Genomic DNA, 1,153,433 nt, shown 5'->3' with positions numbered 1-1,153,433 from the left:
GCCGATCTGATGTTTAGAAGATCAATCAGAACGAGGCTAACAGAGGATCCCAACCCAGGAGTCGCAACACTGCAAGAACAGGAAGCCAAGGAAAACGACGACAATGCGAAGGCCAAAATGAAAGCCACGGCTGATCAGAAGAGGTGAGTTAGGGAATCAACGGTAGAACTGGGAGACCAAGTGTGGATGCGCCAACCTAAACAAAAGAAAGAGGATAACACATTCGCAAAGGAACCACTGACCGTGACACTAAAGAAAGGAACAATGATCACGGCTCAGAGAGATGACCAATCCTCGGTAACTCGCAACGTCTCACACTTCAAGCGCATGATGACTCGACCCGAAGATACCGGGGACGACCCCTTGGTGGAAGAAAGACAAGGAGACGAACCTTACTTAGGGGACAGTGTGGCCTCGGAAGGTGAAGACAGCTAAGCAAACCACTTCGAAACCTGGGCGACTCCTCGCAGCACAAGGAGACCACAGAGGAGTCGAATAAAACCTCACAGACTTATTGAAGAGATGGAGTGAGGAGAAGTGAGGTCCTTGTACTTTAAAAAGAGGGGAGATGTCAGGTTGTCTCCCTAGCCTGGCAGTAGCCAACCCACATCGGACCGCCGTTGCGGTCCTTCCCTAGAAAGAGGGAAATGACGTTGGGGTTAGGGAGGGGGGCGAGGGAGGTTCTGTCAGTTATTGCTGTGTACGAATAAAGGCAGGTTTGTGTTACGCCTGGCTCCCTTGTGATAATTGGGGAAGGCGGTTTCAGGGGCCGTGTAAAACCTGACAACGTTATGCGTAGGGGTTCTGTTGAACTGAAGTGATCCTGTGTTTTTTTGGGGTGTATGGTTTTTGACTTGCATTGTTTTTTGGGTAGTGTGGTTTTTGGCCCTACCTGCTTTTTATTCAGGTGGAGTGAGGTGAATACCTCGTTGGTGTTAAGGTTACTTTTAGGTTGCAGTGTCATTGGGTACATTCCGTGCTGGCCACAGGTTTTGTAATGGGGTTTTGGTGCGTTACAAGGGATGTGTTCCTTGTGATAGTGAACGAGGGAGGATGTGTCGTAATGTGTAACACGGGCTTGTGGAGTTTTGCATGAGCTCGTGGATGTGAAGCATGGGCTTGTGGACGTCAGAGCTTTCAGTGCGGGACTGCGTGTGCGCATTCCAAGTTTGGAGTTGAAGATGACTGTTACTGCCGGGTGGGGTGTTGCTGGTGTCGCTCACTATATATCTTGATGAAGACCGCACTGTAACCAGGAATAAAGTTATTGCCAATTAACTTACCTGCTCAACGGACTTTCTTTACCCACTTGCCTGTTTGCCAGGCGTTTTAGCCGACCTGGACAAGTAAAGGGTTAATTCCCAATAAAGACATACCATCCGAGCGAGAAGTATTCCAAACAGGATAGCATCTAATAGCAGCGGTAGCGGGTGTGGCGTGGACCGGTGAAGACCGCCTAAATGTGATCCAGGGAAAGCTGGGAGTTGTGGTTTAGAGCGGAGCGTTTGATCCGAAGCCGTAGTTCAATACAATGAGAATGCTTTGTCTCTCTGCCCCTCACAAGTACCAAGTAATTATAAAGGCAAAAAGTAGGCACACACAATTCTCTACAATAGCGCACTAGGAAGGTTACTGCAAACACGCTAACAAAAGAAATCCCCAATTCAATATGGACGCATAAATCAGTGTTGTATATGCCTGTCTAATGTTGTCTTATTTAAAACTCTGTGTTTGGTTTTTAAGTATGTTCACAAGATTGCCCTCTGCTATCTCTTATCAACCATTTTGATTTACCAACCTACTCATGCTCATCGGGCAATAAATGGCAACTTGTTGGCGGTGCCCCCGTCCAAATGTGTACGTCTGGGTGACCGATGCGCCTCTATTGCAGGACCCGATCGTGGAATCAGCCCCCTGCTGACCTTCGTGAAATTGAATCATTCTCGCAATTTAGAAAGTGATTGAAAACTTCAATAACAGTCTTTTAATTATTTGTATTGTTAGTAAGCTTGCCTTTGATGTAACATCTGTGCCCAGATGCAGTCTCTGCCCGGTTTCCTGTGAATATGCACTATAAAAGTCCAAAAATCAAATCAAATCAAGGCAGGCCACACTAAAAATGCTCTCCAACTGCACACTTGTGGGTGATGTTGTGTCGGGACCCTCCCATGTGTATTGTGCCTTTAAGGGGTTGTGTCCCTCCCACGTGTATTGCCAGATGGGCCAGGAGTGTGTCATGGCCGGAGCTAATAAAAGGGAGCCCTGCAGGCACGTGCAGCAGAACGGCTGCAAACACCAAGATGGAATGACCTGCGTCCGTGTCTCATTCAGGCCTGCATGCCCACACCGTGTAAACACGGGTCTGCAGGCCATGTTGCCATGGGGCCCTCCTGCCAAAGAAGTGGTCAGGGTCCACACATGCGGGTAAGGCTTGCCCTACCCTTCCAAGACCGGTGGTCTTCTCCCCGGCAATCCCTTGAGGCACTGGGCCTCCGTGGTGGTGGACAGCTTAGCAATTCAATAGGAACTTGCAAAGGGCTGCTGGCCAGACAGACCACTTGACCACCTGCTTTCTCTATACTTTTCAGGGTCAAAGCGTCCAGTATATATGCTGCTGATGGATCTGTATTCAAGATGCCCGATTCACTGAGGGGGTTCCATACCATCTCAAAGCTTTCATCGGGTGTCAGTGATGCACTGCCCAGCGATCAAATCAATCTTGACCTTGATATTCCCAATGCAGTTTGCAAAATGTGGGCCGGTTGATGTTCTCCCCACTGCCTGCGTTCTTTCTCCAATTGATGCTGCAAGCACCGCAGCAATGCATCCTTGCTCAATCGCTCTTATGAGGTTTGCTGTGAGTCCTCCTCCCCGACACATGTGGATTAAAGGAATCCACTTTAATCTCGAAATGTGGGTCCATAAAGGCATCCAGTGGTTACGCAATTCAACCAAACTACCCACGTATTGCTACGCTATGTCTCGCACCCGCTAGGCCTCCACTGCATAACCTGACAAGGCCTGGCATCTGACCAGGTTGCAGAGGTTCAGCTCAAGCAGGTACATCAGAGGGGGAACCTCACAGAGGGAGCCCTGATGTATACCTGGTTTGGGGGCCTCCTCTAAAGGTCATAGTGCAGGGCAGATAGAAAGCAGCCGCCACTGGCTCAGTGTAAACAATGGCCAGCCTAGTGCCCAACTGTGAGTGTTAACACCATCTGTGTGAGAATTTCTGCTGAGAAAATAGTCAAGATGTGCAAAGTAGAGTTGTAGCAACCCTCCACTCTGGTCGCCAAGTTGTGCAGTGTGAACTTGATGCACACCTGCAATTAGAGTGTTTTTAAGGAATGGTAAGCTAAGCTGAAACATGAGACAATCTTTTGGACCACGGTGGCATTTTTTTTATAAACTGACAAATGCTGATGAAGGGTGTGACAACGAGGTGAAGGACACGTGCGCAGTAGGGAATGCACATCGCCTTGCCAATTCATCAAGCAGCAAAGACAATCCAGTGTGTGCGGCAAGAAAGTGTATATTCAACTTTTGAGATGTTAACTACATTGCCCCCACTTCCTACACCTCCAGGGTTGGCCAACTCCAGGCCTCGGGGGACGGGATCCTGACAGGTTTTTATGTTACCCCTTATTAATCTTCATAAGCAAATATTTGCATATATTTAGAATAATTGTATGCAGATTTATTTCATGAATATAAATCAGGGGTATCCTGAAAACCCGACATGGATCTGGCCCTCGAGGCCTCGAATTGGACAACCCTGCGTGGCTCCTTCCCCAAAATCCTTGCACGCACAACATTCCAGGGTGCTGAACCCCAAATGCTTGCTGCCACCTTGCATTACTCCAGGACCCCTCTTAGCCGGGAGTGGAAGGAAAGAACACCAAGTGTGCTGTGATGGACATATAGTCAATGCTCAGACCACTTGTCCACATATCAATGGTGAAATGGATTCTGTGCCACTGACTTCTCTAGTACCTGTCCCACAGTGGTCATACAGTTCCACTGCTGCCTTGCAGGAGAAAGAACTGCAACTGGGAATTTCCCAACAGTGATTGGCTTTTCACAAAAGCTGTCAGAAACCAGGTTTCTCAACGCGAGAATAGAGAATTAGGTAAGTTGCCAGCATGTCATGTTAGCATCAAGTATCGGCACTGTCCGCAAAATGCCTGTGATATTTTTGTCCATGCTAACACGTTTCTTCAACACTGACCTGAAGCAATAGGTGGGGGGATGAATCTCTGCTGTGCATCGCTGGGGGCCGGGCTTGCTGTCCCCAGAAATTAGAAAGATGCTGTAATTTCAGGGGGAATCGTGCAAACTGTTGTTGGTGGTATGCTGCTCCTCTGATTGGATAGTTAGGGATGCACGGCCGACCTTTGGATTTATGGAGTTATGTTCATGTCGGGACGCAGTGCCGCTCATATGCCACTGCATGGATGTGGTATCCGTGTTGGTCCCTACCTTTCCGCAGTAGACCATTTCTTGGCAGATTCAGTCATCCTGCTTGAGATATAGACACATTTTTGCTTTCCTTTCAGGGCGTTGGCTAATAACATGGAGAGTGGGCTCGGCTGGGAGCCGTGGTGGTAGTGTTCCAGTAGAGGGCTGTTTCTTGACCAGATTTTCTATATATGGGTGGCAAGCTTGTACCGCTACTAATACCTCTGCAGGTTTGGTGAAATTCTCCTCCTCCTCATTCTCCTCCTCAGCATCGCGGATCTGTGGCAGCAGAGCACCTCCCTGCCTGGTATTTGTTAGATCACAATCTTTATCTTCTGCACGTGCATCCACTGATGAGCCAGACAATACGAATGATGAAGCCATGGATGATGACCAAGATAGACACCTGGAATTGTCAATCTCATGCTGATGTTGTGGACTACAATTCCCATGAGACCTTGCTATTGACTATTCTGGCTAGTGAGGAAGAGAGTTGTAGTCCTAAACAACCGGAGAGCCAAAGGTTGCAGACCCCTGACCTACACCAGATGGTCTTCCTTGATACCCAACAGATGAGATCCGCACTTCTCCCCTTCCAACCCTGAAATAGTAGAAAGGGCGGAAATAAAAATTCAACCGCATCTGTGGGTCTTGGTGGATGTTGATTGTGGTGCAATGCACCCGCATGTACTTGTCTTGAAGCACGTACTTCAGATAAACGTGTGATGGGGTTTGCAGAATCTGTGTTTGATGAGAACTGACCAAAAATTGACCATATGCAATTCTGGAATCCCCAGTGAACACAGCAAGTGCTGCTGCTGATGAGTAAATGCCACAAACTACACGACTACCTCTGCCTTCGGCTTATTTGAGTGCGTTATATATGTTGTCCAAATGTATCATTTACTCACTCAATTGTGTCTCCGACCTCCCCAGAATCCCAGCTACTTTTCCCCCACAAATATTGCATGAGCCTGTTTCTCGCACAAGCTGCACCCAGATAATCTCAGCTCCTCTTCCATCCAAGAGCTGCTGTGAGAGTTTGACTTCTGGTAAGAGTGTAGAAGCTCTAGCTTTTTTGGTTCTCATTAAATAATAAAATGATGAGTGTAATCGCATCTCAGAAAGAGCGGTCTGCTAAACAGGTCCCCCCTCTCCGGAGGCTCCATGCTAAAACATAGGGACACGTGCTGAAGCTGAAGTGAGGCGGGGAGGAAGGGGCAGAATTTGCAGAAGGGGACCAACCGTATGTTATACCGATCGGGGTTTATGCACTGAATGGCCACCATATGCAAGTACATCTTCGTCTTTCCATCAATGGGGTAGTCACACCTTGACTTCTAAGCCAGGTCTCCCCTACATGGGAACACAAGCAACCCCAGACATGTTTCAGCCTTGTTGGCTATCGTCAGGGAGGACAGCTTGATTTCCTGGCACAGCAAGCTGGGGGTCCATTATTGAGCTGATGCGCACCTATTGGGGATGTGTAACTATGAACATAATGGTTCCATCCTATTGATAACAAAAGATCAAATTTAACAACACACTATTAAGGCAACATGAAGTGCGACACAGACGACAGACATCAAGTTTAAATAAACGTTATTTATTTAACTGAAATGTCAGGATGGTTGAAGGCCAAATGTGCCCTATGCTAATATGGGATTTCCCGACCGGAATAAAACTAAGGAAACTCTGTGTCAAAGAGTCTGTTTGTGTCCAAAACCTATCCTTGCCCTCAAAATAACATTGAACCAATATATAGGGGTGTCAAAGTCAAAAGAAACAGTGTTTAACTCACATTTCTGAGCTTCTTCCAGCTCTCAGCTTCCATTCAGCTCCCCTTTCTCGAGCATAAGAAAGTCCCATGAAAAAGTCTCAAAGGTTTACCTTTCTCCAGTTCAAGGTGATATAGTTCAGAACCAATCCTTGGGGTTCCCTTCCCCAAGTTTTAAGTAACACAATCCAAAACAAAAAGGGTCTCAGGATTCTGGTCCCAAGACAAGTACAGTTCAAAAGTGTTGCAATGGTTTTGATGAGCTAATTTCGTAATGTCTTTACTTCTCACCAATTAGGTTTGTCTGGTCTAGGAGCAGTTGTTAGGCCACACAGTCCACCCATCACAGGTCACGCAACCAGGATTCCTGGACTTTCATTGGACTGGTTTCAGGATGTCCTTCACTTTCACCATTCAGGGTCCTCTGGTCTAGGCGCAGTTGTCAGAGCACACTGTCCACCAATCACAGGTCACGCAACCAGGGTCCCTGGACTTCTCAGCCCAACATATGAATTGCTTGGCATGTGCTCCTGTGCACCAAGTCATCCTTACTTGACTCTGCTGTGTTTGTCTCCTGGCTTTTAGGGTGAAATCTTATATCCTTTGGCTTTCCCTGGAATGCCTCGTGGCCCTGTGGCCATGTATCACACACCCTTCGCCAAGTAGCGGTCTTGTCACACTGCATTCATTCATTAAAGTTCATTGTTCATGCTTTCTTTAGTCTTTTTTGTACAAGGTAAGCTGTAATTCACTGTGCAACACAGCCTTAACATGGTTTGAGTTTCAATCCAGTGTTGAAACGTATTCTTATGTTTCTTAATCAAATTCAAGTTTGAAGGCTCACTTGCATTGTTTCAAGGTAATGGTGTGTTAGAGTTTGTAATTCATTATGTTTGTTTATCTCAATGGAAAGTTTCCCTAGATTGTGGTGTTCAAAAGTGTCTCATATAAGTCAGTATTTAGTATATTTATATTTCCATGTAATGTTAAGGTTTCATGTAGTTCGGTGCTCAGAATACCTTGGTTTCTTACAATGTTAAGGTTTCATGTAGTTCAGTGCTCAGCATACCTTGGTTTCTTACAATTCATTAATTCATTTATTTATTACATTTAGATCGCGCACCTAGCCCACAGGCATCTGGGTGCTTGACTTAAGAATACAGTTACATATACCATGCATGCTTGATCGTATAAAGGGGGGTGGTGGAATCAAGTGAGTTACAGAGTTGTACATTGCAGTATTGTATAGAGACATCAGATGCTTAGTAATGAATTACGTGATTAAACATAAGCACAAGTCTAAGTAACAAACCTCAATTTGTTAAAGTTAGACAGAATGGTTACACCGGCTTGCGGGTGACAGATAAGGCATAAACATAGTTAGTGTTAGGTCTGATGAGTTGCAGTGAGTCTGAAAGGGTGGTTAAGGTTTATACAATGTTAAGGTTTCTTATAGTTCGGCATTCAGCATAGTTTTGTTTTTTGCAATGTTAAAGTTTCACTTAATTTGGTATCCATTATACCTTGGTTTCTTGCAAAATTACGTTTCCATAAATTTGAACATTCAATAAGTGTACAGGCACTTGCCTGCGGTCCTGTTCGGAGCTCCCCGGTGCCTGTGTGTCCCTCTGACACTCACCAGCAGTTTGCTCCTGGCGCCTGTGGGTAGTACTGGGGCTCACTGGCACTTGCGTGTCCTCCTGACATTCACCGGTGACCTACTCCTGCTCCCGACGGCTTGTGCAGCGGTTTCCGCTCCGCTGTCTGGGCGGGGACACCACCAACGCGAGCCCTGCTCGCCTTGCTGCTTCTTATGAACACGGACACCGTTCTGTGAGGCCTGGGTCTGCAGATGTCCTCGTTTGGTGTCCAGTCCCTCCACGGGTGTCCCTCGAAGAGTGGATCACCTGCTGGTCTCTCTGCTTCTCCTTCACGGCTCCCTTCGCTGGTTATCCTTGCAAGCGCTCTCTCTCCTTGATGGTCGCCCATTTTATACACCTGCAGCCCTCTAACAGGCTGCAGGTGGGTAAGGTTAATTAAGACTGCATGACCATGGTTAGGCAGATATGCCTGACCTTTCCAGTGTTTGGGATGCAGCTTCCTCATCTCAGTACCCAACTGGTGAAGAGGGGTAATCTTCATTACTCTCAGTTGCCTCTTCTTCATCTCAGTACTGTCAGGTGTTGTGTGTGGAATCATGAGGGGAATTGGCTTGTAAATGCCTATAAAGGTTGGGGGAGGGTTAGGTTGACTGTTACTAGGAAAAGGGGGATACCATGTCTCACCTAGGGGAATCCCACACCAAATCATCAATGACCCTCCACCCAAGTGATCTTCCCTCACTTTGCCACACCCACGTTCAGGATCCAAAAGCAATGACCTTTCCCTGGCCACCTGTTTAGAGGATCCAAGGGGAGTAATAGTGAGAATGCCCTCGGGTTTCTCACAACACCCAGACCAATATTATGGTCTACGAACAGGCTTACCCTGCTCAGCCTTCGTTCATGACAAAAAGGCAGAGACAATAGAAGATTAATAGTCAATACAATTACACTCTGAAACAGACTTCCTCTGGCCATCTGATTTCAAGACTGGCGAAGACAACAGATTTGGCTTTTGTGTAGGCCTACCACCGGTGGTGAAATGCCAGCACAAGAGCCCAGACTGTTCTATCTCCCAATGCTTGATTTACGGAATTCAGTGCAAGGAACAGATATGTCTCAGAGAATCCTGTGGCTAAAGCTAAGACATTTCCAGCACACCAAAAGCTCTTTTACAGTTGCAATTAGGCGATTACCAGAAGACTGCTTAGAAATAGCATTGGGGGCACTTTAAAACAAGCATTGGCAATGCCAACAGTTTGGGTCTTTGTGTCGGCAAGGGAAAGATATTTTCCAGGCATTGCCGTAGGGGTACTAACTGTGTCCATTAATGATAGCACCTGGACAATGGTGCGCATACCTGGGCATACGATAGCAGTGCCTGGCAAATGCCTAATACCTATACACAACTGAAACTGCTGTCTTTGCCAATGCTTGTTTTTAACAGGACTTCCATGAAGGGCATGTATAATGCAGATAAATTAAGTGGCTAAAGGCAGACCTAGTTAAGACATTTTTATAACATGAGCATCTCATTAATAGTAACAATTAAACCATTCGCTCTCAGAAGACTGCTTTGAAAAAACCCTGACAGGCACTTCGAGGGCAAAGTTTGATTTGAAGGCTTGAGAAAGGTAACTCAAAGAGTTCCCAGGAGGGTGTATTTTGGGCAGTAAGCGAGTGGGAATGGCCACAGAGATTAGCATGGCCATGGACAGTCAATGGGTGGGTCAATCACCAAACCACACCTACAATCATTGTGCCCCTCCTCGTGTGCCATCTCTCCCTAGCTGTTCTCGAATACATTTGTTTCGCCTTACTGCAGCCAAAACTAAAAACGGAGCTAGCTCAAAGAGATCCTGGAAGTAAAAAATGCCATAGAACACCTTCAGGCTGTGTGTCCCTCCAAACATCCCATCGCTCCGCCACCTTCACTTCCCATGCTAATAGTTTATGCAGAGCACTTACAGTGTTACCTAACAGCCAAAACTGAGAAGGACGACTCTTACCCAGCAAACACCATCATATTGACTCTGCCCCCACCTCATAAACAGGTCACAAAGTCTGAGCATAGGCCACGTCCTTAGTACATTTAAGGCAATCAGAGCTCGTCTTTGCAGCATCTGCAGTCCTTCACCATTCCATGGCTAATTCGATCTTATTGTTTCAGGCATCTAACCCCTAAACATGCCTGTTCCATAATAACACCCTCTGCTAGTTTTTGGCTTGTTTCTGGGGTGGTCTTTTCTTCTTTCTTTCTTTCTTTCTCTCTTGTCGGCTGATTTTACTGTCTTTGCGTGTGTCTCTCTTGTGAGCGCCCTGAGGCCTACGGGACAGTGGCGCAATAGAAAAACATAGATAGACCAATAGATAGATAGATAGATCCTCTTTGAAACGTTTTGTGGCGTTGGGTGTGTGTATCACTCAGCGCCTTAAAACAATTCATTTTTTGTTGTGGGAGCTATACAAATTGTATAAATAAATACAATACGTTGACAAATGTGCTTCTTACAGAGCCATGGGCAGGGAGGACTGCTATCTAATTCAATAGCACTAAAAGTTGGTGCAGCCTTGTGACATCAGTTGTATACGAATTGTCTGAATGACAATTGACCTTCTGCACAATTGACCGAATTTAAACGGTCAATTAGGATATATATGCGGGGGGAAACCCCCCCAACCCAACCCTCCCCACCCCCTACCCAATCCCCTTATATTATTATTACCCCAACCAACCCATTATATATATAAAAATAACCATACAGTAAATTGTGCAGAAGGTCAATTAGGACCACTCTAATACGAACAATTGTGGCATTCGGCCAATTGTACTCAAACAATTCGGGTAATACCGTTATATCACCAGGCTTTTTTTTTCACTGAGGTTTTTGCTGAACCTTTTCAGCTGAAAACACTCCTAATAAAATATGGGGGGTGGGTAAAGGGAAATAAGGGGTAAGGGGTGGGGAATAGAGACTGGATCAAATAGACTGGGTGGGGGGGGTTTGAGTGGTGAACTCCCCGAATAAAAAATAAAAAAAAGAAATCTATGTTTTGTCAGCCGAAAATATTTGGCAAAAAATTCCCTGAAATAAAACTGGTGATCTAAGAACATATAACCCTAAATTGTATCTACCCGAGATCCAGGCAACGTTGAAATGAACCCACTGAGCTATTTTACAGCTAGAGGACACACCCTCCCATAACCCCTGCCCAACCGCACCCCACACAGCTACGTCGCTATCCTTGGATGCTAAACTGATGGATTTTTTTTGGTGCTGGAAAGTCCATGTGAATTCTGGGACTTCGGCATGTCCTCAATACTTGGCATCGAGGCTATGCTTGACAAAAAGATTTAGGATCGGTTGATGCTTTATGGGGTCCTATGTAAATAAAACACTTACTCTGGCAGTCCCGTACACATTCAGCCACACAGAAAGACCCTTTGAAGAGACCTGGCGGCCATACAATTGTAATATGTACTTACACCGTAATGTAAACTGTGACCTGCCGCCTGGCGTCCAAGGATGGAGCCACACTTAACTTGCATTCCTGCAGGCATTCCTTCTGTATGTCGCTGAAAAATGGCCCGTCATCCACTCACTCACACCCTCCCTCCCTCACCTCTGCATTTTGGGCTTCTTTACAGGGTCGGGCTGGGGCATAAAAATGTCTCGGCACCAATGAAAAAGTGGCCCACACTCCTTTTGTGACAGACTGTTTGAATAGGGCGGACAGGTTAACAATTTTGCGTGTGCTGTTTAGTATACAAAGGTTTACTCCTTTGCTTTCAGTTTTCGGTGCATGAAGAATGCAGGTCCACAAAACTCATGGTTTCCATTTTTTTTTGTTTAATCTCATGAATCCATCAATTGATGGTATAACAAGTGGTGCCGACACGTGTTTCGACATAACAGGTCTTTTTCAAGCTTGATCCGAAGTCGGAGACGAACTATGTACGACAGGCACTGACCTCTGATTACTAAAGAACAGGGCGGATTGCAGCCCTCCCAACCCAAACCACCCAGGACCAACTGGGCAAACCTGACGCACTTGCACTAAGCATAGATGAAGATAGACCCTCATTATCATCCACCAGCCTAGAAAAAGACCCGTTAGGTCGAAACACGTGTCGGCACCACTTGTTATACCATTAATTGATGGATTCATGAGAATAAACTCAAAAAAATGGAAACCATGAGTTTTGTGGACCTGCATTCTTCATGCATCTAAAACTGAAAGCAACGGAGTAAACCTTTGTATGCTAAACAGCACATGCGCAGAATGAGTGGAAACTAAACCAAATCCCTGTTTTGAAATAGTTATCCCTGTGGGAATCTTTTCACTGGGTTATCCCCTTGTGTATCTTTTCACTGGCATACGAGATTTCATAGTTATCCTCTTGGGAATCTGTTCACTGGCATACGAGACTTCATAGTTATCCCCTTGGGAATCTGTTCACTGGCATATGAGACTTCATAGTTATCTCGTTGGGAATCTGTTCACTGGCATATGAGACTTCATAGTTATCCCCTTGGGAATCTGTTCACTGGCATACGAGACTTCATAGTTATCCCCTTGGGAATCTGTTCACTGGCATACGAGACTTCATAGTTATCCCCTTGGGAATCTGTTCACTGGCATACGAGACTTCACAGTCATCCTCTTGGGAATCTGTTCACTGGCATACGAGACTTCATAGTTATCTCGTTGGGAATCTGTTCACTGGCATATGAGACTTCATAGTTATCCCCTTGGGAATCTGTTCACTGGCATACGAGACTTCATAGTTATCCCCTTGGGAATCTGTTCACTGGCATACGAGACTTCATAGTTATCCCCTTGGGAATCTGTTCACTGGCATACGAGACTTCACAGTCATCCTCTTGGGAATCTGTTCACTGGCATACAAGACTTCACAGTCATCCTCTTGGGAATCTGTTCACTGGCATACGAGACTTCATAGTTATCTCCTTGGGAATCTGTTCATTGGCATAAGAGACTCAAGTACACAACAATCCTTGCATGGCCTCCTCACTGACATTACGGTAAGGCAATGAACAAGGAGAGCCAGGCCATCTTTCTGTCCAAAGTAGAAAGGTTATTGGCAGCTGCGACAAATCTGGAGACTTTTTCCCCTCTTTGCTAGGGGGAGCCGCACCCTTTGAGGCTAGGGTGGGGAGCAAGCTAAGCAAAACAAAACCCTCCCTCAGGGTTTGGGAAAGTGGGACTTCACTGGGAGTGACTCCCCTCCTGGGCACAAGGACTCTCATTCCGATGGGGACCTCCCTATGCACCAGATATTGTCTGCCTACATGGGAGTCGGTAATACTGACAATACATCTAGGTGTGTGGCTCAAGACAAAACTGACAATACCTCCCTATGTTTGCCTCAAGGTAATGATAAACGTTACACCTGTTTGACAACCTGTGGTGAACGATGTGCATGCTTTCGCATTACAGGAGCGAGAATAAAGGACCAACGACACTTGAGTTGAAGAGGAATAACCACATGCAGAGGCCAGGCTCTGACTTGAGGACAGCTGTAAGGGGTGGAGTTGCGCTGCACACAGAATGCACCTGTGGCACACAGAGACGCAAATGTCGGAAGGAGAATCTACCGTCCCCATACGTAGGCACACTTGGGATGAGCATGGGATAAATTAAATTGTAATGGATGTAAAACTAAAAAAACATTTTAAAATAAAGAATGAGCAGGCGTTCAGACGCGTTGATGGATCCGGAAGGCAGACCCCGAAATAGACGACGTTTCGCATTTGGGACGACTATGTTGACATTTGGCTACACACCAACAGAGTAGACTTTGCTTTATAATTGGTCCTACCGGGATAGAGTTAACTCGTCACCTCTTAATTAAAACGTGAGCGATGCATTCTGCCCGAGACGCTGCATTTCGCCATTTGGGTTTGGAGACCGGACAATTGAAAAGCTAAAGATAATCAGTATCATCTGGATTGAAGGTGTAATATACGCCCGACGTCTGGCTGATGCGAGATGACCATATGCAGTGTGGCCCCAGAATAAACAGTGCCACTCTCTGAGAGTTCAACGCACCATCAGTGTCATGAGGGCTGGAGGCTGGAAGCTTTGGTCCCGATGGAAGCACCATTAACATACACATCACGGCGCCTCCTGCGCCGTTCTAGTAGTTACGTTTTGTGGCATTCATAACGAGGTTAGCCAGGCCCCCTCAGTGCGTTGCAACAATCTTCGTTTCCTCGCTCCACTGAAGCCGTTTACTTCAGTGCTCCTAGCTTTTCCAGCCTCGGATTCTCCTTCCCTCCTGTGTCTCCTTTCCCATCTGATTCTTTCCCACTTTGCCTACCAGACTTTCAGCTCCATTCGTTCATCTGTATTTTTCCGTGTTACCTTCCGTTTTTTCTTTTTCCAGGCTTGCGTTTGGTCTATCCCTATAGCTTTTCTTTTCTACCGGCATCTTTCTGCCATGTTTACCACCTCCTATTCTTTCCCCCTGCTCTCTCTCCTGTGCTTAAGTATTTCACGACATTCGGTTTTCACTCTTATCTCTAAAGGCTCCGGTTTCATCACGGCTCAGTGAGTTTTTTCCGTGGAGATTGGGGGTATCCTTTCTCTTAGTCCGTTTTCTTTCCTTATTCCTTTCTTTTCTCTTCTGCTTACGCAATTTCTTCTGTTATACTCGTTTCGCCTGTTTGCTTACCTGAAGCCCCTCCTCCTAAGCTTCCTGTGTCACCGGCTAGCCTTCCATCTGGATACCGAGTGATTTTTGAATGCTTCAGCCACTGGTAACACAGTCTGCAGACTTGGGAGACTCCTGCCCAGCCTCTGCTTAAGGACATTCTTGGAAATCTCCGGCCCAACCTTTGTTTAAGTACTGTTTGCGGAATCTCAAGTCCAAGACTTCGGACATTCCTCTTCCTTTGGTCTCGGAGTTGAATACTACTGGTGTTTTTTATGCCACTGGCTTTTTCCCCCATATTGGGCTGTAGAGGGAAGTGCCATAAATTATTGCAGTCTGTTTCCTAATAGCAACCATTGTGGCGCATTCCCGAAACAGACCCTATCTCTTCTCTAAAAAAGGAATTTCCGAAGAGACAACAGAACTATCTGGATCGGAATTATCCTCCAGTGAATCAGACCCCGAGATACAGGTGAGATCCACTCCTGACAGATTGCAACGCCCAAAGATGGCCACGGCAGAACAAGTCCAGGAGCTAATAAACGCTGTACAGAACTTTTCACTCGAACTGCAGGGAGTTAAGGCAGAAAATGCAGTTCTCTGTCAAATGGCAGTCGCTAGAGAAGCCCACCAGACGGATTTACCACCATTGTCCTTGGCAGCGGGAAAGTTTGATGGCTCACCCAAAATGGTTAGGGAGTTCCTGGATGCCTGCATGATATACTTTACCTTCAGACCTACTACTTACGCTCTAGATCGCACTCGTGTAGGATTTCTCATATCCAACATGATCAGAAATGCCCTCGCGTGGGCAACTCCGTTGGTCACGTCCAACAATCCTGTTTTACAAGACTATAACGCCTTCATAACCCTGCTACGCCAAACCTTTGAAAGACAAGAGATCGGATTTTCTGCAGGAGAAGCCTTGTTTGATATTTAACAAGGTTCGATGGACCTAATGTCCTATATTTCTACCTTTAAGAAGCTGGCGGCGGAAGTGGGCTGGCCAGACACAGTGCAATACACGGCTTTCAGAAGAGGTCTCCATGACGACCTGAAAGACGAATTGGCACGAGTTCCTAGACCGGCGACGTTAACCGACTTGTATACTCTAGTCCTGCAGATAGATTACCGACTCATGGAAAGACGATCTGATCAAAGGAAAACCCGAACTCAGACATCTTTGATCCCTGGACCGTCACCTACTTCCACCCAGGGGTCACATCGCTCCGGCAAAGAACCCATGCAGATTGGTACGACCAGGGGTCCTCTTTCAACCACAGAAAGAAACCGACGGAAGGAAAAGGGCTTATGTATGTACTGCGTGTCGGAAGCACACCTCCTCAGGGATTGCCCGGAGGTTCCTCCGAGACGTCGGGGAAACGACGGACCCCGGTCTTAGAAGGAGCCACTTACCGGGGTTCAGTGGAAGGCTCACATTGTGCTCGGACGTCAGGAGAAGACGCCCGACTTATGGTCCTCCAAGTGTCACTCCAGTGGAAGAATCGTCCCAAAAAGAATGCCTTAGCCCTCATTGACAGCGGGGTGGCTGGTAATTTCTTAGACATCAACTGGGCTAAACAAGAAGGTATTCCCCTTGTAGCTTAGACAGAGGAACAAAAGGTGGAAGGGGTGGATGGCCGTCCCTTATGTTCGGGACCTATTGTACAAGCTGCAGTCGACATCAAGGTATGCATCTCTCTTCATCAGGAAACCCTCACCTTTGATGTGATAAGAGCAGCACATTTCCCCATTATATTGGGAATCCCTTGGCTCCGCCAACACAATCCTGTTATTAACTGGTCCCTCAACACCTTAAAATTCGACTCTGAGTTCTGTTTCCAACACTGCTGCTCTTCTAAACAGACGGAAGCAACTGTTATCTCTAGCCCATCAGGAACTTCTGGTTCCCTTCGGGTTCTTAACATTCACCCCGTTTTTTATGAGTTTGCTGATGTGTTTGAAGATAGGATACCCAAAGACTTGCCCCCTCATCGGTCCGAAGATTGTGCTATCGATCTCGTTCCAGGTACTACTGTACCCTTTGGACGTATGTTTTCTTTAACCTTACCAGAAAAACAAGCATTGAGGACATACCTAGACCAAAACCTCCAAAACGGATTGATTCGTCCGTCTAAGTCTCCAGCAGGGGCTTCCTTATTCTTCATAGCCAAGAAGGACACAAGTGAACTACGCCCATGTATTGACTATCAGGGCTTAAACAAGATCACAGTGAGAGATCGCTACCCGATGCCTTTGATAAAAGATATCTTGGAGGCAGTTGAAGGGTCATGTATATTCAGCAAGCTAGACCTTAGGGGTGCTTATCATCTCTTAAGGGTTAAGGCTGGGGACGAATGGAAGACGGCATTTCATACACCCTTTGGGTTGTATGAATATCGAGTAATGCCATTTGGCTTAGTTAATGCCCCTGCAGCCTTTCAGAGGTTTATGCACCGTCTTTTTGCTGATCTCTTATTTGTCTCAGTTATAGTGTACTTAGATGACATCCTGGTCTTTTCTTGTAATCCTGTTCAACATCAGGTTCATCTCACTGAGGTCATGGAACGCTTGAGACGCCATCAACTCTTGGCTAAACCGGAAAAATGTGTGATTGCAGTGCCTTCGGTACCCTATTTAGGTTTTATCCTATCGGAACATGGTATCGAGATGGATCCCAAAAAGGTCTCGGCTATTCTCTCCTGGCCAGCCCCCTCTTCTGTAAGGGAGGTACAGGCCTTTTTGGGTCTTTCAAATTTCTACAGACGATTTATTGTCAACTTTTCTGAACAAGTTCTTCCGATAACGGCTCTACTCAAGAAGGATATTCCCTTCGTTTGGAATCACAACGCAGAACAAGCGTTCCTAGGATTAAAAAAGGCGTTTTGTTCGGCTCCTATTTCAAACAGCCAGACCAACGAAGGCCCTTCGTTGTTGAAACTGATGCATCTTCAGGGGCACTGGGGGCTGTTCTCAAACAAGAACATGATGGTATGGAACACCCAATAGCCTATCTCTCTCGCACGCTTACGCCTAGCGAGAACAACTACTCTGTTATAGAGAAAGAGCTCCTGGCCATTAAGCAAGCATGTTCAGAATGGAGACATCTCCTCCAAGGGTCAAGACATCCATTTGAGATTCGCACAGATCATAGCAACCTCAAGGTGCTACAACAAATGGAGTGTCAAAATACTCGACAAGCCCGATGGGCTTACTTCTTCGCCCAATATGATTTCTTTATTACTTACCTCCCGGGCAGCAAGAATGTTCTAGCGGATAGTCTGTCTCATAGCCCCTCCAGTTGGGTCAATCACTTTTAAGGGGGAACTTTTGTTACCTGAGGTCCGAATCGTCCATACCATCTCAAGATTTTTACAGGACGTTAAGGAAGCGACTCCGGTTGCTATGCTACCTCTTTCCAAGCCGGTTCAGGAGCAATTAATCAAGAAAGAAGGACTGTGGTTCTACAAAGGAAAGCTTTTCATTCCCAACACCAAGTTACAGTCACGAGTCCTTCATTGGGGTCATGAATCACGGATCGCTGGTCACAAGGGCTTAACAGCTACTTCCGACCTAGTCAGACGAATGTTCTGGTGGCCTAACATGCTGTCTGACATTAAACTGTATGTATGTTCTTGTCCTATCTGCGCCAGGAGCAAGGGTCTGACTTCAAAACCTGCTGGTTTATTGCACCAACCAAAACTTCCAACAACCCCGTGGTCACATGTCTCTACCGACTTTGTGGTAGATCTCCCAAAGTCTCAAGGATACTCAGCAATCATGGTAACCATAGACAGCTTCAGTAAGATGGGCCATTTCTCACCGCTGAAAGGAGTGCCTTCTGCACCTGAGATGGCGCAGGTGTTTCTAAAGGACATCGTCCGACTCCATGGTCACATGGTATCCCAGAAACTATTCTTTTGGACAGAGGTTCTCAGTTCACCTCAACCTTTTGGAAAACCTTATGTGATCTACTGGGAATAGAACGGGCTCTCACCTCAGGTTACCATCCCCAGTCTAATGGACAGACGGAACGTCTCAACGCCACTATGGAGCAGTATCTTCGCTGTTTTGTTAACGAACAACAAGATAACTGGGTCTCTCTTCTTCCTATGGCCGAATTTTCTTATAACAATACCCTTCACTCGGCTATTAAAATGATACCTTTTTTTTGTGTATTTGGTCATCATCCCCGTTCTTTTCCCCTGAATAATGTCCAGGCTTCATGTCTACCCACGATAGACTCTCTCTTGGAAAACATTACCAGAACACAGAAGAACTCTCTTATCAACCTGCAGGAGAGTAGAGCTCGATATAAACATCAAGCAGATACTCATCGGATCCAGAATCCTGATTGGCAAGTAGGCGATAGAGTCTGGCTCTCAACCAGATACTTACCTCGTTGGACACATCCTTCCAAATTCTCTCCCAAATATCTGGGTCCTTATACCATCACTGCTCGCATTAATCCTGTGGCTTTCCGATTGAAACTCTCTTCTCAGCTCAGCAGAATACATCCGGTCTTCCACTCTTCCCTGTTGAAAAGGTTCATCCCAGACCCACACCACAGGAAAAGAAGAACCTTTCTTTTAAAAGATACTAATCCCCCCGCAGATGAATATGAAGTGGAGAGAATAATGGATTCGAGATACTACAGAGGTCGACTCCAGTACCTAGTGAGGTGGAAAGGATACTCTCAAGCCGAGGACTCTTGGGAACCTGTGACTAATCTCTCAGCTCCCAGATGTGTATGACAGTTTCATACCCTCTATCCGGGTAAGCCTGGAGTCGGTACCCCAAGAAGGAGGTATACTGTCATGAGGGCTGGAGGCTGGAAGCTTTGGTCCCGATGGAAGCACCATTAACATACACATTACGGCGCCTCCTGCGCCGTTCTAGTAGTTACGTTTTGTGGCATTCATAATGAGGTCACCACGCCCCCTCAGTGCGTTGCAACAATCTTCGTTTCCTCGCTCCACTGAAGCCGTTTACTTCAGTGCTCCTAGCGTTTCCAGCCTCGGATTCTCCTTCCCTCCTGTGTCTCCTTTCCCATCTGATTCTTTCCCACTTTGCCTACCAGACTTTCAGCTCCATTCGTTCATCTGTATTTTTCCGTGTTACCTTCCGTTTTTTCTTTTTCCAGGCTTGCGTTTGGTCTATCCCTATAGCTTTTCTTTTCTACCGGCATCTTTCTGCCATCTTTACCACCTCCTATTCTTTCCCCCTGCTCTCTCTCCTGTACTTAAGTATTTCACGACATTCGGTTTTCACTCTTATCTCTAAAGGCTCCGGTTTCATCACGGCTCGGTGAGTTTTTTCCGTGGAGATTGGGGGTATCCTTTCTCTTAGTCCGTTTTCTTTCCTTATTCCTTTCTTTTCTCTTCTGCTTACGCAATTTCTTCTGTTATACTCGTTTCGTCTGTTTGCTTACCTGAAGCCCCTCCTCCTAAGCTTCCTGTGTCACCGGCTTGCCTTCCATCTGGATACCGAGTGATTTTTGAATGCTTCAGCCCCTGGTAATACAGTCTGCAGACTTGGGAGACTCCTGCCCAGCCTCTGCTTAAGGACATTCTTGGAAATCTCCGGCCCAACCTTTGTTTAAGTACTGTTTGCGGAATCTCAAGACCAAGACTTCGGACATTCCTCTTCCTTCGGTCTCGGAGTTGAATACTACTGGGGTTTTTTATGCCACTGGCTTTTTCCCCCATATTGGGCTGTAGAGGGAAGTGCCATAAATTATTGCAGTCTGTTTCCTAATAGCAACCATTGTGGCGCATTCCCGAAACAGACCCTATCTCTTCTCTAAAAAAGGAATTTCCGAAGAGACAACAGAACTATCTGGATCGGAATCATCCTCCAGTGAATCAGACCCCGAGATACAGGTGAGATCCACTCCTGACAATCAGTCAGATGCTGTCCGTGTATCGCTATTGCGATGAACAAATTGGCGTAACAAGACCGATGATGCCGAATGTTTTGGACAGCCAGTAAGGGGAAGCTATCTCCTGAAGTCCTCTCTCCATAATTCTACAAAACTAAAGATTGGAATCTCCCTGAAATCAACCAATTCACTTGGGCTTTGATCAGACCTAACAAACGCAACCGTATCAAGCCACTGCTGTTGTGCAACAACTCCAACTATACATGTGCCCCTGATAAATTTCCCAGGATCAACCCCCTTAATAGGATGAGGAAAGAAACATGTTGGGCTTTTTTTAACCATTGTTTAAATTTTTCATGTGTGAATGAGTAAATGTTTGGTACGAATAACGATGAGTGGAAGAGCGATTAACTGAAGTATGATTATGTCATATTGCACTACACAAGCCACTTGACCATCGAGACCCCCATTTTGGGATTTACCATTGGAATTGTTTTGCACCAATTTTTTGCAGTGATGCTCTCTCTAATATTAATTAGCGTTCTTTTGATTATTTCTGTTAGAAGGTATTTGTATTGTTTATGTGTTGTATTTGTGAAATGCACTTTTGTATAATACTAATTAAAATATGGAATTGTTTTAGATTTATTAATAATGTCTCCCCTCATTATTGAATGATCAGACATGATCTGAGGACTTGAGGTAGTCCTTCCCGTTACTCTAAGAAAGCGGTAATTTCGGAGTCACAAGCTTTATTGTTTATGTTTTAAGGGTTAAGCCCTTTATTTGAGGGTCTGCTTGGGACTCCACAGTCTCTCAACCTCTCTGTGTTTTGTTGTTGTTTAGACATGCAAAACATTTTAAATCAGTGAGAGATGACAAAAAATATAGGCCATTTGAAGAACTAACCCCACCCAGCTATGTGGCAAGCCAGACAAAAGGCTCAGACAGAGCACATAACTTGCAGGTAACTTTATTCAACTTAAATAAAAAAAATAAACGCTTCACTAAATCTATTGCTAAAAAGGTGTTCCCTTCCTATCAAACTAAACTAAGGCGCTCATCAAAAGTCAAAAGAAAAATAGTTCTCCGTCTGACTTAGACACAAATACAAGACAATTAGGTGGAGTGCCCTGCACTCAGTGTTGGATGCTGAAAAAATGGGAGACTTGATGCAAATAACATAAAACTATGACAGGCTATTTTTTATTCCCTTTTAGTCCAACTATTTCTAATGTTTACTCGTGGATATTGATCAACTTCACTATTTTTTAATGATTTAATAATTTCTAAAAAAAAGCTTAAACATTTTTTTCAATTTTTTCTTCCCTATATTTTCATGAATGGTTTAAAAATGTAATGACCATTCAACAAAATCAGGCTGCAATCACTAGTTGATTGGGTAAAAACATATTGACGTGCATTGTCTTTATTATTTCGGATATACTCGGCATATACTCTACAGGTACAAGTGAAGTTTCCCTTCCAGGAAGGGGCACTCTCCCTCTTCTGGTCCTCCTCCCCACTCTCCCAGGCCCAACCACCCCCACAAACCTTACCACTCGCTTGCTACTTTATTAATGCCAGATCAGCCTCCAAAAACAGACACAACATATTCGACTTTACATATAACAGACACATTTTGCCTCTAGTAAGGCGACTAGAGGCAAAATGTGTTTAACATGGAGCACAAATCGATTACATGGATTGCTTTACTTCAATTGGCAACCATGATCCTGTTGTGGCGCTTTTCAATCACGCAGAAAATTTGAGATTTGTTTGTCATTAAAAGGCACATGTGCAAGAGCCACGGCGGCATTGCCCGGGGTACGCACCGGTGACTTTAACTGCACTTTCCACACGTTTTTCCTCGATTTGAAATGGATTTTGGTTCAGTCATGCGTATTGTTTGCCTGCGCACATTCCCAGAGTTTTTTTCGTGACGCAGTTGCGATTGCGACTGCAGGCTGCCGTTCAACGCGACTTCCTATCCTTACTCCTAATTTGATGTACTTTTGTACTAGGACTTTGAACATTAACGACACTTTCGCTTTTAGCAATTGTCTGAGTGAGACAATGCTCCAGCAAAACCAACCCAACACCCACTATCACTCAATGTCAAAAATCGAGCGACTGTGGTCCCCAACACGGGGTGGGGGGGACTTTCCTCCTGAGAGTGCAGATTGCAGTGTCCAAACTCAACTGCTGGGCTAGGGGCTCAGGTGGAAAGGCAGTAAACACAAAAAGCCAACAGACGATGTAGAAAAAGAAGACAGTAAATGGTAAGGAGCATACCCAACAAAGTATCAGACCACCCGTTTACACTCTCGTTGCCCTTCCTACATTGGTTCTGGGGTTAAGGTGCAGTTTTATCTAGCAGTGTTCCTACAAATTGGTATAAATCCATATTCCAGATTTGCACGGCCAACGTGGTAGCCAACGGACGCAGAGACCATGGGAGAATGCAGGGGCCTGACCCTAATGGCATGAGGATGGACAACTAAGGAATAACTAAAGTAACCCAGAAAAGAGTTCCTTGGGAAGATGGGACCGACAAAAGGAATCCATAAGCCGCACAACAGTTCAGGGGAAATCCAGTAAGAGATCCATGAAGACAAGCCGGGTCAAGTTCCAGTGAAAGTCACTATTTCCAAGACAAATCAGAAGACAAGTACACATCCAAAGGCCGATCCATGGGAGAAAAACGTGGAGGTCGGAGAAAGTCACAAAAGGAGGGTACCTGTACACCAGTGCCATAGGGAAATCCACAGGCAGTCCAGGAAGGCAAAGCAGAGATCAACATCACAATGGAAAACTAGAACAAACCAGGAACACAGCTCTCGGACTGAAGACAATTGAGTACCGATGGACTTCTACTTGCAGCACTTTTTTGATAATTGTGTTCCGGGTTGCATCCCGGACTGCGAGTTGCCGCCGTGTTGCAGAGCCTGCTGGGGATTGCAGTTCAATAACTGTGCATGGCGGCGCAATGGGCGGGACAGTTGAACACCACCGCCGGACCTGGGCCATCTGCTGTGCACGGTGCCATGGGACACGTCATCCCCCTGCGAGACTGGTAAGCATGGTACTCCGACCAGACCTCCGGGAAGCAGAGGCAACAGGTGATAACTAACGTTTTACCTACTCTGGAAGCCCATACTACCTCTTTCTCTTTATCACCGAAACCTGGTTCTCTGATAACTTTCAACCCATCACGCACAAGGCATCCCCACACCTCACAGTCTCACACTCCGAGAAACAACCTTGCAACACAGACTGCAAATCTTTGCTAGTGAAATTACAAATCACTTCCTCCCGCACCCACAGCTTCCGACTCTTTTACAGATCTACAAGCTAAAATAGAAACTTCGCAGACACCCTTAGTGACTCCTTAGCTACCACCCTGATACCTCACCCTTCCCTCACCATGCTGTGGGACCTCAACATTTGGTGTGATGCCCCTACCAAGCCCATGCCCCATCTGCCAATCAACAACATAGAAGCCCTCAACATGGCCCAAGGGATCTCAAGCCCTACTCACATAGCAGAACACACCCTTGATGCAATATTCAGTTCCAACAATGTGATCTACACACTCCATTCCCTACCACTAAAGTGGACTAATCATGCAGCCATCTTTTTCTCACTTATGACTGCTACCCCCCACCTCAACCGCTCCATACTGCCTCCCTGTGTACCTCTTTGAAACAAGGTCAGTGTAGCCCTTGACCTAGCTGACTTCCTGCTTTCCTCCCTTCCCAACCTCCCCCTCCAAGAAGGACCACTCTCCTTTGAACACTTTGACCTATGGCTCTCCAATGCTGTCTTCCCACTCACTCCGACCAGATTTGCTTCTCACTGACAAAGAACCTACCCCCAACTGGTGCACTACCTCGCTCAAATCCCTCAAAACACTTACCCACAGCCTGGAGCGCAAATGGCGGGCCAACGCCTCCCCAAAGAACAGAGCCACCTATACTAGGCAGATAAAGGCCTACAGGGCAGAAATTAGGAAAGCCAAAAGATACTTCTATGGAAACTGAATCGCCCATGCCTGTGATACTAGCAGAGAACTCCTCAGGATCATAGCAGAATTCAAGGCCCCTCTCTGTTCTACCCGCCCCCTCTCTCCCAAGCACTGTGCGATGCCCTGCCAGACACTTTTACAACCTTGCTATCGAAGGAAACCACACAATCAGCACCAAGGTAGCTGCGATCTTCCCCTTCCGTTCTCCTCCTTCTCCTGACCCATCTCTCCTTCCCCTGCTCGTCCCCTCCTCTCCTCCGTCTTCGCCATCGCCCATCCTGAATTCCTGAAGCTACTTGCCAGTAGTCGCCCTTCTGGAATCCCAGGAGACCAATGCTCCCTCCTTCCTCTTAAAGAACACAATCTCACCAACTGGTGCATGCAGCATCGCAAGATCCATAATTAACCATTCACTGACATCAGGCATCTTCCCAGCCGTATTCAAGACCTCACATGTCAAACCTTTACTCAAAAAACCCTCTCTTGACTCCCTCCTTCAATCCAACTGCCGCCCAATTTCAAACAACTGCTTTATTGCCAAACTCATCGCCACATGGCATTCTACAAGCTCTGCCTCTTCACAAAATCCAATTCCCTGCTCGGCCCTGCCTAATCCAGATTTAGAGCCCTCTAAGAAACGGAAACTTCCCTCGTCTCCATCTGGGATGACCTGAAAAGAACTGCAGACTCAGAAGGCTGTACTGCACCTACCCTCCTGGACCTAATCGGCAGCCTTCACCACTATGAATCACAGTATCCTCACAGACCCTCCAGGCATCAGAGACTCTGCACTAAGATGGATCTCCTCTTTTCTCGCTAATCGTTTGCAGATCACCCTCCTGCCCCATACTCCTCTCACCCGCCCGGTCTCCAATGAGGTCCCTCAGGGGCCTCCCAATCCCCCTTCTCTTGAACCTCTTCCTGAGCCCCCTCCCGACCGTTATCTGCTCACATGACCTAACCTGCTACAAATACGCTGGTGACACCCAGATCATCTTCAAGATCCCCAATACCCCAGCTAACCACATCCACCTTCACCCTAATAAATCTAAAATCCTGATCTGTGGTAAAATGGCACCCTTCCCCAAACCACTCCCTGGATGTCCTCCCTAGGCCCCGCACCCGCAGCATCCAGCTCAGTAAATGACTTGGGATGCAACATGGACACGGATCTAACACTCTTTCACCACATCAACGCTGCATTGTATCTAGATCATGCCATCTACACCTCTGCATTCTCATATAAACCTTCCCCTATCTCTCCTACCCCCACAAGGTCACAGCAATCTTGGCTATCATCTTCTCCCACCTAAACTACACCAATTCCCTCTATCTGGGTGCCCCTGCCTACTAGCTCAAAAGCTCCAACAGATCCAGAACTCTGCAGCTAGGAACACATTGATCCTGCCCTCTGGACCCTCTACTGGCTTCCTACTGGCCGATGGGCCACCTTCAAGGCCATGTGCGTCACCCACCATGCTTTCTACAAGACAGGCCATGAATTCTTTCAACACAAACGTACCGCTACAACCGACCCAAATCCTTCGATCAGGCTCTGCACCCCTCCTTGTGATCCCTCTCTTCAATTCCACTAGAATAGGGGGATCCTCGTTCTCGTCCAAGCCCCCACAATCTGGAACTTCCACCCACTTAGCATACACACATAGAGGACTACCTTTCCTTCCTGAAGGCCCTCAAGACCTGGCTCTTCCCTTCTGCAACCTGACAAACCATCCATCCCTCCCTCCATGCTTAGCCTCATGTCACCGAGGCTGTAGCACCATTTGTTTCACTAGGATCTCTCCAGAGCAAGGTAAGTATATTTCCCAGCAGACCAGACAACATCATTCTTGGCCACATCAAAAGCAAAGAACCAACTGGGGCTCAAGGGGACGTATTAAACACCACTTCGATGGACTCCAGCCGCAGGCACGGCCACGGACCCGCCCGCACCCACTTCCATACACCAATCTAAAACACAACGCACATCTCTGCCATCAGTATGCAGCTAAACCACATGACAAAAATGTGGTCTAGCTGGACACATAACGACACTCGGGCACTCTCCTGACTGCCTCACAGTACCCATCCACATGGGTAGCTAAACGGGGCTCGGCCATCCCACCCAACTCTGTTCCTTGTTGGCCAAATGCACACATGCATTCTAACCTTCTGACAATGTTCCCATACCTTGGACTTCTGTCCCCCGAGGGCATTGATCCACAGCGCGTCGAGGCTATACCAATTGCATCAAGGCACTATACCAGTGACAAACTACTACTAGCACATAGTAGCCCCTTCCTTGACTGAGGCATGGTGCAAAGTATGACAGTGCTGTCAGTGTCCTGGGGAACAGTCCTGTACTGATGCGCAAAGCTTCTAGTGGAACATAACAACATTTCAATTTCTTAACATTTTGAACATTATTCAAGGAGGTTTTCATTACACTCTTAGCAGGGGCTTTCTGATGGTAGGTTAAGATAGGCTCTTGGTGCCCAACATGTTTCTCTGACTAAGTTGAACTGTTCTAGAGGAGTCATCGGGTTCAGGTATTTTAAAATGACTTCTTGGGAGGATAGCACAGCGGCAACGTGCTCTCCTTGGAAACAAGACGACACAGAGCAACACAGGTTCGATCCCCTTGTCCGCGCTTAGAAACCTCTGGATATTAAGCGCGTTATAAATAACATATATCATATCTCTTGTGACTGTCCTCCAAAGAAAGAGTGTGTGGGGCTTGGCACTCTCACATGGAACGATATTCTGCAAATGAATAGGGGTCCTTAAATATGAATGCCGAATGTGGTTAGTTTTCATGCAACCGTGTTTCCCTTCATTTAACTAAATGCAACCTCCTGGCGTCCAATAATCTCAAGGACGAGTATGCTTGTCCTTTTTGCATAGACTTGCATAATTGCCTGGCAGTTAAGGGGTTAAACATATTTGCACTGGAGCAAATTAGGAGACACCCGCAGCTCCTCAGGTTTGCGCCCGCTATCCCATACCGGATCCGCAAAGCCTAAAACTGAGACAGAGACAAAACTGTCTGCTCCATCTCTGTGATGCCTGTTTGCACATGGACATCTCCAAGCTGCAGAAGACATCTGCAGATCTGTCCCAGTGTCAGGTTTTGTGAATAGTCTATAGGGCAGCAGGTGCGGATCTGAGATGCTCAGGAAAGCTCTTTACATGCCCCGGGTCAGAAGTCTGGCAATCTGGCCCACCGTCTTCATGCACTCTGTCCTGGTGGGAGCCTGCAAAATGTCTCCTTTGTCAACTAAGAACCTGCGGTTAAAGTCCAATTAAAAAAAACACAATTGATTGGTCATTGATTTTGGTATATCGGTCTGTTCTGTGTCAAATCTCAAACTCTTCAAGATCCTACATTCTTTTAAATGCTTTTTATGACTGATTAGAACTTGTTTTCTCCATTTTAGACAGTTCGAAGCTGCAGACTTCCGGCTCTTTCCACCACTGAAAGCCTGCATTCTATACGTCTCCTTTGGTTTGGTTACTATTTCCAGCTCTTTGGCCAGTCGGACATTCTCCACAACTGCCTTCCTTTCTGACGTATAACATGGACGCCATGTGCGGGTAGCTCCTGGTACAAGCTGATACCCTTCCCAATCTCCTTGGTACCCCAGCACTGCCTCTGCGACCGCTGGCCTACTGCCCTCACACTTAGATGTCAAAGAGTGATTTGTGCATCGCATTGTGAAAAAAACAATGTTGCCCTGAAAAATATCACTTTGGTTTCAGCACTCTGAGGGCCTCATTACACGGTAGGAGGTAAACCATGGTGCTATTAGCACCATGGTTGCCGCCGGTACCATACCGGTACCACCATGGAGGAAAGGGGAATTACCACCCCATTCCAAGGTTGGCGGGGCGGTAATTCCCCCTTGCTCCATGGTCCTTCCCCATTACCATTTTTGCACCATACGGCATAATGGGAATGGGGAAGGAGCTAATTACGGTACCGCAAATTGCGGTACCGTAATTAGCACCAAGGTCCCTTTGCGTGTCCCAACTGTAACGGCTGGTCTACACCAGCCGTTACGGTCGGGTCCCGCAAAGGGACCTCGTAGTAAGGCGGTAAGGGTTAACGGTCACCGGTACCCTTACCGGTGACCGTTAACCCTTACCGCCTTCTGTGTAATGAGGCCCTGAGTGTTTTTAGTCATATTCACCATTTCAAAATGATGAGTGCGTGCACAGTGGGAGTCGGCTCCGCAAGTGATTCCCGGAGGAGTGCACTCTTTGTCCATTTGCATAGGGAAAATAAACATTTTCCACAACAGCACTATCATCTTGAGTATTATTGCATGAGTAGCTATATTCGTGAGTGTGTGAGAGAGAGAGAGAGAGAGAGAGAGAGAGAGAGAGAGAGAGAGAGAGAGAGAGAGAGAGAGAGAGAGAGAGAGAGAGAGAGAGAGAGAGAGAGAGAGAGAGAGAGAGAGAGAGAGAGAGAATGACGCAGTGATTTACAGGATTCGAAATTGAGGGGAGTTGGGAGCTATTTAGCTCCTGCTTCTAACCTAGGAGAGCCTGGTTAGCTTGACACCAACAGCGAACAGGAGCTACTTTGGGCTCCCCAGGCCAACAGATGCTGAACAAACACACCTATGAACATTTAAATCTGTGCATTTGGGACGATCTATAAATAAACATAAGGACATATGTATACAACATTGAAAGCATAAGGGGTCATAAATAATGGACACAATCATATCCTTCTATCTTATGTGGAAGTTAGATTTGCGGATCGCTATGTGCAAGCGCCTTGCTCCCCAGTGGAAGCTCCTGGTCACATGTTGATGCTGGATACTGTGATGAATCGTACAATGTCATCACTGCATCCGTGAGGAACGTCTCTCCTCATGTGGCCAGGGAAAGGTAGAAGCTACCTGATACTGAGCCTGGGGATGGCTATCTGAGGCAGGACCATATGAGGGGCGACGACCTTCATGGGAGTGAAGTGGACTCGCTTGGCGGAATACGCTATCCCCCTTTCCCCTTAGAACCTGACAAAAACTCCCATAACTCACCAATCCTCCGTGGCACATTATAATGTTAGACAAGAATGTCCAGTCATGACTAATCGCAAAGTTCCGTCATATATCCTTATTTGAAAATGTCCAACAATACTGAGACGAGGAGGAGGAACAGAGCAATGAAGATTGCTGAGGCTGAGAAGCAGGAGACGCACTCTAGTTGTTGGGAGAATTTGATAGGTGCAGGGACATTGAAAAGCACCAAACGTAGGAAAAGATGGAGTCTCACTACTCCCAACGTGAATCGGGAAATCCGATGGAAGCAAGCTGCGGCGTGGAATGAGGAAACTCCTGTGGCGCCATCAGAAGACGCTCTGAAGTGGGAGGCTTGCTGTGTGAATGCCGTAAGCGGATGAAGTTTCTTAGTGAAGTCCAAGCCATCGTGACAACGTAGAGCTGATGAGGTGTCTGTCAGACCAGGGAGCAAGCTGGTGTGAGAACCGAAGACTGCGAAGGACGACGAAGTTGCGGACTGAAGCCGTTCAGCCCATACAGGGAAGTTCGGACATTGGGACCATTCGTGGCGTATATCGCCGTTAGAACAGAATTGTATGAACTTGGTGAGCCCGACTAGGGGTTGGGACGTTGAGACATTTGTTGAGAGAAACAAAGGCAGATGAGAACGGGTTGAGGATGCAATGCATAAAAGAAGCAAATATCAAATCTTGGAACTGTAAAATAGAGAAAGAAAGAAAGTTTGTTCATGGAAAGAAAGCCCTGCAGGAGTGTATACCAGACAAAAGGATTGCGAGTTTGGGACTCGCACCCAAACACATATAAGCAAGTCAAGAAAGCCCTGGCAGGAGAATATACCAGGCATAGGGATTGCGATCCTGGGATCTGTGTCCTATTGTGTTGATCCAAATCATTGAAAGCATAAAAGGTGAATGTACCAGACTGACAGAGGAGGGTCTGGGATTCACTCTCACACTTGCCAAATTTTCTGGAGTGTGTGGAATCCAGGGGAAGGGAGCGAATCCACCTGGAACTGAAATTGAGACATCCAGGGAAACAGTCCCTTCTTGTGCTGTCAAGGGGTTAAGAGAAGTGGTGCCGTTTCCCGACCTTGGGGAAATCTGGGAAAGCTCAAGGGAAGATCCATATCCCTTGAGTGTGTGAAACTAAGGGGAAGTGAAGCTCCCCACCCCTGCCCCTCCCCCACCCAAGATGTATGGAACTTTGTTTTGTTTGCATCACCTTTTTTTGGAACTTTGTGTTGGAACTTTGGTAAAGTGGTGCAAGTGGCCAGCTGAGAGACATTACACGTTTCTTTTTATATTGAGTTTAGCATGTAAGAGTCAGGTTAGGGTTTGGACACAAGACGGAGAACTTTACTTCGGACAGTCTGACATGGACACCATTTAGTTTTGTTGAGGCAGGGAAACCCTCTTAGAGATAGGGTGACAAAGGATTTCCTCCAGCTCCCTTTTTACTTTGGTTAATAAAGTATTTGCAAACCATCATGACACCCCGGCGTCCGCATCTTACTCCTGGTTCCTTACAATACCCAGTAGCTGCTTTTAGCTCCTGTTTATCCAATGTTTATTTTGAGTGACTGCATTTAGTTATGGTCTTCCTCCTGCACCCCATACATTTTGAGATTCATTTGGGATGTGGTTTGGGGCTTTCCATCCGCTTCATTGAAAGTAAACCATTGTGCCAGCTCATGAAAGAACACAGTGCAACCATCTTCATATGTTGGTGTATGGAATGTAAAATGAAAGACGGATGGTCGGAGATGTGGTCTACTGCATAAATTGGAGGTGTGAAAAAAGCAAAAATCTCGGCTTCTCCACATGACCGACCTGGGTGATCTTGGACAAATCACATTGCCTTAAAGTGCCTAATTGTCCTGAATATCTCAAATTGAGATCTGTAAATGTGATTCTGTTAATGTTTGCACCATAAAAAACAAACAAGCAGAATGACCTGTCTTGCATTTCAATGGGACTGCAGTTGGCAATGATCGCAGCACTTGGGCTTGTGAGGCTGTAGCTGCCATATGAGGACTATGCTGAGGCTTAACCTGGCATAAAATGGCACAAGAGGCTATATGAGTTTGCATTGGAATTGTCTAGCAGTTCCTGGCATGTGAGACAGTATTTAGCATAGTATCGCTGTACCTGGCATGTGAGGCTTTAATAGCTATAGCATGCCAGTGACTGGCCATATCAGCCAGCAGTGGCATAAGAGAGCTGGCAGCTGGTCTGCAGTGATTCTACTGGGTGCACACATTACATATTAGGATAGTACCCAAGTTAACATATGCTTGAAAATTTAAACAGCCTTGTGTCTGCTTTAGTGCTATTTGTTATTTTATCAATGTTAGGCTTATTGTAGGGTTTTTTCCTTTTTCAAAGTCACTTCCTTTGACAGCAAAAGTGCAAAATGTAATATGGCATCACTTCTTGTTATCATGTCAGGTTGTAAGGTCATGTGTTGTCACTTCCTGTGATGTCATTGTGCATGTGCTGTCACTTAACAACCCCTGACGTTTTGGTGAAATGGCAAAGCCCCAAATGTGCCCGCCCCCTGCTGCACAAGCTCTAACAGCAATAGAGCCCTGCCATCGGGCTCTGTTGTATACTGGATGACCCTTGCCCTGGTAAGAGGCCCTCCCCTTTGGCTCTGGACCACTGTCTCCGGCAGCAGTCACCTACCATGCAATAGAGCCCTTCAGTGCAGGCGCTAACGCTTCGTAATCGGTGCTCAAACCATGGCGTGCAATGCCATCAAGAGGAGACCTGATTCAAAGGACTTCGCAAGGGGCTATATTTTTCTAGGCCAAGAGCCTGCAGCCTTTGGTTCTCCAGATGTTGTGGACTACAATTCCCATCAGGTCTGCACAGCGTCGTCAATGTTGAGGGATCTTGGGAGTTTTAGTCCAAAACATCTAGAGCCGGAGGTTGTAGACACCTGTTGTAGGCCTTTCGAAAGTCTCCTGGCCAACGATGGCACTCAGATCATGAAATGGCACGCTGATCACCACAACGAATTTTAGAGGCAACAACAGAACTGGTCTTAGCGGCAGCAGCGCCCTGGGCAGAATTGAGCACCTTATTCTAATGAAAACCGCCTCGCTCCTGCTTCCGAGTGGGGACGTAGTCATCTGCATCAGCACCCTATTGTTATCAAATGCGTACCACCACCGCGGCGGGGCGCCTGTCCCACCTTCTCTCACTAAGCCAGCTTGGGGAGCCCTTGAAAGACTTCCATGAGCTGGCATGGCAGGGGGCTAATGGCGCCCTGGGGGGGGCATTGCGCCTCAGGCAGTCGCCTGTCCCGCCCTGCCCTAAGGCCGACCCTGTCCTCGACCCACAATGGAACTCACTCACTGGCCTAAGAACTGTGACCAATGACGTCATCAAATAGTATTGCAGAAAGGGTCTTGAGGCGGGCAGTCGGTGCTATGTTTAACAGTAACCTATAGGGCAACAGGTGAAGGAACACGCTTAGACCGACTCTTCCCCACCTCAACCAACCTATTGGTGAAACCGCCTAACAGTAAAGTTTCCAGGTCCTGTGCAGAACTGTCTAATACTGTGTTAACCTTTTTTATTCTACTTACTCAAAACACAGTGCTGCCTGTGCTCCTGTTTTGGCTGCCAGGCTGTTCTAAGTTGCCTCTTAATCCTTTGACTGCTGGGCTATTATGCATTTCTATGCAAACAGGAGGAGCATACCTGTCCTCGGCATATAACGCGCACAATGCGGCACAAGCTTAGATTGGGTAGAGAGCAGACCTTCGCACAGGTGCATTTATACAGGGCCCGGGTCTGCAGCAGCCCAGTTTCCCTCGGAAAGAATTCCAAACACTGCAACTGTTCCAGAGAAGGCCCGGGTCCCTGTATCGCCGATCAAAGGGAAGATTGCCGCTGCTTTTCTAAAATCTATCAACCGTCTCAAATTCCTTTGTTTTGCCTATCAATTAAGATAAGAATGGCAGACTTAGCCGTAGCTGCAGGCGCTGCGCGGGCGAGGCCGCAGCGACCACAGCAAACCCTTTGAAGGACGAGAGTGGCCTGCCTCCCAGCGGTGTCGCTTCCAGATCCTGCTGAAAGCACTCATGTGTGCTGTCACAGGGGATTAGTGAGGCGCGCTGCACATCTGCCTAGCCTCACCTCTGCCTCTGTGTGCCCCCGGTCCTCACTGAGGGCGGTGGGGGGTGAAGCTGGGGGGGCTAGCCCTGCCTGCAACCTCCGTCTAAAAACCTTACGCGTTTGCTAGTTTTTCGTTCGTTTTTAGCTAGTGTTTATTACCATGCTGTTTAACCCCACGTTTTCAACAAAGGTTATTTAACAAGGAGGCCGTCCTGTGACTTGTCACTGGGTTCAAAGGGCATGCTATTAGGGCCTCATCTGGAGTCTGGCGGTATCCCGGCGGATACCGCCAGCGTAAATAGCGTTACCGCTACTCGGTCCGATGCTATTAGCGCCAGATCACGAGTAGCGGTTGGGTGGTTATCGCCCATTCCTTATTGTGTCCATCAGACCCAAAGGGGTTGGGGTGCTCTATTACCGCCGGCGGTAATTGTGCCAGTGGTAAAAGCGCCAAAAACGGCCAATAAGTGGACCTTTTTTCCTCCAGCTTTTTGCCAGAGGTAAAACTCCAACTTCCATCCCAACCTATAATAGGGCCAGCACTTAAATGCGGCATTAATAGCATTACCGCCGCATTTGAGGACTACTGCCCAACTCGTGATGAGGCCCATCACTTGCAGTGGCGTTTTCTTCGGCCAGAAAGCATGCTATGTTATGTGAAATTCGTATAGCGCCTAGCTGCCGCCGTCATGGCCCCTAGGCATTTTGAAGTTGTCTGGGAGTTTGCAAGAGAGTTGTCAGAATATGCATGATAAACAGTACATTACATTGTAGGAGGTGGACATTACATGGTACTATGAAGCAAATAACAATTTTGGCAGCGGTGAGCAATCTTATAACAATATATTTCGCAGTTTTGTGTTCGATGCTTGATGCTGTGTGATTTAGGTCAGTGAATATGTGCTGTCAGGAAGACAGAATTTGGCACAGAACTCAGTCAACGGATAGATATATGGATGTTGGGCAACTATGGTGAAGATAACAGCGTGTATAAATTGACTATCTATCCCGAGAGAGACCGATTACAGTAGAGGGCCCTGCGTTTACATGTTAGATAGTATTTAAAATTACATGCATCTTTGGTGAAAGTTCATCACAAAACAGGCATGTTTGGTCGCCTGAACTTTGGAGAAGCCAGTGCCAGAGATTACTGGTTAAGCTTAGATGATTTTTTAATTAGGATGCTCTGAAGCATTTATGCCCAGAAGGCAATATATTAGTCTTTGCAGGACTTCGTGACAATTATATATTTATTTTATTTATTTATTGTATTTGTTGGTAGCGCCCAGACCCGGAGGTATCACAGCGCTAAATATATAAGCAACAATTCCATTTTGGCATTAGGTACCGAAAGGATTCACAATCTAATTATGCAGAAAGCATATACCTTAGGTGTCATACATACAGCCCCCCCCAACCTGAGCCGGGAGGCCCAGGCCCCATGTGGGTCATCAGGACCCCCAGTCCACTGCTCTGACCATATATGTGTTGCTTTTCATCACTACTCCGAATTTCCTGAAATGTCACCAGGTCAGCAGCAGCAAGCAAATGAGCTGGGAGCATTAGTAGGCATATAAGCAGAGGTATCGTGTAGTGCTTACGCTGCATTCAGGCCGCCACATAATTGTGCAAGGAAAGACCCCAACTCCTCCGAAACAACATGCAGCCTATCACTAAGGACACAGGTCACACACAGCATCAACGCTACTGTTACGAGTCATTTGTAATGCGCTTAACTGTCATTGGTATGGCCTCCTAGCACCAAGGCTGTCTCGGACTGCAGACTTGCACTGAGCTTGGAGTTTTGCAATATCGTCGCCCACCATGCCACAGCAAATGGCAATTCACACACACTGCAGGTTGATATGTATTTCAACAATAGAAAGCTCAAGTTACACAGCCCACCATGGCCCATTTCAAATTTACAGCCAATCCGTGTCATGAGTGTTTGTGCCTGGACGGTGCTCTGCTGGTGCAGTAGTGCCGGGGTTGCATGGTGGTGTGTGGGTTGATTGTAGCATGCGCACGTGCGCGCATGCCCTGAAGGCACCGTGGAGATGCTGCTACATGGAGCACTTGAGTTGGGGATGACAGCAGGGAACTCCAACCAGTTGAATACATGCCGGTCAACCGGTCATGTGCACCTTGGCCATATGCACCCGCAGTGTTGCTGAATACATGCTGATGACGCTCGCATCTCAGTCGATCTACCCCGTGTTTCTGGGGCTGTTCTGGGTTATTTATTTTATTGCTTATAGCGCAAACATAGCGCATGGGCAGCAGAGCGATTTTCAACAGGATTGGGCCAGAATTGGGCTTGGTATTTTATACAGTAATGCAGTACTGTTGGTGGAGGGAGAGAGAGAGATTTATATCCATGCGGCAGGTATTGTTGAAAGAGCCATGTTTTTAGTGTTGTGTGGAACTGGGGGATGGCAGGGGCATTTTAAGGCCTCTGCTGGGATTGCGGCGTGTCAGGAGAAGGACTGCTAGCGAGTCTTCTCTTTGTGGGCTAGCTTTGACTTTTGACTCCACCCCTTTCAGGGGTTTGCTATGTGAGATGTGAGAGCCTCCAAAGATGTGGAGTTTAGCGGCCGAGAATGTTGGTGTTCCGAATGAGACTGCTTTGTGGGCGATACATGCAGTTTTGAACACGCTCTGTGAGCGGGAGCCGGTGAAGCATGTGCAGTGTTGGAGAGATACGGTCGAATTTGCAGGCACGTGTAATGACGTGGGCTGCAGCATGGTCTGCTGTTTTGAGGGGAGCTATACATGCGACTGGAAGCCCCGTAAGGTCGGCCTTTCCCCCACTGATGTGTGATGTAACCAGGGCTTGGACCACAGTACGGAATTTGTTTGGTGTAATGAAGGGTTTCATTTTGCGGAGTGTGTAACCATGCAGTTTGTGCCTTTTTGCCTATGAGCTTTTTGGAGGAAAGGCTACTCTCAATAATTAAGCTGTAGGATGAATCCTTGCAGGCACATGTCATCCAGCCATTGTTGCACGTGTTGTTTGGCGGGGGGACCGATGAGGACAAATTCGGTCTTGGTCGGATTCAGTTTAAGGTAAGTGTTTGACATCCATGTTTGTATATAAGCCAGGCAACACAGAGGCGAGAAATGTCCTTGGGCCACTATCTGAGGGTACAGCTGAGTGTCATCAGCGTACTGACTGATGGCTATGTCAGGGTCATTTAGGAAAGTTCCCAAGGGTTCCATGTATAGGCCGAAGAAGATTGGGGAGAGAATAGAACCTTGGGGGACCCCACACGTGACTGGGAGTCGGTTGGATTGGAATGAGCCCATCTCTACGATCCAGTGCCTACCGGATAAGCAGGATGCAAACCATTTTAGGACAGTTCCAGAGAAGCATCCTGTTGGCGTGGAGGGAGAGGAGTATTTGGTGATCCACCGTGTTGAAGGCAGCTGAGAGGCCTAACAGGGCTAGCAGATGCAAATCCCCAGTGTCAGTGATTCTGAGAGCATCATCCACCACTTGGATGGTTTCAGTCTCAGTGCTGCATTTGGGGTGGAAGCCAGACTGGTAACTGTGGAGCAGGTCAAGCTGGTCAATTTCGGCAAGTAGTTGGGTCGCAACTACTTGCTCGATAAGCTTCCCGATGAACAGGAGGCCTGTGATGGGTCATTAGTTGGCTCGGTCCTCTAGTTAGATGTCTTGGGGCGCTGCAAATCGTTTGCTGGTCAACAGGTAAGACCTTAATGCCGAAAAGGAGAGGTGTTCCTCCTGGGCTGTGCCCTCATTGATGTATTGTCTTTCCAATGGCCTGACAATTTGGGCGAATCCCCATTCCCAATGGGTTCCTTCAGGTGTCAATGCAGCTGTAGCAGAAGGGTGGTGCCCAGATTAGAGTATTGGATGTCTGTCTATATCGCCATCTTCAAAAAACCTTTGCTCAAACTACAAGTAGCCCAAAATCAAGTAATTCCTTGTAATAACCTATCATATCATATCATAACCAGACAGTTGCCCCTGATGTGCAAAATGACTAGATTTGGGTCAGGCTTCCCCAACCTGGCACTCTATTTCACTACAACCTCCCGAACCGCTGTAGCCACAGCCCCACCAATTACATATCCACCCCAGAGAGCCATTGGGGACCTTTAAAGAGACCTGGCCTTGCTCGGACACTCTGCTCCATCATCCTGATGAGTGACCAGTGATCCTTACCTCTCGCCTCGGCAGCATCCTCTAGTGATGAGAAAAACAACATTTGAGATACACAAAGACATGCATCACAACCAGCCATCTCCTCAAGGCAGAGACACAATTCCTCCCCACCCCCACGCCTGTGTGATCACATGCTCTGTACTCCACTAGCACAAAAGTTGAGACCAAGGGAATCCCTTGAATGCGTTTGATTTCCACCGCCCCATTTTCCTGAATTGCCTGTGACCTAAATCGAAATCTGCTGCCGTGGTGGCTGTGCCTATTCTGAAGGCATGGGGGGCAAACCCCAATCCTCATATCCCACCCCTGCTTGAGCCCTTTCGAACACCTTCCTGCGTTGGAAGCGAGATAAACCGGAGCCATCCTGGAGTAAAAATAATGGATCTCTCCCTTTGCCAATAGCAAGTTAGATATGGCCGGTAAGGAACAAATCAGGGCTTCGTTGTAAGTACCCAATGATATCTTTCCCCCTTTCCCTTCCTGATTGGTCTTAGACCACCGACCCACGGGTGTGCGGGCATCCCGGTACAAACTACACCGTCGCTCCGGGAGAGGCCACCATTCCTATTTGAGTTGATACCCACACTAGCTCTCCAATGCAGAAGGCCACAAAAAGGATGGCAACACACGTCACCCTGAACGGCGGGCATTTGTATTAGTCCCTACAAATCCCTACCAAGGCCTGAACGATGTCCCTTAATTTTTATGGGTCCGGAGGACTCCTGCCATCCCCTGTAGCCTTCTCCAAGCCAACAGTGCCTTGTGCATGGTCAAATCTGCTGCCTGGTTGTTTACCCCCTGCAGACCCACAAAATAAATACACTGCAGCTACATGTCTACGCACAAGAGCTCTGGACAACCCTCGGCCATGAACACCCTTTGGTGTAAAGCGTTCTATAAATTTAATAAATACAAATACAAACCCAGGTGGTGCAAGGGAGATGCCCAGTTAAACAGTGACTCAAAACTCCACTCACTGCAAAAGGCCCTGAATTCCTCAAATGCGCCCTCATAAGCTATCTTAATTTTAGAAGCAAAAGAGGCTGAGGTCAGTGGGGAGAGGGATGGGCACCAAGCTTCCCGAGTATCTCCGGAAATGGGGTCACCTTCTCCTGTGCCTCAGGATGCCAACGCCAAAACTCCTGTATCTTACATCGGAAGCATTATTTTTAAAACCAGTGACATGACAAATGTTCTACATGAGACAAAACAATTCTAGGTCATTTCAAGATTCTCAAGAAACCTGCTGACTGTTGATGGCCTGAACCTGCTATCTGACCGCAAGGCCACAATCTTGTCTCGTTGCGCCCCCTCCCAAATCGTTAATGGTAAAACAATTGGGAACAGTTACAAAAATCTTACGATTCTGGAAGCCATTTTCTCCCGCTCCATTGGAGGCAGCGCCCAATTCGGAGGAGCAATGGTCAGTGACAAAGCAGCCATGTGGGCTGACGGCGAGGAGCGGGAGCGGCGACCGGATCACTGAGGATGAGGCAGGCGATTCTCGCCCCCCTTCTCTGTCCACCCTTAAATGGCAGTTTTCCCACCGCCGGGTCCTTCTCCCACCCCATCAAAAGCCAGTGAATAGAGCCGTCTGCCCCCAACCCTGGCACCCCACTCCCGACTCACCCGGCTGCTTCAGGCCTGTCTCACTGTGCGCTGAGAACAGGGGGCACGAGGGAGGAGGCGGGGCCTAATGCCACACTTTCTGCCCATGCTGCCTCCGCCCACCCAACTCTACATTCAGAGGGGCCCTACCTCCTTTCTTGGTCCCCATCAATCTCCCTATGAAAGCTTTGTAAACCATTGGTTACTGTCTGGGAAATGTAGGCTACATAGATAGAAGATCACATTCGGATCCACCTGGTCTCCAATAGTGGCCTTGTCTGCCCTCCCCTGGCACTTTTCCTCTCTCCCTCTCCCATGCACTTGCACGTTGTCAATGTCACTGGGCCTAGTAAGATTGCTGTTTTTGTTTCTCCCTTGTTCCCCTTCCTTGCCTTGTCGCGCTCTGAAACACTTGTTTACGAGCGCGATATAAATACAATATCAATATCAACAGGAACGATCCCTAAGACTTGGTAGGCTCTTACCCATCAGATTGTTCTCAGGCCTTGACAGTGCCTTAAGTGGGATGCACAATCAACGGGAGGGGCTCTAACCAGGGGGTGTGGCCAAAGTGAAGGATATAGTTTAATGAATGCTGGGTGTTGCCTAAAGGAGGGGCAGGTGGCATAGGCAAAGTCTGCCTGCACCAAGCAATATATTGTGAGAGCCTGCTAACGCATATTTTAGATCAATCAGCATTGTCTCAGGTGGTCTCGTTTGCACCCACTCTCCATATTGTAATTAAATCTTTCTCTGGCAGAGCTTGTACATAGTTGCCTGTCTGAAAATAAATCACTCTCTCATCTCATGCAGTATATGAAGAAATCAATCAGTGAGTAAATCACCCTCCTTCTGTAAAACCAAATACCCAGGCCTAGCATGAGGGCCAGCTTAATGGTGCTTTGTGAGTGGTCATTTAGGGTTTCAGCTACCCTCTGGAGGTCTTCCATTGTTATGCTGCGCAGAGGCCAATTCACCTGTCCCATGATAAGCTGCAGCCAATCACCACCTCCCTCCTTTGCCTTATTTATAATTTCCCCACAGAATGAAGCCAACGGGTGGGGCTAATCATTTGCACATATTCAGTAAAGTGGCAGCAGTCTTCCCAAACCAAAGGTGGTGTCACTTCTATCATGACCTCTGACGCTGCCTCTCTCCTGGGGTATCCTTATGGGCTGGTTCTAACTTGCTTGAGGATGAAAAGGAGCTAGATGATCTTGAAGCAGCTGAGGAAGATGAAGAAGGCAAAGCTTGTATTAGTGTTTCCCTTTTCCCTGTTTCCTTTCACATTTAATTCAATCCTAAACTGCAGGCATAGTGAAAGATTCCATTCCAACATGGCCGCCCACCTGTACCAATGACTTCACCTGGGGAGGAACTTTAACATACCTGACCACATGAATCAGATGCCAAAAACCCAGATACAGGCGAAGATTCCGTCCAGGGCTTACCCACGGGCTCGGTCACGTATCTGCTAGCGTAGCCCTGATCCTCCCATCATTATCATAACTTGTGTCACTAAGATTTGTAAAACGTCAGGAATGAGACACAAAAACTGAGAACTCATGGTTTTTGCCATAAACATTTATTAAATAATAAAGGGGTTGGAAAACGCCTCACTGTCCCTAATCTAGAAGGTATTTCCTACCTCAACCAAAACAAAGGGTATGTCGTGCATTAGGATGTCGAAAGTGAAAATGTCCTGTATCTGAAATCTTATCCTAGCCCTCACACTCAAAAAGTAACTCTAAGGTGCTAAAGGTAATGTCTCTGAATTGCAAAGTCAAAGTGCATAAATGTTCAAGTTCAACAAAAAGGCATACTTTCAACAGAAATTCTAAATGAATAATGTTCACAGTTCTAGGGAATTACTCCCTTCCCCGGGTTTCTTTCCAGCAAAAACAAAAGTTCAAAATGATAACCAAGTTCTTTTTAGCCCAAGAGGATAACTCCCTCCTCTTGTTGTTGCAATGTATTCCAGGGGAAATGTCTCCCTTCCCGAAGTTCTTCTCACATTCAATGTAATTCACAAATCCTAAGGGCATGATTCTTCCTTAGGATTCTCTGACTCACACAACACCTGGTGTACTCCCCTGCCAGGTTCTTTCACATAGTTTCTAGATAAAATGTGGGTTCAGGTCCCAGACTTGCTTAAACACCTGCTATTCTCTGCTGCCAAGTTCCTTCTCCCATTCACTGTAATTCACTTCACCCACTTAGTTTCGCCTGGTATACTCTCCTGCCAAGACATTTGTTATATCGTTTACTTTACATGCATACGAATAAATGAAGTCTTTTTACTCGCGTAGAAAAGAAATACTGCTTACATCCATTGTTCACTAGTCTAAGACTGTTACTAATATAAGGAGTGGTTGCATGTTACCAATTACGGAAGGGGAACACTGCAGAGATCATTATCTAGTACCTAACCTTGTTAAACTTATTGTTGAAACCTCTAACACGTGGATATGACATTAAGAATTGGTCGTGTTTGACTAATTGTGATTCCCAAAGGAGAGCTGAACTTTAGCCTTCCCTTTACATGGGAATACAATTCAATACCGAACTTTAAACTCTGAATTTTATTTATTTGTTTATTTTTTAAGCGCTGGGGCCCCGCAGGCATCGAAGCGCTCAAATACACAGGTGGACAAACATGTGAAGACAGGACTCAAAGAAAATCCCACCTAATCAAGGGGGGAATATAACATCAAGAAGTGGTTGCGTGTGCCTAATTGTTCTATTCTTTACTTTAACAAGGTAGTTAAAGTGTCTATACTACTGAATCATAGAACACACATTGTTCAAGCCAAGAGTCTCCCTATATGAACAATACCAGCCTTTCTTGAAGTTGAAGAGCAATCTATCTGTACAGTGAAGTTAGTAACAGTTAATTGGCCTAAGATACAAGTGTGCAAACATGACCTGAAGCTTAGAGAGTGGCACCAAGGTGTCTTGGTAATTACTTGGGCTGATAACTGACAGAAGGGTACAGGTAAAGCAGGGGAAAGGGTACTGACTGCCTGTAAAGCCTATCTTGAAGTAGACACAACCTGTAGTGCCAAAGACTGTGGAAGACAGAGAAGAGAGTCTTATTGGCAAACCCAGGTTGTTACTGTGGCTGGTAGACAAGAAAGGCAAAGAGGCTGCCCCTTTTGAAAGGAGATATTCAGAGGAAGAGTGCCTTGCCTACCGGAAGGTATTGAAGTACTTTAAAGCATATCTTGTTGAAGCCTGTCTAAAAGCCCAAAACACTGAAGCTGTGGTAGTAAAGGTACTGAAGCAGATGTGGTATTTCTAGTTGTCAATAGATGCAACATTGCAGTAATCTAAACAAGGTGAAGTACTGTGAGACAAATGTTAGTGTTCTCATGGTAAATCAAGTAGAAGTGTGGTTTTTGAAATGGAAGCAGCAGCACTGAGAAGTCATCCTGACAAATATACCATTGTGACTGCTGAAAACTGTAACTAAAGCAATACTAACTGTTGAACAAGAACTGTTTGGTATTAACAGTGTGGATAGTGCATTTTTTTTTTAACTGTGGCAAATCTTCTTGAAGAGGTGACAATGCATCGTGGCCAGGATTACCATTGGTGCTATTTTTCTGGAAGTAAGAAGTGGATCTTTCACACAGGAGAAGATATTTGTTGTCAGTGGGACTTGTTAATGAACTTTTATTCTGACTTTTCAAGAACTGATTCATGACATTCCTTTTTTTGGTTGAACATTTGCAGAAGTGACTTTGAATCCTGGGGAACGGGAATTACCCCGGGCATTAGAAGGTAATTTAGAAACTGTAAATATGGTTCATGTCACGTGGTATTCCATATATTTTCTACGTATATTTGTTGCTTAGTGTTTTGCGGGGCAGTTGTCCTGGTTTAGAGTGTTTCCTTAGCTTTGGTTAGGGAGGGAAAGCCTCAGCAGAGTAAGGACAGTGAGGAATTTTTGAATATTATTTTAAGGACAAAAGGGCATACTTTGATAAATCATCCATCATTTGTCCGCCTTGCGTTACTGATCTCTCGCAACACCCTCCAAATTGCACCATCGTCCCAGTCCCTCTGTGCGGGTTAATCACTTCTCAGCAGCACCTTCGGGGTCCCTCACGTCTTCCGTGTTGGTCTGCGGCTTGTCGTCGGGTCTGCGTTTCGTTTCATTTGTCTGTCAGCTTCCACCACGCCTCCTGCTCCTCTTGGTAGCCTCTGCTCTTCTCTGTGTCCAGTGGTAGTGCTCTGACGGGTGAGCTTTGGTGGCCAATGTTCCCAGGCCTTCCACGACTCGGCAAGACCTTCTGCTTCCTCTGGTTGCTCCGCCTCCCATCGAAAGCAGGGAATCTTCTGCTGCGCCAGACGCTGTACTCCCAATCTCTCTCCCCAGCTGTCCTCAGCCCAGATGGGCCAGGAGACAGACTCCATGCTTCTTTTTATGGCATGGTTTTAAACCATGTTGTGCCAATTGCATTGCTCCATTGCACTAGAATGCTGGCATTGGTTTGTATTAGGAGTAATCATCATTACTCGTCGCCCCTTCCTCGTCTCAGTTTCTGTTCTTCTATTTGCTTCATGATATTGAGAAATACTATTGTAAGATTGTCAAGCTGATGAGGGAGATGATGGCAGTATTCTATTTGGGCATGAGGGATGTAGGGACTATCTCTAAAAGCGAAAGGGTGGATAGTGCCGCATCACCTGACAATATCAGGTCATGCCTCAGAGCGTCGCCTGCCCCTATGTGGACCTCTCTCAAACAGCTGCTCCCAGGATCAGGATCAGGTAGTGGCTGCTGCTCACTGTCCACATGAGAAGAGGCTACCCCAGGGAAAGGAGTGGTGACATCATCTTATTCATCACAGAATATAAGAGAATCAGGCTGCAGTTTCTTTGCTCACACTCCTTTGTGCAGAGGAAAAACGTGTGTGTGCCGTTGCACCCCAGAACCATGACCCCATACTTTGGCCCATAGGTGCCAAGTACATGGGTCAGAGGGGCAATTGCCCCATAGCTCTTTTGTAGCAACAGGACAGGAACTACACTTAAACCTTGTAGAGGAGTTTAACAATTTTCAGTTTGTGGTCTTACATCCTAAGTGATCTGTGTGCCGTGCCAATGTTGCTGCAGATGAAATATGATTGGCTTTCGAGGCCTGGTTCAGGAGAGCGGGGTCAGGCAAGCAGGATGACTCCCCTCCCTTACTGTTCTGTGCTGGAACGTCATCCTTGTGCGACACGTGGCGCCAGATTTTGCAGGTGCGACAGTGGGGCGGCAGGAATGGCAGCATAAGAGTGATCATGCAGTGATCATTTGCCATCGCCTTCCAACATGCCTCCTCTGACCTGTGCCCTCGAACTCCCGCTACCTGAAGCGGGATCGTCCCCAGATCTTTTGTTGATGCTATTTGCCTGCACGCTGTCCTCCCCGGGCCATTCGGGCTGGACTGCCCCTTTTGGAGTGGGACAAAGCCTTATTGGCATATGGTCTTTCCCCTTCTGTAATGGCTTGACAGGTGAAAAACAGTGGTCTGGAGGGTTGCCCAGAGCTGCGCCAGAGGTTAAAATGAATTCAAAACCTTCCAGCCATCACCTTTTGTTTTGTATAACCAGTTATCCATGAATTGTTCGATGATAATACTTTGACTTGAAATGTGCTGTTGCATTTCGTATGAATAAAGATGGTCTTAACTTTTCCAAAGTAAGATGTGTGCATCTCCTTGGCAGGACCTTACCCATGGGCTGCACTTTGCTGCAGTTCTCGGACCCACCATCAAACTTCAGTTTCAAGCTTGCCGGCCTTCCCCTTTCATCCCGCCTGGTTGCCACACCCCACGGGCCCCCAGGGGGCATTCAACCCTTATCTAAATCTATGTCTCGAAAAGATACCCACTCCTTATGCCCCTTAAACTCTGCTAAAAGGGGTTAGCCAAACACCCAGAATGTAACCTCCTTGGTCACTGTCTAGAGGACAAGAAATGGAACCAGCATTGGCAATGCCAACAGTTTTGTCTTTTGTGTAGACATGGGAAAGGCAAAGACCCCCCTCACTCACTGGAGCGGTGGCCAGATTGGGTGGGTGGGGGCGGTAAGGGAAGGGGATGTGGCAAATTTGGTCTCAATGGCCCACCCTTTTCCTTAGGTTGTCCTCTCCCCTCTCGGAGCACAGGGATGGCACAAAAGCACCAGGCCAGAACTGGCCAGGTGCATTGTGGGTGGGGGGCACGGTAGCGGGTGGGTGTTGAATCTTGTGAGCCTTGCTGGGCAGGGAGGGGAGCCAGTGCATGAGAACCACCATTTAAGGGTGGCCTGGGGAGGGGGAGAGCATGGTCTCCCTCCTCCTCTGTGATTCTGCTGCCGGTCCGCACCCACCATCCAGCAGGACGTCCTTTTTCTGTTCCACCCTCCCTGCATATTTAGGTTTCACGGGGAGGTGGGGGAAGAAGGGTGGTGGCAGGTGGTGGAGGACCAAGAGGATGTGATTTGCCCCGTCGGGGGCCCCTGTGTCCAGGATTGGCCGATGGCATAGGTTGGCTGCCACTTACTGGGGATTTTGGCCCGGTAGGAGTCACAGGCAGCCGGGATCGGGAGGCAGGCGGTATAGGTAGTGTGTATTAGGGCTGTACCGAATAGCATATTTAGTATTCGGCCGGATACCGAATAGTTTGTCAACTATTCGGCCGGAGCCGAATAGTGAGCCGAATAGTTTTTTATTTTAGGCAAACATATTCTAGGGCATAAAAAAAAATCAGCATTTCAACGAATAAACTAAGGAGGCATTCTATTGCATGGGTACATATTTATTAATTGGACACATCTCTGTAAGCTTATGACAAAAGACAAAGAAAAAAAAAAAGTTACGGGAAAAGCTCTCACTCCTAGTAAGAGTAACCTGTAAGGGGAAGGTTGTATTTTAGGAAAACAAGCCTTTCAACATTTTCAGCTAAGAGGCTACTTCTGTGTTCGGAATAAATATCTCCAGCTGAACTGAACACTCTCTCGCTGTCCACACTGATAGGAGGAGGTGCCAAGTACACACGCGCAACTTTTGCCAACCCTGGAAACCGAACACTGTTCATGTCCCACCACTCCAGCAGGTCTGCAGTTTTAGGGAGCAGCGGCTCTCTCAAAAAGACAGTGAGCTCAGTGTCCAGGGAATTTATGGACTGACTCACACCAGCCGTGGACTGCTCAACAACACTGTCCCAGAATGCCCATATGCCACATGGTGGAACGCTCTTCTTGGGTGGTGGCTCGTCCTCTTGTGGGTCAGGGTCTGCAGGTTGCCCCTCAGGAGGGGAGGACTACTCACAGATGGCTAAGGCAGTAGAGTGCATAGAACATTTCACATTGTTGGCCACAACGTCATTGCTGAAAAATGTTAATTTGAACCGCGGATCGATGCCTGTTGCCACACAGTAGATGGATATAGCCTCAATGTCTTTGAATCTAGCCTTTACAGCCTTCAATAACTCTGCTTTCACTAGCTTCACACCAGTATCCCTAACCTCGCCAGAGCTCAGGTAGGCCCTTAAAGCTTTCACAGCAGGAACCACCAAGGAGATACTTGATGCATGGGAGCAAATCTCCTTTGTGAGCTCTGCAAAGGGTGCCAACAAAGATAAAACATTTTCTGCCAAAAGCCACTGGCAGGCAGAAAGATTTGACACTTTATCGTCCTCCGCACAGTACAAACTTACTGGCCACCTCTGCCCTACCAGTCGCCCCAGCATCAAAAAGGACGAGTTCCACCGTGTAGATACATCTTGAATCAACTGCAATTCAGGCAACCCTAGATCTTTTTGCAGTGCGTGCAGGCAGGACGTGGCCGAACTAGAATGTTTGAAGTGGCCTACAAGTTTCCTTGCATGTGCCATCATGTCCGACACAGATCTTTGCACAAAAAGGCCATCATGGATGCAAAGCTGTAGGGTGTGAGCAAAACACCCCACACTAGCTAAGTCTGATTCTCTGAAGGCCTTGCACATGTTAGCGGCATTATCCCGAAGAATGACGTGCACTTTGGAATGGCTAATTTGCCACCTTTCTAGCATTTCTTGAAATGCTAATCCTATTTTGGCACCAGTATGGCTTCCGCCAAAAGCCTCGCACTGCAACAAAACTCCATGCCTTTTCATGTTGCTGGCCAGCCAATGACCTGTTAAGCTCATAAAAGATTTCACAGTGTTATCAGATGTCCAAATGTCCACAGTAAATGCAATTTTCTCAGCCCCCTGAACCTCTGAAGCAATAAACTGGCTCACTTTCTCATACAGATCGGGGATGATGCGTGTTGAAAAATATTTACGTGATGGTACTTTGTACCTAGGCTCCAATTTATGGAGTAAACGCACAAAACCGACATCCTCAACAACAGAAAATGGTTGCAAGTCTAGCGCTACCATTTCGCCAATACTGCGATGCACTGCATGTGCGGAAGGGCTGTCCAGAGGCCACGCTTGTTTTTTGTCCAGACGATCTTTAATGGACAGCTGTGACAATGCCCTCTTGCACTTTGCGGGAGACTCATTGCTATTGATTCTCCCAACAGCTGCCTCTTTTTTCCTTTCATATTGGACATAGTCATTGTGATGTTTGGACCACAGATGGTTGGTCAGTGCTGATGTGCTGCATTGTCTCGAGTTTGCAGATCCACGAGACAAAACCGCAAGGCACACAGAACACACTGCCTTGGAGTTATCGTCCATTTTTATGGTAAAGTAATCCCACACAGGGCTGATTTTCTCCTTGGTGCTACGCATGCCGACAACGAAGGTGGTTCTTCAGCTCTGGGCGAGGGATAGGGTTTCTGCTGGGCACGTCTCCTAGCTGTTGCTTGTGGGCCTTTAGGTAAATCAGAAGCTCGTACTGGTGACAAAGAAATGAAAAGCAAAAGTCAAACTTAATTTTTTGGCAGGGCCGTACTGCATGATGGCTCTGGGCTCTGAAGTGGTATCGGGGTTCCCTTTAAAAAAGTTTTTGAAAAAACCTTTTATCAAAAATAACTATGCAAAAAAACGAAATATGAACGACAAAAACCTCACTTGAAATTGCCAAGAGTTGAAGGAGTCATTATGTACATCCATTGACGGCAGCAAGCATAATATAGCAGTCTTTCATTTAATCAGGCATATGAGTGTTAACCTCCCACCGCAAGCTTCCCCTGAATAGTAAAACCCCCATAGTACTCACCAGGATTGTAGGCACTAAGCAGGCATCTGCATCAAGGTGGTGTAAGTCCGTCTCAGGGGTGAGCTTCCTTGGTAGGTGCTGTGTCTTTTCTGGGCTGTGGTATAACTAAAGTAAAGAAAAGGATGATGTTACTGCGAGACAAGTGTTGCAGGATTAAGAAAATGCACAATTTTTCTACTCATCACATTTTGTCACAACAAGTCTACAAGAACAAATACATGGCCCAGGACAACTGGATCATAAGATCAAGAAACTATGGCCTAAAAGGAACAAACTATGAGACTCTTTGGGACGCAGAAGTCCCATCACTGCCAGCGGGACTGAGATCCACTCATAAAACATTTCAGACACAGAACTCTATGGAGGGCAAGGCTAAAAGCAACCCTGGGAGCTGCTCCAGCAGGGACATCATGGCACAATGGAGGGGGTGGGGGTAAATGGGAGTACATTGCAAGACAATGGAGGGGTGGGGGCAAATGGCAGAACATTGCGGGACAACAGTGGGGGTGGGCGGGAACATGGGAGATCATCATGGGACAATTGAGGGGTGGGGGTAAATGGGAGAACATTGCGGGACAACAGTGGGGGTAGGGGTAAATGGTAGAACATTGCGGGACAACAGTGGGGGTGGGCGGGAACATGGGAGATCATCATGGGACAATTGAGGGGTGGGGGTAAATGGGAGTACATTGCGGGACAACTCTGGGGGTGGGGGAACATTGGAGAACATTGCGGGACAACAGTGGGGGTGGGCGGGAACATGGGAGATCATCATGGGACAATTGAGGGGTGGGGGTAAATGGGAGTACATTGCGGGACAACTCTGGGGGTGGGGGGAACATTGGAGAACATTGCGGGTGGGGGGGGAACATGGCATCCCTGCTGCCTCACCGTGATGAGGGGGCACATTTCAAAGCGAGGCCGCCGGGGTGGCTTCAGTGCCCCGGCGGCCTCATGAGTCTGGGGGGGGGGGGCGGTCCTGTAGGAGCGGCCCCCCAATGCAAAACAAATGTCCGGCCACCGGCTATGCACCGGTAGCCCGACCAGCATACCTGAAATTACTGCGGTGAGACGGCCTCACCGTGATGAGGGCGTTGGGGGGGGGTCACTTACCTGGTGATTTCTCCGAGTCCGGGTGCTGGCATCTGCTGGAGCCCCTCTGTTGGCATAGGAAGCGAGGGAAGGGAAGAACTGTTCCCTTCCCTCGCTTCCTATTTCAACACGTTAGGCTGGTTCCTCTGTGGTCAGGCTGCAGAAGCCAATAGGCAAACAGCTTGTTTGGCTTCTGCAGCCTGAACACTGTCAAACTTTCTATGATTGGCTGTCATCTCCCAAACAGGGAGAGGGCAGCTAATCATAGAAAATGGACTTCGGCTTTGAGTCCCTAAACAGAAACTATTCTGCCGAAGCCGGATAGCTGTATTTCAGCCGAACTTTGGCAGAATAGGGACTCGAAGCCGAAGTTCGGTACAGCCCTAGTGTGTATGGGGCCTCCTGGTACCACCACCAAAAGGCATGATGGTGGAGGCTGATCGTCATCCACGCCGATAGGGGGGAACAGACACTCGTCTGCAAAAGGAAAAAACGTATGCAAATGATGATATCTTGAGGTCTTTCATGTTCTCTTTCATCTGTTTCTGGGTCACATTTCTGGTGTGTATTTTCTGTGAATCAATGTGACCATACTTTTTCAAAAATTGGTCTCAAGTGTTTCTTCTGCTGTTGCGCGCTGCCCCCTGGTAACCAATTGTAGCAGCTGAAAAATGGAAGTACCTGGGCATATAATAGTAGTGCCTGGCAAATATCATCCTACACTTATACCAAAGCTGAAACTGTTGGCTGTGCCAATGCTTGTTTTTAACAGGACTTCAGAGAATCACACACATACTGCTTATAAATCAAGTGGCTGAAGGCATACGTAGTTAAGACATCTTTATTACACCAGTAGGAAGGGGGGCAGGGGTCTGTAAACTATCAACTGTCAAAAGACTGCTTTGAAAAAACTCAAAGAGCGTGTGCCTTGGGCAGGAAGGGGCTGGAAGTGGTCAAGAAGGGCCATAGGGATTGGCATGCCATGGGCAGTCAATGGGTGGGCAAATGAACAAACACGTACAAGTTCTGTAACCCCCCTCCCCCCCCCCCCCCCCCCCCCCCCCCCATACGCCATCTCCCCCTTAGCAGCTGTACTCCAAAGCAATAGTTTCGGCTTGTAACCAAAACTCAAAAATGGAACATGAGGGGATTTGGGAGTTTTCTCAGAGGGAAGAGGGAAGGGAGAAAGAGAAGAGTCGCACGTGCCAACGTTGTGCATTTCATTCGGGAGTTGTCTGTCCTGGTTTTAACTTTGAATTTTGGGACTTATAGTTCTGGGTTTCTAATGGGGAAATCCAGGACTACGAGTTCCAGAATGCAAAGTTAAAACCAAAACTGGATTAGAATCTGCAAATGGAATGCACAATATTGGGATGTAAGCACGGCACTCCAGAAAATATCTTGCAGGAGCGCCATTCCGTGTAGGACCCTCCCCCATGTCTCATGCTTTGTACAAATTTCACTGTCATGGTGAATATTGTGACAGATGAAATTAGCACCCTACCAAGTGTGCATTGCACGTACAGAAAGAAGGCGCATTGGAATATTATCACAGACACGTTTGATAAATTAGTGGCCATTCTTACGTTCCCAAAATGCACGCGAAACAGCCAGCATCCTATATTCAGGACATTATTGAACACCTAGCTCTGCCCTTCAGTCCTGGCCACACTACTGTCAAATACCTGCCCCTCCCCCATCCCCCATTCCCCCTACTACCTCTACCCCTGCGCACAAAGAGGGGGGGAGTGCCCCGAGCATATGTGTCCATTTCCAGCACTGGAAGTATGTCCTGTTAATGAAAGTGGGTAAGTCAAAGTGAAATACTGGTACGATGAAGAGGGAGTGGAGGCAACGGCAAACACTATTCTGGCACATTCACCGGCGAGAGACACAGGAGGCTGAAGATTCGGGGTAGGGTGGCAACTTTAGCAGTTATCCCAGCCTGAGGAGTGAGGAGTTCATCCCACGCGTACACAGAGGCTTAACATCTCTGCTCCTTCAAAGCAACCCGGCAGATGTGCACAATCGCCGTCTCTCATGAGAACACGGCCCTGAGGCACGCGGGCTTCTGTTCCCAGCACCAGTGAGGACCTCATGGAGGGAAGACTCCCTTACGGTAGCCCCAGATCATGCATAGGGCAGCGTTGTCACCCCTAAGGCAGGGCAGAGGTCAGGCCGAAACGAACAATGGTCAATTACCCATTGTGGTAGCCCTGGGCGTGGTTTAAATGCTGATTGGAGAATCTCATTAGCCTATGCATGCATTACTGAGTGGGAGCTGGGCTTATCAGGGCCAGGAAAATAGCCCCTGTACCCCCTATTGCGCGCCCCCAACCAGGCAAAAATCTGGATGCACTGTGCCCTCCCCACGGACAATGACCCCGCCCTGGGGACCATCTGCATTTCAACACACACCACATGATTGGACCATCTGCATTTTAACACACACAGCATTATCGGCCCGCGGTTTGGAATTCCGTGGCGCATGCGGTGCTTTGCAATGTTGATTGTGGGCTCCTTAGCTGTGTTTATCTGTGGGTGCCGAGGGGGCAGCAGCGTAATCACCAATTAGCATAGAGGTCCATAAATCAGCCCACCCCCCCAAGATGAAACTGACCTTGACTAGGTAATGAGGGGCAGCCTGCTGGGGTCCTAATGGGCTGGCTGCATGGCCTGCTGAACACTAGGTGAGGCTCAAGCATGCATACTTGCCAACATGACCCCCCCATTATAAAACTTCGACTACAAGTCCCAGAATTCAAAGAAAAAATAAATAAACAGGACTGGATAATCACCAGGAATGGGCCCTGATGGCAAGTATGTGGATGGTGCCATGTGTACAGTAGGGCACAGGCTGGCAGGGTGTCCCACATTAAGCGTGAGCATCCCCTTCCTGTCCTATATTTTGCTTTGCATTCTGGGGCTTCTAGTCTTGATTGTCCCCATTATACAGGTAGGACTCCAAGTGCCAGAAGGCAAGCAAAAAAAATGCGTGCTATATAAGGAGCTATAGTATAAGGTGTTGCACACATGCCAACGTTATCCATTCCATTCGGGAGAAGCTAGTCCAGCCCTGGTTTTAATTTATTTTGCATTCTGGGCCTTGTAGTCCAGGATTTCCCCAATATAGGACACCAGTTAAAATCAGTACTAGATTAGGGTTTCACAAATGGAATACATAACGTTGGCAGGTATGCTCATACAAGAAATAGTTTTATTTCATTCTGCAGCAAAGGCGCCGCAAGCAGGGCACAGTTTTCAAACAACACAACCGTGTATTCCTTTAGTTCGTGTTTCTCATTATATATATTTGCCCATGCATGCCAGTAAAAAAAAAAGACGCGCTGTCTAGAAAGGTCGCACGAAGGTTTCAGAGATGACTGGTTACCCTAAATTAGAGTTAGATACATCCAACATGTCCCATTCCAACCGGGATAACCTTCACGAGTACCGTGGAATTCTGGGGCTTGTAGTCCTGGATGTATAGCGTGAAAAGCAGAAGTACACGTCCCAAAATGTAAAGAATAAAACAGGCCTGGCAAAGCAGGCTTCTAGTGAAGTGGGATATGTATGAGTGAATGATGTGTATACATTGAAAATTACAGTCGAGGTAATAATACGGTAATGGGGAGTGGGGGGCTCTCAAAGGTAGTTGGGAAATACATCAAGACCTAGGTGTTCCTTTTATAAATCATAGTTTTCCTTGGTGTTTTTCCAGTTGGTTCAATTGTATAGTAAACATTTAGTAAATATTGTATAGTAAAAAATACTGCAAATCCCAGAATTCAGTGCTTTGCAGGCCTATACCGGACATGGGCCGATTTGAGAGAATACAGCTGTTCTATTAATTAATAACTTTAACTGTTGGCTATCAATGTTTGCATGTTTATCACCCAACAATTGTCCAGTAGCGAAATCTTAGTTCCACATTAAGACCTTAAGAAAAATAATTAGGTTTACAATAAAATCCACTTTTTGCAGTTAAAGATCGTGCTGCCAACTTGATCTAGACTTTTTTTTATACATTTGTATAGGTAAGGACATTTTGCCATAGATGCCAACATTATCCATTTAATTAAGTAGAGGCTAGTGCAGCTGTGGTTGCAATATGGCATTCTGGGAGTTGTAGTCCTGGATTTTCCAGTTATAAACCAAGGACTGACTACAAGCCCCAGAATGCAAAGTTGAGACCAGGACTGGACTAATGTGTCCATAATTGAATGGATAATGTGGACACGCATACTTTGTATGCCAGGTGTAGAGCAATAATTATATTCATAACCACAAAACTACAGGAAAGTCTGACACTGCAACGTGGGATTGCCTGAAAAGTGTGGACATGCTGGCTGTTGCCCGCATGACATGGGGCCATTTTGCAAATCGGAATAGCGTTTACAGATACATTTAGTAGAGCAGATATTAGCCAACAAAGCTTTGCATGCTGGGACGTGTAGTTTCCATTGGCCATTATAGGTATCGGTCCACAGGTCTTAGCATGCAAAGCGCGGTGGACTGAAAAGCCAGGACTGGATGAATATGACATTGATAGCATGGGGTCACTTGGTCTCTATCCCTGTTAGATTTCCAAACGCTCCTTATTTTAGGCACCGATGGTTGAGTATTGTCATGGGAGGTGCCAAAGTGAGTCATATTAGGAGGCATGTGTAGAGTACTCTTGAGAGGCCCCAAACCAGCAGTCACCCAGCATTGTGATACTCTTAGCTCCCTGCCAAGGTCCACAACAAACTACCTACTAATGTCGTATTTAGCTGAATATTATACAGCACCAGAGGCAGGCGAGCCAACTATCGTCTTCCAAAACAAATATAAAGAGGATGGGGTCGGATTTTACAAAAATATATAACGAATTTTATTTTTTTAACACATGATAAAACAGGACAGAAAGAATGATGTCCATTCAATAAAAAACTTGACAACAAATAACATGAGAATCAAAAAGGAAAAACATAAGAGCTGGTATTTTTTACCACACAAAAAGCTTGTCCTAGACCCACAAAGTGGTGTTAATAATTAATGAGTGACTTATTAGACATTTCTTTTTACAAAGAAAAGTCCCCATTAAAGATGTGTCGAGAGTAACAAGTCTGTTTCCAGCCTCAATAGAGTTGCCCCAGTAACCAAAATATCTGGGTCAATAACAGTTGTATATTTTTCCTATTAGGGCTTTCATCAGGACACTTGCACTCCAAAGTGAGAAGTTTTTTTGGATGTCGCTTTTATGGTCTTTTAGCACTTACAACCAGCATTTCTCTGGGTACTTTCCATAGTAGTCAATCACGGATCTTCTATTTCAAAGACCACATGCAATGCCCAAAGGAACTGTGTGTCTTCTACGCACTCGGCTTAGCAGCAGCCAAACATGTGTGGGCTTCATGCCGCTCAGGAAAACGCAGCATTGTGGATCCCGGGTCCTTTTGTTGGATGCAGGAGAGCAATATTTCCACGTGAGCGGTATTAAAACAGCATCAACTTCGAGGCGTCTCACGGTCTCACAGGTGATTTAGGATTTCAAAAGCAGCGGACACAGCGACTTGATGTCTGTTGTCGGCGTCTCCAGAGAGTTTTTCTCTGGAGACGCCGACAGCAGACATCAATCCTAAGTCTCCTGTGAGACCGTGAGACGCCTCGAAGTTGATGCGGTTTTAATACCGATCACGTCGAAATATTGCATTCCCACAGCCAACAAAAGAAATATCTACTAAGTCACTAATTAATGACTAACACCACTTTGTGGGTCTAGGACAAGCATTTTGTGTGGAAAAAAATACCAGCTCTTATGTTTTTCCTTTTTGATTCTCATGTTATTTGTTGTCAAGTTTTTTATTGAATGGACATCATTCTTTCTGTCCTGTTTTATCATGTGTTAAAAAAAAAAAAATCGTTATATATATTTTTGTAAAATCCGACCCCATCCTCTTTATATTTGTTTTGAAAGACAATAGTAACTCGCCTGTCTCTGGTGCTATATAATCTTCAGCTAAATACGCCATTAGTAGGTAGTTTGTTGTGGACCTTGGTTGTTTGACGCATTACAAACACAGCAATGTAAAGGCCCCATCGGGCTTTGAATGTTCTGCTCCGAGGAGAAATCCAGCACCTGGGAGTCAGGCACGGGGGTCATGGCCCCCTTCTGGCTGCGGTGCTGCATGACGCAACAGTATTGCCTCAGAGTGTCTTTACTTTAATTACGACAATACAATTTATTCAGGCGAGGCCTTTATATTTCGCACAAGGCTAAGTTTACGCGAGTTAACTTTTCTCTGTTAAAGATATGCTGCCACCCAGTGGAATATAGAGTAAATGCAGCAGCAGAACCCGTTTTCCATAGACACGTATTGGTTACTCATGAAGTTGAGAAGGTGCATTTACAGTCTGCACAGGTAGCCCTTGACAACACATTCCTGTCCTTAATCTACAGCTCGGTCTTTTTGAAATACGTTACAGATTTCATGAAACCCAACTTGCCTCTTGTCGTTTGTGGGAGGATTTTTCACTTTGCATTGTGGGACTTGAAGTTCTGCTTTTATAATGGACAAGTACAACTTTACGTCACAGTGGGGCCTTTAAGTGGGCGACGATTAGCAGGGTTCACCCCTGGCAGCCTCCCAAAACTGTCCTGGAGCTCTGGCTCTGGCAGAGCTTTTATCCACACCTCTCTGACCAGCAGCTGCAGCCCAGCACCCGATTTCTCATATGTGCTCAGGCTCCACTGCACACATGCCAAACCTGTGTCATGAGTTGCCCATGGAGATTTGGGAACGCTGGGAAAATAAGTGAGTTTTACATAGGGTAACCAGATTTTCAAAATAAAAAACCGGGACAGGCCACTGACATAGAAGTTGGACTACCGTTGCATTGGTGATAAACACAAAAAAGGACTACTGAAACAGGACGCTGATTAAACTGTAGTCCTACTTCTATGTCCCTGTGCATTTTAGAGGCACAGAACACTGATTATAGGAGAGAGGACCTGGCGAAAGAGAGGAGTTATGGAGAGGGGATGAAAATTGAGTGGGGGGAGCAGTAGACAGCCCGATCTTGGATTCTTCAATCGGTCTCTCAAAAAAAACAGGGTAGTCTCCACCCGACACTCAAATCGCAGAACAGGGTTTTTTAAATGAAAAAAGCCTTGTGACACACCGGAATGGAGGGGCACATTCTGGGACTGTCCTGGCAAAACTGGGACACCTGGTCACCCTTATTTTAGAGGGGTCCGTGCGGATACTGAGATGAGCCGAGGGTGAAATGTTTACAGGGCAGAGCCGGGACGCAGTCCACACTTGGTTTGCGTGAACATCTGATGTGCTCCTGCGGCCTGGGTGACATTCCGGGGAAGTTTCTATTGTGCACACTCAGGAAGTGCTATCCAAGGGGCAAGCACAGATTGCGTCAATGCATCAAAGCCCGTTTAAAGTATCTGGATTGACGGCTCTGTGCAAGGCAGTAAACAGGACCAAATCAGCCTGACAATTGTGTATACATTAGGGTGACCAGACATCCCGTTTTTCCCGGGACAGTCCGGGGAAATCACCTTCCGTCCCGGGTCCTGGGAGTTTTTTCATTTTGCAAATCCCATATGGGGTTTGCAAAGGTGGGTACCCAAGGTCCCTGTTTTTGCCAGCACCCGATATCGAAATCCCAAAATCGGGTCCCGCTGCAACTCTTAATGCGCGAATGGGGGTGTGAAAAGCATTTCACACCCCATTCCCTCTCCCTTCCCCTCCCCGGCCACTTTCCTCCAATAAGAGGGGTGTGCAAGTGAGCACACCCCCTCCGTAATCCCCCAGCCCCGCAACAGACCAGCGACATAGACGTAGGACTATATTTTTTATTTTTATTTATGTTAGTCCTACTTTTATGTCATGGCCTATCCGGGTTTTTTTTGTGAAAAATCTGGTCACCCTAGCATATATGCCAACTGGCTCCATTCCATTCAAGAGTGTTAGGAAAGATTTCGTAATTGTAGGTAATTTTCCTTCCATGTGGCAACCCCTAAACTTTTTGCTGTTGTTTTTCACCTTGTTCTCGACTTTGCCAGAGAAGTGCAGCCTTCTGCCGCACTCCTCTGGGCTTTCGCTCCTTTCTTACGGGGAAACTGACATGCCCTTAAGACAGTCAGTACCGGGAAACGCTGTTTCCGTAGTTTCTTTTATCATGTTGCAGCTTTCGTGCAACATGACACAAGAGGGCACTGTAAGCTAAGTTACTGCTCTCTTGGGTCTCTAGCCTTCTACAGGCCCTAGATATTCTTTTAGGATTGTAACTGATCGGTGCAAGTGATTCACGGACGGGAATGGTGGCAGCGATTGTTTCTTGTGTTTTGAGCTCCTTTTGGCATTTTAAGCGCGTTTCTCGCGCTTAGCCCAAAATGGTGGCCTGGCTCCCAAAATGGCCAGACCACGAGGCTCCTTTGTCCTGTCCGCTGACCGTCTTGCTCCCTTTACCTTCCCCAGGTCGAGCCGACCCGGGGCCTTCCTTATTTGGGCATGTACTTTCCCGCGAAACACGGATGCTTTTGCAGGCTTCTACATGCCTGGTGTGTGCCTTCAGGATGTGGGCTGGGATGTCTGGTCCCAATACACATCCTGGGTGCCAGAGAGTCTAGGGTGGTTTGAATGCCTGGGACCACCGTGGTCCGTGATAGGTCCACGAATGGTGTGAGTGTTGATGAGCGGATCTCCCATTGGGTCCCCTCCGTTTTGGCGCGAAGGGAACCGTGGATAAGAGGGGACTGGAAACACCACTACCATGTCGATCTCCTGAGTTCCCACGAACGAAGGAATACAGGAGCCAAGTATCCTGTAACCAAGAGGCTGAACCGAGGAATCGCTGGTGACCCGCTGAAGGACTGCTCCTCTGCACTGCTGTTGCCTTGTGAAACCCTTTTCGCCTTTGATCGAACCAGAAGGCCTGTACTGGTACTTCGACCCTTGGAATAGCGGGGACAGCTATTCTCGGCATCTTCACCATCTCCTGCTAGTAAGCCTTCAGAAGTGTCTCTGGGCCATCCAGCAGACTGACCAGCCTACACAGGAGTCTTGCTCTGTAACCGCTGCCAGGTTGTGTAGTATTTCGAGTCCTTGTCACTCTCACACGATTCGTACACTTGGCGTTCCCAGGTCTGAAGTGAGTAGTGTACATTTGGCTCAGATACACACGGCCGCTCTGTTGCCCTGCTGTGGTAACAAACTGTGCGGGTTCCTTCGTTTGGGACGTCTTTTACTCAACTCTGCTGCTGCAGACTCAACACGACGACGAGACGTCCCCTGCTCTTCTAAACCTGCCAGCGACTGAAACTGACGCGGAGAGGCCTGGGTCTGCTTGCATCAGGGACCAGTGAGTAGCATAGCTAGAAACTGGTCGCCCTCCTGCAGGAGCCCATAGCTTTTCCCCCGCTGTGTCAAAACAGCATGCCTGTCCGTACCCGCGCTCTGCTTCTGCCCACAGTGGAGGCTGCTCTTGAGTCGCGCAACACTGTTCTTCTTCATTTGTGCACTAAACTGAACTGCCTGATTTCCCTAGAAGAGACTCCCCTTTTGCCGGTTGGCACCAGCGTGTGCAGGTACTTTTGAGCACAAGGCTCCACTCTTCGTAGGGCTCGGAACTTCCTTTTAGTTAGGTGCCTCTGAAGGCGGACTGGGTCTAAGCATTATTTCGCACTGCCTGTTTTCCTTCCCTTTTAGGTGGACTACCCATTTCGTGCATCTAACGCTTGAGACTTGTTTGTATTTGTATATATATTGTATTGGTATGGTATGGTATGTGTTGGTTTACTAGAGTTGTATTGTGATTTCTCGCTACGGTCATTGTTTTAAAGGCCTTGGAATAAATGTGTATATATTTTTAATATAACACCTGTTTGGAGTAGTTTGTAAGTGTCCTTGCTTTGTGTGCTCATTGCGGGCTTTCAGTCACCCTCACCCCTCTTGAGACCTAGTCTTGACCGCCGGGATCGCTACCCTGATTGGTCTGGCTTGTCCAGAGGTTACCCTGTTCCAAGTAATTAGGTTGGCCTTCTGAACTTCTGCGCCGCCAGGACAGAGTTCAGAAATCCGTCTTAACAAAGAGATGTTTGTCCAGTCCGGGTTTTAACTTGGCTTTCGGGGACTCATAATTCTAGGTTTAGAATGGGAAAATCCAGGACGCTTTCAGGTGTTTTGAAATGACTGGAGGTCTATTACTGTCGCAGACTGATTCTATACCAAACATGTACATTATGTCAATGTGGTTTGGACGCTCGACTTGTAGGGCTGGCTATACGCTGAGGGCGAACACGACTGTTCCGCTGGCGGCCTCCTCGCCGCAGGGATTGGAGGCGATCCGACACAGTGGCGAGAAGAGCTGTAAAACGTGGCACGAGGCCTGCCCCAGAAATTCAATGATGAGGGAGCCATGCGTTAAAGCTTCAAAAACCAACACACCTCCCAAAAGACCCTGCAAACCCAGACATGACGACATGCTCCATTCCATTCAGGAGACGTTGGTCCAGTGCTGGTTTTAACTTTCTACACTGGGACTTGTAGTTGTGCCTTTATAACAAAAAAAAAAGATGCAATACAATACCTGAAATGCAAAGTGAAAACCAGGACTGGATTACTATCCCCCAACTGGAATGCGACATGTTGGCATGTCTAGGTATAGATGATAGACGCCCTGCTATTCCAAGGTTTCTGAGGAGACTTTACAAATGTGTTGGCGAACAGGTTTGGGATGTATTGCTCTTCCCCACCAGTTACCCACGTAGTTCAGAATAGCTGCGGGCATTAAGAGTTTGCTGCTGAGATCTGTGCGTAACCTGCAGGTTGCAGATTTGCAAGCTGGCCGGGCCCACTCAGCCGTTCACACTTCTGAGTCGGGTACCATCAACCCCAGGGGTGGACTGGCCTATGGGGAACTCTGGAGATTTCCCTCTGGGTCTCTGTCAACACTAGTTATTTACAGCGCAATAAAACAGCAAACCTGGAAGTTCTTATGATTTCTTTTACGAGGAGCCTGGGTGCCAATCACAAAGCAATATTTTAACCAGAGCCCCCTTATTATTTTTGGAGGAACCGTAGGCCCCATTTACAAATGAATATTTCAGCTGTAGCCACATTTTGCTGCTAACACACATTTCAAGTATTGTGATTACCAGAGAACCCCATGGGCATGGTCGATACATTTGCGCATGTCACACACACACATTCTGGCTAAAAAAGTACTGTGCTTCAAAAAAGAGGAGTACATGTCCTGTGTGCAGCTCCTTGTCACCGTGATTTGTTGCGGGGAGGTTAATAGGATTACTGTGAAATGATCCAACAAAAATGACCTACTGAGAAATGATCGAATTTTCAAAAAAATAATACCCCCCACATCCTCGTGGCTTAACCTATCCCTTTACCCCACCCCCATCTATTTTTAATAAAAATGAACAAAAATCCATAACTAATTCGATCAAAAAAAGTGGTCATTTCTTATTAGGTATTTTTGTATACGATCATTTCTGCAGATACCGGTTAAATGTGGTAAAACTGCATTCATCCGTACAGTGGGATGTTCTGTGGATTTATACCACACACTGCTGCCATGTGCATGGTCTGCAGCCACTCAGTGGTGGCACTGGTGTCAAACAGTGAGCGGAGGAGCTTCATTTTCAATAGGTAATGACAGAAAGTAGGAAAGGTTTTTGTACACTTGCCACAGCTTTCACTAATGCCAGGATGGAACAGGGTCAATTCACAACATGTCTGCAAAGGGAGGAATCGCAACCAATCCTTCTCTTGACGTGCACCCGCGGTTTGGGACTCAACCCCGCTATCTGCTTAGAATGCCTTCTCCTCTGTCCCCATTTCGGAAATCTCTCAAAATGTGGCTTTTTCAAACAACACCTGACCAAGGACTAATCTCAACAGACGCACATACCAACACAGAGACCTCAACTCACAGTACTGCGCTACTGTTAAGAGGTTCATCCAAAGAAGGCTGGCTCACACACTCTGCACAGAGCTCTGCTCCTCTCGAGCTATGTCTGCGTTTTAAACAAATAAATAGGGTAAACAAGCAGGTATTTGTCTCCTTTTTTGTGACTCTTTCTAGTAGTGCTTGGTTGCAAAAGTAGGTGTGTTCCATATTTGCTTTGCCTGCCCTTGGTGCCACTCCTTTGGCTCCTCCCACTTTCTATAAGCAAAGTGGTGGTAATCAGGGCTCCATGCCTCTGCTGCCGCCCCCTGTGATGAAATCTGGAAAATTCGCCCCTTTTCCCCCAGGGGAAGCCGCCCCATGGAGGCTAGGAAGGTGAGTCTGCTCCGCAAGACCCTTCCTAGCGGTTTGGGCAAGCCAGACCTCACCAAGAGTCACTCCCCTGCAGGGGACGAGTACTCCAGGGATGTAGTGAGAAACCCGCAGAAATCTGTACTCTCCGCCTATATGGCTGCCCCAGAAGTTAAAAAGTAATGAAACCTCTTTATTTTTCAGACACCCCTTCCGAACCCTCCTCAGCCTCAGTATCCAACAAGCAACTCACCTCTCGTTGCAGGGACGCAGGTAAAAACAACGCACCGCACACTTGGAGGAGGAGACTCCCTGCCACTGATCAGAACAGCAGGGGAGGAGACGCAGAGCGGACGCTGTCGCTGGAGCGCGGTGAGAATGCAGCCTGGAGGAGGGACCATAAGGAGGACGTGATGAGCCCTGAGCCTGCAAAACCCTGTTGAATCATGGGAAGCTGAGGGCGAGAGCTCTCCAGCCCCTCCCACCTCCCCCTACCAAGGATCCCTGAAGAGAAGAGAGCCCCGAGCTCTGACGAGGCCATGAGAAGGCTGCCAACCTGGCAGGCAGAGTCAAATACTGCCAGCATCCGCGTCACTGACCTTCCCTGGCAGAAGCGCAGCAGGAAACCGTGTACGCGGGCCACACAGGAAGAAGGGAGGCAACCGGTGGAACGCTGCAGTGAATCCAAAACCCCAAATCATTCCCTGGCTAGTGAGCCCGTGAACAAGGGCCAGCGAACCCGTGAACAAGGGCCAGCGAACCCGTGAACAAGGGCCAGGGAGCCCATGAACAAGGGCTAGTGAGCCTATAAACAAGGACCAGGGTGTCCAACACAGTAACAGTACGGAAAGCCAAAAGCATCATAGTGAGAAATCCTGTCAGGAGGACAGATCACTAACCACGATCAAGAGATATAAGGGGAATCAAAGGACTAGTGAGCCTGTGAACAACCTGAACAAGGACCATGGTGTCCAACATAATAATAGACCAGAAAGCCAAGAGAATCACACTGAAAAGTCCCGTCAGGGGAAAGGGACGCCAGCCACGCCAGAGAGAGATAAGAAAAACCAAAGGACTAGTGAGCCTGTGAACAACCTGAACAAGGACCATGGTGTCCAACATAATAATAGACCAGAAAGCCAATGGAATCACACTGAGAAAACCCGCCAGGATAAAGGGACGCCAGCCACACTGGAGAGAGATAAGATAAACCAAAGGAATAGAGAGTCTGAAGAGCCAGTGCAAAGACCAGAGCGTCCCAAGCAACACAAGGACTAATATCAGTAGTGAAGGCCATGAGAGCTACGAAAGAGAACCAGAAAATACCACGCCCACGAACGCAGGAAGGTGAAGGCTCGAACCAGCAATCTGGGCCTTAAGATACAGCACTGAAGGTTTTGTTGAAGTGAGCAATTTTTGGTTTGAACATTAGTTTTTAAGTTATCTGGCAACGTGATGAGCACCATAGGTTATTTTTGTTATTAGAAAGGGTACTCCCTTTAGCAGCGGGGCCAGAGAGGCCTTTTCTTTTTATTAAAACAAATTGTTCAGTGCATGTCCTCTGGACCGAGTCTTCTAGTTCGCCACACCATCCAGTCCCAAGTTTGCCACATAATCGGCATACATTCGGTTAAGCATTGAGTTCTTATTTACATCTTTTGTGAATCATGCACATTTTGCGTTTAGGCATACTGCACTTTTTGAATTTGCGCTCATAATATACATTTGCAAAGCAGACCGCGGTTAATAACTTTGTGGTGTTAATTGCAGGATAATGACCCACAAATAATTCATGGCCCAAAACAGCTGGATGAAATGTTAATGTTAAAGGATATTTGTACCGCGCACTATCACCACCGGAGTGTACCCCTGGCGCTCTGAAAGGTAATTATCCCTAAGGAACAATGACCCTTCCTGAGGTCTGTAAGGCAATGATTCTGTAAGGTAATCAGGGCCATCTTAAACACTTTTGGGGCCCTGGGCATGGACATCTTTGCCTCCCCCCCCACTCCCGCCATCAAACCAAAGGAATTAATTGATCAAGAATATCGGGTAGCCAACCTTGTCGCGATCACAACCCATAGGTTGACATGCTGCCTCGCAGAATTCAATTCCATTGCTGTCCTTGCAGTTATGTCTAGTGTGATGCTTGCTATCATTAACTATTCCATCTCAGTGTGGCACTTGCTAATCTTCAATATCCCATATAAATGCGAGGCAGGCAAGTGATCACGATTCCCTCTAAGTGTGGCAATTGGTAACATTCACAGTTTCATATAAGTGTGGCGCATGCTAACATTCACAATGCTATCTAGATGTGATGCGGGCTAAAGTTAAGAATTCCATCTAAGTGTGGCGCATGCTAACATTCACAATGCTATCTAGATGTGACGCAGGCTAAAGTTAAGAATTCCATCTAAGTGTGGCGCATGCTAACATTCACAATCCTATCTAGATGTGACGCAGGCTAAAGTTAAGAATTCCATCTAAGTGTGGCGCATGCTAACATTCACAATGCTATCTAGATGTGACGCAGGCTAAAGTTAAGAATTCCATCTAAGTGTGGCGCATGCTAACATTCACAATCCTATCTAGATGTGACGCAGGCTAAAGTTAAGAATTCCATCTAAGTGTGGCGCATGCTAACATTCACAATGCTATCTAGATGTGACGCAGGCTAAAGTTAAGAATTCCATCTAAGTGTGGCGCATGCTAACATTCACAATCCTATCTAGATGTGACGCAGGCTAAAGTTAAGAATTGCATCCAAGTGTGCTACTTAGTGTAGCACTAGCTACTAGCTACTAAGGTAGCTACTAAGTGTGCTACCAGCTACTTGCGCATAGTGGAGGCAGGGGAACAAACAAGCACTGTCAGGTACATTGTCTAGAGAGGATGCAAAAAGCCATGTTTTCAAGGTTTTTCCGAAGGCCAAGTACGATTGTTCCTCTCTCAAGTGCGGTTGGAGTAAGTTCCATTGGCGTGCGGCTATATTGGCTTCCTGTCTGATTATGCAGCCAGAATGTTTGGATTGCAGTCACTACTAGTAGTTATTCACTGTAATCTTGCCATTCTGATTGGCTGAGAGATCAATAATCACGTGAATCTGCTAATAGTAATACACATACTGCTAGGCGACGTCAGGTGTCTGTGCACATTCTGGCTGCTTAAATTCTCCATTTCATGGTGGAATAGTCTACTGGTGCCACCCAGTGGACACAAAGCAAATTGAAAGGAGTGTGCCGGCTGTGCATCACACAGCAGCAACGTGACCTTATCTTTTACGAGAAGCACGTCCTAAAAGCTGACATCCTTGCGATGAAACAGTTTAGGCGATGTTATCACTTCGATGCAGGGGAGCCGACTTTTGAATTTCCCAGGGGGTGGGGGGGGGGGGCAAATACAGGAAGTGACATCACTGGCAGTTATATGACCGCAAATTTGCATGTAGTCGCCAACTTGGTGCAACGGCGCGAGGGGAGGGTGCTTGTTGGCGCGCGCAGCACAGAACAGTGGAAACATTGGCTAGCATGCACTGCATATACTAAAGTCAAGAAAGAAGGAGATTTAAGCCTTCGTGTTGCATTCCAGTAAGACATCACTGCCCCTACTCCACCGCTCTATAATCGTCCAGCAACACAACTAGGATGGGAGAATGAAATGCTTGCTAAACAGAAGGGACAGCTGCAAGGTGGAGTACCACCTCCACCACCTCAAAAAAAAAAGTTCCCAATGAAAGGGAATCGAGAAGTAAAGACGTTTCCCGATTAAAAACTACCAAGCAAGACGTGTGTGGTGCCATAGTTCAGTAAAACATCAACAATTCAAACTTACAATAGTGCTGCTGTAGATTGGCCAGCCACAAGTGACATTTGCTCAGCTCCAACTGTTCTTTTGCAAAGGTCTACCTTCCTCTTGAAGGCAAACACTTTTTTTATTAATTCTTTCCTCTTTGTTCCCATGTCCACAGGAATGCCCCCAAAGGTGGGATTGGGAGTTTCTGGGGTGGTGAGTTCTAGTGGTCTTAGTTTCCTTTATAAAATACACAAATCACATAGTATGTCAACCATACAATGTATCATTGTGTACAGCTTAAAGGGGGCCACCTGACCCAAAGCAGCACACTAGGAGATGTATTTTGGAACAATCAACATTGTAAACACACCTTTAGTTTAGATTGTAAAGAGAGCTTGTGCTGAAATTACAAGCACCCAGTTAATAAAGTCCAGACTTAAAACACTTGATCAGCATTCAGTGAGTAAAATAACCTTATAAAAATAAAATGCATCTTTGCATAAAATTACAGAGAATTTTGGGATTATGGGGGTACTACTGCTGAAATCCACCATGGAGTCCTATGGACTCCAATTAATGGGGACTAACACTGCCAACACCACTTGTAATCCGGCAGTAATACTGCCAGACCAAGTGGCAGTAATGGTAGTACAGTTTGGTGGTATCTCGGCAGATTTACATGCCACACAGAGACATCACCTCTCTCCATGTTGTCTTTTATTGTAAAGTGGATTACCAATTTTCAGACCTGTAAAATACCCGTCTCCTCAGGTGACTCAGAGCCCCACCATTCCATCCTACATAAACTTGATGCCCCCAGGCTGTTCTTCTGGTCTACTTTTATTCTACCCATGTAGATCCATGAACGTCATAGTCCTGTTACTTTCATGGATTATTTTACTTCCTGTTTCTTAAAGCCAGGGGTCTTATACATGTGGCTCTCTAGATGTTTTGGACTACGACTCCTATGATCCATCACCATTGACTATGCTGGCTGGGGCTGATGAGCATTGTAGTCCAACACATCTGCAGAGCTAAAGGTTGCAGAACCCGGCGTCCAAGCAGAGGCCTGGAACTCCATACTGCCACAAGCACCTTATCATTTGACTCTGGCTCTGAAATAGAGACTTTATGCCGGCCCTTTACCCACAAACACTGGTTGTTAATAGTATACCTTGGAGCTGCACGCGTTAATAGCACTAGTGCAAGAAACGTTCAGGACGGGCGGTAAAAAGACTTCTGTGGGTCGTATGCGGCCTATGAGTTCACAGGGTTTGGTTGACCAGGGAATAGCACACGAGGCATGGAGTTGGGACAGGATGGCAGGTTAGCTGCTGGCAACCTTTCAGGTGGCAACCGTAAACCCATGAAGAGGGAGCGGAGATGTGCAGTGCTTCTTTGCCCCCCTGATTCTCTGATTTGTCAGAGCTACATTTTCAAAGCCTCTCTCTGAATGGAGCATGAGTGCATTCATCTCTCAGTTGACTCGCACAGTTATTTTTCTGTCTGGGTCTTTCATTTGTTATAAAACAGCACCCAAGGTTGGTGGCTCTCAGGGTGTAGGGAGCCTGGGACGCTCCAAGGACAATGAACTGGCACCCAGGGGGTTTTAGCAATGTGCTACTTTTGTAAACAAAATGAATCCCCATAAAATCTTTTTTTTGTGACTGCACCAGTAAATCATCAAGAATCCATGACTGGGAGAGAGGCTGCAGGAAAGCGATTTCCCCCTAATTTGTAGGTTACAGTAGCACAGATAGGAGAAAGAGGTTGGTTGGCTCTCGACTCACATCTACCTGTTCAGTAGCACACCTGGGAGTGGGTAGTTGAACTGGCTTTGGGGTCCCCGTTTCTCTGTGATAGCATACTCTTGAGGGCATACTTTTTTAATGAACATTTAATTGCAACTGCATGTGTATACCAAGTGCTTAATTTGTAAAACAGTAGGTGCCTGTGCCCAAATATGTTCTAGCCCTTCTGTGACACTTGGGCAGTTCCACACCACTGCTGCCACCCAGGGTCGGACTGGGACAAGAAATAGGCCTGGTCAACCAAAAAAAAGTGGCCCACCCCTCGCCCCTCGCCTCACGACACTTGACCTCTGATGATATCACCGCAAGTGATGTAATTTGTCCCCACACCAAAGTGACATCCCGGGAAGAGATGAAACACAACCTTTCACCCCTTGACAAAATAGGAAGTGGCATCAAATAGCATTGTTCCTAAGTAAACTACACTACGAAAAATATGGTTACGATATCACTGTAATGTGATATACATTTCATACAAGAATGGATCACCATACGTATCATTAATATCTGTGTGTATAGATCCATATTGTCAAAATACTGTGACTCCAAGCAGACGTCCAAGGCCACATGATAATATGGTATTATATAGCACTTACCCTTAAGCTATTTTTTTTATAGAACAAATATGCATACAATATCACACACAGTACTTATATGGACCCAAGAAGGATAAAAGGTTTTTGAAGAATAAAAAATGAAAAAATAAATTTGAAAAAAAGGAATTTTTCCGATTTTATTTTTTTTCAAACCGGCCCAAGCATGCCCTGAAACCGGCCCTTACTCCCCAGGGACAATTTCGGCCCAGCCAGGGGCCAATCCGACCCTGCTGCCACCACCCATAGTGCGACAGAGGCCGGGCCTCAGGCTCAATTAGGAGCCTATTCATGAAGACAAAAGAAGCACACCCCTTCTTTTGCAGCGATGACCATCATCAAGGCAAAAGGTGTGCGCTTTTTCTTTTGTCTTCATTAATAGGCTCCTAATGGAGCCTGAGACCTCACAAAGGCCCGGCCCCTGTCGCACTAAGCATGTGTGGCAGGGGCGAGGATCGGGCTGCTGCTTGTTAATGAAGCAACAGCCCGACCCTTTGGTCATTTATCCTCTTCTTTTTTTTTTCAAACTGTGGATGCGCGCCCCCGCCTAGGCATGAGGCTGCGGCCCACCAGAGGGGCGCGCCCCACAGTTTGAATACCGCTGCGCCTAAACCCTCCCCTCCAGGACCACACACCAATGAGTCCTAGAGGGGAGGGCTTCATCGCACATTTTCGCGATTATATCCGGCCGGAGAGAAGTGATGCAGTATCGATGGAAAGGGCCATCGATGCTGCATCACTTCTCTCCGGCCGGGGGGAGGGGTGGCTCAGCCCCGACTTGGCGGGGGGGACCAGGGGGGGCTCGGGTCCCGGAGCCCCCCGTACTCGGCGCCCTGCTTCGATGTAACTGGATTACATGGATGCTCTCAGCGCTACACTTCGCAAATATTGCGGCAGAGGCTGTGCACGTCATGGACCAATCGGAAAAGCATCCACCACAGACATCAGGGATCAGCCTCCGGTTCACAGATTTGAATCCGGCCATGGAGAGCCGGCCGCCTCAGGAGGATACCTTGAATACAGTTACATCGTATACCCTGGGTTTATCAAAATAAATTACCTCGTGCTATTATAATTCAGCCAGATCACTTTGTGTGCGGAGGTAAGTAAATATTTTTTTTTTAGGGTTGGGGGTACAGGGGAGGGCTTGGGTGGAGGAGTTTCCCCCCCCCTAAAAAGAAATTACAAATGAGAAATGTGCTTGGATAAAATCACATAGACAAGGTATTTTGGATAATGCATAATTGCGCCTATTACTAAAGTGATTAGAAGCAGAAGGATTCTGGCAAGAAGCACTAAAATAAAAACATGATTGGATTATTACTGATGTGAAGCGCCCAGATTCTTTTCTGGACGCAGTGATTCTGGACGCAGTGATTTTATGACACAACCCAAACCCCCTCCATCAAAACCCTTCCTAAGATAATCACTGGTTAACACCCTGTTTAAGTTGTGGCTCATACCTGTCATTTTAGTGACCCCTAGTGGAGCAAACACTATTGGAAGTGATAGTGTGTTAAAGGTTAAATGTGAACGATTACACATCCGCCCTGGTAATGTGTCCTTGTTCCCACCTATAACAGCCATTGTGACTTGCTGCAGGGTGACAATTCTGTGGATGCATGAGCAATCGGTTAGTTGCCACTGATGCCAATTTAATAGAAAGAGTCCCAAATGTCCGGGGGTTGACAAAACAGTTTTTTTTTTGCTCTGTTTTTTGTTTGAACGGCGTGGCGTGCCTGTTGTGTGTTAAGTACTTTTCAGATTGCCATTACTTGTAATGGTGTAAACTGTGTTGCTACTGTTTAGTTGCTGTGTGGAATTTGATGGAGCATTTCAGGCTGTAGTTGACGCTCTTGTTATTAAACTGTAAAGATTTAAATTGTATGTATGACATTGAGGATTTTTGAAAAACTGCACTTTTGAGAGGATGGAGTCCTGTATAAGCGTTTTCTTTAGGGAATTTTATTTTGAACGTTTTTTAATTAATTACATGTTTTTTTTTCTTGTTTATGTGAACGTCTGAATACAATGATTGTTTACACCTGTAAAGGTGTGAGCTGCATTGCTGTCTTTTAGCTGCGGCACGAGGTTTACTGGGGCGCTGGAGGCTGCACTTGACACCAGCACCTATTGGCTATCCTCGGCTTGGCAATACATGGTCACGCCAGGTCGCTTTCTTTTTTTAGTTATCCGCAGAGAGAAGCTTTCCAGTGATATGGTTAATGGCCTAAGAACCAGGAAATGTGCGCTCTAGCCGCCAATCCTCCATTTTACCTCAATAATGTGATTCTGGCCAAGGCCAAATCAGCCTGTGTTGCTGAGCTCTAAATTGCAAATATTGGGAGTGCTTAGAAAAAGCTCAAACCCCAATCCTGTAGCGCATTGGATCATTCTGATTAGCCTGAAAGTGCCTAGAAGCCAGGATTCTGTGTCATTCCATCAGAGCTAAGACTGCCAGTGGTCTTCTCTGCTTTTGAGCTATAAATGAAGGAAATAGCTGTATATATTTTAAAAACAATGGGCTTCATTATAAGTTTGGCGGTCCGGAAATAAGGGGACCTGTATCAACGTACCAACACCCTTTCCGGACTGCCAAATTACGAGTCTGCCGGCAGAGGCACGGTACTCCCGGCAGGCCTGATCTGCCGTGAATTCAGGCCCCTACCAGCACTGTTTAATTAGAGCATTGCCACCGTCAACAACAGTGCCGGTGCATCAGTGTCCCCATCCCCAATGGGTATTTACCGTTCCGCTGCCTATCATGATGTCCCGGTAGCACCAGGATGTGAGACGGCGGAAATGGTGTTACGGGTTGGCGCTTGACCGCCGCCTACCAGCGGGTTTTTACCGCTGACCCCGTAATGAGGCTCAGTGTCTTTATACTGATGGAAAAGTACGCCAGTGACTAACCACTGATGTAGACATGTGCCACATAGACGTGATTTAGTTAAATTATGTTAAGTTGATTTATACGAAGCACCGCTACCACCCAGGGGCCGTCTCCAGGTATCGGTTAGCAGTGGCGTGGCAGGCATTTAGTCTTATTAACAACCTCGAGGATTTACCGTAGTCAAGAAAAAGCTAAAGTGGGGTACCACCTGCTTTGCAGGTCTCTGTCTTCCTGGATCATATCATTGTGATCAGACCAGTCATGGCCACCACACTGCTGACCCTGGCAGGATTCCCAACGCCTCTTTGTGTCTTTTCAATTCTACCAATTATTTGAATTGGGTAAGGGCGCCTCCAAGTGGTCAAAAGTATGAAATGTCGATACAGAAACACACCTTCCAGGTTAAGGTTACATAGGGCCCGATTATGATGCAAGGAGGAAACGCTTGTGCCAAAGCGATATGCTCTCGACAAGGTTTATGAGCCCGATTCGAAATTGGGTGTCAGAAATAGTGGGGAGCAGCAGTGCTTTCGATGCCCGACACTGGAGCCAAAAGGGCCCAGTTCTGGGCTCTGGGGGAAAGTCGTGTGGAAGCCTGACATTCTGCCCTCCAGTTTTCAGCCTCCCTCTTCCGATGTGAGTGGAAGGATTGGAGGGGAACTGCCATGCTTTCCAGCTGCAAGAGATGATACAATTTATCGCTTATGTTGGCTTATGCAAGTATTTCATAAAATGTCTGCCACTTTTCTGATTTACAAAAGTCTCGTAGTCACGCTGTCAGTAGGAGGAAGCATAGCTCAGGGGAGACAGAATGGTTATATACGAATTGATCGTTTTACAACTGCTCGAATGACAATTGACCTTTTCACAATTGACCGATTAGTGAAGGTCAATTGTACCATATATGTGGGGGGAAACCCCCCACAACCCCCCACCCAACACCAACCCCCCCAAAACCCATATATATATATATATATATATATCTATATATATATATATATATATAGATATATATATATATATATACAGTCAATTGTGAAAAGGTCAATTGTGACCCTTTAAATTCGGTCAATTGTTCATTCGAACAATTGTAAACGTCCAATTTGGGTAATACCGAAAGAATAGCTCAGGGGCAACTTGTTTGTCTTGGAAGAGAGGCAACCAGCACAACTCAGGTTCGAAAACCAATTTCGTTCCTAGAAACCACTCGCTGGTATTAAGCAGGTTATAATAGAACAATAAAATAAACAAAGTTAATCAGAACAGTGGGGCAGTACCTCTGAAAATATCCAGATTACTTGCTACACTAAATGAAAGACTTGGTTTGTACCTCTTAACGCATCATCTCACACATGTCATATTTAAACCCCTTTTTTTTTAAAAAAATACAAAAGTACAGCTTTGTAAGGAGAATGCCCTTGCAGCGTCTGCCCTGCATTGCTGATGGCCACTAGAGCCACTGTCAGACTGTAAATCAAGGACAGGCAAGAGTTGAGGCTCTGATGCCAGTATGTTGCATTCTTTCTATGACAGAATAAAGTGCTTTTAGGAAAAGTGTTGTTCCGCCACGGAACAACACTTTTCTAAATGTACACGCAGCTCTGAATCCAGCCCATAGAGGGGGGAGTGGGTGCTGGTGTGAGGTAGTGATATTTTTCGGTAAAGTGCATTACTTTCCCAATTTTTCGAGATTGTCGCTGCTCCTTCAGATGCTTGGAGAACATTTCGGAAAATAAGAAACGTAGTTTAGTTTATATGAAAGTGTTGTTGTGCTCCAGGACACGGAGGAGCCACTTCTGGTCTGCCAGGTGGTCTCCAAGGTCGTTGATGCTCGATAAAGGGCGAGCGATCAAAAGTGGATGGCTTCTGAAAAGGCCACCCCCAAACCTACCGGAATATGGTGCCCGAATACAAAAGCTCAATTCTGATCCAGAACACCCCATTTCTGATTTACCGCAGACTTCAGAACCAGGCCTTGAAACATCAGTGTGTAATTTAGGTCTGCTCTATCTTTAGCCGGGTTTTAACCCCTTAACTGCTGGGCTATTATGCATGACTATGCAAATAGGACGAGCATACTCAGCCAATAGGACCTACCTCGCTTTGGCATTAAGAAAGTAACATACACTAGAGAAATCCTTCTCACTTTGCAGTGGGGGTTGGGGAATTCTTCAAGTGATGGGGCATACATGTTGCCCATGATTTGGCGGCGCTAGCAAGCGAGTGCAGCAAAGGCATTGAACCCCGCTCAGGCCGTTCAGGGGAAAACACACCTCCACATTTGGGGAGAAATTGGATTTTTAACACGTGTGGTATTTGCAATCATTTCTGTAGGGGAACACATGACATATTTGAAACCAATGATTCTAGGCCTATTACCCCCTTGTTTTCCTCAATGCCCCAGTTCTGTCGATGCCACTCACGCTGCCCAATTTCTGCCCTATACCACTTTCGTTGCTCCTTTTTTGATTCTTGTCCCTGGCATTACTAATTTTGTGCCAAACGTCACCCTCACTGACTCCAGTCCTAGCCACTGTCATTCTCACTGACCACTTGTGTTCCGTGAGAGTCCTATTCACGCAGTGCCACCCTATGCCACCCTTGATACCCCTGACTTTGCCCTCTCATCCCCAGTTTTGCAAAATCCCACTCTGCCTGCCCCCAATGTTGCCCCTATGTTACTAAAGCAAAACAAAAGAGGTGATGGCTAGAAGGTTTAGAATTAATCTTAAGCCCTGGCATTGCTCTGGCAACCTCCAGACCATTGTTCTTCGCCAGCCAAGCCTTTACAAAAGGGGTAAGACCACATGCATATCAGGCTTGATCCCACCCCAAGAGGGGCAGTCGAGCCCGAATTGCTTGCACACTTCGCTTCTACACAGGGAACACAAGTATTCCCGGACATGTTTAAACATCCTACTACACAGTATTATTAGGTCCGAATTAGAACGCGGCATGCCACCAGGCTTGGATCCTGCCGTAACACAAGGATCCCAATCAACTCAGGATTTAGGGAATGATCCCAATGTATTTACACACACAGTGAATTCTCACTGCTCCTGAGTGACTGGCCTTCATAAGGATCATGTATAATTTTGTTCTACGCCCCAACCATTACCGCATATTGAAACATTGGCACACACGACTTATTATAGGCCAATTCCGGTAGTTCGGCTTGCTGCCACAACCTGAAGAAATCAACAAGGCACACTGGGACATCCACTCAGTGACGATTGCCCTGAAAAAGTGTCCATGTCGAAACACGTGTTGGCTGTATTTTCCTTAAGAGTGAACTCCAAGTTTGATAAGAGTATTAGATTAACTCACCTTTCATTGGGGTGAGCGCGACCAACTAGTACAAATCTGTTATAGAGAGTATTATGAGCATTCATGAACTTTTATATACACAGTGTTTTTTGTGCTATGGAAATCATGCTGGATAGAAAGATGTTGCTTGGCAATTTCATGTTGCTAACACCACCAGAAAGGTGTGGGTTGTACTCTGCATCCCTGATCCCAGGCACTCAGCCGTGGACGCTGAAAACATTGGGGCTATTGTTCTACCCATGTAGATAAAGGACTATGTTCACGCTCCAGGGAAATTGAACAAAACAAGTTCCCTGGGCAAGGTAGTGAGGGCCATTGCATTGAGGTGATGGTGAGCTGCACAGGCCAAGAGAAGCAACAAGTACTGAACTAGATGAGGCAGGGCCGGAAGATGGTAGAGGCGAGGGCTGGGTAGAGTCCAGCAGATGGATGGAGTAATGTATAGGTCATAGAATCCGAGGACTGCACATGCTTGAGTCTTCTTCAGAAGCCCTCAACCTGTTTCAGGGTTTATGCTCAAAGGTTCCATAGAACCGTCAAACATTTGGCTTCCTGAAGAGTCTGGCGGGAGCAGTGCTCAAGTCGAGGGTACACGCGGGTGGACAGAGTCCACCCACTTTTTTCAGTGGGTGGACTCAGTCCCCCCACCCCCTCCAGCTAAAACGAGAAACATTGGATGTTCTCTTCGAATTTATGTATAAAACCGACCTCGGGGATCGAACTGCAGTCATCTGGTTTGTTTGGCCGGGAGCTTCACCACTAACCTGATGAAAAATAACAAACAAATAAAGGTGAAATGTCGCATTTCGGTGCTGCAAGTCCCAGGGAAAACATGTGCATTGGTTCTTATGGCGGTAATGGTCAGTAGTATTATCACGTGCAGTGGTACCGCCTAACTCCAATGGAGTCCATTGGGACCATACATCTGGCGCTGATCAATATTAACCAAGCTAGCTCTTAACTGTAATGGAGTTTTGTAGCATCACCTTCGGTAATACCGCCAAGCTCCTAATGAAATCCCTCATATTAAGTCCTGCCATGAGTGGTATCCAGAGACATGGGAGGCAGCAATAACTGCCAAGTGCAGCCAACTAGGGGTTGCAACCTCCTTCCAAGCTAGCCAATCCCAATCTAGGGAGTGGCGTGTGGTATCCTGTGCGAGCAAACAATCCCTCTCTGAATACCAGCAAGGCGGCGAAGCCGCTAATGTCAACACCCACATAGACAACCTTTGTCTCCTGGCCTGCACATGCCCATATGACTGTATCCTCCTTACTGGCCGAATGGCAGCAATGATCACCTCCGGGGTTCTTTCTGAAGGTAACTGAAGAAAATACGTCCCGCAGCTAAGGCTTCCTACCCTTAAGCCTACATCCCGCAGCTAAGGCTTCCTACACTTAAGCATGCATCCCGCAGCTAAGGCTTCCTACCCTTAAGCACATGTCCTGCAGCTAAGGCTTCCTACCCTTAAGCCTACGTCCTGCAGCTAAGGCTTCCTACCCTTAAGCATACGTCCTGCAGCTAAGGCTTCCTACCCTTGAGCACACGTCCTGCAGCTAAGGCTTCCAACCATTAAATGTACGTCTCACGTCTAAGGCTTCCTACCCTTAAGCACACGTCCCATGATATGATATGATAGGTTATTTATAACACGCTTAATACCCAGAGGTTTCTAAGTGCGGACTCGAGGATCGAACCTGTGGTGCTCGTATCATCTTGCTTCCAAGCACGTTGCCCCTGAGCTATCCTCCCGAGGCTAAGGATTCCTACCCTTGAGCATATGTCTCACAGCTAAGGTTTCCTACTCTTAAGCATACGTCCCAGAGCTAAGGCTTCCTACCTTTAAGCATATGTCCCACAGCTAAGGCTTCCTACCTTTAAGCATACGTCCCGTAGCTAAGGCTTCCCACCCTTAAGCATACGTCTTGCAGCTAAGGCTTCCTACCCGTATGCATATGTCCCGCAGCTAAGGCTTCCTACCCTTAAGCACACATCCCACAGCTAAGGCTTCCTACCCTTAAGCACATGTCCCACAGCTAAGGCTTCCTACCCTTAAGCATATGTCCCAGGGCTAAGGATTCCTACCCTTAAGCCTAGGTCGCGCAGCTAAGGCTTCCTACCCTTAAGCATACGTCCCAGGGCTAAGGATTCCTACCCTTAAGTACACGTCCCACAGCTAAGGCTTCTTACCCTTAAGCATATGCCCCGCAACTAAGGCTTCCTACCCTTAATCATACGTCCCGCAGCTAAGGCTTCCTACCCTTAAGCATATGTCCCATGGCTAAGGGTTCATACCCTTAAGCATAAGCCCCGTTGCTAAGGCTTCCCACCCTTAATCATATGTCCCACAGCTAAGGCTTCCTACACTTAAGCATAAGTCCTGCGACTAAGGCTTCCTACCCTTAAGCATACGCCTGCTGCTAAGGCTTCCTACCTGTATTTATACGTCCCACGGCTAAGGCTTACTACCCTTAAACATACGTCCCATGGCTAAGACTTCCTACCCTTAAGCATGCGTCCAGCAGCTAAGGCTTCCTACCCTTAAGCATACGTCCCACAGCTAAGGCTTCCTACCCTTAAGCACATGTCCCATGGCTAAGTTAAGCATATGTCCCATAGCTAATGCTTCCTACCCTTAAGCATATGTCCCAAGGATAAAGCTTTCTACCCTTAAGCATATGTCCCACAGCTAAGGCTTCGTACCCTTAAGCACACGTCCCATGGCTAAGGCTTCCTACCCTTAAGTACACGTCCCATGGCTAAAGCTTCCTACCCTTAAGCATACGTCCCACAGTTAAGGCTTCCTTCTTTTAAGCATATGTCCCACAGCTAAGGCTTCCTACCCGTACGCATATGTCCCACAGCTAAGGCTTCCTACCCTTAAGCATACGTCCAGCAGCTAAGACTTCCTACCCTTAAGCATAGGTCCCACAGCTAAAGCTTCCTATCCGTATGCATATGTCCCGCAGCTAAGGCTTCCTACTATTAAGCATCCGTCCCACGGCTAAGGCTGCCTACCCTTAAGCACACATCCCACAACTAAGGCTTCTTACCCTTAAGCTTATGTTCGGCAGCTAAGGCTCCCTACCCTTAAGCACATGTCCCACAGCTAAGGTTTCCTACCCTTAAGCAGACATCCAGGGCTAAGGGTTCATACCCTTAAGCAGACGTTCCACAGCTAAGGCTTCATACCCTTAAGCATACGTCCCAGGGCTAAGGATTCCTACCCTTAAGTACACGTCCCACAGCTAAGGCTTCTTACCCTTAAGCATACGCCCTGCAACTAAGGCTTCCTACCCTTAAGCATACGTCCCGCAGCTAAGACTTCCTACCCTTAAGCATGCGTCCCATGGCTAAGGGTTCATACCCTTAAGCATAGGTCCCGTGGCTAAGGCTTCCTACCCTTAAGCATACATCCCACAGCTAAGGCTTCCCACCCTTAATCATATGTCCCACAGCTAAGGCTTCCTACACTTAAGCATACGTCCCGCGACTAAGGCTTCCTACCCTTAAGCATACGCCTGCAGCTAAGGCTTCCTACCTGTATGCATACGTCCCACGGCTAAGGCTTACTACCCTTAAGCATACGTCCCATGGCTAAGACTTCCTACCCTTAAGCATACGTCCAGCAGCTAAGGCTTCCTACCCTTAATAATACGTCCCACAGCTAAGGCTTCCTACCCTTAAGCACACGTCCCATGGCTAAGGCTTCCTACCCTTAAGCATATGTCCCATGGCTAATGCTTCCTACCCTTAAGCATGTGTCCCATGGCTAAAGCTTTCTACCCTTAAGCATATGTCCCACAGCTAAGGCTTCCTACCCTTAAGCACAGGTCCCATGGCTAAGGCTTACTACCCTTAAGCATACGTCCCACTGCTAAGGCTTGCTACACTTAAGCATACGTCCCACAGCTAAGGCTTCCTACCCTTAAGCATATGTCCAGCAGCTAAGGCTTCCTACCCTTAAGCATAGGTCCCACAACGAAGGCTTCCTACCCTTCAGCACACGTCCCATGGCTAAGGCTTCCTACCCGTAAGCATATGCCCCACAGCTAATGCTTCCTACCCTTAAGCATACGTCCCATGGCTAAAGCTTCCTACCCTTAAGCATACGCCCCACAGTTAAGGCTTCCTACTTTTAAGCATATGTCCCACAGCTAAGGCTTCCTACCCGTACGCATATGTCCCACAGCTAAGGCTTCCTACCCTTAAGCATACGTCCAGCAGCTAAGACTTCCTACCCTTAAGCATAGGTCCCACTGCTAAGGCTTCCTACCAGTAAGCATATGTCCCACAGCTAAGGCTTCCTTCCCTTAAGCAGACACCCAGCAGCTAAGGCTTCCTACCCTTAAGCTGTAAGGCATGAACCAGGCCTTTAGGAATCTCTCCTCCTGCATGAGTGGCCAATGGTCCACTGTGCTAGGAAGGAGTACAATTGTGCATGATCAATGTTTTACACACACCCCATCTCCCCCAGTCCTTCACCGATGACAGGATGTGGCTTGACTGGCCCTATCACACCAAACTGAGCTCAAATGCCTAGCCATAGCCCTTACCCACCACCCTATCCAGTACATTCTTATTGTCCATCATAGGACCCAGGTGAACTGGATGAAGCTAGGGGGTGCTGGGTGGTAGGGTCAATAGCCTAGTGTCATAGTAAAAGGAGTGAACTTAGAATTGGGTGTTGGTCCCAACAATCAGTTTCCATGGTATATGACAACCAATCTTTGATATCTATTGGCAGAAACAGTAGGCAGAGAAAAATTAGGTAACAGTTGTCAGAAAGTGCTGTCAGCCTTACCTGGGCGACCATGCCTTGGTGCCAGGAGCTCTTGCCACACACCTTGTGAGATAATTCCCCAAACCCACCCAGCCGAGTATGTCTTCTGAGGACTACCCTCAACAGCTGCCCTCCTCTCAGCTCGTTCATTCTACTCACCATGTAAGATACACCCCAGCCCCATCTAGCCCAGTAACCCTCCTTCTCCAAGGGCATACAACAATACAGATACATAACAGAGTGCTTCACAGAGGTATTCAACAGTACAGATGGATAACCTGGTGCTTTACAGGGGTATACAACAGTACGGATGCATACCAGAGCTCTTTATAGAGGTTTACAACAATACACATACAGATACATAATGGAGATCTTCACAATAGGACCACTATATATATTCTAAGGCGACCGCTCCCTCTCGCAGTGACAACAGGCAAAGCTCTGCGAATTGGCATGTATTTATTTATTTTATTGGGTATTCATAATGCGCCTATACACAATGTGTTTCAAGGCACAACAAGAAAAAAAGGGGGGGCGGGTCTGGAAGGGATGAAAAAAAACTGTTGTACTAGGCCATTGTATCTATTATCCTAAGGCAACAGCTCCCAAAAGCACTGACAACAGGTGGAGTGTCTCTACTGCGCATGACTGCATCAGACAAACATACATCTGGCCTTTTGTTATATAGATAGTCATTTGGGAAACTCATCCCTTCAGAAGGCCTTTTTAAGCTTCTAAGCAGATCAGTGGCGGTTACAAGGCAAAGAGTGTGAGGCATGGTTGTCTAGGGAGCAAGGGTGCAGTGTCACAGGTTGTCATCATGGTCCGTCTGAGCTGTGCAATGTTGTGGCATAGAGAGGGCAGGAAGGGGGCGTCTTGGAAATAAACAGCTTTGGTTGATGGATGGCCAGCATGTTTTTGGTAAATTACGCTGGCAGGTGGGCTGATCTGTAGCAAACTGGCGATATAGCAAGGCGTGTGACCATGGAAAGCTTTCTGTGACATACAAGGCATTTTGAAGTACATGTGTTGCTTGAGCAGTCCCCAATCAGGCTTGGACTGGCCCATAGGGTAATAGGGCAATGGCCGGACCAAAAACGAACCTGTGTTGCTGAATAAATATATATATATATATATATAAAACAAAGTCATGTTTGTGGGTTTGTATATGGTGTTGATATTGGGGCAGTAACTCCTCATGAACGGTGAGGTCTGGCGTCATGAATTTTGCTTGGAATATTCTTTTTGAAATGTTTTTATTTTTTATTTGATTTAATTGCATAGAAATTTTACAAAGAGCAAATTTAAAGTCTATTCTTTATTTCATTGCCGAATTAATGCAACTGTTTCTATCTCTTGTAGGTCATCCTGTTACCGAGATAATACATTTGTTGGTTTTTCAGCGCAACGTTTTGTGGGTTTCCCCGCGCGCCATCTACCGTCATTTGTAGAAAGTGCTCATCATCGCGTTGTCTGTGCTAAACTGATCTTGCGTTTGTTTGTTTTCATATTTTTTAAGGAGAGAGTTAGTGTGTCTTTCTTTTCATTGAATTGTTTTGCAATAAACTCGATATATTAAAACTCTCACATGAATATCATATGTGTATGCTTACTCTGATTATTTGCAGTGTGTGTTTAGCGGCGACAATGGCCACCACTGAAAAATAATCAGAGTACGCATACAAATATGATATTCATTTGCGAAATTAAATCATAAGAATGGGGGGTCTGCTGGGCTCAGAAGAAACACTCCCGTTTTGGTGGCATTCAAGGCATTCAAGAAGAGGCAATTAGCGTACATCCTGCCCTGCAGTGGACTTATAAAATGGAATTCACATCCACATGACGTCACCGATGCAGCTGCGTTGCTCTAAAATGTCAACTAATGACTCTGGGCAGTCCATCATTTTTAGCATTTTCCACAAATGTCGGCGATTAACGCAATCGAGTGCCTTCAAAATGTCCCAAAGTGCTAAATATAAGCAATGCTTGGACACATCACCTGTTCCGCCAGAAGGTAAATTAACAAGCAATTAAGATAAGTGTTGATCCCTCTTCTGATGCCAGATTAATTAATATCAGGTTTACCAGAGTCCTTGTCCCAGCATTCGAGGGACCACAATATTAACCTGGAAAAGATTGTATAGGATGCATCCAAAAGGGAGATATAACGGTAGATCACAGGATCCGCCCTAGCTCTCTTTTTAAAAATCACAAACACAATGGCATCCTTCCAAGATGTAAGAAAATGGTGGTTGCTTAATGTATTCGGAAACAACTGCAACAGAACCTTAGCCCACAACAGTGGTGCAGATTTCAAGGTCACATTTGAAAGCCCATCGGAGCATTCGATGCTTTCGCCCTCCCAATAGCCATCAGGATCCCTTCTAGATCTCCATTAAGAAGGGACCACGAAAGCTGTTCCACCAACGCAATCCCACTTAACAGCGAATCACGGGGTGTGGGAGTGAGTAGAGGTTAGTAAAACGTAACTCCCATTGAGCCCCGTCAATAGCTGCATTTGCAATGATCTTTGTGAGACTTTGCCCCTAATTAATCTCCAAAAGCCAGAAGAGTCTTTAGAAGCAGCTGCAGATAACATACCCTCAACATCCTTTTGATGGTATACAGTCTTTATACCGAATATTTTATATTGTACATTGAATGACTTTTATATCGAAACATTTACCTTGAAAACTGTTATATCGAATGTATTTAGGATGGGGTAAAAGGTTACATTTTTGGGGGAAATGGTTGGGATGGGGTTTTAGTAGTGGGAAACAGGGGTTTGGGGGGACCCCCCGAAAAAATGCATTAGATATAAAGGTTTTCAAGGTAAATGTTTAGATATAAGGGCATTCGATATACATTTATTCGGTATAAAGACATGTAACCGCTTTTGATATAAGAGGTACCTAAAGCCTTTAAGACAATTTCTGTAAGTCTCCTTCAGTTTCACTATTATTAAATGTGCCAGAGCACCCCATCCTGCAGCTTTTCCAACTTCTCTTCTTAAATCTTTTTTCCGGCAATTTAATTTGTTAAAATGATGAGCAGGATACAGACCGGTTCAGTTTTTGGTTAAAATGTTCGCAGAAGATCCCCATTGCAACAGGTGCTGAACAAAGGGCACAAAAGCCTGCAGGGACATGTATGAACAAAAAAAAACGAATTAAGATACTGTCCCACTTTAGCATTAAAGCAGGAAGCTAGCTTAGGCCGCCATGTTGCCGCATGATCGCGTACCCTCGTTTCTATCTGGGCACTCGAGTCAGGGATTGGTACAGTGGAATTCATCCCAAGTAATGCCATAACCTATTGAGATTGATCACTGCCTGCATTTGCCACCATTTCCAAGGATTTACAACTACTTTCAATATCTGTAGAAACAAATACATAGTCCAGGGTTGATAAAGGCACACCACTGGTCCACGGGTATTTGGGAGGCGCATCCCCCTGAATGTTAACATTTAAAAGATTCAAATCACAAGTATCCAGCAGTGCGCGGACCAACATACGTCTATTTCTAGCACTCTCAGCATATTACCTAGCATACGTCTGATCGTGACATCAATCGTCTAAACATTCAGAATTGAAGTCGCCCATAATAACAATCTGTGCTCTTTTATCTGGTTGGGCAATCTCCAACACACCTTTACAATCACGGTCCAAAAAATCCATCAAATCAGTCGAAGAAGGAATGAAGTACGCGTTCAACACTATCAGCCACCTCCACGCGACAGCTGCCACATGTTATTTTAAGTCCTCATATATTCAGATCTCCCAAGTTACACATTTTCCACACTCGAGTCCGGAATCAAACGCCGGGCACAAATTAGAACCCCGAAGGTCTACCTCTAAGCCCCTTTCTTGAGGGTTTAGAAATATTACAGTAAAACCATTTAGCACTGGGTTGTCTGACATAAGCGTCTCCTGGAGACAAATTAAATTAGCCAAGCTCCATTATTTCCAACTTCGCCCGAAGGTGGGTAAAACCTTGCGTATTCCACGATACAATCGTCGTCAGATTATTTCAATGTGACCCCCTTTTGTCCACATTTTGCTGATGAAGAGAATTGATAATGTGCATCCAGTCATATGACACTGAATGCACGATAGTTATACAAGGAAATGCTCCCTTAGTAAATGGAGCATCTGATTTAACATTGATCCCCAAGGGTTAGCGTGGAGTAGGCACAGGACTCCCACTCCCCATTTCCCCAAGTACCTCTGTAACAGTGTCATCCAGTGCTTCACGCAAAAGATAACCCATGTCAATAAGACATGGTAATTCTGCCAGTACCCAATGTTTAACTATTTGGGAATAAAATCCCAACTTTACAGCATCAACCTGTGTAATATCAGGCAAAACCACTCTAGCTACGTCCTTGGATATTAGGGGTTTTAGGGCTGAAACCTCCCCAAATAAGTCCAGAATGGATTGACGATTTAGGGGATAGGTACGCTTTACCATAAAGGTATGTTTAAGGAATAGGTTTGACAGATCATCCCCCATTGTGGTACGGAGCCTAACGGGTCACCCACCATATTGACGGCGTCTGCCTCACCTAGTCGTGGTAACTGAAATACCAAATCAGCCCTAGGACGTTTAGGAGCACGACGTTTCGCCATATTCAGGTTAGGTGGCAAAGCCTGCCTGACAGAATTAATCCTCTGTTCTTCCAATGTCTGACATGCCGGAGACGTCCCAGTGGGAAGATGTGCTACACAACTGGATGGTACACAAATAGAAGCTGAAGGTTGTAATGCCATTGAGTCAGAACCAGCTCCCAAATGAGAAGACTTTGAAGGGCTAAGCTTTAGGCTCAAATGCTGTATCCTGTCTCTGTTGACTTATTGACTTATTGACTTATTGAGTCTACAGCGTATGCTTCAGGCTCCACTGTATAAGCAGCAAGCAGGCTTACATCCAGCTCATCGGGTGCAGTAAGTAGCTATTGTTTTAGGTTTCAAATAGGACCTGATTAAAGCATTCTCCTTGATCTTCGGCCCTCTTAGGAGAACCTCATTCACCCCAGCCCCAAATCGCAGCCGCTGCACTTCCCCCTGTTTCACCTATGTAGGGGACTTATCATTAAGGACGAACCAGTGTCGGTAGCTGAAGGGCGGATTGGGCTCTGAGGATCATATGCTTCAGGAAAAACTTTAGTCTGAGCTTTTATTGACCGAAGACATTTTAAGGAGCCTTTCTTACTTTGACCTAGCATTGCGTTTATCTTTTTCCCATTCCTGGATTTCTTTTTAACAGACCTCCGCCTTCACCCCCCGCAGAGAGGGTAAGGCTGCCCCCTGCAATAACAACCATCCCCTGAGACGTGTCCGGTCAAGAGACCGACCTGACAAGCACAGATCCAGAGGTGACTATTTCACACTCCACAGGACAACTATCCAGTAAAGCGGGCAAAGTGGGCAAACCAATTGATGCCAAAGTTGGAGGAACGGTTAACCCTAAAGATGCAGGCTGTGCCTCCAAAGTGAAGGTTTGACAGGCAGCAGCTACGAGCTGGACCACCCGCTGAGTGGAGCCACATCGGGTTTCCCCAGGGGGACACCAGAGGCCATGGCAAAACCTTCAATGAAGTTTAATTTAGCAGAGAAATCGTTTAAAGCTCTGGGAACCTCATGGAGCTCGTACAAGGTCTGATCATGACCTCTGTCCATGGTATCTAAGATCCTTGACAATACAGGAAAAGAAAAGGCAGCAATTACTTGATCACCCTGGGGCATCTCGGGCAATTGATGATCGTATTTGCAATTTAGTATAGGGGACTGTCTCCCTTGCTTGTAGCTCGCATGAGCCTGATTTATGCCAGATGAAAATGATTTATTCTTGTACTTCATTTGGGGAGCAATGTTGATCGACCAATGGAAACTACCCCTGTGCTGCTCAAACAGGTGTTAAAGTAACATTGGGTTTGTATAGCTGAACCACATCCATATCTACCCCTCGAGTGTAGTACAAGATTGTGACAATTGGGCACCGAGGGGTAAGTGACCCCTTTTAACCAGCTCATAAGAGACCTCTGGAGCTAATATTGAAACATCAGATACAAAATTAGAGTCAGCACAATCAAGCAAATCATCCAGATCGACATGGCCCAGAGAGCATGAGCCCTCATGTTGTTTCTCCTCCGTGGAGTTCCAGGCAAACGGTGCAGTGCCAAGTCCTCCTCCACCCACCCTAGCCTTGGATAACAGTGTTTCCATAATTGGAGTATTGGACTATGATACTCCCCGCTCAGCTAAGGCGGCCTCGCTCACTCAGTTCGGGTTGCCCAATACCGGCATAGTGGGAAATGCACCAAACTCATCCGCAAAATCCACACAGTCCACGGTGACCTCCAACTGCTCTTGCTTCGATCTTATAATGCGTATCCCGCTACATAGACCGTAAACCATAGGAGACTGATCCCTCACCACACGCAGCACAGCGTGTAAAGCAAACAAGTCTGGAAACAAACACAATACCATCACAGTCCTGGCGGTGGCAGTAGAAAGAGGAGCGGAATTATGAGATTACCAATCAATAGCCAAAGGAACCAGCCCACGAGAGCACACTGCGCACACCGTGCACACTCCGTATTAGGTAGGGTCCTTAAGGACTGCCTCCAATGAGAATAGTAATCAGTCAAATGGACTCCAAACTCTGGCAAAACTCCAGCAAAACAAACCACAGCTCTGCTGTTCTGCCTTCACAAGAACACACTGTGCACACTGCGCGCTCCGCATTAGGTAGGGTCTTTAAGGACAGCCTCCAATGAGAATAGTAAACAGTGAAGATGGACTCCAAACTCCGGCAAAACTAACCATAGCTCTGCTCTTCTGCCTTCACGAGAACACACTGCGCGCTCCACGTTAGCTAGAGTCTTTAAGGACTGCCTCCAATGAGAATAGTAAACCGTGAAGATAGACTGCAAACTCTGGCAAAGGTCAAGCAAAACGAACCACAGCTCTGCTCTTTTGCTTTAACGGGAAAACACTGTGCACACACATAAATATTCATGGGCCTTGAGGTTTGGGGAAACCATCGTACATTACAAGAATTAGTCCGTAAGCAAATAACCTGTCCTTCGCTGCTCGATACCTCACAGGAAGACAGCCCTAAACAAAACGTCTTATCCAAAGAAGCCACCCTTTAACCCCAAAGAATATGTGCAGGTGGCATCCCTTGAAGGGTGTTCTACTACTTGGCATCATTATTTCTAGAAAAGTTGTTAATAAATGACAGTACCTTTGAAACATTAGCGTTGACGCAAGCCTAGTGCATGGCTCTGGGGCTGCAGTGCATTGAGGGTTGAATGATTGGGGTCGAGGAAAGCGGATTTGGGAGCAAAGAAGTGGAGTTCAATATTGCAGACTATTATACAAATACAATATCTACTACTATACAAATAAAATATCATATATCATTATTATAGTCATACATATATACATTTAGTAGTTGTTTCCATTTAACAGCACAGATCGTCTTGTCAGACAGGCCAACTTGCCAATCAAGTTCAGGAGATGTTCAAGCTGCCTGTTAGATCTGCCTCACGTCCCGCATGCGTGGTGACGTGAGGCGTACTGTAAATAAAGGGCCCGGCCTGGCGAAAGGCAGGCGATTCCGGGCATGAGCGGAACTTGCGTGTCATGTCCTTTTTTAGTTCCCGCACTGCGCACCGACTGGGCATACGATGAAGGCCCCTACTGTTTTTCTCTCTCCGCCGGCAGCATCGGCAGGGAGGAACATCACACTGGCAAAGAGATAACGGAGCGGAGCACGCAGCTGATAGCAGGCCATAAATCAGCCCACACGACCGCGACACAGTCGAATTTTTGGAAGACACAGTGGGGGTATCATCCCCCACCCAAAAATATAAAATAACGGACAACAAAAGAACCTCAAAACGAAACCCAGCAGCAAAGAGGTTGCCACTGAAGAAAACATTTATTTTCTCAAATCAAAACCAAGCAGCACAGTGGATCCCACTGCAAAGACACTGCACCATCCAGGGAAGAGCCTAGGAGCTGGCAAGATCACGGTGCCATACCTGTACACCAGCAAACACAGGTGTGGATGAACCCATCGCCGCCCACATACACACAGGGGTAAACACAGCATCACAGCAACATGACAACTGGCCTTTCCACGGCCAGATCCGGCAAACCACCAAGAATAGCCGTGTCACTGACGCCGCCAGTGCCGTCCCCTCGACCTCATGGAGTTGCCACGGCTGCATTAGGGCCTTTCGACCCCTACATCGATCCATCATCAGTGGGGCCCCGCTGGATGATGTGGATTCAAAAGTTCGAGATGGCGATGGACTGCAAGGACATTACAACACCCAGGAAAATTAGGTCACACCTTATGCTCAATGTGGGTGATGACATCCTTTGTATTTTCAATACGCTAGTCATTGATGACGGTGCGGACATATACCAACTGGCCAAAGACACCCTCACAGCACATTTCATGCCACGGTTCAATCAAGGCTACAAAACCTTCAATTTCTGTACCACAGTACAAATGGAAGAGGAAACTCTGGATGCTTACCACACACGGCTCAGAAAACTGGCACTATCTTGTGAATTTGACAACGTCGAAAAGGAAATAAGGGACCAGGTCCTCAATGGCATGTACTCTGGGAAACTGGGCAGAATGGTATTGGGTGAAAAAGGCATCCCCCTAGCCATGATCCTCGAATATGGATGCCAAAGAGAGCAGCACAAATGGGCACCACACTACAGAAGTTCCAACTAGTGCTCCAACTGGCGCCAACGGCAGCGGCAATTGCACAGATTTCCAAGCGCCAAGCACCAAGGGAAGACTACAATGAGGCAGAACAACTCACTGCGGTGGCAACCAAGAATCCCGGGGCCTACCGAGTGCAGATGGTGCGGTGGGGCATACCACAGAAGGAGAAACTGCCCAGGGCAGGGAACCAGATGTGGGGCATGTGGCCTGAAGGACCACTACGCACGTGTCTGCAGATCCCCAGGACAGCCTCAATGCCCACAACCACAACAAACTAAATCCTTCTCCAAGTAAAAGAAGCAAGGCGATATGCATTTCATTGCTGGCAAGGACAACTCGTCAGCAGATGAATCCAGAGATGACAATGGAGAAGCGGTGACAGATGTGGGGACTGGGAGAACGAGGAGGAGGATCCAACTGATCTCAGCACTGAGCCGAGAAAGAAACACAGAAGGTCCAAATGCCTTGTTCTCATACAGGGCCACGAGACACTCATGACGATAGACACCAGAGCATCAGTAAATGTGATGCCATCGACAATGTTTCGGGCACTGCGTCCTCGACCTGACCTCAAGTCAACAGAAATGCTCCTGTTCACCTACGAAAGCAAGATGCCACTCCCAACGGAAGGACGTTTCAGAACAGAACAAAGCAGAGGCGAGACGGTCATCACGTCGAAGATATATGCCATCAATGCTGGAATCGAATGCCTGCTCAGCGGGATGCAGCTGAAGACCTGGGACTGATCCGGTTCATCTGCGATGTCACAGATTCTACAGACGTCACTGACCTCCTAGCGAAACACTCTGGCATCCACAATGGCATTGGATGTTTGAAAGGCAAACTCATAAAACTTCACATCGACCCTACGGTAGAGTCCCGGGCAGTACGCCACAGGAGAACTCAATTTCACATGAGAGACCTGGTCGCAAAGGAGTTACAGGAACTTGAAAAATCTGGCAATATCGAACAAGTTACGAGACCAACGCCCTGGGTTTTGCCTACGGTGGTGACGAAGAAATCGAAGCAGCCGGGGAAAGTAAGGATTTACATTGACATGCGCCTACCGAATGCAGCAATCAAAAGGGAGCGACACATTCCCACCCCTCCCCCACGTTATGTGAGATAATTACGGACCTCAAAGGGTCTAAAGTTTTCTCGAAAATTGACCTCATGCTGGATACCACCAGTTGAAACTAGACCACGACTCAAGGTACATTACGACCTTTTCCACCCACGTGGGTCTGAAGCGGTACAAGAGACTGAGGTTCGGCATCTCCTCAGAGGCTGAAGTATTCCAGCGAGCCATTCAGGAAGTGATCCAAGGGATCACAGAAGTGCTGAATGTCAGTGACGACATCCTCATTCACACCAGCGACAGGCAGGAGCACATGCGTCACCTTGAGATGGTGATTAGCAGGCTGGAGACTGCAGGCCTAACCATTCCTCGGGACAAGTGCAAGTTCCTGAAAGAAGAGAAAATATTCTTCAGGTACGTTTTCAACAGCGAGGGGGTATCCGCCGACCCACAAAAGGTGGCAGACATAAAGGAGGCCTCCCCCCGATAACACCCACAGAGGTACGCAGTTTCTTGGGAATGGCATCTTATTGCGGCAGGTTCATTCCAAACCTGGCAACGAGGCCTGAGCTGCTCAGGGAGCTCACCAGGTCAAATGACAAATGGAACTGGAGCTCTGAATGCCAGGAGGCGTTTGAGTGAGTCAAGACGTCTCTGTCATTAGAAACAACAATGGCCTATTACGAGCCAACGTTGACGACAGAACTGTATGTTGATGCAAGTCCCATTGGCTTTGGGCCATCCTGGTCCAACAATTACAGACAGGGGAAACAAAGCTCATCTCAAATGCCTCCTGAGCCCTTACGCCCACTGAACAGCAATGTTCGCACATTTAAAAGGAAGCTATAGCGGTACTCTGGGGCTGCCGACACTTCCACATCTACCTCTATGGATGGAGGTTCAGGGCATACACAGATCACAAGCCACTCATCCCGATCTTCACAGGGTCATCAGCACACCCTCTGGCCAGAATTAGGAAGTGGCTGCTCCACCTTCAGCAGTATGAGTTTGAACTGGCCTACCAAGCGGGCACGGACAATCCAGCGGACTTCCTGTCCAGGCACCCGAGGGTCGCGACCCTGGGGGAAGTGAGTGAAGCAGAGTAAACGAAGCAGCACATATGTCAAATCATACACACCATGAAGCCCAAGGCAGTCGGCATCGAAGACACTGTAGAGGCCACGCACAATGACCCTTGCTGTGACATAGTGAAGAACAATATCATATCCAGTGATTTTAAATCATTCCTCTGCCACGTACATAACCGCATGCCAGTGGCCAGAGAGTTCCTCACCCACATATTCCCAGTACCACAGAAATTGTCCATCATCAGCGAAGGGCTGATCCTGAGTGGAACCCGCATAGTGATCCACAGCAGCCTACAGGAAAGAATCGGGGTGCTAGGCACACAAGGGCCACCAGGGAATGGTCAGGACCAAGGCCAGAATACGACACCTTGTGTGGTTTCCTAACATTAACACCAAAGTGTAGTAGGTCATCACACCCTGCCACATTTGCCAAATCACAGGAGCACCTCCAAACCCTGAGCCAATACAGTCGACAGAGCGTGGGCCATCAAGGTGGGACACCATCAGCATCAACTTCTGCACGGTGCAGGAAGGGACATATCTGCTGGTGGCTATTGGGGACCACTCATGATACTAGGAAGTGGAGATCATATCCTCGAAAGCGGCAGAGACCGTAATACCTGCACTCAAGAAGATGTTTGAAACACTTGGATTGCCAAGACGCATCAGGAACGACAATGAGCCACCATTTCAGGGAACAGAGCTCAGGAAATACCTGGACGATTTATACATCAACCATCACCACATCACGCCCAGTTGGCCATAGGCAAATGGGGATATGGAAAGATTCATGCGAACAATCAATAAAGTGTTGCACAAATCCAGGTCTCAAAACATCCAGTGGAAAGTGGATCTGTACAGATTCCTACGGAACTACCGGGTGACACCCCACAGCTACACCAACATACCCCCGGCAGACCTCATGTCACGGGAGGATAGCTCAAGGGCAACATGCTCGCCTTGGAAGCAAGACAACGCAGAGCGACACAGGTTCGATCCCCGGGTCCGCGCTTAGAAACCTCTGGGTATTAAGCGCGTTATAAATAACCAATCATATCATGTATGGGTCTTTGGTGTACTGATGCATACCACACCACCCAAGCAGGGGAGTAGACGCTTTTGAAAGCGACCACACCCAATGAAAGAGAGTCGCAGCAAACAACCGGAGGTGGCGCATCCAGAAGATGAAGGTGAGCCAGAGGGGGGATATAGCCCAGAAACAGCATCCTGGCAGAGGCCCAGTAGGTGTAACCTAAGGGCAGCCCTGAAGGCCCCAGAGAGTCTAAGAGACTAAGAATGGTGAAAGGACAAGGAGGAGAGTGTGTTCCTGTGCCGGACTAGATTTGCACAGGAGAGTTAGTGATGTTGTTTGATTCGGTCATAGAATTGTGTTTAGTTGTGTTTGTTGGGAAAAAGAAGGAATGTTAGGTCCGCCTCACGTCCGCATGCGCGGTGACATGAGCCGTACTGTAAATAAAGGGCCCGTCCTGCCAGAAGGCAGGCAGTTCTGGGTAGGAGCAGACACTGGCGTGTCGAGTCCTTGGTTAGCTCGTGCACTGCGCACCCTCTGGGTGTACGATGCGGACCCCTATTGTTTTCCTCTCTCTGCCAGCAGCACCGGAAGGGAGAAACATCACACTGCCCTCTGTTTTTTCTTAGCAAACTAGGACATGTGGTCCTGTAGAGCGAATGGGAAAAGCACAACTACAAATCCCAGGATGCAATTTCTGATTCCTCGTTGAACAGCAATGTTGGTAATTTCATAGACCAATCCTAATATCGTCAGTTATCCAAAGGACAGGAAGTGGCAGAGTGCTCTCCGATTAGAAGGCGGAAAAACATTTTATGTGGAAAGGTCAAGTTCATAAGAACACAATTTATCAAGAAAGAATGGCTGAAAAGGGACTTTATTTTGTGCCCAACTCTTTGAACATGATTACACTAACCAGCCATTCAGGGAATCGGTCTCATTGTCACTGGTATTAATTGGTCCACTTTCACGGTCTAAAAGAGGGGTTCTAAGCGTACCCCTTCACCAATCCTCCTAGCTGCTCCTCTCTCTCTCAATCGCTAGCTTCTAATTAGGCCTTACAAAGGACAGCACTTAAGAAGAGCACTTTAGAGTGAGCTGAAATGATAAGGTCGCCCCGTGGGATCCCTGTGAGCCCGTTCATGTCATTTCACGCCTTCCTGGAACCTTGCACGCGCCAGCAGCTGCTGCTCAAAATGGTCACTTCCTTTCACGTCAATTACCATTAATTACCGAGTTCTTGGTGAGAAGTGTTATAACACTTAGGGAACTAAGCTGGTGCGTCTTAGGCCTGCACTTAGGACCGGGCATTTATCCAGTCACCTGGAACTACTGTCCGTGGTGTCAGGATAGCTCGGGAGGATAGCGCAGCGGCAACATGCTCGCTTTAGAAGCAAGATGATGCAGAGCAACATAGGTTTGATCCCCTGGGTCCGCGCTTAAAACAGCTGGGTATTAAGCTTGTTATAAATAACCTATCATATCATATAATGCCCTGTCCATGGTCGAGTCATCTTGCATTCCCTCACATCCACTGGTTAATGCCTCATTCAGCCTCATTTTACATTTAATGCCATTTGCATGCAGAGGACTCTCAACGTTAGCACTTACGCACTGTGGTGTCCCACGCGTGCAGTTTGTATATTGGAAGGATGGGGAGAGGAGGAAGAGAAAAGAATAAAAACGAGGCAAACTCACGTTTACTCTTTCATTTGACTCCGTCTCACGAAAAAGTCATCCTGCCTGAAAATGACGCTTTGTAGACAGCCTTTATTAATAGATTCTTGTAGAGCAGGTGCATAGGAATCCGTTTGTTTTTATGCTTGGATTAAAAAGTCCTGCAGGTGTAAAAATTAAGATCTCACACAAGACGGGGGAGGTCAGCACGACAGAGATCTTTTCTGCGCTCTGTGTCGCTCCTCCGCCTTGTGGCAGCACGAAAATGGCCCGGAGAGTTATATGAGACACAAAAACCATTATTGTATTTACGTCTCCATTTAACGCTAGGCCTATTTTATAATTAGGCTATAACTTATTCCCTCTTGTGAAATGTACCCCAGGCTCATTTTGTAAAAACATGAAAACTGCAGGCAGAGGACCAACAACGTTAACACGTACTTGTTGCTGGCTCAGAGGTCGATCAGAGGTCGAAGTGAGCAGTAACGGTCGGGAGCGGTGTTCAACTACTTTTATTTTTTACTGTTAAAAGCTCTACTACTTTTTGCAACCATTTTCACCATTTTGGAACTGAAAAGCACACTTCTCCACTTTACCACCATATATCAGTTACAGCTAAACTGAAATCTGTTTCAACTCAATTGGCAGTCAAACAAAATGGCTGCACCCCTTGAAAAACATGTTGCACGTGGCTCCGTTACAGCCACTCCTCTATCCCCTGCCAGGGGTCACAGTTGAACTACTTTTTTGGTACATGGCTACCACTGTGCTGGCTCCCCCTGCATGCCATTTTAAAAGTTCACAAGACGGAGTGTACCACTAAAGAGTAAAAGGGGGTGAATTCCCATTTACTCTTTTGTTTTCCGCTCAGTCTTGTGAAGTAATAAATGCCGCCTGCAAATTACGCTTTGCAGGCGGCATTTATTAAAGGGTTCATATGCAATCTACCTATCTTTAGCAGGTGCTAAACCAAGGCGTAGGCCACAGGAAGCCATTTGTTTCACGTCTGCATGAAAATGTCACGCAGTCATGCAACGCAACGCACTGCCGAGACGGAGGAGGAATTCATGGTGGAGTCTTAGCTCCGCTCCATGCCGCTCCAACGCCTTGTCACTGCTTCAAAATGGGGCGGGGCGTTAATGGAAGGCGTAAAAGCATTACCCGTCACTGTTACGCCTCAATAAAGCTCCGCCCTATTCAAAAGGAGGCCCGCAGTGTTCACTCAAACAAATGCAAATCTTGCTAACCAATTGTTATTCTCACAGAGAATGCAAGTCTATGCAAAAAGTACGAGCATACTCGTCCTTGGCACTTAAGGGGTTAAAAAGATATTATGAAAATGGCTGTCAGGCCATGACCAGACCGCTGGGCTCATTGATAATCTCAAAGAAGACAGTTGACGGAAGACGGGACATGCACGGATGAGCATTCACTGTACCTGTGAACTAGTCTCTATGTGTCGTCGCGACACGCTTGTCAACAGGAGTTTTCAAGTGGGAGACACAGTGGGTCCCATTCCGAGTTGTGTGGTATTCTCGCAGTGATACCACACAATTCTTGTTAGCGTTACCGCCACTTGGTCTGGAAGATTTACTGCCAGATTACAAGTGGTGGCACAGCAGTGTTAATCCTCATTTTAGGACTCCAGTGGCCATTTGGCAGATTTGTCACAGGCAATAATTCCGTCCACACTACATCCACCATTTTTTGGCGTTGGAGTGGAGGATTTACTTCCAGCACTTTTCAGGCGGAATCTTCCACTTCAAGGTCGAACTCAGAATTCAGCAGTGCAGTTGGAGGAGTTCCATTGCTGTCAAAAATGTGGCAGCAATGGGGCTGCCACCAAGCGTTTACCGCACAACCAAACTCGCAATGAGGCCTAATGACCCCACCACTGACTTGCAGACAGCAACCGCTCTTACCCAATGGTTTCCAAATGTCTCTGGTAAGGAGTGTGATAGATAAGGCAATCGTTGGTGGTCTCTTTCAGGCCACGCTGAGGTGTATCTGAACAGCGTACATAGATCTCTGTTTCAACGCATTCAGGCAGTGACTCCAGGGTGATCTCCACTGTGCTATGCAAGGAAGCCAGCCATTGCTGCAATGCTGGCTGCAGGTTTTTTAAGTCAGTGCAGGCTAGCTGGGTCTGAGCCCTGGCAGTCCCTCAAAAAGCTCTCCTGAACCGGGGTCCTGCCGGCCCCTCTACCCCCTTGACTAGCCCCAGATACGCTGACCCCCAGCAGGCAGCCTGTTTAGCCAAAGAGCCGCACATGCTTAAAGGGCTGCCTGCAGGAATCAGCGCTTCTGATTAGGAAAAGGAAGAGGCTTGATGCCTCTCCTTTTTCCTAATCAGAAGCACTGACACATGCAGGCAGCCCTTTAAACATGCACAGCTATTTGGCTAAATGGGCTGCCAGCTGGGTGTTGACTCCTCTCATTAAGAAACAAAAAGAAGTCGGACGCCCAAGCTCTCCATCTGTTTCTTAGTGAGAGGAGCTAACCCCTTGCAAGCAGCCTTTCATTCAAGGAGCCACATGGTTAATGGGCTGCTTGTGGGGGTCAGCAACCCCTGCAGGCAGCTCTTCAACCACACAGTTCCTTGAATGAAAGGAGCTGCCGGCTGGGGGTTAGCTCCTCTCTTTAAGAAACCAAAGGAGAGGTGGGGCACCCTGCTATCATGCACCTGGCCTCTCATTTTGTTTCTTAACCCCAGGCTCTGACCTCCCACAGGCAGCCTGCCAGCCGGGTTCAGAGCCTATGATTTAGGAACAAAAAGGAGAGGCCCCAGCTCTCCTGCTTGGCTCCCACTGCCTGGGAGCTTAGCATTTGGAGCCCCACCCCCACTCCATAGGCAAGGTGGGGAGGCTCTTGTTAGGGGGCTTGGCCTAAGTACGGGTGGGCGGAGAAACCACCCACCTGTATTTAGGCCACGCCCCCTAACTAGAGCCCTCCCTCAGTTCTATCACTGGGTGGCTGCAGTACAGCATTGTCCACTGCCATTTCAGCAATGATGCTGACGAATTGTGCCTGGTTCTGTCAAGGCACATCAAAACCAGGAACCATATGCCCTATGTATCTGAGTCTCCTGTCTGCTAAGAATACCTATGCCAGGCTGGGTGGCGTGTTGGCACCTGGGTGTGGGGTTTCCACTCCTATGTGTAACCACTCCGTGCTCTGAAGCAGGCATTGTCCGTGCATGGCGGGTTTGCACAAAAAAGGGCCGCACCTAGCAAAGTCAATATGAGGCTATCGGTTTTAAGCAGAAGTTAGACTCGATCCAACTAGCTGCACACACCAGCACATATCCGGCACTGCCAACCTTTGCTGGGGTCAAGTAAGGTATATCCTGTTTTTTCCTTATTTGTATTTTCCACAGAGCAACAATACAGGGCCGTCGTGTGCCGCAGCACACCACTGGCCTGGAGCCAGGCCAATCTGTGCCATTGCAGTGCTCTCAAGTTTCCTGTGGCCATGCGTGAGCAGCCCAGACAGTCCTGTTCGTCTCCCTTTGGATTCTGGTACATGTCGTTTTTTTTCTTTCATATTTTAAATTTAGGAAATCTACAAGTCCCAGAATACCCATAGAAAGAGGACTGCATGCCCTTCTCAGGTGTGACCATGGAAAAAATTTAGTGCTCTGGTTTGTGGATGAATGCTTGCTGAGGCAGCACCGGGGTTCGAACTAGAAGTCGTAAACGCAGGGGCAGATGTCCCCTAGCAGCTAAAAAGCCAGAGATGAGTTTTAGACCTTTTTGAAGGACACTGTTTTTGGTGGGGTCCCTTGTGGGATATACTGGACTTTATTGGTAACGCAGGGGTTGCAATTAGGATTTGTTAATCTGGAGGAAAATGCAGCTCCTAGGTATCAGGCATCACCCTTTAGGAGCTAGAAAATGGTGCACAGCAAATGTAAATTTTGCGTAGGATGCAAACTCTAACTTTTGGACCATTTACATATTATCCAATATGCTTTAAATGTCTCTTAAGTGTGTCCTTCAATCTCTTTTATGCACACACCCAAACCTGCACACTTCATATTGCATAGCTGTGTTTGTATGACACCACTTGCATGGGGAGTCAGAAGCTGCTCCTGGCAGCTCTTGCATTCAAGGTAAGCAGGCTCTTCTTGGCTATAGCCAGGGGCTAACTAGCTCCCAGTTCCTGGCAATTTCGAACCATGTGTAAGCAGAACTGTGTGAATCTACACACGTGATCTGTTTACAGCGATGCCAAAGGTCTTGCGGGACATTCGTTTTCGTTTTCACTTTTGCTTCTCTCAGTTGTCGCCGCTGTTCTGAAGATAATTCCTTGTTCTAAGGTGTTGTGCACCTAATTAGCCTATGTCGCCATGGTATGGTCTGTGATTCCTCACCTCATTAGCTGTTTCTACAATCCATGCCTGGGTTTTTACTGACTGTTTGGTTTTTACATGGATAGGTACTACATGAGATTTCAGCCAGACCTTATTGGTAGACTATGTTGGATTTCTGAGGTATGCGGATGACTTGGCATGAGGAGTCATAGGGGTTTAAGGAATAGGGCGCTCAGAAATGTTATTCTCCCGAGCGTTCGGTAATGTGGTTTTAAGCAAACTGTGATCGATCGTGAAAACATTTCCAATGCACCTTACCTAAGTTTTCCTCACTTTTACACATGCGAAATACACGTAAACAAAACGTTGACACGAGACGTGCATTCGCATTGTGAAATGGGCCGAACGCGTCTAGTGATGTCAGCTTCAGGGGCGGGTGATATGATTTAGTGCCGCCAGGGCACTTGAAGTTAGGGCGATGGATCAACGGATGAAATTAGCACAAGAGGGCCGCGCCCCGCTCGTTGATTTCTCATGTGTAAAAGTGATGAAAACTAAGGTAAGGTGCATAGGAAATGTTTTTACGATCGATCACAGTTTGCTTAAAGCCACATCTCCGAACGCTCGGGACAATAATATTTTTGAGCGCACTATTGCTTCAAAACACTTGGCTGTTGATTTTGCATGACCATGTAAAACACATGGGTGCTTGCTTCCAATTAGCACACTGGAGACAGTGATGATTTTTCATATTGGTGCTTGGTTTCCCTGTACTCTTTTCACAAGATTTACACCAGTTCTGTCCTTATTGTGGGTGTTTTTTTTAAGGTACTTCTGTATTGTTGATCCTTCACTGAATTGGTTTTTGATTGTAACATTAACTGATCAGGTTAGATGTGGTTTGACATGACGCATTTTGTTTGAGTCTTCCAATATTATGGATATAAGTCTGTGGTGTTGGAAAGAATTATCCTTACATAACTAATTGTATTGTTACTTGTTATATTTGCTGTTTTTCTCATGAAAAAGGGGGTTTTCCCCACAACGCGTTGAGCTCTGTTCTTCACAATTAAAAGAAGCTTCATTATTTGTTCAAAATGTGTACTTTGAATCCGTCTTTTGTTAATTTGTTTTTTGAATTTCTATACCAATGGCCAATTACTATTGGCTCTGTTACAGCAAGAAGGTGGGAAGCGAATGGGGGCCGTACTCATTTTAGGACACCATTCTTTCTGTTATTTTTTTATTTTTTATTTATTAGTATTTGGCTTTAGAAAAAAACCTTTTACCAATTACAGCCATTGTCACCAATTTACATTTTTTCTCCAGTACAAATAAGAAAGAAAGTTCTGCAACCATTATTCAGTCCTTATGATTTGTAGACTTTGCATTAAAATGAAAATTTCATTTGAAGAATGTATCAAAGCCTGAGTCAACGATACTCATTCCCCCTGTGTAAGTAGAATCCACCAGTGGTCAGCCGATAACGAGAGTTTGTAAAAACTGATAAAATGGGGATGCCTGGTTTGTTATCATTAGAGAATCATAAGAGAATCAGTATTCTTTGTTATAGAACCATTACCCATTATTATCCATTGTTAGAGAACCATTATTTAGTATTATCCCTTTAGGAATCCAGTTATTCATTCATCATGTTTAGTTATCCATTATTGCATCCTGTTTAGTAGTACCTTAAGAAGTAGCTTCATTATACTATCCACATTATTAGACTGCCACTTTGTATGCATTAGGCATTTGCATTTATGCATTTGAAGAGAGAAATAGGCCCTGTTTATGAAAGGTTTGCTTAGTTATGTTATTGCCATATATGATTGAAAGAGATGCTTTTAGAATGATATCTTTGCATTTTAGAGCATGCCATTAAGAGAGAAACGTGCTAGGCAAAAGAGAGAACAAATGAGGCCTGAAATGACACACTGTCATCTTTGAAATGCCTTGTAGAGCCATTTAGAATGACACATTGTTATGCTTTGCAGAGACACATGTAGAGACTGTCATATACGTATGTATGCATGTAGAGTGTGCACTTAGAATTTGCATTGTGCTTTGAGGATAGTGCTTGGTATTGTTTGAATGTGTTAGGCACTACATTCGAGAATAGAGAAAGCATGAAGCCATTTCTGATGGGGACCGAGGAGTGCTGCGGCACTGCGAAATGTTATGGTACACTGTGATAGAAGAAATGTAAAGAGTTTCTTGGCAGACACAGAGGTCGCCTTCACCTTAGTAGAAGCGAGCCTTATCAGCTTGAGCTCTGAGCTTCGCGGAGACAGCAACGGTGGGAGGGAGCGCGACATGGGAAGATGGGAGAGAAGCCTTTTCAGGCAAGGAGATGCTTTGAACACGGGCACATAGAGAGAGGATTTCGTGATGCAGAGAGAGCCAACAGTGGAGTGAATGGAGAAATGGAGGAATAGATGGTGTTTTGCACCGCACACAGAAGGCCAAGGCAGAGATATGATGTTCAATGTCACTTTGACACAGAACACGTAGTGACAAGAACATGAAACAACATGCATAAAACAGACTGGCAGGCATTGTTAAATGCTGACAGAGGAAGAGACATTCTTAGCTTAGAGAATCATGTAACCATGGGAATGGGTGCGTCATTGGATTAGTATAAGCAGAGGTGAAGAGAGAGGAGAGTCCCTAGTTTTTGGTAGTTGCTGGTAGTTGCGGTTGGAGATGGTGCTAGATGGAGTTCGAGATGCGATGAGGGAGAGCTGTCTTGGTGCAGCAGAATCTGATGAGGCCTTGAAGAGATCGATCTGGCCGAGAGAGAGCAGGGCCTGCCACTGACTGACTGATTGCAGAGTGCCGGGAAAGGAGAGACCTAGCCCTGGAAAACAGAGCTGGAGACCAAGGGAAGCAAATGGGAAGTATGATTTATGGCCTAGACTGACTGATTGATTAGAACAGACACTCACACAAAGAGCTTTGGGTTTGGGAGAAGGGGAAATCAGACAGGGATTGTCTTAAGAGAGTGAGTGTGGAGTATGGTGTGGATTGGAAAGGATTGATCCTGCATGAAGGAGAGGGATGCTGATGCTTGCATTAGACTGCATTAGAATCACAGGCTTGAATCACAGGCTTGCATTAGAAGCCTGTAAGGCTTATAGTTATCCACTGCATGGTAGATTTGCACCAAAAGTATTAAAGGTGCAAATTAGATGGTTGCAATAGTTTTAGTATTGTTTGTATTATGCTTTGCTGTGCATAAATAAATGTATTCTATTGTTATAATTGAATCGATTCATGTGTTTTCTTTGTGTCTTATGTTATTTGTGTCCACAGTAGTAAGATAGGAGTATGTTGGTATGTTGTTAGAAGTAATCTAGGAGTAACACAGTGCACATAGGGCCTGAGATACGAAAGTAGGGGTGTATAGTGATCCACACCCCCCTAGGAGATTGTCTAAGATTGTCTAAGACCGGTGCATGGTTGCCCAGGGGGGCTAGACCGTGATTAGGATTTGGTTTTACGGTCTCACAAAATGGAGGGGACACCCGGATCTTCATTAATGCTGACAGATAACATGGATTGCAGCTGGCTTGTTGGTCCACTTATCGGTTTTGCGACAGTCGAAGTTTGAAAATCTTGTGCAGCTGTGTTTTTTTTTTCTGTTAGTTGGTCATGGGAATAGAGATTTTTTATGTTTTGTCTGTCTTGGTGATGTTATGATATGATTTAGCGCATGCTTTGTCCACAATTTTGTTCATCGTAGGAAGGGGAACGTAATTGTCTGACTGACCTTTGAAATCCGAAATTGAATTTGGGATTGACCCAGAGCAGTAATTTATGACTGGCAATATTTTAGGAATAAATGTACATTTATATGGGTGAGCAAGAGAAACTGTTTTTTCTTCAAGACGCTTGTGGTACTTTGTTTGGAAATCCGCAGAGACTGACACTTTTTGGTGAAATCTGAACTATGTTTTGGTTTCCAATTGGTTGAAAATTTGTGTACACATTTTTGTCGAGTTGCCATAGATTAGATCTGCTTGTTTTAGAAAAGTCTTGGAACTTGTTATTTTTTTGTAACTCACTGAAGTGTCGTGAGATTGGTTGAAGAGAAATCCCAAGGGTGAATAATTGAAACTGCAGAATGAGCTCATTTCTTAGTGACCTGAAGGCATTATGAAATTGGCTTAGAAATATGCTTGAGGCCTGGGATGTATCACAGGCACCAACTGTATTGAAAGTGAATAGTGACATAGCTATGACAGAGAGGAGCCCATATTTTGGTGATTTGCATTCAGTAATATATTGTCTCAGACATGTGATTAAAGACTGGGAAAATGTCCCAGCAGAATCAGACCCATTGAAATCCATTTCATCAGCAGTAATGGGCGGGACAGAGTTCCTAGGGAAATGAATATTGTTTGTGGGGAGAAAGAGTTACCTCAGAATAATATGAGAGATTGTGCATTTCTGACAAACATGGAGAAAATGCATAGAGGGATTGCCTATGAAGATTTGAGGCATTGTGAAACTGTATCATTGAAGACACCTTTGCATGAAAAGAGTTATGTGCATGAAGGTAGTTATTTGAAGATCTTTGATTTGAATAGAAATAATAACAGTTTTTGCAGCAGTGATAACACCAGTATTTTGCCTATGTTTTCAGGTGAAAAGAAAATATATGTCTAATGACATAGAAAATTTGATAGCATTGAAGGAAAACGTTGATAAAGAGAATCATGCTAAAATTGGATGTTGTGAGAATTGGTATGCCTGGAATCTTTTTAGTTTAAATGAGTGTATGGAAAGAAAGTTTGTTGACATTAGAGATTGCGCGGGACTGGCAGACTGTTTATTTGAAGCAGGAGTTAGCAGTGCATTGCAGGAATGTTGTTTGAATGTGAACCGCATTGCATATGAGAGAGGCTGTTTGAATGAAACCGATTTGATTTTTCAACATGGAGTTATTCAGCTTCGTGAAAACTTAATGATGAAAAAATGGGAGAGTGCTAGAACACATGGAAGTGACAGCAGAAAATACAAGATATGGAATGCAATTGAATGAGAATGCAGTTGTGACATTTTTGAATGTGCAGCATTTGAATGTGAAATGTTTGGAGTATGTGAAACTGGCTGTTTTGTTTTGTTTTGAAAAGGACAGAGATGGAACTATAGGAGTCATGCATTAAGCATGCATGCATTATGAAGCATGGAGAGACAGGCATAGTTAGACATGAGCACTAACACATTAATAGAACTGACTGCAGACACAGAGGAGATAGCATTGATGTCTTTTGAGAGACATGGGAAGAACTAGATGTGCACTGCAATGCACAATGAGAAATGCTGTTTTGTTTTTTTGGCTTTGATTACACCTGAATCTGATTGAAGACTGATACTTGACATCTTGACCAGACTGAGATCGCATTGATGACTGACCAGATTGCATCGCCGCATGAATTGACCAGACCATGATTGGCAGCAGCATGACAATTGAAAGCAGTATGTCCAGATTGACCAGACTGACCAGACCAGATTGACCAGACCTTGATGACCGTCTGTTTGAGATCCATAATGGCTGACACCTTGTGACTTTGCATGGCTGTTTTGAAGCAGCACCAGAAAGAGACTGGCTTTTGTCACCTTGTATTGTGACACCAACTGACTTTTGCTACGCTTTGCAGCAGAACTTTTGGGGAATGCCGACCGACCGATTTGAGGCCTTAAGGTGTGGCCATGTCTAATGGCTGTGCTCTGAGAATGTACCCAGAAAAATCTGCTTGCTAAACAGACAGCTGGGTATTAAGCACGCTATAAATAACCTATCATATCATATCATGGCCTGTCCAGGGTCGATTCATCTGGCATTCCCTCACATACACTGGTTAATCACTCATTCAGCCTCATTTTACATTTAATGCCATTTGCATGCAGAGGACCCTCAATGTTAGCACTTACGCACTGTGGTTTCCCACGCGCGCAATTTTGCATATTCGAAAGATGGGGAAAGGAGGAAAAGGAAAGAGTAAAAACAAGGCAAACTCACTTTTACTCTTTCATTTGACTCTCCGTCTCATGAAAAAGTAATCCTGCCTGAAAATGACACTTTGTAGACAGCCGTTATTAATAGATTCTTATAGAGCAGGTGCAAAACCGAAGCGGATCCCATAGGAATCCATCGCTTTTATGCTTGGATTAAAAAGCCCTGCAGGTGTAAAAATGAAGATCTCACACAAGACGGGGGAGGTCAGCATGACAGAGATATTTTCTGCACTCTGTGTCGCTCCTCCGCCTTGTGGCAGCACGAAAATGGCCCGGTTACATGAGACGCAAAAACCATTATTGCATTTACGTCTCCATTTAACGCAAGGCCCTTTTTAAAATTCGGCTATATTTAGATCTTTTTAAAAAATGTCATAACGCGCCAACTTGCCCGAGGGCCTCAGGGCCTTATTTCCTCTTGTAAAATGCACCTCAGGCTCATTTTCTAAAACATGTAAATTGTAGGCAGAGGAACACCAATGTTAAAACGTACAGGTTGCGGGCTCAGCAGTTGAAGTGAGTGAGAACGGTCGGGAGCAGTGTTCCGCTACTTTTATTTTTTACTGTTAAAAGCTATACTACTTTTTGCAACCATTTTCACCATTTTGGAACTGTAAAGCACACTTCTCCACTTTACCACCATATATCAGTTACAGCTAACGTGAAATCTGGTTCAACTGAATTGGCTGTCAACCAACATGGCGGCAACCCTTGAAAAATGTGTTGTACGTTGCTCCTTTCCAGTCACTCCTCTATCCCCCGCCAGGGGTCACAGTTCCACTACTTTTTTGGTACATGTCTACCACTGTGCTGGCTCCCGCTGCATGCCATTTTAAAAGTTCACAAGACGGAGTGTACCACTAAAGAGTAAAAGGGGGTGAATTCCCATTTACTCTATGGTTTTCCGCTCAGTCTTGTAAAGTAATAAATGCTGCCTGCAAATTACACTTTGCAGGCAGCATTTATTAAAGGGTTCATATGCAATCTACCTGTCTTTAGCAGGTGCTAAACCAAGGCATAGGCCACAGGAAGCTATTCATTTCACGTCTGCATGAAAATGTCATGCAGGCATGCAACGCGAAGCATGGCCGAGATGGAGGAGGAATGCACAGTGGAGTCTTCGCTCCGCTCCATGCCCCTCCTATGCCTTGTCACTGCTTCAAAATGTGGCGGAGCGTTAATGGAAGGCGTAAAAGCATTATGCGTCACTGTTATGCCTCAATAACGCTCCGCCACATTCAAAAGGGGGCCCGTAGTGTTCACTCAAACAGATGCAAATCTTGCTAACAAATTTGTATTCTCACAGAGCTATCACTATGTGTTCATGTACTTTCTGAACCGCCAGGCTGTTGTGCAAAACTATGCAAAAAGGACAAGCACACTCCTCCTTGGCACTTATGGGGTTAAAAAGATACTATGAAAATGGCTGTCAGCGCATTAACAGACGGCTGGGCCCATTGATAATCTCAAAGAACACCATTGACGGAAGACGGAACATGCACGAATGGACATACACTGCACCTGTGAACTAGTCGATGTGTCGTTGCGGCAGGTGGGAGGTACAGTGGGTCTCATTCCGAGTTGTGTGATATTCCCGTGGTGATACCATAAAACTCTTGTTAGCGTTACTGCCACTTGGTCTGGAGGATTTACTGCCAGATTACAAGTGGTGGCACAGCAGTGTTAATCCTCATTTTAGGACTCCATTGGCCATTTGGCAGATTTGTCACAGGCAATAATTCCGTCCGCACTACATCCACCATTTTTTGGCGTTGGAGTGGAGGATTTACTTCCAGCACTTTTCTGGCGGATTCTTCCACTTCAAGGTCGAACTCAGAATTCAGCAGTGCAGTTGGAGGAGTTCCATTGCTGCCAAAAATGTGGCAGCAATGGGGCTGCCACGAAGCGTTTACCGCACAACCAAACTCGCAATGAGGCCTAATGACCCCAACACTGACTTGCAGACAGCAACCGCTCTTACCCAATGGTTTCCAAATGTCTCTGGTAAGGAGTGTGATAGATAAGGCAAACGTTGGTGGTCTCTTGCAGGCCATCCTTAGCCGTCTCTGAACACCATACATAGATTTCTGTTCCACCACATTCAGGCAGTGACTCCAGGGTGATTTCCACTGTACTATGCAATGGAGCCAGCCATTGCTGCAATGCTAGCTGCAGGTTTTTAAGTGGGTCCAGGCTAGCCGGATTCGAGCCCTGGCATTCCCTCAAAAAGGTCTCCCGAACCGGGGGCCCTAGTGGCCCTTCCACCCCCCCTGACTAGCCCCAGATATGCTGACCCCCAGCAGGCAGCCCGTTTAGCCAAAGAGCTGCACATGTTTAAAGGGCTGCCTGTGGGAATCAGCACTTCTTATTAGGAAAAAGAAGAGGCCTGATGCCTCTCCTTTTTCCTAATCAGAAGCACTGACACATGCAGGCAGCCCTTTAAACATGCACAGCTTTTTGGCTAAATGGGCTGCCTGCTGGTGCCGACTCCTCTCATTAAGAAACAAAAGGAGAGGCCGGACGCACCAGCTATCCTGTTTCTTAGTAAGAGGAGCTAACCCCTTGCAAGCAACCTTTCACTCAAGGAGCCGCACAGTTAATGGGCTGCCTGTGGGGGTGAGCAACACCTGCAGGCAGCTCTTCAACCACACGGTTCCTTGAATGAAAGGAACTACCTGCTGGGGGTTAGCTCCTCTCTTTAAGAAACCAAAGGAGAGGTGGGGCACCCTGCTATCATACCTAGGGTGCACCTGGCCTCTCCTTTTGTTTCTTAACCCCAGGCTCTGACCTCCCACAGGCAGCCTGCCAGCCGGGCTCAGAGCCTGTGATTTAGGAGCAAAAAGGAGAGGTCCCAGCTCTCCTGCTTGGCTCCCACTGCCTGGGAGCTAAGCATTTGGAGGCCCCCACTCCATAGTGGCATCTCCCCAGGGCATGGCGCGCAATACAAATAAAATAAATACAAATACAAATAGGTCAGGTGGGGAGGCTCTTGTTAGGGGGCGTGGCCTAAGTAGGAGTGGGCGGGGAAACCACCCACCCACCTGTACTTAGGCCACGCCCCCTAACTAGAGCCCTCCCTCCAGTTCTATCACTGGGTGGCTGCCAGCACAGCATTGTCCACTGCCATTTCAGCAATGATGCTGACATTTCAGCAATGATGCTGACGAAAGGTGCCTGGTTCTGTCAAGGCACATCAAAACCAGGAACCATATGCCCTATGTATCTGAGCCTCCTGTCTGCCAAGAATACCTATGCCAGGCTGCTTGGCTTGTTGGCACCTGGGTGGGGGGTTTCCACTCCTATGCGTAACCACTCCGTGCTCTGAAGCAGGCATTGTCCGTGCATGGCGGGTTTGCACAAAAAAAGGCTGCACCTAGCAAAGTCAAAATGAGGCTATCGGTTTTAAGCAGACGTTAGACTCGATCCAACTAGCTGCACACACCAGCACATATCCGGCACTGCCAACCTTTGCTGGGGTCAAGTAAGGTCAAGTAAGGTATATCCTGTTTTTTCCTTATTTGTATTTTCCACAGAGCAACAATACAGGGCCGTCGTGTGCCGCAGCACACCATTGGCCTGGAGCCAGGCCAATCTGTGCCATTGCAGTGCTCTCAAGTTTCCTGTGGCCATGCGTGATTGGCCCAGACAGTCCTGTTCTTCTCCCTTTGGATTCTGGGACATGTCGTTTTTTTTTTCTTTCATATTTTAAATTTAGGAAATCTACAAGTCCCAGAATACCCATAGAAAGAGGACTGCATGCCCTTCTCAGCTGTGGCCATGGAAAAATGGAGTGCCCCGGTTTGTGGATGAATGCTTGATGAGGCAGCACCGGGGTTCGAACTAGAAGTCGTAAACGCAGGGGCAGATGTCCCCTAGCAGCTAAAGAGCCAGAGATGAGCTTTAGACCTTTTTTGAAGGATACTGTTTTTGGTGGGGTCCCTTATAGAATATACTGGAGACTTGGTAACGCAGGGGTTGCAATTAGGATTTGTTAATCTGGAGGAAAATGCAGCTCCTAGGTATCAGGCATCACCCTTTAGGGAGATGTGATATGATATGATATTTATAACGCGCTTAATACCCAGAGGTTTCTAAACACGGACCGGGGTCGCTCCGTGTCATCTTGCTTCCAAAGCGAGCACGTTGGACCCTAAGCTATCCTCCTGAGAAGGAGGAGAACCAGGAGCTAGCACAAGGTGCACAGCAAATGTAACTTTTGTGTAAGATGCAAACTCTAACCTTTTGACCATTTACATATTAACCAATATGCTTGAAATGTCTCTTAAGTGCGTCCTTCAGTCTTTTTTATGCACACACACAAACCTGCACAGTTCATATTGCATAGCTGTGTTTGTATGACACCACTTGCATGGGGTGTCAGAAGCTGCTGCTGGCAGCTCTTGGCTTCGAGGTAAGCAGGCTCTTCTTGGCTATAACCAGGAGCTAAATAGCCCCCAGCTTCTGGAAATTTCAAACCCTGTGTAAGTGGGACTGCATGAATTTACCCATGCGATCTGTTTACAGCGATGCCAGAGGTCTTGCCCGAACATAGTTTTCGTTTTCACTTTTGCTCGTCTCAGTTGTCGCCGCTGTTCTGAAGATAATACCTTCTTCTAAGGTGTTGTGTACCTAATTAGCCTATATCGCCATGGTATGGTTTGTGATTCCTCGCCTCATTAGCTGTTTCTATATTCCATGCCTGGGTTTTTACTGACTGTTTGGTTTTTACATGGATAGGTATTACATGGGCTTTCAGCTGGATCTACGTGATTTTACCGAACCGAAAAGTTCGACTCCCAAAAGTCCTTTTTTTTCTTCTTCAATTTTCTGCAAATATATATGGGGGACCCCCTAAAGCCCCCCCCACCGTACCCCTATACACTTTTTATTCACTTTACCCCCCACAAATATATATGCAGAAAATTGGGGGTCGAACTTTTGGGAGTAGGTAATTTTGTACAATACCCTTTCAGCCAGACCTAATTGGTAGACTATGTTGGATTTCTGAGGTATGTGGGTGACTTGGCGTGAGGAGTCATAGGGGTTAAAGGAATAGTGCGCTCAAAAATGTTATTGTCCCGAGCATTCTGGAATGTGGTTTTAAGCAAACTGTGATCAATCGTACAAACATTTCCTATGCACCTTACCTTAGATTCGCCACTTTTTTACATGCGAAATACACGCACAGAGAACGTTGACACGAGACGTGCATTCGCATTGTGAAATGGGCCGAACGCGTCTAGTGATGTCAGCTTCAGGGGCAGGTGATATGATTTAGTGCTGCAAGGGCACTTGAATTTAGGGCGATGGATCAACGGATGAGATTAGCACAAGATGCCCGCACCACGCTTGTTGAATTTTTCGCGTGTAAAAGTGAGGAAAACTAAGGTAAGGTGCATAGGAAGTGTTTTTACGATAGTTGCTCGTTGATGAATTGGTCGTTGATGAATTTGCCAACATTTTTTGTCCACAGTGCTGTTATTGACGGGCAAAACAGCACTAAATGCTGTAAGATTTCCTTAGAGTCCATGTGAGTACACAGTCTACAACTGACGTCAGCTTCGTTACCCACTGACCTGACACCCAAGATCTCTCTTGTTGGGTAAAGGTTTAGTTGAAAGCGCATGAACTGTGCATAATAGTGGTCACTTGGAAATGTTACCAGGTATTTGGGAAGTGAATTGAGTGAACAAGCTTCGAAGAGGTCTTTTCCGTAGAGCTTAAATGCCGACCTTTCTTGCTACATCTGCATCCAGTCTTGGGCCCACGGCTTATTTATTTATTTATAATTCTTATAAAGTGCTTAATGCCCTCAGGCCTCAAAGCGCTACATAAAGAACACAGCATACAAACAGTACAAAAAACATGCAAGCAAGTAAACATGACTAGGTGACACAGAATAGGCCTGGAAGAAGCAAAGTTCTGAATTTTTGAGCAGCAAACCATTCAGACCTCAAGCCCCAGATTTGAGGAACCCCTGGGAAAGTACTTGCACTGTCTCAAATAGGGGGCTAAGGTACTGGCACCACACCCCACGAGGATACAATCCCTGTTCCCCTGGCCACACCAATCCTCCAGTTCAATCCTGCGCAAATACTTCAAGTCAGAAAAGCGGACCATCCCAGTTCCGAATCTTTTGTGAAGCCAGGCAAGAACGTTATTTCGAAGGGCGTCTCTAGGTTCATTCCTAGAGGGTTTCATAACGTTTGTAATAACATTTCTGTGGTCCAGAACCAGAGCTTTGATGGCTTCATTTTTCAGTGTTAACTTTCCTTACGCGAAAGCGTCTTAAGATCGCCGGTCTAGGCTTCAAAGATTCACCAGTACCCTCCGGACATGATTTCCCCGACACCACCCAGGGCTCAGGGAGAATAGAGCAAAGGTTCTCTAGATGTTTGTTATTTAAGGGAGCCTGAAAAGGCAATGCATCTTTCGTAGCAGCTGTAAATTCAGAACCCTGACCAGCGCCAAGGGCCCCTACGTTGTGTACATCATTTTCAAATTCCTTGAAAGGCAGATCCGTTAGAGATGCACAGTTCGCTTTATCGGAGGGCAGATGACTTGCAGATAAGGCGTGAATAGGTTGAAGGCTTTTTTCAAACATAAGATAGTGGTATTTCTCTAAGGAGACTAACCAGGCATCAAAGTCCATGGAGGTGGCACAGTTATTCGGCGTATTAATGAGCGGAATCTTCTAATCCCACCAGAGCTCCGTGGTACTGCTACTCTCAGAACCTATTGAAGAATCCAACACGGGTTTAGGGTTGGATGTTACAGCCCCAGTCAGCCGGGTGGGGCCTGTCAAAGAGGAAGAAATGGACAGATCCCCACTATAATCTGGGTCGAAGGGGCAAACAAGCTTACGTTTAACACTGATGGGGTTGTTTATCAAGGTTTCCTCTGAGGTTTCTAGACCCTCTAGAATTGTGGTATAGATGTGCTTCCATTCTAAAAGAGCGGCTTACAATAGTTTGTAGCACAATGGCTGCGTTGGTAGTCTACATTTATGGAACAAAGCCAGGGACTTCCAGACCTCCATTGCATACGTGGAGGTTAAACGAAACTCTATTCTTATGGCCTGGATTGGGATACTTCTCGGTAGGTCTAGCACCCTCTTCCAAAGTAAAACTTCCAAAACTGACCATACTGCTGCCAGGAGAGGAAAAAACGCTTCAGCACCATAAGTGAGGATAGGCACCACCTTAATGTGGTAAATTGATAACACTGGACAAATTGAAAATGTACAGCACTTTTTTTAATTATCCGTGCCTGTGCAGCTATTCTTGACCTTGCTTCAGAGAATGGTCTCTATTGGAGTGCCGTTTGTACTAACGTTCAAGCACATTCTCAAGTAGCCAATGAGCTTACTTTAATTAGTTTCTCGCCATTCAAGAACGAGGAGTGTTTACTGCCCCCTCTGTTGCATGCTGGTTCCATTTTCAATGTTCAGGATTTCTTGGCATTAATCTTGAGTCCATTATCCCGAACATAAACTTGAAGAGCATCTAATCGTTTTTGCAGACTGATCAGAGTTTGATCGATAAGAACAAGATCGTCTGCATAGAGCATTCGATCGAGAGACTCTCCAGCTAATTTCGGTGTTAAACTTCTAGCTTTTTTCAAGGTGTAATGGACATCGGAAATGAAGAGGTTAAATAGAGCTGGAGCAAGTGAGCAGCCTCGCTTGAAGCCCTTCATGGCCATGATGGGCTCAGACAGCAGACCACGCCTATCCAATCTGACTCTTAAAGAAGTCCCTGTCTATAGATCTTTTATAGCTTCAGCTATCTCTTTGGGGCATTTCCACCCTTCAAGCTTCAACCAGAGTTTTGTGTGGTCTATCGTGTTGAAAGCTTGAGCCAGGTCTATGAATGGCAGGTAGAATTTGGTAGCTTTCTTCTCCCTTAGACATACTTTTAAGATAGTAATCAAAAAATATGTTCAAAGCTCTGCCCACTCCTTTGACAAAGCCAGATTGCCTTATATCAAATATCCCAGACTTCATACTCCACCTTGCAAGAGCCTGCAGAATCAATGCCGCAAATATCTTCCCAGCCACGTCCAAAGAGCTATGGGCCTGTAGTTAGTGGGAACCAACCTGTCCCCCTTTTAAAAAATTGGGACTACGATTGAGGTTTTCCACGAGAGCGGTACTTGCCTTGACTTTTTTATGTGGTCAAATAGAACCCACAAGAAGGAGGCCCACTGCTCCGGATCGATCTTTAGCATTACGTTCGACATCTCATCCATCCCCGGGGCCCTCAAATTACTGGCTTTATTGATTAAGGTGAGAATGTCGTCTCTGGTGGTCCAGCCTTCACGCCTTGGAATTCGGACGTCGCAAGTTACCATGTCTTTGCTTAAAAATAATTAAGCAAAATGATCCACCCAGGCACTGGCCAAAACGGCGTTGGCCAGTGATGCCTCCTAAGGGGCGCTCAACCCATTGATTATCTGCCACATTTCGCTTGTGTTTGTAGACGCAATACTCCTCAGCATATTTTCAGAGTATTGCAGCAGCAACTCATATTTGCGTGATCGAATCCAATTGCGATAATTTCGTTTTAGTTTCTTGTTGATGGATACTGCATCATTAGAACCCATCCTTTTGAGGCGCCTCAGACTTGAATTAAGGATCTTTTTATCCTTGCCACAACTTGGTCATATGTGTGTAGAGGTGAGAAGGATCTTCTTGGATCTAATTTCATAAACTCCACAAAGTCCATCAGCAGCTTGGGTGTAAGACTTGTTCTATTGGGGTTTCAATTGCCTGGTCCAGTTGAGCCTTAAATCTGTTAATCAACAGTTCAATTCTCTCGGGATAGATATTTAGTCGGTTTCTCCCCACAGACAATCCCATTGTGATAGAGTAGCTTTCTGTCAGTGTCACATTTACGGCTGAACAGATTAGCTTCAATATATTGGGGTCACTCTGCCAAGTGTCCAGGACTTCTAGATCTTTCATGTGCTTTAGCATACTACGTGACACAAAGATGTAATCCACAGTTTTATCTTCCAACCCATTTTTCTATGTTAATTTAGCTGGAGAATCGCCCTCTGTGTTTCCATTTAGTATGTCGATGTTTCTAAGTAACAAGTCATCTCGCCACATCAGTCCTATTTTTTCTGCTTCAGTCGCAGCTAGGTTTGTGTTCTTTATGGGGCAGTTGTTTTGGACAAAGCAGTGGATTTTTAATCCCCACAAAGTATTATATGTGGGGCGGCCCACTTTTCCATTGCCCTTTCAAGGAGATCCATAATTGTTGTAGAGAATTGGGCTGCCTCTGGCGCAGACATGTTCCAATAGAGATTGAATACTATCAGTATATTCGGTCTTGAAGGGTCAGGTCCGCCCACCTTGTTTGTTTGTTTGTTTGTTTAATTTATTTGTAGAGCGCTCCGGACCCGTGGGTAGAAGGGCGCTTAAGGATAAGGTTACAGTCATGAAATATGCATTAACATTTACAAGGTACATCAATTTACAAAGAAAGATTTACATAATACAACAATTTACATATAATACAGGTATGGTTGCGGCTGTTAGATATTAGAGATGAGGGTAGAAGCTACTCTTTGTTCAGTAGCCAGCCAATAACCAGTTTCCTAAAGATCGGGACGGACTCAGTGGTTTTAATTTTGAGTGGTAAGGTGTTCCAAAGTTGGGAGGCTAGCACAGTGAAGCTAGCGCCTCCTGCTCTTTTTAAGGTGAATCTGGGCACTAGCAGGCTTAAGGAGTTGGATGATCTGGTGGTTCTGGATGATGATTTTAGAATAAATTTGTTGGAGAGGTACGGTGGGGCTAGATTATTTAAGGCCTTATAAGTGAGGCAGATAGTTTTGAGGTCAATTTTTTGCTGTATGGAGAGCCATTTGCACGCTTTCCTCGTTGTAGAGATGTGTTCACGCCTTGGGATGTTGAGTGCTGCACGTAGAGCATTGTTCTGGAGAACCTGGAGTTTGTTAATTACGGATTGGTTGGCTCCTAGGTACAAGCTGTTGCAATAGTCTAGTTTGGATTGAATGAGTGCTCTGACCAGAGTGAGGCAGCTGTCGGGGGATAGGAAGGGTCTGCTAGCCCTGATTAGCTTACCCGTATAGGCAGTGATTTCTTTGGCGAGGTTGGTGTTGGCATCAAGGTGGAAACCTAAGGTTTTCACACTTTTAGCAATAGGGATGGTGTTACCGTCTATGATAATGTTCTTGTTACTGGGGCTGAGTTTAGACAGGTTGTTAGGAGAGCCGACCAGGAGAAGCACCACCTTCTCATCATTCAGGCAGAGGCCGTGGGTGGCCATCCATGCCTGAATGATGGAGAAGATTTTGTTGATCCGGGTGACGTCTGCATTGTAGTTGCCTGGGATGGTGAGGAGGATCTGGGTATCATCTGCATAGTTGGTGTAGGTGACACCCAGACGGTCCAGTTTGTTGAATAGCGGCTTCGTAAATATATTATACAAGGTGGGGGAGACACAGGATCCTTGTGGGACTCCGCAGGTGATGGGGATAGGGTCAGCAGCGGCTGTTGTGGAGAAGACTCGCATGGTTCTATTCGCCAGGAAGGATTGTATCCATCATAAGAACCTGGATGTAAGGTCTGTGATTCTCCAATGTCAATACTTTCAAGTTTGCTGCATGCTTCAATGCTATCAGTAGGCTGGACATTGGTCTACCTTTCAGGCCGGATTAAGGTAGACATGTTTCCCGCTAAAATAGGCGCGCTCCTCATCCACGTTTCATGCAAGCAAATCATATTGTAGGAGTCGTAGACCAAGTCCCCCTTTCCAAATAGATGTCTGAAACCTCCTGTATTCCTGCTTCCAACTGCAAGATCTTTGAGTTCTGTTTGCTTGTGCTGTTATGATCTTGTATTTTTAGTTGTCAGCACCTCTGCCCACCAGATCCAGTATTCTACATCTGCAATGACCCTCTTGTCCTCTTTGTGTGAGAGACTGCAGTGACCTTTCTGGCTCCTCTCCACTGTGATGGTGAGGGATAGGTCTCTTTTATTAGGACGCGCCCCGGGTTGAGTCTTGTTGTTATGGTCCTTTTGGTTGTGACTGTACGAATCATTAAACTCTTTTCTTCTTCCGACAGTATTCGAGGTTGTTACGCCATATAGCAGTTTTACTCCTTGCCCAACATCTTATTTTGCTGTTATCTCTCGTAGGCCCATTGGTAACAAGCGTGATGCCTCATGCAGTAATTGACATTTTACAAATTTGGAGGGTAAGTGGAAATCACCATGCCTGTCTCCTTCTGGAAAATCGATGATTTTCAGGTGTTGGTTTTGATCAATCTGAGATTTGGAATGTGGTGCAACAATTGTAGCACGTTGGCTCGGTTCATTGTCAAACCGTTATTGATATGCAGAATCCGTTCCAAAAGTATAAAGGTCCCCAAAAAGCATTGTTCTCAATGCTTGACACTTTTTGCAAAGTTTGAGTTTCCTAGGTCCTTTCTTTTAATAAGGCTTTCGGCGCTTGATTGTCCTCCTCCTTGCGAAAGGACCTTTCTTTTTTGTTGTAGAGTTTTATCACTGTTCATGTGTTCAACCGGCCACACCCGCTCTTTCTCTCTCTGAGCCAGTTGTTGGCTTATAACGATTCTGGTCGATGGCTTATCTGCATGAGCCGAGGACGGTTGGGTCGATGTGTTTGTTCGTAGAAGGAACCTGTTGTCCAATACCTCTTCCCCAGTAACAAATTCCAGATCGACCTTGTTATGCACCAGTCCTAGAGTCTCCATTGTTTTTTGGCTGGCTGTTCTCATAAACAATCTTTCATCAATCGATTGATGCACATTTCTTTTGTCTTCCAAGGTTAAAAAGTGCAGTCCTGCTTTACTGGCACTTTCGCTCACTTCGCTCCTTTCAAAGTTCATTAGGGGTCGGTCTCCCTTTCGTGATAGACCGAGTAGATTGAGTAGATCACCTGGTTTATCATTGTATGATGTAGTACACTCTGCAAGACTATCAACATTTTGTGTTGGCCACAGGCTAAATCCCCATAATTCAGTTCCACAAGTCAGGCTTCTAATTAACGTTTTGCTCTCATTTGATCTTAGCTTGTGTGGGGTCTTTACATTTTTGTTTTTTTTCAGAGAGGCCTCTTTTGCTTGCATTTTATTTTCCATCGCGGACCTCTTTCGCTCACTGGCATTAATTGGCACTGGAGCTAACTCTCTCGGTCTTGACTTCACAGGATCTACTGTCGTTTCTGAATAGATTGTATTCTTTCAAAGCTATAGTTAACTCTTTAGATGCGAATCCTGTGTCATCCGATAGGGACTTTGATGAGGCAGCAATTATTAACATGTCTGGATTGTGGACTGGCGGCCTAATTTTGCTTAGTTCATCCACGATTGCACTGTCATCCTTGTTGTGATCCCACCCACCCACACCATTATCCTTTCCTTTTAGAGTTGCTGTATCCTCCAGGATTACGCTTGCTCTTGAACATTTTGCCTCACTGTCTCGCAATTATAGTGGGTGATGTTCTCCATCATTGAGGTACTTTGTGTCCTGTTTGTCTCGAGGTCTGCTGGATTGGCTTTCCTTTTAGACAGGTCCAGTCTTAAGGGGCTAAGTGGATCTGGAGCAATGTTCACGTTGCCCTCTTTGTGAGACTACATGGTTAATAATGATCTTTCAAGTCTTTGTTTGATTTTTCCACAATGATCAGGTCCGAGATACTGTGCAGTATATTTGTGATCTGCGCGGTGTTCCTGCCCAAGTTCTCTTGTAGGGCTGTTATTAATCCTTCCACAAACAGTATTTTAGAATCTAGCATTACTAAGACTGTAGTGTTTTGTTTCCGTTGGTTGTTAAGACATTCGTAGAGTTTCATGAAGGGAGCCATTGTGATTGTTAAAGTCGGTATCATATCAGTCGTCGATACCTGATTTAGGGCTGTTGTTGACGCTAGCTTGATTATTGTCCTGAACCTGGTGCAGAATTGTCGATGTTGATTTGTTTAGCTGGATCACCCCCTCGACTAGTTTGGAAGAATTAGACTGGGGAAATGGAGAAGAGCAGTGGTCGTAGGTCAAGCCCTGAGAGGAGTAGCTGAAACGGTGTGGTCTTTTGATAGATTTGCAGAAATGGCTGATCTCCTAATTGTCGGGTGAGGAAATAAGGGCTCCAGGCAGCAGTGATGAAGAAACAGTAATTTATTTCATTACAGCGACAGCGGCCTATGAGAGCCGAGTGCCAACATGGCTCTCTCCCTGCAGTCTGAACTGTAACCCATCAACATTCTTAGAATAACATTCTTAGAACTTAATGAGCTCATAGTGCAGCTCAATGCTTAACTAGGATCTGGTAATACATTTTTATGAACTTGTTTTAACTTACACTTACATCATAACACATCTCATCCCTTATGTGCATATAGCTGTTTACTCCACATAATAATCCTTAAACCAGCTGGGTTTGTTCTTGACTCTATTTGAATGTGTCTCTGCTGCAGACCTTGAATTGTTGTCATCCTTGGAACACTTATCTATGACACTAGAGTCTCTGATACTGTTATTAGCAAATTCACCATTGTCATGTTCACCATTGTCATGTTTATCATGTGCATTGTCCTTCATGCATTCTGGACATTTCACAATTCTGGACATTGACCAACACTCCCCCCCTTCTACAACAATTACTACATTCTTTCTTACTGCAGATATTTTCTTGGGACCAATGTAGTTGCTTTCTACACATTTGGGAGGGAATCTAGGGTTCTTTATGAGAATACACTCTCCCACTTTCCAGGTATTACTTTTGACACTCTTGTCCTCATCAAATCTTTCTTTGTACACATCCTGTGCTTCTTTCATGAGAGTCATAATTCTCTCGCGGTCAATGTGGGAACTCTTGGCTAAGTCCATCCACCCTGGACATAGTTTTGTTTCAGGTTGTCTCCCTTTCAATGACATGAACGGAGATACATTTGTAACTGAGTGTGGTGTGGTACAGTAGTTCCATATCATTTCTCTTACTACACCAAACCATCTTAGATTAGAAGCCATGGCCAATTGCAAACCACCCTTTATGAACCTATTGGATCTCTCAACGAGGCTGTTGGCTCTTGGATGATATAAAGCAGTTCTAATGTGTCTGATGCAAAATTTCTTCAAGAAAGTTAACATCCTTTCAGAACAGAATTGTACTCTGTTATCAGTGATTAATTCTGTCGGGAAACCCTCCCTGTAAAACACTTCCTCGAAGAATAACACCATCTCTGCAGTGGTTGCCTCACGCAAAGCCTTCCATTCAATCCATTTGGAATGGTAGTCTACTAACACAACAATGTATTTATAACCATTGTCAAGGTTTTGTAATGGTCCTATCAAATCAACTGCAACTTTTTGCCATGGTTCACTCGGTACTTTGACAGGATTTATTGGTACTTCTCTAACCATCTTGGTCTTGTCACTCTTACCACACTCTCTACAACCCCTAACACACTTCTCTGCATCGCTGTCAATCCCGGGCCACCAGAAATATTGCCGCAAATATCTCTTTGTTCCTCCCATGCCCAGGTGACCTTGATGTGCTATATTTACTAAATGAGATCTGACTCCACTGGGGGGTATTATCCTATTTCCTTTTCTAAGTTTACATCCGTCCTCAGACATACTTAACTCGTCCTTCACACCAAAATATCTGTCAAACTCTTTTCCCACAATATTCTTGTGAGGCCATCCTTCTCTGGTCCAAATCATAACTTGATTCAATATTAAATCCTCCTCACCAGCTCTTATCCACATCTCTTTATCAATGGCATCATGCTCAATTTCTGCAATGCTCACATCTTGAAATTCAGGTGCTCCCTCCAATTCACCATCACATACAGGTAATCTGGATAAACAATCTGGTACCACATTCTCCCTCCTGGGATTGTAACACACCTTGAAATTATAACCCAAGAGTTCTGCCATCCACCTTGAAACTCTTGGAGACCCTTTGGCCCACTTTGGAACCGTTCATCAATTGAACCAAAGGCTTGTGATCTGATCTGACAATAAAAGGTCGACCCCATAGAAAGAACTTGAAGTGCGTGACTGCCCAAAATACTGCTAGTGCCTCTCTTTCAATGACCGAGTAATTTTTTTCTGCTCCTCTAAGTGGCCTGGATGCAAATGCAATTGTGTATTCAGTTTTGCCTGAGTCAAACTGAGTCAAAACTGCTCCTAAGCCAAGGGTACTAGCATCAACTGAAAGCAACGTTTTCCTGCCAAACATGAATCCACTTAAGGATGTGGCCTTGACTATACAATCTTTGATTTGCAAGAATGCTTCCTGACACTCTTTGGACCATGTGTACTTCACGTTCTTTTTTAGTAACTCCCTCAATGGAGATGAGATTTATGCAAAGCCATTCACAAATTTATGGTAATATTCCGCTAGTCCCATGAAAGAACGTAGTTGGTCCTTGTCTTGGGGCTGAGGAGTATTACTAACACTTTCTATGAGTGACTTTTTGGGAGAAATACCTTCTTTCGAAACTTTGTGTACCAGATACTCCACTTCCTCAACACTTATTTTACATTTGCTTCTTTGGACCGTTAACCCAGCCTCTTTCAGTCTGCATAGTACTGCCCTAAGTACTCTGTCATGCTCATGCTCATTACTTGCAAAAATCAGAATGTCATCTTGAAACACCTTAACATTTTCCAACCCTTTTAACACTTCCTCCATCACCTTTTGGAACACAGATGCGGCCGAGGCCAACCCAAACCCAATGGCATGCGATTGTATTTATAAGTGCCTTCAGGTGTGATAAAGGCAGTGAGATGTTGCGATTCTCGGGAAAGGGGAACTTGGTGATAGGCAGCAGAGAGATCAATGACAGAGAACAATTTGGGTTCGCCAAGAGTGGAGAGTGTCTCGGAAATGTTGGGTAGGGGATGTCTCTCCACCAGAATATTGTGATTAAGACTGCGCAAATCTACACAGAGTCTTAATTTACCATTATTTTTGGCCACTAAGACAATGGGGGACAACCACTCTGTGGCCTCAACAGGTTCAATAACACCCTTATCTACTAAGTTATCGAGTTCACTGCGTAGTTGCGCTCTCATGTTTAACGGCACATGTCTCACTTCATGAACAATAGGCTGAGATTCTTTCTTTAGTCTAATATGATGTTCGAAGTTCTTGAGTGTGCCCAGACCTTCGGTGAAGACCTCTGGGAACTCTCTTGACCACATATCATCAATCTCGGCAATGGTGACAGGCTCAGTGGCACTAGCTTGCATCCTGACTCTCAACTTCCTTTGTTCCTCCCAACCTAAAAGGGAGGCTCCCTTTCTTGCAACCAAAATGTCAGCTATGCATTCTCCACCTCTGTATTGCACACTTGCAGTAAACTGTCCCAGCATCTCAATAGGGGATTCCGCATAGCCGCAGGGCCGAATTCTTGGTGGATCCAGTGTTGATTCATCCTTTTTTAGAACATCTTTAAATGTCTCTTTAGAAATGATGGTCCACAGGGAACATGTGTCAACTTTCATGAGTATTTCTTGACCATCAATTACAAAAACATCTGTTGGACCTTTGCTGTCTCCTCCTCCAATGGTCGAAATCTCGAAGACATGTCTGGGGTTGTCTTGCGAGGAGTATACCTCCTGTATGTTGTAAGCTGAGTGAGCACCTTCTTCTTAGTTGTCTCTGGTTTCTAAGAGATTTATTGATGACCTCTTGCATACATTAGCGAAATGTCCTCTGGTCCTACATTTGAAACATTCAGCATTACTTGCTGGGCACGAAGGGTAATTCGGACCATGCTTGACACTGCCACATCTGGTACATTTCGCACCCCATGTTCCTTTCCTGCTTGTATTGACATTACGTCTCTTCCTGTGATCAACTGCGCACACAGCTTGGGTACTCTGTTTGTCAGACTTCAGTTCTTTGACATATTGTGAGGTTTGTTCTATGCTTCTGGCTAGGTCCACTGCTTCATCCAACTTCATGTCTTTTGCCAACAATTTCTCCTGCATCCTAATATTATTTGTGCACCTCACTTACTGATCTCTAATTAACGAGTCAGATAGATGTTCGCATTCACAGGAGTGGCTTAATGTTCTTAATGAGGCTATGTACGATTCCACGGGTTCTGAGGACTCCTGCGTACGCTGAAAGAACTTGTGCCTCTCGAATGTAACATTTTTTTTTGGCTCAAAATGATCCTTGAGTTGTTTAATCGCAAGGGCATATTCATCTGTGTCCTCCGCTTCACCAGCTTGTGCACTGCCTAACCCATCAAACACTGCACGGCCTTCCACACCAAGATTGTGAAGTAATAAAGCCTTTTTGCGAGTTGAGCTGAATCTCTCTCCTCCCATTGCCACCAGGTAGTTTTCAAACATGTCTTTCCACCTGTCCCACCTAACTTGGGGGCGTCCAGGTTCATTCAAATATGACATTGGCGGAGGTATTGAAGCTGCCATGTCTTAAGCGGTAAAAAATGGTAAAGAGTGGGCTTGCTAGATGCAACCAATAGACTCTGGATCAGTTCAAGTATGCCCAGTGGATGCACAGACTGAGCAGTGACAGTGCTGTGCTATGCAGACAAAGGAATCAGTCTGGTATGAGTACAATCCCTTGTGTATGATGTCACAATCCTCCTTACATCAGTCTGAATTGGAACGTGATGGCTGCTCATCCACAGAATGGATACATGTCATAATGGCTGGCTCCTGAAACTTGCCAGAACTGCATGGGCAGGTTGCTCAGCAACGATAATGTCAATGCTAGGGAGGCCACGCCCACTTCCTTGCTCAGTGACTAATGCTCGAGCCGGGGATCCTTGAAAGTAAACACTGTTGCTTTGAGACAGAGTCAATACAGTAATGGGGAAGGCAAGATTACACCCCCAGGGGGCGCGCCTGCTGACCTGTTGTTCCGCTTCTCCTGACCTTCCTGCAGCGTCCGCTGTCGCACGGGAGTGTGGAATAATGCAAGCCGCGCTATGACGAGACTTCAAAGGAGTAGGGAGACACTGCTGAGAGCCATCCTCATCGCCAATGAGGAAATAAGGGCTCCAGGCAGCAGTGATGAAGAAACAGTAATTGATTTCATTACAGCAACAGCGGCCTATGAGAGCCGAGTGCCAACATGGCTCTCTCCCTGCAGTCTGAACTGTAACCCATCAACATTCTTAGAATAACATTCTTAGAACTTAATGAGCTCATAGTGCAGCTCAATGCTTAACTAGGATCTGGTAATACATTTTTATGAACTTGTTTTAACTTACACTTACATCATAACATCGGGGAGCAAAGAGGTATGCAATTTGTTATAGAACTTGAGATGAGAGGAGGTACGGCAGGGGTCTCCACCTCAACTTCTGTGTTGTCAGTGTTAATCTGTGATTCATTGATAGTGATATCAATATTGCTGTTGATGGCGGTGGAAGTGTTAGGGAAGGCGCTAGAAGGCTGAACTTCCAGCTCGATGTTAAACCGGCAAAGGCTTGTTTGTGACATATTGAATCCCTCCCCCCGACTCCTGTTTGCAGCTGAATGTTCACAGGGGTTGATATAAATAACAGTGGCAATGTCCAATTCAGTGCCACTTGCGGGTTCGGACCGGCACTCACCTTGCCATTTGTGTTTAGTAGACGCTGCTCTGTGGTCCTCGGCGGCTTTACTGACAGAGACAACTCTTCTATTGAATGGGTTGCCGGATCATTCGGGACTGCCATCGTCACCTTCTCCCAGCCCCCGGCCTGCCACAGACTGCCAGAGACTGCAAAACCTCAGCAAACACTCAGCCAACGCTCCACGTTGCGGCAAGCTGTCTGATGGTAACCTCCTCCTTCTCTGAAATAGAAACTGTAGACCTATCAGCAAGCGTGCTGCCAGAGACTGCAAAACCTCAGCAAAAACGTTCTGCTGTTGTTCTTGCAACCTCGTGTCAGGGTTGCGTTACCGCCCTTCTGCACCCAAGTTTCCGCTAGGTTTCTCTTTAAATTACCTATACGACTTCTACTTAAGTGCAGGTGCGCACCGGAGTCTTTCTCCTTTAAAGATCCAGAGCTCTCTCTCAAGTTTCCCATGGCCATGCGTGAGAAGGTCAGCCAGTCCTGTAATTCTGCCTTGTGAATCTGGGACTTGTGGTTTTTCTTTCCCCTTTGAAAATTAGGGAAACTATAGGTCCCAGAATTCCAAGCTAAAAACAGACCTAGATGGCCTTTTCAAGTATGGTCATGGGAAACTTGGGAACTCTGTAAATCACTGACCTCAGAACCTACAGACCTGGGTTCTAATCCCAATTTTCACACTTGAACAGAAAATGTGTGAGTATCCACAAATCCCTTTATCGCCATTTGACTCCCTTTGTAAACATGTGTAGAGATAAAAGCAGCTGTGTGCTAATAATGCTTCAGTTCAAAGTTCTTACCCTGCCTCACCATCCCAAGTGGGGCCCACGCTCCTCTTTCCCTACAAAGCCATAGTTGCCAACATTACCCATTCCAATCTATAGCTGCTTATCCAGTTCTGTTTTTTTGTTGCATTATGGGACTTGTAGTCCGAGTTTTATAATGGGCAAAGTGGAACTACAAATCCCAGGATGCAAAAAAGAAAAAAAAACAGGACTAGATAAGCATCTACAGACTGGAATGGGTCATGTTGGCAAGCATGAGCCTGTTTGAGACGCGTCTCGAGAGGGTAGCTCAGTGGAAACGTGCTCTCCTTGGAAGCAGCAGCGCACTGAGCACCACAGGTTCGATCCCCGGGTGCGCGCTTAGAAACCTCTGGGTATTAAGGCTATAAATAACCTGTCATATCATATACCAGCTGCAATGAATACCCTCCAATGCGCCTTGGAGTTAGGCCTGCGTTAGCACGGCTTGCGCGTCTACAGTGGGTTTTAAGCCACACCAGCAGGTTTCTAAGTGGCAGGTGAGATGAAGGGAGGCCCTGCGGGATCGAGGCCAGCGAGCGACTCAGGTAATTATTGAGAGGTCAAGAAGCAACACGGGTCATAAACCAGAGGTTAAAGGGTGATGGGAATCCGAAGGGAGTGGGATGCAGGGCCAAGCAGCGGTAGCAGTAAGGGACCCTTTGAAAAGCATGCAGCGCATTTAATAAAGTAAATGTTTCTAGCGTTTCTCGTGTTTAAAGGTTTAATGTACTCTATACACCTGTAGATGGCGCTCACGGCCGAGTAGGAAACCTGAGCAGTAATTAGGTTTGCCCTCTGCCGGGGGGAGGGGGATCTACTTGGAGGGTTGTTTTTTTTAAGTCTTTCTGCTTCAATGTTTCCAATAGTTCGTCCCAGCCGGACACGGGGGGCGAGGGGAGGGGGCTGGGGGAGGGAGAGGAGAGAGGGGGGGGGGGGCGGAGGAGGAGGACGAGGTTTCTTGCTTGGTTGCATAACCTACCCCCTTAATGTTGTTTTTTTCAGGAACTTTACTAGTGGATTTTCCCACGGTTTAGGAGATTTGCATTATATCAAAACATTTCACAATTATATTACGTTTATCATATTTTTTAAAGAGGTAGTTATGCTATGATATTTTATTTATATCGCGCTCATACACAGGTGTTTCAAAAAGGTTAAATATGGTGTAACACGTAGGCTGTTAAAAATATCAAGTTTATTTTAAAAAAATTGCACATATTTGGTTGCATGTCCAGGCTGTTCCTGTACATTTCTTGCCACGTGTCTGATTGCTTCAAAGATTCTGCATGTCCGCTAATAAGATTGTATGAAACGTTTCCACCAGGCTCATTGGGGGGACAACAGTACATTTCGGCCAGTTGGATGATTGTGTTTTTAGTTGGGGCTATTAGGTGTCTCTTGCACCACCTATGAGCCAAAAGTATTGCCTTAGAGTACAGACAAAGAGAGAGAGAAATGGCGTATTGTATTGTATTGTATTTTGCATTTATATAGCGCCTTATATACCATTGGTATGGTCTGAAGGCGCTGGTAGGTTGAACGCCCTTGGGAACCGAGGTTCGGGTCAGTAGAGAGGGTGAAGAGAGACAAAAGGTGCGTGTGCGCACAGAGTATGTGTGCAGCTGGTGCGGGGTTATTGTGGTAGCTGCTTCTTAGCGGTAGGTGTGGTGGTTGAGAGGTCAGGAGAATGTGTACGCTCTGGCAGAATTAATCCAGCTCGAGAGTGGCTGCGTTAGGCCTGAGGAGAGACGCCTGGCTGGGGGTGTTAAACCAGCGGTGGTTACTTAGAGTGATGGGGAGTGAGCGGGCGATGTTGATATGAGAACAGTTATACCGAATGGTGTCATAGTATCCCTGTGTTCTATTTGAGTGATGGTGTAAGGAGGAGAGTAGGCGTGAGGTGTGGTATGATATATGTTCATTCGAATGTTCCCGCATATTAATGCATATTGTGTACGTTCCTCACACTCAGCCAATTCCTACATTCAGCCATTCCCCACACTCAGCCATTCCCCACACTCGGCCATTCCCCACACTCGGCCATTCCCCACACTCGGCCATTCCCCACACTCATCAGCCATTCTCACATTCAGCCATTTCCCACACTCAGCCATCCGCTTTCCAGACCCATCCGCTCTCCAGACCCATCCGCTTTCCAGACTCATCCGTTACTCACACTCATACACTCCCCACACTCATATGTTCTATACATTCATACGCTCCCCACACTCAGTCTCTCCCCCCATTCGGTTGTTCCCCACATTTCTCCGCTCTAAATGTGCCTCTGTTCTCAGCGCTCTTTCGTTCTGCATGATCTTGCGCTCTGCACATTCTCCAGGCTCATTTGCCAACAGCATTTATCCTCACATTCACCCATACTCATCTATACTCATCCATACTCATTCGTTCTTTCTACTCATCCGGTCGTGCCCTCTATGCTCATCCGCTCTCCTTGTTCATCCGCTCTCCACGTTCTCTTCTTTCCATTATTCAGTGATTTCTTTTTTCTATTTAATCATTTCCCTGTTTAGATCTAGTTTATTCGTTTTAGTTCTGTTTGTCAATGTAGGTTACAATCTGGTTCGGTTACTTTATTTATTTATTTTAATATATTTGTTTTATTTGTTTTTTTTTTCTTTTTTTTTTTTCTTTTTTTTTTGGGATGATGGTGGTTTAGGGCTGGTTGGTTTTAGGGAAAGAGCCAGGTTTTCAGTAGTTTGCGGAAGGCCGTTAGGTCCTGAGTTCGGCGGATGTGGGGTGGGAGCGAGTTCCATAGGGTTGGGGCCAGGGCTGAGAATGATGCTCCGCCTAACCTGACTGAGTTTGTTTTAGGAATTACTAGGAGGCCGGCTGAGCTTGATCTAAGGGTGCGGGTGGGGTGATAGGGTATTAGCTTTTTTTGAAGATAATAGGGTCCAGTTTTATGTAGAGCTCGGTGGGTGAGGCATAGGGTTTTGAAAGCTACCCTGCGGGCTACTGGAAGCCAGTGCAGTGTTTTAAGGGCTGGGGATACGTGGTCCCTTGGACCGAGCGCGAGAAGCACTTTGGCTGCTGCGTTTTGTGCTCTTTGTAGTTTATTCAGTTGGTAGGCATGAATTCCGAGGTACAGGGGGTTACCATAGTCCAGTCGGGATATGACGATTGATTGGACCGCGGAGACTCTGTTAGGGAATGAGAGATATGGAAAGATGCGCCTAAGGTTTTTGAGGTGGTAGTGGCAGGACTTAGAGACATTGTTGACTTGGCGCGAGAGTGTTAGGTCGGAGTCCAGGGTGCACCCAAGATTTTTTACTATGTTAGAGGGGGTCGGTGAGATGCCCATGGTGGGTGGCCAGGGTAGTGGGTGCGGAAGAAAATCTGAGTTGCCGCAGACCATGATTTCTGTTTTGGAGGGGTTTAACAGGAGGTGGCTTTGGGTCATCCAGCGCTCGATGTTGAGGAGGCAAGAGGTCAGGTCAGGTTGGGAGTTTGGTTTCGCGTTCAGGAACTTTAGAATTAGTTGAGTGTCATCTGCGTAATTGTAACACAGGATGTTGTGAGCACGAATTATTGGTGGGAGGGTGATCAGGTAGAGATTGAACAGGAGGGCGGATAGACATGCTCTTTGTGGGACTCCTGTGTCAACTGGTCGGGCTTGTGATGTAAAGTTGGAGTGTCGTTATTTGGTGTCTGTCTTTGAGGAATGAGGCTATCCATTTAAGGGCGGTTCCACGGATTCCTAGGGAGTGGAGGCGGTCAAGGAGTATAGAGTGATTGAACGTGTCAAAGGCGGCTGATAGGTCGAGAAGGATTAGTGCGGCGCATTCTGCAGAGTCAGCAGTCATTTTTAGGTCATCCCAGATCGAGGTTAGGGTGGTTTCAGTTCCATGGCAAGATCTGAATCCTGATTGGGCGGGGTCTAGGAGATTGTTGGCTTCAACAAAGGCGTTTAGTTGGGAGTAGGCTGTTCGGTCAATGAGTTTTGCAAGGAACCTGGTGTTAGAGATCGGGCGGTAGTTTTTTGGTTCGAGAGGGTCGAGTGAAGGTTTTTTAATCAGAGGTTTGACGTACACTAATTTGAATGCATCTGGAAAGATACCGGAGGAAAGGGAGGCGTTTATGATAGATCTTGCCTGTTCTCCTGCGCAGGTGGAGGCAAAGATTTCTTTAAGGGTTGTGGCTGGGCAAAGGTCTAGTGGTGATCCAGATGGCTTGCGGTCGGATAGGAGTTTGAGAAATTGTTCTGGTGATATTGGACTGAAGGATTCGAAAGTTGGTTGCGTAGTGGTCGTAGTTGGGGGACTGGCTGGTACGGGCTGATGATTGCCTGGTGGTTGTAAGAGAGCCTGTTTGGTGGTCAGAGATTTTGTCCTTTCAATTGCCGTTGAGTAGAAATGGAGGGAGAGTGAGTCACATAGTGATTGTGACGCGGTCGGGATGGTTGTGTTGCATGCCGGTTTGGTGAATTCGGAGATAATTTTGTGAAGTTCTTTGCATGGGTTTTTGCAGTTTAGGATTCGTGAGTTGTAGTGGGTTTTTTTTGCTTTCCGGATTTCGGCTTTGTACTGGTACAGGTGTTGTGCCAAGGTGGTCCTGCTGTCTTGGGTTTTCTCTTTATGCCATTTGCGTTCTAGGTATTTGTAATGTCGTTTAGTGTTTTTTAGCTCAGGAGTGAACCATCTGGGGAAAAGGCCAAGTCGGGTTGATGGTTTGCACGAGGGGGTCAGGCGCATCAGGGATGAGTTGAGCCATGAATCAAAGGCCTCAGGGGTTAGTTGATTGTTGAGATGGCAGGTAGGTTGTGGGGACTGGAGGAGTGCCTCGGCTAGGTCCGGGGTGATTATTAGTTTCTTCCAGCTTTTGCGAATGTTCGGAGGTTCAGATACGAGTATGTGAAGGGGTTCAGGTGAGTGGATGGCGAACGAGAGAATGAAGTGGTCGGACCAGATGATAGGAGTGGGCGGCATTAGATGAATCAGGGTGTTGGAGCTGAAGATGGCATCAAGAGTGTGTCCTTTATAATGAGTCGGGCCGTTTATGTGGGGTTGGAGATTAATTGCATCTAAACCGTCAATCAGGGAGTATGTCATGGGGTTGGTGGGGATGTCGAGCCATATGTTGAAGTCTCCAAGAAGGGTGAGGTTGGGATGGTTTAGTTGGAGGGTGGAGATGGAGTCGCAAAGGTTGTTTGCGAAGTGTCTATCATAGCCAGGGGGCCTGTAGATTATTAGGAAGCTGTACGAGAGTGAAAGGGAGAGGGATAGTTTAACAAGGAGCGATTCGCAGGATGGAATGGAGGGTTGGTTGTCGATGATTGAGGCGCGGAAGAGGGATTTGAAGACGAATGCTATCCCTCCTCCCCTGGACGTGCGGTTCAGTGGGATGAGGGAGTAGTCCGGAGGAAAAGCTTCATTAGCGATTGGGCCGAAGTCATCAGAGAACCAGGTTTCGGTGATGAAAACTAGGTCTGGTGTGGCAGAGGAGAGGAGGTCAAAGATGGAATGTCTGTTTTTTGCTACCGATCGGGCGTTAAATAGGATGCAGTTCACATCGGCAGCTAAGGATGGTCTCGGTGCTGGAGCGGGACAGGGCGGTGGAGGGGGGTGTGGACAGAAAGGGGTAGGGTGGGTGGTGATAGATGGGAATAGTGGGCGAGCAGTGAGATTGGCAGGGTTCGGGAGGGGTTGGGAGGCAGTGTGTGATAGGATGGTCGGGTTTTGATTGGGGGGTTTGAAAGAGGGATGTTGGCGGTTAGGAGTTTCAGTTGGAGTTGATGAGAAATCGAGGGAGAGGGGTTTCAGGTAGGGAGAAGCGACGGGGGAAGGAGGGGATTGCGGGATAGAGGCGATGGGTCGAGCCAGGGGAGGCGAGGAGTGCTGGGAGGTTGAGGGGGACCAAGAACGTTTCCTCTTTAGTTTCTTTGTTGCGACTGGTGTGTGGGAGAGAGTAGGGGGGTCGGAGGGTGAGCAGGAGGCAGCTTCGGTTCTTGCTAGGGCTAGCCGTGCAGTTGTTAGGGAGGGGAAACGGTGTGGTCGGGGGGGGAGGGTGGCAGGTGTATGAGGGGAGGGCGGGAGGTTGGTGATGGCAGGGGTATGAGGGGAGGGCGGGAGGTGGGTGATTGCAGGGTGGGGTGTGCTAGGTATGGTAGAGATGGGAGCGGGTATGGGGAGTGCTGGTGGGTCGGGAGTGGGGTTCAGGGGAAGAGTGGATTTAGGGTGGGTGGTTCGCCATCGTGCTCCCCTGGCTTGGTGTTTGGAGAGGGGGAGTGCTGGTGGGTCGGGAGTGGGGTTCAGGGGAAGAGTGGTTTTAGGGTGGGTGGCTCGCCATTGTTCTCTCCTGGCTTGGTGTTTGGAGAGGGGAAAGGCAGGGCGAGAGGGAGCGGGTGCGGGGATTTCGGGGGGGCGGGATGGGAAGGAAGACTGATCGGAGGAAGGGGGTGGTCCATGGGAGATGTTTCTGACTGATTCTGGTGGAGTGGGTGCACTCATGATTGGTGTAAGCTTAAAGGATGGTTTAGGAGGGTTTTCTGATTGTAGTTCTAAGATCGGTGATGACACGCTTGTAGGTACGCTTCAAGGTTCAACTGCTCGAAGATGGTCTTAGGTTTACTTGGTGCTTTTCTAGTTACAGTTGTAGATAGAGATTGTTTTAGTTTATTGGGTACACTTCTAAGATTGTTTGACCCCAGGAGGATATTCGGTCAGCCTCTAGATTCTATTTGCTTAGAGGGGGAGTCAGATTATTAGTCACAGTTTTAGATTCAATAATATACAGGGTACAGTGGTAAGCGATTGGGACACTACTAAATGCGACTTTCCTCAGAGAGGCTATTGGACGCAGCACCTAAACTTCAGAATCCTATTGGGAACACTTCTAAATGCAACTTTCCTCAGAGAGACTATTGGGCGCAACACTTAAATGCAATTTGTAACACTAGTAAAAGCAATTGGGGACACTTCTAAATGTAGTTGAGAACACTTCTAAATGCAGCTTTCATCGGAGAGGGTATTGGGCGCAACACCTGAATGCAATTTGTAACACTAGTAAAAGCAATTGGGGACACTTCTAAATGTAGTTGAGAACACTTCTAAATACAGCTTTCATCGGAGAGGGTATTGGGCGCAACACCTAAATGCAATTTGTAACACTAGTAAAAGCAACTGGGGACACTACTAATGCAATTGGGAACATTTCTAGATGCAACTTTCCTCAAGGGCTATTGGGCGCAGCACCTAAATTCAAATTGGGAACACTGCTAATGCAATTGGGGATACTTATAGATGCAACTTTTCTCAGGGAGGCGTTTGCGCGCAACTTCAGAATGCAATTGGGAACATTTCTAAATGCAGCTTTCCTCGGAGAGGCTATTGGACGCAGCGCCTGAATGCGATTGGGACACTTCAAAAATGCAATTGGGAACACTTCGAGAATGCAATTGGGAACACTTCAAGAATGCAGTTGGGAACACTTCAAGAATGCAGTTGGGAACACTTCAAGAATGCAGTTGGGAACACTTCAAGAATGCAGTTGGGAACACTTCTAGATGCGATTGAGAACACTTCTATATGCAGTTGGGGACACTTCTAAATGTAACTTTCCTCAAGGGCTATTGGGCGCAGCACCTAAATTCAGATTGGGAACACTGCTAATGCAATTGGGGATACTTATAGATGCAACTTTTCTCAGGGAGGCGTTTGCGCGCAACTTCAGAATGCAATTGGGAACATTTCTAGATGCAGCTTTCCTCGGAGAGGCTATTGGACGCAGCGCCTGAATGCGATTGGGACACTTCAAAAATGCAATTGGGAACACTTCGAGGATGCAATTGGGAACACTTCAAGAATGCAGTTGGGAACACTTCCAGAATGCAGTTGGGAACACTTCAAGAATGCAGTTGGGAACACTTCAAGAATGCAGTTGGGAACACTTCAAGAATGCAGTTGGGAACACTTCAAGAATGCAGTTGGGAACACTTCTAGATGCGATTGAGAACACTTCTATATGCAGTTGGGGACACTTCTAAATGTAACTTTCTTCAAGGGCTATTGGGCGCAGCACCTAAATTCAAATTGGGAACACTGCTAATGCAATTGGGGATACTTATAGATGCAACCAACTTTTCTCAGGGAGGCGTTTGCGCGCAACTTCAGAATGCAATTGGGAACATTTCTAAATGCAGCTTTCCTCGGAGAGGCTATTGGACGCAGCGCCTGAATGCGATTGGGAACACTTCAAGAATGCAGTTGGGAACACTTCAAGAATGCAGTTGGGAACACTTCAAGAATGCAGTTGGGAACACTTCAAGAATGCAGTTGGGAACACTTCAAGAATGCAGTTGGGAACACTTCTAGATGCAATTGAGAACACTTCTATATGCAGTTGGGGACACTTCTAAATGTAACTTTCCTCAAGGGCTATTGGGCGCAGCACCTAAATTCAGATTGGGAACACTGCTAATGCAATTGGGGATACTTATAGATGCAACCAACTTTTCTCAGGGAGGCGTTTGCGCGCAACTTCAGAATGCAATTGGGAACATTTCTAAATGCAGCTTTCCTCGGAGAGGCTATTGGACGCAGCGCCTGAATGCGATTGGGACACTTCAAAAATGTAATTGGGAGCAATGCAATGCTGGGATTCCGAGTTTGACTATAGAGGGATTGATGCTGAGTTAGAGGGGTGGTAGGGTAGTATGGCCTGAAGTATGAGGAAGACACAAAGCTTGCAGGTGTTGCTTGGTTATTTGCCCACCCATTTACTGCCCATGGCCATGCAAGTCCGTATGGCTATTCCCACCCATTTCCTGCCTCTCTCCACCCAAAATATCTCCTCCTGGGAACTCGTTGAACTAGCTTTAATCAAGCCTTACCATCAAACTTTACACTCAGGGCCTGGCCAGTGTTTTTTCAAAACAGTCTTCTGAGAGTTAAGGACTAATTTGGAGCAGTAAAGGTACCGCAATACATTAAAATTGGTTATTTATAACACCCTTAGTACCCAGAGGTTTCTAAGCACTGACCCAGGGATCAAACCTGTGATGCTCTGCGTCGTCTTGCTTCCAAGGTGAGCACATTGCCTTTGAACTATCCTTCTGAGCTGTAATCAGACTACTGGTGTAATAGAAAGGTCTTACCAGGTCTGCCGTCAGCTACTCGATTTATAATCACTGTGTGTGTCCTTCACTGGAGTTCTTTTAAAAACAAGCATTGGCAAAGCCAACAGTTTTGGCTTGTGTATAGGTATTAGGCATTTGCCAGGTACTGCTACTAGATGTCCAGGTGCACGTATCATTTTGCACCTGCTACCACCTGTAGCCAGTTAATACCAGTACGGCAGTGCCTGGCAAGTGCCTTTCCTAAGCCTACACAAAAGCCCAACTTAATGGCCTTGCCAGTGCTTGCTCGACATAGTCGTCAATCACGCTTTCACCACTTGCTGCCGTGTGGGATTTGTCTTCCTCTGCCTTATTCCAAAGTTATGATATGATAGGTTATTTATAACACGCTTAATACCCAGAGGTTTCTAAGCACGGGTGCTCTGTGTCGTCTTGCTTCCAAGGCGAACACGTTGCCCCTGAGCTATCCTCCCAAGACAAAGTTAATAGTCCGCTGGCAACTCAAGCTTCCAGGTTATTCCAAATACTCTGCAATCCATTTGGGTGTAGGATCAGAGGCCTAGAAAACCTTCCCACGCCAGCTTGGCTAGAGTTACCAACCTTGGTTGGCATTTTACCAAGAGGGTCAGTAATGCTAATTCCCAGCTCGCTGCATGCCAGGGTTACTGAACTTGAACTGCACTTGAAATCCCTTTTACAGATTGTCTGCTTGGGTGACCAGGTTTACAGCCCAATGGCAAAAGGGACCTGGTATCAATATACGAATTTCAAGAGTGGCATAACCGCAGAAGGGACAGTTTTGGTTCCACGTTGTGCAAATTTAACAAATATGAATAACCTGTATATAGCTGTTTATAACTCTGTGTCAAAATGTCTCCTTTACTGAGTCTGTACAGGCGCCGTGATACCTCCAGGTCTGGGCACTACATAAATGCATTAAATAAATAAATAAAGCTCGACTTTCTGACAGAATATCAATAATGTGTGGGTCATAATGACAATAAAGGCACCTGTTATTACCCACAAATAACGAAACGCCTGTCTAGGTCCCCTTAATTCTGTTTCGTGTCTTCAAACTTCCCACCGGCCTACCCAGGCCTCATCACCATATTGGATCAAGTCAATGGGAGTGGCATTTAAATTGGTCATGTGATGTGTGTTTAGATTTGTAAACGTGTGTGGCAAGAAGGGTATGCACTTTATGCCCTTGGGATTTGCTTGGTGAAGAAGGGGAGTGCCCCCTCTATGAGTGTGACATTTCATTGGTGAAGAGGGTGCGGCATTGCTAACAGTGACGTGTGTTTCGTGAAGGAGGGGTGCATTTCCTTTCTGTTCTATTTGTGTGGAGGGGAGATTGTGCCCTTCAGTGTAATAGGTGATTACTGAGGATTTGCAGGGAAGTCACTATGAGTGTGATATTCTTACCGGGGGGGGGGGGGCAGTGTGTTTGCCAGGTGTGGCGTGTGGTACGTCTTTGCTGAGGGTTTGCCATGAGTGATGTTTGTTTTGAGAAGGATTGTGTGTATGTATGTATATATATATATATATATACACACACACACAAACCCCTGACCCCCTTAAATGGCTCCCTTTGACGACACCAGAAGTAAGGGGACAAACTGAAACCAAAAAGTGATCAATGAGCAGTTCTGAATTAATCATAACCACTGGCATTGCTCTGACTAGCCCTCTCTTTGACAATGGTCATCTTTCCCAATATGTACATACATGAATGATGAGCGAACGGTTACATTGATTAGCATTTCTACTACATTGGCCTATACATTATTGACAGGAGACTGTAGAGAGGAACTTGGACAAGCTCAATAATCTGGCTACATGAATAAAACCTACAAGGCTGCACGCTAAAGCTGAGTGTTGCGTCCTACTCAGTGCAGGGAATAGATTTATTTACCAATAGGTTGAGAGGCAGAGAATACATCACACATAGCTTCTGCCCCTCCGCCGGCCCAATATCGCTCAGGTGGAAAACGTTACTCACTGAGGCAACCATACCGGCCTAATCCCAGATAGGTACAGCAAGAAACAGAGACCATTTAAACTATAGATGGCAAAAGCAGAAACTGACATTAAACAGTAAAAAGAGCATGCATGAGACACAGAGCACACATGCACTCCACATGAAGAAACGCAGACACTAGGTAAAATATGCATTTATACATTAAGAATATTAACATACCATCCACAAGACATAAAGAATAATGTGTAAGGTGAATGCATTGTAAACGGCACGTGAATATAGCTTATTAACATAGTAACAAGATTGTACTTCTACAGCCATCTTAGTTATTATGGAAGCCACAGCGTGCTCTTAATTAAAAGGAAGGCCTCAAGACTTCGAAAGAACTCAAAACACTGAAACCGCAGAAATATAGATCTATGCAGAACCCAGACAGTAGTTAGCAACCCAAGCCATGGTCACAGTAAAATAAGGGAGGATAAGAATGTCGAAGCAAAGGCACAAGATAGTAATTCTGAAAATGCAAGCAGCATACTCCAAGAATTAAGTAAAGACTACAAAAAACACAACCAGCCTTTTTAGGCCAGATGTAATTACATGGCAAGCCAAACGGCTCTATGAAGAATAACTCACGAGAGTCCCTAGAGGCAACAAAAACACAGCACACATGGTAATATTAGCTTGAAACCTAATAAATAGGAACTCATTCGATTTCGTACTCGGTCTTAACACACGTGTTCCATAATTGGAAGACAGTGCCTATTAATTAGAAAGCAACACAGATAGGACACCTGCCGTACTCCCTACACGTACACACAGACACAAGATGCCGCGCAAGGCCAAGTACAAAGAGATTACCCTGGCTCATGGCCTAGGGATAAGGGATGGTAACTTCCTTTATGAAGAATGAACAGTCCATGCGCCCCTCTCCCCCTACCTCATGTCTGGCTCATGTCTTGCTTACTTGCTTCTTCTTCATATGTACGTTGCCACTGCTTTAGCTTTACAGTGGTGCTTGGTTCATTCTCATTTCACATACCAATGATGCTTTGTCACATTTTGCCACCATTCACGTGATGCACTTTAACATACTATCCTGGCTCTTGGCAATGCTTGTTCATTCAATGTACACAGTTCCTTATACTCTTATGGCTCTTGCCAATGCTTGTTTGCTAAGGCTGGTTTGCTCAATCATTATATTCTCATGGCCCTTGACAATACTTGCTTGCCAATGCTTGCTTTCTCAAATTATACAGTCCTTAAATTCTCATGGCTCTTGACAATACTTGTTTTCCAATGCTTGTGTTCTCAAATTACTCAGTTCCTTATGTGAGGAAGTTCCACAAACTTGCGTTCAATCAGATTGGGATTCAAAAAGTGGTTACTTTCATTTTCATTTGAATCAGTATTCAAAAAGTACTTCCTTGCTGCATTCATTAAATACTTTGTATGCTCGCCTGCCATCCCGGTGTCCCCCTTGCGAGGTTGACTCACTGGTCGGAGCTTATGGCGTTCCAGCGAGGCTTCCAGCCGCCAAATGCTCTCTCTGCCGCTGCACAGTTTAGCATGGTGTTGGTGCTCACCGGCATCACATAGAAGCGTGCCGTGATCTGCGAGCCGTCGTGTTCCACTTTTGCCACAAAAGCACCGTCCAGAGGGATGGGGTCCAGACCACCGAATGCGAATATGCGTGCCTTCGGTGCAACCAGCTTGGGGGGCAGGACCATGGCATCATAATGTTCCCGGGCCACTACGTTGACTGACGCCCCTGTGTCTACCAAGACTGGGACTGGAGACCGGTTAACCTCCACCACGCACCTCGGCTGTCGCCTGTTCTTTCCCTTCAGGACCGCCACACTGGAGACGAAGAAAACGTTTTCTTCCTCCTCTTCGTCTGCTTCCTCGGCCTGGGCCTCCTCTTCACCCTGGTCCACCTGGGAAACATTCGGCGGGCTACCCTGACGAAGAAGCCTGGATCGGGGCGGGCCTCGCGGCACCAGCACAGGCATGGCCGCCCTGCATACCCTACGGCAGCCTACACCTTCCGCATGTTCTTCCTGCCGCAGGGCACTCCGTCGGGTGGGGCAGGTCATACCCACACTTTTGGCAGGGCTCCCCTGCCCTTCCAGCTCTGTCGCGGGGTCTACCGCCAGGCCTTCTGGTATCTCTGCCGCCACGCCACATGGCACACACCTCCTCGGTCTTGATGGGGTGCGACCCAGCCTCCATTCTGGCTGCCCTTGATTCAGACACCTCATGGCACCGGCCCAGTTCGAGGATACATTGGAGCGTGAGCCCGGGCTCCCTTAATACCTGGCGTTTGAGCTTGCCGGAGGAGCACGCCTGGATGAGCATGGTCCTAATCATGTCGTCCGCATCTCCCCATGCACAGGCCAGCGACAGGCGCCGCAGGCGTCCACAGAAGGTGTCCAAAGTCTCGTCCTCTTTCTGCTTGGCGGACAACATCACAAAACGTTCATAGTCCGCGTTGGCAAGAGGCAGAAAGTGAGCTTGAAGCGCAGCTTTTGCCTGACCGTATGACCCATCCCCTGGTGGAAGTGATTCAAAGATTTCCTGGATTGAGGGCCCTGCCGAGTACAGCATGGTTGCCAGCATGCTGTCGTCGTCTGCCACCCGAGCAGCTCGAAAGTACATGTCCAGGCGGTCCAGCCACCTCTTCCATCTGGGCCTCAAGCTAGAAGGCGGGCCTGAGACATCAAACTCCGGGATGGGCTGAAAGGCCGCATGAGCACGTACCTGGGCCATGGCAGGAAGTCCTGGCTGGACAATAGGTGCAACCACCGGCTGCGCTGGAGGCGGAGGGCCTGGTTGAGCACGTGGAGGCTGCTGAATCGGAGGTTGCTGCCCCGCTGCTGCTTGGCCGCCGTCCAAATCCTCAGTACCACTCATGAGTCTGAGCGCACAGGCACCCCCAGCATGCGAAATGGGGGCCGCAACTCAAACTCCGACCCCATCCAGGCACAGAAAATTTCACCAGCGGAGAAAAACTGCTGCAACACACCACGTGACGATGAAGAGGACCAAAACAGCAGAGCCACCAGTCTGAGGATGTGAAAAACACAACTGCAACACACCTCCGTGATGATGAAGAAGATGAAGAAGACCAGGGCCACCAGTCTGATGATGAAGAGGATGAAGAAGGCCCCAGCCCTCAGCTCGCCCAAGAATTGAGTCAAGAAAGAATTGTGGGCTATGCAGGTCCAGCCATTGTAGCCCTCCTTCTTGCTTGCACTCAACGCCGGAGACCCAAAATTTGAAGAAAAGTAAAAAATCGGGCATAGGCATGCAGGTATAACTGCCTGCTAGCAGTGTGTCCAAAAATTAGGTCTGGATGCCCATTACCACCCAAACCGGAGCTCTGTTAAGTTCCACGACCTTGTATTCAAAATGGCCGCCAGCCATGTGGGTGATGCACGGCCTACGGCACGAAACGAAGTTTCAGCAATATTCTGTTTCAGAGAGAGAAATTGCAGATTTGTCACCGCCGGGCCCAGGCATCACATCCCCACTCGTCGCCACTGTTGGGGGTGTGTCCAGACCCCCGGCGATTCCCGTAAGCCTCCAGTCCGTGAAGGACTCACACACATACACACGTCCTTCTGGCTTGGGCTTCCCGGTCGCACTCCCGCGGCCGGGAACACCCCGTTTATTTATACTGCACGCGGCGGCGTGACGTTGCACATCCCCTCATCGGGCAGCTCCACACCCAGGCTACTCCACAGATCATCATACATAGAACAAACAATTGATTTGCAAATTTATATTTATTTATTACAAAATAGAATCTTAAAAAAGTATTACATTGTCTAAAGCTCTAGTACAATATACAGAAATATATCTTGCAATTGGCTAAAAAAGTGCATACTGTTTAAACTGCTAGTATCAAATAATAACTGCTGCGAAAGGTCGCAAGACAATCAATCGCATGAAACCTATGAATAAATCTGGGCATGCCGTGAGTGGTACCCCAAGCGACCCCAGTCGCTCTGACCAGACTAAATGTTTAAACAATAACCCAAATATCAAAAACGCAGACCAAACAATATTGAATCCAGAAAACCAAACAGAGAAGGTTTCATTTCAGTAATCAAATCAGGAACAAAAAAGAACTAGAAAACGAAATTATGTCAAATTCCAAAAGGACAACAGTAAAGCACACCCACTAAAATCTAACTATGGGATGCTGTGCGTCAACTACAAAGGTGTAATGAAAGAGAAAAAAACAAAATAATAAATGTGAATAACATGGCACCATTGAAAAATAGTAGTTTCGATGGAAATAACACATCTAACAAGACATGCAGGTGATGTCCATCTTCGTCAGGACATAGCATTCCCTTGAATTTCATGGATTCTGGATCGCTCATCTGTGTTTTTCTGAACGTAGCCAGATGTAATTAAAACGTTTTATTCCTATCTATATGTTTACACATATTTGAAAATAAACACATTTTTTCACCTAAAGCAAGGTGTGAAGGAAAAAAAGGAAAAAAGAAGAAAAGAAGAGAAACACATTGTGAATAACAGTTACATACTGGTTAAAAGAAATGTTTAGATGATCTGTAAATGCAGCAAGAGGGACTTCTCCCATGTCAATTGGTTTCAACAAATCATATGACATTCAATAGAGGAAGGGGAGAAAAGGTAGTTACCATAATTTCAACCCTGTATGGGGGCTGATTCCGCAATCCTGTTAATAAGTCCAGGGGGTAACTGTTCAGCCACACCAGAAAAATATCTCAAACAAATTGGATCTACAACGCAAGGTATTCATGTACATTTAGAATTTTCAATTATCTTATAGAGTACATAGTCATAAAAGTACTAAATAGTCAAACAATTACTCTAGAGAACAAGTTATGTTATGTTATGTTATTTTGCATTTATATAGCGCCTTATATACCATTGGTATGGTCTGAAGGCGCTGGTAGGTTGAACGCCCTTGGGAACCAAAGTTCAGGTCAGTAGAGAGAGTAGAGAGAGTCCAAAGGTGCGTGTGCGCACCGGGTATGTGTGCAGCTGGTGCGGAATTCGTGTGGTAGCTGCTTCTTAGCGGTAGGTGTGGTGGTTGAGAGATCAGGAGTATGTGTTCGCTCTGGCAGGATTTATCCAGACCGAGTGTGGCTGCGTTAGGCCTGAGGTGAACGCCTGGCTGGGGGGTGTGAAACCAGCAGTGTTTACTTAGAGTGATGGGGAGTGAGCAGGAGATGTTGATATGAGAACAGTTATACCGAATGGTGTCATAGTATCTCTGTGTTCTAGTTGAGTGGTGGTGTAAAGAAGAGAGTAAGCGTGGGGTGTGGTATGATATATGCTCTTACAAATGTTCCCTGCGTTCCAAAGCATAATATGTACGTCACGCAAATCTATGGGGTCAGGTCCGTTCTATGTATTTTTATTCCTTTCATGCGTTCAAGGTTGCCCTACACATTCCTGTCAGCTCGACACACTCACGCACTCTAGTCCACCTTGCGTGCTCTGGTTTGTCCCTCATTCTCCAGTGTGCCCCACGCATACACTCATGTGTTCCATGTATTCCAACTTTCAGAGAGGCTATTGGGCATACTTTTAAATGCAACTTTCAAAGAGAGTACACTTCTAAATGCAATTGGGCACACTTCTAAATGCAACTTTTCTCAGAGAGGCTATTGGTCACAACTTCTAAATGCAATTGAGTACACTTCTAAATGCAACTTTCTCAGAAAGGCTATTGGGCACAACTTCTAAATGCAATTGGGTACACTTCTAAATGCAATTGGGCACACTTCTAAATGCAACTTTCCTCGGAGGGACTATTGGGCACAACTTCTAAATGCAGTTGGGTACACTTCTAAATGCAATTGTTCTCAGAGAGGCTATTGGGCCCAACTTCTAAATGCAACTTTTTCTCAGAGAGGCTATTGGTCACACTTCCAAATGCAATTTCACAGAGAGGATATTGCTAGACATCTAGATGCAGCTTTCTGAGAGGCTATTGGGCACACTTCTAAATCCACAGAGGGGTTATTGGGCACACTTCTGAATTCACAGAGGGGCTACTGGGCACACTTCTAAATGCACCTTTCACAGAGAGGATATTGGCACACTTCTAGATGCAACTTTCAGAGAGGCTATTGGGCACACTTCTAAATTCACAGAGAGGCTATTGGGCACACTTCTAAATTCACAGAGAGGCTATTGGGCACACTTCTAAATGCAACTTTCAAAGAGAGGCTATTGGTCACAACTTCTAAATGCAATTGGGTACACTTCTAAATGTAACTTTCTCAGAGAGACTATTGGGCACAGCTTCTAAATGCAACTTTCACAGAGAGGATATTAACACACTTCTAGATGCAACTTTCAGAGAGGCTATTGGGCACACTTCTAAATTCACAGAGAGGCTATTGGGCACACTTCTAAATTCGCAGAGAGGCTATTGGGCACACACTTCTAAATGCAACTTTCAAAGAGAGGCTATTGGGCACACTTTTAAATGCAACTTTCACAGAGAGGCTATTGGTCACAACTTCTAAATGCAATTGGGCACACTTCTAAATGCAACTTTCAAAGAGAGGCTATTGGTCACAGCTTCTAAATGCAATTGGGTACACTTCTAAATGCAACTTTCACAGAGAGGCTATTGGGCACACTTCTAAATGCAACTTTCACAGAGAGGCTATTGGGCACACTTTTAAATGCAACTTTTCTCAGAGAGGCTATTGGTCACAACTTCTAAATGCAATTGGGTACACTTCTAAATGCAATTGGGCACACTTCTAAATGCAACTTTCAAAGAGAGGCTATTGGTCACAGCTTCTAAATGCAATTGGGTACACTTCTAAATGCAATTGGGCACACTTCTAAATGCAATTGGGCACACTTCTAAATGCAACTTTCAAAGAGAGGCTATTGGTCACAGCTTCTAAATGCAATTGGGTACACTTCTAAATGCAATTGGGCACACTTCTAAATGCAATTGGGCACACTTCTAAATGCAACTTTCAAAGAGAGGCTATTGGGCACACTTCTAAATGTGACTTGGGTACACTTCTAAATTCACAGAGAGGCTATTGGGCACACTTCTAAATTCGCAGAGAGGCTATTGGGCACACACTTCTAAATGCAACTTTCACAGAGAGGCTATTGGTCACAACTTCTAAATGCAATTGGGCACACTTCTAAATGCAACTTTCAAAGAGAGGCTATTGGTCACAGCTTCTAAATGCAATTGGGTACACTTCTAAATGCAACTTTCACAGAGAGGCTATTGGGCACACTTTTAAATGCAACTTTCAAAGAGAGGCTATTGGTCACAGCTTCTAAATGCAATTGGGTACACTTCTAAATGCAACTTTCAAAGAGAGGCTATTGGGCACACTTCTAGATGCAACTTTTCTCACAGAGGCTTTTGGTCACAACATCTAAATGCAATTGGGCACAACTCCTAAATGCAACTTTCACATGTAAAGGACACAGTTTCTGAGTGCAGATAAAATGAGTTTACAGTGGTGATGCTTTGTTAGATGGGTGGTAGGGTAGTATGGCCTGAAGTAGTTGCTTCTGGCCCCGCCCTTGCCACACTTACTTGTTGTTGGCTTCTTGCTTCTCCTGCGGATACCTGCAGATACGATCAGGAGCTGTCCACTATATGCGCCGTCCTTTGCCTCGGGTCCTTAGCCGCAGGGGCTGCCCGGGGAGGACTGGAAATGAATGCTGATCTTCTTGATGGGACCAATCAGGGCGCAGAGGCGGGTCAGGAGGCGGGATTGGTGGGAACCAGGAAGCGGGAGGTGGCGAGGGCGGATTTCGGGGCCTGGGGCTGTCGGGTTGCGCTTTGGAGCAGGGGCGCCTTAATACAAGTAAAATGGAGCACAAGTGGGGGCACACTCACCGATGGAAATCAGCTGCACAAAGGGGATCGCGGATGTTGTGGCAAGGACTAGGATACAGCGAAGGGGCAGAGGGACCAATCAGGGCGCAGAGGCGGGTCAGGAGGCGGGATTGGTGGGAACCAGGAAGCGGGAGGTGGCGAGGGCAGATTTCGGGGCCTGGGGCTGTCGGGTTGCGCTTTGGAGCAGGGGCGCCTTAATACAAGTAAAATGGAGCACAAGTGGGGGCACACTCACCGATGGAAATCAGCTGCACAAAGGGGATCGCGGATGTTGTGGCAAGGACTAGGATACAGCGAAGGGGCAGAGGGACCAATCAGGGCGCAGAGGCGGGTCAGGAGGCGGGATTGGTGGGAACCAGGAAGCGGGAGGTGGCGAGGGCAGATTTCGGGGCCTGGGGCTGTTGGGTTGCGCTTTGGAGCAGGGGCGCCTTAATACAAGTAAAATGGAGCACAAGTGGGGGCACACTCACCGATGGAAATGTGAAGCTGGGAGGTCAGGTGGCTTCATACTAGCAAGTTGTGCCAAAGTACAAGTATAAATATAAATATCCCAATAAGGAAGGAATAGTAAAAATCAAATTCAAATTAAAATTAAAACAGTCTGAGCTTCACCTCACTGATGAGCGCAACGGGGCCGAAACACGTAACTGGAGTCGCTGATGGTACTCTTGCTCAAAGGAGAATTGCCTAGCAGCGAAGTCCTGGCCTGGACTTGTGGGTGGTACCGGACTCATATTCAAATGGATATTTCTCCTCTGTGAAGGGTGCAGTGAAGCTAAAACGCGGTTGCAGACCCTACTGAGTGGAGGAAATTCCATAGAACAGGGTATTTGACCCATGTTTGTTCTCCGTAGAGGGGCTGCCACAGCTGTGTACATTTTGTAGGTAGATCTATCTCAGAACTTTGTAGTTCCCGGCTCTGCTTCCGTGCCCGTTATATTACTGTCCTTCTCTAGCGCCTTAGACTGATCAGAGTTTAGTGCAAGGCGGGTAGCAGAAGATCTAGCCATTTGCGGCTTCACATTTTCTTTGTAGATCCTGTAGTGTGAGGTCTAGAAGGGCCGCCTTCTCAACTTAGAGGGTGGTTGGTGTTCCACACCCACCTAATCTGTGAGTTCCCCACCCAGGGACCCCACGGCTGCTTACATTCTGAAAGACACAACTTAAATAATAATCATGGCCACCTGAACCCTGCCTTCCTCTTCTTGGTGTCGGCATTGGAAACCCATTTTCAACATCTAGACTGAGCAGTCATGATTATGGAGTACAGGAAGGTCCAGCAAGGATGCAACGCTTTATCCATAGAGTTTGCAACACACACAGTGTCAGAAGTGTAAGAGGCCCAAGGAAGACCTCTAAGCTACTGAGATGGCAAAGAGCTTTGGGGTTTTCAAGTTCTTTGGTGAGCAGCCTTGCCACAAAGCTTGCAAGGACCACCCAAAGTCAGACCATGCAGCTTATAGCGATGTTGCACCCCTAACAAAAACCCACACAATTTGTCATTTTTCAAAAAGTGCCACAAAATCGTTGTTTTTGTGGCACTTTTTGCCAAAAAAGTTTTGGCGAAAACAAGATGCGGGGGGTTGGGGGGCGATGGGCGGTTTATAAGGGGTAGGGTGAGGTGGTGTATAGGGAGTAAATAATGGGGAGTGAAGGAATTGGGGGACCCCCCCACCCCAAATAAAAAAAAATGCAGTGATCTTTTTCGCCAAAAACATTTCAGCAAAAAGTGCTGCGATAAAAAAAACGTGCGATGAATGAACGTAGAACCAAAACAATCTGCCATTCATTTTGTAACTTAGTTTGAAGATTAAAGGAATGCGATTTACTTGGATTTAATATCCACTGCACGCGTGTTCACAAGAACCATACATCATTTAAACGAAGGGGGTTCCTCTTTTTCAATCAGGAGGCACATTTCAGACATGACGAGGCATTCTCTACCTTTAGGAGGTTCCTCTTACTGTTTTAATTCAACATAAAAGCTAAAGTATCCAGGGCTTTGTGCTGGAATAAATATTTTTCTCTACCTGTAATAAAGTCACTGTGGACGCACCAGCCAGGGTAGATTGTGGAAGAAATGGGGGAACAGAGGGATCCCTGCAGGATTTGAATGGGGGCTCTCTCAAAACTCCCCCAGTACTTCCAGCGATGGTAACAGAGAACCAGATCACATGTCAGAGAATCAGATCACATGCACATCAGAGAACCAGATCACATGTCAGAGAATCAGATCACATGCACATCAGAGAACCAGGTCACATGTCAGAGAACCACATCACATGCACGTGTCAGAGAACCAGATCACATGTCAGAGAATCAGATCACATGCACATCAGAGAACCAGATCACATGTCAGAAAACCATATCACATGTCAGAGAATCAGATCACATGCACATGTCAGAGAATCACATCACATGCACATCAGAGCACCAGATCACATGTCAGAGAACCACATCACATGCACGTGTCAGAGAACCAGATCACATGTCAGAGAATCAGATCACATGCACATCAGAGAACCAGATCACATGTCAGAGAACCATATCACATGTCAGAGAATCAGATCACATGCACATGTCAGAGAATCAGATCACATGCACATGTCAGAGAACCCAATCACATGTTAGAGAACCAGATCACATGTCAGAGAACCAGATCACAGGCACATGTCAGAGAACGAGATCACATGCCAGAGAACCAGATCACATGCACATGTCAGAGAACCAGATCACATGTCAGAGAACCAGATCACATCATGCACATGTCAGAGAACCAGTTGTCTGCAAACAGCCGGTGGACAATCTCTAGAAGGGCTTGAAAGCTCAAATACACGTTAACAGACGGCTAAGCAGAGATAAGTACATGCATGGCGTAAGGTCCATGAACCCATGCATGGAGCAGGAACAAAGTGGTATGCGCCTGAGGAGCAAAGCCTGACACGGATCACAGACTGCACTGTGAAGCAAAACATATGGCAGAGAAAGGAACCTGGCGTCTGTGCCAGACGCATTCTCACAAACCACAGCATGAAGTTAAAAGGGCATGAGACAGGAGTGCCTGCTCCCCTAAAAGATGCCAGGCATAGCTCTAGGTCAGGAAGCCGCCATGACACTCCTGTCCGACCCTAACATCGTGGGCGCACAAACTAAACTAGTAGGATACAGTCCTCTCCTGTCAATCAAAGAGGTGGGCACGTGTGGAGAAGGTAGAAGGGCAGCAGGGGAGAGAGCAAGGAGGTTGGAGAAGGTGATGGGAGAGCGAGAGCAGGAGAGAGAACCGGAGAAGAGGCAAAGGAGCAAACGAGAGAGAACCGGAGAAGAGGGAAAGGAGCAAACGCTGGCCTAGGAGAATGGAGAAGGTGATGGGAGAGCGAGAGCGGGAGAGATAACCGGAGAAGAGGGAAAGGAGCAAACGCTGGCCTAGGAGGTTGGAGAAGGTGATGGGAGAGCGAGAGCGGGAGAGAGAACCGGAGAAGAGGGAAAGGAGCAAACGCTGGCCTAGGAGAATGGAGAAGGTGATGGGAGAGCGAGAGCGGGAGAGAGAACCGGAGAAGAGGGAAAGGAGCAAACGCTGGCCTAGGAGGTTGGAGAAGGTAATGGGAGAGCAAGAGCAGGAGAGAGAACCGGAGAAGAGGGAAAGGAGCAAACGCTGGCCTAGGAGGTTGGAGAAGGCGACGGGAGAGCAAGAGCAGGAGAGAGAACCGGAGAAGAGGGAAAGGAGCAAACGCTGGCCTAGGAGGTTGGAGAAGGCGACGGGAGAGCAAGAGCAGGAGAGAGAACCGGAGAAGAGGGAAAGGAGCAAACGCTGGCCTAGGAGGTTGGAGAAGGCGACGGGAGAGCAAGAGCAGGAGAGAGAACCGGAGAAGAGGGAAAGGAGCAAACGCTGGCCTAGGAGGTTGGAGAAGGCGACGGGAGAGCAAGAGCAGGAGAGAGAACCGGAGAAGAGGGAAAGGAGCAAACGCTGGCCTAGGAGGTTGGAGAAGGCGACGGGAGAGCAAGAGCAGGAGAGAGAACCGGAGAAGAGGGAAAGGAGCAAACGCTGGCCTAGGAGGTTGTGGAGTAGCAAGATCAGGAGGACGAGGGCAGAGCTGGAGTGTGCACAAGTCACCAGAGAGTCACTTGGGGGGCAGAGCCAGGATGCAGGGGAGGGGTTAGCTCCAGAGGATCACATATGGTACCCAGAGGGTAAATCCAGGCTATGGTAAAGGGTCTGCTGAGTAACTAGGGGGCAGCAGCTGGCAGGGACCAGTCAGAAAATACAAGGAATGTGGCCGATGTCATGTCCGGGGCACTATGTCACCTTTACGTTGCTGAGCAAGACACATATGCTATACACCCATATCAGCAACGTCAAACAGACATGGAGGGTTGAGACTGCCAAGAAGCAGGCCATCAGCACTATCCCAAGACCCAAGAGCCCAGGTGTGTGTGTGTGTGATAGAGAGAAAGTCATTCTAACCATACTAACTAAAGTAAGGGTGTGCCTACTTGAGCTGTCCCTAGCAGGGACCACCACACTAAGGAAGAATCCCAGAGCATTACGCAGACCTCGTATGAGGTGTTCCAAGTGGGGCCAGGAAGCCAGGATGACACTGCACCGGCCCATTTTGGGAGCTGTCCCAGGCTGGACAGTCAAGGCAATGTGACCGCTAGGGCAAGAGATAGGCCTACACACCTGGCCATTCCAGATCCTGAAGCCACAGGGTGTCTAATGGCCAACAGAGGCCATTTACACAGCCCTGGAGGCGATGCTGAACCACGACTACGGTCTCAGGGGACCGCACCCACAAATAAGGACTTTATTGGACGCAGCACTGAGGGGACTCCACAGCTATACTTATAGAGCAAGGCCTAAATCTTTGGACTCAGGACCAAAGGTGAAGCTACAGAGGTGGATACACCATATGATTTGACCCACTCTGACATGGTGTACCCTGGCGTACATTTTAGGACATCATCATTTCTCCTATTCATAGTTCCTACTCAGTCATTCTCCTCACCGTGCTTCACAATACACATTCGTGCAGTGTGTATAGTATTTAGGTGCACAGAATTCAAATACTCTAGGTGCTGAAATAGGTGCTTATCGTTCAAAATACTTTCAGCTATGGACATGTGTTTCATGCTTTACAGTGCCGGAATCCTTCCATGATTTCAGAAGAAAGGAATTTGAGGTATGAGGTTTGAGGAAAACAACTGAGGATTTGAGCGAAGGCATAATGTTTGAGGAGTACGAATGATGACTGAATTGGAGGTATGATGACTGAGTAGGAGGAGGGGTGGCTGAGCAGGCAGCATGGTGGCTGAGCAGGAGGAATGGTGGCTGAGCAGGAGGAATGGTGGCTGAGCAGGAGGAATGATGGCTGAGCAGGAGGAATGATGGCTGAGCACGAGGAATGATGGCTGAGTAAGAGGAATAATTACTGAGTATGGCGACTGAGGAGGAGGAATGATGACTGAGGAGCAGGGCTAATTAGTGAACCTGAGGAATGAGCGAACAAGAGAAATGATGAGTGAGCAGGCAGAATGCTTACTCAGTAGCAGGAATGGGGACTGAGAAGGAGGAATTTTAACCGAGGAACATGAATGATGAGCGAGTAGGAGGAATAATGACTGAGCAGGAGGATTGAGAAGGAGGACCGATGAGTGAGCAGGAGGACTGATGAGAAAGCAGGACCGATGATTGAGCAGGAGGAATAATAACTGAGCAGGGGTACTGAGAAAGAGGTCTGATGAGTGCGCAGGAGGAATAGCTCAAGGGCATCCTCGTGTTGGGAGGTAAATGCGCTCACCTTGAAAACAAGACAACGCCCAGCAACATAGGTTCGATCCCTGGTACGAGCTTAGAAACCTTTGGGTATTATGTGTGTTATAAATAACTAATTATAATAATAATTATGATAAATAAATAACCAATTATAATTTAATAATAATGACTGAGCAGGAGAATTGAGAAGGAGGACCGATGAGTGAGCAGGGCTGATGACTGGGCAGGAGGAATGACAGCTGAGCAAGAGGATTGATAGTTGAGGAGAATTGTGGAAATAACCCTTTTCACTGCATGCCGGAGAAACAAATAGCATTCATTTTATTTTTACCAAAAAGGTGTTCAAGCTCCTTTTGTAATGCCAAATTTCATCTCTGCAAAGCAAATGGCCCCATGTGATTTTTGCACAGGAGCTGTAGTTCCGTTAATTCAGCCTCTGAAATAAAGAGATGTCCCACTTAACCAAGCAATATTTTTAACCAGAGTGGTACATATAAGGGAATCACCAACAGATTGTTGGAAAGATGGGTCATTTCACAAACTGGCAAACGGAGGTGAAGGCTTATTATACAAATTCAGAGGCTATTGGGGCAAACGATCCGCAAACAAGAGACAGAGGAACAGGAGTAACCACAAGGGCAAGAAAGAGACAGCAGACACAACAATATACGAGAAAAGGTCAAATCATGGCCACCAAACTCTCATCACATCAATTACTGTGCCTCTAAGAACCGAGGTACGGACCCTCTGCGACAAAGCCCTCGCAGGACAAGGCCGCTGTGTTGAGCAATGCAGGTGCACAGGAGACTCTGCCTGATTATACGTAGCACTTTTCGCTACATCCACTTTACCGTGCCTATAAGAACCGAGGTACGTACCCTCTGCAGCAAAGCCCTCACAGGACAAGGCAGCAGTGTTGAGCGACGCAGGTGTTTGGTGGCGATGAGATAGCGGTGCAGATTGTGAGCGCGGACGCCCTCACTCTCCTGTCTGTGGCTGTAAGGTAAGAAGGTGCATGCAGTTAGCTTTGCTACTTTCCACACAACCCCCCCGACCGTGTACCCCTTTGCACTCTTGCATATGCGTTCTCCCCCCTGCATCTGACCCTTGCTCCCCCATACACTTCCATCCCCCTCTATGTTCACTCCCTCGCAACTTAGGCTCTGTGCGCTCCCCCACAACTTCAGGCTGTGTGCGCTCCCTCACAACTGACCGTGTGTGCTTGCTTGCTTCGCTAGCCACGTGCACTCCCTCGCACCATAGGTCCCTGCATCCTGCTCATGTGAGTGTACTCCCTCGCAACTGGTCACGTGCGCTCCCTTGCTTCTCTAGCCGCATGCACTCCCTCGCATCAAAGGTCCCTGCATCCTGCTCATGTGTGTGCACTGCCTCGCACCTGGTCGCGTGTCCTCCCTTGCTTCACTAGCTGCGTGCGCTCCCTCGCATCACAAGTCCCCTCATCCTGTTCCGCTCCCCCTCCCTGCGTTCCCTCCCTTCGGTATTTTATCCCTCCCTTCTGATCTTTTGTGATCTGTTTTCGACATTGTGTTTGCTCCACTGTATCCCTTCCTCTAAGCTCCAGTTGTGCTCTGTGCCTTGTTGATGGTATTGACTTCTGTTGATCTCTACAGTTTTTGATATTGTGTTGTTCTCCATGGTCTGTGGCAATACATTGCATTGCCTGCATTCTTCACTTGCAGCCTCCTGTTGAGCTCTGTGCTTTTGCTATTGGTTCTGTGTTACATCTGCTTTCTTACTAGGTTCCCTGTTGTGTTCTGTTCCTTGTTTTTGATTCTGAAGTACATTGTGTCTTACTTCAAGGTTCCCTGTTGTGCACTGTGCTTTGTTGTTGGTTCTCTAATGCTTCTGATTTTTAGGTTTGTTGTTCTTGCTCTTTTTGTGCTCCCATCCCTGTCGTGTCCCCCTGTGTACCTACCTCCTATCCACTCCCCATCTGACGCCCACCTCTCTGCTTGGACTCCCCTCTCTCTCCCCCTATCTTTCCCCCCTGCACCCCTATGGTGCTCTCTGTCTCACCTATTTCTCTAACTGCGTTTCTATCAACTATCCTATCCATCTCACTAGGTCTGGCAGGAAGAAGCTCAAATGGGTAATCCTGGTCTCCAACCCTGGTCTTCTTATCGCTGATAGCCACACCACTGCTTCCTCCAGACACACCCTTCCCAACATACCCTTTGTCATTTCCTCTACAGGCCTATCGACCCCCTCATACGGTCTCTGTACTCTCTCCTTTTTCCTCTTCTTCCATTAATGTTGGCATCCCTTGGGAGGCCCTCCTGGCACCCTTAGACTCCTCTAAGACCATCATTAATGTCTACATAAATGGCACCATCTTGGTTCAGGGCCCGCAGTCCAATCTCTTCTTTTTTGATAGATGCTTCCCGCGCCATATCAACTTGCTTTCCTCTCCTGCTATCCCTTCTTACCTCTCTCAGGCTCCTCTCTGGCACCTCCTGCTGCTTCTCTGGCCACCCTGTTGCTTCCCTCCTCTGCCACTCCTCTGGCACCTTCTTCTTCCTCTGTGGCTACCCTGCCTTCTCTTCCTTCCTCCTCTGCCCATCCTAGGGCACCACCAAAATTTCCACAGGGCGTAACACTGGCCTGTAACCCTTCCTTCAAATATGGCAACCTGCTCCACATTGCTACTCTCAACTCTTGTTCAGCTGTCAAACATTCCTCTGACATCTGCCGTCTCCTGGAAGAGATTGATTTGGATGTACTCGGTCTCACCGAGACTTGGTTCACAGCTAGCTCTGTCACAAGTTACTCTCCTTCCCAATGGCTACAAGATCCTCTCCGAACTCAGAAACAAACATCCCGGTGGGGGTGTAGCCTTGATTTTCCCAGAGTGGATCACTGCTTCTATCATTCCAATGCAGGGTTTCTCCTCCTTTGAATGCCTGGTCTGCAGGCTCTCTATCTCTACTGGCCTCTCTCTCACTGTCGCCACTATCTTCAGACCACCTGGCCAGGTCGCCCTCTTCCTCTCCGACTGGGCTGACCTCTCCTACTCCCTCCTTGCCTCTTCCTCTCACCTTCTCCACCTTGGAGACCTGAACATCCACCTGGATGTTACCAGCCCTTCTTCGGGACTCTTTCATAACCACTGTGACTCTCTATCTCTATTCTTCCCTCTGGCCCAACTCACTCTGCAGGGCACACCTTGGATGTTCTGATCTCCTCAGACCTCCCGCTCTCTAACCCTCTCACCACTCCTCTCTCTTAGAGTGATCACTTTCTCCTTTCTTCCCACCTCTCTCTCTCTCTACCCCTCAGGCCAAGCCGACTCCATCACTGCCACCTACCTTCTCGCTCATTGACCCATGAAGCGTGTGTCAGTTGAGGCCTTTGCCGCTACTTTCTCTCCTCCTGCTGCACCGTTGGCTGACTCACACCCTGACACAGCCCTCTCTAACTTTCATCTCTCCAACTCTAACACTCTGGGTGTCCTTGCCCCTATCATGAGGATCCGCTTGAAGCCCGAATCCAAGTGCAACTCTTGGTACGATTCCGACCTTGCCACCCTTAAATGCAAGTGTAGGACGGTGGAGAGGAAGTGGAGGGCATCATGCGCAACCCCTGACAAACTGGCTCCAAAGGTAGTACAGACTCTGTCCTCTCTAAGGAGAGAGCCTTCATCCAAGCCTGCGTCTCTGTGGCATCTAACAACTTGGGCAAACTTTTCAAAATCTGCAAGGAGCTGGCCAATCCTGCTGCAGTCTCTACCTCTCCTGTTCCCTCCCAGGACCTCTGCACGGCCTTGGCTTCTCATTTCACCACTAAACCTCACATCCTGTCCACCCTCTCTTCCTCTAGCTATTCTTCCTCCTCCTCTCCCACTTCGGCCTGTCTTTGGCCGTCTCTCTCTTCCTTTCTCCTCCTTTCCCTTGTTCACCCCTGACAATGTTTCTAGAGAAGTCTGATCTATGAAAGTCTTGTCAAAGCAGGTACTCCCCTGCTCATCCAGAACCATCAAGAACCACATCGACACCCTTGCTCCAGCCGATTTCTGCAATCACTTTTTTGCCACTGGAACTTTCCCCTCTCCCCCCCCTTAAACACTCCCTTGTGCACCCTCTTCTAAAGAAGCCCTCAGCCAATCCTTCTGCTCCAGCTAACTATCACCCCATTTCCATCACTCCTTTCCTGGGAAAACTCTTGGAAAATATATCCATATCTCAGCTTAATCTGTATACTGAATCTGTTGGTTGCCCCCACGACCACCGGTCTGGCTTCAGAGCTGCCAGAAGCATGGAAACTGCTCTCCTGAACACCCGTGAAGCCCTGCTCTCAAATCTTGACTCTAATCTCCTTTCTGCCCTCATTCTCCTCAATCTATCCTCTGCTTTTGACACGGTCAACCATGCCATCCTGCTCAAACGTATCTGTGACGACCTGGGGATCACTGATCAGGCCCTGGCCTGGTTGGCTTACTTTCTCACTGACCTACCCTCTCGGGTCCAACTGGGGTCTTTCCTCTCTTCTATTTCCCTCTCTACTTGTGGTGTTCCCCAGGGGTCTAACCTCTCTCCTTGGCTGTTCAACCAATACCTGGGACCTCTTGCCCACTGAATCGCTACTTTCTGCTCCAATTTTCAGTGTTATGTGGATGACACCCAGCTCTCTTTCAAGCTCCCCTCAGCCACCTCTGCTCCTTCTCTCATACCAGACTGTCTGGCCACAAGTCAGGAATGGTGTGCCACCAAGGATCTCTGCCTTAATGCCACTAAGCCTGAGATCCTCCTCATTGGGACACCTGATCCGTCCTTTACTGTCTCTCTCTGGCTACCCACTTTGTGCCCTCTTCCTGCTCCTTCCTGTGAGGCTAGGAACCTTGGTGTCATGTTCGACTCCGCCCTCTCCTTCTCTCCTCACATTTCTGACATCTCTAAGAAGTCAAACTATCAACTGCATCTTCTCAGCAGTACTCTTCCTTTTCTCACTTTCCCCAAGATGCTCACTGTCTCCAGAGCTCTGGTCCTCTCTAGGCTGGACTACTGCAACAGCCTTTTTCAAAATCTGCCTGCCTCTACTCTTCGACCTTTACAGCTTATTCAGAACAGAACTGCAAGGCTTGTCCTTGGCCTCAAGCCCAGGGATCATATCTCTCCAGCACTGAAATATCTTCACTGGCTCCCTGTGGCTGCAAGGATCAATTTCAAGACCCTCTGCATCGTCCACAAGGTTCTCTGGGGCCTGGGAACGCTCTACCTCCAATTTTCTCTTCCAAAGCATCTTCATTCTCGAGCTCTCTGCTCATCCAACTCCAACTCTTTGAGGGTCAGATACTTCTCGAAGCAGAGAGTTGAGGGAAGATCTCTCTCCTCGGCTGGGGCCTCCCTCTGGAACAGCCTCCCTGCCTCTCGCAAATTTGATCAGAACCACCTATGGTTCGGGAGCAACTCGGGACCTTCCTTTTTGCTTTTGCTTTCTCTCTTCCTCTGCCCTGCTGATGTTCTTGACTGCTCCACGCACTGGTCACCTGGTTAACCTCTGAACTCGGGTCCAGGCTCCTGAATGTCCAGTTTCCCTTGCAAGGCCTCTGGGCTCCCCCAGCACTTAAGAACCTGTTCCTGCAACCCTGCAGTCCCATCTCTCTGCACTTATGAGCCACATGCTGGCTGCACTTATTGATTTACCTGCACATCTCCCTGGCACTTCTCCCCTTCCCCCTTCCCCGCACTTGCACGATCGGAATGACACAAGGCCATGTAAGATTTGTTTTGTCCTCCCTTTGTTTCCATCTCCTTGTCTTGTTGCACGTAGAAACACTTGTGTACAGGCGCATTATAAATGCCATATATCATATCAATTATATAGGCCTGAAGTAATTGCATTCAAAAATAGCCTCTCTTAGGCAATGATCTAGTCAAGATTTGTAAAAAATTCAAATAAAAAAGATATTTTCACAAAGAATTCGAACCAATTAGTTTCCATTTTTAAAAAAAACTGTACTTATAAACATTTACAGACATAGCAAACCTAACAATGTTATTAGATACCATATCTAAAAATGTTGCTAACATTGGAGCAAAGACAATGATTCAATATGGCCAAACTAAACCTTTTACAAGCTATCAACTTCTCCTAGTTTTTAAAGGCAAATCAAGTTTCATCCCCTTAAGTCAATTCATCAGTGTGTTGATATTTTCTTTGTCGCTAAAGAGATATATAAGACAAATGGCATATATGAAAGCCAATTTTAAAAAAGAAAATGTTTACTTTAAAAGAAACGGGAGCTCTGCCTGCATTCAATACAACAAGACAAAGCTGTGATTGTAAAATTGGTTGGTAAAGGCAGCAACATAGCCATACACTTTTGTTTAAGAAAACTGTAGACCAATCTTCAGGTTGCTAATACCTACCGTGGAATTTCTTTGTGTGAAATAATTTTCTATGCAATGTGGATGCACCTTTAAAATTGTATTTAGATTGATTGGAGCCCACTTCTTTCCCCTCTAATGTTGATACATGAAGCTCCCAGCCCTTCACAGGTGGGGTATAAAGGTCAGAGATTGCAGTATCACTCGGTGAGCATCGGAGGGGAGGCCCCAGGCAGGTGGAAAACCTGTATTAAGCCACGTGAAAATTGACTCTATCCTTTCCCATTATCATGATCACTTAAAATGGTTTTACTCACTTCTCGTCCCCATCTGCCCATCCCTTTGGGGGTGGGACCAAACCTGATTTGCATATGGTCGTGCCCCTTTCTCTAATGGCTTGGCAGGTGAAGAACGATGGTCTGGAGGGTTGCCCAAAGCATTTGTCAGAGGTCTAAGATTAATTCCAAACCTTCCAGCCATCACCTCCTTGTTTTGCTTTGTCACCCCGAGTGGGACGGGTATGCCCAGATGTGGGTCCCATGCCTGCTGGGCCTAGAGACCCAAGCTACTCCTCAGTGAGGATGCCCAACGAGGCTGAAACATGTCTGGGGATGCTTGTGGTCTTGTGCAAAAGGGATGTGACCTAGCAGTTTGCGTTTGACTCCCCCTTTTGGGGTGGGACCAAGCCTGATTTGCATATGTTCTTTCCCCTTTCTCTAATGACTTGGCAGGCAATGAACGATGGGCTGGAGGGTTTCCCAGAGCAATGCCAGAGGTTTAAATTGAATTCTAAACCTTCCAGCCATCACCTCCTTTGTTTTTGCATTCCTGTGGCGGTGGCTTGAGGAGTTTCTGCTTGGTGTTGGAATGGTGTGCTGGATCCTGTTATCGTGGGTCTTGCGTGGAATTCCCACACCCGTGTAGGGACTCCTCATGGTGGAGGGGATTGACATGTGGTCCATATGAAATGTCTCGATTTTAGTGGATTGTGCCTGTTCTCCTGTGCCCGGGAAAGCTGCGCAATCGAATTAAATCAGTGGGGCAGTGGTGTGCACCATTTCTACAAAGATACCTGCGTCGGCAGATCTCCGCCATGCGCTCATGTGCAGTGCAGGAGGACCCAGGCCCAACGGTTTCCACCAATTTCCCTTTTGCTGCATTTTGCTGCAAGACATTTCACTGTAGTAAAATGATGTGAAGGGGGGAGGGTAGAGCATAAAATGGGGGTTGGTCGTTATGGAGAGGAGGTGGTTGAGGGCAAGGACTAGGGGTATGGAGGGCTTGACCCTCATTAAAAAACACTGTCGGAAAATAGGGTGCGACAGTTGTGCAGGGATCTGGCATAGATCGAGTGAATCTGGGACTCCTGTGTCTTCCACATTATAGATCCCTTGACTCTCTGATCCTTCTCTGCTCTTCTAGGACATCATCAGAATTGCTCCAAAGTTTTCAACTGCACACAAGCGCAATCGGTCATGCTCTTTCCAGTGATTCCACTGCCCTCATAGGAATGAGGGTTAGCTCTTTCCAGTGATTCCACTGCCCTCATAGGAATGAGGGTTATTGGCTCTTGTATTATGGTGCTTCCAACTAGAATTTCACCAGGTTTTGGGATTGTAATCATACATTATTGTAAATTTGTTTTCTTAGCTACTAAACTATATTCAATGTTGAAATTAATCCCACTGCCACTGCAGCATTGATGGTTCTCCAGGAGGTTTCACCCAGTGTTCCTCCCAGGGTGTTGAGAAAAGTACAGCACGTGTGATTTAATGATATGTTCAAAACATCACACAGGCTCCCTGGCTATATGATGGGCCTTAAGAGGAACATTGAAAGGGTGCTGCTGGCTAAGGGTTCTAGCTTGGGAAGGAATCGCTCAGCTTAATAAATCCCACTCTGAAATCACGTTATACCGCAATCTGTGCGGTATAAATAAATAAATATTGTTTAGCCAGTTTAAGAAGCCTGGGAAAGATGAGTACAGCGGCAATGGAGCAAGAATGAGGTTTCAAGGATCAGATGAACGTAATGTTGCCGGGTGACTCAATGCTATTTAGGACACCATGCCCCAGTCCTAAGCTTTTATTTCTCCATCAATTGCATTCTAGGATTTGTAGTGTTGGGTCACTTCAACTGAATACCATGGAGTAAAGTAAAAGTGAACTAAAAGCAAAGCACTGGACTAGAATAGGGGTTCCCAAATGACATGGAGTCCTCTTGTAGGATTAGATGGAAGCTGTGTGTCGATTAGTATAATTGGGTTTTTATATTCTAATTAGTATAATTGTTTTTTTATAACACACTTAATACCGAAAAGGTTTCTTAGCGCTGACCCAGGATTCGGACCGTGTTGCTTTGGCTTCCAAGACAAGCACCTTGCCACTGAGCTATACAACCCGTTGGGCTCATTGACCCATCAACCTAGCTGTGAGATCCAGACACTGGGACGAGGAAGCCTTCCAACTAATGAATTTCAGCTGCGATTATTTGCAAACATGTTATTGAATCCGAAGTCTGAAGGGCTCTTACATTTGGGCAGGCTGCCTAAATTGCGTGAAGCTGGCAGTCTTTTCTTGGTTGGGATTTTGATGGCGGGGGAAATTGATCAGGTAGGCCTGGAGACCACATGTGGCATTCACCTGCAGGTTGCATTGAAACACCTTGGCAGCAACTGATGTATTGGGAGTGGTATACCCCGATCAAGCAGTGGTTGAGCAAAGGGGTCTCAAGGTGGCCAGGTGGAGAAAAACCAGATCTCTTAGTCGTCATGGATTCCCTGGGCAGTAGAGTGCCAACAAACGTAGCCGATGACAGTCAATGATTTTCAATGTGATGTTCTGTCTCCATGGTATTAAAAGTAAGCCTGTAGAAAAGATGGCGAGGGATGAGGAAATCAACCTGAAACCTTGGAGATGATATTTGGTGTCTGTAGGCGGCTGTGAAACCCCAACCTGAAGACCCCGCCCAGACCACCATCCAGTAGGAAGGCTCCTGAAGCAGTCCTCTTCATAGAGGGTGTCATGTGACTATCACTGAGTCTACCCCCTGCTCTCAGAGCATGTACTGCTCCCCATAACACCCACTCCTTACAGAAGGAGATGCCACATTGTCGAAGACTGACATGGATACTGTTATATATGTACACTGTTACCTCAATTACTCTTCCCATATGCCTCTGGAGAAACCCCACGAACAACCTTGCAGACAACAACAAGAAAACTCTTCCTACCTTGTCTTCGAATATAGGAGATTAGGAAAGTTTACCGGAAACCCTCCTGCGACACCTTCAAACACAGGTGCTGGAAGGAGGCTCCCGGGAAAACCTCTTTGGGAAGAAAACCCGGCTGTCGAGTGCTGAAGGAGTTACTGGTCTCGTTGCTTCCTCGCAATGGATTGCGAAGTCTTGCAGGTAAGTGACGAGGTAAGTCGCCTTGAATAGTCATGTAGCCCTTTCTGGAGGGATGGAAAGAAAAGAGTTACTCCGGAAATCTTTTTAGGAATTGCTCCAAGTGTCCTAAAATAAATGCGAACATACCTGAGGAGTGTTCCCGAGGGCTAGTGTGAAGAGTTATCCGGTAGTTGTGAAAATTGTCCACTCTTACAAAAAGTAAGGAAAAGAAATAAAGGGGTTATTCTTGGAATGACCTAGGGCATAGAAAGAAGAAGTGGAGGAAAATGAAAGAGGGTCCTACCTAGAAGTGTGCTTGTTTACCAGTCTCGGAGACAGGACCGAGGAAAAGTAGTGCAGGACCGGGACATGACCGGTGAATGCCGTGTGCTGATAGTAAGAGAAGAAAAAAGGCAATCAATCAAGAGTAGAAGGAAATGCAATCTGGCTATGGACTCAGTGTCAAGAGTAAAGAGTTTGCTTACAAGAGCTTGAAGAGAATCTGATCCATGTAGGAGAGCCGGTGGATGATGGCAGGGCGAAGGAAAAGGGATGAAAAGGCGGAGTTTCCGGAGCGGAGCTGCTGAAGACAGTAGCAACGCGCCGCTTTCCAGGTGGCTTGGATTCATATACTGCTTCCAGAGAGAAAGGAGGAGCCTCGCTCTCGCCTTCCTTCCGATGAGCTATACCGCTTATTCGCGGTACGGGCGCCATGTTGGAGGTACAGAGTCTCGTTCTTGACTGCAGCCGCCAACGATGCCAGAACGAACCCCTCTGAAGACCCGCCATAACAGATACGACTCTAGGTCCAATAGCCTCGACAGCAGAGTCAAGTCACCTGCCCTGGAAACTGACACTGTTGCTCTTCCAAGTCACATCATGGCAACATAGTGTTGCTTGTAAACAACCAATACATTCCTTAACCACACAACAGTGCCTTAAACGTCATGCTTGACAGGATAGAGATACTGTTTAACGATTGGCTCCTGTTTGAAAAACCCAGACTCCATATTGGAAGAAGAAAATAGCGAACTCCATCATAAATGGCTAACCGACAGTAAGAGCTGTAGGCTCCACAGGAAGCCATGGCCACAATCCATCCAATCTATGAACTCTCCCTGGTTGCCCTCGGAGATCCGAATAAGATGCTCGGCTACTAAAATGTCTTCATTTTGTTTGACTAGTCAGTAGTTCTACGGTGACTGTTGCAGTCTTTGTATTCAACAGAACATCTGAATAGTGTGGTTATTCTGGTGTCTGCACGAAACAATCAAACTAGACTAAAACAAGACACAATGGGCCTCATTACAACCCAGGCGGTAGAGGGTTTATGGCACTGGTAGAGCTGCCAGCGCCGTTAACCCTCTACTGCCTCATTACGAGGTCTGCAGCGGGTCCCGCTCTGGAACGCCTGGTCAGACCAGGCGTCTTTAGCAGGACCAGCTAGCAGACCAGGATGATAACAACGGGCCCGTCATGAACGTGCCCGTTGTTAGCATCCTCCCCATTTCCATTGAGCCCCATGGGGGCTCAAATGGGAATGGGGATGTACCTGGTCTGGGTCCCGGGAAAGGGAATTACCGGGCCCTCCAAGGTCGGAATGGCCCGGTATTTCCCCATTCCAGGAACCCGGAACCGGTACCGGGATGGGAGTAGCCATGCCGCTAAAACCGGCATCGCTAAACTCCATACTCGCAATGAGGGCCTATGTCTCACTGGAGCCTGTAGTTTCAGAGGAGCCAGATCTCTGACTGTGGGACTGCATGCCTACTGGCCGACAATTGTAATGTGCAGCTATGCTATGTTGGAAGCTTTGCCTGATGATAGTTTGATGCAAATCAGGGGTTCCAAGCTCTGTGTGCAGGGTGAGTGAGATATCCGCTATAATGTAATTTGGCAACAGCGCCTGTTCTAAAAAATGTGAAAAACTGGCTTTTTGTGTCTCCTGTAAATTTCATCACTGCATGAAGGATTAGCAGAGTCTGTGGGAAGGCTCATTTCGCAGAGGTCTGTTAAGCTTACCTGTGTTCTATCAACCACCTTTAGGGGCACTGTGCCATGCCTGACCATGTTCCATTCCCACAGCACGGACTAGCTTTGTCCTCTGTCACGCAGAAATGGCCATGGCTCCTCCGCAGGAATTGAGCAGCTCTGGACATTGGCGGCCGTGTCTCACTTCAGTTGCCTTATAGTGTTTGCCTCCCTATACTGGTGCAGGCACTCAACCTGCGTCCCCCTCTGTGCTAGAGCGCTTTAATCTGCAAGAGCAACTTGAGGCAAGTGAGCAATTACGGAGCCACCGGTGAAATAAAAGAAGCATACCACTCTCAAAGATTGATGGCTCAAAGATGAGTGTTTTCAGACAAGGTCAGTGCCATGCACTGCTATGGTGGTAAACACATATGTTTTCCTAGAAAAACTGAATACACATATCCTCTCTCACAGAATTGTTTATCAATGGGGAACATCTGACCTCACTGTAATTATTCTACAGGTATAACACAGAACATAAACATGGAAAGCTATATTCATCAATTAATAAAACAAAGTACAATTAAAAACTGCAAAATGTACGTTTCAGAATGCATACAACTTCATCATCACAAATCCAGTCATCACAATATAAAGTGCTCAGCGAGCTTGTAAACATGACACCAAAAAGCGCAGGTGCATATACAATAGCTCCAGAACGGTGAAAAAATGGCTATGACGAGGGTGCAGTCACACAGGATGACACCGGCTCATCCAACCACTATGGCCAACTAGTATTTATTCGTCACAGTACTTCTAGAACGAGGGCTAGGCCAAAGGTTACATTGACCCACAAAATACAACAGCTCCCACAAGTCAGCCCCCCTATTTTCGACGGACAAACAATGGATACGTCTTCCTCAGGGCCAGAAGATCTCCATCTGTAAGACAAATAAAGCAAGAATCCGAACATTCCCCCAATCTTATAGCCTTTTCATCGACATGTGGCTCCTTGATTTTTGTGATTGCCTGTAATGACCTACACAGGACTAATATTAACACCCACGCAAAAAAAATTAGCAAGGTGTCACACGTTCCTGGATAGCTAATTTGTTTGTTATTAGTCAATTGACTTTTAACAAATAGATACTTAAATCACATCTTATTAGAAAGAGGCGTACAAACAATCAGATGGCTACGGTACTCCAAGTAACCAACCTCAAATCCTACATTTTATTTTAGGCCCGCTGACCGGATCTCCAGTAAAGTTGAAACTGGCGTCCTCGAGGGAGGTGTGTCCACACCCGCGCGTCTCCAGAAGGTGCCCATATCATTCTACCACATATCATTCAGAAACCATAGGTTCTGGACACTAAAAAAGGTGCCCATAATCGTCCAACTGCTCGCTACAGCGCCAGCCATCTTGAAACAATAATGTTCATTGTAAGTCCATACGTTAAGACTTGCTACCCGAATAGCAGCTAATCATTTTTTTAGTTTTAACCTACAAAAAGAATTCTCGCAGAAATGTTTGCCTCAATGTCCACAAAATCCAAAACACAATGAAAAAATATAAAATAGCCATACTAAAAAAAATGTACTTCACACCACACGCCTACTCATTAATATTGTTGCAGACACCAGTGTAGAAAAATACCTACAGTAATATTGGCCAATCAAGCTGATCATTCAGGCCATAAACATGTGAATGGAGTTGATAAATCCAAAATTGTTCCCTTCTTGCCAGACATGTTTCAATGTTATTACTGTCTCTGTCCGCCAAAATGTTTCAATGACCAACCACACACAATCTTCTTCAGTATGAGTCATCTTACAAAAGTGGGTCACCATGGGGTATCATCGCCTTATTCCGAATCCTTGATTTGTGCTCCTTAATTCGAACATGCACTGGGCGAGCAGCTTTGCCCACATACAGTTTTTCACATGTACACACAATCACATGAATAACATTTACAGTTTTACAATCTGTAAAATGCTGCAAAGCCCATGTTTTACTATTGGCTTCCAAAGTCGAGGTGTGCCAGAGGTGTGACCTCTATTGTGGCCTTTCAATGAAGGTAAACCTAAGAACTTACGTGTGGTCTTCTTCATGTCGCTCTTCTTCTTAGCAGCATAACAAGAGACTGTCTAAGATTGACACCCTTTTTAAAGACAGAGGACGTGGCAATTCTGGATCAACAATTTGTGCAATGTACCAATCCCTTAAAACCAAATTACGAATGGAATTGCTTAAGTGGCAAAACGATGTGGCAGGGACGAACCGGTTCTGTTGCGTTTTAACAGTTTGTTCAAGTAAATTCTCTCTCGGCACAAACCTAGCACGTTTAAATGAATGTTTGAGCAACCTCCTGTGGTAACCCCATGCCATTAGACGGTCAAACGGTATATATGCTTGATGGTAAAATTCAGAAAGCATAGTGCAGTTCCTACGAACACGAAGGAACCGAATAAATGAAATGTCCTTCAGACTGGTTGGGTGCTGGCTGACATGGTCTACAATTGTATTCCTGTAGGTTTTCTGAACAAAGTCACTTCCAAGTGATCTGTGGCCACCATTATTGGTGACTGGCTATTGTGGCTGACTGTAAATGCAGGACACTGGCAGCAGCCTCTCTAAACTTGACTTTAACTAGCTGTCATCTTCCCGCATCACCCCTCAACTCCAAGGAGCAATCGTAACATCCTGTTAGGGTTATTAGATGGCCGCATGCCACAGGGACATAGGGCCTCATCACGAGTTGGGCGGTATCACGACTGGGATACCTCCCAACTTTAATTGCGTTAGCACCCACCTGTCTAGCGTTATTACCGGTGGATCACGGGTTGGACGTTAAACGTTGCTCACCATTCCCCATTGGGTCCATTGGACCCGCATTTAAGGGCTACCACCCAACTCGTGATGAGGCCATAATCTTGCGCTCCTGTGGTTTTCATTTCACTATGCATTGCATTCTGGGAGTTGTAGTCTTGGTTTACTTCAATTGAATACATTGATCTAAAGATAAGGCAGAGCCCCGGACTAGTACATAATCTCTCTGGTGACTTGGAGCCCCATTCCAATCTTGCTTCCTTTGCTCTCTTTCTTGTTACTTTCACCCCTGGAGGACACCAATACCAAACAACATAGGTGATAAGATGAAATAACAGAATCTATCCACTGTAGTGTGCAGTAGAAAAGGGCACTTCCACATGAATATCTATTCGGATGCAAAGCATCAAAGGTTAACTTTGTTGATTTTGAGTTGAATGCGGATGAAATGTTTGTGACAGAAATGACTGCATGAGAAATGTACGTTATACAAAATTGTTCGTACATTTCCAATTCGTACATCCACGATAAAACAACCCCAAATCTATTGAAACACTAACCCCTGCCCACACCCCCAACACACCCCCAGCCCCTACTTAACTTTCATTCCGACGCGCTGTGTCCCTGCGATGCTGGTTAACCTTTCACTTTCGTGATCGGGACCAGCGCCGCAGGGTCCTTTTCCTTTTTTAATTTTGTTAGGGTCAGCTGCATGGGTGTCCCCTGCAATCCCTCGCTCACTATACTGCATAGTATAGTGAGCGGGGGTTGCACGGAACACCCCTGCAGCCTCTTCTTTTCTTTTCTTTTTTGGACTGTGGGGACAAGCTGGCAACCCCTGCTCACAGTCTGGTGAGCAGGGTTTGGGGGGACACCCTTGCATCTCTAAAACAAATCCTGTGGCTTTGTTTTCGGGAGCTACACCACCAAATAGATACCACAAAATGTCCTACGAACATTTAGTCAGTGGGATATTTAGCAGTATCTATTTTAGAGCTTTTGGTGGTGTAGGTTATTTAGATTTGGCCATTTTGGCCGAAAACAACTTTGCTCAAGGTTTTCCTTCACAAACACGCAATGGGTTTTTTAACGAAACAAGATGGCGCCGATGGACAGATCATTGTGTAATTAGGGTAGCTTACAACACATTCCCTTCCTTGCTGTTGATGTACCTTCTCGGGTGTTAAGTGTAAGCAACATTCTCCAAGCAGGGGGTGAACCTCTTGATGGCTACTGGCAAAGTTAATGGAGTCCCGAGTTGGCAAAATGCGATGGCACGGGTGGGAATTTGATGACATCGGGGGACGATTCACACCATGCAGGGGTTATCGAGTAACAGGCAAGCTTCACCTTGGAAATGCGAAGTGCACTGGAAAATTGAAGCCTAGGTGTAAAGTGTTCATGTTAAATTGCCGTACATTTCGAAGTTCTCTGCGGTTGATGTAGAGGCAGTTCTAGATGTTTCTCTGCATGGTTCTGTCTCTGACAATTCTTTTTTTTTTCATCTGGTAATGTTTTAAACAAACAGTGTCTAGCGTTACTGAGCTCAGCATATTTTTCGTAAGTGCAGTTTTCCTGAGTCAGTGAGGCAAGTATTTCTTAAATCAACAAGTGTGTGGGTTCGCGCTCGTGTGTGTGCGTTGTCTGCCATCTTGGTTCTGGCAAGCCCTCAGGAGTGTCTGAAGAACGGCAGACACTGCATCAGTTCAATGATTGTAATTTTAGAAAGAGAGGAGAAGAAAATAAGCCATGACAAAGCTAATAGGCATAGTTTCTTTATCCAGTGGAACCATTTTGTGTGCAAGGCATACAATTGTGCTTTATCAATAGTTGTGTAAGCTTGTTTGTGGAGAGATAGGCTTTTCTCTTGCTATGTTTGTGTAATGTGTTTTCTATAAGGGCATTGTACTTGTTAAGTGTGTCATATTGTGCCGTTAGTAACCCGTTCCACGGGCTACACCGGGGGGTAACGGTCGGCAGCCCGAGTTAACAGCCCGAGAAAAGCGAGGGCCATTAACAAGGGCTACGGGACGTTAACCCCTGGTATAGCCAATGGAACGGGTTACTAATAGCAATAGCACCCCAGGTTACTAAAGCGGTAACCCTGGTTGTTTAAAAAAAGTATTTTCATTAATTTACTCAGATACTGCATGTGTTCCGTTCAATGAATGTAAATACTTCACCAAGATGGCTGCCATGGTTGTAGAAGGCGGGGCTCCATACGAAGCCCCTCTTCATTACCATGTCGTCTGGAAAAACAAGATGCAGTGAAGCTGATGCTGTGGCGGGGGCGGGTGGTGCCTCTGCCACAATCAGGTAAGTGGGGGGGAGGGGGAGGGCTGGGAGTATTACAAAAAAAAAGGGAAGGATGGATGGCTAGAACATGGCGGGCAGGGGGGGGGGGCATCCTGCGGGTTCCGTGGAACCGCGGGCTGAGATCAGAGGTTTCAGCCTGCGATCCACAGAACCTGATTGGCTGCACCCCCTGCCCCGGGTGCTAATGTGAGAAGGATGTATGGGCACTAGCTATGTGTGTGATAGCTGTTGAAGAAGGCAGTAGTACACTTTCAATGCTTGTGGTGTCTGTTTGGTGAGGAGGGGTACTGTACTTGCTATGACTGCAGTCTTTGTTTGAAGAAAATGGGCAATCGGCTTATTAGGAGTGTTATACGGGTTCAAAAGTTAGCAGTTTTGCTACAAGTGTATTGTTTTGGACGAGCAGTTGTAGCACACTTGCTACAGGTGAAACAACTCTTTTTTGAATAGGACTAGAGGATTTTCTACTATTGGAATGCTTGGTGAGGAGGGCAGCTTCCCCATTTCATACTCTTTAGAACTTCACAGGGTCCCATTGGGGTAGGAGATGACTTGGGCGACTAGCCAAAGAGGGCTGGATAAGCAAGCAGGTCTATGGGGGATCCATCACCTGTCACGTCCAGGGTCAGATGCACAAAGCGGGTGGCCTACCTCGAAGCCCATAGCCTTTTTCCACAGATCCTATAGCTGGAAGGTTCCATGTCATTTCATTGCGGGATGTTTTTTCGCAGGGTTTTTCACCGCAATTTTTATTTTAATGAAAAAACTCATCAAATTTTTTAATAATTATTTTTGGGGGTTCCCCCCACAACTCCCTATTTTCTTTCATTTGTATTTATTCCCAAAACCCCACACCCCATGTATATAATTTACAAATCCCCCCTAAAAAATTCAATGGGTTTTTTCGAAAAAAAAAATTGCGCCAAAAAACCCAGCGAAAAAACATCCCGCGATGAAAGGATGTCGTACCAGCTGGAATACCTGGCAAAGTCTGGGACGCCCAAACCGAGCCTTCAAACCAAGGCAAAAGCTTCAAAACAATGAACTATTCCTCATTGTAATAACATTATGGAAAAAAGGCAGGAGCAAAGCCCCAGTGATTGCAACTCGGGAACCCAAAAAAATAATTAAGCGCATGGTGTTAAAAAGCGAAGTAAGGCGGAAGGCGTGAAAGTATAAGGCATGGGCAGAAGAATAATTTCGGGGTTCAGGATCCAGGTCCAGATGACGGGAATAGTGTTGAACACTTTAAGGGCACCAATGAAAGAAGACCCTGAAAACCAGTGAAATCAAGTACTTACCTAGTAGAAAGAAGCCCTTGAGAAAAGCTGTGACCTTGATGAACGGATTGGACGTCTTAGATGCTAATCATAATGGTAACATGGGAGATATAACCCTGCAAAAGTACGTCAACCAGCTAAGCAAGCGTCAAAGAAAACTGTGCAGTATTGAACTCAAAAGCAATCCTGATCAGATACAATGGGCCTCATTACGACCATGCCGGTCCGGTAACAACGATGCCGGTAAGCCTACGGGCACCATTGTTACCGGACTGGCATAGTATGACTGTACGGGTGGGTACCGACCTGTCCGCCAGGGTCAGACCTGGCAGGCTGAACGGCACCCGCCCACAGAGTTTCACGGAAGCACCGGCACCGTCATTAACGGTTCCGGTGCTTCCGTGGTCCCCATTCCGTCCTACGGGACTCAAATGGGAATGGGGATTAACATTTACCAGCGCCTGACTTCCCGGAACGCCGGGATCGTAAACCCTGGGTGTTTCCGGCATGCAAGCCACCGGTAAATATTGCAAGTCCGGCGGCAACCATCCGTTAGCACCGGAAGGGTTACCGCTGGACGTGTAATGAGGCCCACGGTCAGGCTGCCACTAGTTTGCAATGTTGAAACCAGAGAAAACTCACTAATATCTCATCCGTTGATGAGTTCCAAGTCCACGTCAAATAGGAAATGATTGAAAACATCTCAACTACGTTGCTCGTTGAGATACGCGATTGCTGGTAGTTGTAAGAAGAGACTCACAAATGTGTCAGAGGGAGTGGTGCAGTTCCACTAGACTACGTTGAGACATACTGCCTCATTACGGTATGTCAGTGAATCCACTTAATTACCACCAAACTCATTTACCAATACCACCACTAAGTCCTGCGTGTTTACCACAGGATTACAAGTACTGGAAGGGCGATGTTACTCCCCTTCCTTTGCAGTCTATAGGATTCCATTAGTATTTTGGCAGAAATACCGCAAGCAGTAATCTGCCACTGTAACTTCGCTGATTTTGGCGTTAAAGTGGAGCATTGACCTCCAGGACGATGCTGAAGGAAAATCCTCCGCTTCAGCGAGAAACTCAGAATTTGTTGGTGCAGTAAAAACAGCAGTAATTCTGCTGCTGCCCAAAAAAAGAGGCAGTAACATAATAACTACCACTTTTTTACAACACAAACGTGCAATGAGGCTTATCAAAACACGGCGATTGTGAATCAGTTTAGCAAACAATATGAACTTTTTGACGTACATTCTTCAATCGTTCAAATCCATTTCATGCATCCGGCATCAGTGCGACCGGCACACCCGCCTCTCGATAGCCCACAAGCATGAATGTTCTGCCTCACAAACTTCTACCCCTTTTTCATGCAATGGCAATACTAGATCAACTTGGTGACCACACCCTGCAAGCACTTTACTTTACTATAAGATCAGTACTTGAGTCGAGCACTTGAGTCGAGCACTAGATATGGGACCATCGGGTTTCAGCACCAAAAACTAACCGAGACCAAGATTAGCTGCCTATTTGAAAGGCTTTTGATGCATAATTCATAGCAGATGGGTGTTAATGATTAATAATGCCCAAAGCCAAGGACACAGTTTTGCACACTCTTTTTTAATGTATGTCTTATATTTATGATAACACCTTTGCCACTGACTTTTCCCACAACCCCTTATGCACTCTCTTGTGCACCTTCTCCTAAAAAAGCCACCTGCGGTCCCTTCATGCCCAGCTAACTATTGCCCTATCTCTATAACCCCTTTTGGGCAACTGATCCCCACACCGATATGGCTGGCTGCCTCCATGACCACCAGTCTGGTTTCAGAGCATCCAGAGGCATTGAAACTGCTCTCCTTACCATCCGGGAAGACCTACTCGCTAATCTGGACTCAAACACTCCCTCTGTTCTGATCCTCCTTGATCTCCGTCCTGCCTTTGACACAGTCAACCACTCTATCCTCATAGATCTCCTCCACGTTACCCATGGCATCACTGCCACGGCACTGGCGTGGCTGACCTCCTTTTCAAACAGACCCTCCCAAGTTCAAATGGGTCATTTTCTCTCCTCCACCACACCCTCTACCTGTGGCATCCCTCGGGGCTCTATCCTATCGCCTTCAACATCTATCTGGCCCCTTGGGCCCACCTGATCTTCACCTTCTTCCCTCACCCTCCTGGTCTCTGAAGAAAACTGCAAAAAGCTTGTTAGAGACGTGATACTCCCGAGAGTGGATTACTGTAATGCTCTTCTAGGGGGAGCCAGGAAGACAGATATTCCAAAACTAGAGAAGATCCAGAATGCCGCTGTACGCATCATATATATCAGATTAACCATTTTGAGCCTACATCTGCGGCCAGGAAGACACTCCATTAGCTGCCAGTCTCTGCCAGAATTCAGTTCAAGTTACTGACCATAAGTGTGTTTTTGGTGATGCTCCTGCATCCCTATAGAACAGGCTGAGACTCTATAAACCCAGAAGAAACCTTTGATCTGCTAAGGCCGCTAAGGCCTGCCTTTTAGAAGTAAACTGCATTAAGAAAGCCTGCGGAAATGGCCGTGCCTATCATGTACAGGCGGCACGGGCTTGCAATACCCTACCTGAACACCTACGAAATACGGCAAATCCTCTGGACTTCAGGAAACAGTTCAAGACCATTTTGTTTGTGTAACTAGATCATTTTGCTCCCCATCTTCTCTCCATGGCGCCTGGATGCCCTCGGGCTTTGGCGCCTTACAAGTGAATTAACATAACATAACATAACTTCCAGTGTAATGCAGACGACACACGGCTCTCCTTCAAGCTGCGATCCTCTACCTCCTCCCCTTCCGCTCTCATATGTGACTGTCTGACTGCTATTCAGGCATGGTGCTCTGCCAGTGATCTCTGCCTTAATGCCAGTAAGAGAGAGATTCTTCTAATCGAGATGCCTGCTCCTTGTTTCCCCCTCTCTCTGGCCAGATTCCTTGGGTCCCCTCCCCTCACCCACCTGTGAAGCAAAAAACCTTGGGATCATCTTTGACTCATCGCCCCCTTTCCCTCCTCACATCACGGACGTTGCCCAGAAGTCCCACTTTCTGCTCCACCTCCTCGGGGGCATTCCCCCTTTCCTCACCTTTCCCCAGAAGCGCAACGTCTCCAGAGCCCTGGTTCTCTCTAGGCTGGACTACTGCAATAGCTTCTTCCTCAACCTTCCTCTTTCCTCCCTTCACCTCCTTCAACTAATCCAGAATAGGAGTGCGAGACTTATCCTTGGCGTCAATCCCCGGCACCTCATCTCCCCAGCCCTAAAATATCTCCACTGGCTCCCAGTGACTAGAAGGATCAAATTCACGACATTTTGCACCGTCCACAAGGCTGTCCGGGGACTGGGACCTCTGTAAATCCTGCTTTCCCTCCCTAACTGCCTCAGTTTGGTCCCTTGGCTCCAACTCTCAGCAGGTTAAATGTTCCTCCAAGCAGAGAGCGGGAGGTAGATGCCTCTCGGCGGCTGGTTCCTCCCTCTGGGACGGCCTCCTTGCCCCCCTCAGACTTGAACAGGATCTTCTTAAGTTCCGGAAACCTCTCAAGACCTTCCTTTTCTCCTCTTGCTTCCCCCTCCCCCTCCCTTGCTAATGTTTCCACCTGCCACTGTGACTGGGGACTGGTCGCTGCAGAGTCTTCCAGGGGCCAGACCACTCCCTACCAGTCCCCCCAGCATCCCTTTCCCTTACCCGGACTAGCCCACCCTAGTCCTCTTGTTGACTGCACTCATCCTCCCCTCCCCCTCTCTTTCCCCTTGCACATGCCGCATTGAGCCCCCCAGCACTTGTCCACTCCCCTCCTTTTGGGCACCCCACTCCTGCACTTCTCCCTCCTCTCCCCCCTGCACTTACCACCTCCTCATGCACTTGCGTGATAGGATTGTCACAAGGCCAATATAATCGGTTTTGTTGTCTACTTTTGTTGTTCTACTTTACTTCCTATGCCCCCCACCCCCATCTTGTCTTCTGGCACCTGGAAACAATTGTGTATAGGCACCATATAAATGTCCAATAAATAAATAAAATAAAAACAGTGATTACAAGAGGCAAAAAGAATGTAATATACAATAAGCAAAAATGGTGAACACCTGGGGCCTCATTACGAGTTTGGAGGTAGCCATGGTGCTATTAGTGCCCTGGCTGTCTCCAAAATCGTGTCCGGGGTCTGTGAATGAGGAATTACCGGGTGATTCCAACCTTGGAGGACCCGGTAATTCCTCATGCACAGAACCATTCCCCATTCCCATTTGAGCCCCCATAGGGCTCAACTGGAATGGGGAGGGAGCTAACAACGGGCCCGTTGATAACAGGCCCGTTATTATCTCCTTGGTCCCCTCGCGGGGCCCGGAAAGACGTCTGTTCCGGGTCGCGCGAGGGAACCTCGTAATAGGGCAGAATGGGTTTATCAGCACCGGCACCATTGCCGGTAAACACATTCCGCCAGCCTCGTAATGAGGCCCCTAGTCTGTCATTTAATCATTCATGCGTTCATTGATTAATAATCTTTACGAGAAAGTGTGGGCAACAACTCAGGTCTTGAACAAAAGAAAATCATCCTTTATGATGAAACAAACACACAGGATGCATAAGCAGAAAATATCTTGGTACCATCAAGTTTCAGAAAACTAAAGAGAGAGCGTATTTCTGGGGCCAATCACATCCCACTTGTGGTGCGAATGTTAAAATTCAGAAAGGAACGCAAAATCCACTTCCTCAAGCAACACCTCATCTAGGGATTTTTCGTGTTCCGCTGACACCCTCTTTTATTTCTGCCATCGATAAAATCAGAATACCGATTGCGCCTTTACTTGGTTCTGGCTAAACATATGCATATGAAAAAGGGATGTAAGTTAAGAGAACATATCCCCAAAGATCGAATTACAAAATTATGGAGCCCGCTTGCCTGCTTTTTGTAATTCGATCTTTTGTGATTTTGCCCGTTTGTCCCCCGTATTGCCTTTAATGTATGCAGGGGACACCCCTGCTACCCCCGCTGCCCATAATACCAAACTGGGTTAGCGGGAGACACCCCCACAACCCCCGCTCTCCTGTTCGGTATTGTGGGCTTTGATCTAATCTACTATGCCGAATGCACACTAAACGTGCTTTCGGTATTTTAGATTCAATCTTTTCGTCCATTTCTATGAAAAAGGACACCTTATTACAATCGTGTTGGTTTTAAAGCTGCCATTAATTCTGCTGAAGCATGAGCTACCCTTGAAAACCTTTGGAGACGAAGGAGTTGATATGGCCCTGATTAATCTCGTTTGACGCCGTACTGATCATTCTGCACCCATTAGATTTGGCATACATGGCCTAGCTGCTATACCTGCAGTCGCTGGCGGCGTGCCTTGGCACCCACCTTGTGCCGACCCATTGACACTCATACATGGGCCATACTATCGAGAGGCACCCTACTCTTGTTTTACTCTTTGCAGATGGTTTTGTTCCCCATGTCTGTACAGCGATGTTTTGGGGCCTCCTTACAAGTATGGCGGTTAAGTGGTAAAATTGGTGGTAAATCCATTACCGCCAACTTTACCACTACGCTAGATCTGACTCACAGAAAATTGGTGTTCATTCTACTGGGTGAAATTACTGTTACCGCCACTGATGAGTGCATGTGCCCGCCATGCTGCGATAGCGCAGTAAATCTGCTGCACGCCACACAGTGGTAATTTTTCAGCAGTGGAATTATTCTGTGCCAGACCCATAATGAGAGCCATGATCCTTAGTGTAGGAACGTCTTTTGATGAAGCTCTCCTCATGCAAGTTATTCCGGATGCAATTCACCAACAATCTATTCTGGGTGCTGCTGAGTAATTAAAGCAACTCATTTTCAGAAACAAAAACACCTTTTAGGATGCTGGTACATTAGACACAGTTTCAGTAACCACATAGGGCGTTAGAATTTTGGGGATCAGCTATTTGCCAACATTAGTCTTTTGTAGCCGTAGTTATGAAGTGTCTCATCTGATATGATCGCGGACCAGTAGGCCCACAACCACACAATGAAAAATATTTGATGCTTCGATTTTCGGGTATAGGCCTGCTCCCCCCAACTGCTCTCCAATAAGGAAGACACCCCCGTAAACTCACGAGTCACCTTGCCCCACTACCCCCCTCCCCACACAAATACCTGCACTCTAATGCAGGGAGAACCCATTGTAATCCCTGGTCTCCCTCTGGCTCGGCCCAATTGCTTTGAGACTCTCCACCCCTGCCCCTCTCTCTCACCTGCCATGCTCGGCTCCACTGCGACCTCAGCCTCCTACCCAGTCGTGGCCTTATTGGCGGCAGCGCCGCGGGCAGTGAAAGAAAAATGTGGCACGACACCCCACGTGTCCATGGTCAATGACAGGGGGTTGGGGTGTCTGTTTTATTTTAAACTCCCTGCTCTCTTGCCGGAGCAAGGAGTTAATCACTGGAATAGGGTGCTGATGCAGAAGCTTCAGCACCCTATTCTGATGAAAACCGCCCCGTTCCCGTGCTGGACCGGGGAGGTAATCACCTCAATAGTGTGCCGATGCAAAAGCATCAGCACCCTATTGTTATTAAAAGCACCCCGCTCCCGCACTGGAAAACCTGGCACCAGCACAACAGCGGGCGCATTTAATTTCAATAGGGCTCCTGCTGCGCCTTTTTCCCACCTAGCCAGCTCGGGGGAGCCGTTTAAAGACTCCCCCAAGCTGGCATGACAGGGGGCGAATGGTGCCCTGGGCAGTCGCCCTGGCAGCCCTGCCTTGAGGCTGGCCCTGACCCTACCCTTGCCCACACATTACCTGTTTCGCCCGCCACCTCTGCTGTTTCGGGTACTGCAAAGGCATGCAAGATTTTGGGCAGGCACAATTCTTGACGGGCCGCTGTTCATGAAAGGTTTCTGTAGGGGGAAAAAATATTCGGCAAAGGGGGCGTATTAGTAAAGGAGACCCAATAGCTATTCAGAGTGCAGATAATTGGCCTGAATATTTGTACTTTGAGTATTTATTAAGGACAAACTTAGCTTCATGAAACATGGAGCACTGTACATTAGATGGTGTTGCAAGCAGGCATCGGGTACCCACACCGAGGAACAGTCCTTGAATCACAGCATTTATTCCAGGTGTAGTATTTAGAGTAGTGGAGAATTATTAACATTTACAGTTAGTGGGGAACATGTAAAATTGAAATGTGGGTAGGGCGTGGAACTAAACAAAACGAAAGAGGCCTTCTGCAACGAACACATTGTGCCTCATTCTAAGTGTTGCGGTCGAGAAATAATGGTGCCCGTAGCAACGTACCAGCACGCTTTCCAGACGGCCAGACTACGGGAATGCCTGCAGGGACCGAATCTCCTGGCAGGCCTGACCTGCCGGGAGTACCGGCCCCTGCAGGCATGTTTCTCATGGAAGCACCGGCACCATTGGCAACGGTGCTGGTGCTTCCATGTCCCTATTCCTGTGGAGTCCTAGTGGACCCCACAGGAATTTGGACTTATAGTGCCCGCCGTCTGACATCTCAAACTGGCTCGACTTGTAATTTCCTGGTGGCACCGAGATATCAGGTGGCAGGAACGGTGTTAAGAGGTCAGCGGCAACCCGCCGATAGCACCGGCATTACCGCCGCCCTCATAATGAGGCCAATTATCTTAACTGTAAAGCTAATGAAAATTGTCAGGCAAGCACTATATATTATTTTTGGGTCCAGTGCTTGTAGGGTGCCCTGCTACCTGCTCTGATTTGGCTTTGCAGGGTTTTCCAATTCCAGGCCTTGAGGTCAGAATCCATGCTGGGTTTTGAGGATACCCCTCATTAATATTCATGAGATAAATTAGCATAGAATGAGTCTACATGGATGCACACTTTTCCTTGTGAATATTAATGAGGGATATCCTGAAACCCCATCAGGGTTCTGCACCTCGAGGCCCCGAGTTGGACAACCCAGAAGCAAATGCGAGAATCCTCTGAAAAGAAAGAAAGCAAAGAAGAACTGATTTGGTCCTCTTGCTCTTTATTCATATAAAAGAAAATTGGCTGACCATCCCGTCTACCCACCGACCCCACCCTTGCAGCCCACTGTCAAGGCATTTTGATTCCAGAATTGAGTGGCAGGCTGAACTCTGAGAATGTAAATGTACACCGTGGTCAGTGCTTAAAGTGGGCCGGGGCCTGCCGGGCCCCGGCAGTCTCCAAAAAGTGTGACTGAGTCGGGGCCCTGCTGGGGCCCCGTCCTACAGCATCATTGGTGGAATCACGGGATGCATTATCCCGTCGCGGCTGCAGCCGCGACGGGAGATGCGCCTGCAATGAAGTCAGGCGAGCTGACAGAAGTGGCAGCCGGCCACAGCGACGCTGTGACTGGCTGCCACTTCCGTCAGTCATAGTAACTGCATCTGGTGACCCCTCGCGCAAGAGGTCACCAGAGGCAGTTACTGTCCCTTTGTTTCCCCAGGTCGCCTTTAACGGCGAACCTGGGGATTTCTCGACATATTTCGAGGTTTATAAAAGATGGCTTTGAAAGTACACATTTCAAGCCATCTTTTATAAAGCTTTGCCCACGGACAATTTTGTCCGTAGTCAAAGCTTTATAAAAGATGGCTTGAATTGTGTACTTTCAAAGCCATCTTTTAGAAACCCGAAAACATGGCCTGAAAACTAGGCAAACCGTAAGGTATGCACACAAATATATATAAATGTTATATATTTGTGTGCGTACCTTACTATGGTTTGTGGACTTTGCAAGCCATCTTTTATAAACATAGAAATGTTACATAGTTCTATGTTTAGAAAAGATGGCTTGCATAGTACACAAACCATAGTAAGGTACGCACAGAAATATATAACATTTATATATATTTGTGTGTATACCCTACGATTTGAGTACTTTTTAGGCCACGCCCCTCCCACAAGCCACGCCCCCAAATGAGCCCCCCCCCTTCAATTTCTTACCCCACATAAAGCCCTGACCGTGGTGCACACACTTTTAACTTTACTTATGCTAAATCTACCTTTTATAGTTAAAGTCCTTTCAAAACATGGGCTCTTTTCACTTAGAAAAAGCTGTACCCGAAGGCTGTCTGGCTAGTAGCTACAATGTGACAGACGTCTGTGTGGAATTCACAAGTGTGGTTTTGCTGAGTCAGCGTGGCAAGCCTTAAATACACACTTCTGAGCGCTGGCAGACAGCGGCTTCCGGTAGACTCCCGGGGTCTCTGATCCCACCCCCTCCCTGCTCCAGTCCAGTCATTGCAATGCTCAGAGGGGAGCGGGGCGGAACTTGCCGTGGGAAAGCCAATAGGTCTAGCCTTTTTGTTAAAAGTGAGGCAGTCTTGTGTGCCGGGAAAAGTTATTGTGGGAAAGGTAGCAAGGATCTTGATGCGACAATATCCGACTAGGTAGCAAATAATGTAGAATAATTAGAAATGACCTGTCACAGTCCGTGTAGACAAGAGTTAACGCAATTTTTTTTCTCGTTTTCTAAAATCAGTAGAATGATACCTCCACGCTCTCTGCGCCAGTTTACTTGTAAAACTTTATTCACTGGTTGGTAGATGCTTAGCCAGTTTACTTGTAAAAGATTTAGTCACTGGTTTAATAGCGATTTGTTCTGATAAGTGTCCAGTATTTGACACGTGTTTCGGCCGGTGGCCTTCTTCAGAACTGGACAAGTCAGAAATTAATCTTTGATAGAATCTTTGCACTTTGTACTGGTGTTCTATCACCTTGCCTGGCCCTTGGTGTTCCGTTCTCCCTGCTGCGTTCTGTAAACTCACACAAAGACATCTTTTCTGTAGAATTGCCTTTATTTTGTTTGCGTTATTCTTACTATCTTAAAAGTGTCTAAATAATGCTGTGGGGAAAAAAGCATTGCACTATATTGCTTCTGACGAAAAGGGTAGCACACTTGCTAGGAGTGCAATTCTTTTGTGTTGTGTAGGGCGCGTTCTCGCGCCATGAGCGCGACATCCGATGAAGGGGTGTTGTGCTTCTGCTAGAAGCATGATATGCGTTTGGGATAGAGCTGTCTTTCAGATTGGCATTTATCTAGCTGAGAGCTACAGACACACATACACATCTGCTCTGAGTGTGGTATTTATTTGGCAGACGGTGTTTGTACACTTCTTATGAGTGAGATATGTGTCTGGTGAAGAGGGATTGTGCACTTGCTCTGATTGTGAATGTTTTCTAAGAGAAGGGGCAGTGCACGCAAAGGCTTGAATTTGATATTCATTGACCTCAACATTTCCTGTTTTGTGTTACAAAATAAACAACAATTCAGTCTGCAAAAATGTAGGGGAGACCGAGACCCACCTGTTTAAGGTATCCGACCTCATAGAGCCTAGATCATGCCACATGAACCGTGAGTGAGTGGCACGTCCCAGTCCTCCGTAGCTTAAAAAAATGGAGCCCCAAACATACATTTCAGAGGATCCTCTATTTTCTCATCAGGGTTGTCCTACTCTGAGCCTCGAGGGCCAGATGGGTTTTCAGGATATCTCTCATTAATATTTATGTTCATATTCACTTTACACTCATTGTATGCTAATTTATCTCATGAATATTAATGAGGGGTATACTGAAAACCCAGCATGGATTTGGCTCTCAAGGCCTGGAGTTGGACAACCCTGCTAGCTAAATCAAAGCTCTACGAGGTCGAATACCTTTTCTGATTGGTCCAGTTCCCCCATAACTAGAAAAAAATGTAAAGAAAGAAATATCAGATCATCATTTCTAAACATTCTAAAGTTCTAACAGCCAATGCAACATGGGAGATGTTGGAACTGGGGGCACTTTGGTCTCTACCAAATCTAAATAACAAAAAAAACCTATTGGATGCATTTCTACCAAACTAACAAACGGCACATCTGTACCCGTTTTCCCCACTCCTGAAAACAGATTTAACCAAATCAATCCAGCAGTTTAGGCTGTGCGTCTATTCAATGAGTGCACACTTTCCCTACAGAAAAAAACTATATGGACAATGGCTTTACCATAGCTTTTATAGCAACAGATTTGCACCAAACCTATTTTCTTTTGTCCCCTATGCCATGGAACACCTTTGGAAAATTTCATACAGATGTGTCCAATCAGACAAAATCTATAAGCCACAGAATTTTCAGAAAGTCATGGATTACAGGTGTCGCCTTAACTATAGGGCAACAATGTCATTAATGTCTATCTAAACAGCGCTGTCATGGTCTAGGGCCCTCAGCCCAATCTCCTATTTGATAGGCACCTCCCTTGTCTCATCAATTTCCTTCCTTCTCCTGCTGCTCCCTCCATCTCCGCACTGGCTCCTCTGCCACCTCCTCCCTCCACATCAGCTCCTCTGCCACTTCCTAAGGGTACTCCTCTCTCCTGTACCCCTTCATGGTAATCTTTCAAAAGTGGCAACCCTCGTCACATAGCTGCTCTTGGCTCTTGCTCTGCTGTCAAACACTCCTCCGACATCTGCCATCTCCACACTGAATCTGTTGGTTGTCTCCATGACCATCAGTCTGGCTTCAGAGCAGCCAGAGGCACGGAAACTGCTCTCCTGATCACTCATGAAGATCTGCTCTCTAACCTCGGCCCCAGCACTCCCTCTGTCCTCATCCTCCTTGACCTTTCCTCTGCTTTCGACATGGTCAACCATGCCATCCTGATTAACTGACTCCGCGAGAACCTGGGCTTCACAGATCAGGCCCTGGCATGGCTGACCACCTTCCTCTCAGACCGACCCTCCAAGGACCAGCTTGGGTCCTTTCTCTCCGCCACCTCTCTCTCTACATGTGGTGTTCCCCAGGGCTCTATCCTCGCCCCATGTCCATCTGGCCCCTTTGGCCCTCCTGATCTCTTCCTTCTCCTGTAACTTTCAGTGTTATGCAGATGATGCACAGCTCTCTTTCAGGCTACCCTCGGCATCCTCCCATGCCTCGCTCATTCCTGACTGTATATGTGCTATTCTCCAGCATGGGGTCTGGCATGGATTCACATGCTCATGGATTCACATGCTCATGAATATTCCCCGTCGTCAGGCTGGGAATCCTCGGTAAAGAAAAAAACCAGTATCAGTTTCGTTTCTGATCTGTCTTTCGTAGTAATAACCAATCACTGGTCTCTGCGTCATACTGACCACAGCCAATGACTGCCCTCTACCTAAGCACCGCCTCTGGCAGCCATCTTCAGATTTTTACCGCACGTTCATGTGTTGGGATCCTCGTGCTATTGCTCTCGAGCGTTAGTGCTATTTTTTCGCGCTTTTTCACAAAAACTTCGATTCTTTCGGTCAAAAGAGCCTCAAGCTCCACCGATCCTACATCCGATCAACGGGGACCCGTGTCGGATTCATCTGTGCCCCTCAAGGGTGAAGATTTCGTCGAGCTACACTTCGGAGGACTCCAGAAGCTTCTCAGGCCCGGTCTCGGAGATGGCCCAGGAGAAGGGAAGCTCGACGCCCGGAAAGCTGTTCAGGGCCTGCCCTGGATGCCAGCTGCAGAACGTCTTCAAGGAGGACGAACACTCTTTCTGCCTTTACTGCCTTCATGGGGACAAGACGCACGTGGAGAAGGACTGTGCGTTTTGCGGCAACATGTCGGAACGGACCATGAAGGACCGCCATCAACGTCTCGCCAGCTGGCTGGAGGGTAAGAGCCCGTCTGGCGAGAAGAAGAAGAAATCTGAGCGGTCTTCTAAGACCTTTGAGGGCGCCCCGGCGACGGGGGCCCAACATAAGGCCAAGCACCGCGAGTCCGCTGGCACCGGGAGCGCCGAACGGTCGGGCTCTACGGGCGCCAGGCAGGGCGCACCCTCCCCGGCACCATCAACCACGAGCCAACGCTCTGGGTCGGGTAAGAGGAAGGCCGAGCACCCGGCGAAGCTCCTGGAGAGACCCCGGTCGAGCTCTAAGGCAGAGGAGGAGCGTGGCAGTGCCCCCTCCCTCAAGGATAAGGCGGTGAGCGCACCTAAGGTGGTGAAGGCCTTGATCCATTCGACCAAGCCCTCTATCGAAACGGTCGCGGCGGCCCTGGCCCAGCCTGTGGAGGCTGCACCAGTGGTGGCGGCCTCGGGGCCCAGAATCTCCCTGCCTCCTCGGAGGGAGTCTTCTTTCGTGCCCATCGATAGGACCCCCGTGAAACCCTCCGTGGGGAAGAAGGGGGGGCAGGGCGTCGTCGTAGATTCGGCCTCAACCTCAGAAGAGGAACTGATCGAGGTCTTAAGCCACGGCCTAGGCGTGGAACAAGACCAGCCCGTCGGAATGGGCCCCGACGCAGGTGACGACGACGACATCGTCGAGGATACCGACGGGGCCCCTGCTCGCCCGTCGGATTCCCCTCTGCCAGCGCCGCAAGACAACTCAGCGGCCATTTTGTTGGCTATACAGTCCTTATGCTCCGAGATAAGGACGAGACTACCGTTACCGACGGAGGAACCTCTCCCGTCGGGGGATCCAGAACCGGGACCTTCTGGTGTTCCCCCTACCAAGAAAAGAAGGATCCATCCACCGCCTCCTTTTCAACCGTCGCGCCCCGTCCAGCCCTCCTCCCCGTCCACCCGAGGGGATGATACGGGGACTGACACGGCAGCGACGGGTACGGACGACGAGGCATACGACGAGGATTTTCCGTCGTCGCCTCCCACCAGGGCTTCTCCGCCCGACGAGATTGGATCATTCCACTCAATGATCGCCAGGGCATCCGAGCTTTTCCAACTCTGCCCTGAGGAGAAGAAAAAGGAAGGCTTCCTTTACCAACGGCGCGAGACCAAGAGGAAGACGGTCCTCGCAGTGCCTCTGTTGGACGACATTTGGGATGAGGGCCTTTCCCTCCTCAAGAACCCTTCCACGACGCCAGCGAAAAGAGACCGGTACGAGAAAAAGTACCGGGTCCCGGACTCGGCCCCCCTATGCCTCCGGGCGCAGCCTACCCCGGACTCCGTCGTCTCCGCGGCAGCCAGGAAGAAAGCGGGGGGGGGGTGCGGCCTCCACGTCGACTTCCCCGCCGGACGGCGAGGGAAAGAAATTGGATGCCATGGGACGCAGAGTCATCTCGTCGGCGGCGACGACGATTAAAGCGGCCAACGCCTTGGCTATCGTGGCCCGCTACGACAGGGAACTCTGGTACAAGATAGCTCCCCTGCTGGATTTTCTGCCGGACGACAAGAGGGCGGAGGCCCTTGAGATCCTGCAGGAAGGTGAGGTGGCCTCGGACCACGCCATCACCGTGGCGACGGACATCGCCGACACTGGGTTCCGCCAGATGGGCAACGGCGTTTGCCTTCGACGTCGCGGATGGCTCAAGGCTACGGACTTTCGGCAGGACGTCCAGACCAGGGTCCTGGACATGCCCTTCGACGGGAACAACCTGTTTGGGAAGACAGTGGACGATTCCCTTCAGGCCATCAAGGCGGATACTGAGACGGCCCGGGCCCTTGGAGTACTGCAGCAACGGCGGACGCCCTTTCGGAGCGGCGGAGGCAAGGGCGCCTCCAAAGGTTCCGGCGGCGGTTTCGCTTCCTACCGTCAAGCGGCCCGCTCGTCGTCGCAAGAGGCCTACAGAGGACGAGGCAAGTCGGGCGGACCCCGCCGTCGTCGCCAAGGAGGCCAAGGCGGCAAGGCCGCGTCCAAGCAGGATTGAACCGGCCGTGGGGTCGGGCCCCCACCGAAGCACCCCGGTGGGAGGCCGGCTGGCGGGCTTCGTCAGCGTGTGGGAGTCCATCTCCACCGACCGTTGGGTGCTGGACGCCCTGGCCCGGGGCCACGCGCTCGAGTTTCAAAGAAGGTGCCCGCGCGTCCCCCCCGTGGCCAGGAAAGAACTTCACGTCCCTCAACTTCTCCTGGAGGTAAAGGCGATGCTCAGAAAGGGCGCCATCGAACTCGTCCCAAAGAGGCTTCGGGGCTCCGGAGTCTACTCGCGTTACTTCCTCGTGAAGAAGAAGACGGGAGGATGGCGCCCCATCCTGGACCTGCGACGCCTGAACAAGTTCATCAAGGCGCAGAAGTTCCGGATGGTCACCCTCCAGCACGTCCTGGGTCAGCTGGAGGAAGGAGACTTCCTATCGTCGTTGGATTTGGAGGATGCCTACTTCCACATTCCCATCCTAAAGGGTCACCGAAAATTCCTCAGATTCGTGGTCCAAGGGCGTCATTACCAGTTCAAAGCCCTTCCCTTCGGACTGCGGTCGGCACCCAGGGTTTTCACCAAGTGCCTCGCACCGGTGGCGGCGCAGCTGCGCCGCGAGGGGATTCACGTCTACCCCTACCTGGACGACTGGCTCATCCGCGCCAAGACGAGGGAGCTCGCCGTGGTCCACACGGCAAGGACCGTCCAACTCCTCACGGACCTGGGATTCTCCGTGAACTACGCCAAATCCCACCTGGTGCCCGCGCAAGTCGCACTGTTTCTGGGAGCGAGGCTCGACACAGTGTCCCTTCTGGCCTCCCCGTCGGAGGAGAGGACCAGGACCATCTTGGGCAAGGTGCAACGGATGTTGGTGGCCGACGCGGCCAAGGTGAGGTCCATCAAGTCCCTCCTCGGGATGATGTCTTCCTGCATCTACCTCATTCCCATGTGCAGGCTCCGGATGCGCCCGTTGCAAGAGTTCCTGGATGCGCGCTGGATCCAGACGACGGGCAGCTTCGAGGAAAGGATCAAGCTCGACGAGAGTTTCCGACGAGCGATACGGTGGTGGGGCACCCGCGCGCATCTGACGGCGGGCATGGACTTCCAGACCCCAGCCCACCAGGTGACTGTGACCACGGATGCCTCCCTAGAAGGGTGGGGAGCGCACACCGAAAATCTGCACGCAAGGGGACTCTGGCTCCCGACGGAGAAGTCCCTGCATATCAACGTCCTGGAGCTCCGTGCAGTGTTCTGGGCCCTCAGGTCCTTCCTTCCGTCCCTCAAGGGCAAGGTGGTGAGGATCTTCACCGACAACACCACCACCATGTTTTACATCAGGAAACAGGGCGGAACCAGGTCCCCAGCGCTGTCCAAGGAGGCGCAGGACCTGTGGCATTGGGCCGTCGCCCAAGGGATTCTTCTGGTGCCGTTTCATCTGGCAGGGATAAAAAACACCATCGCCGACTCACTCAGCAGGGAGCTGCGCTCGTGCCACGAGTGGGAACTACGGCAGGATCTGGTGGATCGCCTCTTCCGACGGTGGGGCACACCCCAGATCGACCTGTTCGCGACGGCGACGAACACCAAGTGCCGGAGGTTCGCCAGCAGGTTTCCCCAGACGAGGAGCATGGGCGATGCTTCCTCGTTCCCCTGGGAGGGCCTGTTCCTCTACGCGTTCCCTCCCTTGCCTCTGCTAATCCGGCTCGTCAACCAGCTCAAGAGGTCACGGTGCAGGATGATCCTCGTCGCACCTGCGTGGCCGAGGCAGATATGGTTCCCGGACCTTCTGGACTTGTCGGCGTCCCCGCCAATCAAGCTGCCGGCGGACGCGGATCTACTCTCCAGGGAAGGAGGCGCCATCCTCCACCACGACCCGAAGTCGCTGAACTTGCAGGCCTGGCTCCTGCAGCGCTAGAGTTTGGAGGATACGACATACCGGCCGATTGCAGAGAGGTTCTTGCAAAGGCCAGGGCGTCCTCGACTCTTAAATGCTACGGACACAAATGGAAGAGGTTCTCTGTCTGGTGCCACGCACAGAAGATTAACCCTCTACGGATTACGGCTCCCCAAGTGCTGCCGTACCTGCTGACGCTGGCCAAAGCTGGTCTGGCACACGCGTCCATCAAGATTCATCTTGCTGCGATCTCCCGATACACCAGAACCACGGGCCGGACGTCCTTGTGGTCTCACCGTCTGGTGAAAGAGTTCATGAAGGGACTGTTCAGATCGTTCCCGCCGGTGAAGGCTCCGGCCCCGGCGTGGGAGCTCAACGTGGTGCTGACCAAACTCATGGGACCTCCGTTCGAGCCTCTGCACTCGGCCCCGTTGAAGTTTCTATCGTGGAAAACAGCTTTTCTCGTGGCCATCACCTCCGCACGACGAGTGGGAGAGATCCAGGCCCTTTCCTGCAAGGCCCCGTACTTGACTTTCCACGACACGAGGGTAGTGCTCAGGACGCACCCCTCCTTCATGCCCAAGGTACCGTCGGACTTTCATCTCAACGAACCCTTGGTGTTACCTGTGTTCTTCCCGTCGCCTTCGTCGCCGGCTGAGAGGACTTTGCACTCGCTGGATGTAGCTAGAGCGCTGAAGTTCTACGTGGACCGCACGAAAGGTTTTCGGAAGACGTCACAACTCTTTGTGAACTTTGGACCTGTCAATCAGGGGAAGGCTCGCTCGAAGGCTTCCATCTCCAGATGGCTCTCCGGCTGTATCATGTACTGTCACCGGTTGGCAAACCGACCGCTGCCTGGCCGTCCGAGAGCCCATTCCACCAGAGCGATCGCAGCTACCACGGCGTTCCTATCTGGTGTGCCCCTGCTGGACATATGCAGGGCTGCTACGTGGAGGTCGACGCACACCTTCACGAAATTCTACTGCGTCGACCGGGATTCCAGGGAGGAGTCCAGGGTCGGCCAAGCAGTGCTGCGCAACCTGTTCGCCTGAGGTGAGCCTGGTGAGGAGGTAAGATGCTTAATGTTGAGTTGATGTGATGCTTAATGTTGAGCCTTTGCCACCTCCCATGGTTGTGCATGTGTGTACTGCTATGTATTCTTTATTCATGAGCATGTGAATCCATGCCAGACCCCATGCTGGAGAAGGAACAAGTTACTTACCTGTAACTGTTGTTCTCCAGCATGGGTCTGGCATGGATTCACATGCGAACCCTCCCGCCTACCCCTCTGCGGCTCTTCACTTGGTCATACTGCCACTTCACGTGCTTCCAAATCTGAAGATGGCTGCCAGAGGCGGTGCTTAGGTAGAGGGCAGTCATTGGCTGTGGTCAGTATGACGCAGAGACCAGTGATTGGTTATTACTACGAAAGACAGATCAGAAACGAAACTGATACTGGTTTTTTTCTTTACCGAGGATTCCCAGCCTGACGACGGGGAATATTCATGAGCATGTGAATCCATGAGCATGTGAATCCATGCCAGACCCATGCTGGAGAACAACAGTTACAGGTAAGTAACTTGTTCCTTCAGGCATGGTGCTCCGCCAATGATCTCTGCTTAATGCCAGAAAGACAGAGATCCTCCTCATTGGGACCCCTGCTCCTGCTTTTCCTATCTCACTCTGGCTGCCCTTCTTGGGCCCTCACCCTCCTGTGAGGTAAAACACGTTGGGGCTATGTTCGACTTCACTCTCTCCTTCTCTCCCCACATCACAGACCTTGCCAAGAAGGCCCACTTCCAGCTGCACCTCCTCAGAGGTGGTCTCCCTTTCCTCTCCTTCCCTCAGAAGCTCACTGTCTCCAGAGCCCTGGTTCTGTCTAGACTGGACTACTGCAACAGCCTCTTTTTCAATCTGCCTAACTCTACTCTTCGCCCTCTGTAACTTATCCAGAACAGGACCGCAAGACCTATCCTTGGCCTCAAGCCCAGGGACCGCATCTCTTCACCCCTGAAATCCCTCCACTGGCTCCCTGTGGGTGCAAGGATCAATTTGAAGAACCACTGCATCGTCCACAATCTTTTTGGGGCTGTGGCCCTCAGTATCTTCAACTCTCTCTTCCTAACACCTTCTTGTAACAGCCCACTCATCTACTCCTATCTCTCTGTGGGTCAGTTGCTCCTCCAAGCAGAGAGTGGGGGGGGGGGAGATCTCTCTTCTCTGTAGGAGCCTCCCTCTGGAACGGCCTCCCTGCCTCTCTCCATCTTGAGCTGGACCTCCTCAAGTTTCAGAAGCTTCTCAAGACCCTCCTTTTCAGCTCTTCTTTCTCTCTCCCTCTCCCCTGCTAACCTACTCTTGCTCCTGCTCCTCCTACTCCGCTGACTGGCTGCTTGGTGCCCTTTGAGTCTTACAGGGCACCATGCCCCCCTAACCCCACGATCAGTCCTCCTGCACTTGCCGCATGGCCCACCTTGCACTGCCATCTGGCCTAACTTGCACTTCCTGGCTGTGATTGCACCCTGTTGTCCCAGCCTCGCTCGCACTTACCTCAGAGCCCGCTGCCCTGCTTGCACTCCCCCCTGCAGCCACTCCCCTGCTCTTCGTGTTACACACTTTCACAAGCTGAATGGCCCAAGGCCTAGTAAGATCGTCTGTCTTGTCTTCCCCTTATGCCCCTTCCTTGCCTTGTTGTGCCTTAAAACACATGTTTATAGGTGCATAATGAATAACAAATCAATCAATTAACTCTCACACTATAATATATATATTTAAAGTGCATATAAGAAATGTTACTATAACAATTTTAGTTTATATGTGTCAAAGAAGTGAAACTCACTTTAACAATAACGGCCATGCCAAATTGTGCTTTGAAGCATGATGAATTCCAGATTTATTTTGTAATTGTCGAAGAGGAACTCAATCGATTATTTATGTAATCTAACAATATAATAAAAGGCCAGATGTTTGTTTGTCCAATGCAGTAGCTTCACCTGTTACTGCTAGAGGGAGCTGTTGCCTTAGCATACATAGAGACAATTCCAGTTTGCATAGCTTCGCCTCTTACAGTGGTCCAAATCGCATAGCTTCGCCTGATGTCACCGCTAGAGGGAGCTGTTGCCTTAGGATACATAGAGACTGCCAATTCGCATAGCTTCGCCTCTTACAGTGCTCCAAATCGCATAGCTTCGCCTGATGTCACCGCTAGAGGGAACTGTAGGCTTCGGATTGATAGTGGTCCTACCATGTCAATGAAAACCTGCACTTTGGCCCGTGTACACGGAACCTGTACACTAGTACATATATAGACGGACCTCGCCAGCATTGTTTTTGTAAGTAAAAATCAAATCTTTAGCTATGTTTTTCTTGCTCATTGCTAAATGCAGAAGTTGTCATTCTTTCACCATGCTGTGTTTTCTGGCATCCCGCTTTATGATGTAACGTTGGTAAACCACCGATAAATTAAGCTCTGAGGCAGCTATTAAAGAGGATTATCATCTGTTTGCACAAATACTCTGAGAATTGCTGCAGGGTAAGTAAAGTGCGTAGTTCATTAAGTAAGGGCAATTTACTCTCAGGCTGGTGCCGCTGTATTTATATAAGGTGCTTGGATGATCTTTTTGCTAAACCGCGTAAGTGAGTGCCTAACAGGTTGTGGCACGGATGGAGCGGATTCGTCTTAAAGAAAATCCACTGAGCCTAAAGTGTTCACTGATGGGTTGCGCACATCAGCAGAAAGCCTGGCTAGGTATTATATTTTTAAATGTTTACTGATGTTCTGATCAAAAGGTTTTAATTGAAGAAGATTTCATTGATTTCTCTCTTTTTTTTACTGGTCGATTTTGCCACAAATATATGCGGGGGAGACCCCGCGCAACCCACCATTAACACCCCCACATATATCTGGGGAAAAATATGTTGTAAACATTCAATGAATTCTTCTTCGACAAAATCTTCTGCGGCCAAAACTCCTTATCCCATTTACTTTGCTTATGCATCACAAAACGTACCACTTTGCAAACACTTCGGAGTCCAGTTCAAACCCAGCCGATGCCTATGAAAGAGGAGTTACAAGACGTGTGTAGGAAAAGAATGAGAGTGAAGTTCAAGTATGGTTGCAAGCTGATGAAAATATTGGGCATCATTACGAGGGTGGAGGTAGCCTTGCCGGTAAGAGCAGCAAGGCTACCTCCATACCGGCATGAAAGTCCGGCACCAGCGAATGGGCAATTACCGGGGTATTCCGACCCTACCGGAACCGGAAATTGCCCTTTCGCGGGTGCCAGTAGATCCCATTCCCATTTCAGCCCCATAGGGCTCAATGGGAATGGGGATGCCTGTAGCACCGGCCCTGTTCATAGGGAAAGAACAGGAAGTCAAAGTGAGAAAGGTTCAGGACAGATAACAGGAAGAAATGGCTTAATCAGGAAGACTAGAATCTAAGCATAAGGGTACGGGCAATTGGAAACTAAGGACCAGAATTAAGGAGCAGAGGACTGAACTATAGAGCAGGAACAAGAAAGCTCAGGATTGAAACTCTGGTCTAGGATAACAAGGACTGAACTGCAGACTGGTAACAAGAAATACAAAGAGCTGTAACTCTGGACTGGAATAACAAGGGCAGGACTGCAGACAGCTAACAAGTAAACGCAGGACTGGAATTTAGGAAACTAAAGCCTGGCAACACAAGACTATGGACACAGAGCAAGGAACTACAGACAGGGAACAAGAGAAGTGGTGGTAGAGAGCAAGGGGCGGCAGACAGAGCACTGGCAGGGCTGCAGGACAGGAAGTCCAGTGCTGCAGGGCAGAAAGGAAGGTAGTGCAGGCAGAGTAGCAGGACTGCAGGACAGGAAGCCGAGGGGTACAGGACAGAGGAGAAGGTAGTGCAGGCAGAGTAGCAGGACTGGAGCGCAGGGAGCACAGGGCACTGAAACAGAAGCAGGTTCTGGAAACAGCAGCAACAGGACCCAGCAGAACTCCAAGGATCAAAGCCCAAGGGGCTTGTAGCAAACTTAATACCAGAGCCCTTTGCTGCAGCAGGCAGCTGCTTAAATACTGCCCCCTGTGCTGAAGACACAAGGTGAACATCAAAGACAACAAACTTAAGAACATCCTGGAACCACCTGCTAGAGGAAGGCGATTTTTCAAATCTTCCAAGACTGAATTAATTTTGATAGAGCAGAGATATCTACTAACTCGAACTCTACTTTTCATCTGCCTATTTTCTGAAGAAAAAAATTATCTCTACAAAAGAAGACTAATCACTAGGATTTAAAGTTAACTGCAAAATGTTGTAGGTGACACAGCTGTCTTCTGTTGTTAAAAGCCCAACAAGAGACATGACAGAGTTCGCTTGTACCTGAGCACAGACATGTCACTGTGTTTCCAGTCCTTCCTTAGATGTCCTGCTTGATGTCCAGACTCAAGTGTTTGAACTTCTGAATAAAGGGAAAACAAGACTATCAGTCCAATTGGATCTATCGACGACGTTTGACCACAAACGCCTGCTCCACACACTGGCCGACTTAGGAAATTGTGCTCAGGAATCAATTAAATGGATTCATTCCTTCCTATCATATAGGAAATCCACAGTATGCTGGGGTAATGCCTCGTCAGAACCGGCACCGATCCTCTGTGGTGTACCTCAGGGATCCTGCATATCCCCCACCCTTTTCAACCTGTACATCAGACCCCTTTGTAGTTTCCTTGAGGGACTGGGGGCCTTATTTTTTACAAATTAGGCAGCCAATACCTACAAATTATTCAGACGATACGCAGCGGATCCATTCGATCAGTGGGGAATACGATATTGACACCATAAGTCTCCAACTCGCATACAGTACGATTGAACGCTGAATGACGGAGAACTGAATGAGCCTTAATGGAGAAAAGACTGGGCTGCTGATATCTGGATCCCCTTTAGCCACCAGGGCCAAATTGAATACCAACTATTCTAGCTTCAACATCAAGGACTGCAATATCCCTGTTCTAGGGAAAGTTATAACCCTGGACATCTATCAAGAATCCTCCCTCGGCCCAGAGACACACTTGAATCAGACCTCCAGAAATTGTCAATAATACCTCAGATTGCTAAAAAATATAAAACCCCTTATCTCTGAGATGAATTGCCTAATAATAGCACGGGCTATTATACTCTCCAGGAGAGTCTACTGTAATGCTCTATTGATTGGTGGGAATAAAAGATGTCCTCAGAAACTCCAAATCCTCCAACATGACACAATTCGTATCATGAAGGGATCTTCCGGAGAGAGCACATGTCTGCCAGTAGGCAGGCTTTGCACTGGCTTCCAGTCTCATACAGTTTACTGTCCTCCTGCCCCACCAGCACTATCTAAAATGTTGTTGGGCCTAGTACGATAGTCGCTTGTTTTGTTCCTCCCCTCGCTTTCTGCACCCCTCTCCCTCGCCTTTTGTTTTTCTCCGGCTCTACCATAAATGTCGTCAGGCCTAGTACGGTAGCCGCCTATCTTTTTCCGTTTCCTTCCCACTTTCCCCCTCCCTTCCTAATCTATGTCTTAGCTCTTGCACTATCTGAAATGTCGTCAGGCCGAGTACGATAGTTAATTTCACATTCTTGTTGTTATGGCTTTAACAATGGCATTGTATTTTCCCTTGTTCCCTTCCCTTGCCTTGAAGCGCTTTGAAACACGTTGTCTATAGGTGCTATATAAATAAACTATGATATCATATCATGGCCACCATTGTCCACAAATACTTGTATGGCAAAGCGCCAGCTTACCTGAAAACCTGTCTGAGTATGTACGAGCCCAAAAGAACCCTACGCTCTACTAACTTGGCACCGGTTGGCTGCCCCAGGATCAAACGTACGAAGGGCCTAGGCAAGTCTTTCCCCACCTCAGCAGCCCAACTGTGGAATTCCGTCGCACCTAAACTTCGACTGGACGTAAACGTAAAGTCTTTCCGCAAGTCACTAAAGTCCTTACTCTTTAGTTAAAACGTACGTCTATAGACCTCCATGACCTCTCCTTGCTCTTTCTTCTCTCCCGTTTCCTCCTTGTCTGTCCATTGTGTACTCGTGCGCCCTGATGCCTGTGGCTTTTCGGCGCTATACCAATAAATAAATAAAAATCAAATCAAAGTGAAAACCAATGTAAATAACTATCTCTCACTTCCTCCTCCCCAACCTCTTTTTCACTTAAGTGTATATTTCATGCTCTAACCTTGTAACTTTTGGCAAAGTATCACACATGTTCGTCCAGCACTATGTATTTTATTTTTTTAATTTGATGAAATGATGATTCCTAAGGCTCCACGCACCATTAGTCTGCCAATTCAGCGTCTCAAAAACAAAATAGGCAAAAAACCAACTGCCCTGAAAAGCAAAAAATAAAATGGCGGGTTGCATTTTAACTGCAACTATTGGGCAGGCCTGCCCTTTTAAAAGTATAGTGCTTCGAGGTATTTCATTTAGTAAAACTGGGTTTTAGCAACTTCGCAAACTCAGTGTGAGCAAGAGCAAGTTAGAATGGCAATTTTTACAAAGCAGTCCATCTTGGAGTGTTTGGAAACGTTCACCTGGAATGAGTCAGCCATTTCTAGTCATCCATTTACTTTTCACGCACAGGCCTGCGCATTCGACACTGACCTCGTGACATTTCTGTTCAGTTCCGCTTCCCTGTGCGTAGAAGATTTGTGGCAACTGAACTCTTCAAGGGAAATGACATCTAACCTGTAACCATGACAACAGATGAAAGCCAAACACTGTGATTCGCCAAGCTCAGTGAAGCACATCACGACTTCTGTGGGCACGAGAGGTCATCAAGACAGCGCATGCGTAGAAGCCATGCAAACATTATTACCACGTTATAAAACAAGCACAAGAAACTTTGATAAAGCAGATTCGCCAAGATTCTTTCCCAGGCATAAATCAGATTTAAGTCTAATGAACGTCGTTTTCACGCAGTTCTTTAAATGTCTTTACTGCAGTGTTAGGAAGGTCCCAAATGGTAAACAGAACTGAGGACTGTACAGTGTTGGGGTTGATGTAAGGGCTTTCCTTGTAGACTGTGGAATTCCCCCTGAAACCTTTGGCTGGATGTAAGAGTTTCTATGTGCCGAGGAATATCTCACGGCGTGCATTGACGAGCAAAGCACAAGGAACCTACTATTGCTATGCGTTAATTATGCAAAACTGAAGGTTGATGGCTGAGAGTTTTTGAAGTAATCATAACCACTGTCATTGCTACGGGGAAACCTCCAGATGATTCTTTTGCAGCCTAACTTGCTTTTGCAGGAGGAGAAAGACCATATGCCTATCAGACATACTCCCACCCCACATGGGGCAGTCCAGCTTGAGCTGCTAGGTCACATCCCTGCTGCACGAGACCACAGGCAAGCCAGACATCGTCCTAATTAGGCATCGCCAGTGAGCTGTGGCTTGGGTGTCTAGGCTCAGGACCACATCGGAGCCTTCCCATTCCACCATAGCTCTCAACCATTTGTGTTGCAAAGGCGGGTGAAATCACCCGATTTTGTTTTTGGCGGGTGAGACGCCCATTGAAATGAATGAGAGTGCTGGAGGCTTGGCGGGTGAGTCAGCCTTTTACAAGGCGGGTGACACCCGCCAGAAGCGTGTGAGTTGGGAGCTATGCATTCCACTCTGGGTGACACTAGCAAAACTAAAGATTAGTGGCTGGAAGGTTTTGCATTAATCATAACCACGGGCATTGCTCTTGACAATTAAATGTGAACAACACAGCAGGTGATTCAGTAAGGCCCTGCAATAAGAGGTTGAGTAGTAGGGGTGGGCGGGTGCAAGTTACTAAAAGGCGCAGTAGGTCTTTGGGTCACTGAGACTTTGCAATAGGTGTGTCCAGCAGTCATGATAGGCCCTACAAGCTGCCAGTGTGCACAATGTTCTTCACTCCCACTTCCATGGGGCCATCACTCTGCAGTAAACTATGAAGTCATGGTGCCTCATCAGTCAGCTCGACCTTAGCTGTCCAGTGCACGTTTTCGGCAGAATGTTGATTGTCTGGTACAGTGTCAAAAAAATGAATGGCAAAACATTGAGGCCGAAAACACCGAACTTTTTTAATCAAATTGTTTGCGCAGTGTGTTACTGTGGAGGCTGTGGCTGCTCCGTTATTCCGCTCAGTTTTGCCTTCGCTTTGTTTTGCCTTGGAGCTTGCTGCATTTGCCTGAAAACTCGTGGATATTTGGGGAAAAAAGGAAGGAAGTCTCTCTACCCTTTCTACAGCACACACACCACGGTCTGGAGGAGGGACATAAAAAGCCCCAGACACACGGCGCGTGCAGTGTGTTACTGTGTTACTGTGTGACCGCTGTTTATGCTGTTGACTCCAACCTGATGTCAGTATAATATCTACTTGCATACAAGCTATTTAATATCTTATAATCTCTGCACTTCCACTATTCACAAACTTCCTACTTTACTAATCAGTTTACCAGCTGATTATTTTGGATTGACTTACATTTCTTTGGCTGGCAGTGTGGCCTTGTGGCTAAGTACTAGGAGTATTCTCCTTATCTTCTCTTGCTTCCCGGATGACTCAGAGACTGCGGGATAGTCACTAGGTGGCTACTCCTTTGATCTGAGTAACACTCAAATAGTCAGAGATTGTAGCGTTTAAGTTTCTCTGTTTACGGCTCGGAGACTGAGGGATAGCCACTAAATGGTGAGTCCTTTGTTCCAACCCGTGTCTTGTCTTCTCGGAACAGTTGGAATTGATGTTCCTGTTCCTTTGTTAAATACCCAGAGACTCTGGGAAGTGCACAAGGCCGGCTGCCTCCTGATCTGGGGAACTGTCAACACTCAGCGGAAATTAGTGGCTCCTTGACATTCCATATATTATTTGTGCCACAACAGTCATTATGAGAACTGGTCTACGAAGCCAAACATCTCTGGCCACTCCACCAGACAATAATATTGCTCAGGAGGTGTCGAACCTTGAAGAACTTGGGTTGGTAGAGGATGCAATAAAAATGAGTCCCCAGCGTGCTGTTACAACTTCATTATGTAAACTATCCCCTATTATCAGTACCTTTTGATAAAACATTGAATGAGAATAAGGGGGAATTGAGTAATCAAAGCCAACAGGTGCCCCAATTAATTCTGCAACTAGATGATGAATTTAATACGGCTCCTTTTTGTGAAGCTATGGTCCATGCCACACAGGACGCGGCAGTAACTACTGACACATTGCCCTACCAAAGCAGCTGCCTATCACACCAAGAGAACTCAAGGCTTTAAGACCGATATCAGGCCAAAGATTCATGGACCACTACATTATTAAGGCGGCAACAACAAGTACAGAACTTAAAGTCCTGCAAGTAATTCAAGGGAAACGCAATGCTGGACCACTCAGTTACGACTCAGCAGGTTTCCTTTGGGGGGCAGAATGACATCACGGATATCAGCATCATAGAATGCGCTGATAAAGCGTTGGATAATGATAAGACTGATGTTGGTGTGATGCAACAGTTCATGATACACCTACTGCCCTCACAAACATTTTGGAAGAAATGGAAAATGAAAGTTTGAAGAATGGGGGGGGGGGGACACAGTATGATACTCTGGGGAACACAAGGAATCCACCATACATTGCAAGTTGTGGATGATTTATCTCATCCCACTGTGTGTGTATTAAGTGCGGTACTCCGCTTGTTCGTAGAGCTTTATGATAACATTTGGGCTCAATTGAAATCAACACAGTTAGCGATGGTTCAGATGAATACTAAAATGGATTGCATTCGTTCAGTTTAGTTGCCAGAATTTAATAGTAAGTTGGAATTCATTGGTGCTGAATTGAGATCTAGCCTCCTTAATCTACCCCCGCACATGACCGAGGAGGCGGGAGCAGGACACTTAACTCATCAAATTTTGATTCAGAGTTTGCCTGAGATAATTGAGATTTCTGAAGTTGTTGACAGTGGAATAATGCCATTGTTTAGGAAAATAAAATGTCACACTACATGGAGAGGCGGAAAAACCTAGCCCTCCATCAATAGTGAGAAACCCCCCCTCTACATAGTGAAGTGTACGATTATCAATTGGTAGGTGATATCATTGTCGGCCCCACATCCAATGCCATTGTAAGGATGGAAGGGGATAATGACGATCTGCCCCAACGTACCAATTTTGTCTCGCATAAAAGAGGGAGACAAATAAGGCGTAGGCCGATGCCAAAAAGATCCTGTGCTTCAACTGTAAAATCTGCCCATACTACATTGTTTAGAAGTAAACAAATCCATTAGGTGGTTACTCCAAAAGGGCAGGGGGCTTTCAATACGCAACCCTTGCTTGTAGATTCAACAATGCAAACTGATACGAACTACATTGATAAAGCTGTAGATGTCAACAGGCTTCCTTTGGTAGGGAAACTTCTGCAGATGGTACGCCTAGGTGGCCCTTCCCAGGGGCCTCGACTAGTCTCACAAGATGCGGTGACAATTAGAAACCTTGATTTGAAGTCTGGTCGGGGATGGGGGCCAGGAAAAGCTAAGAACCTTGAAGCAAGGGAAAGGAAAGTTACATTAAAATCATTCCCCTGCCCGAAGCCTCTGGACAAATGGTCTCGGCAACCATACATGGTATAGGTAACACAGCTCCATCTACGAGCCTGGGGCTCACAGGCAATATTGTCGATACTCTACCTACTTGGGGTCCCCTAAATACACCTGTTCCTGAGTACATCTGAGGATTCACTAAGGGGGCAACTACTTCAAACAAAGATTCACATTGTCTGGAAGGGGTTAAAGAAAGGGCTGAAAGCGGTGATGGACAGGGTAAACCCAGGCTGCACTCTCCACCCCCAGCTGGCCTCTATCCGAGAATTGCCACTGGAATAAAGGACCTCCTAAATAGGCTACAAAGACCCCCCTAATGAGGAGGGTGGTGTTGCTCCAGGTAGTGGCCATCAAGGGAGTCAAAGATTCTTGGGAGGAAATAAACTGAAAGGAATTACTAACTCTAATAGGAGTAGGAATGGGAGAGCAGAAGCTGCTAATTTGATTAAAAAAAATGAGTAGCCTATTGGTACCTGATGAATTGATTAGCCTAAATAGGCCTAATATTCTTACAATTTTTGCTGAAATTCCGGCATTGGTGTTGGTGGGTTCTAAAGACATTGCAAGAGTAGCTTTTTTGGATCGAAAGTGCTCAGATGCAAGCTTTATGACCTTTGACGCCCCCCGTTGGTTAAGGAACTTATCTTGATACAATAAGATACATTGAGGATCATGGGTTTTGAAATTGAATCAAGAAAATCTATGAAGGAGCAGCTGACCAGCAAAAAGAACAGATACTGACGGATGCAGTCGGGAGAAATTGTCTGAATAAGGGGAAGTGTGTAGATAGCTCTAAGGATGGGGTGGGATTGGACAAAGAAATTGATTGGGCTGCAACAATTTCAACCTTGTCCCATAAAGAGACTCGAGCTGTCCCCAGGGGGACAACTGCAATTACACTTTCCCTGAAGTCATGGAATACTAGAGGACACAAGCATTTTTTTAGCAATCCTAATTGCCTTGCTATCTTAAGAGAGGCTAACATTATATGTCTGCAGGAGACGTGGTTCACAGCATCTCCTACATTGGATGGCTATAGGCTTTACGATCAATATGTTAAAATTAACACGGAGGGGGGAGACCTTCTGGTGGCCTTGTTATAGCAATAGGAAACAAGCTAGGCTTAGGAGGTTTAGCTATAGAAGGCTTCCCGATTGGGTCCTTAGGAGTAGATCTAAGCTCTAGGAATGGTACAATTAAGCTACTTGTGGTAAACATCTATTGGAATGGTGGTTTATCGCCTTCTGCAGTGTTTGTTGCTAATGTGTGTACTAGGATAAATGAATGGATGTTGATTCATGAAAAAGGTTGGATTTGCACTGTAGGCGACTTAAATGAAGATTGTGGTTTTAAAAATGTTTAGAGGATATGAATGAAAGAGGTCTGTCAGCTAAAAGAAAGACTGGTAAAATCTAGTACGTGGGTTTGGGCAGCATGGGGCTTTTGCCCTTGGTAGGGTCCTCAAAAATAATATCTGGGGCATCTGACTGGCATACGTGGCGGCGAGGCAAGAGCTCAACGATGCTTGACTATATTTTCCTTGATGGTTACCTGAGGAATAAATGTACGTCTTTCACGGTCACACCAAATGATTGGAGTGATCATTCTATACTAGCTGTGTCCTTTGATATTGCCGTGATGTCTAGGGAATATAGTCCTCAGACTAAGCTGGTGACTACTACGTCGGGAAATGCGATAAAATGGACTGATGGGGTCTGCAATCTCTGAAGTTGGTCTTACATCAAAGAGCAATGTTAACAGGACCCAACTGGCTCACTGCTTCAACCATGAGGTAGCCCTGGCAAAAATCACTATGAGGAGCGAGGTCCGAAGTGTTAGGAGAGCTAATCTTGCTGAGACCTCACAAAAAAAGAACATCATGCTGGTTAAACAAATATTTAGAAACTTTTGCAAATTTATGAATAATAAGCTTCTACAACAAGATGCCAAAGCTATGCTGGGGTCCTTAATTATAGCTCGAGTCAGCTCGTTCTGGATATTAGTTAATAGTCATTAATAGTTAACTATTTGGTTTCACAATTAAACCCAATCTCAGAGCAACAATGGTTGGACTTTTTCAAAAACAGATTTGGACAGGAAATAAATATGGGGGGGATTGGGTTGAAACCCACAGAACTAACCTTGAAATAGCTACCTGGGAACCCCCACTTGATATAGATACGGTAATGGGTCCAATTAAAAAAACCTAAAAGATTCGTGCAGCTGGCCCTAATGGGCTCACAAATAATACTTTTAAATCAAACCCCAATCTTTGGGATAATCTACTGCACATGTAATCCCAATTTATAAGTGTGGGAGTAGGTTAGACCTGAAAAACTATAGGCCTATTGCCCTGATAAATGCCGATTTTTAAATCTTTTCAGCATTTCTACTTACACATCTAGTAGAATGGGAAAATCAATACCATCCGCTTAGTTTATTTCAGACAGGATTCTGCAGAGCCCATTCCACAAATAACAATGGGCTAACCCTTAGATGCCTCCAGGAAGATGCACGGAGGAAGGATAAAGGTCAGACATTTATGGCTTCAGTAGAGCTTTCGGCTGCATTTGATTGCTTTGATCGTAACAAACTTTGGAGCAAATTGGCGAGTTGGGGCTTGCCGTTGGGTCTTCTGAATCTTATTGAAGGTGTCTATAAGAAAAGTGGTTTCCAGGTGCGACTTTGTCACCAAGGGGATTTGACAGAAAGACTCCAATGCCAGCGAGGGGTCAGACAGGGATGCGTCCTTGCGCCCTCGATTTGTAACCAATATCTGTCTGATGTTGCTATTTGCCTGAGGACCGGAGGGCTATGAGCACCAAGAGTGGGTCAAAATAAAATCAGGTGGCTGGCGTATGCTGATGATTTTTTATTATTTGATTGTACAAGGGTTGGCTTGCAGAGACTTTTAGATATCTTTGCTAAATATGCTAAAGAAAATGCTCCGATTCTCAATCCAAATAAAACAAAAATTGTCTCATTTACTAAAAGAGTACGTAAAAGCCACCACCCACTGTGGCATATTGAAGGGATTCCTGTGAGTACCTTCACTAGTCTTACATATTTGGGTTTTCATATTGGTGCAAATAGGGGAATTAAAACTACCTTGGCAAAAGTGTTGTATAAAGCAAAAGCTTTAGAATCTCAGATCCAAAAAAATAGACTGGAAATTTGTGAGATTCTCGTTAAAACCAGCATTGATGTTCTACGAGGGGAAAATTGTACCAAAATTGATATATGGATTAGAGCTGTGTCCAAGCATAGTAAGGAATACTCTGAATAAAATAGAGGGACGGATTTGGAGAGGGATCCTTGGCATTCCTAAGGCTGTACCCTTAGCAGATATTAGATTTGAACTTGGTTGTACTTCATTTTGGGCACTAGTGCAATGGAGAATGTTAGCCCTCTATGCAAAGATTATGGCTCCCCTGTCAAACTCGTTATACGAACTGATAGGTAATAACATTGAGTGTTATATATGTCTTCAATCATTTAAAAACAATTGTGAAACTATTTTGCAAAATATTGATTCAAATTTGTAAACATTACTTGCTAATCCAAATTTCACTAAGAAACGTCTATTAGTGCATGATTGGATTGGAACAACAGAGTCATTTCATGCCTATAGCTCAATGAGTCATCTGGCCCATGAACGTAAAAATGCAGGAACCCTCTCCAAAATTCTACAGCAATTTCCAAATCAGCATTATTGGGGGATTTTGCCCAGGTTCCGATGGAATATCTTACCAACAAAGCAAATTATGTTGAAAAGGAAACAAATACACCCGGAAGATATTAATTGCAGATTCTGTAATGTTAGCAATGAGACTGCAAAGCATTTAATTATCGAGTGCGAAGACCTAAGGAATGCTTATTTTGGTACTTTAGAGCAACAACACATCCACTACTTCACTGATAGAAAATGGAAGCGCTGCCTATCCATTCAGAATGTACAGGAAGGATTGTCCCTTTCTGGCTTCTTGAAGAGTATTAAACTTTGGTAGGATATGGCAATGATATATAAAGGCCATCTTATTAGGCCTGTGGTCTAATGTCTGAAAGTACTATTGGTATACCCAACCCTATTTTTGGTAATGTTTCTTAAATAATAGCCATTACCCAACCCTATCTTAAATAGTAAATAATGGTTCCCTATACAACCCTTTTATGATTGAGTCCCATTTTCGATGAACCGGTTGAGGATTGTATAAGGTCATATTTATTTCCTGCTACGCTTCTTTTGATTTTTTCCTCTTCATTATTTGGTATAACAAAACTCTTATTTTTCTCCTTTTAAAAGAACTCTGTTAAAATGAAGTCTCAGAATTTTAAGAACGGTTATCTGCTAAATTGATTTTTTTCCTTCTTACTTTGAAGTTTTATAATGAATTGACCTATTTCTTTGTTGTATTGATCTATTTCTTTGTTGTATTTCTGACTAAAATTTGATGAAAACAAATGCAATAAAAAAAGAATTAAAAAAAATGGTTGGTATTCATGATGGAAATTTTTTTTAAAGTAAATAGATGGGAGGATGGGTTAAGGAATAAAAGAACACGCATTACAAAAGGAAAAAAAGTGCAAACATCTAAAAAATCCATTTCTAAACTCAGAGAAAAAGAAATTGTTGTTTTGGGCCTCGTTTTTCCCTGTAATTTTAACATAGATCCGATTGTTGAAAATACAGCCCACTTAGTATATGGGGCGCATTGCACTCACCATATCTCTCCAATGATCTGGGTTTTTCACTGTATCAGCCCCCCTTTCCTGCAATAAAAGGGTTTGTAGATATGCACCAGGAGGTTCACTCTTTCCCAGTTCTCTTTTGTGGTCTAATATTTAAGAAAAAGCGGGTTAGAGGCATGCTGTTCTCTGCTTTGGCACCACTCCTCTGGAACAGGCTGCCTTTTGCTGTCCAGTCATAGTGCCTTCACTCATCTAACCCTTCTTTGCCATTCATGCTCACTTCAGCAGATAGCACCAAGAGACTTCTTCCAAATGAGTCCTTTACAGAAGCACCCAGCGATCAACATAAACAGGCCCTTTCCTTTCTTCCTTTCATCCAGTGCTGGAGGGCCTGCCTTTGTTTCTCTGGAGCGTTGCACATCCAGACCTGGTACCTGGCTCCAAAGAAGATCTGCATCCATTCAAGGATTGCAGCGGCCACTATGCCTTTCGATTCCAAGCACTACATTTCCCAGAGTCTCTTTCTGACAAATTCATCTTCATCCTTGCCAGACCAAGAGTGAGTTCGGAACCCATTCAGGTGTTATGATATGATAGTTTATTTATATAGCGCCCCTACACAATGTGTTTCAAAGCGCTTCAAGGCAAGGGAGGGAACAAGGGAAAATACAATGACATTCTTACAGGCCATGAACAGTAAGGATGTGAAATTAACTATCGTACTCGGCCTGACGACATATCAGATAGTGCAAGAGCTAAGACATAGATAAAGAATGGAGGGGGAGAGTGGGAAGGAAATGGAAACAGACAGGAGACTACCTTACCAGGCCTGACGACATTTCTGGTAGAGCTGGAGAAAAACAAAAGGTGAGGGAGAGGGGTGTAGAAAGGGCGGGGAGGAACAAAACAAGCGACTATCATACTTGGCCTGATGACAATTCAGATAGTGCTGGACGGGGGGGTGGGGACAAATAAAGGGAGGAGGAAGGAGACAAACATTTGTTGCTATCATAGTAGGTCCAGGGACAATTCTGATAGAGAAGTGTATACAAGCACCCAGTGATGAACTGAAGTGTTTGCCTCGATGGAGCTCTTCTGCGGTGTGCGATCATGAATGCTCATTAAGAGCATCAATTTCAGTGTTGTCCATTGGTCCAGCAATGCTGCTGTGCAGGAATAATGATCTCATATAATCCTGCCTGTTTGGGATTTCTGAGTTGGCTATTCTTCCGCGGTTAAGCTACCGCCCCTGTTTCCTGAGCCAGGACTGTGTCTGCAGGGCCTGCTTTGTACTGAACCAGCAGCATTTAGCTCTGCACCCTGCTCTTATGACCTTGCTCTGATTGGCAGTGAACCCCTATTTCTGGACCATGTCCTGCTTGGAATGCTTCCTCATTCGTTCTGTGTTATGTTATGTTGAGGGGGCTTGTACTGTGCGCTGCCGCCACTTGTGTGGTCTCTTGGCGCTCTGGCAGATCTGCAATGGGAGGGGGTTTGTTAGTGGGGTTGAGCAGTAGAAGAGCGACACAGCTTTGATGTGTTGTCGGGAGCTTCAGTTCGGAGAAACCGTTGGTGCATTTTCAGTCGGTGGCCGTCACGTGGTGTTGGGGTGTGATTGTGTATGGTTTGGGTTCATGTTGGGTGTTGTGAAGTGCGTGTGGTTTGTGGTGCAGCAGAGGTATGGTTGTTTTTAGTTTAGAGTTTGAGGGTGAGTATGCAGAATGGTGAGTTTTTTTTTAGTATGGTTAGTTGGTAGCAATACATTTCCTACCCACAGCAATTCATCCATCCAAGTGTGACACATTCATGTTCCCAACATTCCATCTAAGTGTGGTACATTTCCTACCCCCAGCAATTCATCCATCCATCCAAGTGTGACACATTAATTATCTCAACATTCCATCTAAGTGTGGTACATTTCCTACCCCCAGCAATTCATCCATCCATCCAAGTGTGACACATTAATTATCTCAACATTCCATCTAAGTGTGGTACATTTCCTACCCCCAGCAATTCATCCATCCATCCAAGTGTGACACATTAATTATCTCAACATTCCATCTAAGTGTGGTACATTTCCTACCCCCAGCAATTCATCCATCCAAGTGTGACACATTCATGTTGCCAACATTCCATCTAAGTGTGGTACATTTCCTACCCCCAACACCCCATCTAAGTGTGGTACATTTCCTACAGCCGCCAGCCATCCATAGGTGAGGCGGGTGGGTATTGTGGTCTGTTGCTCGATTGCCGCCATTCCCTGCTGTCTGTTGGGTGCACTGTGTTGATTCATTTGCTTGTTTGCGGCTGTATCTGTGCTTGCATGCTGCCTTCTGTCCTTCCAGGCGCTACTCTCGCTTTGCTCCTTGTCTAGCCTGGTCCTGTATTAAGTTACCTACTGTGTGCTGTTGCAGGCTTTGATGTTCCTGTGTCATTGGCAGGATCCGTGAGCTCAGCTCCAATCCTAGTGATGTCTTGTGTACTTGCCATGACTGCCTTTCATTACACCAACACACTTGCCAGCTTCACAGAGCCTCCAATGGCTCGTCCTAAAGTAAGATTGAGCGCACCAACCAAAACAGTTGTTATGGCTGAAGCGCCTGTTGAGCTTCATGTGGCCACAGTGCTCACCCCGCCTGCCTATTAGTATTTCTAGCATGTCCACCTCATAGCGCATGCCTGAGGGTTACTCTATATGAAGTACTGCATCTGATGCCATCTTCTTGATGAGTATTTGACTCCCTGTGTGATCCTGAGCAACATCCTTGCCAATAATGTCCACTTTACAGTAATCTGGAGAAAAGTTGAACTAGAGGACCAAATATTGCTATGTAGATGAGCATTAATGTGCGACTATCCATCACGTTACTCTCTGAGTACTGATATTTGTTTGCTGGGTAGGGGATGTTCCTCACCTGCAATGTCGTAATCCAAGGAAGACTTGTTGAGTAAGGAGTCCTGTACAGGAACAATTTGGCTGTGCGGTGATGGGAATTGGTAGACTCTGGATGCTACTTGAGATACTCCTCTTCGAAGGAGGTGTAGCATTGGCCCGGGGACCTAAATTTGGCAATCAAGCACAAACACCAATAACGGACTGTACTGCGAAAGGCTTGTCTTTTCTGTCTAGATATGCCTGCGCGGTGGAATAATGTAGAGGAGCCCAACTCAAGCTCCCCTCTCCCAGACCACCACTAACTAAAGCTCCACTGCTGCTGGACCACCACTAACTCAAGCTCCCTGCTGCTGGACCACCACTAACTCTAGCTCTCTGCTGCTGGACCACCACTAACCCAAACTCCCTGCTGCTGAACCAGCACAAACCCAAGCTCCCTGCTGCTGGACCACCACTAACCCAAGATCCCTCCTGTTGGACCACCACTAACTCAAGCTCTCTGCTGCTGCACCACCACTAACCCACCCACCCTGCTGCGGGACTACATCTAACTCAATCTCCCTGCTGCTGGACCACAACTAACTCAAGCTCCCTGCTGCCGGACCACCACTAACTCAAGCTCTCTGCTGCTGCACCACCACTAACTCAAGCTCCCTGCTGCTGGACCACAACTAACTCAAGCTCCCTGCTGCCGGACCACCACTAACTCAAACTCCCTGCTGCTGCACCACCACTAACCCAAGCTCCCCTACTACTGGAACACAACTAACCCATGCTTCCTGCTGCTGGACCACCACTAACTCAAGATCCTCTGCTGCTTGACCATCACTAACCCAAGCTCCCTACTGCTGGACCACCACTAACCCAAGCTCCCTGCTGCTGGTCCACCACTAACCCAAGCTCTCTGCTGCTGGTCCACCGCTAACCCAAGCTCTCTGCTGCTTGACCGCAACTAACCCAAGCTCCCTGCTGCTGGACCACCACTAACTCAAGCTCCCTGCTACTGGGCCACTACTAACTCAAGCTCCTCTGCTGCTAGACCACCACTAACTCAAACTCCTCTGCTGCTGGACCACCACTAACCCAAGCTCCTCTGCTGCTGGATCACCACTAACCCAAGCTCCCCGCTGCTGGACCACCACTAAATCAAGCTCCCTGCTGCTGGACCACCACTAGCTGAAGCTTCCTGCTGCTGGACCACCACTAACTCAAGCTCCCCTGCTGCTGGACCACAACTAGCCAAGCTCCCCGCTGCTGGTCCACCACTAACCCAAGCTTCCTGCTGCTGGACCACCACTAACCCAAGCTCCTCTGCTGCTGGATCACCACTAACCCAAGCTGCCTGCTGCTGGACCACCACTAAATCAAGCTCCCTGCTGCTGGACCACCACTAGCTGAAGCTTCCTGCTGCTGGACCACCACTAACTCAAGCTCCCCTGCTGCTGGACCACAACTAGCCAAGCTCCCTGCTGCTGGTCCACCGCTAACCCAAGCTCCCGGCTGCTGGTCCACCATTAACCCAAGCTCCCTGCTGCTGGATCACCACTAACTCATGCTCTTCTGCTGCTGGACCACCACTAACTCAAGCTCCTCTGCTGCTGGGCCACCACTAACCCAAGCTCCCTGCTGCTTGACCACCACTAACTCATGCTCCTCTGCTGCTGGACCATCACTAACCCAAGCTCCCTGCTGCTGGACCACCACTATCTCATGCTCCTCTGCTGCTGGACCACCACTAGCTCAAGCTCCTCTGCTGCTGGACCACCACTAACCCAAGCTCCTCTGTTGCTGGACCACCACTTACCCAAGCTCCCTGCTGCTGGACCACCACTAACCCAAGCTCCCTGCTGCTGGACCACCACTAACCCAAGCTCCTCTGTTGCTGGACCACCAATAACTGTAGCTCCTCGGTTGCTGGACCACCCCTACCTCTAGCTTCCTGCTGCTGGACCACCTCTAGCTCCCTGCTGCTGGACCACCACTAACCCAAGCTCCGCTGCTGCTGGACCATCACTACCTCAAGCTCCTCTGCTGCTGGACCACCACTATCTCATGCTCCTCTGCTACTGGACCACCACTTACCCAAGCTCCCTGCTGCTAGACCACCACTAACCCAAGCTCCCTGCTGCTGGACCACCACTAACCCAAGCTCCTCTGTTGCTGGACCACCAATAACTGTAGCTCCTCTGTTGCTGGACCATCCCTACCTCTAGCTCCCTGCTGCTGGACCACCTCTAGCTCCCTGCTGCTGGACCACCCCTACCTCTAGCTCCCTGCTGCTGGACCACCTCTAGCTCCCTGCTGCTGGACCACCTCTAGCTCCCTGCTGCTGGACCACCACTAACTCAAGCTCCTCTGCTGCTGGACCACCACTGACTCAAGCACCTCTGTTGCTGGACCACCAATAACTGTAGCTCCTCTGTTGCTGGACCACCACTAGCTCTAGATCCCTGCTGCTGGACCACCTCTAGCTCCCTGCTGCTGGACCACCACTAACTCTAGCTCCCTGCTGCTGGACCACCACCAACCCAAGCTGCCTGATGCTGTGCCAGATGCATTTGTTTGCACTATACACCTGTGCTCTTTCTTGAGGTGGATGGAATACCATTTTGTACATAAGGAACATCACTTGAAAAGAGTATTTTAATAATACTCTGGGTAAGGCTTTGAGTGTCACACAATGATCTCCTTTCAGGGATTTAAACATATTCAGATGGGGACCCTAGACGCACCCTGTGTTTGGATGGGTGCATCATTCGTGTTTTGAGCTATTCCTTTAACCACCCTCTTGTGCGTTGTGATGTTAGTGTGTACCGCAGCAGGTGGGTTCACATCGGTGTTGTGCAGATAGCAGGTTAGCTTAGACCGCCTAGTGCTGATAGCCTGAAGTCAGTCGGTAGGCTCTAGAGGTGTACCTCTGGGGTAAGTATGGTAGGCCATACTCAAGAATTCTTATAGGAACCCTCTATCTGTGTACATTGGGAGGAATTAAGAGTGCCATTGCTGTGCACTTACTGTTAGAGTCAAAAGTAATAGTATCTTGTTAAGATGTAATATATACTCATTGCTTGCCGTTCTATAAAGAGCAGGTTGTTACCCAAGTGTATTGCAATCAACCAGAAAAGGGCTTGGGTACAATTTGAACCTGTGACGTGCAGGCTAAATTAAGATCTGAACAGTCAGTGCTTAGCACACTAAGCTATTCTACATCAAAGGCCTGGTTAAGAGGTTGTGGGACCAGGTCACACAATATGGACTTTAATTGATAATAATTTTACTGCATTTCTCCCTGTATTGACAGCATAACACGGTACAATTTCCATTACTCTATGTCCACATCTTTTAAGAGATTCCTCCGACCTCCAAATGATGACCCTAGGGGTAAGCATGTCATCCCTTCTCCCTTAGGGGAGACCTTTCCCATGAGGCCAGCCTGGTGTATCCACAGTACAATAGTCCCTCTAGGGGTGCCAATGGGGTGGTTCACATGGGAGGGGAAACTTCTTATGAGATTAGGGATGACCTTTCGCAGAGAACGTGGTAAAACCCTTCCCTTCCACACCCCTCTTTTTGTTAAAGTGCAAATTCTCCATCCTCCCTATTAGAGAGCTCTAAGATGCTTTTCTTTGAAGCCAGTACATCCAATAAGGTAGACCAGAGTAAGATGCAAGAAAATCAAATACTCTTCTCATTCTATCCCAATACCAGCACTGGGACGAAGAAGTACATAAAGAGCATGAGGATTACTGCAACAATGTGACAAGGAAGTGCTGGAGTTAAAAAAAAAGGCCTCAGCTAAGACGGAGTAGAAGACCCTGTTGCAGCCGAGAAGCAGCTGGGAATGGTTCCCCAGCAGACCTGGAGAAGGAACGCCAGATGCCAAGCATGAAGGACATAGACAGCATACGGGCCAGGATGCGGGATGATACAGCTGCCTACTAAAACCAACTCTGGGTGTCCTGGGGACTCGAACACAGCAACTGCGAGGAGAGGAACTCGCAGAAGGACGCCAGAGCCAGCACTTCAATGAAGAAGGACAGGAAATCTCATAACGCTTCTGGAACCTCGCAGAAGCAGTCCGCTGTTCGGAACCCGCTCACCAAGAAACAAGGTACATGGGCAGATAGAGAGGGGCTAGAAGTCAAGGAAAGCTTGAGAACAAATACAGAGCAGAAAATAGAACGGTCAGAACCCTGATAATCCAGTGCAAGACAGGGTACCGCCCTACTATGCAAGTAAAAGACTGAAAGGGTCTTGGACCCTAAGAGTGAATGAAACAGAGGAAAGGGAAGGGGTTGCTTGGAAGGAGAGTAAAGCAAGCTACCCTGAGAACGATGTGGGAGTCTGGGACACACACCCAAATAGAAGTCAAAGAATAAGTGGGTCCGGGACCCCAAAAATTACAGAAGCAAATAGAAAGAAAGGAAGCACACGCATGGCAGTAGAGTGAACCAAGCTGTGGCAAAACGGTTATGCGAGTCTGGGACCCGCACCCAAGCAAATATAAACGAACAAGAGGGTCTGGGACCATAAGAGCTGACGAGAAAGAGCAAAGAGAGCCAGAAGCTTGGTAGGGGAGTAAACCAAACTACCAACATATTATATTGAGAGCGCCTGGGAATCGCACCCGAATGAAAGCCAGAGCAATTACAAGAAAGGACAGAGAGTGCCAAACACTTGACAGGGGAGCAAACCAAGCTACCAACGTATTGCATTGTGAGCCTGGCGCTCGCCTCACACCCATATGATAGCTACAGAAATCAAATGTATGAACTCACAGGGTCGAGGACCCACCAAAAGAAATGGAAGAAATACTGAGGGACTGTTAAAAATAGTTTCCTGGATATTGTTTGTCAGGAGGTGAACCAGACCTGTCCGTTGGTTGTGAACAAAGAAAGAGATTCACAGGAACTTTGAGAACCAGAGGAAATCCAGGGGAAAGGGGCTATCCCCTGGATATTGGAACATTATATTGTGGAAAGAGAACTTATCTTTGTACCCATTTTTTCAACCAGGATTATCCGGAACTTTCTGTTGGTAGAGAACTTTACCCATTACTTTAGGAGAAGAATAAATCCTTGCACTTTGGTTTTTTCATTATGAGTGTTGGGGTCAGAGATAGGTTTTTGCACACGACCGTCACTGACGTTTAAGTTGACATCCCACACGACCGTCATTGACGTTTAAGTTGACATCCTGACTTATTCAGAGAGGCTGTTTTCCAACCCCTTTTGATTTGATAAAGTCTATAACTCAAAGAATGTCACCTCTGTTTCGAGCCTACATTCTGCAACCTCGCACCTTTTTATTGTATACAGCTGTTGAGCACATATACATTCTGATTTGGAGTATCAGTGTATGTTAGCTAAACATTTCTTCAATTTTGGGAACACATTTTCATTAAATTCATCACACAGGCAGTTGTCCTCCCCTTTACCATGGTTTTGACCCTTTGTACATAATCACTCTCATCCCTGCATCACTCTTAAGTGAAACAAGAGTGTGTATGTAGTACAGGAACAGGACGGCAAGACTTTTCCTTGGCCTAAAGCCCGTGGGTCATATCTCTCCAGCTCTGAAATCTCTCCATTGGCTCCCAGTGGATGCAAGGATTAATTTCAAAACCCTTTGCATTGTCCACACGGCTTTCAGGGCCTGGGTCCAAAATACCTTCAGCTGTCCCTCCGTAAATACCTTCCCTCCTGAGCTCTTCGCTCCTCCACCTCCAACTCCCTCAGGGTTGGTCGTTTTTCAAAGAAACAAGCTGGCGTAGATCTCTGTCTTTGGCTGGGGCCTCCCACTGGAATGGCCTCCCTGCCACTCTGAAACTTGAGGAGAGCCTTCTCCGGTTTCGGAAGCACCTCGAGACCTTCCTCTTTGCTTCTGCTTTTGCTCCTCCTCTCCCCTGCTCATCTGTTCTGTCTTGCCACCATGCACCTGGCTTACCCTCTGACTTCGGGCCCAGGTACCTGCTCACCATGACACCCACCTGCACTGCCTCTGGTGATCCCTTGCACTGGGGTCTGTATCTGTAACCATACCGTCCCCTCCACCCCTTTTTGTCTGCACCTATTAGACTCACCTGTCTGTTGCCTTATACCTAGCACTTGCAACTTGCTGGCTGCACTACCACTGTTTATTGCTTTTATTATTTATTTATGATTTATCTGTATTCCTTTGCTCAGCACTTTCAATTTCTCCCCACCTCCCATGCACTTTCCCCTTTCCCTCTCCCATGCACTTGCGCATTCTCAATGCCATTGGGCCTTGTCACACTCTGAAACACTTGTGTACGAGCGCGATACAAATAACATATCAATATCAGTGTCCGTGTGCATACACAATAACATTTGGGAACACTAAAGGAAACTTAACAGTAGAGAGAGGGATCATTTTTATGTTTCCATTGATTTCCATTAGAACATGGATGTTTTACAGGAGAAAAGTGAAAGTTGGAAAAATGTACAATTATTGGTTGAAAATGTGAGATTTCTTCCCAAATGGATCGTTCTACTCCAGCTGGTAAATCCAGCAGTGTATACTACATCCAGGGTGTACACCGCCTGATTTTAAACATTTTTCAGGTGTGGCGTCAAAGGCTTTGGAATTCTCCTGTGCCATTTTCAGCTCCAGGTGGAAACTGCACTCTGATCGCACATTGCTCTGATCAGGAACGGCAGCCACCGAGTAGAAAAATGGCGGCCATCTTTACATCGCCTCGCTATGTATTCCACCTGTCTCTCGGATTGCTCGAATGGAGCTAGAAAGGGGCCCTATTACCATAGCTCTCAACTCACCCGCTTTTGGCGGGTGTCACCCGCCTTGTAAACAGGTGAGTCACCCGCCAAGCCTCGTGCACGCCCATTCATTTCAATGGGCCTCTCTCCCGCCAAACACAAAATCGGATGATTTCACCCGCCTTTGCATCGAAAAAGGTTGAGAGCTATGCTATTACTTTTGGGGAAACCGTGTGAATATTTCCCAGAGGTATACACACATTCACAGGCCTTAATCCTGGATGTTAACCCAACTCTGGGCCATTTACCCGCACCAACAAAATGAGGCCTTAAGTAGGAAATGTTGGCATGTTCGCAATGCCTGTGTGTGTTTGTGTGTGCATAGTTGTGTTATTTGTGTTTGTGTGTATGTATGTGTATGGAAGCTTATGTTGGGGCGAATGTGTCCCTCAGTCTGTGGATGTAGGTGTATTTTTGTGTTTTTGTATGTATGTCCATGTGTCTTTGAATGAGTGTGTGTTCTGGCGTGTCTGTGTGCTAGTGTATGTATTTGTGTGTGTGTGTACATCTCTGTATGTGTGTTTGTTTATGTACTGGTCTGGTCTAATGCTACCCTTGTGGGATAGTGCATTAAGTTCATCATGCTTATTAGACAGGCAATTATCTGTCAACAGTGCCCTTGCTTTGATAGCTTGAAAACCATTAGGTGCAGAAATAATCTCTCATTTATAAGCATTTTTGTTTTGCAGGAGGAAATCAATCAAGAGTAACCGAGTATGATTCATCCATTCGAGTGGATCAATAACAGGCATTAGTCATGCAGAAGCTTCCATTACGTGTTCTCCGAGGCATCGCCTCGCTCTCGCGATGATCGATTGTGTCCAAAACAATGAATGAAAGGTACGTGGTAGGAAATATAATAATAATAATAATTCAGTATTTATATAGCGCTCCAAACCCTCAGGTATCTGAGCGCTGCTTATTATTACCCACGGTGTGTGCTGAGTTTGGCCCTGCCGGGATTTGAACCTGTGCCAGCAGGCTCTGCATACTCGCTGTGCTACCGGACCAGGGCACTTTTTAATGATAGCTGCATTGACTCAGAGAAATATACAAATATAAGTCTGCATATTTATTCAAACAGAGAAGTTAGTGGGCACCACCGATTGAAAAAATATTCTTAAATTCAAAATATAAATGAAAAATAATGTTCATTGAAGTTCAACAGGAGCTGGCTGCGACAGGTCTGGAGACACCCGGACTTAAAAATACAACAAAGGCAAGAGACCATGTATGAATACAGGGTCACACAGCCACTCTCAAAATGGCCCCGATTGGGGCGGCAAGTTATTAAGTTCAAAAACCTTCTTGTATCCACAGGTATTTCAAAGTTTAAAAAAAGTCAAAGAAATGATGACTGCATGAAGTGATTCTGTTGGTTTTCCAAAATGTAAGTTTATCCACAAAATCAAACTGTCACTAATAAAAAGCTTAGTGAGAGGAAGGTTGCCGCAACACATATATATACAAAGACTATAGCCAATGCATTTCGGAAAGATTTCCTTCTTCAGGGCAAGTCTATGTGGTTACAGACAAAAAAGCAAGTAAAAAACATGTAAAGAAACAAAATGCACCAATAATAGTATTGCCATTACATGTACATCATGAAGAGTAACAAAAACATACACATACCAGTTGGTGGACAATCCAATGGACAGAGCAGAATATAGAAAAAAAGGGTAAAAAAGGAAATGAGTGGATTGAAAAAGCAATGCAGAAAGAATGAAAGGTAGACCAAAGGTAAGGTTACCTTAATTGTGTTGCATAGATACAAACAAGCGTTGAATAGCCCACAGGAAAAGCAGGGCGCATCGTTATAGCGTGCATACAGCCGCGATGCAATTGTAAACGATCCCGTGATCTGGTAAGGAGATAAGGATCAGGGTAAGTATCAGGGTAAGTATGGTGTAGAGAGGTGAAAACCTCTATTCAATGCAACGGGACGCGAGCGTGTCTCTTACCTGGATTCGCACGGAGCGAGTGGATGCTCCTGCAAAGAGTAGCCGGTTGCCGACAGCGAAATGCCGAGTTAGGCGGTCGCCCTGGTAACCACATGTTTAATGTGCAAGTGACCATCGCCACGCCCTCGAGTGGCCAATGGTCAAGTAACAAGGATGACAAGCAGGGGTAAGCCTGCAAATTAAAGAGTAATATTAAATTATGGGGCATGTACACACTGATTACTCCCTAAAAAAGCAATTTAGCAAAAAATCAAAACATATCGAGTGTAAAGCATAGAGATGGAAAAAATACTAAGTTATAAAAAAGCGAGGGAGGTGAAAAGAAGCAAGCTGGAGGAGTGAAAATATGGACAGGTGAAAATAAGCGTGTGAGGTGAAAAAAAGCAAGCTAGAGGAATACAAATATGGACAGAGTGTGCTGGTAGCATAACCCAAAATGGGATAATGTATATCTAATGTTGAATACAGCGATTCACATATAGAGATGTACAGTGCAAGTACTACCATGTAGTCCGAGCAGACAATAAATGTGGAATAACCTCGTTGGGGGTGGTGTCGCCCCGAGGAGCGGCACTTTGGGTCCCAGACATAAGTCCGGGACATACAACGAAGTTACAGTACAGGTTAATTAGGATCACGATGGAGCAAAATAGGTTAATTAGGATCAAGATGGAGCAAAATAAAATCAGCATATCAATAGATTGGCAATAGGAAACCACAATGCAAACAACCATTAGACTAGACGTGCATATGCAGAGCATGCATCTAAACATAATAGTGGTAATTTATTTCCTCATTCAAACCGTTGGGTACCAAACTGCAAAGTTTGTCGATCCAGAATGTTTCTCTACGATTCAATCGTAAGCTAAGATCTTCGTGAGGATTGTTTCTCGTTAAGACTTCCAACACCAAAACCTTAATCTGTGACAAATTGTGATTATTCATGGCCCAATGGCGGGCCACAGCTGAGTTTGGGTTAGAGTTTCGAATGCAGGACCGATGTTCATTCCACCTAATCTTTGCAGCTCTAGTGGATTGGCCCACATAGTATTTACCACAGGGGCATTTTATGCCATATATGATGTTGGTGCTATCACAGGTACCAAATGTCTTAAGAAAAATCTTCTTGCCTGTCCCTGGATGAAAAACAACGTTGCCTTTGACCACAGAATTGCAATTAATACAATGAAGACATGAGAATGTACCAGTGCGCTGTGTGCACAATTTCGTGGAGGGTAACCTAGTCTGTACTAATTCATCCCTGAGGTTCCTGTTTCTTTGAAAAGCAAACACTGGTGGTTAATTGAATAGATTTTGTACTCTTGTGTCGTTCTTAAAGATATTCCAATGTTTTTTTATTGTCTTTTTGATTTTGTTGCTTTGAATGGAGAATTTAGAAACGTACACAGGTGATTTCAATTCTCTGACTGGTTTCTTGGGAGCAGAGAGTAAGGTGTCACGATCAAGGATATTGATTCTGCTGGCAGCCAGATCCAATTCCTCCTGATGGTAACCCGGTTGGAGGAATTTTTCTTTCATCAACAGTTGTTGTGTCATGCAGTCTACTGGGTCACTCACGATCCTCTTGACTCATACAAGTTGACTAAATGGCAGGTTCCTAAGTAAGTTATGCTGGTGGAAGCTAAGACGATGCAACAGGTTGTTGCGATCGGTAGATTTACGAAATATAGTGGTATTGTAACCCGTATCTTTCATTGTTATCTGTACATCAAGAAAGGTGATCTTGTCTCGTGATAATTCTCTGGTGAACTGTACTCTTGGGTCAATGTTATTGATGTAACTAAAGAAGTCTTCAAATCGTTGTTCAGTGCCTGTCCATACTCCGAAAATATCGTCGATGTATCTGGTCCACATGTGGATGTCCCTCTTCTATTCTTGTTTGGACAGTATATGATCCATCTCAAATTTAAACATGAAACAATTGGCATATGAGGGTGCCATGCTGGCACCCATGGAAGTGCCCGAGGTTTGTAAGTAGAATTGATAACAATACTGGAAATAAGAATTCTCGGAAATAAATTGTAACAGAGTAAGAATGAATTCCTCTTGTGCGCATACCTCAGGGGATTGGAGTAACAGCCATTCAACCGCTTCAATACCCAGCTCATGAGGTATGGAGGTATACAGACTTTTGACATCTATAGTGAACATCAATTGGTTAGGTAGAAGACCGGTGGTATTGAGTTTCTGCAAGAAGTGAGTTGTATCTCTGTGTAGGTCGAGGTTTTCTGTATGAGTGGTTGAAGGAAGAAATCAATATAGATACCCAAAGGTTGATTGAGACCATCCATCCCTGCGACTATGGGCCTACCAGGGGGTTTAGCAAGATCCTTGTGGATTTCAGGAAGTGTGTAGAAATGAGGGATCCTTGGGTGATCTTTCAGAAGGAATTTACGTGTATGTTCATTAATCCAGTCCAGTTCAAACGCTTTCTCTAGCAAGATGGCCAAGTTGCTTCTGATGGAGATTGTAGGATCGTGGTCTAGTCTAGCGTACGTGGTATTGTCTTGGAGTTGTCTGAGACATTCTGCGTCGTAGTCCACAGTGTTGAGAATCACCAGGGCGCCATCCTTATCAGCAGGTCGAATAGTTATTTTCGTGTCACTGTATAGGTCTTTAATCAGTTTCATCTCATGAGGTTTAAGGTTTTTGTGTGGCGGAGGTTTATAATTAATCCGCTCGAGATCACGGGTAACCAGTCTTTGAAAGATTTCAATAGAGGGTACGTTGATCGGTGGTACAAACCCGCTCTTTATTCTAAATTCTTGAAAGTCAGGCATTGGAGTAGGTTTGTCCACAGTTTCAAGTTCTGCGAAAAACACCTTGAGTTTCAACTTCCTAACAAATTTGTACAGTTCGATCTTGCTGTTAAATAGTGTTGTACCATAAGTTGGAACATATATGCCCCTGTGGTAAATACTACAATCCACTAGAGCTGCGAAGTTTAGGTGGAATGAACATCGGTCCTGCATTCGAAACTCTAACCCAAACTCAGCTGTGGCCCGCCATTGGGCCATGAATAATCACAATTTATCACAGATTAAGTTTTTGGTGTTGGAAGTCTTAACGAGAAACAATCGTCATGAAGATCTTAGCTTACGATTGAATCGTAGAGAAACATTCTGGATCGACAAACTTTGCAGTTTGGTACCCAACGGTTTGAATGAGGAAATAAATTACCACTGTTATGTTTAGATGCATGCTCTGCATATGCACGTCTAGTCTAATGGTTGTTTGCATTGTGGTTTCCTATTGCCAATCTATTGATATGCTGATTTTATTTTACTCCATCTTGATCCTAATTAACCTATTTTGCTCCATCGTGAACCTAATTAACCTGTGCTGTAACCTTGTTGTATGTCCCGGACTTAGGTCTGGGACCCAAGGTGCCGCTCCTCGGCGCGACACCACCCCCAACGAGGTTATTCCACATTTATTGTCTGCTCGGACTACATGGTAGTACTTGCACTGTACATCTCTATATGTGAATCGCTGTATTCAACATTAGATATACATTATCCCATTTTGGGTTATGCTACCAGCACACTCTGTCCATATTTGTATTCCTCTAGCTTGCTTTTTTTCACCTCACACGCTTATTTTCACCTGTCCATATTTTCACTCCTCCAGCTTGCTTCTTTCCACCTCACTCGCCTTTTATAACTTAGTATTTTTTCCATCTCTATGCTTTCCACTCGATATTTTTAGATTATTTGCTAAACTGCTTTTTTAGGGAGTATACAGTGCGTACATGCCCCATAATTTAATATTACTCTTTAATTTGCAGGCTTACCCCTGCTTGTCATCCTTGTTACTTGACCATCGGCCACTCGAGGGCGTGGCGATGGTCACGTGCACACTAAACATGTGGTTACTAGGGCGACCGCCTAACTCGGCATTTCGCTGTCGGCAACCGGCTACTCTTTGCAGGAGCATCCACTCGCTCCGTGCGAATCCAGGTAAGAGACGCGCTCGCGTCCCGTTACATTGAATAGAGGTTTTCACCTCTCTACACCATACTTACCCTGATACTTACCCTGATCCTTATCTCCACACCAGATCACGGGATCGTTTACAATTGCATCGCGGCTGTAATCACGCTATAACGTTGCGCCCCGTTTTTCCTGTGGGCTATTAAACGCTTGTTTGTATCTATGCAACACAATTAAGGTAACCTTACCTTTGGTCTCCCTTTCATTCTTTCTGCGTTGCTTTTTCAATCCCCTCATTATTTCTTTTTTTACCCTTTTTTTTCTATATTCTGCTCTGTCCATTGGATTGTCCACCAACTGGTATGTGTATGTTTTTGTTACTCTTCATGATGTACATGTAATGGCAATACTATTATTGGTGCATTTTGTTTCTTTACGTGTTTTTTTACTTGCTTTTTTGTCTGTAACCACATTGACTTGCACTGAAGAAGGAAATCTTTCCGAAATGCATTGGCTATAGTCTTTGTATATATATATATGTGTTGCGGCAACCTTCCTCTCACTAAGCTTTTTATTAGTGACAGTTTGATTTTGTGGATAAACTTATATTTTGGAAAACCAACAGAATCACTTCATGCAGTCATCATTTCTTTGACTTTTTTTAAACTTTGAAATATCTGTGGATACAAGAAGGTTTTTGAACTTAATAACCTGACGCCCCAATCGGGGCCATTTTGAGAGCGGCTGTGTGACCCTGTATTCATACATGGGGCCTCATTACGACCCTGGCGGTAAGGGGTTTACGCCAGCGTTAGCTGCGCCGACCCCTTACCGCCAATTACGAGGTCCCTTAGCGCCATGGCGCTTTTAACACCTGCTTTTAGCAGGTGTTAAAATCCATGGCGCTAAGGGACCATGGAGTTAATTACGCCACCGTAATTTACGGTGGCGTAATTAACGCCTTCCCCACTCCCATTATGCCCTATGGGGCAAAAATGGGAATGGGGAAGGGTAAATGGGGATTGGGGACTTACCGCCCCGCCTAGGTCGGAATGGGGCGGTAAGTCCGCCAACCACCATGGCGTAAACGTAGTTTACGCCATGGTGGTAAAGTCACGGCCCAGGCGGTAACTTACCGCCTGGGTCGTAATGAGGCCCATGGTCTCTTGCCTTTGTTGTATTTTTAAGTCCGGGTGTCTCCAGACTTGTCGCAGCCAGCTCCTGTTGAACTTCAATGAACATTATTTTTCATTTATATTTTGAATTTAAGAATAATTTTTCAATCGGTGGTGCCCTCTAACTTCTCTGTTTGCTCTTTCTCCCCCATTGCGAGACACAATACAGTGGAGGCACACAATTTCATTCTTTTTTTTCGATCAGAACATTTTTTTAGCTTTAGGATTTAACAGATTAACATGTCAGTTGAAGACATAGAAGGTCTTTCATCAAAATGCGCCGAAACCCTAGGGTTTTCTGCAGAGGAAGCAACCGCAATCGTAGGATTTATCAGCGAAACATCTATAGGCACACATGGAACCACACCAAAGGATCCAGCAAACGTATCAAACAGCTAGAATACTTGGTACGGAAGGAAATCAATAGGAAACTTCATGCAATCACTCTAGGCTGGTACTTTAAGAACCAACGCATTCCAAGAGGACTCCGAATACAATTACGTCCCACCCTCTGCAAAGAGAGTAAGGAGTTTGTCCGCAAGTGGGAGGCCATTTTAAACAAATGCTCCCTTGACTTGATCCTACTCACCATCCAAGAACTTGCTAAAAATCTAACTGCTCTCAGTACGGAGATTGAGGAGATCGAAAAAGAACTCGTAGAATCACTTGGCAAAGAGGAGTTTGATCTCATTCTCACTGATATTAATACTAAACTTGAAGAGTACAAAACTAAATTGGAACAAAAGAAAGTCAAAAAAGTTAAGCGTGATACGTATGATTACATCAATGACGAAGTATATACGTGGATGAAAAGTTATGGCCCGGTAGCACCCAAAAAATTCTATAAGCTTCCATCCGATAACACTTCCAGCTCGGATTCAGAAGCACCAAGGGAATCTGATACTACTACGGAACAAACATCCGGCAACCCTGACCAAACCACCAGTCCTGTGGCACAATCATCCTCCGCCTCGACTTTTTTAGGCGCCCGCCCAAGAGAACCCATAGGGGGAGGAGGAAACCCCAAATCAAAACCACAGACGCTTCAGCAATCAAAGAAAATGTAGTCATCAATATTTCGAACAGAATTCTCAATAAGCTTGAAGAAGACACATTACAGAAAGGACTGAGCTTTGTTCCAACTTATGGTACCACACTATTTAACAGCAAGATCGAACTGTACAAATTCGTTAGGAAGTTGAAACTCAAGGTGTTTTTCGCAGAACTTGAAACTGTGGACAAACCTACTCCAATGCCTGACTTTCAAGGATTTAGAATAAAGAGCGAGTTTGAACCACCGATCAACATACCCTCTATTGAAATCATTCAAAGACTGGTTACCCGTGATCTCGAGCGGATTAATTATAAACCTCTGCCACACAAAAACCTTAAACCTCATGAGATGAAACTGATTAAAGACCTATACAGTGACACGAAAATAACCATTCGACCTGCTGATAAGGGTGGCGCCATAGTGATTCTCAACACTGTGGACTACGACGCAGAATGTCTCAGACAACTCCAAGACAATACCACATACGCTAGACTAGACCACGATCCTACAATCTCCATCAGAAGCAACTTGGCCATCTTGCTAGACAAACCGTTTGAACTGGACTGGATTAATGAACATACACGTCAATTCCTTCTGAAAGATCACCCAAGGATCCCTAATTTCTACACACTCCCTAAAATCCACAAGGATCTCGCTAAACCCCCTGGTAGACCCATAGTCGCAGGGATGGATGGTCTCAATCAACCTTTGGGTATCTATATTGATTTCTTCCTTCAACCACTCATACAGAAAACCTCGACCTACACCAGAGATACAACTCACTTCTTGCAGAAACTCAATTCCACCGGTCTTCTACCTAACCAATTGATGTTCACTATAGATGTCAAAAGTCTGTATACCTCCATACCTCATGAGCTGGGTATTGAAGCGGTTGAATGGCTGTTACTCCAATCCCCTGAGGTATGCGCACAAGAGGAATTCATTCTTACTCTGTTACAATTTATTTCCGAGAATTCTTATTTCCAGTATTGTTATCAATTCTACTTACAAACCTTGGGCACTTCCATGGGTGCCAGCATGGCACCCTCATATGCCAATTGTTTCATGTTTAAATTTGAGATGGATCATATACTGTCCAAACAAGAATAGAAGAGGGACATCCACATGTGGACCAGATACATCGACGATATTTTCGGAGTATGGACAGGCACTGAACAACGATTTGAAGACTTCTTTAGTTACATCAATAACATTGACCCAAGAGTACAGTTCACCAGAGAATTATCACGAGACAAGATCACCTTTCTTGATGTACAGATAACAATGAAAGATACGGGTTACAATACCACCATATTTCGTAAATCTACCGATCGCAACAACCTGTTGCATCGTCCATGCTTCCAACAGCCTAGCTTACTTAGGAACCTGCCATTTAGTCAACTTGTACGAGTCAAGAGGATTGTGAGTGACCCAGTAGACTGCATGACACAACAACTGTTGATGAAAGAAAAATTCCTCCAACGGGGTTACCATCAGGAGGAATTGGATCTGGCTGCCAGCAGAATCAATATCCTTGATCGTGACACCTTACTCTCTGCTCCCAAGAAACCAGTCAGAGAATTGAAATCACCTGTGTACGTTTCTAAATTCTCCATTCAAAGCAACAAAATCAAAAAGACAATCAAAAAACATTGGAATATCTTTAAGAACGACACAAGAGTACAAAATCTATTCAATGAACCACCAGTGTTTGCTTTTCAAAGAAGCAGGAACCTCAGGGATGAATTAGTACAGAATAGGTTACCCTCCACGAAATTGTGCACACAGCGCACTGGTACATTCCCATGTCTTCATTGTATTAATTGCAATTCTGTGGTCAAAGGCAACGTTGTTTTTCATCCAAGGACAGGCAAGAAGATTTTTCTTAAGACATTTGGTACCTGTGATAGCACCAACATCATATATGGCATAAAATGCCCCTGTGGTAAATACTACGTGGGCCAATCCACTAGAGCTGCGAAGATTAAGTGGAATGAACATCGGTCCTGCATTCGAAACTCTAACCCAAACTCAGCTGTGGCCCGCCATTGGGCCATGAATAATCACAATTTGTCACAGATTATGTTTTTGGTGTTGGAAGTCTTAACGAGAAACAATCCTCACGAAGATCTTAGCTTACGATTGAATCGTAGAGAAACATTCTTGATCGACAAACTTTGCAGTTTGGTACCCAACGGTTTGAATGAGGAAATAAATTACCACTGTTATGTTTAGATGCATGCTCTGCATATGCATGCCTATTCTAATGGTTGTTTGCATTGTGGTTTCCTATTGCCAATCTATTGATATGCTGATTTTATTTTGCTCCATCTTGATCCTAATTAACCTATTTTTCTCCATCGTGATCCTAATTAACCTGTACTGTAACCTCGTTGTATGTCCCAGACTTAGGTCTGGGACCCAAGGTGCCGCTGCTCGGGGCGACACCACCCCCAACGAGGTTATTCCACATTTATTGTCTGCTCGGACTACATGGTAGTACTTGCACTGTACATCTCTATATGTGAATCGCTGTATTCAACATTAGATATACATTATCCCTTTTTGGGTTATGCTACCAGCACACTCTGTCCATATTTGTATTCCTCTAGCTTGCTTTTTTTCACCTCACTCGCTTTTTTATAACTTAGTATTTTTTCCATCTCTATGCTTTACACTCGATATTTTTTTATTTTTTGCTAAATTGCTTTTTTAGGGAGTATACAGTGTGTACATGCCCCATAATTTAATATTACTCTTTAATTTGCAGGCTTACCCCGGCTTGTCATCCTTGTTACTTGACCATCAGCCACTCGAGGGCGCGGCGATGGTCACGTGCACATTAAACATGTGGTTACCAGGGCGACCGCCTAACTCGGCATTTCGCTGTCGGCAACCGGCTACTCTTTGCAGGAGCATCCACTCGCTCCGTGCGAATCCAGGTTAGAGACGCGCTCGCGTCCCGTTAAATTGAATAGAGGTTTTCACCTTTCTACACCATACTTACCCTGATCCTTATCTCCTCACCAGATCATGGGATCGTTTACAATTGCATCGCGGCTGTATGCACGCTATAACGTTGCGCCCCGTTTTTCCTGTGGGCTATTCAACACTTGTTTGTATCTATGCAACACAATTAAGGTAACCTTACCTTTGGTCTCCCTTTCATTCTTTCTGCGTTGCTTTTTCAATCCACTCATTATTTCCTTTTTTACCCTTTTTTTCTATATTCTGCTCTGTCCATTGAATTGTCCACCAACTGTTATGTGTATGTTTTTGTTACTCTTCATGATGTACATGTAATGGCAATACTATTATTGGTGCATTTTGTTTCTTTACGTGTTTTTTTACTTGCTTTTTTGTCTGTAACCACATAGACTTGCCCTGAAGAAGGAAATCTTTCCGAAATGCATTGGCTATAGTCTTTGTATATATATATGTGTTGCGGCAACCTTCCTCTCACTAAGCTTTTTATTAGTGACAGTTTGATTTTGTGGATAAACTTATATTTTGGAAAACCAACAGAATCACTTCATGCAGTCATCATTTCTTTGACTTTTTTTAAACTTTGAAATACCTGTGGATACAAGAAGGTTTTTGAACTTAATAACCTGCCGCCCCAATCGGGGCCATTTTGAGAGCGGCTGTGTGACCTTGTATTCATACATGGTCTCTTGCCTTTGTTGCATATTTATTCAAAACATTTTATAGGTTTTGAGATTATGCTAAGCTGTGAGAAAATACAGTGTGATTATTGGTGATCGTGTCCGATTAACTAGGCACGTACATGAACCCGAATGGATGTCGGGTAGTATGGATTAAGATGGAGTACAGGGATGAATTAGTAGATGTTGTCACTTCTCCCCGAGGGGGAGCCCCTTCCCATGAGGCAAGGCTGCTACCCGATAGCCCCCTGGGGTGGTATAATGGGGGAGGATCTCATGGGGAGGGACTCCCCCTCTAGGGATGGGTACATCCATCTAGGGTACAGCCCTTGTAACATCAACACCCCCCACACTCGCTAACCTCTCTTTCCTCGCATAACCTCTTCTTGGAGACTAAACCTATACTTTGTTATCAGGTACAGAACTATAGGGGACCTGAAAGTACCATGATGAGGAAGACTGAAGGAGACATAAAGATCACTTGCCACACAAATACCGGTAAGAGGTGGCCCTGTGTCTATATCAAGATCAAAACAACAAGAGAGAGGACTTATACAACAAGCCGATTGGGAACCAGCTATATTGTATAAAAACCAAAGAAGGACAAAGATACCCGTCAACTCCAGCCGGTACAGGAAGCAGCTGTGGAAACTCTCAGGCGAGGAGTTTCAAAACCGCTTGGAGGACCAGAGAAGAAGAAGCATAGAGGATGCTGCAGAGCCGATGCAGCCTTTTGTGATGAATCCCGAGATGTCATCAGTTCTCCCCGAGGGGGAGCCTCTTCCTATGAGACCACGGAGGTGAGGCTGCTACACGATAGTCCCCCTGGGGCTGGTACTCCACGTGAGGATCTCATGGGGAGCGACTGCCCCTCTAGGGACAAGGACGACCATCTAAGGGAAACACAGGATGACACCCCTCACCCAACATCCTCATATATCCCTAGCCCTAAATCCTGTTCCACACACCTCTCCTCTATACCACAGACATCCATGTGTCTCTGCAAAACCCAGTACTTGTGATGATGTTACAAAACTTTCACCAGTACGAGGAAGAGTATGGACTACCCAAGAGAAACATCCTTGGCTCATAATGGGAAGAATAAGAGCAAAGGATACCCATAACAAATAACATTGGGCAAGTAGGAAGCAGGAAGCAGCTGAAGACACACCTCTTTAGATGAGGAACTGGGGGATGGTAGTGCTCAGGGGCACTCATAAGGCCGCAGTAACTGCTATTTATTGTCTTTTATGTAGCTGTTGTGTTGTAAGTTTAAGCGCCCTGATGCCTTCGGGCTACCAGCGCTATACAAAAATAAAATACATACTTTTAAAAAATACAAGTACTGGGACGAGGAGGAGGTGCAGAGCCCTACTGGCAATTCATAGAACCTCTAGTGAGCCTTTTAGTGGTTCGCAAACCCATTGAAGAAGCACAAATAGAAAAAGAGGAAGGACTATGGAAGAGTGAGAGAATCCCTCCTTGGAGGAGCCGCGAGATACAAAGCCAGCAAATGAGGAAAGGTAGGGAGAACGAGACCCAAGACACTTGTCTGCCGGCCGAGGCGGTCCTGACAGGTCTGCCGTGAACTGACTGGTGAAACAGGAGTAAGAACAGACATCCAGCCGACCGAGGGAGCTGGAACAAGAGGCCAGCTGGAGAAGCGCAGCCTGAGAAGGAGAGAATGCTGCAGAGCCACTGCAGCCACTGGAGAAGCAGCCCAAAGCCTGAGGGGGGATGATGAGAAGCCCACGACCGACTGGAAAGCACTGGCAAGCGTCCTGAAGGTATCAGGGTTGGTGGGACAGTCGGTGGGACACCAGAACGGCTGAAGAGTGATGAAAGACAGGTCTGGGACCCACACCCAGTAACAAACATCCTCCTGGATCATCTTCTTCATGGCAGTACCAGGCAGGGTAGTGAATCGGGTCTGCCAAAGCGAGAAGAGGAAAACCGGGTTTGGGACCTGCACAGAAGAACGAAGAAAGCTTTAAACTATCTCCTTCATGGCAGTACCTGGCAGAGTAGAGAACCAGGTCTTCCAGAGCAGGAAAGAGAAGAAAGGCCAGGGGAAGGGAGTCATTCACCCTGGCACTGAGACCTCTGATAAAGAGCTTGAGAAAGGCCAGGGGCAATAAGGAATGTTGATGTTTGAACTGAAACTGTACCTTCTGAGTTGAATTGAGAACTGTATTGCTCGTTGCCATTACAACCTGGAAATTTGTTTTGCGCCTTGAAACGGGATTGAGACCTGGGGAAGGGAGTCATTCTCTCAGATAAAGATCCCACCTAACAACTGGAACTGTGGTCCATTGTCCAGAAGAAGGGAACCATTCTCCTAAACCAAGAAGATCCACTCCCTCCTAAGTTTATTTATAAGTGTGAGGGGCAGCAGTAGGCTTCTTGACACAGGATGTTGAACTATTGATTGACATGGATATCCTGGCAGAAACCTTAGTATTTTAGCTGAGGCAGGGAACCCCCTCATAGATATAGGGAAAGATAGCTTTTCTCTTAGTTTGGATCTTAAATAAAAATCTTTAGCAACCACTATGCCACCTGTGTGTCAGTCTCCTCCTTCTGCACCCTTCCACTTTCTTCTCGGGCACCGCAGGAGCAGTCCCAAATGGCAGAAGGAAGCTGAACCGCACACAGAGGTTCTATGTAGACGTGAGAGACGCGGAGTGATACCCAATGAAGCCGAGCTGCAGAGAGGAAGATTGTGCTGCCATCGCAAACGCGGAGGGAACCACCGAGGAACACAGAGGGAGACTTCACTTTCATCTTAGACGCAGAGAGAAGATTGGAGCAGCAGAGATGTGAAGCCTTGGCCTTGGAAGCAGCAGCAACATACCGACTGTCTGGTAAGAGTACGTTAATCAGGGGAAGGGAGAGTTTCTGGTTCAATGAGGAATTGGTATCGTTACGTCGAACTAAAAGAGCGCTCAAACATGTTAACAAAAAATCCCCTATAACAGACAAATGCTTTCAGAGTGGCCAATAAAAACTACAAAACTGCAATTATTACCCATAAAGCTAACACATACAACACTTGTATTAGCAACACCACCTCTAATGTTAAAGAGCTCTTTTCCATGCTCAAAGAATTGGAAAACACAATCCCTGTTACTACCCCTGCCAATTCCAGTAAAGAATGGTGCACTACCATCCAAAATGCGCTAGTCTCCAAAATTGAGCTACTCCAAAAGAAAATCATCACTAAAAGAAAAATCCTAACTGAAAAAAAATGTAACAAATGCCACTCTCAAGAAAACCAAGGAAAATGTGAACCTGCAATTCCAATTTACCTCAGTGACCCAAGACACAGTGGCAGACACTATCTCCAAATTAAAAGTCTCAAACTGCAAAGGGGACAACTTCCCAGCTCTGCGACCCACTCCTCACCCCTACTATTACTAACTTTGTGAATGCGTCATTCAATTTAAATAAAGTCTCAGCAAGTATAAAAGAAGCGTGGGTGAACCCCTGCTGAAAAAAACATCTCTTGATGCAACAGTGCCCACTAGCTACTGACCAATGACCACGGTACTGATTTTGCTCAAGATTATTGATAAAATAGCTTAGAATCAAATTCAAGCATATCTTGAAAAAAATCAGCTACTTGGATTCAGGCCCAACCACAGCACAGAAACGGCTCTCCTGGACCTGAAAATCCAGATAGACTCCATCAGGAACTCGGGTAAACTATGTATACTATTGCTGTTAGACTTATCTGCAGCATTCGACTTAGTGGACCATGATAAATTATGCGCCACTCTAGCAAATGACTTCTGCTTCTCCAAATATGCCACCCTCTGGGTGAAATCCTTTCTAGCTGAACGCACGTCTAGAGTAAGCATTGGTAAAAAGGCTGCTGACCCCATACCAATCCCCATTGGGGTACCCCAAGGATCCTCTCTATCACCTACATTATAGAATGCATACACCAAGCTTCTCTTCTCGGCCTTGGACGCCATGGGTGTCATCTACACCAATTTCGCAGATGACACCCAGATCCTTATGCAGATATCATGGGATTAGGTTCAGGACACGAAGATCATTAACAAGATATATGCATTAATCCAGAACTGGATGGCCCTGAATAGCCTCTGCCTCAACGATGAGAAAACTGAGATTCTCATTGTGGGCTCCCAAATGAAAATAAGTACCCACCATTCAGACTATTCAACCATCAACATTGATGGTTCTCGGATCCCAGTTTCGAAACAGGTAAAAACCCTAGGAGTTTATCTTGATGCTAATCCAACAATGACTAAACACGTAAGCACTCTTTCGTCGTCTACATCCTACACTTCCAAATTGATTGCCTTGAGTCGCCAGTACCTCACGCCTACAAATTGCATCAACATAGCCAGAGCCCTAATACTGTCTAAGTTGGACTATTGCAACATACTCCTATTAGGGACCTCAAACTCCAACCTAGTGAAATTACAATTAATGCAAAACAAAGCATTACGAGCAGCTCTAGGAATCAAGAAGTCCGACAACATCTCCAACATTAGGAGGGAGAATTATTGGCTACCCATTAAGGCCAGAATCATCTTTAAATCATTGTGTCTTACCCACAAATGCCTCACCAAGAAAGCCCCCACCTACTGAAACAACTCAATAAGTAAAAAAAGGCTCTAATAGAATGCTCAGATCCAACAACAAGTCGCTCCTGGTTATCCCTTGTTTCAAAAGCTATAGAGCAGGAGGTAGCAGCTTCCTAGTCATGGCCCCAAAACTCTGGAACAAGCTCCCACTAAACATTAAAAATGAAGACTCCTTCCATTGTTTTAAAAAAATTATGAAAAACCTGGCTTTTCAACCAATACTAGTCAAACGACATATTACCTGAAATATCCACCTACCGTAGGCCTAACCCACGCCTCTGTAGGTTTGATTGTTACCAGAATTTGCACATTTTGTAAGTGACCATGAATGTATTAACCTTTGTAATTCTTGTACCAATGCTTTTATTTGATGTAAGTGATTACCGTGAATTTTACTATAAGATGTCTGTAACAACGCCGAAATACCCGGAGTTTGGGCGTTTAACAAATGTAATAAAATGTAATAAATAAATACCTCCTGGTAAGAACTATTGAAATTCCGGAACTGAACTGTGATCACAAACCTACCTTTATCTGCTTTAGTTATAAGTGTGAGGGACAGAATTGAGGATTTGACGCAGGGAGGTGGACACTTAAGTTAAAAGGACATTCTGATGGACCCTTTTTAGTCTTTTAGTTGAGGCGGGGAAACCCCTCATAGAAATAGATAGGTGTTTCCCTTTCTTTTCAAGAAGAATAAATGTCTTTACCAACCACCATGCCACTTGTGTGTCAGTCTCCGCCTTCTGCACCCTTACACTACCCAGGGATTTTAAAAGCAACTGGATCTAGGAAGATGGGTGTAAGTGAATATCCTTATTTGTGTCCTTCTTTTAAGAGTGCTATTTTGTCTAATGTACTGTCCTAGCATATATTTTTTCTTTGCTTTATTTTTGGGAACATTAAAACTGCATCAGAGCTAAAATGGGGTCAATTGACTGTATTTGTCTCGGGTGACTCCTAAAGAAAAAACCTGCTGCCTCATGGCCGCTTGATGGCGCTTTGCGAACTAGTGAGCATACTCCCCCTGTCCTCACCCCCAGTGGTCAGGGTCTCCTCCTGAGTTCAGTGTGGACATTACAAGCAATCAGGGCCAATGTCACAAAGTAAACGCCCCTGGAGAAAGGCCCCGTTTGGAAATAGTCTTCCCAGGAGACTGTTTTATGAAGTGGAACCGCCCGTAAGCAGGGTCGGACTGGGCCATAAAATTGTCTCGGGCACCAATGAAAAAGTGGCCCACAAGCACAGTTCCAAATGGCTATTCATTCCTTTCGTGGCCCTGTTTGAATAGTAACCAAGGGGGAGTTTGTTTGATAAACTGTGATGCAAATTGTGAATGTTAAAGAATATTTATTCAGCAACACTGGTTAAAACTACTAGCCATACAGTGAATTAACTTATCAAAATGGCCCAAACAGTGGCTCATTTTGACCAAAAAACTGGCCCACACCAGCATTTTGTGTTTTTGGTTTGGCCTATTGCCCTATAGGCCAGTCCGAGCCTTCCCCTAAGAAATAGGTTTTCTGAATGGGAGGAAATTCATACTCCCCATTTTAAGCCCCCCCTTCCTCTGGCATACTTGGACTCTTCCATTCCAAGGAGTGCCATAGACAGTGCCAGTCAGTAATATAGCTTAGTATACTCAGCTGCTGCCCATAAGAGTGGCGGGAGACCGTTTTGAATCTTACCAAGAGCCATTTCAGCATGTCATCCTACCGAGATGAATAACCTTGTATTTGCTAGTTATGTTTGCACAATATCAAAACCTTATGAAGAGTAACATTGGTTAAGAATAACATATGTTACTCAAGTAACTATTAAGGGCATGTTGTGTGCTATATATGTCTCCAATATCATCCAGCTTGAGGGCTGTCGCCGAGCCAAAGGTTTCGCTGGCATGGCATCTCCTCCATCTTGTGATATGGTCTAGTCTAACACAACATCTTGAGGAGCTGAGGATTCTGGATCAGAACAGACACTCTGCATTCAGTGGGTGGAGACATTGTAGGAAGTGACCCCTCCTTTGAAGGTGGAGACTCAGAGCCAGAACAATTCCCCCTTCTTGTATCAGATGACATTTCTCCCCTTAAATTACTAGCCTTGTTATCGAAATCTGGAAAAACTACACGTATCGGAATCCAGAAAAACTCCCCTCCTTGAATAGGAACATTCTCTATCAGAAATCCTTCTCCCCCTTGAAAGGTGGTGAGACTTTATAGCAAAATGATCTCTCCCTATTCAGGAGGGAACCTGTATCCAAATACATTTCTCCCCTTTTGGGGCTGACTACTGTATGTTTCCAAATGGACTCTCCCCCTTGAAAGGTGAGATGTTGTATGACTCTCTATCATCATAAACATCTTGATAGAGGATGGGGCATTAGAAAGAACACTCCCACCCCTTAAAGATGAAAGCTCTGCGTCAGAATAAAGTCTAGACGTTTCAGGGTGGGATTCAATTTCTGAATACATTCTCCCTCTTAATGGGAGGACCTTGCTACAGGAAACAGCTCTCACTTTTAGAATAGGAGATGATACTGAATCAGAATTAGACACCCCACTTAAAGGGGGAATTGTACAGGGAATAAAATCTGCCTCTATAAGGGAGATCGTTTCTCAGAATGAATCCTCCCCCTCGGAGGACAAATATATTCCGATGCAGACACCACTTCCTTTAGGAGAGCGCGTCTATTCTGCTATAGCGTCTCTGAGCCAGAGAGGTGGACTGAGCATCAGAATAACCCTTCCTCAGGGGGGACTGGCAACCCTTGGCCCGGGTGGCATGTGTGCTTTTTTCCAGCCCATTGTGCATGGCCCAAACCCACACCGCAGTGACCCCAACTTCCAGAATGAGCAATCTCAACACCAGCCTCTCCTCTTCCCACACATGCTCAAGTATTTATAGTAGACATTAATGACATTACTTTTCTTTCAGTTTTTTCCGGTATGTTGACCCCTGGAATTCTCCCACTTACCAAACATATTAACATTATTTCACCCGGATAATATAATTGGTAAATGGTAAAGCTGGGATTTGAGCCAAGTTTTCAATGTGTCATAGTCTGTAGTTTGACAGCAGGCAAAATCCGTTCCCATCCCAACCCATCACACCTTTAGTTTTAGAACAATGTAAAGAGGTGTCAACGCTAGAGAACTCCTTGGTAGAGCAGAGCCATTGCTGAACCAGGCGGTCTGGATTTGCTCTCAGTCATACATGAGCTGCAACGGCAAAAGACCCATACCTGGCTTCCTGCCTCCTCAGCCCACAACACAAAACCCATACCTGCACCCTGTGTACCCACCCCCCACAACATAAGACCCTCTATTGTCATCCTGCCTCCTCACTAGTATGTTTAACATACATTGTTACAATTATTTATAGACTAACACTGTAGAGTGTAAACACATATGAGTGAGGCTTTCTCTACAGATAGTTAAAAATTAAGGCACAGTGATCAAAAGTGATTTGCTCAGGATCACACTGTATGAAGTGTGAAAGGTGGGGATCTGAGCCCTGTCTTTCTGGTTCCACAGTTTCCAATTCAGAAAGCAGTGGGGGACTTCATCTTCTCCTTTTCCATCATCAAAATCAGAAACAAAACAAATGCTTTCTGCAACGCTGTTATTCAAGGACTAGACTAGTATACTGATCAATACATCTGGTTTTCAAGGCACCGATATATCTACAAGGGGGACGCACATTAATCATCTGTATCCTGAGGCAAATACATCTGGGGAACAACATTTGTAATTATCATAGTTGGTACTCTTGTGATGTGCGATCCCCAGAAAAAATACACTCAATTTTCCAATATAATCTAGTTTGTTTATTTCGTGTATTACCAGTTTCTTCATGTATTTGATTCATACATTTCGGTATTGTAGAGTCCTTATTTCATACTTTCAGTATGTATTATATTCATACACATATATGCAACTCCTTGTTGTCAATAGTTGAATAACACATATATACAGTTTCATGCTAGTTTACACAATCTCCCAACACGTGTTTCCCCCACAGCTTTAGCTGTGGTTTCTCGGGAGAGATTCTAAACCAAAAGGAAAAAAGAAAAAAGAAAGAACATTTTCTAATTATATCAATATTTATACAAAACCACATCTATCTTTTTTGTGAAAAAGAGGACCTTAGTTTTTTTGAAAAAAATATTATACAAATCCACTCACCCTTGTTACTGTTTTCTTGATCTTGATTGATATTAATAGTTGGGCTTTTTCAATCACCTTTTTTAGAAATTGTATTTTCAATATTTCTCACCAAATCTGTGAAGAAGTGCATAAAATAACTGATTCTATACAAAATCTTTATTTTCGGTTTGCTTACTAGGTTCTATTTGAGACTAAGTTTATAATTATAATGAAAATATACTATAATTATAATTTGAGTCTGTACAAATGTGTGCTTTCAAAGCACAAAGTCACATGACAAAGCAACCTGAAATAATATGAGAAGTAGTAATTGAAACATGTTCATAAAGCCAGTATGCATTACTTAGTCAAACCAGTCCACCAATAAGGTGCAGTGGCATGCAAGTCAGATGTCAACCTGCTGGCCTACCATTCGAGATGTGTACCTCCATTCATTTACCCTATTTTCCTTGCCCATCATCCTCCGGTGTCCTTCCCTTGCACTGAATTCTCAATGCCCCCTGTTTCTAACAATTAACTTTCAGACCTCCAGTCCCCCTTTGCTCCATCCTTTAACTATTAATGTAGTCCACTTCCCAACACTTGCATGCACCGCCTTCTCTTGTACACGGGCCAAAGTGCAGGTTTACATTAACACAATAGGACCATCATATAACCTAAGGCAGCAGCTCCCTCTAGCGGTTACAACAGGCGAAGATACTGCATCGGATGAACATACATATGGCTTTTTATTATATTGTTAGATTAGATGAATCAATGATCACAGTCTCTTTCGAGGAGCAGTTAGGAAAGGTCATCAAAGCACTCATCTTGACACGACATGGCGTTTGTGCCATCGCACACGCTCGCTGTAACCCTGGCCGGATCAGTTTCCTTGATCCAAAAACACCCTGTGATCAAGCCCAGCAAAATCCCAAAAGGTTTGAGCTTTAGCGTGAAGCAATCTGTGTGGAGTCATTTGTACCAGGAAACCGAGGTGCCAAGAAACAAGGATTTCTGCTGTACTTTATTTTTTGGTTTTACCACCAGCTGGAGGCTTTGAAAAGTTACTCCGTGGAGATAGGTCCACTTCCGCCATCAGAAACATTTTACATGATTAAAACTGTGGGACATATGGAGAAAAGGGAAACAAGGATTTCATGCACTGTAACATCAATTATATTCAAGGAGGAGGGGATGAAACATGGGAGAAAAGCTACGAGAAAGAGAAAGAAAGCTGGATAAAACATGTAGTGAGAAAAGTGACGAGAAAGCAGGATGAAACATGTAGTGAGAAAAGTGACGAGAAAGAGGAAGAAAGCAGGATGAAACATGTAGTGAGAAAAGTGACGAGAAAGCAGGATGAAACATGTAGTGAGAAAAGTGACGAGAAAGAGGAAGAAAGCAGGATGAAACATGTAGTGAGAAAAGTGTTGAGAAAGAGGAAGAAAGCAGGATGAAACATGTAGTGAGAAAAGTGACGAGAAAGCAGGATGAAACATGTAGTGAGAAAAGTGACGAGAAAGCAGGATGAAACATGTAGTGAGAAAAGTGACGAGAAAGAGGAAGAAAGCTGGATGAAACATGTAGTGAGAAAAGTGACGAGAAAGCAGGATGAAACATGTAGTGAGAAAAGTGACGAGAAAGCAGGATGAAACATGTAGTGAGAAAAGTGACGAGAAAGAGGAAGAAAGCAGGATGAAACATGTAGTGAGAAAAGTGTTGAGAAAGAGGAAGAAAGCAGGATGAAACATGTAGTGAGAAAAGTGACGAGAAAGCAGGATGAAACAAGTAGTGAGAAAAGTGACGAGAAAGAGGAAGAAAGCAGGATGAAACATGTAGTGAGAAAAGTGTTGAGAAAGAGGAAGAAAGCAGGATGAAACATGTAGTGAGAAAAGTGACGAGAAAGCAGGATGAAACAAGTAGTGAGAAAAGTGACGAGAAAGAGGAAGAAAGCAGGATGAAACATGTAGTGAGAAAAGTGACGAGAAAGCAGGATGAAACATGTAGTGAGAAAGCAGGATGAAACATGTAGTGAGAAAAGTGACGAGAAAGAGGAAGAAAGCAGGATGAAACATGTAGTGAGAAAAGTGACGAGAAAGCAGGAAGAAACATGTAGTGAGAAGAGTGACGAGAAAGCAGGATTAAACATGTAGTGAGAAAAGTGATGAGAAAGTGGAAGAGAGCAGGATGAAACATGTAGTGAGAAAAGTGACGAGAAAGAGGAAGAAAGCAGGATGAAACATGTAGTGAGAAAAGTGACAAGAAAGAGGCAGAAAGCAGGATGAAACATGTAGTGAGAAAAGTGACGAGAAAGAGGAAGAAAGCAGGATGAAATGAGAAAAGTGATGAGAAAGAGGAAGAAAGCAGGATGAAACATGTAGTGAGAAAAATGACGATAAAGCAGGATGAAACATGTAGTGAGAAAAGTGACGAGAAAGAGGAAGAAAGCAGGATGAAACATGTAGTGAGAAAAGTGACGAGAAAGAGGAAGAAAGCAGGATGAAACATGTAGTGAGAAAAGTGACGAGAAAGCAGGATGAAACATGTAGTGAGAAAAGTGACGAGAAAGAGGAAGAAAGCAGGATGAAACATGTAGTGAGAAAAGTGACAAGAAAGAGGAAGAAAGCAGGATGAAACATGTAGTGAGAAAAGTGATGAGAAAGCAGGATGAAACATGTAGTGAGAAAAGTGACGAGAAAGCAGGATGAAACATGTAGTGAGAAAAGTGACGAGAAACAGGAAAAAAGCAGGATGAAACATGTAGTGAGAAAAGTGACGAGAAAGCAGGATGAAACATGTAGAGAGAAAAGTGACGAGAAAGAGGAAGAAAGCAGGATGAAACATGTAGTGAGAAAAGTGACGAGAAAGAGGAAGAAAGCAGGATGAAACATGTAGTGAGAAAAGTGACGAGAAAGCAGGATGAAACATGTAGTGAGAAAAGTGACGAGAAAGAGGAAGAAAGCAGGATGAAACATGTAGTGAGAAAAGTGACGAGAAAGCAGGATGAAACATGCAGTGAGAAAAATGACAAAAAAGAGGAAGAAAGCAGGATGAAACATGTAGTGAGAAAAGTGACGAGAAAGAGGAAGAAAGCAGGATGAAACATGTAGTGAGAAAAGTGACGAGAAAGCAGGATGAAACATGTAGTGAGAAGAGTGACGAGAAAGCAGGATGAAACATGTAGTGAGAAAAGTGATGAGAAAGGAAGAAAGCAGGATGAAACATGTAGTGAGAAAAGTGACGAGAAAGAGGAAGAAAGCAGGATGAAACATGTAGTGAGAAAAGTGACAAGAAAGCAGGATGAAACATGTAGTGAGAAAAGTGACGAGAAAGAGGAAGAAAGCAGGTTGAAATGAGAAAAGTGATGAGAAAGAGGAAGAAAGCAGGATGAAACATGTAGTGAGAAAAGTGACGAGAAAGCAGGATGAAACATGTAGTGAGAAAAGTGACGAGAAAGAGGAAGAAAGCAGGATGAAACATGTAGTGAGAAAAGTGACGAGAAAGAGGAAGAAAGCAGGATGAAACATGTAGTGAGAAAAGTGATGAGAAAGCAGGATGAAACATGTAGTGAGAAAAGTGACGAGAAAGAGGAAGAAAGCAGGATGAAACATGTAGTGAGAAAAGTGACAAGAAAGAGGAAGAAAGCAGGATGAAACATGTAGTGAGAAAAGTGATGAGAAAGCAGGATGAAACATGTAGTGAGAAAAGTGACGAGAAAGCAGGATGAAACATGTAGTGAGAAAAGTGACGAGAAACAGGAAGAAAGCAGGATGAAACATGTAGTGAGAAAAGTGACGAGAAAGCAGGATGAAACATGTAGTGAGAAAAGTGACAAAAAAGAGGAAGAAAGCAGGATGAAACATGTAGTGAGAAAAGTGACGAGAAAGAGGAAGAAAGCAGGATGAAACATGTAGTGAGAAAAGTGACGAGAAAGCAGGATGAAACATGTAGTGAGAAAAGTGACGAAAAAGAGGAAGAAAGCAGGATGAAACATGTAGTGAGAAAAGTGACGAGAAAGAGGAAGAAAGCACGATGAAACATGTAGTGAGAAAAGTGACCAGAAAGAGGAGGAAAGCAGGATGAAATGTGTAGTGAGAAAAGTGACGAGAAAGCAGGATGAAACATGTAGTGAGAAAAGCGACGAGATAGAAGAAAGCAGAATGAAACATGTAGTGAGAAAAGTGACGAAAAAGAGGAAGAAAGCAGGATGAAACATGTAGTGAGAAAAGTGACGAGAAAGAGGAAGAAAGCAGAATGAAACATGTAGTGAGAAAAGTGACGAGAAAGAGGAAGAAAGCAGGCTGAAACATGTAGTGAGAAAAGTGACGAGAAAGAGGAGGAAAGCAGGATGAAATGTGTAGTGAGAAAAAAGGAGCAAGAGGAAGAAAGCAGAGATGGATAATAGGAATAAAAAAGGGGGCTACAATTAGAAAAAAGGAAGAGCAACATGAGCAGGAATAACTGAAGAAAAGAGGTCATGAAAGGAGGGATTGTGATGAGGAAGGAAAAAGGGAAGAAAATAAAAAAAAAAAGGAGATCAGTCTTGGAATGGAATGAAGCAGAAATAAAAATGGATTTGGGGGGGAAGGTAAATGGAAAACAAGGTTGCAAAATTGAAAAGAGAAGGCAACGCCCAAGAAGGACACACAAAGGTGAGTCAATGGGAAAGGAGGTAAATGGAGGCCACACGAAGAGGGGCGAAATGAAGAGGAAGGAAAAGGATGGAGGGGAAATTGTAAGGACTAAAATTGCCCGTGCATGAAAAGGAGGAAAACATGAAGGGGGAAGAAAGGGGACGTGAAAGGAAAATAAGACAAACAAGGGGAAGACATAGAACTAACATGAGAAAAGAGTAAGACAATCAGAAGCAAAAAGGGGAAAAGAAAGGGAATGAAGTAGGAAAATGAGAACTCTGTGTTATTTCAACATAGAGAGAAGAGAAGGGGGTGATACGTTATCACAGGAGGAGGATATGAGTTTCCTTTGCAGCAGGCTACATGGACCGAGCTAATTAATGTCTGACCCAGGCTAAAAATATCCAGAGGAAGCGCTACATCTGCAAACACAAACCTGTGGATGTCACAATACTTCCATGCTCAATAATTTGCCTGGGAAAAGCTACAATGGCCAGAAAATGGAACAGAATAGCGATTGCATTCCTAAGAGCCTCAATCTGGACCCAGGAAGCGGAAGGAACGTCGAGGAATCAAAAAATATGAGCATGTCTAACAATAGTTCCACCTCCACAACCGGAAGTCATAATTTAAACGCTGTAATCTATGGAGTCTTTGACTTCCTGGCTCCTATTTTAGGAAGTTGCGTGTCTTTAACTCGCCTCAAACAATCAGAGGCGCCTTAACTTAAGCAATGCATATAATTCAGAGCTCTGATGTTGGCCATGGCCATGGTTGAGAAGGCCATCCAGTCCTGTTTTTATCTCTTTGGATTATGGGGCTGGTAGTTTGTTTTCCCATTTGAAATCTAGGCAAACTGCAAGTCCCAGAATTCCGTGGGTAAAGCGGATTAGAGGTCATTGTCACGCATTGCAATGGGAAATGCGAGAGCTCTGTATAACTATTTGATCATAATAAGTAGCTGCTTGGGTTGTTCTATTTTTCCAGTATAATTGCACTTTAATATACTTGGCTAATTGTCGCACATGTGGGTTCAGGACTTCCGCACATACAGACGGAGAAATAAAGGGAGCGGGGCGTGGGGGTCTTCACTACAAAGATGGAGAAAAAGTAATGAGGGCAGACTTTACTCCAGGAAAACGTCTCTGTGTTACATTGTATTCTGAAATGCACTCCGTTACAGAGCAGCTCTCCCATGTGTGTTGCCCCTTTAAGGGGATGTGCCCTCCCATGTACATTGCCCTTTTAAGATGATCCATGAGCTGGCCATGGCCCAAGCTAATAAAAGGAAGCCCTGCACGCACGTGAAACAGAACGGCTGCAGACTTCGAAACAGAATGACTTGAGTCCGTCTCTCGTTAAGGCCTGCAGGCCCACCCTGTACAAGCAGGGCCAGAGGGCATCCGGGGTCCATGTGTGCTGGTGGGTCTACCCCTGCCACCCCTAGAGGCATGGGGCCTCATAGGTGAGGTGTCCCATAGCAGCTTGGGGGGGAGAGGCTGGTGTGATGTCTGTTGGCAGGTTTTCCTTGCCCTGCCCTCTGGGGGTACCTCCTGCTCACCTCCGGCACGGGTGATCTGTCCAGGAGCATGCCCCGGGCCGGGGACTCGGGCAGACAGGGTGTTTCCCTTTCGTCCTCAGGGATCTCTCCTGGGTCTGGATCAGGAGGTGGATCAGTTCTTGGATCCCGTAGTTTCTTGAAGAAATTCACATTGCGAGTTACCGCCGAACGTCCGTCCGATGCAGTCACCATGGATCCCCAGACTGCGACGACATCCAGCGGTTCCGGTTCATACGGTAGGGAGAGCTTCCCATGGGGATGCCTATTCCAAATGAGGACCTCATCGCCAGGCTCCAGCCGCTGCGGGCGCAGCCCTCTCCGAGCGTTCTCTTGCTCGATCCTCAGCCGCCGGTCCATCTCGACCTGTTGGTCATTGATCACCCCAGGTTCTTTCTCTCCTACCTCTGGTAGCAAACCCCGAGGACACCGCTTGAAAAATGCCTCAGCCGGAGCCACTCCAGTGGATGCATGTGGCGTGGTGCGGTACACCCTCAGAAACTGGTACAGGGCTCTCTGGAGTGACTGCCCCTGCCCCTGCCCCAGAGCAATTCTAAAGGTCTTATTTAGAGTCCTCATGAGCCGTTCCGCTTTGCCATTGGCCCGGGGCCAAAGGGGCATGATTTTCCTGTGCACTACCCCATAGCTCTCCATCAGCTCCGAGAAGCGTTCGCTCTGGAATGGCGCCCCGTTGTCCGAGCACAGCGTGCTTGGGAAACCATGGGCCGCGAACACCTTTTCCACGGCCACCACAACGTGCTCAAACTCCACAGAGTCCACAAACTCCACCTCGGGGTATCTAGAGTACTCGTCATCCAGAACTAGGAAATGGGTGCCCATAGTGGTGGATCCAAAGTCCGCATGAACGATTTCCCAAGGGCGCGTCCCCCTCGGCATTGTCTCTATTGCAGGTTCCCGCTGCAGGAGAGATGCCGCCTTGCACCAAACACAGGCCACCACAAAGTCATCCACCTTGCGTTCTAGCTCGGGGAACCACACCTTCAGCCGTAGGCATGCCTTGGTCTTGGCGGCACCCTGATGACCGCGGTGAGCCAAAGCGATCACCTCGTCGACCTTCGACTGGGGCACCACAATCTGATCTCCGCGGAGCAGAAGGCCAGATGTCGAGAACGATAACTCCTCCCGGACTTTCCATAGTTGCTCAAGTCCGGTCCTGGTATCCTGGGTCCGCCCCGCCAGAGCCTCCAGCACCGACTTCCAGGAGCCCTGTTGCATCGAGTGTCTTAGGATCTGGAAGCACTCATCTTGTGCTGCAGCTGCCTCCAGCTCCTGGAGAGGCATCGCGTTTGGCGTGGCTGCCTCCACCACCACCCGGACGTGCTCTTCTGCTTCTTCTGCACAGGCGTCCTGGACCTCACCTGCGTATGCCCCAGGGTGTCTGGAGAGATAGTCTGCAGCGTTGTTCGCCCCTGGCCGGTATACCAAGGTGACTCCATACTCCAAAAGGGCGAGCATCCACCTCTCAATGCGTGCCGGTGGCTTGGATGATGACCCTGCTAGGATGGGAAGCAGCGGCTTGTGGTCTGTCACCACCGCCACCGGGCGCCAAGGACGTAGAGACGGAAGTGCCGGTATCCCCACAGTACTGCCAGCGCCTCACGCTCGATCTGTGAGTATCACTGCTCCGCATCGGACAGGGCCTTGCTGGCATATGCCACCGGGCGGACGCCCCCACCACTGTCAATTTGTGTTAGCACAGCGCCCAGGCTGAATGGGCTGGCTTCGACGATGATCTCCGAAGGCAGCGCGGGATCGAAGAAGGACATGGTGTCTTCAGCCGCCAGGGCACCCTTTATGTCATCAAAGGCCGCCTGTTCTAGCGGGCCCCAGTTCCAGATGACATCCTTCCTGGTCAGTGCCCTGAGCGGTTCCGATCTGGAGGCCAGATTTTTTATGAATCGTCCACAGTATGTGACCATGCCTAGGAAGCTTCGCACCTCGGATACGGACTCCGGAGGCTGCGCCTTCTTTATGTCCTGCACCTTCCGGGGATCAGGAGACACCCCCCCTTCTTTGAATACAAAACCAAAGAATTCTATCAATGGTCGGAGAAATTCACACTTCTCTTTGTGGAGGGTGAGTCCCAAGGACTGCAGTCTTCCGAACATCTTCGCCAACCGCCTCAGAAGGTCTACCTCCGTTCTGGCAAACACCAGGATGTCGTTGCTTATGTTCAAAACGCCCTGTAGATCAGCCAGGGCGCCCCGAATAATGTTCTGGAACACCTCCGCCGCCGAGGACACACCAAAGATTAGTCTCTTGTAGCGGTATAGCCCTCGGTGTGTCGTGAAGGTGGTAATGTACCTCGACTCGGGGTGGAGGACAACCTGGTGAAGCCCGCTCGAAGGTCCAGTTTCGAAAAAAAACGAGCGCCCTGTACCTCCGCAATGATGTCGTCAATCGTCGGGGTGAGGTGCCTCTCTCTCTCTCTCTTAATGGCCTTGTTCGGGAGCCTCATGTCGACGCAGATTCTCACAGCATCGGGTTGTTTAGGCTTCTGTGCCACCACTATCGGGGACACCCAGGGTGTCGGGCCTTCCACCTTTTCTATAATGTCAAGATTGACCAAATTGTCCAGTTCCTTGTCGATAAGTTCACGGAGGTGGAACGGCACCCTTCGATGTTTCAGGGCAAAGGGGTGCACCGACTCATCAATGTGTAACCTCACTGGGTCACCGGCCATCTGCCCGATCCCCTTGAACAGCGCAGCATACTTTTCAAGCAAGTCATTAATGACCTCCAAATAGACAGAGTATGCAAAGCTGACGATGCCGAGGGCCTCTGCTGCAGCACAACTGAGCAGCGTGTTGGTGCTCACCGGTGTCACATAGAATCGTGCTGTGATTTGGGAGCCCTCATGTTCTACTTTTGCCACAAACACACCGTCCAGAGGGATGGGGTCAACACCACCGAAGGCAAAAATGCGGGCCTTGGGAGCAGCCAGTTTGGGGGGCTGGTTCATGGCATCATAGTGTCCCCGGGCCATTACATTCACCGACGCCCCAGTGTCCACAAGGACGGGGACGGGAGATCGGTTCACTTCAACCACGCACCTTGGCCGTCTCCTGTTCTTACTTCTCAGGATCCCCACACTCGAGACAAAGAAGATATTCTCTTCCTCCTCTTCTTCAGCCTCCTCCACCTGGGCATCCTCCTCAGTCTGATCCACCTGAGCGACGTTGGATGGTCGACCCTGGCGATTGAGACTGGACCGTCCCGGGCCCCTCGGTACCAATACTGGCATTGCGGCTTTGCAAACCCTCGAGAAATGATCCGGCATCCCACACAGGTCACAGGTCTTTCCAGCCGCAGGGCACTCAGCAGGGTGGGGCAGACCATACCCACATTTTTGGCAGATTTCTCTTGCGCTACCGGCTCAATCCCGGGACAGCCGCCAGGTCTTCGGGTGCCCCTGCCACCTCGCCACATCGCACATACCTCTTCGGTCTTGATGGGGCGCGACCCGGCCTCCATTCTCGAAGCCCTCGCCTCTGACACCTCATGGCATCTCCCCAGTTCAAGGTTGCGCTGAAGTGTAATTCCAGGCTCCCTTAGCACCTGGCGCCTTAACTTGCCTGACGAGCAAGCCTGGATCAGCATCGTCCTGATCATGTCCTCCGCATCACCCCAAGCGCAGGCCAGCGAGAGACGCCTTAGGCGTCCATAGAAAGTGTCCAGAGTCTCATTGTCTTTCTGTTTGGCAGACAGCATGACAAAACGTTCATAATCTGCATTGGCGAGAGGCAGGAAGTAGGCCTGCAGAGCGGCCTTCGCCTGATCATAGGATCCATCCCCTGGCGGGAGCGATTCAAAAGTCTCTTGGGCAGACGGACCTGCCGAGTACAGCATGGTTGCCAGCCAGGTATCATCATCTACCACCTGGGCAGCCCGAAAGTACATGTCCAGGCAGTCCACCCACCTCCTCCATCTGGGCCCCAAGCTGTAAGGTGGGCCCGATACATCAAACTCCGGGATGGGCTGCAGAGCCGCCTGTGCACGTACCTGAGCCATAACGGGGAGGATCTGTTGAACAACGGGTGCTGCCACAGGCTGTGCTGGAAGTAGAGGACCTTGAGGGCCTGCCTGACCACCTGGAGGCTGCTGTGCCGGCTGCACTGGAGGTAGCAAACCTTGAGGTGCTGCTGGTGCACGTGGAGGTCGCTGCACCGCCGTTCCGTCCTGGTCCTCAGTATCACTCATTCGTTCGAGCGCACAGGCACCCCCAGCGTGAAGGACAGGGGCCGCAACTCAAACACCAAGTCCAAATGCCTCCAGCCAGCACCATTGAAGAAAAACAGCTGCTGCACCACACCTCTGTGATGATGAAGAGGATGAAGATCAGTGGGGCCACCAGTCCAATGATGAAGATGAAGAGAAGCCTCAGCTTACAGCTGTTCCAAAAATTAGGACAAGAAAGAAATATTGGCTATGCAGGCCCAGCCATTGTAGCCCTTCTTCTTGCTTGCACTCGACGAAGGAGACCCAGGAAAATGCAAAAACACCAACTGGGCAAAGTCACATGCAGGTATCAGTGCCTTCTAGCAGGATTTCCAAAAATTATGCTTGGATGCACTTCTCAGCTCAAACCGGAGCTCGGAGAAGTTTCACGGCCTGATTCACAAAATGGCCTTCAGCCGCGTGGGTAACGCACGGTCTGCGGGCCGGAGCGAAGTCTCAAGGCGACCTCGCTGCAAATACACAAAAATTGCCGGTCAAGTCACCGCCGGGCCCAGGCATTGTTTCCCCCACTCGTCGCCACTGTTGGGGGTTGGTCGGGAACCCCCAGCGCCTTCCGTAAGCCCCCAACCCCGAAGAACTCAGCCGGAGACGTCCTCTCGGTTCGGGCTTCCCGGTCGCTCTGTCGCGGCCGGGAATGCCCCGTTTATTTATGTTGCACGCGGCGGCGTGCAACGTCACACCGCCGCTTGCGCCCCCAGTCATCGGGCAGCGCCACAATGTCCATGACCAGCCCCCACCCATCAATCCTCCGAGGCACTGGGCCTCCGTGATACTGGTGTCCCATAGTATCACCGGGGGGGGGCTGGTGCAATGTCCAAGACCAGCTCCCCCCAGTAACATTGGCGATGAGGAAGTCCTAATCTCAAAAAGAAAAGGAGAGAAGATAGCGGGCCCCCACGAGCCACTATCCCCACCCTCACTTGTGCTGGTGAGGGGAAGGAGGGAGAGCGGGAAGAGGAGCACCAGACCCCCACCGCAAGTTAGGATTGGCCTGCGCCTCACTGCCATAGCCGCAGTGCAGGCCCGGGCCACCCTGCGTTGAGCTGCGCCCGCGGCGTTCCGCCGTAAGAAAATAAGTATGAGCCCCAAAGGGGAGGGAACAGAGTGGCTGATGCCGCAAAGAAAAGATGTCTCCCGCCGGGGGAGAGCGGGGCTGCCCTTCCCCACCCGCCAAGAGAAGCAACGTCCTCTGGGGGGGGGGGAGAGAGAGAGAGAGAGAGAGAGAGAGAGAGAGAGAGAGAGAGAGCTGTGCGGCCGTCCGCCCGCAGGAGGAAGAAGAGGTGAGGCGTCAGCCCCTGCCGTGCTGCGAGGTAGGATCCAGCCTACACCCCGTGGCCTCCGCTGCACCAGATGAATGAACCGCTGGTGCCCCCACAATGATCCCAGGCCCGGCCATGCAATAAATGAGGAGCTCCAGTCGGAGCGAATGCCTCGAGCTGGGTTTCCCCTGCAGGCAGAAACATGGTCATGCGTGTTGCAGTGCCACCCGAGCCACTGCATGAGCCCGGGCCATGCAGTGGTGAAATAGAGGAGGAGCTCCAGTCTGGAGCAGCAACAGAGGAAGTCTTGGCATGATCTTGGGCCGACAGGCTGTGTAATGAGGTGCTTTGGTCAGGAGCAAGAAAATGAGAAAGCAACCGTGAAAGATCTCGGGCCGATGGCAGTGTGTGCATCTGTGCTCCGGCAGGAACAGGGAAAAAAATGCGTGCTCCCTGCCGGAGCAGATTCAAATTAAGGAGTTGGCCCTCTGAAAAGCCCGGGCCCGGCGGTGATGATAATAACGAGTGCTCTGGTCAGGAGTGTCACTGCAGTGCTCCGGTGAGAGGGAGCAGACGGACAAACCGCCGTAGCCCCTACTGTGAACCTGGGCCGGTGGTGAAATGAAGGAAGTGCTCCAGTTCTCCGTAGGGAGCATTAAAAGCTGATGCAAGTCAAGCAGAAGGCCCTTTGAAAACCCAGGCCGCAAGGCAGTGATAGTCTACATACATGAAGCAACTAGATGGCCCTCCAAAATGCCCGGGACATGTGACGTGTTCGATAAGCACATGCTCCGGTGGGGAGCAGTGAAATATATGACCATGCACAGCAGTGCTGAAGTGCCCCCTGCTATGGAAAGCAGACCCTCCTGCACTCCCAGGGGGTTGGCAACGCAGAGGGAGCAGCTGCCGTTCTAACTGCAGCCCTCCAGGGTGAATAATTAGGTGCTCCAGTCTCCATGTTGGAGAAACTGAATGGGAAGGACTCTATGGGCTGACCAGGAGCCATGCTCCAGCAAAGCAGATATTTCAGCAACACCAACAATGACCACGCTGCCTCTAACGTGGGACTACCGCCCTTATGCGCCTCAGAGGTCCAAGTCATGAGCATCGGGGCATCCTGCGCTCGGTGCACTGGACATCCCACCAGTACTATCAAGGATGGGATGCCGTCCACGCAGGGTTTGACAAAGTGAAGACACTCTGGCACCAGGAAAGAGGCGCTATGCACGACCAGGTGAGTCGAGAGACTGAACCACACCATGCACCTGGGACTCCACTCCAGTCCCGCACTACCAGCCGGACAATAACCCGGGCACTGTACCAGCAGACGAAAGGCAAGGCCAACAAGACTGTAAGCAATCATCTCCCGGCACGGTGCCATCAGGAAAACAGGACTCCCTGCCATGGAAGACACCCTGCCACAGAAGCCAACCTGCCTGCCCTACCAGTGGCCTCGACACCATGTCACTGATGTCCATACTGTACCATCTGAGGACCAGGGAGCTAGTGGCCCTGTCTGCTTGCCAGTGATGACACACGGGTTGCCTGCCACTAACGTCACCCGGCATGCTTTCCCGTCGAAGGACCAGGCCAACAGGGGCTTAGGGGGGATACCTACCGGCCCCCTGATTTCGACCGACAGCTGAGGTCAGACCAACGAACACAGGTGACCCTGACACCTGCCGCAAGGAATCAGTACACTGGGCAAGGTAAGGTTTGCAGCTCCTCAGGAGTGCTTGTGCGCCCTCATGTGCCACTGGAGAGCAGCACTTTGCGGACCAGAGGAACATCACCGAAAAAGGGGGTGAGTGATGTCCCGTCACCCCGTACCCTTTAAGCAGTACGTGGAGCAGCCTGGACGCCCAGCGAGCTGTGTCTCACTGCCGTGCCCTCAACATCAAGGGACTATGCCGATGTGGCCCTGGCACTTGCCAGGTGCGGCTTTGCTGGTTTTGAACTATACCAACAATGGACCTGGTCCTGGGGAAGTGACTCCTGAACGGACGCTGATGGAGGGTGAACTGGTCTCCTGCAGTCCTGCCATTGCTTTAAGAGGACTCAGTAAACATGCGTTTTGATGCTGTGAACCTGCATAGTATTTACCTGCTTAAAGTGGTCTCAGTAAAGGACAGTGATGTGAAGCTGTGCTCCTGCAGGTGGTAGGGGTGCTCTAGATCGTACCAGTGGCTATCCATGAGCGTCATGCAATGGTGGCAAGTCGCTACCCCAGGTTAATTAAGGGTTTGTAACTTGCGGTCCAACTGCCAACCATCCACCGGGGGCTTGCCCCCTGTGATCATTACCTGAGGGTGATGGGTCTGTATGTGATATGTATATAACAATGTGAGACGATATGTGTGTTAGTAGCGCATCTTGTTTGAAGTTGGTCCTGCGACTCTGAAGTAATGTCGTTCTGCAACGGGGAGGGGGAAGTCAGTTATGTTGTAGTCACACTTGTTTGTTCCTTATGAAAAAGGAGGGATGTTACAGAGTAGCCCTCCCATGTGTGTTGCCCCTTTAAGGGGATGTGCCCTCCCATGTACATTGCCCATTTAAGATGATCCATGAGCTGGTCATGGCCCAAGCTAATAAAAGGAAGCCATGCAGGCACATAAAACAGAATGGCTGCAGACTCCGAAACAGAATGACTTGAGTCCGTCTCTCGTTAAGGCCTGCAGGCCCACCCTGTACAAGCAGGGCCTGCAGGCCAGGTTGCCATGGGGCCCCCCCTAGCCAAGAGGGCAACCGGGGTCTGCAAGTGCTGGGGGGTCTCAACCGCCCACCCCTAGAGGCATGGGGCCTCATAGGTGCTGGTGTCCCATAGCACCTCGGGGGGGGAGTGGCTGGTGCTATGTCCATGACCAGCCCCCATCCATCAATCCTCTGAGGCACTGGGCCTCCATGATACTGTTGTCCCATAGTATCACCGAGGGGGCTGGTGCTATGTCCATGAGCAGCTCCCCCCGTAACACTCGCCTTTTTGAAAAGCATTCCTAGCCAGGACTTGGGGGGCATTGGACGTGTGGAGTGGCAGGTGTGTGAGATATCTCCCGATTACTTTTTTACCCCTACATCACTGCCTTAGACACCACCAGCTGTGCAACAATTGTGGCACAACACTGGCCATGCCAGCGACATATCTGGCCCCATTGCCACGGAGATGGGGGCGATATGTTGCCACTGCCACCAGTACCCCAAGGAGCACGAGCACGCTGGACCATTGAAACATGAGCCATGTAAAAGGAAACTTAACAGAGTAACAAAGTGGCTTCAGGCCACCTCCATACCACAATCATATGTCCCACTCCCTTCTCTCCTCTCTCTCTCTCGCTACTGTTCTTCTCTTTCTCCTCTTTTCCTTCCAACACTTTCACGTAGCGTCATGGCAGCTTAACCCCTATCCAAGCAACCTGCACGGCACAATAGTGTGTGTCCCTCTTCTGTGCCCACGTTTCTTTTATTCCAACACACCGCCTTGAAGATGCTTGATGGCGGACTAAATGTGCTATTTGGTCAACCTGCTGCCTCTTCACATCCCCTGCCCCATTCTGCCCCTTACTTCTTTTTCCCTCTCTTGCTTCTCTTGCTCCCTTTTCCCTCTTCTGCACCATTCTGCCCCTTGCTCCATTTTCCCTCTCTTGCTCCATTTCCCCTCTCTTGCTCCATTCTGCCCCTTGCTCCCCTTTCCCTCTCCTGCTCCATTCTGCCCCTTGCTCCCTTTTCCATCTCTTGCTCCCTTTTCCCACTCCTGCTCCATTCTGCCCTTGCTCCATGTTCCATCTCTTGCTCCCCTTTCCCTCTCCTGCTCTATTCTGCCCCTTGCTCCCCTTTCCCTCCCTTTTCCCTCTCCTGCTCCATTCAGCACCTTGCTCCCTTATCCATCTCTTGCTCCCTTTTCCCTCTCCTGCTCCATTCTGCCCTGGCTCCCTTTCCATCTCTTTCGCCCTTTTCACTCTCCTGCTCCATCCTGCCCCTTGCTCCATTTTCCCTCTCCTGCTCCATTGTGCCCCCTACTTCTCCCGTTTCCCTATCTTGCTACCTTTTCCTTCACCTGCTCCATTCTGCCCCTTGCTCCCCTTTCCCTCCCTTTTCCCTCACCTGGACCATTCTGCCCCTTGCTCCCCTTTCCTGCTCTTGCTCCCTTTTGCCCCTCTTGCTCCCTTTTCCCTCTCCTGTTCCATTCTGCCTCTTGCTCCCTTTTCCCTCTCTTGCTCCCTTTCCCCTCTCCTGCTCCATTCTGCCCCTTGCTCCCTTTTCCCTCTCTTGCTCCCTTTTCCCTCTCTTGCTCCCTTTTCCCTCTCTTGCTCCCTTTCTCTCTCCTGCTCCATTCTACCACCCTTTGCTCCCCTTTCCCTCCCCTTTCCCTCTCCTGCTCCATTCTGCCTCTTGCTCCCTTTTCCCTCTCTTGCTCCCTTTTCCCTCTCCTGCTCCATTCTGCCCCTTGCTCCTTTTTCCCTCTCTTGCTCCCTTTTCCCTCTCCTGCTCCATTCTGCCCCTTGCTCCTTTTTCCCCTCTCTTGCTCCCTTTTCCGTCTCTTGCTCCCTTTTCCCACTTCTGCTCCAACCTTCCCTTGATTTAGTAATTCACCCGAGCACCTGCCGTGATCTGAAGCAACATTAAGACCGACATCAGCTCTTTACTAGAAAAAAGCATTACGCCATGTTGCCACCCACACTCCCGTCCAGCTCCCTCCTGTTCTCTCGCTTTGCCCCCATATTTCCTCCAGTGGCGCAACACAATATGTGGGGTACCCCTGCGAGCCATGCTGAAGATTCCCCCCAAGCTGGGTAAAAAAAGCACGGTCCGCTCCACACGCCTTGCCCGCTTGGACTACCACGCACGCAGTATGTGTTTTAATCAAATTTTAAATCTTTCACCTAGTGTAGAAACAAGGGGGCTGTGCCTGGCTCCTGAGTTCTGACAGCACAATATACCAGCCAACTCTGCATGTGACCAGTAATAATATGCAGAGTAATGATACCAGAAGAAAACATCTTCATGCTGGCTCTGTCAGACACTGGAATCAGTGTCCCATGTATGAACATTATCTTGTTGGATTTGTCCTTAATGCCAGTATGACTCTCCTGCCACAGGAAGAAAACATGCTATTGCTGTTGCACAAATGATTGCCTAACCCTGCACCACCATGTGAGAATACTCTACATGTTGACTTTGCTCTTGACGCCAGTAAAACATGCAACGCTGCAGTAAGGAACCAGGTCCTAGTTTGGCTGCACACGTGCCCCCACCCTACCCATGTAAGAACACACATCATATTGCCCTTGACCCTTACGTGAGTAAAAAAAAGCCATGCCACAAAAAGAAAATGTCCAGTCTGCCTGCCCCCTTTTGCTATAAAACCCTCACCCCAAACCCTCCTCCAAGTAATAACATTCATCAAGTTAACAGTAAATAACATCCATGCCCCAATGCCCCTTGGCAGGGTCCCAGCCATGCTTTCTCACATTCATTCCCATTCATCCACAAGCCACTCTTCCAGCGGCGACTGATGCCTTTTTCTAATTGTAGGGGTGTAAACAGTTCCCACAAATATGCCAGAGTGACCAGTCGTAGCGAGTTTGCCTGAACTCACTAAAGAGAGTTGGGGAGGATTTCTCCCTCTAACCTCAAGAAAATGTTTAAAGTAATGAGTTAAAATGGTGCATTATACAGCACAATGTCTGTGAAAACATGGGTAAAAAGCCAGACAGTTTGCAATTGGCTCTAGGGTAACTCCAATCGAAAAATACAATAGATGCAACTCACCAACAGTACACAGGAGCATTTCCCAAAACATTTTCATGATGCCTTTACCCGTAATATATGCCAGTATAAAAACATGTTCATGCTGGCTGTGCCCATACATGTCCATGATGGCTGCACCCATGTATGCCAGTATTCCCATGTACGAACATACCCATATTTGCTTTGTGCATAATACAAGTAATGATACTATAAGAAAACATATCCAGGCTGGCTGTGCCAATATATGGCAGTATATCCATGCAAGGACATACTCCTGTTTGGCCTTACCATTAAAAATGCCATGTCACAATAAGAAAACATGTCGAAGCTGTCTGCACCAAAATGACAGTGTAACCACGTAATAAACATTATCATGCTTACTTTATCAAAGGTGTCCAGAATAAAATACTATATCACAATAAAAACAATCTAGACTGGCTGCATTAAAATGCCAGTCTAGCCACAAAATAACACACCATGCTTGCTTTATCATAGATGACCAGTACAAAATGCCATGGCTCAGTAAGAAATGGCTATACTGGCTGCCCCAAAATGCCATTCTAGCCAGGTAATAATACTTATCATGCTTGCTTTATCATAGATGGCCAGTAAAGAATATCCTGGTAATGCTCCCAGCTCCACACCCCCATCCACCAAAATCAGCTCCTCGATGGGTGACCCAGCACAAACACATGCACACTCCCATTAACACACCATTCACTCACTCATTTACTCACACCATTCACTCACTCATTCACTTGCATACCCAGTCATCCATACATCATACACTCACTAATTTACACACAAATTACACAATACTTAACCCATACACACCCGTGTATGCATACATACATACACACATACAAACAAGTAGAAAATAATGTTCCTAAAACTGTATCACGCTGGCCAATACATTATATCCAATTGTCAGAAATAATCAATAGATGTTTTGATCAAATCTTTATTACACACTATATGCTGCCTGAAATAGCTTAACAAAGCCTGGACATTTCATGAAAAGGAAGGGGACACCCATTTTAAGAAAATAAGAAACTGGCTATAAAATATATATCAGTTCAACAGACATCAATATTAGTGAGGAAACTTAACATAAGGATACTCAACCAACATTTTAGAACAATCCCATTCACATCGATGAATCAGAAAAAATATAGGAGGACCCACCTTTTATAAAGATATTATCCTTGAAAAGGCCATAATGGGGAAACGCTATGCACAAGAATCTGTGTTGGCATGAATTACCACAGTCACAATACACTATGTGGCATATGGTTTATCAAACAAGATTTGATTCTGAAATCTTTTGATTTATTAATACCAATTTTATGTAATTTATTGTCCAGTGTGAGACAGTTAATAGAAAGACTTTTCTACTTGTATGAACCCAACACAGGTATTAGGAGAAGATACCCAATCATACAAGTTATGGTGAGGACTTTGTATTTTGTATAAAATGCCGCATTATTCTCTTCTGGCATATGCCCAGTTGCCTACACCATCTAAACACATATTCATAAATCATTACCATGCAGCACATCATGCAATGGGCCTGGACCACCGCTACTGTATATTTCTTTCTGAAGTCAGAGTGCATTCACTCCGACTTCAGAAAGAAAACATTTCCTTCTGAAGTCAGAGCACGTCCATACACTTTGACTTCAGAAAGAAAGGATTTCCTTCTGAAGTCAGAGCATGTCCATACACTTTGACTTCAGAAAGAAAGGATTTCCTTCTGAAGTCATACACTTTGACTTCAGAAAGAAAGGATTTCGATCTGGAGCTCGTCAGGGCCCTCCGCAGGACATGGTGCAGCGGAACCCCCCACACCTCGGGGTGCTTTGGGCCCCCGCTATACCAGTGATTCCCTCCACTACCTCTGCTCTTCCCCCTACCGTCTCTCCTCTTAACCCACAGTACTTTGAACAACCATATAGCGCCATAAGCACCATTCAAGCATCCCAAATAGTGTAATGAGGAAGTGTAAAAAATAAGGCACAACTGAACAAACAAAGCCAGTACCAGCAACAGAGAGGGCCTGGGGCAGCATGACTGTAAGCAGGGACGTGAACTGGAAGTGTGCATAACCGTGCATTCAAATGGTGTACAGCAATCGCCCCCAATCTGTAGCAAATGCCTGTGGAAAATTACCCTGAGCCCCATCCAGCTTTCCCATTTGCAAACCCAGTAGAGTGCAGCTATGCCCAACCTAAGGGGTCATTATGTGTTAGGCAGTAATGGTTCAAACTGGTGGTATTAAACATGGTTTCATAAAATACTGCTTGCGGTCCATACCCCGCGATTATGCGGCTGATGTTCACTTAATGCCACATATATGTATGTATATATATATATATGTATATATATATACATACCATCATACTCAGCACGTTAAAGGCCTTTAGTCCTTAAAGTTCATAAAGGGGAAAAGATCCAGATTGGGATTAACAACACACAAGCACCTGTTCAGTCTGTTTGCAAAGTGTTTCTTTAAGAAAGAATTAGCGGACCTTAGATAGTGTGTAGACAATACTGCAACAAATTGAGGGAATTAGTCCCTTCTCCCCAAGCTCCTCTCCCTGTGAGGCTAGGGAGGTGACTCTGCAACATCTTCCCTATGAGTCGAGGCAAGTGGGACCCCTCTCCGCGACACTCCCCTCTTGGGGACAAGGACTCCCGTTCCTGTGAGGAACTCCTGCATACCCTCAAAGTGATGCCTACATGGATTTGTCTAACATAACAGAACATTATCAGTTCCATAAAGATTAAGTGAATTTATGCTACCCACAACAGGAAACTGAGACTATCCCTTTAAATCAGTCTGTGCCGAGGATACTGCAAAGGGATAATATGACAAGAGAAAGTGAGAGATGGAGAGAGAGGTTGAGAAACCGAGAGTAGCTGGAAAGAAGAGAGAATCAGGGGAAGCCTCCTGTGTCTTGCAAGGGGGAGGAGCTCTCGCAGAACACAGAGATCACGTAACTCATTCGAGCTACGATGCAGAGCCAAAAACACGGAGAGACTGGCATATGAGAATGGAAGTAAACACAACGAGACTGAAGAGAAAGTTTGGGGTTGGCGTGACGACACAGCAATGGTGGTGGGAAGTGTCCCACAGAACAGCACTGATACCATTGACAGGAGAGAACCACTCCCGACCCAAGATACAGAGCAAGTTCGATTCAGAAGACATGAATGGAACACATGTGAAATAGACAACATGACAAGTGAGCCGTGGAGTCAAGACGAAGCAGAAAGGGAGTCTAAAACCCTACTGTATCAGTCACGTTACCCCTTAGAAACAAAGGCAATACAGGGAACGGGATTACCGAACAGTTAAGAGGGACTCATAACTTAAACAAACTCATCTCGGTGCTAATAAGAAAAGTAAGTAAAATAAGCCGAGGAATAAGAACAATGTTCATGAAAGACAAAGCTACATGAAAGACACAAAGTGCGAAAAGAATAGATCTCAAAACTCGTTACCCTAGGAGGAGGGAAAAGACATCCCATGTCCTAAAGCTGAGAAAGTGAATATAATAAATAAAGATATTTGGGGAAACACACACACAGACCAGGAAGTAAAACCTCAGAAATGGAACAGCACCCAGGGAAGAAAGGCTAGAACCTGACAAGAAAGAGAGATGGAACTTATACAAGAGTATGATTTTTGGCATACAAGGGGAGAGGAGAACTGTCAGTCCTCTACAAGAGTTACAGAACTTAATCCAGAAGATAACCAGAGACTATTTGCGTTTGTTCTATTGAGTGGAACGAAAGAACAGAAAACCCTGTGACAAAACAAAGCCACCAGGTGAAGGGAGTCATTCTTCTGCCCTTAGTTACATCAGTTCTAGGCTCAGATCGGTTAGATTCGGACAGTGGACAGACTTATTTTTGGACGTTCACCCTGACTGACGACCACCTTAGTAAAATAGATATCAATCCTCTCCGTCCCTCGGTTCCCCTCCTATCCTTAAAGGGAATTTAACAGGGGTTTGTTTTGTGCGTCTCAACCCGTTCACAAGCTTTCTCCCTCCCTTCTCCGTAAGCTACAATGAAAACCATGTAAATATGTTTTTTTCGCAGGTCCCAGGAAAGTGGCATTCTCCTGAGAAAACAAACATTTCACAATAAATGTGAAAGCAAAGGTTCTCGTGATGCAAAACAGAGGCTCTCACTCGGCGTCCCATTCTAGAAGCGCTCATCGAATCTCAATCACTCTCAATGTGGCAGTTTCAGTGGCCTGCACTCCTTAAAGGGTTCTCAGTGTTCCTTGAGGGGTTGTTTTCTTCTTCTCTTCCTGGTTCCTCTGGTCACCAGAGACCCCTTTGCCAAGGTCGCTAGGCTGGAGTGTGCCAAGGCAGGTCATTTCTATGCAGAACCCCGGAGTTGCTACCAAGACCTGGGCCACTTCAAGTGGTTTCTGGGCTCGGTTCACCACTGCACCTGCCCTCCCTGGGTGGGGTACCCTAGCTCCATCTCCTCCTTCAGTAGCTCTCTTTTTCTTTTCTTCTGCCGAGTTCTCTTCTTCTCCGTGCTATCACCTCCTCCATGCATCCTCAGTGCTCCTGCCAACCTCCCCTCTGTCATAGGCTTGTAGCTTGCCCATATCTCTTCTCCTTCTGGTCTAACCCTCTCTTGGCAATGTGTGCCCGCTTCTCGTTCTTTGGGGTCTATCCCACCTTCTTCAACTCCTTGCGCTCTCCTTCCCAACAGTAGATTCGCCTCCACCTCCTGCTCTTTTGCCTCCTTTCCCTCTTTGTCCTTCCCACGCTCCTGCTTCTCCTCGATGTTCCTTGACCTGTGGTTCCCAGCTTCCTTCCAGGGCTATCCTCTTTTCTCCATATCTTCATCTTCTTCTCTCTGACCGTCTTCCCGGCATCCTTTTCTGGTGTCCAGCTCCTTATCCCTCTTACCCCTTCTCTTGCCTTTTCTCTCCTCTCCAACTCATCTTGGTCCTCCCCAGCCCTCCACCGCCATGGCCTTTTCTTTTCACTCCCTCCCCCTAAACTCTGCCTACTACACTTCCTTCTTCGAGCGTGTTACTGCACTGCAACTTCTCAGCCTCTATCTGCCCACGCCCTTAGAATATCACACATCCCTTAGGTAGGTGCTTGGCCCCACCTCTAGGTACAACCTTTGTGTAACGATGCTCAGGTGTGTGGACGGTTGCGTCTGGGAACAGGAATGGGTCATTTGAGTTTGACCTCAGCTTTAACCCCACGCCATTGATCTTGCGTTTCACTCTTGTAGGACAGCGGATCCGGCCTTTACATAGTGGCCTTGTACCATGCTACATTCACATGTTCCGCTTGCACTTAGGGAAGTATCGCCGCTGATTTACGGCCTATGCAGATTTCCTTCGCTCGCGGACCTGTCTGGGAAACGCGAAAGCTTTCTACGTGCAGGCACTCGCGTGTACCGTCTCGTTTTGTGACTCACAATTTCTGGGTTCTATATGTACCTTGTAACTATAGTGTGTATTCCCACTACAGTGTCTGGCTCTTATGGGGCGGGGATCCAGGATTGGGATAAAGCCTGACTTAGAGTGCAGTACCACCAGGGGACATTGAGTTGCTCTTGGATATGTCCACATTACAAAGGCCGCTTAAAAGGCCAGTCAACAGTGGGCTTCTAGTGGCAAGACCCTTCCATATCACAGAGATGAGGTGGGGCATGCCAGGGGAACCCTGCCACATCACCCCTGAGTCCCCCATCCCTTACAGGTGGTAGCACCCCACTGCCAGCTTGCCCCTTCCTCTCTGCTGTACTTTCTTTCCTTGTTCTGTCACCTACATCCCTGGGACTGTGAAATTCGATCCAGGCAGTATATCCCTGAGACAGTATGTCAAATTAGGCAATCCTGCGCAGTCTGGTGGTCTCTTAGCTAAACCCGGGCAGCATTGTTCATCGTTCCTTCCTGACAACCTTAGTAATAGTTTCATGTAGTTCAGGAGAACATCCCATCTAGCCTTCCGCAAAGCTATCAAGACGATGCTCTTCATTTGAATCTGCCATCACCCACCTCACAGGGTGAACACTGCCTGCGATCCATGATCTGTATCCTTACCTTCTCATGTAACTAAATGAAAATAATGAACTGTCTCATCTTAACTGCTACACTAAATGTAACCAATAGCAATGTCTGTACCATGTAACCAAGACACTTGCTTGTAACAGCGCCTCGATGCCTCTGGGATGCAAGTCTGATTTATAAATCTAAATAAATAAATACAATTCCCAAAGCCAGGAATGTGTAAGGGAGACCCCTGTCCTACTGTGAAGTTCATGCAACTCACTGTGTTCTTCCTCTTGTGCTCAGTTGCACTTGGCCCTATAGTTCCTGATACACCCATCTTGTTACTTGTGAGTACAGTTATTGAACAATACGTTTCTGGCTTGTGTATTCTGTTGATCCTTATCACGCAGATCCATATTGGTGACCCCTATGGATGCATAGCTCAGCCTTGCAGAGCTTCCTGTCTCGTGCCGCCTTTCATTTCTGCATCACTTCCATGTTACACAGGCTACATATCAAAGCTCTTTCTTCTCGCACAGGCTGCACAGCCAAGCCTCTTAGGTCTCTACTATATTACATTAACAGCATAGTTGGCCCCCCTGGGTCTTTACCTGTTTATATATATATAGATATAGATATATATATATAAAAAACAGCACTGGATAGGAAGGGGTGCACTCTGTTTACCTGCACAATTCACCTACACAGCTACTGATTTTCTCCTCTGTGATTTACTCCTCCGACCGATTTCTGTGCTTATCAGGTCATCTGGGTGGCAGTCTCACTTGCAGCAAGGAGCCAGTGCAGGTGTATTCAATCAGTGTTGATTCTGCTGCAAGGAATTATGGTAGCTGTAGTCATTAGGTTTGTAGGGAACCTGCTCACTCCTTAACACCCACAGTGGGGGAGGGAGGTGAGTAGCCCACAGTGTGGCACTATATATGTACATATATGTGTGCGTGTGCGCGTTCTGTTATACTGACTGTAGAGAACCTAGCCTTTGTTGGCCTCTCACACTCAGAAAACATCTGGCTTCTCTGCTCCAGCTACTGTGTCTGACTTCTGAGTGTCTCTTGGCCACTGTCCTTTGGGTTTAGAGCCTGGCCTCACTAACCTCTCCCACATTACACTGGCTACAATGCCAGAAACGCTCATTGCTCTCATTGGCCACCCTGGGTAGATCACTTCACATTGCCAGGTCTGTTCCCTTGATGCAATGGCTTGGACTACCCTCTTTGAGGATCCTCTGCGTGTCAATGTCGCGCACGCGGCTAAGTATTCGCATGCGCTTCCCCCTGCATTGTGTAGTCTGCTTGCGTTGCAATTCCAGTCTTGACAATCCACCAAGCAATCATTGCCACAAGAAGAGGAGAAATGTGTCTACCTCATGGGCTGCAGAGCAAGGACCAGAAGCCTAACCCCAGGCTACCGGGGGCAGCCATTGTGATGATCACCAGTCAGCTGGAGATCTCCGCGGTGGAGCGTTGGGTGATGCTGCTAAAGACACACAGGTCTAGCATTTGGCATGTGTAATTGGCACTGTGGGGGGGGGGAGCTAAAGAATATCTCTGCTTGTCCTAGGACACCTGCTTAAAATAAATGCACAGCAGGTGTATGCCTCTGGTCTGATGTCGGAAGGGGGCATTGACACGTTTGAGCCCCATATGACACCCTACAGTCAACCACGGCACCTTCAACATTTGTTCTGACCACGGAGACACCTGATGCTTCCTTCCTGAAATGCAGAGATTAGCCATCATGTCAGCGCACCCATAGACCAGAGTAATCTGTACGCGTTCACCAGGGCGTTGCCAGCAGAGGACGGGGGCATAGACCCCCTGCTCAGTAGCCAGCACAGAGCCATGATCTGTCTTGTGTGCCCCCTGGATCAACCCTGACCCCTGGTGCAGCTTAATTAATGTCCCCTAGACATCCTTTATTGGTGTAGTGGATGGAGTGGCTGGACCAATTTACCACCCCTCCCGCCGCTTCCCTGAGTCCATAGCACTGTCCTCCCAGGATGAGCAGCCTTCCCCATCAAGGATACTGAGAAAATCAATACATTTTTTCTGCTGCTTTAAAACCAAAAGATTCCTGTGGAATCCGCCAACTTTTTACATCAGCAAAATGCAGGTGGATTCCCTAGGAATCTATTGTAAGTCTTGTCTATCAAATGCGTAAATGGCAGGAGGCGTTTACACATTTTGCAGTGCGGAGTGCAAAAGGGAGGTGTTAAGGCAATTTGACCACCCTTTTACACCTCCCTTTTGCACTCTGCTGTGTAAAAGGACGGAAATTGCCCAGTGGGGACCTGTTTGCACATAAATGCAGATGTAAGCGGTCCCTTGGGGGCAATTTACATCATTTTCTAAAACAAGCTCCTTAATAGTCTTCTTTACAGTAGTGTCCAGAGGTTCTTTAGCCTCTTCTCGGGAGGATAGCTACGGGGCAAAGTTCTCGCCTTGGAAACAAGACGACAAGGAGCAACACAGGTACGAACCCCGGGTCCGCGCTTAGAAACCTCTGGGTATTAAGCGCGTTATAAATAACCTATCATATCTTCTCATCCTCTTGTTGTGGACAGTAAATAAATGAAAGGCAAATACAGTGCCAGTTCTTGCGTCTATTTGAGCAGATATTCCCTGGGCCTCCCAGTCTGAAAGATTCGACATCAGCCACGCCCTCCCAGTCATCCATTTTGAGGGTCATTTTCAATCGCACGGTGTGGGAAATGGAGGCAAAACAGCAGGGCATGCTTTATCCCACTCCAGCCCATTTGAGTGCTCAGTCAAGGTGGATTAGGGGAACAGAGCGGAGTTCACCTCTCGGCCGCGCTTTCCGCCTCTCTCTTGTGTGAGCGCTTCGTTTTACACCTGCATGAGAGTATCACGCAAGCTTTTGGGATGTCTGAAGAGAGTTCTGCTAGACTTCATTCTCTTGGCTCATTGGGGTTCATACCTGGAAAGGGAGGTCTCGGGAAGATAGCTCAGGGGCAATGTGCTCGCCTTGGAAGCAAGACAACGTGGAGCAACACAGGTTCGAGTGCATGGTCCGCGCTTAGAAACCTCTCGGTATTAAGCGCGTCCATGTCTGCGTCTTAGCTCCGCCATTGCTCCTATGGAAAGGTGCTGCAGGAAGGTGGGAGAGGCCCACGTTAGCTTTTTGTATTCTCTTGGAGAAGTCTTGCTTCCACGTTCAGCACACAGAGGAGCAGCGCTGCAGGCAAACCCTTTCATGTCCTTTCTTTTGAGGCGCCTGCATTCTCCCTGCCTTTCTCTCATATTTATTTGATTTGATTTCATCATTAATTCAAAACGTGCCATATTACAACAGAGCTGTTTCAAAGTGCAAGAAGGGATGAGAGAGGGTAATACAAGGGAAGTGGGCGAGTGGGAGGAGGGGGTGTTATGGAATGATATGATATGGCATTTATAACGCGCCTATACACAAGTGTTGCAAGGCGGGACGCAGCAAGGAAGGGGAACAGAGGGAAGACAATGGGCCTCATTACACGGATGGCGGTCAGGATTTACCGGTACCGGTAAATCCTTACCGGCTTACTACGAGGTCCGTTTGCGGGTTGGGGGATTTAACGCCTGCTTTTTGCAGGCGTTAAAAACCAACCCGCAAAGGGACCCAGGGAGCTAATTACGGTACGGCAATTTGCGGTACCGTAATTAGCGCCTTCCCCATTCCCATTATGCCCTATGGGGCAAAAATGGGAATGGGGAAGGGCAATGGTGGAAGGGGGAATTACCGCCCCGCCAACCTTGGAATGGGGGGGTAATTCCCCTTTCCGCCAAGGCGGTGCCGGTATTTTACCGGCATGAACCATGGCGCTAATAGCGCCATGGTTCTCCGCCATCCGTGTAATGAAGCCCAATGATCCTACTAGGCCAGGTGACATTGAGATTGCGCAAGTACAGGGGGGCTGGGGAAGGGGAAAAGCGCAAAGGGATAGGGTGCGAGGGTGCAATAAACGGTCATAGTACTGGAATGGCACACAGTACATATGGAGGGGTTGAAGTACAGTACTGGACAGGAAATAGTACACGTAATTGGGGGGGGGATGTGGCTGTTTCTTAGGCCCTGTTTGAGCTTTAGATGTATTGTATTGTATTGTGTTATTTATATAGCTCTCTTTTCCCACTTGTGTGGCCTCAATGCGCTTTTTCTTTGGTTGAACGCCCTTGATGTGTTCGACCCCAATCCCCGCCCCTTTATGAGGATGCACAACCAACAGTGTTTAAATATACCCCCCCCCACCCTCCGCCCCACGTCAAGTGCTTGGAATAACACACAGCCTGCCTCCCTGACGTTCTGCCGCATGGTGCAGGTGAGATGTTTGTTTCGATGGATTTCATCAGAGCAGTGATGGGCAACCTGGCCCGGCAGCAGTGTAGGACTACAACTCCCATGATCTAACACGGTCAAATATGCTGGCTAAGGCTGATGAGAGCAGTAGTCCAAAGCATCCGGAGATCCAGAGTTTGCCAACCACTGTTTTAGAGAATGTGTTAGTGACTGACTGACTGAGCACTCGGGGACGACTTTTAAGGCATGTGGGCGATCAACACATTTCCAAGTCAATCAAGTCAACTAAGCGCTAGATAAAATGTCAATGTAATCCACTTCTATGTTGTTTTTACAGAAGTAAATTACAATGTGGTAATTTAAGTTGACAAAACTACTTTCATTTAACTTGATTTTTTATTTTTTAATGGGATGTTCCCTTCCCCACCACTGCCAGTCCACCTCCAGACCCCCATCCCGCCTATACGTCTTACCCTTAAAATACATATATATCCCCTCCCCCCATCGAAGTAATTCTGTCTAAGTAAATTGCCACGTTGTGATTTACTTCGGCACAACAATGGGACACCATGTAACCCTCACATCGTTACTTTGTGATTTTGATATCTCCAAGCTCTGAAAAACAGCATAAATGTCACAAATTAGACAAAGTGCATTGCTTCCAAGAGCTTTCAGTTTAAGGAAATTGCACAAGGACAGCATTATTTTTCTTTCACATCTACAAATTAAATAAGTAAGATGGCCTTAGTATTTATGGCGTTGCCGCCGGCAAGTCGATAGAGTTGCCTGCGGGTGGGTCTTAAAAGTGGCATGCCCCTTCCTAAATATTAACATCCTCTAATGTCCTTCTGTAGTCCAGTGCCGAGGAACCTCCAGGGGGAGGGACGGTCACAGATATATCCGCCAATAGCAGCCCGCTCTTTTGGCACCAAAACACATTCTTCCCTTTGCATCCCGGAAGGAGGAGCCGGACCGTGAATTGTTCCCATAAACTCCCAAGGTTGGGCAGATGTACACAGGAAGGATAGCCGTAAATATTTAGATTCTGTTGCTGGACCGAGCGGAAGACGCTCCCTTCGCCACTTCCCCCCCGGTGGTTTATCAAGAGCTGCAGCAGAGAACTTGCTTTCAGATGATGTCAGACTGCGAAGGACCGGCTGTGGGTAAGTGCCAAATTTATATTTATCCCGGTGCCGGGAAGCGCAGTCGAGTCTCAGGTTGCAAAACTGTACATATTGACTTGTTATCGAGCAAAGAATCCACGGTCGACGCAGATCAGGTGAGACCATATGGAATCCGGGTATCTGTGTGGATCTAGGTTTATTTTTAGGAAAAGGCTTTTTCATGAGAATTGACTGCATAGCTCAAGGTTAGAGTTTCACAGCTGACTGTTCCGCACAGTACGTTTCGCTGAGAGCAGCCTATCCTTCCCAGTAGTCTATAAATGGGAAGATGGGATTGCTGTCTTGAAAGGGATGCAGAGTGTGGTCGCGGAGGTAATGCAGTTATGCAGGGAGCCAGCCTGGCGCCAATTGATTTATCTCATTTGCGAGGGAGAAGCAAGACAAAACTCTACACGGGACCTGTGCAGGAGGCATGATCTCAAACCCTGGGATCAATGGCAGAGATTTGATCCTTACTCACTTACGCGCGCCTCCGCGCCTCCATGCAAGTACAGGGTCATAATCGATTTCGTGGGGAAAGAGGATTTTTGTCCTCTGAAATTGGCAAAGGATTTGTGAACCCACATTACAAACACACAGGGGTCACAGTAGTTGCTTTTGTTTTCTATTTGTTTATTTGCAAGAATTTAGAGCTTTGAGAACGATCTGTGTCATTTCACCTCACCGAAAGTCAACTCGATACATTTATCTGCAAGAATTCTATTTAAAAAAATTGATTTGTATGTATGTTTCACCCCAACACCTCACAATGTTGTTTTGTTTTTGTAAATGTGCATTGTCTTTTGTTAAGTAATATTCCTTGTTTTCCTCTCCATTTGATGCCCTTTTCATGCTGCTATTTATTTTTAATGATCATTTTAATATTAAAGAGACTATGCATCTTATGTTTAAATGATTTTTGGTTTTGAAATTTCGGTGAGCTTTTTATTTCACGGGAAATGTACTTTCTATTAGTTTGTCGTTCATTGAAATGTATGTCAAGCAAATGTATTTCATTGAAATAAATTGGGCAAAGAGGTAGGATGCGCCAATTCGTGTAAGGTGATACTAGCGTCTGGAGCAGTCGCAGGGCTGGGTGCCTTACGTTAGATAACATGTCATTCATCGCTGGCACTGAACGACATAGGTTACATATTTGCATTTATAATTTACGATATTTATGCGTAAGTACAGATGTGAGGTTAGGATGTGGATCATTGTAGTGGCAATCTCTGGCAAGGAAATGGGAGATCAGACCATATACCATTCCTTATTCCATGTAGCCATACCCCATCTGTACCGCGGCCACCTAGGAACAAGCCTGCGCACAGTACCCGGGCATTTCCTGACTGAACGCATCAACACAGCAGCAAACCACCTTGCATTTTCCCCTCTCTCCACCCTTCCATCGCCCACCCCACACCCTCTCTTTCTGATCCGCCAGATCGGCTGGGGATCAAGCGAATGGCTGCGGGGCATGGTCACCCAACACACAACCTCTCTTTCTGATCCGCCAGATCGGCTGGAGATCAAGCGAATAGCTGCGGGGCATGGTCACCCACCACACACCCTCTCTTTCTGATCCGCCAGATCGGCTGGAGATCAAGCGAATGGCTGCGGGGCATGGTCACCCACCACACACCCTCTCTTTCTGATCCACCAGATCAGCTGGAGATCAAGTGAATGGCTGCGGGGCATGGTCACCCACCACACACCCTCTCTTTCTGATCCGCCAGATCGGCTGGAGATCAAGCGAATGGCTGCGGGGCATGGTCACCCACCACACACCCTCTCTTTCTGATCCGCCAGATCGCCTGGAGATCAAGGGAATGGCTGCGGGGCATGGTCACCCACCCTCTCTTTCTGATCCGCCAGATCGGCTGGAGATCAAGTGAATGGCTGCGGGACATGGTCACCCACCACACACCCTCTCTTTCTGATCCGCCAGATCGCCTGGAGATCAAGCGAATGGCTGCGGGGTATGGTCACCCACACACACCCTCTTATTCTGATCCGCCAGATCGCCTGGAGATCAAGGGAATGGCTGTGGGGTATGGTCACCCACCACACACCCTCTTATTCTGATCCGCCAGATCGCCTGGCGATCAAGGGAATGGCTGCGGGGTATGGTCACCCACCACACACCCTCACTTTCTGATCCGCCAGATCGCCTGGAGATCAAGGGAATGGCTGCACGGCATGGTCACCCACCACACACCCTCTCTTTCTGATCCGCCAGATCGCCTGGAGATCAAGCGAATGGCTGCGGGGTATGGTCACCCACACACACCCTCTTATTCTGATCCGCCAGATCGCCTGGAGATGAAGGGAATGGCTGTGGGGTATGGTCACCCACCACACACCCTCTTATTCTGATCCGCCAGATCGCCTGGCGATCAAGGGAATGGCTGCGGGGTGTGGTCACCCACCACACACCCTCACTTTCTGATCCGCCAGATCGCCTGGAGATCAAGGGAATGGCTGCACGGCATGGTCACCCACCACACACACTCTCTTTCTGATCGCCAGATCGCCTGGAGATCAAGCGAATGGCTGCGGGGTATGGTCACCCACACACACCCTCTCTTTCTGATCCGCCAGATCGCCTGGAGATCAAGGGAATGGCTGCGGGGCATGGTCACCCACCACACACCCTCTCTTTCTGATCCGCCAGATCGCCTGGAGATCAAGGGAATGGCTGCGCGGCATGGTCACCCACCACACACCCTCTCTTTCTGATCCACCAGATCGCCTGGAGATCAAGGGAATGGCTGCGGGGCATGGTCACCCACCACACACACTCTCTTTCTGATCCGCCAGATCGCCTGGAGATCATGGAATGGCTGTGCGGCCTGGTCATTCACCACACACCCTCTCTTTCTGACCCGCCCGATCACCTGGTGATCAAGGGAATGGCTGTGCGGCATGGTATACATCTCAGTAACATAACATTGCATTATTCTCCTTGATATCTGCAGTACGACATCATTGCCGGAAATACCACAACACTATCTATCCTTTTCGGGAGTGAGGCAGCATTTAGGGAACAATATTGGAATGATTTCCTTTCATGTTGCTCATCAACTGTGATGTCATACTGTCCCTTATTTACAAAATCCATTTAAATAGAAATTGTAAAAAGACTGAAACAAATTTTGCACATTCTTCAATATATTAATTAACTACGCATTGCCATGACGGAGAATGCAACACTTTTGTTTGATGTGACATGTGTGAGACATACATAGGTCATTAAAACAGCCCGTGGCAGGAGTCTGCAATCTTTGGCTTCACCAATGTTTTGGGCTGAAACTCCCATCAGCCCCAGCCAGCATAGTCAATGGTGAAGGATCATGGGAGTCGTAGTCCAGAGCAACTGGAAAGCAACAGGCTGAAGACCCCTGGTTTATAGGTTTCTTAATTCGTAAATGGAATAATGTAGTATATTATGAATGGGTGATTTTATTTTTTATATTTTAGTTGGTTTTAATTTAGTGATGTAGTATGATATCAGATTAAACATGTATTCCCTTTGAAATGATTATATTTTGATTAATTAGTTTGCTGGTTTTGTACAGACCAAATAAGCTTATTTTCAAATTGGATTTAATGATCAATGCATGCTTAATAACAATGTCTTAAATGGAACCAACGTTCAGAGGCAGCGATAACGGGATCCTGCAATGCATAGTGTTTACTGCGCGCACGCCTTGCAACCGACCCGAATCCTCCTCCTCTTGCACCCGCCGTCACCACGCTGCAAGGTTCTCCATGTGAAATTGCTTTCTCTTCAAATTCCTGGTCCTGCTCTATAAATCCATTCATTGGGCCTGATCACGACTTCGGCGGTAACCCTTAAATCCGGCGGTAGCGCTAATACCGCCGGATTTAAGGGTCTGCCGAATCAGGGCTTCGGTGGATTTCGCCCCAGCTCTGAGCGGGGGGGAAATCCGCCGAAAATTCACGCTATTACCGCCGGCGGGAAATCCGCCGGCGGTAAGAGCGTGAAAATTCCACAGTGAGCCCAATGGGAAATGGGGCATTCCCGAATGGGCTCAATGGGGAATGGGGAATTACTTTACCGCCGAACTCATGATCCTGGCGCTATTAGCGCCGGCGGTAACGGCCAAGTCGTGATCAGGCCCATTGTCTTGCCCCCACTAACTCGCTGACTAGATCTCTCCACTCCTTGCCTCTCCTCCCTCTGCCACCCCCTCGGGTTCGGTGCCCCACTTTCCTCGTTCCCCCGGACTTCTCTCTGCCGGCCATCAAAGGGTTAGATGTTCATTCATCCCCAGTTTTTTTTCCGACACGTTTTTTTGCCGAAAATGTTTGGCCAAAAAAACTCATCACATTTTTTAAATGGTCGAAATGACACCCGATTCTTGAATAAATACTTCTTTTTTATTTATTTTAATTTGATTGTGTTCTCCAACTGCAAATAAAAGACTTTTGATAGGGTTGCAGCGAAAAAACCCTTCTATTTTATTGCATGCCATACTGAAACCCAAACCCAGATTTCGAGTAAAAACCACGCGAGTCGTTCCTGACTCTTTACGGGCACCAGGATCCGCCACACAAACAGTACAAAGCAAAATGCAAACTATCAAAAATCTATCACTGATGAGTTGCAAGTCATCCTGGTTGTGTGTTGGCCCCAGAATAGGCGCTTAATTGCGGTAGGAATTCCTAATGCAGTGCCAGGCCATTAATTAGTGGGTGGCACCATGATGTGGATGCCCACTTTGTTAGTTTTCAACTGGCTAATGTCTAGTTAGCAGGGGCGCCGCCAAGGGGTGGCCAAGGGGGGCCATGGCCACCCTTATAAACATGCTGGCCCCCCCGTTGGCCCCCCCACGACAAAGCAAAAAATATATACTTTTTTTTTTTCGTACTGAACTTTGCATGGACAATAATTACATGCCCAGTGCAGTGCGAAAAGAAAAAAGTCTTTTTTTTGCTTTTTTTTCTCACGGGCCTGCCCTGCCCGCATTGCACTACTGGTCTGGAGTCACAGTGGCCCTGCCCTCCCCCCATTGATGTTTGCAGTTGCACATGCGCGGACAGACCCGGAAACACAACAGCCTAAGCGTGCGCATTTCTGCTTTGGCTGTGGCTCCTGCTTCCAGGCTCAGGCTGTGTTCCATCCGGGCAGGCACTGAAAAGGACTGGCAGACCTAGGCTGTGGCTGGGATCGAGTGATTCCATTCCATCCAGGCATTGGCAAGCATGTTGCATTTCATTAATACTGTGCATGCGGATGCGTGATTTTGATATGCTGTTGCTGAACATGTTGTATTTTATTAGTGAAATTAAATCTCTAGAGGAGGCACAATATATGCGATGGCGATGGCATTCACTTTGAAAGCTGTGAGCATTATTCATTTCCTAAAAGGTAAAAAGCAAAAGGCTTCACATCACAGTAAAATGTCACTTGGCTGTAAGAACAGCAGTGAGCATGAAGTCTTTGTTTTCTTGCCACTCTCTCCCTCTGAACTCGCGTTCCAGTCTCCGACATGCAGACATCTTCATACCTTGCAATGCTAACAAGCTTTTGAAACACTGTAGGTAATGTTCACATGACCCCATTCTATACTGGTGCTTTCAAGCCCTGGGGGGTACTATGACACCCTTAGTTGGATACGTTGCTACACACAACAAGGTGCACGTTTTTTTTGTGGCATACAGAAAGATTGTTTTTTTTTTTTTAATTATGGCCACAAAAAAAATACCACATTTGTTATGATCTGAACAGTTGATGCTTTGGGTGTTAGTAAATGCCTGCATTTGTCCTGAGTGCTTCTCTTTACAGGGAATCCTAGATACGTACAGAAAGAAGAGGCTTGGACTGGCCTATAGGGCAGTGTCTGAGGTTCATGGGATTCTATATGTGAAATATAAGTAAAGGCGAATAACAGTACACTTGATTTGCTTAAAAAGGCTGGGAGGTTAAGCTAAGTATGGAAGGAATGGCTAGTCACATATTCTTCTTGACGTTCATAAAACCGATATAGTGCAAACCTCGGCTTCTACAATACAAAGCGCCCATTCTACGTTCCTAATTAGCACAGCATTTCTTAGAACTGACATAAAATGGAAGGGGGTCAAGCTTTGCAGGGGTGATCAGATTGTAGTTGGTCTAGGGAAGATCAGGGTGTGGAAAACCCGGCAGAAAACGTTTTCCCAGATAACGAGGCGATCCTTTCTGGCACTGTTTATACAACTTTAACTAAAGCTGAATAAAAGATCTCAGGGAAGCAGCGTTGTTGTTTATCTGCTGACTAAGCAGTTGAATAGGTTTACAAAATTAAGAACATCATTTGACTGTCACCTCAGAGGCCCCGACAGAGATTTTATTTTCCCATCTGCTTGAACAGTTTAGAATGATGTTAAATGTAAAAGGTATTTGTACCGCACACCGTCACCAACGGAATTGGTCCCCAGGTGCTCTGGTGGATCTGCAAATGATAAGGTGGGATGGGTTAGTGAGATGAAGAAGGAGTAGGATAGTGAGAGGAGTGGTGTTCTGTTGGCAGCTTCAGCTCGGTATACACCAGATACTGAGCTTTGGTGCGGGTATCAGATCGGTGTCAGTCCATGTGTGCTGTTGCTCCGGCTTATGTGTTGTTGCAGTGTTGTGAAGTGCGTGCGGCTTGCTGTGCGAGAGATGGTTGTGTGAGTTTTTTGAGTGAGATAAGTATGCAGAGTTTGAGCTTATATTGGTTAGTGGGTTACCTGACCTTTAGCATGCTAACATTGACAGTTCTATCCAAGTGTGGACATGCCAACATGCACAATTCTGTCTAAGTGTGGACATGCTAATATTCACAGTTCTGTCTAAGTGTGGACATGCTAATATTCAAAGTCCTATCTAGATGCAACGCAGGCCAATATTCACAATTCCATCTAAATGTGGTGCGTGTTGGTCTTGACAACTATGTTACTATGTAATGCAAGGCAACTTCTACAATCCTGTCATGGATAGGCTCAGTCTGGTGGTTACAAATATTCCTGAGTGTACCTGGTGTGAGTCTATGGCGGTCCATGTTATTGGGAGGTAAGATAGATTGGCAGGGGTTTTCTGGAGTAGAGTAATTGCTCTACTCCCCACCCGTGCCACACTCACAGTTTTTGTTGGTGTCTGTTGGCTGCTGGCTTCACTGGCTTCCCCTGCTGACACCTGCAGACACATCTCGGAGCCGCCAATGTAGGAGCCGCCCTTAGCCACAGGGGGCTGCCGGGCAGAGGGCTGCCCTGGGAGAACCAGTGATGAAGTGTAGGTGGACCAATGAGAGCGGGCCTGCGTGGGTCGGGAGGCGGGAGGGAAGGGAGAAACAGGAAGAAGGTGCGCGGTGGGAGCGGGCTGCAGGGGACTCGAAAGGCCTCAGGGCCTCCAAGATTTCAAATTCAAGCCGCTCCTGGAGGGGGCTTTCTACTCACCGAGCTGGGCTGCAAATGGGCAGTGGGAACCAGGAAGGGGCTGCGGGGAGGAAGGGGACGCAAGGGCCTGCTCCTGGGCACGGGCCCGTAAACAAATGGGCAAATTTATACAACAAAAGGCGCTTTCAGAGGCACACACTCACCGCACTCCTCGGATGGCAAAATATAGCCCCTTTTACTTGCCCCGGCCCTTTTCTTGCTCCAATTCCTTTTCCTCCCTTTCACCCCTTTTCTCACCCAGTCGCTTTTAGCCCCTTCTCTTGCCACCAAACCCTGACATAGGCCCCTCCCCCGTTTTGCACGTCATTTTGCCCAGCTCGGTTGGTGTTTGGCCCCAAGAGCCCAGGCCAGACGCCCAGGCCAGACACCCAGTCTCGATGCTTCCCAGAATTACCAGGAACAGTCTAAACGTTGCCCTCAGAAATGTAATATCGTTAATCGCAAATACGTCTGGAAAGTTTGAGGGGTTATAGCTACATGTCTAGGAACAATGTCCGCAGCGATGTTCGCTGCCACAGGCTCCTGACTTCGAGCTGGAAGAATGGCCACGAGGTAGAGTATGATGACATTAGCCCTGCAAAGCTCTATGGAATAAGAGTAGAGCCCCACTCGAAAAAACATACAAGAGAAAGAAATGTGGTAATAATGCACATAGGGCAGTGACACATAGGACATAGCACACATCAAATGTGTGGATGTTATTTAGTGATTTACTGTGTCTGAGCTGTACTAGTGGCATTCTGCAGTGCCCTGACAAAATATTTAATTCTGATTTACTAACAAATACAGGTTGACCTCAATCAAACACAAAGGTAAATGCATGGATATTTTGAGATGTGGTATCATGACATGCTAATAGGTTTAAACAGTCTGATTCTGTTGACCACACATGTTAACGCTTGTTTTGTGTGTGCAAGGGTTTAAATCAGATATGGGAACAGTGAGGTGTGCAAACTGTGAACGTAGCGAATGATCATGCGACGCAGTATTTGCTTTATATTTCTCATTATGTGGGTTGGGGAAAGGGTTTGAGAGGCTATAAGGCGGTTGTGGCTCTACCGGCTGGGTGATACGTACAGCAGGAGTAGGTTGCCTGTGCTGTTCAGAGTGAGCATATTTTATTTCTGTGGCATTGCAGTTTATTACTGGTGTTAAGGCCAAGTATTCTTACATTGGGGTGGGGGCATTCGTGCTGCCTGCAATGCTGTTTTTTTTACTCTGGCATGACGTTTTACTGCAGTTAGGGAGCAAATACAACATGAGTGTTCTTATATGGGGAATGGGGGATTTGTGTAGCCAGCAAGGATATATTTTCTTATTGTGGCTTGGCTTTTTTTCACTGGCATTAAGGCAAAGCCAACAGGAGTATGCTCTTACATGCAGATACTGTGTAATGAAAGAGCCAGCATAAAAACATGCTTTGTCATAGTATCCTTACTGGCATTATGAACAAAGCAAACATGAGTATTTCCTATGTGGGAATAGTGCCATATATAGGTGCACCAGAATGGACATTTGTGAGCACAATCAATATGAAAATGCTTTTTTAAACTCGCAGAGTACTGGCATATGGCGGACAAAGGCATTATGAAAATGTGTTTGAAAATGTTCCTGTGCATGGTGGCTTGGCTTGTTTTTTTACTTCAGTAGGCGTGTTCTCAGTAAATGTTTTGCTCCTTAAAATCGATGTGCTCCTTTAAATTAAAGCTACATATTTGTCTTTTCAAGTAAAAGTCGAACAACTATTCTGTTTGACGAACAATAAATTGCCTAACATGCATATACACATCACATATTCCTTACATAGCACAAACAGATTGTGGAACTCAAAATGTTAACCGTACTGGTATTAGTCTATGTGCATCAGATACATTAATTAGTTAACTGTTAAATAATAAATGGAACTATATCAATATGCCATTCCTTAACTTTCATACATACATAGTTTTCAACTGGACTATATACTACATCGGCATAATAGATTTCCTGAAATTCAGTTATGTGTTTGTTTTGGTGTGCCACCCCAAGATTTCCTGTGGCCTCATCAGGCCACCCCTATGAGAAATGTCTGGAGGCGCCACTGCTAGTTAGGCTGTTGTTGTGGTGATAGTTCTTTATTTTTTGCATTTTTGTAAGGCTGTCCAACTCCAGGCCTCGAGGGCCGGAAACCTGATGGGTTTTCAGGATATCCCTCATTAATATTCATGATGAAAAATGTGCATGCATTTAGAATCATTGTATGCAAATATATCTCATGAATATTAATGAGGAGTATCCTGAAAATCCGACATGGATCCAGCCCTCGAGACCTGGAGTTGGACAACACTCTAGCATATCTTTTTCCAGCTCCAGATGGTCTTACTGTCTATGTGTATGTGTGTGTGTGTCACAACCAAGTAGTCAACAGCATGACATATACAAATGTTAAGTGCCAGGGAGGTGGGTGGATGTTTAAGGGCACCGGTTCAATATTTTGACTGCCTTTGGATTTCACAAGGGAAGGGGTACCCTTGTGACACTAGACGAAGGCTAGGACATTGCAAGCATCACTTTTGCTTTTAAAGGTGTCCTGGGGGTTGTCAATCAAGCTTGCTTCCATTGCCACCATTTGCCTCTAATTGAAGCAGGAACTTGAGGGAAAAGGAGGACCGGTTTCACAAAGGGGCTGCAGGACCAGAATGCATTTTGCTTCAGCTTGAAGGTCCCCTGGTTCACAAGGGGGACTTCCCTGCAAGATGAGGGGTTGGCCACAGCTAGCCCATCCATAAATAGTGCCCAGTGCAACCTCATACTCGTACATGGATTGATCCAATGCACCCACATGAGGGGAGGGATGGTGTTGGCCCCGTCCCCATGTAAATACAGGCAGTATAACCATGGTAATGGGCTAACCCACTAACTGCTGAGCTATTATGCATTCCTATGCAAAAAGGGTGAACAAACTCACCCTTAGGATACATCACTTTTTACATGTCCTTCCTTGTTCAAATGGGAACATAAAAATGATGGCATCTGGACTTTGCATCAAATGCATTTCCATCGAATGCATTTGCATCGAAATAATGTGCATTGAATGCATGTTCGTGGGGGGTAAAGGGTTAATTTGCGTTCTGGTGGGTTTTAAAGGGTGAAGAACGGGGGGGGGGGCTGGGTGGGGGACGCCCCCCCCCAAAAAAATAAAGAAAGAAATAAAATGCATTAGATGAACATTTTACCGATGCAAAAAATTCGATGCAAATGTACCTCGATGCAAAAAATTCGATGCAAAGACCATGAACCAAAAAGTATAGAAGTGCTGATGCTCCACATGAACATTTCTATTAATGGGCCTGGAAAAGCTGCTTGAGGTCTGTGCAGATCTCTGCCTGCTCTTCACCGGCCCTGCACCAGGAGCTACTGGGCCCAGCGACAAGTGGCACAGAACGGTATTGCTGAATGTTTCATTTTTTGTTCTGGCTTTTATGTATTAGGTTTTCTTTCTTCATATTTTTATGTGCACCTCTCCTTTTCACTCCTCTCCTCTAAGTTCCTCTCATCTCCTATACTGGCCTTTCTCTCCATTTCTTTTTCAACAAACCAGATTCCACATGTGAAAAATAAAGAAGAGCAGCTACTAGTCTGTGCACCACAATCTTATCAGCAAATTATTGGCCATTATTCTTTCATTTTTTATTTCCATATATTTAAATTAGTTTAGGTGGTGCAAATCACTTGAGGAAATCGATAACCAGTACACAAACATTAATTTATAATTCAAAGTTAATGGTCAAGGTTATTACTATCAAGACTGAAAAACAGCTAAAATCTTTCTGAGACTGTGTTCAAGTGCCCAGTGTGAACCTATGCAGCTACTATGCTTTTCTAGTTTAAAAAAGTTTTTTTGAAAAACGATACCAACTTTTGCCACCAAACCATTGCATGAGGTGGAAGCCAAAATGTCTATTTCAGTAACAGTTGCATCCTTGCAATTACAATCGCTATAAAAATAAATCTCCTTTGGGGTGCAAGATTGGCCCTAGGTCAATCGGAAGGTGGGTAATTTCCAGTCAGGATTGCACTCACGCCGATATCCCTACAACAATCCTGTGTTCCATGCCGGCACTCACCAGGTAACACTGGGGGAGATCTAGAGAGACCAGGAAAGCTCCATTGTTTTAGATGATTAGTGATATGACACGATTAATTGGTTCTATGTTGTTTTATCTTCAGTTTTTTTCAATTCGTTTTTTGCCGAAACATGTTGACTGAAAAAACTCCTGAACATTTAAAACAAATATTTGGGGTTTTCCCTCCAATCCCCCTAATATATTCTCCCTATATCCCAGCCCATACCCCTTACATCCCCTTGCCCTCCTCCCATCTGTATTTTTAGATTAGTTTTTCTTTGAAAAACCTTTGGCAAAAAACTATTCGAAAAATATACTGGCAATGAAATAACTGCATACCGATCAATCTACTCCTTTACAATGATGTAAACTAAATGTGTTAGCTGAAAGTATCAGATGCCCGAAGGGTGCCAGTGGTGTAATGGCTGCCCTCTTGGGGAAATTGTGGTAGCGCATCAATTCATTTAACACAGAGAAATAGAGGCCTTGTCGTATAAAGTGCAACAGCGATGGGCCCCATTTAGTGTGGATGATGAGCACATTTTCACTGACACGGCATGGACCTGAATAAACAATGCTCTGACCAGCAATTGTAAGAACCATACTTTTTGCACTTTTTTTGTCTGTGCAAATATTGCTGATAAACTGCCCATCTCTGGTGCAAAGCCCAGAGGCTTTACCCTGAGCACTTTTAATGAACCAAGAGGATCTAACTAGTCTCAATTCATTCAAATTGATATCTGGAATAGGATAGTATATGTAAGAAATTGTCTTGTGGTATTGTAAACATTTCTTCAATTTGCTCTAAGAGAACAGATTGTCCAGTCGTCAAACATTCTCTCAAAGTTATCCTTTTTTTCTAACTCTGTTTAAGCCAGGCATTTTCAAATGTCGGCAGTAGAGCCGTATCTTTTGAAATCTTCTGGAATTCACGTCCCTTGGGACCTTCTAATTTGAAGGGAAAATAACATACTGATATTTAGGAAACATCAACATTTTAACCAAGTTGTTACTGTCCGGCTTCATCATTGGAAAATGCTGCCACCTGTTAAATACGCCTCAATTTCTCTTGGTAATTTGGTGAATTGTCACTGAACCAGCCCCGAGGGATTTAAACAAACCCCGCCCTATAGGTGCGTACCTTTTTCCAACTCTGAAATGCTCAGGCATGAGGACGGTGCAGCGGGATAGAAAAGGGAATCAATAGCTATTGACTATCGACTATCGGCATATATTCCAGTCAGAAGATCTGAGTGACTTCATCTGCGCCTTGAAACTTCACTGTCTAGGAAATGTTTCTAGGAACTTCTTAGCGGATTCTATCCCCATAGTTGAGTTCTAGAGACCTACAATTCTACATTATCTGCAGAAATGATCCTGCACAGTATGAAATAACTCGGGTTTTAAAATATGCTATTAATGCATTCCAGAGTATCCTTGTATCGACCGTGCCATCATTCATTTAATAAAAGAAGGGGATCTCTAAATTGACCTTTTCAAGAAAATTGGGATGTCAGGCAACTTGTGTTGATCAATTCCTGGTTGGGGGGTCTGCAAATGCCTTCCTTAATTTTCAGCCGTATGGGAGACCAATCCAGATCTACGATCTTCTCACCGCTCCCCTCCACCTTTGGAATTAGGCCGTGTCAGTCGAACACATGAAGCATGGGCATATTCACGCATATTGCTAGGTCTAAAAGGAGTCAAATAAAAACTCCTTTCTGGTTGTATTATGAAGACTACTACATATCTTGCTAAAACCAAACATGTGTGGATGCCGTGCTGGTTGCCTGTGACATCCCGAGGAGCTATACATTCAGGGATCTGGTGCAAAGTTGAAATCTCTATGGATGACCAACTCTGCTGCCCAGCTACCCTTTTCTTCTGTAACTTCTAAATCTCTCACTGGTCATCTGTGCTTGGCTCTTAAATTTGACATACGAAGAATCTCAGCTCTCACGATCGTTATTTGAACACGAATCGTGGCCGATCGTCATCCAGGACTAGCATTTTCATGGGTGTCCATGATTGGTGCATTCAGTACCAGAATGCGACACACTAAGTGGAGAGTACCTCCTGGGTAACCTCCTATCTGAAGTTTGAATTTGGTGTTCTTGCAGGAAACACAGAACATACATTTTGCCTTGAACATACTACCAAATCCGGAGTCTTCTGAGCATTCACACCATTGACACTCTAGCCTCAAAATAGTACATCTCTATGTAAAATCCTATATACATAGTTAATACTTTTTTACCTAAAACATTACTCCCCATGTCTCCTCTCCCCTATCTCCCAAGCCCATGTTCACGTTGACCCACCCTTTGGTGTGTTTGTGTACATTTCACATAACAAAGTCTCCTCCTACCGTCATCGCCTTCGAGTTTTCGCCTCCGCCCGAGCTAACCTCTAAATCCACTTTCATGCTTCTAGAGTGCTGGTGCATAGTATAAACTTTCCCTGGCCCAAAACATAGAGAACCCAACCCTCTAAAGTATGCAAAGTGCTAACGTGCCTAAAGTTTCTAATTCCAACAACAATTATATCAACCCTTGACCTTCACCATTTACAGTACCAACAGGTCGGACCAGGATAGAACATGTTTTAACGTCGGAAACAATGCAAGACGCACTAATTCAGTGCACATAAATCCTAAAACAAATCCCATAAAAAAAGGCATTACCTAAATTTCATTCTCCTTTCCCAGCCTTATTGCTGCTGATACAGAAATTATTTCTAAGCTTCTATGTGATTTTCTCAAATGTATTTAATCGAGGGAGAATTGGTCGAATTTTCTTTTCTTTCTTTAGGGACATTTGACCACAAACGTATGTGGTGGGAGACCCCCACACAGCCCCTTCATGCCCACCTACCTTGATCTACCTTTTATATTATTACCCTAACCCAACCCCACATACATTTGGGATAAAATGTGGCAGAAAACATTTGACCAATTCTTCCTCGATGAAATCTACTGTGGCCAAACCTCCCGTTAACATATATTCTAATACTCTAAACTGAACCAGAAGGATCTTGACTGCTTCCTAATGTCCTCAATATGCTCACCTGTCTGTGCTAGTGAGGCGTGAGGCGTGAGGCTTGTTCATGCTGTCCTCAGTTAGAAAATTAGATTGGCAAGGGTTTTTTTGTGGGGTCAATCTTGGTTGCTTTGCGACCTCTTCGATCCTTGGTGTGAAGGTGTCGCGTGAGTGTGAAAGGGGTTTTCAGAGGTACCACTACCCCAACTCCGAGGTTTGTAAACATTTTTTAGTTTTTCACACATAAACTGCGCCACACAAAATACGGTTTTCAAATCATATATTTGTGGTTCACATTGAAGATGCAATATAATGATCTCCTGAAGGAGAGCCCTTATCGAGACACGTGTTTCGGCTTCTCAAAAGCCTTTTTCAATCTGGGCATATATCATGAGTCCCATTGGTATTGATTCCATAAGAATTGAGTTTCTCAATTCTTGCATATGTCACGGGTTATAATCCCACCTGCAAAGTTCTGGGCTGCAGTCTCCACGCGTCGGCTTTGGCTTCAGTAAAGCGAAATGGGAAGTTAGGAAATGGTTGTCCTTCGGAAGAGCTTTGGGCATATAGATAGCTTCCTGTAAAAAAGGTCTCAGCTCTGTTTTTACTCAGTGTTATAAACTCCTGGGAATTTGAGTATAATCACCCAACTCCACTCCACCGGGATATATTTCACCCCGCCCTATGTATTGGGTTGATGATAGCAGAAGGGGAGGGATAGGTAGATATTAGTGAGTGATGCAGAGAATCCGTAGGGGAGCTCTTGTGAGTCCTGAATGTAATCTTTGTGAGTTTGGATTTTGATGTATGTAAAGGTTTATGGTGAGAAATGCTGAAGTGAATGGCAAAGTGATTAGCCCTCTTCAATGGATCCAAATGTTGGAAATGCTGGAGACCATTATATCTAAGGTGTTGATTTGTGGACCCATGTGAGCAGCAGATTTGAAGAGAGAAGTGTCTAAGGGGCATCTTTCATTCCTTTGGTGTTTGTCGGCAACGAGGCTGAACTCTCAAAGGAGAATATTGGTCCAATTGGAGATTTTAGGCATGTGGGTCTGCAGCCAAGGAAGCAAGTCAAGGGCAGTGCAGGTGTGAGGGTGAGTCACGCACAGAAGCTTTCAAAGATGGTGGAAGGGAGGATGACAGTGCGAAAACAGCCAAGCAGTGTTTAACGTAACGTAACGGCACGGCCACCACACCACATGTGGTGCTGGGATTGATGCAGACGTTATTGACAACAGGCACAGGTTCATCAGCCATGTCTGTGGCTCAGTGGAATAATGAATCTACTAGAGGGGGGCCTGTGTTTGATCTCATGGTCTCAGGTTCGAATCCCGGCAGGCCCACTCAACCCTTCATCCTTCTGAGGTCAATAAAATGAGCACTATTAAGATGGGTGACAATAAACATCTAGTATCTGTCAATAGTGCCAAGATACCCCTCTGGGGGGGTGTGGCTTTACAAATACCCCTCTAATGTTATGTTCATCAAAGATGTGAGAGGGGGTAAGTGTGAGCCAGGTCTTTGAGATGAATAGCCATTCAATGTTCATTCTGGTGAAGTGATCTGATTTGTCGCATGAACATTTGTGCACTGAGCTGGCACTGAGGAGTGTGAGAGGTTAGAATTATGGGACTTGCTGTATATGTTCTCCTGCAGGAGCTTTGGGAAGGAAGTAGAAACTCAGTGTTTGTTTCATTGAGCATAAGCCAGCTTGCCTTCATCTAAGACTCAGCAAGGTTGATTTAAAATAAAGAAAATTGGTACAAATTGCCCATGAGTTTCCCAGAGAGTTTGCATATTATCTGTATAGGTTTGGTATAACACTTCTTCATTTAGTGTAAACCAAAAATAGCTAAGAAGGCAAACACAGTACAGGCACAAACGATGCAGAACTCCATAGTCAACTGTTCATTGGTGGAATTCCCAAGAACCTACCTTCACTCTTAAAGCTCTACTATTGAGGACAGATCAGTGTCAACCCTCGATCTTTCCTGGAGGATATAGTGGCCGCCTGTAACCAACACGGCCCACAGGTCCAGGAAAATCCACATGCCAGTCCCTTCTAGATCCAATAACTGTTGTAGACTTTTCATTTTTGTCCAACACAGTGGTATCTGTGCCTCTGTTTTGCCTGAAACCTAATCGCCCGACACCAAGCCATTTAAGATCTTAGACAAATGATGGCGCTGGTGTTCTGCTTCCGCTTCCTGGATTTTTAGAAGGAACAGTGATTTAGTGCTGAGCTTATAATTGGCACAGTATAATTGGCACAGTTAGTTGGACACAGAGACCTTGAATGACGCATGACTTCCTTTAACAGATTGAGCCATGCCAACTTTGAACCACTGTACCTAAAGAGATTATGGCATTTTGTCATTTTAATGTCTCAACCACATATAAGACCTAAGGCTGTGAACCCCAATGTTATAAAATCAGAACAAAGTATACCCAAAGAAGGATCCTTTTAAAGTATCCCACAATAAACACCTTTCTCAATCCACAGGGTACAATATAAAGGATTATGGGAATGTTGTCTTCACTAAGCCATCTTCCTCTATGATAGCTAAAAACATCTTCCTCTATGATAGCTAATTCTCATAGCCCCTCTGTTAAAAGCCATAAGGGAATTAAATCTACCCTTATAAAAAATGTAAAAGTTGAAAAACCTAAGTTTAGTGCAAGGAACTACAGGTCCCAGAATCCCAGACGTACTGAGATGAGGAAGAAAGCTGAAGAGGCATGCAGATGTAGCAGTCAGGCAATGAAGCGTGGTAGCCATTGCAGTAGTCAGGTAATTAAGGCTAATGGCTCACACCTGAAACCTATTATTGAACCTGTGAGGCATAACAGACCCACGCAGGAAAGGAGAAATAGAAGGAGGTGGAATGAGAACTGGAAGGCTGGCTGAAGAAGCAGTAGTAGAGAGGCACGAGGCTAGCAAATCATGAGGAAGTGGGACTACAGAAGGGCCACCGGAACATAGAGACAACAGATTTCACCTGCAAGTTCCGAGAGAGTCCTGTTCTTCCAAAACATGAAGTGCAGAGGCTGCGCAGTGGAAGACGTGCAGAAGGCTGAGTTTTCCACAAGTGAGCCTGACTGCAGTGATTGCAGAGATTGCAGAGCCATGGAAGTACAGGAGACTAAGGCCAGAAGCAGAAGGCAAGCCAAGGGTCTCGGGAAAAAAGGGAACTCCCAAACCAAGTGGCCGAACTGGAGACACCCGTGCTGGAGAAGGTTGTGGGTCCCCAGAGAGCCAGAAGCAGTAGAAGAGATAGAGGAAGTCGGGAATGCAGTGCAACCCACAAAACCAGTGTCTCTGAAGCCAGTGAGAGAATCACAGTGTTCAAATACACTGCGCAACCCTTGCCGGTAACTGTAGCCAACTCCTGAGTAACTTGCGTATTGCTTAATGCGAGTGAAAGCTGTTCATTTCATCTGAATTCGTATTAACAATGGAATTGTAACACTCACGTATAGCTTTAAAGGCCAATACTCACGTGAGAAGCTAAGGTGCTTGAAAACACTTGATGAAGTATCTAAAGACAGTTGCTGTATAACAGAGGGGTCGAGTGTCCCTAATTAACAAAAGGCAACACTCCCTAAATCATTACCAAATACTTAACATTGTCTATATGAGTTAAAAAAAACACCAAAAGTGAATATATCAAAAGGAGGTTGTGTGTGCCTAATTGTAATTCCCAAAGGAAGTCAGAACCTCATCCTTTACCGTTACACGAGAATACAATCCTTTATTCGACTTTAAACTTAAATATCTACTTGAAAGAGAGGTTGCGTGTGCATAATTGTGTTTGTAACTTGAAAGACTGAATCCTATGCTATATTCAAAAGTGACATTCTTTCAATTCCAAAGAAGTAAAGAGACTAAAGTGTATAAGAGAGAAACAAGCATTACCCAAGTCACGAGGCACCCACTTTTTATAGTGAAAACCGTCTTGCCAAGAGTTAAATAGCCATCCAACTCCCCTATGAATTTGTTAACTGTCAAGTGGCCTGAGAAACAAATACCTCATTGTTACCTGAAGCTGAGAGAGTGGCCCATAAGATTCTGGGTAAATATTTGGGCTGATAACTGGCAGAAAGGGGGAGTAAAGCTGGGGAAGGGGAAACAAATGCTTGTGAAGAATATTCTGAAGTACAATACAACCTGTGGTGCTAAAGACTACACAAGCTAGATAGGAGAGAGTCTTATGGGCAGAAACAGGTTGTTCTTGTGGTAGTCAGACAGACGGAAGAGGCAAAGAGGCTGCCCCTTTTAAGGAAGTTATTAGATGGAAGAGTGCCTTGCCTACCTGAGGAGGTTGAAGTGTCTGGTCAAAACCTATCTAAAAGTTTAACAGTACTGAGTAGTGGTAGGAGTACTTGAACTGTGGTGGTATAATAAGTTGTCAGCAAATGTCATATTGAAGCGGTTGGAAGCAGTAACATACTGTGGGACAAAGATGACTGTTCACATAGTACCAACAGTAGAAGGGTGGTTGCTAAGAAAAGCAACAACTCAGAGAAAGGTTCCTGACAAATGTACCAAATGTAAAGTTGTTACTGAAGAGGGCCCAAAGAAATGTGTATTGTCAGCACTGGAACTATGACAGCTTCTTTTTGAACTGTGACAAATTATCCTGAAGAAGAGACAATTTACTATCATGACCAGGATTACCATTGGTGCTATTTCTTTTCTGGAAATTGTAAGGGGGTCTTTTCATCCAGGAACAAGGAATTGTTACCAGTGGATTTTTGTTTGATTAACTTTTGTTTTGACTTTGAACTTTCAAGAGCTGTTTAAAAACGTTTATTTTCTTTTGCTGAACATTTGGAGTTAACTTTGAATGCTGGGGAAGAGATCTTACCCAGGACAGGAGAAGGTCATTCAGACATTGTGTTAATATTATTTATTATATTGTGTTGATATATAATTTCGTTTGTACACTTCTTTTTTAGTGTGAGGGCCATTTTTCCCATGCTAGAGAATGTTCCCTTAGCCTTTAGACTACATAGGGAATTCCACGATAGAGTATGGCAAGCAAGGTATTTTCTTCATATCATTTCTTTAATAAAATGGCATATTCTGAGAAATCTACAAGCAGTTACTGATCCCTCACAGATAATAGCTTGAAAGTCATTCATGCTGATGGGAAATTGTCGTAATTTTATTTGTTGCTAGTGGCAGGTATGAATATGTTCAATGGACATGGTTAATATTGGAGAGATTGCAGGCGGCTGCCATGGTAATGTTGTTTCATATTGCAAGTATTTTCTAATGACCAGCATCTCTACAACATTCTTTTGGTAGACACCCATTCAAAATAAAAACAAGCATGAAGATATCTCTTTTAATATTTTCCTGTACTAATGAAGGCTGGGCCGCTTTGGAATGTTTACGCCCACAGAGCCGAAACCCCAGTTCTCGGGTCAACCAAATGAACAACTTTTCTAAAGAAAACACTGTGCCCTGTGTGTAATTTTGTCGATTCATCTCAATTTTTGTAATTTCCTATACATTCTACAGTCTTCTACCTTGTGTCTTGCTATTTCTGCATTGATATATTTTTTGTGCAATTCGAGACATCAGAGTATTTAATCTAATCTTCGGTATGCAGTGATTTTAGCGAATGAAAAATAACATATTGAATTTCTAACGTACCCAAAACACCTGGAATAAAAACGAATTTGTTCAAACGATATATATGTGGTTGGGAATGGGAATAGTAGTTTTGGGCGTGGGGGAAAATATTTATTAAAAAACAGGGGGTTTCTGGTTGGCTGGCGGAAACCCCCAAAAACACAAAAATAAATTAGCTACTATTTATAGGTATTTTGGGTTTGTTAAAAATGGATTTGTTGCTTTGTGATTTGTTAAAATCACATGCAACCCTAATTTACCTGATTTTACGTTAGTTCTATATTACACATCTTCATGTTCATTTAAAGCTCGGCCACAGCTTATTGTACATCTTGTTGTTCCTTTTTAATTTATGTTCACATACATGTATAGAACTATACGCACTATTATTTTGAATTATCTTCTCTTTATTTGTATATTTCATTGAAAATTGCGACATGAATTTTGGTTTTGGAATTTTGTTTCGAAATTGGATATCTTGTCAGAATATACTCTGCCCGATGTGATGGTTCCATTAATATTTTATCATAAGGACTGCTTCCCCATGGAAGGTTACCCACAAGAGGCCCTCAATATAGGCATGTTACACAATCAACATCCCAAAATGCACACGAGCTTTGCGTAGTTTCCATGTATATTCCCTTGTTGAGCGCACTGCGAAGACTGTCCAAAAGGAGAAGCTACCATGTTGGTCATATTTATGTTTGAATGTCATATATTGTTTCTGTAATATCCACAGTAGACGACAGGTGAATGTTTTATGGAGCATTGGGGGAGGGGGTTTGTAGAGGAGGGAGAGGTCAAAGTGGATGGTTCCGTGAATAGGTGGCCAACTGTGAAGAGCATGACCGCATGACTAGGCAGGCTTGAGGTCAAAAGCTTAAGTGTAGTGGAAGGTCTATTGGGCTCAATGCAGAACTTGACAAAGTCTACTTCAATCTGAGGTGGTAGGTGTAGAGCACTCCCCTGGGCTGAGAATGTGGTCCTCGTCCAAACATCTACATCTTTGAGGTGCTAGGTTTTAGAGTGTTCCCCTGGACTGAGGATGTGGTCTTCGTCCAAACATCTACATCTTTGAGGTGGTACACTGTTGAGCGTTCCCCTGTGCTGAGAATGTGGTCCTCGTCCAAACATCTAAATCTTCGAGGTGGTACACTGTTGAGCGTTCCCCTGTGCTGAGAATGTGGTCCTCGTCCAAACATCTACATCTTTGAGGTGGTAGGTTTTAGAGTGTTCCCCTGGGCTGAGGATGTGGTCTTCGTCCAAACATCTACATCTTTGAGGCGGTAGGTTTTAGAGTGTTCCCCTGGGCTGAGGATGTGGTCTTCGTCCAAACATCTACATCTTTGAGGTGGTAGGTTTTAGAGTGTTCCCCTGGGCTGAGGATGTGGTCTTCGTCCAAACATCTACATCTTTGAGGTGGTAGGTTTTAGAGTGTTCCCCTGGGCTGAGGATGTGGTCTTCGTCCAAACATCTACATCTTTGAGGTGGTAGGTTTTAGAGTGTTCCCCTGGGCTGAGGATGTGGTCTTCGTCCAAACATCTACATCTTTGAGGTGGTAGGTTTTAGAGTGTTCCCCTGGGCTGAGGATGTGGTCTTCGTCCAAACATCTACATCTTTGAGGTGGTAGGTTTTAGAGTGTTCCCCTGGGCTGAGGATGTGGTCTTCGTCCAAACATCTACATCTTTGAGGTGGTAGGTTTTAGAGTGTTCCCCTGGGCTGAGGATGTGGTCTTCGTCCAAACATCTACATCTTTGAGGTGGTAGGTTTTAGAGTGTTCCCCTGGGCTGAGGATGTGGTCTTCGTCCAAACATGTACATCTTTAAGGTGGCAGTTGTAGGGAGTTCCATTGGCCCGAGAATGTGTGAAATCTTAGTCATCTGGCCAGCCTGTAGAGGACAATCAGGTTTGGTAGATAGTCAGTTGCTCTGCCAACCAGTGGTTTAGCCAGCTAATTTTAAAGCCCATGCGTTTTTTGGGAGCCAGTGGAGCACCTCATAACTAATTGGATGCGAGCCAACAGTTTTTATATCCAATGCAAAGTGGGAATGCGAAATTCTGGGTTATGCGAAGCTTGTAGCTAGTGCTGGCAGGAGGTTTCCCTGTATATAATCTGTTTTTTGTTGCATACACCAAAGCAATGTAAATTGAATTTAGAGACATAAGCTACTGAGCAGGTAATAGCAGTCAAAAGTAAAAGTGCCTTGATCCCAGGAAAATCCTTATTTTGGTACCTTTCCTGCATTTTATTTTACTTGGCTCGGCTTTTGAATCCAAGCTCCAAAGCGTCTGGGTGCCAGATATTATAAGCCCACCCAACAGGGAGCATTGCCCCCTCTGAAGACATGCAGGGTTGCACAACACAACTGAAAAGTACTGCCAATTTACAAAGTGGACTCTGCAGTGTGTCTGCAAACCTACCTGCATTTCATAAAAAGATTCCATTCTGCCAGTGGTGGCCAAGGCTGGGCTCCAGGACGTAAGGGGTTAGTAAAATGCAGCCAGGTTTACAGAATTGTTTACATTTGGCTCATACGTATAAATGGCTAGCATCCTGAAAAACGGACCCGACTGCAGGCACGTCATTTCACCAAAATGCCGGAGTTAGCAGACATGATATCGTATGACCCTTGACCTCTGATGACATCACAGGAAGTGATGTCATTTGACCCCACTCCGAAGTGACATCATGGGAAGTGATAGAACATGACCTTTCACCCCTTTAATGAGTCTAGCAATTATTGTACAGAATTCCAGAAAGACAAATTATTTGAATTTCTTATTCTTTCTGATTTCGGGTCACTTACACTTGTGGAGCCCCCTGTTTTTTTAAAGAGGCCTCAACATAAATTCCAGTCACTCAAGAAACAAAGAGCCACATGGCACTGGCCACAGCCCAGGAACTTCAATATATAAAAAAAGAAAAGAACATTTTTACATTTTTTTTTTTAGGGGTAACAAGGGAGACCACAGTTGTAGCAAGGGAACCACAGTTGCGACCCCTGCTGACCCCCAAATGACGTCCCTGCCAAACTGAACAGTAGACGGGTCGAGGAGTCCACCTCTGTTTCCATTTCTTTTACAGGAAAAGTAACTGTATGGTGGTTATTATCACTTTAAAGGTTTCACAAACGTAAACAAATACCACCCTCCCACATTCCTGATGTTATTAATGTAGCAGCAGCTGTTAACTCCTAGTAAAAGCAGTTTTGCCGGATGTTCATGGCCGGTGTGCCATTTTCTCACAGATCACTCTTTGTCTTTTTAGTTTTGGCACATTCAGGCGGGCGTTAACCACAACCTGTGTGTGAGTGAAAATGAATGGTATGATGTGTGCAGAGGAGGGTTGGCATGCCTGAGGGATATATCGATCCGGTGTTTTTTTTTTTTTGGCTGAATGGCCTTTTGTCTTGGTAAGCAATCATTTTAGGGTCAGGACTTTGGCATTATTCATGTTGTTGCATGTGTTTTGAGGGTCAGAAAGTGGGGATGCGCTCTGACTGGCTCCTTCGGCAATTGCAATGGAACGTAACCAACCATCAACAACAATAACTGACCAGTCCCAAACACCGGCAGCCATCACCAAACATTATCGAGCATCACCAATCGTGGTCCACCATTGTCAACCAAGGTCAACAATCACCAGCTAGGGTCTAACATTGCCAATCATGCTTGACCATAACTAACTAAGGATGACTATAGTCAACCATTGCTAACCGTTATCAACCATTGGCAGCTATTGTTGCCCATTTCCAACCATCGTTAACCGTCTTCAACTACGGGTGACAATAACAATCCAAGGACGACCATCGATAAACATGGTTGATCATCCCCCCATGGTCGACCATGAACGATCGTCACAACCATTGTCGATAATCACCAACAATGGTCACCAATCGCTGGCACAGGTTGACCATCGTCAGTGATAGTCAACCATTGCCAAACATGACAGACTATTGCCAACTATGGCCGATCATTGCCAATTGTGGAAGACCATCATCAACCATGGTCAGCTTTTGCCAACAATGGTCCCCCACGATCGACCATCACCAACCTCGGTTCACCGTAGTCGGCTATTCCCGACCACGGTCAACTATCACAGACTGGGATTTGCCACTGCAAACCATTGGTGAACATGACTGACAATGGTCCAACATGGCCGACAATCGCCAAACATAGCGGACCGTGTTCACGCTGGGTATCTCCTGAGTCTCTCTGCTTGGGTGGAGGCTTGTGTGGACAAAGCAGTTCCTGGGGGGTTAAATGGGCTTCCGGTTCTAGACCTACTTTTATGTTTTTGGGCTGTCCCGTTTTTTTTATTTTCAAAATATAGTCATCCTACAAAGCCGTTAAAAAGAGGATTTTGCTTTTGCGGGTGAGAGCTCCACTCATGCCTATGGGAGGGCAAGGAGATTGGCGTGTGAGTGGACTGACTCTATGGCGGGTGTTACCCGCCAAAACCGGCTGAGTTGACAGGTACGTCATGCGCGACAAGGAGTAGTTAAAACGGCTCACCAATTTCGGTGTCATGTTGCATCAGTCCACCGATTGGAAAGGACGTGAGAATACAATTAAATTAAAGGAAATAAGAGCTGATTTTAGGAGCCGGGAAATCCAGTTATAAAGGCGGCAGGAAGTAGTGCTCTGGCACAATGAGGGCCTGTAATTGGATACCGTAATTATAGAAGGTTCCGAGGCGTATTGCAAACGGGGACTTGGCAAACTACGTCACATGTTCCTCTCAGAGTGTGATACGCAGGTAACCGACACACCAAAAGGGCTATTTCTTTACGATATATGACAGCTTCTGACATAAGGTGTGCTAAATATTGTACAGTGTAATTCCATGCCTTCAAATTGGCCAAGAGGACGGGGAGGAACGTAGCGAGGGGTCCAGTCAGTACCGAGCGTTTGTGCCGGGATCGCCAGCACTGATGACGAAGGGGGGAATTGCCTGTGTGTGGAGAATACCTAAAACCATGAAACTATGGAAAGCGAAGAAGGAGTTAACCCCAAGTACACTGATCTCGTTGGAACCATGTGCAAAGGGAGGGTCGGAGTCAAAGCTTGAGGTTCCAAGTTGAGTACATTTGTTTGTGTAGCGACTAACTTGCTACACATCGTGACCTTCATGCATTTAATCTGTCAGCCAGTCTCAGCATAGGTTGGGGGCCCACAAGTGGGATGCAGCCCCCCACCTCCCCGGTCATTGAGATTTGCTGAGCAAGCACTATCAGTGACCAAAGGGAACAGAAGACTGTGATTAATTGGTGCAAAGGGGCCATGGTGATAAGTCGCAGGGGACAGGACTGAGTGTCATGGACACTAGCCATCTAGCCATGGGCAAAGGCTATGGCTAGTGGGACATGTTTATTAAGGGGATACAAGCCAGTGGGTCATGGTCGATCACCCTAATTGGTGTAAAGTGACAAAGGCTATGGCCAGTGGGACATGATACTTCTAAAGGGGTTACGGGCCGTGGTCTTTATCCTAATTGGTGCAAAGTGGCCATGGTTCTTTACCACTACAGGAAAGATATAGCATAACAAAACTCTTGCAATTCATGAAGGTGTTCTAGTTAGGAGGCACTTAAGGTGAAACAGTTTATCGCAACGAAGCCCATGAAATTTGGCAGGTGTTGGAAGTGATGCCAACCTCAACTCAGCCCATGAGCCCATGGATAGGACAGACGGCATCAGAAATGACATCATATATAACATTAATGGGGGACTCTCTGTTAAGGTTGTCGTCGCTTCCAACAAACGCCAAATTCCATGGGTTTTGTTGTGATAAATCGTTTCACCTTAACTGTCTCTAGAGTAATGTGTTTCCACTAAAAGGAAATAGAGTGCATTGTATTGTATTGTTTATTTATATAGCGCCTATACACAGGAAAGTGTTTCAAAGCGCTCAACGAGGTTGGGAACATGGGGAAAAAACAAACAGTCGCTCAGAGCCCTTGAAATTCTGAGACGATAATAGTCTGCACAGGCAGAGTAAGTGCGTACAATACATTTAACATTTGAGACACAGCAAATTAGAGAGAGAGAGAGAGCACAGACCGCGTCGTAAAGATGAAACAACTTCTTTTTCTTTGTCTTCCCCAAAATTTTATAGAGAAGTTTTGATTTAAAACACACCCCTGAAAAGTAATATAAAACAAAAACAAACCTTCATTGTTGTTTTTGTTCTTGTAGTTACTGACTTATTTTGGGAAGGATAGTTTTATGACCATTGTTTTGTATGATCATTTCACAACCCTGTAGATTGTAGACGTATACATTTGGGAAGAAATCGAGCAAAAACATTTCATAAAACGATTCGACCAGTTTTCCAAATTAACAGTATAATAATAATAAAGAGTGGTAGCTGCCGCATTGTAATGTCCAGGTGGTGTGGTCTAAAGGTTTTACCCCCAAATTAATTCAAGCAAACAAAATGAGTTAGCCTGAAACCACTCAAGAGGTTTAGAGTGCTTCCCTGCACAGGACTGTGTTTTTAAATAATGTGTCTATGGGCCTCATTATGAGGTGGGCGGTAAGGGATTACCGGCACGGGTAAGAGCACCGGTGCCGGTAATTCCTTACCGCCCTACTACGAGGTCCCTTAGCGGGTCCCTTCCTTAACGCCTAGTTTTACCAGGCGTTATGGAAGGGACCTGTTAAGGGACTTCAGAGCTAATGACGGTACCGCAATTTGCCGTACCGTCATTAGCACCTTCCCCCTTTCAATTGAGCCCTACGGGGGCTGAAATGGGAATGGGGAATGGCTTTTTCAATGGGGAGTTACCGGTCCCGCAAAGGTCGGAATAGACCGGTAAGTCCCCATTGAACGGGACCTGACACGGTACCGATATTGGAGGTAGTCATGGCGCTAATAGCGCCATGACTACCTCCAACCTCGTAATGAGGCCCTATATGTTGACAAATGTCAGGGAGAGATAAATAAGAAACAGTAGGATTTATAAACAGTTGCGCGAGGGGTCGGTGGAAATATTCCAATACTTCAAATGCTGGACAACCAAGAGAACACGGGAGCAGATCACGGATGGGCCCATCGAAACACTGTGTAACCCATTGAAACCATGGATTGACAGCCCATGCATATTGATGTTTGCAACACACTCCCTGAAGCCGCACCTGATGCAGTTGCCAGGACTGCACTGGGACAATATCAGTTGGTCAATTACAGGGGCGTTGCTAGGTCTGGAAAAGATCTGGGCTACGCCAATGTCAGGACTCGGGCTAGCTAGCCTTCTGGTTGTAGCCCCTTAGCCTCTATCCGGGACTACACCCAAAAGACCTGGGGCTATAGCCCTCCCCCCCCAGCTTCCCCGCCTAGTGACGCCTCTGGTAAATTACATTCCTGTAGTAAAATGGACAGCAGATGAAAATATTAAAAAAAAGGTTTGAACAGCTGTATCTCAATCTGTGGCAGGTTATTTAATTTGGTGATATTTACTATTTGGGTTTTTCATGGAAGGTGACCATAAGCATGTATTTTTAAAGCAGAGGTGCACAATTACGCTCACTGCAATATTGCGGTAGGCCCCAGGAGAAACATGAGCTAGTACCTTAATAAGAATTGTTGATTCATCTTTGTTTTCGATATTATTTTAGCAGCAGGCCTACAGCTACTGGTGTTTCCAAGGCAGCAGCGATGTGCAATAAGGCAGTGCTAAGGCAGTGCTATGCACCTTGCTGAGCTCAGAATAATTGCATTAAAGATTGCCAAAGTCAAGGTAACTGCAGAAAAATTCAATTCCTGTTTAATGGGAATGTTTATGTTGTTGGTTCCATTTTGGCTCGTCATTGCATTCTTTGCCTTGCTTTGATGTCCCATTCTTTGGGGTTGCTTTGCTTTGAGTGCAGTCTTGCTTTGCACCCCAGATGCCCTGCCCAGGATCAGCCACTGATGGCAGTGCCTCTCTCGCTTGCTACTGAAACTGACGCCTCTGCAGCAGCGGAGCCTTGCAGCGTGCAGAGGCGTCGCTAAGGGAGACCTTGGGAAGGGTGGGCTATATCCCCGGGTCTTTTGGTTGTAGTCCCGGATAGAAGCTCAGGGCTACAACGAAAGAGTTAGCTAGCCTGGAATCCCGCCAGTCCCGACATTAGCGTAGCCCGGGATCTTTTAACAAATCAAGCAACACCGCTGGCGGAGTCCATTCTTCCACAATGTGCGCTGTTTGCTGAGGGCCAGAACAAGGGGCTCCAGGGCCTGATCAGGCCTGCTGGACTTACCTTTGACACCCTAACTGTTCCTGGTCTTAAGGCCGGTACTAGAATGCTAGCGGTGGCGACATTCCTTTTCACCCACTCATGCAGGGGGTTAAGAGGAAGGAGTACAAGTGAAACTGAATGTGTGAATGCTGCTACCAACCTTCTACAGTTTGCGTTTTCATATAAATCCCAAATAAACCTGGATTTCTCCAAATGAATATTGACCAGCCAATGGGACAAGGTTTACAGTTGCTGCCACTCAGTCTGGCAGAATTACCACCTGAATACGAGTGAGGTAATGTCAGAGCTTGGAACCCTTATTGGTTTCACAGTACGCCACGCATGCAGTAATTCCACAGCCCCTACTAGCACTCGACACCTGATGTCTGCACTTACCCTTGCACTTGCCCCCAGCTGGCCGCACTTGTATATATTGTCTTTATTTAATGTCTTATTTACTTTACTGTTATCCTGTGAACTGCACTGCCCCCTCTCCTTTCCCCCTGCACTTTTCCCCTTCCCCCTCCCCTGCACTTGCGCGATCTCAATGTCCCCTGGCCTAGTAGGATCGTTGACTCTGCCTTCCCTCTGGTTCCGCTCCCTTGCCTCGTCGCGCCCTGAAACACTTGTGTATAAGCGCGTTATAAATGCCATATCATATCATATATCATATCATGGTAAATCCTTTCGTTATTTGAAGCAAAGAGGAGAAGTTACACCTGCTATAAGCTGGAGGTAACCTCTCCACCGCATCACCAAGCTCTGAACTTAGCAGTGCGGTAAAAGTGGCAGCAAATCCATTACCATCCACAAAAGTGGCATTGGCGGATTTGCCACCACTGTCCCATGGCACCACCAAACTAGTCATGAGCCGCAATAAATCCATCAATATGACTATTTGAATGAATATGTCAAGGGCAAATAGAAGCTATTTCCCACTCAGCCCTGATCTGCACAATACACACCAATGGGCAATCTGGGCGGCCGGTGTCTTTCCCACTGAGGTGAACTGGTCAAGCATAGGCTATGTGGCTGAAGACATCGGCACAGACCCTCAAAGACTTTTTTGTTGCTAATGACGATATGTGCCAGCATCCCAGTCCACAAAGGCCATCTAAAGGAGGGCAACTGAAAATGCGCTCATTCAGATGCCCTTTTTCACCCCGTTGCGCAAATCAGGGGACGTTTCTGTGCATTTAAAAGTGCATCCTGAATTCACAAAAGTGAAGTGTTTTTTAAGGCGAAAGGAATGAGGATCACCCCTCGCCCCCCTCCGCTTGTTGGAAACAGGTGCAGGCGATGATCAAATCATGACCGGGTCATTTCTGATGCTGTCATGATTTTTTTTGTAAGTGTTACAGCCCCGGTTTGTGCACCTTCAGGGCCCGTCCCTGTGAAATGAGCTCCTGGCAACCACACAGTTGCTGGGAGCCAGTCTTACATTCGTGTTCACAGAGCACCCCCGATACTAATGTATGCAAGGGGGCTTAACGTCACACCTTTGTTAGACTGTCCAGCCACTCCAAAAATGAACAGCCACCTTTCAGATTAAGGTGACATGCGCGTTTCTAAAAGTCAGGCAAATGAAACCAGCACATTCTCTGCCCGCCTTTCATTGGTGCTACTTTTTGAGAAGATGCCCAGTAGTGTTCTGGTGCAAGGCGTTCGGTCTGTCGAGTGGATGTGGCTTGTGGTTGGATGCAGGTTATCATGGTGACCAGAAGCTGGACTCAAACGGGTTTCATGCCCCTACTTTGGCCTTTTCTAATTGCAGGTTACTTTGGACGATTGAAAAGCAGATCTAAGCAGACTTCCCTAAAATTCAACTTGTTTCATTTGAATTTTTGTTCAGTGATAGCAATACACACAGGGTCGGTATACAGTCTTTATAATGAAAATCATATGTAGAATGCACATATAAAAAAAATGTTATATATGAAAAACATGACGACATGCATCTGGGGTTGGGGTAAAGGGTTAAATCTTGTGGGGAAACGGTTTGGGTGAGTTTTTAGGGTTGGGAAACAGGGGTTTTGGGGTACCCCCCCCCAAAAGAAAAAAAAGTGTTATGTTTTGTCGTTATAAAATGTTCGTTATATGTGCATTCATTATCAAATTAGTCGTAATAATGACATGTAACCAGATGGTCTTGGAGGCAACATAGTTAAGCAGTAATTCTGATGCTCAACAGGGGGTGATAAGCTGGCACAAGGTAAAGGAAACACAAAGAAGAATATGTAAGCTCTGGCTGTGAAATATTGGCTAAAACACAAACAAATCATGCTTATGAGTATAAATATTTAAACAACAACAGGGATGAAAGTTGTGTTAAAAAAAACATGAAAACAATTTGTGTCACGGGTGCTCTAAACCTTAAAGTTCATTAAGAGCCTCTAGAAAAGTCAATGAGATATCTGTTGCATGGTTAATAAATATGTGGCCCTCCGGATGTTTTGGACCTCAACTCCCACAATCCTTCACCATTGACTATGATGGCTAGGGATCTTGGGAGTTGAAGTCCAAAGAATCTGGTGGGCCACATAATGAGTCCATTCCAGGGTAATAAACTGTGACTTCCCCAATATTCCAATGGGGGAGCCCGGACAAATTCTCTGTCCAAATGTAGGAGCATTTTGATAGGGAAACAAGGTTTATGACACTGAGTAGGAATAGGCGGGCCAGAGTGACTACCCCACCAGACGAATCGTAAAAGGTTGCGCAACTATCACATAAGCTGTCTTCCATTAAGGATGTAAAGAATAGGTATGGGTGTGCCTCTGCAAGAACGAACATGTCCAATTGACCTGTTTGAGAGTCCGCAGCCATATTTTGGCTCACTGTACCTTTCACAGAGGAGAAGTATCAATTTGCATGTCAGTCTTTGTCCCGCCCACATGGGCAGTCCAGCACTGAAATGCTATGGCAATTCTCCTCTGAACAAGAGTTCCAACAGCAACCCTAGACACGTGTTTCGACCTTGCTGGGCCTCCTCAGTGAGGTGAACCTGAGCCTCTCTACGGCACAGTGAGCAAGGGGTCCACGTTTGGATTACCCCCAGGTAACTTGGGGTGACCAACCCTAAGTCCCTTGAACAATAAAAAAAATAGTCATGGGCGCCCCACTGTGAGAATGAATGTGGCCAATTGGAGGTTTTCCTATAACTTTGTTGGCAAAGTATTCCGTGAAGAGAACCATCCCCACATTATACATGCACTATCGCCACAGTCCCTGTGGCCTTGTGGGTAAGTGTCTGTCAAAGGGAACCTGGCGCCCTGGGTTGTTTGGAATCCCAATTTAAGAACAGTTTGTAGCAGCCGTACATGCTATAACCCAGCATACTACCTTTTTTGACTGCCAGCTTCAAAACACCTAACGGGGATGGCATCCACATTATCTGAAAAACAAGAATTTTCTCTCTACTGAAAACTTCAGGGCCCCTGTCCCCCATTGTCAAAAGCTGGCCTTACCTCTTCCATTCGGGCCTCCCATGACCTGATGAAATGAGAGCCAATAGGGAGGTTACCAACAAACTAACTATTTCTATCCTCACCGGAGGTCACACACCTGGGTCTGACACCAAAAACCATGTATTTTAAACCATCAATCTTTTAGCAAATATAAAGAGATGGAGGGCTCAATTTTAACAAAAATAATTAATCAATTTATTATATTTTCTAATAAAACAGACCGTGTGGTCACATTTACAAAACACATTGTACATAAAAACACAAATAAAAGAGACAAATAATCTGTAAATTCAAACTTGTGTTGTGTTCACACAATACTTGGTAATCAACAATAGTGGTGTTAGTAGCACAATGGGTGACTTCAAAATTAGCCTGATCTTGTTTAGCTAAAACGTCCCCACTGTTTTTGTGTCGACGTGCACAAATACGTTTCCAGCCTTAATGGTTTTGTCCCATTGCGAATTCTCCTTATTTTTCTTAGTTAGTCGTATCTGTAAGGCTTTCTTGAGGACACAATATTCACAATATTTTTTTTTAGGTGGGTATATTTATAAGATAAGTAGTGCATTAACATTCGCTACTTAGCGAGTCATGAGATTCTATAAGCAGCGGTTTGGATTGGCAAGAGCAGTGGTTGTCTTAAAAAATATTATTATTTACTATATTAAATAATTTTTAATTATATTATTTACCCTATATTATTTACCCTGGTATAATACGACAGAGTGAGTATTATTTTTTCTGACTCACATTATTAGGCCTATCATTCATTGATATGACGAAAAGAAAACCAAAGAGGCACTACTTATCTTATAAATATACCCACCTAAAGAAATAGAGAGGTAAAACATAGGTTCTCTGCCACTAATGCATGTGTATAAATAACAATTTGACTCTTTGTTGTTATGATATTTGTTCTATTCAGTAAACTAGTGTGTTTTGTGTTTTTAGATACCCCGAGACATTGCACATTTGATTATGTGACATTTTGTACTTGTGAATATTGTGTCCTGAAGAAAGCCTTACAGATACGACTAACTAAGAAAAATAAGGAGAAGTCGCAATGGGACAAAACCATTAAGGCTGGAAACGTATTTGTGCACGTCGACACAAAAACAGTGGGGACGTTTTAGCTAAACAAGATCAGGCTAATTTTGAAGTCACCCATTGTGCTACTAACACCACTATTGTTGATTACCAAGTATTGTGTGAACACAACACAAGTTTGAATTTACAGATTATTTGTCTCTTTTATTTGTGTTTTTATGTACAATGTGTTTTGTAAATGTGACCACACGGTCTGTTTTATTAGAAAATGTAATAAATTGATGAATTATTTTTGTTAAAATTGAGCCCTCCATCTCTTTATATTTGCTAAAAGATTGATGGTTTAAAATACATGGTTTTTGGTGTCAGACCCAGGTGTGTGACCTCCGGTGAGGATAGAAATAGGTAGTTTGTTGGTAACCTCCCTTTTGGCTCTCTCTGTACCTAGTCCTCTTCCAACAAGCCCCTAAAAAAAGAGGACTCCTGCTGTAAAAGCGTGCTCACTGATTTTGTATAAGACTGATGAAATGAGGTACTGAATCTTTCACTCTGCAGACAAAATGAAAGCGGTCAGCTGCTCCATCCACCGCACCACTTAGGGGGAAAATTGTTGCGTTGAAGTCTCCCATTTTAACTCTCATGGCACGAGTGTCAAAGTAGTTGTTGATCCACTTTCGAGTCAGTACCATATATTCCCTTCTTAACTTTTAATGCCTCCTCCCAACTTACCTGCGGGATTGGAGCTTTGTGCTGCAGTCACAATGCTCCTTCTGATCGAGGCCACCATAGAAATGGAAAAGGGACTTCATCCCTTTTCTCTATGGCAGCTGCAATCTTTTTTAATTTTTGTTTTTCCTCTCAGGATATTGGTTGCACAAGCAGCGTGTATCTCCTGGGGTCGGTGGGGGGGCAGGCATTTGCACCCCGGATAAACCGTGATGTGCAAATGGCCTTCACCCCCTTGCCGGGTGGGCGGACATGGCCGGTAACGCCAACAGCCCTCACAGAGGCCTTCATTTCCCTCAGCCCTACCTTGGCTCGGGCTGCCAGGCCGTTACCAGCCATGTCCACCCTCTGCCAAGATGGTGAAAGCCATAATCTTTGCATTAGTGTCTGATGGCTGACTGTATTTTAGGCAACCAATAGCTCAAGGATTACTAGGGCTGTTGGCATATTTTTGTCAAGTGCTTTCAGAATTTTCTCTTTCATGAAAAGGAGGCTTGTTTCCCTACTCATGTTTCAGCAAAAAGCAGATTGTTTTTTGTGAAGTAGGGTTTTCTCTTAACGAATGGAGGACCCGTTGGGTGGTAGTTATCCTTTCAGAATTTTGGCAATAATAGGGATGTTAGATGTGTGTGTATGTGAGTGTGTGTAGTATTTGGGTATCCATGGATCTTTACTCAACTCTTATAGGAAGAAGTTGATGGGGGCAGCCTTTAGTGGTGCGGGGATACTGCCTTATGGTTGTGATACATTTACAAAATGTGCTCAGTGGTGCCATCAGGTTGACTTGAACTTTTGGCAATTTTATCTATAAAAAAAGCAAAGCAAGAGAGCTGGCTAATTCCTCTTATTATTTGGCTTGATTACAAGTTATACTTCTTTATATTTTGTGTTCCTCTTATTATTTGGGTTGATTACTAGTTCCAGTTCCTCTTTCTAGTTCCAGTTCCTCATATTAGTTGGGTTGGTTACTAGTTCCAGTTCCTGTTATTATTTGGGTTCTTCTTATTATTTGGGTGGATTACTAGTTCCAGTTCCTCTTATTATTTGGGTTCCTCTTATTATTTAGGTGGATTACTAGTTCCAGTTCCTCTTATTATTTGGGTTCCTCTTATATTTGGGTTGATTACTAGTTCCAGTTCCTCTTACTAGTTCCAGTTCCTCTTATTAATTGGGTTGGTTACTAGTTCCAGTTCCTCTTATTATTTGGGTTCCTCTTATTATTTGGGTGGATTACTAGTTCCAGTTCCTCTTATTATTTGGTTTGATTACTAGTTCCAGTTCCTCTTAATATTTGGGTTGATTACTAGTTCCAGTTCCTCTTATCATTTGGGTTGGTTACTAGTTCCAGTTCCTCTTAATATTTGGGTTGATTACTAGTTCCAGTTCCTCTTAATATTTGGGTTGATAACTAGTTCCAGTTCCTCTTATTATTTGTGTTCCTCTTATTATTTGGGTGGATTACTAGTTCCAGTTCCTCTTATTATTTGGGTTGATTACTAGTTCCAGTACCTCTTAATATTTGGGTGGATTACTAGTTCCAGTTCCTCTTATTATTTGGGTTGGTTACTAGTTCCAGTTCCTCTTATTAGTTGGGTTGGTTACTAGTTCCAGTTCCTCTTATTATTTGGGTTCCTCTTATTATTTGGGTGGATTACTAGTTCCAGTTCCTCTTATTATTTGGGTTGATTACTAGTTCCAGTTCCTCTTAATATTTGGGTTGATTACTAGTTCCAGTTCCTCTTATTATTTGGGTTGGTTACTAGTTCCAGTTCCTCTTATTATTTGTGTTGATTACTAGTTCCAGTTCCTTATTATTTGGGTTGATTACTAGTTCCAGTTCCTCTTATTATTTGTGTTGATTACTAGTTCCAGTTCCTCTTATTATTTGTGTTGATTACTAGTTCCAGTCCCTTATTATTTGTGTTGATTACTAGTTCCAGTTCCTCTTAATATTTGTGTTGATTACTAGTTCCAGTTCCGCTTAATATTTGTGTTGATTACTAGTTCCAGTTCCTTATTATTTGGGTTGATTACTAGTTCCAGTTCCTCTTATTATTTGTGTTGATTACTAGTTCCAGTTTCTCTTATTATTTGGGTTGATTACTAGTTCCAGTTCCCCTTATTTTTTGGGTTGATTACTAGTTCCAGTTCCTCTTATTATTTGGGTTCCTCTTATTATTTGGGTGGATTACTAATTCCAGTTCCTCTTATTATTTGGGTTGATTACTAGTTCCAGTTCCTCTAAATATTTGGGTTGATTACTAGTTCCAGTTCCTCTTATCATTTGGGTTGGTTACTAGTTCCAGTTCCTCTTAATATTTGGGTTGATTACTAGTTCCAGTTTCTCTTATTATTTGGGTTGATTACTAGTTCCAGTTGCTCTTATTATTTGGGTTGATTACTAGTTCCAGTTCCTCTTAATATTTGGGTTGATATCTAGTTCCAGTTCCTCTTATTATTTGGGTTCCTCTTATTATTTGGGTGGATTACTAGTTCCAGTTCCTCTTATTATTTGGGTTGATTACTAGTTCCAGTACCTCTTAATATTTGGGTGGATTACTAGTTCCAGTTCCTCTTATTATTTGGGTTGGTTACTAGTTCCAGTTCCTCTTATTATTTGGGTTGGTTACTAGTTCCAGTTCCTCTTATTATTTGTGTTGATTACTAGTTCCAGTTCCTTATTATTTGGGTTGATTACTAGTTCCAGTTCCTCTTATTATTTGTGTTGATTACTAGTTCCAGTTCCTCTTATTATTTGTGTTGATTACTAGTTCCAGTCCCTTATTATTTGTGTTGATTACTAGTTCCAGTTCCTCTTATTATTTGTGTTGATTACTAGTTCCAGTTCCTCTTATTATTTGTGTTGATTACTAGTTCCAGTTTCTCTTATTATTTGGGTTGATTACTAGTTCCAGTTCCCCTTATTATTTGGGTTGATTACTAGTTCCAGTTCCTCTTAATATTTGGGTTGATTACTAGTTCCAGTTCCTCTTATTATTTGGGTTCCTCTTATTATTTGGGTGGATTACTAATTCCAGTTCCTCTTATTATTTGGGTTGATTACTAGTTCCAGTTCTCTTAATATTTGGGTTGGTTACTAGTTCCAGTTCCTCTTATTATTTGTGTTGATTACTAGTTCCAGTTCCTCTTATTATTTGTGTTGATTACTAGTTCCAGTTTCTCTTATTATTTGGGTTGATTACTAGTTCCAGTTCCTCTTATTATTTGGGTTGATTACTAGTTCCAGTTCCTCTTAATATTTGGGTTGATTACTAGTTCCAGTTCCTCTTATTATTTGGGTCCCTCTTAATATTTGGGTGGATTAATAATTCCAGTTCCTCTTATTATTTGGGTTGATTACTAGTTCCAGTTCCTCTTAATATTTGGGTTGGTTACTAGTTCCAGTTCCTCTTATTAGTTGGGTTGGTTACTAGTTCCAGTTCCTCTTATTATTTGGGTTCCTCTTATTATTTGGGCGGATTACTAGTTCCAGTTCCTCTTAATATTTGGGTTGATTACTAGTTCCAGTTGCTCTTATTATTTGGGTTGATTACTAGTTCCAGTTCCTCTTAATATTTGGGTTGATTACTAGTTCCAGTTGCTCTTATTATTTGGGTTGATTACTAGTTCCAGTTCCTCTTATTATTTGGGTTCCTCTTATTATTTGGGTGGATTACTAGTTCCAGTTCCTCTTAATATTTGGGTTGATTACTAGTTCCAGTTCCTCTTATTATTTGGGTTCCTCTTATTATTTGGGTGGATTACTAGTTCCAGTTCCTCTTATTATTTGGGTTGATTACTAGTTCCAGTTCCTCTTAATATTTGGGTTGATTACTAGTTCCAGTTCCTCTTATTATTTGGGTTGGTTACTAGTTCCAGTTCCTCTTATTATTTGTGTTGATTACTAGTTCCAGTTCCTCTTATTATTTGTGTTGATTACTAGTTCCAGTTCCTCTTATTATTTGTGTTGATTACTAGTTCCAGTCCCTTATTATTTGTGTTGATTACTAGTTCCAGTTCCTCTTAATATTTATGTTGATTACTAGGTCCAGTTCCTCTTAATATTTGTGTTGATTACTAGTTCCAGTTCCTTATTATTTGTGTTGATTACTAGTTCCAGTTTCTCTTATTATTTGGGTTGATTACTAGTTCCAGTTCCTCTTAATATTTGGGTGGATTACTAGTTCCAGTTCCTCTTAATATTTGGGTTGATTACTAGTTCCAGTTCCTCTTATTATTTGGGTTCCTCTTATTATTTGGGTTGATTACTAATTCCAGTTCCTCTTATTATTTGGGTTGATTACTAGTTCCAGTTCCTCTTAATATTTGGGTTGGTTACTAGTTCCAGTTCCTCTTATTATTTGTGTTGATTACTAGTTCCAGTTCCTCTTATTATTTGTGTTGATTACTAGTTCCAGTTCCTTATTATTTGTGTTGATTACTAGTTCCAGTTCCTCTTAGTTTCTTGTGTATGAGTTGGTTCATTGTATATTTTGAAGATGACTTTGGTTTTACACTGTGCAGAAGAGATACGTTTTTGATAGTATAATGTGTGTTTCTTATAGTGCTCCTAAAGTAGCGACGGATTTGAATTTAGCCTGCCAGTTTGTCACTAGCTGACTTTGACTTTTCCATGCGTGTTCTAGATTGTGACCTCTCTGTTTAAGCAAGGCCAGTTCGTCATTGGGACATTTTTTTATTGATTTTGGCTATGCTTGTTATTCTTTTTTAATTGACCGTGTCTTTCTGTATTCAGTTTTTCTAGCAAGAGGGAGTTTTCGTTTTGGCACTATTGTCCTTCTTGTGAAACTTTGTTCAACAGTTTGGTCGCCAGTTGTCAATGATTTGAGAATTGGTACACATGTTTGTCAATTTGTGTCTTGACTGAGCGAGTCCTTACCCAGGTCAGATTGCAATTCAAGCATGCAGCTTAATTGGAAACACAGAGGGAGGCGTAGGGCAGATTCTGAAAAAGTACTGCAAATAAAAAAATCTCAGTTTGCTCTCTCTCGCTCTCTCGCGCTCTCGCTTTCTCTCTCTGCCTCTCTCTCCTCGGCTACCTAAAAGGAGCTACACATGTATTTGTATCAAGGCTTCACTATGTGCCAAAGTAAGGTTATTCAAAATGCCAACATATTAGGATGACAGAGCCTAGGATGACAGAGCCAAGGGTCTTAGACAGTGAGAATGGAATCTTAACCGAAGTTCATATCCCAGAGGGAGCAGACACAGGAGGAGATATTTAAAAATAGAACAAGGGAGGTCTTCAGGATGACTGGTAGGACCAGGGGAGTTGCTAGGTCTGGAAAAGACACAGGGCTACGCTAATGTCAGGACTGTCCGGACCTGAGGCTAGCTAGCCTTTTGGTTGTAGTCCCTGAGCTTCTATCCAGGGCTACAACCAAAAGACCCGGGGCTACTGACCCAATGGGGCGGAGCAACCGAGCGGGAGAAATATTGAGGTTCTTTCATCTAATGACTTCAAAGTTTCATTAGCAATGTTTTAAGACCATATAACGTGCAAATGGATTCTTAGGCTATTTTTGAAAAAGTTGTATTAATTTTACAAAGAAAAGAATGAACCACATGAAAATGCAGGAAGACATTTAACCAGCAGGGCCATTGAGGCTTTCTTGCCACCTTGGGGAGGCCAGTTCCACCGAAGCCTTTCTCCAGGAGGGTGCGTAGCTATGAGCAATGTGGATAGGCAAAAGCGAAACCGGAGTCGCCTGTGGTGTCGCTCTGCACCCCAAGGGGAAATGAGCTCAGTCGTTGATTAATGTCCATCTGCATGTCTCTGCTGTGTATGGCGTCATCAGTGTCCCTTACCTACCCACTAGCTCCCCCTAGGGGCGAGCACTAGAAGGGGTAGATAAGGGAGGCATGAGGAGTGCACCGGCAAGCGGAACTAAAACTAAATACCTGGAAACCTGCCCTCCTCTCACACGTCTCCACCTCACGAGTGACAAGGGAGGCTGAGAAAAGTCTGTATATTCCCTGATATTGTGGTGCCCGCACCAGCGGAAGCTGATTTCCAAATGTTACTGGCGTGATGTTATACCAGGAGGATACAGCATTTAGGCATTCAGGGCATCTTTTGGTGATAATGGGGTGGGAGGAGAGAGAGAGGTACACAGAAAGAGTGAGAGAAAGAAAGAGGGTGTTAAGACAGAAATAGAGAGGGAGGTAGAGGGGAGGAGAGGGAGGGAAGGAGATGGAGAGAGAGAGACAGAGAGAGAGGTACACAGAAAGAGTGAGAGAAAGAAAGAGGGTGTTAAGACAGAAATAGAGAGGGAGGTAGAGGGGAGGAGAGGGAGGGATGGAGATGGAGATAGAGAGAGAGAGAGAGAGAGAGAGAGCGAGAGAGAAAAAAGAGAGAGAGAAAGAGAGGGAATCAAGAGAGAGAGAGGGAGAGACAGAAAGAGAGGAAGAAAGAGAGAGAGAGAGAGAGAGGGGGAGAGAGAAAGAGTGAGAGAGCAGGGTAGAGAGAGACATAGTGGCAGAAAGAGACAAAGACAGAAAGAGAAATACAGAGGGGAAGAGAGAGGCAGAAAGAGGGAGCGGAAGAGACAAAAAGAGATAGAGTGAGGGAGAGAGGGGATAGAGCGAGACAGAAGGGAGGAGAGGATGAGAGAGAGAGAGAGAGAGAGAGACAGAGACAGAGAGAGAGGGGGAGAGGGAGACAGAGGGAGAGACAGTGAAAGAGATCGAGACAGAAAGAGTGAGCAGGGTAGAGAGAGACAGAGAGAGACCAAGACAGAAAGAGAGAGAGGGACAAAAAGAGATTGATAGAAAGAGTGAGGGAGAGAGGGGATAGAAATAGAGAGAGAGGGAGAGCGAGGGAGACAGACAGAGAGAGACAGAAGGGAGAAGAAAGAGACAGAGAGAGGGAGACAGACAGAAAGAGTGAGAGAGAGGATGTAGAGAGAGAGAGAGCGACCGAGAGAGAAAGAAAGAGGGAGATGGGAGGAGAGAGAGAGGGGGAGAGGGAGAGACGGAAAGAGAGAGGGAGACAGAAACAGGAAGAGTGATAGAGGGAGGTGGGAGAGGGAGGGACAGAGAAAGAGAGAGAGTGCACGCTGAGCGGAGAATCATTTCTCGTGATTAACACCACAAATACTGTGAAGTGACAAATAGTGCTGTCCCAAGGAGAGGTGAGTGAAGAAAGGAGCAACAGGCATTTAAATGTCTTTGAGGCAAAACCCCCAATCAGTGACGCTATTCTGTCCATAAGAGAAGTGACTAAGGAGCAAAAAGGTCTGAACCAAGCCTTGACAGGGTGAGGCTCCGGAGTGACCCAGAAAAAGATTCACTACGCGTAACAGCGCACCAACAGGACCGCTGGAGGCAAAACGATGCGACTTAAAAAAAACAACGTTTAACTACAGCAGTTAGTAGTGTGTGAGAGCAAAAACTGAGCTGGGCACTAGTAGGCATATCTGGCCTTAGGGGGGGCGAGCCGGGCGATCGCCCGGAGCGCCCATCCCTCCAGGGCGCCATTAGCCCCCGCCATGCCAGCTCGGGGGGGTCTTTCAAGGGCTTCCCCGAGCTGGCGTCGTGGGAGAAGGCGCAGCAGCCAGGCTTTTGCTAGTAAATGCACCCGTGGCGGCGGGCGCTTTTAATAACAAAAGGCACCATTAGCCCCCCACCATGCCAGCTCGGGGGATTCTTTCAAGGGCTCCCTGAGCTGGCGTAGTGGCAGAAGGCGTGGCAGGCGCTTCATTGTTATTCAATGCGCCCTGGCATAGTGGTAGAAGACGTGGCAGGCGCTTCATTGTTATTCAATGCGCCCTCATCGGCGGAGCGCATCTAATAACAATAGGGTGCTGATGCGTCCTATTCATATAATTACCTCCTCACCAGAGAAGAAAAAGAGGAAAAAAAGTGCCACATCCGGCCCCGTCCCCGTCTGCCCTGCCCCCTGTTGACCAGGGGGGCCACGAGGGGTGAGTGGGGGTGCCAATTCGCCCAGGGCACTGCTGCCCCTAAGGCCACCCCTGCTAGTAGGTTAGAGAATTAATGGAAAGGTACAGACTGTAAGAGCCTTGCCAGGCTTTTCAGCTGTCAATAACCGTGTACCTGTGACAGAAGCATCTGGAAGAAACTCCAACCAATTCACTTCCGCTCCAGAAGATTTGGCAGGAAACGACTCCTCTGGCATATATTGTCTAAACCAGTCTGCACGCTCATTTACTCTCATGAGTAATTATTATCCGGGCGATGTAGTCCATTAGCCAGGGTAGACAGATTTACTCTCCTTCCTGCCCCCAGATAAAAGCAAGACACTTCAATTATCCCAGAGCTGCCTTCTGATATGTATTTCCATTTTATCCCCAGAAGCATGAGAACAGAACAGCTTGTTTTGTGCATTTCATCGGCTGGCGCGTGCCGCGTTTCGTGGTGTGCATTTGTAAACAGTTTCTGTTCTATTCTAAATCTGGATTTTTTTGCAAACATGCAATGTTCTCAACCAGTGCATTGGAATCGCCCTTCACATCTCATGTGCTGTTTCTTTAGTCTGGCCATTGTGCTGTGTGCCTGGTTTGGGAAACAGGTCACTTCTGCAAACATTGTTGCATCCATTTTTGTGTTTGTATTTTCAATGTTTTTACAGTTGACTGTGTTATGTATAAAACCTTTTTCCATGGCTATTTGTGAAACAGTGGGTTGGAGTTGTCCAAGATCTGCATATGATATGATATGATAGGTTATTTAAAACGCACTTAATACCCAGAGGTTTCCAAGCGTGGACCCAGGGATCGAACCTCTGTTGCTCGTGTCGTCTTGCTTCCAAGGCGAGCACGTTGCCCCTGAGCTATCCTTCCGAGACCTTGACCTTGCCAGACCTTTTCTACAGCCGCACAAACCGTGTACACTTCACAACACTGTGACAACGAAACAAACCACACACAATCTCGCTCAACACCACATGGCTACTACCGACCGAAAAATACACGTACGCTCAGTGACCGCTGTATCTGAACTGAAGCTGCCAACAGCACATCACAGGTCTCTTGCTCTTTCTCCCGCTCTGTCCTACGAACATGCCCACCACTGTGAGTGCATTACAGATACAGACCATGCAGGTGGCAACTGTGCGCGGTATAGAAGAACCTTTAACATAACATAACCTTGTGCACCCATTGCTTTAAAGATTGAGGCCACCTGTTCATTGGGTGCCATTAGTGGCTAGAGTGGGAGTTTAGGGTAATGTCGATATGCTACTGGGAGAGCAGTCTGCATCCTGCGGCTCTCCAGATGTTTTATGATAGGTTATTTATAATGTGCTTAATACCCAGAGGTTTCTAAGCGCGAACCCGGGGATCGATCCTGTGTTGCTCCGTGTCGTCTTGATTTCAAGGCCAGCACGTTGCCCCTGAGCTATCCTCCCGAGACAGGGAGGATTTTGAACTATGACTCCTACGATAGGGATGATGGTAGTTGTAGTCAAATACATCAGTAGAGCCCAAGGTTCCCAGGATTCGTGATGCCCTACGGGATTCGTTTTTGGGTCTTTATCGTGCTTTGCTGGCCCTTGATTCCGGCAGGAAGAAAGGATATCCCTGTATTTTGTTTCCCCGTATCAGCTGGACTTGAACTATGGCCACCTTCTGCAACTGAATATCTTCTTTATTTAAAGTTAATAATTATCAGGATAGTTGATCATTCATTGCTAACTACTTGACAGGAGTAATGGTCAGGGTAAAACCATAAAGACAATAGGCCTCATTACGAGTTTGGCGGTGCAGGTAAATTCCATTACCGCCGCATTCCCGTACCGCCGCACTACAAATCTGGAGGCGAGGTGGAGGATTCACCTCCAGCTAAGAGCTCCCTTGTCACCTGGGTTTTGTGTTTCAAAACTGGCTGTGGGCGGCCCTCCGCGTTCTTACATCGCAATGGAGTCCAATGCTTCTCCAGTGTATTTGTCAGAGGCTGTGATGCCATTGGAAGGGTTTGATAGAATGGTAGCATCTAGCATGGTAGTGATGAATTTACCAATAAACCCCAATGATGAGAGGTGCTACTGGGCTTGCTCTATTGTTTCAGGTGTGTCTCCAGTTCATAAGTGGCATGCAGGTAGTGAGTTACACAAATATCTCTTGGACCATGCAACAGAATCAGCATTTGCACAAAAGGGTTGCCCGGCATATCACCTTAGCATCTGCAGCCCTAACCACTTTTCCACATTTTATGTGCGTTGGGTTAAACACACAGTCTTTCCCCCGCAGTGTTTCTCACCACCCGGCCAATGGGTGTCCACATTTAGACCCTTTAACAAGATGGTCGCCGCAGTTTCTAAAGCCCACATTTGCCCATGGAAGCGGGATCGCCCATGTACACGTTGTCCTTCTTTTATGTCCATCCATTTGTGTCAGGCATATTCCGATGTAGGAGACGGAGCTGGTTCACTGTTTGCTTCGGTCCACAGCCCATCCTCATCCAGACGTCTAGGAACAGCGCGACTTGCCCATTGGCAGGGCTCGCGTTCACGCACTGCAAGGTAAGTGCAATGTTGCCGTAACAGCAGCCGCGTCAAACTCGGCTATGCATTAATTAGACACGCACAGGGTTGGTCACACGCGGCAACAGATCCTTGTGAGGCACTGACTAGAGTTGGTACATCAGGTTGGGCAGGAAGCACTGCTGCAGGCACTTTGGTTGTAGACATAGGGCCCTTACAGTGAGGGCGATGGGATGCCCCGGTGGAAGTTGTTGCGATGCTCAGACGTTGTCTCTTTCGACTATATTCAGCACACCATTTCTGGTTCTTTACTGGAGTGTGCCACGTGTCCCAAACCTCACTATCTTGAACTCAGCCGTGTGCTCTACTCCCAGGTAACATATAGTTAGCACTGATACAGTGTTACTCTCCTTTGCCTCATAGGAGTTCTACTTGACTAATCCCTGGAGGCAGTGATGGGATTTCTACATCAGATGGTGGAACTGTATTCTGATGCAGACTTTGGCCACCCTGTTGTGAACATGAACTCTGAGTGAAGACCTCTTGTCCAGGCACTTGATTCTTATCAAATGACCACGTGGTCCCTTGCTCACTTTAAGGGGATGAGCCCATACATTCACCCCCACTCTATTGATCTGTCTTTTCAGCATCCATTGTTTCTGGGAATCACAGACGAAGTAAATCAGCGTTTACACCGTTGCGCGCTCCTTGGACTCATCCTCCATACACCCTGAAGATGGCCGGTACATTTCTTGTTTTGCTAGAATGTGGACCCTTGTAGTGGCCCAAAACTCTTGAGTCGATGACAGACAACTTTTGGGGTTGATTTTTCCCACCCTGTGTCCGATGGTACTTTCCTCTTCAATTAACTTGGTTGCTCTTGAATCATATTTGATAGATTCCTTTGCTGATTAAGTTACACTTGACATTTTACTGTATGTCTTGTATATTTTTCTATCGTCGTCTTTCGGCCTCATGGTTATACCCTGCGTTCTCTTTTAGTAATGTTTTGATCTCCCGTCTGTTGTTTTTTTTTAAGTATGTATTAGGTCCCATTTTTGGATTTGTTCCATTTTCTTACCACATGTGTGATGGTTGCCCATGCTGTATTCATAGCAAGGCCGCCACGGTGTATGCATACATTGGTTTGATGGCATGTTTTCATTGCATATTTATGTATGAACGGTTCATTTGTGTTTTCGATTACTATCATTTATGTCATTATGTTGCATTAAATAACCATTATTGTATGCATCTGTACTAGTACTTCTGTTTTTCTTTTTTTGGGTGCATGTAGAACTCACATCCAGACACCGCAAACGACTTTTCACATGCCACTTTTGAACCGGATTGCGCTATGCGATACACGTATCCCTAGGCAGTAGGCCAGTGTCCTTTGTTAACATAAGTGGCATGCAGACCTGTGTCAGATTCATCCAAGATAGCTGTGAGGCACCCACAAGTACAGAACCCAGCTCTTTACGGGGGTGTCTTCAATTTGGCACAGGGAGAGCAATAGAGAGAAAAGTCTCCCGGCATACAGTGAGACTACACTACCATTGCCTGAAGTCCTCTTGTAGGCTAGTGCCCCCCAGGCACCTGGGGCTTGCTCTTGCGATGTGTGTCTGGGAGTGGAGCGAAGTGCAAGAGGCACTTCCCACCAGCAAATCATATGAAGAATAATGTATAACTCACGATGATGACCTTCAAGTCACCCAAGATGGGGCAGTAAGAGCTGTCCTAGGTATTCCCAGACGGCATCCTATCTCCGAGGCAAGAAGAAAGCTGCACTGGTTGCCCGTGAGGCTACGTGTGTCTCACAAGAGCCTGATGCTAACCCACAAGTGCTTGACCCGTGACAAACCTGTCCATCTTATAGAGCGTCTGAAGTCATACCTTCCTTCGGGCTCCCTTAGATCACAAGATCAGGCCAAACGAGGTCAACCCAGATTTCGCCTAAGTACGGGTGGGGGGGAGGGACAAACTTTGACGTCCTTGCCCCTGTCACCTGGAATGCCATCTCACCAGAACTCGAAAAAATCAAACTCATTACTAAGTTCAAAATGAGGCTGAAAACGTTTCTTTTCAATGTACCCTTAAACTCCACCTCTCCTTCTCCTGCTGGCGCTGATTCCTTGTTGTCCTGTCTTGCCACGTTATTTGTGCCCAGAGGTTCTTGGCACGGTATTAAGAATTAAAATAAATACATAATTTCAAACGCTTTCAAAGATTATGAGGATCAGAGTGGCGCGTTACTAAGAACTAAAATAAATAAATAATTTCAAACGCTGACAAACCGAAGATGAGGATCCGAGTTCTAGGCTTGAGTGGCATAGCTTAACTTGGCCTCATGCAGTACCAACTTGCCCAGAAGTCTCTCGAGTTAGACAGTGCCAACGTAAGCTATTGCCAAAGTCTGCTGAGAAAATGCAGCATTGAAATGGTCATTATAAAAAAGATGCATTAGTGCACAGTTCACAAAACATAGACGGAACTATGACAAAAATCACACGTGAAAGATGGCAGTGACGTGTACACAATGATCTACCTTCATCATTGCCATAGAATCTATTTCAGAATGTGTTTTATTCCATAGTACCATGTTGTGATGAACTGCATTTAATGTAACACATTAGCATACATATAACTGATGTATTTAAAATAAATAGTAGCAAGTGACTGTATAACACAACTACATATCAACTTATTACATATGTGTATCCAAATGATACATGTCAAAACAGTAGAGAAGTTTCTAGCTTTGATCTTGTTTGGGAACTCATTCACTTTGGCCAAAGGGTGGTGGCCTGCCACTGCCCTAGCATCGCTTTTAGGCTGAAGCTATTGGACTAGAGTACAGGGAGGAGGGAGGGGGTGTGATGCGAGGAGGGCTACATAGCTTGGGGATGTTGTTTGGGTATTTACCCACTCATTTACCAGCCAAGGCAAAGCAGAACACTATGGTCTTTCCCATCGACTACCAGCACCAGCCCACCCAATACTCGCTCGCTTGGGACCTCTTTGAGCTAGCTCTATTATGCAGTAACACCATGCTTGGTGCTGTGCCGGGCTGCCAGTGGTATTTCTAAGTAGTCTTCTGGGAGTTGACAGATTACAGAATGTAATGAGCCCCTGTCGTAAGAAAAACATGTTTAACCGAATGTGCCTTTGGCCACTTGATTAATAAGTAATATCTGTATCCTTGTATTTGTTTTTGTAAAGGAAGTCCTGTTAAAACAAGCTTTGGCAAAGCCAATAGTTGGGCATGTGCATAAGTATTGGGATTTTGCCAGGCACTGACATCAGATGCCTAGGTAGTCACACCATTTTCCAACTATTAGCATCTTTCTGTGCAGGTAGTGCCATCATGGCAGTCCCCAGCAACTCCGAGCCTAGTCCTAAAAAGCCAAACCGTTTGGCTTTGCCAATGTTTGGTTCTTAATTTGTTTCGCTTGCCCTATGCTTTATGTATTATGTGCCATGCACTCCAGGGAAATGTAGACGTGCTGTATTTACCGAGGAAGCAAATTATGCCGACATATGTCAATGGCAGTCAACCCGTCTCTTTTTCTATTAGGAGCTAAGATGGGTTTTATTGGTAGCTTAGTTGGTCATGTGTATAGATGGAAAACCAAGAAACCAATGTTCAGATAAGATTGAACAAGTGCATATACCTGAAAGAGATACTCTTCTCTACATTTATATGTTTAGGCTGCTAAGGCGAGGGCTGCCAATCAAAATGTTGCATCCAAAATGGAGCAGGGTCCGCCCTTTCTAGATACTCTAGTCCCTGTGAAGTAAATTCGGAGCTTCACACGTATGACTCTCACAGAATGGTCGACATACCTGCTACATTCCAAACGGGAGATGTTCGTCCAGTCCTGTGTTTTTGCATGCATTCTTGGACCGATAGTCTTGGATTTCGTCATTCTAAACACAGGCTTACAATTCCCAGAATGCATTGTAAAGAAAGAAACCAGGGCTATGCTACTATTGTCCAAATGGAATGGAACATATTTTCATGGATGGACTGAGGTACGCAATACCACTGAGCAGAAACTCATATTGGCACAAGCAGTAAGATTTGCCCCTTGCAATTTCTGTATTCTATGCCTTCTGACCGCGTTTGATTTTCTCCTAGGTCCTTTCCAAGATTAAAGTAGCAGTCACTGCCACCATTTAGTATGGCAAACTCATCACAGATTAATTGGGCAAGTCTTTTAATTTATACCAAGAAAGACTGAGATTTGCTTGGACAACAGAAAGATTCCCTACAGACTATTTTTGCTGTAGAAACAGGTTAAATGGAGGCAGTGCAGGAGACAGTCTCTTTTTTGTTGGAGACTCCTGCGAGCTGCGGAAGACTTGTTTGGAAGGTCTGCTGTCAGCAGGTGGTAAAGCCTGGCGACATCGGGAGTCCTAATCTGGAATCAACTTCTGTACTCTCTTTGGGCAGAAGCTGAGTTTACAGGCTGTTCAAAGTGCTTTAAAACTTTTTTGTTTTGGGCATATATTGATCTCAGTGTTTGTCACTATATTGGTTGTTCATACACTTTTCCGTTCCAGCAGCAACTGTTTGTCACCGGCCGGATGACAGTGCTTTAATGCCTTACGGTTGTTACCGCTCTATACACTGATATTAATCCTACATATGGTGATCCATTCTTGTATGAAATGTGTATCGTATTACTTAGTGTACTGGAACACTGCTATGTGATGCCACTTCCTGCTTAGTCAAGGGGTGAAAGGTTGTGTGCCATCACTTCCTGTGATGTCACTTGGGCGTGGGGTCAAATTACATCACTTCCTGTGATGTGATCAGCGGCCAAGAGTCAGCTGATGTACCTTCCGCTACACCTGGCATATCGTTGAAATGATGTCCCTGGTGGAGGGTCGCATGTGAATATATTAAAGATACTAAAGCTGGAGAACAGGAGTTACCACTAAGTAACTTATTCCTTCAGCAGCATTGGTTCTTTCATACATTTGTACGCTGTATGAATAGATTACAAAGCAGTACCACATAATTATAAAGGGCCGAGGCGAGCTCCTTGCAGAAAAACACTTACAGCAGGAGACACTCACCTTAAGCAAACCGGTTACGCAGAATCACCTGGCCGACCTTGGATTCTGCAATAGAATCCCAGTCAACACAGTAAAACATTGGAAAGGTGTGCACAGATCTTCAGGTTGCGGCCCTGCAAATGTCCAGCATGCGGACTCGGTAGAGATAAGCGGTCGTGGCGGCAAGGGCCCTTGTAGAATGATCCCTGTGCTTGCCTGGGAGAGGCCTGCGGCCAACTGATGACAGAAGGATAAACAGGAGATAAGCCACCTGGCAATGGATGGTTTGAAAAGTTTGTTTCCCATCCCAGAGAGACTAAAAGTCACAAAGAGCTGAGAGGTCCTCCGGTACGCCTTTGTGCTGGAGACATAATATTTGAAAGCTCGCACCACATCTAGAGAGAATGCAGAGAGAGGTAGCACCACTGGTTCGTTGAGATGAAATGTCAAAGGAACCGTAGGCACAAATGAAGGATTAGTGCGCAGCACCACCTTGGACTTGTGGAGAACCATGTAGGGAGGCGTCCAGGAAAAAGCCTGTATCTCACTCAGAAGTCTAGCTGATGTGATGGCGACCAATAGAGTGGTCTTCCAGGAGAAGAACCTGAGAGAAACTTTATGCAGGGAGGTCTCATGAGTCGGAGAGGACCACATTCAACCCCCAGGCTGGGGTGGCCTGCTAGACTGGGGGGAAGGATGGAATAGTTCTTTCAGGAACTCCTTGATTGAGCTGTGAGACCACAGAGAAGGTGGGAAAGAAAACAGAGTACAGCGTGATATAGCTGCAAGGTGTACTTTGATGGAAGAATTCCCCAGACCTGACCAAGCCAAATATTGTAGATATGGCAGGACGTCCTTAGGTTGCATGTTGAAAGAGTCAGGGTCCTGAGCCACACACAAGCAGGAAGAGCGTTTCCACTTACTCCTCCAACAGGCCAGCATGGAGGAAGCTCAGGCCCTAGCTAGGATGTCTTTACAGTTTTGTGGTAGCAGACTATCGCCAAACTCTAGGAGCGTAGGTGCCAGGCCGTCAGGTTCAGGGGGGCTGGATCATGGTGTAGCACTGTGCCGGTGCTCCTGGAGAGAAGATCGCACAGAGCAGGCAGCTTCAATGGCGAGGCTGACGACAGGGTAAGGAGATCGGAGTACCAGTACTGTCTTGGCCAAGTCGGACCAACTAATATCAGTCTACCTTGATATTGTCTGTAAACATTGAAGTCTCGAGCCACTAGGGGGATTGGAGGAACAGCGTATAGAAACTTCTCTTGTCAAGGGCACGTGAAGGCATCCCCCAGGCTCCATGGATGATAAAGACTAGTGGCAAAGGCCATGCACCTCTTGTTGGTGTTGGAGGTGAAGAGGTCGATGTCCAGTGTGCCCCATCAATGGAAAATCTGGCAGAGTTGGGATTTGTGAATCTTCCATTCATAGCAGGAGCTGATTTCTCTGCTTAGGGAATTCATCATGGTGTTCTGAACACCCAGTTGGTGGGAGGGAATGAGCAACATGTTCTGATGAAATGCCCAGTGCCACAGAGCCTGGGCCTCTGCCAACAGATAAAGAGAAAGAGAGAGAGAGAGAGAGATCTGGTGCCCTCTGCTTGTGGACAGAAAACATTGTGGTGATGTTGTCTTTGAAGATCTGGACCACCTGCCCGCTGAATTGAGGAAGGAAGGATTTGAGGTTCCAAAACACTGCGCACAGCTCCAGAAGAATGATATGAAAGGTCTTCTCGTCACATGCCCAGAAACCTCTGGTATGCAAATTCCCTGTATCCGTGCCCCTGCCCTCCAGAGAGGCATCCATTGTGACAGTGCCTTTATGTTGAGGTAGTCGAAAGGCAGCACCTTGAACGAGATGAGCCCAGACTGACCACTAGCGCAGGGCATCCTTGAAATGTCACGTAGGAGAGATCTTGTCCTCCCATGAACCCGAGGCCTGCTGCCACCGTGCATCAAGGAACTCTTGGCTAGAGAAGGAGAAGGAGTGGACTGCACAAAGACATCATCCCTACTAGGGACTTCAGGAGACGGGCTGAAGCCGTTGACATCCGGAGAATAAGAGGACTTTGGCAAGAAGGGACTGCATCCTCTCTTTTGAGGGAGTGGACATGCAAAAATGTGTGTCCAGATGAGTCCCCAAATATAGCGCCTTCTGAGATGGGGTCAGACAGGATTTTGCTAAATTTTCAGAGAATCCGAACGACTGTAAGCATTGGATAGCCCTTTCGGTATGGTGGGTAGCCAGAGGAAGGGCAGTCGCTCTCACCAGCCAGTCATCGAGGTATGGGTAGACTTGTTCCTGCGGGACAAATGTGTGCTACCACCAGAACCAGGCCTTTGATGAATACTATCTTGGCTGAATGAGGAGCACAGCACCCTGAACTGGAAATGGCGACCTGCCACTGTGAAGCGCAGGTAGCGGCAGTGTTTCCTATGACTAGGGATGTGGAAATATGCATCCTCTAGATCCAAGGATGTGAGAAAATCCCATTCCTGAAGCTGAGACAAGACGTGCTGCAGCGTCTGCATCCTGAGGTTCTGGGCCTTGAGGACCCAGAGGTTGTGGATGGACCTGCAAAATCCGAACTTATTTTTCACCAGAAAGTACCAGGAGTACACTGTGTGGCCCGCGGACTTGATGGTATGTGTTAGATGGCTCCCTTTGACAGGGGGGGCTTGCACTTCCTGTAGCTGTAGGGGCACATGGTTCTCTACCTTTTTCAAGCAAGAACTGGTGGATGTTGTTTTTCACAAATTCCGGCATTTGGCCCTGCTGGATGAGGGTTGACACCCATCCATCTGTGATGATGTTTTTCCACTGGTTCACAAATTGGGAAAGCCTCCCTCCGAATGGGGTTTGAAAGTGGGGAGACTGAACCTCAGACAGTCCAGGTCTGCTTGGTTGTTTCGCTTCTGGTGTATAAGAAGCCGCATTAGTACCCGGCGGACGTACGTGCCTGGGTTTGTTCACCCCGGGGGGCGTGGCAGCCCCTTAGCCAATGAGGAGGCTCGAAACAGGGCAATCCCCGCTCCGAGCTTTCCCATGGCTGGAGGCTGCCTTCATCCCCCGCTGGGGACTCAGGTACGTTTTTTTTTCCTCCACCCCCCCTCCCCTGCAAACTATCCACTCCCCTCCCTCCCAACCCCATTTACCTTCTGTTCCCAGCGCGTCTGCTCCTGATGGCCGCCATGGAAAGGGAAAACGGACTAGGTTTTCTCTTTCCCGGCAGCCGTTTTATTTCACTTTTCTTTTTTCTGTTCCAAAACTTCAGAACAGAAAAAAATGCCATTAGTACCCCGGTCTAACAGGCTGGGGTACTAATGGCAATAAGCCCCTCGACGGCGGCCCGATACCGCCCGCGGTAATGCCCCCGGGGTCTCGTTAAGGCCCTCACTATGCTTGGGCCTGTAACTATGGGCCCCGGGGGCATTACCTGGGGCGGTATTGGCCCGCCATCTCATGGCTTATTGCCACAGTGGCATTGGTTTCCCTGGTAAGATTGGGACTTCGACTTATAGTTTTCCTGCCGTCGCTGAGTATGATGGGGACTGGTATGAAGAGGAATGGTATGAGGACCGATAATCCCCTGAAGTTCTGGAGAAGCAGGATTTACCAGACTGAAAGGACTGGTGGCGTTGTTGCAGCGTGCTGAGAGAACGTGCCATGGCTATATCTGCCTTGATGGTTTGCAAAGTGTCATTTACCTTCTTGTCAAACAAGTCTATGCCATTAAAGGACATGTCCACACCCCTTGCTTGAACATCTGGTTAGAAGTTGGGGGCCTTGAGCCAGCCTTGACTACTTAGGACAGCACTGTTGCCAAGTTGCCTGAAACCGGTGTTAGCAATGTCCACTGACACAGAAATCGTATGGTCTGAAGCTGTTTCACCTTTGTGAAGCAGGGCAAATGCATCCCCCTTCTTGTTGTGCGGAAGGAATGAAAGAATTGGGCATAGTTTGAACCTAAGTTCTCTGTCGTATCTGGACAGAATGGCCATTGCATTAGCCACCTTAATTGTTGTATCAGCTATTGAAATGACGCATTTGCCAAATGAATTCCAATGCTTTCCTTCTTTGTTGGGTGGGAGAGAGCATGGTGGGGAGGGATTGGATGAGCGTTTGCGGGCCGTTGCTGACACCACAGCGTCTGGACTGGGTTGCAATCTGAGACATTTACGAGCTGAATCCAGGACTTTGTACTTCTTATCGAAGCTCTCCTTTTTAGGGGGTGCAGAGTATGGATTGGTCATGGTCAACGAACCATCCTCCAATATGTCCTCCTGCATCGGAATTGCAACAATCAATTTCCTGGGTTGCTCACGCCGCTGGTAGAGTGAACCCTCCTTTTTCTGTTCCTCTGGAACCAAACCAAACATTTTCATGGGCGTCGACATCAGGGCATGAAGGATCCAATTTGGTCTGGTGGAGAATCGCAGAGAGGAACGTCATCTAACTCGCCATCACCAGGCACCAGGTTGTCAAATTCGTTCCTGCTGGTAGTGTGTGGGGAGGCAACCCCTTGGGACACGACATCCTCAGATTCTGTGTCAGTAAGGTTGTGCACCAGGACAGATAGCAGTTGGTCCCTGAAAGGGTGAGGCAGTGCATCGATTGAACCACAAGGGACTTGTAGAGGTGTGGACGGGCCAGGCAGCCTGTGCTGCAGCTCACACACCAAGGACTGCAAAGGGGTTAGAATGTCCATGGAGATGTCCCTAGCAGGTTCCAACAGAGGATGTACATGCCTCAGAGGAAGGCTGGCTGGAGTGGCAGGATGCAGCCCCACTGGTGGAGGAACTGACCTAGGGGGAGGCATGGCTGATTTAGGGCTAGACTGCTCAACCTGCATATCGTCAATGAAGGAAAGCCCCCCTTGGTCCTCAAGGTCGCGTCAAGGCTGGGCTAAAGAATTTCTTCAGTTAGGTTCGCCGAAGAGCTTGGCAGAGGCGGAGTCACCCAAGGTCCAGTGGAAAAGGACATGGAGGCCTGGGTAAGGCAGCCAGATCTGATGGTTGTCGGGGGTCACAGCTGATGAGGCAACTTGGCAACCGATATTGCCGACAGCAGAGTGGACAGTTTTGCCTTGTGGACCATTGATGGGTCTCCGATGATTTGCTCCCTGTGCTTAGAGAAGCACAGCTTCACCTCACGGATGAGGCCTGATTCATCCGAAACTAGTGTCTGGGATTGCTGATAAAACTCTTATTCAGAGGAGAATTGCCTAGCATTTCGGTGCTGCACTACCCTTATGGGTGGGACAAAGACTGATATGCAAGTTGATATTTCTCCTCTGGGAAGGGTGCAGTGAGCTAAAACGTGGTTGTGGACCCTCCTGGGTGGAAGAAATTCATAGCACAGGGTATATGACCCATGTCCGTTCTCAGTAGAGGGGCTCCACACGCACTTGTAGATTTGCACAGGGTCATTGACTGAGCCATTGATGTAGATTTTCCCTGTGCCTTTGATAAGAACTTAGATTGACACGTCGACTGAAACGTGGAAGAAGACTGGCTTGTCGACACCGATCTGCCATGGGCCGTCGACAGTTCCGAGGATGAGGAAACAGACATGACTTGTTTAGCCATCAACGCTGTCCATGAGGAGTGCTTCTTCGACAAAGATGCAGAGACAGTCATTGAGGCCATCGCCAAGGCGGTCGTTGAGACCTTCACTGAAGCCGATGTCATGGCCACCTTCACAGAGGTCGACTGGGCCTTTTGATTAGCCTTTGGTGCTGTGGTTGGGAGAAAGGTGGGAGGATTGACACCTGCCAGTTGGCTCCTCCCATTCAGCAGCATCCTCCCCACCTCTCACATTTAATCATTTGAGGGCCACAGGAAATTAGACTTCTGGGATAGTGTCTTCCCCTCATATTCCTGTCGCCCGTTCTCTTTTTGTCTCCCCTCCCACATCTCCGCCAGTTCTCCCTTTCATGTCTACCTCACTTTCTCCAACCCTGTACTCCTTGCTCCCCCATGTTTACCTTCCCCCTACCTCCATGGACATCTTCCAGCTGACCAAGTGCCTACAGTCAGATTCCATGAGCTCATGGTCTCCCACCACCAGAAATATGCATGCTATGGGGGCAGATCCCTGCAACATCAGGGCTCCGGCCACTGGCACACACCACTACAAACAATTGACCTTATACCTGAGCACATGTAGTTGAAACGAGTGCTGGAGACTCACTTTCCTGTCGGCTTACGGATTTTTGGTTGTTCAGATCTGACATGTTTCACTTCTCCATTTTTTTCTCATCTCCAAACTATAGTACTGTGAAGCAACACAATAGTGAGTTTATCACTATTCCAAAAACAAAATAAATATTAAAAGAAATCTACCTTTGTTGCTCTCCCATTCCATCGCCTGAATCTCTACCTCTGTCACCTCTATCTTTAGCTCTGTCTTTCTCACATGTCTATTTTTCCCAGGATCCTTCTGACCTCTTCTTCTCTAGCTTCAATATCCACCTCATTCTTCCATGTTTCCTCATCTATTCTCCCTCACTTCTCCTCCCATACTTTTGCTTTCTTCTCACCGCAATTTTCCTCATTCTCCATCTATCTTCCACAATCCAAATGGTTAACTCTGATCTTTAACTCACCTTCATTTCTATCTCTGTTCCCCTAAGTTCCTCTCTCCCAGTTCCCCATCATCTCTACCACTCATTCCCTCACTACATCTCTGCTTCTGTCCTCCAACCACTCCCCTTCTAGTCATCTGTCTACTCCTCACTGTCTGAACTCTGACCTTTATCTTGCCTAGTCTGCATCTTCCTTGTCTGGTGCACCTACCTCCGGTCTCCTCTTTCCTCTAGCTTTCTCAGAAACCATTACACCTTCACTTATTGCCTCCTCTCTTCTTTCCTCCATCTCTCCAAGTTTAGCTCTCAAGTGCAACTCCCTAATTCCCAAAAGCGTGTCTCTGTTTCCCAGGTTAACCTCACTCCTTCATTTTCTCCCATCAGTCTTTGTTTCACTCTGACCACCACCTCCATCATTCATGTGCTCTTGTACCCCCATGAACTCTACCTTGTTCTTCCTCCACTTCATTCTGTACCAGTCTTGTTTACCTACAATTCCCTCTCACCTCCACATCTCTTATTCTCTCCTCCACTTTTCCATCAGTTTTCTCATCACGTTCATCTCTTAGTCTCTCATCTTCACCTGTTTCCCATTCATCTCCATCTTTATCTTTTTCGTCCATCTCTATTTCCGATTTTTACTCTCGCCTTTGCCCCCCCCTTCTCCTGGTATCGTGGTTCACAGTTCACAACAACAGGAAGAAAGACTCCCATATTCTGGGTTTTCGTAGACTTGGTTTTGCAGTTCACAACACCAGGGGGAATTACTCCCTTCCTGTGGCTTTTTCGTACACTTGGTTTCATAGTTCACAACACCAGGGGGAATGATTCCCTTGCCCTGGCTTTCGGGTATTCTTTGATAGACATTACACAACACCAGGGGGAATGACCCCTTCCCTGGCCTTTCTCTCACTTTGTTACACAGTTTGCAACACAAGGGGGACTGACTCCCTTCCCTGGCCTTTCTCTCACTTTGTTACACATTATGCAACACAAGGGGGAATGACTCCCTTTCCCTGGCCTCTTTCTCACTTGGTTACACAGTTTGCAACACCACAGGGAATGACTCCCTTGCCCTGGCCTTTCTTGACTTTACTTTGAGGGTCCCATAACCTGGTTTAACCCTCTTCAGACTTGGGCAGACATGGGTCACCCTCCTACCAAGTACTGCCACTAGGAATATGGTTATATTTCTCCTTTCTTTTAGGTGTGGGTCCCAGACCCCTGTTTCTATATGCTTTGGTTCTGGCAGATCTGCTTCACTCTCCTGCCAGGTACTGCCACGAAGAAGATGGTTTAAATTATGTATCTATTTGTATTTGTTATATTATGTTTTGGTTTAGAAAACCTTTCAGTTACAATTAAGATATACCAGCATAAAATAAAATGTATACAGCTATTTAACTGACACAACGTTTCCAAAGCACAAACCATTAGTCGATGATCTCAAAAATCTCTGAAAGAAACCTACACAAAGCTAAAATTAGAGGTCAATTTTCACCCCACATCAGGCAAGCCCAAAACAAGCCCCCAGGAAAATCAGTTTCCAAACGAATTCTGTTGTGACACAAATTTGGGCAGATAGTAACCAGATGTTTCAAGGTTTCTAGCTTGTATTACTCCTTTTTCATGGATGCATGTCCCAGAGCCATCTTGGGTTGTTTCCAATAATGTTCCTGTCGTTACTGGGTCCTGGTAGAACCACCCGAGCCTATATGTTGCCTCCTCCGTCCCCTCTGACTCTTTCGTATCTCCCCTTACTTCTTCTGGGGTTAGATACTTCGCCGGGACTTCCAGGGCTCGGGGTGTGGGCTGGTCTCTGCTGCAATCATGGTGCTGGTGTGCCTTCCTGGCTTCCGGATTTGGTTTGCCATCTTGTGGTAAACGGAGAACTCCTTTGGCGTCTTCCCACCGTGCTGTGCTCCTCCCTGGCTACTGTTCCATACTTTACTCTCTCACGCTGGATTCCCGGCGGCTATCCCCAACAGGACAGGACACTTTCTTGCGTACTGCTTCCTTGTGGGTTCTCGGTCCACCTTCTCCTTCCTTGCGGCTTTTTGATCCACGCTCTCCCTCCCTTACTCGTTCTTCCCTTTTATTGTTATACAACTGGTTACTTGGTTGCACACTCCCCGGTGGAAGACTTGAATGTTCAATCTTTCTTCCACAGGGTGTTCTTCTTTACTCCGCATCACCTCCTTGTCTCAGTATTTATCAGACAAGTCTCCCTACAAGTCTCCCTATGTTATTCTTCGTCTCAGCAGAGTTCAATGCCATCGCACTCCACATTTACATGGGTTGGTTAGGGATGAATTTGGGGTGTATGGGGTATGGAGGTGTGTAGGTTGATGGGTGAGGGATGTCAAACCACTTTTCCCTGGATGGTTGCCCTTGTCCTCCCACTGTGTACCACCACCAGGGGGACTATCGGGTAGCACCCTCACCTCCCTGGCCTCATGGGAAGGGGCTTCCCTCTGGGGAGAAGTGATGACATCTAAGGATTCACCATGAAGCCCAGTCAATTAAGGACCTGCTGCTGAGATCTGTGTTGGCCATGCAGATTGCCGGTGTATATCCAATCAGGGCAGACCCAGCACTGAGTGCCATTAAAATGTGAAAGTGTAAAACTTGACATTTTCTGCACAAAGAAAAGGCAAACACTATTGTGGCAAGATTTTTTGTTTGATTTTAAACTTTTATTTAACTTTGCACAGAATGGTCACATTACATTACTTTCAATTGCATTGCTTAGTGTTCCATTTTACAGTTATGTACTTAGTCAGGCGTTTATTGCACAAACATTATGGGCCTCATTACGAGGTGGGCGGAATGGGTTTAACAGTGCCGGTAATGGTGCGGGTGCCGTTAATCCCATTCCGCCCTATTACGAGGTTCCCTTGCGGGACCTACTCTGGACGTCTGGTCAGACCAGACGTCCATTGCCGGTCCCGCGAGGAGTCCAGGGAGCTAACAACGGGCCCGTTATTAACGGGCCCGTTGTTAGCTCCTTCCCCATTCCCATTGAGCCCTATGGGGGCTCGAATGGGAATGGGGAAGGTTCGGGTCCGGGTTCCCTGGAGGAGGAAATACCGGGCACTCCAAAGTCGGAATGGCCCGGTATTTCCCCATTCAGGGAACCCGGACCGGAACAGAGTTTGGAGGCAGCCATGACCTTATTAAGGGCATGGCTGCCTCCAAACTCGTAATGAGGCCCTATATCTCTACATCCAAGCTGTCTTCCTTTCACTTTTATCGAGCAGGTATTGCCTGAATCCTCCCCAAATGTCTTTTGGTCGGCACGCCGAAGGCAATAAGCTAGAGTAGACTTCTTCATTATCATTCGCCCAAAGTCATATCTCTCACCCACTCTGCCATTGAAGGGGGTCCCTGCTCTTCCAGCGGAGCAGTATAGCACGCTTAGCCAGAAGCAGGCCCAGGTTCAGGAGTCTGCGCCAAACTGGGTTCATTTTGCATACAAAGCCCAATAGACATGACCCTGGTTCCCACTCTATTGGTTGATCAATCATTCCTTCCAATGCTTCACACACATCCGCCCATTACTTGGTGAGCGCACCACATGACCGTAACATATGGATTGTCTCTGCCTCCTCATTCCCACATCTGGGGCACTTCCCTTCTGCTGCGACCTACATTCTCTTAAGGCAGGCTGGGGTGAGGTGCACTCTGTTTATTATCTTGAAATAGATTAGTCAGAACGTAGAATTGCAAGTGTTTTGTTAATATGCATAATTGTGTCCAGAGTGTGTCTGTGAGGGCAATCCCCAGGTTCTTTTCCCACTCCCCTTTGACATTTGGTGCAAGTGCCTTTCTAGTCGACAGTGTGATTTTGTACAGTGCCGAGGCTGTTTTCTTCACTGTGCTGGGAGAGAGTGCGTATCTCAAACTTGGGTGCGAGGGGGGGCTCACTGGGGAACCCATCCCACGTAGTTACTAGTGCCGAGCGCAGCCGGATGTACTGTAGTTTCTGTAATGGGGCATCGCCCATAATTGTCTTTATATCATCCCAGCTAATAAATTGTCCTTCACAGAATAAATCTCTAAAATGATGTATGCCCTTCCCCTGCCATTGTGTTACTAGATCTGCATCCAGCGTCGGGGGCAGGTATGGCGCGCCCCAAACCTGCATGTCTGGATTATACATTGAGGTGTATCTATGGTGGCCAACCAACCTGGTCAATGCACGTTGTGTGACCAAGGGCAGGTCCATTTGGTTATCGCTCCTTGACTTCCCCTCGGCCAGCTCATGAAGGAGATATGCAGGGTCTCTCCCTTTTGTTTCCAGTGCCACATGGGGCGCTCTGGGGCCTCCCTCCGCCCAGTACACCGCATAGTAAGCCTGCGCGGCCAGGACGTACAGTTCAAAGTCGGGGGCTGCCAGTCCCCCTTGCTCGTATGGCATTGTTAGACGTTTCCAGCGTGCTTGTGCTTGTCCCTTCCATATTAACACTGTGCATGCCCCTTGTATCTAAAACAGTTCAGGGAGAGTAATCATTTTGGCTATAATCATTTTGGCTAACGCCAGGCGGCCCATGAGTGAGATCGGGAGTTGATTCCAGCGGTCAATCTTGGCGCATAGCGCATCAGCCAGTTGATCATAATTGAGGGAGAGAGTCAGATGTGCTGTGCGTGTTATTTCTACACCCAGGTATTTCACCCATTGGGATGCCCATTTGAGTCTGTGTAGCTCTACAGGTTCATCTGTCACCCCTGCCAGTGGGAATATCTCAGACTTATTAGAGTTCAATCTGAGCCCTGAGTACTCACCAAATTCTCGTACAGCTGCTAAAACTCTTTGCAGGTATCTCTCAGGCTCTATCACATACAGCATGATATCATCTCCGTAAAGGGTTATCAACTCCACTCTCCCTACTATAGTTATCCCTGTCTGGGTGTGCTGCGCTCTTAGGAGGTCAGCCAGCGGTTGTATCACTAATGCGAATAGCAATGGGGACAACAGGCAACTCTGCCTCATACCTCCTGCAAGTTCAAGAATCAGTGATAACATCCCTTTAACACTCACCCTCGTATACGTGCGTATACAGAGTGTAAACCCATTTGATATGCTGCTCTTACCCTTGCACTCGCCACGAGCTGGCCACACTTTTAATTATTATCTTATTTATTTGACTGTTATCCTATGTACTGCAATGCCCCCTCCCCTTTCCCCCTTCCCCTCCCCCCTGCACTTGCACGATCTCAATGACACCGGGCCTAGTAGGATTGCTGTCCGTCTTCCCTCTGTTTCCCCTTTGTTGCCTCGTCGCGCCTTGATTCACTTGTGTATAGGCACGTTATAAATGCCAGATCATATCACATCGTAAAGTTTGGACCGAATCCATCCATAATTGCGGAGCACTCCAAATAGGAAGGGCCACTACATGGTGTCAAAAGCTTTTTGCATATCTAAGGCGACTGCTGCCCCTTTGGCCGGATACAGCATTGCATAGGGAATCTTTCGATCTCTCAGCCTTTTCTTCACTTCGATGAATGTTCGTCTTTCCTGCTGGACTGCCAGGGTGTAGTCGGGGAAAATGCGGATCACACTGGACCCCATCCTTAGTTCTTGCTTATCCCTCAAGGCTTTTAATAACATGTCTCTGTTCCTGTAGTTCATGAGTTTTGCTATTATCGGCCTAGGGTAGGCACCTGGCTTAGGTCGTGCCACTAGGGATCTGTGTGTGCATTAAAGTACACACATTGTCGACCAGCCTGGGTCTCCCAGCAGTTCTTTTAAGAGCACTTCGACAGCCAGTTCCATCGGACCCTTCAATGCATTCCATGGGACCCCTACAATATGTATATTGTTTTGGCGGGATCTCGCCTCCAAGTCTTCACACTTTAATTTAACAGTACCCAATCTTTTGCCATGATTGGCACCATGTTTTGTAATTCCTCCAAAGAGTCTTCTGCGATGCTAATCCACCCCTCTGACTCCATGATGCGCTGTGTGGCTTTTTCCAGCTGGGTGCAGATTGTTGTGACATTTATATTAATGCCATCGAGCTCACCATTAATAGATGCAGATCCCTGTTGCATTGAGGTGAAGACGCTCTGTAGATCCATGGTGGCTACTGTCAACTTCAAAGACGATGTTTCTGGGCTGCTTGAACCGCTGTCTCCTGTGCTGTTCAATTTGGTGGCTGGTTTGGTGAACTTATCCATTGCTCCACTTTTCTTTGATGCCACCCCTTTAGGCATTTTACGGGTCACTCGGCTCCTATGGTGGTCAAAGAGCGGTTTTGATGTGGATTGTGTGAAAGCCGCTTTTGCCAATTGCCTTCACACACTGTGTAATTTCCAGCAACCCTTGTTCTCCTTTGCGTACTGGTTCGTTACTTATATGTCACGGCTCAGTTCCCTGACTCTTTCCAACATTCTGTGTTGAATTTGGTCCCTGTTAATTTGTCTCCCCCAGTGGCCTATCCTTAAAGTGTAACTAAAAGGGCTGCAGCGCATGGCCACCTGCAGCAGGGCTCAGTGTATTCGCCTAGGCTCTGGCATCCCCTGCTTCAGCCAGCTGGTGGTGTGCCCCTTACTTTGTGACCCACGGCCCAGGATTGACCTGTAGTGCCCTCTTAGGAGGGAAATTGTGCTCTGCTTGCACTTATAAAAACTCACGGGGGTGGGGATGAGAGGCTCCGCTGAGATCTTGCGGCAGGGACATCATTTCACCAAAATGCCAGGGGTAGCGGAAGTGACATCACACGACCCTTGACCCCCTGATGACATCACAGGAAGTGATGTCATTTGACCCCACCCCAAAGTGATATCGCGGGAAGCAATGGAACCCAACCTTTCACCCGTTGACAAAACAGAAAGTGGCATCACATAGCATTGTACACTATGAAAAATATGGTTACAATATCCCTATAATGTGATGTTCATTTCATACAAGAATGGATCGCCATATGGATCGTTAAGATCGGTGTGTATAGGCCCATATTACCAAATGACTGTGAATGCAAGCAGACGTCCATGAACAAATGATAATGATGTGTTATTATATAGCACTTACGCTTAAGCTCTTTAAATAAAAAAATATACACCCAATATCACCCAACCTGTGTTGGTACTCATTTATCGACCTCAGAAGGATGAAAGGCTGAGTTGAGGCGTTTAAGAACAGACTAAATCAGTGACTCACCCCCTGAAGTGTGCCTGAAATAAAAAAGTCTAGCAATTGTTCTATCGAATTCCAGAAAGACACATTATTTGGTATTCCTATTCTCTCTTAGGGTCAGTGCTGAAAGTGTTAGACTTGCTGCACTCCTGTTCTTATTTTTCTTCTTTTTTTTCAAGGGGCCTGAACAAGAAAGCCAGCCACTCCAGAAGTGAAGAGCCACATGGTGCTGGCCACAGCCCAGGAGCTTGCATTAAAAAAATATATATATTTACATTTTTTTTAGAGGTCGCATGGGAGACCACCGTTGTGACCTCTGGCGACCCCTAAATGACGTCCCTGTCTTGCGGCGGTCCGTTTTGTGCCACTTGTATTCTAAGAAGGCCTATTGTCAATCGGCCCTTGCAGACTGATTAATTCAAGCTCGCGGCAAATGTTTGTGGTTGCTGGGCTTCAAAGGGTTCCCGCGGCCTGTCGGCGTTTCTTGGTGTGGGCTAGTCCCCATCCGTGTAAGGTCCTCTGCGTGCAGAGCACTACTGTGCCGCTGCTTATTAAATTGCCAGTGGAGCGTTAGGCCGGGGAGATCAGGGGTCCCCTTATTGTTGTGTTCGGGGGCCACCGGTTGTTTCCTGTTCCATGTGCGTCCCCACACGTGGGTACTGGCCGTTCTCCCCTTCGCTCCGGCTTACCTTTTCCATAGCGTTCTCCAATGTTGTAAGCGCTGGGTGGAACAGCAGGGAACCCGTGGAAGTCAGGGCACCGTCCGGCCGCAGTGTGAGGAGCCTCTGCCGGTCTCGGACCGCCCAGCCCGGGTCAGCTGCTGGGGGGGGGGCTCGGAGGGTCCCTTTCTGAATGTTTCCTGCGTAGACATAATCTAGGTTCGCACTCCGCAGCAGGGGAGCTTGCAGGCAGGGTTGCTGCCTCCGTCACCTGCCCCTGGTCACCGAAGAGATCTCTGAGCCCAGAGCAGGCCGGTGGCCATCCGGGTGCCGGGATCTGGGCCTCCGACACAAAGGCCCCACGCTCAGCTCAGATGTCCACGTTGCTCCCCAGCAGGAGGCGTCCGTAATGGCGCAGCCGCAGGCCCGGCCGCTAAGAAGCTCATATCTCTTGTCCTGTTTGGCCAAACTTCATGATTTTTGGGCAGAGACTCTTGGCACCTTTGCACGCGTTCTTGTGCAATATGTTGGAAAACCGGGCAGTATTCAGCTGTTATTTCGCCCAGGACGCAGGTTCGCCACCGGACTCACACATGAACTTGCATCCAGCTACGTGCGCAACAGCGCCCCCCACCTTAGATTTATTTTTTAATTTCCTTCTTACTTTTCTTTTTTAATCATTTAGCAATCCTCCCTCCTTTACTCTTCACACTCTTTTTTTTCTTTACAGTTTACATTGGATCGATTTCTAATACCCCTATCTTGGTTTTCTCTCTTATTTTCACTCTCTTTCTCTATTTATATAATGATTTTTCTCTGCCATGCTCCTTTTATTTTTCAATTTGTTTTTTTACTATTATTAACCCTATTTATTCAAGGCATCTTTCTGTCTTTAATTTTCTGCCATCTTTTTTTATTAGTAATTTCTACCCTCTGTCATTGTTTCTCTCTTTCACGCTGTCTCATCCTCCCCCTCTCTTCCTCTTTACCCCTCTCTCTCTCTCTGTCTCCCCTCTCTCCCCCTTCTCTCCGTCTCCCCCCTCTCTCTGCCTCTCTCTCTCTCCCCTTTTCTCCCTCTCCCTCCCTCTTTGCCTGGTCATCTGTCTTTCCCTTCTCGCCTGGTGAAATAGAGTCTCGCGTGAGTTGATATCCTAAATAATGGAGTTTTGTTTATTACGTATTTGCGTATCATTGAGTCCAGTAACAATGAGCATCTGTTTTCAGCGCCCGGATGCCAGACGTGTGCTATAAATACACCTATTGTTTACATTCTTATTTAACTCAAAATTATTCTCCTTAACAACAGCTATGACCATCTTCTCCATTATCTCATGTTCATGTGTTTGATCCCAGACAAGCATGTCACCACTGGACATTGCTGTGCCTGGCATTCTTTCAATGCTCCTGCATGATGCCATGAGGGCCGCACAGCAGCCTTTGGTAGAATTAACTCCCTTCTAGGGTAGTAAGAATGCCCCGTGTCATGCCTGGCAGGAATAAAGCCGAAACCTAGCTGGGAAGAAACGGAGCACTGTACATTGCAAGTGGGCATGGGGACAGCAGAGGAGGGGGGATCTCCAGAGGGGAGTTAGGGTTCAGTGGTCGATCAGCAAGTGGCCAGATGTTCTGTGAAGAGTTGGATTCGCAGGTGGAGGCCGTCTGTCTCCTCGCGAATGAAGTCTTCCAGATAGCGAATGATTCTTTCTGTTTGATAAAGACTGCGGCTCCCTTAATTCCCCCAGAAATTATGATTTATTTTTTAGGCAGGTGCGGGCGTTCTCTTAAGACATTTATACTCAGGGCTTTAGGATCAATTAAGTTCCCAAATCTTGCTTTCCCACCTACACTGTGTAATAGATTCGGTCAAAATGACCGAATCCAAATGACGTGCACCACCAAATTACCTAAAATCGGTGCCTCATAGGTAAGTACTGGGACGAGGAAGAGGGATGTGGACGTAATTCCGTGCCGATACGCTGATTTTGGGGGCTGGGGTAGGGGTTGGGAGGGAGAAGGAATATGTCTGGGCAGGGCATGGTTTTTTGCATTAAATCGTAATGATCATCCACGTCCAGGCTAAGCAGGCATGATATGTATTATTAGCGACTAGACTGGCATTTTGGTGCAGCCAGTCTAGGCTCGCAGGGGGCCCCAAATTATGTGCTATCCCACTGGCCCAAAGAGAATGCAAACTGATGCCAACACGTTTTTATTGAATTCTGATTTAAGATGTTGGGTCCCTGTTATTGAACATGGGAAATTCCTTCAAGTGGCAGGAACAGTCTGAGGTTGGGGAGAACATACTCACCCCGTGGGCACCCTAACACACTTACCCTACCAACAACAGCACAGCATGATGTCCCGCACACCAACTAGCTTCTTCTGCCGCTCCTATCTCACAGAGTTTCAAAATGGCCGCCAGGGTTTTAACGATTGGGCCCACACACTTTGGCCTCATTCTGACCAACAGGAAGTGAGCGAGCCTACCCAATCCCAACCGTCACACCCTTTAGGCTCAGAAATGCAGACCATCAGCCCTAGTTTCAGTCAGGGCAAGGGGGCATGTTACTATAGAAGCCAGACAGCCCAGGTCAGTGGGGTGGTTGGCAGGAGCAGGCAGCTCCTGTTCGGAGAAGGCTGGAGAAGGGAGGCTGCTGGAGAGGAACGATGCCGCAGAGACTTTGGGACTGGAAAGTACAGCAAAGGGGAGCTGGGGAGGTGGCAACAGGAGAGAGGGGGGAGGTGATCCCTGCAGAACACAAGAAAGGGGCGAGAAAAGAGAGAAAGAGGGAGGAAGAAAAACCAGGAGTGGAGTGAAAGCCAGCAGTATGGTCGGGGGAAAGGAGGGAGGAAGTAAAACCAGGAGTGGAGTGGAAGGCACCAGTAGGAACAGGGGAAGGGAGGGAGGAAGTAAAACCAGGTTTTGAGTGGCAGGTGGAGACAAGAACAGGAAAAAAGGGAGGAAATAAAGCCTGGAGTGGAGTTGAAGGAAAGTGAAACATTGAAGGCTGGGTAGAAGATTTAAGACACGGAGTGGAAGGTCACGACAACAGGCCAAGGCGGTAGTAAAGCGACAGTGACGAATCAACAGGAGGAGGGTGTAGGCAAGACTGAGGATGTTACGTCTTCAGATTAGAAAAGCATAGAAGATTGGCCAGGGATTGATTATTCGAGGAGAAAAAAAGAAAGCAATAGTGAGAAGAGATCAGGATTGTATTAAGATATTGAAAAGAGAGGTGAGGAGTCAGAAGTAGGATGTTCCGGAGCACCAGGTCAGACCCGAGGCAGGTCTAAGAGGCAGGAGGAGGAGGTTCCAGCATGCTTTGGGGAGCCTATTGACAGTTAAGAGAGGAGGGAGGAGCACAGAGTTTGGAAGGAAGACTAGTGCCTCTCTCCTGGTTGAATCCAATACCATCTCTAAGAGACCCCTACAATCCAGCCGCAGAGTTGAACGCAGATGTAAGAAGAAGCACGGCAGTGACAGGCACAGTGGTATCCAGTCCTGTTGGGGAAAGCAACTGGCATCCAAATTCTCCGGCACGGGAGATTCAAAGACGGGCCAGTAGCTGAAGAGAAGCAGAGAGTAGCAAAACACTGCCAAAGAAGTTTTCCTCCCACCGATTGGAGGCCGACCAAATCCCAGAGCCAGAAAGAGGCTGCAAAGCCAGGAATACAGAGGCACGAAACCCACAGAGCCGGATAAGGGTGCCCTGGTCCCAGAAAGTCCGTTCAATGTACCAGAGTCTCAGAAGAGGTAAGAAGAGTGTGGGAAACCTGTGGGTATCCTCACTCCTACTCCCCCTGGATCCTCTTCTGAGGTGGCCAGGGAAAGGCCATCACTCTTGGATCCTGACCCTGGGGGTGGAGAAGTGAGCGAGGATCACTTGGATGGTCCTCTGGTATGGGGCGGGGCATACCCGCAGGAGAGACTTTAGGCTACTACAAAACCTCTCCCCTCGTTTTCCCACATTTTTCTTCTGACAGTACTGAGATGAGGAAGAAGCAACTAGGTGTAGTGAACACTAGTAGCCTAGTTCGCCACTCTAGTACTGAGACGAGGAAGAAGCAACTGAGAGTAATGAGCACTAAACAAACATTTTACCACTCTAGTACTGGGATGAGGAGGATGCCTGCAAAGGACTGTGAGGGTCAGGCATGTCCCTATAATTATGGTCAGGCAAGTCCAATTCAGAGTGCACAGAAGAGAAGGACAGAGGAGTGGAAGCCAACCGGATCCTAGCAGAGACTACAGAGTTGCCGACGCATGCAGAGCTGCAATTGGCGTGCGGCCGGGCATCCCAGGAAATCTTACTCGGCACAGTGGTAACTAGAAAAGCCCTGGCCACCAGAGAAGGGTCTGGGACCCCAACAGTGAGAAAGAGAGTAACAGAGGAAATCTTCCTCAGCACAGTGACAGCGAGGAAACCACTGGCTTGGATAGAACTACACCAGGAGTAGGGAGCCAATCTCCTGGGTGTGAAACCCATAAACCAGGGAAAGAGAGTCATTCCTCCTGGCCTTTCTATTGTGAGAGAACATTCTTTTGGACACTGTTCAAGAAGCAGGAGAAGGGAGCCCTTCTCCTGAAGAAGGAACCCTTCTGTTAGTTTATTCTTTAGTTGTAGTGTGAGGGTTAGAGTAGGATTTTGAAACAGGAGAGTGGAACTTTCATTTGACTGACATTCTGACAGAACCTTTAGTAATAGTTTGAGGTGTGGAAACCCCTCTTACAGTTTAGGACAGTTGGTTGTCTAATATGATTTGGGTTATAGACTTTTATTTTATCACGCCACCTTTGTGTCAGCTTCCTTCTTCGACACCCTTCCACCACTCACCCCGAGATTGGGAAAGCTGCCGTAACGGACGAGGAAGAAGGCCATTCCATGTTTTGCGATTTATTTGAGACGATCCTGTTTGTATTTAAATTGGCCCACCCCTTTATACAGTCCCCGACAAAAATCTAGAACTTTGAACACCTGGGGCCAGATCAGAGAAACTTTGCACCGGTGCAAGTGCAAAGTTTGCACGGTATTAGCACTGGGGCAAAGTTTGCCCTTTTTTTTTTTTTAAACACTGGGACACATTAAAAAACCATTGCACATCGACAAGTGAAGTTTGGCATATTAAAAACACCAGGGCAAAAAATTGCCCTAGTGCAAAAAAGATGCATTTTCACTACATTTTTGCACCACGGTAAAGTTTGCCTTAGTGCTAATCCGGAATGGTATTAGCACTAGGGCAAACTTTGCCCTGATGCAAAAATGCATCAGAAATGTATCTTTTTAGCACTAGTGCAATTTTAGCCCTTGTGCTTTTAATATGCCGAACTGCACTGGTCGCGGTGCAATGGTTTTTTAATGCGTCCCAGTGTTTTTTAAAATAGGGCAAACTTTGCCCTAATGCTAATATCGTGCAAACTTTACACTGTCACCGGTGCAAAGTTTCTGTAGTCTTGGCATACTTCTTGCTCCCAAATGTCAAGTCTGTGACATTACTTTTCAATGCTCTTTATGTTAGGCGTCCCTTCTATACTATGTATTCTGGGAAGAAACCCACATAGTTCATACATTCCTAGTAGACCTAGTAAAGATGTTCCTGTTTTCTTGCACTACGAGGATGCTATTCACGTGCTGCTGAAGCACAGCTCTTACCAAGCACTGGCATAACTTCCATTCTTTAGGTCTTCAATTTGCTTGAGCTTTTCTTTAGTAGTGTTTATTTTCCAATTTGGAGTATTGGCACTTTTTCATCAAGTTAGTTCTTTGTCGGAGGAACTTAGTTATTTCTTACAGAAATGCAGCAAAAGCATTCTCGAAATCACCCAATGATAGCACACACGCTTGTGCACAATTAAGATAAACTAAGAACAGGGCATATCCAAATTACTCCTCACGTCGCAATCCTTTTACAACCTCCATGATCCAGACCTGCCTAGGGATACATCCGATCAAATACCATTGCAACGAATAGGAGGAAGGCAGCTCGGGGGCAACGTGCTCACCTTGGGAGCAATACGACACGGAGCACCACAGGTTCGATCCCCGGGTCCGCGCTTAGAGATCTCTGGGTATAAATAACATATCATATTAAGAAATAAACACTTCTATAATCCTATCTGGAGGACTGGTAAAACAATTGCCTACTAATAGAAAGTTCAAGAACTTTGGAGAAATAGAGCGAGATTCACCTGAATCCAATTTGTAATCTTTTGCTACAACGGTAACTAGTCTGCCAGCAAATATTATACGATTTGATAAGTCATTTATAACACGCATGTACACAAGTGTTTCTAGGCGCAGTATGAGTCCTGCTGTAACTGTGCCATTCATCCAACTTTATTCTGGAGATTTGTTTATTTCTACTACTCCAACAAACACATCTTCTGCTGTGCTGCTTTCTAATTGGTCAGTGGACTGCGCTGCTTTTATAGGAATGGGGGACTGGACAGTGAGGGCAGGAGGGATGGGGGCACGGAGGTCCCTCTCTTCGAAGGTGACGTCACATTCCATTATCCAGGGACATATTGTTGACCGCGGTGTTTTCTGAGGTGCAAAGAGTTAAAATCTCCTGGTGACTCAGAGCCTCATTAAGCGTTTGGCGTGGTTAGCTGCGGTAATACTGCCACGTGGAATTAATGTTATCACTAGTGGTGGGCTTGCAGTAATGGGAAGTATTCGCCTCATTTAGAGTTATGTAGGCCCGTAATGTATACCTCATTTTGGTGTCCTTTTGGACTCTGCAGGGATCTGCAATCGCAGCATACAGTCATTTTACCGCATGTGGTAATAGTTTTGTGTAGAAGGAATTTCCTCCATGCTAATCTAGGCAGTGGTTATGAGGTCCATACTGAAATGTTTAATTTAGCAGACCTAGTTAGTGGCACACTGAGCAGCATACCTATATATATTCTCCCTTATGGGGAACACATATGCCATGGGGGGTACAGCGTTCCTTCATCGCGAGGTTTATTTTTCTGCAGTGAATTTTGCAGCCGATTTTTGGCCAAAAAAAACAAACTCATTTAAAAATATGGGTGGGTGGGTAAAGGGATATAAGGGGGAGCGATAGAATGACATAGAACCCATTGGGACTCACTTACACTCTCTCCTAGACACATACAGCGCATAGAACTCATGGGAACTCACTTACACTCACCTAGACACATACAGCGCATAGAACCCATGGGGACTCACTTACACTCACCTAGACACATACAGCGCATAGAACTCATGGGGACTCACACTTACCTAGACACATAGAGCGCATAGAACCGATGGGGACTCACCTAGACACATACAGCGCATAGAACCCATGGGGTACTCACTTACACTCACCTAGACACATACAGCGCATAGAACCTATGGGGACTCACTTACACTCACCTAGACACACACAGTGCATAGAACTCATAGGGACTCACTTACACACACCTAGACACACACAGTGCATAGGACCCATAGGGACTCACTTACACTCTCTCCTAGACACATACAGCACATAGAACCCATGGGGACTCACTTACACTCTCTCCTAGACACATACAGCGCATAGAACTCATGGGGCCTCACTTACACTCACCTAGACACATACAGCGCATAGAACCCATGGGGGACTCACTTACACTCACCTAGACACATACAGCGCATAGAACCTATGGGGACTCACTTACACTCACCTAGACACACACAGTGCATAGAACTCATGGGGACTCACTTACACACACCTAGACACACACAGTGCATAGGACCCATAGGGACTCACTTACACTCTCTCTCCTAGACACATACAGCACATAGAACTCATGGGGACTCACTTACACTCACTTAGACACATACAGCACATAGAACCCATGGGGACTCACTTACACTCACCTAGACACATACAGCGCATAGAACCCATGGGGACTCACTTACACTTACCTAGACACATACAGCGCATAGAACTCATGGGGACTCACTTACACTCACCTAGACACATATAGCGCATAGAACCCATGGGGACTCACTTACACTCACCTAGACACACACAGTGCATAGACCTCATGGGGACTCACACTTACCTAGACACATAGAGCGCATAGAACCCATGGGGACTCACTTGCACTCACCTAGACACATACAGTGCATAGGACCCATAGGAACTCACTTGCACTCTCTCCTAGACACATACAGTGCATAGAACTCATGGGGACTCACACTTACCTAGACACATACAGCACATAGAACCCATGGGGACTCACACTCTCACCTAGACACATACAGTGCATAGAACCCATGGGGACTCACTTACACTCTCTCCTAGACACATACAGTGCATAGAACTCATGGGGACTCACTTACACTCACCTAGACACATACAGCGCATAGAACCCATGGGGACTCACTTACACTCACCTAGACACATACAGCGCATAGAACCCATGGGGACTCACTTACACTCACCTAGACACATACAGCGCATATAACTCATGGGGACTCACTTACACTCACCTAGACACATACAGCGCATAGAACTCATGGGGACTCACTTACACTCACCTAGGCACACACAGTGCATAGAACTCATGGGGACTCACTTACACTCACCTAGACACACACAGTGCACAGGACCCATAGGGACTCACTTACACTCTCTCCTAGACACATACAGCACATAGAACTCATGGGGACTCACTTACACTCACTTAGACACATACAGCGCATAGAACCCATGGGGACTCACTTACACTCACCTAGACACATACAGCGCATAGAACCCATGGGGACTCACTTACACTCACCTAGACACATACAGCGCATAGAACTCATGGGGACTCACTTACACTCACCTAGACACATATAGTGTATAGGACTCATAGGGACTCACTTACACTCACTCCTAGACACATACAGCACATAGAACCCATGGGGACTCACTTATACTCACCTGGACACATACAGTGCATAGAACCCACGGGGACCCACTTACACTCACCTAGACACATACAGCACATAGAACTCATGGGGACTCACTTACACTCACCTAGACACATACTGTACATAGAACCCATGGGGACTCACACTCACCTAGAAACATAAAGCGCATAGAAACCATGAGGACTCACTTACACTCACCTAGACACATACTGTGCATAGAACCCATGGGGACTCACACTCACCTAGAAACATAAAGCGCATAGAAACCATAGGGACTCACTTACACTCTCTCCTAGACACATACAGTGCATAGAACCCATGGGGACTCACTTGCACTCACCTAGTCACATACAGCGCATAAAACTCATGGGGACTCACTTATACTCACCTAGACACATACTGTGCATAGAACCCATGGGGACTCACACTCACCTAGAAACATAAAGCGCATAGAAACCATGGGGACTCACTTACACTCACCTAGACACATACAGTGCATAGGACCCATAGGGACTCACTTACACTCACCTAGACACATACAGTGCATAGAACCCATGGGGACTCACTTACGCTCACCTAGACACATACAGCGCATAGAACCCATGGGGACTCACTTACACTCACCTAGACACATACAGTGCATAGAACTCATGGGGACTCACTTACACTCACCTAGACACATACATCGCATAGAACCCATGGGGACTCACTTACACTCACCTAGACACATACAGCGCATAGAACTCATGGGGACTCACTCACACTCACCTAGACACATACAGTGCATAGAACCCATGGGGACTCACTTACACTCACCTAGACACATACAGCGCATAGAACTCATGGGGACGCACTTACGCTCACCTAGACACATACCGCGCATAGAACCCATGGGGACTCACTTGCACTCACCTGGACACATACAGGGCATATAACCCATAGGGACTCACTCTTATTTAGACACATAGAGCGCATGGAACCCATGGGGACTCGCACTCACCTAGACACATAGAGCGCATAGAACCCATGGAGACTCACTCACACTCACCTGGATGCATACAGCGCATAGAACCCATGGGGACTCACTTGCACTCACCTAGACACATACAGCGTATAGAACCCATGGGGACTCACGCTCACCTAGACACATACAGTGCATAGAACCCATGGGGACTCACTTGCACTCACCTGGACACATAGAGTGCATAGAACCCATGGGGACTCACTGGCTCTCACCTAGACACATACAGCGCATAGAACTCATGGGGACGCACTTACGCTCACCTGGACACATAGAGTGCATAGAACCCATGGGGACTCACTGGCTCTCACCTGGATACATACAGCGCATAGAACTCATGGGGAAGCACTTACGCTCACCTAGACACATACCGCGCATAGAACCAATGGGGACTCACTTGCACTCACCTGGACACAGAGTGCATAGAGCCCATGGGGACTCACTGGCTCTCACCTGGACATATAGAGTGCATAGAACCCATGGGGACTCACTTGCACTCACCTAGACACATAGAGCACATAGAACTCATGGTGATGCACTTACGCTCACCTGGACACATAGAGTGCATAGAGCCCATGGGGACTCACTGGCTCTCACCTGGACACAGACTGCACAGAGACTGATTCCTTCTGGTCTGTGAGCATTTACACATCAGCGGAGCCATCTTGCTCTCAGTGGAGTAACGCTGCTTAACATGTTGTGGGAGGGCGGGGTGGGGGGGACATTACAGCTAAATGAAAGGGGCCCTTGCCAAAATAGTAGGACAAAATGCTGTGCCGCTAACGTTGGTCAGGGGGACAAACACCATGCCATTTCCCACTTCTGCTCATTGCTCATTCAGCCTCCTCAGTCCTCATTCTTACTCCTCATACCTCCCTCCTCCTCACTTAGGAGTCACCCATCACTTCCGCTCCTCAGCCATCAGCCATCATAACCACACCTTTTGCATTGCCACTCATTCCACACTCATCGTCACTCGTCAACCCTCAGTCTGCAGTACTCATCCTTGCTTTTCCCCAGTCATCGTTCATCCCAATTAATCCTCGTGCCTAGGTCCTTCCCCTCCTAACTCCTCTTTATCTCTCTCACATTCCCCTCCTCGCTCCCCTCACACCCTCCCTATTCCAACTCCATTCACTCACCTTCCTCCCTAATCCACCCTCATACTCATTGATTTTTAGTCATCTACACACCTTCACTGCGATTGGTTGAATTTGATCCATAAGCAGCCTTGTTTTCTCTTTTGTACACTGGTAGGAAGACCAAGAACTGGAATGCCCAAGCAGTGGCTTTAAGATCGGAACAATCATACTGGGTCTTCCGTAAGCACCTCAAGACTCAACTTTGTAGTTATCGTGTTGTTAATGAACTGTTACATTCGAATGATTTACTCTACGTTGCTCTCATGTTGTTGTAGGTTTGCTAATAGCTAGCGCCTTTCTTGCCCATGGGTTAAGCGCACTCTATAAATGGAAAGATAAATAAATAAATAAATGGTGGCAGAGATTTGAGCTGACAGCACATGACTGAGAGCAGAACCTAGGGAACCCATCCTTCCAAGATGTGAACCAATAGCTTTTTATTACTTAACTTTAACCAATCAGAGTGAAGGGAGGGTGTGGCTAAAAGGAGCATGTGGTTAGGTGGGAGATTAGGAGGGAAGAGTGAGAGGGTGGCTGATGATGTATGAGGGGAAATGAGAATGAGGAATGATTGCTGGGGCATGACAAGGTGGAGAGGTGAGGTATGGGGGTTGAGTTGGGGAATGAGGTGTGAGATTGAGAGTAAGAAGGAGAGAGGTATAAGGAGTGAGGGGTATGACTGATGGACAAGGGGAGTAGGGGTTGAGGATGGCTGAGAAGGAAAAGTGAGGACTGAGAAGAAGCGAGCACTGATGAACTGGAAGGAAAAATTAGCACTGGCTTCCCAGGAGTGATTAAAATGACTGATGACTCAGAAGGAGCATTGACCAGTAGAAATGTAGCCTGATGGGGTGAAGAGGAGGGGTCAGGTCTCAGGAATAGGGGTGTGACTATGGATGAGGGACGGGGGCTGAGGGGGAGGATGGAAGATGAGGAGAAGTGAAGAGCGTTGCGGAACAATGTGAGGAGGATTACAGCGGGCGATGACTGTTGCCTGAGGAGGAAGAATGAGGCACAGGATGAGGATAGGCAAATAAGGAAGGTGTACGAGTAGGGTGAATGATAATGTCCTAAAATGTACAGTGTTTGAAGGCGATGGATGAAAAGGAGTAGTGAGGCATGAGGAGGAGGAATGAAGAGTGAGGATGGTGACTGAGGAGTGTGCAGGACTGGTGAGAAGGAGGTGGAATCAGGAAGAGGAATAAGGATGCTGTAAAAGGGACTGTGTTCTCTTGGCCACATGCTCATGCACTGCTCTGTGACGGAAGAGGTTGCCTGCTACCTCGCCCCCTTCTTGCTATCACTCACTTGGTTCTTTCCCTTGAGTGTCAAACATGCACCAATAAGGAGTCTATGGAGCTAGTAAAAATATCAATAGTCAAGTGGCAAAAATGGGGCAACATGAATTGTCTTATATATTTCTTTCAACTAGAGCAAATTCTTCTGGTCTTTCATAACTGAAATCCTAGCGGAAAGAAACGTATTGTTTTGGTTTTTTAGAATATTACTCAAGTTCAATTAGAGTAAAACATCAGGCGTTTATTGTACACGTGCACACTACATCCATTCTTGCTGCTCCTTGGCAGCTGGCCATTCTTACCGGTTGGAATAGGAAATGGCCCGCGCAGCTGACACAATTTAATCTGCGCGCCGCGGCACAGGAAACAATACTGCCGCTGACACTGAAATTGAATGCGGCTTTTCAGGATTGGATTTCTTCTTCTTTGCAGAAATCCAGTGAAGAACAAAGTAAGGTCAGTCTTATGGTACAATGGAAAACCGTGGGCGATTTCTCTCTCTTTTCATATATTTTCTGTCTTAGATTTGCAGTGGTCCATGTTTAACCCCTTCTTCACCAATTTACAAACATATTATTTCTCTTAGCAGCAAGCACAAATTGATATAAACATCCGTGCACAGTGTAAGGGTGCAGGAGTAAGACTCTGACATAGAGCGGTCATGGTGGTTGGCATACACTTTTATTCAAGTGAGAAAATGAAAGGAAAAACCCTGTCTTACCCTAAATCTAGGACGGATTTCCCTGCCTCAACCAAAATAACTAATGTCCCAGTCAAAATGTCCAACGCAGAAAGTCCAATGTCAGAATCCTAGCTCTGTCCCCCTCCTCTAAGTTAAACTAAACAAAATGGAGGTCTTCCTAGCCTAGAGGAGTGACTCCTTCACCCTGGACAAAAAGACCATTCTGGGTTTATCAGTTCCTTAACTGCTGAGGGATGTCTCCCCTCCCCAGCCTCGTTCAGGCTTATAACACAGTTCAACAATTGGTGGGAAATGTCTCTGTTCACCAAACAGCCCTTCTCATGCTTCTTCTGTGTCTCTGGGGTCCCTGGCCTGGTTCTTTCCACCAGGCACTGTGACAAAGAAGAGGAGTTAGGATGCTTCTTCAAACAGTAATGCGTCCCTGACCCTGGGTTGGCAGACCTGGTTTCCTCCTGCCATGTATTGCGATGAAGAAGAGTGGCCTGGATGCTTCTCCAAGCTTTGGTGGGTCCCTGGTTGACAGACCTGGTTCCTCCCACCAGGCACAGCGACAAAGAAGAATGACTTGGATGCACCTCCAAGCTGTGGTGGGCCCCTGGCTGGCAGGCTTGGGTTTCTATTACCAGGCACTGCGACGAAGAAGAATGACTTGGATGCTCTTCCAAGCTGTGGTGGGTCCCTGACCCTGGTTGGCAGACCTGGTTTCCTCCGACCAGGCTCTGCGACACAGAAGAATGACTTGGATGCTTCTCCAAACTCTGATGGGTCCTAGACCCTGTTTGGCAGAGCTGGTTTCTTGCTCTATCAGGTCTCTTAGTCCCAAACACAGACTTGGCTTACTCACCTGCCAAGTTCTGTGTTCCTCTGCATTATTCTCTCAAGTCTTTTTATGGCTTCTGGATCTCACATACAGACTTGGTTTACTACCCTGTCAAGTACTGCCTTCATGTGTATTTCTCTTATAGTTATCTTTATGGCTCACATGCAGACTTAGTTCACTCCCCTGCCAAGTGGAGTCTTCATATGTATTTCTCACACCGTTCTCTTTATGGTTTCTCTCTTATGACAGCTCTGGGTCACCTTGCCTCCATGTTCTGACACAAAGAAGATTAGACCTTCTTGCTGCTTGATATATCCTTTTCTCAAAAGGGTCCCAGACCCTATTCTCCTTGTTACCGTATCTTGGTACAGTCCCTTTTAGTATCACATTGGGGTTACATTCTCTCCCCCACATTTTATCCACTATGCTTCTCAGGGTTTCCTGCATCCTCTGGGGACCCCCAACCATAGGCTCAGTCACCCAAATACCATTACGGTCTTGGCAGCAGCCCTCTGGTCGGTTGCGGGCTTCCCTGTGTCCTTCTTTGCTTCTCTGGCGCTCTTTTTGGCTTGCTGCAGCGGCTCTGCAGCTTCAGACCCTTTTCGGCATCTCATGTGTGTTCCGGCAGGGCTGCGCTGCTGGCGCCTCCCGCAGCCAGCCTTTCAGTCTTCTTAGCTGGTCTGGTGGAGACCACCCCTTCAGCTTCTCCGCACCTGGGTCTGCTTGTCCCCGTTTGCGAGCCTTGGTCCCGCTCTCAGGACATCTTGGCCATAGATTTAGGGCTCTGCAACCTAGGCCTTCCAAAACCCCTTACACTTGACTATGTTGGCTAGCATACATGCCCCATTGCAGTCAGTGATGGGAGTCTAGTCCTGATTTTAACTTTGCATTCTGGGACTTGTAGTCCCAAGTTTAGAATGGGGCAATCTGGGACAACAAGCCTGTGAATGCAAACTTAAAAACAGGACCATACCACCATCTCCCAAATGGAATGGGGCATGTTGGCTTGTATGGGCTAGTAATGTGGGAGTTGTAGTCCAAAACATCTGCAGAGCTAAAGGTTGCAGAGCCCAAGAAATATCGACCACTATTAATTTATCAGGTGCGTGAGATGGTTGATTAAGTAGTTGTGCACTTTATACGTTTACACTTACACGCTCAGCCCGCTTACTTACTTACTTACTTTTTCCCACTTATCTATCACACCCACCAATCCATCCACATACTAATGACACCACCGCAGCTCTAATGATCTGTGGGACATTTGGGGACTTCCTGTCCTGGTTCAAAGGCCATCCAGTTGATGGTTGACATTGACTGAGACTGCCAAAACTCAACTTTCCCATGGTAGAATTGCTATTGTTTCTAATACATTACTCAAAAAGTCAACTTCTAAAAAGTAGACTCTTTTGGAAGTCAACCTTTTTTTTCTTCAAATTAATATATGGATTTGTTTTCTTCAAGGGGAATGCCCACCTCTCTGTCCCTTTACACTGCTAGACTGGCAGCACCTCCATATCTGAACCTCTCTGTCCCTAGTTTACACTGCTAGACTGGCAGCACCTCGATATCTGAGAGTGCACCTTACATTGTTACTTTTCTAGGGTCATGTGGCATGAATTGGCATTAAACAGCACTTCCGAGACATTTGAGGCTACACTTGTGATGGCAGCGCCTGGACATGTGACGCTGCACATTACATAGATTATACCTTACATAGTATGAACCTCATTACAGGTGTATCAGTATCCCGCTGGTAAATCTGGCGGGATACCGGCAAACGGACTCCCCGTTACCGGGGCCTCATATGCCAGAATTACCGGCATATTACAGGTGCTGGCAACGGTAGTTAAATCCCCATTCCATGGAGACCATAGGACTCCATGGGGAGATTGCCGGTATTAGCGGCACTGGTAGCACTGGTGCTGATAATACAGACGGTTTTTTGCCAGTGGAGTGCCTGAGTTACCTCCAGCTCTTGGCTGGAGGTAACTCAGGCCACCCCACCGGCAAACTTGGAGTATGCTGGTCCGGAAACGTCCTGGTAAGCGGAATTACTGGCACAGAAATTCCGGACTGGTGTACTCCTAATGAGGCCCCATGACTATTCTTGGCCTGTCAGGCCATAACAGGCATGAGATGGGGACATCCACAAATTGAAGGACACACTTGCCATATTATGCAGTACATGTCATGTAATGACCTTGCTCTTGGCATTTCAGTTCAGCTCCCTAGTTAAAATACGGCTCTTACCTAAGAGATTTGTTTGTCTACTTTATTAACTACATGTCAATTGGTCATTCTAAACCTTATCAAAGTTGTTTTTGTTTTGTAAATGTCTGGTGTCGTTTCCTGTAATATCACTGTTGTCAAATGACATGTGATGTTTCTTCCTGTTATGTCATCAGGCACGTGGTGTCACTTCCTCTACCCTTGGTATTTTTGTGAATTGATGTCGCTGTGCAGGATGCCTATTGTTTCAAAACAACCACCATTCTCCCAGTCCTCATTTTTGCCACTGCTCTCTCATAATCAAACACAACAAATATTTTTCTGTTCCTCAACACTTTGCTCCTGCACAGAAAGACGCGTAAGAACACAAAGAGCTCTAGAAATAGGAGGCTTCCAGGGCTCAAGCCACGTTTCAGCACAGAGCACCCGGAGACCAAGAAAATGGGGTATGACCGGATTACTGCCCATACAAAAATATAGAATCCTAAAATACTAAAGTTTTTACTGCGCATTTCACAGCAATTATCGGGCCGATTCATGGAATAAATGTGCGCCGAAAAGGGGAGCGCAAGCGTGAAAATCGCAGCGCAAGCGTGAAAATCGCAGCGCAAGCGAGCCAAAGCCGCGCACATCGATTCATGGAATGCACTGCGTGTGTAAATCCTGGGCCCACACGCGCGCTAACAACACGCATTCATGGAATCGAACAGGTGAAAGGCATGCGCCAAAAAAGACATGCTAATCCGGAAACACATACGCCAGCAGGAAGCAGGCGTAAGCGGCCCCGCGCAGCATAAAAGTGCGCGCAAACAACAAACAAGCTCAGACGCTACGATGAATATACCGTTCCTTGCAGCAGTGGTCGTGGGACACCGCAGGAGGAGGAGGATAGCCAGGCCCCGCATTATTTTACCCAGGACCAGCCTTTTTGGGATGCCTGATGACCAGGTGTATGGGAGGTACAGGTTTCCACCACACATAATCCTAGACCTGGTGAGTGAGTGGGAGGATGACCTCACATCACCCACCCTGTGCTCCCAAGCACTGACCCCCTCGGAAAAGGTGCTCAATGTACTGCACTTCTTGGCTACTGGTTCATTTCAGCGGACAAGTGCCATAGTGGGGGGTGTGTCACAGGCCACGCAGTCACGCTGCCTACACCAAGTGTTGGCCATCATGACTGCATGCCCCTCAGTCCGCAGGCACATATACATGCCTAGAACACCTGCAGAAAGGCAGGCCGTGGTCCAGGATTTTTACGGGCTGGTACACTTCCCCAAAGTGCTAGGTGCCATTGATTGCACCCATGTGGCTCTACGTCCTCCCAGGGCCACTGAGCATATCTATCGAAACCGCAAGCACTGGCATTCCATCAACGTGCAGGTTGTATGTGATGCGAAGGGAATCATCACCTCAGTATATGCCAACTATTCAGGGTGAAGCCATGATAGTTTCATATTCAGAATGTCACCCCTAAACCGGGACCTGGAAGCTGGGCGGCATGGCGACACATGGCTGATTGGTGAGTATAAATGCCTCTGCATATGCATGCATGTCAGACACTGAGTAATGTGAAAACCCCATCGATGATAGCCATTATCACCTCCCCAGGGGACAGTGCTTACCCTCTGACCACCTACATGATGAGGGCAATTCGGAACCCCACCACACCACCCGAGGTAAGATGCAACACAGCCCATATTGCAACCCGGGGCACAGTGGAGCGCACATTCGGAGTGTTCAAGTCATGCTTTCACTCCCTTGACCGCTCTGGTGGGCAGCTGCTATATGCGCCCCCCGTAGTGTGCAGGATCATAGTGGCAGCATGTGTCCTGCACAACGATGCAACCTTGCGGCGCGTGCCGGTGGACATGGTGGTGCCCCCACATCCCCAACCACATGCACGGCCGCTGCGCATGGGAAGTGAAAGGGCCCGTGGTGAGGCAGCCCGGACCCAGCTTGTGGCAAATTAATTCACCTAAAATCCCACCCCTGTGGAGTGCACACAGCCCTGGCACATACCAGCTGACAATCAATGACGATGACAAAAGGGAGACAACCATACCAGCCTGAGATTGTTCACCTGGAAGTGTTACATTGTGTGCATCCCTAGCTACTTAAAGACACCCAATGCTGTGCCACAAAAAAACACACATTCATGCAGCATGAACAACTACCCCCTTGCAAAATACCACATCAAAATAGTGCCATGTCACCCAACCCCTCCCCATCTCAGCTACCCAACACACCATGGCATGGCATGCAATGTGAAAGCAACCAAATGAATGCACAACACATGACACAAGTGTCACAAAGTGCACTGTCCCTAATGGAAACAGGCCACATACAATATGCTCTCAGTAATCAATAAGAAACAACACACATGAACACATTTTTTACTGTCATATATTGCCACTCTTTCATCCTGTACTGATGTTTTGTGTTACCAGCAACACAAAACATCAGTACAGGACGAAAGAGTGGCAGTATATGTCAGTAAAAAATTAAAGTAGTGCAAGTGTTACAACCTGACTAAGGCAGCACATTGACCCCTTCCAACTGCAGAGTGTTGCTGTCAGGCAAACGTGTCAGTGTACTGCATACAACATGAACTGCATCTGCAAAGGAGATGGGCTTGTTAAGAAATGAAGAAGCTACATGTATATAAGGATAAAGACATGAATGCACAAGCAAATATCAATCCACCATGCAGTGGAGAATCAAACAACAACTCCCGATAGGGATGTACACACACTTTTGACTACAGACTGCCCACACAACTCACGGGAGCCCAATGTCACTGTGTAAGTTACTGTCACTTGGTCACACCCTTTGCAAGCCCATGGAAAGGGGAAGCAGGAAGGGTGTGTGTTAGGAACCCAAGCATCTAACCCAAAGACAGGACAAGCCTGCATGTGCCCAGCTGGAATACACAGTGGATGCCTACGGGGGCGACACAAAGCAACACACTGTAAAAACATTTTTTTTAAAAAATAAGAAAAATGGGCATGTGTGGACCAGAGGGTGGGGGGGAGGCCACCCAGGAGGGACGAGGTACAGGGTGCACACCAACACCCACATGCGTGGATGTTGTGAGAAAAAAAAACCTCCATGGGCTCATGGCCTGTACGGCTACGCTACAGTGGGAGAACTGTCATCGCTGTCATCACCCTCTGCTGCTACATCAGGAGGTGGCCGTGATATGGGAGGCAGACAACGCAAAGCCCTGGTATGGTCCTCCATGGCAGCAAGCATGCGGGTCTGGAAGGTTTGGTTCTGGAGGATAATGGTACGGAGATCCCAATGCAGCACCTCACGGGTAGCACGCATTTCTGCCTGCATGGCCTCGAATGATGCCTGGATCTCCTGACGGGTTGCCTGGAGCTCAGCTGACAGTGTACGTGTCAGCTGCTCCAGCTGCTGTTCTGCCCTTGTACTCGGGCAAGTTCACCCAGAGTATCTCTGAGGGACCTGTGTTCTAACATGAGGGCTTCCCTGTGGGCCTGTGACTCTACAGATATGGCTGTGCACAGTCTCCAGCCCAGCCTGACGCTCCCTGTCAGAGGCCAACATGTCCTCCCTGTGTGAGTGGCAAATGGACACTGTTGCCTGCTGCTGGAGCTCCAGATGCCTTTCAGGGGGGAGAATGGAAGTGGCCACCCTATCCATTGCCTGAGCCATCATTTCACACAATGCCCCCTGTTGTGCTGCTATAGTGTAGATGGAGTTCTCCCACACTGTATTGCCTGGTGGCGCACGGCCACCGCGTTGGTGGGCACCACACCTGTTTGGGGCAAGGTGATGTGCACCTTGCTGTGCTGGCACTGCCTGAGGCTGCAGGACTGCATTCCCCCTCTGATCTGCTGGCCCAGGAGCAGGAGCAAATATTGTGGAGTGTGGCCCTGCATCCGTAACCGCCACAGGCGGACTTTCCCCCGGTGCAGGTGGGTTTGGCAGAACAGCATCCCTTCCAGAAACACTCACCTGTAACGGGACATATGTCTCAATGTCTGATTCAGCACCTGATTCATAGAGGTCTGCGGAGGTGTAACCAGAGACACCTGTGGACAGTATGGTCTGCAGGAGGATTGGGTTTTCACCCACCACCACCCCACGTCCTCCACTTGTGCCCGGTTGTGTCTGTGAGTCCTCCTGGCTCTGCGCCATCTCCTCCTCTTCAACAACATCAAGTGCCTCATCACCTGCAAAAACATAAAAGAAAAGTAATGAAAACAGGCATAAGCAACATAGCCCACACACATAGACATGACGAGGCAGACATCCAGTACATAAATGACACATGTCACACATGACAATAACTCTGGCATGCATGCACTGTCAATGAGTTGGAAGGGGAGGCAAAAAGCAGACACTGAGGACTCCAAGATGGAAAAGCAACACATGTGCTGCATGCTGGATAGCACTGGCATCACACATTAGCCTGTGAGTGGCATGTCCAATACACATACATGACACATGCCAGCACACAGATGGCATGTAGCATAGCCATGGTACATTTAACAAGTACAGCCAGATTGGAAGGAAATAAGTACTGTCACCCATCCATGTGAGATGGACATCATGAGATAAAACATGCAAAATAGTGTGACAAAACACGCATGTGCCACACGCTGCAGCAAAGCCAGTGTTCACTGATGCAGTGATGGCAGGCACATGGGTACATCAATGGTTGGTCACTTCAACATGACAGAAGACAACAGTCATGTTCAACATTCAAACAGGGCCCAAAAATGATTGTGTGCAGGCCATGTGTAGGTGCACATTACTCAATCAGCCTGAATGGTGAAATCATTCCCATAACAAGGTAATAAATGTGGGCCATTGTGGGGTGTAATCTATGACAGAAGTATGTTACATTTGTGGCAGTATGGCAAAAAAATGTGGGGTAAAAATGGCAAGGATTAAAACAATCAGGCTGAATGAACAGGAAAACAGTTTTGAACAATGTTGTTGCAAGATGACAGTTGAAGGGCAACTGCAGTAATCAGGTGCAAATTGGCAACTGTGGTCAGAAGGGATACTGTCATACCCAAACCAAAGGCCGGGGAATGGTTTGGAGGGACCACATGGGTGACCCATACCAGTCATGACTACACAGCCTCACCTGGCACTCAATCAGAACACATCACCCAAGCAACATACACATGGATTGCACACACATGCATGGGAACTCACTGGACAATGCTTCAAGATCTGGTAGGTCTCCCACGCCTCGGATCTGATCCTCTGTGATGAAGGATCCAGTGACGGACTCATGTTCAGTGAGTTGGTCATTTTCTGGTGGAGACCCACCGCCAGTCACCAGAGTAGAGGCATGATTGGAAGCCAGCTTGTTCTTTAGTCTGCGTTTCAGGTCATTCCACCGCTTAGAGCAATCATCAGCTGTGCGCTTCACGAATCCAAGGGAACTAATGTGGTCCGCGATGGTCTGCCAGTGGGCCCTACGTTGAGCAGGCATAGTCTTGCACCCTGCAGTCTGGAATAGTAGCACAAAAGAAGCCTATGAAGAAGAGGCGGGAATTCTCGCCAAAAAGCTAAGAGACAGACAATACCCTAAAAAACTGATCAAAAAGGCTGCGAAAAGAGCGTATAATAATAACCGAGAAGCGCTGCTCGAAGACAAGGCTAAAAAGGAAATTGACACAAGAATAGTGAGCGTGAATACCTTTACCAACCTAAGCCTATCTATCACCAATATAATACGAAAAGAATGGAAGATCTTTGAACAATGTACTAATAATCTCCCCTGCCCTCTTTTTGCCTATCGTAAATCCACTACCATAGGCAACAGGGTGAGCAGCAGTACAATTAAAGGCAAAAATCCAGAACAAGATAATCTAACTAAAACCTGGGGCATGAACCCAGTGCTTGGTCACTACCCATGTGGATCCTGTTCAGTGTGTAAATACACTAAAAAATCGAAAGAAATCGACATAGGTTTACCTACACCATGGAAACAATTGCAATTTACGAACTGCAATTCAGAGTTTGTAGTCTACATGATAACTTGTCCATGTAGTCTCAAATACATAGGAAAAACTACCCGAAAAATAAAAATTCGAATTATAGAACACAGAAGCTGTATACGAAACAATACACTACAAGCACCTATGGTGAAACATTTCTCTGAACTAAATCATTCAAGTGACGACTTAAAATGGACCGTGCTACTAACCCTAAAAGGGAAAGACATCACAAAAAAGAAAAATCTACCAGCAGAAAAAGAACAAAGACTCGTCTTCCAAACTAAAAGTGACCAAATTGGTCTAAATGAAGCCACTGAATGGCAGAAAATCTAACTAAATTGGGAGAACTCGAAGGCTTAACCATGGAGAGTAAAAGGTGTATGACTTTACTAATATTAAGTTTTCAATCTATGTAGCCCTATCTAGATCATCTGTCATTTACTATTGCTTGATAACCATACATAATAGCAGGCTCAGATTTTTAATTAGTACTATACTCCTTTGTTGTTGTTTCTTTATAATAACAACATTGTTATCTTTGTCATGATACTCTCTCCCCCGCTTAAATTCCAAATTAAATGCTAACAACCAAGCCTATTACTCGCTCCTAGCCTAACCACTACCTCTGATTGATGCAATTAGTACTGCAACATAGTTTCATTTCTATAGCATGAGGCGCGTGTCATACTATAATTAAATCAGATTGTTGATGTTACCAGACTTTTTCTAAGATGGTAGCACAGCAAGCATCTACTGTAACTAAAATTAAAAACTAAAAACGGACTCGCGTGACTTTATATTTCTCCTCATCCAAGATGGCGATTGCCACTTGGATCACTACAACGCGAAGCCCTCGTTTTATGGACATAGCCGATGAACCTAAAGCAAAATATATCCAGGTAAATCCTCGCTGTGACCATTTAAATAAGTACCGCTGCACAGAAATAGTTGAGAGTTAAGCGGCTCCCGCGTGCACTTTATATAAATAACTATAGTGTAATATGAGCGAACGCTATTTCAAAACAATGACACGCGGTTCGAAACTTAATTTAAGTTACTGAATCTGCGGTCAAAATTAACATAAAAGGGACATACCCCCCAAAATAACAAACTCTCCCCTTTTCTCTTCCAGTGCAACATATTCATGTAATTGCATTGATGGCCATCACGGCACCATATGGAAGAAGTAACCTCATTTAATACATTAAGAAATCCCACTTACTAGGCACACGCTCAAGAGCGCAAGGTAAGCCCTTTTATCAGCTTCTCTACGTACTACCAGTGGCACTTTTTTCAACATAGCCACTGATCTATGGAACTACCCAGAATAGTCACTAATAAACCCTTCTTGGTGGTTTATTACAGGCACTACCAGGTGTCAGAGGTCAATTTGGACAGTCAATCCGGTATTCTTAAATACGCTTAAGAGTCCCCATAAGAACGGACTACTACCACAGGGATTAACTACCTTTAAACGAAAGGTAAGCTACTACCTGTGGATGTCATACAATTTTATCGCTCGAGCCCAACCTCGAGATCAATATGTAAACTAATTAATGCAAATATAATTTGCAGGTCTTTTTGAAACTCTAACAGGAGTCCACTAATGACCAAGAGGATTAACCCCTGCTATATTCAGGACCACTCCTCTTCAACGACTACTTGTTTTGACAAGACTAGGTAACTAATCAACCTAGAATTGCCTTATAAAATCAAATTATTCTAGAAGTCCTTTTAGCATTTATAGCTTACCTTCTTCTTCTTTTTGTTTTTCTTGTCCCACTTCTACAGCTACAGATAAACCATCCAAGTGTGTCATTTTACACTTTCAACAGGAACTACCAACAAACGTTATTTGTATTTCGAACACGTCCTGTTTGATTTTGATTTCTGCTGTTTTTTACTGTTTTTTACTGTAACTATTTAGATACAGTGACACTACTCCTGAAGAAAGTTCCGAGAACAATCAGAGAACTGAAACATGTTGAGTCTTCCCTAACTAGTTTAACATCTTCTAGTTAGTAGAAAATAACTACCCCCTAATAGGGCACACTAGATCAGGGCAAGGTAGCATAAGGCTCCTGCAAAGATCATAAAATCTATGTTCAGCCTGCTAGACATTTGCTATCAGTTAGTTTTATAATCTACGTGTCACAAACTAAATTGTCTGTTTTTAGACAGTGTAATTGTTTTACTATGTGAACTGTATGGGAATGTCCCATCAAAAAACTTTTTTATAAAAATTTGAAATGGATTTTTCTAAAATTCTAAAACTATTGAATATTAATAAATGATGAAATTTGTACTACCTACAGCACTGATTTAATATATACTGACTGTAGAATGTGTGATATGAGCTAACTACCTCCGACGTCTAAAATTCTACCCCACCCAATAAAAGGTAGAGCTACTACTTGAGTAGTAATATTGGGGTTTCCCCTTTTCTGTTTATTGCCCTGCAGTCACCACAGTTTTGCGGCTATGGGCCGACACATAGCCCACAAGTGCATCTAGTTCGGCGTCATTGAAACTAGGCTTCCTTGACGTGCCGGAGTGTGTAGCCGTGTCTGGGGCCCGAGCCTGTACTGCAAGAGCACCCTTCTTCTTCTTGGAAGGTGGTGCGGACCCTGAGTGGCTTACGCCGCTCTGGTTTGTAGGGGCAGAATCACAGGTGGACTGGGCACTGGAAGTTACCAAAGGCACAATGACCAAAGGTCTTACTGCAAGCATTGGCAGCAGGGTGATGTTGGCAGGACCAACCTTGGTGTGATGGACTTGGACCGACACTGTCCTGGCTGGGAGACTCAGAGCTGGGGTGGATTGAGCTGCAGCTGCCCCTGTAGCCTCACACGCAGATGACATTGCTGCCCCAGATCCACGTGGCCTGGTGACAGCAACTTTCACCGCCACACATGGCTTAGACTTGGTGACACGTAAGTCAGCCTGTGCCGGTTCTGTTGACAATATGAGCCGGTTTAACAAGGGCTGAGCTGGGATGTGTCAGCTACATTTCCCCCAACCATTGGGGGGGGCATAGGTGTCTCTGATTGGTCCTCCACACACTGGCCTCTTGGGCCACTCTGCACATCCTGGCCACGTCCCCTACCGCGCCCACCTCTTTGAGCTCAGCCACCTTTGCCTCCCTTACTGCTTGGCCGCCTCCCAACCATGGCACTGATGTTGTTGTGCATATGGGAGTTGCAGTAAACAATTGTCCTGGGCAATTGGGGTGAAAGGGGTAGGGTACTAGATGGAATTCGTACCCTAGTGCTCTAGCAAGGCTGTCTGTGACCCCTGGGGGAAGATGACGGGTCATGCAATGCCCAGGCACCCCGAAAACAATATTTAACGTGCACGCAACCCCTGGTAGAGCACCTGCGTGGAAAAATGAACCTGCACTACGCTGTGGCACCCAGAAACACAAAAATAAGTGTACGCGTGGTACACACAGCCTACAATGACCTCTGAACGGGTACGCATCACACAGGGGCAACCACAGTTGGAAAATAGGTGCGTGACCCACCGTCTGCCTGGAAAAAGAATGTGAAAAAGACGCGCGTGTGTGCGTTGGCAACACCCCCACCAAAAGAAGAATTGAACGCTGTCTGGGAGTACGAACTGGAACCGTTGTGAAGTAATCGCGTGTGAACCGACAAGAAGTACAAGAATTGCACGCTCGCTCTCCACATCAAGCACATACAAGAAAATGGAGTCCTATGCGTACCTTTTAAGCCAGCTCACAAGTCCAACGTCACTTACGAGTGTACACCCTAAGGCCCTTTCCTCCAATTGCACAAAGTCACACTCGGACGTGCAGTTTTTGCACGTATACAATCAACATGCACCCGTGTTGAAGGAAACGCCCTTGCGCGTCACGTCACAGATGCGCTTACGCGCTAAGGGCCTTTCCTCGAATTACAGGCTGACGTGCAGTTTTTTCACGTGCCAAATCACTCTGTATCAAGCTGGCCACGCAAAAACACACAGCAGACCACGCTCCTGCCCAGAAGACCATTTTCCTGCCCCCCAGAGCCATGTGCACGCTCCCACCTGCCATCAGCTGCTGCCTGTCTGCCTGCCTGCTGCCCACGTGCCCTGCTATTTGGTGCCTGCACCTCAGCCATCTGCAGGGGTGCAGTTGCTGTGACCACCCCTGTTGGAACTGAAGACACCCGACTGGGATACCATCGCTCCACAGCCCAGCCCCAGGACCCAGTTGCCCACCCACACCTGCCTCTGGGATTGCCATGTCAGACACAACACCATCTGGCACCACTGGAAACCCCCAGCCAGGGAGGCAGAAGGCTACCAGCTTCAGTGCCAGTGAAGTTGGTATCCTGGTGGAGCAAGTCCTGGGGCAGTATGATGCCCTCTTTGGAAGTTCGCGAGCCGACAATGAAGGGCGGAAGAGGATCTGGATTGACATTGTGACTGCCATCAACGAGGATTGGGTGGCAGTCCGCGATGTTCAACACGTCCGGAAGCGCTGGGAGGACTTCAGGTCCAGGACCCTGAACAAGGCCCGGCGCCTCTTGAAGGCATTGGATGCTGAGGGGTGCCGGGTCTGCCTAACCAACAACCAGATGAGGGTCCTGGAACGTATGCACCCAGCGCTCCACATCCAGGTCCTTGAGAGGCAGACCCATCTGGAGTCCAGCGGTAAGAGTACATGCGTACTGATTGGACGCTGTGCATGTTGAGGTGTGGCAGAAGTGTGCAGGTTGCACATATGTCTTTGTAGGGCCATGTATGGATGTGTATGTACAGGGACATAAGCCTGCCGCATGTGAGTTCTCTCATGTGTGAGACACATCGATGGTGTATGTGTTGGTAAGCATGCTGGCCAAATGCAGGTGTGGGTGCACACTTTTTTGAATTTCTGTGTATGCACTATGGCATGGTTGTGGTGCCACACATGGATGCTGGTTCCACGTGCATGTATCTGCACTATGTACATGTGCGTGTGTGTGTATTTGACATGTGTGTGACTGTGATACACCATGGATGCATGTGAGACTGACATGTAGGCGGCTGATTGGCAGATGTGACATGGATGGCGATGATTTTACTGCGACAGGTGGTGGAGATGTACAGATACATGTCTGTCTGGTGGCGTGTGTGCATGTGTTCTGCACTCCCTGTGTTGCATGTGACGTCAGGCTACACTTCGGCTGCTCATGCTGTTGCATGTGTATGGATGGCGCTGGCTGCTGCAACATTCCTGTTGATTTGCGCATGTGTGTGTATTCAATTGATATGTGTGTTGGGGAGTGTGATGCCATGTGTGAAGTTTTACACTGCCAATCATGTGCAACTGTCATGTGTGTATCAGACCATTGTACAGTGCCCTGATGCCTGTGTTCTATCTCTCCCTGTTTGCAGCGTCAACTGATGAAGAGGGCGGAGAGGGTGCTTTGGAGCAAAGCGGCAGGGATCGCACCGCCAGCCGGAGACGCAAGGCCCAGCTCCACTCCCATGTTGTCATCTCGTCGGGGGGTGATGAGTCTGGTGCCGCATCCCAGGCCGCAGCTGCCGAGGGTAGGGTCAAGAGGCGGAGGTCAGAAGTGGACTCCTCGGCAGCAGAAGGGGCAGCTGAGACCCCACAGGGTCCGACGGAGGAAGATGGCACAGGGTCATCCAGGTTGGTGTGGGGTTTGATGCTAGTGGTGCAGTCCAGGGGCAGGGACAGGAGGCAGCACAGGCCGCCGTGGAGGTGTCTGTGTGTAATCCTGTCCCCGATCCTGTGACTGCATCATCCCGCACCAGCAGGGATGCCTATGTCCAGACCCGTTTTCAGGGAGGGGATGAGCGCACAACAAATGGCCTTCCTCTCCCTGCGGACGTGGCAATCCGGGACCGTGTTGAGCTGTCCTGACTGGGTTGGAGTTGCATCAACGGGGCATGCAAGATGACCTGCAGTGTTTTCGTGAAGACTCTGCACGTCATCTTGGATGCCTCTATGACCACGTCAACCTACTGGGATGGGTCACCAGTGCTGGATTCCTCCGTGTGATGGACCTTCTTGCGACCCCCTCCTCACCTGAACCCCCTATGCACCAGTCGTCCTCTCTGCCATCTTCCGGGCCATTTATCACCTGGGTACCCTGTGGAGCTGCCTCTGACCCAGCGGCCAGGCTGGTGGAGGACACATTCCTGCCACAGTCGGGAGTCGGAGGTCCAGCAGGGGTGGCCACCACAACAACTGCACCCCAGCAGGAGGAGGATGTGCAGGCAGCAAGAGGCAGGGCACAGGCACAGCAGCAGCAGGCTCAAGGTGGGAGCCATGATGACTCGGGGCCATCAACATCAGAGGGGCAGGCATCGGCCGGAGGGCAGGAGGACCCTGGAATGAGAGTGTCTTCCGTGTGGCAGCGGTTGGGCCAGCACATAGATGCGGAGCGGCGGCGGGCGAAAGAGGCACGGCTCACTATGGTGTGGGCGGAGAACTCCATGCGCAGGGCGCTGAGGCAGGCCGAGTGCCTCGAGGCAATTCGCAGGGATTTGGAGGTGGACATGGCTTTATCCCTGCGAAACCTCAGGGCCATGGAACAGGCCCGCCTCCAGGACATAGAACAGGAGTTCGATGATGCCCTGGTACGGGAAATCTAAAAGTGAGCCACAGGACTTGCTCGCCGCCATTGTAAATAGTTAGTTAGGATTAGGTTTCATTTATGTTTTTATTTCATTTGGGGCGCTTGGACTATGCCCCACATCTTGTAGATATTTCTTCATTAGGTAGTCTTTTTGGTAGGTTTCATTTCCATAGTTGGGCTCATGGACCCTGGATTTCTTATTTGTATATAGTTGAACGGTGGATTTCTCATTATTTCTTTTTCATTTCACCATGGAGCAATGGATTTTACTTATTCTTTTTCCCTTGGATTTGCTTTGTTTAGACTGAGACTTTGGACACATTTTCATTTGGATTTCTTTGGATTCTGATTTCATATTTTTCATTCTTTTTCGGACATGCTGCTTTTTATTTCTTATTTCCATTATTGTGTGTTCTCATTTGATTTCATTCATTTTGCGTTCAATACGTTTTTGTTTCATACTTCAATGTGTGGTATTCTCTCATTGGTTTGATGCATGTCACGATGTGGGTTTTCACAATCACTTGCACCCATTGTGTGTGTTTGTGACGAACATGTGTTGATGTACATACTTGCCATTTGGGTTGTATCATGTAATGGCCATTTCAATGTGGGGTGGATGGAATACTTGGTTGGGTCTTTGGACAGGGGTGGCGTGCGGTGGGATTTGGGTGGCCATAAGGCCCATGTGTCTGAAGTGTGATGACGTGTCAGGTGGGGGGACATGAGTCGGGGCCTACTGGAAGGTGCCCGTCAGTGCTGGGTGGGTGGGGGTGCAGGGGGACATGAGTCGGGGCCTGCTGGCAGGTGCCCTTCAATAGTGGGTGGGTGGAGGTGCAGGGGGACATGAGTCGGGGCCTGTTGGCAGGTGCCCGTCAATACTGGGTCAGTGGGGGTGCAGGGGGACATGAGTCGGGGCCTGCTGGCAGGTGCCCGTCAATGGTGGCCAGGTGGGGTTGCAGGGGGACATGAGTCAGGGCCTGCTGGCAGGTGCCCGTCAATGGTGGGTGGTGTGGGGGACATTTGACAAGGCTCCCAGGTGCATGGTGCCATGTGGGCTGCCTGTGGGGCATGCCCAGGGGTGTAGGGTGCTTCCCTGTGGTGTGGGCTGCCTGCAGGGCATGGGGAGGGGGGTAGGGACACACCAGGGAGGGCCCACACTGCCAAATCGCATGTGTAAATCCCTGTGCACCCCTCAGGATACACGTGCCCCTCTTGCGCTAGGGAAAGCGCATGTACAACTCCATGCGCACCCCTCAGAATACACGTACCCCACTCGCCCAAGCCCTATAGGCGTGTAGAACTTCCTGCGAACCCCCGAAATACACGTACCCGCTCGGCCAAGGCCTATCGCGTGTAAAACTTCCTGTGAACCCCCGAAATACACGTACCCCGCACGGGCAAGGCCTATCGTGTGTAAAACTTCCCGCGAACCCCCGAAATACACGTACCCCACTCGCCCAAGCCCTATCGCGTGCAGGACTTCCCACGAACTCCTGAAATACATGTACCCCGCTCGGCCAAGGCCTATCGTGTGTAAAACTTCCCGCGAACCCCCGAAATACACGTACCCCGCTCGGCCAAGGCCTATCGCGTGTAATACTTCCCGCGAACCCCCGAAACACACGTTCCCCGCTCACGTGATTGCAGTGTAGCAGCCCTGTTAGCTGATCCAGGGTTAGCGCGGGCCTTTGCGCTGAATTGGGGATTTCAATGGTTTTTCCTTGCGCAAGGGGCGTTCTTGGGGGCGTAACTGGCGCTGCGGGATGTTCTCTGCGCCAGCGCTCAAAATTGATTGGTAATTCCATGAATACGCGGTGCACCAGAATGCTGTTTAGCGCACATGGCTGGCGCACTCTGGTGCACGCTCTCTCTCGCTGCACTGCTCGCGTGCGCTGCCTCTGCGCTGAAATCTATTAATTACCCTGTATATGTGTGGGGTGGGTTATGGTAATAAATTAAGGGAGGGGAGTATGGTGGGCTGCGGCGGTCCCGCCACATATAAATGTGCAAAAAGAAACAATAAACTTCAACATTTGCGGATTCAGTATTTCCGATGCGCAGCAACCACATAGATCCGAAAATGGCAGTGGTGTTCGGTATAATCCCCACAAGCATAACATAACCTTACCAGACCCCCGGTCCGCATGATCCACCCACATTGGCTATTATTTTAAGTGCCCCCCGTCTTGGACCATGTGGTAATGTGGTAACTATCCAGGCATTCATGCCACACCACTAGGTTTGCCCCTATCTTGACTGTCGCACTTATTCTATGAAGAGCATCTCTGTGGCCCAAAATGGCCGCCGCCATCCATCTGCAAAACGCTCTCCTCCGGCCCACCGCCATGCACGCGAACTTGAGCTGATAAACCTTGCAAACCTCCTGCTGATTTCATGCAGCGTCCTTATTTAACAAGCGTTGCAGCTTTTCCACAAGCAGCCTTGATGGGGACCCAAAGGCATTATGTCTCCTGCCATCCTCTCTTTCAGATCTCCCAGAGCGGCTGAAGACCATGCCAGTGGCAGCAGACCATGGTGTAAATCCCAGTAACATACCAAAACATAACATGACATAACATGACCAGTCTTGCTCACGGCTCAAACTGAATGCAGTCAGGGTCGGACTGGGACAAGAAATAGGTCCGGTCACCCAAAAAAAACCCTTGACATCTTGACGACCCTTGACATCTGATGACATCTCCGGAAGTGATGTCATTTGACCCTACCCCAAAGTGACATCCCAGGAAGCGATGAAACACGCCCTTTCACCCCTTGACAAAACAGGAAGTGCCATGTAATAGCATTGGTCTTAAGTACACCAAATTACTGTGAATCGAAGCAGACATTCAAGGCCAAATGATAATATGTTATTGTATAGCACTTATGCTTAAGCTCTTGTTTTATAGAACAAATATGCATACAATATCACCCAGCCTGTGTTGGTACTCATTTATCGACCTAAAAAGGCTTTTTGTTAAAAAAAAACAACACATTTTTCACTTTTTTTTTAAACCGGCCCATGCAAGGCCAGGAACAGGCCCAGGCAAGGCCAGGAACAGGCCCAGGCAAGGTCAGAAACCAGCCCCCACTCCCTGGGACGATTTCGGCCCGGCCACGGGACTAAAGGCCGAGGGGCCAATCCGACCCTGCATGCAGCCCTTCATATTTGGTGTTCCCGCGGAACTCCCCGGTAGCTAACAGTTGTGCCAAAACCCATCCTTCAGGTTGTGTTGGACAGGGTTCTATTCAGCACGCCAATCAGAGACACTGATTTTCCTGGCGAGATTCGGTGTGGATTGGGAGTTTCAGGAGCCCATCGCCAGTCAGATAGCACAGCGAGTTGAACAACATCTGTGCGCAGCCTGCTGTGGCAGGTTCCAATCCCGGCAAAGGTCAACTCAGCCTTGTATGCTTCTGAGGTCGATGCATTGAGTACCACTCTGAGGGATAATAATGTCATCCGTTATTTCAGCGTTCTGAGACCCACGGGTGTGTAGCTCTATGTAAGAAATAGATATTATTATTATTATAGGACAAAAAAGGAGAATTTTGAAGGAGCGTGGTAATTTGTTTCGGCAGCGCTTTTGATCCCTATTGGGCCCCTTTTGTCTGTTTCTGTGTTTATTAGGCCAGATTTGTTTTTTTTTTTCAGTTTGTCCCCTATTTTCCCTCATCGGGGAGGAAGGATAGCTCAGAGGCAACACGTTTGTCTTCAAAGCAAGACAACACATCGTAACACAGGTTCGATCCCCGATCCCGCGCTTGGAAACCAATCCCTGGTATAAGCGCATTACAAATGAAGAACAAAAAAAAGAGAGAACACCAAAATGTTTTTCCTTGCCGTTACCCTGTTCATTTTCTCCCTTGGGACATTCCAAAAAGTCTAAAAAAGCAAAATAAAAGGCCTCTTGCTTTTGTATTTCTATCCCATGATGCTAACATTGGTCCAATGGGCCTTGTGCTACTTTTTCCATTAGTTTCCCCTTAACTTGACTTTATCGCACAAACATTTTTTTTAAAAACACTACAAAAAAGGGTCTTCTTTTGCATTTCCTCTTGTTTGTGCAACCTAAAAAGAATCCCACGATGGCATGAACCAGAGAATTCTTCCAGTCTTAGGCCCATCCTTTTTTGTCCAGGGACCACGTGGGAATCCCTTTTTTTGCCCAGGCAGTCACTTATCTTTTTTGCTAATGTCTCCTGCTTGTCCTTGGCAAGAAAAAGAGGAGAAGGCAAAAAAGCGGAGCAAGGATTTGTATTCAAAGGGAGAGAGTTCTAGGGGGGGATCAAGAAGGTGACTTATGGTGGTGAGGTGGTGGGGAAGGGGGGCACGGATTGCAATTCCCAGGTGGTGGCCACAGAGGAGAATGGTGAACCTCAATGCAATCTTTTGAACACAATCGTTTTGATGATTTTATTTAAGCACAATCTACATTGCTAATCCTACAGTTGTTGCACCTCAGCATTGTTTTATCTACTGTCGGGTTGTTTTTAGGCAGTTCTTGCCAATGCAGTGATGCCTCTCACCAATTAGCATAACTGCTGGAAGGTTAGGAACCCAGACCCTGGATTGAACCAAGAAACACCTCCACATGTATTCAGTGTGTGGTCATGCAGGTATGGCACTTTGTGGGGCGGCCTAAACATCTGACTTCTCGGCCCCCTGTGTATCCACCTCATTTTATTTATTTATGTAATTGTTTTTTTATAACGCACCTAATACAGCACCCGAGTTCGGTTTCTAAGCACGGATTTGGGATTCGAACCTCTGCTGCTTTGCATGGTCTTGCTTGCAAGACCAGCGCGTTGCCCCTGGACTATCCACCTTACACGCAGCCCGCTCTAGTCTCTGTCCCTTCAGACACGCAGCTGGGCACCCCAGATTAATCTCTCTGGCGTCTGTCCGCTTACTGTAGCACCCAACACACTACCAAGCCGCTATCCTTCACGGGTACGCTGGAGCACATCTCAAGGTCATCGCGCAGCCACTTACTGACTCATTCCAATACTTCCTGTAAGCATTTTAAGTTGCCCACGCGGGTATTTTCACTCTTCCTCGATTTAAGTAGGTTCCCAATCAGAGCTATCCTTTAATCATTCTGCACTGACTCCACGTGCATGCAAACTATCACAACACACTCCAATCATTCAGTTCCTTAAATGTATTAATCATTCCACTCGGTTAAACCTCCCCCCGCCCCCTTTACCATGTCCTCTCCTCCGGTGCCAGTTCTAGCCTCTTTGCAGAGAAAGGTCTCTATGCCCCCTGGCAGGAACATAAAAACCACACTCCGGACCAACCACTGATAAAAAAAACACTTAACATGACATGGTACAACATGATGTGATATAACGTGATATCCTGATATTGAGGAAAGCGAATACGGATACACTGTAGAGAACAGGTGGGATATTGGGAAACTCTAATGGGCTATTGAAGAAAGGGTCCATGAAATAGAGGGTAGGTAATCGGTTGGGTTCCTTCCGGGGAGAAATAAGGAGGATGCCAGGCCCCTCATTCCAGAGCAGTTGAGACATTCCGGGAGGATGGGATATGATAGGTTATTTATAACGCGCTTAATACCCAGAGGTTTCAAAGCGTGGACCCAGGGATTGAACCTGTGTTGCTCAGTGTAGTCTTGCTTGGAAGGCGAGCATGTTGCCCCTGAGCTGTCCTCGCCCGACTCATCCTGGGATGTGTCACGGTGTCAAACTTCATGGACAGCTTAAGGTGGATCAAAGCACTTGAGACCTTGCATTCACAGGTCATTAGGAGCGGACCAATATAGTGTTTCTATAAAGGACGAATCACGGTTTGGTCATCGTCAAGCAGGTGTTCGGATCAAAGGTCTGGAACTGAGATGGAGCAATGCGCAAGAGGACCACCGCATGCGGAAGCGAGCCCGGAGGGAGATGCAGAGGAAGGCGAACAAGGTGGCTGTGGAAGAGGAAATGGCTCAACAAATGCTGGGGCTCTTGTGTCAGAAATACATGGGCTAGGAGATCTTTGTGTAAGGAGTGAAGGGGAGTAGAGAAGATAGGCAATGGGGAAGCGATCTCCCAACTAACACCAAACAAACCATTAGAAACGTTCGGTCCTCTTTCAATGTCTACTGTTGGTTTCTCATGATGGCAGTCAGTTTTAATCCAGTGAGGCATCCTTCAACATGGCTGGAGGAAGAGTACACAAGATGGCGGCAGTGAAGGCATGGAGTAGACTCCACTATGAGCTGACCAGTGTGCAAACCATGCCCAGCGCCCCATTAGCATCTACAGGAAAGGAGCAGGTAGGCTGTAGGAACCCAGGATTACAGCTCAGTATTTTATTTTTTATTCGATTAGAATGTTTGTTCAGTGCTGGCCCTATCCAGAGATCTCGGGGAAACTTACAAGGTTCAAAGGTAGGAGGTAACACAGAAGTTACAAAATGTTTTCAGGAGAGGATAGAAAGATTAGAGTAGACAAGTGGTAGCAGGGCGATGGAGGGGCGCGGTTATGTGTGGGGAAACAGGTCTTGCTTGTCTGGCATTTGTGTGGGTGATGGGTTTGAGTTTATTGTGAAGGTAATAGGGTTTTGTGGTGGAGGGCTTTGAAAAGAACGCAGTCTTTTGAAGGCAGCTCTTTGGGGTACAGGGAGGTGAAGTGTGGGAGTTAGCTGGAGGGAAATCAGTAGGAGCTGCATCGGTGCCTCGGGAGACGATGTCCTCAGTTCAAGGCTATTATCGCTGGCATAATAGCAGGTGCTCCCAATGGCGAAGGATCGTGCCACCGCCCCAGTGGGCCACCACGTCACCTTCACACGAGACTTGTGTTGATTTGGGAGGAAAATGTGGCCAAACTTCAGGTCAACCAAGTCTGTGCAATTCACCAAGTGCGTGACAATTTCATTCTTGGGTGGCATCCCGCAATCAGTCCTCTTCCTCCGACTGTTGAACTGCCCTGGCATTCAGTTGACTCATCCTGTTCATTTTCCTTTTTTTATAATATGGAAATAGAGAAAAATGCATTCAAAAAACCGCCTTCAAGACCACAACTCCCCACAGACTTAGATAAAGCAATGTGAGACTCCTTGCAGGAATGGCAGTCATTCTGGGGCATTTCCATGGGATTACTGCCAAACTCATTTACTGTTACCGTCACTCGGCCTAGTGGATTTACTGCCAGAATACAAGCGGTGGTAAAGCTCTGTTAAACCCCATTTTTGGAATCCATAGGACTGTGAATTTTGTGCGCATTTACCATGAGCGGTAATTCTGCTGTGGTAAATCCACTGACTTTTGGTGGTAAAGTGGAAGATGTACATCCACTAATGCCTGCACTTCCCCTCTAAACTCGTAATTCAGACGTGTGGTAAAGTTGGCAGAAATTCTTTTACTGTAAAAAAAAAATGGCAGCATGGAATTACCGCCATTAAATTTTCTGCATCGGCAAACTCATAATGAGTCGCTAGGAACATAAACGTGCACAATGATTTCAAAAGAATACGGCCCTCATTACAGAATTTACCGGCATCCACCAGCGAAACTGCCTTACCGTTTCCGCCAGCGGAGACGATGGTAAATTTGCATCGGATGGGATTGCCAGAATTACTGGCACCAGTTGTACTGGTGCCAGTGATTCCGGCAGTTATCTGCTTGTTTGGGCCTGAACTCTTGGCGCGTCAGGCCTGACGGTAGTTCACTGCCCCCACCGGCAAACTTGTGTTTCTCCTGTCCAGAAAAAAAGCCTGGTGCTGGAATTACCTGCATTTGTTTCTGGACCAGGAAACTCCTAATGAGCCCAGTGGCTGGCAAAGGTGGAACCTCTTCTACCTTTCGGAAGTGGTTTGCCGATCTGGCTCGCCTATAAAGTAATGTACGTTCTATAACTCATTTGGGGTCATCTGATGCTGAAATGGCCTGGTTTCTGGTCTACCTGCTTTGAATGCTTCTCCATGCCCGCGCCCCATAATATTCAAGCTTACACCAAGGACAGGCGCCAAAGGCGTAGCCAGGAGTGTCTAACAAGTGGGGCCAGAAGCTAACCTAGCTGGGACCACCACAGTGACATCAGCATCTGTAAATGCCCACACAGTGCCTCTGAGTGGGCATCATTTACAGATTTTGGGTGGTCCTTGCCCGCATAGGCCCTACCCTGCCTATGCCTCTGGCTCTCCTTTCAAAGACTCAGGGACTGATTAAGGCCATGGCGCTCCCGTAATGAAGGGTGCCGGTACCCGACGAACCAGACGTCCTTAGCGGGTCCCGTGCGGGGACCAGGGAGATAATAACGGGCCCGTTATTAGCTCCCTCTCCATTCCCATTGGGCCCTATGGGGGCTCGAATGAGAATGGGTTTTTCCAATGAGGACTTACCGGGTCCTCCATGGTTGGAATAGCCCGGTAAGTCCTCATTGGAGGAACCCGGTATGGAGTAAGGGCATGGCTGCCTCCATACTCGTAATGAGGCCCTCAGTCATTGGCAGAAGAGGCCGAGGGGGATGGGAGGACTCATTATGGAAAGACTATGTTGGGGCGGGTGGGACGTTGAGGTTCGGGATAATATTTTATTTTTGTTTTCATGCCTGACCCTGCTACTAAACCTCCATTCAAACAGTCTGCTCTGCATGCTTTCTGGTGCTTTGGAATCAAGCAGGACTTTAGTGGTTACCATGATGACGCCTTTACTTTTTACCTTCCCCCGGGGAAATTGTATTACACACAATTTTAAAAAAGGACTATCTGAAAGCATTAACTGCACACATCATCTTCATGATTTAAGTCAGAAGGGCACCCGTCATGCCGCCTCTTAATTGGCTTACCTAGTTTCCCTCTGCCCCCTAGCCATTTTCATCCAACCGTTATCACCGCTATGTGAGTTTAACAAAATGGCCGCCGTTCCCGGTAAAAGCCGCGACGCAATGGCAGACATTACGATGATTGCCTCACTGCCTTGGCCTAGCACAGCTGCAATCGGGGGCACATTGTGCTTGTCAGTAAAAAAGCATTAATAATGGCGGAAACTGAGTGGTCAGGGCCGAGAAGAGGGAAGGCAAGCGAGAGAATGAGCGATGACAAATGGCGCAAGCAATGAGATCAGATTAAGTAATGGCGACCACACCATGCATTATTTCACATGCAAGGCAAAGGTGGTTTTAGATTGCGAGCAGCAGCCTGAAGGCGTGGATTTCTAGCCTTCGGAAACCTGTTCTGCGTCACATTGAGTGCTTTATAGAGTAACAAAAGTGAACACCGGCATCACGAGGGTCATCCGAAGTGAAATGTAGTTTATGATGAAAGATTTTGACACCAGAATAAGATACACGGGCCTCCTATTTCTAAGGATCAGGCTGCCTCGATCCATTGCGTCGCTTGTTCTCGGACTCTGGCTTTGCTAGATTTGTTTATTCGACTGACCTGTTTGTCCTTTATGTACACACTAATTCCTATGGACGTTTTGCTCGTAATAAAAAATGAGTAATAATAATGATAAGTCTGGTGGTATCACCAGACGGTAATACTGTTTCCGGCAATTGGTGTGCCGGAATTACCGTCAGATTGCAAGTGCCAGTAACGGCAGTTACACCCCGTTCCATGGAGTCTCAAAGGACTCCATGAGGGCAGTTGCCAGTATTACCGGTAATACAGTAATACCGGCAGTTTTTGATGGTGGGGTACCAGAATGTTCTCCAGCTCTGAGTTGAAGGTAATTCCGGCCACCGCACCACCAAACTCCATTAAATGGAATTACAGGCACATTCATTCCGGGCGGGCATACGCCTATTGAGGCCCTTGGCCTCTAACTTTACATGTGCTAGAGATGCGGCAGCTGTAGCTGTCACGCCTTGGAAGCAAGACGAGACGGAGCAACACAGGTTCGATCCCCGGGTCTGCCTTAGAAACATCTGGGTATTAAGCACGTTCTAAATAATAAATAAACTATCATATCATATCTTATTTATCAGTACGCTTACCAAGAATTGCTCCTAGGTATTTAGCAGCAGCTGGTGAAATGGTTCACAAGAGGCTAAAATATTTCCCAAAAATAAGTGTGAGTGGCCGAGCTTAACGAGGAAGCTCGATCTAACCAATGAGAGTTGGGGAGTTGTTAACAGTTATGGGGCAAAAGTCACACAATTCACAATCGTTTCTATAGGATGACAAATGAAGTCAAATATATGCCAGGTTGCCAACATTACACAAGTGCATGTTCCAATGCGTGGGCATGATGCCTTTGCCTACAATGCGACACAAAGCATGGTGTCAGTGTTGACAACACACACCCATTTTCTGCCGCTCTAAGGAGACATTTTATGCTGGGTTGGTTAATATGTGCCAGGATTGGCACTGTATGAATACACTGACATTGGCTGTGGCCAATCATTCCTGCATTGCCACTGTGACAGCACACTCCCATTGGCTGTGCTCAATAATAACAGTATTGCGACTGTAACAAAACATTAATGTTGACCTAATAAGTGGAGGATTTACAGTGCAAGAAAACAGTTGTGTTGTCTGTGCCCGATAATGCAATTATTGCCACTCTAAGAATACACAAATCTTGACTTGTGCCAATATAAGACACACTGGTGTTGGCTGTGCCCAACAACACAGTACTTCCACATTGAGAACACATGAATATGTTGTTACAGTGGCAATAATATGAATACTGTGCCAATTAATGCCAGTATTTCCACTGTAAGAAGACAGTGCCAATAAGTATCAGTAGTGCTATTGTAACAACACCGTAAGGTGAACATCGGAGTGGGGGAGGGGAGTGGGGTTAGAGGGTATTCAGGCCACGTTCTGCAAGTTTAAGGGGCTTCCAGTGCACAGGGTACTTCTCTATTCCAGGGGACATCCCCCATGCCGAGTTTATATAGCTTGTGAAGAGCCCTTGGGGAAAGGGCAAGCCATTTCATTCAAAAAGAGAAAGCTGTAACCTAGGGTGGACATGCTCTTTTCATATACATCACAAAGTGGCATTTTTTGATTTCTTATAATCGTAATATCTATACAAGCTTTTTGTTAGAAACTCAATAAAACTCTGCAATTGTGTATTGCTGTGCCTTTTAAGATGCAAGGAAAGAATGATTAATGTCCACCCCATGTGGATAAATTGTAATTCTGCTGCAGGGGGTCAGCCTAATTTCCATTTAAAACAGAAATGGTTTGATCTGCGCCACACCTGTCTGGAATATCGAAAAACGTGTGCTCAAGTATTGTGTTGCTTTTTGAGAGAGATCAGAACTATGAAGTCGCTGAAGTGTAAAGCTAAGTTTCTGACAACAGCCCGGTGAACAACTTAGCAAGGGGGTTGGGATTTAAAATCCTATGTGGTATCTTTCAAATTCCTACCATGAATGTCCAACTCCAGGCCTCGAGGGCCAGATCCATGTTGGGTTTTCAGGAACTTTTATAACTAATAGGGTTCCTTTTTTCTCGTTTCTATCGTCTAGGGGACACTCTCCAATGTTAAGGAACACATTGAGGATCTAAATTAAGAATACGCCTGTGTTTGTATTATATGCTGCTTTTCACAATTGAGTAGAGACTGTTTCTAAATCTGGAGTCTCATCAGTGCCACGCAGTCACCACAAGATAGACCGATTGCGCTAGCAATACTGTTGTCTACCCCTGAAGAAGTTCCCACAACAACCTGGAAACCAGAGTAGAGCAGTGAAACATGTTGGGTCATTCCGAACAATACCAGTTAGTGGTTTTGTTCAAAGATTAATACTTAGACTAACCACAAAAGACTTATTCAAATTAAGTTTGTATATGTACCTACGAGTAGGTTTTGAACATGTTTCATTAGCCTTAATGAGAATTGTGGTTGTAACATTGTACTTGTGCCTTTAAAAACGCGATACGAGTGATTGGGAATTTGTACAATTGACTTGTACATTTCCTATTTTACTGTATTTGCACTCCAAGTCACAGATGAGGTGGTATTCATTGGTCATCTTATCCAGCACAAGTCACTTTACTATGGTTTTAATTGAATATGTATTTAAAAATCTTTTTGTATTAAATAAAAGAATTTATTTCTACACAGTGATGTTGGTTAAGCTTGTTAATCAGGTTGAATATCCCAATAACAATGGCAACTTAAATTCATGGAGCTATGCAAAGACTATATCTAAGTCCTTAACTCCTAGAGATCTATACCATAGATCATAAGGGATTGGGAGCTGTTAAGAGTGCCAGGGGTTTTCAGGATACCCCGCATTAATATTCATGAGAAACATTTGCATACAATGATTCTAAATATATGCAAATCTTTCCTCATGAATATTTATGAAGGGTATCCTGAAAACCCATCAGGATCCTGGCCATTGAGGAGTGGAGTTGGAAAACCCCGGAACAGTATACGGCCAATGGTCAGACTCAGAGGAGTCCCAGTTATCTGGTGTTCTTCAAGGAAAACACTGATCATTAAAATGTGCATAACATGTTGTAGTTCCAACTCTCTGAAAGGCATCTTAAATGGCTAGAATAAGTTAACAGTTTATTCAGCAAGTTACCGGTCTATTCAGTGTTTGTAGAAGAATTGAACCATGTGCATTGCTTATTCCAAAATTGTATCTACTGAAAATAACAGTTTCCACGTAGAACCTTAAATTAAGAAATAGAGCATGCAAGAAAATGTATCATCAGCAGAGAAGAACCTGGAACAAAAAGAATTTGTTGGGATTGTGGTGAACACAAAGGCTACCGGGTAGACCAGTTTCACAGAGCAAGATTCAGGTAGCGCTCGCACCCTTAGCTCCCCCTAAATGCTGTCCCATTTGAAGTACTTTTTAGTGCAATCATTAAAGGGTCTGAAAGATTGCAACAGAACGGATGTATCGTGGTGAAACCTGACCCTACTAGGAAATTGACCAGAGCACGGGGCTAGCGCTTGAAGCCGCATGTCTGACTCGGCTATTGCTCGAGTTTCTTTCTCCGCTGTTCTGTAAGGAGTCACATTAATGTGTGGGCCCCCTAACCCTATAATGGACCTCATCCCCAAACTCAGACTAGCATATAGGCTAAAATGGAAATGCCCCAAGGCCAGCCAGCTCATCAGTTCAATATAGTCAGTCTTGTGGGCCAATTAAAGCTAATTTTAGAACTTAAAAAAGTCTACATCTGGTAGGTTTGATCAATGTCACTGGCTTAATATGCTGTAAAATTCACCAATTGCCATAATGTCCCTTATGCTTCTAACCAGGCAGTCTGCTCTGGGCCGTCCTCTACTGGCGAGTCTCTGTGCACCCAAGCAAAGGTGCTGTTCTCTGAAAGTGTTCCATCCTCCACCCCCTGGTATAGTGACATGAAAACACAACTGTGGTCTAGGGGCCCATGAGGCTTTGTACAGTTCTTGACTTTACAAACCATCATGGGGTCTTTATGTTGATTCAAGGGTCAAAGCCTGTGCGTGCAGAGCACGGTTCCTGGCTGCAAGATCGAACTAACTTGACGTAACTGCACCACACCGCCCCTGTTGAGGAACCCCCCTCATCTCCTGTCCAGTGCATGTTCCAAAATTTAGCGGGAAGCACTAGTTTGGCCGGCTCTGCTGGCTGGAAATGGCTCTCCCGTCCAAGGTAATAGGCCCAAGTAAAGTAAGGGTCGGTACCAATGTTTGGGGTAGCATTACCGGCCAGCACGACCCAATCACCAGGTACTTATCAACAAAAGAACCCCAGTACAATGATCTGGGCGTGCTGAGACCTCTGGGGAACCTTCATTTTGGAAAACTGTTCATACTCCGAGAACAGAAAAGAAAGAAAAAAAACTGCCAAGAAAACATGAACGAGAGCACATCCCATAAGAAATAGTTTTATTTATGTATTCATAGTGCACCGGAGCCAGCGGGCATCAGGGAGCATACATTTAGACGCGGACAACATATTGTTAAGACAGGACACCAGGCTATGATTTACTTCACCTGTGTGTTTCTTGGTTTTATTTAAAGATGACGGTCTTCAGAGCTTTCCTGAATGCCAAATGGCTGCTCTCTAGTCTGACGGTTTTCAGTTGCCCATTCCATATTTGGGCAGCTTTAACTGGGAAGGAGTTACCTAATCTGTTTGATCTTTTGAACAAAGGGCAAGCAGTCTTCCACAATGATTCTGATGTCAATGAGCGGCCCGGAATGTGGTGGAATATCTGGTTCCTCAGATATAAAGGTGACGCTCCATAGAGGCATCAATGTACTATTGTCATGGCTTTAAATGTGATTCTGTCCTTGATTGTCAGCCAGTGGAGAGATCTTCTGTCTGGGTTGATGTGTTCACATTTCATTTTCTTGCTAACTATTCTTACAGCACTGTTTTGGATCACCTGGCACCTCTCCATTCACCCATTATTGGCTCCTACCATCAGCACATTTTCATTGTATATCCTGGATAGAATTGAAGGCCCTTGCTATGGTTCTTCTCATTCAGGTATGGTCTAATGTGCTTGAATAGTCTCAGATAGTATTGGCAGTTCTTGTTTATGTAGTTAATGTGAGATTCGGCGCTTAATGACACTTCTAGGTAAATTCCCAGGGTCTTTACTTTTTCAACGACCAAGCTCTCGTATTCTTTACCTAGTTCGTCTTGCGCCTGCCGAGATACAAATATCATTAGCTCTGTTTTACTCCCATTCAAGCACTTCCAATTGGCTTTCATCCATATCTCGATGTTATTGTAAATCATCTCCAAATTACGTGCGTCTGTATCATAACATCCCGTCAGCTCCATTACCAGCTGCGTATCGTCAGCGTGATTTGTAAAAAAGGCTCTGATGCTCTCGAGCACTGTACAGAAGTCTCTGAGATATAGATCGAAAAGCAAAGGGGACAGGCTCACCCCTTGTGTGACTCCATAGCTAATGGGTTCCGAAGGTGAGAAGTTTTCCCCCCAGTGTATCTTAGACTTTCGGTTAGCTAGAAAAGAGAGTATCCATCTAGTGGCTTTTGCTGAAGAGCCTCCTATATGTTCCAGTGCCCACTGGAGTTGCTTGTGGTCTAATAAATCAAAGGCCGCCGACAAGTCGAGTAATATCAAAATACCTGACTTGCCTTTGTCCTTAATCTTAAGCATGTGCGACTGGAGATCTAGCATTGCTGTTTCTGTGCTATGATCACTCCTGAAGCCGGACTGTTGTTTATGTAGTAGGTCACTGGCTTCTACATATGGTTATAGTTGTACAGCTGCTGCTTTATCCAGAATCTTCAGAAGGTAGTTACAATCAGTAATAGCTTTGCTTGCTTTCTGTAACCAAGAGACTTCTAGTCGCCTGTAACCTTATTCAAAAATTCTTACATAATCCTGTAACAGCGCCTCGATGCCCACGGGCTGCAAGTGCGCTCTACAAATGCAAATAAATAAATAAATAAAAGATAGATAGATAGATAGATAGATAGATAGATAGATAGATAGATAGATAGATAGATAGATAGATAGATAAATACATAAATAGAGTTCCGGTTATTAGGATCTTTCTGGTCCAGACCGGATCCTTTCACTATTGGTATAACTGTAACTGTTTAGATGGCTTCTGGAATGTGGCTATCTCTAAACGAGGAATTTACTAGATGTGTGAGGAAAGATGTAAATATATCTTTGTGTTCTAGGATCCTTTTAGGGGTAATATGTTCTCTGCACATGCGCTTGGTCTCATGGTTGTAAGGATGGACCTCATGCCCTCTTCTGTAATAGGTAGAAAGTCACATTTCCCAGCTTTTATATATGTCTGATGGCCTGTTGCTGTTTTTTACTGAGCAGGACTCGTAGTCTTATTGCTCATGATTATTTCACGTGCCCTCAAGATTTTGGCGGTAAATGCCTCCTGAATGTGTATATATACATTCTTCCCTTGTTGGTTGAATTGGGGAGCACAGGGCTTTTGGTTTTTCCATGGATTTGTATCTCAAATAGTTTACTAGTGGAGTTAGCTGCTGTTGTTATTTGCTCATTATAGAAATTCTTTTTCATTTCTTTAATATTTTGTCCATATTTTGACTCTGCTTCCTTCCACTATTGCTCGTTATCCATGGTAGGCTTTTTACCCATCTGGATCCGAATCTTCTTTTCTCTCTTTTTAGATTGACTAATTCGGTGTTGAACCATTTTTGATGGTTTATATTTGCCCTAACTAATTTCCACCTGTTAGGGGCCATCTGCTCGACCAGTTTTTGCACTTGTGTATTGTATATCGCAAGACATTTTTCACGAGTCATCGTCTGTTGTCTGCTCCGTGAGGTCCTGTATACATTGTGCTAGGTGGTCTGATGTAATTTTGCAAACATTTCTATTCTGGATTCTTTTATGATAGGTGATCATTTTGGACCCCGGGTCCTGCGGTCTTTTGAGGAAATGCACCGTGTAATGGTCTGACCATATACATGGTATAGTTCCTTCCATTGTAACATCCAAGTTGCATGTTACCACCCAATCAAGGTGGTTTTTGTTCGATGTGTTTGGCTCATTGTTGCTCTCCCTGAAATCAATATTGGTGCTTTTTCCAATGCCAGCGCTTCTTTGACTTTGGGGTCTCCCCTCCAACGATTTAGATCTCCCAGAAATAATGTTGATCTATTAGGTCCCCTGGGGTTATGTAGTAACTGTAATAGTCCCCTTTCTGTGTCCTTGATGGTCGAAGAGTAGGAAGGAGAAGTAGTAAGTATATAAAGATGTGTGATGGAGATGCCAGGAACTGAGCCGCCCTTGGAGAGCCCAGAAACCTGGCTAGTGTGGGCAGATGCCAGCTTCTAATGGACATGTGCCATGGCAATGGGCATTGACTTGGATGGCCCCAATGCATTTAAGGATGCAGAAACAGAGCACAGCCAACCTCTCCTAGGTAACCATTTGAGTTGGACTTACTTAAGACTCACATTTAACGGAGCATTGAACTTTGAGCAAGATGGGGCACAGCGTGGCATAGCAAGGATTGGGAGACTGTGTAGATTGTGTGGCGACAGTCAAATTGAGACCCTAAAACATCTATTGACAAGTCTCCCCGTTGTGAGCGCTGCTAGGGGAGGGTACTTAACGTCTTGGGGCAAATATGAAGAGCAAAAGGACAATGGTATCTATGAAATACTCAGGATTGGAAATGACGGTGGATGCATTTATTTATTTATTTTGTTGCTTATATAGCGCGCCAAGCCCAAAGGCATCTGTGCGCTTTCTTACAGAAATAAATGTTACAATTGTTACAGAGGTTGCATATATACAGTAGGCAAAAGGGATGTCAACTTCAGTACATTTTCTAAAACTTTTGGAAAATAATTGAGGCAGTTTTAAGGATTATTAATTTTAAAATGTATTTTTATTTTTTTACTTTTGGTAAAATCTTGATTTATTAATTTACTTTTATTTTGGATGTTAACATTATGGAAGATTGGAAATGTATTAAAAGTTGATTATGTTTATTAATTGTAAAAACCAATAAAAAAGCACACAAAAAGATGCAGCGTTTTAACTCCTTATTTAATAGAACAAAGCTCTGCCAGTATCATAAAGTCAGTGCTTCAAGAGATGGGAGAAGGGGGCCAGCACCTCCCTTATGGTCCTAGTTAGCCACCTCTAACTGGTGTTGGGAGGATAGCTCGCAGGCAACGCTGTTTAGCTTGGAAGTAAAACAAAGCATTGCAACGCAGGTTCGAATCCCGGTCTCAGCCCTTATAAAAGAACATTTATAATTATTAAACCCAAAGGGCACCTCCTGCCCACTCCAAGCTTTGTTTTTATCTTTTTTAGGAGGAGAGATTTCACCTGTGGCTTTCTGACGGTAAACATGGAATGCCATGCCATGCTAGAAAAACCACTTTTGCCCCAGCCACTGCCAAAGGATAAAACCTCTGTGGGCTCAGTGAGCCAGGAATTGCTGTTCTTTCCCACAGAAAGCGCCGTTGACGCCGGCTGAACGTTCAGAGCCACTTAAAACGGGCCTGCTCCAATGCAACCGCTGGTGTTCTCAATATAAAGTAGTGTTGCTCCCCAGTGTCAGTTCTGATGACCACTACTAAAACTTCTGCTGCCCCCCCCCCCCGTCTGCACCAGTGCTGTAGATGTCCACACAAACCACGAACCCACCCAAGTGAAAACCCTGCTGCTCCCTTCAAAGTGTTGATGTTCCACTCTGAAAGTGCTTCCACTCCAGCAGACAGTGCGGATACCCTTCTTTGAGAGGGCTCCCGCTTCCTTCCCGAAGTAATGCTGCTTGACATCCACCGTGTTGCTGCCCCCCGCTCATCGTCCAAAAAGGGCTTCTATCGCTGAACGTATTGTTTTTCTCCCTACTAAAGGTGCTTCTATCTCTGAACGTATTGTGCTTCTCCCTATTGAAAGTGCTTCTATCCCTGAACGTATTGTCGTTCTCCCTACTAAACGTGCTTCTATCTCTGAACGTGTTGTGCTTCTCCCTACTGAAAGTGCTTCTATCCCTGAACGTATTGTTTTTCTCCCTACTGAAAGTGCTTCTATCCCTGAACGTATTGTTCTTCTCCCTACTAAAGTGCTTCTATCCATGAACGTAATGTTCTTCTCCCTACTAAAAGGGCTCTTCTATGTCCTAAAACTGCTGCTATTGCTGGTCCCCAAATATATGGACAGTGCTGCGACGGAAAGTGCTGCTACCTCACACAGAAAATGATCTTGCTTTTCACTGAAAGTGCTTCTGCTCCCAAACCCAAAAGCTGTCGCTATGCACTAAACGCACCACAACTCTGTACAAGCCATTACTGTCCACTAAACACTCTTGTACGAAATTAAAAGTGCCTCTTGCCCCGGCTCAATGGACCACGTGGGATTTTGAATGAAAGGCCTCCAGGAGGGCTGTAGTATCGATCCACTAAACCACAAGTGACATGTATTTATAAACAAAGGCCTTCAGGCAGGCCATACCACGAATCCTCCTAGCACACCAGAGATGTACAAAATATAGAAAATACAGAAAGGCCCTGGCAAAATGGAACAGCAGTTCCCTATGGGCAGATTCATTGGCCATGTTGGAAATGCGACAGACAAGCATAGATAAGAGGAGGGGCTTGCAAGACCTTATACGCCCTCCTCCAAGTGTTACCCTGTCATACCCTCCAGAGCAGGTTAAATGATTGGTTAGGGTAAATTAGCCAACCCTGAGGGAAAGGGGGGATATTGAAAGGGAAGTGTGGTATCAGTCTAGTGTGGGTTGTAGGACAGGAGGTGGAGGAGGACATTCGAGAGACCAGAGGAGACGAGCGTGGAAGGAGTGTGGAGGTTACTGGAGAGAGGAGTCTGTGGAGTATTTGTGCATAGGAGTAAGGAGTGAGTGCACTAGGAGTAGTGTAGGTGTAAGAGGAGGGAGTAGTAGTTGTGGCGGGAGTAGTGGTGAAGTAGGAGGGAGAGATAGCTGCAGTGTTAAGAAGTAGTGGTAGAAGCGGTAGTAGAGTGTGGCAGTGAGTGTAGAGAGAGAGAGAAATAGCAGAAGTGGTTAAAGAGCAGTGGTAATAGCAGTAGAGGCCATAGCAGTGAGAATGGGTAGTGGAGTTGGAGTAGTGGTAAGAGCGGAGAGGTAACAGCAGGAGCAGAGAGCTAGTAGGAAGAAGGAGAAAAATAACGGTGGTAACACGAGGTAGTGGTAGTAGTGAGTGGAGGAAATGAGACGCAGGAAGACAAGTAACATCAAAGGGAGGAGGCAGTAAGGAGGAGTGTAACATCAGAGCGATAGCAGCCTGACCGGGTGGAGAACAGTTTGGGGTGCCAGAGTAGTAGTGGGTCAGGTGAGAATGTGCGTGGAGAACACGGGCCCCCTGTGTGAAGAAGTCACCATCCCTGACTCCCCTGAAACACTAAGCAGGGCTGAGCAAGGGACAGCTCAAAGGCCCCTAGGGAGTCAGGTAGCCGGCGGCTTAGGGAATCCATCAATAGACCAAGACACACCAATGACAGTAGAGGTCACCTGGCCCGGGAACTAACAAGCGTTACTGATGCCTGGGCGAGGGTGGCGGGGAAAGACCAAGGAAGACTAGGGACAGAGGGACGGTACCCTAGCACCAACTCTCCTAAAGATCCCGGTAGGCCCTCAAGGTCTCCCACAAGAATGCACTGCCACCCTGTCTGCATTAGGGAAATGACTGACGGACGGCGTCAGTGTGGTTATTTGTGGCACGCCCATCACAGGGTGAGGTCAGGGGTGGAGAACGACCAAGAAACCAGCAGGAGTAAGGGGGGAGTGGGGCACGTGGAGAGGATTAGTGGAGCAGCTGAGGTATTGGTTAAGGAGTGAATGTGGTTCTGCAGTGTGAGTGAGCGCGTTCAGGCGGCGCGTGTGTAGCAGTTATTGAAAGGAGTGGATGTGAAATAAACGGTAATGGGGGAAAGGAGGGTATTTGAGTAGTGGTAGGGTTGGGATGAGGGTAGAAGTGGGAGGAAGAGAGCACCAGTGTGCGGAGGAGAGTAATAGTGGCAGGAGGAGAGTTTTGGTGGGATGTGGAGGGTCGTAGTGGGAAGGAGAGTAGTAGCAGTGTGGAGGAGGTGTAGCGAGTGGTGTGGAGGCGAAAGGTAGTAGGAGTGAACATCAGCGGGACAGATGATTGGAGGGAGGAGTAAGAGACGGTGCGGATAGAAATAATAGGGGTGATGTGGTAAGCACAGACGTGAATTCATTTTAGCGGAATCCAACTGGGCAAGCGCAAAGCACTATCCCACTTCCCTACTAGAACACCAACAACCGGATAGTGTAGGTAGATTTAAGAAGTCCCTGACGGAGCATAGAGCGGCACGGCACAGAGTTAGATCATCAGCGCAGCGCGGCCAGGGTTGGTGCGTACTGAGAGTAATAATCACTATCATATCACTCACCCAGGGGTGAGTGCACCTGGGATATGGAGGAGGGTGAAACAGACAAGAAAGAGGGATGACCCTACGCCCCACAAACCCTAGGACTATCCTCGAGTGATGGTTGTGCCATATGTGACATCAGCTGCCAGGACAAGCAAGGCATCCAGGTGGAGCAAAGAGTGAGGCACCTCTCTCATCTGCCTCTCAGTTCCCCGTCCTGCAAGGCAACCAGAGGTCTCTCGGGCTCAGTCGGGTTCCGGTCCTATATGTTCCCGGGGCTACTGCTTCTCTGTGTAAGGTCTGCATAGCAACTGTGCAACAAGTCTTTGCTGAGAGCAGGGAATTATTATTATGATTTTTTATTGCTTGTTTTAATTGAAATTTAAACAATTTTTACAAGGAAGCTTTCCTAAGTCTTCATGAGTAACTTTCATCAGTTCCTGAGGTCTTTGTGAAGGCCAACTTTGAAGTTTAGTAATTTCGGTTATCCAAAGACTTGCCTCCACTGAGTCGGGAACATTGTACTACTACTGAGGAGCACATTTTTAACACTCCTTTACCCATGGCCACATATTAAATATTGTATTTATGCGATGGCGGCTTTCGCAGGCTGAATCGCAACTACCATAGACAATGCCACATTTGCTCATTAACGCATTCGGTTATAGAGCGCGGAAACCTGATTTCTAATCCCGACTGCACAAAGTGTGTCATCCTGGCCAATTACTTTATCACCCTGAGTTCAACGAATTTAGCCACCTGGTTCTTGACCTGTCAAAGTTGAAAGAGCTTAGAACATGTCTAAGTATTACATAAACTGGACATTTTCTAAGATGAGGGTATTAGTATAATAACGGAGTCAGAGATAGGCGCCAAGCATCGCACTTCTGATTTCTTTTTAGATGAATTTGCCTTGATAATGAAACACTATAGGATGTTCAATCATTTTATCCAGTGAAAATATCAGCTGACAAAAATGGATCGTTGATCGATCATCCAATAAATAATAACTCAAACTGAAAATAAAGAGGTAAAATTATTAGATAACTTAACTATTTTACATTTAAAATAATCTAAACAGTAAGGATAAAGACCTTTTAAATGAAGAAATTAAAAATAACTAAATTGTTATACTTGTTTTTGTTCTTAAATTATGTGTTCTAGCAAAAGGCATATAATGTGGTGTTAACGCCCGGTCCGGCGAGCCGGATCGTTTGTTAAGGCCATTATCACCCCGAGTTACCAACGTGGCAACCCAGGATGCTGAAAAAAAAATGGACTTTGATATGAAGTTGACAAAATATTGTCTTAGAAAAAGTTCAAGAGGATATAAATGTAAGTCACAATTGGTGGAGGGGAGCCTTTCGGATGGGGGCTACGGCTTCAAGCTCCCCCTCCGTTCATAGTGAACAGGGTAAAAGGACTACTTTAGGCAAGGAATGACCTCCTGAATATTGGGCTATCATGATTTATACAATAGATATAAAACATTTATCATGAATAAAGGAAAATAAAGGTAAAGGCACAGAACCTCCTTCTGATTTTGGCAGGATTAGCTCTGCTAATTCCTCCAAACTCTATTACCATTCATGCAGTGGATGACGGAGGTAAATTCTTCAAATCCAGAGTTAGTGTTATCCCCCATCTCCAGGACTCCACGTCGTATTGGCAGAATTACTGCCGGTGCTAATTGCGCCCAGGAAAATTCCTCTATTATTTTAGACGAAATACCTCCCGCAAGTGCTCCAGGTATACCCTTCCATTTCCCTCCAGGCTTGTGATTTGTCAGAGCGGTAAAACATGCTGTTAAGTCTGTTACCGCCATTTTTACCTGCTAGCGATATACTTGGACTGAGGCCCACAAAGTTTTGATGACTTGCTATCAGGACTCCAAACAACATTTTGAAGCAGGAGCATTTTATTGAGGAGTCAAAATCTAAGTCCATTTCCCAACGGGAGTATTTTATAAGGGAGTAAAAATATGTTTAAACTGGAAAACGGAAATGTTCTCGTAAATATTTCATTGCACCGAGTTCTACATGCAGACGAAAGCTTAAATGTTTATTTCTTCCAATCAGGCAGTAATAATAGCAGTTTCTTCCTGCGGTACTACGTGCACTACTGGTCCAAACATAGCCATAAAGCTTTTTGGGTGAGAGCAGGGGCACAAGGTTTTACGTGTCTGTTTCCTATTTTTTGTTGGGAGTATGTTGACTCCCTGTTTTAGTTTTTTGGGAGTATTTGCCTATTTTTAGGGAGTAAAAGTGTCCGACACACCCCCTCATCTGGAGGGCTGGTTGTTATTATACAGTTGTACACAATGCTGGCATTGATTGGAAACCTGCCGGCATGAATATCGTCAATCGCTCCTGGGTTGGGCACGCCCCTACGTTTCTATTGGTCTCCTCGCCTGCCTTTTTAGTTTTGGCTGTTAGGTGGCGCTGGAAGCGCTACCTATAAAGCTAATGCTATTGTCATTAAAATAAGAGCTTTAACATGAGAGCTTGAAACAGGGGCTTTGGATGCATGTTTGTTGTAATGCTTTTCAATGCAGGTTGGCATATGAGGATGGATACATGGTAGGTTGACTATGTGTCCCACCCATTTAACACCCATTTCTAAGTGAAATGTATAGGGATTTCCTCCCCTTCCCACCCATTTCCTTCCAGCCACACCTCCTTTTGCTCTCTTTGGCTCAATTTCTACTGTGTGGTGGATTTATCAGCCATTTTTACTTCCAAAATGGCAGCTGTCATGTGTTAATATTATTTTAAAGTTGTTTGACTTGATTGATGCCTTTTAAAATATTTACTGATTCTTTTAGTTTATGTTCCATATGTTCATGTATTTGGTTTTCAAAATAACAAAGTTTTGTTAAAGATACGTGTTTTATAAAATGGCTGTCAAATTGCCAATACACTGGTTTGTAGGTGGTTTTGTAGGGTCTCCTGATGTAAACACGATCTGATTGGCTGATTGGCTGTGCTAGTAGCTTGTTTAACGTCTTTTCTCCCAATCAGGAGTACTGTCACATGTTACGTGACTTTCCACACTTCAGCCGCGGATGGATCTGTTTTCCAGATGCTGGCCTCCCTTCTCGGGACTGGGCGAGGGCAGCCATCTTGTTGTAATGTACAGGAGGGTGAACCGAGGGTCGTTGCGGTGGTAGCAGCTCACAGTGTCTTACATGGTGGCTGTGGCCGGGAGCCGAGGAGGAAGAGAGGTTGGGCAAGGGATAGCTTCCTCCGCTCCCCGCCATGGCCTCCCCACGGCTGGAGACCTTCTGCCACCCAGACGCGGCCACCCAGCTCGTGGCCGATGGTGTTCAGTGGCCGACAGTGTTCAGTGCGCCGTACCTGGTCAGCACCACTCTTGGATTGCTCCTCTCTTCCCTTCTGCAGCTCCCCAAGAAACAGCTAAGCCACTTTAAACTCGGTCATGCCTCCCTACCCCAGGCCTCCACCACGAAGCTGTTTAGAGTCTGTTACCTGCTAAGCTGCTTGGCTAAGAGGAGTGGGTCCTGCTGGCAGGAGAAACACACAGAAGCAATAGAGCTTGGCCGCCATCTGGGCGAAAGTCCTGCGGTATAGGGGACCCAAGAGCCACCTCAACAAGCTCTTCCAGCTGGTGGAGCGTGTGTGGGACCCGCAGCTGAAGTGGATTTTGCCCCGGGGGCACGCGCTCTCCCCTCCCCATGTGCTGCGTTACCCGACTACCATTTGTCCTTTATCCTACCCCGTTTGCCTGCCTGGCCTGTTGGAAATGTGGTGTACATTTCTATTTTCAAGGCCGTGGCCTGTGTTGTGGTAGTTTCGAGTACCTCATCTCACTATCCGGGTACACATTGGGCATGGGCCGCGCACCCCACGCCCCCTTTAGGTTTGGAAGACTTGTTGCGGGTGCCTGGGGTTGGGGACCGGATTCGGAATTGAGGAGCTGGCGGGACCACAACTTGTTTCTGATTGCCTTGTTTAGGCTGTCTCCATTTTCTTGTGCAAAGTGCCCTGTGACATTGGTAGGCGGTATGCTCAGTGTTGTGCCCGTCTGCTTTACTTTGCCCATTGCGGGTTGGACAGTGGTTTGTTTAGCTTTGGGCTGCCTGTGTTACAGTCTCCAGTGCAGAGAGGTTCGGTGGGACAGAGGAAGTCCGCAGCCCCTGGGGCTGCTGCGTGAGAAGGAGGGGTGTTGGGGCGGCACTTGCCCTTTCGCTATGCACGCACTTTTCATGATACGCCGTAATACGCCCTGTACTATCTGAATGTCTTTCACTGTACCCTCGTTACCACTTTGGGAGGGGTGGCTGTTGCCTTCCCAGTTACTGTGCCACCTGGGATGTGGGGTGTGGTCCAGGGTTTTAAGTGGGCTAGGGCCAGCCGGGGCCGAACCCGGCAGGCTTCAAAATCTTGTTTTGAGATGGGGCCCCTGCCTGCGCTCGTCTCTTGTGGCAGCCCCAGCCAGTACATGACAAGTATTTTTTTCTAAAGCCTGAAGCTCTCGCTCCTGTGCGAGAACTTCAGGCTTAAGAAAAAAATGCCTTTCATCCATAATGATGGCGCCGCACCTGCGAGCCATTCCTTCAAGCAAGAGATGCCCGTGGGCCGGCGCCACCATTATGGAGAGAAACGTGAGGCTGCTGGAAGCAGAGGCCTTGTTTTCTAAATCCTGAAGCTCCCATGGGGAAGAGGGTGCTGATCTCTACATTGAGCCGGGCTTGTCAAGAGGGCATGGCCTAATGGGCCAATAGGTGACCCCCCAATGTCAGGACACACCCCCTTGGTGAGCCCCGGCTCACTTACCAGCGCCACTTAAGGCACTGATGTGGTCCCAGAAGAGGACGTTTATACCATAAGCCTTATTGGACGTTTGACTTATGCCCTGCCCAGCTTGCCGAACTATGCCCTTCATTCAACATGCCTGCTACAATCGCTCTGAACACGGAAGGGTCACTAGTGACGGTTTTCACGGCTTTCGTAATTTAAAGTTGAGACGTGCTGTACCCAAATGCAACGCGCTCTTTGAATTGGAATATACATAAGCATTCTCATGTTCAGGAGTGTTGCTAGGTCTGGAAGAGATACGGGGCTACGTTAATGTCGGGACTGTCGGCAGTGGCGTAACACAAGATCTGGGGGCCCCCCTGCAAGCCATGCTGAGGGGGCCCCCCACCCAACTCGGCAACAATTCACGAGTCGAGCTACACTCTGGGCCGGCCTAGATTAACACGCTTGCACAATACGCATGAACGTGTTGCTGAAGGGGTATGCCACACACGGCACTAGGAGAAAGATATAAATATGTGTTTTAATGCAATATACAGCCCACTTTCTGAGAAAAATTGGCTAAAAAGCCACAGTGTTTGCTATTGTTCTGTAGGGTAACACCAATCCAATACATGCAAGTCACCAACAGTGCACATGAACATTAATGCTTTGCTATTAAAAATGCCATGCCACAATGAAAACATGTCCCACTGGCTGCACAATGTAGACCAGTGTAGACACATAATAACAGTAAAGCATGCCAGGCCACATTAAGACATACCTAGATTGGTTGCACCAAAATGCCAGTCGAAGCAATGAGACTCATCAAGAAGAGAGGACACATTCAAGCCTGCGTCTCTGCAGCCTCTGACAACACAGCCAAACTCTTTAAAATCTGCAAGGAACTGGCCAATCCTGTTGCGTTTTCTATCCCTCCTGTTCCCTCAACAGGCCCTCTGTGCAGCTTTGGCCTCTCGCTTCTCTGCTAAAACTCAGGACATCCTGTCCACTATCTCCTCTTCCTCTCCCTCTTCCACTCTCGGCCCCATTTGGCCATCTCTCCCTCTCCTCCTCCTTTCTCCTCTTTCTCTCTAACACCTGACGAGGTTTCTAGACAAGTCCCATCTATGGAGGTGCTCGCCTGCTCCTCCAGAACCATCAAGGACCACATTGACACCCTTGATCCAGCCTTGGCCAATTTCTGTAATCATTTTTTTGCCACTGGAACTTTCCCCTCTCCCAAACTCTTGAAAAAGCTGGCCAACTGCCAGCTTACTCTCCACACTGAATCTGTTGGTTGTCTCCATGACCATCAGTCTGGCTTAAGAGCTGCCAGAGGCATGGAGGCTGCTCTCCTGAACACCTGAGGAAATCTGATCTATAACCTTGATTCCAGCATTCCTTCTGTCCTCATCCTCCTGGAACTTTCCTCTGCTTTCGACACGGTCAACCAGGCCATCCTGATCAATTGACTCTGTGAGAACCTGGGCATCATGGATCAGGCCCTGGAGTGGCCGACCTCCTTCCTCTTGGACCGCCCCTCCCAGGTCCAACTTGTCCCTTTAACTCCGCCACCTCTCTCTACAATTGGCGTTCTCCAGGGCTCTATCCTCTCACCCTGGTTTTTCAACCTCTACTTGGCCCCTTTGGCCCACCTGATCTCTACCTTCTCCTCTAACTTACAGTGTTATGCGGATGACACCCAGCTTTCCTTCAGGTTCCCCTCAGCCCGCTCTTCTCTCTCGCTCATTCCTGGTGTCATCTTCAACTCCACTCTCTCTTTCTCTCCTCCCATCTCGGATGTCGCCAAGAAGTCCCACTACCAGCTGCACCTCCTCAAAGGGACTCTTCCCTTTCTCACTTGCCCCCAAAAGCTCACTGTGTCCAGAGCTCTGTTTCTCTCTAGGCTGGACTAGTACTGCAACAGCCACTTTCTCAATCTGCCTTCCTCTACTCTCCGCCCTCTGCAACTAATCCAGAACAGGACTGCAAGTCTTATACTTGGCCTCAGGCCCAGGGACTGTATCTCTCCAGCCTCTCGGTGGCTGCAAGGATCAAGTTCAAGACCCTTTGCATTGTCCACAAGGCTTTGTGGGCCTGGGATCCGCACTACATCCAAAGCTCTCTTCCAAAATACCTTCCTTCTCGAGCCCTAAGGGTTAGATGCATCTCCAGGCAGAGAGTGGGGGGTAGATCCTTCTCCCCGGCAGGTGCCTCCCGCTGGAATGGCCTCCCTGCCTCTCCCAAACTTGAACCGGACCACCTGAAGTTCCAGAAGCAGCTCAAAATGTTCCTCTTCTCCTCTGCTTTCTCTCTCTCCCTCTCCTGCTGACCTACCTGATCTACCTGTCTACTGTACCAACTGGTTGCTTGGCTACCCTCAGTCTCACTGAGTCCAGGCTCTTTCTTGATCAGTCACCCTTGCACTGCCTCCGGGCGTAACACGCAGTTAGGGGCTGTAACTGTAACTCTACCGTCCCTTGTTCTCCTTGTACTACCCAGAGCCGCGCTGCCCTGGCCACACTTACTCAGAGCATTGTTTCCCTGTTTTCCCCTCCCCTCTCCCTTGCACTTCCCTCTCCCTTTCCCCTTGCACTTCTCGTTCTCGCACTTGCACGATCTGAATGACATAAGGCTTAGTAAGATAATTTGTCTTGTCCTCCGTTTTCCTTCCCTTGTCTTGTGCCTAAAAACACTTGTGTACAGGTGTGTGTTATATAGGACTTATCATATCATATAATTTTATCACAGATGCCCAGAAAAATATACAGTGCCGCAGTAAGAAATGGCTAGACTGGCAGAACCCAAATGCCAGTCTAGCCAGGTAATTACACTTAGCAGGACTGCTTTATCAGAAATGCCCAGTTAAAAAAAGTCATACCAAACTGCAGAATGACTAGACTGCCTGCACCAAAATGCATATCTAACCACTAATACCACATATCATGCCTGCTTGGCATGGACATGGACGACCATTATGATTTATTGCACAACCCCACCCCCCCCACACATCCCTTCTCCTTCCCATTCCCTACCACAACCTCCAAAATCAGCTAATTGGCCCAGAATTACCTCCACGTCCCTCTTCCCTGTCCCAGTGCTTACGTATGAGGCTCCTTCCCTCACTGGTAAGTACTGGGATGAGGAAGAGTGAGACTAGGAGTAATGAAGATTGCAGGTAGCTAAGTCAGGCATCACGTTCATGTACCTCTACCTTATCCCAGTACTTGTGTATGAGGCATAATGTCTCATACACAAGTACTGCCTCATACACAAGTACTGGGATGAGGAAGAATAGAGCTAGGTGTAATGAATATTGCCAATAAGTAATCAAGGCATTAAACACAAGCAGTGGTGCAACACCATTGAGCTGGCTGGGCTACAGCACTCCCCCCGCCCCACTGAAATTATGGGCTATGATGACTTGACCTGGCTGACCTACAGAGAAGTTGCCGGACAGAAAAGGACACAGATGTTAAACGGCACCTGGGTTTCGCTGTTAACAAGGGCCCGGCCCAGCAATTACTAATGTACAGCATTTTACTGTTAGTACCTACATTCAAATGCCACATGTTTTAAGTAATTGAAATTGTGATGTGGGCTTAATACTTGCATGCCAGGGGAGTGATTGGCAGGGTAGAGAGGGGACAGGAGATCACTTATTCTCACAGCAGTCCATAAGTGGGTGCTTTCAGACCTAAAGGAGAGAGTTAACTGCTTGTACCATTGAAGCTGCACTAGAATAGTCTCATTGAAATGCGTAAAGAAGTTAGATGCCCCCACACAAATAGGTTTGCTTCCCCCACCACCCGTGAAGTTAGTGTCTCTCCCAACATTTGAAGGGTTAGCCCCCCCTGAAATGTAGGTTTTGTTGCGCCCCTGAACACAAGCACACACACCAATCACCATATACACACATGCAGACCCAGCCATCCATACATTGAAGAGTGCACTCGTTCACCGAACACGCACACCCAGCCACCCATACACCTGTGTGCTCTCTTTCACCATACACTCACACACGCACACGCCATGGGGTTGAGGGGAGCCATAATACTTCAAAAATAAATTGTTTCTTTTTGAAGTCACTCTGACTTCATAAAGACATTATTTCCGTTAAGGACTGAACCATAATGGAAACATTTCTTTATGAAGGCAGAGTGACTTCAAAAATAAACTATTTATTTTTGAAGTCATAGGGCTTCCCCACCCCATGACATGGAGGCCTCCAGTCTGGGGTCTTCATGTCATGGGGTGGGGGTAGCCCCCGGACCTCAAAAAGAAAGTTTCTTTTTGTATTCACTCGGCCTTCATAAAGAAATTATTTCTGTTACAGAAATGCAGAGTGAATTCAAAAAGAAAATGTAAAAAAAAAAATGTGAAAAAAAATTACAAAATGCTTTTTTTTTACTCCAAGTGGGGCCCCCTCCTAGAACATGTGGTCGTGGGGCCCCCTGCACCACCGGGACTGCGGGAGCCCCTGGTACGCCAGTGACTGTCGGGACTTGGGTCTAGCTATAGCCTTTTGGCTGTAGACCCTGAGATTCTATCCGGGGCTACAACCAAAAGACACGGGGGTATAGCCCCCTAAGCCCCCCCCTAGCAACGCCTCTGTTCATGTTATAAATGAGAGCAGCATTTCACTGTAGGTCATGGGACAGCGCGGTACTTCGGGGCGAGCAGTTCCTTCTCCTCTCTTTAGAACGCGGGATCTGGTTTAAAACGTGTACGCGCCCAGAACGGAAGTGCAAAGTGCTATTGAGTAGGCACAGAAGGTTCTGATTTCAGGTTGGTTTTATGTTAAAGGAATGCTTTTTGGCATGTTTGTAACTTCATCAAGGGATGTGTAGTTGGCGCACAGCTTGACTTTACTGGTGTGTGTACTCGGTTCCCTGCCTCCCGGCTGGGGTTCTATTGGGGTCGATGCTTGTGAAAATGGGGGTAGACTAAAGTTGATGGAGATACTGCGGTGTAATTGCAGGTGCTGGGTGATTATAGTAGGGGGTACTGCTTTTTTAGGGACCCTTCCGGCATGGCGCTTTTTGTCCATGCCTATTAATTTCGGTAGTTTGAGAGATACTTTCCCGGCCCGGGACTTGTATTATTGGGGGGGGGCTTCACCCGATTAGGGTTGAAATCTCAATTGTTCTGCTCGTAGCAATACCTTTGGGCCAGGCGCGCTATACAAATAAACAAAATACAAAGACAAATACCTGCCCATCAATGTACAAGACCATGGCCGCGATCTCTGAAGAGTTCCTTGGATGTGTCGGCAAAATGGCCAAAACTTTTATGTGGCGTGAACGACAAATCGGACCGTCCTCTTCTAGTGTTAGATGACTACATCAAGAGTCCCCCAACACAAGGCCAGACTATACTCCCCTCATTAAGAATGGACGCGTTCCTCTGGTCCTTCCGAAAAAAACGAAAGACCATGACGTTCAAACAAGATGCTGCCCAAATCGAGCAAATATGCTGCCACCTACGCTACTTGTGCAAGCCTTATGGAAGTAATCTTGTTTTCCATGTAAATGATCCATGTACTATATGCTCTGTAATACGCCTCTGTGTTCAAGTGCTCAAGTGAAATTTATGCCTGTAACCAGTCTCGTAAGATGTAAGCGCCTAGATACCTCTGGGTTTTGTGCGCTACATAAATGTTCAAATAAATAAATATACTAAAGCAACCCCCTCTGTGAGCGTTCGTTTTCGGTATGGACGGCACAAGTGCTACGACTATCGGGTTGTGTGTATTTAGTTGCGACAATTCCGTTTATATTAAACAAAAAGGGCCTCATTACGAGGCTTGCGCTCCCGTAATGAAGGGTGCCGGTACGGGACCGGCACCGTTCATTATGGGATGCCTGATTACGAGGTCCCCTAGCGGTACTCGGAACAGACGTCTGGTCAAACCAGACGTCCTTTCCGGGTCCCACGAGAGGACCAAGGAGCTGATACCAGGCCCGTTATTAGCTCCATCCTTGTTCCCATTGAGCCCTATGGGGGCTCAAACGGGAATGGGGATGGTTTTGTGCATGAGGAATTACCGGGTCCTCCGAGGTCGGAATGACCCGGTAATTCCTCATTCACAGAACCCGGTACTGGAACCCGGCATGGAGGCAGCGCATGGCTACCTCCATATTCGTAATGAGGCCCGAAGTCTTGCAAAGCTTAGCTTTGTACCGCACTAATAACTTTTTCATGGCAAATTACTTTGAAGTCAGCATTATTCTAATTGGCTTCTGGCTATGTCGACACCGCCTCTGCTTAGGCACTCGGCCATTCTGAACAGCTTTGTTCTGCCCACTCGCGTAGCACGCCCTGCATGGTGCCCCTAGCTTGGGTGAAGGAGTATGCCATTTAAGCTGGCATGCTGCTTCCTGTCTGGCCTAGCTTGGTTGGCATATCAAGCTCCGTGTTGCACCTCCCAACTGCCCCATAATGTAAGCCATGTGGGATGTTTTCTTGCCAAGGTGCCAGGCTTGGCAGCCTCCGTGCATGCCAATTATCTATGCATCGTCTCCTGGTGCCCGAAACTATTCGCCTACCATGACAGAAAGAGTTTCATTCATCCAGGGCTTTAAGTGGGCCGGGGCCTGCCGGGGCTAGGCCCCGGCAGGCTCCGAAATTTCGTTTTGAGGCGGGGCCCTGCCGGGGCCCACTAATCTCCCCTGGCAGCCCCGGCCACTACACAAAAAGGCTTTTTTTTCTACAGCCTGAAGCTCTCGCTCTTGTGCGAGAGCTTCAGGCTTCAGAAAAAAATGCCTTTCAGCCATAATGGAATCAAGGGATGCCCGTGCGCCGGCGCCACCATTATGGAGAAAACGTGAGGCCGCTGGAAGCAGAGGCCTTGCTTTCTAAATACTGAAGCTCCCGAGGATTCGCGGGAGTTTCGGTCTTTAGGAAAAAGGCCTCAGCTTCCAGCGGCCTCACCCTTTCAGCCTCAATGGTGACGCTGTCCCCAACTGGCGAGGGGCAGCACCACCATTAAGGCTGAATAGGCGAGGCGCTGTCCCCTGCCAGGCAAGCCTATAAAAAATAAATGCAGAGATCAGGAGAGGGTCCTGATCTCTACAAAAGTCTGCCTGGCAGGGGTACCAGTAGCCCATTGAGCCGAGGCGCGTCAAGGGGGCGTGGCCTAACGCGGGTGTGGCTTAACGGCCCCTGCTGTTAGGCTGGCCACGCCCCCTCGATGAGCCCCGGCTCGATTTGTAGTGCCTCTTAAGGCACTGCATACATACATCCGTGTGTGTGTGCATAGAAATGCCCGCACCTCTAGATTGGAACAGCGGGGGACTTGTGAAATAGGCATGTCTTAAACATTGTCAAGCACCAACACCCAGTGCTACTGTGTTCCAGGAGCTCACTGGAGCTGCCCTCATAACACACGCGAAACAATCTACCAACTGAGAGAGGAGACGCTTAGTGCCACCGGCAAGTAGATATTTTTCTACCAGTCTGTCTCGGCTTGTTTATGTACGCGTTACTTCTGATCACTGCAGTGCTAATACACAGCTGGATTCCCCAAGGATACAGATGTGCCATGCCTGCTTAAGCCTGCACAGAAGGTCGCCACATGGAATACAACGATGACCCGGAACAGAGGGAGGCACCGCGTTATACGCGCTTCATCTTTCTAACCTGATACTATTGAACAGCCTGGAGGATCAATCCTTACTCTTTCCAAGCAATCCTTTTTGCATCCTGGCTGGAAGGTACACAAATGAAAAATGCAATATGCTAGTAAAACATTTTTTTGTCACGAGCACTGATCTAACAATGTGATCCTACCTTGGAATATTAATACAAAGTACACAAAATATTGAGTGAAGGAGACCTATACCGCCATCGTTTGGTTTGCTCCAGTGCTGTGTGCTATCATTCTGAAACTGCTAAACGGAGCAGTTTCTTAGAATGTAAATTTGAAGCTACAATACAAGAATTTTGTCCAAACACTATTTAGTTCAATTAAAATGTTTTCCCAATTATGCCTCTACCCCATTCTCTCTCTACCCCGCCCATTCTATCTCCAATATCTCTACCCCAACCACCCCCCCAACTCTCTCTACCCCATCCTCTCTACCCCAACCTACCACCACTCCCTACCCCACTCTCTCTACCTCACCCATTCTACGTCCAATCTCTCTACCCCCAACCATCCTACCAACTCTCTCTACCCCAACCTACCGACACTTCCTACCCCCATTCTCACTAAACCACCCATTCTACCTCCAATCTCTCTACCCCAACCATCCTACCAACTCTCTCTACTCCATACTCTCTACCCCAACCTACTGACACTCCCTACTCCCATTCTCACTAACCCACCCATTCTACCTCCAATCTTTCTACCCCCAACCACCCTACCAACTCTCTCTACCCCATCCTCTCTACCCCAACCTACCGCCACTCCCTACCCCCACTCATTCTATCTCCAATCTCTCTACCCCAATCAACCTACCAACTCTCTCTACCCCATCCTCTCTACCCCAACCTACCACCGCTCCCTACCCCCACTCTCTGTAGCCCACCCATTCTACCTCTGATCTCTCTACCCCAACCACCCTTTCAACTGTCTCTACCCCATCCTCTCTACCCCAACCTACCGACACTCCCTACCCCCACTCATTCTATCTCCAATCTCTCTACCCCAACCACCCTTCCAACTCTCTCTACCCCATCCTCTCTACCCCAACCTACTGACACTCCCTACCCCCAATCATTCTATCTCCAATCTCTCTACCGCAACCACCCTTCCAACTCTCTCTACCCCATCCTCTCTACCCCAACCTACCACCACTCCCTACCCCCACTCTCTCTACCCCACCCATTCTACCTCTGATCTCTCTACCCCCAACCACCCTTCCAACTCTCTCTACCCCATCCTCTCTACCCCAACCTACTGCCACTCTCTACCCCCACTCTCACTACCCTCACTCTCTACCCCACCTCCTCGTTCTACTGCCACTAACGCTACCCCCTCTCTCTAGCACCAACCATCCTACCCTCTCTCTCTCTCTACCTCCACCCACGCACGCCAACCCCTCTAGCTCTCTAGACCCCCCATCCTATACCCTCTATTCCCCCACCCACTCACCCCTCTCATCCTTCCTCTCACACTCTTGCATTCTTTCTTTCCCTCTCGCTCTCACCCTTTCTCGCTCATTTTTCCTCTGCTCATCATTGATGGCACCCTCTATCAATGGCTTGCTCCCTTGCTCTATAACCCATCTCATTCTCTTGCACCCCTGCACACCCCTTATGGCATCCTCATTTAAAACGTTGCACTCTCCTCCTTGCACCCTGGGGCCTGTGAATGCACAATGCAAACAACAGCAAACGCCCAAACTATTGGCATTGCCAATGAGTGTTATTGCTTCTAGTTTGGTGCACAACCCTATTAGGCCTCCAATCAACGCACTGGCTTTCCTGAAATGGGTGAATTGACGAGAGCAATCAGATTCCAGATTCAGATGGACTATGCAACATATCCCAACCTTCAATATCCTGCAGTTGGAATGGAAGCATCCATTCCCGCGCTGCACATTCAACTTGACAGCACAGTTCAAAGGTCACCGGAATGCCGCACGCAGCAGAGACCACCACTAGAGTTCTCCAGTAAGTGCGTAACGAGGATGGATGTCCAACACAAGAAGCTATTATGCATAATGGAGGCCGTCATTAATCATCAGAGCCCACGTGCTCCCTCTCGAGACCACCTCCAATTGGCTGAAGGAGCGTCCGCTAGTGCCTGAAACGCTCGTTTCCTTGTACTCATTATTTAGAACATGGCTCGGCGCTCGGGAGCGCGAGCGAGAAAAACACGGTCAGTCTCGCGGATCTTTAATCAGAGTCCACCCTCCAGGGCCCGTTGCACCGGATCCTGCTATTTCCGACGCGTTCCAGGGTCCACCCTAATTGTTTCTTTTTCGGAATGTGGTAGCACGCCCTGGCAGCACGCTGGGGCAACGTTGTGACGGAAGGCCCTGGGGACGCATGGTCCAGCTTCGGGCGGTGTGATGTCATTGGTTGCACCCTCCAGGGCCCATTACACCGGGTCTTGCGTTCCAGGGTTCACCATAAGTGTTTCTTTGTCATAATGTTGTAGTAAGCCCTGGCACGACACAGGGGCAACGTTTTTATCAGGGCCAGCCTTAGGGCAGGGCGGGCCGGGCGACCAACTGGGGTGTCATGCCTCACCAGGACGCCATTAGCCCCTGCCACGCCAGCTCGGGGGAGTCTTTCAAGGGCTCCCCCGAGCTGGCATAGTGGGAGAAGGCATGGCAGGCGCCCTTTTGTTATTAAATGCTCCCGCGGTGGCGGGGCACATTTAATAATAATAGGGTGCCGATGCTTTGCATCAGCACCCTAGTCACATGATTACTTTCTCGCTCCGACGCAGAAGCAAGGTGGTTTGCACTGGAATAGGGCGCTCATGCTGCATGAGCGCCCTATTCCAGTGATTTGACCCCCTGGCTGCGAGGCGCCGGAGCGAGGAGGTAAAAAAAGAATGTGACGCATCCTGTCCCCCTCGCCCCGCCCCCTGCGTGGGGGTGCCAATTTGCCGAGGGCGCTGCTGCCGATAAGGACAGCCCGGTTGACACTGGATATTGCTATTTCTCATGCATTCCAGGGTTCACCATAATTGTTCTTTTTCAGAATGTCGTAGTAAGCCCTGGCAGCACGCCGGGGCAACGTTGTTATGGTGCGTGGCGGAAGGCCATGGGTAGGCATTGTCCAGCATCAGGCAGTGTGATGTCATTAGTTGCACACTCCAGGGCCCATTACACCGGTTCTTGCATTCCAGGGTTCACCATAGATATTTCTTTTTTCAGAATGTCGTAGTAAGCCCTGGCAGCACGCCGACGCAGTGTTGTTATGGTGTGTGGCGGTAGACCCTGGGGACGCATGGTCCAGCATCGGGCGGTGTGATGTAATTGGTTGCACACTCCAGGGCCCATTACACTGGTTCTTGCTATTTCTGATGCGTTCCAGGGTTCAACGTAATTGTTTCTTTTTCCGGATGTCGTAGTACGCCCTGGCAGCACGCTGGGGCAATGTTGTTATGCTGCATGGCGGAAGGCTCTGGGGACGCATGGTCTAGTATTGGGCAGTGTGATGTCTGTTCCACCCTCCAGGGCCCAGTACACAGGATCTTGCTAATTCTGACCCGTTCCAGGGTTCACCGTACTGGTTTCTTTTTCGTGAATTTCGTAGTAAGCCTTGGCAGCATGCCGGGGCAACTTTGTTACGTTGCATGTTGGAAGGCCCTGGGGCCGCATGGTCCAGCATCGCCTGATGAATGCTGTCCTATGCCCTCACGGGAAAAGTCCCCATCCGGCCACTGAACATAGCACCTGCACAAGTTAGAGTGAGGCTTGTGACAGCACTCAGCCTGCCAACCTACATACTAAGGAAGTTGAAAGTGGTGCCTGGGTTCTTCCGATCTTAAGCATCCGTTCCTTCAAACCAAACCTCTTGCCTCCCATATTGCTTAGCACCTCGCTTATGTTAGTAAGTGGACTCTTCTGACGTCCCCTTCCCGCACCTGCCAGTCCCCAGATCCTTGTGGCACCTAGGGTGAAATCTACTGTAACAGAGACAGAGAAAGAGACCTTGTCAATGTGAGAAAGTGAAATGGGACGATCTGTTTGCAAGAGGCTAGTGGAGCATTGGGAGGACACCAAGTTGTAAGGCCGTTTCCAGGTTTTCCATGTGACCTTGAATGCATTGTGATGATGTTTATGTCTTTGAGCAAGCCTTTCTATGCAATGTCATGGTCTGCTTTATGCGCTTTCAGGGTGGCCTGCTCATCAGGCCTCTGACTGCTCCCTGCACTAACATGGCGAAATTATGCATTCCAACGCAAAATAGGCATACCAACGTATCCACCCACACATAACAACTGAGCAACCTCATCACAAGAGACATCAACATATCATAAAACCACACCTGTGCCAACAACATACAAACCCCACCCTAAGCCAATGCATCCTTGCACCCACAGGCATCCGCGCTTCGCCATAGGGCACAAATGGTGTCCGGACATTTGGTCGAAAGACATTTGGTCGAAAGACATCTGGTCAACTGAATTTGGTCGAAAACCAAATGGTCGAATTTTTTTTAAATTTATATATATATATATTTTTTAGGTTTTAGTTTAGGGAAAAAAGGGGTTTTTTTTAGAAAAAAAGGGGGCTGGGTGGACCCCCCCAAAAAAAAAAGTGAAAATAAAAAAAATTAAAAAATTCCACCATTTGTCTTTCGACCAAATGGTTTCGACCAAATGTCCTGTCGACCATTTTTTTTCGACGAAATATCTGGTAACCGGCACAAATGCCTCTATGCTCTCGACACAGAACACCTAGAAACGGATCCCCATGCAGAGGCCAGGGTGCTCCCTGTCTGCCGGCATCAATGCAAAAGCAAAGCTGTCTTGCATTGTCCTCTCCCTCCAAAACCCGCCATTAAACTCACCCATCACTCTCTTCCATTCTTCCAAGGTTGCTCAAATGAGTGCCATTTAGTTGGTAATAACAACATCTTATACGAGTGCCTGGAGACAGTTCAGTTTGTGCTGAGCACTATGTACATGGTAACTATCCATATTAATAATACTTATTATATTTGAATGGCTAGCTATGAATCAGAGGATCCGGGTCTCGCCAGTGACCCGTGCTAAGTGCTCAATATTTCAGAGGGCCATTAATAAATCCGAGTGCAATAATCAATTTTCATTTCATTAAATCACTGCCCCGTCAATGAGCTGAGCCCATAGATCTGTCAGTGACCTCTGGTGGGACGGGAGCATTGGAGCCATTTTCATTTTCCATAGCTGTGGCCTAATTTGCAGAGGAGCAATTGAAACCATGGAGGCATGCTCTGTCAACGATTCAAGTGTCTGACCTGAGCCCTGATGCAGAGAAATCGTGAGGGGTATATATGTTTTAGGAAAGGCTGTAAACAATGGTCCTTATTTGTGTATTTGTGTAGCATGCTGAAATTGTAATATGGATTTGAATAAAGTCTCGGGACACAATACAAGTCTGGCAGTCCGCAAATAAGGGTGTCAGTAGCAATGTACCAGCACCCGTCTGGGCGCGCCAAACTACGAGAATGCATGCAGCGGCCGGTGCGCCCGGCAGGTCTGACCAGGCATGGTGCCGGTGCTTCCATGTCACCGTTCCCATAGAGTCCTGGGGAGTTACAGTTCTCCCCGCCCGACATCCCAGTGGGTTACCGCTGACCTCGTAATGAGGCTGATTGAGTTAAAAGTGCTTCTGACTGTACAGCACCACCAATATCAGCACCTACCTGCTGTTGGCTCCCTGCATGCAATTTTCCACATTTACAAAACAGAGTGCAACGGCAGAGTAAATACAGTCAAAATCACTTTTACTCTTTCATTTTACTCCCCATTTGGTAAAAAACATTTTTTTATTCTGACGCCACTCACAATGAATTCCCACTGAAACTGCCTCATTTTAGCAGGTGTCGAATGCAGGCAGATTCCATAGGAATTCATTAACGTTATGCGGTCATGAAAATCTACAACCAAAGAAGTGGTGGGTGGAAGGTTTTGAATAAATGTAAACCACTGGCACTGCTCTGGGCAACCTTCCACGCCACCGTTTTTTAGCCCGTCTGCGCCATTGCAAAAGGGGTTCAGTCATATGAAAACCAGTCAGGTACTGCCACCAAGGGGAGTAGGCCAGCCCGAACTGCTGGGCCAGGTCCCCTCTGCATGGAAACATAAGCAACCCCAGACATGTTTCGGCCTTGTTGGGCCTCCTCAATGAGGTGCAGCTTGGTTCCCAAAGGTGCAGCGAGCAAGGGGGGGGCCACGTCTGGGCATACCCTCTCTCACATACGGAGACAAACTACCACCAAAATAGTGATGGTGAAAGGTTTTGAATAAATGTAAACCACTGGCACTGCTCTGGGCAACCTTACACAGCACTGTTTTTTAGCCCGTCTGCGCCATTGCAAAAGGGGTCCAGCCATATGAAAACCAGTCAGGTACTGCCACCAAGGGGAGCAGCCCAGCCCGAACTGCTGGGCCAGGTCCCCTCTGCACGGAAACATAAGCAACCCCAGACATGTTTCGGCCTTGTTGGGCCTCATCAGTGAGGTGCAGCTTGGTTTCCTATGGCGCAGCGAGCAAGGGGCCCACGTCTGGGCATACCCTCTCTCACATAGTGGGACAAACTATAACCACAAAAGTGGTGGGTGGAAGGTTTTGAATCAATCTGAACCACTGGCACTGCTCTGGGCAACCTTCCACACCACAGTTTTTTTATCCCGTCTGCGCCATTGCAAAAGGGGTCCAGCCATATGAAAACCAGTCAGGTACTGCCACCAAGGGGAGCAGCCCAGCCCGAACTGCTGGGCCAGGTCCCCTCTGCACGGAAACATAAGCAACCCCAGACATGTTTCGGCCTTGTTGGGCCTCATCAGTGAGGTGCAGCTTGGTTTCCTATGGCGCAGCGAGCAAGGGGCCCACGTCTGGGCATACCCTCTCTCACATAGTGGGACAAACTATAACCACAAAAGTGGTGGGTGGAAGGTTTTGAATCAATCTGAACCACTGGCACTGCTCTGGGCAACCTTCCACACCACAGTTTTTTTATCCCGTCTGCGCCATTGCAAAAGGGGTCCAGCCATATGCAAATCAGTCAGGTATTGCCACCAATCGCAGTAGCACAGCCTGAACTGCCAGGCCAGGTCCCCTCTGCACGGAAACATAAGCAACCCCAGACATGTTTCGGCCTTGTTGGGCCTCCTCAATGAGGTGCAGCTTGGTTCCCAAAGGTGCAGCGAGCAAGGGGGGGGGGGCACGTCTGGGCATACCCTCTCTCACATACAGAGACAAACTACCACCAAAATAGTGATGGTGAAAGGTTTTGAATAAATGTAAACCACTGGCACTGCTCTAGGCAACCTTCCACAGCACTATATTTTAGCCTGTTTTCGCCATTTCAAAAGGGGTCCAGCCATATGCAAATCAGTCAGGTACTGCCAAGCAGTGGTTTTGAAGGTAGAGTGTAAATGAGGAGGGAACCTATTTCCCCTCCCTGTCTCCCACTGAAAAATGTGAAGAACCTGTCCTGAGGCAGTAAGAGAAGTGTACACACTAGCGTAACCCCTTACGCCTTGTTTTTCCACTTATTTCATTTACTGGTCTTGCACAAAGCACCCCATTGTGTCATTAGAATGAAGGCGATTCCATCTTCTGAGGACTGCTTTACAGCCCCTGTGATTAAACCACACTGTCAGCTATGGCTTTAAAACGAGTATGTCCTCTGTGTTTACTCATTGTAGGTTTCTTCCCACTCTCCATCATTGTTTACAAGTTACAGCATCAAGTTTCCAAAAAAGGATTCTCTGTAATAACCTGCAGTGACTCATCAAAGATCATGTGGTCTCATGGCATGTCACTTGCTGTGATGTGATTAAGGGGCAACGGACACGTGATGTTTCTTCCACCAGCTTTATTATTTGGGAGAAAGGAAGTCCCTGTTGAGAGCTGAATCCTTTTTGCACTTTGGGAATTAAAGTCCACATTCCCCAACACTGCTAAAGCAGAGGCTGGGTCCCAATTCCTAGAACCTCAGAAGAAAGAACCGCCTCATCCACCGCCCCGTACTGAGAATGTATGCCATATGCCGCGCGTTTCTCAATGTCACTGGGCCTAGTAAGATTGCTGTTTTTGTTTCTCCCTTGTTCCCCTTCCTTGCCTTGTCGCGCTCTGAAACACTTGTGTACGAGCGCGATACAAATACAATATCAATATCAATATCAATAGTTAGGAAGGAAATTGAAACAAGAGACTATAAACCTCATTACGAGGTCCCCGGTCCGGTAAAAATACCTGAACATTTTCCAGTTATACCAGCACCAGCATTTGTACCGGACCGGGGAAACCTGAGTTTGCTGGTTGGGGCTCTGATCTACTGGCAGGCCTGACCTGCCAGTAGATCTGGCCACTACCAGCAAAGACATGCCGGAATCCCTGGTGCGAACGGTGCCGGACATTCCAGCAATCCCCTAGCATGGAGTCCTATGGGAGTCCATGGAATGGGAACTTACCGCCGTCTCCGCCGCCCGTAATATCCCAGTAATACCAGGATATCAGGCGGCACAGACGTTAGAGGAAGTTTCCTGGTATCCCGCCAGAATTACCGGTGCGATACAGGGAAACTTGTAATGAGCCCCTACAATCAATGTGGCCGGAGACCTGGTCAGCGTGACTATCTGAGATAATCTGACAACTAGAACCCAAAATAAATATTGATATTAGTTGATATTTGTAGACACAGCATCTAATACAACTTTAAATCAACAATGCAAATACAAGGACTCAGTCGCAGAGACATAATTAGAATGAAGCTTAAAACTGAACTACCCTGCATGCAGGTTCTTAACATGCCCATTGAGGGACCAGAACTCATGAAACCACGCTCAAAACCACACTGCATGCAGGTTCACCAGTATCAACACGACCATTGAGGGACCAGAACCCATGAAACCACACTCAACGTCTCCCTGCCTGCAGGTTCTCCAGTATTAACGATAGAATGCCCATTGAGGGGCCAGAACTCATGAAACCACGCTCAACGTCACCCTGCAGCAGGTTCCCCAGCATTAAAATGCCCATTGAGGGACCAGAACCCTGAAACCACGCTCAAAGCCACCTTGCATGCAGGTTCTCCAGTATTAACATGGCCATTGAGGGACCAGTAACATGCCCATTGAGGGGCCAGAACTCATGTAACCACGCTCAACGTCACCCGGCCCGCAGGTTCCCCAGTATCAACACGCCCATTGAGGGACCAGAACCCATGAAATCACGCTCAACGTCACCCTGCATGCAGGTTCTCCAGTATTAACAATAGCATGCCCATTGAGGGGCCAGAACTCATGAAACCACGCTCAACGTCACCCTGCATGCAGGTTCTCCAGTATTAACAATAGCATGCCCATTGAGGGGCCAGAACTCATGAAACCACGCTCAACGTCACCCTGCATGCAGGTTCTCCAGTATTAACAATAGCATGCCCATTGAGGGGCCAGAACTCATGAAACCACGCTCAACGTCACCCTGCAGCAGGTTCCCCAGCATTAAAATGCCCATTGAGGGACCAGAACCCATGAAACCACGCTCAAAGCCACCTTGCATGCAGGTTTTCCAGTATTAACATGACCATTGAGGGGCCAGAACTCATGTAACCACGCTCAACGTCACCCTGTCCGCAGGTTCCCCAGTATCAACACACCCATTGAGGGACCAGAACCCATGAAACCACACTCAACGTCACCCTGTAGCAGGTTCCCCAGCATTAAAATGCCCATTGAGGGACCAGAACTCATGCAACCACGCTCAAAGCCACCCTGCACGCAGGTTCTCCGGTATTAACATGCCCATTGAGGGACCAGTAACATGCCCAATGAGGGACCAGAACTCATGAAACCACACTCAAAGCCACCCTGCCTGCAGGTTCTCCAGTATTAACAATAGCATGCCCATTGAGGGGCCAGAACTCATTAAACCACGCTCAACGTCACCCTGCATGCAGGTTCTCCAGTATTAACAATAGCATGCCCATTGAGGGGCCAGAACTCATGAAACCACGCTCAACGTCACCTTGCATGCAGGTTCTCCAGTATTAACATGGCCATTGAGGGACCAGTAACATGCCCATTGAGGGGCCAGAACTCATGTAACCACGCTCAACGTCACCCTGCCTGCAGGTTCCCCAGTATCAACACGCCCATTGAGGGACCAGAACTCATGAAACCACGCTCAACGTCACCCTGCACGCAGGTTCTCCAGTATTAACATGCCCATTGAGGGACCAGTAACATGCCCAATGAGGGACCAGAACTCATGAAACCACACTCAAAGACACCCTGCCTGCAGGTTCTCCAGTATTAACATGCCCATTGAGGGACCAGTAACATGCCCAATGAGGGACCAGAACTCATGAAACCACACTCAAAGCCACCCTGCCTGCAGGTTCTCCAGTATTAACAATAGCATGCCCATTGAGGGACCAGAACTCATTAAACCACGCTCAACGTCACCCTGCATGCAGGTTCTCCAGTATTAACAATAGCATGCCCATTGAGGCGCCAGAACTCATGAAACCACGCTCAACGTCACCCTGCAGCAGGTTCCCCAGCATTAAAATGCCCATTGAGGGACCAGAACTCATGCAACCACGCTCAAAGCCACCCTGCACGCAGGTTTTCCAGTATTAACATGCCCATTGAGGTACCAGTAACATGCCCAATGAGGGACCAGAACTCATGAAACCACACTCAAAGCCACCCTGCATGCAGGTTCTCCAGCATTAACATGCACATTGAGGGACCAGAACTCATGAAACCACGCTCAAAGCCACCCTGCCCGCAGGTTCTCAGTATTAACATGCCCATAGAGGGACCAGTAACATGCTCAATGAGGGGACAGAAATCATGAAACCACACTCAAAGCCACTCTGCACGCAGGTTCTCAAGTATTAACATGCCCATTGAGGGGCCAGAACTCATGAAACCACGCTCAAAGCCACCCTGCCCGCAGGTTCTCCAGTATTAACATGCCCATTGAGGGACCAGAACTCATGAAACCACGCTCAAAGCCACCCTGCCTGCAGATTCTCCAGCATTAACATCCCCATTGAGGGACCAGAACTCATGAAACCACGCTCAAAGCCACCCTGCACACAGGTTCTCCAGCATTAACATGCCCATTGAGGGACCAGAACTCATGAAACCACGCTCAAAGCCACCCTGCCCGCAGGTTCTCCAGTATTAACATGCCCATTGAGGGACCAATAACATGCCCAATGAGGGACCAAAACTCGTGAAACCACGCTCAAAGCCACCCTGCACGCAGATTCTCCAGCATTAACATGCCCATTGAGGGACCAGAACTCATGAAACCACGCTCAAAGCCACCCTGCCCGCAGGTTCTATAGTATTAACATGCCCATTGAGGGACCAATTGCCCAATGAGGGACCAGAACTCATGAAACCACGCTCAAAGCCACCCTGCACGCAGATTCTCCAGCATTAACATGCCCATTGAGGGACCAGAACTCATGAAACCACGCTCAAAGCCACCCTGCCCGCAGGTTCTCCAGTATTAACATGCCCATTGAGGGACCAATAACATGCCCATTGGTAGGACCAGAACACATGAAACCACACTCAAAGCCAGCCTGCACGCAGGTTCTCCAGTATTAACATGCCCATTGAGGGACAAGAACTCATGAAACCACGCTCAAAGCCACCCTGCATGCAAGTTCTCCAGTATTAACATGCCCATTGGTAGCACCAGAACTCATGAAACCAGGCTCAAAGCCACCCTGCACGCAGGTTCTCCAGTATTAACATGCCCATTGGTAGGACCAGAACTCATGAAACCACGCTCAAAGCCACCCTGCACGCAGGTTCTCCAGTATTAACATGCCCATTGAGGGACAAGAACTCATGAAACCACGCTCAAAGCCACTCTGCACGCAGGTTCTCCAGTATTAACATGCCCATTGAGGGACAAGAACTCATGAAACCACGCTCAAAGCCACCCTGACCGTAGGTTCTCCAGTATTAAGATGCCCATTGAGGGACCAGTAACATGCCCAATGAGGGACCAGAACTCATGAAACCACGGTCAAAACCACCCTGCACGCAGGTTCTCCAGTATTAACATGGCCATTGAGGGATCAGAACTCATGAAACCACGCTCAAAGCCACCCTGCACGCAGGTTCTCCAGCATTAACATGCCCATTGAGGGACCAGAACTCATGAAACCACGCTCAAAGCCACCCTGCCCGCAGGTTCTCCAGTATTAACATGCCCATTGAGGGACCAATAACATGCCCAATGAGGGACCAGAACTCATGAAACCACGCTCAAAGCCACCCTGCACGCAGATTCTCCAGCATTAACATGCCCATTGAAGGACCAGAACTCATGAAACCACGCTCAAAGCCACCCTGGCCGCAGGTTCTCCAGTATTAACATGCCCATTGAGGGACCAATAACATGCCCAATGAGGGACCGGAACTCATGAAACCACGCTCAAAGCCACCCTGCACGCAGATTCTCCAGTATTAACATGCCCATTGAGGGACCAATAACATGCCCATTGGTAGGACCAGAACTCATGAAACCACACTCAAAGCCAGCCTGCACGCAGGTTTTCCAGTATTAACATGCCCATTGAGGGACAAGAACTCATGAAACCACGCTCAAAGCCACCCTGCATGCAAGTTCTCCAGTATTAACATGCCCATTGGTAGGACCAGAACTCATGAAACCATGCTCAAAGCCACTCTGCACGCAGGTTCTCCAGTATTAACATGCCCATTGAGGGACCAGAACTCATGAAACCACGCGTAAAGCCACCCTGCACGCAGGTTCTCCAGTATTAACATGCCCATTGAGGGACAAGAACTCATGAAACCATGCTCAAAGCCACCCTGCACGCAGGTTCTCCAGTATTAACATGCCCATTGAGGGACAAGAACTCATGAAACCACGCGTAAAGCCACCCTGCACGCAGGTTCTCCAGTATTAACATGCCCATTGAGGGACCAGAACTCATGAAACCACGCTCAACGTCACCCTGCATGCAGGTTCCCCAGCATTAACACACCCATTGAGGGACCAGCACCCATGAAACCATGCTCAACGTCACCCTGCCTGCAGGTTATCCAGTATTAACAATAGCATGCCCATTGAGGGGCCGGAACTCATGAAACCACGCTCAAACGTCACCCTGCATGCAGGTTCCCCAGTATTAACAATAGCATGCCCATTGAGGGGCCAGAACTCATGAACCCACGCTCAAAGTCACCCTGCAGCACGTTCCCCAGCATTAAAATTCCCATTCAGGGACCAGAACTCATGAAACCACGCTCAACGTCACCCTGCGGCAGGTTCCCCAGCATTAAAATTCCCATTGAGGGACCAGATCTCATGAAACCACGCTCAAAGCCACCCTGCCCGCAGGTTCTCCAGTCTTAACATGCCCATTGAGGGACCAGTAACATGCCCAATGAGGGACCAGAACTCATGAAACCACGCTCAAAGCCACCCTGCATGCAGGTTCTCCAGCATTAACATGCCCAATGAGGGACCAGAACTCATGAAACCACGCTCAAAGCCACCCTACCCGCAGGTTCTCCAGTATTAACATGCCCATTGAGGGACAAGAACTCATGAAACCACGCTCAAAGCCACCCTGCATGCAAGTTCTCCAGTATTAACATGCCCATTGGTAGGACCAGAACTCATGAAACCATGCTCAAAGCCACTCTGCACGCAGGTTCTCCAGTATTAACATGCCCATTGAGGGACAAGAACTCATGAAACCACGCGTAAAGCCACCCTGCACGCAGGTTCTCCAGTATTAACATGCCCATTGAGGGACAAGAACTCATGAAACCATGCTCAAAGCCACCCTGCACGCAGGTTCTCCAGTATTAACATGCCCATTGAGGGACAAGAACTCATGAAACCACGCGTAAAGCCACCCTGCACGCAGGTTCTCCAGTATTAACATGCCCATTGAGGGACCAGAACTCATGAAACCACGCTCAACGTCACCCTGCATGCAGGTTCCCCAGCATTAACACACCCATTGAGGGACCAGCACCCATGAAACCATGCTCATCGTCACCCTGCCTGCAGGTTATCCAGTATTAACAATAGCATGCCCATTGAGGGGCCGGAACTCATGAAACCACGCTCAAACGTCACCCTGCATGCAGGTTCCCCAGTATTAACAATAGCATGCCCATTGAGGGGCCAGAACTCATGAAACCACGCTCAACGTCACCCTGCAGCACGTTCCCCAGCATTAAAATTCCCATTCAGGGACCAGAACTCATGAAACCACGCTCAACGTCACCCTGCAGCAGGTTCCCCAGCATTAAAATTCCCATTGAGGGACCAGATCTCATGAAACCACGCTCAAAGCCACCCTGCCCGCAGGTTCTCCAGTATTAACATGCCCATTGAGGGACCAGTAACATGCCCAATGAGGGACCAGAACTCATGAAACCACGCTCAAAGCCACCCTGCATGCAGGTTCTCCAGCATTAACATGCCCAATGAGGGACCAGAACTCATGAAACCACGCTCAAAGCCACCCTACCCGCAGGTTCTCCAGTATTAACATGCCCATTGAGGGACCAGTAACATGCCCATTGTGGGTCCAGAACCCATGAAACCACGCTTAAAGCCGCCCTGCACGCAGGTTCTCCAGTATTAACATGCCCATTGAGGGACCAGTAACATGCCCAATGAGGGACCAGAACTCATGAAACCACGCTCAAAGCCACCCTGCATGCAGGTTCTCCAGCATTAACCTGCCCAATGAGGGACCAGAATTCATGAAACCACGCTCAAAGCCACCCTGCCCGCAGGTTCTCCAGTATTAACATGCCCATTGAGGGACCAGAACTCATGAAACCACGCTCAAAGGCACCCTGCCCGCAGGTTCTCCAGTATTAACATGGCCATTGAGGGACCAGTAACATGCCCAATGAGGGACCAGAACTCATGAAACCACACTCAAAGCCAGCCTACACGCAGGTTCTCCAGTGTTAACATGCCCATTGAGGGACAAGAAATCATGAAACCACGCTCAAAGCCACCCTGCACCCAGGTACTCCAGTATTAACATGCCCATTGAGGGACAAGAACTCATGAAACCACGCTCAAAGCCACCCAGCCCGCAGGTTCTCCAGTATTAATATGCCCATTGAGGGACCAGTAACATGCCCGATGAGGGACCAGAACTCATCAAACCACGCTCAAAGCCGCCCTGCACGCAGGAAGCCTGCCCAGCGTAGACTCCTTGCCATCCATATGATGCCCCTGTAAATTCTGACCATGCCCCATAATGGTAATGGTCCACTATACAGAGTTCCACATTCTCTGCCCAGCCTTCATCTGCAATTACAGCGGCCCATATTAGAAGAGCCACAGTTTGCGCATGCGCAGTTGTGTCACAAATGTACTCTTTGCCTCTCTGTAGTGGAGTCGGGAATTTACAAAGTAGTAACTGGACTGGAATCTGTTTCAACACACGTGCTGCAAAGTGTCTCTATGAGTGGCATACCACAGATTCCTTAGGGTCCATAGGCGTGGGATATGACCTGATGCTCGGCCTTCCCTTGTGTAAAGAATAGAAGAGTGCAGGGGTCTGCCACCTCTGGCTCTCCAGATGTTTTGGACTACAACTCCCATCAGCTCTAGGCAGGTTCCATTAGACTGCAAGGATAGCCCAGGGGCAGCATGTTTGTCCTGGCAGCAAGACAATGCAGAGCAACAAAGGTGCGAATCCCGCTCCAGAGCTTAGAGACTGGCCTCCGGTATTTAGCGCGTTATAAAAGATTATTTTTCAATTAGCCAGCCTAGTCTAATTTCCAATTAGCCAGCCTAGTCAATGGTGAGGGCTTATGGGAGTCGTAGTCCAACACATCTGGAGGGCCACAGGTTGCAGACGCCTGCAACAGTGGATGCAAGGACATTGCTGAAGGCAATACACAGGCGCCCAGGAGTCTCTGTGCATCCAATACGTGTCTGCCTGCACTCGCTTTGCGCAGGGTTTGGAGGAGGAGCTCAGCAGACCATGTGGGAGGGGGAGGAGGGTAGGCAAGCAACATGTCTGCAGATCTGCAGCCGGAATTGAGAAACCCGGCCAGCTGTTGCAAGATCTCCTCTCGGAGCGGGCCTTTAGTCCAAGATACGAATATAAGCAACTTTCCCTCACCCCAGGCTGTGATTTTGCCAAGCCACAGAAGACGAGGTGGGAGACGAGGGCGGGAACCCATTAAGAAAGCCGCAGAATTGACTGCATCTAATTTGGCAATCGGCCAATCACTTTATTCAGTGTAATCGTGTCCTCCCCTCCTCCCTACTTACCTAATGATCCTGGTGCGCTGCCACTCTGTGCCAGACAGTTGCCTAATTAGTGAGCATGTAATTGAAATGCACTGAAGTGCACTCACATGTTCTGCTGGAGATCTCCCTGAAGCACATTGAGGGACTTTGGTGCATGAACTATGAAAAAGTGTTGATTAATTAAATACACTAATTACATGAATCAAAATCTGCAAACATGCTGTGCAATATTGTACATATGTAGACTTGGCAACAATGTATTATGTTATTGGAGCTTGCGTAGCACGCCTATGACATTGGGATAGCCTAGCAGCTCTTTCAGTTGGCCTGGTAATGCTTTGCTTAATGTCAACAGTAGAGTCCAAAATAAAAGTCACGCAAAATGCATGATCATAAGAGTTTAAGAGTTAGCGTGTCCTAGAAGGGATTGTATATCGGGGGGGTGTCCTGTGTGGCGGCCAGAATGTTCCTGAGATATTGGGGAGCATTATGAGATTGGCGGTGCAGTCCATTTCTGGTAGTAATTCTGTTACTGGTGGTTTTTCGGTGGTGATGGAATTACTGTGTGTTTTACTGCACAGCCAAATTTTGACTTCAGAGGTGGAGTGGGGGATTTACCTGCCCCCACCCACCAACATGTTGCAAGAGTGAAATCCTTTGCTGTACCTCCAAATAAAGAAACCTTTACCATGGCGGAATCTCCACAGAGTCCTAAATACTTACAAAATGGCAAATAACACCACCCTCACACCACGCGCAATCCCATGGTAAATTTGCAGGACCAGGTAGTGGTAAAGGTAATCAAGCTTGACGGTAATTCCTCTTGAATATGTGAGCTTATCTGTTATTGCTTCTTACTTTCCATATCATGTGAGTAATCCTGATAAGACCCCGTCTTTCGCGGTTATTCAATTAGACAAGATTTTTGGGGCTTTTCTGAAAGCACAATGGAAACACTTTGGGCAATGAGCTCCAGAGTTGTGTGACCTGCACCGGGGGGAGGGTTCCCACCAGATGCTCCCTCATGAAGCGTGGTACCACCAAATGGTATGCAGGTGCTGGTTGAAGGTTTTGCCGAAGCAGATGATGGACCACCTTGGCTTGTAGACACTTTGGACGAAGGATGGGCGACCATCTAACCTATCAAACCTGTGACTCAAGCTGAATCATGCGTTATAGATTTGATTTCTTCATGAGCTCTTTTGAGATTCAGTGGAAGCCTGTAATCTCGCCCAATACAAGTATAATTGGGCAGACATGCCGGAATTTGGCAGGCCAATCAGAACCCTAGACTCTCCAGGAAGGTTTGGTGGCCATATAAAAAGACTCAGCTCATTTCCTGATTCTCGATTGGAAGTTAGTTGGTGGAAAGGGGCCAATCCAAACTATGAGAAAGCAGGGGCCCTTGTGCTGCAGCCACTCAGAGCACTTTTGTGTGCTGTGGCGAACCAGAAGAAGGAGTCAGACTCGAGGACATCGTTTCAATGGTGTTTATTGAACTAAGAAGAAAAACGCCTATCTGTCTCCAGTTCTAAGAGGGATTTCCCTGCCTATCAACAAAACTAAAGGTGCTAGTCTTTTGTCAAGATAACAAAATACAGTCCCCAGCAGAGGTGTAGCCAGGATTGTGTAACAAGTGGGGCCTGAAGGCAATGTAGTTGGGCCCACCGCAGTTACAATCACATCTGTAAACGGCTATAAAGAAAAATGAAAATCACCAAACTATTTGCAAAAAACTTTGTGACACCATTTGTGATTTAAAAAAAAAACCTTTGCCTTACTCGTTCTCCTTCCAAAGAAAAAATTAAAGATACCGAATGTGTGATTTTTCTAAACTCCGACCCGTTAACCTTATTTCCTCCAATGAAAGAAATCCACTGTGAAACCATTTAATTAAATCCCAGACTGGGCTTAAGAAGAAGCTGATCTTCTCTGACACTTTTCTGGGTCATGGCAATCATTTCCTTCACCGGCCAGAAATTGCTAAAGAAATGTCCAGGTGCAATATGAATAAAGGACCTGGGAAAAGCAAGATATGTGCATAGTAGTGCCAATCCATGGACCATCAAGGATGTTGGACCTATTGAGAGCCAAAAGACAGTCACGCTGTAGATGTCAGGGGTGGGATCCATTTCATTTCATTGTGAGATGTTTTGTCTCTGGGTTTTTTACCACAGATTTTTCAACGAAAAAAAACATTGAATTGTTTTTTTTTTGGGGGGGTTCCCCTCCAACCCCCTATCCACTTTAATGTTTTATCTATTCCTGAACACCCACACCCCAGATAAAGATTTTTCCGACCCCCCTAAAAAATGGTATGAATTTTTCTGTTTAAAACTTTGCGGTAAAAAAACCAGTGGAAAAACATCTTGCAATGAAAGGACATCATACCCAGGGGATTCGTCACTTTGCCACCACCTCCACCAACATCCCCTTACATCGACTCCCTTGAGGTCTCGCCCATCAAATCCTTGCAAACACAAAGTGGCCTGGCACCAAACTGCATGCGCCTGCTACCCCCATGGATTGCTTCGGGTTTGGGCACCTTCTGGTTGGCAGTGGGTGGGAACGACATCCAGTAGATGATCAAAGCCTTGTAGTGAATGCTCAGTCCATGGTTCTACATGTCCTCTGTGAAGTGGGCCTTCTGGCCATCATATTGGTCGACTGCCCCGCCCACGGCTAATAGTACATTGTTAAAAACTCTGGTACATGCTTTTGTGAAAAGTAACATTGAATGTGGATTTCCCAGAGGTGTTCGACATTAGTCATACAATGATGAGAACTAGGGTCTTGGCCAAAGAAGATAGCAAGGGGGCTATAAACAACATGTCTACATTGTTATCATTGAGCCAACAAACTCATGTGATATTTTTGTTGACATTGAAATACCTCCATCACAACAATCAGAAATGGCTCTCGCTGCGGTTATCGGAGCTGGGACACTGCATCCAGAACGATGTTTCCTGGAGTGACAGTATGGACTGCGGTGGTCTGGTGATTGACTGCTGGTGGAGCGCTGCAGTTGAGGGCTTATCTGTAGCCATCCGTGTAACTGTGTAACTATAGCATCGGCCGCCACCTCCTCTAACTCCGTTGGATCATGAATCTTGAGTTGCAGACAGGACTCCCATGGATCTCAATATCTAGAGAGAAGAAACTGGGCCCTAGAGTTGCAACACTCCTGCACTAAGCTCTGGTTATTTTGTGTTGCTAAAGATATTGGTGCAAGGCCACAGGTTTTGTTGAGGTGAAGCCTACACCTCTTTGTATGATTGGGAAAAAGGGGTCCTGGCTACCTTGCAATTCGGATTTAGAAAAAAAAAGTAGATTTTCCACGCTCTTTGCGGTTTAAAGAGTGCAGATTTATTTGATATTTTAGTGTGGACTCATAGTGGACTCATAGTGGACCAGTCTGGCTTCAGAGCTGCCAGAGCACGGAAACTGCTCTTGTGAACATCCGTGAAGATCTGCTCTCCAACCTTGACTCTAACATTTCCTCTGTCCTCATCCTACTCAATCTCTCTTCTGCCTTTGACACGGTCAACCATGCCATCCTGCTCAACCCTCTCCGTGATAACCTGGGTATCACTGATCAGGCTCTGGCCTGGCTGACCTATTTCCTCTCTGATCGACCCTCCCAGGTCCAACTTGGGTCCTTCCTTTCATCTATCTTCCTCTCTACCTGTGGTGTTCCCCAGGGGCCTAACCTCTCGCCCTGGCTTTTCAACCAATACCTGGAAACTCTTGCCCACTGCATTGCCATTTTCTGCTCAAATTTTCAGTGCTATGCTGAAAACACTCAACTCATTTTCAAGCTGCCCTCGGCCGCCTCCTCTCCCTCTCTCATCTCTGTTTGCCTAACTGCCATTCAAGATTGGTGTGCTGCCAATGATGTTTGTCTGAATGCCAGCTAGACGGAGATCCTCCTCATCGGCACATCTTCACCATCCTTTCCCCTCACTCTCTGGCCGGCCTCCCTTGGTTCTCCTCCTACCCCCACGTGCGAGACTAAGAACCTCAGGGTCATCTTTGACTTCACACTTTCCTTCGCCAGCCACATCTCTGATGTCTCTAAAAAGTCAAACTTCCTACTGGACCTCCTCAGAGGTACTCTGCCTTTTCTCTCCTTCCCCCAGAAGCTCATTGTCCCGCAAGCTCTGATTCTCTCTAGGTTGGACTACTGTAACAGCCATTTTCTAACTCTACCTGCTTCTACTCTCCGCCCTCTGCAACTAATCCAGAACAGGATTGCAGGACTTGTCCTTGGCCTCAAGCCCTGGGATCATATCTCTCCAGCTCGTAAATCTCTCCATTGGCTCCGCAAATACCTCCCCTCTCAAGCTCTTTGCTCCTCTACCTCTAACTCCCGCAGGGTCAGTCGTTTTTCAAAGAAACAAGCTGTGGGTAGATCTCTGTCTTTGGCTGGGGCCTCACACTGGAACAGTCTCCCTGCCACTCTAAAACTTGAGGAGAACCATCTCTGGTTCCGGAAATCTCAAGACCTTCCTCTTTGCTTTTGCCTTCACTCCGCCTCTGCCCTGCTGATCTGTTCTCTCTTTGCACCATGCACCTGGCCACCCTCTGTCCTCCGGGCCCAGGTACCTGCTCACCCTGCCACCCTCCTGCACTGCCTCTGGGCCACCCCTTGCACTGTGGTCTGCATCTGTACCCATACAGCCCTCCTTTTTCTTCCTACAATTATCAGACCTACCCTGTCTGCTGCCTTAAACCCAGCACTTGCCACTTGCTGGCTGCACTACCACTGTTTGTTGGCTTTATTATTTATTTATGATTATTTATCTGTTTCTCCTTGCTCCGCACTTTCCACTTCTCCCCCCTTCCATGCACTTTCCCCCTTTTCCTTTTCCCATGAACTTGTGCGTTCTCAATGTCACTGGGCCTAGTAAGTTCGTTGTTTTGTTCTCCCCTGCTCCCCTCCCTTGCCTTGTTGCGCTCTGAAACACTTGTATACAAGCGCAATAGAAATAAAATATCAATATTAACAATTTAGGTAAAACATAACATCTACATTCCGCACACTACCATGACACGTGCCATTCACACCAATCTAACCCGGACATGTTCTCTTTTCTTCCCCCTCTTTTCTCCTTCTTCTCCCTTGGCCTTGTATATAAAAACAATTATTGTATATACCATGTATTACATTATCATTGTGTTGGTGTCAGTAACCACTGCATGGTGTCAGTGTTTCCATGGCCGCCAGCCCCCATTTGAGTGCACGCAGGGTTCTCTGTATTTTGGCCTTCTCCTCTACCTATTAAATGCACATGGGGTTCTCAGTGCCTTTGTCTTCTACGCAGCATAAATGCACGTGAGGTTCCCAGTGCCTTTGTCTTCTAAGCAGCATAAATGCATGTGAGGTTCTCAGTGCCTTTGTCTTCTACGCAGCATAAATGCACGTGAGGTTCTCAGTGCCCTTGTCTTCTAAGCAGCATAAATGCATGTGAGGTTCTCAGTGCCCTTGTCTTCTAAGCAGCATAAATGCACGTGAGGTTCTCAGTGCCTTTGTCTTCTACGCAGCATAAATGCACGTGAGGTTCTCAGTGCCCTTGTCTTCTAAGCAGCATAAATGCACGTGAGGTTCTCAGTGCCTTTGTCTTCTACGCAGCATAAATGCATGTGAGGTTCTCAGTGCCTTTGTCTTCTAAGCAGCATAAATGCACGTGAGGTTCTCAGTGCCTTTGTCTTCTACGCAGCATAAATGCACGTGAGGTTCTCAGTGCCTTTGTCTTCTACGCAGCATAAATGCACGTGAGGTTCTCAGTGCCTTTGTCTTCTACGCAGCATAAATGCACGTGAGGTTCTCAGTGCTTTGGCCTTCTCCTACACCTAGTGAGTCCTATGGGACTCCACAGGAATGGGGAGTAATGGTTTGCCGGCTCCGGAATTAATGTAATGCCCCGGTAAATCCGGCATTCCAGGAGTCGGTAATTCATTCCAAGTCCGGCAGCACCCTGCCGGTTTTTCCGGCTCGGTTACCACCGGACTTGGAATGAGGCCCATTGGCAGAAGGTGCAGCTGAATGAAAGACCCATGTTTTCAATTAACCACACATAATAATAGCATCATCGGTGCACACCAGCTGCTGTGGGTGATGTTAAACATCCTCTGGCCGCATACATATTCTACTTCCTGCAAACTATTGTTTGAGTTTCTTTTTGCGACTAGTATTTTCTACTAGAATTTCAAATCCTAGGTGAAAAAAGATCCCTCGTGCAATGAGCCACACACTGCAACCAGATCGATTAGCTGTACTTTAAAACGATTACACAAGAAGGTGATTGTATCATTATTTTTTTTTGTGCCTTTGAGTGCCCATGGCTCAGTTGGAAAACCTAGAGAATATATTGTCCAGTTGATTTACAATGTGATTTAAGCACGTAAGTACATTTTGAAGGATCTCTGCAAAATGAGTGGTTATTTTATTTTACCTCTGTGCTTTTTGCACTTTTTAAAAATCATATAATTTAACTACCATGACTTCACCTACAGTCCACCCCAACACACCCTTCCCACACTTGGGTGGAATGTCAAAGTATTTTACTTCCATTTCCAGCCTTATATGCAGGCATATAAATTGTGGTGGTGTACCCAAGGGTTTCATTATTTTTCAACTATGAAAAAGGGCAATAACAAATCTTAAACATCCTCGACCTCTTTATGGCCCCACTCTATGGTCCGCCTTAACCAAAAACATTAAACCTGATGTCAGAGGTGGCAAAAAAGGCATTGACTGGAGAAAAAGAGGCCTCTTAATCTTTGAGACCTCTGCAGCAGGAGGCTGGGCCAGCATCACCTCCAAGCCACTTATTATTCCGTGCCTGATTTACAATATGTGTGAGCGCCTCATTATAATAAAACCAATGTGGTAAGATATGAACCAGTGGGACCCCTTAGAGTGCCAGACACAGGATGGCTAATAAAAGAACAATTCATTCTTTGCACCGAAGGTGTTCAGCCAGGGAAGAGTTGCAATGGAATGCCCTCACCAGAGCCTTCCAACTCACACAGAACCAACTGACTCCTCATAAAGTATAAAAAAAAACCTGTAGGGGATGGAGGGCTTGTCATGGGCATGCAGAGAATACATATCCTGGGTATCACCACCAATACACGTGCAGAGGGCAGGGGGCAGTCACACTGCCTCAGCCCAAGCCAGCCCCGAGGGACTTCACCCTCCCCGATGCATCAGTCCACTAGGTCAGCTTAACACTGGAAGACCTACCCCTGCCCTAATACCTGGAAAGGTCCTGCAGGGTTATAACAAGGCAATGCTACCTACCTGAGAGAGCTCTAGTTTCAATGCCTGCCCCTTTAAGGGAGAGTATTTCCCTCCACTGGACACTGCACGCATATCACTATACCATAGGTAAAACCACCTCCAAGCATCAGGGAGGGTGAGGCAGCCGAGAGATCAGCGTGGCTGGCGCGCGGATCCATACTATCTGGGCTTATCCATCGCAAAACAGCTGCGGCAGTAGCGGTGAAAACGCCCAATAGAATCACTCCTCCCCCACCTCTTATCCCATACCACATTTGGGTACTGCAGTAGATTCAGACATGTTAACTTAAGTCACCACTTCCCCTCGATGAATGCACATGAGTTCTTGTCAGTATTGCGGCCTTCTCCACTGCTTGCTGAATGCACTTTGGGTCCTCAGTTCCATGGCTTTCTCCTACGTGTCATAAATGCACGTGGGGTTCTCAGTGCCTTTTTGTTTTCTCCTACGTATCATAAATGCACGTGAGGTTCTCAGTGCTTTGGCCTTCTCCTACACCTAGTGAGTGCACACAGGGTTCTCTGTACTATGGCTTTCTCCTCTGCCTACTAAATGCACGTGGGGTTCTCAGTGCCTTTTTGTTTTCTCCTACGCATCATAAATGCACGTGAGGTTCTCAGTGCTTTGGCCTTCTCCTACACCTAGTGAGTGCACACAGGGTTCTCTGTACTATGGCTTTCTCCTCTGCCTACTAAATGCACATGGGGTTCTCAGTGCCTTTTTGTCTCCTCCTACGCATTATAAATGTGAGTGAGGTTCACAGTACTTGGGCCTTAACGCGTAGCAAAGCACCATGGCGTTCTTAGTGCTTTGGTCTTCTCCTATGCATCATAAATGCATGTGAGCTTCTTGATGCTTTGGCCTTGTCCTACACCTAGTGAGTGCACGCAGGGCTTTCCCTACTATGGCCTTCTCCTCTGCCTACTAAGTGCATGTGGGGTTCTCAGTGCCTTTTTGTCTACTCCTATGAATCATAAATGCACACGAGGTTCTCAGTGCTTTGGCCTTCTCCTACACCTAGTGAGTGCACGCAGGGTTCTCTGTACTATGGCCGCCTCCTCTGCCTACTAAGTGCATGTGGTGTTCTCAGTGCCTTTTTGTCTACTCCTATGAATCATAAATGCACACGAGGTTCTCAGTGCTTTGGCCTTCTCCTACACCTAGTGAGTGCACGCAGGGTTCTCTGTACTATGGCCGCCTCCTCTGCCTACTAAGTGCATGTGGGGTTCTCAGTGCCTTTTTGTCTCCTACGCATTATAAATGCGTGTGAGGTTCACAGTGCTTGGGCCTTAACGCGTAGCAAAGCACCATGGCGTTCTTAGTGCTTTGGTCTTCTCCTATGCATCATAAATGCACGTGAGCTTGTTGATGCTTTGGCCTTGTCCTACACCTAGTGAGTGCACGCAGGGTTCTCTCCAATATGGCTTTCTCCTCTGCCTACTAAATGCACGTGGGGTTCTCAGTGCTTCTCCTACGCATATAAACGCATGTGGGGTTCTTGATGCTTTGGCCTTGTCCTACACCTAGTGAGTGCACGCAGGGTTCTCTGTACTATGGCCGCCTCCTCTGCCTACTAAGTGCATGTGGGGTTCTCAGTGCCTTTTTGTCTCCTACGCATTATAAATGCGCGTGAGGTTCACAGTGCTTGGGCCTTAACGCGTAGCAAAGCACCATGGCGTTCTTAGTGCTTTGGTCTTCTCCTATGCATCATAAATGCACGTGAGCTTGTTGATGCTTTGGCCTTGTCCTACACCTAGTGAGTGCACGCAGGGTTCTCTCCAATATGGCTTTCTCCTCTGCCTACTAAATGCACGTGGGGTTCTCAGTGCTTCTCCTACGCATAGAAATGCATGTGGGGTTCTTGATGCTTTGGCCTTGTCCTACACCTAGTGAGTGCACGCAGGGTTCTCTGTACTATGGCCGCCTCCTCTGCCTACTAAATGCATGTGGGGTTCTCAGTGCCTTTTTGTCTCCTACGCATTATAAATGCGCGTGAGGTTCACAGTGCTTGGGCCTTAACGCGTAGCAAAGCACCATGGCGTTCTTAGTGCTTTGGTCTTCTCCTATGCATCATAAATGCACGTGAGCTTCTTGATGCTTTGGCCTTGTCCTACACCTAGTGAGTGCACGCAGGGTTCTCTCTACTATGGCCGCCTCCTCTGCCTATTAAATGCATGGGGGGTTCTCAGTGCTTTGGCCTAAACGCCTAGCAAAGTACCATGGGGTTCTCAGTGCTTTGGTCTTCTACTCCCAAATCAGGACCCCCCCATAGCCTCTTAAAAAATGCCAACATTCACTAACGTTACCATAGATGTAGGTGTACTCTAACTTAGCAACCCTACACATTCCTTCTGTAAGAAGCTTGAGCCGCCCCTGCCTATTCAAATGCCAACCATCGACTGTCCAGAGTTTCAACTAACCTGTCTTTTAGTGCATAGTCAAATCTCTCATCCCGAACCACAGGGAAATCCTTGCAATGTTTGACCAGGTCGAACCCCCTGTACATTCTATGAGTTTGTGCTTTGCTCGAACCATCCTGCCTATGCTTATTGGGGACACAGCGGGTACACAATCACAGGCTGCACATAGGTGCTGAGGAGACGCATAATATCATACGTGAGATATGGAGGGACAACACCACCCCTCCTTAGGCATCAACTGGTCCAAGCCTTGGTTGTAGCTCATCTGGTGCCAGGCCATTTAACATCTGCACTAGGGCAAAGAATTGAGCAAATCCTCAGCTTTGCTGCTGAGATCCTTCAGAGTGGAGCCAACAGGTTTTGTCCCCATCTGTATTATCGAAAAACAGTACCACTAAGGTACAAATAAGTAAAGCTGTTGCTTTTACGATCTTCGAGGCATAAAATAGTAAAATAGGTTTTTACTGCATTACTTTTGCTGTTACATAGCAAACATAACACAAAAATCTGCCCACTCCATTTTTGCTCAGCAGATTCTTTTTTTCTGATAGAATACGGGTTAGAAAAACCTTGTTTGCTCCATTCCACTTTTATCTGAGCTACACAACTGTTGCTAAATGAATTGGCTGCAACTTTGCACAATAGAAGTTTAGATAACATGTAGCCTGGTATAATGTAATAGTACACACACACAGCACTCACACATGCACCATCTAAGATGGGTCAGAAAATGAGTATTTTACCTTCTAAAGACAAAACACTATATACGAGCACTAAAGAACCGTCATTGACCCGCAATAGAAATGAGACTCTCCCTCAACTTAGCATGCTTGACCCCTCAACCCCAAGCTTACTGTTCATCAACCTCAATCATGTGAGGAAGTGACCCCACGATAGGCAGCATCCCAAGATCTCCGATCTGTGACATCAAGAAGAACTAGGCAATCACACTTCAGTTCAAATGGCTATACTTCTCTTCATGCCAATCGTCCCTAGTCTCTGGAATCATTTGCATCTAGTGTATCAATCGTTCCTAGTCTCTGGAATCATTTCCATCTAGTGTATCAATCGTTCCTAGTCTCTGGAATCATTTGCATCTAGTGTATCAATCGTTCCTAGGCTCTGGAATCATTTGCATCTAGTGTATCAATCGTTCCTAGGCTCTGGAATCATTTGCATCTAGTGTATCAATAGTTCCTGGGCTCTGGAATCATTTGCATCTAGTGTATCAATAGTTCCTGGGCTCTGGAATCATGTGTGCCTAGTTGGTCAATGGTTCCTAGGCTCTGAAATCAGTTGTACCTAGTGTATCAATGGTTCTTAGGCTCTGGAAACATTTGTAGCTAGAGGGACAATGGTTCCTAGCTCTGGAATGAGTTGAAACTAGTGTATCAATGGTTTGTAGGATCTGGAATCATTTGTACCTAGTGGGTCAATGGTTCCTAAGCTCTGGAATCAATTGACCCTAGTGCATCAATGGTTCCTGGGCTCTGGAATCATTTGACCCTAGTGCATCAATGGTTCCTGGGCTCTGGAATCATTTGACCCTAGTGGATCAATGGTTCCTGGGCTCTGGAATCATTTGACCCTAGTGGATAAATGGTTCCTGGGCTCTGGAATCATTTTACCCTAGTGGACAAGTGGTTCCTGGGCTCTGGAATCATTTGACCCTAGTGCATCAATGGTTCCTGGGCTCTGGAATCATTTTACCCTAGTGGACAAGTGGTTCCTGGGCTCTGGAATCATTTGACCCTAGTGCATCAATGGTTCCTGGGCTCTGGAATCATTTGACCCTAGTGCATCAATGGTTCCTGGGCTCTGGAATCACTTGGCCCTAGTGGACAAGTGGTTCCTGGGCTCTGGAATCACTTGACCCTAGTGGATAAATGGTTCCTGGGCTCTGGAATCATTTCACCCTAGTGGATAAATGGTTCCTGGGCTCTGGAATCACTTGACCCTATTGGACAAATGGTACCTGGGCTCTGGAATCATTTGACCCCAGTGGATAAATGGTTCCTGGGCTCTGGAATCACTTGACCCTAGTGGATAAATGGTTCCTGGGCTCTGGAATCACTTGACCCCAGTGGACAAATGGTTCCTGGGCTCTGGAATCATTTGACCCTAGTGCATCAATGGTTCCTGCATCAATGGTTCCTGGGCTCTGGAATCATTTGACCCTAGTGCATCAATGGTTCCTGGGCTCTGAAATCATTTGACCCTAGTGCATCAATGGTTCCTGCATCAATGGTTCCTGGGCTCTGGAATCATTTGACCCTAGTGCATCAATGGTTCCTGGGCTCTGGAATCATTTGACCCTAGTGCATCAATGGTTCCTGGGCTCTGGAATAATTTGACCCTAGTGCATCAATGGTTCCTGGGCTCTGGAATCACTTGACCCTAGTGGACAAGTGGTTCCTGGGCTCTGGAATCACTTGACCCAAATGGATAAATGGTTCCTGGGCTCTGGAATCATTTGACCCCAGTGGATAAATGGTTCCTGGGCTCTGGAATCATTTGACCCTAGTGGATAAATGGTTCCTGGGCTCTGGAATCACTTGACCCTAGTGCATCAATGGTTCCTGGGCTCTGGAATCATTTGACCCTAGTGCATCAATGGTTCCTGGGCTCTGGAATCATTTGACCCTAGTGCATCAATGGTTCCTGCATCAATGGTTCCTGGGCTCTGGAATCATTTGACCTTAGTGCATCAATGGTTCCTGGGCTCTGGAATCATTTGACCCTAGTGCATCAATGGTTCCTGGGCTCTGGAATCATTTGACCCTAGTGCATCAATGGTTCCTGGGCTCTGGAATCATTTGACCCTAGTGCATCAATGGTTCCTGGGCTCTGGAATCATTTGACCCTAGTGGATAAATGGTTCCTGGGCTCTGGAATCATTTGACCCTAGTGCATCAATGGTTCCTGCATCAATGGTTCCTGGGCTCTGGAATCATTTGACCCTAGTGGATAAATGGTTCCTGGGCTCTGGAATCATATGACCCTAGTGGATAAATGGTTCCTAGGCTCTGGAATCATTTGTACTTAGCGGGTCAATGGTTCCTAGGCTCTGGAATCATATGACCCTTGGTACAAGATTGCAACAAGATCAGCCTGAAGGTGTTAAGGTGTGCAGCACGTGCCGTCATTGAGAAGAATAAGGGAGCAGTGCATTCCAGGAATCCACAGGTGTGATGCTCATTACTGGATTTCTTCCCACTGAGTCTACAAAGCACATTATAGAAATCAATACATGTATTTCAACGGGTTCAAGTTTATGTTTTGACCTTAACTACTCAGCAAGGTGCATTTCCCTCAACCTTCCAGAGCATCCCTTCCTCCTGAAGTAACCCACAGTATTAATGGCAAGAACATACGCCATGTGTCATGTAGCTGCGCCATGCCCCGTGCCATGGCTCTGCTGAGCCCCTGGGGTCTCAGCATAGCCATTGTTCTCTAGCTATAGCGGTACGGCGGATGGGCGGCCTGGGGAGCTGGTCTCTTTGGCATGTCTGAGTACTCTGCCCATGCGGGCTCTCTCAGCCAATCATGCCACACTCTTGGAGCATGCACCGGTGACCCACTGTGCATATCAAGTTCCTGTAAAAAAGCAGAGGTTTTGGAAACTGATGTGTAAGCAAATATTTCTATTGATGTAAAACCTCTTTTCGTTATTTCTGGTGTGTTCTGTACGTTTCCTTGACATCCTTAAAGCGCTGCCCGCGCGCTGGTCGCGCTTTCCGAGGGCGTGCATTCGCTTTAGTGTCCCAGTAATTGGAAAGGAGGCGACATTTTTCAGGTCATTTCTCAGCCGTGACAGCTGTTGAAATCCTTAAACACATTGGGCAATTTTTCATAATCTTCAGCAAATCTGACATCTCCGCTTTGTTACCCTTTTCCCCTGTCCCTTTTCACTGCTCCTTCATTCTTTTTTAGAAGAAAAGGGATGTATATATATGAACTCATTCTTCCAACGCATTCCCTTGCCGGGATCCATGGAATTAAGCCCATGCTGGCTGCCTTTGCTGAGAACAGAGCTCAGCTCCAAAGCCCAAGCTGGCTGCCTTTGCTGAGCACAGAACTCAGCTCCAAAGACCATGCTGGCTGCCTTTGCTGAGCACTGAGCTCAGCTCCAAAGCCCATGCTGGCTGCCTTTGCTGAGCACTGAGCTCAGTTCCAGAGGCCATGCTGGCTGCCTTTGCTGAGCACAGAGCTCAGTTCCAGAGCCCATGCTGGCTGTCTTTGCTGGGCACAGAGCTCAGTTCCAGAGGCCATGCTGGCTGCTGGAGCCCATGGTGGCTGCCTTTGCTGAGCAAAGAGCTCAGTTCCAGAGGCCATGCTGGCTGTCTTTGCTGAGCACAGAGCTCAGTTCCAGAGCCCATGCTGGCTGTCTTTGCTGATCACAGAGCTCAGTTCCAGAGGCCATGCCAGCTGTCGGAGCCCATGCTGGCTGTCTTTGCTGAGCACAGAGCTCAGTTCCAGAGGCCATGCTGGCTGTCTTTGCTGAGCACAGAGCTCAGTTCTTGAGGCCATGCTGGCTGCCGGAGCCCATGCTGGCTGCCTTTGCTGAGCAAAGAGCTCAGTTCCAGAGCCCATGCTGGCTGTTTTTGCTGAGCACAGAGCTCAGTTCCAGAGGCCATGCTGGCTGTCTTTGCTGAGCACAGAGCTCAGTTCCAGAGGCCATGCTGGCTGCCGGAGCCCATGCTGGCTGCCTTTGCTGAACACAGAGCTCAGTTCCAGAGCCCATGCTGGCTGTCTTTGCTGAGCCCAGATGTCAGTTCCAGAGGCCATGCTGGCTGCCGGAACCCAGGCTGGGTGTCTTTGCTGAGCACAGAGCTCAGTTCCAGAAGCCATGCTGGCTGCTGGAGCCCATGCTGGCTGCCTTTGCTGAGCACAGAGCTCAGTTCCAAGAGCCCATGCTGGCTGTCTTTGCTGAGCACAGAGCTCAGTTCCAAAGGCCATGCAGGCTGCCAGAGCCCATGCTGGCTATCTTTGCTGAGCACAGAGCTCAGTTCCAGAGGCCATGCTCGCTGTCTTTGCTGAGCACAGAGCTCAGTTCCAGAGGCCATGATAGCTGCTGGAGCCCTTGCTGGCTGCCTTTGCTGAGCACTGAGCTCAGTTCCAGAGCCCATGCTGGCTGTCTTTGCTGAGCACAGAGCTCAGTTCCAGAGGCCATGCTGGCTGCAGGACCCCTTGCTGGCTGTCTTTGCTGAGCACAGAGCTCAGTTCCAGAGCCCATGCTGGCTGTCTTTGCTGAGCAGAGAGCTCAGTTCCAGAGGCCATGCTGGCTGCCTTTGCTGAGCACAGAGCTCATTTCCAGAGCCCATGCTGGCTGTCTTTGCTGAGCACAGAGCTCAGTTCCAGAGCCATGTTGGATGCTGGAGCCCTTGTTGGCTGTCTTTGCTGAGCACAGAGCTCAGTTCCAGAGCCCATGCTGGCTGTCTTTGCTGAGCACAGAGCTCAGTTCCAGAGGCCATGCTGGCTGCTTTGCTGAGCACAGATCTCAGTTCCAGAGCGCATGCTGGCTGTCTTTGCTGGGCACAGAGCTCAGTTCGAGAGGCCATGCTGGCTGCCGGACCCCTTGCTGGCTGTCTTTGCTGAGCACAGAGCTCAGTTCCAGAGCCCATGCTGGCTGTCTTTGCTGAGCACAGAGCTCAGTTCCAGAGGCCATGCTGGCTGCCTTTGCTGAGCACAGAGCTCAGTTCCAGAGGCCATGCTGGCTGTCTTTGCTGAGCACAGAACTCAGTTCCAGAGACCATGCTGGCTGCTGGAGCCCTTGTTGGCTGTCTTTGCTGAACACAGAGCTCAGTTCCAGAGCCCATGCTGGCTGCCTTTGCTGAGCACAGAGCTCAGTTCCAGAGACCATGCTGGCTGTCTTTGCTGAGCACAGATCTCAGTTCCAGAGCCCATGCTGGCTGTCTTTGCTGGGCACAGAGCTCAGTTCCAGAGGCCATGCTGGCTGTCTTTGCTGAGCACAGAGCTCAGTTCCAGAGCCCATGCTGGCTGTCTTTGCTGAGCCAAGAGCTCAGTTCCAGAGGCCATGCTGGCTGCTGGAGCCCATGCTGGCTGCCTTTGCTGAGCACAGAGCTCAGTTCCAGAGGCCATGCTGGCTGTCTTTGCTGAGCACAGAGCTCAGTTCCAGAGCCCATGCTGGCTGTCTTTACTGATCACAGAGCTCAGTTCCAGAGGCCATGCTGGCTGCCGGAGCCCATGATGGCTGTCTTTGCTGAGCACAGAGCTCAGTTCCAGAGCCCATGCTGGCTGTCTTTGATGAGCACAGAGCTCAGTCCCAGAGGCCATGCTGGCTGCCGGAGCCCTTGCTGGCTGTTTTTGCTGAGCACAGAGCTCAGTTCCAGAGCCCATGCTGGCTGTCTTTGCTGAGCACAGGGCTCAGTTCCAGAGCCCATGCTGGCTGTCTTTGCTGAGCACAGAGCTCAGTTCCAGAGGCCATGCTGGCTGCTGGAGCCCTTGTTGGCTGTCTTTGCTGAGCACAGAGCTCAGTTTCAGAGCCCTTGCTAGCTGTCTTTGCTGAGCACAGAGCTCAGTTCCAGAGCCCATGCTGGCTGTCTTTGCTGGGCACAGAGCTCAGTTCCAGAGGCCATGCTGGCTGCTGGAGCACATGCTGGCTGCCTTTGCTGAGCAAAGAGCTCAGTTCCAGAGGCCATGCTGGCTGTCTTTGCTGAGCACAGAGCTAAGTTCCAGAGCCCATGCTGGCTGTCTTTGCTGATCACAGAGCTCAGTTCCAGAGGCCATGCCAGCTGCCGGAGCCCATGCTGGCTGTCTTTGCTGAGCACAGAGCTCAGTTCCAGAGGCCATGCTGGCTGTCTTTGCTGAGCACAGAGCTCAGTTCTTGAGGCCATGCTGGCTGCCGGAGCCCATGCTGGTTGCCTTTGCTGAGCAAAGAGCTCAGTTCCAGAGCCCATGCTGGCTGTTTTTGCTGAGCACAGAGCTCAGTTCCAGAGGCCATGCTGGCTGTCTTTGCTGGGCACAGATCTCAGTCCCAGAGGCCATGCTGGCTGCCGGAGCCCAGGCTGGGTGTCTTTGCTGAGCACAGAGCTCGGTTCCAGAGGCCATGCTGGCTGCTGGAGCCCATGCTGGCTGCCTTTGCTGAGCACAGAGCTCAGTTCCAAAGGCCATGCTGGCTGCCAGAGCCCATGCTGGCTGTCTTTGCTGAGCACAGAGCTCAGTTCCAAAGGCCATGCTGGCTGCCAGAGCCCATGCTGGCTCTCTTTGCTGAGCACAGAGCTCAGTTCCAGAGGCCATGCTCGCTGTCTTTGCTGAGCACATCGCTCAGTTCCAGAGCCCATGCTGGCTGTCTTTGCTGAACACAGAGCTCAGTTCCAGAGGCCATGATAGCTGCCGGAGCCCTTGCTGGCTGCCTTTGCTGAGCACTGAGCTCAGATCCAGAGCCCAGGCTGGCTGTCTTTGCTGAGCACCAAGCTCAGTTCCAGAGCCCATGCTGGCTGTCTTTGCTGAGCACACAGCTCAGTTCCAGAGGCCATGCTTGCTGCCGGAGCCCTTGTTGGCTGTTTTGCTGAGCACAGAGCTCAGTTCCAGAGCCCATGCTGGCTGTCTTTGCTGAGCACAGGGCTCAGTTCCAGAGCCCATGCTGGCTGTCTTTGCTGAGCACAGATCTCAGTTCCAGAGCCCATGCTGGCTGTCTTTGCTGGGCACAGAGCTCAGTTCGAGAGGCCATGCTGGCTGCCGGACCCCTTGCTGGCTGTCTTTGCTGAGCACAGAGCTCAGTTCCAGAGCCCATGTTGGCTGTGTTTGCTGAGCACAGATCTAAGTTCCAGAGCCCATGCTGGCTGTCTTTGCTGGGCACAGAGCTCAATTCGAGAGGCCATGCTGGCTGCCGGACCCCTTGCTGGCTGTCTTTGCTGAGCACAGAGCTCAGTTCCAGAGCCCATGCTGGCTGTCTTTGCTGAGCACAGAGCTCAGTTCCAGAGGCCATGCTGGCTGTCTTTGCTGAGCACAGATCTCAGTTCCAGAGCCCATGCTGGCTGTCTTTGCTGGGCACAGAGCTCAGTTCCAGAGGCCATGCTGGCTGTCTTTGCTGAGCACAGAGCTCAGTTCCAGAGCCCATGCTGGCTGTCTTTGCTGAGCACAGTGCTCAGTTCCAGAGGCCATGCTGGCTGCTGGAGCCCATGCTGGCTGCCTTTGCTGAACACAGAGCTCAGTTCCAGAGGCCATGCTGGCTGTCTTTGCTGATCACAGAGCTCAGTTCCAGAGCCCATGCTGGCTGTCTTTGCTGATCACAGCTCAGTTCCAGAGGCCATGCTGGCTGCCGGAGCCCATGCTGGCTGTCTTTGCTGAGCACAGAGCTCAGTTCCAGAGCCCATGCTGGCTGTCTTTGCTGAGCACAGAGCTCAGTTCCAGAGCCCATGCTGGCTGTCTTTGCTGAGCAGAGAGCTGAGTCCCAGAGGCCATGCTGGCTGCCGGAGCCCTTGCTGGCTGTTTTTGCTGAGCACAGAGCTCAGTTCCAGAGCCCATGGTGGCTGTCTTTGCTGAGCACAGAGCTCAGTTCCAGAGGCCATGCTGGCTGCTGGAGCCCATGCTGGCTGCCTTTGCTGAGCACAGAGCTCAGTTCCAGAGGCCATGCTGGCTGTCTTTGCTGAGCACAGAGCTCAGTTCCAGAGCCCATCCTGGCTGTCTTTGCTGATCAAAGAGCTCAGTTCCAGAGGCCATGATGGCTGCCGGAGCCCATGCTGGCTGTCTTTGCTGAGCACAGAGCTCAGTTCCAGAGCCCATGCTGGCTGTCTTTGCTGAGCACAGAGCTCAGTTCCAGAGACCATGCTGGCTGTCTTTGCTGAGCAGAGAGCTGAGTCCCAGAGGCCATGCTGGCTGCCGGAGCCCTTGCTGGCTGTTTTTGCTGAGCACAGAGCTCAGTTCCAGAGCCCATGCTGGCTGTCTTTGCTGAGCACAGGGCTCAGTTCCAGAGCCCATGCTGGCTGTCTTTGCTGAGCACAGAGCTCAGTTCCAGAGGCCATGCTGGCTGCTGGAGCCCTTGTTGGCTGTCTTTGCTGAGCACAGAGCTCAGTTCCAGAGCCCTTGCTAGCTGTCTTTGCTGAGCACAGAGCTCAGTTCCAGAGGCCATGCTGGCTGTCTTTGCTGAGCACAGATCTCAGTTCCAGAGCCCATGCTGGCTGTCTTTGCTGGGCACAGAGCTCAGTTCCAGAGGCCATGCTGGCTGCTGGAGCCCATGCTGGCTGCCTTTGCTGAGCAAAGAGCTCAGTTCCAGAGGCCATGCTGGCTGTCTTTGCTGAGCACAGAGCTAAGTTCCAGAGCCCATGCTGGCTGTCTTTGCTGATCACAGAGCTCAGTTCCAGAGGCCATGCCAGCTGCCGGAGCCCATGCTGGCTGTCTTTGCTGAGCACAGAGCTCAGTTCCAGAGGCCATGCTGGCTGTCTTTCCTGAGCACAGAGCTCAGTTCTTGAGGCCATGCTGGCTGCCGGTGCCCATGCTGGTTGCCTTTGCTGAGCAAAGAGCTCAGTTCCAGAGGCCATGCTGGCTGTTTTTGCTGGGCACAGAGCTCAGTTCCAGAGGCCATGCTGGCTGTCTTTGCTGGGCAAAGATCTCAGTTCCAGAGGCCATGCTGGCTGCCGGAGCCCAGGCTGGGTGTCTTTGCTGAGCACAGAGCTCGGTTCCAGAGGCCAAGCTGGCTGCTGGAGCCCATGCTGGCTGCCTTTGCTGAGCACAGAGCTCCGTTCCAAAGGCCATGCTGGCTGCCAGAGCCCATGCTAGCTGTCTTTGCTGAGCACAGAGCTCAGTTCCAGAGCCCATGCTGGCTGACTTTGCTGAACACAGAGCTCTGTTCCAGAGGCCATGATAGCTGCCGGAGCCCTTGCTGGCTGCCTTTGCTGAGCACTGAGCTCAGTTCCAGAGCCCAGGCTGGCTGTCTTTGCTGAGCACCGAGCTCAGTCCCAGAGCCCATGCTGGCTGTCTTTGCTGAGCACACAGCTCAGTTCCAGAGGCCATGCCTGCTGCCGGAGCCCTTGCTGGCTGTTTTGCTGAGCACAGAGATCAGTTCCAGAGCCCATGCTGGCTGTCTTTGCTGAGCACAGGGCTCAGTTCCAGAGCCCATGCTGGCTGTCTTTGCTGAGCACGGAGCTCAGTTCCAGAGGCCATGCTGGCTGTCTTTGCTGAGCACAGGGCTCAGTTCCAGAGCCCATGCTGGCTGTCTTTGCCGAGCACAGAGCTCAGTTCCAGAGGCCATGCTGGCTGCTGGAGCCCTTGTTGGCTGTCTTTGCTGAGCACAGAGCTCAGTTCCAGAGCCCATGCTGGCTGTCTTTGCTGAGCACAGAGCTCAGTTCCAGAGGCCATGCTGGCTGTCTTTGCTGAGCACAGATCTCAGTTCCAGAGCCCATGCTGGCTGTCTTTGCTGGGCACAGAGCTCAGTTCCTGAGGCCATGCTGGCTGCTGGAGCCCATACTGGCTGCCTTTGCTGAGCAAAGAGCTCAGTTCCAGAGGCCATGCTGGATGTCTTTGCTGAGCACAGAGCTAAGTTCCAGAGCCCATGCTGGCTGTCTTTGCTGATCACAGAGCTCAGTTCCAGAGGCCATGCCAGCTGCCGGAGCCATGCTGGCTGTTTTTGCTGAGCACAGAGCTCAGTTCCAGAGGCCATGCTGGATGTCTTTGCTGGGCACAGATCTCAGTTCCAGAGGCCATGCTGGCTGCCGCAGCCCAGGCTGGGTGTCTTTGCTGAGCACAGAGCTCGGTTCCAGAGGCCATGCTGGCTGTCTTTGCTGAGCACAGAGCTCAGTTCCAAAGGCCATGCTGGCTGCCAGAGCCCATGCTGGCTGTCTTTGCTGAGCACAGAGCTCCGTTCCAGAAGCCATGCTGGCTGTCTTTGCTGGGCACAGATCTCAGTTCCAGAGGCCATGCTGGCTGCTGGAGCGCATGCTGGCTGCCTTTGCTGAGCACAGAGCTCAGTTCCAGAGCCCATGCTGGCTGTCTTTGCTGAGCACAGAGCTCAGTTCCAAAGGCCATGCTGGCTGCCAGAGCCCATGCTGGCTGTCTTTGCTGAGCACAGAGCTCAGTTCCAGAGGCCATGCTCGCTGTCTTTGCTGAGCACAGAGTTCATTTCCAGAGCCCATGCTGGCTGTCTTTGCTGAACACAGAGCTCAGTTCCAGAGGCCATGATAGCTGCCGGAGCCCTTGCTGGCTGCCTTTGCTGAGCACTGAGCTCAGTTCCAGAGCCCAGGCTGGCTGTCTTTGCTGAGCACAGAGCTCAGTTCCAGAGCCCCTGCTGGCTGTTTTTGCTGAGCACAGAGCTCAGTTCCAGAGGCCATGCTGGCTGTCTTTGCTGGGCACAGATCTCAGTTCCAGAGGCCATGCTGGCTGCCGGAGCCCAGGCTGGGTGTCTTTGCTGAGTACAGAGCTCGGTTCCAGAGGCCATGCTGGCTGCTGGAGCCCATGCTGGCTGCCTTTGCTGAGCACAGAGCTCAGTTCCAAAGGCCATGCTGGCTGCCAGAGCCCATGCTGGCTGTCTTTGCTGAGCACAGAGCTCAGTTCCAAAGGCCATGCTGGCTGCCAGAGCCCATGCTGGCTGTCTTTGCTGAGCACAGAGCTCAGTTCCAGAGGCCATGCTCGCTGTCTTTGCTGAGCACAGAGCTCAGTTCCAGGGCCCATGCTGGCTGCCTTTGCTGAGCACTGAGCTCAGTTCCAGAGCCCAGGCTGGCTGCCTTTGCTGAGCACCGAGCTCAGTTCCAGATCCCATGCTGGCTGTCTTTGCTGAGCACAGAGCTCAGTTCCAGAGGCCATGATAGCTGCCGGAGCCCTTCTGGCTGTCTTTGCTGAGCACAGAGCTCAGTTCCAGAGGGCATGCTCGCTGTCTTTGCTGAGCACAGAGCTCAGTTCCAGAGCCCATGCTGGCTGTCTTTGCTGAACACAGAGCTCAGTTCCAGAGGCCATGATAGCTGCCGGAGCCCTTGCTGGCTGCCTTTGCTGAGCACTGAGCTCAATTCCAGAGCCCAGGCTGGCTGTCTTTGCTGAGCACAGAGCTCAGTTCCAGAGCCCATGCTGGCTGTCTTTGCTGAGCACAGAGCTCAGTTCCAGAGGCCATGATAGCTGCCGGAGCCCTTGCTGGCTGTCTTTGCTGAGCACAGAGCTCAGTTCCAGAGGCCATGCTGGCTGCCGGACCCCTTGCTGGCTGTCTTTGCTGAGCACAGAGCTCAGTTCCAGAGCCCATGCTGGCTGTCTTTGCTGAGCACAGAGCTCAGTTCAAGAGGCCATGATAGCTGCCAGAACCCATGCTGGCTGCCTTTGCTGAGCACAGAGCTCAGTTCCAGAGGCCATGCTGGCTGCCGGACCCCTTGCTGGCTGTCTTTGCTGAGCACAGAGCTCAGTTCCAGAGGCCATGCTGGCTGCCTTTGCTGAGCACAGAGCTCAGTTCCAGAGCCCATGCTGGCTGTCTTTGCTGGGCACAGAGCTCAGTTCCAGAGGTCAGAGCCCATGCTGGCTGTCTTTGCTGAGCACAGAGCTCAGTTCCAGAGGCCATGCTGGCTGCCTTTGCTGAGCACAGAGCTCAGTTTCAGAGCCCATGCTGGCTGTCTTTGATGGGCACAGAGCTCAGTTCCAGAGGCCATGCTGTTTGCTGGAGCCCATGCTGGCTGCCTTTGCTGAGCACAGAGCTCAGTTCCAGAGGCCATGCTGGCTGTCTTTGCTGAGCACAGAGCTCAGTTCCAGAGCCCATGCTGGCTGTCTTTGCTGATCACAGAGCTCAGTTCCAGAGGCCATGCTGGCTGCCGGAGCCCATGCTGGATGTCTTTGCTGATCACAGAGCTCAGTTCCAGAGGCCATGCCAGCTGCCGGAGCCCATGCTGGCTGTCTTTGCTGAGCACAGAGCTCAGTTCCAGAGCCCATGCTGGCTGTCTTTGCTGAGCACAGGGCTCAGTTCCAGAGCCCATGCTGGCTGTCTTTGCTGTGCACAGAGCTCAGTTCCAGAGGCCATGCTGGCTGCTGGAGCCCTTGTTGGCTGTCTTTGCTGAGCACAGATCTCAGTTCCAGAGCCCATGCTGGCTGTCTTTGCTGGGCACAGAGCTCAGTTCCTGAGGCCATGCTGGCTGCTGGAGCCCATACTGGCTGCCTTTGCTGAGCAAAGAGCTCAGTTCCAGAGGCCATGCTGGCTGTCTTTGCTGAGCACAGAGCTAAGTTCCAGAGCCCATGCTGGCTGTCTTTGCTGATCACAGAGCTCAGTTCCAGAGGCCATGCCAGCTGCCGGAGCCATTCTGGCTGTTTTTGCTGAGCACAGAGCTCAGTTCCAGAGGCCATGCTGGCTGTCTTTGCTGGGCACAGATCTCAGTTCCAGAGGCCATGCTGGCTGCCGGAGCCCAGGCTGGGTGTCTTTGCTAAGCACAAATCTCGGTTCCAGAGGCCATACTGGCTGTCTTTGCTGAGCACAGAGCTCAGTTCCAAAGGCCATGCTGGCTGCCAGAGCCCATGCTGGCTGTCTTTGCTGAGCACAGAGCTCAGTTCCAGAGGCCATGCTGGCTGTCTTTGCTGGGCACAGATCTCAGTTCCAGAGGCCATGCTGGCTGCTGGAGCCCATGCTGGCTGCCTTTGCTGAGCACAGAGCTCAGTTCCAGAGCCCATGCTGGCTGTCTTTGCTGAGCACAGAGCTCAGTTCCAAAGGCCATGCTGGCTGCCAGAGCCCATGCTGGCTGTCTTTGCTGAGCACAGAGCTCAGTTCCAGAGGACATGCTCACGGTCTTTGCTGAGCACAGAGCTCAGTTCCAGAGCCCATGCTGGCTGTCTTTGCTGAACACAGAGCTCAGTTCCAGAGGCCATGATAGCTGCCGGAGCCCTTGCTGGCTGCCTTTGCTGAGCACTGAGCTCAGTTCCAGAGCCCAGGCCGGCTGTCTTTGCTGAGCACAGAGCTCAGTTCCAGAGCCCATGCTGGCTGTCTTTGCTGAGCACAGAGCTCAGTTCCAGAGGCCATGATAGCTGCCGGAGCCCTTGCTGGCTGTCTTTGCTGAGCACAGAGCTCAGTTCCAGAGGCCATGCTCGCTGTCTTTGCTGAGCACAGAGCTCAGTTCCAGAGCCCATGCTGGCTGTCTTTGCTGAACACAGAGCTCAGTTCCAGAGGCCATGATAGCTGCCGGAGCCCTTGCTGGCTGCCTTTGCTGAGCACTGAGCTCAATTCCCGAGCCCAGGCTGGCTGTCTTTGCTGAGCACAGAGCTCAGTTCCAGAGCCCATGCTGGCTGTCTTTGCTGAGCACAGAGCTCAGTTCCAGAGGCCATGATAGCTGCCGGAGCCCTTGCTGGCTGTCTTTGCTGAGCACAGAGCTCAGTTCCAGAGCCCATGCTGGCTGTCTTTGCTGAGCACAGAGCTCAGTTGCAGAGGCCATGCTGGCTGCCGGACCCCTTGCTGGCTGTCTTTGCTGAGCACAGAGCTCAGTTCCAGAGCCCATGCTGGCTGTCTTTGCTGAGCACAGAGCTCTGTTCCAGAGGCCATGCTGGCTGCCTTTGCTGAGCACAGAGCTCAGTTCCAGAGCCCATGCTGGCTGTCTTTGCTGGGCACAGAGCGCAGTTCCAGAGGCCAGAGCCCATGCTGGCTGTCTTTGCTGAGCACAGAGCTCAGTTCCAGAGGCCATGCTGGCTGCCTTTGCTGAGCACAGAGCTCAGTTCCAGAGCCCATGCTGGCTGTCGTTGCTGGGCACAGAGCTCAGTTCCAGAGGCCATGCTGTCTGCTGGAGCCCATGCTGGCTACCTTTGCTGAGCACAGAGCTCAGTTCCAGAGGCCATTCTGGCTGTCTTTGCTGAGCACAGAGCTCAGTTCCAGAGCCCATGCTGGCTGTCTTTGCTGATCACAGAGCTCAGTTCCAGAGGCCATGCTGGCTGCCGGAGCCCATGCTGCCTGTCTTTGCTGAGCACAGAGCTCAGTTCCAGAGGCCATGCTGGCTGTCTTTGCTGAGCACAGAGCTCAGTTCCTGAGGCCATGCTGGCTGCCGGAGCCCATGCTGGCTGCCTTTGCTGAGCAAAGAGCTCAGTTCCAGAGCCCATGCTGGCTGTTTTTGCTGAGCACAGAGCTCAGTTCCAGAGGCCATGCTGGCTGTCTTTGCTGAGCACAGAGCTCAGTTACAGAGGCCATGCTGGCTGCCAGAGCCCATGCTGGCTGTCTTTGCTGAGCACAGAGCTCAGTTCCAAAGGCCATGCTGGTTGCCTTTACTGAGCACAGAGCTCAGTTCCAGAGGCAATGCCGGCAACCGGAGCACATGCTGGCTGTCTTTGCTGAGCACAGAGCTCAGTTCCAGAGGCCATAATGGCTGCTGGAGCCCTTGTTGGCTGTCTTTGCTGAGCACAGAGCTCAGTTCCAGAGCCCATGCTGGCTGTCTTTGCTGAGCACAGAGCTCAGTTCCAGCGGCCATGCTGGCTGTCTTTGCTGAGCACAGATCTCAGTTCCAGAGCCCATGCTGGCTGTCTTTGCTGGGCACAGAGCTCAGTTCCAGAGGCCATGCTGGCTGTCTTTGCTGAGCACAGAGCTCAGTTGCAGAGCCCATGCTGGCTTTCTTTGCTGAGCACAGAGCTCAGTTCCAGAGCCCATGCTAGCTGTCTTTGCTGAGCAGAGAGCTCAGTTCCAGAGGCCATGCTGGCTGCTGGAGCCCATGCTGGCTGCCTTTGCTGAGCACAGAGCTCAGTTCCAAAGGCCATGCTGGCTGCCGGAGCCCATGCTGGCTGTCTTTGCTGAGCACAGAGCTCAGTTCCAGAGGCCATGCTGGCTGTCTTTGCTGAGCACAGAGCTCAGTTCGAGTTTTTGATTTTCCTTGGTTTAACCCTCTTCCAGAGTCTGCTCACTGCATTAATAATTTGCACCTTCTACCAAGTGACCTTGGTTGGATTCTCTGAGAGGGGGTCATTACAGGTTTGCCTGTGCAGAAATTACCTGGCTGGAATGATTACCGGCACGTTTCCGCACTGGCAAACTACAAGTTTGCGGTGGGGGCCCTGATTTAAGTCAGGCACCCCCACCGGCAGAAAACAGCTGATAGGAGTCCTATGAGACTCCATGGAATGGGGAATATCTGCACTTACCCCTCCCCCCCTTGTAATCTGCGGGTAATTCCGGCAGACCAAGTGGCAGTAATGGTATTACCATTTGGTGGCATCCTGCAGGATTTACCGGCAGTAGAACCTGCCTCAGCAACGACGTGAGTGCATCACAAGCGGTTTGTAAGGGCTTCAGAGGTTTTGTGTGCCGGGTCCTCTGTGTGGATGTCTCATGCAGGAGTTGTAAGTGATTTGTGAGGTTTGTGTTAGTAGGGCTTCTGCAATATGTTTTTTTGCAGCAATGTATGTCAGGCTAAGGGCTCTTGGCGTGTTTCTGAAGGGACAACAGCGCATATAGATGCACTCTCATTCTTACACACTCCAGCCAATCAAAGCTTAGATCACAGAATTCAGAACAGCCACAACTGATCCGTCAGCCATTAGTCTCCCAAACAGTGGCGTGGGACGAGCAAGACACAACACTATATGCATTAGCACGTGGTACTGTTAACGGGCCAATCAGATGCCGTGGAATCTGTGCCTTAATGATCAGTTAAAGGTTGGCAAGCAAGTGCATGCCACTTGGCCACAGATGCCACCGCTGCATTTCCTATCGGTCCCCGCTGCTTATAGGGCACCACATGGCCCGCCTGGGAAACTCTGCAGCCACGCCCTCCTTTGCAGCCTCCCCCCTGCTTGCCCGCGGGTGCTATGTGCCGCCTTCTAACGCTGCAGAACCCTTGCTCATAAGCCTCCCAATGGCATTCATTCCCACAGTGGTGTGTTGGCTTGGGCGCGGACATGCCCCGGCCATGGCCCAGGGCATTGCTTTCCTTGTGCCTAACCTGGCTCGGGCTTGTGGGCCATTAACTGCCAAGCCTGCAGGCCGAAATGGGGATTACCGCCACAACAGACTAGAATTGGAACGGCAATTTGACGGTATCCCCTGAAAAAAAAGAAGGCCAAACCAATGGGTGCTATGTGCCGCCTTCTAACGCTGCAGAACCCTTGCTCACAAGCCTCCCAATGGCATTCATTCCCACAGTGGTGTGTTGGCTTGGGCGCGGACATGCCCCGGCCATGGCCCAGGGCATTGCTTTCCTTGTGCCTAACCTGGCTCGGGCTTGTGGGCCATTAACTGCCAAGCCTGCAGGCCGAAATGGGGATTACCGCCACAACAGACTAGAATTGGAACGGCAACTTGACGGTATCCCCTGAAAAAAAAGAAGGCCAAACCAATGAGGTCGAAAACAACTATTTTTATTAATCGAATGTTTTGGTATTTTTGCAAATATTTTTACAAACAAAAAGATGGGGGTTTGGGTTAGGGAATAAATGAAGGCGGGGGGTTTGAAGGAGCTGCAGATGGATTTCCCCCTGCATTACATTTCGAAAACATTTGCAAAAAATAGAAATGTGTTTTTCGAAAATTTAAAAAAAATACGGTGTTTTCAGCCTCGTTTCCAGCCCCCCCCCCCCCGCTATTTTAACGTAGATCGAATTTGACTGCAACCATGATTTGAATTTAAAAAAAAGACATGTCACTCAAACCTCTATAATTTGGGATTTGGTCTTGATAATATGACCTTACTTGCTTTCAGGACATTTCTGGACCCAGGCCCCTAGACCCCCCCCCTTTTGCCCTCCCCCTTAGAGGCACACTGCAGCTCCACACCACTTTATCAAGCCTCGGAGCCATCAAATAGGGCACCGCCCGGTCACACCTGTGCCACCTGGAATTTTACAAAGGGAACAAGTGTATAGGCGCGTTACAAATGCCATATATCATATCATATCATGAGCGCACATCTGTAGAGAATCAGACTGGCACAGCTGCAGGCTCAGCCTACTTTCATACTAATAAGCAACACACTCCAGATGCATGCAGTTACATTTAGAGCCCCCCCCCCACCCCCTAGAAGTGGGGTCCAACACATTCATCAGTGAGTTTTTATGTCAAAGGCAGAGGCTAACTCATGACACAGAAATGATTCTTCAGACCAACTTCAGATAGAGGGACTGGCAAGTTCCAAAAGGTGGCTGCAAGAATGACAGTAGGACCGACATTATGCCAACTTCATTTCATATGTGTTCTTAAGTACATAAGCAGCAGTTTGGATGACTAATAAAAACAAAAATCTCCCAATTGCATTTAAAGTACAAAGTATACATTGTTATTACTCTTTGGGGCTGCTCATTACAAGTTTCGCGGTATCCCAGCGGTAATTCCAGCAGGATACGGGAAACAGCCCCTACCGTCTCTGCCACCTGATATCCTGGTATAACCGGGATAAGACAGGCAGCGGAGAAGCCGGTAAATTCCCATTCCATAGAGTCCCATCAGACTCCATGGGATGGGATTGCCGGAATTACCAGCACCAGTAGTACCGGAGCCGGTGATGCCAGCATTTATTTCCCAGTAGAGGCCAGATCTACAGGCCTGCTGGTAGATATGTGCCCTCACCAACAAACTTGTGTTTCCCCAGTCTGGTAAAAAAGCTGGTGCTGGAATTACTGGCAATTTTACCAGCATTTGATCTAGACCGGGGAACTCCCAATGAGCCCCTTTAAGCCAGATGGCATAAATTCCACCGCTGATCGGCAATTTAGCACCAAGAATTGCACAGACGTAATATAAGGACATGTGATCTTGCTGTCTAAGAGAGGCAGATGTCATTTCTGCACTAGTCAGTAAGGTCCATGCCATCTTTTCGCTGTCGTTGCAAATGCCCATGCAAAATTGCTCATTAGCTGGGCACAATTGCCCGCCCATGGTTGCCCACCACTGCTGCACCGTATGTGATCCTGGCGTTTCAATTCATCAGGGACAAAGTGGCGGCGCACTCTATCTTCCAAAGTGGGATGGGCTTTCCATGTGTAACCCTAGCAATTGCCCCCACTGTACAGTCGCAACCAAAAATTGCCCTTGTGCAAAAACGTGTATTTTTTCAATGTATGGTTGCAAATTGTCAATGTTAGCTCCAGTGCTAATACAGAACGGCATTGGCGCTAGAGCAAACTTTGCCCTGGTGCACAAGTGCATTCAAAACATGGGTTTCTTTTGCACTACAAGACGTTTTGCCCTATGACTAATAGCATTCCATATTAGCACCAGGGCTAACATTGCCCCTGAGTAAAAATACTGTGCAAAATTGCACTCACACCAGTGATATGATAGGTTATTTATAACGCACTTAATACCCAGACGTTTCTAAGCACAGACCGGGGGATCGAACCTGTGTTGCTCCGTGTTGTCTTGCTTCAAATGCAAGCTCATTGCCCCTGATTTATGCTCCCGTGGAAAAGTTTTTGTGACAAGTCCCCTGGTGTCACGACGACTCAATGGTTGCTGTGTCAATGTTGGAAACAGAGGAGGCTCTACGACGGCGCTACACGTCCACAAGGAACCGTACTGTTATGGTCTTGTCTTTTTCAAGATGGCGTCCTTTGTACGCCATTTCTCGTAATTCAGATGCTTTTGGGATACGATCGGCACATTGCAACTCTACGCTTCTGTTTACCTGCGGCCGGAGAAAGACGCTGTCCTGCCCCGAACTGAGCCTATCTTCTGTCTCCTGTGTATCCCGTTACTTCGTCTCCTTCCCTATTCCTTTCTGTGAGCCGTCCAATGATCCCTTGATCCCCTTTCCTTCTTTGCCATTCTTTCCTTAACCTCCAAAATCCCTTTTGGACCTTCAGCCTTCAGCAACAGGATTCTCCACCTTCCCGCATTGGGATTTTTGGTTTCTTTGGCTTTGTCTTCTGGATTTGGGTTTTCTTACTGGCTCCCGCTTTGCTCTTTACATTGTGCTAGGTTGGCAAGGTGGCAGCTGGCCAGGATCAACCCTTTTTGCAGGGATGTCATTTCATTGAAATGCCAGGGGTAGCGGAAGTGACATCACATGACCCTTCACCTCTGACATTACAGGAAGTGATGTCATTTGATCCCATCCAAGAGTGACATCACGGAAAGCGATGGAACATGATCTTTCACCCCTTGATGAAACAGGAAGTGGCATCACATAGCATTGTTCCTAAGTACACTATGAAAAATATGGTTACAATATCACTGTAATGTGATATACATTTCATACAAGAATGGATACCATATGTTTTGTTAATATCAGTGTGTATAGGCCCATATTACCAAATTACTGTGAATGCAAGTATACGTTCAAGGACAAATGACAATGATGTGTTTTATATAGCACTTGCATGCTTTATATAGAACAAATATACATACAATATCACCCAACCTGTGTTGGTGCTCATTTATCAACCTCAGAAGGATGAATGGCTGAGTTGGCCTTGTCAAGATTCGAACCTGCAACCTGCCGATCGCACACACACACACATAGCTGCAGCAAGCGCTCAAACCACTGAGCTATCTTACTGGCTATAGCTATCTTATCGGCTATAGTGAAATTAGCAACTACATGTCTGAATGTTCTCAAAGTCAGAAAGCAGATTACACTCTGTAGTGGATACCATTAAACTGGTAACAGATTTAACAGCAGGGCAGTACATCTGCAGGTCTGGTGCAAAGCTGGACAAATGTCAAGCCTGGTTGGATTTACTTTTCAGGCTTCAGAGGATGGCCTCACATGGCATCCCATGCTCTGGGCACTCGTTACCTCATACATGCAAACAAGCGTCCTGAACAACATGCCATGGAAATAGGAAAGAAAGACACATTACAACAAGGCATTCATTGTGGCACAATGACATCAAAGGCCACGTTATGTGCTCTGGTCAAACAATTCTACACTGTACACAAGCTTTTAGGCACAAGGATTTTGTCAAGTGACCAAGGACACCGAGACGGAATGTCTTGTGATGATCACCTCTTTGTCTGCATTGTGAATTTGAGGTCTTTAATAACACACTAACTCAGTGACTCACCCCCTGAAGTGTGCCTGGAATCAACCTTTGATGTCTAGCAATTATTGTATAGAATTCCAGAAAGACAAAGTATTTGTTATTCCTATTCTTTCTTATTTAGGGTCACGGCTCAAAGTGGTACACTTGTGGAACCCCTAGTTTTTTTTTTTTTTTTTAAGAAGCCTGTAGAAGAAAACCAGCCACTCCAGAAACAAAGAACCACATGGTGTTGGCATCAACGCAGGAGCTTCCATAAAAAAAAGAAACGTTTTTTTAGTGCTAGCAAGGGAGACCACAGGGGTAGCAATGGAGATTTCAGGGGTCGCAGTTGCGACCACTGGCAACCCCTAAATGACAACCCTGCCTTTTTGTGGGTTCTATGTTAAAACAATGAAAAAAAGCACAGAGGGTCAAAAAAAACATTTTTTGGGATCGAATTCACCAAATTTAGTTTCGTTTTTTAGCATTTTTTTGTAAAGCAAGGGGGACACCCCCCACAAAACCCCACATCCGCACCTTCATTTATTGCTTAACCCAACCCCCCATCTATTTATTTTTAAAAAGGTGCAAAAATCCCAAATTTTTCCGATCAAAGAAATGTGTTATTTTGTGCCTCAGTATTTTCCCATTCGTTTTTGGGGGAGGAGGGGTTACATTTTATACACTCACCGCCTACACTACACGAAGATAAAAGCCCAAGACGTCTTCTAACCCAGGTTCGCAGGTAAAGCCCCGAGGAAAGGGTCATAGTCGACGAGACCTGGCCTTTAAAATCATAATGCATCAAGTGAGGCTTTCTATGGATGCTACTCTTTTTCACAATTTTCATAGGTTAAAATAAAATATTGCCATAAACTGTTCACATGTCCGGGTACATGTTATAAAGGTAACGGAGTACATTAAATGCATGTCAACTTGTATGACGTAAATGACTTGCACAGTTGGCAAATTAGTTTTAAGTATACCTCAGAAGAATTTGGGTGGCATCCTTGATAGCACATGGCATCACGTTTCTATGCCATGAAATAATGGACCGCTTTTGACATGAAAAGGCTAAGATAATGCAGGTTAACTCCCCAGCGATCAGACCAAGAAAATACAACCAACTATGAAAAAGGCTAGGTGCATCCTTTTTCGAGAAAGACAATGGTTTTTATGTTGTATACAAAAGAAAAATGGTAACAATTGTATTGCAAGTCCACTGCTTCAGAGCTCACTTGTCCTCAGTACAAGACTCAGATTATAAACACAAAATCATTACAAATGATGCATTCGATATACAGTGTTAATCCCCCATCCGCATTGGCTACCACCTACATACATGCTAATAATTACAGATAGCCCATTTTCCAATTGGTGCCACTGTCTTCACACCCATCTTCACCACACGTGGCTAGCGTTCTGGTCCATCTTGAGGCACTGCAAGGAAATTGATTGCATTCAGCTGGCACCACCCTACCTTCAATCCTAATCACGTGATATACACCTGGTTGTCAACTTCGGGGTCAGTCAGGTCCTGGCAAACAAAGCAGCCCTTTTCTCAGCCCATAGACGTTGGCGCCCCCATCATGCCCCCCCCGCTGTATGGGCATCATTGTTGGCTCCCCCTAGAATGAAGCATAGCTCATGTTTTTCTACCCCTTTCCCCTTTATCAGTTCCCCTCCCCAAGAGTAAGTCCTACTAATCAATCCGGTTCCCGAAAGATTGAGGACCCCTTTTCCTTCACATCTGGCCATTCAAATGCACTGCAGGACCTCTGCCTCGTTTCCCAAGAATATGACCTTCGTGCTAGGCCCCTCGCCCGATCAGCTACACACATTCCTGCCTAATTGTTCAAAGGCCTAGCCGGTGTGGATGTAGTGCGTGTGACCTTCTGTGCCTGGGAATAAAAATGAAATGGTCAAACAAGGAAGGAGGCCTCGTTCTTCAAACCTTTCAACATGGCCTGCGAGGATTTAGGTCTACTCCTAAATGCAGCACTACTTTAAGTCGTGATTACCATGTTTATATGTACACTATGGACCTCATTACCAGTTCTCCAAACCGGGCTCCATTACCGGGTTCCTGCAATGGGGACTTACCGGGTCATTCCGACATAGGAGGACCCGGTAATTCCTCCTTGCAGGAACCATTCCCCATTCCCATTCGAGCCCCGATAGGGCTCAATGGGAATGGGGAGGGAGGTAATAATGGGCAGATTACAACTGGGCCATTATTACCTCCCTCTTCCCCTCGCGGGACCCGGAAAGGACGGCTGGTCTTACCAGGCATCTGATCCGGGTCCCGCAAAGGAAAGCTTGTAATCGGCGCTCCCGTAATGAAGGGGGCTGGTCCCGTACCGGCCATAATGGCTGGTTAGTCCCCCCTATGTGATTCCCCGCTTCCGCCAGTTAGTCCCATCCATAATGCGACCCCCCCTACACCATCCTACAAATGTTCTCTGTGTTTTAATATAATTTTCACAATCTGAATCGTCTGGGAGGGGCGATAATCTGCACATGCATCCCAGCAATGACTTGCTTCACTGTGAGGCGTTTGACCATCCTATCTAGGGCTTCTGAGTTGAATTCATTTCATCCATCAGTGTTGCGGTGTTTTACGAGTTCGAGGTTTGAGTCCACAGTAGAATGGGAACTGCTAGCGGCTTGGTTTGGGATATGCTTTGATCATCCCAAAGCATATGTGGGTGTCCCATCCCTGTTACTTTCCAAAACACTGGGGTTAGCACCCCGAAAGGCAGGAGTGTGATGCATGTGCGATATATAAGTGTGCTGTTGGCTGCTAATGCCAACAAAACATAGAAGTGGACCGGCAAGTACAATATGGTGAGATGGCGTTCAGGCTTTTAGTGTCATGCATGTGCAGTGTGTGTGGAGAGTTCAAATTTACATCAGTGTGGATATAAAGGTACCTGAGGGGAAGTGGATTCTGCATGTGCGTTGGGCTTGACATGGTTTCTGTGGGGTGTCGTTTAGCAAGCTATGTGTAGCTAGGGCTCTGCAACCTTTGGCTATCCAGATGTTTTGGACTACAACTCCCACCAGCCCTCGCTAATGTAGTCAATAGAGAGGGATCATGAAGTTGTAGTCCAAACAACCTGGGGAGCTGCAGGTTGCAGATCCCTGTTGTGAATAGCAGTGTTCTGCCGAAGGAGGACTCTACACCTGGATGCTTGGCAAGACCTGTTTCATTGTTCAGAAAGACATGTTGCTGACACAGGTTTCATGCTTACTCCTGCGCTTTATCAAGTCTTAATGCAAATATGCACTAGTTTCATATTATTGACCAATGAAACAATTGATGTGATAAGGAGGTCAGGATCTCACAATGTCTTTGAGTGTGCTGGAGGGGGCTTGATGTACAATCGCCAATGGGTCAATATCACTTGCACATCCCAATCTGTTGCACTTTACAACAGGTATTGCCCAACTAGCTTCACGCTGTGTGTGCTGTGCAGTATGTCGCGCTGCTTTTCCATTTATAGGCATAGGGCCTCATTAAACGGTAGGCAGTAAGGGTTTACTGGTACTGGTTTTTAACCGGTACTGGTAAATCCTTACCGCCTTACTACGAGGTCCCTTTGCGGGTTGGGGAATTTAACGCCTGCTTTTTGCAGGCATTAAAAACCAACCCGCAAAGGGACCCAGGGAGCTAATTACGGTGCCGTAATTAGCGCCTTCCCCATTCCCATTATGCCCTATGGGGCAGAAATGGGAATGGGGAAGGGTAATGGTGGAAGGGGGAATTACTGCCCCGCCAACCTTGGAATGGGGCGGTAATTCCCCTTTCCGCCAAGGCGGTATTTTACCGGCATGAACCATGGCGCTAATTGCGCCATGGTTCTCCGCCTACCGTGTAATGAGGCCCATAGTCTTTACAGGTGTTCCTTTCCAAAGAGGGAGAGGACTGACAATAGGCGGGTGGCGGGACTTGCTGTTTCCCACTGCCTGTTGTTGTTTTGCCTTCAAGGGCTTTACTGGGTGCCAGTGGAACAGAGGGTTTATATACAAAATTCTATATGTGTCCATATAAAATGAACAAAGTCTTTGAGGGCACAGGGCTGGAATAGCGGGTGAATGGTGAACCGAGGATAGCACAGGGGCAACGTGCTGGAAACAAAGCCACGCAGAGCAACAGAGGTTTGAATCCCGGTTCCGGGATGAGAAAACGAATTCAGGTATTAAGCGCGTTATAAAAAAAACAATTCAATAAAAAATGTGCTGCAAAAGCTTGCTTCCTGCTACACCCTAACTGCAACCTCGGGCACAACGACAACAAAGCAATTTTCAGGATAAAATTTAGATATACAAAATACGGAGGGGAATCCAACGAGGATGTAAAGATCCAGCATCTTGAATTTCCTAGACCACCTCTTTCTATAGGATCCTGATTCAAGTCTCCTATAAAGGGTCTTCTCTGCCAACACCAACGAAATGAAGACCATGCCCTGCACCCATAATTGCAGGGCGCAGCCCCCAGAAACAACAATTACTGTCTCCGGTTAATAATGTGAGGATGAACTGAAGATATCACCAAGGTGGGCTGGGAACAATATCCGTTGCACATCAAGGGTCGGCCAATCGTGTGATGAGCCCTGTTGATTATGTGACATAATCAGATCATAATAGGTGGGTCTTTAGGTCCCCCCGGAATTTCCAGTGATCAATTGCATCTCAAAGATGAGGGGGAGTTCCGAAAGAGGTACCCTTGACAGTGGATGAACATACCCGGACACAGAGCAAAACAGGTTCGATCCCTGAGTCCGCGCTTAGAGTCTCAGGAGGATAGCTCAGGGGCAACTTGCTCGCCTTGGAAGCAAGACGACATGGAGCAACACAGGGTCGATCCCCAGGTCCGCGCATAGAAACCTCTGCGCATTAAGCGCGGTATAAATAACTTATATCATATCATACCCCCAAAACATCTGCACCTCACTGCTTGAAATGACAACTGGTTTTGGGTAGTTGAGCGTAGCCATCTGGCAGGCTGGCAAGGTATGCCACCTCTTGTGTCGATTTCCCATTTTCACCACTGTACCCCACGGTCCACTGTTACAGGGAATGGCGAGGGGAGACCTGAGGGAAGCACAGGATAAACTGAACACACCTGTTCTGTTCTCTTGTTGCCTTCCATCAACCCCCTCCCACATCTCTCTCCCTTCCACCTGACCCAATAAGGAAAGGTAAAAGAATGCCAGACATCCTTCCACCTTCCTCAACTCCTGACCACTCAAAAGGGAAACATAATTCCTTCTAGCCTCTGCCATCCCCCTCAACCATCCCACGGAGCTCAGAGATCTCTTTTCAACCCTGTTCCTTCTGTCCCATTCCTGTGGCTCCAGCCTAGCCACTAAGAATGGGCACAGTCACCGCCAGGCCTCTGATATAGAGAGGCCACCTTCTGAGTATTCAGTTGCCTTCCACCAGAGCTGCGACTCAGTCTCTCTCAGAACCACTCGGCCATTGGCATGTAATCGTCAGGGGTCTGCTGCTCACCACAGGCCTTGGCCTTCCGTGGTTCCGTAGCGTCTGTCGATACCCAAGGGTAGCACAGACATTGCCAAATTCTCCTTCCGTGACGTCACTGGAAAATGACTCTTATTGTACTACCATGATGCCATAATTAGGTGTTAAGAGCTGTTTTCCGACTACATGGATTTTTGCAGATTTATCATGAGCGGTAATTCTGCTGCAGTCAATACACTGGGCCTCATTACAAGTATGGCGGTAAGGCAACAACGGTGCCGGTATCGCTACCGGCACCATTGCTACCGTACCGCCATACTAGGAGTTCTGCTTGCGGGTATCCTTGCAGCCACTAGGACTGACCTGGTGGCCGTACCGGCACCCGCGAGCAGAACATGATGAGCAGAACACACCCCTAGGGGGTTCAAATGGGAATGGAGATGTACGGGGCCCGGCACCCGCGAAAGAGCAATTACCAGGTCCGGCTGGGCCGGAATAGCCCGGTAATTGCCCATTCGTGGGTGTCGGACCCGGATGCAAGTTTGGAGGCAGCGTTGCCGGTTAAAACCGGCACGGCTACCTCCAACCTCGTAATGAGGCCCACTGATTTTTGTAGGTAAACGAGAGGATTTACCTCAAGCGGTACGTCTTCATCTCCAACCACGAGGTTCGACAGTGTGGTAAATTCTGGAACATACAGCATTTGTAAAATGTTGCTAATAGCAACCTACGGAACACAGCAAAGCTGTCTCTGTACCGCTTCAATGACTGTAAGCTAGAAGCAAGCTAGGGATGTTCTCCAGCCGAACCCCTGGAACCCACACCCTACACACGCCCTGTTCCCCTGTTTATTTCGACTCTCATCTTACCATGCATTTTAATGAAATCTCCAATAATGTTCCAAAAATGTCCTTTGCACCCCCCATAGTCAAACAAACCTCACCAGAGAGCCAGCGGGAACTTATGCCATTTCCCGAAGAGCTTATTTTTTTTGTTTATTATTATAGAGGAAAGAGAAAATCCGGTGTTTGTGTTGTAACAGAATCAGATCCATTGATACCAATGGTATTTTGTTATTGTTATTTGCACTTATAATGCGCCGACAGCCCACGTTTTATGTTCTAGAGGGAACTTTCTGCTGCTTTTGATCCCCCCTGCATGTCCCACTTTGTTTATTTACTGCGGGCCACAGCCCTCAGGCATCAGGGTGCACTCATAGCCCCCCTATTCCTTCCTCCTTATAAATAATTCCATTTGAGTTCAGAATCTTCCTATTGCAGCGGGGCCTTGGCAGCCGTCCTGTCTAAATGGATGGCCGCCATGTTTGCTCAGTAATGTAGCCTTATTGTCATTCATGGGGAGCCTTGGAGGGGTTGGCAATTTAGTGAATGTGGTCAAAGGGCAGCATTTAAACGAAAGAGCCTCTTTGTGCCGTGAGGGCGTGTACCCCTCTTTAAGACCCAGGTGGTACACATGACGACTTGGGGGGCATATTACAGAACACTTGCAATGGTGCAAGTGCAGTTTTAGGTTGTATCAGCACTAGGGCAAACATTGTTATTATATAAAAAAGCGTATCAAGCCTCATTACAGAAGTGTGCCCTAATGTCAGTGCGATTGCACAGTATCACCACTAGGGCACAAATTGCCCCAGTGTAAAAAATAAAAAAAACAGTTCTTTCATTGTTTGCAAGAGGTTGATGGTGCAAAAATTCATTGAAAGAAAGTTGTTTGCACCATTGCAATGTTTGCCCTAGTGCTAATTGCGTGTGCAATGATGCAAAGTTTCTGTAACAAGGCCATAGGTTTTTTGCACTATTGCAATGTTTTCCCAAGTGACAATTTCACATGCAATGATGCAAAGGTTTTGTAACTTGGCTATAGGTTTTGTTACACTATCACAATTTTTGCCCTAGTGCTTATTGCACTGGCAGTGATGCAATCTTTCTGTAACTTGCAGATAGGTTGTGTGCTCTAGAGCAATGTTTGCCCTAGTGCTAATTGCATGTACAATGATGCAAAGTTTCTGCAATTGGCCATACGTTTTTTGCTCTAGAGCAATGTTTGGCTTAGAGCTAATTGTATGTGCAATGATGCAACGTGTCTGTAATTGGCCATACGTTTTTTGCACTATTGCAATGTATTCCCAAGTGATACTTTCATATGCAATGATGCAAAGTTTCTGTATCTTGGCCATAGGTTTTTTGCACTATTGCAATGTTTTCCCGAGTGATCATTTCATATGCAATGATGCACATTTTCTGTAACTTGGCCATAGGTTGTTTGCACTATTGCAATGTTTGTCCTACTGCTAATTGCACTTTGAACAATGTGAAGCTTCTGTTACTTGGCCATAGGTAGGTTTTCTGCTCTAGAGCAATGTTTGGCTCAGTGCTCATTGCACGTGCAATGATGCAATGTTTCTGTAACTTGGCCATACGTTTTTTGCACTCCTGCATTGTTTTCCCAGGTGATAATTTCATATGGAATGATGCAAAGTTTCAGTATCTTGGTCATAGATTTTTTGCCCTACCGCAATGTTTGCCTTAGTGCTCATTGCACTTTGAACAATGCAACGTTTCTGTAACTTGGCCATAGGTTTTTTTGCACTATTGCAATGTTTTCCCAAGTGACAATTTCACATGCAATGATGCAAAGTTTGTGTACCTTGGCTATAGGTTTTGCTGCCCTATCGCAATATTTGCCCTAGTGCTTATTGCACTGGCAATGATGCAATGTTTCTATAACTTGACCATATGATTTTTGTGCTAGAGCAATGTTGCCCTACTGGTAACTGCACTGGCAATGATGTAATGTTTCTGTAACTTGCTGATAGGTTTTTTGCTCCAGAGCAATGCTTGCCCTAGTGATAATTGCACATGGAATAATGCAATGTTTCTGTACCTTGGCTATAGGTTTTGTTGCACTATCGCAATATTTGCCCTAGTGCTTATTGCACTGGCAGTGATGCAGTGTTTCTGTAACTTGCAGATAGGTTGTTTGCTCCAGAGCAATGTTTGCCTAGTGCCAATTGCATGTGCAATGAAGTAAAGTGTCTGCAATTAGTCCGAGATTTTTTGCACTAGAGCAATGTTTGCCCTATTGCGTATTGCACTGGTAGTGATACAATGGTCCTGTTACTTGCCGATAGGGTTTTTGCTCCAGAGTAACGTTTGCTTTCTGTAACTTAACCATAGGGTTTTTTTATACTAAAGGAATGTTTGCCCTGGTGTCTATTGGACTGGCAGTGATGCAATGTTTCTGTAACTTGCCAATAGGGTTTTTGCTCTAGAGCAATGTTTGCCCTACTGCTAACTGCACTGGCAATGATGCAATGTTTCTGTAACTTGCTGATAGGTTTTATGCTCCAGAGCAATGCTTGCCCTAGTGATAATTGCGCTTGGAACGATGCAAAGTTGCTGTAATATAGACATATATTTTTTGCACTAGAGCAATGTTTGCCCTGGTGTCTATTGGACTGGCAGTGATGCAATGTTTCTGTAACTTGCAGATAAGTTGTTTGCTCCAGAGCAATGTTTGCCTTAGTGCTAATTGCATGTGCAATGGTGTAAGGTTTCTGTAACTTGGTCATAGGTTTGTTGATCTAGAGCAATGTTTGCCCTAGTACTTACTGCACTTGGAACAATGCAAAGATTCTGTAACGTGGCTATTGTTTTTTTGCACTTAGTGCTCATTGCACCTGCAATGACGCAACGTTTCTGTAATTTCTTTGTACTAGAGCAATGTTTGCTTAGTGCTAATTGCACTTGCACCACAGCCACATTTCTGTAATCTGGCCCCAAGTGGGACCTCACTTGTACGATGACGCTGCTCACCCGTCATCTAGCTGCATGAGTCACATGATTGAAGGGACATGCACTAAATTAAACTTTGCAGTTTAAGGAGGCAGTCCCGTATGTTTTAAATCCACATAGTTTAGGCGTCCTTTCCTAAGAACGACTAGCACCAAAGTGCTATCCCCGCCGAGATTAACACTGCGCCTTGCAGTAATCTCAGACTATGATAATTATGAGTGTTATGAGTGCTGGTGATCGGAAATCATATAAAGCATAGCCAGCGGTAATTACCGCCAGTGGTATACTACCATGTGAATGCACACTGTCCTGCACTGCCAACAAGTAAATAAAAACTGATGGAGGGAGCATTTTAATGCTCGCCATAATCTATTTAGATTTCAGGACACCGGATACTGCCCTTTTAGAACTTAGCACTCCCCCATCATTACATAATAGCTCAGTGATAACGTGCAAAGTGCAATACCGCGCAATACCGCAGATGGTTGTGGTGTTTACCCTTATGTGACATGAGCTCAGAGTTTGATTCAAATTCTTACAAGTTTTGGATGGTATTTTTGTTCTGTGGGGTGCTAGTGCAATTTCAATGACCACATCAGTGCCACACTTTCCACCAGTAATAACTTTAGCACCGACTGAAATAGGATGGAAAGAATTGCAGACCCCAGCAATGTATTTCCCCTCCTGGAATTTGCAGCATTTGCAATTTGCCACAGTTACCACTTGATGTTGGCAGTATTTATACTGTTCTTTCCGGCATAAAGCAAACACAACGTAATTCTGATTGTCAGTGTGTGGATGGGCAGGCAGTGCGGTAAGAAGAAGAGGCCACGGCGCAAAGTGAGAGGGCAAAACAGAACAAAGAACGTGTGTGTGTGTGTGTGTGTCATCACAGGCATGCAAGTCTACAGAACAGTAGGGTTGCACGGTGGCAATGAGGGAGTATTTTAAGCATTACATGTTAGAGAGAAAAAGTGGGTGTTTAGGATTGTAAGTGAGGCGGTACCTCAGGCGACACAGAGAACACGCAAGGAAAGCTGTATTGTATGCTATCCCTGAAGGAAGAGGATGGTCTTGTCTATGAGCAATCCAATTCAGTGGTGCAGGTAGAGGCTCATCTATAGTGCATCAAGGATTTTCTTTCTAGTAGGGATACTTTTCTCCCTCTGGTTCTCTGTTCTAAAAGCAGTCATAGAGCCAAGCCCGCTTCTTGATCCTCTAAACAGTCTCCGGGTAGAGTGCCCAGGCTGCTCCTGAACCCTAGAGCACCGGTCAGAGATATAGCATGCAGGCCGCGTAGTGATCCTCAACAAATATAGCACTCTTCACACTTCTTGACACAGTCTCCGGGATTTATCAATGAGCACAGTTCTTGACTCTCTAAAATGGGTTTCGAAAAAAATAGGGTGCAGAATGAAAAGAATGCACTTTTACAGCTCAAACTCATTAAATTAAAAATACAGCGTATTCCAATGAAAAATATATGTCTTATTTTGGACAAGAAGATAAGCAACCGAGCACTAACGGAGACTGAGGCCCTCCAAAAGGACTGCATATGAAAATGTATATGCAACTTTAGTTAAAGTAATATGGTTACATAGGTGGGCAACTACATTGTGTAGATTATAGTAAACACAAATTCGTTTGTGATAAATAAAAAACAAGAACCAGTGTTGTCCTGATGAAGACCCTAAACTTATGTTGCAGGGTTGAAACATACAAGTAGACGTTGGATGTAGTTTGTACTGGTTAAGTATTTGCAATTACCTTTGTATATATGTTTTTACTTAGTATTTAGAATTGGAATTAGGTGATTTTCCGGGCACTTCAGTTGATATTGTTTAGGCACAGCACCCACCCTTCATTAGCACATCTTCTCTGTCCCCTTTTTTCATATAGATCATGTTTGAACAAATGAGAGACTGGGTAATTCTCATGTTCCTCACAACGAGAACAAAATATAAAAATACTGAAAGTAATATGAATTAAAATAAAAAAAGACAGAGCTAAGCTCACTTACTTTACAACCTCCCAAGCGTATAGTGCAGTGCTCACTCTACTTCTCAGTCTCAGGGATACAATACCTAGTTCCTGTTATGACCTTGTAATGATATAGTGTAGTGCTCACTTTTCTTCTCACTCTTGGGAATGCTGTGTTCAGCTCACTTACTTTGCAACCTCCCAATGATATAGTGCAGTCCGCACTCTTCTTGTCACTCTCAGTGATACAATGCCCAGCTCGCTTGCTTTGCAACCTCCCTAGGATATAGTGCAGTGCTCATGCTTCTTTTCACTCCCGGGATACAGTGCCCAGCTCCCTTGGTTTGCAACCTCCCATGGATATAGTGCAGTGCTCAGTCTTCTTTTTACTTTAGGGGATACAGTGCCCAGCTCACTTACCTTGCAACCTCACTCAGGGATAGGATACAGTGCCCAGCTCACTTAATTTGCAACCTCCCAAGGATATAGTGCAGAGCTCACTCTTCTTTTCACTCTCAGGGATACAGTGCCCAGTTCCCTTACTTTGCAGACTCCCAAGGATATAGTGTAGTGCTCACGCTTCTTTTCACTCCCGGGTTACAGTGCTCAGGTCCCTTACTTTGCAACCTCCCAAGTATATAGTGCAGTGCTCACTCTTCTTTTCACTCTCTGGGATAAAGTGCCCAGCTCCCTTACTTTGCAACCTCCCAAGGATATACTGCAGTGCTCACTCTTCATTTCACTCTCCGGGATACAGTGCCCAGCTCCCTTACTTTGCAAACTCCCAAGGAAATAGTGCAGTGCTCACTCTTCTCTTCGCTCTCAGGGAAACAGTGCTTGCAACCTTACATGGATATAGTGCAGTGCTCACTCTTCTTTTCACTCTCAGGGATACAGTGCTTGCAACCTCCCAAGGATATAGTGCAGTGGTCACTCTTCATTTCACTCTCCGGGATATAGTGCCCAGCTCCCTTACTTTGCAAACTACCAAGGATATAGTGCAGTGATCACTCTTCTTTTCACTCTCAGGGATGCAGTGCTTGAAACATCCCAAGGATATACTGCAGTGCTCACTCTTCTTTTCACTCTTGGAGATACAGTGCCCAGCACCCTTAATTTGCAAACTCCCAAGGAAATAGTGCAGTGCTCACTCTTCTCTTCGCCTTCAGGGAAACAGTGCTTGCAACCTTCCATGGATATAGTGCAGTGCTCACTCTTCTTTTCACTCTCAGGGATACAGTGCTTGCAACCTCCCAAGGATATAGTGCAGTGTTCACTCTTCTTTTCACTCTTGGGGATATAGTGCCCAGCTTCCTTACTTTGCAAACTCCCAAGGATATAGTGCAGTGCTCACTCTTCTCTTTGCTCTCAGGGATACAGTGCTCGCAACCTCCCAAGGATATACTACAGTGCTCACTCTTCTTTTCACTCTCAGGGATACAGTGCCCATCTCCCTTACTTTGCAAACTCCCAAGGATATAGTGCAGTGCTCACTCTCCTCTTCGCTCTCAGAGATACAGCGCTTGCAACCTCCCATGGATATAGTGCAGCGCTCACTCTTCTCTTCACTCTCAGGGATACAGTGCTTGCAATCTCCCATGGATATAGTGCAGTGCTCACTCTTCTTTTCACTCTCAGGGATACAGTGCTTGCAACCTCCCATGGATGTAGTGCAGTGCTCACTCTTCTTTTCACTCTCTGGGATACAGTGCCCAGCTCCCTTACTTTGCAACCTCCCAAGGATATAGTGCAGTGCTCACTCTTCTTTTCACTCTCTGGGATACAGTGCTCAGCTCCCTTAATTTGCAACCTCCCAAGTATATAGTGCAGTGATCACTCTTCTTTTCACTCTCCGGTATACAGTGCCCAGCTCCCTTACTTTGCAACCTCCCAAGGATATAGTGCAGTGATCACTCTTCTTTTCACTCTCCGGGATACAGTGCCCAGCTCCCTTACTTTGCAAACTACCAAGGATATAGTGCAGTGATCACTCTTCTTTTCACTCTCAGGGATGCAGTGCTTGCAACCCTCCCATGGATATAGTGCAGTGCTCACACTTCTTTTCACTCTCAGGGATACAGTGCCCAGCTCCCTTAATTTGCAACCTCCCAAGTATATAGTGCAGTGATCACTCTTCTTTTCACTCTCCGGTATACAGTGCCCAGCTCCCTTACTTTGCAACCTCCCAAGGATATAGTGCAGTGATCACTCTTCTTTTCACTCTCCGGGATACAGTGCCCAGCTCCCTTACTTTGCAAACTACCAAGGATATAGTGCAGTGATCACTCTTCTTTTCACTCTCAGGGATGCAGTGCTTGCAACCCTCCCATGGATATAGTGCAGTGCTCACTCTTCTTTTCACTCTCAGGGATACAGTGCCCATCTCCCTGACTTTGCAAACTCCCAAGGATATAGTGCAGTGCTCACCCTTCTTTTCACTCTTGGGGATGTAGTGCCCAGCTCACTTTACTGTTAGAGGATATAGGGTCCAGCTGGCCCACTGTAACACAGTAGAAGAAAAGAGGATCCGAGATTGGAATCCTCCCGTCCCCTGCACACTATATGCTACCGACTATAAGGCAGTTAGTAATTCCATATGGACTAAAGTCCTTCAATCGTTAGTAATGTGCGGTTCCAGTAACCAAGTACATGAAAAAATCGTTAAGCCAAATCATGTGCAGCGAAAAAAGGCAATTTAATTGTAAGGAATATGCAAGCAAGATGTGTTCAATAGTCCAATACATTCAGCTGACGCGTTTTGAGGGGATTCCTCTTCTTCAAAAAGCCTTAATCACTTCTTCGGAGCCGCCAAAGCTGCGCCGGAGCCCGATCTCCGCTACTATGGATTCCCAGAAGTCCAATTAGGCTTTTTGAAGAAGAGGAATCCCCTCGAAACGCGTCAGCAGAATATATTGGACTATTGAAGACATCTTGCTTGCGTATTCCTCAGAATTAAATTGCCTTTTTCGATGCACAAGATTTGGCTCAACGATTTTTTCATGAACTTGTTTACTGGAACCGCACATTACTAACGATTGACGGAATTTAGTCCATACGGAGTTACTATCCGCCTTGTAGGCGGTAGCATATAGTGTGCAGGGGACGGGAGGATTCCAATCTCGGATCCTCTTTTCCTCTCTCGTGTATAGTGGAGGCCTTGCGCCAGAGCCTCATTTCCTCCCCTGCACCTTGAATACCTTAAACCAGCAGTGCTGGATCTTGAATATCCTTCTCCAAAAATTATTTTCTGTACGAAGGAAGAGGTGTGCACTCATAGCCCCCTTTTTCCACTGTGACATAGTGGCCAGTTTTCTGTGCTCGAGTGGTCCGCTCTTGCCAGCCAAAGCTACCCTCAACTTTCAGGTCACTCAAATGTTCCATATGTCTTAGTCCTCTCGGCTCTTCGGGGCAATTCATGGGTGCAGTCAAAGGTGCAGGATGGGCGATGCAGGCCAATGAAAGCACATGGAGAAACGGCGCTGCGTGGATGAAGCAAGCCAATAGTGATTGCAAGGAGGCCCTGACGCAAGTCAAAGGAAAAATGGCAGACCGAAACCCATCGACAGAGAACTACTGTGCCGACACCTAAGAGCTAGAATGACATCCATCACATCATCCAAGGTAATGATTTCATGTGGCTGAGCTCATGGTACTTACCTTTCCCCCTTGCTCTGCACCAGCTGGCGGAGCTGATCAAATGCACCAGCTGCACCTCCAGAAGGGTGCAGATGACCAGCGGAATCATTGCCACATCAAACTGAGGGCCAGTCTAGAGTGTCTGGGCCAGGCTTATTGCGGGATGAAGGAGGACATGCTTGACTTAGGCGCCCACAATGGAGATGTGCAGACTGGCTGATGGCGGAGGGATCCCACGTTCGGGTGTGCACACCGGCTGATGGCGGAGGGATTCCACGTGCGTGGCTTACAGGCCTGGAGGGCAGCTGCAGTCACCCACATGCAGAACGTAAACAGCTGAGCGGGATTTATCTCTAGAAAGGACATTGCAGCCCTGCAGAGCATTCACGCAGTGAGCCAATTTGAAAGCCTCGCGGATGGTTGAAATAAGCATTGATGTGTTCCGAACCCTCTTTAGCGAACCGTGGGAATTTCGATTTTCCTTGCGATGCCGCGGCGGCAATGAACAGATAAACTATTTATTTATTTATTAGAATTTATAAAGCACACATCAGCCCTTAGGCATCGTGGCGCTATATACTGAGTCCCTGACTCAAAAAAACTTTTCACAACTGTTTTCTTTTGTCGTTCATCCATTTGAACCTATTTTTTGTGTCTCGGTCATAGTGAGTAAGTGCATGAAAGCCCTGGGAGAGAGGCTGTAACAGATGTTATCATCCCTAACACTTGTTATGCATCATCGGCTTTGCCTTGGGCCCATCACTCGAGCGTGGGCCAGTAACACCTGTTACAGCCCTCCTCCCCTGGGCCGTAAGGCCTCTTTCACACATGCAAACTGCACTAGCAGGGATGACACGGTGTTATCACATTAGAAGCACTGCTTCCCTTTGGGACGACCTTGCTGCTTAAAGCTGCGTCTTATGACATCACCTTAATGCCACGGCTTAAGGAAAGCCTGTTGGGGTGAGTGGCGAGTGCTGTCAGGGCCGCCGACTCTCTTTCTGCGGACGTGGCAGAGGATACGCAGCGCCGTGCTGTTTCCAGACACACTTTGACGGATGTTGGGAAGAATCGAGCGTGGGATTTGGAATTTCTTGGAATGGCTATGAAACCCATCCCCGAGGAGGCATTTCCGAGGAATCTCTCCGGAGAAGAAGACACCGGCGCAGGTTGTACTTTGAGTTTTTGTGATTCTCAATAAGGCCCGGTGCATTCCAAGTGCTTAGAAGACACACTGCAACATCGTTCACAGGAGTTTGCAAAGGGTGTGAAATTCCTCCTCCCTCTGAATAGTAAAAACAATCCAGTCCGGGTTTTCAGGCAAGATAGCCCCAATGAATATGCCTGAGAAACCTTTACATGCAATGGATGTCAGAAGAGGTGACTTGCATATTATTCTGGTCCTCTGGTAAACATGGAGTGGTTTTTGCTGTTTGGTGGGCAGAGGCCATTTCTAGGTATGGTTTACCTGCGCTGGCATGCTAGCTATAGAAAGAAAACGTAGGTACTATGTCTGTTGTTACATGTTTAAAATAAGATTTAGAGTTCCTGGCACAGAAATAAAAAAGATGGAGGAGAACAGGGATACAATTAGATTCATGTTAAAAGTCAAAGTGAACATAGCCCTGTATTAGCAACCTTGGTAGATGTGGTAGCCAGTCAGGTTGCTTAAAACCCGGGCTGAATCTACTGATCAATGCCTGGGTTCTGAGAAAGAATTAAGCTGCTTCCCCCCGCCCGCTGCCTGCCTACTCTCAAGACCTGCCCGTCCACTACTCTACTACACTAATGTTGTGCCCCCCATCCGGCAAACCCTACAGCCGTACATAACTCCCGAACGCCTCCGACCTTTGCAGCAGTGCTGCCCCAGTGACCAACTGCCAACCCTTGCCAGTCGTGGACGGGGCTTCTATTTACATGGCAACCATCTTACAAGTGCATGCAGGGTTGCATGCTTGCTGCGGCCCATTATTTTAGACATGGTAGTTCCTCTCAGCAACCGAGTTGGCATACCCTGGGTCCCTAGGCGGACTACTACGAGGGTTAGCTGGTGCAGTCTAAAACAAATAAAATAATAATATTAATAGCAATAAATCTCCGGTCCACGTGATGTCACAGGTGCTAAGGTTCTGTGGACCCTTGTTACAGGCCCTTGCGGCCCACCCAATACAGCTTGCAAAATGAGATATTGTTTAAACATTAAGGGCCAGATTCATGGAAATGTGCGCAGAAAATCAAAGGACCGCCCACCGACAAACTGCAAGCTGACGGCAAGCCTCTGCACAGAAAGAAAGATGCGCGCCCCGCGTGTTCATGGAATTTACAGCACAAAGTAACCGTATCTCGCAAGTTGCATTGGAGCGCCCCTGACACGCCACACGCAACGCATGAACAGCCAACACAGCTACTTTTGTGCGCTTCCCCTGGCGCGACTACACACACCATTCAAACAGTGCATGGGGTTCCCCGTAAGCAGGCCTGCAACTCAGGGACCCTGTGCGACGGCTCCCATAACTGTATCCGGCACCCCGCAACATGCATACAAAAAAACAAAACTCTGCAAGACCTGAAAATCGTGCAAACCCCCGTAAAACGTTCCTGCACCCCGCTACACTGCTTACGCACACACCTAAGTTACATCGGGACCCCAATTGAGTGCACGCACCCCGAAATCCGAAATGCGACCCCACCTGCGTGCTGAAAATCCTACACGCAACTGTACTTACGCCTGCTTTTGGGTGGTGGATCGTATGGAGGACTCACGTGGCCATTTCCCAGCCAAGACATTGTGCGATCGAATCCATGAATTCATGTCGTGCCATGCAATTGTGAGCATGTGAAGGACGGCATCTAGGCCATCCCTCGGAATGCCCACTTTTTTGCAAGTTCATCCCTATTTTTGTTGTTGCGCCCCCTTCTCGGCCCTCTGCACAAGCCACACCCATGCTCTGCTTGGAGTCTCGCGCAAGGCACTCAACGGCTCCACGCTCTGCTAGGAGTCTGACACAAGGCCCTCAACGGCTCGCACAAACATGCTGAGCCAGCGCAAACTCAACGCAAGTTCCGGTAAAGTACTGCGCATTCGGTTCCATGAATCGACAAAGGCGGATTTGCACACAGTTGCGTATTCAACTCCCCTAATTTCCGCCCAGATATTTCCATGAATTGGGCCCACAATCTATGAACGTTAAAAAAAAAAATGTGTACATTTTGTTCAAGATGTATAATATTGATTTACATGATCCCAACGTGGTGTTTATCACCTTGTCTGTAATAGAGATGTGCTTAGTGTCTAACCTTTAATAAAAACAAAAGTAAAAAAAATATGTAAAAACCTTCCACTTTAAATAGAGTAAAGCCGACCACGAGTAGGGGTGCACTTTGCTGCTTAAAGAGCTTTAAAGCGCCTTGAAACCGACGAGCTGCGTATTACAAAACACCACTAAATAAATCCATATGTACCTCCATAATCACCAAGACATAACTATAGCACAAGTAACACAAACACTCTGCTTTCCACATGAGGAAACCATGGGCTTCATTGCAAGTGTGGCGTGCCGGAAATAAGGGTGCCGGTCGCACTGTACCGGCACCCTTTACGGACCGCCACACTCCATCTCTGCCTTCTGGGGCCGTTGCAACCGGAAGGTCTGACCTGTCGGGTGTACTGGCCCCGCTAGACAGAGTTGTCATGGAAGCACCGGCACTGTGAACACTGGTGCCGCGAATCCTTGAACGCAGTCCCGTGGAGTCCTATGGGATGCCACAGGAATGGGGACTGACTGAATCCGCCACCTGACTTCCCGCTCCGACGGGACTTGTAATGTCCCAGTGGCACCGGGAAGCCAGGCGGCGATTTGGTGTTACGAGGATGGCGGCAACCCACCGGCTACATTTGCAGGTTACCGCCGTCCTCGTAATGAAGCCCCATTACATTTTTTCAAGGCAGTGCTAACATGATTTGAAGATAATCCAAGACCAATTTTATCATCCAAGATAATAAAAAGTTGTTCTTTGTTTTTAAAAAAAATACCATACACCCATCTTCTACAAGCGCAACTTGAAATCAGATGGCAGATTTTATCCCTGGGAAATGCAAAAGTTTCCAATTAGCGATGTTTTTGGTGCGCATTATAATGGAATTAGTGGCTTAATTAAGTAAAGGGGGATATTGGCCTCATGACAAGCATGCCGGAGCTGCTGTGCCCCACAGGTCAGACCCTGCCGGGCATAGCGGCCAGGGTAGGCAGACCATCATGGAAGCGCTGGCACGGTTATTATTATATCGTCCTATGGGATTTTATGGGAATGGGGAACAACATTTTACCAGTGTCTGACTTTCCGGCCCGCCGGGGTTGTAATTCCCTGGCGTTACAGGGAAGTCAGGCACCGGTACCTCATTACGGATCCGGTGGCTATCTGCCGGTAGCACCGGCACGGTTACGGCCGGACCCGTAATGAGACCCAATCTCTTGCTATCACTGAAGTGCCAACATTAGGGTCGAGAAATATTCGAAAAGAGCATAAATAGTAATATGTTTGATATTCTTATATTTTTTGATAAACATAAGAGTATTGTAGGCAAAAATATTGGAAAAAAGCTGAAAAAAGCATATGAAAATATATTGGGATCGAATACTAATCCGGGAACTGCGAAATGTATTGTTGAAATACAAGGATGAACAAAAAAGAATGAAATACCAAATAAGGAACAAAACGACAAAACAAAAAAAATATGTAAATATGCCTTGCCTGAATGCAGACTTGCTTCTCAGATAAGGAACCCCAAACCTCTGTCCAGTGGCAACAGCAACCCCCTAGACCAGAATGCTATACCAAAATACAATTCAAGCAATGAACACATTTTATTAAAAATCCTATTTCACTTTGTCGACATTACATTTTCTTTTGAGGGGCAGGTTATTTTCTACCGCCTTTCTTTGCGCTTTCTCTTTAGCCGCTTCCCTGGAAGCATGATTAATGGCTTATCGCCAGGACTCTTGAGCATAAAGGGTCGCCATCTTATGGAATGCGCCCTCATTATTTCCGCTCTGGCATAGAGTGCACTCTCGCCATTCACTGCCCAGGCAGCTTTGCAATGTGCTGTGGGAATCCCAAAGTATGGCGCGCAATTTACGAGACCTGGAGCCAGATTACAGAAACTTTGCACCGGTGCCAGTGCAAGATTGCACAGTATTAGCCCTGGGGGAAATGTTTCCCCATCTTTAGAAATACTGGGACATATTAGAAAACTATTGCACCGTGACGAGGGCCGTTTGGCATGGTAAAAGCACCAGGGCAAAAATTGGCCTTGGGCAAAAAAGACACATTTCCACAGCATTATTGCAACATGGCAATGTTTGCCCTAGTGCTAATACGGAATGGTATTAAAAAACGCATTAAAATCAATCTTTTTTGCACTTTGGCAATGTTTGCCCTAGTGCTAATACGGAAAGGTATTAAAAAACGCATTGAAAATCAATCTTTTTTGCACTTTGGCAATTTTTGTCCTGGTGCTTATACGATGCCAAACTGCAGTTGTCATGGTGCAATAGTTTTCTTATATGTCCCAGTGTTTTTAGAAATAGGGCAAACTTTGCCCTAGTGCTAATACTGTGCAACTTTGCACTTGCACCGGTGCAACATTTCTGTAATCTGGCCCCTGTTGAGCAGATGTTGCGCTCTGTCAGCTGCCAGCCATTAACACGCAGACAACAGCTGAATCTCCGCACCTATGATTCACTATCGCAATGTATGTGTGAATGTACAACGTCCCATAAAGTGCAAACCTAGGTAGCAAGCAACAGAGCAACGCTATGTTACATACAATGTAACGTTATGCCCTTTATGCCCAACGCTATGTTATGTCATGTCACTGTAGCAGGGTATGAAATTGAGGGGGAGCTGTAACGGGGTAGTGTGGCCTAAATGATGGGCGTGGCCTGAAGTGTCCCCAACGCGGGACAATAAAAAAGTCTTTCCTCACTGTCTATTTTTTTTTAATTTGTCCAGTGCTGGGGATTCAAACCCGATCCACGTTTCATTCAATGACGCAGGCTTTGTGTGTCAAGTAGTCTATTGAATGAAGGACGTGTAATCCAGCATCGCCCAAATAGCAGAGTGAGATGTGATGGCAGGGCCTGGGTTCGAATCCTTGGCATGGGACAATAAAAAATATTTGCTGTTTTTTTATTGGCCCATACTGGGGATTCAAACCTGTGCCCTAAGTTAACCAGCCAGTCTCACATTACTATTTCATACGTACTTAATTTCTTTCGTTTCATTCAATTGACTGTTTGACACCTAAAGCCTGTTAAGGGCTTCATGTGTCAAGCAGTCTTAAATGAAACATAAGAAATCCAGCACCTACAAAATGGCACTCTGCTATTTCGAAGGTGTTGGAATCTTTTTATTTCATTCAATAGACAGTTTGCAACATGAAGCCCTTCAAGTTAAGCAATCTATTGAATAAAACAAAAGAAATTCCATTCACTCTGAAATAGCACAGTGGTTGTGACACAGGCATGTTACTTGCTAGGGCTTGGGTTCAAATCCCCAGGCTGCGGCATTACAAAGTAAAGTGTCTTTCATTGCTGGTGGGTGGGAGCCCCAGCTCGGCTAGAGTTTTCGGAGACTAGCCCTGGCCCACTTAAAGCCCTTGTTACTGGGATTTCTACCATACACCACTGCCATTTTCAGAGTTTTTAGGTGCACTAAAAGATTGGAAAGAGATGGGAGTGAGTTAGGATTGTGGGGCGAAAGGGGGGCAGTTAAAGATAGTTTTGCTGCTGTGTAGGTGCATGCAGTTAGGAAGTACCTGGTGTTGCACACCCCCTGTTTCTAGGTGGTCTCTGTCAATGGGACAGAGGCGTTCATGTCCAGATGGGAGCCCCTTTTTCCTGTGGTTCTAGAGTGCATCGGCCAGGGCAGTGGTATGTAAGCTGGATGCAGAGGAGTAGGCTCCAATCAAAACCAACATTGAATCGACAGCTTGTGGCATTAAAAAGCTTCCATTTCCACCCACATTTTATTATAAAAACTCACATTTTCAACGGAGCAGAGAAAGGGCTTGATAGAGAAATGCACCCGCCACAGAGAGAATTAGCACAAGGTCAGTTGTTAAAACATCATTTATTTCTAGAAAAATGGCTATAGACCATAACCCAGTTTTAATACAGCCCACACCCCAATTATACACTGGTGGGGGAAATCGAGATATGAGAACACCTCAGTGTGGGGGAAGGAGCCATTGAAGAGTATCAGCCTGGGAGATTGTGAACTAACCGCACGCGCACGTGCGCGTGTGCGTGTACGTGTGTGTGCGTGTTAATGTTAATGTTAAAGGACATTTGTACCGCGCACTATCATCACCATAGTGGTCCCCTGGCGCTCTGGCGGTTCTGAAAAAAGGGGAGGAGAGGGGGTGGGTTAGTGGGAATAAGCTGGAAAAGTGCAAGAGAGCAGTGATGTGCTGTTGGCAGCCTCATGTGTATTTGTATTTTATATTGGTCATGGTTCTTGATCAAGAAATACATACAGCTATAGATCCCCCGCAAATGGATGCCGTCAATCAAGGATTTGGTAAATGGACGATCAAAGCCGCTGTGATAGGGTGATGGGTAAGACATGAGCTGGGGACAGAAAACAGACAAACTGAGAAACTGAGCGAAGTATTTCTAAGGAGATGCCAGCATATGTAGCGTGAAGGTTGGGGAGAAGGATTGAGGATGGGACAAGAATGTGCAGAGATAATGTGCAGGTTCCTTCTAGGCCTAGAAGATGGAGTCTGATGGCCTACTTGAAGAATGTATATACATGATGTTTTTGCTATCCTGGCAAGAGTGGGAGCAGAAGTCAGAGGCTGCACAAAGTGAGTGAAGGATGGAGAGAGAGACAGAAACATTAAAGAGGGTATTAGATGTAAGGGGCTGAGGAGAGGATAGTTTGTGGATCAAGAGTCCATAGGGACACACACAATGTGTAGGCTGTTGGAAGGATCGGTGACCAACTCAGTGGGTGAGGTAGAGGAGAACAGGCGATGGAAGGCTAGTAAAGTGGTGAGCTGGGTTGAGAAGTATGAGGCGTAAGGAGGGAGGAGGGAGGGGAGTGTATTGCGGATGCTAGAGAGTGAGTTTGTGGGGCAGCTGCACTGTGTTTACTGTTCACATGCCCTCTTACAGGCTGGAATCTTTTATATGTGATATTGCTCTGCTGGGCGGGGTGGGGTGGAGGGGGGGAAGCTGCAACCACCATGCAGTTAGAGAAAAGAGGAATAGGTAGGCTCTGGTCCAGACAGGGGCCTTAGTGTTTGGCTTTGTGCGGGGGGCCATCTATCACACCTTACAGCTTCCGGTAGACCCTGATTACACAAGGCGGGCCAATCAAGAGCCTTGATGATCGGGCTCTATGGTAACCCTCAGAGGCACTCCCTGTGCAAAGGATGAGGCGTCATTTTGAAAAGTCGAATGAGCACTCAGTAGATATGGCCCACACAAGGGTCTTCAAATGAAAAATAAGCACAGTGATTTCATGTGGGTCTCCTGCAAAGCCCGCAATAAAAATTATCTCAAAGCACACAACTGTGCTACGGCGCTCAGAGGCTTACCTAACAGGGTCCTGGCGGCATGTAGAGCTCTGCTGGGTGATGTGGGTGGAGCTGTGACCACCACTCATGGAGAGAAAAGTGGAAAGGAAAAGAGGATGAACTGAAGAGTGCAGCAGACCTCCTGAATGGGAGAAAGTGTCCTGGCCCAGACGGTTGCCGAGCAAGGTTTTTGAGCTGCTGTTAAGAGATGATGCAAGCGTCAAGAAAGAAAAGGTGTCTCCTTCAGTCAACGCGGCATGTATCCATATCATTGCTGCTGAAAAAAGGCAAAAACCCTAACACCATGTTGAGCTATACGTCTAATCAACACCGACAATAAGATGCTTGCAAACGCAATTTCATTGCGGATTGAGGGGAGTTTGCAGCATCTTGTAGATGTTAATCAGTCAGGGCTTGTGAAAGGGAGGAGTCCGTCCACCAATTTGCAGAAACTGATGCTGATGTTACAGGAAAGTCAGAAACAATCATCGGCCATTTTTGCTCTTTCGCTTGATGCTGAAAAAGCATTTGACCGACTAGAGTGGAGCTTCCTCTTTGCATTGTTGGAGTGCTTAGGACTTGGACAAGAGATAAGACAATGGATGTTGTTGCTGTATACTAAACCAACAGCAGCAGTGAACACAAATAGCATGTCTTCGGGCAAGTTTTAACTGATGAGGGGCACTAGGCAAGGTTGTCCACTATCACCTTTACTTTTTGTGTTGGCAATGGAGCTCCAGGAAGGGAGGATCAGGTCGGATGAGAGAATAAAAGGTGTCCATTTTCGGGGAGGCATTACAGAAGGTATGGCTGTACGCGGATGACATGCTGCTTGTGACAATGGACCTTGATTCTTTCTTGCCGGGCTTGATGGAGCAGATAGAGGCCTTCACTTCATTCTCAGGCTATAAAATCAATTGGTCTAAATCTGAGGCTATGCCTGTGTCTTCATCGTGCAGGATTGAGCATGTTACCAGGTTCGGTTTCCATTGGGAGTGTGGCTGACTGGCAAGGTGGTCGGAGTTGAACTTGTCCGTTTGGGGGAAAGTCAACTCTATCAATATGACACTGGTGCCTCACGTCAATTATGTTCTAGTATGCTGCCTCTTCGTGTGAAGAAGTCAAGTTTTTGGGAGTTTGAAAGACAGTTGCAGAGCTTCTTATGGGATATGAACAGCCATGCCAACTGTGGAAGTTACAGCTGCCATGTGAACGTGGGGGCTTAGGAGTTCCAAACTTCTAAGTGTCCCGTCTAGCTTTTTCAGCGATTCATTTGTTACAGTTTCTGGAGGAATCGCCCAGTGTTTGGATGCAAGCGGAATCGAGTATGAGCATGATGCTGGCCCCAGAGGCCCTTTTGATAACTGATAGTGCCTGGGGCAGTGTTCATTCGCCTGAAACGGATTGTCTCAGAGAGGCCTGGCATGCGATTGAGGGAAGGACTGGTGAGGGCCCAGGAATGTCCCCTAGAACTTCGATCTGGATGAATAAGAAGGTGCTGATCGAGGGGAGGAACGTTTTCTGGCTGCACTGGTTTTTGGTCGGTGTGCAGTGGTTTGAAGACCTATTTGAGAACAAGGATTGGATCCCCTTTGACAGGCTTTCGAGAATGTTGAATCTTCATGACTGCTCCGATGGGGAATACAGAAGATTGCATGCGGCGATTGGGACTATAGCATTGAACGAATGAGACGCTCTTAAGGACCATACATTGAACTTTAATGGAAAGAGACATTTTGCTTCAGCCATGTGCAAGCGTTTGATGAGCAGGAAAACGTTGAATGAACATTTACTGAGGACATGGTCAGATGCAATTGGCACACACCCCGTCGGAGGGTAGGTGGGAAAACGTATGCAGGAATGTGTCCCTGACCTCCTTGAACCTTGGTGAGCAGGTGCAGCTAATGAAGATTTTAAATAGTGTTTATTGGACACCAACCACGTGGCGTGCGAGAGGTCCGATTTTCTCTGACACCTGTTAAGGTGTGTGGTCATAGGTCGGACTCATTGTGTTCTGGAGTGACCTTATGAAGGCAATAAACAAGGTTTTGTGAACAGACTTAGATTTTTATTTTGTGATCATTGTCCTGGGGGAGGAAGAACCTTTGGAAGATTTCAATTACCCACAAAAGTCCTGGTTCTTTAGGGCCTCTCGTTCTGCAAAGAAGATTTGGTTGAGAGATTGGAAGAGTGAAAAATTCCCCACGTCGGCGGCATGGGTTGAGGACCTGCAGAAGATGTCGCTGTTTGAGAGAGTCATCCTGCGCAGGCAAAAAAAGGGTGGTCTGAACGAGGAGATCTGGGGCCAGTTCCTGGACCTGACATAGCAACATGTTGTTTTTTATTATTCTTTCTTCGTCTGGCCTTTTTGTTTGTACTGAATTGTAAATATTTCAATGAAAATGTTAGTACAAAAAAACCCAACAACATAGCTTTACATTTAAAAATTGCAAAATTTTATTCCAGAATGGCATACTGAGGACTATATTGTTTTCCCTCACGCTTGTCCTTCTAAAGGTGTTTTTCACTTTATTCCTCACTATTCTCTTCCTCCGGTAAATACTTCTCACTCTCGGAAGCTCCAACACTTGTGCTTTGCACTATGATGTTTTGGGCCTTTGCAGCCAACTTCTCTAGAACTTTAAGAGGTAAAATCAATTGAACAGGTGATCCTGGTCAAACATGCCTTTGACTTTACTTGGGAGTTCCCAAGCAATTCTTTGTCCTCAAACAAGGGCTGTGGACCAGGCCAACAAGGGCTGTGGGCCAGGCCAGGTCACGCAAAATACAGTATAAGCAAAGAGTATTATGGGAACATATGTATGTCCAGAATTTTAAATTTGAAACTGGTCTTATTTTGATTCAGTAAGATACCCCTTTGAGAGAATAATGGAAGTTGGAGTTTGCAGTTTAATTGGTCACACTACTAACCCCCCCCCCCAAAAAAATGTCTCTACATTGCACGAATTATATACCAGTCTGGACAACTACAACAAATATGTGAGGGTTTGTCTGTTTCTGTAGTCAGTTGCCCAAGCCTTACTGGAAGTGTCTGTTTGTTGAAACATGGGTTGCTTCAGTACAGATCTCACTGGGTTCCTGTTCTGAAGCCACTTGCACAAGCAACCCGTGTGCCGTTGGGCAGACTGCTTACAGAAGACTCCGCTGCAGAGTCCTGTGAAGCCTTCTCGTTAAAGCGTGAGTTTGTGCGAAACATCATATTTTTGCAAGAGCCCCGCTCCGTCGTGTTCTGGCCCATTCCATGCGCTGCATATCATGTATTGTGGTGACCGACTCATGACTGTCACAATTCAGCATCACTTCCACTGTGCCGGTCACAGTCAAGGGGGAAGGTGTGATTAACCTAATATTGCCCGGTGGAGGGGGGTTCAATTATAATAAAGCTTGGTCTTGACAGGACCCATGCAGGATTACCTATGTTCACACTTTCAATCACACTTATAACTCTCTTTGACAGACTCTCTGGATCAGGGGACTGCAGCCTTGTTCTCTGGTTGTCTTGGACTACAACTCCCATCCGCCACAGTCAGCGGGGTAGTTCTCGTCCAAAATATCTACAGAGCCACAGGTTGCAGGCCCTTGCTTAAGACATTCACATGGCTGTGCTTGTGCGAGCTCATTATGGTAGAGTAACCCGCGGAGTAAACACCTGCTGTAATCCCAGAGGACATACAAGTGGCAGGCAGGATAAAAAGGTCCCCTGAGATTCACAGGCACCGTTTAGGAAAATTCAATCTTTCACAGCTCTTAGATCGTACATGTGGACTGTCGGGTGCAGAAAGAGGAGAGTGACACACAGGTGGCATGGTTGTTGGCATACACTTTTATTATACCAGAAATACAAGAGACAATGTACCTCTCCCTAACTCTAAGAGGGGTTTCCCTGCCTCAACTAAAATACTAAGGGTTCAGTCGGGATGACGAAGTAAATCAAGAGTCCACTGTCCTGTGTCAACAGCCTATCTCTGTCCCTCACACTTACAACTAAACTAATGAAGTAGAGGATTTTCTTGGTCCGGTAGAATGGCTCCCTCCTTCTGGACAACAGATCACAGTTCCACGTCTTTAGTGGGATCATTACCTGAGGGAATGACTCCCGTCCCCGGGTCTCAATCCCTTTCCAAGGCAAACAACAAAGCTCCAGGTTGTAAAGCAGTAAAGCAGTGAGTTCAAACTCAAGAGGCACATTTCCAATTCGAACATCAACATTCCTTGTTGCCCATAGTTGTTTATTCGCTATTGGGTTCCTGGAGAATGCCTCCCTTCTGCAGGTATCTTGCTCTTGGTGTTATCACAATGCCGGAGGAATGAATCCCTTCCCCTGACCTTCTCTCAGGCTTACTTTCCAGTTCACAGCACCAGGGGCAATGTCTCCCTTCCCCTGACCTTCGCTCAGGCTTACTTTCCAGTTCACAGCACCACGGGGAATGTCTCCCTTCCCCTGACCTTCTCTCAGGCTTACTTTACAGTTCACAGCACCAGGAGGAATTAATCCCTTCCCCTGACCTTTTCTCAGGCTTACTTTACAGTTCACAGCACCAGGGGGAATGTCTCCCTTCCCCTGACCTTCTCTCAGGCTTACCTTACAGTTCACAGCACCAGGGGGAATATCTCCCTTCCCCTGACCTTCTCTCAGGCTTACTTTACAGTTCACAGCACCAGGGGGAATGTCTCCCTTCCCCTGACCTTCTCTCAGGCTTACTTTACAGTTCACAGGACCAGGGGGAATGTCCCCCTCCCCCTGACCTTCTCTCAGGCTTACTTTACAGTTCACAACACCAAGGGGAATGTCTCCTTTCCCCTGGCCTTCTCTCAGGCTTACTTTACAGTTCACAGCCCTTCCTCTGGCCTCCCTTGACTTACTCCCCAGATCACAACACCAAGGGGAATGTCTTCCGTCTCCCTTCCCATGACCTTCTCTCAGGCTCTTTAATACAGATCACATTGCCATGGGAATGTCTCTCTTCCCCTGGACTTTCTCAGGCTTTCTAGATGCGGGTCCCCGACTCGTATGGTTCTGATTCCCCAGACCTGATTTACTTTCCTGTCAGGTACTGTGATGTAAGTTGCTCTTCTGAGGTGGTTGCGGGTCCCAGACCTGATTTCCTTTCCTTCTTCTCTCTGGCAGAACTGATTCACTATCCTGCCAAGTACTGCGACTATGAAGATGACTGATGGTCATCTTCTTTATTGGGTGCATGTCCCAGACCAGTCTTTCTTGGTTTCTTTCTCGGGTGTTTGGGAGATTAGCTTTGTTCCCAAGTGTTTTCTTTCTCTCCATGATATGTCAGGGTATCCCACTGCTCCCTTCTGCCCCAGCCAACCATCCCCGTCACCCCTGTACCTTTAGGGTCTTTCCCAGTAGGTTTTGGTCAGTCTCTGGGTCTTTCAGCTTTGGTGTCGCGCATCCAAGTTCTTCTCCCCTCCTCCGGTGTGCTGTGGCAGTTCAGCAGCATTCGGTCCCTGAAAGCGTGTGTGTCTCCTCTCGACCGCGATGTCCTTTGGCTTTGCCCGCCTGGACTGTTGTTTTTCCCTCTTGGCCAGATGGTTCTTACACGTTGGACAGATTGGGAGCACTTCTGTAGTCCCAGTAAGCCCCGGTTCTGCAGCCCCTTCGGTTCACTGACAGCTCGAGCATTCCCCGCGCCCGCAATTCCTCCCGGGAAGGATCGTCTCCCTGCCTGGTTTTCCCTCTTCTATTTTGTGGCCAATAGGAATTCGGAAAACACTCGACTGCTCAATAGTGTTTTGAGGAGTGCTCTTCATACATCTGTACCGCCTCCTCATCCCAGTATTTCCCTGATAGCTCTCTCCAAGGAAGACCTGACTCTTCTTAGTCTCAGTACTTTTGCCATAGATCTTTCTTGGGTTGGCCATGTTCTTCATCATCCCAGTACTGTTGTTACTATGTACATGATACATGTTCATGGGATGGCAAGGTAAAGGATGGTTAGGTGAGGGGGATTGGACTGGAGTATACTGCGTTTCCCTTGGATGATCGTCCCTGTTCCCAGCAAGGGGGGGGGAGTATCTCTCCATGAGATACTCCCGCTGAGTACCACCCCCAGGGGGACTATTGGGTAGCGGCCTCACCTCGCTGGCCTCATGGAAAGGCCCCCCCCCCGGGGAGAAGTGACGACATCTAAGGATAGGACACAGAACAACTAGAAACAGACCCTTACGCTGGGCTCGGGCTGCTTCCAGTCTGCAAGCATCAGCGCAACAGCAAAGCGATCACTGAATTTCCCTGTCCCCCCACCAACCTACCCCACCTCCTCTATTTCACATCCACACTACTGGTTCAAAACCAATGATATCTAAGCCCAAACTTGCCACACCTGCTCTAACTCTCCTCCCAATGTAACATCTATTGTATAATGTGTCTCACCCATGTATATTTGTGCAATATTATATCTATATATCTGTGTACTATTTCTGCAATCCTGTAAATTATGTTATATTTTCCCTGTATCGCGCAACTATGTAAGCCGAAAATCTCCTTTTCCTCGCGCCCTGAACAAACAAACAAACCAGAGTACATGGGGGCCAAGCAACTGGCAGCGGACTGTGGCCTAAATCCTGATAATGAAACAAGACATATATGCGTCCCAACTCCCACAGGAAATCATTGAAGTGCAGGCCGTGAAAGGGTCAAAGAATCACCACAGCCACTGGGGCACCACTAGCAGGAGCCCATTGATTTACTTTCCATGATAGACTAACATAATCAGGGCTCATATGCCTAAAAATATGTGGCGGATATCAGGTGAATAATGCATTGCGGTGGCTATTAGCATAGTCACAAGAAATGCTATGTGCCAAAAATAGCCTGGGAATGTGGCCCCCGCTGGGTGTTCCCCCCCTTACCCCCCGACATAATGATCCAGTGCTTTATGCAGGAAACACACCAAAGCCACAGCGGAGGCAACTTTTGGTTCGGGGGGAGTGGCTAATAAGGCACCTGCGGGAGGCTGGGGGGCACAATGGGCACCAGGGGGAAGCCCGGAGGGGCAGCTGCTCCCAATACCTCCCTGACCACTGCACCAAAGGGAAGGGCTATCAGAGAAGTCCTAATTGGAAATAAAAAGGGGAACTGAACTGGAGCTGCCAACAGCACATCACAGCTCTCTTGCTCTTTCTCCAAACTTTATTCTACTAACATATCCTGACCTACCCCCTTCTTTTTTTTTAGATCCGCCAGAGCGAGAGGGGACCACTCCGGTGGTGATAGTGCATGGTATAAATATTCTTTAACATTAACATCTGGAGCATGCAGCATCATGCGACTCAGCTGCTCATAATCAATGCAAAGAGCTTGACATGAAATGCAACATATCTTTCGAGTAGCGGGGGCTGAACAGCCAGGCTTTTGGATGAACGCCTTACCTTGTATTGCTTTCTCAGTGTAAGCCATACCTAGGGAAATATGTTAAATGTGTACCAATTAATTTGGAAGAACGAATCTCGTATAATAACATTTTCAATTAAATAAGTGTACCAGAATTTTTTGATGACTGTAAAAAAGAAAACAATGAACAGGGAAAACTTTATTACGCTGACACAGTAGAACTGGAAACTATAACCCAAAGCCAATTATTGATTCTAAACAGGAGGAAGTCATTCATTCAGAACGACCGCCCCGGCTTGTTTGACCCTATTAATACAGGGTTCTGAAACAACATAGGGAGAGCTGTAGAGTTAATGACTTTGTGGCTAGCGTCCGCTCCGTACTGGTCTAGTAAGCAAAGGGGGCCTTGGAAATGATGTTCACAGTGGCCCCATATTACACTGTGTGGGCAAATGTAGCGAGTAAGACCAGACCACCTCTAAGTAGCGTTAGGAGGGATCTTCCAGCAAGAACATTTTGAAAAATTCGGAACACGTGGCAAATTTCTTTTGTCTCTTTTTAAACATTAAAAGTTAAACAACAGAATACTGGCATAAAAGATTTCTTAAGAGTGAGGAATAACTCACTCTGAGCTTTCTAACAATCTTTACTTCTTTTGGAATTTGAGGAGTAAGAGAGATATGTACCCCCATATTTCCTGCCTATGGTTTCGAAGCAAGGGTATGCACCGCACTCACCCCAGATCAGGGGCAGTCCCCACGGGAACCCCCACCCTCCAGGCCAGCCGGATGGCCTCAGGGGTGTTGCTAGGTCTGGAAGAGATCTGGAGCTACGCTAATGGCGGGCCTGGCGGGACTCGGGGATAGCGAGCCTTTTGTTTGTAGCCCTTGAGCTTCTATCCAGGGCTACAGCCAAAGGACCCAGGGCCCCCTATTGACGCCTCTGCTGATGGTCTAGAGAAGGAAAGGTGGGGGGTGACTGGGCAAGAGTGCGGAGGAGTAAAATTGCTGGGTCCCCGCACTAAAGCGACCCCTGGAGAGAAGGCCCTGGGGGAATTCTCCAGAGGTCCCGGAAGGCTGGTCCACCGCTGCTCTCTCGGGGCGTTTGGTAAAGGAATTGCCAGTGGTCCCGGGAGACCTGCAAGGTTGGTTGCCACTCAGGAGCACAGGCTCTCATCTTTGACTGCCAGCACGGAGGGTGCAGGGATGCGTGCCACTGCAGGTAGAATACCATGCCGGCGTTCTCCTTCCCTTACAATGCGGACAGATTTCATGATTTTAGGGACAAAATGGCAGCCACTCGTTCTCTAGCATGTCTCTGCCCGTCTTGAGGATTGATAGAGAAAGAGCTTGGAAGAGGGAAGGAGAGTGACAAGGAGTGTGAGATGGGGAGACAGAGTGAACGGGGGAGAGGGAGAGAGCGAAAGAGAGGGCTGGAAGAGGAGAGAGAAAGCCAGGGAAGATGAGAGAGAGAGAGCAAGACAGAAAAAGAGGCGCAAAAGAGAGAGAAAGCAACAGAGAGAGGGATAGATAGAAAGTGAAAGTGTGTGTGAGAGAGAGAGAGGGAGAGAGGAAGATAGAAAGAGTGAAAGAGAGGGTGGGAGGGGGAGAGAGAAAGACAAGGAAGATGAGAGACAGAGAGAGAGAGAGAGAGCAAGAAAGAAAAAGAGGGGCAAATAAAGAGAGAGAAAGAAACAGAGAGGAGGAGATAGAAAGAGAAAGGGTGTGTGAGACATAGAGAGGGATAGAAAGAGTGAAAGAGATGGAGCGAGAGAGAATCCTTCATTTAACACAAGTGTTTCTGCTCGTTGATTTTTTTAATGAATTTTTGTGATTTTCTACTCCAGTTATTTGTAAGGTTAAGACTTAGAGATAGGATTCAAAGAAACCTCCCCCAATAATCATGAATAGAAGGGCCTCTTGCTATGTTCCTCCATAGATAAAAGCAGGACCGAATATGGTCAAGGCGAGGAAGAGGTAGGGACCGGTCCTTGGTGACAAACGCATGGAGATGTTATCGCAAAAAGAGCAAAGAACGGCTCCCCATGTTATAAAGGAACCCCCTTTTGTCAACAAAACTGGCCATTGGAGTGTGTGGGCATGGGAAGAAACCTCTACAGGGTGAAAGGGGAGGCCCAAGAATAAGGAGCTTGATGGCAAAAGCAGTGACAGTGCATGCATTCAACAACCTGCATTGATGCCGGGCACAGATTTCAGAGTCTCTGGCCCCATTATAATGGCTCTTCCGGTAACGACCTCGAAGCGCTTTGAGCCCATTGCTCAGAACGCCAAGTTGCAATGGTTTTTAGTGCAGAGGCCATCTTGATCTAAACTAGTTTCTGTTGCCATGTACCATTTGCCAGAACAACATGTTGAAATGGTTCTTTTGCTGGAGGGGGCCGAAAGAAACTTGAATATGGCAATAATGGGCAGACGCACACACCATATTGACCCAAAAATACTATGCATCCTCTAGACCTCACTGGACCCAGAGAGCTTGGTGCCACCACATATGTGTCTGTGATTGTCGTGTGCCCGCTCTAAACCAATACTCTACGAAACCTAACCAGATAGGTTTAGGCATGCAAAGGCCAGGAGAGCCGAAGCCTCCAGTCTTGTCGATCGGAGCTTGAGAAGCCGCACAAGGGACCAATGATTTAGTGCAGGGTTGTCCAACTCTGGGCCTCGAGGGCTGGAATGCTGACGGGTTTTCAGGATATCCCTCATTAATATTCATGAGGAAAAATGTCCACCCATTTAGAATCATTGTATGCAAATTTATCTCATGAATATATATGAGGGGTATCCTGAAGATCCGGCCCTCGAGTCCTGGAGTTGGACAACCCTGATTTAGTAGATATGACATGAAAACACAACAAACAAAGATTCATGCATGCAGCTTCCCAAATCCAGGAGCACCAGAGCAGTTTTCATCCCATGGACACTTCCCCTGCCCATCCTAATCCTAGTCACTGCTTTGTTCTTTGTCCCCGGATTGATATGGAGCACCTGGAAGCATGGTGCCAATGTGAAAGGCGCTGTCTATGGCACACAGTTGTTAATCATGTGTATGACATTGCAGCACTATATCCTTGTCCAAAGGTTCAGCTCTTTCACAGCTCAGGTATCCTATTATGGCATCAAGGATGGAAGGTTTTTGGATGCATATTTACTATCTTTGGTGACTTTTTGTTTTATTTATTGGTCATTCATGATGCGCCTATACACAAGTGTTTCGAGGCGCAACTAGCGGCTGTAAGATGGTATCAGGAGGTGTGATCTAAACTGGCACTGCAAGCTGGTCACTAAGCTGTTGAGCTAGTAGCGCTAACATAGGCTTTGAGGTGAGGTGAGCCAGCCCTGTGGCATCCAGTTAAATGTGGACGAGGGCTGTGGTTTTGGGTTCCTTACTTCCCTTGGTCTGGCGGCGGTGGATGGGGGGTGATACCTATCATATAGTGCAGTTTATGTGCACCTGTGCATTGTGAGTGGGATAGGTGGTGGCAGAGCACATGCTTCTGCCTACTGTCACTATGTATTTGAGATTTGAATGACGGCCGCGGGCATACCCATCCCACTCGGGGTGCCAAAGCAAAAACAAAGAGGTGATGGCTGGAAGGTTTAGACTGCATCTTAGCCTCTGGCATTGCTCGGGGCAACCCTCCAGACCATCGTTCTTTGCCTGCGAAGCCATTACCGAAGGCCTGATGAGGCCCAACAAGGCTGAAACATGTCTGGGGATGCTTGTGGTCTCGTGCAGAAGGGATGAGACCAAACAGTTCGGGCTGGACTGCCCCTTTTGGGGTGGGACCAAGCCTGATTTGCATATGGTATTTCCCCTTATGTAATGGCTTGGCAGGCGAAGAACGATGGTCTGGAGGGTTGCCCAGAGCAATGCCAGAGGTTAAGATTCATTCTAAACATTGCAGCCATCACCTCTTTGTTTTAGGATTGTTCTCCATACATTAATTATTTCCCCAGGATCCTGAGCGGTTGCCCGGATACGAATGTTCCGCTGTGGGTGTTAATCTAGTTAGATACAATGAACAGTCAAGATTCAAGCAAAGAAATGAGTTGGATGTTTGGGCTGATGTTGATGGTTGTTGCTCTTTATTAAGGAAATCTGAGTCTTTTGGGACTCATAAATAAAGCTGAATCCCTGTGTAATCTGACTCTAGAATCAACAAGTAAACGTTAGTCTCCTGGCGGATCCCTAAACTGGAAACTGAGTCCCTGTCGTGCCCTTCTTAAACCTGGAGATCAGTCAGAGCATCAGAACTTAAGTCAACCCCTGAAGAAGTGACACTTGAAGCTTTCTCCAAGCCTCAAAACTTTCATCGAGTTTTTTTAACCCGATTTTGTCGCAAATATATGTTGGTGGGTAGGTTTAAGTTCAAATTGAGAGTAGGTAGGTTAGGGGGGGATGCAGGGGGCTTCCCCCGCAATATTTGCGGTAAAATCACCCATAAAAAATAAATTAGCTGAAATCTACTTCGAGAAAATAAACTCAACCAAATCACCTAGAAACAAGGCAACTTGGACAACAAGCTTTACGTTGCATTAGCTGCCTCTCAGGCACAAGGGAAGGGCCATTCTAACGGGATAATGGCCTCGGGCTGTACGTTGGAGAAGGGTCATTATCCCAAGCGACAAGGACCTCTGCAGAGGTCTATAAGCCTATTAGCACATAGTGGTAATAATAATATACGTTTTAGAGTTGTGATGAGTAAAAACGCTTAATTAATAGTGAGTTCAGTAAATGGACAACACGTGTAAGAAAATAATACGTGATGTTATTGGGTAGCATTTAAATGACTAGGATGTTTTTACAAGGTAAGCAATTTCACCATAAACCCACTGAACAGAATAGTTTTTACATTGCATGTATTTGGTGTAATGTGAAAGTGCACATTTTCTCTATAGGAAAGTGAAAGTATTTTCCAATATTTAGATTTCACTTTGGCACGCTAAATTGGATGTTACCGGTCAGACAGAAGGTTTGAAAGCAGCCAAAAAAAGATACCTACAGTGATGGAGTCTCTTGTTGAAAGAAAACTTGCTGGGAAATGACTTGCTTCTTGAATGCAGAGAATGATGCTCTTTTCCCTACCTCTTTCTGTAATCCGAATATTTGGAATACAGGGTGTAATTGTAGTTATTGACTGCATTCTGATTGGCTCTATAATGACTCCCAGGCACTAATAGTAAATAATGGACTTTGTTGTCTCAAACTCACACTTTGTCAGGGAAGAAGTGGGAGGCAGTCACTCTGCTTGAAGTTGCATGACAATGTTTGCACTCCTTAAAGACACACAGAAAATGTGTAATAAAAAGGATCGCAATGAGCAAATGACGGAATCGCACACATCGAAAGAGTTTGCAAGTGGACAGTGACTTAAGTTGTTGCACGACAGCTAGTAAAAATCTACCAACAGATATGGATGGAATAAAATAGTCTGCTCATAGCCTAAAGTCAAAGAAACTATTTTAGGTCTATTTCATAACAAAAAATGCAATCTTTTGAATTAAGATTTGCTTTATAAAAATTACAAAATAGTGAAAAATGCATAAAAAGTACAAAAAACATGACTTTAGATTTTGAAACAAATATACTAGCCAAATAAAACCACATCAAAGTGATAGCATAGAGTAGGGTGACATATTGCAAAAAAAGTTTTAAAATGATACATGTACGAGTTTCATTAATTGGCAAGAGGTATATATTGTGTTTTAATTGCCGCAAATGAAGGGCAGGGTCCTACGGGTGACATCATTGGCAGCCCCTACATATTAGTGGTGTTCCATCCATTTTTGATCCCTAAAACAGGCAAACACTTCCACAAAATAAAACAGAGTAAAAGTAATCACAACATAAAATAGGGAACAAGGGACACATATCTCTGCCCTGCTTGGACCTACACAGCCCCTTGGTGGTGTATGGATCAGGGTCTAAGCAGAGCAGGGCCACGGAAAGGTGCTTCCATGTTGTTACTCCCTAACCTGTTGTGGGAACTTTATGGTATAACTGCCTCTTTTAGGATGCGTGATTTACTTGGTACCAGCAATGTATGGGTTACAAAAATATTGCTGTATTAGAATTCAAGTATATTTTCACTCGCCTAAAAGAAATACCCCTATTAGAAACCATAGTTACTTTTTTACTCCCTAAAGAAGCGTTCATACTCGCAACTTGAAGAACCAGGAGGAACTGGCGTCTCTGCGTGTCTCCTCTGAGTGTGCTTGGATTGTGTGGACTGGGGTTATTGTGTCCAGATCAACGTCCAGTGTCTGGGTTGTTTGTTGTATGCAGCAGTTTGCTCTTGTGCGGATGTGTCGCTTGTGTGTTTTTTTTTAGTAAGACTGGCCCATTCGGGCGTGTGTTCTAAAGAAAAAGTGGGTGTAAAATGCTTGCTCTGCAAACTCTTATCTGGATCCATGGGTGTAATTTTGGGGGGGAAAGGGTGTTTGTCCCCCTACAACTTTTGTGGCACAACATCTTGTGCCCATCCATGTGGCTGGGGCACCTTTCAATGCCATGTCCACCTCCCCCATCGCCGCCCATCCCCCCCAATATTGTGTATACTCCACTGTCTCGATCCCTGATCACTTGCGTCAATTGTACATGAAGCAGCACAAAGGTAACTGCCTAATAAGCAATGACCAAAACAGCACTTGAGTTATGCTTGCGTCATGCTCCTTATTTTAGGCTTTGGCTCACAGCTGTTGCTTTAGCAACAGGTTAATTTTGAATGCATTGCACAAAAGAATAGAGGTGAGAAAAGATGCAGAGACAGGCCATTTTGGATCCAATTTCCTGAATGGAGGTAGGCACAGAAAAATAAATCCATGGCACGCATTGGCCCATGCTGTGCAGGGATGCTGCATGCATATCTGCATCTATGCCAGCATCTCCTTTTGATGCAGGTGGAGATGCCATGGCATGCACTGGCCCATGTCGTGCAGGGATGCTGCATGCATATCTGCATCTATGCCAGCATCTCTTTTTGATGCAGGTGGAGATGCCATGGCATGCACTGGCCCATGTCGTGCAGGGATGCCGCATGCATATCTGCATCTACGCCAGCATCTCCTTTTGATGCAGGTGGAGATGCCATGGCATGCACTGGCCCATGTCGTGCAGGGATGCTGCATGCATATCTGCATCTCCGCCAGCATCTCCTTTTGATGCAGGTGGAGAAGCCATGCCATGCACTGGCCCATGTCGTGCAGGGATGCTGCATGCATACCTGCATCTACGCCAGCATCTCCTTTTGATGCAGGTGGATATGCCATGGCATGCACTGGCCCATGTCGTGCAGGGATGCCGCATGCATATCTGCATCTCCACCAGCCTCTCCTTTTGATGCATGTGGAGAAGCCATGCCATGCACTGGCCCATGTCGTGCAGGGATGCCACATGCATATCTGCATCTCCACCAGCCTCTCCTTTTGATGCATGTGGAGAAGCCATGCCATGCACTGGCCCATGGCGTGCAGGGATGCCACATGCATATCTGCATCTCCGCCAGAAACTACCTTTGATGCCGGTGGAGATGCCGTGCCATGCATTGGCCCATGTTGTACAGCGATTCTGCATGCATATCTGCACCTCCGTAGGGCATCTCTATTGATGCATGTGGAGATGCCATGGCATGCACTGGCCCATGTTGTGCAGGGATGCTGCATGCATATCTGCATCTACACCAGCATCTCCTTTTGATGCATGTGGAGAAGCCATGGCATGCACTGGCCCATGTCGTGCAGGGATGCTGCATGCATATCTGCATCTATGCCAGCATCTCCTTTTGATGCAGGTGGAGATGCCATGGCATGCACTGGCCCATGTCGTGCAGGGATACCGCATGCATATCTGCATCTCCGCCAGCATCTCCTTTTGATGCAGGTGGAGAAGCCATGCCATGCACTGGCCCATGTCGTGCAGGGATGCTGCATGCATACCTGCATCTACGCCAGCATCTCCTTTTGATGCAGGTGGAGATGCCATGGCATGCACTGGCCCATGTCGTGCAGGGATGCCACATGCATATCTGCATCTCCGCCAGAATCTACCTTTGATGCCGGTGGAGATGCCGTGCCATGCACTGGCCCATGTCGTGCAGGGATGCTGCATGCATACCTGCATCTACGCCAGCATCTCCTTTTGATGCAGGTGGAGATGCCATGGCATGCACTGGCCCATGTCGTGCAGGGATGCCACATGCATATCTGCATCTGCACCAGAATCTACCTTTGATGCCGGTGGAGATGCCGTGCCATGCATTGGCCCATGTTGTGCAGCGATTCTGCATGCATATCTGCACCTCCGCCAGCATCTCTGTTGATGCATGTGGAGATGCCGTGCCATGCATTGGCCCATGTTGTGCAGCGATTCTGCATGCATATCTGCACCTCCGCCAGCATCTCTGTTGATGCATGTGGAGATGCCGTGCCATGCATTGGCCCATGTTGTGCAGCGATTCTGCATGCATATCTGCATCTCCACCAGCATCTCTGTTGATGCATGTGGAGATGCCATGCCATGCATTGGCCCATGTCGTGCAGTGATTCTGCATGCATATCTGCATCTCCACCAGCATCTCCTTTTGATGCAGCTGGAGATGGATGCATTGGGGCAGAGTGTGTAAGGATCCATGGTAACTGCGCCTGCCATATTTCTACACAACAGTGGTTCTTGTGCATTAACTGCATCATGCAATGAGTGACAGAAATACGTCAGAAGGATTGGGGGCCACGGAAGCTGTGAGTGACCTACTCCTAACTGATTTTCAATCAAGTAGAAAATGAACCTGATGTTGAGCAAAAACTATGGATGGATTGTGTCAGATGTCAAGTTAAATACACATCTTCCTTGGTGATGTGCAATTTGTGACAGGGTGGCCCCTTCAAAAAGAATCACGCCGACTCTTAAAGGAAGTCCAGGGGTGTTTATTAAGATAAAGATTGGCAGAATGGCTTTATATTTCAAAGTTCTTTGGACCTGTCAGGGTTGAAGTAGAATTGACGCTAGGGACAGCCCTCTCTCGTCTGCCACAGTCTTGGTCCCCACCTCGCCAACCCAGACGTCCATATCGGGGTTTTAGTAGAACTAGGATCAGTAACCCCATTCTGTCTTTTTCTCTTTCTCACTTCAGGTGTTTTCCCAAAGTAGCAGACTTTGTGACTCCCTAGGGAACATCTACCTCTCCCTTGCCTATTCCTGCTTATTATTCCCAGGTAGTAATGAGCGGTGCCTTCTTTCGCCCAGTGTCACGCTCGCTCCTTGCATACACTCTGGTACCTATCCGTGATCTCTTCAGTCGTCCAACTCCCACTACCTTACTAACCCTTCAGTCTCTCACTCAGCCTTTCTACCTACACCCTTCGATCTTACTTCTTTTCTTACTCCTTTTGTTCCTAGAATCCTTACTCCGACTATCCCTCTATCTCCATTCTCATCTTCTCCCTCCTTCCTTTCACTCTACTTCCTGTAAGGAAGGCATGGTATCAAACAAGTGATAACAGTTCAAGGGTGTTTATTGAACTTCAATGGGTTGGTAGAACGCCTATCTAAACCTTAATCTAAAGATGGGAGCAAGCTACCACCATCAAATAATAATAACACAGTCCTAGTGGAGTCTGTCAAAATAAAAGGGCCTATACTAATAAACCTATTGCCAATCCTTACTCTAAACACAAAATGGTGTGGGATAACAATGTATGCAAAATAAAAGTGTTCAAGAAATGATATGTCAGGATAGTTGAGCAGTTGGCTTGCCTTCCACATGTTTTCAGCACGGGGCAAGGTGGCACGGGCGGGCTTTGCACCCACTCAGGCTTCCTGGCCATGAGGCAACAGTTCAACACATAGGTATCAGGGCCTTCCGCCAAAGTCTCTCTCGCAATGACAATCTCTTATCGCAGAGGGATGGATGTAACGAACAAAACACAGAGGTTCCTATCCTTTGTCAGGGCTTTCAGTTTCACAAGTTCAAGACTGGTCTCCCTCCTTCGAGATCAGACCACGGATCGCCCTAGTTCGGACTCAGGCCCCTTTTCTACAATGTTCATAATTTGCCCTCCCCCGTTCGGTCTCGGACCATGGATCCCCTTTGTCCAGGCTCAGATCTCTTTTGATACCAGAATCAAAGACTTTCGAATGTGCGATGGGTTTTGCTTAAACTGTCGCAGGGCCACTTTGATTTACTTCATACATTTGACACTTCACATCTACCTTCTACTTTTGTTTCTTTTGTCAGAATACTGTACAGAGACCTCCGCCTGAGCACATTAACAGTGCCGGACCACTCTGTCAACGGTATTGTATCTTTCTTTCTAAAGTTCAGATATTCCCAAGCAATTTAGCTTCACTCACGTCTTTCATCACGCGCGTTTAACAATGTTCTATGCAGTGCTCCCTTTACAATCTTTCCACTTGCAAACTTGACTTCAACACAGACCGGTCTGGGATCGGTCTCCCCAACTCACCGGCTGTGTTGTTCTCTGTCGCTTGTTTGTTCTTGGACGCAAGGACGATAACCCACCTTGGTCAGTAACGCAGGAGTACCCTCGGTATCTCCGACACACAATGGAGGATTCTTCAGCCTTGTTTCCTGGTCTTATGTTTTCTGCTTTGAAGGTTTCTGGAAAGTAACGGTTTCCTGCCAAAAAGGTCAATGTGTTGCCCCTCTCACAAACCTCGTGTGCTGCCCGCCTTTCTGGCCTTGTTCAGCTGCCAACTGGAAAAAACCTTACCTTTGTGTGTTTTGCCTAGCTCAGAGTGTGCTCTCGTGCTCCGCCTTTTATCCGTGTGGGGAAGTGTAATGGAAGTCAGGTGTGAGTGATTGTCGATAATTGCCTGATCTCGCCTGACCATAGTATTGGGACATGTCAGATAAATGGCTCGGGTGTGAGTCTGTTTTCTCCCAGAGCTGTCTGCCCGTGTAAAAGTGTTTGTGCAGGAAAATGGGGTGGGGTGAGTTTCTACATATCCCATCATGTAAGATGGGATAAAGGTGTTACAGGGAAGAGAGGGATACTGCGTCTCACCATCCAGTGTTCCACTCTTACTCCCCAAAGATCCCTCACCCTGGTGATCCTCCCGCACTGGTCCACCCTTAGGAACAGGATCAAAAAGTGATGGCCGTGGCCTGGCCACCTGGATGACAGATCCGCAGGGACTAGCAGGTGAGAAACCTTCTGGCTTCTCACTATTCCTCTGGTTACAAGCTTTGTTTTCCCAATAGCTACTCCAGTTTCCCATTCACTGTCACTCTTCCCACTCTTTCACTTGTTATTCCCACACCGCTACTACGCCTATTCTTCTCTACTGTCCTCTCGCTAGGATCTCACGGGTATCTTGCCCTGCTCACCCCCTCTCACAAGCCTCGGGTCAGACCCTTGGACACCTTCGGATAGGGTGCCCTCAACAGTCCTCTCACTACTCCTACTGCTGCTCCCTAGTAGCCACACTCCCAAATACCACTACTACAGCCGCCACTACTACTAATCCACTTCGCTCCGCAAGTCCTACTTTACTTCTACTACTCACAATTGCCCCTCTTTCACATAAACACTCCACAAACCCCTGCCCTCTTAACACTAGCCTCCACGCTCCAATCGCTTTAACCTCCCCTGGTCTCCCAGGGACGTCATTTCACCAAAATGCCAGGGGTAGCGGAAGTGACATCACACGACCCTTGACCACAGATGAAATCACAGGAAGTGATGTCATTTGACCCCAACCCGAAGTGATATCGGGGGAAGCCATGGAACACGATCTTTCAACCATTGACAAAACAGGAAGTGGCATCACATAGCATTGTACACTACGAAACATATGGTTACGATATCACTATAATGTGATGTACATTTCATACAAGAATGGATCGCCATATGTATCGTTAAGGTCAGTGTGTATAGGCCCATATTACCAAATTACTGTGAATGCAAGCAGACGTCCATGACCAAATGATAATGATGTGTTATCATATAGCACTTGCGCTTAAGCGCTTTATATAGAAAAAATATACACCCAATATCACCCAACCTGTGTTGGTACCATTTATCGACCTCAGAAGGATGAAAGGCTGAGTTGAGGCTTTTAAGAACAGCCTAAATAAGTGACTCACCCCTGAAGTGTGCCTGAAATAAACCTTTAATGAGTCTAGCAATTATTGTATAGAATTCCAGAACGACACATTATTTGGTATTCCTATTCTTTCTGATTTAGGGTCAGTGCTGAAAGTGTTAGACTTGTGGGCACTCAGGTTCTTATTTTTCTTCCTTTTTTTTAAGGGGCCTGAACAAGAACGTCAGCCACTCCAGAACCAAAAAGCCACATGGTGCTGGCCAGAGCGCAGGAGCTTGCAATAAAAAAAATAAAAAAGAACACGTTTTTCTTTTTGGTTTTTATTTTAGAGGTCGCAAGGGAGACCTCAGAGGTTGCAATTGCGACCTCTGGCGACCCCTAAATGATGTCCCTGTGGTCTCCCGGACATCCTCCAACGCCTCATGTCCTCACCCAACTAACCCACACAAGCACACACACACACCTCCTTAAATACCCCACCCCCTCCGAGGATTGGATACTCACCCTGTCCAAATCTTACCTGGCTCCAGGGGGTGTGACATGGAATGGCCATGGGAGGGCTTAAAATGTCCGGTAAGTCCTGCCACTTTCCAACATGGCCCCTGCTGCATTTCTCACATGGAGCTGACACTGGCTTCCTGAGGCCAACTGGTTCCCAAGCCTCGCTGGAGGGTTTTCCCCTCTCAAAACTCCATGGTGGTTTAGTGGGGCCTTGAATTATAAGCCTTTCTGCCTTAGAAAACATCCCTGTGGGCTAGTGGGTTAATGCCCCCTCTTCTTTCCTGGCAACCTCTGCCGTCCCGGTCGCCATTCGCCTTGCTGCAGGTCTGCTGGCCCTGTCCTTGGGTGACCGGTGTTGTCCGTGAGCTACTATCCGGGCTACAACCAAAAACCCCAGGCTATAGCCCCCCCCCCTCTAACTCCCCCCTTGCAACGCCTCTGCTCTCCTGGCTGCTGCTTTGCATCACCGCAGGTAAAGAGGGGTGGGATGGGGCCTGCCTTCACGCAGGCACCCGTGTTCGTTTGTATGTTTCTGGAACTATGATTTCCCGAAAGTTGAACACTTTATTGCTTCCTTTTCGTCATGACTTGAATTTTAGAGGGGCGGTGGAAGCTGCATTTGACAATATATGATAGTCACACCTATGGCCTTCGCCAATGCTGGTTATCAGTGCTTTACGTGGCCCGTGGCCTGCCGTGGCCGGGCCCCGGCAGTCTCCCAAAAGTGGGGTTGAGCCGGGGCCCTGCGGGGCCCTGCGGGTCCCCCCGGTCCCACCACAACATTGGCGGGATGCATTTTCCCGTCGCGCGAAGGGTCACCAGAGGAAGTTACTGTGTCTTTGTTTCCCCAAGGCGCCGAGGCGTCTTTAACACTCGACAAACCTGGGGACTCCTCGACATATTTCGAGGTTTATAAAAGATGGCTTGAAAAGTGCACAATACAAGCCATATTTTATAAAGCTTTGCCGACGGACAAAGCCCGAGGCGTCTTTGTCTGTCGGCAATGCTGTATAAAATATGGCTTGTGTTGTGCACTTTTCAAGCCATCTTTTATAAAACAGAGAAATGTTTAACAAAGATGCTTCTAAAGTACACAAACCATAAGGTACGCACACAAATACATAAATGCTATATATTTGTGTGCTCACCTTACTATGGTTTATGGACTTTTCAAGCCATCTTGAAGTACACAAACCATACTAAGGCATGCAAACAAATATATACATGTAAGCATGTATATATTTAAGTGCGTACATTACTATGGTTTGTGTAGTATGCAAGCCATCTTTTATAAACATAGAAATATCTTATATATTTCTATGTTTATAAAAGATGGCTTGCATACTACACAAACCATAATAAGGTACGCCACGCCCCCAAATGAGGGTGCAGCCTGGATTTCTTACCCCACTTAAAGACCTTCTTGTTATGATAATGTTGCAAAAGGCACGGGAGACACAGGATAGCGCCTAGTTCTCTGGGGAATGATCTTGGCTGAAGCGCTGCACTTTGGGCTTTACCGTGTTAGCGCAAAAGTGCTCCTTTGTCATTTTTTTCTGGAAGTGCCATTTGTCCGGCAGTCATGTCGCAGGAGCCTATCCGCTCCCATTCCATCAAGCAGGAACGAAGCAGGCCCTTGCAGGGAAGCAGAACAGGAAGGTGGCGCCTGGAGGCGCCCCTTATCTACGAGGTGCTGCAGCAGTTGTGCACCTCTTGTTGCACACAGTAGGTTGGAGGATGTTGTCTAAGCAGAATTGCCTGCTAATTTGCGCAGTTTAAACAATATCCTTTCAGTTCCCTGATGGATTTAGTAGAAGGTCAGGAGTTCAAGTTGTTCAAAGACACTTTCTTTTTAATCAAATGCAATTATTCAGCCTGTCATCACTTTCTCTTTCGTGTTTTAAGTTTTAGGACACCCCTGGTGTGCCACGGAAATACCCTGCTTTCACCCAGCCGCTATAACTCACCCTGGCAGGGACATATTACTCCTTAGGACTCCGAATGCTGAACGAATTTCATTTATGGTGGTTGCTAGGATACCTAGAGCCAGCTGATGTGAAATGCCCGGGCCTTCCTGCAAAACTGATGTCACAGGATGACCTACAAATTTATATATTGTGTGGTGGACAAGCTCGAATTAAACCTCACACATTCATGAGAGTAAACAAGTATGGCATACAATACAGGGCATTAAAATCATCACAACCATTGATCTAGTTATTTCTTGGGTACTGTTAATGTGTAGTGCAGGCCACTCTGCTTATACATGCCACAGGAGTGGGGTGGGGGTGTAGTATGTCACAAATGTTAAATGTTCATTAGAGGATGTTGACCTTCAGTGCAAACATATTTAATAACAATGATAATAATGGATTACTTATATAGCGCTTACGCCTCAGCGCCTTACATAGAACATATATATTTTTCCTATTGGTTAAAATTCAATTCCACCTTTAACAAGAGATAAGTGAATAATGTATACATACATTTACCACTTAAGAAAAAAGAAAAAAAAGAAAAGAAGAAAAAAAGGAAGAGAAGAAAAAAAGAAAAGGAGAAAAGGAAATAGAAGTTAGAAAGGAGAAAACACTATTTAAGCTTCCAACTCCTAACTAACAACCATTACAGTTGCATTTACAATAGAGGTTGCTGTCCCCGATAAACAATAATTCCACATTGTATCTTCTGATAATACATTAGAATATTTCATGAACTTATAAAAAGCTGTTTCTCTTGTGTGCTCCAAATAGTCAGAGTTTAAGAGCAAATGTCTGACAGGTTCCTTCTGATTCCCGTCCTTACAAAATCAACAACGTGTAATTTCCTCTTTTAAGAGACCATATCTGGATAATATATCCTTAGTATCTAACAAATTCAAGCGGAAACGGAGAAAAGAAGAGCAAGCCTTCTTACTAGAATATATCGCTAGGTAAGGGGCTAAAGTGCCTTGCCGTTTATGATCCAGTTGCAGATGTCTCAAGAAGGGTACGAATGAACCTCAGCCCCAGGGGTAGCCCAGTCTACAATATAAAGTGCCCTTTTCACCATGTCAGAGTTTCCAATGAGTTCCGCTGTGGTGCACACAATGTCGGCCAACAACAACGAGAGCACCTTCAGTTCAGACCGTACCCTCAAGCCTCCCAGCTCACATGCCTCCTTAAGATCAACAATGAGTTAGCTAGTGGAGCCCGAATCTTACCGTACATTGACAAATAACGCTAGAGCGCCCTTGCTTGGAGAGCGATTATACCCAACTCATAACGAATCACAGAGTGCAGCAAGGAACTTGGGAGATTAAGGAGTCTTCTCCCTATCAGGGCTTCCACATAGGACAGGTGCTCAATCATTGAGGAATTGTATACCTCAATCTCAAAGTAATTTTGGGGCAATTTTGCCCTCGCAAAAGCAAAGAGAGGGTAAGAGTGAAAACTTACCATACTTAGAATCAACCCTCCTTAGCTGATTGGCCAAATTAACGGCCTTTGTAGTCAGCGACGTGCAAACGGCTAGAATGGAGCACTTTGAATTAATCATGAAACCCAGATATAGAAAAGAGTCAATCCTCTCCCTGCGCTGCCGCTTGAATATGCCACTTGAAGGGGACCTACCTCCTGGAGTGAGAGAATTGCATCTCCTTTGTCTTTGAGGAATTTACTGACAAGGAATGGGCGTTCACAAAGGAAGAAAAGCCATCAAGAAGGTGCTATAACCCAATTGGTGTGTTCTCGAAAATTAACTAGTAATTTGCGTAACCCAACCGTGGTGGTCGCAGAGAAGAGACTTTAGGTGTTGCCAGGGCTAGAGGCTGAAGATACTGGTCCAAATCTGCCATATGTTATAGAGACAGGGGACTTATAAACATCCCTGACGCACGCCTCTAAGGGTTTTTATCAGACAAGTTAATAAGCCCTGCTGATTTAGGGTAACTCGAATTGAGAAATGGTTATGCAAAGCAACTATCAATCTCAATAATGCAGGAGGAATACCCCAACGTTTTAATTTACACCATAAAAGGGAACGGTCAACGTCGTTGAACGCTGCCGTCACATCTACCGCGGTGACCTAAACAGAATTACTGCCCTTAGACTAAGCCAGGCCATGAATACATTGTAACACAATGCCATTAAGCTGGGTACCCATTCTTTTCCTGAATCCTGTTTGCCATTTGGAGAGTAAGCCTTCACTATCGGCCCAGGATTCAAGAAGCATGCAGGATAAGATTTTGGAATCTGCATAGAAGATACATACATACAATAACACCCAACTGGTACTCATTTATAGACCACGGTAAGGGCAAAAGGCTGAGTTGGCCTGGCCGGGATTCGAACCTACGACCTGCAGATCACGATGAGCTATGTTACAGGATATCTATTTTGCAGAGAAACATTAACTCGTGCTATGTCATGATTTCTTCACCAGAATTTAAATCCCTAACTTGGCACCAGCGTGGCACTGCAGCGGTGAGTTCCATTCAGTAGAGCATGGCTGCACCCAATGCTGTTTGTGGTAGACTGTACTCTGAAACATAGTACACATTGCAATCAAAATAACTACGCCATTACAGCATTAAAAGACAGTGATAGGGTGCCCTCTAATTATAGCAGTGGCAACCCGCACAAGCCCTGTTCAGGGTTGTGGTGTACTGTGTGAGGCTACATGAGTGGTGCGAGCCAATGGGAAATGAGGTGACGTTGTGCATTGAAGACCAACAAGAGTGTGATGATAGTGCGTTCGGTATCCGTCACAGTGATGGACTTGGACTGCTACCTGAAATTGTGTGATTCCGCTCTCCCCTCCCTAGCTAAGGAGCTAAGGGAAGAGAGACACTGACTGTTAAGAACGATTCTTCTTTACTGCACCTTTTCTTCCATTTGTAATAATAATAATAATAATTTCGCATTTATATAGCGCTACGAAACCCTCAGGTAGCTGAGCGCTGCTTACTATTATCCACTGTGTGTGGTGCAACCTCGGAAGGATGAAAGGCTGAGTGCGGCACTGCCGGTATTCAAATCTGCGTTAGCAGCATCTGCACTGATGCCAAAGCAAGCGCTCTACTCGCTGTGCCACTTGACCGGTGAATGGACCCCCAAACCTTTTGCTTTTATTTTTATAGCTGACCTGTTCTTTTTACAGTGCATTTAAGCCTTCAGCTTCACTACACTGGCATTTGCTCATCTGTTATGGGGAAACTGACATGTCCTTCAGGCTCTCAGTACTGGGTAACATTGTTTCCCTTACTCTAGTTACTGTGTTATTTCTTTTAGTAACTTGTTATCACTTTTTGGTTACTCTAGTTGCGCTGAATGGACAAGCTGGTGGCAGCGGTGACATTTTACAATTTATGAATGCATTTCGTTTCAGCCTTACCACGTTTACTGCGTTTGGACACTAATTGTGGCTAGTGGTCAAACATGGCCATGCCACAAGAATGTTCTCTTGTGCTTTGGCCATCTTGTCTTTTAGCCTTCTGACAATCCTTATGTGGACTTCCAGTGCCTGGGAAAGAAGAGGCTTTTGGTGAGCTACTGGAGGGCTGTGGGTGTTGGCTGCCAAGGAATGGGCTGAGACTGTCTGGTCCCAATCTACAAACTAGTGCCAGTGTGTCTGAGTGGCACCCACTCTGGAGAGATTAAGGAAGAAATTGAAGGAGCGAAGACTTGCGAGGAGCGTGGGCCCATCAGAAGAAGGCTTGGCGACCAACGTCTGCTGCTGCCGTTGTAGAGCCCTGTCCTATGGAAGATCTCCAGCAGTCCCGCAAAGGAGCTGCCACCCTTGAAGCGGAGGGAACGTGGGAGATCTTCAGCTTGTGCAACAAAACTTACCTCAGTTAAGTTTCATGGTCCTAGCATCAAGGGGACCAGAGATAGGAGGGAAAGGCTGGCCACAACAAGTAAATCCTGTTGCGTTGCTATACATTGGTGACTGTCACCCAAAACTGCGTACCTGCGTCCATTCCTGTCCTGAGAGGGACCCTGCATCGAGTTCTTTTGCATTCCTTCACTGAAAGACCTTGCACCAGCAGTAGTCCACGACCAGAGAACTGCTCAAACCTGCAACCCCTGGGAATCAAGGGCTGAGGCTTATGGCAGGAAAAGCAACCTTGGACCTTCTTCATTCGACCTGTCAAGTCATGTGAAGAATCGGATTATGGGGGTGAGCTGTAACAATACTTACCTGACCCATAAACTCCCTTTTAAAAGTTTGGTAACTTTTAGAAAATTTTGTCTTACTTTGTCTTTGCCACTGCTTGTTCACACAAGCACTCCGAACGTTGTGAACACGTTTGCTAGCTAGTTTAGCATATCCATAACCATTGGAACTAATCACTGGACCCTACCTTCATTTTTTCCAGCCTCACAAACTAAGTGGAACTTTGCTGAACGTTTGGGTCCAAGGCACCATACATGTTAGGGATGGACTTTGAAGTTAGGATTGAATCTCTGTGGACTAGTAGTGCTAATACTAATCTGTACCTTCCTTTTCAGGGGCTTTATATGTATTTTGCCATGCTCCAGTAATTGTGTATATATATATATATATATATATATATATATATATATATATATATATATATGTTGGTAGTCATTTTTCATTTTATTTGTACATAAGAAGGCTATCCTGAGATATTAATGAACAATGTTTTAACGAGGTAAATTTTACCGAAACCAAAATACCAAAATAAAATACTGAAAATACATTTATATATATATTGGGGTAAGGGGTTACACCAGGTGGGGAGGGGGTTGGGATGGGGTACAAAAATTGAAAAATGGGGGGCTTGGGTGGGCAAGCCCCCCATATAAAAAATGCATACAACCGTAAAGAAATATTTTTATACCTGTTTGTCTAAGTGTGTTCCTTGACTATTTCATTGTGTGCGCTCATTGTGGACCCCTTATGAGGCCACCACCTCTTGAGACTTAGCCTAGGCCGCTTGTCTTGCTACCTTGAACTGGTGTGGCTACAGCTCCCATAGGTTGGCCTTCTATACATCTGTCCACCAGGCCAGAGTATATAAAAAATCAGTCCTAACACTAACAAGATCCTGGCTGGGCCTCCTCCCTGTGTGTCCTACGTGTTGTGATTCAGAGGAACGTCCCACACTCCTTTATGAGCTGTACACGACACAGGGGATGGGGTTGACCTGGCTGCTATCTAATGTGAACCAAGAGAGTAATTGGAGAGGGCCTCACTAAAACCATTGTTTTCGGTTTGCGTCTTCTTAGTGGCGGGTTCAGTCTTGAGCTTTGGTTTGCGCCATCCCGTGTTCTTCTCGCGACCCGCTCCCACTTCAGCATTGCTGTGAACACGGTAACACCCTATTGTGTCTATTCGGTAAGTGAGCTTCAGAGTAGCCGGCCCTCAGGCCACATTCGTTTTCTCTCCTTCCCCAGAAACAGACTCTCTTCTCCATGTCGGTCTCGCGTCTCTGTGCACTGCTTTCCAGCCGACAGCATTGCTTCCTTGGTCACTGCTACCTGGAGGAATTCTCATCTGGCTCTTGGCTGTGCTGCATTTAAACTCCTGCATTGGGAAAGGGAGTCGTTCTGAACCAGTCCGAATTCTTGAAGGACTAGACTGCTCATTTCGGTTTACCCGTGTGATCTTCATCCTCCTAGTTCTCTTCCTCATTTCAGTACATGGTTTCAGATGTAATATGTCAATGTCAATATTGGTTAGCCCTTTATTCTGCATGAATGAACCAGTTGGATTGGTTTCCAAAGACACATATCAGTCCTATATGGGTAGATGGAAGGGGAATGTAACTCGTGAAAAGGGGTCGAAGGACTTTCAGTGGGGCTATAGCACGTCTCCTGAAGATAATCATCCCATAAGGGCCTTTCCCCCCCGGAGATCTTACTGCTGCGCACCATCCCTAGGGGGCCTATTGTACTGTGGACGCATTACCCTGGCCCCCTGGGAAAGGTCCCCCCTCCCAGAGGAGAAGGGACAACATCCTCAAGATTCGTCACAGAAGCTTGCCATCGGTTTGGGTACATGCGGCAGGAGGCAGCTGGAATTCGGCTCTCTGCAAGCTCCAGCGGCAGGCTTTGTCACTAATAAATGAGTGCAATAGTGACACCATTTTCTCATTACATCAATAGTGGTATAACAACTTGCCTGGAATAAGAAAATCACTGCAGGTTTTATAGTGGTATTGCAAGCTGCCATGTATTTAATATCCGTTTAGAGCCTCTTCTAGAAATGATGAGCGTTCTAAACTAAAAGATTATACATTTCAAAAGATAAATGGTAATAATGAAATAATACGCTACTGAAGCAGCGACCGCCAACCATATTCCGCTGTTCAGTCGCAGGGTGATTACATTTTGATATCTTTTCAAGCTTCTGTTATTTTGAGTAAAGAACTTCCTGACAGCGGACCAATTATTTTACATGTTCAGAGGCTTCAGAATATCCTCCAGGCTTATAAAGTGCAAATTAAAAACCCTGCATCAAAAATGTGTTTTGTGAGGCAGCCAAATGTAATATGAACGTGTAAAGGAGCCGCCGTTGATGCGCTGGGTTGCAATACTGTATAGAAGGAAGGAACGCCTGCATGAGCGACTATACCAGCATTAAAGTACAACACCTCTGTTAGGGGCAGGTTCTAAATTGTTTCTAGGTAAAGATTGCTAAGAATAAAATTCTAAATTCTTAGATATTGATATTGTTTATTTTTTTATTTATTGGGTAGTTATAAAGCGCCTATACATCAAATGGTGTGTCAAGGCACCAAAAGACAAAAAAAAAAGTGTGGGGGGGGACAGGGGAGAAAACAACAATAACGGTCCTACTAGGCCTTGTGTCATTCGGATCGTGCAAGTGCAGTAGCAAGATGTACAGGGGTGGACGCGATTGGGGAGTGCCATTCAGGGTAGAAGGGAAACTTGCTAGGGTGCGACGGAAGTGGGGGGCAGAGTGGCAGCCTACAAGTGCAGGGGGGTGGAGGAGGAGAGGAAGAGGGACCCTGGGTAAAGGCAAGTGCTAAGGGGAGGTGTTAGGAAAGATTTCCATTTCATGTGTAATTTTCCCTCCAGTTGTGAACCCCCCAACTTGTTGCTTTGATTTGAACACCATAGTCTGACTTTACCAGTGGAGCCCAGCCTTCTACTGACTCCACTGGGCTTTTCGCTCACTTTGTTATAGGGAAACTGACATGCCCTTAAAGACAGTCAGTACTGGGAGACTTTGTTTCCCTTAGTCCTTGTCAGTGTTGCAACTCTTCTGCAACATGTTGCAAGTGCTCAATGGGCGCTATTAACGCCTTGGTTGACGCCGTACCCGGACCGGCAGCGCCTTGGTGGATGGCGGAATTACCGCCCCATTCCAAGGTTGGCGGGGCGGTAATTCCCCATTCACCAAGGCTCTTCCCCATTCCCAAATGAGCCCCCATAGGGCTCAATGGGAATGGGGAAGATGCAAATAACGGTGACCGTTCATTTCGGTCACCGTTATTGGCTTGGAGGCCCCTTTGCGCCCTCGACTTTAACACCTGCTCAAAGCAGGCGTTAAGGGCGAGGGCGCAAAGGGAACTCGGAGTATGGCGGTAAGGGATCACCGCCACCGGTCTCGTTACCGGTGGCCACTATCCCTTACCGCCATACTCGGAATGAGGCCCAATGTATCTTACAATACCATGCACTTTGGTCTCTTGGTCATTTCCAAAGGCCCTAGTAACTCTCGAAGGATTTTTTAGGAGAAGTGTGGGTGTGCATTGGACAGGGCTGGTGGCAGCTTATCTTTTTGTGTATGTTTAACCCTTTCCTGCCATGCAAACGCGTTGACTGCGTTTGGCACAAATAGGTGGCCTGGCTCCAAAATGACCATGCCACGAGGTTCTTTGTCCTGTCCTTTGGCCATCTTGCTCCTTCACCTTCCCCAGGTCGAGCCAACACGGGTCAGTCCTTATTTGGGTATGCATTCTCCCACGAAACACCAAGCCAATCCACATCTTGAGTGCCAGAGAGTCTGGCGTGCTCTGAATGCCTGCCACCACCGTGGTCCATGATTGGTCCACATATGGTGTGCCTGTATGTGAGCAGGTCTCCCATTGGGTCCTCTTCGTTTTGGCGCGAAGGAGACTTTGGATAAGAGAAGGCCCCACACAGCCATACCAGGTCGATCTCTGGAGTTCTCACTGAACAAAGGATAGGATCTAAGTATTCTGAAACCAAGAAGCCGAGTCGAGGAACCACTGGTGACCTGCTGGAAGGTTTGGTACCCTGAGCCCGCTGTTGTCCCGCCGGAACCCCTCTGCATCCGATCGAACTAGGTCTACGAAGGCGCTTCGACCCATTGGAATAGTGGGACTAACTATTCTCGGCACCTTCATCAAACCCTCCAAGTAAACCTTCTCAGAAGAGTCCCTGGGGCAACCAGTGGGCTGACCAGTTTGCGCAGGACCTTTGCTTTGTCTCTGCCGCTGTTTTGAGGAGGCCCTCAAAACTTGCTATCCCGTAAACTCTTTGTTCACGGCACTCTCACCCCGAATTTCATACACTTGGCATTTCCAGGTTTGAAGTAAAGAGAGAGAGAGCCCGAACCGGAGTACACGCAGTTACCGTGTCGCCCAGCCGTGGTTATGAACTTTGCCTCCAAAGCCTGCTATGGTGAAACTGCCCTGATCCATCCACCAGGAGAAGAGACATCACCACTGTCCCATTTGGGAATCAATGCCGTAGCTTTGCAGCGGAAAGCCGCAGAGTCACAGAAATTGCCGCATTTGAACCTGCAACTGAAGTCGACTCGACTGCCGAAGTTTGGTCCGGAGTGTGTCTAGGGGCAGTAAGTACTAACGACCCTTACCAGTGACCCCTAGTGCATCTATCAATTTTTACGCACGAGTGGCCCCAGAGGGCCCCTCTCCTTTCCACTGCAAGTGCAAATTAGCAAACTATTCCCAACTCTTGTAACCTGTTCTGCCCTCTCGGGGAGACCCTCCACGAATAGTGAGAACTTATTTTTTAATGCCTCACCCACCTTCCTGAGCTGCTACAGACCCCTGAAGAGACTCTGTTTTACCTATCTGCACTACCGCGTGCGCCAGCATTGCAAGTACTTTTGAGCAATAGGCTCCTCTCATCTTAAGGACTGAACTGCCTTTCAGTTAGGACTGTGATTGATGTCGAATTGCCTAAGGACTCTATGCACCACCTGCTTCCTTCCCTATTCTAGACTGTGGACCCATTTCGTGCATTTAACCCTTTAGGCCCCTTGGTCTTGTATATATGTATGTATTCTGATAGGTGCGTGTTGGTTTATTAGTTTTCACTGTGATTACTATTGTGTGTTGATGTTTCAAAGGCCTTCAAATAAATGTATTTGTATTTTTTTATAACTTTATAACTACACCTGACTAGGAGTGATTTGTAAGTGTCCTTTACTCTGTGTGCTCATTGAGGTCTTTCAGTCACCCTCACCCCTCCTGAGACCTAGTCTTGACCGCTGCCAACGCTACCTTGATTGGTCTGGCTTGTCCAGAAGGTTACCCTGTTCCAAGAAACTAGGCTGGCCTCCTGAACCTCTGCCCACCAGGTCAGAGTTCAGAATTCCATCATAAAAGGAGGCCTGGTGGGGGCATGTTCCAGGGGATGCAGGGAGTGAGGACCACATGCTAAGTGCGAGGACGTGGGTGGACCAGGCTCGGTAGGGATGCACGTCCCACCAGGCTAATCATGGGAAGGCAGCCCAGAAGGGCAAGCGCAGGTTAGGGGGGGTATCAGGGCGACCGGGCTACTGGGGTAGACTGGGAGAGTAGGGCCTGGTGTCCTGTAGGACTCAGAAAGGACCAGGCAGCCAGTCAATGTGGCAGATGGGGCATTAGCAGGGAAGGAAGAAGAGAAAAGGAAAGTGTTGAGAAGCTTCCGGAACTTAAGGAGATCTGGCTCAAGCCTGAGAGGGGCAGGGAGGCCATTCCAGAGGGAGGCTTCTGCCGAAGAGAAAGTTCTACCCCCGCCCCCATGTCTGATCTGCAGAGATTTGGAGCTAGAAGACTGTAGGGGTCTCTAGCAGGGAGGCATTTAGGGAAAGAGTTGGATGTAGCGGGGTCCAGGCCCCAGAAAGCATTGTGGATGATGCAGAGGGTCTTGAACTTGATCCTCGCAGCCACCGGGAGCCAGTGAAGAGATTTTAGGGCTGGAGAGATGCGGTCCATGGGCTTGAGGCCAGGGATAAGTCTTGCAGTCCTATTCTGGATTAGTTGAAGGGGGCGACGGGAGGATAAAGGTAGATTGAGAAAGTGGCTGTTGCAGTAGTCCAGCTAAGAGAGGACCAGAGCTCTGGAGACATGGAGTTTCTGGGGAAAGTGAGGAAGGGAGAATGCCTCGGAGGAGGTGCAGCTGAAAGTGGGCCTTCTTGGCAAGGTCCCTGATGTGAGGAGAGAAGGAGAGAGAGGAGTCCAAGATGACACCAAGGTTTTTAGCCTCACAAAAGGGTGAGAGGAGGGTACCAATGGAGGGTGGCCAGAGAGTAGAGGGAAGGAGGGATAAGGTGTCCCCAATCAGGAGGATCTCAGTCTTACTGGCATTGAGGCAAAGATCATAGGCAGCGCACCATGCCTGAATAGCTGTTAGACAGTCAGAAAGGAGAGAGGGAGAAGAGGAGGAATTGGAGGGAAGCTTGGAGGAGAGCTGCGTGTTGTCTGCATAACACTGGAAGTGAGGAGAGAAGGTGGAGATCAGGTGGGCCAAAGGGGCAAGGTAGATGTTGAAGGGTCACGGCAAGAGGAGAGAGTCCTGAAGGATGCCGCAGGTGGAGAGTGTGGCGGAGGACAGAAAAGGGCCCAGTTGAACCTGGGAAGGTCGGTCAGATAGGAAGGAGGTCAACCAGTCCAGTGCCAGGTCTGTGATGACAAGGGTATCACAGAGCCGGTTTATAAGGGTGGCATGACTGACCATGTGAAAGGCAGAGGAAAGATTGAGAATGATGAGAATGCAGGGAGAGTTGGAATCGAAATTTGAGAGCAAGTCGTCATGGGTGTTCAGCAGAACAGTTTCTGTGCCTCTGTCTGCTCTGAAGCCGTACTGGTGGACATGGGGACAACCAACAGATTCAGTGTGGTGGATCAGTTAGCAGATGACGAGCTTCGCCAAGAGTTTGCCCAAGAAGGGGATAATGGAGATACGGTGGTAGTTAGCCAGGCAGGAAGGGTCGACAGAAGGCTTGTTAAGGAGAGGGGGCACATGGGAGTGCTTGAGGGGTAGTGGGAAGGAGCCAGTGGCAAATGAGTGATTGCAGAAATCAGCCAAGGCTGGAGCAAGGGGGGGCAATGTTGTTCTTGATAGTTCTGGAGGAGCAGGGGAACACCTGTTTGGAGGAGACGTTCATGGAGAGGACTTGCATAGAGATCTCATGTGGTGCTACAGGTGAGAAGGAGGAGAGTAGAAGGGAAGCAGAGTGGGGGACCAAGGGAGGCCTGAGAACGGGTGAAGGCGGTGGTAGGGAGTAGAGGAGAGTGAGTACAGGATGTCCTGGGTTTTGGTAGTGAAGTGGGAGGCCAGTGCAGTGCAGAGGGCCTGGGATAGCAGAGGAGAAGTTGAGACTGCAGTAGGACTGGAGAGTTCCTTGCAGATTTTGAACAGTTCAGCCATATTGTTGGTGGCCCCAGAGATGTGGGCTTGGATATGGGCCGGCACTCCAATTAGTGTTAAAAGCCTATCGCTCACCCATCTACTCCAGATGACTTTGGTGGTTACGAATTGAGTGCCTGATATACCACTTTCCGGGTACCACTTGCTACGTGGATTTGGATGTGTGCCTCTATATACCTTTCAAATTGGGCAGAATTTCCCATAACAGAGAGGCTGAACCTTCCAACCATTAAGAAGCACTTGGAAATTGTGGCCCAGTGACAGGGCTGGAATTTTCCAATTGCCATGTTTTGATGGAATGCCTGACACATTTGTCAATCAGGTGGCTAGAACTCTGCAGCTAGACAATTAGCTGAGATGCAGATTTTTCTATCCAATCACAAGCCATCTCTGCCTCTCCTCCTATGTGTCAAAAATGAACCCTAATTTGCATATTCCCACAGGATAGCCAGCAAGCATTCTGTGAGCGGAGCAAGCTGATCCCGCTCCTGCCCCCATCATTTCACTCACACATAGTCAGGGACCACTGAGGAAAATAGAGTGACTTTTTGTTTTTTTGACAATGTCTGTCTATGTTTAAACATTTGTATCTTGATTTTAATGTTCCCATGGAAGAAGTTCTGCTTATTTGGCAAGATTCTTTCAAGCTCTCAAACAGAAACACACAAATCGACCAATGGCCACGTTGACCCTAGAGCAGACACTTCACTGCAAGTGGACTTTCATCAGGTGATGAAGTCCACCTTTTCAAATTCCATAACAAATATACATTTCATGCAAAGTTTAAGTCTCAGCCGCATCCTGGATTTACAGCAGCCATCTTGCGTCATTTTCATTAGTGCTTGGGGTGATCTGGAGATGGATGGACCATTTGCGAGATGTTTCAGGCATCTCTAACTTTGCTTCCTCCTTCTTCTTCTTTTCTCCCCCCTCCTCTGGTCTTCTGCCTCACCTCTCTGCATCTCCCTGCTTCGTTCTCTCCTATATTCCACTCTCTTTTTTGTAAAGCTCCTTCTCTATTTCTCTGCCCTCCTTCTCCTCTTCTCTCGTCTCCTTGTTCCCACCTCTGTTCATCTCTTTGTTCTTGCCACCTCCTCTGCTCCACTATCCTTCCTCGCTTCTTCCTCATCCACTCCTGTCCCTTAATCCTTGCTGCACTGCCATGCACCAACCTTCACCTGAGACCCTTGCCTTCTGTGAGGTATCAGAAATGATAGCCGGACACACAGTTGTCATGTTTTTGGTTAACTAATTTTATTGAACTGAAAATGGGTTGGGAAAATGTCTCTCTGAACCTGTTCTAAAGAGGAGTTTCCCTACCAAGAACCCAAAAACTAAGGATCTGTCTGTGTCAGGATGTCAGAAACTAAAAAGCCGTCCTTGTGTTCAAAACCGCCTATCCTGACCCTCACACAATAAACTAAATAACTAAGTGAGAAAGGACATGTCTTCAACCTGATATTGACAAGAAGTGTTCATAAATGAAAATTAGAATGGCCCCAAAAAGGTGAGAAGACCTTGGATCCAGACGGTGGTTCCCTTCCCCTTGGATTACAATGTCTCTATACTAGCAGTTCCTTTGCGTCTCTCCTTGATTCACAATACTCCTGTTAGGCTTCAAGTTTTGTAGCAGGCTTTCTTTAACACATCTTTGTCTAACGAACAGTGTCCTTCTTTAACATTTCTTGTAACTTTGCAAATCGCCTGGTATACTCCCCTGCCAGGACTCTTTATGCACTTACAACTGCCTGATGTGCCCTCCTGCCAGGACGTCTCTTGTGTTTCCAACTGCCTGGTATACTCCCCTGCCAGGACTCTTTATGCACTTCCAACTGCCTGATGTGCCCTCCTGCCAGGACTTCTCTTGTGTTTCCAACTGCCTGGTATACTCCCCTGCCAGGACTCCTTATGCACTTCCAACTGCCTGATGTGCCCTCCTGCCAGGACTTCTCTTGTGTTTCCAACTGCCTGGTATACTCCCCTGCCAGGACTCTTTATGCACTTCCAACTGCCTGATGTGCCCTCCTGCCAGGACTTCTCTTGTGTTTCCAACTGCCTGGTATACTCCCCTGCCAGGACTCCTTATGCACTTCCAACTGCCTGATGTGCCCTCCTGCCAGGACTTCTCTTGTGTTTCCAACTGCCTGGTATACTCCCCTGCCAGGACTCTTTATGCACTTCCAACTGCCTGATGTGCCCTCCTGCCAGGACTTCTCTTGTGTTTCCAACTGCCTGGTATACTCCCCTGCCAGGACTCTTTATGCACTTCCAACTGCCTGATGTGCCCTCCTGCCAGGACTTCTCTTGTGTTTCCAATTGCCTGGTATACTCCCCTGCCAGGACTCTTTATGCACTTCCAACTGCCTGATGTGCCCTCCTGCCAGGACTTTTCTTGTGTTTCCAGCTGCCTGGTATACTCCCCTGCCAGGACTCTTTATGCACTTCCAACTGCTTGTTGTACTTTCCTGCCAGGACTTCTCGTATCCGACTGCCTGGTATACTCCCCTGCCAGGACTCTTTATGCACTTCCAACTGCTTGTTGTACTTTCCTGCCAGGACTTCTCGTATCCGACTGCCTGGTATAGTCCCCTGCCAGGACTCTTTATGCACTTCCAACTGCCTGATGTGCCCTCCTGCCAGGACTTCTCTTGTGTTTCCAACTGCCTGGTATACTCCCCTGCCAGGACTCTTTATACACTTCCAACTGCCTGATGTGCCCTCCTGCCAGGACTTCTCTTGTGTTTCCAACTGCCTGGTATACTCCCCTGCCAGGACTCTTTATGCACTTCCAACTGCCTAATGTGCCCTCCTGCCAGGACTTCTCTTGTGTTTCCAACTGCCTGGTATACTCCCCTGCCAGGACTCTTTATGCACTTCCAACTGCCTGATGTGCCCTCCTGCCAGGACTTCTCTTTTGTTTCCAACTGCCTGGTATACTCCCCTGCCAGGACTCTTTATGCACTTCCAACTGCTTGTTGTACTTTCCTGCCAGGACTTCTCGTATCCGACTGCCTGGTATACTCCCCTGCCAGGACTCTTTATGCACTTCCAACTGCTTGTTGTACTTTCCCGCCAGGACTTCTCGTATCCGACTGCCTGGTATACTCCCCTGCCAGGACTCTTTATGCACTTCCAACTGCTTGTTGTACTTTCCTGCCAGGACTTCTCGTATCCGACTGCCTGGTATACTCCCCTGCCAGGACTCTTTATGCACTTCCAACTGCCTGGTGTGCCCTCCTGCCAGGACTTCTCTTGTGTTTCCAACTGCCTGGTATACTCCCCTGCCAGGACTCTATGCACTTCCAACTGCTTGTTGTACTTTCCTGCCAGGACTTCTCGTATCCGACTGCCTGGTATACTCCTCACCCAGGACTTCTTATGTGTTTTACGGTTCCTCTGCATTACCAAAACTGCAAATACCGTTCTTGGCTCATTATATCTGTCTGCTTCAATGTTCGTTCCCCACACTTACATCTCATGCATTCTTATCTTATTGGTGTTTGTATCTGTACCTTGCTTTTTCTGCTTTCAAACCATCTTCGTGTTGTTTCTGTATTAGCAATCTAATTACATTCAAATTGTTGTTGGTGCGATCGCCAACATTCCCTGTGGTTTCCACTTGCTTTGGGCTGACCTTCCAGCTCCCTTCGCGGCCCCACTGCTACATGCGGACTTCCCTTCAGGTCCCAGTAAGGAGAACGCTGCTGCTTCAAGCTGCCGAGCACATAGGAACTCTCTTGCGGCTCCTGGCATCTCCACAGCACGTCCTGCCTACGCAGTGCTTTCCTAAGTCTCCCAAGGTCGTCGCACACTGAGAGCCACCAAGATTTGAGAACTTGAGCAGTGGGAGAAACGCCCAAGTTTGAGACAAAGTGGCAAGGAAAGACGCCCAGATACAAGACAAGCAGCAAATGGGGGAGCCCCCAAATTTGAGAAACTACATGAAGCGGGGAACCACCTAAATTCGGAACACTGTAGCAAACAGAGAATCACCTAGGCCTGAGAACTTGCACAGTGGGAGAAACGCCTACGTTTGAGACACAGCTGCGAGTTGACGAACACACAAGTATGAGGCACAGCAGCAAATGGAGAACCAACTAGACCCGAGACACTAGAGTAGCAGCAGAAAACACCGAGGTCCGAGACAAGCAGTATTTGACCTACAGGTTATGCACAGACTTCTGCACTAGGTCCATTAGTCCAGAGTGCGGTCTACTAACATTAGGATTATTTTTGCCATTTTATAATGTGCAAATTGCAGTACAACCGCTTCAAAGTGCAGTTAATTTTAAATGAAAAGCAGAGAACATTCATGTTTTGGGGATCGTCAGAGAAATTAAATTGTTTTTAGAAACTAGCCATTTTTCTCCTGAGTAAATGGAATAAATGAAATATAGTTTGAAGGGAGCAAAGATGAGGCCTTCTCTCTCGGGACTGATGGCAGCGAGGGGCACAGATCATGTCCTCCGCTGTTGTTGTGTAACCTTGCCTGACCCGCTTTTTGGTCGGTGGGCTCAAGTGGGTGAGGTTATGTGCTGATGCCACAAGGAGAAGTGCCTAAGGGTCCTGCCTCAGCAAAAGAAAGCCCACCATCCCATCATCTTCTGAAGATTTTTGGGAATCCAGCAATTTGAAGGTGTATGAGGGAGTTTTTCCAGTGAAGGAACTACTGGTCTGGGTAGGATGATTGCATTTAGGGGAGTATCTAGCATGACATTAGTTGGTGATGACTTACAGAAAAAGTCCTGATGGGTCACGGGGACCTGGTTTCCCCAATGTGTGGTCAATGAAGGAGCGAAACCTAACCAGAAATCTTCTTAGGCTCAAAGAAAACCATGAGGCTGGTCGTAGCAATATATGCCAGCATTGCCACTGTATAAAACATGTACATGTTAGTTGTGCCCAAAGCAGATCATGAGGCCTCTCAACATAATGTGTCACAGCATAAAAGTGACTCTACCAACAGTGCAATCTTAATGGCAAGATAGTGGTAACCCTCATACTGCCAAATCTCTGCATGTTACCACGCTCAACAGATATAATATGGGTCATCCTAATGATTTTTTTGCCTAATGAGTTCAACTTCGTTTCGATGATGGTTGGTACATCTCCCTCTGGCATGTGAAGGAACCATGAGAATGAGGCCTGCTGGTTTGGGTTCCCACACAAGTGCACGCAGGCCCGGGGATATCACTTCTGTCGCAACACTGAGCCTTGCAGACATGTGGTCTGTCTCAACAATATATGCCCAGTGCTGCTCCCCCAGTTTTCCTGCTGGTAGTACCCAAATCAACTCATACTGTTCTGTCTCGAAAATAAATGTCCACGCTGCTTTCCTCTTTCACGCGCCCGCTCCCAAATTAAATCTTGCGCTCCAGCTCAACAATATAGCTTTGCGCTACGCTCCCTTCATACAGCTAGTGCCCAGGAAAATTCTTGCGGTTTGCCTCAACATTATATGATATGATAGGCTATTTATAACACGCTCAATACCAAAAGGTTTCTAAGCACAGTCCGGGGTTCGAACCTAAGTTGCTCCGTGCCGTCTTGCTTACAAGGCGAGCATGTTACCCTTGAGCTATCCTCCCGAGACTATGCAGTACATGCTGCCCAATTTCTGTCTTTTTGATCTGTGTTCACAAAGTATCACACATCCCCCACCCACACACACCCTCAAACAAGCATGTGTTTTCAGAAATGTACCTTTTTTTCTCACTGGTCCCTTGCCACGGCACCAACTTATACAAAAGCCAGAGATCCTACCTCCAAAGGCCCCATAGAAGGTTATGAGAGGTCAGATTTGGCGCAACCTCGTGGCCTCCTAAGCACTACCTAGTTCCTGCAGGGTAAGGCCCCATGCAGTCTAGAGGATCTCTGATGCAAGGTGTACATTTCACTCTCACAATGAGGGCAGCTAGCTTCACTGCATTGTAAATATCGGTATCGAGTTGTATTGCAGACAGGAGTTTTTTCTAAGTCATTCTTTATGAAAAAATTACATTAATAAAAACTCATTGAAATAGATGGGAGGGTAAGGGAATAAAAGGGGTTGCGAGGTGTTCGAGACAGGGATATAAATATAGAGAAGGGATTTTCCGGGGACACCCCACATTTTTTTTTTTATTTTTATTTAAATCGCTGAGTTTTTTCAAAGTAATTTCGTCAAAATAATTACTTCGGAAATCCCTTAGCAAAGGGACATAGAACCGTAAATATCATATGTTGCCCCACCCCACCAAAGGTACTTCTTTGTATAGGGCATAAGGAATACAAGCAGGGAGGGCCGTTCAGGTTGCACAAAGATCTCTGGAGTTTTGCATGTCTGCCTGGCTCCAAGGGAGGAAGCCATGTAATTGACAGAGGTCAAGGCTTTCACGTCTGCTGCACGACATTAATCAGCACGCTCAATCTGAGAATTCCAAAGCTTGTAATGCAGACAAACACTGCCCACTTTTCACACCTTGCATCACTGCTCCATTCACCCTCTTATTGCTCAGACATATCTTGTGCTCTTCGCTCATCAGCCTCCAACTCTCTCAGGGTCAGTCGCTTCTTTAAGCAACAAGTTGGTGGTAGATCTCTTTCTTCAGCTGGAGACTCCCTGCCTCCCTGAAACTTGAGGAGAGCCATCTCCGGTTCCTGAAGCACCTCAAAACCTTCCTCTTTGCTTCTGCTTTCTCTACTCCTGCTTTCTCTCCTCCTCTACCCTGCTGAAATTCTGGCCGAATCTGTACTGGCTACCTGGCCACCCTCTGATCTTGGGCCCAGGACCCCTCCCCCACCAGTCACACACCTGCACTGCCTCCCTGGCAACCCCCGCACTTGGGGACTGTTTTCTGTATCCCTACAGTCTCCCACCACCACTTGACACTTCATGATGTCTGCACTTACCCTTGCACTTGCCACCAGCTGGCCCTTCTTCTCTTACTGTTATTTATTTTCCCCATGTACTGCACTGTCCCTTTCCCACCTCCCACTCCGCACTTTTCCTCTTCCCCCTGCCCCTGCACTTGCGCGATCTGAATGACACCTGGCCTAGTAGGATTGTCTCTGTCTTCCCTCTGTTCCCCCTCCCTTGCTGCGTTGCACATTGAAACACTTGTGTATAGGCACGTTATAAATGCCATATCATATCATATGTGGACACCAAGCTCTACAATAATGTTCTGTAAAATCTGGTGACTTTAGTACTTGTCATTTATGAATGCTTGATAGCAAGCGCCATGATGCAACACGATGTGAGGCAAAAAGCCAAGAATGGGTGATGATGACATCATCAAACTTGAAAATGAAGACATGGAGAGCTCCAGAACTGCCCTGTACTATTTTCAAGACTTAGACGCACCCCAGAAGAGCCTATATGATAAACCCACCCGTAGTTACTTTTTGACAAAGGCATGCCCAGTTATGTCATACTTAATGTGTATTAACTGGAGAGGAGACCTTGTCAAAGGCCACCCCAATGCTGTTGACTGCAAACTGCTGCAGTCAATTCATTAAACTGCTGCCAATGAGTGAGGCATTGCTGATAACATAGACAGTGCAAGAAACGCTCCAGAGTTTCGGCTTATGTGGGATGCAGAATAAACCGCCCATGTTTGGGACACTTTCTAAGAACTGCAGGGCCACTTGATGACTCTCTTGCTCAGCCAGCAGCTGTGCATACATATCTCAGAGACTGGCCTAAAATGTCCCATATTCCGTTTTGCATGAACATAATGAAAAAAAATGCTGAATGTGCTTTTACTACGCATTCGGCGGTAACCAAAATACTGACTCCCATTATACCGAACAAGGGGAGTGGGGTGTCTTCCACTCTCATTGAATGATATAATGGACTCAGGGGTTGCAGGGGTGTCTCCTGCCTCCATTACATGGATAGCAGGGCAATAAAGTAGAAACAAAATAACAAAACAAAAAAGGACCCTGCAGCGCCAGTTGCAAACCACGTTAGTCAAAGGGCACTGACGTTGCAGGGAGCGAAGGGAGTCGGCGGCACAGAAAAGAAGGTAAGTGTGCTGCTGCCAAGTGTTTATGGGTAAACGGGTACCCATATATCCAGGAGTGGTGTGCCGCCAACAACCTCTGCCTTAATGCCAGTAAGACTGAGATTCTCCTCATCGGCACACCCGCTCTCTCCTTTCATGTCTGTTCAGACTTGATGGTCGTGCAGATTATAGAACCTCCGTCCCCAAGTACCACACAAGCAGATAGTAAATAACTGCTTGTGCAGTCCTTGAAGCCACAGGTGTAGAGTGCTGTCGGGCTGGAACCAGGAACGCCGGAAGGACCCCCCCCAGACCACTGCAAGGCAAGCAATGAGGTTAGACACTGGCAAGACAAGCGGTTCAATAGGACAGTGGAGGAAAACAAGCAAGAGGCTTACCTGGTCAGAATGGTCAAACCGCCCTGATGGAATACTGGGGTGGGGGTCAACAGATAACTGACGGCAGCAGTATACAGGATAGGAGTTGAAGCACTCTGGATGTAATGCACACACCTGTGCCGATGGATAACAATGGCCGGAATACCAAAATAGGGAGATCCGTTAGCAATCTAATAAGCAGTCCGAGGTCAAAAGCTGGGAAGGTAGCGTAGTTTCCTAGGGTAATCCAAATTCAGTATCCAGGTGGGAAAGCCAATGTTCAAAAGTTCCAGGAAAATCAAGCAACAAGTCCAGCAAGAGGTAAGGAGTCGGTGGTACAGTCTGAGGTCAACAAAGTGCAGGAATCCAAAACGTAACGCCAAACAGATTTGATTTGCATGAAGCAGCTGTGAAGTGTTGTTTTTGTGTCCTTCCGGCCTTTTTGACTGGAAGGACCACACACGTGACTGAGTCACGTGACGCGTGCTTCGTCGTGTCTCTGCGTTGGCAATGGGATTTGTATCTTAGTCACATGATGCGGAAGCTTCCGCGTAACCAAACGATGCCGGTGTCTGGGCAGAATGTCGGGGACCGCCACGTTAGCTGCCAATGGAGGAAGGGACGTAAGGACCCAGACGGCTGCCCAGGCTCCTCCTCCTGGTATGCTGCTGCCGCTGTCGTCGGGTATGCGTGGGTGCTAGGGATCTAGATGGGAGGAGATGGGCACCGGAGGGGGTTTTGGAACGGGCATAACCGGCAGGAGATGTGACATCGTCGCTCTCTGGCTGGCCTCTCTTGGCTCTCTTCCTGCTCCCACCTGCAAGGCTAAAATCTCAGGGTCATCTTCGACTCCACACTCTCGTTCTCTCCTCACATCTGAAGTCACACTACCAGCTTCACCTCCTAAGAGGTATTCTTCCTTTCCTCTCCTTCCCCCAGAAGCTCACTGTCTCCAGAGCTCTGGTTCTCTCTAGGCTGGACTATTGCAACAGCCTCTTTCTAAATCTGTCTGTCCCTACTCTCCGCCCTCTGCAACTCATCCAGAACAGGACTGCAAGACTTGTCCTTGGCCTCAAGCCCAGGGATCGTATCTCTCCAGATCTGAAATCTCTGCACTGGCTCCCAGTGGATGCGAGGATTAAGTTCAAAACTCTTTGCATTGCCCACAAGGCCTTCTGGGGCTTGGGGCCTCAATACCTTCAACTCTTTCTTCCTAAATATCTTCCTCCTCGAGCTCTTCTCTCATCCGCCTCCAACTCCCTCAGGGTCAGTCGCTTCTCCAAGCAACGAGTTGGTGGTAGATCTCTTTCTTCGGCTGGTGCCTCCCTCTGGAACAGCCTCCCTGAAACTTGAGGAGAACCATCTCCGGTTCCGGAAGCACCTCAAAACCTTTCTCTTTGCTTCTGCTTTTTCTCCTCCTCTCCCCTGCTGACCTCCTGCCTGAAACTGAAACTGCACTGGTTGCCTGGCCACCCTCTGTTCTCGGGCCCAGGTCCTTCCCCTTCCAGTGGCATACACCTGCACTACCTACCTGGCAACCCCCGCACTCAGAGACTGTTTCTGTATCCCTACAGTCCCACTACCAGCACTTGACACCTGATGTCTGCACTTACCTTGCACTTGCCACCTGCTGGCCGTTACATTTACTTATTGTTATTATTCTATTACCATGTACTGCACTGTCCCTTCCCCCTCCACCCCGCACTCTCTGATTCCCACACCCCATGCACTTGTGCGATCTGAATGACACCTGTCCTAGTAGGATCGTTGTTTGTCCTCCCTTTGTTCCCCCTCCCTTGCCTCGTCGCGCCTTGATACACTTGTGTATAGGCGCGTTACAAAAGCCATATCATATCGTATACGGGTGGCGGGGGAAAGAGTGGTTTATGTGATCGCTGCGCAGCTACATTTTCAAATTCAACATTTTTGGATTCGAAATGACGGGACACATAGTGATCACATAGATCCACATTGTCTTTGCTGTAAAACCTATGCGGGACAAGATGCCCTTCTGAAGTGGGAGAATGTAAGAAAATACTGCCACCAATCCCCTCACGCCCCTGGCCTAGAGGATCGCGGCCCAGACATCCGCCACGAGAGGAGTTTGCCTATCTACCAGACGACCAAATACCCTGGTACAGGAACATACGGATGTGCCCACCAGCCTGCCCACCAGCCTGCCCTGCTCATGCCGACGCATGCGGCATGGATGAACTCGACTGAACCATTCAACAGTAAATGAACACATCGTTAGAGATGCCATGACGACCTAGCCAACGGTCAGCACACCCGTGCAAACATGCACACTGGACACTCCCACACCAATCCACACGAAGAACATATCCAGTGCTATGACGTAGGTGACGGGCACACCCACTGACGCGCATCTTTATTATTTTCACATAGCTTTTTCAAAATGCAGAAACGCAAGACGCACAACGAACTCATCTAAAATGCTTGCTGACGCTTCTCCTAACCCATACATTACAATGAGAAATATACGAAGACATGATACTGGGGATAAAGCAACATGACACCGTGGGCCTCATCACGACCCTGGCGGTAAGGGGTTAACGCCAGCGTTAGCTGCGCCGACCCCTTACCGCCAATTACGAGGTCCCTTAGTGCCATGGCGCTTTTAACACCTGCTTTTAGCAGGTGTTAAAATCCATGGCGCTAAGGGACCATGGAGTTAATTACGCCACCGTAATTTACGGTGGCGTAATTAACGCCTTCCCCACTCCCATTATGCCCTATGGGGCAAAAATGGGAATGGGGAAGGGTAAATGGGGATTGGGGACTTACCGCCCCGCCAAGGTCGGAATGGGGCGGTAAGTCCGCCAACCACCATGGCGTAAACGTAGTTTACGCCATGGTGGTAAAGTCACGGCCCAGGCGGTAACTTACCGCCTGGGTCGTGATGAGGCCCCGTAACTTAAAGCGCCGTGCATCAAACATCCCCACCTATGCACCAGGCCCAAGTAGGCCGCAAGCAAGAGCCTCCATGAACATTGAACGAGCAAGAGTACAATTGCTGACCCTGCAGAATGAGCCCAGCGAGAACAGACAGTCAAGGGCACAATGTTGCAAACTCGCATGCCACAAGCCGAAGCCAAGGCCACACCTGCAAACTAAGCCAGGCACACAGTGGAAAATGCAATATTAAATGTGCAGAATTCTGCCTCAACCACGGTCTCTCCTCACGTGACCAAGCCGAACCTGACAGGATGCCAGGCCCAGGAGGAGGGAGGCGCCTGGATCCCACGTTTGAGACACAGCCAGCAACAATTAAGCGACTCAATGGACATCTGCGGCAGTGGGAGTAGTCTGCCCTCCAGCATATGAACAAATCCTCGCATTGTCTGCACATACCCATAGTTATACATTGTTGCAAATGACAGGTGCACCGCGAGCTGGGTACAACGATGGTCCCAGACTGGGGGGCTCGCGAGTGGACCAATCAGAACATGGGGCTCTTATCACTGACGCCATTAACATTAGCCAATCCTCAGGGGTCTTCATGTAACAATTTTCATGTATCTAATTGAAGGGACAACCCAGGTATACCACCTGACTGACCCTCAACCACTAATAACGTTCTCCATACGTATGCTATACTAACCCTACCACTCGAGGAACCAATCCAGAGTGGCGATAGGTTTTTTGCTAACTTTCCCAGGTGACGCAAGTAGCGCGTCATACTAAAGTAAAAAGGGCCTGCGAGCCCCACGATTTGAGAGAGTGTGTCAGGACGGACGCGTACGATCCTTGACCCATCCCTGCCGTTTGTTTAATAAACAGCAGAATCACCTTGCTTCTTGCGTGTGCCTCATACTCGTTTTTGGGATACGCGGGAGGACCTCCCTGCCCGGGGGTCCGCAGACGGCCAGCAGGCCCCGGCAGAATTTCCCCCCGACAAGTTGGAGGCACTGCTGAGATCTGTTTAAAATCTGCTTTTATTTTATTTTTCCGAGTGCTCCCGCTGCGAGGAGGCCCGGTGGCGCGGCCCCCTCTGCCGCTGCCCCCTTTTGAGGACTACAGGACCATCGCGGAACTGCGAGACGACCGGACAGCGCAATCCGGATATTGGCCTTCGGGAGCCGGTTGAGAAGTATCCCGCCCGCGGTTGGCGAGTGTCCAGACGTGGTCCAGACGAGGGGAGGTGGCGAGCCGCTTGGAGGGGTGCACGCAGTCGAGCGGCCCCGCATCAAGAGAACTTGGTGAGTATGCCACGCCCAACAAGCAATGTGAAATTGTGAGGGAGGGGGAGGAATAGAATAAGGGAGGCGGGAGGTGTCACACAGGTGCGCGGCGAAGGTTTGATAAACTAGTGTTGGTGGTGAAGAGAATGGTAGCTGGACAAGTGCGAGGGCAGTCCGCTACATTACGGAAGAGGAGGGGGCGGAGCACGAAAACATCACGTGCGGCCGCCCGTAGACACTGATTGGCCTAGGTCGCGACCACGTGTAAGGGTGTGTGTGTGTGTGGTTTCCTACGATTTGGTGATTATTGATCAATGAGTAGATGAGGATCCCTATTGATCGAGTAGGAAACTCGATAGATAGATGACGTTTCCCTGTAGGCGGTAGCTAGCTGGTTGCCTAATACGGAAGATAATTGGCTGGTTAAGCCCTCCTGTCGAGGGGCGTATCACACGCGAGGCGACGCAGCGTGCGCAGTCCGATTATATTGTTGATTACCTTGTTCCAGGCGTGACAAGAAGACAGCTGTGGGGTTAACGGGGGTAGATTACAAGCGTATTTTGAACTTTTAAAAACATGTGAAGAACTTACCTGTAGTTTTGGAGGAGATCGGTGACGTCACCAGTAGGGCTTTCATAGGATATCTCAAACAACAAGGCATTTTTCGGAGAGTGGTGGGGAAGAGAATTATGGTAAGGGAGTGGAGACGGAGATAAACGGTAACGAGTAGATTGGGGAAGGGTAAAAAGGGGGACGTGGATGCGCACGGAGAACGCTGAACACGGCAAGTGAAGAAAGAGGAGGAGGGGTATAAGAAAGTGGGACGGCTGTACAAGAACGTCACACGGGGCACGCAGCCGCAGGGGGCTACGTGCGCCTCGGCCGCAGGGGGTTGTAAAGGTGTTCGGTAAAGGAAGAAAAGAAAGAAAAGAGTATACAAATGCAAATGCTATATTTTACTATTTCTCCTTAGCGGACAATCGCAAGTCCCCAAAATTACGGGGCCAGGTAAAGATCTAAGATTGTATAGTGTACACTGTTAGCAAGATAACCGCTACCAGATAGGGGTAGGATAAAAAGTGAAGTGCTACTATGTCATACGGGACAGGATCGGGAGGGTGGGGGAACACCCTCACTACCCCGCTACAGCACATACCCATAGTTATACATTGTTGCAAATGACAGGTGCACCGCGAGCTGTGAACAACGATGGTCCCAGACTGGGGGGGCTCGCGAGTGGACCAATCAGAACATGGGGCTCTTATCACTGACGCCATTAACATTAGCCAATCCTCAGGGGTCTTCATGTAACAATTTTCATGTATCTAATTGAAGGGACAACCCAAGTATACCACCTGACTGACCCTCAACCACTAATAACGTTCTCCATACGTATGCTATACTAACCCTACCACTCGAGGAACCAAACCAGAGTGGCGATAGGTTTTTTGCTAACTTTCCCAGGTGACGCAAGTAGCGCGTCATACTAAAGTAAAAAGGGCCTGCGAGCCCCACGATTTGAGAGAGTGTGTCAGGACGGACGCGTACGATCCTTGACCCATCCCTGCCGTTTGTTTAATAAACAGCAGAATCACCTTGCTTCTTGCGTGTGCCTCATACTCATTTTTGGGATACGCGGGAGGAGTTGGGGCCTCCCTGCCCGGGGCTCCACGGACGGCCAGCAGGCCCCGGCAGAATTTCCCCCCGACACTTCCGCTGCCTACAGGGTCCGGTTGGGTTATTATCACTGGTATTATTGCAGATGCTGCAAAAGGTTCGATTTATTTAGTTGGAACATGTTTGGGGGGTGACAATGAGGTACTTTTGGGGAGTGAATGGGGTGGCGGGCAGAGCAGCCAATGAGGGAGGACTATGATGTTTAGGGGAGGGTAAGTGAATGGGTAAATACATGTATTAGTGGTTTAAGCAATGTTTAGTTTCGTAAGGCGTTTAAGACTGATACCTTTGCCTGTCACTAAGGTAACCGTTTACGCATCACGGAATGAGCGAGCAGGCCTTTCCATGACATTTTTCCATGAGACCCACCTTGCCTTTAATGTGTGACAACCAGCAGATGATATATTAACCCGTGCATGACACGCGACGTGAATGTTACTCAGGGCGCGCATTCCATTCATGCGCCGTCGGACATATTGGAAAGGAGGTTGCCGAGTGACCCCGAGCCTAAAGGAAACTCATTAGCTAAAGAGACTGTCCGCAGCTCCTTGAGTGCGTGTTGGGGTAAAAGCAAGTCCAGCTTGGTTATTAAGGAAGGGCCAAAGGTCACTTGTCGCATAATTCTGTCACTGGTGTCTTTAATGGAAAATAGCCACCAGAAAATATAAATCTCAGAAAGTGCTGTTTTTGTTTTCTCACCACGGACTCTGTAGTTTATACACAGTTTGATGGATTACAGAGGCTTTATTTGGGCTTTACAATCTTGGATTGGAGGAGAAGGGGAAAAAAGCAAGGATGTGCTTTAGGGGGGTTTATGGGTGCCGCGATGCTGTCTGCAAACCCTCTGGATTTCGTTGCAGCCACTGTAAAAATAATGCTCAGATCGGCATGCAACATTCCAAGGAAACAGCACATTACTGCAATCAGACAGCATATAAATTGGCTTAACATTAAGCAAAGACTAGACCTCAAATCGCTTTCACTCAGCCACAAGTGCCTCAATAACCAGGCACCCATATACCTTTGCGACACCTTTTCACACCGCACATCAACGCGACCTAGTAGAACAGCGCAATCGCATTGTGTTGTCATCCCGCGGTTTAACCAACAACGCGCTGGCGCAACCAGCTTCCCAGTCCTTGCTGCAAAAAAATGGAATGCGCTACCTATCTCCATAGGAGAAGAACCTTCCTTTTTTCGCTTTTCCGCAACAAGGTCAAAGTCTGCTTCTCGGAGCAGGACCATAACCTACCCACCTCATAAACTTGTTACACAACACTTAGGGTGCCTGCTTAATGTCACTGTGTATATATGGCCTAAAATGGTATAATATTTGCCATCGCTTGTTCATACTTGACTGAGTAACCTGCTTTTCTGTATCATACGTCTCATTGTGTACCAATGCCCGCACAACCTGTATTATTATTGTTTGTGCATTCATACCTGTGTAATATGTAAGCTAAGTTTCAGCGCCCAGATGCAATAGGATTTTGGCTGCGCTATACAAATAAATAAATACAAATACTGTGTTTTTTTTCAATTTACCTTTCAAAAGCAATAATGCCTCACTCGTTTGAAAAGTTTTCCGTCTGTCTTGCTTGTATCAGTCGAAGTTTATTAACATGCTGCAGCTACGGGTATTGCATTGGATAAAGACTGTTTAAAAAAGACACAACGGCCTGCTGTCGCTGTTGCGTGGGAAGCGCGCACACGTGCGTACGGATGAACTGGGCCAGTCAGCGCCTCTTTCTATGTCAGTTCCTGCTCCTTGGCTCGAGCGTCCACAGGAGAGCAGGGCAGAAGAAAAAGAAAAGTTGACCCATGCGCAGATGTGCCAGTGTGCATGCCATGCTGCCAAAAAAGAAAGTAGCAAACGGCTTCAAAATGTGTGGATTGGTACTTCGGTGATAGCAAGCTGTGTGCGAGTACACAGGTGTTTTTTTCAGTACTACCCCCTAGGATTTTGGAGAAATGACGCCAGGAGCTTTTTCTGAAACACCCTCCCCCTATTTTTTTTGACCTCTCATGAGTATTTAACTTTCAGTTGCCAAATGTACTACACCCACAGACCCACCACAGTATCCCTCACAGTTTCTATCTGTGGTGTGTGACCCTCCCAAGTGTGTCGCGCAAGCTAATAAGAGGAGCCCCTGCAGGCACGTGCACCAGAACGGCTGCACACTCGCAAAGTGGAATGACTGGCCCGTCTCTCGTTTAGGCCTGCAGGCCCATACCGTGTGAGCACGGGCCTGCAGGCCATGATGCTGTGAGACCCTCTTGCCAGTACGGTGGCAGAGGTCCGCATGGTCATGGATATGGCTCGCCCTGCCCCCACTAAAGTCTGGGTGTCCCCCGGCAACACTCCAAGGTGCTGATGCTCCATAGCACACCGAGGCCTGCTGGATGTCCACAGCAGCCGGCCCCCTATGCAACACTATCCAGACTCGGACTGGCCTGTCGGGGATTTGGCTTTATAAACTCTAGGCTAATGTTGTGTTTTGCCTGTGTGTGGGACAGTCTTGGAATAAATGAATTTCTTTTACACAGAGCAGTAAAACAAAGGTAGTGCAATGTGGGTACCTAGAATTCAGTGGCAGCATCGAGCGCTGTGGTAGGAGCAGCTTTGAAAAGTAACAGCCCATCGAAGTTCTCTCATTGATATGCATGAGCAGGGCCTCTGTGGGGCGAGCACTATGGGCAGCCCAGATTACTGATACATTCATTTTTCCACTGATCTCTTCCTCTTGGTAACCAGGACCCACCACTGCACTGCACCCTTGCCACATGCCAGCACAGTAACAATTCACCCTGCCACAACTCATGTATCCTGACCTTAGCGATGCCAACATCTAGAGGCAAATTCACTGAATTCCCTATGGGTTTTCATGGCTGAAAGATGCCATTCAGTGCCACTACTCTACAACGCCCGCGCATCCGGGCAAATCTAGCGCCAGCATTTTTTCACCTGTGTGTGTCCCAGCAATTCAGATACCTGCACTGCATCCACCAGGCATTGCAACGATCCAACAATGCCTCTGTTGTTCATGAATACCGCACTGCCACCTCTACACTGCATCGTCTGGTTTTCTGGTCCATTCTTTGCACTTCTCGCACTGCACATTGCACGGACCCTGGACCACCCTAGGACAGTTAATTTAATTTTAATTGGTTATTTATAACGCGCTTAATACCCAGAGGTTTCTAGGTGCGGATCCGCGGATCGAACCTGTGTTGTCCCATGGCGTCTTGCTTCCAAGGAGAGCGCGTTGCCCCTGAGCTATCCTCCCGAGACAAACACAGTGTAAGCCATATATGTGTAGAACATCATAAATGACACCCTAGGGTCTCCACTTTTACCAGCTCTTTTCCAGCATCCATACCCCCATGGGAATATCCCATAACAGCTGGTCTAGTGGGAGGTTGATCAATGCATCTTTCCAGGAAAATACCCCAAGAACCTAACTCCCTCCCAGCACTTCATGGGAATACTACCTTGTAGCACTTTGTCCCTTTCGGGAAGTTCAAAGCCTTCTTTATATCTCCTTTCACTTGAGGCTCCTTTTCATCCACGTACACATATTTATTTTCGAGTGCCTCTCCTTGAAGCTGTCTACTTAAAGTAGAATATGGTATTCCTACGAAAAAGTTATGAAAATGAGCAAAAACTCCCTGATTTAGAAATGGGATTTCAAAATCTAGTTTCAAAAGTGGGCCAAAACATACTTGGGGACACAAAAGGGGTTAATTAGATGGGGTAGGAAGTGGGAGGCAAATGCGGGGGATGGGGAGGAACCTTGCAAAGAGAAGGGGTGTAAAATATAAGGAAGATTTAAAGAACAAAAATCCATTGGAAACTGAAATAAAAAAGTTATTATTTTTTAGGGCCGGAGTTTGAAGAGTTCCACTCCCCAGGCTGTCCTTATCCGTTTTAATATGTGTTCCCTATGACCTGAAACAGTTGCCCAAATAAAGCCTCAATGACTGGACGCACTACCCGAGATTAGATCTCCAGAACGGGGCAACATATTTCTGATGAGGCCCACAAAATAAATCACTTGTCCCAAGGTGTGGCTTCCAGATTTGGACACATTACTGAAAACCAGGTGAGATGTTCAGAACTCCAGCCGAGGCCTCCAGAACCAGATACAGAACTCCAGGTGAGGGCTCCAGAACTGGATACAGAACTCCAGATGAGGCCTCCTCAACCAGATACAGAACTCCAGATGAGGCCACTAGAACCAGATACAGAACTCCAGACAAGGCCTTCAGAACCAGATACAGAGCTCCAGATGAGGCCTACAGAATCTGATACAGAACTTCGGATGAGGACTCCATAACCAGATACAGAACTCAGGATGAGGCTTCCAGAACCAGATACAGAACTCCAGACGAGGCCTCCAGAACCAGATACACAGCTCCAGATGAGGCCTCCAGAAACTGATGCAGAACTTCGGGTGAGGACTCCATAACCAGATACAGAACTCAGGATGAGGCTTCCAGAACCAGATACAGAACTCCAGATGAGGCCTCCAGAACCAGATACAGAACTCCAGGTGGGGACTCCAGAACTGGATACAGAACTCCAGGTGAGGACTCCAGAACTGGATACAGAACTCCAGATGAGGCCTCCTCAACCAGATACAGAACTCCAGATGAGACCTCCAGAACTAGATACAGAACTCCAGATGAGGCCTTCTCAACCAGAGACAGAACTCCAGATGAGGCCTCCAGAACTAGATACAGAACTCCAGGTGAGGGCTCCAGAACTGGATACAGAACTCCAGATGAGGCCTCCTCAACCAGATACAGAACTCCAGATGAGGCCACTAGAACCAGATACAGAACTCCAGACGAGGCCTCCAGAACCAGATACAGAGCTCCAGATGAGGCCTCCAGAATCTGATACAGAACTTCGGATGAGGACTCCATAACCAGATACAGAACTCAGGATGAGGCTTCCAGAACCAGATACAGAACTCCAGACGAGGCCTCCAGAACCAGATACAGAACTCCAGGTGGGGACTCCAGAACTGGATACAGAACTCTAGGTGAGGACTCCAGAACTGGATACAGAACTCCAGATGAGGCCTCCTCAACCAGATACAGAACTCCAGATGAGACCTCCAGAACTAGATACAGAACTCCAGATGAGGCCTTCTCAACCAGAGACAGAACTCCAGATGAGGCCTCCAGAACTAGATACAGAACTCCAGACGAGGCCTCCAGAACCAGATACAGAGCTCCAGATGAGGCCTCCAGAACTAGATACAAAACTGTAGATGAGGCCTCCAGAACCGAATACAGAACTACAGATGAGGCCTCCAGAACGAGACACTAAACCCATGCATGAAGGACAGAATTGGAGGACACCATATTCCAGTCGAGGCCTCCAGAACTGGATACAGAACTCCAGATGAGGCCTTCTCAACCAGAGACAGAACTCCAGATGAGACCTCCAGAACTAGATACAAAACTCCAGACGAGGCCTCCGGAACCAGATACAGAGCTCCAGATGAGGCCTCCAGAACTAGATACAAAACTGTAGATGAGGCCTCCAGAACCAAATACAGAACTCCAGATGAGGCCTTCAGAACTAGACACTAAACCCATGCATGAAGGACAGAATTGGAGGACACCATATTCCAGTTGAGGCCTCCAGAACTGGATACAGAACTCCAGATGAGGCCTTCTCAACCAGAGACAGAACTCCAGATGAGGCCTCCAGAACTAGATACAGAACTCCAGACGAGGCCTCCAAAACCAGATACAGAGCTCCAGATGAGGCCTCCAGAACTAGATACAAAACTGTAGATGAGGCCTCCAGAACCAAATACAGAACTCCAGATGAGGCCTCCAGAACTAGACACTAAACCCATGCATGAAGGACAGAATTGGAGGACATCATATTCCAGTCGAGGCCTCCAGAACTGGATACAGAACTGAAGATGAGGCCTCCTCAACCAGATACAGAACTCCAGATGAGGCCTCCAGAACTAGATACAGAACTCCAGACAAGGCCTCCAGAACCAGATACAGAGCTCCAGATGAGGCCTCCAGAACCAGATACACAGCTGCAGATGAGGCCTCCAGAACAAATACAGAACTCCAGATGAGGCCTCCAGAACTAGACACTAAACCCATGTATGAAGGACAGAATTGGAGGACACCAAATTCCAGTCGAGGCCTCCAGAACTGGATACAGACCTCCAGATGAGGCCTCCTCAACCAGATACAGAACTCCAGATGAGACCTCCAGAACCAGATACAGAACTCCAGATGAGGCTTCCTCAACCAGATACAGAACTCCAGATGAGGCCTCCAGAACTAGATACAGAGCTCCAGACGGGGCCTCCAGAACCAGATACAGAGCTCCAGGTGAGGCCTCGAGAACCAGATACAAAACTGCAGATGAGGCCTCCAGAACCAAAATACAGAACTCCAGATAAGGCCTCCAGAACTAGACACTAAACCCATGCATGAAGGACAGAATTGGAGGACACCATATTCCAGTCGAGGCCTCCAGAACTGGACACTATAATCTGGTGTGAATTTCTGAACTGGATGACTCCATATTGCAGGTGGGGCCTGGCGCAGTTCCATGCCCCATTTTTGCATTAAGCACATGCCGCTATACCCTATGTGAGACCTGGTGGCTGTACCTCTCCCACAGAAGATTCCATTCCCAGCCATTGGGAACAGTGCGTTAATGGCACCTCACAGATTTATCCCAAAACTCCTTGGATCGATGCGGCCCATTAAGACCTTGCATCCTATTTTATTCTGAAATACGACTGTCTTTGCCTCAGTCCGACTAGCCTTTTACAAGCAGCTGCTTAGCTTGGCCAGAAATCTTCCCAGTTCCCCCTGGGTCAAATTCCGCTTGCATGGATTGCACGGAAGAGACTGAAGGCCGGCGTCACTTGCAATATGTCACTAAGCACCCTGTAGGGTGAGACCCGTGGGCCATGGGAGGAATCTGGCGTGAAGCTCTATAGAACACCTGATATTTCTGGGTTGCAGAGTTTTGTGGGGGCTACACAGATGATACCTCATCCTTGCCACTCCTGTCTCTGTGGGTCTGTATTGCTTACACGCATGCTTGCCTGGCTACGGTTCTGGAAAATAACACATGTAGGGCTTGATCATGTTTCTAACTTTTGCAAGAAAATGTTTCACTCCATATATTATATGCAATAAACGCCAAAGTGCGCAGGACCGCCAGTCCACCATCTTCTCAAATAACGTGCTGCCGAACTTTGGGAATCATTGCAATGCTGCCGAACTTTGGGAATCATTGCAACGCTGCCGAACTTTGGGAATCATTGCAATGCTGCCGAACTTTGGGAATCATTGCAATGCTGCCGAACTTTGGGAATCATTGGAATTCACGGATGTGGCAACTTTTTTTTGTTTTTTGGTGTCGGACACGTTTTTTTTGCACTGCGAGGGATTATGTCTCAGTTCCACCCGGACTCCGAAAACAGCATGTTTGTGTGATAATTATATGTTGTTGTCCACCATACAGTACTAACAAAGAATAGTGACTTATTTATAATCAATACTGTTTGCATTGATAGATCCCAGATTATTCCCTTTAGTGCAGGGGTCTGAGGCATTTGCCTCTCCGGGTGTTTTGAACTAATACTCGCAAGACAAACTTTGCTGGAGCTCCGCTCAGTTTTGTTCCCCCCCCCCCATTTCCTAAGCTGTCCCATTTCTTTGGGGTGATGCTATTCAAGTCCTGCCTTTTTTGTTTGCATTCTTGGTATCATAGTGCTGGAATATCTCATTATAATATCAGGACTACAAGTTCCAGAGTGCAAAGGAAACAATAGGGTTTGACTAGCAGAGTGATTGGGCTTAACTCAACTGTTGAAATTCTGTTCTGTAGATTTAAAAAGCACAGTAAAGGCTCTGTATAGACAATCACACAAAAGAGCAAAAAGGCACAGAATGTTCCAGCCAGTGATTCCTATATGTGTGTGTTTTATACAGATGCCCTCAAACAAAATGAACTGGCAAATGGCCGCACCAGCAGGTGACTCGATTGGGTTTGGTTGCCTTGAGAACAATTTTCTGTTTGGAGCATGACATGAATTAGCAAGTTGTCCAACTCCAGGCCTCGAGGGCTGGATCCAAGGCCAGGCTTTCAGGATGCCCTTCATATATATTCATGAAATAAATTTGCATACAATGATTCTAAATGTATGCACATCTTTCCTCATGAACATTAACGAGGGATATCCTGAAAACCCATCAGGCTTCCTGCTCTCGAGGCCCCGGAGTTGGACAACAATATATTGTGCCATTTCTTTTTTTTTAATTCTTTTTTTTATTGAGTATGATTTAGTTAATACAAACTTTTTCATACTAGGCACAAATACTCTTAAACGAGAGGAAAAAAATCAAATCTTCAAATCATTACAATAAACACTACATCAAAATACAATTTTGAACAACAGGATAGGTTAAGAAACAGACAGGAGTAGTGCCAGGGAGGCGAAGAACAAACAGGGAACACTTCATTTCAGAACACAATATACACCGTCAAATAAATGAGTAAAAAATGCATAGCAGCAACACCAAGGGAAGTAGAGGGGTAAGATAACAGACAGTGCCACAAGTACATCAAAACTTCTTCCACATCCTTGTCAGGGTCTACAAATTTACAAAACACTGTAGTGCGGTAGTCAGTAAGCTTTGAACAGGCTGTAAACAAATGTACTAAAGGTTCCTGTTCTGACCCGCATGGCCGACACCTGTTTCATTACCTAGTTTCTGGCCCGAGAATGTCCATCATGGGAAATAAATCCAATTTCATTCTTATCAACATACACTGGTAACTTTTCGAGGGGTGAATCTTCAGGCAGGACTGCATAGCATGCAGTGGATTTAAGTCATACAGGAATTGAGCTGAAATCTTGTATGACATTAAATTAAACCTGTTTGAGATCCAATCCTTGATAAAAAACCTTTCCTTGTAACTTTTTGTGGGTAGAGAACCACATTTTTCAAGTGACGAGACAATATCCTTTAGTGCCTCTAAACGTTCTACACCCCAGGCGTTCAAGAAGGAACAAAATATAAGCTTCCAAGTCACAGCCACAGAAACCAGGATATAATTCTCTGGGATGATCAAAAGACAGGGAAATTATCAGAGTTGTGCCCAGCCTATCTTTGAGCTAAGGGAAGATATGCCAAGTATATGGCGAATTCCAGGCCGAGCCACCCCATTCGGGAGGCCCAAGTACCTTCTCCATATTTTGCCCTCAATCCGGGCCCAATTTCCTTTGATCAAATAACCCTCCGCCCCAAAAATAAGTTCAGGAGACAACTCCTAAATGCAGCTGCAATCAACATAACATCTTTTGTTTAGACAATGGGTATAGAGATACAAGTAATAACCATACACACATACTTTTTAAGCGAGTTAGGAATTTAAAAAAATCTCGGGTAAAGCCAAAAGTTTTTTTCTTTTGTATAGGCCTGGAATAAGCATTTTTCTGGCAGGGCCAGGCGCTGCCATGCGATGCCAACAGAGGGAAATGGTGCGAGTACCTGGGCATGCCAAATCAGTGCCTGGCAAATGCCTATACCCTGTTGCAAACAGAGTTTATCAGGGCACTATAAAGAATCCTCAAAAATGCATCCACAAAAGTAAGGTGCCATCTGGGTCATGTAGCCTGTGCACATAAAAAATATCTAACAACAAGCACTGGCAAAGCCAACCATTTTGACTTTTGTGTAGGCTTGGTATAGGCATATTCCTGGCACTGCGATAACGGTACTACCAGGGCATAAAATGGCAACAGCTAGCAAATAATGATAGTAATTGGGCATTTTGAAGCAGCGCCTAGCAAATGACTATTAAATTCCAGTACAAAAAAACAAAACAGTTGACTTTTCTATGTTTATGTTTTTTTTTTTAAACTTCTTCTTCTTTATTGGCAAGTAGTAGTAGCTGGCACATTACAGGTCACAACAACAACGCGCATTTCATATTAACAGCATGAGTGATAAAGGACAGATTTAACAGAAGGCCACACATGATCCTGACGAGGTTGATAATAATAAAGGCATTATCGTGTAGTATGATCAGTCCTCTGATCTGGAGATGGGGGAGATGACAGAAGCTCCAGGTCCACCTTACGGTTCAAGTAGCTACAAAACTCTGTCCATATGTTTTTAGGTCGAGCATTACTAGGCAACATGTTAATGTAGTCTTTTTCACAAGATTGTGTCCAGGTGAGGGCTTTCAGCCACATTTCGAAGGAAGGGGGGGGATCTGCGCTTCCAACATTGCAGGATGCATTTCTTGGCCACAATTGCCACCACATTTAGAAACTTAGCTTCCCGTTTTGCCTCAGCCCCTTCCCACAGCCCAAACAGAAGAGACAGGGGGTCGGGGCAAACAGAAAACCCCACTATCTCGGAGAGGGTCTCAATCACCGCATCCCAGAACGGGGCCAGTGCCCCACAAGACCAGAACATGTGAGCATGGTCCGCATCGTTAGATCTACAACTTTGACAGGGGTGGTATTGATCCCGGGCAAACTTCCCAATCGCGTAAGGAGTGTAGTACAGGCGATTGAGTAGCTTGTATTGAACACATTTAACTCTGGAATTAAGAGAGACCTTGCGTGTATGCATGCACATTTTGGTCCACATATCATCCGTAATGTCTAATCCCAGATTGCGGCTCCAGGCATCACGAACATTGTGGGGGGGTTCCACAGCTCGCACCATTAACATTTTATACAGGGAAGACACAATGCCCTTACCACCAGCGGAATTGGCAATGTAGCAGACCTCGGGGGACTCAGGGGGCTCGTCCGGATACGAAGGCCACATGTCTTGGACTGCCGCCCTAAGTCGGAAGTATTGCAGCAACTCCAGCGAGGACTTGGAGTGCCCCGGTTTCCAGGTATTTGGGGTGATGAATTTACCATCGGGGAACAGGTCGGAGAACGATCTGTATCCCAGGTCTGACCAGTGACGCATAAGGAGCCTAGCCTGTGTGGGGGTGAGGCCAGGGAACGACCAGAGGGGAAGCCATTTGTAATACGGGGGGAGCCAGAACCAGGCATCAGAATCTGCCGCCAGGCCCTTATAGTGGAGGCCACTGTGTCAGCAGGGGCATCCGAGCGATACGAGTGAAAAAGGATCAAGGACATGACATTCACCTCCTCGGGCGGCAGGATTTCAAGCTTAACATGCGGGGTGGGGGGTCCTGGTGATGGTACCAATATGTAGCAAGCTGAGCCTGAGCGGCTAACCAATACTGGGCGAGATCAGGTGCACTAAAGCCACCCCTCTCATAAGGTAGGGCCATATGCTGCCACTTTCTGCGCACGGCACCAGAATGCCATAGAAAACGGGCACATCCGCAAAGTACTGTTTCCCGGGCCAAAGTGGGACGTTAGCGAATATGTATATGAGCTACGGAACTATAATAATTTTTATTAGCGACAGTCCCCCTGATAGTGAGAGGGGGAGGTTCCGCCATCTTTCCATCCTGGCATCGGCTTATTGCGCGGCAGGCCCGTAGTTATCGGACAATAAGGAGGATTTTTAGAGGGACACCTGAACCCCCAGGTATTTGATGCCCTTAGGTGCCCATTTCAGAGGAAATTCGCATGCAGGTTGGGAAGTTGCGGGCGTAAGGGGAATGATTTCTGATTTAGTGTAATTTATATTGAAGCCCGAGAATGTGCCAATTTTGATAATTTCGTGCATGATCGGGTCAAGGTGGACTGAGGGGTCTCTAATGTATAAAAGCACGTCATCGGCATACAATGATATAATTTCGGGGGTATCCCGCAGGCGAATCCCTTTGCGTGCGTGGTTGTTTCGCACACTATCCGCCATGGGCTCGATGGCCATCGCGAATAACAAGGGAGAAAACGGGCACCCCTGCCGCGTCCCCCTGTGGAGGGAAAAGGGAGCTGACAGGTGGGAGTTAACCAGGACCCTGGCCACGGGTTAGTATATAGTAGTTTAATACAGGACATCATGTATGGGCCGATCCCCATCTTCTCCAGTACCGCCCAAAGATATTTCCACGAGACCATGTCGAATGCCTTTTGGGCATCTAGCGTCACAGCCACAGCGTTGGCTTGAGGGTCAATTCTAGAGATAACGTTAAACAGTCGCCGAATGTTTAGGGCTGTGGAACGGGCAGGGACAAAACCGCTCTGGTCTGGGTGAATCAGATATTTCATGATAGGGAGGAACCTATTTGCTATGATTTTGGCGAAGATTTTGGTATCGGTGTTGATGAGGGACAGAGGTCTATAGGAGCCACATTCATCCAGGGGCTTACCCGGCTTGGGGAGCAGGGTGATGATAGCCTCGCGGAGGGACCGGGGGAGGGTAGAAAGACGCAGCGACTCCTCCCAAACCTCGTGAAGACGTGGAGCGAGGAGGGCAACATGTTCCTGATAGAACTCGGCGGTTAGGCCGTCTGGACCGGGGGCTTTACCTTTAGGGAGGGCCGAAATAACAGCGGTGATCTCGTCAAGGGTGAAGGGAGAATCTAATTGTTCTTTGGTGGCTAGGGATATAAGGGACATTGGGATGCGGTCTAGGAGGTCGTCCAGATCCTGCGGGCTGTGCTCTGGTTGCTGGGCATAAAGGGTTGCATAAAAATCTGCAAAGGTCCCAAGAATGGGGTGGTCAGACCAATGCCGCACTCCGTCATTGTCGATGATACTATCAATCCGAGCCCTTCCTCTCTCGGCCCGGGCGAGACGGGCAAGGGTACGGCCCGGCCTCTCTCCCTCACCATACTTTCAGGCCGCAACGTGTCGGGAAAGGTATCTTATCTCGCTGAGGGCAAAGGACTCGAACGCATCCAGTTCACTTCTTATCTGTGCAAGCTTGGGTGAGAGGTGGTGGTCGCATACTCGCGCTCCAGCTCCTTGAGCCTGGACTCAGAACGGCGCAGAGAGTTTCTAATGTCCTTCAGGACCCCGGCCTCCCTAGAGATACACATGCCCCTGATGAAAACCTTAAAGGCCTCCCATCTCACCCCATCCGTAGTGTCGTGGCGTTTGTTATTGTCAAAAAATGATGAGATATCTGCGAGGATGTCAGCCTTGAAGACAATATCATGCAGTGCATCTGACTTGAACCGCCAGTTAGAGTGCTGGGGAGGGCCGGGTATAAGGCGATGTCCAGTGTGAGCGGGGAGTGATCGGATAATGTGCGCGGCAGAATCTGTGTGGTAAGTGTTTTGCCCATGAGCCCCGCGGAGAGAAGGAAAAGATCAATCCTGGAGTGGCTGTCATGGACAGAGGAGTAAAATATGAACTCTTTCGACATTGGGTGGAGTATTCTCCAGGCGTCTACCAGTCCGGCAGTGAGCATGTGTGCATGGAGGCGACGAGCGGCTCTGGACAGTGTTCTAGGTGCAACACCGGATCTGTCCAAGTCGGTGTCCAGGATGAGATTCATGTCCCCCCCCCAGATAACAGGAACCCCAACATATCCTAGGAGGATGTCAAGGATGTGGTCAAAACAATTGGGTGCATCGATGCATGGGGCATATGTGTTGACCAGGAGGCATTCTGTATTAGCAAGGAAACAGTGGAGGATCACGTATCTACCCTGGCCATCTATATGGCTGGTGCGAAGGGAAAATTCCAAGGATTTGTGAATCAAGGTGAGGACACCTCTGGACTGTGAGGAGAACACTGTATAGTATTTGTTGGATCCCCTTGCAGGTGCAAAAGAGGACGAGAGATGAGCAAGAGCGTGGGTTTCTTGCAAGAGAAGTATTTTGATCCCGTGCCTCTGGACATAAGCTGTGATCCTGCGTGCCTTCGTGAAGTTGCTGAGCCCTCTGATATTCCAAGACATTAGCCTAATAGCCATTCAGTAGCCCTTTAGGGGGGATCCGAGTAATGTGTGACAGAGTATGTTGAACAAGTGCCGGCCACCAATTCAGTGGCCCATCGCATCGTACCAAAAGCTACCACTTCCTTACCATTTTTGCCATAGTATCCCCAAACTACACCCGCCCCCTCCCTCACTGCCTCCCCAAACACAGCAGTGCCCAAAAGCCCACCCAAAATTCCAAGGCACTTGTGCCAAACCCAACGGGGCAAGGCCGGCCCCCGCACCCAACAGGAGCGCAACCAGTGACAAGCCAAACTCGGCGTTGCAACTGCAGCGGGGGTCGCTGCTGCCGTGAGCCCGATTACGGCGGTTGAACGGCGGACTACACAAAATAACATGCAGCGGTACCTATGCTAAGTTGTAGAGGGAACACCATGGTAGAGTACAGTAAGCAGGGGGTGTTGAAATAGAGGATCCCAGACAAGGTGCAATATCCAGTAGATCACACACTAGTGACCCATTTTGCGTTTCCTGAGACTTCACAGCGAGTTACGACAATCAATGAATGTACAAAAGAAAGGATACATGAGATTACAAGGAAAATGCAAATGACAAGCGTGGCACTGACACCATAAATGATTCGGGTAATGGGGACAGGGCAGGACGACTCAACCCTCATCCGCAGGATCGTCCACCGGACCAGGGACAGGAATATGGGACTCAATAAATTTCACTGCCTCTTCAGGGACCGTGAAAAAGTACAGTTTATTACGATGGATGAGCTTCAGCCTGGCAGGGAACAACATGGCTTATTCCACTTTCCTTTCTCTAAGCAATTTTTTCACACCATTAAATTGTCTGCGCTCCATTTGGACATTGACCGAGAAGTCGGGAAAGATACGAATAGTCTGAGACTCAAATTTCAGTTCCCCTTTTTCTGCGGGCTAGACGTAGGATGTGGTCTCTATCCCTGAAGCTGAGAACCTTGGCTATAATTGGTCTGGGGAAGTCACCCGGCTTGGGGCGTGGGGCCTGTGAGTGATGGGCGCGCTGGAAAGTGAAGAACGGGGAGAGTTGAGGATCACCCAGGAGGTCTCTCAGAAGGGTCTCGACTGCGAGTTCCATCTTGCCTTTGAGGGCCGCCTCCGGAACCCCCACAATGCGGATATTGTTCCTGCGGGATCTGGACACTAAGTCATCACACTTTGCTTTGACCTGCTTCATATCTCGCGCCAGGTCGGAGACCGTGCTCTGGAGCACGTGTACTTCATCCTCAGTGGCCCCAATCCTGGTCTCGGCCTTGACCAGCCTAGCGCCATGTTGGTCCAGTTTGGTGCGTAGCGAGGCTACATTTGCGTTTATGTCATCCAATTTTTCATGAAATGACGCAAAGTTTTTGGCCATAGACTCCATGAGTGTCGTGAGGTCCGGCTGAGGAGAACATGAGGATACATCTGGGTCGTCTTGTGGGAGGGCAGCCCCACCCTGGTCCTGTTTAGCAAGTGATTTAGCAACCTTGTCCATCGCTCCAGCCTTGTTAGCCCCACGAGCCTTGCCGGGCATATTTGGGGGCACACTTAGAACAGCAGGGCAGGTATTGCAGTAGGATAGCAGTGGGGCCCCGGGGGCTTAGGGAGGGTCTCTGGCTCCTGATCAGCACTGGGCTGGTAACTGCATAGGGCCAGGGGGCGAAGAGTACTCCCAGCAGGTGTGTTCCAGGGCACTGGGCCCACTTTGGGGGGGCAGGCAAAGTGTCCCAAGCGGCAGTATATCCTGGGAGGGGAAGCGACAAGTGGCGCTCGCCCCCGAGCCAGGTGGGTCCAGGCAGCCAGAGCCAGCGGTGAGGGGCAGCACAGACAGGAGGCACTTAGCGAACTCAGGGCGCGGGCGAGTAGTTACACAGTGTGGGGAGAGGAGGATGGTGAAACGCCCAGAGTCGCACCACTACAAGTGGTCGGAGTTAAGCCGGCAAGAAGCACCGCAGGGTCAGGAGGGCCTCAAGGCATTAGTGCAGTAGTGATGGGCAGCGCAATCCAGGGTCGCAGTTGAAGGGTTCAGGTGGTTAGATGCGCAGTCCAGGGAAACCGCAGATGCGCTCAGGTAAAGAAGAAATAAATGGTAGCCCACAGGAGAGGAGCAGCCCCACCCCGGACCGCCGGGGGGGCTGCACAGTCACGTTAGCGTTGATGTTTAAGGGCCTGTAGGCCCATTGCCACTTGATACGGGAAGAGTCCACTGTGCCCGTAGAACTGGTTAGTATGGAGATTATGGGCCAGTGGTCCCCTTAGGGGTAGAGTGCATGGCAGTCCCAGGCCCCCAACCCCTCACCTGAAGATGCAGTGTCCAGGTCTCTGTCGCCACAAGGGTCCCAGCCCACCTCGGCCGCCAGGCGCCAGAACGTGGAGTATGTAGGTGGGTCGCGGTTCAGGCGGTGTACGGGTCAGCGCTGCAGCCCCCAGCCGGGAGGGGCAGGTTGGAGGAAGGGCGCAGATGCAGGGGCCACGTCGCCCCTGGGGCAGAAGGACCACAAGCAGCCCCCACAGGGGCATACAATCCGGCGGGGAGATCGCCTGGCGTATCCGGCACAAAGACAACAGTGCAGGGGGCGCTCCAGCAGCCCCCGCGGTGTGGTGTCCGAGGATCCGGCAGTCGCGGGAGGCAATGCCGTCCTCACACCGGCACACCTCCAGGGGCGGCCCAGAGAGGACGGGCCACACGGGCCAGCGGCAGGTAGCGGCGCACCCCGCCGCAAGGAGAGCTGGGGTGAGGAGGAGGCGCCGGGCCAGAGACGCGCCGAGGACCGGACGCTCAGCAGGCCAGGCAGAGAGGAGATTGGGCCCGGCGCTCCAGACGACAGAACACAACGCTGCCAGGCGACAGAAGCAGGCCGCAGGGCAGCGGGAGAGGGCAGACCGTCAGCACAGCAGGACACAGGGGACAGGGCCCGCAGCAGTCGCACGCGGCCCAGCAGGCCTCAGTTGTCGGGTGCCTGGCCCCAAAGGAGAAGGGGTCTCCCACAGCACCGGAGTTCCGATTTTCACCCGGACACGGATCTGTGTACTGGGGCAGTAGTGTCCAACACCATAGACTCATTCCCAGCGCTAGATGATGTAGGGAACCACTGATTTCAGCGGATATTCAGCTGTCGGGTCACAGAGCTGGGAAGCTAGGCAGCCATCTTGCCGGCTGCTCAACAGCGCCCCCTATGTTTATGTTTTTAACAGGAATTAAGTTCAAGGAACAGATGCATGGGCACACATATTGCTTATACATGAAGTTGGTTAAGACCTAAAGCACAGACTTCTCATGACAATAGCTCAGTTTATAGGCATCACTTTTAGAGCCACACAACAGCCATAACTAAAAGCAGCTTCTGAGAGACCATATAGTGGTTCATTACTTTGAAATATATACAAGAGACAGAGGAACCTAAGTAGTAGACGTTGTAGTAATAGAGGCCCACGCGGTAGCTCTCCCAGTCCGAGCAGACCCCACTTAGAACGAATCAATTATACTATTCGACTCTCTGTGGCCCAAAGACATTGATCTGGGTGCTAGGCGCAGCCTCAGCGTGGATGAGATGTTTTGGGCCTGCCCTTTCTGAACCCATGAATGATTACCAATAGCAAACTGCACTTTACAGAACAATGGTAGTCAGGTGTGGACTGGGAACCAAAAGAGGACCTGGAAACCATTTTCAAAGTAGGCCCATATCACACATTTTCAGCAAGCCTAACTCTTTTTCTTTGAGAAAATTTTGAAATAAAATAGGTTACCACAATAAGGAGGCCCACAGAGCACCGGGAGATCCCCAGAGTTCCCTATAGGCCAGTCCGCCCCTGATGGTAGTGACCAAAAGCTCCTGCAATTTCTGATTCAAGCAGATAGTGGGTCTGAACATGTGGCACCCTTAATCTTTTAGAAATATAAATAAGGGAGATGTGTGCCTTTCATGTCTAAATGACAAGAGTGAGACAAAGGAGCAAGGTTAGTAAAGGCGTAGAGCAGCGCAAACGCAGTTGCGCCATCAAACCGCTACTCAGCAATTTACCAAATCTGTTTATGATATGCCGGGCCTTTTTTGGGAACTGTAACCCTTCGTGCCCTGTTGATGTAGTGTAGGTGCCCTTCGGGTCTATGGCGAAATCACCGTGAGATTTCCACAGCGTCTGGATTTGCAGTCTGAAATCTCAACACTTTATTTTGTGTGACTCGTGCCACTGCCAATGCTACCACACAACGAGACGGTGGCTGTGACAGGATGGTGGCAGTTTATAAGCCTGGCGCTCTGCCTGTCGCCTCCCACGCAAAGGAACTTCACCTCAATGGCTAATCCAGGATTCAGCCCAGTGATGGACTGCCTGTCGGGGAGGAATCTGCAGCCTTTGGCTCTCCAGATGTTTTGGACCACTGTTCCCATAACCAGGGGTGGACTGGGAAGCAAAAGAGGCCCTAGAAATAATTTTCAAAGTGCCCCCATTCTGCACATTTTCAGCAAGCCCAGCCATTTTCCTATGGAAACATTTGAAAATACCACACAAAAGAGGCCCAGGGAGCAGAGGCCCACCGGGAAATCTCCAGAGTTCCCTGTGGGACAGTCCACCCCTGCCCATAACCCCTACCCAGCATAGTCAATGGTGAGGGATCATGGGAGGTGCAGTCCAAAACATATGGAAGAAGTCTGTGGGACTTTGTTTGTTTGTTTATTTATTTAGTTATACCGCCTGCCAGACCCGAAGGTATCCAGGCGCGTGTGCAAGAATACTTTAAACTTACAGGTTACAGTTACACATTTCAAACGTAGTTAATAGATACATTGGTGACGGGAAACATGATGACATTACAGTTTGTACACGGGGTAATATACAGTTTGTGCACAGAGTAAAGTACAGAATTATATACGGAAGTAATTGTACATAGAGATGTATACACAGTATACATTAAGGCAAAAAGCATGGTGGAATAAACTCTGATGGAGGAGCATGTAAGTATGGGTTCGCTCCAGATTAGCAGGTGGTTGGGATGTAGGTAGTCCTGGTGTCTGTCAGTTACGAGTGAAAACAAAGAGGAACTCCAGATACCCCGGGAACAAAATGGAGTAAAAGACTGAAATGAAACGAAGGCGTGTTCCCGTGTAAATAAAGATGAACAACTAATTGAAAGGCTGCGAGCTAAAACTCAACTGGTAGCTATCGCGAATAAATCATCTAATTTAGTAAAATAATTATATATCACCTAGCATACTACGCTTGTGCAGTATATATTGTTATTGACACAAAACAACAAAGACATAGTGATACAAACAAATGTAAAGTTGTATATACTGCACAAGCGTAGTATGTTAGGTGATATATAATTTTTCTACTAAATTAGATGATTTATTCGCGATAGCTACCAGTTGAGTAATAGCTTGCAGCCTTTCAATTAGTTATTCAACTTTATTTACACAGGAACACGCCTGCGTTTCATTTCAGTCTGTCAGTTACGAGTCATTTTCTTTGAGCCATTTAATGTAGTTAAATCTAAAGTGTGGATAGGATTGGCCAGACCTTAACGAGGTAGGGAGGGAGTGCCACAGCTGTGCTGCTTTGACAGGAAGCTGTTACCTCCGGCAGTGCTCAGTTTAAAGGGGGGCACAACTAGCTGGTTGGAATATGCTACTCTGGTGGGTCTGTTGGAGATTCTTCTTTGGAACCTTTCTGTTAGGTATTTTGGGGCTAGATCGTTAATACTTTTGTATGTTAGTGATGCTGTTTTAAGTTTAATTTTGTCCGCTGTAGAGAGCCAATTGGATTGTCTTCTGATGTCGGAGATATGCTCTCTTTTTGGGATTCCTATGGCGGCTCTAAGGGCATTATTCTGCAAGGTTTGGATTTTTTGCAGTGTGTGTTCACTAGACCCTATATATAGGGCGTTGCAATAGTCCAGTTTGGATAATACCAACGCTCTTGATAAGGTGAGGCAGTTGGTAGTGGACAGGAATGGTTTTGCTGCTCTGATCAGCTTGCAGGTGTATTCGCTGCTGAAGGCCATCGCATTCACTTGCCTTGATATAGAGAGACAGGAGTCGAGGTAGAAACCTAGTGTTTTTACCTCTTTTGCCACTTTAATGGTGTTGCCATCTATGACAAATGATGAGTAGCTATCGTTCAGTTTTTTGATGTTTTGAGTATTCCCCAGTATGATGAGTTCCGTTTTGTCATCATTCAGGCATAGACCGTGGCAGGCCATCCATGCCTGAATGATGAGGTATATCCTATTCTCCATGGCCAAATCCTGTTCATAATCCCCAAAAGTGGGATGAGAAACTGAGTGTCATCTGCGTAGTTAGTGTAGGTGACACCCAGAAGGTCTAGATCATCGAACAGGGGCTTCGTGAAGATGTTATACATAGTAGGGAATATGCAGGAGCCCTGGGGAACGCCACATGTAATGGGTACTGGGTCAGCTGCTGCAGAGGTAGAGAAGACCCTCATAGTTCTACCACTTAGGAATGATTTGATCCATGCAATAGCATGTGTGGAGAAGTGGGCTGCAGATTCCAGGTGGGTACAGAGCACATCATGATCTACAAGGTCAAAGGCCGCTGAGAGATCCAATAGGAGGAGTAAGGCTGTTTTACCATAGTCTCTCAGCTCATCGATTGGGTTTTGAGATCGATGAGCATGATTTCTGTGCCGTGCTGTGCTCTGAAACCTGATTGTCTGGTGCCTAATAATTGATGCAGTTCCAAGTGTTCTTGGATCTATAAGTAAGCCACTCTGTCTAGTATTTTTAACAGAAATGGTACCGTTGTGATTGGCCTGTAGTTGGTCGGGATGGATGGGTCCAAGGTTTGCTTTTTAAGGAGGGGTAGAACCCAAGATTGATTAAGGTTGTCTGGTATCGTGCCTGGAGCAAAGGAAGCATTAATGAGTTTAGAAATAAAAGGGGATAGGTCTCTGGCCGCATCTTTTATCAGTTGGGCTGGGCATATATCGCCTCGACAGTTGGATGTGAAGTGGGAGAATGGAAGACCAGGCTCCCGTCCTTCACCTCTCGCGCTTGGCCTAGAGGGTCACGGCCCAGACACCCGCCGCGAGAAGAGTTTGTCCATTTACCAGACGACCAGGTACCCTGGTACAGGAACATACGGATGTGTCCACCTGCCTGCCCAGCAGCCCGCACTGGCCATGCCGACACCTGCGGCTCGGATCAGCTAGACTAAAAACCACACGTCGTTAGAGATGCCATGACGACCTAGACAACGGGAAGCACATCTGTACAAATATACACACTTAACATTTCCACACCAATCTACACGAAGAACATACTCAGTGCTCTGACGTAGGCGACAGGCATATTCACGGACGTGCATCTTTATTATTTTTACATAGGCTTTCAGAATGCAGAAACGCAAGACGCATCATGAACTCATCTATAACGCTTGCTCACGCTTCTCTTGAAACCCGTTACCACCATGAGAGGTATAATGGAAACACGATACTGGTCATGGAAATATATGCCAGTATAACCCAAAAGCACCTATGCACCAAACAGACTACTTAAGCACCAGGCCCGAGTAGGCCTCAAACAAGAGCTCCCGTGGACATTAACAAAGCAAGAGTCAGGTTGCTGATCCTGCAGAAAGAACCCGGTGGAGCAACCAGCCAAGGTCGCAATGTTGCAAACCCACATCCAAGAACAAATCATCAAAGGCACGATGTTGCAACCTCGCACTCCGCGCCTCAACGATAAAGGCACGCCGGCAAATTAAACCAGACGCGCAGTAGAAAAAACAATATTAATTGTGCAGAATTCTGCCTCTTTCACGGTCCCTCCCCACGTGACCAAGCCGAACCTGACGAGATGCCAAAACCCAGGAGAGAAAAGGCGTCTGGGTCCCTCACTACGAGACACAGGCCGATACACTTGAAAGGCTCAATGGACATCTGCTACAGTGGGAGCGGTCAGCCTTCCACCTATGAATAAATCCTCACATTGTCTGCACATACCCATATTGAAACATTGTTGCAAACACAGGTACACCGAGAGCTGGGAACAACGGTGGTCCCAGGCTGGGAAGCTCACGGATGCACCAATCAGAACATGGGGCTCTTATCTCAGACGTCAGTAATACTAGCCAATCCTCAGGAGTCTTCATGTAACAATTCTTATGTATCTAATTGTAGGGACAACCCAGATATACCACCTGACTACACCTTGTCCACTAATATCATTCTCTATATGTGTACTATACTAACCCTACCACTTGAGCAACCAATTAAGAGTGGCGATAGGTTTTTTGTTAACTTTCTGAAGTGACGCAAGTAGCGCGTCATAATGCAGTAAAAAGGGCCTGCGAGCCCCACGATTGTGTGTGTGTCAGGACGAACGCGTACGCTCCTTGACCCATCCCTGCCGTTTTGTCTAAATAAACAGCAGAGTCACCTTGCTCCTTGTGTGTGTCTCATACTCTATCTCGTCTGGGATATACGGGAGGAGTTGGGGCCTCCCTGCCCGGAGGTCTGCGGACGGCCCGGCCGACCCCGGCAGAATTTCCCCCCGACAAGTTGGAGGCACTGCTGAGATCTGTTTAAGATCGACTTTTATTTTTAGTTTTTCCAGGCACTCCCGTTGCGAGGAGGCCCGGCGGCGCGGCCCCCTCTGCCGTTGCCCCCTTCTGAGGACTACAGGACCATCGCGGAGCTGCGAGAAGACCGGACAGCGCAATCCGGATATTGGCCCTCGGGAGCCGGTTGAGAAGTATCCCGCCCGCGGTCGGCGAGTGTCCAGACGTGGTCCAGACGAGGGGAGGTGGCGAGCCGCTTGGAGGGGTGCACGCAGTCGAGCGGCCCTGCATCGAGAGAACTTGGTGAGCATGACACGCACAACAAGCAATGCGAAATTGTGAGGGAGGGGGAGGAAGTAAATAAGGGAGGAGGGAGGTATTGTACAGATGTGCGGCGAAGGTTTAACTGAGTGTTGCCAATGGAATGAATGGTAGCGAAACGAGTGCGAGAACAGTCGGCTAACGTTACGCGAAAGAGGGGGGCGGGGCACGAAAACATCACGTGCAGCCGCTCGTAAGACACTGATGGCCTAAATTGCGACTACGTGTGAGGGTGGGTGTGTGTGGTTTCCTACGACTTGACATTTATTGATCAATGAGTAGATGAGGTTTCCTATTGTTCGAGCAAGAAACTCGATAGGTAGATGACGTTTCCCTGTGGGTGGTAGCTAGTTACATAGTTGCCCAAAACGGAAGATAATTGGCTGGTTAAGCCCTCCTGTTGAGGGGCGTATCACACGCGAGGCGACGCAGCGTGCGCAGTCCGGTTATATTATTGATGAGATTACCTTGTTCCAGGAGAGACAGGAAGACAGCTGTAGGGTTAGCGGGGTAGATTGCAAGTGTATTTTGAACTTAAAGAACATAACAAGAATATACCAGTAGCTCGAAGAAATCGGTGACGTCACCAATAGGGTTTTAATAGGATATCGCGTGCATAAGGAACTTTGGGTTGAGAGTGGTGGGGAAGAGAAACATGATAAAGGAGCGGATACGGAGATAAACGATAAACGAGTGGACCGAAAGAGGAGAAGGGGAAAGGGGCGTGGCTGCGCACGGAGAACGCCGGCCACGGCAAGTGTAAAAGGGGGAAGAGAACGGAGAAACAGGACGACTGTATAAGATCGTCGTAAGGGGTACGCAGCCGCAGGGGGCTGCGTGCGCTTCGGCCGCAGGGGGCCGTAGGGGAAGGAATATAATATAACATCATATTTATTATTATTGCATAATTTGTCAAAGGATTGCCGTAAGTCCCCACACTTGCGGGGCAAGGTAAGCAATACAAGGTTGTATATTGTAAACTGCTGGTAAAGGGAAGGGTAACAAGGGGAGTGCCACTATGTCATACGGGAGAGGGTCGGGAGGGTGGGGGAACACCCTCACTACCCCATTACAACACATATGCACCACACTGCCACCACATAGGGAGAAATTGATTAAGTACAGCATAGAGTGGACCCAGGGGACGGACAACAAAATGTTAACACCATGGCCGCCTAATGGTAGTTTCGATCCATATGCCCAACATTCACTACTAAACCATCTGCACAATACATACAAGGGGAAGAAGTTGGCAAACCATGTGGAGGTGTTTAACTTATGGAGGATGTTCCAGGGGTCCCGACCAGGACCAAATGGAATGTTCACTATGGGGGAAACACCGGAAGAAAAGGAGATTAAGAAAGAAGGAACGGATGGGGAAAAGGGGTGCGAAAGCACAAAGAATACGGGGAACGGAGGACAGGGAGGAGAAAAGATTGATAAATCAAACGACATAAAAAAGGAACGGAACAATGAGACACCCATAACACCGGGAGTGAAAACAGAGGGAGGAGGGTTGTACCCTTTAAGAGAATTAGGAGAAATAGAAGGACAGTTCAGGGCGGCTGAAGGATACTCGAACCCGGCATACAGCCCTCCACCATATGTGGCTCATAGGAAGATACCAATGGGGGAAGAAAGGATTGGAGAAGAACAGACTGTAGAGATAGGAAACGATGAGTGGGTAGCTGCACAGATATTATTGAAATTACGAGGCTCACTAACTGGAGAAGAAAGGGAGGCGGTAAGGAGAACAGACGAGGATAGTGCCAGAGAGAGTGAAATGAGGGGAGAGGAGCTACTATGGCAGAAGGAAGAGATTTTGGAGGAAAAATTAGCAAAACTAAGGGATGAGCAGAATGAATTGATCAAACAACTTGAGAGGGAGGAAAGAGAGAGAGTGAGGAAAAGGAAAGAAGGTAAGAACGAATTGGAAAAATTAAGGGAACGAAATGAGGAGCAAAAGAGAGAAGCTGAAAGGGTAAAAGCAGCAGCAGATAGGGTATCAAGAGTAGTGCTGAGGGAGAAGAAGAAGGAAGAAGAAGAAAAGGAAAAGGAAATGGAAATATGGAGAAGGAGGGTACTATCAGAGACAGCTAAGAAATATGAAGAGGGGAAGGTCATAGAGAGTATAGTAGAAAGAGAAAGGGTGAAATGGGAAAGGAAGAAAGAGGATGAAAGAATATTGGAACAGATGAGCAACGAAGTAATGGAGGAATTGAAAAGAAAAAGGGAGGAAAATAGTAGGGAAATGGAGGAGAGAAGTGAAGGGGGAAGAGAAGGGAGGAGTAGGGAGAGTGAAAGATGGGGAGATGTATATAAAAGTAGAGAGGTAGCAACAACATCAGCACTAGGGGGAACAGTTGGTAACAACGAAAGGGGAGAAAGAGACTTAATAGACTTAAAAACAGTAACAATAAAAGGAAAAAAGGCAGAGTGGGGGGTGCCATTTATGAATGACTTTTGCAGTGAGGAGGAAGAAGGAGTGGAGAAGGATGGAAGAAAGAGTGAAAGGGAAAGCTTAGATAAGCTATACCTCACTAGAACAAACATAGATTCGCCCTGGATGAGTAGAAGATGGGAGGAGCTGGAGAGAAGTAAGGAGGGAGTGAAAAGAATAGGGGAAACACAAACCCATGAAACCACGCCACCCACATCTCCATCACGCCCTCCCACGTCACACCATACATGTTCAACCACCGCACGCTCACTGCACAGAATAAAGCTCGCGCCCTTCATGAACGAAATTACACCTTATGCATGTCGGCTTAGGGACCTCCCTAGTCGCAGGCAAGACAGACAAATAGACATACCCATATTGAACACAGGAAATGACGAAAAAAGGGGAAAGGAAGAAGAGGGAGGTAGGAGCAGAGGTAGTAAGGAAGAATTTGAAGTAGTAAAGGAAACGGGGGAAGAGGAGGGGTGTGAAGACTCAATATTATGGAGCGTAAAGGGTGACACAAGACAGAATTTAATGCCACTGTTGGAGAGAGGAGGGGTTAGACCACAGTATGTACCTTGGAAACATACGGATAAAGAAAATATAAAATGTAGGCTCCCATCACTAAGTGGAGGTGCGGGTAAGTGGATATATGAAATGGAAAAACACACCGCAGGACAGAAACTAGCAGTAGGAGATGTGAAGGGCCTGTTAATATCAATATTAGGGGATAGAGCGGATGACATTTGGAAAAGAGCGGGATTCCATGGGGTAACAATAACGAACACATCGCATGATGGGGCACCATTTGCAAACTGTAGACATGCGCTATGGCAGGCACTGAGAGTGCAGTACCCAGACACATCAGACATAGGAGCCATTACTTCCCATAAGATGGGTGAAAATGAGGACCCTGTTGATTATATCCAGGATATTCAAGAGAAGTGGCGCATGGAAACTAGAGAACAATGGGACAAAACACCAGCCATATTTTATCATATACTAGTACAAGGGCTCCCAGAAGGGGTTCAGAAACAACTAAAGAAAGTAGTGGGGATGGAAGCAAAACCATGGCCAGAAATACAACTGACTATAGTACATCACTGCAGGACATGGCAAGGAAAAATGAAACAAAAGGAAGAGGATAGGAAAACAGAAGAGGCCAAACTAGTACAGAAAAAACTTACTAAATACACAATGGAAGGGGCACTAATAACTACGCCCACACCAATGGCCCAAAGCCCAACGCAAGTAGTGGCTGCACAAGATCCCGCCCAAATAGCGCCTCCACAAGGTGTAATACAGCAAGTGCCGCCTCTGCAATTACACGCACCAAACATGGGAGGAGGGTACCCAATGCAAGGAACTGGGTATTATAGTTATAACAGAGGGAGAGGAGGGTTTATGAGGGGGAGAGGATACGGATATAATACCCAACAACAGGCTGGGGGACTTAGAAATTACTACCCCACAGGGCAACCCGTATACCAGGACAACACAGGGAGCTTCCCATGGCAAAGCAGGGAACCACCCGTGTGTTGGAGCTGCGGACTATTAGGACACATGTCACGTACATGTAGGGTCAGGCCAGGAACACCAGCATGGAATGAACAAGCACAACCTAGGACCTCACAAGAACAGCAGGGCATACAACAACAGCAGATGTCACAAAAAGGGAGTGACCCACAACAACAAACAACACAACAGCCACAAACCTATTCACCGCCACAACAACAAGTAGCGTTAATACAACCACCACCCCAAACTGAACAAACGCAATTGGGTAGGGTGACGGTGTTGGGACACAACCCTTACACAGGGAATGGCCAATCATTGTACCCCCAATAGGTCAGCCCACAGACGGCCTTGGTGTGTCCCATCCTGTCAGTAACACCTAATAGTGCGGAGGAACCACGCATAGAGGTAACGATAGGTGACAAAAAATTATCATTTCTTGTTGACACCGGGGCAACCCGGTCTTGCATAAGGGAAGGTAAATTTAAGATGTCAGGCGAAGCCATGAACACCAAAGGATTTTCTGGGGCTAAAGGGTTGGTTCCATTTACTGATAACGTTCCCTTATCTATTGGAGATTATGATCTGTCAGTTCCACTTTTGTATTATAGTGCCTCACCAGTAAATATACTGGGGAGAGACATAATGAACAGGTTGAATATGACGATCTCCTTTACAGAGGATGGCCTAATTTGCTCTACTCCAGGGATTAACATGCTCGCAGCACGACAGATTTTGCAAGCATACTGTGGACAGACAGCGATTAGGGCGGAGCCAGTAGATGGCGAGCTATTCCAGTATGGCACAGACATGGCATTTGCATGGATGCCAGGGATAGAAGGGAAAATATGGAGGAGGCCAGCAGCCTATCTGTTCCGACCAGAAACACCAGTTAATGAACTGGAAGGGAAGCTGTTTGTAATGGACATTGAGAGCATTATTGCAACAGCTGATTATGTTGCTGTGCACGCCCAAGATAAAGAAGGGAGAGCATGGAGGGCGGTGATAGCACTAGCAGAAGGATGTAGGCTGACCCAGGTGTCAGATGAAGAGCTGTTCTCAGAAGAAAAGGAAGAAGATGAAATGGTGTTCATGATGAGTGTAGAAATATGGCTAAGAGTGGCTCACAAACAAGTAGCACAGAAAATTGCAATGGCACTTGAGGCACCCGCAGGCACCCCAGTCCCATTTTTTAAGGAGGATATGTCAAAGGTGCCCAAATCATTATGGACTATTAGCCCTTATGACGTGGGATGCATAAAAAGCATAGGGGGTGTAAGGATAAAATTGAAAAAAGGTGCCATACTACCAAGAGTGAAACCGTACCCATGGTCAAAAGAGGCAGATGAAGGCATATATGAAACCATAACGGCCCTTATAAACAATGGCATATTGGTCCCCTCAGAATCACCATGTAACACAGCTGTGTACCCGGTGCGCAAGGCTAAAGGGGGGTCTTGGCGCTTCATACAGGACCTCAGACCCTTGAACAACATAGTAGAAGCAGAGTATCCAGTAACAGCAAACCCGGCCACAATATTGTGTGGCATTCCAGCAGAAGCATCACGATTTACAGTGATTGACCTTAAAAATGCTTTTTTCTCAATACCATTACACCCAGACTCACAAGATTTGACAAGCTTCACTTACCGAAATACAAAGTGGAAACATACCAGATTACCACAGGGGTATTGTGAATCACCCTCAATTTTCAATAGAGTAATACAGATGGATTTGGGTAACGTTGAGGTGGAAAGCACAGTGTTACAGTATGTGGATGACATAATAATTTGCAGTACAAACGAAAGTAAATGTAGAGAGGACTCCTTAAAGATGTTGACAATATTGGCTGAAAAGGGGTACAAGGTAGACATGGAAAAGATACAATACTGTCAGGAACAGGTACTTTACATTGGCCAACTGATATCCCAACATGGAAGAAGGATTGCACCACAAAGAGCACAGGCCATCTCAAGCACTCCCGTGCCACAGACTGTGAGAGAACTGCAGCAATTTCTGGGGCTGTGCAACTACTGTAGAGCATGGGTATTTGATTACAGCTCATACATAGGACCCCTGCTTGAGGGTTTGAAGGAAGCAAATAAAGGGGAGAAAAAGTTGGGATGGACTATGGAAATGAGGGAGGCATTTGACGAATTGAAAGACGCGATATCAACTGCTCCAGTACTGGCATCCCCAGACTATGAGCGACGCTTTTTTATATTTTCACATTGCGACTCAGCAGTGATGAAGGCAGTATTGGCACAAAAAACGAGCATGGGATATAAACCAGTAGCATTTTACAGCGGACACTTAGACCCTGTGATGTTAGGCCACTTCCCTTGTGAACAAGGTCTCGCTGCAGCTGCCTTTGCAGTAGAAAAAGCATCAGCAATAACTATGGGGTGTCCAACTACACTGTTTGTGGAACATGCACTATTTGCGATATTGAACAAACCTAAGTCCACACTAACGACACAGAGGGCATCAGGTTATGAGATTATTTTGTCTAAGGCTGAACTAGCAATTGTTAGATGTAGCACGGTTAACCCTGCAAGGTTCCTAGCAGAAGTAATTGAAGAGGGAGATTACGCCCACGACTGCACCCAAATAACTAAAATGTACTCATGTACTAGAAAAGTTGAAGAAAACGCACTAGAGGGAGGTGAGCTTTTGTTTATTGATGGGTCATCAACTATTGATCAAGGAGATGGGATACGAAGGACTGGGGCAGCAGTAGTAAAAATGATGGAGGCGCCGGTGTGTGTGGCTATGAAGTGTGTACAATTACCACAGCACTACTCTGCTCAAGCCGCGGAACTGGTTGCACTAATATTGGCATTAAAGGAAAGTTTTAATAAAAGAGTAACCATATATTCCGACAGTGCATATGTTACATCCACTGTCCACTCAGGGTTATCAAAATGGAGAAGAAGAGGGTTTAGGAGAGCTGATGGCACTCCAGTACAACATGCCCTATTGTTGGCTGAACTAATTGAAGTAATAAACAACCCCCAAGAACTAGCCCTAGTCAAGTGCACCGCACACACCAATGGAGAAGACTACGTATCAAAAGGGAATGCAGCAGCAGACGCACATGCGAAATATGCTGCATACTTTGGTGAGATATGGAACCCCACAGACTCACAGAGAGGGAGAGGGAGGGGAATAGCTAGGGAGATGTTAATAAAAGAAGGGTACACCCATCTCCCAGCCACACAGATTATGGAACTACAAGCGGCTGCACCAATGGCCGAAAAAGAAGTATGGGTAAAAAGAGGATGTACAATGTCCCCAACCGACGCACTATGGCGCCAGGGTGGCACGGGGAAAGTTGTAATACCGTTGGCACTGTTAAATACCGCCCTGAGCCAATTACATCACCCTGCCCATACAGGCAAGGAAATAATCGCAGCACGAATTAGAGAAGATTGGTTTTGTCCTGAGTTAAACTCTCATGTGTCAAATTTTATCAGCAATTGCCTCACATGTCAACAGTTTACGGCCGGTCATACTCTAAAAGTGATAAGAGGTACCATACCCCGGCCAGAAGGACCTTTTCGGCACCTTCACATTGACTATGTTGATATGATCAACATATGTCAAGGTAATAGGTATATGATTGTAGTAGTATGCCCATTTTCTAGGTGGATTGAAGCAGGGCCCTGTTCACACCCTGATGCGTTTAGAGCAGCCAAATTCATAGTAAGGGAGGTCTTCCCCAGGTGGGGAGTGTGCGAGGTGTTAAGATCAGACAACGGCCCACATTTCGCAAACGAAATGTTCCAACATATCACATCCCTGCTGAACATTAAACACAAATTTGCATGTGCATACCACCCACAGGCTAATGGCGTATGTGAACGCCTGAATGGCTTATTGAAGGAGGCAATTGCAAAAATACAACAAACAACAAAGAAAAGTTGGTTGTATTGCCTTCCGTTAGCTTTATTTGAACTTAGAAATAGGCCAGGGTCCGACCACCACCTCACCCCTCACGAAGTGGTTACTGGACGTCAAATGCGCCTTCCCCTAACCCCAACGTCAAGGGCATTCACCGACCACGAAAGTTCAGCGAGTGTGTTAGGTGATGAAATGTATCAATATGTGTCTTCTTTGATTACTAGTGTCGTGTTTGTGTCTCAACAGCTCGAGCGCACACGGGGCGGGTCTACCAGCAATCAAGAAAAAGGCGCAAGTACAGAATTGGGAAAGGAGAACTTGTGCAAACTTGCCAAAGGTGACCACGTGCTACTTCGCAATTTCAATAGAAAGTGGAACGAGAAGAGGTTCACTGGCCCCCATCTGGTAGAGGACGTATCAACAAGAGCAGTAAAACTAAAGGATAAGCGTGCCTGGAACCACCTACATGACGTAAAGATCTACAAACTGCAGACCCGCCCCAGCGCCAACGACAGGTCCATTGGAAGAACAGCAACAACATCCCCGACAGCGGAAGAAAGTTCCACCACAGACAACGACCCAATTGTTCCCTCGGAGACGATAACTGACGAAGAAGGGGGTGATCCCCATACTGCCCACCCCATGGTCACACGCTCAAAGAGTAAAAATACTTCCGCCATCTGAGCGCAAACCCCCCCCCCATTGACTGCTAAGTACAGTTGTAACTAAAACTGAAGGACATTGCTTGCACCAATACACATGTAAACACGTGAATGTTCTCCTTTTTTCTCTCGCACATACAGGAACTGCGTAATATTGTATTGTTAAGAAAAAGCTAATTAACAAGTTCAGTGTACAGGCGTAGATGGTGCTGCCAGACGATAACTACCCAGAAGAATTGTCACACCAATTTGTATACGAAATAAAAAGGCCAACATACCTAAAAAGGAGAAGGGTACGTGTCTACTACACAGCCTTCCTCCTGGCCATAGAATATTACATGCCCCACCTCCGCCCATACTTGCCGGTCCTAAGAGACCGATCACTTAGAGTAGCGTGGGAGCAGCTCTTCGCCTGGGCACTGAATGACTACTTGATAGGGAGAGCTTAAAGGAAACAAAACTAACATTTAATAACGAGCACTTTTGAGAATTTTTAGGCGGGCAACTTTAACGTCGCAAGAATACGCTGCCAGGACTGCAGCAAGGTAAGAGCAAAATGCCGGTGAGATTAGCATATGTAATAAAAGTAATAGGGATTTTTATGATCACCGGGTTCTTGGCTGCCTCTGTCTGGCAGTACAGCTATGCTACCGATTTTATTGCTGCACCCAAACCTAATATACCCCTGTTCCCTGCTGCAACAGGTGTTACGTCAGGTGGTAATAGTAATTTTGCACCCAAGCAAAATAGAGTTAAACGCAGCACATACTCAGACAATAAAGGTATTGATAATTATGTACAAGATTCAGCACACGTCGCAAACAACATATGGTACCAGCACATGACCCGCATTGGTAAGCAGACAACCGAGGATAGCTGTTACGTTTGCTCATTAATACCATACGCCATGAGCGCTTCACGAACATTTGTTGCCACAGAAATAGATGAAAAAACAGCACAGTGCATAATATATTTGGCCCTGTTCCAAACGAAAGGAAGATTTCAAGGAACAGTAGTGCACATGACATGGAAAACACGAGACTCATACCCATATGAAAACAACTTCCTCAAGACCTATCTGAGTTATCACAAGACCAGTTTACATGCTGAAGCATTCAGGTACATAACAAGTGGCCCTGCAAAAGGAGAAACAAAGAAGGTAACACTGCAGTATCTACCATGTGATTGGTACGCCACTGAAGTTCCGGGTAAACAAGGATGCTGGGAGAGGCCGCTACTGACGATAACAGGAAAGGTGTATCTGGGCAACAGCTGGGAGATAGGAGTGATTGGCAGCAACATGGTAACAAAAGAAACTATCTCAACTATCGAGACACACAATCATCGATGTTGGACGACGTGGATCAAGTATGTACCAATGCTCACGTGGGTAGAAGAAGATGAAGACCCAATAACTATACTACCATTGACTGCGCCCAAAGTATGCTACCAGCATAAAGGAGAGGTGGACGTAGGATATAACACCAATTGTGCAAGCGTGATGGAGTTACCTGAGGGGGGAGCGGGAACAGCAGTAATAATGGACCATTATTGGGCCTGCGGAGAAAAGGCATATCATACACTGCCTCCCCTGTGGAATGGTGTGTGCACAATGGTACACGTCAATGTACCATCACTAGTGGTACCTAAGAAGAATGTCGATGTGGCGAAATTTCCTAAAATGGATGAAGGGGATAGGAGAAGAAAGAGATCTGCACCACTTCAGAAGGAGCAAGAGAACAGGACCAACAGCAATGATACTGTCCTAAATAGGAGAAAAAGACAAGGAGAGCCACTGACAGGAAATTACCTGTGGGGAAGGTCGGAAACGGAACTAACATCAATACCGCCAGAACACAGACTATTCAGCAGAGCAGCAATGTTCTTCTCCTCAATAATACATCCGGGACTGCAGGCATACGCAAACGCAAAATGGCTCCAAATAACCAGGTGGGAACTAATGATGACCATCAATTCAACAGTAAATGGGTTCAACCAATTAAAGAGGAGCTGCGAGCTGTAAGGATGGTAGCACTCCAGAACAGATATGTATTGGACCTTCTCACAGCAATGGAAGGAGGAGTTTGTGCAAAGATAGGACAATCTTGCTGCACGTTCATACCTGCCAACGATGCTGACAATGGTACACTGACAGAAGCAGTTTCACAATTGGCCCAGATGCACTCCAAAATGATGGATGAAAGTAACGGTGTAGACAAGGATAAGAGCTGGTTTTCACTATTATGGTCATGGATGCCATCTTGGCTGTCAGATGGACTGAAAATAATAGTGGGGTGTACTATTTTGGCTGGAGCTACTCTGATCATAATTAGATTTTGGAAGGCCCGGAAGGCACGCACGACTGACGAGTTGCTGGAAATGGTGGGAATGCACCCCTTAATGCCAGCAGATGACGGCCAGCATACAGGTGTGATAATACAAGAAAGGGAGAAGTTGCGCACCCAAATCATCACCAATCATCTAGACCCACCATCAGTGAAGATCGAGAACCCAAGGAACCCCAGGAGCTACATAGGAAGATGGGTATACTGTACTCCTGGAGGAACATGTGAATATATGTATTGGTCATTTGAAGATCATGTAAACCATTATGGACATCTCGGAGGGATAACTAAGATATGGAGGGTAAGAGGAGATAACGAGAAGGATATGTTTGTGGTCGACAAGTCGACCAGAGGGGGGACTGAAGTGGGAGAATGGAAGACCAGGCTCCCGTCCTTCACCTCTCGCGCTTGGCCTAGAGGGTCACGGCCCAGACACCCGCCGCAAGAAGAGTTTGTCCATTTACCAGACGACCAGGTACCCTGGTACAGGAACATACGGATGTGTCCACCTGCCTGCCCAGCAGCCCGCACTGGCCATGCCGACACCTGCGGCTCGGATCAGCTAGACTAAAAACCACACGTCGTTAGAGATGCCATGACGACCTAGACAACGGGAAGCACATCTGTACAAATATACACACTTAACATTTCCACACCAATCTACACGAAGAACATACTCAGTGCTCTGACGTAGGCGACAGGCATATTCACGGACGTGCATCTTTATTATTTTTACATAGGCTTTCAGAATGCAGAAACGCAAGACGCATCATGAACTCATCTATAACGCTTGCTCACGCTTCTCTTGAAACCCGTTACCACCATGAGAGGTATAATGGAAACACGATACTGGTCATGGAAATATATGCCAGTATAACCCAAAAGCACCTATGCACCAAACAGACTACTTAAGCACCAGGCCCGAGTAGGCCTCAAACAAGAGCTCCCGTGGACATTAACAAAGCAAGAGTCAGGTTGCTGATCCTGCAGAAAGAACCCGGTGGAGCAACCAGCCAAGGTCGCAATGTTGCAAACCCACATCCAAGAACAAATCATCAAAGGCACGATGTTGCAACCTCGCACTCCGCGCCTCAACGATAAAGGCACGCCGGCAAATTAAACCAGACGCGCAGTAGAAAAAACAATATTAATTGTGCAGAATTCTGCCTCTTTCACGGTCCCTCCCCACGTGACCAAGCCGAACCTGACGAGATGCCAAAACCCAGGAGAGAAAAGGCGTCTGGGTCCCTCACTACGAGACACAGGCCGATACACTTGAAAGGCTCAATGGACATCTGCTACAGTGGGAGCGGTCAGCCTTCCACCTATGAATAAATCCTCACATTGTCTGCACGTACCCATATTGAAACATTGTTGCAAACACAGGTACACCGAGAGCTGGGAACAACGGTGGTCCCAGGCTGGGAAGCTCACGGATGCACCAATCAGAACATGGGGCTCTTATCTCAGACGTCAGTAATACTAGCCAATCCTCAGGAGTCTTCATGTAACAATTCTTATGTATCTAATTGTAGGGACAACCCAGATATACCACCTGACTACACCTTGTCCACTAATATCATTCTCTATATGTGTACTATACTAACCCTACCACTCGAGCAACCAATTAAGAGTGGCGATAGGTTTTTTGTTAACTTTCTGAAGTGACGCAAGTAGCGCGTCATAATGCAGTAAAAAGGGCCTGCGAGCCCCACGATTGTGTGTGTGTCAGGACGAACGCGTACGCTCCTTGACCCATCCCTGCCGTTTTGTCTAAATAAACAGCAGAGTCACCTTGCTCCTTGTGTGTGTCTCATACTCTATCTCGTCTGGGATATACGGGAGGAGTTGGGGCCTCCCTGCCCGGAGGTCTGCGGACGGCCCGGCCGACCCCGGCAGAATTTCCCCCCGACAGATGGTTTGAGCGAGAGTATTATCTTTTCGATCTCTAGGATAGTCACTTTGAAAGCTAACGCCTTGTACCACAATAGTGAATGTTTTTAGTTAGTCCAATAAAGGAATGAAACTTGGATTTTGCAGAATGCCTTTACAAAAGCCAAACCCATTGGCTTTGTCATTGCTAGTTTTTCTCACTTAACCATTTTTTTCAGCTGACATTGATTCTGTCTAGATAACTCGACATTCTTTGAAATGACAGACAACTGTATTTAAGTAACCTACCTTTTTCTTTTTTCAATACACGCTCGGGTGTAATTAATTGGTGAAGGCTCGGCCCTTGTTTGTTTGTTTACTTATTTATGGCGCTCCAAACCCTGAGGTATCTGGGCGCGTGCTTGAAACCATGTTGGCCTTGTGCAGCCGGAACTCGAGTTGGCCATTTCCCTGTAATGTGTTTAGGCTGGACCCTCCTGTCAACCTCCTGGCTGCAGGTGTATTTTCTGTGAGGTTAGTTGCTTTAACCCATCTTTATTTTCACGTCGTTTTTTCTGCATTTCCCTTCCACGTGCTCACTTGGTGGTGGGTCCTTTCCTCTAGCCCTCTGGGCAGTTCAGGCCAGGCACCCTTACGTGTTGCTTCTGTGCATTTTATATGCTTTTTTGCACATTCATTACAGTAGGGTTTTTCCTTATTGTGTTCCAGGAATTTCTTTGTAGCATACTTACCATTAAATGCCTTCATATTTTGTCATATCTGTTACCCATGAAATGCTGTTTTAGTTCATTCAACTAGGCACATGCTTTAGGACCTGTTCTGCTTTTTTGCTCTTGCTTTTTAATTGGTAAATGGCAGTTTCTGTATTGGTTTAGTTTTCTTCAAAAGCATCGTAGCGTTAGTTAAGTGGTGGCAGCCAATTTTCAGGATCATGAAAGCAACACAAAAAAAGATATTAAACTAACATAATTTAAAAAATGAAAAAACATATCGCTGGGGCTTATTTTTCCCACAATGAGGCCGTGTTTACTCGTTTTTAAGAATAACTCCGCACACCGGTAATCAGAATCCAAGAATGGTAATTATGGGAGCTGCCAGTCGAAGGGCGAGTCTGTCTTCCTTGCTCATAATTGGAGATAGAAACAGAGAGAGGAGGAGCGAAACTGGGTCATGCCTGTCACGCGCCTGAAATATGAAGCGGCCTTCTTCTTTGGGTGCTCATAAATCACCTTCTCGTAGGCTGTCAGCGGTAATAATGCATATTCCCTCGAATCCAGCTGGAACGCTAAAACCGCCTTTACACTGAGGTTATTCATCGTCTTTCACGGTTCCTGATTTTCAAACACAATATTTGTAAAAACTCAGCAGGTGCCCTATTTTGCTCTTCCTCTACATTGTACATGTAACACAAATATATTTTACTCAAAATACATTTCCACCTGCCCGCGAAACAGGCAGATGTAGTCATTTTTCCTATATCTATGGGGAATGTAGAAAAAAAGGAGTTTATATGGTTAATGTTCTGCGTGGTAAATTAGGGAGGATTCTGTGAAATTCCATTATGTTTGCGGGCAGCGCGCATGAGCAGAAAATGTGAAAGTTGCAGGCTGGGGAGGATTCTGTGAAATTCCACGATGTGTGCCGGTAGCGCGCATGAGCAGAAAATGTAAAAGTTGCAGGCTGGGGAGGATTCTGTGAAATTCCACGATGTGTGGCGGTAGCGCGCATGAACAGAAAATGTAAACGTTGCAGGCTGGGGAGGATTCTGTGAAATTCAACGACGTGTGCGGGTAGCGCGCATGAACAGAAAATGTGAAAGTTGCAGGCTGGGGAGGATTCTGTGAAATTCCACGATGTCTGCGGGTAGCGCGCATGAGGAGGAAATGTGAAAGTTGCAGGGTGGGGAGGATTCTGTAAAATTCCATGATGTGTGCTGGTAGCACGCATGAACAGAAAATGTGAAAGTTGCAGGGGGGAGGATTCTGTGAAATTCCACGATGTATGCGGGTAGCGCGCATGAACAGAAAATGTGAAAGTTGCAGGGGGGAGGATTCTGTGAAACTCCACGATGTCTGCGGGTAGCGCGCATGAGGAGGAAATGTGAAAGTTGCAGGCTGGGGAGGATTCTGTGAAATTCCACGATGTCTGCGGGTAGCGCATGAGGAGGAAATGTGAAAGTTGCAGGCTGGGGAGGATTCTGTGAAATTCCACGATGTCTGCGGGTAGCGCGCATGAGGAGGAAATGTGAAAGTTGCAGGCTGGGGAGGATTCTGTGAAATTCCACGATGTCTGCGGGTAGCGCATGAGGAGGAAATGTGAAAGTTGCAGGCTGGGGAGGATTCTGTGAAATTCCACGATGTCTGCGGGTAGCGCGCATGAGGAGGAAATGTGAAAGTTGCAGGCTGGGGAGGATTCTGTGAAATTCCACGATGTCTGCGGGTAGCGCCCATGAGGAGGAAATGTGAAAGTTGCAGGCTGGGGAGGATTCTGTGAAACTCCACAATGTCTGCGGGTAGCGCGCATGAACAGATAATGTGAAAGTTGCAGGCTGGGGAGGATTCTGTGAAACTCCACGATGTCTGCGGGTAGCGCGCATGAACAGATAATGTGAAAGTTGCAGGCTGGGGAGGATTCTGTGAAATTCCACGATGTCTGCGGGTAGCGCGCATGAACAGATAATGAGAAAGTTGCAGGCTGGGGAGGATTCTGTGAAATTCCACGATGTCTGCGGGTAGCGCGCACGAGGAGGAAATGTGAACGTTTCAGGCTGGGGAGGATCCTGTGAAAGTCCATAATCTATGTGGGTAGCGGGCATGAACAGAAAATGTCAAAGTTGCAGGCTGGGGAGGATTCTGTGAAATTCCATAATGTATGCGGGTAGCACTCGCACTAAAGTAGCATATGAGGATGCAAGACATGCACATACAACACATATATTACATCATTCCAACCAGTACTCCTCCAAAAAATGCTATGGCATGCTATCCGAGCTAGCAGAAATTTCAGAACCTGTCACTAATTCTGCAGTATGCCATGTCAAGTTATATGTCTGCCCTCCACCCTTTCTCAAGATACTGAGCTACACCACCCCGTTGAATTTCGCAGATACCAAAACAGGTCTGTGGTGATGTTCCCTCCTGACAACCAAACATGTATAGAGCTTCTACAGAGAAGCAAGCTTTCTAGAGCCGAGCACCTATTTTGCTAGTAGCGCTTCCCCAGGACAGACTTTTACACGTGCACGTATTTCTAGAGCTGGCCCTCCAAGCAGTCCCAGAATGAAGACTATAACATGAGAGGCAAGTTATTCTAGATAAGGACATACATTTGTCAATTGCATCTGCCCACAACAGCGACTATTGCAGGACAAGCAAGTCTTTCTAGACATGGACATTCATGTGTCTAGTGGAGCTGCCCCAGAACCAGAGACTTCTATCCGCAAAGCACATCTCTAAAGAAGAGAATCCATGTGTCTAGTGGAGCTGCCCCAGAACCAGAGACTTCTATTAGCAAAGCACAGCTTTCTAAAGATGAGAATCCACGTTTCTAGTGGAGCTTCGCCAGAACCAGAGGCTTTTTTTCGCAAAGCACGTCTCTCTAAAGATGAGAATCCATGTGTCTAGTGGGTATGCCCCAGAACCAGAGACTTCTATCCGCAAAGCACAGCTTCCCCAGAACGAGAGACTTCTATGCGCAAAGCATGTCTTTCTAAAGATGAGAATCCACGTGTGTAGTGCAGCTGCCCCAGAACCAGAGACTTCTATCCACAAAGCACAGCTGCCCCAGAACCAGAGCCTCCTTTCTGCAAAGCATGTCTTTCTAAAGATGAGAATGCACGTGTCTAGTGGAGCTGCCCCAGAACCAGAGACTCCTATCCACAAAGCACGTCTCTCTAAAGAGGAGAATCCATGTGTCTAGTGGAGCTGCCCCAGAACCAGAGACTTCGATCTGCAAAGCACGCCTCTCTAAAGATGAGAATACACGTGTCTAGTGGAGCTGCCCCAAGACCAGAGACTTCTATCTGCAAAGCACAGCTTGCCCAGAACCAGAGACTTCTATGCGCAAAGCATGTCTTTCTAAAGATGAGAATCCATGTGTGTAGTGGAGCTGCCCCAGAATCAGAGACTTCTATCCGCAAAGCACGTCTCTCTAAAGATGAGAATCCATGTGTCTAGTGGAGCTGCCCCAGAACCAGAGACATCTATCCGCAAAGCACGTCTCTCTAAAGAGGAGAATCCATGTGTCTAGTGGAGCTGCCCCAAAACCAGGGACTCCTATCCGCAAAGCACAGTTTTCTAAGGATGAGAATCCACGTGTCTAGTGGAGCTGCCCCAGAACCAGAGACATCTATCCGCAAAGCACAGCTTTCTAAAGATGAGAATCCACGTGTCTAGTGGCGCTTCCATAGAACCAGAGACTTCTATCTGCAAAGCACGTCTTTCTAAAGATGAGAATACACGTGTCTAGTGGAGCTGCCCCAAGACCAGAGACTTCTATCTGCAAAGCACAGCTTCCCCAGAACCAGAGACTTCTATGCGCAAAGCAGGTCTTTCTAAAGATGAGAATCCATGTGTGTAGTGGAGCTGCCCCAGAACCAGAGACATCTATCCGCAAAGCACAGCTTTCTAAAGATGAGAATCCATGTGTCTAGTGGAGCTGCCCCAGAACCAGAGACATCTATCCGCAAAGCACAGCTTTCTAAAGATGAGAATCCATGCGTCTAGTGGAGCTGCCCCAAAACCAGAGACTCCTATCCGCAAAGCACAGTTTTCTAACCATGAGAATTCACGTGTCTAGTGGAGCTGCCCCAGAACCAGAGACTTCTATCCACAAAGCACGTCTTTCTAAAGATGAGAATACACGTGTCTAGTGGAGCTGCCCCAAGACCAGAGACTTCTATCTGCAAAGCACAGCTTCCCCAGAACCAGAGACTTCTATCCGCAAAGCACGTCTCTCAAAGGTGAGAATCCACAAGTCTAGTGGAGCTGCCCCAGAACCAGAGACTTCTATCCGCAAAGCACGTCTCTCTAAAGATGAGAATCCATGTGTCTAGTGGAGCTGCCCCAGAACCAGAGACATCTATCCGCAAAGCACAGCTTTCTAAAGATGAGAATCCATGCGTCTAGTGGAGCTGCCCCAAAACCAGAGACTCCTATCCGCAAAGCACAGTTTTCTAACCATGAGAATTCACGTGTCTAGTGGAGCTGCCCCAGAACCAGAGACTTCTATCCGCAAAGCACGTCTCTCTAAAGATGAGAATCCATGTGTCTAGTGGAGCTGCCCCAGAACCAGAGACATCTATCCGCAAAGCACAGCTTTCTAAAGATGAGAATCCATGCGTCTAGTGGAGCTGCCCCAAAACCAGAGACTCCTATCCGCAAAGCACAGTTTTCTAAGGATGAGAATCCACGTGTCTAAGTGGAGCTGCCCCAGAACCAGAGACATCCACCGCAAAGCACAGCTTTCTAAAGATGAGAATCCAGATTCTAGTGGCGCTTCCCTAGAACCAGAGACTTCTATCTGCAAAGCACGTCTCTCAAAGATGAGGATCCATGTATCTAGTGGAGCTGCCCCAGAACCAGAGACTTCTATCTGTAAAGCACACCTCTCTAAAGATGAGAATCCATGTGTCTAGTGGAGCTGCCCCAGAACCAGAGACTTCTATCCGCAAAGCACGTCTTTCTAAAGATGACAATACATGTGTCTAGTGGAGCTGCCACAAGACCAGAGACTTCTATCTGCAAAGCACAGCTTCCCCAGAACCAGAGACTTCTATGCGCAAAGCAGGTCTTTCTAAAGATGAGAATCCATGTGTGTAGTGGAGCTGCCCCAGAACCAGAGACTTCTATCCGCAAAGCACGTCTCTCAAAGATGAGAATCCACATGTCTAGTGGAGCTGCCCCAGAACCAGAGACTTCTATCCGCAAAGCACGTCTTTCTAAAGATGAGAATCCACGTGTCTAGTGGAGCTGCCCCAGAACCAGAGACATCTATCCGCAAAGCACAGCTTTCTAAAGATGAGAATCCATGTTTCTAGTGGTGCTTCCCCATAACCAGAGACTTCTATCCGCAAAGCACGTCTCTCTAAAGATGAGAATCCATGTGTCTGGTGGAGCTGCCCCAGACCCAGAGACTTCTATCTGCAAAGCACGTCTCTCAAAGATGAGAATCCATGTGTCTAGTGGAGCTGCCCCAGAACCAGAGATTTCTATCTGCAAAGCACGTCTTTCTAAAGATGAGAATCCACGTGTCTAGTGGAGCTGCCACAGAACCAGAGACTTCTATCCGCAAAGCACAGCTTTCTAAAGATGAGAATCCACGTGTCTAGTGGAGCAGCCCCAGAACCAGAGACTTCTATCCGCAAAGCACGTCTTTCTAAAGATGAGAATCCACGTGTCTAGTGGAGCAGCCCCAGAACCAGAGACTTCTATCCGCAAAGCACGTCTTTCTAAAGATGAGAATCCACGTGTCTAGTGGAGCAGCCCCAGAACCAGAGACTTCTATCCGCAAAGCACATCTCTAAAGAAGAGAATCCATGTGTCTAGTGGAGCTGCCCCAGAACCAGAGACATCTATCCGCAAAGCACAGTTTTCTAAAGATGAGAATCCACGTGTCAATTGGAGCTGCCCTAGAACCAGAGACTTCCATCCGCAAAGCACAGCTTCCTAGAGATAAGAATCCACGTATCTAGGGGAGCTGTCCCAGAACCAAAGACTTCTATCCACAAAGCACGTCTTTCTAAAGAGGAGAATCTGTGTGTCTAGTGGAGCTGCCCCAGAACCAGAGACTTCTATCTGCAAAGCACAGCTTTCTAAAGATGAGAATCCACTTTTCTAGTGGAGCTGCCCCAGAACCAGAGACTTCTATCCGCAAAGCACATCTCTAAAGAAGAGAATCCATGTGTCTAGTGGAGCTTCCCCAGAACCAGAGACTTCTATCTGCAAAGCACATCTCTAAAGAAGAGAATCCATGTGTCTAGTGGAGCTTCCCCAGAACCAGAGACTTCTATCTGCAAAGCACAGCGTTCTAAAGATGATAATCCATGTGTCTAGTGAAGCTGCACAGGACAAAGGCTTTCACATGTGGAAGTCTTTCTAGAGATCGAAATCTATGTGTCTTTTGGAGCTGCCCAGAACAGAGACGGTATGCAGTCTTTATATGGAATATTTTTTAAAGAATTCACTTTTATTTATTTTGTTTAAAACCATTTTATTTTTTATAGAGAATGCATTTAGGGTTGGGGTAAAGGGTTAAATATTTTTGGGAAACGGTTGGGTGGGTTTTTAGATGTGGGAAACCAGGGTTTGCAGGGGGACGCACCACCCCAAAAAAAGTGCATTCTCTATAATATTTTTCATGAAAAAATATTCGATATATGTGTATTTTTTATAAATTACTTCCTACAAAGACATTTAACCAACAGAGATAATTACATGAGAACCAAGTCTTACTGGAGCTGTGCATCCACGTGTCTAATAGAGCTGACCCAGAACAGAGACACTTATCTGAGAATGACATCTTTTCATAACAGGGCTGCCCCAGAACAGAGACTTTCACATGTGCAAGTCTTTCTAGAGCTGAAAATCTATGTGTCTAGTGGAGCTGCCCAGAACAGAGACCATTACATGAGAACCAGGTCTTACCGGAGGTGTGCATCCACGTGTCTGGTAGAACTGACCCAGAACAGAGACGCTTATGTGAGAAGCAAATCTTTTCAGAACAGGGCTGCCCCAGAACAGAGAATTTCACATGTGCAAGTCTTTCTAGAGCTGGAAATCCATGTGTCTAGTGGAGCTGCCCCATAACAGTTACTTACATGACAAGCAAGACTTTCTAGAGTTGGGCATTCATGTGCCAGGTGGAGCGGCCCCAAAACAGTGACTTTTACATGAGAAAAAGTATTTCTGGACATGGACATCTGAGTATCTAGGGAAGCTTGCCCAGAACAGGGACCTTTACATGAGAAGCAAATTCTTCAAAAACTGGAAATGCATGTGTCTGCTGGAGCTGCCACAGCACTAAGACCTTTAACTGAGAAACATGTTTTTCTAGAGCCGGATATCCTGGTATCTGTTAGAGCTGTTTCATAATGCTGAATCTTTCCTGCTTAACATTAACGTGTCCAGTGGTGCTGCTGAAGAACTCAGGCTCTTTATCAAAAACCAAGCCTTTCTGGAGCTAGACGTCATGTGTTTACTAGTGAAGCTGTTTCGGAATGCAGGTCATTTCCCAAAAAACAACTCTTTCTAGTTTTTTACATCCATATCTATAGTGGAGCTGCTTCAGAGGATGGACTCTTTCTTGAGAACGGAGTCCTTCTAGAGCCGAACATCAAAAAACCAAGTCTATCTAGATGTAGCTATCCATGTGTTTACTAGCAGAGCTGCTTCGGAACACAGACATTTTCCAGTCTTTCATCGAGCTTTACATCCACATTGCTAGTTGAGGTGCTTTCGAACACAGATTGTTTACAAAGAACCAACTCTTACTTGAACTGAACACCCATATCTCCAGGGCACTTGCTTCAGAACAGATTATCTCCTGAAACGGGGCCTTTCCAGACTTGAAAGACCCCTCTCTAGTGGAGCTGTTTCAGAACACAAACTGTTTCCTAAAAAACAAGTCCTTCTACAGCTCAACACATGTTCTCTAGTGGAGCTGCTTCACAACACAGACAGTTTCCGAAAGTCAAATCTCTTTAGAGCTGGACATCGGTGTCTCTAGTGGAGCTGCTTCACACCACACACTGTTTACTAGAAATCAAGTCTTTCTAGAGCTGGACATCGGTGTCTCTGGTGGAGCTGCTTCACACCACACACTGTTTACTAGAAATCAAGTCTTTCTAGAGCTGGACATCGGTGTCTCTAGTGGAGCTGCTTCACACCACACACTGTTTACTAGAAATCAAGTCTTTCTAGAGCTGAACATCTGTGTATCTAATGGAGCTGCTTCACAACACAGACTGTTTCCCCAATGTCAAGTCTCTCTAGAGCTGGACATTCACTTCTCTAGGGGAGCTTTTTCAGAACACAGAAGGGCTCATTTTTCATGAGGAGTAACATAACAATATTATGCATTCTTTTTACGTTGTTCCTCCTTTCCCTGCGTCTGTATTGCGGGGAGTCAGCTGGGTCCTATTTTCCTATTCGCCCTTTCTCTATGCAAATGCGGCAGCTTTTACACAATCCTGAATCTTTGATGCATGGATGCTCATTGTCTTACAGGATCACTTTGAGGAGGATACCCAGTAATGCCCTTACCATTAATGCAGTTATTCCAATGGTGACCATAGCTTTAAGTTCAACCAATAAAGTTGCTAGTCAGAAAATGGCCACGCCCATTAAAACACCAGGTTTGCCCATAGAACAGACCGAAGGCCAGCTATGGGAAAATCTCACATGGGTGGCAGTATGGATGTCGTCAGCAATGCCATAGCAATACATGTGGCCCCAGAAAGCCCTTAAGAGTTTTGAGCCCCACCTCCCCCTATCCTTCCCGGCTAGTGCCGTGATGACTTTTGACAACTAAGAGCTTTAGAGAACCTTACTGGTACTAACGGTTCCATGCGATAATGTCACTGTGAAAAACTCACCAGGCAGGCAAAATTTTTTCTCCTTGCCCTGAAAATTATTCACCCAAATATTCTAGGAGGGGAATAATTACATATTATTCTTTTTTTTATTTTTTTTATTTACTTTTGTATAATCCATAAGCTTTTTACAAGATCTTAGAGATGAGGTCTTGGAAAAGGAGAAGTTGAGTATAATATTATTACCTCTAATCCTAGCATATTTGGGGAAAGTGTTTAATTATCAGGAGTGTGCATTTTTAGGGAAATGGTGGCCATTTTGTCTGCAACATTCTCACTGGATACGATGCGAACTGGTACACGATAGTGTGGGGACCACAAAAGGTCGCCAAGCTCTGTCCCTAGTCACTGGGCCCTCCAGGTCATTGAAAAGATGGATGTGCTGACCTGGTAGGACCTCCTGGACACAGACTCTACTAACAACCACCAAACTTTCAAGAAGCAAGAACAATCAAAGGATCTGATGTTATATCATATGGCATGACATATCCCTGGTCGTACGTAGCCATTCACGTTGTAATTGGACAGTGTATATTTCATCTGTCTTATAGTGATAGAGGTACAAATAAGAAGGTGGGAAGTCGAGAGGGACCCTGGGTAAAGTAAACACCGAAGGGGGTACATAGAGTATTTCTCAGGGCCTCTCCCGCGTTCCCGATCTCTTTGCCTATGAAAATGGTTACTCTCAGGAAGAGTCAGAAGCACAATCTGTCTTGTCAGCACATAGGGCCGCATAGTACACAGCTCGCGATATGATATGATAGGTTATTTATAACACGCTTAATACCTAGAGGTTTCTAAGAGTGGACCCGGCGATCGAACCTGCATTGCTACGTGTCGTCTTGCTTCCAAGGCGAGTGCGTTGCCCCTGAGCTATCCTCCTGAGGCAATCCCAAACCGTGAACATCCGAGTAAGAGACTCACTTAGCCCAGAGTAGCAGCAGCCTGAGAAGAAGACCCCCAGAGCACTGTTTAGCCAGAACCTCAAATCACGAACCACCGTCACTGCAGAGATACGCCAGGAGGTGAGGGGACAACTGGGGAATCAGGAGGCCACCATGACGGCGTCAACGTATTCCAGTGTGGTGGCCTTGGTACCCATGGCCTCTGCCAGCAGAGATGTAGGTCATTCACTGACAACCATGCATCATGGAGATGAATTGGGGTTGAGGGTAGTGCTGCCCAATCCTGACGTCCTGCAAGTGCCCCCGCTTTTGTGCTTAGGGAGCTCAATGCTCTGCTGAGCGGTATTACCCAAATTGATCTTTTACAATTGACCTTTTGCACAATTGGCCTAATTATAATGGTCCTAATTGACCTTCTGCACAATTGACCTTTATATTATTTTAGTTATTTTATATATGTATTGGGTTGGTTTTTGATTATAAATAATATAAGGGGATCGAGTGGGGGGTTGCAGAGTTTTTTGGATTGGGTGGGGGATTTGCGGGGGGTTTCCCCCCACATATATGTCCTAATTGACCTTCTAAATTAGGTCAATTCTCCGGAGGTCAATTCTCCCGAGGTCAATTGTGAAAAGGTCAATTACTATACAACCCTGCTGCGCCACATATATAACGGGTCCTGAGCCCCAAGCTGGTGATAGTTTGGACAGTGTGAGGTAGAGTGGAGGAAGGACCGGAGAGGGGGAAGAGGAACGAGAGTGAAATGGGCTAGAACAGAGTGAAGGCGGAGGAGAGAAGCACAGTGGGAGGAAGGGGGGGAACTAGCAAGAGGAATTTGGAAAGGAGTTGAGGAGGAGGGGTAACAAGAGAACAAGATCACGGATAAGGAAGCCTTGGAGCTAGGAAAGACTAGAAAGGGGAAGGAGGGAAGTCACATGGAGAGAAGGAAAAGCACCCAGAGCAAGGGAACGCTGTCAGGGGAATTTGGAGAGGAGATGGGTGGGTCCCAACCAACAACCTGTCATTGGCCACCCTAAGAATGAGGAAGGAGATAGAAGGAGGAGAAGTAGAGAGAGAGAAGACAGCGAGAATGAGAGAGAAATGGTGAAAGAAAGAGAAAGAGAAAGAGAGAGAGAGGAGTGTGATACAAGAGAGAGAGAGACAGGAAGAGAGAGAGAGAGAGAGGAGTGAGATACAAGACAAGAGAGAGAGACGGGAAGAGAGAGAGAGAGAGAGAGAGAGAATGAGAGAGAAATGGTGAAAGAAAGAGAGTGTGAGAGAGAAGGAGAGTGCTACAAGAAGAGAGAGAGAGAGGAGTGAGATACAAGGCAAGAGAGAGAGACGGGGAGAGAGAGAGAGAGAGTGAATGAGAGAGAAATGGTGAAAGAAAGAGAGCGCGAGAGAGAGAGGAGTGTGATACAAGAGAGAGAGACGTGAAGAGAGAGAGAGAGAGAGAGAGAGAGAGAGAGAGAGAGAGAGAGGAGTGAGATACAAGACAAGAGAGAGAGACGGGAAGAGAGAGAGAGAGAGAGAGAGAATGAGAGAGAAATGGTGAAAGAAAGAGCGCGAGAGAAGGAGAGAGCTACAAGAAGAGAGAGAGAGAGGAGTGAGATACAAGACAAGAGAGAGAGACGGGGAGAAAGAGAGAGAGAGAATGAGAGAGAAATGGTGAAAGAAAAAGAGAGCCCGAGAGAGAAGAATAGAGCTACAAGAAGAGAGAGAGGAGTGAGATACAAGACAAGAGAGAGACGGGGAGAGAGAGAGAGAGAAGAGACTGGATTCAGTGGGGCCTATTCTGGAAAATCGTCGGGCCCACCAAGCTCAAACAGTTGAAAGCCTTGCTGACATGGACCTGAGACTTGGCGGGTGACTGCACCAACATCTCTTTAAATGAGGAACAGTGGGAGGCTAACCAGAAACCAACGCAGACCTGACCTAGAATCGGCAAGTCCGCTAATGGCACTAAATAACACTAGTTTAGTGGTTCAGAGCCATTGACCACTGGCCCGGACTGCCCCCCATCTCCCCCCGCCCCCCCCCCCCACATGGGAACATGAGACAAAGATCTCCATAGGTCAAACTCAGGCATGGGGGATCTAGCTAAAGGGCCAGTACTCACAAGTACAACCTCTTGACCCTTATCTGTGAGTGACTTTGTTTGGACCCTGTACTTATGACCTTGTGTTGAATGGTCGCTCCAGTGGAATGCCCCCCACAGGGTCTGGCCCTGAGACCAATGAATCTTGCCTAATCCTATTGGTTATTTACTCCATTGTGTTCACTGAGACGCATCCATGTCCATACTTGGTCCTGACTTTTTGCTCCTACCCCAGTGTGTACAGCACAATACAGTGTGTTACTGTGTCTCTGAGACTGCCTCTCGCGTCCCCCATCAAGCCACTTCTCTGTCAGTCTAACTAAAGGGTGTGTCCTCTCGCTGCTACCTATTAAGGCTTTCCAAAACCACCCCTGTAAAAAAAGAAATAGTAATTAGAGTGAAATGAATACATGCTATGCAGAAACTTAATGAGATCACTCTGTAGGCGCTGGTTTGCTGGGTGTGTTATTTTTTTTGTACCGTAGGCATTGTTATTTCGTGCCCTGTTGATGTGAAATGGGTTCCATTACTAATATTTACCCAAGCACGTAATTGTGGTCAGCTCGATTTGATCTTGCAGGATGTTCTGTTTCTGTTTGTATCCTGGCAGAAAATGTGAGGGTGATTCTGGCGACTTATGTAAGGGACAGACTCGAATGATCTTGCGGATTGCTTTCATTTTGGGGGGCATTGATCTGGCGGGTTGCTTTAATTTTGGGTGACATTGGTCTAGCAGGTTGCTTTGATTTCTGAGGGGCATTGATCCGGTAGGTGGCTTTATGCTTTGGGGGGCATTGTTCTGGGGGGGTTGCTTTAATTGTTTTAGAGACCATGATCTGGCAGGCTGCTTTCCCTTTCTAACAGACATTTATCTGGTGGATTGCTTTAATTTCTGGGGACATTGATTGATCTGGCGGGTGGCTTTCACTTTTGAGGGATATTGATCTGCAGGGTGGCTTTACGCTTTGGGGGGCATTGATCTGGTGGTTGCTTTCCTTTTTGAGGCACATGGAGCTGACAGATTGTTTCAATTTCTAACAGACATTGATCTGGCGGTTTGCTTTAATTTTGGGTGACATTCGTCTAGCAGTTTGGTTTGATGTATGAGGGGCATTGATCCGGTAGGTGGCTTTATGCTTTGGGGGGCATTGTTCTGGGGGGGGTTGCTTTAATTGTTTTACAGACCATGATCTGGCAAGCTGCTTTCACTTTTTAGGGAGACTGATCTGGCAGGTTGCTTCAATTTCTGATAGACATAAATCTGGCGGATTGGTTTTATTTTTGGGGAGATTGATCTGGCAGGTTGCTTTGATTTCTGAGGGACATATATCCGGGAGGTGGCTTTCACTTTTGAGGGACATTGATCTGGAGGGTGGCTTTACCCTTGGGGGGCATTGACCTGATGGTTGCTTTCACTTTTGAGGGACATTAATCTGGCAGGTTGCTTTCATTTTTGAGGGAGACTGATCGGGCATATTGCTTCACTTTCTGACAGACATTCATCGGGTGGGTTGCTATAATATTTGTGGCACGTTGTCTGGCGAGCCGCTTTTATTTTTGAAGGACATTAATCTGGGGGTTGCTTTCATTTTTTGAGGTAAATTCACAGGGAAGGCAGAGGGGATGAGATGGACTGATTAGGGACTTGGGCTGAGGGGAAACAACTTGTGTTAATTGGAGCATCCTGTATGCCTGCATATGCACGGGTAGGCCTGGGGTGGTGGTGGAATTCAGCCATCTTCTGCCAAACTCTAGCGCCATTTCATGCAGATGCTGCTACCATTTCAGCTGCATTCGGCTGACATTTTAGCCATATTCTGCTGGTATTTAAACCATATCCTTCTGGCCTTTAAACCATATCCATCTGGCATTTAAACCATATCCATCTGGCATTTCAGCAATTTGCCAGAGACAATTGCTACAGATGCTGCCGGTTTTCAGCCACATTCTGCTGAAAATGTAGCCCCACGCTTCTGCTATTTGAACCACATTCTGCTAATTGTTTGGCCAAAACTGTCACTTATTGCAATGATGGGGGGGGGCATTTTTACAGGCAAGGGGGTTCCCTGACAACACGACAGGAATGACAAGAACTAGGAAAACTGGTGTTGTTTCCCTATAGAGGTGAGCTGGACCAGAGGTTGTGGGTACTTTTACCATCTCCCTAACCTACACCCCATATCATCGCCGACGGTGGCCCTGCGAACGCATCTCTAGCGAGAAAATATTCAAGTGTATCTTGAGGCAGAATGTGAAGACAATGGCTGTTTTGCACCTGGGGATGAAGAGAGCAGCATCTCAATTATTTAGAACGGTTGAACAAAGATGGCCGTCTTCATCGCTCAGCAACATGATGCCGACTGGAAAAATGTTAGGTCCACTAAACAGAAAAGTAAATGTAACCAACTGGAGAAGTTGAGTCACTGGAGTCCCTCCTTGGGAGAGGAGTTTAGCGCTTTAAACTACGAAGAGTCCTGTGTAGGCCAGACTTAAACTGTTTGCGTATGAGGGATGGGTGGTCTGTACCATACCTCTGTTTACAACCAGGCCTCTAAAGACCACAGTTTCTTTCAATGTTAACTCGGATAAGTGTGGCTGAAAAACCCCATTTCGAGAGTTGAAGATGGCAGCATTTGAAAACAGGTGCGCCCAGCAAGCCACTAACATATGTGCCATGGTCGCGAAGCAACCCGTACCCTCCAATCTTCTTTCCTGAGGAAGTGCCCTGAAGGCACGAAACACGTGTGGAGCTTGTTGTATTGTAGTTTTAATTAAATGACGTACCACAGTAAACTAACACCATGAACCAGTACCTGGATTCAAGTAGCTTCATGTCAAATACAGATGTTTTTAACAATCAGGAGTGGATACGGCGTGTGTCCATTCTTGAGATTTCAAATCATTTCATGAATACATTGAGGATAACCCTTGGCTCCCAGACTCCAACAGACAGGATTGAATACAAATGCTAAGGCTGGGAAGCAAAAGCATTTGGATTTGGTTAGGATGACGCCAAGATGGCTCTGGCATGTCTTGTCTTGGATAGGGTGGCTGTTTGTCGCCAAAGGTTTCAGTTGATGGTGTAGGGTCCACCAGGATCTGCTTTTTCTCCTATTTTATGATCATTGACAGCCCAAAGATATCTGGCGTTCCTATAGGGTTCAGATATTTGCCCTGTATTTCATCATCGAATAATACTAGTGGTGGATTTTATAAGTGCTTACAAGCAGGGCCAGTCTTAGGGCGGGCCACCCGGGCGACTGTCCGGGGCACCATTAGCCCCCCGCCCTCCACCATGGCTGCTTGGGGGAGTCTTTCAAGGTCTCCCCCGAGCTGGTGTGGTTGGAGAAGGCACTGCAGGCACCCTATTGAAATTAAATGCGCCCCGCTCTTCAGAGCGGGGTGCATTCAATAACAATAGGGTGCTGATGTTTTAGCATCAGCGCCTATTGATACACGTGCCGCCACCTGTGCATGACCAGCGGTGCACGAAAGCAGCGCGGGAGGTGCGCCAGATTTTTGTTTTGCTGCGCAGGGCACTGCCGCCACTAAGGCCAACCCTGCTTACAAGGCAGGTTTTCAAGCAGTTTGCTAAACTCCTACAAAAAAGTTTCAATCAAAACTCTACTTCTGTTGATTATGTTATCCTCTGGTATTTATACTGCAGAGTCAGCGCTGCTGATTTCCGAGCAGCGAGTGCCAAACTGCAATTATTGTGATTGCACAAAAGGATGTAAAATGAGTCGGCAACTGATAATTTACACCGCTTGAATAAAGTCCATCTGCAAACAGATTGCGTGCCTTCAGCGATGCCAGGAGCAGCTGACAGTGCTCCAGGCCAGTTTAGGCAGGGATTCATACTGGCGCAGGGGAGGGCACAGAAAAATCAAATGTACAGCTTTTGTCCACCTGAAAAGTACTTCCCGTTACACGTGCCGCCAGATTGGTCCCTACTGTGACAAGACCACACAGACCAAGAAGAATACTAGGCCACGACTACATACTCAACCCGAGAAGTTGGAGTAATGAGGCTCAAGCCTCGGTATCCAAAAATCACTGCTGATGGATAAAAATCTATCAGTAAGAAGAAGAAGAAGGGCCGACGTGCCGCCAGACGCAGGGACGGCACAATCTCGCGAGATTCCACAGCCGCAAGGTCGCGCCTTTCCGCAGATCCAGGCAGTGAGTCACCCGTCGCACTTGGCTGCCTCTTGGCCTAATTTAGCGACTTGTCTTTGAGCGGTAGCAAAGGTGCATTTGAAGCAATGAAAATGAGGGCATTTCATGAAACACAGCCCATCGTGTTTAGTAATTTAATTACTTTATTTTGATACGATGTATAGATCATAAAAGTCATACACATAAACGCACATTACAAATCACACAAAAAATCACAATATTGAATCATTAATGAAACTCTATAAAATGTGGTGACTAATATACCATAGACTACAAGTCGCCGTTTTTAAAGTATACCAATGTAAAAACAACAGACAGAGCATCCCCCCTTCCCTTCCCTTCCCCTCCCTCCTTCCTCCTCCTGCCGATGACCTCATATTGGATGCTGTAACCACCTAAGGGCGTAGGAGATCACCTGGGCCCTCCTTCCCCTCCCTCCTCCCCCTCCCTCCTTTTGAGTAAATTGTCCTACATACTGTACCACTGGTTTGTTTCAAGTTTGTAAATATGCTTCTTTCATTATTGTACCTTATTGTTTTTCTATGAAGCGCTTTGGAGTAAAGCGCTATATAAACTCAATAAACATAAACATCAAGGATTGGCTATGAGATAACATATTGACATCTCTTTCTCCAAGATTGGAGCAAGTAATTCCCCAGACAGTTGCTCATTCGCAGTCCCCTGCCATACAAAGGTCAAGCGCCTCGCCAATCCTTCTAGTACAAAACTGTTTAAAAAGCGGTATCAAAAATCTTTTCCTAATATGAGAATACTCGGGGCAAAACAAGATAAAATGCACTATACTTTCAGTCTCATTTGGGCAAAAAGGGCAGGCTGCTGAGATGCTCAGGTTCCAATGATGCTTGACCTTGGCTAGTGGAAGAAAGGCAATAGGCAATTTCATGTAAAGAGCTTTCATTGTTTTCAGTTTCATTATGTCCAAATACTCTTCAAAACCTGCATATTCTTTCCTGGACAAGAGCCAGACTACCTGACCTCGCAAGTTTTGCTTGAGTTTTTGCTTTCATAAGCCGTTTTTTACTAATACTTTAAAATTCCCTGGGATTGTATCCAGACAAGACAATAGCTCTTGAGCCCCAGGGCAATCACAGCCCATCGTGTTTACATGACACTATTTTTAACGTTAAAGGACCTGGGTTGCTGTGATAGGGGGGTGCGGTGCGATGTCACTTCACCGAAATCATTTGAGCAACGAAAAGGACAGTCCATGCTTTTGGACCACTGGTGACATCACAGGAAGTGACCTAACATGTCCTTTGACCCTTATGTATTCACAAGGGATCCCCGTTCATTGGCTCCCGCTCCTCTCCTCTACCAAGGGGCACCGACATCTGATTTTTCCCAGGGGGTGCTGGCAAAAAAGTCCCATTCATAGTATAGAGACTCTTACGCAGATGGCCTTTCCCGGTACGCAAATGGCTTTTAATGGGGGGGTCGGCCCCAGACCACCCACTACTCTGCGCCATAGTTTCCTACCCTGCAATGCTCTGCTTGTAAACAGATGCAGTTATATGTAACACAAGGCACACCCTCTTATGTGTGCCCCGCCCAGTATTTGAAGCTTACTCCTCGACGTCCTGCTTGACGTCTTCACGTCCTGGCGTCTGTTTGGCCCGCGCTTCTTCTGCAATCTCTTTCATGATGGAGGCCTCCAGGCAGCTTTGGCTTCTATTCACATCTCAGATGGAAACTGGCTGCGTTGAAAGAGCGTTTGAGGAACTATTTTATATTCCCGATCCACGTGCAAGGCCCCCACCAAAGACGGCAAATTAGTAGAAAATCCCACCCGCTTTGCTATATGGAATTGATGGCTGTCCGGCATGTCTCAGGACGATAGCTCAGTCTCGGGAGGATAGATCAGGGGCAACGTGCTCGCCTTGGAATCAAGACGACACAGAGCAACACAGGTTCGATCCCTGGGTCCGCGCTTAGAAACCTCTGGGTATTAAGCGCGTTATAAATAACCTATCATATCATATCACACTCTGTTGGGCTGTGCACATGGTGAAGGTAACATCTGAGCAAATATTCACGAGGCCTTCTCTATCCAGGTTTGACACCTCGCCACACCTGGATTGTGGATATGTTAATTGGTTCAAGTATTTTATTATCTTTTATTTGAATTTTTGTCCAGCGCTGTCACTATCCCAAGGGGTCTAAGAGCACTTTACAAAGTTGAAAAGAGAGGCAGTGAAAGAGAAGTTACTATATTTTCAAGACAGGATAGGAAGATCAGGATAGACTGGAGATGGCAGTGGAGGTGGTGCTGCTGGATTAGGTGTGGGGGAAAGAGGTTTTTTTGGGCTTTTTTTTCAGAAAGTGTTCGCTCTAGTGCCTGCTGTGGCCATGGTTAACTTTTCTACATGCAGCTAGAATGGAATTATTAAAAATGTATTTGCGTTCTACAAGACGAATCAAAGTCCAGTATAGAGGAAAGGTGGATCTTCCTATATTATATGTGGGCTTCAGAGAAGCGCGGGTCAAGGGCAAGGAATCGGAGTCGGTTGTCGAATCTATTCTCTAGAAGGACTCATCACGAGCAAGTTTTGAAGCTGGCTCACAATATTGTAATTTTAAACTTGGGATTGACCTAACCTACATGAACTCAAAGGGAAGAGCTTCTGTTTGCGTTAAAAAATGTGTCACGGTGGCCAATTAGAGCTGTTTTGAGCCTGGGATCGTTCCCCTTTGGCTGATTTTACCCGTTTGTATCACAATATTGTAATTTTAAACCTGGGATTGACCTAACCTACATGATCTCAAAGGGAGGAGCTTGTGTCACGGTGGCCAATTAGAGCTGTTTTGATCCTCGGATCATTCCCCTTCGGCTGATTTTCCCCGTTTTTCTTTCTACGGCTTCCTGACTTCTACCATACGCAATTTTCTTGTCAATTAATGAACGAGGACGCAACTGTTTCTAAAACTTTAATTTGTGCACTTCTGCACACAAACGCGTCGAGATGCGTTCGGCTTGCAGCATATATGGTAAAGGGAAAGCCCGCGAACAAAGATTTGTGAATTTGAAAACTCAACGAGACCTTAATGTGTGTAACATTCTGTATTCTGTAGAACATGGAATGTAGCAGGTGGAGCATGGAATTGTGAAGGAAAGGTGCATTGAGGAAGGAGCAGGTAAAGAGAATTGTGAGCTGCTACTGAAGCCGGGGGGCCTTACTTGTTATCGACCACCCTGATCTCTTTATCTTTTCAATGTATTTGCGCCATCGCCCATGTTGACCATGTCCCATTGGCTAGTCCCATCCGCAGCTGTGTACTTCCTGATAACCATATATGAACGATCCTCAAATTTGCAAAGATCAGTAGGTGGGGTCTCAAACGTTCGCCTATGTCAGGGTCAAGTGCCTTCCAGTGTTAAAGTCACCTTGCTCTGAATGCTGAAGATGTCCTTATCTACGGCCCGAGTGGCTCGACCTCGAAGGATTAAGCAGTGGTCCGTAACTGGATGATAACAGTGGACAATTCATGGTCTTGCATCCACTAAGGGAGTGCAGTGGTCACATTCCGTTCAGGTATTTCATGTAGCACCAACATGCCATCTTTTGGCTGCTTGAGACACAGTGAGCACGCAGATATCAAAACAGGGCCGGGAGGATAGCTCGGGGGAAGAAGATTTCGCTGAGCAGCACAGGTTCAATACCCGACCCCGCGCTAAGAGGCTGCAGTCGCGCGTGAAACACAATTTAAGAAACCAATGTAATTTTTTGTTCATAGTGTACATCACACACGAGGTGGTCAGTGGGGCAATGAGCATGCATCACAATGTACTGTAATACACTTTCAATTCACATCTACTCAAAGACGAAGCGGGTAGAATGAGCCCACCAGAACGATCTACTCTACCCATTTCTCCACTGGCTGCAGCTCTCAGAGATCCTCCTTAGTTTCAATGTTTACCATGCCTGGCACTTCTCTAAATGCCCTTTTCAGTCCCAGGTGCCCGTCACCTTTGTGCACAGTGCACTTTTACACTTGACTCTGGATTTTGCCCATGAAAAGCTCATTCCTAAGCAGGGCCCTCTTAGACATCAGCTTCCCAGGCAAGCCACCACTAGTGTTCTGCCACAACCTCGAGCGGGACTGGCACCCGGCATGTTTGACTTTGTGACTACAGACCAGTGCTTGGCCTGGTGTCCTGGGTAACTGTGATGATTAGGCCTGGCCCGGAATTATTCTCCCAAAAACCTTCTGATGCCACAGTAAGGCAATTAGCTGTAATGCTTGCAAGTGAACACACCTTCCCCCCTGCGGTCTTTATGCAACTTTCTGTTTCAGATGTGATTGGCTGCAGGGGCATAAGGAGGCGGTACTGATTATAAGCTGGCTGTGTTGCTCGAGTTGGAATGAGTTAGAGGTGTCCGAGGCGCTGTTTAAGGTAAAGCTATATATCTGAGGCGACAGATATGTACATGTTACGGGCACGCACCCTGCATGCGTACTCATAACAGGACTATTTCAGGGCACTGGGTTTGTCCCACTTAGACTCCTGCAATGGCAATGTCCATCTTTCCTGCAGAAAATCTGGGAAGGCTTCCGCTCATTCAGAACGATCTATCTAGGCTGTGTTTAATGATAAAGAGTGGAGCCAGAGAGGTTCGTGGTAATCTAAGAACGCATATATCATTACAGTGTGCCTTTTCCCTCAATAGTGGATTGTCGAAACCCTCGATTTGAGGTCAGGTAAAAGACAAAAAACACTCGCAATGTATCAGGGGAAGTGTGGGGGTGACACGCCTCCACAGCACCTGTGAAAGACACTCCCACCCTACTGAGAGAAAATATATAAATACAGCATAGAATGGTCTAAAAGCACCGGGGGGAAGTATAACTAAACCATGGCCACCCTGCGGCAGTTTCTCCAAAGACGAGCAGCAATCACTACTGACACACATGCAGGGTGCCTATAAGGGGGAGAAGTTGGCAAGCCGCGTGGCCATATTCGAATTGTGGCGCATGTTTCAAGAGGGGGATGCAGCGAGGCGTCATTGGATGTTGAGCCAGCAGGAGGTACAGGAGTCTACAACCCCGCCGTCCACTCCCCCACACACCCCTATGAGTGTAGTATCAGATGACACAGACGATGAACAAGGGACAAGGGATGTACCCGTTACAAGAAGTAAGAGCATTACGGGAATTGAGAGCAGCAGAGGGGTAGAGGGTATGCTCAGACGTGGGTCCCTTGCTCGCTGAGCCACAGGCAACCAAGCTGAACCTCACTGATGAGGCCCAACAAGGCCGAAACATGTCTGGGCTTGCTTGTGTTTCTGTACAGAGGGGACCTGGCCTAGCAGTTCAGGCTGTGCTACTCACATTGGTGTCAGTACCTGACTGATTTGCATATGGCTGGACTCCTTTTTGCGCAGACACTGCTAAATAACTGCACTGTGTAAGGTTGCAGAGAGCAGTGCCAGTGGTTCAGATTCATTCAAAACCTTCCACCCATCACTTTTCTCTGGTTATACCTATGTCATCCAGCACCACCTTCTCCCAGCCCTGGAATTTAAGCCAACAACTTTCATTCGGAGACTTATAAAATAGCTTTTTCCCAGCATGCCGAGCACTGTTGGCTAAAAAGTCCCATTAAATGGGATGTGTGTACAACTCTGCATTGCGTCCAATGCATGTGGAACAGGTTATCCACTCTTTTTCAAGGCAGAACCCGCAAAGTTCTGTGACGGACAGCCACCTTTAGGGCGCTTGCTTTTGTTGGCATGACTACTACTATGCATGGACCAATGCTGCGGAATTCACAAAGCATCAGAATCGGAGAAGAAGGGTGTTAATGGCCATTTGGGAATACCCTAAAATGGGGGCTGCAATCTTTAGCTCCAGAGTGTTTTGGACTACAACTCCCATCAGTCCTAGCTAGCATAATCAATGGTGATGGATCATGGGTGTTGCAGTCCCAAACTTCTGTTGAGCCGCAGATTGCAGACCCCGGCTGTAAAATATCTTTGTTAAAGGACGCTTATAATTGAAAATTCATTTAACATATATTCTGTGCCTGGTTGCTGTTTTTTTCTAGCTGCGCTTGGCTTATATGCATTCTTCTTTTTGATCTATGCAATCGCCTTCGCTAAAAGAGCTTAGGTTTGCAGGCAGCACTCAACCAATCCAATCCAACATAGCATTAAAGGCTTCGGGGAGCGCGTGGCTTCATCTATAATGCAACAGCTCAGAGTACAGCGGGCATGCAGCAGAGAGTGCAGTTCCGGGAAGAGAAACAGCAGCTTCCAATGCACTTGCTCCGAGATCAAAAGCTCTTTCAAAAGCCTACACTGGGCGCCAACACGTGTGCACATCAGGCTTGACTGTAGTGGACTAAGATGTATAAGGCGCCATAACCAAAGGCTTCACACAGGACAATGGTCAGATAGCTCAGTGAATTAAGTGCTCACTGCTGAGATCTGTGCAGGCCACAGTTTCAAACACGACCACGGCCAACTCAGCCTTTCATCCCTCCGAGGGCAATACGTTGAGTGCCATGGAACTGAGCAATGGGACCACCTGTTATTTAGAGTGCTATGAAATAGTAAAAACGATGGTAGCAAGCGCTGTATAACAAGAGTTTATTATAATTATTATTACCCTAATACCCTTACAATACAATATGAAATCTAGGCCATGGTTCCCCCTTGTCTTGAAAGCCCTTAAAAGGGTGATATATTTACATCGGTGTCAAAAACAGGGGCATGACATTGGGGAACCCTCTTTCCTGTGTCCCCAAGCTGTAATGGAAGTAGTTGGACCAAATAGGCGTTCTCTGTAATGGAGCATTAACCAAAACCTAAAAAAAGAAAACTTTAAATGCATACAAATTGTAATATGTACTGATAAAATGCACATTGCTACCAGAACGGCACTCACACTAAAGCCCCCAGAAACCCCACTCTCCTGCGGTAATTTCTTCCACTTTGCCTCAAACGTGGCACTCACAAAGAGGAGTGTTTTTTTTTTAGCAAGGGTGAGGAAGCAGTGATTGCTCCCCACCGATTCTGTAATCTAGTAGCCAATGAGGATGGTTTGCTCTAACCACCCTACAAAAATACTGAGAGTCCAACTAGATGTAAATGAGTTCCCCGATGTTTATGGGATGCCAGTGGGGAGCCTGCTGTTACATTGCAAAGTAAATGCACGCATGCGCGAGCCTCGTTCCTGGCCGCGCATGCGCTTTAGTTAATAAAGGCTTTCCCGATGGCAGTTGCCGCTGGGACCTCAAGAGCAGCAGACATGTCTCCGCGTCTCTCTGTGTGAGTGCGAGTGTGCATGTGATTGAGGCAGCCCGAGGCACGGGCTTAACCACCACATTGGCGATGAGGACGGCTGCCAAGAGAAACCATATTTGACGCGCGTGCATGCATCGTACATATATCTTTCCTCCGACGCAGTCGGGACCCGACACGAGAAGTGGTGGCCATTTTGATTTTCGGTTCGTGACACAGTAGCGGCCCGCAAGGGTGCTCGTGCGCTGCCCACGTGCCAGAGAACTACACATTCAAAATGTTTGGAACCCTTGCAGTCCTCTAGTCAAGGGGGCCGCGTTTCTGATCCGTGGGGAACATCTCTTTTCACCGTATGGGAGCAGAGAAGCTGGCCAGGCCCAAAAACACAACCATTTGGACTACGCTGAAGGCGGGGTCCACCACTAGATCATTGCCTACACACCCAGGTATGTCTATGCTCGAGGAGATCAGGTTTGCGGCCTCCATCTAGAAGGGAGGTGCCTGTGCGACCTGCTAGTATGGGCGACAGCGACGGCAAGGCATCTACACCGGCAAGAGCGGCCCGGCGACAGCACGGATCTCTGGCACCCATGCAAGAGTTTGACACCTCCGGACCACCCTCAAAGTTGGGCCTCAAGTGGCTCCTATGGATAAAGAAATTAGACATGTTTTTTCAGAGTGACAGGGGAGGATGATGATGACGCGAAGGTTGCAATGTTATTATACTCGGCAGGTACGGAAGTTCTGCGGATTTATGAATCTTTGAACCTTCAGGTAGTGACTTATGCTGCTGTCAAAACTGCACTCTAAAACCATTTCATCTCGCTATCAAACGTAGATTTCGACACATTCATAATGTGTGGTGAGAAACAACGCGATGATGAGTCATTGGACCAGTTTTGCGCACGTCTGCGTCAACTGTCGAGCACCTGCAGGTGGGACAATGAGGAGGTAATGATTCGGAACCAAGTCATACAGGGGTGCAGTTCCAGCAAGCTGAGAAGGCAAATCCTGCGAGAGCCAGGGATGACACTTACTCAAATACTAGACAATGGCAGGGTGTATGAGCTCGCAGAGAGCAGAGGCGCAAAAATGGACGCTGCAGTGCGTCCGTGCAGAGGAGAAGAAGCATTTACCATAGGAAAATCGACACCATCCAAAGCCAGCTGGAGCCAAAAGCACCAGGAAACGTCTTCTACACAGGGCAACCCAGCAGTGTGCCAGTACTTACCCCACTCGGAAGACTGCCCGGCAAAGACAAGAGTTTGTGGGAGGTGCAGCACACCGGGCCACTATGTGAGGATGTGACGTGCGGCCGCTCCGGTGACAACGCACAGAGGGTTTGCAAGAGCAAGTGGCAGCGGCTTCAGGAGACAGCGAAGACGACGAGGAGATCTTCTTTATCTCAAACTTGGCCACTGGAGCCAAGAAAAGGAGTCAACCCACATGTGTTGTTGACATTCAGGGCTCCCCCACACAGGTACTGATAGACACAGGGGCCTCAGTGTGTGTGTTGGCCACAGAACACTACAAGGCCATACCGGGACCCACGCCGTTAGACAATTCCAAAGCCAGAATCGACACTTTTGGGGGCGACACACCATTACTGATACAAGGGGTATTCGTCGCGCCTTTGACACATGGGACAAACGCAATCAAGGCACGTTTCTATGTCACTGATGTCAGTCCGCACTATCTGCTGAGCTGTGTCGCATCGGAGGCCCTCAAGATACAAGTACATTTTGCACTGGCAGTACACCATGTGGACGTTGACTAACTTTTTGACAAGCTATCAAACATCTTCCAAGGGGTGGGCAAACTCAAGGCAGCACCAGTAAGTTTGCATATTGATGAGACTATTAGACCCACGGCGCTCAAACACCGAAGAATACCTTTTCACCTCAGATCACAAGTAGAGAAGGAACTACAGTCACTCATCGAGATGTACATTATTGAAAGAGTCGAGGGGCCAACTCCCTGGGTTTCGCCTATTGTCGTTGCTCCAAAACCTAAACAACCAGGTGCCGTCCGCGTCTGTGTGGATATGAGGCTCCCGAATGCTGCCATCAAATGGAAGCGCCATATCACGCCGACACTAGATGACATTGTGGGCGAGCTGCAAAGGGACAACGTTTTTTCGAAGCTCGACCTGCGGTCCGGGTACAATCAGCTAGAACTGCACCCAGACTCACGGTATATAACAACATTCACGACTCATGAGCGGCTTTACCAATTTAAATGCCTCAGCTTTGGTGTGTCCTCTGCTGCTGAAGTATTTCAGAATGCCATAAGAGGAGCTCTAGCAGGCCTGAAAGGGGTGCTCAACAGAAAGCAATGACATTTTGGTGTTTGCAGCATCCCAGGGAGAGCACATGAAGCGACTAGAGATGACTCTGCAGAGACTGAAGGAGCTAGGCCTCACACTACATCGGGAAAAGTGTGAGCTCTTTCGAGATCGTATCGGATTCTTTGGATTCATATTCCAGGCAAGTGGGGTATCGCCTGACCCAGAGAAAGTCTGAGACATCCGGGAGGCCGCTGTGCCCCAGTCTCCTACCGAGGTGCGCAGCTTCCTCGGAATGGTCAATTATTGTGGGCGGTTTATAAAAGGTCTCGCATCACTGTCAGAACCACTCTGAGCCCTGACAAAGAACGACGTACCATGGACATGGGATAAGAGGGAACAGGAAGCATTTCAAGACATAAAGAAAGCACTCTCAGACCAGGACACCATGGCCTATTTCGACACTACAGCCGAGTCAGAGATAGTAGTGGACGTCAGCCCGGTGGGGTTAGGTGCCGTAGTCATGCAAGCAGATGCCAGAGGAGACATGCGCCCTATCGCCTATGCGAGCAAGGCCCTGACAGACACCGAAAGACGATATTCACAGATCGAGAGGGAGGCACTAGCGAGCTTGTGGGGGTGCCGACATTTTCGCATCTATATCCTGGGGAAGCCAGTTGTAGTGGTGACAGACCATAAGCCACTGATACCGATTCTGGCAGGTGTGTCGTCGAAGCCCCCACCTCGCATCGAACGGTGGATGCTTGCTCTAATTGAGTATGAAGTGAAACTGGTGTACATTCCAGGTACAAACAATCCGGCTGACTACCTGTCCCGCCACCCGAACAGCGTTAGGGGGAAGGTCAAGGTGAACTAGTGGAATGTCAGGAATTTGTTCACAACATTGTCGAAGGGGCTTTGCCAGTGGCACTGTCTAGGAAAGTCGTGGCCAAAGAGTGCATAAATTACGAAGTTTTCAAAATCATACAGTCTGCAGTACGGAGCGGAGAATGGAAGGAAGTGCTCACCAACAACACAAGGCGAAAAGACAAAGCACAGAGAGATCTGAAGGCACTGTGGAAGGTACGTGATGAACTTCCCATCGCTGATGATGGCCTACTGCTGCGGGGACGACAGATCGTTATCCCGCGCTCGCTGGTACCCAGAGTCCTCGAGCTAGCACATACTGGTCACCAGGGTGTTGCCAAGACAAAAGCACGACTGAGACCAAAGGTGTGGTTCCCCGACCTAGAAGTATAATGAACAAAAAATGTGTCAGCGGAAACCAAATTCAAGTTAAGGAGGTGACCGGCAATGAATTGGGGAGAGGGGGCCCCCTAAATTCGGAAACCACAGATCAAACCATATAAACCAAACAATAATTAGAAAACATGAATATTTTATTTAAATTTCATTTGTTTAAAACATGCATATTACATTTTATTGCAAGCTCATCACTAAATAGCAGCATTTTGTTGTTAAATAAAGTGTATAATAAAACAACATGCTACTATAAAACGAGACTGAAAATTCAGTCTGTACTGGCTTCATGTTGCCGAGCTGTCTGGACATCAGACCGGTTGAAGGGGATCATCCGGCTGATGAATAACAATATAAGGAAAACCACAATTATATGGACAAGGCAATAATAGTTCCTTCTAACACAAGATTAAAAATGGGGTGCCGTACGTCGACTACTGTGCTGTCATGACCTGCTATATACATTAGGTCTGACATGTAAACAGGAAGTAGTTTCGATGGTGCCGAGCATCTGAGCTGTTTCACGGTTGATGCCCATCTTCTTCAGGACGGCGCACTCCCGTTAGAATATTTGCCACTTGACGATTTTAATATATATAATATGACAATAGGGCAATAATGCATGCAGAGATAAAGAATTATGCAATCCAAATCCGTAATTTTGCCTAAAAAAACAGCAAAACAAAGGGAAAAAAAGAAGAAAAAAAGAGAATAATAAATAAGTAATCAAACAAAACCAAGGATACATTATGTATCCGACTACAAGACTAAACTAAATCAAGTCAAAAAAACAGAAAGCATGATAATTAAAACATAATGATCTGTGATTGACGAACAGGATGCCCCTCACCCCCTCACATTATACATTGTCCGGAAAAAGCACCCTCCCCACTCGGAAAAGGGAGAAAACATGGTTAGACAATTAAATTGTCAAGTTTACCAATATCTCAACCTTGAAGCTGGCCACTTATTCTCAAATGTACGTCCTGGGAAATATGTGTGGACCTGCGGGGCAAGTTCTCAATCGAGTAGAAATGCAAAAAAATGAAAGCAGGAACATATTATAATACTGGAGGGATAGTTAATGGCTAATATCCACTCCAAAGATCAAGGTTGCACACAGAACGGCAGTCCTTCCCAATGTCACAAAAATTGATAAAATGAGTGCTCACCTAGGTAAAAACAAACCACAAACATTGGAGTTCAATCACAGAATTGTGTCGCGGTCAACAGGTCACAGTAAGGCATCTGGAAAGGTGTGTCCTACCGGAACCTAGTAGTATTCAACGCGTTGTGATGCGTGCGCAAATAGCTGAAGTAACATAAATAAATAGACTGTATAAGCAGTCGATGTTAAGTGTTAGAAGACCAGGTAGAGGGACATGTGCAGAGGTGCCTGCCATGACAAGCAGCGAGCCCAGCAGAAAGGGCACCGCCCATACAGTCAATGGACAGGAGTGAGAGTCCCTGGGGCACAGTTCATGCAGACTTTGGCTCGACGGGGAGGGGCATGTACTTTCTGGCCGTAGTGGACCAGTGGTCAAGATATCCTGAAGTCGAGCTAGTGGACTCAACGGCAAGTGACCACACCATCTTGGCACTTGAAAAGATGTTCGCAACGCACGGATTCCCAACAGTTTTGTGCTCTGACAATGGACCACCGCTCACAGGAAACCTGTTCGCACAATACATGAAGGAGAGAGGGATACAGCACCGACAAGACACGCCACTCTGGCCCCGGGCAAATGGGGAGGCGGAAAGATTCATGAGAACTTTGAACAAAGTCCTCCGCATCTCAGCAAATGGAGGGGGCGAGCTGAAGAAGGACATGTTTGCGTTCCTACGTGAATATAGAACGACTCCCCACCAGTCAACTGACGACGACAGGGAGCGACAGGAAATAGCGACCAGAAATGAGAAAGAGAGCATGAGGAGAGGCCTTCTGGATAAAGAGGTAACAGTAGGGGACTCTGTATTCATCAGGAATCGTCGACCGGAAGGGAAGTTGGCACTCACATATGAGCCACAGCCATGGACAGTCACTCATGTAAAAGGGACAATGGTAACAGCAGCCAGCGAAAGAGGGATAGTAACGCGCAACAAGGCTTTTTTCAAGAAAGTTGAAATACCCCACCGGGAAGTAGTGCAGGAGGACGCCTCCAGGCCAGAGGGATGGGTGGAGGCCCGTGAAGCCGAAGGGCCAGCAGACATACCGCCCATAGACACCACACCGCTGCCGACCCAAGGGAGTAGCAGCCGGTACCCAGCGAGACAGGGACGCCAATCACCCGTGCGCTTCAAAGACTGTCATGGACTCAGGAGACTAAGACAGCACCCTGTCCTGATCAGTGACCCACGTTGGGTCGAGTTATAAGTTATGTAGTTCCGTATGTTTGTTTCAAGAAAAGGAGGGATGTTGCATTGCAAAGTAAATGCACGCATGCGCGAGCCTCGTTCCAGGCCGCGCATGCGCTTTAGTTAATAAAGGCGTTCCCTACGGCAGTTGCCGCCGGGACCTCAAGAGCAGCAGACATGACTCCACGTCTCTCTGTGTGAGTGCGAGTGTGCGTGTGATTGAGGCGGCCCGAGGCACAGGCTTAGCTACCACACCTGTCACCAGAATCTACATTCATGCAGGCCCAGTTAAATGTCTCATCGATTCAGCACCCACATAATTCTCGTATTTGTTAGCGTGTGTTGCGTAGCCCATTTTAAACTGTAGCAAACCAGTCTCTCATCAATGGTCCCAGGGCTGGCCTCTATTGGGCTGCCCTTTTGCCCCTCATGAGTACTTATGTCCTCTCTGGGGAAAGTGGAGCCCATCTTGCTAGAAGAGGATGGTTGCACAGGAATGTGCTATGCGCATGTGCGTGATTGCGTATGGGCCCAACAAGTCAGCAAAACACGAAGCGTTTCAGGCTTGTATTTTCCATCATGCTCCCACGAATGAGCCTGCTGGCTTGAATGTGCATGACCGCCCTCCTCATTGGCCGACCCCCTCTAGCCAGGAGCAGGGTTGTGTCAAAACACATCGGAATTCGGACCCAAACAATCGCTTGACCTTAATGGAGGAGAGTGGAGTGCCCCGGGGGACTTTACATATTATTTTATGGAGTATTTGTAAAGCGCCAAACTGACATTGGGGTTTATCTCTAAGCGCTATAGCAGTGCATGAGAGAAAATAGTGGACTTTGAGCTGCTGACTCCTTTCTCTTGAAAGGAGTTGAATACAAAACAAGTTTAACATCAATAGTATTTCTACTCTCACGTCATTCCCAGGAACTCTATAACCGCTCTTCCTTTTTTGTGTCCAGTGCTTTGCTTATTATATTATTATTATTATTATTATTATTATTATTATTGTAGTTATTGAGCGCGGACCTAGCTTCGAGAAGCAACGTAGCGCTTTGCAAAGGTATACAATAGTACAGGTGCATAACAGAGAGCTTTTCAGAGGTAACAACAGATCAGATATTCAGCGGCGGTAGGATACAGAGGGGCACAGAATAGGGGTACAGCTGTACCCGGTGGCGGGGAGGAGAGCGTTGAGGGGTGTCTAGTGAGTCAGGTGGCGCAGTGGGTGATGTGATGGTCTAGGTGTTGAGGAGGTAAGGCTCCGTTTCTAGCCAGCTGGATTTCTGCTACAGAAACTCTGTACGTATACACATTTCAATATGTACCAACGTGTGAGAAATTCTATTAAATGGTACCCACCCACGAGCGTCTACAGTTAAATGTTAGCTCTCTCTGCCATTCCAGAGGAGAACGATCTATTTGCATGTTAGTTTCAACCCGCACCAAGAACAGTCCAGCCCGAAAATGCCAGACAATTCTCCTATGAACAGGAGTACCAACGGCAACCCTTGATAGGGGTTTCTTCCGACTCACGTGCAGTGTCTCTCTCCAGGCCATGGCTCTCCAACCTGTGGCTCTCTAGAAGTTGTGGACCACAGGTTCCATAATTTCTCACCATTGACTATGCTGGCTAGGGCTGATGGGAGTTGTAGTCCAACACATATGCAGAGCCAAATGTGGCGGACCACTGCTCTAGGCACAGAGAGCAAGACGTCAAATCAAAGAAGGAACCAGAAAACAGTCCTTCTCTTGGTATGCCCCTGAGCAGGGGTCTTCATCCTGTGTATTTCCAGATGTTTTGCAATACGACTCCCATTATCCTTCTACATTGTCTAAGCTGGCTTGGGCTGATGGGATTTGTAATACAAACCATCTGGCGAGCCAAAAGATGCATCCCCGTGCCCTAGGAACTGGAATTACACCCCACCCCATAGTCAGAATTCCCCTCCCTCTTTCTTTCCAATGGTTCAGAAAGGAGCCAGGCACCTCGATGTCCATTAAACTCCTGCTCAAAGTGACTCCTCCACTTGAATCCAACCAGTCATATACCCAGCGCTGTACTCAACCTGATTATTTGTAACACGATAGTGTATTTTACTTGCTCATGCTATTTACTTGGGGCTTTTGAAGAGAGTTGACATTGCCTTGTCGTCGCTCAAAAGCACTGATTGGGTGGATATTTGTGGTTAATGTTATATGAGGCAAGGTGGTCAGCAACTGATCTGTCGATAATGTCGGAATACCGCAGGGCGCGGATCTTGTTTCCCTGTGTGGTATGCTGCTACACACAAACAGGTTTTGTAGCCACCTTTGGCATAGGCACATTCCAGCCTCTTCTCTCTGAGTATGCGGAAGAAGTGGGGGGTGCTCCATTGAGTAGATCTTGGGTGTTGTGGAGATCTTGTACCAAAGGTTTCGTACTTCGCGGGGCTGATATCAAGTGCAGCGTGTGAGGCCGTCCTTCGCGGTCTGATCGGCACGTAGGGTTGGAAGACCTTTGTTCTATAGTCAGGAATTTGCCTTTTAGTTGTGCATTAGACTCAATGCCTTCGCTTGCCACATACATCACTCTACTGCACCTTGGGGTAAGGCTCCCTCTATGTAAATATGCTGTATAAAACAAATCTATATAAATAAGGGGGGATCCATTAAAAACGAGGGCAATAAACTTCATGTTGAGAGATGCCGAGCTGCAAGAAAATATTGAGCAGTGCAAGATTCCTAAGTGGCACTTTTTACAAGCACCCCACCTAGGCAGAACCAATTTTGGGGGAGTCACCTTAGTGAAGAGGTGCACCACAAAGTGCTTGAAATGCATGTCTATATATTTGGGGTTTAAAGGTTTCTATTGTAAATATCAAAGTGATCAAAATGAGTGTAGTTTCAAATATTTTCAAAGAAACTTTCAACTTAATTATGAGTGCGGTAGTGAGGCAAAAAGTGGCGGGAAAGTGGCAGTAATTTCATTACCTCCACATTGTTGCACCGCAGTACCAAAAGCGTTGACAGTAAGGTAGAGGATGAATTTCCAGCAAAAAGCTGGCACTAAATCCTCCTCCTTACAGCCAAAAATGATAGGGGTTACTGCTCGCAGTAGTTCCAAAGAATATCCTATGGACTCCAAAAATGGCGACTGAGACCACCCAACCACCACTGATATACACAGGAACGAGTGGCCTTAACGGTAATCGGTTTTGGTGGTAAAACAGTGTATTTACCACTGATTTCCCGCCAACCAATTTAATGAGGCCTGTGGACACAGGCATTGTGTTATTAGATACAAATCAGAGAAAGATGTATTTATTTATTTATTTATTATTTATTATTTCAATTGTAAAGCACACTAAACCCAGAGGCATCAAGGTTCTGGTTACAGGCATTCATGCAAGCAAGGTACAACAATAGGTAAGCAGGTACGACAATGGTCATGCTAAAATTCCGAGTTACACACTTCCAAGTAACAGTAACCTGAAGCTGGTAAGCAATAATGAGAAAATGGAAGATAAAAGTAGGAGGTATAGCTGTAGACACACGTTCTTACCCAAGGGACGGGAACATGATACACTATACAATGGCCGGGCAAGATCACAAAACAGTTTAGGAGACAGGGATATCAATTTCAGAATTAAATTCCTAGATAGACAAAAAGGGGCGGCCGCAAGACACCTGGTGAATGAGCCGAAGTTAGATTTCTTAGGCTATCGACGAAGTGTATTGGACGTTGATGCGTGTGCCTTTCGATGAAAGGACAGTCCGTTTGGGGACCGCAAAGATATAGGATTGCTAACCCCTAAAATTAGAGATCACCCTCATATATTTGTCTGCTTTCTGTTATTATTTTTATAAACCAAGAGTGTTTGAGCTTCGGTTGCTAGATATTTTGTATGTACATCTATTTACATGGAATAAAGAGACAGCACGTGTTTCGTGTCCACTGATGCTTTTTCAAGGTTTTCCAGTGTTTTAGGTGTACATTTATGTTCACTAATAAAAACAATATAGACAAAGGTCCAGCGGTCTGAGATCCAGTATTTAAGGCAGCTTAGATGGCAGTGTGGGTCTTCCCTTTACGCTAGGGTCACAATTAAAAGGCCTTATGCTTACCTTCTTGTGATGAGTTCATGAACTATGTTTGTAGTTACCTCAAGTCAATTTTGGTTTGACAAGATTTCCAGTTTTTCAACTAGTGCAAAATCCCTGCCACCCATTAATGTTTTCCTCTGGGAACCAATACATACATCTATATATCATAAGGGCAGTGAAAGGGTTAATACATTTTCTACCGAGTGATTCCGTGGCCTTCACCAGGAGCTCCACAAAGTTGAGGTACTATATCAGGAAGACTAGATTGTCGTTCAGAGTCCGCCCAAAGTAACTGTAGTTACTAGGCCTGACCCCTGTTCCTCCAACCTGACCTGATTATCAAAGCGCCGGATTCAGAAAGTGGACTTTGATCGCCCGTCACTATCAGGGAACTACAAATAGAAAGCCGTGGATTGTCTGTTTCCTCGCTCTGACCTAGAAGTGAAAGTTGAAGAGGTTGTAAATATCCAGGCACCCACAGCAGGAGTTTGCCTTTTGTCTTTTACCCCTCCCTCTTAGCAACTGTTTGATTGTTCCAGAACAAAATGGCTCCCAAAAACTCCCTAAATCTTACACCTCTCTCAGTAAAAAAAAATACCTCAACTACGCTCTGTTCAAGTCCTATCCCACTGCAACCAGATTGATCATCATTAACCCCTTCAGAGGAGTGATGTCGCTAGGGGTGAGGCCAGGGAATGCCCAGGCCGCTCCTCTGAAATCCTGTCCCACCCTTTGTGCCCCCCCCCCGCTACCTGGACTACTCTCTCTGCAGAAGAGACTCTATATCACAGAGCGTCCTGGAAAGGGCTGCTGGCAGCCCTTAACGACCTGCATTTAGTGTAGGTCGTTAAAGGGCTGCCTGCAGCGCAATTATTCATTTGTGCCCAACCCCATTCCGGGTGCTCTCTTCTTTTTGCCCTCACAGATGTGTAGCTGTCTAAAAGGGGTCCCACCAGTGTCAAATGCCCAAACATAAGCAATGAAGAGAAAGCCCCATTTTAAGTGATTTACATGCAAAAAAGGGATTCCCTTGCATGGATAGCAAATGTTCCTAACACTAACAGCAAGCTGGGAGTTTGTCACAAAGGTGATCTGTAGCCAAATGACATTACCACTCCTTTTTCTGTGTGATTCTCAAAGTATTTAAAGAACGGCAGTGGTGTTAAATTATTTTGCATTTTAGGACTTCTAGCTTGCCAGTCAGCATGTGGGTACTAAACCTAAAACAACATTATATTGGCTAAACCTAAACATTTAAACATTGTAAGTTTGCTTTCCTATAAGATGTGTATTTTGCAAGTAAACTATCAGAGCTGTCACGTTTCCTGTGGCCGTGCGTGAGATCACCCAGTCCTGTTTTTTCCCTTTGGATTCTGGAACTTGTTGGTTTCCTAAATTTCAAATGGGTAAGAAATACTGCAAGTATTAGAATTCCAAGCAAAAGCAGGACTGGATAGCTCTCCCACGCATGGTCACGGGAAACTTTAGAGCGCTTTTCTATAAGACCTTGAAATCCAAAAGGTAAATATTTGATCTAGTGCAGCTTAGAAGATATGTGTTCAAGTGCCCATACTGTAAAATGCTTTAAAATCCCTCCTTCACTGCTTAACCAAAGTGTGGGATCCCTGGAAAATAATGTAAACTCTTCTAATACAGAAGATATGCCACAGCAGAGCCAATATTAATTTCCTTCCCCTTTTGCTGCCATTCACCAAACTGGCATGGGCTGGCCGGAACACTGCCCCGCTGGAGAAATAGTGAAGCTCTTTCCTATGACCCGTTATGCTATGTTATTCAGTCTGCTATAGCATAAAGGCTACAATGTTCACGGTTTGGAGTTTTAGACTCTGCAAGAGGTGGGGTATGGGGCTAACGTAGGAGCAGGATAAGGTTCCTTGTTTTGCAAAGCTGATATGTGCATAGCTCGGTGGTATTTAGTTTTTATATATTTTGTGAGATGTCTGGAGCAGTGGTTAGTGTCTGCTCTGGGTAAATTGTTTCTGTGGTTTTGGTGGCTGCCGGTGTGGTGTCAACCTAGTTTATGATAAAATCCAAATTTGGATGCTCCAACATGGGTTGGCCCTAAACACAGATAAAACGGAACTAATGGTTGTTGGTTCACCGAAATAAATCCAAAGGTTAGGCCCAATATATAATAGTTTTTCCATCACTGGCTGCAATATTGAAGTTCAGAGCAAAGTCAAAACTCTGGGCATTAACCTGGACCGAAACCTGAATATGAGGTCACAGGTCAGTGGTTTAGTTTCAAAATCCACCTATTACATTAAACTACTTCCATCAATTCGGCCTTGTATCTCACAAAAGAACGCTGAGACAATTGCTTGCGCTATTATCGGTTCAAAAATCGGCTATTGCTGCAGTCTGCTTATTGGCAGCCCTCAAGCAGAGCTCAACTGCCTTCAAGTGATCCAAAACAGTGCTGTAAGGGCGGTCAACGGGCTGAAATGGAGTGACCATATTTCAGAGGCAAGACGGGGCCTGCATTGGCTGCCAATAAGGACCAGAATTCAGTTTCGGTTATTACTGATTACACAAAAATGCCGATCGGAACTCATGCCTTCCTACCTAAGGGATCGGCTGGTGAGGAAATATAACGAGAGCTCCAAGATCTAATAATTTACATTTATTGGAGACTCCTCGATGTAATTATAATAAACCTCTTACAGGATCATTTGCCAATGCCGCCCCTAGAGCTTGGAATGCTCTCCCTGATGATCTTAGAGACATAAAGTCTACTGAAATATTCAAGAAGAAACTTAAAACATTTCTTTTTTGCTAAATCTGCCCCCCCCAGCAACTGTGTCTATCGACAAATGTTTCTTTGAAACTATTTTGAATGCATTGATCCCCTTAGCATTGAGTGTTGTTCTTTTCTGTGTGTCTTTGTCGGCACCTGTAAGCCTTGGGGTCATTGGTGTGCTATACCAAAGCATATACAATACAATACAATTTAAGGACTGTGGAGAGTTATGTTGATGTTTCTGTGATGGGCTACTGGGCTATTTAGGGACATGTGGTATGGACACGTGTGTTCAGGGAGGTGTGCTGTTCATTGTGTAACCTTTGTTGTTTTGGGGTGGGAGGGGCTGTGTGTGTAGACAAGTGTGGTTATTTAAGGTTGTATGTAGAATGATTTCAGGTGAATTTTTAAGCTTTTATGCCTTCTTATGCCAGTATATGTAATGCTGGAAACACTGTTAATCTAAGTGTTTCTAAATCACCGGCTGCCGATTGTTGAAATTCAAATTGGGGCCTTGGCGTGTAGCTCGCCTCTGACAAGGGTTTCCCGGCTGAGCCCCCAACTTTGCACAGGGAAGCAGGGGGCTCTGTGATCTAATCTGCTGTCCTTCTTTCCCCAACGGTCACTTGCACGTTTGCAGGGTCTTTGCTGAGCCTGTTTCTTTCTTCTGGCCTGAAAGGGACACACTGCCCTCGAGACATCACAGTAGCTCCATCTCTGCAGAAGACACTGCTTTAAAGGATCATATCCTGTCGCTGGTGGACCGCTGTCATAGCACACACACTGACACACACTGTGCTGCTCTAGTTCACATGCCCGCTATGGATATTCTCAGTGCTCTTGCTACATTTGCACTATAAAATGTCGACACAAAAACCCTGCTGAGAAAGGAACCCGCAGCCCCACTTGCGATCTGCACAAACTTTCCAGAAAAGCACCCACAGCCAGATGCGAGATGCACAAAAAGGCACCCCGAACCGTGGGTATTAATGGCACACTTGTGAAAGGCCACCGACAGCAGATGCGATCGGGACACAATGTGGACATTATCATTTTAAAGTGCATAAAATGGCAGGTGTCCATTACCAGCCAATGGCAACAGGCAACATCTGAACAAATTGGCCATGAGGGCCCGAAACCAGGAGTGAACTTAACTGGTGCTGTGTGTGTGCTTTTAGAATAAAAATGTCCCTTTGCATTTCTTGACAAGGAAACATTAAGAACGCCCTGTCCAAAAGAATGGACTGTTAAATGGGCATCACTGGTAAACCGCTCCCACTTTAAATGCTATGCCAGAAAAAAGAAAGTGATCAGCAGTCAATAAGGGCTCCCTCTCATTCCCACAGCAGCGTCTGCCGCTGGGAGGGGGTATGGGTCTTTAAAGATTCAGGGGTGTGGCTGGGAGATAAATCGAGTTTTGGAGCAATATTGATATATATTTTCAATATCGATATAGGATGAGACAATATCTTTAACATCTAGATCGAAAAATCTATGCACCAGAACTGCTTGCTCTATAAATGCATGATTTTTACCTCCCCGGGGCTTCTTTGCACTACTTTTCCCACGTCAGTTTGGGAAACACATACACATTGCCCTTTTATAGGCGGCCCCCTTACTTTTGTCTGTGGCCCCCTCTGTGCCCCCATGCTAATAGCCCCGGCGGCACCGGGATACTACCCAACTCGTGATGAGGCCCATGGAGAGAAGAAGTGTTGCAGACCCCCGATTTACTCCCTCACGCACGGCTTCCCCTCTTTGTTTTGTTGCAAAATCCCGTGATTTGCTTATTTATCAACTCATCCATCCATTATTTCCCTCCTGCATTCATTTTGTAGTTGCCATTTCCACGACAATCCGTTTCAGAGGCATTTCAAGTGAGGACGGTGTAAGGCACCTGAAAGCGAAACCAGCATTAAGTTCTCTCTTGCATAATCTAGTTTTGGCTTGAGCCAGAATGAAGCCGGACAGGCTGGTTGGGTTTCAGGAAAGCGACTTCCTCCTTGCCAGAAAGAATGCCAGTCCAGATTCCCAGCACGTCAGAATCACACTCACACACACACACACACCCAACCAACCGGTACTGCGCCCTCTGCGGCATCCAGCCAGCCACGAGACACAACAACAAGGCACTTTGTTCTCCTCCGCTGTCATACTTCCCGGGACTTTCATTTGCATTTGGTAGCGATGCTATCTTTTATTGTTTACACGGAGCATGCATTAATAAATATTTCAAGACAAATCCACTGGAGAGTTTTGCCATTATCGAGCGTGCTCAAAGCTTCAGAAATGCAATTACCCATTTGTGACAGTGGGCCTCATTATAAGTTTGCCAGTCCGGTAACTACGGTACCGGTAAGCTTGCCGGTACCGTAGTTCCCGGACCGGCAAACTACGAGTTCGACTTGCGGGTGCCATTGCGGCCGCCAGGTCTAACCTGGCGGCCGTACGGCATCCGCGAGCAGAGCATGTCGGATGCACCAGCACCGTTAATAACGGTGTCGCTGCATCCGGTTTCCCCATTCCCATTGAGACCGTCCTCACAAATTTTTTTCCGGCGCCCAGGTTTGGGCAATTACCGGGTTTGGCAAGGCCGCAATGACCCGGTAATTGCGCATTCCTGGTCGCCGAAAAATTAAATACTGGCGGCAGACGTGCCTGTATTACAGGCACGGCTATCGCCAGCCTCGTAATGAGGCCCAGTATATTACTGGCAGGCGGTATCCAGTGATGACAACGAAAAGATAATAACGAACAACATTTTTAACGAATCATGGTTACCGGAAAAAATACTGAATTTTTTAAAAATGGGGGGTTGGAATAAGCAGTTAAAATGGTTGGGGAGAGAGTTGGAGTGGGGTTATAAACGAAGAGAAACGGGCGGCATAATATTTAGTTAAAAATGTTTTCGTTATTTATTGATTCGTTAATATCACAGTAAACCCTGGCAGGCTTGGGGATGCAGGCTGTTTCTTTCGAATTGCAACCTTTCCATTATGCACCGTAGCGCAATTTACTCTAACGCAGGGGGTTATGAAAATGCGCGCTCCAAGGAACGAGCGTACATCGCAGCCTGAACAAACGGACCTGAGTTTGTCAATAACCGCCCTTGCTCCAAGACTTTGGATGATGAGGTCAGTGTTTTCAGTAGATCATAACAGTTGCGTCAACAGACAACAAAGACTGAAGGGCTTGATTATGAGTTTGACCGTAGCACTGAAAGATCCGGAAGTTGCATCACTCCGCCAAAACTCACCTTTTGTTACCAAAAACTCAATTTCCTGCCATCCTTTTGTGTGGAGGAAATTTCTGGTAAGTTCTGGTAACTAATACTCAGTACCTCGGATTCTCCTCGGAACCTGTTGAGAAGCTGAGGTAAGTGAGAGGCGGGTGAGAGCCCATTGAAGTCTATCCAGGGGTAAGGCCGTGAGGGTGGGTCACGCCTGCCAGATGCAGGTGAATTGATAAGTATGGCTTTGCCTGCGCTTGCTGGCAGAGAGCGGCACTCATGCATGTGCCACCACAGCTGACCATGCATTGCGAGCTGCCAGGGCGGAGTCCGTGGACCAGCCAAATGGTTCCTTCCAGCCAGGGTTTCAATATGTCTGAGAAAATGTACAAAGAATGAATATTAATAATTATTCTGTGCACATGTTAGTCATTCTGAAAAAAGAGCTGAACTTCTATTTGCGGCGTGTGGGGGTGGTGGGAGCAACAGCACCAAACCAAGTATTGCGTTTATTAACATGAATATGTAAAGACCCCTAGGGGCGCGGACCAACATGACACGCAAAGAGTAGCTCCCATCCCTCCCAGTATGAAGAGATGATTTGAGAAGGCCTGGAACGGTGGCCCGTGGTGGCAACGAGAGTTGGAAAAGGTGGACCTCTCACCCCAGAGGGCCTCAGACACCCACCCCGCGGCTCCCGATGGTGGGGTGTTGCTGGCACTGAGGGAGGGTGATGCCTGGCCTCTGAGCCGGAAGGAGGCCCAAAGTCTAAGTGCACTGAGCGACCCTGCCTGTGGTCTGGGAGTGGGTGCGCAGAGAGAAGGCACGAGAGGCCAGGACTGGTGGGTGCCCGGGAGAAGCCTACAAAAGGTTGGCCGCCGACCCAATGTGAGTTGTTTCTGACGAGAGGAGTTTGAGGAGGGAGGGAGAGCATGGCACAGTGAGCCCAGTCACTGTAACGAAGCATGGTGCACAGGGGTGAAGATAGAGCAGTGTTTGAGGCCTGTGGGCTGGAGGCATGGTGTGCAGGCCAGCTACCTGGGGGATACTCAGGGAGCTGTGAACTAAGAGACCAGTCCTGGCAGGTAGTGAGTGACACAGAGAGAATTAGCATGGAAATGAGCGTCGTGGAGTACAGTTTTATATTGACAATGGAGGAGAGCGGAGGGCCTTACCTTGTGGTTGTGTGGTACTCTGGATTTGCTTTTGGTTAGGCAGACCCTTCGAGCACAACATGCACGGAAGAGACAAGGTAATTGAAGCTGAGGTGGACCAATGGCACCGGAAAAACACGTGTTGCAGAAGTGGATGCATCGATTGCTGGGTTACAGCAATTCAGGAGGACACCGTCCAAAATGGTGGAGGGGTACCCTTGCTCATAGAGAAGCCCTCCAATCTAGTCACGAAGGAAGACAATGGGGATATCTTAGTGGAGATCAAAGCACTGAGAGGGGACATACAAGACTCCATTGCTGACCTCTGAGAGCGGGTTCAAACGATAGAGGCAAAAGTGGAAGGCCTGGAAAATAACCAATCGAACATGGACTTGGTTCAAATGAGTCTGGATGACAGAGATAGAGGTGAGGGAGGAGGAAGTTCTCTTGAAGATCAATGACTTGGAAAACCGTGAACGGAGAAACAACCTGCATGTCCTTGTACCAATGGAAGGAGAGTGACTGGGAATCTCCTAGAGCTGCGGAGTATGGATAAGGGAGATCATCAACCGCTTTTCCAGAAGGAAGGAGGGAAGGAAGTCCTGCTGGAGCGGTGGGAAGGCCTATGGCAAAGGCCCTCATTCAGTGCTGGTTTGTTTTCAGTGTTACACATACAAGGTGGAGGTGCTGGCTCAAGCTAGGTCTATGGAAGTCTTGACCTATAAAGGGGGGGAGGGGCGTAAGAATTTACCAGGACCTGTTGGGTCTCACACTGTCCAGGAGGAGAGATTGCCGTCAATTGATATTATGGCTCTCTAATAAAGGATTCATATACCGGTGGACGGACCCATTTGCGCTGTTGTTTTAATATGTTGAGGAAAACTACACGATTACCATGGCCTCGGAGGCCACCCAGGCGCTCGGCACCTTTCGAGTTGAGATCCTTCGGTCTTGCAGCACGCGGGAGAGGTGGACATCTCAGAGAGGCGTGACGGTCTGCAGGGGCTGACGCAGCAAAGGGTGTACCTGGTGTAACGATGGACAGAAGTGAGTGGGGTTTGGGAGGTCCAAAGTGATGTTGTGTATGGCCGTTGATTTCTGGCTGAGGAACATATGGGGTGGGGGAAGAGGCGTTGCTAGGGGGGGCTAAGGGGGCTATAGCCCCTGGTCTTTTGGTTGTAGCCCCGGATAGAATCTCAGGAGCTACAACCAAAACGCTAGCTAGCCCCCAGTCCCGACATTTCTGACATCAGCGTAGCCCTGGGTTTTTTCCAGACCTAGCAACACCCCTGGGTGGGGGGCTGGCGTTTTGCAATAAAAGGCCTAGTTTTGTAGTTGGGCATTTCAGGGGACTTCTTAGGGTTATTTTGGTTGACGTGATGTTATTGTTTTAACTGTGGTGGTGAAGGGGTCGGAAGTTCATAGGATTGGTCTATGTCCGGAGAGAGAGATGCTTCTTTGGGGAGATGCTGCATTGGGGAATTCATGAAGTAAGAGGAAGGCATGTACTGTTGGTCAAAATGGCATCCCCCTCAATGGCTATGCCAGTGAGAGGGCTTCTAAGGGTGGGAACCCTCAATGTCAAAGGGCTCCCACGAAGAGAGCCCTGGTTTCACTGGAGCTCGCAAGAGCAGGCTTAGATACATTATTTTTGTAGGAGACTCTGTTGAGGGAATGGGAGGAGAGTGAAATAAGAGGCGGACAGATGGGTGAGGTGTTTTGGGCATGGGGGAGGGTTAAGAGAGGAGGCCTTGGGAGTGTCCTCCACAAAAGGCTACATTTACTGAACCAGGAAGTTACTAGGGGGCTGGATGGGCATATCCTGGTGATCCGGGGAGAAGTGGCCAGGCGACGCTTAGTGTTAGCCTTAGTCTACCGTCCAAACCAAGGGCAGCTGGCCTTCTGTCAACAGGCCTCAATAGGAGGGCCGATTTCCTTTGGCGGGGTTCAGGTCTTCGCAGAGTAGTTGGATCAGCGTATTCATGAAAACCTCGAGTTGATTGACACAGGTGGGTTAGAGACGTGCATGTTCTGGGAGGCGGGTAAGGCAGCATCGAGGTGCCTGTTAATAAGGGAAGAGGCTTGGAAAAAAAAGAGGGGACTTTACTGGAGAACTCTCTGTAAGGAGAGATAAGGGCCTTAGAGATTAAGTTGCACGGTGGCTTAGGATGCATGGCTGATGAGCAATTGAATCTCAAGCAGAAGCACTTAGAACTGAAATCATTGAGTCTGGCAGACACTGTTCGGAAGCTGAAATGTTTGAAACAGAAATATTATGAGAAGGGTGACAAGGCTGACCCGCTGTCGACTTCTAGACTCACTCAGGGCACAATGTCCGAAGAAGTGGGTGGATAAGATACGTGATCCCCATGGGTTGTTGCATGATACCCCGCAGCAGGGGTGTTGCTAGGGGGGGGGGGCTAAGGGAGCTATAGCCCCTGATCTTTTGGTTGTAGCCCCGGATAGAATCTCAGGAGCTACAGCCAAAAGACTAGCTAGCGCCCAGTCCTAACAGTTGCGACATCAGTTTAGCCCTGGGTCTTTTCCAGACCTAGCAACTCCCCTGCCCCGCAGGGTATTTCAGATAGCTTTGTGAGATTTTATGCAGACCTGCATAAGAATGAAGAGGGTACAGGCGAGTGCGTGAGACAATATCTTGCAGGAGTGTTTCTCCTGACAATTTCAAGAGAGGAATTGATGGAACTTGCTTCCCCGATTACTACGGCAGTGATACAGGGGAAGGGATTTTGAGAGAATCAGTGTGTTATATACAGACCCCTCAGTCAGGGTGATGGAACAGAGTCAGGGTCCTCTGTGTTAAGGAGAGCGACGAGACAGGGTTGCCCATTGTCGACCCTTTTATTCTCCTTATCTATAGAACCCTTGGCCGAGAAGATCAGGATGAATCCGGACATAGAAGGACTTATGATGGGGGAAGAAATATAAGCGTTGGCTTTACGCAGATAACATCCTCCTACATTTATGTAACCCCCCCACTTCAGTGCCAATGGTGTGCCACGCGATACAGGACTACGGCTTTAAGGTTAAAGTGGAAAAATCTATTTTTCTGTATGGTAGAAACCTGAGAGATGACCTGGGAGATGTATTCCATTTCAAAGTGTTGATGCAGAGGGAGGGTATCAAATATTTAGGGGTCTGGGTAATGAGGACTTTGAACGAGCTGTAAGAGGCTACTTAGCCCCCCCCAACCCGCCTGTTGGTTAGTTTTTACACTGAATTGGAGAAATGGGCTCCCATTACCATGTCCTTGATGGGTAGAGTAAAGATTACCTTTCTGCGTCAAATACTTTATTTATTCCAGATGCTCCCGGTGTTGATTCTGGAAACAGTATTTGTGGATTTGAAAGTTAGGACGCTACGGTTCTTCTGGCAAGGCCATTGCCGGGGCAACGTGGTGGCTTGGGATTCCCAGATATGCAGACCTATTATAAAGCCACCCAAAAGAGAGCCTGTGTCCCGTATCAGCGAGGTGATAAGGATAAACAGTGGATAGAGCTGGAGAATGTACTGTTGTGCACAGCGAGTGTTGGAGAATGGTTGTGAGTCCCAAAGAGGCGGGTACCAAAGAGAATTCTGACAAATGGCCTGGTTGGTATATACTAGAATTGATGCGCGGATGCTGGGGCAGTCTACTCCTGGCCTTCTCCCCTGAGACATATACGAGCCCCTGTGGTCCGAGATGACATTGCGAAACCTCTTCGCTTCCAGCCTTGGGTTGAAGCAGGAGTGGAAAGCGCAGGCCAATTACTGAAAGGTGAGCAGTTTATTTCCCTGTCAGAACTGGAGAGCAGCTTGCCCATTGGACGGCTCTCTGCTTTTTTGTATCCGCAATTGAAGGGTGTATCCAATTTCCAAAGGGGACTGACGGGTACTGAAAGTGTGTTGGCCACTCACTGAACATCTAGGGGGCTGATATCCAATCTCAATCGGTCACTGTTAAATGCTGAGGGAGGAGAGGCAGGGAACCTGAGGGAAAAATGGGCATGGAATTTGGGCTTTGAACTCGAGAATGAGGTTTGTGAAAAGCTTTGCATGCATTGTTACACATTAAAGGCATGATCCGGTAAAAAATGTTATTGTCCCTACCGGTCGGCCATGTTTTTTTAAGCCTAAGTGGCTCAATTTTAGAAAAATATCCTATGGACCTTTCCCGAGTTTTCGTCCATTAAACGCGCGCGAAAACAGGCACCTGGGCGCTGCCATTTTGTGATAATCCTATCATTTCCCCCATCGCCCTGGCTGACCTGCTTTTGCGGCACTAAATCAAATCCCCCGCCCCTGAGCTTGACATTATCAAAACATTCATATTCCCTGCCTCTCTCCGTGACGTTACTGTGCTGCGTAGGCAAACGTGCCCAGTCGTCTTCTGCGTCTTCCACACAGAACCCGGAAACCAACACAGATCCACTCACAACACAGCGCGCCACAATCCGGAATATGAAACTGTACTTTAAAATGAAACAGCAACACGGTACATTTGGTAAAGTACATTTATTTGACATTAAATGTTTAGAGAATATTCAGCAATTGCCATATGAACTCCAAAAGCCATTTATTTTCTTTTATCTGTATTCGCAATAACTGTTCCGTTTCATCTTGAGTCACGCGCTGTTCCTTTATGGTATGTTCTTTCGTAAAAAGAATCACTTTGGAAGCACGGTGAACCGCGAGGCTGTTCCATCAACTAGGCACTAGTCCAGCGTAAAGGTTGATATGTTGCTTCTAGCCACTAGTACAGCGTAAGGGCATGTGGGCCCTTGGCGATCGTCCCATAATATGGTGATCGTGCTCCAGTTGTTGACACGAAGCTGCAGGTGTCTGCTGAAGAATCCATCCGCCGGTGTCTCAAACAGATGGCAGTGGCAGAATGGGATCAAATACCTGTTATGAAAACAAAAAAATTATAATTAGTCTCGCTAGCCGAACTTCATTAATATTACTCATTTTATTTATTACGGCCGATCAGAAACTATTTGCTTGCAATGATAGTTCAATGGAGTATGTTCGTCTTTAAAATCAATGCGAAAAGTAACGAGATAAATCGAGGCCAACACACAATGAGAAACGACTGTTTGTCTACATGCCTGTGTAATGATATGATATATGATATGGCATGTGTAAAGCGCCTATACACAAGTGTTTCAAGGCGCGACGAGGCAGGGGGGGAACAAGGGGAGACAGACAACGATACTACTAGGCCAGGTGTCATTCAGATCGCGCAAGGGGAAGGGGAGAGGGGGGCAAAAGTGCTGTACATGGTTAGTAGAATACAAGATAAATAATAGGGCCAGCTGGTGGCAAGTGCAAGGTAAGTGCCGGGAGAAGGGGCTGAAGGATACAGAGACAGTCCCGTAGTGCAGGTAGGCAGTGCAGAGAAGAGTGGCTGGGCCAAGGAACGAGATAGTTAAGACCTGTGGACCTGCATGCCCATGTGCCCACTATGAACACGTTTCCCTTTCTTTTCCTAGCTCTTCATTCATTCATTTATTCATGCATCCATTCATTAATTCTTCATTCCGGTATAAAAGCGTCTAAAGATTTACTCACATTATATTTGAAATTTCCATTGTGTCTCTTCGTAAATGCAGTCTGTAAAACGGACCGTGCTCTTGACAACGATTTTTCGTATACTGAACTAAAATGAAACTCGGTCTAGTTTCTGAATTTTCTGCCTTATCGTCTCTTACGTTATTGCACACCCCCTTCAAATGAAGTTCTTTCGGCATGGTCCCTGTCTCAAGGTCAAAAAACAATACAACCTTATACTTCCAGTGCGACTTGTGGGCCTCTTCTGGCCGCAAGCTGAAAATCAAAGCCGCTGTCCTTTGCATTCTTTATTTGCAACATCCCGTAGTAAAGGCATCTGTGGGAACATGAAGTTTCGAATCCATCTATGTAGTGCGCCTCAATGTGAAAATGCGAACTGGCTTCTCTCCCAAATGCCACGGCCCGCTTGGCACGTTCTAAGGCCCCCAATTTTGTCCCCGTTATCTGCGAGCTTTGCAGCCCCAAAGAATCATAACTATGGAGACATTTAATTTTTTGATGAAGGTCAGGGAAAGTATAAAGTACCAGAGGAGTTCAGTTAAAAGTGAGATTTATTGTTTGTTTGTTTTATTGTTTGCAATACGCAAGCCACCACTCCAATAACAGTGCGCAACAGTGCGCATTTACATTTACATTAGATGAGACATGAGAAAAATATATACATACACATATATGAGGTGAATAGAGAGAGAATTCAAAGATGACACCCAGCAATTTCGCCACCCATGATGGTGAAGGTAGGGGTTAGGGTTCCAGGTACACTGTACAATAACATTTATTTACAAAAAAACAATCGTATTGCAATTATAGACATATAGACATGGTCAGCAATATTCAGACAATGATCAGCTTGTTCGCCACCCATGATGGTGAAGGTACGGGTTAGGGTTCACTGTACAGTAACATTTATTTACAAAAAGACAATCGTGTTGCAATTATTTAAACCGGGATTTGTACCTCACAACCAGCTCCCCTTTGGACATGGCACAGTTGCAATGTTCGGTGGCAACGCATCACTGCTCTGCACAGAAACGTCCAAAATTCCATATCTGTGCTTCTCTAACACAGCAACAATAAGGCCTTTCACAAAGTCGAACTACATTTCATCATAGACTGGTTGGATCACACATTGCTTTGTTTGTTTTGAAAAGCGCTTATTGTAGCGAGGCATCCTTACTTTACCCCTAGTCCTAGATTGTTCACGTCCGACATTGCTGTTATGGGCCAAGACCGCTAGTAGAGTGCGATGTTTCATGCCCCGATAGCTAAAATGCAAGCGCTTTGGTCTGTACTTGAGGCACATATTGTGGAACACCTCCAGACCTCCTGTGTGACAGAATTCTGTCAGTCCTCTCAAATCTTTTGATAGAGTTTTGTCGAAAACAATCTTCTCAATGGCTTTGTGTGTCGGTGAAGATGGAATCAACCACTTCTTCTTCTGTGCCTCCTCTGGGGACAAAGGGCCATGTTCACATTGGTGGAAATGTTGGTTTTCTGACCAGCGGTGAACGTTGGTACAGTGGTGCATCAGTGATCGCCATTTTTCAAGTAGTATTTCCACTGACCCTTCACAAGTTTTTGAGCTCCACCAAAGATGGTTTGTGATAGACTGGGACCACTGCAAAATACTTTCAAAACCTTTCTTTTTTCCTGCAGCCGAGATTTTCTTACTGATTGATTTAGCAAGATGCCATACGTCAAATTGATGATTAATATTTGGGAACTGCTCTCTCATTGTCTTGGCAATTGAAATGTGTCTGTCCATGGCTATGAGTTCGATGTCCATTCCCCTTGATTGTAGATCTTGCACTGATTTTATAAATCCTAGTTTCTCCATGGCCACTGAGGATGTACATTGTGACACCTGCACGACCAACGAACTCACAATTTTCTTACTATCCATGTCCTGAAAGTGGTAGGTGCAGTACTTGGCAGAAAATCCAGGGCTGTCGCACTGTCCATCGCCGGCTATCCTGAATCGTTTCCCTTCGAATGTACTTGCTAGAGACAATTGTTCAATTTTCCAAGCATCACTAATGGCCGGAAACAGATAATCATGTTGGTATTTGTAGTACTGCGTTTTAGAAATGAAATGGAGTCCCACAAACTGAAAGAAAGCCTCTAACTTTCTAAAACTGGAGCCACTAAAAAGTGATGCAGCTGCACACAGTAGATTGCCTGCTGGCATTTCCCCCAGCATCGGTTGTGCAGACCATGAGAACATATGATTTAATCTACAGGCGGCCTTTATTTTGACGAGTCACATTATTCAATGGCTTCCCCCATACTTTCCCTCTAACGGAATGCCCACATTTCAGCATACTTATAATATCCATCAAACAACTGTCGAATACAATGTATTTTCTCTCTTTCATTAGATTGTCATCCGGCGTCAACGTTGTTTCGGCCTGTGACGTTGTGGAGATTTCAACACATTGGAAAGTAATATCGCTGATATCAAGTTCTGATGCGTCGATGGATACTGCTGGTTCATGCTCAGTCATTTCAACATCTGTTACTTCAGCATTAATGGGAGAACACAACAATGTCGACAGGTTTTTGGGTGGCAATTTTTTGGCGGGTGTAGATTGTGTGAATTGATCTTCAATATGCAGTGGTGCGGTCTCACTGTAGCAATGGCCCAATGCAACTTTGCTGTATTCTCCAAACTCAGCAAATTCAGTTTCTGGCCATTGGACAGGAGCATCTCGAGCCTGAACACGCTGCGCCTCAATGAATAGTTCCTCCATAGTGTACATGGTCTGGCAAGCAACATCTCTCATTCGCTTCACTGTCTGTGTATGTATAGTTCTGACACCCACGGGTAACTAGAGGAGAGATTGGAAAAAGGATGTTCAGTTTAAACACAAGATAAAGTGTAGTCCAATTGACTGGAAAAAAACATAATAGTCCCCAGCACAAACATTTTTGAAAAGCTATGAACTGTTTGTGACTAACCTTTTTTTGGTTTCTTTTCTTTGCAACTTTTTTGACTCGACCTTCAACATCTGCACGCTGTAGCTCCGATTAGTTTCCGCATGTCCTCCCTTCCTCTTGCGCTGCAAAGACTATATTTTCTGTATCCGCATAGACAGCACGGAATGAGGCTCCATCGACTCCCTGAAACATAGTACTTTCATTACTATGTATCAAAATATTGTTAGCATAAAACACACGTGAGGACGAACACACAGGTACATCTCAATAGCCAAACACGATTTAAACATTGTTTGGAACAATCAAACGACAAGTATTCGACCAGTGATGATGTAGTTTGATGGAACTGTCAGTATCCATACCTCTGGCTCCGCATGGACTGCCATGAATGGTTGTATTGGAGCGGAGGCATCAGCATCTCCGTGAAACACAGTACTTGCATTAGTATGGTTTTCAATATTTGCAACATAACACACACTTGGCGTCGACGGCACAGGTACATATAAAGAGATAACCACAAATGATGCATTGTCTAAAACAATAAAGGAAACTCAAAATAGGCAGATTTCAACGACTGATTTCACCGATTCCTTTACATCTGCATCTAAATGGGATGTTGTGATTCTAGTGGAAGCTTTGTCGTCTCCCTGAAACACAGCACTTGCGTTAATAGGGAAGAAAGTCTAGCAAATGTATTCACGTTATATGATCACGCATGATGGAGCTGTCAGTATCCATACCTCGTGCTGCTGAAGAATATCTATGGATGTTGCAAATGTAGTGCGCACTTCCGAAAGCTGTTGCGCCGATTCGTATACGCAAGGTCCCGCTTCCACTTCCCCTGGAATCACTTGAATGTCAGGCTCTGCATCAAGTGCAGGGGTTGACGCTCCATCAACTGCCTGAAACATAGTACTCGCATTAGTAAGGATTACAATATTGAAAACATAACACACACTTGGGGTCGACAGCACTGGTACATATCAATGGCTAACCACGAATGAAACATTGCGTAGAACAATCAAACAACAAGTATTACAGCTCTGATGATGACGCTCGATGGAGCTGTCAGTATCCATACCTCCTGCTGGTGAGGAACATCTAGAAATGTTGTAGATGTGGCGGACGCTTCAGCATCTCCCTGAAAGACAGTACTTGCATTAGCATGGATAACACTAATTATAACTGAAAACAAACACCAGTGGATGGTAACTAAGGTGTATATCAATTGGAAAGCACTAACCAAACATTCGAAAAAATAGTTACACGATAGAATAAAACTATTACTTGACACGCATAAAACAAGTCTGTAGCGGAGTAGCGTAGCAAGATTACCTGATACGCGCTAGAAGTGGTTGATAACTGTGAGCACGTCAAGAATGTAGAATGTTCTTGCTTCAGATTGAAGGGAGAGTCAAGAAGTTGTAAAGGTAAATTATTGATTGATAATGAAATGCCAATATTAAAAATAGCCATGTAAGGCGACAGAATACTTGAAAAATGCGCAATATAGCGCAGTTCCCTGTTCCCATATATATACATTTCGTTTGTGGGTTATGAAATCGAAAAAGAATTTATTGAAAAATGTCATTCAAAAAGCTGTACACTCATATCAATATCGAAAGTATTACAAGGGATACAACACCTAAAATATCAATTAATCCATTAGGCTACCTACACACTGCCGCAAGGCCTAAAGCTAAATCCGGACACTTGACTCACCAGAGGCGGAATGTGGACGAATAGAGTGGGAATAGCGTTTGCGAGCAATTGTCGTTCGCTGTTTATTCTTCTTTGTTACCCAAGATGTGGCGTACATGTCCGAGGAAAAGTGCAGGCTGCAGATGCGGTATCGATCACCCCTCTTGTCCTGTAAGACTTGTTGAACTCTACTTTCAAGCTCATCCAGTGGATATCTGCATTGTCTGACCCATTCTCTGATTCGATCAACAGTTTTCGGGAACACATGCATTGTAGTGCCTTCAGATTTCGCATGGGTCTTTGAAGGGCAACCGCTAATCGAACAGGCAGGCATTGTTGACAAATCTGAAAAGTAAATATCGACATTATTATACAATATTCATGAATAAAGATTTGATGCAAAACTCTATACTAAACTCTGAACATGTGACTCGTCCCTTGGATGTTCTGTCTTGCACGAGAAGGAAACATGCTTACATTATAGACTGGACCCCCGAAGGATGCAATTCGATGACAATTGACACAGATGAAAATAAATAGATCTATTGATAGCATAGCAATGGAAATTCAAGTCAAAAGCATTGAGACCAATGAACATAGCACTATTGGGTACTCTACTCGCAAATAGATAGAAATTTAAAAATCTGCGAAATATGACCAGGATACATGGCCTTACCTTGACCAACAAACAGTTGGATTCAGCAAGCAGAGCAGTATGTTGCGGGAGAATAGGTGGATGGCCACAGGTAGCGCACTGATGGGTATGCTCGAAACGGTCATAGAAGTTCACGGATAGCACGACGACGAGCAGATTAGCATAAATCTCAGTGGTTCCCAGGTAGCACGTTCAGGAGTTAACTTGCAAAGCACAAAGATGTTCTCATGAGACATATCGAGTGGTTTTTAAAGTATTAGAAACTGGGGTGTGTTTGTGAATGAATGACGTATGTATGTCGTGGTATTAGGGGGGCGGCCTGCTTGAAGGGGAGGCCTGCATGGAGACACGGTGTCTGAGGAGGCCATGTGACCAATGGCCCCTTGGCGTGGGATACCTTTTCAAGCGTACATGTAGTTTAGCACCTTTGCCTTTCGCGCCCCTGACAGCGTGCATCCACTGGTGCGCACCTCCTTTGATAGAGGGTGGGTACGATGGAGGGGCCTGGGGCGTGCAGATAAGGCACAGGAAGACTACCGAATGGTGACACACTTATGTGGAATGAAGGGGGGCGGCCTGCATCAAGGGGAGGCCTGCATGGAGACACAGTGTCTGAGGAGGCCATGTGACCGATGGCCCCTTGGCGTGGGATACCTTTTCAAGTGTACATGTAGTTTAGCACCTTTGCCTTTCGCGCCCCTGACAGCGCGCATCCACTGGCGCGCACCTCCTTTGATAGAGGGTGGGTGGGATCAAGGGGCCTGGGGCGTGCAGATAAGGCACAGGAAGACTGCCGAATGGTGACACACTTATGTGGATTGCAGGGGGGCGGCCTGCATCAAGGGGAGGCCTGCATGGAGACACGGTGTCTGAGGAGGCCATGTGACCGATGGCCCCTTGGCGTGGGATACTTTTTCAAGTGTACATGTAGTTTAGCACCTTTGCCTTTCGCGCCCCTGACAGCGCGCATCCACTGGCGCGCACCTCCTTTGATAGAGGGTGGGTGGGATCGAGGGGCCTGGGGCGTGCAGATAAGGCACAGGAAGACTGCTGAATGGAGACCCCTTGCCCTCTACTGCAGTATATCGTTGCCTATCAATAAAAATTCCACATACCGGAGATTCTTGTGAGCACAGACTCACACTTCAACCAGTGTATTATAGTGTTCAAGACCCTTGACCTAAGGCCTGTATAATCCAATGTTAATTGATATTATAGATATATGTGTGGCTTTTATAGAGACATAACCTACTGAAAGACTTTGAACAAGTGTTATTTAGTGCATGCATTATCGAGAATATTTTATTTTAGCTTAGATAGATAGTGACCACCATGCTTCACAGCGACCATAACCTTCACCTATTCGGCGCAGAGATGTCTGACATCCATCCTTGAATGGAGACACACTTGATTCATTTAAAAAATCGAAACAACCGTTGTTAAAATATATGTGGTGTTTTATTTTGTAACTTATTTTCATGACACAAAAATACAAGACTTTAAAGATTATACAGGTCAGGTTCCAGCACAGCGAGAGAAAATCCCTTGTACTGACCGTCGTCACTCGGGAACGTTTCTCTTATGGCACGAACGGCACAGGCGGGTATCACTCTTCGAACGCGGTGTCCAAGCCTCCCCTGGAGCCACCATGTAAAGGAACGATAGGCCACCAGCCTGTATCACCTGTGAAAAGGAATTAAACAAACTGTTTTTAAATGACCAAGGTAAGTTTTTCCCCCCCAGTGCCAAGCCCTTTTTGGTGATTTCGGTATTACAACACTCAATACTTTCTAACATGTTCTCCTTAATTAACCCCTTCAGTGCCAATGACGAGCTATCTCGTCCTTGGCACTGTGGAGGTAATCCCAAGGACGAGATATCTCGTCCTTGGCACTTAAAAGGTTAATAAGCGTTTGGTGTCAATGACAATTCTTGTAACTAATGGCATTCAGCACGGACAAATGCTATCTAGACAATGCACACTATTGAATGACTTTCATGCGTTACTTTGAGATGAATATATAATTTTGGATATAGTAGAAGACCATGAAATAGGAGTGGCATGACAAGCAGAGTATACTTACTCGTTACTCGGATTACGAGGACGAACAGTTGCGCGAAGTTCGTGCATAAGCACCATCATTATTCTCAAAACGGCCCGTGTGAGGCAGGCTGCCCTGAAGTCTGGCAGCTCGGTGATGCATTGCGGTCGTGGCTCGCCTTCCGAAATGTAGGCCAGGCATCCCAAGTTTTCTCGGCAGCAGCAGTTCTCGTCCTCGGTTGGCATTAGCTCGCACCGATTGCATGTGCACCAGGTGGAGACTCCGTCCATGGGACTAGCCCCAGGCGCTTCATCTGTTGAATCGTCCTCCCAACTGTTGTCCGAATCCCCATCGTTTTCGCGTGCTTCCCTTTCCAGTAGTTCATCCTCGGTATACTCGGGCTCGTACATGTAGGGCATTATTGTAGCCATTGTGTGGTAAACAAAGTACAATAATTTATAGAGATGGTACAGGTGTTCACACGGGCTACAAGCGGCGAAGGTAGCTGACCAGAGCACAGAAACGGGTCACAGAATACTCAAAGTAACACAGAGAGAGGAATGGAATCGAAAATCTGCTGCTGTGTGTTGTGAAACGGTCTGTTTATACTTATTGAGGAAAGAGGCGTCCTGCCATTTCCATGGCGACACGTCATTAGCTGAGGCGCAGTGATTGTTGACACAAGACGTGCTTTGGCGTATGGAAATGGGCGGTACGCGTCTGCTGATGACAGGCTCAGGGGCGGGGGATTTGATTTAGTGCCGCAAAAGCAGGTCAGCCAGGGCGATGGGGTAATGATAGGATTAACACAAAATGGCAGCGCCCAGGTGCCTGTTTTCGCGTGCGTTTAATGGACGAAAACTCGCGTAAGGTCCATAGGAAATTTTTCTAAAATCGAGCCACTTAGGCTTAAAAAAACATGGCCGACCCGTAGGGACAATAAAAAATTTTACCGGATCATGCCTTTAAACCTCGATAGTTTGTCAGTATAAATTGCATGGCCTTACATTATTGCATAGCTGGCCATACAGTACGCCTCTTGAAGATGTTCCTGGTGGTAGACCCTGGCTGTTGAATTTAATGTGGTGAAAGGGCTACAGATTGGCACACGTGGTGGGGCTTTGCAAAGGTACAGAGCTCTTGGAAAGAGGTGCTTGGGTGGATTAGGGAGTTGGATGGAATTGAGCAGGAACTGGACCCAATGCTGGTGCTCGTTGGACTTGAGAAGCAGGAAGAAGGGTGGAGGCACTTCCCACATATGGTGCATTTTGCTCTTCCAGGGGCCAGGGCCTGCCTGGTTCTACAGTGGAAAAGGGTCTTGTTGCCGGGGAGAGGGAATGGTCCTTAAAGGCAAGAGAAATGTATGAGTTGTGGGTGTTCTTCACGATCGGAGGCCTTCTAGGGAGATGGAATGGTCACCATCTTGAGAAGGTATAGAGCATCTGAGAGTACAATTGAGAAGATTAGTCACAGAGGGGAGGGTCAGTGTGGATTTCCTGCTTATATAATGTGGTAGAAGCTCCCTGGAACCGTGAAGCATTCTCCAGCTACCCCCATGCTCTGGGGCTTCTCAGCTTCCTCAGGACTCTGGGGATTTTCAGCCTTCATGGCTCTTTTAGGTCTCTCAGTTTTGTCATGCCCATCAGCTTCCTGGAGCCTTGAAGCATTCTTGGCTCCCACCATACTCTGGGGATTCTCAGCTCCCTCCGTGCTGTGGGGCTTCCCAGCCTTCCCAGCTCCCTCAGGTCTCTCAGTTTTGCCAGCTCTCTCAGCTCCCTGGAACCTCTCTGCAATGTCAGTTCCTTCAGCTCTCTCGTGACCTTGAGCTTCTCAGCATTCTCAGCTCCCTCAGCATTCTTCCAGCCTTCCCAGCTCCCTCAGGTTTGTCAATTTTGTCAGCTCAGCTCTGCTTCATTAATCTTTGCAGCATTATCAGGTCGCTCAGAGGTTGGGAGCTTCTCAGCCTTCCAGGCTCTGCCAATTCTCTGCGAGGGATCTCAGCTCTCTGGTACCACTCAGCCTTGTGAGCTCACTTCACTCTGATTTTGCTTTTGCTCTCTTTCTGCAGTGGTTTTGTAAATACCACGCTAGGTCTGATTTTCCCCAGCCTTTTATGCATCTCTGTGTAACCATGTTTCCCCAACCAAGATTTCAATTGGTTGTGGCCTGTGGAGCTTTCTCTAAGTCTTGTTGATTCATCTGAGCTTGTAGTCAGGTAATTTGACTTACCTGGTTCTTCTGCGAGTACTGTAGATGATTTAAGTGGCGTGTGGCCTTCCTGTCTTCCATCGGTATTCCCGCCACTACACCACAGTTCTGCTTATGCTCGTAGTTGGCATTTCATTGCTCTGCATTGCCATCTTTCTGGTACGCGCGCCATCAGTGGTGAAGAAATGCTGGGCTGCATTAGTGAGTGTGTTCCTCCTATTTGTCTCGCTGCTCTTTCACCCTCGTAGCACAAGCATGTGAAATAAATGTAACTCCTGTTCTGCAGCATTGGTATCTTTCATAGATTCAAATGCTGTATGGATTCCTTGGTAACACAGAGCAGTTTTTAAACTCAAAACTTCAGTCAATTTAGTGCTCTAGTACAGTCATTCTTGGGTCATACTGCTCACAGCCAATGGAAAGAGCTTCTTTAGCACCACCCCTGGAGGCCATCTTCAGATTTTGGCAAGCACATGTGAATGTAGCAATATGAGCCAAGAAGAGTTATAAGAGGGGTAGGCGGGACGGTCACGTGTGAATCTATAAAAGATACGAGTGCTGGCGAATAGTAGTTACAGGTAAGTAACGTATTCCTTTTCCAGCATTGAAACTTTCATAGATTCACATGCTGTATGATGAATAGATTACAAAGCAGTACCACATAACCATAACAGGAGGAGGCAAGATCCTTGTAGAAACCCTTACCACAGGAGACACTGACCTTACGCAAACAGATTACATGCACAACCAACCAACTCTGGACTCTGCTGTGGAATCTCTGACGACGCAGTGAAACTTTGTAAAGGTGTGCACAGTCCTCCAGGTTGCAGCTCTGCAGATATCCAGCAGGGGAACTCTGGAGAGAAAATCAGTTGTGGTAGCAAAGGCCCTCATTGAATGAGTCCTGGTTCTACCAGGTAGAGGTCTGCCAGCAGGAAATCTATCTGGAAATCCAAGACAAGGCAAGTGCATTAACCCTACTGGTGGTGAGGGGTCTTCCTGGACGACTTTGTGTGGGAGACGTAGTATTTCAATGCATGCAAATGCAAACACTTTCTGCCGGAGGGACAGGGGATCCAAAGAACACTGGTAGCACTACTGGCTCATTGAGGGGGATCGCTGAAGGGACATTCAGCACAAAGGACCGGTTAGTGCGTAACAATATCTTGGACCTGTGGAAAATCAGGTAGGGGGCTTCTCAGGAAAGACGCTGAATCTTGCATTATGCTGAGCCGACATGATGGTGACCAGAAAGGCAGTCTTCCAGGATAGGAACTTGAATGGAATCTGATGGATAGGCTCGAAAGGAGGTCTGATCAGTCTTGAAAGGATGACATTCAGTTCCCAAGCTAGAGCAGGCCAGGTGGTCGGCGGAACAAAACGGAAGAGACCCTTGATGACATGATCAAGCGGCTGGACCACAGAGAAGGTGCAGAAGAGGAGCAGGTACATTGGGATATAGTCATGAGGTGCACCTTGATGGAGGAGTATGCTAGGGCCAACTGAGCCAGTGACAGCATGTATGGCGTGATGTCCTTCAGCTGTATGGTAAGACGGTCCAGATCTCATGCTGCACACCAGTGGGAAAAGCGTGTTCATTCAATCCTGTAACAGGCAAGCGTGGAAGAAGCACACGTTCTAGCCAGTATGTCTTTGCAATTCTGAGGCAGAAAGACAGTGGCGAATTCTAGGAGCACAGGAGCCAGGCCATCGGGTTCAGGGATGTGTGGTTCTGCACCGTCACTCGTGGAAAGCAGATCGCCTAGAGGAGGAAGCGGAGGACAGGGCGAGGAGGTCAAAGTACCAGAACTGTCTAGGCTAAGCAGGGGCCACTAAGATCAGTCTGCACTGATGCTGTCTGAAGACATTTAACACCTGGGCCACTATGGGGATCGGGGGAAGGCATACAGAAACTTCCCCTCCCAGGGGAACATGAAGGCATCTCCCAGGCTCTCTGGATGAGGGAAACTGCTGGCAAAGGTCACACACCTTTTGTTGTCATGGATGGTGAAAAGGTCAATTTCCAGAGTTCCCTAGTGACAGAAAGAAGTTGAAACTCCTGAAGCTCCTATTCGTGACAGGAGCCGAATTCCCTCCTGAGGGAATCCTCCATTGTGTTCTGAACATCCAGAAGGTGTAAAGGAATGAGCTCCAGTGCCCAGTGCCACAGTGTTTGTGCTTCCATTGACAGGGAGGGAGACGGGGTGTGTCCTTGCTTGCGTATATAAAATATTGTCGTGGTGTTGTCTATGAAGATCCAAACCACACGACCACTGAACTGAGGAAGGAAAGACGTGAGGGTCCAAAAGGCTGCACGCAGCTCCAGAGGTTTGATATGTAGAAGCCGTTCTTTGTCTATCCATGGACCCCTGGCTTGCAGATTCCCTGTATGTTCACACCAGCCTTCCAAGGAGGTGACAACCATGACGGTGTCTAGGTGCGGGTGGCAGGAGAAAGAGAACACCTTGAACAAGGTGAGGTTGGACCGATCACCAGTGCAGTGCCTTCCTGAATTGTTGTGTCAGCAGGATCTTGTCCTCCCAGGAACACGATGCCTGTCACCAGCGTGCATCGAGGAATTCCTGGAGAAGTCGGATGCAATGTCTGCAGTGCTGGAGTAGAAGGATGCACAAAGACAGCATCTCTAGCAAGCACTTTAGTAGATGGACTGAGGCTGTCAGCAGCTGGGAGAGCAGTAGGACCAGGGGAGTTGCTAGGTCTGGAAAAGACCCGGGGCTAAGCTGATGTCAGAACTGTTGGGACTGGGGGCTAGCTAGTCTTTTGGCTGTAGCTCCTGAGATTCTATCCGGGGCTACAGCCAAAAGACCAGGGGCTATAGCCCCCTTAGCCCCCCCCCTAGCAACGCCCCTGAGTAGGACCATGGCAAGAAGCAATCCTACCCTCTCGTCTGAGGGAGTCTCCACACAAGAGCGCATGTCTGGTATAGCCCTCAAATAGAGTGCCCACCGGGGAGTGGTCAGACCGGATTTTTGAAAGTTCACAGAGAACCCTACTGACTGAAGGCATTGAATAGTGTGAGGTGTGTTGGGCAGCCATGGGAAACTATGTCACCCAAAGTAGCCAGTTATCGAGGTATGGGTATTGTGAGGGCATCATGAAGTAAGACACAGACAATAGATTCAACTTTCTAATAAAATGCGTTATTGTTCTTATATGTCAGGTTGGAATAAGGCCTAACTTGCCCTATACTGAGGTAAGATTTCCCTACCTAAAGAAAACTAAGGATATTCTGCGTCAGTAAGTTCAAATAAAAAATATCTCTGTGTCCAAAACCTATACTTGCCCTCACAACTAAATCTATATAATGTGTAGGGATGTTAGCAGCAAAAGAAATGGGCCTCATTACGACCCGGGCGGTAAGGGATTACTGGTACCGGTAAGGGCACCGGTACCGGTAATCCCTTACCGCCCTATTACGAGTTCCCTTTGCGGGTCCTCCTTTAACGCCTGGTTTTACCAGGCGTTAAGGATGGGACGCGCAAAGGAAGGTACCGCAATTTGCGATACCGTTATTAGCGCCTTCCCCATTCCCATTGAGCCCTATGGGGGCTCAAATGGGAATGGGGAAGGGCTTGGTGAATGGGGATTTACCGCCCCCGCCAACCTTGGAATGGGGCGGTAATAGCTCCATTCACCAGGGCGGAGTCGGTAAGGATTTGGAGGCAGCCATGACGCTAATAGCGCCATGGTTACCTCCAAACTCCTAATGAGGCCCATAATAGTGTTTAGAAATAAAGTTCTGAGCTTCTTCCAGTTCTTGGCTTAGACTAAGTTTCCCCATCCCCAAGCTCAGAACAATTCCAAAAAGACCTCAGGGTTCTCTTCCCCAAGGGTTCAATACAGTTCACAATGTCTCGTGGTTCCCTTCCCCAAGAGTTCAACTCTTCCAGCTTTCAAGAATCAATATCAGTTCAAATCTTTAGTCATCCGGGTTTTCCAATAATTTGCTTTGCTTTCTCTGCTTCTTCACTTTCAATTCACTTCAACAACTCTAGCCAAACACAAACCTCTGGGCATTTGCTTTCCTTTGCTTTTCCCAAGTAGGGAACTCTCTGTCTAGCAGCATCACACATAGACTTGCACAAACAGTACATGACGACTACCCGCCGCAAACACCCCAGGCCTGGCCAACGGACCACCGGGCTGAGGCCGCCAACAGCACATCACTGCTCTCTTGCACTTTTCCAACTTCCTCCCACTAACCCCCCTTCCCTTCCTCTTTCAGAGCCGCCAGAGCGTCAGGGGACCACTCCGGTGGTGATAGTGTGCGGTACAAATGTTCTTTAACATTAACATTTGTCGGACAACACAGTCCACCCACTACAGGTCACGCAACTGATACCCCTGTGCACTTCAATATGCTTTCTGTATTCCTCTCACTTTGCTAACACAGGTTTTCTCTCCCTTGACCTGTGGCTCCATGCATTCTTTGATCCTTGGCCAGTGCTCAATTTCACATCTCATTTGTTTCATAGCAATCGTTTTACTTGTCCACCACTTGTGTCTCACACCTCTCAATCCGTGTTAATTTAGCAGGGACATTATCACACAGAACCGCTGCTACTGTGCATGTCTCTGTGATAACACACTGGTGTGTTCTGCTACTGTACGCGACTCATTTCCATTCCCAGACTTTTAGAAATTCTTCCTGTAGATGCAGGGGGCTAGTTTGTGTACCCTTCCCCATTAGTGTCTTTCACAATGCTTGGACACACCTCTGACTATCCATCCTTGCACCCACAACTAAAATCCTCCAGGCACTTACCACCGACGGCACCATCATTCCCAACACAAGAGTCCACTCTGTCAGATACCTGAGCTCTTGCAACTCGTGCGCCTTCAGGCAATAAAAGCGCTGCAAAATCCTATACAAAACACCATTGCCCCCAGGCGTTGCTTTGTATTCGCTTCACGCACACTGGGGTATAGGGTCTATAACTGGAATGTTTTTCCTGGTTAATGGTTATTTCTCTATGAATGTAGTAGGTATGTTCACATGAAATCGTTCCCATCGGACCATTGCTCTGTGAGCTGTGGTGTCCCCCAAGGATCGACCCTGCCAAACACGTTACTAACCATTTACATAGTGCCACTAGAGATTTGGTGATGCAATCATGCGCCGTATTATACCAATAGGCATAAGACCTCAACGTACATCTTAGGGCGTCCGCTACTAGCCACCTCAGTGGCTGCTTCCAGGCTCTTGCAGGCCAATGAGGCAATAGGGCAACATAATAGTTTGGGTCTGATTTTTTTGCCCATTGTGGGCCAGTTTGATGTGCAATCTCACTGATCAGCTAGTAGGACTAACCAGTGTTACTGAACACATCAAAACACACATTTTACAACGTCTTTGCCCAAAAAAGCTCGCCTTTCAGCACTACTCAAACAGTTGTGAAAGAAGGAAGGGATCTCCATTTGCAACTGTGGGCCACGTGAATGGCTTTGAGAGTTAAAAAGGACATCCCCTTACTGGGTCTTTGCCATTGGTAACCTATCAGTTGTTCGATCGGATAGGTTAAGAATTATATCATTATTTATTTTTGTTCTCTGTTCTCCCGGTTTTGATTTCCTAGTCTTGTTTTTATTGCTTATTCTGTTCTTTCTGCGTGTTCTTGCCTGCCCATTTCCTCTTTCCTCTGGGTCTGTAGCTGGAGTAGTACAATCTACCTTGGTGGGGAGAGGAGAGGGCCCAGCCAGGATTGGTTACGGAATAGGCCAAGCTCTTGAAAATGTTGTGCTCATGGAACTGTCAGGGGATCGCAAGCTAGAACTTTTGCTGGTCTTTAATTACGGAGGTTTGCAGACTTCTAGGAATTTGCTGTTAGAAAGTTGGGGAGAGACTTGCATATGAAATTCTCCAGAGGATTCCAGGCTTCTGAGAACTTCAGGGTTTATTTATTTATTTATTTATTGTTTGCTTGTTAGGCGCTTATACAATAAGAATATACTGTTTCAAAGCGCACACAGGGCAGGGAGCGAGGGTAGGAAATACAACATTACAACACAATATTTAAGAGCAGAAGAGAAGCAGAAGGGAGGGACGAACCTACATGCTCTGTGAGTATTCAGAATGCAGAAAGGAAGAGGGAAGAGGAGGTAAGTGCTGGCGAGTCCGAGATCAAGAGTGAGCCATAGACGAAGTGCTAGGAATGTTTATTGCTACACGGCCTGGGACGCGGGAGGTGTAAGTGCGAGTCTCCAGAGCGGAGGGAGTGTGGATGCAAGTGTTGTGGAAAAACAGTAGCTGGGGAGAATTGGTGTGGGAGGTCAAGGCCCTAAAGATGCATAAGGGCGAAGGACACCGTTTCAGCAACTGTGGGATTACCAGAGGAGAGAAAGAGGGAAGCAGGAGGAGGAAAAGAGGAAAGTCTTAAGGAGCTTCTGGAATTTGAGAAGATCCTGCTCAAGGCGCAGGGTGAGGGGGAGGCTGTTCCAAAGAAGGGAGCCCGCAGAGGAGAGTGAGCGACCCCCAGCCCTGTGTTTAGCAAAATGGTATCTCGACATAGAGCTTTTTCCAATCGGTGAGACAAGCATATAGAATTCCAGGAAGCTTGATGAGTTGGTGGGTCTTTATTCTTCTATGTCACAGTCATACATTGAATGACTGCTACTAAGACGGGATGGAGTAGAGAAATATGTCTGGCATTTAAGATTCTTTCTTTAACTTGGGTAGCTATAGAATTGGTACACAGGTCTTTCAATGAATGGATAGAGCACATTTGAAGAATAACTAAAATATGTGTAGTTATCTTCGCCCAAAATACAGATAATTTAGGACATGAGAAAAGCCTACGCTCAATTGTGCCCAATAGTTGTGTGTCTTTGCATCTCCAGCAATGTGGATTATCACTAATGTTGGCTTCCATTTTAGGTTCGCACTGGAGCGCACCCGCACATATAAACAATATCTTGAATGTTTTTGAAAAAACAATACACTTCTATGTATTAAATAGTGTATTTTGATTGACAATACCAACGCTATGTTATAGAGCCTGTATATGTTCAAAAGAGTATAGTTAATGGGCCTCATTTTGAGTTTGGCGGTAGCCATGGAGCTATTTGCTCCATGGCTGCCGCCAAACCGGGCTCCTTTACCGGGTTCCCAGAATGGGGAATTACTGGGCCATTCCGAGAACCCGGGCCCGGGCCTTCCCCATTCCCATATGAGCCCCCATAGGGCTCAATGGGAATGGGGAGGGAGCTAACAACGGGCCGATTACGAGCGGCCCGTTGTTTGCTCCCTCTTCCCCTCACGGGACCCGGTAACAACGCCTGGTTTTGCCAGGCGTCCTTACCGGGTCCCGCAAGGGGACCTCGTAATTTTGCGGGACGGGTTTAACGGGTCCGCCTCCATTAGCGGAGCCCGTTAACCCGTTCCGCGAACCTCATAATGAGGCCCAATGTGTTCTTTTTTCTAAAATTCTATGGGCCTCATTACACGGAACGCGGTAAGGGTTAACGGTCACCGGTAATGCTACCGGTGACCGTTAACCCTTACCGCCTTACTACGAGTTCCCTTTGCGGGACCCGACTTTAACGGCTGGTTTTACCAGCCATTAAAGTAGGGTACCGCAAAGGGACCTTGGTGCTAATTACGGTACTGCAATTTGCGGTACCATAATTAGCACCTTCCCCATTCCCATTATGCCCTATGGGGGCAAAAATGGTAATGGGGAAGGGCCTTGGTGAGTGGGGAATTTCCGCCCCCGCTCACCTTGGAGTAGGGCGGTAATTCTGCCATCCACCAAGGCGGACATGGTAAAATACCGGTGGCAACCATGGCGCTAATAGCTAATAGCGCCATGGTTACCGCATACCGTGTAATGAGGCCCTATGAATTTGCTTAGTATTTTGAGGCTCTCCCCTGCATACCTGCAGCCTTGTACTTTACTTGTGTATTATATACTTCCTTACTTGATCATTTCATTTTGACAAATTGTCTCCCTCTGTGAGGGCCCTGGCATTAAATATGTAATGTCTACGGTTATCTCTGCTGAACATACAATAACACTTTTTGAACTTTAATATCTACCTTGGGGAATGCCATGTGCTGAAAGCAGGTAACTTGTTTCTATTTCCAGTGTGAGTAATAGAAATAGAAAAGGTATTTTTCTACCTGTAGTGTGCATGAGCTGGAAATAGAGCAACTTTCTATTTTCTGCACACAGGACCTGGAATAAGAAATGCTTGACCATGGCCCATTGCCTTGCGGGTCCTACCATGCCCTGGCAGGTTAGCAGGGAATGTGTTAGTGCCCGATGAGGGATTGCAGCTTCCCCTTGCCCCTCCACAATCTTAGGATCATATCAAACTTTTTAGGCCAAATCACTAAAAACGTTTGAAAGTTCGAGGGTCCTTGAACTACTCAGTGTTCTGTCCAGCAGTGGTATAGTTCAGCGAAAGGGGATGCAGGAGTTTAGGGGGTGGGGTTCTGGAGGGGCACAGTGGGTTTGCGTCTAAATAAATAATGAAAAACACGTTTTCCAAACAAAATTGATCTATTAGGAATTAATTTCATTTATTTTTAGAGAAAAGGTAAATCAATGATTTTTTTAAATTTTCTTATTTTTGAAATGTGTTCATTTTTACTTTTTACACCAGATCCAAAGTCAAATTCGTTATTTTTACCCTTTCCATTGTAACCTCTTCTTTACAAGTCTGTGGGGTTTTGACTGGATTGTTATTAATGAATCCTTTTAAGAGATTTAGGTTCCTCTACTCCTGACCCCATAAAACACAGAGCAAATCATAGCCCAGCACACCCCATCCATCCTCCCAGGCACCCTTTTCTGTATACATATTAATACCCAGAATCTAATTGGAGCAGGCAAGAGTAGGCGCTTGTAGAAACCGATCCGGCTCCTTACAGGGGCACCTTTCAAGGGGTATATTAATCTTCCTGCAGGCGAGGTAGTGTCCCAGTTCTGTCCTGTGCATTGTTCCCGCTGTGAGACTATGCAATGTATGGCAGCAGTGCAGAGACACTAATTACATTTCCTCCAACCTTCTCTAATATCATGTGTTTTATAAAGCGCTGCGTTGCAGGAACCGCTTCAGGGCACAGGAAAGGGCACATGCAGTACATGAATCAGGCCACAGAACGGGCGCACATTCAGGATGTGCTGGAAGATGGTACAACACAAGGAAAGACACAGACATAACGGGTGTATTTGTAGAGCGCACGTTCACCCCCGAGGGTCATCTTGGCGCTATTTACAGATAACAGATGTTTATTGTTACCTTACTTAATGGTACTCATTTCATGGACCTCGGAAGGATGAAGTGGTCCTGCCGGGATTTGAACCTGTGACCGCGAGGTCAAACACAGGCCCCTGTAGTGGATGCATTAGTCCACTGAGCCGTACAACGTCCTTTCACCGCGGGATGTTTTTTCAAGGGGTCAAATTTTTTAGGGGGGGTTAGAAAATTATATATATGGGATGTGGGTGTTTGAGAATACATAATAAATTAAAGGGAATGGGGGTTGGGGGGAAACCCCTCAAAAATAATGTAAGAAAAATGTGATGGGTTTTTTCGTTAAAAAAATCGCGGTAAAAAACTCAGCAAAAAAACAGCTTGCTATAAAATGTCATGAAACCCACTGTGCCACAGACCCCAGAAAGAGACTGTGGCCTTGCAGTTATTTACACATGACGCAAGTTAGGTGGAGCAGAAGTGGCGGTGGGGGTAAGAGTGCAAAGCAGATTATGTCTGTGATAGCTGACCTGCTGCATATGTACCGGTTCCTAATAGAGTGGCAGGGGGCCACAGGGGTGGGCAATGGAAATGTTGGTAATTAACCACACCGTCATAATTTAAATGGATACGCACAATCACGTACCACACTAGAAGTAAGTGACGCGGAATGGGAAACTACACCAATCACTGTGGAACTGGCAGCATGTGGGTAGGAAGGGGCAACAGTTCTAAAATAGTTTAGACAATGGTTTTCAGCAAGAGAAACAGTCAAATCAAAAGATAATACATTCATTTATGTGTACCCCTAGCTGTTCGTACAGTACTATGCACATTTGGGCCAAAGTATACCTTTCCATCACATTTCTTCCACTATGCTATGTTACCAGTATGTAATATAGCACAGCTATCACCCAGAGGTATCTTGGTGCTGTAAACGGAACGTCCCGGTGCAGTCCCCCGGAAGGGAAAAACTGCAAAGTCGTAACCGGAAACAGTACAGCTATTGAGGATAATGAAGGGAATTCCAAAGTAAGGGGGCTGCGACAGAAAAATCTTAGCCCCCAATGGTGGACTTCTTGGCCCGTGGCACAAAGAGGAGATGGTGATTAGCTGAACGGAGTTCTCTGGTGTGTATGGAACAATTTTCTCAGGAAGATGGAGAGCCCCTTGAGCATGAACCAAACATAGGGCCTTGAATTCCACCAACCCTCAACCCGGGAGCCAGTGAAGTCTATTCAAGACTGGGGAAACATGGGGGTACCTCGGAAGACCAGCCACCAACCCTCAACCGGGAGCCTGTGAGGTCTATTCAAGACTGGGGCAACATGGGGATACCTCGGACGGCCAGCCACCAACCCTCAACCGGGAGCCAGTGAGGTCCATTCAAGACTGGGGAAACATGGGGATGCCTCGGAAGACCAGCCAACAACCCTCAACCGGGAGCAAGTGAGGTCCATTCAAGACTGGGGAAACATGGGGATACCTCGGAAGCGGAAGACCAGCCACCAACCCTCAACCGGGAGCCAGTGAGGTCTATTCAAGACTGGGGAAACATGGGGATACCTCGGAAGACCAGCCACCAACCCTTAACCGGGAGCCAGTGAGGTATATTCAAGACTGGGGAAACATGGGGATGCCTCGGAAGACCAGCCACCAACCCTCAACCGGGAGCCAGTGAGGTCTATTCAAGACTGGGGAAACATGGGGATACCTCGGACGGCCAGCCACCAACCCTCAACCGGGAGCCAGTGAGGTCTATTCAAGACTGAGGAAACATGGGGATACCCCGGAAGACCAGCCACCAACCCTCAACCGGGAGCCAGTGAGGTCTATTCAAGAATGGGGAAACATGGGGATACCTCGGAAGACCAGCCACCAACCGTGCTGCAGAATTTTGTAGCGTCTGCAGTCTTTTTAGAAAGTGTTTTGGCAGAGTCAGCAAGGTAGTGTTGCAGTGATCTAGGGTTCCCATTACAGCAGACGAAACCACAGGTGCTCTCAAGTCAGGTGGTAGAAAGGGCTTCACCTTTTTTAGAGTTTTTAACTTTAAATACCCTGAGCTGCATCTGGCGCCTAGCTGCAGGTTGGGAGAAAGGGAAGCCGAGATTTTAATCCCCAGATTCTTGACAGAGTGAAACAGAGAGGTAAGTGCGCACAGAGAAGAGGACCATACATTCGTGGTCCAGAGGGACGGAGTGCACGAGGGCCAACTACAAGGACCTCCGTTTTATCTCCATTAAGCTTTAACCAATTGTTACTCATCAAGGTGCCAATGGCAGCTAAACAACCCCACAGAGGTAACGTGGCCTCATTCAGGTTGTGATCCACTCTTAAAATTAGCTGCGTATCATCTGCCTAAGCATAGAACTGACACCCATGATCCTGTATCAGGTTGGCTAAAGGACGGACATAAATATTAAAAAGTAGGGGCAATAGATAGCAGACCCCTGAGGGCCCCACAGGATAGAGCAGAGGGGGGTGATGAAAACAGTGGCAGTGACAATCTCTGGGTTCGATCAGAACGAAAAGATCTAAACCATTCAAGGACCATGCCCGTGACCACCACCTCCTCAAGGCAGTGACACGGGATGGCATTACCTATAGTGTTGACCGCCGCAGACAATTCCAAGATAATCAGGAACGCTTCCCCATCCTGGTCCCGTATTCTGGCTAAGTCATCAATGGCTGAAACCAGCACCGCTTCAGTGCCTATAGATGGCACACAGCCCAATTGGCAAGGGTTTAAAATAGAGGCTTCCACGAAAAAAGGTTCTCAACTGAGGTGTGACCACAGCCTCAAGCACTTTCATAAGAAATCTGAGGCGTGAATAGGCCAAAGGTTGGCTGGGGAAGTGGAGTCCAAAGTAGGCTTTTTAACAGTGCAATCACCAGGGCGTGTTTAAGGCTGGGTGGGATAACACCCTGTGATGATGAAAAATGTACGGCTACAGTCACAAGAGGGGATATGCAAGAGCTGACATTTTTCAATACATCAAGGGGGATGGGGTCCAGTGGTATTTCAGATGCTGAATGATTTTGCCAATTTGCTCCTCAGGAGTAGGGGCACACATTGAAAAAGTTGCACCTTTATGCCGTAGCTTCGGCAACAATAGAGGAGACAGCACTAGAAACACTTACAGGCAGTATTAGCATAATTGACCTAAAAACATTTAATTAAATATATGTATGGGGTGGGTAAGGGTATAGTTTAGGTTGAGGGGAAGTGGGGAGTTGTGGGGGTCTCCCCCCACATTTTAGACCAAAACAATGGCCTAATAAATTTGATCAAATGTGATTAGGCCAAATGTTTTAGGTCAAATAGACCCAAACCGTACAGGCGTGTTATAAATGCCATATCATATCATATCATGTAATACTGTGGTCGCAGTTATTGCATTGATGATCTTCTCTATAGAAAGGGGAGAGAGGGAATCACAGAGAGCTTGAGAAGGGGGCACAGTGGAGGAAGGTAGACAAGAGGATGAAAGTTCCCTGACCACTGAGAACAATTCTGTAGGTTGGTTTAGGGCTTTGGAAATCCGAGTAGTAAAATATTCGGCTTTTGCCACTTTGATAGCTTGGTGATACTTCAGGCGGCAAGCCTTCAATAAGGTGTTATCCTCCCCTCGATATCCAGAACGCCAAGCATATTCTACTTTCCCATCTGTAAGCTTGATGGAGCGTAATGAGTCCGGGCACCACGGTGCAGATTTAACTGTGTCGTATTAGCATTTTAAGGGGTGCTAGATCATCTGCTACAACAGTAAATACATCTTGGGGAGCAGCTAGTGGGTCAAAGTCAGAAATCAAAGAAGACTGCTCACAAAATACTCCATTTTTACATTTTTAGTTAACAAGACCTAAGATCTACTTGTCTTCATGAGCGACATTGTGTGGCTGGTGGCCTGACCACGGAGGGGCATGAAGAGAGATTTATATGATGCGACCAGATGACCGGCAGACGCGAGTGAGCTCCTGCCGTACTTTCTGAGACAAGGAGTAGATGCAAAGTATGACCCTTCATGTGAGTAGGGCCCTTCACCAGTTGCAACAACTGAAAATCTGCAAGTGAGTTCATTAACTTGGAAGCGTGGAAATCAGAAAGAGCATCAGACTATAAAGTTCACATCACCAACAATAAAGCAAAGTGTATACTATGCAAATATAATACATGGCAGCCTGCAATATCCATATAAACGCCTGGAAATAATTGTCTTAGTACAGGCTAGTTGTGACATCATAACCGACCGGTATCCGGTGAATCCATCGATGGACTTTCCATCGAGGCATTTGCATCAAAAAAATATGCATCGAATGCATGTTTTTAAAGGGTAATGGGTACATTTTTTGGGGGGGTTTTAAAGGGTCAAAAACGGGGGGTTGGGAGGACCATTAAAACACATTTTTTTAAATGCATTCAATGCAAATTTTGTCGATGCAAAACTTTTGATGGAAAGGACACTCGATGGAAAATATTTGATGCAAAGATCATAAACCTAACTGACCTGTAATAACAAATTGATATCACAACTAAACTGTAATCCGTTATTGCACTTCCATTGTGACGTCACAATGTGAGAGCAGAATTCCAGCTGAGACTGCAGCTCTTAATTAAAGCTGTGACAAGCTTTTCAAATTCCTTGATGTCAGATCATTACCTGATGGTCAGGACAGAGGTTGCATCACAACTCTTACCCCATAGCCAGAGTTGTTGTGCCTCGACCTACTCGCTAGATTCTGTAACATCGCTCATGTGTAAAGAGAGCAAAGGACTCCATCGGACTGGAGGTGTTCTCCACCTGGCCCGTTTTCCTCTACCTAGAGCTCCCACCCATGACATCACTGCGATACATATTTGGTTTGTTCCAATGACAGTATAATGGCAACTCCGCAAATGCAGCTGTGGGGCAGAACGGCACCCTGATGCTAGCAAGTTGCAATACCCCAAAAATCCTTCGCTGGTTTATCGCTTAAATGCAGAGCCTGATTTCAGTTGACTGTAATTTCTCTACATTTTCAGTGACGTGCACTATTATGGGAGAAAGCGGCATGTTCCAGATGCAATTGGCTCATGTTCGGACATGATAAATCATGACTGAGGTCCATTTTTCTGTGGTTACATTTAGTGGAGATCTCGTTAACTTCCTTGGTTCCTGCAGTCTTCAGTACGCCTTTAAACCACATGGTTTTGGTACAAGTTGCTTTAAAGTGAAAATTCTGCTGGGACATTTGACTGGTCTCGCTTGGCAATGCCAACCACCGTTTGTAGGAAAGACGCAAGAAGAAAAGCAAATGGCAAAGCCGCTGGATGCAAAAAGTGAAATATTGGGGTGGAGAGCGACCTTAAGTTATGTTCAAAGCCATCAGATGTTGCAAGGTCAGGAGAACCTATGCAGATCGGCTTGGATGCGGGACCGCAGCCTGAAGGGATCGGTCGGCGGTAGTGGTTGCGCTTATGTCCTTCTCCTGAAGGCCACAGAGGCCCTGTCCAAGACCTGGTTGGAGTAATAAAATCCTACACATTGGTTGAGGAAGGAGAGGTTGTTAGAACAGTTTGATTTCATCAAGTTGATGGTTCTCCAAGATCTTGCAAGGCTGTTCCTTTTTTACTTATGTTCCAGATTATGGCATTTTGCAGTAGGGCACTGGCTGTGTTGGATTCCAGAGCTTCTGGAGTGTATTTAGCTCACAGTTGTTCGACTGGACACCGTACTCCACCCATAAGTAAGTTTGCAGAAGACATGGTTTAAGCTGTTCATGGTTAGATTTTGGCTCCTGGACGGTAGTCGCCCAGAAGGAGGAGTGCAGTTGGGTGAATATTGGGAGATTAGTTCCTTTGATCTTATTGCATTTACTTTATGACTATTATTATTAGGATATTTATTGAGCATGGACCTAGGCTCGGAAAGCAACAGAGCGCTTTACAAGTCATAGATGTAAGGACACGACAGGGGAGAGGGCAGCTAACTAGGGGAGAGTGGGTAATTAGGCAGCAAGCGATCGACAAGCAACCGGGGGAGAAATCGGGGGTTGGGGAACAGATCACCCAGCCTCAGGTTAGGCTGGTGAGGAGTTGGTTAGGACTTGTTCTCCTATGAGTTGTGGAACGGTGAAGTGGGTGGGAGAGGTTGGGAGCGGTGCTCATCTACTTTTTTTAATTAAGTTTTACTGTTCCTATACTTTTATTTTGAAACGAAACCGTTCCGGAATGCAAGAAGTTAAAACGTGCACCTCAGTGCACTGCACTGAATGTTCACTTAAATAGAAGGTGCATTTGTTTGGGGGTTTGTATTGTGTTTGGGAGGGTGTGTGGTGATGGGGTTTGTGGGGAGCGGGGGCAGGCCAGCAGGGAACATAGTTCCACTACTTCTTTTCATACACTTCGACAACTGGAACGCTTTGATTGCTGTGGCCTAATTCCCACTTTAACTTTCGTACTTGTCGGTGGTGGAAATGAATTTTTCCCCAGTGGTGGGGTATACATATTTTACCCAAATTGCTGCAGGTGAGAGAGCATAGCGAACAAGTTAAAACCCATGCCACCAGGTTTGGTGAGTTCTGTGCAAAGGAATAATTCTCCAAAAAACATACCAGAATTGTACATTTTGTAGCTGAATGTTTAGGTCAAATTAGAAATGTCAGAGGATTTAGAGATAGTTCAAAAGGAGAACACATTAACCCCTTAAGTGCCAGGCTATTATGCAAGTCTATGCAAAAAGGACGAACATACTCATTCAAACATTCCAATGAGTTGCCAGGTCACCATGAATGTACAGGAGCACTTTGCTGCTGCATATAAGGTGCATGTCAATCAGAAACTGGTCTTCTAGTGCCATAAACTGGGTGCACTGTGGGAAAATAGACATCTGTACCACACTGTGGGAATGCCATTAGCAAATATTATGCCAGCAAAAATTACACCAATATTGGGCCAGGAGATGCACCCTTTAATACACATGATTGTTAATAAGCGATAGGACATGAAGCACACTAGGATTTAGCTAAAAAGGTGTTTCCATCAAATGCTAGGTTACTAGTCAATCAGTTAAAATAATAATAATAATAATTTAGCATTTATATAGTGCGACGAACCCTCAGGTATCTGAGCGCTGCTTATTATTACCCATGGTGCGTGGTGCTCATGTATCGACCTCGGAAACATGAAAGTCTGAGTTTGGCCATGCCGGGATTCGAACCTGCGCCAGCAGGCTCTGCACCGATGTCAAAGCGAGCGCTCTACTTGCTGTGCTATCGGACTGGCATAAAATGTTGACATCTGAATTGAGGTCAGTTGCCCTGAAATAAGACTGGGGAACTCGGGTTGGGGGTGTGGAACCTGCTGTGTGATGGAACTCCTAGAGGTGATACATGGACCCCACCAGAGCTCCCCAGCCCTTCCTCCTTGGAGCGCAGGGTGCAAGTAAGGCATAGATCGAAGCTTTAAGAGGACAAAGGAAGCATCTATGTCATGGCAGGCCAGAGTGAGACCATTGCTGGGACCACAAGTACTATTAATGGCCTCCTGATAAGAAAGCTGCAAGAGAGTAGATAGACCCCAGAGCAAGGATTTTCCATTCACTACAGTGACACAAGGTAGGTGTGGTTCCTGACCCTCTTGTGGTATATACGCAGAGAGGGAGCCTGGACTGAGCACACGCCGAGTACGCTAACTCTGGAATTGGCTACAGAAGATCCAAGCAGAGAGTGGAAGAAGAAGTTTGCTCTAAGGCACTTAATGAGGCGTGCACGCCATGGGCCGCCATTACCCTGTCCTGCCATGTTGGAGTGGTGGGGCAAATAAACTCTGCCAGTAGAGGCAAGCTCCAGGACCCAAGTGAAGACAAAAAACAGAGTGCCTAAAGACTCCTAACATAACGGGACGCAAAGTCTCGTGAAACATGTCACGCTCATTCATCCCTGAACTGCCCGTTGCACCCAATTTGCCCGGTCTTACTTGTATTTCCCCAGGCTTGCTTCGTGTCACTCTCACTGTCTGCATAACTGCCCCGTTACCCACTGTGAGGGGTCGGAAATGTGAGCCGGATAATTTTGTGAATGTTTTTCAAAAGATGCCATTTTACTAACTCAAAAGGTTGGATAAACGTCTCACTATCCCTACCCTGACGAGGATTCCACTGCCTAAATATACTAAAGGAAAACACTCTAACAGAAGGTTTCTCTCCCTCACACTTATATACAGGATAAATCAATAAGGAAGTATATGGCAGTTTAACAACAACAAATATAACAGTATAGGTCACACCACAATAGCTGCTTCTTCTGATAACCTGGGCAAGCTCCCCTTCCCCGGATTCAAGCACACATTTCTTTAAATGTTTAAAAAGGATAAGGAAATCCCCTGTCACAACAAAAGTTCCACTTTGTTCTCTTTCTAATCCAACTTGACAACACAAAAGCTCCAAATTGATTCCAAGGATTATTCACAACCGTTTAACAAAGCTTTCCTCTTTACACTTGTATCCAATGTCTTGAGAAAGCTTCTTGTTATCAACAATGCATATTTCAGCACAGCTCTTGAAACAGTTTCTTATCATCCAATAAGAATTTTTCAGAACTTCATTAGCTTCAAAACAAATGTCTTTGTCAGGATGTTTTTGGCACCACTTTAGCTTCAGTACTACACCAACACACTTCAGTGATTCTCCAATTACTTTGTCATATGTTTTACCCCACCACAGTACTTCATAAGTTTCCACCTGGTTTATTCTCATGCCGGGTTTACCACTTCTACAACACACAGCTTTGGTGTATTCCTACCAGAAGAGAACCAATTACAACCACTACGGCGTTCAGAGGTCCTGGGACTACGTAGCGCAGCACCTGCGAGCTCACTGAGATTCAGGACCTATCCCGGCCTACATCAGCTGCACGGGACCCTGAGACGAATCGGCCCGTCCACCGAGACAGCCGACAGAACAAATGCCATTCGTGCACCGTCAATCCTGCATTTTTCATGGATGACCCTCATAACAGCCTCCGGCTACCACAACAGCAGACACAACGGACAGCACCGCTATAGGTGCATCTCCTGACGAAGGCCAGCGCAAAGACAGGCGCAATTCTAGCCTCTTTTTTGGCCGAAACACACCCTGTGTCGATCCCTGTGTCACAAGTCTACCCCCCTTGTGTACGTTTCATGTAAATTGTGTTGTGTGCACCATGTGTTAATCATGCCTTGGACTGACGCAAGTCTAAGAGCACACCTTTCCCTGCCTACTAGGGTTGTTACCCTGTCCAACTGTGGGAAATCTGTTTTTGAGTGTAGTTTTGGCCTCTGCAGTTGCGAGGTCTACACACATACGTGTTATCACTTCTTATCACTAAACCTTGTCCGTTCACATTGTACCTTTCGTGCTTATCGAAAGATCTGTAAAATAAATTGTTTTGATTACTTGAAAAACTTTCTGTGTTGATGCGAATAAACACACACACACAGAGCTTGGTCTGGATCTCGTCATCCTGATTTTTTGTTCATTATAAGAGAACCAATTACTACATAAGCTCTTGGCCTGGTACACTCTCCTGACAGCCAAGACAAACTACTGCAGTTCTCTATTCAGGTATACTCTCCTGCCCGAACAGAACTAATTGGCACAAAGTTCTAGGACCTGGTATACTCCTTTGCCTGGCCAAACTACTACTTATAAGTACTTCTGTGGTAAGGGTCAACTTAAAAGGTTTTAACAATGTCTTCTGCTTCACACAATTAGGTTTGAAACTTTCTTCAGGGTCACAAGAATCACACTGGTGCTATTTTGTACACCCATGTGTTTGCCACATGCAAGACAGGTAATGCTTCCTTCCTCCTGAACCTCTTTTATCAGAAGGACAGCCCTTCTGCCAGTCTTGTTCCACCTTTGTTAACCAACTGCTAATAATAACTCTTTCTCTGCTTCACACTTCTTTGGCAATGTTGGTTTAAGACATGCTCTATATCTGGGCAATATTCTTTACATACTCTGTTATGACTGAGGCAACCCTGTTTGTTAACCAATTGCCTTAGTGTGTGCCCCTTTTGGCTTTGGCAATAGTGGTTAGGTTTCCCTTGTTCAAATATTGTCCCTTTGTGTGATTGACTGTTATTATTACCCACTATGCAACAATCACCTCCTTCAGTTGGGATCTTTAGAGTCTCTTTATGCCAACTGCTTTGGTTTACATCAGTTTGGTTTGCATCATAATAGTTTAGTTTATATAAATTCTGTATTCTAAAGGGAGTCTGGATTCAGGAAACGGGTAGACACAGAGCGCTCCAGGGTTACAATATAACAGTGAACTCACCAGGTTTGGCGTGCTTGTCCGTGTACCTTGCTGCTTCTAGCTCGTCTGCTTCAGTTCTCCTGCACGGCTCGGAAACATCTTCTGCGCAGCCTGATACTTCTGAGAGCCCTCGCGGTTCACCTAGCAATCCGGTGCTCGCCTGCCACAGCTGAACAGTTAACAATGGGGAATGTTTTGAAAAGGTGCGCTTTCCGCTGTTCAAACTCTGCAGCTGAAATCTCAAGCCCATACAACCCTCTCAGGCCGGCATTAACTTCTCTCGCCACTCTGGTCCCAGCAGTTTGGCTCGTCCATGATTTCTTCCTCCTCCACACACTAGTACTACAACTGCACCCCTGCTGCTGCTGCTTCGGCTGCCTTGCCTTCTTTCAACCTGGTCTCTGGACCTGCACCTGTGGGGGCCTTTTATGCCTCTCAGCCATCCTCAGGTGTGTGTCATTAACCTTAATGGGTTGCACTCTGCAACCCTGTGCCTCTGCAGCCCTCTTCTTCGTCCCAGTACTTTGGTAAATAAGGGACTTGAAGTCCCTAATACAAATGTCACTCCTTTCAACAGCTTCTATTTTATAATAAGCTATTAGGAGATTGGCGTGTCTGGGAAAAATACCTAAGGGGTCTCCCATTCCTCCTGAACTGTTGCCCCTCCCATGTGATCCTCCCCGCTAACACCAACCCCAAGGTCAGGATCAGATAGCGTTTGCCTTTCCCTGGCCCCATATTTATTTATTTATTTTGTACCGCGCACACATGCCCGGAGGCCTCAGGGCACACATAAAACTAGACGAAACGTACAGACAAGCAATTAAGATCACACCAGGGAAGCAGCGAGAACTTAATCAGGGCTGAGATTGAAGAGATGAGTCTTAATGGCCTTTTTAAAAGAGGCATAGTTGTCAGTGAGACGTATGGAAGCAGGAAGAGAGTTCCAAAGAAGTGGAGTTTGGACTTCGAAGCTTGTGCCACCAAAAAAAACCCATTTGAACCAATTTGAATCTTGGCTGAACCAGTGTTGATGCAACAGATGAACGAATATTTCTAGTGGACGTCTTGCTCTTAGTACGATCCGATAGGTATAGTGGGCATGAAAAAGACAGGCACTTGTGAGCTAAGGTGAGAATATTGTGTGAGATTCTTTGCCTAACGGGGAGCCAATGTAGGGTTTTCCTGATTGTAGAGATGTGTGTACGACGAGTAAGCTCGAAGGTGGTACGTACAGCATTATTTTGTGTAACTTGAAGGGCACTGATGTTCAGAGCGTTGGTGCCGGCCAACAGACTATTGCACTAGTTGAGTCTGGAGTTAATTAATGCCATGGACAACAAGGCGCAAGTTTCAGAGGTGATGAATGGTCGAATATATTGTATGCGCTTGTAAATGAAGCTGCATGCTGACCTAATATAAGATACGTGAGGCCTCATTGACAATTCATCATCTAGGATTACTCCTAAGGTTTTCACCTTCTTCGAGACTGGAATAGTGTGATCCGCAATCAAGAAAATGAAAAAAGCCAGGAGTGAGCTTACTCCGTGTATTCTTGGTGGCAACGATCATGAGTTCGGTCTTTGTGTTATTTGGGGCTGAGGAGTTGTGGGCCTTCCAATTCTGTATGGCATTGTAAATGGTGTTAAGAGCGGTAAGGTCCAGCTTGTAGTGCCCGTTGAGCTGAAGAACAACCTGGGTATCATCAGCGTAGTTGGTATATTGGACTCCCAGGCTGTTCAACAGGTCAAGCAAAGGTCGAAAATAGATGTTAAAAAGAAGCGGCGACAAACAGGAACTTTGAGGGACACCGCAGGCTTATGTGATGGGGGAAGAGTGGTCGTTCCCCACACAAACCTGTGTGGGGTCCCAAAAATGAAGCCATCCAATGGGAGGCTGAGGAGGAGCAGTTGGTGACCTCTCCGAGCCTAGTCCCCAGCAGTGCACGATCAACAAGATCGAAGGCTGCGGAGAGGTTCAACAGCATCAGCAGTGCGGGATGATTTTCATCTGCCATGCCAGGCAGGGTGGACTTAAGGCAGTTTCTGTACTGTGCCGTGCTCTATAGCCAGATTGTCATGTGCCTAAAATGTTATCTTTTTCCACATGAGCCTGAAGTTGAATATAGGCCAATCTATCAAGATGTTTTAGTATGAAAGGCACATTAGTTATGGGCCTATAATTATCTGTAATTAAGGGATCCAGCTTGTCTATTTTAAGCAATGGAATAATCCAGGCAGTTTTCAGAGAGGTTGGAATGACACCCTCATCAAAGGATAGATTGATTAGCCGGGTAAGCCAGGGAGCAAGAAGATCTAATGAGTCCTTAAAGATGTCAGTGGGACAATCATCACCTGGACATGAGGTGGACTTAAGGTCCTGAACAACCTTACGCACTTGTTCTTCTGAATAGTGGCTAAAGGAAAACAAGGTGATATTATTGTCATGATTGCTAGTGACATTGGACATATGTTCCGATGTACTTAAGTCACAGGAATTGAGAGGTTTTTTGACGTTTTCTTTGTTTTCTGCAATTTTGGACATAAAGCCATTATGAACTTGTTGGCACCAAGCTGAGTTCTTTATAAGATCACTAATGGGGACTGGGAGATACTGAAATTCGACTCAGATTTGGAAAAGTTCCCCTACATTTGACTGGGCATTAATAATTATTTTGTTATAATGGGTAGCTTTTACGGAAGTAATCATCGCACTGAATTTCAATGGTTATGAGTCAAAGGATTGAAACGCAATACATTCGAGTCAAAAGGACTGAAAAAAGACCACATTATTTTTTTGGGGGGCCCCACCCCAAACCCCTGTTTTAGGCCAAAAACCATTAATTTTACCTATACCAAATCCCCCCCCAAAAAATACATTTAAAAAAAGCATTCAGTCTTTTTTTCCGGTCCTTTTGACTCGAAAATATTGCATTTGAACCTTTTGTTTTCGAATGAATGACTGGACACCAATTTCAATACTGACTTTTTATAGGCTACGAGACTAGATGCGTTGGGATTCTTATGCCAGCTTCTTTCCAGTGCCCTTTTGTCTTGTCTGGCGGTAATGATTTCTTCCAAGAACCAGCTGAACTTATTGGTTGTGGGTTTGATCAGTTTCATTTTATGGGGGCCAGGCCATGGATAACTTTCTTAATGGATGCAGTCAGATGTTCTACCAAGGAAGTTCTACATGGGAGGGGTTCCAAGCCAGGTTCCCTGGGTGAATCATTTCTGATTCATCACACCACTCCCTTTGCCCTAGAACTGCCCCATTGCCATATGACTCACCAAGGTCAGTGTTTGCACCCAGACTTACCCTGCTGCCTCTTATTTGCACAAAAAACACTATTTCACCAGATTTGCCCCATTGCCAAAGGACATGGCCACATGCCACTTTGCACCCAGAAACGCCCCGTTGACCCCAATTTGCCCACATACTATTCTGATTGCCCCAGAACTCTCCCATTGCCGCCAACTTGGACTCATGTCACACTCATTGCCCTCATGTTTGCCCCATATCACTTCATTGCTCCCAGAGCGCGCCTTTGTGCCATGACCTGCCCATGTGCAGTTCCGAAGCATTGAACTTGCCATTGCTTGCTAACTTACATCATAGAACTAGATTCTGATTTTCCCCATATCAATGTCTCCCTGACTTGACCCCATGTCACTATTGTTGTGCCCCGATTGCCCACAGAACTGCTCCATTCTTCCCTGACTTGCAGTCATGTCACTCCCACTGCTCTAGAGCTGCTGCATGTTATGTTGCTCACTAATAAGGGAGTCTTGATGCACCATGCAGTTACCCCAGCATGTTTTCACTGTTCAGAGAGATGGTATGGAGAGATAGGCTGCATTCTACCACATAAGTACTCTGAATGGCTATTGGTAAGCGAATTAACATTATGAATGTGATTCAGAAAGCACCCATACTAGCATCATTCTACTTCCTTGTAGTGTCTAAGGTGGGGCTCCGTGATTTCACACCATTCATGTAACCTTACCTGTTCACCACCAAACGGTAACACTGCCCTTTTCTTTCTTTTTTTTAATGTATACAACTATTTGCTTTTAAACTTAATCACCAGCGCTGTGGTGTTGCCCATGTTCAAAGATGGGGTGTTGCTTTCTGTATAGAAAGTCTCGTCTGCGATGCTGTTACCATTGTTCAAAGATGGGGAGTGACTTCCTGTCTAGGTAGTCTCATCTGCGGTGGTGGTGGCGTTCCCAATGCTCAAAGATGGGGAGTGGCTTCCTGTCTAGGTAGTCTCATCTGCGGTGGTGGTGGCGTTACCACTGCTCAAAGATGGGTAGTGGCTTCCTGTCTAGGTAGTCTCATCTGCGGTGGTGCTACCATTGTTCAAAGGTGGGGAGTGGCTTCCTGTCTAGGTAGTCTCAGCCGCGGTGGTGGTGGCGTTACCACTGCTCAAAGATGAGGAATGGCTTCCTGTCTAGGTAGTCTGCCATGCAGTGGTGTTAACATTGTTCAAAGATGGGGAGTAGCCGCCTGTGTAGGTAGTCTGACCCGCATTGGTGTTACCCGTGTTCAAAGATGGGGTGTTGCTTCCTGTGTAGACAGTCTCACCTGCAGTGATGTTACCCATGTTCCAAGGTTGGAGTGGCTTCCTGTTTAGGTAGTCTCACCTACGGTGGTGTTGCCCATGTTCAAAGATGGGCAGTGGCTTCCTGTCTATGTAATCTCACCTGTGGTGGTGTTACACGTGTTCAAAGATGGGGAGTGGTATCCTGTACAGGTATTCTCACCTGCGGTGGAGTTACCCATGTTAAAACATGGGGCATTGCTTCCTGTCTAGGTAGTCTCACCTGCAATGGTGTTACCCATGTTCAAAGATTGGGACTGGCCTCCTGTGTAGGTAGTCTCACCTGCAGTGGTGTTACCCATGTTCAAAGATGGGAGTGGCTTCCTTTATAGGTAGTCTCACCTGTGGTGCTGTTTGTTGTGTCTTGACTTTCGTGTAATCAGAAGAGTCCTCTGTCCACAAGTGCCGCACAGAGAGAATCTAAATCACTCTCTGTACAACCTTTGAGGCCACAGGTGGGAGATGATCTTCCGGAACCGTGGACCTCTGGGAACCCCGAACCACTGTAAAGAAGGCACCGGTTAAGTAACAAGCCTAAGACAGCAATAACAAACCAGACAACAAGGAAGTGGAACGGCCTTACCAATAAGTGGCCGTGGAGTATCTGCTAAACCTATAGAGGAGGTTCCGGGACCCAGCAAGGCTGTTTCGTTTTTGCAGGGCAGTAGGTGTCACTGAGCTGCGTGTGCCGTGCCCACCTGTTGTCAGAATTCGGACAAAGAAGCTGAGCAGAACGTAGTTCCAAAGGATTAAGGAAGTAGAATGTCCAAAAGGCAGTCCGTGAATCGTAACAAGGAATCCAATGTAGCAAGAACCAGAAGCCAGGGGAAATCCAATAGCAGTCCATAGAGTAATCCGAGGTCAGTGTCCAAGTAATCCGAAGGAATAAGTGTAGCGCCAAACAGGTGTCCAAATAAACAGCTGTGAAGCACCGAAGTGTTGCGATGCGGCTGTTTAAATACCGGCGCTGCCTATTACCTTCCGGTCACATGAGTCGTAATCGCATCACGTGAGCGTAACTTAGAAACACGTGAGCGGGAGATGCTGGTCATGTGACGCGGAAGAAGCCGGTCTCGCAATCGCCAAGGAACACGCCAATGGAACGGGCGTCTCCGCGAGTAGGCAGCATGTCGAACCATGCGCGGTTGCACATGGGAACTCGGGGAAAGCACAAGTGAGTCCTGGAACCGGGCAAGAGGACAGGATGGGGTGGAGGTGTGAGAACGGGCAGGGGGAACACTAGGAACACTGAGGGGTGAGGGTGAGTGTGTGACAGTGTTACCCATGTTAAAAGATGGAGGTTGGCTTCCTGTCTCGGTAGTCTCACTTGCGGTAGTGTTACCCTTGTTCAAAGTTGGGTTGTTGCTTCCTACCTAGGTTGTGTAACCCATGTTCAAAGATGGGGAGTGTGTTCCTGTATAGGTAGTCTCACCTGTGGTGGTGTTACTCATGTTAAAAGCTGGGGAGTGGCTTACTATGTAGACCATCTCATCTGCCGTGATGCTACCCATGTTCGAAAATGGGGATTGGCTTCCTGCCTAGTTAGTCTCTCCTGTGGTGGTGTTACCCATGTTCAAAGATGGGTTGTTGCTTCGTGCTTAGATAGTGAATCCCATGTTCAAAGATGGGGAGTGGTTTCCTGTATAGGTAATCTCACCTGTGCTGGTGGTACCCATGTTAAAATATGGGGAGTGGCTTCCTGTCTAGGTAGTCTCACCTGCAGTGGTGTTGCCCTTGTTCAAAGATGGGGTGTTGCTTCCTGTCTTGGTAGTCTCAGCTGCTGTGGTGTTACCCATGTTCAAAGATGGGGAGTGGTTTCCTGTATAGGTAGTCTCACCTGCGGTGGTGTTACCATTGTTCAAAGATGGGGACTGGCCTCCTGTGTAGGTAGTCTCACCGGCGGTGGTGTTACCCATGTTCAAAGATGGGAGTAACTTCCTGTCTAGGTAGTCTGAACTGCAGTTGTGTTACCCATGTTCAAAGATGGGAGTGGCTTCCTGTCTAGGTAGTCTCACCTGCGGTGGTGTTACCAATGTTAAAACATGGGGTGTTGCTTCCTTTCTAGGTAGTCTCACCTGCAGTGGTGTTACCCATGTTCAAAGATGGGATTGGCTTCCTGTATAGGTAGTCTCACTTGCAGTGGTTTTACACATGTTCAAAGATGGGGAGTGGCTTCCTGTATAGGTAGTCTGACCTGCAGTGGTGTTACCCATGTTCAAAGATGGGTTGTTGCATCCTGCCAAGGTAGTGTAACCTATGTTAAAACATGTGGTGTTGCTTCCTGTCTAGGTAGCCTCACCTGCTGTGTTGTTATCATTGTTCAAAGATGGGGAGTGGTTTCCTGTATAGGTAGTCTCACTTGTGGTGATGTTACCCATGTTCAAAGATGGGAGTGGCTTCCGGTCTAGGTAGTCTCACCTGCGGTGGCATTACCCATGTTGAAAGATGGGTTGTTTCTTCCTGTCAATGTAGTGTAACCCATGTTCAAAGATGGGGAGTGGCTTCCTGTCTAGGTAGTCTCACCTGCGGTGACGTTACCCATGTTCAAAGATGGGTTGTTGCTTCCTGCCTAGGTAATGTAACCCATGTTAAAACATGTGGTGTTGCTTCCTGTCTAGGTACTCTCACCTGCTGTGTTGTTACCCATGTTGAAAGATGGAAGTGGCTTCCTGCCTAGGTAGTGTAACCCATGTTCAAAGATGGGGAGTGGCTTCCTGTCTAGATAGTGTAACCCATGTTCAAAGATGGGGAGTGGCTTCCTGTCTAGGTAGCTGCGGTGGTGGTACCCATGTTGACCGATGGGGCGTGACCTCCTGTTTAGATAGTCTTAACTACAGTAGAGTTAGTCATGTTGAAAGATGTGGAGTGGCTTCCTGTGTAGTACCTGTGCATTTTTTTTCACGAAGCCAATCGCATTTGTTTGACTGATTTCAATTTGTAAGACCCAACCATATCCCTGTAATGACACATAGACAGCTCTTTCATTCCCTTTGCTATAATCGCCCAACCCCGCCTTATTTTAATTATGCAGCGCTTGCAACCCAAGGAGCATTGAGCATTTTCCTGTAGCTCCATCAATTATTTGCTGTGACCAGCAGCTTTGCTTACACCAGAGGGCTCAAGGAATGCACAGGTATATAAGGTTACAAAACAGAGGTACGGATCTTGTCCCCAATAGAATATTGGTAGCTAATAATACTTGCAACTCCAATTACATACAAAAGTGAAAGGGGGATCTGAAGCATTTGCTAAGACCACTAGCAGATGGCCTGCAAGCTTAATATATGTCCGGTCTCTTGATGTTGTATTTTCGTGTAACTATGCACCCTGATGCCTGTGGGCTTTGGCACGTGACAAATAAATATATAAAATAATATAGGGATGGGCTGAAGCTACTAGACACATGCGCTAGGAGCTAGACTCCAATATCATGTCTGTCAGCTTGACAACAAGCAGAGTAAATATTTTATGCGAGAACATTTTCATTAGTTTAAAATTTAAGTGGGAATTTGTAATCTCTAAAAAAAAAATGATTATTAAAAAACTAGAAATTCAAACTTTACAATGGGGCTAATTCACACAAAAAATGTGAATGCCCAAGAGAATGCGGCTTTTTGCGGCCACTGCATCGCCCAACACATTAACATCTCTGATTCGCAAGTAGGATTGCAAGCAGATGAGTGAGAACTGTTGGTGGGCACAAGGACCTACAACTAAGCCTTCCTTGCATATCCAAGTTTTCCAGCACACTCCTCACCATTACAGGGATTGGTCGACTGACCTCAAATTGTTAGAGGGGCTGAGGTCACCTCATACCTATTTGGGGTCACTAAGCGCATTTCGAGTGACAGACCATATATGGCCCTTCACGGTCAAAAGAGGTGTTTACATTTCTACCCGTTTCATGAGTTAAAACTTCTAACAGCATTTAATTGTATTCTTTAAAGTGCAAACCTAGCTCGAGAGCAGCGGAGCACTGTTCAGAGTGTGGGTTGCCGCATTAGAGCTGGCATCTTTTGCAGCGCAGTACTGTGAGGTTTGTGGGTCTGTATGTGCATCCAGTGGAATAAGTCCTTGGTCAGATGTTGTTGAAAGAGCCATGTTTTGAGAGTTTTGCGAAATTGGAGAATTGGGGCATTCCAAGCCGACACCAGGCCGAGTTCCAGAGGGTAAGTTCATGACAAGAGAAGGGTGGTTTGCAGGTCCGCTCTTTGCGGATGAGTTATGATTCAAGCCGGTTGGTCGATTTGCTGTGCGAGGAGCGTGTGCCACCAGACATGTGGAGCTTAGCCGCCAGGTACACTGGTGTGCTACTCGTGACTGCTTTGTAGATGATACATGAAGTCTTGAACAGTATCCTGACTTGGAGTGAAAGCCAATGTAGTTCGCGTAGGATGGGGGTAATTCGGTCACATTTTCACGCTCCCGTAATAAGACATCTGCAGCGTGGTTGACTGTTTTCAGGGGAGCCAAATAAGCAGCTGGGAGCCCTGTCAGGGGAGCCTTTCCCCCCCATCGATGTGCGAGACCACAAGGGCCTGCACTACGGTCTGGAATTCCTACAGCGGGATGAAGGGTTTGATTTTTCCAAGGGTAGAGATTCTGAGACATGCTATTTGGGACTTCTTGGCTATGTGTTTCTAGAAGGACAGATTGCTGTCAATGGCGAAGCCTAAGGATTTTGCAGAGTCTGAGAGTTGTGGATCAAAACCTTCTAGATGCATATCATTGAGCCATTGTTGGACAAAGTTTTGTAGCAGGAGGACCAATGAGGACAGTTCAGTCTTGGATGGGTTTAGTTTAAGGTAGGCAGTCGACATCCAGGACTGGATGATGGCTAGGTAATCGCAGAGACGAATGATGTCCTGCACGCTGTTTACTCTCATGTACAGCTGAGTATCGTCTGCGTATTGGTGGATGGTATATTGGGATCTTTGAGGAGAGTGCCCAAAGGCTCAATGTAAAGGTTAAAAGGGATTGGTGAGAGGATGGATCCTTGGGGGACTCCACAGATGACCTGGAGTTGGTTAGAATGCAACAAGATCATCTGGACAGCCTGGTGTCTGCCTGAGAGGTAGGAGGTAAAGCAGTTCAGGACAGTGCCAGAGAATCCCATCCTGTCATTAGGGACAGAGAGAAGGATGAGGGGGTCGACAGTGTTGAATGCAGCCGAGAGGGCGAGGAGTCATGAGTCGCCCTAATCGATGATTTGGAGAGCATCATCCACCACCTGGTTGGTGGCTGTCTCGATGCTAAACTTTGGGCGGAACCCTGACTGATAGTCATTTAGGAGGTGGAGTTGGTTGATTCTGGTGAGTAGTTATGTAGCAACTACTTTTTTCAAGATTTCACCAATAAACGGCAGGTCCGTAATGGGCCTGTAGTTGGTCCGGTGTCTGGACCTAGGGATGTTTTTTTTCAAACGACGTCATAGAAGACCAGTCTTGAGAGTGTGCGGGAGTCATCCTTCTGCAAGGGAGGCATTGATGATGCTGAGGGGCGCATTGAGCGCTGAGCCGTCATTTGTTGAATGATGGAAGCCCGTAAATATATCATCAGATTAAGAAGTCAGTTTGAGGAGGCAATCATTTTTAGGGGATCCGGGGGAAAGAGAGGAGAGGATTCGATCTAGAGGGGCAGTGTGTGATGCTAATGTTTTGAGAGGGTGATTAGATGAAAATAATGGAACTGCTCATGCCTTGCATCAACGTTTCCATCCTGGGTAAATCAATGTTGGCAGGGTCTAAAACGACCCCTGTTAGCACTCAACTGTGGTGGGGGGGGGATCAGCCACAGCAGAAGCAATCCCCGGGACCTTCACACACATGAGAACAACCTTTTTTTAAAAAGAAATCAGGAATTCACTTTCGTGTTTGGCAGTTACTCCCCCAGCATACACACTTCTAGCTTCAGGTTCAAATGCCGCCTTGTCCGACTCAGCCCTTCATTCTCCCATGGTCTCATACGTGAGTACCCTTAAATTAGGAAATAATGACCCTTATAATTGCAATGAATTGAAGTGGGAGAAAGCCACGTAAAGCTGTACATAGAAACGTTAAATCAGTGTTACTTTTGTATATCTGCCAGTGAAAGCAATGTGTGCTGGCAGACTGGAAGATTGGCCTTGACGGATAGTGCCACCCACAGAATGCAAATGGCAAATGCAAGCCAGAAAGAATGCTTGCACGACAACCCTTGCTAGGAGGGGCTTAGTGTGCGAGGCAATCATTCCGCCATTTTGCATTGGCCAGCGTGAACCAATCACAGTGCGACGATGCCACAGCACTAACATGTCCATTGCTACTTCACAATATCAACAACATCAATCCAGGTGGTTGGGGGGACCGGGGGGTGAGCTTTATTCAGTCTTCCCATACTAAATGGCCTCTCCTCACAGGGTCTGTCCCACAGGGATTCCTTGGCACACTCCCCTAAGAAGCTGTGATATTTAGTTTGATTCTGGAGGAGGGAGGGGGGGTGCTTAGCTCCAACACACTGTGCGCACTATCCAGCATAGAAGGCTGTGCTTTTCTACTAGATCATGTTCTATAGCTGTTATTCAGGTATCTCCTGTGTGGGGGCGGGGAGGGGGGAGAGATCATGGGGACCTCTTGCGGCAAAGCAATCTGGGGCATACACCTTCCGGAATCTCCCCGGTACGCAGCAGGCCCCAACCTCTGCAGCTTCTGCCCCTCCAGTGCTGGTGCATCATCGCTCTGGTCCTCCCAACCACCTTCCATCTTGAATTCCTTTCTATCCTTGACATTTTGTTCCCCACTCTATTCCGCACATCCCCAGGCCGCTCTCCCCGATGCCGAAAGGGCCTTCCTTCCGGTTGTCGTTATAATCTGGTTTGGCCCACCTTCTGGGTTATTCCACAATGATTTCATTTTTTTGAGAGCTCCAATTATCCTAAAAATTGAGATTTGCCACTGAAGGCATCATGGTTGATGCATATTAGGCAAGCAGCCCTTCATCAGGACCCAACTTCCTCGATGATATTCACTACGTTCCCAACTTGACTAGACCTCCTTACCAATAATCTGAAAGGTGGGAGCCGGGGGTCAACCACCAATGCTTTATTAAGCCCACCATTTTATCTTTCTGGCCAAAAGAGGAGAATTAAATATTGGGGAACTCACTCAGAGAATCCCTCTAGCAGTCCTAGCACCCTTCTTTGTAATGTTTCTGAATATGGAGTGGGATGTCAATTCCTGCCCCTCTCTGCTGCCCAAGCACCCACCTTTCCTTCCACTGAGAATTCACTAGATTGATTTCACACTAAACAAGGATTGGCAAAGCCAATAGTGTTTCTTTTGGCGTAGGCATGTTAAAGACATTTGCCAGGCACAGCCACAACGGTACTACCCTCCCATAAAATGATAACATTGCAAAATGGTGTGATTAGTTGGGCATAGAATAGCTGGGCCTGGAAAATGACTACTACCTACGCACAGGCCAAAACGGTTAGCTTTGCCAATGCTTATTTTTTAACAGGATTTCAGTAAAATGGCATGGCTACATCTTATAAATCAATTGGCTGATGGCATACTTGGGTAAGATAATTGTATTGCACCATTAACGTATTTATTGCTGCAATTAAGCAATTCATTCTCTGAAGACTGCATTGAAATAACACTGGCAGGCACTTGCAGCACAAAGTTGGATGCTAATGCTTTATACACCTAGCTCAAAGAGAACTCAGAAGCATATGTTTTGGGCACGGGGACATTTGGTGGGTAAATAACGAACGAACACCCACAGGCTGTGTTTTTCTGTCTGCACTCCAAGGTAATAATTTGTGCCTATGAATGGCGCTTTAGCGCCACCTAACAGCTAACACTAAAACTGTTACTCCAGGAAGTGGACCGGAACTGCACTGAAATACTGGCTGTTGGTCAAAGCTGCAATCCTGAAAAGCCTAGATTGTGCTGGGGTATGTTCAAGGGCACCCTGCCACATCAGCTGGCAGGCAGGAGTAGAGCAGAGCAGACTAAACTCCTTGCAGTTCTACTTGTGATGGAAGGAGGATAGCTCAGGGGCAACACCCCGTCTTAGAAGCAAGACAAAGCAGATCAACACAGGTTCGAAGCTCGGTGTCAGCTTAGAAACTGGTCTCTGGGATTAAGTGCATTATAAAAGAACAATTATGTTCACAGCTTGTTGACATGTGCTAAAATGGAGTGCAATTAGGATTTATCAGGAAAATAAAAGTTGAACTAGGCTTGGGGGGGCATGATAAGGATGGTAACCAAGGAGGGTTTCCCTGTACCGGGAGAGCTAGGTAGATGAGCCTGCTCTCACTTTACTTCAACATATTTGTAAATCAGGAGAGCATCCTAGTGGCGGAGGAAGCATTTGGTGCCAGAGGGGGCGGATAATAAGGCACCAGAGGGAGCCTTGGGGGGCGCTGGGCCCCTGGATGGAGCCCAGGAAGGGGGCGGCGCCCTCTTGCTCCACCACTGGAGCATCCAGTAGCAGCGTGCTGCCCATGGGGGAGGCAAAAGATTAACAACTCCTAAACCCTTTGGGCTGGCTCACTTTTATTCTTACGCAGTTCAAACAAATAAACAAATAAATAAAATCAAACCCTTTCCAAAATGTAGAAAATGGTCCATATAGCTTTTAACATGAACTTTAGGTAAACGATTAACATTGTATTTTTTTTTTGTGGTGGGTGTTCCAACTAAGGGGGGCTATGTTTCTGTTTGTGCTGCTCCATAACATTCCATGCCAGGACTGTCTTCTGCATATCTCTCAAGCTTTTAATTACCCAGGCGGGTATAAAAGGAGAATTTTGTTTTGTGCGGGTGAGAGCCCATTGAAATGCATGGGCGGGTTTGAGGCTTGGCGGATGAATTAATTCACTCGAAGGTGGGTGACACCCGACTAAAACGTTTCAGTTGAGAGGTAGGTCTTCTGCCACAAGTGAGACTAAGATTGCAACTTTGGGGACTCCACAGCCATCATTAAATAAAAATAACAACTGCCTGGCAGTATTTCTTTTATGTCCATCATAGAGAATACTTTTTGCCCAGCTGAAAAAGAAGGGTGATGCTGAATTATGAAAGTATTTCGTCACCAACACTTGGTGTACTGTATTTTGGAATGGGTTATTTATAACGCACGCTGACCAGGGATTGAACCAGTATCGTCTTCGTGTTGCCCCTGAGCTATCCTCCCGATGGAAATGGGGTGGCAGAATTGGAGGAGTTAGAGTGGGCTGTGTGCAGCGCCTCTTCTGGGCGAGCCTTTTCCTCAGGAGAGTGCACCTGATCCCTGTGACTCCCCCACATTAAGGCACTGCTGGGGAGTCCTGGAGACAGCCCTCAAAACACTACACACGTTAAGACCTGCCTCAGGGAGATCTTAACTTGGGTAGTGTTTTGCCATGAACCACCTCTACCACTACTATAATACTGATCTCCGGCCATTGTCAGGTAGAAACAGTCAGCTCTGAAATATGCTAAACAAGCGTTGGCAAGGGCAACAGTATTCGATTTTGTGAAGGCACGGGAAAGGCCTTTGCCAGACAGTGCCATAGTGGTATTAACTGCCCATCGATGGTAGCAGCTTCAAAATGGTGCAGGTACCTGGGAATCTAACAGCAGTGCCTAATACTTATACAGAACCCAAAACTGTTGGCTTTGCCAATTCTTGTTTTAAACAGCACTTCAGTGAAGGACACACATAATGCTTATAAATTGAGTGGCTGAAGGCAGACCTTGTTAAGTTATTTATTTATTTATTTTTACACCATTAGCATGTTTACAGTTCCAATTAAGTCAAACTCTCAGTTTTAAATAAAACACTGGCCGGCACTTCAAGTCCAAAGTTTGATGGTAAGGCTTGATTAAAGCGAGCTCCAAGAGTTCCGATGAGGAGGTGTTTCAGGCGGTTAGGGGCAGGAAGTGGGTGTGAATGGCCATGTGGATTAGCATGGCAAAGGGATGTCAATGGGTTGGTACATAACCAAACACCTGCAAGCTTTGTGCCACTCCTCATATGCCAATTCTCCCTAGCTGTACTCTAATGCAATCGTTTTTCTCATAGGCGGTGAGTTAGCGCCACTTAATAGTCAAAACTAAAAATGAAGGACAGCACTCACCATATTTTGGGCTTATCCTAAGAGGGATAATTAAACAATGTCAGTAATACAAAGCAAGTAATTCAATGGCAGAAAAATTCTATGGGACATTCAATATCTAGAAATAATGTAATCAAAAGGCTTAGCCACATGCACTAGTGTCTGCCGTGATTTCACATTGAAAGCAAGCAGCAGATTATTTTTACATGTCGTGTGGCAGCGTATTCTGAAAATGACCAACACAATTTTCTTTGCATGCCAGCACGTGGAGGTCCTTATTGACCTCCTCCCACCCAATCTGAATGCTTAGATTGCAGTCAATAACTGCTGATATTGACTGCATTGCAAACATTCTGACTTCAGAAACAGCCAATGAAACAGCAGAAAGCACTTCTCTCAATGCAAGAAACCTCAATGCAATTCACCAGCAAGATTTCATCCACTGCCCCTTCAACGTGGAAGACACCATCCAATTTAACACACAAAAGTGATCAATGAGTTCACATTTGTACAGGCACTTTTAGAGGGTAGTTTACGATAAAAGGCTTACCTTATAAAAACGAAATTGCTATATAAATATTGCAAAATAAAACCATGTTTAATTTACTAACACTTTTTCTATATTTACTTTACTCACTATTAAACATTTGTATGTGACAACTGCGTAGGACAACCAGATTTTAGAAAAGGAAAGCCGAGGCAGGCCAATTACATAAAAGTAGGATCTCAATTTGACAGGGACTACCATGACCAGACTTGAGAAGTGGAGGAAACGGTGTTGAGGGGCGGAGGAGATGAAAGGGGTCAGTCATTGCCCTGGACTTAACTGTGTTGATGTGGCTGTGACAATAAGCATGTTCAAAACAAAGCAACTTTTGCTCTGATAACTCTTTCAGGCTTTGCTATGAAGCCCTTTCCCGGGCAATATCCGTGGCAAATCGGTTAACGCGTATGGCTGTTAATTGGAAGATTGGAGATCCGAGCCCATTTCTGGATGGAAAATTGCTAAACTGCAATCATTGTTTTTGGTTATAGATTGTTGGTAAAGGAGAAGCTGTGATGATTTTTGGTGACTCTCCCTTTCCCCAAAACCAGGGCGGAGTTTTCAATTAAAAGAGGGGACAGATGTCCCAACTCTGGGACAGTCCTGGCAAAACCAAGACCCCTTATCTCCCTACCACCACAAAGTCAACACTTATGTACAGGCACGTTATAAATGACTTACCATATCATATCATATTGCTATTGCCCAATGTGCTCAGGCGGGGTCATTATTTCTTGGGATAATGGCCCTTCCTCAACGTATAGCCCGTGAAGAAGGTGGTGTGCCATTATCCCCAATAATGACCCCTCCATTCCCTCTGTCTATAAAGCTTTTCTAATAACCAGAACATCGTGTTTTGTGTCACTTCTGTGTTTCACTGAATGAAATCCAAAACATTTTATTTATTCTCCCAGCTCAGTCTTTGGCTGATACATACATTCCAACACTCCCGATTTAGGCAGGGGGACTCCAGATTTTGTTAACAAAAAAGTTACAATTGCTGTTTTTGCCTCCCTCCTGAAATTATTCTAACCCCAAGAAAATCGACTGAGGTAATTCAATTCTCCTGATTTTTCTGTGAGAATCTCTCTTCCAGGTGATGCAAAATGTTGGCATGTGAGCTGTCAGAGGCAGTCCAGGTGTCTGGTTCAGCTCTGGCTCGGATCTCTGATGAATTTTGTGCTTTACCCTGTTTTATCTGTTAAGCATTGACTCGTGAGCCCATCTGTGTTGTTACGTAGCTCGGGCCTATTTCTACGGGCAGTTGAGCTGTTCTTCTAACGCCCTGGCAAGGCTTGTTAGCTGGAAGGCTCAGCCTGCAGTCATGGGAGGGGGGCTCTCGTCTCCAATTCTTTCTGGCAGCTAGGAGTGCATTGTTGGACAGACCGTGACACAGCAGCAGCCAAAGGGAGTGAGAGGGAGGGAGAGACCGAGTTCATGAAAGCCAGAAAGAGAGCGAGAGAGAGAGAGAAACTCAAGAAGACGAAGTCATACGTTCTGTCTCCAGACGAAAATAAATAAAAATTAGCCTACTGGTGGTGCTTACTTACCATTTCCCCTCTGTAGAAAGAGGACGAGTGAAGTGTGGTAGAAAACCTTAATGATTTTGGTACTTTTGCGGGAGGGAAGTGATGAGTCTGAAGTGGAGCTGATCTAAACCTGTGAACAACTTTGAAATTCACATAGTACTTATTTAAATTCCAGTAGGTAAAATGTGGGCATATTCTGAAGACAACAGTGAACAATTACATGGGTCTAATGTCTGGCCCCACAACATTGAGGGAACTCATTTATTGTGTTTTGTTCAGTAGTACTTTTCAGAATGTTTGCCAATAAGGCAGACTTTGTAGAAACGGGGTTCTTTCACTGCTTGTTTAGCTGTGAGTTTGTCTGATATGCTAATGGTAATACCACTAGGTGCCTGAACAAAAGAAACAAACAAAAAAAAAGCATTGGCTTAGCCAACAGTTTTGGCTTTTGTGTAGGCATGAGATAGGCATTATCAAGGCACTTCCATAATGGTAGTACCTCGCCATAAGATGGCAACAGCAGGCAGATGGTGTAATACCTGAATATATTACAATTGGCAAACATCTATCTAATATCTTGACAAGACCCAACACTTTTGGCTTTACTAATGCTTGTTTTTAACAGGAATTCAGTACAACCAACAGATGCAAGCACGTACATATTGTTTATAAATCAAGTGGCTGAAAGTGCACTTGGGTTAGACATTTCTGTTATACCAGAAGATGGTTTACAACTGCAGCTAAGGCTTATGTTTCAGGCAATCTATTGGAAATAACAATGGCATCCCCTCCGAAGCATGCCGCTAAAGAGGTTCCTTAAGTGTTTTAGGTGGTTGGGGCGAGTGGCAGTTGGGAATGGCCATAGGGTCTAGCATGGTATTAGGGTCTCAATGGATGGATGAAAACAACCTACAGGCTGCATGCCTCTCCCCGTATCCTGTCTCTCTCATCCATCTTCACTTCCCATGCCAAATGTTGTATCTTATTGCAGGGTTTATGACACCTCTTGATAGCCAAAACTAAAAGGGAGTAAGCTATGTTAAACTCCACTTACTCTAGCGACAGGAGCTGCCAAATGCTATGTCAGAACAGCTGCCAAGTGGTCCCTGCTTTGCGCCGTGCATGCTGGGGCTTGTAGGCCTGCATCCCCAATAAAAACTACAAGTCCCGTATATATTTTGCAAAAGAAGAGTATATCACAAACGACATGCGGCCACGTGGCACTATTTCAATAGGAGTACAGCCATACCTACACTGAATTCAGTGTGCGGTTCATGGGTTTGAATCCTAGTAGGGTCGGTGTTATGCCGGTTCAAGACAATTAAGCAAATGACACGCGTATAAATAAAGACAACGATCCGCATGTGGTGGCGTGTCAGACCTTTTCATTCTACATCACATCTGCCGAACATTTGGCGGTAGCCCCACCCACCCACGCCGAGCCTAGACGCTCGCCATGGACAGAGGACTGTGTCCTCATTAACGCAGAGAACAAAGAAAGAGGACTCTACAGGTGGTCTTCCATCCTGCTGAGGTGGATGAATCGTTAACCTCTAAGATTGAGTAATAAAAAAAAACTATTCTTTACAGTGCTATCCAATGGCACAAATGATTATTATGCAGTCATCCTTCGCCTATACTGATGCCAGCAACCCCCCTCCACCCCCAGTGCCCCGTAGTGCAGTGTACGGTATAAACCACAGTAACATAACATGAAATGATATCATTCCAGATGCAGTCCTTCTCTCTCTTTCTCTCTCTCTCTCATTCATTTTATTACAACACATTTTGTTAAACACTTTTTGCGGCATCCGATTACAAAATAATGCAGTGGTGGCTGGTGCATTTTTTAATTGGAGAGGCTTAATGTGTAACACAAATATGTGAGCGCGACCGTACATAGCGAGGGAGGCCGAACCGTCCAAGTGGGGTTCACAATATTCTCTCCTTCCCCAAGAAAATAATAAAAAAAATGGGTTTCACACCTAAAACATCCCGCTCTATGTGTTAGGAGGGTCCGCGACCCTGGCTTCTCTTTTTCTTCGATTGGGACCACTTTGTTCGCTTCCCTGCCAAGTACTGCCATGAGAAAGATGGCTCGTATCACTCTCTTGGTGTGGGTCCTCGGCCCGGATTTCATCCTTTTAGTGGTTTTATCCCTGCCACTGTTCTGAGGGACTCTCCCACTCAAATTCACCCACCAGGCTTTGTTTCACTCTTGAAATTAGTAGGAGAAGGTTTGTAGGCTTTCTGTCCCAGCCATGCCACCCAAGCGTTATGGTTGCAAAGGGGCTTAAAGACAACTGCATGTGCCTTCTGGGAAAGCCGCCCTACGTCCCCTCCAGATCTGCTGTGCCGCCCTTTACCTTCTTGAGGGCTTTGCTAAATAGCTCGGACTTCCTGGGATGGTGGGCATTGCATTCGGCTTCTCCGGCATCTTGCCTTCCCTCTGGCATTGCTACGGCTTTCCTGGCTGCCTTCTGCTTTCCTTTCTCCTCTTCTCAATGCTGCTATACTCCATTCTGCTCATGCAGACCTCCCGATCATCAGATGTGGCGGACTGCCAACATCATGGGAGTGCTGCCTCTCCGGATCAGCGACGCAGGTTCGTAACTTCTGCGTTCGGTGCCCAGCTCACCTGCTGTCCTCAGTGGCTGCCGAGACTCATTGTTTGGTCCATTGTCAACTTTCATACAATGTCGCCAGCAGTGTCTGGGCCCATTCTATAAGTCCTTTGTCTTTATAGGTTTCATCTTCATTGCTGTGCAGGGCCAACTCATCCCAGTACTTGGATTATCTATGTTCCTGATGTTCTTCTCTGTCTCAGTACTTTCCAGAACCTTGAAGTAGTCTGCCTTAGAAATGTACATGGGTCTAATGTCAACAAAGAGGATAGCAGAAGAAGGAGAGTCTAGGCTATGTGGGGGTGTGGTGTTCTCATAAGGGCTGTACCCTAGATGGTCTTGATTCTCCCTAGTCACTCCCCATGAGACCCCCAGCGGGACTATCTGTTAGCGGCCTCACCTCTCTGGCCTCATGGGAATGTGCTCCTCCAAGGGGAGAACATTAAAAGAAGCCATGCACCAATAAGCAAAAATGTCCAGACTGGATGAACCAATGTAGGCCAATGTAACCATGTAATAACATTTCAGCCAGTAAACAATAGCAAGCCACAGTTCGAAACTATATATTTAGACTGGATGCCCCAAAGTAGACCAATTCAGCTGTGTAGTTCGACTGATCATGTTTTCTTTACCCTTGATACCCAGCAAAAAATGACCTGCCAAAGTAAGAAAATATATCCAGACTAGCTGCAACAAAGTAGGCCAATCTAGCCACAAAATAATACTTATCATGTTTGCTTTACTGTAAACACCCAATCAAAAATGCCATGCCACAATTGGAAAATATCTCCAGACTGGCTGCACCAATGTAGGCCAGACTAGCCATATAATAATACTTATGTTTATTTCACAGTTGATGCTCTGTAAAATGTTCCATACTACGGTAAGAATATGTATCCAAACTGGCTGCCAAATGAGCAACAAACCCTAGAATCAGCAGCCTCTGGGCCCAACACCAGGCAATTCATACAGCATTTAGTCACTAATTCACATTCGCACCCATACAACATACACTCACTAATTTGTATTTCACAAACACACACACACTTTCAGACACAAAGCCCATCATTCTTTATATTTGTTTAAAAACGGATGTAGGCAAAAGAACAGCAGAAACCATTCCCTTAAAATGGAAAAAAGAACAAAACAAACGTGGTAAAAAAGTGGCAGAATTTAAAACTACACAGGTACGTTGGCCTGAGTTTGGGGGGAAAAGGGAAGTAATAAAATATGAAAACACTTCTGTAGCCTTACTTTTTTCTTTGCAAGTGGACCTATCCGCAGAATCTAGTTGGACAATAGAGGCAGGGCGGGATGAACATTGGTCAGGGTTTGTGGAGGCCCATTTCTCTAAGATGTTTGGGGGCCCCCTTGCTTCCATTCTGGTAAAACAGTCTGAGACACCCAAGGGGAGCGTAAATAATAATGGATACAAAGGAGGCAGCCAGCAGGGTGATGAAACACTAACTATCCACTAAAAAGCTAGTAATTAATCCAGACAAAACTGGAGTAAAAGGCAAGGATGTGATAACAATGCTGCCAGACGTTGGGCGCTCCCTCCTCCAGCAGCCTTTTATGCCCCTCATGTGTGTTAATTGGCTTTAGGTGCAGACCCTCAGACTTAATTGCCTGACCTTGCCATATGCTATTAGGCTGGCCTGCCTAATCTCCATTTCCGCATGCCTCTTTAGCCCTCTTCTTCGTCACAGTCCGTGAGGGATTCTGGGACATGTAGTCTCTTTTTGGTTGGAAAGTTAGGTCTTTTTTTACCTCTCTCCTCTGATGTGGCAAAAGGCCATCAGAAGGACAGGGTCACTGGGAAAGTTACAAAGGGGCTCCTCCCAGTCTTCCCAGTCTGATTCCCCCCTCATGTGATCCTCTCACAGTACACCACCCCCAGGATCGGGATCAGAGAGAGCCTACCTTCCCCAGGCCACATGGGAAGGGTCGCAGACCAGGTTCCCGGTCCCATCCGATTCTCCACAGTACCCTACTATAATGGGGTTTATAGTATTTCCATCGAATTTTTTCCATCGAATTTATTCTCATCTAATGTGGTTTAATACCACTTTGCATCGAAAATTCCTTCCTTCCTTCCTTCCTTCCTTCCTTCCTTCCTTCCTTCCTTCCTTCCTTCCTTCCTTCCTTCCTTCCTTCCTTCCTTCCTTCCTTCCTTCCTTCCTTCCTTCCTTCCTTCCTTCCTTCCTTCCTTCCTTCCTTCCTTCCTTCCTTCCTTCCTTCCTTCCTTCCTTCCTTCCTTCCTTCCTTCCTTCCTTCCTTCCTTCCTTCCTTCCTTCCTTCCTTCCTTCCTTCCTTCCTTCCTTCCTTCCTTCCTTCCTTCCTTCCTTCCCCTCCCCTCCCCTCCCCTCCCCTCCCCTCCCCTCCCCTCCCCTCCCCTTCCCTTCCCTTCCCTTCCCTTCCCTTCCCTTCCCTTCCCCTCCCTTCCCCTCCCCTTCCCTTCCCTTCCCTTCCCTTCCCTTCCCTTCCCTTCCCTTCCCTTTTCTTTTCTCTCCCTCCCTCGGAGTTGCAGACACGCTACTGGTGTAATATAATCAGTCTGAACTAGGTCTGCCTTCCACCACTCGATTTATAAGCACTATGCGTGTCCTTCACAGAAAACCTGCTAAAAACAAGCATTGGTAAAGCCAACCGTTTTACCTCATGTATAGGTATTGGGCATTCACCGGGCACTGCTATTAGTTGCCCCGGTACTCACACCATTTTGCAGCTGCCACCATAAATGGGCAGTCACTACCATGCTTGGGGGTGATGTCGGTGCCTAGCAAGTGCATGTCCCATGCCTACACAAAAGTCCAAACTGTTGGCATTGCCAATGCTTGTTTCTTTCATATATCATACACTGTGTGCAAAAAGGACCAGTAATTGGAAGATGAGATGAGGGGGGACTCTAGAGCTTTCCACTCATTACCCTAAGTGGAGTGCCGTGGGTCATAGGAGGCATGAACGTTTGATTCAGACAAATGTCTGCCAGAGAAATGAAATCCCCCCAGTCACCTATTTAAGCTTGCTGAAAACGTGAGCTTGCTGAATATGTGAGCTTGCTGAATAGGTATGCTTGCTGAATATGTGAGCTTGCTGAATATGTGAGCTTGCTGAATATGTATGCTTGCTGAATATGTATGCTTGCTGAATAGGTATGCTTGCTGAAAACGTGAGCTTGCTGAATATGTGAGCTTGCTGAATAGGTATGCTTGCTGAATATGTGAGCTTGCTGAATATGTGAGCTTGCTGAATATGTGAGCTTGCAGGCTAAGAGCCATCTCAAACCTCACTCTAACATGTTCAGCATTGTGCTCAGTTGGCCTGCTGGGACCATCAGGGCAATACCCGCCAGAATACTAATGGCCTTTACAAGACATTTATCAGGCAATAGGGTCAGAGGAAAGAATCCCATCTCATTTCTACCAAAGATCCAACCCTGTGTTGCCCACAGGCCTTAACCCTCCTCTCACACAGTGCACACAGCACAGGCCAAGAATGAGTACCCCCCACCCCCCGCCACACTGCCCACCATCCTCTGGTGTTGGGGCTTCTCCATAACCGCAGTTTCAGAATGATGTTGAAACCCTGCAGGGGGTTCTTCACGGGAAGGTCAATAAGATGAGGAGCAGGAAGGATAAAAGGATGAGAGTGGAGTCCTGGAAGTGACTCACAAAGCTGGAGCCACAACCTATTTGTCCTGAAGAGGGTGCCGTGGATTCAGGGAGGTGAAGAGAAGCATCCGGACAGTGAAAGAAAAGGGGCTGTTGGAAGAGGATGTTCACTCCTTATAACAGCATGTTAACACATGTGGAAGGAGCTTCATAATTCAGTTACCACAGCTTTCAAAAAAAGTATATTTTCCTAAAAGAAACTGATTTGCTTACAGTCACCATGAACATAAGTCTATTAAAACGCTTAATATGGATCACACAATTACTATGAAACCTGGAGACACAGGAGGTCCTATGGCAATTCTGAACACTGCATGCTAATATTTAGAACTAGTGTGAAAGCCGGTGTACACGGGCCAAAGGACACACCTTCAGCGGGCCTTATATAGTTATTAAGGCAACAGCTTATTTCCTAAGGCAACAGCTCCCTCTAGCGGTGACAAAACACGAAGCAGGCAGTCTCTACTGCACATGTCATCTTCGATTCCTCTTCCTCCTTCTCTTCTCAAATCACAGGCCTTGCCAAGAAGGCCCACTTTCAGCTGCACCTCCTCAGAGGCATTCTCCCTTTCCTCACCTTCCCCCAGAAACTCAAAGTCTCCAGAGCTCTGGTCCTCTCCAGGCTAGACTACTCTGACAGCCTCTTCCTTAATCTGCCTAACTTCTCCCTTCGCCCCTTCAACTAATCCAGAATAGGATTGCAGAACCTATCCTTGGACTCAAGCCCAGGGGCCACATCTCTCCAGCCCGAAAATCTCTCCACTGGCTCCCAGTTGCTGTGCGGATCAAGTTCAAGACCCTCTGCATCCTCCACAAGGCTTTCTGGGGCCTATGACATCCAACTCTCTCTCCCTAAATACCTTCCTGCTAGAGCTCTTTGGTCATCTAACACTAACTCTTTGCAGATCAGACACTTTTCCAAGCAGAGTGTGGGGAGTAGATTGCTCTCCTCCGCAGGTGCCTCCCTCTGGAATGCCCCCCCTGCTGCTCACAGACTTGAGGCGGATCTCCTTAAATTCCGGAAGCTTCTCAAGACCTTCCTTTTCTCTTTTTTCTTTCCTCTACTCCTCCCCTGCTAATGTCCCCGTCAGCATCTTGACTGGCTGCCTGGTTCCTTCAGAGTCTTCAGGGCTCCAGGCCCCCCCATTCCAGTCTACCCCTGCACTAGGTCTGCCTGGACCCCACCCTTCAACCTGCACTTGCCTGGCTGGGCCTGCACCCTTGAATCCCTTCCATTCCCTTACCTCACACTTATCTCATGGATCCGCCTTCCCCTGTACTCTCTGCTTTCCCCTGGCTCTGTCCATCTGGCCTCCCCTGGCACTCGCTTTTTCCAGACCGGCACTCCCTCTCCCACCCCTCTCCCCTGCACTTCTCTTACTGCACTTGCACGTTCTGAATGTCGCAAGGCCTAGTAGGATAATTTCTGTTTTGTCCTCCCTGTTCCCCAACACTCATGTCTTGATGCGAAACACATTGTGTAGAGGCACATTATAAATACTGTATATATATTTATTTCTTCTCTCTCTCTCTCTCTCTCTCTCTCTCTCTCTCTCTCTCTCTCTCTCTCTCTCTCTCTCTCTCTCTCTCTCTCTCTCTCTCTCTCTCTCCCCCTCTCTCTCCCCCTCTCTCTCTCCCCTCTGTCTCCCCTTTCCTCTCTCTCACCTCTCTCCCCCCCTCCCCAGGGTACAGCCATCGCCTTTGTATCCAGACCATGAAGGCCACCTGGGTGAGGGGTCTTTGGAGAGTGGGGGTGGCGCAACCGATGGAGAGACACAGTATTCCCCCCTTTTTTGTTCATCTGTCCCATCCTATTTTATAGGATTTTCCAAAGTCCCAACTCCCCCTGCCCCCTTTTTACACAAACACTAGGCCGAGAAAGATGGCGACTGAGAGTAACCAGACAAACTCTCTCACAACGTACTGGACATGCCCTGTTAAGGCAAAGTCAGGCACTTTATACTAAGTGCATACACCTGATACTAATGAGCTCGCCTCACACAAATAAAAGGCAACACCTAAACACACAATCTGAGCAAGGCGGAACACGAGTACAAGCAGAAACTCCAGGACAAAGGCACACCCACTGGAGCAGAGCAACGGACCAAGGGACGAGGGCAGCGGGCCAAAAAACCCAAGGGTTCAATAATGGAGGTTGTTGCCTCCAACAGACCATGAAAGACACGTGGAGAAGGCCAGATCCCACAAGTGAAGATTGCATTGTATTCGAAGGACGCCAGAGACCCTCCCGAAGGGAACGGCAGAGTTGGGGAGGTGTGGCCAAGCCTGTGATACTAACCTTGACTCGTGAATTGAAAATAGCAAAGCAAGAAAGAAGCGCACACAGCTGGTGAGTTGGCAAGCGACCTGAGAGACTGGTGTATGTTAAAGCGAATGATGTAGCAACATTATATCACAAGTGAAGGTTGCATGCGTGTGGATGAGACACAAAGAAAGGAACAGCTGTGCATGAACTTTGAAGTAAAAAGCAGCTGTGACATCAGCAATACTAAGTAACTGAGTGGTACAGCAAAAAAGAAGTAGCCCATTTGAAAGTCTTTGTGAAAGGTACATTGTTTGAAGTTATAAAGCAAACGGACAGTAAATGAAAATGAAGAGAAAGTATCCGTGAACTTTGAGTAAAAGTTTTCCTGAGGTTGTCGGTTAAAAGAACCACACACATTTGAAAGTCTTCGACATCCAAAAGGGGTCCGAGCCCAATTGAGTGAGACCCGAAGTACAATAAGCTTGGGGAAGGGTGCCCGCTTACAAGTTTGTGTTGAACTGTGGCGTGCGAGGTCTGAGCACGACAGAGGGGGACCTACATGAACTGTATGCTGTAAGGTCTGAGCCCGGCACAGGGGGAACTTTGTGAACTTTACGTTGAAACACATTTTGAAAGCCAAGAAAGAGATTTTAACGTGGAAGTCCAGGCAGGCCTCAAGCCACGGGTTCAAACTGCTTAGAGTGTTAGAAACCGAGCCAGAGTGTGTTGTCCTGCCTACAAGGGTAGCCTTACTTCGTGAGGTTTGACATGAGGAGGAGAGCTGGACCAGCTACCTTTATTCTTTTGAACACCGATTTGTCCTTTGCACACATTTACCCCTTTTGTACAAGAGATTGGGCAGGCATTAGGTTTTTGTTAGTATAGGCCATTTTGCCATGACAGACTCCACTAGGACTGTTTTGTTTATCGTTTTATGATCAAGACTACTCCCATCTTAGTTATAGGGCAGAATAGGAGTTTCCCCAATCCCAATATTTTCAATAAAGGTTTTATAAATTGTATGCATTGTGTCAGTATCAATATTTGTGATGCCATGCCTTCCCTACAATACCCAATCAATAAATAGAATACAATTACTGCATCAGACAAACCTACATCTGGCCCTTTATTATATTGTATGATGTTGGAACCACTCAATTCTAAACAACTTTAAGTTCAACTTAATCCAGACACTTCTGTGACCATAGATGAAACAATTCAAATCTTTTGGCTCAAGCAGAACATTATAAATGGATCAGGTAGAGAAAATTAAGCAATGACTTACAGTGTCAAAATCTGGTAATACCATAATTTACCCACGATCCACAGGGGTTTAATGAATCGGTAGACAGCCCTATCGTTGTAGCAAGAAAATAAAGATTACAACCCCATGGAAAATATCTTGATAAATTCCTACTGCCGTTGTTTCGAGCCACAATCATGTGCATTAAGGCTACTTCGCATTTTCTTCAGATTTTGGAATGAATTGAACTTCTTATGGCCTGTTGGAGATTTTCTTTTCTGCAAACATCAGGAACCTTGGTGGGAGTTACATTGCTCATCTTTATGCAAATAATTGAAATGGTCCTTATTGTCCAAGGTGGAGAAACTAGTTCAAGGATTGGCACAGACATAGCTATGATTTATTTAGAATTTGGACTGGTACCAGTAAAGAACTACGTAGAGATTATGGTTGCTTGTGAACGCGCCGTCACACGAACCATCATCTCTTTGTGATTGTTCTAGGCAGCGAGGTTTGCGTGACGGCAGCGACAGTTGGAGGAAAGGGGCAGAGGGAGTGATTGTTCCGGCGGGCTCGCCGTAATAAACTTAAAAGCTAAATCTTCACTCACCGTGTCAACGAATCCTTACATTGGCGACGAGGTGAAAGGCGAGCCCGCAGCAGGGAAGAGCCCCGCAGCAGGACATTCACGCGCCTGCTAACGTGAGAGGGGCCAACAGTGTGCTCCGGAACCTCCTGTCCTTTCTGGAGAAGCAGTGGAGGGAGCACAGTAAGAGGCGCCGCCGGGCCCCGCAACGGGGCACTCTTCCCAAAGAAGTTCCACGGCTGAGTTAAGGAGCGCAGAAAGGACCCGCCTGTAACGCTCACCTGATTCTCGCAGAGGCGCCAGTCTTGACTGGGCGACTACCGTATCTTCAAAGGTGATGTGTAGCACCCGGTTGGCTCTTTGGGCTGGACCTCTGTGCACTGTATGCCTGACGTGTAGAGTAAGATGTCTGCAGATAGAAAATATGGGGTTAATGAACTGGGGTTATTGGGGTGTCCCTATCTCTTTCCTCTTCTCCTCTCCTGTAGACCCCCAAAGGTTAACGCTCTCACCTTAGGTAAGTGAATGCCGAGCTCTCCATCTGCCTCGGGGCAGGGTGCTGTAACCAGTTTCTTCACTGGATAGGTAGCGCAGGCCTCTTGACTTCAGAGGACTGCTGTCCGTCGTTTACTGCACGAACGGTAAGTTTCGAGTCATTCAATTGTCTTTAAAGTCTTTAGTAATGATGTCTCTTGTTTTGCAGGGTTCCGGCGATGGCGGATGACGGGCTGAAGTGAGTTGAAGATGGAGCCCGTGTGATGAATAGAAGCGCCTGGAAGCACATAAGTAAGCGCTTGTTGTCTGCTTCACGATGCGCTCTAACTGTCTTTTTATTTTGCAGGTACGAGTTCGGAGCGGCTGCAGGGTGCCGGAATACCCACTGGATTAGATGTGGAAAGGAGTAATGACACGTGAGTATTAAAGTTCCCCAATGTCTTTAAACGCACCTTGTTTTGTCTTTCAGATGCGGGATGCAGCGCCGAAGGCCTCCGGAGCGTGCAAAGAGTTGGTAAGCTTTTGTCTTTCAGATGCCGGAATGCAGTGTGAAGACCTCCGGAGCGCACGAAGAGTAGGTAAGCCTTTGCCTTTCAGATGCCGGAATGCTAACCTGTTCTTTCTTGTCTTTATAGGTGTTGCTGAAGACTGGATTCAGGATGGTAAGCCTTTGCCTTTCAGATGCCGGAATGCTAACCTGTTCTTTCTTGTCTTTATAGGTGTTGCTGAAGACTGGATTCAGGATGGTAAGCCTTTTTCCTTAGGCCCAGGACCGGATGCAGAAGACACGATGAGCGTTCTGCTGCAGAGGTTGCAGAATAACGCAAAGCAAGATTCATCCACCGGGTGTGGTTTAAATAGTCTCCTGTAGTGCTTAGGTGTCTCCTTCCACAGCCACGCCTAGGTAAGAAAAGAGTTCCTGGTAAGAAAAGAGTTCCTGCCTTCCAGAAGAGTTCCAGTGTTCTGAATCTAGGGAGTGGCTCCAGCCCCACCCAACAGGAAAAGTAGTTCCAAACAGAAGAGGATCAGAGGCTCAACTGTCAGGCAAGTAAGCAGCATGGTCTGCTGCAGCTAAGTCCACCCAAGCATTATGAGCCCGGCGCTTCCAGCGCTGGGACTGGGCATATTTATGAGCCTGGTGCCACTGGCGCCAGGACTGGGTCCAAAAGGTCCCAATTGGGACTGGTTGGCACTCGGAACCTGGGTTATGGATCTGCTTCCAAGGGAGTTGGGAAAACCCTGACCTTTTGGAAGCAGAGATCATGACACCGCCCACCCCGTCTCCCGTCGTTCGCAATGCCTTCCAGGTGAGGAGGGGCAGAGGGAGAGCGGGGAAGAAAGCAGGCCAATACAGAAGGGGCGGTCCACTCAGTCTCCAGTAGCAGCGCTGAGTACACTAGAGCACACGTACAACTCGCGCCTCCCTCGGCACAACCCCATCACTGGGAAAAACAAGCCCAACTGCCACTCGGGCATATAAGTAAATAAACATTTCTACGGCACTGAGGGTGTGCCGAATGAGAACTGTAACAAGTAAAGAAGAGATGATAAGTGCAGCGTGCACGCACTCACGCTGTGAGCAGGAATAAATAGACAGATTTTGTCTATACCTCCAAGTTATATAGGGAGGATATTTTAGACGTGATATAGACACTGCATTGATATTAGTACTTAAGACAGTTCAAAGAATGGCTGCAGCAAGCATTGCCCCGCCTCCACCTTTCTTATCAGAACCAGGTGCCACGCCAATAAAATGGGACATGTGGAAAAGACTTTTTGATACATACCTAGTGGCAATTGGAGGGGACAAATTTGCCACTGCGAGAAAAGAAGCAATACTCTTGCACAATCTAGGTACTGAGGGTTGAAGTGTCTATGATGGATTGCCACAGCCACCACAAGAAGGTCAAGGGGAGGTAGACCAGTACACTCTGGCTGAGAGGAAACTGGAAATTCATTTTGAGCCAAAGAAAAACATAACATTTGAGAGACAAACATTTTTTCAAAGAATACAAGACCCTAATGAGCCTGTAGAGAACTTCATTGCGGCCTTAAGATCCCTGCGCCATACATGTGAGTTAGGCCAGTTAACAGATTCACTGATACGGGACCAGTTAGTACATTGTACTAATAAAATGAAGATACAGGAAAGACTACTAACCAAAGATGTGTTTCTAGAAGTGGCAGTAGAGACTGCCAAAGGCATGGAGCAGACTCACAAGTGCATGTCGACCATGAAAGGAGACAGACAAGAAGGAAAAGTGGCAGCAGTGAGAGGAATCAAAAGAATGAATATAAACAAGGAGATTAAATGCTATAAATGTGGTAGCAATCGCCACATTTCCACGAGTGTATTCTGTCCAGCGAGGAACATTTTTTGTTTAAAATGTAAAAAGAAGGGACATTTTGCAAGGGTCTGTAGGGAATCAGGCCAAGTGCAAAGTATTGAGCCTGGAGCATGAGTCCCGGAACAGGAAGAGAGTTCAAGCGTCATCCAAGGACCTCAAACCAAGCATGTGCTGCAAATATCAGAAATCTCCAACAAAGGAAGTGCCCCTACCGATGTATTTTTGATAAATGGAAGAGTTGTAAATTTAAAGGTAGATAGTTCTTCGCCCTGGACACTGATGTCAAAAAGAACATATGAGGGTTGTTTGCAAGGCAAACTCGCTGAACTGAAGGAGCATGGTATACAACCATATGCCTACGGAAATGTAAAAATTGAGGCATTGGGAAAATTCCAAGCAGCTATCAAATACAAAGGCAGAAGCTGTGATTCAGAAGTGCATGTGACACAAGAGGGCTCGTCTCTTTTGGGATGAGGCGAGCAACGCAATCTAGGTATTAGGATACAAGCGAATGCGGAAGAGCCTGTAACAGTTGCGGAAATTAAAGACAAGTGGAACAAAGAATTTCCAATGGTGTTCCAAGAGGACTTGGGGATGCTTAAAGGATTTGAACACGAGATTCGTTTGAAAACGGGGGCTATGCCAAAGGTGCATAAATTGAGACCAATACCACATGATTCGGAAGAAAAGCTGAAGTCAGAGATTGAAACCTTGCTGCAGAGAGGGATCATAGAGGAAAGTGAGATTTCTGAATGGTTATCACCTATTGTGGTGGCGACAAAACCGAATGGACAAATAAGGCTTTGCGTAGGCATGAGAGACATCAATAGGAACATTCTCATAGACAGACATCCTTTGCCGGTAATTGGTGATAAATTATCAACTCTCAAGGGTGCCACAGTATTTTCTGTGATTGACCTCTCTCAAGCATATCACCAGATCCCTTTGAAAGAAGACTGCCAACATCTAACGGGGTTCATAACGCCTTTTGGTACCTTCAAGTACTGTAGAATTCCGTTCGGCCTTGCCTCGGCAGCATCTGTGTTCCACAGGGTGATGGACACTGTTATGGAGGGGATAAAGAACATTGTGGTGTTCCAGGGTGACATGCTTATCTATGCAAGTGGCATGGCTGAACATGATGTGATTTTGACCAATGTGTTAAGTAGACTGTCTGAGGCTGGTTTGACAGTGAGAAGAGATAAGTGCAAAATTGCGGTTGAACGAGTGGAGTACCTGGGACATGAAATTGATGAGTTTGGGGTGAGACCAAAGAAATGCTTGGTGGAGGCGGTGAAGAGTGCACCAGTACCGACAAACAAGGATCAAGTGAGATCCTTTTTTGGTCTTGCCGAATACTATCATTAATTTGTTAAAGATTTTGCAATGGTCTCCACTCCTGTAAGAATGATACTCAAGAAGGGATCAAAGTTCGATTGGACTCCAGAATGTGGGATGGCTTTTGAAAATATTAAGGAAGCGATTAGTAAGGCGCCCTCCATTGGAAGGTTTGACCGATTGCATAAAACGGTGCTGGTAGTGAATGCAAGCATGTTGGGACTGGGAGTGGCCTTAGTGCAATATGACAAGGAGAGTAAGGAAAGGGTTATTACGTTTGCATCAAGGGCTTTCAGAGGGCTGTAGTCTAAATACTCTCTTATTGATAGAGAGAGATGTTGGCCATGTTCTGGGCCATTACGCAGTTTAAATACTTTTTGTGGGGTACGCGTTTTGTCATTAGATCAGATCATAAACCACTAATGCAGTTGTTTGAGAGTGGAATGTGGGCCTTAGGATCGTCTATAATAAGTCGGTGGGATTTAGGCCTCCAAGGATACAACTTTGATGTGAGTTTTCTGCCGGCAAAAAAAAAGTACTGGCAGATTGCCTATCGAGGCTGCCTATTGGAGAAACTGAAGTTGATTTTAAGGAAATAGAAATAGAGGAATCAGTTGTAGCAGAGGTAGTGGATGCGGTTAGTCAGGAGAAATGGTTACAGGGAGAAGATTCTGATGAAGAACTTAAATTGATTAAAGAATGGACAGTGAAGGAGTGGCCCCAAAAGAAAGGTTTGGATAGAAAATTTGATATATGGTGGGAGCTCAATGTCTGATAGAACTGGCCCATGAGGGACACCCAGGGGAAGGGGCTATAAAAAGAAAGCTTCATCAGAACTATTGGTGGCCACGCATTGATAGGATGGCTGAGAGATGGGTGAAAGACTGCATGGTTTGTCAAGCAAGAGAATTGTGCGGGAGACTCCGTTGGTTCCTAATTGAGTTCCTATTCAACCATGGTCCAAAGTGGCAGCAGATATCATGGGTCCCATCGGGGGTTTGGGAGGAGGTCTGAGATTTCTGTTTGTGTTAGTCGATTTTCATTCAAAATGGATTGAATGGGAAGCGGTCAAAGAAGTCACGGCTAGAGAACTGATTACATTTTTGGAGAAAATATTCCTTAAAGAGGGGGTTCCTGCAGAGCTTGTCTCGGATAACGGGTTTCAATTTGTTTCGGAGGTGATGAGGAAATTCCTTAGCAGTTATGGTATAAAACACATCAAAACTGCATTGTACCACCCTAGAGCAAATGGCCTTGTGGAGAGGGTCAACCGATGTTTGAAAGAGGGGCTGCAATTAGCTAGGAGAGTGGGGAACCATGGAGAGAGGTATTGAATTTGTTGACTTGGAATTATGTAACCACCCCGCATTCAGTGACGGGAGTCTCATCATTCGTGTCCCTGAAGGGCAGGGAACCAGGGACCAGATTGTGTCTGGGATGGTTAGGGAGGGCCAAGGTGATTCAAGTGGATAGAGAACAGATCATTAAACTTATCAATCTGAGCCAAGAGAAAAGTAAGGTCTGGTTCAATGCCTGGGAAAAGGTAAAGGAACGTGAGTGGAAAGTTGGAGAGATGATGTACATAAAAAATCCAAGATTGATGAATAAGTGTTTAGAAAGTAAGTGTATGGGGCCAAAGAGGATATCTGCGGTCAAGAGGACTGTGGTGATTTTGGAGGGAGGTGAAGAGTGGTCAAAAGGGAGAATTGCGAAGGCGTATGGTGTGAGTGAAGGAGTGGAGAAAGCAGGACAGCTAGATAAAAGCGGAGGTGGGAGTGATAATATGTATGGTGGTAATAGATTTGGTTGTCTCCAAAGGACGAGGTCCGGGCCTGTCTGGATGAGGGACTACATTTCATAAAGATTCAAAGATCTTAAAACATAAATGTGGAATGGACATGTGTGATGATTTCTTAAAATATTTCTCATGCATGTAGTGCTAGCTTATGTTGTATCAGTATTTCTTTTCTTATCTGTTATTTCTCTATTACTCAATTTAGTTGCTATTTCATGCATAGTCAATTTAATACATTTTTGTGTTATGTTGTTCTCCTAAGCGGGAAGATATGTAGAGATTATGGTTGCTTGTGAACGCGCCGTCACGCGAATCATCTTCTCTTTGTGATTGTTCTAGGCAGCGAGGTTCGCGTGATGGCAGCGACAGTTGGAGGAAAGGGGCAGAGGGAGTGATTGTTCCGGCGGGCTCGCCGTAATCAACTTAAAAGTTAAATCTTCACTGACCGTGTCAGCGAATCCTTACAAACTACATACATTTTAGTCGAATTGACTCATTTTAACGATCACATGCAATTTACCTTCACAACTGGAAAAAGTATTCCATTTTTTATTTGTAAATACTCCATTTGAAACAACATTTTTAACTAAAAAGACAGATTACAATAATTACAATGATCACGTTTTCATCTTCCACAAACACTCATTTACCTTCCAGTAAATTGTTAAGAGTCAATTGAAAAACAAATACTCTTGATTGTGAGAAGCAAAGCTATATTGAAAGACGTAACAAAAATGCATTGATCATGAGTACAATATTGTCAATAACTCAAGTACCAGCATCAGTAAATATTCAGCTTTTATTGAGGATAAATAAATAAATAAAGGCAATTGGGACCGAGTATAGCAGTGTTCCCTGTATGCTTGCCCTCAGCCTGGATGGGGGCTCCCACTCCCCTAAACCAGGCTCCCTATGCCCCAAAGTTTCTAAGTAGTATTGGTTCACTACAGAAAAGGGTTCCCATACTTTTGGAACTTGCCCTGTTCTCTGGAGGCCTAAAGGCAGCAGTCTTATCTCGCTCTCCCTCTGAGACTTTCTAGGTGACCTTACTGTATCCTTCCTCTTGGTCAATGGCCTTGCAACTCCTAACCTCACGCTTTCCTCCATTCCTCATCCCTACTCTTCCTCTTGGTCTTACTCCTCTTGAACACTCGCTCCTCCTATCTCCACTCTCCTGTTCCCTACTGAACTTACTCTGCCTTACCCTGCCTTTCACTCCTCCTATCTCCACTCTCCTCTTCTCTACTGATCTTACTCTGCCTTACCCTGCCTTTCACTCCTCCTATCTCTACTCTCCCCTTCCCTACTGATCTTACTCTGCCTTACCCTGCCTTTCACTCCTCCTATCTCTACTCTCCTCTTCCCTACTGATCTTACTCTGCCTTACCCTGCCTTTCACTGCTCCTATCTCCACTCTCCTCTTCCCTACTGATCTTACTCTGCCTTACCCTGCCTTTCACTCCTCCTATCTCCACTCTCCTCTTCCCTACTGATCTTACTCTGCCTTACCCTGCTTTTCACTAGTCCTATCTCCACTCTCCTCTTCCCTACTGATCTTACTCTGCCTTACCCTGCCTTTCACTCCTCCTATCTCCACTCTCCTCTTCCCTACTGATCTTACTCTGCCTTACCCTGCCTTTCACTAGTCCTATCTCCACTCTCCTCTTCCCTACTGATCTTACTCTGCCTTACCCTGCCTTTCACTCCTCTTATCTCCACTCTCCTGTTCCCTACTGATCTTACTCTGTCTTACCCTGCCTTTCACTCCTCCTATCTCTACTCTCTTCTTCGCTACTGATCTTACTCTGCCTTACCCTGCCTTTCACTCCTCTTATCTCCACTCTCCTGTTCCCTACTGATCTTACTCTGCCCTACCCTGCCTTTCACTCCTCTTATCTCCACTCTCCTGTTCCCTACTGATCTTACTCTGCCTTACCCTGCCTTTCACTCCTCTTATCTCCACTCTCCTGTTCCCTACTGATCTTACTCTGCCTTACCCTGCCTTTCACTCCTCCTACCTCTGCTCGACTCCTCCCTTCTGATCTTATTCTTCCTTACAATCTTTTTTACCTTCACTCTCTCACTTACACACAGACATCCAACAAAATTGGTACCACACTCTCAATCCCAACACCTTACCTTCTTTCTCTCGAAAAATATCAGTGCTCTCCACCAACTCATCCTACATCTGCTGCACATGCCTCTCTCTTATCTTGGTCCTCTTGCACCTCCACGGACCTCACCCAAACCCCTCTCACTGAAGAATGACTCTCCTGGGTTATTATAGCTCTACCATACATGTCCTGAAAGTTCTCTAAGCTCCCATTGGGTACTTGGGTCAGCTGTCTGCCTGGGCCAATCTCTGTCTTTTTTACCCCAAACTCCTCCTAGTTCGTCCCCTTGTGAGCTGGGATACTCTGTGGGATCTGTGGAAGATCAGTAGAAGGAGGTGGACTCAGTAAAGATATTTTTAGTGTGAGGTTTATTTAAAGTAAAATAAGGCCTATCTTTCTTTATGACTGTTCCCAATGGGGTGTTACCCAGGTATTTTACTAACTAAGATGCTCGTCAGTCAGTGCAAATGTCCAAAACAAGTCCATCCACTGTCCACATATAACCTATCCGACCCTACCACTGATATAACTAAGACCAGGAGAATTGCTCCCTTGTCCTGGTTACTGTGTTCTTCACAGGGATTCTGTTTTGATCCTTCTGTTCCACTCAGTAGACTAAATGCAAATGGCCTTTTGTTATCTTTTTAGTTATGTTCTGTAGCTCCCTTAGGGTACTGATCATTTCCTTTTCCCAACAAGAGAAGTTTCCAACATTTCTTCCCTCACGCTTCGTAGGATTTGGGTTTCTTTCTATTTCATTAACACAATTCTGGTTTCTCACTTCATTTCGAATTCCCTTCACACCAATACTAGGACGAGTTTCATTTGCTTTAAATGGAGTCCCTCTTGCCCTTCCGCTATTCCCGTTCCCCATATTACCTTCTATATTCAGGGGCAACAGTGCTGGTACCACGTGGACATCAGATTCTCTTTCGTCTGTTTTGTAGATCTGCGGCTTACTTTCTGCTTGTTCTCTTTCTTCTGTGTCTCGCTCTAGTCTTCTAAATGTCACTGGTGCCGTGACACAGATCGAGAGTGATTTCCTCCTGCTGGTGGTGTCTGCATTGTTGTATGGGCAGACTGCCCACCGTGACTGCTTCATGGTCACGCCACCACCGAACTCTCTCTTCCACCGTACTTGGATTTCCTTCGTTCTGACACGCCGGTCTCCCAACGTTTCTCACTCCGCTCCACTTACGCAGGCTCTGCATTTGATGACGGCCCCTCCTTCTTCCATTCTCTTATGTAGAGGGGGCTTCCCATGGGTCTCTCAGCATGCATCTCTCTCTCGGCTCTCCGCCCTTTCTCTCTCAGCTCTCCGCTCTCGCTCCCTCTGTCTGGTTCCCTGCCATATCATCCCTTATCATCCTCCTCTGCAGAGTCCATTGGAGAGTCTTATTTAAAGGGATATCCTCAGTTTCTTATTGCTGATGATATTGGTTCACTTTATCTTTATCACGCTGGTGTATTATACAAGTCTATATAAGCCACAATGTGGAGAGCCTCAGGGAGTTCTTCACAGGAACGCAAGTATTTGTCCCCAAGGGGGCAGTCTCTCCCGGTGAAGTCCCACTTGCCTCGACCCCTTGGGAGGGTGTTGTGGAGTGGGCTCAACTCACTAGCCTCAGGGGGGGGGTCCCTCGTGAGGAGCACTGACGAGTACCCTCGATTCGTCAGAGTTTTCATAAGAGCCCTTGGCCCCACCCACTTTTCAGCCTCCATTACTTTGCAGACCTTTGTATTCAGGGGTCCTCTGTTCACACCACATACAGATCATAGTCAAAAAGAAAGCAAAAACTGGGCAAGAAGTAACGCTGTTTATTACAGCCGGGAAAGCACAAATCAAACAGAGCAGTGGACTGGAACTGGCTGATGAGAGCTAACAACAAGGTGCTCAGCATACATTTGTTTTATAGGATGAGTACAATAGTCCAAGCATTGGAAACTGTTACAGTTAGAATGTACATATTTTCCAATGTTCCCAGACCAGTCATTGGCTTGAGTTATGTCCTATCCTTAGTGCTGTGCGTATGTTAGCAAAACGTGATTGGAGCAAAGAGGTCAAGAATATTTCAACACATCACTCCTGTGTGGTGCCACAACGATTCTCACCCTGCCAACGAACAGTTTGTAATTAGTAATATACCATCTTTGCTTACCGCTGGGGCTTTATTACTCTGCCATTGGTCAGCACCACTGCGGAAGAGACACGAGACACCCTGCTTCTGGTGGGAAGGGAGACAGTCACATGGTACCTTCTGAATACTGGCCTTCACAGACCGTGTAGTGAATACTATGAAGGTTGGCCACTTCCCAGGGATGCAAAACTTACTGTTTGATTGGTTCCTCCAGGAACGCCACTCAGCTTCCTTTCACATAACCACCTGTCGATAGGCATTTGTGGCCATGTGAACGGATCGCTGGCTCCGGTCCTCCTCCCCTCTATCCCGTAGTGCGCGCTGGATTGGCTTGCTGCCCTGTGTTGACATTACTCAGTGAGGTTGCCGCTGTCTCAATCTGCCTGTGATGCATAGCGTGAGCTCTGTTCCCTCAGCCCCCTTGGCCCGCCGAAGGTTGATCATGTGCTAGAAGCGGGATTTCCCTGTCATGGGGCTTTCCCCCCTTGAGTGTGTTCTTATTTAGGATAGGCCATTTCTATTGAGTGCTAATTATGGGCTGTTACTAATGCATCTCCACTCCCGCAATCCCCACATGGTCTCTTCCCATGCTATGACTATATTGTGTTTGTCCCGTGTTTTCCCTGCACCCCTTGCTCACGCTTGCAGGTTGCATGCCTGGATCCCAATATGGTGCTGCTTCACTACCCACAATACATTCCCACTTCGATCAATCTTTCCATTGATAGGAGTCTGACTCCCCCCTTGTGAGTCTAGGGAGGTGAGCCCGCTATGCGAGATTCCCCCTAGGGTGGCAGTAAGCGGGACCTCACAGGGAGATACTCCTCTCTTGGGGACAAGCAGTGCTGTTCCTTCAACTCCCTAACCCCATTTCGTATGAGACCCTCTGACCATCAGGACTTCAATAAAACCATCTTAAACAAGTTACTGTCTGCTATTGTAACATCAATCACAACCCTCAACTTGAAGTCAAAAATACTGAGAAGAAGAAGAGTAAAGAAGACAAAGATTGTTAAATGGTCGGAAGCCAACCACACAGGGAAGAGAACGATCAAGCGAGCAATGAAGAGTGCTTTAGAGAAAGAAAGGACTACAGTTCTACACTGGGGAGCACCCAGGAAATTCAAGTTAAAAGGGAAGAAGTACTAGCGTACAGAAAACATGAAGCCTGGGAGTTTCAAAGGAGCAAGAAAGAAGAAGCAGCTGATTCTGGGAGATCCTCACTCGAGAGGATTCAGCCAGCCAACGAGAGACTGAAAGACGGAGAGGGCTAGAAGTTGTGCCGTGCATGCCAGAGATTGAAAGAAGCAGTGGCGGGACCCAGGAGAGGTGGACTGTGCAGTCCTTGAACAACGCAGAGACCGCTATAGCCTTGGCTCACCGGAGCCGCAAGAATGAACGCGAGGAAGAAGGAGGTAATGCTGGAGCCGTCCACACTCCAAGAGGGATCCGACCCTGCAGGAAGAACAGGCGACGCCAGCCCATAGTGAAGAAGGTAACGGGAGTGGCGGGAGACTTGGGGTGGACGGGGGTAAAATTGATACAGATAACCCTCATCCTACTCATCCCATGTTAATGGTTAAGAGTCGAGCCAAGTGAAGAGCACTTAGAGGCTAAGGGCACTCACCCCAATTAATGCTTAAGAGTCAAAATAAGTGAAAACCCCTCAGGGACCCATCTACTTGTCCCAGTGAAAAGACAAGAATCAAGGGAACTGAATATGGAGAAAGAACCATTTGAAAAAGAAATATAGAGACCCACGGCATCCAAACCTAAGTGAAGAAAGTAACAAAGAGACACTGCAAGCTGTCATTAAGGATAAGGGACAAACCCTCCAATTGGTAAACCAAGTGACTTCTGTCCAGGGAGAAAAGGCGATAACCCGCAGGTGGAAGAGCCCCCGAGAAGAACTAAAAGAACAGATTCAAGAAATCACAAAGAACTATTTAAGATTAGATTGCTGGAGCTTAGAAAGCTTGTCTAGGAGAAGCAGGGCTCCAGTCGAGGGTACACCTAGAGGGAAGGAGCCCACCCACTTTTTCTACAGGGGGGACTCAGTCCCCCCTCCCCAGCTAAAATGAGAAACAATGAATGTCCGCTTTGAATTAATGAATTCAAGCCGACCTCAGGGATCGAAAAACACAGTTGTCAGGCTTGCAGGCTGGACACTCCACCACTCCACCACTCCACCACTCCACCACTGCACCACTCCACCACTGCACTATATAACCTGATAAAAAAAATTACAAACAACTAAAGGTGAAATGTCTCATTTCGTTACTGCAAATCCCAGGGAAAACATTTATATTGGTTCTTGGAGTTTAAAACATGCACACCTTTTTAACGTGTTCAAAAACACTATCAGTGGGAAATATCCTCTTTTGGTTTTGTGTGTGTGTTGATTTTATGAAAGGCAAATGCCATTCGTCCTGTGCAATTTGCGTGGTTATGCAAAGCCAATTTAATTAAATGTGCATATTTCAACTTTATATGCTAATTTCTGGTGACGTCACATCCCATTGCGTTTGTTGATGAGTCCCCCCACTTTCATTTTTAGGACTTGGCCCCTGAAGAGAAGGGACAGTGGTACTTGTAACCAGTAATTAAGGAATGGATTCTAGAGGATTCGGCCAGCCGACGAGAGACGGAAGCAGGGAGAGGGCTAGAAGTCGTGCTGTGTTAGCTGGAGACTTGAAGAAGCAGTGGCGTAACCTAGGAGAGGTGGACTTTGCAGTCCTTGAACACGCAGAGACCGCTACAGCCTTGCGTCTGCAGAGCCGCAAGAATGAACAGGAGGTAGAAGGGGGGAATGCTGGAGCCATCCACACTGCAATAGGGATACCGACCCTCCTAGAAGACCCAGAAATGCTAGCGCGTAGTGAAGAAGGTAACAGGAGGGTGGGAGACCGGGAAGGACCAGAGCATCCAAACCTAAGTGAAGAAAGTAACAAAGAGACACTGCAAGCTGTCATTAAGGATAAGGGTCAAACCCTCCAATTGGTAAACCAAGTGACTTCTGTCCAGGAGGAAAAGGTGATAGCCCAGAGGTGGAAGAGCCCCCGAGAAGAACTAAAAGAACAGATTCAAGAAATCACAAAGAACTATTTAGGATTAGATTGCTGAAGCTTAGAAAGCTTGTCCACGAGAAGGAAGTCACTCTGGTGGACCTCTTTTTCCTGGTTTGCTTAGTGGTATGGCTGCGTAGATTAGCTTTGGGACGGAGGACGGGCTACTGCTTTGGACTACACTATTGACAAGCACCCCAGGTAATTTTCTATTAGGTCGGCAAATCCTTAGAATAGGGACAGCAAGGCCTTTTCTTAACAGTTAAATAAAGCAATACATTTTGGAAATGTCACCATTTGGTTTGTCTCCTTCTCTTGACCACCACATATATAATAACTCACTTGAATCCAAAATATAAAAAAATAAGCCATCCTTGTTAAATGCATTAACATTTTCAACACAGTCATTTGATTCAGCAGATTATTAAAGACAAATGAAACATTTTCAGACGCAATCTTAAACTGAAGGCCTTGTTTTGGGAATTGCCTGCATGTGCTTATGAAAGTAGTAACTACTTGAAGGATACATTACAAGGCCCAAAATATAGGTTGGATAAGCAGGAGCTGAAAGTAGCTCCTGGGTGTCCAGCCTTAACCAATGACCAGGATCTATCACTGGGGAAAAGGGAGCTGTTACATAACGTTACGCAAATATACCTTTCACATAAGATGCAAACATATCATTGTGTCCATTATTTATGACCCATTATGCTTTAAATGCTGTATAGATGTGCCCTAATGTTTATTTTTTAGTTTGTCCCAAATGTGCTCAGTTAAATTCCTGTAGGTGTGCTTGTGTGGCATCCATCACCTGGGGAGCCAGAAGTAGCTCCTGGTCGCTGTTGGCGTCTAGCTAACAGGGCTCTTCCAAGCTAGAAGCAGGAGCTAAATAGCTCCAAGCCCCCCTCAATTTCGAACCCTGTGTGACGGTGAAAACTGAATTCACTAATCCCAAGAAACAGTTATTTTGGGTCAGCGCTCAACAAATAATTTTTCATGCCTGAATTATTCAAACCTCAGAAATAGCCAACCTTTCCCTTTGTTATATCATCCAATGTCAGGGAAGCGCATTCTAATTAGGAACAATGCTATGTGTGGAAGTGCCAATCTATTTTACAGTCTTTGATGCCCATGTGGGCAACACTAGGTTGAGAATCATCTCAGAAGGGTTGCATTAGATGAGATCAGCACAAATCTAATATAAGCACAAACAATGTTCAGTCTACAGCTATTCTACACAATTTTTACAATTTGATCACCAAATTTCACATCCGAAATTCGAAATTTTAAGTAGTGAAGAGTTTGCCACATGCACCTTAACGAAACTCCCAATGAGTGGCTTGCTGGATAGGGAGACGTAATTCACTAATGAGCAAATATCTTAATATGTACTGCTTTATCTAAAGTGTATGCTTTGCGTTACGACCATGTGAATTGACTTTAGTAAGGTGCAATCTTATTTTGAGATTTTTGAAATAAGTGAGTTGACAAAATAGTTACATCTTAGTTACATGTTCTTTTATGACGCGTTTAATACCAAGGAGTGGTTTCTAAGCGTGGGATTGGGATTCAAACCTGTATTGCGTTGCATTGTCTTGCTTCCAAGATAAACGCATTGCCCTGAGCTATCCTTCATCCCGGGGATGACTAGATTATTTTGCCCTTTATAGATAATTAGCATTTACCAGTTTGCATATCGGTGTATGTGGAGGGCTTACACTATATAGTCTTTTTTTACTTTCTATTAGCTTTTGTTGTCATATCTAATAGAATTTGACCCAGGTTGCATATTGAAATTGTTTATCTACGTCTTATTACCTGCCTAGTTATTATTCAACTGTAAACAGACAAATCACCTCTTTTAAGTCTTATTTTGGTATAGACAGAGTAAACAGACCTCATCTACATGCTGTTTTTCATGGTGTTGTGTTTGTACGTGCAAGTGATGTACAGGAAACTGTTGGTATATATTGTGGCTGCAACACTATCAACATGATTTATAGTATGACTGGTGGAATATATTTTAGGCAAAGCTTCATGAAAGTGATTTCCCCTGGCAATGCTGGTGCATATTTTTGGTGGAGCATCGTGAAAGGGATTTACAGCAACAATGCTGGCATATATTGTGACTTAAAGCAACGGGTGACCCAACATACTGAAGGTGTTAAGACACTGCCTACTTATAGGGTAATAGTCGATCATATACAAAAAAAGGCAGAATGTCCGAATAGAGTGCCAAAAAGAATAATTAAAAACAAATGTATTAATACATATGCAAAAAAATCACGCAACACAAATGTTTAGGATAAACAACATTTCCACAAATGATTTGCAAGAAATAGTAAACTGTGTTGTACACCAAGCTATTCTGTATAGAATTGTCCAAAGAACCCTACAGGAGAACAGATAGCCTTGAATGGAAATGTATGTTCATTAATGTGCCTTTTCCTGACACTAATGTGAATATTAGGAAAACCCTTCGTACTATTAGTGTATGTTACTTAGATGCCTAAACCTATTATGGCATGTACCCAACATGTTTCTGTCCTTTGAGCATCAATGCCAGACATTCTTCAGGGGTAACATCAATAGTACATCTCCTCCTAATGATGCAAATCAACTTCTACCGGGGGCTACTTCACAATATCAAACTCCAATAGTGGTTGTCGTGTTTGTTCTAAGTAGATAAATCAATGCAGCATCGCAACCAAAGAAAGTGCTTATGGTTCATCACATGACTAAAAACCCCAAACCAGACAAACAAAAAATTAAAACGGGCACTCAATACAAAAAAAGTTTAGTATTCATAATCCAGTCAATGCCAAAAATGGAAAATAACATCTTCTCACATGAACAGACCTGTACTTATATAAATCAGGATACTCAACACACATCAATGTGAAGACACATTCAAGGCATATATCGGGCACATGGGATTTTAAAAAAGTTGTAAAGTGCTGTTGACTGGTTTATGGTCATAAGACCGAAAAAAGAAATCTAAAAAAAAATCTCGAAAAAAAAGTCGCATTTTTTTTTAATGACTTTTTTATTCGAAATGGGGGGGGTTCCCCACCAACCCCCTTTTTTATTTTTATTTTTTTTTACCATTTTTTTTTTATCCCAGACCCCAAAATAAATATATAATTAAAAAAAGAGAAATTCGACCGACCACCCTCTTGACTACTGTTGGGTACCTAGATCACGGACTGTAAATTGTATGTTTTTTTAACTCTATTTGTCTCAAAAATAGTGCTGTCAAATGTACCATTTCCACTCCTTATTTAAAGAAACTTGTTCAGGGGTAAGAAGCCCTCCTACATTATTTTGGGCTTCTGCCCAATTCTTGTGCTAGGGAAATGTTTACACCCCTCCTATGAAAATATTCACCAGATGCTGCTAACCTTGAATTAACTAGAAGACTGGCTCCCCACTCATGAACACCTCTCCTCTCCCGAGCACTAAATGCTGGCTCCATCACTGACCCCCCAATATTAATGCAAGTAGTCATGTAGAGCGCCCTTCTGCCAATCTGGTGGCTTTGCTACACACGGCACTGCTAGAGAGCAGGGAGAGGGGGATATGACTGGGACAGAAAATTCATGGGTACAGGTCGGAGGTATCGGGTTCTTGAGCGACACTCATATTCCATGCATTTGACTGGGCTCTCGTTTCTAGGAGAGAAACACTATCCTAGCACATGTACGTGCTGTGGTACAAACAGGCCTTCCGTCTTCGGCGTCCAGGCAGGGCCGGCCTTAGGGCAGGGCGGGCGGCCACCCAGGGTGCAATGCGCCCCATGGTGCCATTAGCCCCCCACCACACCAGCTCGGGGGGGGTCTTTCAAGGGCTCCCCCGAGCTGGAGTAGTGGGAGAAGGCACTGCAGGCACCCTTTTGTTATTAAATGCGCGGCGGCGGGGCATATTTAATAACAATAATGTGCTGATGCTTTGCATCAGCACCCTATTCAGAGGATTACCTACCGCTCTGACGCGGGAGCGAGGCGAGCGAGGCGGTTTTCATGCATGAACACCCTATTCCAGTGATCAACTCCCTGCCACGCGCCAGAGCGGGGAGTAAAAAAAATGTATGCTCCCCCCCCACATTAACCAGGGGTGCGTGGGGAACATGGTACCATTTTTTTTAAAACAGCCCAGGCACTGCCTCCGCTAAGGCCGGCTCTGCCTCCAGGCATCATGGGGACAGTGGTCAAAGTGGGAACGCTGCTCCTCTACTTTTATTCTTTTTTTTTTATTCGGCTTTACTGTTCCTATTTTTTTATTTTTATTTTTAAAAGATACCACTCTGGAATGGTTTCATTTCAAAATAAAAGTGTAGGAAGAAGTTGAAATGCCGCTGACGACGAAAGAACTAAACAAGGAGAATGGAGAAGGCAGCATGGTAACTGCTGCAGGGTCCTGCTCTAACCTTTTCCCCACCCCCCTAAAATATATTCCACCAGTCATACTATAAATCATGTTGATAGTGTTGCAGCCACAATATATACCAACAGTTTCCTGTACATCACTTGCACGTACAAACACAACACCATGAAAAACAGCATGTAGATGAGGTCTGTTTACTCTGTCTATACCAAAATAAGACTTAAAAGAGGTGATTTGTCTGTTTACAGTTGAATAATAACTAGGCGGGTAAGGGCAAGGTACGGGGGGGGCGGAACGGCGCCAAAAGCACCCTGAAGCCTGCGAAGGGCAAACAAAGGAAAGGGGTGGGGTAAGCCCCTTTATAACGAGCCGGGTCCTACAGCAGGTGCATCCAGCACCTGTAGTAGGACCCTGCAAACCCGCCGTGCAGAAGGAGCCAGAAGGAAACCGGAATGGGTCTTCGCTCTTCCAGACCCGCGCCTCTTGGGAGCCTAACGGCGTGGGCGTCTGGTGGTAACAACAAAGGCTCAGCTTCCCCCAAAAAAGAAACGGCGCCCTCCCCGCCCACGGACACCTGCATGGGCAGGATAGGCTCAGGCACAAAGGGGTGGGAGAGTTGGGCCTACTATGGAAACTATACAAAGGTATAGGGGGAAGCAGGTGAGGTCGGACACGGAGCAAGCGCCACACTTACAGACTGGTTTTCACGAAATGTGCACAATGATTATTTTTATTTTATTTATTTATTGTGATATAGTTTAAATTATAAACTTTACACAAAACCTTTAGAATAACAAAATAATACTACATAGTCAAAATACACACACAAAAAATCATAACATAAGAATAAAACATATAAAATCCATCCTCATATATTCAAATGTACAACTCACAGTTATCTATACAAAATTGGAATGACATTACTTGATCAGTAACATAAATGATATGTTTTGTTGTGGAATAAAACTGCGGCCAAGTTTGCCATTTGAAACTACTGTCTCGTGCCAATTCATTGCTTGGAAAAAAGCAAGGTGCAGCGAAGGAATGAGCTAAGGATGGGGGCAAATGGACAAATGCAGGGGTTACTTGCACTTCCAGGGGGGCATGGGGAACATAGTGCCACTACTTCTTTTCACACACTTCATCTCCGGAGTATGCACTGTCTCTGGGAAAGGCAGGTTTCCTTTTAAAGTGCACAGACATCGGCCACACCGAAGTGCAGAGCTCCCCGTGGTGTGTAAACACTGGGAAATGCAGGGACAGGGCGCTGGTACATCACCCAGGATGAAGCACGGAGTGAGAGAGGCGAGGCACCTGCCACCGCGATCACTGGGAACGTGTGAGGGAAATCGGAGCACGGGGGGAAGCCCTGGGCGGCGGGTCACCGGAGGGCCGCGCCTCTCCTCCCGGCCGACATGTGCACTGACATCACTGTGGGAAAGGCGGCTGCGGGCCTGGCTGCCTCTGCTTGGAAGAGGAGGGGGAGGAGGAGGAGGAGGAGGCGGAGGTGAAGTCCAAGGCAGCCTCCCGCATTCTCAGCAACTCATCCCGCGCTCACGGGAAGCGGAACGGACGGCAGGGCAGGGCTGTCTTTTCCCAGGCTGATCTGTGGAGGGAGAGCCCAGAGGACGTTTCTGGGAGCTGTGCACGCCTGGGGGAGCAGCGAGCACCCGGGGGAGCGTCACGGGCTGTGGAGAGCAGAGTTCCGTGAACTGTACACACCGTGAACGGGGAAAGAGGGCACTTGCGGCCGCTCCACACACATTGGTGAACTGTACGTTGCGGGGTTAACACAAAGTGTACCCGTGGGAGGTGCCCAAGCACCGCGGACAGACGGGAGGACACTCGTGGGTGGTGCCCACAGTGAGAGACCGAGGATTGCTGTACACATTCTGCAGAGCAGAGGGTCCCCGGTGCACACAGCGGAGTGCACACGCCGCGAAGAGGCAAGTCCGCCTGTAGAGGGAGGAGGCTCCCCGCGAGCAGAGCCGTCCCCTCCCCGCACACCCCCACCACCACCACCACCACCGCCCCGTGCACGGAGCGGCGCTGGCCGGGGAGGCTGCCCTCGTGCAGGCTGGCAATGCGGGGGCTGTGAGGGACCGCAAGCCGCGCACAGCCCGGGGAGGCCAGCATGGAGGACGGCTACTCCAGCTACGGCAGCAGCAGCCTCTACGACACCACGTCCCTGCTCCAGTTCTGCAACGGTAACCCAGCCTGCCTTCCTGCGTGCCTGCCTGCCTGCATGCATCGCCTCCACCCCGTGCCGCCGACCCGACCCTCCACCGCAGGGAGGCGCGGGGCGGCACAAGCATCTCTCGGCGCTGCGCAAACGATGCCCTCCGTTACGCTTTGATTTCACGAGCATCTCACTATCAGATGGTCCCCGCCCGAGTTCTGCAAAGTTGTGGGAGTGTGTGCGCGCGTGGCGTCCGGATGTTCTGTGTGTGTCTTAAATTGTGGTGCCAGGAGCGCGACTGAGGAGTAGTTCTCCCGGCCCCATAGACCGCAGGAAGCCATCCATGGAAGTGGGGCCGCTCCCATATACAGGGTGCAGCTCTCGCGTAATCCCCCCGCACCCCCACGATTCAGGGCATTCAATGGGCCAGCAGCCTAAGAGGCGTTTGGGAGGGGGGGGGAGAGCTGCTGACCTGAAGAAGGAAGGTTCACACGAGGGCCCCTGGATTGGGGTGAAAGTGATGAGCAACAGCTATGCCCCCCCTTTTTTATTTATAAACATTCCCTGGGGAGGGTGGTCGAAAGGACCCCTTTGAAGAAGAATAGCAACTATAGGAGTGAGGGGCTATGGGGATGATATGCCAGCGATCCAGAGCTGATTCAGTGGTGGCATGTAGCGCAGCGAGGACTCCATAATGGCATGCGGGCGCTATGCAAGACCACGTACATTAATTACATCTAGAGATGATGGAATGCCGCCTCGGCCCTTATCCACTTGAGTATAAAAACCTGGCAATCGTTAGTCAATCAGCCTGTCTATAATCAATAAAAAGCGCCATGGTGACATTTGGATGGTAACACTTTTACACATAGACTAGGCAGCTCACACTGGGTGTTTTTATATGCAAATTATGGCCATTTGGAGTAATGTCAACTTCATGTGAGATTTATGTTTTGTGAAAGATTTGGTCAAATGTTTCAATTTTCAGGGCGATATTTAATTGCACCTGGGCAATCCTGGGCAATCCTGGGCAATCCTGGGTCTGCGTGCAAAGGAAGTTTCATTGTAAGATCTGGGAGATCTCCCTTTATCAAGGCGAGATCTCAGGCTCTCCAGCTGCGAGGGAAGGGCCCAGCTTCCATGACTTGTGGTACCCGGGCTTTATAGCGGAAATAGTGGGACTGCAAGTACCAGAATGCACTGGTTCGGGAATGGAAGACAAACTGCCGGAAGGCCTGACTTGGGTCAGCTCTAGAGGGGAGGGAGGAGGTGATACTATCTGGAGTTTGAGAGAGGCTTGGAGCTATTGATTTTGATGCTTATTCCATGTGCATCTTAATCCTATGCAGAGGCGTAGACAGGCTAGGGCCTGAGCGGTCAAGGCCCACCCACAATCTGTAGATACATACTCGGCAGCGCTGTGTGGGCATTTACAGATGTTGATGGCATTGCGGAGGACCCAACCACATCTGCTTCAGGCTCCACCTGGTAGATAATCCTAGCTGCGCCGCTGATCCTAGGAAGAAAACGTGGATCCAGGGCGTACGGTAGGGGTCTGCACCCTGTGGCTCTCCAGATGTTTGGGACTGACCCCTTATGTATCAGGCAGTACTTTGGCCTGGCAGCTGTATTCACAATGCAGGCCACTCGATGCCAGTGCCTGCTGGACACACATTTTACCACCAGCCACATGCAGCGTTCATTTCTTGCATTAAGCCACTGCGGCCACCTGGCCACAATGGGCTTCCCCTTCAGTAAGGCTTGGCTGTTTGGGCAACGGCGCGTTGAATTCTGGGACTTGTAGTTCCCATGTTCCTGTTTTGACCATGGGTCTGTTACTCCCAGCTGTTGGCTAAAAAGCAGGACTGCCAGACGGTGGCGTTTTGCCAGATGACAGCTATAGTTTGGGTTGTGGAAAGGGGCACACACGTGCCAACTTTTTAAGGTAGTCTATGTTGTAGCCATTTGATATATGTATTCTAATACTTTTAACCCTTATGCCAGCAACTTTACAAACGGGTGGCCCACCTTGAACAGGAAGTCTTGGCCACACGTTTTCAACCACGTTCAGTACTTTCATTTATTCATATGCACAGGTGGAAAAATGCTCCTTTGATCACAAAAGAACGCGCAATACATAAGAAATCAGATTTGACAGGAAGCAGTGAGCTTCTTACAATGGGGTGAGTTTGAGGGACATTCTGCCCGGGTTGTGGAGGGGAGTAAATGGCACAGTCACCGATGACAATACATACGTGGACATGCATAGATTAAGGACAACCAATTTAATTAAACTTTTTTCTTTAAGTGCATACAGTTGTGAACCACTTTTTTACACTACCAAAGTGTATTCATTTACTATACAATTAAAATGAAAAGGAACCTAGAGGTGAAGAAGGAATGACAAGAAAGACCTAAAACTATTTGCAGAAATAGTGTGAATAAAAACAAATATTTAAAAAACACAAAATTAAAAGACACATTTTTTCAACCGTTCATTTCATCAACACAGACATCATTAACTACATGTGAGTCCCTTGTTACTGCTAGTTGGGTCCAAGCGAGCGCCTTTCCTTCCTCCAGGATAGGGTTTAGCACTTCGCCAAAGGTAATAAGCGGCAGAGACCGACCACATGCAACTCGGCTGAGAAGAGTAGACTCCAAAATGGACATTTAGGCGGTATGGCCAGCTGTGCTCGGGATGTGACCATGACGGGTGAAGTGCTGGAGTGGAGGCAGAGGAAGTGAGGGACAGAGGCAGGTTAGAGGCGAGAGAACTCTCATTTAGTTTGCTCAGTGGCTGGTCTTTCCACTACTAACCCAATGTGGTGGTGTGTTTTCTGTACCGTTGCTCGGTGTGTTGGCCATATGGTTATATACGCTCGGGTCCGAGAGTTTGCTAGCTCATTTCCTACCCCACCCAGAACAATGATTCTCATGAACAGTTTGGAGGTGTGGTAAAAAAGTGGCAGTAATTCTGTTACCACTATTTATTTTAGCTGTAACATACTTAAGGCCACTTTTAACGCACCGCCGAATTCAGAGCGTGGCCTTTAAAGTGGAGGAATTTGCCTCCTGTGGGCCATTATGAGACCCAAAAAAGCTAATTTCTTTCATGGAATTACCGCTTGTGGTAAAGTCTCTAAAAGATCCCCATGGAGTTTTATAGACTCAAAAATAGGGGTTTACCATTACCACAGGGCTGAGTGGCGGTAATGGTAAACGATTTTGGTGGTAAATCGGTGGATTAGCCGCCAAATTTATGAGGGCCACTGTTTCCAGTAAGATAGCTCAGTGACTTGTGCGCTGGTTCCAGAGCTTTGTGTTTGACCCGTAGAGAAGCTCCACTGAAGGTGGGTAAAACGAGCCCTCCCCACCCCCTCCTCCATCCACCTGCTACAAGTGGGATAACCTATTGACCTCTTCTGTACAGTTTCACAGGCTGCTTTATTGCAGTGCTTAGACAGCAATTGCCATTGTTCTTTGTAATTAAAGAATCCTGCGGGCAGTGTTTGGGTTTTAAAAGGAGCTTAGCGCTACGAAAACACAAGGCACATGGCAAACACGAAAGCCTCGAGATGCCTTGTCGCCGCTGCGTTTAGCAGCGATTAAGCGGCTGGTGTGCGGTTTATGGGGGAAGAGGAATCTTAAACCCTCGCTAATAAAGGCGCGATCTATCGGCGCTGCAAGGAAGAGGAGAACGCGGGGGTAGAACAGCAAACATTGCCCAATAGCCAACCAGGCCGGTGAGCTTTGAGCGGCTCCCGACAGGCAGGTAGTCAGGTGCAAGGGCCCCGGGGATTGTGTTCTTGCGCAGGGCGGGGGTGGGCGGGGGAGTAACCGGTGTAATTACAGAGGGCCGACCCACAGGCTTCATCCACGGGTGTAGGATTTCCTGCTGAAACGGAGACCCGCTTCCAGATGGATTACAGAGGGGATTGATGCCAGCTACATGATTTAGGTCGATATTTCGGTGCTCGCTAAATAGCGGCGGCGATATATCTACTCTTCTTTGTCTTCCTACAGAAGGTTATGCTGCTGAAGCTATATACTCTGTATGACGTGCGGTGCTTCTACAAACTGCTAGTATGCTGTCCAGGACTGGAGTCCACATTATTTAATTGATGCTAACGGGAACTTCAACTCCCAGAATGCATTAATTTGTTACATGAACATCCATGCCTGGATTGGGGATGTCCCGCTAGCAGCCAATCATCTGGTTGCCCTAGGGGTGCAGTCTGTCACCAGAAACCCGTTCTCTCCATGTGTGCAGTGCTGTCTGTGGACCCAGTTTACTCTGGGATTTCCCCTCCTCCCACTCTTATTGTGTGGGAGGGAGTGCATAAAAGGGGTGGGGTTTATAGTGATGTGGGCGGGAGGCCAGGTTGAGCAGTCCCCAATACCCTCAAAGAGCCAAAGCAAGTGCAGCTGGAGGGCACCTGCTCAGATGACGGAGTCTTGGTGATTTACATAAAAGCAAGGAGCATTGTGGGAGCATCAGAATGACTGCATTATTTTATACTGTGACCGTGGTAGTGTAACCTTTCTGAGCAAGTAATGCACAATGAGCTCTCTGCACATTTCGTTCTTCACCGTAGTCACCCTAACACTAACGTGCCTGCAAACCACAAGGCAATGAGGTTGCCACGGTGCCTGAAACGGTGGGACATTTTTTGATTAGATGTGAAAGACATGTTACGGAGAGAGAATTGATGAGGGTTCGGTTGACTGCGTTGGGTGTGGCTGAGCTGAATGAGAGGATTTTACTGGGAGGTGATGGGAAGGGAGGCAGGAGAAGGAATAGTGTGATGTTGGATTTTGTGAGGCAGACGGGGAGGTGGGAGGAGTTGTGAGCTTAAATGGAGCCAAATAATAATTAGTGGGTACGGTGCACATCATCCTATAGGATGGGGAAGCGCCTGCGTGGGTCCGCCCACGCTTTCGATAATTAAGAAGAAGAAGGCCTCTGCTAGCTGTGCCTTGCCGAATAAGAAAGGGAAGAGAAGTAAAATGCCTTGCAGGTGCCTCTATAGGAGGCTAGGCTTTGAACGCTGAGGACTAGTTATCCTTGCATGATAACTTCACAGTGGACTAAAAAATATCCCTACAACACCTGGTCATGATACAAGAAAGAGGACCAAGGTACTCTACATCCTAATGGGAGGGCTATTATGGGACATTGCTGCACTCGGAGCAAACAGCGATCTCACCTGTGTGATGCGATGTACCTGAAAAAGCAGGAAGCCTAGGTCAAGGTTTTTGGATTTCTTCTGGTATTCCTTTTTCCTCCCTACCTACCTCCTTTTATTCTTTCCCTTTTTCCCTTTTCTCTCTTTTTTCACCCCCCCCACCCCTTTTTTCTTTTCCTCCTTCCCCTTTTCTGTTACCCTTTCACCTTTTCCTTGGCACTAGATAGCGGTGCGCTGCTTCACCTCGCCCTGAGGTACACAGGAAGGAAATACAAAGTGAATGTAGGGAAACAGTGTGTCTATTGTCTAGGGAAGGGTTTCAGGGTAAAATTAAGGTGTGCAGACGGTACCTTCCTAGTTGACCAGTCAATAGATACAACCATCGGACTCCCTTTGACATAGAAATCTTGGGTGAAAGGCAAGCCATGGGGTGCAGTGCCCAGAGGAGGGGATATGCTTGCAAGCATTGAAAAGGAAAACGAGCCTGCCTGTCAAACAGTGGGGCTGGCGCCATCGACCCCACTGCTGGGAGTATACCAGTTACCATGACCTTTGAGCTTCCTTGTAATTTTTGGCTATAGGTGGTGCTAGCGCCAAATATAAGCCGAAACCTTTACATTCGAGAGTACAGCTATGGAGAAATGCATAGGAGGAGGGAAACAAAGCTTGTAGGTGTTCTTTGGTATTTTCCCACCCATTGACATGCTAATTCCTACGGCCAATCCCACCAACTTCCTGCCCCTCCCGCACAAAACCCATAGTCCCGGGTCTTTTGGTTGTAGACCCGGATAGAAGCTCAGGGACTATAACCAAAAGGCTATAGCTGCCCCAAATCCTGCCAGTCCTGACATTAGCTTAGCCCCTGATCTTTTCCAGACCTAGCAACACCCCTGTTTAATGTGAACATACTATCAAAGTGAAATTAGCCAACGCGTGTTTCGACCCAGCGGTCTTATTCCGGGCTACAATTCATGAATTCATAAATGACATGCAAAATTGCAAGAAAATGAATAATGAACTTGTCATTCATGAGTAACAACAGTGCAATCCAAAGGCAAAGGGGGTGTAACAACATTTTTGTACACATTGGTTAGCAACAATCCTGCTTATGATGATTCTTTCAATTGCATTGTGTATAATGTTAGTAATATGGGTGACGTATATATTTTAGGACTGAATGATGGTTGATATTTCTTATGTGCGCACACTGAAGTGGGTGATGCTTACAAACTGAGAATGGAGGGCTGGTTTGTCGTTGATGGGCATGTGCCGATGATCCATGTACACGATGGAATCTTTCTATAGGTGAAGTGAGGAATCCTATGATTTGTATCCATGTTCAGCTATGCTTCAAATTTCTGTTTACTTGATAATGATGTTTATATAGCGCCTTAATCCAAAGTGCTTTACGGAGCACATATATACATACAATATCACCCAACCAAAATTGGTACTCCTTTATTGACCTCGGAAGGATGAAAGGCTGAGTTGACCTTGCCGAGATTCAAACCTGCGACCTGCAGATCACGCTCAAATCGCAGCAGCGAGCGCTCAACCCGCTGAGCTATTTTACGGGCTTAATTCCCCCCTCAACACATTTCCACACGGGATGACATTCTGGATGATCTGTTGTATCCTTTGCAAACTGCGCGTGTATAACGTTGTTTGCCGTATGGGCTTTCTTTATTTTGTTCATTTGTGTATTGATTCTAAATTCATTATCGACGGGATTTTTCGCTAACTAATGTGGACAAACATGTATGTGCACCCCCTTTGCCTTTGGTTTGCCCTACTTTAAGCCAAGCCCACTTTGCCAGACCATCAGGATAAAGGTGCCATGGTCCCTCTAGTAAAGGACTGCTGAGACATGGTTGCGGTCCCGAACTATTGTTAGTGACTTCTCTAGAGCAGCGCTGGCGATCTTGGGAGTCCCTTGGATTGTCTCCTTTGTGGTCCGCTGATGTATCGTGCATTCAGTGCCACCTCAGGGAAGGAGACGCAGAATCTGCGACAATTCTCCAGCTTTGTCCTCCTCTAATGATACTGATGATACCCATGGGGAGATGGTAAAGGAACCCGAGTAGGGCCCAGCGGATATACCCAAGCAATGGTCATACATGACCCAAGCAAGGTTAAAATGTCTTTGTACATAATGCCCCTGTAATAGTAGGATAGCGCAAGTGCAAGGCTCTCACCTTGGAAATGGAATGATGCTACGTGGTCATGGGTCCGATATCCTGGTTGGGCTGTATCAGCGCGTTGGTCAATATAGGAGACCACAAATGGATAGTACTAATGATAGTGACGCCAATCGTTACCGAGAGTAGAAGTTGGAGGAATTGTGCATGAAGCTCTCTATAAATCACCAATATTACTATTGGTGTGATTATCTTTATTGCTCATGCTGGAGAGTTAGAGCTGGGTTGAAGAGTACTCGGCGACTGCCCATTCTGTAGGATCTTCATGCGTTGCAGGAGACCACAGGTAAGAATAAGTACACACCAAAGGAACACACAGTCAGAAAGAAGACCAGAGACCGCCACCCCTCTCCAGGCTCTTATCGGAATGGACCTCAGTGCTGGAGATTAAATGTTCTAGCTGCTTATCCAGTATGAAGTACTGGATGTTTTGGAAAAAAGGGAAATAGACATGGTCCCTGGGCATAAAGTATGCATTCGTCCATTTGTCCGCAAGCCGGACCCACGTCATCTGCACGGCACCAACCTACTGGTATCTTTTGCACTGGCTTAGTTTATCTATACTTTGTACCTTTTTATGAGTCGTGTTCACAACGCAACGGGGTGGAACTGCCTCGACTAGGAACCGAGGACAATCCTTATATTCAGCATCTGCAGTGCTCTCGTGAAGTATGGAATGACTTCCAAACTTCTTCTAAAGGAGTAAACGTTTGTTGTCCAGTGGATGTCAGTTAAAATGTCACTGAAATGTTTTCCCCGACACTTTGGGTTGGCCTGCCATTTGCCATAATGACGTTCAACAACCTTGTAGCCATAGTTGGCCTGGCCCGTAGGGAACTCTGGAGATTTCCCGATAAGCCTCTGCACCCTGAGCCTCTTTTGTGTGGTATTTTCAAATGTTCCCATAGGAAAAGCATTGGGCTTGCTGAAAATGTGTAATGTGGGGCCACTTAGAAAATGATTTCGGGGGCCTATTTTGGATCCCAGTCCACCCTTGTTTGTAGCTACAGCCGTGCACATTCTCCTTGTATGACTGATGTATTTCTCAAGTCTAGAGTTAAGTTTTCTGTTTTTGACTGCTTACTCTGGAGACCCTACACTCTCAAATGTAATCTTGCACTGCTTCACCGTACCTCTGCCTGCTGTAATTTCAAGGCCAGAAGTACAACTGATCTTTTAAATAACAGTATTATCAAGCGTTATCATATTGGCGCCTATACCAAACATGTTTCTGTTGTACATGCAAAATGCTCGACATTCTTCAGGGGAGATCAAAACCAAATTATATCTTTGTATCCCATATATACGCGGTCTGATAGCACAGCGAGTTGAGCGCTCGTTCTAACTCCCTTGCGTAGCCTGTTTATGCAGGCTCAAATCCCGGCAGAGCCAACTTAGCCTTTCATCCTTCCGTGGTCGAAAAATTGAGTACCACGCTGTGGGATAACAATAACAACTGTTATTGCAGCGCTTAGATACTTGGTGGTTTGTAGTGCTATATACAAGTTAGTTAATATTATTATCTAGGGACCTCGTCTTGGACCAGCAGTTCTTCCACTGTATTCTCCACAAATTTTCACAATTACTAATCACAACGTCACAATCTACGCCACATTAATAAATAGTCAACCCACTATGGAATACAAAAACAAATAAACACACCATTACACATCAGTACTACTCAGAACCTCTATGTTCAATTCTTTAACAATCACAATTAATGTGTACATTTTTACTACATCTTTTGCCCAAACCATACCTGCAATCTCTCATACATCAGGATGGTCAGTATGTAATAGATACGTGGACACCTTGCATGTGTCTACTCCAATGTTAGGGTCTTAGACCGTCATCCATCTCTCTACAATTGAAAAGAAGGGTAAACCTCATCATCTACTATCCTTAACTGTTCATTAACATCCACCCCAAAGATAGTGCCACTCAATGGAGCCACTAAAACACCCACACGTGAAGGATGTGACATTCGTTAGTGGTAACAATATCACCTACATATTTATTTATTTAAATATGTTATTAGCACAATTGGCTTTCCATATTACACACATTTATAAAACATCAATGCATCCGTTAGTCACTAAACATGAATTAAAAATCAATCAAACATATAACATTCCTAAAGACACATTTTTTAAAACCATTTAAATTGTGTTGTAAAATGTCATCATGTGATAGATCAGATTCATATCGTTGCCTTCTAATAGGCATTGCCATATTCTTTCTATTCAGTTATTGTACATGCATTCTTCTACTGTTTCAGATATTGATATCTCAGCTTCTTTAAGCTTTCACAGTCACATAATGTTTTGCAGTTTCTATATTTGCACATCCACATAGTCTACATAGTCTTACATTTCTTACTATGCCCAGTTTAGCACCCATCATTTCCATGGTGTCACATTTGTTATATTTAAAAAGCATGTAGGATCTAATAATGTCAGCACATGGATATGCATATAAATATCACCTAAATACTCATCTTCCCCCACCGTAGCTCACCTCCCTCAGTGGAACGTGATGCCACCAAAATACCTTCACCAGATAACCAATGACAACAGTGTTGTGCCCACAGCCTGTAGCATCCAATCATCACGATGAACCTTACAGCTCACCTTGTGTCACCAGCTTGACTCTCTCGGGTTGCTAATATCCCAATAACTTGTAGACAAACTAAAGCAGCCTGATTAGTAAGCAAATGGCTCTAAACATTACTCGCGTCGTCCTGTAATGAAGGTAAAGTGTATATCACTCACTAATTACCCAAACTTCAGTGTACCATTTCCATTTAAAAAAAGGTCCCACCATTTCATATAACAATTCTCTCTCTGCACTGCGCGGTATATAGGGCCTTCACAGTGCTTACCTGAACCGTATTACTGAGGCACCATCACAAAAAATGCTATACAGTGCACGGGGAAAGAAAGGAAGCCCGCCGCAGACTCTCAAGTAAATAGGATCTAACGTCTTCATGATGTGATGGTGTAAGACACACATTACATGATGTTCCAGACAGTCACTCGTGTGCGCGCGCCGCGCAACCGAACCTCCAAAGGAAACAACTCCATGTCTACGTCAAACTAAAAGAAGGATCAACATGTACCTTCTGAATGCCGCGGGAACCATGCGAGGGACTATAAACAACCAAAACACTCCGCTACTGCCCCAATCTAATGTACAATAGGAGAAGAGATTCTTTTAATCTTCTATTGTTCATCTTCCATGGGAGATGGAAACACAGGGTATCAATTGTGCTCTTAGGCACTGAACAATTCACACTTTCCATAGGTTGCAGAGCCCAATCATTGACATCACAAAGACCAGAAACTGTGGCTAGACGGAACAATGGCCCCAAATTCAATAATAGTACAACACGCGAAATACAGATGAATCCAGAGCATATATTCCAACCTCTTACAGTGCCACCATATTGCATCCATCAACTAATAGCAATACAGTAGGGGTTCTTATGTGTGCTGCCACTCGATACTCTCATTGAGCTCTGCCAAATGACTTCCAGTTATATAAATACGTTTCTGTTCTCCTTGCAACAATTTCTTTATGATCGCTATCTGGCTAGGGCCCTTTATTTTCACCAAGACCACCCACCCTCAGTAAGTGAGTGGCCTTTGTCCATCAAATGTCTGACCAAAGGGGTTGTCTCGCTCTGATTCTTCAGGCAACCCCTATGTTCAAAGATGCATATTCTGTGTTTCGGATCAGTTTTACCTACATGAATAGTCTTACAAGGACATTTGATCATATAAACAACATTTGCAGTATTAAAAATGTGTAAATTACTTCATTACATCTTAGGTAAGCCCCAATCAACGGTTAATGCCGTCATGGTTAAGTAACGCACAGAGCAATCTAGACAACGATGGTGCCCCACAATAGATTTCAAACCTCATAACTCTTTTAAAACACCATTTGATTTTGTATGACATATTCGTGTATGTGTTGACAAATACCTGAATCTTTGAAGTACATCTCTCTTTAAGACCTTCACCGAGTCATGTCTCATGGTTCTTATTATAGGCTCTCTTCATTGATTGTTTCACCAGTTTATTAGGATAACCTCTCTTTCTCAGTTTGTTGCTGAAATGTGTGACTTTGCTTTTAAAATGCTGTCTGCTACTACCGTTATTTATAAGACCTTAGAATTGCCCAAACGGCAAGTTATTCTTGACATGTTTCGCATGGTGGCTCTGGTACTGAAGTAAGACATTCTTATCAGTTAACCTATGATATGGACGCACCCGTAGGGAGCCATTAAAACTGTATACAGTAATGTCCGGAAAGTTCACATCAACTGGGCAGATCGAGTAACTGAATTTCAAAAATCTATTCTGTTTATTCAGCCATTCAATACATTCCAAAGCCAACTCATTAGAGCCAGGCAAATAATAAAAATATCGTCAATATAACGTAACCAAATCCCTATGTTGTTACTGTAAGGGCTGTTGTCGCTATAGATAGTCAGTTGTTCAAACTTATTGACACACAAATTAGCCAAATTTGGGGCCATGGCTGCCCCCTTTGCCGTACCTTCTATCTGCTGGAAAACCGTTCCTTGAAAATTAAAAGAATTCTTAGTCCGTGCCGTCTTCACACACCACCTAATGAAAATATTGGCAATCGGATGATCATCAGTTCTAGCAGACAACACCTCACCAATCACTTCAGTGTGGGATCTGAGTATAGAGGGATTCAATATCCAATGCAATCATAATCTGACTGGTGGAGTCAAAACTGAGTCCTTCTATCTTGTTAATGACACTTCTGGTGTCTTCTACATAAGAATCCATTTTGGATCTGAAAGGTCTCAAATATACATCCACAAATTTGCAAATAATTTCTAACATAGAAGAGACAGCCGACACGATTGGTCGACCAGGAGGATTTATCATATTTTTATGAATCTTCAGTAGTATGTAAAAAAAATAGGGTTATAGGCCCCTTTCCTAACCAAAAACTCTGCTTCTTGCTTATTTATCCATTCATTATCCAATGCACTATGTACCATAGACTCAATCAAAGTCAATAATTCATGGCGGGATCACTCAGTAGCTTATACCAGCCAGTATGCGTTCACATTCTTCAATATATGACCCACGATCCAAAATCGCTATACCACCACCCTTATCAGCTTGATAAATAAGAAGGTCAGTTTTCCGACCCAATTTGTTAAATAGTCACTTCCTGACGGCTCAAATTGGTATGTTTGGGCCTAGACGGGGTCTCAAGTTTATCAGGGTCTGCCAACTCATTTTTTAAAAACAATACCAATTTGGGCAAGCGAGTATGTGCCGATGGACAAAATAATGAGGGATTCCTCAGGCCACAAAAATTATTACATTCATAAGTGTTGCAGTTTTTGAAAAACTCTTGTAAATATACTTTTATAGAGAAATTGAAAAGATTGTGTGCGGAACAGGAACGTGTCATGATATTTAGTTGGGACGAATCCCAATCTTTTATTCAAAACCTTTGCTTTTTACCTTTTTACTGGGTCAGAGAATACCGGGATAGATTCATTACCACCAAATCTGGCTCCTCGTTTGGACTTGATTGTGTGGCCATACTTGTCTCTGATTGCCCCGGCCTAAAAAAGGTCAGCGTTGGGAGCGGAAATTATTACTCATCCCTGCTTCTCCTGCTACCTAGATTCTAACCAAGTTCAGATCCACTGTAGCTGGTGTCTGTCATTCTGTTATGTGAGGTGCCTGGTTCTGCATCATCTACAGAACTATCTGCACTTGAACTGAAAGAGGGGTCTCTAAATCTCACTCTACATGTATTCCTCGAGCCATTAAAAATAGGATTGATGGAGCCAACCACATAATCTTGTCATATATAGGGAGAACTCTAATCATCTGCAAACTTATTCAGATCTTTAAGTTTACAAATTCTTTAATTCGTGGTGTCCACTTTAAATTCTGCCATCTCTTTCATGTGCTTGTCTAGTTTATATTCTTAAAGTCATCTAGTGGTAACAATGCTTTAATATCTTTCTTGTTTTTTCAAAAACATTTTTAATTTCTTTTTGTAAATGATCATTTTCAATCTATTTGGACATTTCTTCAGCTGTCTCATAGTAGCCAAGCATGACCACATTTGTTGGAGATGTAACTCTGTTTGATCTTAAAGTTTTTGTTGTCCAAAAACAACCGGGGTTCATAACGTACAACAAGCCCTTGGGGCACTGCTTTACCCTTTAAATACTCTAGCATAATTGCTTGATGCAGTTCTATATGTACTAACCATTTCTGGAGCCAGACTAACTCGTCCCATTGATTACCCGCGGGTAGATTGGCTGGTAACTCATCTTGATTTCAACCCGCCACAGTTCCTGACAATTGTGCAATGTATTCTTTGCTGTAAGGTAGACATTTTTCTCCTGAGGCCATCGTTTAACAAGTACAAGACCAATTATGTCAATTGTATAAGACTTCCTTTACTACAACCCTCCCGAGACCCAATAGGACTCACATTTAAATTGATGGTGTAATCCAAAATCATCAACGGTGTGATGACAATGCCCACTCTTAGGGTACTATGAACAATAGAAAACAAAAAGGCAATTTGTAATTAGGTAGTGCAAGACAATACAATACAACGCAACACAACAATACAAACAAATATCTTTTATTCCAATATACAAAATGTATAACTAACATAAAAATAAACACAGTACAAAACATTTACATATACAATTTTTAGAGGTGTCCAAAATTTGAACTATTACCATACAAAGGAGACCTTTCGCTCTAAAATAGAATCTTGCACTGATTAACCGTACCTCTGTCTGCTCAGAGATAAAACCGTTCTTTTAAATATCGGCATTACCAAGTGTAATCATATTGGCACCTATACACAACATGTTTATGTCGTGCATGCAAAATGCTCAACATTCTTCAGGGGTTATGAAACCAAATTATATCTCTTCAACATATTGTCTCCCATACGTCTAGGGAACTCATCCGTGGACCAACGGTTCTTCCACTCTATTCTTGACACTTGCTCACAGTTACTAATCACAATTTCACGATCCGTGCCACATCAATAGTCAACCCACTACGAAAGACAAAAACAAATAAACACACCATTATACATCAGCACTACTCAGAAACACTATGTTCAATTCTTTAACAATCACAATTTAATGTGTAAATAACAATGAATATCAATTCACTAATAGAAAACCCAGAGAAGGTCAAGTGGGCACTTTTTTACCAGGACTGGATCAATACATTGGACACAGTAACAGAGGTATAAATTGTACGGCAAATACTGCACAGACATCAGAAGGCGAGGAACAACTCTGCAATAGTTAGTAAATCTACCATCGGACTCGGCTCACTCCAATTTTTTTCAAATGCATCTAAATCTGCTCCCGACAAAGGAGACACCTGAGACCAGGAAACCAGAGGCCTCTAGGAACTATCATTGTAGAGTCTGTCGTCACCCGTTGGAATCTCTTCAACACCTGATTATGAACTGTTCGGGGATTAAGGATGAGAGATCAAACTTAATGAAGATATGTTATTCTGAATACAGCACCCTAACAGAGAGAAATCTGGTTTCAGCCAATTCAAGGATCTAGGATCTCTGTGACTTGCTCTATTGGAACTTGTTACAATCATATTTGAAAGAATCAGAGCAATCGCTAATGGCTAAAGCGTGTAAAGATAGTGCTGTATTCATCTTATTCATCTTAAGTATTTTTTCTTTCTTTTTTTTTCTTTTATTTTTCTGAATTCGTTTCCTGTATTTTCTTTTTTTGCTTTAAATAGCTAAAAGGTTTCAATTGAAACAGTTTGCTAATAAAAAATCAAAAAATTGAATAAAATGAATGTGTAATTGGTACTAGTTTCCGGCTGCCCAGGCAGTGACCAGAGTTACGTGAAACCATTGATGTCTTTCTTTTGCTCCACTGAATCATTGGCCATTTGATTTCTTGTAAGCTGAAGTGACACATTAACTTTCTCTAGGTATGGGCCATGGTTGTGCTCTCTGCTCTGTTCCTTGCCCAATGGGGCAGGTGCATAGAACCCATCCCCTTTAAACCATTGTGTGGTTTACCACATTCTGCATGCAGGGGCAGTCATTCAGAACCATCCTATGGGGAGCTGACGAAGCTGCTGGACTTGACTGTCTCATGAAATCCTCCTGTGGGAGGCACATTTTGCAGGAATGGCAAAAAACGAGGTGGATCAGTCCTCCAGACAGACGCTGTCCATGAATGGCAGCAAAAGCCTCTGGTGGTTGGGACCTTGTTCCAGTTTTGTACGTTTTGGCTTAAAGTGTTCCGGGTGTGAATCGTTGCAAGGGAGGATTCTTATATTCTTGGCTTGAATTCACTCTCCTCATTTATCATTCAAAGCAGAGTTGAAAACGTCATCCACACCGGCCTCCAGAGAAAGATCTTTGTACTCGCGCAAGAATTCCCATGCTTCACGCAGCCCTTGCATCTCCAATCCTCCAGAGAAAGATCACTATACTCGCAGAAGAATTCCCATGCTTCACGCAGCCCTACCACCTCCTATCCTCCAGTGAAAGATCACTATACTCGCAGAAGAATTCCCATGCTTCACGCAGCCCTACCACCTCCTATCCTCCAGTGAAAGATCACTATACTCGCAGAAGAATTCCCATGCTTCACGCAGCCCTACCACCTCCTATCCTCCAGTGAAAGATCACTATACTCGCAGAAGAATTCACATGCTTCACTGAGTCCTACCACCTCCAATCCTCCAGTGAAAGATCACTATACTCTCAGAAGAATTCCCATGCTTCACGGAGCCCTACCACCTCCTATCATCCAGTGAAAGATCACTATACTCGCAGAAGAATTCACATGCTTCACTGAGTCCTACCACCTCCAATCCTCCAGTGAAAGATCACTATACTCACAGAAGAATTCCCATGCTCCACTTAGCCCTTCCACCTCCAATCCTCCAGTGAAAGATCACTATACTCGCAGAAGAATTCCCATGCTTCACGGAGCCCTACCACCTCCAATCCTCCAGTGAAAGATCACTATACTCGCAGAAGAATTCCCATGCTTCACGGAGCCCTACCACCTCCAATCCTCCAGTGAAAGATCACTATACTCGCAGAAGAATTCCCATGCTTCACGGAGCCCTACCACCTCCAATCCTCCAGTGAAAGATCACTATACTCGCAGAAGAATTCCCATGCTTCACGCAGCCCTTGCATCTCCAATCCTCCAGAGAAAGATCACTATACTCACAGAAGAATTCACATGCTTCACGGAGCCCTACCACCTCCAATCCTCCAGTGAAAGATTGCTATACTCACAGAAGAATTCACATGCTTCAATCAGCCCTTACACCCCCAATCCTCCAAAGCAAGATCAAGAATTCCCATGCTTCACTCAGCCCTTCCACCCCCAATCCTCCAGAGAAAGATCAAGAATTCACATGCTTCTCTCAGCCCCTCCACCTCCAAATAATCCAGAGAAAGATCTCTAAACTGATGCAAGAATTCCCATGCTTCACTCAGCCCTTCCACCTCCAATCCTCCAGAGAAAAATCACTATACTCACAGAAGAATTCCCATGCTTCACTCAGCCCTTCCATGTCCAATCCTCCAGAGCAAGATCAAGAATTCACATGCTTCACTCAGCCCTTCCACCCCCAATCCTCTAGAGAAAGATCAAGAATTCACATGCTTCTCTCAGCCCTTCCACCTCAACTCCCAAAGACTCCTATCCATGTGATCCTCCTGAACTGGTCCACCCCCAGGAACTGGATCCAAAGCGATGGCTGTGTACTGGCCACCTGGATGACAGATGCCCAGGCATTAGCGGGTGAGACACCTTCCGGTTTCTCACACTTTACTCAGCCCTTCCACCTCCAATCCTCGAGAGAAAGATCGCTATACTCACAGAAGAATTCTCATGCTTCACTCAGCCCTCCCACCACCAATCCTCCAGAGAAAGATCACTATACTCACAGAAGAATTCCCATGCTCCACTTAGCGCTTCCAGCTCCAATCCTCCAGTGAAAGATCACTATAGTCGCAGAAGAATTCACATGCTCCACTCAGCCCTTCCACCTCCAATCCTCCAGAGAAAGATCAAGAATTCACATGCTTCTCTCAGCCCTTCCACCTCCAAATAATCCAGAGAAAGACCTCTATACTGGTGCAAGAATTCACATGCTTCACTCAGCCCTTCCACCTCCAGTCCTACAGAGAAAGATCACTATACTCACAGAAGAATTCCCATGCTTCACTCGACCCTTCCACGTCCAATCCTCCAGAGCAAGATCAAGAATTGACATGCTTCACTCAGCTCTTCCACCTCCACTCCCAAAGACTCCTATCCATGTGATCCTCCTGAACTGGTCCACCCCCCGGAACTGGATCCAAAGCGATGGATGTGTACTGATCACCTGGATGACAGATACCCAGGCATTAGCGGGTGAGACACCTTCCGGTTTCTCACACTTTACTCGGCCCTTCCACCTCCAATCCTCCAGAGAATGATCGCTATACTCACAGAAGAATTCCCATGCTTCACTCAGCCCTTCCACCACCAATCCTCCAGAGAAAGATCGCTATACTCACAGAAGAATTCCCATGCTCCACTCAGCCCTTCCACCTCCAATCCTCCAGAGAAAGATCAAGAATTCTCATGCTTCACTCAGCCCTTCCACCCCAATCCTCCAGAGAAAGATCAAGAATTCACATGCTTCTCTCAGTCCTTCCACCTCCAAATAATCCAGTGAAAGATCTCTATACTGGTGCAAGAATTCACATGCTTCACTCAATCCTTCCAACTCCAATCCTACAGAGAAAGATCACTATACTCACAGAAGAATTCCCATGCTTCACTCGGCCCTTCCACGTCCAATCCTCCAGAGCAAGATCAAGAATTGACAGCTCTTCCACCTCCACTCCCAAAGACTCCTATCCATGTGATCCTCCAGAACTGGTCCACCCCCGGGAACTGGATCCAAAGCGATGGATGTGTACTGATCACCTGGATGACAGATACTCAGGCATTAGCAGGTGAGACACCTTCCGGTTTCTCACACTTTACTCAGCCCTTCCACCTCCAATCCTCCAGAGAATGATCGCTATACTCACAGAAGAATTCCCATGCTCCACTTACCCCTTCCACCTCCAATCCTCCAGAGAAAGATCGCTATACTCACAGAAGAATTCCCATGCTTCACTCAGCCCTTCCACCACCAATCCTCCAGAGAAAGATCACTATACTCACAGAAGAATTCCCATGCTCCACTCAGCCCTTTCACCTCCAATCCTCCAGAGAAAGATCAAGAATTCTCATGCTTCACTCAGCCCTTCCACCCCAATCCTCCAGAGAAAGATCAAGAATTCACATGCTTCTCTCAGTCCTTCCACCTCCAAATAATCCAGAGAAAGATCTCTATACTGGTGCAAGAATTCACATGCTTCACTCAATCCTTCCACCTCCAATCCTACAGAGAAAGATCTCTATACTCACAGAAGAATTCCCATGCTTCACTCGGCCCTTCCACGTCCAATCCTCCAGAGCAAGATCAATAATTGACAGCTCTTCCACCTCCACTCCCAAAGACTCCTATCCATGTGATCCTCCTGAACTGGTCCACCCCGGGAACTGGAAGAATTCCCATGCTCCACTCAGCCCTTCCACCTCCAATCCTCCAGAGAAAGATCAAGAATTCACATGCTTCACTCAGCCCTTCCACCCCCAATCCTCTAGAGAAAGATCAAGAATTCACATGCTTCTCTCAGCCCTTCCACCTCCAAATAATCCAGAGAAAGATCTCTATACTTGTGCAAGAATTCACATGCTTCACTCAGCTCTTCCACCTCCACTCCCAAAGACTCCTATCCATGTGATCCTCCTGAACTGGTCCACCCCCAGGAACTGGATCCAAAGCGATGGCTGTGTACTGGCCACCTGGATGACAGATACCCAGGCATTAGCGGGTGAGACACCTTCCGGTTTCTCACACTTTACTCAGCCCTTCCACCTCCAATCCTCCAGAGAAAGATCGCTATACTCACAGAAGAATTCCCATGCTTCACTCAGCCCTTCCACCACCAATCCTCCAGAGAAAGATCACTATACTCACAGAAGAATTCCCATGCTCCACTTAGGGCTTCCAGCTCCAATCCTCCAGTGAAAGATCACTATAGTCGCAGAAGAATTCACATGCTCCACTCAGCCCTTCCACCTCCAATCCTCCAGAGAAAGATCAAGAATTCCCATGCTTCACTCAGCCCTTCCACCCCCAATCCTCCAGAGAAAGATCTCTATACTGGTGCAAGAATTCACATGCTTCACTCAGCCCTTCCACCTCCAATCCTACAGAGAAAGATCACTATACTCACAGAAGAATTCCCATGCTTCACTCAGCCCTTCCACCTCCAATCCTCCAGAGAATGATCAAGAATTCCCATGCTTCACTCAGCCCTTCCACCTCCAATCCTCCAGAGAATGATCAAGAATTCACATGCTTCTCCCAGCCCTTCCACCTCCAAATAATCCAGAGAAAGATCTCTATACTGGTGCAAGAATTCACATGCTTCACTCAGCCCTTCCACCTCCAATCCTCCAGAGAAAGATCACTATACTCACAGAAGAATTCCCATGCTTCACTCGGCCCTTCCACGTCCAATCCTCCAGAGCAAGATCAAGAATTGACATGCTTCTCTCAGCCCTTCCACCTCCAAATAATCCAGAGAAAGATCTCTATACTTGTGCAAGAATTCACATGCTTCACTCGGCTCTTCCACCTCTACTCCCAAAGACTCCTATCCATGTGATCCTCCTGAACTGGTCCACCCCCGGGAACTGGATCCAAAGCGATGGATGTGTACTGATCACCTGGATGACAGATACTCAGGCATTAGCAGGTGAGACACCTTCCGGTTTCTCACACTTTACTCAGCCCTTCCACCTCCAATCCTCCAGAGAATGATCGCTATACTCACAGAAGAATTCCCATGCTCCACTTAGCCCTTCCACCTCCAATCCTCCAGAGAAAGATCGCTATACTCACAGAAGAATTCCCATGCTCCACACAGCCCTTCCACCTCCAATCCTCCAGAGAAAGATCAAGAATTCTCATGCTTCACTCAGCCCTTCCACCCCAATCCTCCAGAGAAAGATCAAGAATTCACATGCTTCTCTCAGTCCTTCCACCTCCAATCCTACAGAGAAAGATCACTATACTCACAGAAGAATTCCCATGCTTCACTCGGCCCTTCCACGTCCAATCCTCCAGAGCAAGATCAAGAATTGACAGCTCTTCCACCTCCACTCCCAAAGACTCCTATCCATGTGATCCTCCTGAACTGGTCCACCCCGGGAACTGGAAGAATTCCCATGCTCCACTCAGCCCTTCCACCTCCAATCCTCCAGAGAAAGATCGAGAATTCCCATGTTTCACTCAGCACTTCCACCCCCAATCCTCCAGAGAAAGATCAAGAATTCCCATGCTTCACTCGGCCCTTCCACCCCCAATCCTCCAGAGAAAGATCACTATACTCCCAGAAGAATTCACATGCTTCACTCAGCCCTTCCGCCTCCAATCCTCCAGAGAAAGATCAAGAATTCCCATGCTTCACTCAGTCCTTCCACCTCCAATCCTCCAGTGAAAGAGCTATATGCTCGCACAATAATTCACATGCTTAATTCAGCTCTTCCACCTCCAATCCTCCAGTGAAAGAGCTCTATGCTTGCACAAGAATTCCCATGCTTCACTCAGGCCTTCCAGCTCCAATCCTCCAGAGAAAGATCAAGAATTCACATGCTTTGGGAATACAAGGATGTAGTGCTGCATGGGTTCAGTTCCTGTTGCAGTGCTTAGAAGCTGGAGGAGTCTGGCACTAAGCAACATATAAAGGACCCACTAAAATAATAAAATGTCCTTTACTAGAGGTGATGTCAGGGAACTGCTGATGCTGTTTAAATTTTAAAATTCTAAAAACTGCAATTACTGTGACCTGCAACACATCCTTCCCCTCCATCTCCAAAATAACAAACCAAAATATAGGTTACCTACCAAATCAGCAAAACGAAAGGTGATGACTGGAAGGTTTCCAATCATTCATAACCACTGGCACAGCTCTGGGTTTGAGGTGTGTGCTTGAGGCTCAATGTTATGGAGGCTGGTACTGGAGACTTAAAATGTTTATCAAGAGACTAACAGATGTTGGGAGAGAGTTTTTGAGATGTAATGTGTTGTACGAGGTTTGAAATGCATTGAATGCAGTTATAAGATGTTTGAGGAGGGTAATTGAGACACACTGTTGGGGTGTTGAAGGAGGGTACTGGAGACTTAAGTTTCTAGTTTGGTTGAGGTTGATGGTGTTGGATAGTGCTGGAGGCTTAAGTTGCTGGAGGGTGACACTGTGTAAACATGAAGGTGTTGGAGCAGGGCATTGGAGGTGTAAGGTGTTGGAGGGTGGGAGTGGGTGCCAGATACCTAAAGCTGTTGACGGAGTGCCCTTAGCTACTCACAGTGGATGGTTGGGGCCCCGGGATCAAAATGGTTTACTGATATTCAGGCCCTGTGTCACTGGTGGGAGTGGGTGGCTGTGCAAAGAAAATCCAAGTGAAAAAGCATCAAGGGCAACAGTCTCTGATTGGACTTATTTTGGCCAGTTCTGTTTCCAGTCTCTGGCCAGATACTTAGTAGGCACTGGATGTCTGCACTTTGGGGTTTAGGCCTCTCTGAGATGCTCTGTCTGTTTACATTTTAGCCCGAGTGATGTACAATAGTCCAGGTTGTTGGTTTGGACGTCTGCTTACGTTCACAGTAATTTGGTAATATGGGCCTATACAAACTGATAACAACCACACACATGGTGATCTCTTCTTGTATGAAATGTTTATCATATTACAGTGATAACGTAACCACATTTTTCTTAGTATACTGCGGAACAATGCTATGTGATGCCACTTCCTGTTTTGTGAAGGGGTGAAATGTTGTGTGCCACCACTTTTCGTGATGTCACTTGGGTGGGGGGTGCTTCAATGGCATCACTTCCTGTGATGTCACCAGAGGTCAAGGGTCATGCAAAGTCACTTCTGCTACCCCTTCCATTTTGGTGAAATGACATCCCTGATTTCTAGTAATTTACGTGCATATCCTGTGCAATAAGTGCGTAGTAGTGCATGCAAATGGAATACAAATGTGCTGGGGTATAAAAGGACATGAAGAGGTCACTTTGTCATAACTGCTTGGAAAAGTTATATGCACCTCTGTGCTTGGAATGAATCATTTAAAAAAAGGTAGCTGGCGCTCCTCTCCAGAAAGAACATGGCATGATAACCTGTTCTGAGGTGAGAGTTTGCAGCACACGCTGTTTGCTCACTGTACCTTTCACAGATGGGAAATACCCATTTGCATATCAGTCTTTGTCCCGCCCACATGGGCAGTCCAGCACCAAAATGCTACGGCAATTCCTCTCTGAACAAGACTACCAACAGCAACCCCATACACGTGTTTCAGCCTTGTTGGGCCTCATCAGTGAGGTGGCGCTGTGCCTCTCTGAGCACAGTGAGCAGGGAGTCCACGTCTGGTTGCCCCCAGGTAACTCAGGGTGACCAACCCCAAGTTCCTTTCAAATATTTCAAAAAAGGTAGCAGGCATTCCTCTCCAGAAAGAACATGGCCTGATAACCTGTTCTGAGATGAGAGTTTGGAATGAATAATGTCGATGGGGGAAACAATATTTTATTTTTGGACATCTTTCTCGCTGATGAGTTCAATGTTAAGGTGCAAGGTTGGAACAGCAGTAGCTGTTCTTTTTGAAATGGTTTTATTTTTTTAAGTTGGAGGGAACCCCCTCCTCTAGGGAAATTCTAACGCACAGAAGCTAGTAGAAGACCTGCTCGAAGAACATGTCACCTGCAAATATATGTGGGCCAGGTGCTTTTCCATAACCCCACTTTGAACTCACCCTACCCTTCCATGAAGAGAGAAAATCCCCACAAAAAGGTATCGAAACGCCAGTCACCCAGAATTCAGGTGCTTAGAGGTTTGGCCTAATGGGGCTGAGTAGGGTTAGTTAGTTAGTAGGGGAAGAAGGATTTTAATACCTGTTGGCTTGTGTCTAATTTGAACTCGACATTCAGAGTTATAAGGTGCTCTGCGAACCCTGGACCAGGCAGTTAAACATCTACTGAGTCCCACATTTAAATGGCACTGAAAATACGAGGGTCCGGATTTCATGAACATTTGTGGCCAATCCAAAATATTTGGCTGGCGTTAATTTGCGCTGCTTGTATTTTAGCAATGTTTTTTTCCGCCCATCCTAAATCTTGTGCTATCATCCTTTCTCAGAACTGTAATAGCCTTTTTTAGTTTGGGCTATAAGCCAAAACTATTGCAAAATTTGGTTGTAATTAAGGTTTTATGATGTATATAGTTAAGGAATAGTTTCAGAATGTTTTTATAGTTTTAGGTATTATATGTTACTTCTAAGTTTGGATGTTAAAATTCTAAGATTTCTAATGTATTTTGGATTGTGCTGTTTAATTAGGAAAATCAAAATAAAAAGTAAAAAAAACGATTGCACTGGAGTACAGATCGGGAGAAATTTATGAGGAAGGACACGTAGCTTGTAGGTGTTGTTTGCCTATTTACCCACCCATTGACTGCCCGTGTACATCCTAATCCATATTGCCATTTGCCCCCAGTTTCTTCCCCTCCCGCCCAAAGCACCTCCTCCTGGGCGCTCTTTGAGCTTGTTTTAATCAAGCTTTACCATCAAACTTTGCACTCGGAGTGCCTGCCAGTGTTTTCTCAAAGCAGTCTTGTCAGAGTTGGACCTAATTGGAGCTGTAAACGTTCTACTGGTGTAATACAAATGTCTTACCAGGTATGCAATCTGCCACTCGATTTATAAGCACATGGTGTGTTCTTCACAGGAGTCCTGTTAAAAACAAGCATTAGCAAAGCCAACAGCTTTGGCTCGTATATAAGTAGTAGGCATTTTCCAGGCACAGCTGTTAGATGCCCAGGTACTTGCACGATGTTGCAGCCGCTACCATTACGGGCCAGTTAATGCCACTACGGCAGTGCCCAGCAAGCATGCCTGCACAAAAGCCAAAACTGTTGGCGTTGCCAATCCGTGTTTCAAATTGTTGCTAGGTCTGAGATAAAGATTTATATGTAAACAATTGGAGTGGGCAAAATAAATGCTCGCTTGCATAACCAACTATTTAAAAAAAAAATGTAATCCAGCTCCAGCGTACTTCCTACACGTTTCTCAGTCCGTTAATCGTTTTCGCTTGGGGGCGGGGGACGAATTGAATCCTTTGGCTACCCGACCGCGAGCGCACCCTGAAGGACGGGGCTTCAGTGTTTAGCAATACAAACTGGGGCATATTTTATTTATTTATTTTTACATTTGTATAGCGCACAGGCAGCCCTTGGGCATCGCGGAGCTGTTGCATATGTTTAGAAGTACAAGGGAAAAACTCGACCCCCACATTTTTTCCCCGCCATTCTATTGGCACTGAAGGGGTTAATATCTTCTTTGTCTTAGACGCACCTGACTTTTGGGTGAACCGCAGCTAGACTAGCCCCAGCCCTCTAGACCTGCTCTTCACCAAAAAAGAGCCGACCAAGGCAAGCTACGAGGCACTCCTGAACCAACCACAAATACGAGCTGTTGGGGAAACAATAATGGTCGCTGCTCTGACACTGGATCCGGGCTGCTCTTCCTCTCGGCCGTAACCTGAAGACCCCTTGGAATGAGTCGCAGGTCTCTTTTGTGCGAGTGGCCTCGAAGTCCAGCTGCTGGGTAAGAGGCGCGGGCACACTGGGCGGAAGCAGGTCTGTGTGGTGTTCAGCGAGAGAGCAGGAGCATTGCCGTGTTATTTCCACGGTGTGATGAGCGAGTGCCGAGCGGACGTGACCAGGAGCTCCCATCTAGGCAGACGCGTGGGTAAGGTACACGAATGCACACTTGGCTGTTCCATAGTTCATTGGGAATTTAGTTTTGGAGCGGGGAGGGGTATTTAGTTTGGTATTCTGCATAGAAAAGCTTCATGAATTCATTGTCTAGCAGAAGTTGAGCCGAAGCTTTCTAAAAGACAAGGGGCATTGCCAGGGATATGACTGCTGCAATTAAGAGTTCTAATTGAAATCTGGTAGTACCTATAGGTAGAAAATGTAGGGAACTTAAGAAACCATACGCGCAGTGTCATCTTTTTTGACATCTTGGTACAATTCTAGGTTGCCTGCTATATTGCCTGCTATAAGTGTGTATTAATGTATTCTAATTGACCTAAAAACATTTGACCTAAAACATTTGATAGAATTCTTTTGACCTTTTTTTCGGATCAATGTAATTATTTATATATATATATATATATATATATATATATATATATATATATATATATATATATATATATATATATATATATATATATATTGTGTGTGTGTGTAAGAGTATAGATTAGGTTGAGGGAAGTCAGAGGGGGTAGTTGCGGGGGGGGGATCCCCCCACATTTTTAGACAGAAAAAAAGGTCAAATAAATTCAATCAAATGTTTTAGCTCAAATAGACCCAAACGTATGAGTGTCTTCTCTTCCCAATGTTGCCTCAGTCTATTTTATTTAAATTGGTAAAAGGAAGAATGTATTGCTACAGAGGCCTGAACTTCGCGCTGGTTGAGTCTGTGTGAGAGACCATGACGGCAATGCTTTATTAAGTTGAAGGTTCAGAAAGAAAGTTACGACTGAAATGGCGCTGACTTAGTCACTGTGTCGCAAGCAAGGAAAGCTGCCAAGAGAAGGTCACATTTTTAGAGTTGAATCGATGCGTGTTTCACACAGTGTGACGAAGCAACTTCCGGGGCACCGGTGCTCCAGGGAGAATTTCGGTTTCTAAACCATCAGTCAGCCCCACACCTCTAGCACACCAGAAGGGAGCCGAACAGATTGGAGACTCAAGCACATTATAAACCTCCTTGTCCAATTCTGGAAACGTGAATGGAGCGGCAGGCCTATCTCCGCAAGGTCGTGGATCGTTGGTTAGTTGCAATACAGCGAAATACAATTATTACCCAAAGATGAAAGGGATTGTCTAGTCAAGGGTGTATAAACATGTCTACATTATTATCACCACAGAGAGGCCTAGCACACTACAAAATACAACCCACCCTGTAAAGGAATGCAGAGGACAGTCAGTTTCAAGAAGAAAAGGGGATGCACTCTGGATACTGACAGGAGGGTAGTCCGTAAAGTAATTAATTGCAATAGTTCAGGGATACTTGGTTCAACACAAAGGGAGCAATGGGTCATAAAATGTCACTAGGGGCCTTTGGAGAAGTACCAGGGGGACAGAACTACAATGTACCATGTGCTTGCAGAAGTTCTTGGTGCTCGACAGTGTAGAGTCGGTTTCAGGGCGCTTTGCAGCTTCTGCGATAGAGTTCAAGATGGAAGACAGCTGCGGGTATCCGGTGGCAGGCAGTTCGGTGAGTGAGGCTGGATGGATGGCTTCAGACTGGCCTGCACGGCGGCTCGGGTCAGGAATCGTGTCTCAGTGCTGGATGGAGGGTATGAAGCACTGGTTGAGGCATCTCGGATGGCGTTATCGACTGTGGCGTAACAACAGTCAGCAGTGCAGTCGGTTGCAGCTTGACGGCCTTGAAAATGTCCTTTAAGGTGGATGTCGGCAGATGTTTGGTGAATCATGCCTCCTAGCTTGTTCACTGGGCTTGCGTCATCCTTGAAGGCGGATGGGCCAAACCAGAGGCGAGTGTTGCAGGCAACTGCCTTGTCCTTGGCTTGGTTCAGAGACTCTCTGGCACTTCCCACCTAGGAAGCTTGCTGCAGAGCCTAGCAGGGCACGCTGTGTGCTGGCTGGGTACCAGTTCTTGAGCTGCGGGAGGGTCCTCTGGATTCAGTATCTGCCTCTGTTCCCTGGGAGATGTTGGGGGAGGGATCTTGCTCCCCTCTTGGAAATCCTGGCCTTCCTTCAGTAGCAGAAGATATAAGGCTGACTGTACCGTCAGCTATGGCCAAATGCTAAGTTCTTCATGTTACTCCTTGCAAAGTCTTCAGATGATCTGGCCAAAAGACGGGCGTGGCCCTCTTTTAAAGCCAAATGGGCCACAGTGATTGGTGTAGGCTAAGCCTACCTTAACGAGCCAATCCTGGGTCCCCATCAACAATCTCCTTTATGCATGAGGTCATAACCAGAGTGCTTTAAAGAATTAAAGGGGTGAAAACATAATACTAAGTCTCGACCCACCTTCCTGTCTGTTGTAGATCAAAGGGCCTCTCTAGTTAATGGAGCTCTCTGTGGTTCCGGATTAAAGCGGCAGGTCCACCTTGAAGCTTTGGCGACACCAGACATTTGGTCGCCGCCAAACCACATACTTGTAGCTTCTGAATGGGGTGGCCCTGCAGGGATGACTTCTGAAAACAGCTGTCCCAGACATGACGGTTCGGAGATACTGAGGGGCGAGAACTAACTTCAGGTTAACACAGTGCATATCAAAGTTGTTGGGCTTTCCTGTCTCTTTTGTTAGTCCTGTGACCACCAGGCCCCTGTGAGCCTGTTTGAATTAACTCTGATTAATATGCGAAGCTGCCACCAGCAGTTCTAACAAAGGTCAGGGCGGGTCCAAGGAGCCTTTGGTAGTTAATTAGGCTGGCCATGGCAGGAGGAAGGTTTTGCGCTCCCCCTTCTGAGATGCCTTGATGTACTCTTGGCTGTCGTATCACAACTAAATATGACAGGGGGCGGCGCCTGTAGGCTGAGTTCACCCAGTGTACACTGTGTATGTCATGCAGTGAGCATAGGAAAATGTGTGCGTATTAGCCCCACACGTTTTCCGGAGGTTCATCTACCATCATTCAATTTCTTTTAAAAGTTCAAAAAAGCCCAGGCGATCACACTTCCACTGTGCGGATGGTCGTATTCCTCACACACAGATTACCCTTCCTCAGGACTCCATGCTTTTAATAAACAAGAGTACACCTTTAGTAGAATCTACAGCCATAATCATGTTTTGCCTTTGAAATTGGCTCCATGTGAGAGATGGTGCGTGTCTCGGAGACAGCAATGAATACTCTTGTGCAGAGGGAACTTCCTGGAGGCACTGCTGAAACAGAATTGCTGCTATGAAGCCTAGAAAAGCACTCCTGCTTACTTAATGCATTCAGTCGGCAAAAGTCATAATCTGTGCAAATTGTTCCATAGTTTGTTGTTGTTACTTATATTTTTCTTTCAACAATTGACCACTGTATGTCCGCTGATTTGACGCGCTTGGACGGAGAGGTTACAGACTGATCAGTAAATTAGGTGAAGTTCCGATTACGACTTGTCGCATAGGATGTGTTTTCCTAACTTGGCACAGTAATATTCTCCTTCAAAACCATTATATCTCGGTATGATTTGGGTCCTTGTAAATTTGTAGACCATCGGCAAGTTCATAGCGGTGCTCTGCTTTTTGGGGCTTTCTGCTCCTAGTTTTAAGGCAACTATCTACTTGGCCGGTAGTCAGGACCACATCATCAGTGCAGGTTTGAAATGGTCCAGTCCCTTTAAGTTCACAAATGAGGCAGAGTGTTCTCCATAGATGCTTTTCCAGTACTCGGTACAGGATAGGGCGACTTCTAGGATTATGCCAGTGCCATGGGCTTTAGGGGAGGCAATAGTGAAAGGATCACATGGAGTCGATGTACTGGGTTTTATATATCCTGACCTGGCTGTAAAGGGTACAATCTAATGGATATGGTTGTGATACACTATCCAGGGTTCACCTGGAAGGACATTAAGACAAGTGTTACAGAATACTGAGAAAACCCCTAAACTTGGAAATGTGTATTAGGGTTCGAAAGTGAGGGGATCTGGGATCTATTCGGCCCCTGCTTGTGGCCTAGAAGAGCCTGGTTAGTTTGATGCCAACACCGACCAGGAGCTACTTTTGGCTCCTCAGGCCAACTGATGCCGAACACACACACCTATTTAACTCTGTGCATTTTGTTGAATATATAATTAAATATGAGGACAATTTAGGATACATCTATACAACATTTCAAGTGTAAGGGGTTATAACAATGGACAAAATGATATGCTGGTTCTCATGTGGAAGTTAGATTTGCAGAACGCTATGTACTAGCTCCTCGTTCCACAATGGTAGTTCCTGCTCACTGGTTAATGCTGGACCCCCAGGAGCTACTTTTAGCTCCTTCTTACCCAATCCTAATTTCAAACCTGAGTGTATTCATCTGAGAGCTATTTGGACAGCTGTATTTGAAAAGAATAACGTTGTCACACTAAATTTGACTTTTTGTCAATTTCACGCAGATGGATCGTTCAAGCACGTTCCAAAGCGTGATTATTCTATATTTACATAGTGACTTCCTCCATATGATTGCCGGAGGCTATTGACTATAAACCGAGCCACAACAACCGTGCAGGATCTGGGAGAAATGGAGCCAGGCAAACCCTACTTGAAAACGCTTCGCATGGTGGAATAGACCAGGGTGACGGCTGTCACCTGGGGCGGGAGGGGTGGGGGTTGTCAGTGGGAATGAGGACCGGCCAATGGTGGAAGGCACCCTGAACAGTGCTCACCTGTCAAACCAAGGTCCGAGCCCTGGGGTGAGCCCCCGTTTCCAGATCTTTGCGAATAGTGATGGAGTGGGGTTGCAGGCACATCAAATGGTAGTGGAGCGGGGTTCTCACTTCTGGTACTGGAGATTCTAGGCTAAGTCGGGTCTACTCAGCAAGCGTGCTTTCATTCTCTGCCATTATGCCCCTTATTTGCAAACGCTTATTCAGATGTAATGGCTAAAAATAGTATAGTCGTGCGCAAGGGCGTTTTGTGCAGATTGGGACGGGTAATTAAAAGATGATGATTCAATCTCTCTCGGAAACGAGCAGATCCAATTGTTCCTCAAACAACTTTCTTCGCCAAGTCCTGTTTTTATCGTCTAAGGATGTCCGTGGCTCCTTGATTCTTAGTTGCGTAATGTTTTGTGTTTTCGACTAATTTCCAAACAAGAGCCCCTATTTTTCCACATAATTGTCATCTCTGCTCTTCTCCACGTACCTATTTCTGTTTAAAACCATTTCCAAGAGCAAAATATTCCACAATTCCTCTCTACCTGGTGCATTGGCCCGCCATTGTTCTCTACCTGGTGCATTGGCCCGCCATTGTTCTCTACCTGGTGCATTGGCCCGCCATTGTTCACTACCTGGTGCATTGGTCCGCCATTGTTCTCTACCTTGTGCATTGGTAGCCATTGCTCTCTGCCTGGTGCAGTGGCCCACCATTGCTCTCTACCTAGTGCATTGGCCCACCCTTCCTCCATACCTGGTGTATTGGCCCACCGTTGCTCTATTTCTGGTTCACAGCCCACCATTCCTCTCTACCTGGTGCTTCGGCCCACCTTTCCTCCCGACCTGGTGTATTGGCCCACTGTTGCTCTATTTCTGGTTCACAGACCACATTGCTCTCTACTTGGTGCATCGGTCCGCTGTGCTCTCTACCTGGCACCCCAACTCAATGTTGCTTTCTTTCTGGTGCATCAGCCTCCGTGCATCAGCCCTTCGTTGCTTTCTTTCTGGTGCATCAGCCCTCGGTTGCTTTCTTTCTGGTGCACCAGCCCACGGTTTCTTTCTTTCTGGTGCGCCAGCCCACGGTTGCTTTCTTTCTGGTGCATCGGCCCACGGTTGCTTTCTTTCTGGTGCATCAGCCCACCGTTGCTCATTTTCTGGTGCATAGGCCCACGGTTGCTTTCTTTCTGGTGCATCGGCCCACGGTTGCTTTCTTTCTGGTGCATCAGCCCACGGTTGCTTTCTTTCTGGTGCATCAGCCCACGGTTGCTCTCTTTCTGGCACATCAGCCCACTGTTGCTCTCTTTCTGGCGCATCAGCCCACCGTTGCTCTCTTTCTGGCACATCAGCCCACCGTTGCGCTCTTTGTGGCGCACTGGCCCACCGTTGCTCTCTTTGTGGCGCACTGGCCCACCGTTGCTTTCTTTCTGGCGCATCGGCCCACCGTTGCTTTCTTTCCGGCGCATCGGCCCACTGTTGCTTTCTTTCTGGTGCACCAGCCCACCGTGCACTAGCCCACCATTGCTTTCTTTCTGGTGCCTCAGCCCGCAATTGCTCTCTTTCTGGCGCATCAGCCCACCGTTGCTCTCTTTCTGGCGCATCGGCCCACCGTTGCTTTCTTTGTGGTGTATTGGCCCACCGTTGCTCTATTTCTGGTTCACAGCCCACCATTCCTCTCTACCTGGTGCTTCGGCCCACCTTTCCTCCCGACCTGGTGTATTGGCCCACTGTTGCTCTATTTCTGGTTCACAAACCACATTGCTCTCTACTTGGTGCATCGGTCCGCTGTGCTCTCTACCTGGCACCCCAACTCAATGTTGCTTTCTTTCTGGTGCATCAGCCTCCGTGCATCAGCCCTTGGTTGCTTTCTTTCTGGTGCATCAGCCCTCGGTTTCTTTCTTTCTGGTGCACCAGCCCACGGTTTCTTTCTTTCTGGTGCGCCAGCCCACGGTTGCTTTCTTTCTGGTGCATCGGCCCACGGTTGCTTTCTTTCTGGTGCATCAGCCCACGGTTGCTTTCTTTCTGGTGCATCAGCCCACGGTTGCTCTCTTTCTGGCTTATCAGCCCACCGTTGCTCTCTTTCTGGCACATCAGCCCACCGTTGCGCTCTTTGTGGCGCACTGGCCCACCGTTGCTCTCTTTGTGGCGCACTGGCCCACCGTTGCTTTCTTTCTGGCGCATCGGCCCACCGTTGCTTTCTTTCCGGCGCATCGGCCCACTGTTGCTTTCTTTCTGGTGCACCAGCCCACCGTGCACCAGCCCACCATTGCTTTCTTTCTGGTGCCTCAGCCCGCAATTGCTCTCTTTCTGGCGCATCAGCCCACCGTTGCTCTCTTTCTGGCGCATCGGCCCACCGTTGCTTTCTTTGTGGTGCACTGGCCCACCGTTGCTTTCTTTCCGGTGCATCGGCCCACTGTTGCTTTCTTTCTGGTGCACCAGCCCACCGTTCACCAGCCCACCATTGCTTTCTTTCTCGTGCCTCAGCCCGCAATTGCTCTCTTTCTGGTGCATCGGCCTGTGATTGCTCTCTTTTTGGTGCATCGGCCCACGATGGCTCTCTTTCTGGCGCATCAGCCCATGATTGCTCTCATTCTGGTGCATCAGCCCGCGATTGCTCTCTTTCTGGCGCATCGGCCCACTGTTTCTCTCTACCTTGCACATCAGTCAAATCTCCAATTCTTTGTTCATAAAAGCTATGTCTAGATAATCTCAATGGATATTAAATGATACTGCGTTCTACTGCAACCCCTTCGTTCTTAAATAGGATTGTGCTTAGTTGAGATTCAATTGTATTCTCTCTAGTTCACATTTTCTGTATTTGGTTATATATTGCGCACGGCTAGCTAGCGAACAACGGAGTGCTGTACGATGTTTGTTGCAGATTAAAACAAAAGTCCTAGAAATCACAATTTCTGGCTCTGGACCTGCAAGTTGCTATCCCACAATAGGGGTCTTCCCGGGAGGAAGAGCTGAGGATCCTATGTTTTCCGTAGGTACTCCCCGAAGAGAGGGGCGTGAGATCCTGTCTGAACTGCAAGACCATTTAGGTCATCCTAATTGCGACTGGGATAGTTGGCTGGTGCGTAGCAAAAAAAGCACCCAGTTTTTCTCGAGTCGCGTGATAGTCGGCCTCTGGAGGTTTTCGTGCCACCTGAGCCAGTGACTTTTGTGGTGAGGTAAGTGGGCATCTTGGTGGTAGCTTTGGGGGGGGACTCGTTCTGTGGATGATTTGCTGATGAGGAGGCGTTCCCTCTGCCAAAGTGTAAGACTGCTAGGCCTTGGACCGTAGTTCTGAAGCCCTCTGGTTGGACGTGGGTCTTCTGGAGGATTACTAGTTGATACCACGCTGTCCTTTGTTTCCGAAAGGAGAGGCTGACTTTCAGTAGTAACCTCAAGTGATTGGTGGTTGGAGTCAGCAGAGGAATGAATCCATCAAGGTAAATGTGCTTTTGGCCTCCTTGAATCGTCTTCTGTTTAGCTGGAGGGCTTGGAAGGAATTCTATTTATTTTGGTAGAATTGAGCTTTAGGTGGGTGCCTGTCATCTATACTTGGATGGAAGCAAGGATCTCTCTGAGGCACGAGATGTAATTGGCACAAGTGACTCTGAGGTATTATTGCGTGTCTTATCCACATATCAGCGAAGTCAGATGTTTGATTTAGTGAGAAGTGAGCCCAGTTCCTTCGTATAGAAATGGAAGATCCTTTGGGAATGGATTGATCAGTGTGGGAATGAGCCGTGGTCCGACCTGAAGTTGCACATCTGGACTTCTTGGTTGTCTGTTGGAGGTAGGAGATCATCCAATTGAGGGCTGTGCCTGTGAACCCCATTTTGTAACCTAGCTGGCTGACCAATGTTGTCTGATCAACCAGAGAGGTTGTGAGGGACTTGGAAGATGGAGTGTCCTTTGTCCATGCTCTGGAGAGCATTGCCTATCACCTGGATGGTAGCAGTCTCCTTGTTACGTCCGGGTGTCGATTCCAATGGGTAGTCATGGAGCAGACCGGGTTGGTTGATCTGATCATGGAGTTGGTTGGCTGCTGCTTTTGCAACTATTTTTCTGTTGAATGGAAGGCTACTGATCAGCTGGTCTTTGTCAAGGTCACCTGGCCAAGTGAAGGTTTTTGAGGTTGGTCAGATAAATCCTGTTTTCAGTCCACTACTTCCTAATACTTTAATCATAAATGGATTCAATACTCCATGATTTCACGGCATAAGGCCAATATATGTTTCTGTGGCTCTTCTTCCTCGTATATGACACAATAATTGGGCAGTTGTGCTTCAAATGTAGACGCCTAAACAGAAGTGGCTTAACACAGCTGTTTCCTTTCCCTGCCAATTATTGGTAATGTTTTTTGTGTGTGTGCGTAATCTGAATTGTTTCACATGTTCAATGCTTTACAGTACACCATTATTGATTAAGGTTACAGTGCCCTATATAAGTAAAAATATATATGTGCAAAACACGTGCAATACCAAACTTTAAACATTCAAATAAATTAGGCAATTTGTAGGGAGGTATGCCCATCACCACAGTCCATTCATTCCTCCACACCAACTGAGAAGAGAGAGCGAGAGAAAATGAATATATATATATATATATATATATATATATATATATATACATATATATATATATATATACGCACGCGCACACCAGGTGGAAGGGTTTTTTTCCAAGCTTTTATAAACGCACCATGACTCAGCTGGTATTTCCGATATACATACATACACACATACACACACATACATACACACATACACACACATACATACGTAATACAGGTGCATTCTGATGTTATTTGCTGGTATGAGTAAGCTTTCCTTAACTTGATCCTTACTACTCGAGCGCAGTTATTGGTACTGCAGCGATAAAATACCTTCATTCAAACTGCACTCGTGAACGAAGATGCTCCCTAAGAGAACAGGGTGTCGTGCACAGGGCTCAAGCCGAGGGTACACGCGGGTTGAAGGAGACCACCAACTATTTTCAGAGGGTGAACTCAGTCCCCCCCCCCAGGCTAAAACGAGAAACGGTGAATATCCACTTTGAATTTATGAATTAAAGCCAAGGGTACACGCGGGTGGAAGGAGACCACCCACTATTTTCAGAGGGTGAACTCAGTCCCCCCCCCAGCTAAAACGAGAAACACTGAATATCCACTTTGAATTTATGAATTAAAGCCGGCCTCAGGGATCGAACTATAGTCGTCAGGCTTGCAGGCTGGACACTTCACCAGTGCACTATATAACATGATGTGAAAAAACAAACAACTAAAGGTGAAATGTCCCATTTCGGTACTGCAACTTCTAGGGAAAACCATTGTAGTGGTTTGTTTAAAACATGCACACTTTTTTTTGATTGAGTTAGCTGAAATTAATCAACTTTTTCAATTATTACAATACATATCAGAAAAGACAAACTTACACATAAACAGAGCATAATAAAAGTTTGCATAATAGATATCAGACAGCTTATTAAAACAACACACTTAAGAGGAAAAAAACAATCTTAAAAGGAGAAAAGCAGTCTTCAAAGAAGGAAGGGATATACTCATAAAAAAGGTGATCGAGATCAAAGCAAGATCGGTTACATAACATTTGACTTGGATCATTAACATGTATTATATGATCACCTGTAATCATAATAGTTGTCATATACCCTTCCATATACAGATCTTTAAAACAGCAGGTGAGTCTATTATTCTCACTGTTATCATTTCATCAATTTATAAGGGAAGTAAGTATTTATATTCCTGTTTAAAAGAAAGAAAGAAGGAAAAAAAAACATGCACACCTTTTTAACATTTGCAAAAACACTATTAGAATAAAATATTCTTTCTTGGTTTTGTGTGTGTGTTGATTATATGAAAGGCAAATGCCATTCGTCCTGTGCAATTTCAGTGGTTATGCAAAGCCAATTTGTTGAAATGTGCATATTTCACCTTGATATGCTCATTTCTGGTGACGTCACACCCCGCTCGTTTGTTGATGAGTCCCCCCGACTTTAATTTTTAGGACTTGACCCCTGGGACTCGTGCATCTCTACTGTTTACCCACATTGCTGAAACGCGAAGTCACAGCTGGCAGTCGCGGTTTCCAGACTTCAAAGTAGCCAACATGAATTCAAGAGCACGCACGTCTCACGGGTGCACGTCTTGCATGTTAATTATGGCCAGATGCCAGTGCGATAAGCAACACTAGCAGTAACTAGGCCAGGGCTCTAGTCGAGGGTACAACCGGGTCCCCCCAATTTTTTTCAGGAGTCCGCCCCCACCCTCTTTTACCTTGATATACTAATTTCTGGTGACGCCACATTCATTTGGTATGTAAATGAGTCCCCCCACTTTTTTCTTTTAGGACTTGACCCCTAGACCCCGCCAAGCGGTTGGCTTTAACTTAATATTCCAAAGCATGTGTATTTCGACCACGCCAAGAATTCGGGATTTTGTGTGGAAACACATAATGTTGTATGTCAGGAGAGGGATTGGGCTGGAACAAGACCGAGCAGAGCTCCAGCACAGTTTGTTTTTCCTGAGTGATTAATATAAGATCTGGGAAAACAACCCCGGCCTTCCATCCAAAAACTGGAACTGTCCAAATGAGTGCGGTTTATAGACCTTGTTCTGTTAGGGTGAGTAGTGTGCCAAATGAAATGAGCAGAGAGCCCTGTTTGCATTACTTTTTCAAATGGGTTACATGCTAGAATCACGGTCACAACATACTTCAAATGTATATTTATGTGCTCATTCTAGTGTTCCCAAAATGCCCTTTCTTTTATGCAAATTATCAGAACTCAGTCGCTCCTGCGGGTCCCTCCAAATGCACTTTCTATTTGGAGATTTGGAGCTGCTCGTCCTGGGTTTCAGCTCTGCTCCTCCCTACCCACACCACCCTCCTCCCACCGCTACAAGAATGGGGGTGGGAGAGGGGCAAAGTACATTTTATTCCGGGAGGGTAGCTCAGTGGCAACGTGCTCGCCTTGGAAGCAAGACGACACGAAGCAACACAGGTTTGATCGCCGGGTCCACGCTTAGAAACCTCTGGGTATTTAAGCGCGTTCTAAATACGTAACTAAGAAAAAACAATTACGCAACTGAAAAACAAACAATTCCTGTAACAGAGCCTTGAAGCGCGCGGGCTGTGTGAGCGCTTTTAAAATGCAAAAAATAAAATAAATAAATATATTAGCTGTTTGGAAAGAGCAGTGTCATTAAACAGTGTTGTTTATGCGGCACAAGAAAGCACATGCCATGTTATGTTAATATGCTTATATACTGCACCAAACCCCCACCGTTATTTTTTGGACCTAGACACCCACCTTTTAATGCTGCCAATGGCTTACAGAGTCACAGTATATAAGGTACACCGAGGCAATGTCAGAACCTGATTCTATGCAATTCATCCCGCCTCCTTGTACCCAGCCAACCAATCCAAAGGCAAAGACTGCCGGAAATGTGTTCACCGGAAGAGAGCCCCCTACATTTTGGCAGGCAAAAGGAGACACGAAGCAGCACTTCCTTCTGAGTAACCACTAGATAAACAGCTGATGACGGTCTTCCGGATTCCAGAAACCCCGCCGGCACTTCTCTGTGCCATGTTGAGAGTTTTGGCTGGACGCTATGCACGATTACGTTACACCAAAAAGTCCTGTTGAGGAACGTGTGACACTATAGATCATGGTTGTCCAACTCCAGGCCTCGAGGGCCGAAAACATGTCGGATTTTCAGGATACCCCTCATTAGTATTCATGAATAAAACCCGTCGGGATTCTGTCACTCGAAGCCTGGAGTTGCACAACCCTGCTGTAGACCATAGTCGGGAGGTGCTTGATCTAATCTCAGTTCTGTAAAGGTCTTCTCAGCTCTTCTAACAGGATAGCTGAATGCCCGGAAGGGCAGCTCATGAGTTCAGCGCTCGCCTTTTACTGGGCCCTGCCTGTACTTTTCGAGTTTGCATCCGCTCAGGGCAGGCTCGACCCTTCCTCCTCCTGAGGTGGATACATTGAGTAGCATTACATTGGCTGGTAATTACACCAATTGTTTCAGCACTAGAAAGGATAAGGAACCTGGCATGACGTGATATATAAACCCCAATATTATGATGATGGACATTCTTTTGCTATTTAATCTGACTTACAAGTTACTGTAAAGACATTTCCCAGCGGAACATCACAGAAGTGTACTAGGAATTGCTAAAAGTATCCTTGGGTCAGTATTGAGTAACGTGAGCCGAGCAGTTTCTCGACGCAGACTTGTTGTACTGAGAAGTCGGCTGTGTTGGTGTGACTCTTAATTCGAAGGCGTACTGGGGCGTCTTCAGCGTTCCTGGGCTGGACATTGGGTATTGGCTGCGTGCGCACACGGGTGCCATCAGTATTTTGCAGTCGAGGAGATCCTCTTGCAGTAGACGGGACCATACTGCTGGTGATGGATCATTATCGGCCTAAGGATTCCCGCACCCTGCTACATTTGGACCCTTCAAATCTCCCAGTAACAGGTTCAAGGTGGCTCCCATGCCCTTTGTTTCTCAGTCACTCCATTCTGTCTCTGTGTGGGGCTGTAGGCTTCCCTGCACCCTTCTCTGCAGTTGTTTCCGCCTTCTGTCCGCTCTGATGGATGCCCTTGTCTTTCTCCCAGCAGTTTTTGGCATATGGCCAACCTCTCAGCAAGGCTCAAAGAACCAAGGGGCAGTTATTTTCCCACCAACCCATTCTGCTTGCGTAGGGCCTTGATACCATGCCTCTCCACAGTCCTGACCTTTACTGTGCTTGCCCCTTCTCCATATTACACCACCTGTTGATTCACCCCCTTTCACCATGGGCCCAGCCCCTTCAGGTCGCAGACTTCCACTCCCCACTGCCTTGGCTCAACTGGCCCGCTCGTACCTTCCTGTGTTGTCTATCCATCTCGTCTTGCCGCTCTTCTCCAAATTCCTCCCTGTAACTCTCAAGCACCCCCTCCTGATGTTCCCCACACTCCTACTCTTCTTCTGCTGCCTCCTTTTACTCACAAACTGCTTCATTTCACCAATTGCCTTCAGATGTTCACCAGTCTCCTCTTCATCACCGCCTCTCACCTCTGCTGTTTCCCAACCTCCTCCAGATGTTCACCCATCGCCTCTTCATCTCCTCCTTCCACTTCTGCTGTTTCCCAACCTCCTCCAGATGTTCACCCATCGCCTCTTCATCTCCTCCTTCCACTTCTGCTGTTTCCCAACCTCCTCCAGATGTTCACCCATCTCCTCTTCATCTCCTCCTTCCACTTCTGCCGTTTCCCAACCTCTTTTAGATGTTCACCCATCTCTTCATATTTTCTTAACATCCACCTTGATTCTCCTGACTCTTCAGGACCTTTCCGCAACCTATGTTACTCTCTCTGTCTCCATTCTTCCTTCTGGCCCGACGTACACCGCTGGCCACACCTTAGAGGCTCTTAGCTCCACAGACATCCATCTCTCGATCCCTCTCACTATACCACTTTCCTGTACTGATCATTCTCTTCTCTTCTCTCTTCCCACGTGAATCTCTCTTCTCCTCGATCACTGGCACACCCTGCAATGCCTCCTGCCTTCAAGGTCATCCGACCCATGAAAAGAGTGACAGTGGCTGTCTTTGCCTCCACCTACTCTCCTCCTTCTACTCCTTCAGATGGCTCCCACCCTGATACAGCCCTCTCTAACTTTCACCACTCCATTTCCAACACTCTTGACATTCTTGCCCCTGACATGAGGGTCCGTCTGAAGCCTTCCAAAAAGTGCAAATCTTGGTACGACTCTGAGCTGGCTGCCCTTAAATGAAAGTGCACAGCAGTGGAAAGGAAATGGGGATCTTCAGGTGCACCCTCTGACATGCTGGCAAACTATCACCTGATCACTTTTATGGGCACACACCTGGAGAAATTAGCCATCTTTCACCTTACCCTCCACAATGAATCTGTTGGTTGTCTCCATGACCATCAGTCTGGCTTTAGAGCATCCAGAGGCACGGAAACTGCTCTTCTGAACACTGTGAAGACCTGCTCTCAAATCTTGACTCTTAACTCTCCTTCTGTCCTCATTCTCCTCCATCTCTCTTCTGCCTTCGACACGGTAAACCACGCATCACAGATCGGGCTTGCCTCCTTTCTCTCTGCTTGTCCTTCCCAGGTGGAACTGGGGCCCATTCTCTTCTCTATCACTCACTCTCTACTTGTGGTGTCCCCCAGTGATCTAACCTATCCCCATGGTTCTCAAATGTCTACATGGCCCCTCTGGCTCACAGGATCTCTACGCTCACCTCTAACTTTCAGTGTTATGTGGATGACACGCAGCTCTCTTTCAGGCTACCCTCGGCCACAAGTGGGGCCTGAAGCTAATGTTGTTGGGCCCACCGCAGTGACGTTAGCATCTGGAAATTCCCACACAGCACTGCTAAGTGGGCATTTACAGATTGGGGGTGGGCCTTGCCCGCTCGGGCCCTACCGTGTCTATGCGTCTGGTTTCCCCTGAGCTATCCTCTGGCCCTTTCATCTGGATGACTGTCAACCTCTAACCTTACTCTTTGCTCAGTAAGACTGCCCCCTCCTAATCCCGTATCCCCCCTCTTTCTTTCTACACCCCCCGCTACTGACCTTAAAGCTTAAATTCCTTCCCCTGTCTCCACATGCCACCTGCTTCTGTTCTGATCCTGTCGTCCTATCATTACTCCTGTCTCTACTCCCCGCACCCCCAACCATGTCTATGGACATGGTGCTCTGTTCATCTTCCAGGGTTGCAGTGCCATCCTCCCTAAACTCGCCACAGGGAGGGACCCAGTGTCCTGCTCACTAAACTCCTTCCTCAGACCATATCCGGGCATATAGTGCCCTGATCGCTAAACCCATTCTCCTCCTCTTCCTCTTTGCAACCTCTACTCCCTTACCTTTCCTGTTCTTACTGCTCTCTCACACACTCATTCACATACATACAAACAGCCTAAACTGGCACTACCTTCTCAATTGCAACATCTTACCTTCACTCTCTTCAAACGCACCAAATGCCTCCTAGAAGTCCGCCACCTGCTGTGCCTTCTTCTTTGATCTCTTGTTCCTCCTTTGATCTTGCTCAAACACCTCCCACTTCGAAATGATTCTGCCGGACTTTTAAATCCCTTCCCATCCCGCCTAGAAGGTTCTCTCCACTCCCATTGGCTACCTGAGGCCAATTTCTAACTTCTGTTATTCCAACTCTTCACCTCCTGGTCAGGGAATTCCCCAGGAAATCTTCATAGGGACTTTTAGCCCCACAACCTTTCCAGTCTTCGACCCGGCCATACAGCCTCCTGCACTTGTTTTGTTTTTGCTCACCTCCTGGTTCCAGCAAGTCACTGTCCAAATGGGTTATAAGGTTTTTTCACTTCTCTCCTCAACCTTTGTACATTTCTCCGCTGGCTCCAGTTCTAAAGCCACTCTACTGTACTCTTGTAGTGATTCTGGTAATTCTCTGATGAGTGTTTTCTCTTTTGCCTTCTGAATGAGGAATCCTAGTCCATTCCTGTTTTAGTAACCTGTCTATTCCGGGAAGGGTCTTTTCTGTTGGGCCCAGGTGAATTGTGGTTCTTGTAGTCCGAGTTCTTGTTGTCTGCTTCCTGGGGTTCACGATCTAGCCCGGGTTTCCAAGGAGCCTGGGATATGCTGATTACTGTGGTGTCTGGGTCTTGCGTTGGTACATCAGGCTGCTCTGAAGTCCAAGAATCTAGAAAATGACCCGATCTTAGGAGACCTGCCCAGGACCAATACTGGTGGGCATTGGCTCAGAGACTGAGGCACCAATATACATGCACGGCTCCACACATGCCAGGTAACCAGACGCAGGGGTCCACCTCAACTCCCCCATGACCCCCACCCAGGGTCTTTGGTTCCCTTGAGAGGCTGAGGCCCAGGACCCTGTCACAAATGTCAAAGTTCAGAGTTAAAACACACAAAACAATAATGTTCCCCTATAATTGAATGGGAAGGGCTGCATCACGTGTTAACACCATATACATGAGCAATCAGCCTGAGGTTCACTAAAATTCCAGTGTTGTGATGTACGATTACATGCTGCAGCTGAATGTTTTCACTCACAAGGAAAATGCACACTGAATAGAAACATTACAGAGTTGTAACACAACTATAAACTCGTCAGGCATGTGCTACCGTTCTAAAATGGCAAGTGTGGAAACATTGCTTTAATGGGATGCAAAGGCCCAGGTGAGAGGCTCACTCGGCATCCTAGGGTAGCTGATGGGGATAGATGGGGAGCTTTCTCATAATACTCTGCAAGCATGCTAAGGGCGGGAACTACAGACCAAAGGCAAGTTTTAATACAAATCATTAATGCACCATTTAGGAGTATGTATGACACTACTAGCAAAAGGAAATATATAATGCGACACAATGTCTAAACGAACAATATGCAAAGCAGCATGGAAACAAAAGAATCTATGAATAGCAATGCGTGATAACTGCCTCCCCAACTTCAATCGTTCCACTCACTTCTACAAAATGACTGCCACTATAACAGATTTTTGATTACGATGCACTAAATCTGCATTACAAGGCAACTGATCAGGTTCCATCGAATATGTATCGTTAAGAGCTTAGGCTGAGAGTCTCTGCTTTCCCTGATCTTTGATTTTCTCATCAGAGATGGGTATGACTGAAAGAGATTGTAAAGGACCCCAAATTCCTAGTCTCATCTAACTCTGGTTTAAGCAAGCTTCTTAGAGTACCTTTGGTGTGAGGGGACAAATTCCCTGGAGTCGTCACAGCAGGGACGGCAAGTGGGTGGGTGGGAATGGATTAACCTGGTTGGTAAATAACTAAATGGCACCTATTGGCTGAGTCCTTCTTCCCATTTCCCTCCATGCCCCGCCTATCTGTACGCCAGTGCACTATTTACCGATTATAGGTGGCACAAAGCACCACCTAATAGCCAAAACCAAAACTACTCCCCCCAAAAATAAAAACGCAGTTAGATTAGTGCTGTTAAAGAGGGGCCGAAGGCCCACTTAACATTTTGTTTTGCTTGCAAATTTCCCGCTCTCCTACTTACGCTGTCCTTTGCAGAAGCTTGAACTTGACATTTGATATCATGTTTTGTTGTTTTGTAAGGCACTTTATTGCAATGAACTGCTTCAAAGCGAATATCAAAGGGAAAAGGCAGGTACTGGGAGGAAAGAACACAAAGAGGGAAATGAAGTGATCAATTACAGTATAGAGTACAGTGATCAATTACAGTATAGAGTGCAGTGATCAATTACTCTATAGAGTGCATAAGTATACAACTACATTAGGTTAATGCTGGTTGATTGTGTCCGTCCTGTCCCCAACCTGATGAAGAGGGGGCGGTCAGAAATGGGGCAGATTGAGGTAATTTAGTTAGATGTACGTTTTTCCTCCAGTCCTTCTGCTATGAAGCAAATTCTCCCATCAACCTGAAGTCACTGGAGACCTTCAGTCCCAGGGTGATTTTCTCTCCAAAGTTTTGGTCAGTGGCCTGCAACCTGTGACTATTCAGTTGTTTTGGACTACAACTTCCACGATCCCACACCATTGACTGTGCAGATTAGGGCTGATGGGAGTTGTAGTCCAAAACATCTGGCGAACACAAAGTTGCATACCTCTGGCTTAGGTCAAGGTGCTTTCTCTTGGTTACATTTTCAATGAGATGCAATTGGTGTATGGATGTCTTTCTAGATCATATCAACATTCTGTTGGAGTATTTAATTTTGATCGGACTAAGGCTCTAGCAAGTATTTTATGGGTGCATTGTAGGGAATTATTTTTTTGCACCATGTGTAATTGACGTTAGATTGACATGAGTGGGTCAAGAGTGATCCCCAGAGGTTTTACGTTACTGGAAGGTATGGGCAGAAGGCCATGGAATCAGGCCTAAAGCAAAGTACTAGAAAATGGGGAGACAAATAGCATTTGTTTAGTTTTTTATTAGCTTTCTAGCACTTAAGGTCATCCAGTCCTGAACTTGTAGGAAAGAATCTGAAAAGGCTCGAGAAAACGTGACCTTAGTCCCTAAATTGGAACTAAATCTGGGAGGTGCCTGCATATAGCTGGAATTTAGGAAAGGGCCGACCAATTATTGAGGCTAATAGTTTGATCGAGACACAGACGGCACAGTGAGAAGATGGCACCTGGAGCAAAACCTCTTTTCCGTTCAAACTATAATGATCTCAACTTAACTAGTCTACCTTTGGCAGACCGCGCGGAAAGCCAAAATAAGGGCTGATCCCTTTGCTCCCGTTGAAGTCTATAATCTCCTGACCTGGCAGTGATGGTCCACTGTGTCGATGCTGGAAGGAAGGTCCGGCACTTCAGTAGGCGCGCTGGAATTTAGGGCTTTTGGCATCTCCTTTTAATGAGGAGACCAGTGCTCTGAGATGTCTGAAACCAGACTGGTTATTGAGGAGGAGGTCTTAGGACTCATCAGACCGTTGTCTCCAGGATCTTGGTTAAGAAAACGGGATGTTTGATGTAGAAGGAACATACACATGAAACTCCTAGACAATTTGACACACTGTTTGTTTGGGCCAATTCCTGTAACTGGGCAACGAAATGTACTCCTATGATAAAAGGAAAGCGAAATTGTGGATCTTGAATCCTGCATTGGAGAGCCCTGGGTCTTGTGCATGGACTTGGGGGGGGGGGGGGGGTGGGCTCTGTGTGATTCACTGAAGGGTTTCGTAAGCCGTCCCTCACCGCCGAAGCTCTCCAGAATTGTTCTTGTCTACGTGGAGTTGTTGGCCCATAATCATGTTATGCATCGGATATGGAATAAAAGAACGATCTTCCGGAGGAATTGTAAACTTCTTGAACTGTTGTCGCTGACCTGTAGTCCAGTTCCCCTGCACTTGGAAGCCTTACAGGATTGTGTTCCACGAAGTGGGCTGGGTTCCGAATTACCCAGGGAACGCTACTGCATTTAGTGAAATGTGCCCCTGCCTCCATAGGTGGGTGTGCACCCCGGCAGTATACGAATAATCGTAGCTGGCATTTTGAGTACCGTGAGTGATACGTTCGGGGGTAAAGGTGCAGTTGGAATAGGGGAAAAACCTCTCTCCCTGGCGTGTTGGAGCATTCAGGGGTGCAAGTGTTGTGCCTTTGTACCAACGCTCACAATTTTGGACAGTCTTCTGTTGGTATGCCAGAGTGATGCCACAAATTAAGCGTCTTTTCACTTCATCCTCAACTCACTTCAATTTTCCACCTAGTGAAATTCCCTACTCCTTTTGTTTGGAGGGGCGGGAGGGCGGCTGGGTGGGAGGATTGGGAATTGCCAGATTCTCTTCTTGATGGTACATGCCAACATTGTCTGTTCCACTTGGGAGACGGCAGTTCATTCCCGGGTTTCACGTTGGATTCTGGAACTTGTAGTCTTAGATTTCTCAGTTGTAAACCCAGGACAACAAGTCCCAGGCGGCAAAGTTAAAATCGGCGCTGGTCTAATGTCTCCTGAATGAATTGGACAGTGTTGGCATGTATGAGGACTTGACCCCTGCAGTGGGATTGGAACTGGAAGATGGCAGGGAAGCTTCATTGTATGGCTTTGATCCATACAATTGGTGGGATCCAGGATATCCTGAGAATGGATCTTGGACTTAGCCTGGTGGATCGCCTGCCTGTGGTACTTACCTTGATTATGCAGCCGGTTTCTGGAGAATGCCTGCTTGGTTGTTGCAGGGCATGGATCCAGCTGGCAGCGATGCCACCTCACGGCGCGTAGATCCGGCTTGCGGCAGGTTGGCGGTGCCAATCCCCTGTGGACATGTCAGGTGATTGCGTAGAGCGCTGGTAATCCCCTCTGGGCAAGTGAGGTGATGGGTTAAAATTAGCAAGCGACCTGGGGCCACCACGAATGTGATTTAAAGGTTTCAGAAGAAAGTCGAAATCTGACAGAGGGCTTTGAATATGTGTTTACCTCCTATTTGTATATTTGCTGTGGGATAGTTGCTTGCACTTTCTGATAGTTGAAACACAAACACAAATACATCCCCGTGTTCCTGCTTCCCTCCCTCACCCTGACCCCCTCCTTCCTTCTGTGCTGATCCTCCTTAGCGCTTTGAGGCCGCCATGGGGGGCTCTGGGCAAGGCGCCCCAGGTGGCGAGCTCCCGAGTAAAGCTGTTCTCCGACATGAAGTCACCTTGAAGGTCAAAAGTTCCAATCGTCTGGCTGCATCACCTGAGCCTTTTCATCTTTCCGACGTCCCTAAATCGACTACCATTTTTTTTTAAATGACTAAGCACCTCTTTTTATAGAGCTTAGAAGTCGGGCAGGAAGCGCTATGATAGCACAATGAAAATAGCACTAAAGTGATGTCCATTTCTAGTTGCTCAAACAGCCTGTATTTCTGTCTTACACTTCTAAATCCGATTGGAAGCCAGATCTTCCAAGTCTGCTGCTTTGATTGAGGAGCGCAAAATTAAAATGCTTTTTTAAAAAAAATAGACAATTCACCAGACATGACTGACACTATCCCATCCTCTCCTGTGTTCCTGGGAACTCTCTTAGAAGTGGGCTATGAGGTCAACCCACCCCCAACGCCTGCTTGTTTTCCTTCCCTTTTTTCCTTTAGTTCCACACCACTTAACACAGTGTGCCATTCAAACCTTGACAACTGCACTGTGGGGGCTTTAACACCTGCAGCGCATGCCTCAGAAAACCAAATGCAAACCGAGGAAAAAGAGGATCCCAGTCGAGACTATTTAATCTGCATTAGTACACCGCGAGGCACAATGTTGGCTACAGCGATCTGCTTGGCCCTCGCCGGGTCCTTACCACCCCGACAAAACCGTTGTCGGTGCGGACGCAGCTGTCTTGGCTGCCATGGTAAGGGAGAAGGTGGCTGCGTGTAGTCCCTTCTCCTGGTTCCCTGGTGGATATCTTTTTTTTTTTTTAAATCACGTTTTAATGGACGCCATGGAAAGGGAGAAGGGACTAGGTGTAGTATATGTATATACATAGTATATACATATACTACACCTATATGTATATGTATATATAGTACATATGTCAAGGAAAACACTTAAGTTGCAGAGACATTAAGGTGAGAATGTAGTGCAGCAAACCCCCTGAAATTCAGCTAAAGCCAACTTAACGTTGCGCCCCTGTTGCGCAGCCTATGACCACAATGATGACATCACAGATCTCATCACTGATGACATCACTAATTACATTTGAGCAGTAACTGGCATTAAGCATGGCGTTAAGCCATGGTCAGTGTGCATGGCCAAATATATTTTAACACATTAATGGGTACTAATCATGGCCTAGGTGTAGTCCCTTCTCGCCATTCCATGGTGGCCATCTTCTTTGTTTACTTTTTTTCAATGGCCACCATGGAAAGGACGAAGGGACTCCGTAGAGTCCCTTCTGCCCGTTTCATGGCATGCTTGCTTTCTTTTACTCTTACTTCACTATTGGTACCCCAGTCCAACGGTCCAGGTACTAATAGCAATAAGCCCCTCTCTGGGGTGGGACGTTACTGCTTTAGGTAATGCCCGAGGCCCGTAGTTACAGCCCAAGCAAAGCGAGGGCCTTAACGCAGGCCCTGGGCATTACCTGAAGCAGTAACGCTCCCCACCTCGGGGCTTATTGCTTAAATATAATCTTTTTCAAAGGCTTTGTTCCGTCTCTGCCTGAGAAAGTAGTCAAGACCACAAAGGTTTGTGAATAAACAACTTTGGTAGCCTTATTAATGTATCAACTTGTTTTCTTCTGGATCAATACTAATATATATGTCAAGGAAAAAACTTAAGTTGCAGAGACATTAAGGTGAGAATGTAGTGCAGCAAACCCCCTGAAATTCAGCTAAAGCCAATTTAACGCTGCGCCCCTGTTGCGCAGCCTATGACCACAATGATGACATCACAGATCTCATCACTGATGACATCACTAATTACATTTGAGCAGTAACTGGCATTAAGCATGGCGTTAAGCCATGGTCAGTGTGCATGGCCAAATATATTTGAACACATTAATGGGTACTAATCATGGCCTTCAGTCATGCACACTGGCCATAGTCTTCACCCATGTGCACTGTATATTTTAAAACACGAACAGGCCTCCAGCCATAGATGTTGGCCTTCACCAGTGGCTCCAGCTTTCAGCTGTGTCCACTGTATATTATATACACCGATCAGGCACTTGCCATGGGCGTTAGCCCAATACTCTTTGGCTGCGCGCGCTATATATTGTAACATACAAATGGGCCTCACTAGCCATGGCCTTTGACCTTCAACAATGTGTACATCTTTGGGCCATGTCCACTGTATATTTTAAAATGATAGAATGCCACAAGCGATGGCCTTTGTTTATTCCCACTGTGTATTATACAACACCAACCATCCACTAGCCATGGTCTTCAACACAATACTAGCCATTGGCCACGGCCTTTGGCTGTGCCAACTGTATATTCTAACATATTAATGGGCACTAGCTATGGCCTTTTGCCATGAGCACTGACTATAGCTTTCAACATTGCCCACTGTATATTTTAAAACGGTGACGAGCTACTAGGCATGGCTTTTAACCATGCACATTGGTATTTTTTAACACTAACCGACCACTAGCAATGGCCTTTGGTGCTGGGCAGTGACCACAGCCTTTGTCCTGGCCAAGTCCACCACCTAAATTGTTATTAAGGTAATCAAAGCGTTCATGAGCTAACTTATAAATGATGTTATGTCTAATTCCATTTTTGATGTAATCAGTTATATACAATGTAATTAGTGTTGTCACCAGTGATGGCATCAGTGATGTGATTTGCAATGTCATCAGGGTTCTCATATAACATGTAATTAGTGATGTCATTATTGTGGTCATTGGCTGCGCAACAGGAGGTGTGAAGTTAAGGTGGCTTTAGTTGAATTTCGGGGTTTTTGTTGCGTTACGTTCGCATCTTAACGTCCCTGCAACTAAGTTTGTTTCCTTGAATTTCAAGGGTTTTGTCATTTGATAGATTTTTTAAATGCTACCAGACCACTAGCCATGACCTTAGGATTGCATGCTTTGAGAACTCACAATGTTTTTAGGCAATGCACAGTGAGATTAAATTGCTGACATTGCAGCCACGTCTAAACGCCATCATGCCAAATAAGATCACAGGACAGCACTGCAACAAACCTCGCCACCTGCCAGTTGCATTGCTTTTCTTTTTTAAATATATATGTTTTTTTAAAGCATCCAGCCTTGACCCCTCGTCTGTCAGAGTTCAAGGCCCAGCAGTTAACCACTAGGCCACAATGGCTTGGTGCTTCATGGGGCATACATTTCATAATTTGGGCCTTGGTGTAACCGTTGCATTTAAGGCACTGCCCAATCTCGAGTCTGGTGTGTTTATCCCCAGCTGATAGCTGGGAGTAAACACACTGGAAAATGCTCATTTTTAGCGCAATTACCACAAGCGGTATTACCACATGGTCATTGCACAGAAAAATTCCCCATTGGGTTCAATGGACCCGGGGAATGGGGAGTAACGGTTCGCGCCCAACCCGTGATCAGGCGGTAATACCGCCAGGATGGGTGGGCGCTAACGCAAATAAAGTTGGACGGTATCCCAGCCGGGATACCGCCCAACTCGTGATAAGGCCCTTAGCCTAAAATTGCAAAAGGCTAAATATGAAACTTGTGAGAATCCAAACAATAATATCATTGTAGCACAATGGTTAAGTGCTGGGTCTCAAACTCCTACAGGCCAGGGTTCTCAAAGGCGGCATTCAGCACAAATGTGTTTTTATTTTGTTTTTTCAGTTTTATAATGTTGCCCAGAGACGCTGTAATACACGTTCCATTCTGTTTTATAATGCTGCAGTAAATAAATGTTTTTCACATTTAATCCATATTACAGAATGTAAAGTGCCTGTAGGTTCATGCCGTGCCAATTGCGACCTGCCGCTCCAAAACATCCTTGCCCTGAGAGGTCCCTGTGGTCAACTGTGTCCAACTTCGATCTGAGGCCTCCGTGCGGGTGGAGCGTTAAAAGAATTAATAATAATAAATAAACTGGCTGCGTCTAACTGGGCATGCCCAAACGGGAGCTGCGGCAAAAGGGTTTAAAAAGCCTATGAGTCCTGCAATGCTCCACAGATTCCTTTAAACTCAACAGATTCCTTTAAACTCCAAGCAGAGTCTGTAATCTCCCCAAACCAGTGCCTATGACATTTACCAGTTTAACCTTTATACTACTTATGTGACCCATAAACTCTGTATCATTTTGTTGCGAGAATGTTTGTTTTTCATATTAGTCTTTTTTTTTATATAGCACTTTTATCCAAAGTGCTTTACATAGGACATATGCACATACATTATTATTATTACCCAATTGAAAGTGGTACTCACTTTATTGACCTTGAAAGGATAAAAGGCGGAGTCAACCTTGCTGGGATTTGAATCTGTCATACAGCTCGCTCAAGCGCAGATCACAGCAACGAGCGCTTGACCTGCTGAGCCATTTTACGGGCACATAGCACTTTACTTTGTTTCCAAGCAGTGATTTGCAGAAGATAGCACACATGTTCGTTCAGAGGTGGTGGCGTGAATTAGGTGATGCCCAAGGAGTAGGCAATAAGCAGTGTACAGTCTACATCACACTGTCTCAGACCAGGGCCCATATTTCAGAAACTGTGCATTGGTGCAAATTAACACTGTGCGCAGGGATGGCGGGAAGGGGGTCTGTGCTGTTAGGCCTATCTGGAGTGAGCTGCTCACTGAGTTTTCATTTGTTATGAGCTGCATTTGCTGTGTATATTCACCGCTAATGTTGCTGTGGCCTGCTATGGGTCTCTGTGGGCATTTCCGCCTCTGTTGCCACACTTGTGCTGTTGCGCCTTGCCCTGTGCTTGACCGGCTGTCCCAGTGTTGCAAGCCACGTCTGGCGTGGGCATCGCTGCCTGCGTTGTCAATTGTTTCCAACTGTATCTGCTGCACACTCTGAACCATGAGGTCTGAGCTAATGTGCTTGGAGCCTGTCCAAGGATGGCCCACTTCCTGTCTCTGTAGAGTTCACCAGCCCACTGATATTGACAGACTTCTCTTTCCCGCTCGTGTAATGGCCGACTGGCGTCCGTACTCGGCCCGCCATCTTGCCATGTCAGCCTGCTCTTTAACAATTTAGCTAAACAACTGGGCACCTAATGTTCTACGCAGTGGACCGGGTGATTCTTTGCTTGTTTATCCTGAGTAGAGCCTCATAAACTAGATTACAAATCCTCATAAACCAGCAGCGCCTCCAGATAAGATTTTGAAGCAGCAGTATTTTACTCCCCGTTTTTTTAAAAGTTGGGCGTAAAATGAATTTGTAATCGGTACAAATTGAAGTCCAATTCCCAATCGGAGTATTTTATAAGAGAATCATGTTTTATAACTGGAAAACTGAAATGCTATTTGTAATAGTTATCCATACAAATGAAAACAGATAGACGTTTACTTCTTCCAATCAAGCAGAAATAATCTTAACGTATTTATTTATTTATTACATTTATATAGCGCACAGCAGCCCTTGGGCATCGAGGCGCTGTTACTTGCAGGGAACTTAGTTACTGGGCAAGGGCACATGGGAGCTGTAGTTTTACATTTCATAAAATGTATTCCTGTGGTACGAGGTGCACTACTGCCCCCAAACACATACATGGAGCTGTGTGGCCGAAACCAGGGGCACAAGGTCCCACGTGTCCGTTCCATATTTTTTGTTGGGAGTATTAGTACTCCCTATTTTTAGGGAGTGTTTGCCTATTTTTAAGGAGTAAAAGAGGCCGATACATTGCTTATCTGTAGGGCTGTAGACTAGATTAACGATGGAAGCTATCCATTAGAATTAGAATGTGGAAAGCTGAGGGGGAAACACTAAACAGGTGAATCCTGAGCTGCTTTTTAAAGCCGCTTGATGCTGGCATTAAATGATCTTTGTGGGAGCGGGGGCTTAACGACCTGGGGCCTCTGGGGTCTCATAGAGAATTTGGGAAGCACAGCCTTTGCTTCCCCTCACATAGCAGAAGGGACCCCTGCACCCATGTCTTACAGAATGCATTACAAGGATCTTATCAGAATCTTCTACCTTATAAATAAAGTAGGGTTCGTCAAGTTATAGGAACTCGCTTAGTATTTGGTGTCGTTCGAGTTCATATAAAGTTCTTAGTGTCGGTCCCAATTTAATTAAACTATTTTTCACAAGACTTTTGAACCTCTATAATGCATTTTGGCGTGGGAAAGGTAGGAATCCGCTCCTACAGACTCGGGTACTCCACAGTGCAGTTAGGAAGGTCCATGCATGTGAAATGCACCAGGAACATCTTGAACATGATCACAGCTGCAGAGACATCAACCAATGTCAATAAGACTGGGGTTTGTAATCTGTGAGTACGAACATGTCCTGGACTACAAATCCCATGATCCCATATTGATTATACTGGCTAGGGCTGATGGGAGTTGTAGTCCAAACCATCTAGAGAGCCAAAGGTTGCAAACCCCTCCTCTAAGTGTACCCCCCTCATGAAAGCCACTGTATCCCCTGTTTCCATATCCTTTCAACCATACACTTCGCGTACTAGCCCTTCTCATTGTACTCCTGTTATTGTACTTGTTGCAGCCTCCCTGTTCTACAGCACTCTGTTGCTTCACAGCACATTACTTGTTATATAAAACCCAGCACTTTCACAGATGGCCTCCATACATGTCAACCACAGTGCAAACAATGTGTAAAATACCACTGCACTGGTTAACAAAAAGCTGAGATACAAACTCGAACCTATCAATCAGGCAGCAAGACACGTGCATTTTCTGGTGCATGCCATGTCGTGTTTTGTTTGAGCTATAAGCCAAAACTATTGCATTTGAGTACAGCTAGTATATGAGGAGGGTCACAAAGCTTGTAGGTGTTTTTTGGTAATTTGCCCACTCATTGACTGCCCATGGCCATGCTAATCCCTATGGCCATTCCCACCCAGTTCCTGCACCTTTCCCTACAAAAAACACCTCCTCGTTGGAACTCTTTGAGCTAGATTTATTCCAGCCTTACTATCAAACTTTGCACTTAGTGTTTTTTTTCAAAGCAGTCTTCTGAGAGTTAACGACTTATTGGAGCTGTAAATGCACCCATGGCGGAATAAAAATGTCTTAACAAGGTCTGCTGTCGGCCATAATTATTGGGCATTTGCCAGGCACTGCTATTAAATGCCCAGTACTCGTACCATTTTACATCTGATGCCATCAATTCTCAGTTAATGCCACTACGGCTGTTCCTGGCAAGTGCCATTCCAATGCCTACACAAAAGAAAAAACTATTGGCATTGCTAATACTTGTTTAAATCTTGGAAGTGTGAGTCAAAAGTAAATTATTATGGAACTAGTAGGCGATGCAATAAAAATGCGAGGCTTTTTTTTGGACTAAAACCTCACACTCTCGCTTACGAGCGGGAGCTTCAGCCTTTAGAAGAAAAGAAAAAGCCTGGCCATCTAGCAGCTTGGTGGTCTGGGGTAAGCAGTGGACCCCGTCTCAAAAACAATTTTTGGAGCTTGTCTGGGCCCCGCCTAGCCCTGGCCCACTTAAGGCCCTGTGTTTAGCTTAACATATCCAGCTACTGCTATTTCATTCTAAATGCTTCCTGAAATACTTGCCTATTGCCATTTTATTGCACATAAAGCCTTTTATGCCAGCTGTAGCTATCAAGTGTGGAAAAGGAATTGGGCAATCCAGGTATTAAGTGCGCCTGGGCTAAACCTATTGGAAATTCTACTCCTATATGTTTGATTGTGGACTGCTGCATGTCCTGGTGTATAAAGCTTAAGCTCTGACCTTATGCAAAGTAAATAATACACCAACAAGACTGCGTGTTCCATCATTATTGCAGAATTTAATATTCACACACAGTACATCTTGTCCTCAAACCAAGTCATTGCCCTGGCCGAAGTGTGTTCAGACCACTTTTGGTCCTTCACAAGGCTTTGCAATGGCAGGTAAGCTCTTGACACGAAGTCTTCCCTTTAGATAACAAGACAATATTTCACCGAATTAAATCCTATCACATTTCAGTACAAATGTCAGTAAATGAATGTTTTTTTAAAAAATTACGATGCCCAAAACCAGCCAATGACCTGGAGAGACGAAGAAAGTAGAAATAAGAAAAGAAAATATTAATAAAGTGTTAGTGTTATTGCACGTCATTCTTATCATAAATAAACATCATAGGTTAGTTCACATCAAAGTGAATCCCATACCCGCTCCCCAGCAGTGCATTGCCCACACAGAAGTATAACATTGGCATGATCAAATGCCCATTAGATTATCCTTCAAATATCGTGGTTTCCATCCTATGTGCCAGATTGTATCCTACTTGTGCTGCCTGGTTTCACCATTATATGCCAATTTGTGTCCGTTTTGTACTATCCTGTATCACCAAATAACCCAGGTGTTCTCTGTTAAAAGGATCAAGGTAGTCTCCAGCTCACCTATGGTAAAGGTACCAATTCATACTTCATTCACTGACATCCAAGTCAGTTAGTAGCTTTTTATTGGCCTATTGGATGAATACAACTATCTAATGACACTCGTATATATTAAAGTGATAAATCATGCGTGAGCTGATAAGTACTCACCAGATCTCTATATGAATTTTAGCATAATGAGTGAATCGTGTGTCCACACTCCAATCGTGTTAATATATATTTCAGCGCTGAAAATGAACCGATCAAAAAAGAGATTGTGCGGCCATGCTATCATTATATGAATTGCCACACAACGGGCGCCATTTTGTTTCTCCATTATAAATATATCGGTGACGCCAGACTACGTGCCATGTGATGTCATTTCTGTCAACAAACACGGCCAGACATTCGTAAAGCCCTGCTTTCCTAAAATGTAGCAGGAAAGGCTCTGTTCGCAAGCGCTCGGGGAATCCCTACTTAGGAAGTCGTTACCAAACGCAAGACCATTTATCATTGGACATAGGATTTGTGAAATATAATATAAATCTAGTGAGAAACACTTGTAATCTTAACAAAATCATCGAGCATTTCATCCAATTAGGACACTTGATAACTGAGAGATATAGCCATGTAAAATAAAAAATAAATAAATAAAAAAATTCCCTTCAAAACTGTTGTCACCAACGTATAAGAGTCTATGTAATAGGTAATATTACAATAGCCATGATCATCATTTCTGATCCCCTTCTCTACTTTATTATTAGCTCTAGCACGACATATACCGCAAATGAGTTTTTACTAAAGTGCGCAACATTGAGGAGAGAAACAGGTTATGGCCAATCATTTACATCCTTCATAATCTGACTCAGCATGTCATCCCTGATTAACAGATAGCCTAAGAGTTATTATTTCTCCTCAAAGCCAGTTAAACTGCTCAAAATGGCGGCAAGGGTGATCGTAACAGGACATCCTGATCTATAATACTGTTGGTGCATAGGTCTCCTCTTGACCTTTAATGGTCATTTTTATAATGATAGTATGGCGGCACAAACTTTTTTTGATCTGTTCATTTTTAACACTGAAATGTATATTAACACTATTGGAGTGTGGACACAGGATTCACACATTAGGCTAAAACTCATATAGGGTTCTGGTGAGTACTTACCAGCTCACGCATGATTGACCACTTTAATATCGTTGGTTATTTGTATTCATTCAGTAGGCTAATAACCAGCAAGTGTAAAGCAAAAGAGATTCCAGGACTCAGCGCCATCAAATATATGTTCGTTTAATTGTGTTTCATTGTCACACATTCAAAAAGCGAAAAAAAGCCCATAAAAGATAACATGTTTCGGCTATGCTAAGCCTTTTTCAAATCGGGGCCGTAGTAGTATGAGACCAATCCAAATGACTATTGTCACTGTAGTAGTAACGGGGTAAGATCTCCAGAACAGAATCTGTGTATTGTGTAATGACCTCAAGCAGTCCTCACCGAATGACCAGCAAGTAACTGACTTGAATGTCAGTGAATGAAGTATAGATTTGGTGATGAAGTGACAGGGGTGGCAAAGCTCCATCATAAAAGCAGGGAGTCTCGTTCAGGGGAAATCCCTACGCCCAAGAAACTGAGAAGTCCAGAAATGTGACGACACCACTGCTTCATTAATGAGATCTCAGAAAAGGGGGGTAGAACTGGACATCTCAGGATGTCCAACGCTCTCAACTGGATACAGGCTTGTCAGCAGGTTCCAGGTGAAAGTGACGTCACAAATGAGCAAGACATTTCTAACACCTCAGATGAGATGGTATTGGGTGATGAGTAGGGCTGGTATGTATTCTATACAGGATGGACTATCTAATTGGTCGGCCATATCGGGTAGCTCTGCCTGGGACCATCTACAGAATGTTGCAAGTCAAGTTATGTTATGCGAGTGTGTTGTGGGTGGCTGCTGCAACAAAGTGTGAGCGAGCATTAATGGTGGGTAGGCAGTGGTCGAAGTGAGCGGGAGCAGTCAGGAGCGGTGCTCCTATACTTTTTTGTAATCACCTTTTACAGCTCCTATACTTTTATTTAAAAAAGAAACCGTTCCGGAATGATTTTGTTTTAAAATAAAAGTGTAGGAACCAGTTGAAACTTGCACTTTCAGTGCACTGCACTGAATGTTCCCTTAAAAAGCAGATACAAGTGTTTGGGGGTGTGTATTGTTTGTGGGAGGGGACGTGGTGATGGGGTTTGTGGGGAGTGGGTGCAGGCCAGCAGGGAACATAGTTCCACTACTTCCTTTCGTACACTTCGACCACTGTGGGTAGGGATTGGCCAGTGTGGGCTTTCTCCACCTTGGTGCCTTGAAGGTTACCAGCAGATGAGCACAATAGCGGGTGCCGCCTTGTCCCAATAAGGTTACCACTCTCCGACTCCCCCGGCCGCAAACAAGGACATTCTCGCTTTCAACTTCATACTCTCTCGCATCTTTTGTGCGAATGAAATGGATGTGAACGAGAGTTTCTGAATAGGCCTTCTCTAACACTGCAAGTCACGTGTGTAGGGTCTCCATTTTGTGTTATCCTGCTCAGTAATTTGTGAGGATTCTAGCTGGTTAAACTATGGGTGTTATTACCTCCCTTGGCCTCTGGAGACTTGTTCAGGCTGCTTTCTCGTCTGTGACAGCTGTGAGCTGATGGGATCCTGACATTTCTGCAACATTTGTTTCTTTATTTATTCAGATAAAGTTAAATCTCTCGCCTGGGATTTGCTGTATATTAGTGATTGTGTGTTCTTCGTGTCTAAGAGCAGTCTGTGTAGCTTTGTGGAGGGATGTATGTGTGCTTCACGTCTAACACATCTATGTGTGTGTGTGTGTCTTCAGCAATGGCATCACTCGCCTCTTCATGATCACAATTTATTTAGTTGCCCCATCACCTGTAGGTTTATTGCTTCTGTGCCGTCATCTGGTTATGGTCTGTAGGACTACTTCACGGAGTTGCGTCTGTCACCATGGCAGTATAATGGTGGGGAGGGGGGTAGATGCCAGAGGCAATATGCACCGTCTGTCGTGCCAAAACGGCGGTGGAGAGGTGCTCGAACACTCCATCTCTCTACAGTGACTTGAAGACTACCTTGATCATTTTAACCGCGAACACTTGTGTTATTTGGTGATACAGGCTAGTACAAGCGGCATACAAATGTGCTTATAATGGTGAAACCAGGGAGCACAAGTAGGATCAAATCTGGCACATGGGGTGGCATTTTAAGCATAATCTACTGGACACTTGATATTGCCATTGTTACACTTGTTTGGGCAGTGCACTGCTGGGGAGCGGGTATGGGATTCACTATGATGTGAACTAGCCTATGTTTATTTGTGATCAGAATGACTTACAGTACACTAATAGTTAGTTTTTTTGTATTTTCTTATATCTTATTTTTTTCCTTCTATTTCTCTCTCTCTCTCTCTCTCTCTCTTTGGCTGTAACATTGGAATGGTATTATTGTTTTATATTAATTTACTGAATATAGAGTTGTTAACTAAAGGGAAGACTTTGTATCAAGATCTTAAATGCAATTGTACAGCCTTGAGACGGACCAAAAGTGGTCAACACGTTTCGGCTAGGGCAATGACTTGGGTTGAGGGCACGATTTACTGTGTGTGAATATTACATTCTGTAATAATGATGGGACAAGCGCAGTCTTGCTGGTGTAATATTTAAGATTGACTATCGTGTATGGTTCGACTCAATATGTGCAGGAACTCCCCCACCCCCCAAAATCTGGCTCTTTTCCCTGCTGCTTTAAACCCAATGACTCTCCCGAGCCCCACGTGCTAACTGGCTGCCTGGCAGAGAGCCACGTGCACGTCTCCACATCTGGAATCCCTCAGTGGCTGGGGAGACGGAGTGTGAGCTCCTCTCACAGGTGCCACAACTTCAACCGATTCAAATAGGGAAGCCTGATGTTTCAGGCGTGTGTCCTGTTGTGTGCTGCGTGGCCTTCGCCTGCGTGCATCACTAGCCATACGTTGTTGATCCTTAACCCCCCCCACCCCGCTCCTCACCTTTGCAATTACTCCAACTGCTGCATCGGAGGACGGCCGCCGCCTTTATTCTATGTGTGATGTCACAACATCCTCCTTAACCAAAACCAAACAACGCTCTAACACAACTGTAAACATCTGAACTGTTCTTGATCTACAATGTTGAGTCAACCATAAAGTCTTGTAGCCGCACTGGCAATCCTCTTTCTGCTCTCTTTGGGTATCGAAACTCCAGGCATTGACTGCATGGACCACCGTGTACTTCCTCTTCCTGCGAGACATGTGCTGGAATCCCTCCATCTTCTTCTCCCCAAGCTCAGCGCGTCTGCAGCGTTCCGGATTTAGTGGGAGAACTTTGTCTGTCAACTGACAAAACACTGCCTCCAATGGTGTGCAGTCAAAATATCGAGAAATAAAATGTCGAATGACAAAAATATCAACAAAAAAAAAGTCAAATGATTTATTTTTTTATTTGTATTTATTTTTTGGCTCTCGTAGATAAAAAAAAAAGGTTAAAAAAAGGGGGGTTGAGGGGGAACCCCCCATTTCGAATAAAAAACGTATTAAAAAAGAAATTTGAATCTCGATATTATGACTATGAACCGCCTCCAATATGCTCTGCCTTGGAGTTTGAGTAGATTAGTACATCGTTGATGACGTCTATGACCCAGTTTAGACCAGCGAGCACTCATTGGATGGTGTGCGGGAACACCTTGGAGGTGCATAAGGCACAGACCTAGTCTTGTATACTTGAATATGCCAACGTGACTCCTTGTGTAATGGTACCTGGTGATAACTGCTTTGAGATCTGTGGTGGTGAACTGTTGCCCCTTGCAGGTCCTCCACTATGTCATTGAGAGTGGGGGTGGGATGCCTCTCCCTTATAATGGCCTGTTGCGGTTTCGCATGTCCATGCAGATCCGCCCCTTACCTGGTTTCTTGGGCTTGGGGGGCTACCACAGTTGGGGACACCAAATGCATTGACCTGTGCACCCTCTCAATGAGGTTAGCTTGTTCCAAACACTGCAGTTCCTCCTTCACCTTTTTACATAAATGTAATGGGATGGGTCTGTGCCAAAGTGACTCAGGCTACATAATTTCCTCCACATGCAGGTGCATCCCGTGACCCTTATCCTTTGCACAGCCTGTCCACGTCGATTCGATGTATCTGGAATGCAAAGTGTGCCAGGCCCAGGGTCTCAATCGTAGAGCAGCTCAGGAGTGGGTCTTTTGCCTCCCTGATGACGTTAAATTGGTCATTGTGCTACACCATCGACAGAAATGGTCCATCCAGTGGAATGGTGTTTTGGTTTCATACGTAAAGATGTGTATTTTCACCACAGATAGCCGTGACATAGGCTATATCCGTGAGTATTGAGTTGCTGGCATGATGTAACTGACACCCGCATGTTGATCAGCACTGGCACTTGGGTGGAGAGTATGGTCGCCACACAGCGTGGTTGACGACGTTGGCGATGCAATCTGTGGTGAACCAGAAATTGGACTACAGTGGGGCCTGATTCAAGGGTGTTTATCAGAAATGAAAGAAACACGCCTATCCGGACCTACTGCTATGATTGAAGTTCTCTAGCTTCTAAAACACAACTAGCGATCTTTGTCGAAGTCCAAAAGAACATAGCCCTAAGTCCAAATCCTAGTTAAATAACTGGCCCTACCACTTTAGAAAACCCCACTAAAAGAAGAGGGAAGCTGGAGGAATAGCCTCTGTCTGTGGCTTCTGCCTGGCCCAATCACTTAGATGACTTATTCTCCATCTCAATGGCATAGTTCCGTTCTCTTGTAGATTCTGTTGCTTTAAAAAGACAAATCTTCTGTACTGGTTCCTCTTCCACCTTGGAAAAGGATTCTCCTTTGATCACTGTTCTTAGATTTAGATACATACTCAAATCCTTTCAGGGTTTTTTTTCACAGTTCTCTATGCCAAACCTTTATTGGTGGCTTGGAGTCCATGAAGTCCTGTGGCTCTTTGGTAGGCACACTGGCTGTCAATCAACTTAAAAACATGTGGGGCATCTGCCCACTTGGGTATTCGAGGTTCCCGTAACCTAGTGGGTTTTCTCCAGCTGTGCTGCAAAGTGTTCATACGCCTTTCAATCTGTTTTACTTGGGACGTATTCCCATCTGGCTTATCAAATCCTCATACCTATGTTGGCTTTCCCAACCTTAGTATAAAGCACTTGTGTCTCTGTTTTACGTAGGGCATCTGCCCATTCAGCTATATCATTTGGCAGCTTTTCCAGCCTTAAATAAAGTGTTCATATCTTTCTCACTCTGTTTTACATAGGGCACGAGCCTGTTCAATTCTCTCAAGCTCCAGTACCTTTGTCGGCTTTCCCAGCCGTGGGTCTAGGTTTGTGATTCCGTAACCTCATCGTTTTTTGCCAATATTGTAAACCAAAGTTCATAGCCCTTACTGGTATTTTCACTTTGGGGGCGTTTGCTTCCTGATCGATGCTCGTCTCAGCAGCAAATGCATGTGCCATGTGGAGCTCAGGTGCCTGTGCTCCCTTCGTCTCGCTGGTTCCATGTGTTAAAATCGTGGCAAAAATGGCAGTGAATACAAGATATCGCTGCAAAAATGCTGTGATTTTGATGCTGCAATCGATGTAAAGGATGCAGGAGACACCCCCGCAACCTCTGGACCCATTATACCATCTAAGGGGAGCGGGGTACACCCCTGCAACCTCTGCTCCCCTTAAATGGTGTAATGGGGTACACCTTTAACGGGTCAAACCACAGCATTTTTGCCGCTATTTTATCACTGCATACCTTCTCTCTGGTCTTGGCGTGCCAGGCCCACCACTCCTCACCTGTGGTCACACCACCAATTGGGAGCGTTATATTTCTGTCTGCGTCTTGACCGGAGCCACTTGCTCAGTCAGAACACCCGTCTTTCAGCCTCCAGCCAGCAATGGAGACAAAGAAGGGTCCTTGTTTGTTATAGTTATCACTGGAGATATCAAAGTATTTCCAATTCCCATATAGGCAGAAATTGTGTTTTGGACTGGGAGTTCCTTATTGGAATGTAGACCTTATCCCCAATAGGAGAGTCTCTCCCGGTGAGGTTCCACTTACCCAGACCCCATGGGAGAGTCTTGCTTAGTGGGCTCACCTCCCTAGCCTCAAAGGGGGTGGCTCCCCTTTGGGGAGAAGTGATGAAGTGATGAATAGTCCAGATTTGTCACAAATCCCAGTGCTAGCGCTGCCACCTCTTCAGCGTCACTCGTGATGTCCACCTCCGGGTAATACTCTTCTGCCAGACCTATGTCAATCCGTGTCCCCTCTGATGTTTGCACTTTTGGGGGTGACGTAATCGACCAGGGGGCCCACCAGACATGTGCAAAATGTCCTGTTTTTCCGCAACGTCCACGCTGGTGGCCCGTTGCTGGGCAGCTGTCTGCATGTGGCAACACCCCTCTGCACAACTCACATGGCCATCGTGTGACTTCTCTCTTTTGTGCGTGTTGGGCTGTCTTCGACTTACGCTTCTTATACCAGGTGGTCTCTGTGGCGATGAAGTGATTGCCTGCGCTGCCTCCATGTGCGTGGCTCCTGGGCCCTCCCCGAAGCCAGTATCCACATAAGCGAGAGTCCTGGTTCCTTGATGATCTGCTTCCATAGTTTGTTTAAACTACACTTTTGTATAATCTGTCCACGCAGTTCACACTCATCTGGGAATGCACAGGTGGCAGACAGTTGGGCATTCGGGTATAGAAACTGTTGAGGGACTCATTCTTGCTTATCTTAGCTTAAGCCGTTCATAGTCTACATTCACCATCAGGGTGAAGTCGTTTTGGAGGGCTCTCAGCGGATTGCGATACGAGTCATCACCCCTCGGAGGGGTCTTGAACAGTTTGTGCACCTCGCTACCTGCGTGAAACGGGAGCATGGATCTCTTTAGTGTCTTCAGTCACTCCGGCTGCGTCAAAAAACTTCTCAAGCCGTTCCACCCGTAGAACCGCCCAGGGACTTGGCACATTAAACTTGAGGATTGGACAGCTGAGGATCTGTTGGTCCAGCCTACCTGGGGTCGTGGATGAAGATGGAATGCCCTCCTCGTCCCCTCCAGTCCTCTCGAAGCGCCGGTCTCTGTACATCTGGACGTCTAGATGTGTTTTACTGCCTTGCATGGCGAGGCACTCGTGTGCTGTGAATTGGCCCCTTTGCAGTGATCGGCAAAGGGTAGTAACGGTCGCCGCACACATCAGGCAAGGCCGGGTATTCCAGGTGCTACCGTATACGCTGGGATCACTATTCTGTCCTCACCCCTGCTCCTGGTGTTCGAGCAGGTCCTGCGACATGAACTCTCTCCTTGTAGAAAACCCCCTGCCTGGAACCAATGCCTGTGCAGGTGTTCCCCTCGCTGTGAGTCGAGCGCAGGGTGCGTCAATGCCTCTGCACCTAGGACGTGGTCCGCTCTGGCGGAACCATGCATGTCAGGTGATCAGGGGTGTTGCTAGGTCTGGACAAGATCCGGGGCTACACTAATGTCTGGATTGTCGGGACTCAGGGCTAGCTAGCCTTTTGGCTGTAGACCTGAGCTGCTTCTATCCGGGGCTACAACCATAACAGCCGGGGCTATAGCCCACTCAGCCCCCCGACTCACCCTAGCAACGCCTCTGCAGGTGATCCAGCCACACCTTTTGCAGGGCCTGTTCTGTTGTCCTCACCGCAGCAGTGCTTGTGGTGCCACAGAGCTGGCTGGGTGTCGATAGTGAGGGTGGAAAGAAGAGTTCTATCCTTTATCCATTTGCTATGCCCTCAAAAGCCACACACTTGTGGGTGGTAATTCATTTCGACTTAATTTTCTTAACTTTTTTTTTAATGAGGGGTCACCATCCGAGAGCTCCCTACGCCACCTTTTCCCACCTCTCGACCCATCAACTTTTATGTAGCTCTATCTATAATCTACCTCACAATGAAAACGACGTAGACGTAAATGACCACACAGTCATTTATTTTGATGACTTCAGTTTCTTTTTTGTTAGGCAAAACTGCTGTGACCTCGTACTAATAGCGTGGCAACGCCAGGATGCAACGAGATTTTCAACATAATAGTGGTAGCTCCCTGTGACACCAATTTCACATCCGAGAGCAAGTTCGGAGTTGTGGAACTCCTCCGAGAGAGAGAGAGACAATCTCTCTGTTGAGATTCTTACAGACACATGCCCTCATCTCAAAGATTTGACAATCTCCCTAGCCCCCAGGAATCTATGAATTTAGTCAAACCCGTGCTTCACAGAAATACATCTCAAGCAACGTCGCTCACAGGAAGCCCCACCTCCTGGCGTCCAAGAGGAGGAAACTGTGAAAAACGCAGATCCGTTTAGCGTTGCCAGCACGTGCTGGACATTCCCACACAATGACTCACTGTTGCCTCTGAACAAATAAAGCCGGCTCGTCCAATCTGTGCAGCGTGCTTTGGTTTCGCTTTTCGTTCCAACTTTTTTTTTTTTTACTCCTAGGCCCACATTTTGACAACGGATTTGCAAATGCCAACAAATTGTGAGGTGTGCATTTTTGCCACATGTGGTATTTGTAGCCAATAACGCATGCCTTTAGTAGGACTTGATTGGGTTATGATTCAGCTCCTAAACACCGCCACAAAGAGGTGGAGATAACATTTGAAAAATCCCCAGCAAGTTTTTCTAAATTGTCTTTCCTACACTGAAGGGAAGAACAAGGACCGCCCCACCTAGGTAGAGGTGGCACATTGGCAGCTGGTGCACATCATCCTTTACGATGGGGAAGCGCCTGCGTGGGTCCGCCCTCGCCTCCGATAATTGAGAAGAAGAAGGCAGCATGGGGAATCCCATCAGGGTGAGGAGGGCACGCAATGTACAGGAGGTTGAGAACGGACCCCTTTTCTGCTTGGGACATATTGTATATTTGAGTTATGATCCAAATTTCTCTCTCCAAAATGTCTCCTGCGACTAACATTTCCTCAAGGATTGGGTGAATGAACTCCAGAAAAGGCTTGCTGGCTTTGGCCTCTTGTTTTGTGGTGACTTATTCAAAAGCGGAAATCATTTTTCTCCATTTTCCAAGCACTGCAGAAACTTTCACTATCTTTCTGCTACTTGGGCCACTATTTGCCAAGTACTGTAACTTTAGTTTCTCCATTTATGGAGACGGTATGGCAGAAAGCGGGGGACAGATATCTGACCACATGTTTTGCCGAATTCTCGCAAAATGTGAATTCAAGCAAGATAAAGAGGCAAAAGTGCAAAAGCCCTTTGGGCTGAGCTTCCACCTGGGCAAGGTTTTTCAGTGATGGAGATAACCAAACTCTTTCTAAAGTAATATTGTGTCTGTTTGGTAGCGAGGCAGAGCTCAGGGCTTAGAGCTGCAAGAGGTAATGGGTGCTGCAAGGAATAAGTCCAATCCATAATAGTCTGGGCGAAAGAGTGTAGTGCCTGGGCTATCAACATTCAAACTAGCAGACCTTTATTGATTAATTTCATCCACATTAGAGTTTAATCTTTAATGGCTGAACTAGAATGAAGTAGGTTTAAATCCGCATTTGGAGTTTAGGATTTGTCTACTGGATTGGAGGCTTACTATTGCGGCCCATCAAAGTACTGTGGTGAACCGCCAGGATTTAACATTATCAAATGGCGGGCGTTGATCTGCTGTGTATATATGTAACCATCTTATTATTATTTTCTTTTACAAAATGATGATACTATAACTATCACATATGTATATGTATATATGTCGGCAACACATTTACACGAGTCCACGTTTTTACAACATATATACGTGATGATGTCATCAAGGTGGTAGCGTGAACGCCATCACGCTATTTAAATATGGCCACCATTTCACTGGGTTCGAACACGCGCAACCAAACTAGCCGCGCTCTTCTGGCAGGTTTACTTCTGTTAAGTTTTTATATTGCATTATTAGTATCTTTCACTATAGGAAATCTTTTTATTTATTTTTTTGTTACTCAGTATTGTGCTTCGGAATTAAATTCATATGAGAACGTAATCCTAATATTTTCCGATCATTCCCTTAATGAGACAAACATTTTCTAATCCCAGTATTTTTCAATACCATTAGTCTGTAGTCACTTATTTTATTTACACCACAGCTATATAGTTTTATGCATTATGTTTTCCATCTAAGAACAGGTACTTTGAAATATGTCTCGACTTTTTGGATGAATGTATAGTTCTTGCCAGGATTAGTGCTTATTAATATTAGATTTTAATATTAGATTAGATTTTAATATTAGATTTTAGTATTAGATATTAGTAAACGCACTATATATGTATTATTTTTACGTAATGTATGCTCGTTGTGATTTGACATACTACGGCCGGACAGTAATGATGTCTCTGTTGTAATTATTTGGAGAATGTTGTTCTTAATTGTTAAATTAACATATTTATGAGCTTTAGCCATAAGAAAATCAAAAGGCTACCAAATGCGTACATTGGCAGAGATGGACTTTATGTCCTAATCGTTCGCCCCTTTTTCGATATTGTCTTAAGGCGATTGTACATTTTGCAGGCTTTGATGGAACTGCCCAAGACGGACTCTAGTGTCCGGGATCTTAATGTATTGTTGACTGCTTTACTTATCTAAGTTTTATATGCGGTGCAATGAATATTAACATTTCAATTGCACATTTTAACATATTTTAGATGTTATATTATTCATTGGCATTTGTCATAATTGTGTATTTATTGTGAATCATAAAAGGTGGGATGGTATATTAGTACAAAAACAAATCCATTTTACTATTTGTCTCTGTAATGTCTAGCGACTAGCCCATTATTAATTGTGGTTTTCTTTAAAGGAATGTCAGTCAGAATATTACTATTTTCATTTTTAAATTACTCACCAGATGTATAATCTTGCTCCTGATGGGGGGGGGGGGGTGGGGGGGGTTATTTTCCCCCCGAAACGTGCTGGGCTTACATAGCAACTAGTCGCAAGATTAAAAAATGTGTATTGACATTTCATAAGATTGGATTCTGAAAGAATTCTTTTCTGTAAATGTATTTAACTCTCTTTGTTAATTTCTACATATGAGAGGGTGACTGGAACAGAACGAAATGTTGTGTTGGGGATGGGGACATCCTGTAATTTTCCAGACCCCTAAATTGTCATGTTCCACATTCAGAACCTTTACACTATGGGGACCTCTCTTCCTCCCAACTTCCTTCAGTCACTTCCCAAAAAGTGCCCTCCCATTTTCCCTGCAAGCAGTATGAACCCTTAGCATCCATACAACCCCCCTCCCCCAGTGGGCAACCCACATACCAACAACCCATCTGAAATCCCCATGCTGTCTGCCCTCCTGAGGGACCTGTCCTGCTTTCGAGTGCACCACCACGTTCACCCTCACACCGTTGACACAATCGACCACGCTGTTCTACTCGATCATCTCGCAAGGGCTGGCCTTTCTGGTACTGTCCTCTCCTGGTTCTCATCTTTTTTTCTCAGATAGACCTCTTTCCTTGCCCCCCCTTTTGCTCCCATCCACACTGTGCTCACCTGTAGTGTCCCTCAGGGTTCGGCCCTCTCCCAGGTTTTGTTTAATGCCTACATCCAACTTTTGACAGAGCTAGTCTTTTCAAATAGCTTCAGTTTTTATTCTTATGCTCATGACCCCCAAATCTTGGTCCGCCTAGACCTGTCTCTTCCTGACACAGCAACCAGATTTTGCGAGTGTTTTAAGGCTGTTGCAAGAATGGATGTCTAACATCTGACTTAGGCTAAACTGGGACAAAACTGAGGTGCAGGGGCCTCCATCCGTGACAGCTTTCTGGACTTCTGCCTTTTGGCCACTGTAAGGAAGGAAGGAAGGGGCGAATTAGCCTCCCTCCATACATTCTATGCAAAATGAACTGCTTGCTCTTGCCCTAGTGGGGGACGCATCCAACGCCCTTCTGCTGCCATGAGGAGCAAGGCCTCTGCAAGAGCAGAGGTGGGGCTATTGCAAGACACACTTGCCTCCATTCTGTGTGCCCCGACTCCATCTTGGACTAGGCCACAATTCGGCACTATGAAGTCTCATCTCCCCTCAGCAGCACCGCGCACAGCGAGCACCAACCTCCCCCACCTTTTCTGCGTGGCCCAAGTCCCTTTCTCATGGATGCGCTGAACCTAACTGCTACAATAAAAACTATGTATCTTATCATTCTTCCTCTGAGATCACTGTCCTGTGTGTGAACTGGTCTGAACCATGACTTGTAGCTCATCCATCTCCACAAACCTGCTGCTGCACCCCTCACCCTCGCTGTTGGAAAATTACTGCTTGTGTAACCCTGTGCCCTCCTAAGGTATTCTCTTGATGTAACAGAAGGGTGCCCCTACTATGCAGACCACCCCTGAGTGCCCCCAATACACCCAGACCCCTTTCACGGTATATCCTGTCCTAACCTAACATGTCAATCCACTCCACGCCTCTCCCTGATGTGCCAGCCCAGTCCCCAGGTTATCATAGAAGGCAAGACCCCTGCACCCCTCACCTTCTGAATGACCCAATGTACAACAATAAAATCATGTGTGTGTAATTTACAGATCTCTAAGATTTATTCAAAGGTATATTGATGTTCATGTTTTATTGCATGTTTAGAATAAGTGTATAGATTAGCTAATGAGGTCCAGTCGCCTCTCTGACCTGGCCTAACATTCACCTCGCACGGACCGGCCCAGCTGAACCACGTAATGTCCAACCTCCTGCCAAGTCCTCTGCCAATCTCGTTTCAGCCGGCCCATAAAGAACTATATGTGCACCTCCTTTCTAACCAATGATCTTGTAACTTTCAGACTGTATAGAACTCATTACCGAAGACGCTGTCACACTTTAAAATCCATTGTATCTGTATCGTTTGCCAGAGCGCTCTCGAGGCAGCAGAGTTCTCTGGATGCTGAATATCTTATAAAACTTTGACAACTCACAATCGGCTCTCGTGGTCTTATTCCCTATTGGGATGTGTCCTTTATTCTGAGTTTTTATTGGTATTGTGGGAGTGAGTACTTTCACCACCTGGTCTTGGTCCATTTCTCTCTCCTGCTTAATCTGTGAGAGTTCTTGGAGTCAAAAATATCTGATAGAATCTGCTAACCTCCAGATAGTTCTATTTGTCAGAAAGGATATTTTCAGCTACAAATTCTTCCCCAAACCCTTCCCTCTAAATTTCGAGCTCTGGCGGTATCCTCCCTTGTTTTGGTGACTATGGACTACCATAACACCTTATTTCTGGCGTAACCTGCTTATCTTCTGCAGCGCCTTCAAATTCTCCAGAACTCTGCAGCTAGAGTCACCACCTCCATGCCTAGGCGCGCTCATATTTCCCTGGTGCTCCATCAGCTCCACTGGCTGACTGTTGAAAACCATGTCCAATTTAAAGCACTCTGCTTGGTATTTCGCATGGTTTTATGGCTCTGGAGCAGAATATCTACATGTGTAATTCCGACCATACTCTCTGGCCCTGGCGCTTTGCTCAGTTTACGCCCCGTTTTAAGTTCTCACAAATTGGCAGCAGTTCTTTCTCAGTGACTGCAGCTCAGCTTTGGAATTCCATTCCTCTTAATTCAAGAAACATTGAAGGGCATCTTACGTTTTGGTGTTTGCTGAAAACCTGTTTTTTCTAGTCCCTTCCTCGCCTCAGTCTAGCTTGGTAGAGCCATCATGCCTTCAATGGCAACAGCGCACTCTTACAAATTCTTGATAACATAACGTAACCGTCCCATGACTGAACCTACATCTTGGTTCTCTGCATCACACCCTGCAGAACTCGTTGAGCTTGCCTCACCAGATACGCTCTGAGGACTCCCGATCTTCACGTTAGGCCCCTTGATGGGGGCATCTCCCTCAGTTGTGGGCTGATCAGCCAAACAGCTTAATGCCCCTCTTGCCCCTGCCACTATCCTTCATGCAGCCACCGCTGATATGATTGATGTGATATGATTGGTTATTTATAACTTGCTTAATACCCAGAGGTTTCTAAGCGCGGACCCGGGGATTGACCCATGTTGCTTGTTGTTGTCTTGCTTCCAAGGCGAGCACGTTGGCCCTGAGCTATCCTCCCGAAATGCTCCTCCTAAGAGAACCTCTCATCCCAGACTCGATCTCCCTCTGCCGTGACATCTGAGGCACCCACTGTTGCCACCAGAAAATTCTCATGACTGGGAATGCTGTTGGGGGGGGGGGTCCAGTTCCGCCATCACTGCCCTTTTAGGTAGGCCTTTGAGCACTGCTTTTAAAACCGCCCTTTCCCTTTGATGACCAGAACATTCAGCAATGATTTTGGATGCAGCTGTATTGCTCCATGTCCCCACCCAAGACACCTCCCTGCCAAAATGAGGCACTCCCGTGGGCTGAAGTAGTGCCCGCTGCTGACCCCCAATTGCCCCAGGTGGGGTGGAGGATGCAGCCTCCCCTCCCCAAAACGCCAATTTCTCAATTTTAGGCCGCATTTCCCTGGTGGCCAATCCCACTAGCATGTGACATAATCTGCTATTGCCACAGAGCGTGGTACCTCCCAGAATAGTGCCGTTTTATACATTTTTGTTTTTTTGTTTTTTTATTTCTTTTGTTTCAAATTGTAATGTTTTTCTTTAACTGAATTATAGATATAACTGTGGCACGAGTTTCGAAAGTTTTTAATTTCCTGGTGCCTGAAGTTGTAAGCATTGACTGGTTCAGATTTAAAGAATTGTGTCCAACCTTTTTTCTTTAAAAAAATGTCTACAAAGCTTTTCGCTCCTTTTTTCTTTGGGCTATTAGGTGGCTTTGCCTACTAAAAGCCAAAACGATTGCATTAGAGTACAGATAGGGAGAAACAGCATATGAGGAGGGACAGAAAGCTTGTAGGTGTTTATTTGCCCACCCATTGATTGCCCATGGGCAGCACCAACGCTAGGCAAGCGCGGCTGCCCTTGCCTTGGTGCTCATGGATACCCGCGCAGAGGCTGACCCTCTGGGATACATGGGGTCAGCCACTGAGAATCCCCAGTACTGGTGTCTCACAGAGCCTAGTTGTGGTAATTTGGCTTGTTGACACAGCCCACATTTCTCCTCCACAGTGTGTCCTGCAAAGGGGTGCAGGCAGCCCTTTAACGGCCTTCAATTGCAGGTCGTTAAAGGACTGCTAGCAGCACAATTACTCCTTTGTTATTAGTCCTGGTGGGGGTGCTCTTTTCCTTTGCATATGTTCAGGCTTTTACAATGTTGAGTGGGACCTTTGCATTTGAAAGACCCCTCACAGATTGTTACCAAGCCCATAGGGTTCCTGGAAGAATGCAATGCTTTGTATTAGTTGATAAATGTTTTTAACACTATACGCAACAGCACTCTGGAAGTTTCTAAGGGAGATATTTTTCAAAGTTTTTTTCTGTAATTCTCGAAGTGATAAAGTAGTTTGTTTTCTGGTTTTTACTCATTTGCATTGTGGATTTCTAGTTTTCTGATCAGCACGTGGATTATGAAGCTAAAGCAATATTTGTTTTGGCTCAACATGTTTCTCTAAGAATTTACACTTTGTAAGGTTGCCTTTATTTGAGATGTGTATTTTGCAAGTTAAACGATCAGATTTCTCAACTTTCCTGTAGCCACACGTGAGGTCATCCAGACTTTGTTTTTTCCCCTTTGGCTTCTGGGACGTCCAGCCTCTTTCTTACCCATTTGACAAGTCAAAGGATTCCAAGCATTAACAGGACCGGGTGGTGTGAGGGGCCGGAGTAAGGAGGTGGACACAAGGGCTAGTGGTTCCAAAAATGTTTTTATTTAAATAATGCAAGGGGTGGGAAAAAGTCCTCACTAGCCCTAAATCTATGAGTGGTCTCCCCGCCTCAACAAAACGAACTAATGAGACGGTCGTCAGGATGTCCAAATAAATGTCCACGGTGTCCAAAACCTATAGTGACCCTCGCACTTTATATACTACCAAAAACCACTACGCAGGAAAACAATAATGTGCTTGACTGTTTTCTTACAGCCTTCCTCAATTCCAAGTTAAAGGAAGTTCTAATAGGTAAACGAAAATGTACTCAGTATTTCAAAAGCAAGTGCTAAGGGGGACAATCCAATTTCCCCGGTCTTCTTAATCCGTTTCTAATTAGGGAAAGTAACTTCCTTCCCCTATAGGATTTAATGGTGCCGGGGAACAATCCACTTTCCCTGGTCTTAATCCGTTTCTTATTAGGGAAAGTAACTTCCTTCCCCTATAGGATTTAATGGTGCCGGGGGACAATCCACTTCCCCGGTCTTCTTAATCCAATTCTTATTAGGGAAAGTAACTTCCTTCCCCTATAGGATTTAATGGTGCCGGGGGACAATCCACTTTCCCTGGTCTTCTTAATCCGTTTCTTATTAGGGAAAGTAACTTCCTTCCCCTATAGGATTTAATGATGCCGGGGGACAATCCACTTCTCCTGGTCTTCTTAATCCGTTTCTAATTAGGGAAAGTAACTTCCTTCCCCTATAGGATTTAATGGCGCCGGGGGACAATCCACTTTCCCTGGTCTTCTTAATCCGTTTCTAATTAGGGAAAGTAACTTCCTTCCCCTATAGAATTTAATGGGGCCGGGGGACAATCCACTTCCCCTGGTCTTCTTAATCCGTTTCTAATTAGGGAAAGTAACTTCCTTCCCCTATAGGATTTAATGGTGCCGTGGGACAATCCACTTTCCCTGGTCTTCTTAATCCGTTTCTTATTAGGGAAAGTAACTTTCTTCCCCTATAGAATTTAATGGTGCCGGGGGACAATCCACTTCCCCCGGTGGTCTTAATCCAATTCTTATTAGGGAAAGTAACTTCCTTCCCCTATAGGATTTAATGGTGCCGGGGGACAATCCACTTCCCCTGGTCTTTCCTGTTGGTGACAGTTTTGATTAGGCAAGTTATCTATGGTGGTTACCCTAATGTCTGGCGACTTGGTATACACTTCTAATAAGTATTGCCCAGTTTAAGCCCCTCTCCACCACTGGGATGAGTAAGTGTATGGGTTGGTGACCACCAACTTAATTCTGTATTTTGTCTCTGTCCTTTTGCTTTGGTTCTTGTCTGGGCTGAGGTTTCGTTAGTCTCCCCAAGGCCCTTAGTTATTTATTTACCTTTTAGCTGGAATATATTTGTTTTAATTGCCATTACTCCGAATTAGTGGTGCCTTGTTTTACTTTCCAAACACTTTACTTTGACTAGATTCTCAGTCTCTTACACAGTATTATGGTGAAACATCCTTCTTGTATTCCCCCAATATAGAGTGTATATTCTTTTGCCCGGCCGCACCAGTCACCCATGTGTGTTGTACAGGTTTAAACATGTCACACGGTGGCGTTTTACTATTTGTAGTGCCACTCAAAGCCCCTTCCTTTCCACCCTCAACCAGTACCTGTGTCTTGGGTTGTCAGCTCTCTGGTGTTTGGCTGCCCACCTGTGTCTTAGTGCCCATGAAGTGGAGTCTCGCCGAGCTGGTGATTACGGGCTTTGTCCACTGTTCTTTTCCTTGTGAATAAAATATATCGGGCAGCATTTCCCAGCTTCCCGAATCGGCCCCTCGCTTCTCCTGTGACTCTGCAGTGGCTCCATTGCTGAAAGCGGAGGTCTGCCGAGCTCTTTCTCCGTCTCCTTGCTCGGCTTCTCGACAGCTGTTGCCGACTTGTTCATCGGCTTTCACGTCCTCCTCGGTACTCGACCTCCGAACCAAGGCAATAAACATGGGCCCTCCCACATGGGAGGCCCGAGGGCATAAGATGGGAAGTGGGGTTGTCATGGGTCCGGCCGGGGCAGCACCTTGTAGGTGCTCACCCCATTAGCATGCGGGTGCAAGGGCGGGCTGTCTGGTCCCCACTACAATGGGGACCCAGAGAGCCGGGCGCCCGCCACAGAAGGGAGGTGGCTGGGGCAGGTGACAGGCACTCCCTGCCCCTGACACCCACATCAAAGGCCCCGCTCCCATCCGGGCGGATGGGAGACAAAGGGCCTGTTGATGCTTCCAAGGGAAAGGGGGCTGCCTACTCTCAGGCCAATTATGGTTATAAAAAGTTATCGGGTACATCAAAGGAACCAATCGAATAAACAAACCACTTGGGCAGGTTGCCTAACTTGAGGTAGAGTTGTATGTATGCTGAAGCCCAGTAGATGCCTCTCTGGTTTTAACCAAAATAACCAAACCACATGGGCATGTTGACAAACTTGAAGCAAAATTGGAAGGACGCCAAAGAGTGGTAAAATGCCCCAGTGGAGTCAGGTAAATATTCAAATCAGAGGGGCGGGTTGGTACACTTTAGGTAAAGCTTGAGGTAAGCTGAAGTACAGTACATGCCTCACGGGAACTAATTAAATTACCAACCCATAGGGGCAGGTGACCAAACTATGGGTAAAGTTGAGGAAAACTGAAGCCAAGGAAATGCCGCAAGGTTCATGAATATAAAAACCAAAACACATAGGCAGGTTGCCACACTTGAAGTAAGTATTGACATAAGCGGAAGCCCAGTTATCCACCAGTAAGGAGGAAGAGCATAAAATACCAAAAAGGCTAACGCCTTACAAAGCCTTCAAAATGGTCAAATAATAATAATATACGAATTCAAAGGTCAAGAGTAGAGATAAACACGTTCAAGGGAATGAGAATTCAATTATTAAAACACAGGCTCAAAGAACCCATCCCAAGGAGAAACTATGCAGTAACAGCGCATAGGGGGTTTCAAACACAAGTGGATCATGAGCTAAGTGAACAATGAAAGGATGCCTTAAAAATAAAAGAAGGGCACTCAGCAACGGGGGGGAGGCAGGATGCCCCCCTCCTTCACCTTGAGCGCATGGAAGGGCACAAGCCCCAACCCCAGATCAGGTTGGATGCAAGTGGAAGCTCAATAACCCACCTCTGAGGATAAAAGGTAATAGCGCCTCACCCGGGGCCATATCACAAGTGGGCCAGAGCGAGCTAAAAAGGATGCCTGAACACAGTGGAACAGGCTCACACGCCGCAACACGAAGGGATCAAGGGAAGGACAACGCCCCTAAACTGAAGACAAGTGGAAGGCAAGCCAATGCTCCAGAATCCACCGCTGAGGATACAATATTACTAACGCCACTCAGGGGGCCACATCACAAGTGGGCCACCAGAGCGATAAGAAGGTATGCACAGGCCTCAAAGCGGGGGAAATCGCACAACAGTCGATGAAAGGCATATACTTCTCCACCATACATGGAAAAGACAAAAAGAACGCAGAGGAAGGTCAACTGCAAAGTCAAAGAATACAAATACACCAGACACAGCTCACACGCTGGGTCCACCAAATACACCAGACACAGCTCACACGCTGGGTCCACCAAATACACCAGACACAGCTCACACGCTGGGTCCACCAAATACACCAGACACAGCTCACATGCTGGGTCCACCGAACGTCACAAGCTTTTTAATGAAGGGCGGCAAGGATGAGCCTCGAGTTGGCCCTACGTGGAAGTAGGGCCCCTGCTCACCTGATCTCTTGTTCCCCAAAATATTTGTGTTATATTATCATTCTGTTTTGTTGGTTGGTTTTCCGTCCACTATAGCTCATGATATAATGAAGCTTGTGGCCAAAGTTTTTCCACCCTACCTCTTGTTTGACCTCATCATTAGGGCACTGTCATTACTGTCACCTGTCACACCACCCTGCATGGCTCCCACACACTAAAACACTTACAGGCTTATGGCTTCCTGCTTCTTCGTTCACCGGCAGCTTTCTTCTTTTCTCTGCATCTCGGAAACCCTGAATGAGCCGCCAATCACTAATGAGCTCCTTCGTGCTCGTCGGTTGACCCACTCTCTGCCTCAGAGTTCCTAGGGACCACAGCAGTTGTGTTTCAAACTGCCACAACTAACACACAGGGGAGGCCTGGTAAACAAGTGAAACAGGGTGTTCCATGACAGTCGCGTTTTAACACACAAGAAGGCACAACATAACTGCACAATAGTACTCAGCAACAGTCTTCTCAATCGCACGCTGGTCATAGGAGGGACTAGAAATATATCCATTTAAAGAGATACAAGGATAGCGTGATTTTCTTTCTAACGCTGCCTGTTGTGAAACTAATAATAGGAATCGCTGGTGTGCCGCTTATCTAAAATAAGAGAGGAAAAGAAAGGAAGAACCCTGACATGCATAAGGTCTCTACTTGTAAACTCACTTGTCTAGTGAGTGATTACCAAACTTCCCCCTTAGACCACTCTCTTTCATTCAAAAAATAAAATAAAAAGAGAACATCTATGGCTTTACTCAGCAGTCTATTTCTGGGTACACGTCCATGTATTATCCTACAGACTAAATGAATATCAATCCTTAGATTCTCTAAGGTTAAAAGAAAAGTTCACTACAAGAGTATAGCCTTAGTTTGGGTATCTAGTCAATTCATCTAAACCCATTCCATCTAATACCATTCCATCAAATTTTTTCCATCTAAAAAACGTCCATCTAATTCATGTTTTTGGGGGGTAAAGGGTTAATTTTTGGTCGGGTGTATTTTAAAGGGTACAAAACAGGTGTTTGGGGGACACCCCCAAAAAGAAGAATAAAAATGCATAAGATGGAAATATTTTAGATGGACAAATTTCGATTGAATGGCATAAGATGCAATGGTTTTAGATGAAATGACCATCAACCTTAGTTTTCTATAGTGAAGACACTAACTCGCTGCTCTCTATGGGTGGGTTACACACAACCGTGGAGGGCTTGGAGTAAGAGCTGCTAGGCTAAGTAAGAGTATTACTGCCTCCCAAGTACAGCATCTGCACTTTTGCCCATTCTCTTTCTGTCGTTCTGTTACTCCCCTTTTCTGATCCTTTGTTCTTTCAAGCTACTCCCATCACGTTGTCTGCGCCAACTGCTACTCCTATTCCTCTGTTTGCTGCTCCTACTGAAAATTACTTTCTCGACTTTGTTTTCCACCCATACACGCCTATGTTACCACCACCACGACTACTGCTTCTCCACTCTCCGTCATATCGTCCCTCTTCCCTTTTTATTGGATGAATATTTCTCGCAACTAAACTGAAACTAGAATGTTGGTGTTTTGCCTGGGGCGGGGAGCCTCCTTGTCACAGTACTATACACAAGGGAAATGGGGTTCACTTTGTACCAGTCCTCCAGTTCTTCTGCCAATAGTTTAACCGAGGCTGTAGGATCTTCGTAATCATTCCCCTCCTCCCTCATAGAAGACTGGTTTCTACACCGGAAAAAAGGGGCAACATTATTGGATTCGGCACAGTGGCTTTCTCACGCATGGCCATGGGAAACTTCAGAGCGCGGATCTATAAGACAGTATCATTGTAGATTTTGAAATCCAAAATGTCAATATTTGGGACAATTTAGAAGGCGTGTGTTCAAGTGCCTGCACTGAAGAGTGTGTTAAAATCCCAGCTTCACTTTTTAGCCACATTGTGTGATTGTGGGCAAATCCCTTCTAGTATAGAGGACTGGCCTCGGCAGAGCCATTATTCACTTTGTTCCCATTTTGTTGCCAGTCACTAAAGTGGCATGCGCCATCCTGAGTACTGCGCCACAGGAAAATTAGTGAAACTGTTTGCTATGCCCGGTTGTGGTATGTTATTGAAGCTTGATAGCACATAGTATAAAATAAAAACATCAAGTGTCTATGTGTGTTGGGGAAAAGGGGAAAGTGGATGACAAGAGAGTACCTTTATGGTCAATGTGCCATAAATTAATATGCATGCCACAATCGTAGCCCTTGAGCTAATGTGCCTTCTGCTGACATCTATTTTTAAAATGGTGGTCACCGGTTCCAATCCCCTCAAATTTAATCCTTCTGAGGTCAGGTCAGAGTGATGACATCCGATGAAGTGACATCATATGAAATATAAGGGGCCCCACAATTCCTAGTGCCGCCCCTACCCTTGGGCATGCCAGTTCCTATGGCCATTGCCACCCACTGCCTGTCCCTGCCTGCCCCCAAAACACATCCTCCTGCGATCTCTTCGAGCTAGCTTTATCAAGCTACACCATCAAACGGTGTGCCCGAAGTGCCAGCGTGTTTTTTTTTTCAAAGCAATATTTTTCTGAGTTAAGGACTTAATTGGAGCTATAAACACGCTACTGGTGTCTAATAAAGGTGCCGGAAGGCGTGCCTTCAGCCACTCGATTTATAAGCACCATGCGTGTCCTTCTCTGAAGTCCTGTTAAAATGAGCATTGGGGAAGCCAATGGTTTTTGCTTGTGTTTAAGTATTGGGCATTTGCCAAGCCCGGCTATTAGATTCCCAGGTACTTGCACCATTATGCACTGGCTACCATCAAGAGGGTGACCAGATGTCCCAGTTTTGGCCGGTCTGTCCCTGAATTGGGTGTTCTGTCCCCCTTTCTCTGTTTTATTTTTCCATTGGAAACTGCAGTGGTCCCGGTTTTTGGTAGTAGGTCTTCATAGCTGACAGGCAGGAATGGACAATCTCACACAGAAGAAATGCTGCATTTTACAACTTAAGATAGTGGTGGTTTGGGATAAATTAATTAATCAGGGGCGGACAGGTAATCAGGGGCGGACAGGCCTATAAGGAACTCTGGAAATTTCCTGGTAGGCCTCTGCACCTTGCAGACATGCCAACATTCCGAAGCCCCAAAGAGGGAGAGTTCAGGACCGAAATCGGGAGAATGCATTTTCTCTATAGGAATGCAATGGGGATATTGTTATTTTAGGCGGGAGACAGTAAAAAATAGCACTGTTTATAATGAAAAAATCGGGAGTCTCCCGCCTAAATCGGGAGTGTTGGCATGTATGACCTTGGCCATCTTTTGTGTGATATTTTCAAATTTTCCCATAGAAAAAGGGTTGGCCTTGCTGAACATGTGTAACATGCAGCCACTTTGAAAATTATTTTCCGGGCCTCTTTTGGTTCCCAGTCCACCCCTGATTACAATGTGTTTATTCCACCAGTAACACTTAAACCTCTCTCCTCCAACCACTACTGAAGTTAAGTGCCTTGACAGCCACTCCCAAGAGTTACTCCTACATTTATGCTAATTGCCCTGTCTCGGTTTTTTACTTTTTAAATCTGGTACACCTAACCATCAGCGGGCAGTTAATACCACTATGGCCGTGTCTGGCAAGTGCCTTTCCCACGCCTATGCAAAAGCCCAAACTGTTGACATTGCCACTGCTTGTTTTGTTTGCAGTCTCGTTGCTAAATACCGTTAGATACAGCCCACGATTTCCCAAGGCCTGCCCACGTGGCTCTGGGAACACGCTTAGTCACGCGGCAACGCCACGTGACCTTTAGACGCCGCAGCAGATGGCCGCGGATGTGCCGCCATGTGGAATGCGAGTTCACAGACGGCTGGACAGTGGGGTTCCCTCTTCACAGCCTGGAGCTGGTGTAAAGCCTGCCTGAGCCCCGCAAATGCCCTGGAAGCTCATCTCTTGCAGCCCTGTATTCTGCAAAGAACCGGCATTACTTGGGGCTTTGTGTATTATTCCGGATGGCTTTTTTTTCTTTTTCTCTGCGTTTCTTTTAACGTGTGTTGCTTTTATTAATCGCGAAACAGTTATTCAGTTCTAAGAGATATCGTTTTGACCGAAAATTAGCTTGGAACGGCGAACATTTTTTAAATATTGAAAAAAAAATGAATAGGTACGTTGGTATCTCCTCCTGTGGGCTTCCAAGTACAATGAGTTACTTTGTGCTTAAGGTGGCAATAACAGTGTGGCAGGAGTACACTTGCTCTCAGAATTGCTTTAAGAAGAATTTGACTCATTGAATACCAAGTTGTTGATAATATTTCCAAGTCCACAGAGGGTAAATACGCCAGCACTAAATATTGCACCTTAGAAACTACCCTTTGCTAAACGCCCACACCCAGTGGTCGTAGAGGTTGGGAGCGGCGCTAGTCTACTTTTTTAAATTAAGTTTTACTGTTCCTATATTTTTATTTTAAAAATAAACCATTCCAGAATGGCTTGGTTTTAAAATAAGTGTAGGAAGAAGTTGAAACTTGAGCATTCCCTTGAAAGGCAGGTGTTTTTGTTTGTGGTTTTGGATTGCACGTGGGAAGGGTACGCCAATGGGATCTATGGGGAGCAGGGGCAGGCCAACAGGGAACATAGTTCCACTACTTCTTTTCGTACGGTTCGACCACTGTCTCCCCCACCCACCCCCCCTGTTGCTGATGAGTTCCTGGTATGAGTGCACTCTTTCCTCAGGAACCATGTGTGCAGTGGCGTACCAGAGGCAGGGCTAGGTTTACAAGCTCTTCAATCGGTCAAACGTTCAAAAAACGGGCATAGCCAGTAAGGAAACAGGGAGGGGATTGTCTGCACTTTTCATACAGAGCTACCTGAAGAAAAAAAATACCTCATGTTTTCACTTGTGAGACCTTTTAAAAATACAGGATCTGGAGGTATCTGCAACCTTTGGTTCTCCAGAAGTTTCAGACTAGAAATTCGATCAGCTCTTGCCTCTATCGTGAATGATGGGGCGGGGAGGCGAGGGATCATGGGAGTTGTAGCCAAAAACTCTGGAGGGGCCCAAGCAGAGCTGGAGCTTTTCCGGTAGACCTCTGGGCCTCTTTTGCGAGGTATTTTCAAATGTTCCTACAGGAAACCCTGCCAGGTTTTTAGGATATCCTCATTAATATTCATGAGCTACATTTTCATACAATGATTCTAAATTGTATGCAAATATTTTCTCCTGAATATTAATTGGGGATATCCTGAAAACCCGTCAGGATTCCGGCCCTCGAGGCCGGAGTAGGACAGCCATTGCTCAGGTCGCCCACTTTGCCTATACATTTCCATGGGAAGGGGAAGATCTTGGGGGGCACCTGCTATTCCCAGCTCTCATTTATGTAGGTGGAGAACCCGCTGCTTTCGAAGGGATCGCTCAAATGGTTTTGAATGGTGAATATGAGCTGAAGTGGGCCTCTTCTGTAGCGCAGTGCAATCTGTAGTGCTTTATTTAACGGAAGCATCAAAGTGGAAAAGGAGTACTTTTCAGTGCATATGTTGGACTGAATAAGCCTCACCCATGAGGTAGGTTTGCAGTGCGTCACTCATGTGGTCAGCGAACCCAAGTGAAATGCAGGTTGTTTAAGGTGGGAAACTAGTCCTTCAGGGGTGGGGGGAGCATGCCGCAGAGCGCCAAGTGATTATCCACAGTGCTCAAGGCCCAAGCAGGGGTGGACTGGCCTATAGGCAACTCTGGAGCCTTTCCGGTAGGCCTCTGGGCCTCTTTTGTGAGGTATTTTCAAATGTTCCTATAGGAAAAGAGTTGGGCTTGCTGAACATGTGTAATATGGGGCCACTTTGAAAATTATTTCCAGGGCCTCGCTTGGTTCCCAGGCCATCTCTGGGCCCAAGTACTAAACTACTGGTGGAGACGGTCAAGTATTGGGCTAGTCAGTGAAGCTTCTTGACCACAAACTAATTTGATATTGAGCAGCGGGAAATGACAGTTCATGCACAGTTTTGTGTTTGAGCTGTTGTACCCCCAGAATTTAGCTTTTAGTTGGACAGCCTATAATAGAATATAACACTAGGGATTACAATTGAATAACATTTGATATTGGGATGGCCATGTGAAATCTCACAGCCTATAGTAATATCACAATTGATTTGATGTTTGTCAAGCCATTTACAATCACTGTAGGACATAGCTATTGGTTCCACGGTTCTTGAGTAGGCATCTGTGACCGATTACACTGACCTAGGGTCGATGGAAACACTAGTAAAGCACCGGTCTCTGACATGAACACAACCTGCACTTGGCAAGTACGAACCCCACAGGTGACTTGTTCTTTCATCCTCCTAATGTTGAGAAATGATGTACCATTAATATCAGCTAGCAATAGCACTGTAATTACAGCACTCGGAAGCTGGAAATCTGGCATGAAGCGCTATGTAAGAACACAACATTATTACCAAATATGTCAGTATTGTTTATTGAGATGGTATTTTTCTATTGTTCCATACCCTTGTATGAGAATGTCTTGTGCCTGCCTTCCCCCTCCTGCCCAATCCCCTATAACTTTCTGCGTAGCGTGAATAACCCTAAGACAGATGTGGCCCTCACCAGCTGGGCTCTGGGGCTTGCCTGACATTAACCGCTGTGTATGCAATGATGCCGTAAATCCCAAAAAACACCAATAACTGCGACCTGGGAGTGAATGACAAACACACACTTAACCTCTCTGAAAATCAACTCAACCTTTAACAATCTCTTGCAGGCAACCTACAACAAGCATACTTTAAAATACATATGGAATTGGTTTAAAGTCGCCTCTGACTTTTCTTTTTTTTAGCTTTCTTCTAAACATTTCCCTGTGTCTGTCAAAAGTGAGCGCTAACTTACACACAGGGACGTAACCAGAGCTCTCAAGTTTCTCGTGGCCGCCCACGAGCGAGGCCATCTAATCCTGTTTTTTTTTTCTTGTGGATTCTGGGACTTGTCGTTTTTTTTCCATCCATCTGAAATTTAGGAACTCTACAAGTCTAAGCAAAAACAGGACTGGATGAGTGTCACGCATGGCCACGGAAAAGTTGAGAGCTCTGCATAACGCATGTTGCTGTTGGTAACGGGGCAGGTTTTTCTCTCTTCATTTTGGACTGTGAGAAGAAATTGGGGCTTGTGAGAGACAGCAGCTAAACTTCTGGCAGTAAATGAGTAGAGATTCTGGAGCAGTCTGCAAACTGGCAGGGGTAGATCGCAGGTTTTGCAGGCGCCATCCCCCCTCACTCAGACTCCCCTCCAAGTTCTCCTACTGCCTTAGACTATATACACACACAAACCACTCCCATAGAAGGCCACCGTAAACCTAGTTGTAAGCACAGCAACACTAATTGTGCAATGACTAAGATGTCCTCTTCAGCCCTGATGCACTCTCCCACATCAGCGCTTCACCAGATGCAAAGCGCTGTGGTCTACCACATCCCAGGCTATGGGATAACCTACTTCCATGTTCCTTTTGCTACGCCCATAGAAAGCAGATTGGCACTCAGGAATCGGGTACTTCTGATCTGCACCCATCAACACCACAGGTTTCGCATCCGCCTCTCCCACTTTCCCAATTTTGAACCCCACTTCTCTTACAGAACCAAGCACCTTGAGGACAACAATAGTGGCAAATAGGCACTATACAAGACCACTTATGTTACAATTTAGCAGAGGCGCAGTTGTGTTTTTAGGTAGCAGGGTATGCTATGTAAACGCAGGTGCTTTGAAGTATGTTTGCACATTTAGAAAGTGTTTGCAGTGGGTAATTGCCATCTGTCCCCTAATGCTTGAAGTGAATCTGGTGCCCAAATGAGTGCAAAACCTTGTGCAAAACTCGTGTGTCAGGCACACTTTTATAGCAGGGACGTCAGACAATTTCTCGGTGAAAACAAAATAACATATTTACCAAATTGCATTTAACATATGCACTTATTGACACATTTTTGTAAATATATATATATATTTCTGAGGCTTGTGGAATCTGCTTAGATCACATGCTGTGCATAGGCCGACATCTAGTGGAAGCTGCGGAGTATTACAGTTTGTTTTTCGAAAATCGAAAATGGGCGTCGACACAGGGCGTGCCAGTAATACTATCCCTAGTGTGACGTCCACTGTACCCATGATCCCTCACGCGTCCATGATCCCCAGATTGTTTTTTTCCGCCATTCTGGTCGGAAGCACTTCATCGGAGTTCCCTGGCTTTGCCATATTTGCACTTAAAACAAATTCTAATTTGCCCCGTTTTGTCACCCTTACGTCGATCAGCATCTCGACGCCGAACCGGGGAGGAGATCAACGTCGAAACCCGACGGATTGGGCCTTGAGGCTTCCGCCTCGGCTCGGGCCTGGGCCGCTGGCCTCGGCCCTACAAGTAGGGAGAGTGGGGGGTGGTACACTTCCACACTCGGTTATAGACACCTTCTTACCTACACACACTTGCCCGCTGCCCACAGGCGCGTATGGAGGGTACGCCCTTTCAGTTTTGCCCCAAGTGTAATAAGAAATACCCTTGGGTAGATAAGCACGCTACGTGCAACCTTTGCCTGCCCAGAGACCACCCCGAGGCGGGTTGCAGGGCCTGTAGCAGGTTTAAGACCAAAACCCTTAAGGACCGCTCCACCAAGCGTTGGGCCCACCACGCCAAGCTAGCAGCTATGGAGGCGGAGGGTACCTTCAGCGACGGCAGCGACGCCGGACTTTCGGACGGCGAGGGCACCAAGGCGTCGAAAGACAGCCTAACGCACGTCCCCGGCCTCGGAAGGTCGTCCGGCCCGGCGACTATGGGGAAGTCCCCCGGCGACAAGAGCGTTACACATACACACGCTAAACACAAAAAAGCCACCCGAGATTCGACGTCGTCGAAACCTCGGAAAGAGGCACAGAAGGAGCGGTCCGAAAGGACGTCCTCTGGGCGGTCCCGGTCGAGGTCGCCGCACGACGTCAGGCAAGCCTCCACACTTGCACATAGTGCCTCGCCCATTAACATCACGGAAGATCACTCGTCCGGAGACTAACACGACTTCCATCCCCAGCCTGCACCCCAGGGAAAGGGTACATCACTTGGGAGTAAGGAGGGCCCAGTTTCGAAGCCTAGTTCGAAACACAGGGATTCCACCTCCGATCCTCGACGCCAGGCGTCGAAAGGTAAGGGAAATGGTAAACACACTTCCACCCACGGGGAAGGGGGTAAGCAACAAAGGAAACAACCCTTGCAATCCCCCACAACAATAGAACTGACTTCCCCGTCCAAGTCTTCTCAGGGACAGTCCATAGAGAGTTCCAGCAAGGTCACCCCAAGCTCAAAACTCTGGTCATGCGAGGACATTGACAGAGTAATGTCAAGGATGTCCTCCTTAGCAAATTTCTTCGAAAGACACCCTGACCAACTCCTAGCTTTAAACCCTAAGGAATCTTCTCCCTCAGGTTCAAGGGACCCTATCCCTTCAAATAAAAGGCCCCGGGTCGAGACACCATTAAAGGCTTCAGACCCCTTCGAGGTCCAACCCTATTCTTGCCTTTTCCCTACAGGCCAAGGAGACTCTTCCCTTATAGAGGGCCAGGATTTTGAGACACCAGAAGATCTCGCAGTGTCAGATTATTACGGGGAGGACGAAGACGAGGATGAGCCAGAAAATAGCCCAGATATTTTCAGAATGGACTCACCAGTCGAAAGGGAAGCCCCAGTGTCTGATTCCCCAATAGATAATCAGCCCCTCCTGAATGAACTGCTCTCTCGGGCAGCTAACCACTTCCACATAGACACACAAGGTGTCCAAGAAGAGAGGGACTTCGCGGAGGAACTAATAGGGGAAAGGAAGACGGTAGCCCAGACCATTCCCATCCTGAAATCTATTCAACGCAGAATAGCACCATCCCTTGTCAACCCAAACCTGACAAGACCTGTAAACCCGAGAGTAGAGAAGCTGTTTAAAGCAGCCCAGTCGGACCCTCTATATATTAGAGGCCAACTTAAGCCAGACTCTCTAGTCGTAACTAACACCCGCAAGAGAGCTGGAACCCCATTATCTTCCTCGGAGGCCCCCCCCGACAAGGAAAGTAAGAAACTCTATGGTTTTGGTAGAAAAGTAGCTTCCACGGCAGCCTACCAAACCAGAATTGCGAATTCCACCACACTGTTGGCCAGCTACAACTGCCATCAGTGGGAAGAAGTTGCAGCACTAATAGATTCCGCTCCCGAACCCCTTAAGAGCCAGCTATCTCGCATTTGTGCAGAGGGAAGAAACGTCTCAGGCTGCATTTTAAAAGCAACTTTGGACGCCGCAGACAATGCGGGTAGAATTATAGCAGAGGGGACTGTCATCAAAAGACATGCTTGGTTGAGGCAGTCGGGATTCAGAGCAGAAACACAAGCTGCACTCTTAGACAAACCAGTGGAAAGTGATCTCCTGTTTGGAAAGGCAGTCGAGGACGCTCTAAAAAACGCTAAGGAGGAATTCGACACCCTCAAATCCCTTGGCCAATTAACTACAAAACCACCTAACCAAAGAGGGAACGGCAATTTTCGTCGCCCCCGCGGCCAAAATTCCAATAGAGGAAATAGCTATTCCCACACCCAGGGTACACAGTGGAACACCAACTCACAACAGTCTACCCAGGGGTATGGTAGGGCTACTAGAAGAGGACGTGGTAGAGGCAGAGGCAGCCCCAGTAAAGGAGGCGGCACGCCTCCACCAAAGCAGTGACGCTCATTGCAGGGTCCCTTCCCATGCAACCCCAGTAGGGGGACGAATATCCAGCTTCACCCAGGCATGGGAAGGGATAACATCCGACAGATGGGTGCTGTCGACGGTATCCAAGGGGTACTGTATAGAACTACTGCAACGTCCCCGAAACCATCCTCCAAGACAAAAAGTCCACTCTTTAGAACATCAAAAGATCCTCCTCGAGGAAATCTACAATCTGCTCCTAAAGGACGCGATAGAACTCGTCCCAGGACACCAGGTAAACAAGGGTATCTATTCAACTTACTTCCTTGTGCCAAAGAAAGATTTAACAATGCGCCCAGTATTGGACTTACGGCCTGCCAACAAGTATGTCAAGCCCCAAAAATTCCGTATGACCACGCTACAAGAGGTAATCCCACTCCTAAAAAAGGGGGATTACATGGCAACCTTGGATATGAAAGATGCCTATTTTCATATTTCCATGCTCCCGGCGCACAGAAAATACTTGCGCTTCAAGGTGGACAGTCGCCACTACCAATTCAAGGTACTGCCCTTCGGGATAGCTTCAGCACCAAGGGTATTCACCAAGGTACTGGCGGTGGCAGCTGCACACCTACGCAGGGAGGCAATCCCAGTGTACCCTTATCTGGACGACTGGCTCATAACGGGGGAAACCCCAGGAATCTGCAGGTCAAACATTCAGAGGACTATCGACCTCCTCCACGAATTAGGTTTCTCTATCAACGAGAAAAAGTCAAGTCTGGTGCCAAGCACCTCAAAACAGTTTCTAGGAGCTATCCTAGATACTCAGAAAGAATTGACCTTCCCCTCGGAAGAAAGAATTCGGAATATACTTCTGCAAATTCCGCATTATCAGTCAGGTCAACAGATAACAGTACGCAAAGCTATGCGGTTACTGGGCATGATGGCGTCATGCATTTACCTGGTCCCCCACGCGCGTCTGCGCATGCGTCCCATGCAGGAATGGTTGGCGAAACATTGGTCTCAGGCAAGTGGTCAGTGGGACGATCTAGTGGTCGTTTCGCCAACACTCGTACAGAGCCTACACTGGTGGACAAGAGAGAATCTCGCAAAGGGGAAACCCTTTTACGATCCCGAAGTACAGGCAGTGGTGACTACAGATGCATGCCTGACTGGGTGGGGAGCTCACCATCTCCACCACACAGCTCAGGGTCTCTGGTCTCACTCAGTAGCCAAGAACCACATCAATCTGCTAGAGCTTCTGGCAGTATTCCGAGCACTGCAGGCGTTCGAGCCCCATCTACTGAACTTGTCGGTGCAGATCAGGACGGACAGCACGACAGCCATGTTCTATCTGAACAAGCAAGGAGGGACTCGTTCGCCAAATCTGTCCAAGCTTGCCCAGAAAATATGGATATGGGCACTCAGACGGAACATCTTCCTGTCATCGCAACATGTTCCAGGGGAGCTCAATTCCCTAGCGGATGCTCTAAGCAGAGACTCCCTCCCAGAAGAACACGAATGGGTCCTTCACAGAGACGTAGTAGAAGATCTCTTCTCTCAGTGGGGTTTCCCCACTATAGACCTATTCGCCACAAGCGAAAACAAACAATGCCCAGGATTTGCATCCAGGTTCCCCCAAACGGACTCCCAGGGGAATGCCCTGTGGATGAACTGGTCAGGGATGTTTGCGTACGCTTTTCCACCAACTCCTCTCATCAGGAAGGTGGTGTACAAGATGAACAAGGAATCAATGACGCTCATCCTAGTTGCTCCCATGTGGGCGAGACAACCATGGTTTCCACACCTACGCAGGATGGCGGTGTGCGAGCCCATCAGACTCCCAGCCTGGTACAACCTTCTGTCCCAGCAACAAGGTCAAACAGTGCATCAGGAACCCAACTCTATGAACCTAGCAGCATGGCTCCTGAAGTCATAGAGTTTGGACATCTCAAATTACCACAGAGGTGTATGGACATTCTAAAAGAGTCCAGGAAACCAAATACAAGACACTGTTACTTTGACAAGTGGAAAAGATTCGTTATCTGGTGCCAGAATAAACAAATCAACCCGGTTGATTGCACTCCTTCCAACGTTGTAACATACATGCTCCACCTGCTGGATGCAGGGTTGGTTTTTAACTCTCTGAAAGTACACCTGGCAGCCCTCTCGGCTTACACCACATCCCATAACAGGGTCTCGTGGTGGAAAGTACCAGTGGTTAAAGCCTTCATGGAAGGAGTAAAGAGACTTCACCCTCCTATTTCGAACCCACCGCCAGGATGGGACCTCAACGTGGTGCTAGCTAAGCTCATGGGCCCCCCCCTTCGAACCCATGCATAAAAGTAGTCTCAAACACCTGACTTATAAAACGGCCTTCTTAGTAGCCATTACCTCCATAAGAAGGGTCAGTGAAATTCAGGCTCTGTCAGTGCAAGATCCTTTCTTTACTATCCACAAGGACAAACTGGTTTTACGCACACACCCTAGGTTCTCACCAAAATTCATATCCAAGTTCCATGTAAACCAGTCCATCGAGCTTCCGGCTTTCTTCCAAAACCCACAAAGCTCGGCTGAGGTGAAACTACACACCCTAGATGTGCGTAGGGCGGTCTTATACTATGTAAATAAAACCAGACCGCTAAGGAAAACAGATCAACTGTTTGTCTCCGTAGCTACAGGCAGAGAGGGGGATCGCGTCTCTAAGGGCGCTATCTCTAAGTGGATTATCAACTGTATACAGCTGTGTTACTCTCTTTCTGAAAAGACTCTGCCTTTTACGCCAAGGGCCCACTCTACTAGAGGCATTGGGGCCACTCTGGCTTTCATTGCAAATGTTCCCCTCGACACCATTTGCAAAGCAGCTACTTGGAGCTCTATTCACACTTTTACTCAGCATTACTGCATTGACACTCATTCCAAGACAGATACACAAGTGGGACAAGCGGTTCTAAGACACCTGTTTGCTCATGACCCTTCTCACATCCCACCTCCTTCTTCTGGTACTGCTCGCTAATCTATGCACAGCATGTGATCTAAGCAGATTCCACAAGCCTCAGAAGGGATACATTACTCACCGTAATCGTATTTCTGATGCTTGTATCTGCTTAGATTCACATGCGACCCACCCTTCCTCCCCTCCGAGAGAAGGCGCATGGTTGCTTGTAGTCTTACCTTTCTGTCTATCTGCTTGGACTATCTGTACTCACGCTACTCCTCATGCTACCTCATGTCAGGAAAAACACAATCTGGGGATCATGGACGCGTGAGGGATCATGGGTACAGTGGACGTCACACTAGGGATAGTATTACTGGCACGCCCTGTGTCGACGCCCATTTTCGATTTTCGAAAAAACAAACTGTAATACTCCGCAGCTTCCACTAGATGTCGGCCTATGCACAGCATGTGAATCTAAGCAGATACAAGCATCAGAAATGCGATTACGGTGAGTAATGTATCCCATATATAACTTGTAGTAGCCAGGTTCATGCACTTGCTCCATGTTCATAAATTGTTCAGTTTCAGATTAATACATTATTCCACTATGTCTAATATGCCTTGTTCATATTTTGCCAACATCGATAAGATAAGTGTGGCTGGTAAATAAAATCGACAAAATCGAGATTGACCAATTTTCTGTTGGAACAAGCTGTAAGAAGCTGTTTTGAGTGTCTGAGATATTGTACAACCTGTAGAAATGCCCGTTCTGCCAGTTTGGTGAAGGTACGTTGGCATATACTGCGGTGTTTATCATTTCTTACCAGAGGAAGGGGCCTTGAGTGCAGAGGCTTGCGCCCGTCACACTTTCTGGGTGGGGCCAGAGTCCTCTTCCTGGACCTTCTCCATCCTCTGGAAGCATTACCTCAGTCATAGAGAACTTGTGGCGTGCCCACATCCCCATCCCACGGTGTGGGAACATGGGTTGGCTTTTTTATGGCATTTAGTGGCAGGACGTGCCTTTGCCTCCTCCCCAGCTTTAAGTTCTTCTGCTCGTTGAGACTGGTCACTGTGCTTGCCTATGCCCGTATTAGAGCTGAAATGACACGCCCCAATTCGATCCATCCGGAGCTCAGCGAAACATATTAGCGTACCAAATTCCTTCTTTTCAGGCCTATCGAAAACCAACCCGTAGCAACATCTTTGCCTTGATTGATGGTGCGCTCTACTACATGTCCCAGAATTCCAAGAAAAGACAAAACGGGGCTTCCTTATCACACATCACATGGGGAAACTTGAGAGAGCTCTACCATAAAAAAGATAAAACAACCAAATCTAACTCTCACACATCTAAAATGACGTCAGTGTTCTGCGACTAGAATAGCTTGCAGCACGTGGGCCCACGTGCAAATATTTTCTGACTAAGTGAGTGTTGAAGCGTTTCCTCCGCCCCTGTTCAGCTGATGGTCTCGTCTTGTGATGATCAGTTTCACGTCTGTTGATTTCCTCCTCCTGCTGCATTTCTATTTTTGGCCACGAAACCCCCTGGATTTTCTTCTTGGAATCTGCAGCAGACACGCTCTGCAGATGTTCTGGCGCTTTGCCAGCAGCCTACTTTCTGTTGCCTCTCTCAGCAGCCTGAACTCAAACTTGGCCCCGCAGAAAAGCTGGCACCCTCGCTCTCTGGCATCACCGCCTCTTGGATCTGCTCTACCCCCATCGTGCCATTGCGGGGAATGCTTTGCCAAGACTTGAAAACGTAACCACATTCATGTTCAACATGTTTCAAAATCTGTCTGTTCAACAAACCTGCTGTAATGGGACTTAATTGCAAAACCTGAAATCCTGGTGGCTAACAATGCTACTAACTTTTCAAGATCATGCCATAATGGGATTCCTTAAGTGTGAAAGTCGGTGGGGCAATTTTTAGGGGCGGTGGGTGGAAAGAGGACTTCTGGGATGACTAGTCCTCCAAACTGAAACGTGTAGTCCTCCAAAGTTGGCTGGCCTTGCGATTTCGGCAGGAAACTACTCAGTTTAGAACCCCCCCACCCCGCCCCAGGTGAATATTTTACTTTGTCCTGGAAGCAGTGAATGCAGGACTGTTTTTATTTTTATATTTTTGTGCTTGTCACAGACTTGTCCCCTTAGATGACCTATTGGGAAACAAGCCAACATGGCTGTCCAACTCCATGCCTCGAGGTCCGGATCCCTGCCAGGTTTTTGGGATATCCTCATTAATATTCATGAGCTACATTTTCATACAATGATTCTAAATTGTATGCAAATATTTTCTCCTGAATATTAATTGGGGATATGCTGAAAACACGTCAGGATTCCGGCCCTCGAGGCCGGAGTAGGACAGCCATTGCACAGGTCGCCCACTTTGCCTATACATTTCCATGTGAAGGGGAAGATCTTGGGGGGCACTTGCTATTCCCAGCCCACATTTATGTAGGTGGAGAACCCGCTGCTTTCGAGGGGATCGCTCAAATGGTTTTATATGGTGAATATGTGAAGTGGACCTCTTCTGTAGCGCAGTGCAATCTTTAGTGCTTTATTTAACGGAAGCATCAAAGTGGAAAAGGAGTACTTTTCAGTGCATATGTTGGACTGAATAAGCCTCACCCATGAGGTAGGTTTGCAGTGCGTCACTCATGTGGTCAGCGAACCCAAGTGAAATGCAGGTTGTTTAAGGTGGGAAACTAGTCCTTCGGGGGGCGGGGGAGCATGCCGCAGAGCGCCAAGTGATTATCCACAGTGCTAGGAATGTGGACACTGTGTCCTACCCATCAGGCTACTACGGATCTCTCATGTGGCCTAAGGAAATAAGGACCAGGATACAGCGAAAGCAAAATACTAAGTGGGTCACTATCTACCAAGATCAGACACAAGGAATGGGAGATCAACCTAACGGTTTACACTAAAGGAATAATTTGAAGCAATTGAAACCTAGAACACATGCATTCAGCTTGCCAAAAGCTAAATTTTAAAATTGGAATTTCTTTTCAAACAACCAATTTGTGTACCTCTAACCCTCCTGATGAACCATCCGAACTGGATGGAGAAACACGTGTTGAGGGGATTTTGAACTCGAGAGGGGATTTTGAGCTTGAAGGGATTTTGAACTCGCTAAGCACTAAAGATTTGAATGGCCAAACTAACATCTCTGTATGAATGGAATATAGAGCACATCTAGAGTTGAAAATTGGAATGTTGAAACTGCATTTGTAACAACGACCATTTGAACAGTCAGAACTAATATCCCCGTATGAATGCAATGCAGAAGAACTTTGAAATCAACAAATCAAAAAATTAAATAAATAGCCATTCAAAACTGGTATTTTGGAGCGCACCGTTATCTTTGTTATCGTTCTTAAACTCAGTCTTTACACTGGACAGTCGCAGTGGAACGGAGACAGGTGCTGCATAGTACACCATTTGAAAGAATAACAATCACAACAGGAAACTCGCCACAGTTGTTTCAGACTGGAACTCACTCACAAACATGGATGGCTTACATACCTGGGGGGGGGGTAAATGCCCCAGGGCCAAGCCACAGATCAGATGGATTCAGTCATTCCATTGCTGGTGACATCATGTGTCAATCGTTCAGCCACGCCCCTTTGCAAAGTGCTGCTGTGGCTTGAGAGGATTTTGGCAAGCAGCACAAGTTAGGTAGGCGCAATCATCTCAGTTAAATGTACTTTCTTTTTACATTTGTTTATTAAACATTCAGTTTTATTACAAAAACTTTGGTTTCTCTGTTATCATCAAGTTAAAAAAGGCAGCAAAGTCAAAGTAGATTATTGAGCCCAACAAACAAAAGATTTAAGGATAAAATCCAAAAGGGGGAAAAAAAAAAATGAAAATGAAAAAAACACTAAGGTAGGCATCAAACAAAGAAGGTAACACAGAGTCCCTGGTTTTTGTTTTCACACCAAACAACTGCACCACACAATAGTCTTTGTCAAAGGGTTGTATTAAAGTTGTTCAAAGAAATATATAAAAAGACATTTTTCGAGTGCCCTGTTTGACACGTGTTTCGGCTTCACAAGAGCCTTTTTCTAAAAATAGGGCATATGTTCAATTCACATTTGATATGTCTGGTAGGCTATCGTGTATGGATGTGTTCAATCTTGCTTCCTAAGAATTCACGGGCTATAATCCCACCTCCAAAATTATGTGGTCCGATCTCCGCGCGTCGGCTGAGCAGTTCCAACCCCTCAAAAAAGCTCATTCAGTTATCCAATTTCGTCCACCCATTCAGTTCGTTTTTTTTTTCCTAGACTCAGGAGTTCACGTAAGTCTACAGAATTTTACAGATCAAAAACTTTTAAAGTTCCAAGATTGTCTATAAATTTCTTCTTGAAGATTCTCTCCAGAAATGTTACCATGATCTGATTACAGATTGGGTAGTGCCCCCATATATATATGTTCCCACCATTGTTCAGATTGGTACCCGGTGTGTTTTTCTGTTTTTCGTATAGAATTAAGGTTCTTTCTATTCGACGCTCGGGACAGTAGAGTGTCAAATGCTGTAGAGTTTCCTCTTGGTGGTTACATAGTCTGCAGCACTTGTCCTTCACCCTTCCTCTGCAGCGGAACAACACATGTCTTTTATGGAGAACATTTAGGCGAAGTCTTAAATAGATGTCGCGAAAGCCAGGGGTTGGGTACTTCCTCAAGTATGTGGGCATTACGTTTTAATGGTTACTCACTGTCTTTGTTAAGTTGTGTTTTTTTAAGCAGATCTTTTTGCCTCTGCTTCTGACCAGTCAACGGCCCATAACAGTTTCTTCATCTGAAGCGGGTTTTCACATAACGTTTTAACAGACTGGTCCAGTTGGGCCAGTATTATCTGACAGTTTGTAATCCATTCATTCAAGATCCATTCAGATGGACCATCTCCACTTTTCTTAAGAATGTCATATTGTGGTGGGCAGTTCCCGGAATTCAATTTACCAAAGACCGAGAGTGATTTCCAGGTGATTCTTGCATGCATTGATGTTAGGCCCAACTCGTGTTTTACGATTGCTATGGGTGTAGATTTTGGCAGCCTTAGCAATCATTTCCAAAACTTACTCTCAAGCTTTTCCCAGGATTCCCAGGCTAAACCCAGTTGGAAAATTGAATCAACGGCAATAGAAAGAATTTGCTGTATTTTCTGTTGATCACAAGAGCCTGGGCTGTCAGTTGGTCCGTTTTCAGAATTAGATCCATGCTGATTCTGTTCTGCTTGCACTGATCAAAATAAATTCCCAAGTATTTAGTAGAGTTTGTTGGAGATAATGTACTGGTTCCCAACCTCACTCCGAACGGTCTTCTCCTTCTACCTCCTGGATTTTGAATTAGGAGGATCTCTGTTTTCTCTGCATTTAATTTTTGGTTGTTCGAGGTTGCATATGCCTGTAATGCGTCTAACTTTTTTGAAGGCCTATGGGAGTCCTGTCCAGCAGGACTGTCATCCGCATATAGTAGCCAGCCGGCTGATTCGCTATTAATCTTTGGCGGGCAGGATCTTGGTGGATCCAGTACGTTTGCCATATCGCTGATGAAAATGTTGTACAATATGGGTGCCAAAGCACACCCCTGTTTTAGGCCCTTGGTGGTTTCAATTTCTTTTGTGAGGCACTAATCTTTCTTCAGCCTGATCTGTAAAGGTGTTTCCAAATATAGATGTTTTATTGCAACACCAAGATCTTTTGGGCAGCCTCTGTTTATCAGCTTAGACCAGAGGAGCTCTCTGTCTATGTAGTCGAATGCCGCCTCCATATCGACACAGGCCACATACAGGAACTCTTTTGCTTTGAATGTTTTTGCTTTAACAGACTTAGTATTAACAGGTTTAGGCCACAGTCTGTACCATTCACAAACCCAGTTTGCCTCAGATCGTAGGATTTAGAATTTTTTATCCATTCTTTTAGGCATTTCAGAAGGACTCCCGCAAAGATTTTCCACAGAACATCCAAAAGGGCGATAGATTTGTAGTTCTTGGGGTTCAGCCTGTCGCCCTTTTTAAAGATGGGAACTATAATCACCCCGTTTCCATGAAGGTGGGACTTTTCCCTGGAACAGTATTTGTTCAAATAGCTTCATGCAGAAGTCAGTCCACCGGTCGTGGGCCAATTTTAACATCGAGTCGTCTTTCCGTCAGGTCCGGGTGCTCAAGATGCGCTGGCTTTTAAGATTGTTTTTAATTTCCATACGATCTTGCACTATATCCCATGGACCCGACACTGGCCGAGAAACTAAAGACTCTGTGTTGGACTACCTGGCGAATAGCGACTCAAAGTGGGAAATCCACCCCGACTTGTTGATGGGATTAAGTTGGAGATCACCATTTGTTTCTTCCTTTCCGTTCAGCAGTGCACATATGTTCTTTCTGCTTTTTGACAAGGCCACCTGTAACATACTTTCTGAGTCCTTCTGAAAAAGGATTGCTCTATGTGAAGCGGTCCAATTTCGAAATTTCTGTTTTTCTTTTTTTCCTTGAGTCTATGCTGCAATGGCAAGTGTCCCAAACCTTTGAGGTGCTTCCTTACTTGGTTCTTTCTTTCCGCCATAGTTCTATCATATTGATGTTTGTTTTTAAAGGACGGCTTGCCGTTACTCCCGGGCCCCTCTCTAAAGATCGCCAGGCAGGCTTCGTAGTCCAGTCTGCCAGCCTGACTTGGGTGCCATCCGTTCAAGGCGTTAGCCAATCTCGGGATTGATTTTTGGTTAATACGTAACCTGCCTTTGTTCTGTTTCAGTAATACGGTGTGTGGGCCCAGAGTGCTCTGTTTTTCCTCTTAGTCGATGATATGTTAGGTCTTTGGCAGGTCAAAATCAATGGGTTATGCTCACTCTTGTTTGAATCAAATATCATTAGAGATAGGACCCTAAGAAAGGGTCTAGAGTCAACAAAAAAGTTATCCAGTGTTGCGCTGGCGAGAGGGGAGTGCCATGTCGTTGCTCCTTCTCGATCACCATTTACTTGCGCATTTAGCATCCGGAGGTCTCTGATCTCAACTTCCTCCCACCATTGCTTCGCCCTTGAGGTTTTTTTTACTTTGAACTTTCGCTCCTTGTTTTTGCGGTCTCTTCAGTGCCAATGCGCGGCAATTTATATTTAGGTCCCCACATAGTATAATCCAGGGGTTCAGTGAATTCCGCTCTGAATTTATCAATCCACTTTGTTACTTCTTGGGTAAATGTGTTGGACTCCTTTGCCTGTGGGTTCCAGTACGGGTTGAACAAGGTTACAATTCCCTCATTCTCGGCCATAGAGTCCACCATTTTGATTATCAGTATTTGAATTAGAGAATTAGGGTGGATGCATTTTATAACCCGGCCCATGGAATGATTTTTAATCATGGTGAGCAACCCTGAGCTAGGTCTGCCCTTGACACCCTTTTTGGCAACGTTCAAATAACCAGTAGACCCATCCAAGAGGGGGGTTTCCCTCAACCAGGTTTCCTGGATACACAGGATATCCAAGTTGTTCAGTCTAGTGTCAATTGTTCTCATCAGGTGACTATATCATCTAGTATTCCAGGAGCTTATTCAGAATTCGTCCCCCGTTAGTGCTCTCTCATTCTAAGTGTTCTTGTGGGTTCTGTGAGAGCTCCCACCAGCCAACTCCATGACTCCTCATTTGAGATTTTGGTATTCAAGGTCTGGGTGACTGCTTTATTTTTCTTTGGATCTGTAGGGTCCTGTAAGCTTCTTCCTGTGACACTGTTGATGGTGATTTTCAGGGCTTCCGGGTCTCAAAGATCAAATGGAGTATCTCTAGTTGGCTTTAAGGAGTTGTCCATGGCCATATCCGGTAGAACTTTGTGTATACTTTCGGTGGGTGTGGCGGACTTCGGTGGGCTAGCCGGGCCCCGAAAGTTAGCTCCGTCAGTTTCCTTTGTGCCGAAGCCAAGAGCCCTTAGCTCGTCTGCTGTGTTAAGCAGAAGAGCTAAAAGGGATGAAGATGTCTTATGCAATAAGACTCTGTCAAACTCTTTCTCACATGGGAAGGCCACAATCCGTATGTCCTCTGATGTAATTACCCGTAATTGGGGGATGTGCTTTAGAATTCAGTGCAGTATTGACCAAAACACATTCCGTCAAATACATATTTTAGTTTTGGCTATTAGGTGGCGCTAAAGGGCCACCTATAAGCCAAAACTATTGATCTGAAGTAATGGCATATGAGGAGGGACACACAGCTTGTAGGTGGTATTTGGTTAATTGCCCACCCATTGACTGTCCATGGCCATGTTAATCCCTATGGCCATTCCCACCCAGTTCCTGCCCCTCTCAGCCCAAAACCTCTCCTCCTCGGAACTCTTTGAACTCGCTCTAATCAAGCCTCACCATCAAACTTTGCACTCAAAGTGCCGGCCAGTGTCTTTTTAAAGTGGTCTTTTGAGAGATAATGACTTAATTGGAAATATAAACCAACTCCACATAATTAATTCCCAGTTTGGCCTACAAGATGATTGATTCTGTATTAAAGGGCCATCTTGTTGCAGCTTTCTTACAAAAGTTATTGGTCTGTTGCTCAATTTGTGTTTTTCTTTCGGTAGAATGTTTGTGCTTTTAAATTTTGCTCACATACTTTACTGTAGGGGGGGGTGCCCCCCCCCGTACACACCACCTCACCACCACCAATATTGCCTAACAGCAACTCACCAACTGTATTTTGTGCGGGAAATTCAAGCAAACAAATTCGAGCTAAAATAAGAACACACCATTATAACTAGCAAACTATTGACACTACAACTCAAAGAATGCATTTGCTTGTCCAATACCAGGCCAATGTTAGAACATCACAGGTAGGGTCCTCTGACAACCCTTCCCCTAATATGTTTAAGGATCTTTAGACCTACAGGTGAATAGATTGCCATATTTGCTAGACACATAAAGAAAATGTCTTTTCCGTCAGGTGAACGGGTGCCGCGCCAGTCAAGAATTTTAGCGGAGACTTTGAACCACAGAACCTTGTGCCTGGACACAGACCCCCAGCTTAAAATCTCCATGAGGAAAAAATGTCACCACCGAGAGGTCCTCTTTATGAAAGATATCAATGCTTGTTCTGAATAGGGCACAAGGTCTGTGACCTTTGGCTCTCCAGTTGTTTTGGACTATGAGTCCCATGATTCCACCCCATTGACTATGCTGCCTAGGATTGATGGGAGTTGTAGTCCAAACCAGGTGGACAGCCAAAGGTTGCGGACCCCTGGTCTCTCATCTAGCCCATCAGTTTCCTCAACTTGCACTAAATATCCATACGTTCTCAATGCGTTATGCAAGTCCATCTTGATACATTTGCAGAATGCTAAAGAATGGCTCTGCTTCCTGCGCGTCATTTCCTTTGCAGGGAGACCAGGGCTGGGGAGACATGGCATCCCTGGGGCCAGTCACTGTTGGTTCCCTTGTTAGATCTGCCTAGTGTTGGGACTGACCCCCACCTAAAAATGCCAACTGTTTTATTTTGTTATATTATTATTGAAGCTCTTTACTGTTTAATGATATATTGTAATGTGAGAATGATGGGCGATATGTTGTAGTTTTTCATGCAAATCATTTGCCAAATAATCTTTATTTGGTGATGATGTTGGACTATTAAAAACATGCACAATGAAAAGACGTTTTTAAAAGGGAATTTGGTTTGTTTGACCGTAACCGAAAAGTGAACGGTTCATATGACCGTAGCTAACCGGACCGTTACGGTCAAGCAACACAATGTCTAGAAATACACTCCGCCTTCCGTCTCCGCTTATGTACTTTTTGGCGGCACACCTCATTGATTGCAGCCGAGTTCTGGACTCCTGTGACACTGGTTCCCTCAACGTATGTGCTTGGGAACCGGCGCTGCAGGGTCCTTTCCTTTTTTTTTCCCTCTTTTTTTAAAACTTTATTCCTGTATTCACGGGACGCCCATGCAACCCAGTTCCCATTATAATGAACAAGGTGAGTGGGGGACAACTATGCAAAACTGGTTCCCCTTGTTCGCTATAATGGGTTTTTATGGCATATTGGTTTGAATTTTTAGGCTATACGAGATTTTCATACAGCCTAAATTCGGTCAAATTTGGCATACGTTTTTTTACATTCGGCCTTTTGGTGTATTTCCATTAAAAGGAAGGTGTCAGTCAGTCAGTGTAAAAAACAAATTTCTGTAAAGTATTGCTGTAATATGCATCCTGGAAAGATCATGGTGTTATAGGCAGGGACGTCATTTAGGGGTCGCACTTGCGACTCGTGAGATCTCTCTTGCTACCCCTAAACATTTTTTTTTTTTAAGTACAAAACAAATGTCACTTTTTTGTCTTTTTTTTTTTAATTGATGCTCCTGGGCTGGGGCCAGCAGCATGTTGCTCTTTGTTTCTGGAGTGGCTGGTTCTCTGACATCTATAGTCGGTAAGATAGCTCAGTGGGCTGAGCGCTTGCCGCTGCAATGTATCTGCCGGTTGCAGGTTCGACTCCAGGCAAGTTCAAGTCAGCTTTTCATCCTGCTGAGGATGATAAATGAGTACCAACACAGGTTGGGTGATGTTGTATGTATATTTGTTTTATATGAAGAACTTAAGCGTAAGTGCCATATAATAACACATCATCATTTGGCCTTGGGCGTCTGCTTGTATTCACAGTGATTTGGTAATATGGGCCTATACGCGCTTTTATTAACGATGCCTAAGGTGATCCATTCTTGTATAAAATGTATATGACTTTACAGTGATATCATAACCATATTTTTCTTAGCATTGTTTCTAAGTATACTATGTGATGCCATTTCCTGTTTTGTCAAGGGTTCAAAGGTCGTGTTCCATCGCTTCCTGTGATGTCACTTTGGGGTGGGGTCAGATGACATCACTTATTGTGATGTCATCAGAGGTCAAGGGTCGTGTGATGTCACTTCCCCTACCCCTGGAATTTTGGTGAAATGACGTCCCTGGTTATAAAGTTAAAAAGAAATGGATTTTAACCAATGTTTTCACTTAAATATTACGAAACTGGGACAAACCAGAGCTGTTGGCCTCAGTGCCCTAGATAAGTGTGCCCAAAGGTTTCAATAGCAGTGACAACTTTGTTTATTTTAGGAAACGCATTTGTTCAAGGACAATGTGGTCAGCACTGCCAGCTGCAGGGTAAAATAGACTAGCAGACTGGCCAGCACCAGCCCACGCAGGTCTGCTGGGGTGGACGCCCCTTCAGGCCTTGCCCGATGGGCCAGCCTGACCCTGCTTGCCCATCCCAGTATGGATGGCTTTGTGTGGCTTGTGGCCAGAGGAAGTGGCTGTTATGCATCTCACTTCCGTGCACATGCAACCAACCCCCCTACATGCCGAAACACACATGCGTCCACCTTCAGTGTGCAACCACCCACACCACACCGCTTGACACCAACATCTACCCACACTCCCAGCCACCTCCAATCTCTCCCACTCACACTATCACGCTCTTTGTGCAATTGGATTTAACACCCCCTCGTGCTGGCTTTTCCCAAGGGTACAGGAAGTAGGAGGTGACTTAAAAGCCATTATGATTCAACCTGCGGGTGGGAGGTGTGGTGGGGGTGGGGTGGGGGAGGCACCATACCCATGCATGCATGATATGCTCTGCTCTGCGGATATGCTTGTGGGGCCATGGCAATGCTGGATTCCCCTGAGAACGATGGCGCTAGAAATAACCAAGTCCTTAATAACGTGGCTTGGTTTCACCTGGATATCCAGGGCGCGTGCTAATTCGGAGGGTCTTGGAGGGGTGGACTGGCCTACTGGGATCCAGGGGCTTCTTTTGTTTGGCTGTCGGGGTTGTCGTCTTCTCCTGCCCGCTCTCCCCTCCACCCCACAGCCCTCGCATCCTCCGCCATGCCCCTGCTGGGCACGGACCCTTGCTTCGTGACATTTGCGGGCCTTTAGACCCGAGTGGGTCTTGTGTGCATGCTTGCAGGATGCTCGGGTGATGGGTGTAATAACACTGCCTACTTTCCCTTGGTGGCAGATGACAGCGCCTCGGCCACCAGCGGCATGGAGATGACGGACCGCATCGCGTCGCTGGAGCAGCGCGTCCAGATGCAGGAGGACGAGATCCAGCTGCTCAAGTCCGCGCTCGCCGACGTGGTCCGGCGGCTGAACGTCTCGGAGGAGCAGCACGCGAGCCAGAACCGGAAGGGACCCACCAAAGGTACGCACGGAGACCACTGCAAACCCCAGAAGTCTTTGGTGATCTTATGTAAACTATGGGGCACTGTTGGGATGAATGTGGTCCGACAGCTTTGTCGAAGCTCGTAGGCCTGTGCATACTAAATATAAACACGGGGGAGGGCGGCCGGGCAATGGCCTCTTGGAGCACGGAGACCCCACATCTAAACAGACCCCGATTGCACTTGTCACAGACGGAAGTGAGGTCGGGATTGTTTGCTTAGGGGAGTGAACAGGACGTGAGTTAGAGGGAGGCAATTGTTTGGCAATGGATTCCTGGGAACTGGCTTCTGACCCGTTCCTGCATATTTGGTTGTCATTCATGTCCCATATTGGGCCATTGTGCGTTTTAGTGGATGTACTTCATCACTTGATCTTTTTACTTCCCACGGTAGGTGTCCCTTGCACTCCCCTAGTGCTCGTTCTGCCTTTCTCCTTTCCATCCAATTTTCTCACTTTGTCTCTCTCGCACTCTGCCACTCTCTCGCACTCTGCCCCAATCTCGAGCTCTGCCCCTCTCGTGCTCTGACCCTTTGTCGTGCTGTCACACTCGCAAGCTTTCACTCTCACACCGTCGTGCGCTTTCACTCTCGCGCGCTTTCGCCCTTGCGCGCTCACACTCGCGCGCTTTCGCCCTTGCGCGCTCACACTCTCGCGCGCTTTTGCTCTCACACTCTCTTGCTCTCACACTCTCGCGCGCTTTCCCTCTCACACTCTCGCGCGCTTTCCCTCTCACACTCTCGCGCGCTTTCACTCTCACACTCTTGCGCGCTTTCACTCTCACTCTCTTGCGCGCTTTCACTCTCTCTTGCGCGCTTTCACTCTCACTCTCTTGCGCGCTTTGCTCTTTCACTCTCTCTTTCTCACTGTCTTTCTCACTGTCTGTCTCACTCTCGTTCTCTTTCTCGCTTTGTCTCACTCTAGCACTCTTTCTTTCCCTTCCTGTCACTGTGGAGTGCAGTGCTGATCAGTGTGCAAAAGTGCAAGGGAAGGTAATGAAAGCATTAAAAGCTATATGTAGAGCTGGTGAGGGCCGGAGCTGGATGCTGAAGGCATAACATGTGATTGCTGGCCGCTGAGCCTAATGTTTACACAGGAATGATGGAACACGACTTCTTATGCCTGCTGACTGTCTTCTGTAATGGTGAATATGGACAAACGTCAGGAAGAGTTTGGCCTTATGCCTCTTGTTTATGGAGAACTTTGGACTAAGACTAGAAGGGTAAAGCACGAACCTGCATAGATTCCTCTGGCATATGCACTTTCTATAATGAAAGTTCTTAACCCTTTTATTTTAAGCCTTGCAGGAGGGGCGGAGGGTCGGCGGGGGGGGGGGGGGTGGGCGTATAGTAACATTGCTGGCTGGGCAGGAAGAGACTGTAACACTTGGTACATTTCTTACTTGAATGGCAGTTCTGCAAACCTCTATTTTAACTGTAATATATTTTTGGAGAGTGTACTTTTTCTGTACTGTAATGTTTATTGTGGCCCAGAGAGGGGCCCTGATGTGTGAGTGTTTGATGATTGGGGACCATTCTATACAGTCATGAATAGGGTGGCCAGGGACCTGTGCCATACCCGTGAGCACCCATCATGCAGCGCAGACAGGTTCCACCAACCACACCTGGGGGGCTTTAAGTCCCATTCGAGTAGAAAACGCCACTCATACTCCCAAGTTCACCTGCAGCACCCAGGAGAGTCTCGGTAGACTGGCATAGCTGCCAGTGGGGCACCTGCCCCAATTCTGTCCCCGAAGCACCCAGGAGAGTCTCAGTAGACTGGCATAGCTGCCAGTGGGGCACCTGCCCCAATTCTGTCCCCGAAGCACCCAGTAGAGTCTCAGTAGACTGGCATAGCTGCCAGTGGGGCACCTGCCCCTATTCTGTCCCCGCGGGCATGGCATGCATGGAGGCCACCTTAAAGAACTTTGAAGTGGGCCAGTTCAAAATAGTGGTGAGCGTCGCCACTACAGTGGCACGCACCAGGTTAGTGGGCACACATTCAGTGCTATAGAAGACACCTTCTAGAATACCGTTGTGCCCCAACTGGCAAATATCAGTGTGTCGTTTGCACAGGCGGACCACATTTGTGATCAAGGCCCCCCAGCTTCATATGAGTTGGACCCCACCTTGTAATCCAAGGCTAGATCTCCCTATTAGGTGTTATGGCGTATTTGGGTCTGGGGAGGATAGCTCCGGGGCAATGTGCTCGCCTTGGAAGCAAGACGACGTGGAGCAACACAGGTTCGATCCCCGGATCCGCGCTTAGAAAGCTCTGGGTATTAAGTGCGTAATAAATAACCTGTCATATCATATATATGAAGCCAACTGAGTGAACTGTAGCTGCATTCCTTTATTTTTAAAACTAATAATGCCACCTTTTGTATGTGCCCCTTCATGCCACATGACCCGGTGCTGTAATACTATGCCAACATTCTCACCCCTTTGCTACATAATGCATTGAAGAGTCCTAAATGAATTGACACTGCTGCACTGAGAGGGCTGTTCTGGATAGTTAATACGCCCGAGTGCAGCAAGGGCCTTTAATGCAGGCCGCTGGCTCGGGCAAGGGCCTTTAATGCAGGCCGCTGGCTCGGGCAAGGGCCTTTAATGCAGGCCACTGGCTCGGGCAAGGGCCTTTAATGCAGGCCACTGGCTCGGGCAAGGGCCTTTAATTCAAGCCGCTGGCTCGGGCAAGGGCCTTTAATGCAGGCCACTGATTCGAGCGAGGGCCTTTAATGCTGGCTGCCGGTCATTACCACCCAGTAGGGCATGGAGACGGGGCATTATTACTAGTGGCACACTTTTACCACTGCTGTCACATGCTGCAATGCACGTACATGCCAACATTATCCATTCCATTCTGGGAGCACTAGTCCAGTCCTCGTTTTAACTATATTTATTTCATTTGTTATACGCGCCCAGGACCCCGAGGTATCGCAGGGCTAAATTAGATGCATAGTTACAGTACAGTAGAGAGTTTAGGTTCACAGTGGTTGCAGAGGTTATCATGCATACTTGCTAGAAAGTGAGATTTTGACTTGTTTGCGCAATGCAAGGTAGGATGGTGCGTTTCTGGTTGCGGGCGGGAGCGCGTTCCATAATGTGGGAGCGATGAAAGTGAAGCAGGAGCCTCCTGATCGCTCTCTGGTGAATCTAGGTGTAGTAAGTGAGATGGAGGAGGTTGAGCATAGGGTTCGCAGATTGGGATTTTTGGAGATGCGGTGTGTGGGATAGGGAGGAGAACATTGCCTTCTGCAACTTGTAGACCTGGGTTCATAATGGGAAAATCCAGGTCTACAAGTCCCAGAAGGCAAAGATAAAACCAGGTCTGGACTGGCGTCTCCAGAATGGAATGGCTAATGTTGGCATAAAGCAGGCCTGCTATAGCAGGATGGTGCCTTACATTTCACGGTCTATAAAACATCAATAGCTACAGTAGTAAGTAGACTATATGAAAATGATCTGATCTTAACAACTATCTCTTTTCAAAGGCAGGCTTCTTGAATTCCAACTCATAAATATTTTGTTACCACTGAAGTCTCTTCTGATACTGTGTTCATGTTGCTGTGCCCTGCACTTTGTGTTCTAGTGGTTAACTAAAAGTATTTTATTACCTTAAAATTGCTGAAGCACATTTGATTTCGGATCTTATTGGAGCCACTTTCATAAGCTCTTTCTACACCCACAAAAGAGCAGTCTTTCTTCCCTTTTTTGTTCAGTTATTGAGTTCTACTTAGGATTGAAGCCTAATTCTAATGGCACCCACATATATATTCAGAGAAAGTATCCTTTGCTAAATCTCCTAACTGTTAGATTTTTACAAAGAGTGAATTTCAAAAAATGAGTTTGGTGTCAACTGTCGCTCACCTGAATTCCTGGAATAGTTGTCAAGAAGTGTATCTAATGTGCGCCTGAGCAGGGAGAATAATACATCACAATGGAGCGTGAGGTGCCGCGGGCCGTGGGATTAACAAATGGCCCAAGACCACAATTGGTTCCAGCAAATGTGATTTTCATTTAGTAGAAAGAGAAGTAATGGAGCAAGGGTTGAGGTTGCACCAAAATAAAGAAAGTTGTCCATCGTGTGAGGCTCGGAGGGTACAGAGTGGGCAAGGGGAACTTTCAACAGAAACCCTGGTCTACAGATGGACTGTGGTGTGGTCCTGAGTCCAACTTATTTACTCTGAAGCAGTTTGTATACAGGGTTAGAGGTGCCATGAATGAGCCACACAGTTACTCACAGTTCTCCCCGGTTCCCAGAGTCTGGGACCACTTCCATAAAAGTCGATTGTAAATGTTGGTCCACCTGTGCTTTTAGATGACAGTTGACATCTTCCCTATCTGTCCGGAGTAAACCTTGGCTGCAGCCCTGATCTTAACCACGGCCAAGAGAAATTTTATCTAAATGAAGCCAGGCGTCTGCTTCAGTCATTCCAGAGCTCACAACCAGTTAATGATCCTCAAAGTACCCTGCTGGCTCTAATATTATTGAGTCCTGATCATCCAAGTTGGATTGCGTGCCCCCACTTCCTTAGGGGTTTCAATTAGTTCTAGTTGAATATTAGTGAGCCATCATCCTCTAAAATTTAATTGGGCCCAACCCCCTTGCTTAGTATTTCAATGAGGTCTTCTAGCTCATGGGTTTCAGCAAGTCCTTCTGGCTCACAGTTTCAGTGTGTCCTGTTGGCTCCTGGTTTCAGTGAGTCCTTCTGGTCTGATGCCTGGTTTCAGTGAGCCCTTCTGGTCTGGCTCCTGGTTTCAGCGAGTCCTTCTGGTTTGCGAGTCCTTCTGTTCTGGCTCCTGGTTTGCAAGTCCTTCTGGTCTGGCTCCTAGTTTGTGAGTCCTAGTCTGGCTCCTGGTTTGCAAGTCCTTTGAATCTGGCTCCTGGTTTCCGAATCCTTCTGGTCTGGCTCCTGGTTTGAGGAAGACTTTTTGGCTGTGGGCTGGGTTTCGGCAAGCCCTACTAACTCTTTCAGAAGAGCAGGTATCATTTAATTCCTTGATGGACTTCCCAGATCCAGCAGAATCCGAATTATGGTCCCCAGATTGGCTCTATCATCTTCTTTCTATCACTCCCTGCCATTCTCTGCAGCATTTAGCTTCTGCTCCTACTTTTCTCCAGGCCCCAGTTAACACTGCACTCCTCTTCTCTAGCACTTGCACCATGGCCTCACCCCAGCTCGGACGCCACTTAGTTTTCCCCCTGCATCTTCAACCATTCTATTTGTTGTGCCGATGTGGCCAATGATGGATTTCTACCGGAGACCCTTCTGTCCTCTTTTCTGACCCTCCTCTGTCTCGATCATCCTCTCTTTGGCTCTGTCCTCCCAATTCCTCTCTCACATCTTCTTGACTCCTCTCTTCCAACCTTATCTTGTTCCAGTTTTCCTCCTCCACTCTCCCTCCTGCTTCTCTTGGGCTCCTTTCCCCTCCCCTCCTGGATGTCCCTTTCTTCCAACTCAGTCATTTTCCCGAGACTCTTGCCTTCCTTCTCGATTATCCCTCCTTCCTCAAACTCATCCTTTCCCTAATACTCCTCCTTCCTTCCTCAACATCAGCCTTCTTCAACACTCTACACACAGCTCCTTATTCTCCACCCCATCCCAACTCCCTCACCTCTAGTAGGTCCCCTCCCATACCCTTGTTATATGCGGGATCCAAAAGGTATTTGGCCACTTAGGGTTTAATTTGACAGACCTGGGCCCCATTGTTGGTGAGTTAACTGGATAGGTTCACAGTCGGCGGATGTCTCTCCATGGCCTTGTCTGTCAAATGGAATTCAATCCCTTCTCGCGACACAGTAGCCTGAGACAGTTCTGTGTTATTACAATGAAGAAGGACTTGATCTGGATTTCCTCAGTCTCACCAGCTTGGTCACAAATGTTGACACTTGCCTCCCCGATGGTAACAAGATCCTCTCCGAACCCAGAACCAAACGTCCTGGAAGTGGAGTAGCTCTGATCTTTCCGGGTTGGATGGCTGCTTCTGTCATCCCTATTCAGGCCTACTCCTGCTTTGAATGCCTGGTCTGCAGGCTCTCTCTCCCTCCTGGCCTCTCTAACTGTGTTCACCATTTACAGGCCACCTGGCCAGGTTGCCCTCTTCCTCTCGGAGTGGGCCTGCTTCTCCTCCTCTCTCCTTGCCTCGACCTCTCCTCCTTGGAGACCTCAACATCCATCTGGATGCTTCTAACCCCAATGCAGAGCTCTTTCGCAATCTCTGTGACTCTCTCTTTCTATTCTATCCTCTGGCCCGATACACTCCGCCGGGCGCACTCTGGATGTTCTCATCGCCTCTGACATCCCCTCTCTCAAACCGTCTCACCGCTCCTCTCCCTTGGACCAACCACTTTCTTCTCTCCCCCGACACTCTCTGTCCCCCAGGTGAAGCCAACCCCAGCACTGCCACCCACCTTCTTGGCCATCCGGGCCATGAAGGGTGTGTCAGTGGAGGCTTTCACTGCTACTTCCTAGCCTCCTACTACACCTGCAGCTGATTTACACTCTGACCCAGCCCTCTGTAATCTCTGTCTCTCTATCACGAACACTCTTGATGTCCTTGCCCCTATCATGGGGATCCATTTGAAGGCCACCACCAAGTGCAACTCTTGATAGGACTCCAACCTCGCCACCCTTAAACGCAAGTGCAGAGAGGAAGTGGAGGGCATCAAGGGCATTCTCTGGAAAACTGGCCTGTCACCTGCTCCAAAGGCAATACAGACTCTGTCCTGTCCAAGAAGAGAGCTGACATCCAAACCCACGTCTCTGCGGTCTCTAACAACATGGCTCAACTCTTCAAAATCTGCAAGGAGCTGGCCATTCCTGCTGCAGTCTCCATCTTTCCTGTTTCTTTACAGGCACTCTGCACGCACTGGCTTTTCACTTTACCACTAAAATTTTCCACTCCATCTACCTCTCTCGGCCCCTCTCTGGCTGCCTCTCCCTCTCCTCCTCCGTTAGCCTATCCTCTTTCCCTGTGTTCACTCCTGACTATGTTTCTCGACAAGTCCAATCTATGAAAGTATCGTGCAAGCAGGTGCTCCCCTGCTCCTCCAGAACCATCAAGAACCACATCAACACCCTTGCTCCAGTCTTGGCGAATTTCAGCATTCACTCTTTTGCCACTGGAACTTTCCACTCCCCCTAAAGCCCTCCCTTGTGTACCCCATTGTGCACCCCCTGCTGAAGAAGCCTTCTGCCGATCCCTCCTTTCCTTGGCAAACTCCTGGAAAAGCTAGCCATCTCCCAGCTTACTCTCCATACAAATCTGTTGGTTGTCTCCATGACCATCAGTCTGGCTTTAGAGCAGCCAGAAGCATGAAAACTCCTCTCCTGAACACCTGTGAAGGTCTGCTCTGAAATCTCGACTCTAGCCTTCATTCTGTCCTCATCCTCCTTGATCTTTCTTCTGCTTTCGACACGGTGAACCACGCCATCCTGATCAATCGTCTCAGTGAAAACCTGGTCATCACGAATCAGGCCCTAGCCTGGTTGACCTCCTTCATCTCTGATTGACCCTCCCAGGTCCAAATGGGGTCCTTTCTCTCCACCACCTCTCTCTCCACACTGTGTGTTCCCCAGGGCCCTAACATCTCAACCTGGCTCTTCACCTTTACTTGGTAGCTCTGTGCCATCTCATCTCTATCTTCTCTTCTAATTTTCAGTGTTATGCTGATGACACTCGGCTCTCCTTCAGGCTTCCCTCAGCCTCCTCTCCTCTCTCGCTCATTCCTGATCGGCTATCCGTGATTCAGGAATGGTTTGCCTCTAACGATCTCTGCGTGAACGCCAGTAAGACTGAGATCCTTCTCAGTGGGACCTCTACTCCCTCTTTCACTCTGGCCCCTCTCCTTGTGCCCCATAACAGCGCCTTCCTGCGAGGCAAAAAACCTTGGTGCCATCTTCAACTCTACTCTTTCCTTCTCTCCTCACATAATGGACATCTCTTAGAAGTCCCACTAACAGCTGCACCTCCTCAGAGGTATTCTTCCTTTTCTCACTTTCCCACAGAAGCTCACGGTCTCCAGAGCCCTGGTTCTCTCTCTAGGCTGGACTACTGCAACATCCGTTTTCTAAATCTGCCTGCTTCTACTCTTCGCCCTCTGCAACTAATCCAGAACAGGACTGCAAGACTTGTCCTTGGCCTCAAGCCCAGGGTCTGTATCGCTCCAGCCCTGAAATCTCTCCACTGGCTCGCGGTGGCTGCAAGGATCAAGTTCAAGACCCTCTGCATTGTCCACAAAGCTTTTTTGTCGGGGACCACACTGCATCCAACTCTCTCTTCCTAGGCACTTTCCTTCTCGAGCCCTCCGCTCATCCACTGCCAACTCTCTGAGGGTCAGACGCTTCTCCAGGCAGAGAGTGGGGGGTAGATCACTCTCCTCGTCTGGTGCCTCGCTCTTGGGCAGCCTCCCTGCCTCTCCCAAACTTGAGCGGCACTACCGCAGGTTACAGAAGCAACTCAAGACCGTCATTTCCGCTTCTGCTTTCTCTCTCTCTCGCTCCTGCTGATGTTCTTGTCTGCTGTACTAACTGGTAACTTGGCCTCCCTCTGAACCTTATGGGGACCATGCTCCTTCACAAGCAGTAGCCCCTTGCACTAACTCCGGGCCAGCGCTCAGTAGGGACTGTATCTGCAATCCTACAATCTCCTGCCTCCTTGCACTTACTTCGGACCGGCCACCGTGGCAGCACTCCCTTGGGCTTTGCTTATTGCACTCTCCCTTTGCCTCCTCCTGGCACTTCTCTTCTCCCTCCCGCTCTTGCACGATCTGAATGACAAGGGCCTAGTAAGATCGTTTGTTTTGTCCTCCCTTTCTCTCCCCCTTCCTTGTCGCGCCTAGAAACACTTGGGTACAGGCGCGTTCTAAATTACTTATCATATAATTGAAGTTAATTACTGCATGGTAATTTACTTAGTTGCAATTACTTGACCTTTTCATTTCCAATTTTATTTGTTTAAATGGTGGGCCCCCATGCTCGCCCTTTCCCCCTTCACTACCACCCCATACTCCAACTTCCCTAACCCCCCTTCAGCCCCTTAAATCTTAAATACATCTACACAATTTGAAGTAATTGTAACTAAGTGAATGACCTCAAAGGAATTTACTTTGTTAAAACAAAGGAAGACCCCGGAGACGATAAATGGGGAAGCTGCCATCTTAGAATCAGGCGGCCTTGTCACGATGGCAGCCTGATTCCACCATAGTTCCTCCTTTCCTTCTCCACATTGCTGCATGGAATTCCGCCATCTACACCCTGCCTCCTTTACGTTCTGTTCTGGGCGAGATCATGTCCGCTGTTTAACCCACAGACAAGGTCAAGTTGTAACCTACTCTTCTGTGCAAGCCATAACAAGTTTACATAGTTAGTCTCTTCTAATGCCTCCACTTGGGGGGGGGGGGGGGAATTCAGTTGGGCTTAGTGATGAGGTTAGGCGAGGGTGACAGGCTCTGGGGATCCTCGATACACCCCCTTCAGGGTTCCACATCGCTAAGCGTTGGGCTTTCCCCAGACACTCACTGAACTAATTTACTGATCCATTCCTGTCACTTCATCGCTGAAGTATGGGTATACCAACTGGGTATGATCCAAAAATATTGTCAATATCCATGTCTCCGAAAGTCTGTGAGAATTCCTTCTGCCAAAGAACAGCCTCAGTGCAATGGTCTCATAGAGAACAGCTTCCGAGGGCCCATTGGAATGTACTTCAGAGCTTCTGCATTGGGAAGTTGCCTTCTGTGTGGCTGACCTTTAGGAAGTTCCATTAAACCATGGCTCTAACATAACACAGAAACCCACTTCCATAGCCATTGTTCACCATGCACTTATTCCAGCCAAGAAACTGGCTGTGCATTAATTCCAGAGAGAATTTTGCCAGGGTTTGTCATGAACCAGCGTTTGGACAGTAATCGTTAAGTAAAGTTATCTGTTGTCTGTGATTATCTATTTAATTATATCCTAGTGGCGCAGGTTAATCCCTGGAGGTTTACTTAAATGCACCAATGATTACTACCACCCCCCCCCCAGATGCCCAGATTATAGGCGCGGAGGTAATGTTTTCTCCCACCCCATTTATAATGACACACTTTGAAGTTAAGAAATGTGTTTCTTGTAGCGACGGTGTCTTCTGTTTCTGGATCCAAATTCTAGTACATCTGAAAAAGTGAAGGAGTATGTTGAGCCCAGTCCCCGTGTTTCTTATTTCTACTGCTTTCTGAAGTAGAAAACTCGAGTCTTTCTTCAGTGTCAGTTTTAATGAAAAAAGAAACTCCTTCGTAGCTGCCATTAAACTCATTGTGATCCTTGACAATACATAATTCACAAACATCACGACAATTAAAACAAAAAGCCATATAATCCTAAATCCCCCACCCCCTCGAACTCCCTGACCACCCACCTTTCGGCTGGATGACCTACAACCTATTAATTTCCTGGTGACTCCCCATTGGCTCAAATCCATGAAAAGATATGGAGGTTGTGAATGCTGTGGCGGGTGGTGAAAGCACAACCTTTGGCTCTCCAGATGTTCTGGGCTACAACTCCCAGCAGCCCTAGCCCACTTGGTCTATGGTGAGGGATCATGGGTGTTGTAGTCCACAAGATCTGGGGAACCACACGTTGCAGACACCCCTGAACTAGGTCTAGGAAAGTCACATGGTCTGGCTCATGAACAGGGGTGGACTGGGAACTAAAAGAGGCCCTGGAAATAATTACTGGGGACCAAAAGAGGCCCTGGAAATTATGTTCAAAGTGGCCCCATATGACACATTTTCAACAAGCCCAATGCTTTTCCTATGATAAAATGTGGAAATACCACACAAAAGAGGCCCAGGGTGCAGATGCCCACCGGGAAATCTCCAGAGTTCCCTATAGGCCAGTCCACCCCTGCTCATGAAAAGAAATGTTGCTGCGGCGCGTTAAAGGAAACAATATTTTTTTAACAAGGCAGCGCTCCGCTGTTCTTGGTGGCTATGAATTTAAATGACATACCATATAAAATATTTTTAGCTAAAATGTATATTCAATTAATAATAAAATGTTCTACAATTGGAAACATTTATTTTACGGGAACTAGCGCTTCGTGAGGTCATAATACGTACGAGGCCCTCTGAAACTACTACAGCGAAAATGTGTTGCCGTCTGAATGCATATTACAATAAAATAACATTTGTGATGTGCTTGTTGTGGGATAAGAGTATAAATTGTCATTATTAACCTTTATTCGACATCAAGTTTTTAGGTACAAAATACAATATCCAGCGTCCAATCAATGCAAAAGTCACACATACGTCAAAATAAAATGGAATCCTAAAATTATCGCTGCTTAAACATGGGAGTTCAATAGCAAGTTTTCTGGCCAATTTGTACAAATAACAGCATTCATTAGATCACAGAATGCCCACCCAAAACCATGGCATAGGGTTTGAGAGAGGCTGGATTTCAGTCGTCTTGATTTCGACACAGCCAGGTCCGGTGAAAATATGTAGCCGCCCGATGCACCGCTTCAAGGCCAGGGCCGTCATGAGGGGGGGCAGGAGGGGCACACTGCCCTGGGCCTCGCACTTGGGGGGAGAGGGGGCTTGCGGCGCCTTGCAGGACTGACCTTCATTCCACACCTATGGAGGCCCAGGGAATGCTGTCTCAAGGAGCTCTTGCAATGCTGAGGGAGCTTAGCCGCTATCGGACAGTGGTCTATCTTTCGGCTTGACCGCTTTAGATCCCTGATAACTAGGGGGGAGCAAGCCAACGACTCGGAGCTCGTAAACTGCGACTGAGGGGACACATGACACACACAAACTACGGTGCACATTATTCATGAATCAACATTTGTTGTATTACCAGAACATTTGGCACATGTTCTGTTCATGAACCTTATTGTGAATCACAAGAATCGTGCTGCAATTTGGTTAAGCACTCTTCGCTTTATTTTACTTCAAGTATTTCAATGGAATCGTAAACCTGAACTGGCATAACAATCTTACCGGCCTTGAGGACAACCGAGTGGGGGTCGAAACATGTGCCTGCTGTATTGACCACGTCAATTGAACAATTAAAACACTTTGCAAAGATTTTGTTGTACTGCTATCCATTCTCATAAGGATTTTGGACTGTATATCTGAAATGAATTGTTATAACAAAATTGTGTTATAATCCAATAAGGCAGCGCGCAAAATACTTTAAGACCCAGCACCCCCTATTTCACATGCCTAGATAGCCATGGGCTTTCACTTGCTCCAACCTAATGCCATCTACCTTGATCCGCAGCTCTCGTCTTTTAGCATTTCTCGGTCGAAAGTTCGAGATCTTCCTTTTCCCTACATTTAACATTAACCCTAACTCATTGCATTAAGTCAGGAAACGCCCCAGAGTCTGCTTGAAGCCCATTGGAGTAGTGGAGAGGAGGACTGCATTCCCTACGTAAGACGGGGAAACTAGCTTTTCCCATTATCAGGGGATCCAGACAAAGGAGCAGCACATCCTCTATGATCTCATTAATGTGTATACAAAAGAGCAGCAGGGCGAGGACACAGCCCTGGCGGACACCTCTGCGAACCACAAATGGCACTGGGACCTCCCCCGCTAACCCACACTGGTCCGAATAGAGGGCCGGCACATTTGAAAGCAGATGGTGGATCCATTCTTCCTCTCTAAGGCTTGCCAGAGTAGATCTCGGGGGACTCCGTCAAATGCCATCTTTAGGTCTACAAAGACGGCATGCAGTTTTGCGTTTTTAAGGGTATCGCCTGAATAAAACAAACTGCAAAATAACGAGGCCAAAAACCTCACATTTTTATCATCCAATGTTTTTGCACATTTATATGCAATAAATAGATAGGGAGTTGGGTTAGGGAATACATTAAGGTAGGGGGTTTTGAAGGTGTGGGGGACCTACCGGGGACACCCCCTGCAATATATTTAAAAAGATGTGCAAAACACGAAAGAATAATTTGGCAAATTCGACAAAAATGTATTTGATGTTTTCAGCATCGTTATTTCTTTTTAATTAGTTTACCGTTGATCTGTTTTTAAGTACTGTACATGGCTCTATAGTACTTAGGCCGGATCTGGAAGCCAGCTTGGCGATCGCTGATCATTTCGTCCTCATTAGACCATTCATGGAGATGTCTCGAAATTGCTTTGGCAAAAATGTTGCTAGAGCGGTCCAAAAGCGAAATAGGGTGATAGTTCCCCAGTTTATCCACATGGCCCTTCTTGAATATGGGGACTATGTCAGCTTTGCGCCGTGAGGCTGAATCAGCCTTCTCTCAGATGGCTGAACTGGAGAGACATAGAAGCACCGGTGCTCAGATAGACAGTTCCCCCTTATAGAGGTCGATGGGTATTCCATCAGGGCCTGGAGGCTTTCCACTCTTCTATCTTTTGACGGCCTCCAGAACCTCATCTAGGTTTAATTCAAATGTAGCTCCCTGCTCTTGCTGGATTCCAGCATGGGATAAAAGACTTAAAGCTGTACTAGTTGGATACTCAAGATAAGAACCATAGAGCTTGGAAGAATGTCAACACCACGCATCAGCACCAATACAACATTGAAGGACGTTGTTTCCAGTACACTCCTTGCCCACTACTAGCTTCCAAACACTGGCTGGGTCACCTTTCTCAAACGATTCGTTGAATTAATTATTGTTTCGAAACTTTGACTGGACAGCCCATCTAAGCTGATACACAAACATCAAGGAAATGAAGGCTGTTTTTTAACGCGTTCTCTCATATCAAAGCACATTTCTATCTACTATAAATCATAATTATATTATAACTGTTCTAATTGCTCTTTTATAATGCGCTTAATACCAAAGATTGGTTTCTAAGTGCAGGATCGGGATTGAAATCTGTGTTGAGCTGCGTTGCAAGACAAACGCATTGCCCCTGAGCTATCTCCCCCTCCGCCCCCCACCTAGAGCCCGTTTGCAGCACGGACATCAGCCTTGCTTTAGCAGAGCTTCATTCAATGTCCTACCAACCCTCCCTGTCCATGGCCTTATTTCTAACCATTGCCCTCGGGCCCATTTCATGCGTTTGCATAGTCCCCACCAATGGTTCAAATTCATGCCAAGGTTTGTGCATCCATCTGAACAGATCTTTTTAATATGTCTAAGGGCCATATTATAGATCTCAGCCTTGCTATGCATCTCCTCGAGTTTTTCCCTCTTAATCTTCTTATGTGCTTGACCCACCTGAGCAATGGGAACTGACTTACCATCGGTCTGAGAGTCAGTTGCTTGGCTCTGTTGAAATCGAAAAGTTACACTCAGTGGTTTATGGTCACTTTGATATTGATTAATCACCGAAAACCTCTCGACTATGGCCCAATCAATTGCCTGAAACATAATATAATTGATGCGAGAGGAACAGTTAACACCTATAAGTCATGCTAGACGGTTGGTCACTCACAAACCTGCCATTACAGGCTCTCAATCCAAGCTCATAGAACGACTGAACGGGCTCCAGGGCTTGCACGTGAGTTCTCTCGGGGTCGGTCTCATCCTGGTCCACCCACACCCCTGCTAGATCTCTTAATGGTTTGAACTGTAAGTTAAAATGGGCCGCTTTTATAATGTGCCGGTTTGTCAAGAGCCTAGAGCTTTCCAAATTCTTAATGAACCTCTGGATTTCTCCTACCAGAAATGGCATTGGGCGATTGCTTGGCCAGTTATAAATATTAAACAAAAGATACGTGTGACCACCTGGTGTATAGGCTATTAAATGTTGGAGATCACACACACCCTTAACTTGTTCTATGATGTTCCAATTAAGAGTACCATCTACCCAATCGATTAAACCACTGATCGGTCTGCCCTGTGCACCTTTTGTGCCAGCGACACTAAAGGTCTGATAGCCTTGTATTTCAACCCTTTCTTGGTCCCAGGTTGCCTTTTTTATAGAATTCTTCAAGGGTGGCTCCTGCATGACATAGCTCTTGTGAATCGTGATTCATTGGCTGTAGTAAATTAAGTCCTGAGGAAGCAACATTTGGCATGAAACACATGATGGCGTTTAGAGAATATTTATTTAATGAAATGATTATATACATATCAACTTATTTTTGGTTTTGTTATGGTGTATTCTTTCAATTACTTGCCAGGATGACTGGTGAAATACAGCCCTTTTCTTGAACGTCAGAACGATATTAAAGCTGTATAAGCCAATAAAATGGACACCCCAGGATATGATTCTATTAATTCCAGAATTAGAATGTGTGGCATGAAAAGAAATATAGTAGCTAAAAATGTTAAATTCTGCACAGGTATTCTTTAGGAAACAAACATTTAAAGTTGCACAGTGTTAGCATCATTTTAAGTGTATTACCTTAAGGTCCCACTGAGTGAGCTGCTCCATCACAAAAATTATTGTATCATAAAATGACTAGTCCTAAAGTTCAATAAAGTTCAAAGTGGCCAGATATGACACATTTTCAGCAAGCCCAGTGCTTTTCCTATGAGAACATTTGGAAATACCACAGAAAAGAGGCCCAGGGTCCAGAGGCCCACCGGGAAATCTCCAGAGTTTCCTATAGGCCAGTCCACCCCTGGGTACTTGAAAAGATATGAAAAGTATTTTAGGAAATGCCAAATTCTATAATATTGCATTCACAGACCTGCTGTAAATCAGACGTTGTGATTGAATTATATATAATGTGAGGCATCATGAAGCAAGACACAGAAAACAGACTTAAAGTTCAAAATAAGATAATTTATTAAAATAAATGTCATGATGGTTGAAGGCCTAACTTTCCCTATACTAAGGTGGGATTTCCCTACCTGAACGAAACTAAGGAAAGTCTGACCAGGGAGATCAACTTAAACGTCTCTCTGTGTCCAAAACCTATCCTTGCCCTCACAACTAAAGTTAAACAATATGTAGGGATATCAATAATCAAAGAAATTGTGTTATACACAAAGTCTCAGCTCCTCCTAGCTCTTAGCTGCCTTTTTGGCTCCCCCTACCCCAAGTTCAAGAAAGTTCTACAAAAGTCTTAAGATTACTTTTCTCAGGTTCAAGGCAATACAGTTCCACACAATCCTTGGGGTTGCCTTCCCCAAGTTCCAAGTAACCTGGTTCAAAAGGAAAGGGACTTGAGGCTCTGTCCTTGCAAGAAATACACACCCGCTTATATTTTGTCAATTTCATTAATCAAGACCAATTTCGATTTGTTTGAGTTCAAATTGTCCCCATGGGAGCATGCTCCATTTACTTTGTTGCTTTGAAAATTTAACACAATCTTTACATAGTGTAAATAATTGTAAAAATGATTTTATATATTACATATTTGGCATTTCTAAAGTTGATTCATATTTTGCAAAGATTCCTGGAGTATTAAATACAGCATTAAGACCCGATTGATTGGCAAAGATCTTGGATACAGATTATTTTTTAAATCCTGTAAACACCATTCTTACACCACATTTACGTTTTCACTTTCCTCATTTGCATTTAGATTTTTGAAATGTGTATTAATTAATCCATAGATCAGACGGTGTTTAAGCGCACAGATGCTAATAAAGCTGCCAGTGCTGGAGGCGCAGGTAAGTGCCAGAAGCATCCACGTGTGTTCCATGAAAAAATGACAGAGCTCACAAGTTTCCCAATTCGGTGGAATTCTGGGACTTGTAATTTTGTCTTTTCTAATTTTTACATTTCCAACTATAAAGCCCAGAATTTCAAGAACTAGAAAGCAATAGGATGGCTTTCTATGGCATGGAATGGGGAAACCTGTAGACTCTGAAATCCTAGACCAACCCTAAGTTGGCCATTAACATCTACCTCAATCTAACAGCGATTTGGACGTGCATTGTTTAACTTTCTCCCTCTAACAACGCATCAAACAAGTCTTGTTTTGTGAAAAAAGTTAAAACAAAGTAAAATGATTAAAGCCTCATTGTGTGGCCTGATTATATTTTATTTGAAAATAAAAAATCTTCATAGCGGGTTTTCATTATCCCCTACATCATCAGAATTGTGTACATGATTGTCAAAAGAATAAACATTTGTGCCTTTTGTGTTTTTGCATGTATGGACCGGTCAGCGGGCTGGAGTGGGCCTACAGCTCATAAAGAAATTGATTTTTATAGACTGCACAGCCATTTTGCCACTTGGTCGACATGGGGTGCTGCATGATGGGCGATGCCAATTTGTGTCATCGTCGTCTACATATTGATCTTGAGAGGAGAAGCTGCGGCACTGTAAGCAAGTTGGCATACTTGAATTAAGATAAATATGCTTCTTGGGCAATAGAGGATCGAGGCAATTTAGGGGTTGAACCAGGAAATATATTTTTGCACACAGTGCACTGTTCTGGAAAACAGCAAGCTGTTTCTCCATCCAATCTTTCCTGCCTTATAGTGCCTGGGATTCTAGCAACCGTTGCAGATCACATTTCAAACCTTTGAGAAACAGAGGTGTTGCCAGTGGGGAGGAGTTTGAGGGGGCTATAGCTCCAGGTCTTTTGGTTGTAGCCCCGGATTGGGGTTATAACCAAAAGGCCAGCTAGCCCTGAGTCCCTACAGTCTTGACATTCGTGTAGCCCCAGATCTTTTCCCGACCTAGCAACACCACTGTTGAGAAATATACCATGAGAGGAAGAACAATTGCAAAGATGAACAACATTATTTTGGAAAAAGTAAAGTCTTCAAGATGAAAGGGCTAATATTTGTAGCTGAGATTGTATACTTTTCGGTTTAAAAGAGCTTTTAGGGAGACCAACAGGGGACGCAGGCATGATGGATGTCTGAGCTTAGACCTCCTCCAACCCCGTATGAGAAGAGGGACGACAACCACAATGTAAACAGTGAGACTGAATCCCCCTCAGTATCCCAAATCCCTCTTGAACACCCCACACGTTTATTCCATAGCGTAGGTGGCTGATGGGACGGCACTGTAACGGTGAATGAGTGCCAGGACAGAATGGGCCGGGCGGACGAAAGCGGCATAGGGCTGCGTTGACTGTGGCCACTGAGAGGAATCCCTCAGGAGGAATACAGTAATATGAACACAGGGGGGGTGAGGGGGCACGCCTTCTGAGAAGACCAGGGCCCACGTCTTCAAGACTGCTTTGTGGCTCCCGATGATACAGAGCAGTGCGCGAGAGCGAACGTTGAAGAGGGGAGCGCCATTGGGCCCGGGAAGTGCGAGGTGGAGACGGGTGGCAATAAAGGGGCAGAGAGCCGCCGCAAGAGTCACAGCTCTAGGCAAAGGGGCAGTGTTAGTTGCGAAAACACGCGTACGGTTCTCCAGGGGCTGAAATGAATACAGACTCATGTCTTGTAGGAGGAGAGACTGCAGGAAGGGGTTATGGTGCAGAATACAGAGTTGGGTGTGGCCTGTGTGCTGAAGTTCATACCAGGAAGAACCTACCTGGGGAGGCCCTAGTGGAGGTGCTACTTAGCGGAAAAGGAACACACTATGCATACAAGCGGGCTATGGACTGTCCTTCCCTGCTCTTAAGAAAGTGAAGGTTTGGGACAAAATGTATGGGGACTGGCTTTCTCCCTTGTTGGTGCAAGTGGATTTGCTGATGGTGCCTAAGAGTGTGGACTGCAGGAGGTGTGCCTCATAATCCAGCTGAAAAAGCCATCTAACGAAAGACTGAGAGATTCCTCCCTTGGGGTACCTAGTAGAGCGGCGGGCCACTTTGTGGCTTAAATTGAGGCCTTGTGTACCTCGCACCTGATGTGCCAACGCCAGTCAGTAGTAGGTCTTCAAAGGTTTAGAAGGGAAATAGAGTGGGCAGTTATAGAACCTGCACTGAAGAGGTTACCACAACAGTTCCAAGGAGAGGCGCCAGCTACAAGGGCAGACATAAATGTACTCCTCGAAGAAATTTGGTCCATACGCGGAGACATCCATGCATCCTTGAAAAAGATATCTAATAGGGTTGACAAAGCAGAAAATAAAATTGAGGCTTTGGAAAACAATCAACTGACGACAGATGTGAGAGAGAAGCGGCTGGACACGAGATTAAAGGAACAGTGAAGTGAAGGAATATGATTGTGACCTCAAACTTGATGACCAAGAAAGTAGAGAGCGAAAATTCACATTGTGGGAGTATGAGAGAGGAGGGCGAAAGCCCCCATAGATTGGAGCAGAAGGTCTAGATGCTCTTGAACATTGTCGTTGAAGATGGACAGGAGGAGTGAAACTTTGTCTTTGATAGGATCAATTGGGTTGGGAGACCAAAGTGAGGCCCGTGTTCAATTTTGGCAAAATTTCACTACTATAAAAACAAGGTGGACATACTAGCTAGGGCTAGGGTGTGCTTGTATTGGAGTTTTGAGGGCTCGAGGGTTAATATGCATCAGAATCTGTCTTCTTTCACTTTGAATAAGCAAAGGTAATGTAAGGCCCTGTTAACCTGGTTACAAGAACGAGGAGTGAAATACAGATGGGGTATCCGTTTGCCTTGAGCTTTGTGATTGGCAGTGAAAACTATTGGGTCATCAATAGAGAAGAGGTGGAAGGTGTTTTGGCATCCCATTCTGAGAGATGGGACCCAAACAGGTATCACGGGGGGCAGAGGGAAAAGGGAGGGAGGTTGGAAGTTTCGAAGATTAAGCACTCTGTCTCCAAAAACCTGTAGATGTTTAACAGGGAAGCAACAGATGTTCTGGCGAAAAGAGTGGATTGTTATGGAACGTTTGCAAGAGGAAGGGAGTTTTGAAATGTAGGGGGGCTGCTGCTGCCCCAAGAAGCATCTGCAGGGCTGAGGTCATTTTTAGATCTACCTATAACACATGGGAAGCAGTATGCATGAAATAGAAAGCTGCGCTTTGTTGATAAGAAACCCATTTTTGTCACCAAGCAGAAATACATAAATTTTTGCATTGCTGATAATGAACCAACATTGAGCTTTAACCCTTTAAAAGGGCCATTCGTACCATCAGGGGTACTGTCAACCGGTTTGTCATAGCCCCTGATTGATGCCCCCCTGCGGACATGGCTAATTGACCTGGGACACTTGATAGCAACTCTGTGGAGTACCTTGCTTCAAGGCTGGATTTGTTCTTAGGTCTGTGGACACTGCGAGATGCCTCTGCAAGGCTGTTGATTGGAAGTTGGACCTGCTTTTTATTTGGAATTTACTTCAATAGCAAAAAGGTGAGTACAGGGGTATTTCATGAAATGTGCTTTAATTTATTGTTTTAGTATTTTTTTAAAAAATGTACAATTTATGTGATTTAATTCAAGCTTGATCAGGCTTTATTTTTAAACTGTATTATCGATAGGCAGGGCTTTTTTGAGCCAGGCCAGGGGTGAGGAGGTGCTGAAGGGCAATAGGCCAAGTATTTAAAACCAAAGAGCTATACGCTTTTAATGACGTGTTTATGAATGTACAGTTTGCTTAGAATGCTCTGTGGATTTGCTTGTTAGCCAGGATAACGCAGAGGTGCTGGTAGCACCAGATTCTGTGTGTGTGTGTCTGTGTGTGATATCCCATGGGCACAGAGCTTGTGTTCTAGAACTGATTTTGACTACAGCCTGTGAGAAATCAAAAGGTATCTCGCCCACTAGTCCCCGGGGATCTGTCATTCAGGTGGCCAGGACACGGCCCATCACTTTTGGATCCATTTCCTGGGGTGGACCTGTTTGAGGGCTCTTTGGGGAGTAGGAGTGGGACACCGGACGGTGAGATGCAGTATCCCCTTCCTTATAACACCTTTACCCCATCCTACCAAGTAGGATATTTAGGCGCTCCATAACTCCCAGGCCCCTTACAACACACCCAATTTCTCATGGATAAGCCGCTATGCAAGAAAACGGACTAACACATGAGCAGTATACCTGACGTGTCTCAATACAATGGTCAAGCAAGGTCAGGCAATTACTGGCCAGCACACACACCTGACTTCCATTAAGCCTCCCCACACAGATAAAAGGTGGAGCATGAGAGCACACTCTGAGCAAAGCAAAGCACATAAGGAAACCGCATTTCCAAGAAGGCAGTTTAACAAGAGGAGAAAGACAGCCAAACAGAAGGGGATCACAAGTAGGGAAGTTCCCTTGACCTTTTTGACAAGGAACCGTTGCTTTCATGAGCCCTCGAGATTGGAAAGCGTAAGACCAGGAAAATAGGCCGAAGAATCCGGCATTGTGTGTCAGAAATACCCAGGGCCCTACCGCGTCAATAATCAAAGCTGGGAGAATTCTCAGCCACTGTGGCACTGTCCTTGGCTCCAAGAACAAAGCAGCGTCGGTGAAATCAACACAGTCGGCGAGTTTGGGAGACCGGTCTATGTTGCAGCCAAGGTTGAAAGTGGCAACATTGTATGGCGGTCGCTGGAACGAACATTGTTTGAAATACGCGTGATAAAAGATGCAGGTTTGCTGATGAGTGATTGAACTTTGAAACAAAGATACAATTCCTTTGACAGTGGTCCGGCACCACATGTGTGCTCAGTCGAAGGTCTCCGTAAGGTATCCAGCTGAAAAGTGAAAGCGTTGTAGAGAATCTTGAATCGAAGTGTTCCTGCGATGGGTCAAGCAAAATTCTGCGCACAATCGAAAGTCTTTGATGTTGATACAGTAAAGAAAGTTTGTGCCAACGTTTATAAAGTTGGTCCGAGCCCGGCAGAGGGAGATCAATTTAAAGCTTTGTATTAAAGTAGGTCTGAGCCCGGTAGATGGGGACCCGGGGGCAAACAGAAAGTCAACCGAAAATTTGTACTTGTGAAATCCTACGAAGAAAGGAACTTTGATGTTTGTCGTATTGCATCAGGCCCTCTGAAAAAGAGACTCTGAATGGCAAAGGGACTTTGACACAGAAGGCCATGATGTTGAAGTTTTGAACTGCTCCCTCGTGCTAGAGAAGCCAGAGAGTGTGCTAAGCTCGAGTGTGCCGCATTATCCCGTGCTGAAAACGTGTGGAAGACAAGCCAATGGCTTCAATGTCCTGACATATCATTTCTTGAACACTTATCTTTTGCATAACATTGTTTCCCACACTATTTGTGTTTAGAAGTAAGGATTGGCAATAGGTTTATTAGTGTAGACCCTTTTATTTTGACAAGACACCACTAGGACTGCATTATTATTATTTGATGGTCAGAGCCTGCTCTCATCTTTTGATTTGGGTTTAGATAGGCATTTTTTCAAACCCAATTGAAGTTCAATAAACACCCTTGAACTGTGATCACTTGTGTCTGTCTTACTCACAAGTTCAATAAACCCCCCTGAACTGTGATCACTTGTGTCTGTCCTACTGTTTGATACCATGCCTTCCTTACAAGCACTTGGGAATAAATTGAAAATGAGTAGAGGGTTTTGTAATTGTTTATAGCGCAGCGTCACAATCAATCAGACAATTCAAGTTTAAAGCTTGGTAAGTGTGAGGGCGACAGAAAAACAAGAGGTGATGGCTGGACGGTTTAGAATTAATCTTAATCTCTGGCATTAATCTTAACCTCTGGGCAACACTCCAGACCATCACTCTTAGCCTGCCAAGCCATTAGAAAAGGGGAAAGACCACATGCAAATCAGACTTGGTCCCACACCAAAAGGGGCGGTCCAGCCCAAACTTGCACAATTCGCTCTCAGCAACAGACTGCACAAAATGCACTAATTTTACAAAATGCTCAAATTTTTACATGTACATACTTGTTAGAGTTCTCAACTTAGTTTGCAGCCTAGCGGGATGGACAAGGCCTTAAAATTCCCAGAAAGGTTGGCATTTAAAAATTAAAGTGCAGAAGGAACATTCCATGTGGTGACTGCTGCTACCACGCATTTTGTAGCCGATAGGAATATTGTACGACATCTGCTAACCCAAACTATTTTGAATAAAATCTGAATAAAAGTGGTTGTTTTAAATGTTAATACAAATGGGTTGTTTATAACACCTAGTTTGTGTCTTTATGTTCAGCTGTTATGGGGTGAACATGCACGGGCATGAAGTTGTTTGAAATTTAAGACAGGGACGTTGACGGGTATGGAAGGATGTTAAGAGCTTATAGCATAATCTGTGAAAATAAAAAAGCCAGCATCTGGAACAGCAACAGAGTTACTCCGTGTCTTAACTTACAACGTGTGATTAAAAACATAGAAACTGTTTCTTTACCCTGTATCCGATTGCTGGTCCCCACTACATACTACAGTTACACCTCTGAATAAAATAACTGTTATTACACATAATAAAAAGGAGCACGTAATAAAGAGCCAGACCATTTTATGATTTTTGAAACAATATTTATTCATATAAAAGGACATATTTATTCAAAAGGGAAAATAGATTATGCACAATCAGTTCAAAGCAGAGAGAACGCGTTTTAATGCAACGAAAAATAAACCTGTAGATTCAAACAACCAACTCTCAGACACTCAACTAGGACGGGTGCATCGCCTGTGTGACCTAGATGATCTACAGGTAGAGACGGCAGGGGCGCTGTGAAATAGTGAGGGGGTCGAAACCTGCAGGACAAGGCTTCACACTTGAAAACTGTTGTGGCTACTGTGATGCTGGCAATGCATTGGAGGGACAGGGCCTCCTTGTCCTTGTCCTGTAGTCCTTTTTCATTTGCGTTCTGTATTGTTTTCTGCCCTGGAGTCCATGTAGGGCTCCTGGCAGTGCAGCTCTTCCTATTTTTGGTTTGGTTTACAGACCCATGGGATACCCTTATGGCACCCATGGGTGGGGGTGCAACCCTGTGCCCCTAATGGATGTTTTTGGGCACCTGTGTGTGGCTCACAGAGCAGGGTATGGGCTGTGGCAGCTCCATGATGAATTTGACAGGTGCTCAGAGTATCCTCCATTTTGGGTACCCAGGCCCTGCCATTGGAATCAGTTGATTCCTGATAGGAAACAAGATGGCCTTTGTGGCCTCTTGCTTTCTATTGCCTGTTACCTTGTTTTCCCAAAGTCCTGGGAAGCCCTGACTCTGTCCCTTCCCACTGACTGGCTGTTGGGTAGAAGTTCCATATATGGTGTTGTTGTGAAGTCGAGGCCAGACTGGCTGGAGCCTTCCCAGTGACTGTATGTTGTGGGTACACCCTTGGGGTGGGACCTGGGTGAATGTAGTGTGTAATCAATATGCACTTCTTGTTGTGGATGTCTGGTTTCTGGTGTTTGACACAATGACTGAGACAGTCCTGCACGAAACTGGTATGAATGCAGTGTGTATTGTTGAATGGCTGGGTACTTGTCCCAATACAAATTCCTTGTTGTGAGCGTCTGAGAGGGAGGAGTATGGCCTGAATACACTGTAGGCCTGATTGGCTGACTGACCGCTGAATGCCCTTTTGATTGATTGTCTGAGTGTGACCCAGGCGAATGAATGAGAGATCAACTAGTATATCTGGGGGCCTCTCACTGCTAGAAATCGTTCAGAAGCTGAAGTTGAAACTGACGCTTAATCTCTAAGCCAAGACTGAAGAACAAGGTTGACTGCTGTCTCCCTTCGCCGGAAGCCGAAAGCCGTCGGGACTGATCCAAGAGAGGACCTGGTTAGGCGCCCTCTTCCTGTGCTCTGAGGGGCCATCGAGCACCGCTAACCTTCGCCGAAGCTGCCTGGAAGTCAGACCCTCGAAAGGCTGCCGACCAGAGACTGGGACTGCCGAGGAGAACGAAGACCAGCACCAGACATTCCATCCACCGTCGTCGACCAGGGTTCGCAAGTTTGCTGTAACCGCTGGAGGGCCGTCGAAGCTGTGTTGCCCAGAAGAGGGTAGCGCTTGATGCTTTGCCGCCGACGACCGGAGCTGCATGCTCCTTTGCCTAAGACTTTTGATTCATGGACGTGCTCGTCCGCACCGCCGCCCACCTTATCCCGCCTGAGAAGGCCAGCCCGTCGATGCGCCGAGGAGCATCCGCCACCCAACGACCATAGAGACGCCGGATGACTCGACGCCCTGGCTGGGCCACAGTTCTTCACAAACTCTTTGCAGTCCTGAACTATTGACATCGAGGTGCCCCGCACTCCCCTTCCTTGCAGGACATCTTCGCTCCGTCGTCGACGAGCACCGCTGTGTCATGATCCTTGCCCCTGGCCCTCACTGGAAAGTCAGCCTTCCAGTTAGGGCCAGGTAAAAGGCCTTAAAACCTCATCCAAGACTCTCTTGGAGTCAGTCCTGGCGCCTTTGGCACCAGGCTCATAACCATCATGAAGACCAACATTAGAATGGGACTATTTACTTGGGATTATTTAACTTGTGGGGGGGGGTTCAGCCAACATGGAGGCATACACATAGCTCAGTTACAAGGAACTGAGCTATGCTGTCTAGTCTTTTGGGTGTGGCAGGCCTGGGACTACTTTACCTGGACTACTTTGGGTGTGGCAGGCCTGGGACTATTTTACCTGGACTACTTTACCTGAGACTATTTAAACCGCACCCAAACACTTACCTGAAACCAAGGACCTGCAGAGAGAGAGAGAGAACACTACGAAACTTACTTGGAACAGTATCCTGTCTTCAATCCATCGCCGACTTCAGTTCCACTCACCTGACGGTACAAACTCCATCATCCGGCACCGCATGCATCCTGGAATACCATAACCTGGAAAGAGGAGAAAGAAAGACAGCATTAGTAAGCGTTTACTCACGTTTCCTCCCGAATGAAGAAAGCCACACAATTCTTACCTGGTTAGTCATCTCCTGGTCAGTATCATTGCTGGAACATTACGGCGCTCGGCGAGGAACATCGCAACCTGCAAGGAGAGAAAAGACACAGGTTAGCAATATAAAAGGCGAAACAGCACCACGTATCGCGCATTACTCGCCGGACAGCATCGCGCACACCGCCCTTTCACCTACCGGCCCATGCTCATCTTCAAACTGCATGACAACACCAAAATACCTTTCCATACCTAAAAGGAAAGAAGCAAGACATTATTATTCGAACTAAGAGGAACATAAGAACTGAATATAAAGACTGTAAAGCAGCAAACCTATGGAGTCGCAGCAGGCCTGGATTCCCACAGGCGGGCTTGCACCAGTGAAGTAACTTGGTCGCTGCTCGCCCCCCCACATCTATGTGCCCCTGCCACGGGGAGCAGGACGGAGAATCCACCTTTTACAATATTAAGTTGAAGAGAGGGCCCAAGGGGGAGGAAGGAGTTGAGGCCAAGGGAGGTGGGAAAACATAAAGACAATCTAGTCTTGAATCCAGCTCTCCTATATTGCAGACCCATCTTTAACCAGAGTCCTTACCAAGGGACCGGGAGAGGGTTCGAGAGTGCAAATCATCCAACCAGGGCTGGGTGGCGTCCCCGTGGACACCAGGTGAGCGTAACACGCTGGGACCGAAGTTGCCACCTCAACGCCGAGTTCACTTTCTTCGAGGGATCTCGACGATCCGTGGCTCCTGCTTTAAAGAGAGCCGCACAAGAAGGATCCGTCGACGACCCGACGTCAAACTCTGCTATTCCAGGTACATGGCGGTGGTAGAAACATTATAGAAGGAAATGAGACTTGTAGAACAATATATGGACTGGGCTTGTGATATATCTTTTACTTTACAGGTTTCCCAGGTGGGGGGATCTCCACACAGAACTGTGTTTAACGGTAGATGCCAGTATTCTGCCAATTGTTCTAACCAACTGCTTTCCTCATATGTCTATTGTTGGTTACCTTTATTAAGTGATTTGTGTTACATTTAACCTGAGTACAGTTGATGTACTTTAATGAAATCTGATAATAATTGTGATACCACCTAGAACTGTATATATTTGCCATTGTAGATTTACTAAGCACAAAGTGAGTTATTGTGTACATAACCTTGAACTTAATTATATAAAGACTGTGTTTTAACTAATACACTGTGTGGACATTCTGTTGTGGGGGCTTGGGAGACTAGACTGTACTTTAGAAACAGCCTGCATCACCTCAGAAGCTAGGCCTTGATTGCTCGTCCATTGCTACCATAATAGAGAATCTTGGCTGGGGTCCTCTGTGCCTCTCCTCTACCATATAGAGAGCAGAAGTACAGACCCCCCCTCCAGTCTTTACAGCTTCCTTCACACCCTCTAGGGCCAGTTGGTGCTCAATACCACTACCTATAGCGTTCCATGATTAAGCCGTCACAAATGTATAACTCCTTGTGACAACTCCTTGTGACAACAAGGCAGCGAAATCTGTGGTGGTTCCTTCGGCCTGCATCCATGAACCAATTCATCCCTGCAACACCGATATCCTAGCTCCATTGACAAATCAAAAGAAAAATCTCCATCTTTGAACTGCTCCATCCGTTCACCTATGTTAAAATGCCACCATAGGTCACAATGAAACTGTGGTTGAGCCCCATCATCCTTGGGTCTCGCTGGCCCATAAACTAGATGGGATGTGTTGTGTTAATGAATCAATCACCATAAATCTAACGGCTGCAAGTTGTGGTTGCCACAATCCACATCCAGAGACTCTGCTGGCTGTGCCATCCATCTGTTGGTGTACATGATGTCACTAAAAATACAAGAAAAAATATAGATTCTGAATAAAGTATCTTTTACACAGTGATCATCAGAATATTACAATATTCACCAACAATATTACAACTGTAGCACCACACAGCCTGTTGCAAAGTCAGCGTCCACATATTCAATCCAATGTAACAACTAAGTAGAGGGCCCCTAAGAAATTGAAATTTCAATCAGTTTATATATAGGAATCTCAGCTACACCACTTCATCAAAGGTGTGATTGTTGGCAAAAAATCAAGTACCACAGTGCCTTATCTGCCAAAATTGGGCTTACACATTGCATGCATTACCAAGATTGTATAAAACACTGCACAATTTAGCACCATATTTTGAAAGTCATAGCACGCTTCTACCTCACAATTGTGTTTGAAAGTACACATTGCAGTTTTCACATGTAAAGATGGGGGCCAACACACTGCTTGCTTTGCAGACAGAGATTGAACATATTTTGTTTTACTTTGTGCCACTCTGCATGCAGAATAAACTAACATGTAGTGCCTACTTGGAAGTACAAAACAAATCCAGCACAATCTAAAACATGCACTGGTACAGATGCCAACCTTTGAAACCCCCAAACATATCAAGTAATGTGTAGCACCCTGACACTTGCAACCCTTAAAAAAGCTGTCATGTGCACCGTTTGTACAAACTTAATCTCAGCTATACCATTTGCGCAACACGTGTGATCTTGGACACATAATGATCCCTCTGTGCTGAATATTTGACAGACAAAAAAGATTTTATCGGTGCTGTGAAACTAAAACCTTCATTGTGCGTGTGCAAATATGTCACATTACAAAAAGACAAGTGCACCAAAAGTGCGGTCAGGGTTTATTTAATGTTTAATTTAATCTTTGGGGCGGGTACAAAGGTGGCAGTGAGCCCATAAAAAGAAATAAACTAGGAAAACATTCTTTGCAGAATATGAAAATGTTTGCACCGTCAGAGACTCAGTGAAATTCCAGATTCTGTATACTGGCTTGCTGACTTTGCTGTCTCCACCGCACACTTTACATGCTTTAAAATGGAAATGTCTGATTGTGTAGCCACGCTATGAAAAATTACAAAACCATCCACACATTTTCAACTTGTTCCCAATCGCTGTAGTCAAAATCTCAAAAGCAGTTCTAAAACATAAGCTCTGTGCCGATGTGATATCTCACACGCACATACACGCACGTGCACACACACACACATGCAAACATAGCGAAATAGAATCTGGTGCTAACAGCGTCTCTGCGTTATCCTGGCTGACATGCAAAACCACAGAGCATTCTAAGAAAACATTATATTTATAAACATGTCATTAAAAGCTCATAGCTGTTTAGCTTAAAATGCACAGCCTAGTGTCTTGAATGCCTCCTCGCCCCCATCCTGTGCAAAAAGGACCAGACTGTTGAAAAATACAGTAAAATAAAAAGCCTCATCAAGCCTGAATGAAAGCACATAAATTGTAAATTTTTAGAAAAAATGCAAAAACAATACATTCAAGCACATTAAAGCACATTTCTTAAAATATCCCAGTGCTCACCTTTTTGCTGTTGAAATAAACTCAGAATAAAAAGGAGGTCCAGCTTCCAATCAACAGCTTTTCAGGGGGTTCTCACAGTGTACATAGATTTACAATCAAATCCTGCCAAGAAGCAAGGTACCCCACCGAGTTGCAATCAAGTGTCCCAGGTCAATTAGCTGGTGTCCACAGCTGGGACATCAATCCAGGGCTCTGACACTGTGATTGACAGTACCCCTGATAGTCAGAAGGGCCCTATTAAAGGCTTAAAGCTCAATGTTATTTCATTATCAACAATGCACAGATTTATGTATTTCTGCTTGGTTTGCAGAAATGGGTTTCTTATCAACAAAGCACAGCATTCTATTTCATGCATACTGCTTCCTAGGTGTTATAGGTAGATCTAAAAATAACCTCAGGCCTGCAGATGCTTCCTGGGGCCAACAGTACTTTTTCTTATCAACAAAGCGCAGCATTCTGTTTCATACATACTCAGCAGAATTAGGGAGAGGCTGCTGGACCCAGAAACATCTCAAATTAACCTCAGCCTACAGATGCTTCCCGTGCCAGCATTCCATAAGCTGGGTTTGGTTGATAAACAATGTCCGTGTGTATTTTCCTGTGATTGTATTTACACAGCTGGCACAAGACATCCTGTATTCTGGCGAGCTAACTATAAAACTCTCTGCATTTTCTTCTGAATAGGCTAGAATGCTGCTCTCTGAGTCACCACATTCCTAGGATTTTACAGGCCTTGTTGTAGATTAAAAAATACAGCAGTGTTGCTTCACAGCTGTTTGGTGGCTCACAGAGCAGCAGAGAGACACATGTAAGCCATGCACAAGATGCTGTAGATGGAATAAAAACAATAGTTTGACTTGTGTACAGGCTCTGGGAAGCACAGTTTACTTATAAAGCAAACTTCCTTTCATTATTCACACTCTGTATCAAAGCTAGCATTGATATGCACTTTTGGGGTAAATTTTATATAAAAATGTTAATTGAAATGTTATATCAAAAAGTATTTTTAAATGATTCCTATATAAAAAATATGAATTTGTATATTGATTTTTTATATACATTTTTATCCATTTTTTAAATATATTTTATGTACAGTTTTATGCAAAAATAAAATATGAATTTGTAGTTTCATTTTCATATTAAAAAGATATCAAAATTGCTTGATAACATTTTCCGCTTCCTATAACATCGGGGCGGAACCTCTCTGTGACATCATTACAGCGTCACTCTGCAAAAACACCTTCATTCTCAGCACTTGATTAAGCAACACTGTCACCCGCTGATCCATCTTTATATAGAAGTTATATAAAATGTATATTCACTTATATAAAACTAATATAAAATATACATTTGATATAAATTCGATAATAAAACATTTTTTATATCAAATTTATATTCAGTTTATATCAAAGCCTACCAAAAGGGTGCGGGACTAAGACCGGAAACAGGGGGCGTGACCATCTGTCAAAATTTAACATGAGAGCAACGGGAGTTTCTTCTACTGATAACCTTTCCATTGTCAGGTTGGTGATGGCACATTTTGGAGAGTCCTTTAGTGTCCATGCAAGGCTCTCCTGATGGACATCTTCTCCCACTCCACCTGACCAGCTTGGTGGACCAATGTGTGGTGCATCCTCAATTGCAGCCTTTTAGAATGCCTCAGAGTGCATTTACGCAAAGCTAATATTCTCACAGTTAGATGCTGGATCTGGGAATTCTACCCGACATCCGCTTGCAGTTCTATAACTTGGCATTCAGACACACACTCTGTTGGACAGAGCAGATTTTCTCATGACTAACTTTAAATGGAAGTTCCACTGTCATCCTGCAAAGACTAGTGACTGTGTGACCAACCATGTGACTGTCCACCTAGCCTACTCCACCTAGAAACAAGAGAGGGCAACTCGCAGGACCATATCCCTGGTTGTAGAACCAGAACTGTCATGAGAGTTAGAAGTCTGAGTAATGTGAAGTGGGCTTCCTGCTGTAGTTCCATGACTATGAAGGAATCCTTCTGTAAGATTGATAGTGAGGTGTCCACACGGAGAGCATTTATATTCCATTAGCTGCCATTAGAAAAGCTTACTAGTTATCTGCCAAGTAAGTGACCACTTTAGAGCTGGTTGCAGACTACCCCGGCTGATTGACCCATGTTCTGGGACGCTTCCAACTGATGCTGCAGGAACTATTTTTGCATTACTGAATTTACATTGCATTGTTGAATATTATTTCTTTACTTTATCGAACTACTAGGGACCCCACTGGCTATATAATGCTCAACATCAATACTTTAAAGCAGCCAGGTTTCCCCTTTGCCTGTGAGTTATATGGTCATGGTTCGACTTTTAATCCTTCTGGCACTCTCAAATGATGTGGGTAAACACAAATCATCATATGATTCTTTGAGTAGTTTGTCCCGGCTTCTTTAGAGTTGGTTGGCTTTCTCTTTCTGCACAACTTAAATTCCTTAAAATTCCGGACTGGGTGCCTTCGCCAACTAACTGAACTAGAGCCAGGACCCGGTTTTTACAACTAACTGAAACTAGAGCCAGGACCCGGTTTCCGCAACTAACTGAAACTAGAGCCAGGACCCAGTTGCTTCAACTAACTGAAACTAGAGCCAGGAACCAGTTCCTTCAACTAACTGAAACTAGAGCCAGGACCCAGTTCCTTCAACTATCGGAAACTAGAGCCAGGACCCAGTTTCTGCAACTAACCGAAACTGGAGCCAGGACCCATTTACTTCAACTATCAAACTAGAGCCAGGACCCGGTTTCTTCAACAAACTGAACTAGAGCCAGGACACGGTTTCTTCAACTAGCTGAAACTAGAGCCAGGGCACGGTTTCTTCAACTAACTGAAACTAGAGCCAGGGCCCGGCTACTTCAACGAACTGAAACTAGAGCTAGGATACGGTTTCTTCAACTAACAAACTAGAGCCAGGACCTGCCCTACTCATTCGGCAGCTGCTTATCTATTGAAATTCTTCCCCTATTTACTGAAGGTGCATAAACCGCCCCTCTAAATATTTGAAGTGACCTGCTTTATATACCTTCTGCCTGGCTCTGAATGGGTTGTGTAGAGGGCTGGGTGTCTTTCAGCACTGCCATGTTCTCCTCTATATCTTTTGTTGTTGGAGAACCAAATCACTTGATGCATTTTATTGAATTTGAGGAGAGGTGGGAACTCAGCCTCAGTTCGATGCTATGGCAACCCTTTAATTTACTCCAGTAAATGAACTGGGAGCGGATCCCCAACTATGGTCATTTTATGCCCATTTACGGTTTATTTTTACACTCGAGGCTCAGAAGAGCAGACGTGCAAATATGTTTGACCCCTTTCTCTATCGCAACACTGCTTAAACTGTGTTGGTTTTGTCAGGAATTAAAAAAATTGACCAATTGCACAGATATCCCTTTTTTATGGAAAAGCATTTTTAACTAATATGCTTGGAATTATGTACCTTAACCACACTTTGAAGCAGATCGTCCTGGGAGTGAAGAACACGATTGCTGCAGTCCTGGCTCCCCTGAAAGGGGTCGACACCTAACGTTTATGAAGACTACTTTGGAGCCTCTCCAACTCCATTACCTATTTGCTGAAGGCATCTCCTGCCATAAGGCGTGTAACCCCACAAAGTGTCTGCGGTCATTGCTTAAGAACGTTGCAACAGAAAATTGTGAGCAACCTTCCACGGGTTGATCTCCTTAAATACACCACTCTCGCAGACTCTCCTTCACCCAGACACTCCTCCTCAGACCTGCAAAAGCCATTAGTTATATAGGGTTTCACAAGAGAAAGATTAGACACTGAAAGTCAGTCACCAAAACGAAAATATCCGATGTGTTTGGAAATATTTGCAACCGCTTTTGCCCTTCCACCATTTCCTCCCACCTTCATAGCATGATGGCTCCTTCCATGACTCTTTAGAATGCTTGGCTTGTAGGTGGAGAGCAGACATTTTAAATCCGGTAAATATAGTAGAAGTAATTGTCCTGTTTTGATTTTATCTTGTGCAATATCTACGAAAGAAATCCTATGTATCATTTTGAATTGATCAATTTTCTTGAATATCCGGTCACCGTTTTTGATTGCAATCAAAATGAAACAATGTCTCTGATGCTGCATGCCTACGCATTTTGCCTTCAAAACCAATGAATCCTTTTTGAGTTCACATAGCAGTGGAATGTTGCTAAGCATTGTGCGGGCATCATGAAGTAAGACACAGCCTTAAAGTTGAAACAAAAGATATTTATTAACTTAAAGGTCAGGATGGTTGAAAGCCTAACATGCCCTATGCTAAGGTGGGATTTCCCTACCTGAACGATACTAAGGAAAATCTGTGTCAATGAGTTTAACTTATCTCTCTCTGTGTGTCCAAAACCTATCCTTATCCTCACAACTAAAGCTAACACATGTGTAGGGACATCAAAGTTCAAAGAAATAGTGTTCAACTCAAAGTTCTGAGCTTCTACTAGCTCATGGATTACTTTCAGCTCCCCTTCCCCAAGCATAAGAAAGTTCCTTGAAATAGTCTCAAGGTTTACCTTTCTCTAGTTCAAAGTGATATAGTTCAGAACTAATCCTTGGGGTTCCCTTCCCCAAGTTTCAAGTAACACAATGCAAAAAGAAAAGGGACTTGGGACTCCATTCCAAAGACAACAAGTGTGGTACTTCAGGTCTCAGAGTTCCCTTCCCAAGATGTCAACTTTGCCACTCACGCTTGCTCCAGTCTTTCAAAAGGTCTTAACAAAACACCAGTTCAACCTGACCCTCGTTCTGGTTAGCCTCACCAGTTCATTCGTAGTGGTTTCCTTGAGCTGTTTCATGGTGTCCTTGTCTGTCACCATTCAGGGTTCTCTGGTCTAGGCGCAGCCAGACCACATAGTCCACCCATCACAGGTCACGCAACCAGGATCCACTGGGCTCCTAAGCCCCACAGAGGTTCCTTGGCACTTGCTCCTGTGCATCAAGTCACCTTCACTTAAGTCCTTTTGATGGCCTCTTTGCTTGCAATGTAATCTTGCACTCCTCTGGCTTCTTCTTGATAGCCTTGTGACTCTGCCACCATGTGTGTCACGCCTCTTGCCCAATTATGGCCTTGCCATATTGCATTCACTCATTAAAGTTCACTCTTGGGCTCCCTTCAGCCTTTAATGTACTTGACTTCCAGGTTTGAGTTAAATCCTTTTTTTAATTCATTTTTTTATTTGTATATGGTTACATAGTGAAACCTTTACAAAACAATTTCCATAAAAAAGAGGTAGATTTCACTAAAACAAACTTAAAAACATAATAGATACGTTATTCCGCCATACATTTCTAGAATCTTCATTTCATTTCCAAATCTTTAGATCACAAGTCAATACATAACGACATATCCATCATTACATTATTAAACTCATTAATGAACATCTTCATTTCATTTCTTGATCCTCTGAGTACTTCCTTGGAACAAATTGATTACAATTCACAATCTTTCCTCCTTCGTGCAGTTTAAATCACAACCTATTGGTTATGCACCCCTTAAGAAGCTGCCAATAGTTGTTCAAAACATTTACCAGCTCGAATTACCCCGCTCAACAGGATTTTTTACTTCTGCTAACCCACAAGTTACGGAAAGAAATTGGACAATGGCCAATTTCAAGGCTATAGACTTTCCATGCAACATATTCCACCATACCTCCTCAATATTGACCTGGGATGCATCATGAACAAACTTTCTAAAAGCCTCCACACGTTGTTGTATTAAGGCTTTACACTCCAATAGTATGTGTTTCAATGTTTCTTTAACTTGAGGATTACGGCAGAAACGACATCAAATCTGAATATCTCTGTCGTAGGCACGGATTTGTAATATCTCTCCAGTGAGTATCAGAATCTTAAATATATAACCCGCCAATACGGATCTGGAAATTTTATGAGGGAAGAGTCTGGGTTCCCCTTAAATTTCCCATGTGGGACAAGATGACAATAAATCTTTGAAGCACGAACACTCTCCACTATATGGTGCCAGTCATTATAATACATTAATTTCTTTACTCTATTTGGATTACTTAATAACGTTTTTTGGGTTAAACCAATCTTTTCCAACATTTTCAGGCTAGCTATCTGAAGAGTCAATAGCCATTTCGATTTGGAAGTACCCATTCGTAGGCTAGTACCCAGAAGAGTAAGAAGACTATTTTCTTCCATCAATAAAAACCTCCTGTACAAAGCCATCCTCCTCCAAAATACAATAGGTTCCAATGATATGAGGCCAAGTTCAAAGCGTATTGCATTCAAGGGAACTCCCTTTGGGTGGTAATAGGCAATCATTTGCCATATTTATGACTCCATCTTATAAAGTAGCTTTGACGGCACAAAATGCAGAATTTCACAGCCGTAAATAAGTTTAAGAATTGTTTTTTGTTTATAGAATCTAAGAAGAGGGCTAATTAAATATTTGCAATATGTTGTCAGTTTTTTCATTTTAGGAATCAATTTATCCACTCTATCTAAGTAAAAATTCCACTACATGTGCTTTGTGGCTCCATTGAATACAGGAAAACCCAGGTAACATATTGATCTTACTTTTGTTAAGATGTAACTGTTTATAATCCAACTAAAATTAGAAATTTTCTTTCGGTTCGTTAAACAAATAACCAAGGTCTTTTTTTTTGTTTATCATAGGGCTGATTTCTTCAACATAATTGGAAATGCAGTGTGTTTCCTCTGGAGGCCTATAGGTGTGCCATCCACTAAAAGAAAATCATCTGCGTAAGCACACCAACTGATTTTATTGCCCTCCACTTTAGGGGATATTAAGGATGCTAATTCAAGCAGCTCAGCCACATCTGCCACATATAGATTGAAGAGAGTCGGCCCAAAAAGACATCCCTGTCTGAGCCTATTAGATGCTTTTATGACTTGAGATAAGTTCCCTTCCAAATTTAATCGAATCTGGATTTGAGAGCCTTCGTGTAAGTGTATAAGCATTGCCAACATTTCAGGAGGCATCTAGTTTTGACCATAGTTTAATTCTGTCTACCTTGTCAAAGGCGAGAGATAGATCAATAGAGGCCCAGAATATTGGGCTCGCCAAACCCGTACAAGCTTTCTCAAGCAACAAGGTAAACAGGACAGCCCCTATTTCGGTTCCCATACCTCTTCTAAAACTGAACTGACGATCAGATAGAATATGATTTAATTCGGTCCATTCAGCTATATGTTTCAGAAGCAGGCCTGCAAAAATGTTCGAGTCGGCATCCATTATCGCTATAGGGCGGTCATTTGACGGCTGCCGCCTGTCCCCTTTTTTTGTAAATTGGGATTATATAAGAAAGCCTCCAGGAATTTGGAATGGTACGGGAAGTCATTACATCAGAGAATAAGAGAAAAGTGCCTTCGTCCAGACTTCCGGATTTCCTTTTAATGTAGCATTTGAAAGACCACTTGGCCCCGATGCTCTAGACGAACTAGAAGATGTAATATGATGCTCTATGAGAGAGATGGACAGATTACACTTCCAGGGTTGATATCTAATAACAGAAAGTTGTTTACTCATCTCTAAATTGCCTGCATATAGGCACGAAAAATAAGAGACCCAAGCGTCCTCTTGAACACATACCAATTGAAAGTCTACCTGCGATGATTCCAGAAAATTCATTAGGGACCAAAACTGCCGGTCTGTAGTATCCCTTAAGGCAGACATCATGGAAGCATTATCTTTTTGAAGCATCCGTGCCTCATAGGCTTTAAACCAATTTCTCTTGGCCTGTTTAATTAGCCTAATTTTTTCTTTTTTCGTTTCCAAATCCAGATTTGAACTTACAATCCTTCTAATACAATGGGTTGACCAGTTTTTCTTTTGACTCACCAGAGGGTCATAAGAATGGAACGTTGGGGATGGCGAAGGGTTATTTTTCAAAGGTTTGATGGACAATTCGATCAGGCTTTTTAGATAATCAGAGAAGGTAGAAACTGAACATAGATGTATTCTTTCACTCCAGGTGTTATTATGGAGTTCACGGATGAAAGTAGCGTTCAATTTACTTATGTTCCCTTCATGCCGTTTTATTCAATTTCCTTTACCGGTCAGTTGAACATTTTCCTTAATTTTCCCAGTATCTGAGGGTTTAAAAGCCCATACTAGCTTTACCTCCAGGAATCTATGATCACTCCAATCTGAATCTATAACCAAGAACTTAACACAAATTTCAGAGAGTGTTTTTGACTGAAAAATATGATCAAGTGTAGATTTTGCTTGCCCATTTGTCCATGTAAACTCATTTGTAGAGGAGCCGAGCAAGACATTCGCGTGGATTTTGTCCCCAAGATTCAAACAAATTTCGCCACATCTATCCTTGAATTATTTTTCCATTGGTACAGAAGGGGACACCTTCTATCACCCCAGTGTCATCCAAACCACGTACTGAAATTGAGCCCATCTTTTTAGCCATACCCAGGCCATATTTTACTTCTGAGTTCAAATCTCCTGCTACAATAATATGCAATCCTCTATATTTGAGTAACATGGTCATTAGGCACGCGTTAGTTCTTGTTATTACCTCTCCTAAACCGACTGAGGGGTTCCAATAGATATTAATAACTAAAATTTAAAATGGTAAATTTCTGTTAAATGTTTCCTAAACCAATGCCTGTACTCCCCAGATTTTGTCGAATGTTTCAAGGATTTGTGTTCCTACTATGATCTTAACCGCAGTCACCAGCCCTCTAGCAGGTCTTCCTCTAGTCTCTCCCCTGGCAAGCTGGTGTATACAACTAAATCCATCTATTTGTAGTGGTGTGGTCATCCAGGACTCTTGAATGCAAATCAACTGAAAGGTCTTAAAATTCTCACATAGTGCTACGGAGGTCAAAAAATTTGAATGGCCCCTAGAATTCCATGAGAGAACTTTCCAGTATGTGCATTCTTTGGGAGGACTAAAGCTTTTGAATCAAAGATTTTAATTGAGATATGGAGTCCCTCAAAGAGAGGGCAATCCATCTCCAATCCTGTTGGTCCTTGCTCATTGTTGATGCTTGTCACATATTAAAATGTCACTGTTTGCGCTCCTTAATTTGTGGTTTGCTCCCCCCTTCTTCCCATCTCCTTCCCTGAGATTGACCTTCACTAAAGATTAATATATCTTATCCCATTCTATTGAATTGTTCACTTTCCTGCAAGATTATGTCAAAAACCTTACGAGAATTTGGCACAATGTGCACATAATCATATCTTGTAGGATGTATGAAGTCCACTAATTTTAAATCAGCTGAAGAAATCTGCCTTAGCCTAGGGATTTCATTAAACAGAGTTAGAATTCGGGACCGATATAAGGATGCGGGACCCCCAATGTTGCAAAGATTGTATAGCAAAATGCTAGGGAAGTCTGGAAATGTTAGTGTGCACCACTTAACATTTCGCAAATCACTATCCTCTGCAAAGATGTGATATTAGGGACTGTTTTCTAACTGTCTACTCTCCAAGTATCCTGCCTCTAGTTGCTCCCCTGTTTGAGTTTTCATTTTTGCCACAAGCATCTTCTCATTGCCGACTTCTTGACCATCCCTGAGGCTGTCACTAGAAGGAGGCCTAGAGTGGACTACACTCTCCTTATTCGCAGTTATCGATGTTGCAGCTCGGGTATTCTTAATGGCAGAGTCGTCAGATTTTTGTCCCAGAAGTCCTGGTAGTAACTCCAACATTGTTATTTTTATGATGTTGCGTAGATCCTGGATTATGGGATTTTGCTCCCCTAAATCCACAAACTAAGATGTGGAGTTCTTAACCGATGTAGGAGTAAATTCCTTAGTGATCTTAGGTTTATTAACTATTGTATGCACCATTATTCCTTCTTGAACATCCCTACAACTGAGAGTAATAAACAATCCTACACCGATTTGTGACCTGCCACTCTCAGTTCTTACTATAGGGTGGCAAGAATTGTGGCTAGAGACGTACTCAAGTTTCTGGCCAAATTGTCCAGTGAACAACTCCATCATAGTGGTTTTTATAATATTTCTTAAGTCTGGATTTACCAGATCTTTCCCTCCCGCTCCTAAGGCCTGTGTTGATGGGTTTTGGGCGAATGCCACTGTAGGTACAGTGTTCCACATCTTAACCTCTGGAATAAGCTTTGGATAGTTAAGGGAGGTCTTGGCCTTCTCTTCCCCCGTTGCTGCACTCTGACATAGGTGAGAGAGATCGATTTCCATCATTTTGTTGTATTTTGGGTCCCAATTTTAGTGGCTGTGTAACGAAATTTGGTATAATCGCCACTTGCCCTAAGGCTGCTGAGGGTGTGGATTGCCTAGATGTTGATTTCGCTATCACCCGATAAAAGGACGATAGTTCAGATTGCTTTATCTCTTTAGTTTCTTCACTTTGTATTCCTGAGGGTGGATGTGATCCCACTTCGCCCTCCTTTAATTTAGTTTCTGCATTATTATTATTTTGTTTTATTTTGCATTTTTTTGTTTTGCAGAACCTTTGTTCTGAAGCTAGAGAGCCACCCGACTCTCCTCATTTAATTCACTAAGGTCTGGAAGAGCTTCTTCGTTTGGCAATATATTTTCCTTTTTTTATATTTTTTGTATTTAATACAAGATTTTTTTGGGGGGTTTTCTTCAGCATTCTATTTTTGACCTTTACTGACAATTGCTTTTGGCGCCTAGACATAGAATAGCCTCACAACTGCTAATAGGTTGGTTTAAGAGCTCTTTTGTTACTGGCTGTGCTATCTCTTTAATAGTCTCCTCCCTTTCAAGAATGTCCGTAAGAGCCATTGGGCTGTCGGGTGAATCTTGCTTACGTAGTTCACTTTCTGGGACCTGAATAGGTCCCCCCAATCCTACATTTAAATGAATATTAGCTGCTAAGTTTGATATTCCATATTCATTACTTTGGCCGATAGGCTCTCTATAGCCTTCAATATTTCTTCCATATCTGTGGAAAGTCTCGGTTGGCCCTTTGCCATAAGTCTTTCTGCAAAAGATGGTTTATATGTCAAATCCCTACTCCGCCCCGGTGATGGTGGGCCAATTTCACCCTCCCTGGTCTGTGTTCTGTGGGATAGGAATTCTTTAGTGGAACCTAAACCGGCCCTCAAATCTTTATCTGAGCCACTAGCTCTACCCAATAAAAATCATTGCACTCTATTTACCTTTAATTGTGTTTCCGAAGAGATTCTCTTGAGCTCCCTCACTTCAAGGTGAGTGAGCTCATTCCCTTTATCTGAGAGATTTAGTATTCTCAACATAACTGAGAGTGATCTCTCAAAGTGATCAGTCTCTTCCAGAATCGGGTCAGCCTCGTCCAGAATCGGTGAACTTCTTAGGGAAGCAATGGGGATAGCTTCTTGCTTTGCTAGGGGCGGCTGCCCTACTTCGTCTGATGTGTCAAATGCATTACATGGGTGCAGGAATGATGAAGCCCCTTTTATGATGCCCAGAGAGTCAGTTCGCTGGTATGTAAAGGAAGGGGCCAATGGCAAGGGGAAATTAACATTGCACCCAAAGACACGATGGGCAGCAAATGAGCCAATTGAAGGGAGTGTATTAAAAAGATGCATGTTATCTATGACATTACGGCCAGCATTTACCGGGGTGGAGGGGCCAAGAGATAGTCTTGTGTGCTTGCCCAATTCTAGTCTAACTGTAGGTGCCATCATTGAGACATCAGAAGGGATCACCTTAATTTCTGCAGAATTAGTAGACTTAAAAGTGTCTCGAATGCTAAGAAAACTATTTTGAAATGGAGCTGCCAAATCAAAAGATGGTTTTGAGGATGCGGAGGATAAGTCTGCCACGTCATATCCAGGACCATTAGTGTTAGAGTGGCTAATCTTTTGTGTTTGTGAAGATGCCTCTTCCTGCAAATCATCAGGACTTTGTTTCCCCGACTCAGGGGTTCTTGTCCCCACCCTATCCATTTCACTAGAGGGGTTCAAATTAGATTTACTAGTCTCTAGCTCAGCATCAGGGTAGATGCAAATAGTCTTGAGAGATATCAAGTCTCGAAAGCGGTAATATTTTTATGACTGCTTTGCACACTTTCCCGCTTCTTAATTGCGTAGCCATTTCTCGTAGCGCGCAAGTATGTCACACTCGGAGTCCCTGATTGTGGTCTTCGTACGACCCCTATCACACTTTATAGTGGGTCAGTAATCAGTTTATACTTTATGCACTATTACCTAGTACAATTAGTAACTCAAAGTGCACAATCACTGGGGATTTCAGGTCATGATTCAATGCATACTTCTTTAAGCTCTTTGCTCAAAATGCGATGTTCACACAACTACTCAACAAGTCAGTTTTAGGAGAAATCCCCATACAATTTTAAATGAATATTTTACCCCACCACCTCAACGCTCACCCTCTCAGCCTAACGGCACAACAGCACTTTCGGTGCACTTCCGGGGTGCGCCCACCCCTGGTGCTAAGTAGGCTGGGTGAGGGGCGGCAGGCGTGGGGGTGCAGTCCACAGTCACTGCAGTGATTCTGCAAGAGAGAAGAAAATTCAGTAGGTGAGATACGTGGCAGCCCTTATGACGACTCGTAGTCCAGCCCACAAGCACAAAATACCATCCAAAGTCACGGAGAGCAGAATAGGGCAAACAAACAACGAGTTGAGAAGAATAATTCAAAAACCAGAATATTTACTCTGGGTGTCGTGGTCCAATGTTTCGCAACGATTGTGCTTCCTCTTGCGCATGCACTAGCGTCTCGGTGTTTGGAAGCCTGTAACACGCCAGCAACATCCTTACAGCAGGAGTAGGGTCCACAGCACAACAGCACTTTCGGTGCACTTCCGGGGTTAAATCGTTGTGCAACATGTATTCATTGTTTATTTTCAGTTCAGCGTTCAATGGGCTCTTATGTTGCGTAATTATATTCGGTATTTAAATGCGCACTTGTTTGCTTCAATGTTAAAGTTGCAATTAATCTGATATTCAATGTATATTTAATCACTTATTTTCACAGACCTTTACTCACTTGCGGTCCTCTAGGAGCACCTGTGTGCTGGAGCACCTCCCAGACACTCACCAGCCTTCTCTGCATCTCCCTGGTGGTTCCTGCAACTTCCTTTGGGCTTTGGAAGCTGGGAAACCCACCAGTGCGAGCTCTGCTTGTTCACTGTGTGTTTCTGCTTCAGACCAGCACCTCCATTGCTTGTTCCTGGATGCGGACAGTGTCCTCTGTACTCCGGGCTCCTATGCAAGATCCTGCTGCTCGCGCTGGTCTTCAGAGGCTCCCAGGCTTGTGGGAAATGCACAGCCCACTCACATCGGGTCCCACAAGTCCTCTGAGACTTCTGCCAGGGTCCTGGTTCTTTCTCCTGGTCCACCACGGCTGCCTCCTTACAAGGGTCTCCTGCTGTTCCTCCACACCCAGGTCTCCACGTTGCTCTCTGCCGCGCTGGGCTGGTCTCCCTTTATGCACCTGCAGCCGCTTGACAGGCTACCGCATAAAGGTAGGGGGAGGGTTAGGTTGGTTGACAGTGGGTTGAAGGAGGATACCATGTCACACCTGAGGGCACCCCACTCCCAATCCTCAAGGACCCTCCACCCAGGTGATCCTCCCTCGCTTCTCCATCCCCCAGGTCAGGATTCAAGAGCGATGGCCTTTCCCTGGCCACCTGCACAGATAATCCAAGCGGGAGTAGGAGAGATAATACCCTTGCATGCTGTGAGAATACCCTCAGGTTTCTCACAGCCTGTACTAACCGCACATTACCATCATACATATCCAAAGAGCTCTTGAAATGGTCAACCTGGTGGACTTTTTTCATCTATTTTTAACGCTTCACTGTTGAAGTGGGCGGTTCCTATTGTGATTCCTTATTGGAATTCAGGATAACATTTCTCACCTTTAGGCCTTAAGGGGTTAATATTTTGTCGTGACACAATCATGATCCACTCTTGGGATTGCTCAGAGAGCACAGTGTGCCAGCTTCTAATGCAATGGGTTTGCACTGGAGGATTCCTCCTTCATTGGTGATTCTGTTGTGAGCCTGGTGACTTATTTATTTTATTGTTCATTTGCAACACACTTAATACCAGAAAGTCGTTTCTATGCACAGGTTCGGGATTCGAACCTGTGTTGTGCCGTGTTGTCTTGCTTCCAAGACAAAGCCTTTGCCCCTGAGGTATTCTTCCTCCCCTTAATGGAAAACCCCTGATTCTACCTCCTGGGACACACTATGCTCAGTATCCATCCTCTGAGAGTTGTCAACCTTTTTTTTGGGATGTTGTGGTCTGACTTGCTCGATCATAGGTTTTGGATATCAGCTGTCGAAGGCAGGCGGATCAACAAACGACTAGGTGCAAAAGGTATACTGCAGATATATTATTCAAACACTTGGGTCTACAGCACTCCAAGTTTCAAAACAGTGCAGCAGGTATAAGGGTACCACATGCAAGCCAGTGAGATGCCTGTGGTTTAAAGCCCAGGTTTAAAAGGACTGAGCTTAGTAGTTCATGTCCAGCAGACTATGATGTTGTGTTCTGAGCAGGTATTACCTTGAAGGGTTATTTCCAGAAGATGCTCAGAGTCCATGATCTTTCTGCGATCGCTATGGTGAGAAGGTAGACCGACCTCCTAGACTTTGTAGATTGTCCTCCGCCTCACTGTTCATTTCTTCCCTGTCTGTCTTTTCAGGTTGCAGTCACTATCATCACCTCCCCTGTACCCCACAAGGCAATGGCACTCATACGCCAGGAATTCAATTAGTCTTTGGTGCGACTTTGTAGATGCTTCCTTTTGGGAGAGAGGAGGTTGCTGGATCCTGAAGAGGGATTATGGCTCCCAACTAGCATGTCTTTTTCTCTCTCTCTTACTCTCTCTCTCGGTCTGTCTCTTCCCACTTGCTCCTTTTTTCAGTCTCTCGTTTGCCTTCTGTAACTATCTCACACTCTCTCATCCCATTTGTTCTTCTCTCTCCCCAGATTTCGATTTGCAGCAGAGTCACTCTACGTGTTGTACCATTCTTTTCAGAGAAGTCACTTCCGGAGTACCACCTGTTGGAAGCACTTGGCTTGAATTTCTGCTTTTCTGATGACACAGCACGATCATGTGAACCCTGAAAAGGAACATGTGTTTCTTTTACATATGATGGATAGGATTTGTTCAAGGGGTAACCTCTTTCGTTGTGAGGTTCATAATCCCGCTGATGTAATGATCATTTAGTGTGGTAGTAGCTATGGGGCCTATCTCATCAGCAGTGGTTAATTTGTAGAAAAATAAGTACCAGGGCCCACACATATTCTAACACTCCTGTGACACTGTGTGTGAGCAGTTCCACTGTGGTGGGACAGTGTCAACATATTTGGGGTTCCACTACAGCTCACACCTGCTCATTGTGGTTGGTGAAAGCACTGACTATCACCTTTTCATAATTAAAGTGAGTCTGAGACAATAAGTGCGGGCCTCAAAAATAAGTGCCAGGGCTTTGGCCCTGGCAAACTCCCCCACAAATGAAGCACTGCTCATCAGGCTAGCAGTTGGAGTTGGTCCATTCAAAGAGGGGACATTATAGAAAATCACATTGCATTTCTGACAAATTGGTTCATGACATATAATCTAAAGTCACTGCATTCAGTGTAGATACTGTAATTGATGCAAGGTTTCCGGGTCCTCTATCGGGCCTCTCGCATATTGGATAAAGTTTTGCTTAGAATGCCCTAAACACATAAGCCTTCCCGGCTACTAGTGGAGGCAGTGTTGTAGTGTTGACTGAGGATGGGGATATGGATTGAACGCTTGCTGGTTAGTACCGAAAGTTTAACGTAGCAATACTGGACCCATCACACCAGACAGCCTGCATGTGCCCCTCCCATGTGTTCCGCCCTACAACTCACATCATCCCCAGCCAGCATAATCTGTGGTGACAGTTAATGGGAGTTGTAGGCCAAAACATCTGGAGGGTGACTAGTTGGCCACTCCATCAGGCCAACGGCTTATAAAGCCAGACCCAGCCTATGCTGATGCTTGTGAAGGGCCTGCAGTAGAAGGGCATTGTGTAGATGATATCTTCAGGGGTGCCCACATTCTAATTAGTGAATCGGGGCCTTGCCGTAGAGCACCTTACTCAAAAACTCTCAGACCTGCACGTGTTACCCTCTTTTTGTCTCAGCAGGATCGTACAACTGCAGTTAAGAGGGGCTTACTATTTGTCAGGGACCTGTTGCATAGATTTAAACACAGAGTTCAGGGGCATTGCAACGAGGCCTGCCGCCTTAGTCAACGTAAGATGTTGACATCCCTACACTGGAAAGTGGTGCTTTAAGCAGGCGTTCAATATTTATTTATTTATTTATTTTTCATTTGTAATGCGCTTAAGCCTGGAGGCATCAAGGTGCTCTTTCAGGACTAGTTACACACAATGTGGCGTCTCAGGATATAAAGAAAAACAGTACAGACTTCTTAAGAGACTTCACAATGTTGCTTTCTGATGCATGCAAGGAGCAGGACTTGTCATGTCCGGAGTTTAGGAGAAGAGCAGTATTTTGAGGACTTTTCAGTTGACTCTTCTGCTCGTAGGGCATATGCAAGGGTGTTCCAATGCTTGGCTGCCAACATTGGGAAGCTACAGCCTCCTCCTTTGACTCAATTAAATGTAGGTATTGTGAGGCATTGTGCGTGCATTCACCTAGCTGGTCTGATGGTTTTGGCTCTTGCAATTTTCTGTGCCTGGTACACTGGCACGGCATCCAAGATGCATTTGTGTGTGATGGAGAGCGTTTTGAATATGATCCTTTCACGAATGGGGAGCCAGCGGGCCTCCCTTCTGGCTCCCGAGATATGTTCTCTTTTTGGAGATGTTGAGTGCAGAGCGTAGGGCATTGTTTTGAATGATCTGCATTTTGTTGATGTTTTGTTGGGAGGTACCTGCAAAGAGGACATTACAATGGTCTAGTCTGGCCCCTAAAACTGCTTGAGCAATTGTGAGGCAGCTTGAGGGTGTCAGGAATTGTCTGGCGGCATTGATCTGTTTGGTTGTGTAGGCAGATGATGAGGCGATCAAATTCAATTGCCGCTTGAGGGAAAGAGTGGCGTCGAGATGGAACGCAAGCATTTTCATTGAGGTAGAGACTGGGATCAGAATTCCGTCGATTAGTGAAGGCTGTGAATGGAGAGTTGAGCTTTTTCAGTATTGCTGATGATTCTACCAGTAGGATCTCCACCTTGTCGCCATTAAGGCATGAGTGGTTTGTGGCCCTCCAACACCTGGATTGTCGAGTACATTTTGTTGATAGTGAGGGAGTCATTGCCATAGATGCCAGACAAGGAGAGGAGGATCTGGGTGTCATCGGCATAGTTAGTGTAAGAAATACTGATGGAGTCCAGGAGGTCGAAGAGTGGTTGGTGAAAATGTTGTATAGGGTGGGGCGAAACGCAGGATCCTTAGGGGATACCACAGGGGATGGGAGTGGCAGGGGTGCTGGCTATATCTGAGAAGACTCTCACCGATGGTCCTTCAAGAAAGAAGGCCACCCAGGTGGGGGCTTCTTGGGAGAAGTTGGCAGCTGCTGTGAGGTGGTGACATAGTATACTATGGTTCAGTAAGTCAAAAGCAGCTGATAGGTCGAGGAGGAGGAGGAGTCCAGGCTTTCCCTCGTCTCTAAGATTGTCGAGTTGGTTTTTTAGGTCTAGTAATGCTGATTCAGTGCCATGTCTTGGCCTATAGCCTGATTGTCGTAAACCTAGGATATGGTTGGTCTCTAGGAAGTGTTGTATTTGGATGTAGGCTGCCCTATCCAATATCTTTAGTAGGAATGGGATTGTGGTGAACGGGCGGTAGTTATTGGGTGCTGCTGGGTATAGTGATGGTTTCTTCAGTAGCAGGACCACCCAAGATTCCTCAAGGTTGGCAGGGACTATGCTTGAATTGATGGAGGCGTTGATGAACCTTGTGATGAAAGGTACTAGCGCTTCATCGCAGGCTTTGGTGATAGTAGCTGGACAGGTGTCCCCCTTGTATCTTGAGGGCTTTAGACCTTTGAGGAAGGTTTCTACTTCAGTGATTTCTTTGAATTGAAAAGTGGGGGTGTGATGGTTGGGGGAGAGAGGGAAGGCATGGAGGGTAGTGGTAGTTTTGATATTTGCTTGTTTTAGAACTATTTTCTTCTTTAGGGTAGTCATTTTTGATCGCATGGCATCCTGAATGTTAGAGCACCACCGCTCATCTATGTTGATAGTGGAGGGAGGGGTTGAAGGTGTTTCCAGCTCCCTATGAAGATTTCTTGGGAATTGGACTTCGCATTCAGGATTCTGGAATTGAAAGCCGCAGATTTAGCTGCTATGATGGCCTGCTTGTATTCTCTTGCAAGTTTGTGGAATGGGACTTTAGATGAGATAGTTGTAACATTTTTGCAGGTGGCTTCCACTAGGCGTTTTTTTGTATGTAAAACTTGGAGAACTGGGGTAAACCTTGAGTTGATATGTCCTGCTGGTTTTGCCTTACAGGGAGTGAATGGGGGTATGGTGTGGACCGCTCTTAGCAACGTGTTCATGTAGAGGCTGGCTACGACCCTGGGGTTGTCGGAGAGGAGGTGTTCTGGTTGGTGAGGTAGGGAGAGATTGAGTCTTTGGTCATCTTCCGGGCCCTGCAGGACCAGGTTGGTGGCATGGCAGGAAGTCCAGGTCGAGGCAGTTTAGTGGGGGTTTGGTGGAGAGGTAAAGGTCAGGATGTGGTGATCCGACCACGGGCATATGGAGTTGGACGATAGCGTGATCTGACTATTGAGATCTGCTACCCAATCCAGTGACCCGCCTTTGATGATGATGGGGCCCTTATGCAGTGTCTAAAGCCAATTGCTGAGAGTGTTGGCCACCGAAGCGGTGGGGAAGTCTGAGGGGTCATTAAGGCCTAGGTTGAAGTCCCCTAGTAGGATGGTTCTGGTCGTAGGTTTGATGTTGCCTCCGACGATGTGGATGAGGTTCTCTTCAAAGGTGGCAAGAAGCCGGGGGGGTAGTAAATCACATGGATTGCTAGAGGGTCGTTTGGGCTGGAGGAATATTTGACAGAGAGTAGCTCGCAGTTGCCTTCCATCATACTGTTGGTTGGTCTCATCTGCAGGGCTTCATTGAAATGTGTGCAAGCCCCCTCCTCTGGCGTCAGGCCTGTCGCTTCTTAGGATTGTGAAGCCCTCTAGAAGTGCTAGAGACAGAGCAGGCCCAGAGCATGGTGTAATCAAGTTTCCGTAATGGCCAGCATGACCCGATTCTGGGAGGTGATGAGGCCAATTACATCCAGAGCATGAGCTGGGATGGACCTGGCCTATGAAGGCAACTTTCAGGAGTGGTTGGGCTAGCGGAGCATTCATTTTAGGAGAGCCTGCCTGTTGCTCTGAGGAATTGGCTCTAGCAGCAAGCTTGCTGCTGCTGTCTCAGCAGAACATGCTTTGATCATTGGATCATTGGTGGGCTTCTGCTTCCTCTTGGTATTGTTAGGTAGGATGCCACTAGGGGTGTCTGTTGGGGTGCAGCTTGGATTGAGCGCTCCTTAAGTTGCTGACAGGATGCATAGTGGTTTGATGGGAGTTGAGGAACCTGTTGCCTAGTGTGGGCCTGTTTATACGGAAGTGTACGGGAAGTCTATGCGCCAACTTTGAATTCATAGATAGGAAAGTTTCAAGAAGGCAATGCAGTGTCACATTTGCCATTTTGTGGCGGAGCCTGCTATTTCTGATTTGGGTGGGTGCTGGTACCGTAGTATAGAGTACTCTCTGTGAGGATTGCACTTGCCTGGCAGCAAGGTTCATCACAGTAGATGCCATGGGGGTGGCTGCTGTGCTGGCCTGCGCATGGGGGGGGGATCGGGGGTAGCGCCCATGCTGGTGCAGCGAGCAACTCTGCAGGAGTGTGTGAGCATCTCAAGCATTGCATCTAACTGCAGAGCGCAGGGTGGACGCGCCTTTAATGGGGTCCAGGCCGATTGGAGATAGCCTGGGCTTCTAGGTGTCAAGCCGGGTCTGGAGAGGGCCATGATCGTGGGTTTGCATCAAGAGCGCGTTGGGATAATGGTCTGGGAGGCACAGGCTTATCCTGAGTATTAATAAGAGGGCACATCAACACAGTGGAGATCTCTTTGGGCTGTGCGAGCTCCAAATGGGAGGTATCCATATCGGACCACCTCTCGGTATGTGTTAGGCGGCATGGGCAGGTCGGCTTGCGCCATGGTGGTTTGAGGGGGCAGGGCAGGCGAGGAGAGGACCCGGGCAAGAGCTTTTCTGAGGAAGGTGCAAGGGTTGGGGTGGGATTCCTGCACTATAGTAGTGTCGGATAACAGTGCTGTTATGAACATCCTCCATTAAGCCAGTGGAGTGCACAAGTGCGTCAGACTTACCTTTGGTTGCCTAAGGCTGGGAAGGCTCGCAGAACCCTGGCGGCATACGCGACGGATAGCGGCAGAGAGCTCCTGCGGCCTTGTGGATCGGCCGGTGGGAGCGGCCGGCATTGTTTGCCGGCTTGGAGTGTCCTTCCTGATTTGATCTCTATTCATCCAATCGAAATGCATCCTATTGGTTGTAGCAACACCAGGCTGGTTGCTAGTGCACACGGCGGTAGCCATCTTGGTACAGACTGCTTATTTGGAGAAACTAATGGCTTCAGCCAGCACAGGGCCTTGTGCTGTGGTCATTGGCGCGTGTCTGACATTGGGTACTCCTGCCTGTCAAGATCGAGGATTAGAAAATAAGCAGAGCATTTCACTATAAAGAAAGTCCTCCACTTTCTGGGTAATAACTCTGCAGTTTGAGGAGGACAGATTTCAGTATTGATCCACAAAAGATGAAGGCTTCCAACAATTCAAATAATACATAATATTGCAGCCTATCTTAAAGTCAATTGAATTGTGCAATTCCTTGGAAGAGGACCTAAGCCAACCTAAAGTAAGGTCCTTGAATCAAAAAAGATAATTTGTGGCCAATCGTAGCTCTAGTAAACGCATGTGGTCAGTGGTGCAGAGGGGGAGGCTTGGAAGGAACATGGGCAGCTCTCATGCATTGATTTAGCAGAGCCTTTCCCCCTGTATGGCTTGCTTAATCATATTTTCTTTTTTTCCACCTTGCATAATAAGCAGGCAGCCCTTGACCGTTTTAGGTTTTTGCACATCCACGTTAGTGATGTTGTTATTCACGCCTTTTCTGTTTCATTGTGATTTTGCTGAAAGGTGAACGTTCTGTGTGTGCCCTAGTTGCAACATTTAGCTTCTGCCTTCAATTTAACGGAAATTGTCCCAGATGACTAAGCCTTTTTTTGTTTCGCTGTATTTTCTTTATTCAGGCACTTTAGGCTGCGCATGACATAGGACTGCAGAACAACTATTGGCTTTGTCAGTGCTGGTTGCTACCTGACAACGACACAGTGTGCTGTGGCATAAATACTTAATTTGAGAGCTTTGCAAGCATGGGGATTTGCAACACAGAAGAGTGATAGATGAAAATGCTTTGAATTAATTATAACCACTGGCAATTGATATTGAAGCCTCCCAAACCATGTTTGTCAGTCTCCTTTGCTGTAGCTGAAGTGATCAACCATTCGCGAACCAGGCTTGGTCTCACTCCAAAAGGGGCAGTTCAGTCCAAGCTGGTAGGACACCTCCCTTCGGCACAAGCGACCCCAGACTTGCTCTGGTCTCAGTGGGCTTCAGTGAGGGCCCTTACGGCACCCTTGGCTGAGGTGCTTGCTTTCAGCTTTTGCTTCCCCTAAATCGATTGCGGGGCAGTAGATGATATGATATGGTAGGTTATTTATAACGCGCTTAATACCCAGAGGTTTCTAAGCGCGGACCAGGGCCTCGAACCTGTGGTGCTCCGTGCTGTCTTGCTTCCAAGGCGAGCATGTTGCCCCGGAGCTATCCTCCCGAGATGGGCTACTGGTTTGGATCAGGGCCTTAGTATAGACTACCTTTTACTTTGGCATTAAAGTCTATGTTTCATATTGAGATTAGCATACATTTTGGGATTTAATCTTATGGGCGTACCGTTGCATCTCCTTCGGCCTGGCTGCACAGGTTTTAGTTTTGCTGCTTGCTTCTAGCTGCTAGGTTGTTCAAGGATGGTCGGACAGGTCAGCCCCAACCGGTGAGTGCTCGCGTCTGCAGAGGAGACCCTGTTCTGTCCATGTAATGTAGACTAAAGAGGCTCTCGTGGCTGCCGAACCTCCCAAAATATTGTCCACGAGGCGATGGGGTGCTACAGTCTTGCCAAACCGGGGTTGTGTTCTGCTGCATCTCATGTCGATAAGGTGTGAACTCAGAGGGTGCGAGTAGCGTGTCGGCGAAACTCCAGTAGCTATGTGGCTGAGCTGTAGTGGGTGTGCCCTGGCTGTTGGGTTTATAAACGTTATGGAAACATAAGAAGGGACCCCATCCGACAGCTAGGAACCCGGGAAAAGCGCATACATGCACCATACACACAAACCTATATTGAGCAATAATTCACCTTAAATTGATTAGGACAGTGGATGTCTTTCATTGGGGACAAATTCCCTGGATTCGTCACAGTTGTCACATCCAGAAGCACTCGGATGCAGCATTGCCACACGTTGAACTACACACAATAAGTAGAATAACACAAAACATACTTCAACAATCGCATCCTGGTTCCTGTTTGGACCTATTGAATAGGCGCTGATGATCTTCAAGGCTTTCAAACCCCTCACACTTCCAATTAATAACTTCTGCAACTGGTACACAAGCCAAAAGGCGTGGGGGCAGGAAGGGAGTGAATAAAGTAAACATTGGGCCTCATTACTAGGTTGGAGGTAGCCATGCCGGTTATAACGACATGGGTACCCCCAAACTCGGGTCTGGCTCTCGCGAAAGGGGAATCACCGGGCCATTCCGATCTCGGCAGGCCCGGTAATTCCCCTTGCGCGGGAGCCGGAGCCGCTACGTCCACATTCCCATTTGAGCCCCCATAGGGCTCAATGGGGAGGATGGTAGCAGCGGTACCGTTCATAACGGTACCGTTGCTACCATCCAGTTCTGCTCGCTGGTGCCGCTCTGCACGCCTGTTCTGACCAGGCGTTCAGAGCGGCACACGTGAGCAGAACTCGTAATTTGGTGGAACAGTGACAACTGAGCCAACAGCACTACCGGCACCGTTGTCACTGTACCGCCACAATCGTAATGAGGCCCATTGACTGAAAAGGACTGCTGTAGTGCCAGAAGGTGATTGGTCGCTTTAGTGATAGTTGCATTAAGACATATTAGGGCTTTTGTCTTGGAGGGCACCATGATTTATTTATTTTATTTATTTGCACATTTGTAGAGCGCACGTAGCCCATAGGCATCTAGGCGCTAGAACTTAAGCAATTGGTTACAGTTTGGTGTACTTCATCAATACAGTTGCAGTTGCAATAATACATGTTTGTTTGTTTTATTATTTGTAATGCGCACCAGTCCCAAGGGTATCGGGGCGCAGGAGAAACAGTATTATTTTCAGCTTGGGTTACAGGGCTGTAGAAATATATACACCAGGTTATATATACAGCAAGGATAAAGTAAGCATATAATATACAGACATTATGTACAGGCAGAGTACGGGCAAGAATAACAGGATATTGCAGAGTGTAAAGCTATATACATTGCAGAGTACTGGGGTGGAAACAGGCGGGCAGGCGCCCTACATTTTAGCGGTCATTTTCTTTAATCCAATTGATGGTGTTGTGTCTAAAGTGCGGGTATGTTTGTTCTGCCCTCAGGGAAGGGGGTAGGGAGTCCCACAGCTGTGCAGCTTTAACTGGGAAGCTGCATCCTCCAACTTTGATGAGTTTAAACCTTGTTACCATCAGGCAATTACTGTTGGCAGTTCTTGTTGGCCAATTGGAGGCTTTTCTGTTGAATCTTTCTGTCAGATAGCATGGGGCGGCATTGTTTAGGCACTTGCGTGTTAAGGAAGCAGTTTTTAGCAAAATGTTATTGTTGGTGATGAGCCAATTATACTGTCTCCTTATCTCTGATATGTGTTCTTTTTTAGCTATGCCCAACCCTGCTCTAAGGGCGTTGTTTTGTGGAATCTGGATTTTGTTAATCATATGCTTATTGGCCCCCAGGTATAGGGAGTTACAATAGTCCAATTTGGAAAGAATTAGGGCTCTGGCCAAAATGGTGCAACTGTTCGTGGAAAAGAATGGCTTGGCAGCTCTAATTAACTTACAAGTGTAAGCAGTGGCGGAGGCCGTAGAGTTTACCTGTTTGGTAAAGGTGAGGGTGGCATCTAGATAAAAACTGAAGGTTTTTACCTCTTTGGCAACTTTGATGGTGTTGCCATCGATGTTAAAGGTGGAGTATTTGTGGCCAAGTTTATTTAGATTTGGGGTGGTACCGAGGATGATGAGCTCAGTTTTGTCATCATTCAGGCATAGGCCGTGGGCAGCCATCCATGCCTGGCTGATGCGGTAAACTCTATTCACCAAGGCCAAATCCTTGTCATAATCTCCCGTAAGTGGTATGAGGATCTGGGTATCATCTGCATAGTTAGTGTAGGTGATACCAAGACCGTCCAGATCATCGAACAGGGGCTTAGCGAATATGTTATACATTGTAGGTCAGACACATGAGCCCTGTGGCACTCCACAAGTGATGGGAATGGGGTCGGCAGATGCTGATGGTGAAAAGACTTGCATAGTCCTATTATTCAAGAAGGATTGTATCCAGCCTATGGCCTCTTGAGAGAAGTGCGCAGATGAGTCCAAGTGGTTACAGAGGACCTTGTGGTCCACCAAATCGAACGCAGCCGAGAGATCAAGTAAAGGTAGCAGAGCAGATTTTCCATTGTTTCTGAGTGCATCAATTTGGGCCTTACGGTCTATCAACGCTGTTTCGGTCCCGTGTTGGGGCCTGAAGCCTGATTGCCGGTCTCCTAATAGTTGGTTCTGTTCTAAGTATTCCTGTATTTGGAGGTAGGCTACCCTATCAAGATTTTGAGCAGGAATGGTACTGTGGTAATCGGCCTGCAGTTAGTGGGTATTGTTGGATCTAGTGATTGTTTTTTGAGGAGTGGGAGTATGCAGGACTCTTTTAGATTGCTGGGTATAGTGCCAGCAGAGAAAGATGCTTTTATTAGCTTTGATATGAAGGGTGATAGGTCTCTGGCAGCATCTTTAATGATATGGGCTGAGCATTTGTCACCCTGGCAGTTTGAATGTTTGAGGGTGAGAATGACTTTCTCAACTTCAAGGATGGAAACTTTAGAGAAGCTAAAACGGAGTGTAGGTTTGTGTAAGGGCGTGGGGGTGCTGGGTTGTGGAATCGTATTGGGAAGGTTGGCCTTTTTGTTAGCAGTCTTATCCTGGAGGGATGCTACTTTGTTAAATAGGGCTTTTGTATATTGGTACATCAATTTTTGTGCTTCGTGCAGTTGTCTGGCACAGGGATCAGTGTTTCGAGTTCCTTTAGAATTACGAAGAGTTCCTTTATGCTTGAGTTGTCTTGCAGGATTCTCTTATTATAGGTATCTTGCTTGGCAAGAATTATTTCTTTGTCATCAGAGGGTAGTTGCCTCCATGTATTTTCGCATTTTCTTTTTTCCATTCTCAGTATTTTTAGGTGTGGGGTGAACCAGGTATTCAAATGCATTTTGGGTTTACTTTTTCTTGTTTTTAGTGGGGCAATGAAGTCTAAGGCTTTGGTCATTGTTTTGTTGTATTCATTGACTAGGATGGTAGGATCAGTAGAATCTGGTAAAGAATTGAGTGTTGACAATATTAGAGGTAATAGTTTATCTACTGTAATGTTTTTCTTGTTCCTAGTAAGTATAGAAGGGGCCGATGTTTCTGTTTAGTTGTAAGCGTTTTGGCTGCTAGTGAGAAAGCTAGGAGGTGGTGGTCTGTCCATACCTGAGGGGTAATAGACATGGTGGAGGCACTGCAATTATAATCTGCCACCCAATCAAGTGTTCTTCCTTTGTTGTGAGTAGGAAGTGTCACTCTTTGAGTAAAGCCAAGTTCAGTAATGGCATCAATGATTATTGTTGCTTGCTGGTCTTTGGGGTCTTTAAACCCCAAGTTGAAGTCCCCTAACAAGAGTACTTGCGATGTGTTGTTTAGGTTATCGGATAGAATGGATGTTAAGTCTTATTCAAAGGACCCAATGGGGCCTGGGGGTCTGTAAATTAAATTGATAGTTAGTGTTTGGGATCCGGCGATGGGTAGTTTAGCAGTCAAGAATTTGCATGATTTAACATCAGTGGAAGGGGATAGTCTCATGGCTAGGTTGGACTTAGCTATTAGTGATATGCCTCCTCCGCGAGCCTCGGATCTGTCTGCTCTGAGTATCGTGTAATCGTCAGGGACTACGAGCATGAGCTCAGTAAAATATACATATATTCACTATATACATAGCTACAGATATACACATCAAGTGCGATATACATAGTATTAATAGTCACTGCATGAGATCATATCAGTCATGGCATATGATACTGAGGTCCTGGTGTCTATTGTTCGGGATCTAAACTGAAAAGTCTGTTTTTTAGACTTTTTTCGGAATGACCAAAGGGATGTGCCATTTCTCAATTGTGTGGGGAGAGTGTTCCACAGTTTACCACTGTTGAAGAGGTGCATCCCCATAGTGTGGGCTCCTAATCTGCTAAGTGCACAGGTTGTCTGTGCTGTAGTGCATTCTGGGCAGCTGGAGTAGACCGTGATTGATGGACCAGACCATCGCCCTCTTCCAGGGCCATTTTGAGTAATTTGAGGGGATTTCTTCGTAGACATTTGTGGGTGTGGCAGGGGTTCCTGAACAGATGAATTACTGAACACTGATGGAATATGGGCATTAAGTGTCATAAGAGCAATACCTTGCTCTTGTCCTCGAGGCTGTGTGGTGGCCTGTCATAGCCTGGCAGTGCAAGCCTGGTCGGTTTTGGGACCAGCCTTTGCCACATTTTGAGTACCAGCAAGCCTCTGTGGCTTTGAGCTTGTGAACACCCATCACTTTTACAGGGCTCTTGATTAATGTATTTGCTGGTTATGTGCCTGCGGAGCTGCACCGTTCATCACTCTGAAGTGCTTGAAGACACAGTGGCTGATATTCTTGCAGAATAAGGTCTGTCGGTGACTCCGGAAGTCACATGCTGAGAGTCCGGGACAGATTGTTCTGGTTTAAGGTCAATTGAAGGGGGAGCAGAGTATGCGGGTCTCACGCAAGGTCTCGTGTGCCACACGGAGGAATGCGGCATGGAGATGGAGTAGTACTACATTTCATGATTACCACACAGCAGCCAATCCCACCACGATGGTTCCGAAGTGTCGTGTATGTACCATGGCGAGGGTGGAAGGGTGGCCATAGTGGTATGGGCCTTGTTTTATACGGAATGTTGGTGTCTCTGCCAAGATTACAGTTCTGCTAGCTGCTAATGATTTCATTACTGCACTTAGGTACTATTGTGGGTGGTAATCGGTGGTCAACGTGTACGAAAAGTAGGAGTGGAACCAGGGCTCAAAATGTGACTCTCCACATTGGCTAGTGATAATTGACTCTTGGTGAGTAAGAAAAGGGGTGCAACGCGTATGTGTTCAACAGAGGTGGCGGGTGGCATTTAATGCCTGGCTAGTAGCCTGCAGTTTGAAATGCTGCCCCCTGGTGGAACTATGCTCCCTGCTGGCCGCTCCCCACAAACCCCATCACTACGCCGCCTCCCACGCGCAATCCAAACCCCCAAACACATGCGCCTGCTGTTTAAGTGAATGTTCAGTGCAGTTCCAACTTCTTCCTACACTTTTACATTAAAACTAAACCATTCCGGAACGGTTTCTTTTGAAAATGAGTATAGAAACAGTAAAACCTTTATTGTATTATTATAAAGTAGAGGAGCACCGCTCCTGCCCACTTCGAGCACTGGTGGTAGCGACCGATGTAAGTAAAACTACTGCCACTGGATCACATATTTTGCAGCTTTTCCAGCCGCTAATGAAATAATGCCACAGATTCCATTTATCCGGACATTGCATGGCTGCAGGGACAGCATGGTCTGCAGCCTGCGCAGCTCCACATTCCTTAGAAAGGGGAGTATGTACAGACTGTAAAACTGCTGCAACAATATAACGCAACAACACAAGGTTACACAAATGCGCACAATGTCAACAGATATGTCAAGGTTTATATTGATTGGCTAAATACACAACTGACCTACTTGCCGAACTTATGCAAACGTTGAAAGTGACTTGTAAATGAAGTGGGACCAAACAATCCTGTTTTGCAGATAAAGGGACTTTATACATATATATATATTTTTAAAGAGTTTGTTATGACAGCAGAATTGAATACGTAACCTTACAAACTACAAGGAAATGAGCCCTCAAAGTCTTGGTGCCTAGAAGTCCCAGAAGGTCTCGATGCAAGACTAATGGTGTGGTCTGTTTCCTAAGCGCACACATATACAGACCTTCCCTCCCTCACACTCTGTCATAACTTCTCCATCCTCACTAAATCGCTTTCCCTCCCCACAAAGTTTCCTGTTTTTTTTTTTGTTTTAGGTTCCAATTGCAAGCCTAGAAGCTTTTTCAATGCATCCTTATAATGAGAATAATTTAGCTTACACTTTTTTTTTATAGCAAGGCCACTGGTTCAAACCCTGCCTTTAAGAACCACCCTCAGCAATGGAACCATCGTACCAAAGAAACCCAGCGGCTCCAGCCCCTCTCTGTCAGGCGCCAGGAAGGAAACCATTTCACCTGCAATGAAAAGGTATGGATGGAAGCGCAAAAGTTCCACTTTCTTGAAAGTGACTTAAATCTGTTCACCCGTCTCCACTTTCCAAAAGTGACTTAAATCTGTTCACCCGTTTCCACTTTCAAGGGGCCTCCAGTTGGTGAACTTTTTATACCTTCAAAAATTTGCTAGGAGGCAACATTGTCTTTATTTATGGGGGTACCAAAGGTAACTTTGCACAACTCTTGACACCCCTGTGACATCACAAGAAGCTACATAACGAGGGAGAATTCCGGGGTGCACAATGGGCCTCATTCCGATTTGGCAGTGCAGTAAAAAAGTGCTGAGAATTCCACTACCCAATAGACATACCACCATCTAAATCTCCAGTGTTGGTGGTCAATCGGTAGATAGACTGCCAAACCTGAGCGCTATAGAGTTCTTTGACTTTGCTCTTGAAGGTTTAACCTGCAGCATGTTAGTTATAAATAATTGACAATGGGCACAAGCTTTGCAATAAAAAAGCATGGTTCCTTTTAATGAATTGTGATTGCTTATTTATATTGTAATTGGTTTTTTATAACGTGCTTAATACCCAGAGGTTTCTAAGAGCGGACCCAGGGGATCAAACCTATGTTGCTCTGCGTCGACTTGCTTCCAAGGCGAGGACTTTGCCCCTGAGCTATCCTCCAGAGACTGAATTGACCAGTCGAAGTGTTGGGTTAGCAGCGAAGGCCTGGTTGCAGAAACAGGTAGGCCACTGAAGGGATCTCCCATCCCGGGCCCCTTTACCTGCAAAGGAAAGCCTTTGCTTTGGCCTTCACTTCCCTTTGGAAACCATTATGTGACACTGTTCTTGCTCTGGACCTTCAAAGCCTCATGGCCATTTGTCCCTATAGGACCTCTTATCAAGGGACTCTTTATCCCAATTATTTTTGTACCGCAATATCATGGTGTAGACCTGTCTATAAAAGCCTAATCACATCTGATATTTTCGGTTTTATGTTACGTTACAAGGCTTTGATCTCCATATGCAGTTTACATACACATCTCTCACCAGAGAAAGAATACTGTCCACGTTTGAATTTAGATTGATGTTGTGGGCCTCCCACCGCACTGGCCAAATGAAACCCTCAAATCTGTGAATTTTCGCAACATTTATTCTTGACATTCATGTCTTTTGAAATCTCCCATTCGGTGTAATTTAGTAATGGCATAAAAATCCAATTCTCCATGTTTTTGCAATGCTCCATTCAGTTATTTTTAATTAATTTTGCTATTTACAATTTCAGAGAATGTGTGTCTATTGAATAGCCCGTTCCTGCCTCCACACCCTTTGCCTTTAGAGAGCACTCGCCACATGATCATACAACCAGCGTGAAGGTTGAGGGCTAGGCCTTGGGGCATGGTAGTCCGGCCTTCCTCCTTAAACAAAGGGTGTATTCATGAAAACGTTAGTCCATCATCTCAATCAACATCCGGGAACGACGTATGGCAATCAAACATCCATTTCACAGTAGCTTTTTCAATGCGTTTCTGGTGACGTTGGGTGGAGCGTTCACCCCATAATGATATCCTGTCTCGGTGAACAGTCTATTGTTCAATCCGACCTGTGCCAATTTGATCCACTGGCCCCAGTGGAACGGCATTTATGGTCCACAGCCAACAGGGGAAAGTGTTAAGAGTCTGCTAAAAGAAAAGGGAAATAAAGACACTACATTCGGGAGCATGGACTGATATTGTAGGAGAACAAGGCAAAACAATCTTTTAGGAAAACATTCCTGAAAAGAAAAGCCCCCTACCATCCTCTAGATGTCTCACTTGGTTTATTTAGTTAATTAGTCTGGGGACTCCACCCACAGTGGGTATAGCTTCCCTGACTTTCACAACTAATGGAAAGCAGCACCAGCTTTTGAGGAGGACCACAAAACTGTGTGACAACATTGAAATGTCATGAACCTTGGAAGCAAAACTTGTCCTCATGTACACAAAGCAGAAGGCAGAAGAGTGAGATGTTTCCAATAACCGGGTGTTCTTCGTAGCCTCCGGAGCTCCTGCTTCAGCTATAGTAGGAGTACTGAAGACATCCTTGGCCAGCATCCGTTTAATACTGTCCGCAGGACTGGCGTCCCTGTGTTTTTGTTTCCACAGCACACCAAAGCTCCTGGTACAAGTGTGACCCAGTCCCTTTATCTAGTATTCCAATTCAATGTAAACTCAGAGCATGTTTACAAGTATTTTATGCATCTGCATACTTTCAAACTATAACAATAATACAAACAAAAGTAGGGTATGGTTAGTATTTGTTGGAACATTTCTAGGTATTCTCTTTCACACTTAAGCATAACCCGTGACTCTCTGTTTAGCTTTGTGTTATCTAACATAGTAATCATATGCATGTTTACGTCTCTCTGCTTCTGACACTATAACCTCAGTTTCTGTTCTTTTTCTAACCTTCCTTTGTGTGTTCAGCAAGTCTGAGAGCCTCCTCAGTCTATGCAAAGTGAATAAGGCAAATCCCAGGTGAGGGAATATTAGATTTATGGTAGTTTTGTAGCACTTGAGATTTAGAATTGGTTGTAAAATGTGTTACCCTTTGAAGTAGGAATGGGCAAAAAGTGACAATATACTAGAAGCACGTTTCTTTCCCTAGAAATGTAATTGAATACAATTAAATTCAAATGTCCTTTTCTATGACATTTGAGGTTATTTAGGTATTTGTATCACTAGTTAGATAACCACACAAGGGCTCGGTGGATGTTTAGAGGAACTTCACCTTTTCAGAAGAGTTGAGTTGTTTTCTTTAGAAGATTAAGCAGATATTTAAATTTTTTCACTTAAAATCACCTAATATATCTAATAACAATAAACACTTTCTGTCCATTCCTATTTCGAATATTGTGGATTTATCTAGTAGAATATGTGTTCTCTCGACTCACTATTTTGACAAATAAATTTGCTCTGGATGTGACTTTGCATACTAATGTTCATATTTATTAATTTAAGTGTGTCTTTGGGAGTAACATATTGGCAATGTCTCTCCTATAGGGACTCGAGCTCATCATCAACTGTGAAGATGTTCTGCCTTCTTCCTCTCAATCTTTCTGCTTGCCTCTTTCTTGCTCGCTTTTTTTCGCACTATGTAAATGAATATAAACAGCAAAATGTAAGGAACTCGCAGGAACATAAACTATAAAAACAAACTCATTTTATTCCATATGTTTCATAAGATTGCAAAGCAGAAACCCTGATACACCATTTCAGAGAGCTGTATGCTCACAATGTGGCTATTGAGGCTCATTTAATCAAGTTCAATTTGTTGAGAATCGAGAGATGTATTATAAACTCCTTAGCTTAAAATCTGGTCGGAGCCATTTTCAATTCAACTCTTTTCTGTGTCAGAGAGAGCTGACAGCTCTCATTCGATATGGCCAGCGAAACTTACCAAACCTGCAAGGCCTGAATGGCACAACATGAGCTTTGTTGAAACAATGAGAAAACGGAACTGCTCCTTATTGGCGCACAGTCCTGACTTAACAAACTCCACAACTCCTACAAATCCATTACTATTGACAGTAATACTATCACGGTATCCAAAAAGGTAAAAACCCAAGCAGTCTATTTAGACTCCATATTATTCTTAACGAGACAGGAAAATACAATCGTATCGCCCACAGCATACATTGCCAAATAAATCAACGCCCGAAGGCCCTTCCTGAACACTGCCAACTGCATTACACTTGCGAGAGCTGTCATATTTTCCAGGATTGCCTACTGTAACTCCCTCTTTGCAGGATCCAACGGCAGGAATATAAACACATTATCCAGAATAGCGCAGTAAGAGCAGCACTCAACATCCCTAGAAAAAGAACACATCTCCACAGCCAGACATAACATCCACTGGCTCCCGGTCCGAGAACGCATCATGTTGAAAACACGATCTTAACCCACAAATGCCCAGCGTACAGAGCCCCTATCTATCTATCCAGACAAATCACCAAGGACCAATCTAACAGATCTACCCGGTTCGCCTATTCGCACCTTCTGACCATCCCTAGATACAGACGCCAGAAAGCAGGAGGCAGTAGTTTCCCTCTGACTGCGGCCAAACAATGGAACGCCGTGCTCCTAATGCTCAGATCAGACCAATCTTTATGGTCCTTCCGCAAAGCCCTAAAAACCTGGCTCTTTTCCCAAGAAATCCAAAGGAACTGAACTTGCTAAACTTAGCTATTATAAACTCCACTTGCTGTAAGTTAACTGTACTGCTATACTCATGTCCATTACCAGGTTTGTCTCTAAAACTACCTCTGTATGTAACCTTGTAACCACCATTCTTACGTAACCTAGCACCTACTCTTATACTCACGTCTATCACCAAGCATGGCTCTAAACTACCTTTGTATGTAACCTTGTAACTACCAATCATATGAAATCTAGTGCCCAGTTGCCCTTGGGTTCGGTGCACTTTAAAAAATGTCAAAATAAATAAATACATAAAATAAATGCATTTTGGATATAGGTCCGTCGTCCGGGCAGAAAATTAAATGGCACATAAATATAGATCCACAGTATACCATGGATTGGATATAACCATCATTAAAAAAAAACTTACATAAGACGATAAGACAAATTGATAGAAGATCAGAAAAAGAAAAGGGAAGGATACAACATTGTTGGTGCTTCAACATATAAGGTTGTGGTAAAATTAATTATAGTTATAAATACACATATTGGGACATGTTCCTAGGTACCTCTGTACATAGCGTTTCTCCCTAAATCTGTAGTAAGAGAGAAAAGAATATGCTAAATGTCTGTACTGTACTGAATGTGATGACAGAAAATACACGGGGTAATGATATCGGTAAAACCTACCTGAGCCACTCTATTCTTTTCCAAATAAGATTCATGAAGTATGTAACTTGTGTCATGGTGCATGCTCCCAAACCCTTGAATCTGGTGACGGCACCCTTGACACTGGCATCCTTAAGGGCTTATCAAACCCCTAAGAAGTACCCTAGAATCTCCTGGACTCAGTCCTGGTGCCGCAGGCACCAGGCTCATAGTAGGTGTTGAACTCATCAAACTATATTTTCAGCTTAGTGAGGCTGAGCCTTCCGGTACAGGGTGTGGCTGTGGGACTACTTTACCTGGAATGGCAGGATACGGTTAAGGGACTATTTGTCTGGAACTACTTGCAAGGCTATTTAAAACGCACCCTGCAAACAGAACACGCTTCATGTTATTCGGAACTCCTGCAGAGTAACGCTCACCGTGTCTGCTCAGCTCTTCTTCAGCCACGCCCGTCCAGAGTGTTCTATCGATCGGCACCTGTGAATGGAAAAGAGAAGAACAGAAGTTATTAAGCGACGAAGGCCTTACCTGCAATCGAACATTCCGGCCTTGCCTTCCGCTTATTCCCAGACCGCCGCATCTGCAGAGAAGAAGCAGAAAAGAAGGTACCACACGAGCATCCATCCTCACCTGGGCCGGCATCTTCCAGGAACTTCATCGAGCGGTCCTTCCATCATCTTCCTGGAATCGCACTGCACCTGCTGAATAGAAAAGACACAGCGGGTTAGTCAGGCACAGCAAGAAAGGCTATTTGAACATTTGGCGCGCCTCGCATAGCGCTATACTCAACTGCAAGAAACCTGCTTAACATTGCAAGGAGAGTCAATCCGTTATCTGGAAACCGCTCGACAATACGCCTAAAAGAAAAGAACAAACTTTAGTTAAACAACTTGGGCGACAGAGACTTTAAGCATCTATTCCAAGAAGTCATTGGTATAGAGACTTACCTGCTTTCTCAGGTTCTCCCAAATCAGCAGCAACACCCATCGGATCAGTGAAGTAACTTGATCTTGGGGGAAAGCCTGTACATACCGCGCCCCTGCCAGAGAGTGCAGGATGGAGAGCCCACCTTTTAAAAACCCAAGGTGAGCCAGAAGAAGGGAAGGACATTGGAAAGTGGTGAAGCCAATCCGGCTCCATTCAGTTGGTTAATATCTTGTTTCGACGTTGCAGGCAAACGCCTTCCGAGGTGAGATCGAAGGGAAGGCGCGGGCAAGCACCATTTTAGAAGCAGTGCAACACCAGTGCAGACAGCAGCCTTCAGCCACGAGCTACGCCCCCGTGGAGACCAGGCGAGCGTGACAACTTGAAACAAATGTATGTAAACAATATCTGATGTGCTGATTTTGCTACCAAAAAGAATAATAAAATAATCAAGCAAAATAAAGTGTTTCTGATAAGCAAATACCAGGAACGTAGCCCAAAAGATTGCACCTCTAGTGTCTTCACTACATCCAAGGAAAAGTGTACCTACCTGCTAGCTTCACCCTTAAAAATTCTGTTAATTCACAGCAAAACACTGCGCATCGTCAGTGCGTGATGACCATCATTCGCACTGTGATGTCACGATAAACAAAACGTTTTAAAAATGTTTGCTTTTTTTTTACAAATGTGTTCAAAGGGCATATTGTCCAGCTAATACCTTTTTATATTTTCTGTGATGTCTATCAAAGACAAAATAAATTCCTTAGAAGGTATAGAACTAGCTAGTGAAGTCTGTACTACAATCTGTAATGAATAGCATGTAAAAAAACTCACAGTATGAGCCTAGATCAATATTAGCTCACAACTGAGGGGTATCATGGTGTTGAAATTAGAAATTTGAGGGTTAAAAAACCCTCTCCCCGTCCCCTCTCCCTCTCCCTCTCTTTCTCTTTCTCTCTTTCTCTCTTTTTCTGTCTTTTTCTCTGTCTTTCTCTCTCTTTTTTTCTTTCTATACAACATGCTTGTGCGAGAAAAGGAAGGCATTGAGGATCAAACTTTAATGCCAAGGTACAAAACAAACCACAACCTGTTTACCGTGATGTGCCAATGCAATGGCAGTCATGCATCTGGGCTTCTATTTAAAGCTTTCCAGTGTGCCCTGCTACTGACTGTACATAGTCCTACATAAAAACAGAACCCGTGCCACCGTGAGGTTGTCGATCACTCGGTCAAGAGAAGGCAACAAACTTGCTAATCATAGAGCCTCTGGAAACCCCTCATAAAATGGTATATTTCGCATCCATAGCAACCTCCTACCTGTAGATACACATACCAAGCCAGTCATACATGTTTCACGCAAATGTGATATTAATACGTACTCTTTAGTTTGTTTGAAAGGATGTCTAACATATGGAGAACAATCAGGGACACTGGTAAGTAGAGTGCACACGCCTGGCCGGCCTAAATCCTCCCTGGGCCACCACCCCAATGACATTCCATCACTCCTGGATACACACAATCCCCAATATCCAGGCCGACAATGTCATGCATGTGCCACCTCACAAATGTATTGAAGGAAAACACTTTGTGTTGCAAAAGCTTATACACACGCCAGTACATCAGTTACCTAATGACAAGCAATTCTCAGATCCAACCCCAGCACTAACTAAATTCAATTGACCAATGTACAATGTTTAGACATAAGTCATATTTCCACATCATATTAAATGTACCAAAACATCCCACACACATTGCTAAATCGCTCTTACAAAAGATACAATAGAGCCCAATAATGTATTAAAAAATAGTGACACACCATAAGCAGCACTAAATTTCCCATCCAAAAACCCTGAAACGTTGTCATCTTTTATGTAATCATAGGGAATCCTCACAACTAACTCCCTAGCACTCACTCGCACACCACCCATACACAACTTTGCGTAACCACATTTGATTGACACATGCAATTTCAAGAAAGATGCACATAAAAAAACACACCAAAACATCACAGCCAATAACAATCATTAATTTACTATTATTCACTTTGACTACACATGTGATAAGGTCATGCTAGAGTCAGTCCTACCCCAGAGGGGTGTGAGCCAGTCCAGATGGACCTTCGAGCCTGGCCCCCGGTGCGCATGGAGTCATGTATGTACATTGGTAATTCTTTCAGTGTCCCGATTCCCATCAACCTTCGTCCTAGCTGTGTCTCTTTCCTAATCTTTCAAATGGTGTCCGCAAACCATGGTGAGAAAAGCGGCCTGGAAGGCCAACACGAGATCCAGGCACTATAGCCACCAGTATGCACCATGCACTCATACCACGATAATGGCCGGTGCACCTCAGGGAGCAACACCTTCCAAAGATCAAGGACAGCAAGCACCAAAATGCACCTGGGTCCAAGGGCCAAAGCCCAGCCTAGCCCAGAAGGTGAGAACTGGCTGCCCTGTTGAAAATTGACTTCCTCAACCAAGCAGAAACTGAGTAGAAGACCCAACACCCGCCACATGTTCCCCAGACTCACTGCAGGGAAACAGTGGTACAGCACTGGTGGAGCTGTACAGCAGATGGGGAACAAGCCCAAAAATCCATATAGGAAAGTGACTTAATTGATCCAGGAGGAGAGCCTAGAGCAAAGGACTCCAAAGGCAGCAATTGCAGGCTGGAAGGAACTTGAAACTGAAAAATGGGACATGGTTAAAGGTCCTTATGGGGATTCAAGGAGAAATTCCAGCCAACATGGGGATGAAAATAGGAGGAGTTTAGTAGGATAGGCAAGGCAGAGTTTGTCCCAGAGAAACACCTGACCCAAGGGCCCAATGGGAACCAAGGGAATGTTAAAGTTAGGAAGGGAAATGTTTGCAGTGAATGCAGTGCTCCAGATAAGATTTGGAATTGGGAGTATATTACACCCTGTTTTTTAAAATTGGAAGGAAAAAATATTTTTTATGGAGTAAAAATGGAAGTCGAATTCCCAATCGGAGTATTTTATAAGAGCCAAAATATGTTTTAAATAGAAAACAGAACTTGTTTGTAATAATTATTTCTTTACACCTAGTTATTAGTGAACATTAAAAGATGCAGGTTTACGTCTTCTGATCAGGCAGCTATAATAGTAGTTTCTTCCTTTAGTATCAAACATATCCATGGAGATTTGTGGGTGAAAGCAGGGGCACAAAGTTCTGTGTGTCTTTTTGCTATTTTTTTTTGGGGGGAGGGGATATTTGTGCTATCTATTTTTATTTTTAGGGAGTATTTCCCTATTTTTAGTACGTAAAAGTGGCCGATACACCCCTTATCTGTTGGGCTGAGAGAATATGGTATGTTATGTTGCTTGGCATTTATATAGCGCTTTATGTATCATTGGTATGATCTCAAAGCGCTGGTAGATTGAACGCCCTCGGGAACCGCAGTTCAAGTCAGGAGAGAGAGAGAGAGAGAGAGTCAAAAGGTGCGTGGGCGCACCGGATGTGTGCAGCTGGTGTGGCAGTTGCATGATAGCTGCTTCTTAGCGGTAGGTGTCGTGGTGAGGAAGTCAGTTGGATGTGTTCAGGGTGGAGGGTGGACACCCAGACAGAGTTCTGGCTGTGTTAGGCCTGAGGATACGCCTAAACTAGCGATATGTGCTTGGCTATCTGTGTTTGATTTGGGTGTTGATGAGTTTGTGGGTTTGTGTTAGTATGAGAACAGCTATACCGAATGTGTCATAGTATCGCTGTGTTCTAGTTGAGTGACGGTGTATAGGAGAGAGTAAGTGTAGTAGTGTGATAGGTTATCAGTAAAACGTTTCAGACCGAGCATTCCATGTGTACCATCTGTTCTATCCATTTTATTTACTCCATCCTTTCCATCTATTCTAATTGTTGCATCCACTTGTTCAGTTACATCCGCTTCATCAGTTAATCCCTTTAATCTGTTACATCTATTCTATCCACAAGTCTCTACCATCTACTCTATCCACAAGATCTATTCATCCATTACATCCACCTATTCCATCTATCTCATCCGTTCCATCAGCTTCATCCGTTCCATCCACTCCATCTGTTATATCTGTTTCATCCACTCCTTCCGTTTCGTCCACTCCATTCTTTTCTTCCGTTCAATCTACTCCATCCATTTCTTCCTTTCCATCCACTCCATCCGTTCCATCCACTCCATCCGTTCCGTCCACTCTATCTGTTCCATCCACTTCATCCGTTCCATCCGCTCCATCCATTCCGTCCACTCCATTCGTTCCATCCACTCCATCCATTCCATCCACTCCATCCGTTCCGTCCACTCTATCTGTTCCATCCACTCCATCCGTTCCATCCGCTCCATCCATTCCGTCCACTCCATTCGTTTCATCCACTCCATTAATTCCATCCACTCCATCCGTTCCGTCCACTCCACTCCATTCGTTCCATCCACTCCATCCGTTCCATCCACTCCATCTGTTCCATCCACTCTATTCTTTTCATCTGTTCAATCTACTTCATCAGTTCAATCCATCTGTTCTATCTGTTCCAGTCACTCCTTCTGTTTTGTCTACTCCATTCTTTTATTTTCATCCGTTCAAGCTACTCTATCTGTTCCTTCCACTCCATCCACTCCATCTGTTCAATCCACTGTATCCATTCCATCCACTCCGTTCATTCCATCCTCTTCATTCCTTCCATCCACTCTGTTCATTCCACCCACTCCATTCGTTCCATCTGTTCTATCCGTTCTATCCTTCCATCCACTCCATCCGATCCCTTTGTCCATTTGTTACATCCGTTCTATCCGTTCTTCTGTTCCTTCCACTTTATATGTTCAATCCACAATCAGTCCATCCGGTCCGACCATTTAATCTGTTCTGTTCACTCTATCCATTCCGTCTGCCCCATTCGTTCCATCCGTTTCATACACTCCATATACTTCATACACTCTGTTCTCTCTACTTCTTCCGTTCTGTCCACTCCATCCGTTCCGTCCACTCATCCGTTTCGCCCACTCTACCTGTTCCGTCCACTCCCATCTGTTTCATCCTCTCCATCCGTTCCTTCCTCTTGTAAGATATTTTGTCTTATTGAGATAAATTTGGGGTTTGGCTGTATTTTCTTACCGTAAAAATATTGGCAGTAATTTGGTGGTAAATTAGTCTTGCATTTAGATTGGGTTTGGCCTCATATTATTTTAGTGACCATACCTTGTTAGCTTATATTGGTGGTCATTTTAGTGGTATTTTGTTTTGTGGTATTTAGTGATGAGCATGGTTTTCTTCCTTATACTATAATCCGATCATAAAACAAAACCTTCCTTTCTATTAGAATACCTCCCAGTGGTCTATAGAGAGCCTTGGACCTATGCACTGTTATAACCCAATAATTGTATTCAGAGCGCCACCTTCAGTTTGTGGCTGGTATCACTGGCTTATCTACATCCAGTAATCTATGTGTCCTTAGGCATTACTGGCTCATAGACGTCCAGTAATCTATATATCATATCTATATATCATATCTATATATCATATCCCCCCCCTGCTTTATCACTGAATATTATGCTCTTCTCCTGGATTGATATTTTACCTACAGTAGTAAATTGACAAATGCACTGCTGAACAGAAATGAACCTCCCCTGTATACTTTTTATATATATGTTCACAGATGCAAAAATGACACTAACTCACATTTGTTTTCATGGATACTTATTATATTGAATTACAATTACATGTCATCAAGTCTTACCATGGTTTACAGCAGCCTCTGGAATACAAAAGAAAGCAAAACAGAACAAGCAGGTCTATTTGAAACGTAAATTAATCATCCCACATCCTAAAATGCCAAGAATACACATGCAGTAAGTCCCTAACCTTTCTATGCTGTAATAATTTGTAGTCACACATACAACGTTCAAATGATCCTCACTTGGCACAAATCTTACTGAGATTTGCACTTCTTTGAAGTTCTTAGTACAACCATGCTCTACTCGCAAAGGCAGGCCCAGTCGGCACAAAATGCTACTGTAAATCTTGTGTGGGGAGCACAGCGAGATAATTCTCCCAGCCAGTGCTCTGTAACCCCTTGGAACTCCCTCTGTCTTCACAGCCCAGTCTCAACTAACTCCTCTCCGCAACTTTTGCCATTAGCAAAGCTCGGATCCTTCCCATTTTTACGTGGCATATCTGCAGACACTTTCTTCCAATAGGGTCAAAAAGAATGTTTTCTCCGCCACCCTTCTTTTCCAGAACAATGAAATCCTTGCTCTCTGAGCAACTGTTTCAATTGATTTCCCGCTGCGCATACTTTCTGCCCTCCACAAGCTAACACAGAAAGGAAGAAAAAAAAATGCCATTGTGCATTTAAAATGCATTCCAGTAGTGTCACCTAAACATGTATTTTCACCTCATTTTGCACATGAGACTACATTATAATGTTATGGAGGTTAGAATTAGTATTTATCAATGTTAATTAAGTTAGTCAGTTAGTCAGTTATATGATTAATGTAGTCTCCATGTATAAGGCATCACAGAAAACAAATTTGGTGCACTTCATTCTCTGCAAGTTCAATTTGGGTTTGGCTGTGTTGTAAATCCTGTTATTTGCATACTACCACTAAGGCTATATTATACTGGCTAAACAGAAAAATTCGATACTGCTGCTGGCAACAAAAATGCCACTACATTTTGCAATAATTGCAATATAAATGCCATCCCATTCAGTAAAGCGCTATATATATATTCTTACACTCTCTATCCGTTCCTTCCTCTCTATTCGTTCCATCCACTCCATCCGTTCCATCCACTCCATCTGTTCATGCAATAAAAATGCCATCACATTTAGTAAAGCGCTATATATATTCTTACATGTTCCCTCCTTTTCTGACAATTCTGGCTACCCAAATCCACAATTGGAGGAAAACCAAATTGAATCACAATTGAAATAATAGCAACTTAATAAAATGAACATTGAAATATTTCATAATAAGCCACTGCTTAATCATAATAGCAGTAACATCTCCCAAATGGTTCCATGAGTCCTCATAAACATGTGTATATGTATGTATAGTTGTTTTTTTTTTTAAACGAAGTGTCCGCCATCAACATTTTATGTATAATAACAAACCAGTAAAATAAAATAAATGACTAATATAATTAACTAAAACATTTAATTAAAATAACAAACGTGATTCTCCACCATACTCCTTTTCAGTTCCATAGACTAATACTATGCTTCATCAGGAACGCCGCAGAATTAAGTTCAATTCACTACTGGTTCTTTAAAACGTTAATCATTTTTATGATTGACATGCATCTCGATGTTCTGATCATCAACTTTTCGTTACCTGGTTCATGTGGTGAAATCCATCCTGACACCCTTGGATTCTTTTCCATAGAAGTCATCTCTTTGGGCGACCCTGTTACTTTGTCTTCACCTCCATATTTTGGTCCGGAGGCATTATTTGAGCTTCTTCCAGTTCAATTTTTAATCTGCTAATCGGCTTGGCATCATTTTTTTGCATTCGCAGAGGCCTATTTAAAATGAACCATGTCTTGGCAAATAGCTGTATCAGACCATCTTTCTCTGTATGTTTATCAGCAGCATTTAATAATCTCAAGAGACCGACCTGGATTATGCTGCCTTCTACAAAGATGCTGTCCAATGATTCTTTCTGCACTTCACCATAGATGCGGTCATGCCACTCTGTGGCATTATTTGATGACCCTGTCCCATGTGCATATAGCTTTACCTCCAGATATTGCACTAACTCTGGGAATGTGGCCTCCATTTGAGACATTCTGAAATTCACTTCTAGTGTCACACTGCTCTCATAAAATGGGTTCCCTTTAATGCACGTATGGTAGTGTGAGACACACCGGCCACGCCCAGTAGGTGCTCTACAGCCACTTTCCCGGCCAACGCACCATTATTTGTAAGACTGTTTCATTTTATTTCCTGCTGCGCATACTTTCTGCTCTCCACAAGCTAACACAGAAAGGAAGAAAAAGAAATGCCATTGTGCATTTAAAATGCATTCCAGTAGTCTCACCAAAACATGTATTTTCACCTCATTTTGCACATGAGACTACATTATAATGTTATGGAGGTTAGAATTAGTATTTATCACTGTTAATTGAGTTAGTCAGTTATATGATTAATGTAGTCTCCATGTATAAGGCATCACAGAAAACAAATTTGGTGCACTTCATTCTCTGCAGTTTCAATTTGGGTTTGGCTGTGTTGTAAATCCTGTTCTTTGCATACTACCACTAAGGCTATATTATACTGGCTAAACAGAAAAATTCTATACTGCTGCTGGCAACAAAAATGCCACTACATTTTTCAATAATTGCAATAAAAATGCCATCACATTTAGTAAAGCGCTATATATATATATCCTTACACTCTCTATCCGTTCCTTCCTCTCTATTCATTCCATCCACTCCATCCGTTCCATCCACTCCATCTGTTCATCTACTCCCTCAATTCATTCATCCCCCATCCACTTCGTTTTATCCATTCCGTCATTCCATCTATCCACTCCATCATTCCCATCAGTTCGATCCACTCCATCTGTTCGATCCACTCCATCCGTTCTATCTACTCCATCCGTTCCATTTGTTTATCTGCTCCATTTGTTCGGTCCGCTCCATCCGTTCCGTCCATGTTGTCTGTTCCATCCACTCCATCTAATTCCATCTGCCCCATCCGTTTCACTCATTCTATCCACTCCATCCGTTCTATCTACTCCATGCGTTCTATCCACTCGAACTTTTCCATCCACTCCATCCGTTCCATCCACTCCATCCATTCCATTCACTCCATTCTTTCATCCATTCTATCTGATCTGTTCCATCTACTCCCTACGCTCAGTTAATTCGTCCCCTCCGTCCACTTCATTTTATCCACTCCATCATTCCATCTATCCACTCCATCGTTCCCATCCATTCCATCCTTCCCATATGTTCAATCCACTTCGTCTGTTCATTCTACATCATCCGTTCTTTCTATTCCATTCATTTCATCTACTCCATCCGTTCCATTTGTTGCATCTGCTCTATTTGTTTGGTCTGTTCTATCCACTTCATCCGCTTCATCCGTTCCATCCGCTTCGTCCATTCCATCCGCTTCGTCCGTTCCATCCGCTTCGTCCGTTCCATCCGCTTCGTCCGTTCCATCCGCTTCGTCCGTTCCATCCGCTTCGTCCGTTCCATCCGCTTCGTCCGTTCCATCCGCTTCGTCCGTTCCATCCGCTCCGTCCGTTTCATCCACTTCATTCATTTTTGCTCAGTCTATACGTTTAATTTATTCTAATCGCTTTCATTTTTCTATTAGTTTGATCGGGTCCCTATGTTTGATTGTTATCTTTGTTCAACAACTTTCGGTTTCAGTTTATTGTGGTTGTTTATTCCGTTTGTCCTAAGCGTCGATTCTTAAAGGAAGAGCCACGTTTTCAGTAGTTTGCGGAAAGACGTGAGGTCTTCGGTGTGTCTAATGTGGGGTGGGTGTGAGTTCCACAGAGTGGGGGCCAAGGCTAAGAATGATGATCCTTCTAATCTGACTGAGATGGTGTTTGGTATCACTAAGAGGAGGGCAGAGCTTGATCTTAGGGTGCGCGGTGGCTTGTAGGGTTTTAGTTTGTTCTGTAGGTATTTAGGTCCGATTTTATGCATTGCATATCCGAGGGTGGTGGTGGTGGATTGGCCTACAGGGAAGTCTGGGGATTCTCCAGTGGGCCTCTGCACCCTGGGCCTCTTTTGTGTAGTATTTCCAGATGTTCCCATCACAAAAGGGTTGGACTTGCTGAACATGTGTATTATTGGAAATTATTTCCAGGTCCTCTTTTGGCTCCAAGTCCACCACTGCTCCAGGGGTGGAGGTAGACACAATATTTTCAAACAGTTTTAAGGAAAATACTTTTAGTTCTTCCATGTGCGGCTGCTCTGTAACCATTCTGTGCATTAAGTAGTATCCCCACAGGCTGCCAAGGGATTTCACCACACTTCCTGACACACATGGCGCGAAGCCTGAACATGAACAGTGACACGGACCTATGATTTTCTCCAGGGAAAAATGAAATAGCCTAGACCGATAGACCGAGACCTATGAAACTGGAGTTGTGGGCGGACCAAGTACCCTTAAAGGAGTAAGCGGAAGGAGCTGGAGGAGAGTAAATACTTGTTTGGAGAGAGTGAAGGTAAGGTGTTGGGATTGAGAGTGGTACCAGTTTTGCTATAGGTCTGTTTGTGAGTCAGTGAAGGTGAGGCAGAGCGAGAGGAAGGTCGGGAGAGAGTAGTGAGAAGCAGAGTAAGATGAGGAGGGGAATAGAGACCTCAGTAGTGTGCTGTGAAGCGGAGGAGTGAGAACCCTATGTAGTGTAGAGGAGGGGAGGGATGAGTGAGTACAAACACTGAGAGAAAATCAGAGAAGATAAATTGTCTCGGACACTTAGAAATTCCCAGATGGAGAAGGAGAGAGAGATAAGGCTACAGCCTTCAAAACAGTGCCAGAGTTTAAACAGGGTCTGCAAGGAGGATGAAAAAGTTTGGGGGAGGGGGATCATGGGACGATGGGTCATCTAGGGGAGGTTAGGAGGAGCGCTGGGGCAGTTACAAGGGACCGCTTAGGGAGAACACTGGGGAATGCCTGGGAGGAGGGGTACTTGGCAGCCGGTGGGTAGTGGCCTAAGAGGAGCAGGGGGAGAGCTGGGGAGGACCTTTTAAGCGATGGGTAAGGGGAATAGGGTGGGGAAGGAATGACTCTGGGCTCCGGGGGGTAGGTAGCCATGGTGGGGGTCTCGTGGGAACAGGAGGGCGCGTAGGGGAAGGAGGGGTCTAAATGGGATGGGACAGCTCAGGCAGACTGGAGTTAGGGCATCCCTGCATTTCGACATAAGCGGGGGGAAATCACTCAGGAAAAAGGAAACACAACACAAACAGCTTCCCTTGAACAGTCTCTGGGGCATTATTCCCTTAGACCAAGTATTCTTAACTTTCCTTGAGAAGGACCATCTGGGGTCGAAACACGTGTCGGCTGACCACCTATCTAGACTATGGGGGTCATTATGACTCTGGAGGTAGCCATGCCGCTATTTTCAGCATGGCTACCCCCATTCCGGGTACTGGGTCTGGGTTCCTGGAATGGGGAAATACCGGGCCATTCCAACCTTGGAGGGCCTGGTATTTCCCCATTCCAGGAACCCATCCCCATTCGAGCCCTCATAGGGCTCAATGGGAATGGGGAGCATGCTAACAAAGGGGCCGTTAATGACGGGCCTGTTGTTAGCATGCTGGACCGCTCGCCAGCAGACCTCGTAATGAGGCGGTAGGGAGTTAACGGGGCCGGCAGCTCTACCGGCCCATTAACACCCTACCGCCAGGGTTGTAATGACCCCCTATGTGTCTACACTATGGACATTAAAATACACTTTGAAACACATAAACCAGCGTAAGAATCTTTTTATTTACAAGGATTCAAGGCATACCTTCTGTTGCAAGGTAACCAGGACCTTCCACAATTTCCCTATAAGAGGTGCTGGGTTAACCTCTTCCAACCTGGGACCGTGCACCCTATTTATTTTTTTTAAAAACAGCAAACCTAAAAACGGAGCTCAGTACAGGAGTGTTCAACATCTAGAGCACTACCTTTCCCTTGTTTACTACATTTTCAAACACTTCCACTATTGCCCCTTCTTTATCTGCAATCTTTCCTCTATGGCTTAAGGTTCAACGCAGCACACAATTCTGGTAACTTTCTCACGTCAGTTCGGTAATCAAAACAAGGCTCGGTGGACAGCGTTCGACTACGGAGAGTTCCAGTGTTTCCTATCTGAGGCAAACTCACCAGCTTTTCCACACACATCCGCTCGAACCTCTGCCGCTGTCTCCCCTGCACTCGGTTGAATGTCCGACTGCATCGTTTGGAAAAGGAGCTTGCCTGGCTCCTACTTCTCTCCGGTGCTCGCCAGCCACTGAGATCAGGTACGCATAGAGAGTTTCTCTCTCTCATGGGATGGCTTCTTCTCTTACTGCTTCACGCAGCGCGACCTCAGCAATCCAGCGTCTCATCATAGAAGAACCTCGCAGGACCGGGCTTTGCATTTGCAAAAGCAGTGGCACTGGCGTCTTCCTTCTACTTTTGCAACTGCAACTTCCATGGGCAGCTTCTCCGTCCTCTTGCTTCACCTGCTGATCTAATGGCCTGCACCTGAAGTGACCTTATATAGTCAAAGGTCCTGCTCAGGTGTGGGTCATTAGGACTTTGCAGTTTTTGCCCTCCACACTCCTCTTCTTCACCCCAGTACCTAAGGAAATATGGTACTTGAAGCCCTCAATGTTTTTCTCACAAATTCAATATTTAACTCCCCCACAGTCCTTCTGTATATCGAATACCCCTTTAGGGAAGGATTTCGAATTGGTCAATGATTGGTTGTAAATTTAAGGAATAGTCAACTTTATCAGACGTTAGATGGCTAATGTTCTGATTACCATATTGGATGTTATAATTATCTCTATCATCAAGATGAGTAGTTTTAGAAAAGGGAGCTGACTTTGGCAGCAAGCCATCGGATATTGGGGCTTTAGGGAAAGCCTGTCTCCCGAAGAAGATGAATACTGCGTCCCTCCTGGCAGAACCCTCCCAATCCCTTGGGACCCTTCTCCTCCCAGGTGATCCTCCCTGCTGACACCACCCCCAGGGTGGGGATCCGTCAGCAGCCGCCTTCCCCTGGCCACCCGGGAGGAGACTTCAGGTAGAGCTTTAGTGAAGATTCATCACTGTAAGCACACACAACAAAACCGTAGGCAAAAGTAGAGCAAAATAATAAACACAGTCATATATCCTTGGGGCTCCAAGCAGATGTGTTCACATAATCCACACACAATGTATCCTACCTTAAAAAAAGAATGATTTTTAAATACATGTTATTATTTATTTTTTAAAGGTAAGGGTTTCCATCTATAAAAAGTTGAACTCTATAAACATTTGGAATGCCAAAACTTTAGGTTTAACATATTAGTGTTTGTTAACCATAACATATGATCCAACCACATTAAGCCAATACTGGTGGACCACGCACGCAACACACGTGACCTTGTAGTTTTCTTTTTTAAATGTTCCCTTCCTAATTGCGGTCTTGTAACAGAGTTTGAATTTTGAAATGTTGTGGGTTTTAAGGGAATTTTTGTTATTTTATTTTTTCATGTATTTTTATTTATTCTCCACCTATTTTCTGGGACATAACAGTTTTTTCCTACACTAGCTTGTTAGGTCGTGTTACGCCAGGTTATTTCATATCAAGTTATTTTCCTTTGTTATTTCACATTTGAAGCAGTGATAGGGTGGCAGGTAGCATTCCAGAAAACAGCCAAAAGAAATGATTCACCTGAGTGGCACTCCGTTCAGGACAAGGGTTATAACGTCCCAAGTATACTGGCAAATGCAAGCAACTCTAGACCTAAGACGTCATATTACATGACAAGGTAACTGCAGCCAAGGTTTAGAAGGGAATAGAAGCCTGGATTATCCATATTAACTCCGTGAAGAGCCAGCCTCAGCACAAGAGGAATCCTGCCTTCCAAAACCATAAGCCTCCCCTTGAAGTTCAGATGAGGCCTCGAGAACTCCCATGAAGCCAAGTCCAGGGCTTCGCGTCTATAGGAGCCACAGTTGAAAGCCCACCCTTATTAAGTGCCAGTAATTCCTTCCAGATGTTCTGTCAAGACGAGCGTGGCCGTACAGGGTCTAGCTAGCAAGCAGACTGCTGTGTGCTTGTAGCAGTACAAGGGTGCCTCCTCTGCTGTTTCCTTGTGCAGGAGTTACCTCACTGCGGCTCACAGACAGTTTGGCTTTGGTAAATGCTTAAAAGCCTGACAGCCCCTGAGCCATACACATACTTTCTTTTTTTTTATGTTGTAGTTTAATTATAAACTTTTTCATTTGTCAGAGAAGACATTTGAAGGATCTAGAATAGATGTGTCTCAGATAGTTCTCTTGTTAAGTTTCAAGACAGTTTGGAGAAATAAGGTAATTGTGTACGTGTATTTATTGTTTTGGCCACTAAGTAGCGCAGCCCATCTTTCCTCTGTGCCCATTTGTTGCGCTGAAAAGGCTCCAAATTGTTCCTGTTAAGACGAGAGTGACTGACATTCCATCACAAGGTGGAATAAAGTTTCAGGTATGATTTGAGCCTTACAGAATCAACAGTGGTTATCCGTGAGGGGTATCTGTCTGGCAATAGCGAGATTTGATTTTGTAGGTAGTGTGTTCAGACGTATTCTCAGGAACGTTATTCTGATGATCGGGTCTGGGAACAGTGAGAGGTATTTGGGTAGGATTGTTTGAGTGTCTATAGCGTACTGGAGATTCTACTGATAAGTGTTTTTGATTTGAATCGTTTTTATCCAGTCGCTGTGTTGGAGTTTGATTTTTGCTTTTTGGGGACGCAGAGTTAGAAGTTCTTCTGATATGTCCTCATTAACCATCTCTTCCAGTAGATTCTGTTTCCATTCTTGGAGCACTGTGTTGTTAACGGTGGTCGGGTGGAGCCTCAGGATTTGTATGGCTGGCGTTTTCTGGTCAGTCAGAATTTTCCGAAATATATCCAGTCGCTTCCAGAGCACGATGGAGGCCATTGATTGGGTTGCCATCTCGTGTCTTATTCTTGGCATCGGGTATGACGGCGGCAGATGTAGAATTTTGCACCAGAAGATTGCCTCGTACTTCATCCAGTTTATTGACCTTGTAATAAGCATTGCTTCTGTGCCATAACCGCCCAACCTCAGCCTAAGAGAATTCCTGGCTCGCACACCACCATGAGAAATGTCGCCGACCTTTAAAACAGTGATGGCGCTCTTCAAAATTAAATTTGTTTGGTTTACACAAAGGGGAAAAAAAAGAAAAAGCTTCAAGTTAGGTTTGCCCAGAGACCGGCCTGAGCCTTAAAGCTTAGAGATTCAAAAAATCCTGTGTTGTGCTTCTTCTCATAGAATACAATGGAGTGCGTAATAATTGAGCATTTCTCTGTTTATGGTGGAGAAAAAAAATAAGTTGTATGCAAAGTTCAAATGCAAAAAAAATTCTTCTTGAAGTTACATTTCAATGATCATCAATAATTGAAATTCAAATTAAGGAAAGATGAAAGAAAAAACATCAATTTCAGTGAGCTATTCTTGGGATGAGTTTTGACAATCCAGTTTCACTTCGCTGTTGATCAATAGTCATTGTTCATGGTTTCAAGTTCTTTGAATTAATGTTTAAGTGATCTCATTGGATTGCTGTATATTAATACAGATTGTGCCCTCCAAAATTGGTGCTTTCTTACTTGTTTTGCTACTCCATTTGGATTACTTTGCGTTGCCAAAGGTTGTGGTTCGTGCGCTCCATATGATGTGGGTTTCCATAAGTAATGGTTGATGTCCTTACTTTTTATTTATTTATCGCCTTTTTATATATTCATATGTTATGGGTTTTCACACCACCATAACCATTCCCAGAAAGGTTCTAGCAGGACTCCGGAACTCCAGAAAGGCCAGACTGGGCTTCTGCTCCCAAGAACCCCCAGTTAAATGTGCCCATATTTCCTTCCAGCGTTCCCATATATAGACCCTCAAGGAAAGAGCTCATCTCTGAAATCACAAGGCAGGTTCACTGGCTCCCTGTCAAACAGAGAATCATCTTCAAAACCCTCTCCCTCTCACACAAATGCTTACATGATCTTGCTCCCCCATACCTTGCCCAAATAATTGTTAAGCACACCGCCACAAGACCTCTTAGAGAGGGTGTACTCCAACATGATTCTGGTGCCTAAAACCAAAAGAGTCCGCGCAGGGGGCTCCAGCTTTCCCATGATGGCCGCCTCTCATTGGAATGCCCTTCCGCCTCACCTAAGAATGATTGAGTCTCACCAAGCGTTCCGCAAAGCTATCAAAACCAAACTCTTCATCTGAATACCTACTTATGCTTTCAGCTGTAATTCTTGTATGTTTTACCTATGTACTGTAACTAAGAGACCTCTCGGTCGCATGTAACCAAACTTAACCAAAAATATGCTACACATTTATGTAAAAGTGCCACAATGCCTCTGTGCTGCATGTGCGCTATACAAATGCAAAAAATAAAAGAAATAAAATAAACATGGCCGTTCATGCTTTAAGGGAGTAAGTAGGAGGGCTTGGCACTCCCTGGTCTTTGGGCATGGCTTCTACATTCCTTGGCTCACTAAGACACTTTGGAAGGCTCAAAGTCTCACCACAGCAGAGCAATAGACAGACTTTGTGTCCTTAAGTCTAGAGTTTTGTTTAAAAAATCCTTTTGGCATAAGGGGGAAGCCCAAAACCAAATATTTATTTGCTCGCTTTTCAGGGGACTCTTTTTCAAACTTGGCAAATTTGGGTTTTCTGATATGTAACCCTTCCCAATTGTTTGTTGGGGGCCAAGAGAACGAAGGAAGGAAGAAGTGGTTTCCCGTCTGTCTCTCCTTGGCATTCACTGCCACATGCCTTGGCTCACGATAAGATGAGGAAATTACAGACATGCCGCCTGGCACAGCAAACCACTTACTCCAGCTTTCTCTCCTTTCAGCACCGTGCCCGATAGACTACGGTTGAGACTACAGTTCGGTCCAATTGGGCACATGGCTCTTCCACCTTTTCCTTCCAGTGCCTTCCTGAGCATCTAATAGATCCCTCACCTTTATCCCAAATCTCTACCCGACTTTGCTCCTCCCAACCACACCTGAATGTTCCATCATACGGGAGCGTAGTATGAGAAGGAATGTTTCTTAGTTTTCTCCATGGGACTCAATCTAGTTTCCAGTCTGGTAACAGTGACTATTCATAAAGGGCAAAGGAGACTCATATAAGCAAAACACATGCCTACTCTCTGTGCCTTATAACGTTTGGAGGAAAGAAACAGAATCATGAACATGCCCACACTATGTATTTGGGAAGCTACCTTGAAGGAGCGGGCACAAGCACCCTTGTATAGCCGTATCCTAGATAACGATTAATTTCTTATTTACATCAAGCCACCTGATTATTAATTAGGAATACATGAGGTCAATGTGCCTTTTAAATATTTATAGTTCAGTGGCATCCTATTTTAAACATTGAAAATCAGTCCATTCATATTCAAATGGCTGTGTCCCTATAGGAAAGGTGCTATAGAAACATTACTGCACTTTGTCCTGTTGTGTCTGCTTTATACGACTATAGAGCATTTCTTTCTATGGCCATTATTCATGGGGAGAGGATTTAGGCAATGTAGACAGACATTGTTTACACCTATAGCTATTACCGGCAGCCCATACTTGCTCTTGCATGGAAGAATTACTCATTATTGCCCTACCTATATGTGCTCAGGTTTTGCGAACAATAGTTAGACAATAGTGCAGAAGTGGGAGGTAGGCCAAGAAGGGGGAAGGTCCAGCGGGAGACCCCAGGCAGAGCCACAGTTTTGGCCACGGGAATTAACAGACCCCGGTGAGAGTGTGTTGTGTTATGCAGACGGACTGGATCACATGTGAGAAACCAGAAGGTGTCTCACTGGCTAGTCCCTGGGGGTCTCTCTCTCAGGTGGCCAGGGCATGGCCATTGCCTTTGGATTCAGACCCTGGGGGTGGACCAGTGCGGGAGGATCACATGGGAGAGGGGTCTTCGGAGAGTGGAACACCTGATAGGGAGACACAGTATCCACCCTATAACTCCTTTATCCCATCCTACCAGGTTGGATATCTGGGAACTTTACCCCCCACCTTCCCTACACAAACACTTTCACACAGACAGGCTCTGGGAGAAAACACTCATACCAGAGCATCGTACCTTACATCTCCCACTACTATGGTCAGGCAATTATTGTTTACAACTCACACCTGACTTCGATTAAGCTTCCCCACACGGATAAAAGACGGAGCATGAGAGCTCACGCTGAGCGAGGCAAAGCACACGAAGGAACAGTGTTTCCCCGATGGCAGCTGAACGAGGGGAGAAAGGTTGCAAACCAAGAAAGGAGAACAAGGAGGGAGATACCCTTGACCTTTCTGGCGAGAAACCGTTACTTTCCAGAAACCTTCACATTAAAAGGCGTAAGACCAGGAAACGAGACTGAAGAATCCTGCATTGTCTGTCGGAGATACCCGGGCCCTCTTGCTTGACTGGTCAGGTCGGGGAGGAGCAGCAGCCACTGTGGTAGCATCCTTGACTCCATGATCAGAGCAGCACCAGTGAAATCAACACAGCCGGTGAGTTGTGGAGACCGATACAAGACCAGTCTGTGTTGAAGCCAAGGTTTCAAGCATCAACATTGTATTATGAGCGTAGGAACGAAGAATATTCATGCATGTGATGAATGACGCGAGTAGAACTGAATTGCCAATGGATGTTTGAACTTTAATATGAGTCAGAGAAGGTACGAGACAAAGTAACAGAGTGGTCCGGCACCGCGGGTGTGCTCAATCGAAGGTCTCTGTGTAATTTACCCAGCCAAGAAGTGGCAGAAGTGAAAGTAAAAAGGTGAAACTTATGGATGAAGTGAATCGAAGTGGTCCTGCAATGGTTTAAGCAAAATCCATTGCACCGTCGAAAGTCTTTGATTTTTGATCAAAAGAAGAACACAATGAAAGTGAGGTTACAAGGTCCGAGCCCGATCGAAGGCGACCAATTGTGATATTGTATTTAAGTGGGTCTGAGCCCGACTGAGGGAGACCCGTGGTGAACAGTAAATCTGAGAACTTGTGAATATGAAAATCTTAATGAGAAAGGAACCTTGGTACTTTTTTGTTATGTCAGGCACTCTGCAATAAGAGACTTTTATTTGGAAAGAGACTTTGGTGCAGAAGGCCCAGATATCTATGCTTAGAACTGCATTCTCGTGGTTGAGAAGCCAGAGTGTATGCAAAGCTCTAGTGTGCCACCGTGTCCCAAGCTGAAAACGCGGGGAAGGGAAGCTGATTGCTCAACTACCCTGACATATTGTTTCTTGAACACTTTTTTCTTTTGCATATATAATTTTCTCACACTATTTGTATTTGGAGAATTTGGATTGGCAATAGGTTTTAGTATAGGCCCTTTTGTTTTGACAGAGACTCCACTAGGACTGGGGGCCTGGAGCATACGCTTGGATGCATGGGGCGGGACCCCAAAGGAGAAAGGTGGAGCTAGTTGAGATTGTGAGGACTGAGAGAAGATGTGAGGACAGAAGGAGAAAGAGGAAGCTAGAGAGGGGCGCCCAGTGGGAGAGGAGCGCCCAGTGAGAGAGGGGCACCCAGTAAAAGAGAGAGAGAGAGAGCGAGATAGAGGGGTAGCAAGCACACCGGGCACAAGGGAGAGGGAGCACAGGGGCACAAAAGAGAGAGCACAGTGATGCAGAGAGAGGGAGAGAGTGTGCAAAGGGGCTCAATAGAGAGAGATCATGCATCGGCACAAGGGGGGGAAAGGGGGGGGAGATCACAGGGACAAAACAGTGAGCACGGGCACAAGAGAGCACAGTGGCACCAAGAGAGCAAGCACAGGGGCACAAGAGAGAGCACATAGGCACATGAGAGGAGTGCACATGGGGCAAGAGAGAGCGAGCACACGGGAGGGGCATGAGAGAGAGCGAGAGAGCATGAGAGAGCACAGAGGGGCATGAGAGCGCAAGCACACAGGGCACAACGGAGAGAGCACAAGCGCAGAAGAGAGCAGAGGTGCACAAAGAGAAGGAGCATACACAGGGGCACAAGAGAGAGTGCGCACAGGCACAAGAGAGAATACGGGGGCATGAGAGAGCACAGGGGCACAAGAGAGCGCACAGGGGCGCAAGAGAGAGAGCACACAGGGACACAAGAGATAGAGCGCACAGGGGCACAAGAGAGAGCACAGGGGCACAAAAAAGAGAGCATAGACGCGCAAGAGAAAGAGAGAGAAATCATGCATGGCGGCATAAGGTAGAGGGAGCCACAGGGGCACAAGGATTGAGAGAGCGTGCTCACAGGGGCACAAGAGAGAGCATGCACGCACAGGGGCATGAGAGAGAGCGTGTACAAGAGAGAGAGCATGCTCAGGGGCTTGAGAGAGAGAGCGTTTGCATGCACGGGGCACAAGAGAGGGTAAGAGAGTGAGCACACAGGGGCACAAAGAGAGCAAGAGAGTGCACAAGGGCACAAGAGAGAGTGCACATGGGCACGATAGAGAGCGAACACACAGGGGCACAAGAGAGAGGCAGTGGGGGGCAGGGCAGAGAGGCCAAGAGAGAGAAGCAAGGGGAAGCAGGGCGGAGTGGAGAAATAGAGCAGTTGGGGATGAGGAGAAGAAGGAGAAAGTGAAGGGCAGATGGGGAACACGGGTACCTGCTGTAAGGACCTCTGCTTTCAAGCCCCCATGGTCAGCACACAACACTGCCAGCAGGACAAAAAGAGTGTCCCAGCCCAGGTTCTCTGTCCACTTATAAGGTGGTTGCTGCACCCTTTTAGAGCCTGCCCATACAGCCATACCTAGGAGTGGCGGGAAGGGGAGGGAGGATAGGACAGGTGTGCAAACCAGCTCACACCCACCCCCAGGAAGAACGCAAGGGGAACTTGTTTCTGGGCTGTTCCCAAGGAAGGGAATATGGAAATTACAGGGTACAGAGCAGGTGGGTCTCAGGAAGGAATGAAAGGGGCCAACTTGACCTGACAATGGGAAGGGTAATTGCAGGGTGTAGGCAAACAGTCAGGGACAAATAGATGAAGAGAGCAGGCCAGATTGTTAGCTCAGGAAGAGATGTAATAAGCCAGCCCTAGGCTGCAGGTTACACTGGAACTGGTTCCTGACTCAGGGAAGAATGGTGGTAGTTGGGCTCGAAACAGGTTTACCGACAAGGGGAGTTGGCCAGGCCTTTGGAAAGAATGGGATCCCTTTGTCACCTGCTGTAGTCCTTCCTCTCTATTCGTTCCATCCACTCCATCCGTTCCATCCACTCCATCTGTTCATGCAATAAAAATGCCATCACATTTAGTAAAGCGCTATATATATTCTTACATGTTCCCTCCTTTTCTGACAATTCTGGCTACCCAAATCCACAATTGGAGGAAAACCAAATTGAATCACAATTGAAATAATAGCAACTTAATAAAATGAACATTGAAATATTTCATAATAAGCCACTGCTTAATCATAATAGCAGTAACATCTCCCAAATGGTTCCATGAGTCCTCATAAACATGTGTATATGTATGTATAGTTGTTTTTTTTTTTAAACGAAGTGTCCGCCATCAACATTTTATGTATAATAACAAACCAGTAAAATAAAATAAATGACTAATATAATTAACTAAAACATTTAATTAAAATAACAAACGTGATTCTCCACCATACTCCTTTTCAGTTCCATAGACTAATACTATGCTTCATCAGGAACGCCGCAGAATTAAGTTCAATTCACTACTGGTTCTTTAAAACGTTAATCATTTTTATGATTGACATGCATCTCGATGTTCTGATCATCAACTTTTCGTTACCTGGTTCATGTGGTGAAATCCATCCTGACACCCTTGGATTCTTTTCCATAGAAGTCATCTCTTTGGGCGACCCTGTTACTTTGTCTTCACCTCCATATTTTGGTCCGGAGGCATTATTTGAGCTTCTTCCAGTTCAATTTTTAATCTGCTAATCGGCTTGGCATCATTTTTTTGCATTCGCAGAGGCCTATTTAAAATGAACCATGTCTTGGCAAATAGCTGTATCAGACCATCTTTCTCTGTATGTTTATCAGCAGCATTTAATAATCTCAAGAGACCGACCTGGATTATGCTGCCTTCTACAAAGATGCTGTCCAATGATTCTTTCTGCACTTCACCATAGATGCGGTCATGCCACTCTGTGGCATTATTTGATGACCCTGTCCCATGTGCATATAGCTTTACCTCCAGATATTGCACTAACTCTGGGAATGTGGCCTCCATTTGAGACATTCTGAAATTCACTTCTAGTGTCACACTGCTCTCATAAAATGGGTTCCCTTTAATGCACGTATGGTAGTGTGAGACACACCGGCCACGCCCAGTAGGTGCTCTACAGCCACTTTCCCGGCCAACGCACCATTATTTGTAAGACTGTTTCATTTTATTTCCTGCTGCGCATACTTTCTGCTCTCCACAAGCTAACACAGAAAGGAAGAAAAAGAAATGCCATTGTGCATTTAAAATGCATTCCAGTAGTCTCACCAAAACATGTATTTTCACCTCATTTTGCACATGAGACTACATTATAATGTTATGGAGGTTAGAATTAGTATTTATCACTGTTAATTGAGTTAGTCAGTTATATGATTAATGTAGTCTCCATGTATAAGGCATCACAGAAAACAAATTTGGTGCACTTCATTCTCTGCAGTTTCAATTTGGGTTTGGCTGTGTTGTAAATCCTGTTCTTTGCATACTACCACTAAGGCTATATTATACTGGCTAAACAGAAAAATTCTATACTGCTGCTGGCAACAAAAATGCCACTACATTTTTCAATAATTGCAATAAAAATGCCATCACATTTAGTAAAGCGCTATATATATATATCCTTACACTCTCTATCCGTTCCTTCCTCTCTATTCATTCCATCCACTCCATCCGTTCCATCCACTCCATCTGTTCATCTACTCCCTCAATTCATTCATCCCCCATCCACTTCGTTTTATCCATTCCGTCATTCCATCTATCCACTCCATCATTCCCATCAGTTCGATCCACTCCATCTGTTCGATCCACTCCATCCGTTCTATCTACTCCATCCGTTCCATTTGTTTATCTGCTCCATTTGTTCGGTCCGCTCCATCCGTTCCGTCCATGTTGTCTGTTCCATCCACTCCATCTAATTCCATCTGCCCCATCCGTTTCACTCATTCTATCCACTCCATCCGTTCTATCTACTCCATGCGTTCTATCCACTCGAACTTTTCCATCCACTCCATCCGTTCCATCCACTCCATCCATTCCATTCACTCCATTCTTTCATCCATTCTATCTGATCTGTTCCATCTACTCCCTACGCTCAGTTAATTCGTCCCCTCCGTCCACTTCATTTTATCCACTCCATCATTCCATCTATCCACTCCATCGTTCCCATCCATTCCATCCTTCCCATATGTTCAATCCACTTCGTCTGTTCATTCTACATCATCCGTTCTTTCTATTCCATTCATTTCATCTACTCCATCCGTTCCATTTGTTGCATCTGCTCTATTTGTTTGGTCTGTTCTATCCACTTCATCCGCTTCATCCGTTCCATCCGCTTCGTCCATTCCATCCGCTTCGTCCGTTCCATCCGCTTCGTCCGTTCCATCCGCTTCGTCCGTTCCATCCGCTTCGTCCGTTCCATCCGCTTCGTCCATTCCATCCGCTCCGTCCGTTTCATCCACTTCATTCATTTTTGCTCAGTCTATACGTTTAATTTATTCTAATCGCTTTCATTTTTCTATTAGTTTGATCGGGTCCCTATGTTTGATTGTTATCTTTGTTCAACAACTTTCGGTTTCAGTTTATTGTGGTTGTTTATTCCGTTTGTCCTAAGCGTCGATTCTTAAAGGAAGAGCCACGTTTTCAGTAGTTTGCGGAAAGACGTGAGGTCTTCGGTGTGTCTAATGTGGGGTGGGTGTGAGTTCCACAGAGTGGGGGCCAAGGCTAAGAATGATGATCCTTCTAATCTGACTGAGATGGTGTTTGGTATCACTAAGAGGAGGGCAGAGCTTGATCTTAGGGTGCGCGGTGGCTTGTAGGGTTTTAGTTTGTTCTGTAGGTATTTAGGTCCGATTTTATGCATTGCATATCCGAGGGTGGTGGTGGTGGATTGGCCTACAGGGAAGTCTGGGGATTCTCCAGTGGGCCTCTGCACCCTGGGCCTCTTTTGTGTAGTATTTCCAGATGTTCCCATCACAAAAGGGTTGGACTTGCTGAACATGTGTATTATTGGAAATTATTTCCAGGTCCTCTTTTGGCTCCAAGTCCACCACTGCTCCAGGGGTGGAGGTAGACACAATATTTTCAAACAGTTTTAAGGAAAATACTTTTAGTTCTTCCATGTGCGGCTGCTCTGTAACCATTCTGTGCATTAAGTAGTATCCCCACAGGCTGCCAAGGGATTTCACCACACTTCCTGACACACATGGCGCGAAGCCTGAACATGAACAGTGACACGGACCTATGATTTTCTCCAGGGAAAAATGAAATAGCCTAGACCGATAGACCGAGACCTATGAAACTGGAGTTGTGGGCGGACCAAGTACCCTTAAAGGAGTAAGCGGAAGGAGCTGGAGGAGAGTAAATACTTGTTTGGAGAGAGTGAAGGTAAGGTGTTGGGATTGAGAGTGGTACCAGTTTTGCTATAGGTCTGTTTGTGAGTCAGTGAAGGTGAGGCAGAGCGAGAGGAAGGTCGGGAGAGAGTAGTGAGAAGCAGAGTAAGATGAGGAGGGGAATAGAGACCTCAGTAGTGTGCTGTGAAGCGGAGGAGTGAGAACCCTATGTAGTGTAGAGGAGGGGAGGGATGAGTGAGTACAAACACTGAGAGAAAATCAGAGAAGATAAATTGTCTCGGACACTTAGAAATTCCCAGATGGAGAAGGAGAGAGAGATAAGGCTACAGCCTTCAAAACAGTGCCAGAGTTTAAACAGGGTCTGCAAGGAGGATGAAAAAGTTTGGGGGAGGGGGATCATGGGACGATGGGTCATCTAGGGGAGGTTAGGAGGAGCGCTGGGGCAGTTACAAGGGACCGCTTAGGGAGAACACTGGGGAATGCCTGGGAGGAGGGGTACTTGGCAGCCGGTGGGTAGTGGCCTAAGAGGAGCAGGGGGAGAGCTGGGGAGGACCTTTTAAGCGATGGGTAAGGGGAATAGGGTGGGGAAGGAATGACTCTGGGCTCCGGGGGGTAGGTAGCCATGGTGGGGGTCTCGTGGGAACAGGAGGGCGCGTAGGGGAAGGAGGGGTCTAAATGGGATGGGACAGCTCAGGCAGACTGGAGTTAGGGCATCCCTGCATTTCGACATAAGCGGGGGGAAATCACTCAGGAAAAAGGAAACACAACACAAACAGCTTCCCTTGAACAGTCTCTGGGGCATTATTCCCTTAGACCAAGTATTCTTAACTTTCCTTGAGAAGGACCATCTGGGGTCGAAACACGTGTCGGCTGACCACCTATCTAGACTATGGGGGTCATTATGACTCTGGAGGTAGCCATGCCGCTATTTTCAGCATGGCTACCCCCATTCCGGGTACTGGGTCTGGGTTCCTGGAATGGGGAAATACCGGGCCATTCCAACCTTGGAGGGCCTGGTATTTCCCCATTCCAGGAACCCATCCCCATTCGAGCCCTCATAGGGCTCAATGGGAATGGGGAGCATGCTAACAAAGGGGCCGTTAATGACGGGCCTGTTGTTAGCATGCTGGACCGCTCGCCAGCAGACCTCGTAATGAGGCGGTAGGGAGTTAACGGGGCCGGCAGCTCTACCGGCCCATTAACACCCTACCGCCAGGGTTGTAATGACCCCCTATGTGTCTACACTATGGACATTAAAATACACTTTGAAACACATAAACCAGCGTAAGAATCTTTTTATTTACAAGGATTCAAGGCATACCTTCTGTTGCAAGGTAACCAGGACCTTCCACAATTTCCCTATAAGAGGTGCTGGGTTAACCTCTTCCAACCTGGGACCGTGCACCCTATTTATTTTTTTTAAAAACAGCAAACCTAAAAACAGAGCTCAGTACAGGAGTGTTCAACATCTAGAGCACTACCTTTCCCTTGTTTACTACATTTTCAAACACTTCCACTATTGCCCCTTCTTTATCTGCAATCTTTCCTCTATGGCTTAAGGTTCAACGCAGCACACAATTCTGGTAACTTTCTCACGTCAGTTCGGTAATCAAAACAAGGCTCGGTGGACAGCGTTCGACTACGGAGAGTTCCAGTGTTTCCTATCTGAGGCAAACTCACCAGCTTTTCCACACACATCCGCTCGAACCTCTGCCGCTGTCTCCCCTGCACTCGGTTGAATGTCCGACTGCATCGTTTGGAAAAGGAGCTTGCCTGGCTCCTACTTCTCTCCGGTGCTCGCCAGCCACTGAGATCAGGTACGCATAGAGAGTTTCTCTCTCTCATGGGATGGCTTCTTCTCTTACTGCTTCACGCAGCGCGACCTCAGCAATCCAGCGTCTCATCATAGAAGAACCTCGCAGGACCGGGCTTTGCATTTGCAAAAGCAGTGGCACTGGCGTCTTCCTTCTACTTTTGCAACTGCAACTTCCATGGGCAGCTTCTCCGTCCTCTTGCTTCACCTGCTGATCTAATGGCCTGCACCTGAAGTGACCTTATATAGTCAAAGGTCCTGCTCAGGTGTGGGTCATTAGGACTTTGCAGTTTTTGCCCTCCACACTCCTCTTCTTCACCCCAGTACCTAAGGAAATATGGTACTTGAAGCCCTCAATATTTTTCTCACAAATTCAATATTTAACTCCCCCACAGTCCTTCTGTATATCGAATACCCCTTTAGGGAAGGATTTCGAATTGGTCAATGATTGGTTGTAAATTTAAGGAATAGTCAACTTTATCAGACGTTAGATGGCTAATGTTCTGATTACCATATTGGATGTTATAATTATCTCTATCATCAAGATGAGTAGTTTTAGAAAAGGGAGCTGACTTTGGCAGCAAGCCATCGGATATTGGGGCTTTAGGGAAAGCCTGTCTCCCGAAGAAGATGAATACTGCGTCCCTCCTGGCAGAACCCTCCCAATCCCTTGGGACCCTTCTCCTCCCAGGTGATCCTCCCTGCTGACACCACCCCCAGGGTGGGGATCCGTCAGCAGCCGCCTTCCCCTGGCCACCCGGGAGGAGACTTCAGGTAGAGCTTTAGTGAAGATTCATCACTGTAAGCACACACAACAAAACCGTAGGCAAAAGTAGAGCAAAATAATAAACACAGTCATATATCCTTGGGGCTCCAAGCAGATGTGTTCACATAATCCACACACAATGTATCCTACCTTAAAAAAAGAATGATTTTTAAATACATGTTATTATTTATTTTTTAAAGGTAAGGGTTTCCATCTATAAAAAGTTGAACTCTATAAACATTTGGAATGCCAAAACTTTAGGTTTAACATATTAGTGTTTGTTAACCATAACATATGATCCAACCACATTAAGCCAATACTGGTGGACCACGCACGCAACACACGTGACCTTGTAGTTTTCTTTTTTAAATGTTCCCTTCCTAATTGCGGTCTTGTAACAGAGTTTGAATTTTGAAATGTTGTGGGTTTTAAGGGAATTTTTGTTATTTTATTTTTTCATGTATTTTTATTTATTCTCCACCTATTTTCTGGGACATAACAGTTTTTTCCTACACTAGCTTGTTAGGTCGTGTTACGCCAGGTTATTTCATATCAAGTTATTTTCCTTTGTTATTTCACATTTGAAGCAGTGATAGGGTGGCAGGTAGCATTCCAGAAAACAGCCAAAAGAAATGATTCACCTGAGTGGCACTCCGTTCAGGACAAGGGTTATAACGTCCCAAGTATACTGGCAAATGCAAGCAACTCTAGACCTAAGACGTCATATTACATGACAAGGTAACTGCAGCCAAGGTTTAGAAGGGAATAGAAGCCTGGATTATCCATATTAACTCCGTGAAGAGCCAGCCTCAGCACAAGAGGAATCCTGCCTTCCAAAACCATAAGCCTCCCCTTGAAGTTCAGATGAGGCCTCGAGAACTCCCATGAAGCCAAGTCCAGGGCTTCGCGTCTATAGGAGCCACAGTTGAAAGCCCACCCTTATTAAGTGCCAGTAATTCCTTCCAGATGTTCTGTCAAGACGAGCGTGGCCGTACAGGGTCTAGCTAGCAAGCAGACTGCTGTGTGCTTGTAGCAGTACAAGGGTGCCTCCTCTGCTGTTTCCTTGTGCAGGAGTTACCTCACTGCGGCTCACAGACAGTTTGGCTTTGGTAAATGCTTAAAAGCCTGACAGCCCCTGAGCCATACACATACTTTCTTTTTTTTTATGTTGTAGTTTAATTATAAACTTTTTCATTTGTCAGAGAAGACATTTGAAGGATCTAGAATAGATGTGTCTCAGATAGTTCTCTTGTTAAGTTTCAAGACAGTTTGGAGAAATAAGGTAATTGTGTACGTGTATTTATTGTTTTGGCCACTAAGTAGCGCAGCCCATCTTTCCTCTGTGCCCATTTGTTGCGCTGAAAAGGCTCCAAATTGTTCCTGTTAAGACGAGAGTGACTGACATTCCATCACAAGGTGGAATAAAGTTTCAGGTATGATTTGAGCCTTACAGAATCAACAGTGGTTATCCGTGAGGGGTATCTGTCTGGCAATAGCGAGATTTGATTTTGTAGGTAGTGTGTTCAGACGTATTCTCAGGAACGTTATTCTGATGATCGGGTCTGGGAACAGTGAGAGGTATTTGGGTAGGATTGTTTGAGTGTCTATAGCGTACTGGAGATTCTACTGATAAGTGTTTTTGATTTGAATCGTTTTTATCCAGTCGCTGTGTTGGAGTTTGATTTTTGCTTTTTGGGGACGCAGAGTTAGAAGTTCTTCTGATATGTCCTCATTAACCATCTCTTCCAGTAGATTCTGTTTCCATTCTTGGAGCACTGTGTTGTTAACGGTGGTCGGGTGGAGCCTCAGGATTTGTATGGCTGGCGTTTTCTGGTCAGTCAGAATTTTCCGAAATATATCCAGTCGCTTCCAGAGTATGATGGAGGCCATTGATTGGGTTGCCATCTCGTGTCTTATTCTTGGCATCGGGTATGACGGCGGCAGATGTAGAATTTTGCACCAGAAGATTGCCTCGTACTTCATCCAGTTTATTGACCTTGTAATAAGCATTGCTTCTGTGCCATAACCGCCCAACCTCAGCCTAAGAGAATTCCTGGCTCGCACACCACCATGAGAAATGTCGCCGACCTTTAAAACAGTGATGGCGCTCTTCAAAATTAAATTTGTTTGGTTTACACAAAGGGGAAAAAAAAGAAAAAGCTTCAAGTTAGGTTTGCCCAGAGACCGGCCTGAGCCTTAAAGCTTAGAGATTCAAAAAATCCTGTGTTGTGCTTCTTCTCATAGAATACAATGGAGTGCGTAATAATTGAGCATTTCTCTGTTTATGGTGGAGAAAAAAAATAAGTTGTATGCAAAGTTCAAATGCAAAAAAAATTCTTCTTGAAGTTACATTTCAATGATCATCAATAATTGAAATTCAAATTAAGGAAAGATGAAAGAAAAAACATCAATTTCAGTGAGCTATTCTTGGGATGAGTTTTGACAATCCAGTTTCACTTCGCTGTTGATCAATAGTCATTGTTCATGGTTTCAAGTTCTTTGAATTAATGTTTAAGTGATCTCATTGGATTGCTGTATATTAATACAGATTGTGCCCTCCAAAATTGGTGCTTTCTTACTTGTTTTGCTACTCCATTTGGATTATTTTGCGTTGCCAAAGGTTGTGGTTCGTGCGCTCCATATGATGTGGGTTTCCATAAGTAATGGTTGATGTCCTTACTTTTTATTTATTTATCGCCTTTTTATATATTCATATGTTATGGGTTTTCACACCACCATAACCATTCCCAGAAAGGTTCTAGCAGGACTCCGGAACTCCAGAAAGGCCAGACTGGGCTTCTGCTCCCAAGAACCCCCAGTTAAATGTGCCCATATTTCCTTCCAGCGTTTCCATATATAGACCCTCAAGGAAAGAGCTCATCTCTGAAATCACAAGGCAGGTTCACTGGCTCCCTGTCAAACAGAGAATCATCTTCAAAACCCTCTCCCTCTCACACAAATGCTTACATGATCTTGCTCCCCCATACCTTGCCCAAATAATTGTTAAGCACACCGCCACAAGACCTCTTAGAGAGGGTGTACTCCAACATGATTCTGGTGCCTAAAACCAAAAGAGTCCGCGCAGGGGGCTCCAGCTTTCCCATGATGGCCGCCTCTCATTGGAATGCCCTTCCGCCTCACCTAAGAATGATTGAGTCTCACCAAGCGTTCCGCAAAGCTATCAAAACCAAACTCTTCATCTGAATACCTACTTATGCTTTCAGCTGTAATTCTTGTATGTTTTACCTATGTACTGTAACTAAGAGACCTCTCGGTCGCATGTAACCAAACTTAACCAAAAATATGCTACACATTTATGTAAAAGTGCCACAATGCCTCTGTGCTGCATGTGCGCTATACAAATGCAAAAAATAAAAGAAATAAAATAAACATGGCCGTTCATGCTTTAAGGGAGTAAGTAGGAGGGCTTGGCACTCCCTGGTCTTTGGGCATGGCTTCTACATTCCTTGGCTCACTAAGACACTTTGGAAGGCTCAAAGTCTCACCACAGCAGAGCAATAGACAGACTTTGTGTCCTTAAGTCTAGAGTTTTGTTTAAAAAATCCTTTTGGCATAAGGGGGAAGCCCAAAACCAAATATTTATTTGCTCGCTTTTCAGGGGACTCTTTTTCAAACTTGGCAAATTTGGGTTTTCTGATATGTAACCCTTCCCAATTGTTTGTTGGGGGCCAAGAGAACGAAGGAAGGAAGAAGTGGTTTCCCGTCTGTCTCTCCTTGGCATTCACTGCCACATGCCTTGGCTCACGATAAGATGAGGAAATTACAGACATGCCGCCTGGCACAGCAAACCACTTACTCCAGCTTTCTCTCCTTTCAGCACCGTGCCCGATAGACTACGGTTGAGACTACAGTTCGGTCCAATTGGGCACATGGCTCTTCCACCTTTTCCTTCCAGTGCCTTCCTGAGCATCTAATAGATCCCTCACCTTTATCCCAAATCTCTACCCGACTTTGCTCCTCCCAACCACACCTGAATGTTCCATCATACGGGAGCGTAGTATGAGAAGGAATGTTTCTTAGTTTTCTCCATGGGACTCAATCTAGTTTCCAGTCTGGTAACAGTGACTATTCATAAAGGGCAAAGGAGACTCATATAAGCAAAACACATGCCTACTCTCTGTGCCTTATAACGTTTGGAGGAAAGAAACAGAATCATGAACATGCCCACACTATGTATTTGGGAAGCTACCTTGAAGGAGCGGGCACAAGCACCCTTGTATAGCCGTATCCTAGATAACGATTAATTTCTTATTTACATCAAGCCACCTGATTATTAATTAGGAATACATGAGGTCAATGTGCCTTTTAAATATTTATAGTTCAGTGGCATCCTATTTTAAACATTGAAAATCAGTCCATTCATATTCAAATGGCTGTGTCCCTATAGGAAAGGTGCTATAGAAACATTACTGCACTTTGTCCTGTTGTGTCTGCTTTATACGACTATAGAGCATTTCTTTCTATGGCCATTATTCATGGGGAGAGGATTTAGGCAATGTAGACAGACATTGTTTACACCTATAGCTATTACCGGCAGCCCATACTTGCTCTTGCATGGAAGAATTACTCATTATTGCCCTACCTATATGTGCTCAGGTTTTGCGAACAATAGTTAGACAATAGTGCAGAAGTGGGAGGTAGGCCAAGAAGGGGGAAGGTCCAGCGGGAGACCCCAGGCAGAGCCACAGTTTTGGCCACGGGAATTAACAGACCCCGGTGAGAGTGTGTTGTGTTATGCAGACGGACTGGATCACATGTGAGAAACCAGAAGGTGTCTCACTGGCTAGTCCCTGGGGGTCTCTCTCTCAGGTGGCCAGGGCATGGCCATTGCCTTTGGATTCAGACCCTGGGGGTGGACCAGTGCGGGAGGATCACATGGGAGAGGGGTCTTCGGAGAGTGGAACACCTGATAGGGAGACGCAGTATCCACCCTATAACTCCTTTATCCCATCCTACCAGGTTGGATATCTGGGAACTTTACCCCCCACCTTCCCTACACAAACACTTTCACACAGACAGGCTCTGGGAGAAAACACTCATACCAGAGCATCGTACCTTACATCTCCCACTACTATGGTCAGGCAATTATTGTTTACAACTCACACCTGACTTCGATTAAGCTTCCCCACACGGATAAAAGACGGAGCATGAGAGCTCACGCTGAGCGAGGCAAAGCACACGAAGGAACAGTGTTTCCCCGATGGCAGCTGAACGAGGGGAGAAAGGTTGCAAACCAAGAAAGGAGAACAAGGAGGGAGATACCCTTGACCTTTCTGGCGAGAAACCGTTACTTTCCAGAAACCTTCACATTAAAAGGCGTAAGACCAGGAAACGAGACTGAAGAATCCTGCATTGTCTGTCGGAGATACCCGGGCCCTCTTGCTTGACTGGTCAGGTCGGGGAGGAGCAGCAGCCACTGTGGTAGCATCCTTGACTCCATGATCAGAGCAGCACCAGTGAAATCAACACAGCCGGTGAGTTGTGGAGACCGATACAAGACCAGTCTGTGTTGAAGCCAAGGTTTCAAGCATCAACATTGTATTATGAGCGTAGGAACGAAGAATATTCATGCATGTGATGAATGACGCGAGTAGAACTGAATTGCCAATGGATGTTTGAACTTTAATATGAGTCAGAGAAGGTACGAGACAAAGTAACAGAGTGGTCCGGCACCGCGGGTGTGCTCAATCGAAGGTCTCTGTGTAATTTACCCAGCCAAGAAGTGGCAGAAGTGAAAGTAAAAAGGTGAAACTTATGGATGAAGTGAATCGAAGTGGTCCTGCAATGGTTTAAGCAAAATCCATTGCACCGTCGAAAGTCTTTGATTTTTGATCAAAAGAAGAACACAATGAAAGTGAGGTTACAAGGTCCGAGCCCGATCGAAGGCGACCAATTGTGATATTGTATTTAAGTGGGTCTGAGCCCGACTGAGGGAGACCCGTGGTGAACAGTAAATCTGAGAACTTGTGAATATGAAAATCTTAATGAGAAAGGAACCTTGGTACTTTTTTGTTATGTCAGGCACTCTGCAATAAGAGACTTTTATTTGGAAAGAGACTTTGGTGCAGAAGGCCCAGATATCTATGCTTAGAACTGCATTCTCGTGGTTGAGAAGCCAGAGTGTATGCAAAGCTCTAGTGTGCCACCGTGTCCCAAGCTGAAAACGCGGGGAAGGGAAGCTGATTGCTCAACTACCCTGACATATTGTTTCTTGAACACTTTTTTCTTTTGCATATATAATTTTCTCACACTATTTGTATTTGGAGAATTTGGATTGGCAATAGGTTTTAGTATAGGCCCTTTTGTTTTGACAGAGACTCCACTAGGACTGGGGGCCTGGAGCATACGCTTGGATGCATGGGGCGGGACCCCAAAGGAGAAAGGGAAGGGTTGGAGAGGGAGTCAAAGGTGGAGCTAGTTGAGATTGTGAGGACTGAGAGAAGATGTGAGGACAGAAGGAGAAAGAGGAAGCTAGAGAGGGGCGCCCAGTGGGAGAGGAGCGCCCAGTGAGAGAGGGGCACCCAGTAAAAGAGAGAGAGAGAGAGCGAGATAGAGGGGTAGCAAGCACACCGGGCACAAGGGAGAGGGAGCACAGGGGCACAAAAGAGAGAGCACAGTGATGCAGAGAGAGGGAGAGAGTGTGCAAAGGGGCTCAATAGAGAGAGATCATGCATCGGCACAAGGGGGGGAAAGGGGGGGGAGATCACAGGGACAAAACAGTGAGCACGGGCACAAGAGAGCACAGTGGCACCAAGAGAGCAAGCACAGGGGCACAAGAGAGAGCACATAGGCACATGAGAGGAGTGCACATGGGGCAAGAGAGAGCGAGCACACGGGAGGGGCATGAGAGAGAGCGAGAGAGCATGAGAGAGCACAGAGGGGCATGAGAGCGCAAGCACACAGGGCACAACGGAGAGAGCACAAGCGCAGAAGAGAGCAGAGGTGCACAAAGAGAAGGAGCATACACAGGGGCACAAGAGAGAGTGCGCACAGGCACAAGAGAGAATACGGGGGCATGAGAGAGCACAGGGGCACAAGAGAGCGCACAGGGGCGCAAGAGAGAGAGCACACAGGGACACAAGAGATAGAGCGCACAGGGGCACAAGAGAGAGCACAGGGGCACAAAAAAGAGAGCATAGACGCGCAAGAGAAAGAGAGAGAAATCATGCATGGCGGCATAAGGTAGAGGGAGCCACAGGGGCACAAGGATTGAGAGAGCGTGCTCACAGGGGCACAAGAGAGAGCATGCACGCACAGGGGCATGAGAGAGAGCGTGTACAAGAGAGAGAGCATGCTCAGGGGCTTGAGAGAGAGAGCGTTTGCATGCACGGGGCACAAGAGAGGGTGAGAGAGTGAGCACACAGGGGCACAAAGAGAGCAAGAGAGTGCACAAGGGCACAAGAGAGAGTGCACATGGGCACGATAGAGAGCGAACACACAGGGGCACAAGAGAGAGGCAGTGGGGGGCAGGGCAGAGAGGCCAAGAGAGAGAAGCAAGGGGAAGCAGGGCGGAGTGGAGAAATAGAGCAGTTGGGGATGAGGAGAAGAAGGAGAAAGTGAAGGGCAGATGGGGAACAAGGGTACCTGCTGTAAGGACCTCTGCTTTCAAGCCCCCATGGTCAGCACACAACACTGCCAGCAGGACAAAAAGAGTGTCCCAGCCCAGGTTCTCTGTCCACTTATAAGGTGGTTGCTGCACCCTTTTAGAGCCTGCCCATACAGCCATACCTAGGAGTGGCGGGAAGGGGAGGGAGGATAGGACAGGTGTGCAAACCAGCTCACACCCACCCCCAGGAAGAACGCAAGGGGAACTTGTTTCTGGGCTGTTCCCAAGGAAGGGAATATGGAAATTACAGGGTACAGAGCAGGTGGGTCTCAGGAAGGAATGAAAGGGGCCAACTTGACCTGACAATGGGAAGGGTAATTGCAGGGTGTAGGCAAACAGTCAGGGACAAATAGATGAAGAGAGCAGGCCAGATTGTTAGCTCAGGAAGAGATGTAATAAGCCAGCCCTAGGCTGCAGGTTACACTGGAACTGGTTCCTGACTCAGGGAAGAATGGTGGTAGTTGGGCTCGAAACAGGTTTACCGACAAGGGGAGTTGGCCAGGCCTTTGGAAAGAATGGGATCCCTTTGTCACCTGCTGTAGGCTGTTTGCCTCGGCTGGGGACAGGGAACCTGTTTCTCGAAGGGATTGGTTCCTCTGACGTATTCCACATCTATGGCAGGTAATCTCCACAGCTGTGCTGCTTCGGAAAATTTTTGGCGTGTGCGTCCTGCATCGATGACGTCAATACGCTGTCCTCGAGGGCCTCCATCGAGCCGACGTCACCGGATGTTATAAGTAGGACGCACGGTGCCCCTAGCCTCATTTCTGTTTTTTCCGCGAACGTGTTCGCTTCGGAGATCTCGGCACGCCTCAGTTCTTCTGAGTACTTCTATCAGCTTCGAACTTGTTTGTTTGTGAAGATATCATGTCTTCGTCTTCTTCTACCCCACGGCGGGCTTTCAAGAAGTGTCGGGACTGCGGTTCCAAGATGTCACTGACGGACCCGCACAACGCCTGCCTCTGGTACCTCGGTGAGGACCACACCACGGATGATTGTGACGATTGCCAGTTGTTGACATTGAAGGCCTTGCGGGAGCGGAAGAAGAAGCTTTCTGTCGGTAGGGTGTGCAAGCCCCACTGGGCTTTAAACCGATGATTCGAGAGGAGACTCTTCGTGTCGTCGGCATAAGTCCAGGGGGTCTCGGTCCCGGAGTGGGTCCCGCCATTCCTCTGCCTCTACAAGGCATTCGCGGAAGCGCCGTCATCAGTCGCCTTCCCCGTCCTCGTCCGAGGACTCCGCCCGTCGGCGGGTTGCTTATCCCAACAAGCATTCTTCTCATGCAGAAAGGGATGCATTTCGTACAGAGATGATGGCGATTTTCCAATCGCAGGGCTCTGTTCCATCCATGCCTTCGAAAGAAGCCCGCAGGGAAAGTGCTAGGGCCGCCGCTCGCACGCCTTCAGGCTCGGGTAGTCGGCGTGATCATCAGGAGCCTTCGAGGTCCCGATCAGACGAGGTGGATCGCTTTAGCCATGCCCGCTCCAGGTCCCGGTCCTCGACGCCCTTGAGACCGTCAGAGCCTGTGAGGTCTTCGAAGAAGACGTGGATGCCGTCGGCGCCATGTCCGTCGAGGGACGCTATCGAGGCTATGATATGTATGATCTGGCATTTGTAACGCGCCTATACACAAGTGTTTCACTTGTATGCTCCGCCTCCGAGGAAGTCATCGACGCCATCGGCACCGAGGCCATCGAAGGACACATTCAGGGCACCGCCCTCGAGGCCTGTGTCGAAGCCATCGGCGCCGCGCTCAACGTCGATGCCGATTCTGTCGACGCCTTTTGTGGAGGCTTTAGCGGAGGTACCCCATGCGTCGGTGGAAACTCCGAGGAAGGCCCTGAAGACGTCAGTAAGGCCTGTATTTGAGCCTTTTTCTGTGCCCTCTTCCAGGGATTTGTTCCAGTCTCTGGATTATATTTCTGAGGTGGAGGAATGGTCTAAGGAAGGTTTGGTACCTGATGAGGTTCCTGACGACCTGTTATATGGTCATAGCCAGTTGGAAAACCTGTGTCAGTCTTTGCACGATGCCATTGGTCTTGATATCTCCCCGGAGGTTGAGTTTGGTAGGCCTGAGCCTGGTACGCATGCTGACTCTTCGTACAGGCCCCTCATGTCGAGGGTGACAGAGTCCTTGGGATGGTCTGCTCCACCAGTAGATTTTCTGCAGTGTGACCTGACAGATATCTTGGACCAAAGTCCACCAACTGGCCCGGTACTGCCATTCCAAATGGCCTTGCAAAGAAGGGTGGCAGCGGCTTGGACTGCTCCGGAGAGTGTCCTGGCAGTGAGCAAGTCGTTGCTGAAAAAATACCATCCAGCCAGCAGCGACCCCTGCTACTTTACGACGCACCCCACTCCGGAGAGTTTGGTGGTGCCGGCGGCTATAGCCCCGGCAAAGCAGGCGTCGTACCGTACCATCCCTCCTGATGGGGACGACAAACGTTTTGATGGCTGGGCGAAGAAAGTGTTTTCTTCAGGGGGTATAGCTTTACAGGCAGCCAACTCTGTGTGTGCCTTAGCACGTTTCACTCACACTCTGTGGAATTGTGTATCTATGGCAGCTGAACATATTCCCAAAGGGGAGGAATGGGATGGTTTTCTTGCCCTTGTTCAGGATGGCAAGGATGCCATGTGTTAGCCGGTCCATGGCGGCGAGCACCATGATGCGCAGATTTGCTTGGTTGCGGAAGTCGGGGTTTGCTTCTGACATACAAGCCCGGCTTCTCAACATGCCCTTTGATGGTGTCCATCTTTTTGGCAGCAAGGCTGACGAGAGCCTTGAGAGGTTGCAGACCTCAAAGGCTGCAGCAAAGTCGTTTAGCACTGCAGTTCGCCAACCTCCGCCTTTTCATCCTAGGGGACAGCAATGGAGGGGAGGTTCCTTTCGATACTACTCGTCTTCTGGTAGATCGAGGGGAGCAGCCAGTCAAAGGGGCCAACTTAGGAGTACCAGAGGTGGAAAACAGGGTACTCGAGGTGCCAAGGCCGCTCGAGCAGTTACCTCCTTGCCCTCAGGCACTGCTGCAGCCGCTTCAGCTCAGTCATGAGGCCATGTCCCATGGTTCGCCGGTTGGGGGGAAGGCTGGCACAGCATCTTGTAGAATGGCGTGCCATTACTTCAGATGTGTGGGTTCTGGAGATCATAACCCACAGCTACTGTCTTCCTTTCCGGCAGAGGCCTCACGACAATCCACCAGGGAATCTCTCTTTGAAGAGTCCCGATCCGCTCCTTGTGCAGGAAATCAAATCCCTGCTGGAGAAAGGCGCCATAGAACTGGTGCCTGTAGTGGAGAGGATCAAGGGATAGTATTCCCCATATTTTTTGATCCCGAAAAAAGACGGGGTTTGAGATCCATCATGGACTTGCGGGTTGAACAAGCTCCTCAGGAAGGACAAGTTCAAGATGGCTACTCTCTTTCTCAAGTCCTCCAGCCCCTTCAACTTCAGGACTGGTTGGTGTCTCTCGACCTCAAGGACCTTTACTCTCATGTGCCGATTCATCCCAAGCACAAGTAGTACCTGAGGTTCGCAGTTGGCGACTCGCACTTTCAGTTTTGGGTGCTGCCATTCGGATTGACCTCCGCCCCGAGGGTCTTCACCAAGCTCATGGTGGTGGTGGCAGTGTATCTCAGGAAAGGGGGGGATTCACGTTTACCCCTACCTGGACGTTAGTATTTTTTTTTTAACACCTTTATTTAAATTTGCACACAGGTTGTAAACATACATTTGTGACAATCTTTTTAGTAATCATACAACTTGCACCGATTGGCTTTCCTCTGTGGTTGGGCACATTCGCGGAGACCATTCCATTGGTTGATCTACCATCATATACAGTGCTCCGCAGACCTCTGCCAAATATTGTTTCAGTTCTGTACAGTCCCATAACACATGAAATATATTAGCATGTTCACTTTGGCATCTAGGGCAGGTGCCGGGCATGGCGGGGTATATTTTCTTGAGCTTTGCCAGGGAATAATGTGTCCCATGTGTTATCTTATAGTGAATCCGTTTAAATCTTGAATTGCACGATATTTGTTTGGTTAGTGAGCATATCTGGGACCATTCTTGATCCTCTATCAGTTGTCCCAAATCTTGCTCCCACCTGCCCCTGGCTGCATGGACCACCGTTGGTCGTGTCTGTATTATGATTTTATACAAAGCAGAGGTTGTTATTTTCTGAGTCCCCCCTGTGTATATGTAGCCTAGTGCCAGATTGACTTCAGGTTCATTCGGGAATGATGTAAACATATGCTGTGCGACGACTGCCACTCAGTCAAATTGTTGCTTATACGCATATGTGTTTCCCACTATGTTTTTGATGTCGTCCCAGGATATAAAGTTTTTTTCCGGGAATAGCTGTCCCCATTGTGTGACACCTCTCGTGGTCCAATGCCTCGCCACTTCGCTCTCAATAGATAGGGGTGTATGTGGGTCGCCACAAATAGGCATGCTTGAGTGGTATAACTTACTTACATCGAAGATGTCAGCTATTTTGGACCATGCTGTGATCGTGACCTTAGTTGGGTTTACTGCGTTGTAGTGCTTGGGAGTGGGTCTAGTCAGCCTTTGTAATGCCAACACCACTTCGCGTTCCACCGTGGATGGGTGTCGGGGGCCTGGGTTGATGAAGGATATGGCTCAACCCGCAGAGTAGTGAGCCTGCGCCGCAAGGGTAGTATAATTCCATGTCAGGTGCCATCAGTACACCCCTGGTGGTACGTGTCGGACAGGACCCTCCTGCTCAATCTGGGATGTCCACCCCAGATGAAAGCTATGCAGGCACTGTTGATTTTGGAAAACGCAGCACGGCCCGGCCATACTGGTACCGTACTAAACAGGTAGAAGAGTTTGGGAAGTATTATCATTTTAATCAGCGCTATCCTCCCCATCATTGATATAGGTAGGACGCTCCATCGCTTCATTTTGATGCAAAGTGCTTCTGTCAGAGTGCTGTAATTCAAGGAACGGGACAATTGAGCACTCCTAGCTATGTGGGCTCCTAGATATATGATGTGTACCGGGCTCCATATGAGGCCATACAGGTTCCGGGGCTGGACTGTGTTGTCAGTCAATGGAAATATCTCCAACATATTGGGGTTGAGGCGTAAGCCTGAGTATTCGCCGAACATTTCCACCTCTGCTAGGACCTTACTGTGTGTGTGGTCAGGATTTTTTAGGTATAATGGGATGTCGTCTGCATACAACGTTATTTGTGGTTTACCATCAATCCGGATCCCGAATGTGCTGTAGCGTGATCTAAGAATGTCTGCAAGTGGTTCTATGACTAAAGCAAAGAGGAGCGGGGACAGCGGGCAGCCTTGCCTTGTGCTCCCAGCAGTACTAATACTTCTGTAAATGATCTGTTGACTCTACTTCTTGCCTGGGGTTGTGTACATAGATTTTTAATCTATTTTATAAATTGTGGGCCGAACCCATAATTGCGCAACACCCCGAAGAGAAATGGCCAGGAGACCGTGTCAAATGCTTTCCGCATATCTAGGGAGACCGCTACTCCTTGGGTCTCGGGAGATATTGTGGTAATTATTTGGTGGCATCGTCTTATATTAGTTGCTGTGGACCTGCCCATTACAAACCCTGCTTGATCCTCATGAACCATGTATGGCATCAACGGTGTGAGTCTAAGAGCGAGGATCTTCGCTAGGATTTTGGCATCTGTGTTTATTAAGGTTAATGGTCGATATGACACGTATTCCTCGGGGGTTTCCCTGATTTAAGTAGAAGTGTAATTATTGCCTCTCTTGTGGTTTCTGGGGGCTCCCCTTTTTGTATCGCCTCCATCCACACTGCGTATAGTCTAGGTGCTAGTAGGTTACCAAATTCTTTATAGAACTCAGCTCCCAGCCCATCCGTGCCCGGGGCTTTCCCGTTGGGGAGTGCTTTTATTGCTTCGATAATCTCAGCTTCAGTGATGGGTTCCTCCAATGTTTCGCTAGTGGCTTCTGCTATAAGAGTTGTGGGTACTCGGGAGGGATAATGTTCTATTTCGGGTTCTGTGCCAATGCTCTGTGGGGAATATAAGTCTTCATAGTATGCGTAAAATGTATCTTTTACTTTCACCTGCTCAGTGGTTACCCCACCATCCGCTGTGAGTATGCAGGGTATGGTCACAGGGCCCCTTTCACCACGCACAGTTCTAGCCAATAACCTCCCGGGGCGATCCCCCTCCCCTTATCTCCGCGCCGCATCAGGTCTATCGAAGTATCTGACATTCCTGATCTGCTGCTTCCATGTATTCCTCAAGTTTAGTCTTGATTTCCGAGCAGAGCTGGGGGTGATGAAGTGAGCGCATACTGGGATTGCAGGGCTGCTATTTGTGTCTCTAGTCGGGTTAGTCTACCCCTAATATCTTTCAAGATTCCTCCTTCTGTGGATATCGAGTGACCTCAGACGCATACTTTAAATGCCTGCCAAAATATAGCCTGGGTTGAGACCGAATTTTCGTTTATATCAAAATATGCTTGTATGTGTTGTTCCATTGAATTTTTGTAAACCTGGTCTCTTACTGCTGCCGGCTTAAATCTCCATGGAAGACGGTCATTTGGCCTGTCAGGGATTCTCAATGTTAATTGTATCATGGAGTGGTCTGAGTATGTTCTAGGATGAATGCAGGAGTCTACGACCCATGCCACGATGCCCATATCTATCAGCCATAGATCTATTCTGGAGTGCATGTCGTGGACCGAGGAGTAGTATGTGTATTCTCTCATGCCCGGATGTAATGTTCTCCATGCATCCCTCAGATTTAGGTCCGACATATGTGTAAGTATAGCCTGCACTGCTTTTGTTAATGTTCTGGATTGAACTGATGTGTGATCAAGTTGTACATCCAGAATAGTGTTAAAGTCCCCCCCGCAAATCACTTGAGCCGTTGGAAAGCTCGCTAGCATCTCAAAGATCAAAGAGTAGAAATCTGGTTGATCAGTATTTGGGCCATATATATTAAGGAAGACAATTTCTTTATCGTGGAGATTACCATGAAGCAATACACATCTCCCTTCAGGATCACAATCAACTTTTATAAATTGGAACGGTAATGTTTTATGCAGCAATATTGCAACACCTCTAGCTCATCTGGAGTATGTTGTGAAATATTGAAAAGCCCCTAGTTGGGTATCAATTGTTCGGCCTGTCTGGGTCCCGCATGCGTCTTTTGCAGGAAGATAATCTTAGCTGATTGCCTGTTGAGGTTTGCCATAATCTTCCTTTTCTTTATCCTGGAGCCAAGGCCCCTCACATTCCAGCTTAACAAATTGATATCGTCCCTGCCTTTTTTACCCATTATCTATTAGGTAGTTGCATATGTTTGTGGATCGATAACCAACCATTGTATGCTTTAGCGCCTTTGTGTTCATCACCTGTGTGCTTTTTCTTTTTTCAACCTCCGGTGCATAACAAACCCCTAACAACCCCCATGTCCCCCTCCCTCCTCCCTCACAGTTCCCCAAACTTCAACTGTGTAGTTAAATGTCCATCCCTCCCCTCCCATCAGTATCTTAAGCTCCTGCTAGAGGGGGGCTGCAGCGTTTCCAGTGCACGTGGCTATGTCAAGTACGAGTGGCATTTCCGGTTCTGTCTCGTTCCTCTCATTCGTTGTGATGTCTAGGGTCATTGGCGTCTATGCGCTTAAAGGATTGCAATCCGTTGCTCCCAGACGTTGGGTTCTATAGGAATCCTGTCACGTTGCTATTCATCTCATTGCAGTAGTGTGTTGAGAATGATGTGGCCCACATCCTACTTAATAGCGATCTTCTAGGATTGTCCATTTTTCGAGGGAATATGTGTTTCTACAAAGCTCGCAGCCTCCTCCGGGAATGTGAAGAAATATGACTTATTCTGATGTTGAATTTTAAGTCTAGCAGGATAGAGCATTGCATACTGCACTTGCTGATCGTGTAGCATCTTCTTGCCCCCAGTAAACCGCTTTATTTCCTGTTGGACCACCAGTGTAAAGTCCGGGTAGATGCGTATGACGTTAGCCTCCCATCTTAACTCCTGTTTCTCTCTGGAGGTTCGTAAGATCAGATCCCTGTCTCTGTAGTTTAATATGCGCGCAATGATCGGTCTAGGGTATGCCGCTGGTTTTGGTTTCGGGGCCAGTGATCTGTGTGCCCTCTCCACCAGGAACATCGGGGTTCAACCAGGATCGCCTAGTAGCGTGCGCAAAAGGTCTTCGACCGCTTTCTCCATCGTCCCTTTGATTGCGTCTTCGGGGATCCCAATAATGCAAATATTGTTCCTGCGGGACCTCGCTTCTAAGTCTTCAGATTTGGATTTCACAGTTCCTAGCTCAATGGCCATAGTGGAGACCGTGTTTTTCAGTGTTTCCAAAGTGTCTTCTGTTCCTAAAATCCTCGTTTCTGCCTCAGTCATGCGTGAGGTAGTCTTGTCGAGTTGTGTCTTTATGGTGGCCACACTCGCTGTAATTCTATCTAGTTTGTCTGTGACCTCTGCAAAACCCTGCTGCATGGCCACGAAGGGTCCATCATTGTGGCTGGAGGAGTTTGTTGTTCCGGTGTAGACATTTCCCCCTCAGCCTCAGGAGCCTTGTCTTTCTGCATTGTGGTCGTAAATCTGTCTATCGTACCTCTGCTCTTTTTTTGGCCAAAGTTCTTGGGCATCGTACTGATCAAGTGGGATCTCTGTAAAAGTTGCCACTAGGGAGCCCCCCCACCGGCTGGTTGGTAGGTAGGATATCAGGGCCGTCATGGGACTCAGCACTGAACTCGACCACAAAAGAGGCAGAAGAGTTAAGTGTATCCTGCGCTGTCACCACACTAATTCAGAATCTAAACCAAAGTATGGGGATGCTGTATAGAAGTGATAGGCGGCTATGGGTACCACCTTCCCGTCTTGTTAGTGCAGCTGCTCGGGTGGTGGCCTGCATTCGTGGATGATTGTAGCCTGTTGATACTCCGTCTTGTGGTTCTGGGCTCAGTACTCCTGAGGGAGGTGTGGGCCCCTTTCCTCCCTGGTACGTTATCTTCTGTGTTGCACCCACACCAGTCGTCGTTGTGCTGTACCCCCCTTCACCGATGGGGGTGGGGGTGAGAGTGGGGACTGCGTGGCGGGGTAGCAGTTCCCAGGCTTCCCCCTGATGCGTAGTGTATATGTGAAGGATTTAGCTGTGGCCTTGATCGCTGCTGGGGGCCACTTCTGTGCTCCAGCGTCGCTTCCAGTCTATGCTCTTTTCCAACATGCGCAGTCACCTCGGAGTGGCGGGGGGGGGGGAGCGTGAGATTTAATTGGTGCCGATTATGCAGAAAATATCAGTCTGTCCAGGGGGCCCCGGTCAAGGCGACCAGGGTATGCTGCTTCCCTGGCCCGGGGGCTGCTTATGGGATGAGGGGGGCCGTGGCCCAGACCAGCTGTGTTCAAGTGTTTATGCCCCCGATGCTAAGGAGCCTCGGATTGTGTCCACGCAGCGGCTCTGGGCTGCCGCTGTCATGATCTCTGCTTCCAAGAGGTCAGGACTTGCCCAACTCCCTTGGAAGCAGACCCATAACCCAGGTTCCGAGCGCCAGCCGGTCCCAATTGGGACCTTTTGGACTCTGTCCTGGCGCCGGTGGCGCCAGGCTCATAAATGTGCCCAGTCCCAGCGCTGGAAGCGCCGGGCTCATAATGCTTGGGTGGACTTACCTGCGGCAGACCATGCTGCTTACTTACCTGCCAGTTGAGCCTCTGATCCTCTTCTGTTCGGGACTACTTTTCCTGTTGGGTGGGGCAGGAGCCACTCCCTAGGTTCAGAACCCTGGAACTCTTCTGGAAAGCAGGGACTCTTTTCTTTCCTAGGCGTGGCTGTGGAAGGAGACACCTAAGCACTACAGGAGGCTATTTAAACCACACCCGATGGATGAATCTTGCTTTGTGTTATTCTGCATCCTCTGCAGCAGAACGCTCATCGTGTCTTCTGCATCTGATCCTGGGCCTAAGGAAAAAGGCTTCCATCCTGAATCCAGTCTTCAGCAACACCTATAAAGACAAGAAAGAACAGGTTAGCATTACGGTCTTCAGTGACAGCGCTCCTTTTACCTGATCCATCGGCTGTCATCAACGCCTCGCACTGCATTCCGGCATCTGAAAGACAAAAGCTTACCAATTCTGCGCACGCTCCGGAGGCCTTCAGCGCTGCATCCCGCATCTGAAAGATAAAACAAGGTGCGTTTAAAGACTTTGGGGAACTTAAATACTCACGAGCCATTACTCCTTTCACATCTAACCCAGTGGGTATTCGGGCACCCTGCAGCCACTCCGAACTTATACCTGCAAAGGAAAAAGACAGTTAGAGCGCGCCGTGAAGCAGGCAGCAAGTGCTTACTTACATGCTTCAAGGCGCTTTTATTCATCACACGGGCTCCATCTTCGCCATCGCCGGAACCCTGCAAAACAAGATACAACATTACTAAAGACTTTTAAAGACATTTGAATTACTCAAAACTTACCGTGCGTGAAGAAAACGACGGACAGCAGTCCTCTGAAGTCAAGAGGCCTGCTTCCCTTATCCAGTGAGGAAACTGGTTTCAGCACCCTGCTCCGAAGCAGATGGAGAGCACGGCGTTCACTTACCTAAGGTGAGCGCGTTAACCTTTGGGGTCCTACAGGAGAAGAGAAAGGGATGAAGAGAGAGACATTCAATAACCCAGTTCATTAATCCCATATTTTCTATCTGCAGACACCTTACCCTTCAAGTCAGACATACAGTGCACAGGGGTCCAGCCCAAAGAGCCAGCCGTGTGTTAGACATCACCTTAGAAGATACGGTATACGCCCAGTCAAGACCGGCGCCTCTACGGGAATCAGGTGAGCGTTACAGAACACAAAGCCTACCACAAAACTCCCATCCAGGCGCTATGGAAACCTCGGATACCGACCAGCTAGCCCAGTTGCTTGGGGAACTAAGGGCAGAAGTGCATGCAGCCCGTCAGGAAACCAACGCTCTAAAAAGGGAACTGATTATTTCCAAGGAGCGAACAGATGATCTCGCTAGGCAATTGCTACAGTCACAAGCCGGACAGACCCCGTTACCCTCATCTGGGGGAAATCTTCCTTCTACATCCTCTGAGTCCAGTGCAGATCAACCTACCTGGGAATGTACCTCTGGCTCCGCCCGAACGATTTTCTGGTGACCCAAAGAGGTTTGCAGTATTTATCAATCAGTGTCGGTTGCATTTCTTATGCCGGCCAGCAGCATTTCCAACTGATCAGGCTAAAGTAGCTTTCGTGCTTTCGTACCTTAGTGGTAATGCGGCAGACTGGTCGATCCCTCTAGTAAATCAAGATGATCCGGTCCTCCATGATTTTCAAGCTTTTCAGCTCAGTATGGAAAAACTTTTCGCAAGACATTCACAGGGGCAGGCTTTGGACAATGAGCTTCTTTCGTTGCGACAAGGTAATCAAGACCTTTTGGCTTATATTGCATCTTTCAACAGACTGATAGTGGAAACTCAATGGCCTGAGGACAAAAGGATTACGCTGTTTTATAGAGGTCTACGTGGAGAGCTCAAAGATGTGTTAGCCCAAGTAGTGAATCCCCCACAAGATTGTTCGGACTATATAGATTTAGTTGTTCAAATAGATCACAGACTGCAGAACAGGAAGGCTGATCGTTCCAAGTTTGATGCTCGAGTATTTTCCAAACCGCCAACTCCTTCCAAAGGAGTAGACTCCGGGGAACCCATGCAAATAGGGGGCCTGAAAGGTCCTCTAACACAAAAGGAGCGGGAAAGAAGAAAACAGTTGCAATTATGCCTCTATTGCAGAAACTCAGGGCACTTTCTTCGAGACTGTCCGGTGAAACCTGCCAAGAAGGCAGTAGGAGCTGCAGTTACCAAAGTTACAAACTCTGAGCAGGGAAACGACCTCGCCCGACAAGAATAGAGGTCCTCTTGCCGAGCGTGAAAACCAGTTCTGTGACCTCGCATTTCGTGATACCTATGGTCCTCATTAGCCCTGATAATCCGGATCGATTACATGCAATTGAAGCTTACGTCGACAGCGGTGCCATCGGCAATTATGTGGATCATGAAATGGTTTTGAGGATGAATCTAACTCTTTGTCCCAAGGCTGTAAAGGACGTCATTACTACGGTGGATGGAACGGAGATAGCCTCCGGACCAGTAACGCATACCACTCAAGAAGTGACGCTCGTAAGTCAAGATGGACACCATGAGAAGATCGTGTTCGATGTGATCAAGGCTCCTCAGTTTCAGGTTATTCTAGGAATTCCTTGGTTAGAGAAACACAATCCACTGATCGATTGGCGAGCAAGAACGGTCCAGTTTCCAGAATGTGTCTCTACTTGTCATCCTCCACCTGGTGTTGCACTGGCAGCTACTTCTTCAGAGACGACTCCCCAGTTACCTCCCGAATACCAAGAATACCAAGATGTTTTCCGGAAGGATCAGGCTAATTCTCTACCTCCTCATAGGTCTTATGACTGCCAGATAGACCTGATACCTGGATCTACTCCTCCTTGTAGTAGAATTTATGCCCTCACCGAGCCTGAGAACCTTCACCTTCGTCAATACCTGGATCAATACCTGGCAAATGGGTTTATTCGTCCTTCCAAGTCCCCTGCTTCTTCAGCTTTGTTCTTCGTTCCAAAAAAGGAAGGAGACCTTAGAACTTGTATAGATTATCGCTCCCTGAACCAGATCACCGTCAAGAATAGATATCCGTTACCTTTGATCCCTGAACTCTTGGACCAGGTCAGAAAAGCATGCATATATACAAAGTTGGACCTTAGAGGAGCCTACCATTTGGTTCGAATAAAGGAGGGCGATGAATGGAAGACGGCCTTCCGCACCAAATATGGACTATTTGAATATCAGGTCATTCCCTTTGGACTTTGCAATGCCCCGGCCGCCTTTCAATATTTTATGAACGATGTCCTCAGAGAGCTCATAGATGTGTGTGTTGTTGTTTACATTGACGACATCCTCGTTTATTCTTCATCGGAATCTGAACATCGGAAACACGTAAAAATGGTCCTCGAAAGATTGCGTCAACACAAACTTTTCGCTAAGTTGGAAAAATGTGTTTTCAACGTGACTGAAGTTGAATTCTTGGGATTCATATTATCAGCTAGCGGAGTACGTATGGATTCAAAGAAGGTCGATGCAATTCTCAAATGGCCATCACCATCCTCCGTAAAAGGTGTGCAAAGCATGTTAGGCTTCGCTAACTTTTACCGTAGGTTTATCCCCGAATTTTCTCGAATAGTCCAGCCCATCACTGCCTTGTTAAAGAAAAACAAACGTTTTGAATGGTCTTCCGAGGCGGAACAAGCTTTCCAGGATTTGAAGACTAAATTTATCTCTGCACCAATCTTAAAACACCCTCGCCCCGAACTCCCCTACATCGTGGAAACTGATGCTTCAAGCCTTGCCATGGGGGCAGTTCTATCACAAAAGGACCCGGTAACCAATCAGTTGCATCCTGTGGCATTTTGGTCCCGCAAATTCTCGCCTCCTGAAATCAATTACACGATTACTGACAAGGAACTTCTGGCTATCAAGTCTGCTTTTAAGGCTTGGCGGCATTATCTGCTGGGGGACCGACACACTGTTACTGTGATTACGGATCACCGAAACCTGCAATATTTGAAAACTGCAAAAGCCCAATCCTCTAGACAACTTCGTTGGGCATTATTCTTTGCCGAATTTGACTTTATAATTACCTATCGACCCGGTACGAAAAACGGTAAAGCCGATGCCCTTTCTCGAATGGGAGTGGAAGAACACTTGATCAACCCTAAACCTGTACCTATCATTCCCGAACAAAGAATCCTGGGTGTAATCGCCACACAATCCATAGAGGAAGTTAAGGATAAAGCCAGGCAACTTGTAACTCCAGCAGACATACAGAATTGGCCTTTAAAGGGAAAAGACTTTGCAGTAAAGGACAACTTGTTGTATTTCCAAGAACGATTATACCTGCCCAGCACAGATTTACAGAAAAAAGTAATCTCTTGTTATCACGATTCTTTAATGGAAGGACATCCCGGTATGACCAAGACTTCAGAAAAGATCAAGCGCTACTTCTGGTGGCCGTCTTGGAAAAAAGATATCAGAGACTTTATAATGTCCTGTGGAGTATGCGCCCAAAACAAGAGTCAAAAGGAAAGACCAGCAGGCCACTTACGCCCTATTGACATCCCACCTCGCCCTTGGCATACGCTTTCTATGGACTTCATCACCGATCTACCTCCATGCTCCGGATACAATACGATTCTAGTAATCGTGGACTTATTCTCCAAGATGGCGCATTTCATTCCGCTCAAAGGCTTGCCAACAGCAGCAACTCTGGCCCGTGAATTTCTGGAAAACATCGTCCGACTGCACGGTTTTCCTTCGGTTCTAATATCGGATCGTGGTAGTCAATTTATTTCTCATTTTTGGCGAAGTTGCTGTCGGTCGGCTCAAATTGATGTGAGACTATCGACCAGTCACCACCCTCAGACCGACGGACAAACCGAGAGGACCAATCAAACTCTGGAACAGTATTTACGCTGCATGCTGCAACAAACTGAAAAAACTTGGAAAGACATACTTTGGATAGCCGAATATGCCTACAATAACTCTGTCCATTCGGGAACGGGGAAAACCCCGTTTTTTCTTTTATACGGCAGTCACCCTCGAACCTCGGAGTTGGATCCCCTCCAAGATCTTGAAACACCAGCAGTAGAATACCTGCATGCTACAATCACCCAAGCCTTTAAGGAAGCTGTTTCTCACCTTCAAAGGGCCAAAGAACAATACAAGAAAGGAGCAGATCAACATCGGAAGGAAGCCCCTCAATATCAAGTAGGGGATCAAGTCTGGTTATCTACCAAATATCTACCTCTAAAAGGGCCACGTACATTCAACCCAAGATACCTTGGTCCCTATTCCATCACTACCATAGTAAACCCAGTAGCGGTCAAGTTGGACTTGCCCCCGCACATGAAGATTCATCCGGTCTTCCACGTCTCTCTATTAAAACCCGTGCAACCTCAAACCCGACTAACTAAATCTCCAAAACCTATCCTAGTTGATGGAGAACTCGAGTTTGAAGTCAAAAGCATTCTGGACTCCAAGATCTCCAAATCTAAACTATTTTACCTAATTGACTGGAAAGGCTACGGCCCCCAAGAGAGATCCTGGGAACCTGCTGAATATGTCCACGCTCCTCGCCTAATCAAAAAATTTCATCGAACATTTCCTGACAAACCCAAACCCCCGGAGAAGCCCGGTTTGGGAGGGGCCTTGAGGGGGGGTACTGTCATGATCTCTGCTTCCAAGAGGTCAGGACTTGCCCAACTCCCTTGGAAGCAGACCCATAACCCAGGTTCCGAGCGCCAGCCGGTCCCAATTGGGACCTTTTGGACTCTGTCCTGGCGCCGGTGGCGCCAGGCTCATAAATGTGCCCAGTCCCAGCGCTGGAAGCGCCGGGCTCATAATGCTTGGGTGGACTTACCTGCGGCAGACCATGCTGCTTACTTACCTGCCAGTTGAGCCTCTGATCCTCTTCTGTTCGGGACTACTTTTCCTGTTGGGTGGGGCAGGAGCCACTCCCTAGGTTCAGAACCCTGGAACTCTTCTGGAAAGCAGGGACTCTTTTCTTTCCTAGGCGTGGCTGTGGAAGGAGACACCTAAGCACTACAGGAGGCTATTTAAACCACACCCGATGGATGAATCTTGCTTTGTGTTATTCTGCATCCTCTGCAGCAGAACGCTCATCGTGTCTTCTGCATCTGATCCTGGGCCTAAGGAAAAAGGCTTCCATCCTGAATCCAGTCTTCAGCAACACCTATAAAGACAAGAAAGAACAGGTTAGCATTACGGTCTTCAGTGACAGCGCTCCTTTTACCTGATCCATCGGCTGTCATCAAAGCCTCGCACTACATTCCGGCATCTGAAAGACAAAAGCTTACCAATTCTGCGCACGCTCCGGAGGCCTTCAGCGCTGCATCCCGCATCTGAAAGATAAAACAAGGTGCGTTTAAAGACTTTGGGGAACTTAAATACTCACGAGCCATTACTCCTTTCACATCTAACCCAGTGGGTATTCGGGCACCCTGCAGCCACTCCGAACTTATACCTGCAAAGGAAAAAGACAGTTAGAGCGCGCCGTGAAGCAGGCAGCAAGTGCTTACTTACATGCTTCAAGGCGCTTTTATTCATCACACGGGCTCCATCTTCGCCATCGCCGGAACCCTGCAAAACAAGATACAACATTACTAAAGACTTTTAAAGACATTTGAATTACTCAAAACTTACCGTGCGTGAAGAAAACGACGGACAGCAGTCCTCTAAAGTCAAGAGGCCTGCTTCCCTTATCCAGTGAGGAAACTGGTTTCAGCACCCTGCTCCGAAGCAGATGGAGAGCACGGCGTTCACTTACCTAAGGTGAGCGCGTTAACCTTTGGGGTCCTACAGGAGAAGAGAAAGGGAAGAAGAGAGAGACATTCAATAACCCAGTTCATTAATCCCATATTTTCTATCTGCAGACACCTTACCCTTCAAGTCAGACATACAGTGCACAGGGGTCCAGCCCAAAGAGCCAGCCGTGTGTTACACATCACCTTAGAAGATACGGTATACGCCCAGTCAAGACCGGCGCCTCTACGGGAATCAGGTGAGCGTTACAGCCGCGCAGGCTGCCTGCTACGCAGCGGAGGAGGGTGCGTGTGTCGGCAGGGAGGGAGGGCCAACCTTACCTTCCCCGTGCCGGATCGGCGCAGTGACTGGAGTCCGCTCCTCTCCCACAGCCGTAAGGATGTCCAAGGTGCAGGTGCTCAAGGATGTTCGGTGCGCCCGGCCCCCCTCCCTACGAATCCGGATCTGCTGCTCTTCCTCCCGCGCCGCTCCCGTCAGCCCAGCGCCGGGCTCTTCTCCACGGATCTCGGTGGCCGCGCCTCAGTCGGCCTCGGATTCTAGCTGGGCTCGTAACTCAGGGAGCCTTTTACCCATAAACTTCAAATTTCTTGTGGGTCTTCTATGGTCCCTGTTGTGCATCCCATGTGATTTTCATGGAAAACCGGATCGAATAGAAGCATTTATCATGGCATATGGCCCTGGAAACTGCCAGAGCTTACACAGGAGCCGCCATCTTCTCCTGTGTGCAACAGCTCCCACCTACCTGGACGATAGGTTGATCAGGGCGCGCTCTCCCGAGCAAGTCCTGGATCATCTGTCAGTCACCTGCCACTCCCTTCACAGGCTGGGCTTCTCCCTCAACTTGAAGAAGTCCCACTTGACACCTACCCAGCGGCTGCAGTACATCGGAGCAGTGCTCGACACATCCCTGGGGCTGTGTTTTCCTCCCCAGGTGAGGGCTCATCACATTCTGCAGATGGTGTACAAGTTTCAACATGCCCAGTCTCCTGGCGTTCGAGTTCTTGAGGTTACTCGGCCTCATGACATCCTGCATTCTCCTGGTGCCAGAGACCAGATGAGATCTCTGCAGTGGGCACTCAAGATACAGTGGTCACAGTCCTTCGGCAGGATGTCGGATCCCGTTCAGGCGCCGCCCTCGATCGCCCAGGATCTTCTGTGGTGGGCCGTCAAAGGCAATCTGATGAAGGGGGCTCCATTTTTTCTACCCTGGCCGGAGGTGACGATCGTGACTGACGCATCCCTCACGGGATGGGATGGGGAGCTCATGCTAACGAGTTGACAGTCAACAGTTGTTGGTCTCTGTCGGAGTCCAGACTCCATATCATTCTTTTGGAGCTGAGGGCCATCAGGCTAGCCCTGAAGGCTTTTCTGCCGTCTGTGCGGGGGAAGACTGTCCTGATTCTGACGGACAATACAGTGGCCATGCACTACCTCAACAAAAAGGGGGGGCAGGGTCTCTCCCACTGTGCAGAGAGGCGATGCAGCTCTGGTTCTGTGCCATCCAGCAGGAAAGTCTGATCTCAGCAGTTCATCTGGCCGGACATGAAAACGAGCGGCGGATGCTCTGAGCAGGCAGAGCACGGTCTCTCACGAGTGGGAGCTGGCTCAGGAGATTCTCCAGGAGAACTTTGCCTTTCGGGGGACCCCACAAGTGGATCTCTTCGCCACCAGTGTCAACCGGAAGTGCAAAAGATTCTGCTTGTGGGAATTTCCTCCAAGAGGAGCCTTAGGGGACGCGTTGGTAGTGGCGTGGTCCTTCCCACTGCTGTACGCATTTCCTCCAGTCCCCGTCATTCCGCAAGTGCTGCAGAGGTTACGGAGGTTCGGTTCCCAAATGATCCTCATTTCTCCGGCATGGGCCAGGAGAACGTGGTACCCGGACCTTCTCGACATGTCCATCTGCCCTCCATGCAGTCTTCCCTACCGAGACGATCTGCTCTCACAGGAGGGGGGTCAGGTTCTCCATCCAGAGGTCAAGTCCCTCAACCTTCATGCTTTGCTTCTGAAAGGTTGCGGTATAAGGATTAGGTCCTCCCTGAAGACGTGATGGAGGTGTTGCTTTCGGCCAGAAGGCCTGCAACGCAGTCCCTGTACTGTTGCCGTTGGAGAAAGTTCTGCGACTGGTGCAGGGTTAAGAATGTGCATCCTTTTTCATGTGCCATTCCTGTGGTTCTGTCTTTTTTGCTTTCGTTAGCCCACAAGGGCCTGCAAGTGGGTACCATTAAAGGTTACCTGGCGGTGCTGTGCATATTTAAGTTCTCGTCTGAGGAGTGTTCTTATTTTAAAATTCCTTTGATTTCTCAGTTTCTGAAAGGCCCACCGTCTCCTTTCCAGGTACCCGGTTGGGATTGGAACCTGGTTCTAAAATTCCTAATGGGAGCTCCGTTTGAGCCTTTACATTCTTGTCCTTTGAGACTGTAGACCTTGAAAACTGTATTTTTAGGTGCGGTCACTTCTGCTCGCAGAGTGAGTGAGTTGCAGGCACTTTCCGTTGAGCCACCCTTCACAGTGTTCCATAAGGACAGGGTTGTCCTTAGGGTTCGTCCTTCTTTTCTTCCTAAAAAGTTGTGTCAGAATTTCATTTAAGCCAGAAGGTCATTCTTCCGGCGTTCTGTCCTCCACCACATCCTCCTGAGGAAGTGGAGAGGCTCCATAGGTTGGATCCTAGGAGAGCTTTAAGTTTCTACATCTCACGCATGTCCCGGGTCAGAGTGGATGATCAGCTCTTTTAAGATACGCTGGAAGGCGTTTGGGACAAGCTGTTACTAAACAGACTTTGTCTAGATGGATTATCTTGGCACTTTCTGAATGTTACCGCTTGGTGGGTAAGGACCCTCCGGTAGGCTTACGGGCCCATTCTACTAGGGGTGTGGCTGCCTCTACTGCCCTGCAGAGGGGTGTTCCCATTCGGAAAATTTGTGAAGCAGCCACATGGGCCTCTGTCCATACTTTTGTAAAACACTACTCCCTGGATTCTATCCATGGGCAAGATTTGGACTTTGGCAAGGCGGTCCTCTATTCTGCAATTAATTGGCCATTCTAAAATTCTAAATTCTTTTCCCACTTCCTTACATTGGTACTGCTTTAGGAGTCTGTCATAGATGTGGAATACATCGGAGGAACCAATCCCTTCGAAGAACAAGTTACTTTCTTACCTGGTAACATTCTTTCGATGGGATGTTCCGACGACGTATTCCACATCGTACCCTCCCAGCCTGCCCCTCTACAGAAATTCTTATGCGATTGCAGCTTCCATTTCCGCAAGGCTTTCTGTAGTCAAGATTGGTGCCACACATTCTGGGGAAAAAACCACAACTGAGGCTACTGGCGTTGTGCGTCCTACTTATAACATCGGGTGAAGTCGGCTCGACGGAGGCCCTCGCGGACAGCGTATCAACGTCATTGACGCAGGACACAGACGGTGAAAATTTTTCCGAAGCAGCACAGCTGTGGTGATTACCTGTCATAGATGTGGAATACGTCATCGGAACATCCCATCGAAAGAACGTTACCAGGTAAGAAAGAAACTTGTTCTTTGGACGGAGTGGAGTCCTTTCAAAGCTGGAGGGATTGCACAAAATACCACAGGTGCAGGAGACGAAACCCAATGGTAGAAACATCAGTCTCACTCACACTCCAGTGTGCCTGAACACGAGCAACTATCTGGTGTTAAATAGAGAACAAAATAGACACAGGGGAACACGCAACCACTTAACAGAAATAAACCACGAGCATGAACAGCACAGAAACTGTAGTTAGGGGCGAATATTCAGTGCAATATGTGAAATAAATGTGAGAAAATTTAAAGTCACTCATTACATTAAAATGAAAATCTGCAGTAAACAAGTGACATATGGCGACTGGCATTTCCACAGGTTTGGCCTATGTTTTTTTCACATTCAGAGCCATTAATTTCTAGTATTTCTAAGGTTGTTTTTATTCATCTTTTAACCTACTTTGTCTTTAATATTTTATTAAAATGTATATGATTCTTGCCATTATTGTTATTCTGTTCTTTTACAGAGTTTGTCCCCGAAATAAAGTGATGAAATGGACATGTTCTAAAGACCTGATTATCAGTTCATTTATAGGGACAACATTTCATTTATCAAGAGTTACAGCTTGAAGTTCGGTTAGGTTTTTATCTGAAACAAAAGTTGATATGGTGGGGAGGGGTAATCAACTAAACTACTACATTGATGTATTTACTAGCATAGAGTAAGTTGCATTCTGTTGAATACTATATGCCATCAGCACGAAGAAGTATGAAAGATTAATATTATTAAAATAAATATAATGAAAACATTGTTGGGTATTTTTCTGGTGCATTTGTGTGATATTATATCTTTAATATTTTTTTTAACTATTGCACTGATAACAACATTTCAAACAATAACCTTTCCTTGGAAAAGCACAGGCTGCATGAAACACATGTGGGCATTAGGCACACGATTGAATAACCACTGTTCTGAATGCAATAACCATGAATGAGTACCAATATGAATTCAACGGATTTGATTTTGTCAGTGACAACTAGTTCAAACTCTACATTTTCCAACCTAGCGAAGACGTCCCTTTTTGCCGCTGTTCTCAACATCCATCTAACTTGCCAAAAACATTGATGTGGAAGCCGTCTTCCATCACCTTCAATTCTACTACACAAGTTTACTTAATGTGTGAAGGAAAGGGAGAACAAGGAAATGTATTGAGAGTGAAATAAATGATGACGGGTAGTGATCCTTAAATAATAACGATTGTGTCCCGGTATGGTTGGTTGTTGGAAAAAGGGGAAATGCTGTATTTAAAGTAGTTTTGGCAATTAACAATATGTATGTCTCAAACCTAATGGAATGTGGAGTGTAGATTGGGAATGTTCCATGGACATTCCGCTCAAGGAAGAAGGAAGTCAGTGAGCAGGCCACTGGAGCCGGCTGTGTTGAGAGCCCTGGAGTGTGGTAGGGTACGTTCTTGAAATTACACAATGAATGAAATAAAGGAATTGAGTATAGGGACTGGATCTTTACATCAGCCTATCGCAGCACTCAAAGAGAGTTGTGTTTGAATCTGTGTGGTTTTCTGGTTTGCTTCTTCATCCTTTTTGGTTTGATAGACTTCCACTCTTCCACTCAAAGTGCCCTTACTCAAAACTAACAATGATTCTGTTACTGCCCATTCGGGATAGATGGATTTTCTGTGTGCTCCCCATCAAATTGAAGATTATTTTCTTGCTGTCTTCCACTGGCTTCGCTGAGGTTGAATCTGATTAATATTTCTAGATTAGTATTTGGGGCCTGCATATTCAATTTTGTGATTGGTTAAACTCCTTTACTTGCAAAGAATGTAGAAGCTAACATTTAGTTAAATCAGAGTTTTTTCAGTAATCAATGTGTTCATTAAATTTGGATTTGATGTAATTTTGAGTAACGCACTCGTGGTTCTCTAGTCTTCTGCTAAAAATAAGGGTTCAATTCACCAAATAATGTGAATCGAAATGCAAAATTACTGCACATAAATATATATGCATTTGTGAAATTCATGACTAACAGTTCGGGAAGTGAAATGCTTCCAAGAAATTAAAAAATAGGGCCTGCACTTTTGCCCAAATCCTGTATCAAGTGGTTACACGGGGGAAGGGGTTTGTGAATAGGGTTCAAATGGTTGTCAACCACTGTTTTGTGGTCTATGCTCGGAACATATTCCATGGAATAATGAGCAGAGTGAGGAGGCGGTTAGCGGCAATCAACAGATGTATTGGTGTTCTGTGCCCAAAGGAGCCTTTCCATCAACATTGGTGTTGCACAGAGTGCTGCTGAGAGTGTGACACCACTTTTTCTACAAAAGCTCCTCTCCTGAGCGGAGCACCATGGAGTGAGCAGACTTAGAAGACAAGCAGCAGTTGGGAGGGAGGAGGCCACATTGGACTTATTCCTGAGAGATTGCTGGTAAGACTTTGCTCAATTTTATATTTTGTGTACTTCGTCTTGGAGTAATGCTAATGTGCAACATAGAACTGAGGGGAAGGTGACCCCGCAAGAAGAAAGCAATTTTAGTAATGATATACCATTTCTAGAGCTCATTGAAGGAAGCAGTAAGGACCACCTAGTAGCCGATCATCTGCCAAGCGCTGATAGCTACAGGAAAAATAAAGGGGAACATTTTAATGCTTCCAACCAACATCACAAATTTGCAAGAACCTCATTGTGCCTGATAGAACATGGTGTGGGGAGGAAGAAGCCTCCCTGTCAACTCTGAGTTTGTGATCCTGCACAAATCTGCATCACGCACTGAGTGGGTTGGATAACAACATCAGACTGTCTTCCCCCTCTATACCAGCTAAATGCGGTCATAAGATTGTTTGTCTCCCTCTACGACAATATTACAATGGACATTGTATCACATACAATAACTTTGAGTGAAATAAAAATAAGGTTGGAAGTGATTGATACAACAATGAAATCATGGATGGAAAAGGTTAGTGCAAGACAGACATCTCTAGCCTGAGAGCGAGCTTCAGACTCCAGGAGTTTTGACCCAACCGGAAAAAGAACAGAATATGGCAGCAGCGCAGGGAATACCCTTAGAGTCTGGAAAAGATGCTAATAAATTCCTGCAAATGCTACAAAAAAGCCAGACCTAATAACCGTTCCTCAAGAAAGTTCCTAAGAAACTTACGTGTGGTGACAGAAGAAGCAGCACAAAAAGCCAAAGAGAAAGCTAGCTTGGAGCCGACCCAAACTATGGATAGATTCCCGTCAGGTGATATAGGGGAGATGAACAAGTTTGGGTCGCTGACTCTCCCTATTAATCCGGTGGCGCAAGGGTCGGAAAACACTCCTACTGAGATTAGGGGGTCTGAGCCTTATTCGGAAGACAAATATACACAAACGCAGGCATATGAAACTAAAAAAGGTTCGGCTTCTGCCATTATTCACCCTCCGCTTTTGTCAGCAAAACCTAATGGGCACTCTGTATATTCAAAGGACAAGCTAACGAAACTGCACTGCCAAAACTCAGACGGATTTACTGCACGGTACATCAAGCCATTAGCCTGTAGCCCGGCAATGCCATCTGGCAGGAAACTATTATCATTCTCACCATCGAGGTATAGTTATCCAGATTCATGAATATTCACAGGAACTAGATTCTAATCAATCTGTTATATTAGAATTTGTATTGGGTGCAGATCATAAGATAGAGCTTAATTGTCAGACCGTTCTTGCATTATTTCATCAGATCCCAGGTCTACTTCTCCTAACCTCCAGAGATATAATCAGGTCTACTTCCCCTTTGGGGAAAGGACCAATATAGTAAGGTTGACAATTAACTTAAAATTTGTCATGAATATGTTCTTGGTAGAATTCGACATAATACACCAATTGGGATATCAGCTTTCACCCTATGAAGAGGTGGTCTTCCAAAAAAAGGGAAGCCAATATATGATCAGTCCAACAAAGGTGTGGGATCCCCTCTACTGAGAGCGAACATGGGTAAAATATCCTGTTCAATGGAATTTCTTTACACGGGAGGGTCTGCAACCACGGTTTAGCTCACTTCACCCTTCACAGAGGAGAAATATCTATTCACATATCAGTCTGGTCCCACCCACAAGGGCAGTCCAGCACCGAAATGCTAGGCAATTCTCTGAACAAGAGTACCCTCAACAACCTCAGACACATTTCTCGGCCTAGTCTGGCCTAATCAGTGAGGTGAAGATGAGCCTCGCTAAGGCACAGTGAGCAAGTAGTCATTGTCTGTATTTCCCTGGGTTACTTAGGGTGAAACCGCAAGTTTTACAAATTCAACAAGGGTGTGGGAGCCCCTCTCCGCAGAGTGATCATGTGTCAAATGCCCTGTTCTTTTGAATTTCTCCCACTCGGGAGGGTCTACAACCACGTTTTGGCTCACTGCCCTCTTCACAAAGGCGAAATATCAGTCTGAACCCATCCACAAGGGAAGTCCAGAACCAAAATGCTAGGCAATTCTCTTCTGAACAAGAGTGGAACAGGAGCAGGCCTGCAGAAGAACGGGCAATTTTGGTGAAATGCTGAAAACTTTATTCAGTGGTGGCCCATTTGAAGGTCGTTTGGTAGAGATAGTGTAGTCATGTAATCAAACACGAAAAACACAAGAAGATTGAGCTTGGCTACCTCGATCACTGGCTAAGGACTTTAGAAGGTTAGGAGACATGGGAATGGGTCTTTAACCCGAGGTACATTATGGAAGAAGTAACTTTCCTCTCGCGAAATATGAGAGGATTTAATAGTTTTATAAATAATGAGATGTCTAGAACTTTTAATACATGACCAGTGATTCTTTTGCAGGAGACCTGGCTAATGACTCTATTTATTCTCGATTGATACATCATTGTCCAACAGAATGCGACACCTACTAAGGGAGGTAGACCCACATAGGGGCTGGTCATAGCTTTAAAATCTGATGTGATCACTAGCTATGAGAATTGCTCAGAGACATGCATCGGCTGTTGGCATTTAAGTATACCTTGATGGGAAATGTTGATCGTGGCCCAAATGTATTAATCAATATGTATTGGAATCTTGCTTATGTTATGTTAATTATTATTTGTTACAATTTAATTAAATAGTGACTTGCTATAGGGAAGACATTGATGTAACCGTATTATGATTGGTGGGCATTTTATTTCAGATTGTCAATATAAAGGAAAGAGGGTTGCATTTTGAATCGAATAATCTAATAGCAATAAGCATGGCATGCCAGGGAGAAATACCTTTGCCAAATGGGATATGCATGTGGCAAATGGCAAAGTGCAAGGGGATAACCCTGCCAGCTGTACCTGGAAAAGCATCATTGCTATGACATGTATTGATTACCTGGTCTTGTCGACAGAGATATTTGATAGATGTAGAAGATTTTTGGTGGTGAAAATACAGACGCTAGTGATCGCAGTATATTAACAATTAGCTTTAATTTAGAGAAGTGTTCGGAAAAGGCAACGCAGTTGGGCAATTTTAATAGTGATCTGTAGTGGAAACAAAACTGCCCAGAGAATTTGTTCAGGGTTCAATAGAATATTGGGGCACACTTTAGAACAATCCACTATGGAAACAAAATTAACTGTGGTGAAATAAAACTGATTTCTGACCACAACTGTGCTCCAAAAAAAGTTACCATCCCCCTAAACGGCATATTCACTGCTTCGACAAAACTGTGCGAGATAAAAAGGCACTCCTAGTAAGCATTTTAAGGCTACCGCAGAAAGGTAATCTCTCAGAGGGGGGGAAAATAAACAAATGCATCGTTTATGAGTTTTAAAAACTGGCCTAAGGGATATCGATTCCTTTTATCACAAAAGGACAGTGAGCATAGGTTGCTGTTTCTCAGGACACAAATTACCCGCAACTTCTCGGACATCATTAAAGAAGTTTTCTGTAATAACTTTGATGTTAAATGCAATCCAATCTCCGAAGAAGCCTCAAATACACTTTAAGAACCTGCATGAATTGACAGAACGCGAACGCTGTGTCTTATCAGAATTTGAATGGTCACTGAATGTAGACATCGATCAGGTAGAAAGTTACATTAGAAAATCATCAAACTCAAGGGCTCCAGGGCCAAATCGGCTTAGTAACTTTTTTTCAAGGCTGATCCAGACTTGTGGGCTAAAATCTTGGTATTTGCGTCTGATAACATCAAAAACAAAGTGTACCCCATGTTTCTGGAAAGGCTCTATTATTATACAAGACGGGCGACCGCCTTATCCACCTCATTATTGGTCAATCGCGCTAACTGACGCGCAGAGCAACATATTTGCCACATTCATATTAAGAGACTTGGAAGCTTGGATACAAGAAATTTAGTTAAGTAAATACCAGACAGGATTCCTTAAAGGGATAGGGAACCCTTTTAAATGGATTCCTTTTTTATTTAACATGTGTAGAGCGCTCCCAGCCCGAGGGCATCTGTGTGCTAGATACATCAAGACATAATAGAATCACAGCAGTAGGTCAGGTATTTCAACATTGGACATTTGTCTGGAGGCTGGCTACATGTGAGTGCGCTCAGACTCGGAGTACTAACAGATACATGAGCAGTGGTGGGCGAACGAGGTGATATCCTTCGAGTTTATTGGTCTTGTGTGAATAGCCATGTCTTGTCGTTTTTTCGGAAGGACCAGAGGGAGGACTCTGATCTTAGTGCTAGAGTGAGTGTATTCCAGTGTTCAGCAGCTACCACTGGGAAGCTGCGCGGCAGTATTTTTTTGCTTGAATCTGGGGATGGAGAGGAGGTGAGAGTGGGACGTCCTGCTGGGTCTAGTGGATTGAGATTTGCATAATGTATTAGATGGGTATAAGGGGGCAGTTTTAGCCAAGCATTTGTGTGTTAGTGAGAGGGTTTTAAACACAATGTGATTGCAGACAGGCAGCCAATGGGCCGTCCGCCAGGCAGACGAGGTGTGTTCTTTTTTTGGGATATTTAAGGCTGCTCTTAGGACAGTGTTTTGTTTATCTTGGAGTTATTGATGTTGCGGGTGGTTCTGCCTGCAAAGAGGGCATTGCAGTAGTCGATCTTAGGAAGAATCAATGCTCTGGCTATTGAGATGCAGCTCTTGCAGGTGAGGAAGGGCATGCAGGCATTGATGAGTTTATTTGTTTATGCTGTCACAGAAGTGATTGCACTCATGTGTCTGGTTAGGGAGAGGGAGGAGTCTAGGTAGACCCCCAGGGTTTTTACTTCTATGGAGACAAGGATGGGGTTCCCATCTTTGATGAGTGATGTATAGTCCATATGTAGATTATTTAGTCATGATCGAGTTCCTACGAGGCGTAGCTCTGTTTTCTCGTTGTTTATGCATAGTCCATGTTGGTCCATCCAGGCTTGGATGATTTGGTATATTTTGTTCGTGGCAATGGTGTCAGAGTTGTAATTGCCTGTTATGGGCAGGAGGATGTGGGTGTCGTGCGGGTAGTTGGTGTAGGAGATGCCTTGCTCGTCCAATAAGTCAAAAAGTGTTCTAACATGTTGGGGAGGTGCAGGAGCCTTGCAGGACTCTGCAGGTGACTAGTGCTGGTGGGGTTGTGGCGGTCTTGGAGAAGATCCTCATTTTTCGGTTAGAGAGGAAGAATTCTATCCAGGTTGTGGCTTTGGAGGAGAAGTGGCCTGCTGTGGTGAGGTGTTAGTATAGTATTTTATGATCCACTAAGTCGAAGGCCGCACAGAGGTCGAGTAAGAGGAGTATGGCTAGATTCCCCTTGGACACTATAGAGTCTATAATATGGAAGAAAAAGCATTGAATCTACCTAATGTGCTTCCTGTTGTGGCCTTAAGATACAAACGGGGCCTAACTTCTTTGAAGGGTTGGCTAGAGTGGAAAGTGTTCTCTTGTTATCAATATATTTTGTTACTGCCTAGTAACCCCTTATACGTTGGTGTAAAGGAGGGGATGCAACAAGTGACCACATGCCCCTACAGTCGATTTTTTAAGTGAAATGAGTTGATTTCAGACGGCATGGGTCCAACAAAAGATTGCTAATATCCAGTAAGAAAAGAAACACAGTTGTGCCAATAGGATTGGGTAGAGACGTAATTGAGAATGCAAAGGTTAAAAATACATTCCAGCATGTCTATTTCTGACAAACCCTTCGGAGATCAGCCATTATACTTGAAACGGTTTCCTAATTCATATTATAGGGGACAATGGGCCTCATTACGAGTCCGTCGATAACTTGGCCGGTAAAACTGGCAGGTTGCCGCCAGACCCGTAAACAGTTACCGGTGCCTGGCTTGTCGGTAACACTGGGGTATTATAACCCGGGCGGCTATTACAACCCCTGGTAAGCTTACCGGCACCATTGTTTCCAGACCGGCAAGGTTGCAATGAGCCCCAATGTCTTCGCTTTAGAATTAATCTACTCCCAACAAGGCAAATTCAACATGTATGTGACCCGACTAATGCTCTCACAAAAGGTGCTCACTTTGTAAGGAGGTTGATCGTGTCCAGACACTAAAGCATATTTTTATTGAGTGAACGGCATTACATAAATTAAGAGGAGGGGCTCCTTTGGCAGCTTCGTGAATATTGAAAATTGGCTTTCCAATGAAGATTTTTGGCTAAGAGGGTCAAGTGGAAATAAGATCTCACTGGCTATAGCAATTTTAAAATTGTTAGGCCACTTGAATATAATTTGTATGCAAAATTGCGATGGAAAGATTGTTTCTGGAGTATGAAACATAAGATAATTTTGCTTTGATTTACACAAGGCCATTGTACACTTTTATATCAAGGTCTCTTTTTAATGTTGTTAACTGTTATATAATGTTTGAAGAATGCAATCGTGTATTGATATTTTACTGATATTGACATTGATATTTTATTGATAAGTATTGCAATTGGTATTAAAAACGTGTTTTGTTAATTGCAGAACCAATTCACATAATTAAAAAAAAAGATTCCATGTGTTATGTATCTGTTCAACTTTTTCCTTTTCTTTCCCTCAAAGCACTGTCAAAAGAACCAGTTCTACGGAGCTCGTGTCCGCAGGAGGCCGAAGAGAAAGCTTTGGAGACTCGAAAAGTAGTCGCAATCGCACAGGATCCACCAGTAGTTCTTCGAGCAGCAAGAAAAACAGCGAGAGGTAGGAACAGTGAAATGCAAGACCATTTGGGAAATGGACTTTTAAAGTGTCCACAAAACATAAAAAGATGTAATTGAAAATAAGGATTGAAAAAGTTCTGCAAAATCTGCCTCGATATTAAGGGCAAAATTGCTGTTTTGGAGCTTAAAGCTGTAAGTGGCCTTCCAAGGGGGGCTCTAGATGTCTCTTGATCTGGCATTCAGTTTTCAACTTTCTTTCGTATGCGAAGTAGTGAAGCCATATTTGCTGAGGGAGGGGTCATTATTATGGAATAAAGGCCCATTCCCATTGCCAGGGCCAAGGCCCATAAGTTTAAGAAGGGACATTATCCCAAGCTATAATGACACCTCCTGATGTCTAGAAGGCTAGTTGCACACAGAGGTAATGGCTATATAGGTTTTGTAGTTGTGTTGGTGAAATAAAAAATGGCAGTTACATGGGGAGTTAAGTAGATAAAACATGTTTGTAAATTGAATGTTTTTATTTTGCAATCTTTAAATACCAGAAGGTGGTAAAATGTATGAGGAACTGCTTAATGGCTTGCCGTCTGTGGAGTGTTCTGGGGATTGGCACCAAAGAGTAGGGAAAAATGTGGGAGGAGTGGCTTAATTCCTTTATTCTCCCCTCGTCTGCTTCGAAGTCTGTATCTTCGGAATGTGGTCAATGTCGGTGGTTCTTCACTGCATTCCTAACGTTGTGATTGGCTGAAAGGAGGTCAATAATGATTTCCATTAACTAGCATAGCATGGCTTCAATTTCTCAGAGGCATTAACATATTGAATTTTCTCCTAAAATGTAAATGCCTCAGTGCAAATGAGGGCTAATGGGTTTGCCACATGAAATAGGTGTGCTTCTAATTACTGCACTAATGCAGAGTATTTGATTGCAGTTGCCATGGTGAAATAGATGTGCTGTGAAGTTTTGTCCCTTATTCCACTGGCAAAAGCTACACAAGATGTTCAATCGGCCACCCTAGTTCAGATGAACTCATGCACCCTCATTTTGTGCCCCAGTTTCTGTTACTCCTACCACCATCCTGTGTTATAATTCACAGGTGTGTAGTTCCCTGCATGCCAATTTCCCAACAATGTGCATGTGCACATGACTTCATAAGTGTTGGATGAGGCAGGATTGTTGAGGACTACATACCTAAAACAAATGTTTCTGTAATTTTCAACCATTTGATAAATTTTACCACTCTTGTACATGTTGGAAATACGGCATTCCCAATCCGGATTCGCACAGTAGTTTTGTCAGGAGAATTTCAAGCAAACCCTTGGTCAACTGCAGAAAAGGGCCCCATCTCGTATGTCCCTAAAACGGATGCCCGCTTAACCACCATTAAGATAATGTGGGATTGTCTCACTTTAGTAGTGTGTCAACTTTCTAACCCTAGCCATTTCGCTTCTTGCATCCTTATGAGTTTACCGAGATCCCATTATCCCTTGGTTTGGTTCTATCTTGCATTCTTATGTATTTATATATATTGCATTTTTGATATTTAAGTAACACGAATGTGATCGTAAATGATTTACGGAACATCGTACAATTATAAAAGCAGTAACCGTCTGCCCTTACAGGGGGACCTCTGGCCACATAAGATGACACCAGGTTCCTTTCTAAACTATGTGGGGGAGAGGGGCATCTTAAGTGTGTTTTGTGTTTTCTTTTTACATTTTTAAGCCAGGATCGCTTTTCTTGATTTTATGATTAAATATTGCCTTTTGTCGAGGCTCTGGATTTTCTGTTCTTTTGCCAGGATGTCGTCCGAGAGGCCAGATCTGCAATTCAAGTTGGCAGGATATGAGGGTGATATAAAAACAATTCTATAAACTATTCATAAAAGGTAGAGGAAACGGTCATACTTGTTACAAAGATTTGTGATAAGTCTGGAAGTCATAACTAGAGGCCAACATACGATCATGGTCCAGTGGCAGAAGGGACTCGGGAGCCTAATTATTTTAAATGTTTCTACTCAAAGGTCATTGAATGCTGCGTAGCTAAAGTGATGGAACCTCATATAGTAACGGACTCAAATGTCACAGAACAGACACCGGGGAGCAGTATTAGAGAATGCATGACCAACATGTCAGTAATTGAAGCACTGGTGGAGTCTGTGGGGGCCTGGTGGTCTTTTCTCTGCTTTCAAACTATCCCTTTGTTTTTTTATCAGATCAAAGGAGAACTACATCCCCAAACAAAATCATAAAGACCTTCCTTGCAATACTGTACTGATGGTGTCGGGAGGGTGGGGGTGTGTTCGTTCACATAGATAATGTTAACATGCTTTGCTCTCCTTTTAAAAGATACTTCAATGTCAGTAAAATGAATAGGTTTGAAGCACTTAAACCATCCTACTAAAAGCTATTTGTGAACTGGGAAGTAGAAACCCAAGCCCTGAGTAAGGAAGCCCAGTGAATGGTGCGTTCCTATGCTCTGGCCAGACTCAGTCAAATGATTCATTTCAAGCCAAAAGTAAGACTGGACCATTGTGTAGCTGTGTCTTGGTCCTCAAACACCCGCAAAGTGTATCACTTATTATTGTGAATGTGAGGAATGGTATGGTGTTAAGTCTTAAAGCTGTGGCATTGACCCCATCAATGGGGAAGTCATGCCCCCTAGCATAGGCAGTAATGAATATGGCATTTATAACGCGCATACACACAAGTGTTTCAAGGCGCAACGAGGCAAGGGAAACGAAGGGAGGACAAGACAATGATCTTACTAAGCCAAGTGATATTGAGATCGCGAATGCAAGTGTTAGACCCCTTTTGAGCCCTCTAGATAGTTCTCCCTTCATTTCTATAGCGGGCAGTCAGACTTTCAAAAATCTATATTGGAAGATGTCCTTGTGCATACAAGAGCAGCCAGAGGTGAGATGTTATGGTGATATGTTGTCCTCTTTCAGATTTCATATCGCCAACTCTTATCCTGTTCCTAATTGTATATTCCTCACCTACTCCCGTTTGCCTTTACCCTTGGATTCTGAGACGTATAGTTTCTTCTTATCCATTTCAAATTTAGGAAAACTACAAATCCCAGAACTCCAATCGAAAACAGGCCTGAAAAGTAACCTCATGCATGGCCACTAGAGCTGTGTCAATAATAGCCTAACATGAAGTGAAGTATGAGGTGTTCTTTGGAAAGTCAGTGCACAACATAGTTCCCTTCTTAGTCTAAAACAAAATATCTATGAAACCGATCTTTGACCTCCTGGGATTTTATAAGGTAAAATGCCCCACTCGCACAGGTGATGCATGGATGTATGGGTCTCTTTGGGAGATCAGTGGATGCCGAACATTCCCGAGATCCTTGAGAAAACCTTTAGATGCCGATCGTTTCTGTTGGACGAAGATTAGCTTCTGTTCATTACGAATGGTCTTACTGTTCTTTGGGTGTATTCCCCTCTCCACCCCCACTCACAGGTCTGTGGGTTCAGAATCTGCTTTTCCTATAAGCAAAGAACCTGGCATGCCTCGCAACATTTCCTACCCGGGCAATTTTGTGCGAGTGCTTAGACTGATTATCATCTACAAATTGTACTGGAATCCTGTTAAGAGAAACACCTCCCCACATCAAGCTTATCCTTCCTTTAAACAGTGCACAGGATCACTGTCAGATTTTTCAATGGACCCCTGTGGATAACAAATGAATTGGAGAGAAAATGGTGTCTTCCATACAATACCACCAATGATGCACACCAGTGTAATGACCTTTGATTCCTTCCAGAAATTAGCTTGTCAGCAGGATGCCCAATTTTCTAGGTGTCTATATTAAAGAGGAGCTTTTAGCGGAGTCCGAGTCCACAAATATGCCCGCACCCCACGAAGTCAGAAAAGGGCCCACAAGTACCGAGAGTCCAAGCCTGAGTAAATCTTACTGATTGCACCAAATCTCAAATGGGGCAATATTCTTAAAAACAAAATGGAAAATGCTATGATCGTTGGTCTACGGAAAAAAATCTTCAAAGAGAATTATAAGACTAACTTGATTGTTACAAAAACAGCAAAACATTAAGTGCCCTGGTTTGCGATCTGGTCCATTTTCTGTTTCGTTTGTTAGTGCTGGACAGTAAGGCCTTAGCCTGGATAGCTGTTGGTTACACATCGGCCTAGGTCTACACAGGCCAACCATGTCCTGCTCTTAGATCTTCTGATCTCTTTGCTTTGTGGTTGCTCTGCCGAATTGGTGTTTGCGCTATTATTGTGGCCATCCCCTGTCCATCTAGCCAGTTTGAGATTTCTTCCAGATTATAAAAGTGGTTTAACCACATTGCTTTTTCAGTTTTTGGAGCGAAAACCTGTGCTTTAATCCGTTTGTTTCGGACGCTTTGAAGCACTGGCATTTGCTCTTTTGGAATGACACAGATGCACATTGGAATGGACAGTCGTGACCTTGGAAGTTATAGCATAGGTGTATATGAAGAAACCAGTGACGGAGAGATGAGTGGAGGGGAGATTACTGGATGAACTGTTGGGAGCTGGAATGGAAACTAAAAAAGAAGGGAAATGGAAGGAACGCCAGGGTTTTCCCAACACTCCTGTCTGTCATGTATGTGACTGGCAAGTCTGTATTCTGGCAAATCACCAATTACCAAATGATCACCAATGGTGGTGATTGTACCAGCCTGGCAGTAAGGCATAGGCCTGCTAATGTGGTAGGGATAAGACATGATTAGGGCAACATGAAGATGTCTGGGGTCAAATGGCCCTTAGGCATGAGTAATCATATCTTCTTTCCACTCTCCCATGAACGAATACGAGGAAAGATAAAAAGAAGGGTCATTGTAGTGCAATTATTGATTTGTTTATTTATCTTTCATTCTTGTTGTACATTGAATGACCCTGAGGTCTCTTAGCTGGAGCAGCAGAGCAAGCAGGGCCAATGCAAGGGGATCAGATGAAGAGTAGGCAGATTTTGGGTGCGAGATGTGCACCAATATACCAGAAGGCCCTTCTGCCTTTGGTCTTTGTTTATTTTTGGGCTATGTGCACATTCGGTATCAGCAGATTGAAGATTTCTGCAAGTGGTTTTGGGGGGTGAATTGGGAACATCTGGTCCGCGTCTCTGCAGCGCTTCATGCACTTTAGCAGCAATCTTGAGCAAAGTTCTGTGTGTGCTAGAAAGCCAATGCAAAGAAGATCTGGCTGGTGAACTCTGTTCTCTGCCATCACGTCAAAGTACATTATCCCAACCCACTTACGGCACTGTAATAAGACTCATGTATTATATTCCTTCATCTACAGTTTAGAATATAACATAAACTTATTGAAGCTCTATACATCATATATATGTTTAAGGCCCCCATTTGTGGAAACTCCTAGGAGGCTGACTAGAAATACCTCATTGTGGGACTGTAATGTTTCTTTGACCAGGTAGTCCAAGCTTTTCCTGTTATTGGATTAGGCGATAGTAAGTGTTACAATTAAAGGTGATGTGGAGAAGATGGAAGGTCCATGGTCCATGGTCCTAGTGCTACAGCAAGGATGCCCTGGACACATTTCAGGTTCCATGTGTTGAATTAGGGTGACTCCTTGCCCTGTTTTGGAGGGGGTCCTTCGATCTTGCCCCCATTCTCCAATGGGCTTCAGGCATGATAGCAAAGAATATGAATGGATCCCAGAGGTCCTCAGGGGCCAATTGTATGTGCTTTAAAGGTGGGTGTCATGTACTCCTGCTTTGTCTTTCTTTTTCTCCCTTTTGTAATTTGTTTATTGAATTTTCAGAAAGTACATCAACAATCTATACATACCAGGCAATTAATTCAGAACACATCCAGGGTATAACCGCAACAGGCCTATTAATCCTGAAATGCAAACGGGGGAAAAAAACATAAGAAAAAAACCTAAATGGGAAAGAAAAAAAAAAGACAAAAATGAGGCGAATGGAGTTGGACATAAGTCATTAAAATCATCCCAAATGGCTGCATAATTATCAAGTCGCTGTTTATATTTGAAGGACGCCTTCTCCCTGCCGGAAAGGAGCGATAGGCTGTGAAGCCGGTCATCAACTGCAGGCCTACTTATTCTTGTGGACGCTCGTTCTGCACCAGCCATCTTGTCAGACCCTATGGGTGTGGTCAGGCACCCGGCAGCCTGTATTATGTGTCCATTGTGGCAGTGAGGCCTTTGTGAATAAGCACCCACTGCCTTCTGATAGCTAAACATTTGTTACCTGTGGATTTTCTCACCCACATTTCTTGCGTACGCACCACGCTACTCTGGTGCAAAGCTAGAGGCCAGAGGCAAGTAAATGGGGGTAAGGATGATTGATGAGAACTAGGTAGCAGCCATGTTCTATGTGCCATTAATGCTTCAGAGCTGCGGCTATTGTAATATAGTATGATATGATAGGTTATTCATAACACGCTTAATACCCAGAGGTTTCTAAGCACGGACCCGGGGATCGAACCTGTGTTGCTCTGTGTCGTCTTGCTTCCAAGGCAAGCATGTTGCCGCTGAGCTATCCTCCCGAGTTATCATAGGTGAAAACGATTTGGGTCTCCATGTCTTTTTCTAAATCATATTTGCTCTATAATTTATTGTGATATAGTACAATGCGGTACAATAGTTTCTGCAAACTTGACTAAACTGTGTACTTTTTTTTTCAGCAAACCCAAAGAACCCATGTTCAGTGCGGGTAAGTCCATATTTTATATTTTGCTCCTAGTTTTTGCTTTATAGGTGCCTTATTGTAGGACCAATTCTCTTTTGCAAAACAATAAAGGCGCTTAGACTGTAACCATATTGCTTACCATTGCTCCGATACCCATTTTTGTATTTCCCCTTCTAGGGCGATTGATGTGGGCCCATTCGAAATTCCAATTTGTAACTTGATAGCATGCTTGTCTCTCTTCCATGAGATTATACATACAAGGTCTTGCATGTAAAGGGCACCTGTACTGTGGACAGTTCCTCTCTTGTACCCACACAGAAGATAGAGGCCGCGCATGGTGGTAACAGGATCATTGGTGAAGTTGAAACAAGATGAGGTGAAGGCCAAAGTAGTTATTGAGGGAACAGCGGTTACGGGTATCTTGTTGGTGGATTGCATTAAGGTTGCAGAGTTTTGGGGGCTGGAACTAGAAAAATGTTAGTCTAGGGGTTGCATGCCAGCAGTTGAGGTGCTGCTGAGCTGCTTATTGGTGAATCATAAGTCATGCTTGGTGTGCACTGGGAATCTTGGTTACACGTGTAAGGTAGGACAGTACCAATGAGGTGCTTGTCGGTTACGCAGTGAGACTGGAGGGTGGTGCAGGCCCACATTGACTGGTAGTGAAGGCTTCCTAGGATGGGAGCACCTTTTAATCGTTCTCTGAGGACTCTGATGTGGTGGCAAGCAGCATTCTATCTCTTCTGGAAAGTACTGAGATGATCTATGATATGAAAGGTTATTTATAACGCGCTTAATACCCGGAGGTTTCTAAGCGCGGGCGCGGGGATCGAACCTTTGGTGCTCTGTGTCGTCTTGCTTCCAAGGCATGCACGTTGCCGCTGAGCTATCCTCCCAAGACTGATGTGAATTCCGGTAGACCATGGCATGGTGATTTACCCTAGGTCAGTTTTCCTTTTGATCTGTGTACATACCACGGCAGAGTGGAACACGTCCATCTTCATGCCGAGGTGATAGTCGAGGTGGCAGCTTAGGTTAATGGCTTGTGTGGCAAAGGACCCCTGATCCCCAAAGATGGAGGTGGAGGACAAACAGCAGAACCCCATGTTTTGCTTCTATTCAGTTTGGGTCTGTGTTTCTTCACACATCCCTCAGTCCTTCACCAGCAGAAAACCCCTCAATGATCTGGAAATATAAAGCACCAACCATGAAACTTTATCTATGATTTTAGATTCTGTTTCTTCAAGTGATCAATTTTTATAAATTGAAAGCTCCCTTTCAGTGAGGCGGTTCCCTTGTTAGTGCCGCAATTGCCCCACGTGTGTGCCCATGGCCAGCGGAAGGTAGGCTCATATATTTTAAAATAAAAAAGCACTGGGGATGTCAGGATTCCATACCGCAGTGTAGGTTGTGTGCCCATTAGATCATAAGAGTTGTTATCCAATCGAATTGTAGTCAATGTATTGAACTCAGAAAGATGGCTGCCAGATAGAAACATGTGACTGATAGTGCACATAGGTCTTTGGATGCAAGGCTCCATTCCGAGACCTATTGTATTCCTTGCCACTAAAGACCTTGGGCTTGAGTCAAGACTGGTAATCTGTTCAGGGTGGTGTGCAAAGGAAGCAAAGGTTGCCTGCTTGCAATCAGGGATGCTGAATGGTGCCCAATCATGCCTTTCCTTTTGTGCCCGCAAGCTCTTCCCTATACCTTTTTCCATAGAAGCCTGGCACTCTTCAGGGGCAACAACACCTCTCCATTCCTTTACCCATTATTCCCCAAGTGGAAATGTTCCTTTTATGAAAGCGGTGACTCTACTGAAGGCAGGCATCATTCGGGGGTGGGGGGGCTCATACATAGTAAGGGGCATTGTGAAGATTGAATGCTTAAAGTATGTTACAATTAAACTATATCATTTTAATAATTTCATAAAAATGGACATCCTTTCTTGCAATCTCACCCTCCTGCATGTGTGTTGGCAAAGGTCATCTGTTCTTTCTGAACTCTTTGTAGTTTGGGGTGCCTTTTTATCTTGTACTTGTGATAAGTACAAACTGGAGGGGGTCAGACACACAAACACACCCCTCAACTCTGGGGTTACTTTACCTCTGTTCCTGGCTTCCCCAAAATCCACCTGCTTCCAGGCACTAGCCTTCTCCCTTTAGGCACACACACCTCTGCTGCTTTCAAGGACCCTGAAAACTCTATGCCCACACCCTATTTTACCCCCAACTGAAACACTCTTTACCGCTAATGTTTTCCTGGCCTTCATAGCCACAACACTAAAAAACAAAAAAGAGTATCCGGCCATCGCCATCCTCCACTTTAATTTACCCTGCAATTCCCCCTGAACACTGATCTCCCTTGTACCATGTCTCTCACTTGATTCATCAGCTGTGGCAGCATCATGATTGGCCATTTCATCCTGTGCACCATTTGACTTTGTTTCCCCTTAAATAATATAAGTGGTCCCCTGCTCACACCTTCACACTTTCTCAACCTAACGCTAGCCTCTCCCACCAACCCGCCCTACAAAATGGATGTCTCTGTTGTACCCAAAGAACCATACGCCATCCTGTCCGATTCCCACCCCTGCTCACCTTTCTCTAAAACACTCCAAAGGCTCTTCTTTGAAAGAGCATAACCTCTTAAAAACCTCTGCATCCGAATGGTAAGGCTTCTGTTAAATATATTCTACCATGAGAGCGCTTGTCCAAGCTTCCGACTTCAAATCCTCTGGTCACCACAACCACCCACGGCCACCCATCCTCCTCCTTTCTGATCCCTCCAATGCCCCGGGCACTGTCTCTTTTGACCACTAGATCAAGCGTTGGCATTACTGCCACTAGCCTATCCTGGCTCCTCTCCCTGTGAGCCATTCCTGCTCTGTCCAGATACTACCCCAGCTCTACGTCCAACACACTATCGATAGACATTCCTCTAGACCTTATCCTTGCCGCCCCCCTCCAGAAGCGTTGCTAGGGGAGGGCCTAGAGGACTGTAGCAGCACGTCTTTGGTTGTATCCCCAGATAGAAGCTCGAGATAACCCCGAGTCCCGACATTAGCGTAGCCCTGGATCTTTTCCAGACCTAGCAACACCCCTGCCCCACTCCCCAATCCTTGCTCACTATTTACTGGTTTCTTCGGCAATTGCTCTTTATTAAGGTTTCTCCGGTCACCTCTTTGCCTACAACGTCCATAGTCTTCCTTTGGCATGCATTACATACCTCTACCAGACTTATTCACTAGCAGACACTCTTAATTTGACTGTTTGGACCAGTAAAAAGATTTCCCTCATTAATAATCATGAGGAAAAATGTGCATACAATTAGAGTCGTTGTATGCAAATGTACCTCATGAATATTAATGCGGAGTATCCTGAAAACCTGACATGGATCCAGCCCTGGAGGCCTGCTTCATGCAACCTCAGTTAGCCCCACCCTAGTAATGGAGTTAGATGGTGCCTCCTGGTGCCCCCTGCTGGTGGCCGTCTCCTCTAATTGACTTATTGTAGAACCACCCAGTGGATGGCAGCACACTGCCTAATGCTCCGCTTTTCCAAAGTCAGCACCATGTGCAACCACTCGTCCACATTCTCCCATCCTCACTGACCCACAACTTTTCGGTTACCTTCCAAAGTAACATTAATCTTCACACTTATCACCACAGCAGCCACCCCCCCACCTGTTCCCACCTGAGGAACAGCCACTCAATTCAATACATCTTACAATCCTATCTCCACCAAGTCCCTAATGCATGAACAAAACCTCAACATGCTGGATCGCTGCAGAATTTTTCCCATTCACTCTTTATTTCACCATCCATCCATACCCTGTTGAACCTTCAAGATCCGCCCCGTCCCCTCCTTAGAACAATGCAGCCTGCTTCACAGTGTCTACCCAGTCCCTAGTCCATCCCATCGTAGTGGATCCAAGTGCCTCCCTAGCTGTACACCGGCACTACGTTGCGCAGCCCCTCTACTGCCGTGCTCCTGACTCACGCATTCGTACAAAAATACCAAATCATGGAAACATCCATCCTCCTTGCCACCTCAAGATTCAGGTTCTCAATCTTTTGCCTTCCACAGTTCACCCCGACTGAAATCTACCACCGCCGCATGCGCCTTAGATTTAACGCTCAAATACCATTCCCTTGGTTTGTAGAGTCCCCTAGACTTCCCAAGATGAAAGTCTCTTTCACAGAGTACACCACAAAGGTTTTCTTGCCTCCCTGGTGTAATATTTGGAGTGGCTGCCAACCGTTTACAATACAATACTTGACAACATGTCCATTCCTATTTAAGTTCTTATTTACATACTGGTGTGACCTCAGTGTACAGCATTTGTGATTGAGGTGCTTGAGAGAACACTAAACATGAAGGCGAGAGCCTTCCCCAGGGCATATATTGAGGCGAGCGCGTAATGAAGAGTAACAATTGCTGTTTTGGTTTAGTCCCTTTTCAGTGTTTTGGATGCTCTGGTATTTATCACAAAACATTCCCTATCATTGATTGGTTTATTTTAAGAGTATATCGTACAGTTCAGAGTAAAACACTTTTTTTTTTAAAATGTAATACAAAAATTATTTGAGATAAAGGATTGAGAATTTTGTTTGTGTAATGAACTGCTTAAATGTGTAAAACAATAAAGTACTGTATGATTTACTGTGGCCTAACAGTCTAATTGTGTATTGCATTGCTGTGTGCCCTGGCCATGCAGGCGGGAGGCCATTTTGTGGAACGGCTCGCCTAGAGTGTGCCTAGGGCTCCCCTAGAGGAGGTAGTAGTTGATGCTGACGGTACTCGCACACGCCTTTATCTAGCCCTTCTGTCTCTGTCTCTGTAATCACAAGGGAAGCGGCGGGTGACTCACTGCAAAGGTAGGATCTCTTTCTGGAACCTTATAGCTCTCTGAGCAGAATCTGTTGCCAAGGTGACCGACCCATCTTTTTCACAGCCCATCTACACCCTTTTTGTTATTTCACATCACAGTGGCTGCCATATCGGATAGTTTGCAGGACTTTTGACTGAAACACCCAATATTACATGAGTTACACCTTTAATAAATGATGGGGCGAGACCGACATCCCAGGAAGTCCTCTTTCGTTTAGCATGTTATTATTTTATGGCCAATCCTCAACCGCAAAGACATAACTGAGTCAATTTATGCAGAAATACACTAGTTCAAGCAGTGGATTTAATGCAAAACAGTAACACAATGCAGGGTTGTGGTAACGCGCTGCCGAAACAAAGTGTTTGTAGCCGCTGACACAAATATTGTACAATGACCTGCTTTAACTGAATGCTCACATGGACATGCACACACTCTCACAATCTTAATCAATACTAATTATACCCCTTTACTCTCCATTCCAATATCCTCCTCTTCTTTTTGCTCTGCCTGCCATGTTAATTTCATCTTCTTGTGTCTTCCCCGTCACTTCTCTCTCTCCCCTAACCCTTCTTCTCTTTCTCACTCTCCCTCCGTCTCTCACACAGTTTCTCCCTTCCTCACTTTCCCACCCCATTCTCTACCACTCCTTCACTTTAACTCCATTCTTGTCCCTCCTCTCTCCTCCACCAACCTCCCTGTCTCTTGCCCAACCCTTCCACCAACCTCCCTTTATCCTGCCCAACATTCCCCAACCTCACTTTCTTGTGCCCAATCCTTCCCCAACCTAACTTTCTCCTGCCCAACCTTCCCCAACCTCCCTTTCTCCTGCCCCTCTAGCATGCCCTCTTCCCTCACTCCTTGGCTCTCCTGTTTCCCCTTGCGCCCCATCTTCCTTCCTCCCTAACTCTCTCTCCTTCTCCTCCCCATCTAAATTTGTTCTTCTCTGCCTTCCATCTTTTCTCACTAACTTATCTCGCTCTTTTCTTTCTTTCTCTCTTTTGATCACCAACAATATTTTTCATTTCCACCCAGTGTCATGGAATCTAAGACCACGCAATGTGTGGTACTACAGACAATGTGTTTCCTCCCAACATATTTTCAAGCCATTGGGCCTCACTACAAGGTTGCCGGTATCCTGGCGTATTGCCACCAGGATACCGCCAACAAAGTTACCACTACTTGGTCTGCCGGAATTACTGGCATTTACAACTGGCGCTAAGGGCGGTAAATTCCCATTTCATTGAGTCCCACAGGACTACTGGTGCCGGTAATACTGTCTCTTTTTGCCGGTACGTTGCTGGAATTACCTCAACTTTTAGCTGGATGTAATTCCGCCCCCGTGATCCCCCAACTTGTAGTTTGCTGGTGCAAAAATGTGCCGCTGAATGGAAATACCAGCACGTTATTTCCGCATCACCAAACTCGTAATGAGGCCCATTGTGTGGACTTGAACATGCACCCTTTCTGCAGGTAAACCCACACTCCAACCTCCGAACTTCTGGGTCTCCAAGCTATTCACTAGTTATTCCTGCAGGGCGATCAAATTTATTTATATTTGTATAGCACTTGTACCCAAAGTGTTGTACAAAACAATGATTAGCATTATGATAATCATGAATAATTCATTAATCGCTTAATACCAGTGACCAGTTTCTAAGCGCGGGACCGGGATCCGGACCTGCGTTGCTCTGCATTGTCTTGCATCCAAAACGAACACGTTGCCTCTGAGCTATCGTCCCGCCCCTTTAACAAAAAAAAATTAAAATAATGCATGACAACCAATGGCCAGGAAATAATTAACCTTGAACTGCAGATGGAAAAGCAATATTCAGCAAATATTCTATAAAGTGTTAATAGAGAAATGTGTGCATACATGTAAATCTGCAGGAAAGCATTCCATAATTTAAGAGCCAACTATCAAAAAGAGCGAAAACGAGAAGAGGCGCTATACATACAGTACATTTTGAGAAGAATGTAATTGTCTAGAAGGTTGGCGAAAAGAAATAAGATTAGAAAGACATGTGGGGCTGAATGACTGTCTATTTCGAATAGGGAAGCGTGAATCAAGGGACTGTATGGTGTGTGGGGTGCCTGAAACGGTGGGACATTTTTTGATTAGATGTGAAAGACATGTTACGGAGAGAGAATTGATGAGGGTTCGGTTGACTGCGTTGGGTGTGGCTGAGCTGAATGAGAGGATTTTACTGGGAGGTGATGGGAAGGGAGGCAGGAGAAGGAATAATGTGATGTTGGATTTTGTGAGGCAGACGGGGAGGTGGGAGGAGTTGTGAGCTTAAATGGAGCCAAATAATAATTGGTGGGTACGGTGCACATCATCCTATAGGATGGGGAAGCGCCTGCTTGGGTCCGCCCACGCTTTCGATAATTAAGAAGAAGAAGAAGAAGAAAGACATGTGGATGTATTTAAATATGTCTAACCTACGAAGCCCAAACCTAAGAGTAATCGGAAGCCACTGCAAGCGAGCAATGTACGATGTCGACACAGGAGATACAAATCCTAAATTATCTAGAATGAAATCTGCAAAGATTAGACTATATTATATAATGAAATGGAAATTGAGTTTATTTTGGTGGACCCATAAAAGGAGAACAGCAGTAATATAAACGAGAAAGATCCAAAGTTTGTGATCTCAATCTAGTCGGGTGAAACATAAGTAAATTATGAATTTTTCTAATATATAAATGAAAACGTCAGGAATTTGTTCCAGGCAGGAAAAAGCTGAGTCAAAAATGAAACCAACATTATGAGCCAAAAGAAGCGTCAGTCACCTGCCGGAGAGGGAAGTTAATCAAAGGATGACAAATAACTAAGGGTGAGGAAGAATTGAACGCGGATGCTGTATTGAAGGCAGTCCCTCATAGGAAGAAGGACTTGGTGGAAGTGTAAGAGGATAGGGACAGGAGGCATAGGCAGGAGGCATAGCCAGGAGGCATAGACAGCAAAACTTGTTGAAAGTGACAGGGTACGCTTCTGCTCACAAATTCTCTTCTCGTGCCCTATTCGCTGGTGCAGACCTCAGACAATTGGGTACTTTTTTTCTCTGAATGCCAGAAGGGTTTGTCTTTTATTTTTTCAGATGTATAAACTGTGATTAGACCCCAAAAGGATGTGACCTGAAATCCTTAACATAGAGTACAGTTACTGGACATGGTATAGAACAGATGCATTAATCGTGAACACACAACAATCTAATATTTAGTCCAGAAAAGACTGGCACTGTAGGGTCAGATGTGAGGTATTTGAATCTTCATTTTGATTGAAATAGATTCTGATATGTCTTTGATTGGGGTCTGTGGCTCGCGTTGGTAGGTGCTGGAATTTGTATTCTAATGAAGAGTCGGGGGAGAGTCTACAGCAAAACAAATGAGGTGATGGTTGGAAGGTTTAGAATTCATCTTAAACTCCGGCATTGCTCTGGGCAACCCTCCAGACCATTGTTCTTCGCCTTCTAAGCCACTACAAAAGGGGAAGGACCATATGCAAATCAGGCTTGGCCCCACCCCAAAAGGAGCAGTCCAGACCAAACTGCTTGGTCACATCCTTTGTGCACAAGAGCACACCGATCCCCAGACATGTTTCGGCCTTGTTGGGCCTCATCAGTGAGGATTAGCTTGGGTCTCTAGGCCCATCAGGCATGGGACCATCGTCTGGGTATACCCGTCCCACTAGGGGTGACTACAGCAAAATAAAAGAGGTGATGGGAAGGTTTAGAATTAATCTCAACCCCTAGCATTGCTCTGAGCAAGGGGGGGTGTCTGGATTTCTATCAGTGCTGCCAAAAGGAGAGCAAGAAATTCAAAGGTGTGCAACCAGAGAGGATCCACAAGCAGTGCCGCTAGTAGCAGATTAGGAAATGCAGGGGAGAGCAACCGGAGGGGATCCACAAGCCGTGCAGCCAATAGCAGATTAGGAAATGCAGGGGCGAGCATCCAGAGGGGATCCACAAGCCGTGCAGCCAATAGCAGATTAGGAAATGCAGGGGAAAGCAACTAGAGGGGATACACGAGCCGTGCAGCCAATAGCAGATCAGGAAATTAGATGGAGGGGAGTTGTATAGCACCTAGCAAGTCTGTTTTCTGCCAGTAAACGTACAGAGCAGATTGGAGTGGGCAGTAGAGAGAAAGACTGGAGAGGATCCACATGCAGTGCACCCAGTAGCAGGTCATTTAATCAGCTGCAGAGAGGCAGGGAAGCCTAGCAAACCAACAAGTTTAAATGGAGTGAGTTCTTGGTTCCCCTGGTAGTGAGTCCTTCCGCTTGGGCTTGCAGATCCATTGGGTTTGCAGAACTCATGAAGTAACCATGGGATCTTGAAACCTATTCCATGTTTAAATCAACCTTTTTGTTTTATGGTGTGTAAGTGTTTTGATCACTAAAGGGATTGTCCTATTTTCCATAGCGTGAACTTGGGAATCATTCACTCTGGGAATGGGAGACTGGATGCAACCTTTGCCTTTTAGCCAGTTTGGAGAGGCACTACTAAAATTATTGTACCTTCAATACCAAGAACGGATCTCTTGGAATCACCTGGCGTTGTATACTCGAATTCCCTTTCCATTGGGAACCATAGCGCTTGATTATGAGAAAACAACAATCAAATAAAATGAAATAAAATACACATTTGTAGATGCTTATGAGACCTAAATAAAACGGTTGCAGAATTCCATTCTTGCTAGTTTGAGTCAAAAGGGATTAAATAAAAGATACTTCAAAATCATATGCCAGAAATTTCGAGGCCTTTTTCAGCAATTCTCAAGATGGAGGTGCTGGGTACTGACAGATTTTGTTAGATGGCCTGTTAGATGTTTTGGACTAGAACTCTCACAAGCCTTCAGCATTGACTATATGGGCTAGGGAACATGGGAGTTGAAGTCCAAAACATCTAGAGGATCACATAACGTGTAGCCATGTATTGCAGCCTTCATCCCCTTGGCTAGATGATGTGATCCTGGCAAATTCCTATTACCCCCGTATCTACCATAATTGTGAGTGCTTAGAAGCCGGCTAACCTTAGCAATAGATGGTAGATCTCCAACTTGACATCTCCATGTATATTTTCTTTTCCATGCAGCACAATCATGTATTAGACAGCAAACCAACGGGCAAACTAACCTACCGCTATCTATATACATATAACACAACGGTTAGTTCTCACCTACACCAGCTGGATCACTTTCCCAAGTGCTACATTTATTGTTAAATTGGTCATTTAAATTCATGATTCCCGCAAAGAGTCTGTCAAAATGGCCACTCCATACAAGACCACTGCACATTTCACTACGATTGGTATTTAAACATCATAGGGCAGACCTTGGCACAGAAGATGCCGCAGAGGAACTGCGGAGAGAGCTATATGGTGACACGTTGGTGTCTTGTGTGATGGTTTCCTGCAGTGCGGTTCTAATAGCTCGTTGTTAATAGCCCTTTACTAACGCTAGCTGTGTGAACTTGCCTCTGCACTCACTGTCCCAAGAAGCACTGCTTTTTCCTCCCTAGATCCCATTGCTAAAATGTGAAGCACCACAGACTCTCCAGATTATCCGTAAGACTTACTCTGGTGCTTGGTGTAGCACGCTTAGAAGCTTCTTGCTTGAGCAGTTTCCATGTAGTCCCAAGCTTCTGGACTAAGCTGACTAACATACCTAACTGCAAGCCCTGTTTTCTGAGTGTTTTCAACAAGTGTTCAAACTAGGGGGAAGTGGGAGGGTCTCTAAATAATAATTGCCAGGGGGGAGCGAAATGTAGATTCAAGTAAATGCTTGCTATGTCTAACCCCAGGATGAGTCCTCACCTTTGATTTCACAACAGTATCTTTCCAAGCATGACTCTGGCGGAAATGTTGACTTGCTATTCCTCCAATTCTCGTTTACATTGGAACATCCTTGCAGTAATCCAGGGCTCTGCAGCCTTTAGCTCTCTAGGTGTCATGGACTACACCTCCCATCAGCCCTAGCCAACATAGTCAATGTGGAGGGATCAGGGAGTTGTAGTCCGAAACGTACGGGGAGCTGTAGGTAAAAGACCCTTGCGGTAATCTAATAGTCACAGATCTAAACATGCTGCTGTTCCTTTTTTCTTCTAGCCAAAGAGAAATTGAGACATTTAATAAATCTTTAAGTGCCATCATTCAGGAAATCCTGGCTACGCTTAAGGAGCATCCGCATTTGTAACTTCAATCTAGAAATGTGGCTCTTTTAATCTTGAACGTGGAATTTATTTCATACAAATGTCATGCATTGCAAATTAATACTGGTTTCTGGTCCTCAAAAATGATCTCTTAGGATATGATTAGAAAAATAGTGCGGATTTGCTAATCGGACCAGTGTGTACGCACACATTTGTAACCAAGCATAATAGCAACACTTTTCAGCCATCCAATGTTTCTATACATTGTGTGCAGAGTGCCTCTTTGTATGCATTAATGTAGACCTGGCAGATGTTAGGTAACATGTGCTTCATGATTTCCCCACGATTTGTGAGGCCACAGGAAGCATTGCAAATGTGTCGCTTTTGTTCCTGCGGTTGTAGCCAAGGCATGTTTGTAAAGATACTGTCACTCAAAATCCAAACCCCTGTCTATTAACTCTGTGGCATGTCATTATATTGTTTTTACTCACCTGCACCTTCCGTTTCCTCTCTGCTCATGGATATCCCTTCCAGTCTCTGTACGGATATTACTGACCCCAACGTTGGTCGGGGTGCCCGCGAGCGAGGATGAACCCCTCGATTATATGGTGGAGCCGCAAGACCGAACAAGTTTGGAATTTGGACAGTTGCCGTCAGATGTTCACACAATTCTCGCTTTGTCCTTGCCCCTCACGAATAGTCTGAGCCAATCCTTGCTCCCATTCCCTGGTTCCCCTAGTTTCCAGAGTCCCCTCAAGTCTCCCAGCCATTACTTTCAGATCTGCTATTAAAGGTCCCCGTTTCTTTTGTCAGTCATCCTTTAGGATTTAAACTTCAAATGTATTCTTTAGTTCACCTGTCTCCCTTCTTATAGTAGCGCAATTTACAAATTATTGTTTTGTGCATGGTTTCCTTTGCGCGTACGTAAGCATGCTACTTCCAACTCTGCATTAACTTCCTTGTCTTAGTTTTATTTTAATCTGTGGATGTTCTTGCTAAACAGACAGTATATTGATAGTGGGGGTCATCTATAAAAGTATTACAAATGTAACTGGAAGCTAATCTGTTTGTGGGGGATGATAATCCATCAACATCGAATAAAATAGTTTTGAATTGAGTTTGTGGTTAATTGCAATTATTTCTTCGTGGAGTTCATGAGCAAAGTCTCAGAATGTCTGTTTGCTGTGGGAGACTTGTGTGATTGCAATGTTGTGTTTCGCAGCATTTGTAAGGATCAATGTCCAATTGGACACAGGAGAATGGGACTGTTGCCTGTTCTGCAGTTTCCATAGTTAGTAATTAGTACACAGTATCAGCTACTCGTATTCTTAATGTGCCCAGTACTAGTATATAGTTTACAAGTACAGGTCAGAGTAAATGCAAACAAAAAAACCATATATTGTGTGGTGAGTGATTTCGATATCTTGGGAGGCGCAGCACTAACGCGTACAAACATTTTGTAGAGGAAGGATACGTAAAGATGTTTCTACGCGGCCGTCCCGTTACCATGTACATGCCCAAAGACGAAGTGGAAACGTACAGTTTGGAAGCAAAAGCGGAGCTGCCTTCCCGGCGACTTAAACTGGAATGGGTGTATCCTTTTGTGTGTTATGTTCACAGGGTATGAGCAGGGTCCTGGTGATGTCATCTGTGTCGAAGGGGGAATTCTGTTGTGATCCACTTGTTGAAATTGACTAAACTGCACTTGATCTAAATGGTTTACAACTTCTGCGATCTTTTGCGGTAAGTTGTTCAAATTATGTTTTTTATTTAATTATGTAACTTTTTGTGTCGCTAACTGAATACAGAGTATTATTGCCTTCAGGCTACTACACTAATTGTAGCTTCAATTAAACTTTGGGGAGGATGTAAAGTTCGTGCACTGGTAGGGATAACCTCAACCCAGTACCTCTGCGGCTAGAGTTCTACCACTTAAGCTCTTGGCACTCATTGGTGCTCTTCAGATTGGGCTTGCGGCAGGGTCGGACTGGGACATCAAATAAGCCAAGTGGCCCACTTATATAAGCCGCGACTGACACATTTAGTTCACAGTGGACACTATTAAAAAATCACCTAAATGTAATTTCAATTTTGGAAGAATAAGGCACAGTGAGATTAAATGAAACACACAGGATCATACATTTTGGCTGAGTTCTGAACCTGTGATTTGAGCCGAGTCTGCAATTTGGGCCCTTGATCACATTGTTCTGCTGTTTGTGCAGCAAGATACAATTACTTGTGAATATTTGAGTTTTAATAAGTAAAATAATAACCTGTTCTATTGAGCTCACTTCCAATTTACTATACAAATCACAATAAATCAGTCTGCACATTTATATTTAAATCCTTTCAATACCTTATGCAAAGGCCATGTGTGTTTCTTTGTTGTCCCATAATTAAAATACTAGACGTGACACATAATGCAAGTGATTTGAGGCTACAAAAGCTCTATGTGTAACTACAGCAACAAAAGAAACTGGTACGGTCGCATGCTTTTGGCCCTTATGCAACTCAAACGTGCAGCTGTATGACATTAAGTGAACAGTGAACATGTGACCGGAGTCTGGATTTCTTTGGGTACTTCATGCTTACATTCCATGAAGACCCTGTTCCTCTCACATAAATAAAATAAAAACCTTAAAGGCAGCGGCATGACATTAGACTGCACTCAAAAACATAAGTTACTACTGGATTTTGTTTTATAATGGTAGCAACTCCGGATCGTCCTATTACAAAAACAAGTGAAAGATTGATCGACGGAAGCAACCATCTCCCTTGTCGAAATGACAGCATTGAACACAGGATACGGTTATGCGCCCAAGGGGTCACCTCTCGTGAATGGGTAGTTTCAAGTCACCCCTGATATCTAAGAGAGCCTAGACTGTCGAATTGATGTTGGCCATATCTCCTGAAATCTGAGAGAGCCAAGACTGTCGAATTGATGTCGACAGTATCTCCCGATATCTGAGAGAGCCAAGACTGTCGAATTGATGTCAACCATATCGCCTGATATCTGAGAGAGCCAAGACTGTCGAATTGATGTCGACCATATTTCCAAGACCTTCGAATTGATGTCGACCAGATTTCCTGATATCTGAGAGAGCCAAGGCTGTCGAATTGATGTCAACCATCTCTCCTGAGCCGGCAAATGCATCAACAAGAAGAATGCATTTGGGTATCTTACTCTTTCGTTAAAGGGCTGAATTACAAGTGGGCCAATACGAGCCTCACTGGCCGTGTTGTGGACCACCTTTGCTCAGTGAATATATCTGCCCTAGAGAGTAATGTTGCCATTTGTGTACCCTAGGCATTCTATGCAAGAGCCTGGGTATGTTGATATCCTCTCTGAGAATTGAATAACGAGTTGATAAGTAATTATCGTTTTCTCCAAGAGAAGTGTTCTCCAGGGGCCAATTCCCAAATAAAAGAAATAGGGGGGCTCATTAACATACCAATTGAATGTGGTGTCACCAGAAATTAGCATATCAAGGTGCCCTGTGAAAAATGTGGGGGGACTTCTGAAATAATTTGGGGGGCATCCACCCGCCTGTATACTCGGCTTGAGCCCTGGCGCTCTCTTAACCCAAATGGCCCAATATCATACCCTTGACTCGTAGTTATTAGTGTCAATATGTGAAACTAGCTCTCTTTGGGTTATCATAAGCCAAGCTAGCAGAGCAAGCCTCATCTCTCTATTGACCCATATGGTCCACCCTGCGTCATCTTTGTCTGCCTGCATCGTGACACCGGTGCAGTCTCTCACTCTGACTCTTTCTCACTTCTCCACTGCCATCTCTCCCCATCATAGGTCCAGCACAGTTGGCTTATGTGGTACACCCAGTACCAGCCTATATGCCGGCATCGATCCGTCAAACTGCATCATCCATATTCTGTCATGCAAAGTGGAAGAGGTCTCTTTTGACAGCAAGCGCTAAAATGGAGCGTTGAACAAATGATGCAGTTATTATCCTTTAGCTTGCAGTCGCAGCACGCTGTATAGGATCAACTGCCCTCCTATAATGTAATTGCAAGTTGATAATCCATTTGCTATGATAATTGTCTGACAAGTTTATATCAAATGGATTTTCTGTAAGCTCTATCTCCATATATTTAATCCGTGGAAAAGTATTAATCCAGACCAAGTTTTAGTTCTATATGTTTCGGGTTAGATTGACCTTAGAAGTATTAGCTTAATTCTAGGGTGGGCCTAAACATCTGCATGTTTGCCGCCATGAGCATCCCTTCTGGTATGCTCCTATTAATTGACTAGACGAGAGTTGAATAATATGTGATTACTGAAGCATAGTAGATTCCATAACGAATGTGGACAGGTAATAAAGTTTGTAATTGGGTCATGACAACCCCACCAGTAAATGGGGACTGGGTAACTCTGGCATTCAAGGGGAGCCACCTACTCTGTGAAGCGAACACTACAGGTGGTAAATAGGTGGTCTTTCAGAGTTCCCTAGTCCCCTTGCCCTCTCCAACCTCCTCCCAATGCTGGCAGGAAAGATCAAGAGCATGTAGCCAGCTGAAAATCCATTGTAAAGCTCACCCGCAGAAAGTTTGAGAGGCAGACAGTGTCTCTGCTGAGCCTGCCACAGAGTTTCGGTGAACCCTGCACGGAACAAGAGTCGCAGCAAAACATGCATCTGAGGGTCACAGGATGACCGGGATGGTGAACCGGGTATCCAAGCAAAACAAATGGCATGGCCGGGAGATGACTTGGATGCTCACATTGAGCTCATGACCAAGAGACGCAGCTTTCCATTCCCCGCCAGGAGAAGGCGGGCAACTTCCAAATGAAACAGGCAGGTGGAAGGATGGCACAGGATGCCAGCATCATTTCCCAGCCTGAATCTAATCTGGATCTCCCATGCATGGTTCGTCTTCAACCTTACACAATTAATCTCACTTGAAGATAGCGGGGCAGAGTCTACCAACAAGAGAATGTGGTTGGTTCCCAGTGTTTAGGGCCAACCAAGAGTAGAGAAACCTAGGAATGAACAGAACAACCAATGCTCGAATCACCTTATTACCGACCCTATCAAATAAAAAGCAGCTGTCCTCCACCGACAGCATTACAGTGTTGAAAGAGAGATAGGAGAGCCGAATTCGAAGGAGGTGGAGGAAAGTGAGCAGGATCAAGATAAGGAGCAGGAGGAGGGGCAAGAGCTGGAGCAGGAAATGGGAAAGGAGCAAATACATGAAGAGGAAGATCAAGAGAAAGAGGGAAAGGGCAGGAGTGTAAAGACCAGGAAGGTCACTTGAGGACAGAGCCAGGGGCCAGGTGATTGTTCAATCCAGGGAACAGTTGGGTGTCTGAGCCAAGGTGTAGAGGTCAGCTAAGGCTGGAGGTCTGCTCAGGACCCGGACCAGAAGTTGTCAGGGGTCAGACCGCAAATATTTCAAAGGTTCATAAGGCAAGAGCGCTACATCGCCTTTTGGGTGCTGGAACAATTCAGGGTCACTATATCCCCCAATGGCGGCAGAGTGAGCAAGGTTCTCCATCCCCAGAACCAGCAAGGCCATAAAGGAATCGGGGATCAGACCCCAAGACCATAGATGTAGTAACCAGATATGGTGGCGGGGAGAACATCCTAACCAGAATTACCATAGTATGGGGGGTGCCTGCCGGAGTTGTCCTATGTGGGCCAGCCACGCCTAGCAGACATAGGACAGAAAGGGGAACTATGCACCTGACCATTCCAGACTTCTACAGTCACAAGGGGGTCCAACGCTCCCACCCGCACCTGCATACCCACCCCAGAGGCAGTCTCAACATCCCACAAGTTGCCATGGCCAGGGCAGAGACCTCAAACTACGATCAAGGATGCAGAGCCAAAACTACAAGAAGTGCTCAGAGATACTCTAACTCCCTGAGAATGTGATTGGCTTTGTTGTCAACTATCCTTGGGGAGAACCCTTAGGAACCTTGCTTTGAAGTTTGAACCCAGGACCAGTGGTCTTTCTAGAATGGGGGATAACCCATATTGTTGGATCCAGCCTGACACCTTGACAGGAAAACCATGGGGTGGCGGCATACTTGATAATTGATACTTCTGTAGGTTACTACCCTTTTGCCCACCGTTTCTACTTTCTACTATCTTTTACTCGGTGTCTTGTATCAACAGTGTTGATTTAAATTCTCGTGTCCAGATTGATGTCCGGTCTAAAGTCTTAATTAGATGGCACGCGCTGTTCATGTTATTTAAAATTAAACATTGATTAGGACAAACATTAACCCTGGAATACAATACTACAACGGCTGAATCAAATGTATGCCGCTCATGTTTAGGAGGAAAGTGTGTAATGTTTTTGCCGTTTGGCGTTTCAATAATTAAGAATCATTGACTGGTTAGAAACAAGATAGTGTGGTTACGTGGTGGTAGCAAGTAGGGAAAAGAGTTGATCTGCTTTTGTTAATTAATTTGATCCACCTTACCTAGCAATTTGCCATCATAGGGATCTCCAATAAATGCCCCATTTGCCCATAACTTTATTTCCATCTACACTCTACCTTCCTGGACCAAGAGGACTTTGTAGAAAACCAAAAGATGTGACGAAGGACTTCATTGCCGCCTAGGGTTTCGTGCTTTTTCGCTTAGGTGGTGGTGAAGCCATGTTCATGGGCCTTCCGTCTTATACGGTGGCATCTCTGAAGACTGCACAGTCGAATTTCTAAACCAATGACTCCCGTTTGAATTTCTCTGCCATGGCGCCCAATTCACCTCTGATCACTTTTCAAGATTTACGGCATCCCTTGTAAGGCGGTAGTGCTGTGCCAACCCACTGCTCTTTCAGCCAACATGAGCGTTTCTGCTGCATCTCGGGCCATTAGGAGTACTGAACTTCGGCATAACTCCGGCATCTTGTTTTCCTCATTTCTAGAGGACTTGTGCATGTACACAGAGGTATCGAGTGATATTAACGAATATAAAATAACAAATAACTTTGTTAAAGAATAGAAAATACCGAATCAACACTGAATTTTGTATCAAAAATAGATATGGGGGTTGGGGAAGGGATTAAATTGGGTGGGGGAGTTCGAGTGGGGTTATAATCTTGTGGAAACGGGGCACTTGGGGGGGGGGGAGGGGAGAGACCCTCCCCAATAAATAATAATTTGGTATTTTTTTCTGTATTTTCTATAAGTAAAAAAAGTTTATGGAATTACATTTTTTATTGATAACACATAGATTCGTATACAGAGCACAGGCTTCCTCTGGGGCTATCCCGATTCTTGGAATGCATGTTTCTCCATCCATTGGGTCACTCCCTACCTGGTTGCTTATCCTTCATTCTATTTTCTGCCTTGTTTTGCTTTTTTCTGTGCACATTTTCAATGCTTGTTATTTTATCTCTTTATTTTAAATTAATTTGACTGTGTATAGCGCAAACCCATCTAGAGCGCATACGCGTGCCCTACAATGGGAGGGTTGCCAGCCTTATGCTACACTTTGTATACTGTAGCGCAGTACTGTTGGTGTAGGGTGGACTGTATTTTTATTCCGCGGGTATTATTGAAAATATGTCTTATGCCTGCAGAGCACCTGCTGCCCAAGGGTCAGTGTTGGGCTATATAAGATTGCCTGTACCTATCTTTAATCTGGTTGTACTTTTCACGTGACATAGAAAGCCTACTAAAAATATCTGCAAATCGTGATCTGGTTGCAAAAGCAGTTGTTATGTAGTGCTCTTTCTTGGAGCATTGTGTTATCTTCCATGCTGTGACCCATATCCATATAGACTGATTGGTGTAACGTTTTTACCTAATAATGGTGAAATACTCTGTAGCAGAGGTCTGCGTCCTTGTGTATTGGAGTATTAGTCCATCACCCCTAACCAGCACAGTCAATGGTGAGTGATCATGGGAGTTGTAGTTCAAAACATCTGGAGAGTCGGGGGTTGCAGACCTCTGCCCGGACGTTGGACGCATTCTTCCGAGTCGTGGCAGGAGTTGGATGCTCTGCTCTTCAGCATTGGCTGACGCTTTTCGTCTTATGCGCACCGATAATTCCCACCATGTTGAAGATGTGTGCAAGTATGAGTTCTGTGCACCGCCATTTCAAGCCAGCCTTGTTCAACCTTGACCTCATGTGCTAGATACGGGTACAGAGGCCGGGACTGCCGCAGCAACCTCTACCTTCTCCCAACCGGCGAAACGCTGTACTTCATCGCGTCAGTGGTCGTGCTATACAACGTTGAGGAACAACTGCAGAGGCATTATACGGGCCACAACGATGACGTGAAGTGGTAAGTCTCACCAAAATTGACTACATTCCGTTTTCTAGAATATTTCTAGTACTACTGTCTCTATCTCTCATTTGAATTACTTTGCCATTTTAAATACTGTGTTTCAAGAAAGTAGTTAAGTCAAAATGGCGCAAAACTGGTGAAAATACATAATGGCACAAGTGTGGTTTTTCCCCCCGCAGATTTCTCGGAATTTACACACAAGATGCTCTGCACATCCACATGTTGAACAAATATGTGCCCTTCAATGTGATTTAAGAGGGCTATGTGGCAGTTGTTGCTTTGTGTACAAGGGTCCACACAATTAGATTAATAACCAACGTGGTGTGAGACCTGATCACTAATTGATGTGCAATTGTGCCACGTAGAATTCTTTGCATATTCAATCAAAATTTATTTCAGACTCCAGACCGCTAAAGCTTCAACAACTATATGTGTGTATACAGTCAAGGTAAAACCAATTTGGAATTCCTGTTCCGAATATTCTATTTCAATGAAATTTTGCTGGATATATTTGGATCAAATTTTACCAAGAAAATGCCAGGCACAGGCCCCTCAAAACTGGACATTTTAGGTAAAATATCTTCAACGGTTCAAAAGTTAAGAAACAATTATTTTGCCATAGAGGAAAATGTGCTTCCATTCGACACACCTAGCACGAAAACAGCTGGACGAATTTGAACCAAATAAGAAACAACTTGAGCATCAAGCACTGTAGAGGTGCCTATTGTTGATTTGGGGTCAAAGGGTGCAGTCGTTTTAAAATAATTCAGTCCTTAGAAGCTGGCGGAATATGGCATGGACCGCTACATAAAAACAGACCTCCCATAGTGCATGGTATCAGTTAGGCTTTTCAGAAATGGAAAGCCGCCATTTTTTTGCTTCCTCAATACAAGCAATTCCTCAATAATCCTAAAGGAAGACGAAAACGAAATGTGCTCAAAATTATATTTGGAGGAGAGAAAAGGGCTAGTTTCATATTGAGGTAGATATGGGGAGGTGTAAATAGGACTCTTCATATGGTGGCCAGACTGTAATTCCAGTCCTTAAAGTTTATGAGGCTACAACTGTAGGGCTTATATTATATGGTGCTGGAGTTTGGGTTAACCGTGGTTTTGATCAGATTGCTCTTACTGAAAGGACATTTCTTAAAGCTATTTTGTGGGTTTCCTCTACAACTGCTGTGAAACTGTTTTATTTTGAGACTAATTTCACTCCGAAGTCCTTTAAACTCCATTAGTACCCGGATCTACAACAAAAATAAAATCACTTACCTCTGGTTGGCTGGATTCTGAGCCTTACCTGATGGTATACCCGATCACGCAATAGCGTGCAACTCACTTCCATCTCTGATGGCATTTTCGTTCCGGAATGGCCGCCATGGAAGGGGAGAAGGGACTACATGTAGTCCCTTCTCCCCTTCCATGGCGGCCATTTTCTTTGTTTTCTCTTTCCGTGGCAGCCATATTAAACAGACTACGTTTTGTGTCCACGGCAGTCATTTTTTGAGAAACTTTTAAAAACCTTTTTTTTTCGGCTGCGAAACGCAACGTGCCTAGCAGCTAGGAAAAAAAATAGGAGTACCCCGGTCTAACGGCCAGGGTACTAATGGCAATAAGCACCTTGACGGTGGACCAATACTGCCTATGGTAATGCCCCCAGGGCCTTCTTTAAGGCCCTTGCTATGCTGTGGCCTGTAACTCGGCCCCGGGGGCATTACCTTAGGCGGTAATGGCCTGCCGTCTCGGGGCTTATTGCCACAATACGCCCATGCACGCTTATGGCTCTCAATATGGAGCAATGAACAAGATGATTGCAAGGGATGTTCTCTGTTTAGCAAATGCTCCGCACGCTCCATGGTTGCGTTGTGTGAAAAGCTCTTTGTCAGATATTGGATCGACCCATCTTTTTCCACAACCATAATTAATTAGTAACAGCAATACGTTTATGTTGACTATACACTTTCCAATAAAAACAGCGGATTTTGATGGTTTCAGAAGATCAAAGGGAAACAGTTAAAGCATATCAACTGCACCAATATAGCACTGAATTTGTTATAGATAACTATTTAACAATAGTTTCCAATAGTTATGCAAGGAAACTCATTTCCAAACTTCGGTCACCTTCCCCTTGCCTTACATGCACGTGCATATTAGATTCTATTGAACTGGTAGCACAGGTTGGTTTTTTGTAAATTCTATGAATTATCACTTAAATGCTTTTCGATACCCGTTTTTAGAGTTTTTGAATTTTAGACATTGTCGTGCTGCGTATTTTAATATCATACAAGGCCAAGACTTAAGAGTTTTGTATTGCACTGGAAAGTCTACTTGCTGTAGGGTGACGCTATAATGGCCCAAGGCATATATATCTTATCTAGAGTTGGTATTTATATATGTAATTTTTTTAATGTATGTTTTTGTAAAGGTTTTATGAATTTTACATTTTAAATAAACTTGCTGATTGATTGGCTACATGTGTAGGGTGAGAGTTAGGAGTGGGCCCGGACCCTGTTTGTTCCAGACTGTTATCATCTTGCCGGGGAGGATCCTGGGGGATTTGCACGGGATTCTTGCGGAATTATTGCAAGATGCACTTGAAAAATAAAATGCGTCGCAGGAAACGGAAAGAGAAAGGGGTAAGCTGGTCAGTGGGGACACAGAAAGCCGGATGGGAGCGTCATGGAAAGTTGTAGTAGGGATGGGGAACACTTAAGTTGTGGAGCATTTATAACCCAACATCTTTTTTTCCATCAATGAGAGCTGTTTCGCAATAGGGAGGGTTCCAAAAAACTCTTTTAAAGATGTATGGTAAAACATGCAGAGGAACCACCATCATTAGTACAGGGCCTATGGCCGTGGGATTTGAGAATTCCCTGTGAGGGGTATATGGGCCTTGGCTGCAGGCATGGCCCACCGGCCATGGGGGGGGGGTCGGGGGGGACAGTGGACACCGCCGAAGGCCCGCCTTCTTTTGGGCTCCTTTTTTGCAATGTGGACAGGGTACTTGGCTTTGCCAACTTCTTCCAAAAAAAACTCTATTCTTTCCCAATTTTATGACATCTGGACTAAGCTGTAACTTTCCGGTCTACATGTCACGCGTACAGCGCAGTATTATCTACTTTCAGTCGCTGTTGTGCGAAATACTAGTCCATCTGCGTGAATATGGAAGCGATAACCCTTCCCTTTATTTATCACTAATTAATTGCGATTCATTAAAAATAAGTTGCCACCTACTCTTCCTGTATCCAGTTCTTTATTATTTCTTCTGCTTCCATGAAATGTATATTTTTATGTTACTGCAGTGTGCCTTTTTTGCTCAGCTGTATTGCTCCTATATCCGCTCCTCTCTTACTCTTAAAATGTTGCTCTGCTGTTTTAAAAGCTCAATAGTTTACTGCTTGGTTCTCTTATTGGGCCTATACCTATGACATGTGTTGAGATTATGGATATTGCGTTCTTATGGAGCGGTTCATGCCAGCTTCTAAGGTCTGTAGTAACAGGTGTTCTTATCCCATTTTGAATGGCACTTGCTTTATTGATATCTGAAGGAAAAAAGACTAAGGGCCTCATAACGAGGTCCCCGGTAAAAATGGCCCAAACATTGCCGGTAATGCCGGCACAGAATTTTTACCAAACCGGGGAAACCTGAGTTTGTCGGTAGGGGCTCTCTGCCAGTAGTTCAGGCCCCTACCGGCAAAGAAATGCTGGAATTACTGGCACAGGTACAACCAGTGCAGGTCATTCCAGCAATCCCATCCATGGGAACTTGCTGCCGTCTCCGCCACCCGGAATATCCCATAATACCAGGATATCGGCCGGCGGAGATGGTAGGGACAGTTTCTCGGTATCCCACTGGAATCACCGGCGGGATACCGGGAAACTCATAATGAGCCTCTGCGTGTTTGCAGAACACAGAACACATAAGGCACGGTTGCGAGTTAATATGACATTTGGTTTTTAACTCTGAGATAAGTAATCTTTGGGATTTTGGACACTTCATCTTTAGTGATTTGTGATATTTTTTTTTGAAAGTTAATTATCTGAAAAATGGAATGAGTATAAAATATTAAACAACATAACCACTATTTGTTCATTAACGTATTTTACTACAAGTAATGAGAAAATGGCTCTGGTTTGTCTGATTATATTGAAGCCTGGGAATTCCTGATAAAAGGGCTGCCCGGTGGCGCGCGCTCACGGCTGCGCAGCGTCTTCATGTAATTTCCGTTGGATGCTACGCTTGTTCCTGGTCTTGACACTATATGAGAAATATTGTTTTTTGTTCAATGATTGACGTGTATGCCTTTTTTTTATTTTTTGACAGCCTTGCTGTCCATCCCGATAGGATCACCATAGCAACGGGCCAGGTTGCCGGAACCTCAAAGGATGGCAAGGTGAGTGGTACTTTTTGCAAAGGAGAAGCTTAGTTCATGCTTTTCTCACGAGTGTCAATGGATAAAAACAGAGCCCTTCCAGAAGTGGTTATCTCCCCCACCCCTGGCCGGATTAACCAATCCCCTCAGTGTGCACAAGCCAGTGCGTGGAGGCGCACCAAGCCCACACCAAGGGCTTGCACCCCCTTAGCTGCCAGGGGTGCATAGTTCTGTGTTGAATTGTATTCACAATAATTGTAAGCCCCACCCGCTCATAGATTTAATGAACACAACATAAAACCTGTTCCCAGCTGCAGTATCAGTGCACCACAGTCCACAAATTAGCACCTGCCACTCTGTGAAATTGGCTGTGATATGTGAACGCATGTCCCCAATGACAGGATATACTTTATAAGGCGGGGAGACTGCCTGAAATGGGGAGCAGTCTGTGACTGCTTAGCCCCATGATGATTAGCTGGTACAGGCCATGGACCCCCATTTCCCCCTCCCACAAAGCTTGCAGGTCGCACTGCCGGTGCGCACCCACGGGCGGGGCAATCGTGCAGAGTGCATCCACAGGGCCTGGTTGCCCTCTTTCATGCTTTGCTCACACAATGCCAAGTGCACAAGAGATTCTCTTGTTTGCATGGGACACGCCCCTATGAAAATGATGGGGCTCCCTCTTTAGAAAGTGTACCCACAAACTGGGTGCGCTTGCACGTTCCATATTTCAAGCGTGGTTTGCAGTCACTTCTGTACTGCCAAGTTGCACTCCATGTAGGCCCGGGGTCTGCCACCTTTTGCTTTCCAGACGTTTTGGACTACAACTCCCCATTGTCCGTAGCCAGCATAGTCAATTGTGAGGGATCATGGGCGTCGAAATGGAAAACCTCTGTAGAGCCACAGGTTGCAGACCCCTGGTGTAGAATGGGCCATTTATGCTGATTGTGCACTTCTAGTAATAAAGACTAAATGGAACCTTAACTATGTTGAATTGTCTAGACTTAAGCATATGGAGAGGCTTTGCTTTCCTGCTTGGTTATACATTTAAAGTTGTTCAGTATGTTTAACTGCTACTGTACATCTGTTATGGATCCAATGAACACCTCCATGTGGTCTGCAGGCCTGCTGCTGGCTCTGTGTGATCTGCACACGTTGCATCCGTCTCTCACACACAGAGTCCGCACAGGCAGGCGGAAGTGGCACGCAGGCCACTTGACCACAGCCGCGCACCGTTACCGTCTCCTCTAGGATGTCCCAGCTTTTGGGCCAGTGACACATCGTTTAACGCGTCTCAGTCTAAGGAGCAGCCTACTAGCGCCAGCATGCACAGCGCCATGGGCTGAAAAGCCAGGCCTGGCTGCAGGCTTTTCTGGTGACACGGGGTCGGCCAGTTGAGCACTCTGCTGCCTATTTGTAAATGTGCAATCTCTGTCCATCAATAAGAACCCCTGTGTGTGCTCATGCTGGTGAGCAAAGGACTGCCCTTGCCTTTTTTTCTTTCCACGCTTCTTGCTGGGATGTGTAGGCCCACCCTTGCAATGGCGGAAAATGAAACGGCAAGTTACAGCATGCAATTGGAACCAAAAAGCAGGACTGGCTCGAGGTATCAAGCATGGAACTGGGAAACTTGGCAGCTGTGTGATGGCCTTTGTGCTGGCACAATTGGCATCGAACATAAAAGGCCATTTCTAGCCTAACATGCCCGTTCACCCTTCATCATCTACCACGCTATCTTAAGCACCTGTTGTATGCCAGATAGCAATCTTGTCTTTTCTGAATTGATAATCTCCATTGCATTGAGTTAACCTCGCCCTCATTGCTGTTCTGAGCTAGTGAGGTGTATGGCCACCTGGAAGTCGCTCTTCTTCCAGGCTACTGTGGGTTCTACGCCTCCCGTGATCCATCACCATTGACTGCTTACTCCCTGTTCTCTCCTCCTCCTCCCTTTCTCCCTTTTCCTATCTCCTCCCCTTACTTTCTTCTATGCACTTACTCCATCAGAATTGTCCCTGGACCTAGTATAATAGCAACCTTGTCTGTCTTCTACCCCCGTCCTTACTTGACCACCCCCCGCCTCCCTCCAGCACTGTCTGAAATGTCGTCAGGCCTAGTACGATAGTCGCTTGTTCCGCCCCTCCCTTTCTGCACCCCTCTCCCTCACCCTCCCCTTTTGTTTTTCTCCGGCTCTACCAGAAATGTCATCAGGCCTAGCATGGTAGTCGCCTGTCTGTTTCCATTTCCTTCCCACTCTCCCCCTCCCTTCCTTATCTATGTCTTAGCTCTTGCACTACCTGAAATGTCGTCAGGCCAAGTACGATAGTTAATTTCACATCCTTACTGTTCATGGCCTGTAGGAATGGCATTGTAATTTCCCTTGTTCCCGCCCTTGCTTTGAAGCGCTTTGAAACACGTGTATAGGCTCTAAATAAATAAACTATCATATCATCATATCATGCCTGATGGGAGTTGAAGTCAAAGCATCTGGAGAGCCAAAGGTTGGACACCGCTGGACAGCATTTGCTTCCTGTGTGAACATCTTTTGCAGCATTTAGTAGCCAAACCAAGTCTGGCTACTCCACAGGGATGGGTGGGAGATACCACTAAGACTGTGATGGGGGTGGGAGGAGGACTCTATTTGTCAATGCATTCTTGGACACTTTTAAGGTAGCATAAAAAATTATACACTTGAAAAAGTTTCAAAAAATCTATAATTTAGACGTCTTGATGCAAAATGTTTAACTTTGCGTTGTTCTGTTACTTCGTTGCTGTGGGGTCCACTGGTCCTTACACCCTGCAGTGAATCCACGCTGCTCGGGTGTATTTGGCCTCCAGGGAAAGGAGAAGGGAGAATATAACACACACAGCTAAGTCTGAGTGGACTGCAACCGAACATAGAGAAAGGACATGGTGCTGGGGGTAGTCTCCTGGGTAAGCTCCCACCTTCCAGCCCCACCCACCTTTACTGAAGCCGACCTATCGTCCTTTTGATTGCTGAGCAGGTGCCACTTCCCACATTGTCTGATGTGATTGGCTACTAGAAATGACACTCTTCCCAGGATCCAATGGTCTCTGATCTGTTTCCTAGTCACTGTTCTTATCATTATTCTTTTAATAAGCTGGAAGCTTCTCCTCGTATCTAATTCTCAAACTAAGCGCACTCCACTAGATGTACTTTGCTACTTAAAACGAATCACACTGTGTGCACTAATCTCAAATTCTCCTGGACATGCGTGAGAAGGTCGTGTGTGTTTTATTTTCCTTTTGATTTTCTTCATTAAGGTGAGACCTAAAACACTACTCATTTCCTCAGTATCAGACGACCCAACTATCAAGGATAGTCCATCTATAACTATAACTCTGAGCCAATCGTGTGTGTTGCACTGAGGACTTCTGAGCAATATCCCTTAGATCAATGTCCCGCATAGCGTGTGGAACTCTGCAGCAGCTCTGTGCCGCGGTCTGAAGCCGCGCAGTGCGTATAGCGTATGAGCTGCGGAGCACCAGAGCCTCAGTGCGGTCGTGCTCGTTGACACACTTATCTTTTCTGTTTCACGCCGACTACCGCTCACGGCTCTTTGTGGAAGGTGGCGACTCAGTTGTGGCCTTCATGTAGAGGTGGACAGGAATAGCTCGGTGTTTAAAGGTGGTAAGGCCGCTTGTGAAGACTCTCCAGAGGTCTGCGTAGCCCTCATTTGATAGCAACATTTTGGTCCAGCCTTGCACCCCCTTCCTGAGCCCAAATGTCAAGGATTTACCAACATACTGCATCCAAGCAGACTTTCCCCTCCCAAAGTACACAAGCTGCCTAATTTTAAAATGCAGGCACCCATATATTCAAAAAATAAATATAAATAGCAGAAATAAGTGCACTGTGTTAAAACACTTGACTAGGCCAGACTTAAGATAATTCCAATACATTAAATCACTTATCAAAACCCAGCTCAGCATGCATTCAAGAAGCCAGTTCATCTAAAATAGATCAGAATTTAGACCAGTAACAACCAATTTGACATTGTTAGCTGGTCCTAATAAAAGCGATTTAATACAACTGTTTATGCTAATCTTGCTTCGGCATTTCCCTGCTAGCCAGATGTAGCCACTGACCCACATACTGTGGCGTTCTCGAAAGCAGACCTCAAATATTGATAGGCTTGAAGTAGCCGGCTAACGCCTTGGTTGCAGAGAAGAGAAGATATATGTTGAGTTCTAAAATAGCCCGGGAATATAAACATGAAATGAATGGGGCTCTCCATGTGTTCTGAGAAACAACAGCAGAACAGTATGTGGCTTTCTAGAATTATGATTTTGATTCGTTTTTTGGTAACACACTTAATACCCAGAGGTTTCTAAGCGCGGACCCGGGGATCAAACCTGTGGTGCGCCGCATTGTCTTGCTTCCAAGGCGATTGCGTTGCTCCTGAGCTATCCTCCCTCGCTTCTCCCCCGCCCCCAATTACTTTCCAACGATTAAAAGAGGGAGTATCTGTAAGTGACATTTTTAATAAAGATCTGTGCAGTAGGTATAGTTAAAAGATTAAAGTACTGCTTGAGTCTGGGTATAGTTTAAATTATTAAATGATCTTTCCCGAGATGCTTAGTTCAAATGTTGTCAAATGTTATAATATTGCAGGATTCCAGAAGAGAATCTTTACTTTGGTTTTGTCATCTGTATACATTTCTGGATAGCACCAAAGATCTTGAAGCCCTATTTGAAGCGGTACACTTTTCTTATGTGTACAAACCATGGGAGGAACTGAGCTTTGGGGAAGGAGACGCTTGATGATGTCACCTGATCTTTCCAATTTTGGGGAAACGGATCATTCTCAGCTGTCCAAAAAGAATTGGATCAGTCATCCTGTTTTACTACAAGAGCTTCTACTCGCTCTCTGCGTTTGCAGCTTGACGACGGAGAATGACGGGTCTTGACCAAATTCAGAAAAGGAGCCCACTTGGTCAGCATTGACGATAAAACTGGGACATGGAAATGGGAATAGTGAACCTGCTCAATGAAGACCTACGGGTGCTTTATGTAGTCATCCTTCTTTGTGGATAAACCATCTAATTGTGGCCACATATTTGACCTGGTACTAGAAAAGAATCCAGGGGTCAAGAGTCCGAGCATAAGAGGATAATCACATACTTAGTAGAAGCCACCGCCTTAACCTTAAAGCGCATACCTCCAATCCCAATGACTAGATTTGTCTAATTATCATCGAATTGTCCTGCTCATTAGACCAGCCCATCAGCCACATTTTAATGCTGTCTGTTTTTAATCTCTTATACGTATGATACAGAACGACCGCACCACCTCCTGCTGTCATTGCAGTCTGGAAGCCATCCATACTATCAGTGTTACTGAACTCAGAAAGGCCACTGTAAGGGAACAAGACTAAGACTCAGACACAGTGGCATTTCCGTTGTTTATCAAATACTTTTGTCAAGAGAAAAAGAGGGCTTGGAGAAATCCTACTTATGACTAACTCTAAGACTAACTCAAAGGAACATCTGTGTCAGGCTGTCTAAATCAAATAGAGTGCTCTATCCTGTGTCCAACATTCTAAGCTGACCCTCACACACTAAACTCCATGTAATGTGAAATGGAAATGTCTTTTAGCTGAACACTGGCAGCTTACTTCCAAAGTTCCAAACATAAAGTGAAGAAAAGGAATATAAATAAAGTTCCACTAGGGTCCTTCTGGTTATACACAATGTCATTATTGTATATTTTACAATCTCAAGGACAATAGCTCTTCCCTTGAGGTTTTCTCCGTTTGAACAATACTTTACAGTTCTTAATGCTCTTCTCAGAAAGGGGTATGGTTTTTGCTTTTTGGTCCAAAAATTCAAGGGGGGGGGATCGCTTCCTCTGTCTTCTCAGCTTTTCCACAATTTCTGGGGTCTCTGCCCCGTTTCTCCAGTCATTGGTTTACTCTCCAGCCAGGGTTTTATTTTGCTACGTGTGTGCTCGTCCCAGACCTGCTGTATGCCTGGTTTACTCTCTTCCTAAGTCCCCTCAATATTCGACTTCAAATCCCAGGTTCACACTCTTCCTCAGCATTCACTCATTTTTGTATCCATGTAATTATGTTTTGAATATGTCGTGCTACAGACCCTTCTCCAATTGTATGAAATTTCCCATCTCCCTTGCATGGATTTCTACTCTTCACTAACGGTATGCAGAATCTGCTCTGAAGCACCCCGGTATCCCAATCTTCTTCTCTGGGCTTACTGGTTCTCTCTGGCAGCTTCTGCGTCCCTCGCATTCCACTGTTTCCTCCCCTGTCCGTCTGCTGACTTGGAGCACGCCTCTTCTGCTTCTTGGTTGCTGCCTTGCTTTCTCCTTTGTGCTGCAGCTTCTGCTGCTCGTGGCCATAGCGTGGCAAGCACTCTTCGCTGTTCTCACCAGTTTCCTTGCTTCGGTCTACAGTTTGCTTTCCTCCTGTGCCCTTACCAGTGTCAGGAGGGTTGCCTCTCTCGGTCTGTTGAGGTGTTTCCTTTTGAATGTCCCGACACCTGTCAACATCCAACAACGACTAGAATGCTACGTTGGATTGCCGCTTCTAGTGATCATCATCACTCCATCCCTCTTCCTCGTCTGAGTGTTAGAAAAGGGGGGATTACATATGGTCGTTGATCAATAAATAGTGGAGATTCTTTATCCACACAACAATTTTCCATACAAGAATGGGGGAATGAGGGCAAGGTAAATGGGTGTTATCAAGGAGTGCATGTAAAGACTGTTTTGATAAAGTGAGCTGACTACACCTCCCCCGGAGTTGTCCTCCCCATGTGGTCCTTGCGCAAATAACCACCCACAGGGTCAGAGTGAGGTAGCACCTGCCCTTCCCTGGCCACATGAGGAGGGATTTCCCTTGGAGAAGTAGTAATTGTAATTGATTATTTATAATGCGCTTAATACCCAGAGGTTTCTAAGCGCGCTCCCGGGGGTCGAACCTGTGTTGCTCTGTGTTGTCTTGCTTCCAAGGTGAACACGTTGCCCATGAGCTATCCTCCCAAATACAAGTGACAAGCTCTTTAGATTTGTAAAAGTAACAAGCTTGCTAGATTCGTCACACCACCTCGAAGAGAAAAGGGTACGGGAACCAAGCACAGGTGTGGCGTGATCCTGTTTATAGGATGTTGGGAAGAGTCTACGATACAATCTAATAGTGTGCTGAGTTTTTATAAACAATGTCTTTACCTTCTCGATCCAGGGACCCCATTACACAAAGGGCGGTATCATTACCACGACTGATAAGTGGTATTAAAAGCAGAGGCACCGTACCGCTCATGACAGAGAGAAAAACAATCACAGATGGAGCTTAAATAAGTGTAAAATGGGGGTAAATCGATCCTCTGCAGTGGTAAAAGCATTACTGCTTGTGGTTAAAACAATACCACCATTAACAACATTACGGAAGAAAATAACTCCCAGAAATAGTGGTAGTGGCCCCTAGAATCGTGGTAGCGTATTGGCTGATTCTAAAAGGGTCCAGAAAATGAAAACTAACCGCAACACTACCCTCAACGAGCAACAGGTGGTGGGGGGGGGCGGGTCCCCAAACATTCAGGTGGTGATGCAGGAGTGGAAAGTACATCGGGAGGGGTGGCCTTGTGCCTGAAATGCATGCATTCTATGCCTCACACTATACATTCTATTGCCACATGTACATTTAAACCCCTGCAGATGTCTTCAACTAAATAAATCATTCAAATGTGTGTTCGTTTGGTGGTGTCGTTTACCCCCACTGGTATTAATTGACGCCAGCACTAATGTGATACCACAGTCAGTAATGAGTACTTGCAGTAACACTGGGATTTTCACCTGGTGGAGTGGTAATCTCAGCAGTGCTGTAATTTACCGCAAGTGGTATTTGTTAAATAATGAATCTTGGTTGTATGTGTTATGTAATAGGCTTTGCAAGGCCTGTCTTTGACTCCTGTTTTCAGTTTGCATGTTGCTAGGTGAGGCCAACAATGTTAATGGTGAAACAAAATGCCTGCAAGACTCTTCAATACTTTCTTCAAGAAACAGTTTCAGTCCAAATATGTATTTACTTAATATGCCTGTATGCCTCTTACTACCATCAAAGCCATCACATGAGATACATTAGAAATACAATCTAAAAATACGTAATATTGTGCATATAAATTTCAGATTTTTTGTTGCGCAATTGATACTCACAAAACTAAAATCTGTCATTTAGGTTTTTGTGTCCAACTGCGCTCCGGTGTGATTTGGGTTTTTTATGGTTTCATTTCTCTAATTGGACCATAATATTAATAGAGGCGTGTAGAGAGGTTGAAAGTACACATGAAATCCCAGTGTACGGCTAATAATCGCAGTACAGCACAGGTGCACTGGCGGCTCGATTTAGACATAATTGGCTCTATGCTTTAACTTGTCCACTTCTATGCGGGTACTTCCAGTAGCATGTGTTTTTATGGTCGCTTCAGTAATTAACGTATCATAACTGAATATGAAATTGTCCTATTTATTATATCACCGGCAAAACAATGAACATCGTGCATAGTTGATATACCTCTTTCATTGAAGCTGCTATCTATGAGAATATTTCCAGTGTAATAAATTCACACTGTAATGATAGGTTATAATTGTCTGCTAAAGTAGAGTGTGTTTTCAGACATCTGTACCAATCGCTTATTTTGCGTCTTATTTGCACTGATTTCAAGATAAAGGTTTAATAAGCGAGGCCTCTGCTTTGGAAATGCGTGATGTTTCCTGTTCATCTTCTCTAGGGCCACTGCTTTGGGGAATTTAGTTGCCCATTTGGGCACTTAAGATCTCTGATTGTCTTTGGCAAGCACAAGGGATTCCAATAAGGATTTGCTTATTTTTAAAATGCAGTATATTTTTTGTTTATTGGTTAAAAACGTGTTCAACCCTAACAGTTCACTTAAAACGATTTGTCAAGCAAAATAAATTCAAAAAGGGAAAGCAAGAAGAAAATAAAAAGTCATCATAAAAATATTAGAAGTCTAAATCGGAGATACCAACCAATTTGATTATCCAAAACAAGCTATTCAAAAAGTTGACCACCGTTATGTCAATGGAGCTTGGATTCTCAGATAAACATTTCTTCCAAAACAAACCACATTCGATGATATCACACAAAGTAAATCACTTTTTGAAATTCAGAAGCCTTTGCATCTTCAGCAAAGGACATTCAACCAAAAGGTGTTTCCAAGTCTCTTGATCACAACATTATTTACACAATCTGCATCCAGACGATTCCTCCTGGATAATCTTCTGTCGTAAGAGCACTTCTCTTGAATGGTATGAATTCCATCTAAATCGGACAATGTCGTTTCTGGCCCTAGGGAACGGGAAAAGATTCAAGTGCATCGCCGGAATCCCAAGCTTCGTGTGTTCTTCGCTCAAGTTGAATAAACAAACATATCCGTGCATTGATTGAATAGTGTTGGACCAATCCTACTTATACAAAGATTTCTTAACTCCCCCAGGGTTGGCCAATGGATCTTCCTTAGTCTGACCAATTAACAAGACAATATGGTTACACCTCTCGACTAATTCCCCCAACGATTCAACTTGCCTTTTTTCAATTTGGGCTTCCAGATCCGAATATAATGAGTTCTCACCTGGGGCAAAAAATGTCCGATATAGAGACAGATGGAACCATTGTGCTTTAGATTTTAAAGAGTTTGCCCCAGGTCGTACCTTATGGCAGCCAATTTGACCGCATTCGGATCCCCCAAACCGGCACCCTATACAGTTTATTGAAGTCTGTGCATTGGTTTAGGTCGTGCCTTTAATATGTCCAATTCCAGGAACACATCAATTACTAACTTTTGAAGAAAATGGTTTTCCTGTTGAGCCTAATCTGGTGTGGACTCTAGCTAGACTTAATTACCTTAAAATAAAAATAACCTTTCATACTCGCACTCAGGGAAAATGTTGGTGAATTGTGTAGTTTAAAAATAAAAAGAGATCACGACTAGTTCACCATTAGTATCCAACTCAAATTAGCGAATGATAGCACCAAACGTCACGCTTCTTCCCCTCTTCCGCCTTAACTGAAGTTTGACAACATCAGCTTAATCTGGCAGACGATGAAAGACTTTGGGAGGCATATAGGATAAAATACCCCCTACCATATGTTATAAGGATATTGCAAGTCACAGAGGAGTTAAGTGGCCAAATGATGAACAAGGCGAAGGCAGAGTTCTTGTATACGCATTCAGAACTCTGGCAAGCTCCACCATCACCACCTGGGTGGCTACCCACTTCCTTAACCCATCCAAAACTGAATAGTACCTCATCAACCCCCTGGCATTAAGGTACTCCTAGACTTCACCATTGATCCCTGTTTATCCTTCCCAGACCACATAGCGGCGGCCAATAAAGCATGCAACCTACCTTTGCACCTCCTATGCAGGATACGGCACATCCTTCCACATAACGACTTCTGTACCACAGTTCAATCTCCTCTTCTCTCTCCAAGCTGGACTATGGAAACTCCATCCATACTGTACTTCCCAATGGCACGCTTGCCCCCCGCTTCCCTGCAAGCTATTGAGAACACAGAAGCAAGACTCATTCTGCAGATACCTAAAACTTGCACATCACCACTGCTCCACTGGCTTCCCATAACCCAAAGCGTTGCTTTCAAAGGACTCAGCATTATATACAAGGCCATCCACCGCAAAATCCCACTGTACCTTCAAACTGAAACCCATCACCCGCACAGACAAGCCAACCCAAATCCCCTGCACATTTCACTCAGCCAGCTAACCTGCACCCAAAAACAAGTCTTCACCCATTGGGCATCCAGGGCTTGGAACTCCCCGACACCCACCATCCACTCCACCCCATGCATTATCACCTTCCACAAATTATTTAAAACGTACACCTTTGCCCCACCTAATCCCACCAGAACACCAACCTGCTGCCCTTTATCCTGTTTTTCCTATCCTGAATAACATGGTCATTTCTTTTCTCCCACCCCTTTCTCCTTCGAACTTTGTAATGTTGTCCAAGAACTTTTAGGGTGGGCCAGCACCTACGCGTCCTCAGTCAAATGTTCCCATACCCCTCCCACCCACACCAACTCTCTGCCATCCTCCTCTCCAGCCTAGATTATGCCATCTCCATCTACTTGGGTGCTCTGGCATACCAGCGCAGAAAATTCCAAAGAATCCAAAATTCTGCCGCAGTCTCCTCCTTGCCTTTCTCACCAAGAAAACATATTCTCCAGCATGGGGTCTGGCATGGATTCACATGTTAATGAATATTCCCTGTCGTCAGGCTGGTCTCTGGGTCATACTGCCCCGGGCCAATGACTGCCCTCTACCTAAGCCCCTCCTCTGGCAGCCATCTACAGATTTTTACCGCACGTTCAAGTGTTGGGAGTCCTCGTGCTGTAGCTCTCGAGCTTTTACTGCGTTTTGCGATCCCCTGGAGGGATGGGGGGGCTCATTCCGGAGATCTCCACACACGAGGCCTTTGGCTGCCAGAGGAGAAGTCACTACACATCAACATCCTGGAGCTCCGAGCCGTGTTCTGGGCCCTCAAGGGCAAGGTGGTGAGGATCTTCACCGACAACACCACGACGATGTTTTACATCCGGAAGCAGGGAGGCACCAGATCCCCAGCCCTATCCAGGGAGGCCCAGGATCTGTGGCATTGGGCCGTAGCCCAAGGGATGTTTCTGGTACCCTTCCACCTGGCAGGAATAAAAAACACCATCGCTGACGCACTCAGCAGGGAGCTGGGCTCGTGGCACGAGTGGGAACTGCGGCAGGATCAAGTGGACCTCCTCTTCCGACAATGGGGCAATCCCCAGATCGGCCTGTTCGCGACGGCGGCGAACACCAAGTGCCAGAGGTTCGCCAGCAGGTTCCCCCAGCCGGGGAGTATGGGCGATGCCTTCTTGTTCCCCTGGGATGGCCTACTCCTGTATGCGTTCCCTCCGTTGTCGTTGCTGCTGCGACTCAACCAACTCAAACGGTCCCGGTGCAGGATGATCCTCGTCGCACCGTTGTGGCCAAGGCAGATCTGGTTCCCGGACCTTCTGGACATGTCAGGGCCCCCTCCCCCAGTCAAACTGCTGACGGACGCAGATCTCCTCATCAGAGAAGGAGGCGCAATCCTCCACCACAATCTGGCGTAGCTGAACTTGCAGGCCTGGCTCCTGCAGCGCTAGAGTTTGGAGGGTACGATATCCCAGCAGACTGCAAGGAGGTGCTTGCAAAGGCCAGGGTGCCCTATACTCAAGTGTTTTGGACACAAATGGAAGAGGTTCTCTGTCTGGTGCTGTGCACAGAAGATTAACCCTCTGCGGATTACAGCCCCTCAGGTGCTGCCGTACCTACTGTCACTGACCAAGGAGGGGCAAGATCCATCTAGCGGCGATTTCCTGCTACTCCAGGACCCCGGGGCGATCATCTCTCTGGTCCCATTGCCTGGTGAAGGAGTCTATGAAGGGACTGTTCCGGTCATTCCTGCCAGTGAAGGCTCTGGCCCCGGCGTGGGAACTCAACGTGGTGCTGTCCAGGCTCATGGGGCCACCATTTGAGCCGCTGCATTCGGCACCGTTGAAGTTCCTGTTGTGGAAAACAGTGTTTCTTGTGGACATCACCTCCGCACGATGAGTGGGAGGGTCCAGGCCCTCTCCTGTAAACCTCCATACTTGACTTTTCACGATACGAGGGTGTTGCTGAGGATGCACCCCTTCTTCACGCCCAAGGTGCCATCTCAACAAGCCCTTGGTGTTACCGGTTTTCTTCCCATCACCTTCGTCACCGGCTGAGAGGCCTTTGCACTCGCTAGATGTAGCTAGAGCGCTGAAGTTCTATGTGGACAGCACGAAGAGTTTTCAGATGACATCACAGCTGTTTGTGAACTTTGGACCTGTGAACCAAGGGAATGCCCTCTCGAAGGCTTCCATTTCCAGGTGGCTCTTTGGCTGCATCATTCACTGTCACCAGTTGGCAAACCAACCATTGCCCGGCCGTCCGAGAGCCCACTCAACCAGAGCGATCCCTGCTACCACGGCATTCCTGTCTGGTGTGTCCCTGCTGGACATCTGCAGGGCTGCTACGTGGAGGTCGACGCACACCTTCACGAGATTCTACTGCGTCGACCGTGATTCCAGGGAGGAGTCCAAAGTCAGCCAGGCAGTGCTGCGCAACCTGTTCACTTAAGGTGAGCCTGGTGAGGAGGTAAGAGCTGCTTAATGTTGAGTTGTTGCATTGCTTAATGTTGAGCCTGTTGCCACCTCCCGTGGTTGTGCATGTGTGTACTGCTATGTATTCTTATATTCATGAGCATGTGAATCCATGCCAGACCCCATGCTGGAGAAGGAACAAGTTACTTACCTGTAACTGTTGTTCTCCAGCATGGGTCTGGCATGGATTCACATGCGAACCCTCCCTCCAACCCTTCTGCAGCTCTTCACTTGGTCCTACTGCCAGTTTATGTGCTACCAAATCTGAGGATTGCTGCCAGAGGAGGGGCTTGGGTAGAGGGCATTCATTGGCTGGGGGCAGTATGACCCAGAGACCAGTGATTGGTTATTAGGAGAAAGACAGTTCAGAAACGAAACTGAAACTAATTTTTTCTTTACCGAGGATTCCCAGCCTGACGACGGGGAATATTCATGAGCATGTGAATCCATGCCAGACCCATGCTGGAGAACAACAGTTACAGGTAAGTAACTTGTTCCTTGGCCCCACAGTCGGAGTACTACACTTCTCCTTATCAGCCGACTGGCTACGTTTAAAGCCATGTGCATCACTCACTGTGCCCTCCATAATACCGTACCAGAATTCCTCTAGGGCACGCTCGCACGCTACCAACCATTACAACTCCACCAAAATGGGAGGAACTATTTTCTCTGTCCAAGCCCCTTCCACTCAACACCTGCTGCAATAACTATCTCTCCTTCAGAAAGGCCCTCAAAACCTGGTACCCTGAATCTTCTTCACCACCCTTATTTCGATCATCAGGGCATCACTCGCATCCATCAGCCAAACTCGGATCAGATTATTCACACTGCAAGGTAAAGCAAGAGACAGAAAGTCGGGTCACCTCCGACCCCCTTGGCATCGCCAAATTTGCAAAACACCAACAAGTTACGCGGTCATACACCTATATGCGGTTTCCGGCATTTGTCGCGACCTGCCGCACCTGCACTCTCAAATCCAAACACTACTCTCTTACACTAATACACAACTACCGTTGGACTACAAATACGACCGTTAACTAATTTCAGGCTAGTAGGACACATAAAACCCCAGCACCTAAAACAGCTAGAACCATGTCAGACGTAAGGCATGATGACTGAATGATGAAACTCCTTTACCCCTAACACTGTATACCCAATCATCCAGGACTGCCGGGTTCGTAGGATGGCCAGCCCATCTGGCTGCCTCGTTCAGCATTGTGCGCACCAGCATCCTGTTATAACTCCTGATAGTTCAAGAGTAGCCAGTATAAAACGCATGTATCAGGAAAGCCTGCCCATAGCATGAAATCAGGGGTTTCCCTGTCTATTGACCTCTGCCTTGACTCTACACCAGAAGGACCATATCGTTAGCCTATCTGCAGTCGAAAGACTAATGGGAATTGCTGATAATTGCACTCAGAAGATGCTTGAAATTGTAATCATAAATCTCAGCATGACAGCCCGGCTATTGCGCCTAGAAGATGCATTAGGCCTGCATCTTCCATTGTACCTAAGGATAACCCAGCCTTTAACAGCTGACCTTAGCACTCAACTACTTCAAAGACCAGGCTCCGTCTGAGCCTCAAGGTACGTATGCTCGCACTCGTCTGTGAACCTCGGCCGCAGGCACGGCTACCCACCCGCACGCAGCATGGCCAACGACTAGAATTCCGGTCTAGCTGGACACATAACACTCTTCCAGGCTGAAACACAGCGCACAACTCCTCGTCCATCAGATTGCAGCGACGACCTATGACAAATTCGATCCAGCTGGACACTTAACGAATCTCTCTAGCTATCACACATATTCCTCTCCATTCAGCACCCATCCATGTGCCTGGCTACCTGGGTAGCTTTATGGAGCCCGGCCAGTCCTCCTATCTCTGTATCTTGACCAAATACACACACGCAATCTAGCCTGCACACTACGTTCCCACCCAAGTTCGTTCAGGCCACATTAATGGGATAAAGGTGCTATACAAATGACGACTACTACTACTACTAAATAAAAAACATTCCAGGATTTCATGTTTACATTTTTCAGTATTTTCCATTTGAATTTTTGTCATGTAACTGGACTAAGTATCTCTCAACAATTCTACATGCTTTGATACAGGTAGTGTTCACAGAAAGACCCCATTCTAAAATGAATGATAAACCAGGGTGATACAAATTCCATTATAATTTCTGGCACCAGGAAGAGGGTAGCATGGGCTCAATTAAATGAATCCCAGGAAATTCCATTTCTTTATGATCTAATTGTGCCTGTACAAACACGTTGTTTTAAAATTGAAAGCTTGATAAATATACGCCTTTTAATAAACATTTGGTGGAACTGATTCCTCCATTTGTTACTAGTCCTTGTAGAATAAAATAGGCCACATTCTCGTTTGTTCCATTCTTGATTTCCTCGAAAATTTCAGATGGCCATGGGTAATCTCTTCGCGGAGATTAAGCCAACTGAGAAACGCAATCCATCAAGTGCAAAGACGGCCAGAAACGGTTATAACTGACTATTTCCATTACAAATAAAAAAAGTTTCAAACTCAAACATGGGAAGGCCAGGTTGTAGCTGGCTTTTCAAAGCACCAATGAGACTTTAAGCTTTTGCTAAATAAAAGGGACCACAGCCAGGACCAAGCCTCAGTCAATACTGTTACTGCAAACAATTTTGTGCCTTATATGGGGTGACGATCAGGAGTATTCGTCCATTCTCCCCAGAGCGGAGCCACCCCCTTTGAGGCTAGGGAGGTGAGCCTGCTCTTCATGACCCTTCCTAGGGATCTGGGAAAGTGGGACCTCACTGGGAGTGACTCCCCTTTAGGGGACAAGGACTCAGATTCCCAAAGTTTCGCTTGGGAAACTTCAAGCGAAAATCCAGGCAATTATAAATGCAACAGCGTTGTATTTATGATTGCTGTGGTTTTCTTTTTAAGTCTCCCAAGCTCCCCCGTCTCGGGGGAGTCCAGGAGACTTAAAAAGAATGTAGCAGCAATTATACATACAACATTGTTGTATTTATGATCACCCTACCTTTTGTTTCAAGTCTCCCGGATTCCGCCGGCTTGGGGGAGCCTGAGAGACTTCAAACGAAAGTGCCTGCAATTATAAATACAACAACGTTGGGTAGGAGTGCCCAGGAGACTTAAAAAGAGTGTAGCAGCAATTATACATACAACATTGTTGGATTTATGATCGCCCTGCCTTTCGCTTCAAGTCTCCCGGGCTCCCTCGGCTCAGGGGAGCTTGGGAGACTTGAAACAAAAGTGCCTGCCAATTATAAATACAACAACGTTGGGTGGGGGGGGGGGAGCCTGGGAGACTTAAAGAAGTCCAGACAATTATGAGCTATCCTGGGAGGATAGCTCAGCGGCAACGTGCGCGCCTTGGAAGGAAGACGACACGAAGCAACACAGGTTCGATCCCCGGGTCCGCGCTTAGAAACCCTGGGTGTTTAAGCGCGTTATAAATACGCAACTAAGACAAAAAAAAAAAACTAATACACATCCAAAAAACAAACTATTCCTGTAACAGTGCCTCGATGCCTGTGGGCTGTGTGAGCGCTTTAAAAAATGTAAAATAAATAAAATAAATAAATATGAGTACTTCGCCAGCCGCCTGCAGAGTATTCCTAATTGCACCGACTTCAGTTTTCAGTTTCCCGTGCTCGGGGAAACTAGAAAAGAAAGTCGCAGCAATTATGAAAACTCTGCCAGCGACCGTGAAGTATTTATAACTGCTGTGCCTTTCGTTTTATGTTTTCTGTGCTTCCCTGGGGTTGGGGAGCACAGAAAACGTAAAATGAAGACAAGGCAATTGTAAACAATGTGGCAGCCTCCTCTCCATACTAAGCTCTGCCCTCTGAAAGCAGTAAGCAAAAGCTCCCAGTAGGGGGCGTTTGCTTGATTAATGCCGCCAGAGCAGAGCTGAACACGAACAGAGTAGGGCGGATCATTTCACAAAATGGTTGCCCCTTGTCAAAACTTTGAGCCTCATTTGCTCAAACTTTACTATATTTTTTATATATATGTTTTATTATGGCCCACCTTTTGAGACCATAACATTTTTGAGTGAACTTCTCCATTAAGGGAACTCTCTGAGATGTTGCTGCCACAAAAGCATGTATTGCTGCGGCCTGATCTATTTTTCCTGCAATTCTTCTCTCAAATGAAAGTGTAACAACCGCCAGTAGCTCGCTTCAGTTGGTAAAGGCAAGGCTCCGAGGCCGTTCCAAATGCTTCGGCGCTAGAATGGAAGATGGATGTGAAATATATGGAAAGAGTTATGTGGTAGTAGAAAAGAAGTCACTTCCCAACTATATTAGGTAAGGTAAGGTTACAGAGAGTTCCTTGAAGCTACTTCAAAGCGCTATAGGGGAAAACCAGAGAAGTAGTTAGGCTATGAGGTGAAACAGTCCTTGTTAGGGAGAATTCTCATTCTATGGCTAATTTCCCTCACCTAGTGAGTCCCCCAGCAGCTTTGCTGGATTTCTGGAGTTTTTTTTTTCACCTGGTAAGAGTGTGAGCCTTTTTCCCACTCTTACATGTGTTTTGCCATATGTATTTTTACTGTTTGTGTTATAGTGGGCTCTGGAGGACACCACTCCATGAACCCCACTTTTCATGTGTGTTACCCAGCACCTTCCGTGCAGTAACACAAGGTTGTCTTTGAGACTTCCCCCTGACTCCATTTTCTGAGGCTAGCTACTGTCCACCAGAAAAGGTAAAGTTTCCATTAACTTTACATAGTCACTTTAACCACAGATCCAGTACACCCCATCTTATATGGAGCATTGGAAAGGGTTCATTCCTAGCCCTTTTTATCTGTGTCTCCTGGAGCTTTGTTTCGCTCCCTTAACATTTAGACTTGGCTGGTGCAGTGGTATCTACCCTAACTTTTCTACTGCGCTTATATTATATAACGTGGTCATGTTTTAGGCTATTTTAGTAGCCTCGAACTTTAAACCCGCTTGACCAAATACTTTTTATTTCGGCTCCGGTTGGGTTTAATCGCCATTTCTTTTTGTTAAAATCCTTCTTGTGTTTTCCTTTGCGCGGCAAACCAGGTTTGCCTTCTTTGTTCACTGTCTTTTGGTGGGCTTTTCTCAAGAAGCCCCCCTCTTGGCGCCTGGGTGTTTAGGTGGGCTGAATGTGAGGGAGGGGTTTAGTCACCTCCTTTACAGGGTATCCTTGGAAACCCAAGTCGCACTTTGTCATGATTGGCTGAGGTGGTTGTCCAGACCGGACAACACACCTGCTGGGTGATTGACAGCCAGGCTGTGTGAATGGGGGATTTTTGCATAAAAGGCAGGACTCTTGGGCTGGAAGTCAGAGTCGCCACTGGAACTGCAAGGAACCAAAGAGAAGCGGAGAAGAAGACGGCTGCTGCAACTACCGAGTCCCGGTGGAGCCCTGCTGCAGTCCTGAGCTATCTACTCTTCAACGACAAGAGAAGATCCAGTCCGGAGTCTTCTTCCCTTGAGCCTGGTGAGGATAACCAGCTCATCTTCCACAGCCAGAGGATCCTCTTTGTGGTCGAAATCACTGCACACTGCTGTAGTGGTCCGGATAGCCATCTGTAGAGCCTCTCCTGTTTTTAAGGAGCGCACCTTTTATTCACTGTCGCTGGCCTCATCCCTGGGTAGTGCAGATCACTCCAGATGTCCTCTTTTTTGTCTCCACGACTGAAGCTCCAGGAACCGTGAGTCTGCAGGAAACTACCAGGAACAACTGCCGTGTCACCAGCGTCTTCAAAGAATAAGGTACGGTGTCTAGCTTAGAGGAACTCGGGTGAACCCTTGTCTCCTCATCCAAGACTTGCCCTTGTCTTCATTCCCTCTTATAACTTTTGCTTCCTCTGTTGACAATATCCAAGTACTCCTGGCAATCTTCAATCGTGAACTATCTGACTGTTCACGTTCCTCGACAACAGAAACCCGGTTCCACTTGACACTGGCGCAGGCCTATTGACTTTTATCTTCTTGTCAGAAATCGTTCTCTGATTCTGTCTACCTTGACAAAAGTATTGCCTATGAATTTTGTCCCCAACTCTCTTTTGTTAACTCAGGTGCTAAGTGTGTTTTAACTCTGGTAACATTTCTCCCCACGGATACGTGTATCTTTAGTAAGACTGAACTGTCATTACTGTCAAAAAGTGATCGCATATGTATTCCCGGTAACGCCTTTTGTTTCATAACACTGGTCTGTCAAATCATAAAGTACTTACCTTGAGTTGTTCTGCACAAAGAGAATTGGTTGTGTGTAGTGTATTTTACGCGTGGGTTTAATTTAATAGAAGTTAAGTGTTTTGCAAACAGATGGTCTAGAAATAAATGTACTTTTACTTTTCAACCAAAAACCTTGAGTCAGTGTTTGCTTGAGTCACAGTAATTGCGGTCCTTTGTGTAACTATTTGTACTGCTCATTTGCTCTTGAGATAAGTCTGGCTGCTCCGCCACTGCTACCACTTTAACAGTGTAGTACAGGCTTGTACCAAAGGTGAACCTGTATTACCACTTGTAGTCTTAATTGTGTGTAGTGGTCCCTAAGGGCACTGCTCAGGATTCTGCCTAACAGTACTGTTGCCAAAGGGTCTGCCTACCTAGACAAAGTAGAACATTACCTGCCGAATGGTGCATCTAATGGGAAAACTAGCTATGGTAGGCAAATCCGAGTTTGGGATTGCAATATCTGATAATAAGGCACGTGATTGCAAAAGCGGCTTAATGGTGCAAGTTCCCGGGCATATAAAGTTAACTTCCTGCAAATAGTTGCATGCCTGATGGATGGCTCATGTGCACAGTGTGCTACTTTTGGGAATGGGGCAATGCCATGCAACAAGTTTGAAACCCTGGTTGCATCAACGAGGCCCTTCTTCATTCTGAGGGTGATGTATCGAGTACCGTCAGTGGGAATTATAATAATGCACATTAGTACAGCGCTTAGAAGCGGGCCATTTGCATGAAGCGCTCTAAAAATCCAATTATAATTAAGGCTCCCTATTTTCCGTTTTTACTGATTTTGAAACATAACTACAGAGATCAATTATTCTGTTTCCTTTTGGTATTTATTTGTAAAAATGGGGAAAAGGGGAAATCCAGTTGTTTCTCGGCTCTCCAAGTTGCCAGTCATGGCTTCCAGGCCAGTGTCTGTGCAATGTAACATAACAGAGAGGGTTAAACATGTCATATATTTCTCTTTGAAGATGCTTCAGTTGCTACATCATTGTTAATCAGAAGATCAATAGCAGGAGCGGCCATTTGCTTTTTAAATGTATTGTATTGTTTGTCTATATAGCAACTATACACGAGTGATTCAAAGCGCTCAGTAAACATGTACAAAAAAAAAAAAACAGATCATGGCTAGATGTACCCAGGAACATCTAGCCATGATCTGGAACCCAGCTCTACAAGCATTCAGTTAAAGGCATCAAAGCACTACATTTTCTTTTCAATACATGTGGAACAATATTAGATATGGATGAATGCAGAAATAATTGCCCAAAAATAAATATGGATAAATCCAAAGGGACATATAAAAAAGAAAATGCCATAGACCCGGGAGTCTTAAATTATAATAAAAATAATAATAATAATTTGGCATTTATATAGCGCTACGAACCCTCAGGTATCTGAGCGCTGCTTATTATTACCCACGGTGTGTGGTACTCATTTATCGACCTCGGAAGGATGAAAGGCTGAGTTTGGCCCCGCCGGGATTCGAACCTGCGTTAGCAGACTCTGCACGGATGTCAAAGCGATCACTCTACTCGCTGTGCCACTTGACCGATTTCCGGATGCATCAAGCAGCTGTTGTCTGATGTCAAAGTCTGCCCATGTGTGTGAATACCTCAATAACTATAATGGGGTCTATGTTAAAACAACTGAGCGCTTAGACCTGCAGGGGTATCACTAGGCACATCGTGGCTGTAGAAGGGCAGGCCACCCCAATACCTGCAGTAGCTAGAAAGACAACATTTTGACTTCACACATGGCAAAACCTTTGGCTTTGTCACTTATTGTTGCTACAATAAATCTTTTCTACCTTTCCAGGGACATTTTTTTCACAGTAAATAAAAACACAAACCAAGGAAGTAATCCTGTGCACAAACTCCCCTCCGGCTCCAAACGTACAGTTTTCCAACTCTTGGCTCCTTTGCTAAAACTCAATGGAGCAACAGACAGTGTGTACAAATATTGCTTTGCAATTTACTCAAACCTGTAATGCCTCCTAGTTAAGAGCATTGTTTGGCAAGATGTCTCCATGTCACCTGAGCACATATGCCCATACAGTCCTTTTGTCCAGTATGGCTTTCGTATACCATCAATGCATTCTGGGAGTTGTAGTCTTTTGTCTCATCTGCATTAACATACCAGAAAACAAAGATTAAAAAAAAGACAGTAGTGTTCAGATGGTTACTCATTTGATTACCCTCACAACCCCATAAAATACAAAATGCGCCTAGCCAGCCGCTAAAAGACTGCAATTGAATGCCAATTCACCCATTCATATTATGCCTTCATTTTACTAGTTACAAAATGGAACTTTTCCTGGTGCAAATGTTTTCGAACAGGGCCCCAATTTTATTTGCACCGGTGCAGAGTTTCTGTAATCTGCCCCAGGGAAATGAGTTATTAGATAGATTGTGCATTCACAATGCCAGCAATCCAAATCGGTTAAATTCTTTTTTTTGTGTCAATTATCATTGCAAAGTGTATCTTTTCTTCAAAGTTGTTTCATTGCGGGACTGCTTTTCCCTTTCCCTTTGAAGGAGGAGGCATCTGTCCTGTCACTGTTCTTTGTTGATAGAACCATTTAGATGTAAATACTGCCCTCTAGTGGGAGTAGCGTATACCTCAGTCCGGTCTGTTAATTTGAGGCACGTCAGTGTTTTGTACAGCATTAAATGGCGCTGGCAGTGGTAACTGAAGTGCCGTGGAGCAGGGGCTACGAGGGCAGTGGCTGTAGGGCGGAAACACTTTCATGTGGAAGTAGAGAAAGAAAGATTGAGTACCACAGGTTGGGTATTAGTAACATCTGTTTAAACAGTGCTTAGAAGCGGAAAGAATGCGGCAAGAGCCGCTATAAGAGCACGGGACATTATTATTATCATCATAATAATAAATTAGCCTTGTAGGGCAGCGACGCGTTAGGGTCAGGCGCTGACAGTTTTCAGGCAGCGGCCATGTTGGATCAGTTTTTCATCCGTGCTGTTTTCCAAACAGAGTAACACCATCTGTATAGTCTCATTTCTACTGGTAGGATGTAAATGATAGACCATAGGGTGGGATGCACACCAAGTTGCAAAATATTTATCAATCAGTTAAGTAATTCAGGGTGAGGGGGAGACGAACAACCGTGGCACAAGGTCGAACATAAACTAGATACAGGTAAGTGTCCCAAAAATAAAGACACGCGCATCCCCTGCACACATGCTATACTGTTTAACAGTCAATTGTTAGATGGATAACAACAGTGTGAAAAAAGATTTTTTTTATGCAGTGATTTAAGGAAATACTTCTAATACAGTAAGTGGAGGTAAAGGTATTGGGCAATACGCCCGACGCAGTGGAGGGGGGCCCATAGTTAACAAAGGCCCCGGGGCATTATCTGACACAGTAATGCCCACCTGGCAAGGGGCTTATTACCATAAGTACCCCGGACCGTTAGACCGGGGTACTGAATGTGTTTTTTTGCCGTTTGAGAGACGCTTCGAGTTTCGCAACCGAAAAAAATAAAAATAAAATGCCTGCCGCAGATTGGGAAACATAGTCTGTTCTCCCTTTCAGTGGTGCAGTCCCATTTCCCTTTCCATGGCAGCCTGACAGGAGCATTCGATATGCGGGGATCAGCGCAAGAAACATACATTAACTTCACAGGGTTTACTTGCAGGCTTGTAAAAGCACCAATCGGTGCGTGGACGTGAATGTAAATATGGCACACTGAGTTCTAATTTAATATAGTACAAATAACAACGTAAATTAAAACACAGCAAAGAAAATTCTGCTCAACGCGTTTTGTGTATTCCCCTTCTTCAGGATCAATCAACATAACATTCTTCTAATGCTACCAAACCTAGAAATCTTGAGACCAAGTAGAAAAAAATGTGTAGTCTTCCATTCAATCCAACTATTTAACTTTGGTATATAAAGGAAATGAAGAGAACTACCTCTCAGAGCCGTAGGGGACCTGGATATGGACTATAGCCCAAACCCTTGGAGACCCCTTCCTTATGCCTCACTTTTAGTACCCAAGGACCTGTGCTTTAGCAAGCCCAGCCATCCCTCATTCAGAAAGCACCAAGTGTTCTTCTCAGTTACAGCACTTCCAGTGGACACAGACTCTAGGACCTACATAATATCTGGATAAGTGGTCATTAGATCAGCCTTTACAGGTGCCCAGTCTCTGCTCTTAGCCTTCTCCTTAGCCCCCTCCCAGTTAAAGACCTTGCTCATTTCAGGCATTCAGCCTAGAGTTGGCACAACTAGTATCTTTTTGATGCATTCACATCCTAATGGTGCAGGGGTGAGGAGGCTATGCAGTCCTGTTTTTCCCCTTTGGATTCTGAGATTTGTAGTTTTGCTTTCATATTTGCAACGTAGCAAAACTACAAGTCCGAGAATTCCAAGCAAAAAAACATGACTGGGTGGTTTTCTCACGCTTGGCTACCGGAAACTCGAGAGCTCTGAATAATGGACCTCAACACAGATGAGGGGCGTGCCCCCCACCAAGTGCAGGACACTGCACTGATATCAGGTGCAGTGTGATTGGCATGAATGCCCATGCCACACGCCAGTTTCCAGCGGTGTGGGGCGGCAGGGTTATCCTGCGGGTACCCCATGGCATTATTCACGATAGGCTGATGCACGCTGTTGGCAATCTTGTTCACCCCAAGGAGATGGTGAAGGAAGGGTTGAAAGAGGATTGGAGGAATCCCAGGATTGAATATGGGAAAGAGAGTGTACATTCGGAGTGCACTCCTGAAAACAGATGGCCTACACTGAGATGTTTAAATGCACACACCAGAAAGCTAGATTGTACACATTTTGTTTGGGCACAATGGTGGCCCGGGTGCATTATGTTCATTATTGAAAAGCATACACCGGGGTTTGGGTGGAAAGAGGGGTTCCAACTTGTGGTTCTCCAGATGTTTTGAACTACAACTCTCCTGATCCCTCACCTCTGGGTATGGGAGCTATAGCTGATGGGAGTTGTAGTCCTAAACATCTGTAGTCAAAGGTTGCAGACACCTGCTGCACCCTTCCGATGTGGTGCAGCTTCCCGCGGCTGTTCAAGTTGGCGCGCTGTGCATCGTGCACATTTTTTCACAACTTTAGGATACCCTGGTTTCAACCTAAATGTTTTAATCTTTCCTGGATTTCAGCACCTTAGTCACAAATCCGTGTTTACGTGAACCTCCAATAGGCCCTTTGCATCCTCGTTGTGTAGGTTCCTGTGTAGTGGATTCTAAAATGTGTGTTATTTCTTGTTTAACAAGCAGACGATCCTTCAATACAAATATTAAAGATTCATCTTAAATGAGTCCTGAAGCTAGAGTCTGATTACCACATAATCATAGTTGTAAGAGCAGCAAGCACAGCATATCTTTCGCACTCCCTATGTGTGGCCGGTGCCCTACAGCGGGCCGCCAACCTGTACATGAGCAAGAGCTACTTTTAGTTAATGGTCAATAGGCGGGTGCTACTGGCAAGAGCTTCTGGCCTGGTGGTGTCCGGGAGTATGAGAATTTGTACCAAGATTTCTTTGGGTGGTTTATCTGCTCTTTATATTCTTTCTTTATTGGTAGGTATCTCCTAAAGATTGTGGAGCATATCAGAACGTAGGAAACCAATCGAGTTTCATTCAGTGTGAAGGCTGACGCGGCATGCAATCTCGGTAATGTGGTGTGTGGCTTCAAAAAGCAACAGCACTCTGATGATGGATCAAAGTTGTGATTTCTGGAGGTTCATGTATGAAAATGGCAGATCGGCAGGCCGATGGGCAATCGCATTGGCTGATAGTCTGGATGTCCTCCTTGCCTTAGTGTTTGCACCTACTGCACACCTGACATGGCAGACATACATTCAGCACAGTGCTAAAATATCCTACAACAGACTCGGCCACAGGAGTTACTGTGCCCTTCACATGTGCGCCATCTGGAAAAATACATTTGTTTTTCATCCAATAATTAGAAACTTTGAAGGAGGCCTATTGTGAGAAACTTGAGTGTATCTTCAGACCTACTCCCTTGGATCCTCTCAGGTGGCCAGGAAAAGGCCATCGCTTTTGGATCCTGACCCTGGGGGTGGAGATGCGAGGGAGGATCACCTGAATGGAGGTTCCGTGGGGATTGAGTAGAGGATATCCATGGTATCCCCCCTTTTCTGGTGAGAACCAACCTTAAACTCCCCCTGCCTTCATAGGCTGTTGTAAACCATCTCCCCTAATGTTCCCTCATGCAGACCATTATAGTACTGGGAAGAGGCAACTAAGAGTAATGAACACTGATATGCCATTTCACTGCTCTAATACTGAGGCTATGAAGAGGCCTGAGGACAGTTATGATGGTCAGGCATGTCCCAAGAAACTATGGTCAGGTAATTGAAAATAAGTGTTCATACCTGCAACCTGTTAAATGGTTGCAGGTGTTTAAAAGGAGTCGGAAGCAGCAAGCAGAGAACCAGTTGGGCTGGTGAGCACAGCCATCCGAACTGGAGTGGGCAGAATATGAGCCAGTGAAAAGGACGCCGACAGCAGAGAAGCCAGGAAGACGCCAAGGCCATTGCGGGCCACCAGAGAGGGTCTGGAGCTGTGCAGAGCCCATTGCATTGTGTTCCCCGTTGTGAGTGGGGAACACCGAGACGGCGCCGACCTCTGCAGAGAGAACTGGAGAGAGTGAGCGCTGCTCACTGAGCTCCTCTGGAGCAAGAGAGGAGCGAGCGGGAACCCAGGAGTGAAACCAAAGCACCCGGAGGAGCAGCAACACACCAGTGAGTGACCGGGAAGGTTCACTCAAGCCAGGGTGCTCTAGGGGCATGGGTCACGGCGAATGCAGATCACGCAAGAATGCATGCAAAAGAGGCTTGGAGACCAAAAGTGAACGATTGAATAACAAATTAATTGCCAAGTAAGTAACAAGTTTTGAACACTGATCAATAGGTTGAATAACCAAATGTGAGCTATTGAATACCAAAGAAGTTGACCAGCACTTAATAAGTTTCAATGCTGAACCGAAGAAAAGGATATGAGAATATTGCACAAATGAAAAGGAAAGTGGTGTGCATTTTCGAATTAGATGAATTTAAAGAAACTGCATTTGAAAACAAAGTGAAAAGAGTGAAAAGTAAAGAATTCTTGAACAGTGTGGAAGCAAGGTGGTAACTAGGTGAAATACCACGAAGGAAAGTGTGTGAGAGTCGCATGTTGAGAAGCCAGTAAAGTCAACCAGAAGAATAAGCGGACATATAACACAGATGCAGAAAGGAAACCTGTGTTGTCAAGGAAGTCCTATGAGAAAGAATGAACTGTTGTAAAGTGCCAAGGATTATCGGTTGCGCGACCTGTTATGGGTGGAGCGTGTGGTCCGACAACTACACCTAGACCAAGGAATCCTTCTTTGGAGTAAACCAATGAGAAGTCAAGAGGCTGAAGCTGGTCGGCCTAAAGTAGTTCAAGTGGTGGAAAAAAGAGGCAACTAAACAAGTTGATTTAACTGTGAATTTGAAGCCTGATACTGTGAGTTTAAAGCCTGAAGAACTGTCTACTTTTCTGTGGAACTTTGTTTAACTTGGGGAAGGGGTGCCCGAGGCCCTTTTGTTGGAACTGTCTTGAACCTGGGGAAGGGAGCTAAGAGCAGGCTGGAGCTGGCAAAAGCTCAGAACTTTCCTTTGAACACTGTTTCTTTGGTTGCTGACATCACTCCCCATTGGTTAGCTTTAGTTGTGAGGGCAAGTATAGGTTTTGGACACAGACTTTTAGTTGAACTTACGGATTCAGACTATCCTTAGTTTATTTAGGTAGGGAAATCCCACCTTAGCATAGGGCAAGTCAGGCCTTACACCATCCTGACTTTTGAGTTCATAAAGAGCTTTTGTTTGAATTTTGAATCTGTTGTCTGTGTCTTGCTTCATGATGACTTCACGCTAAGCAACAGCATTTGCATTGTAGTGTTTAGTTTATCTACTTTTTAGGATCACAGACAGATTCCTTTGTGAACATTATTATCATCATGTGTGTGTATTATTGGAAAATGCCCCTCATTGATGCTCTCTTTTTCCCATTGTAACTCGGGGTCCATAGATTAAAGATGCACATTTTATTTTTACGCTGGAAGAAAAGTTATCGGTTTCTCGCTCTGGGTGGAAATGGTGCATATTTTGCCTTTTGTCGGATGGTGTGTGGATCTGCCTCCAGGATTTCAACAGGGGTATTTTATTTGGTGTTTTTTTGCGGCTCAGTGAGCAAAAACAAGCTGACAAGTATTTCAATCGGTGTGTTATACGGTTTTTAAAAAAGTCACCATATACCATGTTCTGCATTGTCAAAAAATAAAATCCACTGCCCGTTTAGCATATCCACAATTCATGTACATTTTCTCCCATGCCAGGTCAAAGAATTCAGCTAAGAATAAGTAAACCAAAGCCAATTTTTTTGGCTAGCATTAAATGTTATGTCAAAATAATTGGCAAGATCGAAAAAATGATCCAGTGAAAACCATGTAATCAAGTTTTATATGCAAAAATTGTAAGGCTTAAATAGCATTCAGCTTTATAGCGATTATTTGAAAAATGCACAACTCAAATAACAAGCCAACCAGACAATATATGAATAGTTATATTAACATTTTGAGCAAAGAGTATGGTTATAGCCAGGGGTGACTTATTCATAATGTGTGGAGACCTGCCATCTGTCTGCCCCTTATAAAGGAGGCAGCATCACAGAGAACAACTCACTGGATCACTGCCTCCCTGCAGGCATCATGCCGGTCATTCTATTGCATGACCGGCTTGCACATAGAGGTCTTTCAGGCATGTTGTGGGTTCCTGCATCACAAAAACGGTTTAAAATGACAATTATGACATATTGTTTGCAATGGTATCAACGTGTGTTTTACAGTGGGAGTGCCGGCATATCCTGCTTACTGTGGTGGCTAGGCATCTATTGGAATTTTCCATGTGTTTAGCAAAAACAGTGATTTATAAATTGCAACAATCAATGCAGTACTGAACAGCTGAAAATCCAGTGCCAGAATGTGCAGGTTCCCACAGATCTCTGTAGATCTCCTGGTTTGTGTACATAGCCAAAGGGGATCAACCCAATTAATTGTTTTGGCATCCATGGCTCTCCTCAGTGTTCTCTCCCTGTATTCATTACCCTGCTTTATGTAGTGCTCTGTTACTTAGTAACTAGATTTAAGCTATATGAATCCTATATATCAAAATATATACATACAAAACACTGCTCACTTTTCTCACCCAAATGAAATGAATTACTTCATTTGTACACTTGTTTTGTAAAACATAGGCTGAAACAGAACTCTCAAATCATGATTTGTAAGTCCTGGCATTGACAGTACATGTCATTTTACACTCCGGTTCAGTTTTATGAATATAAGTGGGAATGCACCAGGAGAAGTTTTCCACATTTACTTAAATGCAAAACTGCTGTTAGTGCATTGGGACACACACAGAGGTGGGCTTTTCCAGATGACGGCATATTCCATCTTAACCTTTGATATTTTTGGGGTACTATTGTCTTAAAACAAAGAACTCAGGGGCTTCAAATAAAAACAAATATTTCACAGCTTTATCATAAGCAGCATCACGTACCGCCGGTGGTACCTTTTTTCTTGCCGGTGGTACCTTTTCTTGCCGGTTGTACCTTTTTTTTCTTTCTAGGACTCGCGCGTATTATCTGTTTTCTACACAGTTGCGCACGTGCAAGCTGAGCAAAAAAGTCACTTTATTTTCCGCTTTCTGATCGAAAATCTAGAATTACCAGCATGCAAAGTAATGCTTACTGAAATAAATCTAAAGGAACACAGTGAGACTGAAACAAACCCAGCCCAGCTTGGTTTAACATGGCATGCAGATGTATTCACCCCTTCCTTTTCTAATCAGCCATCATGTGCACCTCTTGGTGACAATGGCCCCAAAACACACTTCCTATCTACTTTTGTTATTGATAGTTAACCCCTTGCTGGGACACTGCACCAAGCCCTTCAAGGCCAGCTGCAGCCCCTCCTCTCACCATGCACACAGCTTTTGACTATTTGCTTTGTAGGAAGAGGAGATGGCGTGGGCAGGGGAAGATGCACAGGGACCTCAGACACCAGAGTAAACACAGTGCTTATTTTGGTGTCTGATGTAAAGAGTTACTGGGAAGCCTCAGGCGAGCTACTAGTGGCTCGCAATCTACTGGTTGAGACCCTGGGTCTACAGCAACAAGCAGAGGATGTTTTACTCCCATTGACCATCACCGAGTGTGTCTCAGTTTTTTTGCAGGCACAGTTTGCATGAATTGAGGATTATTAAAGGGCCACTTATCAGTGGCAAAAGTCACTATGAAAAAAAGGTTACACACAGGCCCAATATTAATGGTTATCTGCTACAAATGTTCTGGAATGTTGGGAATTTTAGGTTATTTCGCTGATGCAATTTCTAGGACAGGATCAAATCAATTATTTTGCGCAATGTTGATTTCGATGACAGTGAATTAGAGGGGGTGTAAACTCCACAACTTATTTCCTTTTCACTTCACTTATTTTGTACACCTTCAGTTTTGCAGAAGTGTTTTCACATTAGACACACACACAAAAGCCACAATCTGTGGACCTAGGACCTCGGTCAAAGGCTGTGCACATTTTTTTGGTCTTATTTTTCATTCATCTTTCTTTCCGTTCTTTCAATCTGACAGAAGGAGATTAAAGGAAGGAAACAAAGGGTGAAGCGAAGAACAAAAAATGGAAGAAAGGACACGAACAGAGAGAATGAAAGAGAATGAAAAATACACAAAGTAAAAAGAAAGGAAGGAAAGAAATGTTAGTCAAAAGAGGGAAAGGAAGGGGATGGAGGGAAATGGTACTAAGAAGAAAGGGATTTAAACAAATAACAATTCAAAGAGGTAAAGGGAAATGAAGATTTTTTTTTTAAAAAAAGGAAAAACTAACACTGGCTCGCAGCCCTGGGCTAAATCCGTGATGCATGCTTCTTATTAGATAAGAGGACATTCCCACCACTTTGGACCGCAGTATACAGAAGCAGAATAGGCATTACTCTCTGTGCAAAATTAGCACAGTATAAAACTCTGTGCGGGCAAATATTATGTGTGATTCCGAATAATTCTAATCCAGGGATCGACAATCTACGGCTCTATACATGCTTTGGCCCAAACCACCTGCCAGCCCTAGCCAGCAAAGACGATGGTGAGGGGTCATGGAAGTCCAATCATCTGGAGGGCTGCTTCTTGCAGACCCTTGTGTAATCATGGAATAAACGTCATTGTTAGCCGTGCAGTCCATGCATTCCAGCCCTTAAAGGGATGGTCTAGTAAAACATTTTATTTAAAAAATAGATAGGCAACATAAAAAAAAAATACTAGCATTCTCCGTTTTAAAACTTCCTATGTAAAATTTTGAGCTATTCAAGCTCAAAATTCGCAAAAGCAAGCACATGGGCGCATCCATTTTGTGAAATGGAGGCCCTCGTGTGCTGGCTTTTGCTTTTGCGGCACTAATGAAGGAAAAGCCAGCCAGCTGTAGTAAACAAAGGCTACCGCTGGGTGGCTTTCCCTTCATTAGTGCTGTAGGTGGAGGACGGGGACCGGAGACCAGAGCAGGAAAGCTGCAGCTGAATCTCGGTAAGTGCTATTTATTTTTTTTTAAAAAATAAGCACTAGCTGCGGTTTGTTTTCTACGTTTTCTGGGCTGGAGGAGCCCGGAAAACATAGAAATAAAACCGCAGCTTTAAAAACGTTGTATTTATGTTTGAGGTCGCTTTTGAAGCGACCGCAAACATAAATACAACGTTATTGTGTTGGAAAACGCTGCGGTTTTTCTTTCCAAGTTTCTCAGGCTGCTCCGTCTCGGAGGAGCCTGAGAAACTCGGAAAGAAAAACCGCAGCGTTTTCCAACACAACCGCGTTGTTTCTGCCTGAATCTGCTTTCCCATTTGGGGCTCTCGGGCTCCCCGTGGGGAGCCCGAGAGCCCCAAATGGGAAAGCAGATTTAGGCAGACAACGCAGCATTTAGCATTTCCCATTTGGGTCTCTCGGGCTCCCCACGGGGAGCCCGAGAGCCCCAAATGGGAAATCAGCTGCAGGTAGAAACACTACGCTTCAAAAGCGACCGCAAACATAAATACAACGTTTTTAAAGCTGCCGTTTTATTTCTAAGTTTTCCGGGCTCCTTCAGCCTGGAAAACTTAGAAAAAAAACCGCAGCTAGTGCTTATTTAAAAAAAAAAAATAAATAGCACTTACCGAGATTCAGCTGCAGCTTTCCTGCTCTGGTCTCCGGTCCCCGTCCTCCGCCTACAGCACTAATGAAGGGAAAGCCACCCAGCGGTAGCCTTTGTTTACTACAGCTGGCTGGCTTTTCCTTCATTAGTGCCGCAAAAGCAAAAGCCAGCACAGGAGGGCCTCCATTTCACAAAATGGATGCGCCCATGTGCTTGCTTTTGCGAATTTTGAGCTTGAATAGCTCAAAATTTTATATAGGAAGTTTTAAAACGGAGAATGCTAGTATTTTTTTTTATGTTGCCAATCTATTTTTGAAATAAAAATTTTTACTAGACCATCCCTTTAATGTCTTATCTTACGTGTTATCCCTGTACACCTTGTTGTGTCTTCTGGAACTCAAAACAAATGCATCAATGATAAAAGGTAGCTTTTTTAGCCTTCATTGAATGTCGTGAAAATGTAGTGAAAATATATTGGCTTTCAGACCAAGCCTTTCATCCAGTGTGATACTCTGGCAACGCAAGCATGAGTGGGAACATGCGTGTAAAATGTGTGAGTAAATCAGTGATCTTATAAGGAAACTGTATCCTCACTTAACAATATATTTTTTAAGTCTTTGAAAATTGTAAAATTGAGAAACAACATATGTATATTATTGAAAAAAGTTTTGCTCATACATTTTTTTCTTGCAGCAACTTCAGCCCCATGTGCGAATTTGGGATTCAGTTACGTTGAATACGCTGCATATCATAGGAATGGGGTTCTTTGACCGGGCAGTTACATGCATTGCTTTCTCGAAATCTGTAAGTATCATAAACCAAAATAATATGTATCCATTAATTTGTTGTTGTTGTTAAACTCTTGCCTTTAGAAACCAAAGTATGGTTGCTACAGTACACAGCTGAAGTTCATACACCCACCATTTCCAATTTTTGAAGCTTCAATGAGGTCCTTGTGAATGGTGCATAAATTGGTTTTCATGACATCTTGTTGCTTTTATGATTTTCTCCCCATTTGTGTGGACATTGCACTATATTAAGACAAGCCATCTAGTTATTTTGGACAATTACCTGAATATATCATAGGAGCTCTTTGGATCTTAATTCTTTCTTCTTATGACTATTTTCTTGGATAAAGATTTCTTTTTGGCAGTTTTGCGTTGACATATTTTCAATAAATATTTTAGAAGACTTCTAAAGTTCTAGTTTCTTCGATAAATTGGCCTGATGATGTTTCCTGATGGATTGTATAATGCCCTTAATGGAATTTTGTGTTTGCTTCTACAACTAATCCCCTGAATTTCCTAATTCACTAAATCCCCTTATTGTTCCTTGTTCTTCAATCAGGTCTTTCCAAACTTAAACAAAGTGATGGGAGGGAGCCCTGTTTTGGTGCACATAATTTATCATATGGCCGTTCTGCTTCACAAACCCAGTTAACCACCTTGTTTACCAGCATGGGGATGACTTTACCAAGTACTTTCCTTGTAATTAAACCAAAAATTCGTAGTCATAAGCCTTACACATTTTAAGTCTATTTTCGTCAAAGATGTTTGTCATTTAATAAATACAATACGCACTCCTATTTGTGGATTGCATTAAGTTATATATTGCAAAATACATCTAGAGTCCACTTATGACATCCTCTTATTGCATTATTCCCATTCATCTCGATTATCATCATGCTGTACATTTTATTATTAAACACATTGAAATTACTTATGATAAATTGTCTTCAAGCAGGCAAATCCTATCAATAAAAAAAGAAATGCAATTGTGTCTGCTTTGAAACTCGTAGTGCACTTAGCATGATATGTCTTTACATCGGAGCTAAGGCAGCGGTATGTATTAGCAGTTCTGTAAAGGCATACTTTTTAAAGCATTTTTTTGGGAACTATGATCAAAGTACAAATGGATATAACAAAGGATGGATCTAGCAGAATTCCTATCGGGTGACATGACAGTAGAACAGGCCTCTGCAGTTCGTCTGAGAGGGAGACTTCAAGGATGGCGGCTCAGCGAGACATGTGTCCAGCAGTGTCAAGAGAAACAGACATAATTAAGGGTAAAGGGGCTGGCAGGGAATTGGATATGAAGGGTTGTAATATGTGGCATGCCAATGATTTGCTCGTAGCCGAGTTGTTAGAAAAGGGAAGTGATACAAATCACGTATGAGACAGAAATGACATTTTGACTACTATGTAAGTATTGCATCAGCCTAATATAAATTAATGCAATTCTGGGTTTATATTGCCTATGACGGAAAACGCTTTCTTGTGCACTTTGGAAAAGGAGAAAGATGTTTGGGATCAGTTTTTCTATCTATGGTTCTTTGGGAAAAGTAAGCATAAATACAAGGTTTGGTGTGGCTTGCCTACCCCTGAAAGATTAAAGCAGTATCTCTATTCACAGGAGGGACAGCAGTTATTATCAGTTGGAGGCTCAGGCTGCTGGAGGTTTCCTCTGAGGAGGCAGCACTGGTGTCCAGAGACTTTCATTAGTGGCAGAGACTAGTGGCTTGTTTGTCGGCTCAGAGTATACCGCTGCACAAAAAGGGACAGTGTCTTGGCAGAAGGGTGCCATGGCAACAGGCGTAAACCTAGAAGTACACATTAGAAGGGCTACGTCCCAATAGATGCAAAATCCATAGGAAGGACATCTCCAGTGTTCTTTTATTCCTGGATATTAACCACTGCTGTGGGAAATCAAGGGAGGCCTATACAAAGGAGCTGTTGCCTAAGTGCTTGGCATGGTCTAAGGGGAAGCAGGTTGCGTAGGCAAGGGCCGCCTGCCGCAACCCATGCATAACTGATTATGAGGGTTTCGGCTCTTTCCACTTAAAGAACACAGCAGATCTCCCATTGGTCAGAAAACCCCTCCTCCTTAGACGTTCCCAACTTGGCATATGTGCAGTTAGTACTTTAGGCTCTATTTGTGGCATGTAAAGCACGGACATGGACATGACCCCTGAATGCGTCTCCCGGTGATCCTTACACACATGCCAAGGGGGCACAGCAGTGGGCTCCTTGGTTTGGTGTAATGGGGCTTTCATGTTGAGCTGCCTGAGGCTGCTGGTTGGTGGGGCTGCTGGTGGGTGGGACTCCTGCACTGACCACAGTGATGCGCCCCTCTTTTCCCCAGGGAACCCTCTTACCACGTTCACAGGCACCATTACCTTTTATGGGAGTGTGACATAAGATTAAACAATAACCATAACGATCAGGAAAAAGAGAGTTTAAAAGGGTTAATGGTCACAACAAACGCTGCTGATGGAGCCGGCGATCAGTACATAGCTTGGCTGCACTTGGTACTGGTCTTGTTTTTTGCAATGATCACTTTGTCATCCCTCTTCTTGGAATAGGGAACATAAGAGTTTGCAATTAATGTCTATGCTTGGATGGTTGGCTTGGTTATGTCCCATACAGATAATTATTACAATGTACTGATTTGAAACAGAACTCAATCCTCCCGCCCCTCCCACTTCCTGGTGGTATTTGGATGGCACCAACATGCGACTATTTTTCATTAGTACATGAAACACTGACTCGCGTGTTCCTGGAACTAGAGAATCTAGCCAGGAGATAATTGTTCCACTCTTCAGTAGTTCTTGGTTTGGAAATTGATCGGCTCCTTCTCCTGAAAGGGGCCCCTAGGGGACCCTGACGTCTATGGAAACAAGGCGGGTCACAACACACGATAGAGACGCCAGACACGAGGTTGTATTCGCAAAGCTAGGGATTTATTGCAAAGCAAAAGTCTCAGTTGGCCAACTCGGTCTCACGCCCGCGACGTGTATGTCTAGACCTCGAGGGACGCAAGAGAGCAAATTACGTACATGAGTTACATATATATACAAAATGCATATCAAACAATCAGCTATGACATGTATAACACCCCCCCCCCTTTATTAGGTTTCTTTGAACTTGGTGTGACGATGGACATCTCCGACCACTATGACACCTTCAAACATCTATTCTAGTAACAATTTGCAATTTGTGAGTGTGAATGCATCTTTTGGTTATTGAATAGAACATGGCGCTTCTGTTCTTGGAAGCGAACTACATACGGGGGGAGTTGCATTCTGGACCTTGCTATCTATCAGGTGTTATTCACGTCCTGGGAGCCGACATGCTCTTAGCGGGCTCAGCAAAGGGGGGACCGTTAGAAGATGGACCCTAGATCAAATTTTTCCATTGGATATCGAACTGAAAGAAGAGTTCATGTTTTGCGCTCAGATGTTTTGTTGCTTGAATGTGGAAACAGAGTTGCGTAATGTATGGGAGGCGACAAAGTCTTTCTGTGAGGTCAGTCGCCAAAGTCTTATTATGGGCAGAAGAGTCCTCAGGATCATGAGTGGTCTTGTAGTTCCCAAAATAGACGTAAAGGAGCAAAAGGGTTGGGGTGGGGGGTTGAATAGAAACGTCTAAAGGAGAAATAGGACTGCACGGTTACATGGAACAGTAGTTTATGGTCCACTTCCATGTACTTGCAGGTCCCTTTTCTTCTCTGCAGTTCTTTACTGTCCTGCCCTTCCATCGCCAGCTTTTCCTTTGGGCTCTTGACCCATCCTCATTTCTTCATTCGTAGCCAGTTCCCCTCCATTTACCCCCTCCACTGTCCATCTCTTGCACTTCAAAGGGGGATCCCTTAACCAAAGTTTTGTCCTCTGCCTCTGCACTCCCGCTCTGTGTTCACCCTTTGCCTGTGACTGCCATATCTCCCCAAAAAGCTTTTGATTCTCGTGTTCGGCCCCCTTCCTGCGTCTCAATTACGCACTACCACCAATACCCCGCATGCCCCCTTCCCACCCTAGGCATGCTCTACCAAACTGCCACCACAGTGGCACAATGTAGATCTTGTTGCAAAGGCGGCACAGTAAAGACTCGCGCTGCTAATGTGGGAGCAGGTAAGACGGGCAACGTAATGTGCGTATGTTGGATTTTACCTGTGCCAGCTTTGCCCAAGAGTGGTCTTGGTGTTCAATTATGTGACGCTCTCTTGCAGAATGGAGGGGGCAACCTGTGCACTGTCGATGATTCCAATGATCACGTGCTCTCCGTCTGGGACTGGCAAAAGGAGGAAAGGCTGTCGGAAGTCAAGGTACTGGAACCATTAAGCGTGCATGAATTGGTTATTTCTCAAAAGGAAGGCTTCCCCTTAAAATGGTCAAAAGTGATGGAAGGTTCCAAGGTGGCAAGTTTTCAGTGTTGGAACGAGCTATAGGGGATTCTGGAGATGTCCATGTAGGCCTTTTGTGTGGTACCCTGATTTTCTGCTCCTCATAACCTCCATCTTACACATCACTTTCCTTCCACCCCTCCTCATGCCTCGCATCACTTAAAAGTAAAGAATTTGTTATAAAGCTTCCAGTATGCCAATAGCTAATGTTATGTGCCTATTCTTTGTAATGTTTAAATAACTGTAATCCCTATATTGGGGCAAATGTGCTTTAAAATTCACTATTGGACCAATTATTTTCAAAATTGTCTTTTGGGGGAAGCCCCCACAACTTTCGAGGTGAGGCCCTTCCTTGTGCGATGTAACATGGGGCCTTTTAAAAAACTTTTCCAGGAAGTCTTTTGGTTCCCTGTCCATCCTTTTATATCTGGCCATTAAAATCGGTTTTCCTGTGTGCTGGGGACGATGGGGTGTGAGTTACTGCTTTTCGTTTTATAGCCAGATACTGGCAAGGCTGGCAACTGTGTCACAGAGTTGCTTTGTTTACACCAGCGTGTCCATTCCCCATGTGCAACTCCATTGCTTCACTGCCTTCCCCATTTCCGTGCACACTGTAACTTGCTACATTTAGGATCTGTGTGATCAATGCACCTCCAGGGACGTAATTTCACCAAAAATGCCAGGGGTAGCAGACGTTATATCACACGACCCTTGACCTCTGATGACATCACAGGAAGTGATGTCATTTGACCCCACCCTGAAATGACATCACGGGAAGCGATGCAACAAGCCTTTCACCCCTTGGCAAAACAGGAAGTGGCATCCCATAGCATTGTTCCCAAGAACACTACAAATAAAATGGTTATGATATCACTATAATGTGATATACATTTCATACAAAATGGATCACCATATGTATCTTTAATATCAGTGTGTATAGGCCCATATTACCAAATTACTGTGAATGCAAGCAGACGTCCAACGCCAAATGATAATTATGTGTTACTATAGAGCACTTACGCTTAAGTGGTTTATATAGAACAAATATGCATACACTATCACCCAACCTGTGTTGGTACTCATTTATCGACCTCAGAAGGATAAAAGGCTGAGTTGAGGTTTTTAAGAACAGACTAAATCGGCGACTCACCCCCTGAAGTGTGCCTGAAGTAAACCTTTAATGAGTCTAGCAATTAGTGTATAGAATTCCACAGAGACAAATTATTTGTTATTCCTATGCTTTCTTATTGTGGGTCACTGCTCAAAGTGTTACACTTTTGGTAACCGCTGTTTTTTTTTTTTTTTTAATTTTTTTTTAAGAGGTCCGAACAAGAAAGCCTGCCTCACCAGAAACAAAGCCACATGGCACTGGTTAAAAAAGGTAGTTTTTTTTCATTTTTTTTTTTTTAGGGGAAGCAAGGGAGACCTAAGGGGTTGCAACTGCGACCCCCAAATTACGTCCCAGAGCACCGCTGAAAATTTCTACTGGGAAAATGCCGACATCCTTCACAGAGAGGCGCAGTGATCACATGCATCACTTTTTCCGCGCATCCCTTGTACCCGATTCCCCCCTCCAACCAACTTATTTTGGTGACACACTTCTGTGTGTGCTGCCGACTCCACACTATCCTTGCAGCGTCAGTTCCCAGCCACTTATGTGGGTCGGAGCTGGCGTCACAGGGTGGTTCTTTTATTTTTATTTTACTTTTTATTTTTTACTTTCTTGTCCCCCCACTATCCATCTAATGGAAGCAGTGGACACCCCTGCTATCCATTTAATGGGGAGCGGTGGACATCCCCGCTCATCATATTCGGTGTAATCGGAGTTAGGAATTTTGTACAGCGCAAGGGCGCATTGGCGTACCCCATCATATGACCCCAGTATTTCCCCCTAGCTGTGTTTTCTAGCTTTCTTCATGCTTCTCTTTCCAGCTTTGAAGCCGATGCACCGATAGGCTGTTACTAAACCGGGCAGGTTTCCCAGAGACAGTTGGCAGCTGCTGTCCTGCATGCATACTGCGAGTTCCATTTGTGGCAATACTGCCCAGTTGGTGCCTTCCTCTTTGAGTGCAGCAATAGCAAAATGATCCTTGGGGTCACCTGGTGTTGGTGAGAGCCACAGTACTCTCCCATAACCAATGGAGCGTGATCACTGGGCATGGTACTAAGTTTTTCATAACCCCGTGCTTTTCTGAGGCTCGCTACCCATGCCCCCCCTACTCCTCCGCTGAGTGTACAATAGCAGTTATCTCAGGGAATGGCGATAATGCCTCCTCAGATGACTCTCTGAACCCAAAGCCTGGGTTGTAGTGCCTGTCCAATCCAGTCCTTCTAGATCCAAATCCTTCCCAAATTGAGCTCGAGTGAACCATTTAAATTCCAAGTAGAGTTTGATCCCATCAAGACCTAGTCATTCAAACGTGTTGAACCATTGCCAAGATGGCTGCTTGCCCATCTAGGTGCTAGATAAACTCAACCAGGAGTGAACGCCCTGCCTTGGTTTGCTTAAACCCCACCAAGCGAGATCTTGACATCTGAGTACCTTAATAAACCGAAGCATAAAGGGGTCTGAGTGGGCCCGATCCTCGTGCTAGCTCTACTGACCATCATCTTTTTATTTTATCTTGTAAACACAACAAAGCACACACATGGGACTTCTCCACTCACTAAAGATTCTCAAGCTGACTCGTCTTGACATCTTGCACACGCTGACAGAGGGCATATCTTGGCTTATGTTATGCCTTTGGTTCACCCCTCCACCATGACATTCTCAGACACCACATGCACCTCAGTGATCCTAGCCATGCACCACCTCCATGTAGCTCCGGATGCTCCATTAGGTATTTCCATTTCTTGGACTTCTTACCCAGATGTAATGTAGGATTATTTCATGCACCACTGCCATTTTCATGGTCTCCATCAGATCTCCGTGATGCAATCGTGGGCACCAGGAGGTGGTCCTCGTCTTCAGTTACATTTTGTCTTTAGGGCCTGAGCATAGACCACTCTGACAGTATACCCATGATGCCACATACACACCAGAGGACCAGTGACTCCAGATGTTTGTTAAAGCAGTCCCACCTCCAGTGGAGCCAACTTTGGGAGATCCATAGATATGGGGCCAAAGAGAACCTGTATGCCTGCGCTGGAACAAATCATGAACGTGACATCATAGACCCTATTTAGACAACACACCCAACAATGCAATTCTTCCCTGTTCTTACAAGAGCTATTGCACCCCTTTAAATGAAAGCACTGGTGCTCAAATTAGATGAGTAGATTTGACATCCTTTTCCCTTTTGTGACCACCTCAGGCCCGCCAGTACAAGGCACTGATGTTGTAGCTGCAACAAACCAACTCAGTTGCTAGACGTCATTGCTGCCTCCATCCCTGAACAGGAAATAGTACTCCTCACAAACAAGCAAAGATTATAGCTCTATGGCAGGGGCATGCAACCTGTGACTCTCCAGATTTTCTTGGACTACAACTCCCATTGTTCTGACCACTGACTAGGATGGCTATTGCTGATTGGGCTGTAGTCCAAAACATCAGAAGAGCTAAAGGTTGCAAATCCCTGGTCTTTGGTAAGAAACTGAAAACGAAGAATTGTTAGTCTGGAGATTTAGGTCGATTCAGGCCAATGTTAATGGCAATATGGGTAGTTTGAGGCCCGGCTTGTGGCACAAGTATGTCTATGTCCCATTGTTTCCAGGGCTTTCCAAGAGGAGTATATGTTCATGCTCAGCCTCTGGCTGTGCAGAAAGCATCTGGCTAATAGTGTATCCTAAGGTTCTGGTCCTGCAATATTTTAGATTTGCCGTGGGAAAGTAACGCTTCCAGCGCAAGTCTCTTCCCTTTGAGTTGGCGCAACCCTGTCTGTTTTCACCAAGGTGAAGCCTTCAAGATTCTCTGGGAAAAACTCTCCTCAGGAGAACATTTCTTCCTTCCTGGTTGGGGTCCTGCTGACCTTATTTCAACCAGGGCTTCCCTGTGAATATGCCTAGAGCACCCTCAATCTCATGCAAGAAGTTCCAGACAGCGGGAGACTTGGAGAAGATGTGATGTGATGGGGTGGTGTTTACAACTGCAATAAAATGTGTCTTGCCTTAAGGGTGTTGAAAACCAAGTGTCCCCCAGACTTTCTCTGAAGGCACTTCTGTGCAGAGCATATGGCCCAAGCCGGTGCATCCCCGGTATTTACGAGCTGCAGCCAACTTCAAGCAACCAACTTCAAAGAGACTAATAAAAACCTCTGGTCACAGGCTGTGCCAGAGTGCCAAATGGCTTGGAAGAAGGGACGCTCATATTTACACATGTGAAGATTCCATTTCTTTAAATGGTATGGGACAATTGTTGCTTTTCCCCAGAAATCACAAATCATGCTGTATACATGTATGCTTTATTTTTAGATAATTTCAAGGCGATTTGGGTGATAAGTAATTCATCACCTGCGACTTAGGGAACTGTAATGGCCATCTAATATGAGTTTCTGGCTGATCTGAACATTTTCAGAATTTGATTGTTGGTGAACTGGGAGAGGGGGTAAAATTAGGTGCCCCAAACAACATTGCAGAAAGAAGGACGGTCACTGAATCGCATAAGTTGAAATCGTAAAAGACCATTGCGAGTAACCTCGCAATGCAACTCGAAGGAAGTAACGTTGATTGCAAACTCGAACACTTTTGAATGAAAACAGGGGCATCTACGAAACCGATCTCTAAACCACAAGGTTCCTGCAAATCAATGCTAACAAAATTCTTTTTGAACACAAATTAAGATATTTTGAATTTTGTATTGAATGAATACAATGTAATGAAATCATTGTTCACACCCTCCTGAAGAACCAATGTACTTGGGGAAACACGTGTCGAGGGAATATTGAAATATCTAATCAATTAAAATGTTTTGGAGGAGGGGGTAAAATTAGGTATGTGGGGAATTAATTGCATGCGCCTAATGATTATGCTTTTTAGGTAAAAATGGCAGGAAATTGCCAAACGACCGTGCCAACATGGTGTGAACCCGGCCGTTTTATTAAATTCCTCCTGATTAGCTGAATCGGAAATATATATTATGGTAGTTACTAGTAATGTTAAGAGGTTTTGCCACTTAACTTGTTTTTGGCAAAAATTTGACATGAGAACAAATGGGGATTGCAAATGAAAGTTGCCATATGTCTGTTCCAGACTCATAAACCAATTCCTAGAGAGCGGCTGGAGTTGGGAGGAGAGAGATGGGTAACTGTCGAATCCTGGGTGCGAGAACCCTTGCAGGGTACTCCCAAGATTGTAAGCTTGATGGTGTCATTGCTGCTATATAAAGTGGATGCACTATGAGAGAAAGGGAGAGCTCCTACAATTGGCATCCGAGAGAGCTGCTGAAAATTACCATCTGACAGCTGCCAGGAAACGCCAGTACATGATTTTGCAGAGATTGCCTCTGGATGGAGCAGTCTATTTCAGGCAAGGCCTAAACGCTGACTGGGACCTGTGGTGGAGAGCTGGAGGCCATCCTTTAGGGTGGAGTGCCCAGCCCCTGCCCTGTCCTTCCAGAGGGTCCCGACATGCAGCTGACTTTCCTGAACTTTAAACTGAGGTTTTCCATGTAAGTAGAATTTAACCCTTTGTAACCAAATAAATGGGGGAATATGCTGGCCTTAAATCCTTTCCCTTTATAGTGGGCAGGGGTGAAACTGTGTAGATCCTTAGCCTATTAAACTAAAAATATGAATTTCATTAATTCCCCTTGACAGAACACCACAGAGTGAATTATTAAAGCTCATCCCCAGTGTGCAGTGAAAACTATAGACTGTAATTTCACTGGGTAATCTTTCTGTCCATATGTAATTTGTTTTTGTTTATTGATCAGTTTAATTATTTCCTGAAGTGAAATTTATAGAAAGTCAGGAATTGTGATTTGTGTTCTTTTCTTCTTTTCAACTCACTTGTATGGTTTATTTATGTTGAGAAAAGTTTATTGTGCTGTGCCACGGATAAAGTGGTGTTTGACATTTTACTGTGATTTTCTTAACATCTAATTCAAATCAATATAAATATATTTCCTGTACCCTGGCTCATTGGTAGCTTAGGGGGAGGGATTTTAAGGGCCTGACATGAGGCTGAGATAGGGCTGAAGAAAAGAACTAACATTAAACGTTTATTGTGTGACACTTAGCTTGGGGAGGGAAGGAGCTCCCGGTGTTGAGGGTGGCCTCTCAATAAACCATTACACATTCTCCTTGAAATGAATCCAAATGTAAAGGAAGCCATGCTCCTCGAACGAGGGGAGGACAGCGGTAGATGGAGGAAGCAGAGTGTGGAGCTTATAAGGGATTCCACCAGTCGATTCATGTATGCGTCGTTTGCTACTAATGCATTTTGTGTGCATTAACTATGCGGCCTTCATGAATAGTGGCCAACCCTCGATTGAATGGCAGGTATCCTCTTTAGCAAATGTGCAGTCACACCATGTTTTCATCTCAAATAGCCCAGTTATCTGGATCCAGTGGTGGGGGCATGTTTTGGCGACGGCAGGGCAAAAGGGGTTTTCAGGTGGCATTGATCAATACCATTTCACTACTTTACAGGCAGCCAAGACGTTCTCACCACTGACCGAGAAGGTGGCGATTCCACAATGGACCATTTCTGCCACCATCACTGAAAACTTGTTCAGGGCTTCTGAACATCTTGGAATAACTGTGCCCAGTCCCCCAGAGCTAGTGCATGGCTGCATCCATTGATTTGTAGGGTTGTGTCCGAGTATTGTATATCCATCCATTTTCCATTAGGGATACTCATTGTGTCTAGTAATTTCCCAGGCATAGGTTTGCATAGTACAGAGGTCTGAAACCCTTGACTTTTCAGATATCTTGGACTACCACTCTCATCTGCCCCAGCCAGCATAGTCAACATTGTGGCATTGTGGGAGTTGTAGTCCAAAATATCCAGAAAGACAGTTTGAAGACCTCTGGCATAGGACATGTCAGCACAGATGCTGCTTCTCACCTTAATCTTTTCTTTTGTCTTTAGTTGAAGTGTACTGTTGACATATTCAACTGGGCGTCAGTGCTCTTCTATCAGTGGCATAAAATACAGGTTTGGGTCATTTTGCTGATTCAGCGGAATTCCGCACCGGGATTGCTTATTCTGGCCAAAAGGCTCAATTGGAAACTGAGCTTAATAAGGGGTCCTGGATATTCCATGCACCTTGTAGGCTGGGACAGATTGCATTCTGGGTATTCAGGTGGCCAGAGGACTCTTTGACCAGCTGATGGGCTGGAAAGAAGAGCATTCAAGGCAATGGCAGGCCATTTTTGCTGCCTTCCCTCTCCACCCTGCCCAAGCATTGCCAGAATACAGGCCAGAATACTGAACATTCAAATTCAGGGTCCGGTAGCCGGCGCATAACTGAGGGTTTTCTCCTGGAATAATGCTCACCCATTGCCCTTGTTGGGTGGAGCACTTACATACACAGTTTGTTTCCAAACAGCCTTTTGGAGAAGTTAATGTTCCCACCACTAGGGGGCAGGCTGACTCAATGGTTGAGTGTGAGGGCGACTGGCAGCAACAGGGAGTTATAAAAGGTAACTTTATCCTTGAAGCTAGAAATCAGCTTTAGGGAAATGTGAATAGCAATGGGCCTCCGAAACCTAACTGGGGACTTGGGTATCCGTGATAACATCAGATATCATGCTACATATCACATCCATGAACGGGTATATATCACATAAATGTTAATGTATGTTTAGATATGTGCACTCAGACCTCACAATGCATTTTCCTTGTTTTTTCATATTCCTGCAAAAGAGGGTTTGTTCTAAGATGGTGGATTACAGAGCTGCCAGCCAAAAGGATTCATCGTGCTGATAACAACAGTTGCACTCCACCATACATATTAAGTAACAGCAATACCAACAGCTGTTTAAACCTGTAAACTTTTAGGCTTGGAGAAGTGCCATGGGAAGCTCAAAACAGGGGTAAACTGTGGTTATATTATAGTCCTGAAGAAGTGTCATCTGAGGCTTGAAACATGTGCAGACTATGGTTATATTACAGTCCTGAAGAAGTGTCATCTGAGTCTCGAAACACGTGTAAACCGTGGCTATATTAATCTAATTTCACTGTACCCAAGTGAATCCACCTGTTTTTAAGGAACATGAAAGAGCAAAGTATGTGACATTGAGGCAGGTGGTCTGCACAGTGGTGATGCTTTTACTAACCCCAACATAGAATTGGCAATTGGGCTTCTTTCATTTAACAGGACACGCAGCCCCATGGAACCCAAGTGCAGGGACTGTCTTCTCTGAAAGCAGTCCCCTAGTTGATGTGCTTTTCATTTTTGCATGGGTCACAACACGGCCGAGGATGGTGCAGACTTGCAAAATGTGCTTATACCAGTTAAACTTTGCACACATCCATCGTCAGAGGAATTCATGATTGTGTTTTAGGAATCATGTTGGGTTAGTGCCTCTTGCCTTTGACCCATGCAATCTATGGGCAGCTGATTAAAAATCTATCCTTTTTTTGTCTTTTGTTTTTTAGTGTTCAAACGAGGCAGTGTTTGGTGCAGATTTCCACCCGACAGACACAAACATTATAGTCACCTGCGGAAAGTCGCATCTTTACTTCTGGACGCTGGACGGAAACGCGCTTGTGAAAAAACAAGGATTGTTTGAGGTGAGGTGAAGCCAAACATGATATGATATGGCATTTGTATCGCGCCTATACACATGTTTCTGTGTGTGCACCATGTTTGTGTAGCAAAGCAGTACACTGTTTGGGGCTGCACTCAACAGAAATTGCAGCAATGTTTATCGAAAACGGGACATGAGGTCTTACAAGAAACTTTAGTCCTCATTTAACAGTGGCCTACTCGTAGTTAACTAACTACATAACATAACCTTTGATACATTTGTAATGCTTGCATTTTACACACTCTGCCTATCCCATTCTTTGTCCCTCCTACCCACACGGTAACTTCTTGGCATAGTTGTTTTATAGGGCATTAGCACCCTGGTTGGGGGAGCCAGCCAATCAGGTGGCTAGTAAAATGGGCTTCAACCACTGGTACAGGCCAGCATTCCAAGCCCGCCTGATGGCCGGATACCCCGCCACCATCTTCACCCCCACCCTCTGTCCCATTTGTTTTTTCCACCCCCTACTTATCTTATTTCGGTGCCACCGCATCTGCTCCTTCTCTTCGCGTCACACAGGCAGCCATGGAAAAGGAAGAGGGGCTCCGTACGGAGCCCTGCTTTCCTTTTCCATGGTGGCCATCTTGATTTTTTTTTTTGTTTTTTTTTTAGCACCCGGGATTACCGCTTTGGCATCCTGGGGTGCTAATTGCCTTCATCCCATAATGGCCCAAGCCCTCGTTATCTGCCCTTGCTTCGCTCGGCTGATAACTTGTGCTGATGGGCCATTATTTCCCCTTCCAGCCGCTGGACCGGGGGATGAATGCCACAATAGCCTCAGTCACACCAGGCCTTTGGCCTGAACAGGGCAGAAGTCCTTAAAAAAGGGGATGGATGGTGACGTACACAATGGGAAGCAACGCCACAGGAAGTGATCATATCCGAAGGTAAAATATGCTGATTTCTAAGGCAACCAGACAAATGAGCATTTGCCTAACATTGCTGGCTAGTGCACACTTTTATGTCTAAAAAATCTTTAATAAAATATTTCCAGTATAGCAGAATATCAATGAAAGATATTTTAGAGCTACATGCTTACTAATTTGTATGCTGTTGTGGCTAAGTGTCTGGCCTCCCAACCATGTGACATGAGCTTGAATCCCGGCCGTATTGCTGTTTAAGTGGGGGAAGAATTTAACAGGTTACCAAAAGTCAAAAGTAATTACATTGAAGCTATATGATAAGTGTTTAATCTACTAAGGTAAAGCCTTAAAGTTAGGTTAAAGAAGATAGACCCTATCATGTTTTATTCTGTTTAAAGTGTGAGGGTCAGATTAGAGTTTTGGACACTGAAGTCTTTTACTTTGCCATCCTGACTGATCCCTTTGTCAGTTTTATTGAGACAGGGAAACCCCTCTTTGCTGTACGGAAAGATCAGCATTTATCCAACCCTTCTTTTGGTTAATAAAGGTTTATAGCCACAAAATCACGCCTTTGTGTCCGGCTCTTACTCTTGACTCCTCATAGTTGTGATGAATCACCCTCGAAAAATGAGAGCAGACAGAGTCTTGATGAGTCTTTTTGTTGACTTCTCATCCGCTCCTGCAGGAAGCGGTACCACAGCTGTTTGAAAAAGTGCTTCAGAAGGGAGAGGCAGAGACCTTGTCCACTTGCTGTGAGGAAGTTGGCCTGGGGAGAAAGAGCAGGGCCAATCACAGGAGTGGCAGGCAGAGGGAAATTGCACAAGCAGGCCTGGCTGAAGATGTGTGGGGGCCAATTTCAACATGATGGTTGAGGGCCCCCTCTTGCTTAGAGCGAAAACAATCTGAGGCACCCATGCAGTGCATACATTATAATGGCAAAATATTAAGGTTAAAACTTGCCGATTATCATGAGATGGCCAGCCAGTAGGGAACTGAAACACTAAATGCCTGCTTAAAAGCTACAAAATCCTTCTTTGTCAGCAAAGGGCTAATGTGGCAGGACCGGTGTTAAAAGGCAACCAGGTGATAACACTTCTGAATACCACAAGGGAAGTGACGTCCGGATGGGCTCCAGCAAACGCAGATTGTAAGCTCTGCAAAGCTCAAGTTTAAAACCCCATAACGAAAGTAATATAGAAAGGCATATATTGCCGTGCTATAAGACTGCTTACTGGCAACCTGGGGACAGTTGCTGTGGCCCCCGCTGAGGCTGGAGGCCCCTTTCATTTGAAAAGGTTGAAAGGCCCTGCCACCGTCCCTGGGCGCAAGCCATTGCCCCGAGAGCTGATGGTGAAGGAAGAATCTGGCAAGCAATGCTCGTGTCAGCGAGGCTGCTTGGTGTTTGGTACCAAGGCAAGGACATCTGGTGAAGAAACAGCAAACACCGTGCCATATGAAGGACCGGGCGAGACTCCCAGGTCGAAAACTGTACTGTAAGCTGAAGCACATGGGAGCCAGGTGACCCTAAGGTGAGAAACCTACGCTTACAGATGAGAGGAGTAGGAAAAGGCAGATGAATAGGTGAAAAAACAATTGTTCATCGAGGAGAGATTGAAATGACACCACAAACCCAAATTCTACATCTGTAATTGAGTAGGGCTCGTGACCTGGAGGCCAGAAGATGATGAAGAAAGACTCCACGACAGTTAATGGGTAAAGCTACATAATGGAACTGTGGAAAGGTACCAGAAACACCCTGGCATTTAGGAATACAGTAGGCGTTGGAAAGCTGTTTGAAAAATCTGCGTACTGTGAATGTGAGTTTTAAAAGCCATAGCAAATGGGATGTATTTTCTATGAAATTCTGCATTCTGGGAAAGTGAGTATTAAATCCCAAAGAAAAATGCACCATCATTCAGCTGCTAACCCACTGCATGTTGGGAAAGTGAGTTTCAAAGCCCTGTGGCAAGCCAGATGGAGGAGTCAGAAAGTCTAAGGTGTGTGTGACATGTTCAAGAGTGTTTATTTAAATAACAAAAAACGCCTATCTTGCCCTACTGATCTGAGGGGAATTCCCTACCTAACAAACTAAAATTAAGGGTGATCATCAAAGTCAAAAATATATTTTTCTTAGTCCAAACCCTACTTGGTATCTGGTCAGGGACTTAATTTCACCAAAATGCCAGGGATAGCAGAAGTAACATCACACGACACTTGACCTCTGATGACATCACAGGAAGGGATGTCATTTGACCTCCACCCCAAAATGACATCAAAAGAAGTGATGGAACATGACCTTTCAACCCTTGACAAAACAGGAAGTGGCATCACATAGCACTAGGAAAAATATGGTTATGATATCACTGTAAAGTGACGTACATTTCATGCAATAATGGATCACCATATGTATGGTTAATAAAATCGTGTATAGGCCCATATTACCAAATTACTGTGAATGCAAGCAGACGTCTAAGGCCAAACGATAATGATGTGTTATTATTATATAGCACTTACGCGTAAGCGCTCCATATAGAACAAATATACATACAAAATCACCCAACCAGTGTTGGTACTAATTTATCAACCTCAGCAGGATGTAAAGCTGAGTTGACCTTGCTGTGAATCAAATCTGCAGATCACACATCAGACCGTGTCATCTTATATGTTGGAATTATATAGTCATGTCCGCTTGGGTTTCAACATTGCATTCCTGCGGCCCCATGCCATTTACAAATACTGCATATACTACGTCAAGTTTCATAGTATTTAAAAAAAAACTTCTGCCTCAGTCCGAGTCCTCACCTGATGGTCGTTTAAACACATTTTCAGGTTGTGTTGGTACAATGCCTTTGTAATAAGGCCACAAAAACGTGGAAGTGTTTGACAGACTCATCAGCATTTTTACACGCTGGGCATATGGCCGAATATTGCTTTCGTGACCCAGCGGGGAGGGCTGACATGGCTGGTAATGTCCCGCCAGCCTGATCCATGCTAGGCCCCAACGAAGCAAGGGCCTCAGCCCGGCCATTTCCGCCCTCCTGCCGGGGCATGAAAGCAATTTGCACCCTGGGGTTCATCCAGGGAGCGAATGGCTTTCTCTTATTTTTCCTCCTGAGATTGGCGCCACAAGCAACGGCAATCTCTGAAGGAAAATAAAAATAAACAAAGATGTCCGCCACTATAGGGAAAGGGAACTAAGCCCCTTTTCCATTTCTATCTCGAAGTTCCGGCCCTGCAAGTAAGTGGGGAAGGAGGAAGCAGGTGGGGGAGAGGTTTGGTTTGGTTGGGGGCCAATGGGGCTGGGGAGGCAACAGGGAGAGATATTTCCTGTTGCAAATGGCACCACCCGGGGCCTCGGTTGGCTGGAACGGCGGGTGGAAAAAATATATTCTCGCCTGCTGTTCCAGCCACCTGATTGGTCAATGGCTCTTCCCTGAGTGCGAATAAGGCAGGATTCCATTTCTTTAAAATACACAAAATTGGCAAAATGCCAATTCTTAAGTCTTTAAACAAGGAACGTGCAATACGGGGCCACACTTCGAGATAATGTTCGAAACGGGTCTTAGTTGTGTGATATATTATTCTGAAAGTGCAGTCATATCTATACGCTCTTTCCACTTTTGTTCCTGACCCAATCGTAGTAGGCTGATTTAACATGATGGTGCAAGTTTCTTTTTTTTTTTTAATCTTGAAGATTCTGCCCCTGCTGCATGCCCTAATGCATCACACAGTCCTCCTCTGCATTTTACTAGATTAGGATGGTCCAGAGTTTATCCCAGTAAAGTACCAGTTTCAATTTGACTATCAATAAATTCTGTCCATGCACAAATTACTCCTACAAAGCATTTGTGAGGGTAGAACGGGGAAGGCTGAATAGACCTTTGTGGAGATTGTTTTCTGGGATGGTGAAGGCTTTGCATCGAAGTGTTCCCATATCTCAGCCCCATGTAAAGAAGCTCGTCTCGCCTTAATTAAAAATATTGTTAAGGTCGTTCTAATAGATCGGTTTCCATGGGTGCGAACAAACCTGGCCACAGATGTCACTTATGTATTTATTCCCATAAAGTTAACAGGCAGCCTTTCAGAACCTTGCATGCATTCAAGCAGCGAAGACAATGATATTATACGGGCAATTGGCATTTATTTACATGCATTTTTTTTTCAGTAATTAGGCGCTGATGTCTGGCGTGGTGTGAAACACATAATGGCTTGAATGTGGTCCTCGGTAGCATGGCAAGTCAATGAGGGGTTCTAATTACTGCCAAGTCTTCCCACTCACAACATAATCCAAAAATAAGGCACGCTGTGATATTTGGGACAAGCTGGAGTCCTGGGATTTGTTTCTGGGAATATCAAGAAGGGATTCCATTACAGAAATCTAGAGAGGGGGAGGTGAACAAATGTGTTTGGGGTTATTCACTAGTTTGTGAAGAAGTTGATCATGTGGTTTGGTGATATTACGAAAAAGGAAACACTTTATTTCGGATTGTAACAATCCATAAAAGCACATGTAAAAATAGATCAATTCAGTACATACAATGATTGATTATACATTATTTTTGTACATTCTATAACACTTTATAAACATCTCAGTTACGATTAATACATAAAACTTCCAGACTAACATTAACCTGTAAACTTTAAAAGATTCTCTCCTCGTTAATGACAATGTTAAAAATCTGACCACGGTGACACACGTTGATAGGTGAATTAGAGGCAATTTATGGTTCCTTATTTCATCCATTTTTGGTTATGTGATTTTACCAACGGACATTACAGAGTGGTACATTTCACTGCGGTCAAACACAGAATTTCTATTTTTTTTCTTTATATTTGGGGGTCCCCACCCAAACCCCCCATTTTTCCACCCTTATACCGCCTCCTCCACCCCATCCCGATCCATTTGAACCCCTTACCCACTATCCTTTTTGTATATTTATTTAATGTATGCAATGTTTTTCTGTGTTATTTTCCGCAGTGTAATGTACCATTCTGTAATGTTTTAGATTCATTGACTGGGTACCCTAGATTTGTAATAATGAGTTCCTCTGAATGTCTTTATATAAAGGACAAAATAGCATAAAGCGCATACGATTTTCACCGCCAGAGACACATATTATCATTGTCAAGTGCGTTCAAGTTGAATACGATGTTCTGGGGTCTGACAAGGTTGAATTTTAGTTTGTTCATGTTCCCCCATTCTACGACTTCAGTCATACTTCTTGGCGTTGAATGCAAATTTGCTGAAGTCATGTATCTGCTGTCATTGGTGAATGTGAAGAAATGTAGATTGAAAGAGTAAATGAGATCGGCCCGTGGTTTCAGGTAAATTAAGAATAGTGGGGATGTTATTAAGTCCTGCAGTACTCTATAACGGAAGGCTGTTTCTTTTGATTCGAGAGGACGTATGCAGAAAGGATCCAATCCCAGTTGATACGTGCTCCGGATTTCTGCATGGTGAAGCAGCTGAGGTGGATCCCATGATCAACCATGTCAAAAGCATCAAGACATTGAGCAGACTCCTGGCACAGGTGCTGTTTGAGTGATATGGACTCCTGATATCGTCAGTTACAGCTAGAATGATACATTTGGATCCTCTGCCAGAGCGAAAGCCTACTTGGTGGTTATGGTGGAGCTTGTTGTCTTCGATTGATGATTGCAGTTGCGGTTAATTTGATTGGGAAAAGCTGTGAGAATGGATGGTAGTTGCCAGGGTTGGTTGGTTGCTTTTTTACTACATGCACACTCCTGCATGTGGGAGTGTTTTAAGTACCCATCCTAAAAGGAGGGAAATGTTACCTAATGTTTGGAGACCTCAGACCGCACACCTCAGAAGAGTTGTATTTTTCAGTAGACATGTGTCTCTATCAGGGAGTTTACAGCTTTGCAGTTGAGTACCCTGGAAAATTGCTATTGGTTAATGGTGGCGAAGGGCAATATGCTGCGGGTGCGAGGAAAGGTTTATTAAGGAGAGAATGGTGGCATCAAGGTTTGAGGAGGTTGCACTGATATTTTGGTGAAAGCTGATGATTATATGAGGGGAACCAATGACTAATTTGTTGCCTAATGCTTGTGAAGGATTGGTGAGAGGGTTTGAAGGTGTATTGGTTCCCTGGAGGTCTTTCGCGTTCTTGCAAGGTCTTTTGGTGTGTTGTATGTAGATATCAGAAGGTTTTCAAGGATTTCTAGATTTTTCTTTTGTAGTGGACGAGTTAACATTTTTTTTTTTTTTTTTTAATTTGACGGCCGTACTGGGTGCACCATTTTTTTTCTTAGTGTTGCATTTTATTTTTTAAATGCAAGCAGCTCAGGAGTGCTCCACTTATGTTGTGGACACTTTGTTTTGCCGATTTTTAAGGTTTAAGTGGAGGAATGGCATTCTGCCTCGTGCAACATTCTTTGATGTTTTGAATGACTGATGTAGGCACTGGTGGTGAAGCGGTCTGATTTGTGATTAGAGTATAGTGATGAGTTGTGAAGGTGGTTCTGATTAGGGGCCATTTCATTCATAAGGGGTATCACTGCATATTATCCCCACCAAAAATATCGCTGTATATCTGGTCGTCTGGAACGGCCATAGGCGATATTTTAGGGGGGATAATTTTTGGGGTTTTTGGGAGCAGGAGTTGCGGGGGTCTCCCCGCTCCTTTAAAAATAATATTAATAATGCAGGGGTGGTGGGGTGTCCCCCGCAGGTTCCATGCCTTAACATTGCCGCAAAAATATGGCAAGGGATTTTAACACACGGAACCTCATAATGCTGTGCATGTGGCGAGTTCCTGGGTATTAGGTTTTTCTTGGGTACTGCTACGTTGAATGGTTTTCCATGTGAGGAGAGGAGACCAACATGGAATTATCGAGAGTGAATCGGCGGCTAGTGTGTATCAGCAGTGTCTCTAGGCCCTTCATCTGGTCGGGAGAGTCAAAGTCTGAGAGGCAGAAATTGAAGCCATCTAGAAAAATGAGGGGGATCATGGGGGTTAAGAGATCTGAGAGGGCTTGATGGAAGTGTGGGTTATCAGGGTTCACCATCAGCTGACTAGGTACTCACACCAGTGGGATCGTATTGTGAAGCTAGCGTGTGAAGTAAAGCCATGTCTTCACCTCCATCCTTTCCCTGCTTCCCTTGTGCCTCGGGGAGCATGCACTCCACAGCAACCAACAAGGCTGAAGCATGTCTGAGGATTCTTGTGTTCTTTGTGCAGAAGGGACATGACCAAACAGTTTGGGCTGGACTGCCCCCTTTGGAGTGGATACAAGCCTGATTTCCATATGGTCGTTCCCCTTTCTATAATACCTTAGACAGAGGAAGAACGATGGTCTGGAGGGTTGCCCAGAGTAATGCCAGTGGTTAAGATTCATTCTAAACCTTCCAGCCACTACCGCCTTTGTTTTGCTGATATTGTATCAACGTAGACAGATATAGGGGCGAGCAAGCAGCCCTCTATATTCTGGAACCCACGCAGATATTTGAGGAATGAGCATTCATTGATTGTGGTGTTTTACTGCAGCATTTGATGTGCAGTCTCATTTGTTTAACATTCAAATGTTTCGCGCCTAGAAACACTTGTATACAGATGCGTTATAAATGAGTTGTCATATATCATAGTAACAGGGTATTTTGTTTTACTTTGCTGAGCCCCACGTCCCTCCAAGCCCTGCAAAACTGTGCTTCTCATTTAATCTCCTACAGATTCTGCCCCTATTCAAGTTAGGAAACCTCCCCTGATTATTTGGAGATCTAAAAGGAGGGCGATGCAGAATAATTTGTAATAAATTCACAAACCTACCCCGCTCCCCAAAAATATGATCATGACTTCATCTGAAGCAGACGCCTTTTTCATCACAGCAAACCAAAATGTCTTGGTATTCTGTGTCATTTGCCTTTCCAGCCTTAAATTTACAACTCTAGGTCATTTTAATCATCATTTAGGTAAGTCGCTTAAGAGGTTCTAATCATGCAGAGGATAGCACAGGGGCAGCACGCTGTTCTTGGAAGCAAGACCACGCAGAGCAACAGAGGTTCGAATCCTGTGTCCGTGCATAGAAATCGAACTCAGGTATGGTATTAGGCGCCTTATAAAAAAAAACAATTAAATAAATAAATCCAAGATGTGCATCATCTGTAAAACATTTTAAAACATTTCTTTCCGTTCATATCTGCACACGTTTACATTGTGGTAATACTGGTCACACCTTTGATGGAGCAATTTCTAAAGACGCTGTTGGCTGAAAATCCTGTATTACTTTTGGTTCTAAGTCTACTCAAATCATGTTGGTATGATAGATCTTATATTAGTAATGCAATGTAACTTGTTTAATATGAGCCCAAACATATGTTTGTACAGCTGTGCAAAGTAGTATTTAATCTACATCTGAATCTGTCCCGCTAATGTAACAATTTGTTTCTTATAAATCTGAGGCAGTGTGTGTTTCGGCTGCTGATGCGCTTCTTCTGGTATCAATGTAGTAGATTCAATATTAAAATAGAGGCCTTAAGGTATACGAGAGATTTAATTGTCAAGTGTTGTGCATTGGGTGAAATAACCCTAGTGTGTCCTGATTTAAAGCAGAAAGCTATCTGGTTCAAAGATAAACCACTACTGTTTAAAAATTGTGTATGTACAACATTGAGCACTGAAGAAGTGCATCAATGTGGGCAAGTCGTGGGTAACTCTCACTATTCCTCTTCCTGCTCAACTCTGACTGTCTTCAATATTAAACTCGTAATCAAAAAGCAAAAGAGCTATGTATTTTTGTTCACCCTACATTTACAAATGTTAAACATTAAGGGTGTCTTTCAATTTTCAGTTCCACTTAAAAAAAATATTTTTCAGCTCAAATTCCATTGTGCCGTCTAGGGTGGACAGAAGTACAATTTTGACTGTAGTTGTCAAGTACATATGGATGTCTGTGTATCTTTCAGACATCGTAGTAAGCCTTCGACCTATGATTGAATACTCAATGCAACCTCTCGCAGAGTTCAGATACCATATTTGTGAGGGGGCGTGCGTGAGTGGGTGCGCGCTGCTTGCTTGGATTTGTTCCCAATTTTTTTCTATGGCCTTTCCCTAAGTTTTACATTCCTATTGTCCATCTTTACTTTAGATTTATTATCAGATTTAGTTTATTCCCATTCTTATTGTAATCAAATTGAAAAATTATGTTTCGAACATAAGCTATCTTCCAGTTTCAAGAGATGGATATTGTGAAGACGCAGTGCATTCTATTTAGAATAAAGTATATTCCTCCCCAACCATCAATTTTTAATAGGATACTCTTCAGTTCTAGGAGGCTGGATGTGTATGAATGGCACACATAAATTGGAGCACTCAACCACAATTATTTTCCATTTAAATAAAGTAATAGAAACATCATCCCAATGCGCTGGTAAATGTAGGGAAGAAGCACAAGGACGCTCTTTCGGGTTCTGCTTTTCTCCCATGTATTTGTTTGCCAAGAGTTGAAATATTGTGAACTGATCCAGTAATCATGTCCTATTTTTCAGAAACAAGAGAAGCCAAAGTTTGTGCTCTGTGTGACATTTTCTGAAAATGGAGACACAATAACAGGAGACTCGAGTGGGAACCTCCTGGTTTGGGGAAAAGGTAAAACATGGCTTTAATCTTTTATTTCCGGTGGGGAAGCGTTGATCAGTTTTTCCGTGTCGAGAGGGGATTGGTTATGATGTCTTCATATTTGTGAGTGTGAGCAAAAGTGGGGCATTCTCATTGTGCGTAGAGTTAAAAACTGGACTTGTTCAGTGTTACTTGGGACGTGCAGTTGTTTTGCTCTGTTCACCATTAAGGGTTTACAGATGATGCACATCTTGGATGGTGGCCGAAAGTCATGTGGCCAAATTGTAAACTGTGGAAGCTGGATTCCAGAGTCCTAAACTCAGCTTTCCAAGTTAACAAATTGTTTTTTGATCTTGAACAATTCGACCTTTGCTGCAGTTCCCTCCTCTGCCAGATTTAGATGTGCTTAGAAACCAGCTGATGTCGGTAATGGTCATTAGGAGAAACGTGAAATTGACATAGATTTATGAATTAGTGTCTCGCTCACCGCACCAGCATGTTGAAGCTTTATCAGAATCTATATCTACTCCATGTGATCTCATTCAATATCTATTGTGCAATCAATTGAAAATAGCCGTGAAATGCAAGTGAACTATATCCCCTTTACTCCTCCTCGTACAAGGTCCCATTCTCTGCACCGTCTACAACCGTGATTTCTTCACCAACCTTCCCTCTCACCTTCTAGCCCTCCCCTTGTGCACTTCTCCACAGTGCCCTGCACGACATGCTTCCACTCACTGTTACTATATTTCCTCTTTCTTTTCTGCTAACAAATTGTCTTTGTATGTCTCATAAAAGATCTCCAGGGAAACTTACATCCTCCACTCTGTTAAACCTTCTCCATAGTCTCCCCATTGTCCCCACTCCCTCCTCTCTGGGCTTCTTCCCCCTTACCTCTCCTGCTAAACTTACACCCACTCATGTGAAAGTTAATCTACCTTGTGCTTCTGTAGACTTTCGCTCTTCAAACAATTGATACCCTACCTCACTTTCCTTTTCCTCAAACTTTAACATCTCCTTCAAAACCGGGATATACACAGTCTCATTCAATACAGCCACTCTACTACCTATGTTACATAAGCCCTCTGTTGATAGTTAGTTTAGCATCCACAAAGTCTGCCTCTACTCACCCACACCCCACTAAAACTCTCATCTCCACTTTGGTACTCAGTCAACTTGGCTACCACGCCAGTGTTCTCCTGGGCACCTTCTACTCCTTTGCTAGGTTAATAAAATGAACAGAGCAAAGAAGGATTGGTAGTTTGCAAGAAGGATAGTCAATGTACAGAAGTATAATCACAGGGAGCATAATTTCTTCTTTAATTCCACTTTGGAAGAGAAGCTGCAGCTTATCTTACACAAACTTGTTTATGGTCTTTTTTTTAGAAAGGTATGGGAATTGTAACAATTCATCTTGTAGGGTGCTGAAATCATCTTCCTGTCTCTTTGATGTAGTGGTCCAGGAAAGAAATAAAGTTCTATGAAAAGACATTCAGGATTTATCTAGAATGGACCTCAGGGGAAGTGACTACTGTGAGAAAGTGACATTCAGGATTTAACTAGAATGGACCTTAGTGGAAGTGACTACTGTGAGAAAGTGAGGAAGCCAAAACAAGTGTATAAAAACTGGGTTAAATGCTATAGGCATACCCAATTGCAAATGGCGGGAGAAGGAATACTTCAGATTATTTTAGGAAAAAACTCCCCTAATTTTTGGCCAGTGATAAACAACACCTTAAAACCTCAGGATTGTGCACAAAACAATCATATTGAAGAAGGAATTCGGGAACAACACTTCAAGATTCTATATAGAGAATCTGAGCAGCCGATCCCCAGTTTGCAGCTTCTCTATTAAATTGATTGAGGAGATTATTTAAAATTCTCCAATTCCCGTGCTCCGGGTTCTAATGGCACAAGTAATGCTTTATTAAAAAGGGACCCTCCATTATGGGGCAAAATACTTTCCTTGCTATTCTCCTCATTGACAGCATCAAGATCTCATACCTATTTATAAGAAGGGCAATAGAATGGACCCTCTAACCTACCACCCAATCTCACTTTTGGATTGCACTTGTAAAATCTTTGCAGCAATAGTACTCAGTGAATTAGAGTATTGGACCATTTCAGTGGGATGTCTACAAAAGTTCCAGACACGTTTTAGAAGGAGACTGTCTATCACTTTGAATGGTTGTATTCTTGGTTGCCTGCAGGAAATAGCGTGGGAGGCTGAATCTACTCGCGGATATATGGTGGCAGTAGACTTCTTCTAGGCTTTCGATAATCAATCATTATCGTCGGCAAAGCGAAGGGAGTGGCAACTACCGAGGACACTGTTATCGATTTTGGTATATCTTCATGAGGAAAGTTTGTTCCAGGTGAGACTCAACAGGCATGGCATAGAGGCCTCAGGCAGCGGTGTGTTCTTGCTCCATGCCTGTTCAAACCCTACCTGTCGGACTTGGGGGTTCATCTGCAGCATGCTAGTTTTGCCCCGCTTTGACTGCAAATATGCAGATGGGATTATATTATTAGATAAAACTCTGATGGGTTTACACCGATGTAGAAACCTTGACGATATATGCGCAAAAAATGAATTGTCGATAAATGAATAGAAGAGAAATGTGATATATTTCTGTAAAAATGCTAAGAAACAGATGGATTTTACGTGGGAAATGGGCAACCAGATGTTGGTCCCTATGACGAGTATTACTTATCTTGGCTTCATTTTGGATGCCTCTCCCAAAAAAGGTCGAGCATTTGCTGTGGTCACGGATAAGGCGATCAATTGTCAGCCCAGATGAAAAGAATCAATGCTACATTTTGACGTTCTCTATAATCCAGCGGAAGGATATTAATAAAATTAAAGTAACCTCTGCTTTATCGTATAGTATGGAGATCAACTTAACAACTAGAACTATAGATTGGGAGAGAGTGGAATGAAGAATATAGAGAGGGGCTCTTGGCTTGCCTGATTGCCTGCCCATCGCCGCCCTTAATTTTGAGACGAGTCTTGTCTCCTTGACTTGTCATCTTAAATGAAAGATTCTGGTTTTATATCGCTTGACACTGGACCCCGCTGTGCAGTGGCTATTCGTGGATCTATTGAATGTAATGATGCGGATGCCATATGTCCGATGAATAATCTGAAACAATGCGCAGATGTTATTCTTTCAGATGGGGACCAGGATGTGGGGGACCTGATTAGCAACCCAGGTCGTGTGACAAAAATTTAGTTTTAAAAGGCCTGGGTGAAGATTATGGAGAAAGCTAGGTTTTGTAAACTGTATATACGTTTATCTATTTTGGACAAAGCTTTGGGAACCATGCCTGCATATTTTTTTTAAAAAGATCCTGAATGCCTGCTGGCAGAATCAATTCCTTCGATATACATTGTATCTATTATCCACAAGGGAGATACGCCAGATTAGGGCAAAATCAAAAAACCAAGAAGAAGGAACATGCGATATGGGTAAAGCAGAGGTGTGCTACAAACGCGAAAACGAAATATATTTGAATTTGTTGTAGCACGTTTACAGGCTCTTATATCTATATTGCTAGGAGAGTATGTTCACAATCGTCTCCACTTAAATGCAGTAGAGTTTTTGAATAGGCTCTCAAGTGGTGAGGAGACAGTTCTGACTATTGCTGTGATGAAACACCTCTGCTGGGCTAGTTTTCTGAAGATTAGCTGGTGAAACATGCGCTCAATTATGTGTATTGATGGTATGTGTCTTAGTTTGCTTTTATTCATACAGCCAATCATTTTCCTCACATTTTCTTTCCTCTGTGATGAATTTTGCTATTTTTATACATGACGTTTTCTCTACGTAGAGCATTTATTATCGATGTATATTGTTTAAAGATATCTTTGGATATGGTATACTCTGTGAATTTATGTGTAAGGTTCAACTTTGCATCAAGCAGGCTGCATATACTCTACCGCGTTAGCCCTCAGACTCCATGTTCGCTCTCTGTATGTAATGCTAGTCACTCTTTGAATTGCTCCTACTAGCCTTTAACTGTACTCCTGAATTTGCCCTCAAATTCACTATACATATCCCTCTGTCATGTCCCACCTTACACCCTATACTCTTGCACCCTAATCAACCTTCCTGTCACCCACCCCTGTGTTCTTTTTCTTTTGTGTCCCACCCATCTATGGAGTGCCCTTCTTCTGATCTAAAAAATATCACCACTACCCCAGCTTTCAAACCTGACCTTTAATTCCCTCTTCTCTCCCTGGACCGGAACCCTTTGAGTACACCACATTGTCCTCCCCGTGCCTACTTCCACATTATTGATCTCTTCTTTATTGTGTGTGTATATATATGTATAATATGCCATTACCAATACAGATTTTACGGCAGTAACCCATTGCACCAAAAAAAAGGATTTTTTATCTTCAACCGGAACGCCTCCTGTCAAAAGGCACCCACGACGAAAGGGCGCATTTATCCCGCTGCCGTGGGCGCCTTTTACATCAAAAGCCTGCATGCTGCGCCTACTCCCACTACGCCAGGTCGGGGGAGCCCTTGAAAGACTCCCCCCGAGCTGGCATGGGCAAAAAATCAGTATTTGTTGCCAATAAAGCCGTAGGCGGTAGGACTGCTTAAAAAGCGGTAACCTACTGCCTAAATTGGTAGGGTTGGCAAGTATGATATTGCAAGCAACTCCCTTACCACTGACCTGTGCATACATTTTTGTGTAAGTGCCACAAGGTGAAAAGGGTGAAGAAATGTGCAGTGAGAAGTTATAAGGATTCATTGCTTTTGAAACGTTTCTGTACAGCAAACATTTTCACTGCACGTGATCTCATTTTGACACTTTCAGAAAGATATCAAATCTGACAACATAGAGTCTTCATGTAGAACCAATCTTTGTAATTGGGGCATCTGGGTAACAGAAAGTACCCTAACGGCACGAAAGCATAATAAGTGGGCCTGAGCCTTACGTTGCCAAAGCAAGTGGTGTGCAATAGCGTTCTGGATAATGTACCTTGGCAGCGTAAACAAATGATTTCTTAAATGCTTACGTACCACGATATGGCACCTATTAAAGAACATACTACAACCTGCAACGTAGCATGGCAGATTGTGAAGGGGAACATGAAATGATTAAAAAACACACGCACATGTAAACAGTAGTAATGTACTTTTATTTCACAATGCACTGTGCTAAATCATGGCCCTTTTCTCAGTTGCGAAAAAATTTGAAGTTTGTGTCTCCGCTGCACAATAAAAATGTCAATTTTGATGATCACGCTGATGTTTTCCCACACAGTCACCATGCGTTGGTGCCAAGTGTGCAGTGGCGACACAGTAGTCGGTTTCCTCTCACATTGATTGGCAAGACGCCGTCAATCGCTGTGATGTAGTCCATCAGAAAGTATAATGTTAGTGGCAATGGTGACGTTGTTGTTTAACCACACATACATTTTGCGTTGTTGACACAGTAGGTGTATTCCGGTCACAGTGGTTTACAAGGCAACGCAAATGGCTACGAACTATGACACCAAAAAGGAGGGTATGTTGCTTCTTACTGCTACAACTGCGTACGGACATAGAGGTCCGATTCGGTCATCCCATTCAATGATGACGCACATACAACCGGTGACGAATAGCTGCACCCGACGATTAAAAAAAATGTCACTCGGACGCTGCAATCCATGACATTCGTAATACGGAAGGAAGTAACTGAGGGGAAGAGGACAAAAAAGATCTATCAATATGAAGCCTTTGCGGAAATGTAAATTGCACTACATAACATCTCTATAAACAAATAATGTTAGATGGGGAAATGTACTGACTCCCTACAAACGGCGACAATGTGCAATGGACATAGTAGGTAAAAAAATATCAGAGCCACATAACTTTCGTAGGTAATAGTGGAAATTGTAGTGACATCGTAGAGACGGTGGTAATGTGCAATTTGAAATTTCAACAGCACACAAACTTCCAAATGCATTACTAGTAACGGTAATGTGCAATCTGAAGTTTGAACGGCACACAAACTTCCAAATGCATTCCTTGTAAAACAAAAAAAAAAATTTCAGACTAAGTAAATAAAAGCATTGTGGTGTACAGGCCTGAAAAATAAGCTTACATGATGTGCACCGCCTCCATTTTGGCCTCCGCAGTCACACAGTACTTGTTTGCAGTAAGACGTCCTCGGGAACTGATATTTCATGTGCCTCACAAACCTTTTTGAAGCATAACTTATCAAAGGGAATGTTTCACAAACTGTGACTCCCTACATTCTTTCTGTCTCTGTTCCGTGTACGTGAAGGTCGAAAAACAATTGACCCTTATGAGGTTATTTACATGTGCGACCACAATGAACGCCTACTAAAAAATTAAATGAAATGAACTGACCTTCACTCCGATCGCAAATACATTCTCATTTTGCAACAACATAGCAGCAGTCAATAATGAGAACCTTTACTCCCGACCACGTGCAGACGCGCTGTGTTGACGAAACCGTGCAGGTGGCTGCCTCAGATTCCAAAACATAGGACGCCAGTCTAACTGCAGTACTTTTGCTGGTGGCTTCTTACATAGACGCAGTAAGGACTTGTCGTACATTGCCTGCCAATTTGCACTGTACGGTACGATAGTGGTAACAAGAATAAAGGACTGTTTCACTTTCTACTACCACATCTAAGTAATGCTTACCTTTCGACACAGTGTTTCATAAGGGTTTGTTTGTGGAAATTTCGGCGTTCAACACAAAAACTAAATGACCATGGCGGCCGTATCAAAAGAATGCTATGCACTTGACGCTGCGGCAGAAGCAATCGGTGAAAAGGCAACATCTTGATGTACAGCCTGCCATGGATTAGCCAATAGATATCTTCTCCACTGAGTGAACAGGGAAGTGGGATCGCAGAGCGGACATAGATATCACTCATTCTTAGAGTGCTACTTTTTGATCGTTTTAAAGGAAAGTGCAGTACGATTTCTCACAAAATATACAAAAGCATGCTTTGGGGAACAAGCACCTGCCCCTGCCCAAAATTGATGGCAATCTGTCCAGTGGTTTGGCCTGTAGCCGTGCGCAAAGTTTTTGCCCCATTCAATCTATGGGAAAAAAAATACGTTTTGGGACGCCCCCTATAACTGTGCCCCCCCGGACGAATCCTTCCCAAACTTTAGAAATAAATTCAGAGTGGCCCATATACTTTTTTTTGCAAACTTTGGTAAGGATTCGTCCAGGGAAGCCGAGTTATAAGCCGCCCAAAAAGTGCTCTTCCTATGGAAACAGAAACTTAACCATAACTACATGGCCACTAATGTGGCCATGTAATATATATATTTCTGAGGCTTGTGGAATCTGCTTAGATCACATGCTATGCATAGGCCGACATCTAGTGGAAGCTACAGAGTATTACAGTTGTTGTCTTCGAAACTCGAAAAGGGACGTCAACAGTGCGTGCCAGTATTACTATCTGTAGTGTGAAGTCGACTGTACCCATGGTGCCTCAGGCGTCGAGGTCCCTCAGTTTGTTTTTTTTCACCATCATAGTCCGTCGTATATTGTGGAGTTCCTTCTTGGCTATCGCCATTGCTTAGAAAAGTTAAAATTAGTATATTCTCTCTGTCCTTTTGATATCCGTCTCCGCTAGGTCTTCAGTGACGCCATCGAGGATGCATTACCATCGTCAACGACTACAACAACACGTCTCGACAAATCTTTGCCACGGCCTCAGAACACCTCAATGGGCCTCGGCCCTCACAGTAGGGGGAGTGGAGGTTGTTTATTCTTTAGTCTCATTAAGAGAATGCATATTCCCCTCTCCACCCACTTATTTCGCCAGGCTGCCTTTCCCATACATAATGGAGAATACACCCTTTAAGTGTTGCCCCTCCTGTAATAGAAAGTTCCCTTGGAAAGACTCGCACTGGGTGTGCAATCTCTGTCTCCCAAGGGATCACGCCGAAGGACAGTGCAAGTCATGCAAACTATTCAGGCCCAAAACACTCAAGGACCACAAAACAAAACGCTGGGCCCACCATGCCATGCAGGCCGAGGCCACCATGAACGTTGAGGGAGCATCCAGCGACTGCAGCATTGACGTCTACAGTGACGTTGAGGGCGATCTGGATCCGTCGGATACCCGCGTGCAAGCCCCCAAACCCAACAGGCAGATCAGCGGTTCTGCTACACGGATGACACCTGACGGCACTAGCACAAACAAGTTGCACCACACAAAACACACCTCCCACAGCCAAAAGTTGATAACAACGCTGACCAGAAAAATGACACACGCTGTCAAGGGGGAGGTCCGAAATGCCCCTGTCCTCTGTGCCATCACGTTCGTGGTCGCAACACAACAGGCCCCCGAAACAGACGGGCAAGTCAGTTTCTGACACCGTGTCTAAAGCCACAAGGTCCTCACACGCCCACGACCGGGCGTTGAAAGATGCGTCGACGGCCCACTCGTATGCTGATCACCAACCATCGAAGGATGCGTCGAAGGCCTCTTCGAAGACTAGACCAAGCTCAAAAATGAGCAAGTACATTAAAAAACATGTGCCAGATACACTGGTTAAAAAAATCAGATGTCAAAAAACCATAAGTCTTCTAAGACACAGGGAGAGGACTCTATTCCTGGGACCATGACCCAGGAGAGAGAATACCATTTCGGGGGCTATGCACCATAAGACACCCTGCACCAGAACCAACACCCACCCTACCCCCGTCTCTGTTCCCCCAGTAATCCCAAGTTTATCACAATGGACAGCAGACCAGATTGATAAAGTCATGAGGCATATGTACTCTCTAGCTAATTTCTTTGACCACCCCAAAGTCTTGCAAAACCTTCATGGTGCTCCACACAGCGGGCCAGTAACTACTGAAACCATAGCAGGAGTTACCCAGTCTTCCACCAAAAGAGCCTGCACAGACCTCACACAAGCATCCACCTCACAGCAGGACTTGGGGCAGCATGCTTATTGTTACACCATGCAAGACTCCCAGGATCCTAGAACTTACACAGATGACCTAGGGGACATGGGTGACGTCGACCAATATTATGATGACGACGAGGATGTCTACGTCATCCAGTCATCAGATCACTCAGACCCACTGGTGGCAGACTCACCAGTGGATAACCAAATACATTATAATGACCTGCTCATAAAGGCAGCAGAACATTTCAAAATCGATACACAAGAGACACAAGTCGATAAGGACTTTCTTGAAGACATACTAGGGGTTAAGAAGTCAGCAATCCAATTTATCCCCCATTCAGAGATGCATTGAAACCTCTCTGCTTACTCCGAATTTACCACGGGCAGTTAACCCGCGCATTTAGAAAGTATTCCAGCCAGCCCCCTCAGACCTCCTTTACATCAGGGGACAGTTTAAACCTGACTCCTTAATGTTAGCAAGTACTAGCAAGAGAGCAGGAACACCTCCGCCTTGTCCAAAGCCCCTGCTGATAAGGAGAGTAAAAAGATGTACACTTTTGGAAAAAAGGTAGCCTCTTCGGCAGCTTCCCAGACTAGAATTGCTAATAGCACGCCTTTATTAGCTTGTTACAACTGCCACAAGTGGGATGGGATGGCCGAACAAATGGCATCGGTTCCAGAGCCCCTTAAAACACAACTGTCGCTCTCCATTGCACAGGGTAAACAAACAGCAAACTGCATCCTCAAGAACAACTTGGATGCAGCAGAGAATGCAGCATTAATAATAGCAGAGGGCACGTTGATCAAACGCCACACGTGGCTACGCCAATCTGGCTTTTAGGCTGAGACTCATGCTACCCTCCTTAATATGCCCATAGAACCGAACGTGTTATTTGGCAAAGAGGTGAAAGATGCACTAAAGAGAGCGAAAGAAGAATGACACCCTAAAATCATTGGGGCAGCTCACCGATAAACCCTCCGGACAAAGAGAGGGATATTATTTTTGCTGTTTTAGAGGGCAAAACTCTCAACGAGCATCAGGTTACAACCAAGGTCAAAGCTCATCCTGGGGTTCATCACAGGGACAGTCCTCTCAACAGGGGTTTCAAAGAGGTCAAAGAAGGTCTCAAAGTAGGGGTATAACCTCCACCTCCAGAGGCGGCTCAACACCCTCAAGCAATGACCACCTGCTACAGGTGCCCTCCCATGCTTCTCCAGTAGGAAACCCATTTCATACTTTACCACATATGGGAGGGAATCACCTTGGACAAGTGGGTACTTTCAACCATGGTGGGCGGTTATTGCATAGAACTGATACAGCAACCAACCAACCACCCACCAAGACAAAGGAACACCTCCCAGGTAGAATAACGTATCCTGTTGGAAGAGTTGACAGCGCTGCTCTTAAAGGACCCTGTAGAAATCATCCCACAAACCAGGTAAACAAGATGTCACAATGCGCCCTGTCTTAGATCCGTGCCTTGCAAACACCTGTGTAAAGCCACAGAAATTCTGCTTGACAAAGCTACAGGAAGTAATCCCACTGCTGAAGCGGGGGTGGGGGGCTACATGACAACCTTGAATATGAAAGATGCATACTTTCATATTTCAATGTTCCCAGCGCACAGAAGATTCTTGCATTTCGAAATAGCAAACCAGCACTACCAATTCAAGGTGCTACCCTTAGGCATAGCATCAGTTCCAAGGGTATTCACCAAAGTACTGGCGGTAGTGACAGCACATCTACACAGGCAGCAATCCCAGTGTACCCTTATCGGGACGACTGGCTGATCACATGGGAGAACCCCCAAATGTTCAATCACAATAGTCAAAGAACAATCAATCGACTTTTTCAATTGGGTTTCTCAACGAGAAAAATTCAAGCCTTGTACCAAATAAGACCAAAGAGTTTCTGGGAACTGTCATAAAAACAGAAGGGGGTCTAGTCTTTCTGTCAAACGAAAGAGTACCAAACATATTGCTGTAAATACCTGCATATCTAGCCGGTCACCAGATAACCGTATGCAAAGCAATGCGCCTGCTCGGGATGATGGCATCATGCATTTACCTGGTCCCACACGCACGATTTCGCATGTGCCCAATGCCAGAGTGGATGGCGAAACAGTGGTCTCAGGCAAGCAGTCATTGGGATGATCTAGTGGTCGTTTCACCAACCCTAGTACAAGCTCTACGCTGGTGGACAAAGGAGAACCTGTTAAAGGGAAAACCCTTTCACGACACGATGGTGCAAGAGGTTGTCACAACAGACACATCACCCACTGGGTGGGGGGGCATTACCTTCATCTCACAGTGCATGGTCTGTGGACTCAGATCACAGCCCAGAATCACATCAACCTTCTGGATCTTCTAGCAGTGCTCAAGGCATTACAAGCCTTCCAAGCACGCCTGACTGATCAGACAGTACAAATACTCACAGACAGCACCACTGCTATGTTTTACATAAACAAGCAGGGGGCACACACTCTCCAAGTCTGTCCAGGCTAGCACAAACAAATATGAAAATGAGCACCCAAGCGGGGTATGTTCCTAACATCGCAACATGTTCCAGGGGAATTCAGTTCTCTAGCAGAGTCACTAAGCAGAAACCCTCTAACAGAAGAAGAAGGCAACTCGACATAGATTTCGTAGACTGCATCTTCACACAATGAGGCTACCCCTCTAGACTTTTCTTCACAAGACAAAACAAACAATGCCTAGACTTCGCATCCAGGTCCCCCCAACATTACTCCAGGGGGAACGCCCATTGGATGAACTAGTCAAGGAAATTTGCCTACGCTTTCCCCCCAACGCCTCTGATGAGCAATGTGGTGAACAAAATGCGTAAAGAACAAGTGACATTAATCCCAGTTGCTCCTATGTGGGCAAGACAACCTTGGTCCACATCTGTGCAAACTGGCAATGTGCGTCCCGATCAAACTCCAGTGCCCCTTCAACATGCTCACACAGCACAGGGGGACAACATTGCACCCTCAACCTTAGTCTATGAATTTAGCAGTTTGGCTCCCGAAGTCATAGAGTTTGGTCATTTAAATCTATCTCAAAGGTGTATGGAAATCCTCAAGGAGGCGCGTAAACCAAACACTAGACACTTTTAAAAAGTGGAAAATATGTGTTTTGTGGTGCCAGACAAATCAAATAAGCCCAATAGAATGTACTCACATTCTTCATTACATGCTTCTTTACCTAGACTCGGGGCTAGTATTTAACTCATCAAGGTTCACCTAGCGGCTCTATCCGCATACACCACTTCTCAAAGTAAGGTGTGATGGTGGAAAATACTAGCCATTAAGGCTTTCATGGTGGGAGCAAAGAGACTCCACCCCCCCATTTCAAACTCGCCGCCAGGATGGGGCCTAAATGTAGTACTTGCAAAACTCATGGGTTCACAAAGCTAAATTGGTATTAAGAACGCACCCTAGGTTTTCACCTTAGTTCATTTCAAAGTTCCATGTCAATCAGGCCATCAAACTACCAGCTTTCTTCCAAAATCCATCAGGCTCAGCTGAGAATGAACTCCATACACTAGATGTAAGGAGGGCGGTCCGTTACTATGTAAACAAGACCAGACCGCTAAGGAAAACAGACCAACTGTATGTCTCCATAGGTCCAGGCAGGGAAGGAGACAGCGTTCCCAGGAACGCCATCTCCAGATGGATAGCCAGATGCATACAACTCTGCTACTGTCCGTCAAATAAAACACTGCCTTTCACACCAAGAGCTCACTCAACCAGAGGTACAGGAGCTAGCTTGCCCTTTATTGCAAATATCCCACTGGACGCCATTTGCAAAGCAGCTACACAGAGCTCTAGCCACACTTTTACTCTGCACTACTGAATTGACTCTCTCTCTAAAGCAGATTCCCAGGTGGGACAAGCGGTACTAAAACATCTATTTGCTGCTGTACCTTCTCACAACCTCATGTATAGCATGTGATCTAAGCAGATTCCACAAGCTTCAGAAGGGATAAATTACTCACCGTAATCGTATTTCTGATGCTTGCATCTGTTTAGATTCACATGCGCCCACCCTTCCTCCCTATGCAGTAGAAGGTGCATAGATGTTTTTTTTTAATCTTTATCTGATACGTAATCTGCTTTACTACACCTGTACTCACACTACACTTCATGCAAACACATGTCAGAAACAAACAATCTGAGGGACCTCAACGCATTAAGCACCATGGGTACAGTAGATGTCACATTAGGGATACTATTACTGGCACACCCTGTTGACCTCCCTTTTCATGTATCAAAAAAACAACTGTAATACTCTGCAGCTTCCACTAGATGTCGGTCTATGCATAGCATGTGAATCTAAGCAGGTACACGCATCAGAAATACAATTACGGTGAGATATGATATGATATGGCATTTATAATGCACATATACACAAGTGATTCAAGGCACGACTGGAATGTATCCCATATATTTGTTTTGTGCATATGGTTCACCAAGCAAACCTTACACAAAAATGTAATTACAATAAATTAGGTAGTTAAAAAGGTGATTACAAAACTGTTTACATTGACATTACAATTAAATAAAATCAACAAAACACTACAAACATTACTGTTCAAGTTCCAACAAATCCTAAGAGATAGCTAGCAAGCCCAATCTGTTGGTTATAGCAAATGATTAACTTGACCGAGTTGGTATTAAAAAAGCACTCCCACAAAACAGCAATCAATATAAAATCAGTGGAATTAACGAATCGGCAAAAATAAAACACACTTTCTTCCTTTATGTTTTTACATTCTAAAACCATGTACCTTAAAGTTGACAATCTCCAGAGCAAAATCTACACAGTATGCAATTATCAGCATTTCTAATACGTAGGGCAAGATTATCTTTAGTGCCTAATAAATGTAGCCAAAACTACATAACAATAATTTCCAAGTAAATTGGAATTACACCTCGTTTTTTATGGACCAGCAACAGATCACCAACTATTTTGTAGTTCATGAATTGGTTGCGAGTTTCACACCAGTCAGCAAAAAAACAGTCTCACAAACTTCAAAAAATTATGTTTTACCCCCTCACCCTGTTAACTCTCCAAGAGAAGCAATCAATGAAAATTGTGGGGGGGTCATAGAACTTCAGGCATAGCAAAACCCTCTTCCATAGCAGCTGGGGTGTTGCTAGGTCTGGAAAAAGATCTGGGGCTACACTTATGTTGGGATTGTCGGGACCCGGGGCTAGCTAGCCTTTTGGTTGTAGCCCCTGATCTTCTTTCCGGGGCTACAACCAAAAGACTTGGGGCTATAGCCCCCCTTCCCATCCCACCCCTAGCAAATGCCTCTGCGATAGCAGCCTAGTATTATGGGAAGTTAGGCCCAGCTCATACCATAGGGCAACAGTTGGGACCTTCTAGGGTAGTGATAAACCCCATTTACAGACAAGGCCATCTACCAGCATCAAATCAACATTGAAAAGAAACTGATACTTCTCCAAGCTGTGCCGTAGAGCTGGCACTTCTTTACCTTCATAAACATTTGTACGGCAAGAGCTGTACATTTTCTGTACTTTATTAGGAAATATATCATCTGTTGAGCCAGACGCCTAGCTTTTGACAAGAATGTATTGTAAAACCTAGGTAGTGTAGGGAGTTTACCTTTTCCAGTCCCTTACCAGACGGCCAAAAATTCTGATACTATGACTTCCATTTAGTAAGAAACGAATAACCTTTGTTTTCTTCTCATTTATTACGAGGTGATTTTGTGATGCATATGTAGAAAAGGATTTAATCAGTCTCTGTAAACCCACCTTTGTGCAATCAAATAACATCATCAGCGTAGGAGAAACAATAAACCTTTATACACAAAACCTGAGTTGGTATGAAGGAGGCCAACTATACAGAAAATTGAATGGGTGCCAAAATGCAACCTTCCCGACCTCCTCTATAAATGCCTATTGGCGGTTTCAAGGCTCCCTGCAAATTGAGTCTAATTCTCACTGTAATGTCTTTATACAGACCCACCAATAGGCTGGGGATATCCCAGGAATTTTTCCACAGGCGCTATCGAGTGAAGGTATTGAATGCTAAAGATCGATACTCGCCAGATCTACCTGTGAGGAACCCTTGGAGACTGCCGAATGCTGGATTAAATCTATAAAGGACCCAGGAAGAAAGGACCCCAACGCTTTGCGAAAGCCTGTTTGAAAAGGTTTCAGAATACCCCTTGTTTCGGCCTATATAGTCGGGTCCTTCTGGACCCGAGATGCAACAATTTTTGCTTTGTGTCCAGGAATGAGGTGGGATGTAGTTTTGAGGGTCCGGTATACAGCCCTTCTTGAAAATGGTAATGATATGCACGCTCCATTAGTGTTTTTGGAAGTTCTGCATTGCCAAGATCTGCTTGAAGAGTACATCCACATGCATAGCCCACATTTCCGGGTGTATTTGGATTTGATCATATGTATGCATTGTATATTTATTTCTGCTGTCAGGGTGTGCTGTTACCCAGTATATGTCTTCACTTTTATATCTGCTCCATTGCACTATCCGGGTCATTGCCCCCTAACACTGCTACCCCGTGTAAAGCTATCTCTTTAGGATTGCTCCTTTTTCTGTTACCCTGATCACCCATCATAATGTTCAATAAATGCAAAATACAAGAGAATCTCCCTCAGCAATATAAAACAATGGTCTTTCTAGAGCATAGTCGTAGTACAAAACATATAGAGACACAGCTTGTAGCCTCCTGCTCTAAAGGATTTATTAATGTGAATGGCAAATGTATTGTCCTATTCTTACACCAATGTCTCCCATATTAGTGAGGCACATTCTGCTCCAGGACACTTTACCAGATGGGGGAAGGTGAGTTCCAACGACAGACACCACACATAGGTGACAGCAGGCGTCCTTCCAGTCGTGGTTGAAGACCTTCCGGAGCACAATCCCTTGAAGCTGGGAGGCAGACATTCTTCAGGAGTGCGACTTACACCACAAGCTGGCGACTACCAAAGTTCTAGCTATGAACACGGAGCAGCGATGGCTCTAACGAGGAAGCCCACTGGAGAGCTGGTCCACCAGGTAGTCCAGGGACAATTGTGAAGTCTCAGGACAGCTGGATTCTCGAGAACGTGTTGAGACTGGTTGGTCCCATCAGTCCAAGGGTTGAAGCACTGCTCAGCGCCTTTGCAGATCATGTAGGCCACTAAGGCTTCACTCAGCCAAACGCAGAAAGGTTTGCTGGGCCTATTTAGGAGTAGTACACAGATATTCAGTCAGCTGCTCTTCTACACAGAATACTTGGCTCTGACTCTGATCTAAAGAAATAGCTGCAGGAGTCATCTTCTTATCCAAGATTCTACCTAGAAGCAAGTCCAAGCCCACCAATGGAAAGTATCTGCACCATTCATGCCACCAGCAGTGGTCCAATCGGGAACCACTTGGGATGTCAATCATGCCACACAACTAGACTCTCAGGCACCACGAATGTGGAGTGGGACCAGACAGTCCCACCCCCTCCCTGGGCCAAGCACACACACAAAGGCATCACTAGCCCGCAAAAGCAGCAGCTTTCCAGTGTAAGTCCATGACCATTATGTGGGTTTTCAGGACCTGATTAAGCAGGAAGAAGGGCAAACAACATTATGGCTAGAGAACAAGCGAACATCTCGTTGCGTGGCCATTTTAGGGCACTAGGCACGTTAAGTAGCCAGATGCGGAAAACGCGAATGTGCACACTAGAAATGACACAAAAATTGTAAAAATATAATTGCTGCCTCCATCTTGTCTTTAGGCACATATAAAAGTAACTTAAAATCCCAAGTGTAAACAACTAGAGTGATACAGAAGTATCCCCAAAGCACTGCATTGTGTACACTGTGTAAGAGTTACCAAAAAGGTAAAAGGACTAAAGGGATCCAGTTTCCCAGTACTGATAGTCTGAAGTACTGATCCGTTTCCTCATAACAAATGAGCAAAAGGCCAGGGGAGTGAAGCTGAAGGCTTAATTTCCCTGTAGAAAGTCAGGGCAGGTCCAAAAACAAAACGTTTGGGGGTTGTGCCGAGCCAGAAGGAGGATGCAGACTCTGAGGGCATTTTGCAAGGTGTTTTATTAAAGTAAAATCATTAGGCCTATCTTTGCCTATCACTATGGATGGTCCCTGCCTAAGTTACTAACTAAGGTGCTCATCAGTCATGCGTGAATTACTAAAGGAATGAGTCCACTGTCCAAAATTAACCTAACTGACCCCACCACTCTGTAAACTAAGTTACACCAGGAGAATGGCACCCTTCAGTCTGTTGGACGCTTGATTAATACAAAATACTCAAATAGTCTCTCGTGATTTCTCAGATTAATTCTTTTGGGACTACCTTTAGGGAGATCTGTTATAATATGTCTTTGTTGGGCTGTTGGTTTCAGCCTATCCTTGGGAAATGCCATTGCTTTGGTAACCTCTCCCTGCTGGGGATTTACTGTTCAACTTGACTTGATTCTGTGTGTGATTTAATTGACTACTTCTTTGGAAATTTGGCACATAATGTTCTCTCTTCTCTATTATGTGCCTCTTGCACTGAATATCGATTTCTTTCCCTTTTTCTCAGGGTATTGTTATCCACTGTTCTTGTCTCTCTATAATGAACTATCGAGAAATCCCTTCTCTTGTATCATAACACTTTAAATTCACCAGTTTCAGATTGAACTCTGTGTCGTCATTTCCACTGAGACGAGGCTCGAGTGGCATACTGATTCCATCAGGGCCTCCCATTACTCCCGTTCTCCACATTGCCTTCACATGTGAAAGGGAACATCCTCGGGAGCATGGTACCTTGGGGACCCCTTGTCTGGCTTCACTCTGCCGTCTGCTTGTCTCCGTCGGCTTCCAATTGCTTTGCTTTCCTTTTCTCCTCTCGTTGTCTTTGTTTCATGGGCTGACCGGACACCATGTTGTGAGATACCTGTGTTTAGTATCAGTGATGGTTTGTTGACTGGTTGCCCACCACAGATCCTTTGTGGTCTCTCCACCATCTTCCTCCGGCTTCCTATCTTCACATATTCTTTTGCTGGGGACTTGCTGTAGCTCTGCTGCCCTGCTCTCCAGTGTCAGGTGAGTTTGAAACACGCAGGTTTCCTCGCTTGCGCTCACTCAGCCTCCTGCAGGTGTTACATTGCCCCAAGTCTTCCCTTGCCAGCGTGTGAAACTCCAACAAATCAACTCCAATAAATCTCCCTGGGGGGGGGGGCGCAATCTGACCCCCGTTACTGCCTAATATCTCAGCAAATATATATCTCTCAGCAAATACCTCAGGGTGATGTGCACTGTGTTACTGCTATGCTAAGGACACACACACAAACCAACCGCTAAGAAATGGACACAGAATGAAAACATGACACGAATAGGAAACACACAAGTCAGTCTCAATGACAACAATAAACGTTTATTCATGCACAGCAAAGCATTCTAAATCGGTACTAACACAAAGAATTTGCAACCCTTACTGCAAGGGTGCAAATCTACAATTAATGCAATAATGCAAATGAATGCAATCTACAATTGCCAGCTCTTCCTGCTTCTATGCATAGCAACCTATTTAGCCAGTCCTGCTGGATCTACAATGCATTGCAGTCTAGTAACAACACGGCTAATAACAAAACAGCTAATAACAATGCTAAGCGTCAACATCTCTCATTCCCATTTTAGTTTTACAAAGTTAAGCAGGTCGGGCCTTCCCTTGTTTGTGTGTACGTTCCTCTCTCTCTTTAGGTCTCCTTGAGTACGGATTATTTAATGTACTCGTCCCAGTGATTTGAATATATTGATTTAAAGGGGCATGTGCTTTCCTAGGTGATAATGTTGTCTATCAAGTGTTTCTACATCCCAGTCCCGATGTTTAACAGTCTCTGGTATTGTTGAGCATCTCATGTAGGCCATGGGGTGTAGAGCTTTAGGGAGTTCCTCACAGGAACGGAACTCCTTGTCCCCTAAGGCAGAGTGTCTCCCAGTGAGGTCCCACTTGCCTCAACTCCTAGGGAGTGTTGTGGAGTGGGCTCCCCTTGAGGAGAAGGGATGAATTCCCTCGATTCGTCACAGGGTCAATAGAACTGTGGAGGGAAATTTGGGAAAAGAGAAATCTTTCCTGACGGTATGTATTTTTAGTTACATTTTTGCTTTGTCTAAAACATAGCAAAACATCAATTGGTGTAATTCTTTAATTCTTGACAATAAAAATTGTGATACAGTAGTCCTAGCTTCCTTCAGGGTTTAAATGCTACAATATACCAAAAGAAGCTAGTGTGCAGTTCTTAAAACACCACACAGGTTGTTTTACATTTGGTCGACTCGTTTTGAGCAAGTCAAACAAATATGTTTGTGTTTAGGGGTAATTGTCTGGATCCAAAACATAACACAATGAAAAGCAATCTGGAATGCAAATACATAGTCCTACCTGTTGGTAGGAATCTCTCCGGAGATTGTGTTCAGTGCCGGGCGATATCTGTCTGTCGCCAATTAAAGCAGATTTTGGTCTCCCTCAAGGGTTCTTTCTCCGCTCACCTAGGGTACTTGTGTTTGACTCGACAGGAGTCTTTTGTATGTTTCCAAGATTCTGGCCATGGACTGCGATCTCGTCCAAGTATTATTATGTATAATTGTACTTTCACTCCCAGAAAATAACATTGTGGCAGCAATATATGAAACCTACACCAGACAGTGAAATGACTCCACTAACCTGACATCAGGAACTGCTTTTTCTCCAGGAATCTTACACCAGATTATAACTTCACCCAAGGGTCCTAGTGTCACACAGTGACATTGTTCTGGGGACCTGATGTCTTTGTGACATTACTCCAGGAACCTAATACCAGACTGGGAAATTAGTTCAGGAACCTGTCCTCAGATTGTGTCACTGCCCCTCCATACTGAGCCATTGTCACATAACTCAATGAACCTAAAGCAGAACCTTTAGAAGGGTATGTGGGAAAATAGTGTATGGTATAGTGTTACCCTCCCATTAAACAGGTCCTTTGGACTTATCCACTCCAATTAGAGAGACTGGGAAGCTTTCGGTCAATGCTTTAATGCTTTGGCATTTCCTCTTAAGCCAGTAAGGGTCTCCAGACATGGATCCCCTGCCCTCTGTGCCTAGAGAGACACAACACTGCAGCCACACCTCAATGACGATGCACAGCAAGTCTGAAGCATGTGTCAGGGATTGCTGTTGGCTCTTCTGCTGAGAAGGGAATTGCATGGAGTGTTGGTGCCGCACAGACTATCAGTGGGGACAGACTGATATGCAAATAAATTGTTCTTCTATGGTCTGATGTTGTGAACAAAACATGACTGTAGGCCCTTCTCAGTGGGTACCATTCACTGGAACCTGTTTATTCTGTGTAGCGAGGCTCCCAGAATTTCAGAAAACACGTTATTACTTTGGATACAAAAAGCTTTAAAAAAAACTAAAAAAAAAGCATGTTTTCTTTCTGTATTCTTTATCTCATTTGGCTGTGTGTATATGTCCTAGTAGGTCCTGTGTGTCTTCTTCCATTTGTTTCCACTATCTGGCCTTTTGCCACAAAATGTCTAACCCATTTTGTATTCTTGCTGGTTTGTAAAAAATGAAAAAAACCTTACCCTTTTTTTGTGAACCAAAGAATACTTCCTCTGTGTCCCCCTTTCCTTTGTGTATCCAAGAACCCTTTCCAGTTGTCTGTGTGGATCATGTATGGGTCTGTTTGTCAATTTACTTTGTTTGTCTTGTTGGTAGTCCTTCCTTAGCAAGGTTCTGAAATCCTGAAGCGGTGCAGGGCATTGTATGTGGTGAGCTAGAGTAGGAAAAAACGGGCACCGCGCACCATCACAATGTGTTTTTCGTGGCATTGCAGGTACAAATAGGATACGCTATGCCATCCAGGGAGCCCACGATGGCGGCATCTTTGCACTGTGCATGCTGCGGGACGGCACCCTTGTGTCGGGTGGAGGGAAGGATCGGCAGCTGATCTCATGGAATGGCAACTACCAGCAGCTGCACAAAACTGAGGTGAGACCCTTGTTATAGAAATGCTATTTTATATCAATCATCCTATTTGATCACACATATTAATGTGTTACTAATGCTATATGTGACTTCTTGATTGTTTGCACTGCTCCTTCATCTGCTCACCATTTTACTTTCCACCTTCCACTGCAAATACTAACTTCTCAGCCATTGCAGGTGAATACCATCCACTACTCCCCTGCACACACTAACACCATCCAAACCTTACACCTCTTCTACCGCATGCAGTCCTCCAGCAACCAGCCACCTATCCTTGGCCACCTATCCTTGCTCTCCAGACAGACCTCGTTAGTAACACACAAAGCTGCATACCTGAACGGAGGATAGCACAGGGGCAACGCGCTGGTCTTGCAAGCAAGGCCACGCAGAGCAACAGAGGTTTGAATCCCCGATCCGCGCTTAGTCACCAGACTTGGGTATGGTATTAGGCACGTTATAAAAAAACAATTAAATACATAAAATAACTACACCTGGAGCTCGCTTCTGGGTCCACAGACCCCAAGTGTCCTCACCACAACTCACACAGAAACCTAGCAGCACATGGATTGCAGATTCATCTGGTATGCACTCCTCATCTTGCCTCTAACTCCGATCCCAATAAATCCCTCTCCCCCTTTCTTAGAGGACCTAGCTCCCCTGAGCACTTTTAAACACTTGCCTTGAGTATAGGCACTTTACAAATAAACATGACATAACATGAGGCTGCTCCAATGACAGAAGTTGTGCCTATTTTACATTACATTAATATATACAATAGAACATGCTGGCTTTGGAGGACAACTTTACTTAATGCATTTCCGGTGTGTGCCAGGAACTAGCAGGAGATTGCATTCATTTTGTCACAGCATTGTATACGTTCCACAAGCACCCCACCCCCCCTTCGTGGTATAACAAAGTGCTTAAAGAGTGTTTTTGGAACAAGTATGCAGTGTCTGGCACTCCTGGTCTGTACCTGGCAGGTTGTTAGGTTTTCTGAACTTTAATAAGAGTTTCTGCTGAGGTTCACTTACTTACTCAAAGCTATTATTTTCTATCCAAGGTTCATATAGAGTACATCCTATTGAAGGTAGCTATGATTGGTCATATAGCTAAGACCTTTGTGATTGTGGGTATACCACATTTATATAACTTGCCCTAATCTGGAGTTGGATCCAATGGTGTATAAGTGGCAAATGCATTTCTTAACAGAACTGGAAGGCGGTGGTTGCAAATGGAATCAGAAGAGAAAAGTATAAATGTCAAAGCGAGGAAGAGAGTTGTGAAGGAAGAGAAATGATTTGAAAAGCGGTTGAAGGAGAAGACCACAGGGAGAAGCGCGAAGAGCATGTGCACCCCATGACTGAGGGGTGCAAGTGGGGGAGAGGGGTTGGAGGTACAAGCACGTAGGAAAGTGTCGAGAACTTTGAAGTAGGTGGGAGAGGAAACAAGATGTAGGAAAGCTCCACTTGGGCACCATACCATTGCATCTCATCGTGGAGGTAGATGAGGACAGAGTGTTTGGGATAAGATTCCAGACCTCAATAGAGGGAGGCCCTAACTGCACCATGAGAGAAGCTTAGGTGACCACCCTCTTGGTTGAAGTGCTTGGGCTCACTTACGCCTTGCTAAGAGCTACCTAGCGGCACTTCAATTGCAGGGCCCTGAGATCCAGACAAAGGGCTCTGCCTGGGGAAGAAGATGATTTAAATCTGCAGCAGGAAGAACCAGGGGCGCTGACATCTACCCAAGACTGAGTGACAGAAAACAGGCTTTTGTTTGAATTGTGTCTTGGGAGGATAGCTCAGGGGCAACATGCTCGCCTTGGAAGCAAGATATAGCGGAGCAACACAGGTTTGATCCCCAGATCTGCACTTAGAAACCGCTGGGTATTAAGTGCGTTACAAATAACATATATCATACCTAGAGACTGTATGATCGAACCCATGGGGAAGCCTTCATTTGCACTGCTTCGAGGGCACCCCAAAACCCACCCATCATACTGAGAAAGAAAATGGGGGCTGAAGCGCATCCATTACGTTGTCAAATGTAGCATTCATTTTACCTTCCTTTAGATTAACCAAGTGGCTTGCCACTGAACAAAATAACACCCAGGTTTCTTAATCTTGAACGATAATTAGTGGGATTCTGCCAAAAGGAATGGAAGTGTTGCGGCAGCATGAATGAAACAGCCGGCGCCTCCAAAACATCTGTTTTTCCAACGGTGAGTTGGATCTGGAGATCTGTCATCTAGTATGTACAAAGAACCACCAGAGTATAATAAGATGGTTCAAGGATTCCGACAAATAGGCCTAGTCGCTCATCCATGACCAACCCTGTTTTACTCTTCATGTAAAAAGTATCCTTCTCAACTATTATTTCTATTATTGACTGTCCTCCTATACGTCTTCCGTATCCATGTTTTGTATCCGCCCTCTTTTAGGACTTTGTCATGTTCTTTAATCCCATTTGATGTCTTTCTATTATCTTTTCCCTGTGTATTTTATATGTACTGTATTTGCTGATGTGTAACTAAGCTGTAAATTATCTTATGCTATGCGCCCCGATACCCTTGGGTCTGGTGTGCAATACAAATAATAAAACAAAACAAACAAAACAAACCAAGAAAGACAAGGTGAAAAGATTCCTTAAAACAAGTTGGGTACCATGCACCAATGAGAATAAGAGGATTGGTGAGTCTCAGAAGATATGGAAAAGATGGGTATTTCGGTTTGTTGATCATAACCGGGGCATAGGTAAAGCGTTCTAGAAACCTGCAAGACTCTAGAAAGTCCAGCTCACACCGGCTGAATGAATTGGACAGGCTGTATCAAGCTGAGTCGAACCTTTAAAAACAGAAATCTCATGACGTGTTTTGCGTTGCTTCCCTTTCTCCTTACCAAGGCATCCATTTCAACTTGACCGGATGGCCCACAGTGGCAGATTCTGCGGACAGGTCGAACTGTCCCGTAATGATACGTTGAGTAAAAGGTGGAAGGTAGCGTTTGTGTTGGTTAGTAAGAGAACGGTCATTTGAGTCTCTATTAGGACATTTAGCGTGTACAATCGGTTGTAGCCATGTAGATGCCCTAGTATGGGTGCACCTAAGAGCAGAGCCACTGCGGTGCGGGGACACCTAGGAGCACATCACGGTGAGCGCAATACCTAGGGGCAGATCACAGGGAGGGAACAAATAGGAGCAAATCATATTGCCGAAGCCCCAAGGAGCAGGTCACCGCTGTGCGGACATCCCAGCACGGGTGCCCCGACGATCAGAGTCTTTACCGCAAACATAAATACAACGTTATTGTGTTGGAAAACGCTGCGGTTTTAAAACCGCAGCGTTTTCCAACACAACTGCGTTGTGTCTGCCTGAATCTGCTTTACCATTTGGGGCTCTCGGGCTCCCCACGGGGAGCCCGAGAGCCCCAAATGGAAAAGCAGATTCAGGCAGACACAACGCGGCATTGCGGAAAACAACCGGGTTGTGTCTGCCTGAATCTGCTTTACCATTTCGGGCTCTCGGGCTCCCCCGGGGAGCCCGAGAGCCCCAAATGGGAAAGCAGATTTAGGCAGACAACGCAGCATTTAGCATTTCCCATTTGGGTCTCTCGGGCTCTCCACGGGGAACCTGAGAGCCCCAAATGGGAAATCAGCTGCAGGTAGAAACACTACGCAGCATGTAAACATAACCGCGTGTGTTTCTGCCTGCTGTGGCTTTCACTTTGGGTCTCCGGTGCTCCCGGAGACCCAAAGTGATAGCCACAGCAGGCAGAAACACACGCGGTTGTGTTGGAAAACGCTGCGGTTTTTCTTTCCAAGTTTCTCAGGCTCCTCCGAGCCGGAGGAGCCTGAGAAACTTGGAACGAAAAACCGCAGCGTTTATCAACACAATAACGTTGTATTTATGTTTGCGGTCGCTTCAAAAGCGACCGCAAACATAAATACAACGTTTTTAAAGCTCCGGTTTTATTTCTATGTTTTCCGGGCTCCTCCAGCCCGGAAAACTTAGAAAAAAAAACGCAGCTAGTGCTTATTTTTTGTAAAACAAATAAATAGCACTTACCGAGATTCAGCTGCAGCTTTCCTGCTCTGGTCTCCGGTCCGTGTCCTCCGAGTCCCTGCACTAATGAAGGGAAAGCCACCCAGCGGTAGACTTTGTTTACTACAGCTGGCTGGCTTTTCCTTCATTAGTGCCGCAAAAGCAAAAGCCAGCACAGGAGGGCCTCCATTTCACAAAATGGCGGCGTCCCTGTGCTTGCTTTTTCGAATTCTGAGCTTGAATAGCTCAAAATTTTACATATGAAGTTTTAAAACGGATGATGCTAGTATTTTTTTTTTATGTGGCCTATCTATTTTTTAAATAAAAAATTTTCTAGACCATCCCTTTAAGTGGAGGATGTAGGAGAGGCATGGTATCACAAGTATGACACTGACACAATGGGTTCAATTTGTAAAACCTTTTATTGAAATGGTTGGAGAAACTCATACTTTGCCCTATAACTAAGATGGGAGTAGTCTTGACCATTAAATAAAAAATAATGCAGTCCTAGTGGAGTCCGTCAAATCAAAATGGCTGATGCTAACAAAACCTAATGCCTAACCTATCTCTTGTACAAAAAATCTAAAAAGGAGGAATGTATGCAAAAGGCAAAATCTGTGTTCAAATGATAATATGGCTGTACCAGTTCTTCTCCCCACGTTAGGCCTCTCGGAGTAAGGAGATCCTTGTAGGGAGGATAATGCACTCTGGCTCGTTTTCCAACACAATAACCTGGGTATCACTGGTCAGGCTCTGGCGTGGCTGACCTCTTTTCTCTCCAATCGACCCTCCCAGGTCCAACTGGGGTCTTTCCTCTCTGACATCTTTTTCTCTACCTGTGGTGTCCCCCAGGGATCTAACCTCTCCCCCTGGCTTTTCAACCAATATCTGGCACTTCTCGCCCACCGCATCGCCGCTCTCTGCCCCAACTTTCAGTGCTATGCAGGCAATACCCAGCTCATTTTCAGGCTACCCTCAGCCTCCTCTTCTCCTTCCCTCATCTCTGACTGTCATTCTGCTATCCAGGACTGGTGTGCCGCCAATGACCTCTGCCTTACTGCCAGTAAGACCGAGATTCTACTCATCGGCACACCCACTCCCTCTTCCCTGCAGCTCTTTGGCCGGCTATCTTGGCCCTCTTCCTGCTCCTACCTGCAAGGCAAAAAACCTCGGGGTCATCTTCGACTCCACACTCTCCTTCTCTCCTCACATATATCCGACGTCTCTAAGAAGTCACACTACCAGCTACACCTCCTCAGAGGTATCCTTCCTTTCCTCTCCTTCCCCCAGAAGCTCTCTGTCTCTAGAGCCCTGGTTCTCTCGAAGCTGGACTACTGTAATAGCCTCTATCTAAATCTGTCTGCCTCTACTCTCCGCCCTTTGCAACTCATCCAGAACAGGACTGCGAGACTTGTTCTTGGCCTCAAGCCCAGGGACCATATCTCTCCAGGACTGAAATCTCTACACTGGCTCCCAGGGACTGCGAGGATCAAGTTCAAAACCCTCTGCATTGTCCACAAGGCCTTCTGGGGCCTTGGGCCAACATACCTTCAACTCTCTCTTCCTAAATATCTTCCTTCTCGAGCTCTTCGCTCATCCGCCTCCAACTCCCTCAGGGTCAGCCGCTTTTCCAAACAACGAGTTGGTGGCAGATCTCTCTCCGCTGCAGGGGCCTCCCTCTGGAACAGCCTTCCTGCCTCCCTGAAACTTGAGGAGAACCATCTCTGGTTCCGGAAGCACCTCAAAACCTTCCTCTTCGCCTCCGCTTTCTCTCCCCCTCTCCCCTGCTAAAGTTACTGAAACTGCACTGAATCTGCAACTGGGCCACTCACCATTCTCGGTCCTTGGCCCAGCCACTCTCCCCTGCACTGCCTCCCTGGCACCCCCTGCACTACGGGACTGTGTCTGTATCCCTACAGCCCCCCTTCGCTAGCACTTGTCTGCACTTACCTTGCACTTGCCACTAGCTGTCCCTTGTTTTCCTATATGCTATTAACCCTGTACTGCACTTTCCCTCTCCCTTTCCCCCTTGCACTTTTCCTTTCCCCTCTACCCTTGCACTTGCGTGATCTGAATGACACCTGGCCTAGTAGGATCGTTGTCTGTCTCCCCTTGTTCCCCCCCTGCCTCGTCGCGTCTTGAAACACTTGTGTATAGGCGCGTTACAAATGCCATTTCATATCAATACATAGTTCAAAATCGTGAATCGAGGCTCGCCTGGCTTTCCACATTAGTCTCTTTCTCCGACTTCATATAATTTGATAATGCTTCACCCAAAACATTCACAAAGCTCCCCCTCTGGTGGGCTTAGACCTTTTACCATACAGTTCTCGTAGGTCCCCCTCTGTAGGGCTCCGACCTCTCATGATAAAGTTCAACACTAAGTCGCAAAGGGGCTCACTTCCCCAAGCTTATTATGCTTCGGGCCTCCATCAGTCGGGCTTGGGCCACTTTCAGATGTAGAAGTCTTTCTAATGTGCATAGCATTCTTTACAAACCACCGCAGGACCACTTCCACTCAAAGTTCACTGTTTTACTTTCACTCTTCCCTACTCTAGGAATTAATATTCTTTATTTTACTTTTTCTGTTCATTCGCTTTCTCACTGTGAACAAAGTACCTTTCATGAAGACTTTCGAGTGGGCTACTTCCTTTCACTGGACCACTCTGTTACTTAGTATTTCTGATTTCACAGCTATCCTTTACATCAAATTCACTCGCAGGTCTTCCTTTCTTCGCGTCTCATAACACGCGTGCAGCCTTCACTTGCGATATAATGTTTCTACTTCAAAGTTTAACGCACACCGGTCTCCCAGGTCGCTTGCTAACTCACCAGCTGTGTGCGTCTTTTCGTGTTTTTTTTTATTTCTAATTCACGAGTCAAGTTAAGTACCACAGGCTTGGCCTCGCCTCACCAACTCTGCCGTTCAGCCGGGGGGTCCTGGCGTACTTGAAGCACAATGCAGTCTTCATTTGTGGGATCTGGCCTTCTCCACATGTCTTTTGCGGCTTGTCGGAGGCGACAACCTCCATTAGGGAACATTTGGGACTTTTATCCACAGCCCTCATCCCTTAGTCCATCGCTCTGCTCCAGTAGTTTTACCATGTCCCAGAAGTTCTGGTCGTACTTGTGTTCAGCCTTGCTCAGAGTGTGTCTTTAGGTGTTGCCTTTTATCCGTGTGATGAAATCTAATTGGTATCAGGTGTATGCACTTGAAGTCAACTGTGAAGCATTTGTGGCTGGGGAACTGAATTGTCAATGGGAAACATCCTTTCCCCATTGACAATTCAGTTCACTAGCCACAAATGCTCAATGAGTCACGCAAGGCTCGGGGCATTTTGCTTTGCCAGCCTGCGAAAGCTCATTGGAAATGCTCGCTGGGCGAACTTCATGTCTGTGTGTGCAAGGGGGAGTTTCATGCGGGAGGATCACTGCGTAGAGGACTGATGCCGGGGGACTCACCATTCCCCTTCAATTCTTGAACAGATGATGGCTTATTGTAAATGGAACACTTTAATATTACACACTTTCCTATGGACTTGGATTCCCATAATGCAAAAGTACTGAGATGAAGAGGAGCTCAGAGGCAAGGGGCGGGGGGCTCAGAAGTGTGACTGTTCAAAGCTGTGGTCTAGTCATTTCTAACAGGAGCACCTGAGCAGGATATTTAAAGCCTGGGATAAGACCCAACTGGAGTGGTGGTGGTGGAGGGGTTGTGAAGAAGTTGAAGCAGAGGAAAAAGCAGTTCACGGCCGTGTGGGAGGCGGAGGATATGGAGCTCACACCATCCGAGGTGCAGGAGCAGCCATGGAGAGAAGCCTGCCAGCAGAAGTCACCCCAACGAGTGAAAGCCAAAAGAACTGCAGAGTGCACACAGCAGTAGACGGCATACTAAGAAGAAGCCCAGCTGTGAAGGAGATGCGCTACCGAAGCAGCGTGAAGCAGACTAGAAAAGCTACAGAAGATCAACAGAGCTGCCATGCTCCTGGGGACCGCCACACAACTTGCCTGATGCTTGCCGAAGCGGGAGAGAAGGCAGACAAACTTCAGAAGCACCGCTGTGAGGCTGGACAGCCAGAGGGAGCCACAGCGAAGAACCTGTGATTTGGCAGATGAGCGAATGATGGAGCCAACACTGACACTGGGGCGCTCTTTGCTAGAAAGCTGATCCACACTAATGATTTGAATACCAAACAATTACTAAAGCGAAGTAGAATCTATGTAATGAATACCAATTTATTAAGGAAAACAAAGCTAAGTGGCAAAGAAGAAAGACTTTGGGCAAACTTCAAGAGGGTAAAGTTTGTAACCAATATTACCTACAGCCAACTTTGGGCAAAATACCAGTGGGGGAAGCCCCTAACCAACATTATCTACAGCCAAGAGGCTACAGGCACACCAGACCAAGACCACCCCTGGGACAAGCTCATAACCCGCAATACCATCACCCAAGAAGTTGTGAAAGACTCTTAATAGAGCCACTAAAGCTTAGGGCTCCTTTTAGGAGATATCATTTTGGGAAAGTGTATAGCTCACATTGCCAACCGTCAAGAAATTGTGAAACCACACTGAAAGACTGGTGTGGAGAATATTGGATATATGCCATCAAGTTTGAAGTTAGTGGTGGGAGTTTCTTCCTGGTTGGCAAGTATACCAGAAAAGGGCTTTTAGTAGTTAGTCCTGGCAGGCGAGGGCAAGTTGTTGTTTGCTATCCTAACAAAAAGAGTTTTATTAACAGATGAAATATTGAGAAAGTGTGACGTGCTATTCTGACCAGTTGCTTTTGGAAAAACTGTTAAATCATAACAGAACAATTGCATTTTGTTTTCGAACCTGTGTTTTGAATGAAGGTCAATCATTCTTGCAAGAGGGACATTGTGGAAACTATTGAATTGTTTGAAATGTCAACCAGTTGTGGTTAAAAGGACATTTGTTGTTTCTTCAAGAAAGACACTGTAATTGAAAAATACTTTTATATTTCTTTGAAAGGAACTGTGTTAAAACCGAACTATAATTTGTTCCTGGATTGATCTAGGGGAAGGGAGCACACCCTGGCCGCAAGGAGTACATCGAAGAATATTTGAGTTTGAATTACAAGATTGGGTTGTTGAACTGAACGTTAGCCAAATGTTACTTTTATACTTTTGTTGTGTGCACTAGTGTGATGGCCACAAATATTTTTCACATTAGGTCAGTTTTATAGTTTGCTAGGTAGCGATCTCTCTGTTAGGTTAGGGAAAACTAGGCGTTCATCCAACCCTCATTTTGATTTGAATAAATGGCAAACCTTGAGAAAGGTTTTTGAGTCCATCTCACATTTCTGACCCTCACAGTGCTGAATGAATACCTGTGATGAATCCAATGGGGTTTTCACTCCTTTCCCGGCAGTATCCTCCTTCCATGTGGCCTGGGGATGGCAGCTGCTACCTGATCCTGACCCTAGAGGTGGTTATTTGAGGGAGGATCACATGGGGAAGACAACCTCTTTGAAAGGGTGAGGATATCATTGGTGGCACATGGTATCCCCCTTTCCTTTCGGAAGATACATCTCTGACTCCCCTTGCCCTAGTGGCCTATTGTAATACCTCCTCTCTTCCACCTAGGGAAAGTAGTAAGAATCTTTTCTTACATTCCAAAGGCCAACTCTCAAAATCTTGTAAAATTATGAAAGACCCTTTTCCCAATCCCACATACTCTTCTTCCAAACTTAGTTTGCATTTATGATCTGTTGCAAACATTCCTACAGTGTTTATAGAAGGGGACTACTGTTCCCACAATCCCCACAACACTGGGATGAACAAGAGAAATGGAGTAATGCAGAGCACAGGAATTTATGAGCACAGGCAGCGCTCTAGTGGCAGGAAGTGGACACCTGTGCCCGGGATATTTAAATCACTGAAGTTGTTGCTGGGTGGAGCGGGTTGTCCCTCTCCATGCGGAAGGACGTCTGTAGAGCCAACCGGCTCGTGAATTGCAAAGGAGAAGGCTGCTGGAAGCAGATGACACATGGCAAGAATGCCAGAGGAGGGCTCCTGGGCATTAGCCGGTGGCGGAGAACATCGCTTTGCTCACCGTAGTCCCATCCGAAGAAGACAAGCGCAGCAGAATCCTCAGGAAGCAAAGACGCGGTGGAGAAATGGTTGCGAAGCAGAAAGCAGCTGGAGACCGTCACTGACAGACCGCAGAGGCAACGAGAAACTCCATCAAGAACCGGTGAGTCCATGAAGGGACATAGGGAACACCGGGCGTATCTGCAGCTAAGACAAACTGAAATAAAGAAACCAAGATAGGAAAGGAACGGTTTATGAAACACGAGAAAGAGACCCTGAAAGAGCACTTTTCCAAGATAAAAGACTTTAGAGTGTGTCAATGTTTGTAAAAAGTATATGAGAAAGACACCAAATAAACCATATATAGGAAACTAAGTATATTAGCCACAGAGGCCAAAAGGCAGTACTATCAAAGATAGGAAATTGAGCAGGAGCTCACACATGAAAAGAACTGGCAGGAGAGTATACCAGACAGTTACAAGTAAAAGATCACAGACAGCCCTGGCATGAAAGTACAACTGACAGTTAGAAGTGTGTGTTTTCAAGAAGCTGTAGAAGGAGAATGTGTCCATCAGGCAATTGTAAAGTTGTGAATCCAGAAAGACTGGTGTGTACTGGGCAGTTGCAGATGTGTAAGGGAAGTCCTGGTAGGAAAATATATCAGACGAATTGCAAGTGAATAAAAGATGCATGAAATAGCCATCAGAGTGTGTTGCTTTGAGAGACTTGGGAACAGGTTACATGTCTTTATAAGAAATCATTTTATAACGAATGCACATATAACAACATTTTTATAACAACAAAACATAGCACATTTATGTTTTTATTTTTTTTATTTTTTTGAGCGGTCTCCCCAAAACCCCTGTTTCCCACCCTAAAGCCCCTCCCCAACCATTTCCCCACAAGACTTAACCATTTACCCCACCCCACATCCATTTTCGTTATAACATTTTAGTTATATTTGCATTCTAGAAATGAAAAAAACCTTTGCAGCAAAAATAAGTATTCCCTGGGCGCTCGCTAATACATGATATGAGGTGAAATGAATAAAGAGAATCACGTCAGGTTGTCAGCATGACTGTTTCTCCAAAACTGTGTAGCTGCTGCAGAGATGCAATATATATAGAAATAAGAAATTTTGGGAAAGTTCATCAAATGCGCCAACCTTATTCAGAGGATTAATTATTCAAAGGTGAGTCTTTTTTTCTTGTTAACCACTTCTTTTATTCTTCATTAATACAAAATTGTGTAAATTGTTTACTTTCACAAAAGTTTTTTAGACCAAATCCTTGAAACAAATTAGTGAGAGATGTTTCAAGCACAATTCCTCAGTACAGAGTAATGTATGGTGTTTGCTCCACACCGTCACTCTCAAATCCTTGATACAAATTAATATGAAGTGTTTCAAGCACAGATCCTTAGTACCAGATAATGTAAGGTGTTTACTTCACACCTTATATTTGAAACTTTGTTGAACACAAATCCTTAACTTCAGTGTCACTTTCAAACTCTATTAGGCATAAATCCTTGATTTTAGTGTCACTCTCAACACGTGTTTCCCCATTGATATTTAGCAATGGTTCATCAGGAGAGGAAAAAAATATATACATCTCATTATTTACCCGATCCATGCCCTTTATAGGGAAATATAAATAGTCAATATTTTGGTAGACAAGAAAAAAAGACTCACCTTTGAATAATTAATCTTCTGAATAAGGTTGGCGCATTTGATGAACTTTTCCAAAATGTCTTATTTTCTATATATTTGCATTCTACACAACATTTTCGATATAAAGACTGTATACCTTGGGAACAGAAATTCTGACAGAGTACACAAGCTATCCCAAGCAAACATAAAGAGAAAGACAATCAGTTTGAAGATAACCTTTGTTGTTGACCCAAGGGAAAGTCAAGAACTGTTATTTGTAACACAAGAAAGCCACAAAGACTCCAGGGGAAGGGAAGAACCCTCCAGAACAGACTTATTTTTGTGGAAGTTATACACCTTTTCTTTCCTTAGTTTTGAGTTTAGGAAGGGAAACTCAGCTAGTGCAGGGACAGCAAGGCCTTTTGCCAACCCCGTTTATGTTCTAATAAAAGTCTTTAGCCAAAATCATGTCTAACTTGTGTCCCAGTATCATTCCTGACTCCACACATTTTAGCTGAATTAATCAACTTTTACAATTTCATTTATCACATATAAAGAATACTAAGTTAAACACATTCTTACAATTAAGGCAAGATTAAAAATTGAAAAAAGAGGAAAAACGAACAATAAAATAAAGACAAAATCATTCTCAACACTTAGAAATAGTTTTAAAATGATAAAAAGAACATAAAATAATGCCTATTTCAATAAAACAATTTTCTAATGAAGACATTCAGAAACAAAATTGATACACGCAATTAAAAAAAACAAAATAAAAAAATAACCCAAAACAATAGCAACAATCTAATCCTTAATGAGCTGTCTCAGCAACCAATGTATGTCAGTTTTCAAAAATAACTGATTCCTCGATGGAGGAGATGTCATTTGTCACATTCATTTTCTATTCATCAAGTTTTAAAGCTCGCAGGAAATTAATCTTCCCAATTCTCAAAGATACCAAAATGGCTGAGAATATCATTTCCCACATATCATCAGGTGATAGTTCTCTATACGTCATTAAAGGTTTTCCAAGAAACTGCTTACTTGGGTTACTTAATTGTTCACATTTTGTTAGTAAATGTTTCAAGGTCTCTATTTCACCTGTAGTGTTACAAAATCGACAAAAAGGCGTACTCAGTGCCATTGATTTTTGCCTATACTGGATTTGCTTGGTAGGCAATAGATTGAGGCAAAGGCGTAGTAAGTCGGCTCTGTGTTGAACTGACGGAGAACATTCCAGATATTTTTCCGGTTCACTATATTTCTTATGTGCAAATGGTTGGTTATAAAAATCTTGGTACTTCATGCATTTATATCTGGTCTGAATCCAATCCAATTGAAATAATAATGTCTTTGCTTTGGTGGGATTGTTTAACAGAGTATCGAGAGATATGTTGGCGTCAGTTAAAGCTCGCATGGCGGTCAGTCGCCATCTCCTAACAAACAAATCATTGGATCTAAACATATGTCCTGACAGAATGCCTATCGGCAAAAGTGAATCAATTGCCAACAAGCAATTCCTAAACAGGGCAACAACCTGCCGAATGTAGCGCGCATACAATGAGATAATGCCCACTTCATATCTAATTATAACACCTGGAACACATCCCGGTAGCTTAAGAATTTGTTTCCAAAACCAAAATTCCAGCTTGTTCCACGTTGATTCAGTGATAGGATTTTTTGTTTCAGCACCATATAAAATGATGGGAGTTGTTTTCTGCAAAAAATATTTCAGGGAAGAAAGAAGGGAAAACTTCCCATATTTGCCATCGATAATTGTAGCTTGAGACATACATCTATTTAGTTTTAGCTCCAAGCATTGATGGTGTGCTTTGTCAGCTGCTTTGCACATTACGGTTACACCTAGATATATATAGTGGTGTACCTGTTCCAGTACTTCACCCTGAAGAGTTCACTGATACTTCTTTCTTTCCTGATTATTATTCTTGTGACAGATCATTACTTTAGTTTTTGTCAAATTGATGGCCAGGCAGTTCTCTTTTACATATCTAGACCATGCATCTAGCAATCTCTGAAACCTTGCAGTAACTTCGAAATCAAAACAAGATAATCCACGTACAAGATCGCCGCTATTACTCTAGCAGCCAAATTGGGAGCGTCAGCCAAGATGACCCCCAAAGGCATCCCCAACATTAGAGATGAAGAAATTGAAGAGGGCAGAGGCTAGTATGCAACCCTTCCTCACCCCTCTTCATGTCTCAACATCAATGGTTAGAGTGCCCTGGAGATCTAATCTGACCTGCATTTAGGTGTTGGTATGTAGGTCACTTATAAGTTTTACCAGATGTATTGGACATACCCTAATAGTAATAACACTAATGGGCATTTTTCTGGAATATTTTTCCAAATGCCTCCTATGAATGTTTTTATTCACACAGTCATCTGTGGAAGTGGTGTTTCTAATACTTTTTATTGTTTTTCTCAATGACATATCTGAAATTGAGCATTGATTTCAAAACAGAAAAGGTTAGACAGATTTAGATTAGAAGCTCAACATCTAAATGAAAGAGATGGGGAAATGGGAACAGGTAAAGAACGCGCGGGATTGTTTTCTGTCATTTTCTTTAACTTTGTTATTTTTACGTTTGTGAAGTTTTGCTTTAAAAAATCTAGTTTAAAAGTCCCTGCTTTTTTGGAGGAGTGTAGTGGTCATCTAATTGTGATCTGCCTCATTTTCGAGCAAGATTTGCCCCCGTGTGGAGTAACTTTCAGGATAAACCTATTTGATCTGGGGTAATAGCAATTTTCGCGATTAGACAATAGGTGCCAAGTGTCTTGAACAACCTTTGCAAAGGTTTTCGGATTAGACCCTCAACCAAGATGGCCACCTTTATCACGGGTAAAATGATATCACCCGCCCCTCCTACATTTTTTAAAAAATATATCACTTTAGAAAACCTTGCACAAGAAACTAAGCAGGCATGCCTCGCAAGAATGTTGGATTTTTAAGGGTAGCCGGAGCAGGTAAAATAAACTTTCCTGAACGTGGAAAAAATAAAAATTCTCAATGGGTTCTGTATTCACAAATGCTAACCCGCTTTCCCTCGAAGGGTGTGGTAGTAAAGGGCGGTAGAAAAGTAGTGAGTGTGGGACTAGGGGTCTCTGGGAGGAGTCCTTCATGAACAGGAAAAGCGTGGATAAGAAAGCACATAGAAACAATAATTTTTTCAAACCATCAAAAAATTTGGAAAACCACAAGTTGAAGTTGGCTCATCCATCCCATTTCAACAAAGCTCCCGACTAGCAATGCCTGCACTTTCTAACTGCAAAATCTGTAGAGTATTTTGATCATGTCATTATCAAGTAGAGTTTGGAGCAGCTGCCCTAACATTTTGGAAACTAAAGTGCAGGCCCACCACGGCCCAGTCGCCAGCATCCCTCTCCCCAGACACATTACGGCTGCAGAGGTCACACAACATGTTCATGCCTTCGTGAAAACTCCATCTGGTTTACACCATCCAGATACACCTACGTGATCACTGCGCACCTTGTTTTATTGAATCGGCAAATGTTGAATTCGAAAACGGCAGCGCTCAGTCAGCACATGAATCACAATGTGCCGCTTTCCCCCCTCTGCAACCCCCTACTTACCTTAGCTTCTCCATACTTACCTTCACTCCCGACCAGGGGCATTGCTATGGGGGGGCTAAGAAGGCTATAGCCCCTGATCTTTTGGTTGTAGCCCCGGATAGAATCTCAGGAGCTACAGCCAAAAGACTAGCTACCCCCCAGTCCCAACAGTTCCGACATCAGCTTAGCCCCAGGTCTTTTCCAGACCTAGCAACTCCCCTGCTCCCGACTGTTCCTCCACTCATCCGTCCCCCTGTGACGTTACGTTCTCTTCCCCTAAAGTGGGTAGGAACTTCCATCGCAGTGTCCTTTTCTTTTTTCAGTTTTACATGAGAAGCCGGTGACACCCCTACAACCCCTGTGTGGTATAATCGGATTCAGCATTTTTCATGGGTGCCAAATGCACAGTAAAAGCACATTTGACATTTTCTTTCTCCAAATGTTCCTACAATACCCACCAGTCTACCTTGGCATGTTCCAAGGAGGACCTTATTACATGAATGGATTCAGCCTTAATCCTTTTGCGTCTTTCATCGGAATGCAATGTAGTGGATCATGCGATTCGCCTTTACTCCCTGGAAAAAGAGGCTAGTTTAACAAGAAGGGCCCTCTGGCGGATCAGGCATTCCTTTCTAACTGTACCGAACTAATCAATATGGGCACCTCCTCTTGAAGTCAATCATTGTACGCAGCATTTCACAAGGTTCCTCTATCTTCTCACTGCTGTTTAACATCCATATGAGACCCTTGACACAAGCAAGAATGCATCAGAAAATGCAATTTCAAAGGTATGCTTTTTATCCATGGATCAATCTTCGACTGTGCAATGGTCCTACCCCCATAAGCGGTTGTTTATGGGGTTGGACTGGGGCCTAAAATTGCCTCTTGCACCAGTTAAAAAGTGACCCACTGTGACAGATGGCAATTCATCAATTTGTTATAGACTGTGTGAGTAGTACCCAAGTGAGAGTTTTGTGGAACATTGTTACAAATGTTGCATTGTGAATAATGCCTGTTCGAAAACACTGGCCAAAACTACAAGCTGCTCACTGAAGTAAACCCTGCATCTGAAACGTGGCCCACTTTGGCCAATAAACTTACCCAGTTTAACGAGAAACGCTGGTCTGCGCAATCATGGTGGATCTTCACTTCAGGCATTGCCCTACTGCCCCATAAGCCAGTCCAAGCCTGATTGTTGGCAATGTATGGGGCACATTCTCTTCTTTATGAAGGGTAGCTTAGTGCCCTATCAGATTCAAAATGGAGGTCCTGGGCATGGGAGGAGCACAGTGACCAACATTAAAACATACATAATCATGACCACTATTGTCACATGTGACATAATAACAAGAACGAGAGGATGTAATGGATGTCAAATCTGCAAGTGACGCGAGGAGATACCAGTTCTCTGGCTGCTGCTAGAGTTACCAGGAGGTTATACCAGTGCCTTAGAACTGCAGAACAGACTTTGAGGCGGTGGGGTGGTCTAATTGCTACAAAGGGATTTGCTAGCTGCATTGGTTGTATACCCTGAAATCTCTGATTGAAGTATTTAAAACAAAAGCAGTGGCCGCGGCCGAGCATGTTTCGCAACCGCAGGGTGGTTAGAGAGTGTGAGGCACTCTAACATAAGTACAACATATTTATTAAGAATTTGCTGCTGTCCCCAGGCAATGTCCTAAATATTCTCAAAACTGGAACTTGGCCTCCAGTGTCTTCAGGATTAAGGTGTGGTGAGGTTAGTATTATACACTTTATTTTTTTTAGACTTTAATAGAGCTAAATCAGCTAAATCGTAGGTGGGCCGACATAAAACTAAAAGTGAATATAATATTGGATGGCGTTACTCTTCCTCTTGTAAAGATTGTTTGATTATTTTGACATTTGCACGGCAGACATGGGTTGGACAAGACACCAAACAAGTAGCAATAAGGATGACACAAAGGGGGCGTGGCTATCTGGCCATGGAATAGGACGTGCTTCGTGAGGAGCTCCTGATGATCCAACTTTACTTTTGCTAAAGTTACCCGCTGAAACTGTAACGAGTGGCTAGAACTTTAGGGATCAGGCGTCGGAAGCTGCACGCTAAGTGGAGTTCGTGGGAGAAGTTCATGGTCCCGGGGAATCGTGAGATATATATATGTTTTTGTTGGTACGGCTGTGTGGCCACTTCGGTGCCAAGATGGCGGCTAACAAAGGAGAGGCCTCCGAGGAGAAACGAAACTGACTCCCCGGAACTGCGGGACAAGGCTGCGGACGATTGCCTGGAGCACGAGTACAACAGGAAATATGGAAAAGTGTTTGAGATAGCACCGTGAGAGTGCCCGGCCTGGCGTACGCTAATGGAGCCTTGGCGATCTGACTGCAGGAGGAGATAGCATTGGATACTTGGGCCACAAGGCCTACGGAAGTTGAATGAGGAGTGCGAGGCCATAGCCCACCCGTAAAACAATTCGGAGTGCCATCTTGAATGTGAGTTAGGAGACCTGGGAGTCCGACTATTGTCGGACTAAGGACAGTGCAGCAGCTGCACCAAGACGGAGCCGTACAGGAGTGGAGGGCAGCGCCATGTCGGCAAAAGGGTTGAGAGTCAAGTCCAAGCAGCCCGCGATGGAGGTTTTTACGAAAACGTAGCGGACCCCCTCGACATCGGTGCAGAGCATGGTCGTGACTCCCGTGGAAGACGCCCCCGAAGGGGATAAGCACCAGATCCTGGAGGCTATAACGGGACTAAGTGCTCCTACGCACAGCTCTGGAGAATAAGATTGATGCTGTGGGTACGGAACTCACCCTGTTACGTCAAGATGTCAGGGCACTTGCAGAAAGAACCAGTGGTCTGGAAAGTGGGGTGAAAATTAATACCGACGTTAGCACGAACAATGCGAAGGAGATTCATGTCTTAAAACAACAGGTTGCTAACCTGGAAAATCGTGTGGAAGAGGCGGAAGGTAGGGCGAGGAGGAACAACATCCGTGTGGTTGGTCTGCCGGAGGGGGAAGAAGGCCAAAACCCCACAAACTATGTGGAAAACATGATCATACAAGGGATCGGAGCAGGGAAGCTTTCGCAAGGATTCACGGTGGAGCGGGCACATCGCGCCCTAAGACGGAAACCCTGGCCGAGGCCCCGCCAAGGCCGATCATCGCAAGGATCCTGAACTACAGGGATAGAGAAAAGATCCTCGAATATTTTCGTAAGGGCGGTACGATAGAGAGAGCATCCACCAACATCACAGCATACCCGGACTATACGATACTGGTGCAAAGGCAGGGGTATAGTTACGTCGCCGTCAAAAGAAGGCTGAGGGCGGCGGGAGTCAAATATATGCTGCTGCATCCGGCACGGTTGAAGGTGTTACATAAGAACAAAGCGCTATTTTTTGATACCCCTGAGGATGTTGTCACATGGCTGGACCTGAAGGGTTGCCCGGAACAAGAAGCGGATCGTGACCGGCAGGAGCATACCGAATGAAGATTTTGTAATACGGACATTGTGAGGGTGAGTGGGAGGAGGATCCTGATTGTACAGAGATATTGTAACTGGCTGAACTTTGAGCACAATCCGAGCCTGGTGCTCGACATGGACTGGAATATAGTGAGTGTAACTGCAATTGGTAACTGTCTAGCATCTGTATGCGTAATATTTCTTAAAAGGAGCAACAGAACGTGGACGACCTACCCAGAGTAGATTATTAATTTTAGCGGCCATTAGGGCAGCTTTACCCTACTGAGCCCTGAGTAGAAGCTTGTGCTAGGCAGGACTAGATGTGGGGGTGTCTGAGATCCAGGAATGGAGCTGGGCAACAGTTGGGGTGGGGGGGATTGTTGGGGAAGGGATGGGGGGAAGAAGGTGGGGGGATGGGAAGTTGAGTGTGTGTGTGGTTATGGGAAGTTTACGTTTTGTTTCGAGCCTATTTGGAGGAATCAGCATGTTGCACTTGCGGCGCATGAGGGGGCGGGATCGGCGGAAGGTCAAGGGGGTGCTTACCAACGACTTATGGGAGACCTCAGGATAATAACGTGGAACGTCAGGGGCCTTAACAGTTATCTGAAAAGAAATAAAATCATGATGTATCTGAAAAGGCAGAAAATAGATATTGCACTACTACAGGAGACGTACTTGACGCAAGAGAAGTTGGACCTGGTTAAGAGAAAATGGAGAGGGTCTGGGGTGTGTTAATCTGGGTGGCACTGCATGTCCCGTTCGATACAAGAGGTAGTTGAAACTGAAGGAAGGATGGCTATATTGCAAGGGCTGGTGGAGAGCAGGGAGGTATGCATAGTAAACACGTATGCCCCCAACCAAAACACAGCATCATATTTCAGAGCCCTGTGTACCAACCTTAGTATGTGTATAGGGAGCGCGGTGATCTGGGGTGGGGACTTTAATTGTGTGTTGAATCCTGTGGTGGACAGATCTGATGGCGGGGTGGGTAAACCGAGCCCGGGGGCGAGAGCGTTGCAGACGCTGCTGATTGATTTTGGCTTTACAGATGCGTGGAGGATGAAACATCTCACTGAGAGGCAATACTCGCACTATTCAGTCCCGCATCAACTGCACACTAGGCTTGATTATGTCTTTGCTACAGCAGATGTGATGTCTGAGATTACTCAAATCGAATATAAGGCTAGGGTCCTCTCAGATCACTCGCCCATGATCCTCAGATGGCAATATTGCCCCCCGAGAGTGAGGATCCCTACATGGCGCCTCCGAGCAGAGGCGCTTAAAGATCCAGTCTTTAGGGAAGATATAAGGGAAGAGATTACTAACTTCTTTGAGGAGAATATTGGGAGTGTTGACTCCGCTGGCACATTATGGGAAGCTTTTAAGGTGCTGATGCGGGGGGCGGCCATTGCTAAGTCAAGAGGGTTACAGGGTGGGATCTTGGCTGACCTACAGAGGACGGAAACTGAGTTAGAAACAGCATTGAAGAACGGTGATGTAGACACGGAGCTGGTACTCCAACTACAGCAACAATGTGCAGGGCATTGGGAAAGACTCTGCAATCTCAATTATAGGAAATATGTTGAGAGGCAGCACGCGGGGGGAGATAAGACAGGCCGCCTTTTGGCCTGGCTATACAAAAGCGAGACCCCTAGGCCTCCGATTAGGACCATTATTAGGGAGGACGGGGATGAAGTGGCCACGCAAGAGGGGGTTAACAAAGTATTTGCGGATTATTACAGAGTGATGTACGGGGATGATGAGATGGGTGACGAACGCAAGATAATTGAAACGTTAGAAAACATAGGGCTGCCCAAGATCAGTGAAGAGGAGAGGGAGGAGCTGGATGAGCCAATCACGTTAGAGGAGTTAGTGGCGGTTGTTAAGCAGTTGCCTACCTGTAAGACCCCGGGAGCAGATGGGTTCCCCAGCAAATTCTATAAAGTATACAGAGAGGAAATCCTCCCCCCAATGCTGGACATGCTTAATGAGGCATTTGAGATAGGACGGTTGCCTGAGTCGCTCAGAGAGGCGATCATAATACCGCTACCCAAGCCCAACAAACCGGAGCATAGATGTGGTTCCTACAGACCTTTGTCGATGCTAAATCAGGACAGCACGATTCTAACAGCTGTCCTGGCAAATCGATTGCAGAAAGTGATTGGTAGACTGATACATCCTGATCAAACGGGTTATGTCCCGAATAGGAATATAACACACAACCATAGGCGTCTTCACCGGGTGGTCGAATGGGGTAGCATGAATGAAGGTGAGATGGCGATAGTGTCTCTAGATGCAGTTAAAGCTTTTAATTCGGTCAAGTGGTCATGGCTATTAGCTGCCTTGGAAGGGTATGGAATGGGGCCGGGCTATACCAGGTGGGCTAAAATGTTGTATAGTGAGCCGCTTGCCAGGGTCCGAACTGGAGCGGTGATATCCGAGAGATGGCAACTTGGTAGAGGCACCAGACAAGGGTGCCCCTGGTCCCCCGATGCTTTACATTTTAGCCCTGGAGCCTCTGGCAATATGCCTCAGGGCACAGTATGATGCGATGGGCATTGAGGTAGGAGGGGAACGACACTTGATATCCTTGTACGCAGATGATTTGTTACTGTACTTGCAATACCCAGAAGAAAATCTCCTATACATACTTGAAGTGATGGAAAGGTATGCAAAGTTGTCGGGAATATCGGTGAACCCCCAAAAGTCTGTCATATTCCCGCTGGGTAACTATAAGGGGACCCCTGTGGATAGACTACCGGTGCTACAAGTACCATGGGCAACTAGCTCTTTTCGTAACCTGGGCGTAGATGTATACCACACGGTGGAAGAAGAACATAGACATAATACAGGAGTAGCCGTCGAGAAAATTAGGAACAGCATGCAGTTCTGGGCAAAGCTGCCCCAGGCAATGATGGGGCGGGGGGCAATGCTCAAGATGGTAGTCCTACCCAGGCTCCTGCATTATTTTAGTAATATCCCATACATGATACCCAAGAGGTTTTTCAGTAAATTGAACAGCATGTGTAGGGACTTCCTGTGGCATGGTACCTGAAATAGAGTGGCGTTTTGGAAATTGCAGAATTTTTATGAAAACGGAGGTATCAGACTGCCTCATTTTGAGGTTTACTATTTGGCGGGACAGCTACAGTATGTGGCTAAGTGGCTCTCCGATTAAGTGACCCCTGAGCACAGGGTGCTTGGACAAGACTGCGCCCCGTTTTACTTGAAAGAAATGATCTGGCTGCCTGAAAACGAAATGAGGGGGCGTCCTGCGATGTTGAGGTTTGGGTGGAAAATTTGGCATAGGGCTTGTCACTTGATGGAAGTCCCATGCCTCCCGCAGATACTGCTGGTTGCTTTGAAAGGAGGGGATAATCAGTTGAGGGTGATTATTAGGACCTACTGGGAATAGGTGGGGCTGGTAACGCTAGGCGATGTTTGGCAAGAGGGGTCCATTAAGGAGTTTATAGAACTCAACGAAGAGGCGGTGCTACATACGGGCCAATATGTCACGTACATTAGGTTGGCGCGGATGATTAGGAACACCTGGCCAGAGACAGTTTGATAGAAGAACCAGATGCAGTTTTGGGAGCAATATATGATATATCCAAAGGAGGGCATGAGATCTCGAGACTGTATGAGATGGTGATGGCTAAGGTGGGGAAAGAATTGACGCATCTGAGACTGGACTGGGAGGCGTAAGTGGGGGCCCCAATGGAGGATGGGGTGTGGGAGCGTGCCCTGGGCTATCACAAAAAAGTGTCTAGAAATGCCAGATTAAAACAAATACAGCTGTATGTAACGCATAGGGCATACATGACCCCCTTGAGGATATCTAAGTTCCGAAACACTGGAAGACAAGCGTGTCCTAAATGTAACCTAGAAAACACTGACATGACACATATGTTTTGGTCGTGCCCGATCATTGGGTGTTTTTGGGGAGAAGTGGCACAGAAACTGGCTGATAAGGGGGTTACTCTTGTTACAGACACGGCCTGGGCCTGCTTACTGGGCGGGTTCCCTAGGCCACGGAAACTCAAGCATATTGAGAAACTGAGAAATCTGGCGTATGTGCTTGCAAAACGTAGGATTGCCATGGGGTGCAAGAAATGCCACAAGCCTAAGGTGGATGTATGGTGGAAGGACTTGCAGAAATGGGCGGAGGCTGAAACGGTGGCATGGCAAGAAGCGAGTAGCCTGGCTGGAGAGGGGGAGGCGGGCACCCTGTTGGCTCGGAAATCGCTAATAGCAGAATTGTTTGGAGTAATATCAGATCCAACAGACTCCGAAGAGAACGAAACCCGGCCGCATGTGCCAGACATTGAATGAGATTGACAAATAGGCCCATGGGGGGAGGGAGGGGTTGTGGGAGCAGTGATTAAGAAAAATTGATGTGTAATGGAACTATTATGATTATGCTGCTTTTTTGGTTTGTGTTGTTTTGTTTGCATAAAATCAATAAAAGAAATTTAAAAAAGAAAAGGATGACACAAATCAATGGTTACATTTTGGGGTTGTATCAACAACTGAGAAAGTGTTGCTTCAAAATTGGCCACTGATGTACAAAAAACGAAGTGAAAGGAGATTGTTGGATCAGGTTTTGGGACTCGGGTGTTGCAAGTCTAGCGAAAAAAACAGTGTTTTTAAAATAACATTAGGTAAAAAGTATTCCCATGGTCTGGAAATCAACAGCCAAAAATTGAAGTGCCTGATACAAGAGGGGAATTATTGACATAAACCCCTAATTTGGTGGCATCTGGCTGGTCTAATCGAGCCATGCCCCTTACAGGCGCCATCTTGGCTGACTTGTTTTATTCCGTAACACTCTCCAGTACCTTGGCTAAAATGTATAATCAAACTTTGATATCCATAGTGTTTTCACCATCTGCACAGTAGGCATTGCCTTAATTTAGCAGTCAATAGTAGATTGAATGAGTTAATACAGGCTGATGTAAGGGAGGGACATTTCTACAAGGCTAAACTATCAAACACAGTTAATGAGGCAACATGCTTGCCTTGGAAACAAAACGACATGGAGCAACACAAGTTCGAGCCACGGTCCGCGCTTAGAAACCTCTGGGTATTAAGCGCGTTATAAATAACCTATCACATCATATCATATATCAATGCTTCTCTCCTTATAAGAACGTCAATTGTCCCCAAGACCAGCCCATACGAGACGATTGAGAACAAAAGCCGGTTTTGGACAACTCGACACCGAGATCTTAAGAGCTATATGGATAAAGGATGCTTTTACTACATTGTGTTAATGTGCTCAAGCTACTCTCCAAAGATGTATTCATAAAATATCTTTCTGCCTGCTGCACTTTAAAGCAATTCTCATTTTAGAGTTGCCTTTCCCACTTAGGTCCCACTTACCTTGGCGCTTTTTAAATAAATTAGGAACAATGTAATGTATTCCATATGGTGTTTCCGTTCATGTTTATTTTGTATTGTATAGATGCACTGTGTTGTAAGGCTTCATTAGAAATTGAATATACTTTTGGTGGGTGATTGATAGATGCTGGCTGAGAGTGTGGTGCAACTCCTGTGCAGTCGTTAAATGGCAACGACAGAAGGAGATTCTTGGGTTAGAAGGTATTGCGGGGTTCCCATATTTCAAGCATGTGCAATGTATGTTGCTAAGGCCAAGGAAAGGTATTGCCCATGAGCGGGAATGTACAACATGAAGAACTGCTGCAAGGGTAGTGTTTACGAAGGGGACCAGCTGCATTATAGCCTTGAACCCTACTTGGATGGGAGTTTCCCCCATGGAACATAGAGCCCTTGTCTAAAAGTTCTGCATGGGATCTGACTGGTGCAAATGGTACCGGGAGGATAGCTGGCCACCCTACACCCTTCGCAGAAGGAAATTGTCACTGTTACTATTATGATACTGAAACACTAGACCCTTTCCAAATTCTTTCAACCCTACCAACCAATCGTTAGGACGGTGCTGGCTTCCAGAGACCGGGATTAGAAGGGCTGTCGGCAGCCAATACAGGGTAGCTAGCTACATTTGCAAGGCTTAGGACGAACTGTAAATTAAGCCTGCCTCAAGGCTAGACTTGGAGATTGATTGTTGAAATTAAAGATGGTTATATGTATTAAAGAATTCTAGATGGGATTATCTCAGTCAACAGAAGCGTGTTTGTGCTCTCTGTCCTTGGTTGGGTCTATGATTGCAGTTTGCTCTGTTTTTGGTGCACATGTTTTTTCAGGCTTTAGAAGTATTGTTTGCGGCAATTTTGTCTTCTTTTCATGATGATGATTTGACATGTGAATGTGTTCGACTTTGTCGATGGCAAGGAATATGGAAACAATGTACATTTGAACAGACAGTATCATCTGGGTAATGCTGGTCAATAGTTGGCACCCAGGCACTTTAAGTATTACTCTGATAATAGGAGCAGTACTATAACACATTGAGCAGCACCCTGATATCCCTGGCATCATCAATCTGGCACGCTGATTTGATGTCACATCAGCAACCTGGTACCTCAAGCGGTTACTACAAAAATCATGGCACAAAAACAATGCAAGAAGCCAACACTGAATGAATTGATTTTAATTTTAATTGTTTTTTTATAACATGCTTAATACCTGAGTTCTGTTTCTAAGCGCGGACCAGGATTCAAACCTCTGTTCTGCTTGGTCGTGCTTCCAAGACTAGCGCGTTGCCCGTGTGCTATCCAAATCTAGGTTCTACTGCTTGTTTTCAAACCAAATCCCATGTTGCCCTTTCTTACCCAAGACTATTTAAAAGTATTTGATTTAAGAATTTTTGTCACTTTTGTTTTTGTATTCAAGCAAGAAATACTTTTTCTAAGTAGCCAGAATTGATTCACGTGATTGCGATTTAGATCGATCCTGTTTGTTTGTTTTCAGATTCCTGAGCAGTTCGGTCCAATAAGGACAGTGGCCGAAGGAAAAGGGGATGTTGTGCTGATTGGCACGACAAGGAACTTTGTCCTTCAGGGGACCCTATCAGGGCACTTTTACCCAATTACCCAGGTGAGCTGATGCAAATGCAAGTTAAACAGTAATATTTGTTAATTGATTGTTTAATATAGCATACATTTTGATGTGTTAGGAGAGTCAGCAGTGTTTTTAAATGGTTTACATGAAGCCTGTATTGAAACCGAACATTAATAGGTCTGTCCAACCAAACCATACACACACAAGTGTATTTGGCATCTTAGAATTGCATCTGCCATTATACCCCAGAATTCAGGGAAATGCTTTTTATCTGCTTTTCATGGGCTAATGGGGAGAGATTCAGGGGCAACCTCACCGGGCATGCCACACTGTGGGTGACCAAACAACATTATTATGTTGTGTCTAAGGTGGAGTGAGAGTTTTTATTTTTGCTTGCTACCTTTTACAAATATGCAATTTCCTGCATGTCTTCTATGCTAAAATAGGAATCCAAATATCTGGAGAGTCAGGAACAAAATCATTGAGGCCTCCTTAAGTTCTACTTAAACATGAGCTTTTAAGCGATGCTCTAGTCCTCCTCAGTTTTGCTGAAGTACACATCTTTGTGAATAACTGAAAAGGTGGCTTTCATTGTTTGTACCTAATGGGGGTAATAACACTATTCTATTAGCTGTAGCTCAATGTGTTATTGGCATCCAAAGGTGATGCCACAGATAGGCTTAACATGGAAATTCTATTTGAGAATTAACAATTCAAAAACCAGTTGGTATCGCAGTAAATTGATCGCCTGGCGTCTGCCCCTGGGCGGTAGCTGTGCACGGTTTAAGTTAACGCAACAGAAATTAACCATCCTATTCCCACCACCAGACTATTCCCTTAACTGCATCAAAATATGAAATATTTCCATAGATTTATAAAAGATTTTGCTAAATTGCTCCCCGATGCTACACAATTTTAGAGTTACTTTCTAGGGACCTATGTTTAGTGACTTTTCCATTCTTCCAATTTCCGCAAAGACTGTGGATGAACTTCTATTCGCCACAGTCTGTGCACTTTGGGTAGATGCTTTATAGAATGAAAGATAAAGTAATTATCTTTCAGGCATTTGCTCACGTCACAATGAATTGCAATTCAAATTTATTTCCACAAGCATTCCTCTTTTTATGGATGTGTGAGGTCAAGATTGGTCCTCCTTTGCTGTTGACACCTCTAACAATTTCCAAACTGGACAGTTTAAGTTGTTCCCTTTTCTCAGTGGAATAGTTGAGATAAAACATGATTATTGCCTAATGACTGTCCCTGCATCAATGGTAAACTTGGGAATTGTGGCAAGCCAGGAGGAGGAGGAGGACCAGATGACACCAAAAAACTTTATTTACCTTAAAAAGGAAACACCTTTGTAAACCTATTGCTAATTAATTATATTATGATTATAATTGGTTTTTATAATGCGCTCAATACCAGAGAGGTTTCTAAGCACAGACCCGGGATTCGAACTTGCGTTGCTCTGCGTCGTCATGCTTCCAAGAAGGAGCACATTGCTACTGAGCTATACTACTCTTGCTAAAGAGGATTTCCCTTCCAATCAAAACTATTACTAAGGTGCTTGGCAGTAGTGAAACCAAAAATAGTCCTTGGTCCAAACCTATCGGCTAAACTGGCCCTACAACTTAGAAAAATATAAAGAGAAAAAAAGAGTGTTGCCACCCCAATATCTTGGGTCTTGTAGAAAAGCAATTCTCCTTACTTTTTAACATTTCTTGGCAGTCTCTCAAAGTTCCAAAGGTTTCCCCGAATGCCTCAAAGAAATTCTCAAATCCCTGAAAACACAAAATGACCAAACTCCCTTAGGTGGAGGAATATTTCCCTGATCCCTCTCCACAACTTGTGTTGACCTCTCCCCACTTGCTTCACATCTTGGGTGTCTCTGTACCCCCTTGTGTTTGCTCTTCACTGGGTTTATTGGGCTTCTCTAGCCCCATTTGGATCCACTGCTCCAATGTCTTACTTAGCTCTCTGGGGTATTGGTAACCACTCTTGTTAAGTGGCTCTCTTAGCTCTTGGGAGTTTCTCGTAGCCGTTTGGTGGATTACAATCATCTGGTTTCTTGGGTTCCTGTAACCCCACTCATTCTCTTTGTTCCTTCTCTCTTCCTGGGCCTCTCTGACTCTCATAGGGGCGTAGGGCAATCCTTCCTTCCTTCCTCCCTTTTTGTTCTCTCCTCTCTTTGCCTCCCTCTGCCCTGGGCAACCCAGATACCTTCTGTTTCATTGGGTCTGCTCCAGTGAGGCAGCATCACCTCAACAGCAGGCTTAGTGTTCTGCTCATTTCTGTGTCTTACCATTCTGCAGCTCTCCCGTTGAGAGCAGAGGATTCACTTCTCCCCCGATGCCTGGTTATGGCTGCGGTTTGCGTGGTCACGGCTCAGGTAAAGCTTGCTTTGAGCTGCCTTCACCTCTCTGACTCTACACTCTCCTGTGGCGGGTCGGCAGCATCTCCCTTGCAAGTTGTTCTCTCCCTGTGACACAGCAAGCTCCACTGTGCAGCGTGGCTACTCCCATCTTGACATTTGCATGTCGGAGGCTCGCCTCTGCTTAGGGTTCCTCTCTCTCCATTCAAGGGCCATTGACCCTTTATCCTCGCTCTGTGACTTCAAAGTGGCATAGCGTTCATCGTCCCCTGTTAAGCTCCCGGAGAGTTCAGCATTATCTTGAGCCAAACAAATAGAGGTAAAGTTACCATTATTTTGAGTCCCATATATGGATGCAACTTCAGTTTCTCTTATTCCCATGTATGCCGATAATGCCTTCCGATCGAGTTCCCCGTGGGAATGGGAGTCTTTGCCCCTTGAGGGGACTCAATCCCAGTGAGGTCCTGCTTTCTCAAACCCCTAGAGAGGGACTTGTTGACCGTGCTCACCTCCCCAGCCTCAAAGGAGGTGGCTCCCTAGGGAAGAAAGGATGAAACCTCCAGATTTGTCACTGAATATACTCAAAAACCTCATACCAGAGGGGCATGAATATATCAACTCCAAGATCAGCAGAACACTCCAGCAAATGCTATCGGATCAGCTGATGTTAGTTGAGACCAGGTTTCCAGAAGTATTCCAGATTATGATTACAATTAGGTCTCCTGAAAAAACCCATTCCAAAAGAGAAACACGAGTCACTACAATACCAAATTCCTCATGGAGGCATATCCTCAGGAGGCCCCTCCCCCTCCAATACGTACACAGGATGGATGCTGTTATCTTAATGTGCCGCTTATTTTCCAGAAAAAAAAGCCCGAAGGCAATCGTGCAAATATCTGTTTAACATCAACAGTACCAACATTTCAATAACCTACCATTTTATGTAACAATTTGACTCCCACAAACGCAACATGTTTCTTGGGGGACAGACAGTTCACTTCATGAATGACAGACTTTGTACACATGACACTATCCATTGGTGCGGGGCCAACTGGCAATTCTTTACCTTTCCAACCTTTCCATGATTAACTCGGGGAATGACTCTCGAGATCAGCCTTTTCCCAAATATTCAATCCTGCCTCATTCCTAAGACCCAGAGTGAAGTCTCTTTGCCTGAGAAAAATCAAATCCTGCAATGATCTGAATTCATGTTGGGAATGCACAACCCAGCCCTTTCCAAGGGTTGGAAAAGCTTCCCTACCTTTGATTATTTTTTCATTATGTTTTAATAGTTGTAATGCAGGGCTGAATCATTAGCCAATATTATAGTAATCCAGAATACATTCCATAATATAATTGACTATAATACAACATCCACTTGACGGAAGAAATGGGAAGTTGCCTTCTGCCTACAACAGTGATACAAACCTTTGGTATCTCACATTCAAACCACAGGTGAAACTCATAAGGAGTGGCTTCTTTCCACTCCGAACGATCCGGTAGACCATGTCAGAGCTGATCTTCAAGTTTTCAGTTATCAAAATGATCTCACAAGTGTTCTGAAGGTTAGATGAAGGTTAGATGATGCTGCATACTCTACCTGGAGCTTCTAGATTATCTAGTGAACAGGCAGCGTGTGGAACCAGCAGCAGCTAGACCTCTTCTGAGACTTCAAAGGCACTTGCACATCACCACAGTCCTCCAAACACTTCACTGACTTCTAGCAATATGGAGTAATAAATTCAAGCCCCAATCCTTCCGCATCAGGAGCCAAGAACCCACCACAAAAAAGTATCCACTACAAATCGCTGAGAACACTTAATTCAAGCAATTAAGCCTTTGTCTACTCAAAAAAAGAAAACCACCTGGCCTTCATAAAATCCCTGAAAACAATGAGTACAGTAAAATAAATTCTCAACCTACAGACACCCACTCTTGTTAACATCTACCAGACAGAACTTCCTCTATAAATTACACAAGCAAGCTACAAATTAATCATCCAATGACTACTTGAGATCGGACTAAGTGGGGTCAGTCTCCCGCAACATTCAAATGGAATTGCACCGATACCCCTCACCAGCATGCAGTGGGCCTGTATACAACACACCAGCCAAGAAGTACAATAGGTCGAAGTCATTCAGGTAGCTTCCTCCACCCTTTGAACGTAAGCTAAACACTATGATGAATCCTGCAGAGTCATCACTGATCCCCAGCCTAAAGTCTCCTCCCGTGTGGCCAGGGGAAGGCAGCCACTACCTGATCCTGACCCCTGGGGTGGTATTCTGAGGATGGATCACATGGGAGAGAGATGGCTGTCGAGGGAGAGTGGTGACTCCACACGGAGAGAATCTGTGCGATTCCTTTAGTTGTAAAGAAAATCCCTTAATTCTAAAGTTCTTGATGGCTTGCTGCCATTACTCAAAACCATCTCATTGTAAAACTCTGAAAACCACATTGTTAAAAACAGAACTCTGTTCAGACTCCCTGTATACATGATGAACCTATAACATATGAAGCATCTAATGTTTTTGGTGATTGTATTTCAAATACAACTGTTCAATAATGTAATCCAAAATCATTTGAAACTTATTGGAACTCAGTCCCAGAAAGCTTTAAGTACTGTGACAAGGAGGAGGCAAAGGGAGTTCATGTGGAGAAAATGCGCCTTTTAAAACAATGTGCAGTCTAGTTGTTATCAACCTAGTCAATTACGCAGGACATTTACACCCAAGATCATCTGTGGCAGAGAGGACAAGAGGAATGTCGGGAACAAGAAGAACAAAGGAACAGAGAAAAGGAAGGCTGCAGAGTACCCATAGTGTGAAGTGTGACCAATGGCAAAGGAAAGCTCCCAGAGGGCCGTGGAGAGGAGAGTTGCCTGGAAGAAGCAGGGTGACATTGCTTAGCACCGGAGGAGAGCAACTACGGGAGAGGGAGAGCAGACTGTGCACAGCAGGAATGGAAGGAGAGACGCAGTCCTGCACAGCTGCGCAGGTCCTGTTGGCGAAGGTCGGGAGAGCCAACGCAAAGCCCCAAAGAGACTCTGCCTGGAAGGAGAAGCTGGCCACTCATGAGCACATCTCAGCCGATGCATGCTGAACCGGTGAGTCAGCCTAACATCGAAGGGGGCCCCAGGACATGCATATATGCTCAAAAGCATTTTGAAAGAACTTTTGAATATCGACTAAATATAAGTGAAAGGAAAAAACGAATATGGTGCAATTCTCATGACATGAGATGTCGGTTGAGGGAAACCTGTGACCAGCATTGTCTAAGCCAAAAGACCTTGCCAAAAGAACAGGGAAACATGTTGTGCAATTGTCCTGACATAAGGGGTCAGGTGGGATAAACCTGGAACCAACATTGCCAAGAGCCAAAAGAGATTTTAAGAGAAATAAAGAGGCAATATTTGTACAATTCTCCTGACTTGAGATGTCAGTTAGGATAAACCTGGAACAAGCATTGCCAAGGGACATTATAAAAGAGGTTGAACGAAGGAGCTTGAACAAACCCTCATATAGGGGATGTCAGTATGAGGGAGATTGGTGCAAGTGTCAACTGAAGTCAACAAGAGTTTTGCCACTGAAGAGGTGCAATTGTAAAAATGTCTAAAAAGAGAGTCAGTGTTGCAGATGAGCCTGATAGGGGTATTGGGGTAGTGAAATCTTTTTGGAAGGAGATTCCTGGCCTGCAGAGTACACCAGGGGATATAAGTGAACCACTAATGAGCACCACACACCGTGGGTAATAATAAGCAGCGCTCAGATAACTGAGGGTTCGTCGCGCTATATAAATGCAAAATTATTATAAAAGGGAGATCCTGGGAGGAGATTAAGCCAGGATATCAAGAGTGTTCAGTTGAATTTGAGAGGTTTCCTGGCAGGAGAGTGTACTGGGAAACTTACTTTGAGTTGGTGTTTTGAAAAGAGACTTGGTCATATTAAGTTCTTGTTTCAAATGAACATTCTGTCAACCAGAGGCTTTGAAAAGACATGCCTTTTGAATGCTTGAATTACTGTTATGAAATACAATTGTTTTGCCATCTTGAAAAGTAGTAGCTACTTATCTTTGCCTAATCCCAACCAGTGGTGTGAAAGGAAAATTTATTTTCTCTAATTCTTTCCTCAGGATGATAAAACAGACATTTGTAATGTCTTTAAGAGACTTGCCTTGATGCAAGAATGCTGTGAACAATTTACCTGAAACAATCCAGGGAAGGGTACAACCCTGGATCCAAGACATTTCTTTGTTGAACTTTGTTTGAGTATTAGCACGTTTCTAATAAGTTGAACTTTGAAACATTTACCTTGCACTTGCCTGCTTGCTTGTTTGTTAGTGTGAGGGTCAGATTGAGTGTGGACACAAGGTCATCCTGCTTCAGCTTTAGTTTCATAGAAAAAAGACATTGGGTCTCATTTTAAGGTTGCTGGTCCAGTAAGCTTGCCAGTATTGTTGTTACCAGACTGGCAAACTATGAGATCTGCTCGCAGGTGCCTTTTTGCCCGCCTGGTCTGACCTGGGGGGCGGACCGGCACCCGAGAGCACACTATGTCGGATGCACCGGCACCATTCACTGATGGTGCCAGTGCATCCGGCATTCCCATTCCCAAGCATTTTTTTCCAGTGGCCAGGAATGGGCAATTACCGGGACCGCCGGAGCTGTAATGTCCCGGTAATTGCCCATTCCCGGGCGCCGTTAAAAAAATTACTCCGGTGGCAGCCGTGTCGGTTTTACCAGCACGGCTACCGCCGGAGTCATGATGAGGCCCATTCACATTAGGAAAGTGAAAGTTAGGCCTTCATCCAAACCCCTTTTTTTGTTAATAAAATGGCTAATGCTGAGAATATCTCTTTGTCCACCTCTCTTTGCTGCTCCCTCACCGAACCCCCATTAAAAGAAGATAAATAGATACTCCAACAACACCTGGATAATAATCTTGAACAAAAAGCTTCCCTCTCACTTAATATTTCCTCCTTCCACCGGCCAACTCACATATTCGACCACCTTATATTATTCACACAATCAAACATTGCACACATTAGAAATATGTCTACAAACATGCTGCTTTACTGGAGCAACACCATAGCTCCATTACCTTCCGGAAGACACATAAACTCAAGGTTTCTCTGCCAGTACCTACCTGGAATCACTGAACTCTGGTACTTTCAACCTGCAAGTATCGCCACCACAGGTTTTGCATCTGCCTATCCCACTATGAACACCCTCCCTCATATCATGCAGGGCCACATGTAGCAAGGCTGCCAAAACGGCAGTAGTGCAATATACAAGTCGGCTTTACGTTACATTGCATTTACATTACAACAACGATTATGATCAAACTGATCAATAATATAGCTTTAATATCAGTCTTTTTGGCTATTCCAAAAGGTTTCTATAGCTCAACAAATTTTTGCATCTTAATTCTCATCAGAATGTTATGGAATCTGTATATGAAAAGTCGGTGAAATATTCATTTATTTAACATTTGTTTTACCACCAATTTCCAGCTCCATTAGTTCTGTGTCTCGTGGTTATTTCCCAACCCCCTCAGGAATTTGTGAAATGTTGTTCTGTAGATTAACACAATATATTTGATCCCTTTTATTTGGACATCAGACTTAAATGTCAATGCTTCGTCCTGTGTGAGAAACCTGTGGGTGTTCTACCTCTACCCCCTGGGGATGCTTTGCTCAGGTGGCCGGGGAAGGGCCATTGCTTTTGGATCCCAACCCTGGGGGTGAACAAGTGAGGGAGTATCCCCTGAGTGGATGGTCCTTGGGGAATCGGGGGATAATGCTCTTGGGTGAGACACAGTATTCCCTACATCAAGGTGCTGACTTACCCCACCTCCCCTCTAGGTCTATGGGTTATTGTCAAATCAGTGCCATATGACCTCCTTCAAGTTTACAAAATGTTAGGGCAGGAACAGAAATGCAGGGAGCAATAGCTACTCCCTATCCCAGAAACTATTCTGGGAGTGGGAAAAAAGGAAAGCAGTCATAAGGGACATACACTTCCTATTATAGATTCCAATTCACCAGTTGCCATCTACTCCCACAGAATTTTAATAAGAAGAAGAAAGCATCTAAGGGTGAGACATGTTATCCCCCTTTCTTAACATTCTTACCCTCCCTTCACTCATCCTTCATGGATTACTTCATTCATGCCCTATTTTTCCCTGTAAATTGTTAGAGCATGTAGGTCAATTTAGCCAAAGAAACAAACTCACTGTACTGTGATTGGATGGCTTATCTGATGCAAACCCAGCCCACATTAGCATAGTTGGCATCCACACTTTTCTCTGACACATGAAACTGATGAGCTTATTTTAGACCTGGCTGGACACATTATAACAGTTCTCAACTCCTGCCAAGAAAAGCTTTATTACACCAATGTCTACCCCTTATCTAATTTTCGAGGTCCTGCCAAGTTAATTAATGTCTTATACTGTGGAGAAATGAATAACCTCTATCATATGATGCCAAATAATGCAGCTGGTCTTGTGAAATGGGTCTACATAAAGTACAGTACGCTCTCCTTATTAGCAACATAGATAAAAATATCAAAATGTCATCATTATCTTGTCTGCTTTTCCTGCCAAGTTTCAAGTTTAAACTCCCAGACTCAATTATCTCACTGTGAGATGCTGCCAAAGACCATTTCATATGTCAGCCTCCGTTGATTATCAGCATGAGTCAGGGTTTTCACACCTAGCCTTAACACTAGACACCATTGTGTACTGGAATCATCCATATTGAAATGTATCTCTGTCTGCATACTGTATTAATCCTTCAGGTAGCCATTATTTATTTAATTAAGCATTTCTCACTTTGTATCCCATATTTATTATATATCTTTATATACTCATGATATATGTGTGATATTTAAAGCACCATTCACTTCCTGGGTAATTTTACCCCGAATATGCGCTATGCCATTTGCACTTATTACCTTAAATAAAAGGACTATAATCATGATTTCTGCAATAATAGAACCATTTGATCTGCCTATCATATTATCTATAATCTGTAGAGGGGGGAGGAGTTGGAACCCCTATACACACTCTAATACTGGGACGAAGAAGAGAGGTATGAAGGCATCCAATATTGAAGGTCAGGCATGTCCCATTGATTGGTTCATTATGGTCAAGCAAGACAAGCCAACAATCTCGCACCTGAGGCCCCTTCATAGGGCTCAGGTGTATAAAGGGAAGAGGCCCAAGCATGCAGGAGGGAGAGAGAGCCACCATGTTGGAACGAGACCAGGAAGTCTGGATGCCGGCACCGATCCCGGTGGGGTTTTTCAGGATGTGAGTCACGTGGTGGCTGCAGGACCGGGAGCCCTCGAATCAGAAGGCGGGCAGCTGGAGCTGCCAAACAGCTGTGAAGCAGAAGGGGTGCGGTACACATCCATTTAGGCCGCCGGCGTGTCCAGAGAAGTGCTCAGCAAGTAAACGGAGCCCAGGCGATCTGCTTCTCGGCTATGGACAAGGTGAGCGGGAGCAGCAGGAACTGCCGCTGTGGAGAACCGAAGACTCAGTGAGTGTCAGAGGACAGAGGAAGACTGGATTGCTACAAGGGGACTGCAGGCAAGTAACAGTCCATGAACTTAAATGAATATGAACTATATTGAATACCGAACGGAATGGAAATTGCAGTTTTAATGAAACCACATTATATTCAATAACGAACTGAATGGAAAGTGCTATTTGAATACCAAACAGAATGGAAAACTCTGTTTGAATTAAACCACATTATATTGAATACCGAACTGAATGGAAAGTGCTATTTGAATAAAATCACGGCATATTGAATACCGAACAAACATTTGAAGTTAAACCAACATATTGAATGACAGACTATATGTAAGCAACATTGTAAGAAGAACGAAAGCATATGGAAAATTGAACAATCACTTGTGTATTATAACAATCAATGTGAGAAAGAACCATAGGTCTGTGGAAAGGCAAAAGATTTGCATGAGAGTGTTACTCTAACCAAAGAAAATACAAGTGTGAGAAATCAGAAGCCCGAAGTAGAAGAGCCTGTGAAGGGGCCAAAAAAGGCAAAGGGGAACTTATGGTTGCGCAACCTGTAATGAGTGGACCCTGTGGTCTGACAACTGCGCCTAGACCAGGAAGATCCCTACTTTGAAGATCAGACATGACAAATCAAACCCAGGTGAAGCATAGGGTTCCTGATTGCATGATCTGTTATGGGTGGACTGTGTGGTCTGACAACTGCGCCTAGACCAGGGAGCCCTAAATGGTGACAAGCAAACGACCTTGTGAATAAACCACAGAGAACTGTGAATTGAATGCTAAAGCAAGCTAGACGGCGGTTCAAGTGGACCTATTGTTTTCTTATAGTGAACATTGAGAAAGTAAAAGCAGTATAAGTGCTACAGTGAAATCTTGGGGAAGAAGGAACCCTGATAACCGAAAGTGTTGAGAAACATTGTCTTGCGAAGGGAACCTCAAGACCTCCTTTTCTTGTGAACTCTGCTATATCTAACTTGGCGAAGGGAACCTCAAGACCTCCTTTTTGAATGAAATGTACTACATTTAACTTTGGGAAGGGAACCTCAAGACCTGGCGGGACATTGAGACAAGCAGCTACTGGAACTGTATTGAACTTGGGATAGGGGGCCCAAGAAGAAAACCTACGCTTAGAGCAGCTGAGACTTTACTTTTTAACATAATCTGTTGGCTAAAAGGAACCTCACACCATGTTTACTTCTAGATGTGAGGGCAAGCATGGGTTTTTACACAGACAGACTTTTGATTTGGATTTACATACACAGACTTCCCTTCGTTTTCTTTAAACAGGAGAAACCCCTACCTTAGTAAGGCAAGTTAGGCCTTACACCATCCTGATATTGAAATAAAACATTCTTTGAAACTTGAGTTCTGTTGTCGGTGTCATCTCTCGATACCAGTCCTGTTTCACACCTGTCTAGCACTCTTCGATATGGGCATTGGGGTAGTCATAATGCACCTTGTCACTCCCTCATGAAAGAACATATGGTGCATTTCCAGATTTATGTTTCAGGGTGTCTATCCCCAATAGGTTCACCTTTTACTCAAACGACCCAAAATGCAACTGATCAGCACTTACCCCAATGTTCTGCAGTTTTCCACTTAATACTGTTTTCAGCCCGCCAGACTGTGATGTAACAGCTTTGTATTCTGAGTGACTTTTACTCCCATGCTGCTGAAAAGCAGATATGTCAGATTTGCAGGCCGAATACAATCCCTTGATCCGCTACCCTTCTCCTTTCCTTCTTCCCCCCTCCAGATGTTTTGGCCTTCAACTCTCATCAGCCTCATACTTTATAGTCTATGTTGAGAGATCATGGAAGTTTTATAGAGTAATACTAGGGAGAGTGACAAATTGGTGTACCGCAAAAGCGATATAGGGTTGCTATAATTACGTACGAATCTAGGGATGTCGTTGCTCCTTTCCCAGGGAAAGTCTCTTTCATGTGGCTAGGGAAAGGCAGAATCTACCTGATCCTGACCCTGGGGGAAGCTATCTGAGGGAGGACCACATGAGGGGAGACGACCCGCATGGGAGCGGCATAGACTTGCTAGGTCAAACATGGTATCCCCTGTTTCATTGGGACCTAACAACACTCCTTCACTCCCCCATTCTTGTATGGCATATTGTAGGGTGGATAAAGAATCTGTTGTTTACTGGTCACCAACCTTAGATGCATACTTCCCCCTTTAATGCTGAGATGAGGAAGAGAGATGGAGGAATGAAGATCAATAGAAGCGGCAAGCCCACACTGCGTACTGGTCGCTGGAGGATGTTAAGTGCTGGGACTAATGTACACCCCATCCCCTAACACTGAGACGAGAAAGAGGGATCGAGATCACTAGAAGCGGCAAACCAATGCTACGTTCTAGTCATTGGAAGATGTTAACGGGTGCCAGGATAGTCAAATATGGGCACCTGAACAAGACAAGAGAATAAGCCCTCCCGATGCTGGTTGGGACACTGGAGGAAAGCAAGATGTAGACCAGGGGCGAAGAAGCTGGTGTGGACGGCGTTCAAGGAAGTCAGGTAGAAGACTGTTCACTGTGCTGCCATCCTGACCAGCAGGAGCTGCCGAGCGAAGGAGAAAGCCAGGTGTGAACCAAGAAGCCGATGAGATGCGCTCCCAGGCAGCAGAAGGCCTGCAAAGGAAATGGTGAGATGCAAGGGAAGCCGAAGCTGTCGGTGAAGACTCGTAAGCCCAGAGTAGGAGATTGGGATACCAGGGCGCTTCAGGGTGGATGCAGCGTGCCATTAGTAACGAGCAGAAATGCACACAAGGGAGCTGGCACATTTAACAAAGTTGGTGAAGGGTCGGTGGCCCCACATATAAGATGTAATTATGTGAATACAGAACCGGGTCAATTCTAATGAAGAGTGTGAACCTGTGAAATGCATTTGAATATTGAGGACTCAAAAAGCCCAGGAGAGTAAACTAGGCAATCAGCGAATCTAGGACTCGTGCCCAGGTGGTGAAATAAAACCCTGGAAGGAGAGTAAATCAGGGATTTGAGAAACGGGCAGAGACCCCCAGAAAGTGCTGAGAAAACAGGGGAAGAAAACACCTTTTTGAATTGTGGACCAAACGGGAAGAAGCATACCCCTTTCTGAAAAAGGCATCAGGGGGGTCCAAAGAAAGAACTGTAAAGTGTTGTGTAAACAGAGAAAACTCAAGGGAAGAGACCCCCCACCCCCTTTGGGATTGTGGAATATATGAAAAGTGACACTTTCAATAACCAGAAATACTTTAGGGGAAGGGAAGGCCCCTCTCTAGTGGAACTTTATTCATTTTATTTTCTGCACCTTGGAGACTTTGTTTGAAACTTTAGAAGGAAGCTGCAGGTGTTCAGCCAAGAGACCTTCCCGATTTTACAACGTGTCATCCACAAACAACTCATTTTAGGTTTGCCATTCATAGTTACCCTCTTCAAGCCTCGTGACCTGTGTGTCAGAGATTTTCTTTCACAACATCATGGTAAAAATAGCTTTGATCTGTTGACCCTCTTAAAGCTAAAATGAGCGGACTGAGATCAGTGATCTCCCTCATGGTCTACATGTTGCAGCTGTTGGAGACACGCAGACAATGAGCCTGCGGGTATCCATTCGGGAACTATTGTTAATGTGTTTGAATGCCATATTAACCACACCTGAACCTGGGAATGTTGTTCAGTTTCACTCATGCTTGAAATGCTGCAAGATGTGATTTGTACCCTACCACATATTAAGACAATGTTTCTGAAATTCTGGATACCACAGTTTGGTGGAAGCCCTACTCTGTATAGTTTTTAGTTGGGGATCATGGGATTTGTAGCGCAAAACATCTGGAGAACCACAGTTTGCAGACCCCTGGCTGTGGGGTGATTTGACAAATGTCTAAGATCTAAGTAACTCTGTTTCTAAAAATGTTTTGCAACACTACCATCCAGGTTGTGAGCCTAGCTGCCCACCCACTGGACTAGTTATGACATCTTGAATTTGTGTAGCACCTCCTGCCATAGGCGTTGGCGTTGAAGTGCTTTGCCTGCCAGAGATGCAAAGGAGGTGTATGATAGAAAATGCAGTAGTCGTAGGGAGGAGAAAAGTCGGAAATCCCTTCCTTTGCAGGAATACAATCGCAGTTGTTTTGATTGGGTCTATATTGCTCTCGCCCCATGCAACCCCATTTCCCCTTTGCCCCCCACAGAAATGTATTTGATCTTTAATAGTGCTCCATTTGTGTTTTTTTAGGGTCATACCGATGAGCTGTGGGGACTTGCGGTCCATCCTTTCAAACCAAATTTCTTGACATGTGGGCACGACAAACATATCTCTCTCTGGGACGCCACCAGTCACCGCCCCATCTGGAACAAAGCTATTGAGGTAACTAAAAGAAACCCTATTTAGATGCCTTCCATCAAAGTGAAACGGTTGACCTCAAAAGAAAACAAATGCATATTTAGAGGATGTGATGGAGGTTTGAAACTTAAAGTCTTTGCAGGGATCGAAATAAGATTTGTTAAGTAGGAGCTGAAAGCAGTTGCTGGGTATCCAGCATCAGTAAGTACACAAGAGCAACCTCAATGGGAACCAGGAGCTACTAGGTAGTGAATTTGGCTTCCAGTTGAGAGGCAACCTTTAACATTGTGCCATTATATGTGGCTCACATATGGTTTACATGTCTTCTAGATGTGTCTCAATGCTCCTTTATACTCTCTGCTAAACACCCAGAGTCAATGTCACATAGATATGGTTGTATGGCCCTAGTTGGTCTCGGGAGTCGAAAGTAGCTCCTGGTAGATCTTGGTGTCTCGCTAACCAGCTTCTTCTAAGCTACAAGCAGGAGCTAAAGCGGCCATGGCTTTTTATCACTTTTGAACCCTGTTTTATAGGTTTTTGCATAGATTTGATCATCCAGCAGAATGTCAGATACCACTGTTCTAGTCATGAACAATTATTCCAGAGGGAGTAGTTTTCCGAGACTGCATTTGTCTCCCTCGATTCATGTTTTTATTTACATGCACAGGACACCATGGACATCATTTAGAGTTCGCGAGAGGTCGCAACTGCAACTCCTGAGGTCTCCCTTGCTACCCCTGTGGTCTCACTTGCTACCCCTAAAAAAAAAGGCAAAACTGTGTTTTTTAATTTCTTTTACATTGAGGCTCATGGGCTGGGGCCAGCAGCATGTAGCTCTTTGTTTCTGGAGTGGCTGGTTTTCTGATGGCTATAGCTGGTAAAATAGCTCAGTGGTTTGAGCGCTGGCTGCTGCAATGTGTGTGTGATCTGCAGGTTCTACTCCCAGCAGGGTCAACTCAGCCTTTCATCCTGCTGAGGTTGATGAATGAGTGCCAATGCAGGTTGGGTGATATTGTATGTATATTTGTTCTATATGAAGCGCTTAAGCATAAGTGCTATACAATAACACATCTTTTGGCCTTGGACGTCTGCTTGCATTCACAGTGATGTAATATGGGCCTATAAGCACTGATAATAGCGATACATATGGTGATCTACATGTGGTGATCCATTCTTGTATGAAATGTATATCACTTTACAGTGATATTGTAACAATATTTTTCGTAGTGTACTCAGAAACAATGCTATGTTATGCCACTTCTGTTTTGTCGTGGTGTGAAAGGTGGTGTTGCATCGCTTGCCGTGATGTCACTTTGGGGTGGGGTCAAATTGCATCACTTCCTGTGATGTCATCAGAGGTCAAGGATTGTGTGATGTCACTTCCGCTACCCCTGGCATTTTGGTGAAATGAAGTCCCTGCAGGACACATCCACATTTGATGCATCACATGATAAAGATAGACAGTAAACAATAAAGATGGACAGTAAACAAGAGAGATGGACTGTAAACAAGAAAGATATACAGTATACAATGTGTGTAAAAGCATGAGGGTGGGATTTTGAAGGAAAACGTAAGGAAGTTTGGTCATTAAAAAGTAATTTTGTGAATCAAAGAAAAACATAATATTCTCAAATGGGTCTGGGAGGCAAGCGAGGGAAAGAAAATGCATACTCGATAGTGGTTGTCATTTGCCAAACAGTTAATTGTAGGAATCGCATGATAGTCCTAATTTCACAGTGATGCGTGTAACCTTTTTAGTGTCCGATGACACTGGGTGCCCACTGTGCCAGGACAAAAATGTTGTTACTAATGGGTAAGTCACTTTGATATATTTTGGTCTTGTGGCAAAATGAGACCACCGGAGATACTGCCATAAAGAGCTCATAGGTTAACCAAAAAGCAAAACAAAGAAGCAATGGGCAAGAGAGGAAGGGCATAGCCCTATGAGGCGTAGCCTTGCGTGGGGGCTGAAAAAAGAAAGGGGTGGGCAAAGGACTATTTTCAACTTGAAACTTCTCTTCAAAGGATGCTTCCTTTACTCTTCTCAAGCAAGTTTCCCTCCGGACCACCGGCAATACTACAGTCCTTCAATTGCCACACCGCGCACTGTGGATACTCTTTAGACTTCTCTCCTCCGGTTGCATCACCTGATACTTGGACCAGGTTTCTCATTCAGCCAAGGTGCCACTTATTCCAATAGGCCTTCCAAGGTTCATGGTTGTGATACTTCATGATCATCCTGAACTGACATCTGTTACTTATCTCTGGAGTGCCACATTATCTCCAGTTGCCAAGATGTACGACACTACATTATTGTGTTAAAGGGATGGTCTAGTAAACATTTTTATTTAAAAAATAGATAGGCCACATAAAAAAAAAAATACTAGCATCCTCCGTTTTAAAACTTCCTATGTAAAATTTTGAGCTATTCAAGCTCAAAATTCGAAAAAGCAAGCACAGCGGCGCAGCCATTTTTATGAAATGGAGGCCCTCCTGTGCTGGCTTTTGCTTTTGCGGCACTAATGAAGGAAAAGCCATCCAGCTGTAGTAAACAAAGTCTACCGCTGGGTGGCTTTCCCTTCATTAGTGCCGGGACTCGGAGGACGCGGACCAGAGACCAGAGCAGGAAAGCTGCAGCTGAATCTCGGTAAGTGCTATTTATTTTTTTTACAAAAAATAAGCACTAGCTGCGTTTTTTTTTCTAAGTTTTCCGGGCTGGAGGAGCCCGGAAAACATAGAAATAAAACCGCAGCTTTAAAAACGTATTTATGTTTGCGGTCGCTTTTGAAGCGACCGCAAACGTAAATACAACGTTATTGTGTTGGAAAACGCTGCGGTTTTTCGTTCCAAGTTTCTCAGGCTCCTCCGGCTCGGAGGAGCCTGAGAAACTTGGAAAGAAAAACCGCATCGTTTTCCAACACAACCGCGTGTGTTTCTGCCTGCTGTGGCTATCACTTTGGGTCTCCGGTGCTCCCAGGGGAGCACCGGAGACCCAAAGTGAAAGCCACAGCAGGCAGAAACACACGCGGTTATGTTTACATGCCGCGTAGTGTTTCTACCTGCAGCTGATTTCCCATTTGGGGCTCTCGGGCTCCCCGTGGGGATCCCGAGAGCCCCAAATGGGAAATGCTAAATGCTGCGTTGTCTGCCTAAATCTGCTTTCCCATTTGGGGCTCTCGGGCTCCCCGTGGGGAGCCCGAGAGCCCCAAATGGGAAAGCAGATTCAGGTAGAAACAACGCGGTTGTTTTCCGCAATGCCGCGTTGTTCTGCCTGAATCTGCTTTTCCATTTGGGGCTCTCGGGCTCCCCGTGGGGAGCCCGAGAGCCCCAAATGGTAAAGCAGATTCAGGCAAACACAACGCAGTTGTGTTGGAAAACGCTGCGGTTTTTCTTTCCAAATTTCTCAGGCTCCTCCGTGCCGGAGGAGCCTGAGAAACTTGGAAAGAAAAACTGCAGCGTTTTCCAACACAATAACGTTGTATTTATGTTTGCAGTCGCTTCAAAAGCGACCGCAAACATAAATACAACGTTTTTAAAGCTGCGGTTTTATTTCTAAGTTTTCCGGGCTCCTCCAGGCCGGAAAACTTAGAAAAAAAAAACGCAGCTAGTGCTTATTTTTTGTAAAAAAAAGAAATCGCACTTACCGAGATTCAGCTGCAGCTTTCCTGCTCTGGTCTCCGGTCCGCGTCCTCCAAGTCCCAGCACTAATGAAGGGAAAGCCACCCAGCGGTAGACTTTGTTTACTACAGCTGGCTGGCTTTTCCTTCATTAGTGCCGCAAAAGCAAAAGCCAGCACAGGAGGGCCTCCATTTCACAAAATGGCTGCGCCCCAGTGCTTGCTTTTTCGAATTTTGAGCTCGAATAGCTCAAAATTTTACATAGGAAGTTTTAAAACGGAGGATGCTAGTATTTTTTTTTTATGTGGCCTATCTATTTTTTAAATAAACATTTTTACTAGACCATCCCTTTAAATAACGGATCCAATAGGTGGAGGCTGTCTGTCATAGATTAATAAGGAATACATGACTTGAAAACCAAAATGTGTACCAACCCATTGTGCCAGATTTAATTAATTTGTGATGTTACACTATTAGCCACACATTCTGTTGTACATGTTTGGGAGTAGTGCGAGAAACCTGAAGGTGTCTCCCTGACTAGCCCCCTGGGGTCTGTCTTCCAGGTGGCCAGGACACAGCCATCGCTATAGGATCCGGTTCCTGGGGGGTGGACTAGTGAGGGAGGATCACCTGGATCGGGTGTCCTCGGGGAGTGGAAGTGGGACACCGACATGTGAGATGAGGTATCACCCTTCTTATGACACTTTTTCCCCAGCCTACCATTTTGGATCCACAAACACTTTACCCCACCCCCCTCTTCCGACGTGAACACTTTTTCATATCACAAAGGACAACAGACTAACACTCGAGCCATTTACCTTACATGTCCCAACAGCAGGGTCAGGCAATTGACCAGAATCGCACACACCTGATGGGCCTTTACCTTCCCCACAGGGATAAAAGGTGGAGTGCAAGACGAGCAAGGCAGACCAAACAATGAGAGAGCTAACTCAGCACAGCAGTTCAAGAGGAGAAGAAATATGGTGCCAACCGAGAGGGTGACAAGGAGAGAAGTGAGCTTGCACTTTCAGACCAAGGCCTGTGAAACCTCTACAGAAGGAATCGTAAGACCGCGAACAATAGCCACTTTGTTTTGCAGCAGATGTCAACGGTACACAAGACCTTCCTCTGCTGATAACCAAGCCGAGAAGAGACACTTGTCTCCATGGTATCAACCTTGATTCCAAAGAGAAAGAAAGCCAAGCGTTTATTGCAGCCAGTGAGTCGAGGGTGGAATCGATAAGAAACTGAACTGTGTTGAATGAAAAATAGCAAACGGCTAATTGAACTGTGAAAGAATGAAAGAGCTATTAATGTAAAGCGGGGAGAAAACCAGTAACAGAAGAGGCTGGCACCACGTGGGCGCTCACTCTTGAAACTCTGGGCGATTACCCAATTGTTCAAACTACCATAACCAGAAGGCCTTGGGAAATGCGAGAAGGGGGTCAAAGTGGTCATACAGGGGTCTTGTAAAATCCTCTGTACAGTTGAAAGTCTGACCGACGGATGATTGTGAAGCCAAGGTAAATGAGTCCTGTATCGTAAGTGTTGAATTAGAAAGGCACAATTGGCAAGAGTAAACCCAAACAAGGGATGTCCACAGTGAACTGTTTAAAAAACATTGAGATGTGTAAATGTCACAAAGGAAATTGTCTTAAAAGGCACAGTGAACCCGATCGAGGGAGGCAAACAGTCGAGTCAGTTCTGAGACCGGAAGAGGGGGATCCGAGGGTGAGAAGCCAACATCCACAGACCTGTGAATTCCGCAAAGCAAAGTACAAAAGGGAAAGCCTTTTGCAAGACATGCCAAAGTGAACCCGATAAAGAGAAGCTGATATTCGAGAGGTGTCTGAGCCCAGAAGAGGGGGAACCCAGGGGTGAAGAACTACCACCCAAATTGAGAAGAACTTTTTGTTGAATTTTTGTTTTGATACTTTGAACCACAGGCCGTCCAAAGCAAGTGGATAGAATATAGGAGGACCTGGTATCGTTAAAGAACTTATTAGGGATGTGTATATGGAAGAGGGGGATCCAGGGGTGAAAGACCTCACCCAATGTATACGTGAAAAGGAACTTTGTTTATTATTTGAATACAGCAGGCCTACGGCGGCAAGAGACTTTTTACCAGAAAAGAGACTTAACTACTGAAAGCCCTGATTGCTGAAAAGGGAACTGCTAGGTCGTGCTGGGAAAGCTCGAGCAAGTGCTCTGCTCCAAAATCCTACCTTGTCCCATGCTTAAAACGTGAGGAAGGGAGACCCTGATTACAGTATCCTGACTTATTATTTGTGAACTCTTCCTTCATTCAAATGAACATTATCCCACACTTCTTTTTGTATTTAGAGTAAGGATTTGGCTACAGGTTTATTAGTTTTCCTTTATTTTCTTAGGTTTCCTTTATTTTGACATGCCACCACGAGGACTGCATTATTATTGTTTGATGGTCGAAGCTTGCTCCCATCTTAGGTTTAGGTTTAGATTAGATGTTTTTCCAACTTACCTATACAGTTTAATAAACACTGTTGAACTGCGATCACTTGTGTCCGTCTTTACTGTTGCCACCATGAGTTCCTTACAGCAGTCTTTCCTCTATGGATGATTGATGTAGGCCTCCCTGTTAGCCTCCCATTCAGTTATGCTTTTCTGGGAGTAGTTCTTCTGTCTGAGAATGGACGTCTTTATTAGCTACCCATCCGGTTGTTCATTTGTGGGAGTAGATTTTTCTCTATGGATTATTAATGTAGTCCCCCCTATTAGAGACCTATTTAGTTATGCATGCCTGGGAGTAGTTCTTTGACTCTATGGATAATGGATATAGACCTCACGGTTAGCCACCCATTCAGTTAGGCATTTCTGGGAGTAATTATTCTACTCTGTGGGAATGGACGTCTTTATTAGCTACCCATCCGGTTGTACATGTGTGGGAGTAGATTTTTCTCTGTGGATGAATAATGTAGACCTCCCAATTAGAAACCTATTTAGTTATGCATGCCTGGGAGTAGTTCTTCGACTCTATGGATAATGGATATAGACCTCACGGTTAGCCACCCATTGGCCCTCATTACGACCTTGGCGGAGGACCATGGTGCAATTTGCACCATGGTCCATGGCGCTAAGCTGCCAACTCCGCCAAGGTGGTTGGCGGACTTACCGCCCCATGCCGACCTTGGCGGGGCGGTAAGTCCCCAATCCCCATTTTACACTTCCCCATTCCCATTCTTGCCCCATAGGGTATAATGGGAGTGGGGAAGGCGTTAATTACGCCACCGTAAATTACGGTGGTGTAATTAACATCAAGGTCCCTTAGCGCCATGGATTTTTCCGCCTGCAAAAAGCAGGCGTAAAAATCATCCATGGCGCTACGGGAACTCGTAGTCTGGCGGAGAGGTACGCCATGCACTACGCCGGCGTAAAACCCTCTCCGCCAGGGTCCTAATGAGGGCCATTGTGTTTAGCGTGACTGGAAGGAGCAGTTCTACTCTATGGATTACGGATATAGAGCTCGACTGTTCATAGTTTGCAATTGGTCTCTGGCGATAAATGCCTCTGAATTGTTTTGGATAAACTGATGATTAGCGTTCTCACTTGAGGTAAATATCGGCTGCTCTGGCGGTTTCTTGTATCATCCAACCTATTCTTGGCCATGGGAAGATTCTACAATTGCTGTTAAAAAAGAAAGACTGAGCACTATAATTTGCTTCTTAAGTTTTGAAATATTATCTAGGTATGTTTAAATATTTTTTCTATAATGTGCCATATTTGACAATATTATTGTAGTCTTAGAGCTCAAGGTAGGGGTAATTAGCATCTATCTATCTATCTATGTTGGTTTTTATATAGCGCTGTTCGCCTAAAGGCCTCAGAGCGCTCATGGTATAAATGACCCGCAACTCTGGTCATACGTTGGGAAAGGGTCATTATCCCAAGCGATAATGACCCCTTCAGAGGGCTATAAGGCTATTCGCACACAGTGATAATAGCAATAGATATCGCTGTGGTGGGGAAGCAAAAAGCGACTGCTTAATAGTATGTAAAGGAAATGGGTAAAACACGATAGTAAATTAGATGTGGCCGCGTTTTACTGATTTAATAATAATGTTACATTTGCACGGTGCATATTTTAATTGTAAATGTGGTTGTACGGGAATTAGTTTACCGTGAGCACAATTATTTGTAATGTGAAAAGTAAACTGTTTCTGTTTACTGAACTGAAAGCATTTTTCCATGTTTTAGCTTTCAGTTCATTGACTAACAGAGGTTGCCTGTCTTGTTGAAGGTGCAGTGAAAAAAGAGATATTGACCAAGAGTGAGTGTCTTGTTAAAAGAAAGCTTGCGAGAACATTTTGTAGCGCTATTTTCTGAATGCAGAGAAATGTTCTCTAGTGTTTCCCTGTCTGCTTTTGAAATCAGAATGTTCGGAATGCAGTCCATAGCAGTAGTTATTGACTGTAGTCGGATTGCCTCAGAGGATGTCATTATTGACTTCCATGTACTAATGTTCTGTGGATTATTTTGGTTCCAAGTTTGCTTCTAATTGTAATAGAGTTGTTGATTTTTACTGGTTGTTGATTGTAATAGAGTTGTTGGTTTTTACTGGTTGTTGATTGTAATAGAGTTGTTTGTTTTTACTTGTTGTTTTCTCTCCCTTTTTTAACCACATCTTTATTTTATGTGTTCCAAAGAGTTTGAGCATTTATTTCCATTCCTATTGCGGACTGTTCTGCCCCTCGTATTCCAGAACCGAAATCATTGTTTTCCCTCTCTTCTGAGTAAGTGCAGAGCCTTTGCTGAAAAATTATAGCGCCAAAATATCCACAGTGCTTTGGGGCAAAATGTCTGCGTGCAGATTGATTTTCCCATTGAAAACAGCACCAGAAAAACCACACTGTTTCCCCCAACTCAGCAGCTTTCTAGAAAATCTTAGCAATGTTACATGGCGCTGCAGACTGTCGGCTCTCATTAAGCATCCTTCTCTCCCATTTTTTTTTTTAGTGCTGATTTATGCAAGTTAATGCCTTCTCTATTGCTATTTTTGTTCATTCCCCAAGAAACTAGTACGTTTAGTTCTAGGGCTCTTTTTAGCTGGCTGCTGTTTATGGCACTGAGTAGGTGTAGCCGGGATGCTATATCCGGCACGGCAGGACTTTTGGGAACAGAACCACGCACGAGTAGGCTGAAAAGTAGGCTTTCCCAAGAAGGATGTCAGATGATGGCTTGCTCTATTTCCCAATTGGAGGCGATCGGAGACATGTGGCCGGCAGGTGATTCAGGCGTGGCGTGTACCTTTCAGGGGGTGATGAATACACATTTTGCGACAGCAGTTGTCTCAAAGCTTTTCGGGCAATACTCGGTTCCTCTCATCACATTCCTCAACCTGAAGAATGGTATTGAATGGACAGATGTTTAATAATCAAAATATGAGTCTTGTATATAGCGCGTCATGTCAGATTTCTCCCACTTCAAACCACTTGCAATAATTGCATTAGCCATTTTGATGGTTCTCAATGTATTGACCCCAGAAGGATGAAGGACTGAGCGTGCTCTCCTGCGGGATTAGAATTTACAAAGCACATGCTGCCAGAGGCGAGCCTTTAACTCGTGAGCTATTCTTGCCAACCATACTGGAACATAAAGGTTGTGTTGGCTTTTTTTTCTCTTTGAACTTTTTGAATGTAGAAGACACGACGATAACGGAGAAAGCTTGCTCGGCCTTGTTCTGGCAGACTGTATTTCAGTCCAGCGGGTTGGCTGCTGTAGCCCATAGGATCATAATCATTGCATTGGCTGAGCAGGCCAGAACTTCAGACCCCAATGCAATACCGTCTCTAGGGGTTCATCCACCAGCCGCAGTGCTCTGCAAGTCACCAAGTTTGCATCTTAGTGGAGTCTTTCGATCCTAAGAGGAAAGAACCCTGTCCGCAAAGTACTGCTGAAATGCCCCACTCACAGTCCTTTCCTCAGTTCCCACTCCAGTCCAAAGAGAGGAAGTAAAGTCATGTGTGCCGTACACCCAAAAGTGCACCTTCCATTCCCTAGGAGCGTACCATTCAGCTTATTTGCATGGGGCTTTCGTTGAATGTTCCTATTATTCTGTTATTGTGTTTGACGGAGGGGGATGCCCCACTTCCCCCTCTTGTCTTGGCCCTCCTTCCTCATCCAAAACCTCGATTTTGAAAAACAGGTCTGCATATTCCATATCATTTTAGCAAATTTGGGGAAATACTTGAGGGTGACCATCCACCACTGCATCAATGGAATTTATAAAGGGAACTATGAGGATTAGTTTAGGAAATCCAAGCTACAAATGAGGTGGCGCAAATTGTGCCTGACATTACCTGCCGATTACATTCAGTAATCGATGATTACATTCAGTATCGATGGTCATGATGAAATTTGCAGCTTCTTGACTTTTTCAGGCACTAACTGTGCATGTGCAGTAAGTACCATCATGCATGGTTTAATAGTCTGAAACAAAGACAGACGTGTATTAGGCATGATACCCGGCCAAGGGTACTGAGGCAAAGGTTGACTAGACCCTTGGATAAAGGAGAAGAGACCCTCCCAAATCAGAGAAGATTCAAATGGGCAGCCTTATTGATGCAGCAAGGTTTTTTTTTTTGATAACACATTTTATTGATTTTTGAGACAAACAAACAAACAACATAAGCACACTGTCGATACAGGTCATTGATAGTTTCCCACCGTCATTTCAGGCAACATTTTAAATCTGAGTTCACTGCCCCTTTGCAGGAGCTACATTTGATGGCACCCTGGATGTTGAGGGGCGCCACATTCTCTCTCCCTGTCCGCTTATACAAAGTCACCTCTCAGTGGGCGTCTTCCCACGATGCAGCAAAGTTAATACACTTGCAAATAAAGGTGTTGCTGAGAGATCGCTTATGGTGTGCAGTGACACCACCCACAGGTAGATAGCTACACAGTTAAAGGGCTGTTCTCTGATATGAGGGGAGCTGGTATTTTGCAAGTTCGAATCCTGTGGTGGGTGGCCTTACCCTTGGCTGCTTCCCAGATTGTTGGAAGAAGAGGCAACAGTGACACCTGTCTTTACTGCAGGGAAACTGCAACAGTATGGCATGAGGTGCTATGCAAGGATGCACGATGATTTGTATTGCCTAGTGAGGAATTATTTCTCATCCTACAAAAGTAAGGGATATGTAAGGTATATTTGCGTTCTGTAGAGTTTGGAATAAAGATCTAAAATGCATGGAAATGAGATGGTTATCTATTCTGCCAATAGTGAGACAGAAATTAACATGTAAGGAGCTCTTTGTCATCGGCCGAGCTAGCTATACTCCTGCCAAGTTGGCAAAGGGATATTTTGACATCGGAGATTGAATGGCACTGCCAGCATAGCACAGATGTTGCGTGCGTGCACGTGCACACACACACACGCGCGCACAGGCATGCGGAGGCGCACGCGCACGCACGCCTCTATATCCGAGCTGTAATGATTGAATGTAAGGGAGCACCATGGCTGCCAATTACTGGGTAAGAAAACACCTGGGATCCTGTAATGCCCAAGAAAACCAGGAAAACTACAAATTGTAAACATCTATATCTTCTTAGAGAAAAGAAGAACACATCTATTGTTACACATATTAAGGTGCCAGTGGGGAACATATGTCCTCTCTTTAATTAATATTCAGGTATAAAGCACAGCATGAACATGGAAATATGTATTCATCAATTTGGCGACAGCAGGAAGTGCTCAGTTCCAGCCCAAATTAGTATGTGCCAGTGTAATTGTACACAGTAGGAAAACGTTTCATTCACAACCAGACTGAAAGCTGCGAGTGCTTCTCCCCCCTGCAAATAAACTTATTTTATAGAAACTGCTGCTGTGACGGGGCGACCGGCTGGGACAGGTGCCGGATATTCAACGACTACTAAGGACTAATGCCAATGGACGCGCATACCGGTGCAGAGACCACACAGTGCTGCGCTACTGTTAAAAGATGGCAGACCAAATGCTGGCTATCCACACTCTGTACAGCGCTCCTCTGCTCTCCAGCTAGGTCCGTCCAGTGGAGTAACTTTGCTGAAAATGTTTGGGGAGGGCCATGACAGCTAAATGAAAGAGGCAGCGGCCAAATGAGTGGGACAAAATGCTATGCCACAAACGTTTGGGGGGGAGCACAAGCACCATTGCCCCCTCCCCCTTAGAAATTACACCTATGGGTCTGTGCTTTAAACAATAAAAAAATATATATGATGCGGAAAAACAAGCACCTTTTGGAACTTTGCCGCGTTAAATGGGATGAACCCCTCTGTGTAATGAAACGTGGGCACCGACAGCGTTTGGTGGACCCTCGGTTATCTCTGTGCGAGGTTTGCCGTAAGCTCTTAGGCACGATCTCCAGGAAATCCGATCTTTCAGATATCGTAGCAGGCGTACCCCAGAGTGACTAAAATGGGAAGGTACAGGTGGTGAATTTAGGAAAGATGGTGAACAGGTGTACAATAACCCAGGACCTGACGAAGTAAGGCTCAGACGTAAAGGCACATTCTCTCTTTGTGCTTTGCATGTAGGAAAAGCCGGTCCTGCCCTGCTTATCTCGTCTACATCTTAATTTACATTTCTTTGCATTTCTACCGATTCCTACGTTTAGTTTCCTCTTATCTGTAATCTTGTTTCTGCAGTGCCTCCATCATTTAGACGGAACATATACAGTATTTTATTTTACCTTTTTTGGTTTTAAAGAAGCAGTAGAAACAACTTTAATTTAGATTACATTTTTTGAATTACTTTTTGTATGCATCTAGTGGTCATTTCCTTTTTTTATTTGGTTTTGTTTTGACTGAAAAGCCTTTCCCCCCCCTTAATAAATGTTAGTTTGGGTCACTCAGATGTATCTACTTTTAGTATTTCAATTTGATATGCATTGGTATTAACTTGTAATCTAATGACTGTTTTATCAAATAGAACATGAGAAAAATGAAACACAGACAGGCCTAAACCCATCACCTAAAAACAGCAGGCATAACTGCATACAATGCCATCTAAAACAAGATCTAAACAGAAGGACCACACATTGCAAGTACACGAAGTGTTACTACACATCAGGACATAAAGAGGCTGCAGGGAACAATCCCAAATATGAAAATACAGTCACAAAATAAAGCCATCTCGGCTTTTCCGCAAGCCACTGTTTACCAGTTTTCTCCGCATGGGCCAGAAAGTGCTATACATCGATCAAGTAAAGGGCCAGGAACCAGCTACACTGCCCAATCGTACTCTTCGATTTCGCTTCGCTAATGCTGGTCTTAGAAATAGCTCAACATCCTAGCAGCCAACTCTGACTGTTAACACGTAAAGAAAGAGGAAAGCCAGGACAAATTGCAGCCACACAGTGTTTGAAAATAGGAGACCGACGATTAGCCTGGAGTAAAGGGCCCAGTGATGGATCTTGAGCACCAATGAGAAATATGCCAGAGAACTTTCTAGAGAGGATAGCCGTGTTTACGGTTTGGTTGGGGTTAGGGAGGGATCCAGGCAAGAGGGTGGGTTGGGAGGAGAAATGTGACGTGTGGAATGTGTCATCTTGAACATGTTGGATTATGTTATAAAGACGAATAAACATATTTTATAATTAAAAAAATTAACCCTGGTGTCTGTGTAATATGGACAAAAAAAGGACATCTTGATTGTTCCAAATGGCAACCCTGTACACCGTTCCATTACTGTTTTTACCTCCACATAAAACCCAATTATGATGCTCAAATGTAGCAAAGCAGTCGGATCCCATTTCCTACACAAGGGCTGAACCCAGTCTAGCTAAGGCTTTTGACCCGCACCCGGAGTTATGAATATGCTGTAAATGAGGTCTTGTTCCATCCGTTTTACTCAGTCATTGGTCAGAATGCCTTTGAATTGTATCTTAACTTTGATTTTGCTTTTGTAGGAATCTTCTGGGGTTTATCTCATCAATCTCTAAAATTCATTTACACTAAATTCTTAAGCACGCATCAAAGCCTAAGCTCAATTTCAGTTTGTTCCATGCGATAACACCCTGAAAGTTCCCTCAATTCTGCCTTCTGACTCATTACGCCACATTGGCACTCCCGGCAGACAGGGAGGGAAAAGGCATTCTCTGACTTCTCTGTAGGTGATCTACCACTGAGCACCCACAGACTGCTGCCCCGCAGGTAGCAACTGCTAACGGTTCAGCCCGGTAAATAGTCAGTAGTACTCCTATTGGCTGACTACCAACCGATAGGGACTGTGTTACCACTGCCCCCTTCACCTGTGTCATTCACGTAGCAAATGTAGTCACATGTCTGTCATGCCATGTTGTTCTTGAATCTAATTCCAAACCAGTACAAATATTTGCACTTTGCCACTCATTGTGTACAGCGCTTTGGCTTGTTTTATACCCTTTTCCAAATTCACAGCATTTGACAATCCTGACCCATTTTAATGTCGAAGCCCCCTTCATTAATTAGCTGTTTTACCTCCTCTTCGAGTGTAAAGGAGGTTGCAATCTCCTTAATGTTTATAAACAGTATTTCTCCCCGCCGGCTGAAACAGGGAGTATATATTTTCATGACTTAAGCACAGATCCTTGGTACCTGCATGTTTAAGGAATCGGTCTTAAGCACTGATCCACTGACCTCCAAGTCTGCTCTTAAGCACATTAATAACCTCCTTTTGTGTTGGAGTTTGCTGGCGTGGCCTATGTAGCAAAAACATTGAGACATTTAGTTGGGAAGCCAGTGTGACCCTGTAACAAAGCCTTCTGTAACATGATGTTATCATGGTCTGCTACTCGTCGGATACACCGCCCCCCCCCCCCCCGACCCCAATACGTCATTGTCTTCTATGTGGTCTGAGGCTCCAGGAAGCTCAGGCCAGGAGAGTGATCTGACTGAAAGTTGGGTCCTTATGTCCGCTGGGACGTGGGAGTCAGAAGAACAATCAGGAGAATGGTGGGGCTCAGTCCAAAGATTTGGGGGAAGGTGGAGAGCTTAAACCAGAGCACTCTGCGAATGCAAGGTTAAAGGGTCCAGTGGCTTATGGGGAAGCGGGGCTGTGCCCACTCACAATTGGCCCTGCTGTCGTTTTCTGTCTTCCCATCTGGGAGACGGGGGGCTACTGTCAGACTGGAAATTCATTTGAGCTCTGAATCGACCTGTAAGCAAAAAAAAGTATTACTTTGCAGCCCATTGACATGACATCACAGATCCTTTGATTGGCAGAGTAATTGTTAAACATGCACTCATTGGTTTGAATGATGTGTAAGATTTGCTTTTTCCGATTCATGCCACAAGTGCTGCTAATTGCCATGTCAACCAGATATTCTGCTTTCAAATACTCTGTTTGAATGGTTTTGCCTCGTGTGGGTGCTGCGCCTCACCAAAATGTGCCAAAACCAAACGCCATAGGAGAAATGTGAACTAGATTTGGAGGAAGGTTTTTGAGTGTGTTAAATCTTTGAAAAGGTGTTTTTATTTTTTGTAGTGGCTTTTGGTAGATATGTATTTGCTTTTTTGAATACTGGCCCCACTTCTTGTTGCAGTACACCTCCTATGGCTAAACATGTCATTATACTTCCGTCAATTGCAGGATCCGGCGCAGTCTTCAGGCTTTCATCCTTCGGGGACCGTGGTAGCCATCGGAACCCTGACTGGAAGGTACCTGATGTGCTTCAAAATATATATATATATTGTTGCTGAAATAAATTACAATGTGTTTTTCTTCGAACAGCCATTTTGTTTTATACTTTCTTATTGTCCATTCTATACAAAAACAAGCATTGCCACGCCAGCGGTGTTGGCTGTTTCAGAAGCATTTGCCAGGCATTGGCACGGTACGGTCATGTGCACACACCATTTGCCAGCTACTGACATTGTATGCCCATGCAGTAAATTAACCTGCCAGTTGTTGTCATGACATGTTCTAGTACTCACATTATATATCGGGGATTTCAATCAAAAGCCCAGGTGCTCACACCATTTCCAGGTTTTCACGTGAATAGCCGGTGTTGTCAACCAATTCCTGGTACACACTCATTGCCAACACCTGCTTAGGTACTCATACCATCGTCAAGCAATATGCCCTCCCTATAAGAAAACCAATGTCCAGTTGCATTAATGCCCAGTTAGGACACCCATTGTGACCAGTTGGCATAGTAGTAGCCCATTCTATATTGCTCAGCACAGCTGGACTCCATTATACCCAGTCTGGAGAGAAGTGCCATGTTTTCCCCATTTACTTGAAACAGTCAAATGCTTTGTGGGGCCAGTGCACTGTTGTATGGAGGCGCGATGAGGTGAACCAAAAGAGCGAGTGAATGAAGTAGGAAGCAGGAAGACTGATCTGTGTTGCGCTTGCATTCGTTGCACTCAATTCTCTGTCAGTGTGTGGTCTTGTCTGCTAGTGTTCAATGTTATCCTAGCTAAGCTACAGTTTCTCTGTTTAAGCATACAAATTACAACAATCTGGTTACAAGCGCTAAACATCTACTAGCAGGAATAGCGAGAGAGAGAGGTGTGTAGGCAAATGTGCTCATTTGAAGCACCTTGAGATGTGCCCTTCACATTTGTAGGTTTTTATCCTTCAGCGGTTCTCGTAACATGTGGGTCAAAATGTACATTGTGGAAATGTGAGATGCCTATAACAGTTAACTTGTTAAAATATCAAAGTAAAATCCAGCCAAAAGGCACCTCTTATGGTGGATCTGTTCGAAAATGGTAACCTAAGCATGGTGTCAATCCGCCAACCGCCTTTGTACCTACAGAAGATGCCCAAATCATTGCAATGCAAGGCTGTGAAGGCCAGTCTGTGTCTGCCCAGCTGTTCCTAATCGCCGAGTGTAGAGCTGAGGAGGCAGGAAATGATGAAGACTGGAGCAGGAAACTGTCATGGAAAGGGCGGGCTTACCGTTGTGGGAAGTTGGGCGTGAGTGGCCGAATCCTGCGTTGCATATTTTTGTTATTGACGACTACGCAATGTCATGACTAACTATAAACCGTGCTTGAACTCAGATAATTGGTAAAGCTGGATTTGGATCTGTGTAAAAGTAACAAATGGCCGCATTTATAACCTAGATTTTCTGGATTTTGCAGTGAATGCTGTGAACTCCTCAGCTTCTATCTGTCAAAGTGGAGTCTATGGCTTTCTTACTTTGTGGTGTCCAAGTAAAGAAGCCCTGTAGTTATCTTTTAGTTGTGGCTCGTGGATGCGGCGACGTGACCCCTAGTGTGGGGAAACTAGTGGTATGAGGGTGCAGCTAGATTGGAGATGGATGTGACGTGGCATACAAAGCCTGCAGATGTTTGGCTACCGCAAACTGAGCGGCCATGTTAAAATGGAGATTTTCCTATCCTAACCGAATGGGGGCATCTCTGATGTGAAAAATTAAGTCATGATTCTTTGATATTTATATTAATAAAGTACAGTTGCATCATTCACGCACACACACACTGTAACCAGAACCCCCCCCCCCCCACACACACACACCCCCCCACCCCCACACCCACCACACCCTCCCTCCGAAGTGCTAACTGGGCATACTACACTCTTGATATCATTATGCTCACTGTACATAATGTCTATCAGGTGATAACAATGAACACTAGAGCATAGACTTCCTGTGCTAACTGCCATGATGGAATCTGGCACCGCTGTTGTAACTGGACACTATAGTATCTGGCCTCGCTGGGCTAAATTGTCAAAACCCGAGTATGCCATAGATATCCTAATCGGGCATAAAGGCAATCTGCCTGTGCTATGCTAGCTAGGCATACATGAGCCGGTCACTGCTTACCTAACTGCTCTTAAAAGAATCCAGCACTGACATACTAACTGTGGGTAGTGCACCATGGCACTGCTCTTCTAACTACGCCTATCAATGACAATGGCTTGAGTGCCTACGAGATTAATAGCTATTGGCAAGGACTTGTATTTTGATGCCAATACCTTGACAATGGTTTCCTTGCGAGCTGCATGCCGTCGCCTTGAAACGCAGTGAATACCTTGGCGTTTGATGGCATGTCCTTGTGTGTCATAGCAGTACATGGCTTGCGAGGATGTGAGCATAGTATGCCACTATGTGACACATGATGGTGCTTCCTGGGCAAAAGGTGGCACTATCATGTTGCCAATAGTAATACATCTGTCAAATTGATTGGCTTTATCAGTGCACGCCTGAACTCTGGACTGAACAGGAAGGTGTCCTCCATCTTAAGGTTGAAGGCTTTCTCGAAGGTGTGTGAAGTCTGCAAATTTCACAATAAACCCCAGCACAAGGTTTTGCATGGCTCACAATCCCATTGGTTCATCCATTGAAACATTTTGGAAGACTCCACTCACCTAGTGGTGCTGCATGCCGTGTTCTTTCTGTTCCCAGACTTTGGGTTAGGATATGGATTTCCAGGGAAAGTACCACACACGCGTTCATACTAGTGTCACCCTGGCAGATTCTGGGCTGACCCAGGGAAGGCCCAAAGAAGGCTATAACTGTATCATTCATTGTATCCATGCAGTTCCTTTCTTTCCCTTGCCAACCTGAGAACAGTTTGATAACCTGAGGAAAGTTCCCTGCTTGCCTCTGTGTTTCTCATTCACACACACATAGGTAATCGAGCCGGGCTGCGGAACACCACACTGGATGTGAACACGGTGCTCGTAGACATCCCGACAAAAGATTTTAAGAGGAGGGAAGCAAAAAAAAGGGGCGTTCGGAATGAAGTAGAAGGAGGACTTCAAGGAAGTGGTGAAGAGGGGAGATTCAGAAGTGGGGGGGAAACAAGGTAGGTTGCCTTTAACACCCCTCATTCAGTCAATCCCAGGTAATGGAGGGGACAAAGTAGCCCAGCCACGTTCATGCAAAGGGATAATCTCCGTTCTCAATGTCAATGGGCCTAGTAAAATCATTGTTTTGTTCTCCCTTAATCCCCTCCCTTGCTTCGTTGCGCTCTGAAACACTTGTGTACGAGTGCGATACAAATAAAATATCAATACAAATAAATATCAAATTAATATGGGCATTTTGCACAAACTACAACTGACAATGTAGAAATTTGTAATGTATATGAAGAGGGGTGCAATTTGAGTAGTGTGACAATTCACGAGGTGCCGTCACTTCTCCCCAGGGGGGAAGCCCTTTTCCGCAAGGCTAGGAAGGTGAGGCTGCTATCCAATAGTCTCCCTAGGGGTGGTTTCATGCGCTAGGACCTAATGGGGAGGGACGACGACTCTGGGAATGAAGACGATCACGTGGGGGACAGCCTAATGAATGTTGTCACTCTCCAACATCCCTAGCCCTCCCTAGTGTCCAGAGCCACTACATTGAGAACAAGCCTATGCATTGTTGTAACATAGGACCTAAGACCAAAAGTACAAGGACGAGGAAGAACACAGGGGACACAAAGAACTTGAACTGTGGTAACACTGGTACGGGGTAGCCCCATGGAGGCATGAGGATCAGTCACATAGTAACAATGAAGAAGGACTTGTGAAATCTGCATGGTAGGAACTGAATGAAAAGTATAAACATGAAAGGACTGTTAGATCGGTGGTAGCTTGACTGTGGAGCCAAACACAGCCAGTACTAGAAGCACAGTGTTGGAAGGAGCCACGGTATCCACTCCTGTTGGGGAAAGCAGCCGGCACCCGGAGTCTCGAGTGCATGAGATTCGAACCCCGACCGAAAGCTGTAGAGAAGCAGAGAGTGCCAAGAGGATGCCACAAAGTTTTCCACAGGCTGAGTGAAGGTGGACCGCATCCCGAAGCCAGGAAGTCTCTGCAAAGCCACCAGTGCACATGAGAGAAGCCCACACAGCTGGAGAAGTGTGCCCAGGTCCCAGGATGTGCCAGCAAGGTACCAATGCCTTCTTGGAGGAAAGGGGAAGTACATGCAAACCAGAGGGGACACAGGGGTTGACACAGAGGGTAAGGTGGCTCTTCCCTGGCCCAGCATTCGCAAGGAAGTTAATGGGCATAACGAGACAAGGGTCGAGACCCCAAGAGTAAGCAGAAAAGCATCAGCAGAAATCTTCCTCTGCCCAGTCATAGCGAGGAAACCAATGACCACCAGAGAAGGGTCAGAGACCCCAAGAGTAAGTAGAAAAGCATCAGAGGGAATCTTCCTTGGCACAGCATTTTTTTTTTAAAAATGTGCGCATTTTTTTAAAGCGCTCACACAGCCTGTGGGCATCGAGGCACTGTTACAGGAATAGTTTTTTTTTTTTAGTTGCGCAATTGTCTTTTTTTCTTTTCTTAGTTGCGTATTTATAACGTGCTTAAATACCCAGTGGGTTCTAAGCGCTGACCCGGGAATCGAACCTGTGGTGCTTCATGTTGTTTTGCTTCCAAGGCGAACACGTTTCCGCTGAGCTATCCTCAGTGAGGAAACCACTAGCCCATGAGAAGGGTTTGGAATCCCAACTCTGAGAAAGAACTGTATCGAATAATACCAGGAGAAGGGAGTCATTCTCTTGGTATCGGACAAAGGGCTGTGATAAAGACTCAAGGAAAAAGGAATCATTCCCCTGACCTTGTGGTGAACTGAGTGGGCTGAGACTTGTACTATAGACACCAGTGGAAGGGAGTAAGTACATCGGGAGAAGGGAGTCATTCTCCTGGACGTTGGATAAAGACTTGGTGAAGCCTGTAAGCCGGGGGAAGGCAGTCCCCCCGCCACTGGTATTTTCTGCTGAGTGATGACCACTATTGGACACTCTTTAAGAACCTACTGAAGGGAGCCATTCTCTTGAAGATGGAACTTTCTGTTAGTGTATACTTTAGTTCTAGTGTGAGGGTTAGAGTAGGATTTGACACAGTGGAACTTTGATTTGACAGACATTCAGACAATTCCTTTAGTTTTAGTTTGAGGCAGGGAAACCCCTCGTAGAGATGGGGATAGTGAGGTCTTCTACTTAGGAGATAAGTTTATAACCAAGACCTTGGCACCTTTGTGTCGGCTTCCTTCTTCGACACCCTTAAAGTAGGTACAAGAAAGTAAGTATTAAAATCAATCAATGCAGCCCACTTGGAATGCCTTTTGCTGGCCGAGCTTGTCACTCTGCCCCATTCAACCATTAAACTACCTCAACGTTCCTAGCCCATCTGTTTTCTTTGTTGATCAGCATTACTAATTAACTAGTTTCCTTCCCCTTTTGCTGGTCATCCTCCCTTTCCTTTTATCGCCCTGTTACTGGTCGTTCATACCCTTCCCCTCCCTCTTCCCCTATGACTGGTTGCCGATTCCCCTTTGCCTGGCTACTCTTCCCCTTTGCCTGGCCACCCTTTCCCCTTTGCCTGGCCCCCCTTTCCCCGGCCCCCCTTTCCCTTTTGCCTGGCCCCCCTTTCCTCTTCGCCTGGCCGCCCTTTCCCCTTTACCTAGCCAACCTTTCCCCTTTACCTAGCCAACCTTACCCCTTTCTTCTGGCTTCCCTTTCTCTTTTTACTGGTTGCCCTTTCTATTTTTGCTGGTCGCCCTTTTGCTGGTTGCCCTTCACGTTTAAAGTCTTGCTCTTCAGTAGGTCTCTGCTCTGGGTTTGCTGGCATTCCTGCATCTTCTGCTGTACTTCATTCCTTTGCTCAGCCCCCTCCCCCCTTTAGCTGCACACTCTTTCCATTTCATCGTGAACCCTTTCCCTTTTGCAGTTGATCCTTTCCACGCTTACATTTTAACTGGTACACATTTGCAATTCACTGGTCATGTTTCAATCATTGCCCCACTGCCTTGGCATGACACTCTACACCTTTTGGTGGTCATCAGTCTGCCCCTTTCATTGGCCACCTTTGCTGGTCTCCCATCTGCTGCTATACAGTGGCGATCCGTCCATAATGGACCTTGGCCCATTATGGGGGAGCTGAGAAGTCTTCCTAATGTAAATGCAAAGTGCTCCCTCTGCTGCTCTTTGCAGAGGAGGGAGTGCTCCTGAACTGGCCTGAACTGTCAAAGGGAAACATTGTTTCTCTTTGACAGTTCTGTTTCTCCAGCCGCGCATCCTCAATGAGCCATGCAAGTTCGGGGACATTTTGCTTCCACAGCTTTGCATAGCCTATTAGGAATGATGTCTGGGAAACTGCATGCTTGTATGTGCGAGGCGGTGCTTCTGCACCTTCATGCACGTACAGAGCACAAGCTTTGTCGTCAATGCTCGCATGTGCAGGAGCCAGGAAGCGTTTGCTACCTGTTTGTGCTACGCGGGAGCTGCGGCACTGGGAAGAAACTTAAGGACCGGATCAGAAGCTAAGTCACTCATTTTAAATATATTTATGGATGCTTGTATGCTTGTGTTGTGTCTAATGAGCGAGTGTATGATGGGTGTGCATGTGAAAGTGCAAGTGCATGCTGCGTGTGACTATTGTATGAATGTGTATTGTGCACGTGTGTTTGTGCTGGCCCCGGGGAGCTGATTTTGGCAAGTGGGGGTTGTACAAAAACAGCATCTTAAAAATGGCTTTTGTTGCACAACTCCCTTCACCATCGGCCAAAATCAGCTCCCCTTCCAAGGTGCTCGGGGGGGCCCAGAGTACAGGGGTGGTATTTTGTACTGAGCATTTATGATAGATATCTAAAAAAAATATCACGCCTCCCCACTGGGTCCCCCAGCGCCTTGCATATACACATAATCACATTGATTGTGTGTGAGGATCTGGGAGGACCAGGGTCCGGCATGTCATTTTTTTAAGGAGCATAGATGCCTAGCAAAAAACAATAACATCCCTGCCTGCTGGCCCGCAGCGCCTCGCATACACACATCATTGCATTGATTGTGTGCTTGTGAGGCGACCAGCGGGCAGGCATGCCATTTTTTACTGGGTATGCCCAGTAAATAATGCCATGCCAGTGCCCTTGAATTCAAAGCGGCTTGCATACAATGTCATGCCTACCCCCAGCACCCCGCATGCACACTTGATTATCTGTGAATTGTGGGTACTGGGGAGCCCAGAGAGAAGGCATGCAATTTTTTAATGGGCATCTATGATAGAAGCCCAGTAATAAAAATGCCATGTCTCGCCCCCCCTCCCCAGCACCTCACATGCATAAAATTGATTGTGGGTGCCTGCGAGGCACTAGGGGCCCCACGAGGCAGGCATGACAATTTTTACTGCCCATCAATGCCTAGTAAAACATTCCATGGCTGTCCCCTAAAACCACAGCCCCTCACACACTTCATCTGCCCCGTGGGCCCCTCAGCAACTCGCATGCATACATAATCACATTCATAAAAATGTGATTGTGTGACTGCGAGGCGCTGGTGCCCCAGGGGTCATGCATGGCATTTTTATACTGGTCATCTATGATAAAACCAGCAGGATAAGTGTTATTATGTAGCTAGACTGGCATTTTGGTGCAGCCAGTCTAGCCATTTCTATTTGTGGTACGAAACTGGCTTTTTAATGCAGATAGTCTAGCCGTTTCTTATTGTGGTATGACATTTTATATTGGACATCTTTTCTAAAATAAGCATAACTGTTATTATGTAGCCAGACTGGCATTTTGATGCCACCATTTTGCACATGTTTTCATACTGTGGCATGCCATTTTAAATGGTAAAGTCAACGGGAGTATGTTCTTAGGTGGTGATAATGCCATATCTTGGCAGAACAAGAGTGGGCATTTTTTCTTATAGTATCATTACTGGCATTATGCCAAAGCAAACGAGAATGTTCTTATATGGGAATACTGGAAAATATTGGTGCAGCCAGCATGAAATGTACAGGCACAGACAGCGTGAAAATGTTTTTATACTGGCACATATTGTGGGCAAAGGCATCATGAAAATGTGCTTGAGAAATGCTCCTGTGCACTTTTGGTGACGTGCATCAATTGGATTTTTTCATGAGTTACCCTACAAAACCAATTGCAGGCTGTTTGGCTTTTTACCTAATTTTTCAAAAAATAAAATGTGTGCTGTAAAATGCACCACATTTCTCGAGGGGAGAACCACCCTTGATTGGTTCAGGCACCCTTGCTACACTAGATCGCTAGGACATATTTGGGGTAAATATTAACTCCCCTCCACTTAAAAAATTAACCAGCTAGCACTGCTCCTAAATTTTCTTTTCCAGCTCACACTTCCCCTTTCACTGCCTAACTTGCCACCTTTGCTGGTAATTCTATTCACATATCTGGATACTCAATTGGTCATTAACTCCCTCTTTTTTTTTATCACTTTTCCCCGTTACTGGTCACCATGCCGAAATCACTATTTAGTTTGCCAGTTTTTCAGACCACACTGCCCCTTTTGCTAGTCACTTTGACTCGCTCATCCTCATGGTTCACTATGCAACATGCCTCGTTCACTTACCTTGCATTATGCACTTGCTACCCTCCCTCACTTACAGCTCGGTCTGCCTCACTCTGGCTCATTAGTCACCCTGCCTCTCTCCTGGTCTCCCTGACTCAGTAGGAGGTCAACAGTCTTACTTATTAATGACACTGGGTCACTAATTGGTCGAACTCCCTCATTGATTTCCCTGCTCTGTGTCGCCTTTCGCATTCACGGGCCAGGTGGCCTCATAATCACTGACCAGGCATTTTGTGACAGCTCACTGTGTCTCTTCTGCCTTAGATATACACTTCGATTGTTTTTTTGTTTACTGCTAAGACTGCTACCTGATGAACCCTAACCTATGTTGACTGATGAGCCTGGCACGTGCTCGCCTCATGGTCACATATTTATCTTGACTCAGATTTAGACATCAGCCAGGTCTGCATTCACTGGTCCACTGTCGCCCATTTCACTGGTCCGCTGTCGCCCATTTCACTGGTCCGCTGTCCCCCATTCACTGGTCAGCTGTCGCCCATTTCACTGGTCCGCTGTCCCCCATTCACTGGTCAGCTGTCCCCCATTCACTGGTCATCTGTCACACTATTCACTGGTCCGCTGTCCCCCATTCACTGGTCCGCTGTCCCCCATTCACTGGTCCGCTGTCCCCCATTCACTGGTCCCCGGTGCCCCATTCACTGGTCCGCTGTCCCCCATTCACTGGTCCCCTGTGCCCCATTCACTGGTCCCCTGTGCCCCATTCACTGGTCCCCTGTGCCCCATTCACTGGTCCCCTGTCCCCCATTCACTGGTCCACCTGAATAATGTGCCTCACCTTCTGCTAATGGCTAATGTGTTGCTGATCACAGTACCTCTATTTGGGCATGGGTGTTGCTCACTGTGACTGGAGAGTGCCTTATATTTGTGTATGGCATCACCCCATATGGGGTTGAAAATGCATTCATTATAACCGATCTATATCTAATAATGTGGGACAGAAATCCTTTCAAAATCACATTTCCTCCAAAATGCCATAGTAACATAGTACCTCGGTACGTCCGAACTACACGCAGCGGCCTAACAGCAAACCTATCTTGCATTTTCATTCTCTCCGTCTTACTCAACCCCTCTGTTTCCGACCTACCAGCACGCCTGGAGATCATGTTCATGGCATTGGTGCATGGAATAAATCCTTGTAACATAACGTGCTTTCTTCCTTTATAAAAAATGTTTTATAGACCGGGCCAAAATTGCTTGCGTTGTCCGGTTATCGTAATTGGCCTCTCTAAGTAATCCAGGACACGAAATGTGTGACGTTCCTGCGATTCTGCGTTCATTGAAGCATTGCTGCTCCTTTGATCAATTCTTCTTTGGTAGAATTCCTGTTTCTATCCCAAAATAACGTCTGTATTTTAACAATTCTGTAGTACGTTTCACTGAATTTGCGACAGTCCAGATATTCTGAACTACGAGTCCCATGATCCCTCACCATTGCCTATGCTGGCTAGGGCTGACCTGAGTTGTCCAAAATATCTGGTTAGGGCATACGTGTCAGACCCCTGATTTGGGTGTGGAGTGGGGTGTGTAACCATAAGTGACCTGGGCATCTGCTCACATGCATTATATATCCCTCCGTGCAGATCAACACCCCCACTGTTGTTCATTGTCCTATGACTGATTGTTTTCATAGTGATTTTTGGGCGACTTCTGAATTCCGAAACATGTAGTGTCCAACTCTAATTATTGTTGTATTGTAGTAGTCATTTATACAGCACCTTTTCCCATTTGTATGGCCTCAAAATGCTTTGTGGTAGGAACGCCCTCTGGGACCCAAGTCCAAGTATGGGAAAGTTCTAAGAGGAGGCTTACGATGCATGTTGTGCATTTGGCCAAAATTAGGACTTAGGAGGACGGGCTAGGCTGCAGTAAGCAACCCAAGAGGTCAGGCATGTGGGCGGGTGCTGATGAAGGTCACGACAGAGCGCTAGTTGTTGCTGTATGGTAGAGGTGTTGAGGCAAGTCAAGAGTTTCAGTTTGAAGGGTTATGTGACCAGCGAGACCGAATTTGCCATCGTCGTAGCTGCATTCTAAAGTGCGTGGATGGATAGCCGTGCCTGCGGCAGATATCCACCGTAGTGGTGCATTTATACCCATCTCGAGCTCAGATGGTGCTTATCTTTGATGTTGCTATGTCATCCGACCTACTGTGGGAAGAAAATCCAGCTACTCTTGTAGAATAATTCTAGGCACTATGGACCGGCTACCTTCGAGTCAACCAAGTGCAAGGACTGTCAGTTCTAGAGCATCTTCTAGGTGGGAGAGACCGGCTACCATAGAAACTAGGATAAAGGGATCCCCTAAGCGCAATAGACTGATTACCTTTATAGTCTTAGTACACAACTTCCAGGTTCTACCTGGAGCTATAATCAGGTGTGGCGTGCAAGGGGAGACGATTGGGGAAGCTCCCCAAGCTGCTGTGTGGGGAGGCTACCCCTGGACACTTTGAACACATGGAAAAAAGTAATCCTTTGTTATCAGTCGGGAAATCCCTCAATCAATAACTGCAGAGGAAGCCTTCTCCACCAATGGCCTTCTTCACTTGGCACCCACAAAATGGAGTCGCTTGATTATCATGCTGTAGAGGTTTTAACCTTTGCTTTCCCACATCTGACAGGTGGTTCGTTTTGGACACGGAGACAAAAGACTTGGTCACGGTTCACACGGACGGAAATGAACAGCTCTCAGTGATGCGCTATTCTCCAGGTAAGAAATCGCAATTTCTATTTTTTACCTGAAGTAGTAACAAGAGTTTGTATGTCTGGGGGGGGGTGTGGGTGTGTGTGTGTGTGTGTGTGTGTGTGTGTGTGTGTGTGTGTGTGTGTGTGTAAATATATATATATATATAATCAGTCTGACATTTTCATGAGTGGATGTAACATGTAACTACCCCTGCACCTTAATTGTAACCCCATTGGGGTGCTTCCCATATTTGCAGTGCTCCTTTGCTTCCCATCTAGGTTTGTAAATCCCATACATACATGCATGCATAACTGTAATCCCTTCAGTGCTTTACGAACCGAACGTGTTTCAAATGTGACCCTTTCAGGTTAAGCACAATCTAAACATATGGGTTAAGGTTAAACCACTTTGGAAAGGCTTCTGTAATTTATCCGATTTAATTTTCTTAGTGTCAGATTATGAACTGATATTTCGCTCCACGAAAGCTCTCGTCTTTGAAGCTAAAAGGGACATAATAACATGTTAATATCAAAGATATTGCATTTTCCTTCCATTTAAGATCACGCACATTTTAGCCAAATCATTTCTCGTATTAGCACATGTCAATCATTATTGACCAGTTCCCAGGCATTTGGAAGGTAGTCAATAACTGAATCGTACTGTGATGAATCTGGGAATGTCATCACTGCTTCCATGGTGGGAGCCCCCCCCCCCTAATGTGTCCAGGGTAAGGCAGATGCTTTCTGATCCAAACCTAGGGGTTGGGTATTTGAGCGAGGATCAGAGAGGGGATGAAAAACCTCATGGAGGTACGGGTGACTTGCCAGATGAAACATGGAATACCCACTCTTCATCAGGGACTATCAACACTTTAATGCCCCAATCCCTTATAGCATATTGTAGTGTGACATTCGAAATTCCCCCAGACGCAAAACCAACTCATGGGACCGTTTACCATTGAATCTGGTAGAAAATACTGAGACGAGGAAGAGGAACCGAGTAATGCAGGGTGCTCAACAGAACCAGAAGATGCGGTCCAGTGTTGGCACTCGACCAATTGGTACAGTGTCAATTAAGGCCATCACAGAAAGTAAAGAGCATTATCTAGCCTTTGATTGTGACGAGGAGTGCAGGAACTGGGGAGGGCTCGGAAGACGAAGAGGCAAAGAAATTCTAGAAGGCGGCTCAATACCCGACGTGCCGAGGAAAGCTGTCTGGATCAAGCGAATGGTGCTCCCCACCGACGGAGGAAACAGGCTAATTCAGGAAGAAGTGGGGGTCTGCGAAGGAGGTCTGCTGTGCCCCGAACTGAGCCATGAGAAGCCCCAGTGAGAGTCGGGAGACCGAAAAGCCAGACAAGGAAGTCTGTGCGCAGCCTGCAGAGCCCAGCCGAGGCAGTAGTGCAAACAGAGACAGTATCCAGGCCTGTGATACAACCCCAAGATACCGGGAATGGCGGCAGTGAAAAAAAGTACCGACCGAACCACTCCGCTCCAGTGTGGAGAATTTGGGGGAAGTAGGACACTGTATCTCAGTCAAAAGACACTGTTGGCAAGTGAGCAAACCGAGGCAAGCAATATACCTGCTTTGGTCCCGCAGCCTGAGAGGACGCTGCTGGGGGCTGGCAAAAACCACCCACAAAAACCGGAGAAACCAACAGAAACGACAGAAGGATAGCGTGTGGTTCAGAAGAACAGTTCTGTCACCAGGGAAAAGATGCCCGTAGGCCACTGAAGTGGAAAGAAAGTCCCTCTGAGAGTGGACAGACTGGATTCATACCATTGAGCCCACGGGGAATGTAGGGTCATCCGTGAAACTAGTTAATGAATGATAAAGGAGGTGGGATCCTTTTGTTGGAAGCGGGGAGGCTAGATACCCGTTAGGGCATCACGAACCACCTTCCTCATCCCAGCTATAAGTCCTGGGAAGTAGAGAGTATCCTAAAGAAGAGCCATGCCTATAGGACTGAAAATTAAGAGAACTGTTCAAGAAAGTCCTGGCAGGGAAGTATAACAGGCAAAGTTAAGTGTGAAAGGGATTGTAAGCCAATTGCTAAAAGTCTATATGACAGTCCTGGCAGGAGAGTATGCCATGTGACGATAAGTGTTTGATATAAAAGTCAAGTTTGCAATTGTATAAAGTGCAACCTGAAGAAAAGTCCTAGGAGGAGAGTAAACCAGGCGAAAGCAAGTAAATTAAAATCAGATTAAAATCCCTAACAGGATAGTAAACCAGGAAAAAGCAACTTTGCAATTGTATGAAGTAAATCGGATGAAAAATCCCTGCTGACAGGAGAGTAAACTAGACAAAGCAAGTCTGCTAGTGTGTGGAGTAAATTGCACAAAAAGCCCTGGCATTGAAGTACACCAGGCCGTGGTCAAGTTTGCAAAAGCAATCGCATGAAGTCCCGGCAGCGGAATACAACCGGCAAAGTCAAGTCTAAAAGCGAAGTGGAAAAGAGCCTGGCAGGTGGGGTACACCAGGTATCCTACGAAGTTGGAACTTGCATCCAAATTGATTTTTGTATAAAAGTATTTTGTTGAACAAAGTGCTCTCAGGAAGATTCATGCGCTTGGGAATGTGAAGTTCCCTGATGAGAAACCTGGGGATGGGACTTGTCCACTAGTACTGTGACCTTTATCCATTGGGAAATGTTGTGTTGAAGGTATACATTTCATTCGAAATTGAATGTTTGATACCAAAGACATTACCCTTCACATATTAGAATTGTTTTGTACAATGTGACGGCGGGGATAGGATTTCGGACACAGGTTGAGGTAGAGCAACACCTCCTAAAGTAGAGATAGTGAAACTGTCTCCAACCCCCTTTTATTTAGAATACTGGTTTATAGCAAAAACTATGAGCTCTCTGTGTCCTTGTCTCATTCCTGGCTTCTTACGATACCAAAATACTGAATCCCATTACTGCAAGGTAGAAAACCTTAAATGGAAAACTCAAAAATCGATGGGAGTTGGGTAGGGGTATTTATGAAAGTGGGGGGGGCTGTGGTGTATCTCCCCCTACATTTAAAATGCCAAAAATGTGTTTTACATTTGAGGTTTTCGACTTCACAGTAAGAAATACAGTATTTCCCCATAGATCCCTCAATAACTACTGGCACCAACTGCACCCCAGACGCTCTGCACCCCAAACGCAGCCAGAGGACCTGCAGAAAACATTTCTCTGCATGAAAAAAAACAGCAATACAATTTCCCATCAAGACTTCATTCAACAAGGCACTCCAACCTAATTTAACACGACACAGTGAAAGCTAAAACATAGAACCGTGCTTTCGCTTTTGTGAAGAAGGACTGTTTACTTTAACATTGCACCTACATCAAGCTCATGCCAAAACTGTTACACTTCAACCAAGCTTACAATTAAAATGCTTACCTTATGAAGACAACCTAGTTATTTAAATGTATAAAAATGAAACCACATCTCCTTTACCAACACGTTTTGTGCACTCTACTCATTATTAAACTAACATTTTATACCTCATTACCACATCTCCAAAATGTGTATTTCTTCTTACTCTGTGTTCATATCTGACCGCAGGAATGGTCTTCATCAGTTGCAATAATTACCCTTTCCCAACTTATGAAGGTGACGAGATAATGAACTCTCTCTGTCTAGAAGTCTCAATTAAATCAAAATGTGTAGACATCGGTGGAGTGTATTCCATATAGGAAATTGTCATGATAAATGTCCCACTGCACACATCCTCCTTCATTGTGTTGGTGTAGGAATAGCATACATGCGCCCTGCGGCCTTCGGGCATGTGGCGTGGTAAAAAAGTTCAAATAAATAAAAATATCTTTTGTGGATAGCAAATGCATTCGGAGTGCTTCAAAAATAGTATCTTTGTATTGATGCATGCACACTCCTGCCCCCGGTCATCGCGAGTTATTAAAACTGAAGCATTCTCTGCTTCAACCATCAAAACACATTTCCCCAGACACCCCTCATCTGCGAAGTGCTTATGAAATCGATACTTCTTTGAGTACCTGTTTTATGATCTCTTAAAACATTTTTTTTAAAGTAAAGAATTGTTACATTTTTATATTGAACACAATATCCTTTCGGAATGTAAGCATGAAAATACAGAAGGTGTGGTTATGAAATTAAGTGTGTTCTGTTCAATAACATTTCTTTTTCTTCCCTAATAGATGGGAATTTCTTGGCAATTGGTTCTCATGACAACTACATTTACATATATGGGGTTAGCGACAACGGAAGAAAATACACTCGGGTCGGCAAATGCTCAGTAAGTTGGCGCATCTCTCTCCTCGGGTGATCAGCCGCTCTGCGTTTTGTTGTAGACCGCTCACGTGTGCTTCTCTCCCTAGGGCCATTCCAGCTTCATCACTCACTTGGACTGGTCTGTGAGCTCCCAGCATCTGGTGTCCAATTCAGGGGACTATGAAATCCTCTACTGTGAGTAGAATCCTATTTGTGCAGCCTTTTGCTGTGTTCAAAACTGGCCTGCATCTCAGACACAGCATAGAGACACATTGCTACAGGCTCTATTGGTGCAGATCCTGAGATAATTTTTTTAACACAAGTATTTTTTACATTATTTATAATGTTAGTGTATGTCTGGCACGTTGAATCCTGGATAATCCACACTAGTGCAAGGATGCCAGACTTGCTTTACACTTTAACATCACCCGGGCAGGAACCCTTGATCCACTCGGTAGTAAAATTTGGTCCATTTCCATTGTGAACAGGACAAATTACAAATAATCTGAAATACAATGCATTTAGTGTACAATGTTTACATACATATCAATTGTTGATAATGTCACTGATTTTCCCATTTGGTTTGTTGAAGGGCCCAGCCCCAGCTTCATGTCAATCAATTTCACTTGATTGACATGGCATCCTCCTCTAAAATTCCTCTTCTTGTAATGTAGTAAGCCAATTAGTGATGTTACAATAGGGATCTGAAACCTTTTGGTCTCCAGATGTGTTAGACTACACCTCCTAGCAGCCCTAGTCAGCATATTCAATGGTGAAGGAACTTGGAAGTCATTGTTGAGAACACCTGAAGAGCTGCAGGTTGCAGACCTCTGTGTTACAGGGAAATATATCTTCATCATTCTCTTTTGCAAATTGCAGAATTGCAGCCTTTAAGAGGAACCCAATACTATTGTTTGTACCTTTTGGCATATTTACTACTGATATTTATGGACTTACCTATGTTGTATTAAGACGTTGCACTCTGTAAAAGCTAATGAAAGGATTCCGTCGTGGGCTACTGATGGTACCTTATAACTACAGCTTTTCTATAAAAATGAATTTCTGTATAAAGTCTGGCACCGTGGACCTCTCACACTGACACTAAAGTGACACAAAACAAGCTAAAAAAACCTGTACAAATAAATATATTTTTCCTCAAGTCCCTTCCACTCGATTGAGGCTTTGTTTTTTGTAAGATGCATATAAGAGTGGTATCATTCAGAAGAATGCCTTACATGACTGGCTGGCTCTGGTGGTAATGGCATGCTACCCTAGTTCATAGGTCTGAAAGTAGCCAGGGCCTTTAATCAAGGCAGCCAGTCATTAGCATCCAAGTATGCTCTGCCAGCTGAGGCCTTATTGACATTAGCACCCCAGGATAAGGGCTGAAAAAAGTAGGTGTAGAGAGAGACTAAATATGATGGCAGGGCCAGCACCGGAGCTCGCCGGGAATGTGGGCCTTTATGTTAGGATTTGGTCTGGGTATGGAGCTTACTGATTGGCTGCTCACCAAGCCAGAGGTGGTAATTTTAGTTTAAAACTGTAACTTCTCATTCGCGTTGTCAATAGCCAGCCTTGAACTACTACCGGGGAAGGCCAAGGGACAATTCAGAGGAACAGCTTTTTCTACAAGATGTAACATAGACCCGACTCCATCTTTCAAACCATTATTTTAAGACGACCTACTTTGTAATCGTTCTAATTCTGAAACACAAAAGTGATAATCCTAAAAGAAAATCATCATCTGTGGATAGAGATTATTTGACACTTTCAATTTGAAAATGAAAAGAATTTCCTTACATTTCTTTTTTAAATAAAATACATTCCTTAATCACATATGTTTGAAAACAAAATGGCACCCCTGTGTTGCCTTATACTGTTAATGATTATGAAGTTAAAATAAAACAAGCGCTTTTCCAAAGAGGGCATCGAGTCGAGATTAGCTCCAAGCAAAACTAGTTAATAAGGGAAATTCCTTATTTTCTAATAGCAAACAGTCTCTTGAAGAGAAAATCACATTTTTAGATGAAGGATGAAAGCCCCAATGGTTTAAGAACTACTGCAAAATGGGCAAGGATGCTTGACTCTCGTCAACAGATATCTGTTGAGGTGAGATTGTAAAAAAATCAAAGGAGAAAAACCAAAAGAGAAGGCGGGCACAGCCAGACAAATCTAAAATTGTTTAAATATGCTATATAATGTATGAGAGACACTAAGCCAAGCCATTGGAACTGCCAATGTAAACATCTTACATAGCGATAGGTAGGTTTTGTCGCAGGAGTATTTGTCTAATTCGAATGCATCAAAGTTTTTAAAATGAATTTTGCCACAAGCATATGCGGGGAAGTGGGAAAGGGTAACAATTAAGGTGGGGGAGGTGCGCGTCGGGGGATCTTCCTATGGAAATATGTTCAGCCAAATGGAATAAAAGAGACGAACACTTCAATGGATTCGAAGTCGATGATTTCTCCTTGATGAAATCCCATAGAACCCTTACATAGACTACTGCAATGCAGTCTACACTAGCCTCCCCAGAATCTCTTATGTGAACTGTAAGGACCCCCAAGCCATGCTGCCTAGATCATCTTTGCTGAAAATGCATCAGCCCTAACTTGGAAATGTTGCTTGCATGGGCTGCTAATAAAAAGATCTGTCTTACACATTTAAATCATCCATATTCTGTAAATGCTCAGAGTGTTAACCTTGTTCATGTCTTCATTGAATGTCCCAAAATATGTTGATTTTGGTGAATGATTAATTCAAAAAGAAACCTTTTGGCTGGAGCGATGATGACTGGGGATGAGAGGTCTCTCTGTATGTCTTAACCCATTAGAAACGATTAGTAAATGTATGTGTTTGATAATTAATTAATGGTTGTTTTAACTGTTATTGAGTATTTTTAACCCTTTCATCATGCCGTGAGGCAGGTTGAATACAAATAATTGGATTTTTAATGAGTACGTTCAGTTTTGGTTGATGACATGTTATTTTGTGTTTTAGGGGTCCCCACCTCCTGCAAACAGGTAGTAAGCGTTGAAACTACTAGAGACCTAGAGTGGGCGACGTACACATGTACCTTAGGATTCCACGTCTTTGGTAAGTTTTCACCAAAATTTCCCAAAAATGGATGAGTTCGTAATGTTTCAGGTAAGTTGCATCGGAGAAAGGGTCTGGCTTCAGCTGGCCTTGCTTCCTGGTGCAGGCTGCCCTTACTTCACGCGTACCCTGTGCACAGAGAGCAGGAACAGGCATTCTTCTGCTATGCACCGGTACTGTGGAACAACATCCTGCCAAACATTGGTACGGCTATAACTGCTCTTGCAGCTCGGGGAGTAACTGCATACCTTGCTATTTAAAGTATCCCTTGGCAAGCGCTGTGAAACATAGCCTGCTTATGCCCACCATCCATCAGACTATGCCAGGGGTTACCCTATGTAGAATTTGCTCTACTCTATATCATGCTTTATAAACACCTTTATACAAACGCATCCACTTGCTAAGGGCTATTTCAGCAATGCTAGCCATTCCTTTTCCACCAAGTTGCATGATAAATACTCTTTGAATTGGATAAACACGGGTGCTATAAAATGTAACCTGACCCTATCTGGAGGTAACCAACATTTACAAGTAGGTGTGTTACTCTGTAATTGTTTCAGACTCAAGACATCCAGTGGATGCATTGCATTAAATCCAGCCTTATTCATGTTCCTTCTATTTGCCACATTGAGGGTCTCAAAAGACTTTGTGAAAATGCTTTTCAGCCTAATGGTATCCTGGATATTCTCTCTGTATCAATACAAAAACACTAGCCCTGATGTTAGAAGTCGGCATTGTCGCAGGCCGCTGTAATTATGTTGAGTTGGTGGCCTACAGTGTTAAGTGTTGTGTGTGGATTTTTTGCATTTCATTAACATCTGTCAGATTCAACATTTTGTATTCTGACAATGACCACCAGCGTTGCCATTCTTTGAATGCCAGCAGTGCACATTGTGCACAAGATTTCTGTAGCTAAAGAGGCCGTCTTATGCTGAGGCATGCACTCCGCAGAAGGGGAGATTCTTAATAGTAATATAGCACAGGGCTTGTATAAGGAAGCCTAGACTGAAATTAAGATAATGTTGATCTCTAAAATCTCTAAATAGGGTTCGGATAATTTATGTTGGTGTTCAAAATTCAGAAAGCTTTTTGTACATAAAATGTGTCTACAAGGGCTGAGATTTCCGTCAAATAAAAGCATTTCTTAATTGTAAATCGTTAGGTTTGCTCAAGTTTTCTTTGGATCTACATTCTGTTCACCCTATATCCTGGCTAAGCTAGACCTCTCCAAGGTCTCTTTTTCTTAAAGGAACAAGAGGTGTTGTGTGTTTTGTGCTACTTAGGTTAGGGTTACACACCCCTACGTTTTTATCCTGTTGCATCTTTATGGTTAACAATGAGAAATTCAAAATGTATTAGAAATTCAAAATGTATTAGAAACAATGAGATGTCTTGTACAGATGTGTCTCGCGCTCTCTGATTGTTACCATGCAGCATTTTCTTGCTCGAATGTGTTTTAGGCATTGACCTACACTGACCGCATACATGTTTCTCTATTGTGGTTTGTTATATGGGTTAAATTAATGCACCCTTTCATTTACAAGAAAACGTTTTTTCAGAAAATGTTATAAAGGATGAGGACAGCTACTTAATAAAAACTGTACCTCCTCGCACTCATCAGTTTACGCATGTGTATTATTTTCCTCCTGCATGTACACGTACCCTAGGGCAAGCTTAAATAACGCTGCCGAAGGGTAGCCATCACACTACGTTGATTTGCAACAACATTGGTTGCAAATAGCTTTGACTTCAACAGCCAGTATACATTTATCTATAGCCCTTTTGTCCTGGGCTTGTTTAGGGCTCTCCCTCCTGTGTATATTCTTTGTGTTAGTGACAGACAACCGAAACTTCTCTGCTCAATTCATGTATGTTCATAGGATTTTTTTTGTGCACAACTCTGTTTCACTTTAGTAATGTGTGCTAGGCTGTAGAAGAGCTGAAATTGCAAGTCATTGAAGGTAGTGTATACTAAATTTGTAAATATAAAATGTTGCAGGGGTGTGGCCCGAAGGCTCGGATGGAACGGATATCAATGCCATTGCGAGATCACTTGAGAAAAAAATTCTTGCAACTGGTGATGATTTTGGCAAAGTTCATCTGTTCTCCTACCCATGTTCACAATTTAGGGTAAGACCATTGAACTACTTGTTTTGCATATATTTCTGTGTATATACTTATGAACCAGCTGAACTTCCTTTGAGCTAGACTCACTTTGAATAGCCACCCCCATCATGACCCCACTTGTTGAATTTATTAATCATACGTGCTGCCATTCAGAGCCTGATCATGTTTCCTTAGTCCTCAAATCATGTTAATTTTAAAATAGAGATTGCTTTTAAACTGTTGCACACATTTCCTAGCATGGGTTCTCACTGGTCCAAATCCCATTTGTTTTTTGTATTTTACATTATGACGTCAATTGCATTAAACCATCGGCCATCATTCTATATTGTTGTTTTTTGTTACAGGTATTCAAATGTTTCTTAACACATGATTTCCCTCATATAGGTGATTTTACGAGTTTGCATACTTGAGATTTTTATTATGCTCTGCTAATGATGGTTGCATGAATTTGCTCTTAGAAATGTGGGTAGCTTTGTCCAATGATTTAGTGTTCTTAAAAAGTGAAAAAGGAAATCAGTGCTTCGGAGGAACACGTGATGCGCCTCCCTGAAGAAGAAACAAGGCATGAAGTCAGATTTCATCTGTGGATGCTGCATAAAGGGTGTGATTTAGATCCATATTACACAAATTACCTCTCAAAGATTGTTCACAAATGGCAATATAGATGCTTCCACAAATTCCACAGCTTAGCAAACATTTCAGAACCCAACCCACACTTCATAAATATGTGGCCCAAACGGCTTTTCCTGGAAGATTAGTTTCTCAGGGCTTTTTATCGGAGAATAGCAAATAATGACAGTCTGACTCTGATGAAGAGTAGCCTTGAATATCGCTACTTTGGCTGTCTCTTGGCACTAGTTGTCCTGCAAAAGAACGGGACGCGTACGTTAGTGGGAGGAGAGATAGTATCTGGTTCCATGCAATTTCATCGCAGGATGTTTTTTTGCTGGGGTTTTTACTGCAGATTTCTTTACAAAAAAAACTCATCAGATTTTATTTTTTTATTTTTTTATATGTGGGGGTTTCACCCCTATCCGCCATCCCTTTTAATATGTTTGCTATTCTCAAACACCCACATCCCAAACATATATTTGTCCATCCCCCTAAAAGTTCAATTAGTTTTTTTCGTAAAAATAAATCACGTTAAAACCATGTGAAAAAACATCCAGCGATTAAAGGACGTCGTACCAGATAGAGGCATGATGTGAAGCCTAAAGTATTGATGAGACCACATCAGACCTCATGTTCTGGCTGCTTGTATGTTTCTAGAGTAGTGTTAGTGAGGGTGCTTGGGTATGTGTATCAGAGGTGATCTGAATGGCACAAGGCCTTGTAAGATTGTTGTTTTGTCCTCCCTTTGTTTCCCCTCCTTGTCTTGTCACGCCTAGACACACTTGTGTGCAGGCGTGTTATAAATGTCATATCATATCCCATGTGTAACCATCCTGTCAGTTTAACCTTGCTTAGAGCAAAGATGATTTGAGGGATGCAGGAAGGATGTTGGTTGAGGTGCAAACTTTGGTTATTGTTAATGTGAGCAGGCGTGGGGCGCTTTGGCAGTAGTGCATGTGTGTTTGTTGTAGAAAGTAGAATGGTGGGGCAGCACAATTAGTCAAGAAGTCATATAATTAAAGGAAATAATTTGCACTGCTCATGAACCAGAAATTGATCCTGGAGCAATATATGGAAAGCGGCAGTCAGGCAACGATGAGCAAGATGTTATGTTATTGTGATTTATGCTGCACGCCGCTGCCATTTTTGTGGTTTCTAGGCACTCTGGCGGATCTGAAACAGAAGGTGGGCTGGAGGTGGAGGTTAGTTAGTGGGACTGAGAGGGAAAAAGTGCAAGAGAGCTTTGATGTGTTGTTGGCAGCTTCAGTTCAGAAAATAACAGTCACTGTGCTGGTATGTTTTGAGTTGGTAGACTTTATGCGGTGTATGAGTGTGTATGGGTGATTTGTGTGCAATTGGTTGAGTTTCCTGTTGGGTGTTGCAGAGTGTGTGCCGTTTGAGGCTGTTTGAGGTTTTTGCTGCGCTAGAGGTACAAGTGTGTTTTGTTCAGTGTTTGAGGGTGAGTATGCAGGATATTTGAGAGTTTTTAGTAGGGTTACTGGTGATTTATTCTGCGTCCTTTTGTGATGTGGCTATGTTGATCTGTTCAGTTCATACTATTCTATGGCGATTGGTTGAATATTTTATTTTGTTGGGCGGTCATGTTTTGGTTCATCAGGTTTCAGTGTTTTGGTGTTTCCATTTTGATGTGTTGGCAGTTTCCCTTTGTTGATTTTTCTGGTTTAGCTTGTGAGTGAAAGAGTTTTTTTTAGCAATTTTCGGAACGTTGGGTGATCTTGTCTTGTTCGTAATTTCTTTCGGAGCGAGTTCCAAAGTTTTGCTGTGATGCAGGAGACTGCTGTTCCACCAAATTTCTGCTTTGAGCGTTGTTTAGGTTCGGAGTACATTATTTCTTGTATGAAATTCTGCTCCTTGGCCGTGGATTGATCTATGTGGTGTGCGGAGCGTTTTAAAGAAAATCTGTTTTTTTTGTCTGGTAGCCAATGCAGCGTTCTCAGTGCAGGTGTGAAGTGTTCTCTCTTAGTGAGTCTGAGCAGTAGTCTTGCTGCAGAGTTCTGTATCCATTGTAGTTTTTTTTAAGGTAGTCTGGCATTTCTAGATAGATGCTGTTAGCGTAGTCTATTCTTGACATGAGAGAAATGACAGCAAGTGTTCTGTGTGGAAAGGTGAAAAGGGGGAGTATTTGCTTGATTGTGTGTAGTTGGAAGAAGCATTTCTTTACCACTGTGTTGACTTGCTGTTCGAGTGGTAGGTTGCCCATTAATATTCTGAGATTTTTGACTATTTTGTATTCCGGTTTGTTTCTCATTTCAGTAGATCATGGAATGTGTTGTTAGTTAGTCAGGTCATTTGGTGCGATCATGATTTATTTTGTCCGGGTTGGGCTTAAGGCTGTTGGTGCTCCTCCAATGGTTTATTTGTGTGAGGCAGTTGGTAAGGGTTGGATTTACTCTTTGCTAGCATTGAATTTGTAGATTTGTGTGTCATCTGGGTAGTTGTAGCAGGTTAGGGCGTGTCTTTTGATGAGCAGGATCATGTAGATGTTGGTTAGCAGTGGTGAGAGAGATAATCCTTGTGGCACTCCACAAGTAGTTTGCAGTGTGTTGGGTTGAACAGGGTTTGCCGGGTGTTTATGTTCTGTCTGCCATGAAGGACTTTAGCCAAAGTAATGCTGTGTTGCCGATTCGTATATCTTGGAGGCTTTTGATGAGTGCTTCATGGTGGACTGTGTTGAAGGCTGCGGATGGATCAAGTAGTATTAGTGTTGTTTGGACATTTGAGTCTGCGTTGCTTTTTATGTCATCCCATATCGATAATGATGGTTGCATTCCACCCGTTGGTCTAAAGCCATCTTGTGCCTGGTCTAGTATCTGACTGTTTTCTTCATGTTCCAGGACTTGTTCATAAAGGAAGCTTTCTAGGAGTTTAGCCGGGTATGGGATGTTTGAGTTTGGTTGGTAGTTGGTTAGGTCTTCGGTGTTTCCCTATGCGTCTTTAAGGATGCAACATTCAGGGATCAACACACAAGATAGACCAATCATGGCGAGATGCAATAACCAGAACAGGTCAAATGCAACAATCAAGAACCAATTCATTAAGATCATTAACTTTGCTACCAGGACTCTCTTTGCACTGCCTCACTTCACTCCTACTTCCTCATACCGTCACCAGCCTGAATGGCTGATGATGCAAAACAAGGCAAGATTTAAATTCCTTATCCTGGTTCACAAATCTATCCGTGGTCGGACACCACCATATCTATCCACCTCAATCCAACTCTACAAGCCTTCTGGTAATCTCTGCTCTTCCTCCTCGACTACCCGTGTGGCTCCTCGCCCTCCCTGTGCTTCCTATCACTTACACTCTTCTTGCTCCACCTGCATGGAATTCTCATCCCCCAGACATCTGAGAAACGGACCACACGGATTTGTTCAAAACCACACTAAAAGCCTACCTCCTCGCCTCCAGAGTTACCCTCTTAACCTGCCTCTCATCTGCCTGCTAGCTACCATTTTTCCCTCGCCTATAAACTGGCTCTGTCTCTCACTTCCTCTGCCTCCATTCTAGCACTTCACCCATGATGGTCATGTCCCGAGCACAGCTGGCCATACCGCCCACCTGCACTTAAAAATGTCCAATGTTGGTTGTCCTTAACCTATGTATATCCACTTATGTATTGTCCCCGGTGACTGTTCTATTTACTCCCCTCCACAACCTGGTCAAAATGTACCACAAACTCACCCCATTGTAAGAAGCTCACTGCTTCCCGTCAAATCTGATTTCTTATCTATTGTACATTCTTTTGTGATCAAAAGAGCATTGTTCATCCTATATACAAATAAATACGTAAATACATTTAAAAAAATAAACCATTCACAAAAGACAACCACCGAGGAGCAGAAGTTATGAGCTACAAAAACCAAGAAATGAAGTATTCACTCTATGGGCTAGTATTGTGAGATGTAATTGTCAATCTATAGATACAACAAAGAAACAATGTATCAGCAGCCGAGATCAGGGAAAATGTATAGGAAGCGGCAATCAAGGAACAAGATCGTCAAGAGCAACAATATGGATGAGTACATGAGATGGAAAAGTCGGCATGTGTAGGGCTGCAATTCAGGATTGAGCTGGAATGCAGCCACTTGGGCGCTACGTACCTTGAATGGTCGATGTGGAGCAGATTCAGGGCTAAGCCCAGTAGCAGAGCTAAGCTTGGGTGAGGCAGCAAACATGCGCCCCTCTTAGCCACTGCCCTTCACCAGCTGCCCGTGCAAAGCTGCACTCTGCGACCTCAGTATGTGAAGTTGCTAAATAGCCAATTGGCCGACAGGTGTTGGCACGGTTGCAAAGGGTTGTGTGAGGCCTGAGCAAAGGGCTGAAGGAAGAGTGTGGAATGCAACCAAGATAGATTACAAATATCATTATCGTACTAAGAAAAGAAAAGTCTTAGGAGCGCTACTCCCCCTATCTCTTTACCGGATGTGCTTTATGGGACCTGTGAAGGCATCACGAAGTAACACACAGACAACAGATTCAGTTTTCTAAAAGGAAATGTATATTTCTGAAATGTCAGGATGGAGTAAGGCCTAACTTGCTGTATGCTACGGTGGGATTTCCCTACCTAAAGAAACTAAGGATAGTCTGTGTCATAAAGTTCAACTTAAGTCTGTCTGTGTCCAAAACGTATTCTTGCCCTCACAACTAAATCTGTACAATGTATAGGGATGACAGCAACCAAAGAAACAGTGTTCAAAATATAGGTCTTCCAGCTCCTGGATCACTTTCAATGTACTCTTCCCCAAGTACAAAAACAGTTCTGCAAAAGATCTCTGTGCTCTCTCCTCCAAGTTCAAAACAATTCAAGTTGTCTTGGAGTTTCCTTGCCCAAAGTTCAACCCAATTCCAAATCTCCTTGGGGTTCCCTTCAGCAAGTTCAACACAATTCAGTTAATTCAACTTTCTCAGCTTGCCAGATTATTTCACGATCCTCTTTGTAACCCTTTTTTAGGCTTTTCAACCCTTCACTTGGCTTATTTTTCTCTTTAGCCAAGCTATCACTTGTTATGCAACACAACTTTGGGGTTACTCGGTCTAGGCGCAGTTGTCAGACAACACAGTCCACCCATCACAGGTAACGCAACCAGTAACTCTTGGCACTTTGTAATGTTCACTGATTCTCATTGGACTGCTTTGCCACCATAGGTTTCCTCTCTGCACCTGTGACATTAGTTCATATGTATGTTGCTTTCTCCTTGGCAGAACATGTGCCTTTCACCCAATGCAATTCGGGGTGGTTCTTCCTTGTCACCACCATCCAATAGTGTTTATTATTTGCCTTTCACTTGCTTCACAAACTCACAATACTGGGTTTTCACTTGGCTTTGTAATTTCACATTCTTAACCAATGCTTGTTCCTTATTTTTACTGCGTTCGTTAATACATATCCCTCTCTCTCTCCATTCGTGTGATATTCTCATATACTTTGCGTAGCTTCTCGTAAGTTCGATATTCAATAATGTATTCAGCATTTTATAACTTGTTTGATATTAAATGGAGTTAATTTGCTCTCTGGACCCGTTCATTATTCACTTTAACTTTCTCTGCATTTTTCTCTGTCCACAACAAGCGCCTTGAGCGCCCCGGCATGAGGGCTCTCTCCCCGTCACTCACCGGAGTACGGCCACTCCTCCAGGGGGGTTTCTGTGTCCCTCTTCTGCTTTCACTCGCTCCCCCTCTCAGGCTGGGAGCACCAGCGAGTCCTGCTTGCCTCCGAACCGTCATGCTGCTTCCTGCAGCATAGTGGAGATTTGGTGTCCCCCCAGCTCCAGGGGGAAATACGGCTTAGGGCTTTGCATGGCTCTGGTCTCTCTCGTGGCTCCCTCTGGCCTCGGCATCGTTCCTGCTCATCTGCAGTTGTCGGCATCCTTTTCACCGGCTCCTCTCCAGCCTGCTCCACGTCGTCCCAGCTTCCCTGGCGGTTCCCCAAGCCGTTCTCCATGTGGGTTTCTCCTTTTTATATGAGCCTGTAGCCTCTCAAGGGGCTGCAGGTTTAAGTCCTTTGTCTGATACCAATTTCTTCTGTCAATGGGAAATGCCTGACCTTTAGAGTGGTGTGTTACAGTGCTCTTTCCAGTCCCAGTACCAAAATTCTGTGCACAGGTGGAAGTGTACATTACTCCTAGTTGCCTCATCCTAGCCTTAAAGGGGTATGAATGGGAGACAAGTGGAGTGTGTGACAATGGGGAAGATTGGTAATAACCAATAAAGGTGGGGGAGGGCAGGATGTATTTTGACAAGGGAAAGAGGGGGTACCATGCCTCACCTAAAGGCATCTTTCCTCCACTCCCCAAGGTCCCTCCACCCAGATGATCCTCCCTTGCATATCCACCCCCAGGGTCGGTATCCAAAAGCCATGGCTCTTGCCTGGCCACCTGAGAGGAAGACCCAAGGGGAGTAGATGGGCGAATGCCCTCAGGTTCCTCACATACCCTAATGAGAAAGGATCAGGAGGAAAGGCCTCAGACACATCCTCCTGTGAAGCTAGTTTGTCTGCGGGGGAATCTGGCAGTATGGATAAAAACAGAAAGGGTATGAGGCTAAAGAAACAAACTGTGGAACCTTACAAGACCTCCACTTGAATCGGATTTAATTAAATCATTATCATACCAAGAAAAGAAGGGCCTTCCGAACTCTGTTCCTCTCATCTCCGAGCCAGACTGGATCTATACATAAAAAATTGTTTGGGATTATTCCTGTTTCTCTCTCTCTCTCTGAAATAGTATATAAAATGTCATTTACATCTCTGAGGCTCAGGACTTTTTTTGTATATTTTCTAGCAATTAATAGATGTATTTCAGTTCAAGTGAATTGTTTTTTTAATGTGTAGTGTATGGCTTTCCTTCCAAACCTGGAAAACAGCACCTAGCCAACTGAGGTTTTACATATTAAACTTGTTTTAATTATTTTCCAGGCTCCAAGCCATGCGTATGGTGGGCACAGTAGTCATGTGACTAACGTTGACTATCTGTATGAAGACACCCATCTCGTCTCCACAGGTGGAAAAGATATGAGTATAATGCAATGGAGAGTAATTTAGAGAAGACATCATTGCGAACCAACGCACCATGAAAATCTTCACACAAATATATGGACGATACACAGGAATCGAAATGCGTATTTTCTGGAGCTTGACTTAATCCCTTCAGTGTTGCATTTCAGAATCAGTATGATTGATCACCTTACCAAATGCTTTACTTTAGGAGAAATTACTGTATAGAAAGGATATACACACATGTACAATGTATTATACTGTAAACAACATTGCCTCAAAGTTTACAATACTCTAAAGTCAAGGAACGTCTATGGGATATTATAAATGTAGTTTAAATGGTCACACTAATGCCTTCTACAGTACTGTATATATATTGTAATATTGCTATGTCTATAACTGCAACAGAAACATTAATTGGAAGGATAGCCCGAGCACCTATAGGTACAATTGTGGTTGACGGTGATCAACCCAAAGAGTCAAAGCTCAAGGGTTAAATGCTTAAATATGTGGATTTGTAAATTTTCTTTGACTACAATTATTGTACAACGTGTAGATTGTTCTTGTAATTTGGCTGTACATAGATGTTTGTTAGCACTTCCTAGAAAGATTTAGTCAGGATGGATCTCGCGTGGATATAAGTTTTAATACCATTTTAACAGCACATGCCCCCTATAGCTCCCACTCTTTGTCTCTCTGGTCCCTCTCTCACTCCCCTCCGCATCTCTCTCATCCTGCTTCGTGCCCTCTCTTGCACTGTTTTACGGCTCTATAATTCTTTGTGTGTGTCTTTCTCTCTCTGTATCAACCACTCTTGTCTTTCTTGACACACATAGATGTTTAGTGTAAATCTACATACTTAATATTTAATCAATGCATTAAGTACATATTCTCGGTCAATTAGCATGCGTTGCTTTCATAGGTCCCATCAACAGCTAGGCTTCTGTAAAGTGCCTGTGGATCCTGTGAAACTTAATTATTTGGACTTGGCCATCCATGCTTCGAGGAGCCTTCAAATATAATATGATCCTATAGATTGTATAAGGGTGCCTTAGCTACCTACAGAAACCATGGCTGCACAAGGCCTTTCTTCCCATCTCTTGTGCATGAATGAATGTATATAGTTTGGAAATATAGTGGTATTCAACACAGTTATGTAGGTGGGCTGAATACCTTCTACATTATTGATTGTGACAGAGTAAAATGTATTGTTTACATTGGGGAATGTATTGTGATGTTTGAAGACTGCAATTCCAAACAGACTCCTTTTAAACTATAGTAATTTAAATAGTTTGGGTTGCGGATGACAGAACAAGTGTTTTCTGATCGCTAAACTCTAAAGCACTGGTTGTTTAGAGATGTTTACTTGAAATGATATGAATTTTTTTTTAACTAACTCTCCAACCTGCTATGTAGACAGTGCAGGACACTAATAAACATACATTCAAATGTTGTGTGTGCATGACTATTTGTTGTACAAGAAATGTTTTTTACATCAGCTAATGTATTTTTTAAAGTTTCTTTTGTATGATATGATATGGCATTTATAACACGTCTGTACACAAGTGTTTCTAGGCGCGAAAAGACAAGGAGGGGGAAACGAGGACTAACACCCATGGCATCACATATCTCATTCATGACATGACTCATGACATCACATGTGTGGCTCCCTCTGTTTTGTTCACTACCCTAAGTAGGGCAGGTGCTTTTCTTCACTAACAGTCATGAAAATGTTGTTTAGTGTGTCAGGAGGCTCTTTTTTCTGTTAACAGTGCCTGATAAATCTGTATCGCACACTACCAGCCAAGATAACTACAGATGAGCAATATGAACGTTTCCTAGGGGCAGTGCACCTAGTTATCGTATGGACAATCAGACTGCAGCTACCCGTAGGACACCATTAGTGGCCGCATGTCTGCATCTTCGAATATACTTGTAAGTAGTTAGGGAAGGGCACTTGTTTCCGTTCCACACCTAGACCCATGCATAGCTCATCCACTGTATGCTGTAACACCTCCCCTGTCGCTACCTCTACGGATTCATGCAATATGCTACTGCATTTAAAGAACTGCTGCCGACTTACTGAGTGGCTCTGCAAACCTACCAATGTGTGGCTAAAGTACTCCTAACTGTATAACGGCCACTGGTAAAAAAGGAACAGCAACCTGCAATGTCACGTGGGCATGGTAAATGTCGCATTACTTTGATTTATCTGCTGCTTGCCTTTCCAGGACCCGTTAAATAGATACATTTTGTGTGCACTCAGCAGTGTCACTGAAAGTATCTAGAGGTCGCCTGCCGGTCGTGCAGTTGAAGAAAACATGTAACTGCAGGCGGGACAGTTTGTACTAAGTCTGCAAAATGGCAAAGCTTGTGCACTTTCCTTATGCACATACTAGTGCATGCAAAGATGAATAAAAAAAGCAGAATATGCAGAGCGCAAACAACCTTAGTCGTGGTTAGAAAAGCGCGTTAGCTGCGTGGGTCGCACACAATAAATGGCTTCCTGCTGCACGTAATGAAGCTGTGTTTCCCGTTGTTGTAAACATTCTTGTATTCCACAATGTATGCATATCCGTGAATGCTACCCCTAACACTAATGGCGTAGCATTAAGTGGTCATACTGCATGTGATGACAACTGAAATGAAAGCACAGGGGACCTGTGGGCAGGTTACCGCCCTTCCAACAATTCTGTATCCTACTTTCATGTACAGCATTGCCCACAACTGCTACAGGCAACAAGAGGTGCACTCATGCAGGGCAGCGGAGCTCTACAACAACCTTAGCAAACCATGTGCCACACTACAGACCCTTACCCGGATAAGGGCATTGTACTGTGCATGTACTGGAACGCGCTACTGTACAGAGGGAAGGTACTTCGAAGTGTGTGGGAACAATCCATATGGGAGCATTACAATGACTGGTGCCTATGTACGTGAGGGCCACCCAATAATTCTATCTCCTGGCACATCCCCTATAGTATCCAGGTAGGTGCTGCCCCTTATGTACCTGACCTTTGCTGTCATTCCTTCTGTGGCGTGCGTGAGAACAGCATGATAAATGAAAATGAACTGGGAAAGGGACGAAGGGTGAATAAAGAAAGCACCTTTCACAGATCAACAACAGAATTTCCAATGCAAACATGCACGGCTAGACGTGTGGCAGTGTGGAAAGCACTGTAGTGGAATCGGTTAGAAAGGGGGTCGCTGTACAAGTAGGTTTGTTTACGTGTTGCAGAGCATTTTCAAGAGAATCACAGTGCAACACTAACTACAAATAAGTATGAATACTTTCAAGAAGGGCACCAAACCAATGTAGAGACGGTGTACAAAAATCGGGATTGCTGGCATACTAAAATGAACGTTATATCTGACGAACGGTATTTGTACTGTGGAACGTAATATTCCCAAGGGCAAAGTATGTAATTGGCACGTGTCAAAGAGAGGCAGAAATACACTTATTGGCAATGTACCATGCTGTGTGCATTCACGGATCAAATAGAAAATGATGCTCTCACATCCGTGACTGCATAATGCGGTAAAAACCTATGCAAAAGATCGAAAACAAACGCATGAACTGGGCAAGTGCATCCTTCATCGCAAACGGCACTGAAACTTGTGTAACGCGCTGTGCAATTTTCCCTGCACAATCAACAACAGTAATATCGGCATGATTGCTTGCCACCAAAGTGTCACACAGAGAAACCAAAATCAGGCACTTCATTGTAGCTACTGCATAGCACTACACATTAACATCATAGATTGCAAAATGAGTAGCCACTGCACAGTGTTTTCCATTCACTTTCAGTCAATGTATGTCGGAATCGCCTAAAACCTGCACACTCTGCCTCGTGAAACACAAAGCCATAGCTGCACCCTCTGAATTTCTGTCCACAAATACACTGTGTAGCACAGTCTGTCCGTACACACCACACCCACAAACTTTGTTATCCAATCCCACACTGTCTGCAGGCCTATTTCTATGAGCGTCGTCTGCAAAAGGGGTGTATGTAAGACATGCCACCCTGCAACTATCACAATATTCGTGTACTTTTCATGGTGGGCGCACGCAGGAGTGGGGGAATAACTTTGAACAGGGGAGCGGACTTCGTTTGTTGTGATGGCTGTTGGGTCTTTGTGGGTTTTTTTTTTAAAGGTGCTTCCCTAGAAACACTGTTTTTGCTGTTTTTATACGTAAATGTGTGTTTTCAACGTTAGCTCACATTCTTACAATAGGCTCTTTACTGCAGTGTGTAGATTGCGAAACAACACTTCATTGCCACTGTACGACAACGACATGCCATTTGTCATGAAAAGGTGTATGTACCGCAAACCAATGTTCTCATTCTCACAGTGGAACATCCCAGCAGCACTTAAGAAATCACACATGCTTCTGTTGATGAGTCCCCTTCCGACCTCTGGCTGGCGACAGGAATCATTGGAATACTTCCACACTATTCTCAAGGGTACACATAAGAAAAGCACCTTGGCAGTCGGAAAAAAGCGCTGCTTTCATCATAATCTTCAGTTGACAGAACACACGGGAACAAGGCATGTAACCCATAAAGAAGGCTCCAAAGTGCACAATCACTACATGTACAGTTGATGAAGAGGCCACGTATCGACATTCTAGAAGCAGTTTGCCGAAACTGCAGGATTCGACACTACTCCACAAAGAGTCCACTCCTTCCAAACCGAAAATTGCCAGACATGTCTTCTTGTAGGGCATACACGCACATATCTTCCACAAAGCCATCACCCACAACGAAAACTGTACGTCTTGCCATGTTTGCCAGCCGCAGTACACAAAGTAATGGGGAAAGTGAATGCCTCCCTTTCCTGTGACGCACACCCAAAGCACCTGATTGTCCAAAGGCCATAGTCCCATTTCTATTGGCCAGCGTGCTCACAAATGCAGAATGTGGCACGTGCCTTTCTCCAAGTACTGCCAGGGCCGCACCCCAGTAAAGCAGGAGGAGTCCTTCCCACTGGCGTGCTTTCCTGTGACGCACACCCTGAGCATCACATGATAGGACAATCGCTACAGTCCCGTTTCCATAGGCCAGCTTGGTGAGGAGCGTCGAATGTGGCACGTGCGGGTCCCCAAGTACGTCAAGGGCTGGTCCCCAGTGCAGCAGGTGTCCCTCTTCTTATTGCCGCACATCCTAAGCAACTCACTGGACAATCCCCACAGTTCCATTTTCATGGCCGCCACCGGCGAAATCCCTGCATGTGACTTTCGTGCTGCGTGCAGGTGTGGGGGAATAACTTGCATGCAGGGCAGGGGGAGTTCATAGGAAGGAGCGACTCTTAAGAGTCTTTGTTTTGTGTAGATCCTTCTACAAAATCCCTTTTTTTCTGTTTTTAGTAGCTTTTGTGTTTTCTTCTATACACATTAGTTCAGTAAACTCTTCACTGCATCGTGTGGATGAGCAAACAAAACTGCATTGACAATGGATGACAACAAAATGCAATTTTCTTGGAAAAACTCAGCATTTCCACAAGTAATAAGGTAATTGTTGCAGTAGAACATTCCACAAGCGGACAAAAAAGTGTACATGCGAGACACCTTCCTTCGTCTGGCTCGGAACAACATCCATGAGCAGTAGGCCATCCTCTACGCGGTGTTATAGATGAGAAAAGCACCTTGCCGGTGGGAAAAAAGTGTCCTCACGACATCCAGCAACCTCCTCAGTCTACGGAACAAATGTAAGCAAGGCAGGTAACCCATATGCATGCCGCTGTAATGAATTACGATAACCTCTACTAGTGGAAACGTTACGAGGTCTTTTCAAAGTACATGCATGTTAAAGAAATGGCACTCATACAAAGCGTTCCACAATGCGTCCACTCCTTCCAAACCAAAATTGCCATCAAAGTTTCTTTGCAGGGCAAAGTTGTGCAGATCTATTACAAAGGGATCACCTACAGTCAACACAATACATTTCACCATGTCAGCCACCCTAAGTGCACACTGTATAATGTGCAACCGTTTCACCTCCCCTTCCTGTTAACCACACCCTCACTACCTGATTGGCTAATCCCCACCCGGCCATGGCAATTGGGCAAGGTGGTGTAAAGGGCAGATTTTGGCATGTGCGCCTCCCAAAGTAGCATGTGGGCCGCACCCCTGTAAAACTGGAACAGTCCTTCTTCCCTTTGCACTCTCTTCTCTGCAGCTCTACTTCATTGGGTTACTGGTAAATAGGGGCACATGCATCCACCAATCGTATTAAAGCCGCCGTCATAGAACACTGTCACTGTTGTACAACACTTGAAATGTACTGTTACACATTTACAGTACAAATGTGCCATTCCAAAGCACGTCCACTAGAAAGTTCAATGAAAGTATGCACGATTTCTCAATCCGCATACATCCACATAGCCACCCAGGTTGTGGCACATGCAATCCTGAAAGTACAGCATAGTGCACTACTTTTTTGTGAAGGTGGGGGTGGGTGTTAAACAATAGGAAACTGGGCAGGGGATTCAGTCTTCCAGCGTATATGCATAAAGTGTTTCTTTTGTTTTGTTGTTTTTTACGTGCGTGCAAGCAATTTTTTTTTATTTTCTCTTTATATGTTTTTCTGTTTGCCTGTCCTCATATTTTTACAATATTCTGGTCAATGCTTCTTGCACAGTGTAAAAGAAAACAGCATTGCCAATGGCGCTCAAATGCCATTTCTACGGAACCACTGCATATTTTGCGACCTCATGATCTCATAGTGAGTGGAGAACATGCCAGCAGTGTGCATAAACTGACACATAATTCTGTTTATAACACACCTTCGGACATATGGCTGGGGACAAATTACACCGTCATGGACCCACACTGCTCTTGGTGTTATGCATTAGAAAACCACCTTGGCAGTAGGAAAAATACGCATCACCGCGGTCAGCAACCTCTTCAAGAGACGGATTAATCGTCCACATGACATGTAACCCAAATGTACACTTACATAGTGCACCACAACACAGTCTGTTTGTAACGGACGCCACATATTTGCAAAGGCGAACCATCCTGCCAAAACTGCAGTCACCCTGACCGGCCCAGAAAGTGTCCACTCCTTCCAACCCGAAATGACCAGCAACGCCTCTTTGCACGCAACACCTGTGCAGATGGCGCACAAAATTATCACTGACGATAAGCACTGTGTCTCTCGCCATGTCAACCACCCTCACGACACAGTATTGTGATGCAATAGTACCGCCCCTTCCTATGAACCACGCCCTAAACTCCTAATTGCCTATTTGCCACAATTCCATTTAAACCCCTCATAATGAGAGGATGTGCACATGCGCTTCCCCTCTACAGTGAGGGCCACAGATGGGCCACGGCCCAGTAAAGCTCTGACAATACTGCTTCCCTTTGCGCGGTCACTTTTTGCAGCACTCCCCCAATTGGGGGGATTGGGTCCTCCGACGTATTCCATGTCGATGACGGTAATCACCACAGCTTTGCTGCTTTGGAAAGTCTTTCGGCGTTTGCGTCCTGCGTCGATACGCCATCCTCGAGGACCTCCTCCGACAGCCGACTTCATCGGATGTTATAAGTAGGACGCATGACACCCGTAGCCTCAGTTCCGTTTTTTCTGCGAACTTGTTTGCTTCAAAGATCTCAGCACGCCTCGACTCTTCTGAGTTTCTGTTCTTCCGGTTCTTCGAACCTGTTCGTTTGTACGAAGTTTCTTGAGATGTCTTCCTCTTCTTCCACCCCGCGTCCGGGCTTCAAGAAGTGTGGGGTCTGTGGGTCCAAGATGTCAGTGACGGACTCGCACGATGCCTGCCTCTGGTGCCTCGGGGAGGCCCACGACACGGATGATTGTGTCGACTGCCAGTCGCTTATGTCCAAAGCCTTGCAGGAGCGTAAGAAGAAGCTGTCGGTCGGTAAGGTGTCCAAGCCCCTGAAGTCGAGGTCCACTGGGCTTTCGACGGACAATTTGAGGGGCGACTCTCTGCATTGTCATCGTAGGTCTAAGGGGTCTCGGTCCCGGAGTGGGTCCCGCCACTCCTCTGCATCTTTGAGGCACTCCCGGAAGCACCGTCATCGGTCGCCTTCCTCGTCCGAGGACTCCGCCCATCGGCGGGTTGCTTATCCCAAGAAGCATGCAACTCCGGAGGAATGGGCTTCCTTCGGTAAGAAAATGTTGGTGATTCTTGAATCGCAGGGCACCGGTCCGTCTGCGCCTCAGAGTGGGGTCGGGCGTGGCCGTACTAGAGACACCGCTCGTACGCCTTTGGGCTCGGGTGGTCAGCACGATTCGTGGGATAGGTCCCACTCAGACAAGGGGAATCGTTCTAGTCATGCCCGTTCCAGATCCTCGACGCCCTTGAGACTGCGTGCACCTGTGAAGTCTTCGAAGAAGACGTCGACGCCGGTGGTGCCGAGGTTGTCGACGTACTCTCTTGAGGCTTAGCCTCTGAGGAAGTCGTTGACGCCATTGGCGCCCAGGCTGTCAAAGGACACGCTCGGGGCTCCGCCCTCGAGGCCTGTGTCGAAGCCGTCGATGCTGTCGGCGCTGCGCTCGACGTCGACGCCGATTCACTCGACGCCTTTTGAGGCTGTTTTGTCGGAGGTACCCCGTGGCACGGTGGAACCCCCTAGAAAGGCTCTGGCCAAGGCAAAAAATGTATTTGTCCCCTATTCTGCGACCACTTTCCACCATCTGGAATATATTTCTGAGGTGGATGAGGGTTCTGAAGATGGGTTGGTTCCTGATACAGTGCCAAACGAGATTATCTCTGGTCATAGCCAGATTGAAGACCTGCGTCAGTCACTGCAAGACGCCAGTGGTCTGGACACCTCTCCAGAGGTGGAGTTCTGTAGGCCTGGGCCTGGCACCCATGCCGAGTCCTCATACCGGCACCTGATGTCGAGGTTCACCGAGTACTTGGGGTGGTCTGCTCCACCAAGGGATTTTCTGCAGGATGACCTGACGGATATCCTCGACCAAGGTCAACCAACTGACCCGGTACTGCCATTCCATATGGCTCTGCAAAGAAGGGTGGCAGCGGCTTGGACTGCTCCAGAGAGTCTCCCGGCAGTGGGCAAGTCTTTGCTGAGAAAATACCGCCCAGCCAGTAGCAAACCCTGCTACTTGACCACGCACCCCACTCCGGAGAGTTTGGTGGTGCAGGCAGCTACGGCCCCAGTAAAGCAGGCGTTGTATCCTACCATCCCTCCTGATAGGGACAACAAGGATTTTGATGGTTGGGTGAAGAAAGTGTTTTCTTCAGGGGGTATGGCTCTTCAGGCAGCCAACTCCGTATGTGCCTTGTCACGTTTCACGCACACTCTGTGGAACTGTTTCCTTAGCGGCTGAACATATTCCCGAAGGGGATGAACGGGATGGTTTTCTTGCTATGATACAGGATGGCAAGGTTGCCATGTGTGAGGCCGTTCAGTCGGGTCTGGACATGGCAGATTGCGTCAGCCGGTCCATGGCGGCGAGCACCGTAATACGCAGGTTTGCGTGGTTGTGGAAGTCGGGGTTTTCTCCTGATGTGCAAGCCCGGCTCCTCAACATGCCCTTTTATGGTGTACATCTTTTTGGCAGCAAGGCTGACGAGAGCCTTGAGAGGTTGCAGACCTCAAAAGCTGCAGCAAAGTCGTTGAGCGCTGCAGTTCGCCAACCTCCGCCTTTTCGTCCTAGGGGACAGCAATGGAGGAGAGGTTCCTTTCGTTCTTACTCATCCTTTAATAAAGCGAGAGGAGCTGCGAGTCAAAGGGGCCACCGTAGGAGTGCCAGAGGTGGAAAACAAGGTACTCGATGTGCCAAGGCTGCTCGAGCTGTTGCCTCTTTGCCATCAGTCAAAGCCGCAGCCACTTCAGCTCAGTCATGAGGCCATGTCCCATGGTTCGCCGGTTGGGGGAAGGCTGGCGCAGCATCTTGTGGAATGGCGTTCCATTACTTCAGATGTGTGCGTTCTGGAGATCATAGCCCACGGCTACTGTCTTCCCTTTCAGCAGAGACCTCACGACAATCCACCAGGGAATCTCTCTTTGAAGAGTCCGGATCCGCTCCTTGCACACGAAATTCAAGCCCCGCTGGAGAAAGGCGCCATAGAACTGGTGCCTGTAGTGGAGAGGAACAAGGGATGGTATTCCCCTTATTTTTGATTTCGAAGAAAGACAGGGGATTGAAACCCATCATGGACTTGCGCGGTTTGAACAAACTCCTCAGGAACGACAAGTTCAAGATGGTTACTCTCTCTCAAGTCCTCCAGGCCCTTCAACTTCAGGACTGGTTGGTGTCTCTCGACCTCAAGGACGCTTACTTTCATGTGCCGATCCATCCCAAGCACAAGAAGTACCTGAGGTTCGCGGTTGGCGACTCGCACTTTCAGTTTCGGGTCCTGCCGTTCGGATTGACCTCTGCCCCGAGGGTTTTCACCAAGCTCATGGTGGTGGTGGCAGCGTATCTCAGGAAAGGGGGGGATTCACGTCTACCCCTACCTGGACGATTGGTTAATCAGGGCGCACTCTCCCGAGCAAGTCCTGGATCATCTGTCCATCACCTGTCACTCCCTTCACAAGCGGGGCTTCTCCCCCAACTTAAAGAAGTCCCACTTGATGCCAACTCAGCGGCTCCAGTACATCGGAGCAGTGCTCGACATGTCCCTGGGGCAGTGTTTTCGTCCCCAGGTGAGGGCTCATCACATTCAGCAGATGGTGCACAAGTTTCAACATGCCCAGAGTCTCCCAGCTTTCGAGTTCTTGAGGTTGCTCTGCCTCATGGCATCCTGCATTCTTCTGGTGCCAGAGGCTCGACTGCAGATGAGAACTTTGCAGTGGGCACTCAAGATGCAGTGGTCACAATCCTCAGGCAGGATGTCGGACCCCATTCAGGCGTCGCCCTCGGTCGCCCAGGACCTTCTGTGGTGGTCTGTCGAAGGCAATCTGATGAAGGGGGCTCCGTTTTGGCTTCCCTGGCCGGAGGTGACGATCGTGACGGACGCATCTCTCACGGGATGAGGAGCTCATGCCGACGAGTTGACAGTCAGCGGTCGTTGGTCTCCGTCGGAGTCCAGACTCCATATCAATCTGTTGGAGCTGAGGGCCGTCAGGCTTGCCCTGAAGGCTTTTCTGCTGACAGTGCGAGAAAAGACTGTCCTGATTCAGATGGACAACACAGTGGCCATGCACTACCTCAACAAAAAGGGGGGGCAGGGTCACTTCCTCTGTGCAGGGAGGCGATGCAGCTCTGGTTCAGGAAGTTTTGATCTCGGGCAGAGACTAAAACGTGACAGCGGACGCTCTGAGCAGGCAGAGCGCGATCTCTCACGAGTGGGAACTGGCTCAGGAGATTCTCCTGGAGATCTTTGCCCTTTTGGGGATCCCTCAAGGGGATCTCTTCGTCTCCAGTGTCAACCGGAAGTGCGAAAGGTTCTGCTTGCGGGAATTTCCTCCAAGAGGAGCCTTAGGAGACGCGTTTGTGGTGGACTGGTCCTTCCCACTGCTGTACGTGTTTCCTCCAGTCCCCGTCATCCCGCAAGTGCTGCGGAGGTTACGCAGGTTCGGTTCCCGGATGATCCTCATTGCTCCGGCATGGGCCCGAAGGACGTGGTACCCAGACCTTCTTGACGTGTCCATCTGCCCTCCACGTCGTCTTCCCTACCAAGACGATCTGCTCTCACGGGAGGGGGGTCAGGTTCTGCATCCAAAGGTCAGATCCCTCAACCTTCACGCTTGGCTTCTGAAAGGGTGAGCTATAAGGATTGGGACCTCCCTGAAGACGTGATGGAGGTGTTGCTTTCGGCCAGACGGCCTGCAACAAAGTCCCTGTACCGTTGCCGTTGGAGAAAGTTCTGCGACTGGTGCTGGGTTAAGAATGTGGATCCTTTTTCATGTGACATCCCTGTTGTTCTGTCTTTTTTGCTTTGTTTGGCCCACAGGGGCCTGCAAGTGGGTACCGTTAAAGGTTACCTGGCGGCGCTGTCCATATTTAAGCGCTCGTCTGAGGAGTGTTCTTATTTTAAAATTCCTTTAATTTCTCAGTTCCTGAAAGGGCTCACTAATGTGTTCCCTCCGTCACCTTTCCAGGTGCCCGGTTGGGATTTGAACCTTTTATCTCAAGTTTCTGATGGGTGCTCCATTTGAGCCTTTACATTCTTGCCCTTTGAGACTGTTAACTCTTAAAACTGTATTTTTAGTTGCGGTCACTTCCGCTCGCAGAGTGAGTGAGTTACAGGCACTTTCAGTTAGCCACCCTTCACTGTGTTTCATAAGGACAGGGTTGTCCTTAGAGTTCGTCCTTCCTTTCTTCCGAAGGAGGTGTTGGAATTTCATTTGGGCCAGAAGGTCATTCTTCCGGCATTTTATCCTCCTCCGCATCCTGGCAAGGGACGAGGAGAGGCTCCATAGGTTAGACCCTAGGAGAGCTTTAAGTTTCTACATTTCACGCATGTCCCGGGTCAGAGTGGACGATCAGCTCTTTATTGGTTACGCTGGAAGGCGTTTGGGACAAGCTGTCACTAAGCAGACTTTGTCTAGATTGACTATCTAGGCAATTTTTGAATGTTACCGCTTGGCGGGTAAGGACCCTCCGGTAGGCTTACGGGCCCATTCTACTAGGGGTATGACTGCCTCTACTGCCCTGCAGAGGGGTGTTCCTATTCTTAACATCTATGAAGCAGCCACTTGGGCTTTGGTCCCTACATTTGTACGTCACTACTCCCTATATTCCATCCATGGGCAGGATCTGGCCTTTGGCAAGGCGGTCCTTTACTCTGCAATTTGATTGGGCATTCTAAATTTGTATATTCTAAATTCTTTTCCCACCTCCTTACGTTGGTACTGCTTTGGGAGTCTGTCATAGATATGGAATACGTCAGAGGACCCAATCCCCTCGAAGAACAAGTTACTCTCTTACCTGGTAATGTTCTTTCGATGGGATGGTCCGATGACATATTCCATATCGCTCCCTCCCTGCCTACACCGCTACAGAATTTCTTTTGCGATTGCAGCTTATGTTTCCGCAAGGCTTTCTGTGGTCATACTGGCAGAAGATTGGTGCCACACGTTCTGGGAAAAAACTACAACTGAGGCTACAGGCGTCGGGCGTCCTATTTATAACATTTTTTTCTGAAGCAGCACAGCTGTGGTGATTACTGTCATAGAAATGGAATATGTCGTCGGACCATCCCATCGAAAGAATGTTACCAGGTAAGAGAGTAACTTGTTCTTCTATACGCCACTCCTTATTTACCATTAAACACTCTCGGTTCACGTTCCATTTGATTGCAAAGCCCCTCCACTAGAAACTTCTGCTAAAGAATGCACTATTGCAGCCCCCACACACATCCCAACATGCCCCCAGCACACCTTTGGCCTTGCACTCATCATTGCAACCCTTTCCACACCCACCACAACACTATACATCCACGCAAGCCACCATGTGGGCACCTAACATTATGCACAAACGTTAAATACGTAGTGGCAGTTCTACCCAACTCCCCCAAACGATAAAACACCCATTCACGAAAAGATGTCACACTTACCAGAAGCCACTAGCATAGCGCAGCCTGCACCACCCATACGCACTACCATTCACACACTATTGTGTTAGTGCCAACCTATGCACACCACCTTCACAACATTGGGCCTACTTCAATAAATCTGCACACAGCAGAGTAACCAACCACATATAAGCTGCCCTTCAACCAAACCCACTTTCATACTCACATTAAGTATGCACTGCACATTGTGGCCACACTACCTAACTTCTCACTGCACCATCTCCGGCCGCACACCAAATACTGTAGCATGTTCCAACTATCCCCACAACCATAGAATGCACAATACAAGCTTTCAACTCACTTATGCTGCTGTAGCATGTCGACAATGTGCTCCACACGCATTCTCCAAAGATGACCACCCTGTGCCTCATACAATGCCAAACCTGCATTGCTCCAGTGGGTCTGTTCCTTCCACACATTCACCCCACCATAATTCAACAATACATGTCAGCATATCACCAACTACCACTATGCACATGTACTCCACTGGCACCAGCACTCCTAACCAACCTCAACACCGTAATGGACATGCACATCATTACATACAACTGTTACCATAACGTATAAATATTACACCGTCTCCGGCACCCCTATGCCATTTCATTCATATACTATTGTCTTACCCACTTCCACTCAGAAAGGATTGTTTCAGTGGCAACGTAAACACAACATGTTTACAACGCCGCCCATACTGCAAGCATTGTGCACACAGCACACTATCAAAGCACATATAAGATGCCCTTCAACCATACCCTGTAACATACTGACAGTAGTAAGAAGAGAAGAGTCATAGGCTACCCCTAATCTAACCGTATGTAAAAAGTAGGCTGAGAGAAAGCAGGAAGCCAGTGTGTAAATGCTGGCAAAAAAGGAGGGACCAGCAGAGGAAATTTCAGCAAAATTGTCAATTTATTCAAAACATTGTTACACACTATTAAAACAATAGGTCTAAACACAAAACCTATTTAAGAGTTTACTTGAGCCAAACCTCAACACAACATTGGAAATGTTTTTAAACATCACAGTTTGAAGTAGGTGGAGGTTAGTAACATATTGTGTGAAAAAGGGTTTGCATTACTACATTGAACATATAGTAGTATTGGTTGCCAACACAAGAATATGTTTCCAGTCCGGGGTGGAAATGAGCCTTCACTTGAGCGTAGTGATGTAGTTTAGTGAAGGGTCCGGACTTTCATCAGGACATGGTTCAAGGGGTTGGATTTCTAGAAGAAGATAGGAAGATTTAGAATAGTGTTTTGAAAAACGGGGGACCACAAAACCTGCGGGGGTCAGAGCCTACCTTATAAAACATCAGTGGTTAGACTGGAAAGTATTTCAAGAAGGGCTGCGCAGTTAGCTAGGCGAAGCACTGTAGCCGGAGTCTACAGGGGTAAAATGGATAACAGTTGGTTATCTTTGTGCAAATAATTTCACAAAATGGTGATAATTTAAAAGGAAAGGGGTACCTTAGTCAGAAAAAGTTATCCAGGTATAAGGCTGGAGAACGGAGGCAGTTATATGCAGTACCCGATACGTTGAAGGCACTGAAAAAATGATGACAAACCTTATTAAGGTAAGGTTGGGAAACGAAATGACTAAATGTTGTGGGTGGTGCCTGCATTGAGTTATATAAAGCGGAAAAAACGTCCATTAGTGATCAGCCAAGACATATTTGAGCTAGAGTGGTGAAGTGGATGGTGCGCGGTTTAATGCCACAGTGAGATATTAAAGTGACTAGCACAATGGTTGGATCAGAGCTGCCATCCGTGGAGGACGATTGTGGCGCATATAAACTTTTCAGACAACAGACTGATTTGTGCAAAAAATCGTAAAGCGGAGGGGATTGGTGTTATCCAGTGTCCTAACAATAAGTCGAAACGCAAACAAGTCGAAAAACAACGGTTCCGCACAGGGTTATGAGAACTTACCAAATGGCTGTGCTACAAAAATTGTAGCAGTGCTGTTCCTGAGCCATGAGCAGTGCGCGAACGTGAGCTGTAGTAATGGCTGTCTCCGACTGAGATAGCCAGGAACTGCTGTATAATACGCATGACTTTCACTGACATTTATGGGTTAGAATTCACTACAATACTTGGCATATCATCATCATCCAACTGTCTTGTATGCTTTGCCCATTCAATAACGTTTTGAAATTCACTTTTCTTTTGTGAGCTGCCTCCCATTCCATCGCGCATGCTCCGATTATCAGTATCCCCCACCACACATGCGCACTAGTAGCTCTCCTGCGGCTCTACTGCGCGCATGCGTATTATACAGCAGTTCCTGGCTATCTCAGTCGGAGACAGCCATTACTACAGCTCACGTTCGCGCACTGCTCACGAACCGTTGTGTTTTTCTAGTTGTTTGCGTTTCGACTTATTGTTAGGACACTGGATAACACCTGTCCTACTCAACCCGACACCTGCGGCATGGATGAACTCGACTAAGACTTTAACAACGAGCTCCCACATCGTTAGATGCCATAATGACCTAGCCAACCGCCAAGAACACACGTGCCACCATGCACACACTGGTCACTCACGCACCAGCCTACACAAAGAATATATTCAGTGCTATGACGCAGGTGACGGATACACCCACTGACGCGCATCTTTATTATTTTTTACATAGGCCCCTTTATAGTAATGCTGAAACGCAAGACGCCTAAAGCACTCGCGTATATACGCTTGCTGACGCTTCTCTCACCCCCCCGCATCGTGATGAGAATCTAAAGAAGACGTAATATTGCTTATGAGGCCATGTCAAACCGCAACACAGGTGCCGTGCATTACACATTCCCACTCATGAACCAGGCCCAAGTAGGCCGCAAGCAAGAACCGCCATGAACACTGCATGAATGAGAGAACAAGTGCTGATCACGCAGAAAGAGCCCAGCGAGAGCTCATAGCCAAGGGCGCGATGTTGCAATTCGTATGCTCCCAGCCGGCGCCAAGGTCACACCTGTAAGCAACACCAAGCACACAGAAGCAAAATACAACTTTAAATGTGCAGAATTCCGCCCCAGCTACTGTCAAACTCAGCAGCCTTAGAAGAATCCACAACCTCCTCCCCTTCCTCCTCACCTGAATCCTCAGAAGAAGTTAAATGGCGGATGGACTTCTTCTTGGTCTTCTTTTTTGAGAAGAGATAGGGCCGTCCGCGGTGGGAAGCCACCCTGGTTCCCTGCCAAGCAAGGAAGCAGGAGGCTTCCTTTCCGCCGGGACCGAAAACAAGAGGGAAAAAAGCGGATGCTCAAAAAAACCCTCTGTGAGTAGGAAGACAGTTCAACAGGTCCGGAAGATGAAGCGAAGAAATTCTGCAGACCCAGTGACAGACGGAGGCTGTCTGATGGAGCTTTTCTGGACTGAAGACCGAAGGTGAGGCAAATCCTTCAAATGGTTCCGGAAGAGACGGGTGATGGAAACAATCCGAACGTTGGAGCAGGATCATAAACTGTAACAAGTAAGAAAGGAAGAGAAAGCAAAGGGAGCAAGCGGGAAGACAGGAGGACCAGAACGGCGAAGAAACGCCACAGAAAGAAGGTAAGAAAAAACAGAGCGGCCAGGGGATGCCGCGAGGTAAAAACAGGAGGGAAGGGACAGCAAAGGAGCGCCGTCAGGGGCCCAAGGGGCTGAGTGAGAAGCACGGAGGAAAAAATACATGGAGCAAGCAACGAAGTAGAATAACAAAGTTGCAACGCGCCGAACCCGGAAGAGGGCGGAGCTTAAGTAGTGAAAGCCAGGAAAACGGAGCAAAGACTAGAGCGGGAAACCCGGAAGTGGACAGAAAACCCGGAACATTCTAATGGCGCCGCCAGCGCCAGGCGTTCCATAGCCCCCACTGGCGACTAGAAACCTGCGGCATGACAGCATGCCCCCTCCCATGGAGACCCCCCTCAGGTTTGCCCGGAAAGAGACGGTGAAACCTCTGAACCAAAGATGGGGCATGAACATGAGAGACCAGTTCCCAGGAGTCCTCAGAATGGGGGTACCCCTTCCAATAGATTAAATATTCCAGGAGCCCTCCCCGAAAGCGGGAGTCCAAAACGGAGGCCACCTCATACTCCTCCGGGGGTAAAGCAGCAGGGATCGGCACAGCCGGTAGGGAGCGATGATAGGGGTCCGGCCTATACTCCCTTAAGAGAGAGGAATGAAAGACAGGGTGAAGGCGGTGCATATGTTTGGGTAGTGAAAGCCGATAGGCAACAGGATTGATCCTGCGCAGTATGGGAAAAGGTCCTAAGAACCTGGGAGACAATTTAGAGGGATGCAACCAACGCGGGAGATATTTGGTGGATAACCATACCTTAGTCCCCTTCTTCCAAGCGGGAGAGGGCAAGCGCTTGGGGTTACTCTGATCGCAATAGCGCTGGCTACTAGCCCGTAGACTATGGACAGCAGTTTTGTGGGCCTCTGTCAAAGTAGTGAGAAGAGAATCCACAGAAGGAACAATAGAAGGAGCAAGAGACAGGGAAGGAGTAAAGCTGGGATGATACCCATAGGAACAGTAGAAAGGATTAAGACCAGTGGCACTGTGTACAGAGTTATTGTAGGAAAACTCAGCAGTAGGGAGAAGGCTAACCCAATTTTCCTGCTGATTGTTGGTGAAGCAGCATAGATGTTGCTCAAGGGTGGCATTCATTCTTTCCGTTTGTCCATTGGTTTGGGGATGGAAGCCAGACGATAAGGCACGTTCAATGCCGAGCCTCTCACATAGTTCCCGCCAGAAGCGTGATGTATACTGCGAACCCTTGTCAGGATTATCTTGTCAGGAGTGCCATGCAGGCGGAAAATCTCTCTGGCGAACACGATCGCCATCTCAGCAGCGGTGGATAACCCAGCCAAAGGTGTGAAATGGGCCATTTTAGAAAAACAATCAACTCTAACCATGATGCAGGAACATCCTTCAGAAGCTGGCAGATCGACGATGAAATCTGTCGAGATAAGACTCCAGGGTCTTTTCGGCACCTCACCTTGCTGTAGGAACCCAATGGAACATACAAGACCACCTCTTTAGACATGTTAGGCCACCAAAAACTTCGCCGAAGCAGTTCCAGGGTGTTCTTTACCCCCCTGTGCCCGGCCACAAGATTGTCATGACACCATTTTAGCGCAGTGCGCCGAGTCTGCGAATCGGGTAGGTAAAGACGTTGTTGTTTGAATCCCAAAGCATCCTGGATGGTTATGTCTTCCGTGCATAGAGTAGTGAGAGGAAGACCATCAGACTGAGTAACTTGACGTACCTTCTCCAAGAAAGCATCAACGGTACATATGAATTTGACGTCAGAAAGCAACAAACTGGGAAGTTCCCGGGTAGGACCACCGGGATATGGTCTCCTGGAAAGGGCATCTACTAGAATATTCTTTGATCCCGGCAGGTAGGTCAGAAGAAAGTCATATTGTGAAAAAAAATGGGCCCATCGGGCCTGGCGGGAGTTGACGCACTCCATATTCTGCAGGACTTTGAGATTTTTGTGGTCTGTTCTGATCTTGAATGGATGAATAGCCCCTTGCAGAAGGTGTTGCCATTCTTCACAAGCACTCTTCATGGCCAGTAGTTCCTTCTCGATGACTGAGTAATGAGTCTGACTGACATTCAGGGTCTTGGAAAGGTAGGCCACCGGGTATTCGAGACCAGCATGTTCCTGCAAGAGAACTGCCCCCAAGGCAGCTGAAGAGGCATCGGTTTCCACTATAAACCTTAACCCTTGGTCCGGTTGCCGGAGAATGGGAGCAGAGCAAAACTTCTCCCTTAACAGTAAGAAGGCTTGGTCAGCTTCTTGAGTCCAGTAAAAAGGGTTGGAAGTTTTCTTAAGTAGTCTAGTAATGGGAAGAACGGTTTCCGAGAATCCCTGAATAAATTTGCGATAAAAGTTCGCAAGACCAAGGAACTTTTGAATCTCCTTCACTGATCCCTGAAGAGGCCAACGCAAGATAGCTTCGGTCTTGGCTGGATCCATGCGAATGCCTTCCGAGGACAGTATGAAACCAAGGTAACATACTTGAGGGACTCCAAAGAAACACTTTTCTGCATTAGCTTTGAGGTGGTTGTCTTGTAGTCTTTTAAGAACTTGGGGGAGATGAGTGTTGTGGATCTGGGCGGATTTCGAGTATATCAGAATATCATCGAGGTAGACAATAACACAATGAAAGAGAAGATCCGAGAAGGTTCGATCCATAAAGCGCTGGAAAATTGATGGCGCATTGACCAAGCCGAAAGGCATGACACAGTACACATAATGTCCAAACGGAGTTGCAACGTGCCGAACCCGGAAGAGGGCGGAGCTTAAGTAGTGAAAGCCAGGAAAACAGAGCAAAGACTAGAGTGGGAAAGCCGGAAGTGGACAGAAAACCCGGAACATTCTAATGGCGCCGCCAGCGCCAGGCGTTCCATAGCCCCCACCGGCGACTAGAAACCGGCGGCATGACAGCTACAGTCTCTCCACACGTGACCAAACCGACCTGACAAGGTGCCAGACCCACGAGAAAGAAGTCGACTGGGTTCCACGTCTGGGACACAGGTTGCAACAAGTGAAATGACAAGATGGACACCTACGGCGATGGGAATGGCCTGTTCTCAGGCCTGGGAGCATACCCGCACATTGTCTGCACAAACACATAGTTACTGTGACAGGTACACCGCGAGCTGGGAACGACGATGGTCCCAGACTTGGGGGCTCGCGGGAGGACCAATCGGAACATGAGGGGACTCATCACTGACGCCAATAACATTAGCCAATCATCACGGGTCTTAGTGTAACAATTTTCAAGTATCTAATAGAAGGGACAACCCAAGTATACCACCTGACTCATCCTTAACCACTAATATTGCACTCTATATGTATACTATACTAACCCTACCACTCAAGGAACCAATCCGAAGTGGCAAAAGGTTTTTTCGCTAACTTTCCCAGGTGACGCAAGTAGCGTGTCATACTACGGGAAAAAGGGCCTGCGAGCCCCACGAATTTTGAGAGTCTGGACGGACGCGTACGATCCTAGACCCATCCCTGTCGTTGTTTTAATAAACAGCAGAACAGCCTTGCTCCTTTTGTGTGTTTCATACTAATTTTTGGGAAGCACGGGAGGATTTGGAGCCTCCCAGCCCGGAGGTCCGCGGACGGCTCAGCCGACCCCGGGATAACCACCCCAACAAGTTGGAGGCACTGCTGAGATCTGTTTAAGATCTACCTTTTCATTTTTATTTTTCCAAGGCCTCTCATTGCGAGGAGGCCTGGTGGCGCGGCCCCCTCTTCCGCTGCCCCCTTTTTGAGGACTACAGGACCATCGCAGAACTGCAAGAAGACCGGACAGCGCAATCCGGATATTGGCCCTCGGGAGCCGGTTGAGAAGTATCCCGCCCGCGGTTGGCGAGTGTCCAGACGTGGTCCAGACGAGGGGAGGTGGTGAGCTGCTTGGAGGGGTGCACACAGTCGAGCGGCCCCGCATCAAGAGAACTTGGTGAGTATGTCACACCCAACAAGCAATGTGAGATTGTGAGGGAGGGGGGAGGAGTTGTAATAAGGACGGCGGGAGGTGTTACTAAAGCGTGCGGCGAAGATTTGATCAATTAGTGTTGACGGTGAAGTGAGTGGTAGCGGGACAGGCGCGAGAGCTGTCCACTACAACGTCACGGAAGAAGGGTGGGTGGAGCAAGAAAGCACCACGTGCGGTTGCTCGTAGACACTGATTGGCCTAGGTCATGGCCACCTGTAAAGGGTGTGTGTGTGTGTGTGGCTTTCCTACGAATTGGCGGTTTTTGATCAATGAGTATTTGAGGATCCCCGAGCAGTGAAGCTCGATAGATTGATGACGTTTTCCTGCAGGTGGTAGCTAAATTGTTGCAAAGTACGGAAGATAATTAGCTGTTTAAGCCCTCCCGGCAAGGGACCTGTCACACGCGAAGTGACGCAGCGTGCGCAGTTAGATTATACGAGTGTATTGTTGGTTACCTTGTTCCAGGCGTAACAAGATGACAGCTGTGGGGATAATGGGGACAAACAGTTAAAACTTATTGCGCGCTCTCTTGAAGTGTAAAAGATCTTACCGGTAGTTGTTGGAAGAGGTCGGTGTCGTCACCTGTGGGGCTTTCATAGGACACCTTGACCACACAGCATTGTTGAAGGATGATGGGGAAGTGAATAGAGGGCAGGGGGTGCGCACGGAGATCGCCGGCCACCCCAAAAACGGGACAGGTGGAGAGGGGGAAGTGACCGCGCACGGAGAACGCCGGCCACGCTGAGTGAGGTGGAAGGAGGAGGGGAGGAGACAAAGTGGGACGGTTGTATAAGTACGTCACACAGGACATGCAGCCGTAGGGGGCTTTGTGCGCTGTGGCCGCAGGGGGCCGTAACAGTATCAAGGAAGAAAACAAACACAGGAAAACACAGTATATTTGCAATTGTTATATTTGGCTGTTTTCTTTTAGCGGACGGTCGCAAGTCCCCAAACTACGGGGCCAGTTAACGACAACTATACTGAAGGGAGCTAAAAAACACAGTGTAACCATGTCATAGGGGTTAGAATTGGGAGGGTGGGGGAATACCCTGACTACCCCACTACAGCATATTTGTAAAACACTATCGCCCCATAGGGAAAAACTGATCAAATACAGCATAGAATGGACACAAGGGACAGACAACAAAATGACGACACCCTGGCCACCTAACGGCAGTTTCGACCCGCACGTCCAACACTCACTACTGACACACATACATAACACATACAAAGGGAAGAAGTTGGCGCATCACGTGGAGGTGTTTAACTTATGGAGGATGTTCCAGGGGTCCCAACCAGGGCCAACCGGGATGTTCACTGTGGAGGAAATGAAGGAGGGGAAGAAGATCAAGGAGGAAGAGGGAAAGGTGGAACAGGAGGTTGGTAGCACACAGTGCACGGGAAGAGACAGAAAGGGGGACGAAAAGCTTGGCATCGTAAGTGAAGCAGAAGTAAAGAAGGAAGGGACCGACGACATGCCCCTAGCGAAAGAAGTGAAGAAGGAGGAAGGGGGGTTATATCCTGTGACGGAACTACGAGAAGCAGCAAGGCAACAACTAACGGCAGCTGAGGGAAATTCGAACCCCGCGTATAGCTCACCACCATATACAGCCACAGGTAGCTACACAGGGGGGGGAGGAGGTGACAAGCACGGTAGGCCCAACTTGTACGAAGGTGCATGCAAGGGAAGGGAAGAACAGTGAAGAACCCATCCCAAATATAGGACACGACGAGTGGGTAGCAGCGCAGGTGCTGTTAAAATTGCGAGGGACACTAATGGGAGAAGAAAAGGAGATGGTACAGAGAATGAACAAGGACGACGAGGGTAGCATCGAAAAAAGAGGGGAGGAAGGTAAAACGAGAGAAGGGGAGCTGTCACGAGAAGAGGAGGAGATGTTGGAGGAACGATTGGCAGAATTAAGGAATGAGCAAAATCCACTGATCAAACAGCTCGAGAAAGAGGCACGAGGGAGAAGGCAGGAAAGGAAGGAAATTAGGGATGAGTTAGAGAAAATGAGGGAACGAACTGAAGAACGGAAGAGGGAAGCTGAGAGAATGAAGGCAATTGCAGAAAGGGTATCTCGAGCAGCACGGCGTGACAGGAAAAGAGAGGAAGAAGAGAAAGAAAAGGAAATGGAACTATTGAAGAAGAAAATACTCTCCGAGAGCCCAGGAAATACGAAGAAGGTAAAGTAATAGAAAGCATATTAGAAAAGGAGAGATAGAAATGGGAAAGGAGGAGAGAGGAAGAAAGGATATTAGAGAAAGTAAGCAATGAGGTGATGGAGGAATTGAAAAAGAAAAGAGAGGAAATAGGTGGTGAAATAGTGGAGAAGAGGAAAGAAGAGAGAGGAAAGGGGGGAGTGGGGTAAGAACATATGTACGTCGGGATGAAGAAGTAGCCACAACATCAGCACAAAGGGGAGCAATTGGTAAAGGAGAGCAGGAAGGAACGGATTTAATAGACTTAAAAACGGTGACGATTAGGAGGAAAAGGACAGATTGGGGGTTGTCACTCCTGGATGAATTCTGCAGCGAAGAAGAAGTAATGAGAGGAGATGGAAGAAGCGGCGGTAGGGAAAGCTTAGACAAATTGTACATCACTCGCACCAATCGGGAATCACCATGGGCATGCAGAAAGAAGGAAGAAGTGGAGGGAAGTGAGGAGAATGAACGAGAAGAGGCGGGAGGGCAAACACGTACAGTCACACCTGCATCTTTCCGCCCAACATGCCCGCCCACACACGCTCCTGAACACACCCCCTACGCCGGCAGGCTTGGAGATCTCCCGGGACGTAAGAAGGAAGCACGGACACACACACCTGCATTAAATAAAGAAAGTAATAAGAGAAGGGGGAGAAATGAAGGGGAAGCTACAACAAGCAGCGGTAATATGGACATGACAGATGATCTAGTTGACACAGAAGAAGAGGAGGGGTATACAGACTCCACACCGCGACAACTGGGGAGACAGATGGGGCACAATCTAATGCCGCTATTGGAGAGGGGGGGTTAGACCACAATACATCCCTTGGAAGGATGCCGATAAGGAAAATATAAAGTGCAGGCTCCCATCACTAAGTGGAGGAGCGGGAAAATGGATATACGAGATGGAAAAGCATACTGCAGGACAGAAACTAGCAGTAGGAGACGTGAAGGGCCTATTAATATCAATATTATGGGATGCGGCAGATGACATCTGGAAGAGGGCGGGATTCCCCGGAGTTACGATAACGGACACATCACATGACGGGGCGCCATTTGCGAATTGCAGGCATGCATTATGGCAAGCTCTAAGGATACAATACCCAGACACCTCAGATATAGGAGCAATTACATCACGCAAGATGCGTGAGAATGAAGATCCTGTTGATTATATCGAGGAGATTCAGGAGAAGTGGCGCATGGAAACTAGAGAGCAATGGGACAAGACACCGGCAATCTTTTACCACATACTAATACAAGGGCTTCCGGAGACAGTACAAAAACAATTGAAGAAGATAGTGGGGATGGAAGCCAAGGCCTGGCCGGAAATACAATTAACAATAGTACACCATTGTAGGATGTGGCAAGAAAAGATGAAACAAAAGGAAGAAGATAGAAAAGCGGAAGAGGCTAAATTAGTGCAGAAAAAACTGACTAAATACACCATCGAAGGAGCACTAATAACTACACCAACAACAATGACACCAGACCCCAGTGGCTGCACAGGATCCCTCGCAACTACAAATAGCACCACTACCACAATCACCACGACTTATAACATAACAGATGCCACCACCCCCACCATACACGGCTAACATAGGAGGAGGGTATATGGTACCAGGAAATGGATATTATAACAACATCAGGGGAAGGGGAGGAATGATGAGGGAGAGGGGATATGGCCAACCTGCACAACAGCAAGGGGGAGGATTTTGGAGTTTCTACCCCAATGGGCAACCGGGGTTCCAAGATAATGCAGGAAGTTTCCCATGGCAGACCAGGGAACCACCCGTATGTTGGGTTTGTGGGATGTTAGGACACATGTCGCGTACGTGTAGGATGAGACCTTCCCCTCCAGCATGGGGGGAACAAGGACAACAAGGGCCTATGAGGGAGCAGCAGGGTTACCAACAACCACTGGGAATACAACAGAGCAGCACACAGCAGCAATTAGCAACACAACTAGAGTTGCAGACATACTCACTACCGCAACAACAGGTGGCAATAACACAAAAACACCAAGTACAGCCAGTGCAACAGCTCACTCAAATACAGGACCATAAGTTAACCCCCACCGATACACAGTTACAACAAACATAATTGGGAAGGGTGACTATCCTGGGACACAACCCTTACACAGGAAGCGGTCAGTCATTATACCCACAATAGGACAGCCCACAGACGTCCTTGGTGTGTCCCATCCTGTCGATAACACCTAATAGTGCGGAGGAACCACACATTGAGGTAACGATAGGTGACAAAAAAATTATCATTCCTTGTTGACACTGGGGCAACCAGGTCTTGCATAAGGGAGGGTAGATTTAAATTGTCTGTTGAGTCCATGAACACCCAAGGATTTTCTGGGGCTATGGGGTTGGTTCCCTTTACTGATGTCATAATCTCCTATAGATAGGGAGATGTTATGTCTGTCCCACTCTTGTACTCAAGGGAGTCGCCAGTGAACATACTTGGGAGGGACATAATGAGCAGGTTAAATATGACAATCTGCTTCAAGGAGAATGGCATAATTTGTTCCACACCAGGAATAAACATGCTTACTGCACGACAAATACTGCAAGCGTACTGTGGCCAGACAGTAGCTCGAGCTGAGCTGGGTGGATGGCGAACTGTTCCAGTACGGAACAGACATGGCATTTGCATGGATGCCAGGAATAGAAGCAAAGATCTGGAGGAGGCCAGCAGCATATTTGTTCAGGCCTGAGACTCCAGCCAGTGATCCAGAAGGGAAGGTGATTTCGGTGAGCATCAAGAGTATTATAGCAACTGCTGATTATATCACAGTACATGCCCAAGACCGAGAAGGGAGAGCATGGAGGGCAGTGATAGCACTGGCTGAGGGATGCAGGCTCACCCAGGTGTCCGATGAAGAGCTCTTTTCAGAAGACAGGGAAGAAGGAGAGATGGTATTTATGATGAGTGTAGATATCTGGCTAAGAGTGACGTATAAGCAACTGACACAGAAAATGGCCATGGCACTCGAGGCACCTGCATCTACCCCAGTACCATTCTACAAGGAAGATATGGCTAAGGTTCCAGCATCACTGTGGACCACCAGTCCCTATGACATGGGCTGCATAAAGAGTATCGGAGGAGTAAGAATAAAGCTGAAAAAGGGTGCAATACTACCTAGAGTGAAGCAATACCCACTATCAAAAGAGGCAGATGAAGGCATATACGAAACTATAACGGCCCTGATAAATAATAGCATATTGGTACCATCAGAATCACCATGTAACACGGCCGTGTACCCAGTACGCAGAGCTAAACGAGGGTCTTGGCTTTTTATCCAGGACTTCGGGCCCTTGAATAACATTGTAGAGGCAGAATACCCCATAGCAGCAAACCCAGCCACAATATTATGTGGAATTCCGGCAGAGGCCTCACGATTCACCGTGATTGACCTCAAAAATGCCTTTTTCTCAATTCCTCTGCACCCAGATTCACAAGACTTGACAAGCTTCACATATAGGAACACAAAATGGAAACACACCAGGTTACCACAAGGGTACTGCGAGTCACCCTCAATTTTCAACAGAGTAATAAAGATGGATTTGGTGCTGCAATATGTTGACGATGGTGTCCGGTGAAATGTTCGAAAATAAAAGATCGAATGACCATTTGATCGAAAGTCAAATGGTCGAAAAAAAATGGTTGAATTTTTTTATTTATTTATTTATATGTTTTGTTTGGTAAAAAAAAAATAATATAGAAAAAGGGGGGGTTGGGGGGAACCCCCCCATAAAAACAAAAAAATAAAACAAAAAAAAATAATTCGACCATTTGACTCTCGATGAAATGACATTCGATCATTTGGTTTTCGACCAAATGACCTGCAACCGTTGACGATATAATAATTTGCAGCACAACTGAGAAAAGGTGCAGGGAGGACTCAATGAAAATGTTGACAGTGTTAGCCGAAAAGGGGTATAAGGTAGACAAGGAAAAGTTACAGTACTGTCAGGAACAGGTACTATACATTGGTCAACTAATATCCAAGCACGGAAGAAAGATTGCACCACAAAGAGCACAAGCTATATCCAACACGCCACAACCACAGACGGTGAGGGAACTGCAGCAGTTCCTGGGCTTATGCAACTACTGTAGAGCATGGGTTTTGACTACAGCTCATGCATAGGACCCCTACTTGAGGCATTGAGAGAGGCACACAAAGGGGACAAAACATTGGGATGGACAAGAAAAATGAAGGAGGTGTTTGATGAGTTAAAACACGCCATATCCACAGCTCCGGTACTAGCCACCCCAAATTATGAACGACAGTTCTTCATCTTTTCACATTGTGACTCAGCAGTAATGAAAGCAGTATTGACTCAGAAAACCAGCATGGGACACAAGCCAATAGCGTTCTACAGTGGTCACTTGGACCCTGTCATGCTGGGACATTTCCCTTGCGAACAGAGTCTCGCTGCAGCTGCATTTGCGGTGGAGAAATCATCATCGATTACAATGGGGTGCCCAACCACACTATTTGTGGAGCATGCGCTATTTGCAATATTGAATAAGCCTAAGTCCACACTAACCACACAGAGGGCGTCAGGTTATGAGATCATCTTGTCTAGACCTGAATTGTCAATTGTCAGATGCAGTACAGTTAACCCAGCCAGATTTATAGCGGAAGTTATTGAGGAAGGTGATTATGCTCACGATTGTACACAGACTATCGAAACGTACTCATGCACTGAAAAGATGAGGAGGATGCACATAAAGGGGGAGAGATTTTGTACATTGATGGTTCATCAACAATAGACCAAAGTGATGGGATGAGGAGAACTGGGGCAGCAGTTGTAAAAATGACAGAAGATTTGATGTATGTCCCGGTGAAATGTGTGCAGTTACCACAGCATTATTCGGCTCAAGCAGCGGAATTTGTTGCACTGATCTTGGCGTTGAAGGAAAGCGTTGACAAAAAAGTTACCATATATTCTGATAGCGCATATGTCACGTCAGCCGTCCACTCGGGGCTGATAAAATGGCAGAGGAGAGGGTTTAGGAGAGCTGATGGCACCCCAGTGCAACATGCTCTTTTATTAGCAGAATTAATTGAAGTAATTAATGATCCCAAAGAGATAGCTTTGGTTAAATGCCCGGCACACACTAATGGAGACAACCATATCTCGAAAGGGAATGAAACAGCAGACGCACATGCCAAGCATGCGGCATACTTTGGTGAAATATGGAACCCCCAGAATCAGAGAGAGGGAGGGGAATGGCGAAACAGATGATGATGAAAGAAGGGTACACTCATCTCCCCGCAACACAGATAATGGAATTACAGGCAGCCGCACCAATGACAGAAAAGGAACTATGGGTAAAAAGAGGATGTACAATGTCCCCAACTGACGCACTGTGGCGTCAAAATAACAAAGGTGGTCATGCCATTGGCACTGTTGAACACCGCCCTGGCCCAGCTCCATCATCCAGAACATACAGGAAAGGAAGTAATTGCAGCACGAATTAGGGAAGATTGGTTCTGCCCCGAGTTAAATTCTCATGTCACCAATTTCATCAGCAATTGCCTCACATGCCAATAGTTTACGGCCGGTCACATGCTACAAGTGATAAAAGGTACTATACCCCGGCCAGAGGGACCCTTCCTACACATTGATATTGACTACGTTGATATGATCAATTTATATCAAGGACATAGGTATATGATTGCAGTGGTATGTCCATTCTCCAGGTGGATCGAGGCCGGACCGTGCTCACACGCGGATGCGTTCAGAGCAGCTACATTTTTAGTGAGAGAGGTCTTCCCCAGGTGGGGTGTGTGCGAAGTGCTGTGGTCGGATAACGGCCCACACTTTGCTAATGAAATGTTTCAGCACATCACATCTTTGCTGGGTATTAAACATAAATTTGCATGTGCATACCACCCGCAGGCCAACGGTCTATGTGAACGCCTGAACGGCCTATTGAAAGAAGAAATCGCAAAAAATTCAGCAGACAACCAAGAAGAGCTGGTTGTACTTTCTTCCTCTGGCTCTATTTGAGCTAAGGAATAGGCCAGGGGCTGATCACCACCTCACTCCCCACGAGGTGGTGACAGGACGTCAAATGCGCCTTCCTCTAACGCCTACATCAAGAGCATTCACGGACCATGAAAACACTGCAACTGTTCTTGGTGACGAAATGTATCAACATGTGTCTTCTTTGATTACTAGTGTAGCCTTTGTATCTCAACAGCTCGACCGCACGCGGGGCGGGTCGAAGAGTTCTCAACAAGAAGACACCAACAAAGAACTGGGAAAGAAAGGACTATGCACAATTGCTAAAGGTGACCATGTGCTACTCCGCAACTTTAATAGAAAGTGGAACGGCCCACGCTTTACCAGCTTTCATTTGGTAGAGAGGTAGCTACCAGAGGGGTGAAATTGCAGGATAAGCGCGCCTGGAATCACCTACACGACGTAAAGATCTACAAACTCCAGACCCGCCTTAGCGTTAACGACAGGGCCATTGGAAGAACACTGACATCAATAGCATCGGCTACAGAGAAGGAGATATCGATCACAACTGACAATAGTGTGAATAAACTTGATCACCCCCCAGATTCCCCAGGACCAACTACTGCCATAGACATTGGACGCTTGCCCACAGCCCATCCCATGGTCACGAGATCACAAAGTAAACAAACTTCTGCCCAATCGAGCCCCAGCCCCCTCCCCTTTAAGGTCACCCCCGATTGAAGGACGTTGTATAACAAACTTGGGTATTGGACACACATATAAAACACTTGTATGTTTTCTCTATTTTTTCTCTCGCACATGCAGGTACCGTGTATGATTGTATTGTTTAGAAAATAAGTAACTAACAGTGTGCTCTGCCCAGAAGTAGATGCTGCCCATGGGTGATAACACCCCTGGAGCCCTATCACACCAATTTGTATATCATATAAGAAGACCAAAGTACCTAAAAAGAAGAAGGGTACGCGTATATTACACCGCATTTGTTTTGGCCATAGAACAATCATTTCCCCATCTACACAAGCACTTACCGGCTAAAAGAGATAGATCACTAAGATTAGCGTGGGAACAGCTCTTCGCCTGGGCACTGAACGATTATTTGGTAGGGAGAGCTTAACAACAACAACTAACAATAATAACAAGCATATTGAGGATTTTCAGGCGGGCACCTTTAACGTCGCAAGAATAAGTTGCCGGACTGCAGCAAGGTAAGAGCAAAATGCCGGTGAGACTAGCTCTTGTAATAAAAATGATAGGAGTATTGGTCATCACTGGTCTGCTGGCTCCCTCTGTATGCAAGAAAAGTTATGCTATCAATATTATGGCTGAACCCAAAACTAACATGCCCCCTCCCACGGCTGCAACAGGTATGATGTCAGGTGGTACTAGCAACCCTAAGGATAAGGGAAGTAGAGTTAAACGCAGCACATACACTGATAACAAAGGTATTGATAATTACATAACAGATTCAGCACACGTCTCAAACAACATGTGGTTACCAGCACATGACCCAAATTGGTAAGCAGACAACAGAAGATAGCTGTTATGTGTGCTCATTGATACCATACGCCATGAGCACTTCACGGACATTCGTCGCCACAGAAATACAGGAAAAGACGGCGCGATGTATAGTATATCTGGCACTATTTCGAGAGGATAATTTCAAGGAACGGTGGTGAGAATGCAGTGGGAAACAAGAGACACATACCCATACGAAAACAATTTCCTCAAGTCATATTTGAGTTACCATAAGAGCAGCTTACACGCTGAAGCATTCAGATAATGACGAATGGCCCTGACAAGGGAGAAACGAAGAAGATAACACTACAATACCTACCATGTGATTGGTACACCACTGAAGTTCCTGGTATACAAGGATGTTGGGAAAGGCCACTGATAACAATAACAGGGAAGGTATACATGGACAATGAATGGGAAATAGGAGTGGTCGGTAGCAACATGATAACAAGAGAAAATATGACCACTATACATGAACACAACGACAGATGTTGGACGACATGGGGCAAATACGTACCCATGCTGACATGGATGGAGAAGGATGAAGACCCAATAAGCATACTACCGCTGACCGCACCCAAGTTATGCTACCAACACAGAGGAGATGTGGAGGTGGGATATAACACCAACTGCGGAAGCGTGTTAGAACTACCAGAGGGGGGTGCTGGAACGGCAGTAATAATGAATCACTATTGGGCCTGCGGAGATCAGGCATACCACACCTTGCCTCCGTTGTGGAATGGTATATGCACAATGGTACACATCAATGTACCATCACTAGTGGTGCCCCAAAAACATGTGAACATGGCCAATTTTCCCAAAATGGATGAAGGAAACAAGAGGAAGAGGAGATCCGTACAATCACAAGAGGGAGAGAACAACAACAACAATAACGTCCTAACAAGAATAAAGAGACAAGGAGAACCCCTGACAGGAAACTACCTGTGGGGAAGATCAGAAACAGCACTCACTTCCATTCCACCAGAACATAGATTATTCAGCAGGGCTGCAATGTTCTTCTCGTCAATAATACACCCAGGACTACAAGCATATGCGAATGCAAAATGTCTCCAGATCACCCGATGGGAACTAATGATGACGATTAATTCAACAGTTAATGGATTCAATGCCATAAAAGAGGAGCTGCGAGCGATAAGAATGGTAGCACTGCAGAACAGCTATGTACTGGATCTTCTCACAGCAATGGAAGGAGGAGTTTGTGTAAAAATAGGACAATCATGGTGCACATTTATTCCTGCTAACGATGCAGATAATGGAATACTATGCACTCCAAAATGATGGAAGAAAGTAAAGGAGTAAAGAAGGATAATAGCTGGTTTTCATTGTTATGGTCATGGATGCCATCGTGGCTGTCAGACGGGCTGAAGGTAATAGTTGGATGCATAATACTGGCTGCAGCAATATTGATTGTAATAAGGTTCTGGAAGGCCAGGAAGGCACGCACTACAGACGAAATGATCGAAATGGTTGGCATGCACCCCTTGATGCCAACAGATGATGACCAGCACACCGACGTGATAATAAAGGAAAGAGAGAAACTGCGCAAACAGATCATCACCAATCACTTAGACCCACCATCTGTAAAGCTGGAGAACCCAAGAAACCTGACGAGCTATGTTGGAAGATGGGTATACTGCAAACTGGGAGGGAGCTGTGTTTCTATGTACTGGTCATTTGAAGACCATGTCAACCACTATGGACACCTGGGCGGAATAACTAAAATATGGAGAGTAAGAGGAGATAAAGAGAAGGATATGTTTGTGGTCGACAAGTCGACCAGATGGGGGACTGAAGTAGGAGAATGGGAGAAAAAGCTCCCCCCAATCTCCTCGCGACCATGGCCTAGAGGATCGCGGCCCGACATCCACCACGAGATTAGTTCGTCTATCTACCAGATGACAAAATACCCTGGTTCAAGAACATAAGGATATGCCCACCAGCCTGTCCTACTCAACCCGACACCTGCGGCATGGATGAACTCGACTAAGACTTTAACAACGAGCTCCCACATCGTTAGATGCCATAATGACCTAGCCAACTGCCAAGAACACACGTGCCACCATGCACACTGGTCACTCACGCACCAGCCTACACGAAGAATATATTCAGTGCTATGACGCAGGTGACGGATACACCCACTGACGCGCATCTTTATTATTTTTTACATAGGCCCCTTTATATTAATGCTGAAACGCAAGACGCCTAAAGCACTCGCGTATATATGCTTGCTGACGCTTCTCTCACCCCCCGCATCGTGATGAGAATATAAAGAAAACGTAATATTGCTTATGAGGCCATGTCAAACCGCAGCACAGGTGCCGTGCATTACACATTACACAAGTAGGCCGCAAGCAAGAACCGCCATGAACACTGCATGAATGAGAGTACAAGTGCTGATCACGCAGAACGAGCCCAGCGAGAGCTCATAGCCAAGGGCGCAATGTTGCAACTCGTATGCTACCAGCCGGCGCCAAGGTCACACCTGTAAGCAAACCCTAGCACACAGAAGCAAAATACAACTTTAAATGTGCAGAATTCCGCTCCAGCTACGGTCTCTCCACACGTGACCAAACCGACCTGACAAGGTGCCAGACTCACGAGAAAGAAGTCGACTGGGTCCCACGTCTGGGACACAGGTTGCAACAAGTTAAATGACAAGATGGACACCTACGGCGATGGGAATGGCCTGCTCTTAGGCCTGGGAGCAAACCCGCACATTGTCTGCACAAACACATAGTTACACATTGTTACTAGTGACCGGTACACCGCGAGCTGGGAACGACGATGGTCCCAGACTTGGGGGCTCACGGGAGGAAAAATCAGAACATGAGGGGACTCATCACTGATGCCACTAACAGTAGCCAATCATCAGGGGTCTTCGTGTAACAATTTTCAAGTATCTAATAGAAGTGACAACCCAAGTATGCCACCTGACTCATCCTTAACCACTAATATTGCTCTCTATATGTATACTATACTAATCCTACCACTCGAGGAACCAACCCGAATTGGAAATAGGTTTTTTCGCTAACTTTCCCAGGTGACGCAAGTAGCGCGTCATACTACAGTAAAAAGGGCCTGCGAGCCCCAACGAGAGTCTGGACGGACGCGTACGATCCTAGACCCATCCCTGCCTTTGTTTTAATAAACAGCAGAACAGCCTTGCTCCTTGTGTGTGTTTCATACTCATTTTTGGGAAGTACGGGAGGAGTTGGGGCCTCCCAGCCCGGAGGTCCGCGGACGGCTCAGCCGACCCCGGGATAACCACCCCGACATGGTTGTGCTTATAAGTGCACCTGTCCCTACTGCACTATTAGGCACAGTCCCTATGGGGGTGTTTGTGTATGTTACACTGTGTACTGCCGCCCTTGCTAGGGTGTCCTGCATGGTGGCTCCCTTTGTTATACTGCCAATTATTGGATTATTGCTCAGTGTGTTTGTGCTCTGATTTATTTCCCCACCAGCTGTCATATACCCTTGTTTGTTACTAGGTGACCTTGCCCAAAACTGGTATGACTTGCTGTTAAGATGGATTTCTGAACTCTGACCTGGTGGGCAGAGGTTCAGAAGGCCAGCCTAGTTTCTTGGAACAGGGTAACCTCTGGACAAGCCAGACCAATCAAGGTAGCTATGGCAGGCGGTCAAGACTAGGTCTCAGGAGGGGTCTGGGTGACTGAAGGACCTCAGTGAGCACACAGAGCAAGGACACTCACAAATTACTCCCAGACAGGTGCATATATCAAACATATAAACACATTTATTACAAGGCCTTTTTAACTCAACACATAGTAAAAGAATCACAGGAATACTACTAAACTAACACAATACTATCAATAGAAGATATATACAAGACCATTGGGGTCTTAAGGGTTAACTGCACAAAATATGTCCACAACCTAGAAGGTAAGGAAACAGGCAGTGCAGGTAGTCTTTAGTCCCCTTCAACATCAAACACACACCTAACTAAGAGGCAGTCCAAGCCCTAAGAAGCGGGAGCCTTGCGCTCAATAGTACATGCAATGCAAGCACACGCGGTTGTTCCAATGGGCAAAACAGGGTCTCTTCAGGGGTCTCTAGCAGCTCAGGAAGGTGGGTGAGGCGATGAAGAATAGATTCCCACTATTCAGGGAGGACCTCCACTTGAAGGCAGAGGCTGTTGCAAGGTTCAGGAATAGTTTGCTAGTTTGCACTAGCAGTGGAAAGGAGGGGGACCCCCAGGGGCCACTCGTGTAAAAATTGATGGAGGCACTAGGGCCACCAGTTAGGGTTAAGGTTACTCACTGGCCCCAGGCGCACTCTGGACCAAACTTCGCCAGTCGAGTCCACTGCGGTTGCAGGTTTCAAATTTGGACGTCTCTGCGGCTTTTAGTTCCGAAGATACAGCGATGATTCCCAAACGGGACAGTGACGATTTCTCCGCTCCTGATGGATGGATCAGGCCAGTTTCACTGCAGCAGGCTTCAGGGGCAAGAGGGTCACAAATTGTAACGCTCACCTGATTCCCACGGAGGCGCTGATCTGTTCTGGACTGCTATGACCTCTTCTAAGGTGATGTGCAGGACTCGGAAGACGGACTGGACCGGACCCCCAAACCTCGCCTGTCTGGCCCGTAGAAGAATCCTTCTGTAGATGGAAAAGGGGATTAACTGTCTGCTGGATAATGTGTCGGATTCCCCACCTTCCCCCTCTCACACTCCTCGAACCCCCTCCGCGATTTCCCGTAGAGTCTCACCTTAGAGTCTGAAAGGACGAGCTCTCCATCCTGCTTCCGATGCAGGGGCGCGTTGATTTCCAGTTACTTCACTGGATCTCGGGTTTGGTGGGTATTCAACTCCGCTTGACTTTTACGATATGAGGCCGTAAGTATTCAGTTGCAAAAGTTCAAGCCTTAATTGTCCGTTGTCCTTTTCTCTATTTCAGATGTAGGATGAAGAATCCGTGTAGAGGAATGGATTCGCCGAAGGTAACTCTGGTGAGTCTTTTTGATGGATGGTTCCCTTAGTGATCTTGCTTTCACCCACTAATGCGTGTGTCTTTTTCCCCTTAGGGGCCGGGGTACGGAAGTGCCAAAGAAGCGGCGCTGACCCGAGGTGAGGAAAGATTGTCCCAACAATAATCAGGTAAGTCTTAAGGTGGAAGAATCAGGCCTTCCTCGATCTGTTCCTTCGCTCACCTTTGTTTTGTCTCTTTTTCCCCTTAGGGGCCGGGGTACGGCAGTGCCAAAGAAGCGGCACCGACCCGAGGTGTGGAAAGATTGTCCCAACAAAAATCAGGTAAGTCTTAAGGTGGAAGAATCAGGCCTTCCTCAATCTGTTCCTTCGCTCACCTTTGTTTTGTCTCTTTTTCTCCATGAGGGGACTCATCACTGATGCCACTAACAGTAGCCAATCATCAGGGGTCTTCGTGTAACAATTTTCAAGTATCTAATAGAAGTGACAACCCAAGTATACCACCTGACTCATCCTTAACCACTAATATTGCTCTCTATATGTATACTATACTAATCCTACCACTCGAGGAACCAACCCGAATTGGAAATAGGTTTTTTCGCTAACTTTCCCAGGTGACGCAAGTAGTGCGTCATACTACAGTAAAAAGGGCCTGCGAGCCCCAACGAGAGTCTGGACGGACGCGTACGATCCTAGACCCATCCCTGCCTTTGTTTTAATAAACAGCAGAACAGCCTTGCTCCTTGTGTGTGTTTCATACTCATTTTTGGGAAGCACGGGAGGAGTAGGGGCCTCCCAGCCCGGAGGTCCGCGGACGGCTCAGCCGACCCCGGGATAACCACCCCGACATGGTTGTGCTTATAAGTGCACCTGTCCCTACTGCACTATTAGGCACAGTCCCTATGGGGGTGTTTGTGTATGTTACACTGTGTACTGCCGCCCTTGCTAGGGTGTCCTGCATGGTGGCTCCCTTTGTTATACTGCCAATTATTGGATTATTGCTCAGTGTGTTTGTGCTCTGATTTATTTCCCCACCAGCTGTCATATACCCTTGTTTGTTGCTATGTGACCTTGCCCAAAACTGGTATGACTTGCTGTTAAGATGGATTTCTGAACTCTGACCTGGTGGGCAGAGGTTCAGAAGGCCAGCCTAGTTTCTTGGAAAAGGGTAACCTCTGGACAAGCCAGACCAATCAAGGTAGCTATGGCAGGCGGTCGAGACTAGGTCTCAGGAGGGGTCTGGGTGACTGAAGGACCTCAGTGAGCACACAGAGCAAGGACACTCACAAATTACTCCCAGACAGGTGCATATATCAAACATATAAACACATTTATTACAAGGCCTTTTTAACTCAACACATAGTTTAGTAGTATTCCTGTGATTCTTTTACTAACACAATACTATCAATAGAAGATATATACAAGACCATTGGGGTCTTAAGGGTTAATTGCACGAAATATGTCCACAACCTAGAAGGTAAGGAAACAGGCAGTGCAGGTAGTCTTTAGTCCCCTTCAACATCAAACACACACCTAACTAAGAGGCAGTCCAAGCCCTAAGAAGCGGGAGCCTTGCGCTCAATAGTACATGCAATGCAAGCACACGCGGTTGTTCCAATGGGCAAAACAGGGTCTCTTCAGGGGTCTCTAGCAGCTCAGGAAGGTGGGTGAGGCGATGAAGAATAGATTCCCACTATTCAGGGAGGACCTCCACTTGAAGGCAGAGGCTGTTCCAAGGTTCAGGAATAGTTTGCTAGTTTGCACTAGCAGTGGAAAGGAGGGGGACCCCCAGGGGCCACTCGTGTAAAAATTGATGGAGGCACTAGGGCCACCAGTTAGGGTTAAGGTTACTCACTGGCCCCAGGCGCACTCTGGACCAAACTTCGCCAGTCGAGTCCACTGCGGTTGCAGGTTTCAAATTTGGACGTCTCTGCGGCTTTTAGTTCTGAAGATACAGCGATGATTCCCAAACGGGACAGTGACGATTTCTCCGCTCCTGATGGATGGATCAGGCCAGTTTCACTGCAGCAGGCTTCAGGGGCAAGAGGGTCACAAATTGTAACGCTCACCTGATTCCCACGGAGGCGCCGATCTGTTCTGGACTGCTATGACCTCTTCTAAGGTGATGCGCAGGACTCGGAAGACGGACTGGACTGGACCCCCAAACCTCGCCTGTCTGGCCCGTAGAAGAATCCTTCTGTAGATGGAAAAGGGGATTAACTGTCTGCTGGATAATGTGTCGGATTCCCCCCCTTCCCCCTGTCACACTCTTCGAACCCCCTCCGCGATTCCCCGTAGAGTCTCACCTTAGAGTCTGAAAGGACGAGCTCTCCATCCTGCTTCCGATGCAGGGGCGCGTTAATTTCCAGTTACTTCACTGGATCTCGGGTTCGGTGAGTATTCAACTCTGCTTGACTTTTCCGATACGAGGCCATAAGTATTCAGTTGCAAAAGTTCAAGCCTTAATTGTCTGTTGTCCTTTTCTCTATTTCAGATGTAGGATGAAGAATCCGCGTAGAGGAATGGATTCGTCGAAGGTAACTCTGGTGAGTCTTTTTGATGGATGGTTCCCTTAGTGATCTTGCTTTCACCCACTAATGCATGTGTCTTTTTCCCCTTAGGGGCCGGGGTACGGAAGTGCCAAAGAAGCGGCGCCGACCCTAGGTGAGGAAAGGTTGTCCCAACAATAATCAGGTAAGTCTTAAGGTGGAAGAATCAGGCCTTTGTCGATCTGTTCCTTCGCTCACCTTTGTTTTGTCTCTTTTTCCCCTTAGGGGCCGGGGTACGGCAGTGCCAAAGAAGCAGTGCCGACCCGAGGTGTGGAAAGATTGTCCCAACAAAAATCAGGTAAGTCTTAAGGTGGAAGAATCAGGCCTTCCTCGATCTGTTCCTTCGCTCACCTTTGTTTTGTCTCTTTTTCCCCTTAGGGGCCGGGGTATGGCAGTGCCAAAGAAGCAGTGCCGACCCGAGGTGTGGAAAGATTGTCCCAACAAAAATCAGGTAAGTCTTAAGGTGGAAGAATCAGGCCTTCCTCGATCTGTTCCTTCGCTCACCTTTGTTTTGTCTCTTTTTCTCCTTAGGCGCTGAAAGGCGACGGATGGTGCCAATGGTGGCTGAAGAGCCGGAGGGCGCCTCGTGAAGGTGAGTGGAACGCGGCGCTGCAGCGAGCGATGCAATGCGCTTCTAAAAATAATGTCTTTTCTCAGGATCGTCGGAGTGATGGTTCCGGACTCCGGATGGAGGTAGGTAAAGTTCAATTATTCACCTTTCTCTCCTTTCCTTCCTTTTCAGGTGTTCCAGGTTGCAGGCGGGCGTGGCTGGAGCCAGGATGCAGGAGCAGACACGGTGAGCGTCCAGTTGCTAGATGCAGAACAACGCGAAGCGTGAGCTGCTGTCTGGGCGTGGTTTAAATAGCCCCCAAAGTAGTTCCAGGTAAGTATTCTTCCTCAGCCACGCCCGAGTGGTAAAATAGTCCCATAGGTAAAATAGTCCCTTTCAGACCTCAAGGAGGTCTGGATCCGGCAGCATGGTCTGCATCAGGTAAGTCCATCCAAGCACTCCCATAATGAGCCTGGCGCCTATGGTGCCAGGACAATGTCCAAAGAGCCCCTATAAGGGGTTGCTGGGTCCCTCCCTGGGGACATGATGTCTGCTTTCGGGGACGCTGGCCCTGAACTGGCTTCCCGGGAGTAGGCATCATGACACAAATGCAGCACACCTGCAATGATCACTGCCGCGGCAGGGCAACACGGTAACCACGTTTACTCCGGTCCTGGCGCACTCGTCTCTGTTCAGACCTGGGAATGCCAAGTGTTCAAAATTCAGTGCGAGGGTTCCAGGGACACAGAACTAGCAGTATATCAAGTTTTGAGGCCTCCTCAAAATGGCGGCGGAGACAGAGCAAAGGTCCTGCGAAAGCTGGTCAGCCCACTGGTTGGCCTAGGGACACTTCACTGAAGGCTTACTTATATGTTTTGTTGAAGGTGCCGAGAATAGTTGGTCCCACTATTCTAATGGGTCGAAGCATCTTCACAGACCTTCTAGGACGACCAGATGCAGAGGGGTCCCATGGGGCGACAGCGGGCCCAGGGTGCCAAACCTTCCAGCGGTTCACCAGCAGTTCCTCGACTCATCTTCTTAGTTTCAGGATACTTGGATCCTATCCTTCGTTCAGTGAGATCGACATGGTATGGGTGTTTTCAGCCTCCTCTTATCCAAAGTTCCCTTCATGCCAAAACAGAGAGGACCCAATGGGAGATCTGTTCACAAACACACACTCCATACGTGGACCAATCATGGACCACAGTGGTCTCAGGCATTCAGCGCTCCAGACTCTCTGGCACCCAGGGTGTGTATTGGGGACAGACACCCCAGCCCACATCCTAGAGGCACACACACAGGGCATGCAGAAGCCTGTAAAAAAGCTTGGCATTTTGCAGGAAACTGCATGACCAAATGAGGACTGACCTGGGTCGGCCCGACCTGGGGAAGGCAAAGGAGCAAGATGGCCAAAGGACAGGACAAAGAACCTTGTGGCATGGCCATTTTGGAGCCTGGCCATCTATTCGTGCCAAACGTGGTAAGCGCGGTTAAAATGGCAGGAAAGGGTTAAAATTACATGAAAGGATAAGCTGCCACCAGCTCTGTCCATGCACATCTCCTAAAAACTCCTACAAGAGTATCTAGGGCCTTTAGAAATGAGTAGGAGACCCAAGTGCACTGTACTGTAAGATACATTGAACACTTGTTACATGTTGCAGAAAAGCTGCAACATGGGAAAAGGACTAAGGGAAACAAAGTCTCCCAGTACTGACTGTCTTAAGGGCATGTCAGTTTCCCCATTAAAAGTGAGCGAAAGCCCAGAGGAGTGCAGCTGGGGGCTGTGCTTCTCTGGCAAAGTCAGTCTATGGTGTTTAAACAGCAGCAAAAAGTTTGGGGGTGTACAACTGGAGGGAAAGTACATATAAAAATGAAATCTTTCCTAACACTTGCACATTATTTTTAGCACTTGGAGCACTAGTGGTAGGGTGTCTACCTCCCCCATGCTCTTAAAGGCTCCCTTTCTGTTCCCCTATAGCTTGTGTTGGCAGCGCTTGTCTCTTTGTTGCTGATTGCCTCTTTATTTGCTCCTAAAACCAACATCAGTTTCTCAATTTTTTCCTTTTTATTTAATAACTCAAATTCTTGCATAGATTTATGTTCAAAAAGCATTTTCTTAAACATCCACCCCATTCGTTTTGCATTACCTTTGCTGTTCTTTTTTCCGGTATGCTTCTTCCCCTGGTTGGCCTGGTTGCTTCTGTGTCCATCTCTGTTTCCTGGCTCTCCATTCTCTTCTTGGTAGCTGGGCTCATGTCTTCTTGATTGTCTTCATTGTTTTCTTCCTCTGATGTGACCCCTCCAAGCCTTTTCCTCACAAATGCCCAGCCATATTCGTTTTCGTCTGCTACAGCCCATTCCAGTAATTTGGTGTCTCGTTTTTTCTTTAACTCTCTTTGTTGTTTCCTAGCAACACGTTCGATTTTATGCAATCAATGTAACCCGAATTGCTTTTTTTTAAGGTGCGTTTGTTCTTTGTGCTTGCTTAGGTATTAAAAGTTGAGCTTTACTCTGCTACTACATCACTTTGTGCTCCTAACTTGTAAATAGACCCTTTTGTGGCACTCTCTCTCTTGCACCAAGTTTAGAATTTGCTAAAACTCCTTACGGCGCTGTGTTGCTAACTTTGTCCAGGCCGGTTGCTATGGTGACCCGATTTTCCCCCGGCAACTCAATCTGCTACATTTACCTGGGCCTCCTCGTGGCACTCGGAGCTGGTGACGCTCCGATCCCTGTGTGTTCGTGCTGTGCAGTAAGTTTAAAGGTGTGTGGGCCGCTGAGGGGGAGACAGGGGTTTGTAGGGGCGCTGGATGGTGCCCAAGGTTGTGTTGCAGTCTGTCTGCTCACCCTTATTTTGCTGATGCCGCTGCGCCCCTCCGGTCTAGTTTTCCCTGTTCCTCTCCCTCTTGTTTTTGTATTACGTCATACTTGCCAACCCTACCGATTTAGGTGGTAGGATACCGCTTTTTAAGCAGTCCTACCGCCTACCGAATTATTGGCAACAAATACCGATTTTTTGGTTAAAAAATAAATATTTTTTTGTTTTTAAAATTATTCTGGAGTTAAGGGAAGTTTAAATTATTTGAAAAATAAAATTATTTTGAACTGATGAACATTGAGAAAGTCATGTTTTGCTGCCAAATGATATGGTATGGGAGACTACTCTGTCCAAAACTTAATTATAAATAAGAATCGCATGAAACCTTGTGCATACATGTGATAGTAAATGTACCATGGTTATCTAAACAGAAGATGGCTGAGGTAAGTCATCTCTGCTTATCGCTGCAATTCCTGAAGGAATTGTGAACATGCATGGGCACAGCTAATAGTGGGGCATTTGCTGCCTTTCATGGCAGTTTGTTTTTTACTGGCAACGGGTAATAAGGGGAAAGGTGTAAAGGTGCGATTGAGGATCTGAGAAGGAATGCAGGTGAGCGAGACGACGAGAAAGGGGGGCGGTGTAAGCAAAGCAGGATGCCGGTGAGGGATGCTGCCAGTAAGGTTGAGCATGTGGTGTTCGTGAGAGTGAGGGCAAGAGAGAGCGAGAGAGAGGGTGACAGAGAGGAAGGGTGAGAGAGAAATAAGGGCGCAATAAAGGATGTGCTTGCTGAGTGTACAAAAGGGGATGCATGCATGGGAGCCAGGATGAGAAAGACTCAAGGTGCACAGTGCGAGTGTGAGTGTGCAGGCAGAGATGGAAGGTGCAGGGAGAGGGAGAGTGAGGTGCGGGTGCAAAGAAAGAGAGAGCCAATACAAGAGACCTCCAATAGATGCCCATTCCCAGACAATACACAGCTGTATTTTGCAACACAGTTTCAGGCTAACTTTTTCCAAAGAAATGCTGATGCCTTTCTTAACAATATATACCAACATTGTCCTATAAAATACTGTTTCATGCTGACTGTGGCCCAATATATGGTGGCATTGCCATTTTAAAACCTTTTCATGGTGGCTTTGCCCAATATTATTAGTATCCTATTGTAAACACGTTTTTCACACTGGCTGTGGGTGGCTGCATTGGGTAAGTAGGGGGGTAAAAATGATGCTGTGGGCACCCGTGTAGTTATAGAAATGTTCTGCATGCCGACAGGGTGTCCTTTGGGGCCACAAAGGTGGATGTGTGTAAACTGGATGAACATGCATTTCACATCCTGCCAACAAAGAGCTGTGCATAATCTGAAACTGATAATTGTTCTTGCTTGCTAACCCGTTCCTAATACTGTCCTCCCATTTAAAATGGCAGCCAGTGTTTCTGCCCTGCACCGAAAGTAACAAACCAAATAAGGCACAGAATGGGAGTGTGATGGATTTTTTTCTGCAAGGATGGGACAGCCCAGGCTTTTTTCACTTTTATATAATAAAACGATGTGGGCAATTCTGTCTCGGAAAAGGAGGCTTGCTAATCCGACTCCCTTTCACAAATGCTCCATGCCAAAGGTATGCACACATGTTACCAATCTCTTGACATGTACAGTCCCAGATCTGTGGTGGCAAAGGTCAGGTTCAAAAGCCACATATGTATCCCTGAAAGCGGCAAAGACAAAAAGTCCATGCAGACGCTCTGCACCTCTGATCTAAATTCAAATGATTGCAGAATCTAGACAGTCTAGGGTAATGTAAATCTGTAACTATAAACCATTTCTGGTTTGGCATGGGAATCGCTAGAATTACAAAATTATAAAACCACTACAATTTGGTATCACACCATTATCAGCTCTGTAAACAGGGCCTAAATATGACAATACTGATGTACATTGCATTTAGGCTGTCTCCACATCTGCCATGTGGAACAATAGCTAGGATTCTGCCACTTTAATAATCCAGCAGGAAGGGTAAGGGGAGTTTCTATCTCTAAAGGGCATAGAAACTTCCGCCAGGAGGTTTCCTGGGAACCATGCTTCAAAGGCAGGCACTAACATAAAAAGGTCTCCCTCACACTATGGCGCCAACCTCTGGAGTCCTTTTGAAGTCATTGACGTTTGAGACTTTGTTGTGGTTTCAGTCCATTCCAAGGCCTTCTGCCATAGAGTTGAAAGCAGAAGGCATAAAAGACAGAAGGGAGCTCCGCCCTCTAGCCATCCCCAGGGAACAGTGGGAGTGACTGCTGCTGGACCAAGACACCTCTACTGGTTGCAGTGGAACTAGGCTCCTGTTCACTGGAGGTGAAGGAAGCCCTGTAGGTGCCAACCAAGCTCTCTGCAGTGGGAGTGCAGTACAGAAGGACTCTCCTTGTCCCTGGAGACCCTGTATTGGGGCTTCCAACAACCCAGAATTAAAAGAACCGCTCTGGGCCCTGATTTCCACATTGACTTCCTTGTTAGCTACATCAACCAGGACACATGCAGCCTGTTCCTAGTTTTGTTGTGCTATATGACGTTACTGCTTGGACCAGACTGCATGTTGGACCAGGTGTCTCTACTTCCCGACTTGACACCTCCTCAGCGCCAAATACACCCAGACTCCCAGTTTGATGCCAAAAAGCCTATCCAATGCTGGTGAGCCCCCTACCTTTGGTCCCATAGTGACTTCTAAGCCACTCTTCTGTACATTTTCCCTCTAAGGCGCAATCTGGAACTTTGACATTGTGCCAATTAAGTGCCTGATGATCCCTGCTCATCTACCCAGAGTGCCCTTTCTCAAAAGTCTGCAGTCTGTCTGTTTCATTTATTGGGATGGGTTCTTCTAGTGTTTTCTTCTTAGTTTGATTGCATTTTATCATTTGATTAAACGTGTATATTTTTGTAGGACCTTGATTGGATATTCTTTTATTTTGGAACCATTGTACTTAATTTGTGTGTTTTGCTACTTTTATATCTCACACCTCTACCCTCGGCCTGTGCTACCACATAAGGTGAAGGAGGTATAGCTTTCGGGCTATGCCTCTTTTCACCCTTATGATTGGGATCACTTCTGGCTTACTAGTAGCGTGGGGCTGAGTAGGCGGTTATGCCGCTTCTTCTCCCTGTACTACTGTAGAGCAGAAGTCATCAGGGAGACACTGGGTTTTTTGCCTTTCCTCTGCAATGGGTAGTATTTCCTGCCGCTGTAGAGTATAGTCTTATAGTGGAACATGAGAGTTTTGAATGTGCTGCTGCAAGGCCTGACATCTTGTGAACATTTCTGAAGTCCTCTTTGGGACAGCGCAAACACATACAAGCACACCCTTCGCTTCATTCTAGATTGCCTTACATTATCAGCTGACAATCAATGTTAAGATGGATTTCTGAACTCTGACCTGGTGGGCAGAGATTCAGAAGGCCAGCCTAGTTTTTTGAAACAGGGAAAACTTCTGGACAAGCCAGACCAATCAAGGTAGCATTGCGGTGGTCAAGACTAGGTCTCAGGAGGGTGACTAAAAGACCTTAATGAGCACACAGTGTAAAGGACCCTTACAAATCACTCCCAGACAGGTGTACATTTATTCAAGGCCTTTGAAGTTCAACACACAGTAATATCACAGTAATATTTTTAAACCAACACAATCCTATTAGAATACTGGCAGGAAAGGGTTAAAATTACATGAAAAGATAAGCTGCCATCAGCCCTATCCATGACACATCTCCAAAAAAGTCCTATGAGAGTATCTAGGGTGTTTGTAATTGACTATGAGACCCAAGTGCACTGTGCTGTAAGGTACATTGTGCACTTGTTACATGTTGCAGAAAAGTTGCAACATTTGAAGAGGAATAAGGGAAACAAAGACTCCCAGTACTCACTGTTTTAAGGGCATGTCAGTTTCCCCATAAAAAGTGAGTGAAAGCCCAGATGAGTGCAGCTGAAGGATGTAAGGTGTTTCAAGAGCAGCAAAATGTTTGTGGGTGTACAACTGGAGGAAAAATTACATATAAATAAAATATTTCCTAACACTCGCCCCTCCCAGACTAAGGACAGGGGTACTTAATCCACCCCTGGATGAGTTTCATGTTTCAGGTCGGTTAACCATTCTGCACAACTGCTATGTAGGACACTTGGCCTATGCTCAATGGTGAAGTCAAAGCTAGTAGTAGGATACCGCTTTTTAAGCAGTCCTACGGCCTAATAATAATTTTTTTTTTGTTCAACATTTGTTGTTTTTGCCCACGCCAGCTCGGGGGAGTCTTTCAAGGGCACCCCCGAGCTGGCGTAGTGGGAGAAGGTGTGGCATGCAGGCTTTTTATGTAAAAGGCACCCACAGCTGCGGCCTAATGTGCCCCTCTGTCGCGCTTGCCTTTGACAAATGGCGCCATTAGCCCCCCACCATGCCGTTCGGGGGAATGCGCCTCATTGTCATTGAGTGCGGCAGCGGGCTCGTTCAATGACAATGGGCTGCTGACGCGCCCTATTCCTATCATTACCTCCTCGCCGGACTATTTTTGAAACTTTAAGATTCCTACAGATTTTTGGTCACAGAATGTTGGCATGTATGTTACGTTTGCCAGTACACTGCTTCCTGCTCTGTTCCACTTGCTGTTTTTACTGCTGGCTACACTCTCAGCAGTGCCTCGAGCATGCTCTTTGGCCAGTATTTGTTTCTTCTGTGGTATTACAGCAGAAAACGCGCACTGAGTCTAGCTCACGGGGAACCGCAATGTATTTAAATGGTATTACAGATGGTACGACTTTATCTCTTCAGTGCTCCCGCCCTGGACAGTGTGTAATGTACTTTGAAAGTAATTTTACCATATCTTTTGTTTGTTGTTCTCTCCCCCTTTGAAGTAAAGGGGGTACAAACACTACTGTCAAGGTGCTGGCGCCTACTGCCCATTACCCCCTCTAATTTCTTGGCACCAGTGTCAGAAAGCACCACAGTATTAACCGAAAAGGATACGGTACTCAAAAGGATACAGGTGGTAGGGTCTTCCGGATCCCTGTTCACGCGTTTTGATAGTTGTGAAGTCAAGTTAAGACCTTCCAAATGATACAACTCTCTGACCGGTAAAACAGGCAGAGCGATGGATCACTGGAAAGGGCGTGGGTAAGGTATAGGAAGTCAGCCTAGAACAAAATAAAGTATCATGAGTAACTGCCCCAACCTGGATATGATGGAATAGAAAATGTCATGAATGCACACACTGACCTTGAGTCTAGGGCAGACGAATCCAGCAGTTTCTCTTGAGGAATCCAAGGTAGAACAAACGACAAGGAAGGGAAGATTAGTAAGGGAGACTTATCCCGAACGGAACGAGGCTCACGCTAGATACCGGGTTGATGCACCACAGGATAGCGTCCAAAGTACTGTTCACTGTCACCTTCCAATTATCCTTGAAAAGCTTCCTTCCCACGTAGAGTAAAGTATAGAAATGAATCAATCCCCCTGTTAATATCACAGGTGCAGGAGTTGGAAATAACGCTCCTTTTAAGGTATAAACAAAGTTCATGCGGTTCTGTACAGCCGCAAAGAAAAGAGCGTGTGCGTGTGGATTTACACGCGATTAGGATTCACGCAGTCCAGGCCAGCAGCGTTCGAAGACAAGATATGCGTGTGGATTTACACGCGAGCAGGATTCACGCAGTCCAGGCCAGCAGCGTTCGAAGACAAGATATGCGTGTGGAATTACACGCGAGCAGGATTCACGCAGTCCAGACCAGCAGCGCTTGAAGATAGCGTGCGCGTGTGGATTTACACGCGAGCAGGGTTCACGCAGTCCAGGCCAGCAGCGCTTGAAGATAGCGGGCGCGTGTGGATTTACACGCGAACAGGATTCACGCAGTCGAGACCAGCAGCGCTTGAAGATAGCGTGCGCGTGTGGATTTACACGCGAGCAGGATTCACGCGGTCCAGGCCAGCAGCGCTTGAAGATAGCGTGCGCGTGTGGATTTACACGCGAGCAGGATTCACGCAGTCCAGACCAGCAGCGTTCGAAGACAAGATATGCGTGTGGATTTACACGCGAGCAGGATTCACGCAGTCCAGGCCAGCAGCGTTCGAAGACAAGATATGCGTGTGGAATTACACGCGAGCAGGATTCACGCAGTCCAGACCAGCAGCGCTTGAAGATAGCGTGCGCGTGTGGATTTACACGCGAGCAGGGTTCACGCAGTCCAGGTCAGCAGCGCTTGAAGATAGCGGGCGCGTGTGGATTTACACGCGAACAGGATTCACGCAGTCGAGACCAGCAGCGCTTGAAGATAGCGTGCGCGTGTGGATTTACACGCGAGCAGGATTCACGCGGTCCAGGCCAGCAGCGCTTGAAGATAGCGTGCGCGTGTGGATTTACACGCGAGCAGGATTCACGCAGTCCAGACCAGCAGCGCTTGAAGATAGCGTGCGCGTGTGGATTTACACGCGAACAGGATTCACGCAGCCCAGGCCAGCAGCGCTTGAAGATAGCGTACGCGTGTGGATTACACGCGACCAGGATTCACGCAGACCAGGCCAGCAGCGTTTGAAGATAGCGTGCGCGTGTGGATTTACACGCAACCAAACAGCTCCAGGAATCAGCGTGTGACGGAAAACACGCTATAGAAGGCCCAAAAAGTAGCTGTAGTAACCTGCAAGGAAGCAGACCGGAGGTTCATCTACACAACGCCAAATGATTCAATCAGAAGCAGCGAGTGAAGTTTCCACGCTGCTTAAATACGTAATGCCGTAGTTCACGTGACGAAGCAGAATACACGTGAAGTTAGCGACGTGAAAAGTGCAAACGTCGTTTTCCCGGCAACGTATCGAACAACCGCCATTTGGAATAGAACGGTCTAGCTGTTCTACGAGCGTAGGAGGTAGGACCACGTCCAGCATGCATGACAGTGCCATCCCCCAAAGGGGCAACCTCTCCCCTTCTCGTGTGAAAACGTTTCAATAAAGCAGGAGCATGAATATTAGAAAGAGGTTCCCAGGACCTATCTTCGGGCCCATAACCCTTCCAGTCCACCAGATAAAACGGCCTACCAGAACGTAGTCTCATATCCAGTATGTCCTGTACCTCGTATTCATCTGAACCCCGCACAGAAATAGCAACAGGCCGTACAGGCAATCTTGTAGCTTCAGAACATGGCTTAATGAGTGACACGTGGAATACGGGATGCACTCGCCATCGTTGTGGCAAAGCCAGACGGACAGCAGCCGGATTGATTGCTTGGAGCACTACATACGGACCAATGTATTTAGGCAATAATTTCTTTTTGCCTGGAATTCTCAAGTTCTTAGTGGACAGCCATACTTTCATACCAGCCTTGTAGATGGGTGCGGGTGTTCTATGAGCATCAGCGTAGAACTTGTCGCGTCTTTTAGCATGCTCTAATTGCTGCTTCACTTTCCTCTGTAATTTCTTCAGATCACGAAAGGTACGGCCTGCGGCAGGAGTATCCAAAGACAAGCTGGAATCCAAAGGTATAGACCGGGGGTGCTGTCCATAAAGCGCATAGAACGGTGAAGTGCCTATGGCACTATGATAGGAGTTGTTATAGGCGAATTCAGCTGCCGGCAGGACCGTGAGCCAATCCGATTGGTACTGCAGACACAGACACCGTAGATATTGTTCCATAGTGCAGTTGACTCTTTCGGTCTGTCCATCAGTCTGAGGGTGGTAAGCACTGGACATTCTATCATCAATCAGTAATGCAGAGGTTAGTGCTCTCCAAAAGCGTGACGCAAACTGTGAGCCCCTGTCCGTAATGATTACTGACGGTAGACCAAAGAAACGAAATACATGGTGGATGAATAGGTCGGCCAGAACAGCAGCGGTTGGTAAACCGATACAGGGAATATAAAGAGCCAATTTAGTGAAATAATCCACTACAACCCATATGGTATCGTACTCCTGGTTTGGTGGGAGTTCTACCACAAAGTCCATAGATATCATGTCCCATGGTTTGTTAGGGACAGGTAGGGACTGGAGTAAGCCCACTGGTTTACCAGGGGTGTTTTTACACTGGATGCATACAGAACAAGTTGATACATGATCTATGACATCTTTTGACATGGACGGCCACCAGCACCATCTTTTGAGTAGTTCTAGTGTTTTCTTCCGTCCAGGATGGGCTGCAATCAAGGAATCGTGATTCCACTTGAGGGCTTTATTCCACGTTGAAGACGTCGGTAGGTAGAGCACTCCTTGTGTGAATGGTAAACCGTTATGTACGTCCAGATTCATATCCTGGATAGCTTGTGGATGATTTCTCACCCACTCTTGTACTTCGGTTTTTAAGGATGGTTGAACAGAACAACTACATATTACATGATCTGCCAACAACTGATTCTGTACTTGTGCTTCTTCCTTCGCCTCTTCACTCATACGGGACAACGCGTCAGACTTAACGTGTTCTCGGGCAGGACGGTATGTGACCCGGAAATCGTATTGGGCAAAAAAGACATGCCATCTGGCCTGTCGGGCCGTAAGGCATTTCATGGATTTGAATGCTTGAAGATTTCTATGGTCAGAGTACACTAACACCTGATGTTTGGCCCCAAGGAGATGATGACGCCATTCTCGGAAGGCATCCTTGATAGCCAGCAGTTCCCGTTCAGTGACGGTGTAGTTACGTTCATATGGGGTAAGTTTGCGAGAGAAGAAAGCCACTGGGTGCTCCTCCTTGGTTTCTGTGCAAACTTGTGAGAGTACAGCTCCAGTAGCGACACTGGATGCATCCGCTTCAACGATAAACTGGCGATCTGGATCTGGATGTTGAAGCACGGGTGCAGTGGTAAATGCTTCTTTCAACTTTTCGAATGATGCTTGGGCATTTGGGTTCCAACAGAAAGGAACTTTAGAACTAGTTAAGGCTGTCAAAGGAGCTACTGTTTTGGAGAAGGAATGAATAAATCTGCGATAAAAATTCGCAAAGCCTAAGAAAGACTGTAATGACTTGACATTGTGCGGAATCGGCCAATTCAATATGGCCTTCACCTTGGAACGGCTCATTCGAGCACCTAGATTGGTAATGTCATAGCCCAGGAATTCCACTTCCTGTGAATGAAAGACGCATTTCTCGGCTTTCACATAAAGAAGGTTCTCCCTGAGTCTTTGTAGGACTGTAGAAACGTGTTTGACGTGTTCTGAAAAAGATGATGAATAGATCAGAATGTCATCCAGATAAATCACCACAAACTGGTCCATTATGTCCCTGAATATGTCATTCATGAAGAATTGAAAAGTGGCGGGAGCGTTGCACAGACCAAAAGGCATCACCAAGTACTCGTAAAGACCATACCGTGTCTTGAAAGCGGTCTTCCATTCGTCGCCTTCACGAATGCAAACCAAATTGTATGCTCCTCGCAAGTCCAATTTGGTGAAGTAGCTGGAAGTACCTAATTGATCCAATAGAACGTTTATCAGTGGTAAAGGATATTGGTTTTTTATGGTGATGTCGTTAAGTGCCCTGTAATCAATACAAGGCCTTAGGTCTCCCTCTTTCTTCGGAACAAAGAATAGAGGAGACGCAGCAGGTGATTGTGATGGCCGTATGAAACCCATCGCTAAAGCTTTGTCAATGTATTCTTTCAACACAACGTCTTCTTTTGGGGTCAGTGAATATAAACGACCTGTAGGGATTTTGGCACCAGGAATCAATTCAATAGGACAGTCGTACTGTCGATGGGGAGGCAATCGTTCTGCCTGGCCCTTGTCAAAGACATCAGCATACTCAGAGTATTCGCATGGTATGGTAGTGTCGCTTTGATGAACCACGCTGATAGTTGAAGCTCGCACCATAGAGGCTAATATGTGTTGCTTGTTTGACACCTCCTGACTGGTAAAGCAATGTTCATTGCAATGAATCGAAGGATACTGGAGCAATCCCGAAACCCAGTCAACGGCGGGATTATGAAGGGTTAACCATGCAAGACCAAGTATGATCTCGTACTGCGGAGCAGCTATGACATCGAAGATGATTTCTTCCGAATGGTTATTCGATAATGTCATCTGAACAGATACCGTCTCCTGGGTTACCATACCAGAAGTCAAAACAGATCCGTCCACGGTATTAACCGTTTCAGGTTTGTTCTTGTTTATCAGGGGTATGGAACAATTCTTGGCATATGTGATGTCTATGTAATTGTTGGTGGCTCCGGAATCAACCATGGCCTTGGAAACCAATTCTCGTTCACCACAACGTAATGTCACCTCAACTATTACGGGTGCGTGTTTAGGAATGGTACTGGAGTCCGATGAAACACTCGACATAGGGACTCCTGCTATTGTCGAGTTTTGGCGTTTCCCGAACGCTTGATGGGTTTTTTAGGACATGTCGCCAATAAATGCTCAGATGAACAGCAATACATACATAAATGGTTCTTTCTTCGGTTCTCTCGTTCTGCATTGGACAACCGGCCTCTCACGACGCCGATCTGCATGGGTTCGGGGTCGTTAGAGAGGACTGACGGTGTTTCCGAACGCCCCGAGGCTTGCATGAAAGGCTTTTTCTCTCCTTTCCGAGCATTCCTTCGGGCATCAATTTGTAAAACCAAATCGAGCAACTCTGTGAATCCCGTAGGAACCACCGGAACCGTAGATAAGGCATCTTTCAGTTCTTCTGAAAGACCCTTGTAGAAAACAGCCGTTTTCTTGCCGTCAGGCCATTGAGTTTCGGCTGTTAGTTGATTGAACCGGGCAATGTAAGGCAAAAGAGGCTGATTGCCTTGTTGTAGATTAAGTAACTCCAGGTCCATGGCTTGAGTAGCATAACGCATGTCAAAGACTTTACTCATAGCAGCCAAGAGATCGTCACAGTCGTACAACAAAGGGCTATTCGTTTCCAACAAAGGGTTAGCCCAAGCAGCAGCTGTGCCCCCTAAATGGGAAAGTACGAATGCTGCTTTTGTGGTTAGGTCAGGAAAAGATGTAGGACGGCAAAGAAAATGGAGACGGCACTGATTAACGAAGGTTCTATAGGTTTTGGGATCACCAGTGAACCGTTCCGGAGGGGCCAAGGGAAACTGAGTGGGCATAACCACATTAATAGTTTCCTGTGGGGGTGTCATAGACCCCGATCCAGATGCAGTGGCCATTGGAACCTGTGCTCCCTGAGGACTACCGTGCATGGCGTCTTGCATAACGTCCATACGGTGCCGTAACATATCCTGTGCCGTAACCATTTCATTTCTCAAATCGCTGATCAACTGAGTCAAAACAGCTAAAGGATCCGTACCCTCCATGGCTTCTGATTCTGTCAGAAAGCACCACAGTATTAACCGAAAAGGATACGGTACTCAAAAGGATACTGGTGGTAGGGTCTTCCGGATCCCTGTTCACGCCTTTTGATAGTTGTGAAGTCAAGTTAAGACCTTCCAAATGATACAACTCTCTGACCGGTAAAACAGGCAGAGCGATGGATCACTGGAAAGGGCGTGGGTAAGGTATAGGAAGTCAGCCTAGAACAAAATAAAGTATCATGAGTAACTGCCCCAACCTGGATATGATGGAATAGAAAATGTCATGAATGCACACACTGACCTTGAGTCTAGGGCAGACGAATCCAGCAGTTTCTCTTGAGGAATCCAAGGTAGAACAAACGACAAGGAAGGGAAGATTAGTAAGGGAGACTTATCCCGAACGGAACGAGGCTCACGCTAGATACCGGGTTGATGCACCACAGGATAGCGTCCAAAGTACTGTTCACTGTCACCTTCCAATTATCCTTGAAAAGCTTCCTTCCCACGTAGAGTAAAGTATAGAAATTAATCAATCCCCCTGTTAATATCACAGGTGCAGGAGTTGGAAATAACGCTCCTTTTAAGGTATAAACAAAGTTCACGCGGTTCTGTACAGCCGCAAAGAAAAGAGCGTGTGGATTTACACGCGATTAGGATTCACGCAGTCCAGGCCAGCAGCGTTCGAAGACAAGATATGCGTGTGGATTTACACGCGAGCAGGATTCACGCAGTCCAGGCCAGCAGCGTTCGAAGACAAGATATGCGTGTGGAATTACACGCGAGCAGGATTCACGCAGTCCAGACCAGCAGCGCTTGAAGATAGCGTGCGCGTGTGGATTTACACGCGAGCAGGATTCACGCAGTCCAGGCCAGCAGCGCTTGAAGATAGCGTGCGCGTGTGGATTTACACGCGAACAGGATTCACGCAGTCCAGACCAGCAGCGCTTGAAGATAGCGTGCGCGTGTGGATTTACACGCGAGCAGGATTCACGCGGTCCAGGCCAGCAGCGCTTGAAGATAGCGTGCACGTGTGGATTTACACGCGAGCAGGATTCACGCAGTCCAGACCAGCAGTGCTTGAAGATAGCGTGCGCGTGTGGATTTACACGCGAACAGGATTCACGCAGCCCAGGCCAGCAGCGCTTGAAGATAGCGTACGCGTGTGGATTACACGCGAACAGGATTCACGCAGACCAGGCCAGCAGCGTTTGAAGATAGCGTGCGCGTGTGGATTTACACGCAACCAAACAGCTCCAGGAATCAGCGTGTGATGGAAAACACGCTATAGAAGGCCCAAAAAGTAGCTGTAGTAACCTGCAAGGAAGCAGACCGGAGGTTCAGCTACACAACGCCAAATGATTTGATCAGAAGCAGCGAGTGAAGTTTCCACGCTGCTTAAATACGTAATGCCGTAGTTCACGTGACGAAGCAGAATACACGTGAAGTTAGCGACGTGAAAAGTGCAAACGTCGTTTTCCCGGCAACGTATCGAACAACCGCCATTTGGAATAGAACGGTCTAGCTGTTCTACGAGCGTAGGAGGTAGGACCACGTCCAGCATGCATGACAACCAGGCACACGGGTGGACGGCGAGATTTGGTGTGACCAAACATTTTGACATGGTGGCACTGTCAGGATTATGGAGGAAACTGTTGGTATAACGTATGCATTGGTCATGCAAAGATTTGATTACAAATTGTGTTTGCTTTTACAGGAGATAAGAGAGCTGTCCGTTCAGGAGGAACACTAGCAGTACAGCGAGAAGTTTCATGGGTTACTGTCATTTGCATTGGTGGTCGTGTTAGGTTTGGAGGACTGCTAAATGTAGTTTGCTGTTTGTGGTCATGTTGTGGCTTCACATTTATTTGTTGGGTAAGCAGCCATTTTATGATGCATGGTGGTAGGCATTAGTGGCCAATGGAAGTGTGACTGGTGGGTCCAGGGTGGTTTGCATTTATTTGCTTTGCCAAACGCTCATCTGTTGGTTTTAGACAGATTCAGCTGAAGACCAAGGCGGCAAAATATTTGGAAGCATATTCCAAGTTCCGTTGTAGACCACCTGGAGTAAGGTCTATCAGGACCGTATCGTCTGCGTATGATAGGGCACTGATTCTCACACCATTTTGAGGAAGGTAATTCATTATAGACAAAAGACTCCCAGACTCTGTGCCATATGGGAAAATTGGTTTAATTTGAATGTTCAGTGTGAAACTGACGCCCTTTCACTGATTCCACGTGTTTCGGTTTAGCTAATTGAGAAAGGCTCAGCCGAGCCGAAACACATGTAATCAGTGAAAGGTCATCAGTTTCACACTGAATATTCAATTAAACCAATTTTCCCATATGGCACGGAGTCTGGGAGTCTTTTGTCTATAATTAATTAATTTCATGACGGTTTGGGCTTTTTTATACCGTCACACTCCAGTGACCTGCGACACGGAACCCAATATTTTTGTGCACTACGAATTTGGATTTGGAGGAGCTAACTAGGGATTTAAAGGAGTCGCCTGGCGGATCAACTTTTTGGAAAAAAAAGCTTTTTCACTTCAGACATTTTGAGGAGGGGCCACAAGCCCTGAGTTGCTGCATAGGGATTGAAATCATGGAGAAAGAAATCAAACAACAAAGGAGTCAAAGGGCAGCCTTGCTTTACGCCTACCTTAGTTGCGAACTCACCAGAATAATTGTGGTTTTCCGCACACCTATCCCTTGCGGGATATATTTCCATATAGCAACCTCATTAACTGGAGAAGCCTTAGCGGGACACCGATCCCTCTAAGCTTTGTCCACAGATGATTTTGGCCTACTGAATCAAAAAGCCTTTGTAAGAGCCAAAAAGGCAAAATAAAGACAACCCTTCCTTCTACCAAAATATTTCTCCACATGGGTATTTAATATAAAACATTGGTCAATTGTTGAGAAACCCCTATGGAAACATGTTTGCACATCTGGGATAATCACATTATCTTGTATCGATTCTTCCAAATGCTTAGCCAGGCACCCTGCAATTAACGTACTTGAAACATCCAACAGGGTGATTGGGCGATAGCAGTGGGGTCCCAAATTTTACCCTTTTTATACAGTGGGACAATTAGACTCCTTCTCCATGATTGTGGTATTGCAAAGGTTTCAGCAATAGAGTTAAATGCCCATAGCAGGACCAGGGTCCACCAGTCCACTGAAGCACTAAACACTTCGGTCTCAGTCTGTCATGGCCTGCCACTTTTCCTTTCTTTAAACATCTAATGTATGCCTCAATTTCACTCTGGGTGAAAAGTACCCGAGTGTACCTCCCGTTTAGACGGAAGCCTGTCTTGCACTTGCGCCTCTGTGACACAAAAGATCTCTTGAAAATGCGAGATCCATTGATCTGCGGGGATTCGCCCCTCAATTTCCCCTTTTCCTCCATGTGTGAATGAGTTAATATCTGATTCTATAGAAATAAAAAGTGGGGCTAGGCACATCCTGACAACCATTTAGATGGAATATCTGCTTTTTCAAGTTATTTCTCTTTTAGTAGTTCAACCGTACATTAACTACAAACCTGTCAAGCTTTAACTCAGGCACTGACTCTAACCATAAAGGCAATCAGTTAAATTGCTTGATCGTCCTTTTAAGTAATGGTCAAAATGATATATCTAAATAGAATCATCAAAGACTGTTCTGCTTCATATGGGGTTTCAAGAAGGTCCATCGAGCCGTTCAATAGCTGCAATTTACCACTCAAAGGTGGGGGTTAGGGCCCCCAATCTTCTACATTATTACTGGTCTGTGTGGTAAGGTCCCATGGAGGGAATAGTCAAAGTCTCAGTCACAGGTCAGGTGAAAGCCCTGACTCATGACAGGGGGAAAGGTGCCCCTTGGATAGACTTCAAGAGGATCCAAGTTCCGTTTTGGGAACCTAAGCACTGATAGAGAGAAGTGCCAACTCCGCATGAACTTATAACATAACAGGTGTATTTGTAAAGTGCAGGTTCACCCCCGAAGGGGCATCCTGGTCCTAATAACAGATGTTTATTGTTACCCAATTTAATAGTACTCAGACCTCAGAAGGATTAAGTGCTGAGTGGACCTGCCAGGATTCGAACCTGTGACCATGAGGTCAAACACAGGCCCCTGTAGTGGATGCATTGGTCCACTGAGCCACAGACCCAATTTATCATATGGAGTTCTGGCTGTGGTGATCAGAAGAAGGACAAGGACTCTGGTCTTCCATTTTAAAGGGTGCTTTATTAAAAGAAAAGGTGAAGACTCCTAACTTTCCCTACACTACAGGTTTACCCTACCTAACAGAAATTAACTCAGGTGCTTGTCAGTTGTCCGTAAGTCCAAAAGGAAGACCAGTTCTCTGTCCAAAACGGATCTATTCTGTCTCTGCTACATATAAAAATAAATAAGGCACAGGAGAATTACTCCCTTCTCCTGTGTGCTGCTTCTTAGCAAGTTCACTTTAGTTAATTATCCGTAGGTAGTTCTTTGTAATTACCTTTATCAAGTTGTATACTTCAGATAATGGGCTGTGCACTTTCTCAAGGTTATTTTTCAACATTGGTTCTTTCTGTTTTCGTCTTCTCTCTTGTGATCCCGTTTCTTTGTATTCCCCCTCCTTTTCTGGGTAATTCTCTTCTCCTCTTTTTTAGATAAACTTAAGGCTTATATTTACTCAATGTCAATTTCTTGTCTTATTTAGGATAATCCAAAGCAGAGAGTACTCAGTGCGCCAAGTTGATAAATCGATGATTCCAAATGGATTCAATGGTTTTACTGTGTTGTTATTTATTTTCAGTTGAGTCATTTTTTCAGTTGTGTAATTTTATACTTTCTATGACTTAAGTTTAAGTCAATAAGGTCAACAAAGAAATCATAATCAAGTGCGTGTGACATACATATAAAGTTATACATTTAGACAGAAAGTCATGGAGTGGTGTTGGGTCGGATTGGTAGGAAGGGAGAGAAATAACATCAACAAATCATTAGTTATTTACTGTTGATTGTTGACCTTATTGACTTAAACTTAAGTCATAGAAGTATCAAATTACTCAACTTAAAATAAGTAAACAACAAAACAGTAAAACCATTGAATCCATTTGGGATCATCGATTTATCAACTTTGCATGCTAACTGATTACTTTCTGCTTTTGATTCATTTTTCTAGGGTGTGGGTATACCTTAGGGACTCAAACTAGTTGCAAGGAGTTTGCATTTGGATGACCCCATTGATAGGGAGGTGGAAACCTTTTTGGTGGCCAGACTTACAGCCCTGTTACCCAGCGGCTTATTTCGGAATACAGTTGTTTAGGATAATTACAACAATCTCAATTAAGACTCTCACACTTCTTAAGTATTTCTAAGGCTTGATCTTTACTGGGAAGAGTATGAATGTTCCAAAAATTATCACCACTCTGCTCCAACAATTGATTCTCACTGGGACAAGTTTGAGAGTTCCAGTAATGGTTATCACTCTGCTCTACCCCTTCGTTCTTACTGGGACGAGTGTTTCCCGTTATAATTGTCATTCTTCTCCTACACTTTGTTCTTACTGTGACGAGTTTGAGTGATCCAGTAATGATTCTCACACTTTCCCACCTTCTGGTTTTTATTGGGACGAGTCTGAGTGTTCCAGTAATATTTCTCACTTTTCTTCAACACTGGGTTCTTATGTGAGACTAGTAAGTTCTAGTAATGATGATCACTCTTCTTCAATATTTGACTATTACTGGGACGAATATGACTATCACTCTTCCGCAACACTTGGCTATTAATGGGACTAGTATACATTTTCCAGTATTGATTATCACTCTTCTTCAGCACTTGACTATTACTGGGATGTGTATGAGTATTCAAATAATGATTAGCACTCTTCAACACTTGACTATTACTGGGACAAGAATGAGGTTTCTAGTAATGCTTCTTTTTCATTTCATATACTTCTGACACTTGATTCTTACTGGGAGTAGTTACTTAATTATTTTCGTTTCCCCACCCGGGTCTCCTGCTCTCCGCTTCACCTTTCTGTTTCAGGGATCTCGTCACCAGGCTTGCGGTTTGCACAGGGCCTCCTTCGGTAATTGTCAGGCTGGCTCCTTCGCTCTTCGTCTCCTCTTCACTCTGCCTGCTCTGTGGTGCCTTTAGGCAAGTTATCTCTGCATTGTTTATGGATTCCCAAATCCACCGGTCTTCGGTCATGCCACCTCCTCTCACTCATTCACTCTGTGGCTCTTCTGTTACTCTTCCAGTTTCTCCTATTTCAGGTTTCCTCAAGAGTAAAACACCCGTACTTGCAAGACAGCTAACTCTTTGCATCTGTAGCCGTGCATCTCCTTCTACTTCAGCTACATCCTTGCAGCTGATTTGTATCTCCTGGACTTCTCTCTTTCCCAGGTCTCCTCCTCTTTGTTTTCATGATGGTGCCATGGGACTTCCCCAGCGGAGCATCAAAGTCCTTCTTCTTTGTAATGATTTTACTCTGTACTTGGGAAATGGTGTTTGCACTCAGGACCCTAATCCCTACAGAACAGGTTTCACAAATTTCGTTGCACCTCATCCTGAAATGGTTGGTTCTACGTTATTTCGCCGCTGTATTTTTAATCGCGGGTTTTTTCGTCGCCGTTTTTTTTCTTCGAAAAACTCATTTTTTTATATTTTTTATTTTTTGGGGGGGTTACCCTCCCAAGCCCCCCTTTTTTTTTATTCCCTTACACCCACAACCATATATTTAATTTTTTAACCCCCCCAAAAAAAAAACGATGAGTTTTTTTTCTAAATAAAAACGGCGATGAAAAAACACGCGATGAAAAATACTGCGGTGAAATGCGTGTATACCAAATGGTTTGCTTTAGAAATCTCATTTTTTTTGTGATTAATCAGATGGTACAGTGATATGATATGATAGGTTATTTATAACGCGCTAAATACCCAGAGGTTTCTAAGCGCGGACCCGGGGATCGAACCTGTGTTGCTCCGTGTTGTCTTGCTTCCAAGGCGAGAATTTTGCCCCTGAGCTATCTTCCCGAGACAGTGCAGCATTTTCATGAGGGTGGATCATAAATCTTGTCTAGATGCCATAACTCTTTCAGTAGTCCAGTGTTGGGCTGGGGAGAGGGGACGTCTGAAGTTGGAGCAGGGAGTGTAGGGTCTCAGGTGGCCAATCGGAAGGGTATAATCAGAAGACAATCAATATCCCTTGGAATGACGTGCCCTTCACCTTGTGGTGAGATCTGTTATCAGCAATTGCATGTCAATGAGGGAGATTAGTTATGTGGTCCACAACATAAGCTCATACTTCTGCTAGGTTCAAATGGCAAATCATGTACTGTGCCAGTTGCATGTGATAAAGGATCATGTGATTGGATGTGAGGTATCATAGAAAGTGGCGACGTGTTGTATGGTGTGGTATGGTTGTCCTTGAAAGGAATACTGTGGAATGGTTGGTGCATGATGGTGGGTAAGGGTGGAATATTGGTAAATTGGTGAGAGCTTAGTGGATGCCACAGGTTTTGGAAAAATAGACTGTACAAAGGTGGCAGAATGTGGTCAGATAGGTGGGATGGGAGGCAGTGGCAATGTGCATAGGACGCGTCAAATGGCAGGAGGAGCAATTATAATGGAAATGAAAATGCACATTTCCAGTCCCAGAATGCAGTGACTCCACCCAACACTGTAGATTACTGGCGCCTGATGCGAGTGCTCAGCATGCACACTCTTCACCTTCATTTCCTACCAGATATGGAGTGCAACGAAGAGGTGGCACTGCGGGACTAGGCAAGGTTATAGGCAACCAAGGACAGCGTAATTCTGGATTGAACAATGGCCTGAGAAAACAAGTTGATTTTCATGACAAAGAAAGAAAAAATGCCCTAGGGCCATGTGTTGAATCAAGGGAATTTGTCCTTTGTCCTCAAGGGGGAGTGTCCCCCTTCGAGGCTAGGGAGGTGAGCCCATGTTGGAAGACCCTCCCTAGGGGATTGGGCAAGTGGGACCTCACTGGGAGAGGCTCCCCCCTAGGGGACAAGGACTCCTATTCCACTGAGGAACTCCCTCCGCCATTCCCCATGAGGGCATACATGGGACTGTCCAATGTGCAAAACCGTATCAAATTCCATGGCTTGGCTAAATAGAATGCTAACTTGTACCATGATAAGCAAGAAAGAGAATGTAACCCTTTAAAGGAAAACCGCCAACTAACTGCAACGGGGAGTCTGAAGGAGTACACATTGAACGAAGGCCAGCAAGACGAATGCATATGGACGCAGGGTTGGCCCCCTGGAAGTGTAACACCTGAAGGAGGCGGAGCTAGAGAGAGGCACAGAGCCCATTATGTTCAGAACTGCTCTCAACTCGAGAAGCGAACGCTGGAGAGCCGGCGGGTTCAGATCCCAAGAAGCCGAGGAAAAGGGAAGCCAATACCCGGTGGTGGTGTGACCCCGAGAAAGTCGCGGTGGCCGGGCTGCCTGCAAATCAATGTCTATACCACAAAAATGAAGAGTCAGCTAACGGTCCTGCTGCCAGACGGGATACCAGGACATAGACGGAGAGAGTGGAAAGAACAAGACCCTACCGAGAGTAAACTGAGAGAGAAACCGAATGTAAGGAAGGTCCCAGGCAACCACAGGCCCAGGAGACGTTCCCCTGCTATATTGAAGGTAACAGGTAGAACGGGAGGAATCAGAGACCAGCCGAGAATACGTAATATAATTTGAGAGACTCTTCCCAGTATAAATGACGAAACAAACCTTAAAAATGAAGTTGATGATCTTGAACTGTAGTATTATAAGAAAGAGTACCACCACCAACACTGAGAGAAAGATCAGTAAAAGTTGGGTAACACTACCCTGGGAAGAGGGGAAGGTACTGTGTCATTCAAGAAGCAAAGAGCAGGACATTTCAGAGAGAGAATAATATGAAACAAAGACAAGCGAAGTCCATCGGAGAAAATAGACACAAGAAACACCAACGCAGAAAAGGGTGAACTATGATTACACTGGAAGCAAAATACAAATAGTAATTAGTACTTCCCAACACTACTCATGGCCCCCTACCTGGATCAAAGGATACAACAGAGATCAAGAAGGGAAGGGTATGGAAAGCAATTCGTAGAGATGAGAGAAAAGCCAAAAGCTGTGTAAGAGAGTTAGAGAATTGATACAGAAGTTGACCAGAGACTCTCTGATAACTGTACATTAACGAGAAAATAAAAGAAGGCAAATACAGGAAGCAACCATTAGGAGAAGGGGGCCATTCTCCGTACCTTAGTTTTCTAGAATAGTGTTAGGGTCCGTTAATACTAGTTTTGGACAGCAGACTTATTCATTTGGGCATTTCCTGATGACTGACGAGCACCTTAGTTATTTACGTAGGTGGGGAAGTCCCACATAGCGATAGGGAAAGAGGGGCCTTAGCCTTATTTTTTAATTAAAAATGTTTGGAGATATCATCCTGTCCACGTCCTCCTTCTGACCTGCCACAGTCAGTAGAAGTAAGGAGCATCCAACTTCAGTCCTTCATAAGAAGATGGCAGGAAGCCATTGTTTAAGTTAAGTCTTTGTATTTACTTCTGTACAAAGATACAAGATTGAGATACCTGTAATTAGACCCACTGATGCTTCAGCATCCAGGTGCTGACCTCTCACTGGTGGAACGCTACGCGGCAGGAATATTCTACATGGAATACATTGCACGTTTTGACATCGGGCATTCAGCCTCATGCACACCAAGCACCCAGAAAAATATACAGGGCATGGCTCTACAAAGTAATGTGAAAAATGCATAGCAAGGGGAGATCCAAATGAAGGATACATCAATTGCAAGGAGAGACCCATTGGCCGACTAAACCAAAGGGCAGCCACCTACGGAGATGCACTCGGCATATCAGTGGACGAGGACACTGGAGAGGGCCTCACGGAAGTTCCCAAGGTTAGGACCTGTGTGATGTGTCCAGCTGCAAGCAGTGTGCTGGGATCGAAATTAAGATTTGATAAGCAGGAGCTAGAAGCAGCTGCTGGGCATCCAGCATTAACCAGTGACCAGGAACTACCACTGGGCAACCAGGAGCTAGCGCATGGCGTTCTCCAACTCTAACCTTCATAGAAGATGTAACCCTATCACTCTGTCCATTATTTATGACATTATTTATGTTTTAAATTTTGTATAGATGGGTCTGCATGTGTATCTATAGATTGTCCAAAAGGTGCAGATTTAAATTCACATAGGTGTGTGTGTTCAGCATCAGTTGGCCTGGGGAGCCAAAAGTAGCTCCTGGTAGCTGCTAGGTCAAGCTAATTGTAATTGTTTATTTATAAAGCGCTTATACACAAGTGAAGGGCTTCAAAGCGCTTTAAGGCAGGAAGGTAACAAGGGGATATAGTTGTCATTCTTAGGCCTTGAAGATTTCGAATGATATAACAATAGCTAGCATACTAGGCCAGGGGCATTTCTACTGGTATAAGTGCGTGACAAAGAGGAGGGAGAGAAGGGGATGGGGAGGCGGAGGACATACAAAGACAAAAAGGTTGGTCATCAGCGTGCCTATGGATGAGTATTTCGGGCACAACCAAGCTAGGGAGGGGGGGGACAGAGAAGGATAGGACAGACAAACCTGCTAAGACTAGTACATTCAAGGTCTTGCAAGGGCGCAGACAGGAAGTGCGAGCGAGGGGGGGGGAACAAGTGCGCCAGGTCCAGCCAGCTAAGTCAAGGCAAGCTAACAAGGCTCTTCTCGGCTACAAGCAGGAGCTAAAAAGCTCCAAACTCCCCTCAATTTTGAACCCTGGTGTGTCATTCCAGGTATTATGCAAAGCCACTCTACAAGGAAGGGCACATATTAAGACACCCGAGACGTCAGTGCACAAATAAATGGCCTGTGGAACTGCAAAAGAACATGTAACGAGTAAGTGCCCCCCTCTTGTTCTTAGAACTATGAGAAAGCTTTTATTACGGTCTTTGACTTGCTTGTTTTTCAAAGTTGTTTAAAAAAAAATGTAACCTTTTCCCACCCCTTTCTAACCATTAAATAAGGGATGTGCCTTCATTTCTATAAGTATTTTGATAGGAAGTTTAAACATTGCAGTCCACTTTATTCTAATTGTATGAGCTCATGGACGCTCTAAGCCACTGGTTTGCACGCCCCTTGTGTTTGGATTGTTAACCATGGTGATTTAAACTCTCAGGGTGTCAACCTTGGTTGCCAAGTCCTTGGGTGATGACTGAATGAGTGATCCACAGGAATGCCATCTCACAAGAGCTGCCTAGAGTCCCTGCCCCCACCTCACAATCACCACTCACAGCAAAAGCAAAAATAGCAGCGTGGAATGCAAGGCTCCCAGCCAAGCAAGGACACTAACAGGGCCACACTGGGACAAAAGAAAATTGGGCCCGTGGCCCAAATCACAATTTGAACATTTTCAAGAAAAAAAATGTGACTTTAGCCGTGGTGTACCTATGAATTAAACCTGGATGAAGGTCTTCAGTAAACTGCCAACCACCTGAATTTCTACAGGTTCAGACTGGTTGAACTTTCCTGCACTTCCTTTGTGTTGGGGGGATAAGGGCCAGGGGGGGCAAAATCAGCCTTAGAGGTTAGGCAAGGCATGTGTGGTTGGAGTTTGTGATCAGCCTTGTAGGCAGATAATGTAACTGAGTGTGTAACACATATGTGATCTTGTTGATTTCTGGAACACGCGAAGATGTCAGGCCAAGGAGGGAACATGCAACTAGAGGATGCTTTATTGTAGCAGTTGCTGCGTGCACTGGAGAAACCAAAATGGTGTGCGACAGATTGCAGGCAATCAGAATCTTCTGCCACACATGTCACTTTGGTGTGCAAGAGCAGGTAGCACATGTCCAGGTATTGCAACCTGGCCAGAGGACATTAGAGGAGAATAGGTTCAGTCCACGGTCTCTGGTGTGCAAGAGCAGGTAGCACATGTCCAGGTATTGCAGCCTGGTCAGGGTACTGTGAAGGCAAAATAGGTTCAGTCCACGGTCTCTGATGTGCAAGATCAGGTAGCACATGTCCAGGTATTGCAGCCTGGCCAGGGGACAGTGAAGACAAAATAGGTTCAGTCCATGGTCTCTGGTGTGCAAGATCAGGTAGCACGTGTCAAGGTATTGCTGCCTGGCCAAGTGACAATGGAGGGGAAGTAAGTTCAGTCCACAGTCTCTGGTGTGCAACATCAGGTAGCACATGCCCAGGTATTGCAGCGTGGCCAGGAGACAGTAAAGGAGAAGTAGGTCCAGTCTACGGTCTCTACACAAGATCAGGTAGCACATGTCCAGGTATTGCAGCCTGGCCAGGGAACAGTGGAGGCAAAATAGGTTCAGTCCTTGTTCTCTGGTGTGCAAGATCAGGTAGCACATGTCCAGGTATTGCAGCCTGGCCAGGGGACAGTGAAGACAAAATAGGTTCAGTCCATGGTCTCTGGTGTGCAAGATCAGGTAGCACGTGTCCAGGTATTGCTGTCTGGCCAAGTGACAGTGGAGGGGAAGTAAGTTCAGTCCACGTTCTCTGGTGTGCAAGATCAGGTAGCACATGTCCAGGTATTGCTGCCTGGCCAGGGGACAGTGGAGGAGAAGTAGGTTCAGTCCACAGTCTCTGGTGTGCAACATCAGGTAGCACATGCCCAGGTATTGCAGCGTGGCCAGGGGACAGTAAAGGAGAAGTAGGTCCAGTCTACGGTCTCTACACAAGATCAGGTAGCACATATCCAGGTATTGCTGCATGGCTGGGGAACAGTAGAGGGGAAGTAGGTTCAGTCCACAGTCTCCTGGGAAGATCAAGTAGCAGAAGTCCAGTTATTGCAGCCTGGCCAGTGAACAGTAGAAGAGAAATAGGATCAGTCCACAGTTTCTGGTGTGCAAGATCAGGTAGCACATGTCCAGGTATTGCAGCCTGGCCGGGGGACAGTGGAGGCAAAATAGGTTCAGTCCATGGTCTCTGGTGTGCAAGATCAGGTAGCACGTGTCCAGGTATTGCCGCCTGGCCAGGTGACAGTGGAGGGGAAGTAGGTTCAGTCCACGGTCTCTGGTGTGCAAGATCAGGTAGCACATGTTCAGGTATTGCAGCCTGGCCAGGGGACAGTGGAGGCAAAATAGGTTCAGTCCATGGTCTCTGGTGTGCAAGATCAGGTAGCAGGTGTCCAGGTATTGCTGCCTGGCCAGGGGAAGTGGAGGAGATGTAGGTTCAGTCTACAGTCTCTGGTGTGCAACATCAGGTAGCACATGCCCAGGTATTGCAGCATGGCCAGGGGACAGTGGAGGAGAAGTAGGTCCAGTCCACAGTCTCTACACAAGATCAGGTAGCACAAGTCCAGTTATTGCTGCCTTGCCAGGGGACAGTAGAGGGGAAGTAGTTTCAGTCCACAGTCACCTGGGAAGATGAAGTAGCACATGTCCAGGTATTGCAGCCTGGCCAAGGGACAGTAGAGGAGAAGAAGGTTCAGTCCACGGTCTCTGAGCAAGATCAGGTAGGACATGTCCAGGTATTGCAGCCTGGCCAGGGGACAGTAGAGGAGAAATACGTTAAGTCTGCAGTCTCTGGGCAAGATCAAGTAGCATAAGTTCAGGTATTGCAGCCTGGCCAGGGGACAGTGGAGGCAAAAATAGGTTCAGTCCATGGTCTCTGGTGTGCAAGATGAGGTAGCACGTGTCCAGGTATTGCTGCCTGGCGAGGTGACAGTGGAGGGGAAGTAGGTTCAGTCCAAGGTCTCTGGTGTGCAAGATCAGGTAGCACATGCCCAGGTATGGCTGCCTGGCCAGGGGACAGTGGAGAAGAAGTAGGTTCAGTCCACAGTCTCTGGTGTGCAAGATCAGGTAGCACATGTCCAGGTATTGCAGCCTGGCCAGGGGACAGTGGAGGCAAAATAGGTTCAGTCCACAGTCTCTGGTGTGCACGATCAGGTAGCAGGTGTCCAGGTATTGCTGCCTGGCCAGAGGACAGTGGAGGCAAAATAGGTTCAGTCCATGGTCTCTGGTGTGCAAGATCAGGTAGCACATGTTCAGGTATTGCTGCCTGGCCAGGTGACAGTGGAGGGGAAGTAGGTTCAGTCCACAGTCTCTGGTGTGCAAGATCAGGTAGCACATGTTCAGGTATTGCTGCCTGGCCAGGTGACAGTGGAGGGGAAGTAGGTTCAGTCCACAGTCTCTGGTGTGCAAGATCAGGTAGCACATGTTCAGGTATTGCAGCCTGGCCAGGTGACAGTGGAGGGGAAGTAGGTTCAGTCCACAGTCTCTGGTGTGCAAGATCAGGTAGCACATGTCCAGGTATTGCAGCCTGGCCAGGGGACAGTGGAGGCAAAATAGGTTCAGTCCACGGTCTCTGGTGTGCACGATCAGGTAGCAGGTGTCCAGGTATTGCTGCCTGGCCAGAGGACAGTGGAGGCAAAATAGGTTCAGTCCATGGTCTCTGGTGTGCAAGATCAGGTAGCACGTGTCCAGGTATTGCAGCCTGGCCAGGGGACAGTGGAGGCAAAATAGGTTCAGTCCATGGTCTCTGGTGTGCAAGATCAGGTAGCACATGTCCAGGTATTGCAGCCTGGCCAGGGGACAGTGGAGGAGAAGTAGGTTCAGTCCATGGTCTCTGGTGTGCAAGATCAGGTAGCACATGTCCAGGTATTGCAGCCTGGCCAGGGGACAGTGGAGAAGTAGGTTCAGTCCACAGTCTCTGGTGTGCAAGATCAGGTAGCACATGTTCAGGTATTGCTGCCTGGCCAGGTGACAGTGGAGGGGAAGTAGGTTCAGTCCACAGTCTCTGGTGTGCAAGATCAGGTAGCACATGTCCAGGTATTGCAGCCTGGCCAGGGGACAGTGGAGGGGAAGTAGGTTCAGTCCACAGTCTCTGGTGGGCAAGATCAGGTAGCACATGTCCAGGTATTGCAGCCTGGCCAGGGGACAGTGGAGGCAAAATAGGTCCAGTCCACGGTCTCTGGTGTGCACGATCAGGTAGCAGGTGTCCAGGTATTGCTGCCTGGCCAGAGGACAGTGGAGGCAAAATAGGTTCAGTCCATGGTCTCTGGTGTGCAGGATCAGGTAGCACGTGTCCAGGTATTGCAGCCTGGCCAGGGGACAGTGGAGGCAAAATAGGTTCAGTCCATGGTCTCTAGTGTGCAAGATCAGGTAGCACATGTCCAGGTATTGCAGCCTGGCCAGGGGACAGTGGAGGAGAAGTAGGTTCAGTCCATGGTCTCTGGTGTGCAAGATCAGGTAGCACATGTCCAGGTATTGCAGCCTGGCCAGGGGACAGTGGAGAAGTAGGTTCAGTCCACTGTCTCTGGGACAAAATGAGGAGAGGATCAGATTGTATCTAGTGGACAGCATCGAGTAACAACACACGGTGTAAAGGATTAGGACAGGCTCCACCAACACCAACATTCACTAATGAGTACGAGAATGTTGCAGAGACACAAGTGAAAAAGCTATTCCTCCACGTGTGTACAGTGTCTTTCAAACACAGTTAGCAAGGGACAAGTGTCAGCATGTGGCCACCACAACACTAACACCGAAACCAATCATAACAACACCCTTCACCACCAAATGAGTGTGTGTCATGTATTAGCCGGGCAGGGAAACCAAGGTGTAGAGAACATATTGTCACCAGCACTCTTGTGTGCTGGGAGAAGGCTGAAACCAACTTGGCCGCCACATCTTTGCGGTTGCATAAGATGCAGCACATTGAATAGGTCAGAGATCAACTCACAGGACCTCAGTTGCAGACCTCTGAAATAACAGTGTCTAATATTAACATACTACCACCAGCCCATACGGTCACTCCACGAAATATTGCTCCTGAGCCATTGGATGGGACACCAAGCCTCCGCCCCACTGCACAACACCTGTGTAGTCCTGGCAGGATTAACTGTGGTCCCCCTCTCTGTGTGACTGATGCTTCTGAGTGTGGACTAAAATATCAAAAGGACTTGCTCAGCGCTAACCTGGCAGTCTTGTTTTCTATGGACCTCCTGGCATATTCTTTTGTAGAAAACCCCTGTTATCGAGGGCATATGGGAATAGTTTCCACTCTGAAAGACTGGTGAGAAGGTATCTTGAATTAAGACACAGACAACAGGTTTGAGACTGGTTCTCAAAAGACTTTATTAAATTAATAGTCAGGATGTAGTAAGGCCTAACTTGCCCTATGCTAAGGTGGGATTTCCTTACCTAAAGAAAACTAAGGAAAGTCTGTGTATGGCAGTCTGAATCAAAGGTCTGTCTGTGTTCAAAACCGATACTTGCCCTCACAACTAACTGTATACAATGTGTAGGGATATCAGCAGCAAAATGAATAGTATTCAAAGTAAAGTTCTGAGCTTCTTCCAGCTCTTGGCTTGTATTCAGCTTCTCCTTGGCCAAGCTAAAAACAGTTTGCATAGTCTCAGGGTAACCTTCCCCAAGAGTCCAAACAGTTCACAAAGTCTCAGGGTTCCCTTCCCCAGGGACGTCATTTAGGGGTCGCCACTGCGACCTCTGAGGTCTCCCTTGCGACCTGTGGGGTCTCCCCTGCGACCTCTAAAAAAAAATGCAAGCTCCTGGGCTGTGGCCAGCACCATGTGGCTCTTTAAGTCTGGAGTGGCTAGCTTTCTTGTTAAGGCCCCTTAAAAAAAAAAGAAGAAAAATAAGAACAGGAGTGCCACAAGTCTAACACTTTCAACACTGACCCTAAGAGAGAATAGGAATACCAAATGATGTGTCTTTCTGGAATTCTATACAATAATTGCTAGACTCATTAAAGGTTTATTTCAGGCACACTTCAGGGGGTGAGTCACTGATTTAGTCTGTTCTTAAATGCCTCAACTCAGCCTTTCATCCTTCTGAGGTTGATAAATGAGTACCAAAACAGGTTGGGTGATATTAGGTGTATATATTTTCTATATAAAGCACTTAAGCGTAAGTGTAATATAACAACACATAATTATCATTTGGCCATGGACCTCTGCTTGCATTCACAGTAATTTGGTAATATGGGCCTATACACACTGACCTTAACGATACATATGGCGATCCATTCTTGCTTGAAATGTACATCACATTATAGTCATATCGTAAACATATTTTTCGTAGTGTACAATGCTATGGGATGCCACTTCCTGTTTTGTCAACGGGTGAAAGGTCATGTCCCAACACTTCATGCAATATCACTTTGGGGTGGGGTCAAATGACATCACTTCCTGTGATGTCATCAGGGGGTCAAGGGTCATGTGATGTCACTTCCGCTACATCTGGGATTTTGGTGAAATGACGTCCCTGCCTTCCGAGGAGTTAAAAAAAAATCGCTTTTCAAAAACAATACCAGTTCAAATGTTCCATCTTTTCAAAAAGACAATACCTGTTCAAACCTTCCAGCTTTTCAAAAACCACAAAGTTCCTGGGGACACTCCCCCAACCTTTTGTGATCAATGCTTTTCACCAGTTCATATAAATTGCTCTGTTTCTTTATTATCAAATCACTTAAGCAATTGTTACAACACATAAGCTTCTGTATGTTAAATTTCATTGGCTCTTTCCAAAAAGGGGGCTTTTCGGTGTAGGTCATTGATATTGATATTGATATTTTATTTCTATCGTGCTCATACACAAGTGTTTCAGAGCGCGACAAGGCAAGGGAAGGGATCAGGGGAGAACAAAACAATGATCTTACTATGCCCAGTGACGCTGAGAACGCGCAAGTGCATGGGAGAATGGGAGGGGAAAAGTGCATGGAAGGGGGAGAAGTGGAAAGTGCGGAGCAAAGCAGAAACAGATCAATTATAATAAATAAATAATAAAGGCAACAAACAGTGGTAGTGCAGCCAGCAAGTGGCAAGTGCTGGGTTTAAAACAGCAGACAGGGTAGGTCTGATAAGTGGAGGAAGAAAAAGGGGGGACTGTATTGCGTGCATTAACAGACCCCAGTGCAAGGGATGGCCCGGAGGCAGTGCAGGAGGGTGGGAGAGTGAGCAGGTACATGGGCGCGGAGGACAGAGGTTGGCCAGGTGCACGGTGCCAAAAGAGAACAGATCAACAGGCGAGAGGGGGAGCAAAGGCAGAAGCAAAGAAGAAGGTCTTGAGGTGCTTCTGGAACCGGAGATGGTTCTCGTCAAGTTATAGAGTTGCAGGGAGGCTGTTCCAGAGGGAGGCCCCAGCCGAAGACAGAGATCTACCCCAGCCCGTTTCTTCGAAAAACAACTGACCCTGAGGGAGTTAGAGTTAGAGGAGCGAAGAGCTCGAGAGGGAAGGTATTTGCGGAGGGATAGCTGAAGGTATTGTGTAGCCAGGCCCCAGAAAGCCTTCTGGACAATGCAGAGGGTTTTGAATTTAATTCTTGCATCCACTGGGAGCCAATGGAGAGATTTCAGAGCTGGAGAGATACGATCCCAGGGCTTGAGGCCAAGGACAAGTCTTGCAGTCCTGTTCTGGATTAGTTGCAGAGGGTGTAGAATAGAGGCAGGTAGATTTAGAAAGAGGCTATTGCAATAGTCCAACCTAGAGAGAACCAGAGCTTGGGAGGCCATGAGCTTCTGTGGGAAGGAGAGGAAAGGCAGAGTACATCTGAGGAGGTGCAGTAAGAAGTTTGACTTTTTAGAGACATCAGAGATGTGGGCGGAGAAGGAAAGTGTGGAGTCAAAGATGACCCAGAGGTTCTTTGCCTCGCAGGTGGGGTTAGGAGGAGGGCTAAGGGAGGCCGGCCAGAGAGTGGGGGGAAAGAATGGTGAAGTTGAGCTGATGAGGAGGATCTCCGACTTGCTGGCATTCAGACAAAGATCATTGGCGGCACACCAATCTTGAATGGCAGTTAGACAATCAGAACTGAGAGAGGGAGTGGAGGTGGCCGAGGGCAGCCTGAAAATGAGTTGTCAGCGTAGCACTGGAAATTTTTGCAGAAAATGGCAATGCAGTGGGCAAGAGTTGCCAAGTATTGGTTGAAATGCCAGGGCGAGAGCTTAGACCCCTGGGGAACACCACCGGTAGAGAGGAAGGTAGATGATAGAAAGGACCCAAGTTGAACCTGGGAGGGTTGATCAGAGAGGAAAGAGGTCAGCCAGGCCAGAGCCTGATCAGTGATACCCAGGTTATCACGGAGACGGTTGAGCAGGATGGTATGGTTTACCGTCTGGAAGGCAGAAGAGAGATCCAGTAGGATGAGAACAGAGGGAATGTTAGAGTCAAGATTGGAGAGATCTTCGCTGATGTTCAGGAGAGCAGTTTTCGTGCTTCTGGCAGCTCTGAGGCCAGACTGGTGGTCATGGAGACAGCCAACAAATTTGGAATTAAAGTTAATCTGAGAGATAGCCATCTTTTCCAGGAGTTTGCCCAGAAAGGCAGTAATGGAAATTGGGCGATAGCCAGATAAGAAGGATCAGCTGTGGGTTTCTTGAGAAGAGGATGCACAAGGGAGTGCTTCAGAGGGGAGGGAAGGATCCTGGAGCAAAGGAGTGGTTGCAAAAATCAGCAAGGGCCGGAGCGAGGGTGTCAATGTGGTCCTTAATGGTTTTAGAGGAACAGGGATGAACCTGTTTTGATGAGGCTTTCATAGATCAGACTTGTTTAGTGACCTCTACGGGGGAGAAAAGAGGAGAGGAGGGTAGTCGGTGGTTGAAGGAGGGTCAGCAAGCACCGACTGAGAGGTGAGAGGAGGGGCAGAGGTGCAGAGGGTGTACAGGATGTCCTGGGCTTTTGAGATAAATTGAGAGGAAAGGGCATTGCAAAGAGCCTGGGAGGCAACAGGAGTGTTAGAGACTGCAGCAGGGTTGGCCAGCTCCTTGCAGATTTTAAAGAGTTCGGCAGAGTTGTTAGATGCCACAGAGAAACAAGCTTGAATGTGGACTCTCTTCTTGGTGAGGACAGAGTGTCGGTATTGCCTTTGGAACAGGCGACTGGCCAGTTTGTCAAAGGATGAACAAGAAGCCCTCCATTTCCTCTCAGCCGCCCTACACTTACGTTTAAGTGTGCTAGATCAGAGTCATACCAGGAATTGCGCTTGGCTTTCGACTTCAAACAGATCCTTATAACAGGGGCAAGAGCATAAAGAGTATCAGAAATTGAAGAGTATAGCAGAGTCAGGGCTGTGTCAGGATGTGAGACAGCCAGAGGCGGGGGGTGGCGGCGAACGCCACAACTGACACACGCTTCATGGGCCGGATGTCCGAGAAGGTAGGTGGCAGTGTTGGGGTAGGCTTGGCTTGTGGGGAAGAGAGGGAGAGATGAGAGGAGGGAATTATCGCTCCAAGAGAGAGGAGTGGTCAGAAGGATGCAGAGGGGAAGGTCAGAGGAGATCAAGACATCGAGTGTGTGCCCTGCAGAGTGAGTCGCGCCAGAGGGGAGGATGGATAGGGAGAGGGAGTCGCAGAGGTCACGGAAGAGTCCAGAGGAGGAACAAGTAGAGTTATGGATATTTAGGTCACCAAGGAGGAAGACATGAGTCGTAGAGGCCAGGAGGGAGGAGGAAAGATCTGCCCATTCAGAGAGAAATGAGGTGATTTGACCAGGAGGCTGGTGGATGGTAGCCACAGTAAGATAATGGATAAAGAGGAGAAGGTCTGAGTGGGAATGATAGAGGAAGGAATCCACTCAGGAAAGATCAGGGCTACCCCCCCACCGGACCGGGAGGATCTGGATGCGGAGAGGATCTTGTAGCCATCAGCGAGGAGAGTGTCAAAGCTCGTGACAGAGCTGGCCATGAACCTTGTCTCAGTAAGACCAAGGGCATCAAGGTCTAGTTCCTGAAGGAGGTGGCAGATGTCAGAGGAGTGTTTGACAGCAGAGCGAGAGTTGAGAGTGGAAATATGAAGAAGGTTGCCAGCCTTAAAGACCTTCCGGGGAGGGGTGCAGATCAGAGGTGCGCCCTGCGGAGGAGAAAGAGCCCTAGGAGAGGCAGAGGAGGAGGAGGAGAGAGAGGGTAAGGTAACCAAGGGGGGAGAGGAGTGGACAGCAGGAGATCAGAGGAAATTGATGAGGCGAGGGAAGCACCTATCAAAGAGGATGAGATTGGGCTGAGGGCCTTGGACCATGAAAGTGACATTAAGGTAGACATTAATGATGACTTTAGAGGAGTTGAAGGAAGCCATGTGAACTTTCCAGCGAATGCCACCATTAATGGGAGAGGAGTAGGTAGGACAGAGCACAGAGATCATATGAAGAGTCCATAGATCTGGCGAAGGAAGGACAAAGAGGATGTCGGAGAGAGTCTGGCTGGAGGAAATATTGGAGTAGGTGTCGGTGATAGGAAGACCAGGGTTAGAGGCCAAGATATCTTTTTTGAACTTCTTCCTACCAGACTTGGTGAGAAGGAAAGGATAGTCAATGGAGAAGCAGTTGGAAAAGATAGGAGAAACAGAAAGCGCCATGGGGGTGGAAGTGAGGAGAGGATCGACAATCTAGGGGGGGCTAAGGCAGGTAGGTGTGGGACAAAAGAGAGTGTTGACGTCACTGGGCTGGAATGTTACAGAGAAGCAACAGTATACAAGCAAAATACAGAGAATTTAGCAATGGGCAGCAAGATTTGACTTTCTATCAAAGCAAACACAGCTAGATTTGATTTTCTAGCAAAAAGGCAAAAACGCCAAGATGTCATGCAACTGATACCCCTATGCACTTTGTTACACTTTCTGTATTCTTCTGGCTCTTACTAAGCCAGGTTTCCTCTGAACTTATTGTTCTTTGACCTCTTGTATCTTTGCCCAATACTTAATATCTCATTGTATACCCTTCTTGGTATTTTTGTGGCTTTACGTTAATCCCGAGTTATCTGCTATTTGCTTCCACTTCATTCACAAGTGCTCATAACTCGCGTCTCTTCTGTGCGCCATTCAAAAGTGCTAACAATTGGCCTCATAACGTGTACAGCAGTAAACCCGCCGGTGCTACCAGTGGGCTGCCGCCCTACTCGTAACACAGGATCCGCTACCTGACTTCCCGGTGCCACCAGGACATTACAAGAGGGTGGGGGATTCAATAAATCCCCATTCCCATGTAGTCCCATAGTACTCCATGGGATTGGGGATTCGGAAGCACTGGCACCCGGCAGGGTCAGATCTGCTGGGCGCAACAGCCCCGACAGGCAGGCTTGTAGTGTGGCTGCCCAGAAATAAGGATAACCCTTGTTTCCAGGCCGCCAGACTCTTAATGAGGCCCAATGTCTTTCTGCTTGTTCGGCATTCAAAGGCACCTGTTTTGGCCTTCCAAAGTGCTTATAACAACGTTCAGTTTATTTTTGCATTAAAACGTGCTTGTTTCCAGTCCCTGGAATGCCCCGGTACAAGTGTTTCCCTGGTTTCACTCACCGGTTATATAAAGCAGCTCCCTTGGCTTTCTCCACTCTGCTTCCAGGCTTCTATTCTTTTTCTTTTTCTTTTTTTATTTTATTAAAATGATTAAGTTTAATTATAAACGTTTCATTTTGTGGTCTTTTCAGTTACACATAATTATACAGATACCTATATATTCTAAATAATAAAAAAGAAGAATCTCTCACTTTTGTCCATTTTCAGTTTCTGATCCCTTATCCAGTTCCAGTAGGTTATTGAGATATTGCGAAATTGTAAAAATGAGTTTTGTGGCTTGCCCATTCATTAGCATATGTTGTGATGATATTTCGAAAAAAGCCCCTAAACGGGCTATCTGCTGGGTGAGAGCTGTGCATGTCATCACCAGATGGTGTATTGTTTCTGATGTCTCGTGGTCTTGGCAGAACCGGCAATACTGCTCTGTAGATGGTATCAGTCTTGACAAGGCCAGTTTGGAGCATGTTGGTATGGTATTAAGACGAATTTTCATGTAGATTGCTCTGATTTTCTGGTCTGGGAATGTTGTGAGGTATTTGGGTAACTCATTAATGGCCCGTATGTCAGTCGAGCATTGTATGTTCATACAGTATTTTTCCTTCATCGTTCCGGTCTTTATCCAGTCATTTTGCATTAGTTTTCTTTTAGCATGTTGTGGTCATAGAGTTTTTTT

At 46.3% G+C, this 1,153,433-nt stretch overlaps 1 protein-coding gene across 9 annotated transcripts; it reads left to right on the top strand.

The window, feature by feature from the left end:
* Positions 1-257,199: 257,199 nt before the first annotated feature.
* On the top strand, positions 257,200-1,079,086 carry EML1 (EMAP like 1). 9 transcript variants are annotated; one of them, XM_069637821.1, is made up of 25 exons: positions 257,200-257,363; positions 759,767-759,949; positions 776,455-776,511; positions 817,465-817,597; positions 820,034-820,084; positions 886,640-886,774; positions 893,385-893,413; positions 898,239-898,265; positions 905,891-906,020; positions 912,534-912,683; positions 917,010-917,079; positions 949,416-949,526; positions 953,727-953,822; positions 962,442-962,576; positions 972,965-973,064; positions 993,795-993,949; positions 1,019,610-1,019,735; positions 1,033,837-1,033,968; positions 1,049,146-1,049,213; positions 1,060,483-1,060,571; positions 1,064,718-1,064,815; positions 1,064,898-1,064,985; positions 1,067,791-1,067,886; positions 1,069,886-1,070,016; positions 1,077,560-1,079,086. In XM_069637821.1, exons 1-25 carry the CDS (start codon positions 257,333-257,335, stop codon positions 1,077,683-1,077,685), a joined length of 2,547 nt encoding a protein of 848 aa, XP_069493922.1. In that variant the 5' UTR covers positions 257,200-257,332; the 3' UTR covers positions 1,077,686-1,079,086. The 9 variants fall into 9 exon arrangements, with proteins under 9 accessions (XP_069493922.1, XP_069493927.1, XP_069493920.1 ...); XM_069637819.1 differs by lacking the exon at positions 257,200-257,363 and adding an exon at positions 445,576-445,795; XM_069637818.1 differs by lacking the exon at positions 257,200-257,363 and adding an exon at positions 658,602-659,290.
* Positions 1,079,087-1,153,433: the final 74,347 nt, after the last annotated feature.

This window comes from Ambystoma mexicanum, chromosome 14 (genome assembly GCF_040938575.1).
Source record: "Ambystoma mexicanum isolate Mex_15411 chromosome 14, UKY_AmexF1_1, whole genome shotgun sequence".
Classification (NCBI taxonomy): domain Eukaryota; kingdom Metazoa; phylum Chordata; class Amphibia; order Caudata; family Ambystomatidae; genus Ambystoma; species Ambystoma mexicanum.
This window is presented reverse-complemented; position numbering and strand designations above follow the sequence as displayed.

What these genes read in the sequence shown, in the direction of transcription:
- EML1 (XM_069637818.1), top strand. Translation starts at nt 659,218, where the DNA reads ATGGAGGACGGCTACTCCAGCTACGGCAGCAGCAGCCTCTACGACACC. An exon ending in ATTTCACCTGCAATGAAAAG is followed by an intron (nt 817,598 to 820,033) that starts GTATGGATGGAA and finishes TTGTGTGTTCAG; the next exon opens with CAAGTCTGAGAGCCTCCTCA. An exon ending in CGACTTAAACTGGAATGGGT is followed by an intron (nt 906,021 to 912,533) that starts GTATCCTTTTGT and finishes CTCATGTGCTAG; the next exon opens with ATACGGGTACAGAGGCCGGG.